Below are 980,481 nucleotides of genomic sequence, written 5' to 3' on the forward strand. Positions count from 1 at the left end.
AGATCTGTTCGAGGGGATAGAGTCGGAAATCAAAACACTCCTGGGTTTCAACAATTTATCGATCTTTTATTTTTTTTCTTCAAAATTTAGCTTCTTTAAAAAAACTAGTACGTATATAATTGGAATTCTAAAATTTGATAGTGGCTGTCTGTCCCAGTTACTCGTAGTTTCACCTTAAAGTCGTCGGCGATTTTTTAGAGTATGCATTCTTAAATTTTACTTCAACTGTAATAATACTGTCAAATTGACACCGTGTTATGATGTTTGAAAAGTACGAACTGACTGACTGACTGACTGACTGACTTAACAAAGGAAAAATTTCAATACCAAATAGGTAGTTAATTATTGTTATGGCATGAAACTGGTTGAAACGCACAGAATCTTTCGGTTCTTATCTCTCCTCCTTAAAAGCTCTTCGTATCATTATCATTTTGATCACCATCATCATCGTGCAGTTCACGTCAGTATCAGGAGCCATTGTGAGCAAGCGGTCAGTTCGAGCACTCGCCTCCCACTGGAGCTGGACTCGCAATGATCCGTCTCATCCGCTCCATCCGTCTCATCCGTCAACCACGTGACACACAGCCAACCAGGTGGCTGTTCCTATTCATGGCGAAGGACGCAGAAAATACCCGCCAAATGGTTACATTTCCAGCTTGAAGTCCACCGGGTTAACCTGGACCGCATAACCTTTTCTCCCTTCGCGCTGTTCACGGTTATTTGCGCTTGCGTTTTTTTTTAAATATATAATTTAAACTATATTGGGCATCAAGAGAGACCATGTTGGAAGCAACCTGAAATGCAAACACCAAACTTTAACATCCCTCCATAAAACGGTCTGACATGAATAAGCATTTATGGAACAAATTTAGATAGAGGAGTTTAATATACGAGTTTCAATATACGATTTTAATATACTAGATTACGCAACTTTCACTGAGTTATCGTGGAGCCAGAATGTTAACGTTTTTAATTTGGCATTCTTGGAACACAGGTAGTCGTCTTAAATCATTTTGAATTAAAAACTGCTTGAAAAAAGTGATTACTAATTGATGTGATGATAGTAAAAATATAAATAAATATTTTATAGTTGATTGTTTGCACGATAAAAAGCTTAATACTACATGATTTAAAATTAATTATGGCTTCAGAATGACTCATGGATAAAATAGGTGTTTATATATAATAAGTTCGTGATGGAAAGTCACCATTTAGATCTTATCGGAAAGTAAGAGCCTTTACTTGAACGACTACTAAAACATTTGATAATCGAGAAACAAAGGAATACACAAAACTCAACCGCAAGTAGCACAATATTTCCACCACATAAAATGAGAAAACTGTAATAAAAATGAAACAATATATTTTCATACAAAATTATTATGACTTCGAATGGAACAAAAAAAATCATTCAATGAAGTAATGGAAAACTAGCTACAGCGAACAGAGCCCAACATTTATAAACGAAAATAATACCAAAGCTGTTACTTCACATAAAAATTATCTAATATATTTTTCAAGAATCTATGATAGTCGTTTCAACAAATTTTAACAAGAGTTTTAAAATATTCTTGAGTATTTTGCAATGTATCCTTAAATTTCTGACACTCATCTCATATAAATAATCAACATAGGATAAAAATCATTTATATAGCTGTTGAATATTTACATCATGAAACAACTATTTTCAAAACTATAAAATCAAAGACAAGAGGATTTTTTAAGTTATACTTCTTTAGGGGCGTTATGAAAAAATAATGAGAGTGAATTTTTACGATACGCGCACACCATGCAACGAAATTTTCACAGGATGAAAAAAGGGCTACAAACAAAAAAAAAAGACAAATTCAAATCCAAATTATATATAATCTTTTAAATGTTATATTTTAGTGATTGATATTGAATATTGACACATATAATTTAAAAAAAAAAAAAAACATTTATTTGTTGTGAACATTAGTGATACAAATTGTGTTTATAAACTTTTTCAAGTGTATTTATAAAAGTGAGGTTATGTTCCCGTATGTATAGTTTATTTGCATTATAAATTATTACATTATTATTTAATAACTGATAAATAATAATAAACTTTCCTTATTAATTAAAATTTATCTCCAATGTTTTACTAAATTAACAATTAGTTTTATACGCGTGCTTATAATAATTTAAATACTGAATTTTTTTTTTAAAACTAGATTGAATTTATGCTTTACCAACCGTATTTATAATATCACTCCACCAGTCTTTTTATAATTTTATTTCCATTAATTATTTGCAAGCAAAATTAAAATTAGTTTTTTTATTACTCTTAAAGTATTATTAACTTCTAACGCACGTACATAAGTACAAGCACTTTTTTTTTTTACTGTTACGAGCCCCGTGACAGCCTGGGTCACCCGGCGCGCGGAGGGTGGGTTGCCCCATCCGCCCCAGTTCCCTACAATTCCGCTGGGCCACTGGTCTTACAATGACACAAGGCCACTCCTCCACTCCTCCCCCTGAGTGGTACATGCCTACCACGCGACGGTCCCGGTCTAGGCGCGTCCTAAGGAGATAAGGCACCAACGTGTGGCTTCACCTGTCAAGTGGTGCGATCTCTCGAAAACATTCTGTCACTCTTGTTCTGTTAAGTAGAAGGCACTGATCATTAATTTTGCGGCGTATGTACATTATAGATGGCCAGTCTGTTAAGTGTGAATTGATTGTATAGTAAATTGAGTAATTAAAAAAAAAATATTATTCTTTCAATCAAGTTCTCCATCCAAAAAAATTTTGTCTACCTGTGGCTCCTTCACAAATTGTGTAAAATATGTTTAAGCATATAACAGTGTCAGAAAATCATGACATTTTCTATGTTATTTTTATTTTTATTTTAAAAAGACGCCGTATCATGTCAAGAGGATAATTTGAATACGTGTAGCCAAATAACATTTTGAAACACTTATGCCTAGGGTGAGGCTCGAAAAAATAACCGCAGGGCTACAAATCTGATATTCTGACTCCTAGACTACCAAGTCCGGCTTTGAATGTTTTATGTTGAAGATTTTTTTTCCAATTCCCCAAATGGGGAAAGAAATAAAAAAAAATTTTTAGCTTACCAATTAGGGCGCCATTATTCTTACTGGATGAAGATCACGTAATGCTTATTTACAGATATATTTTGTACAACGATTTTTGTTTCCCACCCGCTATTTCTTTAAACTTGTCAGAGTGGTTACAAAAGTCTTTTGAACTTTGGCATTTACAAACTCATTTACACGAACGAAACTTTATTCACGAGGATCTGTGCCAAACTTTCATATCAAGGGCAGTTGGAAAGTTCGCGATGTTTGAAAGACGTGCTTGTACTCAAGTGAATGCTTTCCTTCTCTTCACACTTACAGAAAAGAGCAGAGTTGGACGGCTTGAGAGGAAAACATCGAAGGGGTGTAACAAATGGTGCTGTATATAGAAGTCTTGAAGAGAGCATTAACAGGGCTATATAGCACAGGGTGGAGGGGGGGAAGGGTGGATGATTCCCCATTCAAGTCGCGCCCAAGAGAAAGGGGAGGAGAAAGTTTTCGATCTTTATGAAACTATCGATTTCCAATCGCGAGAACATTATGTAGATGGGATTTAGAAGTTGGTCGGTACTGCCTTAAGGAGGCTTCAAGTTGCGCTGAAGAAAAGGCTGGAGGGAGAGAGACTTTTCAGCGACGAGCAGCAGACGGCGAGCAGAATACGGCCGCGGGAATCTCTGCCGTCTGCTTCAGGGCTGGGGCGTGGGGCCCCTGGCCGATCAGGGGATACAAAGTTTTGTAGCAGGATATTAGGGGATGAAAGGATGATGGTCATATATTGGAGCCTCTCAGAGGAGCTGGAATTATCCAACGTTGTTCAGATATTCTCTATGCCTGCAACACAGGGATCTTTAGTTCATGTTGTTTATAACTCTTTCCACTACACGAAGTGCTTTACAAAACACTCCAAAATTATTGACACAACTATTAATATTAGTTAAAGATGTTTTATTAGCATGGTAATAAGTAAATTTTAATTGCAAGTACAGAGATTCATTATTATAAAAAACTAGTTTATTTATAGAAAACTTAATAATTTAAAGGTAAATACGTATGCAAATACAGGTTTTTAATTTTATTTTTCAACATTAGTAGGTTGTCGATCATGGTATAGTTTTCTCAACAAAATTCATGCCCATGTTTTACGCAGCTTGTAGCCAACAACTCCAGTGATGTTGTTTGGGCGCTTGAATATTTATTGTTCCTCTAACTGTCCGGTTCCTGAAATTTTATACGTTGTCTGTTGTTTCAAAATCATCAAAGTGTGCGCCGTGTTTGGTAACAGGAGAAGGTTATAATATGGCCAATCTGTAGTTCTCTTGTTTGTAGTCTCTAATTTGTCCTTCGAATTTGGTGGAAACCCTTCTTCTTGTTGGTCCTACGTCAACCAGGCTACAGGAATATGGTTTTCTGGCAAGTTGTTCGGCTAGAGTTTAATAGTTAAATGAAAGCAGACAGGTTTGAAGTTTTTGAGAAAGTTTTTGTACTGAGTGAATCGTATGTTTCTTCAGAAGTCGGGCTATCCTGTTAGTGACTCATTGTGTGAATGGAAGAAAAGTTAAGTTACTGAACATTATAACTCTTATAGTAGCTACTGCTAAACAAAGATTTTAACAAAATATCAACGAGGAATTAGCGTAAAAATTCATTATAACCAAAGAATGTTTCGCTATCCAGATGGAAATATGGTTGTGAAGCTTGTTAACTTTTTGACTTCAATTATTATCATGGTAAATATGGTACACATCCAATCATTTATTTCCTACGTACATGGTTTGAGTGTACGGTGGCGGTCATTTTAATCAGTTATAACCATCATTTTATTTATTCACACGCGAAAAAAATTCTGCACTAGGCCGTTTTTTTTTCAGTTTCTTCGTGTTTATTTACATATTAAAAAAGTAAAATATCAGGTTAACACTAAATGTTAAACCACGCTATAGCAATACAATTAAAGAAACTTTATTACTAACGTAATAAAAAAAATGAATGCTAGCCCTTCCATAAATAAAATAAATCAGTTCACATTCATAAAAAAAATCGTACACGCTTCATCCCATCTAGTTTATGACGCAATAGGTCTATATTTCATATTACTATAACATTTTTTGTAACACTTGTAAGTTTGAATGTAATCGATCTAGAGAATTTGGCGTTTGTTTGTATGCATGTACGACGATAACTGTTGAACCATTAATGGGATTTTTATGAAATTTGGTAGGTAGCTGAGTAGCGAATATCGGTTGAGTGATGTTTGGTATATTTTAATAAATAGGACACATATAACTTCCAACTTGGAATCCATGGAGATTATGATATACTACATACCTCAAAGCAAATTATAAGACAATAGCAAGAAATTAAATGTAAATTAATATGATTGAATTTATGTCTTGGAATCAAAACATGAAAGATATCATGTTAATAAATAAGTATGTACTATTTACTTTGGTAATTACATAACGTAATATTGCGAGATCTCAGTTCGAGGTGAACTACTAGTTAATAATAATCATAATAGAATGATCGAAGCACAAACTTTCATACATGTGCACGTAATAGTGTCCAAAATCATACGTGAAAATACCCATTACAACAATAAATCCACACGTATTATATAACCGATTAACACGTAGCCCATGTGCAATGAACGTCTTTTTTAACGCAGAAATTCCTCAGCTCTATTTTAATTTAACAATAATGAAAAAACCTAAAACTATGTTTTATCCCAAGTTTTAAAATTACAAAACATGATCGTTTATATTAACTGACTTGAGCAGTAAACTACATCAGAATTCAGTAGAAGTGCTCATGCATGCATATTTTTCAGGAGGTGAGAAAAATAAATCGCATGCTATATAAAGCACATTGAAGAGTAAAGTAGTTTCTAGAGCAAGAAACTCGACTTCGCAGTTATTATGGTGACCTAATATTTCACCCGAGTAGAAAATATGATGCAGCAACAATCTCCGAGGAGGTAGTTTATTTTGTCACTATTCTGCATCCAAGCACCTTCAAGCAGTCTGTACACGTAGGTTTCAACGTGGACTGAATTTCATTGCGCCAAAATAACAGCTTATTGTAGGTTTTAAATTCGTTCCGTTGCGCAAAGTTATATCATGTCTGTAACAGGAAATGCGCATCGTCTTCACAGTTTGCTACTTTGTCACTCTTAAATCGCAAGAAAAACGTGTTGCCAAGTGACCGTCTAAGGAAGAAACTTCAGGAATTCCTTTCCAAAACAAAATAATAAAAAATACATGAAACAAGCATACCAAATAAAAATAGTTAAATAATTAACTTTATACAGTGGTTTATATTAATATTGAATATTGAGTATTTATTTAATTATATTTTGTTACAATAAATTTCAAATAGATCAGTGTCTTAAATAAAAAATAAGTTTAACTTCTAGCGCGCGTACATACGTACAGATACCTTTTTGCACAAGTTCGCAGTTTTCCTTATATACGAAACTATCCACAAATGGAAGCAACATAATAAAACTAAAACGTCAGAATTTACTTTTTTTTACGATTTGAAAAAGTCTTAAAGCAGAAAAAATATATAAATTTGTATTTTCTCAGGCTGTGTAATTTAGGGTTAAATGTGTTGTAGCAGTCGGCGATGGACGCACCGCTTGCGGAGTGCTACGTTATGCATCCCGCAACACCGTGCTGTCCTGCTCGTAGCCCAACGCCACAATGCTGAACCAAAAAAAAAAAAAAAAATTGTAACGAACAGACAGACAAGAAAACGAGTCAATATTGCTTTATCATCCAGTTCTGAGCTACGGTAAAAAAAAAGTTTCATCGGGAAGTTAGTTGAAAATCGATCGCATAAATTGGTAGCGGTCAGACAGATAGATAAGAAACCGTTTTGGTAAAAACGTGGTAATGAGGCGAGGGGAAAAAAAAAGACCGTAACCCCAAAGGATAGCTTCGAGCTTCGCGAATTCCACGTTGTATTTCACGGTTACGCATGCGGGATCCTATTTGAAATCTCCCTCCTCGTCCAGCTCGCCCGAGCTGTATCCCGCTCGGGACGCATATAGGTTCGTCCCCCTCCCCCCCCCCCCCAACGAAGCTGTTATCCGCAAGTGCGAAACCGTGCACCTGTGACCAGCAGGGCCGGCGTGACGTCACAGCTCACGTACGTGAGCGGGGGGAGATTTATACCTGGGGACTGATTGCGTCCGAGGGACTGCCTAGAGGGCGCCCGCGGGCTGACACGATAGCGGCCGGGAATAAACCTCGCCGCGGTGTTTTTACAGAGCGGTCGGCGAGGTGTGGTCCAGCAGGAGGGAGGGGGGGAAGGGGGTGGACAGCCGCTCCCTTGAATTATTTGCGGCCTGCCGTGAGGGGAGTCGGATCCATTACTGTCCCCCTCCCCTCTCCAACACTATCCCTCCCACACCTCCTCTCAGGGCTTTCGAGAAGGCTGGAGTGCTTCGGATCCTGGCTTGTCCTGCTTCTAATACCACGTGTGATTAATGTTTTTTTTTTTTTTTCGCTAAATAAAAATAAGGGTATTTAGGAAATATTTTAAAAATAACGGAGATTGTAGAAAATATTTCGTTTGCGTGGTTGAGCTATGGAAACCTAGAATATCATATTCTAGTGCTGTGATGACCAAATTCACTCATTTTTGAGAGCTAAATTATCACTTTTGAAATTAATCCGAGGCAGGAGTGTACACGCAGGATTTAATTTCGGGTGAAGGGGGAGTACTGTTTGTTTTAAAATTATTTTCTTTTGTAGGTGAGAATGATACTTAAGGATATTGGGGGATTTATATAACTCCATGCACCTCTACCGTGTACGCCACTGATAAACATTTTTTTTTTTTTTTTCGTATTTTACAAATCAAATAAATATATGGCAAGTGATGAAATATCGAAAAATTAAATCTTTCAAAACAGTATTTACAAAAAAAAATTGTATTCAACTATATATATATATATATATATATAAAAATATTTTTAAAACTAATTACTTTCGTCATTATATATATATATATAATGACGAAAGTAATTAGTTTTAAAAATATTTCTGTGAGAACATTTTGAATTCTGATGAAAACTTCAATGTAGGTACATACATGCAAATAAAGACGGATAGTAAACAATAGTATGCCTAATAAAATTGTATTGCTGAAAGATTCAGTAAGCGGGCCGTGTGAAACGAGGCCGCTGGTCGCCAGTCGGTGGTCACTGTTCCAGTGAGTTGCAGGCGGACTCCCAGTGACGCGTTCATTCTTCACCCGTCCACCCGTCCACCCGTCCACCCGTCAGCTGTCCATCCACCACACCTCTGTCCGACCACTCACCCGCCTGATTCACGAGACACTTCTCACGTCCGCACAAAATATTTTCTTTTCCACTTGGATGCTGCCAACGTAAGTACATACTTGTAAAGCTTACATTTTGGAGACCATTTCTCAAGTAAAGGTAGATTAATTTGATAATCACGTAAGCTAAGCCGTTATGAATCATTAAACTATTTTTTTTCGCGTGTAACATCTTAGTTCTCCGTATACGAAATTTGGTAGTACTAATTTCGTGAATGGAACGGAAGTCGCATGGGACGGAAATATATAACCACGGTGCTGCCATCTGTGGCGCATGGCGCGAAACAAAAGTTCACAAAGTCAATGAGAAAATTTATAGTATTTAGTTTTTAATGAATTTTAATAAGATGGACAGTGTTTAAAAAAAATGCCTTGTCGAAAACCAGGTCAAAAGCCAGGGATTAGTATTTTATTCAAGTCTTTTTCGCTTTTTTTCTTTTCTTTAAATTTTAAAATTTCTGTCTGCGAATGGAATGATTTGATAGTTGTCATGGATTTTCCGGCAGCGAATTCTAGCGGCGGGTGCGGAAAATGCGTGCGAATAGCGTCAAGAAATGTAGTTGAAAACACAATTTGTGTATATTTCTCACTCTCGGAATTATGTATTTTAAAGAATTCTAGTTAAATTTCGTTTCCGAGTTTCGTATTATCAGTATATTTTCAACGTGAGAACATGTGAATTCGCTCGTTAACGAGGTTAGATGTTACAAATCACTAGCGAGTACTGAAAAACTCGCTCACATATATTTAATATATTATCGAGGTAGCCGTAAGTTCTTAGTAAAATTTATGTGTCTCGGTAATAATTTTTTTCGAAAATAAAACCTTAAAACTTGTTCGAATGCAAGTTAGAAACATGTTATAGAAACCGCTAAACATATTTCAAAACCTTTTAAGATAGTAAAAATTGTCGTCGATAACCCTGCAAACACTGCAGAGGTCATACATACGTAGTTAATTTCTTCCGTCCGACCGTCGAAAGTCCGTCGAAGGCTTGGAAAGAATTTGAAGTATGGATGGAATATTTCGGGCCTTCTGATTGGCTTTGAGTTCACGTTACTGACGGAAGGATAGGAAACGACGCGTCGTATCATGGTGGGTTCAGCTTTACCGCGACAAAATAAGTCCGGCAAATTTTTTTAACAGTGGTTGCTTGTCTTTTTTTTTCTTTTACGAATAACGGAAGACACGTTGCGTATATCTGGCAAACGAAACTAGCTACAAAACACAGCATGCGCAGCTTATGTTAATAGAACACCCTTATAAATTAAATGATTGCACAAAAATGAGATGAACACAATAGGGGTGTGTTAGTGAGGCGGGATGATAAGTGTACGTACGCTCACTGTTGCTTCTTGCACTGTCTTCTCGTCATACATAGCGAACCATGAAATTTGATTATGTACGTAGACTATATAATTTTCGTGCCTAAAAATTATCCAGTAAACACGTTTGTTTTAGCCATTTTTCACTGTTATAAAAAAAGTTTCAAAACGAAAACTGGGAACAGAACTACTCGTGCGCCCTCAGCGTATTCGTAAATGCTTACCGTAAAAAAAAAGGCACTACTTGGATATTTGGTGTTTGTTTTTTTTCTGAAGCTCTTCACTCTGTATGTGTTCCCGGGTAGGTGTGGCCATTAACCACTGCGAAGTGAGGACATCTTTATCGGTATCCTGTTTCACCTGTTCTCCCACCCCACGTACCACGGTGTGGTGGGTTGATGGGGAGGGGGGTTAGAGGGGGGATCCGGAAACGGCGAAGTAAATAAATAACACCGCCGCAGCCGTTCCGAGAGTAAACTAACTGCCGCGGGAGTTGAGGGGCAGTTGAAACACGTCGCGCGCATCACTTAGGAAAATTGCCTCACGGCACATGATGAATATCATCACGGGATTGCAAAAAGTTTTTTTCTTTGGCCATTAAGAGTGTTCGGTAACTTTCATCTAATCAGTTCATATCTACTGTAACAGTCTTCTTCTTGACAACTTTAAGCGAGGAAACATTGAACGAAATTAAAAAAAAAAATCATAATTTCATATGTTTTATATACCTATAGAATATAACAAGGTTAAGAGAGTAGTTTCCTAAATGATTTTTTTGAATCTACATTTATTTTTATTTTTACCAGTGACTTAAATTGGATCAACAATGTTGATAACTTATTGGTAATTTTATCATTTCAGTTAGTGCTATTTAATGATTTTTAAAACATAAATGACGATATTTCATTCCTAACATTAATTGAGAGCATGATATTATGAATTCATTATTGAGTTAACCGTTCTGTATGTAGCATTTGTCATGATATTTTTCTATATCTTTCATACATAAATGAAAATAATGTTTGCCAAACAATCTGGAAAACTCAGGTTTCAAGAACTTTTTGAAAATATAATGTTAATTTATTCAAGATTTCTTTTTTTAATATTGAGCCTTACGACTGATATAACATGAAAACATTTTATTCTAAATACCACTCGATTATATGCTATTTGTTCATGATAGAATTAAGAATAAAATGGTCACTTAATTTTAGAAAACTATTAAATACTCACTTTTTAATGATAGGACCACCCATAAACCTGTAGTGAGTAAATAAATTTCTTTATAATTATGAGGACAAAAAATAAATTTATTTCAATAAATAAATCAGGACTTTTCCCCTTTAAACTTAAGTGCTACTGGCTACTTCTTAACAAAATCGACGATCCCAAATACACTGCTGAAGTGAGTAAGTACGCATATGCTCACATCTCAAATAAATGACATGCCCTACAGTGATAAATAGTTTATTTGCATCTAAAGTAAGTGCTTTATTTTTTATCAGGCAGTAGACGATAGCTAAATAGTAAATTATCAACACCAATTGTTGGCCAATATAGGATTTATTATCTTGAAGGCAGAGTGACAATTGTTTAGGAAGTATCAGAAATTAAGTATGTTGCTAGACACACTTAGACAAAATCTTGAGCTATCTTCCCTAAAATGTTATAAAAACCCATTCTTTGAAAATTTATTTAAGACTTAAGTGTCGACTCTCATTAATCCGTACTAGTATTATAAAGAGACTGAGTTTTTTGTAATCAGTAAATTTAACACTATATGGATTATAAACCGATATAAATTTATTATAAAGCTTGAATATGAGTTAATTTTCCAGATATATTACTTTATTTAAAAACAAACCATTTTTATCATCAATAAATGATCCGATCAAGAAGTAACAAACATAAATTATTTGAAAGTATTTCGGATGACTGAACTAATAATATAAAATCGGTTCAAAATGTTAAACTACATAATACTACGCCGACTATTAATATTTTTATTAGTAGTAGTGCGAATTTTTAATCTATATAATAGAACGGTTCTGATAAAAGCGAAAAACACTTAAAAAATATATTTAACTTCGGCTTCGGACCTGATTTTCGACAAAGAATTTTTATTAAAATACTGCCCATCTTGTTAAAATTGACTGAACCGTTACTACTGCAATGTTTCCCTTTGGCTTTGTGAACTTTGGTTCGAGCCATTCGCCACAGATGACAGCACCGTTGTTTACAAATTTCCGTCCCATGCGACTTCCGTTCCGTTCGCGAAATCACACCTAACCGAGTGCCGTACACCGAGAGCTAAGATGTTACGCATAGATATTAAAACAAAAACGATGTGACGCGAAGGCAAGGTGTCGGGGCGCTCCAACCGCGCGCACGTGTAGTTACCGTGTTGCGTCAGAGCGGACGCTGATTGCGAGGGGGTAGCGCCTGTGTTTGTTTACTTGTTCGCCAGGCGTGCCACACCCGTCACTTCCCCCCCCCCCTCCTTCTCCCCCCTAACCACTTCCCCCTTCCACCGCCAAGCACGCTTCCCGGAGAGAGATCACTAGAGCGGCGCACCGCCCACGATAATTGTGTGGCGCTGGCCTCCAATCTGTTGACTGCACCACACTTAATTGTGTTTGCTGTAATTAACCATCGGCGCAAAATTAGCCCCGCGGATGCAAACAACTCCCCCTCCCCCCCCCCCCCCCCCCCACGCCCTGACGAGCTAGCTCGCGCCGAGCCGCAGAACGAATGCTTCGATGCGCAGTTGCCTCCCGTCCTATAAACCATTTTGGTAACCCCCTACTTAAAAATTAAATTTCACTTTCCTTTCGCCGGGTTGCCAAATTTTTTCCGTCGCTTCTATAAAGTCATGTTAAACAGTGAAACTATCACATATGTCAGTGATAAGACCAAAACTTTAAATAAGACGCTAACTTAAGCTTGTATTGGTTTTCTGCTATCTTGGAAGTGCATGGCCATGACTATGATTGACTCGAATCATACATGCAGCTACGGGCAGTTATTTTTTTTTTATTTTTAGTTTCAGTTCAAAACTGTCTAGAGAGTTCTAAATGGGCTGTGATAATCACTAGGTCGATTATAAGCTGCACGCGACTGCCGGTACAGATTTGCGTCCGATTGGCCCGCGCGCGCACTGATTGTTCCGCCACGTTGCTGGAGTGTACACTCGTACTTCCGAGTTGCGCGCGACAGTTCCGCTACTGTGCGCCAAAGTATTTTTCCTCTCATTTCTGCCGATGTACGCCGGTATACCAGTGACGACGGACGTCGAAAAGTTTAGTTATTTACTCTCTCGCCATGCCGTCTGAGATGAGTTGACTTGAGAAACCAAGTTGTAACTCCGTTCTAAATTTGCCGCCATTACGTTTCTTTTGCGTTAAGCTGGAAGTCGATCCGTCAACTCCAAATTTACTTCGCTTGCCAGAAAGGAAAGAGATAGGAATTGAAAGGCGCCATATTGTTTTCAACTGTTTTTGTACCATAATTATAATTTTGTATAGCTTTATTTTAAAATTATGTTTAGTCAAAGTGTATCACATAAATTAATGGAATGCCTAAAGTGGATAATTACTTGCTGCTACAAATAGTGTAATAATTGATTTTAAGCATTTAATTAATTTCAGGGAATGAACACAACTGTAATAATGTTGTTGTTAGACACTATGTTATCGTTTTTTGTAAATCTGTTACTGAATAATCTGTGCTTTAACGAAGGAAAGTTTTAAAAATTTTACGATAGCAAAAATTGTTGAGACCAATATGGCCGTGTGGATGGTTTATTTTGTAGTTACTTTTTTAATACTATTTCTAGAATTTTTAACCCGATACTTCTTTTGCAGTTGATGTTCTGCCAAAAATATTTTAAACAGATATCCGCGTAGTGTAATATCATGGGTGTAAAAAGGAGCGCCGAGGTATAGAGTTAACATTTCAGTTTTAGCCATTAAATAAGAGCAATGGCGAGACAATGAAGAATTCAACATGGCGTGTGACACCGAGCCTTAAAATGCTCAAACGCGACTTTGCGACGTAGATACAGCTGAACATGTTGATGAAGCAAAAAAAAAAAAGTAAGTCAGTCTTTTAGTACTTGCCAGCGATGTGTAACTTTGACGCCCCCGTAAGCCCCAAGGGAGCGTCGCAAACCGCGAATAACTGCCGGGAATTACCTGGTATAGTGTATCGCCATCCGACATATCAGAAAAATAGGTTACGGCACACAGTTCACCAAACCTCTCGGCATTCAACACGGGTATAAAAAAATCAGGGCTTAAATTGAACAGCGAAAGAAAGGAATTTGCTTGAGAAAGCACAACTTTTGCGGCAAGTACGACAAAACATTATTTATTAATCTGAACCTCTGAAATCAAACTATTACAAGCATTAAAAGAATATAAGCATTCGCCGGTACATATTAACTAAATCGGGCCCGATGCTATAAACTATATATATATATATATATATATATATATATATTCATACCCAGCACATGATAAGGAAATATAAAAATACCATAAACTTAACATCAGTTACAATAGACACCTTATAGTGATTTAAAATCTCTGATAAACCAAGTTCAAGCTAGTTAACACCTTCCTTGTTACGCGACGTGCTCAAGTGTTCGGGGGACGGGTACCCTTAAAACGTTCAACGCGAGTCTCTACCATTTGAATTTCATCATAAGTTTCAATTATTTACTTCACGTGTCCATATCATAAAGTTGTTAAATGTAGCTGGGGAAAAACAGACCTCCGACGTAAAATAACACTCTCAGGCTTGACGTAATTATTTCTCCCACCAATCTCTTGCAGCATAACCCCGTTGCACAAGGGGAATCACAAGGGAAGTCACTCACGTATCGGCTCGTCGTCTCCGTTGGATTAGCGAATCCTCGCTAAACCCCACTGGTCCTCAGGCCAGTCGGTGCTGACGGCTATACTAGCCGGAAGGAGCCTCGTTCCGCCGCGATAGTACCGCGACCATCTTCTTGACGAGCTTTACAGCTACTCTTGCACACAGATACCAACGAGTTATTTTGCTGCCCAAGCCGGCCCCACACTCGCAAAAGTCATTTTTTTTGCGAGGCCGCTTGCTCGGACCACCACACACTCCGGCCCGTCGTCCAGAACAGCTGATCGCCTGCCTCACCTCCCCTCCTTCTAAGAAGGGAGGGGAAAAAGTCTGTCTCCCTCGCGCGCATGCGCGCTGTGCTCGTGATTTGTTTCATTTTACCCCGATCACCACTTGTCCAACTTTGCTATGTCGCATTAATAATTAAAATAGTTTTATACAAATGCAAATATATAACTACATTATAAATATAACTAATAAACACAATTATTTAATGATATTCTCACTAACTGTTACCAGGTGCTCCCGGGCGACACTAGCGCTGAAAAACGTTACCAATAATTCAAAAAATACCGCCGTACGGATAACACCAATACTCAAATAAACTCTACTAAAGGAAAACTATAATATAAACTTCCTTTTAATTTCCTTGTAAAACGGTACCCCGAGAAAGGGGTACAATTTCTATCTCCGATAACGAGAAAATTCGTGTATTCTCTCTTATGTTACGCATATAGGCTATAATACGAAACTAATACACGAAATTTAATGTATAATTCTTTAAAATAATGCCGAGCGTGAGAAATATACGTAAATTGTGTTTTCAACTGAATATCTGGACGCAAATCGCGCGTAGTTTCCGCACCCGCCGCTATAACTCGCTGCCGAAACAGCTACGTTGACAATCGAATCATTACACTTGCAAAGCAAATTTTTTAACTACATAATAAACGGTTACGATAAAAGCGAAGGAAAAAAAACTTTAAAAAACTAAATTCCTGATTTTTGACAACATTCATTAAACAATTAAAACTATTATAATGTTTCCCTTTGGCTTTGTGAACTTTGTTTTCACGTCATCTGCCAAAGTGACAGCAAAGTGGTTACACATTTCCGTTCCTTTACTTCCGTCGCATTCACGAAATCGTCCCAACTGAATGTCGTATACCGAGAGGTAAGATGTCACAACGTCAAAAAACGTAACGAAAAGATGCCGTGTGTTAACAGAAAACCGGCCATGATGACGCCATTATTGTTTTAAAGGATAGGCGCCAGCGTAGCAGGAATGTCATGCCCGGTCACGCGGGGGATATCTAACCCCCGGTGCTTGCACGACCGCGCATCACCCCGTCACGTTGTCGGGGATTATGTTGATGGAGGGGATGGAGGAGGGAGAGGGGAAGAGAGAGAGAGAGAGAGAGAGAGAGAGAGAGAGGAACATCACAAGCGACAGCAGCCGGCATTACTGCCGCGGGCACGTCACGCTCATTGCGGGGCCTCTGCTATGAATACCAACCTCTCCCCGCACCCCCTCCTATCACTCCCCCGCACCGACCGGACATGTAGAGGGAGGGTGATTCCACCCGGCCCGCCTCGAGGGCCAGATATCTGCGTTCGCTTCGTTCGTCCCTTTCTGCACCTACCCTCGTCGCGCATCAGTCATGAGGCGCGCGGCGAGATAGGGAGGCTGTCTAACCCTCTTTTGTCGGCGCACGAGACAGCTGCCCTGGGGTTAGCTGCCCGCAGGGAAGAGCTCTGCGTTGAATGCAATCAAGGTAAATGTTCGTCTCGCCGTAACAGCGCGCAAGGGAACAAAACCACGAAGTTATTAATCCATGATGTGGGCGTCTGTTCTCAATTTGGATTCAGCTGGTTAGCAAAACAAACCGCAGCAGTATAAACGTGTTGGTAGAAATTTCTAGCAAGGAAGGATCGTAAAACAATGTCATCATTTAATGAGTATCCTTGAATAAAAATGTTAACGACACCCCAGGAAAAAATGGGGGGAGGAGGGGGAAGTTTTGTCGTTCTCATTTTGACTTAAAGTATTAACACAGCAAATATTGGAATGAGAAAAACGGAGTTATTTTTGCTTTATACACGACCTAAAATCCAAATAAATAATAATTATCAACACTCGGGTGTACTCTTTAATATACTTTGGCTTAGTTGATGATTGTGTTTAGCGTTTATGTGTTGAACAAATCAACTAAACTTTTATATTCCTGTATTAGTACCAACATACAATTAACCATGATTTTCGTACTTCTATAGTGATTTTTCTCTTGCTGTGAGTTACTTGTTACTAAGTTTTGTTATTAATGTTTCGTTATGCCATATATTATTATTAAGTATCACGTGGCACCAACCAGTAGGCTACACCGATAAAGCTAAAAGAATCTCATACAGAATTTTTCCGAAAAACAGGTAACAACATCCTGTAAGTGATTGATCACTTACGATGAAATTAGAAGAAAAAACTTCCAAATTTTTTTTCCAGTGCCCTGGAAAGTATATTTCAGATTTTTTTTCTTTAAAGAAATACCTGTTAGCTAAATGCAACAAAGCAACCCATCGGGGAATAATGCTTCTTGTAACTCAAATATTCCCCTAGTTGTACCACTGCGTTGTAGCGTTTCATTGCCTACATATCAGCCAATTAATGTTTAGGGTATGACTTTCAGTTGATTTATTTATACTGGTTAAAGTTTTTCCACTAAAACGTTAATGTTATAAAATTTCAAGGGAAAAAAATGTTGGCCGACCGTATTTTATTATTAGAAAGACTATTATAATCATCCATGTCTTCACTGGTTGATTCATCGCTTAGTTGCTAGTAGTTTCAGATGATTTCTTACAAATGTTTTAAAATTAGGTTTTTTTAAGGTCACATACATCCTTCAGTAAACGCTTTAGGGCTAAAAAAATATTGTGTGTATGTTTTCTTATTAAAGATCGCAGGCTTGTATGGCCATTGTCTTAAGTTGCTTGGCTTCTGAGTTGTAGGCATGCTACCCTTATGATTGCTACTGCAACGTCGACCGAAAACTTCGCCTTCAATACGGGCACAACCAGGGCCGGTGCAAGAGAAATTGGCGCCCTAGGCGAAAAACCTTAATGACCCCCCCCCCCCCCCCCGGCCGAACACCCCAAAACAAATTTTCCTTGCCTCAAAATAAATCACGTAAGCCAAAGATTTTGTCTCCGATCAAATGTAAGCAGGCTTGTGTTTTTTTTTACTTTTTTACTAATTACAAATCATAAACAGGTCACCGTGGACTTTAAATAATTACTTATATCAATATAAACATTCCAAACTGTTACACAAATCCATTTTAATCTAGTTTCAATAATCGTTAAACATATTATATCAGCTGTTATGTGTCGTGCTGCGCCGCCCCCAGCTACTTGGCGCCCTAGGCTGTTGCCTAGTTCACCTGTATGGACGCGCCGGCCCTGGCCACAACCCAGATGCCAGGCAACTCCGTGTTTTCATAATATTTTCTTCGGTTTAAAATCTGCCGGACTACGCTTGTGTGGCTCACAACTATCCTGTTAATTGTAACAGTTTTCGAGGTTCACAGAGAATTTATTCATGAAAGTGGAAATCGACAGGGGCTACCATGGATGGAATGGAGCTGACAACGCATATGAGCCGGCTGCCCTGATGTTCCGGGCAGCCCTGGAGAATGCGAGAGGTGATGTGATATGGGGTACGGAGCAGCGAGAAATGAATCTGTGTGTGGGGGGGGGGGGGGGGGGGAGTGCCCCGAGAAAACCCACAGCCCATGGCAACGTCCGCCACGTTTTCCCACTCGCCGGGGAATCGAAACCCGGTCGCCTTGGTGGGAAGCGAGTTTTCTAATCACTCGACCACCGCGCCTCCTCAAAATTGCGTTTTAATGGTTCGTCTCAAATTTCAACCAAGAAATTTACCAAATAATATCTATAACGCAGTGAAGGTCTTAATTTACAGCTCCAAATACTGGATGAGACAATTTTCGTCCCGAACAAAACAAGTCCAGCAGAACTACCGAAATGAATTCAGAGGAAAATCGTGTAGTTCACACGCAGTAATGACGAGAAATTGAAATAAAATCAACTGTAGGCGGACGAGACCGAGTCGTGGCTGACAGCCGACGGGGCAAGCTTCTCTGCCAGCAGAAACGGATGGCATAGTGTTTTTTTTTGTCACGGTGCTTCGTTCGTTGGGGCTGATTACCCGCTAAAAGCCCCCGCGCACGGGTTTTCTATTAAAAGGGGGAAGGGGGTATAGAGGGGAAGGCCAGCGCCAGCTCAAACGACCCGACCGCAATCCGATTTGGTTGGTGCGTCCCTCCTCTGACCGGTCGCCGCGCCCGGCTGCGGCTAATGGAGCGCGGACGGTCGCGAGAACACGATCCCGACGACTCCTCCCCCCCCCCCCCCCCCCCGCAACCCGCGCGCGGGTCGGGCCTGATCACAGGGCCGGTGCGAGGGCTAGAGTTCTGCGAGACACCTCTTCCACAACCCCCCCCCCCCCTCCACCGCAAATTACAACCGCGCGACGTTGTCTTGGGGGGGGGGGAGGGGGGAAAAAAGTTTGTTTACCCAACCCCCTTGTCATCAAAGGAAGCCGCCGCCGATCCGTCACATTGCCGTCACGGGAAATGGATGGGGAGAGGGAGGGACTTTTTGCTGCGACGCGAGCTCAGGAATCTCACTGCCGTGCGTGTCATTATTCCAGATGTGCCCCCCCCCCCCCCACACTTCCTGTCGAGACACTCGGTTCGTTCGTGTTCCGTGGGCATGGCCCGTCTCACGCTCAGACAGCGGCACGGAGGAGATGTCACATTCGTACCACCCCAGCTTGTTGAACGTTAATAATCTAATCTTGTATACACCATCGTTGTATACCATTAAATAGTTTATATTGACAGTTGTAGACATTCTGAAAGAAAGAAAATATTTCTTGAATACTAAACACATATATCCCTCCCTCTCTTTTCTATGCCTATATTATGTGCTTTGCTCAAACACGGCCAAATATTTTTGGTATTGAAAGATATAACAACTTTTTTTTTTTTTTTTTTTTTACAAAATCTATTGAAAGCAGGCCTTTCCATAGAAAAGAGAGGGGCCTTTCTCCTAGCTGCACATTTCCTATATATGTACCTATACATGACATTATAGTATATTAATGTGTACTTTATTGCTTTTTTATTGTTCAAGTAAATTATATAATATTTTAGGTTATCGCTTAGGTGTGAAGTTTCACTTCGAACGCGTGTTAGGTTAGGTAAAATTAAGTTAGGTTACGTTAGGTAAAATGGGTCAAATTAGTTATGTTTACGTAAATTATGGGATTACTTAAACTAACCCTAAATTTAGGGTTACGTTAGGTCACTTCTCTTCAAAATGAGTTCGACATCACGTGAAAGTTACACAAACTTCACGTAAATGTCACATCAACATCCCATTAATGTCTCCCAAATGTCACATCAATGTCAAGTCAACACTGAGGCAATGGTATTGCAACAACACAACCATTAGAACACAATCTTTATGCAACATTTATGCAATATTTTCGCAATGTTGACATCATTATTTTAGCATGTAAATTCGATGTTACATGTTGGTACGAAATTGCAGCAAAGTTGAGACAATGTTAATGCAACATTGTCGCAATGTTTACGCAACATATTATAACTTAACCTACCATAACAAAACTTTTAAAACGTAACATAATTTAACCTAAATTAACCTTACTTTACTTAAGTAAACCTAAACTAAAAAAAAATAAAAACTAAACATAACTTAACAAAACTTAACGTGAACTAACCTAATTATTATTTTTTTTGTATTGGCATGTTTGAAACTTGTCTTACCCTAATCTTTGCTTTAGTTAACATCACTTAACCCAACCTTTTATTTCTTTTACCCTTTTTCTTGTTTTTCGATACTTCAATCAGCTCATTTTGCAACTTATCTTTAAAAAAATTGTTATAATTTCTTAAAATTTTGCAAGTCATAAATTAATTAGATGATTATACTTATATTTTACAAAACGTATTAAAACATATCAAAATATTGTCGCCAAGAGGAAGAAACAACTTGGAGCAAACATACGCCAACTTAAAGCACTCTTACCGAAAAGTGAAATCATTAAAATTTAGCTAACTGGCATAAAGAAAAGTGTATCATCCCGAAGCGAAACACATCCCCTCTCCTTCGCCCGCGCATTACGTCACCCTGAGGTTCGACGTCGCGCCGCGCGGTGCGAGGGGTGTTCGAGCCGAGCCGAGACAGGGGCTCGTCGTCCGTATCGATTGCGGGATAAGAGCCACACCCGAACAGTTCCGAAGTTACCCGAAATTTGCCGATCGCTCGTAAAAAAAAAAACACACACACACAACATGTATTACAAGGATTTACACATTTTATGGTCATAAAGTATTTTGAATAACTCTAACCTAACCTAACCTAATAAACTTTTCATTCTAGTTACGATGACCTCTAACCTACCATCTGGAAAAAAAAATTGTTTATTACACGCGTGGAGTTAGGAATTGACAGGAGACGGCATGCCGTGACATAGTTGAAGTCACTTTTTAACCTCAACAACGCCAATTTTTTTTTCACCTAAAACTTTGCGGAAATATGTTGCTTGATCACGTTTGATGATGGTAAGTTAAGTATGAATGAGATTTTCCGACGTTAAAAACAGTCACTTTCATGTGTGTGTGTATGTATATATATGTTTATACGCTGCAAACACAAATCATCCAATGTTTTGGGGGTCTAACAAATATGGTGCAACAATTAACTGACTCTTGACACGCTTAACCATGGTATCATTTGGACGTGACCACGCACAGACCAAATCTAACTGAACCTTGCACTTCGGTTGACTTTGGAACTGTCCGGGTTGTGGTCGTGGCTTGCGATGTTGCGAGATTGCCCCACTCCCCTCTGGTCGGCGCCCTTCTCGGCCCCGAGGAGACTCGTCCCCGGGTCCTGTCCTCGTGGGGCGACCCCGCGGCCCGCCGCTGACGTCACTCGAGCGTGGTCAACTCCAGGACCATGTTTCACTTCTTAGTGTCCAAGCTCTCAGAACTAACTGCATGCTTCAAAATCAACAAAAAAAAAATTGGTTGTCTGTAAAGTCGGTTTACGGACGATAGTTTAACTTGACAACGTCATAACAAAACATTGATGAAATGATTGCATACTTTTATGAATAAAATTGAATCATTTCTATTGAATTATCCCTATTTTGTATGGATACAAAGAAGGAGCGAAATGAAATCTACAATTTAATTGATAATTGTACTTTTATTTGCACTCATTAATTCAAATATGTTTATTACTTTAACGAAGAGATTATTTTAACTATAACTTTTATACATGTTTGCTATTTAACTTCTTCCAATCTGTGTTATTCTGTTAAGGACAGGACGATGATAGGAAAAGTAGGAAACGAATAGGAGTGTTTCAAGTTTAATGTGCCTCGAAAAAGTCAAATCGATAGTTGTTCCAATCGAGTGGAAGAGAGATAGATGCGGCGCAAGCGTACAATGAGCGTAACGGGATACAGCGTAACGGGACAATGTGTTTTACGGGACACTTTTTCGTGCGTGCTGCCGGCGTTCATCGATTTATTAAACGTTGTCACGTCAACAAATAAATAATTATTGTGAAAATATTTCGAAAAGAATATTTCAGGAGATACTTCACTTTATGATTTCGAACTTTTTACTACCTTGCCGTATATAAACGTTAATTATTACGGATATGCTGAGTGCTGAGACTTCATCGAATCCGATTGCACCTTTACGAAATATCCTTAGATTTTATGTCAGGCGTTATTGCGTTCAATGTTCAGACTTAGCCAATATTCGTTCAAATTTTTGAAAATTTTAAACGTTGAAATTTGAATGGAAAAATTTGAGCAAGTCTTTCAGTGCTCTCCAGATATGTGTAACATCTAACTTCGGTAACAAGAAAATTATGATTTCTTCTTTTGCAAATAAACATATAATATGAAACTCTGACACTAAATTTGATTTTTTTTTTAAATAATGAATCTTTAAAATTATATTTGTTTAAAATAATATCGAGCGTGATAAATATATGAAAATTGTGTTTTCAACTACATTTCTTGACGCGAATCACGCTTAGTACCAGCCGCTAGAATTGGCTGCCAGAGCAACTTCGTCGACTATCGAATCTATACTAATATTATAAAGCTGAAGAGTTTGTTTGTTTGTTTGAACGCGCTAATCTCAGGAACCACTGGTCAGATTTGAAAAATTATTTCAGTGTTGGATAGTACATTTATCGAGGAAGGCTATAGGCTATATTATATAATCAATAACATGAGGGATCCTTACTAAAAGTCCAATTTAGAATAAAATGCGTTGGAGGGGGTTAGATACAACATGCAGTACACGTACGAAGTGTGTGTTGACAATGCCGCAGGCGCTAGAAGTTTATTTCCTATTGCCTATTAGATAACATTGTTGCCACGCACTAGATGCCTTATCATTCTTAATTTTCCCATACAAGTAAAAAACACCGGTGTGATATTAACAACGAAGCAATCAGTACACTCATAAGAGTTCAATTAGTATTTAAATACTTTTTATCACTTTAAATCGCAAACCTAAACTATTGTTTTTTTCCTCTCTCTGTGTTTAATTTGATTTTTTATTGCCCTTTTTTTCAAGTATATATATTTTACAGACTTGAAACTTCACAGTAATGTTCCTTATGTTACGCAGGAGGACATTTTCCGAAAATTAGATCCCATGGGTGGTTAAAACCAGGCAACAGTGGGTACTTTGTCTGCATGAGAACAGGATTTTGCATTGTTCATGCCTTCTGCGTCTCCATGGCAACGGGCATCGCGCGTCAGTGGCGTACCCACAAGGAGGGGAATGTATAATGAGCGACGCAAGAGTGATCTGCCTGTAGACTGCCGTAGCGAAGTACGGGTACATCAGTTGTACGTTGCGTGCACGAATCGGGAAACCATCGGTGCTATTCATTTTCTCTCCGGTACATTATACAGCATTGTAATAAATTTTCACAGAATTTTTTTTATTTATCATTACTGTAAAAGGGAGATGTGACTTAATTTTTTTCCATTAGTATAGCCGTGCGAAGCCGGGTCGGGCAGCTAGTCATTATATATGCAGAGCGAAACTACATATTGAAAGACTAGAAAAATTACTAAACCCCGGCTTTCAACCTCGTTAATATTCATTACCAGTTAATACTATAAAGTTTCCCTTTGATTTTGTAAACTTTGATTCGTGCCTTCCACCGCAGATGGCAGCACCATGGTGACACATTTCCGTTTCGTGCGATTTCCGTTCCATTCACGAAATTACTCCCACCAAATACCGTATACCAAGAGCTAATAAAAAAAACATATATTAACTCGAGAAATCTCTGATATTATTATTTAACCAAATGACTTTACATAGGTATCCATACAAATATGTAAGAATAAAAAAAAGTTATATAGTAGGGTTAGAATATGATAACAATGTTACTAAACATTGTTCAAATTCAATCGACTCAGAGGACAACATTTATGGCTTTAGCAGCTTTTGTAAGTGAAAATATCTGTGAGAGAATTCTTGAAGCGTGTGTAATAAAAACACCATATAATAAAAAAACACTAAATAAAAATATAAAATGTAATATGATTTGCAATTTGATTACATTTACCTGTTTTTTACTGGCCCGAAAAATATGCACCCCATTAGTTGTAAAGATGGTTGACGGGCGTCAGACATCGCGAGGTAGTAGATATAAGTACTCTTTAGTGTTCTCTCGCACTCTTGTACTTTAACCCGCTCTCGAGTTGAGACAGCCATAGAGTGCTCTCTGCAACGTAATTCTGACGCAAACACGTGAGGAGGAGCACGAAAGAACTCTCTATTTATCTCTTTTTATCTCTTTATTTCTTATTCTGACTTTTTGTACTTTATTTTCTCTCTTCTTGTCTCTGTCAATCTTTGTCTCTCTCTCTTTGCCAACTGACGGAGTATGAATTTATTTGGTCATTCACTCCTAGTCAATACAGTTGACCATCACACGTACGTTGATTTCATTCAATCAACGTTTAATGACATTAATGTCACGCGTGCATGGAATTACGTGATGGTTAACAACAACGGAAGCGTGCTCACCAAACTTTTTTTCCCACCTAGTTTCAGCTTATCGAGTTAAAATTTTCGAATAACCGATCTTGTCAGATCCAGTATTTTATTTTTCTGGACTGGTGATGCAACACACGCAGACACGGTAAAATTTCATTTTTTTTTTAAATTAAAGGATGAAGTGACGAGGGTTGGTTAGCAGGCGAGGCAGCTCAGTGTACTTACTCGCTCGACTTAATTGTTTAATTTGTCTAATGTCTGTGTGTTGCTCGACCTTGCAGTCCTCGCCCCTGCAAGGCCAGCTGAATTCCAAAAAGGGGAAGAAGAAGAAGAAGAAGAAGAAGAAGAAAAAGTATTTCTGAGAATACATGAGAGGTATAACCTTAGGCACGCACGCGTCGCAGTAATGCCCAATTACTGCGCTCGGCGGGCCATGGGTTCAGGTGAAGCGCGACGGAATACTAATCAAGCAAGACGCCGGAGGCGGGAGAGAAGGATTTGTCGGGAAAAAAGGGGGGGAAGAGGGGATAGGCATCTGGTACTCGCGGGGCGTCGCGTGGATGAATCTTCTTAAAAAAAAGCTCACATATTCCTCCTCCCCCCCCCCCCCCCAACCACCACCGTTCCTGCTTCGCCAAGGGCCTGGAAGAAAGTAAAACAAAGATCAACGCGACGCGGTGGGCATCGCGAGGGGCTTTACGCCTGCGAATGCGCGTGACGGACTTGTTCCCCCGCGGGCACTCGATGGAGTGGCGGGTGTGTCCACCGCCACAACCCACCCGCCATCCAACACGAACAGCCCCCGGGGATCAGCAGCAGTGGATGTCGCGGCTTCGCCCTCCTTCTGTCCAAAAGTGGCGGCCGGGTTTTACGGACTTATACGAGTCGTCGTGGCGCGACGAGCAAAGAATAAAACATAACTCTTGTCACAACGCGAACCTGTTTGCCGCGCACCCCAATCCTTGCTTCGTGCCGTTCTGAAAACATCCAGCTTCGTGTATTGCTAATAAAAAAAAAATTAATTTAATATTTCGATAAGGACCACAATAATATTGGCAGGTAATGGAACATCGACCTTATGTGCCTGAGAAAGAGCGATTCTTGCGCTATCTAGGAACAAACAGCAGAAACAAATATGTCGGTATCCATTATGTCAGCCTCCAGCAGACTACAACAATATGGCCGATATTATGTTAGAATCAAATAAGTTGTGACATCAGATCCAATAGGGCGTCTGTGACATTATGATTCAAGATGGCGTACGTAACGAAAATTGCAATGTTTTAGAATCCAAGATGACGACCGTAACGAAAAGTGCAACGATGACATTATACACATTAAATATGGTGACCGTAACTATAATATTGCAACGTTCGGGGATTGTGGCACTCGATTCCAAGATGTTGAAATTCAAGGTGGCGACTGAGGTCAAGGTCGAGGTCATCCGAGTTAACCGTCGTGACATCAGAATTCAATATGGCGACCGTAAAGAAAAGTGCAACGGTTACGTCATCATTCAATATGACCACCGCGACGTGACAATACAAGATGACGGTGGACAATCGACAAATGGACCCTGGAACCTGGCGCCAGACACAGTGTTATATACTACTCAACTGAATGTTTGCAGGACAGCTGTTAGTGCAGGCGCGCGGTCACTTCACACCGCGCGGAAAGATGACGGAAAGCCAGGCCTTCGAGACGTCTGACGACGACAGTACACACCACACATCACCGTAGCGTTTCAGGAACATGCTTTATTCATTTCTTTACGACACGCCGGCAACGAGGTAATCAGAGACAGTGCCTAGCTCTCAACGACGTAATATATGGATACACCTTCAAAGATATCGTCCGTGATACATGGACGAAGAATCCACCCTAACATTTCTTCTGGGGCTATTTTGGGAAAAAGCAAGGAAAACAGAAATCAGCAATAAGACATACCTGACACTTTTTTTTTTTAGAAGTGCAACAGCAAATTTTGAAACTGAACATTATCTGTAATTTTTTGTTCTTACACTCAGTTGTCCTAGTGAAAGTTTCTTGTGACTGCCACTGAGCCTCAGCAATCCGAATCGAACCCCATTACTTTAAAATATCAGTAAATTATTAACAGTGGGTTGTTATTTTTGAAGGCTTATAAACTGATATAAATTGAATGAACGATTTCTATTTTTAGTGTGTCCAACCTTTATCCGGCATTTTATATACAAAAGTAGTCATTCGGCCATAAAATAATTATTGTTTTAGGTATTGTGTATAAAGGTTAAATTGTCAATTTATTACATAGATTGCAACTTACATGACGTGTTTGAAAGAGATCTTTAGTCAAACACTTTTACAGTAAATGATGTGTATGTTCATTATTACTAAAACTATGTAATTTATTGTATATTTTAAAAAAGGACCTAAGTTAAAATAATTTCATGATATCAGTTTGCTGTTTTCTTATTTTAAAATATATGTTGCTTTCCCCTCAAAGAACTACAGTACTTTGACCTATCACAACACACATAATTTTGCTGATCAGTGTGATACTGTTAATATTCTTGCTTAATAATTGCTCTCCAGTCTGAGATAGTCATGTTATATGAGAGGAGTATTAGCAGTCACATATAAAATATATTGTGTTACGGTACAGACTCCGGGATTATTAAGTCTTTATTTAGTTGTGATATCTTAACGTTTACGCAGAAAAACTAATCTTTCTATTCCAATTAATTAATTTCCATATAACATTACAACGCGGAGTTATAACTATACTTTTTTACTATTTTTATTTGTTCATAAACATAGAGAAATTATTATTTCCACATCCATGCTGACAAATGCAAAATTGTATACAAGATCTGATGATTTTTGAACGGATGAACAGACTTTTATCAAGTGTAGCTAAGAACTATCCCGATTAAACTAGCTGGAAAAAAATGCATATTGAAATAGGTCAATCCGTTTGAAAGATATGATGCCACAGATAGACACATAGACATACAAAGGCTTCAAACTTATTCACCCCTATTTTTGCGTCGGAGGTAAATAAAAAATAGACAATCATTTTTATAATTTTTACACTACTTTTTAAGTTTTATTTTAGCTTCCCTGTAAAACTACATTCTAGGTTTTACGTTCAGAAGCAAGTACAAACCATTTAGTATACTCAAAGTTTCTAGTTAAATATAAGGAATATATTTTAAAAAATACGTATATTATTAATACACACAATTTATATAACATTTAAAACTCCGGGTTGTAATGCTTTACTACAACAAATTTTTGGTATACAATTATCATAATTTCATATTAACTATTAAATAAAATAAGGCTTTAATTATGGGCCTACTAACCGAATTATGATTGAATTTCAAGCAGTATTTAAGTTTAAAATATTTAACGTTATTAATTAAGGTATTTAATATTCTAACAGTAAGAGTATGTAATATTTAAGAGCTATAAAATCTCAATAATACTTAAATTTTATATATTTTTGTTGATGAATTATTTTTAAACACCCTGTTTTGCAGTATTGGTTCAAAATCGTGATTAAATTGTGTTAGGACACAGGACAAAGTATCGAAACACTATTTTATGAATCATCATGCAAAAGCACGTGGACAATGTGTTTAATTTATCACAACTCGATATTTTCTCGGTCCTTGTGTTTGCAACACATTGAAAGACGAAAAATATGTTTGAAACTTACTAACTGGCCAGCGAGGAAATATGTGGAAAATTTCCGGTGTATAAATAACATGACACGTAGAACACAGCCACATGAAATCAAATTAAACACGTTACAAAAACTTCTAGCTCGGATTACAATTTATTTATAATATCAAAGTTCCTGCTTTCTAGTTTACCAAATTACATTTCACGCAGCGGCGCGTGACTAAGGCTGAAAGTGAATAAAATTCAACGGAAAATTAAATAATTGAAATTCTCTCTCTGCGGACGGGCAAAAGGAAAGGGTGTCAAAAAAACGTGTCTAAAAAAGCTTCATGAAAAAAATAAAAAATGTAGTATTTTTGAGTTGAAAAAAAAAATGTGGAATTGTTTCCACTCCCATCCTCATTTTTATAACCAAAGCGCATTACACGCGAATTTTTTCAAATTAATTTTGCCACGCAAGACTCTATATAGTCAGTGTTACGTAACTTGTCTCGAATTTGACAGTTTTCGAACGTAGCACCAATGCTAACCATTTCCCAACTGTCACATGCGAAGCAACACACCATGTTTGTTTACGAACACTAATACATAATCACATGAAGTTTGTAACACTGTCAAACTTTCGCTTCCAACAACTTTCAATATGTTGGTGTAAACAGGGTCGGCGCTGCCAGGTCTGCCACCCTAGGAAAAAGTCACATTTGTCGCCCCTCCCATAACTAAGGTGACCACCTTAGCGAATTCAAATTACCATACACTGTAGATAAATAAAAGTCACACTCTCTCATACAAATTCATACCCCCACTTTCGATAAAAACTCTATCCCTAATATCGATTTAAAAAGTATAACTATAATATATTCTGTAACCAAAGACTATGAAAATACGAAATCTAAACATCATTTAAAAAAAAAAGTCTTGTGTCTTAAAAAAAACAGAAGAACGTATTTTATGTTAACATTGTACCAAATTTCAAATGAATATCTTCGAAATAAAAAACACACAGTGACGAAGAAAGATTGATTTTTTTTTCTTTTCAAATGATTTGGATGGCGACGTTGTGGATGATTTTTTTTTAAACAAATGTGAATGAAACAAGATTGTTTTCACAAATAATTTTATTCGCTTTGTTATAATACCATTTTCAATGTTATGTAAAATAACAAAAGAAAACCAAAGAACTAAATAAAATCAAAATTCTAATTTTTGAAGAGGTAAATTTCGTATTTAACTATTTTTTTACTAACATTTGTATTTTTCCCCCTTCCTTGACGCCCCTGATATGTTGCCGCCCTAGGCGTCCCTCACTCGCCTAATGGGTTCGCCGGCCCCGTGTGTAAATAAAGTTGGAACGCTACGACGTCACAGAAAACGTCACTAGGGCTGCCCTTTTCGTTTGACAAGTTGGATGACTTGAGTTTCCTTAAAATATTTTTTTTTGTTTGTTTTCGCAGTCCAGCCCGATGTTGCAAAATATCACCAAACACATCAGAGTCAACAAGAGTTGAAAATTGAAATGAATTATTCAGCAGACATTTAAAAAAAAAAATGCGCGTATCGGTGATTCTCACTGCCCACGGCTCCTCTATCGGGACACGTGACGGGACTGTCCGATGCGTTCCCCGATAATATTCGCCCTCCGTCCAGTGGCCAGGAAAATTGTGTGTGTGTTGCGGAGAAGGGGGGGGGGGGGGGGAGGGAGTGGAGGGTGAAGAGGGGCGCTCACGTGACGCAACAATTCCAATAGGCACACATTCTATATCTGAACCGGTTTGATCTCCTCAAAATAACTCGAATTTTATTGCAGAATTGTTAAAATTGTTCCACTTGGATGGCGCGTCGGTATTCGTACATTTAATGTTTCGTTTTGTAAAGTTCCCTTATTTCGGCACTGAATTTCACTTCTCTTTGCGCATATTCCCAGTGTTCATAATTTTATAGTCGGAAGCAGTTCATTGAGACTTCGCCTCGCCTGGAATGTTAGAATAATGCCTTTCCATGATGTCATTTTTTTTTGTTCTGTTAAGGGTTGTTCACTTTATAGTGCGGGCCAAAAACGTTGAGAGTTATCAATGCTAGAAAATGGGGGGGGGGGGGGGGGGTTTGGAGAAGCGCGAGAGGCAAGCGTGTCGGAAAAGAGAAGTAGGCATACCATTGGCAGCGCGGGCAAGGAGGCTGAAACATTTCCTTGGACGTGACATTTATCTTCACGTGCTGTACCCGTTCATATCCTCAGTATTCGATGTATTCGACTTTCGAGGAAAAAGATTCGAAGAAAATTATTACAGGAAATAAAGTAAATTAAAAAAAAAACTCCGATTACCTCTGATGTTTACTAGGTCAATTTTTTCTCTCTCTTTTAACCCATCTTGTTACAATTCTCAAAGATATTGAGCTTTTAAAATTTTATTATATAATTAAAATTACAACATGTATTGATTCTGGAAACTTAGTTTGTGAAACAACCATTTAAAGGGCAGAATCTTTCAACATCGTAGTTAATATATTTTCTTTCATTTATTGTACATTAGTAAAGTTTTGACCCTTGACACTTAGATTCGGATTCAAGGGTACATTCGAAGTACTCTCTGGAATTCGAATTCGATATCCTGATTCTAAAAAATTTATATTTTACCAATAACCACTAGAAAATAAACCGAAAACATATTTACAACTTTTTCTATAAAGTGAATATAATATGTGCTATTTCAAAAGAAATTTTATAACCCCAATATGAAAGAATTATAAAAAAAGCAACATATTTCTTACAACAGAGATCTTATGCCTGGTAACATAATTCCCCTTGAATGATAAAATAAGGTGTACCGCCACACTCTCGCATGTAGGTTTAAAACATCAAGCTGTAATAGATTTTTAGTGGAATGCAATCAACAAGCACATCAAAATGAACAAAAAAATTGTCTTGCTTGAACACTCGTAGGGAATACGTTTTCGCGGAATGTTTACGTAGGTTTCTGACGCTGAGTTCGAATCCCAATATTATTTAATTTGTTTTCAGTAGCTGTAGCTTGTGGTGCAGAAATGATCGTTTTATATTACGGTACAAAAAATCGATTAAAGTAAAATATCGTGGACTAGTGTTACTATTATGTAACTATTACGACGTCTGCAGACGTCTAAGTGAAATAATAATTCAATATAACCCATCTGGGGACAGTTAGTATCGGACAATGAAGCAAACCTCAAAAGTTTGGATAGATATTGTCAGTACCTTGTCACGGCAATAATTTGAATTGATAACTCAACGTACAGTGTAATTTGTTTTTGTAGATGGAACAGAAATATGAATGTAATGTTGCAGATATTTGCAAATTTGTACATTTACATGAACACAGCAACACAAAATAGTGATCGCAGTAATACTGGGTTCGGGTTCTCACCCGGGCATTTATGCTTTTGTTGCTCCAGTACCTTCAATAGTTAATGTTATTAATAAACAGTTCTCTGAATAGCTTTCCAGTATTAACTGCGCACATAATAAGCATGATACAACAAAATAAAATAAAATGGTTGAATATGCAATCATTTATTTTATGGTTTAAAAATATTACACTGGAATTAAATATCAATTCAGAAATAAAATTATGCGCCAATTTTGGCAGGAAATACTCAGAATTATCTAGAAATACGTATTTTATACATGCAAAAATAACCATAGCCATGTGTTGTACAGTGTTACAAACTATTTCTTGTAGTTTTACAAACTTTTTCCCTCCAAAATAATCCTTCGTAAAAGTACAAATTGTTGTACGGGGACGGTGAGACACGACGACGCTAATCAACAAGGGAGGTCAATGCAGTGATGAGGATGGCCGAAGCGGTGCCTCCCAGAGTGTGGGTTCAGCATGTTACCACTGCGCCACCTCGCCACGTGTTGCGGAGGTCGCGGCGCAAAACTCCCAGGCCTCGAAGATAAGCCCGATGGGGAGAAACACGCGATTAGCCCAACTTTGATGACTGAAGTAGAGCTCGCTAGGGACCGCCAAGCCAGGGGTGTGTCTGTGTCGGCGAGGCGGGATGATAAGTGCGCTGGTGCTTCTAGCGCGGTGTCACATCTGAACTGACGCGCAGTCTTCTCGTTGTGCGTAGGAGAACTGTGAATTTAGAGCGATAGCTGTAAAATTTTACGTATGCTGGAGAAACGAAGATAAAGGCGTAGTGCAAGTACCTTTTAGTGCTTTTAAAATATCTGCACCGGGTGTTCATGCCTTAAAAATTACTCTGAAAACAAGCGTTCCAGCCATTTTCACTCTCCTAGAAGTACAGTTTAAAATCGAAATACGGCCTCAGCGCAGTCTTTAAATGTTTTTCGTAAAAATACCCCGCTCGGATATTTTCAGCAGTTTTCGAATCACGTGGTTTATTCTGAAGCGCTGATGCACACCGTATGTGTGCTCAGGAAGGCGGGGCTCTTAATATGTTGCCCTTAATAGGTATTGCCAAATTTCCAGGTAGTTAAAGAGGACTGAGACATCCCAAGACATTTTTATGAAGAGATAGGTTATTTTTTATTCTCGGTTAGTTTCACCAGGGTGTCCAGCTTCAGAGACAACAAGGAAAACCTTAAATTGTCAGAAATTGCGAATTTATGGGGGGGGGGGGAATCAGGGTTTAGTCAGGAAAGTATATTATGTTAGGTATGGAAATTTAAATGAAATCGTTAGAAAAAGCTCGTTCTGTATTTTGGTTTAGTTGCAATTCTTGTATGATAAGTATTTCTGAGCAGAGTTGTATTTTGAGGTACGTGAAATTGAATTCCATTGGGGGATATTGCGTCGGAGTGGTCTGGTGTTAACTTACTTGAGTTATGAATTTCGGCAACGTCGTTGTGACAATTGTAAAGTTTAATTATAGTTATCTCGTTTTAAAAATACATATCATGTCTAGAGTCTAAAAATTATAGTAAATAGGGATTATTGAAGGGAACAAACAAATATTCCTTCAAGTTTACCGTACCAAAACATAATTTTCTATTTTATAATTAAGCTTTACTCGGGTGTTTTTGTTTTAATTATGAGCGTCTTTTAAGGATTTTCAGATATTCTGAAAATAGCATACATTGATTTCTTTAGAATCCAAAATTGTTATGATAATTTTGGAAGCACTTCTAAGGAACTACACAAGTAGTGAGACCATATGTTATCAATATTTTTTTAAAACGTATTGGCCTATATTTCTTAGCTCCGGGACACAAAAAATGGGTCTCATGCTTTGAAATGTTGACACATGATGCTCAGGATACGTTGTAACATTATTAGAAATTATTTTTGAAAAACTGTGTAAGGCTACTGTTCTCTCTCAATTAATTAGAAGAAAGAAAATTATTTAGAAAAGAGAGGCTTTCTTCGGCTTCTTGAAGCGTCGGTTTTTTCTGGCATCACTTAATTAGCTGGCGAGCAGGTCGTTAGCAGGCGTCGCGCGCAGAACTCGGAGGAACGCCGACGGGCGAGGGCCTCCGCGCATGCGCGGCACTTCGGGCCGGTTGCTGGAGAAAGAGGGGGAAGAGGGGAGGGACAGTGAGCCGGAGGGGGGAGAGGGGCCACAGCCGGCGAGGCGGGCGCAGCGGCCCCCGAGTCGGCCGCCGACAGCGCAATGCGGGAGTCGAGCTAGCCAGGGGCACGCGCGCCTGGACACGCAGCGGGCATGCAACCCGCCTCGCACGGCGGACCGGCGGGCAGCATCTAGGGCGGCCATGAAGACTGCCTCGGAGGCCGGCAGGCGCGTGCGGGAGGCGGAGAGGCGCCTGGCAGCCATCCTGCGCACGGCGCGCAAGCTGGCGGTGAGCCCGGCGGACGTGGCGGGGCTGGCGGCGGCGCGCAGGCTGCGGGCGGCGGCGGACGGCGGCGGCGGCGGCGGGAGGGCGCTGCTGCCGGTGGTGGCGGCCCTGGCGGCGCTGGCAGTGCTGCTGATCGTGTGCTCGGCGGAGCCCCGGGCGCCCGGCTGCCTCAAGAACACGTCGGTACGTAGCCTCCGCCGTGCATTGATCTCCCGCGCGCCGGCACGCGTGGGACCGCCGGGCCTGACCCACATTCCCGGCATTGCTTTCACTCGACATTGTACTCATTAGACTAGTGCCAGTGATTGTTCCCTTGTAATTGGCGGTTATCTGCGAGGGAAGCCATTGACCTGTTTGACCGGGCCATTCAGGACACGTCTGCCTCCGGGATGGCTATGATTGGTGTGCTGACAGTAGACGTGTCACCTGATATAAACCCATACAACCACGAGGCACAGACAACGCTACAAAGTTTTAACATGCAAGAAATATTTTTCGTGAAAATATTGCACAACCCTGCGTATTTATATCTGCAGAGGCCTAAAAAACACGTGTCATTATTTGCCTGCACGCGGTCAAATCAAAAAATGGCAATACACTTTAATGACCCTTATTGTTGGATCACCGATATTTTTACATGCCCTGAAGAGTTGAAAAGGCTATGAGAAACACCGATAGAAACATTTGATCGAACCATGAGTGACCCATAAAAATGAGCTGAAATATGGCTTTAGCCAACGAACGCAAGACATAAACTTGACTAAGCACATGTTCGCTGAAGATAACCTGATACCAGAAAATAAAGGAATTTTGTTGGTCTCTAATTAATTCCATTATTTAAATGAACTCTCCACTTCTTAGTTTGTTAAATTACTTCTATAAAGTACCTCTACCAAACATAGTGCCACTAAGGTTTGAGATTTAATTGCAGTTACACTTAACGTAGAACACACGAAGCTCAAACAGCATAATATATTTTTTGAATTTTGTTCCTATTTTCAGAGATATAAAGAATATCTGTACAGGTAATCTCTATTACGAATTGACCTTACCTAACTAATAGTTCTAGCCAATGCTGGGCACCAGGATATAGAGTTTCAGTTTAGTCAGCTAATTGCTAAAACATACGAGATGGTTTTTCAGTCAAGGTATTTTAAAATTTCAAGTTGTGATGTGAACTTGTTCGTAACTAAAAAATAAGAGTTAATGTTTAAAAAAGTTTATTTACATAAAACATATAGGTACTAATATTTCTCAATAGTACTGAAATATTGTTTCACGAAAATTATTATAAACCATCATTTCTTGCAATATTTAGTTCAAAAATCCTTCAAAACTAAATAAGTAAAATTGAAAAAATATATTTATTTATTTACTTTTGTATTACTGACAAAATTTTATTGATTTGAAACTTGTACTTCGAAATTGATCTTTTCTAGCTCCGGATGTCTTATAAAATAATATAATGCAGTGGCGTAGCCAGGATTTGTGTATGGGGGGTGTTAAGAAGCATGGCCCCCCCCCCCCTGTATTAAAGCGGGGGGTCTGGGGGTCCTCCCCCGGAAAAATTTGGATTTTAAGGTGTAAAAAAGTGCTATTTTTGCAGTTTTCGGTACTTAAATTTAAATATTGTAATGGTAACAATTTTATTAATTTTTAATATGAAATTTTTTTGAGTGATGAATAAGAAATTTATTAAAGATTTGGTGCTAAAGGGGGGGGGGGTTAGAACCCCTAAACCCCCCTGGCTACGCCACTGATATAATGTAATTGTTAACTAAGTGGTTCATTGAATTAAAACAAATAAAGTTATTTTACATTAAATGTTAATTACGATGCTTAAAAACAAAATAATTTTGTAAAATTAATAATGATGAGATTATGTCTGTTCATTCTCCTGAATCAAGTAGGAATTTTAATTATTTTTTAGCATAATGCAAATATGTAGATAAAATTCGTCGTAAAAATATAGTCTTTACTTAAATGGTTCTTATGGTAGAAGCCAGACCACAATCTTTAACTGTCTAATAATTAATTAACTCTTCATCCGCAGGTTTGGCTTTACCAGATAAACATATTGAAAGAAAGTAAATATACATAAATATGTATATAAATATAAATAAAGAAATCTCGGTAATGCACAACAGCACCTTGAGCAACAAAGATGTTGAGGTCGTAAAATGTACGTAATCCAAATAACGCTTACAAAAACTCGTGTGCGCACACGTTATCGACGCAGTGTTGTAAAGGCGAACTCCCATCGCTCCTCGTGCAGCTTTAAAACAACTAAGTTCACGATGTTTTGGTCTTTATCATTCCGAACACGTTCGCGCAAAATATTAGTCCTGTGTGATTTTTAGTTAAATTGTCACGTTTTTTCCCTAAAATCTATTGTTTTATCGTCAATGCGGCCGCTATTATTCGCAATACGTATTAAAAATTCGATTTAACATGTCTATAATCTTTAGAGGGGCCATTACGTTGATATGATTACTATTTATTCCGTTTAAGTAACTGTTCTTGGTCTAATTTGTAAACCTCGGCTGTAAAAAAAACTGGTTCATAACGAGATCAAATGCCCGGGAATAGTTTATGTAAAACTTTCGTAGACATTTGCATAAACTACCAGGACGTTTTCTTTCGGTTTGGAAAGGTACCACTTGATTTAGGTGATAGAGAATGTGCTAGCGAAAGTAAGGAGCTAAACAAACCTTGGAATACGTGTCTGTTCTGGAGTTTAAGTCAACTGGTTAGCAATTGGATATCAAAATAAATCATAGCTGTTTAAAGGCTGATAGCTTCATAGTTTAATAGCTTCAAACGAACTCGCTAGGAATAATCGTTAACATTCCATCATGTAATGAATATTGCTAAATAAACATAATGCCAACACATCTTAAATAAATTAGCATTAAACTTAATTTTAACCAAAAAAAAATTGTTTTGCTATGCAGATAGGAGAAGGGGGTGGGGAAATGTTGTCATTTTGACTTCAAGTATTAACTTGGCAAAAAGATTACACACCAACTCCCTTACTTCTTACCTACATGAAAAAAAACCGGACCGTTGCCAGACAACGACGGAACAATTACTCTTTTTTTTCAATATGGCGGTCATAATAGCAATTCGGTGCATTCTTATGGACCAAAAAATTTTGTTTTCATTAAGAGGCCACTCCAGTGTTTCAGGGGCACTACGCAACCCGCGTTAACTTCATAAGATTCAATGCTATTTTCATTTTGCTTATAACTAATTAACTAATATAGATTTCGACATGATGCTTGATTGATATGTAAGACTACGATGCTCTTATCAAAGCCCCTTTCTTCAAAAACGTGCTTAAATTATGGTTTTATTCTAATCTTTACTAATATGCATAAGTGTATTGTCTATGTTTGAACCATAATTTATGCACGTTTTTTGAAGAAAGGGCTTTGATATCGTTGTCTTACATATCAAGCAAGCATCATTTCGAAATCTATATTAGTTAATAAGTTATAAGCAAAAAGAAAATAGCATTGAATCCTATGAGGTTAACGCGGGTTGCGTAGTGCCCCTGAAACTCTGGACTGGCCTCTTAAGATGTTATGTTCCCCCTTCCAACAACCCTCCCTACCCAGGGAGTGCTCTTGATGCACTCTTGCGATGGTAAACCTGACAAATAACCGCGTCCCAAAAATCTGGTGGTTTGCGCTGTTTCCAGCGCCCTTCGAGGACCTCAAGTGCGACGTCTTTCAAACTCTTCGCGCTCTCGCGTCGACGGCGTCGCGGGCGGAGGTTCGCGAGCCTCGAGGCCGGCGCCAGGAGCGCTGAGGTCGTTGCACCTTTGAATATATATACTGTATAGAAGTCGCCAGCCCAGGTTAAAATTTCTAATACGGTTTTGAGGTAGTTGGTTAATTCACCGCCGCAATCGCCACCATCTCTAGGGCATCGACTTGTGGTGGTCCCTAGCGGACAAGTGTCGAACTCTTCAAACACCCCTTCCCCTTCCCGTTGAACGAACTTGAGCTGCAGTGAATGATAGGTGGGGTGTGCGGGGAATGACAGCGGGCGACAGTGCTGCGCTCTAACGTGTAAATAACAACTAAGACGATACAGGGCTTTACGGCAGCGCACTACAGCGGTGAAGTTCCCAAGCTGCTCATCATAAGCTTCTGAAAAACGTAGAGTAAATCCTATCCACTCGCGACTTCTATACAGTATATATATTCAAAGATCCTATCCACTCGCGACTTCTATACAGTATATATATTCAAAGGTTGCACGGACCTTCCGTCGTCGAGAGAAATCTCCCTCCATCCGGGAACTCTGGCTCGCGAAGCGCGACCGCGTTCCTCTTCTCGGACAGCGCCTCTGCTCTCCTCCGCGTGGTCAAACTTTTTTTGACGTGACAACGTATAATAAATCGATGAACGCCGGCCGTCTGCACGCACGAAAAAGTGTCCCGTTACGCTCGTCTTCCCTTTACGCTGCGTCCCGTTAAGCTCATTGTTCCGTTACGCTGTCGGCGAGTGCAGTAATAATAGGTTATCTAACAACTGACTAAAAAATTATGGTGATTCATATAATTGATGATAGATATTTGATTACAGTTTATTTATATGAATACTTGTTCATAATTATATTTAAACTTTATAGCTAAACGCCAGTTTTTAAAATTAATTACAAGTCATCTACACGTGAACTGTTTCGTCGACTGTTTATAAAGTGAAGTGAAAAGTTAATGTGGTTTTCATTGCTTATTACAACAACAATTTCGGCACTAAAGGTTAATTATTCTTGCATTTTAAAAATCTGATTACTAGTATAATTTAAAGTATTTATTCTTTTATTATTAAAATAAAAATGATTCAATTTTATTCATAAAAGTATGCAATCACTTCATCAATGTTTTGTTATGACGTTGTCGCGTTAAAATATCGTCCGTAAACAGACTTTACAGACAACCGAATTTTTTTTTAAACTCCTGCCAACCATCAAACACTCTCAAAATATCCATTCAATTGCTTTGGTCAATGCACGCCCATTTTTTCCAATCCGTCGGCGACTAGTTTCAGTTATATTTTAACATTATTAGACACAAAAGGCTTGATTCCCCACAAGTTAAAAACTTTCCCACGTTCGTTCCTTGCATGATTCTCGCAATAGAAAAAAATATTATTTATTTTTTGCGAAAATACGCCATTGCTGGTATTCACTGTACGTCATAAAAGAACCACAAGGAAAGCGAATACACGAATACACAGAAAAACAAGCCAAAATTAGCCGATGTTCAATGTTAAATGAATAGACAGCATACATGATTCCATGGAAGGAATCAAAAAAAAAAACATATCACAGACCTGCGGTCGTCTGCGCCGTCCTATTTTTTTCTAACTTCGTCCACGGAATTATCTGTGCTGTCTATTTATTTGAAATTTTATTTAGGCTGATTTTTTTTTCCTGTGTGTGTGTATGCAACTTTCTTGCACTTTCTTATGATTTCTCTGTGGCATTCAGTGAAAACCATAAATGGCGTATTTTCATTAAAAAAAATTTATCTTTATTTTTATTCTTTCGTCTCGTTGGACACGTACTATCCTGGTCAGGGAAATTGGGAAAGGAAATGTCTATGGGCAGCCTGTAGCAAAGAACCTTTCCAGCGCTTGCCTGGCGAGATTCAGGGAAATCACGCAGAGCCTAGATCGGGATGGATGAACAGAGATTCGAGCCCGGATCCACCAGACTGCGAGTCCAGTTTCACCGCCATCGCGCCACCTCCCTCGCTTCAACCGCCTGATGTGTTGTGATTGGACGTACGTGCTCTTCGTGAACTCGGCTCGACCAACGCAGCTGACCTCCGTACAGCGTAGTCGGTTGAAGAGACAACTTTGGTGCTTTGGTTTCTGGGTTAGGGTTCCTAGTGTGGCAGGTATGTTGTAAGGTAAGATAAAGTTTAGTTTGTAAGCCACTCCTCCGATTATTCTGATGGCATAAATAAATTAAATAAGCATCTATAAACAAATAAACACTCCCTCACCTTCCCAACCTCACATTTTTCAATCCCAGTTGCATGACGAATCGTGCGTGAAGATCTGGCAGTGAGTAAAACTCACGTGCTCATGATAATTCCAGCATTTTGAGGACAAAACGTGATTGAGTTATTACTATTTTTCTTACACAAAATACTGTATGCCTTATAAAAGTATTTCATCAGCTTGAATAGCGGCCCACAGAATGACATGTTTTAACGCTTTTTTTAAATTGTTTCTATTTGTTTTAAAATCATATCTAGAGCTTTTTTTTTGTAAGTTAATCATCATAATATTCAACCATAAACCTAAGAACGTTATCTTATTGTTTGTTTTATATTACTGCAGCTATTTGGTTATAGATATAATTTTGCGTACTAACATAAATATATTAAAAGTGTTATTAAATCTGTTTTACAATTTCAAGTAAAATTTTTGGTTTGTTTATAAAAATGTTAGTGAATTTCAGGCATATTAAAAATTGGCTCGTATTTCTGTGTTGCAAGAGGAATATATCGTAATTTCGTTAAGCGAGTATGCCAATATTTTGCTGCGTATCAGAGTTTCAGGGGACGTGGTGCGAACAAATTTCAAGCAACGATAAGATCAAACAGAGAGGGGAGGGGTAAGCTTAGTCCAACAAGTCTGATCCCCTTGCCAAGGCTCCCCTCCCGTTCCAACCACCGCGGCCTTTGCCTCGCAACCCGACATTGAAATATTGATTCCATCCGAAGTGTTTGCTCCTGAGAGGGCCCTTTGCGCAAACAAACCCCCCGCTGAAATCTGCGTGATGCTGCGTCCAGCGCTCGCTCGTCGGTACAGTCTGTTACGCGCAAATGCGTGCGCGGGACAATCACCCCATACATTTTATTTTTCCTTAAAAATTTTACGTTCCTTGCACGCATACAACATTTTTTAGCAAGCTAACAATCTGATTCTCACCAAGTGCCAAAGCACGTAATAAATTTTCTTTGCGCACGTCCATGATCATCATCATCATCATCATCATCATCATCATCATCATCATCATCATCATCATCATACTCAATTGCTTCAAGCCTGCCGCCGGGTCAGCAAAGTAAAATGCCTCCATCTTCCTCTTTCTTTCTACCATTCCCCCTCCTTCACTCTGTTCCATTATTCTCCTCTCTCCTGCACTACTTGAACTATCTGCTCTCCCCACCGCCTCCTTGGTCTTCCTTGGGTGGTGAGGGGGGGGGGGGGGGGAAGGCCTTCATCCTGCGTACTTCAACTACATTTTCCTAGGTAGTCTCTCTTTTCCCGTCCTCTACGCATGGCCATGCCATTTCATTATTGCTGTTTCCATTATTCAAGTTCTGTGCTCCTGCTTAGTGTACTCCACGCCCACATTACATGTAACTAACTTGTCCAATTTTTGACCGATGCGTAATGGCACGTCTTTATGCACATGTTACTCTGTGGTCCTTTTTTGAGTGGCAATTTCACTATGGACGCAAGTCTTTTTTACGTAGCTATTCTACAACGTAGTTATTTAACTTTTACAATCAAAGAATGCAGGAAGAAGTCAGTACAAATTAATTCTTACTGAATGGGCTTGACCATTTTTTCTGTTATTTTTATTACCCCCTTTTTGCAGTTTAGTTTTGGTATTTTTGAATTTATATGCATTTTACAGTTTTGGGTGTTATTTCAGTTAGTTTGTGTTGTACCCCCGAAGGAAAGGGGTACAACACCAATGGCCCATGCATCATTATGCCACTGTTGTTCATTCGGCAGTGTTCGTAAGCAACGCCATGTGGTTGTCAGTGTTCCAAACAAACATCACGTGATTCTTTGCAAGTGACAGTTGGGAAATGAGTACCGCTATTACTGCTTCCGAGGAATTTAAAATTTGAGACCCGTTCTTTGACGACTCAGAAAACACATATCTAGATCATCGTGCAAAACACTGATGTAATGAAGAAAAGATTATTCTTTCGTTAAAAAAAAAATAGAATTTTTTTGTATGCATAGGGCTAAACAAATTTTCTCTTAAAGCAATTAAATATTTTGTTGGATTAAACAAATTTCATGAGTTTTATATTTATTTTGTAAAATTTTTAAAATATATATACAGTTAAATTGACATAATAACGTTTAGGTCCAAAAATTTGTTTGTAAAACAAAATATTTGTTTCAATCAATTAAATTAATTATTTCATTAAACTTTAGCCAATATTTATCTGAAGCAAACAAATCTTTCTCGTGGTTATTATATCTCTGTAAAAATTTATATTCAAATTGTGTCCATTATCAATACTAAACCGTTGTACAAATAATACTTGTTTACAAAATTTATTTCACTATCGTACATGTTAATAATTACTTATTTAAATTAATACTACCATTAAAAAAACTAAAACATTTTCTATTTTCATTTACCGTACGTAGATTTCATTTACCGGGATGTATTTATATAATTATTATGTCAATTTGATTGAGAAAATTCTTTTTTTTTTTACATTAGAAAATCCAGTGTTCTTGCTTATTTACACTTTGATGTCTAATGGTCCCGATCTTGTTTCATTCATATTCAACATTACTGGATTAATTTTGGTTTAAAAATCTTAGGACATTCTCGAAGTAGTTCAAAATTTCTGAACATCATAAACACAAGCAAAAACTTTTTTTTACTCTTATATATTTCATAAAATAGTAGTCGTGAAAATTGTAAAAAAAATTCATTTGATAATATTTAATTCACAACAGCTGCAGTTAAAAGTGTGTGTTTGTGGTTCCGATTGGAAGAGTTAGTTATGTCTAGGGGCATGCATATTTCGCGAAAAAGATTCTGAGTCTATCTGAAAGTTAAAACACCGTAGCATCGTCTGTGTTTCGTTATTGGGCGAGTTTCTTTCAGGTAACAAGTCTATTGTCAGAACACCAATCGCAGTTATTCAGTGCGGAAGCAAAATCGCCCCGAGTGGCCCGGTCAAACAGAGGAAACGACTTCTCTTGCAGACGGCCGCCAATTGCAAGAAAGAAACCGTTGGTGCGGGTATTATATTGTTGCAGTCTAATAGGTGTTTAGTATTTTTCACGGGAAAAAAATGCCTGCCCTCTAATTACGTCAGATACGACTCGTTCTGGAAATGATTAGAGACCTGAAAAATTCGCTGGATTAATTTCGTGATGGTCTAGAATCCAAAAAAACGTTTGCCTTTTTACTGCATCAGTGATTGGGCCACAGTTTATCTGAACGATACTCGGCCAATGAAAAAACCTTCAACAAAAGAAGTATCGAATCACTAGCGCCCCAGTTAACAGGTGTCACGAGTCAGTGGCCAATGAGCAGATGTAATTTTTCCCGAGTGCATAGAGGATCATGGAGTACATCCTACAGGTCAATGAAATCGCGAATTTTTTCCGGTCTCTAGAAATGATTCAAATCTTCCGTCAGCAGAAGACGACGCACAGCTCGCGCGTTTGTGAGGCGTGATGGAACCGGTTCTCTTCTTCTTCTTCTTCTTCTTCTTCCTCCGAGGAGGCTGAGGAAGGAGTCCGCCGCACAGTGCACTCTTCGAAGTCGGCGGGAAGAGTCACGGCGGCCCACGGGAGCTTGGCGGGACTAACCTTCTGGCGCGCGGCCAGGAGATGGGTTCGTCGCTTCCGAGCGACGAGAGAGAAAGAGAGAGAGAGAGAGAGAGAGAGAGAGAGAGTCTCGTCGCGGGAAAATTGGGGCAGATGACGTCGCGTCGCTACGCCAGCTTCAGGGCGGCGACGGCGACTGTTCTCCCCGCACAGAAACGAATTCCACGCACTTTTTTTTTTTTTTTTTTTTTTACAAAATATTCCTTGGGAAACCAGTTTGCTACGAAAATGGTCCGTAGTACCACAAGAAAGAGTATTGTAACTTCGCACAGCACATGGCTACGGTTATATTTGCATACATTAAATTTATTTTTTTTCCAACATGATACTGAGTATTTCTTACGAAAATTGGCGCGTAGATTTAAATTATAGTGTTTCATTCAAGCATACTTTTCTTTAAAACAATGGAAAAGATAATGGTATATTGAACCATTTCACTATGTTTTGTTTTATCGTGCTTATTATGTGCGCAGTTGATACTGAAAAGTTATTCAGGGAAAGGTTTACAAATAACTTTAACTATTGGGGAGGTACTGGGAAAACACAAAGCGTAAATTCCCGGGTGAGAACCCGAACCCAGTATTACTTCGAACACTATTTTGTATTGATACGGTTGTTTTAATGTAGATGTACAAATTTACGAACATCTGTACGTTTACGTGACTATTTCTGTTCCATATACAATATATTACAGTGCATTCTTCTCGTCAACCACAGCTCGTTACACGAGAGGAATAATAAATCTGTAATTTAAAGCTAAGTTCATTGATTGGTTCTTGCAATGTGGAAGATTGATTAAACATAATTTCATAATTTCTTGCAACCGAAAAAAACTAGTTTAAAATCTAAAATTTGCTTCATTTAAAATATTCTATAAGCGTAAATATTAATTTCTATAACATTTCAGAGTATTGGTGATAAATTTTTCAAACTTACTTACAATATACATTTTTGATTTTCCGGAAAACAAAACAACTGTCTGAAAGGAAATGAATACGTTGTTGTGGAGAATATTGTTGGTTAGTTCCGAGCTGAGCGCAAAGCCCGAGTTTCATATATGTGGTTGACATGATGCGTCTCACCGGATGACTTACGGGAAAAAGCCACAATGCTGCGGAGACGCTCCTATAAAATAAACTTTAGGCCGTCATAGGGGATAAAAACGACGAAATTTATAAAGTATCTCATCTCATAAAAAAAACGTGCCTCTTTCTACCTAGAAGGATCAGTTCCAAGTTTGATGTGACTTTTAGATAAATAACTCGTTTTCAAGAGCTATAAAACGGCCCGTATTGAGGGGTTTTCTTGATACAAGAGCCTATCGCGTAAGATCAAATATGTTATTTTTAAACCGAGGGGAATGCTTGCAAACTCTTATTCACACCAAGGTTTAGAAAAAAAACTTTTATACCCTTCAGATACGTAACTTGTCTTTCAGTTTTACTCTTCCATTTAACTTTAGGGCATCGCGTCCTTCTTTGTTCGCGCCGCTTGTCGAAGGATCAGGCTAAGACACATTCACGACGAGTAAACCAACTAATAGTTACGAGAAACAACATTTTGAGACAACTTACTGCTATCTAAAAAAACAAAAAGAATGTACATTACTATGCATAATTTCTACTTCAGCAACTGTTGTTTTAGCTATTATTTATTTTAAAATAGGATGCTTACCTATGCGTATAATAAATTATATCGCCTAGCACGGCTATATTTTTATTGCAATAAATATAATTTGTAGTGGTGCTAAGTTCCCCCCCCCCCTCTAGGGTTTATTATATGCAATCCATTTAAAAAAATTAAGTTCAATATAATATAATTTCACTAGTTCAGAAAAATTGGTGATTTAAGATATAACTTACAAAAATTCTTCTGGTGTTCAGTTAACACTGTACGCCATTTCCTTAAACCAAGTTGTGTTGAGAATATTGGTGCTGCTCAGTTTACTTTTATATTTTTAACAAATCAGTAACTTGAGAAGAATTATTTTCAGCAAAATTTAGATGAACTAGACCGAGGGAGAAAACACTTTGTTTGTGTGATTAATTCTCTTAAGTTTCCGTGGGCTTTGTGTTCGCTGGTCAGCTTCTGTGTTGTCTATTGAAACCCTATTGAAGAGAAACGAATGAAGCGCCTTCCCTAAAAGCATCCTTTATCATTGCCTTGTCTCGAAATTATGCCCATGTGACCGTTTTTATTATCAGTGTCATCTTGACAACTACGTTTGAATTGAATGATGCGAAATTGGAGTGAGGTCCCACGAATTAGGCCTATTTCGACTCCAGACAAGAAGCTTAACTCTGTTCCTTTTTTGTCGTCAGTCTGTCAGCTTTTGAGAACAGCACTCTTGAGTTTATTTTAAAGTTTACTTAATTTTGCTTATTTCAGTTTGTATCATGCCTAGCTCGACATGCACTCTTAAATAATAGGCACTACATATTTATTATTTAATTAAAATAAAGAAACACATTGTTCTTACAATGCCAATGAAATACTTTGCTGGAGTACTGATAAGAAAAACAAACATTAAAGACCTTTGAGTGGTTTTCAAAACATACTATACTTTTTGTTCCAACATTACTTAGAATTAAGCGAAATTTGAACTCTCTTGGTGCACTGGGAAAAGGTTGGTAGTCACATATTAGCAGCATACTCAAATGGACAAAATGTCGAGCGGAACTGTATCGGTTTTATCAATACAGCATGTTTTTTTTTTGTTTTTATCTGTATCCAAATCCAAATTTTACCATTCTGTGTAACATGAAGCGGCAACAAACTTAAATAATAGCACACGAAATAGGCTGGGATTAGTTTTGTCTTTGAATACGTTTCTGAAATTACAATTTAGCTTATTATGTGGAACTGAATATTTTTTTTTTATTTGTCTAAAGCTGAAGTATCTTTTAAAGCCTTCCACATTTGTATGGATTAAAACGGTAAACTTTCCTCTGAACGGGAATTGTTCCCTCTAAATAAGGAAATTTTGAGTCATTTTGAGGATTTTTAGTCGTTTTCAAGAAATATTTTGAAAATGTTCCTTAAAAAATCTAAGATGGCGGTTGTTCCTTGACCTTCTCCACGCTCTACAGCCTGAATCCTGCACTATACTTCTCTATTTCACACCACTGTCCTTGTGCAAAAAGAAGTAGTTTTATTGTAGTCTGCTTGGTGACGAACACGCTTGACTCAATCACACAAACGGTAAAACTAATGAAATTTAATTAAATTGTAATTATTTCCTGTCGCTTGAACTTCATTAACAGTCAAAAAGGATAATTTTAACATAGAAGTCTAAAAAGGTTTTCTACGAAATCACTAAATAATAAATAGAATCTTACTGCAAGCAATATTTATACACAGAATATGAAAACCCGTGTAAAATGCGCTAGAATCCCAAATGAAATGCGAACAATTTTTTCAAATACGGAATACAAAAAAAAATATTTCATCGCAAAATGATTCGCTGATTTTTCATTCCTGGCTTGGAAACGAATAAACATTCCTTTTTTTTTTTGTTTCAAATAAATAAAAAAAAAAGGTTACTAGACGGAAACGAAATCACACTGACAACACTAATTAAAAGTAGAGCATTTTATTTTTATTTTGGTAGTTTTTTTATAATAAATAACAGAGGGTGATAACCTCAGCACAGAGGGCAGTGGCTCGCTCCAGCAAATCCAAGGCAGTTGTTTTGCTTGGCGATACACCGTGCTTCTCTGCTGCTTCGCTGCCACCCCTCTTCTCTCTTCGACCGCTCTGTGAGTTTCCCGGAGAGGGTGGGGCCTGGCTGACGGGGCGGCAACCCCCTCTGCTTCCACTTCCCCCATCCACCCCCTCCCAACTCCACCCCCCCCCCCCCCCCCGCGAACCCTGTGGCAGGGGGCTGTCACTACACAGGGCCTACCTCGCCCTCATTGTACACTGACGAGTCGTCTGTACCAACATCAGATTATCATTCACATTCAGAGCTAAATCATCAATAGTTTTTTTTAATTAGGTGTCTTCTGAACAAACTGTAAATTTAAATTTCTTAATGTGATTATTTTTACTCGTAGAACATTTTAATGTTGAGAAAACCATTTGAATTTTTTTTTAAAATAAATTTGCAAATCAACGAATGTTGCAACGTCAGATTGGAGTCCTAGTTTTTCTTTTTTTAATCACGCTCGTTAGAAGATCGTTGTATTTTGTATAAGCATGTCTGATGTATTAAAAAAATCAATAGGATGCATAACAATTAAATAATGTGTAACGCTTAAATGTAAAGAAAATGGGAGGCATCGGTAAACGTTTATGTTTGAATACAAACATTCGTGTTAATTTTTGCGTTTCGAGAATGTATCAGTTCATTCTTGAAGGCACTAGTTGATGATTCCCATTTGCGTATTTGCAGTATTTATAGCTGCCACTTTCGATAAAGCCAACTTGTGTGTATTGCATTTGATGGGTAGGGACAGGTATTTTTCACGAAAAAATCTGAACGCTTATTAGACTGCAACAAGGTATATCCGCACCAGCTGGTTTTTCCTTGTGATTGGCGACCGTCTGCGAGAGAAGTCTTTGCCTTATCTGATCGAGCCACTAAGGACGCGTTTACTTCCGCACTGAATTTCTGTGATTGGTGTTGTCACATTCGACATGTATCTAAAAGAAACACACCTAATCACGAAACACATACGATTTGACAGTGTTTTAACTTTTAACTAGTCTCGGAATCATTTCGCGAAATATGCATGCCCCTATTGATGGGCAATCATGTAGAACGGACCGCAAGAGGAAAGTTTATTCATTGTTCCAAAGCAAAACGCAAACTTCTAACGGTACTGTTCACGTCATTTTCGTGAGGGTGGGGCCACAGCGGTTGACTGCCGATCTCCGCAGCGCAATCGGACGCACGGCCGGATGTTGGCGCGAGTTGTCTGGGTTCGAGTCCCGGGTAACACATTGGTGTGAATTTGCAATTGTCTAAATGTGTCACAGATTCAATTGAAGTTAGTAAATTTGTCATTTAAATGGAGATTGATGGCTCAATGGTAATTTAATATCACCAACAAAATATTAAAAAAAAAAAGTAATAGTGGTCAACTCACTCGCCTTCCACAAAAAGGGATCCGGATTCGATACCCGGTGAGTTCCACGCTTGGATTTTCAACAAGTGGGGAACGTGGTGGACGTTGCTGCCAGCCGGTGGATTTTCTCGGGGTACTCCCGTTTCCTCCTCCCAATCGTTCCACCAACGCTCCTTTGATATCTCGCACCAGAAGCCTTACGTCGTGTTCCGTGGACGCTGGTTCAAGTCTACTTACTCCAATAACTATACAGTAGATTGAAAATTTTAGTTTTGGAATTTTATATCATTAGTTTTAAATAAATAAACCTTTGTATATTTTAGATACTGTTAAAATACTTTAAAATAATTAATATAATATTTAAAATATAAGTATGGATGATTAATAAGTGATATTACATAAATAGTAAAGTATCGAAAGAGAAAGTAACAAATCAAAGTGACGTGGTTTGTATAATTTTCTGTAAGAGATAAAACGTGACTATGCAATTTTTAAATACAAATTTCATTTGGATTCATATTCCTTTCTATAATTTTCAAATAGCCACTACATATAGTTGTTTATATAATCTAAATATATGAATATAAAATATACATAACAAACCCTTTTGGTACAGGTTTGTATAACACATGCTATAGGCTGTACATCATGCAAACTGTGAGTGAACAGTTGGAATTATGTATTAAAGGAACTTGTTAACAAAACTGTCGATCTAAGATGAGCTAAATTCATAAGTTGTGCAAATAAATGAAAAAAGTGTGGAGAATTTGGGTTGAACTACTATCAACCTATTTGTGTTTCTTTAACAAAATACGTATTTCTCCTGTAGTTAAAATGCATTTAGTGATGATCCATGAAGTAATGTTCCGATATATTTTTATTACTTCTGCATATTTTCTCACCAACACTGAAACAATAACTTAATTTCAAGAACATATTTCCTACCAGGTGAAATACAAAAATAAAACTGTACTTTTAGAAACGTTTGAAAATTCGCTGTCTTCCAACGTTCCCGTCGTTTGATTTTGTATAACAAAAACCGTGAATGCTTCAAGAGTTTAGAATGACTGAGAGTTTAATACGCTGCACCGTTGAGGGAAAGATACATCTTTCGAAATTGAAATCCTAGCGTTTATTAAATAACATTTATTTACACTGAGGTATCGATGTCTCGAAGCGTACAGTAGTAACACAGTGCCGAGCTTTTTTTGGCTGGTGAGCAGTTCCTCGGGAAACATACGTTATTGCGCCCGAAGGTAATATATATTTTTTTTTTCCCCAAGAAAACAGATTCTTGGAACAGACTGTTTCCCTCTCTGTTACGTGCCGAGGAAACGGCGCTGAACTCTCTACGGCACTCCATTGACTTCGCATCCGCGGCTTGTTTATCGCGGCGCTCCCGGACCAGATCTTCCGCGCCACTCCTTGATTTATTGCCCCGTTCGCTCGATTTCTCTTCATCGCTTTAACCTGCAGTATTTTTTACTCATACGTGTGTTCTTTTCAGCTCGGGCCATACATTTCCTGCTCAGAATTCTTTTTTCCGCTGTACTGAGTGCTACGTTTCGCCTCTTCGTGTTTTTTTTCCTTTTTACACACACACACAATACACGCACACGCACCTACTCTCTCTCTTTAATTTTTTTATGCTATACTTCTTTAGGCGCGTTATTAGAAAATGTGAATTTTTATTATGCGCGTTTCACAATGAATGGAAATTTTCACGTGATAAAAAAAAAACATACAAAAAGAAGGCTACATGTAAAATTTTGGTGAGATATTAACTTTATTCATTGATAAAAAGTAATTTTCAAGTCGCCGAACATTTCGATTTATATTTTTTCCAAGTATTTGTTTGTCCATGAATCAAAAGGGTTCACCGAATTCTTAGATATCTGAGATATTTTTATACTTAATTATTGAAAAAAACGTAAAGTGTGGAGATGTATAACCAGGAAAATATTCATTTTTATTTTAAATAGTAGAAGCATTGTTCTGATTAAATTTTAAAATATCAAATTCATAATTAGGTGCAAGAATTTGAAAATTATTGTTAATTCTGTTCTTAATGTATATCTAGGCTAATTGTTTCGATCACACACCATTTGCTAACTCTTAAATAATTTTCTCATTGCTAAACGTCAATTTTTATTTGCATTAGATAAGAATGTATCATTCGTGATGGTCATTCAAAAATAAAAGGACATACACATAATGTGAAATTTTTCTGGATTCCTTTATTAAGAATGATGATAATTATTTATTTCATATCGCATAGCTGTTGGTTTCATTGTAGGGCCTATCTTGGTAAATATACCAACATACACCAATCTTGTAAGTATACCAAAGTAGTCGTAAAAATGTTAACCTACAATCTTTTTTAAAAGTTTTTTTCTGTCTTTCCCATTTATGCCACCATAACATGGACTCAATTTTAATCCAAGAAAAATTTGGCTGTTGGCACCAATGTAATCTTTATTAAGTACTACGAGAGATATAGCTGCCATTTATGGCGTTTGGAACTACATCTTTTTCTTTTTACAAAATATTTTTTTTTCAAATATACATTTTATTTATTTTTACATCCAATTCAAAAATACTTTATCTAAAATAATACAATCAAATTACTTTGAGAGTTATTTTTATTTTGTATTTTTATTCTCGAAAAGAGTTTAAACTAAATTTGTATTTAAATTCATCGCACATTTTTTCTTATTATTATTTTTAAACTAAACATAGATTTTCCTTTACAATATCTTTAATGATGAAATTCCGTGAACTAACCTATCAGAAGTCCAAAAGTTTCTTTGTTCTGAGTTGGCGGCACCGGAACAGAGTCTGGAGGCCTCAGCCTTTGTATTGTGACAGCGCCGAGGCGTGGCAAATGAACTGTTAAAACGAAATAAAGGATGGTTGTTCCAGGAAAGAAACGGGAGGCATCAGACGTGCTTCGGGCCTATTCACTTCCATTGCCATTCTTTGCTCATTTCAAATTCGAATTCTCGATTGCTCTTAATTCACATTTAGACACGCAAATTTTTGGTCTTTGAGGCCTTTTCAGTTTTTTGTGGTCCTGGCTTAAAAGAAACGGGTATTTCACCTCACCATTCCCGTCTGAAATTTTAAACCGTTAAAATCACTCCGAAATTTTAAAAATTCCTTTGTAAATATTTTGGAGGTATCAAAAAAAAATTCATTTCTATTTCAAAATCATCTACAATATTAAAACATTTTGTTGGTTGTCTGCGTGTAATGTCGCGCAATATTTTTATTCTTTTTTTTTGTTTCATCTCTTCCTGGCTGAACTGTCACAACTTTATAGCCCTTTGTGTCGTACGGCTCGCATAATTTTAATTAGAAAAACAACCTTAGTGAAAAACTGGCCAATTCAGGCGAAAAATAAAAATACAAGACAAAACAAAATAACAAACATAGGAATGAACAGAAACCCTAGCAGTCATAAAAAAACGGCAGAAATAATCATGCTCATAAAAAAATTCGTGTGACCACCACGGGCGTAAGAATTGAAACTTCACACTTCAATACTTTTCTTAAAATATTAAACAAAATACTCATTAATTTATTTGAGCGCTGAAATTAAACTAAATAAATTACACAACGTAGATACTAATAGGAGTTCACGATATTATAACAAACATGGCGAAAAAATTCTTCCAAAAAGTCTTTGTCATAGTTGTCTTACTCTATTTCATTAGTTTCTACCCCTTCACTTCTGAGACATCGAGGCCCCCCCCCCCCCAACCCCACACACACACACACACACACACACACACTGATCATTGCACTTTTCTTTACGCTCTGATAAGTCATCGCCTTGTCAGCAAAATAGCAAAGAAGAAGTAAAAATAACAACCTGGAAAAATATCAGGGTCAAAACTTGGGTAAAAAGTTCACAAAATAACAATACTGTCGCCTTTACGAATTAGGCAAGTAGGTAGGTACATGATACAATAGAAAAAGTAGAATACATCCCCCCGAAAAATGATACCACTGGGCCAACAGAAAACAAGACGATTTTCTTATTCCTTCCGTGTTATCCGAGATTTATCTTATCGGAGGTTGTCGCGATCTTCATTAACTTGATTAATCGAGACTTTACTGTACATAAATTTGTAACGATAATTACTGTGAGATATTTGGTTATACTTGTCGACGAAGATGTCAGTCACGAACATACGCATTACTAGTCAGGAGAATTCCGAAAGGTAATCGGAAATGACAGGGATGGGCCAATAAAGTCCTCAACTCCTCAGATACCATCAAAACCTTAGTATTCGAAGAATTCTATATTCTAGGGAAAAAAATTTAGATAAAAATATCAGAGGAAATAAAGTAAATTTAAGAATTCAACACTAATAACCTCCGAAGTTTTCTAGGTCAATTTTTTTCTTCATTACTACCGCGTTACAATTCCCCAAGCTAATGTTATTTTAATATATAATTATATAAATAACATTAAAATATTTATTGATTCTGGAACCATAGTTTGTGAAACAAACATTTAAAAGTATTCGCAGGCTTTCACGGCCATTTTCTGAAGTAGCTTGGCTTCTGGGTTGTAGCCGCGTCCTAGACGTATAATTCATCCAACGCTTCGATCGAAATTGCAGTTGCCATCATCAGGGAGCAGTTAAATACCATCAGCAGGTAACTGCTCCCTGATGATGGCGACTGCAATGTCGACCGAAACGTCGGTGAATTATTCGCCTAGGACGCGGCTAACAACCCATAAGCCAAAGCTACGTCAAACATTTAAAAGGTTGTCTGTTTCAACACCATAGTTGTTTTTTTTTTCTTTTTTTTAACTTTTGTACATTGTTTTATTTTTTTACCTTTGAGGCCTAGATTCAGATTCGAGCGATATATTTCGAATGCTCTTTTGGGATTCGAATTCGAGGTTCGGATCCGAGTAGACTGTGGTTCGAATGATCGCTGGGAACCAGCTATTGGGACCACGAGGAACAGGGATCAGGACCTTCGGCCCTTGTCCTGGCGGATGGCCGCGAGGCGACGACCCACGCGCTCGGCCCCCAGGTGAAGGCGAACAGTTGGACGGTCTCCGGGTAAAAGGTAACAAGTCAAGAATTCAATTTTTTGCAGGAGAAACAAAAAACTCTTAGATAAAAATTGATTTTAAATACTTAATTTTTTTTTGCATTATTCTTTTATTTACCAACATATTTACCAACATAGTTGCCAATGATTAAAAATGCATTACATATTCTAAGTATACTTAAGAGTTTAAGTTACTTGTTGACTAAAAATCACCAAAATGTGACTTGTTACCTTTTACCCGGGAGACCGTCCAGTTGTCTCCAACTGTGTTCGACGGCAGAGGACGAGGGGTGCTACTGGATGGGAAATGACAGCCAATTTTCTCCATCAAGTATATTCGGACAGATAACCACAGATAAGTACGTTTTAAATCATGTCGCACCATCAAAGTTTATTTTTGGTTTGAGCTATCTCAAACTTTCTAAATTTTAATCTTAATTTGAAATTACACAACGTGTCACAGCACTGAATAGAATTTTTGAACTTGTTATGCTATTTGTGCCTCTATATATATTTTTAACACATTTAAATTTAAATTTCAATAATATAAGTTACACAAAAATTAATGTCCGAGATTTTTTTAAAGTTACAGAAACATGGTTTCCTTTTTACACATATGATCATTTTGCATAGGTACTACATTGGTGTTATCTTATTTACACATATGATCATTGTGCATACTACATTAATGTTATCTTATCTTAGTAAGTTCACTTTTATAACCTCTTTAAACGCCCATGTGTTATTCGCCATTTAAATTTGATAGGCAAGATGATGACTGGCTGATCGCATCCAACCTCCAACATATTTTGGAACCTGTCCTGTGTGCAAAATATTCCATGGAAACTCAGGTCACCCGACTTGTCTAACAAACACAGCTGAGCTAGTGATGTTTTCGGTGACGCCACAACCCTCCAAACTTCATTTGACACATCATGTTGGAAGGTGTTGGAAGCGGGAATTCGACAGTGCGACAAGGCCTTAAGGGGCCCGCTTTGTCAGGGGTGTATGTGCGTCAGTGAGGCGGGATGATAAGCGCGACGCTCGCTGGTGCTTCTAGCACGGTATCGCCTCTAAGCGCAAGGCTCTGAACTGGCACGCAGTCTTCTCGTAATCACAGGATAACTGTGAAATTTTAGCGGTGACCGTAACATTATATGGCCGAGAAAGGAAGATAAAGGGGAAATGCAAGTCACTTAAGTGCTTTCAAGAATCTGTACTGGTTGTTTTACGCCTAAAAATTACTCTGAAAACATGCGTTTTAGCGATTTTGACTCTTCTAAAATTACAGTTTAAAAACTTAATCCGAAATCAAAAATACTTTTCGGCCCTCAGCGAACTCTTAAATGCTTTTCGTAAGCAAACCTCACTCGGATATCTTGAGTAGTTTTTAAATCGCGTTGATTTTCCTGAAGCTCTGCGCACCGTGTGTGTGCCCGGGTAGGCGGAGCCCTTAAAGGGGAAAGTGAACCGCGGCAAAGGGTCGCGCGTGTTGATCGCTTCTTGTCCCGAGAGTCGCTTCGCTCAAGGGTGAGGGAGGGGAAGATGAACACGAGAGCAAGACCTCGCATGCGCACGCCCGCGCGATGTTCTTGTAGCGAAGTCAGAGCCGCGCTCTGAAGGCCGTAGTTCACCCCCCTCCCTGCCGGCAGAAGGGTGGTCGGGTCTTGCGGGTGTCTGCCGGGGGTGGAAGGGTCAAAGCGAGGGTGAGGTTGGTTACGGTGCAGCGCCGTTTTAATGAGACGCACCCCTTTCCGCTTGTTTGTGCGACGCCCCTCACCCCCCCCCCCCTCCCTGCCGCTGCAGTTTATTGCCCGGCGCCCGGCCTGAATATTAATGTGTGTTCGGGCACCCTCGCCGCGCTTTGTTTGAATAATTGATCCGAAAACACTGGGAAAGGTAGAGGGGGGAGGGGGGTTCGCGCCCCCTGTGGTTGGCCAACGTCGCCGCTGGTCGCACACCGTGCCAACACCCTCTCCTCCCCACCCCCCACAACTCCAACCCCTTCAACGTGAAGCAGCAGTGTCATGCCGCGCCTCGGAGGTTTTCCTTCGCTTTTTTTTTAAGGTTACGACAATTTTCAATTCTGTTTTTCACTGAGAATGCGCACGTTCGAGTGTGTCATTCAAATAAAAATAAAAAGTAAGCTTACGTAAAACAATTCATCGGTTACAAATTATGACAAAGTAGGTAACTTCACTCACAGACAGGCTTTCCGTTACTGTTAACCCTCCTTTTTTAAAACTTTCGAAATCAGTGACGTACAGTTACATAAAGAGGGGGGGGGGAGGAGGTTACCTTGGAATCAAATAGCCCCTCGCTGTAGAGTTATCGTTAACAGTTAAACGGTGTTGATAAACGTAATGATACCGCCAAATAAAATTTGAAGGAAAACTTTTTGATTATTATAAAGTTTTACGCTTATGGCACGCATATAGGACGAGACCAACTATTTTTTTCCTTTAATTATTTGTTTACACTGCATGCGTTCATACAAGCGCCCTGTCCAGATATGACTTGTGTCGGTTACTCACCCAAAGCCCTTGGACCGCAGATTCCGCACGTGCGGCGAATCCTACAGATTTGCGCCCTTTGGTGACGTGGGGGCTGCAAAACTGCACTGCGAGACCACGCTCGGGCATTCAGTTTCCGCACGTTTTCGCATCCATCCCGCTTGCGGGATCCATCCGCATCCGTGGGGGGGGGGGGGGCGAACGTTTCGCCGACGTTTCGGTCGACAGGGTAGCACCCTACTGATGATGGCTACTGAAATGTTAACCCGAAACGTCGGTGGAAACCTTCTCGCCCGACGCGGCTAGATCTCACAAGCCAAGGAACCTCTGAAAACGAGAGCGAATCCCTGAGGTCTTAATCACCTCGTTTCCTATTTCCGTCACCCATCAGACCACTCGCCTCTTACCGAGGCGATCCCGGCCTCGGCCGTCGGATAGCGTACAATCCACAGGGATGAAAGCCGCATACACGACCCGAACAATTCCGAAGTTTACCGAAGTAAAAGAGGTTAGGTTATGTTCGGTCAGTGTAATAGTAAAAAGATTTTTTTTCAGGGAGGGTAGATCAGATTATATTAGGCTATCGTAACTAAAATGAAAGGTTAGTGAGGATAGGATAGCGTTATTAAAAATACTATATGACGGTAAAGTATATCAATCCTTGTAATATTGGTGTTTTTCTTTACGAGCGATCGGCAAACGCCGGAGAACTTCGGAACTGTTCGGGTGTGGCTCTCATATTTGTGATCCGTATTCCGAACTGCGCAAAAATTCTATGATAAATGTGCCATAAGCAGAAACCCATATATTTCATCACTGGGCGAACAAGATCCAGAGTTGCATGGAAAATATAAAATGCCAAATTCAATCTTGGCTCACAGACCTCCGTAGTGTGCTGTGGTTGGCTAAGCGATCGGCCAATCAGTCTCCCGCGAGTTGAAACTTAAATTATAGACATTAATGAATAATTAGCTAATTCAAAATGGTCCGAAGCACGCAGGTGTAGGTTTGGCTCCCGGGAGTTCCACTGCCTGTGCTGTTAGGGCTGACTCCCTATGTACGATGGGCATGGCCCGCCTGGCAGGCTTCACCTCCAGTGCCGGTTGTGTTTCTGAAATACATGGGATTTTGAATTACAAGCTTGCAACAAATGCCAGAATGCGAATAGGTCTTGACTTAATTCACCTGTAACTTTATACACCGACAGTTCCTCTATATTTAACTAGTAGTATAGTAGTAGATATTAGAGATTTGTAAATTAGTAATAAGTCCTAGATACTAAGTAATAGTCATCAAAAATATATATTTCTAAAATAATAATAAAAAATCTAAAAATAAAAATAAAATAAAAATTTAAAAAAAAAATATATTTTTAGTTCTTATTTTAGTTTTATCTTAAGCACTGCACGTCCATCCCTGAGTTGGGTGTTTGCATATTTCCTAACGAAATGCCTAGTTTGTAAGTCATTTATCTTTTTTCTGTTTTAGTTTCTTAGTTCTTTAGGTGCTGACTGGCGGCGGAGTGAGTGGTCAGTGCAACCACTCACCACCAGGGGCGCTTGCGTCCCTGGTCACTAAATCCAGTACTGGACAACTGGAAAAGCGGACCACGAGTCCAAGTGTCCAATCCCCGCATGGTAGACTCTTTTCTACTCTGTCCAACACTTCATCCAGACCATCCTCTGTCTCCTGTAAATTCCTACACGTAATGCATGCCAATTTGCATCCCGCATGAATGTGCCCAGGGTTTTCCCTGTGTCTATGCAGGTTTTACCTGGGCCCAACCTATCTCTAGTTATAGTCTAGATTTAAGAGTGAGGGGAGTTAGTCATGGCGCCAATCGTTGCCATGGCTGGCCAATCCCCTCCTAGCACATGATGCATGCGACCCTCTCCCTGCATGGCTAATCCCAGCATGACTAGGCGTATAGGCTTCGGCCTGAGACGCACCTAGGTCCCTCCCTAACCCGGACCCCTCCAAAATACACTTAGTTTTAGTTAGGTTAGGAAAAAAAAAATATGTGATCCGTAGGCTTCCCTAATTACATTGCCATGTCATTCCTAGGCAACAATTGAGGAGCAGCACGTGACTCTCAACATGTTTGGCAACGTTGCACAACAGCGCGCGCGACGTTGTCTTGCCATATGATGCGGAACATGACCATCATGTTGTTTGTCTGCGTTTACCTGAAGTTGCGCGTCAAATGTCGGTATTTGTTAAAGTTCGCGCGACAGTGTCAATGTCAATGTTAATCGATTGTTGGGTCCACACAATAACCACCCATCAATGGGTCCTCCCTCTATATAAATAAACCGCAAAACACATAATTATGCATTAAAATAAAACATTACGATCCCGATTGCTACATTTCATTTACTTGCGATTTCGTTTTGTTTACATAACATACTGTTGGTACAATGATTCCAGATCCGTTTAACTAACATGGACACTATCTTGAGTGGCTGATACATATTACCAAATCAGAAAACATTTAACTCCTTACTACAAGTTGTGTCCAATTCAAAAACATTGAGCAATATAAAAATGTGTTCATATTCAATAATCAATAACGTCAATAACTTAGTGAACTGTAATATAAAAGTGACTGTTTCTGCGGAATACTGCTCACAATGATTCTAAAAAAAAAATATTTTAAGAAGCGTGACGCATGGTTTTTTTTAACCCATCAACGTATTTTCTTTACAATCTATGCAATTAAAAAATCTCAGCTGAGATCAACACTAGCTCGTCAAGCAAATGTTGTCAACGACTGATCATATATGGACAGACAACGTTAATAAATTAAAGTTCTGCGTCGTAGCCCAACATGTAGCTCAACATGCATGTCAATTACGCACTGACATTGTGCAGGAGGTAAGTCCCATATTTCAGCACATTGCCAGTTCCCCGGGAAAATAAGGATATAATGAAGATGCGAAATTGAACATGAACCAAAAGTAACACAAATTGTATCATAATGCAACAAAATAAGTCAGTGGTAGTGTACTTATACTCCACAATTAATTTTACTTTTCCTGAAGAAAAAAAAACATTAATGGCACTTATTTTCTTTTCATTGTCAACGCCTCAATTGTTGCTTAGTGAATACCTGGGTTTAGGTTACAAGCAGTTTGTAAGGATATTATTTTACTTTTTATTCTTGCCAACTTTTAATGCTAAACGCATACTGAACGGTAACTGCTATTTGTAAAGGGCGAGGCATGTTTTAATAAATTCAATTTTTCGTTTTAATAATTGTGATTGCGAGGCGGGCCCTCTCGCATAAAGTTTATTCTCTGTGTTTGCAAAGCTGGATAAGAAACGCAATTTAACTTTCGTAGTCTCACTCCTGATCTTAAATTATCTTGGTAACTAAATTATGCGACTGTTTTCTCTGCAGATGTTAGTTTTTTTTATGTCACGTGTCTTGAATGAGTCATAATTTGAGTTCTGAGTCTGCAAGCAAATAAAGTAAACAAGCGTTTTTCACATCTAGTTCTTCACCAGAAAAAAAAATAATATTTCTAACAAACACAAAACCGGCAATGGTACAAATGGAAACAGCATTACTGATGTTTTTTTTTTCTCCCTATTCGTGGTCGCGCACGGTAAAGTTTGTCAAACATTAATTGAAGCGCTGCAGAAATAAGTCAAGGCTTTTAATTAAAACATGACGTCTGTGTGATCCGGAGGAAACATTTTGTAATCCCTGCGCGTGAAAGAGACAGAGAGAGAGAGTGAGTGAGTGAGAGAGAGAGAGAGAGAGAGGGGGGGGGGGAGGGATTAGGTGGTTTTCCACAACCACCAGGGCTGAAAAAAAGTTTCTTTTATTTCCTTCGGAGTCGCCATAAACTCGCGCGGCGCGCTTGATTCGGCGGGGAAGACCAACGGAGCGTTAATGTTTTGTTTCCCCGCCGTGCCGTGGGAAGCGGAGAGGAGTTCGCCACGTGGCCCTACGAGGCGAGTTATTAAATATCTGGCGGTTCGTTCGCTTCGTCTCCGTATCTCTCTCTCTCTCTCTCTCTCTCTCTCGTTCTCTCCCTTCACTATTCCTCGCCCCTCCTAAGGCGTGTTCAGAGCCACCATGTTGAGATATACTCTTTCCTCCACCCCCCCTTTTCGTGTTGAGCTCAGTGGACGCCTTGTGAGAAAACAAAACATAAAAAGTCCGTAAAAACTCTTTAAATTTGTACTTTCGTACTGCTCTGTTGCCTCAAAAACAAACGATTGGATGTATGGATGTATTTCAAACTGTACCTATAGTATTGTTACGTACGCGTAAGACAAGGCTGCTACCCGAGCGCCAGGCTGGGCCCGCACGGCCATTGCCGTCACACGCATACCGTCGCCACCCCAACCCCTTACCCAGCGCCCTCCCTCCTCGGCGCTGTTATCCATCCCTTAGCGTCCTGGGAATTCCGCGGGCCACTGGTGGAGTGGCGTGAATGATGCGACGCTATTCTGGATGCTTCGAGCACGGTATGACGCGACACGTCACAACCACTCCAGTCCGTTCCAGAAAGACTTCCAAGGCGACACCGGCCTCCGCGGGAGTTCCGAGAGTTTCGAAAGTGGGAGTTGAGTGAAGTGCGAGACCAGCGGAGAGGACCAGCGAGTGGCGCGACGCGGAGCGACGGGACCGTGCGAGTGAGACCGAGTGGCGCGAAACTGTGTGTGCGGACAGGCGCGAGGTAAGGGGCGAACCGCTGTCGGGCCTAGCTCCAGTGAGGAGTGCGAACTGCGGAATGGACAGATACTTAGTGATTAATGAACATACATATTCAAGTACGAGTGATTTGTGAACAGACCCTAAATGTATTTAATTAGCAATGTAAATATCAATGGTAAATAAAACTATATAAAAAATTAATTGTGCTATCCTTAAAAATCCGTTTTTCTGATCGAACAGTGTGGAACACATTGCATTATTAGTTTAATCGATAGATTATAATTTTAGTTTAAGTGTTTTTATCTAATAAATATATTATATGCTAAATAATGAAAAGAAAAAAAAACAACGTGACAGTTTTTTTTTTTTAAATAAACACCTTAATAAAATAAAATAACTCAGTCAAAAGCATACTTCAGAAAAGACGGGTATTAATCCTTATGAAGCTTATATTAATTTCCGTAAACAAACTCAAAATTACTTCATCTGTGGCAGTCTTGTTATTTAACTTGAGTTTGTTAAAGCTGATTACCAAAAGTAGCTAAGAAAGTACTACATATATTATTGGAAAATAACTAGAAGAGCGTATTGAAAAAAAAAAATTTTTTTTTAATAAGAAATTATATGAGACGTAAAGTTAGACTAAGCGCTGCTATTCGCCAAATGTTTTATATATTTTATTTTAGTCTATAAATAAAAAACCCGTGTTTGCGTTTAGTTTGAAAATGCTGAATAGCGTAACTTCTCACAAAGGAGATTTATCTGTTTACTCTATTTATTTTTTCCCCTGAAAATGTTTTATCTTACCCATTCTTGCATTATTTTTTGATACTCATAGTTAATGCGCCTTTAATGAACTACAATTTAAAAAATTACACTTGACTGCAAAGCTGAGATAAGGAAATTCTTGCCACGACGATGCAAACGGAGGACTACACTGTAAGCTTGGTGTGGCCTAAAATAACTGCAGCGTGAGCTATGATGGTTGCAACTTCCGCAGATGTGTAACAAGGAGACTATAAAGGCAATCTAAGTGGAACACATCGAAGCGGTGTTACATTTCAACGTTACATTCATTCAACTATATCGGGTTGCAGGAAACGAGTCTCTCTAAACGAACTTTTTAAAAAATTATTTAAAAAATGTCAAATCACAATTCATCAATGACTTCAAAGCTCTGATACTTATCATTGATGCGGACATTTATAAAATGATGCTGTTGTTCTGTTATACGTATTTTCACCAGATGCCAACTTTGTTTTTTAACGTAAATAATCGTGCTGGTGGTCTCCAGTTTTTCGGTATTGGATCATTACACGTGTAGTTATCATGAGACGACACTGGTTCGATTCCCGGCGAAGTTAATCCCAGGTTCATCGCGAGGGGGGAAATGCACGTTACTGCGAGCCTTTTGGGTTTTCTCGGGGTACTCGCACTGCCCCTCGCCTATGCATTCCGCCTCTACCTCGCCTCACAGCTCGTCCTCTCAGCTGGCTACAACGACCCCGAGTCGCTACGGCCACGATCCATTCGGTCAGTCGTCCTTTCCCTCCAGTAGTCTCCAGCGGTTTGAACTGACCCTGCATTCCATGGCAGTGTCTGTGTTTAACGAACCAAGATGACTTGATGTAAGCTTTTGGACATACGCCATTGCTAAGCACATGTATGTTTGTAGAAGAAAACTACAGAAAAACACAAATAAAGCAAAAAAATTGCTGTTGTCAAGATATAAACACCACACAATACTCCACAACAGGAATATGGTCAACAAACAAAGAAAAACAAAGAAAAATGAACTAACAGAACGAAAAAAATCCCCCACAAATGATGACAGCACAAAAATACCGGACCCAAAAAATTCAGAACAACAGTTGAAACGAGACACAAACACAGCAAAACGAAAAGACGAAACAAACACAATAGTTTTCCAAAAACAGAAGAGAACGAAAAAAAAAATACACCCACAAATGATGACAGCACAAAAATATTGAACCCAAAAAAATTCAGCACAACAGTCAAGACGAGACAAAAAAAACACGACCAAACGAAAAGACGAAACAAACACAACAGTTTTCTAATTCATACGTATTAACAATCATGAGGCATGGACAAGCACAATTTCCGTCAATGTTTCGGGTGTTTGCAATTCAGCGACGGTGAGGTAGCCAAGTGACTTCAACTTGTGACTTCCCGTTCACATGCGTATGGTCTTTCTTTTATAAAAGAGATTTTACCTTAAATATTTTCTTTGTTGACGAAATTTGTTTTTAAAAATCTTAAATATTGTAATGCGAATCTGGTATTTCCAACATTAACTTCTGGGAAATTAGCGAAAAAGAGCTTACAGATGCCGCGACGCTAGATACAAGTACGTAAAAATATATTTTATTTTTGTCGAAAATCATCTGTAATGGCATGCATTTGGCGTGAAATATTTGATCGTTTGTTAGACTGCAATGAGATATGCCTACACTACCCATCGTTTCCTTGTAATTTGCGGCCGTCGGCAAGAGAAGCCATTGCCATTGCTAGGGGCAAGCATTTTTGGCGAATAAATCTAAACGCCTATCAGACTGCAACAAGGTATAACCGCACCAGCGGTTTCCTCATTGTGATTGGCGGCCGTCGGCGAGAGAAGTCTCATTTGGCAAAGCCACTCAGGACGCGTTTGCTTCCGCACTGAATAGCTATGATTGGTGGTTTAATAATCGACATGTACCTAAAAGAAACCCACCCAATCATGACACACAAACGATGCTACATTGTTAGGGACCGGAAAAATTTGCGGGTTCAATGACCTCTAGGATGAACTCCATAGTTATACGTACTCTCGGTCAAATGTCACCCATTCATTGGCTGCTGTCTTGTGAGACGCCCCAACGTAGAAGCCTGTGATTCGATAAAGCGTTGGTTGGGTGTTTCTCATTGGCCCAGAATCATCCAGGTGAGTTGTAAGCCAATAGCAGAGGCAGCACTGAGGTATAACTATTTGTATGTTAGCCTATTGCGAAATGAATTCGCGAATTTTTCCGGTCTGTAGACATTGTTTACTTTCAGCTAGTCTCAGAATCTTTCCGCGAAATATGCTTGCCCCTAGCCATTGCCCCTGTTCGGCCGGGCATTCCAGGATTGTTGTGCCGCCAGTACAATGAACAAACCCAGCCAACCACGAAGCACGGTCAATGCTACAAAGATCTAACAAACAGCTGGTCTGGTCCCAGCAAGGGCGTCCGGACTGAGGTTGTCTCAGGTTGAACTGCGCCAGCAGGATACGTTTCAAAACCACGTCACGGCAATGCCACCCTCTTGACGGTTCACAACTCCGCGGCGGGAACTTCCCTGGTCAAAAGAGGCGACTACCCGGCCGGAAATTGGCAGCGACGCCCGGCTCGCGATAGGCTGGTAGATGCAGGAGTGGGGGTGTAGAGGGGTGTAGTAAGGGTGGGGGGTAGGCCCCTTCGAACGCGCGCCGCGGCGGACAATGGACGCATCCCGACCCGCAGCTGCCGCCGCCACGTCAGCACCGCTGCGTGGATTGGTTGATGCGCGTGCCGGGGGAGGGGGTGGGGGTTGAGAAAGGGGGGGGGGGGGCTGCAGGGCCCGAATTGGAACCCAGCTATCTCGCCGGACGGAAATATTCGTTAACCACGCGGACGGGGTGGCAGGGAACACGGGAATGCGAACTGAAACTCGCACTGAATACCTAGCTGCGTTTGTTGCGGATACCCAGCTACATTATTATTATCTAGTGAATTCAAAATAGGGAAATATTCCACAATAATTAAATTGAACAGTTAAATCTTTCTGAGGACGATAAAAAAAAATCACCGTTTTGGTGTAGTGTTTACTCTCCGATATTAAAATAAAGATTGGCTCGTTCCTGAAAACATAAACCGATTCACAAGAAACGAGCTTAAAGCGACACTATCATGTTTGTTTAGTAATGTACCTCTGCAAATTAATTAATTTTTTATCTGTAAACATCTTAGTTCTCGGTGTGCAGAATACAGTAGGCGTAATTTTGTGAAACTGAAACGGAAGTCGACGAAGAGAAAATAATTTCTTTCATAAACATTATGGTCCTTAACAAATGTATTGTTGTACCAAATGAAACTTCATGATAGTAAAACTACCCTGGGATATGTTTGATAAACTAAAAGATTAATAGTAAAAAAGTAATCCCAAGTTTTTAAAAAAGTAAGGAAACTAACCTTACAATGAAAATAATATATATTCTCCCTAATACTCTTTATAGTTTTGTTGGTACAGTGGTATTACGCGCACTTGATAACCTCAAGAAACATGGTTCAAATCAATGGATAACTTTATTTTACTCCTTTAATAACATTTTAATATAATAATATTATTTAATAACAGAGTCAAATCAGCTTGTTTGTAAGAAGTATTTACAGAATAATTTTAGTTTAAACAAAAATAGATATACAAACATATACTTAGTGAAATAACAGGTGTTTTTAAATGTTTCAGGTTAATATTTTAATAATGCTGTAAACTTCTAACATGTGAGGAAACTCTATAGTATTAACTGTTGAGTAAATTTTAACAAGATGGACAGTATTTTAATAAAATTCCTTGTCGAATATCAAGTCCAAAATCGGGCTTGAGGATTTTTTTTATTAATTTTGGAATTTTTCCCGAATTTCTAGGTTAATAAATACATAATTTTAAGATAACGGCCAAGACAGCTGACAAGATGTCGGACATCGTGAAAGTTGGATTTCTGTTAATAAATAATACTACACTCAAGCGGGTAAAAAATTAACTAATATGGTAACAGCACCCTCTGGCAGACGCATGTGTACTACGTGTCAGTATTGATTACTGAAAACAAAATGGTGGCAGTGCTTTCTAGCAGGTGATGTGTGTTAACTAGCGCTCCTGGTATTGAGTATTTTAAATAAAACATGGCGGTTCGGCCTCGAACAGGTGATGCTATAATACCTTCAAATTAAAAAAAATACAAGTCCGAATCTGTGTTATTTTTTTATATACCTTATTTAATTTTTGTTTTGGTAAATGTCTCGATGGCAGGAAACGGGATATCGAACTTATATGCCTGAGACAGAGCGAGGCCGGTGCTCTCTAGGAACGAACAACAAACACAAAGATTACGATATGCAAGATAGCGGCCTCCACAAATGGCGGCCTCCAGCAGACGAAAACGATATGGCGGACATGATGTTATAATCAAAAAAAGTGGTTGTCACATAGGATTTAAGATGGCGGCCATGACATTAGAACTAAAAATGGCGGTCATAAATAAAATTGTAATGATCTAGAATACAATATAGCGACCGTAAAGAAAGTGCAACGATGACTTCACACATGTTCAAAATGGTGGGCGTAATGAAAAGTGCAACGATGACATAATACACCTCCAAGATGGCGGGCGTAACGAACAGTGCAACGTTCGGGGAGTGGGATATTCGATTTCAAGATGGTGGGATTTAAGATGGCGACTGAGGTCAAATGTCAAGGTAAAAGTCAGGGTAAGTTCAAAGGTAATACAATAATGCCGCCGCGACGTCACACTCCAAAATGGCATACCCCATCCACAATCCACAACCAGTAGCCAGTGCCAGTAACGCCAATTATATACTACTATAAGCTAAGCCGAACGAAAGATAGTATTAAAAAAAAACGACGTAAAGCGCAGGGAAAGATTAAAAGCAGACTCTGAAGTTAAAAAAAAAAAAACACCTCCGTGGCAAGAACAGACTTAAATATTTGAAGAAGAAATAAAAGGAAGATGTAAAACAATTATCAGTTATGAGTTCAAGAAAAAAAAATAAAATAAAAGGAAGCAGGGGAAAATGAACAGTAAAACTTACAGCGATACAATTCACAAGTACGACAAAATTTAACAAGATTATTATAAAACTGCTTTCTAGTCCAGCAGCAATCATTGACCAAATTAAGATTAATAATGCAAATGAGGAGAAGATGGATGAGCGTAGAAGACAGCAAATAAAAAACCGTAAAGCGATAATGTATGTTAAAATTTGCAAATTAGAGAAAAAGAATAGAAAGTAAAAAACATTGAAAGTGGTGTTTTAGAGAAGGTAAAAAATTTGAACTATTTTCTCCTGAAAGATTAAAGATCTAAAGTTGATGAAAATTGGAAGTAATACTTAATTGAAAATTAATAATTTAATCAATCAATGTTTTATTAGCAATAAAAGATATAACATCAAATGACTATAAATTATAGTTTAACCAGTGCCGATATTTTTATTTACTTCAAGAAAACTTCTTTAGAAATTAATTATTTTTATTAATTTTAAATCATTTGAGTTAGGTCAACTAGTGATCCCAGTAAATAAAAAAAGGAAACTATATAATTTAAAATTTTTGATTTGACTATCAAACTAATAAAAAAAATCATCCTCTCACTTAAAAAGTCATTCCCTCACTATTGATAAATTTCCAATGCCAGATAAAACTTTAAAAATATTGGGACCACCTATTCACTTCAGATAAGTCACTTATGGACTAATCTACACAATGTTTAGACAAAAAAATTCGATTTTATCAAATTTTCTAATTTCTATCTAGCAATGTATTTTCTGCGATTTCGTGAGAACTAGTGTACTGCACGTATTTAAAGCAAACAGCGCTGTTTCGAGTAGCAGTCACTAGACCGGAAGTCATTTGGCAGAAATTTCGGTCAAATGACTTTCGGTCTAAAGCCTTTCGGTCTAGTGTCTTTCGGTCTAGAGCCTTTCGGTCAAATGACTTTCGGTCTAGAGCCTTTCGGTCTAGTGATTTTCGGCCTACTATCGCGTTCCTGCTGTTTCTTCCTGGAGCGTGGCCAGAACGCAAGTGAACCGGACTAGCTTTGAGCGGAGTCAGCTGCCACAACTGAGTTAGAGTCTGAGAGTATACAATATTAAATATACTGTTCATAAGAGTGACAATAACTTATTTGTATAGAAATATCAATGAGATTTATTATGTAGCTCACAACAATCCCTCACGGCCTAGAACGAATATAAATTTACAAATTCCTCTACTACACAAAAAAAAAACCTTTTAGAGATATATTTGGATTTATTTTCTTCTATTAAGTTTTTAGCTATTCTCGCTGAAAAATTATAAACTAAAAGTACTTTTCAAATATAGCTTGGTGATTTAATTGATGGTGAGATGTTTATAATATTAAATACAATAAAGGTTTTTTTTTCTGATGGCTTATGTAAATTTATTTATCCAGTAAATTTTAATTTAAAATCTTGATTTTTAGTTTTATTAAAAATGTTCTTCAAATATTATTTGTTACGTATTAGGCATTTTATATAATTAATATATTTGTCCAAAATTGGGTTCGTTCAAAAATGGCGTACATATTAAACAAAACTTCAAGTAGACAAAATAGACAAGTATCACTTGCGTGCAAGCTTGACTTCGTGAATGAATATTTCTTGTAACATTTAGTTTAATTGTGAAAATCGTGTGAAAAATAAATAAAATAAAATAAAGTAAACAACACAGTCTCGCCAGGCCAGTCTTAGGAACGAACGAGGTTAGACTAACCGGGGGGGGGGGGGGGGGGGTAGGGGAAATGAGAACTGAGATTTGGTGACTGGGACAAGGATACAATAACAGCGGTAGAATGTAGATGGGAATGAACACAGGAAACACCCACAACTTTAGTTGCGCCCACTCTTAATACACAAGTTTATAGGCACAGGATCTGCGCCCTACGTGGAGACCACTATAACTTTTGAGGTACCGTCATCTGCAAAACCTTGTGTTGTATATCATACTTTTAACCCTTTCAGTTACACTTTTTAATTACCTAAAACATCATTTTATTTTTTATCTTAACTGAAATTTTTTTATATCTATTAATACTAATAAACTCAAACTACCCACACATTCAAAGTTTAACTAATTCGTATGTCGTTAAAATCAAAATTATCCACTTCAGTTGACGAATAATTGTTAAGCTAGTCTCACACGCATGTTTAGTTATTTTATTTTATATGTTGTCTTTACTATTTTTGAAGGCTATTTCTGTAATTTGACCATGATAACTTTCTTACATTTGTTGTTTCGTCAAAATTTTTGGCACCAAATAATTAATTAGTATGATTTAATAGCTGTGAAAAATATCATGCCAGTGTTTATAATTATGAATATTATTTACAAAATGCAAATAACGTTTAGTGGAAAAATTTGCGTCCAAAAAAAACACTTAATAGCTATTCTGATACATTTAATGTAACAGCTTTGAATAAAAGCAACAACAAGAAAATTAATCAACTAACAAAGCACGTGGGACGGAGATTTAACTTAACTTTCCGACACTCACGTGTCAAATTTGATGCCCAGCTTTTGATCAATTCTTATTTATGCCGGTGCGTAAACAATGATGGAAGCTTACGGGCAGTAATGAAAGAAACCACAAATGCGGGAAATGTTTGAAAAAAAACTTAAACTTCAATAAAAGCGCAAAATAATTCTGGGCATGAAATTCCATAATAGCAAAATTAGGCACGTAGACCATAAAGTTACCCAAAACCGATTATACGGATTATTCGTTAAAACGCTTTATGTATTGAAACGCTCGTTAAATGAAAGTTAGAATTAAAAAAAAAACTGTGCAGGACTTGTGAAATTTGCCATACCTGACGTGGTCTTTTAAACGGTGATAAAAAATTGAAGAACATCTAGACTTCTGAATATTTAGCAATATATCCTGACATTAAACTTTAAAAAAAAATTACAATTTCGTTGCATTTAACATTTTCGTTCTATACCATTCCTTAATAAGCCCTTAAGTTGCCAAAGTTAAATTTATTCAGAACAAGTCGTTAAACACGACACAGTAAAATAAAAGTTTTGAAGGAGCCTGTTCCAAGACGGAGAAAAATTAGTAGGCCTAAAAGTTGATGTACTCCTTCAAAAGTTTTAATGGAAGCAATTCGCTGTCTTCCTTTGTAAATCTTTTCTGCCTCTTTTTTTTTTCCGAAGCTACAGTAAACACAGCTGTTTCGCGTGCATTCATACGTTTGCGTTCGGCAGGGCGAGGAAGACATGTCGTCATCGACCCAGGGAACCGGGAAACCCGTGCGCACGAGGAACTCTCTGCGGAACAAGATGAAGTGCTCGCGTCCCTCCGGGCAGGGAGGGGAGGCGAGTACACGTCATTTTGCCTAAAGTCATTTAGCCTAAAATGTTCTTTAGGGAAAATGACTTTAGGCAAAATGACGTTTAGGCAAAACGACTTTCGGCAAACTAACTTTAGGCCAAATGACTTTATGCAAAACGAATTTTAGGCATTACGACTTTAGGCAAAACGACTTTAAGGAAACTTAAGCAGGCTATTATAATTTTAGGCAAAATGACTTGAGGCAAAACGCCTTTTAGGCGAAATGACTTTAGGCAAAATGACTGTAAGGCAAGCTAAACAGATGCCTAGAATTTTAGGCAAAACGACTTTAGGCAGAACGAATTAAGGCAAAATGACTGTAAGGTTTGATCACTGCCTGAGAATGTGGAGTGGTGCTCTGCGAGTTTAGGCAAAACGACTTAAGGCAAAATGACTTTAGGCCAAATAACTTTAGGCAAATAGATTTTAGGCAAATAGACTTTAGGCAAAACGACTTTAGGCAAAATGACTTTAGGCCAAATAACTTTAGGCAAATAGATTTTAGGCAAATAGACTTTAGGCAAAACGAAGTTGGGGAAACACGATTAGGCAAAACTATTTTAGGCAAAACGACGCGCCCCCGGGGAGGCGACACGGACCAACCACACTCCTGGACCAGAGACACGCTCGACGGAAACGAGCGAGGCACACCTCCGCAGTGTCGAAGTCCGCGACACAGCGGGGTGCGCGTCTGCTCCCGGTGCGAGAGGTCTCGTGTACGAGTCCCGGGTTACAGCTTCTTTTTTTTTTTTACGCAAGCAGCAAGGAATGACGCTCAAACCAAAAGTGGTAGAAATCGAACACGTAATCCCCATTCATAACCGGGCACCCAGACTTTCCGATGCAGAGAGATGTCAGCTGTATGGTTTAAGAAATAAAGAAGCCCATAAAAATGCAACGACATCGGCCCAGGTAGTGGTCCAAAAGTATTGAGCGCGCACGAACGAAATACGACGCCTCGTGCGCTGAATCCCTCTACATCGGCCCAAACTAACGATAACGCATCGAATGTAGAATCAATGAACAGAGGAATTAGAAAATCAAAGTAGCGCACTTTGGAACTTGAATTTCGAATTCGCGGGAAATCATAGCAGTAGTCGTCCTAACTTCTACCCTTTCTAACTTTCTAAATTGCTCTTTTTAACTTTCATCTTTACATAACTAATGTAAAGTTTCTTAGGTTATATTTTATATATTTATTTCTCAGTTATTATACGTTTACAAATGTTTACAATCGTCAAAATACCGCATGTAATTTTAAGTGACTAGATGCACTCACATACAAGCTTGCTTTCGTGAGTGCTAAATTTCCTGGTTAATTAAGTGAATATTGTTAACAAAGTGTAAAAAAAATGGGAAATAAATCATTATTATTATATTATAAATACAGGGGTGCCCACAAGGGGGGGGGGGGGTAACGACGCAGACAGTGTCATTAAAATTTCAGGGGGGGGGGGGGGGAGGTGGTGTTAAAAGACGAGAAAAATGTATATATTTTTTACATACTTATAGCTTCTAACGTTAAAATACGTTTCTGGTGCTTTGATAGTTGAAAGGGATCTTGTCAATCAAATTGGCAACCCCGCACTTTCCTCAACAAAAGCAGTTTGGCATCTGTCGGTTCAGGATGTAAATATTACCTGATATGACCAAAATTATTATTAGAAAACCAGTTTTAATTAATGCAAAATGTGACAAAATATAATACTAAAAAAGTATAATATTATAAAATAATTGAGTAAATCATTTAGAAAATGGCATAAAAAATTTCGGTTGGGTGGGGGGGTTGGCGCATCATTAGGTTAGGGGGGGGGGGGTGAGTCATAGTGTTTGGGGGGGGGGCACCTCTGATATATAAATTCGTGTGTCCGCCACTGTGCACGGTCTGCCTCCCGTGTTCCAGGAGACGTGCGTGCCGCCGCCGGCTACTCCGCCGCAGGGCCCGGCGTCTGACGAGACGCGCGGGCGACCGCAGAGAGACCTGCCGGCTGAGCAGCAGCAGCTGAGCCGCCGGCGGTAGCCACGTGACGCCCCTGGCGGCCGCCGCGCCAACCACGTTGCCGTGGCGACGGCCGCCCAGCTGCGCCGCGCTCCCCCTCCCCCCCCTCCCCTTCTCCGCCATCAAAGTCAACGTCACGAGGCTTGTCGGCGACTGTGCGATCCGAACAGAACAATGAGCTTAAACCTAAACACTAACGTACCCCCGAGGCCGGGTTTGTAAACGACGCGACGCAAGAAACGGCAAGACGCAAAACGTTGAGCGATAACGTTTTAGAGTGCCAGTTTATATTAACTACGCAAGACGTAATAACGCAACGCAAGTATTGTTTGACTTTCAACTTTCTTCCTTTTTTTTCGACGGTCATATGTGAAGACGCAAATGTTATGCACATAGAAGCCCACGATGTTATTTTTATTACATACATCATTTTTTCCCTTTGATAATTTTTCACAAATTATTTTCTTATCGAAATAAATACTATGAATTACTAAAAAGAAGCCCGGTGTAGAATTATGTTTGATAATGTTTTACAATTTTAAGTGAGGTTGGTGAGGTCTTGCTACATGCGTGCTTTACAAACGACTATGATCTCCTTGCGTTGGTTGTTGGTTGAGCTGTTGCGTCGTTGCGTTCCTTGCGCTGTTCGTTAACCCAGCCTAAAGTTTGTAGCAAAAAGGTATCTACGTGTAACCAAGTGAAAATTGTGTTGACGTTATGGTCTTGTGTGGCAACTCGTTTCCAATATCCCCCCCCCCCCCCCCTTTTTTTCCGTTTTTTTATTCGGAAGTATTTCCGACGGTTTGTTATGTAACTGAGCGGTAGTCAAAGCATTCAAAAAATCTGTGATCTGGTTTGAAATGCATTTGGGTACTCATGAAACATACCCCCGCCGCTAAGAAGATACATATTCTTGTCTGGTAGCAATACTTCTGCAAAATGCACGCAACCTGGTAAAAACTAAATTTAATTTACTTAAATTTGTTCGTGGAACTTGAACAGTGGAATAAATATGTCTGATTAAAGAATAGAATCTTGTTAGTAAACTCAGAATATTTTTAAATATTTCTCGCCACTACATTCAAAAATTCTGCAATTATAACTTTAGCTTTGACCCCAATAACTACGTAACTTCACTACTTATTCACTGCTGTTTTTTTTTTTTTTCACTGAAGAATACAAACACACAAAGAGTAAATAATAGGTATCATGAGAATTTAGCAAAAATATATTTTCGCATTTGAAAGTTTTCTTGTTTGCAGGGACCAAGAGTGAAAAGACATTACAGAAAATTTAAGTATAGAGTTTTTACCGTTGCTGAACTGAGAGTTTTGAGAGTAGTGTAGCAAAGAAAAGCGCACTGCAAAAGAATGTATTTCTGTGACAGTACAGCATTCATCTTTGATTGTAACTTTATTTTAACATATATATATATATATATATATATATATATATATATATATATATATATATTTGTGCTGATCGCTAAATTTAATCAACTGATGTCTTACCTTAAACTTTCTGTGGATATAATGATGTTGTTGAAGTCTTGTAAATAAATACCTGTCCCCGGGTTACTTGTACTTATTTCTTTTAAAAACACCAACACAGACAGCAGTATGACCAATGTTCAACAATGATGTTTGTAACAATAATGTATATATAGCCTACCTACTACCAACAATTCCAATTATATATTTTTAAAATACAAACAGAATACAACAACAGTTTTAAATTCTACTTTTTAAAATAAGATTTTTAATATACTGTATTCAAATGAAAAAATCGTGGCTCAAAATTTTTAAGTTTATCGTGGATAGTAGATAAATGTTATCCAAATGTTACACAATACCAGTCTTCATGCCAGCTGCAGGTGTGTCATACCAGACGCTAAAACAGTTAGCATGACAGCTAAGTCTTCTGTCAAGTGCCTGACATGTCTGAATTACAATAATGTTTGGTGATTGGCACTGCGCTATTTTCTGCAGCAGATTACATACAATGTATATGCGACTATTCAGAACAAGGTTAGTTCTTTGAATGATTCTTGCGATGGGGGAAACGTATTTAAAACATTTTTTTTATGGACAAACGCCAATAATGGTTTTCACTGTACGTCACAGATGAATGTATGCATGAACTGTTCGTCAAATGTAAAATTCTGAGGAAGGGATTAGAAAAAAAATATCACGTCACAGACAATTACAGTGGGCTACAACAACGAGAGAGTTAAAAAAAAGAACAGAAAAAAAGCAGACAAACAACAACCTTGGACAAAAAAGCGACAAACAAGCGAACTCAACAATGATACTATACGGATAATGTGGAAAACACAACACAGCGATGCACAGGTGAACCCAGCGATGAAAAAAAAACACACATTCTGAACAACACGACGACGACTGCACATACGAATACTAGTCGATTTCCTAAGACTAAACAGTTGCGACGTTTCGGGAACTGACACTCTTCCTATCATCAGGCACAAACAGAATGTTAGTGGAAGATAGGAAGCACAACAAGGTTACTGAACTCGCCACCGGTGCGCTCCTTGTGGTCATATCTCATAAGTAGGGACTGGAAAAATTCGCGGTTCAATGACTCCTGTGCTAGCCTCCACATTCATCTGCATACTCGAGAAAATGCCACTTGTTCATTGGCTGCTGACTTGCGAGTTGTCCCAGTTGGGTAGCCAGTGATTGGATGCTTTTTTTTTTATTGATGGTCTCTCATTGGTCCCAGAGTCTTCCAGATAATCCGAGAACCAATAGCAGAATCAGCGAAAAGGTTCAAGTATTGTAATTTTAGCCTATCGCGAAATAAATCCACGAATTTATTTGGTACCTACTCATGAGTGAAACACGTAGATGCTTCACGGCAATAATTACACCTCTTTTACCACCGATAATTATGTTAGTAATGTTTAAACTTTAAGACACGAAACTTTGATAAAAAATACCGCACACAACAAATGCGCATTAAATATGAAGGGTTTTTTTTTTTTAATATTGTACAGTATTTAATTTGTGTGTGAAACACGAGTAAGATATATAAAATGAGTCAGAATTCTATCAAAAAAATTCGGCTGTAGGTTCATCAAGAAAAGAAGTTGAAAACAGTCCTGAGAAGCCCTTCAGATCTTAAGTCGTATATGGGTTACTTACGAAATCTGACAACTTGAGACCTATATTTATTTGTTCTCTATTTTTTTTAATAAACAAGTTGTTCAGTTCCAATGTATATTTATCAACTTAAGAGGAATATACCAAGCAAGATAAATCTCAGAATTCGCATTCGCGAGGTTCTTAGTTCAAAACCCGTACATTCAACCTCACATGAGCCTTGACCTGTTACTTCTTCAAATTCTCTGATCAGTGATGGGTAATTCCGTCTCTATAATGAACCCTGTTCGAAATATCGCAGTCAGTAACGAGCCAAATTGCGCCGAACTGCCGCAAAGTGCGGTGGAAAACGCAACAATACTCGCGTTGCTTGCGACTATCAAACGGATTCATTTCGAAGTCATCCTTCCAAAGGCATCCTTTAGAGCGGCCTATATCCGTCTCTCTCTATCTCTCTCTCTCTCTCTCTTTCTCTCTTTCTGCCATCTAAGTCTTGTAGGTGTATGTGTATTAACGAGCGTACTCTAACTGAACTGGAAGCAAATCGTCGTGGTCCCGTAACAGAATTACTTCTCTACCATTAGGCAAGATGTACGTTTTGACGTTCCGCATTCGTGCAGCGTAGAATTTTTTGGTGAAGGAACATCCAAGGTTATAGATTTATACTGATTGTAGTCATATTGGGGGGCTGGGGTTGAGGTAATGCGAAGACCAGTGATTTTCCGTTACGCTACCTGGCTCACCCATTAACATCCTGTTGAAGCTCGTCTCAAATTACGTAACACTAAAAGTGCATGAGTTAGAGGGTGAAATAATATATATTCAAACCCCTTCAATCTGCTGTACTGAGTTGCAGTAGCGACCCAAACTCGCTATTAGTGAACTTTATATGCATACCATGAACGTTCGCAAATTCCCGCAAGAACAAATTTTGATTTTTGTAATTATATTTGACTATCATAACAAACGTGCTACTAAAGAATTCAAAATCTTTAATATTCTTAAGGAAAAAAATAACGGTTGCCACTAAGCTTTAATTACTACTGCAGAGCAGAAACGAATGGCTGCACGAGCATTGTTTAAGCCACTCGAGCTGTTCAAATGGGGAGAGGAGGAGACACGAATGTTATCACAAGTGTTTGAGATGGTATCGCCGAACCAAACCTACGTCAGTTTCGTGAGTGGAGGTTATCTGCAGACAACGGAGCACAGGATAGTCGTGTCCAAGGCAGCCTTCAGCGGAATTTTCCAAGTGAAACGCCTTTACAGCCGGTAGGTTATGCCACAGCCGTGTAACGAAAAATGCAACTATCCAGGATTGGGGCGCTATTTGTATGAAAGGGGGAGGGCTAATTAAGCGATGCAACAGAGCTGGGTTTTCACTATACTTTAAACGAAAAACATAGTTTCCTCTTTCAAAATTAAATTAAATTATGATTATTGTGAAAATTTGTATTGAAATACCCAAAGTATTAGTTTATTATTTTTAATACTTTATTGTGTATTTAATTGTTTATTTTAATCATGCAAGTGAATCATTGAATATTTAGTTTCATCAAGTGAATTAATTAAATATTAAGTTTCGCATCTAACGCGCGTGGAGGACACACGCCATTTTTTTTCGAGAGGCAGGTGGGGGAAGTTTCACCCATCATGTACCTAATATTTTTTTATTTTTTAGTTATTTATATTAGTTAAGGACTATTTCAGTCAATTTAACACCATAACTCTCTTGCTTGTATGATCTTGTCATAAATATCTCCAAACGTGTAATTTAATGGGTGGGAAATTTCGCACAAGTGTTAATAACATCTATCACAGGCGTAACATTTACACCTAGCCCTTAACCAATATCACTAACAAGAAAATGAAATACAATATCAACATGGGGTGTGGAAGTCAGCCTGAACTGCTTCAGGGACTGCAAAGTCGTTGATTGGCTGGAAATTCAACTGCATCACCGGCAAAGTAGCACAGCAGAGTCTCGATTAACCGAGCTTCGATTAACAGAGGTTATCCGAGCCTAACTATGACGCCATTACTGGCAAAAAAAAACAGTTAAGCATTACCTTGAGCACATAAAAAATTATTTAAAAATTTTCAAAAGCCTAGAGATAATTTACCTCCTGTGCAAATCATGTGATGTGAAAGAAATACGCTGAAGAAAAGCTGGAAAAACATCACCCGGAAAAATTATACCCCTGGTCTAAGTGAAAAACGAGATGATTTTCTTATTATACTCGTTTTATCCGATATTGAACATATCCAAGGTTGCTGGAATCTACATTCAATCGGTTTATCGAGACTTTGCTGTGCTTGCTTCGCCTTCAAGTGTCTCATCAAGCTGCCAGCGCCTATTGGCGCGCCTCACCCTTCACTTTCTCTTTCCAATGCTCGATTTCTGCCATTGGCTCTTTCATTTTTTTCGGTGTGCTCTGTTGCCAAATATACATAACAGAGCACAAAGGTTTTAAAACACTAATGTATTGAAATTTTGAAGTGAGAATTTCGGAATACAATTTCCTGTTGTATTTTCATCAATAGAATCATCTGAATGTATTGAATTTTTAATTCCGAGGAGTCGTAATTGAAAGACGACATTCAGGTTTCATCTGTTTTTGGTAAATTTTTTTATATCATTTAATACTTTTCTTTTGCCATTTTGACCTTATCATATTTAATGTAATGCATTTTCAGTGATTGTAACGGACCGCTACAAACAGTTTCTCCTGTGAACTAATAATTGGTGTTTAGTATTTAATTATGGTTTATGTCAGATTTATTACAATTGTAAATAATAATGTCAATATACACCAAAAATCGTGATAGAACAATATGGGAAGCGCTGGCCAATTAGCATTGGCGAAGCGCGAGACACTTTACTGCATTGCTTTCAAGCTACTTAACACTCCACGCCGCGAGATGCTACATCTGTAACTAGTTGTTTCACGCACTTAAAAAAAACATAGGTACACTCCACGCCGCCAGGTTAACTGACATTACTTTTCTCGCGTATTTCTTACCAGTTTCTCATATTGTCCCTATTACAATATTTTATACACTTATTTATGGCCAAAAAATCAACAAAAAAAATATGTGCGTGGAGTCCATGCGCGACAGAAGTGAAACTTATTGCTTGTTATATTATTAGTTATCATAACTCTCTTTGACTGAGGTCGCAGATCAAAAAAAATATATATGCAAGTATGCGAGCGCTAAATTATGCCATTGTGCAAGTATTCGAGTGTGAAAGTATGTAAATATGCAAGTGTCCAAGTAAGTATGCAATTGTGCAAGTGTTCACACATGCAAGTGTACAGTATGCAAGTGTACAGTATGCAAGTGTGCAAGCATACAAGTGTGCAAGCATGCAAGTGTGCAAGTATGCAAGTGTGCAAGCATACAAGTGTGCAAGTATGCAAGTGTGCAAGCAAACAAGTGTGCAAGTATGCAAGTATGCTGCGTAATTTTTTTCCTCTCCCCTGTCGTCTCCTCCGCTACCTGTTCCCCCCACCACAAAATGGCGGCTCCGGGAAGACCTCTCGGGCAGGGCTCTCACACACAGGAGGATGCAGTTAATAATCATGACATTGCCCTTGGGATATTCACAAAATATATATGGTCTCAAATACTGAAATCTTAGTATTTTCGTAGAAATTTTGATTGAAAGAAGAGTTTAGCACATTAACGAAAGTATCTAAGTTAAACATTGATATTCCCTACAAAGAAATAAGAAGTAAAATTTGGGTTCGGAAGGGGCTATCGATATAATGAAGGTTTTTAAACTTTTTCCTTCAGAGACAATAAATTGAAACTTCTGTTCATCTGTATATAACATGTAAAACCAACGTTCACCTTTTTAAATTGTATATAATTTTTGGTAAAAGAGCACAGAGTGTTGGCATGTCAAGTGTATCACGTAAAAGTGCTAATGTATGAAAAAGACTCAATAAAAAGCTTTTTGAATTTGAATTTGAAGGGGCTATCGCCCCCCCCCCCCCCTGCGAACCTTCCTCCGGAGCCGCGCTTGCCACCACGTTCCCAACTGTTCCTCTCATGCTCAGCTAAGAATCATGATAGTTATAAATGCCAGCACGCCGGGCAGCATGGAGCGGGGCAGAGGCCTCGCCGCCGGCGCCGGGACGCTGCTCGCCCTGGTCTGCGCCTGCGCGCTGAGCGGGGCGTCGGGACGCTACAGCGCCGCCTGGACCAGCCTGGACTCGCGCCCGCTGCCGCAGTGGTACGCCGACGCCAAGTTCGGCGTGTTCGTGCACTGGGGGGTGTACTCCGTGCCCAGCTTCGGCAACGAGTGGTTCTGGTACCACTGGAAGTGTGAGTACAGCGGGTGGCAACTCGACCAATATCACCCACACATTTTTTTTTTTTTACTAACAAGGGTACTAACAACGACTCGTTTCCCACACCAATACGTTTTGGTACGTCCTCAAATGTTCACGAAATTGAATATGTACGAGTAAGAGGCGCCAGACGCGGTTATCGCCTTCTTGAAAATATCAACGCAAAAGTGTGCTCTGCGCACGCGCGGAATTTGGGCAACAGATCAGCAACCGATTGGACGTCAACATCTGTTCCCTAAAAACAAGGGACTGGCCGTGTCCTATCGTGCCTAAACCCTTGTTGTTGTGTATATTCCAAGATTGATTAGCTTTCATATAAATACGTTTCCCACACCAATACGGGATGAGACCGGGTGTATTAGTAGTATACCTTTAGAGTGTTCATCCCCATAATTAAAGCGCACTGGCCAGCCATTTCAAGGAAAAAAATAACTTTGAAAATTCAAGCACAATATATATATATATATATATATATATATATATATATATATATATTGTTTAAGTTTATCGCGATCACCAACGGCGCAAATGTCTAGGCGGTAACGTACTTACTCATGGTCCAAACGCTCGGGTTTTCGTTCTCACTAACTGTCACTTTTTATAATAAAAAAATAATTAATCTACTGTTTAAAAAATATTATGAATTTAAATGTAAGTTATTTTTATTAGATATTACCTGATATTAAAATTACATTAAAAATTCAATATTAAGTGTTTTGAATATCATATCATTTCTACCCTTTGATGAGACCCTTCTCAAACTGCATTCTTCCAAATACTAGTATTTTAAATCTTAAATGCTAGCTTTAGACGTAGAATTTTCCAGGTAAGCCAAGCATTAGTGTGCATTTAGGTTAGGTGTTAAAATGATTCCACCAATTATCTTAAATGTAATACGTTGATTTGGGTAGGGGATTAAGGTTATGGGGTGGGTAATTTTAAAATTAAATACGCAGGTGCTCTGCTGTTTTACCAATGGGTGTGTATTTCCCAGGCTGATATTCGGGTTTATCTCCCGACGGTTGTTTTCGCAGCGAACTCGAGCAGCTTCGTGGACTTCATGAAGAGGAGTTACCCGCCGGGATTCACGTACCAGGACTTCGCCAAGGAGTTCAAGGCGGAGTTCTACGAGCCGGACCAGTGGGCGGAGTTGTTCCAGAGCTCCGGGGCCAAGTGAGTAGTCTGGAGCACCGCGCTCCCCGTTGCTGGGATCCGGGTTCCCCCCCCCCCCCCCTCCCTTTCCTGCTCTTAGCTCTCGGTACGCGGCGTTCGGCGGGAGTAACTTCGTGATTCGACGACCTCGGTGCTGCCTTTGAATATATATACTGTATAGAAGTCGCCAGCCCAGGTTAAAATTTCTAATACGGTTTTGAGGTAGTTGGTTAATTCACCGCCGCAATCGCCACCATCTCTAGGGCATCGACTTGTGGTGGTCCCTAGCGGACAAGTGTCGAACTCTTCGAACACCCCTTCCCCCTCCCGTTGAACGAACTTGAGCTGCAGTGAATGATGGGTGGGTGGTGCGGGCAATGACAGCGGGCGACAGAGCTGCGCTCTAACGGGTAAATAACAACTAAGACGATACAGGGTTTTACGGCAGCGCACTGCAGCGGTGAAGTTCCCAAGCTGCTCATCATACGCTTCTGAAAAACGTAGAGTAAATCATATCCACTCGCGACTTCTATACAGTATATATATTCAAAGGTGCTGTGCTGCCATCTGTGACGGATGTCACGAACCAAGGTTCACAAAAACGAAAGGAAACTCCATAGTATTAACTGTTTATTGAGTTTTTAACCTTGTCGGAAATATCAGATCCAAAGCCCGGGGTCTATGATTTTTTTTCCAAGCCTTTTTCGCTTTTATCGGAGCCGTTTCATTATATATGTATATATATATTTTTTAATTTCCGACTGCTAATCGAATGATTCGATAATCGACGCAGCTGCTCCGGCAGCGAATTCTAGCGGCAGTTGCGAATACTACGTGTGATTCGCATCCAGAAATGTTGTTGAAAACACAATATGAATTTATTTATCACACTCAGCATTATTTTAAAGAATTCTATGTTAGAGTTCGTGTCCGAGTTTCGTTATAAGTGTATATGAGGAACACATGAATTTGTTCTTTACCGAGGTTATATGCCTCACATCATTGTCGTGTACTGAAAGAGTCGCTCACATTTGTTCCCCTTCATTTTACTGTTGCCACTTTTATTTTAGAGCTATTTCTGGAAATTTATCGCTTAAATTTTACATTTTGTCTGAAATATTCTTCACTGTGATACTTACTAAGCGCTATTCAATGGCGAAAGAATCACGTACCTAAGTTACGTAACGTTCAGAATGTGCATAGCTACAAAATTTATGGCCAAGTCACAAATGCAAAAGAACTATAGTTAAAATCTACTAGAATATCCATTAAATTAATGAAATGTCAAAAAGCGTGTGAGATTAAGCCGTAATTGTTAATAGCCACAAAATTTGTCACTAGCACATGTGAGTCAGAACGCCTTTCCATCATAGCGGACCAGAAGTAATAAAAGTTATCAATATTTGCTTACTAAGAAATATACTAGGCATTTAACTATGGCATTATCACGTCTATCCGCCATTGTGTCCATTATGCAAGGGTTTCATTAACGTGTTAGTCAGTTAGTTTATACTTTTTTTTTTGTAACCATTAGTTATGATATTAAGGAATTCAATTTAATTCCTAACTAAAATTATTTGCCGGTTTTCCGAGGCAAAGCAAAAAAAAAATTAAAAAATTAAAGCCCGTCGAGCTTTTGTGAAACAGTTGTTTTGTTTTCTAATTTCCAACTCTTAAACACACAAAATTAAAAAAAAAAAACAGCAGCTTTGTGGCTGTTTGATTTAACATCAATCTAACAGTCAACAAAATAATTTTGTAGGGTTTTCAAAGAGGTTTGGCGGTAAATACAAAATTAAAAAGTAGCCTACCGATCGTTTCAGCATTGGTTAATTAAATGTACGCTTAGAATTTGCAGTATTAGATGATTTAGAGGATGTCTTAAGTAATCTATTTTTATTACAAATAAAAAATTACAATATTTTGAACATTATTTAAACCCCATATGTAACCCTACAATAGTATTTTAAATCATAAAACAATGTTTAAGCACAACGTACCGCAATGTTTGCTCAATGATGCTGTTTGCGTTTGTGGGTTAAGAGAAATAACACAAGAGAGCGAAAGGACAGAATTAATTAAATAAATTTTAATTTTCCTTTCAGTTTTCTCAGAAAGTTTTCGAAATATTTCACAATTCTTTGGTATCACGTATCATATATATATATATATATTTTTAAATTTTTCATACCACTTGCAAGGTATATTAAGTTCACTGAAGATTCTTGTTAAAACAATATCGACAGAAGGCATGAACTGCACACACAGAATATTTAATTCTAACACAAGCCTGTGTACTCGTGTACTCCACAGGTATGTGGTACTGACGAGCAAGCACCACGAAGGGTACACACTCTGGCCTTCACGGTACTCTTTCAGCTGGAATTCTAAGGACGTTGGACCAAACAGAGATTTAGTAGGTGAGTGTAGTAAATTGGTCAGAATAAAATAAGTATGTGGAACGTGCCGGTTCTGGAACAGTTTTCTTAAAGACGTTTCAAGAATCCAATTTAGCGGCAACGTCTTATGAAAACGTTTTAATACGCTCGACATCTTAATATATGTTTTTTTAAGACGCTCAGAAAATGCCTTAATGAAAACTGGTTTAAAGCTGGCATGCTTCCCCTACAAAAACACTAGCTCCTTTCCCACCTAAGATAGCTATATTACAGCTATTCATCGGGATGTACACAGGCAGTACGTTTCGTTTCGTTTTGGTTTACTCAGCTGTTTGATGAAGAGAGTCGACAAGAACTTAAGAATGTTACCTGAACATCTGAAGTCACCTAAAGTTTACTTAAAGACAAAAAAAAATATTATAGGTTTTAGGATATCGTTCGTTGCCAATCATTACTAAAGAGTAGACTACAACAATGGAAGGGTATTTTTTTTCTTCAGGAATCTGGAGGCATTTTATCATGGCATTCTTTAACTACAACCATTTGCTTTGAATACAGGTGATTTCATGCCAGGCCCACATATTAATTTTAAAGTGAAAGACGCCCAATACTTGTATTACATTCAGAACTGCAATAATTATTAAATTATTTTTCAACTATAGTGATTAAATAAACAGTACTGCCAAGGATGTTTAAAAGTGGAAGGAAAAAGACTAACAGATAAGAGATTTTATAACTTTCGATGTACAGCTCACCGGAAAAAAGTGTAAGTGGTTTGATAATAGTTTTATTTTGAGAAATAAAAGCACTTTTTATGATAAATATTCTAAAAATAATTTGTGTAACATGGAATTTTTAACGCATTAATATCAAGGTTCATATCTTTATCATGGAACAAACTAAAAATTAACACTTGCTTTAGTTTTTTTGATATGCTTTTGAATGAATTTATTTTACATTTCATACATTTGTCAAATTACACAAAATATTTTTTCAGACAAAACTAAAACCAAACACATAAACAAAGTTGAAGTACCTAAATAAAAAATGAATATAATGTATAATGTTCATTTTGTTTAATGTTTATAGTTACAAAAAAAATCTTAATTTTCCCACAGCAAAATAATACAACCCAATTTTTTTTTGCAGGAGAGTTGGCATCATCGATTCGCAGGTTAACTGATTTAAAGTTTGGCCTTTACCATTCTTTGTTTGAATGGTACAATCCACTGTACCTTCAGGATGAAGCTAACCAGTTTAAAACACAGAAGTTCGTGGACTACAAAACTTTACCTGAGTTGTATGAACTGGTACGTAAACAATTATAACTCAATAAGTAGCCGAAAATAAATATCCCATCAATTATTTAGCGTAGTCGTGTCTGTTATGTGTTGAAATAAGCATTCAACAGTTATTTCAAAAATAAATGTCGTTAATTAATTATTTTACATAAAGTTTATCAACTTCCAAATTTTTAGATCCTTAAAAAATCTGGTGAAAAATGTAAGTGAGGAATCCAAATTGACATGTGTTTTTAGTTAATAACTGATGGGTAAACATGATTTGTTATACAACGAAAATGCTGTGTCGATTTCTTACAAAAACAGGCCTGGGTAGCCTTCGATAAAGACAAACGACGTGGAAAAGTAATTTTTGGTTAGGTTGGTATCGATAGTATTAAATTTTTTATTGTGATAAAACTCAGATATGATTCTTTTAACAAGAGCAGATAAGATATGAAGAAAAATCATTGTGTAAGACACGTCCCAAGATTCTACTGAGTTTAAAAATAAAAAGTGGTAAATAAAAAGTCGTCACCTAATTTGTTATTTATGATTTGGGAGATATCATGGCCTCGGTTCTTCTTCGATTCTTGAAAATTCTTTTAGGTAGACTTGCATTAATAAATTCATGCAACAAATTGAATTATGTAATTATTTCAGAAAATACTCACGTCCCTGTCTTATGCAGGAAGGTCCCTTAAGAGAATTCTTAAAGGTCAACAAACTGACTAAACCTAATAAAACAAAGTTACAACTACAAAATAAAACATATAACAAAAAGAAGAAAATATGCCATAAATGTAATTTAAATTCAAATTCTCGATGTGTTGGATTTAGGTAAATAGAAAGAGAGAAAAAAGTCCCTTTCGGCACAGCTTACAGGCGTAGCTAGATTTCGGAGTACCTATTTCTTATGGAAGTACTGTGGAAACTTCTACAAAATTTTGGAACATTTTAAGAACTAAATGTACATAACATATTTATGTTCTCCAATATTACAAAATGATCGATTCAACATTTTCTCTTTTTTTCCATTCAGCGAAAATATTATGAATGTTTTTAACACAATGCATCCAGCATTGAATAACTTAGAAAGAATTATATATTATGCCAACTATGGTAATTATAAAAAAAAAATTAACTTTCAAAAACTACTTTTCATCCCTTGCACTTTCGTATAAAATTTTGCTTTGCACCAAGGTTTAAAATAACAATAAGATGGTTTAAATTTAATTAAAACGAATTTTATACTAAGGAAGTTTTAAATTTTTTTAATTTTCAGCTCCTGTTTTGACGGTAATAACTCGTTTCATCAAAAATTATTTTAGCCAAAGTTTTAGATAAAGTTTAGGATTAATAAAATAAACTATAACGGATATGATGGTATAGTTTCAAATCTTGTGATTTCTTCCCCTTGCAGTAATGGTTGGTTATATAAAAATTATTTTAACAAAAGTATTAGACAATATTTATAAATTAAAAAATATAAGAATGGATTCGATAGCGTACATTACAGTGAATTTTTACTTATTTTCTTATTCCAACTTAAGTTTTTTTTTACCCCTTGCAATAATTGATTGTATTATAAAAATTGTATCAGACAAAAGTTTTAAATAAAAAATTATAATATTTACAAACAATTTGAATGGTTTTGATAGTGTGCTTACTGAAGGAGTTATGAAACTATTTACTTATGTTCAACCCTTTTTAACCACCCTTTACAGTGTTTGGTTTAATCAGAAATTGTTTCCGACAAATATTTTAGGTAATACTTGTAGGGTTTGCAAACAATTTGAATACATTTTATAGTGAGCCTACTAAGGGAGTCATAAGACCCCTGTTTATTCCACCCCTTGTAGGAATGGTAGGTCGTGTTAAACGTTATTTCAGACGAAAGTTGCAGTTAATAATTTATGTTTTTTACAATAAATTAAAAAACGAATTTAATATTGTAGTACATGGTACAGAAATTTTTATTTTTTAAAAAAATTCTACCCCTGATTTTTTTTTAATCCTTCAACAGTTTGCTGAAGACATTTAATTTAGGTTCACACCTCATAGAATTCACCAATACTCCCCCAGGCATATGATCCCGTTAGGGCGTGGTCCTGGTTAGAAGAAAAGAGATGGATCTTTGACATGCCTGACACTGTTACCAGTGCACCAACATGGGTTCCGAGAACCGGGAAATAGATTCGCCATTTCCAATCGCGGCATGATGTTACTGGTGAGCGCACGGCTATAGGTCGAGAGGTTGAGGAGACCCATCCCAGCTTCGGCCCCACCCAGGGCCGCAACTAGGGGGTGGCAAGCGGGGCATACGCCCCGGGGCGCAAAGCTTTGGGGGCGCCGAAATCGCTTGCATTGTAATTCCTACTACAACTGGTAACTGGTAAAAAGTTTTTTAACTTGCATGCCAGGAATGTCTAATCTGATTTACAATATAACGTCTCAACATATATTTAATGAACAAGTCTAGTGATTATACGGACTACTTTATGGACATAGTGGGTTCATGCATGGAAGGTACAGTAGCACAGAAACTGTTACATGTAGGTATGGAAAATGCTTAAATAGCACAATTTTTCCGTGGGAAGGCCCCCGGACCCCCCGCTTTATCGGTGTGGTATGTGCAAAAAAAGAGGGTGGGGTGGGGGGGGGGGCGCATGAATCCATTCATGCCCCGGGTGCCAGAGACTCTAGTTGCGGCCCTGGCCCCACCGAACCGCCCCCAGCTCCGCCGTAAACGCCCCAGACCACCTACAGAGCTAGCCCCCTCTGCGGGAATCTGAGTAGAACCGTCACGGAACCATACCTCTCACAGTTTGGCTGGAGACAGTGACAACCAGTGCGTGTGCGCAGGTGGAGACGTACAGGCCCGAGGTGGTGTGGTCCGACGGGCCGATGAACGCCAGCGACTCCTACTGGAGGTCCAGGAGCTTCCTGGCGTGGCTGTACAACGACAGCCCCGTGAAGAGCTCGGTGGTCGCCAACGACCGCTGGGGCAAGGGCGTCAAGTGCAAGCACGGCGACTTCTACACCTGCCGCGACCACTACAACCCCGGTGAGGCCGGGAAGCCTAACACGCACCGTAAAGTTCTGCCATTCCCCGATTACACACCTTCGGCCAACCTAGGGTTTATTTATATTGCTCTGTTTATTTTAATGTAGCTATACTAACCTAACTAACCGTCCATGGTGTTTTAAAGTGTTTTAATGTAGCTAACCTAACCGACCACTTTTAATATTTGAATTCGTTTTTCCTGCGCGAAAATAAAACCAAATCCCGAAGTTGGCCGAAGGTGAATTGTTCGGGTGTAATCGGGAATGGCAGAACTTTATGTGCATCTTAGGTCTCCCCGGTGAGGCCTCACCCGGCTCGGTCACGCCCCCTCCCCCTTCACCCAGACCTCGCACAGTTGCATCATGTAGTGTTCACAGTACCATTGAATATGAATAAAAATGTAAACGTTCGCTCGGCGCCGGACACTGGGGCGCCTGTGCGTGGCCCACAGCTTCCTCTTTCCGACGATAGGCGTGATTTATATTTTCGACTGGCTCTTGCAAGGTCTGACGCGTACATATGGTTTTTTTAAGACTTTTTACACTTTTTAAATGCTTAATTAAATTTTTACATATAAATATTGTCAAAAATACAATTTTTTTTGGCTTGAATTGATCGATCTACATAACTTCTAGAACCAAACACACGAGTCATCGCGCTAACATAACTGAGTCTCGAGCTGCACTGAGTAGAAATGAGCGAGAGCGCCGGTTGTGACCAATCTACGCGGTTCCCCTTCCCCGCCAACCCGCCCGCCCACAACGCAAACTCAAGGTCGTATAAGCCAGCTGACTATAAATACGTTAAATAATGACACCGCGCTTACGTCTGTAAGACCAATCATTAGGGAATTATTAAGGCAAGACGATATATACAAATTTTTATTTCTGGTACCCGTTGTTTCGGTGTGATTTTAAAGACGTTTCACGTCAAGTATGTGTTTTCAAGCTTCATATTTCCTGGTGGGGAGAACCCCTCCGACACCACCACTGCAATCCCCAGGAACGGGTTTAGCCGAAGTATACTCCCACCAGGGGCGTAGCCAAGGGGGGGGGGGCGGGTTAGGGGTACATAACCCCCCCCCCCTTAGCACCAAATCTTTAATTAATTTCTTATTCATCACTCAAACAAATTTCATATTAAAATTAATAAAATTTTTACCATTACAATATTTAAATTTAAGTACCGAAAACTGCTAAAATAGCACTATCTTACACCTTAAAATTCAAATTTTCCCGGGGGAGGACCCCCGGACCCCCCCCCCTTTTAATACGTGGGGGCCATGCTTCTTAACACACCCCCCCCCCCCCATACACATATCCTGGCTACGCCACTGACTCCCACAAAACCCGGCCACGCCTGTGACCGGCGACGCTGTCCGAGCTGCGCAGCGTGCAGCTAGCTGTGCTGGAGCGGTGTCCCGTGATCCGGCAGGTCACCTGATCCGGCACAAGTGGGAGAACTGCGACACCGTCGACAAGAACTCGTGGTCGTTCCGGCGCAACGCCAGGCTGGCCGACTACCACAGCGTGGAGGAGCTGCTGGCGCGCCTCGTGTCCACCGTCAGCTGCAACGGTCAGTATAGTATAGTATAGTATAGTATAATATACTGTAAATGACCATCATCACACACGATAGATACAAACACACGGTTGAGTCGGAGATCCAACTCAGGAGTCCTGGACGACCCATCCCAAGCAGGGCATTGCTTAAGGGGCCCGCCTCGTCAGCGTTGTATGTGCGTCAGTGAGGCGGGATAAGCGCGACGCTCGCCGGTGCTTCTAGCGCGGTGTCGCCTCTAAGCGCAAGGCTCTGAACTGACGCGCTGTCGTCTCGTCGTCACAGGATAACTGTGAAATTTGAGCGATGACCGTAGCATTATACTTATGGCCGAGAAAAGACGATAAAGGTGTAATGCAAGTCCCTTAAGTTCTTTTAAGAATCTGTACTGGTTATTTTACGCCTAAAAATTACCCTGAAAGCGTGCGTTTTAGCCATTTTAACTCTTCTGAAAATACAGTTTAAAAAATTAATCCGAAATCGAAAGTACTTTTCGGCCCCGCAGCGAACTCTTAAATGCTTTTTGTAAACAGATCCCACTTGGATATCTTGAGTAGTTTTGAAATTTCGTTGCTTTTCCTGAAGCTCTGCACCCTGTATGTATACCCGGGTAGGCGGAGCCCTTAATGAAGCGATCCCGTGCAGCAATACTTCAAACAGACTATCGTCGTCGCCACAGTGGACCCAAGGGCCGAGCACCTGAAATGGCATCGAACCCCGTAGCCCGCGAAGAAGTTCTAGGCGGCGCAATGTCGCCCACAACCTCCGGTTCTGAAACTCCACAGGTTTAGATGTTTTAAGGGGTTTTAATTTCTAGAGGATATCAGATATCATAATGCTTGGGTTTAAGTTGTATATGTTGCGCCTTCATTGAAAACTTACTGTGTAAGTTAACGATTGAAATTAAAAAGTCCATAGTTTAGCATCGTGGGAATTAATTTTTAGAAAGTTGGTGGATGGGTTGGAATATGATCTGTAGAGATGGTCAGTGATGCACAGTTACAACAATTTATTATTTAGTTTGAATTAGTAAAACAGATATTTTGTGAATATTTTTATTGATAGTGCGATGGATTTGCGTGCTAAGAAGTATGTAGTGGAAACTGCGAGGTTACTGAACCGTAGGCCACTTCCCTCCTCCCTTTACCGGAAGTAATAATGTCTTCCCTTGCATACGGCCAACAATCACAGGAGGAAAATCTCTGCACTGTTAGAAATTACTGTAAAATCTACGGAATTCCAAACGAAGAATTGACCTCAAATAACAGAAGGGTTCTTCGTATTCTCAGATAACTTTATCTTCGCAGAAATTTCGCCGGGTTCATCTTCCGAGTTCTGTGTTACGTCGTAAACAAGGTAAACAAACTCGCGGAAGGAAAAAAGAAAGTTTTCGAATTTTTTTGTTAGCATAGCAAGATTATTTATGTTGTTGATTCATGTTGAAAGTGAGTGAACTCAACACCCATACGTTTACGAAGCTAACCGCAAATTCACGAATGTACCTGGATAATAATTCTTAACCAGCGTTCTTCGTAGATGTTGTAACCAGGGGCGCAACAACTAAACTTTCAAAAAGGGGGGGGGGGGGCAATATACCTTTTTATAAAGAATCATCGATCCCCCCTATTGGAGCGAGGGATCCGGGGGTCCTCCCCCGGGAAAATTTGTATTTCAAGGTGGAAAATGATGCTATTTAAGCAGTTTTTTTTTTATCTAAAAATCGATTACACAGCTAGTGGAAATAACATATCCGACTTGTACATCACTTTCTTTGCCCCCGTTTGCCCCCACTTCAAGGTTTCAGAAGGGGGGGGGGACAAAATACCATTGCCCCCCCCCCTCCTGTTGTTGCGCCCCTGTTACCTTTTCCCGGCTGAACGGCTGAACGGATCGTAATGAAATTTGGCAAGGAGATAGATTATATGTATCCTGGGGATGGACATAGGATATCTTTTGTCTAAAAAAAATAAATTTTAAACGGGTAAAAAAAAATATCTTAATTTTATGTAATGTGTGACATAGATATACAAACTGTTAGTGTCATTCCTCTATGTCTGCCGAGCAATAGCTTTCAAGCCATTACGTTACGTTTTGCTATTGTAAGGAATTTAGTAGAGAGTAAGAAAAATTAAAGCTCTGCATCGTGGTACCTCAATACACCAGTAGATGTCACAGTTTTTTTTTAATCGTTTTATAGTTTGCACATCCTAACTAATAGCGCGGGCGTGCTGGAAGCCGAGGGAACAGGGTCTTCCTCCCGCAGGCAACTACCTGCTGAACGTGGCGCCCACCAAGGAGGGAGTCATACCGCCCGTCTACGAGGAGCGGCTGCGGCAGCTGGGCGCGTGGCTGGCCCTCAACGGCGAGGCCATCTACTCCACCGAGGCGTGGAGCCACCAGAAGGACGCCGCCTCCCCCGGCGTGTGGTGAGCGGGAACCCCGGGCACAAACAAACAACCCACAACAGCTTTCTTTCCTGACGTGAATACGTCTTTGAAATCGCTTCCTTGGTGGGAGGCAATTCAAATAAACGAATGATAAAAAAAATTCGGGGGATACAGCTAGGGGTGCCCACAAGGGGGGGGGGGGGGGGGTAACGACGCAGACTGCGTCATTAAAATTTCAGGGGGGGGGGGGGGTGGTTAAAAGACGAGAAAAATGTATATATTATTTACATAATTATAGCTTCTAATGTGAAATTACGTTTCTGGTGCTTTGATAATTGAAAGGGATCTTGTCAATCAAATTGGCAACCCCGCACTTTCCTCATCAAAAGCAGTTATCTGTCGGTTCAGGATGGAAATATTACCTGATATGACCAAAATTATTATTAGAAAATCATTTTAAATTAATGCAAAATGTGATAAAATGTAATACTAAAAAAGTATAATATTATAAAATAATTGAGTAAATTATTGATAAAATGGCATAACAAATTTCGGGGGGGGGGGGGGAACATTAGGTTAGGGGGGGGGGTGAGTCATAGTGTTTGGGGGGGGGGGGGCACATCTGAGCTACATATCTATAAACTCCATCCAAAATTTAATTACACCACTGGATAAGCTAAAGTATCAAAGAATTCGTTACGCTAAGTTAGGACTGTGACGCATCGCTGCGCGGTTGAGGGAAGAAGCGCCGCCGTTTTGAGGTAAATTTTGCTGCGTTTCGAGGTTTACATTTAGTATAACTGATGTTGACTCGGAGAAGCTACGATGTTTGTTTAGGTTTCAATCGTCAGCTCTCATTAAAATCTATCGATTGCATAAATTAAAACGTTAGTGTAAAATAGTTACAGTGAATATATATGGTGTTAAAATATAAAATAGCGTATTTTATGTTTTTTATAAAAAATATTACATGTTACGTATATTAAAAAAAGAGGGGGGAGGGAGGGCGTGGCTGTGTCATGGAAACAGCCGTGTGTTGTACGTGAACAGGTACGTGTACGTAACACACACACACACACACACACACATATATATATATATATATATATATATATATATATATATAAAAGAGAGTTTTTCAGTACTCACCAATTATGTGTAACACATGCGCATGGTATCGAAAAATTCACGTGTTCTCACGTTGTAAATACACTTATATAATACTAAACTCGGGACACGAAACTTATTGGCGAAGGTGATAAAAATGCAAAAATTGTGTTTCCAACTGCGTTTCTTGCGATTCAAACGTAGTGTTTCCGCACCCGCCACTAGAATTCTCTGCCGGAGCAGCTTCATCGCCTATCGAATTTTTTTATTTGCAGAAAGAAATTTTAAACTACAAAATAAAATGGCTCCGATTAAAGCGGAAAAGAATTTTAAAAAATTAATAAACCCCGTCTTTGAACATGATTTTCTACAAGGAATTTTAAAGTATCCTTTTGTCTTTGTAACCTTTGGTTCGCACCATAAGCCACAGATGGCAGCACCGTGGTTGTTACACATTTCTGTTCCTTGAATTCCATCGCAATTACGAAATTACTCCCACCAAAGCCTATCAGGTCCAGTCGTAGACATTGTGCCGTGAAACCCTTAAATTTGCTTTTACATTCTCTTGGGAGCAACTTCATGCCATCAGTTCATTTTTATTTTCTATCTTTATTTATATTTCTGCTTGAAGTCTTATCGACAACTAGGTCATTTAAAGACGGATGGACTCAAAAACAGTGTTCAAGTAAATTGGTGAAGTGACCATCCCAAACTCTGCTTTGAGTGATTACGGGAAACAATGTAAAACCAAAATCAGTATGGGCGATCCAGAATTCCAGTTCAGTGCATTAGGAATGTGCCACATTCTTTAAGTTTTCTTTTTTAAATTTAATATTTGATAAGACAGTTTTTGTTTACTTTGACGGATTTGTGAAGAATTCAGACGACACAATTCCACACCCATGCCTCTCCGGGGACTCGAACCCGGAGCCCCTCGCACGAGAGCGATACGAGGTCGGGATCTAAAAGTGACCTCGCTCCGTTATTCTCATCCATTTATTTTCAGGAAAAATTTTCATTGACAGAGATACGGAAATTTCGCGAATTTATTTTGGCGTCAGGCTAAAATGTAAAGCCTTATGTTTGCTCTACCAACATTTTTTTTTTACATTGGCTGATTTCTAAGTAAGAACCTTTTTTTTTTCTCTTTAATCGGCACTACCTGGTTAGCTTACTTCTCTCGTAGCTGGGCATCGTTGGCTCACTGTCGTACAGAAGGACCGTGTCCAAATAACTGCGTTCCAATCATGAACGCAGTGCAAGAATATGAAGGTTTGCATTCTATAATGCTACCAAATGAATTCCGCGAAATTTCCGTACCTCTGGTTTTTGAGGATGCCCGTTGGATGTCCATGTTTGTGATACACGCCTCTGTGTGTGGTCCAGGTACACCAAGAGCAAGGACGGCTCGTCGGTGTTCGCCTTGGTCCTGCAGTGGCCGAAGAACAACGTCCTGCACTTGGGCTCGCCCCGTTTGAGCGACGAGTCGAACGTCACGCTTCTGGGCAACAACATGGCGCTCGAGGTGAACTTAGCTGTGTCACACATTGACATAGTTTTCCCATCAGCATCTTCGGTGAATCTGGGTTTAGATCATCTTGGAAACTGAACAGGCATGCTGGCGATTTCGATTGTAAAGACCCTGAAGTTATTACTGGAGGGCTATAGCCAAGCCCGATGGATAAAACATTTATTTAAGAGACACGATTCAGTGGTGAATTTTTTACACAAAATTTAAACACCGTAACAGATCATCACTCAAGGAGTTGCGTGATGTGATTGGAAAAATATCAGAGCTAAAGGCTAAAAATTACATTTAAGATTGCATTTTGAAGATTTCAGTAAACGTAGAGAAATTTAATATTTATGCTTCACCGTGAATGATTTAAAAGCAATAAGTGATTTTATTATTCCCTCATTAGCTATCGTATTTTACGTTAGCAAATTCGGAAATAGACTTACGTTAGTAAAAAAAAACCTTCCAATGCACTCAGCCCTGTTGCAAGTTACTTTTAATTCTCTTGACCTCTGTGTATAATATTTATTGTCCGTAGTGAATATTATTTTAGTTAATCAATAGTGAATGTTAATAGACAACAATTTTAACCAGATACTTAATATTGATATATCTTGTATATACACATTGTTGGTTTACGTTGGTTTTCATTGACAAAACCTCACAATGAACGAAAATTTATACATAAACACACGGAGAATCATTAAATACCAGCTGATGTCAAATGTTACATTACTAGACAGCACAGAGAATTCTGTGGAAGGAATTTAGTCAGAAAGAATTAGACCGCAGACAAACTCAATATACTGGCAATGCTGGAGAAAATTACAACAATCAACTTAAATTTAATTATTTTCACTACAAATGAATTAAAATGGTTGCAGCAACATTGTCAACAACTGGACGCAAAATTCATAAGTTTTTTAAACTAGTTAAACTCAGGACAAGTGTTGCTAAGGGCCGCTTGCAAAGCCAGATAACTAAAATATAAGCAAAATATTATCATGTTAAGCAAATGGAGAAATACTCTGCTTTGCTCAGGTAAAGAATTTGCAACCCACCGAAATCTCGTTTAGGCCTAAGAAGTAGTGTTGCACTGAAGTAAATTAATAAGTTACCAAACCAAACTCGCCTTAGCTTTCCAATTCAAATATAACTTAACCTGTACATTTGCTGTTTCAGTGGGCGCCTGCATCGAGTGGCATCAAGGTGACTTTCTGCAGCAGAGAAGACGCGAAGTCAGACTGGGCATGGGCGCTGAAACTGACGAATGTCACACACTGACACCATCACTGCCACAAGACCGTCTGAGCTCATGAACTGATATTTGAGCAAATTTTCATTCTGCGTCTTCCATTTACACTCCATGTTATCTTTCCTGTGATGATTTCTTGGAATTCAAATACATTTTACCGTGTATTTAACCAATTCTTGCCACCATTGTCCTTGTGTGTTACTACCATTCGCAGTTGGAACCCAGCATCAAATATGATTTTGATAGCAGTAGTTAGAGTTCAAGATGCTCAAGTTTGTTTTCGTATAGAATTTTACGTAGGCTGCATTTAATAAGAAAAAAAACTAAAAACAATAAAACGTTAATGGTATCTTAAGAACATAGGTAATAACATTGCCAGTGCTTCAGGTGGGGCTAGGTTCACAACTTAATTTTATAAACAAGACATGCTATGATGAGTCTTAATGAGCTTCCATATACTGATACAGAAAATAAATTATTTTAATAAATAATTTTAGATAATGATTGTGTAAAATATCACGTTCCTTTATATATCTTAATTTCTTCGCTCAGAAAAAAAAAATAATTCTGCGTGAAATATTGATAGAAATGATTCAAACAGTTACTTACTTAAACAAAACTTACACCTTTTCTTCAATTAAATAAAAAATATTTCATACAAATGTTTTTTCAAGAGTATTATTACAATTTATTGTAGTGTCATTATTTTTTAATGTATTTTTTGTTGTTATTGCTGCACAGCGAGGTCACTCGAAACACAACGACCACATTCAAGGGCACACACACATTGCGCAGAGCTTCAGGAAACACCACACGATTGGAAAACAGCTCAAGGTATCAGTGGGGTCTGCTTACGAAAAGTATTTACAAATACGCTGATAGCGGATAAGTAGTTATGTTTCAGTATTTCGTTTTAGTTTGATTTCGAAGACTACATGTTGTAGCCGTTACCATGGTGCGACTTCAGGAAAAATTTAATATAGTTTTTATTTCATGATTCATAGACCCAAAAAATACAGTCAACTCAAAAGTTATCTATATATATAATCAAATTTTGTACACGATAATTGCCGTAAATTGGCACAAATTACTTCCAAATTAATAAATAAAATATAGTAATAGAAAATCTCGGTCTTTTTCGTTAATGTGCATAATCCTACCAAAGGGGTAGTAATGGAGAAAGGTTTTTTAAAAATACAGAAACGTATTATAACTCGTAGACGAAATACCAAAAACGTTGTATAGATAAATTTTAGATACGATCAGTCACAGCTGCAAGGGGAGAAAACAAAAAAGGGTTGGAAGACAAAAAATGCATAACTCCCTCCGTAGGCACACAATCAAATCCGTTCAAATTGTTTGTAAATATTATAATTTTTACTTAAAACTTTTGTCTGAAACAATTTTTGATAAGACGAACCATTACTGAAAAAAAAAAAAAATTCGTGCCACGAACACTATCGAATTCGTTCTTATATATTTTAAACTTTCTAAATATTCTCCAAACCGTTTGTCTTAAGTAAATATTTAGGTAACCCACCATTACTGCAAGAGAAATAGATAACAAGAGGTGAAAAAAAAAACGTTTTGGTAGGTGTGCAATCAAATACATTAAAGAAAAATTCTAAACATTATTAAAATCTTTGGCTGAGACAATATTTGATGAAATGAAATACCACAAAAATAGGAGTTGAAATAAAAGAAAAATACAAAGCTGCCTTACAATCAAATTCATTCGAATTTATTTCAAACCATCTTATTATTTTAAACCTTGGTCTAAAGCCAAATTTATATACGACCACGTATTAGTGCAAGGTATGAAAATAAGTGTTTGAAGGTCAACAGAATCCATAACTACCTTAAGAAGGCATACTGTGAAATTCTTTCGAAGCTAAGTAATGCTGGATCAATTGAGTTAAAAACATTCCAAACATTTTCGCTGCATGGAATATGAAAAATGTTTTTATCGATCATTTTGGAATAGTGTAGAACATGTAAGATGACATGTACATTAAATTCTTTAAATGTTCCAGAAGTTTATAGAAGTTTCCTGAAAATTTCCAGAAGAAATGTGTATTCAAAATTTAGCTACGCCTATAGGCTGTGACAAAAGTTTTTTTTTTTTTTAACTGTATTGTTAGAAGAGTGGAAATGGCTGAGACGCTTTTTATCAGAATAATATTTAGGCATGAAACACTCGGAATAGTTTCTTGAAAGCACTCAAGAGACTTGCAGTACACCTTTTTTCTACATTTCTCCTCCATGTAATGTTACTGTCACCGCTCAAATCTCACAGTTGCCCTACGCACGATGAGAAGAATGCGCGCCAGTCCTCAGCCTTGCGCTTAGAGGCGATACCGCGCTAGAAGTTACTTACCTGGAGTGATTCATTGGAAAGCACGGACTGGTTTTAAACCCGGGTACATGAGAATATGAGCCAGGGCTTACAACTATTAGGCTACACTCAGTATTTTCTTGATACTTATGAGTACTTATATATATATTTCGATTTTTTACATTATAATTTTTTTGTTATTTATTGTGCTTGATATGTGAGTAGCGAATAAATAAAATATTTTGAGGAAGATGATATAAATTCTACATACAGCACGCAGTGTTCATTTTTGATGACGTAATCATGATATCCATAGCGTTGCCTGTGCTCATGACATCCGGTGATGGATAAAATGGCTCAGCATCATGCAGATATTTAGGGCACATGGCTGTTAGTTTTCCGTGTTGATAAAGTGATAACAGTAATGACGTCTTATACAAATAGTGTGTGCTCATATCATTTAAATGAATAATGTACGACAATGATTTTTAAGATTTGTAATCTTGACATTTTTATTGTGAGTTGAATTGTTTGTTTTTATTTTTAGCATTTTAATTTTCCTAACGCTATATAAATTTTAACCATGCAGGAAAAAGTAAGCATAAAACCTAAGTAATAATGCCAATGTAATAAGGATTATATTTTTTTGCTATTCTAAGGAGCACCTTTTAAGACTTTAAGAAATCTACAACAGTAGGTTTTATAAGTAATTCCATTTCATTGTAAAATTGAAATTTACAGCGAAATTTTAAAGAAAAATTACGGTTAGTAAAGTTAGTTACAGAGTAACAAGCATGCAGACATCAGCGCTGATGGAATATTGCGTCACTACCACGACTAACCGTATGGCGCGTAATCTTGACTTAACTACCTATGGCCACATTCACCGAACCTCTCGGACACACTTCCTTTTTTTTTTTTTAATTCAAAACCGTGAAAGCAAAGCATGATGGAAGTGTTTGATCCGCGTGAGGGTGACATTTTTCGCAGCTCACCTTGTTAACCCGAACGGTTCGGTTGGTTGGTAATCCTGAATCCGCATCGCCAGCACATTCTCTTCTCTCTCTCTCTCTTTCTACATTCCTCGCAGTGTGCGGATTATGGAAATAACACGTAATCCCTTTTAATTAAACTTCCGCGTGTCTGAGTGACCTGTTCTTATACTGCCAACCACGTCAGCGAAAAAAAAAAAAGTGAAATCGAAATATTTTTTTTCCCTTGTCAACTCAATTTGCTCTTAGGTGGAGCGACAAAAATATAGTTTATAACTTTATAACTGTTACATTCCTAAACGTCAATGAAAATATATTCGTTAATACGTGGACTATTCCTTTATCAAATAGTAATAAATCTTAGTATATAAACAAATATAATACTTCCCTTTAAAAGCTTTATATTCGTTGGTTGGACTAACTTGTGCAATATTCCTTTAAGTTTACAGCTTTACCAGTTCCAAGCTGTCATGTGAATTTGCATTACTACATAAATGAGCGAAAAACATTTATTTTATTACTTTTTTACCGACTTTAGAACATTGATATAATACTATATGCACACTTAAACAAAGGAAGTTACCATTGCATACTGTAATCAAAAACCTATAGCTATAGATGATTTTTTAATAAATAAAACTATAACATTACGTACCTATGCACTTTGCAATGGACTTGAACAGGATTATGTTTCTTTATTCACTTTTAAAATCCATGCATGCCTATGTTACAAAAATAATATACTGAAGAACTACACAGTGCATCATAATAATTAACATTATCTACACCTCCATGAAAACTGCCACCATAAATAAATCTGCCGCGAAACATCGTCAAAACAGAATGGTGTGCTTTGCGAGGTTATCCGCCTGTGTCTAACAAACGACGACGTCCCTTTGAAGCTTTTGTGCGTGAGCAGGTACAGGGAAATGTACTTTAACCTGTGTTAACACAGTGATTATCATCAAATAATAAAGTTTATGCTAGTTTGATTTAAATTAAAATAAAGCAAAAGAAACATTTGATATCTCCATTAGTTTAATTACCTCATTTGCACATAAATAGGTTTTATCGAGTTTTTCTTCTGCCTCCGTCCACCGTTAGGTTTCAAACAAACGAGGGCGAAAAAAGTAATAATTTGTGGCCAGTTTTAAATAGAACTCGGGGGTATTTTTATTGACACATTTACAACATAAGTTTGGCTATAATAGTTTTGAATTTGTAGCACTACTCCAGTTTTGTTGTTAGCCACGATCGTTAAGAGTACCACTCGCCAATGAGTGCATAATGAAATCGTTCATATACACATAAAAGAACCTGCCTGTAATAAAACGTTAATAGTAGATGTCAAAATATTGATTCAGCTTCTTCCGACAAAGCCACTATGTACTTTAAAATATCAAAGTCAGAAAAATAAATATTTAAATACAATGTTTTATGTTTATAAATCATTCCACAAAAAAGAAAGTTTTAAATTTCTGACGGATATGACTGGCCTGAATACTTTGGCCATGCTCCGAACCATATAACTTCAACAGCTAAAACGGTTCCAGTGAAATAAGTGAAATTCTGCTTGTCATCTCACTGAATGAACTTCAGAAATCCAGTGGTGGCTTCGTTTTTTGTTCATCACATCCACCAGCATTGATTCTGTGGTGGATATAACCGATTCTTTGGTCAATATCAACTACTGATTAACATTTTTAGAGGCCACCATGTTTATGAGCAAACCAATTTATTCCGACCCGGTTCCAAAACGTTAGTCACTTGATAATTTGTATTTTGAGATTCAACACATTGATTTAGTCAAAATAATTTTGAGATACAACATAATAAGTTAGTAGTGTGATTTAGCCGATTCGGGGACAGCGGCTTGTGGCGTCGGATTCGGATGTGTGAACTTTGACTACTGACGTCATCAAATTCCTCCAAATTTTCCATAATTTCCTGGAAATACCACTAGATTACATCGAATATCACCCAGAATTTTCCTATTAATTATTCCCCATTCCCCAATTTCCCAAGTAGCCTCTCATATCCTCCTGTAGGTTTGGTATTCCCACTGCTAGCCTAACCAGACTACAGGGGAATACAGGAGAAGCTATCTGATTGGTCGATTCATGCAGGACATATTTGCTTCAGAGGTCTCCATCATATTGGTTAATGTTAACATTAATTAAGTTATTCGTGAATGTTAGAACTATGGCATTGTATATCCCTGTCAGTGTACAAACATTGACCACTACATTGAATGATGTCACCGACACCATATTGAATGATGTACGGTACCCACCTATGATTCATCACTGTTATATTTTACATATAAGTCATTTTTAATTACTCACATCAATTCTATTCACCATCATTATATGTATTTAATTTTCTCATGTGCTTTCATATCAAAACATAATCTTGGATTTCATTTGCACATGCTCTCACTTATACAACAGTAATCATGGAACATATAGTCATAGTCTATGTCCTCACCACCAACTTGAATAATCTCATTATGAGACCAAAGGCATCCCTGCCGCCATCTTAGATTACATAATCACCTTTGGCCTATGACATCACCATATCCTCCTTTGATTATATCATATTTTGACCTATGACATTATCGCTGCTATCTTGTATCACATCATATGACCTTTGAACCATGGTATCACCAGTACTACCTAAGATTCATCAATATAATATTTTACCTATGAGTCATCTTTAACTACACACATCCATTCTATCCACCATAATTGTCTTTACATGCATTTAATTTTTTAAACCTCTTATTGAAAAAAATACCATACTTGATTATCTAGCTACTTTTTATGTCTTTAACTTTTATTATTTACCCTAGCTGCTAGAGTACATTCATGTATTATTCATTCTTTTAGAACCTTTCATTCAACAGTCCTTGTTTACTGTGTTCTGTATGCAGTTACCAAGTTTCACATACATTCCAGAGATTATAACTTCCATTCTTAGGAACACTGATAATTATTTATTTAACATTAATATATATTACTCTGTGATAGATACCTCTTTACAAAGTTATGTCTGTGGACATGAAAAATTATATTTGATTTGTATTTAATGCAGTTAATGAGTAACTAGGTGGATATTTTCAACTGAAAATTTTCTAGAAATCAAGTTTTGTATTAAAAAGAAAATGAAGTGCTGAAAATATCAGAATACTGTTGACACTATTTATGTTAAATAGTGATATAACTGAAGTTAAAGTACATCTATTTGAATCACTATTGGTTTCAAATACTATATGTATTGATTTATGATGGACTTAAGAAGTGTAATACTATTAACATATATATTTTAAGAATAATTGTCAGTACAAGCCTGGAAACATCATGTACAATAATACATATTGTACAACCAGAATGGTGAGTTATGATGTTAATTAGACTGAATTCACATATTATTAATTTTCTTGTAAACTCAATCTGTGAATTAACAGTATTTTCAAACTATTTGACCACACATTTTAATTGGTTTTACATGCTATTTGAAGAGTGTGTAGATCATAATAAGTCCAAATTTAGAATCAAATATTAAAATTTGTTATATTCTACTAAACTCAGTGGTCCCAAATGTAGTTATTTTGCAAGACCAAGTGAGAGAGAGCCAGGTACACCTAATAACTATCAATATACATATTTCGGGACCATATATCCTGATGAAAAAAAATTCTTGAACATTTCTTAAATCAACTTTTGATTAAGAACTATAGCACGACACCTATGAACTTTCGTAGATATAATATCATAATGTGCATGTGCTTTCTGAACCAATTGGGTACTTATCAGTCATTTTGTTATATAATAGCATATTTTGTGTGTTATTAATCAAAGGTTATATGAATGTTCATGTATTAAGTGTTGGTAAGCATACTGATTACAACTCCTGATCTATGAATTAAAAGCTCAGTAAATATAAATGGTAAAGCAAATGACATTACTTTGGACTATTTCATAAATATCCAGTCAAATATTTGTAAATATATGATTATCTAATTCTCGCTCTAATGCTAGTCTAAATCAGGAACAGCTAGCACATTATTCATTAAGATTCAGGTCCCTGAGATATGTATATCTATCTGTACTGAGATTACGTACGCATATTCAATGTTGCAGAGTATTAAAGGCTGCATCCGGCTGGAGTAAGAACATAGACATTACTTGTCCCTTGTCCAAATCGTAAAAAAAGTATGCACATATGCAGATAAAACAAATGTGTACTTTGAGTCCTCGTAGGTAAACATGACCAATTTCAAAATATATTTTGTAGGTTGTATATATTTAAACAATTATTTTTTTTAGGTTAAGATATTAGATGAAATTTTTTTAAAAATTATATATGTATTTCCATACAAATTCATGCACATGTACCAACTGTAACTTGTTATGCCAAGGTCAAAAATAGATTGTTATATTTCATCATTTCAAAACCTTTGTGCATAACCGTGCCACATAAAACTCTTATGAAACAAATAGGACAGTAGAGAACATATTTAACGATAATATATACTTACAAAGAGCTCCAGACATCATACTAAGAATATATACCTAGTTTTGTTGTTTGTACAGTAGTGTCTCAATTAATAAAGTTAACATGGACTGCTGCAACCTTGGATAACACAGATATCATTAGAAAAGTCATGGATTTCAGTTGGCCCAGTGATAAACTTTTTTGGGGTGACACTTTTCCAGCTTTTCTTCACAGGGTAAATTCTTTCACTTCATGATTCAGTTAACATTGAGCACAATTTTATTAAGGCTTGCCACAATGGTTACGACCATTTTATAGGTCCTCAAGCAAATGTTTCAAAAGTCTTGGTCAGGAATGGGCTCAGATAAAACGGAACTTCGGTTAATTGAGACACTACTGCACGCAGCAACTGCCAGCGTATAAGCTTGCCACTCCCAACAGAGTGAGAAAAGAACTTGTTGCAATAAAAATGCTAAATACAGTAAAGGTTCTTTATTTGGGCATGTTTGGGAATAGCCATGCTGGATTAGTAGTTCTTCCGGATTATCAAACATCAATGTAGTTTTAATAAGAACACCAAAGAAACATCAAAACAGTAAAATGGAATAAAACAAGTTGTAATAATCTGCTCTATGGTAAGAATGCTTCCATGGTCAACAAATACCAGAATAAAAAAAAAAAATCTGACTGCAAGCAGCTTGATCAGTGTCAGATTAAAAGACCAAACCTAAAAATTCTGCACTCCCGACTGTGTTCTGTCGACTGCTGAGTATGACAAATCCTAACACTTCAGAAGTTCATGGTACTTCACTCAAATACACTATAAACCAATATATCAACAAAAGCGAGTACGCAACCAATAACCCAGTGGCATGGAATGACAATAAAATAATGTCTTATTATTTCCTAGTTAAATAATGTATTTTATTATCCGGTGGGAAACATTTTTTGTTACTTTTAGTAAATTCTAACAACTGAAGGTTAATTTTTACAGTTACTTTGTGTAATGATATAAAAAAAATTTGCTAGGAGAAAATAAGTTACTTTTTTTCTAGTATAAAGTTGGTATCAGACAATGTAAACAAATACAATGGTAATAATGCACATACATACTTGCTACCCTCTATTGGACTGGTGTGACAATAGCAGATTTAATTCACAAAAATCATGAAACTTTTCTGTATTGGTTTACAGTGTATTTTTTTCACTATTCTGACAAAGGCATTTTCATATGCCTTATTTATAACTAAATTTTTCAAATGAAAAAAATTGAGAAGTTGAGTTGTAACTTAAAAATAAATTATAACTATATTAAATCAGTACAACAGAAATACAGTACAAACTATGTATTATTTTCTTTATTCACTTTTATTGCAATGTGAATTCATACAATAGTTTTAGACACACTGCAGTGATTTAAATTATTAGTTTATTGGCTCACAAATTTACAATTCTACTGAAAAACTATCACTGCAGCAATTAAACAATGAAACAACAAAATAATTCATTGACTCAAACAATCATTTCTGTCACTAAAAAAGGATTTCACAGGTTATCGGTGTGCTTAGGATAATAATCTTGTTAGGGACAGATGTTTGATGAATTAAAGTACCTAACCCAAAATTAATGAATTTCTTAAAAAATAAAATAGTAGGGGAAAATAAACACAACTACACATTTTTAATTCATGTACACTTATCTACTTAAAAATTAAAATCTAACTCTAAATATAGACATAAAAAAAAATCACCAAACGTTTTTGGATTCTGTGCTAAAGAATACATGTTAGGTATGTGTGTATGATTAGCATCTGTATAAATTACAACACAAAACTTTTATCACGTATTTGTAGGCTTTTGTACAATAGGCTATATTTTGTCACCTATTTTTACCTATGCGGCCACAAAATTAAATTAAAAAAAAAAAAAAAACCTTCCCTTTTTCCCACTTCTTCAAGAATATTGCCACTGTCATGCCCACAATACATTTTGGTTGTCATGATTATTTATATATATATATGCTTTTTACACAACTTAAATTGTTAAAATAACAACTGATAAACATATAAAATGTTTCACAACCAAACTGTATTGTGGGCATGACAGTGGCATATATATATATATATATATATATATATATATATATATATATATATATATATATATATATATAGAGAGAGAGAGAGAGAGAGAGAGAGAGAGAGAGAGAGAGAGAGAGAGAGAGATTCAATGCAATCAAAACATAAAATTTAATTCATTGTAACAGCATAGGGAAATTGGGGTTTTTGAGAATTTATGATGCAGGTGCAATGCAAGTAAATGCAGGTGGATTCAAACGGCTTCTTGTTTATAACATGCATCTTCGTTAGCTAATGCCTTACGCTTTTCATTGTCAACCATTTTATTTTTTTGCAAATGTAATACCAGTAAATTTGGAACTGCTCATTTTGGTTATAAAATGCTAATGGCAAGAATAATTAGAAATAGCTACAGGCATGATAGGAGAGACCCAAAAAGATGGTGGTTAAAACTAAAGTGAAAACAAATTGGCATAGTAAGTTGGAGGAAAATTTTTTTGTATTAGCTGATACTACTGCTGCAAGTAGTGCTCTCTGAGTTTTCAATACTTACATTCATTTAAATAATGGAAGCCTCTTTAAACTTAGCACAATAAAAACAAAAATTCTAAATACAAAAATAAGTAACAAAATTTTGTGACAATGTCTCTAAATATTGTATACAAACACACATTCTAAGTACTAAGTTATCACCGAATTAAGATTATACAATAAACAATACATATGCACACAATAAAAAATTTAGCTTTGATGAATTATCAGTGGATATTTTGGATGAAGGTGGATATACCAATGGGGAACATTCATGTGTAAATAATTATACTGAAAAAAAAAAAAAAACATAAGTGTGTTTAGAATGAGGGTGATTAAAAAAAACATGCAACAAGAACTGAAAAATCATCAACTGAATATTTTTTTTCAATCACGAGGTTTTCAAATTTATCGAGAATGCATAGTAATGGGCTATGTGTCACAAGTTGTGACTAGTTTGGCAGGCATTAAGAAAAATAATTATTTGAAAAGGTTTGTGTGTTAGTTAGCTTATGGGATAGTTTGTTCAATGATTACCAACATGGTTAAAAAACCATATATTTTCACAATATAACTATTCGACCATACATAATGTTACAGAGCCAAAAGTTTTGTAGTATAAATACTTTTACTAACAATTCTTTAAACTGATTACTTATAAAATTTTTGGTATATCTTATGTGAGAAGTAATTTTGAAAAGTGGCACTAGTGAGGAATTTTTAACTTACTCTTTTAGTTATTAACTAGTAACTATATGAAAATTTCTCAAAGTTTGCAGCATTTATTATTACTATACCTACATACATATTGACGTCGTCACATCCTCGGTGCCTTCCGACCCTCGCTAGGCTGTTATAAATGAAGCTAAGCCTCCGACCCACCCCACTGTGTCACGTACGTGACTGAACTGTGCAAGTGCAATGCTCTTATGGAAGCAGTGATTACGCAGTAAATTTTTTCATTTCATTCTTCTCCACAACTGACATTTTAATTTTATCCTGTTTTAATTCACGTGTATTTAGTTCTGTAATGTTTGTGGTTCTTTGCCGCTGAAAACCCAGCACGTAATCACGTCAGAAGCCAAGGTGTTGCACACAACCCTCAAGCCGCGCTTCCTGCCTCACTGGGTGCCAGGGAGGCGGCAGTTGTGCCCAGGAGCTCACGGGAGCAAGACGCTGCACAGCACTGCACAGCTATTAGTATTTATTTCATTCACACCTTCAGTTAACTCTCCATTCTTGTTTAATATTAATCTTCTATTTTTTATGTTTTATGTTTCAATGTTAATTAACTCTTAGAGTAGCCTGTTTGTGTCGCAATTGAGTCAAAACAAAAGCGCGACATTGTGACGAGCCTCACGTGATTACTGCTCAGGTTAGGTAAGCACAGTATGCCACCTACCACGAAGGAAAACTTTGTAATTGTTGAATTAGTATTTCACTGTGCATCATTGCATTCCGAAGGCAGACGGTCTGGGAGTTTTTGACGAGATTCAGTCTCTTCTGTGTCTTCATCTCACGTGATCAAGTCACAACCCCTTCAGTCTCTCTTGTCCAACCGTGAGTTGATGGACGGCCCTTTCCATTAACGTATACTGGCATTCATCCCAAAACAGGACAGCACCTCATCCACTGACAGGCTTCACTCCCATCCTTTCAGTGCCGCATTTCCCCATTTCAAACTCGGAGGATAACCAGGAGGTGACATTATGTATGTCATATTGTTTATGTTGGTCACTATCTCAAATACAAGAATACGTACTAAGTGGGACTGTGACAAGTTGACGAAAATGTGTAAATATATTGTCACTTAACAAGCTAAACAACTTTATTACTTATAAACTTCATCCACCAGACTAATCTGACCATCCTGTTGGCGATCCTGACCACACAGAGCAAACAGAATCGAGCCCGTACAGACCAGCGTCAGTACAGCGAGGCTTCGCTGGCTGGCACACAACACATGATCACACAGAAAAACACAAGCTAGCGCACACAAAGCAATGGAAAAAAAATACAGGGCAGTCTTAATTTTCTATCTACAGTTACTTTTTCTTAACAAAACTGTTTGACCCCACAAGGAGTCACCAAATTACTAAATAAGACGTGTGCAAGCCCCTACTAATTTGCAGCCTTCTAGATTTGGTTATAACAGAAAATATTAGACAAAATTTAATAAGTAACAAAACTTTATAATCTACACATTATGGTACATATGTACCCGGATTTTCGCTAATTCATTTGGCATCAAACTAAAATTCAAACCTTATGTTTGCTCTTGCTTTTCCATTGGCTGGTATGAACTTTTTTTCTTCTCTTAATTGGCACTACCCGATTCGCTTACTTCTATTCTAGCTGGGCATTGTTAGTTCATGGTTGCAAATGGATGTGTCTAAATAACTGTGGTCCAATCATTAGTGCAAGAGTATTAAGGTTTGCATTCTAGCTTGAGATTGAGCGAATTTGTGAAATTTCTATCTAATTATACATATAGTAAATAAAATTATCAATACAAGTACTTGTTCATACATTAAGCATAGGGAAATTATAGGAAATACATAAACTCTTGAGGTCCAACTGTGATTTATGTAACTGTTCTCTGAAAGTACTTGGCACCAATCCTAAGGCAGAAAAAAAGTTGGTTATTAAGGAGGTACATTTATATCAAATAATAAACTCATAACTTCAATTTGCAAAACGAAAGTGTAACATTTTAATTACCTTACTGTTACGGAATATATCATCTCTGTATTAAAAATAGAATAATGTTTCATGCTTTTATTCCCCAAAATTTATTAACATAAAACACATTTACCTTTCAAATAAATTTAAATTAAATTATTTTGATGTAATCTTAGTAAAGTAACAAAAATTGCAATTCTATAACATTAAAAAAACAGCCAAAAACATAAATCAATACAAAATCAGTATTTCTTCATTCCTGTAATCATTTTTTTATGAACCAAACATTATCAGGCCTAATTATGAGGCACTGGAACTCAAGTATCATAAGAGTCATAAGTTACCTACAATGTATAGCTTCTACTCTTATAAATAATATTTCTGATTTGTCTTAAGAAAATAAAACATTTTTAGGATGAAAAGTGTATAAATCCTTATTAATATTATTAATGAGAAAAATTTGTTTGTTCGTTTGTTGTTCTTTCACGCAGCAACGGAGCAACAGATAGACATGATATCTTTCCACAGAGATAGTTTATGGGCCGGCTATTTTTTAACCCAGAAAAATGCATGGTTCCGGTGGGATGGATCTTCATGCTAAAAAGGCTGAACAGAATTTGCTATTGCATTGTTTAAGCTTTATTTGTATCCATGATAACAGACTTTTGCATTGTTGATACCTTCTGCGACTCCATGGCAATGACCATTGCAACAGTTGATTGCAGTTTGGGTTAGAAGGATTTGTTGATTAGTTAATACTTTTGTCGTTTGTTTGTTTGTTTATTCGAGCATCACGCAAAAACTACTGCACTGATTTTGATGAAACTTTTTTGTGTTAAAAGCTTATGCTTAGACTTAAAAACGGGTACGTATTTTTATCTCGCTATGATAACAGGAGCCGGAGATATAACAATAAAAGTAATAAAACCAGTTTTTTTCACAAATAAGTGCCACCAATCTCCTTATTCAAGTTCATTCATATTAAAGGAGGGTCCGGTTTGTGTAAAGGTCAGTGAACAACAAATTTAAAAACATTTAACTTCACTTGATGTAAAATTATTATATTTCTAGATAAATGTTATTACAATATCAAGTTATCATTCTGAATTTTGTGTTTAAGTATTTTACCAGTTTTAATAAATGAGTCATCTAAATTTACAATAGAAAATAACTTACTACTGCAATTACAAAACATATAGAAGAAAATATTAGTTTGAACGAAGGATCTTACTTTTTATTTGTCTTCTGTTGTGAATTCAAAGACAATGTGTTAAGATTCATCACTGTAGGAGAAATATTTGATGTCCTTCCTGATCGAATGTAACTGAAAAAAATAACCACACAATGTAAGAAAGCACTCATCACAGACACTGCTCAAATGCTAAAATAAAACATATACTACTCCATGCATAGTTACTCCTAAAAGAATCTGATATGATAAATAAATTAATTTAAGATTAAAAAAAGGAATTATATAAAATAACAAAACTGTTATGTAAAATTAAAACAAAAAAATAAGGACTAATCAACACAATAAGGCAACACTATAAACATTATCCTAAAAAAATATTAAAAATGTGATATAAAAACTTCTTGTTGTTTTTCATTTTAGTATAGTATATGAACGTTCCCATTTAATGTTGAAAGGCTTAGTGGTGGACAATAAATTTCCTATTTAAATTCAAATTTATTCTTAAACAGTGTTTCCTTACTTAGTAACACTAAACCAAAACTCATATTACTGACTTGGGAGCATTATGATAAAATTTATAAAATCAATATTAGCCTACTATTGTTGAAATGGTCAAAAATAAACAATCACTTACTGACATCATCTCAAGTCACTGAGACAAATTTTATAATGTATTTATTGTCTTATTAAAATTGCTTGAAACTGATCAGAATAACTTGTGTCACTTAATAAATGTTCATGCAATGTTAAATTCGTTGTTGCAGGAAAACTGAGGAAGTTATTCTTCAGTATTAAAAAAATTATTAATGAATTTTATATCCTACCTTCAAATACTTTTTAAAAGAAGTTAGAGGTACAAAATGTATATAGGATAACAATAGTACACATATTAAAAAAAGATAGAACTCATTAAAAAAAAAAAACTCAAATATTTCACAATATGGGGTTTTAATAAAAAAAAGTAGAGAAGCTGCTATTTTGTGTTTTGTAACTTTTTGTGGTCCCATCTCTTTCAACATCTGCACCATTGTTCTCATCACACATGATCAACTCAAGGTGGTGCACAAGCATGTGTGCTAAAGAGTAAAGTGCAGTTACTTGAGATCCGCCGGAGTGAGGGGAGACTGCGTATCGGAGAAGCTGGGGCTGCTCTTGGCAGTCACCGGGGTCACTGGTGTGCCGACGTTTGTCGCTCTGTAACGGAAGAACAGACCTGAAAAACTGCTTCCTCAGCTCCTTACCAGCTACCAATCACACAGCTGCAGTTACAATGAATTCCGAGTGCATGTGTTTTTTTCCGCAGGGGTTTTTATCAATTGTTTGAATTGATAAGTTCATGTTTATATTGTGTGTTTCCCACTGCGCTATTTTTCCACGCCGAACTCCTAAAATTTAAAAAATAATCCCTGGCGCCAGGAGTTCAGTCTTGACTCGAGTGTCTGCCCAGGCTACTCTCTCTCCTCAAGACCATGTTTACTTGTCGGATTCGAGTAGGTAGTAACTACTAGTGTGCATTTCCTTGTGTTGGTTTTTGAGTTGTATCATACCAAGCGGTGATCCCTGCATGAACTCTCTACCAGTCCCACAGATAACCACGCGTGGGGAAGCTCTGTGTGCACTGCCCGTGCAAACTATACCATGGAACACTCAGCAAACTAAAACATTATTATTAGCCCAAGAGGGTTGGCTGATTTACACCACAATGGTTTAAAACAGGGTTTAAACCATAGTTTAGACCAAAAGGTTTTTTATATAAAAAACAGTTTTTTAATTAATGTATTTTTAAATAGAATATCCCAATTTTTTTTAAATGAAAGGTGTAATTATATTCTAATAACAACAAAAGTTTGGTCATTAATGTTTCTTCTGATTTACAGAAACAAAAAATTATATTCTTATCAAGATATTATCATTTATATCACCTGAAAAAGTTGTAAATCATACTCAACTAAATACTCCTCTAAAATTAAAAATATTAAATAGTTAATTCCTATTCTGTGGGAAATCCTTGACAGTTCTGTAAATCCCCATTCTGTGGGGAACACTCATTCTATGAAGAATCCTCCTCCTGTGGGGAAATACCCTTTCTGAGGTTAAGTCTCAAATAATATGTGCAGATTTGTTGAACTTCAGTTCTTTGATGTTACAACTTTTCTGGTCCAACACGAGTGGCAGAAAGCGGGATGTTGTATGGCTTAGGTAGGTACATTTGAACAGAACCAAAAAAATGTCATAAAAAAACATTGCTTGATCCTAAAAAAACCTGCCCCCCCCCCCCCCCCCCCCCCCCTTTTCAACCCTGTAGTCTGACCAAATAAAGTTAGAGACCATCCTGCATCTTTGCTGTCCTGTCACGTGGCCTGACTCCTGTACCCTCTCCCTACTGCTCTGCTGACAGTGAACCTGCGCGCAGTCTCCTAACAATGCATACTGGTGACTCTAACCTGGAGAGCAAGGCATATGCCAACAACTGATAACAAGGCAAATTATAAATTCAAAAAAAAAAAAAAAATCCAAGTTTGTTACACGTAAATTTGCTTTGACTTAAATATTTCAATAATGCAATGAGGAACAAATGCTGTAAATACAGTAGGAATAATTTAAAAACTGTATCTAACTGTTTATATTTGTAATGAGTGAGAAGTAGTACTGACTTAAATTTTCTAGGTGGGTAAATAATAAATATCTACAGTTGTACCCACATGATGACCGATATTCTAGCTGTAGCATGTGTGCTACAGCCTCTACCTTTGATAATGTTTAGGTTGGCAGAATTGGTTAACTTATTTTATTAACCTTTTCGGATGCCCTGGTAATAAGAGTTATTTTGGATTTAAGTATGTTATATTTTGTTTTAAATAAGGAAATTGTAATTCTTGTTTGGTTTTATTACTTTTAATTTTAAGATTTTAAGTTATTAAATTGGTCTGGAAAGTTCAAGGACAATGCCGAATATTTTGGTAATCGCTGCGCTAGGCGGCGCGCGTGGTGAACAGCTGAGTGTGTGACGTCAGGGGAGACTGCGAGCGGCAGTCGCCTCGTGGACCCGGGCGGGCGCGGACGTGAGTTAAACGCGGGTTGGCCATGGTGCTGGTTCATCGTCGAAGTGACTTGCCGGTCGAACATCTGAATACGAGTGTTCCTTTTTGAATATGAACGGGGTTCATATATATATATATAATTTAGAACGCATTGATACGATGAAAAGCGAGGGGTAGGTGAGGCGTGTGTGAATGACGCGAGGATTTTCCAAGGATGAATTATGTGCGCCAAGACTCCAAGACGGTATGGCGAAGGATTCGTTATAGCCGTACAATCACCCGCAGCTAAGGTAACGTGTTGTGGCAAGGGTTTGCCATTAAAAAACACTCATGAGCAAACGAGTGTATTTGGTGACCGGACATCACGACCTCAAAAAAGCAAGTAAGTGCCAGCAGTGCCACTGCCCCGTTGACCCCTTGACTCCTGGTGCGAAACTATAATTTGTGGATTTTTGGGATTTAAATTAACGGACCAATAACTTTGAAACTGGGATTTTACGTTCAGCCTGTTCATCCAATCCCTGCCAGACGTGGAAAAAAAAAGGCGTCGACCGTTAGAAAATGACTTAACTGAGAAGGGCTTGTTAACCCATAATTTGTAATTAGCTAAATTTTTGATATATTGATTTGGATGCTAATGTGTGTCAATTTTTTGCTAGATTTCATTCTGTTAATTGGTATTTACAGTAGTGCTACGCCCGGTGCGTATCTATATTTGTTATTGTATTAATATGTTCTTATATATTTTTAATGCCTTTTTGGTAATTACCTTTAATTTTTCGGAGCTCCGAAGTATATGATCAAATTATACTTTTTTGGGGGAATTGTTAAAGTATTTTTATTTAGTTTTATTATATAGCAATTTTTTTTATAAATAGTTATAGGGTATGTATTTTATGATGGATGCGCCGATTTGTGATGAAACAATTTTATGGTATATTTATATATATAGTTATTAAATGTTGCCATATACATTTTGCGTCTTTTTAACTTGCTGCCTCCTCTCACTGTTCGCAATCTTATTAGTATTTTTTAAGCCTGCCATTTGTTTGGGTTTTAATATTTTTTTGGGTTTACCTGCGCTCGCGGTACGGGGCAATATAGGAGTTTTACTGTGTCGCGGGTTGCGGAAGTTGTTTAGTTTGGCCGGGGTTAGGGCCAAACTTTACATAGCATTTTTTAAATGTATTGTTACCTGTTCAATAGTGGGCTATTGCTTTTTTAAATGTGTTTTGGAAAACAAAAATCCAACAGCATTTCTGCAAATCAACATTATTTTATTTTAATGTTGTTGGAATTTTTTTTTACCGGAGGCACACTATTTTTTTTGAGAATTAATTTTACAATTAAACTTAAGTATCACATTCCATAACATTAGGCCAATAGGGCAACAAACACATCCCTTAAGATTTGCTTCAGTATTATATCTTACAACCCATGGATCACATTTACTTTGAAGTGGAGACCAAACGTTCTCTAACAACTGTCTCTTTTGACATCAAGATCCAAGAAAGATATTCCATTCATGATATTGTAATTGAGTGGTGATCACTCACTTAGTTGTGAAAACACAATACTGATATTGTAGAACAATTCTGTCTGGAGACCCTCAAGAAGCTCTTTAAAACAGCAAGAGGTGCTCGTGTATGCTCAGCAAGTGGAACTCTCACCTCAAACATTTTTTAATTTTTACGGACAAAAACCATACAATCAAGTGAAATTCCCGACTTAAGTCATATTGTCAATCAATTTTACTATTTTTTTTTATTTTATCCTCCTTTTTACTGATTGTGGAAATACTGTATATGAATCGAACTTAAACATATTAATCAATCAATTTTTATTTTCCAAAAGAAAATAGTATTTACATAATAATATAATACAGAAAGTGGCTTAAAATAGCTAATGCAATTTCTTTACTTGTTTTATCACACTGAATAATCTGTTGCAGGAAATTTTCTCTCACCTGTAAGAATTCATTGCAGTGGGTGGTGATGCATATGACTGGCTGGCACGTATCTCAGAGTTAGGCTTGTTCTGTCTCAACGACAACCTATTAGATGTGATCAGCTTGGAGAAGTATGGAGACCACTGTAAAAATTATTCATGTATAACAAGACAACACAAACAAAGCTTATTTGAATTTGGAAATTATGAGAAATACAATTTATTTCTAATCAACCTGGATGCAATAACACAATAGTATTAACTTCAGATGATCTAAAGACTAGGTAGGTATTTTCATAACGATAAAACTATTACAATTTTGAATACATACATATCACTGTACCAACTAAAGTAATGGTTATTTTTAAAGGCCACACATTTCATGAAAGTTTATGGATGCTACAAGTAATCTGTTTGAGGTAGATAGTATGACAATTTAAAAGTGAACCAATTTAAAGACTAACCAATTCTGTTTGGTTACTCTTGTTTTATAACACCATTTTTTAATGGATCAGAAATATTGGCGTGAGAGATAAATGAAACAATAGGGAAAGTGTGTGTAATATATGCCCCCGTTAAAAAAAAAGTTAGTGTGTAATGGCAATGTAACTAGTACAAGTGTAGGAAAACCCACAAAATGATTCACAGTAAAGAAAGTATTATTAAAAAAAATAATATGATTATCTACCATTAGGAAGCTAGATGCAAATGTATTTTTGTACATGCATATTTAACATTTCACACTGAAAAACAAGTTTAGTGACCATGAAAACATTTTGTGGTTATAATGAAATAATTTTGTAGTTTTGGACAGGTGCTAAAGCACCAGTCACAACATTGACTCATCAAGATCTTCCAAATGCATCCAAGGGGTGCGATAACAACGTATTTCCTTGCTTTTCCTACTCTCCACTTTGTGTATATTCTCTTTGGTTCACCCCTTGCCCTCTAGTGAGTGGCGTGTGGTTCAGAGCATGGACGGGACGAGAACCCACAGTGCATTTAATGACGTGAGAGCTATGTTCCCTTCTCATTTCTTTCATTTGATCCATCAGGGTTTGGTAACTAGAGTGAGGCTGATCATGGCTTTGCAAATATTTGTTCTCTTTTTATGTTCAGGGTGATGTAGAGATGGCAATGTATTGTCATTAATTAATGTAATTTACTATTTGTTAAATTTCTGTTTGGATCTCTACATTTAAAATTATTGCTTGGCTTTAATTGTAATTTATTCTTGTTTGTGGTTATTTTCGAGTCAGTACATGCACCATTTCATTGATGATTCATTCCATCATCTCTTGCTTGCGTGAAAAACCATTCTTTGGTTTAAACTATTTCTTTTCTCCATTTTTGGGACTGTGATTGTGTGAAAAGGGATTTCAGCGACCCAGCCCGAGTGTCTAACGCCTGGGGTTACTACTGTAGCAAGTCAATGAGCGCTGTTTTTATGTGTGTGCCATGGTGATATTTGTAACCCTAACAGGAAATAATGTTTTTTTGTGGATAAATTTGTGCTCTGTCAACAAATATACCTAGCATTGATATCTTTTCTCAATCAAGGTAGAAACCCCAAAATTGTAGGTTCACCTTCATTGACATCGGAACATTACAAATGTCATCATAAGAAGCTTCCACGCATCAAGTTTGTTATCATCATCAATTACTGACAGTAGCACAGACAAAAGTAACATGACAAAGCTGGCTTGTGGCTCAATTGAATTGAACCACTAGAATAATAACATAGTTTTTGGGAACTAATTAAATTTATTTCTGTTCACTAAAATTTTCAGATATATTAATCATAATTATTGTCAGTTATGAGATTCCAGTAACTTCAACACTTGTGGGGCTGAATACATGTAATATGTATGCTCTATTTCCTCTATTTAACACCATTCATCCTGTAAGAATTTATGGTTGCTGTGTGGTGTTCATTATTGCAGTATGTTATCACTAATATGTTCACTCTAAAACATACACACAGCACCATCAATATGATGACAGATGTTTTTTGAACAGTTTATGCTCTGTTTAATTCTGCTGGTCTGTTCAAAGCAACTCATGTCTATAGTACAATGGGGCCCCAGTTTGCAAGACTTCTAGTTCATACTATACATTTCACCAAAACATATTTCAATCATATTAAGCGTATATCAGAACATGTGATTTTGTGTGTACTAAAGTTATAACTCAGAGGCTTATTAAAGAATAACACAATAAATTAAGTGCAAACATTAAAAAAAAAAAGTGAATTCATGAACATCTTATTGAACAAAAAAAAGATTCATTTAATTTTTCTTTCATATATTTTTAAGTTGTGAGCTTTACTTACAACATGGGAAATAAATGTATGTGCATAACCAACACACATAACTGTAAATGCAAGAGCAACACAGCACGATACACACGTAACAGGACTGTACACACACCATAGTACCTACTGTTACGCTCTGCTGAGTGTTACCTGAGTCTGAGACATGGGGCGTCTGGGAAACAGGGAGCCGGGAGGGCCCATGGAGGGGGAGCTCTGCGAGGCTGCGGTTGGAGACGGGGACTGAGACGGAGACAGGAAGAATGTGGGCGACTGAGAAGTTGGGGAGGTCTGGGAAGCTGTCAAGCTCGACAGTTTCTGCTTCAAATAAATGTTTTCTTTTTCTCTGGAAAATAATTAACATTTTAGTATAAAAATTATACAAACAATCTAATTTAAATCTTAAGGAGCATTATGATTTTAACTCAAAATAAAGTTGCAAATTTATTTAAACATTTTACATAAAATAAATGATAATTTTTCATAAATATACCATTACTTCGAAACTGCTTCAAAACTGCTACATCATTATATAAATGTGTACAACATTATCACTCAGATTCATCAAACATTGCTTTAATTTAGCCTATTCTCTCAAGATGTGTCAGGTAATGCTTGAAACCATCTCATTTGCCCAAATGTGTCAGATGATGCTTACCACCAGTTTTTTCACTTACGATGTGTAAGAAAATATTTTTCTACACCCTTATTGGTCCTGATGTGTCATAAAATACTGTACTGTCAGACTGTACTGATAAAGCTATGCACTACAATAATTAAAAAAAATAATCTAGTTATTTAATTTAATTAAAAATTTAAAAAACATTTTTGAGTGGCATCTGGCTTTGTGGTACTGTGACAGTAAACAAATCTCCACCGTAACCATACTGTGAACCTCCGAGGATCCACCGTTGCATGAAACGGTTGGAGAAGCAGGGTGAATCTTACTGTATTATGCGGAACAATATCATTGCTTGACAGATTTCTACAAACCATGTGTTCATGTTCACTAAGTTCCCTTCTTGATTGGCCAGTATTGGTGAGGGAAGCACTTTTTGCTTGTGACCAGGGAAATGAAAAAGAAGTTGCAATTCAACTGAACGTTAAGTTATTCACTCAAGAAAAGCTGAAAAAATTTTTTTTTTTACAGGTCAGGGTTAAGAGCTACACTTTTTTAACAAATATTTTCAGGATAATTTTCCAAAATACAACTGTCTCTAGTTATCACTAACTTAGCAGTCATTTAATTTAACTGGTGATATCAGTCTAGTTGACCCTTGGCATACTTAAAACAGCCACTCCACTTTCTCCCATCCAGCACATGCTGCCACCACCCATCCTGAGGCCCTACTGCATGCAGATCTACTTGCAGCTATCCCTCCATCTTCCAGTTGGTATTCCTAAGGTGGGAGGATCGATATGGCTGCCCTCCCAGACACTTTGAACAGCCCTATGCTCTGTCACTCTTCATACATGTCCTATTCACTGCAGTTGATTTCCACAGATCTTGTGTGTCACACTTGGCACTATGTACACTGATTGGATCTCTGTTTTGGAACGTAATAATATTTATTAATTTGGGCAAGAGAAAAAATTAAAGAGAGCATCCTGATTTTAAGATAGTTAGGGCAGTGCTTATCCATCTTCATGTAAGACCATGTCTCACTGCTAGAGTGAAATACAGGTCAAAAAATAGTCTTGTTATAAATTATTTTTACACATAAAGTTATAAATCTGGAATTTATTTATTTAAACAAATTTAATTTTCCACAATATACATCAGATATAGCTATTAAACAAAAAAAAAGTGTTTTATAGACACTTAAAACAGTTCAAGTCAAAAGTTATTGGAGCAAAAAATAGTATCTCATTATTTATTATTAAAATTAACCTAGCAAAGCATGTACGAGACGTGTCCACAAAGTACAGCTGGCAAACCATATATTGCGCAAAGCCACTGCACGTACGTTATAGAGAAATAATGTAGAATGGGGCATGCACTAATGGTACTTCCAGCATTCTCACAGTAGCATCATCGCAGCTGTTGGAAAAGGAGGCTCTTATTAAAGCTCCCCACCACTGTGAAGTGCGGTTAGTGAATGCTGAGTATTACTGCGAAACTCTGCAGGAATTGCGACGGGCCATTCAGAATAAGCGGGGTGGGATGCGTTGTGTCTGTATTGTCTTTCTGCATGATAATGCTATGCCTCACTTGGCTTCACAGTCATCAAGTCTCCTGCAGAAGTTCAGCTGGGAGGTGTTTAATCATCTAACCTACAACCGGACCTCGCTTTCAATGATTTCCATCTTTTCCTACACCTCAAGAAATTCCTGTCCAATCAGCATCAACTTTTGAGAATGACAGAGAGGCAATTGTTGTCACACACAGTGGTTCCAATCCCTGGCGGCAAACTTCTACGACACAGGTATTCAAAAGTTGGTCCCACAGTATGACCAATGTCTCGATTCCAGTGGTGAATATGTTGAAAAATAGCTGAACACTTGCTGAATCTTTTGAAATTAATATTTTAATGAAATTGTGTGTTTTTTAAAAATACAAATGACCTCAGGGAAACCTACTCATAGTATTTAACAGCTTTTCAACACAACCAATTCATAGTAAACATATCTCTTGTGATTAATCATTTTAAACCAATTTTCCTTTCTCTTGAAACAGTTCATTTTTAAATTATTCTGGGAATTTTTTACTCTTTTACTTTTTTGATTAGCAAATTTCTTGACATGGAAAATCATGATAACTTATAGAAATAGCATCATATCTAATAATGTCTGCATATGGTTCTATTAATTCATTAATTTTAAAACATGTTATGTTTTATGTAAGCAAAATCATGTATCAAAATAAATATTAAGGGACCCACATAAAAATTAGGTTAAAAAGAAACTGATGCTGCCAAAGTACACAAATATCACACTAACTAAACTTAAGAAAAAAATTCTCAAATAAATATTAATAGTATGATTAAGGAAAACCTATGTTCAACTAACACTAGCATGCACCAACACACAATAAATATCCAAAAGCAGTAAGGACTACTTACAAGGTTTTTGCTTTTTTCTGCACTGAATTTAGAGTATCTGCTAGGCGAGCAGTTTCTTTCTTCAATATTTTGTATTTTGCCACCTGATAAATAAAAACAAATTTTTCCCCTTAAACACAAAAAAAAATAGTGGGATTGATAAAATACTTGTTTTTTAAAACAGAAATACAAATATGACTAACTACATTTACAAAACTGTCCTTACTTTAGATAGTTAATTGTGGAAAAAAAAAAAGAGCATAAACAAACACCATTGATGTGTACTTAAAAAATTCAAGGATAAAACGAAACACAATGCAGGGCCTAAAGCAGCGGTTACAAAAAAGGTGTTTGCGGAACCCTGGGGTTCCGTGGCAGGGTCACAGGGGTTCCATGAGTCAGGACGAATGTCATATAAAGTAGGCATAATTATTGCCAAATAACTTTATTTGGGGAGTTCCTCCAAAATAAAGTCAATCATTTGGTTCTCTGGCTGAAATAAATTGGGAACCACTGATCTAGAGTACGTATATTGATAGTAATTGTGAAAAAGGGCAAAAAATCCTGATAGGAAATTTAAACAGAACTTTGCAAATGATTCACACACCATCTTGAAGTATTGACTAGTAATTATATGATGAGACAGAATCGCTAAAACTTTACTGCAAATATTAGCTCCAATTACCTAAAGGATAATTTATTTTTATTTTCTTACAAAATTTTATTTATTAGTTTTAACATCTTTGACAAAATCACAGCTCCAATATGGCATAAGGGAATAGAAACAGGGGATGCCAACCAAGAAATGTACTCAATAGGAGAATGAGAAATGTACTTGCTCTGTAGGAGCATGAGAAAATTATGGAAAAACCCAGTGCCACTAAAGTGCAAACTGGTATAAAAAAAGTCATATATTATCTTTGAGAATTGCACAAGTGAGTCAGGAAGATCAGAGCTATAGTAATGAAGTGTCTAAATGTGTATGTTCACAGTAACAAGGCACAATGCCAAAATTATAATGACATACAAGGAAAAGCACGCAAGTGATACCTAAAACAATTGAAAAAAAAGTATGATAATGTCAAAGAATTGGGTGATGAAAAAATACACACACACACATATATAATAAATACGTAGCAAAACTTACAACACCAAATAAATAACCCATTAGTCGTTCACGATGACCATTTTGGAATGAAACCACATCCAAGGCTTTCTTCAAAATTTCTCGACTATCTGTGAAAAACTGTTGGATGTCGTGTCCAACCTGAAAATATAAACTCAAATATTGATACATATATAAATAATATATAAATAAAATAAAATAAATAATATAAATAAGTGAAGAACAAAATTTTGGTGCAAATGTTTCAAAATAGTAGAGGAAAGTGCACAAAAGTGGACCCCCATTTTGTTTTTTAATAAAAACACATAGAAAACTTTTAAAAAATATGTTTTTAAAGCATGAAGTATTTACTTTGTTAAGTTGTAAAGCATTTACATTTGTTATTTTGGAAAATATAATTAAAAATTGCTTTAAAAAAATTATTTACCAAATCCTTACACTTTGACGATCTTAAAAAGTTGCCTAAATCGGACCCCTTGTAAAAACCATCAAAATAACACAGTGTAAAATAACAAATAAGGTATTAAATCAAAGAAAACATAATATCTATAGTTTCAAAATATACGTAATATAAACAGTTACTGATTAAGTTTCAAATAAACCTACAGAATGTAAAGATACAGAAGTTATAAACAGAATTACATCATTTAGCGACAAAAGTCGCAAATATAAACGTCCGGTTCAGCCCCTGCACAATCCACATGGGCCCACAGTAAGCACATAACACACATGACCCAAAGTTCCCCTTTAGAATCCTCCGTAAATTTCCTGTCACAAAACATACACGAAGTATCATCATCTTTGGATGGGGAGACTCCCGGCAGAATGTCCAATTCGGATCTTCCAGAGGACATGCTGTTTTCATCTTCGGTGCTTGATTCTTTCACATTTCTCTCAAAATTCCAACGCCTTGTCACGAGCACTTTTCCTTTTCTTGATGGCTCTGTTCCTGCACCATGTCCCCGGCCACGATTCCTTTTGCGTCCTTGACCATGATTTCGTTCTTGCAGTTCTGCTTCCTTGGCTTCTTTAGCTTTTTTATCTTCCGCTAATTGGGTTTTGTAAGGAGCAGATGTAATGACCATATAACTGCAGGCCTTTCGTCCTCTGTTCGAGGTCCTCTTTTTAATTTTTGGGATGGGAGTGATGTGAAATGGGCTTGTCTTAGAAGATGTGGAACTCTGAGGATCCTCAGTTGTAGCTGATGGCCGCGGAATACCATGACCTGCCAAAGACGTTGATGGTTGACTTGGTACAAACTCTACAATAACTCGTGGTTCCTCTGTGTTACGTTCTTCTCTGCTCTCTCGATAGCTCTGATTTTCTGCAGTTTGTTTCTTCAACACAGATTCATAGAAACTTGAATCTCGTTTTTTGTTTGCCTCTTCAATGTATTCAGCATCAGAGAAAAGCTTCTTGTTCAAGGGGTATATGCCCGTTACTTTAAATCCATTGATTGCTATTTGAGCAGTTTGGCATCTAATATAGGCTTTTCCAAACAATTCCATTACATCAAAAGGACTGACGGCACGCTCATTGTGCCTTAACCACTGCCTGATTTCCTCACTGTAATAAGCTTTGAGAGGACCCATGAAACTTCTATCCAGCGGTTGTAGTTTGTGCGAGGAGTGAGGTGGCAGCGACAGAATGATAACATTATTGGTTTTTGCCAAGTCGATCAGATCAATATTCTGTGTGTGGCTAAAGTGGCCATCCAAGAGCAACAGCACAGGTTTTTCATTCGTAGGATGGGCAAACTCGATGAAGTGTCGAAACCACTGAGTGAAGGAGTTGGTTTGGATCCACCCTGAAGGGTGCGCTGCACAGATTGTTCCTGGTGGAGCACCCTTTTTCAACTGTTCACTCATATTTTTCCTCGGAAAAATTACTAAAGGTGGTACAAATGAGCCACTAGCATTCATACAAGCAACAATTGTTATAAGTGCCCCACGTTCTCCTGATTTCAAGGCAGCAACCTGTTTTCTACCCTTAAGGCCAATTACTTTTGCTACTTTACTTTGTACCACTGTAATTCCACTCTCATCAACATTGTAAATTCTGTCAGGAGAAAATTTACCTTTCTCATAAATATCTTCCAGAACATTATAGAATTTATCTGCATTTTCTTTGCTGAACCCAAGAACCCGGCTTTAGGATGTTCCAGTAGGCTTCCTTTCTGACAGTTTGGTTTTGTGGCGTTTAAGAAAATGTTTTACCCACTTTTTCCCAGCAATTCCGTCTTTGAAAGGATGTTCAATGTAATTTCTCTCTGCCAATTGTACAGCAATTCTTCGCAAGTCATTACGAGTAAGTCCAAAAAAAGAAGCTTCCATAGCAAGATAATTATGAACAAGCTCATGTTCAAGATCTTCACCCAAAACTGTAGGTCTGCCTCTTTTTGTCATTGCTGCTTCCTCAGGAGTACCGTAATTCCTGTTGGACAACCTCATTAGTGTAGTTATCGGAACATTAAACTGTTTACTGGCCTTCTTCCAAACCATCTTTTTCTTCCGAACTGCATCAATAGCTTTAGTCATTTTAGATGGACTCCACTTTCTTTGATCAATTTTCCCCATTATCCTTTTGGAATCTGCAACAGAATTCCAAAAGTATAAGAGTATATACAAATAGAAGCCGACATAAGACATGAATATGTAAGGGGTCCGGTTAAGGGAACAAGGGGTCCGGTTTAGGCAACTGAAGGGGGTCCGGTTTGCGCGACTGTAGCTAACATATTGCTAACCCAATAAATTTTTAATCAATCATCTAAATGAAACGGTTTGGTAACAAACATTTACAGTACACCTTACCATTAAAAAATATATAAAGGTCCAAAGGCTTACCTGCCAATATCTTGGAGAAATGATTAATTATGAAGCACACTGCAAAAACTTTTTACACTGCCACAACACTCAATGGCGGGTGGACACGCTACAAGTGAAGTGAGCGAGGTGTGCACTCCGCTACCGCGTGGCAGAAGCCTGGACTACTGTTTGCACTCGGTACCGCTAGGGTTCAGGAGAATGCAGAGCCAGGAGACCGGGGGTCCGCTTTAGGGGGGGTAGTCCGGTTTTGGGCACTTTCCTCTACTAATCAGCTAATTAAATTTTTTGCAAAAACCAATCATGTAAATTAACTACCAATTAAAAAAAAAAACACAGTAGCATGTTTCACTCCCTGATTGGAAAAGAAATATATTAATTTATTATTATATTTGACATGATTTAATTATTTGATAGATATTATTTTTGCCATGTATCAATGTGTTAAGTGGGGATAGTTTACAAACTACATAATTCTAAATATGTACTCCAATGCTTGAGGTTGGTTTGAAACCATCACAAAGATGATTGGAACCAAGCTATTAAACACTAAAATGTAAGGAAACAAACATTATTTTGGATAGCATGAAATGTGAAACTGGCTTACTTTACAAATGGCATTAGCTACAATATTACATGTGGAATTCCTTATGAAGTAACACACACACACACACACACACACACAGATATATATATATATATATATATATATATATATATATATATATATATATATATATATATATTCTCGTTAGGATCATTGAAATTTTGTTGAAACCAGTCCCATGGACTTTAAAAAACCAAATTAAAGGCCTTTCACCCAAATTAACACTACTTTGAAAACAAACACAAACAAGATCTGTTAATTTTTTCATGTAACTAATTTGTGATAGACTGTAATGTTTTTAAATTTCTTAGAAAGAAATAACTAAGAAAGGTTCAAGAACTTACTTCTGAATCCAGAATGCGTCTGGAACACTCTCTTCCACATACCTGACATGTATCATTGCCAGGTCTGTTACCTGAAATGAAAAATAAATTTCAGGGTTGCTGCACATTTTTTAATATGAAATTCCCTGACTTTTCCAGGTTTTTCAAGTTAGTAAACAGCAGTTTGTTCCAGCATACTTGCAGCATGACTATCTGATAATTTGTATAAGAGATATCCTTTCAAAAAGTTAAGTAATCTCTTAGCATTAGATAGTTAAAGCATGCTTTTTAATGAGTGGTTTAACTATATGCATTTATATTTCAAGTAGATTAAATTAATTAATTAACTGCAAAAAAATGAACCAAAACATGAATTTTAAATATTCATATATGTATGGCCACAACTGAATAAACACACAATTACAAAATAGAGTAAATTAAAAAAGTACTTACACATTTAAAAGAAGTAATGTTAAAGTTACTATTTTAAAGTTTTTAAAATAACAAAGATATAAAATGTTTGTACATAGAATGGACAGTATTTCTGACATTTCAAAATGCTGACAAAAAGTCTACACACACGACCCCATACAACAATTCACAACATTTTAAGGCTATCGCTTGGTAATTGACAAGATTTCATCTAATATAATTGGGCTTCCTTCTGAGCCTAAAATGTTTTGTTTCTTTACTTGCCATGCTTGAACCATTCTGAACATAGCAAGGCTATAGTCACAGTGTGCCGTGGAAGTTACAAGAATTTTTGGGTCAATTGCTCTCATCAATTAATCAAAATTGACAAAGAATCTGTCTCAATATACATCACAGCAATAACAGTACCTATCGATTAGTCGAAATCACGGGACACGCGATAATATCTATTGTGGTTTGTTAAATGCAGTCATGTCTGTCATGTTGGTGATGTGACAGGAGTTAAAAATTACAGGAGAAAACAAACATGTTTCCTTAAACAAATTGAAAAACGTCTATTTTAACAGTGTGGGAGAAGTATGTACAGTAATTCCGAATATATTTTTAATTTCCCTGAATTTTCCAGGGTACACAGAATTCCCTGACATTTCCAGGTTTTTCAGGTTTTCCCTGACTATAGCAACCCTAAATTTGAACAGTTACCAGCTATGCCTAACGAGAAATTATTTAATATTGTAACAAAATTGTTTTGAGTTATAATTATATTTTAATATCAAACAATAAATCACACGCTGATACACAAGAGCAGATGGTAAATTTCTTTGGGGGAAAAAAGACCTAACTCTTAAACAAAAAGAATTAAATCACTGTGAGAGGATTTACGACATTACTACTATTATTTCTGAAGTAACCTCATTGTTTCCTGTCCGTATGGGGAGTTCTAGAGGTATGACTATCTACTACTCATAAAGATTTACATAAAAGACTTAATCTAAATAATTTAAAACTTACTTCTATAAATATAAACATTTATTATAACAGAGATAATGCTTTATAAAACATGAGTCTTATACGTTTCAGTTTCAGGTGTCAACATCCATTATGTTATCGATAATGGGACCAGTTGTGATTACAGGAGTATCAGAAATTTAGTAGATATTGTTAAACTATTCGCTTAGAGAGACTTAAAACTAAATACTTAATTATAAAGTTACTATCGAATGAGTATTAGATAAAAATCTTAACTTACATGAACTGGAACTCCTTGTATGCTCTGGGACCTCTCAGCCTCTGTTATCATTGTAGATTAGATTTGCCATTTCACATCTCAACACTTATGACTGTGGACTTAAACGAAATAGATACCTGGGTGGCTGGTGCCCACCCAGACAGTCTAAAACTTTACATCATGAAACGCGAACTCATTTCCTCCCCAAGAAGTGAGCCTAACAGTTACATCCCTGACTTGTTAGCACTAACAGACTTGTCATTAGAACGGACAGGAGTCTGCCCAGTGAGCCTTGAGCTCACTCTATCTCCTCCTTAAAAACCCTTGGCCACTCTTCCTACTTTCCAGAAGGTGTCGGCCCAACTGACCCCAAATTTCAAAATCAGGGTACAAACTAGCTGAGTGGACCCAATGCCGCTCGGGCCGCGATGGACATTGCCCTACAAGTTATAATACATTCAAATGGATGCAATATTTATCATATAATAGGAGTTACAGTGATTTTTCTAGTTGTCAAAATCATTCCCCATTTGTAGCCTTTGATGGAATTTTGTGAATTAACGAACTCAACTGAGTTTTCCATTACTTTATTTTATGTATCAGTTTGGAAGTGATTTGTGTAAAATTACGGCAGTTATTGTGTCCATAAATTTGTGGTATGTGCACGTGCACACACACACACACACACACATAAACTTTTGAGTTGACTATGGTTTTGGGGGTCTATGGATCTTGAAACAAAAAACTATACATATAACTTTTCCGGAAGTCGCAACCTTGGTAACGGCTACAATAGGTAGTCTTTCTTTGAAATCTACCTCAAATGTACATGTGCATCTCTTCTTGGCTGGTTATTAATTAATGTTATTAATACTTACCCTATTTGAATTTCAAGTTCAGTAAGGCCAGCAAGGAAGCCAAGTTATCGCTGAATGATTATGAAGCCTGCTGGACACAAAGCTACAATGTTTTCATGTAAAACATGAAAATAAATGCATATGAGATGATATTGCATGCATTATTGAGAACGGAAGAAGTAAAAAACACAAATTTATGAGTATATATATATGCTACAAAAACTGCAGTAATGCAGCTGGGTCACACAGACTACATCTTTGACAATACACCCTGTTTGCTACAAGGATAATATAAAAATGTTAAGGGTGTATTTTAAGCGGATACTGCAGAAAGCTCATGGGTGTTCTTGGGGTACTCTTTTCTGCACTAATCCATTCCGTCCCTGCTCCATTCTCTTCCCCCTTAATTGTCTCTAATGAACTTGAAGTTCACAAAACATTAAGCAACAATCAAAATTTCTACAAAATTCAATAGAACTGAAAATTTCAAGTACATATTTCATAATAAAATATTTTAATTATATGATTTACATCCCGACATATTTCAAAATGTAGGACATTATCTTATACATTTCAAGCTACTTAATTTATTTTTAGGTTATGGATAGACAAGATTTTATGGATTTTTTTTTACTAACCCTGTTTAATCATAAAGAAAGCACTTAATTCAACAAAGAAGAACCTTAAATGTTTCATGATACTTATTTCACCAAAACAGTGTCATTTTGATTGATAGTCGATGCACTTTTACAATAATATATTTTTTATTAGCATGTCTAACTACTCGGAACAATAAAAATAAATCTGCAAGTATTTGTGTGTTTGAAAACTGTACCAACGATGTAATGTAAAAATGAGTTAACTAAGAACAGTTGCAAATTAAAAAAAAGTACAAAACATTCAATCTCTTTAGTGCATGCATTTTGGTTCAAAGGTCAAGCAAAATAAATAGTTTCATTAATTTAATATATTAAAAGATGATGTTATTGTGTTTTAAGTTCTGATCAAAAATACTGATTGATTTCATAATTTTAGTTGCTTTTTGGTGCTTTATGGTGTATTGACATGCTTTTATGTGTTATTTCAGTTTTATCGCAATTCACCATTAAATCTTGTCCCTAGTTATGGTTTCTGCAAACATAAATTCAAAAGCATGATAACAGTTGTTTTCATACTAAAAAAAGGCCTTCAACAGGTAAATGACCTTTACATGTAAATGCATCAAAAGAACCGAATTATAACCTAATAAGTGTACTAGGTACAATAAAATCTAATTCCTTTGATTAAATGATTGAATTATAACGAAATATATCGAGGGAAAGAACTGAAATGTGCGGAAATGTTACCTACCTGTACATGTTAATGTGAAGTATGACAAAGATAAGGGTGGAATTTAGTTTCCTAGGAAGGAAATAGGTTTCTGACTACTAGGCCTACTCAGTGACATCATGTCAGAGAATATGATCATTTTTTTGTTTCTGTCTGTAAAGGATTGAAAAAGCTACTACTAAGTTATTTGGGTGCTTCAATATTTAACTTGCTCACCCAGAAAATGTTGGCAAGATAACAGACATCAATGAGAAATTAAACCTTTGCATCTTTTGCCATAGGGCTAAGTGTAAGTAATTTTTCAAGGTTTACTTAAACATATAAATACATTTTTTCCTCTATCAAAAAATGTGCTTATAAACTACTTGAAGCATTACAAATTAAGGTTTTTGTCTAGTACACATCTTAGTTACTCACCTGACTCAACCTGGTTAGTCTAAATTCACAGGTAGCATTGTAGTGATTAGATGATAAAACCTCCTTGTTGTCAAGTAAATATATTAAAATAAATAAAATAATATGGCTACTATAAAAAGTGTATGCCCAACATTTACCACTTAATTGTTTCCCTGAACTTTTAAGTTTATTATAAGTCAATCAATTTAAACAACTTTTCATAGGCACAGTTCTGAAAAGAATTTCAAATTACAAATTAAAAGAGTACCTATGCTTTAAAAACCACTCAAAAATATAGTATAAAATTCATTAGGAAAAATTAGACAAAGTTTACCATCATTCTTTTTTGTTAGCTTCAATGAATTTGTACTCCATGCTAGACCCACAATTGTTTTCAAATATCAAACAAGCATAAAATGCTCAGTGTGAAAAATGTATGGTAGTAGCCCATAGCCTTATCAGCTCTGAAAATAAACTTGCTCACCAGTTTTAGTGCAGTTATCACAGAAGATATGTCCACAGCTCGTGATGCTAAATGTCAGATTCTTCACATCTACAACACGTGTCCAACAAGTGTTGCAATGAATCCAATCCATTCTCAAGGCTTCTTCACTATAGCAGTATGAAACAGAAGTACGTATGATGCACAGCCAACTAAGTTTGACTATACAGAATAAAATTTTATTAAATAACCATTTTGTAACACAATTTATTAAAAAACACAGTAACCAAGGTATTTTTTCAAAATATTATATACACAAACATACAATTCTGAAGTCCTAAATGGTATTTATGAGTACTATTTATTATACCTGATAATTCTGTAAAGAGACTTTGTGATACCTACTCCAACTAGTTGTTTAAACAGAGATGTTTTTTCCCCCAAGTATTTTGTTTTAAAATAAGAGTGTGCAATTAAGAAGTGCCACATTCAATACTGTATATGACATTAAGTCATTCTCATTTATGTCAAAAGCACACAAAATAAATATTTGCTAATTGTAGCAACTGGTAAAAAATAATAATTTATACACCTAAAATTAATTAAAGAGATCACTGTGTTATGAATTAATTAGCCTAAATCTTTTGAATAGTGGCACTTTTAATTATTTTTATGTTTCTAAATACTGTTAATTTTATTGTAACTTGCTTTTCTGTTGTCGAAAGTGATACCTACATTTGATAGTCAAAGTAATTTGAAAATTCATTTTTGGTTTTGATGGTTGTAACAGGTCATGGTAGACATTGGTGTTTTTTAAAATGATTTTAAAGAGCAGTTGTTAAGTGAATTTGCTTATATTGCATATTTATTTTAATACTTCATTAAGTTAATGGTGAAATGCATTTTTTCCCAACAGATTTTAATGTCTGCACAATCAATAAAAAGTGTTGATAATTAATTAGAAAAAGTGAGTTTTTAAGCATTGTGTAATATTTTTATAATAAGTATTTATAGTTTTCCTTAAAGTGTATATTTTGTAGTGATCTTTTTTTGAGGAAACTAGGTGTTTTCATTTCAAGGTGATCATAGCTTAAGTGAAAGATTGGTTAAATTAGGTCATTTACATTAATTACAAGTAAATTAAATTAAAAGTAATGAAATTCTCACAATAATTAATTCCTTACATTTTTTCTGGGAGAGTAAGCTAGATTGGTTAGGTTAGTTGTATATACAATATGGAAAGTCATAAAATAATAAAACCGTAAAAAAGTCATATTTTTAAGGTGATTTGTAACTATAATTAAGTTTTTTTTTATTTAGACTCAATTTTGGAAGTTGGTAGTTGTGATGGTCCTTGATGTCTAGGAAAATGTGTAATTTGGCAAAGAGAAACAAATTAATATTTTTTACTTCAATTTTGTTTGAATTTTTTAAACACTTTTAACCTCACAAATTCTTTTGACTACACTGCAGGATAAAAGTTTCACATCGCATATCCAAGTCTCTCTCTTGATCCTAATGGCATGATCCTGATTACATTGATCCTATGGTACATTGATGAGTGAAGTTTTAACTAAGTACATTGAAAGATCCTGAATTTAACAAATATTGTGATGTAATAATGAATTATGTTTGTATTATCAGATCAAATAAAAATCTGAAAATTAATTATTATTTTTTACTTCCTAACATTGTTTGTATTGTAATATTTCTGACATGTCCAGGATCTTTCAACATACTAAATTAAAACAGCAAGCATCATGTACCACAGGATCAATCATACAAGATCATGCCATCTGGATAAAGGGATAAACTTGGATACAATATAAGTATGGAAAAATTACCCATTGCAGAGCTCGGAGCTTACTACAAAGTATTTCTGAATCCTATAGAAATTAAATGCCTCTTTGCAAGACAATCAAGCAACATAAGTAGTAGACCTACTTAAAAACTAATTATTAGACATTTTTTCAACAAAAAATCTACTCTCATAAGAAATTACATGTATACCTACCATTTGTATCTTCAGTCACAAAACAGAGTACATTAAATTTTCAAAATTACAAATTATGAATATTCTCTATGGAATTTGCTAATGCTTCAATGTTTCCAGGGTATAATATTAAATATGACAGTGTGGTTGTGTACATTTTAAAGAAACAATACCTATGAAACAACTATATTGTAAACTGTGGAAAAGGGTTAACACACAAAATAATAATGTGGTTTTTATTAAATAATGTTGTGAATGCGACAAATGTTTCTGTGTTTTTCGGACTTTGTTCTATTAATAATAAGCGAGTAGACGAAGAGGGGGAGCGGGACTCCTTGCCACCGGGCGGAAGCCAAATCGCAAATATAACAATCAATCAAACAATTATCTCAGTATTTCCGATTATTTACTTTATCTTCTATTTTCAATAAGCTATTATAAAATATCACACGAGATAATTGTTTGAGTACGTACTTGTACGCATATATACATTTTAAAATGTAAATCATAAACTTAGTAATAAAGTTTAAAATAATTTGAAACATGTATGGCTATCACAGTAGGTAGTTCATTACATTTGACATTTACTGTGAGCGGTACACTATCAAACGACATAAATTAACATAAAACAATATACGTACAATTATTAATGTCAGGCTATCACAATATATTCCTAAAACACTGACAAGCACTTTGCAAATAGCGTCCCACACTACAATTGTTTGCATGAAGAATTTCCTCTTTGGAAACTTTGAAATTAGGTTCAACAAAATTTCTACCAACTCACGAAAAATAATTGACAACAATGTAGATACGATTTGCTCCAGGTACGTTACAATTATATTTATGATTTTAAGTGCAAAAAAAATTACACAGACTTCCTTAACATAAAAATTGATGGCTTTTAACTAACCTTCGCTTTTAAGCGATGAAGTTAATGTCATATTCTATTCTATGTGTATATGTTTTGAACAGATAGTACAAAATTCAAAGCGACTCTTCCATCCAGCTTGATAACTCCGGCAACCAGCGCTAGTAGCGCCAGTGTGTTGACGGACGCGGCAAAGAGCGTTGCTGTGGTTGGGTGTTACAGTGTTTACAAAACAGCGTGGTCCGAATCGTAGGTGCGTGGCGGTTTTTCAAGTGAGCGCACAATACGCGCTTTAACAATGTCAGAGCGATTTAAAGTGACAAAGCCTGAAGATCCTAACCTTTTCCCTAATTATGGTGCTACAACTGGATTGGAAAATGAAGATGCTGAGCAGACCACAGACTTAGACGAGAAACACCAAGGAAATTCTTTGGAAGAAACGCTAGGTATGACACTTCGAACTATTAATGTTTACTTATCAGAAAGTTAGAATTTTGTGTTAATTATATTTGCTGTAGATTTTAGTATGTAAATACAAAAAAAGGTTCATGTTCTAGGCAGGGTAATTCACATAAAATTTTCTTGTTGCAAAACTTGTTTTTTTAATTGCGAAATAATTTTCTTTGCAATGCGAAGGATGAGTTTAAGCCAATCAGTGCTTCGAGAGCTTTGCTCGAACGTCAGACGTTGCATTCATCCTATGCTCTTCATACCATATAGCATGCTTTTTTTCACCAGAAAGCGCGCGAATAGACGAAAAAAGTTTTTTTTTTCCAAACTGCATTAATGATACTAATCATTTATTCATGTGCTTATTGAGCTGCTGATTGTAATTGAGATAAATATAATTTCGTCTCATAATTTTATTGGATTCCGTAGGATCATATTTTTGTCCCACTGATAAAAGCTTCCACAACAAATATATGGCAGCACAATATTCACCGGCCGCCAGCGATTTGTCATTGCACTATAATTGTGAATGGATAAAACAATTGCAGTTGAGTCAACTACAGGTGTTCTGTATCACATCATACGACAATGTGAAATTGAAAAACAACGCGCTCTTTTTCAACGTATTTCTTCGTGTTGAATGCGACTTTGAAATTGGGGCTGACTAAAAATTTTATTGTAAATAATAAATATTTTAAGATTGAACTCTGAGCGTCTGGATTATATTTAACTGAATGAAGTTCAACAACGACTCCTAATTTTGTTGCTTTTGCAAAATTATTTCATTGAAGTAATTAGGAGTAACACCGTGAATATTCGTAAACTCTTGTTACTACCTCCAATTATTTAAATAAAATAATTTGGTGACAGCGATCAAAATTGGTGGTCGTTTTATAACTGCAATTTTGTTACAAATATGAGAATTTAACTGTTGCAAAAATAATAATTATGTACTTATATAACGATACATAACATTGCATTTTAAATACTACGAAATGAAACATTTACCTTGGAAAAAAAAATTCCTTTTGTTAGCTCTGCGTTGCTCTTTTCTTTACGTTCTCGGGTATCATCGCCTCGACCCACTCTACCGGCTGTGAAGAAGTTTCACTTTAACATGTAGCAGACGACTTAAAGGGAATACTCTGTTGCCTGTACAGACGTGTTTTCTGGCACTTTTATCCGGCTAGCCCACCACCGCCCATCCCGTACCCGCACCCCTAAAAGTTAGAATCGTAAAATTTATAGTCGTAAAGTCAACTTACAGAAGCCGTTTTCCTGGCCGGGACAACGTGATCAGTTCGTAACCACAATAGTTTTGGAAAACATGCCTTTCCACCCTACAACACGTGCAGGGTTTCACTGCCTGGACGGACACTAGCTCGGAAATGGCTGCACAGTTGTTTGGCGTGCTGGACTCGACGACTACTGGCTCCCAGGGTTTGGCTGCATCACCACCGACACGAGCTCCGTAGAGACATAGGCAGAGACCGGAAAAATTCGCGGATTCATTTGGTGATAGGCTAGAAGTCAAATACATATACCTTTTAGATGATTATGGTATTATGTACGAATCTCAACCAATTATAAACCTCCAACCAAAGAAGGATCGAATCACAGGCAAACCAGCTGAGACGACTCACAGCCAAATTAACTGGCGTTATTTGCCCGAGTGTACAGGGGAATGTGCAGTCTATCCTGAAGGCTATTGAAACCGCGAATTTTTCCAGTCCCTAGACATAGGCAACTTGAAGGTGTTTTGTAGAAGAGGTACAATGAGAGGCTGAGGATACCCACCCCCTTCATAACCATTCGGCCAAACCTGTGGTTACTCAAAGGAATGCCTACTATGCGGGTGTCGCAAGTAGCTTAGTCAAGTCCGCCACATCTGCGGTACCCCTCAGACAACCCAGGGAGCCGGGACGGTTGTCCGGGACTGTTCGGTCGACCACCCCGGAGCGGCGGCACGCCCGCGCACTCGGGTCAAGCCCGCCAAGTGCTGCATTCATCGGGGGTCGCGTCGGGATTTGCTGGCGCGGCGGCGGCGGCGCGCCTACTGTCTCACGCCTAGATCGCACTGCAGAGCGACTGGCGCCCACTGTTGCCAGATTTATACTACCCGGCGTGTTAGCAGTAACATCCTCAATTTTTTTATACCATCGTCAGTTATAATAAGCGTTAACATATTTTTAATTACACTATTTGTTGATTTTTCTAACACCACAAAATAGTGTCTGGATATACAGTATTATTACAGTTGTAGACTTGCTAAGAAAAAAATATTATTTTTCAAACCTAAACACTAATTACCATTTCACGTGAGAAACTATTTATAACAGACGGTATCTATTAATAGAGACCGGAAAAATTCGCGGTTTCAATGGTCTTCAGGATAGACTGCACATTTCCCTGTACACTCTGGCAAATAACGCCAGTTCATTGGCTCCTGTCTTGTAAGTCGTCTCAGCTGGTTTGTCTGTGATTCGATCCTTCTTTGGTTGGAGGTTTATAGATGGTTGAGATTCGTCCAGATGAACAGTAAGCCAATAGCAAAATCATCTAAAAGGTATATGTATTTGACTTCTAGCCTATCGCCGAATGAATCCGCGAATTTTTCCGGTCTGTAACTATTAATAACAAGGAATTTCGTTAAACAATGTGCTCAACTCTGACAAAGCCAAAATTTTAATATTAAATTATTTAAAAAAATAGTCACAAAAATTTGAAACCAAGATGGCGTCTTTCAGTTATGTCTAGAGACCGGAAAAATTCGCGGATTCCTTTCGAGAAAGGCTGGAATTCAAACTCATTTAGCTTAATGCTGCATCAGTGATTGGACCGCAATTTACCTGAAGGACTCTGAGCCAATTTACAAACACTCAACATAAGAAGTATCGAATCATAAGAATCGCAGTAAACAGGTGTCTCGAGTCGGTAGCCAATGACAAGGTGATAGTTACCCGAGTACATAGAGAATCGTGGAGTCTATCCTAGTGGTCATTGAAACCGCGAATTTTTCCAGTCCCTAGTTATGTCTCATTAGTAGAGACCTGCAAAATTCTCGGATTCAATGACCTCCAGGATAGACTCTACTACACTCTACATACTCGAACAAATGCCACCTGTTCATTGGCTTTTGACTTGTGAGTCGTCTCGACCGAGTGTCTGTGATTCGACACTTCTTTGAGCGCGAGTCTCTAATTGGCCCTCATTACTCCAGATTAATAGTGAACCAATTGCAGAAGCAGCGCTAGGGTATAATTATTTGAATTGTAGCATATCACGAAATGAATCCGCGAATTTTGCAGGTCTCTACTCATTAGAAGTAACATTTGAATAGCTTTAGATGATTCTCTTGATGAAATACAAGAAGAATTTTTTTTTCAAAATTCTGAACTCAAATTTTCCTTCATAAAATATAATGTTTCATATACATAAAAAAAATTACCATTACCGACCTTATAAAATTGTGTATAAAACGTTTGTATCCTATGGTGTTTATCTGGCACAAGAGCACACCGAAGCAGTCAGCAATAATGGCAGAAATCGTATATCGCAAAGACAGAGTAAATGCACATTGCGAACTAAGAATTCGTTAGATTGCAATATTGAACGCTCGCGTCAGCGGCTTCTTTCTTGTAATTTACCGGTCGACTCCAAGAGAAGCCATTGCCTTATTTGACCGAGACACTTAGGAGGCGTTTGCTTCCGCGTTAAATTACTGTGATTGGTTTGTTTACAGTAGACATGTGCCTGAAAGAAACTCACCCAATCACGAAACACAGAATGTGCTATGTGTTTTAACACTCAGCTAGTCTCGAAATCTTTTCGCGAAAAATACATGCTCCTGCTTATTAAGTGAATAGTTTTCTTGCAATGGGAAAAACCGATCTGACGCGATATCGCCATTGGTGGCTTTAGCTGGTTGTCACAGAATAACATCAGGATAGACAACAAAGACGAATACATAAACAGACAGAAAAAACCAATGTCAGCTGATGCCAAATGTTACATGCTTGGATAAACACTGAAGACATGTCATTACAGATGACAACGACTAGACAGTTGCAACAAGAACAGTAAACACTACAAAAACAATAAATCCAGACACCACACCGACGCACCGGCGAACGTCGTGGTCAGCCTATTGCGTTCGTATTTGCTGTCCAAGCATATGACATTTGACATCAGCTGATATTGGCGCTTTTTCCCCGCGTGCTTAAGGTTGTTAATTCCCGTTCCAGATCATTATTTTATTTACACTGTTAAACTTTTCGACTTTGAGTGGCTGAACTTTCACTATATAATTTTATATATATAAAATACGCATATATATGCGTGTGTGTATAGCGCATACTTTTGCATAATTAGCTGGAAAATCTGCATTTTAACGATTTGTGCCATATGAATAAGGATAATGAATTAGAATATAATAATGCTAATAGCCTACTTAGGTTTGAAGTCAATTTTACTGACTTCTATTTGATATGGTTTAATTTCATTCAGAAAAAGGTATGTAATTTTACGTAGCTTTTTAAAATGCTCAGAATTTTTATAATTTCTTCTTTATCGTCAGTCCTGAAGTGTTTTATAGGACAACCAATAATGGCGTATGTCTAAGACAATATGTTGAATTAAGGTCTAGTTTTTTTTCACTTCTGTTAACATGTAATTTTTATCATTCATTGATATAACGAATACAACCTTTTTTTATAAAAGAGAAAATAAATTGTTTTCGTTGTCATAATGTTAGTAGAGTGAATTTCGAACAACTATAATGTTCATACTGGACACATAATCTATTTAGCTAATATTATATTTGTATTGATGTTTCATTCAAGTATATGTTTTAAATCATAGAAAAGATTATAAAATATTCTATATTTTTTTATTTTGTTTTATCATGCTTATTTATTTGTGCAATCAATATTGGGTAGCTATTCAGGCAAAGGTTAACAAATAACTTTAGTTGGAGGTACTGGGACGACACAAAGCATAAATGCCGGGGTGAGAATTCGAACTCAGTCTTACTTCAAACACTACTTTGTAGAGATACAGATTAACAAATTAACAAATTAACAAATTTACAAATATCTGTAATTTTGCGTAAATATTTCTGTTTCATTAAAAAAAAAATGACAGTCTACCACTTCAAGTTGCTCAATCTTGAAAGCCCAAATATTTTATAAATGTATATATTAATTAAGTCATTTATAGGGGCAGGCGAAAAGATCTAAACGCCTATTGGTTTCTTCCTTGTGATTGGCGACTATCTGCGAGACTTATCTCTCCGGGCCATTCAGGACACGTTTGCTTCCGCACTGAATTACTGGGATTGGTGTTGTTACAATCGCTATGTATCTGGGAGAAACTCACCAAATCCTAAAACACAGACGATGCTACAGTGTTTTAACTTTCAGCTTGTCTCGAAATCTTTTCGCAGAATCTGCACGCCCTTAGTCATTTACTATGCCCTTATTGTATCTTTACCTTTATGTAAGTTGCCTAAAACTAGTTCGTGAACGATGGGCTCCTCAGTGTGTCAGCCATGTCGAAGAGCGGCGCAGGCGGTCTTGTCCCGCTATGTCTGGAGGCACTTCTCTGAACGTGACCTTGAGATGATCGCCTGGGGCGAGTCCCCCCAAGAATTGGAGAGGTCGCTCGCTCCCTTCGACCCGATGGGCCCGCATGCTCCGCAAGTGGCTTGGCGCTCCCGACGCGCCGCGGTAAACAGGCTATTTACGGCCGCGGAAGACGCCTGTCATCTGGACCCCACGCACCAGTGCCTCCCAGTCAAGTGGCGGCCGAATCTACGTCACGGGGCCTCCCGGCTCGTTAAGTTGGCAATCAACAACGGAGAATTTAGTTCCTGCGACTTGCTTAAGGGGTGTAGCTCCCTAAATTGTTTTGCGTCTGTCTGAATTATTACGTCAATAACATGGCCACGTTTGATTATTTTGTAAATAGTTTTATCTCTTCAAACAGTGTTAGATCATAGTTTTGAGAGTCCTAAAAGGCCAATCATTATTTCATTCCTAGCATGATTTGAAAGCAGGAGATCGCGTATTATGCAATTTTAAACTGACCAATTTTATGTTGCCTTTTTCATTAAACTTTTTAATTAGGTTTTCTCAAAACCATCACAATCTCAGGTTTCTATATATTTTTTTGGAAAACAACATTTTTATTGATTTTTGTATGATATCCTAATATTATAGATTTCCACGACAAAAGCTGCTTACCTTCAAACGTTTTATTCAAAACTGTTTACCACACGATTGCGTACCTCGAGCTCATGCAAGGTTTTAATCATAAACTGGCCCGTAAACTATCGAAACCGTTAAATAATTATTAGATTGATAAAACCATTTATCAGTAACTACCCGTTGTTATGTAATGAATTTATTCAAAATTAAGAGCAAAAATATGAACTTAAAGAAACGTGATAATTTAGGATACTACCATCTTAAGCTTTGCGAATGGGGACTAGGCCTCGATATCCTGGATTTTGAAATAATTTGCCATAGCTTGCAATACAGTTTTCGTGTTAAATATTTTAGCTCGTCATGGCATAGGATGTATTATTGGTTTGTCTACTTGTTGAAGTCAACATTCGATACTGGGGTTATTATTGACATTTATAGTTACCTGCGTTAAAAAAAATCAGTATTGTCTCGACGGTAACATATTGGAGGTTATCAGTAAATATCATATTGTAACAAGGTATAAAATCTTACTAAGATATTATGTATACGTCATCATTTCTTACATAAATTAGGATAAACAGGTAAAAATTTTAGCGAAAAACGAAGTGCCAATTATTGCACACCTTAGTTTCGAGACAACCTTGTACGTATGAGGGGCTCCAGAATATTGGTGGCATAAGTAAAGAATTCTGCAGTTTGAGTTTTCCATGCCAAATTATAATTTGAAAGTTTCAGAGGTGAAATTCGTAGTTACGAAATCTTTGACGTACATATGTCGGAGCATCTCATATAGTGCGTGAAGCCACTGAAACAAACGCTCCCAATGCACGAGAAGCAATAACGTTTGGAACAGAGTGAGGTAGCCACTAGATAGAACTGTGGAAGTAAATGGGCGATTTCTCTCTCTTTCCAACACACGCCGGCTGCCAAAGCGCTGTCCTTGTTTCTGCGCGCGCTGTTGCCAAGTATCACACGATTTGAAATTAAATGTATTGGATATTGTTTGTTGATTTATCAAGTGAACATTACAATTTTCGTATGCATTTTTATCATTGAATGCGCGTGAATTGTTTCTTCTAAGTTTAAAAGATACGATTTATTACAGATTTGTAAGCGTTCAAGTAGGTTTAGTCCTAAAACATTATAAATTACTAAAACGGATTCTTGAAATACTTCTCGTCCACTTAGGATTCCAAAGGATACATCCATCTAACTTATTCGTAACTTGTTAGATATATGGCAACAGTGCGTGCCATAACAAGCCGTGCGCTGCAACCTAGGCGTAAGACGGTCTACCTGGCATCGAACCGCTACGACCACCCTAATTTCGGATTTCCCTTGGATTTCCCGGAATCACATCAGGTAAATTCTGGGAAGGCTCCTTACTATAGACCGAGGTCAATTAATTCATAACATAACAGAAGCGAAAAGAATAAAGAAACGGGAATAAAAGTTTAGTTCACATCTGGTTGGCATGATATGGTAAAACACCAGCACTTCTTATTAAACATTGTAGTGTTTATCAGGCACGTAAAATTGAGTGACCTTTCTGATAACCGACTTCAGTGTAGATACTTACAAAGAAGGAAGGACTAGGTTTCCGGTCTTCAAACTTAATTCTGCGAAATGGTTGTTCTTGAAAAAGGTAACAGGCCTTACTTAAGGATCGGCACGCATATTTTTCAAACTATAATGCCTCGATATTCTTCTCCTGTCTTCCGCTCATTTAGGTTAACGGCATCCCATTTCTCACAGAGCATTGAAGAAAAATCGCTTTTCAACTTTTGAATCCATGAATAATAAAGGCTGGATGCTGGCCATGCTCTCGCCCAAGGATATTCGCTTTCAAACCCAAGTTTTTTTTTGTGACAATTACAGATGCTAATTTTAATTTTGAACAATTAATACCATGGCCTGTTATTATGAAGTTATTATATTTACTGTTCTCGTAATGGTAATTTAAACTGTATGCATACTGTTTATAAAAACTGTGAACTGCCTCGTAAATGGCTGCATAACCAAATTGGTACCATTAATTATTGCAGTTGCATAGAATTCTTTTTCTTGTATTAGCATAAGTTAAGGACCTTTCAGATCTGGTACTTAAAGAAACTCTGTGAAGCACAACGTACTTGTCCATGTAGTATATTTGCAAGTCGACATGAGCGGTGTAACTGGCTGGTAAGTGTCCAGGCTTTTAAGTATGTGTTTAGTTTAGTATGTAAATCACAAGAAAAAAAAACATAGGTGCTTGAACGCTTGAACGAAAAGAGCCCATGAACTCGTAAATTACCCACGGCGCGTGTACGCAAGGCAGACCGGACCACCGACTGGTGTATGGTCTGTGTCGGGTAACTTGTCTCGAGTTCGACAGTTCTCAAAAAGCAGCATCCGCGGCGTACCCATTTCCCAACTGTCACATGCAAAGCATCGCGTGACGTTTGCCCGTGAACGCCGACGACCGACGATAAGTCGTCGTCGTCGTCGTCGGCAGGACATCACCGGGCACAGAAGGACACGCGGAGCCGTCGAGTTGCAAGAAGACCAGTCACAGGACGCGGACTGTACCTCGGAAGGGGGCTCTGCTTACGTCAGCGTGCATCAGCTGCTGGCCGGGCTCGTGCGGAGAGGTCGCTGACTCCGGGCGGGGAATACCCCCTGCCTTGTTCGCGACGAGCCCCCGCCTCTGCCCCCTCGGGCGAGCTATTTGTTCGAGGCGTTTCGCCGCTCTGCCCTGCTGCGACGGGGCCTCAGGACGATGTCTTGTTGCAACCTGTTTTTGTGTACAATATGTTAAAAAAAAAATCTAGATTTTTACAAAAGATCCCTTTATAAACCAGATGCCAAGAGACAGTTTGTAATGCTACCAAAAAAAAAATATATATATATATGTTGTAAATTTAAACAATACAAGGCCACGGTTATTTTTTGTATATATGATATACATTTTTAGAGATAATACCGAGTAGCCTATTTATTTCACGAACATTGGCGCATAGTTTTATAATTTAATTTAGGGTTCATTCGTATTTAAACATGGAAAAGATAATCTAATATTCAAAAATTTTACTTTATTTTGTGCGCAGTTAATACTGGAAAGCGATCCAGCGAACGGTTTACTAATAACTTTAACTAATGTAGTAGGTACTGGGACAACACAAAGCATAAATGTCCGGGTAATAATACGAACCCACTATAACTGCGTACTCTATTTTGTAGTGGTACAGCCGTTTTCATGTAAATGTACAAATATCTGCAAGTTTACATGAATATTTCTGTTCCGTTTACAAAAAATAAGGGCGATAGAACATAACTTGGAGAACACACATCACCATGTAATAAATTCTCGAGGGAAGAGGGGTGTTAAAACCTTGCCCGCTGTTTGCTTTCAAATTATTTCCATTTGTTGGTGGAAGTAATAGCTTTTTATAGTATTTGGGAAGTGGGGGAATATATCCCCCCTGCGTACGGCACTGAGAGGGTGGTCTGTGCTGTGAATTTAAATTATTAGAAACATGCCGGAAAGAGACGTTAATGACAGGCACGCTCCTGGCATTCCTTCTGCAATTTGCAAACTAGCCAATTTTTTGTCGGTGTGATCGCTAAACGGTTCTCGCATCTGGCACGAGTCATGGAAAACATTCTCGGCATGCGATTTTTCTGTTTCGCTTGCATTGCCGTCCGCAAGCCCGCGCGTGCGATGCGTGCCGATCCTTCTCTTGCCCGATGCGTGATCCGTCTCGATGATGCGTGTCGACCCATCTCTTGCCCGATGCGTGATCCGTCTGGATGATGCGTGTCGACCCATCTCTTGCCCGATGCGTGATCCGTCTGGATGATGCGTGTTGACCCATCTCTTGCCCGATGCGTGATCCGTCTCTATGATGCGTGTCGACCCATCTGTTGCCCGATGCGTGCACAGATCCACCTCGTCGGAGATCCCGCAGCACGAGTGACGACGGCTGATGCGAACTGCGCGTTTATATCGTCTGCTGGAAAGCGCCTTCTAAGCGCATCTTCGGTTGAGTTCCTAGAGTACGTTGTACGCTGACGTGTTCTTGTCTGGTTGCGTTCCATCACCCCACTAACGTTTGTACCACGTCTTTGCAAAGATGGAGCTCCGTTAGTTATAGAGTATACGCGCGCAGATAAACCAGCGTCTTGACGCCAGCTGGGTCATTTGAGACGGTAACTTTCTACAACAAAACTGTGCCATGATCTGTAGCAAGCAGAGATGGTTTGAGACTTTATTTTGGCTGCGTGCAAAAATAGGTTTTGGCATCTCTCCTCATTTTTTTTTCCAGCTGGCACCATTGGCACGGAGTCTTCTTCAGTCGAATGCTTTTTAAGGTGAACAAACTTATAATTTTAATAAACAAAACTTAAAATAATACTTCTTAGCTTTATTTCAGCGCCCTTGTGGAGTTAAATGTTACATGGAGATAAACGTCAAGGGATTTGATATCATGGTAGAGCTAAAGAAAATAACACTTATAATTATATTCATTTTAATATTCTCTGAGATAAAGATATTTGTTAGCAAGCGCCCTCTTCAGTCCTGCGTCTTGTGCGGCCGCGTGAATTTGTACTATTGAGACGGGATGATAAGTGCGACGCTCGCTGGTGTTTCTAGCACTATGTCGCCTCTAAGCGCAAGGCTCTGGCCTGGCACTTAGTCTTCTCGTCGTGCATAGGATAGGTATAGGTGAGAGCAGAGAGGTAACCGTAGCATTATATTAGGAAGAAGTAAAGATAAAGGTGTAGTGAAAGTTACGTGAGTCCTTTCGAGAATCTGTACCGGGTGTTTCAAGCATCAGAATTATTCCGAAAACAGGCTTTTTAGCCATTTGGAAAACTTAATTCGGAAACAGAACTACTCATCCGCCCTCTTAAATACTTTTCGTAAAAATATGCCACTCGGATATCTTGATCAGTTTAAAATCGCGTTGTTTCTTCTGAAGCTCTGATCACACAATAAAGATTTTTTTTTATAATTTTACAAAATATTCCTTTCGAAACCATTTGCCAAGGAATAGTTAAGAAAAATATTGTAACTTTGTACAACACATGTCTATGGTTATTTTTGCATATATGAAATATGTTTTTTTTTTTTTAGATAATAATGAGTATTTATTACGAAAATTGGCTCATAGTTTAAAATCTTAATTGATGTTTCATTCAAGCATATATTTTAATTCATGGAAAAGATAATCAAATATTCTATAATTGGACTTAATTTTTTACCATGCTTATTAATGTGCGCAGTTTAAAGGATAAATTCTCGGGTAAGAATGGCAACCCAGAATTAGGCCCTACTACAACATTATTTTGTAGTGATACAGTTGTTTTCATGTAATTGTACAAATGTACAAATATCTGTAATTTTACGTGCACAGTTCTATTCCATTTACAATTTTTTTTTTATTGTGTATAGATATTTCTTCGGTGACTACTCTCACACACCAGCTCAGACCGGTTTGTCACTGAAGCAATGCATGTAAAGGGTGTGTCGCAAGCAATCATTGTCACGTCACGACTGCTGTAGCAGGTCTCGTGGTCTGGTCGTACACAGCTCCCGAGCTGTAGGATCCAGCATGAGTTTCAAGCGACCAACTGTCGCACAATTTCCCCCGAAAAAATTTCACTCGTTAGACTGCGATAAGGCCTGCCCTCTGTAGCTGTTTCTGTCCTTGTGATTTGCGACCATCATACGCGAGAGAAGCCACTACTCTACTTTGTTCAACCATTCTTCCGTCATTACCTGTGTGCTCATTTCCATTATGACGGGCACTTATGGTGCCAACTTTACTTCCAGTGAAGTCATGATACTTCATAAATAGAATTATTGAAGGTCAGGTGATTTTTAAAGATAGCACAAATGAAAGCAAGTTATTGATCAGATACAAACCACCTGTTTCAAGTCAACAAATATTCATCCTTATTCACTTTTTATTTTTAAATATTCACTCATATAGTATTATAATTGAATATTTCTTATTATGCAGCTGGATGCAGATCGATTAGTATGTTCAGTAAAGAAAGACCTGTTTTATATAATCCATCTTTGAGGGCGTGTCACGACAACAATTTGATTCCAAAAATTTCAGAATTATTATTCCTGTGTTCTTCAACATTGAGGTCTTTTGCTTGCATATTAAAAAAAAAATCAGAATATATGAGAACAAAAGGCTTATACAGTTGTTGCCGGGAAACATAGTTTTTTTTTTATCAATTAACAGCAATTGCGTGTTTCCTAGTCCGTCTACACTCTACGTGGCTGAAAAAAAAACTGAAATCGTTGGTGCATTTGTTGTTCTTCTTTTAGCGGTGGATCCAGAAAGCTCATGAAGGCGTGAAAAAAAAGGGGGGAGGGGATGGTATGGTTTTTGTTCGGAAATAAATTTTTTTTCTGAGGATATATAATTTTATCCTGAGTCAGTCGTTATCGAAAAAAAAAAAAAAAAGAAAGTTTTCTTCAAACGCCTTACCCCTTCCTCTCCGCTCTTGGATTCTCTTCTGTATTTTTAAAAATTTAATTAGGTTACATCATCTGGCATACAGAACTTATATGCTTTTGAAATAAGCAGCTTGAAAAACAAAGTTTATATATTGGTTGGAATCAAACCATGTGGCGAGATAGGATTATCACCATCGCAGTTATAAAGTAGTCTGGAGAACTCGCCTATACGCACTTCGAAATCGTGCGTGAAACGTTGCGTCCGCCTGCTGTTTAGCGGGGCGGATCTAACAGGGCTAACAGACCTAACACGACCGCTAACGAAGGCCGCACTCGGCACGCTTGCGGCACGAGCACTTGCAGCTCACGTGCCGAGGACACGTGACACCGGCGCGCCCTCCGGTCGGCCAATGCCCGGTCTACAGTGGCACGTGAAAGGAGACGGATCTCGCTGAACATATTTTCTACCCGCACGGATTAGCTCGTCAGTGCTGATGAGCTCCGTGTGACAAGCATATAGCTCAGGAGTGGGGCATTCGATGGTGAAAAGGGTGAGGGAGACTATTGAGCGCCCTAATCTTCACTCTCGGCAAGCGTTGGGAGTGCATTTTTCGTTGTACTGAAAACTCAAATAGTTTTATTTTCGAAAATTAAATTAAATTGCATTTAGAGCTGTGAAAATATTTTTTATAGACATTTGTAATAAGATTTGGTATCATGTTTTAGCTATCATATACCCATTATTGATTTTTAGATTCAACTGAAGACATGGACACTTGAGACTTAAGATCTGTTTTCAAGTTTAATAACTTGTGTTCCAAATATTTGTTTATCCTGCAATATTTCCCAGCTCTCTATCAGCGAAGTTTCACTTCTCAGGCGAGTGTCGACCAAAAACCAATTTTTTCCATTGCAGTTGCATTCTGCAACCTGTTAATTAATTAAAAGCAGTTAAAATGCCAAAAAAAATAATGCAAATATGTTATTTATTCATATTCCATGCTAAGAATTTGTATAAATATATTAACATTGAAATTATAACAAAAAATAAAAATTCTGATAAATCTGAAATGACGAAAGGTGTTACAAACATCGAAAGAAAACTATTTTACTGACTTGACAGAAAAATAACGAAATATCACATGAAACCACATATTCTAGTTCGCTACCAAACTATAATTATTTTTAAGCAAATTCATTTGTCAACCCAGTCTCGAGATACGAGAACTGAAGACGCGGGTGACAAGCGGTCTACTCTCCGGGCTACTCCTAGCCCAGGAAACAAAGGTTTCAACCTGTGAAAAATTTGTCCAAAGCTGAATTTTTGCACAGTGGTAGAGTCAACTATGCTTAATAACATACCGAAAGTTTACCGCTGTAGACCTTGTGCGTATCACTGAAAATTTGCAGTTAAGTCCTAGATGACAGCGACATGCAGCAGTTCATTAAAATGCTTCCCATTTTCGCACTTTTTACCGTAGACTCTCGATAGCTATATGAAAATAATCTTAAAGCACTACTACTCACATTTATAATGAATAAAGTTCTAAAAGTTAATATTAAAGGTAAGAAAAAAAATGTTAAATTAATGAAATAAGTTTTTTTACATCAGTCAAGGCAATAAAAACACAATTCACTTAAACATAAAGGGTCTTACGCAAATATTTCTTTTACAAAAGTTGTTGTATAGTTCTTAAGATTTTCAGGGACATATCTCTCAAAAGTCTAGCTTAATTTATAGGATCACTAGAGACTCCCGAGCTTATCAATGTCGTCTACGCACTGCGACAGAGCCACAGCCGCAAGCGCTGTGGCAACTCTCACTCCCACGAAATCGAAGACTTTTAATCTTTGTAAAATTTGCTCCTAACTGAAATTTAAAACAGTGGTAACATTCAAGTTTTCTAGCAACATTTGAAATGTTTACCTCCGCAAACCTTGCGCGGAACACCGAAAACGATAAGTTAAGTCCTAAATAATACTTTATTGACCTCTCAACAATATGGCACTATAACGTAATTACTATAGTATACTTTCAGAATAGCAAACCAAAACTTACTCAAAACATTATTCTCAATGATTAAATTTAAAAATCTTTCACTACGTTTGACTAAATATGATATTTATTCAATAATATTAGAAGAGAGGTGTTCTGATAAAAAGGGCACAAATGAAAATACGTATTACAAAAACACGTAGAGCCCGATGTGAAAACATTAAATAAAAGTAGTTTCAAAGTTCTTAAATTTAAATTAGTTTATTTATTGAGATCTTGGTACAATGTGTCTGACCGCTAAAGCGATCCGAGCCGCGTAGTGTATACTACTGCGAGGTTGTCGAAGTAGGCTCGGGTCGGGACGAATTTCGCCGTAAAGAAACAAAGGTTTTTAATACATGGAAAATTATCCCAAAGAAGAAACTTTCTACAATTGCAGAATGAACGTTTCTTAGTAACACATCAAAAGTTTACCGATGCAAACCTTGTGCGTCACGCCAAAAACGAGCAGTTAAGCCCAAAATGTCAATTTTTTGCAACGATCCACAATAATGGATATTGCATATGCAGTTTATGGAGTAGACTGACAGTATGGAACCCAAAATAATCTAGAAACATTGCCCTATCTGAGGATGATGATAAAAAGTACAAAGTTTAAACATCTTTCTATAAAATAGACAATTTAAATCATTAAAGTTAACGAATTCACTTTCATTCAATTTTTAGGAAATATAAATACATTTTACATAAACTTAAAGAGCCCAAAATGGAAGTCGCTTTAAGTAAACGTTGTTGCATATTTATTCATCTTTAAATTGGTATATTTTTTTAAGTGTCTCATACAATTAGTCTGACCACTGAAGCGATCCGAGCCGCGTAGTGTATACTACTGCGATGTTGTCGAAGTAGGCTCGGGTCGGAACGAATTTCGCTGTAAAGAAACAAAGGTTTTTAATACATGGAAAATTATCCCAAAGAAGAAACTTTGTACAGTTGTAGAAAGAACTTTTCTTAGTAACATATCAAAAGTTTACCGTTGCAAACCTTGTGCGTCACGCCAAAAACGAGCAGTTAAGCCCAAAATGTCAATTTTTTGCAACGATCCACAATAATGGATATTGCATATGCAGTTTATGGAGTAGACTGACAGTATGGAACCCAAAATAATCTAGAAACATTGCCCTATCTGAGGATAGTGATAAAAAGTACCAAGTGTAAACATCTTTCTATAAAATAGACAATTTAAATCATTAAAGTTAACGAATTCACTTTCATTCAATTTTCAGGAAATATAAATACATTTTACATAAACTTAAAGAGCCCAAAATGGAAATCGCTTTGAGTAAACGTTGTTGCATATTTATTCATCTTTAAATTGGTATATTTTTTAAGTGTCTCATACAATTAGTCTGACCGCTGAAGCGATCCGAGCCGCGTAGTGTATACTACTGCGATGTTGTCGAAGTAGGCTCGGGTCGGAACGAATTTCGCTGTAAAGAAACAAAGGTTTTTAATACATGGAAAATTATCCCAAAGAAGAAACTTTGTACAGTTGTAGAAAGAACGTTTCTTAGTAACATATCAAAAGTTTACCGTTGCAAACCTTGTTCGTCACGCAAAAAACGAGCAGTTAAGCCCAAAATGTCATTTTTTTGCAACGATCCACAGTAATGGATATTGCAAATGCAGTTTATGGAGTAGACTGACAATATGGAACCCAAAATAATCTAGAAACATTGTCTTATCCGAGGATAGTAATAAAAAGTACACAGTTTTAACATATTTATATAAAATAGACAATTTAAATCATTAAAGTTGAGAAATTCATTTTCATTCAATTTTACGGAAAAGTTAATACATCTTACATAAATATAAATAGCCCTACGTGAAAATCGCTTTCAATAAACGTTGTTGCATATTTATTCTTCTTTAAATGGGAATATATGTTAAGGGTCTCATACAATTGGTTTGACCCCTGAAGCTATCCGAGCCGTGTAGTGTGTACTACTGTGAGGTTGCCGAAGTCGGCTTGGGGTTGGGACGAATTTCGCTGTTAAGAAACATGGAAAATTATCCCAAAGCAGAAACTTTGTACAGTTGTAGAGTAAACATTTCTTAGTAACATGTAAAATTTTACCGATGATCCCTTGTGATCACACCAATAACGAGCAGTTAAGTCCTAAATGATAATTTCCCAAAAGATCCACAAAATTGTGTTTCGTAAATAATTTAATAGCTCTATAAATACTTTTTTTAAGTAGGCTCCCAGTATACAGCACACTTGGTTTGTCCTCAAACGCCCTACTACTACGGTAATAGGAATATGAAATCACTACAGACAAGATTTTGTTCCGTTTACTATGGTGAAACCAGAGCTAACCGAGAAATGACCGAACGTCCCGGAAAGTTGTGATATTTGACGATATTGCGCGAGTAGCACACCCGTACGTGACTACAGAGAATGGATAGTTTCCTTAACCGTTAGGATTTCTGGTACGAACACCCTCTCACAGGTAGGGTCATAAAATACGGTCAAACTCTTGCAAAAACATCCACCACCGCTCTTTGCCACTAGCAATCCAACGACGTCAGCTAGGCGCAGCACTCAAATACATTAACTTATAAAAAAAACTGAATATGTAATGCTACCTATACGTTTTACAACACAACTCGTGTTTTATTTATTTTCTGGAAAAAAACCTATTATTATAGGAATTATGTTGTAAAAGTGAAAAAAAAACTCACAGTACATTTACGATGTATCGTTTTATTCAATTTTTATGTAGTAAACTGATTTTAAAGAAGTAAATATATAATTTTTCATTTTGTCGAATACAGGCTACATTAAAATTTTGCATTGTTCTGATCGAAAATAAAACGATGTATCAGAAATAAAAAAAATTGTTGCTAAAAAATAATTTTTAATAATACAATTTTTGAAACAGAATAAATCCATGCAGATATAAAACCAGAGGTCCTCTAGAGTTTTTCATTTACAAGTTCCAAGCAGAAATCGTTTATTGTTAATTTTATTGTATCAAAAAACATTCATATAAGAAAAAAAATGCATATCTCATTACATGTAACATACACCCTCTCATATGAATTAGCTATGTTTTAAGTAATCCCTAAATAAGACCCAGTTGAATGAGTGTCGCAGTACGCAGTGTGTCGCAATGCCGCGCTGGAACGGCGGTGGCCGTGAGAGATCAGTACGGCCGCAGTACACTGCAACGCTTGGGCCGCTTTAATGAGCCAACTAATTACGTTAGACTCTTTATAAATATACCGTCTTAAAGCTAAAGGTATAACCAACAACATTTATTTGGACATTTTTCGCATTGGACTCTTCAAATTGGTGTAAATAGTATTTTTATCTGAGTGGCAAAGATAAAAAAAAATATGTCATGAATTAATCGCTTAATATCAAATCTTTAATATTAAAAATTTATGCTTTTTACAACATTAATGGCTGTATTAGAGTCTCAAGATTATTTTGGTAGTTTTATGGACAGTCTAAATTAAAAACTGTACAAATGGGTAGCATTTTAATGGACTGATGTAAGTCGCTGTCATCTAGGACTTAAATGCAAATTTTCGGTGATACGCACAAGGTCTACAGCGGTAAACTTTCGGTATGTTATTAAGCATAGTCAAATCTACAACTGTGCAAAAATTCAGCTTTGGACAAATTTTTCACAGGTTTGTGCCTTTTTAAATCTTGGTTTCCTGGATTATCCACCCACCCCCGACTTCTACGACAGCGACCTGACGTCATCAGGAGGGTCGTGAGGTCAAACGCTCTTAGTTTATGGCGGCCGTTTGCTCTGTGCTCAGAATAAAAGGTGGAATGGAGGAGAGTTTAGTAGGGAGAAGTAGGATGGTAGAGGGTGAGGGAGGGTGAGGAGGGGGTGATTAGGGGAAGTAGGTTATGTCTTCCACAGACAATTGCAGTTAATGATAATGAGTGGGTTCTCAATCGTTTGGAAGTCTCCACTTTTTATAACTGAAAATGTTTTCATCTTAACCAGTCCACCACCTAAGGCTTTTTCTCCCACGACATGTTGGTTATTTCATTTCATTTTTATTACTATAATTATAGGGCTTTTCCTGTAAATATGTCATGCTAGCTCTCTTGCATTTTATGTTTCGTCTAAAGTTTTCTCAACAGATATTTGCTAAATATTATCTGATATCGGTTAAATGTCACGCTAGTGTTCATAATTATACTCAGTTGCGTGATCTTTTACAGCTCCATAACATCGTTTAGTAAATATCTGGTGACGAATTATGCGTGTCCCAGCGGAAAAATCCATAGTGAATATAAGTAAAAAAAAAAAAAAAAAAACAATTCGGCCTGTGAGACAGACTTAATGAAACATGGATTGATTAAAATTTGAATGTGTGGGTCGTGGTGTAGCCTGCATTATAGTGGACATCACTCTTTAGGGCTATGAAAAATGTTATATTAAAGGCACTATCACACTGTAAAAATTGTGTCTCCAACTATATTTATTGGAGAGGTGATTTTGGACAAAAAATGTGGAGGTCATGGCCGAGACGTCACACGGCAGTCGGCAGGCCGCGCGAGGGGGGCTCGAACCCCGCGCCGCCCGCAGGAGCGGGTTCCCGCCCCGCCCCGCCCCGCCCGGGGTCGCCAGTGTGCCAAGGCCACCGGGAGGACCGGCCTTGCCACTCCGCGGCGCCAGGCCCCTCCCCCTTTTGAGAGTCCACGCACCATCTAATCATTACGGACAGGAAAAAAAAAAATTCATCGCGGATTCATTTCGCGATAGGTAGGAGCAGGTATTTTTCGCGAAAAAAAATTCTGAAAGCTTATTGGACTGCAACAAGCAGGGCCGCAACTAGGGGGGGGGGGGGGGCAAGCGGGGCATACACCCCGGGCGCAAAGCTGTGGGGGCGCCGAAATCGCTTGCATTGTAATTCCTTCCTACTACAACTGGTAACAGGTAAAAAAATTTTTTTTAACTTGTATGCCAGGAATGTCTAATCTGATTTACAATATAACGTTTCAACATAGCACCATTTTTCCGTGGGCGGGCCCCCGGACCCCCCCCCCCCCTGCTTTATTGGTGTGGTATGTGCAAAAAAGAGGGGGGGGGGGGGGCGGGGCGCATGAATCCATTCATGCCCCGGGTGCCAGAGACTATAGTTGCGGCCCTGGCAACAAGGTATACCCGCATCAGCTGGTTCTTCCTTGTAATTGCCGGACCGTCTGCGAGAGAAGTCTTTGCCTTATCTGATAGAGCCACTCAGGCCGCACTGACTTACTGTGATTGGTGTTGTAACAATCGACATGTACCTGAAAGAAACTCCGCCCAATAACGAAAAACGTACGATGCTACGGTGTTATGAATTTCAGCTAGTCTCGGAAGTTTTTCGCGAAATATGCATGCGTCCTACTTAAGAGGCACGACATCGCAAGGGCTGCGATGCCTGCCCTTCATGTCAGGTCGCTTGCCGTCGCGAGAGGGGCAGGAGGAAAGCAATGCGCAGGGGGAGGGGGGAGTTGTGATCGATGACGTCGCCGCCAGACCGGCAAGGTCTTCCTGCACACGACGTGAATAAGCCAAGACCGCCTCGGGGTTCGATTCTCGGTGGCGCCGCACACGTCGTGCTCGGGGAGCGATCGTTAGTTTACGCGGTAAGTTTTGTACACCACTATTTAGTTTTCAGAATATCAACCTACGTTTGGTGTAAAATGACTCGATGTTGTGGTGATTTTCCACAAGGAATGATGCCCGTTAGGCACACAGGGATAAAATAAAAGTGATTAAATGTAAACTTGCTAATAATGTTTTAAAATTAAATTACACACACCCCGTTATTTTATTATTATCACAACATTGTTATTCTACTCCATGATGACATTTTTCTAGGAAATTGTAGGTGTTGAACCATCAGAAGAATCGTTAATTCAAACGAAAACTATGTATTTCTACACCAATGTTTAGTTTTTAGAATATCAACTTACATTTAGTGTAAAATTACACAATGTAGTAGTAGTAAATTTGCACAAGTGATGTGTAAATACATACATTCAGTAATTGTTTTTTTCCGAACTACACGACAAAAATGAAAAAAAAACACTACCACCAAATGTGTAAATTTCAAAAAAAAAAAAAAAAAAATGCAGTGTATCACGAATCCGAAACTCTCGTCTCTGCCCTCCCGGAGTAAAAACAGAGTCCCGCGGATGACTGGTTCATTTCATAGGACGGTCGCGCTGACCTTCGCCCAATAAGGTAGCTTCAATCACTGCGATTCGCCAAATAACCAATACAACCGAGCCAGCGCAGCCACAGATTTTCTTACTTCAAAGGCTACATGATAAATTTTACCAAAACTTCTGACCAGTGATAATTATTGGACTGTTTACTGGTGTAATGATTAGTGTTGAGCTGAGCTATTGGCCGGGGAATCTTTTTATATTAGATTTTATTTTGCCAAAATATTGCAGTTAAAATTTTTTTACTAATTACTTTTAAATATCTTTGAGCTCTCAATGTTGTCAGCAGGCGTTGGTAGTTGTGAATAGTCTACGTTTGAATTAACCACGACTGCGATGACAAACTAACGCCTGGCGTTGAATACATACAGCGTCACATTGAAGTGAAGTTATGAAGCATTTTTACAAACAGTGACCAGGGTTTCATTTTATTCGTGTGTTTGTGTTTCTGCCTCTATTGCTTTTTGCAAGTTCTCCTATATCCGCTCTTTTTCATTAACTCTCTATTTTATTTGCAGAGAAATTGCTGTGAGACATAAAGGCTAAATAATAAACGCGTGTGAAACGATATCATGGATTAAACAGTATGGCTACCCGTTATAATTTTTTTGAAAAGTTTATGTTTGATTTTTGAGTATATATATGCGTGTATGTATATGTATGTAACTTTACGAAGGCAATAAAGCACGCGGGATGTAAATCTGTTGGCAAAAAAAAAGTGATAGCTTGTTTGAGGGTTAAAAAAATTGGATATCGGAAAATCGTCAGAACTTTATACGATAAACATTTATGGGATTAAAATATCAAACCTCATAGTTTTATTGAAGGTAAACCTTATTGAGCTAGACACGTATGGTTTATTTATATAAATATAAATAAAACAGTTTTAAACGTAGCTAATATAAATTAATAAAATTCAACCAAATATATGTAGGGGTTACAAATTTTTTTAATTTATTCCAATGTTTATTTTATTTTTAACTTAAAAATTTCATAAAGCTACCAGTTTTAATTTTTTAGATACAATTTGTGCAGATATATTATTTGTTCTCTCAATTTTACCGTTAAGAAAAATCCTTTTTGGTGCACCATTTGGTTTATACCTAAATCTGGCCGTTTTTAACTTGAAATACATGTAATAAATAAGTAATAAAATGCTTTAACAAAACTGTGAGAGTGCAGTTAATTAAATATATTATGTAAATCAAATTTACTGCTGCTGTCACGGCGATGTTAAATATCACTGTCTATGTTAAACCAGATGTTGAATCGTAGACTTTAATAGTTTTAAAAAAATAATTAAATAAATATAGAATAGGAAAATATTATTTAAAATTAGCTCGAACTAAATTCTATGTATAAAAATAAATTTATTAATAGTTTTCGATTTTACAATGCATAGCTACTGTTATTCGCTGTCATTATATAACTTACAATAAAAATAAACTTGAACTGTTGAATGTATTTATGCGATATGGCCTTGAATAAATTCCAAAGTTGTATATGGTCACGACAACCCTACCCCTCTTGTCGCTCCCCGAAAGTAATGTTTTGCGAGCGACCAAGCGTTCTGTGTCGCTGCTTCACCGACAGAAGACACGCAATGATATATAGTGCAGGCTAAAAGTCTTTCTAGCTGTCTCAGAACGAAAAATAGGAGCGTGAGGGGCAAGCAAGACGAAAGAGGAAGTATGGGAAGGGAATACGTGTCAGAGGGGCGCGGCCAAGAAGTTTGGAAAATCTCCTTAGACGCTCAAAACATGATGACTATTTAGTGCTCAAGGCCCTATCACACTGTAAAATTTTTGTCTCTAACTATATTTTTTGACAATAGGATTGGAGAGGTGATTTTGGACAAATATAGTTTTCCAATTTTCTCCATCAAATAAGGTTGGACAGTTGACTTTAAATATGTTTTAAATCATGCCACACTTTTAAAGTTTATTTTTGGACTCGAAATTTTCAATTTAAATCTCAATTTGAAATGCAAAAAGAAAAAATGCATCGCAGTGCTGGATGGATTTTATAATCTTGTAATGAAGTTTGTGCATTTTTTTAAACTTTTAAAACATTGGTTGATTTAATTCACTTTAATACTAGTTGCATTATAACATTCATTTCTAGTGATTTCTACAAGTAAAAGATGTATAATTTACCCAATGTTAACGGTATAAGTTAGATTACAAAAATTTACATGTCTGTCCACAAATTAGTCAAACTTACGCAAGTCCACAATTCACTGACTCCAATGGGGCTCGGCTCGATAGTGGTCTTACCGGTCATTGGTCTGAACAAACTGCGTTGTACTGCTCTCTCGTCCGCCGCACACACAACACCGTGCCAGATGCTCCGGTGCCCGATCATCCAATCTTCGCACAAGAAGCCCTTCGCTTCTCGCCTGCTATCGCTCGCCAAGTCACCTACCCTCTCTTCGTTCCACTACCCTCGCATGTCACCCTCCTCGTTGAGGCCACTTGCGCGGCCTCAGTCTCCCTGGACTTAATTATTTTTATATTGTATAAAGTTTATTCCAAGTTGATTTATTTTTCTTATTACACTGTTTCAGTATTATGTGTATATTAATTTTTAAATACTTTTTATAAGTGCTTCTAGCTTTTCTTTAATAAACTTGGCCGCCATCACATAGTGCGGTAGTGTGCAAACTCTAATTTAAAAATATTTTTTATTGGTATCAAAATTTTTACGAGTGCACTTATATTATTTATTTTATTTAGTGGTGTATTGTATTATTTATTCATTGTAATATTCTATTATACTTTATTTATTTTACGTTAATTATTCTTACTGTGTAGCGGTACTTACGAGAATTAACGAGAACTATCTAGCGGAGTGAGGGGTGGTAGAGAGGAGGGGGCGTGACGTCAGGTGACGTGACGAGTGCGATTCGGCTCCCAGCTGTTTGCGGGGGACTGTGTGTTTGACAGCCGGCCGCGACGGGGCTTTTTTTGCGGAACTGCTGGTGAAGTATGCAGTGTTAGCCCGTGCGAACTCGGATCCCAGCCATGGGGGACTTGCCTTTTAGTTCGTTACGTGAACGAGAGTTAACAGCAATAATAGTCTGTAATCATCGAAAATTGCTTAGGTTTGCTGCACTCAATGTTATTTAAATGGGTTTTAAGGAAAGTGGAATTTGGCACAGCTCGGCGATTTGGACGGTTATTGTTTGTTATCACTACTTCAATTCCAGTGGCGGTAATGCCATGGCTAGTTTCGCAAAGCATAAAATGCGGTGTTACACTAGCGCGCGACGGTGTGGGGCAAGTGGACAAGCCACAGAAGCATCGCGCTGCTAGCGGCGCAATAGTGAGTGGGGTTTATCCCCCACCACGAGAGTCTACTACATCGAAGGTATGCTTCAGCACCAAGTAAGTGACACGTACTTTATTTTCCCCGCTGGTACGAAGCCTGGTTTACAGAAGATGTGTTTTTGAAAACATAGTGCGGCGACTGGATTTAGCGTTGGAATATAAGGCCTGAAGAACGTCATAATTTTTATCCCCCCCCCCCCCCAGGGGCGCAACAACTAAATTTCCAAAGGGGGGCCAATATACCTTTTTATAAAGAATCATCGATCCCCCCCTATTGAAGCGGGGGGTCCGATGGTCCTCCCCCGGGAAATTTTGTATTTCAAGGTTGAAAATGGTGCTATTTAAGCAGTTTTACTATCTAAAAATTGATTACACAGCACTTTCTTTGCCCCCGTTTGCCCCCACTACAAGGTTTCAGAGGGGGGGGGGGGGAAATACCCTTGCCCCCCCTGTTGTTGCGCCCCTGCCCCCCCTCCTCCGTAAGAGACTTATGGGACTTTGATTTATAATTTGTTTTACTGTAATTTTTGTCTGTAATTAGTCTGTCAATATAGCAATTTAAAATGCCACCTAGAGTTTACCTTATAAGGCCTATTCCTTTTTGTTGGTATGAGTATACAATTTAATTTTCAATTATTGTGCCTATCACTGTAGAGATTCCGGGATTGTCGGTAAATTTAGTTAAGTATGCTAGTACAGCTATTTGCGCACTTGCCATTAGTTAAGTCAGTCTATGCGTGTCTCTTAATCTTAAATCCATTAGGAACTCAGGATGTTGTTAGTGACGCGTACACGGGACTGGCGTGGTGGGTGCGGACGTGAACAACTACCCCGGCATAAGGGGAGTTGGCCACATCGTTTATACAAAGTCTACTGTGAATCAGTAGAATCTGACTGTAAACCTGTTCAAAAACTGCCCCGTTTTTTAATAGTTTGGAGCAGTTTTAAGAAGTTATCCAGTGAAATTACACCGATCTTCATTAGTTTAAAAGTTTCCGTGTTCAGAGCGTGCCTTCAGAACTGCTCATAATATTAGAGACTGGAAAAATTCTCGAAAGTTATGGAGGGTTATTAAGCAGGGGTGCCCACAAGGGGGGGGGGGGGGTAACGACGCAGACTGCGTCATTACAATTTCAGGGGGGGGGGGGAGGTGGTTAAAAGACGAGAAAAATGTATATATTATTTACATAATTATAGCTTCTAATGTGAAAATTCGTTTCTGGTGCTTTGATAATTGAAAGTTATCTTGTAAATCATCAAATTGGCAACCCCGCACTTTCCTCAACAAAAGCAGTTTGGCATCTGTCGGTTCAGGATGGAAATATTACCTGATTTGACCAAAATTATTATTAGAAAATCAGTTTTAATTAATGCAAAATGTGATAAAATATAATACTAAAAAAGTATAATATTATAAAATAATTGAGTAAAACATTGAGAAAATGGCATAAAAAATTTCGGGGGGGGGGGGGGGGGCATCATTAGGTTAGGGGGGGGGGGGGTGAGTCATAGTGTTTGTTGGGGGGGGCACCTCTGTATTAAGGGTCTTTAATTGGTCCACAGTTATCCAGATTAAATGTGAACCAATAGCAGAAGCAGCACAAAGGTATAATTACTTGAAATTTAGCGTATCACGACGAAATGAATCCGCGAATTTTTCCGGTCCCAACCTCTCGCGACTCTCGTGTCAGTGAAGGACGTGTTCGTCGACGCGCGTTTGTGCCGCGCTCTGCCAGTCCGCTCTTTTCGCCTTTATTTGCAAGTTACGTAACATCTGAATGGCAAACAGCTGGGATCAGCTGCCCGCTCGGTTCAGCCAGCTGGGCAAATGGTGCGCCGTCTATTCCCGTCCACGTGGCGCGAGAACCGTGAGAAGTTCCAAACACAACTCTTTTCGGTGTCGTCATTTGTTTTTGTGTTCACATCCTCAAATTAAGCAAATATGCTTGTGACGTGCGTTATTTCTCATGCGCACACAGGATTTCGCTACTCACAGGACTATAAATATTTCGTGCATAATATTATTACCTACGAAACGTGTAACTTGCATTTGATTATTAATTTGGAGGTCAATTAGAGTTTATTAAATAAAAAAGAACAAAATATATGTTAACTGTTAGTCAGTATTTGAAAAAAAAATTAAGAAATAAACAGAAACTTAGTACATAGTATAGAATAAATAAATTAATAGTGACATGTATTTTTCGCTAAAATAAAAAAATGTATATTCATTCACTAGACAACAAAAAGGAATTCCCGCATAAGTGGTTGTTCCCTTGTAATTGGCAGCAGTCTGCAAGAGAAGTCATTGTCATTGGACGGGCAGTGGCGTACCAACGAGGTCGGGCAGTGGCGTACCCACGAGGTCTCTCCTTGTTTATTACTGGTCCAGGGCGCGTTCAGGCCACTGTGGTCCAGTCATTGCGGAGCAGATGTATATGTGTTTCAAGTCTACTGTGCTGCCAATCAAACAGCCTAGTTTCCCCAATGCCTGTAGGCAGCACGAAACAACCTGTAACCGGCGGCTGCACTTCAAGCTCCTCTGTCGAGTGGTTCAGGCCACTCGCCTCCCGCCAAGGCGATCGGGATTCGATTCCCGACGGGGTAAAACCGGCAACTTTTCTCTTTCTTCGCAAGCGGTAAATGTGACGGACGTTGCTGTGATACGCAGAGATTTCTCTCGGTTCCCACCACCAATGTTCCATTCTCGTCAGTGGCAGTTACAAGAATTTTTCTTCCGGGTATTTAAAAAAAAAATAAAAATTAAATAATTGAACACGCGTATTAAAAAAAACTTAATTAACTATTAAATTACATATATGCGTACAGAAATAGCCGTTGGCGACGCGGCTTCTCACACAGTTGAAATGGCAGGTATTTTAACAGCTTAACTTTCATCGCCCGATATATCACTCTGCCTCCTGCGTCCGCTACTGATTCTCGTCTGATCACCTCTCAGTATCCTCTCATTAGTTCATCGTTTCGTTCGTTGATAATTCGGCAAGAAGGCAGTTTCGGTCACCGTCCGAGATCAAACGTCCCACATGACTTGTAACGTACAACAACAGGTGTCAGTAGTAGTCCTTTTGACGTCTGATTCAATTTGCAGTTACGGACGTCTTATCTGGTTTTTGCGTGTAAAATATGAAAGAAAAACTAAATTTAAAAAAAAAATTAATTTGCGGATTGTTAATTTTGCTAGTTACGGTTTTTTTTTCGATTTAGTTATTATTTTACAAAACTGCGTTAGTTACTCGGGATATACATTTCTGTTTAACTACATTCTGCTGAGAAGCTTTACGGGAGGATTCCTTGAATATAAATTGAACTTAGATGCACACACGAGTCCATATTTTCTCACTGGAGTGCTAAACACGTAGACGTCAGTGTGACATCACCGCTAAAAGTTATTGAACAACGGTTTCATTGAGAGCGGGACGAAAAACCGAGAGGTGCACAACTCCCGTGTTTTCTTTCAGCGGCGTAGGTTTACACTGAACGAAGAACCTAAAAGTAGGGGCAAGCATTTTTCACGAAAAAATCTGAACGCCAATCAGACTGCATAGCGCACCAGCGGTTTCTTCCTTTTAATTGGCGGCCGTGTGTGAAAGAAGTCATTTCCTCTATTTGACCGGGCCACTGAGGGTTAGTTTGCTTCCGCAATGAATAGCGTTTCTGTTTCAAACTCAGTATTCATCAATAATTAGTGCTCAGTCTGATTTGTATCTTATAAAACTAAATTTGTGTTAAAATAAATAAAACGTTATAGTCTATCATATATCTGGCATCAAATTAAAGAGAAGTTAGAGCCCACACATAAAATATAGCAATCTTCGGTAATCGTTCTGCGTCACGAATTAATGCTCAATTTATGTTTCTCTCAATCCAAAACACAAAATTATTGCTATGCAAACAAAATATTTATAGCATATTATATATTTGTGGCTATCTTAACTTCAAGTTAGCACACACACAAACATTAGTAATTTTAACTCAAAATTTGTCAGTAATTTATTAGTACTCAATTGGTAATAGTTCTTCCCGTAAGAAACAGAATTTGTGCTACGTAAATTAAAAAAAGTTAAGCATAATTTACGTTGCAAAAAAAGTTTATTAACTTGGCGTCCACACATTGAAGAAATCAATTTTCCGAAATCGTTTCTACTTCATCAATTAATGCTCAATTAGTGCCTCTCACTGATGAAATCTCAAAAATTGTGCTACGTAAATGAAATTAAGCTCAGCTCTTCGATAGCCTTTCCGCCTATACATTTTTTTCTACCTCTTCTTGTCAGCACCGTCCACCAGATGTTACGATGACCTGATCCGGACCTCCTTTTATCAGCCTCACACGCGAGATAAGGGCTTCTCCCAGCCACTGGATGAGCTGGCGCCGTCGTGATGTTTATTTGTCTCCACCGCGTGGGGGAAATAGAACAGCTTCCCCAAGGGCCGTGCAATTGAAAGGTGTAGCGTTTCACGCGTAGCGAGTTCACGGCTCTATAGTCTGGCTCACTCTTATATTGCCATATAGAGCAAATTGCACCCAGCTTGTTAACATTATTTTAGTAAATTTTAAATTTCACAAATTTTTGAAATTTTTAAAGTCCATAAAATAGCGCCTTTTGATAGTTTTTACAGTTGTATAGGTAGTTACTTTATGAAAGAAAAAAATATCAATTGTACATATACACCAATTATTATTTTCCAAGAGGAACTATTTGTAACAATCGGTCACTATTGATAAGAAGGCTTTCCATTAATTAATTTTTGTAATCGATCAGAGCCAAAATTTTTAAATATAGAAACATATTTTAAAAGGGTGACAAAAATGGTTGAAACCAAGATAGCGTCATTCTGATAAATGTTATTACAATATATAATATAATACTATTAGATGATGCTCTTAATGAAGTACAACAAGTTACTGTAGTTACAAAAATCACTTTCCAAGTTTTACTCATAAAAATAATTTTTTTATTTAACACATTAAAAAATATTTTTCTTTTAAATCATAACGTTGTGTCTAAATTATTTTGCTCTTTGCATACATCTAGTAAGAGAGCACACTGATACAAGGACAGCGCTAATAGCAGATATTGTGCATTGGAAATAATATGCACCCTTAAATCCAAGGATGAGACGCGCTATAGCTGGCGGCGTGTTTGTATGTGAGCGAAACGCTGAGCCGCTAGGAGCAACCTGACCTCAGATGCGGCATCACATAGATAACTGCGAATTTATGTACTTATTTGGAGACCATTATACACTTGGCTGGAAATTTGATTGGTTCGTGAACAGATTTAACAAGCCCCAAAGGATAATAAAACAATAAATAATCACCTCAATATGTGGCAGCACCCAATGAAAAAAAAAAAAAAAAAATGGCTTCTTTCAAAGTGTGTGCAGTTCATCCTCATACCAGAAAATTACGTGATTTTCGCAGGTCTGAACATATTACCGGCACTAGGGGTGGCCAATAGTAAACAAACCAACAACTTTTGCGGTCTGATTTCTGTCGTGTATGAAGTTTTTCTATCATTCACCCAGATGTCATTCAACTTCATTATGTGTTAGAACATTCCAACTCTGAGAATTATGTCAATAAAAACGTTGATATAATCAATTATCAATTAATGCAAAATAATATCTTATTAGTTTGAGCCCGTGATTTTCGAATGCATTATTAATTACTAAACATTTTACCTTTTAATTAAACAAATAGGCTACTTAAACAAAAATGAATGGTGAAAAATATTTTGTATGGTGTTACGATATAATTTAATTCGAAAACTGATCATGCTTTAATTAGGCACAGACTAAACAATGGCCTGGTAAAAAAAAATTAAAACTAACCAATCACGTTCAGAACATTTGAGATGAAAACGCGACAGAATTTCCGACGGGAAAATATTGTGTTTACTAAATAAATTTGCGAAATATTTGACATGTCTTAACGCACAGTAATTTTCCGAGCGAATGTTCAATCGGAATTAAATATTAATATATACGTCTCTTTAAAAAATACTCTAATGGTTGTCAGTATTCGGTTCTCGTGTAACGGGTGTAATCATTTATTATTGTGCGCCGCGCGGGTGGAAACCATACTGTCATAAAATCACGATATTTTCCGTAGCATCACTTCCTTTGTTCCTTTTGCGATTCCATAATTACACTCCCTCGTCACGCGATTTTAAAAAGCCCTTTCTCCGTCTACCGAGACGTTGACATGAGCCGGATGCTCGGGAGGAAAGGCTGAAAGCGACAAGGTCACACTCGTGCAGTTGTCTGCTTTGTGTAGCAATCACTTGTAGAGTGACATCGAGTGTACGCGAAGCCTGAGAATCACAGAACCCCGATCAGTCCCCGAACATTCCCGAAGTTCGCCGCTAGCTCATGCAAACATAGCAGCCGGAATAAAAAAAAAATTGTGAGCGTGTCTTTCATCACTCGCCAGAGATGTGTAAAAATCTAACTTCATATGTTCTCATGTTGCAAATACGCATATAATACGAAACTCGGACACGAAATTTAACATACAATTCTTTAAAATAATGCCGAACGTGATAAATGTACGCAAATTGTGTTTTAAACTACATTTCTGGACACGAATCACACGTAGTTGCTGCACCGCCGCTAGAATTCGTGGCTGGAGCAGAGCGAAAGGTTAAACTATATAATGAAACGGCTCCGATAAAAGCGAAAAAGACTTGGCAAAAATACTAAACCCCGGCTTAGAACCTGATTTTCGACAATGAATTTTATTGAATATACCCATCTTGTTAAAATTCTTTTAACAGTTAAAACTTACAAGTTTCCCTTTGTTTTTGTGAACTTAGGTTCGCATCATCCGGCACAGATGGCAGCACCATGGTAACACATTTCCGTTCCACGAGACTTCCGTTCCATTCACGACATAACTCCTGCCAATAGCCGTATACCGAGAGCTAAGATGTTACACATCAAAAACATTTTTTTGTAAGAATTAATTCAATTCGCAATTACAGAAAATCTTAAATACCACATATTAGAACCAATTGACCAATTATGTTAATAACTATCACCTAACCATGCGAAACCTACCCTCCCTGGAAACAAAAATTAAGACTGAATGTTTGCGATAAATTTTAAACTCAAACAAAAATTTTACAATATGTTTTGTAACTGACTTAACATTACCAACATTTCATTATTTTTTCGATTACCTGAATGAAGCACTTCAACCCACATAAAAATATTTAAAAAAACATTTGTACGAGGATATTTTACCATAATGTTAATGATTATTTATGTAGGTTAGTTGACATACACCAAATTTCATTTAATTTGCGATCACCTAGAAGTGCGAAAACTTATCTAAACTTAGAGTAAATTACTGTTTTGTTTATATTATTGAACGTATACTTATTTAGGTGCGTTAAAAAAAGATGAGTGAATTTATACTATGCGCGCGCAGCATAGGCCTACAGCGAAATGTTCACAGTATGAAAAAAAAAACGCTACATACAAATAAAAATTATATATTTGCTTAAAAATCTTATACTTCAGTGATTGATATTGCATATTCGCCATATAATCAAAAACATTTATTTATTGTAAATATTAGTGATATAAATTGTTATTTTACACTCTTTCAAGTGTATATTCAAGTGTTTTTTTAATGTTCCCACATGTATAAAGGTGTCAGGTTGCTTGTAAGCTTTCATTGTTGCTGGGAGGAGTGTTTGTAACGTTATGTTCCCGTATGTATAATATATTTGCATTATTAATTATTACATGATTATTTAATAAAAATTAATATTTATAAATTCGAATAAACATTCTTCATATTTATTAAAAATAATATCTATTGTTTTAATTAATTAAATAAATAATTTTATACATGTATTTATATTAATATTAAATACTCAGTATTTGTTTAATTTTCTTTTTAATTGATTAAATTTATACTTTTCCAACAGTATTTATGATAACACTACAGTCCTTTTATTATTTAATTTCTACTAATTATTTTAATGCAAAATTAAAGTTAGTTTTTTGTATAACGTCAACTAAGTACAACTTATAACGCGCGTACGTAAGTTCACGTACTCATTTTTATTAATTTTTATTTATTTATCGAACAGACCCAACCTAACCTACATTTTTTCCTTTTTTACTTTTACAGAATGGAAAAGAATATATATATATATATATGTGTGTGTGTGTATATATATATATATATATATATATATATATATATATATATGTTGAAGTCTTCTTTTCACAGACGAGAGAGCCAAACGTCCGATCGTGCATCTTCGGTTGTTTTTTTTTTTGTTAATTGTAAATAAATATGGCGGTGTTGATAAAAGGATACTAATGGTCAGTTAGGTTAGGCTAGCTACCTTATAAATACTTTAAAACATTGTGGACGGTTGATTTGGTTAGGATAGCTACATTAGATATACTGTGAAATCATGTAAACTTCGGGTGTGGCTCTCTCGTCTGTGAAATGAAGGCTTCCCGTGTCTGTGTGTGCGCGTGTGAATTGGAAGGTGCGAGAGGACGGATTGTCCGGGCGTCTGCCTCGGGGTCAGTGAAGACCCCAGGTTCCCCCAGGGGCCGGGCGGATGGAGGCTGATGTCTCTCGCGAGCCGCCCCGCTCCACGAGCCGGCAGCCGCGCGCGGAAATGTCCGGCTCTCCTGCGCCCGTCACTCGGGCCGCTATCTTATCGCGGCGACGCGACGCGCAGATAATGAGGTAATACGATACACGTCCTCTCGGCGGTTCCCGAGACCCCGGGCGTGCGAGCAAAATTATCTCACAAGTGTTCATTAAGCCCTCGAAACCCCCGTAAAACTAACTTGTCAGGCACCGCGACTCAACTGGGCAAAAACATTTTTAAACAACGAATAATTTTTTTTGTCAGGCTCTTTTTTAAAAAAAAAACCTATTAAAACTTATCCTACGTCTGGCCGCGAAAAATTGTCACAACGCGAAATGCAATGGTTATTATAATGACATCACACAATATGGCAGGCCTAGAAATAGAGACCAGGAAAAGATTCGCTGATTCATCTCGCGATAGGCTAACGTCCGAACAATTAATACATTCGTACCGCTTTTGCGATTGGCCCACATTTTTATCTGAGGGGTCTGTGAGCCAATGGGGAACCCTAAACCAAGAAATGGCCTAGTTGAGACGTCTCACTCACGAGTCAGCAGCCAATGAACATGTGTCATTTTCGCCGAGTATGTAAAGGACTATGGAGTCTATACTGGAGGTCAATGAACCCGCGAATTTTTTCCTGTCCCTACCTATAAATCAGGCACGCAAGAACGCACACGCTCTCTCTCTCTCTTTCTCTCTCTCTCTCTCTCTCACACACACACACACACACACATATATGGGACTTAAAGAAAAATTTCTCAAAAACACTTTAGTCATTCAAAATTACCCTAGTCTATGGACGCAGAATATTTTTTTTTTTTTTTTTTTTTTTTACTGAAGGTTCTTTAAAGTTTCAGGCTTACAAAGTAAGTGCTGCAAACGACGTAACCTACAGATAAGGGTAGCCTGCTCGGCGCCTAGTATCGTATCGTTTCCCCAGCGGGTTAGCGCGATTAGATAATTCACGCTAACTGCTGCTTTTTTTTTTGTAGAGGGGAGAAGGGAGGGGGGGCAACGCCCCTCCGTCGTGCTTGTTCTTGCTTCTTATCGTCTCCATAAGTTACGGTCAGGGGAAACAGGTAAATCCTGAAAAAGTCATCGAAATATCAGCACATATAAAGTATTCACTGTGTAATGTCTATGATATCTGGTAATAGTGAGTAGGAAATAGCCACTGTTTTTTTTTTAAGCAAAAGAAAACTGCAAAGTAATAATGTTATCCTAGTAGTATAAAACTAACTGCTCCAAATGAAATATGAAGAAAATTATATGAAGTGTGAATTTAGTTAATTATCGCGACTACTTTAACTAAACACTCGTATCAAACCATTCAAAATTAAAATCATAGCAAAAAAAATTGAAAATTTAAATCTTAAATTAGAATGTTTTCGCATGTTTGTGGAATGTATTTTTCTGGAGAGTTTTTGACTGGCTGAAGTTATTAATTTATTTTCTAATTTAATTTAGGTGTGAAAGGTGCTGTATTGCATTCTGAAATCATACATTACACGTTTGACTTCATTTATACTTCATGAAATGCTAATTGCGTAGATGATGTCTAACACAGTTTATGTTTAAACTGTATACAGCACTACCGCTCAACATTGTATTTTCCCTTATTATTCTCTATGATGTAGGTTTAGTTCCTCTAGCTGAACACGTTGATAAACCAGAACAAAATTGATTCACGTGATCGTGTTATTATATGAAACGTGTATTGTCCTGTAGGCCTTATTTAATACTGTATTTGAGTATAACGTTAATTTTTCCATTGGATTTTATAGTTTTATAGCCGCATTTCGGGGTGAATACTTTTTTTATACTTCGGTACACGGCATTTGGTAGGCGTAATTTCATGAATGGAACGGAAGTCGATTGGAACGGAAATGTGTAAACACCATGCTGCCATCTGTCGAAGTCTCAGAAATCGCAAAAAGATGGCGGACCCGCGTGATTAATCAATATTTAATAACTTTAAGCGTATAGGTGTGACAGACTAAACTTTATAAAGTAGAACTATCATTTAATACTTCATGTTATAATTTATATTAATGAAATGAAATGACAACTTAAAACAATTCTTTACAATTTTGACAATCCTTAGTTAACATTGAAATTTAGAGATGGTGCAGCATTCATCATAGGATAGAGACACAAGAAATTGTTAGGCTACATATATATTCGACGCCATGTTGAATAAAATAATTTCATGATGATAGTTTTACTGTTAAATATTATATGCTGAATCAACTCAATAAGGTTAAGGTTTGTTTGTAGGAAGTATTTACAGGCTGATTTCTGACTTTCAAGCAAAAACATAATATGTACATATAATTAGGTCTATTACATTTTTTTTAATGTTTCAAGTTATTTTTGTTTTAAGGTATGTATTTGACTGCAAATTTTAGTTTGAAAAATACTTAATAGAGAGCGCCACTTTCGTAATACTTTAGAGAACAAACAAAATGTTTAATATCTTTGACGCCATATTATTTCAACACAATTTTCCTGACTAATAAATTATATGTATTTTCAAGTTGCTGTTATATATTTTTTAGGACTATTCAAGTTTACAATATCTATTTCAGAATACTTTCACTACCATAAAGTTTACTTTGACACACCAATACGCTTAGTACATCCCCGATGTTCGCGAAAGTTAATATATACGGGTGCATGTTGCCACACGTGGATCCGTCATCTTGGCGACTTCGGCTCGTGGATATAGCAGTATCTGCATGCATGCCAATTTGACTTTCAACCTATTGAATGTCCGTTGTGTAGAGCGCGCTTACTTCATTGCATTTCCACCCTCAACACGTCTAAAGAAATATAACCTTAAAAACGCACGCGATGATAATTCCTGTCTAGAAGGAAATGCCACAGGTTCAGTATTGAGGCATTTGCTTGCGTTCACTACTCCTGTTGTCCTGTTATTCGGCTAGCCCTGAGAAATTAATATTACTATCTCATTAAACAGGATTATATTTAGGTCTTGAAAAGGGGTTGTAATTATCATCGTTTTCCCCTTAAAATGAATACTGTTCGTTTATCTATCACGCTCGACATTATTTTAAAGAAATCTACGTTCAATTTCGTGTCCGAGTTTCGTATTGTAAGTTTATTTGCAGCATGAGAACACGATAATAATTACCGGGATACGAATACAGATCCTCTAGAATGCGAGTCCTCCCATCCGTTCCGGATCCTCGAATGAATCGTTTGCTCAAAAAAAAAAAAGTCGTATGAGAGGGAAAAAAAAAGAGCTAGTCTTTCAGTAACTCGCCAGTTATGTGTAACATCTTGTAAGGGGTCGGGACACCAAAATGCACGTGTTTTTTTCGACACAACTGAGAGAAGAACACAAAGTGCAGCTCTGTGAGATACTTTGGGTTCCACGACCGTGCGAAACAGGCTCGAGGGAAAGCTTGCGAATGGTTTTAAGAAGTGTTTGCTGAGAGGGGAGGGAGCGCCTAACTTGTCCCACCCCTGGGCCACTCCCATCTTCCGGTGGTTCGTCGTGTCACGTGTAGACCGCCGCCGAGTCCACAGTTCATTTCACACCTCGCTGAGGCGGCGCTGTGTGGCGTCGGTCCACGTCCACCCACGTGCTAGCAGCTAGCGCATTGCCACGGTACCCTGGCACGAGATTAAAATACATCCATCAATAAAGGATTCTAGTAGTTCGATTGGAACTCAACACTAACACATATTTTAATAAATGGCTGGTTATAATGTGCAATGAAAATTGAAGTTTCTTTTCTGTGAAAGTGTAAAATAATGAACTATATTTTATAAATTAACTCACGTATAGTTATCATCGCCCAAAATAAAGTTTTTTTTAAAGGAAATAATAAAATATATATATAAATAGTCTACTTTAAAGCACCGAGCAGAATATTTTATATAAATTCTGATGCATTTCTGTAGCATTGCAGAAACGTTTAAATGTTTATTGTATTCATTTGAATTGGCCAAGTTAAGGCTTCTGTTACACTTTGCCACATAAATATTTACAAAGGAGATACATTCAAGGTCAGCTTAACAAATACTATAACCGTGAAAGAAGAAACATACTTACAAATACAATAAAATACAAACTAAATTAACAACTCACTAGCAAATATAAAAATAACAACAATTAGCTCACGAGATAAGCATGATTTACCTAACGTATTAAGTAGAGACAAGATTTTATGGTTTTATTTTAAGGCTTATTTTGTTTATTAAATAAGATATTTCGGTGTTATTGTTTTAATTTTATGTTAATTCTGTTTATCTCATTATTCAACAAATATGACACTTAAATATTTTGCAAAAAAGTGTCATTTTGACTGATATACGATTCACTTTTACAGTATAATAATTGGTAATAAACATGCCTAACTACTCGTAACAATAAAAATAAACCGCAAGTATTTATAAGTTAGAAAAATGTTCCAATGTTGTAATGTAAAATTGAGTTACTAATAAATGTTGCAAGAAAAATTTTTTCCAACCTGTTTATTATATAGCCTACATTTCTTTACAAACTTCATGCTGAATAAACTACATTTATTTAATCTAATGTATTAAAAGATAATGCTTTTTTGATTTGTGTTAAATTCTGATTAAAAATTCTGATTTATTTAATGAATTAGGCAGCCTTTCGGTGTTTTATGAAGTATGAACTTGTATTACGGTGTTACATGTTGTATTGTCATGTTTTCCGGTGTTATTTAGTTTCATCGCAGTTCACCTAATAATCTTGTCCCTTGGAATATGACATTAAAAATTGAATTTAAAAAGGTTGTTTGAAAATCTATTTAATGCTGGTTTTTTTTAACGGTATTAAAATGTTTTGTAACAGAACATCTTGTAAAAACTAACAAAGATCTAAGAAAATTCTAAAAATGCAAATACATTTTCTTATAACAATTATTCATACACATTCACACGCATTCAGTGCAATGCAGTCACATATTGCTGATACCGATACCACAGCCAAACCTGAGCAGCGGAGTAGTACCTGGGCCATGCTACACTCTGGAAGAGCCGCGGGAACTTGAGTAGTCGCCCAACTCCGTAGCGCTGTTCGGATGCTCGCCGGCTTATACGGTGCCGGAACGGAAATGCGTTGTTAGGGCTGTCGCGAGGAGACAGTGTTATTAAGCTGTCGTGAGACATGAGGCATCGTTTGCGCAGTGTCGCTTCGCGTCTTGTCCGATTCTTTGTGTGGCCAGCTTTACACGTCGTGACGGTAAGGTTTGATTTCGGTGACAGTTGTTGAGCTGCGCCAGAGCGATTATTGTCCTCATGTTTCGAGTCCTTGGTCAAGGAATGGGCGTAAAGTGGAGCTGTGTGAGATTAACACCATGCAAACTACAAAAAGGCCCAAATAAATAACAAGCTACAAAAAATGGTTGGTTAATAAAAGTGGTTAGATCACTCTCTCTCTCTCTCTCTCTCTCTCTCTCTCTCTCTCTCTCTCTCTATCTCTCTCTCAACAATGCGATTCGGGTTCGATTTCCAGTGTTTTAGAACCAGATTTTTATTTTTCGTAATTGAAAAACGTGATGGACGTTTTCGTCGTGAGCAGGTTGATTTACTCAGGGTACTCCAATTTCCCTTGCCAATTCATTTGGTCATTGCTCCACCTCACATTCTCGCCTCTCATCCGTCTCTTACGAACGCGATGTCGACAAGACTTTGAAATTTAATCAATTTTTATTCTGTTGTTCACACACGAGTCAGTTCACGGAACATTGTGTGCTGTGTGTGTGATGTTAGGCACGAAACGAAACGACGTCGACATCTTGTCTGATAGTAGTTTACTTCCGTGTATTGAAATAAAAACAATGCACGCAGTATCAGACGCGGCGCGACGCCACAAATCCGTCGCGATGAGACACGAGGCGACGACATCGAGTGACTGCTCCAACTTCGTCGCGAGCTGACTGTGGTGGCTGCAGTGTTCTGCGCATGCGCGTGTATAAAAAATTTCTGAACAAAAGCCTTCCATATTTTGAATTTTCTTATTTACTCAATGGTAGTGTGTTTATAGCTGACAAGTTAGACACTGTTTTTCATCATTACTTTAATTTGGGTAAATATTCACTTGTAAAGTGTTTAGATTGTTTTTTTCCTCATTATAGAGCTAAATAATATCGATTAGCATATGTTTAGAACAGGAAAGACTTGTATTACACTATCCATCTTTGAAGGAGTATACACGACAACCATTTAATTCCAAGAATATTCCGATCACAAAGTTGTACGAGCGGGAGGCAGCCATGGACCACCAGGGGTGCAGATGCGAATAAGATATGTAAGCGGACCTCGCGTCCAAGTGCCCCCAGCCCCCCTCCATGGTAGACTTTTTTTCTGTACTCTGACCAACTTTTCATCCATACCATCCCTATCTGTATCCTGTAATTTTCCTACGGCATTAAATGCATGTTTGTGCCCAGAGGTTTTCCAGGTTAACTTTATGTTTGTCTAGATTTTTAAGATAGGGCCATGGCTGGCCAATCCCCACACAAACCACACGATGCACGCGACCAATCTCCCTGCACGACTAGGCGCATAGGCTTCGGCCTGAGACGCACCTAGGTCCTTTCCTAACCCGGAACCCCTCCTTCAGATTCACGTAGTTTTAGTTAGGTTAGGGGGGGGGGGGGAAATGAGTGTGTGCTAGGATTCGCTGTGAGCACACGCACTCCGTGGCTGCAAGCCGTTGTACTCATTCCACGGAGTTTATACGGAGCTATGGCAGAATCTCATTGGTGGTTGTCCACAGGGGCGCAACAACTAAATTTCAAAAAGGGGGGGGGGGGGGGCAATATACCTTTTTATAAAGAATCACCGATCCCCCCTATTGAAGCGGGTAGGTCCTGGGGTCCTCCCCCGGGAAAATTTGTATTTCAAGGTGGAAAATGGTTTTATTATCTAAAAATTGATTACACAGCACTTTCTTTGCCGCCGTTTGCCCCCCACTTCAAGGTTTCAGAAAGGGGGGGGGGGGCAAATAACCTTGCCTCCCCCCCCCCCCCCCCCTGTTGTTGCGCCCCTGGTTGTCCAGTATGGCACTCTCGCGCACCTCCTCCTCGGCAACAAGAGGTCGTGGGAGCGCACACACGTTGAGCCGGAGGGGGAGGAGGGAGGTTGTTCCCTCGCCGGCAGCTGCCTGCCTCGAAGGTCGCGGCGCCGCGCTCCGCCTCGTAAAACCGTCTGGCGAGTGTGTTCGTTCCCCCCCGCGCGCAAGCCCTCGTCCGCTCCAGCACGTCTGGGGCGGTCTCACTGCTTCCAGCACGAGCGTCGTCCCTTACCACGTCGCTTGTACGTGTAATCACAATAATAACTATTTTATTTCTTTTTGTACATACTCGTATTGTAAGCTGTGTGCGTGAGTGCTTCCAGTCTCTTTATGCTACCTGCAGATTATCCGTGTAATAAGAAATGAAAATGAATATTGCAAAATTTACAATTTAAAATGTTGAAAGAATGTCACGAGAATTTTGTTTTTACTACGGAGCCAATATATAACCTCAAATACTATAAAACGTTTTTAATATGCGAAATATTTGATATTCGAGTAAAAGTTTTATAAGAAGAAAACTTCCAAAAAATAAAATTTTTAAATTCAGGCACTAGCGCCTAGATAGTTGTTAAGGACTACATTATTTAACTCTACAGTAACTATCAAATCAAATGCATGAGTTTGCCACAAGAATGTTTGTTTAGCACCTCGCGAAACATTTGCGATAAAATAAATTGTTTCTATATCGTTATGATGCATGTATACTACTTATTTTATTTTAAGAAATAAAAACATACAGTTTAAGTGTTTATTTCAACTTAAGTTTGTGTGTTTAAGTCATTTATTTTTTTAATCTGTGACTCTTGAGATCTAAGGCACTGTTTTAGGAATCTAATTCTAGATTCGCATTTGCGAAAAAGTGGTTTTTTCATATAACTTATTATTAGTTTTGAAATTATTAAAATTTTGATAATTTAAGGTTTTTGTAAACCATTTTGACGAATCCATACTCCGATTCAAGCCTGTCTGATTTTAAACGCCTTCATATTGTACTCTGACGTTGGCCGGAAGGTGTTTTTTTTTTCGTGACACTTAAAATTAACTCAGTTTTAAAATTCCACATATATTAATGATCCACTCTGATAGGAGTATGGATTTAAAATTACATACAAAGAATTTTGTAAACTTATATTGCAGAAAGCCTTTAACTGGGCCCATTTTTAATTCACTTTAACTGGCTTAGTATTTCCCGAGTGTAGGGACTCAGAGCAATAACCCGGAGTGCTGATATCAGCAGCAAGTTTGTGAGGCACATCAAATTTAGTAAGGCGTTATCTTCAGCTTTGGAGGATGTCGTAGCTAGTTGTGGTCATTTTGAGCTTAAAAAAAAATAATTCTACGCTAAGCATCAATTCTTATTTCACAAGAGAAACGTCTGGCAGTCGGTCACAATTAATAATACATTTCTTTAAACAATTTGCTATGCTCAAATAGTGCGAACGTTTTTAATTTTAAATAATATAAACAAATTTACTAACTAAAACTGCTGAAACCAAGATAGCATCTTTCAGTTACGTCTCCTTAGAAATATAAATTGGAATAATATCAGATGATGCCCGTAATAAAATACCTATATATATATATATATATATATATATATATATATATACACACACACTCAAATAAACGAAGCGTTCTTCCGACTTCCGAATCCTGGGTTCTGCTGTCAAAAACAGGCACCCTGGAAGAATGAAGTGTGTTTTGTTAAATAACTTTTTTTATTAATAGTCCAAGATGATTGTTGCTAATTCATGTCCAAAATAATTTAAAACTCATCACTAGGGTCATGCATATTTCGTGAAAATATTCCAAGACCTGTGGTCAGTTAAATTTCTGTAGCATCGTGTGTGTTCCGTGATTGGGTGAGTTGCTTTACATGTGTAACAACACCGATCACAGCAAATCAGTGCGATAGCAATCGCGTCCTGAGTGTCTCGGTTAAATAAGACGACTTCTCTCGCAGACGGCCGCCAATCGCAATGAAGAACCCGCTGGTGCGGTTATACCTTGTTGCAGTCCAGTAGGCTTTCAGATTTTTTCGCGAATAATGCCTGTCCTCTCATCACTAGAGACCTGTAAAATTCGCGATTTCAAATCCCTAAAGGATAGACTCTATGATCCTCTACGCACTCGTGCAAATTACATCTGCTGATTGGTTACCGACTCGTAACACCTGTTGACTAGAATGATCGTGATTCGCTAATTCTTCTGTTAAAGATTTTTCATTGGCCCAGAGTCCTTCAGATAAACTGTGGCCCAATCACTGAAGCAAAATAATGTCAGAAGTATTTGGACTCTATCCTATCGCGAAATGAATTCGCGAATTTTACAGGTCTCTACGTCATTACCCTTAAACTAACAAAAATCCCTGAATAATTTATAATCAGTATTCATCATAAGTTCAAGGTGATAATTTTTAACAGTGCAGGCACACAGGCATCGATAGAGTCCAGCATGCTATGTGTGAAATTTGGCAGTATCTCTAGTCCGTATAAGTCCGTGTTAGCGAAAATTCAAACAGCTCCATTATACCTGCCAACGAAGTGTAGGTATGTATATCTTAATTGTTTATATATTTATTTGAAAAACTTGTGAGCCTTTTAAAGTTGGCTCATTAAAATTTCCTGAGACGAGCGATATGCTTTAAGAAGTGCTGTTATACTTTGTGCTATCATAGTTTTAGCTAGTTTGAAATAAAATTACTTATTTGTGTACATACATTTGAGCCTCAATAAGAATATAACCATCATTAATTTATCCAAAAAATTATAAGTTTGTGTTATTTAGTTTCAATATTACATTCATTTATATTTATATATATACAAATATGAAATCAAATTTTGCTTGAAAGAAAAAAAAAACACGATATGAAAGTGGAAATTATAAGTACCTAGCGTGCATAACAGTTCCTGTTTACGCTCCACGCATGGGCAGTTCTGGGTTGTCGGCTAGCTGTGCTCGGCTGTGTTGAAAGATAAGGCGGTGACGTCACTGTGATAAACAGCCTGCACTTCTAACACAACAGAATAGTGTTGTTTAGCCTTAAGCTAGCTTCAGGCGTCAGAGGACTTCACCTGACCGATGTCGCTAATATTCTGTACCTTACGTGTCAGAGCCCAACAAGGTTCAGGCCGAAGTAAAACTAACTCTCGGATCCAGAAAGAAAAAAAAAAGGGGGGGGGGGGTCGTAGTGGTCTGCAGGGCCGTCCTCTGACAGAGATTATTGAAAGCACTCAAGGGACTTTCGTTACACCTTTATCTTTATTTCTAGGCTGGATAACGTTATGGTTAGGGGCGTGCATATTTCACGAAAAGATTCCGAGACTAGTTGAAAGTTAAAACACTGTAAAATCGTTTGTGTTTCGTGATTGGGTGTGTTTCTTTTAAGTACATGTCGGATGTGACAACACCAATCATAGCAATTCAGTGCGGAAGCAAACGCGTCCTGAGTGGCTCGATCAAATAAGGAAGGCAAAGACTTCTCTCGCAGACGGCCGCCAATTACAAGGAAGAACCAGCTGGTGCGGGAATACCTTGTTATGCAGTCTAATAGGCGTTCAGATTTTTTTCTCGAAAAATACTTTCTCCTAGTTATGGATACCGCTCAAATCTCACAGTTGTCCTATGTATGACGAGAAGACTGCGTGGTTGTCCACAGACTTGCGTGTAGGGGCGACACTGCGCTAGAAGCACCAGCGAACGTTGCACTTATCATCTCTCTAACACAAATACAGACCAGGCTAGGCGCACACATTAAGTAATGAGTAGAGACCTGCAAAATTCGCGGATTCATTCGGTGATAGGCTAGAATTCAAACACATATACCTCTTAAATAATTTTGCTATTGGCTTACTGTTCATCTGGACGAATCTCAACCAGTCATAAACAGAGTCCCGGAAATTTCGCGGATTCCTCTGGCCTCAGGATATAATTCAAAGTTATAGGTGTGCTCGACCCATGTTTACTTTCCCATTGGTTGATTTCTTAGCGAGAACATTTTTATCCTTGTTATTTAGCACTACCTGATTCGCTTACTTCTCTCCTAGCTGGACATCGTTGGCTCACAGTCGTAGAGGGGCGTGTCCAGATAACTGCGGTCCAATCATGAACACAGTGCGACAGTGTGGAGGTTTGCATTCTAGCTTGCGACTAAATGAATGCGCGAAAATTCCGTGGCTCTAGTCATAAATAGGGACTGTAAAATTCGCGGTTTCAATGACCTCTAAGATAGACTCCACGATCCCATACATACTCAGGAAAATTCCACACGCTCACTGGCTACTCTGGCTTGTGAGACTTGTCAACTGGGATGCTTCCCATTCGATACTCCTTGTTTGAAGGTTTTTCATTGGCTAAAATTCCTTTATGTAAAATCTGAGCCAATAACATTATCAATAGGGAAGTATATGTGTTTGGATTCTAGCACAACACGAAATGAATCTGCGAATTTTTCCGGTCACTAGTTATAAACCCTCAACCAAAGAAGGATCGAATCACAGACAAACCAGCTGAGACGACTTACAAGTCGGCAGCCAATGAACTTGCGTTAATTGCCGGAGTGTACAGGGGTATGTGCAGTCTATCCTGAAGGCCATCGAAACCGCGAATTTTGCAGGTCTCTCTCTAGTAATGAGCTAAACAGCAACTGCCCGGGCAGATTTAGACTTAACGGTGGGTTGTAATAATTCTGCTGCTCATCGCTCGGTAACAAACAGATTGCGTGTCGTTATCTCGACGTAAACTCAGTCTTGTAGATCCCCGCTGTAAATACTGTGAGCCTCGCTGTTGTCAGAATCGAGCGATAAGCCGCGAAGAGATGCTTGGTTATCAAGTGCGTGCGTTGACCTGACACACTTTATGTCGGTGAAGGCGTTCGACGGCAGGTGCCAGAGTCTGCTAGTCGAGTGGATCTCAGCTCGCGCGTTCGAAACTGAGATAGCGATACACCGCACAACGGCTCACTCGAGACTCACAAAACGTGCGCGAAAGAAAGTGGAAAACGCGATCAATCTATGGAGTTTAGTTCCCATAGTTAAATGTATCTCGCAATCAACAGATTAACGTTAAGAACATGCAATGAATTAATCATTTTTATCAGTTTAGCGGCAAAATGTTTTTGGCAAATCAAGGTCGTAATGGTGGAATTTTATTTCTCTTTGATAAAAGAACTATACCACTTGACTCACTTTTATCTATAAAAATGTAATTATTTTCGGTAGATTCTTAATATTGACTATTCGTCCTACACAGTAAATTGTTATTGTATATAGAACAGAAAAAATTATGTAAAATTACAGATGTTTGTAAATTTGTACATTCTAACGAAAACAACGGTATCACTAAAAAATAGTGTTCGCAGTAGTACTGGGTTCGGATTCTTATCCGGGAATTTATGCTTTGTGTTGTCCCAGTACCTCCAATAGTTAGTATTTGTAAACCGTGCCCTGAATTTTTTACAGTATTAATTGCGCACAAATGTGCACGATACAACAAAATAAAGTCAAAATTTTAATATAAGAGTATCTTTTCCATGTTTTTTAAAAAAAAAGTTTGACTGAAATATCAATTAAAATATAAAATTATACGCCAATTATCGTAATAAATACTCAGTATTATCCCGAAAAACTTACTTCATATATGAAAAAATAACCATAGCCATGTGTTGTGCAAAGTTACAATGTCTTTCAAACTATTTCTTCGCTACTGGTTTTCAAAAAAAAATCTTTTTATAAAAGTACAAACAATATTTTTGCGTGTATGAGGGATGGTATTAAAGCGCTGGCCTTATTTTATAATTTATCCGCCGTCGTGAATAGTGAGACATCTTACCCGAATTGAAATTCTGTGATCGTGATTAAGAGTAGAGACAGGAAAATTTCGCGGTTTTATTCTGCAGTTTTCTCTAAAAATTAATACTTTTGATTTACTTATCACGCTCGGCATTGTTTTAAAGAATTTCACGTTAAATTTGGTGTCCGAGTTTCGTATTATAAGCTTATTTGCAACACGAGAACACATGAATTTGCTCGTTACCGAGATTAGATGTTTACACATCACTGGCGAATACTAAAAAATTCGCTCACAATTTTTTTTTTTTAATTTTTAAAATGGCAAAGGTTTTACACATGGGTTACCTCCACGGAGAAAGGTTTCGAGACTATCTGAGAGTTAAAACACTGTCGTCTGTGTGTCGTGATTGGTTTAGTTTCTTTCAAGTTCGTGTTTACTGTTGGTACACGAATCACAGGCATCCAGTGCGGAAGCAAACGCGTCCTGAATGGCTTCATCATATAAGTCAATGGCATCTCTTGCAGACGGCCGCTAATTACAAGGAAGAAACCGCTGGGCATACTCTATTGCAGTCTAATGGACGTTGAAATTTTTTCGCGAAAAATACCTTACCCTATTTATTATATTGTGGCACCATGGCCCACCCTTTCCCCACCATGAAAGATGTTGAGTTCCAAATAATTGCCCCTCTTGTCTTTCGGTTTTAAGCCGTATACGCTCTTGTATCGCGATGCATCATGATTGTTACCTATTCACAAAGGCACCCACGCCTCTACGTCACGCGTTGACCCAGTGGCATAAAGACTGCAGAGCGGCGGCGCCCTTTTCGCGTCACCGGGCACACGCCGACTCCGATGGCAGGCTCTATAGGCGCAGCTGACGGGAAGTCTCGCGATAAGATAATGCGAAGCGAGAGCTTCGCGCTTCTCTGGCCCCGCGTAGGGGGTACGCACGTTTACGTGAGGATACTCCAGTGGCCTAGCCAGAGGTGTCGTGGTGGTACTAGCGCGGTGACCCGCCTACCTGGTCGCACGTACGGTGTGCACATGAAACACCGCGCGATTTCAAAAATACTCAACATGTCCTAGTTTGGTCTTTGCACTAAAATCATTTAAGAATTCGCCGAGGGCCGATAAGAAGTTTTGTGTCTGGATTAAGTTTTTAAACTGTATTTTTAGAAGTGTTAAAATGGCTTAAAAAAGGCGTGTTTTCAGAGTAATTTCTAGGCATAAAACAACAGGTTCAGACTTGCATTTCACCGTTATCTTCATTTCTCCGCCATGCTACGGTCACCGTTCAAATCTAATAGTTACACAATGCACGACGAGAAGACTTCGCGCCAGTTCAGAGCCTTGCTCTTAGAGGCGATACCACACTAGAAACACCAAGAAGCGTCGCACTAATAATCTTGCCTCACTAACACAAACATACCCCTGACTAGGCAGGCATAGGGAAACTATAATATTTGAGTGGTGACCGTAACATAATATGGCGGAGAAATGAAGAAAAAAGTGTACCTAATGCAAGTCCCTCGAATGCTTTTAGGAATATTTACCGGATTTTTCATATCTAAAAATTAGCCTGAAATCACGCCTTTTAGTCATTTTCATTTACCTAAAAAATACAGCTCAAATAAAATACAAAAAAAAAAAAATAACTACACAACCCCCTTCGGCGTGTTCTTAAATGTTTCTCATAGACACATTTTTTTCCCCAGTAGTTTTTAAATCGCGTGGTTTCTTCTGAAGCTCTGCACACCACGTGTTCAGGTAGGTATGGCCTTTTTACGGGGAGAGCTAGGAAATATGCGATATTGGTGTCAAAATTTTAGGCCAAAACAGGTTTTTGTTATTGAAATTATAAATTTTTTACAAAATTGTCTTCGTCAAGGCATAGTATATATTTTAATGGCGCGTCTGAAGTTAATTGTGGCTGGCCGTTATAAATAGCTTAACATGCGAAGTCATTGGTGTTTAGTGTAAAATTATTATTTATTCAATAAGTACAAATGTAATTATACGATTAATAAACACTGTCGTAAGGTCCTTGCAATCTGTTAATGTGTTATCTATGCTTCATCGAAGGTAAACCTTCAATATTAAACAATAAAAAAATTGTTATGACATAAAAAACTGCGGAAACTAATATGGTGTCTATATTTTCCTCTTCATCCCCCTTAATATTGAAAATTCGCTTTCGTTAGAGTATTGATCTCACATTAAGAGATTTACAAAGAACCATAACGTAGTGTCATATCTGTGTTATTATAGTTATGGTAATTTCACAAATAAACTAAATAATAAATGCTGATTACTTCACAGAGGTCAGTTTTTGTAGTAGCCAGGTACCCTACAGAATTAAATTAAATGCTTTAACGAAGTCAACTTTTGGAAAAATCCAACGATATAAAATAGTTATGGCGTAAAAAATAGTTGAAATCAAGATGGCGTCTTTCGGTTACTTATGGCGAGGTTCGCGAGTTACAATGCCGTGAACTCGAGTTTTCGAGCATCCAAGATTTTCCCCAATTTGTCCGATGCCACTACGGCAATAGATGATCCTGCGACACGTTGCCCTATATTCATATGTTATTTATTTTACTGTAAAGCCCTAGCATATGGTTTAAAGGAAGCGGTAGTTTTTTTTTCGGGAGAGTCGAGTAGTCCTGAGACTTTTTGAGGCTAGCATCTCCGATAGTTGCTTGGTTTGCCGCCATGCAGCAGGGGGATAAACACCGCCATCTCCAGACAAGCATCGATCCGAAGTACGTCTCATCGGAAATGGGAAGGAAGGAGGTGACAGGCACAAAGGGGGGAAGATGGGTGGTCGGGAGAGTAGTTCGTCACGTAATCTGGTTGGAGTGCTGGGGTGACGTGGTCGCTGTACGAGAGATTAACCGTCGCAATACCTGTGAAACAATCGATGCCACTTGCATCGTGATGCAACGCAGGCGGGCAGTGGCGTGAGCTTGGCCCCTCCCCTCTCCCCTCTCTTTCTCTCTTTTCTCCAGCCACGCCCACTTCTCACGTCCTTGAGTGTGACTTGGCTCCGGGCGTTTTATGCGGGCCTTATCAGATACGGCTTGTTTCGGCTTTTCTCGCCAAATAGAATATGTTTTTTCAACTGCATTATTTATTACGAAACTGTTAAAAAAAAAAAAAAAAATGTGAGCTTGCCTTTCAGTGCTCGCCAGTGAATATAATAATATATAACCTCGGTAACGAGCAAATTCTTGTTTTTTTCGTGTTGCAAACGCACTTATAATATGCGTTATTTGCGTTATTGCGTTTCTTGCGTAGTTTATAAACCCAGCCTTAGAAAAACCACATGACAATGCGTCGCGTGATGAATATTCGCTTTTCAAGTACGTACTTTCTCCACCCACCGCCAGCATTCGCTGTCTGAATCGTAAACGTTGATTGCCACCATCACGCGCAGATGGAAGCATGAAACAGACACGGCTGCGTTAAAAGCGAAACACTATAAGTATCCGCACACGAATTATAACAAAGTATTAAAGGATAGTTGTACTATTAGAAAGTTTTATATTTTAATACCTATGCAAATTTATGGACACTAATTTCCTGACAAACGTAATTAATTTTATTTGAAGTAAAAATAAAGGATATGGCCTACCTAGTGTGAAATAATCAATCCATTGGGCTGAGTTATGTATTCAATAATATTATAGCGATAAGTTAAACAAATAAAATAGATTAATATATTTTTACTTAAAGCTCAATTGGTATAATCTAGTAAACTGTTATTAAAATAAGTAAAAAAAAGTTTTTACAATTTTTAGGGCCATGTACTTTTCGTGAAAAGATTTCCAGACCAGCTCTGTGTGATATCTTTGTAGCATTGCCTGTGCTTCGTGGTTGGCTGGGTTTATTTCAGGTGACATGTCTACTGTCAGGACACCATTCTCAGCCATCCAGTGCGCAATAAAACGGGTGTTGAATGGCCCGGCCAAATATGTATGTAAATTGCTTCTCTTGCAGACGGCCGCCAATTACAAGAAAACAATCGCTGCCTTATTGCAGTCTAATGACAGATCAGATTTTTTTTTCGCGAAAAATTGGTGGCCCTTGCAATGCTTAATGTGTTGCAAAATGGCGATCGTGCGGCAACAAAGTGACTTCAGCTGCGTTATGCCGTGCTATCTCCTGAATATTCCTAGCCGCATGGCGAACATGACGGACGGTTTTCCTATGGGTTCTTCCGCTTCCCACGGTTCTCCGTATGAGCGCATATTCCCACGCCACAAGCGCGACAGCCAGGTGTGTGTTCATGATAGTCTGACGGAATGTTACGAGCGACATTCGTTGGTGCATACAGCGTGGGATATCGTCTATAAGCGCTAGGCTCTGAAAATTGAGCGAAGCGAGGTCCGACGTGGTTTCTTGAACGACCCCAGAATATATCAGGGGCGAGTATTCTATGTCAGCATTGTAAGCGGTGCTTACAGTTTGAAAATATTATAGGCCCTACATGTTTGCTGAACCTTCTACATTCTGAAGTGGCTTGAATGGCGAGCACAGTCACTTCCATGCCACGTCTCTCTTTTCCATTCTAACTCTTCGCGAACTTTTGTTGTAATCGCTGGACACCCCTGTCTCTAACCGCACGACATCTCTACAGGCTGGCTGCAGCCGGACGAGCTGCCTAGTAGCCCTCTTGTCCTGTGCGGCATGGGGTGCCAGCCGTGGACACCCCTATGTGAGCGCTCCTCGTGAACACAGGCAGCTGTGGACTCTTATTGGCCAGACCGCCACCCCCCCACCCTCGAGTGCGCGTGCCGGAGGGAGGGTGGAGGTCCGCTCAGCTGGGAAACCAGCTACCACCCGCCTGGATGTCGGCAGGTCAGCTAGTACGCTGTGAGCAGCCTGTTTCTTGCTTGCAGCCAGTATCGTTCGACTGAAAATTTCAGACGACCAAGGACAGGTGTGACTCCCTTGCCGGAAGAGGAGGGGGGGGGGGGGGTAAGGGTAAACATTTTCATCCACGCCGAGCTTCGTGCGTCGTTGGCCTGACGACAGAGTTTTTTTATATATTTTTTTTAACGTACAGCGATATCACTAAAAGTGTGGTTGAAGTGCAAAATCTAATAAATATATTGCAAACATGGTTTTTCTAAGCGCAATGCTCGGAACTGACGCGCAGTCTTCTCGTCGTCATAGGATAACTGTGAAAATTGAGCGGTGACCGTAACATTATATGACCGAGAAATGAAGGTAAAGGTGTAATGCAAGTCCTTTGAGTGGCCTCAAGAATATTTACCGGTTGTTTTACACCTAAAAATTACTCTGAAAACATGCGTTTTAGCCATTTTAACTCTTCTAAAAATACAGTTTGAAAACTTAATCCGAAATCAAAAGTACTTTTCAGCCCTCAGCGAACTCTTAAATGCTTTTCGTAAACGGACCCCACTCGGATATCTTGAGTAGTTTTGAAATCGCGTTGATTTTCCTGAAGCTCTGCGCACCGTATGTGTGCCCGGGTAGGTTGTAATTCAGCCTGTAGAGAAGCGCACTGCTCGATCAGTGTGTGCTGCTAGTTGCAGTTGTCGCGGCGCGACCGGCTCAACAGCCTCGCTTCGCCTGCAGGTAAAGAAGTTGTCAGCAGACGCTGTTTTATGAAACGTTTATCCACATATTGTTTCATGCTCTGTTTACGCTTTATTTTTAATTCTTAAATACACATCTAATTAATTTTATTTACTGTCAATTTTACATGAATAACACGGCATTAAATCATTTGTTGAAAGAAATTAATATTGATTCACACTGTCTGGCCGTCGAATTAGTTTCAAAACTGATACCTGGCCCTCCGAAAAGGGGAAGTTGGCCATCACTGACCTAGTTCGTGAGAGTTGAAACTGTTTCTAGACCAGCGGTTCCCGAACGGTAGTGTTGCAGGTGGGTCGCGACCCGATCCTAAAACTATCAGAAACCATCGAATAAACCATCAGAAAAGATAAGAAAAATCGAAACAAATTGAATTGTGTGCTAACACATACCTATTGTTAAACAAATAACTGTTTTGCCACAAAGTGCTTATATTTTGTCAACCATTTTCAAATCAGAACACAAATTGTTTAACAATAATCAATCGGTATATTAAAAAAAGTATATAAATATTTATACATATATATTTGCAATATTTGATGGTAAATTATATATACAAATAAGGTTTTTTTTTTACTCCACTATTGACCGATATGCCGTGGAGGTATTCTTATAAGGAAAGGTAGGTCGTCAGCTGAAAAATTTTGGGAACCACTGCTCTATACTATATATTTACAATGAAAGTTTTGTTTCTCCGACGCTGTATTTGTTTTTTTTTTCCTTCCCTCGTGGTCTCGCCGAGCCTGCCCTTTGCTTCGCGGGCGAGCACCGTCGTGCATTTCCAGCGATCCCGCTATAAATAGCGGATGCTACGAGGGGAATAGCGTTCTCTGTCCCTCTCGTCGGGCACACGAGTGACGTAATGGACTCGGTGATCGATGTTGGGTTGGCAGGGCGCGGGGGTCAGGAGGGGAGGGGGACAGTCGGTAGCTGAGTGCTGTTATCGAGGTCAAGAAGAAGTTGCCGCTAACATCATCTGCGCCCTTCCATTATGCCCCGCTCTATACCACCTGCCCTATCACGTCATTCCGTACTGGTACACCCCCCCCCCCAACTCCTCTTCTTCCTCCTTCCTCCTTCAAAGCAATTTAGAACTCCCGGGGTATCGTTACTTCTGACATACCCACTGCAGGTACGTTTAGTGAGATGGTAGTAGCGTTTTGCAGGCATGAATATGTTCCTGCTACTTGGAGTCACATTTTCCTTCCCGCAATCTAGAATTTTTTTAAAGTTATTCCTTACGAAGTTCAGACTTTTTTTTTTTTAAAGCTTAGCGTGACTGTGTAACACGGAAGTGAGATAAAATCAAAGGCGTGACTTTATCCATTGAATATATATAACTTATAGAAGTCGCGAGGGGATAGGATTTATTATTCCAATTTTCGGATCCAAAACTGAGGTAGTTGTTAGCTCCGCCGCTAGACAGCTCTTCTTTCCACAAGAGGGTACTCGTAGTTACCAGCTTCCACGCCAGAGCGCTGTAGCGTCGCTTTTTTCAAGGTCGTGCGCGTAATTCTCTGTTTCACTCTATCGAGAGGCGGTGCCTTTTGTTGAAATCCGAGCGCTTAGATACGGGCGGGCGCAACTGAATTGGAGGAGTACGGTCACCGAAAAAAAATGTGCGGTTAAAAGATGCCAACATCAAAAATTAAGTTTAATTATAAGAAAACTACAGAAATTTCTTAAACGTAATAACGTAAAAAAAAACAACTGACATTCGTAGTTCAGAATTTATAAAATGTTGTGTTAACGGAGTGGTGCATTGAGTAAAATGGCAAAACATAATTTGGAATAATTCTTGACATCGTTGAATGATTTTGGTAGCTATGAAACAACTATGGCTGCGATGACTGTTCAAACGCGTGCACGTGTTGTTATTAGTAACAGAAACTAATGGTATGATGTCATACTTTGTGGCTATGCAGTTTATAATTTTTTTAACATAAGATGAAGCATTTTTACATAATGTTTTGGTTGTTTCGTTATTCAAAATAAATAATCTTAAACGTTATATGGTGAATATTCCCAGTAGCGAATGACCACAAAAAAAATCAATTTTGCCAACATAGATCTGAAAAGTTAACGATTTACTATGTTAAGTTGCTTATAAATAACGCACATTTCCCGGATCGCCAAAGAAAATAAGAGTGTTTGTTATAGCATTGAGTTCCCACTCTTTATATTCCTTGCTTTGAGGTTAGATACACAAGTTAAGCCCGGGCTACATTCGCAATAGCAAGCAAACAGCACAGACGCACAGAAGTTCAACATACACTATTAGATATGAGCTGCCACATTGGCAAATAGCACGCGCACAGAAAAATAGCACAGGATCGGCGCACAGAAAGTTCATTAACTTTTAACTTTTAGGTTATTTTCTGTGCGCGACCATGGTGGTAGCCAATCAGCAAACAGTTTAAGTACTACTCGAGTGGGCTTATAAAAGAACAATTGTCACGAAAGTATTGGTGCTCTTGACTTGAGTAGTTTGTTATTGTTTTCAAACACGCGATAACATAAAAATGGAAGGCACATTTGATAGCTTTTTGATAGCTGTAATAGAAAGAAAAAATATTTTGTATGACAGGGGATCCGCAGGATACAAAAATGAAGAAGCTAAATTAAATGCTTGGAAGTCTGTGTCTGAATGTGTTAAAGAAGCCGGATTTGAAATAAACAGTGATATATATTTTTGAATGCTCATTGTGTTTTGTACGTAAACTTTGAAATATTTAAAATATTTCTGGGTTTAACGAAAACCGTACCACAATAACAACACACGAATCTAAACGAACGTCACGTATGCCAACTTCAGTGACCAAAATTGTGAACGGGAGTTTTACATTTAAAAAACTTTTTTGAATGCTTCCGGTATTATTTTGTGTTGTGTTGTGCGTGAATGTAGCATCAAGCTCTGTGCTATCTCTGTGCGTGTGTGCTATCTGTGTGCTGTTTGCGTGCTATTGCGAATGTATCCCGGCCTTTATGCTCGTAAAAACGATGCGCAAGTATTTTGAATACAAATATATTTTCTTTTAATAACCGAAAGGTAAATATTATTTCCATGAAATATAATACAATTCTTTAAACACAGACAACATATAAGAGCTATTTTTTGTTTATTATTCCATCTGGCGTGATAAATATTATATTTTAAAAACTGTTTGTGGATTTTTAATATAAAATAAATATTTATTTATGACATCAATTTAAGTTGTTCAAAAAATTCACTTTGGTATGAATTAAACCAAATTCATGTTATCCAGGGCACAAAATTAGAAACTACCAAAAAAGATTATTTACATTGCTGTTTTGTGTAAATCTGTGCACGGACTTAGTTAAGTGACATATTTATAATTCCTCATTTTAGCAACCCATTTTAACACAAGAGAAAAATGATTTTATATTAAAAAATTATTATTTTAAACCATTAATTAGCAGGAAACATGTATGAATAATCTATTTAAATTTGCATTTGAACAGTGAATATTATTTTGCAATAATAAATATTTTTATCATCGTATATTAATGATGAAAAGTTTGTATTTCCATCTAATCAGAAGTATTATGACACAGTTAATTAAATTGCTTTACAAGTTTTTATTCACATGAAAATCATTAAAAATTGGTTGGAAAGTTATATAAATATACAAAAACAAATCATTATACATACAATTTTATTATCTTAGTGGATTTAAATTAATGGTGTCCCAGTGACTACTGCGAAGAAAAAAGTCTTGCGAAAGGTTTCCTCGTAATTGAAATTCGTCAAAAAAAAACTATCTCTCATTTTTGGTGACATTTCTGACAAGTGGTACAATGAAATTTGAGACTGGCAAATGAATGTTGTGAAGCAATAAACAAAATATCACATTCGTGAACTACAAATGCATAATTGTTTTTTATTTTATAATAAAAGTGTATCTAATAACCCGTGGATTTGCTCACGTAATTTCCGGGTATTGCTGATATTCTACCATTTGAAGAAAATATGTATTAAATTTCAAAGATTTTTGAAGAATTATACATAAAGAACTGTCAAGTATAGAACATATTTAATAAATAAAAATATTTTTACGACTTATTTTTAATTGGTTTAGCGTAAGTCTATTTTAACTTTTATTTAAAATTAAGTACCTACCTTATTTTCTATCTCCCGGTTTAGTGACTTTGAGAATATATTTTTCCTTGATGAAATCTTAACTCTTTTCCATCTGACGAAGAAGCCAATTAAAAAATAAACTAAGACTCGCGCACTTATTGTATGTTAAGACTGCCATCGTTTTAAATTACTGTAATTTTTTTAGTTATAGTCATGCTTAGTATAATAACATAATATGCCTTATTACGCATACATTTCAGTATTCATGAAACCAGTGCATTTTTATTTGAAATGTAGAGCAGTTACCAAATTTCTTATCTCGCATATTGATCTTTTGGTATGGCTAGTATTACTTAAACTAAATTTTTGAATTTTCACTGATGCACTGTTTTCCCTTTTCTATGTGATTTAGAAAATATAGCAATATACGTAAACCAATTAAACCAAAATCATCCTGAATTTTTATTACCGAAAAAAGTTAATTACAAAAAATTTTAATGTGCGTATTTTTATATTGAATTTATATATATCTTGCCAATACTGATTTAGTGGGTTACATTTTTATTTTTTATTTTTAAAAATAATATCTACCCCTTTTACTACTTAATAGATAACGTTGAATAAGAGAAGGTTGTTTAAGGTATGTTGATTTTCCTTGCCAATATCTAAAAGTAAATTTGTAAAAACGCGAAATATAGTATAAATAAGTATTTTACTTTTAAAATAAAACCATATTTTGAACGGAACACTGACTATTGGCCCAATACAAAGTTTTAATAGCTAATTTTCACTTCACTCGGGTACAGAATCCCATCATTCAGTGATTTCCGTGGCTAGCTTCTTTTGGGATTTCATCATTCTCAAACGACGGTAAGGGAAGCTCCTCTTCAAGGTCGCCTAACGATGTTGATAAGACCTGCCGGGTAATTTGAATCGTTGGTCTGGGATTTTCGAGGGGGGGGGGGTGAAGGATGATGTCACGACTGGGCTGGTTAACCTAGTTCTGCCAAATACCGCCAGGGGCGTATACAGCCGATACCCAGCGATGAAAGCGATCGCAGCGGCGGAGCTTGGAACTACAACAATTCGTCTGCGAAACCGGACAGAAAATTTAACCTGGGCTCGCGACTTCTATACATTATATATATTCAATGCTTTATCGTCGCCCAGCTGTGCCAGACTTTCACGGCAGATGCAACGAGTGTAGTTAACGGTTACAGATTTCGGTAACGGGCTCCGAACGAACCTTAGTCGGCACCGTATTGTGATTAATGAATAAAGTTACACGAGTGTTATTTATCCTCCCGAGTCTTCTTCATTTTATCAATTACATATAAAAGCGTCCGTATAGACATACATACGTGTATGCCGAATTATTTACTGCTTGCTGTAGTGATTTTTTTGTGATTTTAAAAATATACTAAGTATGTTTTTCTTTACTTTTTTCATACGATTTTTTTAAATGTATAACATCATAGCTCTCGGTATACAGCAATTGCTATGAGAAATTTTGTGAAATGAACGGAAGTCGCATGGAACGGAAATGTGTTACCGCGCTGCTGCCATCTGTGACGGATGGTGCGAACCAAAGTTCACAAAGCCAAATACCTTAGCGAAAATCAGATCCGAAGCAGGGTTTTAGCATTTTTCAAGTATTTTTCGCTTCTATTGGAGCCGTTTCATTATATAGTTTAAAATTTAGGTCTGATAATGACCTGATTCGATTGTCGACGTTAATGCTCCGGCAACGAATCCTATCAGCGTGAGCGGAAACTACGTGAGATTCTCGTCAAGAAATGTAGTTGAAAACACAATTTACTTACATATTTATTACACTCGGCATTAATTTAAAGAATTCTGAGTTAAATTTTGTCTCCGAGTTTCGTATTATTAAATTGTAATTTACAACATGAGAACAAATAAATTTGCTGGATACCGAGGTCAGATGTTACACATATAGCCAGTACTAAAACAGACTCCCTCAATTTTTTTTTTTTTTACATTTGACACTAACGGTACACAGACCAAACATTTGTGTTTTCCGCGCATATTTTCAGTACTCACAAAAAAAAAATGCTTTCTTCGTGGGGAAATCTAAGCAGGAAAACCAAGTACAGTGGAAGGTTAGAACAGCGTGCTCGCAATGGGGAGAAACGAGCGGTAGACGAATGCGGCAAGTCGCGCGTCGCGTCCCGCCAGAGAGAGTGTGTTTGGGGGGGGGGGGGGAGAGAGAGAGACAGAGAGAGCGCAGAGAGAGTGACGTGCAGGCCCGCCAGCTATTCCGAGGGTCGCCGTAGACGGGCGCGGACGTGGGAACGCGGGAAGCGGGTGCGCTAATTTTACCCCCCTCCCCAACCAGTGAGGGGGGGGGGGATGAGAAAGGAGGGGTCTGCAAGCCCGAGGAGGTAAATTACGCGCCACCTCCTTCCTTTCCTCTCCGCGCGGCCGCCATGTTTGTTCCACCGGCCCCCATCCTGACTTCGTGCTAGGGCACGTAGGTACATTGCGCACGTCTCGGCCGAGGCGTCAGAAGGTGGGGCCCCGTCCTAGCATCCTAGCGAGACATGGTTTGAGGGTGGAAATGGCCAAGCCCCTGGCGTCTCGTGTCACCACAGGCGTGCGCATAGGGCTTCACTAATGGGGTTGCCACATTGCTCGGCAAACGCCCACCAAAACCCCTCCCACACCACCCCTCTTCCCTAAAAAAAAAAAAAAAATCGGCGCAAATTTTGCGTGCAACGAACGCAAACAAAGTTTTGAAAAATTTTAAAAAATCTAAATTTTGTGTTTTTTTTTTTAACTTCCACGTTGTCAAATTATTTTTCATTAATGTTGTCCACATTCTGCAAAACAATTTTTTTTGTTTATTCTCCCTCACATTTTTTTTTTCAATTTTAAAACAATTGTGCTCTATAAAAATACAAATATTATTCGTCACATAATTAAAAAAAAATGTTATTACCTTTCGAAAAATTAAACCATTATTACATAGTTAAGTTTATCAAATATATTGATCGGGTTAAGAGAATTTTTTGTAACTAGACTAAAAAAAACTCTTTTGGAAATACTGTATTTTTGAAGAAATGTTTTGCAAGTTGTTCTGCCACAAAAATAATTTCAGCCTAGTGGTGGTGCCAATGCACGTGTGATACTTCGTTGCACACGTCTGTGCGCACCGTCTTCGTTCCTCGCAGGAGAGGGCTCTGCCAGGCGGACCCTATACCTGCAGCCCTCCTCCGGGCTGTCCAGGGAAATGATTGATTGCGGGCACCAGTGATCGTTCACGGGGCGGGGCGGTAGGCCGCCCTTCGCTCTCGGGTCTGCTGATGGAACCTTCTGGTTTGCACCTGCTCGTGCCTCGAAGAACTGTCGGCCGTAACTGATTGTTTAAAAACCCCGCATATCCGGGCACACAAACGGTGTACAGAGCTTCAGATTAAAAAATGGGTGCGTGTACTTAGGTACGCGCGTGAGAAGTTATACTTCTTTGGCATCATTAAAAAATAGTTTTTAATTGCTTGCAAAAATAGTGCGTGGAGTCCCTCCGCGCGGAATAAGTGAAACTTCGTAATGTGGAAATGAAAATAGGAAGGGGTAGAAATTGATTTTTAGTGAAATCATATTGTATCAAATCAAACTAAAAAAAAATAAAGGAAATAAATTTGTAACGATTCGTAGATTGATTTTCAGAGAGAGAGAGAGAGAGAGAGAGAGAGAGAGAGGGAGAGAAAGAGAGAAAGAGAGAGAGAGAGAGACCTATTGGATGTCTATAAAACTAACTTTTTTATGAGAACAGATTTTCTTTAAATAAATCATGAAATCATTCAACGATAAAAGCTGTTGATTTAATGAAGCGGACGGGTTCGCCCCAAGGAGAAAATTGACGCGGCGAGACCTCGTGGACATAGAGAAATGACACACACTCACTATTTATGTCTATGAAACAATTTCTGCAATTTAAATTGTAATATACAAAAAGGGTATTGAAAATTGAAACATATATGGCGACACTACAAACTGACAGGATCTTTATTTTTTTCTTACTCTCTACTTAGTTCCTTACAATAGCATTCACTCTCGCTCTCTCTCTTTCTATTCCCCCTCCCCAGGAGCGTTAAACGTTTAACGCAACCTTGTTGGAAGTCGCATTAGAAGTATAACTTCAAAAAAATCCACTTGCTTTGAAAACTGCTCAAGATAACCGAGACATGTCTGTTTACGAAAAGCATTCAAGAATACGCTGAGGGCTTGCGTTAACACTTTTTCTCCGCCAAATACACCCCTGCTGACTAGGCGGACTCGTGTTGGTGAGGCGGGGTGATAAGTGCGACGCTCGCTGGTGCTTCTAGCGCGGTGTCGCCTCGTAAGCAGGGACGGGCAATTTTCGCGAATAAATCTGAACGCCTGCTGGACTGCAACAAGGTATACCCGCACCAGCGGTTTCTTCCTTGTGACTGACAGCCGTCCGCGAGAGAAGTCTTTGCCTTATTTGACCGGGCCACTCAGGACGCATTTGCTTCCGCACTGAATTACTGTGATTGGTGGTGTTACAATCGACATGGACCTGAAAGAAACTCGCCCAATAACGAAACACAGACGATTCCAATTTACAGATTCCTTTTGGAAACTAGTTGCCAGTTTGTAATACTACTATACATATATTGTAATTTTTTTACAACACATGGCTACGGTTATTTTTTCATGTATGAAATTCTTTTTTTCGAAACAATTCTGAGTACCTATTTCTTAGGAACATTGGCGCATAATTTTATATTTTAATTATATTTGTTCTAAGCATAGATTTTTTTAAATCATGGAAAGGATAATATAATTTTCCAATTATTTTACTGTATTTGGTTTCATCATGCTTATTGTGTGCAGTTAATACTGGAAAGCTACTCAGGGAACGATTTACAAATAACCTTTACTATTGGAGGTACTGGGACGACACGAAGCATAAATGTCCGGGTGAGAATCCGAACCCAGATATTACTGCGAACATGTAGTGGTACAGTTTATTTTAAAGTAAATGTACATATTTACAAATGTCCATAATTTTACATGAATGTTTCTGTTCGATAGACAAAAACAATCTCTATCGATGTTTTTTTTCTTCGTTTTGCAACTTTTCGTTACGCTTTTTGATGGCGCCATCGCCTCGACCTGCCCTGCCGTATACACAAATAGCGCGTGACGTCGACTTCATGGACGGCTAAAGGGAACGACGACCGCCATCGGAGAACGTGACCCGAAGCTCCATCGCGCCGTCGAGGCTCGCGCCAGGGGCAATTAATTAATTAATTCCCCGCCAATAATTTTTTTTTTTTTTTTTTTTTTTTTTTTTTTTTTTTTTTTTTTTAATAAACGAGCGCCGCTCTCCGTTCGCGATGCTGCTCGGAATCTCCGTGAGGCAGTTAGAGCGAGGTTATTTTCGTGCCGTCAATTTCAATCCGACCGGACGTTGCCTCTTCCCTCCGGGGGCACCTCCCGAGTTCCCGAAGGGCCACACCCTGCGACCCGCGTCAGGTCGATTGTACTGATTTGCACTTCTTCCGGGGACACGTAACAGTGAGCGTCAGTTCAAACCGTCTCTATCTGTATATAAAAAAAACTTAGTGTGTCGTTAGAAATTATACTTCATTGGTAGAGACCTGCAAAATTCGCGGTTTCGATGGCCTTCAGGATAGACTGCACATACCCCTGTACGCTCGGGCAAATAACGGAAGTTCATTGGCTGCCGACTTGTAAGTCGTCTCAGCTGGTTTGTCTGTGATTAGATCCTTCTTTGGTTGAAGGTTTATAACTAGAGACAGGAAAAATTCGCGAATTCAGTGACCTACATGATAGACTCCAAGATCCTCTATGCACTCGGGCAAATTACATCTGCTCATTGGCTACTGACTCGTGACACCTATTAACTAAAATGCTTTTGATTCGATACTTATTTCGTTGAGGATTATTCATTGACTGAGAGTCCTTCAGACAACCTGTAATCCAATTACTGAAGCAGCAAAAAGTTAAACACATTTGGATTCTATCCTATCACCAAATGAAACCGCGAATTTTTCCGGTCTCTATTTATAACTGTTTGAGATTCGTCCAGATGAACAGTAAGCCAATAGCAAAATTATCTATAAGAGGTATATGTGTTTGAATTATAGCCTATCACCGAATGAATCCGCGAATTTTGCAGGTCTCTATTAATTGGTAGTGGCAGATATTTTTCGCGAAACTATCTGAACGCCTATTAGACTGCAACAAGGTATACCCGCACTAGCTGGTTCTTCCTTGTGATTGGCGGCCGTCTGCGACTTATCTTGCGTCTTATATGCGTCTTTGCCTTATCTGACCGAGCCACTCAGGACGCGTTTGCTTCCGCACTGAATTGCTGATGTGATTGGTGTTGTCACATTCGACATGTACCTAAAAGAAACACACCCAATCACGAAACACATACGATTTTACAGTGTTTTAACTTTTAACTAGTCTCGGAATCTTTTCGCGAAATATGCATGCCTCTATTAATTGGCGCTACTAAAATATTAACCCGAAACATTTTAAAACACGTATTATAACTAAGTATATGTAAACTCATTTGTTTTTGCTTAAACGACCGAGCTCAGTTTATTAATAATTAATTTTAAACAAACCTAATATTTAAGATTTAAAAGTAAAAAAATTTCATCCCCAAATTCTTTTATTTTTCATGGCGTCGAATACAAATGTAGGCTAACACTTTGTTGTGTCTCTACAGTATGACGAACGTTGCCCTACCTCTACATATCGATGTTAACTAAGGGTTGTCAATAAATTCCAGCATTTAGAAGTATTTTTTAAAATTTTTATTATATGTTTTATGACTATAAATTATAAAGTATTGTGTTACTAAGAAGTTTAATTTTTAATACTTAAGCGCCGTGTTAATTCTGCAATGTTCACGAAAGCAATATATATGGATGAATCACGCGGGTCTAGCATCTTCTAGAGATTTCTGAGACCTACACAGATGGCAGCATGGTGTTTACACATTTCCGTTCCAATCGACTTCCGTCCCATTCACGAACTTCTACCAAATGCCGTATACCGAGAGATAGATGCTACACATAGAACAAATGTGTGCGCCGGCTGCCATATGCGTTGTAAATAAAACTTCACACTTCAATAATCCACTTGAACGACAAAACAATTATTCTCGTATTTCCTCCCGTTGTTTTACAGTTACTTCAATCTTCTTCCTTTTAAAAATATAAACTGCAAGTTACTTTTAAATGTGCAATTTGTCTTCCTACTTTAGGCGTAAGTTTATAAAACGAGTTTCGAGAAATATGAAAAGTATGCTTTCCATATAGTAGAATTTGTCAAGGTTTACCCTGCGTAACGAAGTTGTAGGCCTATGACTTTGTTTTGTAAATCTCAGTTATGAAATCATTATTATAACTATACTTTGATGTTCTTTTCTGTCGCATTTCAGCCCGGAGTAATTTTTTTTTTTTAATTTACATCGTGGCATGAAATACTTTCCCTCATAAGACCATATTTAAAGAAATTCTTGGGATTAGTAATTTTGCTAATAATTCTTCGTATTTGAGTAGGTAAGTTTAGTATGTATGGGGACACCAGGGATCCGCGCCGGCCATCTTGGATTACGTCAATTCCGGAGGCCATCTTGGATTACGTCACTTCTAGCGACCGTCTTGGATCCAGCCAATTTTTTTTTGTTTTCTAGAACATTCCATCATTTTGAATTATGGGATCACGTACGATAATTATACTTAAATTTCTACTTGTAAAGGTTGGAGCTCTAAAATTATGCTAATCCTTGATATTTTATTTAAGTATGACAGTACATTTTCTTTTAAAATTCAGTTAAAGATAAAAAGTATATTAATATAATGGTTGTACTGGACTCCTTCCTTCACATAATCCTGGTTACAGCCTTGAGCCTGTGATTAATACAGCTTTGGTTGAGGGTTTCTCGTTCGTTCAGAGTCCTGCCGATGAGTTGCGAGCCAAAAACAGAAGCAGCACTAAGAATAAATATTTTAATCTGAGCCTATCGCGATGAAAATCAATGACGATAAAATGAATTAAAAAAATTAAATTGGCGTGTGAGACAGAGCCTTAAAAAATGTTTTTCGAAACTTGTGACGCCGGAAAAAAACCCTGCTGGGAGATTCAAATCTAAAGTGTTAGCTTTATAATGATAGATAATTTAACTACTTGACGACTTATTGCTTAGTAGACGAGATGTAAAACGTGCAAAAAAACTGAATACTGTTTTGTAATGAAAAAAGCATTTCTGGTATGTCACACCACAAAATTTGTGACCACAAAAATTACGTTAAATTAATTCTCATCGGTTTGTTTTCCTAATAGCTTATTCATTACCTGTCGCAATCAATATTTTAGCTTGATGAAAAACGGATTCGCGAAATTTCCGGGTCTCTAATGGTTAGGGGCATGCATATTTCGCGAAAGGATTCCGAGACCAGTTAAAAGTTAAAACACTGTAAAATCGTATGTGTTTTTAGATTGGGTGTGTTTCTTTTAGGTAATTGTCGAATGTGACAACACCAGTTAGTTATATGTTAGTAATATATTATGAAAGCTGCTATCTAGCGGTTGGGCCTGATACTGCTTCAAAAACAAGGTCTCAGGCGAGCGCAAGGCCGGGTGACCGTCGAGAATGTCGCGTCGCCCATTGGCTCGGCGGCGCCAGGGAGGGTTGGAAGGGTGTGCGTGTGTGTGAGGGGGCTGGGGCGGGGGAGGGAGGCCATTGTAGTCCCGCGCGCTGATGGCCGGAACGTGACGAGCGGTATCTGGCCGGGGCAGCAACCCTGGTGCGCCAGACGGGCCGGCGACCCCGCGGGCGTCCGAGGTTCGCCGCCTTACGTACTGGTAAAATACCATTAGTAGGGACAGGTATTTTTCGCGAAAAAAAAAAATCTGAACGCATATTCGACTGCAACAAGGCTTACCCGCACCAGCTGGTTCTTCCTTGTAATTGCCGGATCGTCTGCGAGAGAAGTCTTTGCCTTATCTGATCGAGCCACTCAGGACGCGTTTGCTTCCCCACTGAAGTGCTGTGATTGTTGTTGTCACATTTGACATGTACCTAAAAGAAACACACCCAATCACGAAACACATACGATTTTATTTACAGTGTTTTGACTTTTAACTAGTATCGGAATCTTTTTGCGAAATATGCGTGCCTCTAACTATTCGAGACCCGGAAATTTCGCGAATCCGTTTTTTATCAAGCTAAAATTCAAAGCCTTATATTTCCTCTATCAATGCTTGCTTTTCCATTGGCTGATTTCTTAGCGAGGACCTTTTTTTCACTTTTTAGTTAGCACCACATGATTCGCTTACTTTTCTCCTAGCTGTAACTCGTTGACTCGCGTTTGTAGAGGGGCGTATCTAAGTAACTGCGATCCAGTAATGGTCACAGTGCAACAGTATGAAGGTTTGGATTCTAACTTGCAACCAGATTAATCCGCGAAATTTCCGTAACTGCTTTTAATTCGTTAATCTAATGAGACTCAGAGAAAAAAAAAAACAACGTAAATAGTTAGACACCTAGAAATTTCGGGGATTCTTCTGCCGTCAGTTAAGCATTCGAAATCCCGGGTGTGCTCAACCCATGTTTGCTTTTCCATTGGCCGATTTCCTAGTGAGAAGCTTTTAGTTCCTGTTATTTGGCACTACCTGACTCTCTTACTTCTCTCATAGCTAGACAGAGTTGGCTCACGGTATATCAAAATAATTGCAGTCCAATCACTATAACTGTGCAAGAGCATAAATATTTGTATTCTAACTTCCGACTAAATAAATGCGCGAAACAATCCTTATCCGTATAAATTTGTTGTCATTGTTTGCTGATGTTTACAATTTTTTTTTTTGTATTTTATTTTCAGTTATGCGTAGTTTATAATGTTGCACGTTTACAGATTTTAAATCCTATATTCAGTTCCAAGTGGCCTTTGATCCAATCATGAAAATAACAGGAAAGTTTAGTTGTTCTCAGGTAATTTGTCGAATTTCATCCCAGTGGCTACGTGCAATTCCTATGACTTCTGTATTAACGATTTTAGTCGCCTTTCTTACTCGGTCGGTGGTTAGAGATGATCTCAGCGATCCGCAACTGTTGGCAATGCTGAGGCAAGCACGAATTGTTGTTTGGAAGAGTGGGGGGGGGGGGGGGGGTAGGTGAAATTCCGTATTGTGGACCCTAAACGGCCCGTATGAATTTGCAATGAAGTGGAGTAAAAAAAAAAAATACTTCGAGGCAGAGCTAACAGCTGGCTCTGCGAGTTCAAATTTCGGCTTATCTGAAGCGATGTGTTGGAACCCAGGGGAAAGGGGTATGGGGGCGAAATGGTGTTTTACGACTCGCTGGAACCCGGGAAGCCGTGCAAAATTGTTTCCGTCGCGGGCTCCGGACGTTGAGCGAGAGGGAATTGGGGGGAGGCAGAGGCAACGCCCCGCCAGGATATGGCCACTTACCTGCCTCTCGCAACCTACCCCGTCCCATCGGCAATTTTTTTTTTCTCTCTCACCTGCCTGAAAAGCACGGGGGCGCAACTACCGGCGCTTGATTGGATCTCGCGAACGGGCGCGCGCGCGATCGGACGGCTTCCGGAAGCGACGCGCGCGCGGTATAATTTTTCCCAGGTTTTTAGCTTCGTTTTGCTTTCGCTATCTTCCGCCGCGCGCGCGAGATCTGCGGAGCTCGGCGATCTGTAGTTCCCGCGTGCACCGATAGATGCCACCACTGATCCCAGCCGTAAGATGTCGCCACTGCCTCCGTTCTGCGTCCGCTCGCGGTCTATAGGTTTACCTAGAAATTATTTCAAACTATTTTATAGTTTCTAGTCGCTCCTCATAGAGGGGATCACTTTTATCTTCAGAATGTTAGAACTATATTTTGAATCTTTAGCATCTGGAAAATTAAATCTTGCTTTTCTTTATCAAATATTGCCTTAATTTTTTTCATGCGATATACGCATCAGTATACCTCTGTGTGCAATATTATGTTTAGGTGAGAATGAGTACGCATGGTCGTTACAAACCCAATTTTTCTATTAGGTACCATTCGCGGGACATTGCAAATTTAAATTATTGATGAAGGGGCGTACGCAGGAAAAGGACAACACAACCCCCTTCCCCCTCCCCCCCAAAAAAACAAACCTTTTCCACTAAATCATAAAAAATCTATAACTACCACCAACAAAAATTAGGAACTTATAAACAATTAGCGGGAAAAATGTTTTCCCCCTCCCCGCTTCAAATATAATTGCCACACAAGCTCTTGTACTGATGCGCAGTTATCTGTTCAATTAAATACATTTATTTAATGTTTTGTTATTTTATTATCTACATAAGTTAGGGCCTTGCATAATAGCTTTGTAGAACGTAACGCTATGGACAAATCTCAATATAAACCTATTTCTATATGTTACATATTAAATAAAGAATTTATTTCGCATTAATTAATTTACGTAAAACACGAGATTGCTGGATTCTTTGGCACACAATCTGAACTCAATTAAATATTTTTATTTATTTATTTATTTTCATATCCTTTGACCCCATTTCTGGGGTATGATACATGTCAAGTACATATAGGAAAAAAAAAAAAAAATATATATATATATATATATACATATAAAGTTTCACAAAAAAAACAAAATATACAATTTCACAAAAAACAAAAGCACAAAATATATAATTTCACAAAAAACAAAAACACAAAAATATACAATTTCACATTAAAAAAAATAATAATAATATACAATTACATTTTACTTATAAGTTAACATAAATTACAAGTGGGATTGAATTTACCCTATAAAATCTTTGCTATTATTTTTTATTTTTATAAAGTCTTCTACATCTTTGAAAGAGTAAAAAAACTGTTTTTCAGCTATTTTTTTTAACTCTATTGCAAACAATTTTTTATTATTAATATTTTTAACATGCTGAGGTAGACTATTATATAAGCAGATTCCCACATAATTACAGTTTTTGGCATATTGGCTGGTGGAGTGAGATGGTATTCTGAGGTTGAGTGTAGTTCTTGTTTGATACGGGTGTATGTCACTATTTGTTTTGTGTAGATGTATGTTATCTTTCATTAAAATCATTAGCTGGATAAAATATTGACAGTAAAAAGGTATAATTTTGAGATCTTGAAATAGTTGTCTACAGGATGATGATGGTTTCGAAAATGAAATTAGTCGAATTGTTTTTTTCTGAAGCTTAAATATTCTGTTTCCTTCTGCTGTGTGTCCCCAAAGTTCCATGCCGTAACTCATAATGGAATGAAAATTTGCAAAATATGCAGATCTTACATAGTCTTTAGACAATAACATTCGAATCACCCTAAGACCATAACAAGCACGGGTTAGTCTTTTAACAGTGTTGTGTATATGCGAGTGCCAGTTTAGGTGGGTGTCTATTTCAAAACCTAAAAATTTTGTTGAATTTTTTCCCTCTATTAGTTGACCGTTATAAGTGTAAGAAGTGTGTGTGGGATTGAACACTGTGTTTCTCTTGAAGTGTAGGAAGTTTGTTTTATTCAGATTTAGTTTTAGTCTGTTTTCTTTAAACCAAGATTCCATGTTATCTAGAGTGTTTACGGCTAACGCATTTAATTCGGTGTTATTCGGGGCTGTTATAACAATATTTGTATCATCAGCAAAGAGTATCATCTTTCCATTTATTTTTTGAGAAGGAAGGTCATTTATGTACAGAAGAAAGAGTAGCGGCCCAAGTATACTTCCTTGTGGAACTCCAGTTTTAATTGTATCCCAATATGATGTTACTTCCATAGTACCTTCTTTTAGGTGAACCCTTTGCTTTCGATTTTTTAAGTATGATGAGAGTAGTTTAATGGCAATACCTCTTATACCATAATTTTCCATTTTTCTTATTAAATTTCCATGATGTACAGAATCAAATGCTTTTGATAAATCACAAAAAATGCCAAATACTTCACTACCTTTATCCAGATACTCTAGGATGTGTTTAAGAAGGTGGTAAGTCGCTGTAGTAGTGGATTTATTTTTTTGGAATCCAAATTGTTCTTCACATAATAAATTATGTTTGTTTAAAAACTGTATAATTCTATTTTAAATAATTTTTTCTATTATTTTTGAAAATGAGGGTAATATGCTTATTGGCCTATAATTTTCTATTTTTGTTTTGTCACCTTTTTTATGTAGGGGGATTACTTTAGTTGTTTTCATGTTGTCTGGAAATATTCCAGATGCTATTACTGTATTTATTAAGTAAAGAAAATGTTGTGCTATAGGGTCAAAACATTTTTTCATTATAAAACTTGATATACCATATATGTCCTGTGTATGCTTGTTTTTTATGCTCTTGAGTACTTTTATGAGTTCCATTTTTGTAATCGGTGCTAAAAATAATGAACTGGAGGTATGAGGAAGTTCGCACGTTTGCAAAGTAGAATTTTTATTTAGCTTTGTATCTAATGGTGTCTCATTATTACAGATGTTTATAAAGTAATTATTTATGAAATTCGCAGCTTGGTAGTCATGTACATTTTTTCCTTCTATGTTTAAAGAGATTTTGTCTGTTCGTTGTTTTATTATTTTCCCATTTGCATTTCCGATAATTTTCCACATTGTTTTACATTTATTGTTACTAGTTTCTATTTTATGATTGTTGTAGTTTTGTTTGGCACGTTTCAATACTTTTTTGTATATAATTTTGTAATTTTTATAAAAAATTTCAAAATCTTTAGTAGTGTTCCCTTTTTTATAAATTCGGTGTAGTTCTTTAATTTTTGCACAAGATATTTTAATACCTTTAGTTATCCAATTTTTATCTTTTTTTAAATTATACGGGTTTTTTAGTGTTTTATGGTTCAAAGGGAAAGCTGCTTCAAAGTTTCTACAATAGATGTTTAAGAAAGAATTAAATATTTTATTTGTGTCATTTGTGAGATATATATCTTCCCAATTTTCCTTCAATAAGAGACTGTTCATTTGAGAAATATTTTCATCACTAAAGAGTCTATAGCTAATGTTGGTTTTACGTATTTCCATTTTAAAATGTAATGTGATAGTTTGTGCCATATGATCAGACAATCCTAGATTTATATTTTTGGCATCATACATCTCTAGATTTGTCAGCATGTAGTCAATTTGTGATACAGTATTTTCTGTTATTCTAGTTGGGCCATTTATACAATTTTGTATATTAAATGTTTCCATCATATCAATTTACTCATGTTTAATTTTAGAGTTAGTTAAATAGTCAACATTTAAGTCCCCACACAGCAAAACTTTGTCATTAGAGGTTTTAATACAATCAACCATTAAATCAGATCTTAGTTCGGTTCTGTTTAAGGTAATATTAATTTTTAATTAACATGTTGTTTTTTTTATTTTTATATAACTGTGCAGTTGTGTAAGTGGATATTTCATTATTAAAATATATAAATACTCAGATAATTTTGTCGTTTGAATGCTACAACGAAGAACTTAGTTCAAATTTATAATTTACAGTAGGCTGTACTTTTTTGGCTTTTTGCCGATAGTGCTTAAAAATTAGGTATGTAGGCCTACTATTGTGTAAATTAAAATTCGAATTTGTAAACATAACAGTGAGTACTGCTGGTGTAATTTAGTTGCTTAATATTTTATTACTCGAACTTCTAAGATATATTTATTTTCTAAAATTATTTCAGAAATTGGTGGCAATTCATTCATAGACCGTTGGCCTATATTATAATATTTATTTTAAAAAAAGTACGTACCTATTAAAACACGTTTACATCTTTTTCATTTATGTACTCCGTTTTTAAGAATGTGAATCGTTCCAAGCAGGCTGAATAATAATATTTTAAAATAAGAAAAGCTTTTTTAAATATTGAATTTTTCTCTTTTTCTCTTTACAATCTCATAATATTTTTGTTGTGAAATGTTTAGAATTCAAACATTCATTTGATTTATGATATTAAAATTGTCACTGATTTTATTTAGCACTGTTTGGTCAATACGAAGAATAAAGTAGGCTACTTCATTACTGTGCTTAATTAATTCAATCATCGGCCGATACAACTGGTTTTTACTGTCAAGGGGAGGAGGGGGGTTTACCGGCGACAGGGCAGGCTAGTGGTGGAAATTCTGGCGTAACTGGTTTAACCATCAACGAACGAGAGAGTCTAGTCTCTGAAAGGAGACAACCTTATTGCCAACGAGAAGTTCTGCACTAACAGGAGTTCATAAATGTCAGCGGAGTTGTGATTTGATACGGCTGCGAACTTTGGAAATTTGGCGCGAGAAGTTTATCTTCCTCCCAGTGACATACGGTGACTCGAAAGTAATTGGGGTAGGGGGAGGGAGGAAATTACACCCCCTCTTCCCCTCCCTCTCTTGTGAACCGATAGAATTTCTCAACAAGTTACGTCAAGTTTGGCGTGGTCGACCAAGAAAGTGTGTAGCAACTGTCAGAGATTGATCCACTTGAGAAATGGCAGCGACGGAGAATGTTGGCGGAAACACTAAGATTGAGATAGAATTCTTCAAACTTCGGCTCTAGGTTCATCACAAAAAAAATGTTCAAAACATATTTAGACGAACTATGGTCTGAAGTGCTTCCGAAGGCTGTTATACGCCTTTAAAGTTGGAGATGAACATCTGTTTTTTTTGTTATTGCAAATAATGGGGAAAAAAATAATTAAGATTAAACACATAGCGTCTGCATAGTGTTTAATACAACAGTTTTTTTTAATCACTGTAAAACTTGTTGCTGTTGTATATGATTTCTTTGAAGTATTTATGAAAACAACAATTCAGAAAAATTGTTGGAGAAGATTAGTGCTTTTGTTCAGTTTGTTCAATTAAATATTAATCAATTCAATAACTAGTCCAAAATACAAAATATCTAGTTGCTGAAAACTCAAGTATTCTAATTAAAAAAAAAAAAAACAAAAAAAAACAAGATGCGCGAGTGACGTAGGTGTCTCGTTGTAATCCCATATCATTATTTGTCCAATTTGTTGGAAGACGTTGGAAGGGGAAGTTTGAAAGTGCCATAGTCACCAACTTAAAAATGTTAACACACTCCTAACAACTCTTTACGCCATATGACGTCATCGCATAAATCACCATAGTGAAACTTGCCGTTACTTTTTCTATTTGCAGTGTGAAGTGTGTTAAGTAATGCAATATGTTTATGATAACTCTTATCTAAGGCAACACGTATAAATAACATGAATTAGTACAATCTATTTAAGTTGGCAAAGGTTCTGTAATTATTGTTGACTTGGAGTCCAATGCTTGTGTACAAAGAGGCTACACTTTCCCACAAATACACAATAACAAAATTATAACAACATTTGACAGTAATATTTAACAGTATGCAATTGGATTTTAATTTAGATCATTAAGATTTTGTTAATTCCTTCTATTACATCAAAATATTGGTGAATTATGCGTTTCACTAGCTCTTGGCATGAAGTAGGTATCACTTTTATTTTAATATTGCTTTAATAATACTTCTGAATTACTAAAAAAAGTCTTTACATTCGTATTCAGAACACTTTCAATGAAAAATATAGCTAAACTATTGACTATATATATATATAAACTAAACATTTACAGAGTTACTATATAGACTTGTAGTAAACTTTAATAATCCAAATTTATGTTACATGAGAACCAACAATATGTAGTCAAACATCTGTCAAAAATCTTTGAGGTAATTGGTCTTTTCCGTCGAAGAGGCAGCATATGTACAGGTACTCATTGAATTGGTCCTACGTAATTCCTTTGATGGTACATCGTTATTTTTCATCGACATGAAATCGAATTAAAACTAATAGTGAGTAGTCGGTTACTTCTAATTTACGAATACTTTAAATATTCTACATCTTCAAACTGTTCATTATAAAGCCCATTGGGAACCACAATCATTTAAAGCCACCCAACAATAAATATTTTTTAATGTACATTATAAAAAAATATTTATTTTCACATTGAAAATGTCTTCAAAATATAATATTTTCAGACCAACATAAAACACGTCTGTACTCGAAGATATCACAAATTTTCTTGAACGTTAGAGTCAATAAAGTTTATTCCTAACTATTGTGAATAATAAAACTTTTATGAAATAAAAGGTTTTGAGTAACATTATCTTTGCCATGAAATAACTATCTAGTGAAACCAAATTTGGTCACTGTAACAATAACATATTTATAATGCAAAGCAGATCCAACATTTTAAGAATAATTAAAGTTATTAAAAAATCTCTAAGTAGTCTTACGCCTAATGTGTGCACGAAACACAACACACCATACGTAAGGTTGTGCATCTGGCCGATATGGCATTCGACATAACAGAGATCCAGTGTGTCATCTTGAACACAATAATAGCTCCAACGATAAACAGAAGCATTTTCGGATCTACATTCATTGGCATTTCTGCCTCAACATGTCCTGTACACGTACAAAGTTTTTGGTGCGTGTGTTTGACACCCTCTGTATAACTATACGTTAAAAATTTTGCAATTGTTAAATTATTATTCTTCATATGCCTTCAACCGCCTTTAGCGAAACGGGCCTCTAGGCCATAACCGCAACAACAACAACAACGAAGGAAGCACATGCATTTACGTTTCCTTAGGCGGTCCGTCGTTGCGCGAGAAACAGGGCTTGCACTCGAAGCGTTCGAAGCGCCGGCGAGAGGGCGTTGCGGACTTGCACGCGAGTGTGCTTGGTGCAAGGTCAGGTGCAAGGTCACGGCCGACATCAAACTGGAATAGACTCGTCGCACGCACCCGTCAGGCGTAGATAAAAAGGAGGAGGGAGGAAGCAGGCGCACAAATAACGAGGTGACGAGAGCTTTCGTGACGTAACTAATGCCTCGGTTTAAACAACTTTCCTTATGATTATAGACCCTGTGAAGTTGCGGTGTATTATACCGAGCAGACACAATGAGTGTTTATTCCACCATGCGTGATTGTACCTCTGTTATTTCGACACTGGGGCCACGCGGTGGTGCAGAACTCTGGGCGTAGTCGGGTGCATGCCGGCTTTCGGCGCGGGGTGCTGGGTTTGAGTCCCCGTTAATGCATGCGTGTGAACACGTAACTGTCAAAAGATTTGTTGCAATAACGTCAAAATCAACGATTCTGTCAAAATGGCAATAAGTTTAAAGGGGGGAATGATTGGATCGTTGGTGATAAAAAAATCACCAATGAGCCAAACATTAAAAAAATATAAAATAAAGTGGTCATATTACTTGCATCTCACTTCACGTAATACGGGTTCGATTCCCAGTGGTGCCGGACTTGGAAATTTTTCACAAATGAAAAACGTGGCGGACGTTTCCGCTAGCTGGCGGGTTTTCTCAGAGTACTCCCGTTTTAATCACCCCATTCATTCTAACAATGCGCTATTCTCATCTCATCGCACTTTCCTCGGCCCAGTTACCTCGATGTCGACCAGACGCTAAGCTGTAACACGTTCGTTCATTATGTTGGCACGCCCTATAGCACACATCGAGCCAGTTGTAAGCATTCAACTCTCGGGTGTTGAAATTCCGCGTGGTCGTGGCAGCAATTGGGCAGTTAGATCACTCTTTCTCGAGTATTCCGCGAGTATTACATGCTTTTATTTCGAAATGTATGTTCCAGTGTAACCAAATACTCACCTGTTAATAGAATGAATGACGTGCAATACTGGAGTTGTTTTGATTTATTGTAAAACTTTCCCTTTATAGGCATCTAAATCTTCATAGTTTCCAATTTGCATACACCATTTTGCTGTTCAGCAGTCGAATCGTGTTCACCCGCGCATATCGCCACTATCGCGAGTGCTGTCGAGGTGGAAATTGTTTCACCTCGTTAACCACATACGATTACCGCGGTAATTCGAGTTAGTTCAAGTGCATTGCTGCATGGGCTCCCTTGTTTGTAACGCTTACAATAAGCTCGTCCGAGAATCATATCAAGCGAATGACTCCATTGATCAAAAAACCGCATTGAGTGCTTAATATCGCATTCATCTCATTGGACGTGTATCCACTGTGCATCTATTATTAGTATAAATCAATTTATACCATTTAAAAATATATTTTGAAGCAAATCAGTAGTTGAAATTTGCTAAAACATAAAATTCGTTTTTAGTTGTTGCAAAGCCGTTTATTTGTACTAGAAAATTAAAATAAATGAACCATTTGTAGAGACCGGAAAAATTCGCGGATTCATTTCGTGATAGGCTGAAATTCAAACATGTGTACAATTCTGCTGGTTCTGCTATTGGCTCGCAGTTTAACTAGAGCTCTCTGGGCCAATGAGAGACTATCGACCAAAGAAGCGTCGAATCACAAGCTACCAAGTGGAGACACCTCACAATTTAGTACCCAATGAACACGCCTGTTTACTTGAGAAATGCAGAGGATAATGGAGGCTATCCTAGAGGTCATTGAATCCGCGAAATTTTCCGGTCCCTAACTATTTGATATAAAAACCATAATCGTTTTCAGTATGTCTTGTACAAGACATTAAATATCGTATTTTAAATTGCATCCACAATCCCAGCAAAAAAGTAAATTACTGGTTTCTATAATAATTTCAAATCAAAGATAGTTAAACTTTTAACACATTAAATATTGCGTACAACTTTTTTTTTGTATCTGGCAAGAGCTGAAAAAGAGGTCCCGAGTTTGATTCCCATTACGGTTGGGCATATTTTTACTTTTGAAAAATTGCCTTCTCGGGTATAGGACTGGTTGTCGTGTTGTCGTTTCACATCCATAATGTGGAAGGCAGCGGTATCCCTTCGGTACAGACCGTCACAACGTCATCAATAGTTGGAGTTGAACGAAAAAATACTGTGTTTGTAATAACGCAGCTTCGTCCGGAGGTAATGTCCACGACCTTCGTTGCTTGCCGTGTCTCGTATTGCAGAATGTGTGTTTGTAATCACGCCGCAGGCGTGGCGGCGTCACCGCACAAGACCGGCGGTTTAGTTGCGCTATTGACTTGCCGGGGTCACTTGTTAGACTTCCCCGGCCTCCGGCCTCATCGTTTGAGCCCAGCACGTCAGAAGACAGACGCGTTGTTTACGCGACCCCTGTTGTTTCACACGCTGTGAACAAGCCGGTCGCCTGCATGGGGAATACTCGTTTAAGGGCTGTGTTTGTGATAGTGATACGGCATGATAAGTGCGACGCTCGCTGGTGCTTTGAGCGCGGTATCGTCTCTAAACGCAAGGCTGTGAAATGGCGCGCAGTGTTCTCGTCTTGCGAAGGGCAACTATGGGATTTGAGCGGTGACCGTAAATTAACGTAATGAAGAAATGAACGCAAGTCCCTCCAGTGCTTTCAAGAATCTGTACTGAACGTTTCACGCCTAACAATTACGCTGAAAACACGCGTTTTATCCGTTTTCACTCTTCTCAAAATGCACTTTAAATTTTGTATGCTTTTCGCAAAACAGACATCACTCTAAAATCTTGAGCAGTTTTCAAATTTATTTTTCTGAATATTTGTACACCGTGAATGAAAGATGGATAGCATTCACGAATTATTTGCAGCACCACAGCGCGTTGTAAAAACAGTAAAACGCAGCAAACTAACCAATAAACTTTCATATTCTCAATAAGAAAAAAAAGTAACGGTTCGAGTTTTAGAACAGTTTATACAAATGAGTTTCAAATTAAATAAGTTTTTCTTGAGAACAACAATTAACGACATATCTCGTTAAAACAGTTTAAACAAAGAAGAAAACATTGAGCATGACTTGGCATCTTTCAAACATTGCCACGAAAAATCTATTCTCCAATTTGTCTAGAATAAATTTAAAATCTGTACTAAACTACACTGACTAATATATTCGATTGTATGTACCAAAATTCGTTACCCACAAATCTTCTTGACATAATATAGAGGTAAACAATAATCTTGGCTGGAAGTAGACACTGCGCTGTTATAAACGACTGGCTGTAGTACCTGGCTTCGCTTGGATGGACAAAGAATTTTAATGGGGCAAGCTTGCTTTAATGGATCACTACAACAACTGACGTCTGAGTTAATGCAAAGTGTCAGAACCATCGGTACTCCATTATATGAATCGCATACTAGAAGTATGTGCAGAGTGAGTGAAATGGAAGTGGTGAAATGGTGAAAGGTTATATGATTCTGCAGTTAATGTTATGTTTCACATGTCTCCCTTATATGCCACACGCAATGACAAACGCTCTAACTAATTTAGGCAAAAAGTGACAATGTTTCTCCTAAATTTGTATGGGGAGACTTCTGATGTCCTCTTGGCCTGCTGTCACTGAGCAGTCTGGATACAGAACGGTAATTCACCCACGGGGCTGGAGAAACAGTGGACGTTGCTGTTGAGATTTACTACACAGTAAAATTGTGAATATACAATACAATTGGCTCTTTTTTCCTCCAGTATCATTTATAAATTTTATCAATTATGGAAACACAAAGCTTTGAAAATAAAACATACCTTATATCTGAGATGATGTAGCATTATAATAGTGAAATAATCTTGGAAATCGGTCCATCTATTTTCGAGTTCACTTCTTACAAACTAGCAAAAAAAAAAAAAAAAAGGCAGCTCACACTCTCCCTTTGCAATATAAGTATAAATAATTGGTTTAAACTTTATTTGAACATATCGTCATGTTAATAGTACTGAAGTTTGGTTACCTTTACCTAGTAATTCCACCAAAGAAACTATTGTCTCTTCCTTTCTTTGCATATTGACTGGTTGACTGTGAAAGTCTTTGCCGTGACTGTATTCAAATACATAGTTATGTACCAACACCGCGTAATTTACTTGCATTGTATTTCAAACGTGTTAAATATTATGCCTCTACAAATTTCACTAACTAGTTAAACAGATTAACATTAATTTTTGAAGTGAAACTTTTTTTGCCGATAGGACTACAATTTTCGAGCGTGACGAATATTCCGATTGCATGAGGGTAATAGTTGGGTACGTGGTGGGGGAACCGTTAGAGGTGGAGACGGCAGGGGAGAGGTAGAGATGACACTTGCACACTTACATGCTTGCACACTTGCATACTTTGACACTCGCATACCTGAGCAATAGCATAATTTAGCGCTCGCATACTTGCAAATATTTTTTTTTATCTGCGTCCTCAGCCAAAGAGAATTATGTTTCCTATACCTAGGTAGTAATATGATAAGCAAGGAGTTCACTTCTGTAGCGCGTGGACTCCACGCACACATTATTATTATTTTTTTTAGATAAAAACAATTATTTCCAGAATTTTTTTTTACTTAATTTTAAATCTATTAAGTTTCTACCTTTGTTTTGCAAACTAAAATCGTTATTGGAGCACGAATTTGTTGAAATATTTTATTTTTTTAAATTTAATATGTTGATCTTGGTAAAATAAAAAATGAAGTGAAAGTTTATTTGCGAATATTTAATGTTCCAAAATTTTCTGTCGTGTATAACGTGATAACCTACAGACTGCTTCTTAACTCGGATGCACGCGAGAACTAGTTCATTCGCACGGGACGATATAATTGTATCCCCTCGGAAAGGGTACCTTTCATACTTGTGGTGGCGGTAGTGTAGCTGGGTAGAAACTGGAAATGTACCCTCCGATTTCTTAAAATGTTTCGGTTTTAATGCAAATATGCACTGGAAAGGTATCACATGATTTCATTGTATTTTCAATGTAGCTATACTAACCCAACCAACCGTTCACAATATTTTAAAGTATATTTTTTTATATTGCTTATAATCTTAACCTATGAATCGTTACTTACGACATGATTCAAAACTACTTCAAATGAAATGTAAAAAATATATATATATATTTCTTAATTTTTAAGTTATGACTTTGATTGGACTATGAAAGAGCAAAATCCTGAAAGGCACCATTTCCAAAGGGGATACCTTTCCAGTGAATGTTTGCATTAAAACCGAAACATTTTGAGAAATCGGAAAGGGTACCTTTCCAGTTTCTACCCAGCTACACTACCGCCACCAAAAGTATGAAAGGTACCTTTTCCAAGAAGAAAAAATTCAGCCCCCACTCGCACAACCTGCGCGCGCCGCTTCCAGCTCGGACAGTCCCGGGGACCGAGTGCTCCAGAGGGCGCACTTCAGGCCGCGTTGGACACGGCCTTGGTCTGGCTAGGACGCCCAGGCCGTTGAGTCCGCCGGTGACACGGGCGCCATCTGCCACGACACGAACCATTCAGTTCCAACCACTCTGCGTGATGGGTTGCTTCGCGTTGCGATACAAACCCCTCACCCTTCTCTTCACCCAATCTCTCTCCGAGGCCATGAAGAGAACCAGGAGGAAAAAAAAATTCCTAATCATCCCCCAACAACGTACTATTGACAAATTTATATCACCTCTCCCCCTCCCTTTTTTTTCTGAACCAAAAATAAATCCAAACATTTGTACTACCTCACGAAAAATAATTTTATTTTCAACGGAAATCACTATTAAAATAAAATCACAGTGAATGATGAACAGTAATAAATAAAAATATGTATTATTGGCTACGCAGAACGCTCAGAATGGTAACTGAAGACAAGAACTAAAAATAACATACGATAATGATATTTATTCTAGAAGTACATTTTTATGTAAATTTATGTTATGAAATTTTTACCTGCGTATTTCTCAATGGCGTATATATGAAATTGAAATTGACAGTAGTCATTTATAATTTAGAACAATTGAATTATAAAATCCCTTTCGGTACAGCTAACTTTATTTTAATTAAAACCACATTAATGGAAGCCGATGTAATTAAATAACCTTTATTACGCTTTATTATGCTATAACATGTTTCATTCAAACGTTGGCACAATTGTTTACATTTGTCATCTACGGTGATGTCGTCGGCATCATTGCTAGAGATTAAACTTTTTACCACAACTTGATAAAAAATTTAAAAAAAACTGTTTGTACTTGAGCCTTCTTTTTATATTATACGATCTAATATTGTTCCCTCTATGCGAGTCGTATGACTATTTGTCGGTCAATCACAAATAAAGCTTACAAACGGATCCTGCCTCATTGATTAAATTACTAAAATACCCTCAAATATAACTTAGAAATGAACGTCTAAAATATCCTCAAATATAACTTAGAAATGAACTTCTTGATGTAAACACAACGATCGCTCATGTGGTTAGCGTGTAGCCTGTGGCTGCAGGTTGCATTGTATTCTGAGTTTATTGCATCCAAACACTGCATAAACGCTAGTGCATCACATATGCAAGCGGCGAGGACGTTGCGAAATTAAATTTGCTGGAAGCCCTGCAAAATTATGCGCACCCTCATTTACGTATAATGGTTGGTCGTGGTTAATTTACCGGCAGAAAAAGACTAGTCATTAGCGTTAATTGGCGTGAGAGGGAGAATGAAAAAAAATGTGTTCCCTTCTACCCTTCTCTTGCACGTCTACGTTTAAAATTACATTCATTACGGTTAATTATGGTGTAGAATTTAGAAGAAAAGATAGCGCATGCTACTGGTGTTTTATTAACTTCAAACAGCATGTATTATGTTATAAAATTCTTGGCAGTTTCTGTTTCACCACCAGTGTCTTGTTTTGAAATTCGCTAATGCTTTGCTTATAAAATATACATGTTTAAATATGAACGTTCATTTTTCACTTCACTATTCATGTTTTAATCTATTTATCACAATTTTGTTTTAATATAGTTCGTAATGTTAAATTTAAATTCAGACCACGATGAAGCATTGGGAATGGTTAACCATAAAAATACAAAATTACAGCGATGATTTTTTAAAAAGAACTTGAGCAAATATTTTGCTATGCAAACTCACAACACGTTGAAGTTTCTTTACACAATATTCGTGTTTTAGATTTTGAAATTAAAAACGCTGTAATAATTACTTATATATTTTATGGTGTCAGTTTTTAATCGCTTTAGTATGTTTTTATTGTTTATTTTCTGTATATATTTACATGTAGGTGGCCACTGCGATATTATTCACCAGCTGCCCGACCAGGCTTCGCACGGCTATACAAATGGAAAAAAATTAAGCCACATCTCCCATTTACAGTAATGGTAAATTAAAAAAAAATCAGTGAAAATTTATTACGATGCTGTATAATGTACCGGAGAGAAAATGAATAGCACCGATGGTTTCCCGACTCGTGCACGCATCGTACACCTGATGTACCCGTACTTCGCCACGGCAGTCTACAGGCAGATCACTCTTGCGCCGCTCATTATACATGTCCCTCCTTGTGGGTACGCCACTGCCGCGCGATGCCCGTTGCCATGGAGACGCAGAAGGCATGAACAATGCAAAATCATGTTCTCATGCAGACAAAGTACCCACTGTTGCCTGGTTTTAACCACCCATGGGATCTAATTTTCGGAAAATGTCATCCTGCGTAACATAAGGAACATTACTGTGAAGTTTCAAGTCTGTAAAATATATAGGTATACTTGAAAAAAAGGGCAATTAAAAAACAAATTAAACACAGAGAGAGGAAAAAAAACAATAGTTTAGTTTTGCGATTTAAAGTGATAAAAAGTATTTAAATACTAATTGAACTCTTATGAGGGTACTGATTGCTTCGTTGTTAATATCAGACGGGTGTTTTTTATTTGTATGGGAAAATTAAGAATGATAAGGCATCTAGTGTGTGGCAACAATGTTAATAGGCAATAGCGCCTGCGGCATTAACACACACTTCGTACGTGTACTGCATGTTGTATCTAACCCCCTCCAATGCATTTGATTCTAAATTGGACTTTTAGTAAGGATCCCTAATGTTATTGATAATATAACATAGCTTATAGCCTTCCTCGATAAATGTTCTATCCAACACTGAAAGAATTTTTCAAATCGGACCAGTGGTTCCTGAGATTAGCGCGTTCAAACAAACAAACTGTTCAGCTTTATAATATTAGTATAGATTAGAAAAATTTAGGGTTCAAAACATTTAGTTAGTACTTAACTTAAACTAAAATAAGTAGTTCAGGTATGAGAGATAATTACCTATTTTTTTATAAAAACTTTTATTATTTTTAGTTACGATAAGTTGATTGTTATGGTGATGCGTTAAATAATTGTGTATTATTCAAACGAGGTACATTTTTCACGTAATGAAAAGTATAACAAATAATTTCGTTTGTATCGAAAACATAAGTTACTGCAGAATAATTTTGCTATGTAACATTGTGCAAATATGCGCCTCAAATTAAAAATCAAATCGCATTCAGCAAACGACACCTTTCTTACAAGTCGTGCATGACGGTCCGAAGGGTACTTTTTTTTTTATAGAGTGTCGCCAATACCTAGGTATCTTTCCGAGGTTGGCTTTTAATTCACATCTTCACGCTGTACCACGAAAACAATTCCTGTATTATCAGATATTTAACCGGGTAGAATATAATGTCTTTAGAGTGCATTTTATGCAGTTTTAAATAATTTTTCTAAGCATTTAAATAGATAATTAAATCAAAATTAAAATAAAATACAGCATATTTTGCATCATTGAATCAAATAATTAAGGTAAGAGAAAATAAGTGAAACGCAATACCTAAACCAGAATACTTACATAACCCCAAAAATTGGACCTAAGTTCTTAATTTTGTCGTATTTTACGCCGACAATGTCAATTATTTCGTCATTTGATTTATTTCATTTCCACTAAAATAACAGAGAGTTTTTTTTTTAAATATTAATTTTACCTACAGCTAAGTTGACCACATTAAACAAATAATGACTATCAAACGCAATGTTATCTGTTATTAATAATAATTGTCAAAATACCTGTCAACCTATTTAATCTTTTTGTTTGCAAGTTTAATGTTTTTATTGTGACATTCAGAATTTTTTGTTAGAAGAATCAATATTAATATATTTATTTATCTACCTAAAGTGTAAATTTTATTATATTTGTAATTTTTTAAATTTATTTCTTTGATATTATTATTAAAAAATATATATTTTTTGTTTTCAGGTGAGTAACCACCAGAATTGATATATCAGTTGCAACTTTCGTTGCTAGAGAGCAGTGCGACAAGAAGTTAGCGGAACCGCCGGTAGATGGCAGACAAGGTCAGTATAGAACATCAATATATCGATAGCGATCGGAGCTGCATTTGAGCGCACGGATGAACTTTAATGTTTTTTTTTTGTTTGTAACTTTAGTCTTCGCTCTAGCTAAGCAAGGATGACGAAAGGTGTTTGTCATTATTAGGTCAAGGATGAAGATTAAAAATAAAAAACCTTATTAATATTTTGTATGTGGTTTAAATTAAAATTTGTTCTTGTAAATTGTAAATATCAGAATACCGGATGATGATTCGTGACATGTTTAACATTAAAAATATTAAAGCTTATTCCTAACTTATATACTGCTTATACAATATACGTAATAACTGAAACAGAGGTGGAATAATGGGGTAGGTTGAAAAAAAATATGAAAAAATTTATCACGTGCATTAAAAAAAAAACTCACATTTTTAATAACATTAGAACACTAACATATGGGCTTACGGTAGCAACATACTGTCTTCACTGATATTTTTAAAAAATTTCATAACTTCGGGGGGGGGGGGGGGGGGGGGGGGATATATATCCCATTCCATTCCCGCATTCGTCATTGAACGGATATCAGATCACGCAAAATATAGAAATACTAGTGGAGACTTCGAGGTTACTGTTATTTCTGAGAACCTGAATTTTACAGCAGATTAGCAGTAAGTCATATCCCCTCTCTCTCCCTAATTACACCTAATGATCCCTTGGTTCCGGCGCCTTATATTATATTACGTATTTTAACGTTGTCGTGTATTTATATGTTGGTAATATCACAACCGGAAATGTGTTTTCCGGTTACTTCATTTGGCGTGTGTTTTGTTTTAGTCATTAGAAACATTTACTTATGAATACTAGTTGTAATGTGTCGTCAGTTGACAATAACGTAGGTCAGTCCAATGGCGAACCAAGAAGCGCATGTGGAACTAGAAGGGTTTTCCTCCTGTTCAGAAGCTAGTTTTTTGTCTTCTTCGTATCTTCCCCCCCTTCCTTTTCCTTCCTCAGCACACACGAAAAAAGTAATTATGTCCTGTACTAGGTAGCTGTAAGGCGCCCAAGGCGCCCGTGGAAAATGATGAATAGAACAAACACTTTAATTTAATATACACGAAATATTTATAAAAAGTTAAATTTGATTTATTATTGTGCAAATGAAAATTATTTCTTATATATAAATATAAAACATGTTTGATAAATTTGTTATTAATGAAGAATCTCTTGAAAAATTACAAACGTGTGATTTGTATCATTCAATACACTTGAACAAATTATATCGACATACGCACGTAATAAAAATTGATTTTCAGCGATAAATTAAATATTTACTTACTTTGCGAAGTTTATTAATCAAATTATAAAAGTAAAAGAATTATTAAAAACTCACAAACTAAAAATTTTTTTTTTTCTTTAACTTCTAGCACTATCTTTTGGTGAAAAATTGAAATGCACTCATTAATACATATAAAAAAAATATTTAAAAGTGTAAATGCCGGCCTCAGACTCCTGGTGGGCGAATTCCCGTCACACGCTGGCGTTCTGCAGGCATGCGCTATCTTACAGCGTTACAGAGTCACGTGAGTCAATTATATTAAGAATAATTTTACCAGGAAAAAAAAAAGTATTATTTCTGTGTATGATTGGGGGGAGGGTTAGTTTAATGATAGACGGTGATGGATAGGAATAGGACCCGCGAACTCTTTAGCGCCGTGACTCAATGATCTCCACTTTAATGAATACTTAAACAAACACACGTAACGTAACACTCAGCAGGCCCGGTTAGGCGGACGTGGAGAACTAGCGACCCGTAAAGGGATCCGCGCTGCCGGATGTCCTTCCCCCCTTCCCCCTCTCTTCCTACTCATCGCCGCGACGTCCAGTCATTATGCGAGCCGCGGTGCCCCCGTCGCACGGGGTGACAAATTGCAGCCGCGCTGATGAATACAGCCAGCTCCGGCTGAAGGAGCTTCCTGGATGGGCAGAGGGGTAAAGGGGGGGGGGGGTAGGGGCGAGCCGTCGAAGAGGTGCTCCGAGGGTTTGATGGATTGCCCCGCGCCTGAGATAACGCATGACGTCTCGCGGCTTCAGGAGATCCTCGTCGAATCCCTCCCTCACCCCCCTACCTCACCCTTCTTCCTTTACTCCTGATGCGGGACCTCCTATCTTACCGTGTCAGCATTATCTCTTCCCACCCCCCTTCCTTTTTTTACCTGCCCGCAAATAGTTACAGAAGTGAAACTCTTTTGCGCTACATGTGACGCTATCTGTCGGGTGGGCCCATTACTACCAAAAAAATTCTCTTACGGGAAATTTTTTTTAGTATGAGAGATTTTAATTGTACGAGAAACGATTAGCGCTGTTTTGTGACGAAAAAAAATAATGTACTACTATAAATTAGTAGGAGGTGTAAATTTCTGGTATGCCACACCACAAAATATGTGACTATCAAAATAAAGTTAATTAAATTTTAATGTTTCTTTTTGTCTGATGACAGCTTATGCATTTCTTTTCACAATCAATATATTATGAAAGCTACTCTCTAGCGGATGGGTCCACAACTGCTTCAAAAAACTAGGTCTCGGTCTCGGCAATTAGAGTTTCTCCCCCCACGAACAAATACCATCCACCCAACAGTAAAAACAAAATCAACGTGATGTGAAAAAAAAAAAAAAATTTAAATTTGGTTAAATTGAATTAAAACCCAATGTAAAGTCGCAGTAGTAAATGTGATAGCAGGGCCTTGTTTTTTTTTTTTTTTTCTTTTTTTTTTTTCGTGAAAATATTTCGAGACCGGGTGCTATTTAAAAGATCTGTGTTGCGTTTCTTCCAGTTGCATGTCTACTATCGGAACAAGAATCACAGCCATTCAGTGCGGAAGCCGACACGTCCTGACTGGCCCGGCCGAAACAGGGCAATGGCTTCTCCTGCAATCACGAGGAAACTATCACTATAGCCCGTCCCACTCTTAGATTGCAGTACACGGCTTATGGCGCGCGCTGTTGCCAAATCTCTAACACATTACGAATTTCAGGAGATGCGTGTCTATGTAATTTGGATCGAACAAGAAGCATTTTAAGATATCATATCGTAATTTATAATATTTTATACTATTACACATATAAATTTGTAATAATGCCACTTTTACGTAAATTTCAAATAAAAACTACCTATTGTAGACGAAAATTTCTTATAGTTTTCTTTTCTGTTCTAAAAATCCCATATATATATATATATATATATATATATATATATATATCACATTTTCATGGGCCCGATAAATGCCGTATTTTTGGACAAGTCATGTCCAAAATTATAAATAAAATACGGTAATGGAAATTCTCGGTCGAGTAAGCTATGGGAAAAATCGAAATGGGGAAGATTTTTTGAAAAACAGAAAAATCGCAACAACTCCCATAATATGAATAATATCGAATCCGTTTTAACGTATGATAACTCGGATTACCTAATGCCGAAAAATGTTTTCTAAATACATTTTTGATACGACCAGCCATAACTGCATGGGTTCGAAAAAAAATTTCACCGGACAAAAAAACGTAACTGCCTTAGTAAACACCTTATCAAATCTGTTTAAATTATTTGTAATAATATCATAATTATTTTCCAAAACTTTGTCTAAAACAATGTTTGATAAGATGCTTGGTGTTGAGGATAGAAAAATAATTCAAAATTTTGTACAATGATCGCTATTGAATTCCTTCGTATTTATTTCATACATTTTACATATTATGTTCAAGAATCGATTATAATATTTTTTGTTGACTAAGGAAGCCATGTATTTGAAATTGCTTGTAGGACAGAACCCCACTTATCTAAACACACGACCCTGTTTCCTCTTACGACGGCAGCGCGCGCTCTTGTACTGATAAGACACATCTTTAACAGCTATTTCCACGGAAACTGTAGAAGCAATTGAGATGGGGCTGCTTTTAAAAACTAATTCAATTCATTTTGAACATTTTTATCGTTTTCGTCCCCCATCTATCTTTAACAGAAAAAAAGTTTTCCGCGGGTCAACTTTTTGATGTGTCAGGTTGTGAGAAAATGCATTTCAATATATTAAAAAAATTATTTAAGTGAAACCTGTACAGTTTTTGTCTTAACATTTGTTCGGTGGCGTCCTAAGGCATTAATTTACTAATAAAAAAAATCTGAATGAAATACACATGTAGGTTTTCTTGTTTTGATGTGAAACATATCGGAATACTTCAAAACAGTTCGCAGCGAATAAGTTATGTTTTTTAATTTTTTCGGACACTTAAAATATTGTTAAGTATTCAAAATAAGCATTGCCTGATGCGTATTTTGATTCTATACAATATGAAAAAAAGCTTGGTCCAAAAATTAAAATTTTAAATTTCGTTTGATATTTGGCAACAATGCACGAAGAAACAAGGACAGTGCTAACGGCAATCGGCGTGTGTTAGAGAGAGAGAGAGAGAATGCGCCCATTTACTTCCACACTGCAATCTAAGAGTGGGATGCTCTAACCTTCTGCAGTCTAATGAGCGGTCAGAATCCCTGCCCCTAGCGATCAAACATCTGTGGTAAAGGAGGTAAGGGACACCATAGCACCAAATTGTAAATTTAAAAAAAAATTAAGTTGTCGAATCATGACCACCTCCGAGCGAAACTAGACATGCTTATTTCCGCTATTTATAGTAACTGGATAAAGTGCTCTACGTTTATACAGAGAAAATAATGTACATTACGAATATGTTGCCAACTGTATCTCATAAAAAATTTACGTTTACTTTATTTACCTTAGCGTTATAGGTGCTTGCAGAAAATAAAGTGTTAAATGCACCGTAAAAGTGACGTTATATATTTGAGTTTTGTTTGGGTGTATCATCGACAGAAAGATCATTACAGACGGGTAAAGTTATTACGGTTTTGGGGGGGGGGGGGGGGGGGGGGAGGGGGAGGTAAGGAATCCAAAAAATTGCGAAATTTTTCCTGGGGTGATTTCGGAAAATCGAAATCTGAATGGTTGAAGCAGAGATCTGAACCGGGCGCCAGTGGTTTCCACTGATTCTCCTAATTCAGGCGAAGTCATATTCCGAGCATAATATCCTTGTATTAGCCCAAGAATAGAACTGAAATTGTGTACTTTTTTCCTTTCTTTGGTATTGCAGGACGAAATAACGTCGCAAATATAGACCAGGGTCGATAATGTTTGAAACAAAAAAAATAATAATAGGATGAAACCCATTGGAAAAGGAAGAGAATATAACAAAAATGAAAGGAAAAATAATTTAAGGGCGATCTGAAGTCGGGAAGTGGAAGGGGGTGAGTTTTTAAGGCTAAAAAACTGTTTATCTCAATTTCCGGCAAAACTACAAGTCCTATGGAAAAAACGTTAAAAAGCAAAGTTGTATATAATAAAAAGATCTACAACTTTTGTATTTACACTTTTTTCACATAACCTCAAAATTTATGTGAAAAATTCCATTAACCTAGTTTTTTGTTTTTTATTTTTATCTTTTACAAAAAAACATTTTACCCCCACGAAATTTGATGAAAACATATCTTTCTATGTCTCAAACATACTGTAATTTTTTTATTTAAAATATTTATTTTTTCACCTTATTTTCACTTAATATCGAAAAAGCACCCTAATTTTCAATCGAAAATTCTCCCGTCAAAATATAAGTTTTTTTAAAAACGTCGGTGGGCTTTTTGTTCGTTGAAATCTCTACTTTCTGATTGTGTAAAAAAATATACATTACTATGGTAAATGTTCTCTGAAAATGCAAAGAAACGAAAACAACTCGAATCTGAAATTTATTTTAATCATTATGTACAATTTTCAGCTATATATTAAAATTTTACTTGGTTATTTGAAATTTTCACATGAATTCTAAGGTTATGTGAAAAAAGTGTAAATAAAAAAGTTGTATATCTTTTTATTAGCTACAACTTTGCCATTTAACCTTTTTTCCATAGGACTTGTAGTTTTGCCGGAAATCGAGATAAACCGTTTTTTAGCCTTAAAAACTCACCCCCTTCTTCTTCCCGACCGCAGATCGTTCGTAAATTATTTTTACTTTAATTTTTGTTATATTCTCTTCCTTTTCCAATGGGTTTAATCCTACTATTAATATTTTTTTCACTTTTTACCATTTTCAAAGGCTTCAGCCCTGTTCTAATAGAGCCACCCCCGGGAAGATTATTCTGCCCATAGAATCACTGAAAATCTTCTGTGGAATAATTTATTTTTGTGTGCGTGTGTGCGTGTGTGTGTGTGAGTAGGTTGATTTTTTTTTGGAAAAGGGGGGGGGGGGGGGGGGTGGTGTGTTTTTGTCTTCATTCAAGTTTGCGCCAGTGGCGTAGTTGGATAGCACACGCTGACATTTCGACGCGTGGATTCTGGGTTCGAGCACGGGTAAGGCATAGCATGAATATGTGATGCTTAAGGGCCCAACCTTCTTGGAAATACATATGGTGTGAAAACCTTAAGGAAAAAAACGCGATTTAAAAACGGCTCAAGATATATTGGTGGTTTCTGTTTACGAAAAGCATTTAAGAATACGCTTAGAGTGGATGAGATGTTTCCGCGTTTCGTTTTTGAAGTGTACATATTTTTATAAGAGTGAAAATGGCTAAAATGCATGTTTTCAGAATAATATTTTGGTACGAAACACGAAATTTTAAAGGAATCAAGGGACTTGCATTACACCTTTACCTTCATTTCTCCGCCATATAATGTTATGTCTACAGCTCAAATATCATAGTTGCACCATGCACACGAGACGACAGCGCGTCAGTAGAGCTTTGCGCTTATAGGCGATACCACGCTAGAAGCACAGCGAACCTCGCACTTATCATCCCACCTCACTAACACAATAACAACCCTGACTAGGCGAGCCCCTTAAAATGCAAACTACAAGGACTCAAACAAATGCCCAGTAGTCGACATCCAGGTCATTACACGGGTGGACGATGGGGAAGAAGCTTGGGTAATCCAGCAGCGCTAACGGAATGCTTTTAGGTGCATATCATTGTGACCAGAGCAGACCGAGACAACAACCTCCGAATCACAGAATCGTCCGCCACATTTTATCACTTGCGGAATAAATCAAGGTTTAACACCGTCGGAAATCTACCGCGTATCACTTTGGTGAGAGAATATATTTATATCCTCTATATATATCTCTATAGATTTATATATATCCTATATATATCCTCTATATATCTCTATATATATCCTATATATCCTCTAAATATATATATATATATATCCTCTCACCAAAGTGATACGCGGTAGATTTCCGGCGGTGTTAAACCTTGATTTATTCCGCAAGTGATGAAATGTGGCGGACGATTCTGTGATTCGGAGGTTGTTGTCTCGGTCTGCTCTGGTCACAATGATATGCACCTAAAAGCATTCCGTTAGCGCTGCTGGATTACTCAAGCTTCTTCCCCATCGTCCACCCGTGTAAATGACCTGGATGTCGACTACTGGGCAGGGAGGGGGAAACACAGCCACCCCCTCTCTCCCCGGCACCCACTCCCGCCCTATTGACGCCTCTTGCTATCTCTGCCCCGCGAGTGAGCCGGTGATCCCGGGGCTTAATCCGCGCGCTGACCCCTGGAGGCGCCGTGATGTGCAGTCGTCCGTCTTGATCCTCTCTCCCCCCCCCCCCTCACGAACACACACTCCCCTCGGAAGCCGACCACTTCACGCCGGGTCGCATCGCTGAATGCTGACGTAGAACACGATACACTGCGTTATCCCCCAGCAGGCTGTGCGCGTTCTCTCTCTCTCTCTCTCTCTCTCTCTCTCTCTCTCTCTCTCTCTCTCTCTCTCTCCCCCTAGCGCCCGTTCATCATCGCAAGACTCCGTCAGCGGTCGCGACCGTCACGAAAAACAACAACCAACCCTAATTCCTTTCTTTTCTTTGAACTGCTTGGACACGGCAGACGTTGTAACCGGAGGGAATAAACAAAAAAAAAAAATCCCCTTAAACACAGCCTGCAGGCGTAGGTAGATTTCGAGCTCCTGATTATCCTGGAAATGTTCTGGAAATTACTCGGCTTCTCTGTTGTAGCCGGGGCGAAGGCGAAGATATCACCGACGCTTCGGTCGACGCTTTGAATATATATACTGTATAGAAGTCGCGAGTGGATAGGATTTACTCTACGTTTCTCAAGAGCGTAAAATGAGCAGCTTGGGAACTTCACCGCTGCAGTGCGCTGCCGTAACGTCCTGTATCGTCTTAGTTGTTGTGTACACGTTAGAATGCAGCACTATCGCCCGCTGTCATTCCCCGCACCCCTCACCCATCATTCACTGCAGCTCGAGGTCGTTCAACGGAGGGGGAAGGGGTGTTTGAAGAGTTCGGCACTTGTCCGCTAGGGACCACCACAAGTCGATGCCCTAGAGATGGTGGCGATTGCGGCGGTGAATTAACCAACTACCTCAAAACCGTATTAGAAATTTTAACCTGGGCTGGCGACTTCTATACAGTATATATATTCAAAGGTCGACGTTGCAGTCGGCATCATCACCTGTTCTCAGTAGGGTAGGCTACAACTCCAGACAATGGGCGCGAAAGCCTGCGATCTTTACTAATTTTAAAAACCTAATGTTCGTAACATCCTATATGTCCTTCAATATTCCAAATAAATCATGTTTTCATATTCCATGCAGCGAAAATATTTAAAATGTTTTTAACTCAACGAATCCATTAAATAGCTTATCCCTTGCACTATTACGTGGGCGTAAAAAAATTGCTTTGGACAAAGATTAGGATAATATTAACATGGTTTAAAATAAATTAGAACAAATTTGATATTAAGGGGGTTGTTTTAGCCGAAGGTTGTAGATAAGGTTTAGAGTTTGTTTTACGATAAATTATAAAGGATTTGATAGTATACCCTAATAAAAAAGTATGATTATTTTTTTCTTTCAACCTTTGTTATTTTCTCCCCTTGTAGGGCCACACCTGGTTTTTAAGACCAAGTTTAGGTATTTAAAATAAATAAGAACGGATTCAATAGTGTACATGTTACGGAAGTTTGATTTATATTTGTATTCTAACCCCCGTTTTTTCAACTATTTGCATTATGGGTTGTCTTATAAAAAATTGTTTCAGACCAAAGCTTACGATAATTTTTAGAATATTTACAATCAGTTGTTATTTATTCTATAGTTTACCTAATACAATAATTTTTTTTTTTGTTCTTTAACCTCTTTTTCCCCATCCTTTGTAGCAATGGTTGGTTGTATCAGAAATTGTTTCAGACAAAAGTTTTGGATAAAATTTATAAGGTTTACAAACAATTAGAACGGATTTGATATTTTGCCTACTAAGGGGGTTGTGAATATATATAATTTTCTGTTTCTTTCACCCCTTGCAGTAATGGTAAGTCGTATAAAAATTAATCCAGATGAAAGTTGTAGATATTTTTATGTTTCATAATAAACACGGATTTAAAGTGTACATGATGAAGAAATTACACACATATATATATATATATATATATATTTATTTATTTATACCCCTGTTTTTCCCTCAACCTCCTGCAGAAGTGTTAGTCTTAACAAAAAAATGTTTTAGACAAAAATTTTAGATTAAAATTATAATGTTTACAAAAAATTGAGCGGATTTGATGGTGTGCTTACTATGGTAATTATGCATTTTTATTTTTGTTTTTAAACCCTTGTTTATTCCACCCTTTGCAGCAATGGCCAGTTGTATCAACAATGTTTCAGGAAATAGTTTTTGATAATTTTTTTTAAGGTTTACATACAGTTTGAACAGATTTAATAACGTTCCTACTAAGGGAGTTATGAATTTTTTTCCTTCAACCCTTGCTTATTTACACCCCTTATTATAATGGTTAGTCGTATAAAAATTATTTCAAACGAAATTCGTAGAGAATATTTTAAGTTTTTACAGTAAAAAAAGAACTGATTTTGTAGTAATTTTTGTTTTAAATATCCCTGTTTACTCATCCCTTTATCAAAAATTGTTTCAGACAAAAGTTTTAAATGAAAATTATATCTCTTGTAACAACTTGAACGGATTCGATACTGTGTTTACAAAGTGATTTATGAATTTTTAGTCCACAACCCTTGTTTTTTCCACCTCTTCCAGTTTTATTGTTGGTCGTCTCAAAAATGTATTTGGACAATGTTTTTTTGGTATTTCTTCCACGAATTATAATACGTTAAAATGAATGTGGTAGTTGTCATAAATTTCGGAGTTATAGCGATTTTGCTGGTTTTTAAAAAAAACCTTCCCCATTTATACCTCTATGGTGATATTTTGCCCATTAACGAACTCGAACGAGATTTTCCATTAATGCATTTTATGTTGTCAGCTTGGAAATGATTTGTGCACAAATATGGTAGTTATCGTGCCTATAAATCTGCGCTGCATATATACATACATATAGATATATGTATAAACTTTTGATTGACGATGTGTTTTGAGTCTAAGTACTTTGCATGTTCATATTTTTTTGTTATTCTCATTTTTTTTGTCGGTTATCGAGGTTACTTATGACACACAGTGAAATAATCAACGATGGCGTATGTCCAAAAGAACATATTGAACGATATAAAATTTGTTTTGTGCTGAAATCTTTTGAGACCGAGATTGCGTATTTCGGTTCTTATCCCTTCCTCCTAAACCCAAAAAAATTCGGTGTCCTCTTGGGGGCGGCGGAGGCCAATAATTTGGCCCGGGGGCCGCAGGCTCCGGGACCGTTACCGGGTCCTCTGGCCCGTGAAATGAGCGCGGGGCGCGTCCCTGGAGGGAAGAAGCGATTGGGCGTGAAGGAGGGCGAGAGGGTGGAGGGAGGGTGCTCCGCTCTGACGTCACTGCACCTTCGGCGCGCCTCGGTCGGTAAAATACGAGGAACCTGCAATTTATTTGGCATGGAGTCAGACGCCGGAATATTCCGCGTCCTTGCATCTCAGATTTTTTTTATTTCCCCCCCTCCCCTTCCCTCGTTTTTAAAAGTGAATTCTAGGTCAGGTTTGATCTCTTATACAAATAAAATTCTTGTAAAAATCCATCCTTCATTTTGTTTTCCCCGGGGGGCGTGTTTTTCGCACGTCTAGGTAAACGTAACTTAAATAAAAAGTTGAAGTCAGCGACATTTAAAATACTCTAAAAATCGCGTTAAATACACGAAATTACGAATTTTTACCAAACATGGTGTATTATTATTATTATTATTATTATTATTATTATTATTATTATTTGGACCGCGAAGTAGCAAGAGCGAACGGCGAACTCCGGTTATGTTCGGAAATGTTCGGGGAGTCTGACTCCATTTCGGTGTAAAATATACTACCTTAGTTTCACGTTTGTCTTATCGGTCCTTCCTGCTTGTAGGTTAAATGCTTTCAGGTTCGGCTTAACCGTCTTTTTGAGGTCACTTTTAAACAAATGCGGAAAAAAAATGGGTGCGTGTACTGATGTATGCGCGTTAGAAGTTATACTTACTTGGCGTAATGAAAAAAAACTGACTTTAATTTTGCATGCAAATAATTAATAGGAATAAAATAATAAAAGGACTGGAGTGGTATTATAAATACAGTTGGTGAAGTATACATTCAATCAAGTTATAAAAAAAATGTATAAATACTCACTATTCAATATTAACATAAACACTTGTATAATATTAATTATTTCATTTAGTGAAATAAAATATACCAATTTTAATTAATAATGAAAACCAATAATTATGCTGAATGCTTATTTTAATTTATTAATTTTAATTATTTATTTAATAATTATGTAATAATTTTAATGCAAATAAATTATACATGCAGGAACATAACCATACAATCACTCCCATGAAAACTGCCAGGAAACAACTAAACCTTATACAGAACATACAGTGACGATGGAAACTTACAAGTAACCTGACGGAAACATAACCACTTATATAAATACACTTGAAAATACACTTAAAGAAAGTTTATAAACACAAATTATATCACTAATATTCAAAATAAATAAATATTTTTAATGTATGGACCAGTATTCAAAATCAAATATATTTATAAGATTTAAAAGAACATAATTTTATTTGTTTGTAGATTTTTTTGTATGTAGTCTATTTTTTATTTTTATCTTGTAAAAATTTCGTTGCATGTTGTGCACGCATCGTAAAAATTCACTATCATAGTTTTTTTCATAACGCGCTTAAAGAAGTATAACTAAAAACAAAATTGATCTGGGTTCTTTCAGTTTTAAATGTACTAGATTTAGAAACACAATCCAAAAATTACTTTTTATTATTATTTTAAGAACAATTTTTTTCCGCAGTGCACAGTAAGTTTTGTAAACGTGATCTTGAAAAAAATCTGAATAATTCCTAAAAGCTTTTAATATGCAAAGCCCTTAATCGGCTAATGTCTCGTTCTCAAAGTTGAAAAGTACCTTAATGGCCACCAAAAATCCTCTCAAGGTTTATTGAAAGTGTCTGAGTGGTGTCTATTTACGAAAAAAACAAAACAAAAAAAAAAGATACTATGAAGGTGAATGAGTAGTCCTGTTGCTGGATTTAGTTTTTAACTGTATTTTTAAAACGCTTGTTTTCAGAATATCTTTATATTCATTTCTCTGCTACATGATGTTGTCAATTGACTTTCATTATAACTTTATCTTAATTTTTCTGCTACACTATGGTATGGCTACCGCTCAGATCTCATAGTTGCCATATGCACGAGAAAAAGAAACTGCGTTTCAGTCTACAGACTTGCGCTTAGAGGCGATACCGAGCTAGCAGCACCAGCGATTGTCGCATTTATCATACCGCCTAACTCAAAAACACCCCTGACTTAGCGAGCCTCTTAAGGCTCTGCTTTACCTACCTAGTTCTGTTTTCGAATATTCTTTATGAAATTTCAGTTTTAGTGGGAGCCATGCGAACATTTTACTATGTAAGCATTATAAATTATGTTTTTTTGTTACCAAATATACCTACACAAATATAATACTGATTTTTTTTTAAAGTTAGGTATGTATTTATAACGCAACATATTTGCTTGATTTATTTCGTCATCACTACTCACTGGAAGTTCTATTTTTTATTCTGTACTATTATGAAACTGTAAACAGAAATGTTTTTGTCTGTTGGTCCGGGCATCACACATAATCTACAGGACAGATTTTGATGAAACGTTTTGTTTTTAAAACCTTATGATTAGACTTGAAATGGGTATGTATTTTTATCTAGGTGTGGTAACGAGAGCTGGAGGTATAAAAGTAAAACCACAATTTTATTTTTACAACCAAGTGCTACCAATATAAGATTAGCTTCAATTTCAAGTTCAATTATATTAAATGGGGGGGGGGGGGGGGGTCAATTTTGTGTGACCCTTGCATTAGATACCACGCGGGCGGAAAAGTAAAATGCTATAAAAGATTTAAGTTAAAAAAAAAAGATTCGAAAGTATTCATAAAATATTCCTTAAATTTCCTGTTTTTTTTTTAAATACAAATATACAGTTTTTCTTCGATCCCGATGAAATTTTGCACACTTGACCTTCGAAACACAAAGAAGGTCACTGACTAGGTGATATTTCGAGACAGCCACCCTGAAACAGAATTTAGTTCCTTAATGGAAGTTCGCCATTTCATTGCTGATGCATTTTGCGTATCCATGGCAACGGTTTTTGCAACGACAGTGGCGCACCCACGAGGAGGGTGCATGTGTAATGACCAGTGCGAGAGTGTTCTGCCTGAAGTCTGCTGAAGTCTGCATTAGCAAAGCGCGGGTACTCCAGCTAGTATATTATATCATAAAAACCTGGTATTAGCAAAAAAAATATTTTTCCCTAATTTTGTAGGGCATTTTTTTTTGTGAACTCATCGTACAGATTTAATTTCAATTTATCTACTTGCAAGTTATGTTTCCTCTAAAATTTTCTTAGCATATATTTACTAATGATTACACAGGCCAACAATAGTTTTGATGCCTGGTATTTGGAACTTATTTCATATGAATTCATTGCCCAGAATTCAAACATGGCATTAGTTTTGGCCTAGGAGGTGAAATTTATAAGATATAACTTTTTAGTGAAATGTACGTTTTACGTTATTTTAGGTTAAATCCATGAATCAAATCTAAAAATCAAACATGAAATTCTTCTTATTAAATTACACAAATATTATTATATTATGCAAATATCATATTATAAATTTATATTATATATTAGTATATGGTACTAATATTATTATGTATACAAAGATAGTACCAAGATGGAACCAACATGTCTATCAACACTTCGGTAACTTCTTTTTCGTAAATTCTTGAATATATCTTGGAACAGGCCCTTTTTAACTCCAATAATCTGCCATCATGTGCGTATCCGATCTTCCTTGGTAGCGGTCCTCCATAATTTTAATATCTTGATGATATTTCACCTTGCTCCTCACGGCTGTCTCCTAAATTTTCAGGAAAACGGCCTCAAAGGGGGCTGTGTAAAAAGTGCACCTTAGTACTCATGCTGCACCCAAGGGATTTGAAATTTTTAAGCATATCGTTTACCAGTTCAACGTGGTTTTATGTTTTTTGTTTGGCCCAGAAAATTTCCGACAACTGCAACAAATGAAGGCCAGGATTTTCGCTCAGCCTCATTCATGGAATTCAGGAAGGGTTTGTCCTTAATGAATTTTCTTATTTCTGGGCCGTCAAATAATCTTGCTCTAATTTTTTTTTTCTTACTCAATCGAGGCATTCCCCCCCCCCCTCTTCCCCTACTACTGTCAAACAGAATTTCGCGTCGTGTCTTGTCGTGCCTCGTTCTGTGTGTATCCCTCCTGAGAGTCCTTAATTTTCAATCGACCAAAACCCCTTTCACTTTGTTGTGATGTACCTATGCGCACATGTGGCCCCGCTGGTCGTCTGACTGAACGCAGTTCTACAAAGGAGCCTCAGTGGTCGCATTGCTCGGTTATAATGCTCGCGTGGGAAGTCTTGGTCTTTCGATACCAACTCTCTGCAGAATGATGTCTTCCTCGATAGATATTTGTTTTCTATTTAACGTTTACTTTGCAGTTTTTGGTTCGACGTTGCTTGACTTTAAACAGTGAAATGAATAAATTTTGTTTAGAAGCTAGCATTTTCCATCATAGTATATATATGTATGTGTGTGTGTGTGTGTGAGTGTGCGCGCGCACCTGTGTCCCCTCTTTCACACAGGACCAGAATTTAAGCATCTTGCAGATTTTTGTGCCATTACTTTATTTCTTGCTTGTAAAGCCGGCTCCGACTGTCAGGCAGGCCTAATGAACATCAAAGCAAAAAAGGTAGCAGTTAATTAAATGTAGTTGATCGGTGTTGTTAACATTTGTATTTTTTTTACAACAGCTGATCTTGGATAACATCCTGTTTATTTTGTTTCTATGCAGACTGAGTCGGGATGCATTTCGTTAATTTTAATGAGGCAACTCGCTCATTAAAAAAAATATTTCGTAAACAGATTAATTAAAAATTTTCAGTTGAAATTCATACCCAGCGAAATAATATTCACGAATTTTTTTAATAAAATTAATTAATTTACTTAAAGCGAGTGTTAAAAAAAAATTAGTAAACTGTGAATCTATGTGACTTAAGGTTATAATGTGTTGATTTTGGTACGTATATTTCTGCTTACGTCTTTTTTAGCCTATAATTTGTAACAAATTGTATTTAGCACATTTTTTTACTAGATATCATTACTCTGTCTATTGTAGTTAACACAAAGAATTATCTTTTTCTGATTTCATCCATTTTTTAAATTGAAAGGCTTATAAGAGTGCTGTGTTGCATGGCAAAACGTTAAGTTGAACTCTAAATGAACAAAGTGAATATTTCTCTCTTGAATATAGGACTGTGAATATATTTACTTACAAGAACAACGAAAGCTATGAAATCAAGGAGCAAATTTTTCAACTTAAGCATGCAGTCGCCACGCAAGTGGTTCGCCTAAGCGTCTGCCGTTAAGATAGCCATGTTGCTAACTTTTATTTTCAGAATAATTATTTGTAAAGGATTACATTACATTTGCCCATACATATAAAACCAGAATAAAGTTATTTCTTCTTGAAGTGAAAGTCTTTATTGAATATATTTTAAATGTGCCTTAACCTCAAGTAGTTGATTAAAAAACTGCACTTTGTAAATTTTGTTTTAATATTTATATAGATTTTATTTATATATTTTTACTTTAAATCGCTTAAAGAATTAACGTATTAAGCCCTGACTTGACATATTATGTCAAATCTAGGCTTTTCTCTAACTTTGGGCCAAAAGGAAGCTTTAAAAATGTTCAAGACCACAATTTTTCATTAATTTACCTGCCATTTATTTCTTTGTACATTTTCTTTCAGAGAACACTAGAAACCTTTTATATGAGATTTTTAGTGTTTGATAGTCATAATATTTCTTTTATCTTTTATACTAGCCCAACGTCTTCCAGATATGGCTTCCAAGCGTCAAGGCAAGGAACAAATTGTTCGCATTTTTCTTTCCTCTGTGCTTTGTATATTTTATTCTGCTACTTTCCGTTTCTTCCGCATATTTTACAAGTCGCTCAACGCCCTTCAGCGGCAACTTTTATGAAGTTTAAATGGCACGGTAACAGACCGAAGTATGGAGAAACTTGAAGGGAAAGAACAATTTTAATATTCCTTTTTTTTTTACGAAGTTTCCGGTGCTGCAAGCAGCCTGTTGGTGAAAGACTTGACTCTAACATGTGCAAACAGTGATTTTGTTTGGCCTCCCGAACAAAGTTTGATGTTTGCAGAGCAAGAGTAAAGGCATTTTACAATTGGGCACTCCACAAAGAAAAAAATACATATAAGGTTAAGAAATGTGGTTTGCGATGGAAAAACAATAAGTTTATGACATTAACTAACAAGCGTTTTTGGTACATTTAAAATTATTGTAAAATGCAGTTTAACAGTATTGTAGTATTATGTGCGGGAATAGTACAACCACATAAATTAATTTTTAAATATTTAAGAATATTTTCAAAATAACTTAAATACATAGAAAATCCCATATTAATTTTTTAACTACTATTTAAGTCTTTCTACAAGAAAAATAATATGGAAAAATGTTATGGTCTGTGCTCTTGTGCTTGGTTTCGTAAGGATTTATGTGTTAGCAAAGCTGGAGTGTTAATATTTACTCCTGATAGGCACTGTTAGAGCAGAGAGGGACGAAAGTAATGTGTTGTAAAAAAAAAACTCTCACACACACTCAGATAATAGTTTAATATTTTTTACTTTAGAACTACCATTTATTCAAATTTGTAGTTTTCATCTACACACAGTATATTTTTAAGCTTTTTTTTTAACTTTGAAAAATAGATCTTTATTTCTTGAGCACATTCCTTTCACAAACGTTCATTTACCACGCGTCTTAGAATGAAATAGGCTTAACCTAACTGTACACACACTTAGACCGGCTCGGGCTGAGCAGAAACGTCGATGGCTCGCGCTCGCTCCTTGGCTTGGCTTAGAGCTGCGGTCGCGAGGCCTGATTAATTAGTTCAGAGGCACTAGCCTCCTCCGGGCGAGTGCGTCGAAGATAGGCTCCATCCCATCCCGTCTTTACCACCTCCTCCCCCCCCCCCCCCTCATTCCACCGCAACACCGGCGCTCCATCAGCGGTCGCGAGGAACCAATGAGCGCGTCGCATCCCTCACCGCCGATGCCGCCGGTCTCCCCTCGCGTGAAACCCGCCTGAGCCCCTTAGAGGCGCCGCCTCTGCAGGGAACAGAAGGCACTGTGGTGTACTTGCGGGGAAACATCGATTACATTTAAAGTTAATATTTATTTACTCACCCAAAAAAAAAAACAACATTGTTTTCTTATTGACATTAGAAAACGTGTTAACTTAAAGCATTGCGCAACCATTTATGAATTCCTGAGACTATCGGAGTGCGACTTTAAAAAATACAAAATTACTATCACAGTCCTTCCTAAAAGAGGATTCATTATTTAACCACAGATTTTTTATTCATAAAATAATATACTGAAACCAGCCAATCAATTTAAAGCTAATCGGTTGAGTTCATCCACGCTTAAATTTTCTAAAAAAAAAAAAACTTTTGTGAAATTAAAAGATGCATTTTATTTCATTGACTTCTGATAGATCCAATTTGTTGTCTATATCTCTCTTAAGGGGACCGACTAGTCAGGGATGTATCTGTGTTAGTGAGGTGGGATGATAATTACGACGCGTGCTAGTGTTTTTAGCGTAGTATCCATCTCCTCTAAGCGCAAGGATGCTGGTTAGCTTGGTAGATATGATTTTTTGTTATTGTAAAACCATACTTAGCCATTTTTATACCCCTTTGGTGGACGAATTTTAAAAATAGTAAGATACATTACGTAACTCACAATGCACATATACTTCTTAGTATACTACATTACCCTTAAAAATATCCACTTTTGTGAATTTTGTTTTATACAACCGATGATACCCAATGTTTACTCCCTCAAAGTTTAAATTGTGGAAAATAGTAAAAATTTGCTAATTTTTCTATGTTTATTATTTATAGCTAATATCTTATCTACCAGTAAATTAGCTTCGGAGATATATTTTAAACTATGAAACCACATTTATCCTCTTTTCATCCACTTGTGTACGAAATTTTTGTTAATGGTAAAAACAAGTTGGAAATTTACTGTGTAACATTATTCATACAAAATAACTGAACCCCGCTTTATTAGATTACAAAATTTTATTATAATACGAAACTTATCTCTTATGTACGGAATGTCACAAATATCTATAGCCCATATTTTAATACAGTATATGGGCTACCTTATTTCCATATTTCATCGAAATGATTTAAACAGTTTTTTAGTGGTGTTTTAATACATTAAAAGAGAGATAAAATTTCAAAAAATGGGTTTACTTCCTGTGTCACCACATCACAAAATCTACAATTATTTAAAAAAAATATTGAATGTACAGACACGAAAACGTTATAGATTTAAAATCAATGCGTTTTATATCATTTGAAAAAAAACATTACTGTCACTTAAAAAACAGCATCTTATGTCTGTTACAGTTACCAGTGTTTACTTACTACTGTGAAAATAAAGTAAAATACCATAATGCAATAACTTTTAAGCAGTCGCTTTGTGTTTTGTGCTCTTAGGTCGTTTTCAGGCTGCCTATTATTCTGCCTTAATGCTCATATAGTTTGATAAAAAAAAAGCCAGTCACAACATTCAAGGATGCTGCCTTTATAGGTTTACAAATAATAATAATAATAATAATTCCTAACAGCAGTAGGTAACTTAGTTTTATGCTCTGTTGGAACTGCACACTGCGGGATAGTTAAATGGAAAAAAAGAATTATGGGTACAGTGCTTGCGCGTCTTTTATATACTTTTTTTTGTGAACCTACCTTTGAGAACGCAGTGTGCTGAAGTCGCGGGTAGAATAGCATGAGGAGACTGTTGTGTTAAACTTAATCTGACTCTGCCTTCTATCCTAAAATACCCGTGCAGCTTTATTCATGGAATTCCCTCCCACATGGTCGTTATGAAGCATAAATTTCATCGGTAGCTAGCATTCCCTCTAGGATAAAGTTGCGTAACGGCATAGAACTCCAAGCGGCGGGCTAATACCGCGGATATTTCGGTCGGACAGGAATAATTCCGAAATACACGAGTCGAGGTGGCTCTCGTTTACGGAAAAGCGGGTGGTTTCGAACAAAAAGTGTAAAAACACTCATGTAGTGGTGCTAAAGTTCACGAAACAAAAAAAAAAAAGCTCTTACGTTCGTGTTCAAATAATACTCAGCATGATTTGCATACGCACACACACCTAAAGTACTTCTTCGAAAGAAGTGATTTCCATAGCTCTGGATATGAGCATTTCAGAAGATAAGACTATAATTGCAAAACATTTTTAGCTCCATTTCTTTACTCACGCAATTCTGTTGCAAGTTTCGTGATATCAATTAAACAGTAAAATTTCGGAACGCTTTATTAGGAGATTTTCGTACTCAGTACAAAAATATATTTAAATAGGCGCGCTGGATCTTGTATTAAATTACAGTTTTATGGAGCAAACAGATTCAGCTAACTATCCAATTTTTTTTTTCTGAATGTTCCCTTAGTTTGCTATGTTGGTCTTCGACATATATTTTATATAATTAAAACACCATATTGTCGTAATACAATGAGATTCCAGGAATCTTCTGGAGACCACATCATACCCTGTTTTACTTCCTTTTCATGCTTATTACTGCAAGCATATTCAAAGCCGTCTAAAATTGTACCAGGTGATTTATGCTTTCTTGAATTACGGAAACGCGTTAAACGTTAGTAGTTTCGACACAAACAAGTTTCATTCGGAACAATAAGGTCTCTATTTTGTAAAAACCAACTAAATATAATGATAGCAAAATAAAGCTTTTGCAGACACCACATAGTTCCAAATTCTAACATTATTTTGTAATAATGTCCCTTTATTGTGAAGTACTTTTAGCACTGTAAAACACGTTTGGATCAGCCGCTAAAAAAAAATTAACTGGAAATAAATAAAATTCTAACATATTTGTACTGCCATATGTATATAATACTTGTTTTGTTTATTTCATCGAATCGCGCGTCTGTTGGCTTGCAACACACTTACCTGCAGTTGCAAAGAAACATGACCATCCCTATCTCTCGCTCTCTTCGACAGATGGGGACAAGCCGAGAGCGCTATCTTCGACACCTCCATGACTCGAAAGAGATCGAGGAATTAAGACAGTGCTCTCTCGGCCAGATTCAGACGCAACCTGGGGCCCGTTTCACAAAGGCACAAGTCTAAACATGAACAACTATAAAAAATAAGCTATTGAAATCACATGTTTTAAAAACAGACGTTTAATATAGATTTTCTTGAGTTGCCACCGACAGATAAAGGTTTTATTTATGTGTGATAAGTGTGTAGCTAGTAAACTTGTAAAAAAAAAAAAAACAGATTTTGCAACATAATCTGATTTTTAAAATTATTTGGTAACAGTTATTATTGCTTGGTTGCTGCATGCATTTGTTTTTTTATATTTTAATTCATATGTATCTTTGGTTTTAATTCAGGGAAAAAAAATAGACCATAGCATATTTGTTTGGAAATTATTAGACTCAGTTAATGTGTGATCGTCAATTACCTACCTTTTACGGTTGGTAGAATATTAGTTGTAAACAAGATGCGTCACCTTCAAGAATGTAAGCTAATATTGTCAGTAACGCACATTTTTTTGGAAGTATACGATTAAATTACTTGTAAACTCACGAAAATTAATTTTTCATTATTTATACTTTATTTATATTTTTACAAACTTTTAAAACTTTTACATGGACCGTAGGATTTGTATGTGCGAAATATTAATGCAGTCTAACTTAATCTGATAAGTTTTTGAATTCTTGTTTGAATTTATTTCAGCCAGGAAGGGGATTAAATACTAAACTACTTGTTTGTTGTAAGTCTCAAGTTTTGTTTCAATTGAATGTGGCGCAGTTGACTACGGTAATGAAATGAATGTCGGGATTAGCCCCGCAGGGCGGGGCATGTGCGGCGGTTCGGGAATGTACGGCGCTGCTCGGCGTGGCTCGGCGGCTTTGATGTGTTTGTTGAGTGGGGGGGAGGAGGGGTAGGTAGAGGTAGCAGCTGCGCGTAGGCTGCCCCTGTGAGAATATGCCTCACGCGCGACCGCGGCGCGCTGCGGGCGGATCGCGAGCTGTCGCCGCAGGGGCGCTCGCCCCGCGCGCTGCGGTAGCCCCCGACTTGCCTTAATTAGCGGGGACACGGCTATTTGGTGAACTGCAGTGAAACCAGAATAACACCGCAAAGCATGTCGATGCACCACGTAACACCGGAATGCAAGTTAACACTCTATTTTGCACCGAAATGCAATTAAAAACTAGATATTTGACAAAACCAAACTCAATTTAAAAGATTAAATATTTTACTATGATAAAATCATTTTGAATTAATTTTGAACCAGAAAGTATAAACTAAACAGGTTAGAAAAAATATGTTGTTTGATCTTGCATATCTTCTATTAGTAACATGTTTTTATCTTAATGGCTTGGGCAGAATTTTTAAACACACAAACATTTGTCGATATATATATATATATATTTATATATATACATATTTTAATAGTTCTGTTCTAGACTTGCTAATTTTTATTAGTAATTATTATGACTGAGTAGGTCATGATAAGACTATTATGAGGAAATAAAGTACTATGAAATAGTTTAGATTCATATTTGTTGAATAATTCGTTAATTTTTTATGAACAAAGACAATTAAAAAATAAAAACAACACTAAAACCTTCTGTTGAAAAAACTAAATTGATCCCTACTAATTAGCGATTCTAAGATCCATCCAGTCCTGTGTTTCTCCGTGGCCGAGCTGAACTCTCGGCGATCTGCTTCAGAGCATCAGCCACCGAGAACGTAGCTCGGCGCACGCCCGCTACACCTGGCAACCATGGTTTCATGCTCTAACCTATTTACTGAAATAAAAAGGATAAGCTGAGATTTAAAAGTGCTCGTCCAACTTTATTCCTTGCCTTTTTTCTTTTTAATAACCATGGTTTTCAGCACTCAGTTGAAAATATTGTGTTTTTTCATTCAATGGAATTAGCATGGTTTTACAATACTAAATTATACTTACTTTGTAAAATATGTGTTTCTCGTGCATAGTTTGTATTTTTGTTTGACATATTTTTATTCCTATCCCAGTTCAATTAATGGTTCGTACCTTTTAGAGACCCTAGTGAATATTTTAGTGTATGGATACATCATGTTACAGATAAAACAAGATTTAGAATTTAATTTAATGGTTTTTTTCGTTATATTATCAATTAATTATATTTTTTATGAACTTTGAATTCCAAAGTTACATTTGATTCCTATTGCTCTGTAGTAATGCAGTCAATTTGAACACCAAATTCTAACGCCAATTCCCATGATTTCTGCAATTCAATACAGCCAACACACTACTATACGTCAGTGAGGTTGCAATTTCAACATTAAAGGCCCAGTCTACACCACGAGGGAAAAAATAAACAATATTTATTAGCACTTAAATACGAATCTTCGGCGAGCGGAATGAAGATGAATTGCGTGTTAGTAAATTTTGAAGTAAAAACTCGTTATTATCACTGCGTAGTACTTATCGCATCATCAAGCTTCATCTGCATATTTCCTTGCGGGGAAGAATTCTGCATATTTCCTCGCGGAGAAGAGTTCTGCATATTTCCTTGCGGGGAAGAGTTAGTAACTGAAAGACGCAATATTTTTTAAACTGTCTTAGGCCATAACAATTTTGTACGTAATAATTTTTTTAAAATTCGGTGTATTAAAATAATTTTTTAAAAAGTAATTTAATGGAATGTCGGAAGTTAATGTTGATCGATTGCTAATAATTATCATCTCACCTGTAAAGTAGCGTTTAGTATGGATCTGATTTTTCAATCCTACAATTGTAATAATACTTTTATTATACATTGTGTTAAGGTCTGTTAAACCATGCAATGACGAAGAAAAATTATCAATATCAAAATGGCATATAAATGTTTGGAAATCAATTGTTGCTGTACCCTGGATGTTTGATGAAACGTTTCGCTAAATTAGGCATGGCACATGCGGTTTGTGGGGAAGGACATTAGTGCTAGCACATTTCGTGTTTTACATAGGACTATGTGTTGCAGAACGGGTTGAGTACCGTTTTGAAACGCGCGTTTGTCTCTCTTTAATTTGCGACCGAATACCCTCAACATTCTCAACCCACATTTTCCGATAAGTTACCATTTTCCACTTGCCGATCAAACACTCGCAATTAGCTCTTGTTATCCACTTTAATCTCTTCATTCATCAGTTGCATCCCTCCACATCGTTACACTATTTTGTAGATACATATGAACAGATGATCACTAGTAGAGTAAACAAACAAACAGACCGGATATTGAAGCGTGGACAAAAAAAAATATTTTTAGAATTAATTGCTTTTGCGTATCAGTTGATTTTTTTAAATTTTCTTTTTTCCTTGTGAATTGCAAATTTTATCATCTAACAGTAATTGGACTTCCACAACCGATATATATATATATGCCTTTGAACTTATTTAATGAATTAGAAAATTTAAACATTATTTTAGCCTATTTAATTTACACGTTGGATGTTGTTTGCGTATTTATATTCTTTATGCAATATCCATATTTCTACATCTATAAAGATGTTTCTGGTTAACAATTTAATTTTACTGTTTCGAGAAGTAATTACGGTTGTAAAATAAAGTGACAAGCTCACTTCGTAATGATAAAGATTAAGAACTAAAAATAAATAGCAATCGAACTAAGTTTAATGCTATTGTTCTGTGTTGGGGCTACTTTATAAAGCATTATCAATTTTTTAGTTAAACTTGTGAAGGGAACCTACATTAAATTTAAAGTAGTTATAAATTTTCAGGTTAGAATAATTTTATGACGAAACTTTGCTCAAGTAAATAATTATTTCTTAATTTATTTGCTTCGCTCGTAGGAAGAGATATTTGGTTTACAATAATACGACATTAGGAAGCTTCAATGAAATTATTTATAAGGCACTTCCGTTGTACTGGTGTATGGTGTATGTTTGCTGTTGTATTTGCACAGTAAAATGTACTATCATGACATGTATATCTCTGTAGCGAAGTATGTGTTTCCTGTTGCACGTATATATAAGAATGGCTCGTTTAATAGTATATGAAATGATATATAGTTAGCCGAATACTGTTTTCCTCGCGTCCGACATCAATTGTGCAACACTGCAATTCCTGCGCCTGGCACAATTCCTGCGAGTGATGCTGTCGTTTATAGGTCAGCTACAGATGTCAGCGTCAATCTAACGTGACTTCGAATGTTGCTGTTGGCTTTGAATACCCCGTAATATTCTAAGTGAAGTATGACATTCCGATTATGTTTTTTTTTTCCCGAGACCAAATAACAATTAAAATTGTCACAAAAATTTCAAAATTTATAGTAATATTTCAATGATAAAAAATTAATTTTGATTTTTATGTGTCTCTATCAGTCCCGTCCCGCACAGCGGGCATATTTTTTTTCAGAATCAAAAAAAAAACTGATAGAAAAAATGTTTAATGAGAGGCAACATAAAAAATCTAATTATCAAGATTTATTCCTGGAGAGAATAAAAAAATATATATAAGATATAAATATATAAGATTAAAAAATCGTAAGTTATTGAATTAATTCTTTCAAAGCCTTATTTTTTAATGAAAAATTCTTTTACACAGAAACGAAGCTACTGGGTTAGAGCTTGAATGAGAACGGAAAGAAAAAGTTGCGTCAAGCCCCCTTTTTTTTTACGGTATTGGTTACACTGGCTGATGAACCCCCAACCCTGAAACTTAAAGATCACATATTTATTATATTATTTGTACGCAGTTATACTATTATCCTTATACTTTCCATGGACATGATATCTTTTGATACTGCTAATTCTCATAGACCTAATATAATTTCTTAAATTCATTGTTAAAGGAAAATATTCTGTAATTTTTATTTTGTAAATCAAACATTCTGTATAATCAGATTGACAATCGTGACAATGGTGGTTCGGTAATTAAATTCCAGGGAATTAAATTTGTAATGTGATATACAAGTAACTAACCTGTTGGGATCAATTATTATGTGTGATCCTTCCACCATCTCTCTCTAAAAAGTGAGAGAACTTGGCACACGCCACCTAGAATATAAAAATTCCACTACATAGGTTATGTGATTTTGCAATACATTTTTTGTAACCTAGCAAAGAAACAAACACAACCCCCCCCCCCCCCCCCCATTTTGTGTTTGGGCGTTTGTAGTTGTAATTTATAAATTGTTAAGGCTATAAATGATAATGTTTTATGTCAACTATACTAGCACAATATTGCATACATCAAAGTGACTAGTGTAAGTATATATGTATATAAAATCACTATGGCTACAAATACTGTGATCAATACTATCTGTTTTCTCGTCTGTACCACTAGACAACATACCACGGAGTGAGTGCAGTGAAGTTGGCCAACATTTTCAAACTTTCGTAATTCAATCTCGTTACTGCACACATACGTGAATTATTTACACATTAGGCTACGTACTAATGTCCTTACTCCTTGAAGAGATATCATTATCTCAAATGTACTTGTACAATGATGCCAAATGCTTATCTACGCTACCAACTACGAATTTATACATGCATATTTACATACTGGTACATAACGATGATACAAAAAATATAGGCACATTTACATAGTACTTTATTCTGACGAATAAGTAATATTATTCTGAGTTAAGGTTCTCATCTATGACGAATAATGAGAACTTAATTTTTTTTCTTCATATTTTCTCCTACTGTTGACGAAACATTTTTAGTGAAATAAAATACGTCTGTAGAATGTTCACACGTTAAAAACCTTCTAAGTCAACATACATAATCAGGTAAACTAAAGAAATGGTTACTTTGTAATACCATAGAGAGGTGGTAACAATTTTTATTTTTGACTGGTGAATTACACTTACTTGTATTAAAGGCTAAATTATATTTATAACATGCATTTGCTCGAAGCTAGTTGCGCTTGTGCTAGAAGGCTTTCGTGCACGCTCTAGAGTTTTATTTAGTTTGATTTCCCTGCTCTCCACAGTGTTTGGAAACAGTTGGCTGATGTTTGTTGTTGAGGGGGAGTGGGATGTTGTGGCCCCGTGGAAGGGCGGGTGTTGATGCGCCGCGCCGAGAAGGCAATATTGCAGGGCATGTTCCCCCCTCCCCGCTCCTAATTCTCTCCCAGCACGTGGGCATGAACATCCTCTTCTGCTCTGGGAGGCATCCCCCCCTCCCCCCTTTTTACACAGCTAGTTACCCCTCACCCTCTCCCCACCCGAACCTTTCTAATACAGAACATCCCTTGTTTCCTGCCGACGCGCAACCTTGTTTTTTTTTTATTACCTGCCAGCCGTTCGCTGCTGCCACTTCACCCAATTAGTGTTCCTCCTCTCCGCTGGAAATTGATTTTAAATATAGACGCCCGTGGTTAAAGTGGCTCGCCCCCGCGGCCAGAGAGCTGACTCTTCTCTTCCGCAGTTAAAGGAATTCCAACTGCTTGTCGGTTTTATGTGGGGGGGGGGGGGAGAGGGGGGTAGGGTTTGTCTTTTATTACGAGGCGTTTTGGCGCTGACGCGCCGTGGTGATAAAGCGATGCACGTTGTAACTGCCCGTCTCTTACTCTGTGCGTGTTTGACTACAGTTTTTGCCGTCGGCAGGAACTTTGATACTCTATTCAAACTATAAATCAGGAGTGGCTTATAGGATGTACTTTATTTCCTGAAAAACAAAATTTTTTTTATCATCACTTGACCAGAGCCTAGTTTAACGAATACTTTTGTACAGCGCACAGTAAATTTCTGAATTTTATTTTGAACTTATTGAATTAAATAATTGTTGTTTAATATAACTTGTTTTTTTATTTGGTACATATAAGTGATTTTTTGTTCATGTAGGAAAGTTATTTCGTCATTTGAGTAGTATCTAGAAGATGAATTTTTGAAAAAGTAATGAAGACTAATTTCGTTAATAATATAAGTTCAAAGATGCTAACGTTGCATTTTAAATCTGCAGAAGCCGTTAGTTGCGGGCTTCGAAAGAGAATTTGGCCTCAATATGTTTTTTTTTTTTTTAAGATACATGTTACAGTGCAATTTCTGTAATGATTTTTATTGTTCAGTAGAGTATTAAACGTAGATTTTGGAATTTTTTAAAGTGTAAATTCGTGAACTTGTGCAATTACTGTGACAGTTCAATAAATAATAACGTGTTTTTATCCGGCTCTTAGAGACTGGAATATGTCTATACATATGATACTGTAAACAAGGCATACAATATTAGAAAAAAAATGACTTATGTCCTGTTAAGTCAAACAATCGAATGCACATATAATTTAAAATAATAGTAACAAGTTAAAAAATTAAAGTTGGTAGTGTCTAATGCCCCTTAATTTAAGCATTCACGTCATATTCACGTCGATGCAAATCACTTGGTCGGTGACAGGTCATGAGAGCTTTCAATATTTGATATATGACTTTTCTCGCCTATGGATTCCGAGGGGAAGAGATGTTATTTTAAAAGTATGGTCAACTACCGCGAGTTAAAATTTTTCAAGAGTAACATGCAGTGGAAAGTGTCCTTCTGTGGACCAACTCTTGTCGACTCAGCACCAGCTTACATGGCTCAGTGGTGTTCGCAGAACACATTAATATAGGGTGGGACGAGATTAGATCAATTCATTGCTTGTAAAATATTTAAACGTGAACAACTTTCATGATGGAATACTATACAAGAAAAAATTTAAATTTAAGAATTTCATTTATATATGTGTGGTCCCCAAAATATCATGAATTCATTTGGCGACAGAGATTACTCCAAAACTTCAAACTCAAGCCTGATTGCATCAAACATGATTCGACACGCATTGAAGGATTCGTAGCCAATAACGAACTCGTGGCAACGGATGGGACGGATCGCGCGCCAACCAGTCAGGCTTTTCAAGAAGACAACGGCCAATCACCAAACGGCACCATCTTCAAAGTGCCCAGGTCGACGCAGTAAAACCAACGAATGTTCGCTCTGGCCAAATTTTCCTTCGTTTTAAGTTGATAACATGATGGACAATAAAGTTCTCTATGTTGGACTGTTTGAACTTATCTTTTGGAGTTGTAAGGGGATGTTTTGGAATTTGTTTCGAGTAGTATGTAAATGACGGTCCGAGATCAGGCGCCAGGCGGTGGTGCCGGTGCCGGTGTCCGCCATCTTGGTTTGTGACGTCACGGCGGCAAAAATTCCTCAAAATTCCTCAAAAATGACTCAAAATGACTCAAAATTTCCCGTTTTCGAGGGAAAAATTCCCGTTTCGAGGAAAAATTAGGATTTCAAAAAACCACAAATGTCTTTTGCCTTAGAAAGAACACAAATTCCTAAAATAGGCTTAAGCATCCTTAACTCAAGCCTCAGTTAAGCCATTTCTAGGAATAAGGATACCATGACCTTTGACCTTGACCCCGGCGGCCATCTTGGATCCGCCATCTTGGATGGCGTCATTGTGTTCTCGAAAATTTCGGTGACGTGTTTTCCGCCATATTGGATGATGACGTCACCGTTGCAGTTTCCGTTACGGTCGCCATCTTTAACTTTTTTATTTATTATCCGATTTTAATGGAAAAAATTCCAAAATTCATCAAAAAATTAACGTATTTGAATTCTGTTTGATTATATCGATGTACGTCCTTGGTTAGATTCCCGGCGAGAGTAAACGGTCGATCCTTCCTCCATGAAAGCTACCTAGACTGATCTACCACCAATACCAAGGTATATATCGTCAACTGGTATGACATCATGTCCGCCATCTTGTCTTCATCCACTGGAGACCACCATCTTGTTTTCGTCTGCTAGAGTGTGCCGATACCATGTAGTATAATTATCTGGTCACCATACTGTTGTCCTCAACTGTTGACATTGAACATTGACCTTGACCTTGAACTTTGACCTTTGACATTGACCTTGAACTTTGACCTTGACCTTGAACTTTGACCTTGACCTTGAACTTTGACCTTGACCTTGAACCTTGACATTGACCTTTGACATTGACCTTGAACTTTGACCTTGAACTTTGACCTTGACATTGAAATTTGACCTTGACCTTGAAATTTGACCTTGACCTTGAAAATTGACCTTAACCTTGAAATTTGACCTTGACCTTGAAATTTGACTTAGTCCTTGAAATTTGACTTTATCCTTGTCGAACATAATGGATCCGACATTTTATGTTCAGTACATGCTACCAGGAGCTACCACCTGCTGGAGTATGCCATATTGTGTGTACTTGTATTATAGAGTACATTTTCATCTGGATAATTTTATTCTAACCCGATACAGTGCAGTAATCATTTATTATGGAGGTGCCCCCGCCATCTTGAAATTCGGCCGCCATCTTGAAATCATGTAATAATGTAGCTAGAAAAGCGGGAAAAAATCCAAAATTCATTAAATAAATTAGTAATCCATATAATGATTGATTGGATCGACTTAGGTCCTTGGTTCGATCCCTGGCCGATACAAAACAACTTTAATTTAAAAAAATACTAAAAAAGTGTTAGGTTTGAGAAAATAAAAACACCACAAGTTCTTTTAAAAAAAATTTATTACTTAAATTCAATACACTACTACAAGTACAAAAAACACTGACAAATTACCAAAGTCTTGTGGATTCCTCGATTCAAACAGTCTTCTTATTGTACGGACTAAGCCTTTTACATGACTTTAAATGTCTATCCGATCCGTTCATCACCACAGCCAGAGACGGACTGAAGTTCATAGCACTTATATAGTCTCATTAGCCGGTACAACACATGAGTCAAATCAATAACCATGTTCATTATACGTCTCGGAGCATTTTTTATAATAACGATGTAAGCTATCGAGACGTGAAATTAGTTTATTGCACTTATTGCACTGAAATTGTATTCTTTGAACATTATTAGAACAACCGCTTCTTTCATGTCTGCAAGCATTTGAGGTGATAGTAAATGATGCACCACAGTTTTTGCACTGATGCGAAGTACGCTCTTCATTAATTGAAGTATTCAATGCTGATGAAACTTCAGCTGATGGTGAAACAGCACATATCGAAGTCTCCTCCAGTGTTGTCAGAGGCGTTGCCAACGGGATCTGCACCTTCTCCGTCGTAGCTGTCGTAAAGGTTCCCGTAGACGATGGTACAACCTCCGAGTTCGACGTTAAAGTCGGTAAAGATGCCATCGAAGTCTCAAGAACAGGCAATTACGCGATTTATGCACCAGATTAAACAAACTAGGTGATCCTTACACCGCCGACGTCAGTAACAAACTGAACGTCCTGCTGTCTAGGACTCGCTTATATATACATGCACCGGATGGAATAATACGCTAGTCAAATCAAGAATCATTTACAATAATACTAGAGTCAAAACAACATTAAAAATAGAAGGACAATCAACGAAAAGGCAGCACATTTGGAAGCACCGACAACGAAAAGGCAGCACATTTGGAAGCACCGACAACAAAAAGGCAGCACATTTGGAAGCACCGACAACGAAAAGGCAGCACATTTGGAAGCACCGACAACGAAAAGACAGCACATTTGGAAGCACCGACAACGAAAAGGCAGCACATTTGGAAGCACCGACAACGAAAATACAGCACATTTGGAAGCACCGACAACGAAACAGCAGCACATTTGGAAGCACCGACAACGAAACGGCAGCACATTTGGAAGCACCGACAACGAAAAGGCAGCACATTTGGAAACACCGACAACGAAAAGGCAGCACCGACAACGAAAAGGCAGCACATTTGGAAGCACCGACAAAGAAAAGGCAGCACCGCCAACGAAAAGGAAGCACATTTGGAAGCACCGACAACGAAAAGGCCGCACCGCCAACGAAAAGGAAGCACATTTGGAAGCACCGACAACGAAAAGGAAGCACCATCAACGAAAAGGCCGCACCGCCAACGAAAAGGAAGCACATTTGGAAGCACCATCAACGAAAAGGCAGCACCGCCAACGAAAAGGAAGCACATATGGAAGCACCGACAAAGAAAAGGCAGCACCGCCAACGAAAAGGAAGCACATTTGGAAGCACCGACAACGAAAAGGCAGCACCATCGACGAAAAGGAAGCACATTAATTTGTCATTGACTCCAATATTCATTGGCTCCAATATTCATTAGCTCCAATATTCATTGGCTCCAATATTCATTGACTCCAATATCCATGAGCTCCAATATCAATTGGCTCGAATTGCTCCAGAAGGTTCCATCAGCGTTTTGGCTCCAACAGTCTTTTGGCTCCGATAGTCATTGGCTCCAATAGTCTTTGGCTACAATATTCATTGGCTTCAATAATCATTGACTGCAATATTCATTGGTTCCAATATTCATTGGCTCCAATATTCATTGGCTCCAATATTCAATGGCTCCAATATTCATTGACTCCAATATTCATTGGCTCCATCAGTCATTGACAACTACAGTCTTTTGGTCCCAAACGTCTTTTGGCTCCAAATATATTAGGCTAGAATTCTAAGAGTCTAAGAGACTATGAGACCACATGGTTACGAGACTACATGACTACGAATCTTCAAGTTTACGAGACTGCGAGGCTACAGAGCTACGAAGCCTCTAGTACACAGGTTTACGTGACTGCGAGGATACAGGACTACCAGTCTGCATGAGTACTTGACTACGAAGCTACTCGTCTACAAGGCTACAATTACAGCATCTGTTTTCGTCAGAATTTTCTCTTTTGCTCCAACTGCACCACCAGCATTATGTTATAAGATTACAAGGCCGCTTGCTTACGTAGCTTCAAGTCTACGAGGATACTTGGATACGTAGCTTCAATTCTACGAGGTCCTAAGACTTCATGACTACGCGACTTCGAGCCATAAGGTTACGAGATTACATGACTACGAATCTTCATGTTTACGAGACTGCGAGGGTACAGAGCTACGAAGCCTCTAGAAAACGAGTTTACGTGACTGCGTGGATACAGGAATACAAGTCTGCATGAGTTCTTGACTACGAAGCTACTCGTCTGCAAGGCTCCAATTGACACATCTGTCTTCGATGGAATTTTCTCTTTTGCTACATCTACACCATCAGCATTATGTTATAAGATTACAAAGCTACTTGCTTACGTAGCTTCAAGTCTACGAGGCTCCAATACATCATGACTACGAGACTACGAACCATGAGGTTACGAGACTATGCGATTGCAAGTCTTCAAGGTTACGTCATCGCGAGGCTATAGGACTACGAAGCTTCCAGAACGCATGGTTACGAGAATGCATGACTAATTGACCGCATGGCTACGAAACTTTATGTCTCTAACTGACTACAATAGCACTATTCAGTGGTGAGAGTTAATTTATTTCATGCAAAGGTACTTGCTGCAAGCAGTTCCGCTTTTCAACATCAGATGACGTCACGTTTTGCTTGCAGGTAAAATAATATTTATTTATTTTATGCGGGATGCGGGTTGTTCACTATCGGTCGCATAAGAAGAATGGCATCGATAGTCTTCAAGGAGAAGGAAGTTCGTCCTTCCTGCTAGTGCTTCTCAGATTTCTCACGGTCCGCCATCTTGGATTGCGACGTCACGGCTGCCATCTTGGATGGGTGTGACTTTGACCTTTGACCGAAACCGCAGGAATGATCGCAAGCACACGGATTAACCATCATAATATTGATAAGAATAATCAGGAGCACACGGAGAAAACCATCATAATATTGATAAGAATAATCAGGAGCACACGGAGAAAACCATCATAATATTGACAAGAATAATCAGGAGCACACGGAGAAAAACGGCACATGTTTTCTTTGATATCATAAAATTACAGGAAAAAAATATTTAAAAATAAAATAAATTAATAAAAAAATTTAAAATAAAAACAAAAAATACATAAAATTCTGGCTTGTAAACTTATCATTGTTGAGCAAAGATAGAGTTCTAGTACAAGCCAGAATTTTATGTATTTTTTGTTTTTATTTTAAATTTTTTTATTAATTTATTTTATTTTTAAATATTTTTTTCCTGTAATTTTATGATATCAAAGAAAACATGTGCCGTTTTTCTCCGTGTGCTCCTGATTATTCTTGTCAATATTATGATGGTTTTCTCCGTGTGCTCCTGATTATTCTTATCAATATTATGATGGTTAATCCGTGTGCTTGCTAAAATTCCTGCGGTCAAAGGTCAAAGTCACACCCATCCAAGATGGCAGCCGTGACGTCGCAATCCAAGATGGCGGACCGTGAGAAATCTGAGAAGCACTAGCAGGAAGGACGAACTTCCTTCTCCTTGAAGACTATCGATGCCATTCTTCTTATGCGACCGATAGTGAACAACCCGCATCCCGCATAAAATAAATAAATATTATTTTACCTGCAAGCAAAACGTGACGTCATCTGATGTTGAAAAGCGGAACTGCTTGCAGCAAGTACCTTTGCATGAAATAAATTAACTCTCACCACTGAATAGTGCTATTGTAGTCAGTTAGAGACATAAAGTTTCGTAGCCATGCGGTCAATTAGTCATGCATTCTCGTAACCATGCGTTCTGGAAGCTTCGTAGTCCTATAGCCTCGCGATGACGTAACCTTGAAGACTTGCAATCGCATAGTCTCGTAACCTCATGGTTCGTAGTCTCGTAGTCATGATATATTGGAGCCTCGTAGACTTGAAGCTACGTAAGGAAGTAGCTTTGTAATCTTATAACATAATGCTGATGGTGTAGATGTAGCAAAAGAGAAAATTCCATCGAAGACAGATGTGTCAATTGGAGCCTTGCAGACGAGTAGCTTCGTAGTCAAGAACTCATGCAGACTTGTATTCCTGTATCCACGCAGTCACGTAAACTCGTTTTCTAGAGGCTTCGTAGCTCTGTAGCCTCGCAGTCTCGTAAACATGAAGATTCGTAGTCATGTAATCTCGTAACCTTATGGCTCGAAGTCGCGTAGTCATGAAGTCTTAGGACCTCGTAGAATTGAAGCTACGTATCCAAGTATCCTCGTAGACTTGAAGCTACGTAAGCAAGCGGCCTTGTAATCTTATAACATAATGCTGGTGGTGCAGTTGGAGCAAAAGAGAAAATTCTGACGAAAACAGATGCTGTAATTGTAGCCTTGTAGACGAGTAGCTTCGTAGTCAAGTACTCATGCAGACTGGTAGTCCTGTATCCTCGCAGTCACGTAAACCTGTGTACTAGAGGCTTCGTAGCTCTGTAGCCTCGCAGTCTCGTAAACTTGAAGATTCGTAGTCATGTAGTCTCGTAACCATGTGGTCTCATAGTCTCTTAGACTCTTAGAATTCTAGCCTAATATATTTGGAGCCAAAAGACTTTTGGGACCAAAAGACTGTAGTTGTCAATGACTGATGGAGCCAATGAATATTGGAGTCAATGAATATTGGAGCCATTGAATATTGGAGCCAATGAATATTGGAGCCAATGAATATTGGAACCAATGAATATTGCAGTCAATGATTATTGAAGCCAATGAATATTGTAGCCAAAGACTATTGGAGCCAATGACTATCGGAGCCAAAAGACTGTTGGAGCCAAAACGCTGATGGAACCTTCTGGAGCAATTCGAGCCAATTGATATTGGAGCTCATGGATATTGGAGTCAATGAATATTGGAGCCAATGAATATTGGAGCTAATGAATATTGGAGCCAATGAATATTGGAGTCAATGACAAATTAATGTGCTTCCTTTTCGTCGATGGTGCTGCCTTTTCGTTGTCGGTGCTTCCAAATGTGCTTCCTTTTCGTTGGCGGTGCTGCCTTTTCTTTGTCGGTGCTTCCATATGTGCTTCCTTTTCGTTGGCGGTGCTGCCTTTTCGTTGTCGGTGCTTCCAAATGTGCTTCCTTTTCGTTGGCGGTGCGGCCTTTTCGTTGATGGTGCTTCCTTTTCGTTGTCGGTGCTTCCAAATGTGCTTCCTTTTCGTTGGCGGTGCGGCCTTTTCGTTGTCGGTGCTTCCAAATGTGCTTCCTTTTCGTTGGCGGTGCGGCCTTTTCGTTGTCGGTGCTTCCAAATGTGCTTCCTTTTCGTTGGCGGTGCTGCCTTTTCTTTGTCGGTGCTTCCAAATGTGCTGCCTTTTCGTTGTCGGTGCTGCCTTTTCGTTGTCGGTGCTGCCTTTTCGTTGTCGGTGTTTCCAAATGTGCTGCCTTTTCGTTGTCGGTGCTTCCAAATGTGCTGCCGTTTCGTTGTCGGTGCTTCCAAATGTGCTGCTGTTTCGTTGTCGGTGCTTCCAAATGTGCTGTATTTTCGTTGTCGGTGCTTCCAAATGTGCTGCCTTTTCGTTGTCGGTGCTTCCAAATGTGCTGTCTTTTCGTTGTCGGTGCTTCCAAATGTGCTGCCTTTTCGTTGTCGGTGCTTCCAAATGTGCTGCCTTTTTGTTGTCGGTGCTTCCAAATGTGCTGCCTTTTCGTTGTCGGTGCTTCCAAATGTGCTGCCTTTTCGTTGATTGTCCTTCTATTTTTAATGTTGTTTTGACTCTAGTATTATTGTAAATGATTCTTGATTTGACTAGCGTATTATTCCATCCGGTGCATGTATATATAAGCGAGTCCTAGACAGCAGGACGTTCAGTTTGTTACTGACGTCGGCGGTGTAAGGATCACCTAGTTTGTTTAATCTGGTGCATAAATCGCGTAATTGCCTGTTCTTGAGACTTCGATGGCATCTTTACCGACTTTAACGTCGAACTCGGAGGTTGTACCATCGTCTACGGGAACCTTTACGACAGCTACGACGGAGAAGGTGCAGATCCCGTTGGCAACGCCTCTGACAACACTGGAGGAGACTTCGATATGTGCTGTTTCACCATCAGCTGAAGTTTCATCAGCATTGAATACTTCAATTAATGAAGAGCGTACTTCGCATCAGTGCAAAAACTGTGGTGCATCATTTACTATCACCTCAAATGCTTGCAGACATGAAAGAAGCGGTTGTTCTAATAATGTTCAAAGAATACAATTTCAGTGCAATAAGTGCAATAAACTAATTTCACGTCTCGATAGCTTACATCGTTATTATAAAAAATGCTCCGAGACGTATAATGAACATGGTTATTGATTTGACTCATGTGTTGTACCGGCTAATGAGACTATATAAGTGCTATGAACTTCAGTCCGTCTCTGGCTGTGGTGATGAACGGATCGGATAGACATTTAAAGTCATGTAAAAGGCTTAGTCCGTACAATAAGAAGACTGTTTGAATCGAGGAATCCACAAGACTTTGGTAATTTGTCAGTGTTTTTTGTACTTGTAGTAGTGTATTGAATTTAAGTAATAAATTTTTTTTAAAAGAACTTGTGGTGTTTTTATTTTCTCAAACCTAACACTTTTTTAGTATTTTTTTAAATTAAAGTTGTTTTGTATCGGCCAGGGATCGAACCAAGGACCTAAGTCTATCCAATCAATCATTATATGGATTACTAATTTATTTAATGAATTTTGGATTTTTTCCCGCTTTTCTAGCTACATTATTACATGATTTCAAGATGGCGGCCGAATTTCAAGATGGCGGGGGCACCTCCATAATAAATGATTACTGCACTGTATCGGGTTAGAATAAAATTATCCAGATGAAAATGTACTCTATAATACAAGTACACACAATATGGCATACTCCAGCAGGCGGTAGCTCCTGGTAGCATGTACTGAACATAAAATGTCGGATCCATTATGTTCGACAAGGATAAAGTCAAATTTCAAGGACTAAGTCAAATTTCAAGGTCAAGGTCAAATTTCAAGGTCAAGGTCAAATTTCAAGGTTAAGGTCAATTTTCAAGGTCAAGGTCAAATTTCAAGGTCAAGGTCAAATTTCAATGTCAAGGTCAAAGTTCAAGGTCAAAGTTCAAGGTCAATGTCAAAGGTCAATGTCAAGTTTCAAGGTCAAGGTCAAAGTTCAAGGTCAAGGTCAAAGTTCAAGGTCAAGGTCAAAGTTCAAGGTCAAGGTCAAAGTTCAAGGTCAATGTCAAAGGTCAAAGTCAAAGTTCAAGGTCAAGGTCAAAGTTCAAGGTCAATGTTCAATGTCAACAGTTGAGGACAACAGTATGGTGACCAGATAATTATACTACATGGTATCGGCACACTTTAGCAGACGAAAACAAGATGGTGGTCTCCAGTGGATGAAGACAAGATGGCGGACATGATGTCATACCAGTTGACGATATATACCTTGGTATTGGTGGTAGATCAGTCTAGGTAGCTTTCATGGAGGAAGGATCGACCGTTTACTCTCGCCGGGAATCTAACCAAGGACGTACATCGATATAATCAAACAGAATTCAAATACGTTAATTTTTTGATGAATTTTGGAATTTTTTCCATTAAAATCGGATAATAAATAAAAAAGTTAAAGATGGCGACCGTAACGGAAACTGCAACGGTGACGTCATCATCCAATATGGCGGAAAACACGTCACCGAAATTTTCGAGAACACAATGACGCCATCCAAGATGGCGGATCCAAGATGGCCGCCGGGGTCAAGGTCAAAGGTCATGGTATCCTTATTCCTAGAAATGGCTTAACTGAGGCTTGAGTTAAGGATGCTTAAGCCTATTTTAGGAATTTGTGTTCTTTCTAAGGCAAAAGACATTTGTGGTTTTTTGAAATCCTAATTTTTCCTCGAAACGGGAATTTTTCCCTCGAAAACGGGAAATTTTGAGTCATTTTGAGTCATTTTTGAGGAATTTTGAGGAATTTTTGCCGCCGTGACGTCACAAACCAAGATGGCGGACACCGGCACCGGCACCACCGCCTGGCGCCTGATCTCGGACCGTCATTTACATACTACTGTTTCGATATAATTAGAATTTTAAGTTATTTTTTCAAAATTTCTGGCAATACAGGGCATAAACGATACATTATTAAGCTTTCGTACGTCAATACAGCCTGGTTACAATACGAACAGGCTACAATGTAGGACCGCGTAGATTATTCGATTACATAATGACAGCAATAAACAACTGTCGTAATCTTACACTAGTCAAGGAATATTGACGTTAGAGGTACAATGGCAGGGGCCTGTTTCCCTTAAGGAGTAATAGGCCTCGTCATCTCGTCATCTTTAAATATTTTGATCCCACTTGTAAAAAAAAAATCGTGTTAAATTTTTTTGTTTGCATTGGCTTAGGACTTGCATTTGACTACTTGTCGAAGTCAACTTTTGTGAACTGGTGTGATTATCATCATAGTTTTAGTCACCCGCGTGAAATATTAAATTATTTCCTCTCGGCGCTTACAGACTAGAACCTGTTAGTAAATATATGTGGTTGCAACAAGGTATGTAAGTTCTGGGAGATATGATTTATGCCTTGGCATAAAAAAAAACTGGGATCAGGTCCTGGGGGACCCCTCCCTTCCGGAATTTAAAAGAGAGAGGGAAAAAAAACAAGCGTAAACACAATTAATAATTACAGCAATTTACCTACACATGGTTACAAATATATCATTTGGGAAATATTATTTGTAATCCATAGTGGGCAACAATAGTGTATTTCCTACGCGTTACAGCGCTCATACACAGAAGCTGCAGGAATTGTGTTTTGAAGTACAGTCCTTATTTCATGCCAGTTTTCACACGTGTTACTAAAAGTCTACTTACCCTGAGATTTAAGTAATTTTTTTTTAAATATTCCATTATAAATTTTTTTTTAAAATATGATATAATGATTACACTGAACCCATTCTTTCACAAAATCCTGGCTTCGGCCCTGAAAAAATTAGAATTATAGCTACAACAACAAAAAAAGGGGGGGGGAGGAATCCAAGATGGCGGGGGCCTTGTTTCTTTTAAGGGGAGGGTCCTCCTCGTAGGCGCGCCTGCACTGACGCCCCGGTCGGACGAGGACGACTTTGCGAGGCAGAATGAATGGATGGATGGATGGATGGATGGATGAATGAATGGATGGATGAACGATGTGCAGGCGCCGGACAACGAGAAGCCGGGCTCCCCTCCTCATTGTGTCGCGGCCGATGAATGGCGCGAATCGGGCGGTTCCTCCGCAGAGACCTCGCGGTGGCGACCGGACAGTCGCCGGCCGCTGCTGGTGGACTTCGCGTGTCTCGCGCCGTGCTCCTCCCCGCGTGAGCGACTGTACCTCTCGAAACACGTTTCCATCAAACCAACGTTCGTTTCATTAGCGGCCAAACAAATATTTACTTGCCGTGACACCGACCTACCTACTACTTCGCGGTCAACGTAACAATCTCCTGCACAACGAGGTCTTTTAGAGACAAACAAACACTTACAGAACTGAGGGAAATTGGGGAAAGATTCACATGTTCACCAAATACTTTGATTTTCAAATGGATATATTTGGTAAATCATTTTCAGTAACTCTTAAATGTTGTATTTTTTAATATCTTTGTCAGTTTTCTTGATGGCAATTTGTTTTTTTGGCAAAATTACGTCTAACCCTATCAAATCAATCACTTACAGAATCTTAGTAACCGTTACGCTTAGATTAACTCTAAAGGGAAGATGAATCAAGGGTAGAAATTTATAAAGCTTAGTGCCTATCCATCTACTCTCAATATTTAATTTTTTTGTCTAAATATTAAACATGATTTTAATTATCTTTTCAGCAGATTACCAGCCTGCTTTACTGCGTCCATAAAAAACCGAAAACATTGGCGTTGTTGTATCTCCTTCGTTATTTTTTTTATTTTTTCTTGTATTTATAATACGATGATAAGTTTAATATTATTCATAAGCCTACCCCACTAAATTACTTCGAGTTGACGGATTTTTTTTTTTTTTTTTTTGTAATTTCACCCAAAGTTTAATTGACTACCATCAGTATTGATTTATTGACATTCATGGGGGGGGGGGGGGGGGGGGACAAATTGTTTTCTTTCTTGTAAGCTCATTTAAGTGCCGTTCGGTAGTAACAAAAGCCGTGCTCTAAGCAATGAAATTAAAACCAACGAAGGATTTATTTAAAAATTTGCGACCGGATAAAACGCGCAATGCTGTCGATTAAAAATATTTTGTTTCGTAATCATTTGTTTTATAATTTACTCTAATTAAAGTGAAGTAAAATAATCACATGGCAAATGTTCTTTAAAATTTAGAATGATTTAGAATTTCAATATCAGGGTGATTTCGACTCTTATTCCAGCGGGAATTGTTTAGTGTATAATTGGATACTAATATGTATAACATTTTTTAAAAATCTGATACTTAAAGTAACATTTGATTTTGTAATAGAAGATTATTCCAAATGTTAAAATTAATGTTTAATAAAAATTTCATGTGTATATTTTTTTCAGTAGCAATTTCCTGATTGCGTAGTCTACAATATTTAATTTTGTAGAGTTGTAGGTTTCACAAAAAAAAATAATGTGACCAGTAATTTAAGAAAACCACCAAAGTTTTATCAATTACAGGGCGAAAAGGGGTGGTCAAGTTTATATGGTCAAGTTTATACCACTCAATGGCTTACTCATCACGAATTCTCTGAAATTATTAGACCTACAGATTTAAAATTTGGAACGTGTATTCCTTTTGCTCCGTAGACATTCGTAATAAATAATTTTACGATAATCAGCAACTAAGGCGGGTTGCAGAGGCGTTAAAAATCAAAACTTCCCCGTATTCCAAGTATATTTCCCACGGACTTGAAACTCGGCAGGTGTGTTATTTATACCGTTTTACTTACACATTGACTGAACACCGGTTTTCCTAAAATCAGCGTCCGAGGGTGGTTTGCGGGGGCATTGAAAATAAAAATTTCAGGTTTTTTCAAACTACGTAATGAAACTCCAAAAAATACTGACAGACAATGCACAGCCTAATCCGGCGAACCTATGGATCAACATTTCCCGTTGTCCAATTGTATTTCATACAGACTTGTAACCATGACGTGATGATGTTCCTTATATTACATAGCCATCAACTGAGAACGACGTTTTCCGAAAATCAGCTCGCAAGGGTGATTTAGCCCTGGCAAAGCCTGACAGTTCACCTAGTACTTAATAAAACTTTAACACTGACGGACCGACGGACAACGCACAGCTTAAACCGGTGGGTCTGGAAGCTTTAAATTTTGCACAGGAGTTCCTTATATGACGTAGGTGAGCACCGAGAAAGGATTTTTTCGAAGATTAATCCCTTAAGGGGGTCAAATAGGGGATGAAAGTTTGGGAAAATCCCATCGGACACGCGGCTGGTACTCTTATACGTTTTGTGTGTTGCCGTAGTTCCTTATATAACGTAGGTGAACACTGAGAAAGGAATTTTTTTGAAGATTCATCTATTAAGGGGGGTCATGTAGGGGATGAAAGTTTTGGGAAATCCCATCGGAGACGCGGCTAGTCCTCTTATACGTTTTGTGTGTTCCCGTAGTTCCTTATATAACGTAGGTGAACACTAAGAAATGAATTTTTTGAAGATTCATCTCTTAATGGGGTCATGTAGGGGATGAAAGTTTTGGGAAAATCCCATCGGACACGCGGCTAGTACTCTTATACGTTTTGTGTGTTCCCGTAGTTCCTTATATAACGTAGGTGAACACTAAGAAATGAATTTTTTGAAGATTCATCTCTTAATGGGGTCATGTAGGGGATGAAAGTTTTGGGAAAATCCCATCGGACACGCGGCTAGTACTCTTATACGTTTTGTGTGTTCCCGTAGTTCCTTATATAACGTAGGTGAACACTAAGAAAGGAAATTTTTTGAAGATTCATCTATTAAGGGGGGTCATGTAGTGGATGAAAGTTTTGGGAAAATCCCATCGGACACGCGGCTAGCACTCTTATACGTTTTGTGTGTTGCCGTAGTTCCTTATATAACGTAGGTGAACACTGAGAAAGGAATTTTTTTGAAGATTCATCTATTAAGGGGGGTCATGTAGGGGATGAAAGTTTTGGAAAAATCCCATCGGAGACGCGGCTAATCCTGTGATCCCGTAGTTATTTTCGAGCAGTGTGGGGTCCGCGGCGGACGGCGCGGGACGCTGGAAGTCCCCAGGAAGCACTTGGAATGCTCCCAGGCCCGCCGACGGCTCGCCCGGAATGCGGCGCGGCTCCACGGGAAGCCGTAATTGCTCGCCGAAGAGCGGGCGTGCTCTCTTCCCTCCACTCCCTTACGGCTACATTACCGGGGAGATTGATCTGCAGGTGTTTCAATGGCACCCGGCCACCATCATTCATTTCCGCACAAAAGGAGGGCCTCTTTTATGCGGCGCTTGAATGGGAAGAGGAGGCTCGTAATTTGCCATGTAAAACGTTTCCAAGTGAAACCCAGCCTGCTATTTTTTTCCTTATTCCCTCGGCTTAAGTTTTATTTTTTTTGGATCGATTATGTTCGTTCGTAAATTGGGTTAGTCGTTCAGACATTTGGCCTGTGGCAAGGGTTGTATTCATTCTTCATCTTGATTTAAACCAAGTGCTCCTAACTGGAAAGTTTACCTTGGTGATAATGTAGTGACACAATATGTCAGTCTTACAATTTATTCAATATTGTGTTAAATATCATCGTTCCAGTTTTTTTCTTAAAATATCCAACATAAATAATGTATGAGTGTTAATTATTTTGTTTAGGATTCATTGTTTTCAGCTTTAAATATCTACTAGCCTAGTTACAGAAAATAAAATTTTAAAAATAATATTTTTTTCGAAAAGTTTGTTTGTTAGTTTACATAAGAGAAGCAAGACAACTTGGCGCATGTTCAGTGTTTATGACCACTCGCTTCGACAGGTCCAAGTCAGCTCCAAGTGTAGCCCACATTTTTTCGACAAATTTCGTACAGCCGGGAAACATCTTAAGATGTGGTGTAGGTTGTATTAGTGCGGAAAAATGATAAGCGACTTTCGCTGGTGTTTCTAGTGCGGCATCGACTCAAAGCGCAAGTCTCTTAACTGGCACTGATCGTCCATGATGCAGCTATGAGGCTCAAGTGTATCATCTGACATTTATTGGCGTGGAAATAAAGATATAGGTGAAATACACGCACCTATGGGGCTTGCAAGAGTTTGTACAGATATTCTCATAACAAAATATTATTCTGAAAACTCCAATTTATTTTAGTAATTTTTAATCTAAAAATGTTAAAAAACGAAATCTTTAAACAGAACTAATATTCCGGCCGTAAAATATCCTTAAATACGTCTCGTAAACAATTACCACTTAAATATATTGTACTTTTTGGACCACGCAAGTTCTTCTGAAGCTCTGCATACCGTTTGTGTTTTCAAGTAGATGGGGCCTTTAATGGTGGATTCCCAGTACAATAATCTTACTGTTCTAGATTTGCTACACGCTCGAGACCCATTACATAATCTGAAATGAATTTTGGTAAAACATGGCTGCAAATTTTTAATATAAAGTTTTCAAACCCTGAAACAAGTATTTAACATTTATATGTTTAGATTTAGGTGTTATTTTTTGGAAGTTTTTATAAATTAATAAATTTAGTATTTAGAGCTCGATCTCACACGACGAGTTGGTTAAATAATTGTCGTGTCTTGCTATTATTTGAGGGCTTTTTGTCGTTGGATCACATATTTTCTCACCAGTGTTTTTCTAAACGTTATTTTCGAGCTTTAAAATGTCACGCTAGTGATAATAATTATGAACAATTGCGTGATTTATTTTAACAGCTATCAGGTAATACAGGATGTCCATAAAAGAATATTTCGTTTCAATGTTACAGTTTACTTTAGACTATTTACAATAAATCATACATCAAATCGAAGGTAAACAAACCTAGTTTGTCTTAAAAATATTCAGCCTGTGCACTTTTAACTATACGACACACACCCAACCGGAAGACAACACTTTGGTTAACACGTCCGGGGCAATGGAAGCAATAGCCTCTTCAATTGTGTATCTCAACTATGGCAAATCATTAGGTAGCGGCGGAACGTAGACACGATCTTTAATAAAAAACACTCAATGGAAAAAATATCGCGTGGCGTTATATGTCAGGTGAACGTGGAGGCCAGCGAAAAAGGGTTCTGTCGTCTCGAACATTACGACAAATCCAACGGCGAGAGACTTCAACGTTCAACCACTCTCGTACAAAAAGATTCAAATGGGAAGGGGCTCCGTCCTGTTGCTTAATAAAGTTTACAGGTTAACTCTCTATTAATCGCTATTTTGCTTTGGTGCCCCTGCAAGCGAGAAAACAAAGCAGTACCCGCACATGCGCTTATCTAAAACTGTTTGAGATACTCTTTAATTTATTGTGACCTTGAACAAACACTCTACAACTCGTACAGTTGATACTATCCAAGTTTATAACTGGGATATTATTTTATACTGTATTTAGTAAGAATCATTTGAGAGGAACAGAAAATACAAGAGAGGTGTAAGGAATAAATTTACACGAAAAGCCCTGAAATATTAGTTATGAGAATAAAATCAAACGAACAAGATTAGGGTTAATGAGAATCCATTGGGAAACGGAAGTACCTTGAGAAAAACCCCAAACTTACGAAAAATCAGGAACTTATTCAAGCTGGGAATCGAACTAGTGTCGCGTTTATGGGAGATGAGTGATCTGATTTCTCCACCATGATGACCACAGACTGTCTATTGGATCCTTACAGCTTGTGAATATACCAGTAATTTACATTTTGTATGCAATCCATTTCGTTTGCTTAATGCTTTAAAACAAAATGTATAAAATCATCGTATAAATAGGTCGAGTGGAAGCTCAAAAATTTTAACCACCCTTTGGCTGCGAATCTCTTTGTCGAACGCTCTTCCGAAATTAAAACCCACACACTCTTTAACGTTGTTTCTCTTCCTAGATGGTAGATCTGTCATCATCAAATGCTATTTGACCTTTTAAACAACGCTCGACGCCAGGATGCAAGGCTGCAAGTTATTGCTTCAAATATCCACAGTTAACGTTTTTGCGCATTCTGTGCGAAAGCGTTGACATCTAGTTTTTGTTCTACGTAATATGTTACGAGAATCTGAAACAGCTTGCACCATCTCCCGTTGTAACTTTTTTTTACTTCATCACGCCATTGTGGCGCTTCTTATTTTATTTTTCCAGCGAATGACTTTTTGTTTTCCCCTATTGTAACTTCCTACAGTTTACAAACTCGATACACTGTCACGAACCCACAGAAAAATTATTGGCAGTAATGTTTAACACATACAGTTGTTTGTGAAGATATTTTTTATCTTTATCAGATTAAATTAAATATCGTATAGAAATCATATATTAAACAATTAAAAGTTAATTTAATTCAAGCTAGTATTATATCCAATTAATTTTAGTTTTATTTAATATTAAGGTTAATATACATGTTATTATTTATTTCAAAGTTTTAAAGATAGTGTACATACCAGCTAATGCCAACATTTTGGGATGCACTTCTGACACTCAATAATGTCAACAACTATGCATAACTGTCCGAAACTTCAACCAACTGAAAACTTATCAGGACAGACAACTTATCAGGACAGACAGTTTGTAATTTTACTCAATGTTGACTGAAATTTGAAATTGTCCATATTATCTGAGGTGCACTTGTGTTATTAACGAATACTGTTTGTTGTCTTAAATATATATACAAGGGTCATCACCGGTGGTATAGTCGCTGAACCTTCACGCTTGTTGTTGAGGTTCTTCTGCTCGTACCCACCATCCATCGTCAGTCAATTTGTGAATACCAAGTCGGTTTTCCTAGTGGTTTGAATGCCGAAATTATCCTTGTCTTAATGAATTGCACCGCGTTACAAACACTTACCTTAACCATTAAGTGGGATCATTTACTTTAATAATTTCAGTTTTTGATGTTTTTCATAGTGGTACATTGGTATAAAAATTTACTTTGACCAGAATATAATTATTTAAGATGTACAACAACTCAGGTATGTTGTAAATAACGATATTTACTAAGGATTAACCGTGAGGTAATGGACATCTCAGATTACTGGTGATAAATATTAGGGCATGTCACATTTCTAACAGTTAGTCAAATAGCGGCATCTGACCAAATAGAGGACGTTTCAGTTATTGGGTGGAATTTTGCATTAAAGTACCTCCACTGAACTCTTACAGGTTGGGTTTGGTAGGTATGGATTATAATGTGTTAGTTTACTGAATCTAGGCTAAGCACAGTTAATAAAACGTGCGCATAAGTAACGCCATGAAACTGCACGGTGGCTATATAACGGAACAAAAAATGATGAGTGACTGAAAGGGATGCTCCAATTAGCAGGAGAGGAATCACCGGGTACCTACCGCCTACGCGCATCGTTTGGCAGACGACATGACAATGACAGTGAAGGTTAATGTGCTGGAACATGTCTTCACTGATGCCTACAAATTGATACATGCATGTGATGGCGGATTCCTAGCGTAAATGCGCTGTTAAAGCGAGCGGAAAATAGGTGACGCGTGGTGTTCGAGATAAGCCCCGGACCGCGTACTTTAGCGCACGACGTGGGTTTGCAGCGGAAGCGAAGGCCGCTCAGGACACCACTCATTGAATATAACACGTAAATCTAACGGTTATATATTTTAGTAAAATGTGACGTGATTGTATATTTTCAAACATTTCACATCAAAGGTTCACATATGTGTACTTATGTAAGACCTTCAAATTTCCATAAATTGTTTAGTGATCTTTGTACTTTCTATTGGTGACTAAAATTTGAGATACCATTTATTTATGACTAATACAAGAAAATTGTAGTTTCACGTTGCAAAAAAATCCAGTAGTCGGTTTTATTATAATTACTTATGTTTTTGGGGTGCTTTAATTCGAATCTGGAGGTATACAACAAAATTTTCTGGCGTGTCTGAGATATTCGCAAGAAACAGCGAAATTTTAGGAGTTTTTTTTTTTTAATTTGCGTTTATAATTTCAACAGTATATTTAGTATGAATAACTTACTCTCGCAGTTTTTAAAGTAGAATACATTTCCCACAATCTGAACTCAACTGCAGCTCTGTACGTCCTATAATTCCCACGATACAGCACTTAAAAATTGGGCTTCTTTTTTTTTAAAATAAAATTTTAGGTTTTGGGTCAAATGTTTAGCTAAAAATTGGGTAACAAACGGATTCTACGAGGAAAATAGTTAGGAGTCAAGTGTTAGCAAAGCTATTTAATTTTAATTTAATCACAGAATGACACATGTAGACCCACCGGTTGATTCATAGTTTACAAGAAACAAAAAAAAAGAAGAAAGAAAATTGTTTTTTGGGAAGATTTTATTAAACTCTTTCCATGAATTTAACATTTCGCGGTTTTTTTTACTAAATATATTAAACTTGTGTTTCATAATTTATATAAGATTATAATTATTGTAAAAATATTAATTATTATTTACATTGTTATGTCCAACACAAATTAGAACGAGTCTTTATTACTCGACAGATATGTGTAACATCTAACCTCCATAACGATCAAATACACGAATAATACGAAACTTGTAAACACGAAATTTAATGTAGAAATATATTTTTAAAATGCCGAACGTAATAAATATACGCAAATTTTGTTTTAAATTACATTTCTGGACGCGAATCACAAGTAGTTTTTAAACCCGCCGATAGAATTCGCTGCCGCAGCAGCTACGTCAGCTATATAATCATTCGATTTGCAGAGCGGTATTTTAATTGTTATCTAATTTTGTAATAATTTCTGTTTTTATCATATATTGATTTCTCAGCTACAATACCTCAGACTGATTAAGGATTTTAATTTACAGTCGTAGAATAAATAACGATCATAAAATAAATAACCATAGAAGAATAAATGATATATTTAATAATATCAGTAAACAGAATAGTTTGACTAATAAGGTGTAAAAATGTATAATTCTTGAAACTATTCACAGCCCTTCCTTAAAAAAATACAGATATCTTAAAACAAGTACAATGCATAATTTTAGTTTTAAGCTTACCAAACAAAAAAAAATCTATTTTTGTCATGATTTTGGAAACAAAACTGAAAGAGTTGTAGAAATTAATTGTTATTATGAACTTTGATGATGGATTTTTTTATTGTGTGTTATGTATTTACGTGTAACAATAAGTTTACGTAAATGAATGTGTCATATGCATTTGTATGTGTTACGTTTTTTATTTGTTCCTGTCGTCCTGTTCATGATCTTCAGCTGGTGGATGGCACCAAAGAATTTATTCGACCTCCAAAATAAATACAACTTTTCACTTTGTGCTCTAATCTGAATTAATGTGTTTTTTTGTCAAATTAATAGCTTTTGAAACATTCAATAATTTGCGGAAGTATGAATAATGATTGAACGTAATTTAATGAGATTTTGATCGAGCCGTCCAAAATGTATAACTATAGGAAGTTTTGGTAATTTGTAACGCATTATTTAACGTCGAAAGAGCTTTTAGCGTTTCCATCGTGTACGCACCATTCTCGTGGAAGGACGACTTTGTTGTTGCCGGGCTGCGTGGCTTCACAACGTCGATTCCAGACGGCCGCCAGCGCCCGATATCCTCGTTCGCTTCTGACGTTTTCGCGCGGGAGGCAGCCGGCAAAGCGGAAAACGGATACGACGTCCACCATCATCCGGCTCTCTCCCTCTCTCTCTCCCCCCAATCATCTCTCCTCCTTCTGTACTTAGAGCCGCCACCTCCCCGGCCAACCCAGCGCATGTAACATTTACAACACTTTCTCGCATCCCGTGCTCTTTCCGCTCCTCTCTCTCTCTCTCTCTCTCTCTCACACACACACACACACTCTCTCTCTGAGCGCTCAGCATCCAGTCCCTGGCGGGTCGTGGCTGGCATTCTTCCTCCGAGGGGCAGCGGGGAATCGTGATACCCTCGAATATCGCATGGAGATATATATCTCACACGAGACTCGCCGGCACCAAGATTACGAGGTTTTCTCCCCTTGTAAAATAAAATAAAAAAAATCTTGAAGCTCGTGTTGTGTGTAGTGTTTGCTTGTAAGAAGTAAACTCTAAAACTACTGGACCGAATAATTTTTTTTATTAAAACCTTATAAAGATACATTATTACAGATGGACAGAGGCTTTGTTTCATTGTTTTAACAAAAAAAAATGGTTCCTTTGTTGTAGCAGGCCTTTTTTTTATTATTTAAAAAACTAATTTTTCATTAAAATTTAGAAATATTTCTTATTAAAACCGGAGATATACAGGTATTACTTAATAATCATGTCGAGACATGTACTTGGTGCACATGTGCCTTCTACGTATGTATATATTTATGTATCGCAAGTGAACATAATTTCGGATCTTTCTGTATTATCTGTACCATATTATCGTCACAGTACTGGTTAAATAAATTCTAATTTAAAAACTAGATTAAACCACATTAATTTAGATATTAGTTTTTTATAGCAAATCTTAAAATAAAATTTTCTCTGTTCATATTCTTTAGCTATCCGTGTGACAGCTAGTTTGATATAAATTACGAGTTGCATAGTTACTCTCACTATTTTTTCCAAAGCTTGTAATTCCAATTCATACTTTATTTATTTTCTCCAGAACAAAAAGGCTTGATTAGGAAAAATCTGTGATATTTATATGTCAGCTCTGCAATTATTTCTTTGTAAACATTTATAGTTACCGTCAACTTTTCACTGGTTCTGATAGGTTTCGCTATGAATACACATCTTTAATGTAAGTATAGCTTTATTTGTATTCTTCGATGTGATATTTGTTCAGGTATTTGCAACCAAATCTTTATTGGTGACTACAATTATGCATAGATGCTACAGGGAACGCGTTTTCGTTGTATATTATTGTACTCGTATATACTAATGTGAATAGAGACGAATTTCGATGGATTATGAGTCTTCAAGTACCGAAGTATTTTAAGATAAAGTGATTACCATTATTTATTTTCAGTAAATAACTTTTTTTTTTGCCGTGGACACTGAAATTTAGTAATAATATTTGTTTTTTATGTCGTACAGTAAAAATATGTAACAGACTAACGGTAAGAGATAAAGAATCAACAGCAAAACAATTGTTATCGGTTCAAGTATTATTGTTCGTGGTAGTTATAAAACGTTATTACTAAAGAATTAAGGTATTTGTAAATTATCTATAATCCAGCAGTTTTTTCCAGATTATTTTCTAATTTTCGGAGGGAAAGGTGGAATAAACGGTGGGAATAAACCATACATAAACGTACCACGGTTTGTACAAAAACAAGAAGCCCTACAAATTTGTAATAAGCTTTGCGTATTTTTTTTAGGCCAGTAATTTTCTACTCTTGAATGCATATAAGTTAATGTTTTATTTCGCATAGTGTTTTACAAACAATTTTCGATTGTTATGTTAGTGTCATTTGTTATTTTGAAAGTATTATTCAGTTTTTATTACTAAAATATATTTTATTATCAAATTATGTGCTTTTTAACCAAACCGACATGGTGCGATTAAAAAACTTACACACATACACACGCACATATAGTATAGATACTACAATGAAAGTTTTAAATTAAATGACAACTTTACGATCTATATCATTTATCTTGTTTATAGAGACTGTTTTTATTATTTACTACAGGTTTTATTGTTTTGTTGTTTATTCTCTTTTTAAAATACTTGCTCATTCGGAATGCCAACAGCAGTTATATTTCATTTTATATATTTTAGAGTGAGACATGAGGTACTATATTTACTTATCGTCCCGCTAGGGATGATAGTGTTCATGGACCTGTGAATATGGAAATGTTGTAACTTATCAACCTAGTTAGTACAACTACCCTAACGCTCCAATTTGAGTTTTTTTTTCCAAGTCATATATGCATTTAATTGCATGAATAACAGTTCTTCTGACACACTAAAAGTTTTTTTTGGGCATTGCAAAAATTGTGTATTTTAAAAAAAATCAAGCACAATAGTAACGATTATTTATATAAAATAGGTTCTAGTTTTTAATGAATTTTCTTATTTTCTCTGTTTAAGCTGACACTATGTATCTTTCAACTTAGTTTCATTACTTATTTTAATCTGTGTAAACTTAATTCTGTTTGTGTGTAGAAAATATATCTAGTTCTTTATTAAGTCGATATTCCCTCCCAAGCAAAATATTAGTATTGTAAATATTTGAGAAACCTAAAATCAAATGAAACTCTCCTGTACGTAAAAAGAGAATTTTTCAAAAATCATACATACCTATATGTGTTGTGTCGAACATAGTGTTTAAATGGTTATCGGTGTCTCGACGTCAGCACAAATATTTGCCTAGAGCTCTATGGAATTAAATATTAAAGTTTACAATCGCTTGTACCGACAGGTGGGTGGAAATGTGTAGTTTTTATATGTCATGAGAACAAATGATGAAGTTTAAATGTTTAAATATTTCATATTTGTTTGGGCTGTACGTGTGCATTTGGACCTTACGAATTTTAAAGTCAGACATGTTTTCGTGTGCTCTGTGTGTGTATTCACCCTGGATGTTTAAAAGAAGGAAATGATAAATCGGTTTAGTAAATACGAAAATGAACGATAGCCACGTTGCACGTTGTCGCGAAGGGGAGAACGTCGTCGTCCCGCGCTTGTGGACGTGTCAACGGGGTGATGTCGTGCGTGACTGCACGGTGACATCGCATCCGACATGGCGGGTCTCCCCCCTCCCCAGGTCCACCTGCCTTTCTCCGCTCTCCCGGGCCGTCCGACCTCTGACCTTTCTCAGCCAGGGCGCGCGCGGGGATGAAGCTGCGCCACTCTGCTCTCCCCGGGACCCCTGGAGGGGGGAGGGCCGGAAGAGGTATTTCTCCCGGGACCCGCGCGGGCCCCGGAAACAAGTGCAGCGCGCAATTTACCGTCGCCCCGCCCCTCCAAGCCCACCCGCTCCGGAGTTACTGCATTTCGACGTACATCCCGCGAGCTCTAGCACGCCGTGTGACATACGAGTAGACAAATAGGTTTATGAAGTGAGGGGGGGGGGATCACCCGTTACTCTACTGAAGGATTAATACTTGTAAATGTATATAGATTTTTAAGCATAAAATAAAAAGGTTTACTGTGCTTTTAAAGGTTAACCCCTTGTACCACATTTGCAATTTTAGTCGCTGTACAAACAAAACAATTTATTTACCATCACTTATTTTGCATGCAAAATGACGAAAGCATTCAGTTAACTTTTAGCTTTAAGCCATTCGTTCATTCATTCGCTATGGTGTATCGGAGTAAAATTATTACTATAAAAAACCGAAAAAAAAGAATATCCAGTGACTCAAAACCTGATAGATATAGGTATTATTAATTTCATCTCTACAACTGTATTTTTTTTTAATTGCGTGATGAAAATTGCTGTAATTTTTTATGTTAGTTTTAAATGTGAAATTCTAAATAAACTGGTTTAAAAACTACGAACTAAATAACCTCTTTTTAAAAATAAGGTGTTTGGTTTTCAACATGGCTTTGATAATGACAACATGTCCGCAAAAGTTACATTGGCCAATAATAGCGCGAATATTAGAATTTTGCTCGCATTTAGGCTTTACTCCAGTGGTTCAGAGTACGCGTGAATCTGGCGCTGTGCCGTTTAGAGTTAGCCATAAACAGTAGTAACCAGCAGTCGTTGTACAGCGAAGTGGGTGGTTAGTTGTGGTAGGTACGTTTACATGTTAGGCTTTAGGTGATTAGCGAAGAGTACGTTAATTTCCAACTCCTCTTTCTTCATGGTATCTTGCCAGAGCTGTTAGAAGATGTGCCACTTAATGCTAGGGACAACACGTGGTTTCTGCACGCCGAGACCCTAGCCCACTTCACATGTGCTGTGGGACAGTATCACAAACACATTTCCTGTACGATTGAGCCGCATTTAAAATCACGCCTATGAGATTCTTGATACTGGTTGAGATTTTAGTTGCGGAATTAAAAAAAAAAAAAAATCATAACGGTGGATTACGAACCTGTCCTTGATGTTCCACAAATATTCAGGAGCGTGCGTGACAAAATGCTTCACCGCTATAATGTTTTTTTTGGGGGGGGGGGGATATAGCTCTTGGAACATATGTTACAAAGGCGACATATATATTTGACACCGCAAACCTCCGCTCTCGCCGAGCAACCTGTGACTCACATCACCCTGTTCCCATGGCACACTGTGATCACGCATTCTCCTGGCCACTCGAGTGTCGCCTAGATGCGCGCGAAATTCAAATTTGCACGTTAATGTTCAGAGCTTGTAACTTTTCAGGGTTTCGTTTTGGACATATATTCCTAGACAAGAAATTTTTTTTTCAGTACTCCCTGCTGCTCTTTTAATTTATGTCCAGCGATTTCTAAACACTTGATTTGAATACGCAATTTTTTTACGTTGTGACAATGTAAAAGTGATTTGTTTTCTATATTTGTAAAATAATCAATTAGTCCAAAAAGCTAAAGGGATATTATAAATTATTATTTTTTAATGAATTTTTACGAGACGTACGATGTTTGAATAAAATTCCTTGTCGAAAATCAGGTCCAAACCCGGAGTTCAGTAATTTTCCAAGTCTTTTTCGCTTTTATTGGATCAGTTTAATTATTTTGTTTAAAATATCTGTCTTCAAGTGGAATGATTCGATAGTAAACGTAGCGGTGAGTGCGGAAACTACGTGTGATTCGCGTCAAGAAATGTAGTGGAAAACACAAATTTGCGTATATCTTTATTACTATCGGCATTATTTGAAAAAAAATATATATGTTAAATTTCGTGTCCGGGTTTCGTATAAGCGTATTTTAAACATTGAAATACACGAATTTTGCTCATTACCGAGGTTACATGTTACGCATTACCGGCGAGTACTGATAGACTAGCTCACTTTTTTTTTTGCGTCGTCTGGTTGGGTTGCGAGAACTCCATCGTACTTGATTATCTGAGGGACTTCAGAGAACAATTCATACCGATCTCATCTGCGACTTTTTTTGACGTGACAACGTCTAATAAATCGATGAACGCCGGCTGCACGCACGAAAAAGTGTCCTGTAACGCACATTGTCACGTTACGCTGTGTCCCGTTACGCTCATTGTACGCTTGCGCCGCATCTATCTCTCTTCCACTAGATTGAAACAACCATCGATTTTACTTTTTCGAGGCACATTAAACTTGAAACACTCCCATTCGTTTCCTACTTTTCCTATCATCGTCCTATCCTTAACAGAATAACACAGATTGGAAGAAAAATAGCGAACATGTATAAAAGTTATAGCTAAAATAATCTGTTCGTTAAAGTAATAAACAAATTTGAATTAATGAGTGCAAGTAAAAGTAAATTTATCAATTAAATTGTAGATTTCATTTCACTCCTTATTTGTATCCATACAAAATAGTGATAATTCAATAAAAATGATTCAATTTTATTCATAAAAGTATGCAATAATTTCATCAATGTTTTGTTATGAAGTTGTCACGTTAAACTATCGTCCGTAAACCGACTTTACAGACAACCATTTTTTTTTCTTTACTTTTCTTTCTTTACGACCCCAGAGCCGGTGACGTAGGCTACGCGGGCCGCGGACACCCACGCACCTCATCTCTAGCCCGCTGTTGGGGCCCAGGCCAGACCGCTCCGCCCCTCTTGCTGCCGACGCTGCTTCTCTACACCGTGAACTTCTTCGTGAAGACGGAACAGAATCATTCACGTATACATTACAGATGATTGTAAAGTCGCACATTTAAACTGAAAACAAATTTACCACTACAATAGTATTCGCAGTAATACTGGGTTTATGCTTTTGTGTTATCCCAGTACCTCTGATGGTTAAAAGTTATTTGTAAACAGTTCCCTGAATAGTTTTCTAGTTTTATCTGCGCACGTAATAAACACAATGAAACAAAATAAAGGCCAATAATTTAATATTTGATAATATTTTCCATGATTTAAAAATATATATGCTTGAATGAAACTGCATTAAAATATAAAATTATGCGCCAATTTTCGTAAGAAATATTAAGCATTATCATGAAAAAAAAAGAAATTTTATGTATGCAAATAACCATAGCTATGTAATGTACAAAATTACAATACCTATCTTGTAATAGGTATTATAAACTATTTTTTTTTTGCTTTTGGTTGCCAAAGTAATCTTTTGTAAAATTATTAAAGACTATATTTTTTTTCCCTGTGTAAGCATCTTCCTTCCTCGCCTGCTCCGAACCGAAGTGCACCGACGTCACGCTACCGGAGCCACCTGGGGTTTGTTAAGCCGGGCTTACTCGCTCTATGCGCTCTGCGAACCCTTTTTTAAGTCCCGCTCCGTGAAGCCCGCTGCCGTAACTCCTCTGCCCCTCCAGTTGTTATTCACCAGCGGTTTACTGCCCGCGTGAATATTTCAACGGGATTCGCCCTGCGACCCGCCGTTAGGAAGGTATTGCTTCCTCGGCCGCAGTATTTCACGTTCGGTCTGATCGATGATACGGATTACCCGCGCGGCTGGCCGTAGATCAAATGTTTTCATTGTTCAAGCCAAACGGAATGGTTGTATGAGCTCCTCAGCGAGTGTTTTAAGTGAAATTGCATAAGTAAACAGTTGTTTGTGTAGCCAGAGATGGTGGGATTCGAAGAAACAGACTCTTTGATAGGACTTTTTTTATACCAAGCTTCTGGAAATTGCGAGTAAAAAAAAATAATGAGCGCAACTTTCAGCAGTAGCCAGAGATGTGTAACATCTAACCTCGGTTCCGAGCAAATTCACGTGTCTTCATGATAAAAATACATTTATAATACGAAACTTGGACACGAAATTTAACTTAGAATTCTTCAAAATAACGCCGAGTGTGATAAATATAACGCAAATTGTGTTTTCAACTATATTTATTGACGCGAACCACACGCAGTTTCCGTAAACACCGCTAAAAATTCGTTGACGGAGCAGTTACGTCGACTATCGAATCATTTGATTTGCAGAGCGAAATTTTAAACTTTATAATTAAACGGTTCCGACAAAAGCGAAAAAGATTTGAAAAAATACTGAATCCTAGATGTTGACCTGATTTTTGCAAGATATTTTGTTAAAATACTGCCCATATTGTTCAAATTCATTAAACAATTAATAGTTTAAAGTTTCTTTTTGGCTTTATGAACTTCGTTTGACGCCATTCGTCGCAGATGGCATCACCGTGTTTACACATTTCCGTTCCATGCGACTTCAGTTCCGTTCATGAAATTACTCCCACCAAATGCCGTATACCGAGAGCAAAGATGTTACACATATTTAATGAAAGTAGAAGCAATGCATTTTGTGATATTGCAGACTATAATAGATGGTTACTACAATTTTTGTTTATTATCTAGTGCAAATTTTAAAGGCAAATGGATGATATTGGACGAAGGCGAATGTCCTTCTTATGTATCTTGCGGAGCCCATAGAATGTCGGGGTTCTGGCATCTTTGACAATTAGATGTTTTTAGGAGTCTTCGTCTAAGGTTAACTCGGTGACCAATTTATTTGTAGCTGATTTTATTTGATTTATTGGACTATTCTTGACTGTTGCATACGTAGGTTCAGGCGAGAGTATTAAAACGCAGGAGAACTTGCAATAACCTCAGTAGGTAACTATACCCTGATGATGGCGACTGCAACGTCGACCGAAACGTTTGTGATATATTCGCCTTGGACGCGGCTACAACCCAGAAACCAAGCAACTTCGCATTAAGCTTATAGATTAAATGAAGGATTATTATCAATTAAATTAAAAATTAAGTGTAAATAAGCTTTCTAAAGTATCACTAACGAGTTCTTCGACGAATAAAATATTAGCTCAAAATATAAATCTTGCGATAAATGTCACAAGGCCTCCTAAGGATCTAGATAAATTAAAACTTTCTGACATTTAGAGTGGGTGAATTGCACAACTGGTCTAATGTTTCGTGGTAATTTAGAATTATTTTCTAAGTAAAGAAATTAATTTTTCATAACTAAATTTAATTTGGCCCTACGGCTTCATATCATGATATATACTATATCTAAAGGAACGGATATGACTGAGGGTTTCGACTTCTACGAATCTCCATCACCGAGTCTCAGAGATGCCGCCACACGGAGCGACTCAAACCTCGGTCGGCTGCAGAGTCCCTGAGTCACCGCAGCATCCGTATATTAGGTTCGGCGTCGAGAAGCGGCCGAACGACTGCCGCCCTCCTTTTCCCCCTTCCTGGAGTTTTCATTTGCTGACGGCCGGCGGAGGTATTAGCAGTCCCTCCCGCCTCGCCCCGCTGCCCCGCCCGGATCACACCGGCTTACCACAGTCGGGCCGCCCCTGATCCCCTCTTCTTCTTCGCGGCGAGGATGGATGTCTGTCGCCGCTGCGGGAGATCTACGCGCGCGACGCCCGGTGAAAATTTACAACAACAAAAAATTTGGTTGTCTGTAAAGTCGGTTTACGGACGATAGTTTAACGTGACGTCATAACAAAACATTGATGAAATGATTGCATACTTTTATGAATAAAATTGAATAATTTGTATTGAATTATCACTATTTTGTATGGATACAAAGGAGTGAAATGTTATCTACAATTTAATTGATAAATTTACTTTTATTTGCACTCATTAATTCAAATATGTATGTTTATTACTTTAACGAAGAGATTATTTTAACTATAACTTTTAAACATGTTTGTTATTTAACTTCTTCCAATCTGTGTTAATCTGTTAAGGATAGGACGATGATAGGAAAAGTAGGAAACGAATGGGAGTGTTTCAAGTTTAATGTGCCTCGAAAAAGTAAAATCGATGGTTGTTACAATCGAGTGGAAGAGAGATAGATGCGGCGCAAGCGTACAATGAGCGTAACGGGACCAAGCGTAACGGGACATTGTGCGTAACGGGACACTTTTTCGTGCGTGCAGCCGGCGTTCATCGATTTATTAGACGTTGTCACGTCAAAAAGGTGTTCTCATGTTGCAAATACACTTATACTAAGAAACTCAGACACGAATAACACAGAATTCTTTAAAATATTGCGCAGCATTATAAATATTTACACAAATTTAGTTTTCAACTACACTGCTTGACGCAAGTCACACGTAGTTTCCGCACTCATCGCTAGAATCATTCGATTTGCAGAGTGAAATTTTAAACTATATGATGAAACGGCTCCGATACAATCGAAAAATATTTTAACAATATCAAACCTAGACATTAAACAGTTAATACTATAAAGTTTCCCTTTTGATTTGTGCACTTTGGTTCGCGGCACCCGCCATAGATAGCAGCACCGTCTGCCGTATGTTACACATTTACTTCCCTTTACTTCCGTTACATTCTCTAAGTTACTCCAACCAAATGCCGTATATAAAGAGCTTAAACGTTACACACATTAAAAAAAATCGGTGCATGGCCACCAAGCGAGTTAGCAGTGAAACTTCACACATGAACAATTCACAATACATAATAACACAAAACATGCAATAACTTACTTGAACGTTAAAACTAGATGATACAGCACTTGATAAAGATTCACGCTGGTTGGTTAACAGTTGGGATAAACATGGTGACGAAATAATGTGCAAAGATTCCTACAGTTTTCTGACTCTTTACTTTAATTTGTTATTTCCTCTTCCCGCTTTCCACTCATTAACGTTGCATTTTTAGTTAAACTCTGATGAGTTAGCCTTTGACTTACCCTACCAACAGTAAAACAGTTTCACTTAAAAAAATACTGCTGTTCTACTTACTTTTTTTTCGTGTTAAAAGCCATACTTACACTTCATTTACGTATAATTTTTGTTTTATAGTAAACGAATAAGTTTTGTTTAGCCTAACATGTGACGTTACGCTTAATAGACCGAAAATGAAACAGAAGAGTAAAGGGCTAATTTAGTCATTAATCATGCAAGTAAAAATATCTTCATTTAAAAACTTGTCACTGGAAAAAACATGAAAATATATTTTAATTCCAGCTTCATAAGATAATATTCCTACAGATCGCACAACTACTTACCGTCTTCACTAATATATTTTTTTCCCCTAAACTATGTGGATTTAAAACCGTTGTCTGCAGATTTGCGAAAATTCCCCGTGGACTCCCGGATGCTACGACACTTCCGATCGGTTTCGGAAAGATAAACTTTTATTCGTGGGAACATTCACTGATGCGGAAGTCGGCACGGCTTTCAAATCCAGATTACGAAAGCTCTTCGCCTGCCGCTTCGCTCCGCCGCAACCCGCACTACCGCTCGGCGGGTTGCATCTTCGCCCCTTACTACCCCTTTAGACGCGCCTCGCCCCGAGGATAAGACCTGGCTTACAAAATGTCTCTCCTCGAGTTGCCTTTCGTCTTCAGTGCCTGCGTGTCTTGGAATAAAGTTAACCTACAAATAAAGTGCCGTCCTTCAAGAACTATTTTCAACAAAGTTAAATGAGATCCGAAAAATTTCGAGTAGCACTAAAACTTTATTATACCACTATATAATTAATTATATTCTGATAATTTTATCATTGATTTTTAATTTTCTGCAATCACGCTTTCATTATAAAGAATAGCGAGGAGTTTTCGACACAGGGTCATTTTAATAGTTTTACTTAATATTGTGCTGTAATATGTAACATTTATTTCTTAGCATTAACAATTAATTTTATTTAACTGATTTTGAATATTTTAAAAAAAATTAACTAAGAGAAAAATAAAAAGGCCAACATTGCACATATGTTTGAATAAAATAGTTATTTCTTCCTACTGTGCCAATGAAATACAACAAATAACTTTATTTTTATTATTGACTTGCTAACTAACATCATTATGTCAACTACTGAGTACAGAACGAGAAAATAATTGAATATTTTGAAGTAGAGTGGTTCTACAGCAATTTATTTGAATAGGGGATGTGAAAACAACGGAGGAAATCAAAACCATTATTCCCGTTATCAAATCCGCCGCATAAGGATTGGTGTGAATTATGCTATTGCATGAACATCCCAGTCAAATATATTTTTTTTTAAATAGTGTTAAATGTGTAAGCCTTTAAAACATATAATATTTTTCTCGTTTTAAGTCATGTTTTGTTATTCAGCGTCTTTTGGTGACGAAATTTATTTTATATGCAGGAATATAAATATTTATTGACCTATTAACTTTTGTGAGTGTTGCACAAGGTTCAGAGTAAACGAACCTGGATCTTTTAGGCTTGCAGAGAATCCATTATTAATAAAACGTCTGCCAATTTTAGTTCAGTAATGTAAGTTTTTTTTGGAGCTAAAAGGGTAGATACATACAGATTATTAAAATCAATATTATTAAAAACATAAATAGTAGGAACTGGTAGAATATAGTATTCAATAATTTCCCTTATAACTCTAAAAGTACAACGAAAAATAAAATCTTCCTTTGGTAATCATATTAAGTAAATTTTATCTATAAGTAAACAATATTCCATAGATTTTTTTTAGAAACTATTACTTATGATAGATACATTGGTTATGGACAGTTCGACACAAAAGAACTATACCTGGAAACATCTAATTTTACAGTAGCATGAGTTGGTTTACATTTTTTTCTTTTATTTTATCATAACGATGAACTGTGTTTTTTTACATAATCATATTATATATCCATTACAATTATGTTATATATAAATTACAAATTGTTTTTAAAATGTTTTTTTTTCTTTTTTAACAATGATAGTTTAATGTTAATTTTAAAATTAATTTTTTTTTGTTGCTTTGTAATATGTGTATGAAATATGATTGCGTGTTTAATGCGTTATACGTTTTTCAATTAAATTATAATTTTAAAATTTTTTCAGTATTTTTTTATTGTTTGCAACTTGAAATGAAGGCTTGTCTGGAGAGGAAAGCAGACGGCAGCCATAACTTCCCCGCTGGAACTGCCATCGCTCCTCGCGCGGAACTAACAGCGCAGCGCCCTGACGCGGGACCGAGCGGGGAAGGTGCGAACCTGCTCTCGACAGGTTTTCCGAGAGTATCACTGCGCTCGCTCGGAATAGCAGCGCGCGTTTTCGCAGCTGTTCGTTCAGGCGCGGTGAGAGCTTTGTCTTCAAAGTCCGGCGCCTGATTCGCCGCTTCCGAAAACCCCGTCATCCGAACCTAACACAACGCGTTTCGTGAGTCTCAGCCCGTGTCTTTGAACGAGGTGAGGATTTTATTTTAAGCGCTTTATTTCACGGAGGAAAACCAACACAGGGACTAAAGAAAACATCGTAAGATGAATTGCTTTTTAATTAATTTTAAGATGAAAGCGATACGAGGATAATTCAAAATTAAAATACTACAACAATACGTTTTTATTATAATATTCAATTTTCCACCGTAGATAAAAAAAACTTCAGGTTTAGTTAGTATACACTCAAACACACAAAAACGAAAGTTTATTAGGCCTATTTTATTTTTCGTGCCAGTTTTCTCCATGTTATTATGAATAGATTTTTCGTGTACTGTACGGATTCTTGCTGTCAAATTATATTGCTAAATAATCTGTCATTTTCTATTTGTAGTTTGCAAACTGGTTACCGATTTTGGAGTCTACATTTTATATAAGATGCAAAGTATGCGACAAAAGGTCTGATTTTGCTTTGTGTTTTACCGATGTTATATTTATCATCAAACTGTCAGATATACTATCAGGTCGTAAAAATTGGTGATTAAAAACATGTAATGAGTTAAACTTTGCGTAATTTTGGATATCTAAAGTACGTTTTACTCTGACATATTTAAATGTTTAATGGAGTGAAATGGAAAGCGATCAAATAGTAAATAAAAATCATTTTCTATGAAAAAATTACAAAACACGCTCCAATTTAAATGATTGAGTATGGAATTCAGATAATTTTCTTTTCACAATGAGTTTTCATTGATATTCAAAATTATAATCCCCCCTCCCTAACGTTTTACAAGTCACCATAATACAACTACATGATTGCGAAACAGTAATTATTAACTAGGAATGTTTTGTGTCTTATTCCCACTTTGAAAGTTGAGACAGAAATAATATTTTGTTTCTGAATGGAGTAGCACTATCATTCGCGCCGATTCCTAAATACACCTAAGAATGTTTCACAGATTTTAATGATATTAACTAAATAAAAAGTTAAGCGCTCATTTTTATTGAAGCAGACACCAGAGGGTCGTGTAGTTTCAGGTTTAATAATGTGACACAAGCATAATGTAAACACCATTTATCTTTATTACAGTGATTGATGAAACAGGTATACGAATTTTGGCCCCGAAGTTTTGGTTCTTACACAGTAAAGTCTCTCTCATCTCATCCATCCTCCCAAAAAATCCATTAACCTCAAAATTATCTTCATCTGCCATTTGGATTTCTTTGTTTTGCTTGTTCCATAATTCAATTTAGAAATGTCACGGAAATAAGGCAGTAACAGCTAAGATGTTATAATTGCTTGGATGTATGTGCACATTATTTGAATTTCTAGCTAGTATTTTGGTGCAATTGCGTAGGATAATAATGCAAGTAGCGTATATCTGGCAACAAAAGTTTCTACAACACATGATGTGAAATTATTCTTTTGCAGTGAAACATCCGTTGGAATTGTCTTAAAAAATAAGTGCGAGTTCTTATGTACGCGCGCTAGAAGTTATACTTACTTGACGTAATAAAAAACTAACTTGAATTTTGCATGTCAATAATTAATTAAAATAAAATAATAATTAAAGTAAGTTATAGTGATATAATAAACACAGTTAGTATAGTATACATTCAATCATTATTAAAAATAATCAGTATTAAATATTAATATAAATACATGTATAAAATATATTTTTTAATTTAGTAAAATAATCTAAATAAATTTTAATTAATAATGTTAATCAATAAATATGCTTCATGTTTATTCTGTGTAATAATTTATAAATTATAATGCAAATATATCCATAAGGGAACATAAACTCACAAATTCTTCCATAAAAAACGCTCAGGACAATACTAAACCTTCAAAAGACACTCCCTGCCAGCGACAGTGGAAGCTTACAAGCAATGCATACAGGAACGTAACCTCACTTATACAAAACACTTGAAAAATGTTATAAACACAATTTATATCACTAGTATTCACAATAATTAAATGTTTTTAATGATAATGGCCAGTATTCAATATCAGTCACTAAAGTAGATATATGATTTGCAAGCACATATAGAGTTTTTTTGTATGTAGCCTTTTTTTATCCTTGCAATTTTTTGTTGCATGCTGCGCGTGCATCGTAAAATTTCAATCTCATAATTGTTTTTAAAAAATGGGTGCGTGGCCACCACACATGTTAGAAGTGAAATTTCACACATAAGAGAGATATGAAATTTTAGGGTACTATAATATTTGAATGCGTTGAAAATAGACTTTTATTTATTATTTACTGTACAAGTCTTGAAAGGAATCTAAAAATAAATTAATGGGTTAATTATATCTAAAATATAATACATAACCTTATTGGAAACAATCATACTAATTGTCACATTTATTATGCTGGCACCGGATATTAACTTAGAGTCAAGGGTTTCTAGTTGTGAATTACGAGTTGCGAAAGTATGCAGAAGTAAGTTAAAAGAAATATGAAAAAAAAAATGTAAACGTTTACAAAAGTATACGAAATTATGTGCTGCTGTTATCATCTGTAACAGTCTGTAAAGATGTTTCAAATCAATACTTTAAAAAAAAATTATTGTTCTATCGAGAAATATTCGTTACATATGTTACACACGTTAACTTCGTCACCTACTCACTTCCGTTACACCGTGACACTTCAGAAATGAAGACATGCGAATGCATAACGGGCGGGTGTTCTCGATAGCCGTGATCGCTGAGGCATCACGCTCACTTGGCGAGAGTTGTGGCTTCGATCCAAACACCGACGCGTTACTCATACTTCGTGAGCACCGAGTCTGTTTCGAAGTGGTTCGGAGCCCACAATAATCGAGGCCCCGTCGTCTTAAACCTTCGTGTGCAGCCGAGCGAAGTAAGACCGCAAGGGGCTTATCCTAAGTTTAATGTTATATTCATTGAATCATCACAACAGCGCAGCGGTAGAACTCGATTTCGAGATGACTCTTTGTATTTAAGTATTTACTCATCTTAATAGGTTTGGTAACTTGGGAAACGTGACGTACGGGGGAAAAAAATCAAGATTTACGTCATACTTATTAAATAGAAATAAAACTTTTCGGTGACTCCATGCCCTCTCGTTCGGAAACGAGTTAGCTATAAACTATTTTCGACGTTTTCACAAAGAAACTGAAATAGCGAAACTGTCGACAACGAAAGATAGTCGATAAGTAGGGGCAGGAAATTGTTCGCGAATAAAGTTGAACGCCTATCAGACTGCAACAAGGTACACGCGCACCTGCGGTTTCTTCCTTGTTATTGGTGGCCGTCTGCGAGAGGAGTAGTTTTTTTTGTAGTTATTTGGCTGAGCCACTCAGGACACATTTGCTTCCGCGATGAATTACCGTGATTGGTGTTTTAACAATCGTCATGTACCCCAAAGAAACTTACCCAATCGCGAAACACAGTCGATGCTACAGTGTTTTTAACTTACAGCTAGTCTCGGAATCTTTTCGCGAGATACGCATGGGCCCTATCGATAAGTAACGAAGCATTTCCCCGTAACGATGAACCCAAGAGCGTGAACTCGTGAGAGAAGACGTGAGTCCGAGCCTCGAACCCACAGCCGTCGACGGGCGGGAGGCATGCCGCGCTGTCATGGCGTCGCGTCAGGACACGGCGACCCGGCTTAGGGCAGCTGCCCCGCCCCGCGGGATCGATGGGCGCGACCGTCCCGCGGCGCACGCACGTGCTGCGAGGTGGCCTACATCGCAGGGGTCAAGGGCTCGCGACCCGAGATCACGCCCAGTCCCGCCTACAGCATGGAGATTGGTATTTCGTCTACATGCACATGTCACTACGAGTACTGGGAAAGTTTGATTCTGAGTGACTTATAAACTTTCAGAACAGATGTGGGATACCTGCTTTAACCAATTTGAATCAAACTAAATTAATTTTGTGCAGAATATAAATTGTGAGCTATATAAACAACGCTCGAAAATTAAAAAGTTACGATATAACAACCTCGAGACGAAACTACGAAGAATAGTGCGGAAAAAAATAAATTTTGGTGGTGTATGACAAATTTATGAAACGACGATTATAATAAAGAACATCTTGTGAGGATTCCCACAAGCAGCCACTCGCCGGTACCGAACAGACCAGACTCTGCAGGGAGAGAAAGGCCGTCCGGCCTAGTATGAGTGCGGGCATCCCGGATAGTAATAAACCGTGGCCCAATTATTTTTTACTTCCCATCTACACGAAGTAACCACGAAGTGTCCCGATCCAGCCTACCCCAATTTGTTTTTTCTTCTACTTTGTGTTGATATATCGGTGACGGCGCCGCCGTTGGAGACTGACAGAATCAAGATGGTCGTCCAATGAAACTGGAGAAGCGGTCGTCCATGAAACCATCGCCCCAGAATTAGCCTCGAGTATATTGGCAAACCGCGGGAAACAGTAATTAAAAAGACGAAACTGTTATCTGATACTGGGTCCCTCTGAAATACAATTCTAGAGTCTTAACACTGTGCCACCTCGCTCTATAAGATGTAAAATGTCTCTTCACTGACATAATTTGAATGAGGGAAATAATATGTGAACCAAGTAACTTATAAGTAGTTTAGTACGTTAGAACTAAAATAATTTACAAAACATAAATGAACCGGGTTCGATTCGCGACGGAATTCAACTCGCATTTTTCCCCCTCAGGTGATTAAACTTGGAAAACGTTTCCGTGAGCCGAATAGCAAGTGCTTTTTCCTTTCTTTCTTTGGGTACTGGCGTTTCCCCCATCAGTTCTTCCCGTCGCTGAACTAAATGATCGTCACATCCATCTCTAACGATCTGGATGTCGACGGAACTTGAAACCCTGATTCGATTCAGACGTTCAATCCCTTCTTTGCTACGCGGCTGTACCGTTTCGCACGCAGGGGCTTGCCGTGCGCTGGCATTCAGGTGAGCGGTCGTAGGGGTCTTCCTTAACACATACCGTCATGCCATCAAGAATACTTCGTGATCAGTGTGGAGGTTGCGTGGCCACGGTTCCTGGTTTATGCTTTAAACGTGCCGATCGGAGAGAAAAAAATATTAATTATTAATAAGATATTAGGTATGAAACTTATTTGACGTTACCATGATCCCAAAAGTTACAGCCTTTTATTGTAACGAGACGATGAGGCATATAATTAATTCGAATACAATAACCGAGTGTGTGTAAACATATTTTGAAACCTTGAAAAAATAACTATTTATTTAAACTAATTTCTCATTTATTGCTTGTAAAAATACAAGTAATGTATACTCGCAGTGGTAGTGCACACTAACTGTTACATACACAACGAATGTTTACTATACAAAAATGATGGATGCAATAATGTGTTTATTTGATAATAGAATCAGAGATTACTCGCGGATCATCGACCTACCGTCGCGATCCGTGTATGGAACGTAAAGGTCTGATTACTCATGTCATGAAGACAAGTCCTCCCCGCTGTGGTCGCGGCCCGGGGTGAATATCGAACGGAGCGAATATCGTGTGGGGAACCTGTGTCCAATTAGTGTTGGCGATGCGCGAGACAATTCACTGCACTGCTTCCAAGTTATTTTACACTCCACGCCGCTAGATGCCACTACCGTAAACTAGTTTCACGCTCTTAAAATAGTAGGTACACTCCACGCCGCCAGGTTTTCTGGCATAACTTGTCTCGCGTGTTTATCACCAGTTTCCCTTATTGTCTTTATAACAGTACTTGCCCAGGGTCTCTCTCGTACTAGATCTAGTATTCTTTTTTTTTTAATTTTTGTGTTTTATTACATTTGCCCATAGTTGTAGTACTTTTTTTTCTTAAAGTGAAAAATGCTGTATGAGAGAACATATTCCTTTTATTTTAACGACGTTAGTCAAAGTTGAAAGATATTTTTAAGAGTTACATTAAACAAAAATTACGAATTAACCTACAATTTGCTTTGGTAAAATGGACTACTTTTACAACAAAAAAAGTGAGCGAGACTATCAGTACTCGCCTTTGATGTTCAAACATCTAACCCCTGTAACGATCAAATCAATGTGTTCGCATGTTTCAAATAAATTCATAATACGAAACTCGGAAACCAAATTTCCTCAAAATTCTTAAAAATAACGCCGAGCGTGATAAATATACGTATGTGCCCAAATGTTTTTACAAATGTGACTATGTACGGGTTCATTTTGCTTCAATTGGGTCCGACATCTTTGTCCCACATTTCCGTTCATCCACTTCCGTTCCATTTTCACGAAATACTCCTACCAAATGCCGTATACCGAGATATAAGATGTTTGCAAGTCAAAAAATGCCACCTTAATCAGAAGAACTTGTTAATTTAGCAAGCTCAAAAAAATACCCTCTGTGTTTTTATCTTGAGTTAGAAAACCGCGGAAGTATAAATATAATAATAAATTAATGATTAAAATGTTTACAATAGCTAAGTTGAGTTTTGAATTTTTTTCTTTTATTGCATGTTACTAGTTCAGTGGCTTTACATTTTGAATTTATTCATAAGAGGGTAGCAATATCACATAATTGTGTAAATAGTGAAAAACAATATAAAATACCAACCTAGTACTTTTTCTTCAGATATAGTACTTTACCTCTGTTTAAGTTGGGACGAAATATTTTCGCGTGTTGGAGACCCTGATCGCGGAGTCCATTATGGGGGGGAGAGGAGTGGGGTAATGCCTTCCCTAACCAGCGGCACGAATTCGGCTGTTGGTCCCAGGCTGCCCTTGGCCCGAGACGACAGTCAAACGGGGCCCCGCGAGTCTTGGGCAACCGGAGAGACATGGCGTACCACCCAGATCGTAGTATTGGAAGAGACGGAGAAGGAGAGGGGGTGAATTTCATTACCCCCTCCCTCCTTCCTCCCCAGGGCAGCTCGAAGCAGTGTTTGCGTGACCGGCCCCGCCCTGGAGCTAATGTGGCCGCGAGGGGTTTGAGAGGGGAGGGGCGGGTTGCGATAAAAAAAGGGCAAATGAAGAAAAGGGCCAGGTGGTGACCTCAGTAACCTGGGCGGTGCCGTTCGGGACGCCACGCCGAGCCGCGCCGCGCTCCGGAAGGTGAAGCCACTGCGCTGGTCACGTGGTGTGAGCCACCGGGCCGCAGGTACATTCCGCGGACTCGCTTCTTAGAGCTGCAGGTCGCTTGTCGGTCATAGAACAAGGAGGGAGATGTAGAAGTGCGATTCTTGCAGAGGATATTGGAAACATGTTTTGCGCGACACGTGATGCTATCTGTTGGGTGGGCCCATAACTACTAAGAAAATAAAATTGGGCTAGATGTTCAGATTTTAGTTTTACGTTTATAACGTTAATTTAACTACTTGACGACTTATTTCTTAGGAAAAAAATATAAATTTAAACTGTGCGAAAAACATTTAATGCTGTTTTTTTAATAATGAAAAGTATTTTATATAAAAATTAGTAGGAGATGAAAAATTTCTGGTGTGTTAGACCTCAAAATATGTGACAGTAAAAATAAAGTGAATTAATTTTCACTGGTTTGTTTGCCTGATAATAGCTTATGCATTACTTCTTGTAATCAATGCAGCTATGCTAGTATAAAATACATAATGTCCATAAGATAATATCCGAGTTACAAAATTTAATAGTATTGACGCTAAGCGTTTCAGAGTTTTAGATAAGCGCATGCGCGAATACTGCTTTGTTGTTTTTTTGCTTGGGCAGCGCGAAAGCATGACGTCTTCCCCAATTGGTATAGGGCGAACCTGTAAAATTTATTTGGCAACAGGATGGAGCCCCTTCCCATCTCTTTGGAATCTCTTTGTACGAGAGTGGTTGAACGTCAAGGTCCCTGACCATTGGATTGGTCGTAATGTTCGAGACGACAGAGCTCTTTATCGCTGGCCTCCACGTTTACCTGACATAACGCCATTCGATTGTTTTTTTTTCATTTGTGGCTTTAAAAAGATCATGTCTACGTTCCGCCGTTACCTAATGATTTGCCAGAGTTGAAACACACTATTGAATAGGCTATTGCTTTCATTATTCCAGACGTGCTAACCAAAGTTGGGGAAGAATTGTACTTTAAGTGGATGTCTGCCGTATAACTAAAGGTACACGTATTGGACAGGTTTGTTTACCTTCAATTTGATGCATGAGTTGTTGTAAATAGTATAAATTAAACTGTTATAATATACCATTGAAACTGGGGCATTATTTTATGGACACTCTGTTTTATGAAAGCTACTGTCTAGAGGATGGGTCCAAAACTTGATGTCATAGCGAGTTTAACCGATACGAATTAACAGCCATGTCTTACCCGCGACTCGAACCCAGAACCCCTCGCACTAAATAATGGCGTGCGTCAGCCTGAGGTCGGCTCCGAGGCCGGCTAAAAAAAAATTTTCAACCACTCCTCGGACGTATTTTAACTGTGGTGTACAAGAGATGCTTTTACTAGTTGTTTTTTTTTTGTCCCTTCCTGTGTTTGCATTTTTATGCGTTCTTTATGAATTGAAGTTATTTGTCACTCGAGCACGGCTTCCATCCCGAAAACTACTCTTTTTGCTCGGAGCAATTTACGACGCAACTGTCACACTCCGAGATTTACTCTTTTACGAAAGCCATTTTTATTTCCCCCGCGCCTTTCTACGAATATTTTATTTTCTCAAAAAAGTAGTTCTTTTATTTTTTTACAGTATTCAGCAGCGTTTTTTTCTCAGTAAAACAGGTTCGCGGCGGTTTTGTTCGTGTCTTCTAGGGAACTGTCGCATTTGTCATTTTGCTGATAACCCGCCCCTGTCAAATGAAACTAAAGGCATAATTAAAAGGTTTAAACCTAAAGAAAGAATGTCTTAGCTCAAGACAGACTGCCAATTTACGAACTTCCTTTCTCGCTCCGGCTGTTCAGTTAATTGTTCCTCTCCAACGAAAAATTGAGACGAAAAATTAAGTAATTAAATATCTCGCTTAAATTTGCTAGAAAACAATTTAACACTTGTTTTCTTACTTCTAAAAATGACAGTATTATTACCACTTCCAGTTGAGAGATGATAAAGATTATATTTTAATCGGCACCAATATGTAGGGTGTAATTGTTGAAAATGTTGAGATTATCGTTTTTTAAATGGTCAAGAATGTTCAGCTTTTAGTTCTTGTGAATGAATAATATTTCTTTTTCAAAAGTGGGGTGACTATGTTTATCAATTTTATTTAAATAGGAGGTGTTTTCGTGTATATTACTTTTTTTCACTTTGTTTTATTTATGTTTGTTTTCAATTATGCACTCGTTAATTATGTTGTGATATAATTTTAAACTTTTAACAAAGAGTTTACTGATTGTTTAGTTAAAGTAGTCCCATGTCATGATATATTGTGCTAAGACCCAGAACTCCGGGAAAAAATTGGGGTGGGTAGAAGTTGGAGCGACTACCGCTATGTTTTTAATTTGATTTTTATTACTTACTTTGGAGAGAGAAAAAGGTTGGAAAATTAGTTTTCAGCCTGTGTGTGCCTCTGTTGATTCTGTGAGTATATATCTGTCAGTCGTAGAAGATCGTCTTTAACTTAACTTATTTCGACAAAATTATTTTTTTAAAGTTAACGATGTTTAAATTAGGTCATACATTATTTTTTTTAAACATTTAATTTGGCTGAAGGACTGCAGAGATTTTTTTTGTCGTGATTATTTTAAAGAATCACATAAATCTTTAATTCAATTTAACTGATACTTTTTTTTCTTTTTTTTTTTCGTAATTTAAAATAATGCAGCGAGTCATACAAATAGATAATACCTAAGTTGAGCCATTTAAAAAAAAAAAAAAATCTGACTAACTATTACCGAGAAGAAGTCTGTGTGTTAAGACAGATAGGTGTTAATTTAGGTGTTAGCTGCTCTTGCAGGAAGTCACTTCTGTGACGCTCATGTCCTTAATTTGTCGCATTCAAAGGCCTATTGGTGGTTCATTTCAAAAGGTTTTGATGCGTCGTCGCTTCCACACAGACGTTACTCGATGGGACAGGATGGCTAAACTGCTCGTCAATTTTGTTTCTCCGCCGAAACGCACGGGGACGCAATCAGGACAGTTATTTAAAAGTTAATCTCGCGTAAATACGCGTTGTATGTGTGTGTGTGTGTGTGATTGGGGGAGGTGCAGGGAAGGGAGAAACGCTTGTTAATCACTGTTTGATTGGGTGCGCGGGGCGGCTCCGGGCAAACATCTGTCCCGCATGCACACGGGCTTCCCCCCTCCCTCCCAGGTTCACCCTGTCCCCCGTCGCTCTCTCCAAACATCAGATTCTTCCAGCGACGCGGTTTGATTGCTCCGCGCGATGCCACGGGCGCGCGCGGCCCGTCAAACACTGCGCGGTCCGCCGTTCGGATCAGCTCCCGGATCAAGATAAACGTTTTCCGACCGGCGCGATGTGTCCGCTCTCGAGGCGGAAATGGCGCACGGTCGACTGCGTAATGCACGAACACTGCGAAATACCGGACATTGCTGAAAGTCAGTATCGCATCCTACTTCAATATTATAAAAGTGTTTGGGTGTTTGTTCCTCTTATCACGTCCGAACAGCAGAATGGATTTGGACGAAATTTATCACACACCTAGCTCGTAGCTGAGATTAACACAAAGGCTCCACATAAATATGAAATTTGACACACACCTAGTTCGTATCCTAGATTAACACATAGGCTCCATAAAAATATGATATTAATTGCTGAAGGAATGAAAAAGGAGTAAATTTTTTATAATAAAAAGTCATTGGAGATAATTCATAGACATACAAACAGTGACTGCGAGTGTGTGTGTATGTGTGTGTCATTTCTATATGTCCGCCACACGGTCATATAATAAGGTCTGGACACCTCCTATTCTTCCTGGGCGTGTTCCGTCTTTGTGAAGCTCGCTGGATAACCAACTAATGGCGTAAATAACAGTTTAGTTTTGAACTTAGATAATATATGGCGTTTTCTTGAATTTCAGTGTATATGAGTGCTTATTCAATATGGTTTAGTTACAAATCTACAGACAATTATTAACAAAAAAAAATACAAAATGTCTTAGGACTGAAGACGGGCCCAAAATCCGCCGTACGTCCGTTAAGTCTTTAGGAGATTGTCCAGGCAATAAACCGCTTGCTAATGCCATTTCAATCCTTATCGCACTCGTCTCAAAATATTGCAGTAAAGTTCCAACGAGTTGCTCCTTCGGGTAGTCGACGTCTTCTCCCGGGTTCGCCACACACAGAGCTCGACGCCTCGTTCGTTGCAGGTGATGACTTCTGCTGCAAGTCGTCAACGGCATAGGAACTCCACTCCCGGCCACGAACTCGCCTACTCCTGGCGCTTCCAACGAGTACCGGGACCAGTTCGCCTTTTGCAAGTACTGCGACTTGGTGACCACGACACGAGTTGACACACTCGTTCCCGTGGAACACCTCCTTCTTCAGGTTTCGCAAGACTCGCTGTGACATCAAGTCTTGAAACTTCTAAGAGTCTGTCCTCTCGCAGCTTCTACTAGCTGTTTGGGACTCTAAACCGAAACGTAAATGTATACAAACGATGTATTTCCGGGTTAGCTGCACCTCCACTGGGTACAATGTTAGCTCCGGTAATGTCTGTTAAGGTTTGTTTGCCTGCACCTCAAGAACCTCACCACCGCCTCATTCCCTTAGTGACCTCTTCAACTACGTAGTTGATTGATCTCTTAACCTTAGTAAACGATTTGAAAGTACCACTCGTTACTCCTTACTTCCCGCAGTCTTTAAATTACTGGGTCGTATCTCCAACTATTCGCGACCAGACCTTTTATTTAACTCAAGCAAAGTGTATAGGCGACGAGGCCCACCGAGGTCGGAGTCCATTTTCTTCCGACGTCATCGGCGGGGTGGCGGCAGCGGCTAGCTTGTTGACAGTGTACCTCACGAGACTGGGGCTCCCTTCTCATGCTGAACGAGCTGAGCAGGAGTTTGTATACCCCTTCAGACCAGTTCGATACCTTCGTCGGAACATCCCGACTAGCCTGGACAGCCGCCTTCGCTTCCGACCGCGGAGCGGGAGTTCCGAGGTTTGCCGAAGTTCCCGACCCCCGTCAGGATTATAATTATCAAATAATAATTAGAAACCATCTGTTAAGAAAATGTGGGACAAAACATAAAATGCAAAGAAGCTATTTTGATAAATTTACAGAAATATTCCTCAAATATTAGTGAACAAAAGGAAATAACCAAAATGACACATCAGACCGAACCTTAACTTTAGAATTTCGTTATAAACGAGATAGATTTTTTTGCTAATATATATAAGAATCTTGAGTTCTAGTCAGACGTAATACAGTTCATTCAAAATAAATAAAAATTTTCACCACCATGTGGCCACGCAATAAAGTTTACTATCCGATGATTCGTTCTTCAACCACTCCACGGGTTTGTTACACAGAATGAAGGCGGGAAGGGAAGAATTGAAGAATGGATCCACTCCCCTAATGCAATCCTTGGACTACCAAGGTAAGCTCATCTTGTTATTTTTTTAATGTTGTTATGTGATTCGAGTATTATTTTTTTTATTTATCAAGCTAATGTTGAATATATTCATTCGTTTTGCTTCTAGAAATGCAAAAGGCAACAGAAGGAAAATAATGCAGCTTTAACTAAAGTAAATCAAATTTTTACTATCACAAAATCTTGTAGATTTTAGTTATATTATATAATATGAAATGTGTTTTGTCCAAAGTTTGGAAAAAATAACATTTAATGTTTAGTGGTTGTTTAGTGACATGATTATACTTTCACCTCCATTCATTATGGAAAGAAGTAAAAAAATACTTTATCTCCTAAGCATTTTATAATGTCATTATATTTTCTACTTATTTTAATCACACCAAATATTGAGTAACCCCCCACCCCCTTCCTTCCTTAGGGGGTGCAACACAACAGGATTAAACATCCAAAATTAAAAAATGCATGTAAATTCAAAAATAGTAAAACCAAACTGTAAAAGGGGGTAATGAAATATCACAGAGGACATGGTCAAACACATTTGGTAATAAATACTTGGTATTGACTTCTTCCTGCATTCTTTAATTTTAATTCGCGTATTTTTTGAGTGCTTTCAAAATTATGCATGCAAATATACAAACATTGCACAGTATTAGAAACATTACACCATTATGCCTAAAATGAACTTTAAATAGGTTCGTAAATAAAGGCTTGCGCCCGAGTAAAATTACCAATAAAAAAGGAACATAGAGTAACATGTGCCCCTTACGCCTCAGTTGTGTTCGTTGAAGACAGAACGATGATAAAATTATTCAACATCCGGTATTATTGTTTTATTTTTAGTTCATGTTAGATAAGTTATTAACTTTGAAATAAGAAATTCTCTACGTAAATTTTAGAGCCAGCGACACACTAGTTTCTTCACCAATGAGATTTTAGTTACAGTTTATGGCTCCGCTTTCATCACTTTTAAACTTCAATTTTCGTAATGGTTGTCGATGTTACTAATTGGTGCTTAGTTTATGCGGATAACTCTGTTCATTTACAAAAAAAAACAATTTTTTTTTTATGATCTTCATTTTTGTGGTTGCACGTGTCGGAAATGTCTCTTCTCTTGACTGTTACGTACTGCGGCCATCGGAGCAGGCTCGTAAGGTTGTGAGTATTATACTTGCGGAGGTCTAGCAACTGTACTTTTGGTTTTGGAGCAGACGAAATTGCATTTTAGGGTCGACTTTATCAACATAGTTGATCCGTACAACGTTTTGTAAAGGTTGTCGCTTAGTTCGGGTAACGGCTGAATATTTTTTGTTATGGTATCTGATTTTTTTTACAAAGTTATTTTGTATAGAAGAAAAGTCTGATATTTGTTAAACTTCATATGCTTGTTAATTACTTTTCTAGTATCCTAGAACTTTCATTATTTCATGAACTACGTTCAATCAAATTTTTTTTTAAATTATTAAAGACTATTTCAAAGCAAGGGCATAACTTAAAATTACGTAGAATATTTATAATTCGGTAAAAAATTCGTTTTACTACAAATCTTAATACATTTGGTCTAAATCCAACTCTTGAAATTTTTACTTAAAAATATTAGTATCCCATATTTAAGCCGGAATACTTACTGTGGCAGGCCTTGGCAACTTGTTTTAAAAACAGTCACATCCAATTCTCTGTGGTTTTCATTACCATTGAAAATACGGATTAAGTTGTTAGAGTAGCTTTGTAAGCATACTGTAACATGGCTGCCAATAACAAATAAAACATATATTTTACAAAACTAGCAGAACTATAACATTGCCGCAATACGGTAATAAAGTATCTGTATTCGATCTTATGCCGTAATGCTATAAGTACGCTGACCACTGAAACACCATAGCTGGCTATCCCTGACTAAATACTGCTGAAAGTTACTTTGTGAAAATAGTAGACAGTAATAAGCACCCATTTGACATATAGCAAACGCACTCGCCTTTAGAAATATTTAGGATTTTGGATATCATGTGGCATTTTTGTATATCCTATAGTTTAATTTTCTTTAAAGAAAGGAAATAAATTTGAAGATAACTGTGGCACATTTACACATTGGCACATATAGAACTAAAATTTAATCTTTTCTCCTGTATTTTTAACTTTACATTTTATTCTTGTTGTCCTGTTTTGCTGACAGGTATGTAACTTATATATTTTTATCAGTTAAAGTTAAAAACCCTATTAATTTACATGATAATTTTTGTAGTGTTTTAGCCGTTTTGTGTATGAATTAACCTGCAACTGGTTATTTACAGTACTATCCGTGAAGTATGAAATTGATTTCAAATAACAAGTCCATTTTAATTCAAATATGTAATTTTAAAAATGGTTGGTTTTAATTGGAAATGCCGGTTCTGTGACTGTAAGCACACAAAAATAAAGCTTACGGAAGCCTTTGTTGCCGTACTATTTTTTTTTTCAATATGGAAGAGATTCGAAATATGGCTCACGATTATAGCTGACAGAAAAGTAGCCTCTTTTTTTTTTCTCTCCTGTCTCCGTTTTGTCTCATTTTAATAACTGAATAACTGATAAAAAAAAAGTGGACTCCCTCAGGAAATACAATCCTATTTTATCTTTTCTTCCACGGCATTTCTTCGCTAACCGGTCTGCTTCTTCACGGTAAATAAGAATTTCGCGTATCTCAGAAACACAATTTATTTTACAGTGATTTTCTGTTGACGTTTAGATGACTTGGTAGGACTTGCTTGTCTTGCCGTAGACATTACGCGACGCATTTACACAGTAAAATAAAAAGCTGTCACATTTTCACTGACTTAAACCATATATTTCGTGTGAAGTATTGTTGAAATTGTTGTTAAAATGATTTCTTTTGAAAATCATATTTTTTTTTGACGTAACAACGTCTAATAAATCGATGAATGCCGGCTGCACGCACGAAAAAGGATGACTCATTGTCCCGTTACGCACATTGTCCCGTTACGCTTTGTCCCGTTACGCTCATGTACGCTTGCACCGCATCTATCTCTCTTCCACTCGATTGGAACAACCATCGATTTGACTTTTTCGAGGCACATTAAACTTGAAACACTCCCATTAGTTTCCTACTTTTCCTATCATCAGAATGGAAGAAGTTAAATAGCAAACATGTATAAAAGTTATAGTTAAAATAATCTCTTCGTTAAATTAATAAAAATATTTGAATTAATGAGTGCAAACAAAAGTAAATTTATCAATTAAATTGTAGATTTCATTTCACTCCTTCTTTGTAACCATACAAAATAGTGATAATTCATTAAAAATTATTCAATTTTATTCATAAAAGTATGCAATCATTTCATCAATGTTTTGTTATGACGTTGTCACGTTAAACTATCGTCCGTAAACAGACTTTACAGATAACCAATTATTTTAACATAAATGATATTCCGTGAACTATTTGCCGTGTCATTGAAGGCAAGAAGTTGTTTGCCAGATGATGGCGAGTAAATATCGTTAAGGAGAAAGCACTTGAAGGTCGCCGTTGACGTCCACCGAGGTACCTGGAATTCTGAAGCGGGAACGTCGCTTGTCGGTCTGCTGAACACGACTCGGAACCAACTCCGAAGTGGAGCGGAGCTCGATGAAACACATCCGCCGGGACTCGAAGCCACACGACGCTGCCGGGACCGCTTTGACACCGCAGGTTTCGCGACTTGCATCAGCCATCGTGGTGTTTATTTTGAGCAAGGCGACACTTCAGTTCATCATTTTTTCAGTTGGGCTTTTACGTCTTGTCGAGGACGAGGTCGTCGGAGACGGTGATATCCAACGATTCACTACAGGAATCATGGGGGAAATATTCGACCGTGGCCTATGCCAAACAAAAGGCATTTAAGTGACTTAGTTGTGTTTTTTGAGTCTAACATGTCCACGTATAAGTACATTAAGTCAATGAAATATTTTGTTAAGTATCTTAAACATTTAACCGTTACTACTTATCCCCATTCACTAACTTTTAATAAGTTATATTTTTCAGCACTAACGTTTAACTAAAATGAGTTTAAGTTTTTTCAACCACTAACTTTTAATCAGTTACTTTTTTTTGAGCACTAACTTTTAACTTAACTCAGTTAAAATGTTGCACGTTAACTTTGATTTAACTACCTTACCCATCTATTTTTTTACGGTAAGGAACCATCCCAGAATTTGCATGGATACATTAGGGGAAAACAAAGATGAACAAAAATAATATGTTCGAGCAGGGTTTCGACTCCGGGTCCTCTGGAATTCGAATACGGTGTCTTACCACTGCGCCACCTGACTTAAAACTTCAGTGGTTATTTTTAACTTCTGTCCCGTTACTTATTACAATTCAGTGACGCAGTGTACCTTTACGATTTCAACGAATTAAAAATCATTTGAAGTGAATTATTTATCTCGTGTCTCGTTCATAACGACTTTATACGACTCATACTGGAAAGTGATGTTGTGTATAACGGATTTAATAGTTTGAAATGTATTAACTATGAACTCAGAGAAAAGCAGAACATTGATTATTTATCTAAAGAAAATGCTGATGTTCCCAACTTATGTCAGGAAGTTTAGACCCACGCGCTTTCACAGTTGTGACCCGAGGTAAAGGAATGTCTTATTGTTAGTCAAATTTATTGACGTTGCTTCATTGCGTAAGCTGGCCTTCAGATGAGTGTGCCTTGGAAACTAGACTGACACAAAAAAAATTGTACTTTTGAAAAGAGACTAGACCCTGTACCTCATGATTATAAGTCCGGTTCACCGAACTTTAGACCAAACCGAGACTGGTGAAATGATACCGATAACCTTTTTCCAGAAAACAAGATTATTAATTATAATAATAACTTGTGCTTTCGTGAATTTACACAACTACACAATTGGTCTTACGTACAAGGCAAATGTGATTTACTTTAACTGTATATGTATGTTTATCTACATAGTAAAGTGATTTGTATATTAAAAGTACCAGGAATCGGTAGTGTCTTATATACAATATATTTGATTTTGCCTTGGTATGATCTCATTGACACCTTTCAATTGTAGTGTTTATCATAATCAATCTTTGTAATTGTTTGTGAATGTTAGTAAATACTAATGTCATCCTTTTTCTCAAAAATATAAATTATTTATTTTGCCTGGGGCTTTTTGAAAGCAATCTGGCGGCCACAAAATTATTTACAGAATGGCTCGCGAAAAAGTTTCAAATTAGATTAACTTGTAATCCCTTGAGTGCTTCTGGGCTCTGTGTTGTGCAGCACTCCTCAAACAACTGGGAAATCGAGAATATTTCACAAGTTCTCAAAAATGTTTCCCGAGGCATAAGTTTACTCATCGAATGTTTTCATCCGCTCGGTTTAGACTTTTAAGTGGCGTTTGTCGCGACTTGAAACAGCTCTGGTTCCAGTATGATGTAGCATGGTAATTTCTTGCCTTGAGCCAAAGATGTTTGAGAAACCATTTTTGTTCCCCCGCGAGGCATTTTTTTAGTACTCGCTCTAGTGGATCAGCTGACGCGTTTTACTCAAATTAGTTTAGTCCTTGATGGTCAAATGTTGAATGTATTTGGACACGCCTTGACAAGCTTGATTTGCATTCGGGGATTTGCTGGATCCATCAGCCACCAGCAGCATGACTTGTTTTTAATTGAAGGGGTTTGTGATCCCCGCTTCAAAAAATGTTGACACAGGATCGTAAATCATGCCAAATTATTTTTCACGCATTTTATTGGGCCACTTATTACCTAGATCTCGTAATAAATTATAATTTTAGTTGTTACTTAATTGTTTCCATAATTTAGACATCTTTTCAAAGCGTATTTTATGACATGATTACTCGTTTAAATTACGTTTTATTGATAATGTAATAACCACTCCAAATATTGCTGGTAAAATAAATTTATTCGAAACTAATAACTTTATTGAAAATAGCACAAATATTTTTTCAATCACGCATAAGTATCAGTATCTTTGCTTCACATATTCTTGAAGGTAAGAAAAAAAAACTAGTCGGTTGTCTGTTGTAACATTTAAATGGTAATGAAAAATTATTAATTGGTATCGGAATGTTCATTCAGAGCAGGAATTTACCATAAATCACACAGTATAGTAATTTGTGCTTAATGGGTTGCTAGTCATGCGACGTCTTTGATACGAGACCAATAAAAACAAATAGAATTTTTTTATCTGAAAAAAACATTTTTTACCTTTATTTAAAAATCTTGTGGCTTATGTTCAATGGACATGCAACAAAATTTTATCAAAGACGCTATCGTGGGAAGACATTGTAGTTCTTTTGTTCAACTAGAAGTCAGTGGCATCCTAAGTAAATAAACATTATGAGTAAATAACGTTTCTCATTATCGTTAAAACTGTTATCTTTGTTAAGCAAAGGCCATACTTCACTCGTGCCTGCAGTTCAAACAGAAAAAAGTCAACAATTCAAAGTTTCCCTCTTTCCTTGGATTAGGGTTTCGAGGAAATGGTAGTATCGTAGGCGCTCTGACGGTAGATTCTGTTTAGCGCAATAGTGCTGCAATGCAAGTCTTACCGGCAACTCAAAACGGCTTCACAAAAGATCAGTACCGCTTGAACGTAAGTACAACTAAGTCTTTTAGTTATTCATTGCGCTACTTAGAAACCAACTTCCATGGTTTCATTTAAATAATGGGCTTGAATAATAAAAGGAGTGAGAAATAAATATGTAATAAATGTAGGTATCCAGTAGTAGCCTTTGCCGTTTATTACAGAAAGTTATCTATATTTAAGCCCATTAATTACATTATTTGATGTCTAATAACGTTCGAGATCAGTAGCGATTTTATGCTTAGATAATGATGTTACTCGCTCCCATGATATTCGCAGTCATAACACACTGTAATTATTTTTTGTAAATGGAACAGATATATTCATGTAAAATTACAGATTTGTATATTTGTACATTTACATGAAAACTGTGTCACTACAAAGAAGTGTTCGCAGTAATACTGGGTTCGGATTCTTACCCGGCCATTTGTGCTTTGTGTTTTCCCAGTACCTCCAATAGTTAAATGTTTTTGTAATCCGTTCCCTGAATAGCTTTCCAGTATTGACTGCACTCATAAATACACAAGAGAAAACAAAATTAATTCGAATTATTGAGTATTCAATTATATTTTCCATGGTTAACAAAATTATGTTTGAATAAAACATTAATTAAAATATAAAATTATGCGTCAATTTTCGTAAAAAAAAAATATACTCGGTATTAGCTATATCGAAAGCGCGTACACATGTACACACACCTTTGTTATTAGTGTGTCGATTTAATGGCATAGTTTTAGGTGACTTCAAGGTTTCTGATATGATACCAGAGGCCTGTTTACTTTTCGCATACGGCTCAAAATATGAGGTAACAACTAACTACACTTACTTTAAAATTAAATCAGTGTACATTTATCAAAACATTGAGAGTATTGAGTAACAGTTTTAAAGCATAATAAAAATATGTATTTAAATGCTGTCTATAGTTTATAAAGTTATGAGTTATTGCGAATATATGATTTAAAACTTTTGTATTATTGTGAGTTTTCTTTGTTTATATTCAAATCATCCTCCTGCACAAAGCGGGAAAGTATTTTGTAGATGCAAGTTAAAATTTTCTCTAGCAAATAACTAGCTTTTTCTAAACATGGATGACTTAAAATGTACATACATAGACATAAAAACAAAAAAATTAAGATGGGAATAAATTTTATATTCATGAAAACTGTTATTTTGAGTTTTGAGTCACTAATTGTATATGTTGTGTCATATTACGTATATGACAAGTAAAAAATTGTAGATTTTATGTAATATCTGGACATTATTTTATTTTTGGAAAATTATACAAGGAAATTGTTCAGAAATCATTTGCCAAAATATTTTATTTTAGAAATAGCTTCAAATAAATGTTGTGTATAGTTTTAAATACAATGCTTTTAGACATACAATATGTATGCTGTTACGCTATGTTTATTATAATTTTGGAGACTAAAATATTTACTAATTTTGATAAACCATTATATTGATGTATTCCACAGTTATATACTGCATAATTTACACTGACCTACTTTGTTTATTTAAAATAAACAATTTATAAACATATTAACAAAATGGGTATTATAAAAATTAAAGAAAAAAAGTAAAGTAGTTTTTATTGAGATAAACTCACATGCATCAACGTGTAGCATTTTAGCTTGCATGCCAGATTGTATGCAGGCAAATACTACGGATTTAATGCGATTTTGATGCGGAACAATTGAACCAACATAGGTTATGTCACATACCAATCGTCATTCGTATAAAATAAATAATCCCGGTGTTGACCATCCGTAGTTTTTATTTTTTAAATTCGTCTTGTTCATACCATACGTCTGGGTGTAAGAAGCATGATTTTTGGTTCCTTGAGTGGTATGTGAAATAATTCATTCGAGGGATGAATTTTCGATTTTGAAGTTCAAACGCATGTGGATGAATTTCCCAGGCGAGAACTTACGAGTGGCGCGGCTTCTGTGTGTGTTTACGACTCTCGCTGTCTGAAGGATGGTAGTATGGGGGGGGGGGGGGGTTGCATCTGGCTTCACTCAGACTGCCTCCACTTCAGCCAGGTTGTCGGTCGCACGGCGCTGCTCGTGAATTTATATCTTCCCCCTCCCCCCCCCCCCCCTCAACATACCCACTCTGGTTCCTCCGCGGCGGAAGGAGGAAGTTCGAGGAAAGTTGCGCCGAAAAGTTAGTCGCGTCCAAGTTCCCAGGCCGCGTGTCGCGTCGCGCCCAAAGGAGAGACGACCGAGGACGATAAGAAAAAAAATTAATGGAGAGGGGACTGAATTTCGCGGACCCGAAGATCGAGCGAAACTTGCGGGGGGGGGGGGGGGAATTTCCCGTCGTGAATGTTTTGCTTTTGGACATGATTTTTTTTTTTGCACGGGAGCTGTGCCCTACGCGCCGAGATTCCGTGCAGTCGGTGCGTGGAGCAGTGGGTTCCGTAACCAGACCAGTAGCGTCAATACGCGCACCACGTCAATGTACTTGCAACCAACCTAAGGCTACTAGAAAGACCGGGTGTTAAGGGACGCCATTTTCGGTCTCGCGCGAGAAGGAACGTCGGCTCCCGGCCATCGCAGCGGTAAAATAAACTAGTCGTTTTGAAAAAAACTAACCAACAAAACTGGATTATACTTATAGATTCTGTTCTGTAAGGTGCATAGCCTTCAGTGGTTAAGTTTTTAATGCTGTAGTCGCTAAAATACGTCAGCAAAAATAATAAATTGCGAAGCGTTCTTGAAGAGCCGTAAAATATATATAAAAAAATATTTTGTCATGTTGGTTTTATTTCACGTTAAATGTGCACCATCAATGTTTATATTTTGTAATCAAATAATGTTTTCCTTGTGACGTGCGTGTTTGAACTAATACATTGCGTTTTACTATTCGAGTATATTTTATCCGTTTAGCTGTCTCGTTGCAGTGCTATTCTAAGGTAATTTCAATTTCTATGACATGTTTTTGTTACCCACTTTATGTGCGCACGGCAGAACGTGATTAAACTGTCGAGTTTGTGGAAAATAAATCTGACTAAATGCTGTAGAATGTGTAAATGAATGAATGAATGAATGAATGAAAGAACAAATGAGTTTTTGGTTAACGTCTCGTCGAAATCGGGTGTTATTATAGGATGACGAAGATTGATGAGACGAGAATGGAGCATTGAATATATGAATGAGGGGAGAAAACAGGAAATACCTCGAGCAAACCAACTGATGCACGGCAACGTCTGCCACAATTTCCACTTGCGAAAATTTTTGATTTGATCACAAACGGATGAAATGAAATATTTATTGCCTGAAAAAGGCAAGAGGCCAAGCTATTAAATTTAATATATTAATTTAAATATCGCTTTATAATGTAAGGTTTTTTTCTTCAAATGTTAATGAATCATCGCACTGATAAAAAATTGTCGGTAACATTTAGTTGAGCAATTCCGATACAAGTGGCAGTTGTCTGAATTAATATTTCTCTGATTGTTGTTAAAACAAAAAAGACTCTTAAAATCCAGTCGTTTTAGGTCAAAAGTCGTACATGCTAATAATAACTTAGGGTGGTCGAGTTTCGTGGTTATAATCGCACGAAGTTGTTGCAGTCTCCGCCTCAGCAGCGAAATGGGCAGAAGAAAGTTTTGTCATGAGAGAACACGGTGCGATATCAAAGACAGCGGTAAGAGGCTTATATTTCCATCTCGCCTCGTAATTATTGTTCGCTTCCTCTTAAAGCCAAAATCGCGCAAATAGACACGAGCACCATTGGAAAAAAAAATTATGTTAAGAAGTCGGCAAACAATTGGTAACAGGCAACATTACTTTAGAACAAAGATTTTCTACAGGTATCGAGGGTAGATATTGTTGAAATGACATATGTCTCTTTTTTTTCTCTCTCTCTCTGTATTTTTGCGTTATTATATGAACCGGAAAAATCAATATATTTCATCGGAAGAAAGCAAGTAAATGTGAAAGAAAGTCAGGGAAATCTACCATAGCACGTTTGCTGCCATAAACACGGGCCTCGATGTGATTTGAGATGTTTTATTTGGTGCCTTTGCATCGTCGATAGCGCCTAATTATTCTGCAATTAGTATTTTATTGTCATATTTCTATCGTTTTCCCTGTAGCCTTTCCCTAGAAGAAACAAAAAAAAGTTATCGTTGAACATTCCCATAATATGTTGTTTATTTTTATTTCAAAACCTAGACGCACCATATTAGATTTCAGAGCCTTTATATTGTAGCTTGACCAAGCTTTAAATTCGATTTTTTGACGTGACAACGTCTAATAAATCGATGAACGCCGGCTGCACGCACGAAAAAGGATGACTAATTGTACCGTTACGCACATTTTCCCGTTACGCTTTGTCCCGTTACGCTTTGTCCCGTTACGCTTTGTCCCGTTATGCTCATTGTACGCTTGCGCCGCATCTATCTCTCTTCCACTCGATTGGAACAACCATCGATTTGACATTTTCGAGGCACATTAAACTTGAAACACTACCATTCGTTTCCTACTTTTCCAATCATCGTCCTATCCTTAACATAATAACACAGATTGGAAGAAGTAAAATAGCAAACATGTATAAAAGTTATAGTTAAAATAATCTGTTCGTTAAAGTAATAAACATACTTGAATTAATGAGTGCAAATAAAAGTAAATTTATCAATTAAATAGTAGATTTAATTTCACTCCTTCTTTGTATCCATACAAAACAGTGATAATTCAATAAAAATTATTCAATTTTATTCATAAAAGTATGCAATCATTTCATCAATGTTTTGTTATGACGTTGTCACGTTAAACTATCGTCCGTAAACCAACTTTACAGACAACCAATTTTTTTTATTAATTTGTAAATCTTAGTGTTTTACTTCCATTCAAGGCAAGGCGGATGTCCAAGGAAGCCTTCACCTCACGCTCGTGCCGCGCGGTTGCGTGTTCGACGGGGAGTGAGAAGGTGTACCAAGGGGGTGGGGGTCGAGTAACCCGCCCCGCCCGTGCGAGGGTAATAAAGCCGCTCTGGCAGCTCTGGTGGCTGGCGCACGGCACGTGGTTGGGGATTCACACACCCTCGGCGCGCCCTCGTAAAGGGACAGGCGCCCCTCGCCTCCCGCCTCTGGGCTGCAGGGCCGGGACCGCCGTGTTTTGTCACTTCAACCTCCTTACCGCACGTTGGTTGGTAACGCCTGATTGTAGTCCCTTCACTCTTTACTCTCGGTATACAGCATTTCTCAGGATGTAACGGAGGTCGCATGCAACGGAAATGTGTAACCACGGTGCTGCCATCTGTGGCGTATAGCGTGGAAAAAAAGGGTTCACAGGGCCAAAGGAAACTTTAAAGTATTAACCTGTTAATGAATTTTTTTTACCAGATTGTCAGTGTTTTAATTCAAATTCCTTGCCGAAAATCAAGTCCAAAAACGGGAAAAATTTTCAATTATTTTTTTTTTTTTTCGCTTTTGTTGGAGCCGTTTTGTTTTATAGTCTAAAATTTCTGTCTGATAATTGATCAACTATAAATCAGTAATTCCAATTTTCTGCCACTTTAATTCTACTCGAATTAAACTTTGTAAAAACAGTTTTTTTATTTTCGTTTATGTAGGCCTACGTAATAAAAATATTTAGTTCAATCAGGTTTTCAGCGAAGAAATGAATTTGAGTAAATGTAAGGGCTGGAAGAAAATTTAATGTCCAATCTTGTGTGAAATCGCGGCTCTCAAACCGGAAAGACAGAACATATTAAGGAAGCTGACGCCACTCCAGGTTATTTGGCAAAATTCATTCCAAGCTCATTGAATTTGTGGATGCCGTTAAACACTCTCGTTTATCGAAACTACCTAACGGTTTTGAAAGTGTGTCACACTAAACTAAGTTATTACACAGAAGTAACTTTTATAGGCATTAACAATTTATTCTTACCCTTTTAACCTGATTGAGGATGTAAAGGTCCTTATAGACGGGACCAATGGAGTTGGCCAGTGATGAAGGCCTGTCAGAAACTGTGTGTCTACTTAACCCATCTATACACGTACTTTACCACTCCGGTGCTAACTTTCTTGTGGCAGCCAGATTAATCAAATGATGTTTGACTGGCTTGTGAGACGGACAGTAGCGGTCACGTGACCCAACTTGCGCGGCGGCCAGTACTTTCCTGTCTGAACACGCACTTGCCACATAACTACAGTGATTTCCCATCAGTCGGTCGTTCGTCACTGTTGTGGAAGGTGGTTACTTGAAATTCAACACGTGTTCTAATGGGAATGTTTTGATAAAGTCCATAGAAAATAAGAAAGCTGTGAAACGTAGCTCTGACGACATGGTGGTGGTTTTGGAAGCGTTCCATAATTATGAACTTTTGTGGAAAATTCGTCACAGTGATTATGCAAATAAAAATATTGGTGAAATTGCCATTACTACATTTAGCTACATTGCAGAACCAGATTTCAACGTTCCACAGCTCACTGGCTCACTGGCTGCCAGTGAAAGTCTGTCAGTACTTGCCTCGTGTGTGAGGTTTTGACTGGCAAGTGACCACCGAGTCAGTACCTACCTTTATCACCGGCCACCTCTGCTTTCCCCGTTTATAAGGGACTTAAACGAAGTCTACTGACAGTTGTGATAGTCATAAACATGCCTAAGATGTTATAGTGTATTTGCTCGAATCTTTAAACCTAGTCCATGCGTCCGTTTTACACAGAATTGGCCGCGAAAACACGAGAAGACAGGCCAGACGCAAGGCATTATAATCTGAAGATACCCGCCATCAAGAATCCTCGGATTCGCCTATACATCACGATTCAGCCCGTCAAAATAATGAGATGCCATTATTTACAGTCTTTGGGACCATGGAGGAGCGGCAGTGATTTTTTTTGTGTGTGGCGTGGTCCTGTCGCAGCAGATCAGAACAAATAGTAGCCTTTTTTATGCCCTTATGTACATTGTGTTATTGAGGGGGTGAGATGGGATACAGATCCGACGTCTTGAAACATGCTAGTTTTGCGACTGTCACTTGAAATTCGACCCGATAACTTGACGACGCGATAACAAGAAAAAAATGTCAGCAATATTTTTATCTTTTTTATTATATCAGTTAAATGGCCACCATCGTTGATGTTAAAGTCACATTCTCGTTTACCTCATCTTAATTTCTGAATTAATGAAAACCTATTTTTTTAATATGGGAAAATATTGTTATTTTACGTACTGTAATGAAGAATTAAACTCAACACCCCAGGGCTTAAGTTAAGTACGGTGTCCCTCCGAGACCTCCAAGGCCGAGCAAAAGAAGTAAAAGGATTTACCGAACAATGTTAAAAAAAAAAAACACGACTTCAAATGAACGGCAGGTCTTGCTTCCGATACTGCGTCGGGGCCGCGGAGGTAAAATGGCAGCGTGCATCGGCGTCCAGGGGTGTCCACGCACGGACACTGCTTGAGGCAGCTCTTGTCCAGCTCACAGTCCGCGCCTTCTTCGCCGGACACCCTGAACACTGGGCGAAGGGCAGAGTTCGCATCGTGGGAACGGTTTAAAATGACTGTATGTTTTTTTGGAAGTTACTGTGTTTTTTTTTACGGCGGATATTCTAGTTCATACTTATTAACCGTCATAATGTGTCAGGGGCTACTCCAGGGCAGGTAAGCCGACGCACCTGTAATATCAACATTTCTAAAGATAAATTAGAAAGACCATGTTCCAAATTAAGGTTCGGGGTTACCTTAAACATGTTGTTTTAAACAGAATTTTTTTTAATTTTACGTCCCTTTGTCCCACTCTTTCCTCAAGGGGCGCTTCCTTTCACCCCCTCCCCAAGCCATCCCAGTGGGGCTCCGCTCCAAAATATTAGGGCTCCAAAGAAGTAATTAGTCCAAGGCCCCGTAAATTCTAGGATCGCCTCTGTCAGGCGCAGTCAATCACTATTTCCACAAAGCCTTGGGTGTTGCGGTGTGATGTTGGCAAGACTTCAACTACACGTCACAGATTAGTCCTATACAGTTGGAATTTCTTGAATTGTCACCTCCTAGATATGATCCCAGTTCATGGTGTGCTTGTGGTTTTTAAATTGTCGGTTCTTTATTTTCAAATTTGTAATTATTGAATATGTTTTATCTTAAATCTACTTGGTTTTCATTGGGGTGGCTGAGAAAAGAGAATTTTATGTTTCAGTTCTATGATACTAGCTTGATCTTGATCCTTTGGCTTGAATTTTTTTCATACATTTACTTTATTGCTTATGAATGTATTTTATTTCCTATCCTGAACCTTTCTTTTCTTTGTTCAGACATCGTACATAATTTCTTCATTTTGTATTTCCAGATTACATACGATCCTGTAATCCGACCACGCGTCACAACATGCCATCTCCCGACAGTTGATTGACAACTCCATGTTGACGACCGCGGTTTACTGTAGAGCATCTTACTCTTAGATTGCAGTGTGGAAGTAAATGGGCGCTTTCTCTCTCTTTCTAACACACGCAGACTGCCGTTAGCGCTGTCCTTTTTTCTTCGTGCTCTGTTGCCGTGTATCATACGAATTAATTAAAAATGTTATTATTTTGGACAAATTGTGTTTGCATGTTGTATAGCATCTAAATGCGTATAAACGATGTATATTTTACATAATTAATGACATTTTAAGGGGCCTAAAATAAAAAATAATAACTTCTTTACTGGGAACTGTTTTGAAGCATTCCAAAATGTATCACATCAAAAAAGAAAATAATCTACAAATTTATTCAATTAAAATTGTTTTTTCATAAAATAATGCTTTAGGACGCCACCGAACAAATTTCAAGACAAAAAGGCTCCATGTTTCTGTAACAAATTTTTTTATTAAATCTTAAAATGCATTTCCTCAGAAACTAACAGATAAAAAAGTTGATAAGTGGCAAAGTTGTTTGCTATTCAAGTTAGACGGGGGTCGAAAGCGTGAAAGATGTTCACATTGAATGTAATTAGTTTTTTAAAGCAACACCACATCACCATTGCTCCTACAGTCTTCGTGTACACAGCTGTGAGGACGTGGCTTATCAGCGCAAGAGCGCGCGGTTATAGAGGATCGCTCCCGAACTGCTTCCGTGGGATGAAAAACACGGCCGCGTGTTTGGAGAAGCGAGGTTCTGTCCTGCAAGCAAGTTCAAAGATAAAGGCTTCCTTGGTTCAGCTGTTTCCTTCGACACGCATTTCTGAACGCAAGCGTGCCAGACAGCGCCGAGTCTCACTAACAAGTGACGCGCTGTGTCGGGGCGACTCGTTACAGTTGCAATTTTGACGGGGTTATTTATTCACATGTATGATTTTTTTTTCTGCCTTTATGTGGATTGAATAAATGAGAACTATGGACGGCGGGACACCAAAAAAGAAACTACATTGGCTGCTACGAGGGAGGGAGCGCAAGACTGTGTTGAAGGCATTTGAGTATTGGTCAATTTTGGTCAGGGGTAACGATAGTGATTGAAAGGTATGGGACATTATTAATTCCAATGAATGTGTGTGAACGGTTTCTTGTAAGTTAGAGTTAAGAAAAAAACGGGTGATTTATTACAAATGTATATGCGTCATAGTGTAAATTATTATAAATTACGATATTAGTTTTTGAAATGCTTCGTGTGCAATCATAAGTCCAAAGAAACGTATCTCCTGAAGTTCGTGATGTGTTATAGATTCGGCAACAGCGCGTGCCATGAGCCGTGTACTGCCGCCTCGTCAGGGGTGTATGTGTGTTAGTGAGGCAGGATGATAAGCGCGACGTTCGCTGGTGCTTCTAGCGCGGTGTCGCCTCTAAGCGCAAGGCTGTGAACTGGCGCGCAGTCTTCTCGTAATCACAGGATAACTGTGAAATTTGACGGTAACATTATATTGCGGAGAAATGAAGATAAAGGTGTAATTTAAGTCCCTTAAGTGCTTTTAAAGAATCTGTACCGGTTGTTTTACGCCTAAAAATTTCTCGTAAAACATGCGTTTCAGCCATTTCAACTCTTCTATAAATACCGTTTAAAAACTCAATCCGAAATCAAAAGTACTTTTCGGCCCTCGGCGAACTCTTAAATGCTTTTTCGTAAACAGTTCCCCACTCGGATATCTTTGAGCAGTTTTGAAATCGCGTTGATTTTCCCAGAAGCTCTGCGCACCGTGTGTGTGTGTCCGGGTAGGCGGAGCCCTTGAGGGTGAGGCGGTCTGTGGAACCCCTTCCCCCGCTCGCAGAGTCCTCCGGCACTCTGGCCCGACGACACGCCGGCACTCGGCTGATGGGGCCGGCTACCCTCGGGCAGGAGGGAGAGGGGCAGTGGCGTGTCCTCGCCTCTAGGACGGCGCCGCGGGGGGTCGTTGCAGCGAGCGCGCACCTTGTACCCGCCGGCACAGGTGCCGCGGCGGATGAGTGTCACGATAAACCTGGCGGGACGCGCCATCAAATAAATTCGGAAAAAAAAAAATTTGCCGAAAGTTACGTGCAGCGCGATGGATGTTCGTTTTGTTTGTCAGTATCAAACATGTCAACGGGAACAAAAATACAAACACCACATTCGCCTTTGTCATTCCCCCCGCCCCCCTCCACAAGCAACAATATTTTTAATTTTCATATTTTTTTTAAATAAACGCTTTTTATTTATACTTTTATTTACAAATCTTGTGTTTTTTTGAACATAATTTTTTTACATACTTGTTACTTTTAGATGTCGTAATCGACTCCTGTATCGAACTGGCCAAATTATTATGTGTGCCTGTTTTTTTTTTTTTTTTTTTCCGCTACATGTGAGTTCAGCGAGTAAAGCGGTAGGTGGTTTTACTTATGTTGCATTCGGTCTTCAGTCCTCCGTCCTTAGCTACCAGCTTACGTCTCCCCGACAGCAAGAGTCTTAAGGTGGTGGTAGACTTAATTATTTTGCCCATATAAGTTCTTTTTTTTTTTTTAACAAATTCATAAAATTACAATCGTTGATTGTTTATAAAATATTTGATAAAATTTATAAGTATTAAAAAAAATAGTTTTCAGACACTTAAAGGACTTTTTTTTATGTCAACCCTAAAAATTATTAAGAGCATGTAATCGTGTTTTATACAGTTTTAAATTAATCGTTTGTGTGTATATTTGACATGTATAACTTAATTTGTTTTGTATCATTCATAAATAAATTTAAAAATTTGGTTTCTACAATCATGCAAACCTGAAATTTTAAGATTTGGGAAACCATTATTTTTGTTATTTTATGAATTATGTACAAAAATTAAGTAATAAATGTCAAAGGCTACTTGAAAACGATTAATTTAATACTGTATAAAACACTATTGCAAAATCTTATTTAATTCGTGGTTAAAAACAGTTTACCTCAAATTTTCAAGTTTCTAAAAACTATTCATAAATACGCTGAGAAATTATAAAACACTTTGTGAACAATTATATGTAGATATATTTAATTTTTGAAGGTATAATTCTTAAGGCGCGTAATGACAAAAATAATGAGAGTGGATTTATAGGATGCGCACATACCATGCAACGAAATGTTCACAGGATGAAAAAAGGCTTCATACAGTAAAAACCATAGAAAGAAATAAAAATTATATATGTGCTTTTAAATCTTGTAATTTAGTGATTGATACTGAATACTGTCGATATAATTAAACACATTTATTTATTGTGAATACTAGTGATAGAAATTGTGTTTATAAACTTTTTTAAGTTATTTATATAAGTTATTTTAATGTTCCCGTATGTATAAGAATGTCAGGTTGCTTGTAAGCTTCCATTGTCGCTGGCACGGAGTGTCTGTGGATGGTTAGGTTGTATTACCGTACGTATTAATGTTTTTAATTCATTGCATTATTATTTAATAAATAATTAAATTAATAAACTAGAGTAATCATTCAGTATATTTATTGATTTTCATTATTAATTAAAATTCATCTTAATTATTCTAAATAATTAAATAATTAATTTTATTCACGTGTTTTCATTAACAACGAATACTGTGAATTTATTCAATATTTTTAATTTATTGAATTTATACTAGGTCAATCGTATTGATATCGCTGTAGTACTTTAATTATTTTATTTATATTAATTTTTTGCATGCAATATTAAAGTTAGTTTTTTATTACGCCAATAAGTATACATAACTTCTAACGCGCTTTCATAAGTACATGTGCCAATTTTTTACTTTAAACAATGAACAGAAACACGATATTACGGGAGTTAAGTAATTTAGGATAACACCCCCTTAAGAGGCAAACACATTTAAAGAACAAGTAGCGGGCTACGGCCATTGTCTGACGTAGATAACTATGCCCGGAGGCATTCTGGAAAACAATTGGTAACCGATGTCGCGATGGCCCAATTGGTAGTCGAACCCAACTCCTGCCGAATGTTAGTCCAGTGAATTACCTCTACGCTACATCGCTCAATGAAGTTGTAGTTTACCACATATCTACTTCACATCTTCACATAATCGCCATATCAGTTCCAAATACTTCTCGTAATGCTGCACCAGTTTCTTCAACCCATCTGAATGAGAAGTTCGCCGCCTTGAAATGGAAGTGACGCCTTGGCCATAGGCAACATGAATTTGGAATACGCAATACGTGTAGCCTAAGTACAGGCGCTTAGAAAATATATCCGGAAAAATTTAAGCAATCTCCGCACTCGAGTCCAAAAATGACGGCTATCGTTATTTGTGGCGAAAAGGGCTTAAGTTTTGTTGATTTAATGAAACGTGGGTTTATAATTACAGCAATAATTGAAAAAAAATTACGATTGTCAATTGGTTTAATTTCCAGGCGGCGAACTTTTATGCAGAAGGGTTTAAATAAACTGGTGCAGCGTTGAGAAAAGTGCTTGGAACTGAATGGCGTTTATGTGAAAATGTAAAGTAGTCTGTGGTAAACTAAAAAGATCAACTAAAACCTTTTTATCACGAGTTAATTTTTCTAACGACTAAACGGAGTTTACTTTGCCAATAGCCCTCGTATTATTCAACCGAGTGGTGATATAATAACTCAAAAATAATAATATATATGTTTTAAACGTTTTTGTTTGCAGATCATGCCAATAATAATAATTCCCGTCTTAGATAAGCATTTCCTTAAAGAACTTATTTTTGAATTGCGATACCGGATCCTGCAAATAATAATAATAATAATAGTAGTTTAGAGAAGGAGCTTCGTGACGTCGGAGAAGCACATCGAGGTAGGAGGGAGCAAGAACGTTCTTTATTTCCTCGAGTTTTCCCTCGAATGTTCTGCTCCCGTTCCACCACCCCTTTTATCTTCTCCGAGCCGCCCCTCTAAATAAGAAAAAAGCGCGCGAGGAGCGCCCGAGGACGCGACCTGAACGATCGCCGGATTGCGTGCGGGCGTCTTCTGTCCGCAGGTAACCTGTTGGTGGTGGTCGGTTCCCCCCTCACCCCTTCCCTTACAGTCCCGCCTCTCTCTCTTCGCTCAACCAGGGCGGAGGGCCGACACCCGACCTGCGAAGCTCTCGGTGTCAGGAGTTCCGGGTTCGAGTCCCGGGTAAGGCGTGGGCGTGCAGTTGTATCAAACATGTCAGGAGACGGCTTGCTGTGACGTGTTTCAAGTCACTTTTTTTATTTACCTCGCCATCGCCCAACATTGCGAAACTGTTGCTTGACCACGTCTTACAATGGTTAGTAAGTAGGAATTAGAATCTCCGTCGTTAAACACAGTCACTTCCATGTAACACAGACTTTTAAAACTGTTTTCCACAGTGCAAGCACTACACGGAATCTAATGCGGCGCTTGCCATTAACTGAAAAAAAAAAAAACTGCTTTACCGTGTTACCATGTAGTTATGCAGATATGTCAAACCCCTGGTTTCAAAAATTTCTACGTGAACAAATAATTTGAATGAAACAATCGTACGTGAAATGACAATGGTCTTGAAAAAACTACCAACGAGCCAAACAGTCATTAAGAGAATGTAAACTCGCCTCTCACCAAAGCGACACGGGTTCGATTCCCGGCACATGTTTCGCAAGTAGGAAACATGGCGAACGTTACGTTCAATGCTGTATCAGCGTTTGATCACTTTTCATTATCTCTTATATGTCCGCGATACTTAGGGGCTGGCCTGGTCACGGGTGTGTCTGGATTAGTGAGGCGGGTAAGTGCGACGCTTGCTGGTGTTTCTAGCGCGGTGACGCCTCTAAGCGCAAGGCTGTGCACTAGCGCGCAGTCTTTTTGTCGTGCATAGGATTATGACATTAGAAGCGGTAACCATAACATTATTTGGCGGAGAAATGGAAGAAGTGAAGGTGTAATGCAAGTCCTTTGAGTGCTTTTAAGAATGTGTACCGAAGAAAAAACGCGTTTTAGCCCTTTTCGCTGTCCTAAAAAGACAATTTAAAAGCGAAATACGAAAACAGACCCACTTATCTGTCACCAGCGTGTTCTTTAAATGTTTTTCGTGAACAGACACCACTGCAGCGGTGACCCGGGTCGGCGGGACTCGGCAATAGTCGGCCGGGCTCGCAGCGTCGAGAACTCCGGAGCGCGCGGGCGTGTGCGGAAGTCCGTTTACGTTGCAGAAATAACCACAGTCTCCGGTCTCCCCGCGAGCTTGTGATATGTTCTATATATTTTGGCGGGCATATCCCTGGTGGGAAGCCTTCTTTTCACAGACGAGAGAGCCCAAACCCGAAGTTCCCCGAAGTTCATGCTCGCTTTTTTTCCCCCGTATCTTTAATGTAGCTATCCTAACCAAATCAACCGTCCACAATGTTTTAAAGTATTTATAATGTAGCTAACCTAACCTAATTGACCATTAGTATCCTTTTATCAACACATTTACAATGAACAAAAAAAAACCGAAGATGCACGATCGGGCGTTTGGCTCTCTCGTTTGTGAAAAAAAGGCCTTCCTTGGGTGGCGTGAGGCCGCTTGGAACTGCCGGCCACGGACAAGACACAGCCCCGCCTGCCTGTGGCGGTGTCGGCACGCCGTGCCGCAAGTCACCCACAGGACATGAGCGGCTGGGACTAGGCAATTTTCCGCGAAAACATCTGAACGCCCATGAGACTGCAATAAGGCATGCCCGTGCCAAACTGTTTCTAATCGTATTCCTTTCTTTTTTTTAATTGCTAAACGAAGGATGTGAATATAATCGAGTGCCCATTGTTCGATTCCCAGTAGTGGCGCTATGTGGGAAGCCGCGAAGCATCTTTTGGAGCATTATTTTGGACATACGCCATTGCAGTTTTGCACTGTTTGCACTGTTTTTCATGGCTTGTTTTCTGTGTGTTTGAGTATTCACCTTTCTTTATCTGTTCTTTGGGTTTCCTCTATGACATACAGTGACAACCAGCGATGTCGTTTGCCCAAAATAATTATTTAAATCAATCTTATTCATTGCAAGAATAATTTGAAGAACGGTTTTGCATTTCCTTTCGCAGCATCATGGTGGAGGGACAGCATTGATTATTTTGACTTGATGTGCGTTTTGGGAGCTCGCTAGTTGTTCGATGTTATTCGTTAGAAACTTAAGATTATTTTATGTTATTGTACTTTAGATTCTTGACTCTTTTTGACTATGTTATTTTTTTGCTTCCAAATAACAGCCAGCTTAAGAGAGTATGTGTGGAGTTACATAGCCGTAACATATATTTATACATTTATACAAATGCCCCACAATGGTTGTTTACAAATACATATTGTATATTTGCTGGTATTATTTAATCAAGTTCTGGTAAAAAAATAAATTTATGTTTCTTTTTTTTTTGTTTAGGTAAGGACAGAAGCCCCTTCTACGAAAGTCCCGCAGATTTCTGGTAAGAATGTTATATTTTAGTTTTATTTAATCGGTCAATTTATGTAGTTATTTCTAAATAATTTAAATATAAGTATTAAGTATTGTTTTTGGTACTTACACACTTTATTTAAAAAATGTACGGTTGTGCTGATAATGTGCGAAATGCTAACATTTAAGAATCAAATATAAGTTTTATTAGTATTAGTTTTACTTTTTGGGACAGCATATTGTGTTGTAACATCGCTTTGAATCATTGAGTGGTTTGAGATTGAAACTTAAATTTAAAAAAAAAATAAAGTAGGTATCAAATATTCATCTCGTGACCTAGTATACTTCAGCCATAATTTAGTCATTCCGTATTAAATCTAGTATTCTCGGGCGAGTGCAGCGTTTTCATAAAGTATATTAGTTATTATTACTTTAAGGGAAAATGTAGCTTAATTTTCTATTTTGGGATAAAATATTAAATTTTACATGTTTAATCGAAATTTTTGAACCCATCTGCTTCTATTTGGGTAAACATTTACGCACGTAAAAAGTATTTTTTTTTTCAAAAAGAAAATATGCGGATCACTTTATTTCGAAACAATTTAACTTTTTTATTTTAAATGAAATATCGAATAAAGTGCAAAATCTGTATTCCTCACCGTAAAGTCCTGCATAAAGTCCCTGCCGCATAATTGCTCGTCGGCCTCCTTATACAAGTTGAGGAAACACAACTTGTTCCATTTTTTTTTAAACTTTCAGCATCGCGTCCTGGGTTTTATGCTAGCAATTTGCGTGAAAGCAGCGCGCGAAAGTTTTCTGTCCCCAGCCGTTTACCCAACATTCGCGAAAGAAGATGCGGATGTTGAGTTACAGTTTTTATTTTTGCAGCGCCGGAGACTGGCGGTGTAGTCGTCTCGCGGTCCTCCTTTCCAATCACCCTTCCCAAACCTTCCCGCGGGCTGTTCTCGTCTGTCGGCGGGCATGTTTAAAACATGCCCAGGTGTGCGGCGCGCTGAACAGTCCCGAGGAGGCACGATAACTCGCGCATGCAACGGGAACTTCCATCGAGGGCGAGTTTCGACGCTCCTAGAAGCCGGGCGAATGCATTATTCATAGTTGGGTTTCGTCATCAGCGCTTTTTATGGGCTCGCGCCCTCTGAGAAGCGACTTTCTCCGGCTGCTGTCGTTTGAATTATCGTTTGTGGAAAGCGAAGAGTTTGTAATTCTTACTAACAGAAAAAAAAATCTTTAAAAGGAAAATTTCTCTATAAGTGCATTATAATTTGCCGAACATGTCATTGATACCTTACATGCTAATTGCCCTCATCTAAGCGCAAAATAAAAGTCTGTACGTGGCTAAGAAAGGTATACGGGGTAACAATGGCAACCTTCACCTCACTGTAAGAAACATTTTGTACTTTTACAAAAAAAAAATATCATTTTTAAATTTATACACATGGTACAAAGCTCTGTCTTGTAGTTTTACGAGTTATATAGTTGGCAACTGAGTTTACAAGGACTTTCCTTGTAAAAGTACAATTTTCTTGTTTACAATAAATTCTAACGAGTGTCTTACTATTGCGTTTTCCCAGCAGCGTGGCTTATAATTAAATTTTACCACCGCACTATTCTGCAAACTGAGGTTTCATGCCATAATCTCTCGTGATAGGTCGTACACTGCGGCATTGCCATTCTGTTTGTGCGCGTATTTAACATATGACCAACACTAGGTTTACCATTGTTTTCTTCTATATCTTCATATCAATTTTAAACTCCTTACTGTTTTTGGATCGCACGTGTCCTTCCACCCTTCCTTATCTAGGACTACTAACTTTTTGTGTAATCCTCCGGCTCATGAATAACACAAACATCTAAACTTATTAAGTATTAATATGTTCAGTGAAATTTCTTGTATTAGGTACTATACAATGCGCAGTGACATTTTATTAAGTCCGCAAAGGCCAAGACGTTATAAGTGTAATGTATTTCATTTAAAATTGTGACCACGCCCCTTCTGACAGGCATGGCAAATTAAGTCAACAAAACAAAAGGAAAGGTAATTTGAATTTAAAATTTACGTCTTATAAAGTTCATCTGCGAAAAAATAGCAAAAAGTTTTTTTCTTTAAACAACTAATGCAATGAAATGTTTGCAGCGTGTTTCTGTGACTTAGCAATTGTAATTAATGTATTATTACAGTCTTTTTATCTGAAGAACATACATGGTAACAGGTGAGTATAAATGGAGACAAGGAGAGACTATATGATAAGTTGATGAACAGTAACTTACTTTTACTTATAAGTAAAACAAAATATCCGATTTTTGAATAATAGTAAATTGCACCATGTCTAAACGACTTAAAACCTAAAAAAAAAAAAAAAAAAAAAAAATGTTCCAAACGAATAAACATTCAATTATACAGTGATCACTATATGGTCGTGTACATCAAGTAGACTGGTTTTCAAAACCTATCATCACTCCTTAATTCAGTATGTACTCTGGTCGTAAGGGGCCAATTAAAACTTGGGAAGTCTGACTGTAGTAGGTATGCTTGTCATTATCTAATTTTGTGATGCAAAACCGTAGGGCAGATGAAAGTATAGAAAAAAATTTATCGGCTGTGTCACGTGTTTGTTGGCCACAAATATTCGGCAGTTTGCAGTCATTCTCGCTCCACTTCTTCAATGATTCTACGTGCAAAACCCGGTTTATTTAACCTTGTGATAACGACGAGTAATGTGAAATGACAATGGAACTAAATAATTGTACAGGTACTGAAGCGCCCGAGAAGTGCTAGAGGAAGGCCAAGAAAAAGAAAACAGAGCTCAGGAATAAAAGGAGCTGTGCAAAAACAGTTAACATGGGAGACCTACTTAGATAAAGGAGCGCGGAGATTGGGTCTGCACCAGGCGACCGTTAAGGGATTCCCCTGTCTTGTGCGGAATGGAGCTGGGGAGTGGTTAGAATGCGTGTTTTTGCAGAAAACCACTGGAAAGTTCTCACAGATCTATTTTCTCGGTCTTTTTTTTTTCTTTACCCACGCGGAAAGAAAATAGCTTCCAGACTAGTCCAGACGTGTATATCCAAGACCTTTCCGGGCAAATAAGCATCTTATTGAAGCCCTTCAACACGCGGCCTTTTCACTCGGTTGTATGTATTGAAAACCTTTTTTTAAACAGGGTGCCTTAGTATTTTGATTCACACTTTTTCAAAACAAGTTGTTTTGGCAACCACTTAAAATCACATATTTGTACGAATCACTAAAAGATGGCTGCTGCCAAATCGTTGCCTTGCCCGTGAAGATAGTTGTTGCCCCTAGCGCTTATTTCTTCCTGTGCAAATGAAGTTTTAAAGACTAGAATGATTGTTTCGAGTGATTCAGAATAATCATTTTAATCAAAGAAACGATAGTAACTGAATGTTATGCTGTCTTTAGCTGATGAATTTATGGTAATTCACTTGGGAATCTATGTGCTCGAGGTAGTGAAAAACCTACTGCAAAAGTAGTGATGATGTGCACGAGGAACCAGAGAACTTCGGTCGTTGAAATTCGTGGTTTCGAGTTGAGGAGTTTCAGCGCATCGCCAGCGAGAGCCCTGCTGATGGCGGGGCGGATCCCGCTGCTTGTAGGCAGAACCTAGAATCACTGCGAACACTGTTTTGTAGCGATGCAGTTGTTTTCGTACAAATATACAAATCTCTGTCATGTATCAATAAAAAATACAGTTCACAGTAATATTGGGTTCAGAGTCTTAGCGAAGAGTGGACCGGCGGAGCGCAGCTTCCGTCGGTCAAGACGAGAGCGGACGAGCGCGGCTGTCCTCAGGCGATAAGACCGTCAGCGGTGGGAGGCTTGCTTGGGTTAGCGGTGACTGCCGTCGAGCCGCCGTGACTTGGGGGGGGGGGGGGGGATAGATAGTACGCCATGTTGGTTGCAACACTTTACTGTCGTAGCAAATATTTTTTTTGGGGTATCAATTTCAGAATACTATAACATATATTACTATGTTAGGGGAAACTTATTTTTTTTTAAGTTATGGAAAAATGTTGAGAGTGTAATTTCACGGTGCGTGCGCACCATGCAACAAAATTTTCACAGGAAGATGGTGGACCCACGTGTATGAACATAAACCCATATAGTCACTTTCAGGGAATGCCAAACGTATTGATGTGTCAAATGAAACTTTATGATAGTGAAACTACCATGGAATATATTTAGTAAACTAAAATAGTCATAGTAAAGGGTAATTTAAAGTTTTAAATAACGTAAGGGTATTGGTATTATAACAATTATAAAACACTTGTTCCTCGTAGTCTTCGTAGCGATTTTTTTTCCATACTGTAGGTTAAGTGAATAGCCTAATTTAATTTTCGAAGTGAAATGAAAAGTTAAATGTCTTAGGTTAGAACATTCCATTGCCTAGATTAGGTGAAACATTTAATTTCCTAGGTTATATTCGCACTCTTTCAGGTATTGAAAACATAGTGAAAAGTTGGATAGTTAGGTCAGCTGCATAAAAAATACTTTAATATTTTTTTTATTTGGGTCAGGTTAGGTTAAATACAATATATGAATATTGAAAAATATTCGGTGTCGTGTTTTATACTAGTCCCGTTGTAGTCACAACCCAAAAATGAATTTAATACGGTAAAAAGTGCCAAAGACGTCACAGTGGAAACTAACTTGTAGCAGCCAGTCGCTATTATCTTCAGGGATTTCATTAGATTATTTACTATGATCTAATGAAGCCAAATTGTGAAAATCGAACTAAAGAAACATGCCGTGGCCTTAAATCTGCTCCTGGCTATTCCTCTGAACGCGGAATGGTGCGCATGGTGAATGGATCGGGTCAGTGTCACCAGTTCCCGGATCTCTGCTTGAGGCCGCGGTAGTAAATTTGCGGTCGGACGTGGTAATGGTCCCGGCTCTCGCTCCCCCCCCTTATCGCCGTTTTTTTTTCCGTGTGGTCTACTTTCCTACTCTACTTTTTTTTCTCTCTCCCCCTTGTCTCTATCACTCTTCCGGCACTGTCTGGTTAGACATACGTGACTTAAGGCTTCAGCCTTATCTTTCGCAAGGCCCTGCAGTGTCAAATATATTTTATAACTTTGCCAATGAAAAAGTTTAGCTTGGATCCTTTCTGACAACTAATAAAATACCTCCCCCCCCCCTCGTGTATATCGTTGGTTTCTCGTCGACGAGTAGGTAATATGGACGAGCATGGACATTGCAAATAGCAACAGTAATTTAATTGGCCATTGTCTTAAATCATGAACCATCCTATTACGGAGAATCATGAAAAACCGAAGTAGAATTAATGCTTCGATATCCCGGAACTACGACGAGTCTTACTTTTACGTTTGTGCCAGCTTTTATTCATATTCAAATGGAATCAATCATCCCTACTTTATTGTCGCATTTTTTTGACGATTCTGTTGCCTCATTGACATTCTATTTTTAATAGTATTTAGACATAATGAGTTCACACCCGTGCTCTGCCCTGGACTCGTACTTGGAACCTCTCACACTGCAAGCAGGTGTGTATCCAATCACGGTACGGAAGTCAACTTGGTTTTTATCAGATTAATGCACTTAACACTTCTAATCGCATTGGTTTAGTCAATGTTAGTGGAATAGTAAAATCTTTATGTTTCGTGACAGCAGTAGAATTATACATAGGGAAATAAATTGAATGTTGCACAAATTGCGGTGTTCTTGTCTCGGTGTATTTTTGTGTGTAAACTATTAAAAAAAATTTTAAACTATTCAATCAAATTTTTATGTTCTTAGTTTCTTCTGCACATTTGCATATGTTTAGTTTATGTTCGTGAGTTGATACATGCGATTTCGGTTCGTCACATTTGTGAATAAACATTAATTTTAGTGAAAGTTGTTTGACTAACACATAATCTGCACGTATCGTTGAAAATAACGATTGCAAAAGAATTTATACTTAAAAAAGTTTAGATTGCCGGCCGTATTTATTTAAAAAAATAACAATCTGATTAAGTAACGAATTACAACACTTGCCGTTAATTGCTCATTTTTGGTATTAGACATTTTTACGTAGTTAATTTTTAATTAATTTGCTTGTTAAATTTTATGTAACAGGAATAAAAATAATTAATTGTATTACATTTATTCTGATTCGTTGAGAAAATTGTATTGTAAATTGGAGCTTTACGTAAATGTAACTATCTTCGAAATATAGAATCTCCAACACATCCGTTGTAAATTCGCAATGAAATGAAAATTTTGTGGGGGGAAAAAGCTTATTGCTTCTATCTAGTACTTTAATTTCGATATATATTTCATAATTAACAATATCTTTAGATATTAAAAATATACATTCATTATAGCAAAAATTTTTCTAAAAACTTTGCAATTTACGACTCTCATAACATTAATTTCACATTCATAAAGTTTCTAAACCATTCATGCTCATTTTTTTTTAAATATTCTATCATAACACTTGCATTTAACTGATTTGCGATACGAAACTATCCTTCAAAAAACTATTGCATACAAACACTTAACTTAGTGTCTAAACTTTACAAGTTGAACTTTATACACCATAATATCTGTTATGAAATTTTTTACATAAACTGAAATATGTTATAATGTTAAACATTAAATAGTGATGATTTTACAAATTTACAAACGTGTGAATTGTTTGTTTATGTTTAAGTACCTACGACACTTCTACTAAGTTATTTGGATATAGACTTGACTATCGGATTTGTTTAACATACTTTCGAACAATTTATGTTTCGCCAATATATACGGACAAACACTTGCACTTATATCTGTTCTGAAATTAAAGCCTCGTACATATCATATTTTTATTTAATTAATTTGGATTTACATTGGTTTAAGAAAATGATTTCAAAATAGTTTATCAAGAACTCTAAAGTTTATATTTAATACACTTGTAATAAATTTGACCGATTGTTATTATTTAGCTGTTTATTAAGAAGTGTAAAATATATATATATATATATTAATCAATGCTCATAGTTTTCTTTGAATGCAAACATTGAACTCTCGGTTTCAAAATATGAATTTAATTGACAGCAGCTCTAATTATAAACTTATTTAAAATTACATTTATTAAGTTTAAAATTCAATACTCTCTTAGAAAATAAAAAAAAATATTGCTATTAATTACAAAAGATTCGGCATTGTGGAAAATGGTTTATTGGTTATAACAATAACTTCTGATTTTTTATTGTTACTCGCGCGTTGAAGCAATCATTATTGGTTATTGTTTACTTGATGTTTTATTTAAAGAGAAACATAAATTAAAATTGTTGTTTTAAAATTTTTACATTAACTCTAAATAAATTGAAAACCACGCAAATAGTTACAAGTAATGCGTTGGTGTATGACACAAATATATATATATTTTATTTCTCTCTGCGTTTGAAACTAATAGTTTGATTCCGTAATCTAATTGCTTTCAATTATTCATATTTTATGCTGCATATTTTACACTTTTATTGATAAACTATAATAATATTGTCTTTCCTGAGAACAAAGTATTCTCAGTTATTACTAAACGGGATGATTATTCTGGGAAATGTAACTGTATCTGCAATACGTTTGAACATATGTTTAATTTTTTTAGTTTGTATAACTTGCACTTGATTTTAAGTTACTCCATTTCAAAAACTACGTAAGCAATTTTAGATAAAAAAAAAAACTGATGGCGTTGTCATTAGGGTCTCACTATTCCTTAAAACCATTTTCCGCATCACTCCTGTATTTTTTTTTTTTTTGTGATCCCTTGAAACTAAGGGGATAAATATAGACCTTTGTGATGCTGCTGGAACTTTTTTTTATAAACGTTGGCTTTATGTATTAAAGGTTTTTCGAACGGCCTTGCGTCCATCTATTTAATTATCCTATGATTATAAAAAATAGTGGGTCTTAGGAGTATTTTTTGTGGTTTTTGTAGGATCCTCTTTGGCCTTAGTCGCTAAGGCCTATTTCACACTAACCCAACAGCCGGGTAAATGTATTTTAGTCGGCGAGAAATGACACAAGCATGTATGGTCTTGTAAAGATAATTGAGGAAAAAAAGATGAAATAGTATTTAGTGTGTCCCATCTCTTCACGTAGCTAGTTTTGTTGCTGGACTGCATTTTTAGCGGCCGTGAATCAACCAGTTTGACTCAAACTTTAAGTTAACTGCTTAGCACTGTAATTCCATGAAATTACTATTATTTTGTTCGCCAGTTTGTACTCTACCATCTCACCTGTTTTTATTCCACTGAAATTAAATATTTTCTGTTTGTTGTCATCATTTTGGTTACACAATTATTGTGCTTGGAGGAGATACCAGTAGGTCAGCGCTGTCATCAAGAGATCGCAATATTTCAGTTCAGTGTAAGAATAGTTTCTCATTACTGGAAATGGTGAAGCTCATCTGTTAAATGTTGCAAATATTGATCGTAGCTTTCGTGGCCGATGTTTGACTTCTTCTTGGCTCTTTTATTTTTATTAGGACCACGTCCGATGAAATAATACCAACTAAGATGTGGCATATATATATATTTTTTATTTTAGTTGTTTGTTTGCAGATTTCAGAGACTAAATTTTGTTCCAACTTAATGTGAAGGGATTTCCTTTTGTTTTGAATTTACTAAATTTGTATTAGGTATTTTATCATAAGTTTATTTTTAAAGCGAAGAAAATTATAATCACAAAATGCTTACTGTGTTCTGATTTAGTTTCAATGGGGCCTGTTTTTAATGAACATAGTCAATTTTTAATCTCTTCAAAGTGCTTTATAAAGCACACATTTAAAAAATCTGCAAACTAACTTAAACACACAGTTTACACTTATGATTAGGTAACTATTACTAGTACATTATCTTTCTTAAAGTTTAGTTAAGCACTGACAGAGTAAAAGTTCAGAGTGGTCGATATATAGGTTTATTTTGATTTTGATAAAATCTACTACTTGAAGCAAATCCGAACAGCAGTAGAGCTTACAGTTTATTTTTATTTTGCTCGAGGATAAACGAAGTTGGGTTAGGAGAGGAACTGGGTTGGTTGATAAAAACTTTCGTGTTATATATGACTCTATTTTCATTCGCGTTGTTACATCGCCGTTCTGGGAAAATGCTGGTACAGTTTTCAAACTCACGTGGTGTAGTTTTCCAGTACCTAGTTTTGTTCGTTTTAAAACTTATCTGAGTCGTACCGTATTGATTTTATTATCCCACCTACCAATTTCTATCCAAATATATATTTGTCGTGTATGTAAATAGTCGTAAATTGAAGGTTTTTTTTGAAGATCGTGCACTAAGAAAAATATTAGTTGAGAACTATAGTCGGTGTCACAAAAAACGCACATTTTAGAAAATAAGTTTCAAGCGTGATTTCCCGAGCCAATTCATCCAACCCAAAATAATTTATTTGCATTATAAATTAATGCATTATTATTAATACATAAGACAATATTTAAAATTTTTATAAACAATCAGATAATTGATTGATTTTCATTATTAATTAGATTTCATCTCAATAATTTTATTTAATTAATTAATTTTATACACGTGTTTATATTAATATTGAATACTGAGTGTTTTTAATGGTTTTTATTTTATTAAATTAATATTTGAACAACCGTATGTATTATATCACTGCAGTGATTTTATTATTTTATTTATATTAATTATTTGCATAAAAAATTAGTTAGTTTTTATATTTCAAGTAATTAAAACTTATAACGTGCGTACATAATTAAACTCACCCATTTTTCTTTTAGCGTGGTGGAAGTTGGATCTTATATAAATACGTTAATTCACGACCGAGCCATTTCATGGAATAAAACTCAAGAGGCTTATCAGGACAAATTTTTTAAGAGAAATGCTTCGATGTAAGTTTTAAAAGAATTGAAGGATGGATTTGAAGAGATGGGACACACTAAATACTATTTCATCTTTTTTTCCTCAATTATCTTTACAAGACCATACATGCTTGTGTCATTTCTCGCCGACTAAAAGACATTTACCCGGCTGTTGGGTTAGTGTGAAATAGGCCTTAGCGACCAAGGCCAAAGAGGATCCTACAAAAACCACAAAAAATACTCCTAAGACCCACTATTTTTTATAATCATAGGATAATTAAATAGATTAATATATATTTTGAAATGATCTTGAAAGGAAACATTGCCCTAAATTTCTGGGAACCCGCGGTGGCTATGTGCTCAGATCACGAACCTCCCACCGAGGCGATAAGGTGTTGTTTGTAACCACGTAACTGTTGTAGTCCTGCCTTGGGTTCTTTTAACTTTTTAACGTAATTTACTTATCTTTGTTTATGTTATGAAGTATGCTATGTTATGAAGTATGATTTATGTGTAGTTGTGTAGTACTGTGTAAGAGAAGACTTATAGCCTTACTTAACTATTAAATAAATAAGCGATGATTTATCGCCAGTGGGGAAACGTAGTGGACGTTACCGCGAGACGATTGTTTTTTTTCTCCTCATGGCATTACCGTTACCCTCCTCCCACACTATTAAAATACTTCGCTGCTCAAACTAATATTTATAACTCTTATCTGTCTCTAATCACCTCGATGTTTATGAGACGTTAAACACCAAAATTTTTCAGTTTTATTTGGCATTAGATTCACGAGGAAAATTTAAACATAATACATAACCACAAATAAATGAAAATTACATTGTAAGTGATTAAACTATCTACTTGCATAAAACATATTCGCATCTAGAACCAATCAGAAGGCCAAATAATTCAAAACAAGATCGATACATACGAAGATACTACCATAAGTATTTTTTTTTTTTAAAATCACTTATATAAATACACTTGAAAAGTTTATAAACACAATTTCTATCACCGATATTTACAATAAATAAATGTTTTTAATTTTACAGACGAGTATTCAATAGCAATCACGAAATTATATGATTTAAAACGACAAATGTATTTTTCATTTGTTTGTAGCCTTTTTATCATCCTGATAATTTTTGTTACATGTTGCTCGCGCATCGTAAATGTTTAATCTCGTCATTTTTTTTTCATAACGCGCCTAAAGAAGTAAAACTAAAAAAAAATGTTAACATTTCAGTGCTCTCTGTGAAAGAAAACACAAAAAGATAAAACACGTGTAGAGACACGTGACGGCTAGACGTGTTCCCCTCCAGCACCTCGCGGCCCCACTGACTTCGCCTGCACCAGAGGGAGCAGCTGGCTTCCCACGGCGATAGCTCGACAGTCGGGTGTCGTACAGGCTACACGACCACGACGTGTGTCGGGCAAGTACGGCATGTCTCATCGACCACTTCTCCTGCCCGCGATCGTGTACCCGCGGTGTCGACTACCCGGCTGACGGGTTGGGGTGAAATAGGTCTGACGCGTCTCGTTCATGTGACGGAGGGTCCCGGGGTTCGATGCCAACAACCCGGCGTGACTCGAACTTGCGGGCACCGAGTCGGTGCTCAACATCGTTTGGAACCCACTGTACTCTTGAAAGTCCCTTCTTCGGCCTCTGTGCACAACCGCGCGACGGATGAAAAAAATCAAGATTAAAGAGTTAAGAGGCAAGCCCAGTTGGGGTGTGATGATAAGTGTGACGCTCGCTGGTGCTTCTAGCGCAGTATCGCCTCTAAGCGCCAGACTTCGAACTGCCACTCAAGTCTTCTCGTCGTGCATGGGGTAACCATGAGAACTGAGTGGCAACAATATTCAGCGAAAACAAATGAAGATAAAAATATAGTGTTTTCAAGAATTTGTACCTGAAGTTTCATGCCTGAAAATTATTCTGAAAACACTCTTAGAAATACACAGTTTAAAAACTAAATACGTAAACAGTTCCACTCATGTCCTCAGCGTAGTCTTAAATGCTTTTCGAAAACAGACACCACTGGGATATCATTAGCAGTTATCAAATCGCTTGGTTTTTTCTGAAGCTCTTCCCACCATGTGTGTGCCCAGTTAGGCGTGGGCCTTAAGAGACACAGTAAACTGTAAATAAAAATTTTCACTGTAAATATTTTGTAATAACTATATTTATTTGCCTTTTTTGAAATTATACTTCTTTGAACGCGTTATGAAAATATTTTGAGAGTTTATTTTTACGATGCGCGCACCATGCAACGAAATTTTCACAGGATAAAAAAAAGCTATATGCAAAAAATGGCTATATACAACTAAAAATTATATATGTGTGTTTTGATATTTTATACTTTAGTGATTGATATTGAATACTGGTCCATATCATTAAAAACATTTATTTATTGGGAATATTCGTGATATAAATAGTGTTTATGAACTTTTTCAAGTGTGTATATATAAGTGAGCTTGTGTTCCTGTATGTATAATTTATTTTCATTATCAATTATTACATTATTATTATTTAATAGCTAATTACAATGATTAAATTTAATGAATTATGCGGCATATTTAATGATATTAATTTAAAATTTATCTGGATTATTTTACTAAATAAAATAATTTATTTTATACACGTGTTTCACATTAATATTGAATACTGAGCATTTATTATTTTTTTTATTGAAATGATTTGCATGCAAAATTGGTTTTTATTACTCTAATTAAGAATAACTTCTAAGTACGTAAGTACTGTGTTTACGGTGCGTTGGGCGATGTTCAGCAGGTGACCTCGGCATGTCTTCGCGGTGCGCCAGCTAGGGGGCGGCGGGGGTTCCGGGACCCCTTAAGGGGGAGGCTGTCTCTCGGAGCATGTCTGGTCCCTTGGAGGAAGGGGGGAGGGTGGTGAGAGCCCCCGCCCCCTGGCAGCACGCGGCGGGGACAGCCGGGGCGTGCAGCTGTATCGACCCGGGGGCGCGTGGACCCGTGACTCGACGCCCGCCGCCTGTCTGCGCCGCCTCCGCCGCCTCCACCGCCGCCACCGCCACCTGGAAATAATTTTAAAAAAATCCCACCCTGATCTAACGAGTTTCAGAGTTACGGGACCTCGCAAATGGTGGCGTGCTTCAACCCACCCATTGCTTCTGTAGTGCCAAACGAGAAATGGTGAAAAAGGAGAGTATTTAAACGTCTAAATACATGTTCTGCTAATATGGCTGCATTTCCCTGTGTTGCCTGAGTCAAACGTTACACGGTAGTGAAAACAAAATGAAACAAAACAACAAAAGTACCAAAAATGTTACATTTGGGAACTTAACTTGATACTAATTTGTGCAAATTCAGTATTTCACAAATATTAAATTTCGGCATTGTTTTAATATACACTTATCTGTTGCTTCCGCTAGTATTTAAACATATTATTTAAAACTTACTTTTATTTCTATCATTTGTTTTTCAGGTTTTTTCTCATAACATTAAATTTTATTTCAAAATTATACAATATTTACAAATGAAAGAACGGTTCCATTTCAAAGAAACGCATTTTTATGGCATTAATTTTTCTTATATCTATTGGCATGAATAATATTTATAAAATTATTAATGTTGAATTAATGTGAGTCAATGTTTAAAGTATATTTGACATCGAGTCATTGGAGATGGACGAAAGAAGAAACGTTAAGATGGTTCACTGATGGAGTGCATTTGATGATGGTAACCTTAAGTACCCCGAGAAAACTCGCCGATCACTGCAACGTCCGCCTTGTTTGCCCCTTGTGAAGATTCCGGGGTCGAACCCTTTGGGAACAGAATTCGGATAGTCTTCGTGGGAGGCGAGTAAAAATGTGTATGAGCACTGGCTAGAAGACAACGCGGATAGAAAGAAGCCCTCTAAAACATTTTAGACGGCGTTATATCTGTCTCCATTGCTGTTCTGTGTTAAGCCCTAGTTTGATTTAAAGTTCTGTTACTCTTGTGTAGAGACCTTTGAAATCAAACGTTAAAAAATATAACTACGAATAGTTCAGTTCACTCTTTATCAGGGAAAAAAATATTTAAAAACCTAACTCTTTATTATAGTTTATTTTTTATTTGAAATATATGACCACAAAGTCAGTTTGTTGTAGTATATCACTTTCCCGCATGCGTCCAATTCACTAGCTCCCGTTTATTTTCTTTTAAGTGAAACTTCTTTGTAGCCTGTAGGTTAAGTCGACGCGAAGATAAAATCAAATCGTAACAAAAGTGAGTAATGAAGATTGAATGTGACCAAGAGTTAAGGTTAGATATTCAGTAGTGGGGGCTAGAGAGAATGCATTATAGCTTACTTGCCACTCTCGCAACAAAGTTGGCAAGTAGTATAGGAATGTGGCTTCGGCGCCTGGGTGATGGGTGAGGTTTGAGAGAATGGTGACAATGACCGACCTCCGACGTCACGGCGGCCATATTGGATGACCTTGACATTGACCTTTCACCTTTAAATTTGACACCGACCTTTGAATTTGACCTTTGACATTAACCTTGGACCTTGAACTTGAACTTCGAACTTTGACCCCGGTGGCCATACTATTTCCGCCATTTTGAAATCGAGCGCTTCACTCACTAATCTTGCACTTTTCGTTACGGTCGCCATCTTGAATTCTAATAACATTTCTGCCATCTTGGATCTGATGCCACAGCCACTTATTTCGCTTCTCACAGCATATCCGCCATATCGTTTTTTGTCTTTGTAATAATGTAGGTAGTTTAGATCTTGGAGGAAACATGGGGTAGATTACGAAGTAAAACTAGCGCCATAAAAATATTTTGGCAGTCTGCCTGCTTGTTAACAGAACCGCAAAAAAAAAAAAAAAAAAAACGTATGTTGGCTTTCACTGTTTGCCCGTTTTTATAATATATAATTAAAAAAAAAAATGTAATGTTTGAGATGAATGTGGGGTATTACGAAGGTTCGCATGCGGCCACGAGAAGAAGGGCTCTTCTCGGTAGCAGGACGTGCGGAGAGACAGGGGTGGACAGGATGCCTCGTCGCCGGCAGTAAGACGCTCGCTGGTAACACAACCTGCAGGGGAGCGAGCCTGGAAGGCCGGGAATCCACGAGGGACGCAGCGGGAGACGTGAGATGCTTCCGACCGACGCCGAAGCCCCGTCTACACGACATTCCTAGTTCATAGGTAGGCTCACGTTCGTCCTCTGCGCATGTGGTCTTCGCTAGACCGTAACTGGAGAGGCATAGGCGTATTTCGGGGGGTGCCTCCCCGGAACAGTCCAACCCAGTGTTTAGCCACCCCATTTTGATGTGAAGATATCAATAATTTACCAACTTACACGATAAAAGATGAGGTATAACTTTCAATCAATTAAAAATAGCCTTACACTTGAGTTGTGTTTAAATGATGTGTAATCTACAAATGATTTTGATATTAATTAAAGTAATTAACAATTAATCTTTTAGAGTTAATAGAGAATGATAGCAATTATTTTGTGATTTGTGGTTAAAATAACCTGAAAAAGCTTAAAAAATAATAATTTAATGCCAGTTTTATTTCTCCGGGGGATAACCCCCGGACCACCCTAACACGTGGATCATTTAATCCCCCAGACCACCGGTACGCCCTACCACCCCACTTAAAAAGCGGAAATTACGCCGCTGCTAAGAGGTAGTGTTCAATTTACAGAAATAGCTCTGAACTAAAATTAAATGATAAAAAATCAAAAAGATCGAAATGGCTTGTATATACCCCGCATTGAACTCACATTTTTAAATTACATTGAATAACAACGAGCTAACAGCGAACGCCAAGCTACGAGAATATTTTTGGCGGTTCTGTTAGAAAAAAGACTACCAAAAGTTTTTAATACGCAATCGAACTTCGCAACCTACGTAATGTTTCCTCTAAGGCCTAAATTACATTACAAAGACTAGTAGTCGACCTCCTTAGGAGCAGTTGGTTGAAGTGTCAACTTCGGTGCGAGATGTTTGTAAGATCGAATCCCACGTAAGGCATGGGTGAGTGCGTAAATTTATTTGTAAATTTAGTTTCTTGAACTGCCCTCCAGATTAGCCTTACGTCATACAAGTGGGAGCGTTAATAAGTCCAACTAGAAAAAAATATATAAGTGCATGGGCGCCATGCTTGTTTCTTACTAAGAAATACCCATATCCTCCCTCCCTCCCTCCCGAATGAATTTGCGTGAAGTCTTTGTTGTTTGTGTTTCACGTCTTACGCTTATTCGCAGGGCCAAAAGGTTACGGGACCTCCAAGATTGTACCGGGCAATTAACCACATGGCTATCAGTTAGGTGCTCACAAATTTTAGTCATGGCGAGTGGGGGGATAATATCCACGACCCTCTACCCTGAGCTCGACGCCTTAGCAATCACTGCCACCGAGGATCCTTCGAGTGAAGTAGTAAAGGTCTTTTTTTTTTGGGGGGGGGGGGGGGGAGGGGCTAAGTTGGACTTGTTTTTCCTTGCAAAAATTTAAATAAAGTGTGACTTGTTTGAAGCCAAATTGTTCACACATTGAGTCAAAAAAACTCATTATACCAAAAAACTGGACGGTTTAAGTTATTTTTACAGTTACGATGGTTTCAGTTATGTTTACAGATACACTTCCATAATTTTAACGTCAATAAGATAAATTAAGTATATAGTTTCGGACAAAGTTGATAATATGTGCAGTTTTTTAACGGTGCCGAAAAAATCGATGAGTCATTTTATTTCTTTACTAATTTAATAAATTTGAAAATTTTCATGGCAGTTTTTTTTAACTGAACGGATAAAAGGTTAAATCGTTTGACAAGGTTGGATTACGTGTAATCTCTTTCTTTATTTAATTTCTTCTTCATTGGCTTGTTATCAATATAGTCATGCCTATATTGTATATCGTCAGGCGTCGTGTAGGCGTGTGAATGTGCCAATCCACGAGATTTTTGATTGGGTCTTAAAACAATTACATAAAGGTTCTACACATTTGTGGAAACTGTTTTTTAATGTTATTACATTTCGAGTCCCACAATACGATACTTCAAGTGGCGTTAAAACTGTTAAAAATATTCACCTTTAATTTACGAAGAACACCTTCTACAAATTATACAACGATCTTCGTAAATACACGTTCGTCTTCGTAAATGTATTGGTATTGATGTCACTTACTTTGAACGTGAATCAATTTGAGTAACCTTGATATACCAAAAAAAATTAATTAATAACTTGTTAAATTAACAGCAATAACACACTTATTTCTTACGCCAGCCTGTTTTAACTTGTTTACAACGGAACACAGAACTTGATGTCGGAATACTGCGTAGTTTTCACGAAGATCCAGTTACCAGTTTTAGGTCGATTCTTCGTCAAAAGGTCAGTCAAATTACTGCATTTTCTAACAGTGAACTAAAGGCGTAACGATCGTGCTCACCGTGGTAGAGTTGTAGTTGAGTGAACTGAGCGAGGCAAGTCTATTTTTTTATTATTCGCGTCGCAGTCACATCGCCTGGAAGCTGTGTTCTCGGTGAAAGGGTAGCGCGCTGTTGCCGCAGTTAATTTCCCTAGCGAGAGTTTCGGAACACTCTTCGCTCTCGCGCAGGCAAGCACTCACGCTCCCTCTCCCCCCCAACCTCTGCCACGCTGAAGACTTCCCCGCCGGAAGCAAAAGGGGAACGTGATGAATTATCTGTGCGCGGGGTCGAACACCCGTCGTCAAACTTGCGGCCCGATACTTGGAGACTAAGGCCGGCTTTCACAGACGTGACTTGAGGCAAAGTAAAGTGTTTATCCATTTGATTGATCTGGAAAGTTTTTGCTTTGTTTATCATTACCTGACTCTGCAAGCGGCCCTGAGACCCCTTTTCAGACGAGGCGACTAATTGAGTCCACTAGTTGAAGAGACGTTTCAAGGAATGCAGCGATGTAGCGAATAATAGGGAACCGCCCGAACCCCTTCTCACGCAGTCAACTCTCGCGAATAGCCAATAGACATCTGTGTCGCTCACGTTCTCGCCCCCCCCCCCCCCCCCCCCCCCCACCAGTAGACTCAACACAAGAAGACTACTGGGCATTAGTCCTTCACGCCAGTCACCTAGTTGAGTCCACCGAGGTCGTAATAAAGGACGTTCCGCCTGTCGGTTTCAATGTGGAGCAGTTTGTACTAGTCCCGCGATATGGGATGTGAGGTGTGAGGAGTACGGCGGTAAAATCATAAGGATTGAAACTTGGAGAGAAGTGGCACGAAAATGCTATGCCGATTTTAACAGCACGGAGCCCGCCAAGCAAGTTCAATCGGTTAGAACATTTCATTCATATTATTAGAAATATTTCAGTAATTATTTAACTAAGAAATGTACCTATATTCGTAAAGGATTGAGGTATTTTTGTTTATGAGTTGATTACAAGTTACACAGATTACACAAGTTACCTTACAGCTTACAAAGAGTCTTCACACGGCAGTCAAACAGTTGAGTGTCAACTAGGCCAATAAACTGAATCAACCGAACCGCCTAGTCTGAAAGGGACACAATACTGTGCGTAATTCCGCAACTCACGAGAGTTCCCTGACTTATCACTTCCACGGTACAAACCATCGCCTCTTGCCACAGCAAATGTGCTCGACCTCCTAGCATTAACAGCCACTCTCAACTCCAATCCTTAAACAGTAGTGCCAAGAATTATGGATTTTCTGTAATCATAACTGATTTGGATAGGCCGTTACGGAATCACCGAGTGTTATTTATTACGGATACACGTTAGAAATATCGTGCATATTATTGGCGTATTGTACGATAAATCTCGCGCATCCAACCGGTTGGCTGCCGGTGGCATATATTTTCATTGGTTTGACCAATATTAAACCACACGTATCCCCAAGGGGGATTTAAGAATCAAAGCTTTCAGTATTGCAAATCCTTGACAAACTCGAGTTGGTCAAAACAGCTTCCCGGATGGATGAGCGCGACGCTATCCACTCAATCACTCGAGAAGGCGCGGAGGAAAAGCTAGCAGAGAAACAACAGAACAGTTTCTGTAATAGTTTTTCTTGTCAACCATGGTCGTAGATACCTCGGTGAAAGAGGGTGGGGGCAGGTTAAACGCAATAACGACGCTAAAACTATGTGTTAGGGGAAACTTTTTGAATCTTATTAAGTTTTACGCTCTTTGCATATAAATATATACACATAGACCGCCTGAGATGACTTGTGTCAACTGCCATTGTGTCGCAGATTCCGCGAGGCTCAATTGCGAATCCTACATAGTTGCGTCCTTGCTGTCAACACAGTTGGGCGTGCGACAAATAACATAGTGGCGTGTAGTGACACTGCAATGTAATTAATTAGTATACATATATAAATGGATGTTGGTATGTATGACGTTGATAAACACCGACACCGTTTGACCTATCGCCATGATAGTTGGCACCACATCGAAGTGTTTTTTATGGAAAAAGTTTTTATGTTATTTATGTTACTTTAACTCGCCGCTAGATGACGCTGCAGCTCATCAACTTCTACACCGTTCAACCGATCGCCATGAAATTTGTTATACATAGATGTTTGAATATGGAGAATATTTTCACGGTATCAATTTTGCTACAATTCGCCACTGCATGGCGCTACAACGCATCAGCTTCTATCCCGTTCATCTGATCGCCATGACAATTGGTATATTGTGATTTTTACTGTCCTAAATATTAAAAAAAATAGTGATTGTGACTGTGATTAGTATTTGGTGAGTGAGTTTTAAATGGAATACCATTTCAAATTAAATGCTGTATAGAGTCTAGATTACATAGAAACAATCTATTTTATGTATATAGAGGTAAATAAATAAACACAGGCAGAACAACGTCTACCGGGTTCAGCTGGTACTTATATATATGTACTTTATTATCTGGCGAAAAAACTTTTTTTTTCACTTCTACAAGAAAATTATAAACACCAGAGAATTTATTTTTTTCTACAGAAAATTTGTATAGCGGTAAAAAAAAGCGGGTTTTCTAATAAAACATAAAACAATCTACTGCATGAAATTAATTAAAGTAACCTACACTGATCTATCCGTAACATCAAAGATATTGTTTTCTTATTTCTTCACTTCTTTGCGATACTTCATTTAATAAAAAAATCATGTTCCAACTATGAGTTTCCGTTAGTTGAAATACCTTATATGAAAGTAAAAGTACATTAATTGTCTTTATTTCTACTGTAAAGATAAACAAATTAATTATGCCAAGATTTTATCAGAAAATATTTAGTTTTCTTTCCACACAATTCGTACCCACAACTATACAAAAAAAATTAATTGGAAAAAATAAAATTGGTTGCTTGCGTGGAGTTTCTTTGTGAATTAACGTGTTTTTTTATTCATTTCCCTTCAAATTTTTAATTTAAATAAGTATTTTTTTCTCTTTTAAACCGATGAAAAGAAACGAAGGAAATAAAATATAAAAGACGGAAAAATTGTTTTGTTTGTCGACAACCCATCTGGTAATGGCATTCACGTACATCACTTATTTGTTCTTTGTTATAAGTCTCGGTAATTACTTCGGTTTCCAAGCCCTATTTCAGGAAAAGCTTTTCTATGTCTTTATGCGAAAAAAAAATTGTTTATAAAAAGGTTTGACTGCAACGCCAAATAGCCCTTGAACTCGGCGAGTTGTTAACAAGAACTTTCCATATATAATGACTGCAAACAAATTTAATATGCTTAGTCACTTAATGATCTACAAAATTTTTCGCACGAATACTTAAGAGCTTAATTGATTTGGTTTTTTCTTGTGCTAATTTTAGTATTCTAATGGAAAACAATAACTTTTTCTATACATTTTCAAGGGTATTCTGCCTGAGATGATACGTTCTGTAGTTACATTCCACTACAATGTAACTAATGGCTTATTACGTTCAGAATTGGTGTTTTTCCCAGGAAATTATGGTTCACATTAAAAAATATTAATCACGTGTTTATTAATTTTTAAAACAACAAATTTATCTCCTTGGAAGCCATGGTAATAACTTTTGGTCTACAGTATCACTCGTTTTACCCGCCGTTAGTCGATTAGATTGTTATCTAATGACAAGCTTTTAAATCATTAAAACCAAACGCAAAAATACTATGGTCAAACGCATGTAATAAGTGTGAGAAAGTTAATTTCATGCGTTGATATATTTATTCGTGTAAGTAAAGTTAGAAGTAATTTTAGACATTCAATAGACTACAATACTTGCTGAACTAATTAAGGCATTAAGCAACTATCATAGTTGTCACAAAAATATGATGAGTTGTGTTTGGGAGAATACTACATATATACGTCATGTCTCGTTACAGTTTTTTTTTTGTAAATTATGTGCCAGCGGATTTAATTCTTTACTAGCTGCTTTACTCGTTATTGAATTATTATTATTATTTTAATGTTGTATCAAAGAGTTTGAATACCTGTATTTAATTTCTTCCCTCGTGTAAAATATCTAGTACCCATGAAATCAATGAAACTAGAGTTAGCAAAATGATTTGAATTTTACAAAACCTAAAACAATAAAGAGGATTTAAATACCCTTAAATACATACATCAGAGTCAGTCATGAAATCTCAACTACAAAACTATAGGTATTAAAAAAAAAACACAAGTAGTAAATTTGTACTTCACGTCAGCTGTTAAGGTTTGAGTTGAAGATGTTAAAGATAGATTTAAAATGCCTGTCATAGTTCTTTAATTATAAGTGATCAAAAATTGCTAACAGTAAGACAAAACTTTTTTTTTAAATTTGTTTTGCCTATTTGTATGTGCCTATTTGTTTTATTTTATTAAAAGCTATCATAAAGTAACCCAGTAAAAAATTACGAAGTAAATAAAGATGAAAATACGTTTAGGTTTTTTTTTTTTTTTTTTTTTTTTTTTTTTTTTTTTTTTTTTTTTTTTTCGCTAAGCGACATTGGGTCTTCCGAAATGTCCCGGGCTGTTAAACTGTGCTACGGGGTAGCGTCTAGACGTTCTCATCCCGCGGAAGGGCAACCACCTTTGAGGTAAATATGTCTTCTCCCGCCTCGGGGGGAGAGAGGGGGAGAGAGAGAGAGAGAGAGAGAGAGAGAGAGAGCTGCCGGAACAGGACAGGCGTCCCACGCAGATGGCGCGCCGACGCTGCCGCCCGGTGAGGCTGAGGAACTTCCGGGCTCTCGTGACGTACTCCGCGCGCGGGGGTCACGTGCCGGTAAGGGATACACCGTATCCCGAATCGTCCCGACCGCACCCGCCCTACACTTTACTAGAGGTGTAAAAGTAACGAAAAAAAAGCGTACCCGTATGTATTCGTTACTATAACAATTAGTACTCGTTACTATCGTATCGTTACGTTACTCGTTACTTCTGATACCGCATAACATGCTATGTTATGTTGCAGCAACGAATCGAGTCGTATTGCGTACGCGTACAGTATGACGTCGCGTAAATAATAATAAATAGAATATAAACAATTAACAATATTTGATAATTAACAGTTTTTGTTAACCAAGAAACAATTAAATCTCATAAGAGTGACTTTATTATATTATCTATTTTAAGATAAGAGCAAAAAACCGTGAAAATACGCGATAGTAAAAAATAAAAACATACATATTTCTAATTTGTAAAAAAATATTTTATTACGTTGTTTCTGTTCCAATCTCAAACTTTGTCTACACACAAAATACCTTTAATAAACAGTAAAAAACTTGGACGACGAATTTCCAAATTATACTTTACTTAATAAACAAACATCGTTCTTTGTAACGTAAATTCATCGAATATGCGCGCGCATGCGTAAAACATACGAAAAATGCTTGTAACGAAATGCATCCGTGTGTAACGTTTAGTTACTCGTTACTAGATGGCGCACCCGTTACTCAGTACCGAATATATACGGTTTGCTACAGCTCTACACTTTACACCGTATCCCGAATCGTCTCAACCGTACCCGCCCTACACTTAAATTATTATTTTTGTTTTATAAATGAAACACAAAAATTCACGTTGAATCACAATTGTTTGAACATTTGTACATTTCCATTAAAACAACTGTATCATTACAAAAGTAGTGTTCGCAGTAATACTCGGTTCTGATTCTTACGCGCGCATATATGATTTGTGTTGTCCCAGTACCGCCAATAGTTAAAGTTAATTTGAAAAAAAAAAACTCTTAATAGATTTTCTGTATTATCTACACAATCATGATAAGGCAAAATTAAATCAATTTGTTGAATATTCGATTCACTTTTCCACGATGTAAAAAAAATTATACTTGAATGAAACATCAAGTAAAAATAAAATTATGCGGCAATTTTTCTAAGAAATAATATTATCTCGAAAAAATGTATTTCATGAATGCAGATACAATCATAGTCATGTGTTGTACAACATTACAATATTTTTCTTGTAGTATTACAAACTATTTCTTGTCAACTGGTTTCTAAATGAATCTTTTGTGAAACCACAGACAATTTTTTTGACGTGATAACGTCTTATAAATTGATGAACGCCGACTGCACGCACGAAAAAGCATGACTCATTGTCACGTTCCGCCTGAGCCGAGCGTGCAAGCGAGAGCGCGGAACAAGCGATAGAGAGGCACAATCGGCCTAAGCTTTCGGCTTGTGACGCATCTATCTCTCTTCCACTCACGTTATCACGTAAAATTATCGTCCGTAAACCGACTTTACAGACAATCCCTCCCTTTTTTTTTTTTGTGTATGTAGAAGCAATAGCCGCAAGGTGACCACCATAACAGAAAAAAAGGGAAATGTGGGGAATTTGAAAGGACTTGGGAAAAACCGAAAACACGCTCAGGAATTTTTCTCGTTACCTTGAAACTTCTGCGCGTGGAATTTGCGCTATTTTTATGTTAGACATTGCAGGGTCTCAAAATAATCGGGCATAGGAGCCACCAATACAGTTCCGTGTTGTCAGCAAGAATAGAATGTGTGATACCTTAAAACAGGCCGCTCTAATGGACGAAGAAATTCGAAACGCCAACTATTGAAAATGTATGTGGGAAGTATAGATATGTTTAGTAAACTGTCACAGATTTTTTTGGTAATCATTAAATTTTGTGCATTTTTGTTTTATATTTAATGGCTAAAAATGGCCTGTGAGTTGAAATTTGTGCTTTGTATCATCATACATCACAAATTTTAAAAATAGTTAATTTTTACTCTGTTACTGCAAAACCAAGGGAATCTATAACAAATCCTGGAAAAAACCTGGGATATTGTATCTAAAATCAAGTGGCCACGCCGAATAGGAACCTCAATTCCATATTTAACAGATTTCAAGAGATCAATTCTTTAATATATTTACAACACTATAACATAGTGTCAACTGATAGTATTATTAATTACAGTCCAATTTATTACAAAAAATTAATATGTTGATGCTAAACCTCTATAATAACCAAATGTTGGAACGAATAATATTTCAATAATTTTCTTTTACAGCTGTATAATAGAAAATTTAAATAAGTTAAAATAAGCTTAAAATTTGTGATACATTTTTTCCCTAAGATGTGGTTGTCATAGAGGTTTTTCTTATGTAATTTTAATAATATTACTGTTAAACTTTCATTCAAATTTTTTTGTTTCAAGCCTTTATTTTATGATAAAAAGTTTAAAAATTTTAAAACTATAACTGTACTAATTATTTTTGTAGTTTCAGTTCCCCGGAATTAAAATATTAAGCTAATAAAACAAACATCATCGTATTCTGTCAAGTCATTCAGATTCTATTTATTATTGTTTTTATATTCTTGTCATACATGCACAATGCAACGTCTCTTAATGAATAACGATGCCATGCAATTTTCCCATATTTGTCTGTTAAAGTTGAAGTGGCGATAACGTGGAACACAAACAAGCATATCTCCCATAAGAAAGCATGTATCAAGTGCGTGTTTTAATAGAGAATATTCGTGTGTTAAACATTTCCGTTCATCTTCTTATAAATTTTTTTGTCCTATTTAATGCAAGTAAGCCAAAGTTAATTTTGTTTACAGTCATTAACTAAATATCAATAGTTTAATTTACATAAAATAAAATCTAATTAGTTGATCACAAAAATTATATTTTTAAGAACTAACCTTGCTTCACTAAGCGGTCGGGTCACGCCAAGGAGAAGGATAGAAAGTTGCCAGACATATCTACCGTAGACTGTGATCGTAATTATATTCCCGTGCTCATATCTGGAGATGCAAACCATAAGCCGGGCTTTTAGCCTTATCACTACACCAACCACCTCAATCGAATATCCTCAATGTACGGAAATTTCTTTCAACGGTTTAGTTTTAGAAGTGTTCACATGAGTGATGAGAATTCACTGTTGTTTATTTTAAAGTTCCGAACAAGTGTCACATTGGGCTCTGCATTAACACTTCTGCACATCGCGTTCGTAGTACTTGTTAGTTAGTTCTAATTAAAAAAGAAGAGCGAAGTGAAATCTGGTGAAATAAGTTTTCTTTACGTGCCACTTCGTCTTTCGATTCACTATCCTTAATTAAAGTAATGAAAGTTTTGATTTCATCCCGAGGAATTTTATTTTCACTCTCCAGGCGGAGTTACGAACGCAAGATGAAAAAAAAAACTCCGCAAGAACACTTCAGTTATCTTTGTTTCCTTTGCTCTTTGCTTTACCGTGCAGCCCTTTCTTTCGAACATGGTGTCTGAGGCGAGGCCGGCTGGAGAGACCGTTACAGCTGCCTTCAAAGACGGCAGTAGTAAAGCGTTGCCGCCATCTGGGCCGATATTGCTCTGCGCGGAGAGCTCTACACGACTGACCTCTAAGGGCGAGCAGTAAGTAGAAACATACTGACATATTGAATCCTACAGTTGTTTTGCTATGGGTTATATGGCGAGCGTCACTGATAAAATAGAAAAATAAGCACATCTTTATGATAATTTTCTGTTCAAATAGGTATATACCATAGAATTAACTACGTAAGAATTAAAAAAAAATTGTGTTTTTTTTTTGTTGTCTTAAAAAACATTGACACTAAAAGAGCACCAAATACCTCACTTTTTTACTTCAATTAAAATAGTGCCATATTTGAAGGTATTTGTTTTTGAGTTTTTGCTGTTAATTTGTTTAATTTGAAATAATTTTAGTTCGATAAATTAGTGGACTCTTATAGTACAACTCTTTCTACTTTAAGAAAAAGTAAAGCATTGTTTGCACGATTAAATAATCTTATCTGTTTACTGATTTTTCTTAGTTTAACCTCATACATTTTAAGGGGTTGTTTATTGAAAATATTTTTTCAGTTTGAGCATAACACATTATTTAACGTTAAAAATGTGCAGTTTAAAGTAATTTTCTTACGTTGGCATTAAGTTAAATTTTAGTTACACTTATTGGAGAATAATTTTCAATGTAACATTTGAAGTGGTGGCCTTGTGAATTGAATACACACTGTGTTACGCCACATTTGGTTACATGATTTATCATAATTATTTTTCTAACGATTCACCAAATCCGTATTTTCAATAAAAATTATATAGAATAGTTATACGTTTAAATACAATATGGCGTCTTTATGTTTCTGCTACGCTTTTTTTTTTACCGAAGTCCCGTGATACCAGAAAGTAACACTATCGAAACGTGTTTGTTTCCGATACGGGACGTGTCTAATCCCTGATGTGTTCGCAACCAGTTATACAACGTCTCAGGACTTCATCCCCTGGGAGCTAGGCAGCCCGCCAGCTTCCAACTTTCTTCGCCCAGAAGGTGCCAGATCATTTCATCGTCACGTAGCCGGAAGTGTTGTGCTCCGAGCGAGGCCTAATTCGATTAATCTAGAAGCTAAGAGCCGTCGGGAGGCTGGGTTGTGTAAACCCCCTCGGCTGCAGTACGTAAGGAGCGAGCAGAAGGCTTCGTCGACATCTGCGAGTGAGACCAACACGCCGCGCCGCTGCCCTCCTGCCCTGTGACGTCATGCTTCCCGAAAGCGCCACACGTCTCAACGCGGAAGCCCTGGTCTGCAGTGGTAAGGTGCCGCGCTCCCGAGGTTATTTCATCTTACTTCATAGTTAAAACATGCCCTAAACATCCATGCCTTTCCCCGGGACTCGAAGAAAGAACCTGTTGCACTGAAGTTGGCGCCACCGATGTTTGTCATTTCCCCTCACAGCTGTCTAATTATCGTGGCCGAGGCTGGGTGCGAGGGAAGCAGCCGTTGTTGTGTTGTTTTTTTCATCCGGTCGCAACGTAGAGAGTAGCGAATGTTCCTGCCTCCCCCCCCCCCCCTTGCCGCTACTTCCTTCCCCGTCAACCCTTGCCAAACACGGCGCCTCCAGGTCGACACTAGGGACGAGAAACCAACGTCGCTCATTACCATTCGCCTCGTTCTGCATTGCAAATTGGGCCCGGGGGGGGAGGGGAAGTGGGAACTACCGGCGTTCAGGCTGTGAGGCGGCCCACCCCCTTCCCCTCGCCCACCCACCTGCGTCCCTTGAGCCTCCACCCCCTACCGCAATCATTCGCACGGCCGCAAGTTTTGATGGCTGCCCGGGATAATTTATCTCGCGACCCTCTCGGCGCATGCGGGTTGCGCCCCCGGGCAGTTTTGCACGCTGTCATAGCCACGTTTCGGCCTCTGTTGCTTTCGCACCCTTACAAACCTCCGTGGATTACTGGCTTCTAAACCTGGTTTTCTGGGTCTCAGCTCTTCTTTTATTTTATTTCAAGATTTAAAGCTTCGTCAAACACATGATAAAATTTATTTCGATAAAAAAATATATACCAAGTTTTTAAACCGTACTAAAAAGAAAAATTTTTTAGCACCTGAAAATTTATGATTTTGAATTTTAAATAACTATGAAAATATTTGAAGATAAAAAAAAACTTCGGTTGCATGCAGTACATAATTGATGCATTAGTAGTTCAACTAAGTTACAAACAATTTTTTTGAACTGCAAATGATATGAACTGTTGTGTGAATTTTCTCAACGAGAGAGACAGTTACTCCCTATACTCCTGACTATTATGTGTTGCATGTGCCCCACGCTTTTCGCTTTAAATCTTACAAGTATTTTCATAGCTATTAAATATTTACAATCACAAATTTTCAGGACAATCTGTATGAGATTAGAAATTTGTATGGGGTTATAAATATGTATTAGGCTTTTTAAGTCCGTTTAAAAAAACGTAGTTTATTAAATTTTTTATTAAAATTTAAATAATAATTTTAAGCTTTTAATCTTGTGTGTCCATTGTATCTAGTTATGATATATGTTTAATGTTTCAAGACTCTTGCTCATCGGGAAGTTAGTTTAAAATTGATTGCAAAATTTGTACCGAACAGACAATGAAACAGGCAAGAACTGCAGTCAGGTTGGGAGTAAAATAATGGGCATGGTCTTCAATGTGGAACACTCAGTTTATTTCAGCGAGTTTAGAAAACCATGGTTAACTAAAACCACAATACATACGCCGAGACTCGAACCCAGAACCCATCGCACCGAAAACCGACATGCGTCAAACTACGACACGGAGGTTGGCTATCGTCATAGTTTTTTAATGTTCGTACGGAATTTTTTTTATTTATAGAATTCAAAAATTTGAATTAAAAAGTTTTGTATCTGAAATTTTCTCAATTTTGCGTGCTCTGTTAATTAATACAAATAATTTGGCCGGACTTTATAATTAAAAGTTTTTATATTATTATCAGAAAAATATTATGTGAAAGTAACTTAAAAAATATTTTTATATTTATTTACTGCAGCATCGCAACTTTATCAATAAATAAAATAATAATCGGGATATATTTTAATCAATAATACAAATAAATATGTTTACTGTTTAATCTAGTAAATTAATTTTAAATATTTATGAAATAATAATATGATAATTTGTAAAGAAAATAAATTATCCATGCTGGAACACAAGCTCACTTATATAAATTCACTTAAAAAAGTTTATAAATACAATTTATGTCACTAATATTCACAATACATATTTTAATTAAATGACCAGTATTCAATATCAATTACTAAAGTATGAGATTTAAAGGCACATAATAATATTTATTTGTATGTAGTCTTTTTTTTTTTCATCCTGTGAAAATTTCGTTGCATTTGTTGCGCGCGCATCGTAAACATTCACTTTCAACATTTTTTTTTTTCATAACGCGCCTAAAGAACTTAAAAAAAAAACTTAAAACTAAGAAGGGCCATATACTGTAGATCAGATTAACGTCACTTCACAGCGATAAATCTCAATCACAGAGAACCTCTTGCAATTGTTATGTGGATAGAGAATTCGTTAACAGTCTAATGAGTAAATTAATGTAAGAATAAAAAATTTGAGGTGCGATAGAACTTCCATTGCCCAGGAGCTAGAAACGTAAGCACTTGGTCTGTATTAGGGTTTTTAATTTTTTACATGTGTCAGAAGGCTACCAGTAGCTGTAAGTATAAACAAAAAAAATTACGTTTAGCGTAAATGATACAGTTAAGTCCCATTGTTTTAAAGAAAAGGTTGATTATCTCCTACGCTGTTATACGACATTGTATGACATTATTATTTAAAAAAATTATAATTATATTTGCATGAGAAAATCCGTAATATCATAACCCTAAGTCCAAAATGTGCTGATTTGTCACATTCTTCTTACCGCGGTTGCTAGAAAAGTTACGGACAAGGCAACCTGTAAATGAACAGTTTGTTTTTTATTTATTTTGCACTCATTCACAAATAATCAGACAAAATTGCCCGTGAAATTATAAAGTTCCATAAAAGAGAAAAGAAACTTTCGCAAAACATACAGGCATGGCCAAATTAAAAATAGTAACAGTTTGGCGGATTTCTCACAGTCTTAAAATGTAAAAAAGGAGGGCATACACATTTCGAAATCTCTACTGCGTATATGAGTACAAGTGTGTTTCTGCGTCAATGATGCGGTGTTCACAGTCCTGTTATAACTGCGCACAGGCCCATTTTCGTCATTAAGCCCATTAATGAAGCGGGCGGTGTTTCCATAGCTTCTCATTACTTCCCAGTACCGCACTTGTGTGAGAGCATGCACGGTGGCGGCAAATGGGAAGGTAACATCCCCCCTCCCTTCCATTTCACAACCAACACGGCTGTTGAGCTGCAGACCACGAACCATAATGGAAGCTTCCTGTTTGAAAGGCGGGACTTTTATCTATTCCTTCAAAGCTGAATAACTATGTTTTAAAATCTCAGTGAAAGTGTTATCTTCTGAGTGTTTCTTTGCTGAGGATCGTGATCTGAATGGGAGACTCTGTGTAGTGTATGTTATTTTGATCGGAAACGATGGTGGGATTTAATTTTGTTTCATTATCGCTTTAGTCTTCCAAGTTGACTGTGCTTTGCTGTTTATTTAGTGTAAAACAACCACCAAATTTTTTTTTTTACAATCAGATAGTGTTGTGCTTCAATTTTTTGGCACTATTTATTGTTCTTCCTATTTTTTTCCAATGTAATTTTTTATGTAGACAGTATCAGAATATATGTTGATTGTAGTTTCCTTGTTCCTGTTAGGCCATAATTTGAATGTTCGTTGCTTTTCGTGTATTTCCTGGGTTATTTTATTAATATATTTACTATTACCTTTTTAGATATGTGGCTTTAGGACAAACTATTTGAGGTAAAATTTCTTACCATCCAGTTTTTGTGGTTCCAATAGATGCTTGTTTTTCTCGTGGTCAAACCTTGTTTTCTCATTGTGGCACCAAGCACTTGAAAACATCCAATATTGCCATAGTTAATTAGGGGTAATTGGTTTAATCTTCTCGGAGCAAGATTACTAGCGTTTAGCAGCAACTAATCTCACGTAAAAATAACTAAAAATTCTTCTCCCGAAAAAAAAAAAAACCTTGTGTGGTTACCAATACAACCCGCTACTGACAATTTTTTTCGCATTGATATCTTCATTAACGTGAATTGTTTTTTTTTAATTTTCTACATAATTTGTACTTTTAATCACATTGCTTTCAACGAAGATGAACAGCCTTAACAATGAGAAGAAATGTTGGCTAATGGATTCAGTACAGTTAGGGGAAAAATTGAGATTCATAAGTGTTTTAATTGGAAAAGACATAAGTACTGAAAAGTGTGGTCACAACAAAACGCCTTGCAAGAGACAGTAAATTAAACATTGACTCGAAATAAAAATACACACCAGTAAGTTATTTCTTAGTTGTCTTTTTTTCAATGTACATTAATTTTTACTTGTCATTATTCCTTTTCAGAAGGTTTGTAATTGGTGCTGCCTGTGTGGTTAACTGATAGTAGGTATATCACGCACTCCCAGTGAATAATAATGCAGTAATTTAAAGACTCTCTTTTAACTGCTTATTGAGGATAATGCATGCTTTAATTGGACAATAGCTAGTTGTGTAGACGTCATGCTGCTTACGAGATTTTATTAATTACGCTTTATTTGTGTTTTTTTTGTTCTTAAAAAACACAATTATACTTTTACTATAACCGTCATTTTTCGAGAAAGCTGGAAGCGTAATTTCACTTACAGGCTCATTAGGGCATACTTCAGTTTTTAAAGGGAAAGCATCATATCCAACAAAAATTTGATTTTTTAGACATTAAAATACTGGTGTTTGGCAAGTGAATTTAATAGTTATGTTTCTATGTATTTTACACGGTGAAAAACACAACAGATTTTGGGGGCCATCGAGTAAATTTTAGAAATCCTTCTTACGGTAACCAGTAAATATTTGGCATGGTGAATTTGCACAGTAGGTTTATTGTTCTCAGTACCGTCTGTCACCTTCCACTGAAGCACACGTATTTACAACACCAATCAGCATAACCTATGGAACAATATTGCATGTCTGTTGGTTTTCTTGAAAATATGAGGTTGATTGATGTATACGTACTTGGGTCGATCGACCTTTAGAAAAATCGCAGGATTTCCAACGAATAAAGAATCCGTTTCCAATTTGTTTCCATTTTTCATCTTTCATACGAAACCATTTATTTGTAGACTAACGTATAACCTGGTGCCAGTTAAATTGATAAGGAGTATAAATTCTGAGTATTAATGATAATTTATAATATGCATTTGACTACGAAAAACAACCGTAAAATTGTCGTCTTTGTAGTCCATAGTATTACTTCAAAAATTATATTTCAACATATATACTAAACATATTTTTATTTTTCTACGAAACTATCAAATATTCTGTATGCCGTACCTAATTAAATACTAGCTGAATAACCGTTGTTTCCCAGGCTAAACAAATCGTGATCATAAGGCACTGTCGAGTTTTAAGTATGTAGGACATATACGTAGGTACTTGAAAAACGAAAATTATGATCTTTATCGCCCCCGCAAAAGTTTGTAGAACTTATTGTTGAAAAACTTGAAATTTTGATTTTTAATGCCCAGCAACCCCCCGTGAGAGCTGATTTTCTGAAAGTTACGTTCTTAGCGAGTGCCTATGTAGCAAAAGGAATGTATGTCTAAGTGCCATCTTTCAAGTTTATAGGTCTTATAGTTCCTGAGAGTTCACGATGAGTGAGTCAGTGAGTGGTATGTCGCTTATATGTTTATACAGACTTATGCAAGGTAATTTTCATATCCCATTTGTAATACCCTACACAGTTTATGAATGAGGTCATTTTCTGAACAAATCGCAAACGTATCTCCACTGGGTACTTACTGCATTTAGAAACCGTATAGAGTTGGCAGGCAACATAAATGTTATTCTTTGTAAGTATATTTACACAAATGAAATAAATTTATCTGAGAGAAATTTAATTATGCTGGACTTTTTACCTAACAACTTTCAGTTCGTAGTCTGTTTAGTTCTTCTTATATGTAGTTCGCCAACATCTACAAAAATAAACGTGACTTTGACTGCTAACTGTGCACAAAAGACCATAAGATTTCCAGTTGAATTTATGAAAATTTTGTCACACAAGAACATTACATAAAAATTTTAAATAATTATTTGAAATCTGGATATGAGGTTCATACAACAAAACTAGTCACCTTTAACTAAACATTTTTGAAAGCCGTGTTTACGATATATTTTCAGTATTCCTCCAACAGATGGCGAAATCAAAATTATCATCGGCCCAGCGACTTGTACCTATACGTCTCTCACATTGAACTGTCGAACTGTCACAAACATCAAATTTCTGCTTTAACAAAAAATCTTACTTCAATGTCCACAAACGAAAATAAACACGTAAAAGAGGCCCAATTTTTCCAAAAAAAAATTTACTAAAAAAAAAGGTGCCCAAGGCAACCATTTTTAACGCAACACTTCCAATAAGAGGCGAAATGACTTCTCTCTGTTAGCTGCCAACTTGAAAGAGTGAAGGCCTGACTACGTTTGCGCTTAATTACGTGCAGTTACGGCCAGAAAATTTTTCAAATGTTGGTTTCAAAAGTGTTGGGATAAGCCTGAATGTCCATGCGCTGCATGCGATGAACAACTCCGACTTTACAGTGTTTTAAAGTCTCATCTCAAGCCAGAGGAACACTATGGCATTCTTTATAAAATCTTTATAAAATCACTTAATATTTTATATACTGTGAACTTCTGTTTTACGCGATTAAAAACTAGTATTTTTAACTATCGTTAAATATTTTTGACAATAATGCTAAACAGTTTTTTTAAAAAAAAATATGCAAACACCTAAACTTGAGAATACAACTATTTTAAAACAAACTATGGCGTTTTAGGTAATAGTTTTCCAAACAAAAGCATTTAAGAACGGGTGTGTTCACTGAATTACCTTGTTTTGTTCAGGTTACAGAAAGAAAGTGTCAAACGCCTCGTGGTGTTCTTAGGTTACCTATCTAAGTACTAACCTACGCTCGATGATGCTGAACTTTGGTTATCGAATGTCTTTAAGAAATAATTTATTTGGATTATTTTTATTTTATTATTTATTTAAAATTGTTATAAATTTCAATTTGGTAGCGTTATACCCTATAGATAGAATGGCCTGCAGAGTTTCGCCAATGACTAAACGTAGGTTTATTATTCGTTTATATAATTGTCATGTTCCTAATTTTTTCTTTCTATCGTTACATATATTACATCTATGCCTTACCGGGACTTTAACCCAGAAACCCGTGCACCGAAAGCCGTCATGCGCCCGACAACACTATAAAGGTCGCCGTAATGGGGATTTATGGGTAGAGTTGCGTGTATTTTCAAACTGGGAACTCGCGAAATTAACTCTGGTGAGAGATCATGTCGTAATTAGTCGGACAATAAATTTAATTAGGATAATTTATTTGAGTTTTAAAGAACAGCAGGTAATGTGGAGAATATATCTGGTGCCAAAGTTAACGAGAAAATTATAAATTGCTTATGCAATTAATAGGGACAAGATTATATGGTGAATTGCGATAAAACTGAAATAACACCAAAAAGAAAGCCAATACACCATATAACACCATAAAGCACCGTAATTCAACTAGTTGTAATGAAATTAATCATAATTTTAATCAAAACTTAACTCAAGCCGCAAAAATGTAAATTTTATATATTAAATTCAATGAAAATGTTTTTACAAAAAATGTATGTAGGTACAAAGTAGATTAGAAAATTTTATTTTACTCTTTTTTTATTTTACAACTGTTATTAGTATTTTTTCGGCATTGGTATATATTTCAAACCAGAATTTTATATTTATTTTTATTGTTCCGAGTACATTACATATCAGTCTAAACGATAATGTTTTGTGGAAAAAGTATCATGAATCGTTTGTGTGTCAAGTGTGTTCAGTAAAATTCTATCTTTATGAGTAAACAGATTTCATAAAAAAAATAAAAACAAACACAGAAATATCATTGATTTAAAAACTAAATGAGCCTATACATAAAACCATTATATATTGTAATTCGTAGAATAGCAATTTTAAGTTCGGGGGGTTGAAAGGGCACAACCAGGTCAGCTGAACGCCCCTTCCTGAACGTCGTTAGGTTAGGCGCGGCCGGTAGCTATCTCTGCGGGCCCGGGAGGGTCGAGGATTAAGTAAACGCCCGAAAAGCCGATATTCCGCCAGCACAGTTTACCGCCGCTTTCGCGCGCCCTCCGCCCGCTCAGCGATAGGACCCCCCCCCCCCCCCCTTTTTGCCATCACCTTCGCCACGGCCTCGAGCGACCACGTCCCGACCTCGAATCTCGTGATCCGCCTTCTTCGAGGTCGTTAATTTATACCTTTCATTCGTCGCCGACAAGGAGGATGCACACTAAAAAAACACCAGGGCCGTCGAGAGAAACCAATGCCCCCCCCCCCCCCCCAACCCTTCTGTTATTTAATGTACGAGTTCCCAATATCCACAAAAAAATTGGTTGTCTGTAAAGTCGGTTTACGGACGATAGTTTAACGTGACAACGTCATAACAAAACATTGATGAAAAGATTGCATAGTTTTATGAATAAAATTTAATCATTTTTATTGAACTATCACTATTTTGTATCGATACAAAGAAGGAGTGAAATGAAATATACAATTTAATTGATAAGTTTACTTTTATTTGTACTCATTAACTCAAATATGTTTATTACTTTAACGAAGAGATTATTTTAACTATAACTTTTATACATGTTTGCTATTTAACTTCTTCCAATCTGTGTTATTCTGTTAAGGATATGACGATGATAGGAAAAGTAGGAAACGAATGGGAGTGTTTCAAGTTTAATGTGCCTCGAAAAAGTCAAATCGATGGTTGTTCCAATCGAGTGGAAGAGAGATAGATGCGGCGCAAGCGTACAATGAGCGTAACGGGACAAATCGCAACGGGAAAATGTGCGTAACGGGACAATGAGTCATCCTTTTTCGTGCGTGCAGCTGACGTTCATCGATTTATTAGACGTTGTCACGTCAAAAAAAATAATTGGGAAAGAGTCTTTCAGCACTCGCCAATGATGTGTGAACATCTAACTCGGTAACGAGCAAACTCACGTGTTCTCATGTGGTTCTTGTTGCGAATGAACTTATGAATAATACGAAATTCAGACGAGAAATTAACGTAGAATTTTTTCAAAATAAATTCGAGCGTGATAAATGAACTGATAGATAAAATAGCCGTTTTTTTTCAAATACCCAAATTTCTGGATGCGAATCATACACATACGTCTTGCGCCCGCCGCTAGAATTCGTTGCCTGAATCGTAAAAGTTACTTGCCACCATCAAACGCAGATAGTAATTATCAGCACGAAACACCCGTAAATGTTAAACTATTAGAAACGACTCCGATAAAATCCTCGGCTCTGGACCTGATTTTTGAAAATAAATTTTATTAAAATACTGCCTATATTTTTAAAATACATTAAACAGATAATACTATAAATGTTTTCTGAAACAACTGTAATCAGTCTATAAATACTTTCTACAAACAAACTTTAACTTTATTGAGTTTATTTTAACATTATTTTATTATAATGTTATTAAAAAAGGTACAATGAATTCCAGTGACTAGATTTGAACCACGTCGCTGCGTTAGTAAGTTTTTTTGGAAGTTTGGAAGAGAATTTGTATTATAATTATTGTAGTACCAGTTTTCTCAGGTGTTTTAAAACTTATGATTACTTTTTACTATGACTAGTTTAGTTTTCCAAATATATTCCAAGGTATTTTCATTATCATAAAGTTTAATTTGGCAGACCAATACGTTTGGTATGTCCTCTAATGTTTACGGAAGTGACTATGTGCGGGTTTATTTTGCTACACGTGTGTTCGCCATCTTAGTGACAGATTTTCTTTCATCGACTTCCGTTCCATTCACGAAATTACTCTTACCAAATACCACATATCGAGTGCTAAGATGTTTACACATCAAAGAATATTTCTTCGTAATAAGGTTTCCAATGAATTTTATTGCTAATATTACTGTAATATTTGTCCTACTATCAAGGTAAACACAAGCATAAAAATTATTTCGGAACTTAGTTTGGCCCCCAGAATTCTGTTCCCCTTCCCCATCCCCTTCTTCTTGACCGCCCTGATAAACACACAACACAGACCAGAGATTACTGGGGAATTATTGGCCTTTAGTAATGAATAGAGAAACGATTTTATGGTTTTATTTTTAGTCCAATTTAGTTTTTAAAACTAAGGATTTCGGTGTTAAGATTTAATTTTTTATAAAATCTGTTTTGTATTACTTACTCCACCAAAATAAAGGTAAAATTTATATGCTTCATTATTTCGATAAAGTAATGTAATTTAGATTGGTCTAAAACAGATACATTTAAAAAAAAAAAATTAGCAAGCATTTGTGGTTTAAAGCGATTCAGTAGGAGATGTATAATAAAACAAAGAAAAATATTTTTTTCTGATCCATATGTACACTTTGGTAAAAATATTTGTCCTGAAATAACGATAGTCCTGGAATTCCAAACATTTATATACTACTTTATTATAAGATTTGAATTAAGTTTTGGTTAAATTCTACTTAATTCCATAACTTGGCTTTGGGTGCTGAATGGTGTATTAACTTGCGTTTCGGCGTTACGTGTACGGTGTAGTGACATTATTTTCGGTGTTATTTCGGTTTCATCGCAATTCACCATATAATCCTGTCCTCAGACCCATCCCGACTTTATGCCTATAGAGTGATTTCGGGGAAAACGTGTGAAACCTAAAACAGCGTGGGCTTGCTGGCACTATTACTCGTGTCCTCTGGAATGCGAGTTCAGCGTCTTACCACTGTGCTAATTATCTCCAATTGAAAGTTTAGGTTAGTCTAAGATTCGCATTCGTTCTCAGTTAATTAAATTTCTCTTCCTCGTTTTGTTTCTGTCTTGCTTAGAAATTCTTGTAAGTTTATATATATATATATATATATTCTTATTCACTGATGATTTCTTTCTGCTACAGGTTCGTAGCACGCAATGCTTGCATAGAAGTTTTCTTTTATAATATTTATATTTTATGTATACACAGGGTGTCCCATAACTCAACGTCAAGCCGAGAACAGTTAATAGGCCAGAAAATAACAGTTCTGAATAAAGAATGAAAAACAAAAGTGTCGTAATTTTCGAGTTACAGGCATTTTTACAAAAGTTTTTTTAATCCCCACCCTGAACCAAATTATTAGATAATGCGATTTCCCACGCAATCATAAATAACCCCACTATTGATAACAATTCAAAATAATATAAAACGTATTACGTAATAAACAACTCTTTGTTGATGTTTATTGTCTGATAATTTATTATGATTACAATGGTTGGTGGGTCATCTTTAGAAATTATACTAGGAAATAAAACACGAAATTTAAAATAACCAAACATGGATGTTGAGGACCGAGCTTTAAGCCTGTGTTGACGTAAAAAAAAATTCCCTTTACCTTATTGCTTTTTTGTTTTCACGTTTTCACGTGCGAGTCAGTCGTTTTGTGGCCGTCTCTCTCTGTCTTCCGGCGCGATTATTAATTATAATTACCGCCGCCGCCGCCGCTTCCCGGGAGCGGGGGGTGACGCGCGCGGGGAGCGGGCGGAGTTATCGGGTGACCTTTGACCCCACGAGCCCTCAGTTGGCACAGACCGCGCGCGCACATCCCCCCCACTCTCCCGCCGCCGGCGGCTATAGCTCGCCGGGCCGCATTGTGCCCCGCCGGCACAATTAACGACTCTCAGGGGCCGAGCGGCTCTCTCGCGGTCCGCCGATCAATACTCCCCCCTCTCCCCCCGCCTCGCCCGACGGCCGTAATGGCCAGGCGCGATCTGCCGGCCGCCTGCTGACAACTGCAGTCCGCCTCTTGTCAGCTGCACCGCGTCATTTCGGCCGGCAGAGCGTCATCCGTCACGTCGCGGGAAGAGCGATCTCGCGTCCGAGCCCAGGGCTTCGGATCACAGAGCACCGTTCATTTTTTTCACAAGTTTACAAGTAGAAAGTCTCAACATAACTGTTTTGAATTTCTTACTTATGTTGTTTAATGTGCAGCAACTTATAACTTGTCTCACGGCAATTTCGTAAATTCGACGGAAGTCAAGGAACGGAAATGTATGAAAACCACTGTGCTGCCATCTGTGGATGATGGCGTGAACCGAAATTCACAAAGCCAAAGGGAAAACTTCGTAGTATTAACTGTTTAATGAATTCATACAACACGGGCAGTACTCAAAAAAATTTCTTGCCGATAAATAAGTCCAAAGCCGGGGTTTGGTTTTTTTTTTTAGATTTTATCGGAGCCTTTTCATTATATAGTGTAAAATTTCGCTGTGCAAATTGAATGATTTGATAGTTGACGTTAGCTGCTCCAGCAGCGAATTCTAGCATCGGGTGCAGAAACTACGTGTGATTCGCGTCCAGAAATTTAGTTCAAAACACAATTTTCTCATATTTATCGCGCTCGACATTAATCTAAAGAATTATCCGTTAAATTTCGCGTCCGAATTTCATATTATACGTTTATTTGCAACACGAGAATACATGAATTTATTCTGATTTTTCACATCACTAGCGAGTAATGAAATACTCGCTCAGTTTTTTTTTATAGGACACTCAGTAAATACTAAATTCACACACCAAAACCCAAATTTTTTTCAGACTTGGATTATAAAACGAAAGATATATTTTTTTATCGATGTTATACTTCATGTTATTTCATTTATACGAAAACGTATGATAGAACAAGCAATTAAAATTTTTAACTCTCTTGAATGGGTTCTAGCTATCTCTCTCTCCAACGTAGCTTGCTACTGATCGTTTTAAACCTAGAGTACTTTTTTATTTATTTTACTTTTCAGCTTATCTGTGTTGCCACGCGTATTAAATGTTATAACACCATGTGAAAACTGCTTTTGGATATTTTATGAACAGTAATTTCCACCTTTTTATGAGATTTTTGAGATTATTTTTTAACATCGCTTATCCATTCTGCAATTTATAGAGCAATCAAAAATGGCTCAATCTAACTTTAAATACGTACAGTTTATTGTGCTAACATAATTATAATTAATACATAAATATCGCGCTATGAAATTATTTCTTATTTTTTTATTCATTAAAAATTTCTTTAAAATTTACAAACTAATTTTAATAATGATGCTTATAATTTATTATGATATACAATTTAAGCACATAAAATATTACATAAAAGTCCTATTTTAACAATCTTAAGAATTAAGCAGTAATTATTGTAAACAGTGAAAAGTAAGGAAATTTAGTTAAATATGTTATAGTGCTTTGAAAAATGCCGATTATTTCCTTCATTATATCAATGTTTGGTGCCGTACGTTGAGATTTATGATATTATACTTTGACATATATATTTTTTTAATTCATACAGAACTAAAATAAAAATACACGTATTCGCCACGATTTGGATTGCAAGCATGCGAACGTGCATGCATTGTGTAGTACAGATGCCTTATGACAATTTGTGGGATGGAGTTCCTAGCCTGTTGCACTTGGTCAGTCAAATCAGCAACAGTTAATGCTGGAATTGGATGACACTGGATATGTTTTCCCATAATGTCCCATGGTTGTTGAATGGGCGAAAGGTCTGGTGATCTCGCAGGCCAAGGAAACTGGTTGACACTCTGTAGAGCATGTTGGGTGACAACAGCGATATGATGAGCGTTTTCCTGTTGGGAAACACGCCCTTGAATACTGCGAATGAATGGTAGTACAACTGGTTCAATCACCAGTCTGACGTACGAAGTCACTGTCAAGGTTCTTGGGTAAGTGACGAGAGCGCTCCTGCTGTGGAAGGAGATCGCTCCCCAGACCATAACTCCTGGTGCAGGTTCAGTGTGTCGGTGCCGCAGACAGCTTGGTTCCAAGTGCTTGTCTGGCCTCCTTGCCAACCTACGGTCATCGCTGGCACCAAGACAGAAACGGCTCTCGTCTGAGAACACAACTTATCTCCACTCAGCCCTCCAACCAGCTCTGGCTTGACACCACTCAAGTCGCCGATGGCAGTGATGCGGAGTTAGTGGCATGGACGCTAGAGGACGGCTGTCTCGGAGTAGTCGCTGTCACCCTGGTGCTAGCTGAAGCCCTAGTGACTTCTGCACATGCCGTATGATCCACCACAGCCATGCCGCGAGTACGACGGTCTTCTCTCTCCGTAGTGGCCCATGTGCAGCCAGACCCCGGTCTTCTTGAAGCAGTGCCTTCCCGTGACCATTGTCGCCAGCACCGATCCACTGTGGATACATCCCTGCCAGGTCTTTCTGCAGTATCACGGAAAGAACATCCACCTTCTCGTAGCCCTGTTACACGGCCTCTTTCTAACTCAGTAAGCTGCTGATACTGCCTTCTTCGTCTCCTTAAAGGCATGTTTGACTCAAATCTATTTCACAACGTCAACACCGGACGATGACTAACGCTCACGCAGTGTACAGGGCGTATTTAAAGCAAACTTGCTTTGCAAGGCCGTATTAGCGCTACTAGCACCACTATTCGTCGACTAGCGTGCAAATTTGAATAGGTGCCTTCTTTCGCATGTACAAACACGCCTCCGAATTTCGTTTATCTTGCACAACTCCTCAATGTTGGGATTTCTTTTTCCGCCAGCGTGTGTGCATATACCTAAAATAAAAGTAACGGCGGGAAAAAAAATCAAAATGACGTCTGAGACCCAGCTTAAAGTGTGTGACGTTAGACGACTTCTGCATGCCTTAAATTTACGAAGAAAGCTGGTTACAAATTTTCCGGGGATCTTAAATTGTTATCGTTATCTTCGTAAATTTACAGGTACAGAGTTCACCTACCTTCAACATGAACCCACACGAATAATCTCAGTATATAAGAAGAACATTGAAAAACCTGCTTAGTTTAAAAAACACACTTATTTCTTCCACATGTGCGTTTATCCTGTTTTTGCCGAGGAACAGAGTTCCGGAATTAAAAATACTGCGTAGTTTATACGAAGATCCAACAATCTGAAATTACGAAGGGTTCTTTTATTTCAGGCGAATTCTTTGTTTTACAATCCGTAAAAGTACTGTATTTTCCAACAGTGTGGTGTTCGGGCGTTTGGCAGCGACTGTGTGTCACTCGCGGTCTGATCGTGGGTGGTTTCGTAACGAGCGGAATATGCAGATTCCAGCGCACCTTTATGAAAACGCACAGCAGCGCCAAAGTATTTGCTTTTGACTTACATCTTTTATTTTGTAAGGCGCTCGTCATCTTTCTCACTCATAAGTGGGTCGTCGCCTGTTCTTCGTGTCAGCTTGCCACCCCGCGCTGATTTTAACAACGTACGCGGACCCTTAAGCTCTTTTTAATTTTTTTAATTTTCATATCGTATTTCTCCTACTCTTTTGGAAGATATTGTTATCCAAACAATTATCGCTTTAGTTCATTTTTTGTAAAAAAAAATTAAAATAAGTTTGTGTACTTACTTATATCTGCGCGTTTGTTATAATTCATTTTGATTTAAACACTAAACTCTTTCAAAATAATTAAATAAAATTCGCTATTCAATATTAATATAAATATGTCTACATAATTAATTATTTAATTTATTGAAATAATCGAGACAGATTAATAATGAAAATCATTAAATATGGAGAATTTTTATTCTAATTTATTAATTTTAATTATTTAATAAATATTAATGTCATAAATTATAATGCACAAATTATAATGATAAAGTTTATAAATACAATTTATATTACTAATACATATTCTCAATAAATAATATGGATCAGTATTCAATCTCAGGATCAGTATTCAATATCAATCAATACATTTATGGACACGATTCACACGTAGTTCCACACCCGCCTCTAGAATTCACTACTGGAGCAGCTTTATCGAATATCGAATCATTCGATCGGCAGAGCGAAAGGTTAAACTATATAATGAAACTTCTCCGATAAACACGAAAAATACTTGAAAAAATATTAAACTCCAGCTTGGACCTTTATATTTTGACAAGGAATTTTATTAAATACTGCCCACATTGTTTAAATTTATTAACAAATAATTCCATGTAGTTTCCGCACACCTTAGATGACTATAAATGATTATGTATTAAAGGATAGTTACTAATTTAAAGGTTTAGTTTTACTACCTATGTGAATTCATGGAAATTCGTTTAATAAGAAACGTAATTAATTTAATATTACTTTAATTAATTGAATAAACTGAGTTAATTTTAATAATATTACCTATATCAATACGATAAACAAATAAAATGCATTCATGTAAATTTCTTAAAGTAAAATTGGTATAATCCAGTAATCTATAATTTAAAAAAGTAAAAATAAAAACCTGTAGCCGAGTTCTAAACTACTTTCCTTTAGCATGCGAGCTTCACACTATAACCACAACACTAAGAAGACTACGAATGAAATATTTACTATAGTTGTTACAATACTAGTATCCTTACTTTTTTTAAAACTTGAAATATTTTCTTTACTGTGATTATTTTAGTTTACCACATATATTCCATAGTAGTTTAACTATCACGAAGTTTCATTTGGCACACCAATACTTTTTTTATGTCCCCTAAATTTTTATGAAAGTGACCTTATATGTTCATACACGTGGGCCCGCCATCTTCCTGTGAAAATTTCGTTGCAGTGTGCTCGCGCATTGTAAAAATTTTCTCTCGTCATTTATCATAACGCACCTAAAGAAGTATAACATCAATGTTATAATTATAAATTTTATTAAACGCTGTAACAATATGTATTTGACACATCATATTAAAATATAAAAAAATACTGCAAATGATTATAATACTATACAAGTTATTCAGGTATTTTTTATTCGTTGTCATCTGTGTACTAGTCCGGGAAATTTGCCTATTCGAGCCGAACGAACAGTTTTAGAATAATTTTTTTTTGTTATTTTAATTTTAAATTTCAGCCAAATAACCACTTTGATGTTATTATAAGTGGAATCTCAACGATACGTAACGGTCCAGTCCAAGCGGTGCCGCTTCGTGCGTCCGCATGTAGTCCGTGACGTGAAGGCGTGTTTTCACGCATTCCCCTCGTTGATATCTGACAGCTTCATCCTTGGCCTATGGCAACGCTGCGGGCTGAAACAATGTCAGATCAAAGAGTTTTGATATGCCTTTGTGTTTTTACGCGGAGCACACAGCGTGCTGGTCGGTCGATACGGGAGTCGATAGAACGCTGTGTGGTACTTGAGGTTTAGGGTTTTAAAGGGATTGAAAAACTGAATGCGTTGAGCTGACCTACTCTCATGCATGTTTTATGCTTTTAAAGGCACTTACTGGAATGGCTATTTATATTTTGTAAATGCCTTTTTTTTTACTCTGCAAACATTTCGAGCTCTAACAAATTTTTGTTTTTGTCATTTTTCAAGCGATTCCGCTACATTTACTCCTGTTGAAAGTTTTTTGGGCTATATAACTAGATACAAGTTAATATTTATCTAATATATGATTTAATTATTTATCAGCAAGTCTTTATTGTATTTTTATGTCGGCTGGATTTCGCCAACAGCCTTGTCGGACGGTATATAGGAATATTAAAAACCTTTTAACGAAAAGTTTTAGCTGCATTAAAAAAGGAAAAATACTTAAATATGAACTGACAAATAAATATTTTTTAATGTTTGGTAAGTAATAATTTGCAATATAATCCTGTTTGTTTATGTTGTCACACAAATAAGTAAATTAAATTAGTGCGGCTTTAGCATTCTTAAATGGGGTGATGGTGTCTGATGATTATTTTTTCTGTAAAATCATTTCCTCGTTCCAATTAAAAATATAAAAAAAGCTTACAGATTACGTAACCATTAAAACTGTTAGTAAATATTGATATTTGGTATGTATGTGAACAGAATACAAGGTTAAAATCATCAAAGAAACAAAAGTTATATTTTTTTAAATTAATTTCAACAATGTATGTTGGTTTTTCCCCCAGTTAATGGAATAGTGTTTGTAAGTCAAAGTGACAAAAATAGAAATATTTTACTTACGATAAATCTTTTTAACTTCATCTGGGTAAGATTTTTTGAAACGTTAAAATTAATTTTAATTTGGTTCTTAAAATGCCCTCATTGAAATGTAGTAAAGTAGATGACATTTTTGCCCCTTGGAAAGGGAAACAATTGTGAAAGTTAGAGCGAACACAAAAAAAATTGTGTTGTGAGAGAGGCTATTTATGTTATCAATATATTGTAGCAGAACAAGCTACTTGTGATGCATTTAAAGATAATATCGAACACTCATGTATTCTTGACGAAATGTGTACATTCTTCGGATAAGCATAGTTACCCCAAGACAGCGAAAAGCTATTATAAAATAGAACAGCGATATAAGTATTAGACTTACACCAGAGTAAAGGAATTGATGGCAGAAGAATTTTACTGCAGCTCTTTGTAATAACAATAGTTACTCGCTCAAGGCGGACGGTCGCCCAGAATGGTTCGTGGGCGTTTGAATTTTCGGATTTAATTCTGCTCGTAATCACCTAGTCCAGAGATTTTGGTATTCGTGTGTGCCGCGCATTCTTTATAGCATTTTTGGGCTAGTTTTACAATGTGCTCCGAGAGCATTTCGAAATTTAGTTTTGAACGCAAGTTGACAGTGGGACAGTACCTAGGCGCATCTGACGCGATTTTCAGGCATTTGTTTTGAATTATTTGGAGGTGCCATATGTGTTTATTTAGCTGCTTTGGCCCAGGCGGGCGCAGCAAATGATATTATATGGCCAATCTGTACGTCGGGCGTCTCCCGCAACACAGGGTATTTGCCGTGGACTTCCTGGGAGGATAGGCAACCAGAAACACATCCACGTCTAGCGGTTGGATAACATTCAGGGGTAAAGTTATTCGATGTCGGGGAAAAATGCCGATCGTCGCGGGCGGTAAAATACAAAACTTTATATTTTTAAAAGTTTTTCTGGCAATCCAGCTACTATCTCACAAAATATCCTAAAGATATTTCCACCGGAATTCGGAGCCTATAATATTTCAGTTTGACAAGAATGAAAAATTGCTAGTTACACACTTCTTCCTCACCCCTATCTTCTCTAAAAAAAGAGATGCAAAAATGGTTTTTCGCCAGTAAAATACAGAAAACTAGGAAGAAATAAATCAAGTTATGCAGGAAATTTTCAGTACTTATATATCTTCATTCAGTACACTGAATGATGACAGACGAAGTTTCATCAATACTTATAGGATTCCCTCCCATATATATTAAGCCAGATCTTAAGTGCTGAAAAATGTATGGTCCTAGACGGCGGCCTCCGTGACGCCTTAAATATTTCTCTTTCGCAGGTGTTGGGGAACTCGAACATAATTTGATAAAAAAAATCCATTACTCCTTCTTTCAGGTCACTAACTCCCGCACTCGATCACTTGAGAGGAGAAAGAAGCAAGGAAAGACTTACGTTTACTGTGTACCATTTTTAAACTGTTAGATCTGCAGCTGTGCCATTTGATACGTGTGTGATAATCCACGTTATGTGAAACTTTTTATTTAAATATTTATGAGAGACCTATAAATAATTTATTTGACTATTACGTGAACGAAGCTCTTTTAATTTTTGCTTCACTGTTAGGAATTACCCTAAATTTACGGATTTTTCTACAAAGAATTCATTTCCAGTAGTTGAAGAGTTCCGTATTTATAATGGGTAACTATATATTAGTTTAAAATACGCCAAATTCTGACATCTGAGTTCTGTGTATTCTCTGCAAACGGAGCGATCCTACCATAGAAAAAAGTTAATAATCTAATGTTAATATTGTAAGTTAAAATTCGAACTTACAATATTAAGTTAATATTAATTACATTATTAAATATATACTAATTTCGTGGGCACTGAATTCATGTACGTAAACACAGTGCCCACGAAATTTTTAAGATATTCGTAGATTTACGGCGAATTTTTAACTATATATATGTATATATATATATATATATATATATATACACAGACACACATATACAGGAGAGCATAAGATTTGTATCGATTTTGAAGTGCTATTAAACAAACTGAGCTACTTACAGAAATGAGGTTTATTTTATTGTAATCAGTATACATCCCCATTATTGTTAGGAGAGTGGACGTTCCGTTACCGTCAACGTTCAAAGTTAAGTTGCCAAGTTGGAAAATATTTTTTGAACTTCAATTGGAAGAATCGTGTGAGGAAACAGACCTGTGAGACATCTGGATACAACTGAAGCCCTCGCGGCTCGAGTTCCAGCGGCTGCACCTGGACAGGAGACAGGATATCCCTGCGCGCGTCTCCCCCAGGTCTGTGGAGTGGCCCGCGCGCTCACCGGACTTCTTCCTGCGGGGGTCGCCGCACCAGCCTCGCTCCTCGGGAGAACTGGAGGATATCACCGCCGTACCGCCTCGGAATGTGCCGAAAATCTGCCGAAGAGTGTGTGTGTGTGTGTGTGTCTGCAGACGCCGCGGTATTCGATGGTCTTCATTTTAACTTCCCAAGCGCCATTCTTCGTTTCTTACTTTACCACGTGCTCCGCCCGCATGATGATGTCTTCGTGTGGATTGTTCTTAAAGTGTTGCTGCTGAAACGCTGTCTCTTTCTCGCAAACGGTGTGGCATCGGGCGATAACAAGTTGTTGTTGACATTGCCGTACAATAACATTAATTGTTTTTTTTATTCGTCACAAATCTAATGCATAAATTATTGTGACGCATTTTTTTTTCCATGTTGAATTTTGATGATGTAATTTATAGCCTGCTAATAGATGATCTCTTTACCAGTTGCATAATGTTCGCAGTCATGAGACAGCAAACCTACTTTTTTTACATCATGAATATACTGGTTTTTGTGCATTCAGTTTTTCACTTGACAAGCGCCGATAGTGCATTGTCTCCACAAATGTCAGTCATTTCATGGTTAACCTCTTGAACCAAGACTAGTATCTCCATTGTAACATGGTACTTATTTAGAAACCCAAGAAAAAAATATTTTTTCCTTCTTGATCCCTTGAATATCATCCAAAATAAAGTACAAATTTTTAATTTAATAAGTTATGTATTTCATTATTTTCCTTTCCCCTCAATATACAAAAATTCAGATTTGACTTTTCTTACATTATTTAAGTCAAAATCTTTTGAGAAAAAAAACTGTAAAGTGTAACAAAAATCCAGTTAGAGTCCCGAGTATTTATTTGACCACCGTATCATCCGACTGGAGTCTAAATTTTAAAAAAATGCTGAAACAAGTTTCCAGGCATTTTGAAAACTAAATATTTCGAGCGCTAAACTAGGGAGCTCGCTCATCTGGTTTGCGATAGAGGTTTCGCGACCAACATGAGCGCGGAGGTTGTAGTGGTCTCCGAACCACGAGGCCGGGAGGACGGGCGCCGCTGAGTGGCTCGGAGTGAGGAAGCTTGTAGCGCTCGCCTGCAGACCTCGCTGTCGAAGGTCGGGCGCCTGATTGCACCGTCGTGTCGGTTCCTCGGGGGATCGTCTGTCCCTTCTACCTCTTCCCCCCCCCCCCCCCAACCCGGACTTTCCTTCCGCGTCTCTTCCTTGGTCTGCAGTGGACGTTAATTGTCTCTTTCCTCGCTGTCCTTGTTCCGTGCGTGCTCTCTTGCCACGGGCCACAAAACCTTTGGACAAAAACTTTGTAATGTAATGAAATTTTTGAAGTGAATCGTCTTTGCTGAGGGGGCTATAATTTTCGAGCGGTACGAAAATTCCGATCGCATGAGTGGAATATTTAGGTATGTGGTGGGGGAACCGGTAGAGGAGGAGACGGCTGGTGAGAAGTAGAAATGACGCAGCATACTTTCACACTTGCATATTTACATACTTCCATATTTGCATACTTGCACACTTGCATACCTTCAAACATTTACACTTGCACACTTGCACAACTGCACACTTGCATACTTTCAAACATTTACACTCGCATACTTTCATACTTGCATACTTGCACAATAGCACTATTTAGCGCTCAGCCAAAGATACTTGTGTTTGCTATACTACCTACATATTCTTTTTATATATAAAAATGAGTATATGCGTGTTCGTCTTCTATACGCTCACGCATATTTCATCCGATTGAGTTGAAACATTTGCACACTTGACCTTCGAAACAAGGGGAAGGTCACTGTATAAGTAGGATTTCGATAAAACAAAAACCTAAATTGCTGAAAGACTCAATTTTTTTTTTTTACGTTGAGAACGGCTGCCGTCCCGGGCGTATCGCTGCCACTTCGCCGCCACTTCGCCGCCACTTCGCCGCCACTGCGCCGCCACTTCGCGGGCGACACGACGGAATGCCATGATCGCCAACACCGCCTCGTTCACGCTGCCTTCACCCCGTTCCCGCGACGACGCGCGGATGTCGTAGACTCCCCCTCCGGGGCTGCTGAAACGCCATCGTCATGGCGGTAGGGATTCCCGGCAGATTTTTTTCCCCGTCAAAGGGCCGGAAATGATCGTTCCTGAGGCGACTTTTCCCCCGCGCCACTTACATTCTCTCCCTCGCGGTCGCTACCCTGCCGCACCTACGCTTGGCGTGCCAGGCTTCTGTGGATCGGAATTCCCGCAGACATGGAAAAATCTGGAAAACAGGAAAAATACGAGGAATCGATAAAATAACGTCAAAACCTGGAAAACACAGGGAAATTGCCAAACTGAAGCAGTAATTTTTTTATACGAGTATTTTCCTCTGATGTCTTAAAACCATAGTGTATTTTAATCACAAATTCTTGTTTAGTTGAAAAGCCATTTGATTTCATCATTAAATTATAGATAAGAGAAACAACCAATTAATCAACTGTGTATTGAACTAATAATTTCCTTTCTTCCCTCCCTTCCGGGATCTGCGCCCGGGGTTGTTGCAACTGTCTCGTCGTTGAAAGGCCACTTTGTTCGTATTTTCTATTGTTCTTTTCTCGGTAAATTCAATCCCCAGAATCCTCTTTGCTGTAGAGCCATGTTACATTTGACATAAGCTGATATCAGCTTGTGTATGTGTATTCATCTTTGGTGTCCATTCTTGGTTTTTTTATCTATGACAACCAGTGCAAACCAGCCGTGGCGTATATCTATAAAACTATTTTAAATAAATGGATTTCTAGTGGATTTCGTTCTCATGTATAATGGAGCAAGGCGTATGTGCCTGTATGAACTAAAATTTTAATAGTTATTTACAAAAAAAAATTCTTGTGCAAACATCTTATCTCTCGGTATACCGCATTTGGTAGGAGTAATTTCGTAAATGGAACGGAAGTCACATGGAACGGAAATTTTTAACACGGTGCTGAATTCTTCAAGATGATGGACCCACGTGTAGCAACAAAACCCGTATATAGTCACTTTCGTAAGCATTAGATGACATACCAAAGGTATTGTTGTGCAAAATGAAAATTTATCATAGTGAAACTGCCATGGTATATATTTGGAAAATTAAAATAGTCATAGTAAAAATAATCACAAGTATTAAAATACTCAATAAACTTGACATTACATTATTGATAATACATAGTCTCCTTTCGAAGTTAACAATAGTCTCGGTAGCGCGGCGATAGAGCGCGCGGTTGAAACATCAAGGAGTAATGATGTGGTACATCTACGTAACTTACATATTGGCAGTGGTTATAACCTCTGCACTGCAAAAACGCTTATCTTTGTTTTTAATTACTGATTACTAGATTATACAAATTTTTCTTTAAGCAAATATGTATTAATCCTTTTTAGTTTTGATAAAGTTGCTATATTATCAAATACTAGTATACTTTGATCTTATTGCTATATTATCAAATACTAGTAAATAGCTCAGTACATTAAATTGATTATTTCATACTGGAAAGGCTTGTTTCCTTTATTTTTACTTAAAGTAAATTAAGTAATTTAAAAAAAAATATTTTATTAGGAAATGAATTCCCACGAATTATTGATGTATGAACAAACAAGGCCACGCCTGTTAGTCTAAATGAAAATGCGATGTGGTTTTCCTTCACTATAGATTTATGTATATTATGAGAACTACTACTATCGTAAACTGTGCGTGTTTCTTTGTCTTTCTTGAAAAAAAACAATTCTTAGTTACAATTTCTTAAAGTTAGTAGTACCTATAATAAGTCAGTAATCAAGTAACATACATAAAATATGTGAATCGGTAGCATTTTAAACTATTGCGATTAAATAAGCTCAATTAAAAATTTGAATTAGCTGGATGAACGTTTTGATAAATCTAATATTATAAATATATCATAATTAAACTACAGAAAAGCAAACACAAATTCCCTTGTATTATTAAAATTTTATATTACTAGATTTCGAATCTAACCTACCATTAAATATCAATCTCTTTTAGTTTCAAAATTGCTCTGTTTTGGTTTTTAAGTACTAAGCTAACTTTATAAGTTTTTTTGTATTTGAAGCATAAGATAAAATTTAAAAATTCTTTCACCAGGCTTCATAATTTTTAAAATAAACAACTGCAATTTATATATATTTTCAGCATTTGATTAAATGGACAGCAACATTTTTGTCCTACTCCGATATGCTTGCTTGGGTCAGCAACTGCGTTGGTTCATTTTCTGTTAGCATTTTCGTGTATATGGAGTAACGATTTTTTTCTTCTCTTCTGCTAAACAAACTTTAATGCTCACTTTTATATCTATGGATATAACAGAATGTATAGCAGAAATAATTATCGTGTGGGGTGTAATTAAGTTTTTAGTGAATTTTAACAAGATGGGCAATATTTTAATAAAATTCTTTGTCGGAAAACAGGTCTATTTCCAGGAATTGGTATTTTTTTTTCAAGTCTTTTTACTTTTATCGGAGCAGTTTCATTGTATAGTTTGAAAATTCCGCCTACTAACCAAATGATTCAATAGTCAACGTAGCTGCTCCGGCAGTGAATTGTAGCGGTGGGCGGGGAAACTACGTGGTATGATTCGCGTCAATATATGTAGTTTAAAACACAATTGGCTTAAATATATCACGCTCAGCATTATTTTAAAGAATTTTTACATTAAATTTCGTGTCTGAGTTTCGTATTATAAGTGTATTTGCAACATGAGAACACATGAATTTTCCTGTTACCGAGGTTAGATGTTACACATCTCTGGCGAGTGCTGAAAGACACGTTCACGTTTTTTTCTTCTTTTGATAATGTATTCCATCTTTTCTCCTTCAACATACAAACCTTATTTCTAAAATATTTCCAAGCCCCTAGGGATTTTTTTGACGTGACAACGTCTAATAAATCGATGAACGCCTGCTGCACGCACGAAAAAGAGTCCCGTTACGCACATAGTCCCGTTTCGCTGTGTCCCGTTACGCTCATTTTATATTGCTCTTTGCTGACCTGAACCTCCTAGCATTGCGACCGAGTCCGTGGCGTAATTCTGTTTTCATGCATTTCAATGTAACATTTTCATTGCTCTTTGCTAACCCGTTCCTCCTAGCATTGCTGCAGAGTCCGTGGCGCAAATATATTATTTTTGACTGCATCTTGGTGTTGGGTAAGCCATTTTCCTTCACATCATCCTTGAAACACTCCCATTCGTTTCCTACTTTTCCTATCATCGTTCTATCCTTAACAGAATAACACAGATTGGAAGAAGTTAAATAGCAAACATATATAAAAGTTATAGTTAAAATAATCTCTTCGTTAAAGTAATAAACATATTTGAATTAATGAGTGCAAATAAAAGTAAATTTATCAATTAAACTGTAGATTTCATTTCACTCCTCCTTTGTATCCATACAAAATAGTGATAATTCAATAAAAATTATTCAATTTTATTCATAAAAATATGCAATAAATTCGTCGTTTTGTTATGACGTTGTCACGTTAAACTAGCGTCCGTAAACCGACTTTACAGACAACCAATTGTTTTTTGTATAGCTTACGTACATCCCATCTCATAGTCATGAAAAGTTCCCTCGTTTTACACGAACGCCTGGCGAGCCACTCGTCTACACGGAATGCAAGAGAAAGCGTCGGGCTGAACGTAATGAGTCTTGGCGCTAACTTGGCTCCGTCCTCTCAGGACCCCGGGAACTTCTGCTTTGTCTGAATGAAGTTGCCGTCGAGTGTCTCTTCCATCTCACTGGCCCTCGCGCGCTAGAAGAGTCGCTTCGCTTGGCCGACAGTCACAAGTATCGCAGTTCACCTGCGCAAGTTCATTCCAGGTCCCATGACGTATCGCATGTTCAAATACTATGAATTAGCACATACTTATTTGATTTATATATCAAGTGAACATTATGTGCAAAATTTAATTATAACTATATGATTTATTGAATGAGTATTTAGAACAATAATTATCTATGTAATGTAATAAATAGTTACAAACAATTATTTGCTAGTTAGTTCTATCCTTAAATGCAGGACAATAATGAAATGAAAAAATTGAAAAGTTACTTTGTTCTATTTAAAGTAAGTACATTTAACTATTTTTAATCCCCTACACCCTCGTACTCCTACACAAACACATACACACATACATATATATTACACCACAAAATAATTAGCACTGTTGAGTCATTTTTAGTGCTTTATTTTTGTCTATTATGCATTGAGGCATGACAAATTTGTTCTAATTTATTATAAAAAATAAAAAAACGCATGGCGGACTAAATTTCAGAACAATTTATGCGTTTGTGAGCAGCATTTTTTTAAAGTTTACTTTAATTATTTGATTTGATTTTAATCGTTATTATTATATCCTCCTAGTATATCTTGCATTTAATAAAGTATGCTTTAATTTATGCTTTAATGAATTCTACCAATGAAATTACCCTAGCGTAGCGCATAACGATGCATATTACTTAAATAATGCCCTGAAAAAAATTGTTGCACTTAAATAACTTCTTTAGCTGCTTTAAGCCATATATTATTGTTCACTTGGTTTTCCAAACTCTATTCCAAGCTTACTTTATCTTCGTGCACTATCGTAAATAGCTTATAAAAATTTATTTTGATAGAACTGTGCCGATTTTAAGGATTTTTAAACAATATTTCTACAAGAGTTGCAAGAGTTTTGGTGGTATTGTTCCCTTATATGTTTAGTAGCATTGTCAACTATTGCAGTAGGTGCATTTATGAGTTCTGTGGAAGACGGGACTATAGTCCTATGGGCCTTTTTTTTCCCTTACAAATGTTTAAAATTAATAATTAGTGCTTTAAAATTCATGCTGATATTTTAACATTATATATATATATATATATATCGATAACGATGTCTTATAGTGGAAAAAAATAAATACTGTCTGGGGAAAAAAGCGCCCCAGAACACCTCAATTGCGTTAATAACCGTAGTGTTTCTGCCGCTTGTGCCCCGTGCTGGCTCGGTGCTCATGGATTATGAGCCGCTGCTGCAGCCCCGCCGCGCTTGGCTAATGTAGTTTGCAGTAACGACGTGTCGGTGGTCAAGCGGGCCCCTGGGTGCCTTCCCGGGCATTAAGTGCGAGACGTTAAACTGCGTCCATCGCGCTTCCGCTTCCTCCGCCCCCTCAACCCCTCGTACTCGGGCCACAAGCCAAGCTCTCGCTTCAGAAGTTACTGGCGCGTTGACCACGCCCCCGTCGTCGAGAGGGCCTCTAGGAGTGGGTGTCCCCGTGATCCAGCGAAGCCTAGCCCCTCCTTCTTCTCCCCACAACTACAGCTCGTAGGTTAACAACTCAACGTTGCGTGTTAAATGGACCATACCAACTACATTTTAGGGTGAAGGAACCAATTTTTTTCACCTATATCTAATATAGCCTGTTAACATATATTAAATATTTTTTCGTACATAAATTTATATTTATAATAGCTAAGATCAAAGTTTTACGTAAGAGATGATATTATTTTTCGTATCTTTAAAATTATTCAAAATTTTATATGATCTTTCGAACATGGTTGTGGAAAGTTATTTTTTTGCAATAAAGTCTTGCAATTATAGAGATTGTTTTTATCTAAAAAGACCTATCCTAAGTTATTCGACAGGTTTTACTGGTGCGTTAATGTGAGCGATAGACTTCCTGCGCCACCATCGTACCCCGAGAAAAAAGGCTGGCTTATATCAAGAATTTCACATCAGATTTAATTTGGGATTTTAGTTATTTGATCCGTAGGTAGAAACGATGTGGCTTATTCAATATATTTTTTTACACTAGATGTAATAATAGCGCTTATTAACTATGTGACATTATGTCAATTTGTTGATTTTATTAAACTAAAACAATATGTATATATATACGTCATTTGTTGCGTAGATTTTAATTTTTAAAAAAAAACGGTCTATCGATTGACCACCAATTCAGACTTTAACACCGTACAAAACGATATCGTGTAGAAAAATACAGCTACTTACTTGGGACTTTAAAAGCAAAGTTGGGATAATATCGTATGCAAGATTGATATCGGAAGCTAAGAATTACATATGTTCTATTTATGTCCGTGTGTTCTAAAGAATTTTCCGTTGAGCTGTGTCAACCTCGTGGCCAGCTGGCGCCAGCAGGCGTCGCTGCGGGAACGGGCAGAGGCGTCGCAAGTGTTGCAGAGTGTTTGTGTTAGTGTTTGTGTGCGCAGGCGGACGCTCCGAGCAGAGCACAACAATGGCTCGTGCCGTCGGGGGAGAGAAGGGGGGGTTGGGCTGCTCTGCTCAAAAGGAAGGGTGTGTGTGTGTGGGGGGGGGGATGGGGAGGGGGGTAAGCGTCGTCGCTTCACCCGGGAGTGCAAACACGCCGGCTTGTAGCGGCGCAAGGCTCTACAAACAGCGACGCGCTGCTGACACCGACACACAACCAGCCACCGGAGGGGTCGGGTTTATGGAGAGAAGAAGCAGCAGCGCAGTTCCAACTGCTCTCCCACCGACCACCTCCTTGCTCCTGATGGGTCCGGGCCGCGACCGAGGGGATGACGGAGTGCCCTGTGCCGCGTTGCTGCCGTCTTTCAAGGGCGATTTACAACTGAAGGCCTGGTTTATTCATCTTTCCAGACCTAACTCTGGGAGGGTTGTGGCAAGGAAGACTCTTAAGTGCTCCTCGGGAAGGGTTTTATAGCCACGGCGTGTGGGGATTGGTTAGCCATGACAGCGTACTATCTTAGCTCAAGACTATAACTTGTTTAAGTCGGGCGGGATCCACACATGACTTAGATCCACACAACTTAGAACAGTCATAACTTAGAATTCTCTGAAATTTAGAACGATCATGACTAGAAACACACAACTTCGAAACACCGTAACTTAGAAAAATCATAATTTATAACTATCATAACTGATAAACACACAACTTAGAAATTTCTTAACTCAGGAACATACACGCCGAACCGGATAACTTAAAACCTCGTAACTTAGACAATCATAACTTAAAACTATAACAAATTATAAACACACGACTTAGAACTGTAATAACTTAAAAATAATTGAACTTAGAATTACACAACGCCGAAACACACAACATAGAATCTTCATAACTTAGAAACACCAAAATTAGAACAGGCATAGTTTATAAATTTCTATCTTGTGTGTTTCTAAGTTTCGTGTTTCTAAGTTTTAACAGCAACCCAATTTGGGCCCATATAATATCTGATAGAAACACGGAAATCCCTGGCTAATTCATGCGGGGCGCGGAGAATGAGTCATGCATTGAGCCAGCAGGTTGGGTGCAGGGCAAGAAGGATGGTCCAGGAAGAAGAGTTGGTCGGGACAGTAAAGACACTACCATGCAGGGGGTGGGAACTTGGACATTGCTGTCCGAGAGTCGAGCTTGGGCGGAGGAGGGGAGGTGACTTCCGTAACTTCCCACCCGGCTGCCAGCCAGCCTTGGAAGACCTGGTGCTCTGGCGAAGTGTTTATTTAGTCCATTCTCAGCCGCGTTGTGATCGGTCCCTGTGAATGGCCTGGCCGATCAGGACGAGTCTGCACTGCAGGTGCAGCAACCTTGAATGTGGCTAATTCCTGGATGGTGATTGTTTATGATCATGGCGAGTCAAATAAATTCTGATGTTTGCTTCATCTGTACCGTTTTCTCTGTTTTATTCTAGTAAATAATGCTTTATACCGTGAAAATACCTCTCTTAGTGTGTTGAAATGTGTTATCAGGTGGAACAGTCATGAGACAGTCTGCGTTTAAAATGAATTATATGCAGTTGTTGACAGTAAGAACTGTCAGAAGTCAAGCTGTAGAAAATTAAAATTTTTGTTAATTTCAATATAGTCCACTGTAGATACACAAAGTGTTGAAAAGTAAAGGATCTACTTACAGTGCCGATTTTTTCATTGAGTTTAGTCCCAACCATATTCAACTTTCATGTTAAACTTTTTTTATACGCAGTGCAGCAGCCTGATCACGAAAAAAATAAAACTTTTTTTAACATCATTATATTTAAGTTACAGTGTAAGTTAATAACAAGAAAAGTTACATTGAGTGGTTTTAATCTACAGAAAAAAATATTTAATTACACGGATGGGAAGGTTTCAGTAATATCACTAAATTATTTTCCCTCATTGGCCAGTTTTGGCAGAATGCTATGAATTAACTCATTTTGTCGGTATAGATGACATTCATTTGCGTGCTATTATGACTTACACCTGCTTCCCTTCTAACTTCCCGTTTGGTCCCGACTGAACACTTTAACTTGGAGGGGGAACGTGGAAGACGTTTTCGTAATGCACAGTTTTTTTTTCTCGTGGCACTTTCTTTTTATCCGCCCATTCATTCTGTTATGATTCAGGTATAAGATGATCTCAATTCTTGACTATTCTAAGACAGGGTGATAGGAGGCTCAAGACTAAGAATGAAAGACAATTCAATATAGAGACTTGATTTACTGTCACGTACTATTACAGTGTTAGCTGTCACCTAATTCCGACAATGATCAGGGAGCCTCGCTACCACACCTCGGCAGGTTCCTTACCCACGCTGTGCTGGGTCGCGCTCGCGGCAGGTTCTCGACGACGGACTGCGGCGGCCGAGGACCACGGCGCTCCGTGGTTCCGATGTCGCGACTCCAGCCGTCCAGTCGCCGGTGACCAGAAGAAGCCCCTTCTCAACGACGGCTGTCGCTTTTATCCTTCTGTCCGCGTCCGTGTTGATGTTCCGTGTTGTCCCATTTTCTCTCGCAGCGGCGCACAGTGGGGCAGAGGGCTGGGTTTCCCGGACAAAACCTCTGACCTCGTATAATGTAATTTATCATTACTGTTACCGCATACCTGCCACTGCATGAGCAAACTAACACTACAATATGTACCCAGTACGAAGAAATTACTATTTTTTATTATAATTGTTTCTGATAATAGGTGTGATAAGTTAACAATATAAGAAGAATTTTACTAGTAAAACATTAAAAACTGTGTTTAGAATAAAAATATACACTTTTATTATGTATACTTTGTCTTTAAATAATATTTTCCTAATCATCATCATCATCACTGCCGCTATAAACAGAAGAGTTAGATAAGGGAGTTTCAAGTAAGGAAATAACTTCTGACTTCATTATTTTGAGTTTTCTTGGCGGAAGAGTTCTAACAGAGGAAATCACAGGATCAGATGATATAAGCATTATATTAAGGAGGTCTTGGTTAGTCACTTCTCTACTCATTTTTCGACATCTCCTCTCTCGGAACCTGCGAAAGTCTTTGTTCCTAGCTTCCTGAGCCTCTTCGCTTAGCATTCCAATCGGGAGCAATGCGACTTCAATGACATTTGAGCCGTGGATCAGAACCTTATGCACTGAAGGAGGCATGGGGTACCATGGGTAGTCACGAACATAAAGCCGCGCTGTATCGAGTGCATATTGCCGAAAAGCTAGGGCACTGACAGCATATCCACAAGATAGTGTGCGCAGTATTATGTCGCATATCTTTATCAGTTTCTCTGACAGTCCTGTAATCGATGCTGAACACATTGGGTTTTCGAAAAAACGACGTGAAGTATTGACGTCATTGGTAGTGCCATGACCTTGTTTAACTATGTCTACAAGAAGGCCCATTTCTTTTCGAAAAATAGACTGCACAGCAAACTTATTTTCTTCAAGCAAATGTTTGTGTTCTTTTTTAACATGCCACACTTTTAAGTCCAGTCTGTAACTCATGTGAAGCAGCCACTCGAAAAATCTTATGTAGGTGTGAAGGGTCGATAATCCATACTCCAATGCTTTCTCGCTAACTGTTCTCTTTTCTAGGTTATCGATGTCATTCATGTTTTTTTGGAGCGCTCCACACAAACTGCAACGTTGACTGGATGCTGTCTGTGTTATAGCTGAACTGATTTTTCCATCAATCATAGTTAGCAGCATTTTGTGTTCCACATAAATACCTTCATAGCCAGGTAGTGAAATTTCAGATGGAATAAGTGATTTAATTTGCCTCTCAATATGTTCTTGCTCTCTTGTTATAACATCTGTGGTCTCTTTACGGAATTCAAGTTTTAATGGTCGACAGAATCTAGTTGACGATGGTCGCGGATTTTGCCACACTATTGTTTTGTTTCCAGTTTTAAATTCATGACAGTACATTTGAAGAGGCACAACACTGGTCATCAATAAATTACCGTCTTCAAAATCACTTTCAGTCACTTTCTGTTTGTACATAGTTTGGTTACTCCCATCAAATCCCCACTTAGATATTAACACTAAATTTTTGACCGGTTTATGCAATGCACCGAGCACATTTACTTGAAGGGACAAAATCCGCTTTGAAGTTAGATCAAGAAGCTCCTGCAATTTTATTTCGGCTTTCTGTTCTGTTATGATGATGTCCTTTAAAGGGTAACATTCTTTCTTCGCATCTTGGATCATTTTATAGGATGGGTATAAGTTTACTCCTCTCTCCTTTGCCTGAATTCGAAGTGTCTGGTATGAAGTGCGGGACAGGTCAGTCTCTATTATGAGAGACAGCGCTTCCTGAGGAGAGTAACATTTAATTTTTTTAGACTGCTGCGTAGACCTCCATGATTTAGCTATTTTTTCCGCACGTGTTGGTGTCGTATGAAGTGCTTAATTTACGAGCCTGGCTTCTTTATGTCTACCATCCGCACGGAGCTTCATACCAGCAGAGAAGGTGAGAACTGCAGTTGAAGTAGTAGCTCTGACTTCTTCCGTTTTTCTTCTTTTGCTGCGCATACAGCTACTCTCGAAATCCTTCGTTGGGCGACCTCCTGTGTAGAAAAAAGATACACTCATTTAAGTTTTTTTATGTTCATCTATAGGCCCTCCATTTTTAAGTGATAACATAAATATTTAAGTTCTAAATTTCTTAGTATTTCGGCTCAAATACACTGGTAATTTAAATGTGTATATAAACATTTCAGTCTTTAGAGGTCATTGTCTGAAGAGGCTTGGCTTCTGGGTTTTAGCCGTGACCAAGGCGAATAATTCATCGACGTTTCGGTTGACATTGCAGTCGCCATCATTAGGGTAGATCCACCCTCATGATGGTGACTGCAATGTCTACAGAAACTTCAGTGAATTATTCGCATTGGTCGCGGCTACAACCCAGAAGCCAAGCCTCTTTAAATGTTTGTATGTTCAAGTTATATAAATTTATATGGTACTAACTGCGAATTTAAAATGTGTTTCATGTAAGAGACATTGTGCTAAAATCGTTCGTTCGTTTCTCTGTGAATTTGTACATTGTCACTAAAAATTAATACTTCGTTCAGCATCTTCGTTGAAGGTGATGGGAGCGGTGCAGCATTCCCAAGATTTCTGTACAGGCTTTTAAATTGATGATAAAGAACTAAAAGAAGTCGGTTCATATTACAAAACTCACTTCAAGTTCTGGGTGGTATATGTACCATGAAAATTACTAAATTAAAATTGAAGAAAAAACAATAAATCTCAAAAAATTCAACTAAAACAATTAATATGCCTGCATCAAGATGAATAATTCCATAAATCATTCAAACACTTAAAAGCACCAAACACAAGCGCGATATCAAACGTTAAGTTATTTTGTTTGGAGTGCTCACTTAACGACAGACGACTTATACACGGAAACAAGATGTAGTGGTAATCCTTGTATATAAATGTAGCTTACCTGATTTAATGTGAGTGCTTTCCGCTGCAGCAGGCTTCTCGAACCGTACGGTCTTGTCCAGCCATTCTTTGCAAGCAGTATTAAATTTTTCTTCGTTTCTGCAGTGTTGTTTCCATTTTTTTCTAACACGCGAACATATTCTTGAGACAGAATACCTGACAATTACATTCTTGTCACTCAAGTCAAGTTTATTTTCAACATGTTCACACACATGTAAATACCGAAGGTTCCAAGTATCGTTTTTCTTTTTCATGAGAAGATTGTATATCTCGCGGTGCGTGAATGTGACAGACATAACTGTGAGGATACGTTCACTGCATGCAAGACACACATGTTGACTAACTCCCACTAACTACTGGCAGCAGCCCTGCTCTATCTAGAAACATGCTTACGTAGGTCAAATCTCCCCCAGTCCTTGGTCAGCACTCCCAGTCCGTCCGGCCACTGGCTTCCCTGCCTGGGGCCGCGCTCAGAGACGCGCACGTTACCACTCAGACCCACTTTACTGCTAAAGTAGCAAGAGGTAGCACGTAATTTTTGTGTATGTTATAAAGAAATGTTTTCTGAATATTTCAATAGCAAAATTAAAGTGGGGACTAGTGGGGCAAATTTTGTAAGTCTAAGAACGTACGAATATATATGCCGAACTCAACGTCTCACACATAAAAATTAAATATAAAATGATTAATATAAATTTCTTAGTGTTTTTCGGTCTCACCTAGATCAGGACAGTATGTTGTTTAATACCCATACTATTTCCTTGCAGTTTTATACCGCTAACGAAGATGGGATTATCCTACTTTTGTGACGTTAGGAAAGCAAAAATATGGATTCCGTATAAACGAGCTACTTTGCAGGCTTCTCACAAGAAAGCAGTTTGAACAAATGGTCCATTTCCGGTGGTTTTAGATGCTCTGGACATTACCTAACACTAAAATATATAAATTATAGTAAATGTTTAATTTAAATTTTTTAGGTTTTGTCCAGGGATATCAGTCATTTGCCCCACTGTGCGGCGGTCGGCCTTCGGCGACCCGCGGCGCTGTTTCGCTGGCGGTGTTGAAATTATTGCTGACACCTCGTGTTTGACTCAGGGCGAGCCTCGAAGCCGCTTGCCAGAGTGCTCAGAGCGAGTCATAACCATTCATATAATTATCGTAATATCACATCACCACCCCTCGTCGACGAGACGTCGAGATCTCATTCTTTGATTCGACACCCCTCCCTAACTCTCCCCTCCCTCTTCACTTCCCTCTCCTAACTGGGACCTCAGCGGCCGTGGTCGCTAGGCGTCACGTTCATGTGGCTAGGGTCACGGGTTCGATCCCGGCGCGCTGATACCTCTAAATTTACGAAAACCGAATTGGTGCTAGAGGAAGCCTGCTGAAAAAAAAACAAAAGAATATTCAAGAACAGAAGATAACGGAAGAAAGAAAATAAGATATAAGACCGGCCTGGCATGAAATCTTTCGGAGAACAGGGTGGTACGAGATCTGGAAATAAATAATGATGAATTTATGTACGATGTCTGAACAAAGAGAAGAAAGGTTCAGGACAAAGAAAGAAAAAAGAAAAAAATATTTAGAAGCAATACAGTGCATGTATGATATAAAACATCCAAGTCCAAGTATCGAGCTAGTATTATAGAAATGAAACATAAGATTCTCTTCTCTCAGCCACTCGAATGTAAACCTAGTAGACTTAAGATAAAAAATTTTCAAGAATAACGGAAATGAAGATAAAGAACTGCTAATTAAAAAAACCCTAGTGCACCCTCAACTGGGATGAGATCTCATTGGCGGACGCAGGGGGAGAAGTGAAGGTATGATAAAATACGTGAGGTTTCGTTGAAGGCAGTATGTTATTTTGGATGTTGCAAGGTGTGGTGTTACAACACCAGGATTCACAAGCCACAAAGACAGTTGGCATGTTGAGAACGATAATCCAGCTGTCGAAACCCCTTGTTGTTGAAATTTTTTTTTGTAATACAAATCATTCCTTTTTTTAATTTTTAAATCCCTTCCAGAAATAAATTTATGTATCACCCACTGTCATATCTAGTTGGTGATAGATAGTTCCCATAAGTGCCAACTAGATTGATATAATCGGTAGTCATGAAATTTTCGTAAGCCATATTGGTTGGTACATTTTCTCGTCGTCACTAAAATGTGTGGGCGTTAATGCCTGTAAATTTTTATAGCGATAGCTCCCTCGCGTTTTATGTTTTGCCTCAAATGTTCTCAACCAATATTTAATCAATATTATCTAATAGCGGGAAAATGTGGCACAAGTTGCGTGAGAATTTTACCGCTATTAGATGATATATTTTTTAAAAATTAAAGAGAGCTTATTGTAATAAATGTATTAAAATAAATTTAAAAAAAAGGCTTTAAGCCTTTACGACTTGAACACACACGTTTAGCTTTCATAGTTTTTTTTTTGTAGCAGCTTGATGAAGGCTGCGCACGTACGGGACAGGGAACGGCTGGGGGAGGGGAGGGTTGTAGGGGTTGTAGGGGGTGAGAAGGGAGGTGGAGGGGGGAAGGGGCTTGCAGACGGGTGTCGCCAGGGCGCGGGGCGGTCCGCGCGATGCTGCGGAGCCCAGAGAAGCCGCGGGTCGATACTCGCCAGTCCTGCGCCAGCTACTGGGTCACGCTCCGGCCCTTCGCACCTCCTCCTCTCCCTTCCTCTCCCTTCCTCCACCCCTCGCCCTTAACGCCCTTCGCCGGGCCCTGCCGGCGCCCCGCCCGGGCACCGGGACTTAGACACGTGCCCAACCTTCACGAAGGAGGTGTCTCGGTAAATAAAACAAATTCTAGAAATGACAGTTGATTTAAATAACTTAATTACTTATATTCGAAAATAATAATAATGATAATAATCGAGGAATCTTTCAAATAAATTGTCTCTCAAATACGTTAAAATGTAAATGATTTTCAACTTCGTCCTTTTCAAAACTATAACGTACTGTCCAAAAAACAAAACCGAACTTTTATTGTATCGTGAAACATTTCCAACTGTGATGATGTTTTGGTTTCGGAACCATCCCACAACTCTCTCTCTCTCTCTCTCTCTCGCCACGTCTGTATCAAAAGAGCTGAAAATGTCAAAGGTCGGTGTGTGGATGAAGGTTCAGCCTCTGGCACGCGCATTCGCGAGGCACGCGGCGTGGACGGGAATTGCAGCGCGAGCATCAGTGTTTCAACACAGGCGTGCTTGCGCTCGCTACGTGTGGGAGTCGATCCAGCTTCATTGCGACCTTTCCAGCCCATGTTCCAACTCTGGCCCTCGCGAGGCTCTGGTGATCAACTTGGAACAACTGTGTGTTTCATTCAATTTTCAGGTTCTTGTTTGGCTTTATTACTTACTTAGTATTTCTCATTCTCCCAAAAAAAAAAAAATTCTGGGAACAAAATGGGTTGCTATCAATAATTTAAATATTATTTGGTTTTACTTGCGTAACAAGTTTTATTGAATCTGGTTGTATTGTTTTCAGATATATGTCATCAACAATGAAAAACCACATATTCAATATATAGTGAAAAATATAGAAAAAATACTAACATATTTTATTATTTTGTCATAAATTGTAAAATAATTTTTTTTTAATGGTTTGGAAGGTTCACAAGTTTTTGTTTAAAAGTAGGTCTACAAGTATGTCCACAGGGGCCTATATGTATTTATTTAATACATGAATGCGCGCAGACAGGCTAGACAAGATAGCAACTGCATATACTGGTTTTTCAAAGGTTTGAGGCTGGTCATGACAATGTTAGGTTAAAGCGTTGGCCTAAGAAACCATAAGCCACAGTATTTTGATTTTCTTATAATGACAGAATATTGTTGCAACGTATTTGGATTTTTTTAACTCATAAGATTTTGCGAAATAATAAATGTAATTTTGTAACAGTCGGAATGAATTTTTATATCATTTTAATTTAATGAAATAAATAACCTCAAAATGAAATACTTCAAGAAATATATCATAAATAAATTACATAATAATTAAACTTTGATGTCTCTGCATTGTAATACACATCTAACTCCATTATATTTTTGTGTAGTTAGGTCGTGTGCAACCATACAAAATAAGTGACTACATGGAATCCCAGAGTGGCTATTGGCATTATCTTTAAAGCCAAATTCGTTTAGCGACATGTTAAACAACGCTTGTAACAGCTGTAATTGGTAACTTCTGCAGTATTTTCGTTCCTGCCTTTTTTTTACACAACATTTATTTAGTTTCTCCAGTGTATTCTAAATCTTTTGAAATGCGGCTTATAATCAAAAACTTTACGTTGAATCATGTAAATTGTCAGCGTGTTGAACGGATGGTTTTGAAAGTTTGACGCATTTGTGATTGAATTTGTGAGCCGTAGACAACTGAGAAATGTATTCAAATTGTATCCAAACTTTTCCACTGCGACATGTATTCAGACACGAAGAGAGTGAAGGGGAAAAGAGTTTTTCCCAATTGTTTAATGAAGTCTCCACTCAGCGTATTTTTAGCTTTCCCGAGACCTTTATTTGTAGACGCTCTATTAGCTTCATTTTATTTTGTTTTTCCGTGTTGCTGAAGGCCTCGTCTGAAGGCCTCGATTTGTCTTAAATATGTATTAGCTTCATTCTGGTTATTTCGCTGTTTCCAGTTTGCTTGTTGCCAGCAATTCTTTCTCCAAATTTGATTCCATAGTCTAAAGATCTCTCGCATTTCCTTCCATTTTTCAGCCATTACTTTTTTTCTATGTCTGATATTCTTCTTCTCTCAGTTGTAGCAATTTTATTGGTATTATTTTACTGCCATTTCTCTATTTATTCCTACATTTATGTTGTTCCTTTGAATTTTGCATCCTATCGCTCATTTTTTAAAACTCTTTTTCTTGCCTATCTCTATCTCATTATCTTCAGCTTCATTAGCCAGACTACTTTATGACTGCTTTGTTTTAGCGTTCTTTCTTGGTTAAATATTACTTTATGACTGCTTTGTTTTAGCGTTCTTTCTTAGTTAAATATTTGAGAAAATGGAATAATATGATTGTTTATACTATATAAACATACATAAATATATATTGCTCCATATTTCTGTATTTATTTTCACGCTAATTTTGTAGGACCTTAATGTATTATGATAGGCAAGTTTATGTCCATAACAGACGAACACCGGTATTTTTTTTTTCTGATTTAAGTTTGGTATTGCATTATAAGAACTGAATTACAACTCTTTTAAACCATTACTTATATTTTCTTCCGCTATAAACAGTTTTTAATGAACTTGTGATCTTGATATCAATAAATTTAATATTTAAAAGATTCCTAGAGTGATTTGGTAACCACTTTTTTTCTTGCTTACAACTACTGTCTGAGGGTCGTCCAGAGCACTGCAGTTCAATCATCAACGTGAAACACAAGTATGTTTGCTTCGGGTATATTTTGCTACCTAATGCATCGCGAAATAATCGCGGCTCTAACTCAGAGTCGTGTGTAGTCTCAAGTTACCGATTATTGGGGCAATGCATTTTTCGCGGAAAGACTTTCAGTCTAGCTGTGTGTTAAATCATTGTAACATTGTCTGCGTTTCGAGGTTGACTGGGTATATTTCAGGTACATTTCTACTGTCAGCACACCAATCATAGCCATCCAGTGTGGAAGCAAACGCGTCCTGTATATTCCATACGCAATGGCTTATCTTGCAGTCTGCCGCAAATTACAAGGGAGAAATCGCTACCGCGGGCATACCTTATTGTAGTCCAATGAACGATCAGAATTTTTTTCGTGAAATATGCTTGCCCCTACCGATTATGCATATCATACATATGTGGAGGGCATCCTGTTGATGAATTATACCTACTGTTAAATGGTAAGAAATCCAACTATATTGTAACTTCTGTAGTTAAAGACGAACAAGATTATACGAAGCTTTTTTTTTAACGCTGTTGACGCTTATTTGTACGTAAATGTGGATGTTAAGGTTTTAATAACTCTTACAGCTAAACCTAAATGTGACACAGAGAAACTGCAAACAAAAGGTGTGGTTCAGTGACTATGTAATTTTTTTAATATTAACGTTTCGTGAAAATTATAATCTTACATTGATCTATATCCTTATCTTAGTTGTGGGTAGGTTGGATACAAGTGGGTAGCTGCTGGTTCGAGTCCCAAGCAAGGCATGAAACTAGTTGTTTGTTGTTTTAATTTGACATCATACACTCTACATAAACCAGTGCACTTACTTTGCAACTATTAAAAACGAGCCAACATTTGAAACACATCAAGGGAATGAATAAAATAAGACTAGTAAATTATTCTACTCAGTGCAGCCAAATATAATGTATGACAACAAAATAATTTTGGTAAATTTACTTTCTGACCCACATAAACAAAAAAAAAATCAGGAAAACAGCAAAAACAAAGCTATAAATTTAATAAAAAAATAAAAAGTTACATTCATATTTGATGATGAGAAATAAAAGGCCATTAGCTTTAAGTAGGTTTGTGGATATGTTTACCTGATATTTTTTTTATTTTCATAATTTCATGGCTAACTCAAATTTTATACTTGGGTAACCCATATGTAAATATGATACTAGGTATTTTGCGGTTGAGTTTAGGTTTTTTCACCGCTTTTTGAAGCCTTTATTATTTTTTTTAACATACATTTTCATCTGTATGTAGACAGTTAACGGCGGGGTCGACCTGCTGCTCGCGTGCCCGAGCAGAGCTCGTGTGCGGAGCGCCCCCAACAGCGACCTCGGCTGGTGCCGGTGGCAGGTCGGGGCGAACACCCTCTGTCCTCCCCCTGCTCTACGCCGGGCAGTCGTCTCGAATCTGGACAGAAAGTTTTACAATGTCAAATGCCAAAATTATCAACGTTGCGAAACGGTAAAAAGTGTTTTCACAACCAACAAGTCAAGCGTGTACAATTTTTTTTTTAAGTGAAACTTCTTGACGGCTGTGTAGCGTAAGTCTAGGCGATGAATAATCATAGTGAAGCAAAAAATAAATAAAAACGAAAAGTGCAGCGATTAGGATGGAGCGCTCGAAGGCGAAGATGAAGGGGTGTGATATCTGATAAAGAATATCACACAAATTTAAGAGACTAAGCAGGGTTTTTTTTCCGTCGCCATGTGTGTTATAATTGAAAACCTTCAGTGTGAACCTCTATTGAAGGCGAATTTTTGTATTTTAGCTATTGAATTACTTGCCGGATACACAGATGGCGGCAGCAGCACTCGATGGCATGTTTGCGTTATATGACACTAGCATACTCGCGTACTTACATACGTATGCACACGCATACTTGCTCACTTGTGTGCTTGCGCACTTGCATGCTTGCTATCCTGCTCACTCGCATTCTCCCTCACCAGCATACTTCCGCACTCGGATACTGTGCTTATCGCGTTAACACGCACCGCGAAGGCGTTCATTGCTGGGATTTTAAATAAAACTCACGTGTTTTTTTTTTTTGGGATTGTCAATAAAACCCGGGTTTTTAAGAACATTATCTTGTCCCCCCCCCCCCAATAATTTTACAGTTTGATGGGTTTTCTGAGAAACAAAATTTTTCAAACACTAGCTAAACTTTTTAACATTAAAACTTTTGAAAACTTCTGTAAGGTTTTTATAAATGAAATATTATTTATTCTATCAATAGTATGAATTTCTAAGGGGTTATTCATAATAAGCTGAAATCAGCCTGTGTTATGTATTTTTGTGTGCATCTGTAATATACGTACGTATTTATCATGTGTTATTTATTTTAAATTGAAATACAAACATGTTAATTTCTTAATTTAATTTTCATTGATGTTAATATTGAAAAACCCCAAGTGGGTCTCAGACTGGGTTTCTTTGGAAACACCCGCGGGTCGTGTACTGACGTGTGACGCGGCGGCCCGGCGAGGCCCGGAGGGGGTAGGCAACCCGGCGAGCAGGCGTGCGGTGCGGGCCGCGGGCTGCAGGCCCTCCAGGGGCGTCGCCTTGCTGGCACGGCACCAAGTCCCTCCAGGGGTGAGAGGGGGTTACTGCCCCCGCGCGACCTCGCCGCCACGCCGCCGCTAGCTGCGAGCCTCTCTAGTCTCGGTGCCCCTGTCGCAGCCACGATCTTATCTCGTCTGAGTGTAACGTTGAGGAATGGGGCACTCCATGGCAAGCAAGAGGGCCATCTACGTCTCTTCTATTCTTATATTAATAAAAGAGAGAGATTGTGTCTGTAGTTCGCGTACGGTGAGACGGCGAGGTCTAAAGCCGTTAAAATTTGGTACGTCGATTCTCTGTAGCCTGTAACGTTTGTATATCTAAGAAATATTTCCAAATTTCGTTACAAAATATTTTAAATATTTTATAGAGATATCAACCACGTATGTATTCCCGATAATCTCCATGTCAACGGTTTATATACTTTTGGATCTTAATCCAATATTTCTGTATAACTATCCTTGTCATTAATCGACAGAGTATTGGTTAAATAAATGCGTATTTTAAAGGGCTTTAAAAAACTTATGAATCCAAAATGGCATCTTTGGATTATACTTCTTCCAATTTTTTCTTAGCTCTAACAATTTTTAGTTTCATAAGTTGGTTTTAAAAATTTTAATTAGCGACTTGTGTTTGTTAGAATCGCGGCAGTGTCCTGCCCACGAGGAGGGGCATGTGTTATGCCTGTAGACTGCCGTGGCGAAGCACGGGCCAATCAGCTAGTAACGAATAAACTAGAGTGAGACCATATAAGACTCTTATTGGGTTCTTGGTCGTCACGTCTGTCGCAGTTGTCCAGTTGCGAACCAATCTCCTTTGTGTACTTTGTTGCTTATTTTTATTTTTCAAGTTGGTTATTGAAGTGTAAAGTTTCACTTCTGCCTCGCGTGACGTGGAGTCCATTATTTTTTCAACTTTATTAATCGGTGCACTCTGTTTGAAGTGTGACTACAAACTTCAAAGTGTACTTCTCGTCCTCAGACTTTCACGGGAAAGAAGGATTCTTCCTTCTGGTTCCTGGTTCCTTCTCCTTGTCTACGATCTTGTTGCATGGCAAAACAATCTTTAGGCAAGCACTCTTTTCAAACAAAATTACCTACTAAGAAACGTAAATATTTAACATTTTAAATGAAATCATGTCATTGGTACAATTAAAATTATGTTTTAGTTTCTTTGCAGCAATAATTGCAAATAAATTACTAAACCATTACATTAAAATTTCTCGCAGTCAATTTTTCAATGTCAAAATTTCTTAAGAATACATTAAAGCATGGTAAGTCAATTACCGGTTACATAACGTTATTCCTGTGTCTGCTTTACAATATTTCTTTTATTTTTTTTCATTTATACAGTCATTTTCCTTAAATTTAATACAGTATCTTCAGAAATTTTAAAATCACATATTTTCATTTACATTCGTATTGCATGGGATAAACTATAGAAGTATATTTCATTCATTTGAGATAAATACTATTTTAATATGTCTTATTGTTAATATTAAATACAAGTATAACTTGCAAAAATAAAAATCAGTAAACTATGTTACAGATCTATATAGTGATTCAATAGATAGAATGTTAGTAATACATTATCGAAACACAGATAAAATATTACTTTACAATATTAATTTTAAAACCCCGTTTATAGTTCACCTATTCACACACACGTGTTATTGCAATGCTTTTTAATATCAAAAATGTACTAATTAAGAAGTAATAAATTACCTGTACTCGAACATGCATCAGAGCTGTAGAAAATTAGACTCCAGTTATAAAATAAATTTACTGGCGATGAATTGTTAGCGCGTGCGAGTTTTATCAACCGAGTGTACTTGAAATCTGTTTTTTCGAGCTGGTCCCGACGAGAAAATTGTTTGTTTTTCCAAACAGTGGGTACGAACGGCTTTTTCCCGGCTTCCGGCATGGATGTTATATGTACTGGAGTGGCTTTAAGCCGGATCTGAAATTCTTTGTGCTTGAACTGCGAAGGGGGAAGGGGGCGACTGTGAATAAACAACCCGAAATTAAATGAAAATTTTGTTTTTGCTTTTGGTAATGGCTTTCAGTGCATTATTTGGTAGTTAATTAAGAGATTTCACCCTGCACGATTGTGTTTTTTTTAATTTAAATTTCGGTGCTTTCAAACTCTCGTGTTAGCTCGGAGTATAGTCTTTATATAAACAGATTTATACGAAGGGGAAAATGAGCTGTTGTTGATATGGCCGTTTAACTTATGCATATCCGTGTGACGTGAACCCATTCCCCCTCCCCTCACCGTTTTTTTAAGCCTCACAGAAATATTCGTGTAAAATTAAATATATTTGTAAATTTGAACATTCAAGTGAAAAAAAACTGTATCACTACAATATAGAGTTCGCAGTAATAATTGGTTCTGATTTATACCCGGGAATTTATTGTTTCGTGTTATCCCAGTACCTCCAATAGTCGAAATTATTTTGTAAAACCGTCCCCTGAATAGCTTTCCAGTATTAAACTGAGCACATTACTAAGCATAATAAAACAAATTAACTCCAATTGTTAAATATTAGGATTATCTTTTCCATGTCTTGTAAAAATAATAGGCTTGAATGAAAAATCAATTAAAATATAAAATTATGAGCCAATTTTTGTAAGAAATACTCAGTATTATTTGGAAAAAAATTATTTCATGCATGCAAAAGTAACCATAGCCTTGTGCTGTACAACGTTACAATATATTTCTTGGCATCTGGTTTCCAAAGGAATTTTCTGTAAAAGTACGAAACCTTTTTTTTTTTTTTATGTCGGGAGCTGGAAATGTATTTGGTGCGTACGTTGCGTGGGACCGCAGCGGAGAGTTCATGCCACAGCATGGGTGAGGGGGGGGGGAGTACAGGAATGCGGACAGAGCGGTCACATTCACCGGGCAGCCTCGCTTTGAAGCGCGGTCGTCGTGGCAACGCAGTTGATTGTCGTGGTTGCCTTTGTAGCGTATTCATTTTCAGAGTTCCCCTCGGGACCGTGGTCAGTTCCCGAGATGCGTTAGCGAGTGGCCAGTGCTTTTGAATAACAGTAAGAAAATTTAAAAAAAAAAATTAATAAATAAATAATGCTTTGTGTGTCTGCCTCAAAAAATTTGTGAAAGTGTATCCCAAATCCGTGGCGAGAGTATATTTTTTAAGTGGTATCGCACACGAAGGTGCCTGAACAAGTCATGCCGAAACTTGGCTTCAACCTAGAAGCCAGTAAGCAGTTAAAAGTGTTTTTTTTTTTTTTTAGACCTGCTATAGCCAACTAGCGGCCGCGGGCCACACCCTGTCCGCGACATCGTTTCGCACGGCTGGTTTTAAGAATCCCTCAACAAATAAATATTATCTGATAGTCATCTTTGTTTGCATATCCAGAGTAAGACACTTGTTATAAAGCTAAGATCCTGCAACAGGAATATTGAAATGTATCATTTATAATTATTTTTCGGTCCATATGTTGTTTCGTGGCACTTCTTCATAGAACTAGATTTTTTTTTTAAATTTTGTTTCAAATATAATTTTAAAATAATATATTTTTCGTTTCTTCATCGTACATGGTGCATAGGTGTGGTGGTCATACGTGGGAAACGTGGCGAATGTTGTCGTGGCACATGTCTTTTCTCGTGGTACCTCTTCTCATATCACCTCAACACATTCTTCTGGCCGGCAAGTGTGTCCCTGTAGACCATTTATTTATTGTATTTATTTGTATTTAAAAAATATTTAACTGATATTGTCTAGCCCCTGGATTAGTTAAAAAAAAAACAAAAAAAAACAAAGAATGGTCCTTGAAAAGAGTGATATTGACCAATTGGTTCTCTGAGGCGTGCATAGCCACGGTATACAGCTATGCTTATTATCTTTGAAAGATTTGTGCAATGGGAGTGCATGACGTGATGCAAGCTTTTGGACATACGCACAAAGGAAGGTACCAGAAGTTATAGACTTGGTTGTAGAGTGGAGTCCCACTAATCCAAAATTCCTGCTAATAAAAACAAGTTTATGGTGAAAACGAATATTTAGAAAAATTCAAATATATATATATATTTTTTTAGCAATGGCGTATGTCCAAAAGCTTACATCAAGTCATACAGCTATGCTTGTTCCCGGACCAACCGGCGCGCCGCCCGCCGACTCCCCGGCGCGTGCCGCGGCCCCACGCACGCCCGCCAATCGATGCGGGGCTCCGCTGACGTCAGCAGTCTCACCTGCGGCCGCCGCGGACTTCTCTCGCGCGCGGACACCCCCCCCCCCCCTCCCTCCCCGAGCCCGGACGAGATGTGGCCCGCTCGCCTCAGGTGCTCACAGAGGCTTAGGGCGGAGGAACCTCCAGGATCAGAGTTGGTGCATTTGCTACCGACAATGAGGGAGGAGGCCCTTGGGTTCATCCTGAAAGGACGAGTACTAAAACTCTATTTTTAATATAATTAATAGGAAACCTTACGAGTAGAGACCCGGAAAATTCGCGGTTTCAATGACCTCCAGGATAGACACACTCGGGCAAATGCCAACTGTTCATTGGCTGCTGACTTGTGAGTCGTCTCGACTGGGTGGCCTGTGATTCGACACTTCTATGAGTGAGGGTCTCTAATTGGCCCTCAGTCCTCCAGATTAACAGTGAACCAATGACAGAAGCAGCACTAAGGTATAATTATTTGAATTTTAGCATAACACGAAATGAACCCGCGAATTTTCCGGGTCTCTACTTACGAGTAATGCGAAACGCACGGACCAAGATTAAAGACATGGTCACGGTAAAGTTTGCGGTGTTAGATTTTTTTTAAATGAATTATTTGGTTTCAAAATTTGTACGTGAAATAATAGGGAGAAGGTACCCGACAAAATTATTTGCCCCCGGGCCCTTTGGTCTTTCTCGATGGCTCTGGGTACTGCAGCGGTGTTGAACTGCACTGAACTTCTACACCTGATACCTCGCGTACTCGGAGTCGTTCTTATTGTTGGTTAAGTATGTTGATGGAAACTCCCAAGGGCGACGCCGGCACGTGCAGAAAGTCCCTAGTCGACTCTACGGGCAAGGCAGTGAGAGTGATTGCTGTCTTCCTCGTGCCGCGTGTAAATAAATAAACATTAAGCGATTAACGTGTGATTGTATCATTGAAAAGTGTGTAGAGAAGGTTAGTGCACACGCCTTTGGTGGTTTCACGCGTGTTTGGTTGTATTGTTTTAAGATACAGTCGTAAAAATGCACATTTTGTCCATGTCGAGAGCTTCGAAAAAATGTTCATAAACAGCCGATATATATCTTGGCAGTAGTTATCTCACATAGTCTGCATATTAAGTAGATTTTAAAGAAATAATATCCATTGTAGCCGTTTCCATGGTGTAACTTACGGAAAAATTATATATATATATATATAGTTTCATGATCCATAGACATCAAAAACATTGTCAAATCAAACGTTTAATATTTTTGTCATTTTTACAAATCACTTCCAAGCTGGTACAAAAAATATAGTTGTAGGTAATCTCGGTCGAGTTCTTTAATAGGCAAAATCCGACCAAAAGAGTAAAATGGGAAAGTTTTTACTTTTGAAAAACTGAAAACTCACTATAGCTCAAATGATATGACAAATATCACACATATTTGAACGTATTATAACCCGTAGGAGTAATACCAAAAACTTTAGTTTAAGTAAAGTTTTGATTCGTCCAATCATTACTGTAAGGGGTGGAAAATATCAAGGGTTAGAGGACAAAAAATTATTTATAACCTTCTTTAAAGGCACACCACCGAAGCTGTTCGAATTGTTTGTAGATCGTGTAATATTTATTTAAAACTTTTGTCTGAAACAATTTTTGATAAGACGAACAATTGCTTCAAGGAGTTGAAAGACAAATAATTTAATACATTTTGTAATAGATGTATCAAATGTTATAATTTATTGTAAACATCCCTAAACTTTATCTTAATCCTTTGGTTGAAGCAATTTTTGAAGAAACTAACTATTATCATAAAAACAGGTGTTGAAATTTAAAAAAAACTTCTATAGTATCGAACATTTTCGTATTTAAATTTTGAACTATCGTAATATTATCTTAAACCATGATCCAAAAATACTTTTTATACGACCACGTATTAGTGGAAGGGATGAAAAATAGTGTTTGAAGGTTAATAATTTTGCATAACTACCTTAGTAGGCATAATCTGAAATTCGTAGTAAGTAAGCTATTTAATGCTAAAGAACATTAATAAAATTATGCTTACGCGTTGGTATTTCGTGGAGGTTTTAGATTTTAAGAGCGCTGTAAATGTTATGGATTAGTGCGAGAAAAAAAAGCGTTGGATATATTGAAATTTGCACGGCAAGAAATTTCATATTTTGCTTTTAGTAATGTTTTAAATGAAACTATCTTTTGTTGAAATACCAACAACTTTGAAAATGCATAAATAAACGGATGTATATTTTATTTTTTCAAGTATACCCATTCTTTCCTCCGTTGAAGAATGTTTTATCAGATAGTAAATATATGATGGGCACATGCGCAGAAGTGTGATTTAAAATACGTGGGCACTCAATTCACTCTCCCCCTTCATAAGGAAACATCCCATTCTTTTGTGGTATATATTTGGCGTTATGCTAGCATAGCTGTGTCTCTCATTGTTTCGTGAAACTAATCCTTGTGAATAAAATCCACGAAGGCTGTCCAGGTGTGCTGTTCACGTGTTTCAGAAGGATGCAAGTAGACAGAACTTAAAAGAGCCAAGCATTGCTTCGAAAAGCTGTTCACGTGACCGCGAGTGTGATCTAACGCGCACAACCGACGGTCGGCATAGCCGCGTCGCGTCGTGCGACACAGCCTGCGATGGCGGGCGACAGTTCCATCTGCATGTAAACTAGGGGGAACTGGATGGCGGATAACGCAATATTTGAAACTCCTGTCGCACATGTCAAGCTCGCGGCTATTACGATTGATCCACAACAAATCACACTTTTTTTTATTTAATTATTGTTAGCATATATTTCGAAGGAAATTTTTCTTTGGAAAATACGTTTATCAGATCATCTTCCTGTCCCTCCCTCCCTCTCTCTCTCTCTCTCTCTCTCTCTCTCTCTCTCTCTCTCTCTCTCTCTCTCTCTCTCTGTATGTCCACCGTATTAACTTTTCCCGCCCAACCAATTTCGATAAAAATTAATTTCTAGGCTATTTCAGTTTCTATATATCACTTTTCTGTAGGCTGCATATTTATTCAAAATTGGTTAGTAAGCAATACCATTTCACTTATAACTTGTATTGAAACACTCGTAATATCTAACAAACTATTCATATTATCAAAAAACGTATATTAAACAGATTTTTATACAAAATATAATTTTTATGTTTGTCAATGATTCGAACTATAAGCCCATTTATACTTTTATTTTCAATTATTTTTATTATATATTTATTATATATTATATATAGCTGGCTGGCACACGCAAAAACATGTCTTAATATTCTGGTCGTATGAAGCCAATGCGTTACATTTATTGTGTTCTATAGAACAGTTTTTCGGTTTGAAAGTAATTTTGTCCTTGTTGTTTCGTCCGTTTCATCAAGTACTCAGTCATTTGTATCCCATGTTGGCTTTTTTAATTGGCTGACTTTATATATATTTTTTCTTATTTGTAAATGTATACATGTTTTCTTAGTTTTGTCTTTGGACAGATTAATCTCGATATTCGTTTTACATGTTCTCATTTACATAGTAATGTATTTTCTTTGTTCCGTCTTGGTTTTCCGCTCGGCAATAATTTATGTAAATAATTTCTCGACGAGTTTCTTACAACCATTTCAAGAAACTTTCAAAGAACACGCCTTTCTAGACGTGATAAAGAATGCAGATCTTTCAAAGCAGTCATCACACTCGAGTTTCCTACGTATATTTTTAATCAGCGGGTATAAATATATACACGCCTATTCACAGCGCGAAAACCAAACCTTTTGGTGGTGGCTGTTTTTTTTGTGAGTTTGGACGCCTCCTCATCATTTTATCACGGTCTGGGAACGTTCATTATTATTTTTTCTCTTTCCGTTCTCTGTAGTGCGCTGCCGTTTCATCCAGTTTGAACGAGTGTGTGTGTGTTTGTGATCGCGATCTTTAGTTCGAGTGTTTCTCAGAGCGATAATGATCCCGGAAAGCCGAGACGCACAACGCGGCTTACTTAGACGCGCCCTGGAGACGCCACAAGGCACGGCGTCTAAGGCAGCTCCACGGGAAGTCTGGGCGGGAAGCCTAAGATGTACATCAAGTTCTGTCCCTGCCCAAACACTCCCGAATATTCACCTTCGGCCAACCTCGGGTTTATTTATTTATATTTATATTTCTCTCTTTATTTTAATGTAGCTATACTAACCTAACTAACCGTCCATAGTGTTTTAAAGTGTTTTAATGTAGCTAACCTAACCGACCACTCTTAATATTTGAATTAACTTTTCCTGCGCAAAAATAAAACAAATCCTGAGGTTGTCTGGAGGTGAATATTCGGGCGTGTTCGGGCAGGGACAGAACTTAATGTACATCTTAGGCTTCTCAGTCTGGGCAGCGAGCTGCTTCGCTTGATGGCCATCTTTGACGCGCTCTGAGGCGACGTCGGTAGGCTGTACTGCACGCCAGCCAGTCTGCACACTTGTCCCTGTCAACAACTCCACAACCATTCAACTTAAACATAGTCTCCTGCACGCTTGCTCTAACTGACCGCATATTCACACAAGCTGTCTTCTATTTCGAAAAAGTTTTCGAGGGTAATAAAACACTTGTGATGAACCTTAAAAAAATATATCAGACTAACTAGAATGCACTATACAGTATGTCCAAAAACGAATGTCCCAGTTTTAAATTTTAATAGTATCAACTGTAAGCTTGTAGTGTGTTGATTCAAGGTCACAATTAAAGAGTAACTCAGTTTTAGATAAGTGCATACGCGAACACTTCTTTGTTGTTTTATCGCTTGCAGTGCCACTTACGCAAAATGGCGACTCCTGAGCGTAACGTTTTTTTTTTTTTTTTTTTTTTTTTGCGATTTGCTAGAAGTTAATCTAATTTCAGTTCAACGACCCGACATAACGCCATGCTATTTTTAATGTAACTTTAGGTTAGATGTCTGCCGTATAACTAAAGGTGCACATATTGAACGTGTGCAACATTTGTAAGTAAAACTACGTTAATTTACCTTCAATTTTATGTATGATTTGTTGTAAATAGTTTAAATTAAACTGTTATAATATAGCACTGAAAGTGGAACATTATCTTATGAACTCTCTGTACTTCAAATTTATTTATTTATTTATATCTTTAACGTTTAATAAAGCATATACTATATTGGCCTAATCCGTGGAAATGATGGGGTGTTTGACGTTTAGGTTTGCCTGGTCCCAGCCATCTTCATGTGCGATCAAAAACCGAAGCCCGGCAGTTCTGGCAGGAATGGCCTCAACCCAGAAGCCGAGGTGTATTTAGCGACTCTTAAAACGAAAGAGTACGATTAAAATGTAATATAATATTCATTACTCTACTTCTGAATCTCTCAAACCTACTGCAATTGTTGTAAGCTGAATAGTTGTCCAGTAAAATTTGGCATTCGTTGGTTTAGCACATTATGTATCTCGTCATTAAAAGAACCGCTACAACCCAAAAAAAATAATAATTTTGAGTGGAACCGACTGTTTGCCTTGGCCGCCATTTCGCTTTACTGTGCTGCTTGCATTTGTCAGATCAGAGTCGATTTCCATTTCAGTACAGTGTTCCTGTTTTCTAGCGAGTTGCATTTCAAATTTCTCTAATATTTTCCTTGATTTTATTTTAAAGTTATTCGTCGCTAGGAGCAATATGAAAAAATAATATGAGAGTGAATTTTTTAAGATCCGCGCGCACCATGCAACGAAATTTTCACAGAATGAATAAAAGGTTACACACAAAAAAAAACTACATACAAATAAAAATTATATATGTGCTTTTAAATGTTATAATTTAGTGATTGATATTGAATATTAGTCCATATCGTTAATAATTTATTTATTGTGAATATTAGTGGTGGAAATTGTGTTTATAAACATTTTCAATTATTTTTTCAAGTGTATGTATGTAAGTGAGAATATATTCCCGTATGTATAACGAACGATGTCAGGTTGCTTGTAAGTTTCCATCATCGCTGGCAGGGAGTTTCTGTGGAGGGTTTAGTAGTCTCCTGGCCGTTTTCACGGGAGTGTTTCTGAAGTTATGTTCCCATATGTTTAGTTTATTTGCATTATAAACTGTAAACAATTACATTATTTGACAAATAATTAAAATTATTAAATTAGAATAAACATTCTGCATCGTTACTTCTAACGCGCGTACAATAAGAAATCACTCCCATTTTTAATTTAAGAAGACCATCTCTCATCTGTATTTTTATAGAGTAGTTTTTTACCACTTTTTAATACAATTGTACGGTATACATAAATATTTTTTTGTTTTTCCGTTGAAACTATATTGACGTTCGATTATCCGGCAGAGTCGCTAATGGTCTGGACTGTTCAGGGGTCTTAATTGACTTTCCGTGTAATTAAAGTTGTGCCGGTTGTAATGCGTGGTGGGAACACCCACTCGCGGCAGAGCGCAGAGCGCAGAGCCTGTTCAGTCGCGCCACGTGGCACAGCATCCCTGCTCCTCGAGGAGACGATACCCCCTCATCTCCCATTGGCGCGGCGCTTACAAAGGGGCGGAGCGAGGGGGCGGAGGAAAAACCCGCCCTATCTGCAGCGGTAACGCCAACCGTTCCCTTACTGTTACCTCATTGTAATAATTGAAACACTCTTAGTTTATTAAATTTTCTTTTCAGATAATTTTTTTTTTTGTTATTTTGTTACACGAAGTGTCGGCACTTAAAAATATATAACGGACCAGACTACAGTACGTGTGGTTACGTGATATCATAGCTGTTTACAATTTTGTATGTAGTTGGATGGATACTTTTGATGAGCATATTTCGCTGGCGTTCTATACTGTCTGCCTTCCCGTTGCAATATTAATAAATTATTGACCACAAATAATTTTTAGATATACGATCCAGCGTTTGGATGAATTCATTTAATTCATATAAAACACTTACTAAATAGGTATGATTAAAATTTATATAAATTTAATTTCACTTCTACTAAGAAATACCCTCGATAGGTTAGAAACACATTAAACCTATAAACTCAACATATGAAACGCTCACGTATTGGGGGTTATGAATATATAAATAAATAAATAAATGAAAGACTTATTTTGGAAATTGTTTATAACCTTTATTTAAACGTGTTAAATTATAAACATTTTTATATAGTCTTAAAATTAAGATAAGTATTATATTTACCATATGAATTCACTTTATTTTATATAATTAGTCATTTTATGAATTCGGAACTATGTCCTATTTCGAGAAAACTTCTGAATAATTTTCCTATTCTGCTGCAAATTTGTTTCTAGGGGTCTCTATTGTTTAATTCTTTTTTGATTAGGTCATTGAGATCACAGCTGCTGTATTGTATAATAATACTTTAAGAATAACTTATAATTTATAATATTTGACATTAAAACTACTTATATATATTTTTTTTTTGTAAAATTAGAATAAATTTTTAATTGAAACGTGAGTTACTTTACCAGCAGTATCTTCATATATATGCGCAGTAACAAAATAATTCGTAGGATAAAATTTATATACGTATCACTTAGCTTTAAAACATTTGCTGTACTGATTTCAACTTGATTCAATATAGTCATTTTAAAGTAATTTATCGATAAAATTGCTGTGGGTATGAAATCAAAAACATTTTTCTAAACCTAAAGATATGGTATATTAGTATATTATTACTTTTTATGGTGGATTTAAGTCTAAGTTTATCTTTGTGGAGGCAAACGGAATTTTGAATTAAATAAAGTTCCTTCTATAAACAAAAAATAATAATTTAAAATTACATTTACGCGGAACAAATTGTAATTTTTTGACACAGAAGAAATTAGAGGCTTGAAATTACTTTTATGTTGAAATTGCTCGCGAAATGTCCTCCCCCACACTCTGTCCAATCCTCTGTCCGACAGGGAGTCCACAGTCCTCCCCCCCCCCCCCCCTTTCCAGCTTGTGTTTGCGCCGACTGTCGCCTTGTTTGTACCACCGTGTCCTGTGTGCCGGTGACGTCACCGATACGCCCCACCGCCGGGCACTTGCGTACATCCCCCCCAACCCCCTTTCGCCCTTGCCCTTTTCACGTCCTTGTTTTCATTGCAGGACCATCGCGGACTCGCGGCGTCATCAGAGCGTGACGGAAAGTGTAACACTCACAGAGTAACGAAAATACATCATATTGTAACCATCAAATTACTTGTTTGTAAACATAGGTATCAGCAACGGTGCTCGATACCATGTTCGCGTTATATCGCACTTGCGTACTTGCGTACTTGCGCACTTGTGCACTTGCACTCTTGCATACTTGCGCACTCGGATACACACTCTCCTGTTCTTGCACTTGTGTACTTGTATACTTGCGTACTTGTACACATGTGCACGTGTTCCAAACATGAGTGCACCCTGCAGAATTTCCCCTCCCTCTTATCTACGAAGTTTCACTCGCATCCCGCGAGGTGGCCTCGTACCCATTTCATTTTTTTAACCGATGTTTTCTTTCTTCTCGCTCTTCCTCCCGACGATCGACCCCCCGGCCCCCCCCCCCCCCCGGGCCCCTAAATCCTCCCTGGCTGATGATAATGAAGTACCTCGAAGCTCCCTCAGCACGTGGCTTGAGGAAGGGAGTGCAGTTTACAGTGGCTCTGACGTGTAATCGATAAGAGTGTTTTTTATTATCTACCGGCTGCTGAGCTCGACCCGTACATTCCGGCTTCACCTGTTGAAACCTGCTCTAGTTGCGCGCTTTTGAACTATTTTAACGATTTTTTTCTTTATTTCTGTATAACTACATGCGTTTGAAAGTTTTTTTTTTTTATCTAACGCTGCGCTGTAACTGGAGCCATGTAGCTTGATTAAACATTTTTATTGAGCATATTTTTGTGAACGTGAAAGCAATTAACCATCCGGATACATATACGATGCGCAGAGCTTCAGAAAAACCCACGCGATTTGTAAACTGCTCAAGATATCTAAAAGGTGTCTGTTTTCAAAAAGAAACTTGGGATTTTCTAAGGGCGAATGAGTAGCTCCTTTACTAAAAATTAATTTTAGAAGAAGGTTAATGGCTAAAACGCGTGTTCCAGAATAGTTTCTAGGCAAGAAACTTCCGGTAAAGGTTCTTGAAAGCACTCAAAAGGCTTGCATTACACCTCCGCCATATAATGGTATGGTCACCGCTCAAATCTCATGGTTGCGCTGTGCACGACGAGAAGACTGCACGCCAGTCCACAGCCTTGCGCTTAGAGGCGATACCATGCTCTAAGCACCAGCGAACTTCGCACTTATCATCTCGCCTCACCAACACAAATACACCCCTGACCGGACGGGTCCCTTTAAGGGATAAGGGGAACTTTATGGACCCCTCCGCCCTTCCCCTCTTCTAAATACTTAAATTATTTCATCAAGTGATAAAATAGCGTTTTATGAAACAAAAAAATGGAGGAAACATAATTTTATGAACCCCTTATTTTCGCGAGGTTTCGGATCCGCCGCTTGCAATGTGTGTTATATATTCCATGCTAAATCCCGCGACGGACGGACTACGGACACCGGCGCGATGTCGGCCGGAGCTGTCGAGACTCGGGGCGCGCCCGGGTACGGCCGGGGCCTAATTACTTCCCGCCCTCGGGCCCCGGTCTTAAGGAACCCCTCGGGGTGGGCTAATTAAGCTGCCGCGCCTCGGCGACAGCCAGGCTCGACCCGTGGCCTTCAGCGCCGGTCCAGGGCGGAGCGGGCTGGGGAGGACAATTTGCAGGTGGCGCGCGCGTGTGGGACGACGGACCTGGAAATTCGCGCCCCGACGAAGCAGACGAAGGCTAGAAGCGGCGCCGCTCAAGTGGAGAAGCAATTTCCTGCACTCCTTCAACCGCCGCCCGTTTCCGCCGCGAGTTTCCCCGCTCTCCCCCCTGTCCCTTCTCCCGTTTCAGACCCTCGCGAAAGCCGGTCGTTATAACGAAAGGAAGGAAGGACGAACGCACCGTGATTCGCGGGAGTTTGCTGGTTCAAAACCTGCCGGTTAAGGAAGCACAGTAAAGTTCAATATGCAAAAAAAAAAGCGCATTACACGGTATTTTAAGCTTCGGCGGTGGCTATGATCAAGTTAGTGAATATGTTTTACATAAATTTTTAAGTAGTGTGTACTTTATCAATTTCGCTGATACACCCATCTGACATCATAATTTATTAATAATGTTTCATTTAAGTAAGCATTGAATATAAATATAACTAAATATTTTATCTAAGTAATTTTGTTTGTGTAAGTACAAATTTTAGAAGATTTTCTTTTCATTCCCCTTAACAAATTATATAATTATGAGAATTTTTAAGTACAGCGTTATTTTTTAAGTATTTTATAGAGTAAATTTGCTTCGCGTAAGACACCGAAACCGGTAAGAAAGTACTAACATTTTAGTATTATAATTAAGTATACTGTTAATGTTATTATTGTAGACTTTACATTTGAATTAACTTCCATGACTATATATGTGTGTGTTTTGTGTGTGTGTGTATGTGTGTTTGTTACATATTTGCTCTACGATAAATTATCAAAGAATATTTTTATTTTTTTTCGGAACGTAAAAATAAGGATGGATACAGAAAATTTAGAGATTTAAATTCAGTGCTATAGGCCGTTTTCTTACATAGTTGAAATATATTTCCGATAAATACTATTATTTGTGTTGAAATCCCCAAAAATTGAACAATATAAATCCCCAAAAAAATTTATATTGATTTCACTAAAATATATTTTTTTTAATCTTAAAGTAGCCAGTAGCATTTAGTTTAAACGGAACGTTTAAATTCTGTAAAATACTTACTTATCGTAACTTTTACTCCCCAAAAACGTAAAAAAAAAAAAAATTGAAATTTGAAATTTGACGTTAGGATTGCATTTATGAAATATTACATTTTTTTCATGAAGTTTTAATTAACTTGAAAAGCACACAAGCTAAACTGTGTGTCATGCAAGTATTAAATATTAAGATAAAAGTTACGTAATTAATTAATCTATCAATTAATGTATTGTAATTGTAACATCTCAGGATTATAATGAATATATTGTACGCTAATTTAAGAAAAATATGATCCTGGTCACAGGCGAACAGTTTTCTCATGAAGCTAAACACTATGAAAAAGCAAAATAAGCTTTAAAACAGACATTTTAAATTACCACGTACGCCATGACACTTGATTTGAACCGTTCTAGTGACAAACAGGCCGTTCAATGTTAGGCCCAACCCACGCGCGGTCCATGTCCGTGATTGGTCCGTGGTTACTCTGCCTGGGACCAGGCAGTGGGTGTTTCTGCCCCGCACCCTCCTCTCAACCGTTCGTGCAATTATCTCCCTCTAGCCCCTAGGCCAAAACTGTTGTAATGGCCTCTTGACGGCGGTAGCCATGGCAACATGCCACCTTCCAGTCGGTCCTGGGTAGCAGCAGCGCCAGTGCGTCGGAAATCGATGAGGGATAACAAGGGAAGGGCGCGGAATGCGCAGAGATAAGAAGACAAGGGCCGGCAGAGGAAGATGCAGGCGAGCAAACTGCTAGGAGGAGAGGAAGGAGTGGGAGTGTCCTGCGAGTCCTTCGCTGACCCCGCCTCGGTCATGGAAGTTCCGTCGTTGGAGATGAAGTGGTTTAGTTTGGAGCGGGGCGATTCTCCTCCCGTGTTTTCCGGAGCGGGGTTCGCAGGGAGGGAGGGAAGAGGTTTAACTCTTTTCTCCCCCCCTTTCCCTTTCGGGCCACTTCATTATCACGTGGCCATCTTGGCGTGTCCGCGTCACTTAGGGCATGCTTGCGACTCCCAGAAAAAAATGTTCTGCTTGTCTTCTTATTCGCCCTTCGAAATCTACACCGAGAAGCGAATGCAGGATTACCTGTTGGTAAAGTCTTTTATGTAAGGACTGTGACGTCGCCCGCCACGACGCCAAATACCAAGCCAAATATACGATTATTATTGACGCGGTATATTTTTCTTAAGAACAAGGTTTGACTAGTTTCCCTATATCGTTTTTTAAGCGGTATATCAAAATACCTAACAACTGTGACACAACGAAAACTTAACTTCGCAAGGTCAAACATAAAAACTTAAAAATGGGTGCAAGTACTTATGTACGCGTGTTAGAAGTTATACTTACTTGGCGTAATAAAAACCTAACTTTAATCTTGCATGTAAATAATTAATAAAAGTAAAATAATAAACGGTATAGAATTAAATTATAAATACGGTTGATGAATTATTAATTCATACAATTTGATTTTTGAAAATAAAATATTAGTATTCAATATTAATATAAACACGTGTTAAAATGAATTAGCCTATATAACTTAGTAAAATAATCGACATATTTATTAATTATTAATGAAAATCAATACATATGTTTATTCCAATATATTAAATTTAACTATTTATTAAATAATAATGTAACACTTTATCATTTTAATGCATATAAATTATACATACGAGAACATAAAATCAATTATATAATTATGCTTGATAATACACTTGAAAAATTTTATAAACACAATTTCTATCACTGACATTCGCAGTAAATAAATGTTTTAATGGTATGGACTGGTATTCAAATTAATTAATAAGTTGTATTATTTAAAAGCACATATATAATATTTATTTGTATGTAGCCTTTTTTTGGAATGTAGTTTTTTTTTTTTTTTTTTCATCTTGTGAAAATTTCGTTGCAATATGCATTCGTAACGCGCCTAAAGAAGTATAACTTCAAAATTAAAAAGTGAAATTTTGTTTATGTACTATAATAAATACTGAGGGAATCGCGTGCATCCAAGTTTAACATCCAAACCTCTGTACCGCCATTTGGCTGGTTTGAACATGAACCGAGCCCTTAACGTCATATCCTCGGATGTTGAAGCGGTCTTGGTGGGCAAGGGGTGAACATAGGTCAGATCACTCGCTTCCTACCCAAGCGATCCGGGTTAGATTCCCAGCGGGGTCGATCCAGGGGTTGTTGCAAATGGGAAATGAGGCGGACATTGCCATGGGTTGGTGGGTTTTCTCGAGCCAATCCTATTTTACCCCCCACTCATTCGTTCTGTGATCGTCTCTCATAGTCTCTAACCTCGGTGCAGACGAATCTTTATGCTTACTCCTTCAGTCATTCCCTCCCGACGTCGAAAACGCCATGAGGCGCGATCGGCTTTTCATATCCGGCGTTGCGCAGAAGATACGGCAAAGCACTCCAGCCGGACCATAGGTGTGGTCTGAGGATCGAGGGATTCAGCTTGCGTGACTCTGCGCTCATGGGTTTGTCCTTACGAGCGGCCTGGTTGGAGACGATGCTGGTTTTTAAACATACACTATAAAAGATGTTTCTACTATTACAAGAAAAACGCCTTGGAAACTCAGTTTTAAACGACAAAACTTATAAAACTGCAAGGCTGGCTTTATAAAATTACAAATGTTACAAAGCTTTGCCTTGCAATTTTACAAGTGACATCGTTGAAAACTGAGTTTCTAAAGACTTCCCTTGTAAAAGTACAAAAATGTTTTACAGTGTATTGGCTGGCACGTTCTCTGGCACGGCAGTTCTACGAATCTGGTCGACATACAAGCCTGACCTGGTTAATTATCAAGCAAGTCTGTGTACGATATGTTAGAGGAGTACATATGGAACTTACATTAAAGTATATAAAAAAAGATTCACCTAAACCACTTAGCAATTTAAAGCTGTAGATAAGAATTTAATTACAAGAATATAGTTGCATCTCTAGGTTTTCAATTGAAAGGTAGATATTGAATTTGAAGATGCACGGCTGGCTGTACACAGAAATGCTTATTATGAAAGAACGCCCATTATTATAGATATTTCCAATTAATAAGTCCACAATTCTGAAAAGAAAAAAAAATTGATTGCCAGCAGTTTTGAATTGTTATTTTTTTGTTTACTTTGAGAGTCATTTTTACCGCAAGTTACGAAACGTGAACTCATAGACATTTAAAACATTTATTTCGTCATGTGATACTCCACACTGTTCCGCCACGCAGGTGATATTGATTCAAGCCCTGGCTGATCGGTTATTCGGTTTAGGTCACGTCGATTCCCTTTGTCTATCTGACCTCAATTCTGGCACGCAAGTGTTTCTTCATTTTCTAAATATAGACGTCATTAATATGCGAGTGGGGAGTTCCTGGAAAATACGTTGTGCCGCGAGGTGATAGGCCAAGAACGACGCACTAACGTTTTCTCTTGTTTACATGGCCACAATCGATCTTCTTATCTCGACAGCTTTATGATGGCTCCAGAGGAGCAGCTGGAAAGTTTGAAACTAGTCATTATATCTCTGGTGTTGAATTTTGTATTATTATTTACTAGCTAATGCCCGACATGCGTTGATATGACTCTTTAAATTTTATATTGTAATTTATTTTAAGTAGGTACACATATTCAAATCATCTCTCTCTATATTTCTCTATAGAGGTCCCTCTATAATTCTCACTATATTTATATATATATATAACTTTCTATTTCTCTGTGTATCTATGTATCTCTATCCATATCTCTCCATATCACTCCCTTTCTAAATCTCTCTATGTAATTATGGTCTATATACATCTCAATATATCTCCCTATGTATACCTCTACATCTCTCTATATATGTATATCCCATTATTTCTATCCCTATACTTATTTATGTCTATATCATCCTATAAAAATATTTTATTTATATTCACAAAACAGAAAAGAAACACACAACCATTCATTTAAATATATGTGTAACCTATATTTTTATCTGTTACAGGTGTGACCTAGGTATATAAAACACACGCGCTTATTCTAATGCAGCTTTTTTCCCCCTCAAAATTTCAAAGCAAACGGTGAAGAATTTTTCGGAGATTTAAAATTTTTAATGAATGAACATTTTAATTTTTATATAGATTTTTATTGAATTTGTGCTTACTTATTGTCACTACACCTATGAGGGATTGCATATTGAAAATACACTTATAAATGCAAATAAAATTGACTGAAATCTATCAAGAGTTAACTTACTTCACCCAGTTTCCTTGAATTACCTGAAGTTAAGAAAATGATATGAAGAAAAAAATTACACTTTGCTTCTAAAAATTGGAAATTAGAGGAACTCAATCACTAAGAACGCTCCTTTTGATATTGACATATGTTTGTTAGTTTATGGTTTTTCATATAAGGTATGCGCACCTCTACTAACTTAAACAAACTCGTAAAGTAAGATTAGGTAATCTTTGTTTTCTTCAACTCTCCTGCAAGATCATTGGTTTTTTTTAGACACTTTTAGTAGTGTTATTTTATTCTTAAAATATGTACATAAAAGCTTTAAATTTAGTAAGAACTTTTGTGTTCAAATCAGAGACATTCAGCTAAGAACTTTGGCAAAATGAAGCCCATGCTAATGGTAAATTCTTAAAGAAAAACTTTCGTATAAGTTGGTTTATGTATCCGTGCTTTCATGATGTTTTGGTATTCGAAGTAAGCAGGTAATAAAATTGGTTTTAAAAGAATCCATCCCAACAAGTTTGCGACTGATGCAGTATTTTTCCGGGATGATTGAAAAAAAAACACATAAAGAAAAAACAAGTTTGCGTTCAGTTATATAATTCAAACAATTAAGAATATTAATATTCTTTAATGTCAGAAAATAAAGGTTAGAGAAATACGTATCGAGTATGACTTCAGCAAGAAAATCGGTGTACATTTTAATACTACCAAAAAAAAATAGGTTTTGTTTAGATAAGGTTAAGACTACCACGTTTAGAACTCTCGGATGTGGGAGTAAATACATACTTAGTAACGTTTTGGATGTTGTCTTGTGTGAAGAGCATGTGTATGTGTGTGCGTGTGCTATGAATAAACTTCCTATCGCTAAGCCAGCCGAAGTTACCCTCTAGTTTTAGAGAAAGAGATTGTACCCGGAGCTCGATGTGCATGTTTTCAACAAATAGCTACGGTAGTGCTGAACCTTGCTTGTGCATCCTGGTTAAGGCTCATTATCACACGCCAATGAGTTATTTTATTTTCTTGACATTTATATTGTTTAAGGGCTGTTAATGCAGATGTTTTCTTGCATTGGTTTTTAGTCATAAATTTAGTTAACATATCTTATTTCTTTAAACGAGCAATTATTATATATATATAATCTGAATCTCGGAAACGGCTCCAACGATTTTCATGAAATTAGGCATGCAGGGGGTTTCGGGGGTGATAAATCGATCTAGCTAGGATTCATTTTTAGAAATTGTCGTTTTATCCGTGTTTTCAATAATCTACTTAAAAATAAATGACTCCTCCTGACATCTATTGGCGAGTAATAATACTATTTTTTTTTAATTGGGAGCAACTAACTGCTTTAACGACACAACAACACTAAATCTACTCCAGTAGATGGCGTTGTTAAGCAACACTAAGCCAATGAGTGTTTGGTTTGAGATTAGACCAAGAAAATCAATTGTTTACTTATATTATTTGTGTCTTTTTAACTCATGTGTTCATTTAAAAATGCCTAAACGATCTTTGAAAAAAAAATACTTATTTTTATGTCGGTAACATCGAAAAAATATTATTCATATTTAATCATTTCATCAGTATCTAATTCGTATTTAAATATAATTTATAAAAAACACAATTTACCAACAAAAAAATATACCGAGTAAAGCTCGGTCATCCATGTACTATTTACTAAGCGAAATATAACAGCGGTGAGAAGTCACGTAAGTAATTGTAACTATGCGTTACGTTTTACAACTCAAAAATAACATTTTGCGTGTATCTAATGTCAACATATGCAAAATAAATATACGATAAATGGTTAAAAATATATGCAAGATATGGTCAATTTACGTAAATGGAATTATCAATATGTCATGTGAGATCAAACATTGCATACCCAATATTTTTTTAATATTTAGCTTATGTCCTATTTCAAACTTTTTCATTTTCTTGGCAATAGTTTTTATTAATGTAATCTTGGGTTTATATGTTTTGTTTTATTATCAATTTAAATTTATCTACTTCGCTACATAAAATAAGTTTATGAAATAAATAAATTAACGAAGACGGTAAATAGGAAAGAAAGTCTCTTGATAGCCTGAATGAGTCGGACTTTCAACCTGGCACGCCATGTAGGACAAATGTTTAACTCCTTGTGTATGATTCAGAAACATTGCACATTCATTCATACGATGACATTACTTAAGTACGATTTTGGTTGCAGTTATAAGAAACTGATTTATCGACATTTTTTCCATGGCGTTTAACGTTACTGCACATCGCCTGGGTTTATCATATACCGGGTTCAAAACAAATCTGCAATCAGGTGCATGTAAAATAAATTAATAAATAACCGATCCGTAAACTGATCTTAGTCCTATTGGATTTTTGTAGTAGTAAATAGTCTTAGCTTCTCCTGTTTCTCTGTAAGAATTCTCTCAAAATTTTACAATGCCAGTTTACGTTATCCATGAAAAAAAAAAAAACCACACACATGGGTACGTGGCAACTTCTCATGTTTGAAGTGAAACTTCACAGAGGTATAATAATGTAAATTATTAATGTATGCATCTATGCTAGAATACAAATATGAAGTGAGTAATTATGCAAGTATGCAATTATGCAATTATGCGCGAGTAAAAATATCCAAATATGAAAATCTGCAAGCGTGCTATAATAAATAACATGGCATTGACCACCCCACGCCACTATAGAACGCCCCACTCCACTATAGAACGCCCCACTCCACTATAGAACGCCCCACTCCACTATAGAACGCCCCACTCCACTATAGAACGCCCCACTCCCCTGTCGAACGCCACGCTAAACTGTTGAACGCCCCACTCCTCTGTCGAACGCCGCACTCCTCTGTCGAACGCCCCACTAAGCTGTCGAAGGCCCCACTCCACTATCGAACACCTCTGTTCACATAGGTGCACTTTTCATTGCTCTCTGAGTTGATGTCGTCATCGCCTCGCCTACCCGCGCGCTCCGCTCGGCCCACGTGCGTGCGTGAAGCAGCCGGCCAGAGGGACGGAGAAGCCCAACTTCGCGTGCGCTCCAGGGCCGTCGGGTGGCCGACGACAACAGTCAACAAGGTCACGGCAGGAGCCGCGCGCGGGCTATGAATAGCACGGATCGATAACGGTATTGAATCATACGCGAGGAGCTGGCAGCAAGAACAGTTGCGTGCCGTCGCGTGTCAATCAAGGTTAAGTGTCGCAGGGCCCGGCCGGGCAGCGCGTGGCTAGGGGCTTCCCGGCCGCCGTCACAGTTAGCAGCCTGTCTCAGGTCGCGGTCCGCGCGGCAAACCGTCATGCCGTCTTCTTTCAAGTGAAACTTCTTTGCAATTTTTCAAGAGTCACGAAAATTCCGATCGCATGAGGGGAATGGTTAGGTATGTGATAGGGAAACCGCTGGAGGAGGATACGGCAGGGGAGAGGCAGAAATGACGCCGCATACTTGCACACTTACCTACTTGCACACTTTCACAATTGAATACTTTCACACTTGCATACTTGCGTAATAGCATAATCTAGCACTCGCGAACTCGCATATATCATCTGCGACCTCATCCAGAGATAATTATGTTTCTTACACCTAATAATATAATAAGCAAGATGTTTCACTTCTGTCGCGCTTGGACTCCACTTTTTAATCTTAATTATCAATTTTAGATATGATATTGTTTCGAGGATAGCTCGTCAACCAGCCTGCGGGTGGGGCGCGATCCATTGCCGTTACATAGGCTGTTAAAATTATCAACGGAACCTCACTACCCCCGTCACACCCCGCTCCGACATTCCTCAGCGCCTCTGAAGGGTTCGGCACGTTCCCAGAGCCCCGGCCTGCGTGTGGTGGCGCAACTAGGACGCCATTGTTCTGGGAGCTTCGGATGTCAAGTCGACCCCGATGACGCGACACTCCAACGGGGCGCGAGACCGTTCCAGAAGAGGGCTGAAGAGTATAAAAACGGCGACACTAGGCTCCGAGGCGGTGAAGTGATGAAGGCGAGTGACCCCTTGGTAAGCGATAACCGGACGACGAGCGCAACGGGCTTCGTGTGCAGAGACTAGTCCATCGGTACTATGCTGTGAGCGACGGACGAGTGAGCAGTGCGAGGCAGTGTGTTGGGACAGAGTTTCGCGGTAACAGACGAGCAGTAGAGAGAGCAACTCGTCGCCTGAGAATTGGAGTGTTCTATGTCCATTGAAGTAGAAACTGAGATATAAGCATTTGAAAGTTCAAATAACTATGAATAGCATGACATAGAACAAAATAATATTGGTCTTAAATTAAGAACAAACATTTTTATGTGCGTAGACGTGTGTGGATATAGTACAAATGAATACTAATATTAATTTCGTGTCCATAGCATAAAAAACCTAACATGTGGACATAGAACACTCCAATACTCAGGCGGCGAACTGTCTAGTCGAGCTCCAGTGGGGAGGGTAAACTGCGAACTAAATAAAAGAGTGATTAAACTGTGGACAGATATGTTCGCGTTGTAATTTAATTAGTAATCTAAATTGTAGTAATAAAAATATTATTTAATTAACTAAGCTATCCTTTTGTAACCCTTTTTCCCACTCGTGACGGTATATTAAAATTTTAATCTAAATGTTATGCTATCCATCCAATTACTTTGCTTTATATCATATTTGTTATATATAGCCTAATACGTATGCTAAGAATAAATACACATTTTTAGTTATAAATCCACATTTATATCTAGAAATCCATATTTTAAGTATACATCTAAATTTACAGGTACACGTAAACAATTTTTTGTAGCATATCCTGTTACAATCATATATTTGCCAACAGGCTTCAATCCATAACCGCCGGAAGAAAAAAAAAACAGATAATTTCACGTGTGCCACCAAAAATTTTGTTTCTATTTCTGCGGTGGCTTTTTGACTGTTAAGGTCTCTGCTAAACTTTCTTTTGACGTCATGTGGGTTATTTAGTCTGTTCGATTCAGTTTTTTGTGTAGTGTTGGCCTGTAATTCGTCGTTCCCGTTTGACTTGTGCTAGGAAAGCGTTTAAATACGCACGTTTAAATAAATAGAGTACGTGAGTTTCCAAAATTATTTAATTGTTTTATTCCAACTGCGTGCCAATGCGCAGCGGAACAGTGCACGGTGACGACCGAGCTCAGCTTCGCAAGAGCGCTGAGGATGTGTTTACCCCCGACCCGCTGGTCACTGCTCGCGGGTGCAGCAGACGGAGATAATCCCGGCTGATCCGGCGAGGCACCCCGGCACCCCCTCCCCCCCCCCCTTACCATCGCAGCTTCAGCGGCGAGACGTGCGATAGCCATTTTTATTTTCCCGTGTCGCTCCACCAGAAAGATACTAGTCTTCCCTCCTACTCCCCAGCTTTTATAAGGAGGGAGATTTTCTAGTTTTGTTTTGTTTGTTTTTTTTTTTAAGCCTTACCCTCACCAAGCCCTTCGCCTTAAAGCTAAGATGATACTATCATCTAAAAAAAAAGTTTAACTGTACTGCAGTGCTTACAGCTTGAGAAATTCGTGCGAAGATTACTATTATGCAAGCTATTGCAAAGAATATTTTCGCAGAAGTCAGAGTTGTGTCTTTTTAAAAAAATAAGTGTTGTGACGACTTTTGAAGCAAGCGCATAGTCAAAATGTTATCTAGATTTTGTCTGACGAAGTTTTTGTATATTTTTTTAAAGATTAGCTAACCTTTACACACACACATATATAGTCTGTTTTTTCTTTGAAATGTGTTTTTTTCTCATGAACAAAAATCTTCCTCGCATAATTTATTGGTTATTGGTAGCTACGCAAGACATAATACTTTGTTCGGCTACAAGCTTGACGAGTAATAAGAATGCATATCTATTTTAATTTATTTTTTTGAAAAAGATGTATTCGTTAATGAATGTATTAGTTTCACACCAAAATATACCTATAATATATCATGTATTCCTTTAGGGGCAAACCTAGCTGAAAGTGAAAGACGACTTGGATTGAAACAAGAAGATATATTGAAATTGTAATACTTTTGAAAACAGAGAGTAAAATATTATTTTTTGAGTGATGATAATATTGTGAATGTGTGTTGTGGAATCATTGTGGTATTATTAGGCGTTATCAGTTAGCTAGCTAATAATTCTAGACAGAAGCATAGAGTCATGGAGGACGAATATATATTATGTTAGAGGTTGGAGAATGAGGGGAAAGAGGCATGTGGCCGATGTGTTTGTACGATTCACGAAAACCAATGGGATAAAACTAATGTCTCGGCTTCATTCGCCATCGGGCTTAAGTAGTGTTTTTACATGTGATTTAAAAGTTTTTAATATTTTCATAATTTAACCATTTAAAATTGTTTATAAAAACATTTTTAACTAAACAAGTACCTACTAATTTTTATGTTTTTTTTTATTAATTTAAACGCAAATTTTTATATTTGTGCTAGTATATTCTGAAAGGACTTACATAAAATGTTCCTATTAAGTTCATAATGTTCCTTAGTTAAGGTCTTTTTTATTAGAAAAAAAATCATTTTATTAACAATCAAATACTGTGATATTATGAATTTATTTAATAACAGGTGCAAAACACAAAATATTAGACGCAAAATAATTTGGAATACTCTGCCTTAATGCATTTTCGTGTTTACATTTTGTATAGGGCAATTTCTACGGATGTAGAAAATTGAAATTTATGTTTGTAATATAATTTTTTTCCCTGATTGATCGCGTTGTAATCGATTACTAGAAGTCATTGTTTAAAATTTTACCACTGGAAATTGCTTATAAATTTTCATCTACAGACGTATTTTTTAAATATAAATAAATAATAAATTGAAAAATAAAATAATTCCAACATAGTGCTTGAGGCTGAGTCTTGAGTGTTCCAAGCAGCGTTGACTACCGTGCGTTGCCGCTACCATTAATTCAAGTGCCTTCGCTGTTCTCGAGACCTGTTCGCGATAAGAGGAAAGTATTCGCACAGACGCCGCATCAAAACTTTTCATGAGTGTGGAATAAAAATAAAGCATCTATAAATACACAGTGCTCGTTACACATATTGGATGGGAAATAAGTCGGCGTAAGAAACTACTAATGTTAAATGTGTAAAATTACCTTACTAGAAATTTTGTTTTTAGAGTTTATTTTTATTTTGACTATTTTCAGTTAGGCATAAGTATTTATAAAAATATTGTCTTTCTATACTTTTATACATCAAATGTTTTTATCAGTTTTATAATATATTTTATGATAAGATTTATACTAAAGTCAGGCACAACTTTTAATGCTTGTGCTGAGAATATATAACTTTAAGCTGCGTATTTTATGGAATCTAACAATAAATCTGACGCCACGTAAGTTATAGCATGACAGCGTGCCAAATGAAGTCTTGCAGTGTCGAAATGTGAGTTGCATCATCTGCTATGTTTTCAATGCTTTTGTTTCAGTATCTCTCAAGTATGCATGATAAATATATTCCAGGGTTTATACACCACGCACTTGTGTCCAAAAACAGTTTCATTTTGTTGTAAAAGGCGTATCATTATTAAAAGCCAAAAATTATAGCCGACGTTTTAGTATTTTAAACGATTTAATGTAAAGCACTTTGATTAACATAATTTCATGAATATTTCTCAGGAAAGTGAACGATAACTGTAACAATTAATTTAGTCAGTACTTAAAAAATTTAAAGAAATTTTCACAGTTAAAATTAAAATTTATTAATATCATGACTTATATTCTATAAATTATTTAAATTATTAATACAATGAGAAATTTTGATATCATACAAAAATTTTTGGCATACGCCGTTGCAGTTTTGCCCCAGTTGTCAATGGAAAAATTTAGAAAAAAAAAAATATGAGCATCAAAACTTCACAGAAAACAAGACGGAATCAGCTAATAACGGTTAAACAGAACCAACGATGAAACTAAACAAGTATTATGGACAACACAACGACGACAGAACGGACACAAATTGTTCAGCCTCTGTGTCCAAAAAACTGCATTAAATTAAAACAGATAGACCTAACGATTAACTTAAACAGGTATTATGGACAACAGAATGACGTCAGCGCCGACGAACACGGTATGTTTCCTATGACAAAACTGTTGCGGCCCTATGCTGTTCCCGTCATCAGGCACGAACAGACTGATTTTTTTTTTCATGACAAACGGTGAAAAACGGAATTTTCGTATGTCAAAAAAAAATGGTATTAAATCAAGAGTATTTTATGTTTTAAAACGTCTACTCATTAACCTAAGTTCACCGTCGGTTGAGTTAACGAATTTTCTCCCCTGTTCAACTGGTTTCTGTGCCAGAAAAATCCGTTTCCATTCGGGACGAATATTTACTCTGCGCATTGCAGCCCTGGTGAATGTCCCTCTTGATTTTATCTCAGGGATTCGTGTTTCTGTAGTGGGCTGAATAAACAAGAAACAGCCCGAGTGGTCCCGCCCCAGATCGAAATACTAGACAATTTAACCCGGGAAATGGCGAGTAATCACGCTGCTGATCGATTCACTCAAATCAATGGTAATTTTCTTTCCCTCGGATGCAGCAGATTCAAAAACGTTAAAAGTGTTTGAGCACGAATTCTGCAATCCAATCCAGAAAATTTGTCGTATCACAATAAAAATACATAAATAAACCACATCAACATGAATTTCAAAATGTTGAAGCTGAAATTAAAAAAAAATTGCTGAAAGATAGAGTCATCACGACATTTTTTTTAATAATCACCGTTTAATTATCCAACAGTAATTATTTGGAAACTGGTTGAATTTTATATTTTCCAGTAAAATGTTACTAGAAGCAAGTCATAATTTAAACTTGAGAATTCGTATTTTAATCGTAATGACAATAGTTAGGGGGGTTTGTATTTTATACGCATACGCACGGTGCTGTTTTTGCCGCTATTCATTGTTGATTGAAGCCTCTAGTGCTGAACCCGTTTTAGACGTTGCTACTAGAAATCTAAGAAGACGAATGTGGTCGGTAAAAAAAGTTTCTTGAGAAGTGTGAACACTTTACAGAGAGATGAACTTTGGTGTGCTCAAGCTATTCCAGCTGATTGAGATCGATCTCATCTCTTTTTTTTCTTAATATAAATGTTTGTTACAAACAACCGTGCAATGAATCAACTTAGTAAAATCCATACTGCAAATCAACCGCTAAATAACATATGGGTACGTTGCCTTAATGGCTGCGTGGTTTGCCGTTCAAATCGGTTCAAAGGAAAAGCCCCGGATCTCTTAATCTCCGTCCGTGAGCCTAGTCGTGCTATCAATCTTCCTGCTAGTCTCGCTCATTCACTTCTTCTGAAAGGCTGCGTCGTTACCCGTTGCAGTGAGACTTTCCGTCGTTGCCGTCAGGTTGGCAGGAAGAGTTTCTGTGTCTGAGCGGTCACTGCTGCTCATGTTTCAGCTCGGGGGGGACGCTAGTTACTGCACGCAGCACATTCAAGTATTTTACTTCGTAGCATCTATATCAATATTAGAAAGAGAGAGCGTGAGTTTGTTTGTTAGAAGTAAGCTCGATAATTACTGGATCTATTTCAAAACTGATTTCAGTGTTATTAAGCTACATTATTCAAGGTGAAAATAGGCTATGTTTAATTACTTATAATGAAAACTTTTTTGAGAAAAACGACAAAATCGAATTTTTTTCCCTGGTTTCCGTTGGTTAAACCGTTACAGATGTAACAAAATAACCATTTCGCGCAGGCACGCGATGCACACCTTGCTTTCGAAATATCCTATAATACATATTTTAAATAGTATAAAATATATGTCGCTATCCGCGTCTGTCTGTTTGTTCGCTTACTTCTTCGAAACTACACGATTAATTTTTATGTGGTTTTCACCTTCATTTAGAAACTTTCTTCCGAAGGTTTATGTCTATAATACATTCATATTAAATTTAATATAGTTGAGACATCTGGATGTTTTGTAAACAAGTCGTAAAAAGACGCTTTTAACTCGCTTATGTGGCTAACGCTGACTTACATGACTGATAAATAAAAAAAAATGTACCTCAGAATTGAATATTTTCACATGGACAGCTTCATGTAGCCCTACCGTATATGACTTCTATACAAAATCTGTTTGTGTTCACTCACGAGAAAAAAAACTGTCAACATTTTTAACAAATTTTTTCTTTAGTTTTGGGCATTGCGTGACAGTAGGTACTTATATAATTTTTGAAAACGCCGGAAACTTACGAGAACTCGATACTTATAATTTCTTACTTATTAAATCTAATTGACTTCACATTAGTAGATCGCATCCGTGTGAATCCGGGGTGTGTCGCCAGTATCCCTCGTATTTTATGTATATAATATAGTTCCCGTAAGTGAACATAAGTTTTTTCTGTAACTATATGTGTCATCATATCGACACAGTATTGGTTGGATAAATTATGAATTTTTTGGCCAAATACGAAATAAATTATTTGAAACATGGCATTGATTTGGATGCCATTTTATTTTTGTAGTGATTCTGAAAATAGAACTTACTCTGTTGAAAATCTTTACCCAGCTGTCCGAAGCCGGGTATCACAGCTAGTAACTCATAAATTAGTGTGTTCACATGTTGCTGCTTAATAAATTTCCCCATTCGCACCAGTAAGGCTGCAAGCGAGTGGAGCATGGCTGTAATTTTCGCCTGTCGTGGACGCGACATGTCATCGATGTGACGCTTCGTCTAAGAGATTTAGAATCTAATTTCCGTCCGACGCGAGGCGTCGCAGGTATGACGTCATGCCTAACGTTCGTCGGCGCTGTATTCAACTCATCGCGTTGCACATCAATATTCATATCGCCGGGAACGTTCCTCTCTGGAATTAAATTTGAGTCAGTATTTTAAGTCACGCAGCTACGCACAGAATGACGTCGAAATCTTGATGGCCTTTGCTAGCTCTAAAATTACTTGGGTAAAGACTAAACGCGAGTCAATCACGCGCTCTTTCAAGAATGACATATCGTTAAAGTGCCCTTATTTTGCATTCCTTTAACATTGAAATTTTTATTTGGGTAAGTCAGCTGCCGTGAAGGAAAAACACACAGTACAAATTTCAAACTCGTATAATTGTTACAGCGTCTTCAGCCGTAACGTTTATTTCCTATCCCTCTGCCGTGTTTACTTCGATACATGGTATGGTTTGGGCAAAAAAAAAATGGAAATATCTCGGCTAGTCTAAGTGTCACGGAGTTTAAGTCGTCCCAGGTATGAGCAGTAGGCTTGGGGCTCAGCGATGTGCAGCATATAAACGTCATCGCAACTGTCGGATGTATAAACCGAGCTGTTGGCAGCCCTCAGTGTCGGTGAACGCGCAGGACATCGGGCGTTACTCTGGGAGTGCTTCGGAGCAGCTATAAGCTCTACGACGAGACTAGTAGCGAGCGAGCGGATGCTCTGCCCGGGCTACTCGCTGGGTGAGTCGCTGAACGACCGAGAACTCGCTACATGAAGAACGCCGGTCGCAAAGCGAGTACCGCTGAAACGTCGCACAGTGGGGCCAGATCACAAAAAGCTGGCCAAAAGTCAAAAGTGTTATCAATTTGGCTGAAAGTCAGCACTAAGGGGTTTTCGGGGTCGCTGATTACGAATCCGAAGTCAAAATGTGAAATAAAAACAAAATGGCTGATTTAACTTGAACCACTTTTATAAGAAATGTACAAAATAAACGCTATATTATATAATACGATAAAACATACAATTGGTTGATTAAACGTTCATGCATCGTCACCCGAAGAAAAGTTTGATTCACAATCAGTTGTTTCGACTTCGAAATCGCTGTAGCTTTCTGTACTTGCTGGTATATGTGGCACAACTAACAATAAAACTGCTTCTGGAAGCAACGATTTTGAGTTTTTTCGAGGTAATTCGCGAAAACTCGAAATAAACGGATCGGATAATAATAACAAGCGTAACATAACGTCTTCCATTGTTTTGACTCGAGAACATTTTCTTGCAAAATCTTCGCGAAACATTTTAATGAACTTATTAGTAGACTCTTGAGCGTTTTCAGACATCTGCCCAATCGGTAATACCGATGAATTTATCACGTCTACGCCATGAATCAATATCTTATGTACAGAAGTTGGCATGTAGAACCACGGATATAATTGCACAAAGTAGCGAGCTGTTTGTAAGGCATAATCTTGAAATTTTATGAAATCGATATCATGACCACACGAAATTGTCTGCTATATGACATGGAAACGCTTAATTAAGACCTCATCAACCCCTGTAATAGTTGCAGAAATGCTTGAGTTGGTGAAAAAGGGTCGAGCTGTATTCCCGTCATTTGAACTACGGAAACCCTTCTGTATATTCGTTTTTCGGATTCTTATTTGTTCTTTTTCTACATCACTACGCGCTTGCCACTTTTTTATTTCAAGCTTATAAGTTATATGCAAACAACATTCAAAAAAACGTATCCATGCATGCAAATTTGATAATCCAAACTGTAAATGATCTTCAGAGACTTCCTTTCTTAGCATTGCATCGATATTGTTAAAGTCTTTTGAAGTTGCTTTGCATAAATAGCATCGTTGAGTAGACATATTATGCGTAATAGCATTACAAACTTTACCATCGATCATGGTGAAAGCAAGTTGGGAAGAAACACTTATTTCTTTTCCATCAATGATATTTTTGAAAGGGACAAGATTGTTCTCTTGCTGTTTAATATACTCCATTTCGTCACGAGTTGCTTCAGGACTCTCGTGAAGAAATTGGATCCTAATTGGCCTACAAAAGCGAGGGGATGAGGGCCTCGGATTTTTCCATACAAGAAGTCTAGCATTTGTTTCATGGTCGTCTGATACAAGCTGCAGTGGGACGATTGAGGTAACAAAAATATTAGCATCGGACATGCTTCCATCATCTTTGGTTAACTTTTGCTTGTACGTACTTTGGCCAGAAGTGCCATCGCAGCCCCACTTACAAATTAAATTCAAGTTGCAAGTATTTTCAGGAGACAAACTTTTGATAACATCCATTTGTGATAATAATATTCTTTCAGCTGTGTGATTCAGCAATGCCTGCAATTTTACCTCAGCACTATATTCATCGACAGAGATATCTGACTTGGGCGGATAACATTTGAGCTTGACTTTATATAGCAATTTATACGGTGAATATAATTTACATCTGTTCTCTTTGCTTCTATTACGAAGTCCCTGATATTGTGATTTTTATAGCTTTAATTCCACTATGAGCGACAGAGCAGCATCGGCAAATAAAGTCGTTTCTTCAATCGTATTTATGGATTCCTTATACTTCTTTGCTTTAGTTGGGCTTCCCAATCCCACATCACGGACAATTTTCGCAGCATCTAATTTCCCAGATGATCGAAGGCTCATTTGGGTCGCATACGTCAATTCTTCTGTACTATGTCTTGCGCGTAATTCTTCAGTCCTCCTTCGTTTTGTCCGGTCACTAGACTCTGCAAATTCTAAAGTAGGCCGCCCCAAACTATGGGATTTTTCTAGAGATGGATTAGTTTCTTCGAACGAAACAAACACGCTCAACCATGCAGAATATTTTTTGCAGAAATGTGCCTTCATTTCTTGATACTTGCTGCCACTTTTTACGCAAGTCATACAACAACTTTCGGAGTACAGGTTTTACATTGTCTGATAGAGCAAAGGGGCATTTAAATTTAACAGACATGAACTTTTCGATCTCTACATCTGTTTCAGTCGCTTTGTCATTCAAATGACCTTTCAATAAAGAAAATATTTCTTCTCTTGTTAGGCCACATGATTCACGTTCATCAGCGACAGATTCTGAAATTGGAAAATATAATACCTATATAGATGGATACTTCCATAGTTAATTTCGTTACTATTATTTATTCGAAAATATTATTTGAAAAGGAAACTAAATTGTAATAAAAGTGAATTACGTATAATAGAACTCAATACAGTACAGACCTCACACAAATTCAAGAAAAAGAGCAACATATTTCGCGTCGTTAATGTACACAATTCAGTAACCTATGTTTACATTGAAATAACTCTCACTAATGACACAATTGCAGCTAGTTGCAGCTAGTTTTAATTTTTTTAATTCAATAGCAGTTCCACCTACAACATGCGATCGGTCCAATCACAGAATTCTACAGAATTTATGAACTTTTCTCTACGTGTTTACATTTTTACGTTGTAATCTTCCGTTCATTTTCGTACAAATCATTAGTTTATTGTTAACACGTTAACTATTATAATTAATGTTATGTTACATAATCATATTTTACTTACTTGTAGGTGTTGATTCCATTTTGTAGATTTAACATCGATTGATTTTTAGCGATTTTTTGTCCTCTTGAATATAGCGCTGAAATCTTTACTTACTGCGCGACACATCCAACTCAATTGAGGGTCACCTTTCAACTGAACTACAAAAGCAGGTATATAGGGTAGCGCGCGCTAATGTCTAGAATTCGACCTTCGGACTCTTACCCAATCTAACCCACGACTCGAAATTGCCGGAACTTTAACTCTATTTTTCGACTTTTGGCCAGCTTTTTGTGATCTGGCCCCACTGTGCGTCGGTAGCATATAGAGACGTCAGTGGCCGAGCGAGTGGGAGACTCGCTTCTTCACGACTGGGGTGCTAAGCGAGCAGACAGAGTACCGAAGAAGCATCGTTAGCCGGGCGAGTTCGGGACTCGCTGCTTCAAGGTGATTGCCCAATTCGGCGGGAACGGCGAGTTGGAGAACTCGTACCATCACTGGGAGAACGAGTGCAAGACTCGTTACTTGCACGGAAGAAATGAGGCGAGTACCGACAATAGTTTGGACTGTTTGTTCAACATTAAATATTTATAAATAATCGTCTATCAGAGCCGAAACGAGTATTTTGCAGACTTATAGTTTTTTTTCTAGAGAAAGTAAATAATAGAGAGTAATACGAATTTTAGAGTTCACAATTTGCTTGTGAACTGCATAATATTTAGTGTTATTTGTGACTATGCTTTTAAAGGCAGTTCAATTCGTTTTCTGTACTGAAGCCGAGAGATTTTTTCATACACTCGAGCACAGTTTTATAATAAAAATTTTGTTAAGTATTTTACGACGTGGTTAGGTCAAGTTATATTCATTATTTCCGGTTTTTATTCGTTAAATCTTTGTACATTATGCGTAGGATTGCTGCGGAATGAAAAAGCAGTATAATTCAAGGTGTGATTGGCAAAATAGTAATTTTGTGAATTTTATTATTATTATTTTTGTATAAATAAAATATTTTAAATGTAAAAATGGCCTAACGTCTTTGTAACCCTGTCTATTTCCAAGCTTGTCCCAACATCAAATTAAATACCAAACCTTAACAGGATCGCTCTAAATGTTTAGATGGCATTCCCAAATTTGTTTATTTGTCTGAACACAAGTTTAGCAGAATCACACCCAAGCGTGTAGATTTCAGAACGCTATATAACACACTATTTCTGAAGGGACTAATATCTTCTTGCTCATAAATGCCTGCACTTATATATGTAACTAAACTATAATGTTAACAATTCAATACCTACCTGGGTTTCAGAAATTTCACCGCATTGACAATTTTTGAAACTATAAAACAAAAAATTATTTCTTGTAGAAAATCAAGATATTCCTTGGTTTCTTTAAAATGGCTAACATATTTAATTTTGAAACCACAGATCACTGGTAAACCGTTAAATACGAATGCTTCGTGCAACAGTTTTGACTGGACGTACACGCCTATCACAATAATTGAATGAATTCAACCACACTAAATGTTAATCATATTCAGATTTTTGATTAAAATTCCCAACTATATTATATGTATGCTCGCTTGACAAGCTGTATAAACTTGAGTTACTAGAAAATTGTATGCAAAATATTGTTTGGAATTTGAAATTCATTCCTTGAAAAAATGTTAACCTCCAAAATTCTAATTTATTATATTCCATACCATACAGTTTAATATAATGCGCATATTTGTGTGATATACACCGTGTGCCAAAAATTAAGATAAGCATGTTTTAAATTAAGGTTTCTTCCATTGGCTGAAAAATGTGCGCATTCGCTTTGAACGACGCAATTCACCAACAGGCGAATGCCTGCCTCTAAGCATTTTGCACTTGGACACCGTCTCAGTTATGTCTTCGCAGTTAGTAAGGGTGAGCTCGACCGAGCGGTTGGCGCTCGAAACGTGGTCTTCCCATTTACAAAGCTATGGTAGCGTCGATAAAATAACCATGCTCGCCCATCCTACATGATACAGGCAATAACTCGATGTTTCACATCGCTTAATATTACACGCCCATGGTCGAGGAAATGAATTGAAGCTAAAGCTGTTGTGTTTGGTAAACTGGAAAATTATACAAAATGTATTCCAAGCTTTTGTGGCCGTTGTCTGATAAAACTAGCTTGGCTTTCGTTATTTTAGCCGTGTCGTAGTGGTAGTGCAAACATTTTTTTAAGTTAACGCAAATTCTTTTGCGTTTTCATCTGTGTGATTTAGCATTTGTCACATTTTTTTTCTAGCGATATCTAGTTGTTAATTTTCTACTACAGTGAACATTATTTATTTTCAAAAGTAGCTTTAAAAGTAAATCTGTAGAAAAATTTTTTAATTACACCTCAAAACGTAAGACATTTTTAATGGTACCCCATAACCTGATTTTTATTTGACTTTGAAAATGTTCAACCCCCAATAATGCGTTGGTTGCAGCATACTAAATGACTATATTTTGGGTTATTACAACTAATACCATAAATCATACGGCAAAAATAGTTATTAAATGTGCAAAGAAGTTTCATAGGGTACCCCACTTGATTTTGAAAAATGTAACACCCCTTCCTTTGAACCTAATGTTTCAACCACTCCTCCACCTCTTTAGTACATAAACGAACTTGAAAATTCTTTAGGCCATACCTGACTACCTACTAAATTTTGTGACGATACAATTAACGGTTCGAAAGTTAGTCAGACAAAGACACATACATTCATACACACAAACATACAAACACACATACAAACGCCGATTCGCTCAGTTGATTTGGAGACCTCGCTTCGCTCGGTCGATAAACTAAGAAAGTGTGTATAACAAACACAAAGGGTTTCTCGTGAAGTTGCGAACTATTTTAGATGGAAGAATATACTGTTCTTATTATAAAATATTCATTATCTCCTAAATCGCACATGAATGTCAGTTGCACAACTATCACCATTTTCAAATAAAAATCAAGAAAATAAAATTAAATAATTACAAACATATACGACTTCTCATGTCGTCATAGTTAATCTAAATACTTATTTTATATACTTTATGAGCTCTCTTTTACAACGCTACCTCACACGGCTATATGTGTGTGTGAGGGGGGGGGGGGGACTTTCTACAGTTTTTAAAGTGAGCGTATATCAAATATACTCTGAAATTTTAATAAAACTCCTTAATTTAATTAAAAGTAGTGTGGTTGAATTCATTCAATTATTGTGTTGGGCGTGTACGTCCAGTCAAAATTGTTGCACGAAGCCTTCTTATTTCATGGTTTACCGTGATTTAAATAATACACAATGTCATCCATGTTAAAGAGAACCGAGGTATATTTGCTCCTCTACTACAAATGTATATTTTTATAGTTGCAAGATAGTTAAATATGGAAAAATATTGAAAGAAAAGGATTAAAGTTACTAAAACTGCAGGGGAATTATAACTACCCTTTCTAGATAATAAAAAAAATTCATAAATATGTTAAACGAGTGTTTAAGGGTTGGGTCGGTACATAGAATTTCCCGAGGTACATTCCCATCTTGTTATGTTCGCGAGAAGATGGACGGACCACAACGGACTGGCAAGACATGGTTGCTACAACAACGGGACTCCGTTTGTTTTGAGACACGATCCCCCCCATCCTTCGCCCTCCAGTAAAGAGAAATCCAAGCAAGCTGGAGGGGGGGGGGTGGGGTTGGGGCGAGGCCGAGCAGTAATGACGGCCGCGAGGTACGTGTTGGCCCACACTTGTGTTCCGAGCCGCCGGGGGGGAGGGGGGATGGACAAGGGGGATTTAGTGGGGGAGGGGAGGAGGGGTCGGCAAAGCCCGGGGGCCGGCTGCAGGTGGGGCGGGCTCTGGCCCGGTTCTGGGGTTCCGAAAATCGATGAAGGGTTGACCGTGCTATGGGGGTTGGGGGGGAGGTACACCACCGTATCTGGTGGTCGCGCGCTCGATTTTAGGTTGTTGTTTTTTTTTTGTTTTTTTCGAAAGAAAAAAAAACAGTTTCTTATAGATACAAATCTCAACCAAACATAAAATTTTAACTTTGAATTTTTCATCTTGAGATATTCGCAAAAAACAAGATACATTTTCGTACATTTTTGGTTTTTCACTTTTAATTTCAAAAATATACGTGTGATGACTAAAACTTCACTTTTTCTTTTTAACTTAGACTAAACTATACACAGTTTGACCTCAACCGTGGCTCTGTAGGTCCAATAGTTCACGAGATACACAACACTTCAAACACTGGTCAATTTTTCCAAAAAGAGAAATTTGTTTAAGTTTTGGGTGAATTTTAGAGCAAAATATAAAGGAATACTGATCCTACGAAGAGTGAAGTTGTAGAAAATATATTTAGCTTTAATTCAAGAAGAAGAAAAATGTACGCCTGTAGACATAATGGTTGACTCATAATTTTCTGAACACCAAAACATGAGTTAATTGGATTTTAGAATGATTTGATATAAACCCTTTCCATTACTTGTAAACTTCTCGAAATGCACAGTTTCCTAGGCATATTATAATAATATGATGTTATTATGTTTAATTATAGCAAAATATTATATTATAATACATTATAATAAAGAGTTAAAGTATTGATTATTGTAAGGTATCATTGTAGCCTATAAGGAGTAGTCCAAACTCCAACCAACGTCTACTTTCTTAAACCAGAGAGGGGAAAGCCATTTCTATGTAGTTTCATCCAAACACAGCATTGAATTAGAGGCTGTCTCAACACATCGTTTTCTTGCAAGCTGTAAGTGGATGTGATAATACAACCGTCTTGTTTAATTAAAGAAGGCGAAAATCCTTAAAAATTTGGACAAAAACCCCGACCTCAGCCTTTTGTTTCTGTCCAAAAACAAACCACAAAGACATTTCGAAACATTCTTCTCGTCTTCCCAGTGTACGGTGGCAACAAGAAAGTGCCCCTAGATGAACAGCGGTACAAATGTTGTAAGTCTGCAGGTTATACATCCTCGTCAAATATGGTCTTCTTTCCCCTCCAACCAGAGCTGCAGCACATACGAACATTTCCTGCGCGTTTATAACAAAATGCATCTCTGGATGGGCTAGTCGGTTTCATGGGGGGGGGGGGGGAGCCGGGAAAAGTTTGGGTGGAGGCGTACAAGCAACGGCCCCCTTCCCCTGACCAACTCCAACTGGTTGCATGCAAGTGCGCAATGGCAAAGTGCGGGTGCATATAGCTGGGCATGTACTGCTCTAACATGTGTGAGCCATGCGAAGCATCCTGCAGCAATGTACATTTCTGTGATCTCGAAGAGGAAGAAGCTATAGATGACAAACATCAGCCACCTGTGCTGTGTACCAATTGCACTTGAAATCAACTTTTTTTTTTTAAAATTCAATTATCTTACACCTTTACAGCATTATTTGTTACAGATTTTCCATTTATAGAGCAGCAAATATGACCTTCTGGAATGTAGGCCACTCTGTACCAAAGTGCGGCCGAACAATGATCTTGTTAACCAGAGCTTTTTGTATATAATTATTTAAATAATCATTAATATTTTCTCACCAGAATTATATTACATATGAAACACGCGTATAGTGCTTCTTTTTTTAAACCCACGAAGTTTACAACCCATGGAAAGAGTTTAGATCAAATCACCCCAAAATCCAATTTTCTCAACGTTTGATTTTTTCTGTGTTAATTATGAGTCAACCATTGGATCAACAGGCGTCGTTTTGTGCTTGAATTAAAGAAAAAAAGATTTGCTATAACTTATTTCTTAACAATTTTATTTGTAGGATCAGAATTTCCCCTTATATTTGGCTCAAAATTTGTAACACGGGAACTTATTGAAACTACAGAGCGGCGGTTGAGCTCAAATTGTGAAAAAATTAGTCTACTCTTTAAGAAAAGGTAAGATGAAAATTTTTGTTACCACACATACGTTTGAAGTAATAAGAGAAAAAAAATACGAAAATTTCACTGTTCTTTTGTGAATATCTCAGAACGGATCAAGAAATTTTGTTGGAAAACTCCAGATTCGGATTCAGCGCCCCGAAAAACACAGGTAACAAAAAAAAATGACTGCTGGATTTTTTTTTGTGACGTGAAACTGATATTTTCCTGCATTAATGCTTTAAGGGTAACTTTTAGTGAGCCTGTTCAGCAATAAACACATTTTTAAAATTCTATAAATAAACTGTTGTGCTTGCGATTGATCAAGACATGATTTGGTTTAGTAACATTTCAGTGAAAAATTCTACTCATTATGTGTTCCCGCGATGTTTGATGATGAAAAACAATTTTTTTTTAGTTCGTGTAATAAGTCAAAATTTAATTTAACAGTATAATATGAAAACCAAAGAACGAATCATCGTGTGGACGCGGCAATGTGAATGGTCGCTAAATTTTTGTATTCGCTGTGTTCCTAGCTTTGGTGTTGTTTGTTTTCCTACCTCTAGTTCCCCCCCCCCCTCCTCCTCGACAACTTCGTGCCATCGCATCGTGACCACAACACACTCGCGCGATGACGTCACCAGCGACCCCGCTGTAAATATTTCACGACGGGATGGAAGGGCTGCCGCACGCATCCTCACCCTCCCCTCCCCATCAACGTTCGTGGTGGTGGTTTCGTTGGGGGGGGGGGAGGGTATATGCTTTATTGTTTTCATATTTCATCCTTCCGTGCGTGTGGTCCTGCAAGTTGGCGCTCCTGGGAGGGATGCTGTGAGGGTAGTTCGCGTGTGCGTCCTGCCGCGCTCCGCACACATCCGCCTCCTTCGCCCGTCCGCCGCGTCTTTGTATTGATGTTTACAACTCCCGGTAAACATCCTTTATCATCGTTCAGCACGCAATTCCGAGCTTGTGTTATCTTCTCAAGCTTGTGTTACATTATAACACCAAAATAAATAAATTAATGTCTAGAAAGTTTACTGCAAATATAATATTCTAACTCAATATTAAAAAAACCCGATGGAAATACGATAAAATTCAGAGGACTAAAATTGTATATCTTTTCAAAATTTAATAGGCCTGCTAAGTTTAAAGACAATAGATATTTAGTAGTTGCGAAAAAAAATATTACGTATTTTAGTAGAGGTCTAATTTATAACGTAAATGTAACATTTTTACGAATTTGCATGACAACAATGGCAGGAAACTTGACAGGCATGATTGCACGTAAAGTTGCCACAAGCGTATGTTCTAGTTGTCACGCAAGTATAGAAAAACATAAAACTATGTGTAGAGGTTGACCATAAATTTAAATTTCTAACTCAAACTAAATAACGATGTAAATACGACAAAATGTCAGAGCATGAAAATTGTAGAATATTCTATATTCGATTTGCCTGCCAATTTTAAGTCTATTGAGTCCATTGAGAGTGAAAATTACTTATTACGTATGTATCCTAGTACATGAATTAGATGTAAATGTAGTTTTTACAGAGTGATATTTGTATGACAGCTCGAGTCATAAATTTTGGCAAGCATATTTTTACATACAGTGGTCAAAAACTAGCCAAATTTTAATGATTCTAGCTGCAACAAAAGAATGGGAAAACGTAAAATAATGCGTGAATAATGTGCAATAAATCTAAGTTTTCAACTTATTCTAAGGTGTAACCGATGGATATATGACACGAAAGTCACGAGACCGAAATTGTTGACATAGCCAATTCCAGTACGATGGTGTAATCAGTATTTTAATGGAGTTTAGTCTCAGTGGACCTTCGAAGATAGGTCTGCACGGACCTCGTAGGCGCGTCGCAATTTTTTTTTTACGTAGGTTGGAGATAAAAAAGTTTCATCGTTTTGTAAATTTTTCGTCGGTTACGGGTCGAGATACATATATTCCCTCACAAAATTTCAAGATTCTAGTTCATATGGAAGTGAGTTATAATTTATAATAGATTAAACAGTGTGTCAGTAACAGTTACCGTTAAATTAACCTTTACATTCTTTTAAAAAATGTTAATACTGTTAAGTTTCGAATGAGAATTTATTATTTGTATATTTTATATTATTGAAAAAATGGCACAATTTCTATTTGATTAAACATTTTTATGGTATTATGTAAAATTGGTAGATATTAACCCTACGTAAATGCAGCTAAAAATAATAAATTAGTTTTAGATCATTTAATTACTTTTGTAATGTACCCCGCATGTGCTCAGAGATGATTATAAACGGGATGTTTTTAGTTACGCAGAGGAAAGAAGACCGCGTCGCAGCGCGAGCTAAATGGAAGGCTTCTTTTGCTGTCGTCCCGTATTGATGACGTCACTCGCTGGGCGGCCTGCTGCAACATTTCCGCGCCGCCAGGGGCGCTCGAGCGTCGGGCGCTCGGGCGTTTCCGCCAATCCTCGTGACGCACCTCCATTCGCTCGGCGCCAATGCAGCATCCCGTCTACTACTGGAACGGAAAACGTTGGGTCCGCGGCGTTCGGTTCGATGACACGCTTTGGCAACAGCACCGGGCGTAGCAAGGGCGTGGACGCGAAGGAACGAAAATAATGTATTTCATAGGTTAACACATTTATGCTTTTTTTAAATTTTATTTATTAGTTAAAGATAAAATTTAAGTTATTTTTTTCGAATGGTTTTATTTTTTATTTTCTGAAATATTTAATTTATGGTTTTCGCTGTACATTAATTTGGAACGCAATACAGGCCTACAAAATTGACGCATATGTGTAGAAAATAGATTAAATATTCGTGGAAATTATAAACAGTTTTGTTTGGACCACGAGTGATACTTTTCGTAGGTTTTTTTTAAATCTTGAAACTACATAATGCATTATTGTTAAAACAAAGGACTTTGCATGTCAATAGTTTCAAAAACTCTGGCGTTTTGTTAATATTCATCGTTAAATATTCATGTATTTATGAGAGAGAGTAAACAAAGTATACTGTGGTTTTCCTAAAATAAACGTTTGATTTTACCGATAAATTAATTAGTGTGTATACAAAAGCCTTTTTCATTTACTAATTAAATTTTTAAAAAAATTTCATACACGCATTTTATTTTCTTTGATTTTTATTTTCCAGTTATTACCTTAATTAAATATAACTGTCAAGATTGGTTTGTATTTGCGACCTCTCGTGCCTTTATTCTTCGTCTAAATAATAAAAACATATATATTTTTGTTTTACTAAGCAAGATTTTACTAGCAACAGTTTAAATTTCTATTGATAAAATGCAGGCACTTGTTTTACAAGACTAGTGTCGTCTTAAAGAAAACCTCCAAATTGTTGTTGTTTTATTTTCGTGTCAACTAATGTTAATGCAGCGAAAATTTCAATGCAATGTATTATTCCATTTATAGGCTAGAATCCTTTGATAGATGGACGGAGACGCAAAACCATAGCCTGGAAAAAGGGGTTCCGTTGCGCATAGAGCACGCAGCACCAAAAATTGCACATAATTCTTGCGTGAATATTTTTATTCTCTCTCGAATAACATTTTCGGAACGCCAACGTGTACATGTAATAATGACGTAACAATCCTAACGTATCTAGGTCAATCAATGAACATAGCTAAAATTACAGTGATCATCAAGCTCTAATAAAACAAAATTAACTTTATCCTTTTTTTGATGATTTAATAAATTTTCAGTGGTGACGGAAAAAGCGTTAATATTTTATTTTAAATATTTAATGTATCTAGCAGCAAATACTTTTTTTAAAAAAAAAACAAACTCAGCTTTAATTATGGTGTGCGATCCTAGAACGACAAGCTAGGCAGATGCGGCTGTGGGAGGGGCGGACCAGGGTCGATGTTCGCGGGCCGGGGAGTAGCGCCCAGCTGGAGGCTGGAGCGGCCCGGACGCCGCGGCCGGGGGAGGGGCCAGGGCAGGGGGGGAGCGAGGGTGGGCGCGACGGTGTCGCCCCTGGCGGCGGGTGGCGGAACTGCGGGGCGCTCGCGCGGCCAGTCTCCGGGCGAAGGCGCTGCCGACGGTCCTGCCCCAGCGTGCCAAGGGCGGCCGACGAGAGAGCGCTGCCTGCAGCAACACTGCGTGGAGGGCCCCGTGTGCCAGGCCCGCTGGTAGCCAGCCCCGCTGATCGATAGCGATGGCGAGCGACGGGGACGCGCGGCGCTTCGTCACCGAGAAGGTGGCCGAGGAGGGCGGGTCGCCGGCCTCCAGGCACGGCAGTCCCGGCGGCAAGGTTGCCGTTCCCGACGGCAACTGCTCCAAGGGCGCCGCGGAGAAAGGTAGGCCGTCCGCCGAGCAGGCCCGCCGGGCGGGAGACCTAACCTCGCGGCCCTGCGCCGGTGTGTTTGCCTTCCTCACTTAACCACACAGATACATACCCACTCCTTTTCAAAGCAAGTTGAAGTCAAACTATTCATGTCTCTGATCTCGTCCACGGAAATAATAATAATAATAATAATGAATACGCCGATTTTCAATTAACCGTGCCAGATTTAGCCTAAATAATTGGTAAACCAAATGCTTACCGCCTTTGTTGTCATTCTAATACGTATTAATAATGGTTCGTATGACTCTCGTTATCACAAAAACCTTTTCCTAATTAATTTAATAAAAGCAGTATCTAACATCCAAATAAATTAATAGGTTACAAACCATTTATTTTAAAAAAGCTTTAAAACAGAAAAAAAAAAACCTTACTTCAAAACTGTGTGTCATGCATTTCAAATCACATAGATTTTATTCAATAGAAAATTAATCCATGAAATAAACCAATTTACACTTTTTTTTAATCTACGTGTCATTCTATGGTCAAAAAAATTACATCAGCCAGACCATTGTAAACACCCATAATTTGAAGCTATGCGTCACAATCTTAGGCCTGTTCCCGCTTCTATGAATTTTTTTTTTTTTGCTGCTTATAAAAATTAGAGCACCATGAAATAGTATGCATAAATAGGCTAACCATTTTTTTAAATGTTTTTCATTAATGCATTATACAGATCGTAGCTATCATTTAAATTTCGTAAATACAATAATGAAATTGTTATTAAGATCATTTGTAATGGACACATGCACTTACTAGTTTTCACTGTATGTCATTGAGAAACCACAAGAATGGACAAGAATGATATACACAAACATACAAACAAGCCAAAATCAGCCGATAAATGTGTGAACGCATAGACAGCACAGAGAATCCCGTAGAAGGAATTAGTCGGGAAGAATATCACGGCACAGAATCATTCAAAGGACGTACTATGTGATTTTTGTGGCCACCTCTTGCCTGTGTATTTCACCCTACTCACCTGGGCATCGTGACAATACATGTTTATGGTGGTCCCGTACAGAGTGTCAGTTTATTCTGTCGCATATGGTAGAACTTATTCACCCATCATTTAAGCACGGCTCGTACTTTTTGATTAGTTCGCTCGTCTGACCTGCCAGAGATTAAGCGGAAGGTTGTTATCTTATTTATAAATCATGGGAGGTAAAAGGTCCGTATCTCACGGACTTCCCCCCTAAGTCCGTGATTATCTTTGAAAGCCGTGTTTGTTCGTGACTAGCCATGGCGTGGCATGACCCGGCAAAGATAGGTCTCGGAAACCCCTTGAAAGAACGTGGAAGCGCCGACGTCATTGGGACGTCATTGGCAAAAACACCTGCAGTCGGTGAGTGCGCTGATCTGGTGTGTGATTCGCCTTCTTACCCGTTAGCATCCCCAACCTCACTTCTTCTGCGAGGGTTCCGCGCGCCTGGCGCGAATACGACATGCGCTACACCCGTCGTTTGTCTGAGGACGTAACATTGTGTTATTCAATTTCCGACTCACTTCGATGTGTGTCGTTGGCTTGCGTCCGCGTCAAAAAAATAAAAGTGTCGATAACCTGCAAGCCAAACTGAAAAGAAATAAAAATCGAAACAGATTTTTACAGCAAACTTTGTGTGGTTCGGTAAAAGTCTTCGCTGATGCACATATGGTCCACCTAAAGTTATCTTTACAATACGGCGATTATATGTCTGTGTCGATTGTGTTGGGTTTCCAGAAATTTCTTGCCAATTGTTACGTCGTCTGTTTTTTTTTTTTTTTTGCGCCATTGAAGAATAAATAACTTCAGTATCTTTTGCAACCGCTGTCACACATTCTGTTTTGATTCTACAGCTGTACCATCAAATAACTTAACAATTTTTTAAAGTTTGAATTCTAAATTGTATATTTTTCCAGAAATTTGGGTAATTTGTATCACTTAACTTTACGAAGGAAAAAAAATTAGCCTTTGAATTACAACTCAAAACCCGTGAAACAAACACTGACAGCAGTTATTTATTGATGTCCATGAAAATCAAAGTGTTAGGTAAATTCTTCATGGTGTAAATATTTTTATGAGCAGCTGTACTTAAAAATTACTGCGATAGTAATTAATTTGGAGCAAGAAAAATTGTGATGTATTACTAATGATGGTACATATTATTTTATTTTTATTCATTTATCCTAAATATTTCTATTTTAAAGCTTTTATTTACACTTTATTTTTTGAAAACTTCTATTCCTATGAAAACTGAATTTTATCAAACAAATATGCGCTCCCTCGAACGCCGTCAAAAAACACTCACACAATCCAAAATAACAACAGTAGCAATTATATTGCTATAACAGTTTTATTTAGCAAGATGACCCAATAAGAGGTGTTAAGTTATACGATTTTAAATGTGTTAAAAGTATATTCTGAGAATTATCCCTAACCGTATGCGATCGATCATGATGAAGTTTTGCTTTAAAGGCGTCACTTTCTAAAATAGATTTTTTTTTTTAATAATTTAGTAAATAAATTACGTAATATTTTTAATTATTTTGTGAAATTCAAGTATTACAAAAACTTCTGGATTGCATGTAAAAATTTGCAGTTTATTTCAACAGTCTTAGCGGGTTTTTTTTCTAGTTTGGTGGCAATAATGTATGCGTGCAAAATTTAGTCAGAAGTGGTTGTGAAATAATTGTTAAAGCGACGTTTACATTTGTTTTTTTTTACGTTTAAATTAGTTATGATCCTTTTATTTAGTATTGCGTAGATGTGGCACAACACACATTTCTATGTAAAAATATTTAGCTACGGTAACGTAACGAGCGATTTAAAATTTGTCACTTCTGACGAAGTAGAATTTTAAAAAAAAGTTAAAAATGTTAGTGAAAATAACAGCATCGCCAAAACATATTTCGATATTGCTACCTTCAGTAAAGAATGGTGTCCTAACGACATGAATGAAGGCTTCCCTTGGCAGCGACGGGACACGCGCGCATCCCTCGCCGTGTTGTCGCTTGACGTGCGAACGTGCCAGTGTGCCAGCGACCTGAATCATTCCCCATCCTCGCACGAGTTGCCAGCGGTAAGCGGCGAATGGAGGGGGGAGTTATCTTTAGGAATCACGTTTAGAAACGAGCCCAGCTCTAGTTCCTGTACCGAAATCTGTGTCTCGGCAACTTTGAATATAGCGTATAAAAATAAAAATAAAAATTTTTCAGTGCAACGTAGTGTGTAGTGACGTGAGAAACAAAGGTAAATCTTCAAAGGATATTGAGGATGAAAAACCTTATTTTTCAACTCTATTCATCGATGATAATTTCCGGGAAATAATACTTTTAAGCCTTAAATTAAAATTGCAAACGCGAACATATTCAATTTTATATCCGCCGGTTGATGATAATTGAGAGGTGAAATATAGATTATAGGGTCTTACTTTGCACTGTTGTTTTTTTTCTTCAAGAAAATACTTTAAGCGACAAGGTATCCAAGGTATTTTAAGGCTTCTAACAATGCAGACACCAAAACATTGCTCATGAATTATTAGTCGCGCGGGAAGCTACGCGTGAATTATGACTGGTCCGACTTCCTAGCCACACAGTAAGTTTGAATATTTTAGGACACCAAGATTCTTATTTATTGGTGGTATTTGTTTAGTTAATATATGTGCATTAAAATTGGTTTGGACTTTTTGATTCCATTGCAAGAATAACATGAAAGGCAAATAACAAAACTCGCAGCAAAAAAGGTTTTCGCGTAGTTTTTTTTATCTGCTCCGCCTCATTACTGCCTAGAGTAGCGCTATTTTGTACACGTTTGAATAAAATTGTATGGAAAATCGTGTATTATAATCAGCCTATTATATTTAAATAAACGTACACATAACTGCATTTAAGTAATTTTTGTGTCGGATGATATTATTAATTAAATTTATATCGGAATATCTGCATATCAGGCACCCTAAACAAACAAGCAATTATTAAAAACATTTATTTAATTAATTGTATGCAACAACTTTTCTTTCATTTTTTAGTTTATAATTAGAACGTGTTTTCACATTATATTAAATAATTAATAAAATATCAAATAACCATGCGTGCACTGTATTTTGATGTGTATTATAAGGCATATAATGTAAAAAAAGTATATACATGTTTTTGAAATAATATATTTTTATTTACTACTAAATTACTGGGAGTTGCAAAATTTAGTGGTTAGCCGTAACTGTGTTTTAACCTATCAAAAGATAATTTTTATTTTAGAAAAGACGGTCATATTAACTAAAGGTAATTTCCCGCTTTTCTGTACAGTGTACGTGGTAACTTCTGGGTGTGTACTAGAGGTCATCGGCGGCTGTTCTCACTGACGTAACACGCACGCTCTTGTAGCGGGAGTCGCGCGGGTCCGGTGCCAACACCCCGATGTGAGACTCGGGCTAGCGGGAATCGAATCGGTTTTTTTCCAAGTGGTACGGATCCGACTATAGTCCTACATTTCCCGTCGCCTAGGGCCGCTGTGAGACACGTGAAGATATAAAAGCTCACCTTCTTAAGGTGGCCCGCCTGGCAGGTTCACCAAACGGCGTGCGGATATCCGGGTGCTGACGCGCCATTTTTAAACCACTCAGCACTTATTAAAACAGTCTGATTGCAAAAAAAAAAAGCATTCAAGGAACATCGTTCCATGGTGTCGCCTATAACGGGTGTACTTTTTGAACAGTGCTAAAACGGGGAGTTTTCACGAACGTGTTTAGGAGCACACGAGAAAACCAACATCAGCATGGTAATTCATGACGAAAATTCTGCTGATGTTCTCCGAGTACTTCTGGTTATCCCTTGCGAGACTTCTGCTAATGTTCTCCGAAGGCTTCTGCCTGTTTCTGAGAAATAAAGCTCTGCATGAAATTTTTATTTTATTTAATGAGACATGCAATTTTATTCAGAGTTACAATTAATTAGTGAATTTCTGTTACTAAATCAGCACTTACAATGATTTTATCAGGTGGAATTCATACAAAAAAACATTACTCAGTCAAATAATATTCCTTAAGACGGCTGAGAATTACAAGATGAACTTCCTTCTCCTTTGTGTCCAACGAAGCCCTCCTTCTCTTTCGATCGTGAGTCAGCATCCCGCAACCCACTTAAAACACCGACTGCGCCTGTACGAAACGGCATGTAGTGCCAACTGTTGCAAGAATCGGGGACTACTTGCATCAAGTTATTTGCAGGAGATAAATTAACTCTCGCTGCTGAATGGAGCTATTGTATCCGGTTGCAGCCTTGTAGTCTCAAAGACTTGTAGCTTCGCAGCCAAGAAGCCTGTGGCTCTGTAGTCTCGTAGCCTGTTGCCATGTAGCCTCTTAGTGTTGTAGCTGCGTAGCCTCGTAGTTTCGTAGCTAGTTGGAGCCTCGTAGACTTGTCTCATAGTCCTGTTGACTCAAAGTTCTGTAGTCCTATTGCCTCGTAGTCTTGTAGTCCTGTAGCCTCGTATTCTTGCAGTCCTGTAGCCTTGTAGTCTCGTAGCCTTTTAATCTTGTAATAAAATGTCACTGGAGCTGTTGAAGCTGTATCCTACCGTATCTTGTGACTGATCGTATCCCTGGGGCGAGATCGTATTCCTGTGACGAAATTGTATTCGTGTGACGAGATCGTATCACAAAAAGTTGAATTTTTGTTTAAATTGTGTTTTCTTTTATTTTATTGTTTTTCCTTTTTGTCACTGCGTGTCCTGTGTGTGTGTTAATTGCAAGTGTACTGTGTGTATTGCGCGTTCATTGCGTGTCCAGTATGTACTGTGTATCCATTGCGTATCCTGTGTGTGTACTGTGAGTCCATGGCGTTTCCTGTGTGTGTATTGTGTCCTTTTCTTTTGTCGATGGTGATTCCATTTTTGCTTCCATTTCGTTGATTGTACTTATGATTTTCTTCCTTTTCGTTGATTGCGCTTCATTTTTAGCGTGCTTCCTGATTGTGCTACTTTTCGTCCATTGCTTTTCCTGTGTGTGTGTGTTCATTCCATGTACACTGTGTGTCCAGTGTGTACTGTGTGTTAGTGAATGTCCTGTGTGTTAGTGAATGTCCTGTGTGTTTTGCGTGTCCATTGTGTGTACTGTGTGTTCATTCCGCATGTACTGTGTGTCCTTTTCTTCCGTCGAATGTGATTTACTTTTTTAATGTGCGTAGTCGAGACTGATGTCAGGTAGATATCGATCTCTTAGTTTGGAGACGCTTGGCCTATGCGCATGATTTTGTACATGGTCTTTTTAAAATTTTCGCCGAGTATCGACGAAGAATACCTCTTGGCTACTGCCTGTATGTGTCTGAACACATAATGGATGCGCCTGGATATCAACTGGTTGCGGCTGGCCACCTACTGGACTACCTTCCTGACCTCAATATACATGTCTGGCCACCAACTTGACATGTTAGCCTGACCACAAACTGTAAGTGCCTAACCACCATCTGGACGTGTCTGGTTAATCGACTGCCATGTAGAACTGTCTTGAACTCACATGTCACAAGACATGTAAAGGACTCGCTTCGCCTTTTAAGAAGACTGTAGAAATCGAGAAACCCTAGTAATTTCCTTGTTTTCGTACGTTTGGAAATGATGCAATAAATTTTTTGATTGTACTTTATTGTTTTACTTATCGAACCTGTCATTTTTTTTGGTACATTTAATTAAATTATCTTTTTCGTATTGATCAAGGATCCAACCGAGGACGGATATCACTAAAAATCAGTCGTTAAATTAAGAAGTCATTTTTTTTTAAGATTTTTTAAAATTTGTTTTGAATTTATAGCTTAAAATTGACAGAATTTCAAGATGGTGCCCAAGTGTCAAGATGGCTGACGCCACGGTAATAAATGATTCCTGCACTCAAGCAGGTAAAAATTAAACTAATACGATGGCAGCGCTCTTTAGCAGACGAAAACACTGTCGCATCCAAGATGGCAGCCTCCAGCAGGTGAAAACAAGATGGCTGTCATGACATCAGACTAACTGACGTAATATCTACCTTGGTATTAGTGAAAAGGGCAACGTTTCTAGAATCCAAGATGGTGGATGTGATGTAAGCAATTTTTTATGAAAAATTTATTTAAATTGTAATTAAGAATATTTTCAGTTTTTACCCTCACCGGTTATCGAACTGAGGATAGAAATAAATCTCAAAATCAGTTAATTAATAAGTAATTATTTTTTGATGAATTTTGAAAATTTTCCCGAATTTATAGCTAAATAATTACAGATTTTCAAAAAACTTTGATTTTAAGATGGCTGATGTGGAGTCATCTAAAATGGCCGCCGAGGTCCTGATCATAGTCAACGAGCAGTGTACAGGCCGAACATGACCGATTCCTCACGATTGGTAAGCCACAACTGAGTAAGCCACCAAGCCACAGGCCCATAAAAAGTACATTGCACCCGCAGACCCTATTTCCATCTTTCACTTCTATTCGGAAATTTGAAACACCGAATGTTTATTTTTACAATTAATTTGAATTACGATAAAAAAAAATATTAGTGTATAGAAAGTTATTTTTTCTAGTATAAAGCTGGTATCGTGTATTTTAACAAATACAGTGATAACATTGCACATATCTTCTGATATCTGTTTGAAAGTTTTGATAACGAGGGCAGATTTGTCGCATTAAAGTCATGTAGTTTTCCGGGGTTTGGTGTTTAGTCTTTCTTTGTGATGACGGTTGGTGACGCTCGTCACCTCTCTTACTTTTTTTTACATCAAATAGTGGTTCAAATAACATTCGAACAAATTATTAATAGTTGAAATATAGTCGCCCCAAGTTTAATTCAAACCCAATAAACTCTGAACCTGTTTTCGCCACGGTGGTGGTCTTGCAGAAAAGCCAGGATGGATTTATATGCATATGCTTTGGTTTCGGGTTTAGTAATTATTTTATTTCAAATTTTGTGCGTAACTGAGCAATTTAACATTCTCAACATCTGTGTTGATGACTGCCAAGTCCCAGTTTCATGCCAGTCAGTTAGGTTTTCATATATAGTATCGTCAGTAGATACCATTATTTAGTTTCGCTAATAAAAAATTAAGTATACGTACTTGGCGAGCTAAGAAAATTTTGGCCATTCACTCGATATTAGCGCAAAAACTCGTATTTATTAATTCAGCTATCCAAGCAGAGCATATATCTTTTGGATGTGTCATATTTAGTTCACATATAAGGCGATGACGGTTTTAATAAAAAAAAAAATGAATCCTAATGTTTGTGTTTTCGTTGCAATTTTCAGGAAATTTTGGGCACGTGCACTTAAAAGAGCGCTATGATTTTAAAACATATGAAATGTTTGTCTTTCAAATGTTGCGGTATCTGGGTTAAGTTTGGAGGATTTGTAAATGAAACTTCAGTTTAGCGAGGATACATTTACCGTTGCGTCCTTGTGGAAAAAAAAAGTGACGATATTGCAAAAGACGGTAGCTGATAACTAGTGTCAAGTGAAATACCAAACACCGTCTTTCTGTGCCACGCTAACCAAACCGTTTGTTATCGTTTTCTTTAAATATTTCCTGCTGTGTCTGACCTTACAATCATCTGGTTTCAAATTCAAAAAGTAATATCTTTTTTTCCGAAAAATTACATATCATTCTGACAAAGCGGACAAATGATTTTAGTATATCCCTCAAAAGGTACACTTTACTTATTTATTCTAAAATAATATTTTGCTGTTTAAATTAAAATTAGTTCTGAAATTTATTATTTCCTTTTCCACATTAATTTTTTTTATATCACCTAACTTAAATGTATCAACGACAATGGTTCTGGAGGGTTTAATATTCCAGTTGAACAACTTTTATGTTCCGCACTAACAAAAACTGTACGCAAGTGAGCTCTGTAAGTGCAAATATTTTACTTATATATTATAAAAAAGCACAGAATTAATGTCATTAATTTTACTTTCCTTTTTCTGCGGCTATGTTTTTTTTTTATTTTTTAGTTACCAAATATTTACTTTGTTTCAAAAACTATCAGATTTTTGAACCTTTCAGCATTTATAACTCTTTCAAAGTGGGTTGTTTAGAGCAGTATTTTAATATATTTTACCCTTTTCTTGCATGCTGTTTTTCGTTATGTCTTGAGAGCTAGCGGAGAAAAAAAACTAGTTGTCCTGAGAACTTGGTATTTTCATTATATTTATTTTTATACCCAATATATTTTACCATGCTTGGATAGCTTGCGTGCCTCTTAAATCACTGTTGAATTTGTTGGGAAATTGTTCGTTAGCATTGAGAGCTAAGAAAAACACAAATATAGGAAATGACCCGGGGTTGGCTATGTCCTCATGATTACACAGTAAGTGCGTGAAGCATTTCACCCCCCCCCCCCATCTTTTTTTCCCTTGCGCCATATTAAGACTCCAAAAACATTGGCTTAAGTGTAGTGTTTGCTATGTGGAAACAGTTTGAAATAATTTTTTTTATGAAAGTGTCTATTTTTAACGACGGAGATTCTAATTAATACTCATTTGTTATCATCACACGATGTCAAGCACCATTTCCGAAATATTTGGGGCGTGGCAAAATGGCGATGGCGAGTTTAAAAAGTGACTTCAACTGCGTCACAGCATGTCGTCTCCTGACAGTTCTTAACGCCGTGGAAATGACCCCTTCGCTACGAAAGGTAAGGCAGCACCCCGCACAGAGTAAAACGTTTGGTCGTTACAAACACATATTTGTTTGTATGTGGTGAAACAAATATTTACTTTGCTGTTACAGAATTGTCCTAACCAAATTTTATGCAACTACTTTTTGGCTTGTGTTTTAGGTCACATCCGTGGAAACGAAGGTGCGCCCTACGTTTCGGCATGCCATGGTACAGCCATCTTCAAGATAAAAAAAATAGTTAGGGACTCTGACCACGAATACTTATAATCCAAACAAACTTTATGTGCAGACAAATTATTATGATGCATGTAAAAAATACACAGTTCACTATACGAAACAATCTTGTTGCGTCAACAATATCTTTCCTACAACCAAGTATTTGTTTGAATCAAGTGCATATATTTATTTAGCCATATACAAATATATATCGGAAAGTCTCTTATAACGAGAAAGGTTCCTAATATGTGGAGTAGCGATTTCTAGACATTGAAGATCAGCAACTTTTGGCGAAAAATAGAACTGTTAGTGTGGTCTATTTAGTGTTCCAGTAATTTATTATCCACTAATTGCTGCCAGTACATGTCAGCGTTGTTATGTTGTCTGTGTTACGTGTCCAACTGTCATATTTATCTAACTGTTGTATTATCTAACAGAACATTTTACTTTGAGTGAGAAATTATTTTCTTATAAAAAGGTACGTAAAATTACTTCTATATTTACTTGGAATTACTATCAATTCCGAATATTTCCATTTTATGCGGTTATGATACATTATTAACATGTATATACATAGACACATTTTGTTTAAAATTAGTTAGCTTGTGCCTATTAAGGGGGAAAAGTGAGCCGAATATACGGTACCCCATATTTGGGTACTAATTATATGTTTCATATCAAATGCACTCATGTCGTGAGTGATAGCCCTGTCATTGTGTCAAAACCAATGCGTGTAATATGACACAGCGTTGTGTATGATCCAAAATCTGTAAGTGCAAAGTAAGTGGTTTTAAATTGATACTAATATTTCCTATAATTTTCTCAAAACTTAGACACTCGATTAAACTTGCTTTCTTACTTGATTCTAAAATGTTTTTCGGATCTTTTATACACAACGCTAAGTACAATGTGTATGTTAAGTTAATGTTGGGCGCCAGTGGATAGTAAATGAATTTTTAAATATTTCAATTCTAAATGTACTAAAATTGTTTTGGAAAATTAAATTCGGCCCTCCCCTGCCCATCATTCTGGATTCGCCCTTGCAACTGGTTTCCAAAGGAATCGTCTCTATAAGTACAAACAATTATATATATTTCTGTGTGTATTGTTGAGGCATTGAAGCCATTCATTCTGTCAAGAGTGCGGCCTTCGGGCTCAACTGTCAGAGGCGTGACTGACTTACACCTCGAATCGATTGCGTTCACGTGCGTTCAGTTTTTTTACCCTCATATTATATATATATTTTTTTTGAACTGACCTCAATATATTCCACGCTGCGTGCGCCCCGGATGTGGCGTCTGGCGCGCCGGTTGCGTGGTGTCGCCCTTCGACTCCTCGCACGCTTCTACGTAGACGTAGACGTAGCACGCGGAAAGTAGCTCTGCTAGACGGCGCCCTCAAGGGCCCCGCGTAGCTGGGCACACAGAGACGCGCGGAGCTTCAGAAAAACAAAATAACGCGATTTGAAATCTGCGCAAGATATCAGTGTGGGTTGTGTTGACGAAAAGCACATAATAATATCCTGAGGTTTGGATGAGTAGTTAATGTTTCTGGATTTTGTTTTTAAGCTGTAATTTTTTTGGAGAGTGATAATGCCTAAAAGAAAAGTTTCACGGTAATTTTTAGTCATGAAACATTCTGTAGATATTCTTGAAAGCAGCCAAGGGACTTGCAAAACGCCTTTATTTTCATTGCTCAGCCGTATAATGTTATTGTCACCGCTAAAATCTCATAGTTGTCCTCTGCACAGCCTTGCGCTTAGAGGCGATATGTACCGCGCTAGATGCGCCAGTGAACGTCGCACCTATCATACCACTTCACTAATACAAATACACCTCTGACAAGAGGGGGCCTTTAAGGACAATTAAACACCACCATATTGGAAACGTTTTCTATATTTTCTTACAATTTGCTCACTAGCTTCCCTAAACTTATGATTTGACGTGCAAAGAATAATAAAAATTAAAAAAATTACTGCAAGAAATGGATAAATATAAAATACTGGGTGTGATTCACTTTAAGTTTATAAATATACTGGCTAACCACTCGCGGATTTTTCGTGCAAATTTCAGAAAATTGCTAAACGTTTTAACATTTTAAGTATATTATGTTATATAATTCAAACATCCTTAACTGTGCCAATGGTAAAATTCAGTAAAATGTCAGATCTGTGTAACGTTTCATTCATAAACAAAAAACTCAGCTTTGCAACTTTCAAAGTCATAACATATACATACTTATTTTAATGTAGAATTCGTGTGCTAGTTACTTTTCTTCCTTTATAGTTAACGGTTTATTTTTTACAGAAATAACCATGTTAAAATCACGCTTACCTCTTTTTTTCACTCCGTTTAGAAGCGAATTATGAAAATTGTAAAACATGCGCTCCCTTATTTTTAATTTATATTACCAAAACTTTCATACTTTCTCCTTCGTCAGATTTGTCTGTATGCATAGCGTTGATAAAACCGAACCTTTCTCTTTTCAACTTCATTAGGAATTACATTTAATGAAATTTTTAATGTTGATTGCGACGATAGCATTTCTTAACTTTCAAATTATTAGATCCTAGATATCTTAAGACTTAATTAACAAACTTAAACTTTTAAATGTTCCTCCTCTTCTCACCATACGTGGAATTAATACTTTGTAAAATAAAAGTGTATTGAAATAATTCTCAACTCCAGCTGTAGTGGATTCGGGGTATCCTGGCCCTATTAAAATCGAATTAATCTATCCAGTATTAACCACATCCGGGGCAAATTTCAAAAACATTTTCAAAATATTTATGTATTTAAGTTGAAAATGCCAAATTTATAATTAAATGTGTTACGTCATATTTTATACATCGAACAAACGATTTTACCCTTTTCAAATTAAAACTAAAATTGTAAATTGTAGAATAGATAGTCCCTGTTTTATGTTTGCTATTCTCTGCTCTATCTCTTACCTCCCATGCAGTAGATTAAGTGACAGGATTTTTCTTTAATCAACCTACCTTTACTCATTTTATTCATATAAAAAATAAAATAAATAAATATTTTTACACATAAAAGTTACAAATAATTGTTTCCATAAATCCATGGAATTTACAGAGTTTTAGTCCGAAAGATGTAATATTTACATTTATTTAACGCGAGTATTTTACCGTCGTCAGTATTAATGGTTGTGCATAAAAAAGGAAGTAAATAACTTAGAAGTAATGACTGATAAGAGTAGTAATTTCCGTTTTTAATTCACGTATGCAGTAGTACTTAACATTCCCTTGGTTCGTCAGCGCTAGTGTCAAAATCTGTTAGTTTTTTTTTTCTTCAAAATTTAACTATTGTATTTCAGAACCAATGCAATATTTTTAAAAACTTTTCGAAAGATATTAGCAAATTTTAATGGGGACAGTAGTTGCGTTAGTTTGGTTTTTGCGTCTCAAAAATATTGATATCTCGCAGATAGAGGGATAGGAATTATTTAGGGTCCATAAATATTTTAAATAGTGCTAAAAAAACACACACTAACACTATTGGAAATTTCTGCATAAATTTTTCAATTCTTATTTTATTTATTTGAGTTTTAAAAAAGAAAACTCTTTGCCGTTTCCGGTGCAGCTAAAAATGCAACTTTAGCTTCGTTTCGACCGCCAAAATCCAGAGATTTGCTCGTTTCTTTACTCTCCGATGAGTCAAAATCTCGACTAACTTGGCTTTATGTAAATAAATTTTACTTGAAAAAGGAAAGGAGTATGTACACGTAAGGAGTTATACTTAGATGGAATTCCTGAAATATTAAAAAACACATATTATAACACAAAGTAAATGTTTGTGTATTTGTTTTTGCTTAAACGACAAAAATGAGTATGTTATTTCTTCTTACAAACAAACTTTAACCTTTTTGAGCTGATTTAACAGTACAAATTTCACCACGAAATTATTTTATTAAACATGGTGTCGAATATAAATGTAGGCTAACAATTTCTAGTGTCTCTACAGTATGACAAACTCTGCGCTATCTCTTAATTCTAATGTTATTTAAGGATTATCAGAAGTTGTAATGCGTATTTTCTAAGTTGTCATTATTCATTTTAAGAATATAAATTATAAGATCAAGTATTGAAGGATTGTTGTACTATTATAAAGTTTAGTCTGGTACCCCAATACTCGTAGTACGTCCCCCGATGTTCGCGAAAATTGATATAAACGGGTGAATCACGCGGGTACGCCATCTTTTCGAAATTTCTGAGACTTCCACAGATGGCAGCACCGTGCTTACACATTTCCGTTACATTCGCCTACCGGTTCCGTTCGCGAAATGTTCTCCCGCCGAACGCCGCGTACCCAGAGAGCTAAGTTGTTAAACGCATCAACACATTCAGAACTTCTCGCACCCCCTCCACTCCTTCGCGGTATTTTCCCCACGCGCGGAACGACCGTTGCAAGAGCTCGCCCTCGCTGTATCGCGTGATGACTCTCGCGGACAATACAGGGAGGGCGGAGGGGGTGTGGCCGAGTGTGACGAGTGTGTGACGAGTGTGTCACAGCGGCCATGGGAAACAGGGCGCCCTCATTGGGGTCAAGTCCCCGGGGCGGGCCCCTTTCTACCCGGCTGGCGCGCCGCGGTCGTGAGTCCTGGGACCGGCGAATTGCGGGAAGCCTAAGACTCACACAAATACAGTCCGAGGACGCGTTCACACATGTTCCGGTTTTTCTTTCTCTCTACTCCTTGTTCACCCCTCGCTCTGTTTAACTAAAAAAATATTAACGCGTTGAGACTTTGAATTCTAAATTCCATTTACAGGATATTTGGTTAGAAGTATTATGCTCATTGGTTAATACTTTGGTAAATCTGAAAGAAAGCCACGTTTATGATAATTAAAAATAAAAATTCCAAAAATTTTACTATTTTAAAGTTTGGCTAAATATTACAAGTTTGTGATATCGCGAAAACGGTCGGTTGGGTCAGGTTATCTACATTCAAAATAGTTTAAAAGATTGGATGCTCTGTTAGGTTAGGATGGCTACATTAAATATCTTAATATATATAAATCTCGTGTCACAATGTTTGTCCTCAATGGACTCCTAAACCACTTAACCGATTTCGATGAAAATTGGCATTTATGTGTAATTTTTTCCAACTTGAGAGATAGGATAGTTTTTATTTCGATTAATGGTCTTAATCTGATAATTTTAGAGTTTTCTAATGTGATGTATGTATGAGTTGGCAGAAAATCACCACGGCAACGGCTGTAGCATTGTTGATGCTTCATTCGTCTCCATGGCAACGACTATTTCATTGTTAGTGTAGTCCTCATCACTCATTAAATACAGACCACCAATTTTTAGATATATACAGGTAAATAACTATACACTGGTAGAACAAAGTCGGTCGGGATTTGAAAGTGATTTCTAAAAAGGTCCAGTGAACTCTTTAACAAGTCAACCGATTTCGATGAAAATTGGCATTTATGTGTAATTGTTTCCAACTTGAGAGATAGGGTAGTTTTTATTTCGATTAATAGTCTTAATAATTTATAATTAATAATAAACTGATTATCAATGTTGATTGGTGTTTAAGCCCGGGAAACAGTGGGTACTTCGTCTCCATGACAACGTTGCGTGTTTGAGAGTCGGGAAACCATCGGTGCTATTCGTTTTTTCTTCGGTACATTACAAAGCATTGTATTAAGTTTTTGTCAAAATTAATTAATTTTCATTTTATTTCATTTATTATAACTGTAAATAGGAGATTTGGTCTCATTTTCCCCCCCATAAATACAACCGTGCGAAGCCGGGTCGGGCAGCTAGTACTGTAATATAATTTTAAAGTTTTGTTAGGTATTCTAAATTTAAGATGTAGCTAACTTAGCGTAACCGATTGCCCTTATTATTTTATAGTATTTGTTATCTACCTAACTTAAACTAACCACCGTTCACACGATTTCACAATATTTTTTTTTGTAGCTAACCTAACCTAATCATTCGTCCATACTATTATTTGAGTATTTTTAATGAACTTGACTATTCTCTAATTTCTCCGTCACTAAAGTCTTCGAAGGACATCTTTCACGCGGGTTTTTTCCTACAGTAAGTTGCACGAGCGAGCGACGAACTGCGATGAACATCGGAACTGTTTCGGCCCCGGAGTGAACTGGTGTGAACCTCGGGCTTTCCGCGAATTTCTTCGCGCCTCCGGACCGCCGCGCGAGTTGTTTGTTCCTCCTCGGCGCCTGACAGCTGTTTGTCTCGCGGGCCAGCTGCGCTCTCGCGAGGCGATCCCGTCCCTCGACTTCCAGGCGTCGCGTCGTTCGCACCAGCGCGATACATCGTACACGACGTACCGCGCGCGATGAGCATGGACCGATAGTATTGATTTCACAGTATGGAAGCTATAAAACAAAAATGTACACACACACACACACACACCTTGGCGATTGCGCAACATATCGCCAGCGATATATCGCTCAGATAACCTCTTGTTGGTCGCCTGGGCGATTAGTTAATTACTATAATCTGAGCTGTGAGCATGGCGGGACGAAAAGAAGATCAGAGTTCTGCTATTTCCTTTATTAATTTAGTTGTGAAGCATCCAATTTGTTTGGAATCATTCATTGAAAACATGCAGTAAGATAGATGTGATGACTGTTGCATGGAAGTACATGCGACAGACTCAAAAGACACAGGTAAACGCTTGTTGTAAAGATGTAACCAGTATTTTCTCCTTCTGAGTCGTCTGCTCCTTAACCATGCGTATTCCTCTTTTCTTTGAGCTCATGATAATTGAAACTGAGAACTGTGAAAACAATCTCCCTCCAAATTTTTTATCGTCCATTTCGTATCCATTTAGTATGAAACTCCTTAATTGTTTTTATCGTTACGATTTATTGCTAACATATCGCCTTCGTTGAACGTGAGTAGATGGAAAATGTATGTTCGAGACCAGGCGGGGGAACTAAGGAACCAACATGCTATTTAGCAAAAGTGCGTGGGAGGGAGGAAATCGACTAAAAACGTCGCCAAAAAGACTCAAGATCCCCTAAAAAGAAAGTCTCAAAAGTCAAATATTTTTTATCTAGTAACGTGCAAAATTGAAAACGAATTGCATTCTCACGCTAGAACCTGATATTCGAACCGATCGGACGGTCACTTCAAGACGACTTCTAAGTCGTTCAAATGTGTCTCCGCGAAATCTTTTATAAAGTTCTAGCTTTTTATTTTGAAAGGCAATCTTGTCATTGGTATGAAGAAAAACAATAAAAATCTATTTTGTAGCATAACCCAAGTTCAAATCTTTTCAGTAGACGTCATATTGACAAACTGCCTTGCGCGATCTCTGCAAACCAACAAATGAAAGAATATATTTTCACAATGAAATGACCGTACTCACGTTTCGACAAGTTTCAACTCTCGTGATGGCGTCATAGATTTGAACCAATTCAGTGCCATAAGTCGACAGGGGATCAGCCTTTCCGTCGTTCAATAAAAGTTTATGACCGTTTTTTGAAAGCATGTTCTCGCGATACGATTGTATTTCAATTCGCAAACAAATTCAAGTTCGCCGATTCAAATCGCCCCAGGAGAACCTGTCTTAAGGGGCGAGGAAGAAACACCGAAACAAAAATGTACTGTGTGTCTTTTAAGTCCGCTAGTAGTTCAGAAAATTCATGGAGGGAAACCTAATTGTCTTAACCACATTGAAGAAAAACCGTAAAAAATTTTGCATTAACATATGGCATAAGCGGGGTGTGCAAGTACCTAACTTAGCCTACCTAGGCACAAAATTTCTGGGGAGATGGATCGGCTGAAATTGGTCTATTCCCTGGCCTCTGCGTTCACCTGAAATCACACCTTTGAATGTCTTCCTGTGGGGTTATGGCAAGAGTAGTGCTTTCCAAACACTGATTAATGGATTTGTGATCTTGAGACCCCGGCTTAGGAACGTTATCTCGACTATTCCAGCAGACATGCTCCAAATAGCATAGCAAGAGCTAGAATATCGTCTGGACGTCCTCCATGCCCACATCGAGTTCTTCTTAGGTAGTAAAAAAACCTTCAGAGTTTTATTTCAATATATTGGAGATTGTTTTTAGCAAGCTCAATTTGTCGAAACCTCGAGAAATCTTCGGACACATTTTGTATTTTTATTGAGGAAATCACCAAACAATTTTTCCCCGCCAGTTCTAAAATACCTGGGTATTGCTGCTATCGCACACTTAATTGTCCATAATGTTAAATCAAGGGTTTCGTGTATGAGTCTGTAACTAACCGATTGGCCGTTGAAGACAAGCATGCCGAAACGTCGGCTGCATCAACTTATTTTTTTTTTGTCGTAGAAAAGCTTATACTCCTTCGCCAAGAAGAGTGTTAATGCATTTCATGATATTTACATAGAATTTTCCAGGTCACAATTATTTAAGTTGGCAAACGAATGCATCTTAATTTTTCTTATCTTGTATTGTGTTTGACGTGAAGTCTAATAAATCGATGAACTCAGGCTGCACGCACGAAAAAGTGTCCCGTTACGCACATTGTTCCGTTACGCTGTGTCCCGTTGCGCTCATTATTCCGTTACGCTGTCGGCGAGTGCAGTAATAATAGGTTATGTTACAATTGACTTAAAAAATTATGGTGATTCATATAATTTATGATAGATATTTGATTACAGTTTATTAATATGAAAACTTGTTTATAATTATATTTAAACTTAATAGCTAAACGCCAGTTTTTAAAATTAATTACAAGTCATCTACACGTGAACTGTTTCGTCGACTGTTTATAAAATGAAGTGAAAGGTTAATTGGTTTTCATTGCTTATTACAACAACAATTTCTGCAATAAAGGTTAATTATTCTTGCATTTTAAAAATCTGATTACTAGTATGTTTTTCAAGTATTTGTTCTTTTATTATTAAAATTAAAATGATTCAATTATATTCATAAATGTATGCAATCATTTCATCAATGTTTTTGTTATGACGTTGTCACGTTAAACTATCGTCCGTAAACCGACTTTACAGACAACCAAATTTTTATATATGAATTTAATTATTGCGCGGTGCATTATCTTGCATTTTGGTGCAGTTTTGATTTTAATACGATTAGTCAGTTTTTTTTAATTACTTTTTTTCCTCTGATACGTTCTCCCCGCGACACTCGGAGCTGGCGTGCCCCAGAGTCCTGGCGCGGGGCAGGTCGCGACCTCTGAGTGGTGTGGGGGGTGTGAGGGGTGGGAGTGGGGCCAAGAGAGTCGCCAGCTCGTGGCCGGGCCCGCCGCCCCGGGACAGCTGTTGCGCGGTCCATCCCCCCACCCCCCAACACCCCCGCCACATCTTCCCAGACGTCAACCCCTCCTCGGACCAAAGCTGCGTGCCAAGGCGCGGGTGTATTCTGGGCGCTGCGAGCCGCGGACCTTTCGCAACCTTCCTTCCCTTCTCTCTCAACCCCCCGCCCTCCCTCTCCCTCCAGAACAATCCTGCGACAGTGGCGTAGTGGAGACGTTTAACTGGGAGGGGTCCAGTCCTCCAATGTGGCGTGTGACGCAGATAATAATACACACATATATCGGTAAAAAAAAAATCTATAGTTAATTGATAGTAGATGGGGTTGGTGGATCAATTTCTTATTCGGCATTTGTATGAAAATGCCGTTTACTTGTGAACAATGTTTTATTTTTGTTATGTGACACACACCTCATTTTACTTTTTTGTTAATTAGCGAAATTCTCGGAGGATTGAAGAAGTATGTTACAATTACTGTATTTTTATCTCTATTTAACTAAGAAATCTTAATTTTTATACAACCCTTTAATATTTTCAGTTGGTACTAGCGCAAAGGGAACATTTAAAAACATGTTTTTATTTTTAATTTCAATCAACTCGACCTTTTTATTTGGTCATCTGGAATGAGTGTGTTTTCCTGGATTTTCTGTGGCTTCCCAAAACTCAATCCATGCAAAAGCTGGAATGGTTTCTTGATATAGACCACGGATGGATCCTCTCAAAGTTTCCCTGCATTGTGTTCTTATGAATCATTAAATTATATTTTCGTCGATAAATCAGACGTGAAACTGAAAATTAAAAATAAATCTGCTCTCCACTGGTCCAATTTACTTCAAGCTAGTTACAAGGTGGGCATAATATTCTCATGACAAACCTCCTACAAGCATAAATCCATATTAATTTTAGGTTTTTATGTTAAGTTAAACCTAATTAAAATAAACGACATGCATGCTATTGCAATTTTGAGCCGGAATCATTCCAACTGAACTTGAGTGAAGTTCAGCAAGGGAAGCGTGCCCGAAAAAAAAATGTTATCGAAGTTACTCTGCAAGCTTTTGTGCGAGCCGAAATGCTGTGTGTGTAATAAATAGAGTTTTGCTAGGGCGTCGTGTCTTACTGGTGATGTTTCGCGCCGTTTATTATAATTTATGAATGCATACTAAGTCGTTGATTAGCTCCCGAGACGGTCGCGTTAAAAGAAAAGAAAAGTGGTGAGGGGGGAAGGGGGCATGAAGACTGTTGACGTGATTCCTGACTTGGACCAATTGCAAACAGCATCAGCGTAGCAACAGTGACGTCACGAACCGGCGCGAACCGGACTGTTCCTTGCCGCCGAGTCTCCGGGCACGGACTGGTCGCGGAGGACGAAATGGTTAGACGGCGTTTGTCTAAATAAGCTGTAACAACAGCGCGGGAGGCCGTAATCCCGTGCGCCCGCAAACACCGCCGTGTTTGGTCCCGGGAACCCGGCGGCGGGGACCTTGGGATTATAGGTAGCACCAACAAGAGAGTGTCAAAACACTGAGCCAACTGATTGTCTCAGCAGAGTCGTGATGGGTCCGAAGGAGCGAGGTGAGCAGTGAGCGTGTTTCTCACCGCGGGCGCGTGGTTTGTCAGATGTCTCATGACAGGACAAATTTCACTTTTGATTGAGTTCAGTGGAGGATTCAGGACATTTTGCGGGGGAGGAAGGGTTTTTTTTTTAATAGAAAATTTTTAACACGTGCATTAAAGAAAAAAAAACTTACGTTACTATTGACACTAACAGACTGTGCGCAAGCATATATGTACAGGATTTGGCAAAATGTGTATCGGTCTTGAATGGCTGTTAAAAATAACGGGTAACCTTACTGAAATGAGGTTTATTTTATTGGAAACAGTATACATCTTTTTTTTTAATATCAATTTCGGAAGATGACATAAGGAAAATTTTCCCCATCGGCAGCGATGCATTGATGAAGGCGATTTCGGAACTCAGAGAGAGACGAGGCGCGCTGGGATCTGTGAGACATCTGGATACAACTGAAGCCCTCGCGGCTCGAGTTCCAGCGGCTGCACCCGGACAGGAGACAGGATATCCCTGCGCGCGTCTCCCCCAGGTCTGTGGAGTGGCCCGCGCGCTCACCGGACTTCTTCCTGCGGGGGTCGCCGCACCAGCCTCGCTCCTCGGGAGAACTGGAGGATATCACCGCCGTACCGCCTCGGAATGTGCCGAAGAGCTGTCGAAGAGTTCCGAATTCGCCTTCATCAATGCTTTGCTGCTGATGGCCACCATCTTCTTGATGTAGTCTTCCGAACTTGAAAAAAAAAAATCGGTATGTATACTGATTCCAATAAAAAAAAACCTAATTTCTGTAAGCTACACCGTTTTCTTTAATAGCCCTTCAAAACCGATACACACCTTTTTGCCCCATTCAGTATTATAGGATAAAAACCCGCGTGAAAGATGTCGAGATCGTGGGGTTCATAGACATTAGTAACGAAGAAACTAGAGAATTGTCAAGTTACATTAAAATTACTTTACAATAATATGAACGGTTGATTATGTTAGGTTGGCTACAATAAATGTATTGTGAAATAGTGTCAACGTTCGTTAGTTTAGGTTAGTTCCATTTCAAATGCTATAAAATAATAAAGGCTATTGGTTGCGCTAAGTTAGCTACTTCTTACATTCTTAATATCTAAAAACTATTAAAGTTATTTTACAGTATTTTTAATGTAGCTATACTAACCTAACCAACCATCCACTTTTTAAAATATTTTTAATGTAGCAATAATAAAAGTAATTTTAATGTAGCTATCCTAGCCTATAATCCACCATTCTCTCAATATCATAGTATTGTAATATTTACACCAAACCTGGTAAACTACCGTACTAAAATTTTGGAATTTTTAATTTTAGGAAATGTGTCCTTTCTTCAGAATTACCAATGTTTTAACCATTCAGCATAAAACTACTATGTGGCGTGGCTTTTCACACAGTAACATACTGTCTTCACTAATATTTTGCAAATATTTTCTTAACTTGGGGCGGGGGGGGGGGTGTATATATCCCCCCCTCTCTGCGTCCGCAACTGATTGAATTGACTTACATGCAGCTTTTCACACCTGTGGCAAAACTACAATCTGTGCCTGGAGACGGGAGCAGATGTCAGTTCGCGTAACTTCGCTACTGTTTGATCTCAGGAAGCCTTCTGCGTTCGTCTGTGCTTGTTGTCTTTGTGCTGTCTAGAATATGAGTTCGTCTGTCTGTTGCTGTGTTGCCCAAGATTGTTGTCTGTTCTTGTTGCAACTGTCTCGTCGTTGTCTGCTCACTGTGTTCGTTTTTGCTGTAAGTTATTTATTTTTTTTTATTTTTTCTGACAAAATTCATGTTATGGAATCCTCTGTACTGTCTATGCATTTAACATTTTACATCTGCCTATTTTGGCTTGCTTTCCTTCTACTATATTTTTTTCCGATTAGCTAGGTTTTATTTGTCATATTGTGAAAACCAGCCATGTCGTATGTTCATGAAATTGTTTTAAACCTATTTTTTTTTCTTTGCAAAAATAAATCATTCATAGAACCTATTCTATTGTATTAAAATATTTCAAACGTTAGACATAAGTACATTTTTTTACCACTGCACACAGTTATACATTTTAAATTTTAACCCAAATTATATTTTATTTTTCCTTTGTCATTTAGCCTATCGGTCTACTCTATTCCTCGTAGTTATAGATTAGCATCGAACGTTGTTGTCGAAAACCTAACCGTTCTGCAGTTTCGTCGTGGTTTTTTTTTTTTACTGTGCATGCGTAAATTTTTAACTTATAAAACAGACATATCATGAGTTGATGAAGAGGTACTGAATACTGTATTTTTTGTCTCGTCATTTTGCTAACAAGAAATTCTCTCGTCCATAAATATTGAAGGCAATATTTGAATAGTGTGAACGGTAAATCGTACGGACAGTCGCTGTAACAATAAATTAAGCTTCTGGAGTTTCAGGGAAGATAGAATTTACATCAAGACACATTCCAGTTTATTTGAAGATTTAGGGGTTGGTACTGGAGCTTTGATATCGTGGAGTGATTACTACAACTAGGTAACTACAAAATGGGCGAAATATAGTTTAATGAATAAAAAATTTCCAATAGGATAGGTTCACAACATGCCACAACCTAAATTTCAGAAATGGTAGTAAAACAAAAGTCACTGAAGTCCTTGCATTCTCACAAAAGCACAAAAGAATAATTTAATTTCGTTTTTGTCGAAACATAAGTTTTGCAGTTATCTAGTTGTAGAACTCGACAAGATATGACTTCAATAATTGTTAACACTGAAACGCTTCCCACATTTTAGCGTGTTCTATAGTATCAATTTAAAGTTCTACACATATTTTTGGGTAACAAATATTTTTTTCATTAACTTTTTGCGAGGATAACAGGTTCGATGTAAATGAATGCTGATAATAGACTAATAATATGGGGATACCTTTACACTTGAAGCATTCTGTCCCATAACACGTGACATCAATTATCACTTAGTACCAATTCATTTTCACCTACTAGCCTTATCTTGGGGTGAGCTTTGAAGTATGAAATAATCCTTCCTGTGGGCTTAGATCAGTGAGTGTTTAATTCACACAAAAACTAAAATGTGCAGGGTTCTCCTGTTTTTATTGTACATATTTTTAACCATTTGTTTTCTCACTCACGAATATACGGAATAATGAAATAAAGTCACTCGAAGTAAATTTAGACTCATTTTAAAATTGGATTTGGTAATTTATTTAGCCTAATATTCCAACAACACTGACTATTTCTACCTCTTGTCTCAGTTGCAAAGCTAACTAAACCAAGTGGCATTGGAATAGTTTTGAATAAACATCTCGCTTCCATTATTTTATTTCCTTCACTATCTCGCGTTATGTGCATGGGCATGAATCGTTAACACTACAATTGGTATAAAAGTTTCAGCTTATTACTGATTTCATTCTGAACGCACATATTCTTTATAGTTATAAATGTGGGGGGGGGGGGTGAATTAGTTTAACAAGAGGGGAAAACTAGCTAGGAAAATTCAAAACCAATTTTCGATAGACTTTTCACGTCAGTACTTTTGGGCATAGGTTCTTGGTTCCATGTACTGCTCATTTTAATTTTTCAGTGTATTTCAGAACTGATTGTTTTAGGAGCCTTCTTTCACAGAGAAACTTGCTATTAGTATATATTAATAAAAAATACAGAATATCTTCTTATAAGTTTTCTTAGAGCCATTAAAGCAATACAATATTTTCGTGCTTTGAAAATATAATAATGCCTTCTTCGTTAATTTTTTTATATCATAATTGTTTTATTCCAAAAACTTGATTTTTATTACTTGATAATATTCTATACATAAGTGTATTTTAAGCTATTTTAATTGTAGTTAGTTAAGCGTTTGGAACAAAATTAAATCGTGTAAGATTTGTTTGTTCAAAAACAAAGTCCTGCCTATTTGTCGTTGAGGAATCTGACAAAAATAAACATTTATAGTCAGCGTAGCAGCTAAGCCATTATTAACTTTGATCTTCCACATTCATTAGTCCCTGTGTACTTCCCAGCTAGTTTTGCAAATCTGTAAGCGGCTCTCGAACATCTGGCTTACTCCCACCGTCGCGTTGAGATAAAATTTCACTGGTGTTAGCACCGCTGCAATATTAACGAAGATAACGATAATATATCGCAGGTTTATAACGTAATAGACACGCACGTCAAACGTTATGTCGCCATTACATGTTAGTTCTCTTAAATTGGAGAATTTTGGTAATCTACCATTGATACACTGGTTCAACAAATTTGAAACAGTTTCTACAGCAAGAGAGAATTTTAAGAGTTATATTTTGATAGATCTGGTGACTCCGGCATTGCAAATATTTTTGAGGTTCTCGCTTGTTAACGATAACCTCGTAATTTTAGATTCGGTGACTAATGGATGTAAACGTCAACATGTAAGTTATAACTAAATAGGTGCTTTCAGTAATATGCGAGTTTCTGTAAAGTTATTTAAACTTACTTTGTTTAAAAACGAGAAGGACAAATTTTTCATTTTAACTGAATAGTTGTATATAAGTAGTTTTTTTTATTTAAACATTTAGGGACGCTTAATCTTAGGCCACAAAAAACAATACATCCAGAATATTCATTAATTTTCAACTCTTATTAGTACAAACGCCATGTCAAAAGCGAGGTCTTTTAAGACTGAAATACACAACAATTATAAATGATATTGGGAAAGGAGGTACAACTTGCAGCTCAGGGGCTTAACTTTCTTGGTCATACGAGTTAAGCCATCCAAAGCGTAACTCGTATTCTAATCGAGCTAGGAAAAAATTTGTAGGTATTTAATTCCTTAACGAATCCCGCCATTATATTTATTTATAGGAACTAATTTTTGGTATTTTATATAACTGTTCTAAATCTTCCTCTAGAATATTTTTATGCTTGATAAAATTAGTGTAGTGTACGTCATCTGTTTGACATCATTAACCCGGACTCTCTGTGGGCGACAGGTGTCTCTACTGGAAGCTCGCCCATCTCTTCTCCTACAAACGCTGTGGAGTTGAGACATTCGAGTTCAAAAGATCTGGCGTCGCGTTTTGTAGACCTTAACTAAAAACAAAGGGGTCTTTTATTCTTTGCTAACATTTTAGAAGAAAATAAGCTATCTCAGTTGGAGAACTGTTTCTCGCATTAAACTCCAGCCAAAGAAATGCTGGCGATGGAATCACGCGGTACTAGTAACTAGGGCGGAAGACTTCACTTGTTAGATGTTCAAAGCGAAAGTTTTTAACTCACCTAAAGAATAAATGTGTTCAGCGTATCCTAATAAACATTAAATTTCACTTATTATAAGCAGTTCTTTTTTATATCTTTTTTAAACTGTAATCTAGAACATGAACTATGTGGGACAGAAAACAGGATAAAACTTAGAACAAGATGATATATTTAAAAAGAGTATACTGTAATTTTTTTCTAATGCGAAATTATATAAATCAGAAAGTCACACGGAATACTATGGAATGGAATTTTTTTTATAAATAACACTGCAGTTAACGTTACTTATTGTGTGCGGGATAAACGTAGTCCTAACCAAATATGAGCCGAATCCCACTAACTAAACAATAATTTCGTTGAAACATTTATTTACTGTATTTAAGCCCTATCGTTAATTTTATGATACATAAATTTTGCAAGGGTTAAATCAACGTAATTGTTTTCGTCGGTTTAAACCCATGTTAATGATGAAAACGCAAGTTCCGCGAATATCATTCATTAAATGCCTAGGCTTATTCGATTCCTTGCCCAAACATCTCTTATTTATGTCGTATACTATGGTCATTCCAGATCACCTCGCTGTCGGTTGACTAAAAATGTAATTTTAATGAAGTTAAATTAAACTATTTGTTGCCTCAAACTATCTTTCTCCACCCACCACTCCTCTCTCCTTCCTCGTATGGTAGGAGCCTTAAAGGTACGGGAATTTTATCGTAAAATGTTTTATCATCTAATAATTAAATTTATAAATGTATGATCTATGCAGAGTCATTCAGATTCCTTCTTCATAGTTTCTAACACCATACAATCCAAACATTTGAATAATATGTGGGTTATGTGGTATAAAATAAACGAGTGAATAACTCGTAAATATCGAACTCGATAATTTCCACATACAGCAACGAGGTGGAACACAAGTTTGTGACGTTATACTTATTTGATACTTCTTCTGATATAGTCTACTACCTCTGTGGGTATATCCAAAGATCAAATGTAAAATAAAGAGAGAGTTTACGCTTCTGAGCACCACGCCAGGTTATAACATAGATTTTCCTTTATTTTAGCAATCGTGAAATCCGAGCCAAAGTATAAGTTATTAAGGTGTTTCCAGGCTTGCAACATTTGAAATCTGGTGATGAAATTCGAATCTGTTAAAATAACGAGTGTTAATGAAATTTGTAATGTACGAATGAAGTTGAATCGATATGGTTTCACGAAAACTATTATTATTATATTCTTATTCTTCTTTTTTTTTTTGTAACTACCCTGAATGCTGTTTCGTCAAGCGAACGTATCACGTGTTTGTAGGCACCGCAGCCCAGCACACGCCCTGTTCCTCTATGCACTCGACGGCCGGTTGTCCGCCACGGGTCGATAGTTCCGGCCCCGGCCGCGTGGAGAGCTGCTGCGGCGGGGATCGCCCCCTCTCGAGTGTGCTGTCGCGAGCGCTTCTATTGTCCGCGGGGCCCCGGCTCGAGCGTAAGGCCCGCCACTCGTGCGGCGTCGGCCGCCGGGACCACGGGGGAGAAACTCTAATTGCCGAGACTGAGACCTTGTTTTTTGAAGTATTTTTGGGCCCATCCGCTAGATAGCAGCTTTCATAATGTATTGATTGTGAATAAGTAATGCGTATAACATTTTGGTCCGCTGATAGCTTTCAATTTTTTTTTGTAGTTTAGAAAGATAGTTTTCTTTATTGTGTGGGGAAGTGGAGGTATATACCCCCCTTGCGTGCACCTCTGGCTTTAAGCTTCATGAGTTGTTCTCAAACGATGAGTTTTGGAGGAAAAGGGTGCCGGGGAGAAATGCAGTCCCCCCCCCCCCCCCCTTATCAACCACACACTGATCAAGCCGGAACTACTACCCTACTGTGCTAGGTCCCTAAGTTTTATGTTTAAGGTAGAGTTATATGAACCAAATGACGCCATTATGGTTTTTAAAAATTCTTTAGGCCATAAGAATTTTCTACCGTTCGATTACCACCAAAATTTGGCTTCGTTAAAGTATAAGTTGTGTATAATTTTTTGGAATGCCCCTGAAGTTAATATTGACGGGGTGGTGCAAATAGTTTTCATTGTGAATTTATTAGCGTTTATTATATTTATATAAACTACAACCAGGACCGTATGTAGAATATAATTTAAGTCGAATTTGCGTGGCGGGGGGGAGGGGGAAGTAGACCAATTTTCTCGCCATTTTCTTTCAGATTTGTTTTATTTGTTGGTGGTAATGATATACTATATAGCAATTCAAGGGATTTTGACCTATTAATGTGTGATATATGCTTTAACGAAGGTACATTTTCAATATAAAACGATAAAATACTATTATGGCAGGAAAACTGTTGAATTCTAAGTGGCGTTTTCGGGCCCTACCTCGCGCTCTTAATTGTTGTGCACAGTGGCTGAAGGGGACGGGACATCTAACAACGTTTTTGTGTCGGAGTCCACTGTGTTTTTTAGAGGTCACTACGCCCTAAGCCTCTGCGCATACCCGTGCGACGTTAAACCGTTCAAATAATTGTGTTGGACTATGTCGAGACACGGTCGCGAGCTTTAAAACTTAATATGTCTGCGAACAGAGAGAGAGTTCTAAGTAAAAATAGGACCACTTTTGTTTCTGTGTTCATGTTTGTGTGAGGGAGGTAGATGAATCTTTTTGCGAACCGGGCACTTATTTCAATCATAAATTTGGTATTACCTGGTGAGAGCTTAGTGCATTTGGTGACATTTTCTCGTTTGCTTGCTTCTTTTTTCATCTTTTTTGTGTAATCTGTGATCTAAGTGGTTTTTTTTTACATTATTTAATTTGATTGCACTAGTTTTCCACTGAAATTCAAAGACTTTGAATGATTTAACTAGAAATTTAAATGAATTTATTCAGTTGTTTTTTTTTTGTGTGTTTTGAATGGTCAACAGTAAGTACTGCGCAAAGTTCTTAATTTAGATTTTACAATCTTTTCAATTTTTGGAGATCTGGGCTTTTCTGACAGGCACCCTGAATCATGCGAGGTTTTCGCGTGAAAACAAAAACAAATCTTCCCTCTCCCCTGCTGCCACCAGCGCAAGACAAAACGACGAAGAAGTTGATCTCCGCCGAAAACCGCGCCGCCGACTACGTGATTCACGAGGGGGCCACGGCGCCGCGCTGTTGACGGGCGGTTGCCATGGCGACACGAGCGCGCGCTAGTGCCGCCACTTCTCCGCCAGGGGCGCGATCTGCGTGATGTGCGCTGCCCGCGTGGTCCCTGCGCGTGTCCTGGGAGAGGGCCCGCAGAACTGGAGAAGCCTAAGATGTCCATCGAGTTCTGTCCCTGCCCGAACACTCCCGAATATTCACCTTCGGCCAACCTCGGGGTTTGTTTTTATTTTTGCGCAGGAAAAATGAATTCAAATATTAAAAGTGGTCGGTTAGGTTAGCTACATTAAAGCACTTTAAAACACTATGGACGGTTAGTTAGGTTAGTATAGCTACATTAAAATAAACAGAGAAATATAAATATATATAAATAAACCCGAGGTTGTCCGAAGTTGAATTGTTCGGGCGTGTTCGGGCAGGGACAGAACTTGATGTACATCTTAGGCTTCCCGCAGAACTGCGAAGGGGCCTAACGCTGGCGTAGCGGGACATGGCTGCTCGCCAGATAATAACTCCCCACAGCTAGATAAACTATTCCCTCGTTGCTATTCATTTATTATTTTTACTTTTTTTTGTTCACGTCATTTACACTGATTTACGTTTAGTCTATATAACACCACAAAGTAGGCGCAAGAAGCAAACCATCGTTCGCCTATTACATGGCCGTAGCCAAGATTTTATGAAGGAACGGGTCCAATTTAACCATTATATGATTATTTTTATGAGTATATTTTTTTTAATAATTGAAATTTAAAAGAATATTTACTGCCACACATGAATCTCAGGGAATATCTAGTAAACTTTTAGAAATTTAAGTAATGGTTTTTTTTTCTGAGAAAAGACCTCTAAATATTTTATATTTGACTTTTATTTAATGGTTTTTTAACTTGTTCATAAGTCAATTATTAAATTATTTCGTTCAAAAAAGTCATATATACATATATATTAATGTTATTAAATATATTAAACACACATGTCAAATTTGTATGAAAGACATGCTTACGAAACACATTGCTAGAGTGAACTTTTAACGGATTTTAAACTGTACCTAATAAGAAAGTTAAAATATTTTTTTTTGTTCTTCAACCCCTATTGTTTTTTCTATCCCTTCCAGTAATGTCGTCGCATAAACAACAATTCCAGACTAAGGTTTTTGGTAAAACTCTTAAAATATATAGTAATTTCAAACAGAAGCAATTTTTTATACAAAAGGAGTAATAATATTTTTTTGTTTGTCAAAAATATTTTCTCTATTTCTACCCCATGTCCATTAACGAACTCAACTCAGATTTTCCATCTTTATAGTTTATGTGTTAGTCTGGAAGTATTTTGTGAAAATTAAGGACAGTTGTAGTTCCAACAAAAAGTTTATAAATAAAAACTCTTTTAATTCACAATGGTTTTGGGGTATAGGGACCATGAAAATAAAAAAAAAATAGATAAAAATATTTCGTAAGTCGTAGCATTATAACGACTGTAAAAAAGCCCTCGAAAAATCGTAATGTCTCAGAAGTCGTAAACTAGCACAAACTTTTTATTTTTAAAGCTTTGTTGGGAATTCTGCTGAAAACCACTGTACCCCTTTTCTCGGGGTACTGTTTTACTAGAAAATTAAAAGGAAGTTTATAGTATAGTTTTCCTTTAGTATAGTTTATTTGAGTATTGGTGTTATCCGTACGGCGGTATTTTTGAAATGTTGGTAACGTTTTTCAGCGCTAGTGTCGCCTGGGAGCACCTGGTAACAGTTAGTGAGAATATCATTAAATAATTGTGTTTATTGGTTATATTTATAATGTAGTTATATATTTGCATTTGTATGAAAGTATTTTAATTATTAATGCGACAGAGCAATGTTGGACAAATTGTGATCGGGGTAAAATGAAACAATTCACGAGCACGGCGCGCATGCGCGCGAGGGACAGACTTTTTTCCCCTCCCTTGGTTGAAGGAGGAGAGGGGAATGGCAGGCGATCAGCTGTTCTGTACGACGGGCCGGCGAGTGTGATTCGGTTCGCGCCAGGGGCCTCGCTAAAAATGATTTTTGCGAGTGTGGGGCCGGCTTGGGCAGCAAATAACTCGTTGATATGTGTGTGGAAGAGTAGCTGTATAGCTGGTGAAGATGATAGCCGCTGTTCTATCGCGGCGGAACGAGGCTCCTTGCGGCTGGTATAGCCGTCAGCACCGACTGGCCTGAGGACCAGTGGGGTTTAGCGAGGATTCGCTAATCCAACGGAGACGCCGAGCCGATACGTGAGTGACTTCCCTTGTGATTCCCCTTGTGCCACGGAGTTATACTGCAAGAGATTGGTGGCAGAAATAATTACATCGAGCCTGAGAGTGTCATTTTACATCGGAGGTCTGGTTCCGCGAGTTACATGTAACAATTTTCGGATATGGACACGTGAAGTAAATAATTGATAAAATTCAAATGGTAGAGACTCGCGTTGAACGTTTTAAGGGTACCTGTCCCCCGAACACTTGAGCACGTCGCGTAACCAGGAAGGCCTTTACTAACTGGAACTTGGTTTATTTGAGATTTTAAATAAATATAAAGTGTCTTGGTAACTGATGTTAAGATTAGGGTATTTTTATATTTCCTTATCATGTGTTGGGTATGAATATATATATATATATAGTTTATAGCATCGGGCCCGATTTAATTAATAGGTACCGGCGAATGCTTATATTTTTTTTATGCTTGTAATAGTTTGATGTCAGACTTTCAGATAAATAAATATTGTCTTGTCGTATTTGCCGCAAAAGTTGTGCTTTCTCAAGCAAATTCCTTTCTTTTGTTGTTTAAATTAAGCCCTGATATTTTCTATACCCGCGTTGAATGCCGAGAGGTTTGGGTGAACTGTGTGCCGTAACTTATTTTGCTGATATGTCGGATGGCGATACACTATACCAGGTAATTCCCGGCAATTTTACGCGGTTCACGACGCTCCCTAGGGGCTTGCGGGGGCGTCAAAGGCGCCACTCTGCTACTGGAATTTGCTTGTGGCTAAGCATAGCGGTTGTGATTAGTATTGGCGTAATTTCAATGATGCCTGTTAGCTGGATCTATAAGCTGACTAAGCCCGAGTTACTAAGTAACGTCCAGGCTGCGGGTTTGACTGTACCTGACGATGTGCACCCCGACGAGCTTCGCAAATTATTTTTTGAATATTTAAAGACTGAGGAAAAACGTAATTCGGAAGGCCAAGTTGAAAATAAAGTTATCATGGAAGGTAGTAAAGGGGTGCCGGGGTTACACGAGACCGCCATTTCGGAGTGGGTTCACCAATTGACGAAAGAAAATGTGGTTAGTAATTTGGAAAGTCTTGGGGTAGTGGTAGATGAGAAGGATGATTGGCCTATGTTGCAATTGCAATTACTAGCTGAAATGTTAAAAGAAGGTAAGGAATCGCATAAACAAATTCCGCGACGTGTCGACAGAGAATTGGAAAATAAACTGGATAAAATGTCATGGTTAGAGAATATTAAGGCGATTCCCAACTTGCAACGGGGGGAAATCGAAGATTGGATTTTATTTTGTAGGGAAGTAGAAAAATTCCTGGAATTAAATTATAAGGTGAATCAGGAAATTTTGATGAAAAGTCTGGCAAGTAAATGTTCGGGTGTAGCCCACACTATTATTACCGACGGCATAAAACGCGAGAAAAATTGGAGCGAGGTGAAAGAAAATTTATGGAGTAGTTTGTGCCCGCGTAGAAAAAAATTGGGATTAATGCAACAATATATATTTAGGTTTCAAAAATTTGATGAAAAAACTGTGGAATATGTAAATGATATTAAGTTGTATTTGAAGGTTTTTGGATTGGAGCTGAGTGAAAGGGCGGTAGTCGATATAATTATCGAAAATATGAATCCTGATATCAGAAGGGAATGCAGTTTTGTCAAATATCCGGGGAATTTAGTGGAATTGAATTCTTGGGCTGTTGAGGTCGATAATGTTATGTTCATGCGTCGTGAGTACGATAAAGGGCGAGTGGATAATAATACTGATGTAGTAAGCGTGGGTAGCCGTAAGGGAGGAGAGGAGGATAAGGAGGTTGAGAGTGAGGTTGTGGAGCGGGATAGAGTAATGAGTAGGAGAGGGCATGAAAAATGTGAGTGTAGTTATTGTGGGCGGGCCGGGCATTTAGCCCGTTTTTGTTTTAAAAGAAAAAAAGTCAAATACGTCGCTGAGGTTAAGGGATTAAGGGCTTGTTATGGTTGCGGAGTGAGGGGTCACGTGTTGGAGTGCAAAAAGAATACAGCAAAAGATGTGGTATGTGGTTTTTGCGGTAAACGGGGGCATTGGGCACGGAGGTGTGGCATGAAAGCCGAGCTACGTAGACTTAGGTTCGGAAATAAACATTTTTTAGCGGTGATGAGGAGTTCAAACACTTTCAATATTGGCGTTGAAATAGAGGGTAAGGCGGTTAAAGCACTCGTGGATACGGGTGCAAATAAAAGTTTTATAAACAGAAATTATTTTGTGGAATGCCAGCGAGAAAATAAAAAATTTAAAGGAAAAAAAATTGTTCAAGAAGAAGTGATTAAGGTGCAATTAGCGGACGGGAAAGTGTATGAGTGCGCTGAACGGGTAAGGTTGCATGTAAAAATTGATAAGTTTTCCTGGGACAGGGAGTTTTTTGTCATGCCGAATTTAGTCAGCGATCTGATTTTGGGGATGGATTTCCTCACGGATACCCAGGCAGTTGTTAATTGTAAAAGAAAAGAAGTGAGGTTTGGGTTTGAACCAAGCGTGAAAGTACCGTTTGGAAAAGGGAAGAAAGGTAGGGTTATTTGTGGTGGTATTGAGGGTGTGAAGGAGCGTTTAAATTCGGAAGAGGTGAAGCAAATAGAGAGGATCATAGAGGATTTTAAAGACGTGATATGTAAAAAGGTGGGTAAATGCGAGTTGGCTCCCTATAAAATTGAGCTGACAGATAACACCCCGGTTAAGTGCGTGCCATACCAATGTGCCCCTCCCAAATTGAAAGCTTTTCGGGAAATAATTAAGGAACTTGAGAAACAAGACATCATTGCTCCTTCCAACTCAAATTATGCTTCTCCGGCGTTTTTAGTAAAAAAGAAAAAGCCGGGAGGATATCGTTTAGTTTTGGATTATCGTTTGCTCAACCAGAAAATTAGACTGGATCCTTTCCCCTTACCAAAAATCGAAATTATTTTTCAATATTTAAGCAAAGCTAAATATTTTACCGTGTTAGATTTAAATGCTGCTTTTCACCAGTGCGTCCTGGAAAAAACCAGTCAAAAGTTTACAGGATTCGTTACACCCTGGGGGCAGTATGAATGGAAGAGGGTACCATTTGGGGTCAATTTTGGAGCGCAATGTTTATCTCGTATCTTAGGAAATATTTTGCAGGATTTTCAATATAAGTTTGTTTTAAGTTTTTTAGATGATATTTGTGTATTTTCCGAGAGTTTTGAGCAACATCTTCAGCATTTGAGAAAGGTCTTGGAAAAATTAAGAGATGCCGGATTTACAGTAAACCCGGAAAAAGTGTGTTGGGCGCAAAGTAAGATTAAGTTCCTGGGTTTTGAAGTAGGGGAGGGTGTATTACAAATGGACCGCGAAAAAATTGCCCCAATTGTTAATTTCCCTGCGCCAAAAAACGTTAAAGGAGTTATGAGGTTTTTGGGAATGATAGGTTTTTTTAGTAAATTTATCCCTGAGTATGCCGATATTTGTGTTCCCCTAAATCAGCTAAAAAAGAAAGGGCAAATTTTTGTATGGGGAGATGAGCAAGAACAAGCCTTTTTGAAACTGAAAAAAGCGATTTCTGAACCCCCTATATTAATGTTACCGGACTTTGAAAAAAGATTCGTAGTGCAAGTAGACGCCTCTAGCAAAGCGTTAGGGGGAGTTTTGCTTCAAGAAGGTAAAGACGGGTTTCACCCAATTATGTATGTAAGTAGAACATTGAATAGGCATGAACAAAAATATGGCGTTTATGAGAAGGAGGCGTTGGCATGTATTTATGCTATTGAGCGATTTGAAAATTTTCTAGAGCACGCGGAATTCGATCTGTGGACTGATAATGAAGCATTAACTTGGTTATTCTCCCATCCCCGCCAATTGGGGAAAATTGGAAGATGGGTTATGAGGTTAACCCGTTTTAGGTTTAAAATTCACCATCTTAAGGGACGTGAAAACGTTATTGCCGATGCCCTCTCTCGAATGTATGATTCACAGAATTTTTGTAGCGAGCCAGACGAGGAAGAGGTAGGGAGTTGGCAGGGAGATGATAAAAGCGAAGGAAGTGAAAATGAGCACAGTGATAGTAAGGAAGAAGGCGAGAATGGCGAACCAAGGGAAAATGAAGTTTGTAATGTGCTGTGGGGTTTTCCGGAAAGTTTTGAAAATATTAAAGAATATCAGGATAAGGATCAAGAAATACAAAATATTAAGACTCGTATGCGAGGATCGAAAGATGATGAATTTCAGATATTTAAAGACCAAATTTATAGAGTGCAAGGTGGAAAGAGAAGGCTGGTAATCCCTGTTTTGATGAGGCCCATGATTCTACGTTATTTTCACGACTCAGTAATAGGGGGACATGGGGGAAAACAGAAAATCCTCGATAAAATTTCTGAGCATTTTTATTGGGAAAGTTTAAAAAAGGATGTGGAAGAGTATGTAAAGGGGTGCGAAGCCTGTCAATTAGCGAAGCAGCCGGTGAATAGTAAGGTAGGTTTTTATTCAGTGGAAAGCCTTTCCAGGCCCTGGGAAAGGGCCTATGTGGACGTGTTTGGGCCCCTGCCCCGATCTTTGAAAGGGAACAATTGTGTTTTAATTTTATTAGATGGTTTTAGTAAATTTTGTGTATTATTACCTATGCGGGATATGAAAAGCGCCAGGGTGATTTCAGCCTTAGTTGAGAGAGTCTGGAAGCTTTTTGGGGGACCCGAGCAATTGGTCTCAGATAATGCGAGTTATTTTAATAGTCACAGTTTCCAGCAGATGTGTTTTAGCTGGGGTATTAAACACGTAAACACTAGTCCACACTATCCGCAACCGAATTTAGTGGAAAGATTGAATAAGGGGGTGAAAGCAGTGTTAACGATTTTTCACCATGAACAGCATAGGAAGTGGGATGAGTCACTGGAATTTTTAAATCTTGGATTAAATATGACGCAACATGGAAGCACAGGTTACACCCCGGCTAGTGTATTTTTGGGACGAGAATTATGTCATCCCTTGTTGAACATATGGGGAATTGAGCCAACTAACTTTACGGTGTCTAGCCCCCGCCTTTTGGAGAAGGTTTGGACCGAGGTGTCAAAAAATCTGGATAAAGCTCGCTCTAAGTTAGCCCGGAAATATAATAAGGGGAGAATTGCAAACCCTTATAGGGAAGGTCAAGAGGTGTTATGCCGCCAATTTTTAGCCAGTGATAAGGGAAAATACCTTAGTGCTAAATTGCAATTTGCGTTTGCCGGGCCTTTTATAATTAGGAAGTTTTTAGGTCCAGTTACGGTGCTTCTAGAAGATGTGGAAAAAGGGAAGTTGGTGAAAAAAGCACATGTTAGCCATCTTAAACCTTATTCTAGGAAATCTTAAATATGGTAATTTATAGTTTTCTAAGTTATTAGGGTTTAGTCTTGTTAGTAATTATATATTAGAGATTGTAAAGAGTGCTCAAATAGTTGTATTGTACGCGCCGTACGTTTTTGTTATTTATAAGTTTTTGGTAATTTTTTTTGGTGCGTTAATTTTGGGGTAGGTTTAGTTTAGCTTTCGGAGTGAGGTACCACTCTATTCAGTGTGTGTTCTATCATGTCTCTTGACTCGTGCTTTTGAGAAATTTTCCACAATCTGTTTGTGATTCTAAGGCTGTGATTTATTTCCTTCTATATGTGTTTAAATGTTTTATTCTATATTTTTATTGGTACCTGCCCAAAGAAATTGTTATTACCTTAATTTTTTTAAAAATTTTTTTTGGGGGGGGATATTGTACCCCTTTTCTCGGGGTACTGTTTTACTAGAAAATGAAAAGGAAGTTTATAGTATAGTTTTCCTTTAGTATAGTTTATTTGAGTATTGGTGTTATCCGTACGGCGGTATTTTTGAAATGTTGGTAACGTTTTTCAGCGCTAGTGTCGCCTGGGAGCACCTGGTAACAGTTAGTGAGAATATCATTAAATAATTGTGTTTATTGGTTATATTTATAATGTAGTTATATATTTGCATTTGTATAAAAGTATTTTAATTATTAATGCGACAGAGCAATGTTGGACAAATTGTGATCGGGGTAAAATGAAACAATTCACGAGCACGGCGCGCATGCGCGCGAGGGACAGACTTTTTTCCCCTCCCTTGGTTGAAGGAGGAGAGGGGTATGGCAGGCGATCAGCTGTTCTGTACGACGGGCCGGCGAGTGTGATTCGGTTCGCGCCAGGGGCCTCGCTAAAAATGATTTTTGCGAGTGTGGGGCCGGCTTGGGCAGCAAATAACTCGTTGATATGTGTGTGGAAGAGTAGCTGTATAGCTGGTGAAGATGATAGCCGCTGTTCTATCGCGGCGGAACGAGGCTCCTTGCGGCTGGTATAGCCGTCAGCACCGACTGGCCTGAGGACCAGTGGGGTTTAGCGAGGATTCGCTAATCCAACGGAGACGCCGAGCCGATACGTGAGTGACTTCCCTTGTGATTCCCCTTGTGCCACGGAGTTATACTGCAAGAGATTGGTGGCAGAAATAATTACATCGAGCCTGAGAGTGTCATTTTACATCGGAGGTCTGGTTCCGCCAGTTACATGTAACAATTTTCGGATATGGACACGTGAAGTAAATAATTGATAAAATTCAAATGGTAGAGACTCGCGTTGAACGTTTTAAGGGTACCTGTCCCCCGAACACTTGAGCACGTCGCGTAACCAGGAAGGCCTTTACTAACTGGAACTTGGTTTATTTGAGATTTTAAATAAATATAAAGTGTCTTGGTAACTGATGTTAAGATTAGGGTATTTTTATATTTCCTTATCATGTGTTGGGTATGAATATATATATATATATATAGTTTATAGCATCGGGCCCGATTTAATTAATAGGTACCGGCGAATGCTTATATTTTTTTATGCTTGTAATAGTTTGATGTCAGACTTTCAGATAAATAAATATTGTCTGGTCGTATTTGCCGCAAAAGTTGTGCTTTCTCAAGCAAATTCCTTTCTTTTGTTGTTTAAATTAAGCCCTGATATTTTCTATACCCGCGTTGAATGCCGAGAGGTTTGTCTGAACTGTGTGCCGTAACTTATTTTGCTGATATGTCGGATGGCGATACACTATACCAGGTAATTCCCGGCAATTTTACGCGGTTCACGACGCTCCCTAGGGGCTTGCGGGGGCGTCACCACGTAGGAAAATTCGGTGAAAATTTAAGGAGAATTTCGAGAGCTTTCATTTCTTGATATTGCAGTCTTGACATCGTTGTTCTCCTGCCATATTGCCTAGGTTATTAGAAAAGGATCAAGTATGTCTTCTTCTCCTTCTGAAGAAAACAGCATTGTTGTAATTTTCCAGATATTGCGCACTCGAAGTAAGTTCTTGCGCGGTAGCAAGAGCAGCCGGGTAGTATTAGAGTTGCAAATTGAACCACAACAAGAAAAGCAACATCCCACATCCACTTACAGCCCACCAGCAGCCTGGCTTTGGGGCGCCTGGAGTCAGTACCAACGAACCTAAAAATTGTTTTTGGATACGGAGAAGAATTGCAGTAACAGTTGTACAAATTAACAAAAACCAGGCTAATAGTTTACTCGTCTTGTTTTCAGCTGGTATCTGGATGGTACTTTTGATCTATTTAATTAATTTTCAAAATCGTAGAAAAATGTTTCAGAACTATTCAGATTATCGATATAGCTAACAATTTTTATTCAGAAGTAGTATTGACCCTAAGTGAGGCGGATAGTTTAAGTTAGTATGATTTTTAAAAAAAATTAGGGCTACACTCTGAAGTAATGTAACGTCATTTAGGCAGATATTTCAGTACACATGAAATATAAACAGTAAGTGTAAAATGTGTACGTAGCAAAAAGTTTAAATTTTGTGTTAACTTATAAAATTTTATTTGCTAACCACTGAAACTATATACGTAAAATCTTAACATTTAATATTTCACCAAAGAGAAACAATTCTTGGTATCTCAAACAATAATATTATAATGTAAAATAAGAATATGAGCAAAGTAACACTTTAAATTAGTACTCTTGTAATAACATAAAATGATTCAGATATGATCCACCATTAAAAATTACTGTAAAGAAAACAAAAGCTGGCATTTGGCTTTACATCTACTATGAGTTTCATCACTAACTTTTCCTAAGACTCAGGCTTCAGAATACTGTTTTGGATCAAGGTGCAGAATTGTAACGACTCCTAGTGCCGTACTATGTATGCCTGTGTATATATTCATATATTCATATATATATATGTATGTGTGTGTGTGTGTGTGTAAACATATATGCATCAGCGTAGATCCTAGGGGAGCCAGGGGGCTACGGCTTTTTGGAACTCAACACTTTTGTAAAATTTTGGTAGTGTGTTATCAGTTTGTTTCATCTTAATTTTTGTTGGAAAATATAGTTTACATTTAACGAAGAATGCGTCTGTGTTGGCAAATAGTTCAAATTTAATTCACAGAATTAATTTGTACGTGAAAATATTTCATGCTCCACTCTTTATGGTCACTGATAATAAGTGTAGCTTTGTTCTTTTTACATAGTAAGCATAACGTTCATGAAAATTGAGTTATTTGTCAAAATAAGGGAAAATATCAAGCACGCTTTCCGGAGATGACTTGTCAAAAACCCTTAGGCAACATATTTAGCGTTCCTTCCCCCCCCCCCTCCTTTTTTCCTACGATTCATACAGATTAGCTCATTTTGCTCTTGTATAGAGTCTCTTATATCACTCTTTATTCAGAATTTTTTTAATGTTTTATTAGTTAATTATGTTGTATATATACATACATGCGTTATTCAAATATACCTGTGGATATGCATGTGAGTGGTACTTTTAAAAACCAGACTATAAGATGCAGCAGAATGAATGTATATAAAAATGTCTAAGAAAGCTTTAATCCTTTCAGTCCATACGTCCACGTTTATATCACAATGACACATGGAGTTTATCAAACCTTGAATTGTGGGTTAAGGTGTGCCTACATTCTAGTTGACATCTTAATTTATGTCTATGAAATAAAAAAATATATATTACTTTTTAATTAACATAATATTATTATACAATATTATAATAACATAATAACATAATATTATTACCGCACAAAAAAATACAAAAAATAATTTATTAAAAATAAAAATAATCAAATGGGGAATATGTTTGGCATTGACAAAGTGTGACTGCTTCGTAAGAAATTACAATAAATTTACGCACTTTTCAACGAAGAATTTAACTCAAATAAACGAAAACTTTTTCTTAATTTTAAATAACTTAATCTTCGTAGAAAATACGCCTCATTTCGTCTTCCGAGTCTTACGTTTCGTTCTAAACAATTGTAAACACACACGTGGACAAAAGAGAAGTGTTCTTGCTGTAGACTTAACCCATGTTTTTCTATTATGTTTTGTTAATGTACCGATTAAATTCTTTTGGATTCATGTGTCCTAAATTTACGAAGATTCCTGGGTACTTTTTTTAGCCAGATTTCTTCGTAGATTGAAGGTGTAATTTTAGAGCTGCGTGAAAGGGTGAGTGGCACGCTAGGCGGCCAGGCCGCTGCAGGTCTGAGAGTGCGTGTCGACTCATGAAAGAGCGCACACGCGTGTCGCCACGGCCTGGAGGTGGTCGCAGCTGCACACGCGGCCAGTCGGGCGCATGTCTCGACATGTCAGTCAGCGCAGCCAGTACCATCGCGGCAGCGGCGGTGCGCAGTTTTTATGGAGACTCTTGACGTAGGAAAAAATTAATTTTTAGAAATTGAAAAGCGCCCACCAATATGGGGACTTGACTACAGATGAATACACCTTTACCGTGATTTGGAAAAAAAGAAAACAAAAACGTCCTGGGAAGAAATCGTTGAAACTATCAAAAGGTTCAGAACTCGTTGTAAAAAAGAAAATAATTTCAAGTATGTACGTAAAATAGGGGCTAGAGCAATATATATATATATATATATATATATATATATATATATATATATATGATGCATTAATCGTGAACATCTGCTGAATGTGGCTTGTTTTCTGTGTCCTGTGTATTTGTATCTATTTGTCCGTTGTTTAAGTTTCTCTAGGACACACAGGTGGCGTAAGTAAAAAAATGAATGTTTTAGATGATAGTGTTTCACTCGCACACACTATCGGAACAATAGATAAATGACGCGTGGATCCTGGAGCTTCATCGCCGCTCGACGTTGTCGCGTGCGCGGTTGCGGCCCGGCGGACACGCGTCAGGGCGCCGAGCCGTGGTCAGGAGCCGGGCAGAGGGCGCCCCGTCGCCTTGACCTGCCCGCGGCGCGGCGCTATCGACCCCTCCCCGCCGCGCCGGGGGCGCCTGGTCGATGCGGCACGCCCGCACGCGCGTCGCACGCGCTCGTCGCCGTACGTCGAGTCCGCCGCGGGAAGCCTTCTTTTCGCAGACGAGACAGCCAATCCTCCGATCCTGCATCTTCGGTTTTATTTATTTTTTTTTTGTTCATTCGCAGGGGCGCAACAACTTAATTTCCAAAGGGGGGGGCAATGTACCTTTTTATAAAGAATCATCGATCCCCCCTATTGAAGCGGGTAGGTCCGGGGGTCCCCTCCCCCCCCCCCGGGAAAATTTGTATTTCAAGGTGGAAAATGGTGCTATTCAAGCAGTTTTATCATCTAAAAATTGTTTGCACGGCACTTTCTTTGCCCCCGTTTGCCCCCCACTTCAAGGTTTCAGAGGGGGGGGGGCGGCAAAATACCCTTCCCCCCCCACCCATGTTGTTGCGCCCCTGGTTCATTGTAAATATTTTTTAATGTAGCTATACTTACCTAATATGACCAACCATCCACGTTGTTTTAAAGTATTTGCAATGTAACTAACCTATCCTAATTGACCGCAAAATTTAATGCCACACCGGTTTATACAATGAGATAGAACGGGGGAAAGAAAAGCATGAACTTCGAGGTACTTCGGGTGTGGCTCTCTCGTCTGTGAAATGAAGGCTTCCCGTCCGCCGCGGCCTCTATCTACAGTCGAGCCCAGTCAGTGACACTTCCGTCTCAGACATTACCGTGCAAATCACACATGCACACGCACACTTATAACTAATCTCTTAGAAATATATCAATAATATTTATTTTAGAAGACTCTGAGAGAAAATGTTTTTTTTTTTAATAGGCTTGAAACTAACAAGTTTTTTTTTTGTTAAATAAAATCGTTTCAAAAAACACATCGTACTGCAGACGTTTTGAAGGGGAAAAAAACTGGTAATGTAAAAAAAACCTGGCTAAGATCCCTTTTATTCGCGCTATTGGCAGCTGTGGTGGTAGTGTTTCCGATGCAGTTATACAAACCACTTACTTCGAAACTAACCTGATATTTTAGTACCTATTCAGAGGCCGTATTCCTAGTACAAGGCCTCCAGTTTTATCTCTTCAATAAAACGATCTACATCTATGCCACTAATTTTGCACCTACTTACACCAAACAACAAGATATGTGAAACTGTCTTCCGGTATGCTGTTGAAATTCCGCGTGTAGGTGATGTTAAATATGTCCCATCCCCCTATCCCACCCTAATATTATAGACCTGCGTTTACAACAATAAAGTACAATCTTAAAATAATATTTTCTTGCTAACCAAACAAAAAAATCCGGTCATTACATGAAACAACTTGGTTCTGCAGAATGTATGCAGTCGTCGCACAAGGCTCGGCTGAAGTAAAATGTCGCGGAAATGCGCTGTTGTACTCACCCGAGGAGACTGAACTGATTTAATGCCGCATTGTGTTGGTCGAGAATGCGGCCCTAGTTCGCGATATTTACAGCAATTCCGAGTATCGACCGTTTGAGGTCTGACGCTTTAAAACAATTTTCAGCAGTAATCTTAGTTTTGGACTGGTGAATGACTTATTTTATCCAATTATTATCTGTGCTCTGTAACTTGTCTCAGATTTGACAAGGGTGTACGTATATACTTCTGCAACTGTTTTTCTGTCAACGGTGCTTGTAAATACTTCGTGTGATTGTCGGTGTTCGTAAAAAAACATTATGTGATGCTTTGCTCGTAACAATTGGGAAATAGGTATCACTCATACTACTTTTAAGAACTTAAAAATTTGAGAGCACCCACAGGCGGTTTGCTAATAGTAAAGAGGAATATTTTTTTTTTACTAATGGAGCCTTAATAAACGGATCGTTTAATATAAAGATTGCATTTAGCGAGAAACTGGTCTAGAAAGGATGTTAAAGTTCTTTCAGCACTTACACAACCTTACTTATCAAAAAATAAGAAATAATTAAAATTAATTAAAATTTTACAGATTATTTTTCATCTGTTTCTCCAAGCAGTGCTTAATTTGTGTGAGATTAAGTTGATCGATTTACAATAACTAATAGATTTTTAAAAAATGCGTATAGCAGTTGGCTGGCTCAGTTCCCTACTATCGTCACATTTCTACTAAAGTACTAAAGATAGTGCCCAAAGTTGCTGAGAAGCACAGAGGTTGCGTGTGAGAGAACGAGTTACTCGTTCCTTCACGACAGACGATTCTTTGAACATCCTTGCAACTATTCGGAAGGTCGGCAGTAATGGCTGACATCTATTATAATGCACTTCTGAGGGGTATTTTAGGCTAAAGGAACATTTAGTGATGTATTCGGAAAGAGCGAGGAACTATAGTCTGCAGCCACACGCCTCCGCGGTGAGTGGCTGGAGCGCTGGCTTGTGGCTGGGTGGTTTCAGGTCTGTTGTCGTGTGAGTGATTTTGGCTGACAGGACTGCTTAGCGGTCTTCTTTTTCTGGGATGCTGCTGCTGTTTTCTAGAGCAAGACGCTCGACTATTTTTATTTGTGGCAGTCTCGCCTTGTCTCTCGAGCAGGAACCCAGAAACATCGTGGATTTATTTAACAACAATCTTAACCCGTGACATATTTATGTTTTTTTTTGTTTTGTTTTTTTGCGACGTCTTCAATTGGGCCACGGTTGATTAACTTGGCAAGTTTCACTTCCGTAATATAAGCTGGACAACCAGAGAATGTCAAAAATGTAATTTTCAAGTTCTGGTTTTACACTTCATGTTTGATTTTTATTTGATTTTTTTATTTATAATTGTTTGTAAAGAAAGATTTTTTTTAATGTGACTACGGAGGTTAAAATAAATGCATTGCCTAGCAATGGTAACAAAGAATTATTACTTTAGAGTCTAGAGCGTGGCCTTAAAGTAATCATTCAAACAAAAAGGGTTGATTATTGATGCTTGCTTGAAATTTTACAAATTCTAAATAGTTTTTAGTATATATAATGTGACAAAACATAATTATACAATCCTTATATATTGAAACAAATTTTATGAATTATCCTCACACGAAACTAACGACATAGTAATGCAATTACCCAACTTTAGGAATCAAGCTGAAATTTGAAAGTTGACTATGCAAAAAATTGTACGATTTTTTTTAAAATTTAGTGTCAAATATTACTGTTAAAAGTTTGGCATACAAATTGAACGTGCATTATGAAAATTTTAAATAATACAAACTTATGCAACGCAGCTGCCAACCCGAATTCAGTATTTGTTGAGTAATGAAATGTGGCTTTGTTTTGTACGTACAATACAGTAATGCACGGAAAAACATAGTCCTGCTCCTACAACATGGTTCTGTAGGTAAAACATAGTCCTGCAAGCACAACTTGGTCCTGCATGTACAACATGGTCCTGCATGTACAACATAGTCCTGCAAGCACAACATGGTCCTGCGTGTACAACTTAGTCCTACACGTACAACATGTTCCTGCATGTACAACTGGTCTTGCACGTTCAACATGGTCCTGCACCGAGAGAAAGGTTTGTTTGCCACAGCAAAATATTTGTTTATATACTGTATGAGGAAATACATTTATTTTGTTTATTAAAACCAATATTTTGTTGTTGGAAATATTTTGTTGATCCAAAAAAATGGTTTTGTCAGTTTAACTGTATATTTTGTTAGGTGTAATGAATCAACTTTGTTACTCACAAAAATTGGTTTGACCAACAAAATATTTTGTCACAGGAAGTAAATATTTGTTTCGCCATATATAAACAAATATTTGTTTGATTCAAACCAACCTTTTTCTCCGTGTGCATGTACAACTTGTCTTGCACTCCAACATGGTCCTGCATGTACTACGTGGTACTGCACGTACAACATTGTCGGGCGTGAACAACATGGTACAGCACGTACAGCATACTCATGTGCGTTCAACACAGTCGTGCACCAGAGGTCTCAGCCCACCCTCGCACACGAGCACGGCGCGCGAGTTGCGCGACCCCTCCCCCTCCCCCCTCCTCCGCCTGGCGCGAGACCCCTGGCGCCTGTGTTACCCGGGTGTCGGTATCGATCTGCAGCCGCCGCCTGGACCACTTGATGCTGCAGTGCCGCCGTGCGTGTGCTGATCGCACGCATGCGTGGTCTCGGCGCTGGTAAACAAACCAGCGCCGGATTACACGGGACAATGGGACGTATCAGCCTGCCCATGTCGCCAAGCATTGTGCAAAGCTTCACAAGGACCCACGCAACATATCCGAGTGGCGTCTGTTCATGAAAAATATTTAAGAAAATGTTCAGGTCGGAGTAGTTCTTACATTTTACGATTTCGTTTTAAACCATATTCTACCAAAAAGTAAGTGTGGCTGAAAACTGATATTTTCATAATAATGTTTAAGCATGAAACCGTAGAAGGAGATTTTTGAAAGCACCACGCGGACTTGCGTTATACGTTTAACTTAATTTCTGTAACATAAAAGTTTCTCATAGTTGTTCTAGTGATGAAAATACTGCGTGCTAGTTGAAAGCCTCGCGTCTAGGCCTGACGTGGCCCTAGAATCCCCAGCCCTATTTGAACAACTCATGGCTAGGTAGACTTCTTTAACGTATCGTCATAAATGTTGGATGAGGGTTGAAACTGCGAGAGGCAGCAGCCACGGAATGCATATAGAAAAACCGGATTTGAATCCGCCAGGAATCGATCCTGGATCGCCACGATGGATGGCAAGTGACTTGAGCATTCAACCGCCGCGGTACCGTCAGGTACCTAGAAGGTCAAGTGGGGATACTGTTAATATTTTTCTGTCCGTTAACTACAGCAGTTTTTTTAAATATTTCTATAACAACATGAACACATACTTTTCTCTTTAAAAAACTAAATTGATGTGAAAATTATGATTTCTACGTAAAATAATGTTAGCCAAATAAAAATAATGACTTTATAGTCGTGCAACGTAGTATATAAAAGTTTTCACAGAGAAATATCAGAGGAGATCTTTGACAATAATATGATTCCCCCGCCCCCAACCAAACATTTATTTGGGAACTGACTCACTGATCGCATTCACATGCGGTGAGGAAGGAGTTTTAATAATGATAAGGAAAATCTCGTCTTCCCAAATTATTAAATTATGACCCTAAATTTTAAAAATAAAATATAATCAAGTGAAGCAAATGATAAAAGTGCAATAAGCCTACTAGCAAGAGTATAGTATTAGTTGCTCTTGATTTACTCCATTAATAAGGGAGACTGGTTATTAACAGTATGTGTGAAGTCTTTATAGATATGTTATATAATCATGCAGTATGTTTCTCTAGATAGCTTTATTCTGTGACATGTAGGGTAAGTACAGTAGCTCATATCTCTCGTTGTATTGTTTCCTTTGCAGACTACATGACTTCCAAGTGCTAATTTCAGATGCGTACCTTTACTATTAGCTCATCTTAGCTACTCTAGGACAACGAGCTTAACAACCAGTGCGCTCGTAGTCTCGTGTATTCCCAGTTGCGCGTCTGGTTTTTTTTTTTTTTTTTTTCGCTCTTGCCATGCGCGCACAGTGCTGTCCAATCTTTGTACAAAATTGTGCTAGGAAAGTGTTTTTGTTTTTTAATTGTTGTAACATTATTTGTAATTTACTGCTATAACTACAATGAAATGCAGTGAGCCAAACTTCCATTCTTAATTTTATTCAGGATTCAGAATGTATTAGAAATGTGTTTTGGGCTTAGCTCAAACCTCTACCCCCTTTCTCCATTTGAAATTATTTAATTATTTTCAGCTGACATTCGTAAGCACAAACTATTAAATTTAACAGTTAAACTAGAGGCTGCTGTAGGTTAAATCTCGTCGTAATGTGAGCATAACTATTAAAGAAAATGTATAGTATATATACATAATACAACTCCCGGTAACTCAAAGTTGAGCGAGAACAGTTGATAGTCCAGTAAATTGCGGTTCTGAATAAACACACTAAAATTCAAGAAGTGTCGGTAGTTTCGAATTATGAGCATTTTACGAAACGTTTTTGAATCCCCAGCCAGCAAAAAAATTATAAGTTACTGTATCTTAAAATATTATCTACGCAATCATAAAAAACTCCACTATTAATGACATATTAAAATAAAATCAAACATGTTATACTTTAAAGGGAAAACCATTTGGAAGGCTTAGGCGGAAAAAAATTGTAATCGGTTAAATTTGACTAGTTATACTGTAAAAAAAAATACTTTGATAACTTAACAAGTTAATTTAAAAGATTGAAGAAATTAACATATTACGTTAGCAAAGTATTTTTTTACAGTGTAAATATTCAAAGTTACCCGATTAAAAATTTTAGCCGCAAAAGCATGTTTGATATTATTTTGAATTGTTATTAATATTGGAGTTATTTATGAATCAGTAGCAAAAGTTTTAAGTCACAGTATCTTATAATTTGGTGCAGGATGGGGATTTAAAAACGGTTTTTTTTTTCAAATATGCCTACTTTGAAAACTACATATTTTTACTTTTAGTTTTAAGGTCTATAACCGTAATTTACTGACCTATCAACTGTTCTCACCTTGACATTGATTTATGGGACAACCTATTCATAAATTTGCACAAAACCGTGTAATGTTACGGAATAAAAGATACAGTGAAATATTGACATGTTTTTATCTAAACTACAAGTGGGCACGCTAGAGCTTCGTACGGTTAAAAGAAAATCCAAAGAGAAAATGTCGGGAGTATTTTGGCATATAAATTTTTTAGTTGGGCTCCATAGCTAATACCTCGTAATAACATTTATCAACTGTTTGTTAAATGTTTGGGTATTTATAGGAGCTCCGGGAAATATGTTTCAGACGTCTCCACTCTTCATGAGACGAATATATCTATAAAGCTTAAATACAACAGAGCCATGAGATAATTACTTCCCGAAGCCAGCGAACGCCATATTCCTCGCTTGCCCTACCGACAGACGAGCTGAGTTATTAGCAAAATGTTTATTAATTATAACGCAAATAAGGCAAACGTTATTTTCAATTATCACACATTTTCTATATGAAGCTCTATAAAAGCTATTTGTACACTTACGAAGATACTTTAATAATTTGTGACCAGTTTTGGTCGTAAATTTGAGGTGAAACGTCTAAACATTGTAGCGAAATGCAGATTTGACTTTGACAATCCTGGATTGGCTGGGGCGCTCGAGTAAGCCTATTCGAGATTTGGGGCGGTTATGTAGGATACTACAGGGGTACCTGTAGTCTTCTCCCATTTTTCAGTGTGTTGTTTCTATCTATTAAAAACAATAGCCATCCCCACAACCAAAGCGTAGTAGTAACAACTTTTTCTTTGAGAATTACAGTCTGTCCTCACGACTACAGACGAAATTCACTCTAAAGCTCACATTTACGCTTATGGAAATTGGCGTTTATCGTATTACCTCGTTTATGCAGTACTCAGAAATATAAATAAACAAGGAATCAAGCTACAGTTATATAAAGGTATTTAAATACAGAAAACTAACTTAAGCGGAATATATCAGTTGAGTTTTTGTGAAATTTCTCGTTGGGATGTGAAATCATTGTGCCAGTGTCAAAATATCGAGGTTTTTTTTTTATTTTGATGTAAGAAAGATTTTTTAAATATTTTACCTGGCTGTGGTTCGCTGCATTTTACTCCTTACTTTCCACGGTGCTTGTGGGTTTCATCGACTGCGACGCTCGGGTATCGACCGTCCTCCGAATAATTGGCCCTTGAGGTCTTATCATCATTAGTGGTCCAGCACCCACCCTGCTCCTGGCCGATTCTTTACCGTTCCCAATTACTTTATCCGATGTCATATTCCAATCCTTGCGTCGTAGTACCAGGCAGTCCTGGTTTATTAGGACCGTCATTTCAAAACGGTTATCCTTGCTGTGGCGCGAGGGTCGTCCAGTGTGTAATGAACACTTTTCCTTTTGGGCTTTTAAAGGGTCATTGCCTTACCTGGCAGAGGTTCATTGCACTTGCTACTACCAGTTCTGATCTTTGTCTCTCTCTCTTCACTAGTGCGGGCAGCCCTCCTAACCCACAGGGTCTAATAGACTGGTGATAATCTCTTCTGGTGTGAAAACTATTTACATTCAGATAACTATATTCAAGAAGACCACGAGAATTGCACGTTTGAACATACGCTACAATTTTTCATCAGTAAGCTGGTGTTTTTTCATGGTGACTTAGAATTGCCGTGGAGTCATACAAGGACTTCATATTGGTGTGCCTATCACTTACGGGACCTGTTTCACAAAGGTAAAAGTCTTGTAAATAACAATTGCAAAAAATAATCACTTGTAATCACAAGTTTTCACGAACCGCGTTTCATAACCTATCAATATATAAATTATATGTTCTTAAAATTATTTTGGTTAAGGTGAAAGATGTCAAAAGCTCTCGGAACATGTAATAAAAATATTGTTCTCACAGAAATAACATATCACCAGGTCATTTTTTTTTTTAAAATAATTTTCAAGTTCTTTAAAAAAAAAGTGTTAGAAATAAATTCAAGACAAACTTGTCACTGTACGTACAGTGGCACCAGTCAAAGACTATACTTGCGCTCGTGATGTTTTGTGGCAAAATCTAAAAACAAAAATGGTAAGTTTTATAGGCATATTCCATATTCAACAATACAACTTTTTTTTTGTTTTATATGTAATACAGTTAACAGTAACCTGCTTTATTTTCCATAATACATACTACGTAACCTAACTAGCATTATATATCCCCACTTACCTTATGTTTTTTTACTTAGTCAACCTTAACTATATAACATTACTCTGAACATTAGAGTTAATTTTTTACTTGTAAAGGTGTCTACGTACATTTCAAGACTTTTAGAATAATTTGGTGAATTACAATAAATTGACATATAATCTTGTTACTAACAAATTACAAATTAGTTTTTTTTATACTGGCTATGGTTTGGGGCATTTTAATCTTTACTTGCCACAACTGTAAAATTGTCAGCAACAACTAATTTACTTGTTAGTTATTCACTGGTATTTACAAGTAATTACTTCTACCTTTGTGAAACACCATATTTAGTTATTTTTACAAACACACTATTTATGAACACTCTTGTACATTTGTGAAACAGGGCCCTGGTTTTCGGAATAGTTACATGAAAGAAGACAAGCGATTGGACCATCGTTAACCTGACCCTATGAACATTATTATACAGTCAGTCGGGCAAATCCCACTGGATCATTAAAAGATGTAGGTGACGTCTAACACAAGGGGCAGTCAATTGACAGTTTACCATCCCTTGAGTTTGTGTACGACAGTGCAGTCTAGCCTGGTTGTCTGATATACCACGAAATCGTATATTCTCTAACCTTAGTGCAAAAAAAAATCAACGTGGGTAGTAAAATTTGCAATTTTTAATACTCTTTGAATCATTCTTGCAATTGTAAGATTTATTTTAAATGTTTTTTTACATACTAAAATGCTGGTTTATTCTGTATGTCATATATAAACTTCAATAACAGACAAAAAAAGATGAATACACAGACAACAGAAAATATTCAAAATCATCGGATGTCTAAAGTAATATGCACAGACAGCACAGATAATTCCTGGAAGTAATTAGTCAGAAAAATATCACTACACTTACGAAAACAGTGGACTGTTAACGACGAAGTTGGCTGATTTAGTCTTGTTTAAGTGTTTGGGTATCCACATTTTTTTTATTGAGGCTTCTCTATGGCATACGGTGCAAACCAGTGATTGCGTACTGTCCAAAAATAGTAAAACTCATGCTAAATAATTTTTATCGCTGGCCGTTGATCTTGGAAATAACATCGATAAATTTACACCTTTACAAATCCGTACGTTATTCCGCCAAGTAGTAATTTTTGGCACGAGAACTTCTACAATCGCGCATATAGCGTGGTGCGCATATGAGCAATAAACATTCCCCTTAGTGAAAATGGTCGCCTGCCAGTTCTCTGAGTTCGTCATTCTAACAAGACTTGTTCGAGGCAGGCCTCGTCGCTACCTATATCAAATTGTAACGCGGAGGTCGTCGGAGTGCAAAAAAAAAAACTGAAAGCAAAATGTTGTTTTCTCTCCCGCACACTCTCGCGTGAATGTGCTTGGTGGAAGACCACGAAGGAGAAGGGACTACTAGTGACGTGGTGAGCTGCCGGGGGAAGGGTGGGGATGAGGTCCAGCCGTGACGTGGCGGCATGAAGCGCCGCGTGAAGCCACCACGTGACCGGCCCACGCGGCGATGCGACGAGTCTTGAAATACCCGCCGCCAAGTTTAGCAAGGCGGCGCTTTTCCCTCGGCGTCCTCCTCCTTCCCCCCCCCCCCCCCCCCCACCCATCCCACCGGCACTCGGATCGGGTCTCGCCGCCTGCATTCCCCTCCCCTCCTTCCTCTTAGCGAACTCGCTACTACTAGCAAATTGGCGGGATTTTTTCCTTGTTCCGAACAGCCACTCGTCCACAGTCTTATCACTCTCGCTCGTGAGTGACGTCATGGAGTGCTGTTCCGCGTGAAAGTGCGGATGTAAGTGTGTTTACTTACATTGATTGCTTACGGTCGTCTGTGCCGAGGATTTGTGTCATATTTATTTTACATGGAAAAAAAAAAGTTTAACAAATAACTCAAACAGATTCCTTTTTTATTACTTTTTTTCCCTTGTATCTCAAATCTATGAACTTTCTGAAAACTTAAGTGAGGTCGTAAAAGTTTGAATGTGTAAAACGGTAGTAAATTTTTAAAATAAAAATCAAGGAATTTACATTACAGTTTTCTATTAGATCTCGGGCACGTTCCGCACGAAAAAGAGTTCAAGGAATTCTGAGAAGGGGGGAAAAACAATTGCAGTGGCCTTAGTCAAAATTTGCGAATAACGGCGAGTTTTACCTTCAGATTCAAGGTTTAAAATTAATGGTTTTTATGTAATTTAGTTATTTATATAGATCGAGCTGTGCCACAAGAATTTCCTCGATGATGAAGTATAAAACAAAGAGTTAATGGGGAAATACTTTTGTACCTGTAAATTTTCACAAGTGCACTTTCATATTAATTTAAATTCTTGTTTGTTATTATAATTAACCTATCAGAGGTTTTTTTTAGAATGAGAACAACTTTCAATTCTGTAGTTATGTGTTATGTATAGCTTACTTTATTGATGACAAAAATGTTTATTTTCACATATTTATTTAATTTTTATATGATCTGGATTGAAATGTCACACAGTTTGTTAGAGGGTTTTGTTTGCAATGCAGACGTATTTAATGCTCAAGCCGTGCGCTAGGATTCTTAGCGAAATTTGTCGACCAAATAGAATAAAAACCCTGCATGGTGGGAATTGAGGTTCCAAACATGGTGGTGCGTGTAGCAGTGAATGCAGAGTGGATCCTCTCGGAGAAATCCTGTCAAAGACTGCCGCACGAACTCCAGAAGTTCATCCAGCGGAAAGAGAATTAACCAGCCGTGCACCTTTGCGTAGCTGCAACCAAGTCGTGCGAAAAGCACGAGTGGTTGCCTGAATACAGGCGCTCCAGCGACGCCTTTCGTAACGCCCCGTCTGAACGAGTCGCTTTCAAAGTTTCAATTGACAGACGTGAGGCCGCCATCACTTACCAGCCACGCATCAGTCGGTGTAACTCCTTTTACAGTAATTTTCTAATTTGCGTTTCTTATTGTAGGTTTCCTATTGAAATTAATCTGTGTACTCATGTTGTCTGTCAATTTGGCGTAGTGTCGTTGTTGCTGTTCTACAGTTTCACACTATGTATCCACACGACACAAAATCAAATTATAAATGACTTGGCAAGAGATTTTTAAACTTGTATCATTTACTGCACAATTTTTGAGTGACTATAACGTATCAAAAAACAGACACAACACAAAATCATGTCATGTGACTGATTATCAAACGATAAATTTCAGAATGTTTTATTTTAATTTTTCTTATTAAGTTAAAGTTTTAAAAAAAATCATTATGAAATAAATAGGCGAAATATGTGCCAACCCTATTTTACTTGGAGATAAATATTTGTCAGGTTTTCTCATGTACATTTCTTAAAACGTTGTTTGGGAAGCTTCTCGAATTTTTTTTTACAGCAGAATTTCTTTCCAAAAGAGTAGGTATAATCTTTGAAAACATTGCATTTTTGATACCTATAGTATAAAAATTAAAAAAAGTACTAAAATGTATGAAGTATGGTCTTGAGGTAACATTTACAAGCTACTCTCAAATAAGCTACTCTCAAACGCTTGAAAAGAAACTAATAAAATGAAGTCCAGTATTTGTTATTTTATGCCTATCACAAGTTTCCTGAAACGTCTTCAACTCATTACAATATTCTTACTCTATATTAAAATGATAATATATAATAATAATGTTTTTTTTAACCTGCAGAGTTAGTATTGCCGCTGAGTTTGATTTAATATATTTTAAAAACTGGATTCAATGGGGCCTAACTACTGAACAATGTCTTAGTGATATGGGAAGTTAATTACAGATTATTTGAAAAGTTGTTTCTGATTTGTAATTTTAAAAACGATAGTCCCGCTAAATCGCTTGCTTTTGAAAAATGAACTAATTACGTGCTAGTTTTTTTTTCTCGGTGCTGTTTCGCTTGGCTAGCAGCCTCTCAAATTTCGTTTAGTACTTGATTTTACCAGCTTGCAAGCGTTGCAGGAACTTTTCAAGTATGCTTTAAAAACTTTTTTGGACCTACGCCATTGCGGGTTTACGCTCTATGTCATATCTCAAGAACGGACATATAGTCGAATACACAATCACACAGAAAACAAACCAAAATCAGTCTATGCTAAAAAAAAATTATTAAAATCATAGATAGCACAGAAAATTCCGTAGAAGGAATTAGTCAGAAAAATACTATAGCCCAAACGGACACGGTGGGGTAACAACATCGAGACAGTTGCAACAAGAACAAATTTTGGCTTGTTTAACATGTGTGTGTTTGTGTTTATTTATTCTTCTCTTTGCCCGTTCTTGAGGATTCTTTGCAACATGCAGTGTGGACCAGCATATGTCCAAAAAAAGTTTAAAATCTGCAGTCCCCATTGCAAGAATCATTGAAAGACTTTTTTTTTGCAAGTATGTACTGTAGCTCTGTAATTTACAGCGCAGCTATTTTTTTATAAACATAGTATAGCGAAATGAAAATACTATTGAAGTACGTTTTTCCCACAGACTCCGGCCACAAAAACCATGCCAAATCTGCATTGTAATTATAATTAGGTAACTGCATGCGACGTTTGTGACACACGGACTCCTCGGTTGATTACCCTTGGCACAATGCGACCTCATTTTCCATTCTGCCGAGTGATAATTGCTTTATTATTTCGTTGCTTTATTTTGTCGCGTGGAACGACAGCACAGCTCTTTATGTGATGCATATCAAAGCGCGACCATCAGCAAATTGATTTAAGAGGACTCTGAAATTATTCTGCTCGTTAGCTTCCGAAATACCACTCGCGTGATTCGTAAAACAATGTTCTGACATCGACAGTTTGTTTCGTGCTTTTTCGTAACCATACGCCACTCGGCCTTGAGGGGCGAGCTTACTAGCTGCTCGCATTTGAATACATTTGTTGCTAACAAACTAACTTAGTGTAACCAATCTGACTCGTTAACTCGCCGCTCGCTTTGCTGCAGAAGCTTAATCTTTTTTTTTTTACTCGTTTGCCATTGATTTGTTCATCTAGTCTCTTGACTAGTCAGTTGGACAATGAAAGTGGAATAGTTTAAATATAACTCAAACTACAGTTATGATTTTGTTTCAAGTTTAAGTAAAAAAAAAAAAAACAACAATTAGAACACCAACGCGTTCCGAAAATATTTTGCAAGCGAGAAGACGAGTTTTTTTTTCAGACTATACACAGCACACTCAAACAAGCGCGATTTTTTTTTCATTCGCCGAAGAGTAGTTGGTGAGACCGCCCAATGCAACCAAAGCTTCTACACTCTACAACTGATCTACTGTTTCAATTCAATGAAATGTTAGCAACAGAAGTTTCTATTCAAGCACAGCTTCGCCCACCTGTGTTGAAATTATTGTCTCATATATATTTTATTGTCATATATATATATATTTTTTTCAGATGTTTATGATGTAATATTATGGCATTTACTTAATCGTGAAAAAACAGAACATGGGTTTTTAGTGAGTAACCATGAAGGTATTAGTAGAGACCGGAAAAATTCGCGGATTCATTTCGTGATAGGCTGAAATTCAAACATGTGTACAATTCTGCTGGTTCTGCTATTGGCTCGCAGTTTAACTGGAGCTCTTTGGACCAATGAGAGACTATCGACCAAAGAAGCGTCGAATCACAAGCTACCCAGTGGAGACGCCTCACAATTTAGTACCCAATGAACACGCGTGTTTACGTGAGATGTGCAGAGGATAATGGAGGCTATCCTAGTTCATTGAATCCGCGAATTTTTCCGGTCCCTAGGTATTAGTAAGGTTAAAGTTCAGAATATTGGCCGACTCTTAAAAAAAGGGCAGACAAAATCTAAAATATAACCGGTAGTACATTAACGGACGCGTTTTAGTTTCGATGGAAACAAAACAGTGAGGCTACGTGCAGCTGAGTGTCGAGTGAAGCGTGTGCGTGTGGAGGTCCGCGCAAGGCTCCGGGCCGGCGGCGGCCTTGAACCCGGAGGCCCGGAGGAACACCTGCCGCCAACTGCGACCGTCCCCGGGGGGCGGCGCTCTGCGAGACCCAGGCCTCGTTACCGGGCCCGCTGGGGCGGGGTTGAAGGGGCAGCCTCGGGCGACCGTCGACCTCATTAGCGGCCACCCCGTCTCTCCGCGTCTCGCGCCGGGACAAGTTCGCGCGCTCCGCTTGTCTGCGAAATTGACGTTAGCCTCCCTCCCTCCCTCCCTCCCACCGTCTCCCCCTTCCTCACCTTTCTCATCAACGTCCCCGCCCTCTCCTCCACTCGCGGCGGCCCATTGACTAAACATGAAGCGGGCTGGTCTTCGTCTCCCGCGACATATCCCTAGCGCGGACTTACGGTTTCGAAGTCGTGCGACGTAGACGACGACACGTGCGTTCCTTGACCTTTTGGCTTTCCAACAAATATTATATATTATATTGCAACTGTTTGAACCCTAATGTGTTCGTCTGTGCCTTCGTCGTCCTGTTGTCCAGATTATCGGTTTTTGTGTCATCGTTGGGTTCGTCTGATTGTCGCCGCGTGTTGTCCAAAATTGTTGTTCGTCTGTATTTCCTGTTCCTGTGTTACAACTGTTGTTGTCGGCCCACTGTTTGTCTGTGCTGGATATGTATTTGTTCCGACTGATTCATTCCACGGAATTCGATCTGTGCTGTCTGGGTTTTTATAATTTGACGTCTGCTGATTTCGGCTGGTTTTATCTGTGTTTGTGTATTCATAATCTTTGTTCATGCTTGTGGTTTTGCTGTGACATACAGCTGAAAACAAGCAATGGCGTATGTCCACGAAAATCATTTAAACAAAAAAAAGTGTATTGTTTGATATGGCTCGATCGGTCTTACGCCACGCTGTTACGCGCAAAGGCTTAAGGCGACGGTACTAATTAAGTCGATTCCGAACCATTTGGCTACCGAGACACGGTGCTCATGAATTATGAGTCATGTCGGGGTGTCGGGCTCGGACTCGGACTCGTCTCATGAGCGTGCAGCGTTGGTGATGAGGGTCTCCGAGGACCTTCTTTTAGGTGTGAATATGATGTTTTATACAGAGAACGTTTTAATTCAGGACAACCTTTAACGAGCTTTTAATAATATTCTGTAATAAAACGCGGTCAGTTGATATGCTCTTGAGTTAACAGTGAGCTAATTGTCAACGACGAGATCAATAGTGAGCTAATTGTCAACTACGTGATAATTTATGGAAAAGTAAAATACCAAAAAGCCAGCAGAAAGCAAGAGGACAGAAGCCACACAGGGTTCACAATCAGCCAATGAGGTGAGGCCATGTATGATTGGCCGTTACAGAAGCCAGTGGTAGCAGAGCGCTCCTCTGACTGGCTGGCACTAGAGCCAATAGGAAGAGGCCTCTCATGATTGGCCACCTGAGGAAGTAAATTGTCCCCAGTATAGCGTGGGTTCGAGCCCTAGACGCAACCCGCATATTATGCTATATTAAACCTACTATACTGTGTAGTAAATCAGCATCATTTATAACCTAATCCTCTCAAATTCACAAAAGAGTTGGTGGTCAGCGTACCGAAGCCTGCAACTCTTCGCGGGCCCCAGTTCTAGCAGTCGGACCACGAGGCCCGCAATGGCTATGATGGCGGCGATACACACTTTACCGCGGTGTTGTCATTATAAGCAACTGGTGCGAACCGAGTATATGAACGGAACCCTTTCATCACCTATCCCACCCTGAGGATGTCTGCTACAATGTCGAGCGAAGCGTCAGTAAACACCACCACTGCGACGCGTCTCGACTTGAAAAGACACGACAGCATTTAAACAACGGACGCTAAAGCCTGCGATCTACTGTACATGACATGTAAAGCTCGATTCTGTGGCGGCTCAGTGACGGACACAGCTTCGAATTACGAGGAGGGAGGCTGATCTGAGGGTTTTGGGTGTCGAGGAGTATGTAACTACCAGTTGAAGGGGACTCAGCCATTTTGAAAAATAGCGAGTTCAAAAAACAATTTCAAAGAATTTCAGACTTCTTGATAGTCCATCATCAAAACTACTGTTTTATCTGATTTTTAAGATTACTTAAGTTTAACAAATTTATCCACAGTAGAGAAACACTAAAAATAATGCGAAATATTACACTAGCGAGTGTAGTTATCTATGTTATATTAAGAGTGGGAGATAGAACAGAAATACGCCATATTTGTTTCCGCAGTTTTTAGACCATTACAATTTTTTATGATTAATTTTTCAAATTTGTATTTCGTTAAAGCAGTACGTGATTTAATGGACTAATTAAAGTAAATAATCACTGGATTCTACGAATAGTTTTGCCCGTGAAGTCATAGGTGTTTAGTACTGAACTCATTTTCGAGAACCACTACAACTGTAATAATACTGTTAAAAGACACTGTGTATGGTCTGTGTAAATCTATTAATGTAAGATCTAAATGTTTTACATCTCGCGATTCAGCAGCCAATGAACATATGTCATTTTCCCGAGTGCGTAAAGGACTGTGGAGTCTATCCGAGAGGTCAATGAATCCGCGATTTTTTCCGGTCTCTACTCAGAGGAAATCCCATCCCAAGAGTATCACAAGGCGCTTAACCCCTCAGACAACCCAGAGAGCCTGTGAGGTACATCCAACCTCTACTAGATGTCCAGGCTATCGCCGCTCGTTGCGTCCGCCCGTCAACGGGGAGGGGACCTCTCTGGACGGGTACACATCGTTTTCCCTACAGTCGTTTGCCCTAAACGTAGGGCAAATGCCTGTAGGGCAAACGACTTTATGGCAAATGCCGTTTAGTGCAAACGACTGTAGGGCAAACGCCGGCAAGCACTTATGTTTTGGATTAACGAAAGCACACCAACTTTTAGGGCAGACGCCTGTAGGGCAAACGACTGTCGAAAAACTTCTTTTAGAGCAAACGCCTTTAGGGCAAACGCCTGTAGGGCAAACGCCTGTAGGGCAAACGACTTTAGGACAAATGCCTTTAGGGCAAACGCTTTTAGGGAAAACGCCTGTTTGGAATGAGGAATGCGAGAATATGCTTCGAAAATGCGTTTAGGGCAAACGCCTGTAGGGCAAACGCCTGTAGGGCAAACGACTTTAGGACAAACGCCTTTAGGGCAAACGTCTTTAGGGCAAACGCCTGTTTGGAATGAGGAATGCGAGAATATGCTTCGAAAATGCGTTTAGGGCAAACGCCTGTAGGGCAAACGACGCACTCCCCTCTGGACGTGCTCTAAGAGCGACCAGAGAGCGTTGCACTTAACACCCCGCTTCACTAAAGCTGGACAGACAATGACGTCTCATCGGGCCGTCGCCCGCACGTCCGTCAATCACGTGACATTCAGCCAATCAGTTGGCCCGAACAATTCCATCCGTCCTTCCGTCAAAACCTGGCCAAGCTTCAACTTTCGACGGACGGACGGATGAAATTATAACCTCACAGATCACTGAAAGGCATTAACTTAATTTCAAAAGGTTTCTGAGTTGTATTTTTTTTTGCTACGCTGTCTCCATGTTATGTTTTTAAATTGTCTATGAACACGTTTTGTGTTTGATATGAAAAATTATTTTTTCTGAGATACAAAAGTAATTAATAATGCACGGTAACTTGAAAATATATTTAAATACATTTCTTAGAGTTTCTTTAATCGTTTATAAATGCTTAGCGTACATGGTCGTCAAACTGGTAAACCTTTACAAGAGAAATTTCCTTGAAAATATAAGCCTAAATAGTTATTGGTAGCATTCAAGTGGAAAAATAAAATATGTCGGACATGCAGATCATTGTGAGTCCAGCCAAACACAAATACGGCCTCGACCAAGCGGGCAAGCGCCAGGCGTCGAGGGGGGTGCTGTCATAACTTAGAAACACACAACTTAGAAACACATAACTTAGAATTTTCTAAGTTATGGCAGTTCTAAGTTATGACTTTCTACGTTATGACGTTTCTAAGTTGTGTGGTTCTACGTTGTGTGTTTCTAAGTTACGTGTTTCTAAGTTACGAAAGTTCTAAGTTGCGACTTTCTACGTTATGACGTTTCTAAGTTGTGTGGTTCTGCGTTGTGTGGTTCTAAGTTGTGTGTTTCTAAGTTATGATCTTTCTAAGTTGTGTGTTTCTAAGTTACGTGGATTTTTCCAAGTTTTCTAAGTTATGACAGTTCTAAGTTGTGACTTTCTAAGTTATGTGGTGTTCCCGCGTCGAGGCAACTCGCCGCACGTGCGACCTGAGCCGGCTGCGGTGTCCCTGGAAGGGAGGAAGGGAGGGAGGGAGGGGAGGATGGGGTCGCAGACGACGCGACGACTCCCCGGGCTCTGCGGGCGCCGGGGCGACCCGAGCGTGTAATGGAACCGATGGAGCATGTTGCCTTCGGCGCGAATTTCGGTTTCGGCTAACCTCGTCCCGAATCCCCTTGATCGCTTCTCGCTCGGCGAGGGTCGTGGACTCGACCCCCACACGCCGCCGGCATGACCCCAGTTCCGAGCCCGCTGCGACCTTGAAGTTCCCGTAGGTTTAAAACCTTCGTGCATAACCGTGCAACGTAACAAACAAACAAACCTATACTCGAACATGGGAAAGGAACACACACGTACAGAAATAATGGTGGGTTTATGAGTCTGGAGCCTTTTTTCGAAAGCGTACATTAAAAAAAACAGCTTCAGGCCACCAAAAAAAAAATTAATTGACCCTTAACCAAAATAATGTTAAGTTTAACAAAACCAATTATTAGTGACGACAAAATATGTTGTCACTAATATTATTTTTGAAGGATTTTTGCAATGGGAGTGCATGACTTGATGTAAGCTTTTGGACATACGCCATTGCTAAGCACATGTATGTCTGTAGTTTTGTAGTTTTCTTCTACAGACATACATGTGCTTAGCAATGGCCTATGTTCAAAAGCTTACATCAAGTCATGTTGTCACTAAGCCACTTCTTTTGACATCATAAAATTGTTCGTTGTCATCTCATAATATTTGGCAGGGACTAAATTGACGCCCACAAGACTTTTTTTTTTCAGTACAGCAATTGACTTATCTAGGGCATATCAGCGAGATGATCCTGCAGTTTTTAGCTATCACCTTGCGTAGTAAGTGGGTGAATATATATCAAGTTAGCCTGTATTGGACATCGTAAATCAATTTTTCACTAACTTGAGTCCTATCACTTTTTTTATATTTTATAATATTTATTTTTAAAATGTTTGATCACCGACGAGCCACCCAAATACTTTTTATTGAAATCATTATTTTATTTTTTTACGACATTTGAATTTAATGTGACATGTTTGTGTATTGAATTTATACGATTACAATTTTAAAACCTTGACCTTACTGGGACTCGAACCCAGAATCCCTTGCACCGAAAGCCGGGGTGAATCTCACTGCGCTACGGAGGACGGCTGAATGTACGTAGAAATTGCCACAAAGATGTGTTGAATGTTACGTTCCCGGACGGCGCAAGAAGTTGCGTGTTGCTGGTGGAACAGTTGAAACGGTCGCAGGGACCACGTCAGCACCGACCCATGCGAGGTCCAGCTTGTGTGATTGCGGTAGTTGTAGACGCGCGAACTCCGCACGGTAGGCCCTTTGCTGGACAAGGAATCCGCCGAGAGGCCAGGAGCCACTGTGTCCCTCTCGTCGCCCGGAGATCTAGGCAGGTCGACGTAAACAACCATTATCCTCGGTTTCTTTGAGGACAACTGCCCGAGGCTAGGAAACTAGGGACGTTTGGAATTAACTAGTCTCGTTGTCGTCGCTGATGTAACTTCCCAGCCTCCCTCCCCACCCCCCTACCTCCGGGCAATACCTTCTACACAATTTCCAATAACTCTTGAGAATAACAAAAAATAGTATACTCATGACGTCTACAGGACAAAATCCGCGTTCCGACGGTCCGCAAAAAAAAAAAAAAAAAGTATTTTTAATAGACCTGCGCAAGACGGAAAGCAAAACGGAAACCTCACAGAACTAAACTTCAAAAATATTTACCTACTTGGTACATCTTTATGCTGAAAACCGATATTTCGTTTAAGTTTGGTTACACTTTCATATTTTTAGTAAGACTTCAACTGTTTGTTAAGTTTCGTTTTAATTTTTAACGCAGCGGAATTAATTTCTATCCCTTATCAACTTAGCTTTTTGAAACTCACTTTGTGCAATAGATTAATAAATGTAATATTTTAAATCCCTTCCGCTATCAACAGGAAATAAAAGATTCCTATAGGTCCTACACTGTTTTTGGCGCATTATATACTGCTTTTTTTTTTGGACGCATTTGTCTTGGAATGATTTGCCGACAGCCATATTAGAGTTCGTTGTGTAACGTTATTGTGACCCTTAACAATTAACTCTGTCGTGCTGGAACGATGTACGACGCCCAATCGGATTTGTCGTGCATTGTTGGTCGTGGCATCGTGAGTCCAGCCTTTTTTTAGCGAAGCGTTGCCGTAAGAAACAGAGCTATGAACATCCCGCGTGAGAGCGGGCCGTTATGCTGGTGTGGCCGTTGACTCTCCCGCTCCTTGTTTTGTTTCCCGGCGCGACGTGGAGGCAACAGCTGTAACTGTCCGGGCGAGTCAGTTGGAGTGTGGGCGGAGTGGCGGGGGTCGGTGTTTAATTAGCGGGGAGGAAGACCCCGCGCTGACAGCGATTGGTCGGGCCGCGCGTCACGTCATCAGTTACCCCCGGCCCGCCGCGGCGACACTGTGCAGCAGGTGGCAGCACTGCCGAGCTGCGAGCTCGCGTACCAACCGAACACCACTACTGCGGGCAGAGACAGACAGACAGACAGACAGACGGTCACGCCTAATCAAAAATAACATTTTTTTTTCAAACCTGGTAAAATTATTTTTATCACCGTTATCCCACATTAGTTCCCTAGCTTGATTGTCTGTGTTTTGAAATCATTTAAATTCATAAGCATGCATGCTGTAGAACGTGTATGCGAGTTGTGTTTAATTCCGTTTATAATACAAAATAAAAATTGAAAAATAAAATAATTAAAAAAATACAGTTGTTAAAAAAACTTTATAGGCGATAAACTTCCAGTGTGCTTGATACCCATACCTTGTGTAGCAGATTAACCCCACACATCTACAGCTGTGTGAATCATTCTATAGACTGTAATTTATTCCCGAGATGAATAAATAAATGCTGTCTAAATTAACGGCTCGAGATGCATAACCATAAGGAACATTCTATCCTTACTTAATATTATAAATGCGAAAGTAACTCTGTCTGTCTGTCTGTTTGTTACCTTTTCCCGGCTGAACGGCTGAACGGATCGTAATGAAATTTGGCAAGGAGATAGATTATATCCTGGGGATGGACATAGGCTATATTTTGTCTAAAAAAAAAAATTTAAACGGTTTAAAAAAAATATATCTTAATTTTATGTAACGTGTGTCATAGATATACAAACTGTTAAGTGTCATTCCTCTATGTCTGCCGAGCAATAGCTTTCAAGCCATTACGTTACGTTTTGCTATTGTAAGGAACTAAGTAGAGAGTAAGAAAAAAATAAATATCTTGACAGTTTGTAGTGTCGCCATATTTGTTTCAATTTTCAATACAGTTTTTGTATCTTACAATTTAATTTTTTTTTTACAGTACCTACTTATAACTTATTTGCAAGGAGTTTGGTTTAGTGTTTATAATTTATCTGCTGAGCGTCAAGAGTCTTAGGGCTACTGAGACCGAAGACCAGAAATATTTATCAATTATGTAATATATTGTTGAAAAATTTGAATTTTACTATTTCAGGTAGGTCGATTTTTTTTTTATTAATTAGAATAGTTACGTGTAATTGCCATCTTCTTTATTTCATATTAAACATTATGTTTGGTTGAGTGTGAGATAATTTTATTTATGTAAGTTTTAATTTCATTTATTTTCTTATATATTTATATATATATATTCTTACCTACCTACTTCTATTAAATTTCAGGTGGATGTTAACATTGTCATTCCAGTTGAATAATTTTTTTTGACAAATTAGTTGTTATTTATACTTTTTGTTTTTCATTTGGGACTATGTTTTTTTTTACTTAATTCAAAGATTTGTGGTGTGTACAGGGAGTGATATCTCTATTAATTTCTATACTCCTTTGGATAAGCGGAATATGGCCACCACAGTTTTACATATCAACAAATCCTACAAATGTTTTAAACATTATGACAAATAAAAAATAGTTTCACAAACATCCTTAGTTTTTTTTTGGTGTGTATAGTTTGAAGTTTAATATTATGTATGTACGTAAATTCTTAAACATAGAGTTATTTATTAATTTATTTAGAAAATTATTCATAGGTAGGTAATAAGTTTTCCTTTATATCTCTTTCGATTTGGAGTGTTTCCGAACCATTCGGGGTCCTCAACATCACCCCCTCCCCCCCCCCCCCTCAAGTGTTTAAAGCCCCAAAATTTCGAAAGTTTAAAATTTTTAAAAAATCTTTCTCTTTCGATTTTAAGCGTTTTCGAGCCATTCTGAGTCCTAGAACCCCCCGCCCCCCTCTGGGAAAAAGCCCCAAAATTTTGATAATTTTAGGAATTTCAAATATCTATTCTTTCGAGATGGAGTGTTCCGAAACATTCGAGGTCCTGAACCTCCACCCCCCCCCCTTCTCCCTTTTCTCAAAAGTGAAAGCCACAAAATTTCGAAAAATTGGAGAAAATTGTATTAAAAATTAAGTCATTACGAACTAAAGTGTCCGTGGCATGGTGGAACTTTTACCCAAAGTCGACTTCGTCCCCAATTTTGTGGGAGGGGGGGGGGGGAGTGCAAAACTCCAAATTAACGAAAAATTTCAAAAATTTCTTTAATTTAAGTATACTTTTTTACTATTTGGAGTGTTTCCAAGCCATTCGGGGTCCTCACTCAAACTACCCTCCCCCCACAAGGAGTCAAAGACCCAATAATAAAATAATTCCCAAACTTTCGAAAACCTATTCTCTTTCGGTTTGGAGTGTTTACGAGCCATTCGGGGTCTTCAACATCACCCCCCCCCCCCTTCTCAGGGGTCAAAGCCCCAAAATTTAGAAAATTTCAAAAATCATTCTCTTTCGATTATTAGTGTTTCCCTGCCATTCAGGGTTCCCAAATTAACCCTATCCTTCTGGGGACAAAGCCCCAAAATCTCGAAAATTTCAGGATTTTCAAATATCATTTCTTTCGAGATGGAGTGTTCCGAACCATTCGAGGTCCTGAACCTCCACCCCCCCCCCCCTCCCTTTTCTCAAAAGTGAAAGCCACAAAATTTTGAAAAATTGGAGGAAATTGTATTAAAATTAAGTCATTACTAACTAAAGTGTCCGGGGGATGGCGGAACGTTTACCCAAGGACGTGTTCTCCAACAAATTTGGGGTAAGGGGATTGGGGGAATGCAAAACCCCAAAATTTCGAAAAAATTATTAAATTTAAGAATACTTTTTTTACTATTTGGAGTGTTTCTGAGCCATTCGGGGTCCTCAAACTACCCTCCCCCCACAAGGAGTCAAAGACCCAATAATTAAAAAAATTCCCAAAATTTCCAAAAACCTATTCTTTTTCGATTTGGAGTGTTTACGAGCCATTCGGGGTCCTCAACATAACCCCCCCCCCCCTCAGGGGTCAAAACCCCAAAAATTAAAAATTTCAAATATCATTCTTTCGATTTTTATTGTTTCCCAGCCATTCAGGGTCCTCAAAATGACCCCTCCCCCTCTGGGGACAAAGCCCCAAAATGTCGACAGTTTCAGGAATTTCAAATATCATTTCTTTCGAGATGGAGTGTTCCAAACCATTTGAGGTCCTGAACATCCACTTTTCGCAAAAGTGAAAGCCCCAAAATTTCGAAATATAAGAATATATATAATTGGAATTTGATATGTATGACGTCGATAAACTCTTACACCGTTTGACCGATCGCCATGAAAGTTGGCACATCGAAGTGTTTTTATCATGAAGAAGGTTTTTATGCTATCCATTTTTTTTGTAACTCGCCGCTAGATGGCGCTGTAGCGCATCAACTTCTAAACCTTTCAACCGATCGCCCTGGGTAAACAGAAAATAATAGGTCACAGATACACAAACAGTAATTATGTGTCATTTCTTAATGTCCAAAACACTGGACATATCGCTATCCATTTTGCTGTAACTCGCGGACAATATATCACCCGGTGTTCAGCCCGGGCAAAGCCGGGTACTGCAGCTAGTTGAATATATTTACAACCAAAATCAAGAATACTCATAGTTTATGTGTTTTTAGTTATATTGTTATCTTATGTATTATACTAACTTTGATTTTTTTTCTCTAAATGTTATATTAGGTACTTTTTTTTTAAAAATATTTTTCTCTGGTGAACAGGTTTTTGGCTTGCACTGCAAGCGCCCAAACACACGCGAAAGGGCTGCCTCACAAAGCGGGCGGAGTCTGTTGATTTTCCGCTGGTATTCCTGCCGCCGGCCTTTGACGAATAAATGTCGCGCTGCGAGGCGGCGGCTCCTTTTGACGCGCGGGAGGTTCTGATTGGCCGCCCACGCGACCTGTAGTTCCCCCCGTGCGTCGCCCGAGAGAGAGCTGGCACCAGCCAGACGCGCCGGACCAGAGTCTACTTGCTAGACGTTACATACCGGCATTATTAGTAGAGACCCTGAAATTTTGCGGATTAATTTAGTCGCAAGCTAGAATGCAAACCTTCACACTCTCGCACTGTGTTCATGATTGGCACGCAGTTGTTTGGACACGCCCTTCTACGACCGTGAGCCAACGATGTCCAGCTAGGAGAGAAGAAAGCGAATCAGGTAGTGCCAAATAACAAGGATAAAAATGTTCTCGCTAAGAAATCAACCAATGGGAAAGTAAACATGGTTCGAGCACACCTATAACTCTGAATTCTATCCTGAGGCCAGAAGAATCCGCGAAATTTCCGGGTCTCTAATTATTAGTCTTCGCAGCAAGGACGTTAACACCTCCATGTTTGGCGGTGGGCATCTTTATAGTGTTGAAGTCCCTCTAGTTGGCAATGTGTTAGCAATACAAGCTGAAGCCAAATGTTAATATAGGAAACTCCGCGAGACAGGTGATGCTTAGGGGCAAGCATTTTTCGCGGAAAAATAAATCTGAACGCCTATTGGACTGCAACAAGGTATAGACCTACCCGCACCAACGGGTTCTTCCCTGTGACTGGCGGCCGTCTGCGAGAGAAGTCGTTGCCTTATTTTAACCGAGACACTCAGGACTTTATTGCTTTCGCACTGAGTTACTGTGATTGGTGTTGTTACACGTGTAAAGCAACTTACCCAATCACGAAACACACACTATGCTACAGTGTTTTAACTGTCCGCAGGTCTCGGAATCTTTTCACGAAATATTCATGCCCCCAGTGATGCTCAATGATCCCTGCGGCATGATCTGTGCCTAGCGTTGTAAACAATGTTGTTAGTAATAAAATTTTGTGTTTTAATTTCACTTGAATTGCTATTTAATGCGTAAATGGGTTATAAACAAGTGCGTTAGAAGTGTGTGGAATTTTTAATGCAGTAATTTGCATTATTTAAGGGGTCTACTAGAGAATTTGAAGTGTAGGCTTCCCGAGTTACAGCTGACAATCCACAGTGATGACAATGGGTAATAAGCCTTGCTTTGTTGGATAGAAGCATGTCATGAAGCGGAAGAGCTCAAAACTACTATTTATGTTTTTTTTTACAAAAGAGCGCTTGCTCTAGGAAATCATCTACATATTTATGCTTAATATTGCATTCCATATTATCAAAAGCTTGGGTACCCGTACCCATAAGTTGCCTAGGCAGAAGATGTAAAATTATTAAAATCAAGTTAATTTGGTTTACTAAGAATGTTAAGTATTACTGAAAATGTTGTAGTATGTATACATTTTTTTTGAAGTGATACGAAAAATACATACCTAACAGCATTATTTTCATTACGATAACAGTTTTTTTTTCTTCAGAATTTAGAGGGAAAACTGTGCCCAAGTCGCCTATTAAAACATACATATGAATTCCTTGTGTATGCTTACAGCTCACGCCGCTAGGATCGCTGTAGTAATGTGTGTCGAGCCTCGCCCATGTTTACAGGCATGAGTTTCCTATGTTGTCTTCTACAATATTTGCTGTAGCTGCATAAAGACTAACTACATAAGTTTATTTCATAGCGTGAAAAGATCTCGCTAGGAAGAATAGTAAAATGCCATTGTAAGGTGAGTATATTTAAAGAAAGACGTTGACAACGCGTTAGCAAGGAATCATTTCTCCTTTATTATAACCTAAAAAAAAAAGTTTTGCTATCCAGATGGGATAACATGACAAAGATTTCAAACATACACTCCCTAACTTCGTACCTCTCATGTTCGATAACTTATTTCAGAGAATTATTTGTTCTTCATCGACGTCCCTGAAAATATAATTTTTATAATTTAAAATAAATTATGGCAAGTTTTTTTTTAAATCTTGATTTAAAGTGATATATATGGAAATAACCTTTTCAACGGTAATTGCACTGACATAGTTTTAGTTGTAGGAAAACAAAATTCATCTCACGTGTGATATTTTGACATGGCGAATATGATCCATATGCATGAAAAAAACAAAATATTAGGTGTGCAAAAGTTTTAAACGAATATTTTTTTATGAATCGTTTTGCAAAAGTTAAATAATGTGATGAGAAAGATTTTTGTATCAGTTTCAAATTGTGCTTAATATTTAGGCAGTTTCTCGGTATTCTTGCCTCTGGTGGAATAAATTATGTTTAAACGAAATTGAAGAATATTTAGTCTAAATGTTTTAAATCTCGATGTGTGTATTGCTCGTGGTATCGGAATTATCGTTATTAAAAAAAATGCTAAAAGCCTGATGTACAGGCCTTTTATCGTTAATATTCAGCGAAGCTCCGTCGCTGTGAGTTATTCATATTTCAGTCATGTTCCATTCTGTCGACCATTTCCGAATGCGGGCAGCCTAATTGATGAAATTGTGTTGAGAATCGCTGAATTCGTGTTGCTACGTGTGTCGTTTCAAAAATTTCTCCGTAACCAATTATCTTATACTTTCCCGCTTTAAAAAATTCCATTCGCATGTTTTGGGATGCCGTTCTCTACTTTCGGGCAACGCTTGCGTATTCATCCACCGAATGTGAACTCTGTCACGTGACTGTTCCCAAGGACCCGTGTGACGTACAGTATGCTGCCCGGGAACATTTCATTATTTGGTCTTCATGTATTTTCGACGGCGAGGCAATCAAAGACGAGCACGTCCAACCAAAACTAACTACACAGGGAGTTTACGGAAGTAACTGACAGTAGCCCGCTACACAATAGTCCGTGCCTTGTAACTTTTCCCGCATTTGACAGCTTCGATGAGTAGCAAGTCGCACCCATTAACCAACCGTCGCTTGCAACCCACACTGTTGACCGAACAACAGTGGCATAAGGATACGCAGACCATTGGTATTTTTTTTTTTGATAACTGTAAAATTGGAGATAAGTTACATAACAAATTACTAAATAAATTTCAATAAACAAAATAGCACATTCTTGAAAATATTCAATTTGTTGATTATACTTCTCAGTCGCCGCTCGGTTGCTTTTACTATGTTCTGCCTAAGACCGAAATGGATGAAGAGAAACGAGGCGAAAGGGAGCAGTTTGTCTGCCGATAACACGAAATACAAAGTGGCTTGCTGGATTGTTGCCTGATTCAAATCACCCTCAGATTGAAGGTTGGCCTCACTTTGCCTAGAGTAACACAACACCGCTGCATTTCCCTGGAATGATTGCCGGAGAGCGGGGCCGGACCGACATCGCGATGTATGAACCTCCTCAGTGCAGGTCTGTCGGAGCAGTGAGGTAGATCTTTCGTTTCAGCTATTTTATTAACACGCTATTTCCTTATAAACTAGTCCATAGATTACCACAACTGGTTTTTACAAAGATAAATTATGCCGGCGGTGACTACGTCTCCACGATTACATGGTAACTGGATGAAGCCTTTTTTTTTTAGCTCATGGTGTGCGGTCGCCCTGAACATTGGCTGAAGTGGTTTTTGCATCGTGGGGACAGTTTTAAAAGACTAATGCACTGACCATGGTGGTTAAGCACCATTTCCCGCAATGTCTTAGGCGGAACAAAGTGGCGATGACGAGGTGAAGAAGCGAAGCCACGCCGTCTCCTGACAGTTCCCGGGTCGCGAGGTCGATGGCAGGCCGGCGCGGTCCGAGACGGGGACGGCGCGGCAGACTGCGGAGGGGCCTCGCCCGCCGACAGGGGCATGCTCCCTCGGTCAGGACGCGGCTATTTGCATGGCCCGGCGCCGCGGCGTCTGCGTCCCGACGCGGCGCGACACGCGAGGCGCTGCTCGGGAGCGCAGGTCCTAACTGCCGCGCGGCACGGCAGGGTTCGCTGGGGCGCAGCGCATCCAGACTCTACGTGGCTCGCGGATAAACGAGCGCGCTTCCTTCTTCCCCCGGCCGCCCGTGGTTGCCTTTCCTCGCTCGCTCGTTTTATGTACGTATATACCTTGTCTACATCTTCACCTCAAATCCTAAGTAATAAAATATTATGCATTTTAAATTCTTAAAAAAAAAATTACCGACGATACACATACTAAAATAACCAAATAAAAAATTGGTTGTCAGTAAAGTCGGTGTACGGACGATAGTTTAACGTGACAACGTCATAACAAAACATTGATGAAATGATTGCATACTTTTATGAATAAAATTGAATAATTTTTATTGAATTATCACTATTTTGTATGGATACAAAGAAGGAGTGAAATAAAATCTACAATTTAATTGAAAAATTATTTTTATTTGCACTAATTAATTGAAATATGTTTATTATTTTAACGAAGAGATTATTTTAACTATAACTTTTATACATGTTTGCTATTTAACTTCTTCCTATCTGTGTTATTCTGTTAAGGATAGGACAATGATAGGAAAAGTAAGAAACTAATGGGAGTGTTTGAAGTTTAATGTGCCTCGAAAAAGTCAAATCTATGGTTGTTCCAATCGAGTGGAAGAGAGATAGATGCGGCGCAAGCGTACAATGAGCGTAACGGGACACTTTTTCGTGCGTGCAGCCGGCGTTCATCGATTTATTAGACGTCACGTCAAAAAAGATAAAATAAAGGGTATAGACCACAGAACAAATTCCCACCGCCAAACTCTGTAAGTTCAAAGAACTTGACTATTACTGTCCTGGTCGGTTTTAACGTATTGTTGCAAAGAATCTGGTGACGAGGCTGGCCTGCCATCCCGCGCGCCTTCCTGTGGTTAGGGCGCGATACAGGTAGCGCCTATCCCTCCATTACTGCTACACGCCTAATCCGATTAGCAGCGGTGCCTCGATACTCCCTTCCCCTTCACCAATGCTTTCGCATGGAGCCCGGAGAGTATTTTTTTGCTCTCGTGGGGTTCTGAACTGGCTTAACTGGGACGCAATTGTTCTCGGAGCTCCGAGCGTTAATTAGGGTATTCTGTTGACGCAACACTTCGGAGGTATATAAACGGAGAGGTTTATCTGCGAGGGCAGCGAAGTGAAGAGGGTGAGTGGCCCCTTGGTGAGCGATAGCGGACAGCGAGCGACGGACTTTGTATGCGAAGATTGGTGCATCGGGGACAGAATCTAAAATTATCTCCAATAAATATGTTGGAAACAAGAGATTGTAGTTGGAAATATCAAAATTTCGGGGGACTATTAACGTTCCAAACTGATACGAATTTTTTCACGTGTAAGAGTAAAATTTTTTGCCTTCCATTTTCTTAAATTAAAATGTAAAATATTATAAATATTTAAAATACGAGTTTTTTCTGGCAAATATAATTTACGCACTGTTAGTTTGAGTCCACAGCAGAAGTCCTTTGGCCAAGAAAGTTTCACTAATGTAAAATATTCCTGACCTTAATTTATCTTACACATTTTCAAAATTTCAAAGTTATGGTTTAAATTGCGCGCATCGTCACTGTTGGTTTGATGTTGCTCGCTTTGGTTCTTCACCACACTTTAAACGAGTTCGCGCAAAATTAAATTTCTAACACGTAGGGTATTTAGTATTTAAATTTTCTCGTGATTAATATTCGGGTGAGAAGTTAGGCAAGAAAAATAAACAACTTACGCGGGAGGGAACGTTTATTAGTTCGCCCTGCCGTGTAAGTAAAGGACGGGGCCTGCCGGACTAGTTATGGAGCCTTGCGCCTGAAGCTTTACGCGCCGCAACTCGCACAGCAGGAGTGTACTGCGGGCTGCACATCGGTCTCCGGGGAAATAAGTTCGCCTCTGTGCAGCCAGACCCGAGGCGTAAGACGCGAGGCGAGGGCAAACATCTTTAACGAGCTCCTGAGAAAGGTTTCCCCGGCAGAATTGGTGTTCCTCTGCTCCCGGAGCAATCCTTGCCTGTCGCGTCTTGGGTTCTTTACGTCCGTCACCCTCGGCGTGGTTTACTTTACAAAGGATTGAACGTCTGCACGGCTAGAAAAAAACCCTGTTGCTATTTTTTTCAACCTTAAACTGAAACGTATCTGAAAACGTTACAAGTAAATTATCAATCAATGAATTTTATTTAAGAAACATCTTACCGTCACGTGTATTAATGAGTACTTTAAGGTGTGGTAATATTCTAAAAATATTCGGTATTCGTGAGTAATTTGATATTCAATTATTCATTTCAAATAAAATTTTTATTTTTTTTATTTTTTAACAATACATAAAAGTGAGACTCATTCACAAAAAAAAATGAAATGGAAGAAAGGAACACGTATGGAGCTAAAACGATTTAGTGAGAAATTTGGATTTGTTCTCTGCTACATAATACATGTTTTTTTTATATGAGACTAATAAATGATGATTACGATAATAATTTATTTTAAAAACTATATTTTTATGTATGTAGTCAGTTGGATAAAAATAAATATTTTTCAAGCTTGAAATGTTACTGGTTTGAAATGAATCATTACCAGAATTTGTTATTTTCTTTCGTTTTACTGTATTTCACATCAAATTTTGTTGGTTTCCTTTGAAGTGTGGAAAAAATTAGTTTCACTATGTGATTGTAGTTTATTCGAAAAATTTTAGTATCTATTCGTTAATAATTTGATATTTGATTCGAAATCCGATAAAAATTAAAAAAAAAAATCAGGATTCTTAGAAGCCAATTAGCACTAAAACATGCTACCTTTTTTTTATAAACAGGTTGAAAATATTTTCAATTTAAAATGTCAACAGGAATTTAGTTGCAGTTTTTGTTTCAAATTTTCTTGTCAATAAACAGTATATTACTGGCCATGCACCGGAAATTAAGTGGTTTAGTTTATTAACCGTTTCCGCATTCATACCGGTCAGCTATCCTTTAGTAGAAGTTAATTGCGAACTGGATGACATTCATTTAATTATTAAATGTAATAGCTTATACAGGAGCTGTGCTATAAGTTTAAAAAAAAAACTTATTACCCAAGTCAACGTTTGGCACTTAAATTTCATCCACATAATTCAATAGTGACATTGCGTATTTATTATTTATACGTGATTTTTTTCTGAAAATGTTTGCAAAATATTTAAGATTTTATTTTACCGGAGTGTTTGGTTATGCAGTAACATAACTCACTTGCATTTCGAAGACAGCACTTCAGTTTAACTAAACTGTGACGTGGAGTCTGCATTGTGGTTTCCCCATGTCCCGATATACGTTGAACACCAAATACATCAATGATCTTGTAATAAGCCAAGTTATAGACGCTCTCACTTGCGATAAAGAAAAATAAAAATAATAAACTTTCAAAAAAAGAAGAAAATGTTTTTTTGTATAAAAAAAAGCTACTAATTCCACATTTTATTTTTAACTTGCTGGTCACTGTTGCAGTAATAACCTGAATTATATATAAACTGATATTGTTATAGTTTTAGCAATAAGTAAGATCCTATAACATGATCCAGTCGGAAATATCGATTTAGAGTTGACTGGTTAATTAAATATTTTTAAATAGAAATTAAGTATAAACATCTTTAAGATTATTAACTGTTTGGTTGTATAACTAACACAAGAACCGTGAGAGAATAAAAAAACTTTTTGCACAACGGTTTCATCACTTCCGAAACTCAAAATAATTTCGTTGGTATTTATAGCGTGGTGTTGTAACACCCGCGTAGTTCACCCCTGTGGTAAGGCTTTCTTACCTAGCCAGACTTCGCCGTCTGCTGTTGGCTCTCTCGCTTCCTGCACGGGCGACCCTGATTCGATTCCCGGCGGGTTTCCTCCGGGTACTCTCCGTTCCCCGGGTCGTTCATTCCGCCGTCAGTGTCGCGCCATCAGCTCTGTCCGACGACCCGCGGGGGCACGCGCCGTTGCAGTCGGAGGGGAGGCTGCGGCGAACAATCTCATTTCCTCGACCACGTTGTCCGGTCGCCGAGTGGATCGAGTTTCCGAGTCGACTTCCCCTCCAACTGGGTCAGCCCGGGGCAGGGCTTGCAGGCCGCGACACGCCTTCACGCGAGTCCGCCGGACTTCCCTTGCCCTGTCTTCCCAACCGACCTTCCCATGAAGAGGCCTACTGATGCGCCATTAATAGGGACCGGAAAAATTCGCGGATTCATTGACCTCTATGATAGCCTCCATTATCCTCTACAGTTCTCAAGTAAACACGCGTGTTCGTTGGGTACTAAATTGTGAGGCGTCTCCACTGGGTAGCTTGTGATTCGACGCTTCTTTGGTCGATAGTCTCTCATTGGCCCAGAGAGCTTCAGTTAAACTGCGAGCCAATAGCAGAACCAGCAGAATTGTACACAAGTTTGAATATCAGCCTATCACGAAATGAATCCGCGAATTTTTCCGGTCTCTAGCCATTAATAACGATTTGTCTGGGCACGCTCAAGTAAATTTTTCAGTAAATAAAAGTACACACGCAAAGTTCATATATCTACATATTAAGTGTTTTTTTTTTGCAATAAAACACACTGTGATTTATCAAATAGGTATTAATAAACCTTGGTACCAAAACGTGTACAGCCATTATTATACAAAACGCTGGGGAAATATTATGATTGTGCTATCTAAATATTTATAGCCCTCAAATAACTGGCATATTTAAGGAATAACTCCTAAGGTGTAAGTGATTCGAATTTTGTATCTAGATGGTCTTTCATAAACACTTAATTTTGTCTAAAACTCTTATGCGCTTGTGTATTGTGTGATATCAGCACCTCTTGAAAACCACGAGACAAAAAACCGCTTTTAATTATTATTATTATGATAATATACAGTTTCACTGAATTTCAATAACTGCAAAATAAATGCCAAACAATAAAACAATTAATAAAGTTACGAGCCTACCTGGGCACACATACGTATGGAGAGCTTCAGAAGAAAAAAGTTATTTATAAATGAGGTCTTTTTACGAAGAGCATTTAAGAATACCTATGCTGAGGGCGGATAGTAGACCAGTTTCTACATTTAGTCTTTAAACTGTATATTTAATAGCATGAAAGTGGCTAAAACGCGTTTTTTTTTTTTCAGAATGATTTTCAAACTTGAAAAATTCGATGCATAATCTCAAAAACACTGAAAGAACTTTCATTACACGTTTATCTGCATTTATCTGCCATATAATGTAATGGCTATCGCTCACATCCTATTCACGACGAGAAAACTGCGTGCCAGTTCAGAGAGGAGACACCGCGCTAGAAGCATTTACCATCGCGCCTGACTAACATAAAAACACCGCTGACTAGGCGTACCCCTAAGCACACACACTCACACATACATACGAAATTTCGAAAGGAAAATCTAGTTTAGTCGTTATGAAGACTGACACGAAGATATCATCCGGCCAAATGAACCTCTGCTGCGCTCTTGCGTCATCCGCCAAGGGGTGTGTGTGGGGGGGGAGGGGAGATGGTCTCCTTGTAGCCATGGTTACCCCGCCTCACGACAGCTCCTTGCGCTCTCGAGTTTGGGCCACGTGGGAATGCTTGAAGGCTTATCGGCAAGACGCCCACGAGTCGTCGAATATTTTCCCGAGGTGGCGTCGCTCATTCGCGTCGACTCCATAGCCGAAGTTGAAACCCCTTGGGGGAGACCGATACCGAATTAGCAGTGTGCTTCCACCCCCCCCCCCCCCCCCCCCCCCGTCACGCTGGCGGGGATGGAACACCTCGACCCCCGCCGCGTCAGTGAGACGTCTCGGAGGTCAGGCCACACCCTTCCACGAGAAGAAGACATCCGAGTTTAGTCTGGGAGAGAACTGCAAAGATATCACAAAACTTACATTTAGAGGGAGGGATGGTCAGTTTTTTTTTTTTTAGGTCGTTACGATATTCTATCGTGTATTCAAAAAAAATCTTATTTAAGGCATAAATCATGATCAATTAGAATTTTATCCATAGTAAATGGCTTCAATAATTATTTTCCTCTTCACCAATGATTGAATACTTCTTTTTTTTTTAATGACTAAATTTGTAGTAATGTTATCATCAGTAGTCGCTCTTTCAGAAATCCATCAATATGTTCTATTTTCCTTAAAAAATTTAAAAATAAAAAAAAATCTATAAAAATTAGGATCGAATGCAAGTTGGAATCCTTCAATTTTTTTTCTCTCCCCGTCTTAAAGTTCGATCTCACGCGCCGTGCAGATTTTTTCTTTCGTTTTTTTTTCGTTGCTTTTTTTAATGGCTATTACTAAAACAAAAATTAAGTGTAATATCATGGGTGTAAAAAGTTGCGCATGTGAGTACAATTTCGAAGACTTGCACGCTCTTTCACACCCGTGATATTGCACTAAAATGAATATCTGTTGATCATACTTGTGGCAGAACAACAGACGCAATAATTGAAGTATCGGGTTGAAATTTTAGGAAAAGCACTCGATTAAAAGAACTGACGGAAAAAAAGAAAGAAAAAGGAGTAAAACCGGGGGTTGAGACCTGAGCTCTAAGCGACGCAGTGTGACGTGGGAATGGGCTAGGGATAACGAGGTGTGGAGAGTCGTGTGGAACCAGCGTGGCGACCAGAAGTGGGAACCCGCCGCGGGGCAGACGTGCTCTCGGAAGCTGGGCGTGTCGCCGCCGCAGTGGCTCGGGCCGGGTTCACACGTAGAACACACGAGCGAGCGCACAGTGCGAACTCAGTTCACGATTGAAATATTACTGTTTTCATTTCAGCCTATGAAATTTCCCGATACATCCCACATCTGTTGGCAGGGTTAGTAAGTAAAGTTTTAGTAAGTAATTTACGCTTGTTTTTCGTTTTAAAAGACCTTTTTGACGTTACAACGTCTTATAAATCGATGAACGCCGGCTGCACGCACGAAAAAGTGTCCCGTTACGCACATTGTCCCGTTACGATGTGTCCCGTTACGCTCATTGTACGCTTGGCGCCGCATCTATCTCGCTTCTCTCGATTGGAACAACCATCGATTTGACTTTTTCGAGGCACATTAAACTTGAAACACTCCCATTCGTTTCCTACTTTTCCTATCATCGTCCTATCCTTAACAGAATAACACAGATTGGAAGAAGTTAAATAGCAAACATGTACACAAGTTATAGTTAAAATAATCTCTTCGTTAAAGTAATAAACATATTTGAATTAATGAGTGCAAATAAAAGTAAATTTATCAATTAAATTGTAGATTTCATTTCACTCCTTCTTTGTATCTATACAAAATAGTGATAATTCAATAAAAATTATTGAATTTTATTCATAAAAGTATGCAATCATTTCATCAATGTTTTGTTGTGACGTCAGGTAAAACTATCAACCGACTTTACAGACAACCAATTTTTTTTAAACATATGTATTGTTAATTTAAACCAAGGAACGAAAAAAAACTTTAACTTGATGTAATTATATTTATTATGATATAAAGAATTTAGAATTACCAAGTGTAACTTTTTTGTACGCATTTTCATTGTAATTAGGCCACGATTGCTATCAGATTAATAAGTATCACTTTTCCATCGCAAACAGTATTTCAGTACATTTTTTTTATATTTAAATTAAATCTTTATCATTAAAGGTGTTATGCGCACGTATTGCAAAATCTTAATGTGGGTGTCCCAATATAGTAGCTGCGCCATATTAGATTTTATTTTCACATCTCTTTTCCTTTGTCGTTTTCCTTTTTTTTCCTCCTTCAAGTACCAAGTTATTATTTTCAAAAAAACTTTTAACGAGTTTTGCTCCAGCATATGGTGCCGATGTAAGTTGCTCTCAAGTTGTTTAATTTGTTATACCTTGTTAGTAACTTGAGCTTCTTTGAAGTGAACCCTTGAAAACAAAGTCACACCCGTAACTGCGCAAAATTTAACTCGAGCAATACCCGTTATTAAGCCAGTCAAACGCGCTGCCAATCAGGAAAGTTAGGTCTTGTTACAAGTGTGATCTGAATTGAAGGTGATTCAGTCCAGCAGAGTTTAAGGTGGTGCTATTCTAAAAGTATTTTGCTTATAAAATTTCGTGTTTGAAATAAATTCCTAATATAACCATATTTAATTGTTAATTAAAAGATTTTCTGCTAAAAACTTTTTTTTTGTTTTTTATGAAATTTAATGCAAGTTTTATGTCAGTTATAGCATTTACTGAAAGCATGAAATCATGTGGTATACAGTTATGGATTAACCACTTGTATGTAGCCGTCGTCTTAATAAGACTTCGCGTTATTTTTTACTAAATATACTATACTTATGTTCCATATGTAAAATTATAATTATAGTAAAAATATTAATGATTATTTACATAATTTTCAACAAAAATTGTGAGTGAGTCTTCGTTACTTGCTAGATATGTGTAACATATAACCTCGGTAACGAGCAAATACACTTATAGTTCGAATCTCGGACATGAAATTTATTGTAGAATCTTTTAATTTAATGCCGAACGTGATTAATATATGCAAATTGTGTTTTAAACTATATTTTTGGACGCAAATCACGCGTAGTTTCCACACCACCTCTATAAATATATGTTGCAGCAGCTACATTGACTATCGAATAATTCTATAATACTAAATAATACTAATACTTATATTATAATACTAAACCCCGCTTTAGACCTAATTTTCGACAAGGAGTTTTATTAAAATTCTGTTCACCTTGTTAAAATTCACTAAACAATTACTACTATTAAGTTTTCCTGAGAATTTGTGAATGTATTTTCACGCCATCCTATATAGATGGCAGCGACGTGGTTACAGTGTTTCGTTTCATCCACAAAATGACTCCTACCATTTCCCGTATACCTTATCTCCATATTACAATAAATTATAGTATAATTATATTACTATAATAGGCCTAGAAAACTGTACAAAATAAAGATCTACATTTTTAGAAAAGTTTTCAATTCATGGGAAGAGTTTAGCTCAAATCATCCCAAAAACCAAAATTCTATTTTTTTTTTAATTTTTCAAATTATGAGTCGAAAATTCGATCTACATGCGTAATTCTGTGCTTGAATTAAAGTTAAATAGATTTGTTTCAACTTCACTCCTAACGATTTTCCTCGCAGGAAATGTTTCCCAATATTCGACTCCAAATTTGACCCAAAACTTAAAATTACACTTTTTTGTAAAAAAAAAAAAAAAAAAAAAAAAGACCAATTTTATAAATGCAGTATCTCGGGAACTATGAAACGTACAGAGCTGAGTTTGAGCTCAAATTGTGGAAAACTTAGTCAAATTTAAAAATTTTCGCTACCGCACATATTGTTAAAATTATAAGCAAAAACCAAACATAGTGTTTAAAATTAGCTGTTTTTTGCGAATATCTCAAAACGCACCAGGAATTTTTTTTGATAACTCCAGATTCATATTCAGCACCCCAAAAAAACAAAGGGAACGGTAGTAAAAGAAACTACTGGATTTTTGCAGTGAGAGGCCTTTTTTGAAACCGTTCGCCTCGGTTACGTCACGAAGTAGGTATTGTTAAACAGTCACAATAGCAAATCAGTCCGTATTTATAATCTAACTCCATTATGCGAGGGCATATCAATAAGTAACGCACGTGTCAATTTTTAAGTAGAAAAATAATTAGTAAAAATGAAATTATTTACTAAGAAGGGAACTAGATGGTGCTACTTACTGGGAGCAAAGCAAGGTCTCATGATTCCACGTACCGATAGCGTTCGTCAGTCACAGGTAAAATGGCGCTAGTGATTACATCGTCAACTGTGGAGGAGTATGGAGCTGTGATAAGATTTCATTTCTGCAAAAGGAAAGAAATTTGAAGAGATCCGTTTGTAGTTGGTTGGAATTTAACGGGGGGAAAAACCAACTGTATTGACCGTACCACTTAAATAAAAATTGCAGGGATAAGGTTGGGAAGTTTTGGAGCATTCACCATACAGCCCAGACCTGGCACCCTCCGATTTCCATCTGTTTGGACCATGAAGAAGTTTATCGGTGGTAAGAAGTTTGACTGACGACGAACTCACACGGGCCAAGCGACTGTGGCTATTCTTGCAGCTGACGGAGTGCTTTGAGACCGGGATTTTCAAACTGATCCGTCGTAGGGACAAATGCCTCAACGTGCTTGGAAGTTATGTGGAAAAGTAATAAATGGGCTATTTTTTCTTTTCTGTTTCATACTGTCATTTATATATTTTTTTTTTACATTATGTGTGTTACTTATTGATACGCCCTCGTAACTACACATGTTGTGTTATCCATGTTGGGAAATGGGCTTGGGAATCGTTCTAATTTTGACTTCAATCATAAATATTGCAAACGTTGCACATAACTACTCCCTAACTTCTTACACTCAAATTATTTTATTCTTTTACACGCATTGTCCTATGAAGGATACACATTCTATAGTATTCAAGCGTATAGAATAAAATGAATATCTGGCTTATTCCTTATTTTGGTATCTCAGTGCATAAAGAATTAACATACTAAAAAAAATACGTTGATTTTTATTTTCAAATTTGACGTATCGAAACACACCTGTACCAGGTAGTTCCCAACTACATTGCAATTTCTGATTAAATATCTTTGTTTTCTTTTTTCAACATTATATTCCTTACTCTGTCCTGAGTGGCATACTGATACAATGTTTTGAAATGAAAAGGCTTATAGTGCAGCATGTCGCCGCCTCCTTTTTCTTTGCCCATAATGTTTTTTACACTCTCAAAAAAATTTTCTCTACGGCATTTTGAATAAGTAATCTATGGAACAATTTTATAATGTTTTTACGTTTTAAGTAATGTTTATTCTGTCACCTAACCTTTTTATAAAGGTCAACATGTGCTTGTTTCCACTTGGTCAATAGCTATAGTAGTTATTAATTATTTTATGCTCTCTTCGAAAAAAAATGTGTGAAATAACTTAAACCTTTACGATTTAATTTGGTCGTAAGATATATACGCTACTTAAATTGAATTTAGCTGTTAACAGGTCAGTAAATTTGTCATACATTTATAATACCTATAACCTGGAAAAAAAATTGTTATTTTTACAACATTTTCTGATTGCAAGTGAAATTCCTTAGCTACATTTTAGTTTAAAAAGTAAAAATGATTCATAATTATTAAAATGTGGTATTTTGTGTCGTAAATAGCATTTATTGATGTTTCCGATTCCTGAATAAATAACTTCAATAGTTCGTGTGGTTTATGACCTTCTTCCATAGTTATTCTTGCATAGTTATTTTAAAAAAAGTTAATTTTTGTTATTCATTTTATTTCGACCTGACAGTAGTGTACGGTATTCAGCTTTCATTACATTTGTCCGAGGTCAATTATTATTAGATCTTCTAGTTATATGTCTTATTCAATTCATAAATAATTTTTTTCCGACGTAGGCACTTTGGCTCATTTGTAGACCTACATATATCTGGGTAATTGTCTAGAGTAGGAGTTCTTCTTAAAAATAGAAATTAATTTTCTGAAGATTGTAATTTTTGAGTTCCTCTCATTATATTTGGTTATTCTATTAAACGGCATATCGATATTTTAAATCGTTTACCATTATTTTTCATTTTATAAACATTTGATTAGGTTATGTTAGCTACATTAACAATATTGTAAATGGCTTCCGAGGTCCTGATTTTTTTTTAATTTTTTTTTTCCTAACCTAACTAAAACTAAGTGTATTTAGGAGGGGTCCGGGTTAGGGAGGGACCTAGGTGCGTCTCAGGCCGAAGCCTATACGCCTAGTCATGCTGGGATCAGCCATGCAGGGAGAGGGTCGCATGCATCATGTGCTAGGAGGGGATTGGCCAGCCATGGCAGCGATTGGCGCCATGACTAACTCCCCTCACTCTTAAATCTAGACTATAACTAGAGATAGGTTGGGCCCAGGTAAAACCTGCATAGACACAGGGAAAACCCTGGGCACATTCATGCGGGATGCAAATTGGCATGCACTACGTGTAGGAATTTACAGGAGACAGAGGATGGTCTGGATGAAGAGTTGGACAGAGTAGAAAAGAGTCTACCATGCGGGGGTTGGACACTTGGACTCGTGGTCCGCTTTTCTAGTTGTCCAGTACTGGATTTAGTGACCAGGGACGCAAGCACCCCTGGTGGTGAGTGGTTGCACTGACCACTCACTCCGCCGCCAGTCAGCACCTAAAAAACTAAGAAACTAAGACAGAAAAAAGATAAAAGACTTACAAACTAGGCATTTCGTTACGAAATATGCAAACACCCAACTCAGGGATTGACGTGCAGTGCTTAAGATAAAACTAAAATAAGAAATAAAAATATTTATTTTTTATTTTTAGATTTTTATTTTTAGATTTTTTATTATTATTTTAGAAATATATATTTTTGATGACTATTACTTAGTATCTAGGACTTATTACTAATTTACAAATCTCTAATATCTACTACTATACTACTAGTTAAATATAGAGGAACTGTCGGTGTATAAAGTTACAGGTGAATTAAGTCAAGACCTATTCGCATTCTGGCATTTGTTGCAAGCTTGTAATTCAAAATCCCATGTATTTCAGAAACACAACCGGCACTGGAGGTGAAGCCTGCCAGGCGGGCCATGCCCATCGGACATAGGGAGTCAGCCCTAACAGCACAGGCAGTGGAACTCCCGGGAGCCAAACCTACACCTGCGTGCTTCGGACAATTTTGAATTAGCAAATTATTTCATTAATGCCTATAATTTAAGTTTCAACTCGCGGGAGACTGATTGGCAGATCGCTCAGCCAGCCACAGCACACCACGGAGGTCTGTGAGCCAAGATTGAATTTGGCATTTTATATTTTCCATGCAACTCTGGATCTTGTTCGCCCAGTGATGAAATATATGGGTTTCTGCTTATGGCACATATATCATTGAATTTTTGCGCAGTTCGGAAATAATAATGTTTTAAAAGTTCGAGTTTGAGCTCTCTGTGCATATCCCTTACGGGGCAATACACAGGCGCATCTGTCGCAATACGAATACTCTTATTCTGAATTCTCTGTAGCTTGATTAAGTGCGATTCCGCTGCTGTTGCCCACACCGGCGCTGCATACGTGATTATTGGTTTTATTAGTGCGTTACAAATTATTATTCCGTTTTTAACAGAGCTACCTAAACGTCTGCTCATGACGGGGTAGAGGGCCATGAGCCTAGTGAAAGCTGTTTTTCTTTTCGCCTCTATGTGATCGCGCCATAGTAGTTTCCTATCCATGTGCACGCCAAAATATTTAACAACATTTTTGTGAGGAATTTGCTCATTGAAAAGTGTTAGTCGTGGTCTATCTTCGAGTGGCGGGAGATATTTACGCGTAAAAACTATAGCTTCTGATTTAGTAGGGTTTACCTTAATTCGCCATTTTGTGCACCACTGTTCTATTGAATTTAACGCGGTTTGCAATCTGTCTGCTGCGAGTTCTAGAATACTAGATCTGCTAAACAATACCGTATCGTCCGCGTAGCAGCCAAACTGAACTGATCGGTGTGCGGGCTTAGGCATATCAAGGATATAAATATTGAATAAAACCGGCCCCAAAATACTGCCTTGTGGGACTCCTGCTTTAATTATTTTTAAATCGGACTGTGCTCCTTCTGTCGTGACTCTAAACGATCGATTTTCTAAATACGAGGCCAGTAATTTAATATAACAATCGGGGAAGCCAGTTTTATATAATTTATAAATTAAGCCTTCATGAAGTAGGCCTACTCTATCAAAGGCTTTTTCTATGTCCAAAAACGCTGCGAGATTATAGCTATTCTGATTGAACGCAGTTATTATTTGTTCTGTCAAACGGACCAGTTGATGCGTTGTTGAATGCGCGCTGCGAAAACCAAATTGTTCGTCCGGCAGTACGTTATTTTCTTTAATGTGAGCATTTAGTCGCTGCAGAATTATGCATTCGGCTACTTTTGACAATGTACTCAGCAGACTAATGGGCCTATAATTTTGGGGCAGTGTCTTATCTTTTCCGGATTTATGAAAAACTATCACATTCGCTTCTTTCCACTGCAATGGAAAATACTGTAGTTTAAGTATTCCATTTATTAATTGAGCTAGGTATTCCAAAATTTCGTCGGGCAGTTTCTTAAGGACTACTGCCTGAATGCCATCGTTTCCCGGTGCCTTACGTGGTTTCATACGCCTGATAGCCTGTTTAACTTCCTGAGATTGAGTTAAGTAAGGTTTTGAAGTTAAAGTCTGATTAAGTTTAATTGTAAGGTCTCTGTATATTCCGGCATTAAATTGCGGGTCACAGGGTTCGATATTAGGTTGAAAGGCTAATTCAAGGGTATTCGCGAAGGCTTGTGCCTTGTCTGTCGGTGTAAAAGCGAACCCAGTGCGAGTTTGTAGCGGAGGTATTTTATCTATCTTATGAAGGAATCGCTTTGTCATACTCCAGGTGCTACCATCTTGCACCTGTAGCTGAGAGACTTTCGTCTCCCATTGGCTGCTCCTCCATAGAGTTATTTCATCGGAAATTATTTTCTGTAATTCATTAATTCTCGCTTTAATGTCGCGCTGCCTACGTCGAGTATATTCGCGCCTTAATCTATTTTTCTGAGAAATTAAATCCCTTATATACACCGGCAGTACATCTTGCTTAAATCTAACCACCTTTTCTGGGATGCACGAGTTAATTGCAGTTTGAATTTTAACTGTAAGTTCAGTGACTGCTGATTCGATGTTATCTTTCGTTTCGAAGTTGGCAGCATCGGCTGCAGGCAAATTTTCGACTAAATACGTCTGAAAGCCTCTCCAGTCGGCTTTCTTGTAGTCTTTAATTTTTCTCGGAGGACTGATGTCAGTGTCCACGTCATCGAATAGTAGATGTACTGGAAAGTGGTCAGACGACATTTCGTGAAAAACTCTGAGTTCGAATCCCGTTTGAACTCTCTTATTTAATGCAATATCTAAAATATCGGGGTTGTGCCTTAGTACTCCGCTATCATGAGTGGGCTCTGAGGGAGCATGTACTTGATAATTTTTGTTAGACTCGTGTCTTTGCAGCAGTAGGCCATTGGCTGTATTGCTCCGACAGTTCCAGTCTTTATGCTTGGCATTAATATCGCCGACTCACAGTAGGAGAAAAGCCCAAAAACCTGGCCAAAACCCCAAAATATAAATTTTCGAAATAGGGTCAGTTGAGTAGTCATTCAGGTAGAGGACTAGTAACTGAATTCTATTGTGGAAGGGGAAGCCCTTTAAGTGTATACCTGCGCCGCAGCGTCAGTTGGCAGCTAGTGTTCGTGAAGAGTGTACGTGTCACGCGCTGAACAGACGAAAATAACGCTGACTTCAAAAACCCATAACTTTAAAGTGACGGGTTTAATTTCAATTCTGCAACATGGATATGACTTCTGGAGGTATGTAGAACATGTTTTTACATCGGTTGAATCTAAAGTTTATGTATAAATGATTGAAATGTAGTATAGCCTTCGGCATAAATAAAATTGAATAATTTTGAAAACTTATATTTTCAACGGTCCGAAAAGTTATATATTTTGTCACATTTTGCAAAGCTCCTAGTCTCGGCCTTTAGTTTAATGTATAAGCTTTCGAAATTTACAAGAGTTACCTGCGGAAAACGTGCGTCTTGTCCGTTATGATTTTTTTCGCATCGTGCGGTAGCCGAGCGTGCACGCGGCACTATTGAGCAGCCTCTGCGCCTCTACCTGAGAATGGGTCAAGTAGCATCATAACGGACAAGACGGCTGTTATACGCTTGAAATAAATTATTTTAATATATATGTATGTGTATATATATATATATAAATTTTCTGTGATTTAATTGTGATATATACGTATGCATATATATATATATATATATATATATATATATATATATATACATATTAAAATCAACCACATAAAAATGTCTTAAATATGAATGAAATGTTATAACATTCAAATAAAATATTTGAATATACATATATTATATAGTAAGCAAAGCTTTCTTTTAACCAAATCCATGTCAATATTTTCTGTCTAATTTTTTTAAAATTATTTCAATTATTGCGGTTATTTATTTGGTAAAATAATGTACATTGTTCAAGTTTTTGTATTAATTGAAAATGTTATCTTTTCCTTTAACACCAATTTTCTACAATTTTATGTCTTTATTACAGGATCCGGTTACAAAGAATTGGTGCTGACAAGGAAAGAAGTATTTCTGATAATCAGCGAGCATTTATCCGATAAATTCGCTTCCTTGATCGAATTTATGGTAGAAAAAATTTCCAAGGACACCGGACGTACAGTTGTAGTGCCTGAGGACTCGAAACAGACTTTTTCGATACTCTTCAATCAAATGAGAACGAGGTGGCAACAAGCTCACAGAAAATCCTGTGTATTTTTCAAGAATAACGGTGAATGGCTTAGCAAGCAGGTATGTTTTGCCGCACCTACAGACACTGTAGTAACAAGCCCGGGTAATACGGGCGGCCGTCCCTTGAGTTTACAATGTCCAGTGAAAGATCTAAACGAAGGAAGACCCAAGATATTCGTACATCGTTCAACTCGGTCGAGTTAGCATACGCTACTCAGATGAGCCTTCGCTCTTCAGGACAATCCGACGCCGCAAAAGTTATTAAGGACGTAACAATGACGAGTCCTTTAAGAGCTTCGACGTATCGTAAAGCTTACTCAGCAACGGATGAAATTACTTTATCCGAAGAGGCTGCACTTTCCGCTATGATTGAATATAAATTCTCCAAGAGTACTTACCAGGGAATGAGAAGATTAGGGAAGGAAAATAACTGTAAGCTATATCCGTCTTACGAAAAAGTGATGAAAGCAAAAAAGCGTTGTTATCCACCACGTGATGCAATCAGGATTACAGAGAGTAGTGCAGAAGTCCAACTACAGGCACTATTAGATCATACAGTTGAACGTATTTTACTCGTCCAAAATGTACTCATTCAAAGATTGACTCCAGATAATGTTCGTAAAATGGACTTGATTTGCAAGTGGGGTTGCGATGGAAGTTCTGGGCAAAGTGAATATAAGCAGACGTTCAGTGATGACAGCAAATCTGATGCGCATGTATTCTTTACTTCAGTCGTGCCATTACAACTCGTGTGTTATGATCAACAATCGAAGGAAGAAATAGTTGTTTGGAAGAACCCCAGACCCTCGTCTCCACGATTTTGTAGACCGCTTAGACTACTGTTTCTACGCGAAGACACAGAGTCAACACTTAATGAAGTCCAAATTGTTGAAGAACAAATACAGTCACTTCGTCCATTCGAAAGTGTAATAGATGGAAAAGAAATCTCCGTAATGTACAAGTTGTTGTTCACCATGATAGATGGTAAAGTTTGCAACGCTGTATCATTGACGAAATCTGCTCAACGGTGCTATTTGTGTGGAGCAACCAGCAAAGATTTTAATGCCATCGACACTGTATTGCAAAGGGAAATCAATGAAACAAATTTGAAGTTCGGATTGTCGACGCTGCACGCGTGGATACGGTGCTTCGAGTATTGCTTACACGTGTCTTACAAACTCGGCATTAAAAAATGGCAAGCTCGAAGTGCCGAAGAAAATAAAATTACCCTGGAACGCAAGAGGGCCATTCAAGAAGGATTCAAGAAGCAATTGGGTCTAAATATCGATCGCCCAAAGCCTGGATACGGCAGCAGCAATGATGGCAACACAGCTCGGCGATTCTTTGAAAATTCGACGGTTTCCGCTGCGATAACGGGGGTCAACGAAGAAGTTATTAAACGCTTGTACGTAATCCTACAAGTTATATCGTGTGGCCACGAGATAAACTGTGAAAGATTTGAACAGTATGCTATTGAAACGGCAAGAAAGACTGTTGCATTATACCCTTGGTACTCCATGCCTACTTCGGTGCACAAACTATTAATTCATGGTCCAGTGATAATAACTCATGCTCTATTACCAATCGGCCAATTATCCGAAGATGCTCAGGAAGCTCGAAACAAAGACATCAAACGATATCGAGAAGATTTTGCGCGAAAAAGTTCCAGGGTTAAAACTATGGAAGATGTTTTTCATCGGCTCTTAGTTACTTCTGATCCGTACATTTCAAGTGTCAGAAGACTACCACAGAAGAAGCTGAAGAGTTTGTCGCCGGAAGCTGTAGCGATGTTGATCGCTCCTAAAGTGACTGCTGCAGCAGACGCATTTTGCGCAGAGATTGAAGCCATGCCGGGAGTTGTAATAGATACAAACTCGGATAATGATTCTGACTCCGACTCCGACTCCGATTACGATTTTGATTAAGAATAAAATATTCTATTTTTGAAACGTTCCGTATGTATTTTGGAAATAAAAATAATAATTGCGTAGAATACACTGTTCACGTTTATTTTATTATGATGATTTTTTTCAATATATTAATGTATCTATTTAGCAGGATACTCGGCCATTTTGTTTATAACAATTTGCTGTAAGCTCTTTGTTGCAAGTTAAACAATAGATATCGGATTGGTAATCAGCGACCTTGAAAACCCGTATATACCAATTTTTGTCAACATCTGGTAACTTTTTAACGTTCATGTCAGCCATATTGGATCGGCCATTTTTTTTACGATAATTTGGCTTGCGGATTCGTAATCAGCGACCTTGAAAATCCGTAAATACCAATTTTTGTCGACATCTGGCAACTTTTTAACATTCATGTCAGCCATATTGGATCGGCCATTTTGTTTACGATAATTTGGCTTTCAGATTCGTAATCAGCGACCTTGAAAACCCCTGTAAGCCAATTTTCATTCCCGTCAAAGGTCATTTGAGGTTTTGGCCAGGTTTTTGGGCTTTTCTCCTACTGTGCGACTGCTAGAAATGTGGGAGCTGAGCCATATAAGATGTCCAGCTCGTTTTCAGTTCGTGACCTCCCCGGTGGTGCATACATCGAAATAAGCACTATTTGTTGTTTATTGACTTTAAAAGTAATTGCAACAGCTTCTAATTTATTAAATTCAGGTAAATGAAATTCACTATGTTGTATACTTCTGAGGATTAGTAGGGCAACCCCTCCACTTCTGGTATCGCGGTCGCGCCTATAAATAGTGTAATTTAAGATATACGATCTGTTGGAATTAAGTGTGTTTCGTTTATCGCCGCGATTCTAATATTATGTTTAATTAAATGATCGGTAAATTCGATTATTTTATTTCTAATTCCTCGTGCATTCCAGTAAAGGATGGTACTTAATCTACTGTCTACGGGGGTAGTATTAATGGCAGAACCTAAATTAAGGGTGTGCGGCATTAAAGCTGGCCGCTAATGCTGTCACGAAGCCCGTGGTGGCTTTTATTTTGTCCTCTATTGACTTGGACGGATTACACCAAATAGCCATTAAAATGCACATTGGTTCCAGGACGTGTGCCAGGTTAGGGTTCTGTACAATGGCATCCGATTGGCCCACGAGCTTCAGAAAGTCACTCGCGCCCATCGCTGGATTCTCCAAGGGTTTTAGCTGCGGTGAAGCAGTTGGTAATTCTGTTGGTGAGTCTGTCTGCAACGGGTTGGCTTGTTGTTGCGCGACTTTCTTGGAATTACTGAGGGGAGGGGTGGAGTTGGGTGGAGCCTTAGTACCTGGCTGATCCGTCACCTGACCTTGCGCCCGGCCTTTACCGTTTTTGTGCCCCGAATGGTGTTTCTTCGGGGGCCTCTGGGGCAGGGGCTGGCCTCTAGACCTGGGTGGGTTTGCCAAGACATAAACTAAATTAATCTTGTTTTTTTGTTTTCCCTTCTTAGCCGTATGGCCTTACCAGGGATTCATATATGCTTTAGATAATTATATTCATTCATCTGCCAAGGTTATTGTTATTCGTTATATTTTGTTATTATCCTTATGCTTATCTTTATGCTTTATGCTTGGAAATCCCCTTAGAGGTCCATCTGGGATGAAAACTCTGATGGACTTTTCCATCCCAGATGGAGAGCGGTATTTGGCCCAGAGTCTATCATCCTCTGGTTTCCACGGGGAAGCTACCGCCCGGCGACCCATGCCCCTCAGTTTATATTTCATTGGTTATTTGTATAATTGAAATATCTCTACTATCTGCTATATATATTTATTAAAATCAGATTAAAATATATTATTTCTCTTAAGGCTTCTTATTTTTGTATTATATAATTTAAAAAAAAATATCTTCTCTAACTAAAGATTGAGATTTATTTACATTTCTTCATTTTAATTTATTTTCTTAAAATTGTCCATAACTCCTAAAATATTGCTCGTTGAGCAAAATGGACAAAAAAAATGGTTTCTTTGTATGTTTCTTTACTATATATCCACTGTCAACATACAGAGATATTTATTTTTTGAACTTTTGAACTTTTTAATGTTTCAATTTTTATTGAAGTAATATATTAATATACTCATTGTGGTTCTAGAATATGTTATATAATTAGAATATATCTATTTGATATCTAGATTCCTTCATTCTTGTTTATTAAAATATTTTAAAAAAAATTTTAAAATGTAGATATATATTCTTCCAGAATAAAAATTTCTAAAATATCTTGTTCAAGTCTTCCTGCTTCTTGTTTGATGTTTTGTTTCTTCAGTTTTGTTACTTATCTTCTATTCTTTAATTCTTCCATTCTCTTTATTGTTTATTCTTCAATACATTTCATAATTGATCATTTGTTTTATATGTTTTCATGCTTCCAAATCATCATAAAACATAGGCTACTTATTTTTATTATTATATCATTTAAAAACAAATATCTTGAGGACATGATCAAAATACTGAACTCGATATTATCTCAACTATATTAATCCGTATGAAAAATCCTTTTGCAACTCGAGGTGCCCCGTGCTTGTTTCTCCCGTGTACCCGCCTTAATAATCCTAGCCTCCGGGTCTTGTCAGTCTGCTTGCCTAAGAACTTGGGCAGATCCCGCATGCAACTTGCGGCAGCGCTACATCAACGCATGAGTAGTGCGGTTCAAGCGCAGCTCCGTGCTGGGGACAATGGCGGATCGCCTCTCCCGAAGTCACGTTTCGTTCGCCTAAGTCCGCTGTTTTTTTTTTATTATTTATTTATTGAGGTTATAATTATCATGCAGCCTCGCCACTCATAGGCCACGCAGATACGGGTGTCCTTATTTGTAACGGTGTACGAACATACGATTAAGGACAGTTATCTGCACATTCATTCTGATTCCAAAACTCTCTCTCTCTCTTCTCATTCTATTTCCCTGGAGCATAAAATAACTTAAGCCATCGCTATTTTGAAAAAATATGATCAAAAATATTATTATGATTTATGTATTAATATATATTGTTCAATAATCTTTTTTTTTTCTTAAGTTTTTTTATAAATACTATTTTTGAAAGTCTTTATTTCCTTTACTTTGCCACATGCTACGTAACATTTTGTGTTGCCATCATTGATGACCTCTTTGTCAACTAACATAATTTTGCATTGACTTTGTACGTGCTTCACAATTTTTAATTTTTTTTTTCTTCGGAGGTTGAAAGTTAAACATTTCCAATTTATGTGATTTTTTTTTTGCTAGCTATAAACTTGTTTTCCAGACTGAAATATGACAGAAGATTTCTCACGTAATAGCACCCTGAAGAAAGCTTTCCTGAAAAACCTCTTGACTGAGAAAAATATTACTATCAAATGGTCGCTGACGGCTTGGCCAAGGAAACGGCACGGTGCGTGCAGAGGAATGAATGTCTTGGCTGAAACGCGGGCAGCCTTGTTGTCGCGGCGCGGCGCGACGGCGCAGGCATAAACACGCGGCACGGGTGACGTCACGGGCGACGCGGAGCGCACAGCTGCTGCGGCCAGTGGCCAGCATGCCGGCGGCCGCGGCGGGTCTCCCGGCCCGCCCCGTCTTCCTCGGGATACACGCGGCGCGACCAGGCGGGTACATCTCCGTGGCGCAGAGTGTCTCCTGTTCCTCCTCGTGCCTGCACCTGTACCTTCATCTGCTGCCCTTGCGCTCTGTGCATTCATCTGCTGTCATTGCCTTCTGTGTCTTCATGTGCTGCCCTTGCATTCTGTCTTTATCTTCTATCGTTGCATTCTGTGCCTCCATCTGCTGTCATTGCCTTCTGCGCCTCAATGTGCTCCCTTGCATTCTGTCTTTATCTGCCATCGTTGCATTCTGTGCCTCCATCTGCTGTCATTGCCTTCTGCGCCTCAATGTGCTCCCTTGCATTCTGTCTTTATCTGCTATCGTTGCATTCTGTGCCTCCATCTGCTGTCATTGCCTTCTGCGCCTCAATGTGCTCCCTTGCATTCTGTCTTTATCTGCCATCGTTGCATTCTGTGCCTCCATCTGCTGTCATTGCCTTCTGCGCCTCAATGTGCTCCCTTGCATTCTGTCTTTATCTGCCATCGTTGCATTCTGTGCCTCCATCTGCTGTCATTGCCTTCTGCGCCTCAATGTGCTCCCTTGCATTCTGTCTTTATCTGCTATCGTTGCATTCTGTGCCTCCATCTGCTGTCATTGCCTTCTGCGCCTCAATGTGCTCCCTTTCATTCTGTCTTTATCTGCTATCGTTGCATTCTGTGCCTCCATCTGCTGTCATTGCCTTCTGCGCCTCAATGTGCACCCTTTCATTCTGTCTTTATCTGCCATCGTTGCATTCTGTGCCTCCATCTGCTGACATTGCCTTCTGTGTCTTCATGTGCTGCCCTTGCTTTCTGTCTTAATCTGCTTGCATTGCCTTATGTGGTTTCATCTGCTGCTCTTGCATTCAGTACCTTCATCTTCTGTCTCTCTCTCTCTGTGTCTCCTCCCTGCCATTTCACTCTGTCTCTCCTTGTCCTTCCGTAACATTCTGTATTTTCATCTCATGTCATTGGTTCTGTGTCTTTTTTTTGCTGCCATTGTCTGTTAGACTTCATCTGCCGTGATTATATTTTGCGTGTTCATCTGCTGTCATATCACACTGTCTCTCCTACTCTTGCAATTGCATCCTGTATCTTCACCTGCAGCCAATGCATTCTGTATTCATTTGGAATAATTGCGTATTGTTCCTTTATCATCTGCCATCGCATTTTGTTTCATCTGCTGCCATCACATTCTGCGCCTTCATCTACTGTCATTTCACTCTGTGTTGCCTTCTCCTGCCATTTCGCCCTATCTCTCCTCCTGCCATTGCATTCTGTGTCTTCATTTGCTGCCATTTCATTCAGTCTTTTCTTCTCCTGCCATTGTACCTTGAGCCTTTGTCTCCTACCATTGCCTTTATTACCTTCATCTATAGAGTTTTCTTCTACCATTGCCTTCTGCGCCTTTATCTTCAGAAATTAATTTCGTGTGTACCTTGCTTCCAAAAATTCCTTTAGGTGTCTTCATCTGCTACCATTGCCAACAATGACTTCATCTCCTGACATTATCTTCTTCTCCTTATCTCCAATAATTGGTTTATGTGTCTTCGTCTCCTTTGTTTGCCATTTTGGGAATCCGACCTTCCGCGTTGCTATTCCATTCATAATGTACAGATTCCTGTGATGTGACTTCTACACCCTGCTCCTGTTTACCTCCAACGATAATGTTTCCCACAAGACGTAAAGATGCCGCTTTTAACTTTTAACTCCACGCAGTTACTTCCTAAATTACTGTTATTTACCTATTTTGCTGGACTGTTACTCTGTTATTTCTTAACAATTTGAACCTCTTTGTAACACCTTCTTAAGTACACCTAGCTGCCAGTTCTTCGGATTTTTCTCGAGCTGTATGAATTTTAGACACCACCTCTGCCTGCGTGTCTCCGTTTTGGCTCATGAAACACATCCGGCTTCTTTTATTCAACTTTACAGCATCTTAGTTTGTTATTCAGTCATTTAACTACCGCTTGAGTTCGAATATTCCATAATTTCACTTTAAATTCTGATGGTTATTGATATTTTACCGGGCCATTGTTTCCTGAAAGATAGGTAGCTACAATCTGCGCTTGCATCCTATATAAAATATACGCACTGCGCCAGCTTTTACTAGCATTTTCTCCAATTATACGTTTAAATCAACCTTCGCTGCTTCTTAATATAGAGTAACTTGCCTCCTTTATATGTATTTTCCGCCACTGTAACACGATAGAGATATTATCATCTCGGCTGCTTTCTGTTTTATAATTACCGCACGTTATCTCCAAAGGAACAACTAAACTAATACCGATGCTTCCTATTATCTAAAAGGAGTTTCACGCAATCAAATTTTTATTCATATAACATTCAAAATTTTGTTGAATTCAATCCCTTGAATGGCACATTACGTCAGCAAGAGATCATAACAGCGGCCATTTTACTGTAAAGCGATTGAATGCTCCAATTCCTTCACAGATTTTCATTGCGATAATGGTTCAAATTTTATTGAGTGCGATTATTCAGTCTTCATTTAATGACTTCAATACTTTCAGTGCAATCTAATTTTTCCCAAAACAATTAAATAGAATTTTTAAATAATTTCATTCCATATTATGTAGTCAAATAAATCGAATTTTCAATCTAAAACTTGTAAATATAATATAATACAATAATGGTAAAAACATATTTTTATTAAGTTTCGTCATCGGAAAATAAGGTATAAACCAGAAATAAGCAAACTTCTGAAAAGAAAAAAATTATTTTGCTAATATATATGTATTAATGTGTTAACTGAAAGATTAAAAATTCTTTAATAGTGTGTGATATTATGCCTTTCAATAACCACTTTCGATTTTCATTGAATCTAATCCTTTAAGTGCATTAATTCATTTGTGCCTTTGAATCCAGTAGTTTTAGTTTTGATTGAATTTAATATAATATTTTATAGTGCGAAAAAACATTAAGTACCTGAATTTTTCAAACTTATGATTGGGTGCTGTACGCCAAACTTCTCCCGTTGAAATAAATTGCTTGAACGAAACCAGTTGATTTTAATAAAGACTGTGATGGATGTAATTCTTTCGTAGTAGTTTTCCTCTAGATTCCCGGGGTTGTTGGGAATTGTGTAGTTTAGTTTTTGACGGCGACACCTTTCATCGACGTCCCGAATCGGTAGTCGAGTAGCTAGCAGACATTCTCAGTGAGGTCGGGTCAGTATTTAGTATTCCTGTTCGCAAGCACACAAGTCCCGAACTGAAGACTGTGCTGTATCTCTATCCACGTGCGCTCAAGGCTAGGGACGCGGTTGGAGTTCTCTGATAACTTGCATGCTGATGCACGTCTCGTGTCCGTTCTAGGTAAACAAAAGGCTCTTACTTTTGCGGGATTTAGAGTAAGTGTTTTACCCATTTTAATTTATTTGGTTAATAAAATGACAAACTAATTATTATTATTTTTTTTATTTATTCGAGTTTAACTTCTCGTCAACAGCGAAGTTATTAGAGGCCCGTAAAACATATATAAAAAAAGGAAATTTTGGGAAGGAATATGCCATTCCGAGAAACCATGGTCAAAATTGAGTGCATAATGATCGTACGGGAAATCGAACGCGGGTCTCATGGAATAAAAGTGTAGTGTCTTACCACGGTTTTTTTTTTAAAGATGGGTGGCGAACCGGCAAGTTTGACAGTCACCAATGTGTCAATCATCTGCCCCCTCTTCCCCCCCCCCCCCAATTTAATGGTTTTTTTTATGTAACCCCGCGTCGTTGTGAAGTTGTAGTTGTTGGTGTATGGGTAAGCGCCAAGGAGACGATAAGGACAACACAAATTACATCCATGTCTTACCCGGGATTCGAACCCAGAGCCCTCCCTCACCGAGCCCGTTGCGTTGCCGACTACGCTACGGAGGCTGACAAATCTGTGCCACCTAGCTGAGGAATAAATTGTGCTTCACAATTTACTTGCAACAACATTACCTGCTGGTAATTACGCGTAGTCACGTAATGGTTTAAGAAGACAGTACATCCGAGATCAGAGTGGTTTCAAAACATTTTGCCTTCGAGTCGGTGGTCATACGTTAAGTAGATGATCATGTCGGGAGCAGGGACCGAACAGCAGACCACCGTCTCCTCGCATGGACGTAACGCCTTTTGCCCGCACGACCGTCAATACCAATCTCTTAACGGTTGGCAGTGTCTTCTAAACGCTCGCCTCACGACCGTGCAGATGCATTGCAGCTGCAACAACTGGGAGTTTCGAACCTCTAAGGGTGCGGCAACTGCTGTTGGCAGTGCGTGTGGCTATATAGCTCGGAACTCCCGCGGGGCATTTTGCCGTAACTGCGCTGCGATCGCTCGTCCCCTCAGCCAGTGGAGTTGTTCCTGAACGCACCACTGTTCGTGCCTGTAACTCAACTGGGTTGCGATTCCGGACATATGGTCCCCAGCATAAATACTTTAATTAAAACGTTCAGACTTTCCTTATTATTACCTGTTAGGCCACTGGTTTCGTGACTTTTTGTGGCCCGTAGGTTTTTTTTATTCTGATAATGTTTCTAACACAAAATCCCTTCCATTATCGCAGTTATGTTTTCTTTTAATTTTTCTATGACCACTTGTTTTTGTTATGATGTGAGAGCTTCCCTTCCACCTACAGAATTTATTCCTAGCAATTTCCGAACTACCCGTATACACGAGATTTTGGTACTAAAAAACAATGTCACAGGCTTATCATTTATTTTATTCGTTGTAATCTCCTGAAGTATTTCAGGTAATTTCGCATAGGACCTCTATATCAATATAGTTGTTCGCACTCATGGAACGCGCGTAAAGTTTTCGCGAAGTAAACTGCAATAATTCAGCCTGTAAACCCTCTACACATCCTGGTGGTATTTACGGGGACGTCCAGTAGATGGCGTCTCGTGACAAGTATTTTCCAGCTAACAGCTTTTCTGGGACGCAGAGGCGGCGAGGAGCCGGCGCATTTGAAACTGGATGTAACTGGCTGTGACCGTCCTTCGCGTCACTGGCACGTCGGTTAGTGGCGGCATCTCCGGTCCGAGATGTTTGTCCCGGTTCAAAAGAGAAGATTCTTGTACTTTTACAACCCAGTCTCCTAACAACTTAAACACAAGGCATTTACTAGGTGTAACATATCCAACACAGTGACCTCACAATCAACGTTTAGAAGGTGGTCCTGAAGAAATTAAGGTAATAGCCTTTGAAAAGTTTTAGTTTTGATTTATTTTAGTCTAGAAGCACGGTCGTGAAGAGTACCTGCACAAACATTCTTCATTTTATTTTTAGACTGTCTTTTTATAAAACTGCTTAAAATAATTGGTTTTGATGAACGTAGGACGCAGGTTTCTTAGTTGTAGCGTTTTTCTGCCTCCCTCAGGAAATGTCTGGCAAGAGTTTTTTTTTTTTTAATATTTAACTCAGTTTACTACCTCAATCGAGAAGAACAAAATTACCGTATTTTCTACTATAAATTCAGGTTGATTACTTAAGACAGTACATTATTTTTCGTTTGACAAGCGGTAGAGAGAAAAGCACTAGCATTAAGATAATGTCGGATGACAGTAACATATTTTCAGCTGTTATTATTTTTTTTTTAACTTATGAGACATTTCGGAAATGAAGTGGTGTATTTCAATCAAATTGTATGATTACTTTGGTTTGCATGGTATGAATTACGTGCGTTGTTACGGCATAACCTATGAACTTGAGCTTTGATTATATTATTTTCGCAATGCGATTACATTGCAAAAGTAATTCACACAACAGAAACGCCGCTATTTTATTCATCGATGTATGCTTTATCCATGTCAATATAATCTTTACTGTTCGATTAAGCCACTGACGAACGTAACTATTATTCTTACATATTTAATCTCTAGCTGTTCTCTCTCTAATTAATACAGCATGCATCACCAGTGTATGTGATTTTACCATGCGTCACGGAATCCAGATTGAGGTTAATTACACCGTACTGTCCATGGTGGGAGAGGTTATAACTCCTGTTTTAGGAGAGATTAATTACACATACATGTAAAAGAATTAAGTCCTCTTTAATCATAGTTTACCTAATTCGCCAGAGTTAAATATTCACTATGGTTATTACTAGCTGCCCTTTCATCCAAATGTCCAAAATGAGTAGTCTGAACCTTCGCGCTCTTAATAAACTAACCAATATTTAATTAAAACGTTCAGACTTCCCTTATAATTACCTGTTAGGCCATTGGTTTCATGACTTTTTGTGGCTCGCAGGTTATTTTATTCTGATAATGTTTCTAACACAAAATACCTTCCAAAATCGCAGTTATGTTTTCTTTTAATTTTGATATGACCACTTGTTGTTAGTTATGATGTGAGAGCTTTTGACTTCAATTGTGTTTATTGATCGTAAACTGTTGTGTTATGTGTTTACTACGAGTGAAATCAAATGAAGTCGAAGCTTTAGACAGTAAGTGATATTGTTAACATTTCGTAAGTTATTTGAGAAATGAAGAGTCTAAATTTTTTTGATTCAACTCTGGGTGGATCTCATGTATTTATTATTTTATGCTTGTATTGTAAAAACAATCGTTGCGTGTTAATAGGATTATTAATAAAATTTTACTGGAGGTAAACTGTTTTTAAATTGGTTTCCCCGTGCTTTTCTCAAGCTTTTATTTATTTTTTCCTTATAGCACGTGTCATCCTTAGTTTTAAGTGTGGTGGACTATCCTTCTCTTTATAATAAACGATTTATACCCAAATCGCTGACCTTCTTTATGTGTTCACTGTTGCCAGATATAAGCGATAGATACAACTATATAAGTTTTCAGAAAATGTACGTATTACTAAGGTCATGAAACATTTTTTTTGGGGGGGGGGGGGGGAATTTGATTTATTGTATGTTGTAAAGCGAAATTTTAAATAATAATTAGGTAAATATTGCATATTCTTCTAGTACTTCGTCAAAAGCAGAATATAATATTTTATTATAAGGAGACAGAACGGAAAATTGTCATCTTGGATTCCAACGCCTTTGTGAATCTATTTTTTTTTTTTTTTTTTTTACGATTTAATTTTACATTTTGGCTATGTTCGAGCGTAGCACATGATGTCTGAAACTAATGATGATGGCTGTTTCAAATAGTTTCTCGTGTGAAATAATTGGTTTTTTTAATGTTGAATTAGTGTTTTTAGAATGACTACAGCTGTAATTATACTGTCAATACACACAATTTTACAGTCTTAAAAAGGTCGAAATATAATAAACTAAAAAAAAAAATCATATTATATAATTTACGAGCGCATTTGTGTATAGTTAAACCATGTTATTAGTTAGTGAAGTGCAATAGTGCGCGCCACTTACTCTTGAGTGAGCTGCTATGTAGTAAAGGCTGCACGGATGCGCTTGGCACTGCAGACAGCCGCGCCACGCAGTCCCAGTTCTTGCTGCTCGTCGACCTGCGTCACGCCGCGCTACGAGCCGCGCGCTCCCGCGATGGCAGCGATAAAAGGCGTAGCGCCGGCGGGGATATTGCGCTACGTGAGTGCCGGATCGCGACACGCGCCGCGCCACCGCCGCCGTCGACAAAGGCGCGGGATGATTGGATTCGTCGCGGGGTCGAGGCGGTGCGCGAGTAGCGACCTCCTCCTAGGTGTAGTGGTGAGGAGAGGAAGGAGGGGTGGAAGTGATATCCTTCCAGACTCCCCGCTGGAAGGGCCTCTCCCAGCCACCGTCGACTTTGAAGGAGACGATCGAGCGTATCCCAGCATCCGGCGTTTAATTAAAACCGAGGTTCGATTTTTTTACTTTACACGCCCTCCAGCGAGTCACCCCGCCGCCTCTTCCCTTTGCCATCTCCCTGCGTTGTCGCCGTGCGGATTTTGTGTACTTGCGTGAACACAGACCCATGATTTAGAGACTCTACACGAGCGCTCGACGCTCGCCTCGGATCCACCTCAAGAGGAAGGCAGTAGCGACAGGAATTGTCTTTCCGAGCAGTCTACATTTAATGCCGGTTTGAATACGTGTTACTGTAAGCATGTCTTTCATACAAACTTGACATGTGTGTTTCATGTATCAAATAACATTAGTATGTATATCGCACACCGAGAATAATAGGGCCACATCTCAAAAAAAAAAAAACTAAATTTTACAGGAGAGTGAATAATTGAAAGTTTATTCTTAGCCTCAGCAATCAGGAAGTGCATAATGTCGGCACTGTTTCTATGGCACAAGTCAAAATATGGCCATGGTGAATTCCAACCCACCCTCAGCTGTACAAATAATAAGACCGCATGTCAACATGTGGCTGTATTATTCGGATTTCTGTTTTACAAATTGAATATGTAATAATGACATATCTCATCTCAGGTGAATATTTATTGTACTACATATATGGCCTTGTTATACCGAATATATATGGCCATAGACATTACAAATATACAAAAATGTAAAAAAAAAAAAAATTTGAGTTGTGGCCCTATTATTCTCGGTGTACGATATATTTGTATGACTTGTTTTAAAGAAACCACCAAACAATTGACTTAAGTTACTTGGCTTCTGGGTTGCGGCCGCGTCCTTGGCGAATAATTCGCCGACGTTTCGGTTGACATTGCAGTCGTCAACATCAAAGAGCAGTTTCATAGGTAACTGATGATGGCGACTGCAATGTTGACCGAAACGTCGGTGAATTATTCGCCAAGGACGCGGCTACAACCCAGAATCCAAGATAATTCAGACAATGGCCGTGAAAGCCTGCGAACATTATTAATTGACTTAAGTGTCAAAAACAATTAGGCCTATATAAAATGTTCGATTTCTTTTCTCAAGCAAATTACTCTGTAATAACACTGGGGAACTAAAGGTCTATTATTCCCTAAGATTTTTGTGTGACAATGAATTAACTTTTAAAATTTAATCACAAAGAAAACTTACTCATAAAAAAATTATATAATGGTTACACTGGGCCTCCTTCGCATAATCCTGTCTACGGCCCAGTCTGAGACCTTGAGATACGATTAAACTGTCCTTGAAAAAAAAAAATTGGTTGTCTGTAAAGTCGGTTTACGGACAATAGTTTAACGTGACAACGTCATAACAACACATTGATGAAATGATTGCATAATTTTATATATAAAATTGAATCATATTTATTGAATTATCACTATTTTGTATGGTTAAAAAGAAGGAGTGAAATGAAATCTACAATTTAATTGATAAATTTAGTTTTATTTGCACTCATTAATTCAAATATGTTTATTACTTTAACGAAGAGATTATTTTAACTATAACTTTTATACATGTTTGCTATTTAACTTCTTCCAATCTGTGTTATTCTGTTAAGGATAGGACGATGATAGGAAAATTAGGAAACGAATGGGGGTGTTTCAAGTTTAATGTGTCTCGAAAAAGTCAAATCGATGGTTGTTCCAATCGAGTGGAAGAGAGATAGATGCGGCGCAAGCGTACAATGAGCGTAACGGGACACAGCGTAACGGGACAATGTGCGTAACGTGACACTTTTTCGTGCGTGCAGCCGGCGTTCATCGATTTATTAGACGTTGTCACGTCGAAAGAGAAAGGTGTCGTTATTATCTAGGGGTTCGCGACTGTTGTGCGGCAGTACTCAGATCTCGACTACTGTGCACAAATAAAAGAGAACCGTCGCCGGGCTCCTGGGACGGTTGACGGCAGCTGTGACCGTCGACGGCGCGGGCGGCGAACCCGGCGCGACAGACGTGTGACGTGTCCCCCCCCCCCCGGGGGGGGGGGGGGCTGATGGTCCGCAAGGGGACGCGCGCAGTCGCAGTCAGCTGTCCTGCGCGCGTCCTCGGCTCGCCATCTGATAACACGACTGTCAACCACACGTGACTTTCCTGTTTTGTTCACCAAACGAACCAACACACACACGCTGTTCTTTTTTTTTTTTAATTTACCAACGTAAAGTGGTAATTTGACGCCAGACATATTTTACTCTCTAACCGCAGAAAGCCAGAGAGTAAAAAAAAAAAAAAATACAATTTTGCCAGATCCGTCAAAAAAAATTAGTGGGGAGGAGGGGGAGATCAGAATCCCCAGGGCCCGAGCCCGGGTGAGTTCTGAAAAAAAGACAAAAATTTCAGTTCCATTGCTACTAAAAATTCAATGAAAACCTTAACAAGTTATGTCATTTTTTTCACATCTCGTTTAACACGTTTCTCTCTATATCTCTTTATATATCTATGTATCTTCATCCATATCTCTCCATTCACTATATGTCTATGTCTCTATGTTTCTATCTATATCTCAATCAATCTCCCTATCTATGTGTCTACATCTCTATATATATAAATATATATCCCTCGCTCTCTCTATATTTCTATATATCTGTCTATGTCTTCCTGTCTGTATCTTTATCTTTACAAATCAGATTACGATCACAAAAACATTAATTTATATATATTTTTACCTGTCACGGGTGTGACACGGGTATATAAAAACACGCGCGTATTCGAATCGAATTCAACGTTGTGTAAAAATTTCAACACAATCTGTGGAGACCTTTCTGGTATTTAATATTTTGAATGAACATTTACATTTTTATTTATGTAGATATAAATAATGACGCCATAGGTCTATAGTTTGTATCTATTGTCATTGAATTTTGTTCCCTGCTTTATCATGAAGGAACCTATTTATTAATGATCCTGTTTTGTGGCAGTAGTTTGAAGTGTTGAGTGTCATTTGCCTTGTTCCAGGCGATGGATCCGATGAGCAGCCTTTCGTCACGGACCGAGAAAAGATGTCGGGATACGAAACAAATCTGTACCTGTACTCGGTAAGTGATAACTACTTGTGTGTACGGTACTGTTATCTTAAGAGGGCCACAGGATTTGTTTTAATTTTAAATTTCCAGAAAATGTTTTAACTCTGTGGGTACGAGGATTCGTGTTGCAAGGCTCTCGATGGACGTGTATGTAAAATAATGGCTGGTTTACACTATACCAGTGGCGAGTAATTAGGTAAACTAGCCGTGTGTGAGCGGGAGTGGCTAGTCGAGAGGTTTAGTAAAACGGCGAGTGAGCTCGATCCAGTAAGATGAACAGTAAACGGTCCTGTATTTTCCCCCACCCCACCTCACTCGCCACTCGCCCTCTACATGAAAGGTGTGGACGACGTTTTGGTAGAGTTCACTAGTGGACTGCGTATTCACAGCCCGACCCACTAACATCTGCTAAACTCACTTCTTGCCTTGTGTGAACCCTCACTCGTTTTCTTGCCGTTTTCTCGTTCACTCGCCACACTGTTTTTTTTTTTTTTTTTTTTTTTTTTTTTGTCATTTGAACATAAGTCTATATGTTAAATTACAGACATTTATACATTTGTACTTTTACGTGAAAACGCTGTATCATACAAAATAGTGTTTGCAGTAATACTGGGTTTAGGTTCTTAACAGTTTACAGCTGGCATTACAACACCTATGTATTCACGCAATCGCCGATATTCATTATTTATGTTTACCCGTGTGGGATTTAAAAAAATTTTTTTAGAGAACTTTAGTCAATGTAGGTGTTTTGTTAATGAAATTCGTTTGAATAACGATTGTACTGCAGTCGAAAGGAATTTTTAATGCTAGTATTTCATGTTTGTTGTTTTATTAGAATAATTATGTAAGTAATGTTTGTTTAGTTACATTGCATTTAAAGTACTTACTGTTTTGAGTAACGTTTTAACGAACGAGTATAATGAGAGCCTAAAATTTTAATAGAATTGTTAACGTCGTTCATTTTCTGTGAGGAATACGTGCTGTGCACTGAAGTAGCTGACACGTTGAATTTTGTATTCTTTCCAGGGAATTGTTTGATTACAGCCGTCGTGTAGTCTGTGTTCTGTTATGGCTGGTGTTTCATCCATCCAAGTTTATCCCTGGATCCTGAAGGCTTGATCCTGATGGCATGATCCTGTTAGCTAGATCCTGTGGTACATGATTCTTGCTGTTTTAGTTCAGTATGTCGGAAGATCCTGCACATAAAAGAAATTGCGAAATCAGAAAGAATTATGATTTTTAGGTTGAAAAATCATTTTGATTCGACTTACGATCATAATTCAATATTATATGACAGCTGGGAACTAAAATAAACTCTTACTATCTATGTCATTTCCCACAGCGTCACACACGCAATGGAGCAACGGGGTGGTTAAGTGGTGTACAGATAATTCGCTGAGTCACTTAACGACTCGTAAGCGCTCTTGTACTATTCGTAAAGGTATGCATTTTTCACGGAAAAAAAAATTTTGAGAGCCTATTAGACTGCAACAAGGTATACCCGCACCAGCGGTTTCTTCCTTGTGATTGTCGGCAGTCTGAGAGAGAAGTCGTTGCTTTGTTTGACCGAGCCACTCAGGACGTGTTTGCTTCCGCACTGACTTACTGTGATTGGTGTTGTAACAATCGGCATGTACCTGTAAGAAACTCAGCATATCACGAAACACCTACGATGCTACGGTGTTATGAATTTCAGCTTGTCTCGGAAGGTTTAAGCGAAATGTGCATGCCCTTAACCATTTGCGTTTGACAAGATAAAAAAAAAATCAAACCTTCGGCATCCATAAACTTTAATGTTCACTACCTTGCTGCGATCGTTCTCCCCGAGCTCTCTTGAAGAGATTTACCGTTGCCGTTAACATTTTACGCCAAAGTAATTTAGTACTAGAATAAAGGTTCGCGACATTGGTGGCGCTGGTGAACGGAGGTGAAGCGACGGGTGTTCTTGATTCATGGCGTGGTAAGGCTGCGTAAGAGAGTCGATTAATGTCTCGCACGGCAGGGCTATAAAACTCATTCAACCTTGCTCAACACCAAAAAAATTACCCTAGCCTTCCTGAAAGATAGCATGGTTTAGCGGTCTTTCTCGTGGTCTACTTTGTATGTATTTACTGGAGACAATTTTTTTTTCTAAATTGCGTAATATTTCCCTCTTTTTGAATTTAAATATGCCACCCGCTTTTAGGTAAATTGACTTCCTGACTAAAATCTGTTTGAAACTTGACTGTTCAATTTATTTTACATTTATAGATATTATAGGTTAGTGGAAGTACGTAGCTAGGCCACGGACGTTGGAAGTTAAAAATGTAGTTTTCTGAGCCACAAGTGAAATATCAAACTGTCCTGTAAACTGTTTATAGTATTTCAACAGTCAAAGTTGCCGAGTTTTTAGTAATAATTTACCGTTTTCGACAGTGTTGCACGTCTTCCTTTTCAATTCTTACTCGATTATATTGAAGAAATTATTTAATATATTTTAATTTCTAGAGTTTTCAAGAAACAAATCAATTCAATATTTACAATAACGCATGTAGGCTCAGCAGGTATTTAAGTCAATTTCCCGTTTCTGATATAGAGTCTGTTGGTTAGGTTAATTAATGCATTATTAATTCTATGAAGCACAGCATCATTTTAATATACTAACACAGGGAAACAATATTAAATTGTACTGTAAAAAAAATGGTTAATCCCGGATCTCAGAGTATACAAGCGATGGGATTAAGTTAGATGATCTTAGGAAACTAACGTTCAAAAATTTCACCGAATCTGAATCGATCCCACTGAATAAATTGACGAAAACCCGTTTACAACTGACTGAAGTAGAACCTCAATTACATTTAGCTAGTTTGCTTCAGCTTTTCACCTGTGTAGTCATTCATTGAGAACAAATTAGCTCAATTTAATCCCACTGACTCGTTAACTTGTTGACAAATAGGTTTTTTTTATGTACTCTTTTAAATGGCTATCTTTTTTGTTTGATCGACGAGGTCTTAATAACACAGTTTAAAAAATAAAATTATTATATTTATGTGTATATATACACAAATATATCTTCTTTGTAAAGTAAAAAGTAAAAACTTTAAAGCAACGCGAATTAATAATAATATAAGCTCACATCAAACTTATTGCGAGAGAGCTAACTAGCTTTACTCAGCACTCACTTAACTAGTGGCAGCATGCTAAAAAAAAACACGCATGAGTTTTTTTTTCGCCGACGAGTAGGTAGTAAAATACTCGATACCATGGCGATGTGTTGATCGGTCCGAAGGCCGGAGGTGATCTCCAGCCATCACCACTGGCAGACGGCGATGGCTTGACTGGAGAGGAACAAGTGACACAGGAAATAAATTTTTCCACAAGTTAGGAATCTCCGACCGTGCCCGGTAATCAAATCCTAGGCTTTTGGTTCACCAGCCAAGAGCTCTCGCCACTTTATTCATTTATTTATTTATTTCGTGGTTTGTCATTTGTTTGGCTGTTGTAGCGTGTGTGGTGTCAATTTTAAACCACTCAAATCCACACCCAAGCCTTGAACCTGGAACGCCGTGCAACGACAGTCGGCGTGCATCTTTCAGCGATTTACTCGGCGTGGTTGAGGCTTAGCCTCCTTACATAAGAGACGTGGATGGAGCACTGACTGAATGAACGGGTGTGGGTGGGGAGGGGTAACAGGAGCACCTCGAAGAAACACACCGGCCTACTTGCCAGATCTCAGTGGTTCAACCCCACCTTGGTGAAGGTCGAGTGGTCAGACCACTCGTGGCCTCACTAGACCGACAAGAAAACACCGGTCTGAGCTCCGAGTGGAACGCCATAACCACCCCTGGTAGAATGTTACCTGCGAGATTGAATAAAGTTTACCGGTCTCCGCACGCCTAGTCATCCTGCAAGCTTGCCATGACAGGATTGAATCGTGGTCACCGTGAAAAGATAACTTGGCTAGCCTGATTAAAGCTTATTTCAAGCTTGCGAATACGATTCGTTTTCATAATTGTCAAAGTTAAGCTTGAAACTAGTCTCCGCGCAGCCAATGACCGAATCGACACCGTCATTGCAAGCGTGCGAATACGAGTCGTTTTCATAATATTGTCACGTGGCACCTAGCCGGTGCCACCACCATTTCTGTCACGTCTCACTTTCAGAGGGGGGAGAGAATCGTAGCTCTTTACATAGAAACAACTCGCTTGGCATCAACTAGTCTTAACTTCATAAAATACTTTACTGTACCTAGGATCATAGGTTCGTCATCCCGTACAGGATGTCTGGTGAGAGCTGAACTAAGGAGATTTTGCAAAATAACATAATACTTAATTAAAATTATTTTATTCTTAAAGTCAAATACTCAACATCATTTTAAAGAACATTTAAATAGCGGGATTACAATTTAAAACAATAATCTCTTTACTTCCTTAACGATTGAACGACCTTACAAGAGAGAGAATGAGAGAACTTCACTAAACACTTCCCTAGTCCTTCCGAATACCTCAAATCATAATTAATACTTAAAATTAAAACAAATATAAGTCCATACTCACATTTTCCGAAAAGCCTTTCTTGATCGATTACTTAAAACTAACGTAGGGGCCTCTCCTGCCCTTAAAATCCGAACGAACATTACATTTTAAAAATTATAACTAAACGACTAGTGACGAGGGCCATTGCCTCCGCCCGAAAGCTTGAAGATGACTACATTATGACCTAACTTAAATTATACGACTCGTGGCCTCTGGCGTCGGCCATAGCTTCCGCCCGAAAGCTTGAATTCCTACATCACGAACGAACTAACAACTCGTGACCACAGGTGAGACGCATAGCCTCCGCCTGAGTGAGCCCCGAGTCACCAATCACTTGCGCTTAAATTCGCGCGCCCTGCCGCGCCTAGCATAACAAAAGCTCGTTATTGAAGTCAAATTTACTAAACAACTAACTAGAACATCTGGGAAGACTACCCCCCCTCTACCCCGATGTGCAGGCCACACCGCGCGCCTTGTTACGACAGCGCGCCCCAGTAACTGCGGCCCGTGGCTGCGCCAGCGCGCGGCCAAACAAACAAACAAAATTCTGCAAGTCCGCAGCGCGCCGCGCCGGCCCCGTGCCCCAATTACATGGTCACGCCACTTGCGCTGACGAGTGAACAGAGCAGCCAGCCCAGAGTCCCGTCAGTTAAGTCCCTAAATTTGATTTCAACAACCCTGCAAAATTTCAACCCGCGACATAACCCTCCCCTCACAGAGCTCGAGCCCCATCGAGCTACCTCACAATTACAAATTGTATTTCTCCATCAAACCATAACTATAAATTCCTCATTTCACAAAAATAATAATTTTCTTAGTTCCTTGCTGTCTAAACATACATCTAGATTCTGCATAAGATTTATTTTAAAACAACAAGTATTCATAAAATTAAATGTAAAACTTTTATCTGGTTTGTTTTCACAGGGACCTTCAGAGGCTCGAGTTCTCAATTCTAAAAAAAATTGTTCTGTTAGTGAAGCTCTCTTTACAAATTAAATTAATTTAGTTAGTTTCTCAGTATTCGTTAAACAATGTGCAAATTCTTGATAATTATTATTATTATTTTTTTTTCCAGTTTCCGTTTATTACCATACTTCTTTCGTTCTTCAAAAAAAATTAAGTGTCCTTACAGTGTTTCAATTAATTAAACTCTTATCTCGTGAAGGTTGGTGCAACTCCTCGAAGTCAGTGTTGTCGAGAAGAGTAGCTCCCTGGGCTGGCCATCAGCAAACACCACTCAACTCCAACAGCTACTGGACTGGCTTCCAGGGCAGCTCACAACTTCTCCCCACATCTGCTTCGGAGTTGTGCCATCCTCATCACGAACAGATTACAATTCTGAAACATCATCAACAGGCATTACCATCACGCCTGACAAATACAAAACTAACTACTAAACTGCAATCGATGGGCAAGGATGCAAACACACAAAAAAATAAAATTAATTAATTCAACTGCTAACATAAAGTATCCCACCCTTAGCATAATCTAATCAGGCAAATAATTTGATAGGAAAAACTTAAGGAAGGGAAACATGACCTCCAATGATTTTCCCTACCTCTTGAGTCTTGATCTTCTCTATACAGCAAATAGTCCCCACGAAGTAACTGGGTTGAAGGTCACTTCACATGACCCACCCATAACCTCTTCTACTCTTCTTTTCTTCTGGGGGCAACCACAATGCCCACCAATCTCTCTCCATGGTGCCGAACCAGCTATCCCATGAGAGTAAACAACGTAGTCAATAGAAGCGCAGAGGGGAAACACCAATCTCTGGCTTGTCGAGTCATAAAACTGCTTTATCTTCTTCTACTTCTTCTTCTTCTGAGTAAAAATATCTGATTAACCTTGCTTCTATTCTTCCAAACAATAAAAGTTCATCAGGTATCTTCATGAAAGAAACATTCTAACTAATAATTCTTCATTTTTCTTCTTCTTTATTTCTGTTAGTTGTAATAGAAGGCCATGTTAGGGAGGTTATAGGGAAAAAGAGTGGCCAATTCCCACCCCATCACCCACCTAAATCATGACTAATTAACTTTTAAACTTTCTATTTCAAACAAATTAAAAAAAAACATTTTTTTATTCAAACTTTTAAATTATGGCTACTTTTCCTTCATAACCTCAAAAGCTAATCAATAATTCTAAATGAAATTGTGATTTACTGCATCCTTGTTCCATCCGATCTGTTTGTTTATAACCTTTCTTGTAAAGTATAAAATTTTCAAACATTACTAATTCAAAAAAAAGTAAATTCTGGTGTCCTTCGAGTTACAATTAAATGTACTATTTCTTAGCTTGAAATAATTTAAGTTTTCAGAACTATTTCATTGTCTAATTCACAACACTTAAAAATCAACTCAAAACAACAAATCATCAAAATCAATAAGATCATCTGACCTACCTATCAGTACTGTGAACTTGAACTGTTCGTACACATTTATAATAAGCTATTGTATTTAAATTCCAACCTAAATAAGGTTTTAAAAAAAACTACTAATCCCTCTGTAAATTAAGAAAATTAACTTTAAAAATTAAACTTAAGGTATTAGTTCTTTTTGACAGCTACCACAACTCACTAGTTCCATTACATTACTATAACCTAAAAAGTTCTGTAAATAATGTTTATAACAAAAAAACTCCAGTTACTGTCTTCCATAAAAAAATAAAACTTTACATGACCTTATTAATCTCCACTTGTAAGTCCATGGCTGCCAGCTTTCTCTTCTCTTGAATCTTCAGTCGGCTCTTGTTTCAGTGATCTTGTATCTTGTCTCTCGAACTCTTGTCATCTTGTAAACTGGACTGCTGCTCAGCTCATCTTAAGGAATCTGTAACAGTTTCAAAAATACATGTTAATTTAAATTACATAATTCCTGTTCTTTGGTCCTAAAAAAAATTGTATTATTAGTACACATTACCCTGAAACAACATTATTATTCATTGTTTATTACTTAAAAAAAAATTTTTTACCATAAAATCCTTTTTTGTTCTTTTCATTAGGCCTATTTATTTTCCTTCTTCTTAATTAAATTCTGCTTCAAATGTTAATCCTAACTTAAGACCTACCATCTATTTATTATTCATTACCTACATTATTTATGTTACCCTAAAATTCCCATAAGTTTCTAATACTTCCTATCAAAGACATTCTCTCAAAAAAAAATTTACTTGTGACTCTTAACTTAACAAACTTAAAAAAAACTTTTACACTAGACTTAACTTATTATTCATTCTTAGTTACTAAATTTCTATTTGTAAACTTTAGTACTTACAAACAAAAACTGCCTATTTCTCTCTACCTCTTAATCTCTTTCAATTATTACAATAATAATGTTACCTTGCATCTTTAAACTTTCTTCTTTTCAATTAAATTAGACATCTCATAACAATAAAAATTCTGCCTATACTCTTCTTATGGGTGTACAAACCAACAACAAAATTTCAAATTCTCAAGTTTCCTTATATTTAAATTATGCAATACAAATAACCTCTGTGGTGCCTGTACCCTTTAGGCCTACCACCTTCTCCTCTCACAGCATGACAACTCTTATTCCTCGGGGTCTGTATTCACTGTTACAAATCAAATATCTCAAAAAAATTAAAAACAAATTTATTATTTTAAGAAAACAAAAATTTACATTGAATTTACTATGGAGCCTGGAAATCTTAATGTCTCACAGCAGCTAACATGACTAAATCCCATGGAACCCCAGGTTTACCTAACCTGTGCCCAAAAAAAATTTAAGCATACCAGGCTTTCTCTGCACTGGTTTTACAGCCTCACACACTATTTAGGGCCCCTGATCTGCCATCAGTCCCAAGGAGTTTTCCCACAACCCCTCTCTACACAAGCGCCTACCGCATTCCTCTCAATTGGCTATCGGTTTTACGGCATTCTTTTGGGATCCGACCATCAAGTTAGGGCTAATCGAACACTAAACCTCCATACTTCCAAACAATAAAAATCAATTAAACTTTCTCTGTAAATTCTTAAAATCAAAAAAAATTATTCCAACATGCCAAAGAAACTTAAAAAAACTTCATAACCTTATCTTCAAACCATTAAAATAAAAATAAATAGATTACTCTGTCTCCTTAATAACTGTAAACTGTCAACCAAATATCATGTCGTAAACTTAACTCTGCTTACTGACTCTAAATCATAAAATCTCATTCTTCCTAATTAATAAACAACCGATTTCCTTGAAATCTCACTGTATCTCTCAAACTCCACTGGCTGAATATCTCAATAAATTCAAAAACAAGTATCTAAACTCTTAAAGAAACTCCTCCCCAATTATTCAAACTTACTTCACATTATTTTATTTCATTACTTAAAACACCTTACTCAAAAAAAATTAATTAATTCCCTTCCATTATTATTTGACCAGAAAAAACTTTCTCATTAATTAATTTATTAAAATTCAATTTCACATTAGGCAAGTACACTGACTCTCTACAGCAATGTTTCTCATTTCCCTTCTTCCTAACTTTTTACACATTCTCTAACTTAACCCAGGGAATTTACCTCACAAAATAACCAAAAATTTCACTGTAGTGCCTATCTGCTATAGGCCCACTACACACCAGGGGACTCTAACCCCACCAACATACTTCATTGAAATGGTGCCCTATCCCATACAGGATAGCCACTTCGGTACTACCTTGAGGAACTCCTGCCCCAAACTACTCACAACTCTCAGGGGTTCTCCTGACCCTTAATTCCGTAGTCAGCCCATCTCCTATGGGTCTGCCCTACAATCCCTACTTCCCAGGGACACAACACCTCACCTTAGGGTCCCTCGCCCTAATGAAAACATTAATTTTGTCTCTCTGTTCCCTTGGAGTAAATTCCCTCTACACACAAAAACTATCCTTTCCAGTTTTCTCAATGCTTATCGATTTTATAGTGTACCTCCTTATTACTGTTTACAAATCCCAAAAAAATATTTTTAAAACCGAGGTAGAATTTAACTAACAAAAACATAAACAACTTACAACGAGACGCTTCTAGCCTATACATCATACACTTCTTAAATTAAATTACTTACATACTGAAAGTTCCTCTTCTTCTAAAACACACTTAAATTTAAATTTATTTAACCAATAGTCTATTTTCTTATCGCTAAGTTACCGTACAGCTGATCAAAACAAGGTCACGGCCGTCCACGTCTCTGTACGTGCTCGTGACGTCACCGAATTCCATCAGGTGCGCCAACCCTCGCTTGCGGTTCCTCCGTTCTCCGCTAGGTCTCAGCACCTCCCCGTCACGTGTTCATTCTGCCACGTCCACTGACGTGTCGTTCTGAAACAACTCTCAACATTTTTCTAATTAAAACAAAACATCACTATAAATGCTATAACTCTCTTTTACATAAACTCTCGTTTTCTCTTTAATTCCTTTCTAACGTTTATCCTTCCCTCGACTGATTTAATTCGTCCGTCTCGTCTCCTACGCGCACGACAACTAAACAAACTTCTCTTGAAAATAATTCCTATTTACGAAAAAAACTTTATTTTAAATTTTAACTCTCTTAACCTACAATCTTAAAATTAATTTCAATTAAATTAAACCACTTGCATTATCTCTATTAATCATTTAAATTATAACGTATTCAGGGCCGGTGCAAGGAGTTTTTTCGGCACATGCGAGATCTGGATTTGGCGCCAATATATATATATATATATATATATATATATATATATATACACACACATATTAGTGACTTCATATATTGGTGCAAACGCATATATATATATATATATATATATATATATATATATATATATACTTATACACACTAGCCTACTGTAGTAATAAAAACAAAGGAAATAAAGACTAAAAATTTATGATACAACTATCTTATTTTATTTACAGTTTCTTCAAAAGTCAATAACAAAACAATTAATAAGGTCATCATCATCAACATACTCATAACTTCCTAACTACACTCGTTCATCAGCAGTGTTCTACTTCAGAAAACCTTTCTTTCTTGATTTAGCTTTTGCAAAATCCTTTAAAATCGTATCTGTATCTATTGTGTTCAATATTTCATTTTCAATGGCCAATGTGGCAAGACCACTAAGACGTTCTTGTGAAATGCTAGATCGAAGGTAGTTTTTTATTCTTTTTAGTTTTGAGAAGCTCCTTTCTCCACTGGCCACTGATATTGGTAATGTTAGTAGAATCCTCAACGCGATGAAAACATTTGGAAATATGTCTATTAATTTGTTTGTTGTGAGATAGCTCAGTGTTGTGTGAGGGGAACTCTCTTCTTGTGACAACATTGGAATTAATATTGATATTTCCTTAAAAAGATCTTCTGCGTTAATGTCTCTTTCATCACCTGCTGTCAGTACTTCGCTCAAACGTTGACAATTTCCTTTGATAGTTTTTTCTTCACCATTTTCTAATTTTTTCAAGTCATAAAGAAATTGGAAATGTTTGCTATGGTTGTGCATAAGATCAAATCTCTCGGACAATGAACTGATGGCTGTATCGAGAATCACAAAAAAGAAATTTATTTTGAAAGAATCTTTTCCTGTCTGTCTTAATTGGTTCGTCGACACCTTCATACAAAAATTGACGTTTAACCTTTCTTGCCTTTACTACCGTTTCATTAGGAAACTCAGAGCTGATTCCGAGTTTATCAGCCAACTCCTTTGCGTCTGTAACAACATTATTAAATCCATTTTCTGTTCTCATTTTGATCAAAAACGACTTTACGCTTTCAATTAGGGTCATGGCACTCTGCAGGTTGACTTCTTTTGCCTGAAGGGTTTTGCTTACCAAGTTTATTTTGAACAAAACCTCATACCATGTGATCAAGCAACAAAGGAACCGAAAATCTGTTATTTTTTTGGCAATACCAGTGACTGTATTTTTTCCAAAAACATCAATCTTGGCATCAGTAGAGGCTGCGTAAACAGCGTCGTATATTTCATCAATATGGTAGCGCAGAGGTTCAAGAGCGTCAATCCTACTTTCCCATCGGGTTTCACTTAAAGGTTTTACTGTTAAATTTGTTACGTGATGTTTCAATATGTCCCATCTATGGATGGATGCCGAAAAATAGTTATAAATCTCTTGAACGTTACTGAAAAAGTTCACGGCTACAGTACAGGAAAGAGCAGCGTCGTTTACTACTAGGTTTAGTGAGTGACTTCCACAAGGGACAAAGAAGGCTCTTGGGTTGAGGTCTAGGATCCTTTTTTGAACCCCAACATGTTTTCCCTTCATGTTAGACCCGTTATCATACCCCTGGCCTCGCATGTTGTTTAAAGCTATTCCTCTTTTTGACAACTCATCCAACAAAATAGCTGTTAGTCCTTCTCCAGATGTATCAAACGCTTGCAGAAACCCAAGGAAGTATTCTTTGATTATTGCGTTTTCTCCTGGTATAGCGTGAACAAATCTGACTACTAGAGTCATCTGTTCTTGGTGGCTAACGTCAGGTGTACAGTCAAGAATGATGGAATAGTAGGTAGCTTTATGCAATTCACTTAAGATGAATTCATTAACTTTACGAGCAAGTACATCTATGAACTCATTTTGTATCTCTTTGCTTAAATAGTGTACATGAGTTTCTTTCGAAGTTATCCTGCGAAGATGTTCAGAGAGAACAGCGTCAAATCTGGAAATGTGCTCCACTAGTTTCAAAAAGTTTCCGTTATTTTCTTGGAAAATCTTATCATTAGTGCCACGAAAAGCTAATCCTTGAGCTCCAAGGAACTGCACTATAGTAAGAAGTCGCTTCAAAACTTCATACCAATGCTCTGTTTCTGATTTTATGATGTGTTGGTTTTCTTCGTCAATGGTTTTCCCTGACTTCAATCTCTGGGAAAGTTCTCGATAAGAAATGGCAGCTGTTATATGATGAGGTGACTTTTCGTGTTGGCGTAAGAATGTTGACATGTTTTGCCAATCAGAGTAACCCTCTGTTTCAGAAACAGATATAACTTCATTACTGAAGAGTTTACAAAAGAAACAAAATACTGAATTTTTCGATTTTGAGTACACGAGCCATTCTCTGTCGATTTCTTCTCCATTTGACAATTTTTGTTTATAATTGGCAACTGTGAAGCGTCTGCCAGATTTATGGTCAACAGGAAATTTAAAATGTTTAACCTGCACAGGGCCTTTCTCGACGAGAACTTGACGGATGTCATCGGTGATTTTAGCCGGCCATTCTCCACAGTCGTCAAGATCGTTCCTGTTTTCCTTGAGATGAAAATCCTGAAAACACATCAACACAGTGGTTAATTTCAGTGGGAACGCAACATAACGGCGTTCCCTTACCTCCCAAGAGTGCCGGAACGCAAGGGAACGCACGTAATTCGTAACTTGTAAAACTACAAATAAAAAAAAGTATATGGTTAGGATCAATTCTAGGCTTTGCTCGCGATCAGGGAGGGAAGTCAGTCATCTCGCCCGCGCTACACAATAACAAAACAAAACCCCCCGCCACTCTATTAAAACAGCTGTTTGTAAATGTTTGTTAGAAGTCTAGTCGGAAACCGAGAGGGTCAAAATCAGCACTTTAAGTATGTGTAATAATATAAAAATTGTTGTGATATTTTTACATCGTTTTTTGATTTGGATTAACATTAATAATAAAGTTAAAAACGAATTTTGAAAAAATAATTTTTGTTCATCCTTCCTTAATGGTGTGCCATAAGCTACGATTTCATGATCGGCTACTTACCAAATATAGAAACAATTGAACAAAAAGCACCTAAAATATATTCAAATTTACCTGCAGTGGATGTTGTTCGATGTTCTCAGATTCAATTTGAACAGTTGGTCTAGATGATTTGGGTAATGGAATAACCAAAGTTTCCTCGGAATCAGAATCCTGAAACACGTGTAACACATGTTGGATACTAAATCATCCCATAGAAAATGCACAACAAAAGTTGAGAAAATTTGTAAGTAAGATGGAGAAAACTTAATTTTTCGTTTAGTTTAAAAGTACAGATAAATATAATAATTGCTCTCTTACCTGCATTGTTTGTTGTTCTGCGGTGTCGTTCTTATGAGACTCAGACTCTACGGAAGAGCCAACTTCAGATCTAACAAAAAATTTACTCATTGCTTTCGCCTGTTTTTCGTTTTCTCTTTCCATGTCCTTTTTTCTTTTTCTATAAAAAGTACCCGTAGGTTTCTTCTTGTCCGCCATGATACCACCACAATAATAATATCAAACTGGACAGTGGCGTGTGCATGCACTTGTCGAGTTGACAGATAGCACTAGCACTGAGACTGAGCGGTGCAGTGAGCAGGCACTTACGGTGGGTCGGGGGCAGCGGGAGGAGGGTGGGGAGGGCTTCACGTTGTGACAGGAAAGCAGGGAAGCACCGCGCGGCGCGCACCACCACCACATGAGTCATCGCCATCGCATCACCACCGATGCTCGCATATTGCTGTATTAGCAAACAGAAACACTCTATCTTTTATAAAATTATAATCATGTTCATGGCGTTTATTTATTTATAAAACTATTTTGCTCAAATAAATTAAAAAATTTTTGTATTTTTTTTTCCGATAGCTCCGTTGGCGCCACTGCCCGCGTGGCGCCACATGCGGCCGCATGTGCCGCATGGGCCTGGCGCCGGCCCTGAACGTATTCTCCTCACGTAAAAATCCCTGATAAACTCAACGACTTAAAACAACTTATCACTATAAACTTTATCCTTACAAGTATACTCAAATAAACATCTGTTACGTCAAAAAAAAATCTCAAAGACTTCCTCCACTTAGATTAAATTCCGTAATACTCTCCTCAAGTAAACTCTTAATAACCTGCTATCAGAAGCTGAAACTAACTTAATAATAAACATAAAAATCTACCTCTCTCTCTCCCGAAATAGAACCTACCCGGCGAACTCTACCATTTCTGTCACGTGGCACCTAGCCGGTGCCACCACCATTTCTGTCACGTCTCACTTTCAGAGGGGGGAGAGAATCGTAGCTCTTTACATAGAAACAACTCGCTTGGCATCAACTAGTCTTAACTTCATAAAATACTTTACTGTACCTAGGATCATAGGTTCGTCATCCCGTACAGGATGTCTGGTGAGAGCTGAACTAAGGAGATTTTGCAAAATAACATAATACTTAATTAAAATTATTTTATTCTTAAAGTCAAATACTCAACATCATTTTAAAGAACATTTAAATAGCGGGATTACAATTTAAAACAATAATCTCTTTACTTCCTTAACGATTGAACGACCTTACAAGAGAGAGAATGAGAGAACTTCACTAAACACTTCCCTAGTCCTTCCGAATACCTCAAATCATAATTAATACTTAAAATTAAAACAAAGATAAGTCCATACTCACATTTTCCGAAAAGCCTTTCTTGATCGATTACTTAAAACTAACGTAGGGGCCTCTCCTGCCCTTAAAATCCGAACGAACATTACATTTTAAAAATTATAACTAAACGACTAGTGACGAGGGCCATTGCCTCCGCCCGAAAGCTTGAAGATGACTACATTATGACCTAACTTAAATTATACGACTCGTGGCCTCTGGCGTCGGCCATAGCTTCCGCCCGAAAGCTTGAATTCCTACATCACGAACGAACTAACAACTCGTGACCACAGGTGAGACGCATAGCCTCCGCCTGAGTGAGCCCCGAGTCACCAATCACTTGCGCTTAAATTCGCGCGCCCTGCCGCGCCTAGCATAACAAAAGCTCGTTATTGAAGTCAAATTTACTAAACAACTAACTAGAACATCTGGGAAGACTACCCCCCCTCTACCCCGATGTGCAGGCCACACCGCGCGCCTTGTTACGACAGCGCGCCCCAGTAACTGCGGCCCGTGGCTGCGCCAGCGCGCGGCCAAACAAACAAACAAAATTCTGCAAGTCCGCAGCGCGCCGCGCCGGCCCCGTGCCCCAATTACATGGTCACGCCACTTGCGCTGACGAGTGAACAGAGCAGCCAGCCCAGAGTCCCGTCAGTTAAGTCCCTAAATTTGATTTCAACAACCCTGCAAAATTTCAACCCGCGACAATATTGTCAAAGTTAAGCTTGAAACTAGTCTCCGCGCAGCCAGTGACCAGCTCGACACTGTTATTTCAAGCGTGCGAATACGATTCGTTTTCATAATTATTAACAAAGTTAAGCTTGAAACTAATATCCGCGCAGCCAATGACCAGCTCGACACTGTTATTGAAAGCATGCGAATACGAGTCGTTTTCATAATTGTCAAAGTTAAACTTTAAACTAGTCTCCGCGCAGCCAATGACCGAATCGACACCGTCATTGCAAGCGTGCGAATACGAGTCGTTTTCATAATATTGTCAAAGTTAAGCTTGAAACTAGTCTCCGCGCAGCCAATGACCAGCTCGACACTGTTATTTCAAGCGTGCGAATACGATTCGTTTTCATAATTATTAACAAAGTTAAGCTTGAAACTAGTATCCGCGCAGCCAATGACCAGCTCGACACTGTCATTACAAGCGTGCGAATACGATTCGTTTTCATGATTGTCAAAGTTAAGCTTGAAACTAGTCTCCGCGCAGCCAGTGACCAGCTCGACACTGTTATTTCAAGCGTGCGAATACGATTCGTTTTCATAATTATTAACAAAGTTAAGCTTGAAACCAGTCTCCGCGCAGCCAATGACCAGCTCGACACTGTCATTGCAAGCGTGCGAATACGAGTCATTTTTATGACTGTCGAAGTTGAGCTTGAAACCAGTCTCCGCGCAGCCAATGACCAGCTCGACACTGTCATTGCAAGCGTGCGAATACGAGTCATTTTTATGACTGTCGAAGTTGAGCTTGAAACTGGTCTCCGCGCAGCCAGTGTCGTTGCAAGCGCGCGCTGTCGCGTGGGCCCGGCAGGAGGAGCTGGAGGACCGGCCACAGGTGTCCACGCTGCTCAGCTCGCTGGCCAACTACAGCAACACCATCCCGGCGCCCACCGACCCCGACGCCAAGCCCGTGCAGAGCGCGCGCATGGGCACCCTCATCGGCGTCTACCTGCCCTGCATCCAGAACATCTTCGGCGTCATCCTCTTCATCCGCCTCACGTGGGTGGTCGGCACCGCCGGCGCCTTGTTCGGCTTCCTCATCGTCTTCACCTGCTGCTGCGTGGTGAGCGCTGTTGTTCTGCTTGCACTCGTCGTCCGTCCGTGGGATGTTTACCGAGTGGCACGCAAGTGTTCGCAATTGTTATCTCTTGCGCGACCTTTTTACACTCACTAGCAAATATCTGTTCAAAATATTTGTTACAGAACAACAAATACACGGGAGGTTTAGTGTCAAATTTTCAGAACCCCCTTAAAAAAATATCAATGACGAGAAAATGAAAAAATAAAAAAAAGACCGAGCCGGCTAGCGGCATCTTCTCGCACGGTCCGCCTAGTAGTCTATCGTGTTCGCACGTATGTCGAATACAGTGGTCAGCATACAGTGTCCAGAAGCCACAGCATTCTCACAGAAATACTCTAAAATACTATTTCTATTCATCTTAATTATATATTGTTCAAATATATTCTTTTCGTATATTTTTTTATTAAATGTTTTGTAAATACTACTTTTTCAGGTTTTTTTTCTTGATACTTAATCACATGCCCCATATTTTATTTGTTTGTCCTTGTACCTAAAGATCATACAATATATAAATATATTATTTTTTAAAAAAATGCAACATTCATTAGCATATGTCCGGCCCTTGAATTATTCTCAAAAAGAGCGGAGTTTGACGTCACTGGTTGAAGAATTTTCCTGTAATTGAACGAGGGACGTTCTGTAAATCAGCTTTGGCCTTCCTTTTTTCATAGGGAAGCTTTGTAACAAATAGAAAAATTCAATGTCATAAGAAAAAAAACAACATTTTGGCTAGGTTTCTACATTTTTGCCACCGACATTGATACATTTTTCGTGCCGTGAAAGCAAGTTCAAGGCACCCTCATGATGGAAATCACTCCGGGAGGGCAGGCGCCCCCCCCCCCCTCCTTGTAAATAAGAAACCCCTCACTGAGGGGAGCCTGATTGCGCTTAAAAAAGCGTTACTATGAAACGGGTTTATGTCAAAACTATGTTTTATGGAAAATTTCTGTATATTTTTTAAATGTTTTCTGCTTATTGCATGCATATAGACCAAAATGTGGGCAGTATGTAACACACAAGTACCCTAACTAGAGATTACTTATATCGGTTAAAACCACGTGCAAAACTTTCGTGCAAACCCCCCACCGCCGCTATTTTCCGCAGTCCCCCTTGCAACTCCTACATACTTGCGCCCCTGCCCAGCGGTTTTAAAGACGTTCTTCACAGCCCGCTGCACCTGGTCTTCTGAGACACGAGTCCCACGCGTCCAGTCGTACTGCAAGACGGCGCGCACGTCCACTGGTGACTAAGTTCCCAGCACACGTGTTGCTCCCGCAACTGTCTGCACTCGACTGAGCTGGGGCACGTCGGTCTGCTGCTCATCTCTAGTCTTCTGCACTCTGCGCATGCGCCAACCCTCCTCTGCTCGCGCTCCTCCAATCGCGAATTCAGGAAAGATTGTGTTTTGTTATGGCAATGTGTTTTCTCACTTTCTGTACGGCTTCCCTGTGAAAAAAAATAAAAACAATGGTGAACTCATTTTCGGAACGTCCCTCGTATTCCGATAGCTGCTCTCTTGCACTTTTTTTTGTCACTAATTGCATCATTTACTATACGTTATTTCCGGGTTGTAAAAGATTACGCAAGTGATCATAGTAATTAACATGTGCGCTATTTTATTTTAGCGCAATTAGATATTAACGTAAATATTTTTTGAGAAAGTTGATAGTGAAACGTAAAATACAATAGATAAATTACCAGGAAAAGCCCTGGAATAACAGCAATGAAGAGTGGATGAAGTAACTAAGAGACCGACCCTAATGTTGGGAGGAATGAGGAATCAGGGGCGACTCCAGATAGAGGTTAGGGGTTGAAAGAAGGGATGAATTTAGAGATTGGGCTTGGAATATTTACAAATTGATGGTCTCAAATACTGAACTTAGGAGTTTCATATAACTTTTTATTAAAGAAAAGTTTAACACCCCAATTAAGTATTTAATTATACCCTTAAAATATAACAAAATAATACATTAAATGTTTTTTTGGACATACGCCATTGCTGGTTACATTGTATGTCATAAGAAACCTCAATAACGGTCAAAAAAGATGAATATGCAAACACACAGAAAACAAGTATATTAATCAGCCTATGCCAAAAAAAATTTAAAACATTGACAGCACAGAAAATTCCATGGAAGGAATTATTCAGAAAAAAATATTTCAGCACCGACGGACACAGCGGGCTAACAACTGAGAGACAGTTGCAACAAGAACAAAAAATAGACATAAAACGATATTGTACAACGACGACAACAGTGTAATTGCATATTCATCTATCTGTTTTTTTGCGGTAAACCTAACTACTATTTAAGGCCCACCACAGCCGTGGCATTCCAGTCGGAATTTTTTTTTTTTTTCAAATTCAAAATTTGCAAACCACAAAAAAATTTTATTGAAAAAAGTATGTGCCCATCAAATTTAGGCACCTTACCATTATCCTGAGTGTCACACTGAACAGCAGCTTTTTCCAAACAAAAGTAAAATTTAGTGGTATGAATTAGAGGGTAGCAAATAAATAAACAAATAATCTGTAATTTCCAAAAATTTGCTTTTACACGAAAATTGTTTATCATCCACAAAATAGAAACGACTGCTCTTGGATTTACAAAATACTGCCTTCAAAAAGGCTATAAACCATATTAAATTTAATTTAATCATTCTTTTTTATCAGCTGGTGTGACTAAATTAATTAAAAAATTACTTGATGAATATAAACCTTTACAAAATTTACATACAGCTGTACAAACGATTTTATAATGAAGGGCGCTGAAGTAAAAAAAGCTCAACTGTTGCTTGTTTGATAGTTCAAGTACACCGTGCGTCGACCTTGCTTCGCCAGGGCACGCGATGCGAACAAAAAAAAAAAGTAATTTTCTCGTAACAAAGTTTATCTGGAACATGCACCCAACGAAGTTGATACGAGACGCCATCCTCCACGAAAGTTAAGTTTATGCTATGAAAATATATAGATCGCAAAGTTACCATCACCGCAGGAGCCCCCATATGACTCGTAACTCTCACGGCAATTTCCGTTACGCCGGCGCTATAGTTTACCAAAATATTTAACTTTCGAGTAGCAGTTTGTACTCGCTACTAAATACGCAAATTTATTACTGAAAAGTTTCGAACTGCACGCCTCTATAAACGTCACTCGTAGGCTTAACAAAAGCTTATAAAACGAACATTGTCTGCAATTGAATACTACTTATTATGATGTATGTTGTCGTCATGTCATCACACCAAGACGATAGCAGCAAAATCACAAAGTTTGCTTTCGGTTGGGGCAGTTGAAGTTCCAATGACTTGTGCGAAACTTGGGACTCGGACACAGAATTTAACGTAAAATTCTTTAAAACAATGCCGAGTGTAATAAATATACGCAAATTGTGTTTGCAACATCATTTCTGGACGCGAATAACACGTGGTTGCCGCACCCGCCGCTAGAATTAGCTGCCGGGGCAGCTACGTCGGCTAGCGAATCATTCTCTATTTACAGAGCGAAATTTTAATATATGTAATGAAAAATTTCTAGTAGAAGCGAAAAATACTTGGAAAAAAATACTAGACCCCGGCGTTAGGCCTGGTTTTCGACAAGAAATTTAATTGAAATACTAGTTATCTTGTTAAAATTCTTTGAAAAGTTAATACTATGAAGTTCCCGTTCGGCTTTGTGAACTTTGGTTCGCGCCGTCCGCCACAGATGGCAGCAGTGTGGTTGTTACACATTTCCGTTCCTTGAATTCCATCGCATTCACGAAACTACTCCCAGTGGCGTTAGCTAAGGTGACTGGCGCCCCTGGCCAGACTTGAAAATGGCGGCCCCTTCTGGATTAAAAGAGAGGGGGGGAGGGTTCAGTAACCGCGAAACCGTCGTGGCGGCAAAACCCCCACCCCTCCTTCCTTGCGCCGGCGCCCCTGGTGGGGGGCCACCCCTGCAGCCCGCTTGCTACGCCACTGACTGCTCCCACCAAATGCCGTGTAGACATCAGAAACACGTGAGATGAATGTTCCCCGTTGAAAGCGGAGCCGCGCCCGCGTGCGCGGTGTTGCAGACGATGCTGACGGCCATCTCGATGAGCGCCATCGCGACGAACGGCGTGGTGCCCGGGGGCGGGCCCTACTTCATGATCTCGCGCTCCCTGGGCCCCGAGTTCGGCGGCGCCGTGGGGCTGCTGTTCTACACGGGGACCACCCTGGCCGCCGCCATGTACATCGTGGGCGCCGTGGAGATCATGCTGGTGAGCAGCCTCCCTCCCTCCCTCCCTCCTGCAGCCTTCCAGGGCCGAGCTCACGAGCCACGCGACGACGCAAGTTTTCAAATAACGTCATCAGACAACTTTCTGCTTTATGCGTTTCGGCTAACGCGTCCGCTTTTACATATTTGAAGTGTTCCTTAAACTTAAACTTTAAAAAAAAAAAAAAAACACGCAGACTTACTTTGTAGGTATAGAAAACTAAAATACATTATTTGTCTCCTTTACTTTTTCCCTTGTTAAATTTTTCGCGCAGTCAAAACAACTTTTTGACATTTCACGCATTTCCATAATAAACATGACCCACGGGGAATGGATTTGTTACCTACTCCTTTACGATTTCAAGTTGTAATGTTGGTGTCGTGCTTTATAAAATATCGTGAATTTGTGGTGTTATTTGCGTGTCGTGTCTTTGAGTTGTTTTTTTTTTTTTTTTTTTCGTTTCTTGCATAGTTTGTAAACTCTGCCTTTACGGATACCTAGTTCGCTCACTTTGGACATGAAGTCCCAAAAATCTCCTTTGAAACCTTTAAAAACTTGTTAACGGGGGAAGAGAGCAACAGAAGACGCGACACGTTTCAAAAGTTTTTCGGTCAGAAATTTTCCCATCGATAAAAATTCAAAACTTGGCTTCGTTAAATCATAGTAGAACGCCTGAAGTTAATAATGATTGGCTGCTACAATTTTTTTTTCACGTGTAACGTCATCGGCGCGGCGTTTAGTAGTGAATTAAATTGCGGTGTGACCACGACTGTGATAATTCTGTAACTGCAAAGTTACCGTCACCGCACGAGCCCCCATATAACTCTCGCGGCGAATTCCGTTACACCAGTACTATAGTTTACCAAAATACTAAACTTTCTAAAAATACAATTTAGAAACGAAATCCAAAATAGATCTACTCATCCGCTTTCATATTATTCTTGAAGGCTTTTCGTAAGCAAACCCCAGTCTGATATCTTGAGCAGTATATATATTCCAGTGTAGTTTCACTATCATAAAGTTTCATTTGGCACACCAATATGTTTGGTATGTCCCTTATGTTTACGAAAGAGACTATTTACGGATTTGTGTTGCTACACGAGGGTCTGCCATATTTGTGACACATTTCCATTCATCGACTTTCGTTCGATTTTCTTGAAATTATTCCTACTAAATGACATATACCGAGAGCTAAGATGTTTACACATAAAAAATTGGCTCCAAATTCACATACACGTAACCAAGGGAATGAATGTGTGTGAGAGAGAATATTTGAATTATAGTATAGAAAAGAAAAGATTTAAATGATATGTTTTTTTTTTCTTTTTAAAACAATATTTAATTTTTTAGGTTAGTATTTAATTATATTTTTATATTTAATACAATATTTTATATGGATGTTAAATTGGTAGATGATTCATTAGTGTTTGGTGTCATTTGTAATTTGTTAGTATGTAATTTCATGCTTTATTCCTGGTTATAACTTATTAAACGTTGTTTATGAATCATGGTTCAGTGTAAGAGAAGGCGCGTGCGCCTTAAGTGCTCCAAACATAAGACGAATAAAATAAGTAGATATCACTCGCCCGACTTGACGAATGCAAACGAGGCTTAAACGCGGCCCAGGACGCAGTGTTGGGTGGTGGTGGTGGTTGCAGACGTACATGGCGCCCAGCCTGTCCATCTTCGGCGACTTCACCAAGGACGCCAACATCATGTACAACAACTTCCGCGTGTACGGCACGGGCCTGCTGATGGTGATGGGCGTGATCGTGTTCGTGGGCGTCAAGTTCGTGAACAAGTTCGCGACGGTGGCGCTGGCGTGCGTGTTGCTGTCCATCCTCGCCGTCTACGTCGGCATCTTCACCAACTTCAACGGCAACGACAAGCTGCAGTGAGTGCCAGAAGCGGCCCCGCGGTGGGGGCGCGTTCCCCTCAGAACGATAAAATATTAAATTGATAAAATAAGTCTGACGTAAATTTTGGGTTATTTTTAAGATTAATACTATAACCAATCTTTAGAAACCTGTAAAATTCGCGGATTCATTTCGCGATAGGATAGAGTCCAAATACTTTTGACATTATTTTGCTGCAGTGATTGGGCCACAGTTTATCTGAAAGACTCTGGGCCAATGAAAAATCTTTAACAGAAGAATTAGCGAATCACGATCATTCCAGTCAACATGTGTTACGAGTCGGTAACCAATAAGCAGATGTAATTTGCACGAGTGCATCCAGGGTTATACGCCATGACGAAAAATAAAAAAAGCTAACCAATTTTTTTGCAATTTGGTTTGCAAATGTTTTTTAATCACAAATTGGACGTCACAATTGATTATTACAAATAATGATGTTTTGTATTCAAATTAGTCGACCTTTGAACCCATATAAGTATTTCTATTTTAAACCGATGAGGAACAATAAACTTAGCAACTACGCAGGCTTATTTAAATAAAAATGTTTGTTGATATTTGCCAAACCGTAAATACAATCACGTGGCTTTGTTTGCAAACAAAATAACACTAAGCTTGATGATCTAATGATTCATGATACATGTCTAAGAAACGGATCAGCTTGATGACTATGGAGAGAGGAGCTCTGGTCTCTTCCAGGAATTCGTAGACGCTTGGGTTGCCGATTATCCACTGAAACAAAAGGAAAAGTTTGGTAATTCAAAAGTGCACGCCTTTCATTTAAATTTTAAAAAAGAAATGTCGTACTACTGACTTATTCGTATTAAATGGACATTTTGACAAATTATGCTTTTATTATTGATTCAAATATTCCGCGCTGTTTTCATCTCAGATAAGAAGAATACGACGCAAGCACACCACTGAATATATGATCGAGCGCCCATGCGTTGTTTAAGGCTAGTCTTTATTTACATGTGTAGGTGTACCAAAGATTATTCGATTTTAGTTTATTATTAATTATAATTAAATGACACAAAATTACACAGCTATTTGCAATAGAAAACTGCACGCTGTAATTTTGAAACTAATAAAAAAAAATGTCTTAATATGTTAAGTTTTGCGGGCGTAATTGTGTTACATCCGCACATACAGACATCCGGACAGGCTCAGAATTTTTTTTTCAGTTTTTTCTTACACTAAATAACAAGTTTATTTATATTATTTTATAAGTGCAATCTTAATATTAAAATAGAGATGAAATGTATATGAAACCAATTTATTCGTGATGTGATTGGTCGAATATATCATAAGTATGAAAATATATGCAAATTCTGTAGTCAGGTGCGCGCTTGCGCGCGCAAATTTAAATTCTAGTATGAATAAAATAGAGACATTTTTACTTAAAATAATTGCTTGATTTTGGTAAGACGAGAGAGTAGAACACTGCCTCAACCGTTTCGCGTTATGAGGCGTGCAATATGGATCGGGTGATTTGGTTGGTTATTCAGGTACTAATGATAATACTCACAGCAAGGATACTGCGGCCGGTTCTGATAGGTCGATCCACCACCCTCCATGGCAGCACGTTGAGCATCCAGTGGACGTCCTCGATGTGGAGGTACCAGATGACTATCAGCAGAGGATCCACGAAAGGAATGTCCAGCAATGTGTCTCCAGTACGCATGGCGCATGGGAGGAACGGCAGATCCACCAACTCTCGGGGCCCCATCAGGTCTGCGTTTTCATAAAGGCTGAGACCGCGGAGAAACAAATCTTGATCTGTTAATTGATTAGCATCTCGAGCGGAGTTCATGAAAGGTTCTCTGTAACTCAAATCATCAAGAATAACGGTGCTTATTAACCAATTGTGGAAGTTGTTGGGTTGGACTTCAGGACCCTGGACTACAGGAGAATGGACTATAGCGGCTTCCACTTGATCAGCAAAGCTGGAAAATCTGACGGGTGCTGCTGTAGACCCTGACGCTTGTAAGGCTGTGGTGAAATTTGAATCGGATTCGTTATCCTCCGACTCTAGTGAGCTTGAGTTGTCTTGATACCCTGGCTCAGACCCTTCTAGCCTCATTTCATCCAAGTGAAGCAACAATTCAACGACACTTCTGTTTAATCTTCCTTCCGGCAACTGAGAGCTTCTGAAGAAATCGTAGGATGAACTTGCAATGTCTGTTACAGGTATAAAGTTATTACTCTGTCTATTCATTTTACCGCGCAAATTTAATAAATCAAAACAATTATTTACGTTGTGACTGTTATCTATAGTGTCAAGTTATAAACTGGATTTCTTTTGTGTCGATCGGAATGTATTTATTGTGGCTTTAAACTTCAAACGCAACTCATACATCGTTGATTATGCGAATAATGTAATATGGGTGAAAGTTTAATCAAGCTGAACAATGTGCAGTAAGCCCTAAAACTGATAAACTGAGAAAATTTTAGATTTAATACACCACAACTGCAGCGCCAATCAACAAGATAAACAACGCATGTGTTTATGTAACTACCGATTATTTTTATCTCAGAGGTTATGTCAGTTTGATTATTTACATTTTTGATTAATATTTTTAAACTGAATCATCATACATCTTTCTATTTTAGACTGATGACAAATTATGAACTAAGCTACACCAACCTTATCCAAATAAAAATGCATATTAATCTATAACAAAAAGTTAGTACCATCTCGTGGCTTTGTTTACGAACAAAACAACACTAAGCATCAGAATTAAACGATTCACTGTAAATGTCCAAGAACCGGATTAGTTTTACGATTACGGTGAAAGGAGCTCTGGTCATTTCCAGGAAGTCGTGGATGTTGGGAATTTCGATGATCCACTGGAATAAAAGATATAGATCAGCATCCGATTGAAGATGATTTGATGGGTGATCCAGGTGTTAATGATCCTACTTACGGCGAGGATACTGCGGCCGGTTCTGATGGGACGATCGACCACCCTCCATGGAAGCACGTTGAGCATCCAGTGGACGTCATCGATGTGGATGCGCCAGAGCACCACCAGTAGCGGGTCCAAAAAAGGAATATCCAGCAATGTCTCTCCAGTACGCATGGTGCGTGGAAGAAACGGCAGATTTACCAACTCTTGGGGTCTCAACTGGTTTGCGTTGTGATAAAGGTCGAGAGCGTGGAAGAACAAATCCTGTTCTGTTAATTGGTTTGCGTCTTGAGTGCAGTTGATGAAAGGTTGTCTGAAGCTCAAATCGTCGAGAATGACGGTGTTTATCAACCAATTGTAGAAGATGGTGTGTTGGACTACAGGAGCATCAGTTTCATTGGCTTGCGCTTGATCAACTGGGGTGGAAATTCTGACGAGTGGTGTTGTAGACCTTGACGGTTGTACAGCTGTGGTGGAAGTCGAATCGGGTACGTTATACTCCGATTCAAGTAAGCTTGAATTATCTTGATCCCTTGGCTCGGACACTCCTGGACTATTTCCATCGAAGCGACGCAACAATTCTACGAGACTTCTGTTCAGCCTTCTTCTTGGGGGCTGCGAACTATCGAGGATGTCATCAACCGAACTTGTAAATTCTATAACTGGTATGAAGTAATTACCCGGTCTATGCATTTTACCGCGGAAATTTAAATTTTCAAAGCACTCAATTACGTTGCGACTGTTGTGTATTGTATCAAATTACGAACTGAATTTGTATCGTATTAATCTAGACGTATTTATTGCGATTCAAAACTCGAAAGACTATTCGAACGTCGTTAAATACACGAATGGAAAACATGAATAAATATGAAATTAAGCTGAACAACGTGCAGCAAGCACTCAAACCGACTGAGTGAGAAAATATCACAATTTTACAACATAAATGCAGCGCCAGGCAAAACGATAAAAATCATGTGTATTTTTGTAGCTGCCGATTATTTTTATCGCCGACGTTATGCTGGTTGGGATTGTGCAACGTGTCTATCAATATTTTGGGACTGCCAAGTGAAACAAAAAAATTTTGGGTCTTAAATTATCATTAGGGCCAGGACTTTCGCAGTTGTTTAAATGAGCATTCATATGTTTAACCTAAAATTTGAATGAAGAAAAAACGCCAACTTCCTGGCCCTAATTATCATAAATAAGTTCTTTCGCTATCAAAAGTATTTTTAATTTTGAAATTATAACAATGGTTACACGAATCATATTCTAAAAGGAAACAGTATGAGTAGGTTGAAAAAAAAACTGGTTACGACGTAGTTCGTTATTTTTTAAATGACCAAAAAATAAGACGATTAATTCAAACCAAAAGTGTGAAACTAACTTTATTTTATTGTTGTTTAATGTATGTGAATACAGAAGTGGTCCAAGAATAAATTTTATACATCCGCTTGGAATTTATAAAGATGTAGATCTATATAAAAAATGATGAGAAATTCAATTGCGGACCTTGAATATCGAATTGGTGCTTTTTTACAGGAACTATTTTTGAATGTACCTATTCGTTGAACAGCGGTAAGCTCACAGGTTTAGCTTGCAGGTGATGTTTCGTTTGATGTCCATTTTTCTACCTGTAGAGTTAACCTGCAAGAATATTCTCTTGTCATTGATGTACTATGTATAACTCAAAACTGTGTACTTAGTGTATTATTAGTGTACTAGTGCAGAATAATCGTATCCAAAAAACAAAAAAGAACGCCACTCAACGTTCCTAAGGACCTTTAGATTTTTAATTATAAGTCTTACGTGTGTCGTTATCAATAATAGTATGTTTATAAAACAAATTGCAACAAATAGGTTCAGTAACTGATGAGGTCAACCATAATCCAAACAACTGATAAGATAACGGGACGTAAACAAGTATGAATGCAAAGTAATTATATAAGAAAAAACGACCAGGATTTACCTCGTAAAGAGGATAAGTATAATTTAAATTAACTACAACACTTACTCGAGAGCTTGAGAACGTAGAACGCATCTGGGTTCTCGAGTTCGAGCCCAAAGAGTCCTTCGTTGTAAGGCTCTAAGATCACTTCCGCTGGCACCCCCAATCAAATTGTTGTTCACATCCTCCGAAGGAACGATATCGTAGACGTCAGCTCCAATCACCTGTCTGCAATCGAGATAACGATTTACATTCTGTCGAGTTAAACTGTTTGTTGAAAAACGCTACTTACTCATTAGGCACCAATTCATACACGAAGGGAAACCCATTTGGGTGATTCCTCATCAACCGAACTGAAATGTCATGCACCCTGATAATGGGGCTCTCCTGTTGGCTGGTACTTATGATCTTTCTAAAGAGCTTTACAACAAAATCTTCTAGGCCATAAATTGGCCAGGTTAAGGGCACTAATATATCTGGTGCTATAAGAACATACTCAATATTTGTAAATTGTTCTTCCATTTTATCGTAAAGGTAAACGACTAGTCTCAACAAACTTAACTTTAAAAATAAGATTCGGGAACAGTCAGTCTCCATATCAGTTCCAGGTCATGCATATATGCAAAGGTTAGACGTCTAAGTGATTGAATCAATTTTATGATCAGGTGCTCTTATAAATAATAGATTTGTTGGATGGACAGCATCCAGAGTGTTGATATGAATAAATGATGCATAAGAAGCGTTTTTCGGAAATGAATCTGGTTAGCAATTCAATAGTGGTCGGATCTACATAGTAGTAGACGTTACAATAGAATCTAAGTAATCATTCGGAAATCGCTAAGAAAAACGCTCTTAGTCGGCCATTTAAGTCACACCCCAATCTGCTTGTTTGCATTTTAGTAAGCAAAAGTGAAAAACCAAGACGTAATTTAGGTCATCGCCCCAACGATTTATAGCTTGTCATCAAAACAAGTGGACCTTCACCACTGTCAATGACGTTAGGCCAACGAACGTATGATATCACTCGATGCCAGCGTGTTTCATTAAAAGTGTAAACATGCGCAACGTTATATTATAGTATAGAAACAACCGCGATCGTTCTATCGAACTTTGTTGACTAAGGTCAGTCCAAGGTTGATGATTCATTCGGTGTGTGGATAGAATATTAGTAGACAAAATTAGTATGCCCTAGATATTTTATATAAATAAACTTTATAATCAATGAAGTAATGGTAGATGTGTACTTTATGACGTATAGCATTGTAATCTTGACATTGGATGTTTGAACAGTAACGAGGTAAGAGGTTGCATAATAAACTTGTTGCATTCTCTGGAATGTTTTCAAGTAGAGTAGAGTGGGGTTAATTGATTTTTTTTTAATATATATGACTTATAATTGAAGACACATATATTTTGCATCTTTTAGAAGTTATCCATGTAAAAATCATTTGTAAGGCTTGCGCAACACTGCGCTCAAGGTCAGTTGTTGCTAGCGTCGCTATTCCACCTAAGGGTCTTGCTGCAGAAAACTACAACAGGTAAAAATTGCCAATTTTGTGCACACCCCCCAAGAATTTGACTCAGCCATATCACAGTAAACTATATATCTGTTGCTTCGTCCCTTTTCAAGCCATGTGCAAATTTCTTACGTACAACAATAGGCAAATCATAGACATTTCTTGAGTCGGTTCCTTATAACACAATCTCGCGCAAAACACATACGTAGATGTAGACGCTAGTAACTATAAGTTCTGCACAAGGTTTTGCTCAAGCACATGTTTCTTGGGTTACAAATAAACTAAACTACTGAAAATCTTAATTATAGAACCTAGTCACTGTAAAAAATCTCACATCACAACCACAATTAAAACCTTTGAAACTTGCACTCTGGTTCGTAGTCCTCATCATAAGAATTGGTCTCCGACTGCAGGGGAACCCTGCATTGTACACCGTTCTGCTTCAAGACGTCCATCACCTTATTATCCCTGCTTAAGGACATGTTTCTTAGGTATGGGAAGTTACGCGAAAAGTTGATCAACTAGTCCCGATTTACCCTTCTGTTTACGCAAGGCTTATAATAAGATAAAACATCGCTTTAGTCGTTGCCTCATTTAGAGTTTATCTCTTGCTCCCGGATTTTTAATGCTACGGCTGTGTTGGCGTGATGCCTACCGATTGATAGAGTTATTTATAAGTCGCTTTGAAAGTTTATCTACTCAGCTGAATCTTTTTAACGACGTATCAAAGCAAGTGTTGGCATCTTAAGATGCGACGAAAGATATAACATCATAGGATATATTGCAGTAATGGATTTCGACAAACGAGCTAAGTAACAGCCCGGGGGATTAGTATATTCCGGTAAGCTGAATAAAAAACAAAAGTTTATGTTCAGTAATATTTTATTTTCACACAGTGCAAGACGTGCTTATCTAGGTTGTAAATTATGGGAGAGAATGGAGCTGCTAACGGCCAACACTTTGTTGAGTCGACTGACTACGAAGGCAACGTTTTTCAGTATATCTGTCGAGTAGGCGACGTCGGAGAGCTTTTACAGGCTCTGGAATCCATGCGGTGGACCGACGTCCTGCATCAGTATGACTTCTGTGGAAGACAGGTCACTCACGCCGTAGCTGAGGACGACCAAGCTAACGCTAAGTCGAAAATCGAGATACTCTGGAACATGGGTGCTGATATCAATGCTAAGGAGCTTGTTATGGGCAACACCTTGCTGCATATTGCGGTGGTCACTAGGAATTATCTGCTGGCCGAGTGGATTTGCCAAGCATCTGGTGCAGACCTAGGAGCTGTAAACTCTTTGCAAGATACTGCCTATCAAGTTGCCTACAGAATTTCAGACCTTGGAATGATGGAAGTCCTAAGGACTAACGGCGCTGTGTGTGACGATCCTTCCGATGAGTCGGTCACATCGAGTGAAAGTCTTGAATTGACTCCGAGGTAACTTATACACGATATTTCACGACATGTAAACAAGTAACATAGCAATGTCTAGTGATAGGGAAATAGTGATGCAATTCTAACAAGGAGTAATTGTAATAACAAATATCTAACAATGAGATTGAGAATTATTTTTTTCTTGTAAATTATTTAGAATAGTTATTTATGAGATTGTTGAAAGTTTTAGCTATTAATCTTGTTTCAATATCGGAATATTTACAGTTCTTTGAAAGACACGTGAAAACTGTTTTGGGATACTTTACAACTTTTTTAATAACATGTTTGTTTTTTAATAATAAGATGTTGGGTTTGAATTAACACCTTAATATAAATATAAAAAATGATGTAAAATAAGTTTTTATAATTTTTTATAATTCGATATTTATTATAAAGTAGGTGAAAAACATCACTTGTAAAATGTGAAAATGTCACAATTGTAACACTTTTTATAACACAATTGTAACACGTATACCAACACATAAGCTTGTAATTGTGTTGCGCCCTTTTAACATTATTTTGGGATAGAGTTATTATGTCAGGAGTAATTTTGTCGGGAGTTGTTTTTGTCGGGAGTTGTTTCGTCCGGAGTTATTTTGGAACGGAGTTATTTTGGACAGTAGTTGTTTTGACCGGAGTTGTTCTTGACCGAGTTGCTTACGACGGGCACCGTAAGAAATATAATTAAATTAAAATATTTAACTATTTATAATAATATTGATTCAACTGTATTTCATTCAGAAAATAATTAATTATTTAATTAGCATAAAACCAAAGTTTCTTTATGCACAATTACATAACAATTGCGGCCGTATTATGTTACAATTCTACAGCTCAAGTGATAACTTGTGACCTAGGTAAGAATCTGTTATCACGCGTCAACACATATTTAATGTATGACCAAGTTAAAATAATTCATTTGTGTTGTAACAGTCAAACTACTTGTTAGCGAAATGAATAAATCAAATATGGTATTTACCGGACTCATAAATGGAGAAGGTGATAACTTGGTGCACTTCCTTTGCCGTAGCGGTGACATCAACGAATTGATTTTGTTGCATGATTTCATTAATGACGAAAATCGGTATACTTTAGTGGAATACAATAGGAAACAACAACAGTGTGTACACATTGTCGCATCCCAGCAAGAAGACGCCGTTGAAAAGATGAAACTCCTGACACTCTGGGGCGCAAACGTCAATGGAAAGGAGTTGAAAGGAGGGGATACACCTTTGCATCTCGCAGTGAGGGCTCAGAACTACACCTTGGTAGAATGGCTGTGTCAGCAGCACAACGTCAACAAAGAAGCTATGAACAACGACTTAATGACGCCGTACCATATTGCCTTCTTTGCCAGGGATGATAAGATGATGGACGTCTTAAAGCAGAACGGTGTACAATGCAGGGTTCCCCTGCAGTCGGAGACCAATTCTTATGATGATGACTACGAACCAGAGTGCAAGTTTCAAAGGTTTTAATTGTGGTTGTGATGTGAGATTTTTTACAATGACTAGGTTCTATAATTAAGATTTTCAGTAGTTTAGTTTATTTGTAACCCAAGAAACATGTACTTGAGCAAAAGCTTGAGCAGAACTTATAGTTACTGGCGTCTACATCTACGTATGTGTTTTGCGCGAGATTGTGTTATAAGGAACCGACTGAAGAAATATCTAAGACTTGCCTATTGTTGTACGCAAGAAATTTGCACATGGCTTGAAAAGGGACATAGCAACAGATATATAGTTTACTGTGATATGACAGAGTCAAATTCTTGTGGAAGGTTTGCACAAAATTGGCAATTATTACCTGTTATAATTATTTGCAGAAAAAGACGCCTAGGTGGAACATCGACACTAACAACTATCGAACTTGAGCGCAGTGTTGCGCAAGCCTTATAAACGATTCGTATATAGAAAGTAACTACTCATCATCGACCCTGAAAAAGTAACTTAACTTTTCAAGTGATTGTTTCTCGTCAAAATTTGTAATCTAATTAGTTTTAGGTCAGCGTTCTAAATAATTAGAGTAATTTTATAATTTAGTAGATAAGAAACTCTGTGACCTTAAAAAATGTATAAGTCCTACGTAGTTACTACATCAAGTTAACAGATAGTAAAGTAAGAAAGTTTTCGCGTGACTCACTCATATTCTTACATTATAAAGACTCGTGCGTATACGTATTGCGGTGGGACTAAATCGTCGCATTAGTGCATAGCTTATACAAATATTGCTATAGTACCATAATATATTTACGTCAGGCTTATATTTTATTTTTAGTCTCAGTAAATTTAGTAATCTTGTAGGTGACTTTAATTAAAACTAATTGAATGTGTCACTGTCGTCAGAATGATTTTTGGCAAGGACGTGTAGCCATTAAAACGTAAACACTGTATAACACTATTTGTTATGTTGCGGAGATTCGTATTGCATATGCGCAGTAATACGAGTGTGTTTATTTAGGTCACCTCACCGGTCATCAGCCTTGTTTTATAACTGGTCAAAGATTATAATAAAACAAAAAAGTCATTATTTTCTGTTCTTAGTGAATATCTTTGGGCTGAAAAACTTGGCCTGACTCTAAAAGACCTAACCGGTGAAGGTCCGCTAATAAAATAGGTTCTCGTGGCATTTAACCACAAACCGGATTATCATACAATGGGTTTATAGGATATCTAGGTTGTATATATGAAGATTTAAAGGATTCGAACAAAATATGTACAGAATGAAACTGTTTAAGTAACCTAAAATTAGAATCAGTGCGTTTTACATTATTATCGATCTCATTAAGATTCTCTGAGGAACTATATCTACCTTGTAGCTAAGACTTTGTTTCTTTCACACGTTTTTACCATGCAATACTGTTAAGGAAAGAATAATACAATTGAAACTGTTATAATGTTTAAATGTAGCTTCCAGGTATATTCATTATCTTCACCCGTTAAGGATACTTACTCTTATGTACCGTATATGCATTTGTGGTATATTTTTATTCATTATTAGAAAAGCTATGAGAATAACGCATCTGCGAAATGCTAAATCATCTTTGAATCTATAAGTAGTAACCATTTATGCACGATTGGAATTCATCACATGCCGGCGACAAAAACAACCATATTTCAAAGTCAGTGGCTTCTTTATGACTGCTATGCTATCTAGACCTATAACCTTCACCGAGGATGAAAGATACGCAGTATATTGGGGTCGTTGATTCCTCTGTGTGGGATATAAACACTGGATGTACTCTGGTGATTCATTCTATCAAAATTCACCACGCTATACAGTCTGTGAAATTTTTCGGGGGAATAATGCTTAACATTACGTGCATTGTACCAACCGTATGGACCTATTATCCAGACTTCTTGGTCGAGTGCTTAGTCCACGCTCACCTGGTCGAGCATTGGAACCAACATCATAGCCTGACTGGTGTCACGATCACCCTGGAAGAAGTCACGGCGGTCTCGGAGTATTACGTCCTCGACATAATCTGGTTTCGAATTGTGGGAGACGTCACTGATGATCCGTTTCGCGACGATTATTACGTCGTTTCCATATAGTGAATCTTGTGCTAAATATGTGTAGTGTTAGTATTAAGCAAATTCGTGTTAAACGATCTTATTGGCTAAGAGTTTTATGGTGTATATTAAATGTGCTATGAAATTTTCCGTTTTTTTTCTCTTATATCTTTTAGTGCGCACCTTTCAGAAGAAACAGAAAAAGTTACGGCCGAACTCTGACGTCATCGCTCTGACGTCACGCTCTGACGTCATCGCTCTCTAGCTAGACGTAAAATTTTGCTAAGTCCGTAATTTTCCTGATCAAGACCTTTACTGGCATATAGGATCATGGAGTCTATCCTTTAGGGATTTGAAATCGCGAATTTTACAGGTCTCTACTAATCGTATAACTAGTATAACTTTGTCTGGATCTAATATCCAGACTATTTCCTACAAAATGCTTTCAAAAATGGCAACGTTATTTACAGACAGGTTTGCGAGAAATACACAGATTAGTTCATCTGCAAACTTGCATACTTCACTTCCAGTTCGGACAGCTCTCTCGATGTCACTTCCGGGAAGCAAGTACATATAAGTGTATTCGAATACAACCTTTCTTACCTACTGGTGTAGGTATACATATCTACAATGCATGTAAAAATTGTGGGTAAATAGGCTTACGCAGGACACACAGAGAAATGCAGGAATGCCAGGTCTGCAAAAGCTTAACACTAGCAATTGCAGTGTACAAACAAGTTACATTGGACTCCTGTTATGTGGAATTCCATACATGAATGGTTCACAGATAACCACTTTTGAATAAAGTACTCCGTGATGAACACACAACAGTTTACCTTACTTGTTTGGTGCTCTCCATAGCAGTGACATGTATCGAAACATGTCCGGACAAATGTTCATTGACATTTCTGCATCCTCTAAATGTCCTGCTTATGTACCTACAGTTTTGACTTTTAATTGAGATACAAACTGTACAGTGCACTCCAGCCAATCTGAACTTTTAAGATTGACTCCTGAAAATCGCAAATGTCAACAACTGCACAAACTTCAAATTTAAAATGATCTTACACATAGTCCATGTAGATTTAGAGCAATACAAAAGAATTCAATATACAGTACAATGATATATAACATTAGTTGTCAGTAATAAACTGCTCTATGGATGCACACTGTTTGTAAGCAGTTGTAATATTGTTTAAACGTGGAATTATTAGAAACATGAAGTTAATAATTGTCAGGAGACGGCATGCTGTTACGTAGTTGAAGTCACTTTTTAACCTCACCATCGCCATTTTGTTCCGCCCAAAAAATTGCGGAAATGGTGCTTGAAAACGTCAGATAATCGAAAGTTAGTATGAATTAGAATCTCCATTCTTAAAAACTGTCACTTTCATTTTAAAAAATATTCATTTAAGTTGTTTTCACAATGCCAATGTTTTGGGTATCTAACCAATATGGCACAACTAGCTGAAGGAAAAAAAATGGCTTCACATATTTATCTTGTAATCATACAGATGTGGCCACCCCATGATTATAAAATAGAAATATACCGGAAAATATTCTATTGTGAGCGGCTCAAATGGTGCCAGATTACAGTAAGAGCCAAATCAAAGAACACCATATTAGAGAGCGCGCTTAACAAACTACCGTGTAAAATCTGAACTAGGAAGCCTGCTACAACAATCAGTGCTCATGCTTGTCTCCCTGCGTTGCAGAATGTGTGTGCTGGGAACGCGACTGCTCAAAGACATCAAGATACACGAGTGCTACAAGAACTCCTCGGGCAAGCTGTTCGAGTTGTACTGCGGCAACTCCTCTGCCACCTGCGAGCCGTACTTCGAGGCCAACAACGTCACCATCGTGCGGGGCATCAAGGGGCTGTCGAGCGGCGTGTTCCTGGGTCAGCACCTTGCACCTTGCATCATCTCCCATTTGCATACCGTCCAGTTCATCAGCTCTGGAACAGTGGCGTAGCCAGGATTTGTGTATGGGGGGTTTTAAGAAGCATGGCCCCCCCCCCCCCCCCCCGGGTATTAATCGGAGGGTCCGGGGGTCTTCCCCCGGGAAAATTTGGATTTTGAGGTGTAAAATAGTGCTATTTTACCAGTTTTCGGTTCTTAAATTTAAATATTGTAATGGTAAATTTTTTATTAATTTTAATATGAAATTTGTTCTGAGTGATGAATAAGAAATTAATTAAAGATTTGGTGCTAGGGGGGGGGGGGGGTTAACCCCTAAACCCCCCCCCCTTGCTACGCCCCTGCTCTGGAATGTAGCCAGGTTCTTGACGTGAAACGTCTTTCAAATCGCGCCGAAACATACCGGTACCAGAACAGAAATTTGCACCATAACTAAAAGATCTATATTGTCTTACCTTAATAATTCCCTAACTGTTAGTCTTAGCTTTGAATATATATACTGTATAGAAGCTTTGAATATATATACTGTATAGAAGTCGCCAGCCCAGGTTAAAATTTCTAATACGGTTTTGAGGTAGTTGGTTAATTCACCGCCGCAATCGCCACCATCTCTAGGGCATCGACTCGTGGTGGTCCCTGGCGGACCAGTGTCGAACTCTTCAAACACCCCTTCCCCCTCCCGTTGAACGACCTTGAGCTGCAGTGAATGATAGGTGGGGAGTGCGGGTAATGACAGCGGGCGACAGTGCTGCGCTCTAACGTGTACATAACAACTAAGACGATACATGGCGTTACGGCAGCGCACTGCAGCGGTGAAGTTCCCAAGCTGCTCTTCATACGCTTCTGAAAAACGTAGAGTAAATCCTATCCACTCGCGACTTCTATACAGTATATATATTCAAAGATAGAAGTCGCCAGCCCAGGTTAAAATTTCTAATACGGTTTTGAGGTAGTTGGTTAATTCACCGCCGCAATCGCCACCATCTCTAGGGCATCGACTCGTGGTGGTCCCTGGCGGACCAGTGTTGAACTCTTCAAACACCCCTTCCCCCTCCCGTTGAACGACCTTGAGCTGCAGTGAATGATAGGTGGGGAGTGCGGGTAATGACAGCGGGCGACAGTGCTGCGCTCTAACGTGTACATAACAACTAAGACGATACAGGGCGTTACGGCAGCGCACTGCAGCGGTGAAGTTCCCAAGCTGCTCTTCATACGCTTCTGAAAAACGTAGAGTAAATCCTATCCACTCGCGAATTCTATACAGTATATATATTCAAAGATAGAAGTCGCCAGCCCAGGTTAAAATTTCTAATACGGTTTTGAGGCAGTTGGTTAATTCACCGCCGCAATCGCCACCATCTCTAGGACATCGACTTGTGGTGGTCCCTAGCGGAGAAGTGTCGAACTCTTCAAACGCCCCTTCCCCCTCCTGTTGAACGACCTGGAGCTGCAGTGAATGACTGGTGGGGGGTGCGGGGAATGACAGCAAGCGACAGTGCTGCGCTCTAACGTGTAAATAACAACTAAGATGATACAGGGCGTTACGGCAGCGCACTGCAGAGGTGAAGTTCCCAAGCTGCTCATCATACGCTTCTGAAAAACGTAGAGTAAATCCTATCCACTCGCGACTTCTATACAGTATATATATTCAAAGGTCTTAGAGACGTAAGTGCGGTGTCATTATTTAACGTACGTAGTCAGCTCACTGATACGACCTTGAGGTTGCGTCAATGGTGGACGGGTTGGCGGGGAAGTGGAGCCGCGCGGTAATTTATGTGTTTGTTTATGCAGTTTATTTAGATATATCAATTTAAGCCAAAAAATAGTGTATTTTTGACAATATTAATAAGTAAAAATGAAAAGTAAGCCTATAAAAAGTATTAAAATACAATATGTCAGCCTCAGACCTTGCAAGAGCCAGTCGAAAATATAAATCACGCCTATCGTCGGAAAGAGGAGGCTGCGGGCCACGCACAGGCGCCCCAGTGTCCGGCGCCGAGCGACATAGACTGTCTCTGGAGCATCGCACAGCTGCCACGGCACTCAACTACGTTCCCACAGAACCGACATCACTGGGCAATATGCTGTAGATTGTACGTTCATCAGACATATTAATGTTGATATAATGTATTATCTATATGTCGTCGAATATTAAACGAAATAAATAATTATGTTCCTTTCAGTGACTGTTTTGTATTAAAAACGTGGCGTTCGGGCTTTGTGTCTTCCCCTCGATACAGTCATTTTGGGTTATATAGGGGGTAGTGGTATCTCAGGAGGAATAAAAATATTTGAAATATTATACCCAGGGACAAGAGAAATCTCCCGGCGAAATGAACTTTTAGTTTTAGTATGTAGTAAATTAATCGTTTTCATTTCAATCCATTACACTAAGATCGACTCGCTGACATAGACGTTTCACGTTAAAACAACGCCGTGTGTCCCGACACAGCCCCACCAAATTTTTTTGTTTTTAAATTTTGAGAGACGTGTTACAGGGCGAGGTGGGGTGGGATTTTCAGTACAAAGAATCATACCAGCAAAATATCTTAATATCTTGATTAGTAGATTTTCAGTAACATGTACTAGTCAACATAAAATATTTTCCTAGCTTCGCATTGTTAGCTACTAAATGTAATTTATTTGCACGTATATTTTGAGGCTGATAAGGATTAGGGATATTTTCAGGTGGACAATGAACCATCTGGCTATGGCACTCTTTGAAGATGGTGATGCTAGAATAAGAATACTAATAGCATATAATACTAAATTATATATTTAAAAAACCAGAATAGAATAGACATTATTTTGTGAAATTTCTTTGGTGCTGACTCATTATTTTCAGTATATCAAAACCATTTCCTCAAAATGTTTAAAATGTATTAAATACGGTACGGTTTCTCTTGTATATTTGCTTATTGACTGATTCATTAACTGTCAATTATTGTAACAGTTTTAATTTGTTAAAATTAACTTTATAACTAAACAGTGATTGTACACTTTACATTCTTGTACAAACTTCAACCATCTAGGAAAAAAGAAAATAATAATATGTAGATAATGCAAATAGCATTGAAAATTAAAATTACCAAGTTCATTTCAGAATCACCTAATCTAATAATTGTAATGATTGTTTGATATTTATGTAAATGTTAGCTCTATTTGATACTGGAATAATTTTAAAACTTAAGAAAAACTGCATGTCTGAAATAAAAACATTTCCTATTGCTTGCAGAAAACATATACGACAGTTTCTTTGAAGAGGGCCAGTTCATAGCCAAGTCAAAAGATCCTGACGAAATGGAGCCGATGGACCGACCCACGTACAACCAAATCCTCGTCGATTTGACCACAACCTTCACTATACTCATTGGAATTTTCTTTCCTTCGGTAACAGGTTAGTAAAGACATGATCAACCAGCCATACTGTGGCAGCACCAGGCCACATTTCTCCATTCATTGTGTGTTTGATAAGACCTAGACTCTCTTCTCGATAGTTAAAACTCCATGACTTACACATTTTTGCCTTAGCCATAACTACATGTGTCTGCAATTTTTTCTTAAATTCTCAAGGCAGCACTACCCATTTTTATTATTTTTTACTCCACGGACAAAACAACATACTCAGTGTCATAGATATACTAGAAATTGAGCGTTTAAAAATTACTTTTTTCAATTCCACACCCTTTCTCAGAAAATAGCTCTGGTTGAAACCAGCATCTCCACATGTTTTAATTGCCAATAACTAAACAATATTCTGAGAAGCTATGTTGATGCTAATACCCATTATTTTAAATATAAAAGTTGATGATCTAACTAAAAAAAAAGTTTACACATTTTTTTATTGTTATGCATTAACAATACTTTTTTTTTGTAAATAGCACATGTAGGTACGTCTTGAAAATTTATGTATGTGTATACCTAATTCAATATGTCCATAAAATAATGTCCCAGTTATAAGTTTGAATAGTATCAACTGTAAGTGTTGTAGAGTTTTGTTCAAGGTCTCAATTAAAGAGTAACTCAAACAATTTTAGCTAAGCGCATGCGCGAGTACTCGCTTGAAACGCCACCTACGCAAAATGGGGATTGGTAGAGGGTGAACACGTAAACTTTATTTGGCAACAGGATGGAGCCCCTTCCCATTGGACTCTGTTCGAGAGTGGTTGAACGTCCAAGTCCCTTGGTCATAATGGTCTAGACAACAGAGTTATTTTTCGCTGGCCGCCACACTCATCAGGGTCTTTATAAAAGATCTTGTCTACGTTCCATCGCTACCTAATGATTTTCCAGAGTTTAGACACAGAATTGAAGAGGCTATTACTTCCATTACTCCGGAATCGTTAACCAAAGTGTGGGAAGAATTGGACTTTAGTTTGTATGTAAGAAAAACTTATGTTAGTTTACCTTCAATTTGATGTTATAATCGTCCATTGAATCTGGAACATCATTTTATGGACACCCTTTGTACAGTTTCTTTACTCTAGCCAATACAAACTTAAGCTTTTTATCAATACAAATGTTTAAAGGCAACGTGGCAGGCTTGTGCAGACTGCAGACCCAGGCGGATGTCGAGCTGTGAAGGCGAATGCGGTAAGCTCGACGTGTTGCCGCAGGTATCATGGCCGGCTGCAACAGATCCGGAGACCTGGCGGACGCGCAGAGGTCCATACCGATCGGGACGATATGCGCCATCCTCACTACGTCCATCGTCTACTTGTCTTCCGTCATGCTGTTTGCCGGCACCGTCGACAACCTCCTGTTGCGGGACAAGTGAGTGTCGGAACTGCCAGCGCAGCGAAGTGTTTCACACCCGCTAAACAAAACTGGTGGCTTTTGCCAGATAGTTATTCAGCAGGTAAGAAGACAGGTAATGAGCTGTAGCTAGGAGGGGCAAAGATCCCCTCCCCCTTCTTCGCTAATATTCCCATTCAAGTAATTGTAAAAATATAACCTATTCCGATTCCCAATACTGGCAAAACATGTATTTGAAAAAATATATATGCATAACTTTGATTTTTTTTAAATATTTTTTCTAGGTTGGTAGGTTTATTTAAGCAAACGTTTCTACAAACAGTCGGCTAATTCGTAAATGTGGCAATATTCGTAATTGTATTGTGCAACAATATGAAACGCAGCTCTGCCAAAAGCTGCTGACATCATGTACGTTAATAGCCGGCCAGCGCGTGCACACTGTGTCGCGGCCGGAATTGTCGCCGCGACTTGGAGGTGGACGCAGCTGTACACTAGGGGGGCTGGCCGGCGCGATCAGCCCGCCTAGTGTGTGCGAGCTGTGAAGTCACGTCTGGTCCCTGCAAGAACAACACAGCCTTCTTGACCTTGCGTTGATTGTTTGCTTTGTGGAAACAGTTTTTATGACTAGGTATATTTTACGAGAGTGGCTGTTTTTAACGAAGGAGATTGTAATTCGTACTTACTAACCATAACTTGGTCGAGGGCGGTCGAGCACAATTTCAGCAATGGTTTGGGCATGAAAATACGACAATGGTGAGATCAAAAGTGACATGTACATCCTAGCATGCCGTCTCCTGAAATATTCTAACTGCATGTTTATAGTAAAATTCTGCAGATTGACGGGCACACAGGCTCCAAAACAAAATTTCCCCAACCCTGTTTTTTGGTGATAGTATTGCGGAATTTACGCGAAGCTTATATAAATCAATGAACAATGGGATCAAAAACTCAATTAATAATAAAATCATGATTTTTCTCTCCAATTTAAATAAAACATTTTCTAATTTTTTTCCCGGAAATATTTTTTTTAAGAAAGTAAAGTAAGTAATATCAATACCGGCAGTAAGGGATGAAAGAGATGCCTGGATTTTTCAGTGTTCAATTGTGGGAAATTATTCTTTTTAATTTCCCATTAACATTTTTGGTTAAAATATAATTTAAATTGGTTGAGACAATGAATACCAAACGTTTCAAACGTAAGGCATGCATGCCAACAACGTTACAAGAGACGGCCATTATTAGAAATGAAAGTTTTTCAAAATTCAATCCAAACTCGAAATCCCTTATCGCACCTACAACCAGCTGTGAGAAACTTTTTTTTTATAAATTGGGCCCAACAATCAAGTACAGTATTAAGAAAGCCATGTTTATTTGTCATAGTTTTAATCATGTTTAAAAATCGTTTTAGAATTAATTCAAAAGTCAGCATGAAGGATAGTTTTGGATTTAAAAAATTTATCAGAAATAAATTTTTGCAAAATGATTGGAACATTTATCAATTGATGTCAAATTATCTCCGAGACGACCTATCAGTAGGAGGATGTATTTTTTTGCGAAAAGATTTCAATTGTGCATCGTCTGTGTTTCGTGATTGGTCTGGTTTCTCTCGGTTGCATGTCTGCTGTTGGCACAAGAAAGACGGCCATCCTGTGCGGAAGCAAACGCGTCCCGAATTGCTCTGTCAAATAGGGCAATGGCTTCTCTTGCAGACGTCCACCAATATTGCAAGGAAGCAACCTCTGGCCCTGGCTTAGCTTATGAATAGAGACCGGAAAAATTCGCGAATTCATTTTGCGATAGGCTAAAATACAAATAGTTATACCTCAGTGCTGCCTCTGCTATTGGCTCACAACTCACCTGGATGACTCTGGGCCAATGAGAAGCACCCAACCGAAGCTTTATCGAATCACAGGCTGCTACGTTGGGACGTCTCACAAGACAGCAGCCAATGAGTTGGGGGCATTTGACCGGGTGTACGTAGAACTATGGAGTTCATCCTACAGGTCATTGAACCCGCGAATTTTTACTGTCCCTACTTATGAATAGGGACCAGAAAAATTCGCGGATTCAATGACCTCTAGGATAGCCTCCATTATCCTCTGCATTTCTCAAGTAAACACGCGTGTTCATTGGGTACTAAATTGTGAGGCGTCTCCACTGGGTAGCTTGTGATTCGACGCTTCTTTGGTCGATATTCTCTCGTTGGCCCAGAGAGCTCTAGTTAAACTGCGAGCCAATAGCAGAACCAGCAGAATTGTACACATGTTTGAATTTCAGCCTATCACGAAATGAATCCGCGAATTTTTCCGGTCTCTACTTATGAACGATCAGATTTTTTTTTTTGTGAAAAAAATGCACGCTCTTGTCTATGAGTGGTGACGAAACGACAGCAGGTGGAGTGAAAGCGACTGCGTGGCTCCAGGTTCGGGCAGAGCATCGGCGGGCGACTGGTGGTGGCGAACATAGCGTGGCCCAACGAGTGGGTGATCCTGATCGGCTCCTTCCTGTCGACGATCGGCGCCGGGCTGCAGAGCCTGACGGGCGCCCCGCGCCTGCTGCAGGCCATCGCCAAGGACGGCATCGTGCCGTTCCTCGCGCCGTTCGCGGTGTCGTCGTCGCGCGGCGAGCCGACGCGCGCCCTCGTGCTCACGGTGCTCATCTGCCAGTGCGGCATCCTGCTGGGCAACGTGGACTACCTGGCCCCGCTGCTGTCCATGTTCTTCCTCATGTGCTACGGCTTCGTGAACCTGGCGTGCGCCGTGCAGACCTTGCTGCGCACCCCCAACTGGCGGCCCCGCTTCAAATACTACCACTGGTACCTCACCCTCCGCCCGCACGCTGGCCATTGCAGGCGATCGCTTTCTGGTCCTTATCCTGATTGCTGCAATGTATAAAGTAAAATTACCAAGTTGATAATCATTTTTAGATAATAAGCCTAAATTATTGGCCCCGCACGCATTGCAATGCCTATTCAATTTTTTTTTTAAAGTATGTATGTATATATCTCTAAATCTATCTCTCAATATCTCTCTATATATCTATATCAATCTCGATCTACTTACATATATATAATCTCTACCTCTCTCGATCTCTATTTATCTCTTTCTATCTATCTATATATATCCTCTATATATATATATATATATATATATATATATATATATATATATATCTGTACCTTGCTTTATCTCCCTCTGTTTCTCTGTCTCTCTCTATCAAACTCTATCTTTATATCTCTCTCTATCACTCTCTCTCTTTTATATTTAATTCAATTCAGTCTATCATGTGTGCATATTCATACAATGAAAACACACAAACACCCTCTTAACTATATGAAATAAACACTTGTTATGAAATAAGCTTTTGTTGAAACGACACATGCGCCATGTACGTTATGTCACCTAGACAATGATTTTCCTCTTGTTTCAAAGGTCAATGGTGCAAAGTTTCATCCCAATCAGATAAATTGTTTAAGAATGCATGAGGGACAAACAAACAAACAATAAAAAAAACATAATTTATTTATATATATAGACACACAGACACATATATACATACATACATACATAGATAAAAATATAAGATTATATTTTCTACAACAGACTTAAGAGAAATAGTCTTACAAAAAAAAACTAAACTTGCTGGCTTTTGTAAACCATATAGACCTCAGAAATTAAATGTTTAACATAAAAGTTTATTTTTTTCTGGAGTTAATTTTTTTTACTCCTGAATTAGGGTTCATTTTACAATCAATGACATTCTCATTTGCCAAACTTAGTACTCATTTCTAAGATGCACCTTTGTTGTAACATTTTAGCTTCGAAACGGTGTGCTGCGTACAGTCCAGAACATCCAATTTTTACAGAAAACCTTATCACTGTCACTGGAAAAATTATAGCCGCAGTAAAATATCGAGTATGGTGGAAATCCAGGATGTTGCAAAAAAAATTGTTCAGGCTAGTCAACTATGTATGTATCACATTAAGAAAAGTGCACCCTGGTAACAGAAAGACAACAGCATTTAACATATCAAATACAGGTTCCCCTCATTTAAGGTTGAAGCCACCAAATAGGTAAACGCACGGTCGACCATTAAAATTAGTGCCCATAATCTGTTAAGCAGTGATTTAGGAGAAAATTTGTATTCAATTTTTGGAGCTACGTTTTTATTGAAACCAAAGGCTAAAAAGAGTGTGTTAGAATCAAAGATGCGAAGATGTCTTATATTTGAGTAAATATGGTATCTTATTTATATCTTTCATTAAACCAGTTTCAAATAGTTTGTAAGACATGAAACAGACAACCTATGATCACTTTTCAGAACATTTGTCCTTACTGAGTCAGTTGTACAGATTGCAGTTATGTACTGATATACATGAATGGTGTGTGCACTTACAGGTCACTTTCCTTCCTGGGTCTGGCGCTGTGCATCTCGGTGATGTTCATGACTAGTTGGTACTACGCCTTGCTAGCCATGGGTTTGGCTGGCTTGATCTACAAATATATTGAATACAGAGGGTGAATAATTACATACTTGTTTTCTCGCTTCCATGAATCTTATTGATAAGGTTTCTGGTTTAAAAGATGTGTTTTATTTTATTTATATTCATATTATTAATTTTCTATAAATACAAATTTATTTGTAATTTTTTCTTCACATTAAGCATCACAGGCACTATTTCAGACAAGTTTATACACCTGCTCAGGAGTTGGTGGAAAGGTGTATTTGAATACAGAGTTTCAAAATACAGCATTTTGACTTAAGTTATGCATAACCAAACAATTTGGGGTTCACAAAAAATTATGTGTAAGTTAAAATGATTAGGAAATAATAGAAAAATCAAGTGGAAAAACAATGTTATACATACAAGCAAATATTAAGTTCTAAGTAAATCACTTATAAAGTTTAAACATGTTTTATAATTAATTTTTTTTCTTCATAAAATTAAATGGCAGTTTATAAAAAAAAACAGTTATTTTAAACATTTGAGCTAAAATATTTCTTATTAGCCCCTGTGTGGTTATATTTACTCCCTTTGTACTTTCTGCACCCATGACTTTTCCTCTCTCCACACCTTGTGTAACTTTGGGTGCAGACAGTGGCAGAGCCAGGATTTTGGTTTGGGAGGGGCTTGACCCAAGGCAAACACTAAAACAATAGTGGACCCAGATGATTTTGGAGGGAGCTTGAGCCCCTTAGCCCCCCCTCTGGATCCGCTACTGGGTGCAGAAGTTGCGAGCGAAGCCAGTGCTTGAACACACGTGTGCTGCCTTGAGTCAGCCGGCAGAACGCAGCGGGGAATGAGACGCTGGAGGTGCGTGCGAGGCAGAGGTGGAAGCGGCGACCCGCACCGTGTGCAGGGCGGAGAAGGAGTGGGGGGACGGCATACGGGGCCTGGCGCTGTCCGCGGCCAGGTTCAGCCTCCTGCGGCTGGAGGAGGGCCCCCCGCACACCAAGAACTGGCGGCCGCAGATCCTCATCCTGGCCAAGCTCACGCCTGACCTGCTGCCCAAGCACCGCAAGCTCTTCGCCTTCGCCTCGCAGCTCAAGGCCGGTCAGTCACGCTCCCGCCCGTCTTCCTTCATGTGCCCGGACTCAAACGTAACCCTTCACCTGCCATGTTCAGTCGGGCCATTATCTTTCACGTGAGACAGTTTCTCCACATGTAAAAGCTATCTGTGGCAAATCTGGTCACCAGGTATGTGCTCTTCTTTATCTGCTACTTGTATAAGGTCAGGCAAATATTCATAATTAAAATTTTTTTCTGACCAACAGCGACATGGAACTGGTTCATTTTCTGGGCCTCCACGACGGTAGCGGTCCTATGGGAGGGGTGATGGAGTTGATCTCCCCTCCTTCCCCCCTCCCCTTCTAGATTCCACTCCTCAGCTAAAAAATAAAAACTGGAGAGACAACAAAAGTAAATTTACTCCAGTCTGACCTATGAAATTGGTTAAAATGGTTTGTTAAAATATATTATTTTACAATTTTAGTGCTATTTTATTGTGTTAATTTTATTAAACTTCAGTTCTTTTAAAAAAATTATATAAAATTATAATTTTATTTTCTAAAATTTCGGACTCTCCATTCAACCATCCAAAAACCCTTAGTTCTTCTGCCTTCCCCTAAATTCATATGGTTCTGTCACTGCGTCAAGCTGGGTAACACAAACCGAAATCAATTTTCGGAACATTACTTCACCCCACATCTCTGACGAAGGTTAAGCAGATGGTGAAGCAGAGCCACGGGCGCGAGTGGTCCGCCTGGTTGCAGGTAAGGGCCTGACGGTGTGCGTGTCGGTGCTGCAAGGAGACTACACCCGCAGCAGCGGGGAGGCGCTGGCGGCCAAGCAGAGCCTGAGGCGCACCATGGAGGAGGAGAAGGTCAAGGGCTTCGTGGACGTGCTGGTGGCTCGGGACATCGCGGACGGCCTCAGTCACCTGTGAGTGCCCATCTGTCTTCAGTAGGGGTAGCTCAGTCGGGATTCCCACAAAAAAAAAAAAACAGGCCTTGATGACAAGGGTAAGTGGTAGTCTGAAATGGCGACTGGATTCTGATGTTTAGTTGATCGCCATATTGAATTTAAGGGGGAATTGTTTTTTTGTTAAATAACTCTGCCATTTTTAAACTTTTGACTAAATATGAAAATTCGTAAAGTTGTAGGAAATTAAATTATCTACAACTTTGGTTATTACAGTTTTTACTCTACGATATATATTTATTAAATTAATCCTGGAAAAAGCAACAAAGTATAATTATTGCAATTTCAACAGATTATGAGGTAGCCGTGTTCAGCTGAGGGTGTTAAAAGTTTGCCGGAAGGTTCCAGTCGTGTCGGAACGTGAGCCGTCGGATGCGCAGGATCCAGACCACGGGGCTGGGCGGCATGAAGCCCAACACGGTGATCCTAGGCTGGCCCTACGGCTGGCGGCAGTCCGAGAACGAGAGGACTTGGCACGTGTTCCTCGACACGGTGCGCAGCGTGGCCTCCGCGCGCATGGCGCTGCTCGTGCCCAAGGGCATCACCTTCTTCCCCGACAGCACGGAGAAGGTCAGCACCCGGCACACTCTCGGTGCTTGCTTCCCAGCCAGGGAGCGACGAGTCCTTCATTGCTTCTGCCCCTGTGTCTTTTTCATGCTTTCTTCCCAGCCTGGCATTTCCTTGCCAAGTGGTCCACCTGTGAACACTTGTTAGGCTTGTATTGTGAATACGGGCATGTTGCTGCCAAATGGTCCCGATCATCACAATGAAAACCATCCTTCAGACCCCCTCGTGATCTATGCTTCGTAACCACTGAGTTTGGTAGACGTGGGACACGGAACATTCACACTTATTTGCCCCCTTCTTGTGATTCCGCTGGAGTAACCTCGAAAAGCTTCCTCTGTTCCTCTGTCTGCTCCTAAGTTCAAGCCATAAGCTTGTTCCGAACTGTATTCCGCTTCTACGAGATTTTTCTGGATGTTGTGATTCTGAATTCAAATAAAAAACGAATTCCTGAAATGGCGATGGAAAAATCTGTAATTGTCTCATTTTCTTTCTGCAACTGCGGGTAACTTAGTGACATATTTTTGTTACCCTGCAGGTGGTTGGCAACATTGACATGTGGTGGATCGTTCACGACGGCGGCCTGCTAATGTTGCTGCCGTTCCTGCTCAAACAACACCGCACGTGGAAGAACTGCAAGATGCGCATCTTCACTGTGGCACAGCTGGAGGACAACTCCATTCAGATGAAGAAGGATTTGAAGATGTTCCTGTATCACCTGAGAATACAAGCGGAAGTGGAAGTGGTGGAGATGGTGAGATTTGCAAGTATGCAAGTGCATAGTCGGGAAGGGGCAGGGTGAAGCCTCTTCATCCTTAAGAGCCATATATTTTAAATAATAATGCACCTTATTAACCAGCTTTAAATAATAAAAGCATGACTCAAATTAAGAAAGAAGCGTTCTCTTGAAACTGAGGCCACACAGAAAGCTTCACTATGTTTGCTATGTTTGATGCGCCAGGTGGTCAGACAGGATAGTCTAATTCGCCCTGTCGTAGAGATACTTGCTGTGGGATTCAAGTAATGAGTCCGACGATGATAATATTCTCCTGGCTCTCGTAGTATGTAAACTAAAAAGAAATGGGTTCATGAAGCAAATCTAAAAAGAATTTAAGAATTGAATTATTTGATAAAGCAGTTGCTTGAGAGGACAAAACCAGATTATGGATCATTTCAGAATAAATACAACTTAGTTTGATAGCATTTCTTTGAAATCAAATCCCAGGCATTGTCCTGCATATTGTGCCTTATATATTCTTCAATCAATTTATTTCATAAACTCTGATATTTTTGCTATCCTTCAGTGAACTTTTCCTTAGACATGACTATTGAAAGCACAATACTGAGAAAAATTAAACTTCATAAAGAGCGAACACAGAAGTATGGTACAATTCAACACGAAAACAGATGTTTTTGCTTAATTATGCATGCGCAAAATCAGAGACGTTTAGAATAATAGCCGAGAACAAAACACCCAGCGACATCGCCAGGATCGCCAACATGGTGAACATAGCGAACACAGCTTTGTGTGGCTAGTGACACCTGAGATGCAGCTGCCTATATTTTGCTTGCATAGTGAACATTGCAAACATAGCAAGCATAGCACCCTGTGTGGCCATAGCTTTAAACATGTATTAGGACATGTTCATAAGTAGTGGTAGTGAAAGGACCTACCTTAAGTGGCAATTTTTATCTAAGAATTTCAGGTTTTGAAAAAGTACTTGCATGTCCTCAGATAGCCTAAAAAGAAATTTGTTTTCAAGCATCATTGTTTTAAAAAAATTCATGGAGGAATTATGGGCCGCCCACTTGCCTGGGTTTATTCCACAACCCCCAGAAACAGGCCCATCCAAAGATATATTACGAGTGGAAAAACATGTTCAGAAATGATAGCCCAATTACTTTCAGTTTTTTTTTTACTAAAAATAATAATTACAACAATTACAACAATTTAAATATCTATCAACTAAATAATCATACGTCTACTATTCACTCTCCCCACTGGAGCTCTCTCTACAGTTAGTCTCTGTCCCAACACACTGTTTCGCACTAGGTACTCACTCACTGTGACCCAGTCCCTGATTCACCAATTCTCAATGATCCGATGTTCACACACGAAGCCCGTTGCTTGTCGTTTACTATCGCTCGCCAAGGGATCACTCACCCTCTTCACATCACTGCTCTCACGGGTCACTCTGAGGATTCGCCAGTATCACCACCAGTGTCTTTCGCACACACACATCGGTGTCGCCACCAGACTCTGTCACTTACACGCCAGAGGTTGGCATCGTCTTGTATACTTGGAAAGTCCTGCCCTGAAAAGGTCTCGTAGCCCTCTGAAGTGTAGCGTCATCAGAATCGACTTAACACCTGAAACTGCGAGAACAAGTGTGTTAGTTACGCCACTTCACACAGACTGCGCTCTGGGGACATGCCGAACAATCGAGAGGGATAAAGAGGCGCTGCTCTAATATGATTACAAAGTAGCGGGGTAACAGGCGCACCAACTGTCCGGGAGGTGGGGCTTCCCCTGAACCCCCTACTGGCAAGCACGCTGGGCTAACTGGCCTGCCTCGTCTCTAGCATTCTCATTACAACATGCTTATAGCTCCCTAGACACCCCTCCCCTTCTTTCTCATTTCTAGAAAGCTTGGCTATGTCCATGCAGCATGGTCTCCGGTCCTACAAGGGCTGTTGAAGGAAGGGTAGAAGAGCCTAACCCCCGGTGGGTGATGCAGGGGATGGGGGGTGGGGTATATTGGGTATATTGGGTATATTGGGTATATCCCCCCCCCCATAGCTGGGAAAAAATTTGCAAAATATCAGTGAAGGCAGTATGTTTTTTTGGGTGATGGAAAGCAAGCTGTTACAACACCTGCAATGTCAACCGTGTGAGAAGCCTCATTGCCTACGGCTACTTCTGTAGAGCCATATGTCAATGTGCTAGTATCAATAGAAATGTAAGTTTTTTTTAATACAAGTGTTCAAATTAAAAATAATTTCTATATTTTTTAATTCCCCTGAAAAAAAAAATTTTGAATTCACCCACCCATACAAACGTGAACACTTAATAATCCCAGTAACCTTAGAATAAAGATTAAATCAAAAGTCATCCAACACTCACATCCCTGATTTAAGAATCGATGTGCTTTGCGTGACATCACAACGTACTTCCCGTGAGAAGGTCTTGAAGTGTGTTGTTACCCGCAGGTGGACAGCGACATCTCGGCGTACACGTACGAGCGCACCCTCGTGATGGAGCAGAGGAACCAGATGCTGCGAGAGCTGCGGCTCAACAAGAAGGAGAGTCTAGGAGTGGTGAGTTCGAGCAGACTTCGTTCATTTACTAATCAACATCAGGCCAGATTCAGATCGTTAGTTTATCAACAGTTAAACTCTAATGTTTTACTGCTATATAAATTGATACCTAATGAAAATCAATATTATGTACATAGAGTGCAATACTTGTTTAGATATTGTGTGTACCACATAAAATTGTTCATTAATTTCATGATGTTAAGTGGAAATTTACATTTCAAATAAGCAAATATTTTTGTAATGTACACTTAATGCAGACATGAAATGTCAAAGCAGTGAGAGTTGGCCACCTTGCTGAAATATGAACCAATGTTATTGGATCACCAATGTCCTATACATATTAAAAATAAAAAAAGTCACAATAAAGTAAATTATTGTTTGGATTCATTTGTAAATAAGTACAAATATTTTTAAAACTATGTTATATTATGCCTCTTGGTGTTTGCAGTTTTAAAGCCAAATGAAATAGTGGTGTTAACTTGTGTGGTATCATATCACTCATATTTTAATCACTAAATATTCCCCTCATCTCCTGAGCTAAACATTCCAATAAATAAAACTGCACTGTCATCACATTTTTAACATGTATTAATAGGCCTGTGCGAAGCTTCAACTTAGTGAATCTATCGAAGCTCTTTCTAATGTTCGATTTGACTTCGCCAGGAAATTTTCTATTTGTTTTATGTTTTAGAAGATTAAGTTGTGATGCAAAGCTTCACACTTGATGTGAAGCTTCACATTTGTTGCAAAGCTTTAAAACATTGGAAGCCTAAGATTTGCTCATTAAAATATTCAGTGTTTTTTTTTTTGTGTTGTCTATGTTTTGCTTGAATAAAGTTGGTTACTTAAAAAAAAAAAACAGCACTCCATTTGCTTTTAAATTTGCTTAATATTAAAGTTATGCATGGTTATTTTTTGATATAAATTGAATTATGTTATAGGCTACATAGAGCCCAATTGATTAATCATGTAATCAGTTCTAGTAAGTCAAATTTAGTGAATATCCAAGCCGTGACTCAGCCTTACATTAATGCCTGTGGAGACCTCATTTTAAATGTTTGCAAGAAAATTAGATGATGTTTGCAATTGAAAAAGTATACATATTTTTGGCATTTTTCAGTTAGAGCTCTACTGGTTAATATTATATCTATAAAGTGCAGATAGGTGTGGACAAGTAATTATTAATGCAAAAATAAAACAATTTTTATCATGATTCAGTAAAACTTGGAGTGCCTGATGACCAAAGTATAGACTCTGCAGTAAAAATGGCACACAATGTAAAACCTATGTATCTAACAAGAATAGGACAGGGGCCTTTAAACAAGCTAAATCAATATCAATGACAGACAATAAATCTGATCCAGTTATTGTATGGTGATTAATGATATCTTATTTTAACCTCCTTTTCTGTTACACAACTCACATATTTTCCTTTGTTTAAAGAGTGTTAAGAAATCAACTTGTGGGATGTAATTTGTAATATTTTAATTATATAGTTTGTACAGCACATGTATGTTACTAGCAAATTCATCATTAAAGAACCTTAGGGAACAGTGCTTGCAAAATTACTTAATGTAATTTATTTTTCTAGACCATAGATTATGTGTAACATAACACAGCTAAACTAATATATTTTTTTACATTTAATTTACTTATATAATAATATAATATTTATTTGTGGATACTAAGCACACACATGTACATAGCAATTTCATATTTGTGTGTACACTTTGTTAATACTGACTTTCTTCTCTTTCCTTGCTTTTTTTTATATAAACTTTTCTTGCTTCGAAAGGTCCAAACACTTGTAGATTTCAACGAAGTTCCACCGGAGGAGAAACTGCCTTTGGTTTGTTTCAAGAGTTGTGTATTCATACTTCCTAGTGTTTGCTTCCAGAAACTAGAACCTAGTTACTTCAGACATTTGTCAGCACACACATCTTTAGTAATAATAAATTATTATTTTATTATTAATTAATAAAATTAAATTAGTAAAGATATTTAAAAAAAATTAATACAAGATTTAAATTTCGGTATGAGGTACTTTTTACATATAACAAACACTTCATTTTCCAGTCACACATAATTATAGGTAGAAATTTAAATATATTTATTGAATGAAAAAAGCATTTTAAATGTTCTAGACAGGGGAAGTAAAATAATAATAATAATAATAATGTACAGTAGAACCTCTCTTAACTGAAACAAAGAGGGTGAAGGTTTTGTATAAGCAGATTTTTGAATAATAATCAAAACATCAATTTTTTTAAGGTTTAGGTCAAATAAATCAAGGCTTTTTAAGTTTTACCAATATTTATTAACAAAACACACTATAGAATAGAAAATACATGTTCAACCTATTTTTAATTACAGTTAAATACAGTATCAATTTTGTGTTCTGTTTTAAGGTAAGTCAACATGCCATGTTAAATTTTTCAATTTTTTTGGAATAACAATTAGTTAAGGGCTATTTCTGTAAAGTAAACATAACACATCTCTTGAATTGGTTGCTCTGTAACAAATATTTTCAGCGGATATTAACTAAGTGTAATATAATTGCTGTAAAAAAGTTGTGCAAGTTGCTAACAATTACAAACACGTGCGCAACTTTTTACGCCCATTTTATAACACTAAGATAATATCTGTTGAAAATATTTGAGGCAGAAGAACATATGTAAGAGGAGGTATAGTGTTAAATTTACATAAACATCCCTTAACTTATAGTAATGACGAGGAAATGAATAAAATCTACATCGCGTGTGAGACCCCCACCTTAAACAATATTCCTCTTCTTTTTCTTCTCACAGAGTTTTCGAGTAGCAATTTCACACCATTTGTAAGCTCTTCAAACTTATTTTTCATTTGGACCCAATCAGAAACTGTTGAAATACCAAATAACAGAATCTGCTGCAACAGTTCGCAAAATCTCTCCATTTTTTTTATTTTTTCAATTGCATCTAATTTTTTTTTAATGTTATCACAACCCTTTTAAGTTTATTTGACATGACATGATGAGTGACAGATTCCACACAAGCCACACAACAAATAACACCAAATGAAATTGAACATTTAACGCGAGTGACAACACGTTGATTCCAGACAGATGATGCGAGCTAGTGAAAGTGTCAAAACAGACTGGTGACAGGTGCACAAATACAAAATAGCAGCTAGTGGCACAGTCCCTTCCCTTCAAGGTCAACTCCACACATGCATGTGCCGTTGTTCTAATGAGCAACAGGTGCACTTCGCAGGTAGCCGCAAATCCTGCCCTTCAGCTCACTCACTGCACCCGTCCCTTACCTGCTCACTTCTCTCGGATTAGTCTAAAAGCAATCCGAAAGGGCATTGATCGGACAGACAACAAAACACATTACACTGTCTTTTTTTTGTCAATGTCAGTCGTTTCTGTTAAATGCTATTTTGGTTAAAAAAAATTTGTGTTAATAGATGTTTTACTGTATGTGAGAAATTTTATTTTAAAATTTTTTTATAACCCCTGAAATGGGCTATTACTGTTAACTTTTTATAATATAAACAGCCAATAATGTTTTGCATAATATTAAGGTTAAAAACTTAAAAAAATATTTGTATAATTATCTTTTGAAAATAATTAAGTTGTTTTATAGTCTTAAAAATATGAATTTTGCATATATGGAATAAGAATTATTGTTTTTTCCCTCTTAAACTCTTTCTATAAAACTATAACTAAAAACATGGGTTCAAAACAAAAGTTTGAATATTATTTCAAGAGAATATTTTCAGCTATCACATCCTCGTTTTGCATAATAGTCCAAGTTCACATTTTCTATTTTCACTTTCAGTTTACACTAAACAAATTTCCCTTCTATAAACACAATTAATGTTTCTCTGATTAATGGGTTCCATATGATGTGCATTGCCTTTAAATATTCCATGAAGTACGATGCAAGAGTAATTTTTATTCCCTAGGGACTACATTCTTTGCTGTCTTAGTAATTTTATGGTTTAAAGTAACTAATTAATGTTGATGTGCTGACTGAAGTAACTAAGTTGCTTACAGTTTGTTCCTTTGAAAGCTTTTACTGTTCCATTTTGTAGATGGGACTTATTCTGTAAAAGAAAAGCTTTTCTTGTTACACTTCATGGATGAATTTCTCCCCTCCTTTTGCATCTGCGGAATGACTTTTTTTTTTTGTTTGTGCTTGCTTTGTCTATATAGGACTGGACAAAATAAAATGAAATACTGATGTTGCACTGAAAGTAATTGGTTGTGTTGCTTCTTACAGTGTCGATTCCTACAGAATACACATTTTTAAAGACAATCAGCACTCTTCCATCCGGCTTTCTACAGTTCAGCACATTATATAATATTGTGCTGATTGAGCCGCTCATGTTCTAATTTTTTTCTGGTGAATTCAAACTTTTTTTACTGTGCAAGAAACTTAATATCAAAGACATTTTCAAACAGTAATGCTTACATGTATTTGTTTTTGCCATAGAGCACTTAATTACAGCTTGTTTCAAATATAACTGTACTCTATTAGTTTTTCTTTTGTATTCACATGGAAACTATACTGATATTCAATAATCTGACACAGCCATGATCCCGAAAATGCCAGATTGAAAAACCGTTACTGTATTGAAGCATAGCAAAAAAAATATCAAGCAGTAACATGCTTTGACTGTTAAATTTAATACCTAATATCTTACCATTTTCTGTTACTTGCTTCATATTTTATTTGTAACACTGTACTTTATTACCTTTAACCAATTTTTCTATGTAAAATAAGCACTCCAAGTGTTACATAATGATCACTGAACAGCAAATTACACATTATCTATTAAAGTAGATAACAGCACACTGAGCTATGTGTAGTTGGCTAAACTGCCACCACCCTTGGTAGTTCTCCAGAGAAACCCCTGTTTCACGTTACTGCCACTTCTCGAGTCCCAAAGTGCGTGCCGAAATGAACTCTCCTATCAGGACCCAAATGCATGACGACACAGGTGGTAAGATACCTTACCACCAGCATACGTAAATCTGTGCACTCTCGTAACCAACTTTGCCAGGAGCTGGTATATGTGCTCTTCCTGTCTCCATGCCTCTCTCACCTTGCATATTTATAGGGTAAAGGGTGTTGTCTCCTGCCAACTCTACAACTTGCCACGTGCCACAAGTTGGAGCCATTGGCGGACCCTCAAAGTTTGGCTAAGGCAAAAGGATGGAAGCTGAAAACCTCTCAGTTAAATGGTGACGTCCCTCGGCTTGAGGCCCCCGGTTCCCTGCTTGCGTGAATGTCCAGTTATGCCCGTACTGCTCTGCAGAGAGTGGGTCCAGGCCAACGTGGCCGGGACCGGGAACTGCGGGACCTGGAGGGAGGAGTTAGGTGGAGAGGAATATTGGTGAACTGTTCCAATAACGATTCGGTGTTGACGATTTTCACGAGCCCCTTTTATTAACGATTTATTACCCTGCCGCAGCCTGGCGGAACTGCCGCGGAAAAAGCTCCCTTCCCACGACGACCCAGACTCCCGTAACACCATACGGTTCGTTATGACGTCCCGGCACAGATTGAGAGTGGTTATACGTAATACTAATCCCGTTTAAGGTTACACCGTGAAGGAGCGCTGTGCGCGCGCGCCCTGTTACGTAACGTTCCGTAAGACGATAGAAGTTCTGAGTCCCGCGACTGCACGTCCACGGTCTAGAATACTCTGCTAGTAACGTCACTCGACGACTCGTAAATTCAGTAACGCGGCGAATGACTCGCGGAGGCAGCTTGACTGCCGTATCAACTCGAGAACTGAAAACGAAAGGTTGGCCACGAGCTCCGGGTACGCGCCTCGCGAGCAGCGCGGAGCGGCGTACTCGACCGTCCTCGTTCGAGCCCTGAACACGACTGACTCTCCCCGCCCGCCCGCAGGCCGGCGCTCGCGGGCCGCGGGGAGGGGAGGGGAGGGGAAATCGGCCGGCGTGGGAGAGGTCCCGTCCCATGGCGCGCCAGGCTGCAATTACATACTAGCATACTTGAGGAAACACAGAATATTCACAGCTAAACGAAAACATTAATCACAACAAGTTTACAGAATTAATAAATTATAATACAATATTTACATACTCGTTGAGGCCCGTGACCATTTGGAAAATATACAAAAACACAGAATCATCTCTTGTACAAATAGGCTCATTAGCCCGCTAGGGCGCACGCGGGTGCGTCCCTGGCCGTCGCACTTCACTGGGGAAACAAGGGAGGACGTTGGCGAGGCATACCGGCCTGAAGGAGCCGAGGAGACACTTGGGTCGACGTCAATGGGAAGTCCAAAATTTAAAATTACTACAGCCCTATTAAAAGGACTTTTAAAGCATTTCCCACATCTTGAAAAGTCATTATCAACATTAATGTTTATGGTACAGTAGCCATTTTTTTTTTTTTTTTTTTTTAAAGTTAGATAATACATTTAAAAATAACTGAACCGACTTCAAAGGAGTATATATATTATTTTTGTTTTCCCTCCAGTTTTTCTTGTTCTAGGGGATGGGAGGAGGGGTTTAAAGGGGGGAGAGAGGCAGGCAATCACCCCATCATCTCTCCCATAGGATTGCCGCTGCCAACCAGAACACTACCACCACAGATAATCCGGAATAAAATGCTGTTTCAAGTAATCACTATGCAATACCTGAAAACCCATTAATAACTTAACACCATTATTTTCCAGAATTTGTGTTTGCAGTTTGTACAAGGACAGTATCAATAGCTACATGCATAAAAATGTGTGATAGTTGTCTTTATAGCTATCATGGCTATTGTCTTCATTTCAGTGTATGTGTAAATAAAAGGCTTATGCAGCAAATTCATAAATTAATTTTTTTGTGTGATGTAATTTAATTGGTTGTACAGAACCAACTTCACTTTTAATAGTTATCTGTATGTGTTTTGTGCTGGAGAAGATTAAGTGGCATGAGACACACATACTACGTGTACTTAGTCACCAGGTGACTCTGCATTCAAAGAGCCCTTTCGTTTTCTGTTTGAAAAAAAAAAGTAAAATTATGAATACAATGTAAATATTAAGCCCACCAATAACACATTGGTCTTTTAGGCAATATTTACATGAAGATTCATAGTATAGTCTGCACACACACATCTCAAAAATGTACAAATAAATGGTTTAATTTTGTTTCCCTGTGTCACTGTACTGAAGCACAATGCTGTATGTGCTTGCATGTTGTTAGCTAGCAGATCAGCTTGATTCTCTGCACATAGCCTGCATGTGACCCTAGTCAGCAGACAGTCCTCTGCTTTGCTAAAGTGTGACAAAACTATTTTTTTTTTTTTACTTTTTTTTCAAGTAAAATCAATATTAAAAATAATCATAATTTTTGTCACATTACTATAGCAGGTATAAGGATTTTCAGATTAAATATCTAAAAACAATAGTGTACCAAAGTGGAGGACTGCATGTGTTGTTGAAATTACCAATACCTCAACTACCAAATAAACTAATAAAAATCAAATAAATTAAGTTGAGGTATTTGTATTGTTTGAAAAGGCTTTTAAAGTGTTAATATACGTATATATTTTTGCATTAGGGTATGATGTGATTTTTTATAAAAAGAAAGCTTTCAAAATAACCTTTAATTGTCTATTGGAGGCTTAGTTTTAGTTTGCAGGCTGTTATATTGAATGAAAAAATTTAGTGAGACAGTTTTAATGTCTCAATATTATTCAACACAGTAAAATATTTCAGTGATCATGTTCCCTCAGAAATGTACGGCATTTTTGCTAGAATTTTGAAACTATTAATGGTTACAATTCTAAAATTAATCTGTTAAAGCCTAAAATTTTTTTTATTGCAGCTCTGAAGTCAATGGGCTTTATTGGGGTAAAAGATCAGTAACACATAGGTGCTTAAATAAAACTCTCGCAAGATTCTGACAAAAACAGCTTTGTGCTAGCCACTTTATAAATGTTAGTGCTTGCGAAGCGCAGGGACTTCTCAGCTCAAACGAGTGGTGTCTGTCTGCCTGCGAGAACGGGGTGTGGCTAACTCTGCGACGTGTGGCCGCAGGTACAAGCAATAGTCGACCATCACCACACGGACGTGAAGACGGCGACCAAGGTGCGCTTCCAGGAACCTGGCAAGGACAAAGAAGCAGAAGCAGACGGTGACAAAGCAACCGAAGAGAACGGGAACAAAGAGGTGATTACTAATAACTATTAGCGAAAGGAAAAGATAGAGTGAATTACGACAAAACCAAAATGTAACTAAAATAATGAAATTAATCTTCATTTTAACAAAACTTAAATCATTAATACTGATGTAATCTTTTATATATGGAAATCAGTGAATGATATTTATTTAGCACAAACTTTGCATCAGAATGAATGGACCAAAAGGAAAGGAAATACATATATAATTTAATTGCATTTCTAATCAAATTATTTTTGCATTACTGACATTACCATTTATTTAAGTAACAAATGGTTGCCTATTTATTTTAATTGTTTTGAATAATTTTTACCTGGGAATGCTTATCACAAATTATTTTATCGTCAAATTGCATCATGTTTCACTATATAAACTGAACTAGTTGCATTTTTAAGATTATTGAATTTTTATTAAATATTTTCGATATGCGAATGTGCTGGAGCCACTACACCAGCTGTGTAAAATCTTAAAATCTTGAATCTACTGCTATATTCAGGTCCAAGATACTAGGTGGAGGGATTAACTAATTTTATTTAAGATATAACAGTGAAATGCAGATTACACAAGTTATTTAAGGCTAAGCACAAGTTTACTCACTCTTTAAAGATAATGGAAAGGTTTCGACTCATAGTATCCACTGCCAATCCTGGTCCCAACTTGTGAATCATGTCATCTTCGATCCCGCCTCCAGAATCCAATCTCAACACCCTTTGCGTATTCCACCATTGCTGTCATACCAAACTGCTGATTTACATTTTATCCCAGTTGTTACATACCAGACCTGCATGAATGCCAGAGCTCACTTCAGTACTATTTGTGTTTGGTTTCTGCAATGGTTCCCGGTGTCTGGGAATCTTTATTCTGAACACAGTGGCTAGCCACATTCCTGAACCTTTTATCGCTGTAATGCCACCATTTGATGAAATCATAACAGAGTACACACTAGTGTTCATGAATTCACTTTCTTTGGCACACCAGTTTCAAAATGTGAATCCCTTGTGGTTGACCAAACACAGATAAGCATGTGAGGAAGGCCAGAGAGGCTGCACACTTTTCGGTGGCAAATGTCAAAATATTTCCCCCCACATTTTCGGCTTACATCACTGGCTACTCCGCCAAACCCTCGACCGTCCAGTACAAACACAGTGTAGTAGGCAGTGACGTGGAGTAGGGTGAGTTGCAACGGGAAGATAGACTTTGGCAATACTCAGAAATGATGGAGCAATCACATCCACTCCCTTCTGTTGTAAGCTTATCCACGATTGGCCAACAAGCGTTTCACATTAAACATTAGTGTATTTTTTCATTGCAAGTTAATTGGCTTTTTCTGTGATACTTATCACAAAGTGAAAAATGGGTAGAATAGAATTTTCAAAAATACAATAAAACTCTGTTAAGATGTTTTTCAAGGGTCTTTAATTTAGACTTATTAACCAGGAATTTTTTTTATAAGGTTCAAATACTTTGTGTTGATAGATAAAATTCAAAAAAAGTTTTTAGCTTACTAAGCAAGAATTCTTTTAGATGAGAACTTCTTAGAAAAGGTTTCACTATATAAATTTTTAATCATGTTTATTTTATATTACTTGTAAGGGAATGTTACTCAACCTGTACTAGTTTAAGCTTGACTCATTCTTTATGAGCACCGAGTTAATATTCAACATAACTGTGATATGTCTTAAGTCTTAACTGTGTGTATCTGTGCAGTGTGTGTGTTTCTAAAATGCCACTGATTCTAAGGGCGGAATTCATAGTGGTGATATAATCAATACTTGAAAAAAGTACTGTTTATATGCATGCTTAAGTATGGCATTAAATTCATAGCGAACAAAAAGAGCACTGCTTATTAGGACTACTTCAAGTAATACTTCACGAAGCACTGCGTCAAATAAGTACTGCTCAATACGAATCCACAGTCATGAAATAAGTTTGCCTTGTTTCGCAAGTATTCATAATCAAAGAAGCCATGCTTATTCATTGATATAAGTAATACTTCATGAAGTCGGCTATCTAGGTGACTCAAGTACTGGTACGGATTTGTTTGTTGTAAGGAATAGGTTATGTAAGGTATTAATTCCCGTTAATTTTTCCATATATTAAATTAAAATTGAGAGAGTAAACAAATTCAATTTGGGGAAAAGAAACGAAACAAATAGTTGCCGCTTAGTTTTGTAAACAATACAGGCTACGTACATAACCTCTTCTGCAGCTAGTGTGTTGTTTCGCTACCACGTGGTTAACTTCACCCGCTTATAGATAGAGCTGTAGCAAACCGTATGTATTCGGTGCTGAGTAACGGGTGCGCCATCTAGTAACGAGTAACGAAACGTTACACACGGCTGCATCTCGTTACTCGCATTTTTCGTATGTTTTACGCATGCGCGCGCATATTCGATGATTTTACGTTACAAAGAATGATGTTTGTTTATTAAGTAAAGTATAATTTGGAAATTCGTCGTCCAAGTTTTTTACTGTTTATTAAAGGTATTGTGTGTGTAGACAAAGTTTGAGATTGGAACAGAAATAACGTAAGAAAGTATTTTTTACAAATTAGAAATATGTATGTTTTTGTTTTTTATTATCGCGTATTTTCACATTTTTTTGTTCTTATCGTAAAAGAGATAATATAAAAAAGCCGCTCTAATGAGATTTTATTGTTTCTTGGTTAACAAAAACAGTTAATTATCAAATATTGTTAATTGTTTATATTCTATTTATTATTATTTACACGATATCATACTGTACGCGGCGTACAGTAGGCGTACGCAATACGACTCGATTCGTTGCTGCAACATAACATAGCATATGCGGTATCAGAAGTAATGAGTAACGTAACGATACAATAATAACGAGTATAAATTGTTATAGTAACGAATACATACGGGTACGCTTTTTTTCGTTTCTTTTACACCTCTATATAGATCACAGACACAAGATGGCCAACATAATTTAAAACACAAACATTAAAAACAAATTTATGTAGTTGTAAATTCGTTTTTAATACATGTTCATATTTATGTTATTCAAGTTCACTATTAAATAAAGTATAAATATCATCTTACGTATTAATTTCATTATTTTAATCGCATATATGGTTTTAAACGTGGGCATTTTTATTTTCAAACAGGTAAACTATGTATTTACAGCAGTATATTTGCTTGCGTTACGTTGGCACAAAATTCGTCCTTTACTTTTTGAGATACTTCATCAAGTACAGCATGGCCAATATAAGTAGTGCTTGTTCAAGTATTACTTCGTCAAGTATAGGTTTATGAATTCATTGCTGGAATAAGTACTACTTGAAGAATAAGCACTACTTTATAAAGTATTACTTAATCACCAAACAAGCCTTCGACTATGAATCCCACCCTAAGACACATTCCTCTGAGTGGTTATGCTTATTTAGTGGGTGATTACCTACAGGGTCAAGTTGAAGCTGAAACTAAAGAAGACAATACGAACAATGACAAAGTCACAATTCCCACCGAAAACCAGCAAGGTGACAACAAGCTAGAAGAGAACAACAAAGAAGCTGCAAGCAATGATACCTCCGAAAAGAACAAGATGTCCATCACTCCGTAAGTGACCCATAGTTATGATTTAGTTAGAAATTTTGACTTCTGAAACACACATTGCAACTGCTATTTTTAATTCTTCTCAAAGCCATATAATATGATATATTATAAGATAATGAATAAACAAATGCTAAACCTACCATAATGTTGGGTGGCCTAATTATTCAGGTTATAGATTCTGTCTGTAAGTTAGAGGCACATAAAATGCACTTCAAATACTCAATCCAGTTAATCCTGACATAACAATATTTGAAAATTGAAACATTTTATGGTATTTTATAGCTCTCCGAGAAATACATTGTCCTTATTCTATAACACTTCTCTGGACAACTATGAACAGAATATGCATAATCACAAAAACTACCTCCAACTAAATAACATTGTTAATGTGATAAATGTTCATCCATATACATTTGCCACTGCATTGACATATACAGCTGGTGTATATTTTGAAAAAGACAGGCATCTTGGCCAATTAACTCCATACCAACATAGCAGCCATGATAATGTTTACAGGGACCATACAGCCTAGTGAATGCTGCTCTACAACACAAGTTAATAACAATACACTTTAATTTATGCAATAGAAACATTTTCTCACACATATTTATGCTTAATTATATGGTATTTTCCAGGTGCTCTATTTATATATTTTATTAATTACAGTAATATCTATTAAATTATGTTGCAATTGTATCAAAATCCGGTTAGTTTTTAAGAAACCCTTAAATTAATTGAAATTTTATGATTTTTACTAAGTTTTTTATATGTATTGTATTATTTTTGCCGTTCTATTAATGATTTAAAGAATTTTAATAAATAAAAATTTCAAAAATTTATAAACAACTAAGCAAAAAATTTTAGAAACAGACATTAGATATAATACTGAAATATTTTTAATAACTACAAGTGCATTGAAAATATAAGACAAGTAAAGAAACTTTTGTATCATTTAGATAAATTGCACCCTTTGATGTTATAACCTGTATTGTGCCTGATAGAGAGTTAAGAACTTATTTATGTACTGTCGTACTAGGGATGTAAGGGAACGAACAAATTAAATGTCGGAGTGGGCGCCACCACGTGATGTGGGCACGTGGACCCGGCGGAGACTCCCTTCAGGGCGTGACGTGACCCGTGTAGGGCTAGGCCCGGTTCCCTTAGCACGCGATATCGCTCCAGTGGGCTCTTAAGGCGTCCCACACGCCTCGAGGTTCAGGAGCAGGGACACGTGGTCACTCGACTAAAAATCACAAGTTCGACGTACTCCTTTTATTTCAGCAACGTTACAACACGTCTCCAATTGAGCTACACCTACATACACTATGAAACTGTTAATAACGCCAACGGCGGGAGAGAATCAGTTTACAGGCTGACCAGGTCACCTCGTGGCCTGGCCTCGTGAGTTTAGGACGCGGTTCGTGATTAAATGTTCGAATTGAACTTAAATATTTATTAAAACGAGTCGGCCACCCGGAGTAGGCCTCGCAGATACAAAAAAGGTTTAAGAATTATAAAAAGTCCGGCGGATGTTAAAAGATCAGTTGATTAAGAAAAATATGAAGTTGCGCGGTGCTCACCAAGCATCCTATCCCGGGTGACGAACGGAAGCGACTGAAGAGGCCAGGGCAGCATGGAGGCCGGAAAGCGCTGGATTTACCGTTAGCCTCTCCTGTTATTTATTACCACTTATTTAACTAAAACAAATACACTAAAAATTCTATAATAAAATTATACCAAGGTTTCCTTAATTATTTATGTTGAGTATTGATTATTTTAATTAGGAATATGGTTCAAACTGGTTGCGGGTAGTTCCATTGCCTGCCGCGTGGGGCGCTGCGCCATCCTTACCACTAGCACTGCAAACATAATCCTTAGGGAATATTATTTAAGAAAAGACAGGTAGCAATTACGTAAACATAAAAATTGAATAATAAAATAAAAGGGTTCGTGGCACAGACTCTACTCTCGCCTCTTGTCGGTGGCCTCACACACACACACACACACCTGCACACGGGGCGGGAGGTTTGAAATAGAGGGTGGTGGTGGGAGGAGAGGGGTGTCGATGGTGTGAGGCACATCGGGCTTAAGGAGGGCGTAGCTCCGGTCGACGTCAGTACATAGAGAGAGAGAGAGAGAGAGAGAGAGAGAGAGAGAGAGAGTGTGTGTGTGTGTGTGTGTGTGAGTGCGTGTGAGTGCATGTGTGAATGTGTGTGTGTGTGTGTGTGTGTGTGTGCGTGCATGTGCGTGGGTGTGTGCATGCGTGTGTGTGTGTGTATAATGTATAGGTAATTGACTTGTGCTATATGTCAGAGTCTTTGCTCATGCAGGATCAACAGCATGTAAATAAATAAATAAATAAAAAATACCTAACCCATTTCATAATAAAAGTAACTTAACATTTTTTTTATTTTGACAGTGATGAAGGCAACGTTAGAAGAATGCACACAGCCGTGAAGCTGAACGAAGTCATCGTCAACAAATCCCACGACGCTCAGCTTGTGATCCTGAACTTACCAGGTCCACCTCGGGACAAGAAAATGGAAAGAGAATCTAACTGTATCCTTTCTTTGCTTGACTAACAATTACACTACATGAATCCATGCAAAGCATAAATATGCATAACGTACCCTTATTACGTTATTAATTACTATGTACAAATCAAATTAATCACAGACCCCATTATTAGACTATCATAGTATGACAAATAATATATAATAGTAATTATGGAAAAAATGGATAATCAAAACAGGATGGTGGTACCAGGATTCGAACCCACGTCCTCCTCAATGCAAGTGTAGTATTCTATCATTGCATCACCAGTCTCAGTTGAGTGAGTTTGATAGGGAATCATGTGAAGATAACATAAATGCAGGGTCAGCACCAGGGTCTCTGCACTGTCCCTTTTCTTATTGACACACCTGTAATATAAAATGTTTGTTATTAAATTGTAGACCTCTTTTCAATATACAGCATACACCCGAATTATGCCTTACGGAAAGACAAAAAAGTTTATAAAATACATAAATAAATGGCAGATGTGAACAGATCAGTAATGAAAGAGATTATATCCTCGGGGTGCGATGATCATTCAGTGACTGCAGGAAAGCATACAACCACTAAACTAAATGACCATTAGTTTGATCACAGAACTGTACCAAGGGTGAAACTAAATAAACCCTTCAATAAAAAAACCTTAAAATAAAACACAGACCCTTTTACAATAATATTGTTTAGTTATTTAATTACTTTGATTTAAGGGTTTATAAATATATTTTGAAATGGGGTGCATTCCAAAATTTTATGTGCGCAACACTGCTCCATCCTTAATGTTTTATATGCTGGATAAAAATCATACACTTTGGGCGTTAAATGAAAAAATGATTATATAAATTTATGACTGTAATTAAGGGAACATAGCAGTGGCTTTACATGATGGATTCTATTGAGAAGTACGGTATTCACTCGTGTGAATGTACTTTTACTTGTTTGCTGGGTATAGAACAGAACACAACGTTATACATTACAATGAGTTTCCACATTTGATACATCAAACATTAGTCAGTCCGCCATGTTGCCATCAAGACTTGCCAACTGTCATTTCTTATAGAAATAAGTACGTAACCGATTCGTTACACATGCACACACTTGTTGGTGGGAGATCTGAGCACTGCGGGGGTGGGGTGTAAGAGTGGCTGTTGGCAGGTCGCGTCGGGCTCGTAAAATGAGTGCAGACCCTGATCAGTGTCAATGTAGTTAACAAAATTACTACGAAAATTGCTACGTACCATGTGATCTAAGGGTCAGGTCTTCTGGCCGGTTGTTCCAAGGTCTGGTCTGGGATTTTCCACTCGTTTATGACTGGGTGTTGTGACGTCTCTTCACCCCTGCACTACGAGAGGCAATGGCAAATGAGTGCTGAATCACCCTGCCATGTGAACCTTGGGTGCGTTGCATCGCTACCTGGGTTCACAGCTTTCGTAATCGAGCGGCGAGGACTCTTCATCACGACCGTACACTGGTGATCATGCCTTAACGCGCTCCACAGACATGGAGTTCCTGGAAGTGTTGACGGAAGGACTGGAGAGAGTGCTGATGGTGAGGGGCGGAGGCCGAGAAGTGATCACCATCTACTCGTGAAGCTCACATTGTGAAGTGTGTGTGTGTGTTGCGTGGTGCTATTACATCACCATCCTAACAAATAAGTATTCTGTTATGAACTTGCTGATCAAATAGTGTTCATATCAAATAAGGAAATTCAGCAGTCACCACAAACATAACGTTTTCACCCAACATTAATTTTAGCGTAATTTTTTTAAATATTTTACTAGTGTGATATTTTACCCCTTATAGGTTACTTACTTTTTATCTTTTGCAAGCCTTGGAGCATTATGTTAACAAAATTTGAAAATAGTTTTATTTTTTATACTAAAATCTTACTTTTTTGCATTTTTATTTTAACATTACTGTACTTGAACTTTAAAGTGAAAAACTGAGGCCTAGTTAGATCTCACAGTCAGATTTATACACTTATCACTGTACAATTTTAAAATTTTTTTTAGGGATATGTTTTATAATTATTTTACAAGTACTTAACAAGTTTGCTTTTGAATATATTTTACCCACTATAATATTTTTTTAACAAGAATGATCCATTTTTTTATTGTTTTGTACAATAATAAGGAATAAGCAAAACCAAGGAAAACTTAAAAATAAATATGGTCATGCATGGCTGTGTGAAAAAAAGCTGAGTTCAGACCTTAAAATAAATTAAGGTTTATGTGATCAGTGTCTGAACAGAAAGTTGAATTATTGTCACTGATAACGTGACACTCAATACTTATTACTCTCAACTATCTTTAAGTCATTCCATAAAATCACCCAAGTCACATTCATCAAATCATATAATAATACATCAGATCTTCTGGTTCATCGTTACAAATCCACCACATACACCTCATGTTTTCTATATTATGTAAAATTATTGTACTATTATAAATATATAGATTGTTTTTAAACAAGGTAATTTATGTCTATGTTGATGTGGACTTTAGATATAGAAACTAAGATACCATTCCACAAAAAATGTGCAACTTACCAGAGAAAATGATCACATTTTGGATTATGGTAGCTTTGTTAAAATAACATAGTTGTTAGTATTATTAAGATATTTGTTTTGCTGCTGGTTGGTGAAACTCTTTCATTACAATTTTAGAAGTTTATAAATATGTGCATGCACATAAATTAAACTAAATACTTCACAAATAATTATTTATGAAACAGCCATATATTTTAATAATGTTTACTCCTAAAAACCGAAATAATGAAACATACCTTTTTGAAATTAAGTTTTTGCATTAAAATTACATGTTGTCAAACAAAAACTTTAAAAAAATTTTTTCAAAGCTACTTCCGTGCTTTGAAATGTAAATAGATTTGTTTCCCATCATTGTATATCTATTACGTTTGCCACTATATTTAGTGAGCATAGATGCAGCTTAATGTCTGTAATTGTATTCACTAATTAGAATCAAAAGGGGGACCATCCTAGAACATGCATTTAATTGGTAACCCTTCGTTCAAACTTTAAAAGTAATTGGAACACTTCAAGCAAATGAATCATGTTTGATGAAGTATTTAAGGCAGAGCAAAGATAAGTTAATTACTTCAACATGCAGTGTAATAGATCTCACTTTTCACACAGCATACTTGGGAGTCATAAATATTCCATTCGGCAGTTTTCATAATCTCTGTTTGGTGTTGTCCTAAAATATCTTATTCTGAAATTCGCATTGGGATTCATAAATGTATAGCTAGGTTGTTACCCAACAGTATACTATTGTTTATGTAAATATTCATGTGACCATTTTATTAGAATATTCGTAGGCATTGGCCATACAGTATAACACTGGGTCACAGATGTATGTACTGTAGTTATGTGTGTCCATATTTGTCTCTTACTTTGCATTTAGTATGAGAATTAATACTTGCAAGATTAATGTAAATGTGCACTAGTTTTACAAACATAACAGATCAGTTTCATACTTCAAAGGTTTGGTTACTTTGTGGCTTCATTTCATTAACAAGCACACCACACTTTCCGAGTTATGATAATGATCAAATCCAACATTTTTAGTGATGTGATGAGTCTCTGCTGTCAGTTCTTTATAGTGATGTTTGCAAGGCACACTTCCTGTTTGTAAGCACGAAAATTTTTAAGTCAGTTCCTAGTGTGGTTAGAGCACATAATTTCAGCAATACAAAGTACCTAACGATTCGCTAGTCACAACTTTCCCTGAACATAAATTCTGTTCGAACTTCAGGCTTAAGAAAGTTCCATTCTTTTCACACATGTTACATGGGTATTTTCTTTTAAATTAGTTTTTTTTTAACCAAAGAATAATTGTACTTTTTGTGTGATTTGGTACTGCATACTTTTCGTCCGGAATGGCATGTAAATATTTTAGAACACGTAAAGATACAAATAAAAAAAATCAAATTTGATGATGACTCTCAACAACAAATTCTGTAATGGAGTTCACCAAAATGCAATGTTTACTTTTAAAATAACATTACATCCATGGATTAATGTGAAAATAACATACTGTGATTAGCTGCTCACTTTGTAAACTGTGGTAAATCCTAAGGCTATAACTTGCACATGTTAACAAAGAGCAAGTTGCACCTGTTCTGTGAATGTGACTGCGTATTAGGTATTAGTTACAAGACTATTGGTGAAACCTAGCAGCATGTGCAGTCTTATGCTGTCAAACTGATAGTATGTGAGACAGCAACATTGCTTCTTGATAACATTATTCAGGCAGTTCTGGCCATATTATGTAATTACGTACCTACTCTGTTAATTATGTGCTATTTAAATCATTGTTCATGTCATAGAAATGTAATGAACTAAATATTAGAACTGTAAATAAGGTAAATTAACTGCTCTACCGTAGGAAAACTGTTATTGAATAGCTCTCTTTGTTTACTCTATTAAAATTTTTAACACATGTTGAAAATATTAAACAATTTAAATATATTCTATATTTGTGTCAACATTTAGTAAATAAGGTGCTATTTCAGCACAAAAATACGGCAGCATGTTCGTGTGTACTGAGTTCTTTCACCAGCAGCAATAACTACTCAATTCTTTAAGGTTTCACTATTTTTTTCTCTGCTGAAACTCTTACCTAGCCTTTAAAAGAAAATACAGCAAAGGTTCAGATTGCTAGGGTCACTTCACATATTACCAGGGGCGGCTCCACGGTCGAGCAAGCCGGGTGACCACTCCGGGCCCAGCGCCAGCCATTTTCTTTTTATGATCCTCGTCTGTCTATGGAAAAAGGACATTAATTGGAAAACGAATATTTTAATTTTACCAGCGTCTAATTTAAAGGGCTGACCGATATATTTCCGATTTCAATTGTGTTTTCATGATTCCATGTAATAAAAACCTTCAAAGATTTTAATGCCTCATATAATGATGCAATTTCACTGGAATTTGATAAATTTAATAAAACTAACCTGAGTATAATTTTTCTAGAATAGAACATCAAAATTTCTTAAGATAAATTAGAAAAATAATGGTCAAATTTTGTGTTCCAGGTTGGCTTAGAAACGTTTTCGAGAGTTTAGTTTGAAAAATGTCCGGCTTTTTCATTAGCCCCCCCTCCTCCCCCGGTAAGTGTGGCTCAGGGCACCGAGGTCTAGGGCAGGCACTGCATATTACTGTGGCAGTACTGCCTGCCCCAAGTTTTATAAAGTATTTCCAGTAGTGATTTTTTCTTGAATTTTTTTTTTAGACCTGAAGTCATGGTTCATTGCTTTGATTGTGCTCAAAAGAGTTTTCCTGTTGCCCGGTTACAGTGGTCGTGTTCTGGCCAGTGCGTACCGGTGAAAGAGCTCAGTTGTCCGGGGCCGTAGCCAAGATCTTGTGAAGGATGGGGGTCCGGTTTAACCATTACATTATTATTTTTTTATAAGTAAGTTATCTTTATAATTGAATTTAAAAAAAAATTATTGTCACTAAAATCAAAGGAAATAGTATATATTTTTAGAACTCAAATGCTTACACGAGTACAATGATTTTGGTTGAAAAAACTGAACATTTTATATTTTGGTTATAATTTAACTGTTACAATACTTTGTTCTTAAGTCAAGTATATGAAGAATTTGTCAAAACAAGTCATAAATACATATTATTAAATACATGAACACTCATGAAATGTTTATAAAAAAACAAGTGTGCAAACATGAATTAAATATCGATAACTTGGAAACACAATTTCTGCTGCGTTTGTGTGTGTGAGACACATTGGGCTATAATGGGGAGGACATACATTATCGTAGCCCACCAAGATTGAACAACATCCTCTTCAAATAATATCGCTGTAAGCTTATGTAACTACAGGTTGTTATAATAGTGTTGCTATAATTTGTAATCCTGGAAGGGAGGGGTCCCAACCCCACGGACCTACCCCCTGGCTACGCCCCCGAGTTGTCCACGGATGAACTCTACAACCACTTCACACACAATGGAGTGCAGGATATGGCTGTTAACTATGTGCTCTCTTCGACAAGTGATATTCCCATCTGTGTACATTGTAGATAGGGTAGAGATAGACTTTTGCTGCTGAGGTGGTAAGATATCGAAGGAGTCTATATTTTATGACATGTTTAGAGAAGTGCTGGTCACATCACGCGATAGAAGTTGCTGCAGGCTAGCATGTGCAGTGCATGTGTGCATTTGTGTGAATGCTGTCTGGCATACTGCTGCATCCTTTAATTGCAACATTCAATCAGACTGGTTTAAGTTACAGTGGTTTAAACATTTTTAGAACTACGTAATTACTATTTTACGAATAGAGGTAGTACCTGACTCCTAATTATCAGTGTTGTCAATAGGGACTGTAATTAATACAAACAAAAAGTAATTGATTTATACGTACCCTCAAACATATTCATAAGCAAGTCCCAATAAGTAAATTATCAGTAGAATGTTGATAATAACAGCATCAGAAAATAGCAGATTCATCATCTTTAAAGTCCAAAATGTACTCGAGGCTGACATGTGATGTATATTTTAAATCATCTTGCAAGCTGGTCTCCATGTGGATAACAAAATAAAGAGTAGGTGATGGGAAAAAAACAATCAAGTGTTTGCTGTACACATTAACACACTACCACTAATTGTTTTCAAAATTATTTCTAACACCAATTTTAATAAGTGCCAAAAAAAATACAAATATTTACCATATGTAAATAAAAATAAATTGGTAGATACATAAACTTTTCATGTAGTAAAAAGATTTTTTTTTACTGTGGTTAAATATAGGTGATTCCTTTTGTTTTCAGAATTCTCATTTAGGTGTAAACCATATTAAATATGTCAATTTTCAACTAAGAAAGGAATATAATATATGTAAACATAAAATTGAAAGGTTGCACATTTAATCTTTAACTAAACAAAGGATCAGATTTTTATTTGGGTGGGTATGAGGTACATATGTATTTTAGTACTTGCTGAGGATTTAACTGGCCATATAAAGATGTTTTAAGAATTTAATTACTCATTAAAACAACCATAGAACATCACTTTTCTCAAATTTATTTACTTATTTTTAATAAAATTAATTATAATACTTAGCAAAATTTAAAGAAACCTTATATGATAAAAACAAAACTGAGTTTTAAACTGGAAGTTAGATTCACAATAAAATATGTTGCAATGGATACTAATATGATGAACATGATTTCTTTGATAGAAAACATGTTATTCCTATTAAAAAAGTAATGTGTTTCAAGCAAACCATTCTATAAAGACATGTACCTAATCAGATTTCACAAACATTTTTCAAGAAGAAACTTAAAGTCTTGGGAAGAGCAACAGTGTAGTGTCATACAAAATGTCATTTGGATTAATATGTAGAGACTTTTAGGTATCAATCCCATTATCACAGTCATCTTACAATGTTAAAACTTTAAACCAAAGCCACGGCACCACCAACAAGTTTGGAATATTTATTGTATTTTCTGGTGTATGAGAATTAAAATATATATATACATATATATATATATCAGAAACAGGAGACAACTGAAGCTTTTGAAATGTGACGGGTAGACAGGGTTGTCAACAAAGATTTACTTGAGCGTATAAGGGAAGCCAGAAGTTTGAAACAATGTCATGATGCAGCTCATAAAATACAATATGTAAGATGTGTTATGTATGTGGAGATGGTGTTGATATACATAGGTGGTCCACGCTTAATTGAACCTTCTCAGAAGCCCTGTTAGAGATCTTTTAACATTCTTACATGCCTCATGCCTGAATAGCATTACAGTGAGCCTAGTGACCCATACACATGCGTTAAGCAAGGTGATGGATACATAAGAACTTTTGTCATTGTGAATCTTATTCTCGGTTACATAAACTCAAATAAACCTATTTCAGTAGCCACAAATATTTCCAAAGCATAACGTGTCGTAGGAAGTTACGTCAACGACTATTTTTCTAGATGTACTGCATGGCTAACTGGGTGTATTCCAGAGCGTGATCATGTTCATTTGTTCATGGTGTACTAACAGTGCTTTATTATTTTCAATGTTTGGTTTTGAAAGTTTTGAGCTAAGACTGAATAAACTAGGAGAGCACGGAGAGTTGTGTCAGCACTGCCAACTGTTCCATCAGCTTTCACAAAGTGCACAACACACATTGAGCTAACATGGCTGATAAATCAACTGCACTATTTCGGTCCATGAACTGCAGACTGGAGACTGCAAATGCTAAGCTGTTTAAATAGTTAATACTAAACTCTGCATCCTCAAATGCATTCAGATCTCGACTATCAGAGCTGTGCCAACAATGTGATACATTATGCTTATGAATAGTTTAACACACACATAAGAAGGTAAAATTTACACTCACTCACTAAACTTTTTAAAAAAATTTTGTATTAAATTCCATAAGCAGACATGTTAGCGCATATCACTACAAGTTTGATGGTACTTGTTTATGATTATTTTTCATGAAAATAGCAATTTAATAGTGTCATTTCAATGGGAATACATCTGTCAGCCGAATTAATTGTAAATCAATAACAAAAATCTCTCTGTAAGACACCAATGAAAATTCCCATAACACAAGTTACTTAAGTTAGGCAGTGCTTGGTGTTTGAACCTTTATTTTTCAACAGGAGCACTGATATTTTAGGTTTGTTTACATGTCACATTATTTTGTTTAGAAATCTATTGAAATAAATAATGTTGTCAGTAATAAAACATTTCATTTTCGAAAGATATAAAAGATATAAAAAGATATAAATTATCCTCTCTAAATTTACTGATCAGCAAAACTAACTTAATAATATAAATTTTGAGTTACCATAACACAATAGTTAGATCAGTATAATTAACCTTATAACAAAACATTAACCTGGCACATACAAACATATACTGTGTTTTCTCGCATAATTGTCGCACATTTTATTCTAAAATCAAGTTTGAAAATTAGGGGTACGACGATTATGCGGAAAAAAAAATTTGTTAGGTAAAGTTATTCATAAAAACAAAACCCGTTCATGGAAAGTACGTTTATTTAAAAAAAGGTGGAGTATACAAGAGCACGCTAAACAATTTATATTAATAATTCACTAAACAAAAACCTTTCTTCAACTTTAAATAGAAAAACCAAAACTCTAACATGAATGCAAGCCACTTGAATCTGACGTGAACTAACGTGTCGTAGTACACACTTGCCACGAAAGAATGCGGGCTATCAAATGTAGTTAACTCGGCACCTGACAGAGAGTGCGCGTTGCATCCAATCGGCGAGATATCAATATTCGGCTACGTGCGCACGCTCTATATGGGCAGCAACATAACCAAACATGAATGATGCGCTGGCTACATTTTTATAAGCGGTACTCCGCGGCAACGTGGACAATCAGATAAAGTAAATAACGTTTAAAAACTTCTTTAAAAGAAAATTTAACGTCCGGCAACTTCGTATTTTCGTTAATTAAATATTTAAGTGGTAATGACCGAATTAAATTTTAGTTATCTACTTTAAAATACATTGTTTTATACAGAAAAATACCTACATCGGTACACCGCGGCGACGCTGACGATCTCATAAAGGAAATAACGTTTAAAAACGTCTTTAAAATAAAATTTACACGTCAGACAACTACGTATTTTTTCGTTAATTAAATAAGTAAGTGGTAATGACCGAATAAATATTAGATTTCTACTTTAAAATACATTGTTTTATACGGAAAAGATACCTACACAAAGCGCTTGGCATCTACTAGCGGGACCAAAAACATAATGCGAGTTTACGCGAGAAGTTTTTTTATCCCAATTTTGACGGCCTAAAATATGGGTGCGACCATTATGCGATAAAAGAGGGTACCTACTATTACTATTTGAACAAACTCTTGGCAAACAAATATTTTTCCTAGTGCATATACAGTCAGACAAAGCTTGGCACTTATTAATTTTTTATGGTAGTCAGTTACATATCAGTTTATGTGGCTTTATTTACTTCAGAAGGCACCTAGATTAAAGATTTAACATTTAAATAAAAAATCATCTGCTTTTGCAACAGTAAAAATGAATCTCTTCAGTATGTGTAAAATTTATTATGTCAAAAGCATACATGCCCTTTGATAGTAATGACGTCATTAAAAAAATATTATAACCCGTAAATTTTTTCATAAGAATTCACTAAAAATTGTGCATGCTGGTCACTAGAGCTTAAATAGCAATTGGCTTAACTTTTTTTTTTCTGGCCTGAATTATTAACGTAACGAGGGCATGAGGGAATAGTGGAAACTATCAGGAAAGTCATAGGCTCATGAGAAGAAACATTCGAAAGCACAAGTGAGCTTCCACATGCTGTATATCATTGGCCAGCATTGTATATGCTGTTTCATTGTTTTTGTCACAGCAAGAAATCTTAGAAATTTTTGTTTTACTTTCCTGAAATTTACTTGTGTTACCCTTTACTTACTTTACCTGGTATGCTGTACGTGCAGCAACCTTTCAGAGGTTTTCAAAATATGTTCAGTAACTAACTACTTACAATTAGTTGGTGTTAATTTTTTCCTATGCACTGCCTATTTTGTGAAGGAAAGAAAGCAATGGCACCATCACAAATACAAACAAAAGATTCTATAGAGATGAATCACGACCAAAAAACGTTCAAAATTGTATATGAAGCATTAAAAATTTGTTTCAACAGTCTGAAAACTTATACAACCATTATTTTGGAAAAATAAACTTTATCTTGATACTGTTTAAACAAACTGTTAATAAGCATGGTTATTATTTATGTTTGCATGTTTCTATCATTATTTTTTTTTTTAATTTGCACTTTTTCTTTAAAGTATTTTTAAAAGTTTCACAAGTTTTGTGTGTAAAACTAAAAGCAAAATTGTAAATACTGTTCTTTAAATACATAATGGAATATGAAAAACCCCATTAGATTTGGAGACTTATGATAAATTCTTTTAACTTTTCCTATCTTAGTTCTCCTACTGGTTCGACGTAGGGAGTGGTGCGGAAGTGCAGTACATTATAAGTACAGTATGATGTGTTATTATTACAACTGTTTTAATAGTGTGACAAAAGATAGTCTAATTAATTAACAGAAATAATCATGAACGAAATAATATTTCTTAAGCAAATGCCTTAGAAGGAGACTCCAGACCCGGGCACCGCCCAGGCCCCGTGACTACTGACGCATGCATAATGTAAGATGTTTGTTATTCAACTGTCTAGCCCTATTCATTTTATAACCTCAACACAATTTATTCAACTTTTAATAATAATAATAATATCAAAATTTCTTTAAATAAATTAGCAAAACCATTGTCAAAATTTAAGTTACAGCTCTGGTTGGAAACGTTGTTTTAAAGAGTTTATTTTTCTCTGGGGGCTATTGCATGCACCACTCAGCTGCCCAGCACGACCTTGCAAAGTCTAAGACTGTCACTGGTTGTTGCAGGTTTGTAGAGTAATGACATCTGTCTCGTAGTCACCTGCATAACACCAGCTCCGGGTGTGCCAAAAATACCTTTACATCACTGCAGTAGTACAGACATGAATGCAACATGATTGCATGATTACAATCAGGCTACTCTGAGAAATTACGGAGAAAAAAATTGTAATTTTATATTAATGCAGCCAGCATGCATAAACAGAGAAAAAGGCAATTTTACACAAAAAAAAGGGGGGGTCAGTTAATGTTTGCTATGGATGATGCTTTGTAGCAAATATTTGTAGTCTGTGTGTTACCTTAGCTGTGATACTGGTCACTGAAGCCTGACTTAAATTCACCCAACGCCAACCCCATCTAACACAGCACTTCTATCATTCACTGCTATGGTTTCATTGCCGTTCCTTTCATGGCCAAGAAAATACTTACATTAAACGTTGTGGTTTCTCGCAAAAGTTGGCCGGTATAGACATTTTGTTCCTTGTAAATGCAGCAAACACATGTAATACTTATATATTATGTAACCAGAATAATATGTGCTGTAATGGTTCAGAACTTTTTTTTTACTTTATTATATTTGTTGAATTTGATTGTAAGAAAATGTTCTCCAAAAGTGTGATATAAAGTACATGAATGTAAAATCTGCCAAATCTTGTGTACAAATACTACTGAATGTGTTGTACTGAAAGACAGTGGTGTAGAAAACGAAACCACTTTTCCAGAGCATGTAAATATTTATGTATGCAAGTTCCACAACTCTTAACATAGAGTAGTGCTGTGTGGAAGTCAATTATGGTATGTTGCAACTGAACATAAAATACTTCTTCAATTAACCTAACATGTTATTTAATTACTATGATTAGATATTTTGTTTTCCTTAAAAGATGCACACAGATAAAAATAACCGCCTAGGCAATAAGAAATCTAAACCCAAACAAAGACTAATTCAGATTTTTATTGTTACCTGTCATGTCGATCAAAAACTAATGTATAAAAATATTTTTTACATTATCATTATTTACTATTTCTAAAATATTTTACTGTAAAGCTATAATAAACAAAATTTAAAAAGCTCACTTTCTTAACGCATACCAGTAACATATAATTTTTTTATTTAAACAAATAAGTACTTCCTTCTGCATAAAACTCATAGCAGCACACACATTTAGATTTAACTTTGATGTTTGATCCTCGTGTAGAACAAAGTCATTAACAAAATATGCAATTTTAAATTATTTGAAGATAGTTAAAGTAGGTACTCACAAACATGACCTTTTGATTTTAATGTTATCATGTTCCTTGTTTAACACCTTAAATTTTTATTTTTATATTTGCATGCATGTTATTTAATTTTTAAACAGGCCATTGGTTGTGTTTTTAAGCTCACTCTTATGCCAGACAGTTATTTGGGCGGTGGTTCACATACTTAACTAAAATAAAATTTAAATGCCACATATAGCCATGCATTTACCAGTCTTGACCCCACAAACCATGGAGGTCAGCTCTTGTCACAGAGTGTGAAAAGCCAATACAGTCCTTTTATTAAAGAAGGCTTTAAACTTTAAAGTGTTTGGCTAACAACAATTTCCTCTAAGTCACAGTCATAATTACCCTGCCACCTTCAACTTAAATCACCACCACCAACCTTTCAATCATCATTCTGAAATCTACCGATTAAATCATTCCATATTGTGACTGTAACATTTCCATGTAGTGCAGTTCAATATGTGAACATTATTATATAACATTGTTATGATGACACAAGTAAAACAATTATATAATTTAAACGATGGTAAACATTAGGCAGGAAATAATTGATTCTACAGGAAGTATAATTTGCATGACCTGAAGAACCTTTTTGTTAAGGATAAAGGGAAAGGGTCATTGGTTAGGAATGAAGTGGACATCAAATACACTGGTAAAAAGTAAAATTTAACAAATATATATGGTACATCATGTGATGTGCATAGGATAAACAGTGAAAAAACTATGACTGGCTACAGGTTCATTCAAGTCTGCACACACTGCAACATCAAGTACATACCTACAAACTCAAACTTCAAAAAATAGTAACATAATTTTCACACACAAAAAAATAAAATACATACCTACTTCATAAATGAAAACCAAAGATTTTACAAAATTATATTAGCCTAAATGATTGAATTTCTTAAAACTAAAAATAAAACAGTATTGGTGCAGGCTAGCTATGGAAGTCTTAGTAACCCCTAACAATTACAATATGCAAAATTTATTCTGAATTTAAAAAAACCGCTAGACCAAATAATTGCAATAATATGCATGGATTGACTTAAAAGGTCCCTTTGATTTTCAAGTTGCAACATACAGACTGCCTTATGAATTTTAGGTTTGTGAGTTATTACCAATCATTTGTGTGATGTGTTGGATACATCTGTCTGTTTTATCTTATTAACTTCCTGTGCTTGGTAATCCTTTGTATGGCCTAGACATCTCTAGTAATGCATTTTGAACAAAACTAAAATAAAAAGTATTAGGCTGTGAGATGATTTAAGAAAACTAAACCAGTAAATAGGTTTTTCGTAACTGCATAGGTACTTTACTATTAGAGCACACACAGAATGTTTCTGTTGTTTTCAGAATTCACTTGTATGTTAAGTTTGTAATGTATTGTTTGAAAGGTGTTAAAAGTTGTATTGTCAGAACACTTGAGATGAAATAACTGTGTAGTTTTATGTTTGTATTTAAAAATCTTTTAAAATATTGCTAACTTTTGATTCATGTTAAATTTATCCTCTTACTACGGTAAAGTAATGGGAATGTAATAAACAACCTTAAAAAACTTTCTAAAAAAAATTTTTTATACTGTCCAATGAAATTTAATGATAATGAGGTATTTAAGGAAAACTGTCACATATATAATGAAGTTTATTTTTGCTAACAGATGAAACTTTCTGTTTCACTGCTAGCTACTTCCTGTTGTGTCTGAAACCTGTTAGCAATGCAGCTCTCAAAGAACTCAACTAAATGAAATTTTATAATTCTGACACACTTAGTATCTCTGTTTTCACTACTTCTTTTTAAAACAATTTTTTTGGTTCCTTGAAAGTGAACAAATGAGTTTTTTGCTTTAGATATTTATAAATTAAATCCTTTGGAATGATTATTTTTGAACCAAAAGTGGAGGACAAACCTTATAAAATTTACTTAACCCTAAGGCTTCTTTAACAGAAGCCAACATGTGCAGTGCTGCATTTTTGTGGCACGCCAAAAATATTTGTTTGGTTTGTCGAATACACTTGTTCAAGTTAGTCTTTCACTTCAGTACAATTCATTGATGCACACGATTGCACTGAGTCATAACAACAATTAGAACCCTGAATAATTTTTGAAATTTCTCATAATTCCTTACCATAGTTCACAAAACTTACTTAAGTATTATTTTACTGCAGTGCTATAGATAACAGGATGTTTTTGAACCATAAATAAAATGTACTAAATATTTTGATTCTAAATGTATGTACCTACTAAAATTTTATTAGAAAACTGAATTTGGCTCTCCCCTGACCTTCATTCTGAATCAGCTCTTGAATGATTGTAAGCGTATTTCTATATAAATTTTCACATTTTATTGCTTTCTTCTGTAAAATTTTCCTATTTTGAAGAATATTATTAGCCTAGGACATAAACTTTTGTGTTGCCATCATGGAATGGACACTCTATATGACTTACATGGAACATGTGTGTGCACACATGGAGTTACAAAGTTAGGGGTTAATTAATTGTATGGTGCAGATTCTGAAGTCAGTTTGCATTTTAGATACACAAACTCACAAAAAACAAGCCAAAATCAGACAATGTCAAAATTTAAATGCATAGACAGCACAGAGAACTCCATGGAGGGAATTAGTCACAAAAAAATGTCACAGACAAACAAGGTGGACTGACGAGGAGATGGTTGCAACAAGAGCAGTAAATACAGACAAAAAAAATTATCTTGGACAACACAGTGACACAAACAGATGAACCCAACAATGATACAGTTAAACCTCGTCTATCCGGACAATGCGACCAAAGGCAATCCGGAAATCAAAAATCTGGTCAATCCAGGTAATATGGGTAATAAGCTAAATAAAATCCTTAAGTAAGCAGACATTCCATCTATTGTGGTAAAAAAAACTAATTTTTGTAACAAAAAAAAAACACATATACATGCATATATTGTTTACTAATTCTTGAGTTAATGGACGCAGTCCAAGTCATCTTAAAAGTCAGAGGTTGACGACATCCATGGGCCCAAACAATACATTTTTGCTGGCATATAGTCTATACCAATTTTGTAATAACTAAAAACCTGACCCCAAAGTTGCTGCAACCAAATAATAATTTTTGGTTAACTGCAGCATCTGCACTTATCTCAACAAGCCAGAACAAAAGTGGCAGAAGATATAGATATACTAAAAATAAATTTATTAAAGCCCTATAGTTATAATTTTGGAAGCATTTTTACGTAAATTTTCCAGTCATGCACTGAACACAATACGTACTTAATACATTATTGGATTTTGAGAAATTACAATATGTTGACGTCGTCCGGGCCTGCGGCCCCCTTTCGAGTCCGATATGCCACCGCCCAAACACCACCCTCTGTTCAAACCTCCCGCTTGCGTGTGCGCGTGTGTTGGTAGCCCGGCAAGAGGGCACTTAGCTGCAGTGCGCCGCACCCCTATTTGGAATTAATAATTACTGTAACCCTTTTCTTTTCGCCCCAAAATAGTGTCACAATGATTATGTATGTGAGTGCCTTTTGTTTAATTAATTTATGATGTTTTTGTAATAAAATACGTGCAAGCACGGACAAGGACGCTCCCTAGCAGGCGACGAAGGAACTAGCATATAACTTGATTTAAACTATTTTCTACCACATAAGTAATAATTACAGACGGTCTGGTCGTGGATGTGTATCTGGTATTTTTATTGAGATTTCATGTTATTTTCTATAATAACCCGGGGCACGCAATAGCTAAGATGTTAACGGTAATTGTTTTCTGCGCGAAGGGCACCATGTTGCCTGCCGCAAACCCTTGTCTCAGCCCAGTCTCCTTCTTCAGCCGGCCGAGAGTGGACATCTCTGCAGACACCCCGAGGACATCACCGTTGTTTCACCGAGAAGTAGTTCTGTTAAGTTAATTTATTCAAATCATTTTCATTCTATCCTCGGGGCCTGTCTCGGTCGGAGAGACTGTTTAATTAATAATTCTTATACTCTCCGGAGTTTTTAGTCACCCGTGTTATAAGTAACGACTTGAGGCGACCACGTGCGTGGTTCGCCTCCTCACCTAATTCGATTCGTGCCTCGGGCGTTTTCTAACAGTATCGAGGAAGGATTGTATAAGGGCGTGTAACGTGAGTAAATAAAACCAACTTAATTGAGTCACGTGTCTTTATGTTCGGGGGGCCACGTGGGTCCTTAATCCAGCCAGCGGCTTGTGGGACGCCCTAAGAGCCCACTGCGGTTAATTAGAAGAAGCGTGCCCGACGCTGAGAGCGGGCTCGGTTAGAAACAGGTGCCGGATTAAATATCAGGAGGACTAATATCTCGCCGCACACGGGCCATATAACGCCCTGAGCAAGAGTATCGAGCCGGGTCCACGTGCCCACTCACGTGGTGGCGCCCACTATTTCCACCAGTACGCCCTCAATGTACTGTGAATTAAGATAAACTCAAGCTGAGAATATAATATTTCCATTACAGTAGAACCTCATTACATAGTACCATACTATGTTTTATGCTTCAAGATGTCACCAAGCTGTTTAACATTTAGTAACATTTTAGTATCAACTATACACTACTGTTAAAGTTCTGTATCACGTATCCAAGTCGTGATAAACAATAAATTATGATCGCAAAATGTATACAAAAGGAATATTTTTCGCAAGACCCAACATAATTTGTTTATGTTGTGATATTCAAGTTTTTGTTATGTCCAGGATCTTTTGACATACTACTGAATTAGAACAGTAAGTATCATGTACCACTGGAGCAATGTATACAAGACTCATAGGCGTCACAAGGATATATTTTTTGGGGGGGACTGCAATTGATTTAGTTGTTGAGGAATATCCATCCCTTGGAAAAAAAGCGGGGGGTCCGGGGGTCCTCCTCCGGGAAAATTTGGGGTTTGAAGGTGCAAAAAAGTGGTTTTTAGGCATTTTTCTTTCCTAGATATTCTAATTATAGTTGGTTGCAATACATAATTTATTTTTATAAAAAATATTTTCAGAGAACAAATTTGTAAAAAAACATTGCTCACATTACCACAATTGGACTAAATGCACCATGCGCAACATATGGGTTGTATCACAGAAATCATATTTTTAATATAACTAAGAAACTAAATATATTATTGGAGGGGACGAAATTGAAGACTTATTATTGGGGGGGACGTGACCCCCCGTCCCCCCCGGTTGCGACGCCCATGCAAGACTGTTCCATCAGGATCGAGGGATAAACTTGGATATGTGATACAGAATAATTATCTTAGTACTTATTCCTATAAAGATGACTGCAACTACATTGTGAACATTCCATAAATATATATAGGCAGTTGTCACAATATTTTCGGCAGTGCCCACTGTCATAATAGTTAACAATTGGGCAAGTGTTTGTCTGCAGATCTTGGGTACAGTTAGGAACATCAGGGTAAAGCCTACCTACCACTGTTATTGTACTCCATTATTGCTTCACAGATGTTTGGTACCTGAATGACACTTCTTTTTTTTTTTTTCAAGCCTAGTAAAATGCACATACAGTACACTCCCGACTATCCGCGAAATTAAGTGGCACGGCCACCGCTGATAGTGAAAATCGCGGATAATCCGCAAAAGAGCCAAAGATGGGGGAAAAAAAGGCAACATTAATTTCAACTTAAAAATCTAAACATTTATGTACAGTAAAAGTTACAATTAACAGTAAAATGTTAAATGATGCAAAAAATTTTAGTATTTTACTGAATAATTAACATACAATACATTTCAGTAATGTAAACACAAAAGTGCTCAACCATACGACTAGAAACAAAGTACGACAGAGACAAAAATAGCAACGCATGCCAGCCTACTGCGTGAGTTCCGAGAAGGCCTGTGGCGTTTTACTGTATACTGCACACAACACACTCGTCAGTAGAGTTCAAATTTGCTCACTTGTAATAAAATACAGATTTATATATGTGCTGTATTTTTTCGTAGCATGCACGGATAATAGGGAGTTTATTGTATTTTACTTCAAACTAATGCCTTTTAAAGTGGTGTCATGATATCTTAATTATTATAGATATTTTGATGGACAATCCAATAGTTTTCTTTGAATTGTGTTAATTATGCAGCATATTTCAGAGCTTGTATAGGAGTTTTAGTCACACATTTGGTTATTATTCAAGTTGGAACAGATCAGATCATTTAAAAGTCTTAATTTATGTACTAATATAAGATGACATTTCTTGTAAGCAAATCTCACTTTCACAAGTCCTAGTTGGTGAAACAAGACAAATATTCTAAGAAATGTTGGTTTTTGAAAGAGTTCAAAAGTTTTAAAATGTTGCAGAATACTAACAAATTACCCTTTGTACAAAACGTTCTTTAAAACTGTTTCGGGGGCCGTAGTCTCTGATATTTACTGACAGAATTTTACTGCGTGCTCGGGTTTTATGGGCGCCACCGTGCCACGTGCACGGACCGATGTGAGACTCTTTCTCAGGGTCGTGACGTCGCCCATGTGAGGCGTGATTTTAATTTCCCCCTGAATACACCTAGCACGAATCCCTGCCCGCTCTCAGCGTCGGGCACGCTATTATTTATGGAGTGGGCTCTCAGTTGTCCCACACGCCGTCACACTCCACGTGGTCAACAGGTTTAAATAAGAAAATAATACCTTTGATTTACACACCTGATTTATTCAGCGAATGCAACTTACACGATGGAAACTGTTTAAAACGCCCGCGGCACGAATCGGTTTAGGTGTGAAGACCCCCACGTGGTCACATCTTACATTACGTATTACAAAAGAGAAAAGACAGTTGCTGGTCGTAAGACAATTAGTTATACAGTCCCCCGACCGAGAGGAGCTCCGAGGACGAAAAGAAAACGATTTATACGGAATTAAATTGAAACAGAATTATTTGGCGGTGAAACAAACGGTGAGGTCCCCGGAGTGCTGGCGCGTCTACTCTCGGTCGTTGATGGCGGCGGACTGGGATGAGATCATGGCTCGCTCGACTAACATGGCGTCCTCCCGCCGAAACAATTGCCATTAAAAGATATTTGCGAATTTGTGCCACGGGAAACTAAATTAACATGACAAGAATGAATTAAAAATTATGTAACAATTTATGACTACTTGAAAAGAATAATACATATTATAATTAATAAAATGAACATTTAATTATTGTCTGGCTTCGGGTTTCCTCGGGAATGTCCGGAAACGCCATGATATTTTAATACATTATTTTAAAATAAAAGTACATAAAACCCTCCCGGCCGATCTGCCGTCACGTTGCACTTAGGGAATATAAAACAAATAACACAATTATATTTACTTATGTTTTAGGGGTGCGGTGCACTGACTCGACAGCGCCCTCTTTCCGGGCGAGCACACACGCACGCACACATATGCACGGGTAGGCGGGAGGTTTGAATGGAGGGTGGGTGGTGTTTGGGCAGTGGCATATCGGACTTAAAAGGGGCCGCAGGCCCGGACGATGTCAAAACTAAACAAGTTATAAACTCCAAGAGCTGTTTTAATTTTTACTCACTAAATTATCACCTAGGTACTGCATTTGGATGAGAATTTGTAGCACACATTGCACTAATTAGGTCATAAAGTACTGAATCTGTGTAATGGACAGCTCATGTAAACCAATTAATGATTAACAGTGACGTCGACCAGGGCTGCGCCTTCCCTAAGCCCGATGTGCCTCACGCCACTGCTGACCCACTCTCCTCCCACCGACACCCTCCGTTTCAAACCTCCCGCCAACAAGTGCATGTGTGCGTGTGCTTGGTCACACTGGGCGAACCCTTTCGCAGTGGATACTGCATGAATTTTAAATAATGTAATTCTTAAATATCTGTAAGATGGAATCCTTAAATCTTAATTAACTTATAATTTTTAAAAGGTTTTAATAGTTATGTTTAACTGTCTTTAATATCATTTTACTAACGGTAAGTTCAGCACTCCCTGCGGCCATGACACCCGGGGCCTGGGGCAGTCTCTTCCATTCCCCGTGCGGGGTAGGACGCATCTCAGTACCTCATAGACTTCAACTTTTGCTCGTAACCGATCCATTAACATCCGCCGTTGTAACTATTTTTTTTTTAAACCTTTTTCTAATCAACCTTCGAGACCTACCCCGGCGGCAGACTGTGTAAATTAATTAATTAAAGCTCCCCTGGAGCGTTTTGAATTAATCGGCGGACTTATACTTTCGAGGCCGGGCCACGCGGTGTCCTGGTCAGCATGAAAGCTGGACTAGGTGCTGTTTTCTGTGTGCGTCATCAGTGTACGTGTCGGCGCCAATAAAACTCAATATTCACCCGACTCGTTACACTCAATTCCCGACCACAAGTTTCCCAGCACAGAGACGGAGGTGTGTGGGGCGCCTCAAGACCCCACAAGCAGTAACATAGCGTGCCCGCCACTGAGAGTGGGCCGGTGAGTGCTAGGGGGGGGGGGGGGGGGGGGAAGTCAAGCCTGCTCCACATGGGTCACGTCACGGCCCTGGGACAGAGTCGATAGCCGGGTCCACGTGCCCATCCACATGGTGGCGCCCAAGGTATAAACGTACGCCGATTCAAAAACCCCCCTCCACGAAAACAGTACAGTCAAAATCATGTAACAGACAGATTTTATAGAAATTCTGGATAATAAAATATTGTTCCTTGTAGTCATCATAGTCCTGTAACAAGTAAATCAAAATATAAAATGTGTGCATATGAGACTTATACCACTGTTGTCCAAAATGGCTCAGGTAACAATAACAGCTGCTGCTGACAGCTTGTTTTGTAAAACAAACTACAAGCAAGGATAGTGCTGCTTCCAAATGACAACAATTTTCACCACTTAATTTCCTGACGTATGTGGAATTAAGTTAACGCATATAATTATGGATTATAACTAAAGTCTATGTTGAAAAAGTTTAAAAGGAAAATTTTTATTGAATACTGAAAAGAGAAAATTTGATTTATAACAAGAAATTAATGATAAATAATATTAATTATATAACAGAGTCTCATCTAACAATAAAGGGTCATAGCAGGTGAGTGACACAACATGTGACTCCAACCATGGGGATCAAGGTTTGATTCACAGCCACGTCCAAGCCACGTGTTCCACATGTGAGAGAAATGGCTCAGGTTATGTGGTAGATTCTCTCAAGGAATTCCCATCACCCAAAAAAAAAAATTCACCCGATTTTCCATTCTCATCTCACCCTTGCCTCATCTGTCTGTAATGAATGACCTATTCCTTCGATATACCTATTTTTAACAGTGATGGGTGGGGGCCCCACTGTTAGTATCCCCTGGGCCCCGGCCTGCTCTCGACGGCTCTGATCATGAGGCCGGCACTGACAAACTAAGGCCGCGGCGAACCACTGCAGCACTGAAAAGTTGAAACTAAATTTATGTTATGACTGAAATTGAATATGAAATGGCAAAAGTACACGATCAACAGTTCTTAAACAGTAATGCAACTACATATATTAATAAGTCAAAGTTCGTGAAGGATTGCAAATACGTTTAGATGTATGTGAAAATATACTGTGAGACGTGACTGTTACTGATGACTGCCATGACGCAGCTGGATTGTGAACACGTAACACAAATGAAATATAATAATGCTAAATAAACCATGAACCTAGAAAATCCTAACTTGATAATGAACGCTAAAACATGAAAGTTACTGTAGATCGCCGTGACGCCGCTGGATTGCGAATACAAAATTCATTACTTAGGATCAGTGGCGTGTATTCAATAGACGCTAGGTAAGCAGTGCTTACCCTGTTGTTATGTTGCTTGGCGTAATGTAATAATTTTTGCTATCTGGTAATTTCATCTCGTGTGCCAATGCGATCCGATCACCGTAGCGGGCGTGTCGGGTAGTGTGTCACCCGGTTGTCATGGTAACGTGAAAGCCGGGCGGGTTGAGAAGGCGGGGCGGAGGGTGGGAAACGGTTCGCGTATCTTCGTGAGACTACTTCGGTAATGTTTGCTCAAGGCCCGCTCGACCAAGAGCAGCTGGCCTTTAAGTGCTAGCCAGTGAGAATTAAAACTTCATCTGCGACTGCCCTCCATGTGCCAACAAGGTAAGCTGTGAGTTTCGCAGCGTATTCTGTTCGGGATGGAGCCGGACTCTCAACTCGGCCCCAGCCAAGAACACAGCCACTGCGTTGTTTGCAATTTTTTGAGTACTGAATTTAATTCTTTTTCTTTTGAAGATAAAAAAATGTGTTTGGCAGTGGGGAGACCGACTCCTGATTTAGACATAAAAACAACAGGAAAATCTTTTGTTAGACACTTTAATTGTAATTTATATACGAAAAATGAGTGGTTAACAGGCTGCCCATTACTTGGAAAACCTTTTTTGCTGGCCAAGTGCATTTTATATTTCTACCAGGAAAACTTCAAAAATAGCCCCATTTTGCACCTAGAAATCCAAATTTTTCTGGGGGAGGGCCCCCGGATCCCCCGCCTTAAGGTCGGGGATGGGCGAGACAGCTTACCCACACAATAACTCCACCACACGCCACTGCTTAGGATGCTCTTACGCCATGTTGCCTAAATGCTGGTTTTGGCGCGATGATGTCTTTGCGAAGGGCGCTAAGCGGCCGTCCCTGGTGAGCCTCTCTTTTTGCCTAAATGCTGGTTTTGGCGCGATGATGTCTTTGCGAAGGGCGCTAAGCGGCCGTCCCTGGTGAGCCTCTCTTTTCTATGCTGGTGAGCGCCGGAAGGCAACTGCTGCTAGAAGCACCGCGCGAGGCGCGACACAAGAGTCTAGCGGCAGCAACGTTACTTCCTGCAACTGGTTGCAAATGCCGAACCTTACCAAGTTGGCCGATCGGGAGTGCCTACCCCCTGGATGTTTTTTTTATTTTTACGCGCGCGTTTTTTCTCTCCAGTATAAAAAAGCCACACAGACTGTTCAGGGGATGGTTGGTTACATTAGGTTAGTATAGCTACATTAAAAATACTGTAAAATCATTGTATGGTTGCTTAGCAAATAACTTTTTAATATGTAGCTCTCTAGCGCTAGGAAACCGTTTACATGATTTCACAGTATCTTTAATGTAGCTATCCTAACCAAATCAACCGTCCACAATGTTTTAAAGTATTTATAACGTAGCTAACCTAACCTAATTGACCATTAGTTATCATGTCCTTACCTGAAATTTACAAGTTGCGTAAAATTGCAAGGAAATATGGGGCGTCCCGAGAATATTTGTGGAAGACAAAGACTTCCTAGATTTTATATGGTATGAAAAATATACAAATCCATGAAGTATGTTTCTTCAATTAGGTATTTTCCTCTAAAAACGATTACAAATAAATACCGTTGCCTTGTTTATGTTCTTTCCTTTTAACAGCACCTTCATTTATTTACAATCAAAGACTATATAGTATCAGTAAATTGTTTATAGATTTTAATAATATTAAATGTCATGAAACACTAACATTCAAATATTTTCATAATTAAAGTAGGTACTCTTAGTTTAGCTGTCTGTAATGGAGACCAAAATTATCGGCATGCCACTTTATGGATTTGGCTAATCCACAGTACTCAACAGCTACTAAAGCGACTGGCGTTTGCCCATTTTTAATTGATGTATCTCTCATATCAGCGTTCAGGTTTGCAACTACAGACTAAACTAGCGACAATGTGTGATCAGTATCTACAGATGAAGTAGGTGTTGCACACCCGTTTTTTATGTAATACAGAAAAATCACACTCTGACCAATTTGTGCGACTAATCCTTGATAACCAAACATTAGTTAAGCGAAGGTCTGACACAAGGATCCGATGTTTAAGACACAATTTTCAACCCACATCAAGGAACATAGCAGGCTAATCAAAAAATTGCCAAATAAATATCACTTAAGCATATGTAACCCACTTTCAAAAAATTAAACAAACTTATATGAAATATTACACATTTGCCTACCATTTACGAACATTACCTATCAAAGTACCAAGGGTTGTTTGCAATTTTTTTTTTTATAATTTGAGCTAATGTTTTGACGCCGACCGCCAATGCTCCTCTGTCGCATAGACCGCTATGCCTCCTCAACGTCTCGCAAAAGCGTGTGCACCGAACGCGCCCGTGCGCGCAGCAAAGTGCAGTTCGTGCGACGAGGCGAACGCCATACAACGAGTGCTACACCGGCGCAAGGATCCGGCCGGGTGTGGCATATCCTTCGGCCGCACTACAACAAATTGTTATAATTATGTTTTTCCACAGGATTTTATTAAACATTATTTTTTATTAATTAATAATTAAGTCTTTGCAAAATCATGTTTCAATGTGCGATTTGTCCCGAACCTGGCCGGTTCAGTTTCCCGCGAAATTCACACGTTTCCGCGGGAGGGCTGGCGGGGGAGGGGGGTCGCGCGCGGCGACACCGCTAGTGTCCTTCGAGAGCTCAACCAGGCCGGCAGCCTGCGCGCAACGCGGAACCTTCAAACTTTGCATTCACCGACATGTAGTTTTCCATAGTGTAATTTCTTTTGAACCTTTTTGTACAGTTCCGCGGTCGGCCTAAATTTACCATGAGGTACTTAACTTAATTCAATCAGTGCTCCGAGATGAGTGTTTATGTCATACGTAAGTACTGTGGGGAGAGTATGTGGTTTCACGTCGGCGCTTCACGCCCAACCTAGCCTACAGGCTACTTAGTTTTGGCCCGCACGGGGCAGCCAGCAGGCGACACGTGCCATCCAACTTAATAACGATTCAGTCCCTGGGACACACCTAGACACCACGTAGAGTCGCCGGAGACACGGGCCTACGTGTTGCTAGCCCAGTTTATCAAGTGTAATGTGTTAGCGGAATAGTTGTTCGCCTAAGTGTAATTCGTCATGTCAGGGCTTATGTATCACCGTCGTACTGCAGTGCGCCACCAAACTTAATAACGATTCAGTCCCTGGGACACACCTAGTCACCACGTAGAGTCGCCGGAGACACGGGCCTACGTGTTGCTAGCCCAGTTTATCCAGAGCTAGGTATTAGTGTAGTGTATTGTGCTTCAAAATATCGTGTGCCATGTCAGAGTGTCTTTTGTAACTTTCGCGTCACGTATACGAGTCTGCCCCTCACGCGCATAAGAATCGTGAGCCGCCACTGAGGAAGTGAGCTGCGCGTGTCACTAGTCGCGTCGGGCAAACCGTTACGGCCAGAACGGGCAGCACCATGTATTGGGCTGTGCTGTATTAAATTCACCAACTATCTGAAGAGGTTTTGTGTTATTATTCAGGCGTCCCGAGTGGCCTCAACAGCTCGGGGGGCCCTACTGCGTTGACCCCTACCTCTAGCCACAAGGCCGAACCTTCCCTGAGATCACGAACTGAACAAAATCACGTCTAAATACTCAGAGGTAGCGGGGACGGCGTCAGTTTGCCGAAACAATATAGTTCAAAAATCATTTTATTCATGTTTACTACCCATGCCAATATCAAATACTGTAGAGGGAGAATACAGGACAGCTCTATACTAATAGCACAGCCGCGCGGGTGAAGAGCGTCAGCGCTGCTACCTAGCGGCTCGGCGTGATAACAGCATTCCAAGCCTAAAATGTATTAAATTCAACTCGTCATTGCACCTAGACTAATCAACAGATTCTTTTGAAAAAAATTGTGTTGACCCTCGTATTCTTTGCGGCCATGCAGATGTAAATTTATTTGCCGAAAAGTTAGTTGCTTTCGATGTAAAAAATAGTTAACAATGAACAGCATATTTTCAAGGAAAATTAAAGTAAAAATTTTCAAAGCATTCTATTGCTAATCATCGTTCATTTAGGGAATTATCTAATGAATTAATTAAATCATCCAAATTTTTCAGCCATTAAATACTATTGGTTTGCTATTGTTCAACAGCCTATTGGTTAAAAGTTTTTTTTTATGAATATGTGCAATATAATGAGTACAGTTGTTCATATAGTTTATAATACGTATATAATATTTATATTTACAGTTAACAGAGATTTGAGCACGATATTATGAAATTAAATAACATGGGCATTCAAATAATATTGAAAATTAAAGGTAGATGAAAAAATACATAATTTCAGTATGACATAAATATGTATAAGTACATAGCGTTTGACACAATGTAAATAAACAATATAATCCTTAAATTAGAACTTACAATTGCACCCTCTTAAGCTACCATAAATATTAAATATGTATTAATACCTGGTTACTTTAAAATAATAATATTTAAATAAATACATTATAACAATGGTACCAGAGCTAGAACATTTTACAAGATTCAACCTTCCATTATAAATGAAAAAGGCAAATAATATACAAGAGACGAATATGCTTGTAAAATTTTATCCAGCTGCACCTAAATAGGTAGCAAGAAGTTTATTTTCCGCGATCATACCTTATAACCACTGCTATGCTAGATATTCCATACAATTTACATGTGCATGACTTTTTTTGCTTTTTTGTTTTCTTTACTCCGGGTTCTCCCACATTCATCGTTTACACCTTTTATAAAACAATTGATTATGACATTAAAATATTTGTTAACAAAAATTTTGTAGCATTCGTCACACATTTCGATTTCAGTGGGTTTCTCAATCAATCTAATCATTTTTAATTTGACATTCCTGCAAGAAATATTCAAAATATTTACAAAACATATTCATCAAAAATCGCACATATTCTTGTCGACAACAACTGAATAGGCTTTTTAAGGTACAAAAATCAAATATTGTAATAATACAATATTTGCAAAAATTTTGCATAATCATACTGTTTCATAGCTATATGAACGTCCTCTAGAGAGTAAGAATTTTCGTTCGATGAAATTTTGTTCTGGCATTCAGCATGTGCGGGAAGTGGGAAATATTACAACTCACGATAGTATGTTTTTCTAAGAGAAATATTTTGACTTGGGGAAAATTTTTACGTTCTATAAGGCAATAGAATTTAAAAAAAAATATTTAATAATAATTCCTTTCAATTCTGACGGTTACTCTTTGTACTTCAGCGAGTTTAGTTTCAGAGGTTTTCGTATGGCGCGGCCGTGGTCGCGGCAGCTAGGGGCAGTCATCACGCCGAGCCGCGAGAGCGCAGCACCGTCGGTTTCTCGCGAAAACGAGCGAGCTGTCCTGTATTCTCCCTCTACAGTATTTGCCAATATGTATGATCGTGTGGTGGACATAGAGAAATTACTCACACTCACTGTTAGTATGTCTATGATTTAGATTTTCTGTAACAAAAATAAATTTAGCCCTTTTTCACGTCTTTAGGAATAGAATTTCATAGTAATATGTAGCCTTTGCAGGGCCGGATTTAGAGGTCTGGAGGCCCCGGGGCAACAGAAGAGCGGAGCCCCCCTGGCCACAAATAATTATTTTCAAAATAAAATGAACAATTTTTTTCAGTCGAGTTTTCCAATAAATAATTTATTGTGAAATCAAGTAGATTCTCTTAGTATTTAAAAAACATATATAAATATAATCGGAGACAAGAATAATATGAAATTAAATTTTAGTGTTAATGAATATTTCTGTTAATATTTGACACCGTCCCCGCTGCCTGTCTTAACATTTGACGCCGTCCCCGTTGCCTAATCTGAATTTACGTAAATTTAAGCTGGTATGTTAATTTTGAATCTCAAGGGGGGGGGGTTCTTGGCCTCGTGGCGGTAGGCAGGGATGCGGCGACAAAGGACTCCCCGGGCTGTTATGGCCTCCCAGGACGCCTTATTAATAAAACACACGAGTTCCTTTGTTGATTTATTGCGGAGTACACTCTACAGGTCACACGTTCACGTGACTGGCCGCTTCACCGTCGACCTAAGCTCCGCGCACCTGGACCTGCTGGGGTCACTGCGAGAGTATACGGACGTGGCGTGACGAGTGAGGGCGAACGGTCCCACGACTTAATTAAGGGAACACATGACACTAACTTACTGTGGTTAGTCCGCACAAGAGAATAATTGGCTTATTAAAACACGTTACACTAAGTTACTGCGATTAGTCCCGCACAGGAGAATAAGCCACTTATTAAAACACGTTACACTGAATTACTGCGATTGGTCCGCACAGGAGAATAAGTTACTTACTAAAACACATTACACTGAATTACTGCGATTAGTCCCGCACAGGAGGATATACATGAGCGGATAGTCCGCGGGGTGGCGATGGCCACGTTAAGCTGGGTACGGACACGGTGGAATCTGGAGCGATATCACACACGTGGCCGTGGCACGTCCCAGGTGAATACTCGTCCGATAGTTTTGGTCGCGTTCGGCGCAGTGCCGCCCTGCGTGGGCAAAGAACTATGTCCCGTGGTGGGACGTGAAAGCGTGAGGCGCAGGTGCCACGACGGGTCACCTAATTGCATACGTAAAATATAAAAATCCCTGATGGGATACACATGTTATTAAAAGACCGCGCGTGACTGCTAACGGCCGATTTGGGCCGACCGGGGAGCTGATATAAAACGTTTGGACTATATTTACCTATTGCAGTTATATGGCGTTGGTGCAAAAATTGAAGGCTCCCCGTGCGTGGGCTGCCGGCCCGGGAGAGTGCTGGATGGCGACTGACTAACCTCCCTGGCCGCCGGGGCCAGGGAGGGGGAAAATTCCGCGGGAAACTGCGGAGCGCGGGAAGGTGACTTCGGCCAGTTTTGTGAATTATACCCTTTTAACATATGATCATTTAATTAACATTAATTATTGAATGGTTTAGATTTCTTAGTTTTTGTTTATATTATGAAATGCTTGAGAAACAATACCCTTGCGCAGTGCCACACCCGGCCGGGCGCTTTGCACACGTAGGAGGCCGTGACTGACGTCACGCCGTTCGGGGCACTGCACTACGTTGCGCGCGCGGGCGCGTTCGGGGCGCGGCACTTATCAGGTGTTGAGGACACATAACGGCCTGTGCTCTCAGAGGGAGCACTGACGGCGGCGTCACATTATTACATTTAAATTACGTGAACAAGGATTTCGATTCGAGGGCGGGGTTCTTTACCTCGTGGCTGCAGGCAGGGACGCATCGACAAAGGACTCCCTGGGCTGTTTAGGCCACCCAGGACGCCGTAACTATTAAAAGCACACATAAACGTAACTGGTTTTATTGACACGTCACACGATACAGTACTTCACCTGGTACAGTACATCTTCATGTAACTGTATCATCGTCAAATTTCTCATCTCCGCACACACGCCCCACGAATGGCGGTACTGAATCAAGGTTAGCGGAATTCCTTAGAGATACCCCACCGAGGGTCGCAGGCTATCCTGAGATGGCTAGTGGTGGCGATGAAGGCGCGTGGCGTACCTAGCGACCACGAAAAGTGAAAGTCCGGACGGTGAAACGGAAGAATAATTAGCTAATCACTTAATAAATGCCCTAGATGTAACACTGAAATTATACACTACACATGGCTGATGGCTGGAACTAATACTAACATTGAAACAATAGAAATTACGTAGTACTCCAACGACTCGTAGTCGAGTCACACACATTTAATTACGAACCGCGCGACATGTCGTACGGTTGATTTAGGGCCGGCCGGGGAGAGGATGAAAAACGATTTAGAAAGTTACCTATTGAAGCTACATACTGGATTTGGCGCGAAGATTGCAGGCTCCCCATGCGCGGAGCTGCCGGCCCTGGTGAGTGCTGGATAGCGACTCCCGAATCTCCCTGGCAACCCGGTCAGGGAGGGGGCGATTTCCCGCGGAAAGGTGCGGAGCGCGGGAAGATTTTGACGGCCAGTTTTGTGATATCAAAACATTTACATTAACATTAATTAATTATTTAGGAAAATTAGATACATCAAAAGATTTAGTTAATTCTTTTAATTAGAAATGCATGTGCCCTATGTCTCAGTTGCGCATTGCCACACCCGGCTGGGCGCTTTGCACAACACAGCCGGCCGTGACTAGCGTCACGCCGTTCGATGCACTGCACTTCCTACGCTGCTCGGCACGCGCGGGCGTGTTCTTTATACATGCCCTAATTGAGGTGTTGAGGACACATTATGGCCTGTGCTCTCAGAGGGAGCACTGACGGTGGCGTCATATTTAACAATAATATAATCATGTAGGTATGTACAAAGTACTGTAGGTAAAGGTAAAACAGCGAAAAAAGAATATCAAAGGATTTGTGGGGGCACTCCGTTTGTGGAGGCCCCGGGGCTTTCACCCCGGTTGCCCTCCCCTAAATCCGGCCCTGAGCCTTTGTGATAATTCGGGTTATGAACTAGCTGTATGCCAAATATCATCCAAATCTGTTCATTAGTTCGGGTGTTATTGAGTAACAAACATACACACAAACTTTCGCATTTGTAATATTAGTGGGATAACAGCCATGGATAATTTTTAGCATCTTTTTATTTGTTTAGATTATGAATGAATGTGAATGAGAGGTGGTCTTTCACAATATTGTTCCGTATTCAAGTATTGAATAATGATTTGGTAGTTTTGTTTTACCGACAGCCAATTATTGAATTTTTTTTTATTATCGATCTGAAAAAGTTTTGCTTAGGTTTGTTTTGAACCTTGAAAGTTGTCGCAGAGGTTTTAATAACAGTGTTTTGAATGTTTTGGTTGTTGACATCTGTTTGAGGATTTATTTTATTCAAGGAATTGCAGCTCTATATAAAAATGATGTCGAGATCGATTCGCGCTGAGACCAGAAGTAGAGCCAAAGATGATGTCAAAAGGGTAATGCAAGTTGTCGACAAAGTGCGTCACTGGTAAGGGCTATTTAACAATGATTATCATGTTCATTTTCAGAAATGACTTTTCAGGTTGAGCGGCTGGTTGAGTGCACATAACATTCTTTCAGTTAGTTTCACAGTTCATTACCATTTAATTCGGCTGACATGTTGGTTCGGATACATTGAAAGCCTGAGCTTTATTAGCCTGTGTAATGTATTACCCTAGGGTCTGTATAACGAATTTGGGATTTTGAGCTAATTTTTTTTATCATCCCACAAAAAACTGTTTATAATTTTTATTGTAGCCAACCTAAACCAACTGTTCACACCATAATATAGCATTTTAAATGTATGTTGGTAAATATTTACTTGGGCGGTATTTCCGAAAAAAAATGTTAAAAATCCGAAAATACCTTTATTTTATGCTCTTCAACTTCCTCTTTTCATTAAAATTGGCGGAGATTAGAAATTCCAAATACTTTAGGAGATATCGAATTTTTTAATTTCTTCATATGTAGTTGAGCGGTATTTGCGAAAAAAAATGTTAAAAATCCGAAAATACCTTTATTATATGCTCTTCAAATTCCTCTTTTCATTAAAAGCGGCGGAGATTAGAAATTCCAAATACTTTAGGAGATATCAAATTTTTAAATTTCAGCACAAAACCAGTGCATTCCTGTGGCGTGCGTGCACCATTGTTTCTTGTTTACGTACGAGTATCTTTTTTTTTTTTATTGGATAATGATGTCATGTGATTGTTCGTGATAGGCCAGAATTCAAATGAACTAATACGTGATTATTTAGTTCAATTATTGTTTAAAACGGTGTTTAATTACCGCCTCCAACTTAGGTGAGTTTTTAACGTTTCTAATTTTAAAGTCTTATTTGTTATTTTGATATTGTTGCGCAAGTAATAAGTAACAAAAAAATTTACGTGAGTTGTTACTGTACATCCTTTGTTACGGGTTTGTTAGGTAAGGTGAGTTACATTATAAATAATTTAAAACTAAAGAATAATTAAAATTAATTCACATTATTTTTAATATCACCTTAGTTTGAAAGTATTTATAATGTAACTGACCTGACATAATCGACCATTTTAGTTTACTGTTCACCCTCTGTCCGGGTTTGTTTGGTCAGGTCAGTTACATTATAAATATTTTAAAACTAAACAGCCATTAAAATTAATTCACAAAATAATTTTTAATGTCGGCTTAGTTTGAAAGTATTAATAATGTAACTGACCTGACGTAATCAACCATTTTATTAATTACGCATTCACGATTCACGTATTCACGAACACACGGCAAAATAACAAAAATGGCGCCGCTCGAATGGTTCCACAGGTCTTGTATTGCAAAATTAAAAAATTCGATATCTCCTAAAGTATTTGGAATTTCTTGTCTCCGCCGCTTTTAATGAAAAGAGGAAGTTGAGGAGCATATGATAAAGGTATTTTCGGATTTTTAACATTTATTTTCGCAAATACCGCTCAACTACATACGATGAAATTTAAAAATTCGATATCTCCTAAAGTATTTGGAATTTCTTGTCTCCGCCGCTTTTAATGAAAAGAGGAAGTTGAGGAGCATATGATAAAGGTATTTTCGGATTTTTAACATTTTTTTTCGGAAATACCGCCCAAGTAAATATTTACCTGTATGTTGTCATTACGTGTATGAAATGTAATAATTCCTATTTGACGTTAGTTTATGTGCTATATTTCACGTATCAAGTGTGTGCTCCATGCCACCATACTGCAAAACATCCCTGTCAATAGTTTGATGCACAGTAGGGACTCACATAATTGTTGTAATTTTTATTTACATTCCACTGCATCACAAAATCCGAACACAAAAGATACATGTCTTACGGAGAACTACAGGATATACAGTGCAATTAAAGACAAAATTGTGGCGGCTGCATCAATGCTTGCTTCGTAATGTAAACTCTAAACTGTAATTTTTTTTAGAAACCAGTAGGAATTAAAGAATGTTGTTTTCAGAGTAAAACAATGAATGTCTGTAGTACTGAAAAATACCATTTTTGGAATTTTATTATTTTATTTACGGAACAGCTGCAAAATAAGATTAATACCTTGAAGATTTTTGGTAGTAATTTTCTAGTGAAGGTGCTTCTCAAAAAAAATTTATAGAAAAATGGTGTGTTTGTAAACTATTTAAATGGGACAGTGTAGAGAATCAGATTGGTGTATGAAGTGACGTTCGTCTTTCATGATTTTGAATGAAATAAACTGTGGAATGGCAACATTTTTGGTGTAAATTTAACATCATTAAGGGTTATGTTGACATAAATGATTTTAGCTATAAAGCTAATAAGGATAAATGGTTTTTAATGGTATTTAAATGTTTTAGTGAATTTTAGTAGTGTTTTATATGCAGTTTGTTTGCTGTGTTAAAGTGAGAGGTGTATTGTGTATATTTCATTTATGATGTTAGTTGAAATATTTCTTTATTTAGGTGTAATAAAATTTATAAGGCAATTTGGTAATTGAAGAGGTGGATTCCAAAAGGGGTTAAGTCACATTTTAGCGATTTTGTGTTTATATGTGGAATAACTAACTTTTTACTATTCGCATGTACGGCTGTAACAGGTATTCCAAAAGCGCTTAAGTTATAGCTGTTATGCGGTAGTGAAATATGGGTTTCTTTCCAAAATGTCCTAAGTCAGCAGTGTTTTCCAAACAAGCCTTGGTAAGTTATGCACCGATATGCGCATGCATAAACAGGTATTAGTTACTGTATGGTGAAAGTATTGTCATGGTTTTGTACTGCATAGAGGTTATGTCTGTTTATTAGTGTTATTGTGGTGGTTTGACTTGTCAGTAGTTAATGTATAAATGCCAAAATGAATGTAAGTGAACTACAACATAGCACATGTTCTATAACAGATATAAATAGTACACGAAGTAGAAAACAAGCAAGAAAAGAAGATAAGTGGGTTAAAAACCATAAAAAGTTTGCCAGAAACAGCAGTGAAGCCCATGGTGCTCCTTTGGTTGCATGCACGCATAAAGAAGGTGGTAATAGTTGTAAGGCGGCTTTGCTGTCTACAGCAGATATTAGTGCATTTTATGACAAAATCTATAAACACAAAACAGCTGCTGAACAGAATAGCTTTGTTTTCAAGTATACTGTCACACAAGAGCCTAAACAGCATAGGCCCAAAAAACAAAAATAAGCCTAGAAGCCATACTGTTACTAAATATTTCATACGGCAGACAAGCGGTCGTATTCTAAATGTATGTAACAAAACGTTTTTGTCTGTAACGAGATTTTCTCGTAAAAGAGTAAACACCTTAAGAAAACACATGGAGGAATATGGGGAATGCCCACATGAAAGGCGTGGTGGGGCTAGGTTAAATCCCAAACACACTGCAATAAAAGACTCAATGATTGAATACATTCAAACGTTTAGATGCAATGAATCCATTATGGCCGAGGTAAAAGTGTTCGTGGTTATCTTAATCCTGAACTTTCTATCAAAAAGTTGTGGCGAATGTGGAAAGATAACCAAAAAATAGAAAACAAGCCAATTGCTTCATTATCTAAGTTTTTCAAGGTGTTTCAAAGAAACTTCAATCTCAGCTTCGGAAGCCCAAAGATGGATGTGTGCTCATTTTGTTACAAGACTAAGAACCAAATCAAGACGTCACGTGACCTTGCTGAAAAGGCTCGATTAATGACTCAGTACAGGCTTAATACTCTTAGAGCTAAAATTTTGTATGTAATCATGAAGAAACAAGAATACAATATAATAAGTGTTTCATTTGACATGGAACAAAACCAAACACTGCCCAAATTAAGCGTTGGTGAGGTCTTTTATGCCAGACAAATCTGACTGTACAATTTGACGTTTGTTTTGATGGAAAACCAACAAAACACTTCCAACACATCTGTGTACACTTGGACTGAAGACCAAAGTGGTCGAGGTTCTAATGAAGTATGTTCGGCATTGAGTCATATTTTTGGAAAATCTTGAGAAAAAATTGGCAAATGTGCCAGAAAACTCTTTGACTCTGAGATTATTTTCAGATGCCTGCAGTGGGCAAAATAAAAACACCAATGTTATGATGTTCATACTCAACTACATTGCCAAATCAAGAACCTTTGCAAAAGTGGAACATTACTTTCCAATCAGAGGTCATAGCTATATGCCCCCCCGACCGAGTATTTGGCAGATTTGAAAAGGAGTTACGGAAAAAAAAAAAAAATTAGAGCCTAGTGAATATCACAAGGTCTTTGCGACGGGTGCTACAGTGAATGTGTTAGGCATAGATTGGGTGGTCTCAAACTTTATGGAAGCTTCAAAGAAGGCCATAGTAAAAAGACTTCCCTTTAAAATGTGTGATCAACGTGTTCTCATCTACTCAGAATGCATGACACTACTATGGACATTCAAAACACATATTGTGGTCTACCAACAGTCAAGGTGACTAAATCACGTACAGTATTGAAAGAAGCGTACACAAACGTTCCTGTTTCGCCAGCAGAAAACCATATTAGTCAAAAGAAGCGACAAGATATGAAGAAACTTCTGCAGTTAGTTTCACTCAGTCAATGTGCACGACAGTTTTACCAAACTGCTCTGACTAACAATGTAGAAGGAGATAACGACAACAATATTGTACTATATGATGAAGAAGAGCCATTCCTTTAAACATTGTAATTCACTCAAAAGACTTGACACATTTTAAAGGTCATATTGTTGCTTTCGTTTTGTACTATGCATAAGTCTACATTCATATTTTGTTCAGTATTATGTAAACATTACACTTAGGCCTGTCAATCTGGTAGGACTAATATTCTTCAATTACATGTTTTTCAAAAAGTCCTCAGTCACTGACAAGTTTTCCAAAATGCTCTTAGTCACTGACAAGTTTTCCAAATAGCTCTAAGTCACTGATGTTCCGTTTTCTTAACCTAATTACAGGTAATATATTGAACTCATAATCAAAATAACTGCCTGAGAACATGTTCTTAATGTAAAACATTAGCATTATGTGGATTTTGTGCTTGACATTATCAAAATACACATTCACACCAAAAAAATTGTTTCCTGAAAAAAGTACATTTTTGACTTAGCCCCTTTTGGAATCCACCTCTTCAATTATCTTATGTCACTGATTTTCTACAAATTAAAAATAAAATTACAAAAATACAGTTTTGCAACACTAGAGAGTGTCTTGTATTTACCTTGAAAACAGTGTTAATAAATTCATACCAGGTACTCTTTTCTAAGAAATCACAGTTTTTATCTCACATTTCAATACCTGTGCTTTGCCGCAGCCATTGCCATTAATGGTTTACCCGTGTCAGTTTGTATGTTTGTTTTGATGAATTTTATTCAAATATTGTGAAAAGTCGTGTAAGTCAAGGTTAGCTACATTAAAAATACTTTCAAGCATTGTGGAGGGTTGGCTGAGTTAGTATAGCTACATTAAAAAAAAAAACCTATAAAATATTTCTTATGGTTGCTTAAGAATTTGACCTAACCAACCGTTCACATGATTTCATATAGCTATACTAACCCAACCAACCATCTACAATATATTTAATTTTTTTTTGTTAACGTTGCTAACCTAAAGAAACACGATTTCAGAGTATTTGTAATATCACTATACTAACCCAACCAACCGTCCACATTAATTTTAAGTTGCTAATGTAACCTATGAATGATTCAAAACACTACTTTAAATGAAATGTCAAAAAGTAATATTAATTATGTCCCTACAACTGCAATGTGACATATTAACTACTTTTATTATTAAATAATACCTCAGTTAACTAAATTCTAAAAAATAAACACAGAAACTCATATGGGTAAACAATAAATTGCGGTAGCACCATCCATGCACAGGTACCTATTGTAATATAAGTTGGGGTGTGATTTCTCATGAAATATTACATATTTATTAATGCTGTTTTCAGGCTGAATATAGGAACATCTCTAGTGTTGGAAAATTGTATTTTCGTAATTTTATTTAAACTTTGCGGGAACAAACAGCCTGATAAAAAAATGGGGCAGTTTCTAAACTGTCAACATCATTTTTGCACTCGACTGAATATTTATTTTGGGGGTAGAATTTACTCATTACAACTGCCAAAAAATAAATATGCTACAAACTAACACTATATTATACCTATTTTACATTAGTCCCACTAGTGGTAATTATTTATGTATTTTATAGTTTCTGTGCATATATACTTCGTAAGGGGGCAAACTAGGCAGTTCCAGGCTTCATAAAAAAAAAAATATTGTTCATGCTCACTGGACGCATTCGAGTTTAAAGAGTTTATCCAAGGTGCAGTTAACACTGCGCGGGTACCACTTACTTGAAAGGTCGCTGCGTTTTTCTTTGTCTCTCAATGGGCACATTCAATCTCGCATGCCCCGGCATTGACCAAGTTCCTGCTAAACCTTGGTAAATAGTACAGCGGTAGTTACTGCCCTTTACGTAAACACGCCCTTGCTGTCAGGTGACCAAATGGTGCTAGCGGTGCTCACGTTTATTGCCCCACGCACCATGTCTTGAAGACCTCACAAACTTCTGCACGAGACTCCAAAGGGGCACTCCACATTATTACGTGAAAAGGTATTCGCCTTGAAAAAGTACAGTACTGCGTGTCGCAGCAAACCCTCGCGGAAACTGCCCGCGTACAAGCACAGCGGTAGTGCCTCCGCCCGGCCGCTCAAGCCATTGACGACTGAACTCTGTCTGTCTCCCTCCCTTCCTTGCGCACACTCGTGAATTAATAACTATAAAATTAAACCAATAACTATTAGAGCGAGACGTAATGATAACAATGATAACATCATAATTCGCTTGCCTCACAATACTTGAAAAGAATAGTTTGTATCTACCTTTTAACTGTGCTTGACATTATCATATTTTATGTGTTTAAATTACCTATAATTACATGCAATTTTAGATTTTCTGTCTTCACCAACTATATCCTATGCAAGCCTACAGTCTTGGGAATACAATGATGAAATTTTGTGTGGATGAAAGTGTAAGTAATTAGTTTGTTCATTTAGTGCACATAAACAAGATAGGGAAGCCAGGCTTTTGCATCATGAACAAGTGAGTAAAACTTGTACTTTGCCAGTGTCATAGTTGATTTTGTTGCAAACAATATATTTAATTGCTTATTACATTAATTGTCTATAGTAGTTTGTATAACTGGTAATATTGCTAAAGGATAGTTAACTTAAATTAATTAAATTGTAGGTAGACATTTTATATATATATATATATATATATATATATATATATATATATATATATATATATATATATATATATATATATATATATATATATATATATATATATTCGGTGCTAACTCGCAATTACTTGCAGCTGGAAGCTAATGGTCCACGTAAATGCCAATGGGTTAAACATTTGTGAGAAAATATATATATATTTTTTTTTATTTCAGGGAAAAGAAATGGGTCACAATTGGTGAGACAACAATGAAAATATTTAAGTGGGTTCCAGTGTCTAGCAGTGAACAGGTAAATGAAATCCTATTTATGTTGTAAAATTGCACAGGTTCTTTAAAATGTTAATTAATTACTCTTACCTGAAATCAAATTATGTGCTTAGCTTAACCAATCACAAATTTCTAACCCCACTTAAAACAATTAGCTTATGCTTTTTGTTGCGTCTTTTTATTTATATTTCATCCCTGATGCATCCTTTGTCTGTGCAAGGCAGTGTTAGATGCAAAAGATGACTCAAGAATTAGTTCTGAACTCAAAGTCCGATAAATGGAAACAAATAGGCAAAAACTTAAAAATTAACTTAATTAAAAAAAAAACTTATCACATTCAAGAAGTTCAAATCTTTTAAAAAAAAAACTTCCCTAGTTATTGTTTATTACAACTGTGTACTAAATTGGTATAAAACTCTTATCAGCATATGTAAAAAATGGGACGTAAGCGGAAAATGGAGTAAAATTAAAAACTAAATTATTTTTTTTCTCCCCAATTTTTTAATTATCTGACTCACATATTGGACCCTTATTTCTAATACCACAACAGCATGCCACTTTAATATAATTTGTGGCTTTTTGTTTAATAAATTATTATTTTTATTCTTATTGTTAATGTTTAATTTTTCCTTTTAAACTCATTTTGTATACAAGCTGATAGTATTTTCCTTGTAATAAAAAATCTCTGGGGAATTAATTTTTTTTTAAATTAAGTTAAAGTTGATATTTTTGCCTAGTATATAAATAAAAAGATCAAATTTTAAAAACAGGACAAAAAAGCTAAATTGAATTTCAGTAAAACTTAAGAAAATTATAAAGAAATTATAACAAAACAATTTGCTCAATATGTAGTTTCTAAATGTAACCCTCTACAAATCACCTTATATTACTGAGTGAAAAAAAGTTGTAATAAATTCAGCAAGTGCTCTTTGATCTGGTATTTGTTTAGTTCAGCACATTCTTTAATCCGGCACCAATCTAGTTGATTACGTTCAGATTTTTTGGGGAGGATATGGATGTTTGAAATTCTATCAAAAATGGAAGAAAATAGAATTAAAATGATTGATCATGTTTGTCTAGGAAAGAGTGGTTCATAGTACTACTCATTATTTATATGCCCCAGTAAATTAACAATTGAAGAATCAACCAATTAAAAACTTTTGTCACTGTGGTTTAGAAGCACCAAATTAATACTAATTAATACTTGTTTGAAGATACTAAGTGACATCACAATGTACTTTGTTCTACACTAGCCCCTTTCTTACCCTTGCTAATAGAAATTATCTGGCTGTCAAAAGTCTTACTGGTTTGTCTCGCATATCCCTTCATTCCCACACATAAGACTAAACTTAAGATACAAATAATCACGTGAGATGTTCTCAAAATTCATTACCACACACATTAAGCAGATGTAGTCCAGCTTGGTTTACAAATTATTTTTTTTACACCGGATGTTTCATGTGCTCTTTTGAGGTGTGATTTTATTTCTAAGACGTCTAACTACTGAAAATGGTAATTTTAATGTGTGTGCTCAGCTAAAACTTATGCTTTATTCGATAATATTTTTGGAAGACATGTCTAAGCAAAAATATTCTATGTCTTAATAGTAAAAATCTTATTTTCTATAAACAAACAACTAGAAATGGTGGCTGCTTACTTAGAGCTATGCACAATTATTTGTTTTTGCTTTTTATTTTCCTCATAACAAAAGGTCGTATTTGCCCTTTTGTGGCATTGTGTCTTCTTTCTTAAATAAATGCCTATTTCAAAAAATATTTTTTATTAGAAGCCTGTGTAAATAAGTTTTGCTTACACATTTAGCTAAAACTTTATTGTTACTCAATACTTATTGTTAATTTTTTACGTCAACAATACATTGAATATGCCTTTATGTGGTATATTCTTGTTTGGAAGAAATGTGGTGATAAAATAAACTATAATTTTGATAGCAAAATCACCTATTTTCTTGCAACAAGCTACTAAACAGCCTTAGTAAATGTTCCATACAGTGTGAGTTAATTTTCTTTATTAGGCATTTGTATAGCACACACAAACTTTTTGTATTATTTATTGATAATTCTTTGATATTCCCGTTAAAACTATATCAATGTTTAGTATTCAGACAAAATCACTACTCCTGCACAGCTGTAGTACTGAGCATGCCACATTAAAGAACTTTAACTGTATGTTGATCAGGGAGGTAGTTTGTGGTGATTATTGATAAAAATATGAAAGATGAGATAGAGTAGATTATGTGAAGCAGAATAAAGTGTTTCATTAAACCAATATCCACACTGAAAATCTGAACTTTTATTTTTGTTGTTTACAGAAAAAGAAAGTAAAGGATACCAGCAACAAAGAGAATATAGCCAGGAAAACGTCTGCAATGGATTCATCTAATTCAAATTCAAATTTTGGTTTAGCTGAGGATTCAAACACATGTGAGTATGCAATTAAGAGAAAATCGGAAATGATGTAGTTCTTTCAAAGTCACTGTTCATATAAATTTGGGTTAGTAAGTATTTTTGCATGCTTTTAATAAAAACATCTGTGAGTAAGAATGACTACTGCTTTTCCCCCCGTAGAACCTTTTATTATAGTAGAGACCGTAAAGCTATGGAACAAGTAAACTTTACATGTAAACATTGTAGTATTTACAATTAACATAGTAAAAAGATATTCTATAATCAATAGTAAGACTTTAAAAAGCTTAAATACACATTTGCGTCAGTATTAACAGTTACTTACATTCTAACTACAATCAGGTACAACATTATATTAGGCATCTGTAATTTCCTTTACAGATTAATATGAATTAGATGCTTCCATACAGTGGTGGATAGAGATCTCTCCTTGGATCAATTTTTTCTCCTCAACAAACATTATTTTATATTTATAGGAAAAAATAGTAATTGAATAAATTACATTGACGAATATTGATAGTGTATTAAATGTACAGATGTCACAGACATGGACCTTATGTTCATTCAAATTATCACATTTGCATTGTCTCAGCATGAACATTCACTGTGAATTATATTTTAAGGATGATTTTTGTACATCTGCAAGCTGTGCGTTTCCCCTACAACTCTTAGTGTAAGAGACTTTTGTGCAGGTGGTTACTAGCTTTCATAATTTGGTCGTTTTCTTACTGTTGCATGTTCTTTGTGCTTACAGATAAATTTTAATGTTTTGCAAGTGGTGTTCAGGTACATATATTTAAAGTTTCTTTTTTCTAATTTAACAAAGGAAATTAATTTTTTTTTTTTAATAAACAAGAACATCATTAAATAGAATTATAATTATAGTGTGTTTCTAAAGTCTGCAGGAGTTTAAAACATTTTAGTTTAAAAACTTATAGAATTACTTAGCTACATGCAAACTTAGGTAGATATAAGTAAAACTCTAAAAATTTTAATCCCTTTGTACCACTTGATGTGGGCTCCTCCCTTGGTAGCATGGAGAACATCCAAATGTTAATTCTATCTCTTGCCATGTTCCGTGGAGCATGTCTGCTGGACTAGTCGAGAAAACATTCTTGATGTTGGTATTCAGGTTACAATTGGTAACTGATTGTTTTTGACATAACCAAACAGAAGGCAATCCAGAGGTATGAAAGCCAAGGTTGTAACCATTTTTGCAGATCCATCTTCCTGAAAATGTTCTGTCTAGGTAAGCTGGTACCGGCAGACCCTTATGGGATTGGACACCAATCTTGTTGCAGGATGATGTTAGGCTGAAAGGGATGAATTTGTGGTGCTGGGTGCAGTTGTAGCCTGTATAGGTACTTTTCACATGTTGACTTTGTGCTCTTTAAAAACCCAACAACCTGATAGCAGCACACCACAAATTTGCTTTTGAACAGTCTCACATGGTCTTCGGAACATTATGTGGGTTTTCAGTGCTCCATATGTTCAGGAGTGTATGCATAATTTCTTTAGGGGGTGGAAGGGGAAGAGATAGAACCACTTTGTCCACTGTTTGCTTTCAGTAAATGATTTTTTTAGTATTCAGTATTCTTCCCCCCTTGTTTACACCTCTGTATATGTGTACTACATGAAATGTTGCTTTGTCACGGGTTTTACTAAAGACATAGGAAAGCCCTAACAAGGAGGAAAAAGAACGTTTGCGGGTGGTACTGAAATTAGTTGCTAAGTTAAGTTCATTCCAATAACAATTTATTAACAAACTCAATAACACAAACAAGTATTTCATTGATTCTCAAACTGACATAAAACGTAAATAAGTCGGGTTCTTGTGGAGTCGAACTGCTGATACAAGATCCCACTATAACACAAGACATATGAATTAACTCTCTGTGAGGGATTCCAGAACAATTAAAAAAAAAAAAAACTTTAATTCTGCCGAGGCGTAAGCTCGTCACCGCGTACCACCGATACGCTGTAAATCTGAACTGCTATGGTCGTGATAGTGTCGTGACAGTGTCGTGATTATGTCACGACACCCGCTCACTCGGCCCTCACGGAAGTTGCTAACGCACGCCCTATTGCCCTTGTGGCTGGTTCTTCGTTTTTAGTTAATGTCAGTTTGGAAAGATTTTATGCCAAATACAGCGACGCTTCCACATGAACTGTCCATATCCTGGGTTACAACTTGGAGAGGTCTCACCCAGTCGAAGTCTTCTCGGTCCTCGGGCGGCAGCAACTCCGTGGAGGTTGACGGTGTAGGCCGGCGAGCGGTGTCGGAGCAGCGTGGCAGCCTGCCCGCTTGATGTCCCAGTTGTTCTGCGCTTCGATTGACTTGGCGCATGCTCTTTTATAATCGTTGGCTTCCCTGACGAGCTGGAAGAAGAACAGTCTCGTCTATTCTGGGGAAGCCAGCCCAACTTCCGTTTCCGTCCAGTTCTGCGCGCAGCCGACTGTGCACGAACTCGTCTGACGACGGCAGGCCTCCTACCGCGGCGTTAGAGCGCCCGCGCGCTCGCTGTTGCGCGGGTGGTATTCAGAGAAAAGTCAGGGGCACTATTCTTTACATGTGTACGCAGGTACACACGTTACTGCTTCATCTGTATTTTCAAATTTGTTTTATAATTCATTATCAAAAAGGAACGACAGGTTTGTTCCTCAGGTGGGCAGCTGGGATTGTCAGTCCCATTCCATCCTTGTGGTAGGCGGGAAACTGCATGTCGATTTTCATTTTTTTCCCCATCAAGGTCAAATGCAGTCTGGCATATCTACTGCGAATTGTTTACAAGTGTTGTTTTCACCACCTTGTATGCATGTAACTTCAACTTCTTATGCAAAACACTTTGTACCATAGCTATAGTCGCCGCACGGTAAGTTCATACTTTTAGGAAGCCCTGCTTCAAGCTGGGATCTATTTTCAAGGTGACTATGTATCCTTCGGCCAAATATCAACAATAACATTGCCATGTGGAAAACCATGTGACTTCCACATGGCAATGTTTTGGTTGGGTAACTGTCAAATAGGGATGTAATTAATGGATAATAAAATTACACTGCAATTTTTATAATTGGTTAAATGTCAGTAGAAAATGTCATAACACCATGTTTAATAATTCAAATATTAAATATAAAAAAATCTAAGCAAATTTTTATAGTTTAGAGTTTAAACCCAGCGTGGTGCTGTGTCTTCACATAATATCTATAAAAATTGATGTTAAGTTTTACTAAAGAAATTTTGCTGCTTCGAGATTACTATATCACAAAGTGCTATGGTTGAAAGCATGAAAATTATGTCAGTATCATTTATGAAGAATTTAACTTTAAGAAATTATTCAGTATGAGGTAGCTATGTAAACTGTTAGTTTCCTAAAGCCGTGAGTGCCAGGCACATCACTGCCATTACATCGAGAGGTCATTTGTGAATAGAAAATAACAAGTTAGGGTAAATATGTAGTTGGGCGGTATTTGCGAAAAAAAATGTTAAAAATCCGAAAATACCTTTATTGTATGCTCTTCAACTTCCTCTTTTCATTAAAAGCGGCGGAGGTAAGAAATTCCAAATACTTTAGGAGATATCGAATTTTTAAATTTCATCACAATACCAGTGCATGGCGATTATCATTGTTTCTTGTTTACGTACGAGTATCTACTTTTTTTTATTGGATAATGATGTCACGTGATTGTTCGTGATAGGCCAGAATTCAAACGAACCAATACGTGATTATTTAGTTCATTTATTGTTTAAAACGGTGTTTAATTACCGCCTCCAACTTAGGTGAGTTTTTAACGTTTCTAATTTTAAAGTCTTATTTGTTATTTTGATATTGTTGCGCAAGTAATAAGTAACAAAAAAAAATACGTGAGTTATTACTGTGCATCCTTTGTTACGGGTTTGTTAGGTAAGGTCAGTTACATTATAAATAATTTAAAACTAAAGAATAATTAAAATTAATTCACATTATTTTTAATGTCGGCTTAGTTTGAAAGTATTAATAATGTAACTGACCTGACCTAATCAACCATTTTATTAATTACGCATTGACGATTCGCGTATTTACGAACACACTGCAAAATAACAAAAATGGCGTCGCTCGAATGGTTCCACAGGTCTTGTATTGCAAAATTAAAAAATTCGATATATCCTAAAGTATTTGGAATTTCTTATCTCTGCCGCTTTTAATGAAAAGAGGAAGTTGAAGAGCATATAATTAAGGTATTTTCGGATTTTTAACATTTTTTTTCGCAAATACCACTCAACTACATATGATGAAATTTAAAAATTCGATATCTCCTAAATTATTTGGAATTTCTTACCGCCGCCACTTTTAATGAAAAGAGGATGTTGAAGAGCATAAAATAAAGGTATTTTCGGATTTTTAACATTTTTTTTCGCAAATACCGCCCAACTACATATTTACCCAAGTTAGTAACACTTTTCTGGCACTACGCACAGAGTCAAGTATCGGTTAAAGGTTATAGCTAACCAACATGTGTTTTGTAATTAGAGGCATTATTTTCTATCATGCAGAATAAATTTTAAATTCAAATTCTAAGTTATACATTAAACATTTCTGTAAGTGTGTATTTTTATGTGTCTATGTGGTTGGTCTCATATAAAAACTATATCACTTAAGTATGTACAATGCAGAAAAGAAATTGTTGCCATAAAAAACTTAACTTAAGAATCTGTAATAAAATAAATATATTAAATAAATCGCAACTCAGCAATAAATTATTACTACCATCAATATTATGTTATATCCTGTAATGAAACTAATGTTTAAGAATCACATATAAACACAGCAGAGAAATTACATATCACTAAACACGTTATCCAGAACACCTGTAATTAAAAAGAATACATTAGCACATTTACCCTGAGCATATATTCAAATGCTGTATTTTTTTTATGGTTACAGGTGTTAACAAAAAGTCATGACAACAACCTACGTAGAGTTGAATTTCTACTCAAGTTTTTTAAAATGCATTCTAATTATTGACAATTATGTTTCCTAACCTAACCAAAATTTACCAAACCTAATTTCATGTAAATAAACCTCATTTAGGTTGGGTTAGGTTACATTATGTTGGTTAAGGATAGGTTATGTTAGGTTAGTATCTGTGTACATGCCCTTACATTTAATATGTTTTGCTTGTGGGACATTACCTAATATATAACGAAAATATAAGAACGTGTCAGTTTGTAATTTGCCCGACATTCAAAACAAGAAAGCTGCGAGGAAGGTACTTTTACACTATTTTACAAACACGCCCCAACCTAACGGAACGTTTTCACGCACATACTTTCATAACGTATTAATTAGTCACTCACTTTTTCACGGTCGTGACGCCCAGATCTAGAAGAAATGCTGTCATTTCTGCGACATCACCCTGTTCCAGTTGACCTGTATTCATTAACATCGTAACTCTTCGTGCCACGTTGATAATATCGTGCTGTCTCCTTCTTTACATTCATTTTAATAACCTAACAAACCGTAATAACTAACACAAAGTTACACTGTAAAAGCAATAGTTCACTGCAAGTTACAATTAAGACAACCCTTTAAAATTAGAAAATTAATTAGTACACAAATACACTGGATGTTTTCGGAAAATCAGAAGTCGTTTTGAGCAAACAATCGTTCAACATGGCTCGGGCCGACACACAGTTACGTAGGTGATTCATCCGCAACAGCTTGCAACGTCATCTGTAAACAAAATAACTTAACTTTCGTATATATTAAACAATATTACTCCAGGATCTGGAAGTAAACATATGTGAAACATTTTAAGCAATATTTATCGTTATTTCAGCTGTTCAGAATTACATACTAAGGAACTATTTCTTCAAGTGTGTAGCCAACATACCGTTAAATATCGTTGCCACGCGTGTTTAAAAACTTACATATAAAATTAACAAATACAAATTATTTCAGTATTCACACACGTACGGAAACGTAATAGCTTGATAAATTATGTCGTCCTATTTTGTTTATTTATTTGTCAAACAAATTGCACAATAGTAAACAAAATATTCTTAGTTCCATTTTTCAACAGTTCTTCCCAAAAGTACGAACTTACCGTGCGGCGACTATAGCCATGGCATGTAAAATTATAATTTCTTTTAAAGATTTGCATATGGATTTTGAAGGACTTTGTGCAAATGCATCACTGATTCTCTCAACACATTCATCACTAACACCTGGTCTGCTAGATCTTTTGTGAGATGCTACCAGTTTCTAGAGATATCTGTGGCAGTCTCTTAATGCATAGCATGTTCATAAGTTGACTATTAAATTGTCCTGGGTAATTTAGTAGTGTGTGGACAACTATGAGACAAGTATGGGTGACTGGTTTGTTTCAAAAAGCCATTTCACACAATGTGCACACTGTTGAACAGTTGTCATTTCACAAACAATTGACTAAGAAAAATAAAGATAGCCTCTTATGCCTATCTTCTGGTGCAAAAAATTCTTCACTGTACCCAAAACGGCTATGGCTAGCTCAGATTCCCCGCCATACATTTTCAAAATCTCCAGCGAACTTTAGAGACACACTTTTTACATAATACATTTGCACTTGGAAATAAATTTTGTAATGGCAGAATAGTTATATTTGAGTTATGAGACCAATCTTTAGTCATTTATCAGAGTATAATGTAAAATATATTTATTGTGTTCATGGTTCTTAGAAATAAAGAATATAAACTTTACGAGATATTTAGTAAATTGATTTTTTTTTTATGTGTGTGACTGTTTCTGATAGGTTTTTCAATGGTGAGTGACTCGCAAGGACCAACAGACTTTTCCACGCAGCTTGGGTTCTCAGAAGATTCAAACTCTCAAAGTAGTGAACCCAGCACAAAGCGACTGAAAACAGATTGATTCATGGACTTATGATGTGTGGAAGCATCAAGATTTCCTGAATGGGATGAACCACAGTTCCAATGTCCTTGATTGTCGAGTGTTGTCACAATGACTCGTATAATTATTAGTCAATACTTTATTGTGTTTATTCACACAAAGTTTTATGTGTGTGTGTCGAAAGTTGGAAACTTGTGTATTCTGCATGGAGGAAAAACATGTGATGAGTTCTCTACGACAGACACTCGACTTTTGGAAGTGGATGTAATTGAGATCCATAATAATACACTTTTTTATTTTGTTAAAAAAAATATGTGTGATTATATATATTTTAGTGTGTGAGAATTCACTCAGCCTGAGTGACTGTGCACTGAGAGAGAAATATATTGTGAAATATTTTTTACGGTCTTAAGCTGTGGTGGCTCATGTCACTGTAGTTGGGTTTTCAGATTACATATTTTTACATTCTGTCTAGGCAGTTGAATTTCTTCGTAGTAGGTTGGCAATTTTTCAATCTGCAAGTGTGAGTGGGAATAACTGATGAGTTTAGGATCATTAACACTTTCATCCTTTGTTGGTCATCTGTCAGAGTTGTCCAGACTGGATGCACAAGGACTTGGTTGTGATTATATGAAAATTATGTGAGATCATGGGAATTTAATCACATATATTTTGTTAAGAAGACATTTTAAGATATATGAGTGAGTTTACATTACAGAAGTAGGATTGCTAGTATTTTGCACAAAAGCTGTCAAGGGCCAAAAATTACATTTTATTAAACTTTTACGTATTTCATCTAGTGTATCACTATGGTGACAGAAAAGTATGAGTTTGTGTAGATAATATTGAATGAGATTATAAATTCAGGCATTATTGGAAAGTTTTTTTGAAGGTTCGCAGTTAACTGTAACATTTATAAACCATTCTAGCCAAGCGAGTGAATTTTCTTTAGCTGGGCTGAGTAAGATAGTTCATATGTCTTATGCACCAGGCAATGTCAGCAGGAAAGATGAATGAAGGCTGTAGTATTTTATGAAACTGTTTGTCTCATTTGAGAAACCAGTTTGTGAGAGGGCAGGGGTGGAAAGAACAGTGGTAGAATGATTATGGTTGGCAAAGAGAGAGTCACCCTGAGAAAACATATTGCACTGGCTTAGACCATTGTCTGCTCCCGTTTTCTAGGTCAGATCCGCCAAGAATCAAACCCAATTTGTTCGGATAGAACGAAATGCAAGGGAGGTATCGAGATAAAATTGTAGAAAAAGCCTTTAAATAAAAGTAATGACGAAAAGACAGAAAAAATCAACATGGTGTGTGAGACAAGAGACCCAAGACATGTGAACAGATTTGTATGTTCTGTACTGGAGGGGTTTCTTGTTTTGCAAGTTTAATTTTATACTGCTTTTGAGCATGAGCTGCCACTGGTACAAAATATTTCTAAACTTTCCTCTGTGTCAAATTTTTAAAATAATTTGGCATGTTGTAGATTGTATTTTTTTGGTTTTCATACTTAATTTCATAAATTGCTGTTAGATATTAGAATTTTATAACAATATTGTTGCTAGATTGTAGGCTTCTGAAGGCAGAGTCACTTACTACTTATTGGCTTCTGGACTGAGTTCAAGTCCTTGTAATTAATTGATGATGTACTCAACGTTTTAGCGTGCCTAGAGGCAAGATTACAGTCAAACCTCATTAATATGAATCCGCTTAGTATGAAATTCCCGTTTATGCAAAGTGCTTTCACAGCCCCAGAAAATGAAGTATGATTTCCTATGTTATTTAGTACTTTTAATATGAAATACGAAGGTGTTTTGATCCCTCAAGTTACTCTTTACATGTATAAGTAAACAGTTAATACTAATTTTACTGCTGAAGTTTAAAATAAATAATCAAGTTTTCGTAATCATCAAGTAAACAATCTTTTCTCCAAAGATATATGTATATTAAAGTGCAAAATGTTTGAAAAACAAGATTAAAAGTGTAGCTCTAGTAGTGATGTTAGTAACTAAACTAGTAAAGATGTCATTTTGTAAATTGAAACAAATAGGAAGGTACTCTATGTTGTATTTATATTAGTCATTGGAAGTGCACATGCAAAGTTTTATTGACGTGGCAACGTCTAATAAATCGATGAACGCCGGCTGCACACAAAATCCCCTATTTTTATGGACAAAAATTGCATTTTTTAACACCATAAAATCTTGGCTCTAGTTATGCCTTGTTGCAGCTATTATCAAGGGCACTTCATCATTTGCAAAGATGTTGCTCATCCCAGAAGCCAGGAAGTTTGTTGCTGTTTAAAGATATTTGTTCCTAAAGCTCAGATGGATATTAAGTTAACATGGCTTGTGAAGCAAGCCATCAGCTCATTTGTGTATATCTATTTATACTAGTACCAAATTCAATAATGCTTTTGTATCTATAATAAGTCAATTTTTTTTAAAATTATGTTTAAGGTTAATGTACACCACTTTTTCAGAGATCACCTTGTGTCCAAGTGCATTTTTAAAACACTATTCGGTGTTTCTTTTTTCTACCATGTTTTCTTTGTCAGTATTCAATATCTGATGTTATGTACATTAAAAGATTTTTAGTAATATCAATATGTTGTAGCTTAACTGAACAACTTGCATTTGTATGTCAGATTGTTTTAAGATCCACTGTTTTATTAAAATGTCATTATGTCATAAGAGACACTATATAGTTGTAAAAAAATTAGTTAAAAATTGAGCATAATTTGACTGTACTAGGATTCAAACTTTGATCACATCAGTGGGAAGAAAGTGGTCAGACTTCACAGCCAATGACTGTCACATTACTGGGTTTGGCTTGTTGCTGATTATTATGACACTTCCCCAGCAGGTCAAGCATGATTCTCATCTTGCTTGTCACAGGCACAACACTTTGCTTGGAAGAGCGAGCATAGATTGAAAGTAGTGTTTCGTAAGCTGCTGTAGGTATGATGTGCCTGTCGTATGTACTGTGTTATTTAGTCTTGTCTACTTTCATTTTATACTGGAAATAATTCTATCAAACAAGTCCATTAATATATTCCCGTTTAATAAGGTTTTTATCGATCCTTTATACTCAAAATTATTCTAAACACAATATATAAATAAGGTTAAGTTGGTCTGTAAGTGCAGATTGAAACTACTCATCATTTGCTAATAGTTACAAGGCATAAATATAGCCTATTGTATGTTTCGTGTGAATAAGTAGCATTTATTTTTAGTACAGTAGGTACTCACTTTGCCAAGACACATGCTGTATTTAAAAAAATTTAGTCATCACAATCATGTAATATTTAAACTAGAGAACATCACATTACTTAATTATTCATGACATATAATAAGTATTACAATCAATTGTATTATCTATAACTTCTAAAAACAGCAAAAAAAAATTAAAATTTGCTTTATGCAAGAAATGATGTGATGAATGAAGGTTTACATAAAAGGAAATTATAATATGCATTTTTGCATAAAGTTTTATTCATTAAAAAATTATATTTCACAAATAGGAAACCTTAAAAAATATGGAATAAATACTTTTTAACTAACATAGTAAAGTTAATTATGAAATCTTCAAATAATGTTTACAATGAACAGTTAACAAAAATATTTATGAAGGGTTGAAAAAAAAATACAAAGCAGCAATGGTGGCAAGTTGCTTCACCATATCTCGAAATAAACTAGGAAATATAAGTTTGTAACACAAAAATAAAAATATATTTTTGAATGGTATTTTCAAATTCATTCACAAAACTTTACTTTCTAAAGCATGGCACACACTTTCTTTAAAATAAGTTGTAAGCATTTGCACTACATCCCACCGATTTTTCTCTAAACTTGTACATGAAACCAGGTTTTCAGCATACTTCAACATCTCTTTCATGAACCTGAAAGAAAAAGAAGACATGAAATATGTGTGCAGCCACCACAGTTCAAATTAACTAGAGACCATTGTGTTATTCATATTGTATTCACAGGAGCATTGCAAAGTCTTTTGATTACATGAAGACTCCCTTACCTCCCTCCGAAACATTAGCTCAATACTAGTTTAATCTGAGCTTTGAGTACAATAATTTTTTTTAGAAATTATTTGGCATTACTTAATTTGAGAAAACTTTACTCGCATAGTCAACTGTATTCTGGAGGTAGAGAAAAATGTTGCCCCATATGTACACTGCCTTAATGTTCCCTCGCTACCAGCTTATGACTAGATAAATACCCTTCTTAAAACTAATAGTCTCAATACATAACAGGTTCTCTTCCCTCTTAGAAAGTTACAAAATCAAGACGTTTCGTGAGGTGGGGTGGAAATGATCTCTTGTGGACACAAATTCAAGGGTCCCATATTCATTGTCTATATTTTTTCTGGTTTCAAGGAACTGCAGAACCATTATTACTTCGTCACACAGGGTAATTACGAACAGTTTTTGTTCATGTGTTTTGTCCCTTTGGGAATTATGCATAACAGAATCAAGGGTAAGAATCATATTGATAAAATAGGGGCAGGTCGCTCCAAGGACATTCCAAAAAGTGGAAGATACTCTGGACAAATGTCTTAGGGTTCAAAGTGCTAACTGACATAGTGAATATTTTCTCCCATAGCATCACCACAAATACAGTTACTTCATGAAGCCCTGTGTAAAAGTTAGCCACAACTCGCTTGAAACAACACACATATGGGGAGGTCCTCACTAATATGATGTTTTGCAGTGCCTTGGAGATGCACAAGAAAAGAAGTCCCCAAAGCAAAAGAGGAAATAAGAAGAAAGATAAATAAGTGTAAAACCCCAAAAAAGAAGGTGAGGCAACATGAAGTGAAAGTGAAGTGAAAGAAACAATCTGCTTGATGAACTTTCGGATGAAAACTGCGATCTAGAGGACTTCATTCATGAAATGGAGGCTGGAGAGGTTGAGGGAAGAACTTACTTAGAGCCATCAATTAATGGTATTTTACAATCCACGTTTATTCTTGTTGACCTTGTGGGAGGAAAAAGATATTAAAAAAATGTTTATGTTTGTCAAGTAGATGAAGTCTTTGATGAAAAGTGTTGATAGAAACCAAACTAAATTTATTTTAATGAAGAACGACAAATTCACCATCACTAAAAGCTAGGTGAACGCTACTCTGCTGTCTCCAACATACGAAAATGCAGTAAGAAAATCTGTGCACAAGTTTAGTGGCAGCGTGAATGTGAAAGAGAAGTAAAAATTAGAAGCATTTTGATTAATTCCACAAATTTTCAGTAATTTGCTTCTTTATTTTACCCTCTTTTCTCGCATAATCGTCGCACATTTTATGCCAAAATAATGTTTGTAAAGTAGGGGTGTGACCATTGTGGGAGAAAAACTTTTTGTGTTAGTTTTTTTTTCCCACAACAACAAAACATTTTGCAAGGAAAGTAGTAGAACCTCGCTACTACGAGAGCTGACAATGGCGGGAAAAATCCTTGTAACGAATACTCGTAATAACAGAATACATAAAATTAAAGTTACATTACTGAACCATCCAAACAGTCTTAATTTCACATCGTAACTTGAAAACGGTGCACTTAAGTGAAAAAACGGCATTGAATAAAAGTTAAAGCAAATTAAATTAAGAAGAGAAAGTGTATCTTTGGATTTTTTTGTATCTACAATGATTTTTGATTTAAACGCGAATGAAATGGCCTGACTCATGACCGAGCTCCAGTCCGTCTCAGTTCAACGTCACTGCGAGGAGGTATGTGAAGCGGGGAAAAAAATAAGAGTGTGAGAAGAAGGTCTGGTCTATTTTTAGATATCCCCCTCCACGGAAAGCCAGAGCAGGCAGCATATACAGTAACTGGTGTGGGTGGGGAAAGGCAACTGGTCACTGTGAAGCGAGAGCGCTAACAAAAGTAAGAGAGAGCGCATGTTGTTTGTCACCAGACCCGCCCATATTCTTCCTCTCCTCTCCCCGCTCCATCGAGCTGTTAGCAATGCAGTCCGTCGGGCGCCTGCGGCCTGCGTAGCCACGTACCAGGCACTCTCTCGTAACAGCCCGTGTTCACATTGTACTGCAACATGTTTGTTTTGACAGTTTAATTATTATTATTATTTACGATTTATTTTATTTTTGTTTGCTCTATGTATAATATTATTTATTTTCAGAAACGGCAATATTTGGTTATGTATGTCTATGAAAAAGTGATTCTTTGGATTTTTACCGGACTATTTGAACGAGGTATTGTTGATACCCCTCTAAGGACTAATGGACTTGAAAACTGTAAACGGTAAAATTAACGCCGTAATTTTATAATGTAAATTATTATTTTAATATTTATGTATTTAAATTTTAAGTGAAATTTTGTTATCCGCGCAATTGTTGCGTTCGGAGTTTACGTTTTCGGTAAGAAATTATGTACCTGAAACGGTCATTTTGGCCAATCACGGGCCACCATTTAAAAGTGAGTCTTACTGGTTATTTTGAGGAAACTAGTAAGAAAGAGAGTTCTACAATGGCCAGCTGAATGAGCGGCAACTTCGTGACGTCGGCGATTTTAAATCCTGAAAATTAGCTATCTAGCATCAGGCATCCCGGATAGTGGATGATAATTATGAACCATTAGGGAGTTCAGAACATTTAAATAGGATTTATCTAAAAAGATAAATATTATAGGAGTGATTAACGTGAGTAACAAAAGTGCCCAGATTTTTTGTGCCCTAATCTGCACGAATCACGAAACTCCCGTTTTTACGTCACATCGTCGCCGAAACTTATTATAAACATTGATTTCACGAATTAAATTGACTTTATAGATAATCTAAATAATGCTTGGACATAAATTTTACGAATTTACACATTAACTAACAGACTCAGTGGTCCTACAGATGAGAGGCTCTGAGCTCTGCCGATGAACTATTTGAACCTATCTAGCCGAGGTAAAAATTGATTTAAGTTCCCTAAAAACATTAATTAAAAACTGTGTAGTGTCAACGAACCCGAATTAAGACTTTTGAAAATATTTAAATGTGCGCAACATAACTCCTGGTAATTGAACCTTTATTGAATTACTATGATGTCACCGTTAAATTAGGTTGTTGTTTTGGATATGAATAATAATTAAATATATTAATAAGATTGAATTTTTGAAATAGTTTTACATTGGAATAAAATAATTCTATATTTATTTTTTTTTCAAAGTGTTGTGTTGTGTTATTTGTAATTTTACCCACTCCAGTGTATATTTATGTATGTTCCAAATCAATCAAATAACACCTAACTGTGACTTACCTTATACCGACATTACCAGTGAAGAGTCACACAATTAAGAAATTTAATTTATTACACAGTTTTATTCAGCCCAACGTTTTAGTGTGTGTGTGGGGCCTAAACTACTAGAAAGTTCCCGCACATACCTATTTGACAACCCAAGTGGGGCTTTTAAGCTTCAAAAGTTCCCTCACATATTTATTTGGAGCCCATACGGTGGGGCCGATTTTGAGGTTAAGGGACACCTCAACATTTTTTGTGTAAATTCTGTACCAGCCAAGTACTGAGTGCAAGTGCACTATTTGTGTAAAATATTATCTGGTCGATTGTTTCATTGCACATCACTATGGCAGATGAACAAAACAAATACTTTCTTAGAGAAAGATCACGAAGTGTAGGCGAGGAGTATGCTACTGGACAAACCTCAAGCAGTGAGTCGAATCCTTCATCATCTGCAGGGAATTCGCCTGTAGTCACCTGTGAGGAAAGGTTAGGGCGGCCCACATCTCCCCTAATCATGGAGCAGGAAAACTTAAGTGACACTGTCATTCACACAGCTGCACCCCAGGACAGTACTCCTACTCCACCGCCAGTGACACTTGAAGCACTGATGCAAATCTTGCTGCAGACAAATGCTCAGATGAAGCAGACCGACTCTAAATTGGAACAAAACAACACCGTTCTCAGTGAGAAACTGGAGCAGAACAGTACTGCCATGGAGCAAAACAACACTGCTCTCACTGAAAAATTAGAGCAAAATAACATTAATCTTACTGCTAAGTTAGATCAAACCAGTGACAGCATCAGGAATCTCGAGCATAGCATCGAGGTTAGACTCGCACAACAACACGAGGAGATCCAACAGATAGCCGAACAGGTCTCCCAGTACAACCGCAGGGTAGATGGGTTGGCGTCCCATGTCACTTCCCTAAGAAACATGATGGCCAACGAGCATCGAGGGCAGGCCAATGCCAGGGAAGAGGTGCGCGAGCACATCCAGCACCTGGAGAGTAGGCTTGGTGACATCGAGGTGGCCACAGCTACGCTGAGGGACAGGTTTGAAAATCTGTCTGTTCAACCGAGCCCTACAGCTGGATCAGCTGGTAGTATAGGCCAGGCCCAGGCAAGCGAGTGCCATGGACCCGCTGTTCCCACACTGCCCACCGCAGGCAAACGACAGGGCGGCACCGAGTGCTACACTGAGCACCAGCCCCAGGAACCGTCACGTGTCACACCCATCACTCATCGGCCAAGTAGCAGGACGTTTGTAAACACGTCGAGTATGGACCCTGCTACTCTGATCCACCACCCGGCCAAGCATTGGGCAGAGGCCATGCCCACGTTTTCAGGAAGGGTTACCGAGAACCCTATACGGTTCCTGAAACGTTTTGAGGAATATGCGGCCACGTTCAATCTCAGCGAGGCTGAGGTACTAAAGTGCCTCAACAGTGCGTTGAAAGGGCAGGCTTTCTACTGGTGGGAAATGCTGAGTGCAACCACCAGTAGCTACAATCACTTCCAGGCCATGTTCCGCCAGCAGTATTGGAGTCTGCGGATTCAGAGCAATCTGCGTGCCCAGCTCCATACTGAGAGGTATGACCCCAGGAAGGGCACAACGCTGGAAGCCCACCTCTCAACAATGTTTGAAAAAACTAGATACCTCGACTTGCCCATGACGGACGAGGAGTTCGTAGCGGCAATACTCACTCAGTTGCCGCTGCGCTACCAAAAGCAGTTGTCCGGCCTGACGTACCGAGACGTCACAGAGTTCAGGGAGAGGCTCCTGAACTACGACAAGCTGGAGAAAATGGACAGGACGCCAGCACCTAAGGAGGACCACGAGAGGGTGCCTCAGCAAAACCGCCAGCCACCCCTGAATAATTACTGGCAAAACAGGGACAACAAGCCAAGGGACAACCGTCAAGCAGCTGTCCACACTATGACGTGGCAACCCAAGGGCAGAGAGCAAAGCTCGTATGGCCGTTACGCTGCGAGCCAACGCAAAGGCCCCTACAACAAGAGGAAGACATGGTGGTCAAACGCGAGGAACTACCATAGTGATGAAGAGATGTACCAGCGCAAGAGGAAGGACGACCGCAACGACAACCGCCGTCGCTCCTACTCGCCTGAAGTACGGCTTCCCAGGGAGTCCCGTGACCGACGCCCAAGATCCTCGTCTGAAGACGAGAGAGAGTACGCGAGGAAGTACCGCAAGACGGAAGAACCTCGATACCAGGGCCGGCACGAAGAAACCCGAATGCCACCCCACCATTATTCCCCCCAGACGACAGAGAATCATGGCGGCAATGCCCAGAATAGCCAGTTCTCTGGAAACAAACGCTACCAGAACGCAACGTTTCCGCCACCATTTCAGGCGCAGCATCCAGGACATCAAGCTGCATACTACCAGAGAGGGGAAGTGAACCCGGTAGCAGCCGAGTTCAAGGCTGCAGTGTCCAGCGTCGCAGGACCCAGTAATTGGAACCACAACGAACAACAACAACGTGTTCCAGGTGGACGTGCCAACCAGGGCACGTTAAACTAGAACGGGTTTCAGTTGGATCGCCCCGAACAGAAACCCACTATTCAGGCTCAGGGGTACATAACGATAAATCTCCAATCTACAGCTGCATCAGTTACGATAAATTTATATGCACTGTTATGCTAAGAGAAAGTGAAAGAGACTTTCTCTATAATGAAAAATGATGAAAACAGGGTTCATCAAGTTTGTACAGTTTGTCCACATGTGACATTAAAAATTGAAGAATGCAATGTGGATGCATTAATTGACAGTGGCGCTGAAGTCACGTGTATCAGTGAGGAGTTGGTGAACTACCTCGAGCATCAGGGCATCATACTACCCAAGATACCAGTACCAGCACTCAAGATAATTGGAGTGACATCAAGGGCAAGCCCTATTGTAAACAGACAGGTACTGATAACAGTACACGGCCTAGGCAGACCGAAAGACATGACTGCACTAGTTGTGAAAGGCCTAGCAAAACCGCTAATAATAGGCACCGACTTTCTATCACAATTTGGTGTAGTGATAGATTTTAAACTATGTAAAATTCATTCAAATGACTGTGAAACTCCAGTCACACTCACAGGCAAGTGGCATGTGAGGGAAAGTTTTGTGGGAATATTGTACAGTGAACCTATGCACAGGCACATATACAATGCACAAGCAAGTGAGCAACTTCAGGCATCACTTGAAGACATAAGACAGTCACTACAGGAGGTGAAGAGTGTATCACCCAGTCAGCTGCAACAACTGTTTGGTGTACTGGCCAATTTTCAGTCAGTATTTTCTGACAAGCCAGGCAGAAACAGATTCTACCAAGCGAAAATTAAAATTAATGAGGAGGCACCGTACCACCGCAAATGCTATCCCATTCCGGTGAAGTACGTTCAGGAAGCCACAGCCTACCTACAACTTATGATTGATTGGAATGTAATCAGGAGAGAAGCAAGCCCCTATGCTAACCCCATTGTTTGTGTGAGTAAACGAGACGGGACAGTAAGACTGTGTCTCGATGCTAGGGAGCTCAACAAAATTACAGTCAAGGACAGGGAAAGTCCCATACAAATGGCAGAAATTTTAAGATTGTATCAAGGTGTGAAGTACCTCACAACCATGGATCTGTCGTCAGGCTATTGGCAGATACCATTAGAACCTAATTCCTGCCAATATACATCATTTCTGTTCAGGAATCAACAGTATGTATTTACAGTTATGCCATTTGGACTGTGTAACGCAGTGGCTGACTTTACGAGATGTCTAGACGCAACCTTAGGACCCGAGTGTCAGGGATTTGCAAGAGCGTATGTCGATGACATATTAATAACATCATCAAATTTTGAAGAGCACATGCAGCATGTTGCCACTGTATTGCACAAACTGCAAGAGGCAGGCATGACTGTGAAAATTAGAAAATCTGTATTCTGCAGGGAGGAATTACCCTTTCTAGGACACATCCTCACACCTGAAGGCATTAAGACAGCCCCAGACAAGCTGCAGAACATTCAGGAGTTTCCTACACCGAGGAACGTGAAACAGCTGAGAGCGTTTCTTGGAGTAATTGGTTTTTACAGGATATACTCCAACCAAGTTGCACAGTGTGCAGTTCCGCTGTTCAGCCTATTGAAGAAGGGTCAGGCATGGATGTGGAGTGAAGAGCACGAGCAAGCCTTCCTCAGCCTGAAAAACTTGTTCCTGACTGAACACGTCATCTACCATCCAACCCAAGGGAAGGAATTTCTGTTATACACAGATGCCTCTGACACAGCCCTAGGATGTAAGCTTGCACAGGAGGAAAATGGAGTTGAAAAGACTGTAGCAATGGCTAGTCGTACTCTCAACAAAGCGGAGAGAAATTACACTGTTACAGAGCGAGAGGCTCTGGCCATTATATGGGCACTCCAGAAGTACAGGGATCTGCTACTTGGAGAAACAGTGAAATTGTTAACAGATCACCAGGCGTTAACATGCCTTAAGGCAGGCAAGTTATTTGGTAGCCGCCTTACGAGATGGTTTTTGCTACTGCAGGAATATGATATTCAGATACATCATATCAAGGGATCTGCCAACACCACTGCAGATTACCTAAGTCGCCTGCATGAACTACAAGAAAGTTCACCATCTACATCAAAACGACAGAAGGAATTTTTAGTGGCACCAGTATCCACAGAGATATTTAAAACCAACCCTAAACTCCGAGATATCCTGAAGGATATAAAATGTAAACAACAGGCAGATGAGTACTGCAAAAACACTATCAACCAGCTGCAGAAGCAGTCAGCTGATAATAAAATTCACCAGCATTTTTGTTTGTCAGCAGAAAATGTTTTGTTTGCCCAGTCAAGGAAGAGAGGCATTTTCGAAGATCACTGGAAACCAGTGATACCAGCTGATTTGAGGCAACCAATCACCTGGGAACTACATGTAGCCTTGGGACATGTAGGGAGCAAGAAGCTCATTGAAGCATTAAAGAGGCAAGTGTATTGGCCTAACATGTCACGCTATGTAAGTAAGGTCACAAGTGCCTGTGACCTATGTCAGAAGGTGAAACCACCTGGACAACACCTGCATGGAGAATTGCAGCCAATCATTCCAACAGCACCATTGAAATTATTATCAGTTGATTTATTTGGCCCCCTACCACAGTCAAAGGGAGGTGTTAAGTATGTTTTTGTGATGCAAGATGTTTTCACAAAATTCACCAAATTATATGCAATTGTGAACCCAACTGCAAAAGCAGTTATGCAAAAATTAAAAACTTTCGTTGAAGAAATTGGTTTACCTAAAGTGGTATTGTCAGACAGAGGTACCCAGTTTACCAGTGATTTGTGGCAAACAGGAGTCAGGAAATTAGGTGCAATACCTACAACTATCAGTGTACGACATCCACAAAGTAACCCTGTGGAAAGACTCATGAAGTCAATAGGGAGTCTTTTACGTACGCTATGCCATAACTCGCAGCAATCATGGCGAGATAAGTTGCCATATGTAGAGTGCGTTATTAACCATACTGTACATGGTTCTATTGGAGTTACCCCTGGAGAAGCCATGAGCCTGAATAGATCGGTGGCGATCAACCCGAAATATTTACCCCGATGTGAACACACCCCTAATGAAGAGGAAAAACTACCTACAGGAGAAGAGGTAGAAGCTCTAGTGAAGAGGAAGTTGACAGCAGAAGCTGACATCAGACGCAAGAGGAAACCAGCATCAAAATTAGCAAAATTTAAAATTGGAGACCAGGTACTGAAGAAAACAACTCCGGTAAGCAAGGCCTGGGAACATGTAACCAAGAAATTGTTTTTGTTATTTGAAGGTCCTTATGTCATCACAGACATAGTACAAGAGAATTGCTATGCACTAGCAGAGCCAGCAACAGGCCGACCAGTAGGCCGTTATAATATAACGCAGTTAAGGGAATACAAGAGCCCTACTACTATGTAAGCAGTACCGACCTAAGCTGTGAATGCCTCGTGATGATACAAGGTTTAGTACCATAAACAGCTGAGAGCAGTCTAAGTGTAAGTTTCAGACCAGGGATCTGAACTGTGCAGAGGAGTAAGTGTATGTCACTGTGATTATGTGATCTAGTACGCCATGTGAGGCGTAGTGCAGCCACTGTAATTTGTAATGTTAAGCGGAGGTGTAATTCCCGCTTGTTTCTGTGTAAAGGTGAAGTAAAATGCCACCTATGCAGATATTTACCCTGTGGTTATGCGGAAGTGTAATTCCCGTTATATTGCTGTATTTGAGGTGAAGTGAAATGCCACCCATACAGATGTTATTGTAGCCTGTGAAGCTACCAGTGTACAATGTGTATTGTATTTATGTATCAGTTGGCTTGCACAATTCCTCGTATGAGTATGAACTCAAATGTCACGAAGACATATATATACAACGCTAGACTAGCCTATACCTATGTGAAGCTGTATGTACTGTGTACTAACAAACGAGAAGAAATTAAGCTTATTTAGTGTCGATGTAACTATGTGGTATGATACCCCATCCTGCTGTGTAAACATAAGTAAACACTGGCATGCAAAGCATCTCTAAAAGCACATAACCCTTCGCAACTACAAGCAGAATAATATAATGCAGGTTACCTTGATTTATTGATGATGCTGAGTAATCCAATAGGCGTCGTTATGTTGATGATGAAAAATAGAAGATCACTGAATTTTCTAATATTTATAGAAGAACTCACTAAGATTTTAAAACTTCACTATTTTTTTTACCATTTCTGGGATGAATTTAGGGAAAAGAATGATCTTTAGGATTGCATTCTAACCAGAATGCAGATTAGAAAAGTATGCACTCATTTCGCATACAAATCCAATCAGATTTAGCTGAAACTTTTAGTTTATTAAACTTTGGATGTCAAGGCATTGATATTCTATGAAATGAAAACACTGAAATTTGGAATCGATGATTTTTAAGGATTTATTGGGAGAAGCCCCTATACAAGAAAATTACGTCGTCTCAACACTATTCACTCGCAGCACTGTCATAGTTGTTGAGTAGTATTCTTCGAATGATGTGAAGAATAGCGAAGCATGTGGATCTGAAAAACTCAGGATCTAAGCCCTTTGTCGCGAGAAGTGAATGTACTCCGGCAAACAAGTGTCCACAAGCAACTTCGCCTAACAGAAGTTTTAAAATTAAAAAAAAGCAAGAAAGTTTTTCTTAAAAAGAAATGAAAAAAATATTGAACATGTGATACCATATGTTGAAAGCTATCCTGATACAGCATGTTTGTGAAACAGCTGATTGGTAAAAGGAACCTTAGCTACACTGAAGCCAGGAGCCTCAGTAGGTTACAAGACTCATGTTACTGATAGTAACCAAGATGAAATGAAATGTGAACATTATTCAACCCAGCGAGACCGCTACGGGATGAAAACAACAGTAATGAAAGATGAGAAGAGGAAGATAAAGCCTCTACAGCTGTTGAGCTGAGCACAGCAGACTGAAATTGAAAAGTTACTAAGTTGGTAATTGTATAAACCAACGACTTCTCTGTATAGGAGAAGAAAATGGAAACAATGTGTAAAGACACTATGAAATTTTGATTGTACAACCTGTAAACATAATGGAATGTTAATGGTATGTTATGTAAATGTTATTATATACCTAATTATATATAAATGTTATATTTTATGATCAATTGCTAGTATGTACTATGTAAACATAACAATGAACTATTAATTGTCAGTATGTACATGATCTGATATATATTCTTGGATGAAATGTTAACAAGTGTGATGAAATGCAAATGTAAATAGCAAGCTAAAGATGCTATAGTTAAATGCAAATATTTTTAATAATGAAATGTAAACATGTAAGTTACAAACATTGAGTAATGAATATAAATTATGTTAGCTATCAATAAGTTATTATGAAAAGCAAAACATGTGATGTTTAATATTCAATAATGATATGCTATAATGATATGTTTTTGTGAAATGTATGAAATCTCATGAAATGAGAACACAAACAAGCAAATGCACTTTGATGCATATTAATCGAGTACAAACTAACAATGTGATATGTTAGTAGCAAGCAAAGTACTAATATTGAATTTATTGTTTATTGATAACCATGCATTGTTATGCAAGAATTGAGATTTAATAATTAATGGTATTTATTTATTTTTTTTCTCTAACAATGATGTTAATAATGTGAATGTTATATGTTAAGCTAGGAATTTTAAGGTTAATTTAAGATATTTTTGTTTTAACGTTGACGTCATAGTGTTCCGCGACAAGTACACAAGTTGTATTGCCTGCAGACACTTGTATTTGCAAGAGTACAAGTACGCACATAGTGATTAAGTTATCGATTAAGACCCGGACACCTATACTTAAGTCAGGTGCGAAGGTTACACCAGAGTGAGCTAGACATAGTGCGGTTCGCAACGATTGTGTACCTAACAGTGAGGGGAATAGACGAGTGCTTCCTTGTGGGAAGTGGTGACCTCGCCCCACGCAATCAGCACCGCAGACGCCACGACGCCGTCTCGCGCGTAGTCGTGAGGCAGGGCGGCTGGATGCTGCCTCATCAGCAGTTGATGACGTCAGCTGCAGTGCCAGATGCCGTGCTGTCTGGTACAGCATCATCGCCTCACGCCAGACCCCGTCGACGCGCGGTGAACCAGGCCAGGTTTGTTGGTCGTTTTGAGGACAGGCGCCGTCTCGACGCCGCTGTCCGCTGCAGGAAGGAGGAGTCGCAGCAAGGATGCAGTCATCACCGCAGGTGGACGTTGACCCACTGCCGTGACGTGACCTGGAGAACGTCCTATTGTTGACTCACGTGTACATTGCACCCCTTCGAATCCCTTTAGTGAATCATACTCACAGTAAGTAAGTCCTCCCGAGTCTTTCTCAACAGGAGCGGCTCAAGGCAGAATCAGTCGGAGAGCAGCAGCAGTTCCAGCCTTCGAAGATTTTGCACCGCAAAATCCGTGAACTTCTTCGCGCAGGTCTGTTAGCAGCGACGACCCGATAACAAGTGTTTAAAAAGGCGCGATTTTCAGGCGCGCAACGGTAAAAAACGAATCGAGGAGGAGAGGTAGTCTCTCTCAAGTTGTTTTTTTTGTTTGTCGTTTGGTGCGCGCGTTGCTAGGCAACGAAGAGTGTTGTGTATTGTGCGACGGAGAAAGGGAAGTGCCAATCACATTGCACCGTTTTGAACAGGTCAAAGAGCACTGTTCAATGTAATTGACAAGGGCGGCAAAATCTGTACTGCAACATGTTTGTTTTGACAGTTTAATTATTATTATTATTTACGATTTATTTTATTTTTGTTTGCTCTATGTATAATATTATTTATTTTCAGAAACGGCAATATTTGGTTATGTATGTCTATGAAAAAGTGATTCTTTGGATTTTTACCGGACTATTTGAACGAGGTATTGTTGATACCCCTCTAAGGACTAATGGACTTGAAAACTGTAAACGGTAAAATTAACGCCGTAATTTTATAATGTAAATTATTATTTTAATATTTATGTATTTAAATTTTAAGTGAAATTTTGTTATCCGCGCAATTGTTGCGTTCGGAGTTTACGTTTTCGGTAAGAAATTATGTACCTGAAACGGTCCTTTTGGCCAATCACGGGCCACCATTTAAAAGTGAGTCTTACTGGTTATTTTGAGGAAACTAGTAAGAAAGAGAGTTCTACAATGGCCAGCTGAATGAGCGGCAACTTCGTGACGTCGGCGATTTTAAATCCTGAAAATTAGCTATCTAGCATCAGGCATCCCGGATAGTGGATGATAATTATGAACCATTAGGGAGTTCAGAACATTTAAATAGGATTTATCTAAAAAGATAAATATTATAGGAGTGATTAACGTGAGTAACAAAAGTGCCCAGATTTTTTGTGCCCTAATCTGCACGAATCACGAAACTCCCGTTTTTACGTCACATCGTCGCCGAAACTTATTATAAACATTGATTTCACGAATTAAATTGACTTTATAGATAATCTAAATAATGCTTGGACATAAATTTTACGAATTTACACATTAACTAACAGACTCAGTGGTCCTACAGATGAGAGGCTCTGAGCTCTGCCGATGAACTATTTGAACCTATCTAGCCGAGGTAAAAATTGATTTAAGTTCCCTAAAAACATTAATTAAAAACTGTGTAGTGTCAACGAACCCGAATTAAGACTTTTGAAAATATTTAAATGTGCGCAACATAACTCCTGGTAATTGAACCTTTATTGAATTACTATGATGTCACCGTTAAATTAGGTTGTTGTTTTGGATATGAATAATAATTAAATATATTAATAAGATTGAATTTTTGAAATAGTTTTACATTGGAATAAAATAATTCTATATTTATTTTTTTTTCAAAGTGTTGTGTTGTGTTATTTGTAATTTTACCCACTCCAGTGTATATTTATGTATGTTCCAAATCAATCAAATAACACCTAACTGTGACTTACCTTATACCGACATTACCAGTGAAGAGTCACACAATTAAGAAATTTAATTTATTACACAGTTTTATTCAGCCCAACGTTTTAGTGTGTGTGTGGGGCCTAAACTACTAGAAAGTTCCCGCACATACCTATTTGACAACCCAAGTGGGGCTTTTAAGCTTCAAAAGTTCCCTCACAACATCATGAACGTTTTTTTTTCTTTCAACTAGCTGTTTTTTTTCTTGTTTGAAGATGCGATGTAACTTACTCGTACTTACGGAAGGGCTAGCATGGAGGCACTCGTAATAACCAGGTTAATTTAGTATGATTTAAGTAGTCAAACTGACGATGCATTACAAAACTGTAAATACAACGAAGGTCTCGTATTATTTTGTGCTTGTAATAACGAGATTCCACTGTACGTTCAATTAAAAAGCATAGAATACAAAGGCATGTCAAACAGTATAATTAACTATTAATTTAACAACTTGTTAACAAAACTCTTTAATAATGCATCTGCTGTCATTCACATGTCATTTTTCCATTGCAACCTGGAAGAGAGAAATCAAAACTTTTAAAATAACGCAATATGTAGTTAAAATCAAACGATATACCGGTAAATTAAATAATTTAACTTACCAGAATTACTCTGCATCATTTATTTCCGTATTTGACAGAGGAGGTTGTTGCCGGAATCGTCACCGTCATGCAGCCAGAGGTTATCATCTTCACTTCCATCAATGGCATTTTGAGATACCGGTCTTCTTGAAGCTTTTGACTAGTTGAAAAGATATCGTGTTCCAGCTTGCCATTATCCACTCGCACCTTTTCAGTCTTCCTGTGGGAGTTTGTGCATGTTTGCCACTTGACATCCATTCGGCACAGTATACCGTCGCAAATTGTCTTTAAAAGGCTTATTTACGCACACATCAAGTGGCTGTAAAACTGACATAAGGCCGCTTGAAATGATGAACAGCTCAGTTTTGCTTTCCTTGATTGTTTTCTTAACCGACTCCACAAGATGACCTCGGAAACTGTCCAACATGAGCAAAGACAGACGTTTCAATAACGCTCCAGGACGATTGTTCCACACACTTTTCACCCAATCCAACATAAACTTTTCATCCATCCATCCTTTTTCTTGTACACGTACTCGTATTCCACGAGGAAATACTAATCCCTTTGGCAAAGTTTTACGCTTAAAAATAACGTATGGTGGTAATTTCCTTCCGTCAGCTGTTATCGCCAGCATTACCGTGCATCGCATCTTCTCATTTCCCATTGTTCTTATTAAAACTCTTTCTGCATTTTTCTCACATACTGTAGTGTTCCTCGGCATATCAAAATAGACAGATGTCTGGTCCGCATTGCCAATTTGGGAAAGCATGTATGCTGTTTCTTCACGCTTTCGGATTATGAATTTGTGGAATCTCACAATTTTGTTGGTGTAATCTGCAGGAAGCTTTTGACACAAAGTTCTCCTACGTACACTCAAATTATTGCGCTGCATGAAACGCACAACCCAGCCTAACGATGCCTTGAACCTATTGTTTGGAATATTTTTTTTGTCTTGCTATTTCCCGGGCCTTCACCTGAATCATGTCATACGATATAGCGAAACCATTATTTCTGAGTTCATGCACATATTCCAGCATGCTTGCATCGACTTCGGGAAATCCCCCACGTTTCGGCCCACGAAAAGCTTTCCGCCCTACATTGGTTTCACTTAGTTCTGTTTTTTGTTTCCTCCAATCTCGCACTAATTTTTCACTAACAGAAAATGCACGGCCAGCATCTCTTTTTCCATGTTGTTCAGCATGAAGAATTACTTTGATTTTGAAGCCTACACAGTAATTACTGTATTTCCCCATTATTGCAACCACACTGCTGCGGCCCAGTGCTTCATCCTACGACCTTGGCAAGATCAGTGTTACCACCTATACAAAGGGCTCGGAATCTAACAGCAGGACCAAAAACATCAGGTGACTGTAATGCAGTGGCCGGACCAAAAGCATCAGGTGACTGTAATGCAGCTGCCGGACCAAAAACATCAGGTGACTAATGCAGCAGCCGGACCAAAAACATCAGCTGACTGTATTGCAGCGGTTGGACCAAAAACATCATGCTATTTTTATGCAGAAATTTTATTTTCCAAATTTTGACGCACTAAAATAAGAGTGCGACGATTATGCGAGAAAACACGGTAATATAAATTAGTAATGAAATAAGCAATCACTGTTAATGGCCCATTGACTCAATGTTATGGTCACTGTAGTACAAAATAATAAATTTCTGGTAAAACCACGATCAAATATGGATTCTTTGGAGCATTGTGAAGTTCATACTAGCCTAAATCTCAGGTTTTTCCATACATCGAAGCCACGCCCAGTCAGAGGTTCCCGTCGCACAATCACATGAGTGTCGGAACATGAGCATAATAAAGAGGAGCTGCAACAAAGAGTGAGCACTGGCCCAAGCAACAGTATTTACTACCTCAAGCCTCCCCTCCACGCCTATGCAGACATGTCAGAAGGAAAAGGGGGGGGGGGGGGGGGGCAGGCACAATTGATGTCATAAGATGGGGAAGGGGAGGTTAGCACATGCCGGATGAACTGCATTGCAGATGAAGCATCACTTCAACTTGAGAGCTGATTAACACTATATCTAGCATCACAGTTTCATTTGCATTCCCGCAAAAACTGAAGATGTTGTAAGCTCCATGACATTACCAATACCTAACATAAAGCACAAAAATTCACGAACTCAAAAAGCATACCACACAACTTTTGTGTACACTCAAGTTTTTTTTATAAGAAAATTAATGTTTTTACTTACCTTGATAATGTAGAATATTGTGACATACTCAGTGTCTCTATTGTGTTTACTTTAAGTAACTGTAGTACCAATAACATTATCACACACTGGACAGCCACATACAAACTAGGACATGTGTTTAAAATCAGTTGGTATGTTTTTCTTTGCCTGGATCTCAATTTGTGCATGTTGAAATTACAGTATTTTTCTTGTAGTAGAAAACAAACTTGGCTGCACAATACAGTCAGATTATCACCTATCCTTCTCAACAAAGAAATAAAGGTAGTTTCACTTTTGGGTCGGTAAACAGTTTCAACCTTGATGTCTTGCACAAAATCATGCAGAATATCACAAAGAGAGATGTCTTTAATGTCTCTACATGATATTCTGTTAAACAAACAACTCCTTAAGTCTAGAAAGGAATCACTGCTTTTTAAAAACTCATCCCACTGGAGGTATGTAACTTCCTTTGGATCAGGTTGTGGTATGGTCCTCCAAGCTTCCAACACGTTGAGGTTATCGGTAATGGTCCTCTTTAGGAGAGAAACGGGATGGAATTTAGAAACATACAATGCACTTGCCTTTACAATTTTTTCCCTCAGTTCCACTTGTTTGGCACTTGATGTTTCGTCAGGCAATTTATCCAACTTACAAACGACTGCTAATGACACACAGATGATGTGATTAACCAAACATTTTGGCAATTGTTTAAACTCACATTCACCATGGCTTAGTTTGTCTCGTATTCTTGGCCCAGCCTGAAGTGTGAACATATCCAGTAACATCTCAATCACACAATCTCCCAACACTTGTCTGATGGCATTGGTTTGGTGTTTGTCTTCACGTGGTATAGTTTCTGCAAGGATTTCATCAAACGTTGTGTAAAACTCTGAGGTTTGTGCGGTGAGCAGTCGTTGTGAGCAACTGTTTGTCCAGCAGAAAACACACCTCAATAACTGCTCCATGTGAGGGAGCAACAGAGCTAGGCTCGCACCATTCCTGAAATCAAAGTACTACACAGCTCAGTCTTTTGGAGCCTAAATTAACTCAGATGTCAAATATATTTGTAACAATTTGCAATAAAATACCAAGTACAAACCAGTAATCCTTTAGGGCAAAGTAGAAATATACCAAAAATTAAAAACACAATTAATGAACTCAAAAGTATACTAATTAGACAGAGAATTATATTCAAACATTTTTTTTTAATTTAAACCAAGTGGTCCTGTTTCAGCTAAATCACCTCATAACCAATCTAAAAGAACCAAAACATGTCATGTTGTAAGAAGTTCCCCAAAGGAAGTACAAACTATACTGCACGTCACACATCTGCGAGCCAGAGTTCCGCATAAAAGAAATTTGTCACTGCTGTCAAAGTTTTCTGTTTCGCTCGAGACAGCGTGGCAGTGTCTAAATGACTTGTTTTTGCCCTCTCTGCACCCTCACAACCGTGTGTGTTCCTGGATTCAACAGCAACACGTCCTTTCCTCGTAGCGCTCAGGCTTGCAGATTATGGTGTGCAGTATAGACTTAATAAGTACGAACATGTCTCATGTGGGAACTTATTCAAAAATACTTATTAGGTTCTTATATTCCTGTTGGTATGGGTGATGTACAGTAAACTCTCAATTATTAGGGGCCTGGATTATATGGTTTTCGAATTATCAGTGCTTAAATTTAGTAAAATAATTAGTCTGTTATATTCTGAAGCTTTAAAAAAAAGAAAGATGGCATTGCTCCGGTGCACTTCTTCGCTTGGTAATCCTACATTTTTAACTACTCCGTTACAGTGTCAGAAAGCTATTTGGTCTGATGCTGGTAACGGATAAATTAATTCTCTTAATAATTTAAACTGATAAAATTTATATTTTTGAAATAACTGCTTGGTTTGAGTTTGAAATTTGTTAAGCTTAGCAGAAGCCTGATTAAATAGGATAGTAACTAGTAACAATGCCAGCAACTCTACGGCAGTGCCTATCAGACAGTACTTTACTTTTATATACATACCTTGATTCAGTAAAATGCTGCAGTATAATATCCCAGGTTTCTTTATGAACTGGTGCTATGAAACGACAGTTCCTAAACATATTCTTGGCTTCCTTGTGATAGACGGACAGGTCAGGAAACCACCCATCCACGGCAGAAGCCAGCTGATGGAGATTTTCCACCTGCGACCTCAGCGGCAGACTCAATATGCAGATACCTTCTCTCTGCAGTGCCTCCCCCAAGGATGCCGTGAGCACGACCAAAACCGTCGCAAAGTGGCGTCCCAGCTCCCCTGTGCTCGGGAAGCCATGCCACACCAGGTTGCGAAGGTTCAGACCCTGCGGCGTTCCAAACAGGATCTGCATGAACACAACCTGAACAAAGGTTTATCAGATGCTGAGAAATGCAATTTACATGCATGTTTTGCAACTTATTCTGAATACCTACTTTCCATTGGCAATGATAATGAAGTGATAGATAATAATTTTATATTGGAATTCATGTTACTAAATTACATACGGAAAGGCTTAAAACAATGTGATCTAAAATATTTCATCAAGGCTTGCTGCCTATAAATTACAAGATATACCCAATTCGAAAATAAAGGTTAATAGCCCATGCATTGAGCAACATCACTTCCTTGATAGCCCAACATAGCTTAGTAAGAGAAGTAAAGATGCTTTGAGAAAATGCTGGTAATAGCAATGTTTTTGTTAACTGGGAAAGTTGAACAGTTTCTGCCTCTTGAAATTTTTTTTTTGTGGAAATACAGTGAAAGATGTTCCTAGTACTGAACTGTGACCACATTTTCACAACTATTTTGGCATTCTTGGCATTACTCTAATCAGCAAAAGTTTTAAAACATTACCACTATTTTAACATTATTCCCACACAAAACAGTTCACAAACCAGTATGGACGAGGGCATCTTCAAATAATCATCTTAAACAATGACACAATGAGAATTATACATGTATTCGCATCTACTGTCATAAACATGTACTATTATATGCACAATTTCTCATTTATGTAAAATTAAAAAAAAAAAAAAACTTTTAAAAATATACAAGTAGGCCAAACAAATGAGAAAATTTAGTGAGCAAACCCACCGGAACAACACCAAGTGTTGACTTCAATTCTTGAGAGGAAAGCAAATCACGTAACAGAAAAGGAATGTTACTCCCTTTCAGCAAGAAAATCTGTTAACAAAAATGTACCATCATTAAACGCACTTGTTTACCTAAAAAGTAAGATATGTAACTCAATTTCAGCTGTACGTACTTTCCCCAAAGAATGCTCAAGTACAGCCGTGATCAGCAAGACCATTTCTAACACACTAGTTGCTTCTTGTTGAGGGAATAGATGCTGATACTGTTGCTTGATTTCATCTTGCTTGCCTGTCCAGGAACATAAGTTCCACAATTGTTTCAAAGTGTCTGGTTCGCCTCCTTCCAGTAAATGAACCGTTTCCATGAACAATGGCATTAACTTTCTGACAGTTGTGACAAACCATTCATGGTCCTGAATATGGATGTCGAAGTCATCTACAATTAACAAAATACACATCACATTTTGTGTTTTAAAAAAATTCGTAATTTTATCAAAAGTAATCATGTTAAGGAACATAAGGTCAAAGCATAAAGAGATATGCAGCAGACTTTTAACGATAATTTTATACATAAATTGGACTGACTGTCAATCATACATTGCTCACTTCATTTCACTGAATGAGACCAACATCAAGTTTGTTGCAGAAAGAAATAAAATAACAAGCAGGGAACAACAAGCAATACTGATATATTGATATAGATACCCACCTTCAATGTTTCCAAACAAACCTCGGATCTCTACCCAGTTAAATGTACCACATTTGTTAACATAATGAGAAGTACATGTATTACTGCTGTTATCAAAACTTCCTCCATCTGTCAAAAATGTCATCACGCAAGGTGACAAAAAACTGGTAGGCATCAGCACTTCATTATCAGTGTCCATTGTTCAAAAAATTACTTCAATCACTGAAATCAAGATCAAAAATTGATCTACCATGCTCCAATTACTAAAAGATGATGTTTTCATAAAAGAACTTCGTAACAGAAGAGGCATCTTGTTTATGAAGGTCAAGTGCATTTCAGCTGATCATTTGAGCAACCTTCCCTTTCAACTTTCAACAATGCCAACAGAGAGAAATGTAAATTGAATTTAGTAAAATGGTTTAGTTAAATACCCTTTTTTCACTACTGTTATTTTATAGCACAATACTGACAAAAAAGAGCAAATAAACCATTTGCTCGGGAAATAAACAATAGGCCTTAAATATAACCCCTTTACATTTTTCGATAACTTTGGCAATAATGACATACTAAGAAAGTAACAAAATTAAAGAACTAGGGTGCACAGAAGTGGTTATAGAGGACGGAGAAATCACAGGTGGAAGCTCTTGAGGGAATGGCGGTGAACGGAAAGAGGAAGTCACGCCTTCCTTGTGAGGACACGGAGGGATTGGAACAGGCTGGAAGAAGGAATGCTGAGGGTAAGAGGATCAAGGGATCTGAGGAGACGATTTTAGGGGGGAGAGTGAGAAACGGGAGGAGTCTTTGCCACCGGGTAAAAACCCAATCGCGAGTGTAACATAACACAATTGTGTGCCTAAAAGCACCACATGTGTGCTCCTGTGCAATAAACAACATTTATTAAAGCAATGATGAAAATAAGAGTTCTGTTATGATAAGGAACTGGCTAGCACCTCAAATTGTTTACAAAAATAATAACAAGGAATTGACATGCTTATTTATCATTTTTAATGTTCCACACCTTAATAAAGAGTACACCCTATCAAAAGGTACACAAATAAATTATTATGATAGGTTTTAGATTTAACTGTTCAAACTGAGCAATTTTTTATAACATTGAAATTTACAAAATGGTACAGCAAAGTAAACAAGTTACAATTGTACAATTCCGATTACAATTAAAATGGCTTTCTTTACAATTTTGCCACTTCAAACAGTTATAGAAAATACATATATAAATACAAAAAAAAAGTAAGCGAGTGTTTTAGTACTCGTCAGTGATGTGTAAAAATATAACCTCAGTAACAAGAAAATTAATGTGTTCTCACATTGCAAATAAACTTATATTAGTTTACTAAACTCACAAAATTTAACGTAAAATTCTTTAAAAAAAATGCCAAGCGTGATAAATATATGAATAGTATTACTTTTGAGGAATATCAGTAATTTTTTTTTTTTTTTCCCCCTTTTTAAAACCTAAATATAATTCTGTTTAACAAGACGGTGCTATTGATTTCTAAAAAAAAAATTATTTTGCATTATGAAAATAAATGAGGTTCTGGGATCAAATTATAGAGGTATAGTTACATGCAGGGGCGCAACAACAAGGGGGGGGGGGGGGGCAAGGGTATTTCCCCCCCCCCCCCCCTCTGAAACCTTGACGTGGGGGCAAACGGGGGCAAAGAAAGTGCTGTGTAATCAATTTTTAGATAATAAAACTGCTTAAATAGCACCATTTTCCACCTTGAATTACACATTTTCCCGGGGGAGGACCCCCGGACCCCCGCTTCAATAGGGGGGATCGATGATTCTTTATAAAAAGGTATGTTGCCCCCCCCCCCCCTGGAAATTTAGTTGTTGCGCCTCTGGTTACATGTGCAACTGCAACAAACTAAATTTTTCTTTTGAATTAAAAAAAAATACAATGCCAGCATTAAAATTAAGCCTTAATTTTGATGGCTGTAATATTTCAAATGGAATAGTGAATGATTAAAAACAGAACTTCACACCCAATAACTGATAACATTAACCATCTAAATAACCAGTTATTCAATCGGAAACATAACTGCTATACTTAACTAGAATTGGAAAATAACCTTTTCACTCATCCCTAGCTGCTACCTGTGTTTTATGATGGCAAGCAACGTTTATGTTTAGGCAACAAATTCTAGCGGTAGGCGTAGAAAGTATGTGTGAGATTCACATTCAGAAATTTTGGAATTTGAATAGTGAATATTTTATTCATCAGTTTATTTATCACACTTAACATTATTTTAAAGAAGTCTACATTGCGCCAATCAATCTTTGATTACATCTTTTGTTTAGTTCCTGATTTGAACTAGGTATGTCTTAACCTCAGCGATGCATTTACCTAGCCCGTCACGGCAGCTGAGGAATAAATATAAACCGATGATCGTACGTCTCGCTCCTGGGTTTGTTTGTTATTTTAAGAACTGTCTGCACATGTGCCCTTTTTGCATTCACCAATGTGATCCAGTTTGGGAGTTTTATAGTGTTTTTGTTGCCATTGTATTGGTATTTCAGAATAGAATCTGGGATTCGGATCTGACTTATCTTTAATGAACAATGACGTGTTATAATCGTGTTGAAAAACCCAACAGCTTACAACAACGTCTGCCATGTTTCCACTTGCAAAAAATACTTATTTTAAATTCACCGCAAATCTAACCCGGATCACCTTGGTGGGAGGCGAGTGATCTGACCACTCAACACGGTGGCCTCCACAAAGATACTTGTTGACAAATTAAGAGTATGTTTCAATTCACAAATAATGCATGCATCTAAAAAAAAAAAGGCTCAAATTCAATACAAACTGGTTACACAAATTAAAATATACACGTATAAAAATTATATATTTATACTTCATTAGTTGATTGTAAATATAAATACCCTTTTTGATATATATAACTTTAACCTCAACATTTTCAAATTCTCATAAATATAAACAGCTAGGGGCATTGACCCTCTTATAACATTTCAAAATAATTAGACTACTCTTATTGGTTGCTTTAAGGCAAAGTTATATACCAATAATAGGTCACTGTGGTAGGAAGAGCGTACCTGGCATCGCTAAATCACCACCATGTAAACACTTATTGCAGAGTTTAAGTAAAACATAAATTTAATTTATCTATTAACACTTTTAGTTAAAACATTACCAGAACCTTTTAATTTAACTATGTGAAAAAACGCTAGCTGACTCACATTTTAGTAGTTATTTTCAATAATGTCTTATTATTACCACATTCTTTAATTTCCGTCATGGTGTTAACAGTGCTGATATAACAAAATGGATATATATATATGTTGTCTTTGGTGTTGTGTTTAAGTATTTTTTGTTGTGTTTTTGTGGGAACGACGTGAAATGTGAATTATGGCGGATGCAAGTGGTGTACAGGGTTTTCGAAGAGTTTGTTAAACACCTGTAGTTAAAATTTATGTATTTATGTTATTTTCTAGTGTTCGAAGCTTTTACAGACCTCGTCAACGAAACTACTAACAAGTTAAAGTCTTGAATATACTTGATTTGGAACATCCTTACGTCTAGGTAAAAATATCTTTATCTCCTAAATTGTATTAAGTTAATTGTCTTTGCTCAAGTATTCGGAGCAGTACTGTTTAAGCTGAGTTGCTGTATTTCTAGTATTGCTATGAACAATCCTAAATGCATTAATTTTAAAATGAAAATGGTATTTTGGAATTTTTACATGCAGTTTCATTAGTCCCTGTTTTGGTTAGGGTCGCAGATTTGTAAATAAAGATATTTATCTTAGAGAGGGTTGCATAAATTAAATATAATTCAAAAATGCATGTTTATTTAGTAACATTTTTAGTAGCATGTTCTTAAAATTATATCCTTATATATTTATATATATTATGAGCAGTTTCAAATCATTACAAAGGTGAGTTTTTAATATTTCTTCATACTTGGAAGTAAAGTAGCCGCAGGATATCTAGAAACTTGGTACACGTCACAGATTTACAGTAGTGGGGGTGCGACAAAGGAGGGAGGGAACAAGGTGGGGAGGCAACCATCGAGTCTATATTGTAACTAAAAACATTGACTTCTCACCTGACTTATTCGCTGCTCGCTGGTAATGGGGCGATGCCTTCCATTTCGTCACTTGAATAACCCGTATTACAGTCGTCATCACCACTACCACTGCCGCTGTCACTGTCCACACCTCCTAGGTTAATAATAATGGGATCAATTTCTATGTCGAAATGTGCATCCCGGTCGTAGTACTCGTTTTCAAGTTTTTTCACGTGCTCGCAGTATGGTCTCCAGTCGTCTGCCCCCATGCTATTAAATGTTTCTTCGCAGAGCTGTTCTACGTCTCGTAAATTACAGGTTACATTGTGCGATGCCACTTTGCCTTTCACTTTTGCCCATATATTTTTGATGGAATTTAAGTCAGGGTGATATGGTGGCAAATGCAGTGTTGTATGCCCGTAACATTTTAAAATTTCATCTACTGAATAAAGTGTTTGCTTCGGCTTATGCTGCTTAATAATTGCATAAAGTGTTGGCTTGAGCATGTCATCTGCAAAAGGAATACCATGCTCTCGCAACCACTGTTGCATGTCGTGTTTAGTCGAGTTAGATGTTGGCGACTTATTTATTTTGACGTTGTGATACGGTGCATTGTCTAGAACAACAGTATTAGCAGGAATATTGGGTATAAGTTTTTCTTTTACCGACTTTTCGTAGTTTTGTTGATTCATGTTGTGATGGTAGTCTCCTGTAGCCTGTTGAGATTTCCACATCACTAAAGCATTAGGGACAAAACCATTTTCACCGCCAGCATGAACCATTATTAGTCTTTGTCCTTTAGAAACAGGTGTCAACAGGCCGTGGGTCGAGTCATCACTCCAGGATTTCTGTTGCACATTGGACGACAAAACATAAGACTCGTCCATGTACACAATATTACGATTTTCGTTTCTGAAATGTCGTATATTTCTCAAATACTCGATTCGCTTCTGTCGTATATCAGACTTTTCAATCAAAATGAGACGTTGCGACTTAGTTTTTCGCCACCGAAAACCAAAATTTTTTAAAATTTTCCGTAAAGTTGCATTGCAACCTTGGAAATTAATGTCCTGTTGCAGTTTTATTCGTATTTTTTCCACTGTGGGGACACATTTTTCAGTTACATAAAAATTATATGCAGTTCTGCGAAGTACTGCTTGGTCAAAATTATCTAGGTCATATTACATGTCTTCTGTCTCTTTTTATCAGGTGTAACGAAAGAACATCCTTCTCCGATGCTCAATGTTTTTGCTTCTACTTTAATTCTCTGCACTGCGCTACGAGACACGCCAGTAGCTGCAGCGGTCCTCAACTGTGCCTTTTCTTTTGGAATAGATGGTTCCATAGTTTTAGCTTCATTCTCCATGAATGACAATACATTATAAATTATTTCACGGGCTTGCGAATGCAGTTTCTTCCCCTTCACCGTCGATAATATCGGTGGCATCGTGATAACAAAACACACAACAAATTAATTTATTTAGCCACGCACTCTAAAATGTTTCATAACACACGTATTCACAAGACGAAATTAACACTAGTAACAATAAGACAAAGTGTATTCAAGTCCGGACCAATTACAGTAAAACCATGTTTAATATAAATTAATCACAACACCAAAAGCACATAATGTAGCGAATTCAGATGACTAAGCGCAAACAAAATAGGACAGTCCAATCTGGCTGAATCCTGCACAGAAACTACAGAAAATGGTTTATATTTTCTGGTCCGATAGTATGAGCCTAACCCAAGCGCTCTGCGCATGCGTGGTCACGTGATCAACCCCCTCGCAAGCGCCTGCTTGCCCTGGCCGTAATGGCCACTCAGGCTTCCAGATATGATCCGCCTACTGTAGTGGTAATTATTTGTTATAGTTTATATGTTTTCAAGGTAATATTATTAAAATGTATTGTTGATTTTTGTGGAATGAAGCTTATATATTACATTTATAAAAGTATTTAATACTTAATGAATTTAATCATTATTAATGTAGTTAACCTAACCACAACCATTGACATGAATTTTTAGTAGGAATTTTAAATGTACTTAAACAAACATTAAAACAGAAACTTCTTGGAAAATTGGTATACTGTATTTTATAAAATAATTATAAAAATGTCACACAGTTAAAAGGAAGAAAAACATAATTTTTTGTGTTTTTATGCACCTCTCTCATAGCTAATTACTTAAGTTATAAAATAAATAATTCTGGGGATATAAAAACTCATCTGAGAAGTATACTCAAGAAAATTAGCAGCAACCAAAAACTAAATTAAAAGATTATATAATTAAGACATGCATCTAAACTTCACAAAATTCTTTTTCTCCATAAATTTAGAGTGATAATTGTGTTAGGAATAATCCCCTCACAGATCAGTTATAATATAAATAATTGGGTTAAAACTTTCATATCATGTATCCAAGTTCATCCCTAGATCCCGAAGGCATGAACCTGTATACATTGATCTTGTAGTACAAGATGTTTGCTGGTTTAATTTAGTACATCCAAGATACTGGACATAACAAAAAACTTGTGGTAGAACAATGAATTATGATTGTAAGTTGAATACAAAAGAAAAAAATTCCAATAAGATGTACCCTAATTTATTTGTATTGCAATATTCAAGTTTTTGTTTGGATAGGATCTTTTTACATACTAAATTAAAACAGCAAGCTTCATGTACCACAGAATCAATATATACATAATTATGCCATCAGGATCAAGGGATAAACTTGGATACATGATACAGAACAATCATTGTTCACGTATTTTGTTTAATACAAACGTTTAGTCTCTGAGTACATTATGGGCCTACTTTTGCTACAAATGTTACTTGGTGAACATTTGTGCTCTAGCAAACAAATGTAAATAAAGACGTAGTACCTATTTTAGTTATATAATAAACATTTGAGTTATAATAAATTTTCTCTCTTGGTTTCAGCTTACTGAAGATGGGAAGAGTAAAAAGAAGTACAAGATCTGAGAGATTAAAAAATAAAAGTTTGTGTGTTGCAACAGAAAATACTAGTAAAGGAGTTTTATCAAACCTTAGTAGTAACAAAAATACAATCACTAAATATTTTGATTCATACACTTCTTCAGAACTTGAAGAGGTGGAGAACTTACAAAACTCAGTGCCAGTTAGAGGGAAGAATAAACCAGCCAGTAAACGTAAGTTATTGAATTTGGAAAGTATTAATGATACTTTGAGGCAAGAGTCCCTTTTAGATGGAAAAGAAGTCAGAACACCTCATAAAATTCAGTTGTGTGATCCAAGTCTTGAAGTTTTATCATCACGAGTTCTTTCTCAGATTGATGTTGAATCATCGCCTAAAAAGGTGAAGCAGCAACATTCTTCCGATGCACCTCATGAAAATTACGTTGGGAGCAAACTAGATTCCCATCCAAAGCCTGCTTTGAAAGTTAATTCCGTTTCTAAGCCACTATCAAACCGTAAGGTAACAGATTTCTTTGCTGTACGGCGTAGTGTTCGCAAAACCAAGACGACTATGTTGAAAGAACAGCAGCATTCATTAGAAGAAGCTATACTGTCTAAACAAGAGAACGGTCTTGAAATTTGTTACTTTCAACAGAAAGGGCGTGGTATCGTTGCCACCCGGCCTTTTATCAAGGGAGAGTTTGTCGTAGAATATGCCGGTGAACTGATTGACATGAGCGAAGCGAAGATAAGGGAACAGAAGTATTCTCGAGACGAGAATACAGGCTGCTACATGTACTACTTCCAGCACCACAATGTACAGTACTGTGTCGATGCAACTGCAGAAACTGGAAGATTTGGTCGTCTAGTAAATCACAGTCGAAATGGAAATTTAGTACCGAGGGTGGTGGTTCTGAATGATTGTCCACATTTAGTTCTGGTTGCTAAAGACAATATTATGCCAGGAAAAGAAATTGTGTATGACTATGGTGACAGATCCAAAGAATCTTTACGGTACCATCCATGGTTAGCTACATAGCTTTAGTAGAAAAAAATGAAAAATATACGTTTTGTGTTCAGATATTTTTTGTGACCATTTTATAAAAATTTGATTTATTAGCTGCTGATAAATTTTTCTCACTGCTCACAGACAGAAGAATTATTGGAAACAATTGTGTGATTTTTCCATGTTTAGAATGCTTTGTTGTGTTTTGGAAGTTGGTTTTAGTGATAAATTTCACTTGTAGTAGATTTGGTTCTTAAAGTTGGTTTGCATGAGATAAGTTTGGACCTGTGCAAATTGTTTGCAGTTACTTTAGTACAAATCAATATAATAAGCAGTTCAAACATGTGAAATAACACTGAAATGTATTTAAAAAGAGTTTTAAAAAGTTGGTAAAATTACTTTGTCAACTCTTAAGCAAGACTTAAAGTGCTATTATTTTTGTTTTGTGTTTAGTGCATTCTGTTATATTATGTGGTAGTTTTTATCTTATTTCAATATGGCAAATGAAACCACTCACACAACTAGCTATAGTTGCACAGTCTTTTTAATTAATGTTTTGATATGAGTATTTATGGTAAGAAAACATGAGTTGCCACCGGTAATAGTATTTAAATTTGTATTTTTTATACTAACTTAATTTGTTGTGTTTAAAATTCAACATTAATGTATTTTAAATTGTTAAGTTAGATCATATTTTTTTAAGTGCACAGTAAAACCCATATGATATGAACTTTTATTTTTCTTACCAAAAGTAATATTGACATCTTATTTTTTAATACACTGGCTATCGTTCAGAGCAATAAAAGCAAAGTCCATCGTAAGTCCCTGCAGTAGAGTGAGAAGGGGCAGGGAGTCAGGGACCAAGTAGTAGTCATAGAAAGACTTAATGTGATGCAAATGCCAAGATTATTTTCTGTGGGCTTTGAACAAATTGTCATGGGGTGAGATGGCCTGTACTTACATGACAGTCGTTTGATCCCACAAAGAGCTTTTTCTTTGCATTTCTACTAGCATAATGTACCCTTTGAGTCTACATACATGGTACTGAATACATAAATATTAAATTTACACATAATTATTTTTATTTACTTTTGGAATTTATGTCTAAAATGTTATCTTGACTAGTTGGTCTTATTTTGTATTTTTGAATGCTGCTAAACACTCCTAGAATAAGCAGAATAATTATTCAACATTCAAATCTTGTACATTCTGCAAGTGAATTATGTGGAAGCACAGGCAGTTGATTAAGATAAATACTTAAGTTTTGAACCATACATTTATTATAGCTTCAGAATAAAAACAATGTAAACACATTAAGAAAAAGAACAACTAAAGGAGCATTATGTGGGGTAGCTTCCTAGAGTGTGGGGCTTCAAAACCATGGATACCTGTGAACAAAGTTAGTTTCCATTAGTATGAGAAATAATATTTCATGTCATAGCCCTTGAGCTATTTTGGCAGCCCCATGCAAAGTTAGGCAAATCAAAATTAAAAAAAATCATAAACTGTGATACCTAGGTGTTATTGATCCACCTAGCAAATTACAGAGTTCCTCAAAATTGCTTTAAAAAATTTATTAACAGTCCTACGATTAAAAGTTCCACAACACTGGTTCAGTTAAATAAGTAATGATTAAAGGCCATCATAGAGCTTGGGTCTCAAGTCGATGTAAACATTAATTTATGAATCCAAATTCTTATTTGGCATCACTACTTGCCGCTGGAAAGTGCTGCCGATTTCAAGGTGCATGTTCGCCTGTTGTCGAAGCACCAAGGAACATTCACCGCTCCCAACTGACTTGTCCGCCGTCGCTCACCTCTGCGGAATGGAGCCCAGCGAGTGGTGATTAGTGGCGAGCCCTGATATGGCTTGTCAATGACCCTTCCTGTGGACTGCTCTCTCTGGATGCCACTCACTCTGTGAGTGGATGGTGAATAGGGCTGGATCAGAATACAGTAAGTACTCTATTTACGTCGTACCGATTTACGTCGTTTCGGATTAACGTCGCTAATGTTTGAGTACTCATGTTTCAATTTAAGTTGTCGCCGATTCACAATAACGTCGTTTACAATGACCGTAAATCTTTATTTTAACCAAAACACCGTATATAATTTGTTTATAATTCTTTGTTTCCTTCGGTAGTTAATTTATGCTATGTAGCGTAAGCTACACGTTCACCGCCTTATTTTATCATACATCATGAGGGACGCTTCCTGCTCTTACGTACAGTATGTACTATATATCTGTTTTTATATTTCAATCAATAAAGGTAATAAAGCAGCTGGTTAAATAACCATTCTATAAAGCTGAGAAGTACTAGTTGGACTTGTTTCCCACGCTGTCGGTTGTCATTTGCTGATAAAATTGCCCGTTGTCACGTCTGTATGCCAGTGCTTCCGGCCAACCTTGGGCCGTGGCCGGCCGGTGGCATGAAACATGGCTCATTTTGCGTAGTTTCTATTTATGTCGCAGTTTTCAGGAACGTAACCCCGACGTAAACCGAGGACTTACTGTACCTCACAAAATTCACCTGTGTGATCCAAGTCTTGAAGTTTTATCATCACAAGTTCTTGGAAACAAATTATTAATATTCTGCATTGCAAAAAAAAAATCAAGTTAAAAAAATTAACATGTAATAATCTTCACCACTTTTTCTACAAGTTCATTGAAATTTTCATTAACTAGGCTGTGTTATAAAAAAATTATGGTTATAATCAAATGGTAATATATGTATATAGATTTGAAGCTGGTGATATGTTAGGTGCAATAAAAATAGTATGGTTAAGGTTGTTACAATCAAAACTAATCCTTAGAAGCACACTTACAAGTACTCATGTATGAATTAATGTGAATACTAGCAAAAACAGGAGTTTGATTCAGCAAAATATACATAGTATGATAGAATAATTACATTTACAAGAAAATGTGTAGTTGTTTAGTTATGAAATAGTAATATTATTTTCACAGGTAGGCGGTATTTCAGTTGGAAATATTTTAGATGTTCTGATGTAAAGACTACTAATTGGTGTAAAACTTTTGTGAATGGGTTTAGCTTGAATTACCTCACAGGGTTTTGGTTTGTACTTAAAAACAAAAAAAAATTGTTGGAAATGAATAGTTAATATTTTAACAAGTATGCATATTGGTAATGAAAAACAAAATTTAAGCTTAAAAATTCTGAATTTTGGAAAAGAGTTTATGCTTCTTTTGTGTTCTGTATATTAATATCAGTATCATAAACAGTTAATGAAAGTTGTGGGTTATGTTTAATGAGCTCTAACTATAATATTTTTTGTAATAACTGAAATTCAAGAAATATATTTTAGTTTTTTGATAGATACTGTTTGGCTGTTGGGAGCAGTTACATCAGCTGGATGCAATATTAAGCATGGTGTTGCAACAGATGCAGATGAATTTTGGTCACAGAGTGGAGAATTAATGATATTTTCATCTCATTTTCAAGTTAAAATTAAATGAATGCAAAATGCAGCACAGTTCTGGAAATTCAGGATGTAATTGGCCACAGGTTATGCTCAGGAACTCTGCATTGGAATGGAGTTGCCTTGGGGAAACCATGGGAAACGGAAATTGGCAGGGCTGTGCCAGGATTTGGATCCATGTTCCCCAGAATGCAAAAACAATGCTTGCTAGGATGTACCTAGCTCAAAACGGAAAGGGAGGCATTTTTCGTGATTTAATCTATTTCCCCCTCGTGTGCTTGGATATAGTATAAATAAATATACTTGAGCCTGAAGCTACTTTTTCCATGCTGTGTGCTAAGTGCACTTGGAAAAGGGAAGATTCTTTATTTCTTGTTTTGTTTCAGACATTGTAAAATCTGCACGAACCATTAACAGAATTTTTTAAAAAATATTCTAGTAAAAAATAATCCATCATTAGTGAAAGCAGCTTAATGAAGTTTTGATGACTCGTGGCCATTGTTCAGTAAGCTCATGATTGTGTGAAATAGGTTCCATCATTATCTGTTTTTACCGGCATTAATTTGATGGCAGTTCTTGTTAGCTGGGTTATACTGTGCTTTTATTTATTGAAATGTATTTATTGCATATGTTTTTACTGTTATTAACTTGCTTTGGCAGTCTTTCTGAGCATAAACTTTGTAATGTATGTGTTGAGTATATTGCTCATTAGTGTATATACATATATATTTATAATGTCATTTTCAAGATCTTGGGAGAATGATTTTGGTAGGGAGTATGATTCCCTTATGTATTGTGCTAGCTGCTATGTTATGATTTATCACACGTGCATTATAGGTGAAGTGTTGTAGACTATATGATGTAGAGAAACGATGGCTAAATGGCAGCCAGCGGGCCTGATCCGGCCCGCAATATTTTTTAACTTGGCCCACCTAAGGAATCTTACAATAAATAGATAATTATATATTATCAGGTAAGTATGTATTAGCAGTTTCGGTTTGCATATGTAAAATAACCTGCTAGCAGACACTATTATAAAACCATTATGTTCTCACAGAAATATTGAACAATGTTATTTTTATTTTGTATTATAATTTGTGCTTCTGCAGAATCATATGACACTAAAGAAGAAGAAACATAAAATATGCATAAGCATATGTGTCCGGCCGTCAGATTACTTTCATAAATGAAATGCGGTCCTGAAATTAGTGAAGTCACTGATGTAGAGTATCATAATGCATGTAGTCAAAGTGCTTAATAGAAGGCAAGTGCATGGTGTTCTTAATTATTTGTGCTGAATTGGAGTTTTGTTGATCTTGCAAATATTTAGGATTCAAATACCAATGAAAAACAAAGAGAACAATGTTACAAAAGAACATCCTGTAAATATTCAACTCTAACTCCACAAAAGACAGCATAATATTTTAGTAACCAATTTATCTGTGTCAGAACAAATGATTGGTTGGGGATATCTCCAGATGCAGCTTTTGTTTATGTATTATATCTAAGCTTAATGGATTTGTGGTGGTTGAGGGTGAGATCAGTCACCTCTCACGAGTTTTATCCGGGTTTGACCTCCATCAAGGTCAACCTGTATTTTTCGCAAGTGAGAAAGTGGTGTACGTTGCAGTAACCCAGAGGGTTTTCTCAGGATATTCCATTTTATCTCAACTATTCATCCAGTCAATGATCCATTCTCATGTAATCGCCCCTCCTCATCTCTAATAACCTCAATGACAACTTGGCATAAAGTCCTCATTAACTCAACATTAACGTAGTTTCCATTATAAAAATTCTACACTTTACTTCACATGTTATAAATAATGTTGGTCTCATTGAAATGCATGTGCCAATCTGAATATGACCGTTGCTAAAGGGCCCGCCTAGTCAGGGGTGTATTTGTGTATGTGAGGCGGGATGATAAGCACTCTGGTGCTTCTAGTGCGGTGCTGTCTCCAAGCGCAAGGCTGTGTACTGGTGCGCGGTCTTCTCAACTTGCATAGAGCAACTATGAGATTTGAGGAGCGGTAACCGTAACATACGGCGGAGAACTGAAGTAAAACATGTAATGCTAGTTAGTCTCTCAAGTGCTTTTAAAGAATCTGTACCAAAAGTTTCATGCTTAAAATTTTTCTGAGGAAAAAAAAGTGTTTTTAGCCATTTTTCATTCTTCTAATCATAAAGATTAAAAACAAAATATAGAAATATCCCTCTGTGTATTCTAAATGCTTTTCATAAAGAGAAACCACTCAGATTTTAAGATATCTGCAATTGATTAATTTTATTGTATTAAAAATATTGACTTAAATTATTTTTAACTTAAATTTAATTATTTTGCACCATTTTCTCAGTAGCAATAAATAAAAGTATTGTTAACTAGTTGGATGTTGTATTATAGGCAAATATTAAATGCTGTAGTAGTTCCCTGGTGCATTTTGCTATACAAAATGAATAAACTAAGAACTTTTTACATTGAGTATACCTTATCCTACAAGTCTGCTACAGTATTTATTTAATATGTAGCAAAAATGTACTTGCTGTAAAAATTTAATAAATGTAACAGTTTTGTGAACCCTGTAAGTTTTTGTACATTTGTCTAGTTGGTGTCTGTTCATATCAGCAGCATATAAGTGAGTAGTGTACGACATGGCCGCAGAGCACTTGCTTCGCAGTTTTGCTCAACCAAGCAAACACATGCGTGCCTCGACTACAGGATCTTTGCGTGTGTCTGCACTCTCTCTAGTAACTTGTTCTCCACAAGCCGTGAATATTGCACCCGGGTTTGGTTGTGGATTTTTGTTGGTGGAATCGTTTTTTGTTTTTTTATTAAGAAATTACTCTCTCTTGGTTATGACAAAAATTTCTTAAATTAGAAATGGTTTTCGTAAGATGGTAGTTTTACATAAATTTGTTTCCTCACTGTACATTATAGATTTTAAAATAAGAGTCAGCCATAAATATTTTATTAAATAAAACTTAATTTTAGTTTTAATGTATAACTGAGCAGTACATTTTTAATTTTGTAGTGTTTTGTGATTGGAGTTCAAGAAAAATAATATTTTAAAGGATATTACAAAAAAAATCACTCCTGTGGTCATTTTCCTTGTGAAGTTAATGAACAAATATTTGAATAGTTAATCTTCTAATTTTTGTGAAAAACTTAAAATATTAATGCCACAGAGTTCTTAAGATTCTGTGTGTCTGTAAAAATGTACATATGACAAGGAGTGTTTATGAATTTATAAAGTTAATGCATTGAGAAAGTCAACATCTGCAATTAACAGGTTTCATTTGCTAGGGAAATGTCAATTTAACATGCCAGGTTGAATTTTTTCTCCAAGCAGTGCCTTCAGATATGCTCTTTACTATTGAACTATCGGTATCACAGTGGTGTTGATTTTCTTCTATGGAAGTCTGTAAAATCATAAGTGTGTGTGAATTGAGGAAGTGAGGTTTTTTTTAAAAAAAAACCTACCACTAGTTGCTTCCTGGAGAAACAAATGAACTAAAAAAGAACAAATCAGTAAACGAATTGACCTTGCTGACGAAGAGTCTGCTAAGTCAAATTATGATGCAACTGCAAACCAAAGTGAAATTAAATTGGTTGCATTTAAGGACAATTTTGTATCTATTTATACGTGCCATGCCAGCAATACAGTAGGCCCTCAACTAATGAAACGTCACATTCTGCAAATCAATTTTTTCATCAAAGGATGAAATTATTAACCAATGGTACCTTCACTGCAAAAATTATGTTAAGATAACTCGTACCATGTACCAGGTATGCAGCAACTTACGGAACACTTGTAAGACTTGTGAAAAATTGCAGATAGTTAATGTTCTTGCCAGGTGCACAGATACAAGCTCCGTCACCTTGCTAGTATGCATGACATCAGTGCACAGCTATGCGATAGTTTTCTTGTCTTGCTCAGTGCACTTAGTATCATACTTGCTACTGTTTGTTATTTATCTACATTAACTCGCATAGTTGTTAAAATACTACAAATAATTTTTTTTTTCAGACAATAAACGTTTTGTCAGATGCGGCATGCTAGACTTGTGTTCATTTTGTTCAACTTTTTTATTTAGTTTTTCATTGCAAAACAGCAAACTTAAATTAATATTAGTCAAATGTGAATTACCAAAATACAATGTTGTTATGATTTTTCACTTACAGATTGGGTTAAGGTACGTATGATTATTTTAGGCAAAATTTATACTAAAACAAATTTTTTTTTAGTTTTTTGCATTTAAAACAGTATTTTGTAAGTTATTTTTCAAATGAAGACTTTTATTTATTAAACAAGTTACTATAGAAATAAGATTACATCATATATAATTTTGGTTTATAACTGTACAAAGCTGTTTTGAAAATTATTTACTTTTTTATGATTTGACAAAAAAATATGTATTGACATAATGTAGATCTTCATTTAATTGTAAAATTTACTTTCATTTTTGATCTTAAGTTTAATCGATTTCTATTATTAACACACATTAACTTTGAAGTGCACTCAGTTATAAAACTTACAAACTTATTAGAAGGAATATTGAAACTAAGTAAGATTCATTGTCTGAAACAAGTGGCATTTATGATAATGTGTAAAAATATGACACAGTGATTGCAACTTATATCTGTTGATAGATATGTAATATTTAACTGTATGAAAATGTGTTGGTTAATTTTTTATATTTAATATCTAACACCTATACATTTTCTTTGGATAAAATGTGTTGTTTTGAATATTATGTTTTCAAATAAAATTTATTTATATTTATTTTTTATACATATAATATGTACTATATCAGATCTGGAAATTTTTACGTATCCTTAAATTTTACACCAAAGTTACAATAGTAAGGTATGTGTAAAGTGCCTGTTCACTTGTATAATGTTGTGTGATTGTGAAAACAGTTTTTAATGTAATGCAATTTTACATTTAAATATATTAAAGTGCATATAGATATACTTACTACTGTGAATAATCAACATTGTACTTTCATTCTTATCTAAATTTTGGAGAGTAAAATAATACATATTTTACAAGGTACTGAAGATACTATAACGTGGTTTTACCATTCTTACTGTAATGTTTCTTGTTGAAATGGTACAAACATTGTTATGTATTTGTATTCAAATATGTTTAGAAATTTAGTCCCATACCTATTGAAACTTTTTGCTTAGTAACAAACTGTCAAGATCTTTGCCTTGTGTGGATCTTAAACCCCCTCCCCCCCTATTTTCCCCTCACTTTTTGCTTTATGTTAACACTATACCTACAGTAAAACATTGTTAATAAAAACCCTGTTAGTACAAAAATGTCAATACAATTTTTTTTCTTAGTACCCAGAAATTACATAGGAGTTACAATACTAGCAGTTGGTTTAGTTCAAAATATTGTTATTACGTAATAGAAAGTTGTTTCTGTCCTACTAGGAAATAATTTCATGCATTAGAGAATGCATAGTACAAAACATTACAGGATAATAAAAAAAATGCAATTAAAATTTTAGACAAGCCTAATATTGATGCCATCTATTTAGTTAAGAGTAGGATGAGAAACAGTTTAGAAAATACACATTAATTGAAAATGATAGTACATACCTTTGTAATTAATTTCTGAAACTTGGGTAAATATTAATACCTGTTAATATTAGCACAGTACAAAAACATTTCTTTCAGAATGCAAGTTTACATAATCTGAAACAGCTCATTTGTAACTATAAAATAATATGCCAGTTTCTTGGAGCATATTCGTTTTGAAGGAGAATTATGCATGGAGTATCTAATTAAAATTATTTTTAGCTTTATTTGTATTTTTTATAAAAATTTAAAAAATTTATTATTTATTTAATTTGGCAACAGTTTTGTTAGTATGAACCTTTCAAAATTTTTATCCTTTAGGTTTGTATTAATGAGGTTTAACTGTATACATACAAACATTTGATATCAATAACTAACATTGCTACCATAATCAGTATTAAAATAAAATAATATTTTGAACAATTAAAATAAGTGTTTTGCAATTAAAGATAGTTTTTTTTTTCTTTCCGAAAATTCTTTCAACAAACTGTTTGCAAAAGTTGTGGGTTACTAGCTTTTAATTTTAAAAAATATAGTTTGACTGATTACATTGTGAAGTATACTTACACAGTTTTATGTGAAGAGTGTATTTCAAAAAGTTCCACTTACGATACTACTTATAATTTAGAAACAATTTTGTATGAGAAAAGTGTTTAGAATACTTGAAGAGGTATTTATTAATGTTTATAAGTGAAAAATACTTCTTTTTCATTTTTGTTGTCAAATGTAAAACTGCATTTTCAATACTATGTAATGGTTTGCTTTTGGGATGTGACTGACTCATCAAGAATTTTTTTTTTTCCTTCAATGCTTCATAATATTACCATCCTTTGTTTTGAATGGGTTTGAAGAATAAAGAAGATAATATCGGAAATTTTCATGGCACCGCTTAAAACATGCTTTTTACATGCCTGTTTCAATGTTACTTTGCTTTGTAAGTACCAATCTGTGTTTTGCTTGATTTCTGTTTTAATTTTAAGAACAGGTTTGGTAATAAATATGTTTAGAAAGGTGGAAATAGTTGATAGTTTTAAATAATGAAACCTCTTAAAAAAGTACCTAATGTTTTATGACTAGTAAGTTTTTCCTGTCAGTAAAGCCTCTAAATTTTCCTTTGGTGTTGTGAACTCTAAATCAGACCTGAAATCTCATTAAAGAAATACACAATTATGTATTTGTTAAGGCATGTTAATATTCTGAAACTGTAAGAGATGATTTAACTTATTGATTAGTTTATTTATTAAATTACAGATATTTATAGTTGTAAAATAGTAGATGAAGAAAAGTTTGTGTGTGTGAAAATGTAGTGAAGTGTTTCTGAGCTACAGTAGACTCCCGATCGGCGATCATCCACGCTAATTGAGGGGAATGGTGCCACGGTTAATTCACTCATTTACATGCTGTACGTAGGCCTGATAGAAAATTTAGAACTTCCACTATTGTAATATTTACCATGGTAGTTTCATAGTAGCTTCTTAGGGAAATGCTGTGCAATTTGTTGATGAAACATTTATTTATTTAAAAAAAAATATTGTCAATAAATTTTTATTTAAAAAGAGCATGCATAAGGTTTAGCATGATGCATGCACTAAGTCCATTTACATAGGCTTATAATTTAATCACTAATCAAATGTTTATTGAAATTTGAATTTATAATTAGAGGCAGTCGTCACCAGAATAAAATAATTGCAAAGATTGTGTAAAATTGATTTCTTGTCTCGTTAGAAAAAAAAATTGGATAGAAGATCCTTAAAATAATATTGTTAAGCTGAAGTTAATTTTCATTGGCTTCTTACAGTAAAGTTAAAATAATAATTTATTGATATATAAAATTATTTTCATAGATAAAGTCTCTGGAATAAAAATCATATTATTAAACAACAAATAAGACCATCTCAAGTGTACAATATAAGCATTAATGCTGAGCGGCGTGCACCATTATAGTGTGTGCCTCTCACTATCTGGAGCTCCGTAGGAGTTCTAAACCACCATGAGAGCAAAATTATTTTTCTATTTGACATGCTCAAACATATCAATTAAGGGTAGCACATTGCAACACATGTATATAATAACTACTTGCAAAAATGTGTTAAATTAATTTAATTGGAATTGTTGCAAATTTTTTTTTTGGGTTTTATTGTATTTCAGCTAAGCTTATTTAGTCCTTTAGGTGCAGTGAGAAGCTGCAAAGCTGATTATAGAGAGTTAATTGTACTAAGTGTTTTGTTTTCTCAAAAAAAAAAAAAAAGATCTGAATTGAGAGTAAAACACTATATGTAATTTTTTTCAAATAAATTTTGGTTATTTTAAGGAACAGATACAATTTGTTTATATAGTTGTATCTAATTTAATTTAGGTTGTGCGCACAATATTGATGTTTGTGGTTATGTGTTAAAAGACATGACAGGTGAACATAAAAGTACGATAATCTTTGAGTGACGGAGATAAAATTATAATTGTATAAATATGTATGTGACTAGTTGAAACTGTTCCAGAGTAGCTTTCATAACCTTTACTTTGTTCATAACAGTGATGTAACATGTTTATTAGCATACTGTTTGAACATTTTATTATTATTATTTTTGTTTTCAACCTTATGGTACAGCCAACTTGTCTGCTTGGAGGCAGCTTTGTATACAGTTGTCCTTTTACTGCCAAACTTGTCCAAAATAAATTTATTCAAATGTATTTAATTTTATTACAATTTTTTTTATCACATAAGTTTTTATAACTATTTTGCTATGAGAACTGGTGTGTGTGTTTGACTGTTTCCTTATTCAGGTGCATGTAACTATTTTTGCTACCATGTTCCATGTGTCGTTCAGAGGAGTATGCCCTTTTTGATCTATTTTGTCATTGTCATACATTTATTTAGTAACTTATTTCTTCTGCAGAATTTTCTTGTGTTTCAGTGTATACATATTGTAACAGCAGCTTATCTAGGTTTAATTTGTGTTGTTTTTGCACACGCACAACATACACATATTGCACCACCAGAACAAAACTATCGTTACTAAAAATAATAAAGTATCCATAAACATTTATGAAATTATGTAATACTCTTAACTTTTGAATTTAATTCGGTAGCTAAAGCGTTTGTATGACCCCTAAATTGTTCATCTAAAGTTATGGCATACAAAATTTACTAGTAAACTTTAAAGCATTCAATTAATTTCATTAAAAGAAAATGGTATTTAGGTTATTATAGTTTTGTTCTGGTGGTGCGTTATGTTAATAATTTCTCACAAAGTTATAAGTTTGAGACCTCAAAAAAATATATTTCATTAGCACAAGCCCAGATACATACCTACATTATTTTAACCAATTTTCTGTACTTAAAAATTACAACAATAATGCAATTAATACTATAAATTTTATTTGGTTCAGAACTGTTGTGAATTGACTGTCTAACTCCACAATACTGTAACCATATTACATATACCTGTGTGTCTAGAAAATATCTTGCTTATGAGTTATTTATTGATGCTTTCCCAACTTTTAGCAATGATAAGATGTAAAACTTATTTTCAATATATCTTATTAAATTTTATAAAATTTTATTATATTGGAATAAATTACATCCATTATAATTTTAAGATATTTTGAGTTATTCTTTGATAAACTTTTCCTAAAAAAATTGCAATTCTTCAAAATTATTCAATAGTACAAAAGCCAAATTATGCATTGACATTTGTAAAAATTTATCTTCACCTGCCCTGCACAACTGTACATAATATGTAAGGCATTTCTATTATGTGGTTAAAAACACCCTACCAAGGCAGTTCTTTACCATCATACTGGATAAAGCCACCATTATGTTTTTCGTTTAAAGAGTGCAAGGTCTGAATAATTTTTGACACACTCTCTTCGACAGTAAGTGGAGCGCTGGCACCACCAAGGTCCGTCTTGACCCATCCGGGATGTATAGTTGCTACTAGGATGCCGTCTGGCTTCAGGTCTATGCTTAGTGACCGCGTCACTGCGTTCAGCGCACACTGAAACAAATAGTGTAACACTGTGCCACGATTCCCTTTTCGTAAGAAGTACTTCACAATCCAGTGTGTTCCTACAAGTAGCCCAATTTTCAATTTTACCCAGAATTTTTTCCAAATTGTGCATTAAAAAGAATTGCAAGTCTGATCAACTACTTTATTGGAATTCTGCAGCAACTCTCCTAGATGAGTAAGGAATAAAAAGTACAATCTTGAAAAGCCTGTAACTGACTCACATTTTGCTTTCGGCAAAATCAGTAGTGTATCTGGGATTGACTTTAGGGAAAGGAGAGAGAGGCACCACTAGTCAGGACCTAGTATAATTCTGTTTATTACATGTCATATTATCCAGTGCATATTTGATGGGGGATGGGGGGGGGGGGGGGACATGCCTCGTGTCCCCCTTCTGGATCTGCCCCTTGACAAAATAAGCCCAAAATTTAAATTTCTGTGCCTAGCAAGTGCTAAGATTGTTTTGAATCTATTAATTTGCTACTTGGATGCACAAAAGTCAATTTCACAAGTAAGTCTGGGTGGGAGGAAAAAAATTCTGTTGATGTTGATTAAAGATGTGTTAGTGTATTATGAGTAAAATAATGACCAACAGTGTGGATATGTTCACTGATTAAGTCAAAATCAGTGAAAGACCAGACTGCAACGCTGAATAAATGAAATATTCAAGTGTCTGCAGTGTGCTGCATATTATAATATTATTATTATGATTATCCTCTATTGAACTTTATTTGTGCACATTTAAAAGAACTAAGACATCTAACTGCTTTGTTTTTTTTAGTAATGGTCTTTTAATTCATTCTGGAGAATAATTTAGTTCAGATTAAACATAAATGCTTATTATGTGTAAATACATAAATTTACATGTAAATTACTCACCTTTCTTATTTACCTGTGATGTCAGAATGGCCCTCACACCCATGCCATACTACCTTGAAACCAGCGTTGGAACAGACCAGTGGAACAGGAGTTTTCTGGGTACTACCTCTTCTTGAGAATAGGCACTTTATATGGGGGTTAGCAGGCAGCACTATATAGCACCCTCTGACAGTTTTGCACAGGAAAAATGAACATTAACGTGATTTGTGGCCAACAACGTCAGATCACTAGTTTACATGTAGATATAACCGGAGAAACTGTTTGTTGCCGTGTGAATCAGTTCCGTTCTATAATTTCGGAGGCATGGTGGCTTAAAAAATTTACACACATTCATAAGTGGTATGTTGTACAAGGGATGCAAATAGATAAAATGCAGCTTTTAGCATGGCTAATGCTCAAAGACAAACTGCAATGACATATTACCTCATGTCATGAGTAGAGACCCGAAAAATTTGCGGGTTCAATGACCTCCAGGATAGACTCCAATATCCTCTACACACTCGGGCAAATGCCAACTGTTCATTGGCTGCTGACTTGTGAGTCGTCTTGACTGGGTGGCCTGTGATTCGACACTTCTATGAGTGAGGGTCTCTAATTGGCCCTCAGTCCTCCAGATTAACAGTGAACCAATGGCAGAAGCAGCACTAAGATATAATTATTTGAATTTTAGCATAACACGAAATGAACCCGCAAATTTTCCGGGTCTCTAGTCATTAGATATCTGCATTGCTGAGGGATAATTTTAAAGTGATTGATACCTCTTTAAGTTTTATTTTTTTATGATCCCCGAAAAAAAAAAACATAGATATAGTAGGCTAGTGAGTATCTATAAGTAATTCAATAAGTTACAGTACTTAAGTCAATAATTTTTGTCACTGTTGGTTATTATTTTTTATTGCTCACTTCTCTATTTGAGAAAATTCTAACAAAAATTTAATCAATTGGAAGTTAAAGATAAAATATCAATTTCAATAGCATTTCTTACCTTGCTGGTTCGATACGGGTAAAATCCTCCATCTTTCTTGTTCAGTGTTATGGAGCCCAGGATTGAACCGATGTTGATAACGGCAGCTTTCGATGTCCCTATTGGAAGTGACTGGTTTTTATTTGCAGATCCTTTGAGCAGTGGCAAACAGGCCTGTATTTACAAAAAAACATAAACAATGTTAGTTGATGAGGATCGCAAGCTTTTGCAGCCATTGTTTGAAGTTTCTGGGCTTGTGAGTCTAGCCGTATCAAAGGCAAAGAATTGAAATTTTATCTTAGACGTGTCTGGAACTTGCAAACTACTTCAATGTTAATTGGTACCTAATGAAAGAGAAATTAGAAAGGAACATGAGTGTTCTATGAAACATTGCGACTGTGTGTCAGCGTAGTGGTGGATCTAGAAGCTCGTGAAGAGGGCGTGTGTTAAAAAACAATGATTCCCCAGTTTCTTTCTCCTGAAATGTAATTTTATCCTCTCAAACCCCCCCTTTAGATCTGCCACTGTGTGTGCAAAAGTTATGTGACAAGCTTGTGAGTACTTTTGTTACTGTACAACAAAATCAATCCCTACTGAAATGTGGATTAGTGTGTATGATGCACAGACATTAGAAAACACAAATGTTATCCAAAAATAATAATGACATGACAAGTTATAATCAGAAGTGTACAGAGAATTTAATTTTTTGAGGGGAGGGAGGTGGGATAAAACCACATTTTTGGCTGTTCGCTTTCAAATTCTTCCATTTGTTGATGATAATGATATATATGCCTCCTAACCCTTGTATTTTCCCATGGTTAAAATACTAAGAAACTTACTTTAAAACTTTAAATTGTGCAAATTCATATATTTTTTTTATTTTACAGTGAATGTGTGGTCTCAAATGCATTTGCAGGGCACTAAAAAAATAATAATAATAATAATAATGTCCATGTCAATGCAACCTTGGAACATACATTCATTACCTAAAAATACTTGCACAGAAAGTGTGTGTGAAAGAGAGAGAATCTGTCTGTCTCTCTCACTCATTTTCTCTCTCTCTCTCTCTCTCTCTCTCTTCCCCCCCCCCCCCCACACACACACACACACCTTTTCACAAATTCACCAAAATATCTGCTCACATCTCAAGAATATATATGCTACATATCAAATGTACTGATTGTTATATATATAGTGTGTGTATGTATGTATGTATTGACGTCCCTCGGCTTCTGGTCCCTATTTCCCCGTTTACTAGAAATTCTTGTTATGCCCGTACTGCTCTCGTCGGAGAGGTGTGGGTCCAGGCCGACGTGGCCGGGACCGGGAAATGCGGGACCTGGAGGGATGGTGAGGAAGAATGACAGGTAGATCTAAAGGACCACTCGATGTTAATCGTTCCACGAGCTCTTTTATTGCATCCTGAGAGCTTGCCGCGGCCTGGCGGATCCGTCGCGGGGTGTGCGCCCTTCCCACGAAGACCCGGACTCCCGAAGACCGTCTCGTACGGCCCACTCGTCCCGACGCGAACTAGCAGTCCTCCCACGTAACAAAGTCCCTGATTACCAAATGCTTCACAAAGGCACGTGATGCGTGCGCGGTTCTTACGTACTGACTCGTAACGTCGGCGAAAGTTCAGCGATGCGTAACTACGTCCCTCACAAAGGCACGTGATGCGTGCGCGGTTCTTACGTACTGACTCGTAATGTCGACGAAAGTTCAGCGATGCGTAACTATGCTTACGCTTCCTATAATGACCGACTCGTGACGTAACTCGTAACTCGTAACTCAGACACCCAATCGCGTGGGCGGCACAACGTAGGCAGCTCGGCTGCTGCGAATGCTCGTACTGTGGCAGTGTCGCCGGACCGTGAGCTCGGTAGACCCGTCTCGCGATCAGCGCGGAGCGGCGCGCACGTCCGCCGCTGCTCGAGTCCTGAGTTCAACTGCCCTTCCCCGCTCGCCCGCAGGCCGTCGCGCGCAGGCCGCGGGGGAGGGGAGGGGGAATCGGCCGGCGTGGGAGAGCGCCACCCCTTGCGACGCGGATGAGCGTCAGGCCGCGCTTACATATAGACACTGCGAGACATATACGAGAATTACAAGACTAGTTACACACTAATAAATACATTACGGTACATTATTTACACACTTAAAAAGTCACGGTCATTTGGAAAGAATATATACAACACACAAACATTTACACACTAGCACTGGCTCACTGGCATGCTAGGGCGCACGCGGGTGCGTCCCTGGCCGATGCACAACACTGAGGGTTCACTGGGGAAACAAGGGAGGACGTTGACGAGGCATAACGGCCTGAAGGAGCCGAGGAGACACTTGGGTCGACGTCAGTATATGTGTGTGTGTGTATACATGTGTGTGTGTTTCTCTCTCTCTCTCTCTCTATATATATATATATATATATATATATATATATATATATATATATATATATATATATATATATATATATATATAGAGAGAGAGAGAGAGAGAGTAAAATTATTGCTATAAAATTACCTAACAAATGTACAGATAATTCAGAACTAACATTAAAAAAAAAAATCCTGCACGCCGTTAATTGTGAGGCTGATAACGACAAATTAACACTTTGCCTTCGTTGACATTGTTTCTTGATATTCTGTACTGTGTGTAAAATTACTTGATGAGCTTGGTTACACCTTTCTACACCAACTCAACCACATGAGTAGTATGAGTAGTATATAGTATTGTTGCAACGGGGCCTAGAGATGAGGCTGGCCAGACAGCCGGTGTGCCAGCCTGCGGAAGGGGCACGATGCAGGTGGTGCCTTCTACCGGCACGGTAATCTGATAGGTGCGAGCCTCCCCCATGGATTCAGCATGTTTCCAGAGCCCCATCTGTGAAATGTCATAACTAGGATGCCATTGATCTCGAAGTTTTGGGTGTTGTCAACCTGATGATGCAATAGTTGGAAGGGGTGCTAGAACTTTCCAGAGCAGGACTGTGCGGTATATGAACTGCCAGCGAGGCAGAGACATGAAGATGGTGAGTGACTCCTTGGCAAGCGATAGCAAGTGATGGGTTTCATATGCGCGTATTAGATCTTCAGGGACCGAAGCATCCAGGAAACAGTGTTGTGTGTGCTGCAGATGAGTGAGTAGTGCAAAGCAGTGTGTTGGGACCGAAATTCGCAGTAAGAGATGAACAGGAGAGAGAGCACTGGTGAGTTGAGCTCCAGTTGGGAGAGTAAATAGTGGACTTGCGAGGTTGCAATTAATGTGCGATAGAAATTATAATTGTCGTAATTATGCCAATAGTGTAAATATTAGGTAATAAATAAAACTGCAATTAATTAACTTGGCTATCCTTACCAGACCATTTATTTCCCACTCATTGCAGTATATATTAGCTAACTAATTCAATATTGATATAGTTAAAATTTGTTAAAAATTACATACATACCTTGGTCAACATTAATGGAGCAACAGTATTTACCAAGAAGTTATCAGTCATTTGCTCAACTTTTACCATGTTGACTCTTGTGAATTTTGTTGAAATGCCAGCATTGTTTATAAGGACATTGAGGCCTTCTTCTTGTACTGCTTTACCAATGCTCTTGACCAATGTATCATACTTATCGAAGTCAGTTACATCTGGAAAATGTACATGGTGAGCACTTAAATATGAAAACCTTAAATTAAACCTTGTAGCATCAATAAATTCCAAACACTTAGCTTTCATCTATTGTTAAAAAAACTGTGGTTAACTATAAAAATTTAAATTTGTAAAAATAGTTTTATATTTCATTTTGTTTCAAAACTATTAGAATATCTTTTTAACATAAATAATCATAGAAAAATTGTCACTAAAATGTGGCTCTTACTAAGTTTTTATTTTTTAAAGTTATATATTATTCGAACAACTCTATGGCTATGTATAACATGTATTGCTGCCATAATATATCATACAGATAAACATCAACAGATGATCAAACAAAAGAAACCAAGTATAGGGATAATGTAAATACTATGTTTACATTTTTTAACATTTGAATTTTGGTACTTTTTTTTATTTGTTGAAGCTCCTACCATAGGTGTGATTAAATGAAGAAACTACAACAAAATAACAGCATACACAATATCACAAAACTAACAGAATTTCATAACTCAACTGCTGAAAGAGAGATAACTTTTGAAAAAAATGATATTTTAGTTCTGTCCTCCAAGTGCAAGGATGGTATTTTAGTAGCTTTACAATGACGATTCAGCCTAAAGTAAGGCTAATAGCAAGAAAGATTACATGTGGCATATGTAAACTTTGCCTTTTAGATCAATAAGCCTCTTACAAATGTTTCAGCATGCCTGGCAATTTAAAGTACAGTATGACACAATACTTAATAGAACCATTCTCAAAGCTTTTAGTTTGCATGAGAAACAAGAGCATGGTAGAAGAGAATAGTATAATTGTGGATAAGTGTTTAAAGTTCGCACTGGAAGATGCCAATTGTGCTGAATAATTCAAACACGGTTATTAGTTTCCCAAAAATGTTGGTGTTGTGTTAGAGATTTAGTTTGGCATAAAAAATATGCAAACATAGTTTCAGCAGAGGCTGTACTGTTAGCACACTATAACCAGTTAGGTAGTGAGTTCACAATCATATCATGTTATATGTACAGACAAAACAGAATATGATTTTTATTCTACTTACCAAATTTATGAATATGAATGTTTTTGTTACTCTTTGCAATATTTTGTAGATCCTGCAAAAATAATTAGTATAAGTTACTGAGATTTAGATGACTACATAATTTTATATAATTTTATACTATAAATATTTAAGTGGTTTAAAATTTATATAGGTAGGCACAAATTACCTTTAGTGTAGTTTTGTACTTACGAAAAGCTAGAGTTAAATGTATTTAATATTTTTGTGTTCCTTTTTATTGTAAACTCTTAAATATTATTTTGATATATTATTTACTTTAATGTTGTATTTAGAAATTGGTGAGCATAAATTTTAATAAGTTATGTGTACATTATGTAATTAATATAATTCTATAAAATAATGACAAACATTTTGCAGACAGGTGCATCAGTAATAAAAGGGACGGCGTGGGGCACTGTTAGTCGCAGGTCCCTGGGTACTTTCCCTGCCCTGCCCTGGAGCCACCTCTGCATTTCAGTTTTGTGTTGTGCTTAATGTGTTCATAAAGCCTACACTCACAGTCCAGTTATGTCGGTACAAACCAAAAAGATGGATGAAGAGGTGCCACGTTAGTAAAACACTGTACTTGTATTCAGGGGCGCAACAACTAAATTTCCAAAGGGGAGGCAATATACCTTTTTATAAAGAATCATCGATCCCCCCTATTGGAGTGGGGGCTCGGGGGTCCTCCCCCGGGAAAAATTTGTATTTCAAGGTGGAAAATGGTGCTATTTAAGCAGTTTTATTATCTAAAAATTGATTACACAGCACTTTCTTTGCCCCCGTTTGCCCCCACTTCAAGGTTTCAGAGAGGGGGCAAAATACCCTTGCCCCCCCCCCCCCCCCTTGTTGTTCCACCCCTGCTTGTATTCCAAAGGACTGTGATGGCAACACAGAGAATGTGGAATGGGTAGTTATGGATGTAAAACTGAGCTAGGAATGGCCTTGGACAACAGGTCCATGGAAAATATCTTTTGCAGGTAAATAAAACATAACGTGCAAAATTAAGTATTGTTGGCAATTCATGATTACAGTATTTGTGAAAGAAAACTATACCTGCCAGCTATACAAATAAATCATGGTAAATAGGTACATCTATTTGGATTCATATTATTCAAAAATTCTGTCAAATTACTCCTTATACATTTAGGTATTGCTATTGAAATGTGATGCACTCATGATGACAGTAATTATTTTCCAGTTTATGTTCACCTTATTTATTAATAATGTATTAACTAACAGTTATTACAAATAGACGCCTCTCCATAATACATTTTGGGTTTAACGTTATCTATCTTGTGCAACATTTAAACTTTTCCAGGTTGCCTGTTGTTTTGAATGCCGCGGGGATTTTGCAAAAAAAAAAAAAAACAATTTGCTACTTATGTGAATTTTTAGTACCTGTTACATGTAGCGCTTAATTACTTATAAATAATAATTAATTTACTTAACAATCTATTTCGACAGTAGAATGTTTTCTACTTATAATATATCTATACAAAAAAATACCCAGTATTCGCTATGTTCAATGACGGCACGATGGAGAGTCGTCATAGAGAATGTACTGTTTACGTCATTGATTAGTGTGAAGGCCTTGAATTCATTTTCCTCACTGCTCTGCAGTTTCATCATAAAGGAAAACTGCTGAGTCAGTGGTGACATAAGTGTCTACTATATATTGTTAGTCTCAACAGGTATTCATAATTTTCTGAGATTTAACACGATGGCTCCGGTCATTTCTAAAGGTAATTTGTATAAATTTATTTCAGAGTTTCTTACTTACTAAAGCAGTTTCCGGGTTGCGGCACGTTGCAAATATATACTTTGGTGGCAATGGTTGTTCAACTAGATATTTTACCAGTCCTAAACCAATGCCACGGTTGCAGCCAGTAATTAGAACAGACTTCATTTCGTTCGGCACGTTTTTGCCGTTTTTACGAGTAAACTGATCTGGTTTGTCATTTATTGACTGTTCTTTATTTTTGTTAAATGGCGGTTTTCAAACCGCTGTTCAGTTGTGTCAGATTTCAGAGTATAATACGTGTGAACTGTAAAATAGGAAACGGATATGATTTTAATTCAAAAATCTTAACGCCGATGGGTGCAAGACTCGGTAGATTAATTAGTGCTAAAGGTATGATAGCATTTTGTTGTGCAATTATTTGTACGATTTATCTGGTTATGTTGTAATTTGAAATATTTCGACAGCTTTAGGAGACAACGAATACGACTTGATTGTAATTGGAGGAGGATCAGGTGGCTTGGCATGTGCTAAGGAAGCAGTTCAGCATGGGGCTAAAGTTGCTGTCTTGGATTTTGTGACACCTTCCCCCATTGGTACAACATGGGGTCTTGGTGGAACCTGTGTAAATGTCGGTTGTATACCTAAAAAGTTGATGCACCAAGCAGCTCTTTTGGGTGATGCTATAAAGGTAAGTTAAAAGATTTAATTTATTAATTTATTATATTCTATTACTCAGCTCACAACAAAAGGCTTGGGAGAACATATTATTATTTACACAAATTATAGGAAGCAACACTGAATTTGTATGTACAAGACTTGGGAACTAATACATTAGCATTTTAAAGGCAGGGTTTCAGTTATATTTCACTTGGTAATTTTTAAGGAGTGGTGTGAATGAAAAAAAAAATCAAATAAAAAAGAAAATGCAGTTTTTTACTCCCTGGAATTTCTTCTAATCATTATGTAAAATGCATTGCATTATGTCAAGTAGGTAGTTTATTGGCAAATTACTGTTTTAATGGTTGGTTAGGTTAACTTGGCTAAACATGATAAATTTGTGTGAACAATCTAGTAGGTAAAGCTAGCTCCATTTATATTACTGTAAAAATTAGTATTTGGTTTAGGTTAAGTCAGTTATGTTAATTACATATTTACTGTGGGTGATTCCTAGCATAAATGCTGTTCTGAAATTAAAAAAAAATTGTGTTTTCATAAATTACTAATGTTCCTTAACAGTCAAAGAACACTGCATTTGAAATTCATAAACGATACCTAGAAAAACTGTAGTATGAAGACCAGGGTAATTAGTAGGTTAATACTCTTTGAAATCAGGAAATTTGTTTTACAAAAATGTATAATTATTACTAAGAAATTATGATGAACCCAATGCCAATTTTATTCCATACAATTTACAGGTTTTTTTTTTCATGCTAAACATTACAAATTTTGTCATCTGTACACTGTTCACAAATATATTACCTACTTACCACAGGGTGTCTACTGACCCTGGAAAACCTGGAAAATTTAGGGAATATTGTAATCCGGGAAAAAACAGGGAATTTTTGTTTGGTAGGTTGTAGTTGGCAATTTTTTTTTGTTTATTGATCAGATTGCATAAACGTAGCATCAAGTGTATCCCCTCCCATTTTTATTTTGAATGGCAAATAATGAACAGTTCCCACGTCCATTTTCGGATTCGGAAGTGGCGTCAAATCACGTGATACAAACTGGTTCAAACTGATCTGTTATCCTGCTGACGTACGTGCTGTGGCACATGCTTCCCACGTTCGGATTATACGGACAGGTGCATTTAATTTTAAGTACATGGATGCTCCCATTGTAAACTGGGCATTTTTGTTAGCTTTGAAAATATGTATCACAGACACTTTTGGTGAAGATTCGCCATAATTGCTAGAAATTGGTAGCTGTGGGCTTCATACGGCCCATGGTGCTTTCAAAACTGGAATTTCTGCTACACAATGGGACGTTGTTAGTTTTTTGAGGTACAGTTACTTTTTGTTTAAGCATGTACCTGCATGGAGGGCAGATTACATTAGAATAACTGGATCAGAGCTTTTCCCAAGAAATTTTGTGCAATCAGATGGTTAGAAAATACTGCAGTTGCTGAGCATGCCATGAAAACGTTACCCCACCCAAACGAAGTGAAGTTTCTATTTCATCTGTCTCTTTCAATGTAGTGAAAAGTGCTCTTGAAGATAGTCTTCTAGAAGTAAAATTGACATTCTTCCACTCTTTAGCATCAGAGCTGGAATTGTTTCTCACAATGTTCCAAAGTGAAGCACCCATGGCACTTTTTCTCTATGATTCACTGGTAGACATTTTATTAACTTTGGCAGGAAAGTTTGTGAAACCAGAGGTACTGAAGAGCTTTAGGGACAAATGCAATGTATCTCGATTGGATGTAGATAACCAGAAAAATCTATTGTTTGCTAACAATATCAAGTTGGGTTATGCATTACGCCATGCCATAAAGAAAGAGAAAGTACCAGAAAAGTCTGTCCTGTTACTGAAAAATGATGTTAGGACTTGTCCAAAGGTTATGGTAAAAAAACTTCAAGATAAAATTCCCCTGAAGTACAAACATACCAAGGGAATTTCCTGCTTATGTCCGTCTGTGGCTTTAAATTTGGGTGTGAGGAAACAGCGTGTGAAGTACAGTTTATAATGTTGTCTTCGAAACAGGTGGCTATCAGGACAAGAAGCTGATAACATTGAGTGATCATATCAGTTGGTATGTTCCTCGCAAGATTCTGAAGCACTGTGGAGGCTCATTCTTAAGGCACTGCTAAAACAGGCCTTCTAAAGTTTGTGAGGATGATGTTGGTACTTTCCATGGAAATGCATCATTGGAAAGAGGATTTTCATTGAATTCTATTCTGCTGACTGAAAACTTGCAGGAAGAAACACTGATTGCACAAAGACAAGTGTACAACTTTGTTCAACGTTCTGGAGGTGTAGAGCATGTTGATATCAACAAGTCCATGTTACAGTATGTAAGAAATGCTAGTTGTAGGCGTAAGGAAGCCCTGCAAACAAAACAAAAAGAAAAGGAAGCTGCAGACAAGAAGAAGGCAGAAAAAAGAAGAGTTGAAGAGGAGATCAAGGCATTGCAGTTTAAGAAGGCTCGAGTGTTGGATTTGGCTCGTTCTGAAGCAAGTGCAATAGACGCAAAAGTTGAGTCACTGCAAAATTGACGGGAGCTTCCTTTTACTAATGTTTTTTGCAAAAGTAATTGTGTGAAATATTTGTAGCAGCATGTTTTATTTGCCATCAATTGAGTCACTTTGGCCACGTCTGGAAGAAGGTAATATTTTTACTAATTCAAGTAAGTTGAAATACTTTGAAACCCGTCAATGTATTGTTATGCAGTTTTTTCAGTTTCGTGGAATGTCGTAATTGTGTTAAAGAAAACCTGGAAAAATTCAGTTTTAGACCTGGAAAACCTGGAAAATTCAGGGAATTTCATTTTTTAGATTTTGGTAGACACCCTGTTACCAACAAAATCAACTCTTAAAGGTAGAGTTTTTTTGAAAACAAAGTTTTGAACATAATAGAAGTTCCTTCTTTCACCCCAAAAAGGATGTTCTGTGTTTCACTCAAGATTCTAAGAAATTCAGTAGTGGAGGAATTGGAGGAAAATTGTGGGGTGAAACCAGTTCTACAGATTCCTGGAAAGCAAAGGGTGGAAAACTGTCTTGGCCACAGCAGTAACATACTAACATTAAAAGTCCCTGACTTTTACACACACTTTCACAGCACAATTTTTACCCATGAGGCATTCTTTGCATAATTCCATGAAACATGCACAAGTGAAACACAAACATAGATTCACAAGTGAAAATTAAGACATTTCAAAACTAAGGAAATATTTGGATTATCGCAGAGGTGCTAAATTGAAATATCTCCACAATATAATATGTAAATACTAAAAATTACCATTGTTGTAGTTTAAAAAATTATTTCAAAAGAGCCTGTACACTAGTAAATTACGTTACGTATTTATTATTTTATTATCTAATCCAACAAACCTTTAATTCTTACAAGAATTGACAACACATGTGAAAATCTAATGTCTGAAACATATATTATGAAATAAAACAATTACCAATGCTACAAAGCATGAAGAGAATTTAATAACTCACCTTCACGATGACACAACCGCTTACAACTTGCAAACATCTTGTTTCAAATATTAGACAAGGTGCAAATAATTGCCTGTGAACATGCTAACGATTAATAATTCTGTCTCAGCTAATGAAATAATACAATTACAGCTTTGCCACTTTACAAAATGATCAGAAAAATATAAGTTAAATTAAATGAATATTTTTATTTTTATTTACTTGTGTTTGGATGAATTCCTCTCATTTCTATCTTCATGTGTATAATGATTTATAATTTGTTAGATAACTGATAGTTGTTATGTCTGACATCTCAGTGGTTCCAGAGATTTGTATTGCATTGTGATACTGTTTACTATTCCATAAGACAGATAAAAAAATGATTAGATGCACGGGCATAAACATAGTACTTTTGGTACATCTATAATTAAATAGTTGTAGGAATTAGTAGTAGTCTGATCAAACACGAATTTATAATTGTTTTAATTTTTTTCCTAGATAAAACTTAAAACTAAGCTATGAAATTGTCTCTTTAATAGTGATGGGGGTTCGTGTTATGTAGGAAGCCAAGGCATATGGATGGGAACTTCCACCAGAGAATGATATCAAGCACAGTTGGGAAAAGCTTCGGGAAGCTGTTCAGAACCATATCAAATCTGTGAATTGGGTTACTCGAGTTGAGCTGAGAGAAAAGTAAGTATTCAGTTCAAGTTGAAAGTAGTTTGTAGTTGTTGGTCTCTGTAAGGCTCACATTCAGAGCCATTTAGCTCGGGCCACACCGGGGGTCAACAGAAAATTATTTAAAATCTGACTATATATATGGACTTCCCTGATCTTAATATAAAAGTTTTAGTATCCCTTCATGTAGTGAATAAATTTAGCACTAAGTCTTCACTTAGTGCTCACTATTATTCTAAATTTTTCCAAGTAATCTATTAGTCAAACAAGGTTTTATCACATTATCTTTTGTATACAGTTATACTATATTAAGCTAACATTTCATGGCAGCAATTTGTATTATTTTCATAACAATTTCATGACTATTATAACGTGAAAATTTAAAGGTAAATATGTAGTTTAGCAGTATTTGCAGAAAAAAATGTTAAAAATCCGAAAATACTCTTATTATATGTTCTTTGACTTCCTCTTTTCATTAAACCCGGCGGAGATAAGAAATTCCAAATACTTTAGGAGATATCCAATTTTTTTAATTTTCATCACAATACCTGTGCATTCATGCGGTGCTAACCATTGTTTCTTGTTTACGAATATGATTTTTTTTTTTTTCGCGACGTAGGTGAACGACTACACCATTTTCTACTAATGGCAATGGAATTGTACCCGCCTCTAACTTAGGGGAGTTTTAACGTTTCAAATTTTAATGTTTTATTCGTTGTTTGGATATTGTTGTGCAAGTAATAAGTAAAAAAAAAAAAATTACGTTAGTTCCTACTGTTCATCCTTTGTCCCGGTTTGTTTGGTCAGGTAAGTTACATTATAAATACTTTAAAACTAAACAACCATTAAAATTAATTCACATTATTTTTAATGTCTGCTTAGTTTGAAAATATTTATCATGTAACTGAGCTGACCTAATCGACCATTTTAATTAATTAGGCATTCACAAACACACGGCAAAATAATTAAATTACGGCGGTCGAATGATAGCACGGGTCATGTATTGCAAAATAAAACGGCGATATCTCCTTAAGTATTTGGAATTTCTTATCTCCACCAGGTTTAATGAAAAGAGGAAGTGAAAGAGCATATAATAAAAGTATTTTTGGATTTTTAACATTTTTTTTCCTGCAAATACCGCTAAACCACATATTTACCAATTTAAATTGTTCCACAAAACTAGGTAACGAAATGACAGAATATTTTTTCTCTTTTTTTCCCCTCTGAATTTAGAAAAATAGCAAAATAGGCCTGACTTATGTATGTTGATGTCATGACTAGTGAATGTGGTTACATTGAAATTTGGGTTAAAAAGTACAATAAATTAAATTATTGCAAGAATTTATATGTTTTAACAACAATTTCACATTTATGTAACTGACCTAGCCCAAAATTTTGCTTTAGCTATGATCACCTTGATTTAGAAAAAAAAATTAAGTAGTTTTGAGAGAGAGAAAAAAACACACCTTTAAGACTAACCCTTCGTATAAAATTCACACAACTGACAGTAGTGTTAAAAAAAAAATCGATATATAAAAACATATTCACATTTTTTGTAGTCACTTTTAATACTTTGAATAACTCATTAACATTCGTAGAAAAATTATATGATGGGCAGTAAATTGGGTGAAATGTTCAAATAATTATGCTATATATACTACCCAATGTAATTTGACATAGCTATTTAATAAATGTGTAAGGCCATCAAATAACTTTAAAAGAAAAACTATTACCTTCTTGTACATACACAGGAATGTTCTTCTAGAATTTTTAAATGGTTAGCCAAACCTCATTTAAGAAAAATTAAAAAATTTTAGAGTTTGAGTGTGAGACAACAAAAATAAAACAAATCAAATAAAAATGAACACAATTCATAAGTCAGTAGAAACAATTATTTTATAAATTCCAATATTATCTTAAATAATTTCTAACCAGTTGGTACCAATTGCAACTTATTTTTTTTATTCTTCCAAGGAGACAAATATCAATATGTAAAGGACATATATGAACTGAAAAATGTCAGAAATGTTATGAAGCACAAACGATTCAAAAAAATTTTGTAGAAACATTTAATAGAAGCAGAAAAAAATTGTTTACATTTTCTTACAAGCTATTATACATATTACTTTCAACAATATTATCAGGAATGACAAGTTTTCACAATATCTGCATATAACACAACAATCTCTGTGGTACCTATTTATTTCAATGATCACTTAAAACATTTAGTGTTTTTGTGAGAACTATTTTGTTCTTGCATATTTTGTGTGCTCTTCTCTCATAAGAAATTTTTTTCTTCCAGGAAAGTCGAGTACAAGAATGCACTCGGCTCGTTCGTTGATAGCAATACAATAAAGGCTGTCCTTAAGAACGGCAGTGAAACCATTCTTAAAGCAAGTAAATTTGTAATTGCTGTTGGTGGCCGACCAAGGTATCCCAACATCCCAGGAGCCTTAGAGCTCGGCATATCGAGCGATGATTTATTCAGCTTGGAAAAGCCGCCTGGCAAGACGCTTGTGGTTGGAGCAGGATGTATCCTTCTAGTATATTGAGTACAGGGATTGTGTGACGCTGTGCCATTTTGCTTAAGACATAGCAAGTTATTACCAAATTATAAGTTTAGCCTGAATGTTAAAATAATCACAAAACACGATCAAATAACTAAAAAGCTACTCGGTTACTATACAATAAAAAATATGTAGATCAATAAATTTCCAGGTATATTAGTTTTATATATTTTCTAAATTACCTCTTGATATGTACTTTTGATGAAAACAATGGTTGAAAAAATGTATTGTCAGAAATGACTACAGGATAAAATTAATTAGCTAATTTGAAAAGATCATTAAAGACTTTTAGGTTGACCATCCAAAACTGGATAAGCCCTCTTGGCAGGTTGAAGTGTTGTGGCCAGTGTATACGAGTTTAAAGATGCATTTCTCGGTACATCTCTACTCATCATTCATGCCATGTCATCCTCATTTCATTATCACCCATTAACAACCCATAAGCTGAGGGCTATCTTCTCCACTGCTTCACGGGGAAAGATGTTTATATGGGCGCCACCACGTGAAATGGGCACGTGGACCCCGGCCGATCCTCTCTCTCAGGGCGTGACGTGACCCATTGTGGGACGAGTTACCAGCCCTATTGATTCGCTTATGTCGATCTACACCAAACCTGGCCCGTCGGGCACGCCACACTCGTACAAAGGTTGGATTCTCATTACGTAAAATATAACTCACGACTCAGTTAAAATTTAGGTTTAATAACATAACTCACGCCTCCCTACACGTTCTCCATTGAACAGTAAAAAGCCTGGGCACGGATCAGCTTAGGTAAAGCATGGGCCAACCATGTGGCCATGCGCTATGAGTCTCCTGTGGACTGCGACAAAGAAGTTCGTAACGAGTTATATAAATATTTAATTAAACGTCCCACCGACCGAGAGCGGCCCCGAGGGCTAGAGATTGAAATTATTTAGGAATAAATTATAAAACAGAAATACTTGATCAGATGCACAAAGATTGCGGCCCCCGGGGTGCTGACGCGTTTACTCTCTATGGCTGTTGAAGAGGAACTGGCGACGCTACCCTCGCAATGGCGTACTTCCGTTGTACAAAAACGGTTACGTTAATTAATGATCTTGTGCCCCGGCGAAAGTGAAGATAATTACAAAACACAATACTCTTAATTAAAAACCATTAACACTTCTGTAATTATTTAACGTGAGACTTAAAAGAATCACAACTGAGGTCAAGTTCTGGTCCGTGCGGATTCGTCCGCGCAACGTCTGTAAAACTAGAATATATTATTAAATTAAGTAAAAGAGCACGTTGGCTTGAACATAAAAACACTGGGGCTAAATATATTTAGCCCCAGTGTTTTTATGTTCAAGCCAACGTGCTCTTTTACTTAATATATATATATATATATATATATATGTGTGTGTGTGTGTGTGTATATATGTATATATATACATATATATGTATATATATGTGTGTGTGTATATGTATATATATATATGTATGTATGTATATATATGTATATATATTCCTATACTTCTGTCAATAAACAAGATTTTGTAAAATGTAATACCTCTATGCAGTAGTTCAAATAATACAATTCTAACATAACTTCAACTACTGCAGTTTTGAGATAGCTAGACAAAATTATTTCATATGTATACTCACTTTAATAACAGTTAACTTCTAACAGTAGATTTATTCAAAGTATTCCTTGACTTTTGTAAAAGATATTGGCTTGGAGTGCGCTGGTTTTCTGAACGGCCTGGGTTATGATGCGACCGTTATGGTGAGATCTCGTCCCCTGAGAGGTTTTGATGCAGAGATGGCCGACTTTGTGACACGAGAGATGCAGACAAAAGGTGTCAACTTCCTCTTCAAGTCCATTCCAAAGTCTGTTGAAAAGCAGGCTGATGGCAAGTTGCTAGTGAAGTGGACTAATCTCTCCAACAAAACTGACTCCTCCGACACATTCGACACCGTGCTGTTTGCCATTGGTCGCAGACCTTTAACAGACGAGTTGAATGTGTCCGCCGCTGGGATCAAAGTAACCGAGAATGGAAAAATCAATGCCCATAATGAGCAGACAAATGTCGATAACATTTATGCTGTAGGTGATGTTTTGCATGTAAGTACAAATTTTTACTTATTTCCTTCTTTTCTGTTGGCTCTTCATTCTAATTACAATTAAATAGGCTGCTTTTTTATGACTACAGTATCAGATGCATTTTTCTGTATTAGATAATTTTTCAGGAAACTTCTTTTTACATTATACAAGACCCCTAAAACATTGTCTTTAACTTCGTAAAATTAAGGGCTTTAATATGTTTAACAGTCTCATGAGGAAAAAAAAATGTTACTGTTACTATTACTGCACTGGGTCTTGTGACTATTTCATTAACAAAAAAACCTTAGAGTACATCCTATAAAAAGTGTGGAAAACTAGAAAGAGACCAGTAATAGACATTGAAACAAAAAAAAAATCAAACAACTAATTGTACGAGCCAAAATATGAAGTAAACCATATAAATTTTAGATAAATAAACCCCTTCATCAGTGTACATACTGGCCTTGCTTAAAAACAAAATACTTTAGAACTCTTCGCTGGAAAACGTAGCAGTTCTTGTTGTTTCACAAGACAGTCACTCTATGAGCAAAGTACAAGTGGTTGGGGAATGTGTAAGGGTTGAAGAGCCTAAAGCTGAACAGCAGTAGTAGCTGAGTGAGGGGAGGAACTAGGAGAAATAAAAGCAAGTGAACCTGATTATTTTTGTGAACCAGTTCCCAAGAGAAATAATTTTGCAGCGAACTGATTCAACTTGGTGGTTCATGAACCATTTGCCCATGTCCAGTACTGTTAAAATCCCTGATTATTTATTTTTAAGAGAAATTTGTTATTCTTTTGGTGTCTTGAAAAATATTTATAATTTCACATTCTTATCTGCAGGAAAAGCCTGAGTTGACTCCCGTGGCCATCCATGCGGGCAGAATGCTAGCAAAGCGATTATTTGGTGGTCGGAAGGAACCAATGGACTACGAAAATGTAGCGACTACAATTTTCACACCATTAGAATATTCAACTGTTGGATTTAGTGAAGAAAATGCAATTAAAGTTCATGGTGAAGAGAATATAGAAGTTTATCATGCGTTCTACAAGCCTACAGAGTTTTTCATTCCACAGAAGAATATTGAAAACTGCTATCTGAAAGTTGTGTGTCTGCGGGAAGCACCTCAGAGAGTGATTGGCCTGCATTTTGTCGGGCCCCAGGCTGGAGAAGTTATGCAAGGCTATGCAGCAGCCATGAAGTAAGTACACATTTAAGTCTAGTTCTACAGGTGGTTAATGGTTTAGTTAAGAATAAGTGCAATGGGGATTAAGCTGAAAGAAAATATAGTTTGCATACCTGCCAACAGTGCCAACCTTTTCTATTTTTTCTGGAAGTATTTTGAGAAATTGCTGTTATATTTAGTTTTATGAAAGTATGCCTTTTTTTCTTTCTGAATTTTGGTCGTTTAATATGGTTTATACGATGCTCTTTCTCCTAAAAAAAAAGCTTTTGATAACGTCTGTTACATTGTGCTTCGTAACTTTAAAAATCAATCTCTATGAATACATTTTTTTAAAGCACATCATACCTGTGATTATTGGTAATATAAAATGTTAGTTGCATATTGGTGCAGATTATTGCAGTTAGTTTTAAAGTAGAAACTACTGCGGCTTTGAATTGGTTTGTAAATGGTTTTTGCAAAAATATTACAAGAAGTAAATACTCTATATATGACTGGGCCTGATTGGGCCATCACACAACAGGTCTGGTGTTAACACCGAATTTGCAAAGCATTACGAATCAGTTTGGCCTAGCTAAGAGATAGCCTGATCATAACAATACAAAACTACCTTCACTAAATTTTCAGTGTTGTGAAAAGTATCTGGAAAATTCATAGAATTTGAGGTTGACTCCACATATAATTTAAGATAATTGGTTTGCTGAAGAAAAATATTCAAAAAAGTTACTCGTAATCCACGTTATTGTTTAATGAAGCTAAAAAAATTTTATGTACGATGTTGCTGAAACGATAAGTGTTGCAACAGGTGTTTCAATACCAACAGAAAAAATTCTGACAGAAGAAAGGGAAAGAGCAAAACCTGTTTCATTTTTTTGACACTTTCAGTTAAAATAAACATAGCACCAGAAAGTAATTAAAGTAGACTGAGAAAAATTTGTGAGTTTTATTCTCTAAATTAAAAAAGTTCAATAAGGCGTTCAAGAAGACTGGTTTAAAGTGCAGAGAGATACTTGAGAAATTTTTTGCTAGGTTTTTGCTGAGAACAATGTCAGATTGAAGAAAAAAGCCTGGATAAGCTGTTTGGAGAGGGTGCTTCCTTGAAAAAATACATGAATTTCGTAACACTGGTGGAACTTTAGTTAATGTCGACAGAATCATGTTCATATTACACAGCATGATTTCTTATTAACACTCAAAACATGGAAGTTGGTATCACAAAATCCATTGGGACAGATACACAATTATATTGCATGCATAAGAGGAAAAATGCTTTTTTCTGAATGGTTCGCTTATTTCTTTGGTCAAAATGAAAGTCTGGAATAACCTCAATGGCATTAATTTTGCAAACTATCAACATATGTGGAAAGTTAATTACTGACAAATTTAAATGAAAAATTGGTAATCATAGTATTTAGTTGGAAAAAAAAACCTACAATTTCATACCTAAATAAGTCATTTAAACTGGCTGAATAGAAACAATGACAAAAGTTAGTCATTTGTTTTTTAGTAAAATATGTGCCAACAAAAAAAAATAGTTATAATTTTTCTTGTCCATGCATGGTGGTAACCTTTTACTCTTATTTTAATGTTGTGAAGTGGCATATATATGTTAAATGGATACTAAAGCACTCTGTTAAAATATCTGCACAGTTAAATTTTTTTTTAGCTATGTCATAAATTAACCATGTTCATAACAGGTTTCTTTAGCCAGGCCTTTGCAAGAGCCTTTAATTTTATGCATATGTGAAGGAATTTGTGTATATGTATTTGTGTGTAAATAACAGATTGAAACAAATGTCTAGTTTCCAGTCACATTAAATTAAACAATTTTTAAAAATGCACTTAACCACTAGGAACATAGTATTCTTTGGACAGCGATTTTAAAACTATGGAAAGTGATTAAGTTACTGGAATAATTCTAAAATTCCTGAGTTACGACATTGCGACTAGGTAAGAATGACTAGCGCAACGGTCGGTTTCAGCCCCTCTCCTGGCTCGCCACGGTAGGGGAAGGTAGTCAGTGCACACCGGGAAATCCGAGAAGGCTCTCTTGTTTCTCATCACATAGTACACATTTTGATAGATGATAAAGTGTAGCTTTGTCCTAATTGCTTATAATAACAACAATGCTTTCAATATTCCTCTGGACATGACTGGTGAATGAAATTTAACATTTTACAAGTGGGTTTAGTTCTTTTACCAAGACAGATGCAATACCCTTGTCCTGCCCAGTATAATTTTATTGTGTTTGGATATAGCTGAAGATGTAAATAACAATTTGGCTAACAAGTAAAATATTAATTTCAAATTATTTTTTCACTTCAAATATTGTAACCTTTTTAGGCAGTTGGCATATTATTAGTTTTGTCTTAATTGGTAATTTGTTTTCCAAGTATTTTGGCTTACAAGGACAATACATTTTTTATTTTCATAAAATATATTCATTAATTATATACTTTTTGAATAGGTTAACATGAGCACAAACATAACTGCCTTTTATCATTTTACTAAATTTTGATATTTTTTTTTTAATTAGTTACTGAATCATTTTGGTTTTCCAGCTTTTCCTACTATGTTTCAGTACACCACACTTAAGGACTACAGCTGCTAACAGTTACGTGGTTGTTTTTAGAATGTTCAGCTGGATCATTTATTTGTTGATGGTAGGGTAAATTATTGATCTGTTTGCCACTTTGTCACCACTCTGGTTTCAGTGTTAGCAGCAGATGTTGTCACGCACGTAAATTTTGGCCAATGGCTTAGGGCATCGAAAAACAATGTAGCAAATTTGTGGCTAGTGTCTGGCCGATTAAGTAATCTGCGTTTATGGCTTAAATAAATAAAAAGCAGAAGTTATGAAATAATATTTTAAAAAACAGATGGTGGGATAAAGAGGATTAAGATATTCCCACGAGCATGGTTAGCTAAGTTGGTGGTCGTGGTGCTTGCAGGAGCGGTCTGACGATGGAGACCTTGCAGAACACGGTGGGCATCCACCCGACTGTGTCCGAAGAGTTCACGCGCGTCCGCATCACGAAGCGCTCGGGGCTGGACCCGCACCCCGCCAGCTGCTGCAGCTAGAGGCCGTGTCGACACGGCCCGGCACGCACCCACAGTTCCTCTTTGCTTGCTCTCTGCGCCCGCTACGTGCTATGACATGCAGTTGTCTGTACTCGTGATAGTTATCTTCACACACACAGAATAGTATTTTAGAATTACTAAATTTTCAGTCGTCGTAGCGATTCTGCACTGCTACTCAAGACCGAGTGAATTCAAAATGTTATGATTTTAGGAGAATCGAATAAAATCCAGGGTTATTGTAAGACATAGATTCCGAATTCATACATGTATGTACGAAAGATAAATAAAACTAGATACCTAATCTTGCAGATAGTTGTAGATTCATTTTAGCTTCTCCTGAATATCTTAAATTTTTGAATTCTCCTCTCTTCCATATCATCGTAGAATCGTCTGATCAAAATTTATGTTTACATTGTTTAACTAGCACAATGTTAATATATGAAACTAATAATTTGTCAAATATATTGTGTGTATTATTGTATTTGGTTCATGTCTTTAATAATTACTTGTATGAATTTGTTGGTAGCATAAATCATATGGCTATAATTTATAATATAGATTTACATCTTGTTAAAAATAATATTTCAATTTCACATTTGTTAACTAATTTCTCAGGAATGATGTTACAAATATTGAAACTTACAACTTTTACTGCTATCGGTAAACTTTTAAATGTGTTTAATTATTTTGAATTGTGATGGAACTTTTTTCCAGTGGTAAAATTTTTGGCTGTTTTCACATTTTTAAATTTATTTTGAAAATGAAATTTCAAGAATTAAAAAAAATATTAATGTGCAGCGTAATTGATCTGAGGGATAATATACATACCTTAAGAGAATTTATCTTGTATTGTTTGTGATGAACATGTACTTTTGCAGTGATCCAAGATATTTATATCAGCTGCAATCCTTTTGTACAGACTGGTGGTTGGTTGTCATATTAAATTACTTTTGTACCTTTAAAACTACCTGTTTTATTATTCTTTTTTAATGATTAATGCTATATGTTTCACTTTGATTGTTAGAGTACAGTAAAATGTATTATGATCAGGATTGCCAAAACTTGGTTGCATCACGTCTCTTCAAAATGTTATATGGATGAACAAGCATTGCATTGAAGAGGTAAATGAAAGACTTACATGCATTAACAATCTGTTTATGCAATTTCGTTGAGTTTCCACTTCTCAAATCACCCAAAAGCCTTGCTTAAACCTTAATGTTTACTCCAATTGTGGGTTCCCCAGTCCCCAGTCCAAAGAAAATAAATTTGAAGCAAATCTAACCTTTGTTTTTTTGGTGTTTATAAGGGTGATGTGCAAATCTGAGATTTTTACATAAAAAAATGAAACTCCATAGCCCATAGGGTCTTGTGAAAAGTTACCTTTTAAGTTTGGTTCCCATGTGTGTCATCACTCCAACATAGAATGCAATTGTACAAACTTAATGGTATAGCTGTTTTTGAGAGCATATTACTAGTATTAAAGCTACTAAGCGAAAGCATGTGGAGTATGTCCTATTCTATTACAGTTCAGATGTTTCAATATTATTTTTTACCTAACATTGGATAATTATTTTTCAAAGGTTTTTCTCACTTGGCTTTTGGCTTTGTAGCAATGTTACAACAAAAAAAAATATCTGTACTTAAATAAGGTTTCATCGTGCCTGCCCTCAGTTAGACTATTTTCAAAATAATAGGATCGGCCATGCATAAAAAGTTAAAACTGATTGTGATCTGTTTCTTGCAAACCAGATGCATGATAATAGTGCTCAACTATGAACTGCGTGTAAATTTGAACCTTTTTTCCTCATTTTCCCACACATGCACATTCATACTCTTTAATACTCGCACATACTTATGTGGTGTTCAAATGCCTTAGCATGCATTACCAGAATTAGCTTGATAAGATACAGGTGGAAGTCACACAGCTAACCCCTAGTACCTTTTTATTTACATTCTGTTGAGCCTTGTTTTTGATTGAAACCATAAGACTATAGAACATGTCAATTAGATATTTACAGATTACATGTCCAAAATATGCTACAATTTAAATTGATACCTTAATACATTGATACATTATATATACATTTATAGAAAGGAATATGTGCAGAGCTTTGAAAGATAATAATTTTCAAATTATTCCATTATTAATTTCATTTATGTACTTAAAGCCACATTTACAGTGCTTCATAATAGTGCACTCAACTTAACAAAAATTTCAAAACTGCTTGTTTTGTAGAGTTATTGGAATATAGGTCAAAGTGGTAAGTTATTTTGTGTAGTTTGATATTTCTGTTACGTATATTTAGTGCTTCAAAACACTTGTTAAGAGTGAAGTAAGTAGTGACCATGTGTTGTTAGGGTTCTGTATGAAAATCATGATGGCAAATGATTTCGAGAAATTCAGTTCATTTGTGAGTTTGTCATAAGTTGTTAACTTTTTTAATCAAATTGCTATATTTTTGATAAAAATTCTGTTGAGTTTTTACCTTTCTATCTATTTAAACTGGTATTTTGATTGTTTCTATTTATTAAATTAAATAAATGTTATGATTTCAGGTTCATGGTTATTTTGTTATTTGTTACATTTCTCTGGAAAACATGAAATATATTAAAGGTTTTGTGGTTCCATCTGCAAGATCCATAATCTGAGAACAAAAAACAGTTGAGTGTAGTTCTAATGTGCTTATTTTCTATGCTCAAGGACATGTTTGCATTCAAAAATTATTTAAGCTCAAACATTGCTCAATGTATTAAATTCCTTATGTATATGTTCTGATTAAGTTAAGACATTGCCCTGTTTTTGTGAGTTTTCTACGGTGTCTAGGAAGAATTAATTTCAAGATAGATATTTAATTAGATATCCTATAGAACAATATAGTAACTAAAGCAGAGCGCTGATTTTTTTTTTAAACTCGTAATTGTAGATGCTGTTGAAAGATCTGTACATTGAAGACTTAAGTACGTACCTGTCTGATGCTGTAAAATGCTTGTTAAAAATCTTTCAATAAATCTGAACTGCTATCTGTCAAGAGTAACATGTTTTAAAATTATCAGGAGTCCACAAATGCACGCATGTGCTTCAAAATTATGACAGGTTATCAAATATTACTTCAGCCGAAAATTTATATTACATAAATTTGGTTCAGGTTTGCTGTAAATTTTTACTTTTCGTGCTTCATGATAGCATAAGATGCTGGTGATGTTTTATTTTTACAAGCAAACTGCTTGTTTCAGTTTAAACCTGTCTGTGATAATATAAATTATCTTAACACTTAATTAATGTGTAATTGCAATCAGAATTAAATATTTTATAAATATTAAGAAATTTAAATTGAAAAATATGCCAAAACCAATTTCAATGATATATAAAAAATAAATTAGAAATTCTTGCTACTCTTTATCAACATTTAAGTCACTTTTTCGTTTTGACTGAAACATGTTATATCGGCATACTTTGAGTAAAAATGTTATGTATTTAGCTTTGCAATAAATTAGTTAATTAGGGAAGAAATAAACAAGTGGTTGGTAGGTGATTTTTCTAAGGTTTTATTCACAATGTGTGGAATACATTTTGAATGGACTTTGGCAGTTGGGTAAAAGCTGTCTTTAGGATGACATGAAGTTGCCCATGTTTCAGTAGAATCCTGTTACCTATTTTGGGTTTAAGGTTCCACCTATTTTGTCTTGATATTGCCATGTTTCCATATAAGACTACCATACTACATTATAAATCGCATGCTGGAAGCAAAGATGTGCTACTTTCATGGATGTGGCTAATAATGCCCTTACGTCTTTAATGGAGGTAATGATTATATTTTCATTAGTCAACTGTCTTGCACACAGTACAGGCTTATATATAGAAAACTACCTACTGTAAACAGTTGTAGTTTTATATCTGGTGCATTTTTATGTAAATGAAATAACTTTGATACCTGGTGCTAGTCTAGACAAGCAACTGTTGGTTCAAGTACCTTCAGCTGTCTTGAACTTAGTTTGTTCAAATTTGGTAAATAATAATGTTCAAATGTTTCATTTTTAAGGCCTAAGAAATTTATTGAAATATGAAAATACTGAAAATTCAACAATAAGCACCTTTACACAAAAATTTGTTGTAAATATTAGTGTTCAATACTGCAGTTATTTCATGGATTTTGCAGAAGCTACAAATGAAATCATGATAGCAGGTATGTTATTTAATTGAAATGTTTTTAACCTTTTGCATGCAGGCTGGTATACCAGATCTTGGAGAAGCTTTTACCAGAGACACTAATGAACATTTCACCATTTTTTACAGGCTTGACAATGATTCTCTGCCTTTTAATCTCTAAAGGAAGGTGCTTTGTACTGTAGTGAAGGCAGGAACATTTAGAGCGATAATTTCAGGGTCTCCACTTTCGGGAAAGTTAGGGAAGTTTAATAAATTAATCCAGGAAAGTCAGAAAATTTACTTTAAAACCTGGAAATTTTAGAGAAATTCCTCAGTGATAGTATTTTGAGGGGGAAAGGTCGTGCTCCAGTATGCTATCACTCAGACTTTGAAGACCTTATTTTTTCCAGATAATGTTTTTTGTGCATAGTCATACTTTAAAAATGGCAAATGCAAAGTTCTTTTTGACTAGTATAGCTATAGGGATGGTAGAGGCTGGAATGTCTTTATTTCAGAAAATTGCAAAATGGGTCAATTGTATGTAAATATTTGTCAGGCAAATTCATTTTGGTAATGGAAAAATCAGGGGAATTTTTCTAGATTTGTGTGGTTATCCTGAATGTGCATAGTGTGTAACAATGTTTACCTCTCCACAACTTCCACCCCTTTCTCCCTCCCCATCCTTAGCCTTTATTCCTCAAAGTATTTTCCGTGGGAACTGTCTATTGTGTCTGTGACAGTGACTTGAAGTGTGCCTTACCGGTGACTTCATTGTGGGCCTGTGGTAGGTGACACAGGTTCAATGTTTGAGTAACTTTCAAACTTGTTCAGACATTTGAAGAAGCTTTTAAGTGTGAAATCCAATCTATGAGATAATTTTTTTTGTTTTATTTTGTAATTCTGTGATACTTCTTTTTTTTTTTTTTTGTGGGGGGGGGGGGGGGGGGGGGGAGACTGTCCACTATGCTTAAAGTTAGTCGCAAAAGTGCACTGGCATAAATCAAGACTGTGTGATATGCTGTTGTTTTGGCACTTGCTGGTTGTTGAAGTATCGTGTGATGAAAAATCAAACATTTTAGTTATAGTTTGGATGCAAAAGTTTTATTCTGATTGAGGCGCCTAAAAGTTATTTCATGAACTTACAGTGGCTGTACCTAGTTTAGTTACAGTTTGTTTAGTGTTTTTCAACTCTTCTTGCACTTTTTTTTGGGTCACATTTCTGCTTTATTTTATTGTTTGAGAATGTTGATTTCAGTGACTTTATCACCACCCACACATTTCTTTCACGATTTTAGTTCAACAGAATTTCGCTTGTGTTCACTACATACAAGTGTATGCAAGTTATTAGGGATTATTAGGTATAATGGTGTAAGTATATTTGTGAAAACATTTTAAGAAAGAATTAGTGTTGCAGGCAATGTGATATTATTTGAGAATGGACTGAATGTTGTAGTATGTAGATCAAATTGATGTTAACTGTTATGATTGCAAGAATCTTTCAAAGAAAGTTGACTATTATATTGTGAATGTTTTGTGAATTTTAACACAAGAAATAATATTCTGAATACATCGTTAGAAACTCCAGTTAGAAATCCAATTATATTCTTCTGGAATATTATTTTATTTCAGTATTTTCTCTTCATGCAGCTTCCATTTAGTAAAATAACATAACTTAGTAACAAATGTGATCACATTCATACTATTGTAAATTGATAAACCAAGACAATATTAAAATATTTAGTTACAGACTAATTTTTGTGAGAATATTTGGTGTGACTTCATAGAGTATTCTGACCACTGACTTCAAAATGTTACTACTTTTTTTATGTTTATTTCAAATGTAGGTCATGTCAGCTCATTTCTATTAAGACCTTCTAATGTTCAAAAGACTTAATGGTAATCAAATTGAAAAGGTTGTTAAAGCTTGACGATTTGTTGCTGTAACAAAAGGTGCATGAATCTTGCCAATTTTAATTCTATATACTTGTGTGAATGTAAATATGCATTTATAAATTTTGGAGTGACTATAAAAAGTAGTTACTGTATATATTTATATTTTTTATGGCTGTTAAATGATTTTTGTGCTTTTTAAAGTGCCTTAAGCCAGCACTTGGTTCACCTAAATTTTTTAATTTGTTCTGAAGCATAATTATAAGAACTAGTGCTTAACTTTTCAAATTGCAAAGGTATGCGTGCCAATATCCTTTCAGTTATTTTAGGTTTCTAGATAGTATCAAGGGGTTTTTATTTAAAAACTGAAATTAATTATTTTAAGTTCATCAAAAAATTTAACTTTTAACTGTAATGGAAATTACCAGTTTTACTCTCTCTTGTCATGCAAATCCTTTTCATTTGGCTTTTTGGAAGCACGGGCCAGGCTAACGAGCTAGTGCACAGCATTTGCAGGGATACGCGGCTTGGAGAAACACGTCTCGTGCATCGCTGCTGTTTCAGTTCTGCAGTTTCACAGTACGCAAAGTTTATTGGCTTGTTTTGATGGTTAAAATGCTTTATTGGTGGAATTTGTTAAATGAGAGTGTAGAGTGAGCATTTGTCCTAATACATGAAGAAAGTACTTAATTTGTAATTGTTGTGTTATTTTTATCCTAATTGCATTTGAACTACAAAATGTCATTATATTAGTATTTTAGTGTTCATCCGTTTGTGTCAATATAAACATGTACTAATGTAAAAATATAAATCCAACATTTGAGGAACTTGAAAATAAATGATCTTTTAACCACCACTATTCACAATTTGTACATTATGTACTCAAGAATGTAAATAATTTTTATAAAAATGAAATATTCTGTTAAAATTTACTGTTAGTAATGAAACTAATAAATCAGTATTATATTTGTGAAGCATCCACTCTCGTGTTTTTTTTTTATTACAGCCAAAAATACATTATATATATTTATATATGTATATATGTATATGTTAATAAATATTTATGATAAAAGCTGAAATGGCAATAATTCAGTAGTTGAACCATTTTACCTTATGAGAAAACCTGAGGTTAGGGGTTGGAGACTTTTTTTTCCTCCCAGAGAGGTCTTAAAGTCATTATGGCAGTAATTGCTTACTACGTGTCTAACATAGTTGCATTGAGTTTTAAGCTATTCAGGTTTAATTTGTCTTGGTTGTAGCAAGCAAGTTTATAACCTGTAGTTTCTCTCGTAGACCATGCCAGGACTGCTGATTCAGGTGAATTGGTTTGGTCTTGTTTGTACTGATGTGTACAATGGAAACGCGGTGCCCCTGCCACAATAAATGACTCCCGCATTGGCCTATAACAGCACATGCTGGAGAGGGCAGTTGGGTGTTGCAAAGGGAGTGTGGTGACAACCCCATCTCTTATCTAGGTTTTTGCCTTTTTAAGGTGCCCTGTTTTTTACAAGCTTTCTTAAGAAAAAAAAATTTTTTTGTTGTTTGTCACTTTTATTGAAACCATGTCTGACATACGTTTTGAATAAATTGTTATGGTTACCAATACATAAATTGTGAAGCATATAGATCATAGAGACCTTTTAAACTTACCGTAAACAGTTTTATTAAATTTTGAAAAATTACACTCCTGGTTTTCTTTTTGCTATTTTCAGGTTTTTTCCCGTTTTAGGCTCTGTATGAACTTAAAAATTAAGTGGAGAAAAAATACTAGTGCTGGGTGAGGAAGAGACATAGGTGATAAAGTATCACTCAACTGCACCTGAGAACGTACGCTAATGGACAATTGGGTGAGTCAATAAAATGTTATTTACATGGTCATTTTGGTAGTATAGTCTTTTATCTTTCAGGTGGAAGCCGAGACTGCTATAACAAAATCCATAAATGCCCAAGATCAGTTTTTAAGTTATGCCTCTTTTTTATGTTGACATGCAACCACTGGAATAGTTTGTTTCTGCTAACATCATGTTGTGTTCAATATATAGCAATAGTAGCAGCAGGTCAGTGTACTGAAATGGTATCAGACGTAGGGGTGCTTGTGAACTAGATTTGTGTCAGTGACATTTTTGAAGCATGGCAAAAATGTACTTGCTAGGTAAGCTACTTTCCAGAGTCAAAAGCAATTTTTTTCTTAGAAGATTATTTTTTCAGCACAAAAGCGAGCTTAAAACTTTCTCCCATTTCAAAATTACTGTTTCCTGTAGGTTATTTCTGAACTGTGATATTGTTTGCACTAACATTGCAGATTTAAATTACATGAAACAGTGCACACTTGGCGGCATTCCAAATATTGGTTTAACTGTTTCAATCAACACTCAAAGCAAAGTACACACATCAGAAAACTTACACACCATTTTAAGAAACAGCTGGTTGATTCTCTTGAGAACCACTTGTGTGATTGACGTTAACATCTTTGAAAATTAATTTTTTGCCAAATACCATGTGTTGCTAAAAATTATTTTACTTTTTAAAATAAATACAATTTCTTTTGAAATTTCACAACTTCCCATGCCATGTAGCCAAGAACAAGTGTAGTTACTTCCAGTGTTAATTAAGTTTTATGTGCTTGGAGAAGGGTAGGTAGACTTTTATACTTTTTTTAAAATTAATGTGTATTGATTACAGATATGAAAATTTACCTTCTCATTTCTAGTAAGAGAATTTTTTTTTTGTAATAAACCATGATGGCACTATGCTGCTTTTAAAGATGCTGACATATTTTGGAAGTTAAATAATTTGTACACAATTTTTTTATAACAAGTTTATTATTCACTTTAGATAATTGGTGTTTTGTAGACGTATAAAACAGTGGAAAAAAATAAATAAAACACGTAGCAGTTTTCACCACCAGACAGTATCCAACTTTTCAGGACACCCCAGCCAGTTCTGGGGTGCTGGCAGTGGGTACCTCTTGTCTGTCTTGATCCAGTAATTGTCAAACCTCCAGAACAGTGACCCTTTGAAGAAGTAGGTGAAACCTGAAACAGGAAGATTGTAGCACACTTCAGAATACATTCAACTAATAGACCAAACTATAAGAATGCAAATTGTGGTAAGAAAATAGATTAACTTCAAGACCGAACTGCTTCCATATTCTGGCAACCCATTCAATTCTTGGGCATTTCGTCAAGCTACCGAGCATTACTAACTTGGAATTCTACACCATCATGTGCCTTCCTAATGATGTTGCTTTAAATAAAAATATATTCTTTTAGCAATGCATCTGTTTTGGTGTCATTCACTGGCCAGATGTGTTTTTCCTTGCCATTCTGCAGACATTCTATTTTCCCAGATTTTCATCTCATTTGTTTTATTCATCTCTGTGTTAATTCATCTAACCCAGAACTGTTTGAACGTATCTTGTTCTGTGCTCATCATTTAATCTCCCTACAAAAAAGCACAGGGTCCATCTGGAAGCTTTATTTTTTCTTAAATTCAAAGCTAACTAGTAGGTATCTTAAAATGTGCCTGAATACTCTCTCTTATCTTTTTGTCAAACATCACCACAAACTTCTGCCTTTAATACTCACAGTTATATCTTCATTTACTCTGTTAGACAACATAATGTTCAAAATAAATTTTTTTAATGCTAAAAAATTATTTTTGAAACACTAGTACTACCTATGTTATAATAAGAACAGTTAATGTGTTATGTGCATCTATCTATACAAGGTTTAAATTTTTAGTGATGTAATGCAATAAGATTTTTTCTTTATTTGAAATACAACCAAATATTTAAACATTTGAAACTTTAACTATGAAAAGTGCATAAAGAGCTGTTTATCAGCCTCTATTAATGAAGTATATTTTTATCAGAAAGTTGACATATGAGTAAAATGATCAATTATAAAGATACAGCCACTGAGTAAGTCCAAATTAGTATAAAATACCACAGCCCCAAACATTAGTATTTGATAAGTTTTCTTTTACCATTCACAAAAAAAAAAAAGCTTGATATTGAAACATTAATACTATATTTAAGTGTTAGGGATGTTACAATTTTTGTGTTTCATAATGGTTGTGTTCTTTTAGAACTAGGTTATTTCTGCAAATTTCTTTTCTACATACTGACATGTTAGTGCTTGAAGTGAGATTACAAATAGAGGTATAAGAATGTGTGGCATTGTGCAAGTGTACTAGTATAGATACCCCACTCCTGAGCACCCTTCCCTTCTCTACCATCAAGTGCCCCACTCCTGATTGTTACGCTTTTCATTGCCCTTTGAGCATTACACGTTCGTTACGTTTTGATGATGTCATCGCCTTAACTTATGTCTCCAGCTGTAAAGACGTTTTACCTCAAAAACTTCATATGTTAGGAGGTGGAGCTGCCATAGCATAAAAATATATTTTACCATCAGTCCACGTCACCGCCGCATCTATGCTTGGAGGAACTCCTCTCCACTTGGCGATGTTCTTCGGATAACCAGCGTCCATTGTACGAGTTGTTTCATTGAAACGCCAGTACTGATCTCCCCTGCAGACCAAAACATACATAGGTATTTTCAGTGAAATTAGTACAGCTATCCAATATGTGTGTCCTTGCTCATATTATGGAAACAAATTACGTATTATGTAAAGTACTGGTCATAAAACTTTGACCATACTTTGTAGTAATTATTCAAGTTTTATTATGGTGGGCTCAGAACACTTTGATTATACATGAGCAGAGACAAGATATTATGGCTTATTTTTAGTCCAATCTAATTTTTATAGCAGAAGATTTCAGTGCTATTGTTTTTATTTTCATAAATTCTTTTCTGTTACACGTATTCCACCAAAATAGCGTAATTTTTAAAATTCTACCTTGTTTTCAAAAATATACATTCCGAACTGTAAAAATAAACTTTTGACAAGCAATTGTGGTTTTAAAGTTATCTAATAATATATGCACAAAGTTAATTAATTTTTGTATCTATACCCGTTGGTACAAACTTTGTATGGAAATAATGCTATTTTTTGAATTTAAAACATTAAATTATGACTCTTTATTGTTTGACTTAATTTCAAGATTTGATCTGCATTTGGTTGCTATATAGCATATTAACTTGCATTCCGGTGTTAACTGTGTATTGACATCCCTTTTGGTGTTATTTTGGTATTATTTTGGTATTATCGCAATTCACAGTACAAACTTGTTCCTAATAATACGTAGTACTCCTATAACAACATGAATACAAATTGTTGAAATCAAGCTAATGACTTTCACCTTGCTATGTCAGCATGACACATTGGGCACTTGAAATCCCATGCAGGACGTTGACAGTACATCGCCATGAATATTGTGTTTTCACTTACGTGTAAAAGAATGTTTTCCCATTTTTTCCCCACACCATTGCCGCATCAATGTGGGTTAGATGTGAAGGCAGACCGTAGTTTGTCAAAGGCTGAGGACTGTTTTCCACAAAGTTGTCACCGTTAAACACCCAGTAATGGTCTCCTAAATTCACAATACAATACATGTATTAGCACAGTTTTATGGAAGTGCCTACATAACATGTTCATGTACATCCACCCTTAAGATATGCTCAATGTTTACTGTACCTGTGAAAAATATTAAATTTCCATCTGTTGGCCTCTGGTAAGCAGCATCTATCCGTTTAACAGTCTCTGGGAATTTCCAGAATAGGTGGTGTATTAGCACAGGATATCCTGGTTGAACTTGACCTTTCTGGGAGAGCCTCCATACGTACTGCACACACAACACAAAAATTACTGGAAAATTTAAAAATCCTATTCCGTTGAAGCCATCCAAACATTTTGAATGTTTGATGTTTTAGTTACATTTGTAGCTATAACACTTGGACTAGCTAACTCCTTCATACAAATAAAGGGCAGGTAGGCATACTGTTTAAAGTTACATTAAAATGTAATTTAATTTTGCTCTATATTGGTGCTGATTCTTGCTGCTCGTAAAATGAATTCAGATAAATAACTAGATTTCTGTACCTTATACGTATATTGTGTCTGATAACAATTTAATGGAAGTCCATTGTCATTCCTGTTGGCATGAATTTACTCGGAGCTGGATAGTCAAAAATAGTAGGAATATCTTCTTACAGGAAGGACAGCATTAATGGTAACAGGATTGTAGTGCTGGTATTAGGCTGGATATTGTTGATTAAACTAATATTACCCTTAGTTTATGATGGAAAACTTTTTTTTGTGCCAGGAGTGTGTGAAGGAATTGGTTCATTTGGTACTGGCTCTATCCTATTTATGTTTGAAATTTCACGTAATGTAGGTATCAAATGGAAGACTTCAAATGACTGCTTACAGTCAATAAAATTATTTTAAGGAGCAAACAAAATCTAACATGCTACAAATTAACAAGTATTAATTTATTTGATACACTTGGTGTAGTTTGGTTTTATGTTCTTTCATTTAGCTTGTAAATAAAAGATGGAACACTGACCGTCAGGAATATGTTTTATTGAATTAATGTTCTACAGTCACAACAAAGTCTGTCGCTGTAGTAAAATTACTTCACTGAAATAATTGGGTTTAGTAGCACACCATGAAAATATGTGGAAAATAAAGGTGTTACCCCCAATTATTTCAATTAAATAATTTTGCTATAGGGACAAAATTTGCGGTGTTTATAGAACTTCATTCAATTAAACATTATGCACACACTATAGGTGTTCTATCATCTCTATTATTCACAGTAATAATGTTGTTCAGCTCTAACTTCAAAGATGTGTACCAGCTATGGGAAGCACTTTACACCATAAGTCATACAGATGTTTTCAACTTATTTGGTCGTGATGAACCTGCAGCCGAAGTTTGTAGGTCGAATTCAGATTCATCCTGTATGTGCTAGCTCAGTCGTAGCAAACCAGCGTCAGTAATTACCTTATCTTTGAAGACAAACAGCTCGCCCCTGAGGTTCGCCACAGCATCGAAGTCCCCCTTGCAAGCATCGGGGACAGGCGAGGCTGTGGGGGTGTGTCGGGTCGGCGCGTGGCTCAGGTGCTCGTCAACGTCCTCGTCGTCGCCGATGTACGAGACGGTGGCCTCTGCGGACCTGGTTGTCGTGGTGGATGGCGTCGTCGTGGTCGTTGGTCGCGGTGTCGTGCTTTTGGGGTTCACCTCGTTGTCGTCATCGCTCTCGTGGCCACTCGTACTTCCAGAATCACTGTCCTGATTTGCTTCGTCATCCCCCGGTACGCTATTGGCAACTGGAATATTGAAAATTGCGCAGTTTGTTACTTCTTGAATGATCAAAATTATTTTAGAACAATCTTAATGGATTAAGTAATCAATATTTAAGGAGGATTAGCCCCAGCCAATTTGCTTTTTTTTTTTCCTGTAATAATTTTAATTTTAGACTTTATTTCAATTTTTGTCATGGTAAGACAATAATAACATACCTTTGTTGCAATTGCATATACAACCACTAGGAGGAAATAAAACTGATTGTGTTACGTGAGAAAATACAAATAGCATAATAATCACACCAGTCTACCAATGTTGACTTTACCAAGTTCCCAAATCTAAATACTATGCCCTGTCCAGCCAAAATAAATTTAATATGGAAGCTATCTAGCAAGCTGTGGCAAAATATATGAAAATCCTAGATTTTTTTGTGTTTATTATTGGTTCATTTGCTAGACAGCCATGCCGTGAATATATTTAATTTCAGGATAATGGGCATTGTTAAACACTCACAATCAAAAATTCAGACTTGTCCAGTAATAGTTTTGAGCCGAAAATTATTTGTGTAAGATCAAAGCATTTAGCATTGATTCCCTTATAACTGGATAATAGCTCTTTATGCTGTTAGCTGCAATGATCAGGTTGTTAATGTCAGTCGACCAACTTACTGTAGAGCTCGTACATTCCCAAGATGTCATCATAGTCCAGTTGAAAGTTCTCTTGTGTTCCCTTGTAGTATGGGAACATGATGGAAGAGGAGACTGTGGAATGGGATAGTCCCAGACTGTGTCCCATCTCGTGAACAGCAACAGTAAAGAAGTCCACACCTGTCAACAGAACACATGCCATTGTTCAGTAACTACATCATATAACAACATTAGACATTTACAGTGCAACCATTGGCATCAATTTTATAGTTAGGTACTCGTTAAAAAAACTTACTTCCCTTCATATGCATTATAGTAAAAAAAAAGGCTGCAACATCCTTACATATTTGTATTAAAAAAAGTACTATCTAATGATCCAGTTAAGAAACATATGTGCGTACAGTTTTGAATTCCCGGGTAAGATAGCATCTTATCTGGTACGTATTGTTATAATTGAAACTACAAGGCACTTTCTTGAAATTTCAAAGATTCTGAAGTGGGATTTGATCATCTACCTAAGAAAAACTGGGGTGTTCTCATTTTATTCTCTCTTTATGAAGCAGCTTTTGAATGTTCTTTGATATGAACCAGTTCAATTGAGCAGTTTGTGATTAATGTACTACTACCTCTGCCTTCATGAATACACCTCACACTATACAGAAGGCTTAATAGGTCTTGCCAGCCGAGCCATTTCACATCTTAAAGTTAGGAATCAATGTATATATGATGAATTAAATTGCAGTTATATTTAACAGTAGTGTTTATTAATTTGGTATCAACCTTCTTCTGACTCTGAAGGTCGTATCCTCCACTCTTCGTCCTCGTCAAAATGCATGTCTCCACCATACTGTCCCATTTCATATGGATAGAAAGCATGAGCTAGTATGCTGCCAGGACCATCAAATGCATACCTGCAAAATTAAGCAAAGTGCATAAATTAAATACCATAGGCATTGTCTATTCAAAATTAATTAATTTTTAGTACACGACTAACAAATATTTTTAATGTAATTCAAAGTTTATCTAAATATTTTATTGGTAAAAATTTACAAAAACAATTATAAAATATCACTTCAGTTAAACTTCTTTCACTGAAAATCAAGTTAACATTTCTATAGTAAAGAAATAAAAATATTAAACCTTACAATTAATTACAATTTCTGCACCATTTTATCCAAATTTATTGAATTCTGCATTGTTAAGTTGTGTGTGACTATTCACAATCATATATTTACTTACCCATCTCCATGCGGACCTATCCCAAATGCTATGATGATGTCGGCGTCGGGCGTCGTTACTTGCTGGAACTTGAGCCGTGCGTAACCGCTCCAAGCCGTGAATGCCCTCTGCAGTTCGGACACGACTGCATCTTCTCCTATTTTGGGTGACCAGTTTGCAACGCTATAATGTAAAGGTAAACATAATATTATAAATATTTAATCTTGAACATGTTACACAAACTACATGCATGCAACAAACTCTCATTATTCTGGTTCAGTTTTTTAAATTTATTTTTGAAAAATTATTTATTTTATGTTTTTTCACTTAAAAATTGTGTTCATTACAATTGTTTGGAGTATTGTTCACTTTCTCCCAATAATTGAGTCTTAAATTTGAAATTCTCTAATATAAGGTGACGAATTTAAGAGAGCCTTAAATCAAATACTTTCTTGCTTGTAGGATGACCTTGAATGCAAGACTAGTAAAGTAATGTTTTAGTAATAATGTTCAGTTGATAGGCCAGGAAAATTTTGTTTTATCCTAGTTTTCGATCATAATATATTATTTGGGGATTCAGCCAACTGACACGGCTAATCAGGAGTTTGTTGGAACATCGACTAAAAGTTAAAATATTAATAATGAGGTCTCTTGGATCAAAATTAATTTAGCATAAATAAGCAGCGTGAGGTTCCTTCAGGCCACAAGCACTCACAAGTAGGTGACGTTCCTCTTGCGCCAGCCCTGCGAGCCGACGATGTACCGCTTCTGGCGCGGCCTGTCCGCAGACCGGGCCACGTCCGGCACGCCACACCTCTGTGCCGAGATCAGCTGCAAACAGCAGCACCAGCGGGGTCAAGTCAAACATCGCACTTGCATGGCCGCCATGCATGTTAGAAATGAAACCTAACGCTTCAGTAGAATCCACTGTGATGATGAAACTAAATACTCAAGAATTCAGTTGAAACATGAAACGTAACTTAAGTACACGATAGCATACCAAGAAACACACTAACGCTACTGGTATGCCTATACGAATTTTCAAAATTCTAATTATATTTTTTAAGCAAAACCTTTGGGCGTTGCACTTTTCGTAACTGTCTGATCTGAGTCATCACCCCGAATTACCCTATAAATATTTTTTTTTTTATGCAATGAAGTAAATGGTGACAATTTTGCACATTCATGTCAACCAAATAGATGGTTAGCTGCACCTTCCGAAGACTTATATTGGATTTATAGTCAGACCTTGATTTTGAGGCTTTAATGATGTAACTATATCTTACTGTTTTCTTTCCATGAGTAGGTTATTTGTTAAATATTTTACCCTGTATTTCGCGATGTAATTATTTACTTGATTCATAAACTATGAGTCAAATTTAAAGAAGCCATAGTGTGACTCGGGCAGACTTGGTGAAATGATTTTGCAGTGGTTCTGCAGTAGAGTGATGATATGATAGGGATATGAATAGGGTTTTATGTTGCATGATTGTACTCAGAGGGCACTCATACAATGTGCAGAGCTTCAGAAAAATCCATGCAATTTAAAAACTGTCAAATTGGTGTGTCTTTGTGAAAACCGTTAAAGAATACTCTGAGGGCAGATGAATAGTTCTGTTTCCAAATTTCATTTTCAAACTGTATTTTTAGGAGATTGAAGATGGCTAAAACGTATGATTTCAGAATAATTTTTAAGCATGAAACGTCTGGTAGAGATTCTTGAAAGCACCTTTATCATCAGTTCTCTTATCACCGGAAAACATTTTCACAAGCGAAAATTCCTCGACTTATTCAGGAATTGAACTTGAGAGCTTAGGTTTAAATGTTTGGCTATTTGGTAATTTTTCATTTCAAATGGGCCAACCATTCTCTCTTTTAATTACTATTTTTGCACATTAATTGATGATGAAGAAATTTAATTAATCCAATAAATTTGTGAAAAAATTTAGACGATGCAAATGCATACTCGGTACTCGAATCAGGAACCCTTCGCATCGAAAGCCAGCGTACATCCGACCACGCTCCGGAGTTTCAACATCCACTGAGCCAAACTGATCGGCGTGCGAAGCGCCATGTGTCTTGCCGTTCTGCTGACCATTAAAGTAATGGGTCTGTGACTTGTTAGGTGCCACAGGAAATGTCAGAGAGAGTGTGTCTCTCAGGGGCGTAGCCGGGGGGGGGGGGGGGGAGTGTTTGGTTTTAGAGGTTCAACCCCCCCCCCCCCCTTTAGCACCAAATCTTTAATTAATTTCTTATTCATCACTCAAACAAATTTCATATTAAAATTAATAAATTTTTTACCATTACAATATTTAAATTTAAGTACCGAAAACTGCTAAAACTATTTTACACCTTAAAATCCAAATTTTCCCGGGGGAGGACCCCCCCACCACCCCTCTTTAATACGGGGGGGGGGGGGGCAATTCTTCTTAACACCCCCCTTACACAAATCCTGGCTACGCCACTGCTCACCTTGAGCGTGTCGGTGTCCAGCTTGCCCGTCTCCTGCAGACCGCCGAACCTCTGCATCGTCCGCACTGCGTCCTGCATCGCCTGCTCGGAGTACAGCGCCTCCGTGTCCGGCGCGCCGGCCGCCAGGTAGCCGAACTGCTTCATGAACGCCAGCTGCGGACACCATGGACCGACGCATCAGTGACAATACCATGGGCCGCCGATTCATCATATGGCCATCCGGGGCAGTTAAGCGTGGGCGAGGCCAGAAACCGAAGTTTCTACAACTCGCCAAGTGCCATAGTAATTCAGGTGCACCCCACACTGGTGAAGAATCATTCGAATCGACGGCGGGGGTGCGCGTGTTTTGTTGGAAAGGTTTGGAACACCGGGCCTGTGTGTGCGCTGGTAGGTTGTGTAATGCTAGAGAAGTTAACGTGTACCTAATTCGGCGGGGGAGTGAAGCTCCCCCACCAGTTAGATCGGCTAACTGGCGTGATGTAGTGATCCTATGGGCGTTTCTCCTTTTCCCTTTACATAACCGTTCTAGAACTGAAGGGAGGAAAAAAAAACAGCAGGGATAACAAAACATAATAACCTCTAATATTTTGATATCAATGACTTTTAAAGACGTCTCATTTAACTGGGAGATATTCCATGCCACAAATCTCCTGGTCATCCAAATTAATTCTGGCATTTCCTGGCTTCAGTCTGGTTTGTTAGGCTTCACTTTCTCTATTTGGACTAAAATCCAACAAATATTTACTTTTTGCCGTTAAAACTGTCCAAACAACTTGTAATGGCGGGCTGCAGTTAGCACGTCGAGGTTATTAAATCTCGCGACGCTTTTTAGGTCCGAGCTTTTAATGAAGTGGGTATTGCTAGAGAATTAAAATATGGTCTATGTCAAATAAGAATTGAACATTTAAAGATGTTAACAAAAGCGCATGATTATTGGTCATTTGGAAACAAATATGCTTGTGAATGTTTACAACAGTTCTATTGACAAATTGTATTTCATGCGCAGAAGATAAACATATATTATGTCATAAATATATGGTGGATACGCGATCAAGTGCTTAACTGCACATGTCTGTTTTCGATTCGTCCTGAAGTGAGAATAAATACAGATTGAAACTTTAATAAGTTTACATTTAAGGAGTAACGCGCGACCTTGTTTCGGGGAGGACTACTACAAGGTCGCAAAACACGCTTTCACTGAGGCTGGGTTTATAAACTACGTAAGGAAAGCAAGGCGTTTAATAACAAGCTAAATAACGACGTTTTTAAATACCCGTTTATAAATTACGCAAGACGTAAAAACTCAACGCAAGCATCGGCCAACTTTAAACTTTTTTGTGTATTCCGAAAACGAATAAAAATTCAGACGTTATAATTTTATCACACGCTCACGCTTTTTCTTAGCAAACTATTCCATTGCGAAAGCAAATAACGCTATTAAATTATATTATCAAGAAATTCCAACTTTTTTGGGGGTTTAGGGGGAGGGGACATTTATGAACAAAATCATGATGAAGTAAAGTTTTTCTACAGTTTTTCAGTTTCAAGTTGTAGGGTTAGAGATGTCTTGTGACTTGCAATTCTATAATCTACTATATGTTTGTTGAGTGGTGTTTCGTCGCGCTCTGAAGTTCCTTGCGACGTTTACAAACCCAGCCTAAACGCTTCTTCGCCTTCGTTGAGTGGCGAGTGCAGACCTTTCGCTTCCACACGATCACTTTAGAATCCGATCTATGCGAATAGGTTTTTTAAACACTCATATATATGCAGCAAAACATAAAGGGGTTTTAAAATTTCATAGTTAGGTAATGCTTATTTTTTTCCTAGACTTTGAAAACGTCTAAAAACGAATTGTTTGAATGTTAAGAAAAAAATTGAACCAAGGGCGTAGGCATGGAGGGGCCCTGGCCTTTATCTAAAGCACTTCATTAACTAATTTAATATGACTAAAGCATGGCTCAACTTATAGCCACTGAACATGTGAAATTTTAGAGTAGCCTTTTTCTTGAATTTTTTATGGCATAACCTAAGTAGTTGTATTCTAAAGAATTACATGTCGTTAGTGGAACCTTTTATTTAAGAATTTCAGGTGTTAAAAAAGCAACTAAGGGTAATTAATCAGTTAGTCTAATAAAGTTTTTTTACACGTCGAACTGCCATCTTGTTTACATATTTTCGTTCATCGACTTCCGTTCCATTTTCATTAAATTACTCCTACTAAATGCCGTATACCGAGATCTAAAACGTTTACGCATAAAAAATTAAATAAAAGCGATTGTCGGTTCGCCTGCATTATTAAAAGTTTATTAGTATGGAAAACTCCTTAGAATAAAAAAAACTATCTGCGGAATGTAATTCGTTTAAATAAGTTACATTATATATAGGCGTTGCAAACGCGTGTAATTTTAAATTGAAAACCTACAGAGTGTATAAAAGAAAAGCGTCACACGTGTACAGCTACACTCCCGGGTCCCGGCAGTTGCAGCAAGCGAGCGAGCCTGCCCGCGGTCACCCGGGTGTCGTCGTATCGGGCGCTGACGGAGTGCGTGGCGCGCAACAGCTGGCTTCATGCAGCGTCGTAAAAGAAGAAAAAAACGTTTATGGCACTGAAATAAGAGGCAAATAGGAAGACAAAAAATTATGCACTATCTACAACTATTTAGATTTTTTTCATTATCATAATTTTATACTGGTGATCTTTATCATTCAGTATCTAGTGAGTTTGCGCGGCATACTTGCATAGAGACCGTGACATTTAACGTACGCTTAAACACTGGTTAAGTACACGGGGTTTAATAAAATGTAACTTAAAGTTTTCATATATGCCCAAAATTCACGATTGCAAAACAAATAATGCCTGATAAGTTTATTGCTTTTATTATGGGGAGAAAAAAAAGGGGGGGGGGGTTAATTCGCTAATCACAATATCTGCCCCGGGTGAAGGAAAAACTAAATTCTTCCCTGATGGTGGTCTACATCTATCGGGAACACATAAGCATGTACCGCTGCTTCTGAAAAAAAAAATTGTAGTAATTGTGATTATATGTTTTTTTAATCACACTTTAATAGTTTTAAGTATATCAATTATATCAGACATTGCTTTTGTTGACATATAAACAATAATTGTATGCTGAATTTATTGCGCTACAATTTTTTTCTGATATGTATATAATTCAGTAGTGTCAAAACGTATTTAGACAGGCAGTTCGCATTACACCGTCAACAGAAGCCAATGACTGTGCAACAAACACACATTTTCACTTACAATCTAGGCTATAATGATTTCGCATTCACCTTGCTATGCAAGTGTTCTATTAAGCGAGATTTGACACCACTAGAGTAGCCAAGAATTTGGTTTGTGGGACATTACCAAGGTCATATCTACTAAGTTTTTGTATACAATTGGCCAGAATCACTGCACTGATTTTATAAGCCAAAGAGACCCTCAAAGGCTTGAAAGAGTTTTTTTTAATTGGTTCCTAAAGAAGTACCTAACAGGGAAATATTAACCGTTATTCGTTTTAAACGAACCAAATCGAATGCATAGAGAGAATTAACAGCATGGCTTTCAAATCCATTCATCAGTTCTTTAAGAGTATTGCATGTGTTAACACGCGCGCAATTGTGACATCTTCGGCGCCAGTTGTGAACTCAAATCCCAACTTACTTAGTTATTTTTATCTTCTGGGGAGGCTTGGGTCCCCTCGGTTACCCCACCCTTCCCCACGCCCCCGTTTCGCCACCGTCTGACGCCACTCGAGCTGAAAAAAAGGCCGCACCGTCCAGTTTGTAAGCTCTTATCTCAGGCACTTGGCAGTTATAAATAGCCGTCGCACTCTGCCGACGTATTGAGTTTGTTTGGGTCTGGCTAACGTCTGGGAATGGCGACAGAGAGTAAACTTTCATTTCCTCCTGAACCTTGCCTTCGCATCTCAGAGGACCCAATGGGCGATGTGCATGGTCTTTGGAATTGGAGAGGGATGGCTGTGGGCACTGAACAATGGGCCTCCCTTACTTAGGGGTGTGCCTAGGGCTGTTGCGATATCGGTCTGGCTGCGATATTCCTTATCGATATCAATATCATTCTTTGGTATTTTAATGAAAGGAGACTATATATAAATTTTATTTTAAGAACAAATACTTCATTACTTCTAACTGTAGTTGACGATAAAAAAGGTTCATCGGGAATACCAACGTTAATAGCCCCCCCCCCCCCCCCCCATTTGCACTAGCAAAGGTTTCATAAACTGAAAGATGATAATTTTTTTTTTGCGAATGTGAGGCTAAATTAGTGGTTTTCCCACTATACATCACATTCCTCAAATAATGTTTGCAAGTAGCGATTTTCTGATCTTTTTTCCTAAAAAAAAAAGTTTCAAAGCGTGCTTGCTGCTGAAGCCATTTCTTTGTTTGTCGTTGATTAATGGAGCGTTTCCCTGCACTAAATGTAAATACTCGACATAACGAACTTCATAATAATGTTAGAATTAACCCAAAGTATTTGTAGAGCACTGAATAACTGAACTAAACACATTACGCCTAACCTTCTTTGCAGAGCTATAATAGTTTGTTAGTGTTTGTTCCAAGGAGGTTGGAGGTTCAATAGTATACCACTATTCAACCTCCTTGGTTTGTTGACTACAGTACAGCAGCGAGCGATCTTTTACTTTACAATTAATAAGAACAGGATAATAATAATGTAACTTTTCATGAAGTGTGATATTGACACCCGGTATTTGTATGTTTCTCCCCATATCACGATAATATCGTATCCCGTGTATCGATAAAATAGCAAATATCGAAACTAAAATATCGATTATTGATATCGATAATATTGCAACATCCCTACGTGTGCTTCGTATGTTGAAAATATGCGTCATTAGCGGTGTAGTACGCTTGCCCGATTCTATCGGTCGCTGGTTCGAGTCCCGTTTCCTGTAGATACGTCATTTATTAGACGATTCTGGCTCTTGATTCGTTGCCCTTCGGGCCTCGCTCCAATGCCCTGATTGATTTCAAGTAAGCTCATATATATTTGTATATTTGTATGTAACAGTATCAGTCTTAAGGGAAGAGTGATGGGAGCAGCCACACATCCTCCCTTTCCCATATTCACGCTCTAGAACTTAAAATAATAATTATTATTATAAACTCAAGAATAATTATAAACTCCAACCATTGAAGTCGGTTCAATTTTTTTGTAAGTTTACTTTTTTTGAAGTGTTGCGTATAGTTATTTTTTTTTGACAATGATTCTCAAAACGTCAGAATTTTGTTAAAAAAAAGTTTTTTTATAATTATTATTTTTCAAAATTTCTGTCTTTCTATTTAACTGGGACGTATTCCATACCAGCCAGATCCCTCCGGTCATCCGCCCCCTTCACCCAAACCCTCTTATCGCAATGGTGCAGTTCTGAGCTAGGTTTCTGAAATACGTGTCCTAATTTTATTTTTGAATATGGTAAGACTGGTTTATTGCTAATATTTTACTATTCATATATATTTTTAGGTTTTGTTTATTAATTTGAATATGAAATCTTCGAAATGCGTTCGCGCAGTGTAAATTTATTTTGAATAAACGTAAATTCTAATTAGAAATATTTCTCTCATCATGTCGATAAAAAAAACTTCTAACATTGATAGTTGTATGTGTGGTGCATTTGTAATGGCCAGAAACGTTTAATATATAGGTAATCTATAATTCTTCGTCGCTCGGGTGAAAACCACATATTTGCAATAACGCGTCGCATCAATTATCCTTTTTGTGATTCCAGCATTAGACATGAACTTTATAATTTATATCATAAATGCAAGATCACAGGTGATTTGAGCAACGGGGCCTGAAAATAGTATTACACTTTGCACTCTCTTGGCAGAAAGGGTATATGGTCAAATCTGTCCACTTTTATACCACATTACGTACAACAAATCCTTAGCAATGTTTTTTAGAGGCACCGCCGAGAGGCGAGAGATAATATCTGTACCTGTTGTGAATAAGTAAGTAAGTCTTATAATTAGAGACCGGCAAAATTCGCGGATTCATTTCGTGATAGGCTGAAATTCAAACATGTGTGCAATTCTGCTGATTCTGCTATTGGCTCGCAGTTTAACTGGAGCTCTCTGGGCCAATGAGAGACTATCGACCAAAGAAGCGTCGAATCACAAGCTACCCAGTGGAGATGCCTCACAATTTAGTACCCAATGAACACGCATGTTTACTTGAGATGTGCAGAGGATAATGGAGGCTATCCTAGAGGTCATTGAATCCGCGAATTTTTCCGGTCCCTACTTATAATATAAGATATCGACTTAGTTATTCACGCTTGATACAGATATATTGTACGAGTGCAGTGTCACGTAACTTGTTACAAATTGCAGTTTTCCAGAGTAGTACCAATGGCATACATACATATCTTTCAGTCACTGTTGTTCTGCCAACGGTGTTTACAAACAACTTCACGTGCTTGTCAGGCTTCGTAAACAAACATCATGTGATGCTTGCAAGTGATAGTTGGTAAAGACAATGACGTAGCCAAAGGGGAAGTCCGTGGGGGGACACCTCCCTTCCAGGATTTAAAAAAAAAAAAAAAAAAAAAAACAATCAAGCGAAGACTGAATAAGAAAATTACAGCAAATTAGCTATATAATGTCAGAGAGGGATGATTTTAATCTTTAGTGGGTTCCTAACTCATTATAGCCCGACATGCCTCGTACACAGAAGCGACACACATTGTATTTCCAAATAGTCTATATTTAATGCCGGTTTGCACAGGTGTTACTGTAATTATGTCTTTCATACAAATTTGACATGTCTGTTTCATGTATTTAATAACATTAGTATGTGTGAATTTATGACCTGTTTTAACGAACTCAAACAATTGACTTAAGAACAAAGCATTAAAAAAAACACTTAAATACAAACCAAAATATAAAATGTACAGTTTTCTGTAAAAAGATTTACTATTCCCTGAGGATTTTAGTGTGACAAGCATTTTTTTTTTAATTCAATTGTAAAGATAACTTACTTATAAAAAAATTATATAATGGTCATACTGGACCCTCGCCTTTACAAAACCCTGGCTTCGGCCTTGGTAAATGAGTATGTCAGTGGTGCTAACCTTGAGAAATGTTAAAAGCCGAGACAATTTCCACGACACAAGACTTTGCTCAGTGGCGGACCCAGCATGGGCCAAAGGGTTTCTGGGGCAGTATGGAATACATGCAAGTTTAACGAGGAGACCGAAGACTAGTAAGGCTAATCTAATGCATGTCTGACGTGATTAAAACATAAGTTAAATTAACACATGTCACCAAATAATGAAACAAAAATTAATTTTGATAAAAAAATAGTAATGAACCGACTTTATAGGTCAGTTGCAAAGTGCAACCTGGAATAGTTTTTTTTTTTATTATAGTTATGTGGTAAAGGGGGAAAAAAAGGGGGCCGACCCATAGCATCGCCACTGACTTGACTCCCACGGACAATGCACTCGCAGTCGCTGTCGGTCTGCACGTGGTGAGAAGCTAAAAACACTCACCGCCTCCGCCGGGGGAACATCTCGGGGCGGGGCGAGCGTCGGCCTGCCGCCGACCCGGGGCGCCGACCACGCGCCCAGGAGGAGCAGCAGTAGCAGCAGGAGACTCCGCAGGCCGTCCATAGTGCCTCGTCGATCACGTGTTGCACGCTCACACGCAGCCGCGCTTTATAACGTCCTTCCCGAACAGCTGTCGCGCCTCTGGCGAAGAGGAGGAGAGGTCTGTGTTCTCCCTTCCCCGTTCCCCCCCTCCACCGTCCACCCTCCAACCATCACTCGCACTTCTTCCCGGCGGCCCTGTGAATCATCTCGTTCTTGCACAGCCGCCGCGTGCGGTTTTGTTTGTTTTGTTTTCTCTCTCTCTCTTCCTCTCTCTCACTGTCGGGTGGGCGCGGGTGTCGCCCGGATGTCGGCGCAGGCACGGGCGAGCTTCCACCCTCTCCAAGGTGATGTCACTGTTTCCTCGCGGCGACAACCTGTACACTTCCACCCGCGCGCTGGGGGAAGCCCGCCGTCGCCACGTCCCTTCCCTTCTCTCTCTCTCTCTCTCCCCCCCCCCCCCGCACTTTCCAACGAGACACCGCGCGGAGCCGTGTTTGTTGGCGTCGCGTCGCTCGGTTCACCCTCGCAGGAAGTCCAAGGGCGGCGGGACGTCACGTCCTGGCCGCAGCGGGCGCCAGCGTCGGTACCGTCTGGCAGTTGCAGCATCTTGTGGTAGTGGGCAGGGCCGCTGAGAAAAAGAGGTTCGGGGTGGGGGCAAATCCCTCGGCGCCCGGACACTAGGGGGGGGGGGGAGGTTTACTGTTGAGTTTATTTTATTTATTAAAACATATTTTTACCCTTAGAGTTGGACGAAATTACAAGCCTAATGCTAGCGGGATTCATTGGAAGCCTTACAATTTATGCGATAGTATGCACAGCTCAAATTTACAGTTATGGCCACTGTAATTTTCACTGTATTTTTTAGTTGTGTGGTTTTAAAAATTGTACATTAAGTAATAAGGAAGGGGTCTGGAAAAAAAAAATATTAGTTTCTCTCGCGAGAAACTTGTGAGACTTTTTCAGCACCAACCCGATGACTACAAATTCTAAAATCGCTGAAATTTAGGCTCAAATACGCAACCCTCGCCGCGTCAGCAGGACGCGTTGGCGATCTTGTCTACTTGGCCAATTCAGTTAGTAATTAATCCGTAGCTGGTATGGTGATGCACACCACATGTTCTTTTCAACTTTTTTTTAATGTTCGAAAATTTTTAAAGTTTATTAAGATCAGTTGCGTCCGTCCGATATCCGTCCGTCCGTCATACTTTATTCTGTCAGCGCCATGTTGCTAGATAAGCGATTTACACTTCAGCCGTCCGTCAAAACATTAGTCTAAATCAATGCAGCCAACAAGTGCAGCTTAAAATCCGTTACATCTAAAGAAAAAAAAGTCCCTGGTAAAGCTAAATAGGTTTGCTAACTAACAATTCCAATTTTGAAATGATAATTACATACAAATTTAATGTAGCCTACTCACCACTGCAGTTTGTATTTGTAAAGTTCGATGCAATTTCAACCTATGTTTTCTCTCTCAGAAATTTATCTCGATGTTGTTCGCTATTTATGCCATGTTCCCGTACATGATTAGAAAATAGATCCTCACGACAAATCCAGAACCATGATTGAATTTTTTGGACGTGAGTTTTAATAGCTTAAATGTTACTATGCAAAATAATGTAAACACCAAAGAGTTCAACAAACAAAACCAAACTCCGCTGGGTAGAATTCTGGACAATAATTGACAGGCGCAACCGAGGTAAGATATAATTCCATCACAGGACGTCAAAAGTAGGCTTATGAGTTTTTGCAAAGCTTTTGACGGACGGGCGTATGGAGTGTTTCGGTCGTCAAACGCGTCAACGCTACATTTGTTCGGCGTGCATTTGCCGACGGGCTAAATGACCCCGCGACTACCTGACCCGGCAGAAACCTTGACTCGTCTGCTGGAAGAGTCATCGCTCGCTCGTCGTGAGCTACAGGATGTGGTTCCAGCAACAGTCGTAGGTACACCTGTGCGCTTCACAGCTTTGCGGTAAAGCACCACAGTCCGGCTACATCGAATGGTGACTCATCGGCAACTAATCGTTCGCACGGCTGGACTCAGAAAAGCCCCGAGATCTCGGGATTTTGGAGATGAAAGTGAAACCCCGTGGCAGACTCGCGCTGGAAGATTGATTCAAGCCCATGTCGTGCCATGCCATTCTTCTAACCATCACCTAAATGGTGTAATACAACGTTATAGGCTAACATCTCTTTGAAATGACGGAAATCTGCTGTGATTTTCGTTAGCAAGAAGCCAGTGACGGTCATACGGAAGGGGGCAACCAGGGCCATCCCCCTTTTCCACATAACACCCCAAAAAATAGCAATAACTAAACAAATTCTCCAGGCCACGCCTGACTTGTGAAGTCAGTTTGAGTTTTCTGAAAAAATCTATTTTTTTTGTGCTACTGGTAGTTGAACGTATGTTAACATGCCGTCAGAAATGCTTTGAAATAGTATTTAAAGGGGATATAATTTTTTTATTCTTTATTTTTCAAAATTTCTGAATATCCATTTAACTGGTATTCCATACTACTCAAAACACTCCTGTCCCTCTTTTCCCTCCTCCCTCCTAAATTCGAATGAAACTTATATATTCACATAGATAGGTTTAATTACAAACCGAAAATATGATGATAATTATGTGATAAGCCTAAATAAGGGGTAATAAATATTATGACGAATATCGGTAGGTATGCCGCGAATTATGTTGATTTTTCACATTATTATTTTTTTCTTCTGTATCTTACTACACACACACACACACACACACACACACACACACACACATATATATATATATATATATATATATATATATATATATTAGTTTTGAACACAGTAGGTAATTTCTGTGACTGTATTCTGGTTGTTATTGAAGATTAAATACTATCATTTTAACGCCACGTCCAACTTCGGGAGCATAGAACAGGGAGAGAGATGATCGTGAGGCTTCTAATACTTTTGCAGCATATGCTGCGTCGAAATGCGGACATTCTTTCAGTTCCTTGTATTACGATGATCAGGTTCCAGGGTTCAACAGAGTGGCGCTACTAATATATATAAAGGGCCAAAAATAAAAATTTAAATACGAAGTCACGATCTGTAACTGTTGTATGTAGCATGTTGCAAGCCACCAAACAGTGCTTTTTTTATTCTACGTATGTTAATGCTAAGTAACAATACGAATTATTTGTGTGCTTTCATATTTCAGGATCTAGAACAATTTCATCATTTCAATTCTTTCCTTTCGCCATGAAAATTAAGGGTAGACGCTTATCGTGTTTATAATCCTATAAAAAAATTATGAAAATAATTTTGAACATTTTTTATTAGGCTGTAGCAAGCTAGGTATTATTATTGTAATGTTTTTTTTTTAATTCAATGTTGTGTATTTGCATTAACTTTGTACGCACTATGCCTTATTTTTAAAAATTAATTCATATTATTTATATGAAAACGGAAACTTATTACACCATAAATTACTCGAAATTATGAGCTTTATAAATCGAACATCCGTTGCAAATATGAAACTTATCAAAATAGGTGCGAAATTTAAACATTGTATGCTTGATTAACTATTATAGTTTTTCTAGCTCTGTTAAACTAGTAAATAATAATAAATCCTCTTTCTTCATGAATACCTCCTTATAATATAAAAAATAAACTAAGTGGGAAGTTTTTATTTTGTAACATTTATTACACCCCTAACGTCTTTAAATTAGCCGCCGTGACAGGCTGACAAGTGGCGGCCATTTGTAATGCGGTCCTATGTTGAAGAGCTTGCACCAACCGAAGGAGCACTTACAAAGGACAGTTGTAAATCTTGAGGCGCATGTTCTACTGGCCGCGAGGCTAAAAAGGACGCCATATAACGTTACGGACGTCGTCCGGAAATGCTTTTCTGTAGCGTTTGCGACGTTTTTACAGCGCAGAGGCTTACTATGCCTGGTCAGTTCCGAGAAGGATGCCCGCATAGAACTCGTGTTAGACCACAGTCTGAACCTAGTAATTACGTGTTGCTTCGAATCAGCGAATCTCTTTACCTTTCAACGAAATGCTATTCCGTGCAAACATGTCGAGTCACGGAGACGAGACCGGAACCTCAGGCAAGCATGTAAAACTTCTCTCAAGTAATTAATGTTTTTAATGCAACGAACCGCACTTAGCGTGAGTTGTCATCGTGTTACGGAACTATCCGTTTTATTTCATTCATTTTTCTTTCAAGAAATATTTAAGAATCCTCACTAAGGATCGCGGACTTTCATAATCATCTGTGAAGTTTCTTGGCTCGTAGAGTCTACCCGCGGAAGGTGAAGAGTTCATCGACGTTTCGGTCGTGGAGCAGTACAGCTACCCTGGAGATGGCAGTCGTACAGTAGTACTGTGACTGCAATGGCGACCGAAACATCGGTGAACTTTTCGCCTTCGACGCGGCTAGAACCAGGGGGTGGCTAGGTCTGCACGATTACATGGTAATTGTGTAAAGCCGTTTTTTCCTCAACCAATAGTTGCGCCATATTGGTTGTAAGCCCAAAACATTTGTTGAAGTGTGGTGTTTGCACTGCGGAAACAGTGTTTTTTTTTTTTTTTTTTTTTTTTTTTTTTTAAGAAAGTGACTGTTTTTTAACGACGGAGATTTTAATTCATACTTACTAACCATGATCAGATGTTATCAAGCACCATTTCCTCAAAGTTTCGGGCGGAACAATATGGCGATTGTTAGTTTAAAAAGTGATTTTAACTTCGTCAGAACATGCCATCTACTGACAATTCCTAACTCCATGACTAGAACCCACAAGCCAAGCAACTTCAATTTATCCTTACATTGTTACTTAAGTTTATATGGTCATGTTGGAAGAGTTCAAATCGATTCTTAGCTTAATCGATCGTATAACTTACAATCTATCAGAGCCGATGTCAAAAATCATATATGTCTGCGTATATTCAATGTAATGAGGATAAATCATATCTTTATCACTTCTGTAAATAAATAGAAAAATTTATGACGCAAAACAAAATTGCATAGCCCAACAATCCACTAAGAAATAATCAACAGCTACAAAAAATTGTTTTGACGTTTGATAAATACCGTCGTCATATCGAATAACAACCGGTAGCTGCTCTGTAATTTCACATATATATGAGCTAAGTATTTATGAGCACGTCCATCGAAATAAGCGAGAAACCCCCTCAATTAAGTATTGCACAGTATTTCAACGGTGGCAACGGTGTATCAGAGTATCTTCTTGTAAATAATGTTTCCAAAGTTCAAAAATGGCAGAAATTTTAACTAGCCAAGCTCTTTGTGTACGAAAATTATATGCGCAGAAAGCTCACAGGACACGCGGTCTATGATTTCAAGTTCACTTAATCCAACAATGATGTTGGTGCCCACCGGAAATAGCACTCATTTGTTACGAGCCAAGAAGGTTAAATGACCAGCCTATAATTATCCTGCCCCCCCCCCCCCCCTTCCCCCTGATGGTTCTTAGAAATTCGGTGAATGAGTATCCGCAGCGTGCGTGTGTCACGCGCGTGCAGTATTATCTCGTTGATTTAGGAAGGGGGGGGGGGGGGATGTGCGCAACAGAATGGGCGGATGTCAAATTTACTTTGGGAAATTTAAAAATTTTAAGGTTGTTAGGTTGCTTATGAATACCGCAAAGTTCGCTGATTACTAAAGAAAATAAGGGCGTTATCCATAGCACTGAGTTGCGACTCATCTTCCTTGCTTTGTGTATTATCTGCTGTGCAACCAAGGGCGGCTCCAAGGTCGAACCCCGTGCCTGCCTGAATCCATTACTACTTGTCTTGTTTGTCTGGTTTCCAGTGGGGAAAAAAAAAATACATTTAGAGAAAAGGGAAAAAAATGAATTGTTTTTAGCATGCAATTTAAACTGTTGGTCAATACTCTTTCGATTTCAACTGGGTTTTCACGATTTCTTACTTGATTTTATTTTATTTGAATTAGTTGATTGTTAGAGGTTATTAAGCTAACCAGAGAATAGTTTATTACGTAAAAAAATATTACAGGTAATTTACGTTCTAGATGGCTTAAAGACGATGTTTTAACGAGTTTACTTAATTTTCAAAATTTCCGGGGTAGTGTTGCTATTCCATAACACCCCCCCCCCCCCCTCAAGCTCCCTGGGGAAGCCCCTCTCCAAAAATATTAGGAGGGGACAGTCGCGGGTCTCGCGATCCCCGGCAGCTTATTCCGGCAACTGGGTGCTCCTTGGGAAGTCCTTGGAAGCGCGAGCGCCGGTTTTCCTACCGTCCCGCCCCGTCCCTGTTTGCGGAGCGTGATTCTGTTTGCTCGATAACCGCCACAAAGAACCCCGTTTTGTGCGTCGCTTCTCGCCCGCTTCTGGGGAACGAAGCGGCCCGCGTGCCTCGAGTTTGCGCAGATACTACAGATAAATAATAAATAAATGAAAAAAAAAATATAGGTATATCTAGCAGGTCTCTCGCGGGGTTGGGATCGACCCCACGACACTCCGCATCATGAGCTACGTTAGCGATCGCGCCCCACCGAGGACCGTCAAACCATTGTTTTGTGGTGATGGGAGTATTCAAATGCAGCTATCCTCCCCCACCCTTTCTTTATGAAAAGGAGAAAAAAAAACAAGGAGGAGGAAGGCCCTTTAGTTAAAGAATATTTTTTTTTTAAACTAATCAATCAGCATATGCAGGAGTGAACATAAGGAGGTGATGGTGAAACACGCCCCCCCCCCCTTAAATCCCCGCAAATTTCTAAGAAATCCTTTAAAATATCTATAATTTACTCCATCAAAAAGAAATAATTTTAAAGGAAAACAAACAGCAGGCAAAGATGTTCTATTCCTCCCCGCGCCCTATTCCATATCACTCACATGGTTGTCGAAATGAAATTCTGCGTACGATCCTGGGCATATGCTACACATGAAAAAAAAAATTATAGAAACTATGTGACCACGTTTTAAATGTTGAAATAAAGTGATATATGTTCATGAAGTTGAATGTAAATCGAAAACCATTCTTAATATCAATATACAATGCTTTTACAGTTTTAATTTTTCTTACCCAAGGCGAGAGTGGAACGAACTTGAGGGGAGGACACTGGTTTCTGGGAGGAGGGAAGGACTTACGAAGGAGGCTCCAGAGGGGGGAGGAGTGAGGGTAGTTGGGGGGTGGGAACTCCTTGCCACCGGGCGTAAAAATTATTATTATTATTATTATTTGATTTACCTACCGTTAACAACTAGAAACGGCTCACCCTGTGGTTAAAGTCAATCTGGTTAGCAACTGGTCAGCAAAACAAACCGCAGCCGTATGAAGGCCGATCCTAGAAATTTGTTTAATAGCTTTAAAGAAACTCGCTAGGAAGAATCGTAAAAACGAAATGAAGTGAATATTGTTGAACAAAGATGTTAATATCACATCGACAAGAATTTTAGCGTTAAAATTAAATATAACAAAAATATATGACTAATTGGCCACCACGCGCATTAGAGGTGAAACATCACAGATAAAAGAAATAGGAAATTTTTAGGTTACTCTAATATTTGAAACTCGCATCATAGTGAGTTGAAAAATATACCTTTATTTGCTAGTGTATGTCCATGTCTTCCGTGGAATCTAAGAATTTTTTAAAGGGCTTCTGATAGCTAAAATGTAACCCTAATGGGAATGTCTATACAAATAGTTACAGTTTTTATTGCTAATACCGGATCAAACCTCAGAGTTGAAAGTTTGTATTTGCGAAATACGAGCTACGAAAGTATGCAAAAGTCAAAAGTATGAGACAGTATGTAAACGTAACTAAAGTATTGGAAAGTATACAAGTAATTCATATTGAATACTGGTCAATTTAATTAAAGAATACATTAGTTATCGTGAATATTAGTGTTCAAAGTTGTATTTATAAATTTTTTAAAGTGTATTTTCACCTGTATTTATATAAGTGAGATTATGTTCCCATATGTATAATCTATTTGCATTATTAATGATAAATTATTACATTGTTATTTAATAAATAACTAAAATTAATCAATTACAATAAACATCCAGCATATTTATAGATTTTCATTACTAATTAGAATTTATCTGAATTATTTTACTAAATTTAATAATAATTTTGTACACATGTTTATATTAATATTTCTTATTGAGTATTTATTTAATTAGTTTTTGTGACAGTAAATTTCAAAATAGTTCAGTGTCTTAAATCAAAAATAAGTATGACTTCTATCGCAAGTAGCCTACAGAAGTGCACACACTTTTTTTTTTTTTTTTTTTTTTTTTTTTTTTTTTTTTTTTTTTAACCCGCGTCATCGAGTAATATTCGTTACATACGTTTCGCACATTAACTCTGTTCCCTATTAACTTCCGTTACCCTGAGATTCTGATACTATTCTACCATCTGTAAAATAGTTTAACTTTAAACATTAATTTTGATATCCAAATGGCAAAGAGGGGAGGGGTCGTTCTCATGTTGAATGGCAAAGACTGCACACACTCTGTGTTGTAGAATGTCCACCCATCTTCGGCTCGGGAACAAAGGGCGACGTCCTCACGAGAGCGGATCATGACGACCGTGACTCACGCCGCTTGCCGTAACGGCACGCCGGGAGTTTCCGGCAGCGCCGGGCCGACAACAACGCGGTAACATTATTTTTTTTCCTTCCGGTAGCTCGTTTCCATTCGCCGCTGAGCCGAAACTGCCCTGTCATGCTACGATTCAAGATATTCTTCCCGCTCCCGTAGGATTCGTTGCTGGGCACGAAACGCGTGTGCGAAACCACCGTTCTTCACCATAGGATTTTGCGTTTCACGAAAACTTGTAGGAAGGTCAAAGACGATAGGAAAAAGGCAACTTAGCCGTCAAGTGGTGATAAATAACACAAGTTATTATTTCACAGTTACAATTCTTAAAGTGTGTTTTATTTGCTGTAGATGATGTAGATAAATTAATATAATGCTGTTATCTGTACTGAATCACAAGGGACACACGCTTATTGGGAAGGAGGGAAAGAGGGTTTATCCATCCTTCGAAACCCTAAAAATATATATCATTCCCACCTATAAAAGTAAAGAATTTGAAATCAAATAACGGGAAAAGTGTTTTAATTTTTCCCTCCTCCCCTTCCGAAATGAAATTCTATGAACGTTCCAGTCTTTAACCAACTGAAATGGCATTAAATCAGAGAAAAAGCAGGGATTGTATTGTTGACGTCTACTAAAATGACCTAATGTGAAAAAAAAATTGGCCTACTAAATTTCTAAGTTTTTGTATTTGGTGTATAATATTCACATTTGGTCACTCATGTGCAAATAAATTCACAGTGAAGTCGGCTGCGGCGCTACCAGCATGTTAAAAAGTTCTTGCAAATACCAGACTAAGCTGAGAACGGACTATGTCTCTAAACCTACGAAACATTAAACAATGCCAATAACTAAATAAACAATAATAATTGTATTTACCATTTCAAGCGATACATTATCAAGTGTTATTTACACACAGAGCTATATTTTTTTTTTACAAGTATACCTCTGTGATACCATTATTACGTGTTGTTTAGCTTCAGAAGTATTTAAAGGAACTCGCAGTTATAGTATGACACAGTGAAAATGAAGATTGATATAAGATAATCCGAAGGAAATGTATTTGGTAGTAGCAATTTCGAGGACGTACGAACGTGTACCTAAAATATGCCTTAACTGCCTGCAACTGATGACTAAATGATAAGATTGTAATTTCTCGGTAAATTTCGTACGTCCGAAATGAGTTTTAATCTCTCATTCCTTGAAACCAAGCCTCCTTATGACAGGGTGTTTTTGACGCAGTGAGCATAAGTCACGTCCTGTCACAGTCACCAGTAAACATTTAAGCACAAACGCGGATGCATCGTTTCCTAATCTCACCGGTATAGCAAGAAATAGATCTCTGGTGGTGACGAAGAAAGGCAGCATCACCTGACCGGAAGCTTGGCTACAAGATAAACTAACACATTTTCACTTTATTCATATTTATATTCACCACTCAAGAGTGGCTTGAACTTTTTCCAGGCAGTTGAATGTTTTTCCTGAAAATCATGAAAATAATTTGATATAAAATGTTCTTGAGCTCTATTATTTTGTGAAATATAAGGAAATTGAATGCCCTGCTCCAAAATCGGGGCTGCGGGAAGTTTTCCATGCAGGGTTTCCAAAAGTCTCCACTTCAGTAATAGAGTGACACTTTAAGATTATGTTAGGTTAGGGAAAAAAATATTATACATTAGCCTACATATTCACACTGATCTAGGTACTTACTGAAGAATCTTCATCAGTTTTTAAGGCAGGGTCAGATAAAGGGTAGTTAAATAAGGGGCTCGTATGCCCCGGGTGTAAAATTTCGTAGGGCGCCATGTTTGAAAGAGCGAACATGCGTACTTACTATAAAATTATTGCGTATGTGAAGCTAGGAGGCGCTTAGCTGTCTTCTTGCCCTGGGCGGAACTTGAACTAGATCCTTGCTTTGGTTTTTTTAGGTCACTAGTACTCAAGAGAAAATGTGAACTAAGCTCACAGCATAAAACACACATGTTGGTGGCAATTTGGTAAACCTTCGTCCATCCTTACCTCTTTATGCTAGAAAACAATGAAAAGTAACGCACAAAAAAAATCCCTTTCGACACAACCTACAGGCGAGAGTAGATTTCGAAGTTCCTATTTCTTCTGGAAATGTTCTGGAAACGTCTACTAACTTCTGGACCTAGTTTAAGAACATAAATACATAACATCATATATGTTATACAATATTTCATAATGATCGATTAAACATTTTCTCAAACTCCATGCAGTGAAAATGTTTCCAATGTTTTCAACTCAATGTAGCCAGCAAATAATAGCTTAGAACGAATCTCATATTATGCTTACTAAGATAGTTATGCATTTTTGACCTTCAATCACTATTTTTCATTCCTTGCACTAATACGTGGTCGTCTGGCTTACGATTCTCCATTAGAAAAAGTGAAAAGAATTTTTTTTTATGAGAACTCTAAAGGGAATGGTAACACTGCTGTAAGAACAGGAAAAGCGTTGCCATAGAAATGTCGATTTGTGTATTTGAAGCGAAGTCATACTTTCATTTAAATTTAAATTTGATCAAATCTCGTTTGTTACTTAGTAATAATTTTTCGTAAATTATGACTTCATTGTGGTTTTTAGTATAGTTTTTAGGTTACATACGTTTCTGACTTAATAATACTAAAAGGTAACGTGAGATGATCGTAGCTTCTGTTTATGTGAAGTATGTAAATACTTTAATTTTTAGAATTAAGTTAGTTTTTTCTCACTATCTATTTAGTGTTTAGATCCTTAGCGTTGTGTGTGTTAAATCTGTGCGCTATTGATTCAAGTCCTTGTAAATTTCGAAATGATTAAAACTTTCCCTTTCCTGAAATGCGTACTAGGTACTCAAGGGCACCTTCCTTTAACAGTCGCTGTACAATGACACGGAAACAGATAAGGATTACGTCAACGGAGACATCTCACGGAACGAAGTAGGTATCTACAAATGCATGCATGTGAATACGTACCCGTATGGATTAGCTCGAAGATCCTCAGCTCTTCCGTGCACGTTATTCTGTGCGAATAATAGAAACCGAGTATTTCACCACAATGGTATCAATGTTTATTTACGTTAGAAATACGTGAAAAATTCTTTCAATAATAAGAATATCTTAAGTGTTCTATTATTACTTTGTGGTTTACTTTTTTATATATTTGTTTATACTGACCGTGTTTTGTCCTCGTAAATTAAAAATGTATTCAATAAATTATTTTTTTATCGTGAATTTCAGTTCTTTGGTTACCTTTTGTTACATATGAGTTTCCGTTTGCAGAAGCAATAGACGAATAATGAAACGGAAATAACTTGTGGGTCCGGATCAGTTTCTGCTTTGACGTTTCCGTGTCATTTTAGAAAGGGCCTAAACGGATCGTTTCTGGAACAATGAAATTCCGAAAAGAACTCAAGAGTGCAACCTCATCCAGAGGGGATCCAGGAAGAAAGTGATTTTTTTTGGGGGGTGGGGGGGGGGGGGGGGGGGACCGGCGCCCTTTAGCTAATCACAAAAATGAAAACACTACCAGATATGGAAGTCACGGACTTTTTTCCTAAAACAGAAACAATATTGAAAAACCCTGCTTATATCCCATACTTATAGAATAAATATATTGATGATACCAACCTGGTAATTTAATTCAAAATTAACCGAAAAAATTAAATATTATTAAAATGCTAAATTAATTGTTTTTAAAACAATTCAGATCAAGTATAATGCAATACCTACTTGGAGCATTAAAAAGGTCTTGGGCAAATAAACGGAGAGTAATTTCATCTTATTCACAAGCAAAAACCTCGACTGTTTCGAAACCGGATAATTACAAAATCTTGGTAACCTAGAAATACAATAGCTACTGAAAGTATGTCTCAAATGTTTGGAGACCTTCCTCCTACCCAATCAAATTTAATTAATACCGTAATATAAACCATTACATGTGGCTGTAAAACATTATTCGTGCCTCCTGCAAAATGTATTAAAATATAATAATGAAGTAATCAAGCCAGTGGACTAAATCACGTATTTAATAATATTATAGCAACTATAAATGCCTACACAAAGAAAAATAATTAATACATATTTGCTTAAAGCCAATTTTTTTAAAAAAAAATTTTTTTAGTGACGAGGTCAAAAATTACCCCTAAAATTTCGCAACTGTGCCCTCTGCCGCCGCGCTACCGAGAATATTGGAACATAAGTCTGAATTACAATCGCCCGTCACGTCCATCAGCCACCGAATGATTTTTCACTCCACTCGTCCGTCATAGTATTTTTCCATTTCAGTGCTGACAACCGTTGAAAAAACTTAAATTTTGGGGAAAAATTCTCTCATGTAATTATATTAGTTAAACAATCATGTAAACTAAGTGCTTATAACTCAAACTCAATTTTTTTTTCACTCTAGTATTTATTTTCACATTTCCAGTGCTACCATGCATAATTAATACACTTCTGCTTTTCAAATGTTTTCAAACGTTAAGTTAAGATATAATTTTGGAAGTAGCTAAACAATTAAACAAACTTTAATACCTTAGAATATAAGATTTGACACGCAAACACCGAAATGATTTGGAGGTTGTAATTTCGTCCGTCAGTCCGTCAAAAGTATGAAGTTATCAAGCTTTCGATGGTAGGACGGACGGATTAAAGTTTTCGGGTCATCTTATTGGCTACAGGTCACGTGATTGATGGACAGAGGCGACGGGCTATTGTGATTCCGACCTTAGGAAGAAAACGGTTTAGTATCAATAGTGTAATGTCAATTTTTTTTTACGAATTTAAAACCATGCTGCATTAATCCTTGCAGTCAATCAGCTGACAAAAATGTGGTTTACCGAAGCAACGCTTGCTATTAATAGCAGTGTCCAGTGTCCTGCTGCTTGTTTACTTTAACAGCGCGCGAAACTATCTCGGACACTACAGTTACCAAACAGTGTTGCCAACTTCATGTTTATAAATTCCTTGAAAAGGCACAGGTAATTTTCTCATCTCCGATATATCCTTTGATAAATGTATAAGTGTTGGTATTAATAAACAGCATTCAATTTTTTTTTTGCAATGTTCGGCTGTTAGGTGGTAAAATCCCCCCCCCCCCCCTCCCCCCTCCCCGTTCCCCCGACACCCACCCGCTTTGAAACTGCCCCTGACCACATCATCCAAATAATATGTGTTAGACATGCATACCTATCTAAAAATTTGAGGGGGAATATTTTACACTAAAAAAACTTTCATCAATGTGCAATTCACAGTTTGTACCCAGCATGAATATGTATGCACCTTTCACGTTCAACATGAAACATTTGTGCTGCAAATGAAATAAATTTATTTTGACATAGTATTTGGTGTGGCCTTCACACAGAAGGAGAAAGCCAACCTTTGCTAAGCAAGTCATTCATTGTGATGTCAGGGTAGTAAAAAAAACATTCTCGGACTATTATCTATGTTTTTTATTTCTTCAACATTTTATGTTCATGTAGAGTTCAGCTAAGTACTTTATAAGATTGTGAAATGGTCCAAGTAGGTTTTTTAAAGCATATATACTTTAATTTTGTAAAAAGTAAAATGTGAATAAAAAACCAGATTGATGATAGTTAATCTTTCATGTTCAAGAATATGCAACAGCCTTAATGCTACCTAGGTACTGGAGTAGTGATAATCCTGAACAAGCATACCAAAAATTGTAATGATTTAAACATTGGTAATCTGAGAAAATTAAAATATATTTTTGGTTTTAAGCAGTTAGTTAGAATCCTTGCTCTCCTTGAGTGAAGTTTAGAATTTCAGCAGTGTACCCTTACCTGATGGTCCTTGCTTTCGAGAGTTAGAACAGAGAATTTTGACATGTGTTACTTCCCTAAACAAGTGCTTGTTCTATTATAATTTTATGTACAAACATAAACTGGATTATTGGAACTTTTTGGCAAATAGAGATTAACAGTATTATTGCAAATGTAAAAAAGTATAACAGATTGTATTATGTTTATTCCAGAATATCTACAAAATTAACAGAATGAGTGGCAAGCAATCAGATATTCAGTTTAGACTAAAATGTAAATATCTCCTCTGACTTCACAGCCATAAATTACATAATTGTCAGTTTTTCCAGCGAAAAACTGTAAAAAGAACTTTATATCCGTTTTCATTTTTTCAGGTTCTATTTGCACGGATATTAAAAAATTTGAACCATGTTTCTTACAAATCATTATACATTTGAATGAAATACAGATAAAATATTAAGGAAGCATCCCTGTTATTAAATTGGTATAATTTCTTAATAATAATGAAAGGTAAAAATTAGCATTTCTCATCACACAGTGTTGGTTTTGAAATGAACCAGAAACAAACTGTATGTTATACTTGGATCACATTTACAATGATAGTCATTTGAAATATTTTTAGTCATTTGCAATTTGGTTAACTCTTAAAGATTCTACTTGGCTGCTCATACTAGACAGTGATGATGGATAGTCAGCTTGAAACCTGGTTAAACCCCCGTAAGGCAGGGAACACTCCTTACTAATTATAATCTAGATGCCTTTGAGGCATATATGTATTTTAGTTTATCCTTCAGTTATTCCAAAGTTATCCTGGTCATCCAGCAATAAACAAGGGAATAAAATTGGAAACTTCCCAAACTGGCTTGGGAATTAATACTGAGACTTCTATTTTGTCAGAAGAGAACCCTAGCAGTGGAGATAAGGGTGGTCTAACAATTAAACTGCAACCTTTTCGAAGTAATAAATTAAATATACATGTCAGAAGGTTTCAGATGTAAACCTGTTTATTTTTTTGTTTGTAAACTTTTCTTTCTTTCTTCTTTCCTTCTTCAATGCATGCTCTTAAGACTGCCTGTGCCACAACTCGATGTACAGATGCAGCTTACTTGTTAAACTAAAGCATTCTGAGCAGCACTTATATCATGGGGGGGCAGGGGCTTAGCCGGGGGGGGGGGGGGGTTTAGGGGTTCTAACCCCACTCTTAGCCCCCATTTTTTTTATTATCTGAAAGCAGGTTAGCTAAAAGCCTGCTATCACCGGCTACTGCACTGGAGGGGAAGAGTAAGCGAGCCCTACTGATTCTCCTTCCCTTCCCCTACCCCTGTCACGAGCAGAAGCTATAAGGTTGTGATGCCGTGATGGGTCCCAAGTTTTCAAATAGGTATCTTACACCTATTGTATTTAACCAACGCGGTAATTATAAGCAGGTGGTGACTGGGTAACTCTTCAAGCTAAAGCTAATTGTTTCCAGGAATAGGCCAGTTCTGCCGAAAACCCAACCATTTTTATTCCTTTTTTTTTTTGTATTGTCGAGCTTCAAGCATGATTTATGATTTTGAGTGGATGTGGACAAGGCACTTGGATTGATTAAAATATCTTTAATTAATTTCATACTTCATCACTCATACAATTTTTTTATTAAAAAATTAATAATATTTTTACAATTACAATATTTAAAGTTAAGTACCGAAAACTGCTCATATAGCACTATTTTACTCCTTAAAATACGAATTTTTCCTGGGGAGGACCCTCCCCCCCTCCCGCCCGCTTTAATAGGAGGGGGGGGGGGAACATGCTTCTTAAACCCCCCTTCCCCTTCCCATACACAAATCCTGGCTACGCTACTGTGGGTGGGATATGTGTTGTAGAAACTGTCTGCCTTGAAGTACCGTGGAACATATATACAAACAGAGAGCTAGTTTGGATGGAGTTCTTGCCACCGTACCCAGAAAAGCCTTTACCATAATACTAATTGCCAGGACTAGAGTTTTTGTTTAAAATGAAATAGTACTTGACATGCTCATTCCCAAATAATTCAAAAGAAGGTTTAAGTATTTAAAAATAATTTTTATTTTGTATGTGTACATTTTCAGGAATTTGCTACTATGTCTTTTGAAGGATCTAAAAAGGAATTAGCCACTGAGTTGGTGACAGATGATGCCAGTAATCTACAAGGTGATTCTGCAGAAGCACCAAAAGAAAATGAACTTCCTACTAGTGAAAATGTTGGCAGTAACAATTCTAAAGGAAAACTGACACCTTTTGTAAGTTTTTAAAGTTTTTAAAAAATTATATTTATTGAAAAAAATAAAGTAAAATCTTATTTACAGGAGTTATTTGCATGCTATGTTACTACTACTACATGTGTGAAAGTATGCCTTCACGAAAAAGATTTCAACTCATAAATTAATTTTTTATCTATAAAGTTTTAATTTTAACTTTTCTGAAATGAAAACTTTAGGGCTTGAAGTTTTTTTTAATTGATTTTCTTTTTATTGCCTCATAAGGCTAAAATTATTTAATGTAGCTTGGTTAATAATAAGTTGATTTTTTTACCTCAGTACGATAGAGGTCCTGAAAATGTTGCTCTGCTTATAAACATAAGTCCATACTCAGTTGTGCATTCCTTATGTTCCAGCATCCCCATTGGTCTTTTGGCTTTAACAAACGGATGCCAGTTGTAAACTTGACTAACTGCCATCATAACGTCATATTTTACACAAGTAGCCATCTGGGTGTTTTATATGACTACAGTACTAAAGAAATGGAATTGCTGCAAGGCCATGTAAGTTTGCATACTTAGGTGCAATTTTAAATCTTTTATAATTGCATTTTGTTCAGCAGTTTTGTTTTTTACCTGTTTCAGCAAAATGCAGTGACCTCCATTTCTGCAGATGTTTCAGGAAGGTGGCTAGCGACCGCAGACAATGGTCCTGATAATGTTGTGATCGTGTGGGACGTTAATCGCCGGTAAATATTTGTGTCTAATGGCCACAGTCCTCATTCGCCTCTTATCATGGTGGTATGAGTTACATTTCTGTCAGGGTCAGAGCTGGATTTTTGGCAAGTCACTTATCAGATATTGCCATGAGTTGGTGGATTTTCTCAAGGTGCTTCCGTTCCCCCGCCAATGCATTCAGTTGCTGCTTCATCTCACTATTTCACAACTCATCTATTTCAAAACCTCTAAATTTATGAGATTTTTTTAGTTCTAATAAAGCATTCATTAAGGGCCCCGCCTACCTGGGCACACATAAGATGTGTAGAGCTTCAGAAAAAAACCATGCAGTTTGTAAATTGCTCAAGATATCTGAGTGGTGTCTGTTTATGACAAGCATTTAAGAATACGCTGATGGCAAATGAGTAATTCTGTTTTTCAACTATAATTTTATATGAGTAAAAATGGCTTAAACATGTGTTTTTAGAATAATTTTTAAACATGAAACACCCGAAGAGATTCTTGAAAGTACTCAGGGATTTGCATTACACCTATAACTTCACATCTCCGCTGTATAATGTAATGGTCACTGCTCAAATATCATAGTTGTCCTATGCACATTGAGAAGACTGCACGCCAGTCCACAGCTTTGCGCTTAGAGGAATACTGTGCTAGAAGCACCAGCAAGTGTCACAATTTACATCCCGCCTCTCGTAACATAAATACACCCATGATTAGGCGGGCCCCTTGATTTGCAACTGTAGCCGTAATGCATAGGAATGGCAGGCCAGTGTTGATTCTTGGAACTGACTCGATCCACCCTACAGTTTGCCAATACACACGCTGTTCACCCCGCACCCTGAAGCTGGTATTCAGCTGGTGGGTCTCAGTCCGTGTGCCAGGTTCCTGGTCACCGTCAGCAACACGTCTCAACCGACTGTCTCCATCTGGTTGTGGTCTGCTGGGAAGGACATTCCAGATGGTAAGCATCCAAGCTGAAAAAAACCTGCTCTTCACTTTCATAAAAATTAGGTTTTGGATCCAGCCTACATGCTGTCTATGTAAAAAATAATTCTAGTATTTGGTAGTTAACAATGTTCATTTGCAGCTGAACACTTTTATTAATCTGCCATTAATAATCCAGATTTTTATATCATTTATAAAATGACTAATAGTTCCAAAATTTTTACATTAGTTAATATGTACCGAAGTAAGCAAAATAGTATTAACATTAAAACTTGGTAAAAGGTGAGTGATCTGACCACTCAACCACTATAGCCTCAGACGGAATGATGGCGCTCCCATTTGCTCTGCCCTGTACTTATCCAAGGATGACCCAATCTTCTTGGACTCAAATGCAGTGCCAATTTCTGGTACCAAAAACCAAGCAATTCCTTGATAGTTGAATATATCTTGCGGTTTATAGATTACAGTCACTGAAGACCTGGTGGGTAACTTTCTCGCCTACAGACACTTAAAGTGAGGATCATCCACGAAGAACGCTTGTCTGTGAAACCTACTAAGAAGTTTTTATGAAGTAATACCGAAGGCTGGACTGCAGGCATCCACATAATATTGTTCACCTTAGTGGGGTTGTTCCGTTGCCTTGGTCCAGCTCCCTCTGTGATGCACTCATAATGTCACGTAGAAGCTGTTTCTATTGTTACGTATGCCTGTTTGTAACAAGCACTTTCAACACAACTATATTCACAACATTGGCTGCCCATCTCTGGTGCAAGTTTTTTTTTAAAACTGTCTACATTAATTATTCCAGTTGCTGTTTCTAGTTTAGTTACTTAATAATACTTTCATATGAAATTTGTAGGGTTATTATGTATATATTTTAAAGTGAGTTTGAAATTTATTTGATTTCAGGAACATGTGTGCTAGATGCTGGTCTTGGTGATATACAAAGAATTACTTTCAATGAGAATAAAACTACTATGTTTATTTTAACTACAGAAAAACAAGTTATTTTTGTTTCATTGGTGAGTACTATTACGGTGCCACTCGTGGCGGCACCTCTTGATACGGGGGCCGTAGTCTCTGATATTTGCTGACTGAATTTTAATGCGTGCTCGGGTTTTATGGGCGCCACCGTGCCACGTGCACGGACCGATGTGAGACTCTTTCCCAGGGTCGTGACGTCGCCCATGTGAGGCGTGATTTTAATTCCCCCCTGAAAACACCTAGCACTAATCCCTGCCCGCTCTCAGCGTCGGGCACGCTATTATCTACGCAGTGGGCTCTCAGGCGTCCCACACGCCGTCACACTCCACGTGGCCAAACAGATTTAAATAAGAAAATAATACATTTGATTTACACACCTGATTTATTCGGCGAATGCAACTTACACACGTACACGTACACGATTGAAACTGTTTAAAATGCCCGCGGCACGAATTGGTTTAGGTGTGAAGACCCCCACGTGGTCACATCTCACATTACGTAGTACAAAAGAGAAAAGACCGTTGCTGGTCGTAAGACAATTATTTATGCAGTCCCCCGACCGAGAGGAGCTCCGAGGACAAAAAGAAAACAATTTATACGGAATTAAATTGAAACAGAATTACTTGGCGGTGAAGTCCCCGAAGTGCTGAAGCGTCTACTCTCGGTCGTTGATGGCGGTGGACTGGGCTGAGATCATGGCTCGGCTCAACTCACATGGCGTCCTCCCGCCGAAACAATTGCCGTTAAGATATTTGCGAATTCGTGCCACGGGAAACTAAATTAACATGACAAGAATTATTTAAAAATTACGTGACAATTTATGAATACTTGAAAAGAATAATACATATTATAATTAATAAAATGAACATTTAATTATTGTCTTGCTTTGGGTTTCCTCGGGAATGTCCGGAAACGCTATGATATTTTAATTCATTGTTTTAAAATAAAAGTACATAAAACCCTCCCGGCCGATCTGCCGTCACGTTGCACTTAGGGAATATAAAAACAAACAACACAATTATATTTACTTATATTTTAGGGGTGCGGCGCACTGGCTCGACAGCGCCCTCTTGCCGGGCGAACACACACGCACGCACACGTACGCACGGGTAGGCGGGAGGTTTGAATGGAGGGTGGGTGGTGTTTGGGCGGTGGCATATCGGACTTAAAAGGGGCCGCAGGCCCGGACGATGTCAGTACTTAAAATAAGTTAAGCTAAATATTAGTTACGAATGAGTTCATACCAAAGAACATTAAAGTAACATTGTGGCAGGTAATAAGTCAAAGCTTGTTTGTAATGTCACACAACATAAAATACTGTTATCATTACTGGCACATGTTACATAGGCTACTCTTGTTAAATGTTGTCACCGGCTGAACAATTACACACATTGCACTAGAGGTATTGTGTCCTAAGGTTGCATGAGCAGTGTACATTTATTTTCCAGGAAAATGAAAACTTGATTGCCCACATTCCCGAAGCTAGAATGACAAAGCATTTGGGATCTTACTCGGAATCTGTATATCAGCCATGTACCCACCAAGCTTTAACAGCTACTTCTCAAGGTGTGTTAACTACTTGAATTTTTACACAGTCTAAATAGCCAGTAAATCTGTTACCTTTACACAGCAGTACTAGTATGCATGACAATGGGCGTAGATCCCGTGGGGACCAGTGTGCGCTCCTGCTACATGGAAATATTTTATGCCCCACCTTTTATAGTCTCTGATTAATAATTGAAAAAAAATTAGCTGCTCCGCTCTCTTTACATATTAAATATAATGTATGTGATAACTGAGTTATTTTTTAAAATAAGGGAAGTGTGCAATATACAAGAACCCTAAATAGAAAATTAATTGTGTTGGTTAACCCCACACAAAACCCTTGGGCACAGATTCCACGGGCTCTTATTAAAGCCCCTTTTTTCAAAAACGTGCATAAATTATGGTTCAAACCTAGACAATACACTTATGCATATTAGTAAAGATTAGTATAAAACCATAATTTATGCACTTTTTTTGAAGAATGGGGCTTTGATAAGAGCATCGTTGTCTTACATATCAAGAAAGCTTCATTTCGAAATCTATATTAGTTAATTAGTTATAAGCAAAATGAAAATAGCATTGAATCTTATGAGGTAACGCTGGTTGCGTAGTGCCCCTGAAACACTGCAGTGGCCTCTTAAATGTAATATAAACATGAAAAGGCTAGAATCTAAGTTTATAAAAAAATTTAAGAACATAAACCTAGCAATTTTTAAAATTTAATTTGATGTTTCTTACTGTCATAGCAACTTTGTAAACTTAAACTGTTGTAAACTAAAACATTTGAAAACTTTAATAGTTGAGTTACTAGTTTAGTAAAGAAACAAACTAATAGATTTTACATGAGGAGACAAAAACTTCATTTATGGCAATTGCCTTAACTGCTCAAACTCCTTAATCTTTTTCCCATGTACCAAATGTACTAGTTTCTTGAAAATATTGTGATGGATTGCAGGTTATGTTATTGTTTGGAGTACTCAGAAATATACTGCTACATACAACCTAAAACATGATTCAAATGTTAAAAATTATGTTAAAGCGATCCGACTTCAAGAAGAATCCATCACCGTTTTAACTTCAGTTGATATGTAAGTTTTTGAAATTTTGCATCTAAGTTAGCAGTAATGTTTTATACTATGATATTATTTGGTAGGCCTGGGTAAAACATGCATCAAAATAACTTTGAAATATTGTTGGAACTCTAACAGCATGAAATCAATCTGTCACCTTTGTTGTTTTCTAAAGCAGAAGTATATTACGTACAATTATGAATCTCAAGAGTTTAAAGTCAATTAGAAAATATTTAAGTCAGTGCAGGTACAAAGATACACACAAAACAATGCATTAAATCTTCCATCATTATTGCTGTTTTAAACGGATTTTAGTTGGATTTTAAAGTGAAAACATTTATCATGAATCAAATATGCATGCCTTTGCAAAACCCATTTGTATGGAGAAATTATGTCTTATATTACAGTACACTCCCGATTATCCGCGAAATTAAGTAAGCAGGGCCACAGCGGATAGTGAAAATCGCGGATAATCCGCAAAAGAACCGAAAATGAGAAACAAAAAAGGAAACATTAATTTCAACTTAAAAATCTAAAAATTTATGTACAGTAAAAGGTACAGTTAACAGTAAAAAAATTTTAAATGGTGCTACAATTTTAGTACTTTACTGAATAATTAACATACAATACATTTCAGTAATGTAGGCCTAAACATAAAAGTGCTCAACCATACGACTAGAAACAAAGCGCGACAGAGACAAAAATAGCAATGTATGCCAGCCTACTACGTGAGTTCCGAGAAGGCCTGTGGCGTTTTACTGTATACTGCACACAATACACTCGTCAGTAGAGTTCAAATTTGCTCACTTATTACAGATTTACATTTGTGCTGTATTTTTTCGTAGCATGCACGGATAATACGCACCGCGGATCATCCACCCGCGGATAATAGGGAGTTTACTGTATTTTGAAATTAATGATAATTTTCTCATAGAAACTCAATTTTTAACTGTGGTAAAATGAATATTATCCAAGTTAAATAATTTTATTTTTAAGAACTTTTAAGTTTATATGAACTGTCGTAGGGGGGGTTTTCGGATGGACGAAAATGAGTAATTTGGACGCCACCACGTGGAAGGGCACGTGGACCCGGCTACGAACTCTCGGCTCAGGGTCGTGACGTGACCCGTTTGGGGCTAGGCTAATCTCCCCCCTCGTGCGTCGTGTTCATGGGCTCTTGAGGCGTCCCACACGCCTCGGAACTCAGGGAATTATACACGTGACCACTGAACCACACATTCTGAGCTAGTGATTTTATTACCAGCGAACTTGCACAGGCGAATTATTACACGGCACGTTACAAAAATGTTAAAAGAGTTTTACGTAAAGTACTAAAAAACACCGTTGCGGGTGATAACCAGTTTATAGGCTGACCGGGACACCGCGTGGCCTGACCTCGAGAGTCAATCACGTATTACGCGTACGAAATATCCGTAAACGGAAAACAAATATTTAGGCGAAAGAGTCTACCACCTGGAGCAGGCCTCGAAGAAGTTACAAGGTTTTAGATTTATTTAAAGATGCGACGGAAACTAATGGATCAGTGAACAAAAGAGATGAAGTCGACGAGGTGCGCGGGCCGCTCCTACTCCAGGCGGCGAACGGAAACAGACTGACGAGACCAGAGCATCATGGCCGCCGGGAAGGGTTAAGTTCCCGCTTTGTTACCGGGCAGCCGTCCGGTAACATACTTAATCAAACAAATATTATTTAAAAAACAAACATAATTTAAGTACACTTATTTATAATTAACAACCTTTAGTTATGGTGTTGTTTCTTATTAAAGTTTAAAAACTATTGGCGGGTAGTTCTGCGGATGCCCGCATGGGGCACTGCGCCGTCCTTACTTACTAAAACTTGAGGCGTGACAATTAGGGATATTTTATTACATAAAAAGGTTTATACATTATGTTTATTTTAATAAAAGAAAGGGGTCGTCGCACCGACTCTAGCACTGCCTCTTGTTGGCGCCTCACACGCACACACACCTGCACACGGGGCGGGAGGTTTGAAATAGAGGGTGGTGGTGGGAGGAGAGGGGTGGCGACGGCGTGAGGCACATCGGGCTTAGGGAGGGCGTAGCCCCGGTCGACGTCAGAACTTAAATAATGATAATGAAAGTAGTTAAGATCATAGAGTAGGTGCTAGATTTAAGGTGTATAAATTGTTGATGTTAACAGGCTTCTCATACTAGTTTGGCTGTATGCAGGGGCGTAGCCAAGGGGGGGTTTTAGGGGTTCAACCCCCCCCCCCCCCCCTTAGCCCTAAATATTTAATTAAATTTCTTATTCATCACTCAAAAAATTTCATATTAAAAATTAATAAAAATTTTACCATTGCAATATTTAAATTTAAGTACCGAAAACAGTTAAAATACCACTATTTTACACCTTAAAATCCAAATTTTCCTGGGGGAGGACCCCCGGACCCCCCGCTTTAATACGGGGGGGGGGGGGGGAGGGGCATGCTTCTTAACACCCCCCATACACAAATCTTGGCTATGCCACTGGCTGTATGAAACCCAATATTTGGGGTTTATTAAACAGAAATACTAAAAATAAGCATTAAATAAGTTTTAATGTAGGTACTGATGTTACTTAATATAGGTATGTTCGATTTGAAGTTCGCTTTATGCTGGCTATGATTATCATAATCATTAAAGCAGATCTGTTTTTTGCCTGTGAAGAGAAATTTTACCAGAGAAAAGCTTTTCACAACATGTTTATTGCTGTCAGAGTTTTAAGTCCCTGTTATTGATGGACATAATAAAATGACCCAAATTGTACCAACCCCTTTAAGACCACGCATTTATACAGCTTCGTACCTCACATACCTAGTCAGACCAAATATAGTGTTGAAACACTGGCAAGAATTTATTCTGTCACACAAATATGTCATCACCTCAAAACTAACGTGACCAGTTAGAGAAGAAAACATAACTTAACAAAGGTTTGAAATTTTAACTGCTGTCAATTAACTTTTTGATATATCAGTGTCAATGCAATCATTTAATTTTAATGGTGTGAATATAATGATAATAAAAATTTATGTTTTTAAGGTTTCTTTATTATGTTTTTTTTTCTATATTTTACGAGACACGATTACGTATGAATTTAACTAATTCATCTATATTTTTCTAGGTATGTTGTAACAGGTGACACACGGGGCCGCATTAAATTTTACGACAGAATTCTGAGAATTTTATTCTGGTGGCAGAACTTCTGCTTGGACAGTCTGGTTTCCATCAGCTTCCATCTGAACGACACCGAGCTTGATGCAGGAGATCACGCATCAGTGTCTGTTGGTAAGGTGTTACTCATATCACGATAATGAAATTTATTATCTAGAACACATGACATCATAAGGCTGTTACAAATTTGCATTTAATTATCTATCAGCCTCAAGTAGCAGTAGAAAGAAAAAGAAACATTCTTTTAGTTAGCCCTACTGATGTTGTCACTGTGAACATGTCTAATCGAAGCTGAACTTTTTCGATTGGTTCAAGTTTTTTTTATTCAATTTCTTAAAATATGTTAATTCATGGCACATATTAGAGTTTAAGTTGAGGTCTTTAAGAAGTCATGATTCAAGTGAGTAATAAGTCAGTCAACGATTTCATTGTGTAATAATATAATCAAGCATGTATGATATTGTTCATTGAATGGTCACAGTTGAAATACAATTTGAGTGGTCACTAAACTTTTAATAGTTGTAAATGTATTATCAAGATAATTATTTTCCTGTGTGATATCTTTTATTAGAATATATTGTATATCACTATTTATAATCAGAATTTACTTCCTGGTATTTTTATTTTTACAGTTTATTTATATAAAATTAATTTTATCCATATGTATAAATTTTTACTAATTCGCTGCTCGTCCTGTCAAACTTTGTAAATGTTGAGAAGCATTTATGTATGAGCGATATGCTGTTTCTGGAACTAAAAGTATTTTTTCTTCCTAAAAAGAACAATGCACCATTTTTTGTTTATGTATATACAGGTGTCGTATAACTCTGCATGAAGCCTAGAACAGTTGACAGGCCAATTAATAATGGTTCTGAATAAAAAAAAAAATTCATAAAGATTCATAGTTTTCAAGTCACAGGTAATTTTTACAAAAGTTTTTTTAATTTCCACCCTGCACCAAAGCATTAAATACTATGACTATAAAATTTTTTACTATGTAGTCATAAATAATGCTACTATTAATTACATTTCAAAATAAAATAATACACTTATACTTTTGGGGAAAAAATGTTTGTTGCACAACTAATGTGGTAACAATTTTTAATTGGGTAATTTTGAGTAAACACATTGTAAAAAATAATACTGAGCTAACTTAGTAAGTTATGTGCTTTAGTTAGCCATCTTTGAAAATAACATGCTAAGTTAGCAAAGTAATTTTTTTAGAATGACCAATCAAATTTACCAGATTAAAAACTTTTTGCACATAATTATTCCAAATAATATTTTTTCCCCATAACATATAGCATTATTGATTTTTTTTTTAAATTGCTATGAATAGTAGGTTTATTAATGATTGTACTGCAAAAAATTTTGTTACAGTATTTAATAATTTGGTGCAGGGTGAAGATTTAAAAACTTTTGAAAAAATGCATATAACTTTAAATTTTTTTAATTAGCTTCCCCCCTCCCCCCCCCCCCCCTCCCCAATTCAGAACAATAATTTACTGGCCTACGAACTGTTCTTGGCTTGATGTTGAGTTATTGGATCCTAAAACTCAACGTCAAGCCAAGTATTTAAGATGGAACACTGAGCATCCAGAATATGTTTAACTGATTAAAGTTCTACGTCCACCGTGAATTTTGGTTCTGCAGCAAAATTATTTCATTGAAATAATTGAAGTTAACCCCTTTTATTTTCTTTATATTTTTGTGATGTGTTACTACCCCCATTTATTTCAAAGAATGGCTACTACGGTTTGCCCATATTTCAGTGTGTTGGTATCAATGGTAATGTAAATTTTTTTAATAACCGTGTTAAAATTAAATTTTTTTTCTTCAATTTTTTTTTTAAATCCTCCCCTTTCTCTCCCACCAACAAAAAATTTCTGTACCTATCTGCCACTGTACGTTGTATTTTTCAGTGACGGACACTCATCTTACAGTTGATGATGCAACACAAAGTCCAGGAGAAAGTGCCACTGAAGAAGATGAGGATCGGTCAGAAGAATATGATATGATTTACAGAAGTATAATTCCGAAAGATTTATCTTTGCAAAGAAAGGATTTCTTTGTTAGGGATTTTGTAGTGTGTAAGTTTAATTTTTTTTTTGTGTTGGAATAACCTTAAGATTAGTTGCTTGGAAATTGTACACTTGATTTACCACATGCATATTTGTGGATTTACTCACAACAAAGCATCATATTTCAAAAAAGGAGCAGTATTATATACTCTTTGGTGTTCCAAACATGTCACACACTTCTAGGCCAGTAACCGTGATGAAGAAAAGGTAGGAGATTTACAAACATGTGACGTCAGCCAGGGCTTCGCCCCACGAGCCTGATCATCCTCCGTTCCCTTTCCCACCACCTTTCCTACCCGGCATTTGTGTCGTGACGTACGTAGCCGTGTGAGATTCAAACTGCGCGCCACGAACTACAGCAAGAGGGCGCTTAGCTGCAGTGCGCCGCACCCCTAATATATATTAATTAATATTGTAATCCTTTTTCTTTCCGCCCCAAAACAGTGTAACGATGGCTATGCATGTGTCTTTTAATTAATAACTTCATGATCTTTTGTTATTTAATAAGTCCAAGCACGAACAAGGACGCTCCCTAGCGGGCGACGGAGGAACTAGCATGCAACTCATTTGAACCCTGTTTTATGTTTATAAGTAATTATTACAGACGGTCTGGACAGGGAAGTAATTTAATAATTATTGTAAAAGGATTTATGTATTTTCTAATAGTAACCCGGGGCACGCTACAGCAAAGTTGTAACGGTAATTGTGTTCGGCGCGAAGGGCGCCATGTTGCCACCCGCAAGCCATGAGCTCATCCCAGTCTCCTTCTACAGCCGGCCGAGAGCGGACGTCTCTGCAGACACCCCGAGGACATCACCGTTGGTTCACCGATTAGTAATACTGTAAATTAATTTATTCAAATCACTTTCTTTTTTCATCCTCGGGGCCTCTCTCGGTCGGAGAGACTGCTTAAGTAATAATTATTCACTCTTCAGAGTTTTTATCTCATCGGTGTATTAAGTAACGGCTTGAGGCGGCCACGTGCGTGGTTCGCCTCCTCACCTAATCTAATTCGTGCCTCGGGCGTTTAAAGCTGTATCAACGGAGGATCGTGTAAGGACGTGTACCGTGAGTAAAATAAAAACCAATTAACTGAGTACGTGTTTTGTGTTCGGGGGGGCCACGTGGGTCCTTAACCTGGTCAGCGGCGTGTGGGACGCCCTAAGAGCCCACTGCGATAATTAGGAGCGTGCCCGACGCTGAGAGCGGGCCTAGTTAGGGACAGGTGATATGTAAAAAGTCAGGAGGGCTAATATCTCGCCGCACACGGGCCACGTAACGCCCTGAGTTAAGAGTTTTCCAGCCGGGTCCACGTGCCCACTCACGTGGTGGCGCCCATTAATCTCGACCGATATTCCCATCTCAACACCGGTACGCCCTCACATGTCAAGCAGAGACATTATCAAGCTCAAAGGTCTCAGGTAAACAAGTACATTGTTCAAGATAAAATTACTATATAAAAATTTAGAAAAAAAATATTACAGTAGTATATCATTCAGTAACAATATTTGACACCCAGAATATTTTGTGGGTAAATTCATTTAAAGTTGTGATGTCAGTATCTACTACATGCAGTCAAAATACCAAAAGTTTTCTATCAATACACAGAAAGGCCAGCTCTTCCCTCACCTTTGACTGCAAGAGATGCCTTCACAAACTGTCCAACATGGGCTGTTCAGTCTCCCATGTGTGAGACGTGGCATGCTGACTTCCTTGTGGCGGTGAAGAAAAATGCCTTTAAGATGGTTAAAGTTCACAGGTTAATTTATTTTTTTTAATGTACCTATACATTGAATTTAACTAAATAAACTGCTACAAAGCAGGCTGAACCATTCCACGTAGCCAGGGAAGACAGTGTTCATAACTCGTGACAAAAACAAGTAATCAGTGAGATAAATTTAAGTAAAATGATCTGCCAGTGTCGAGCTTGGTTGAGGTAACCCCCGGGGCTGGAAGAAAACACTAGGGAGTTTATATTATTATGGAATTACAAAAAAAAAAGTTAAATCCGTATGGTAATGGATGTGGCCTGCCTTTGCTGAAAATTTTAAGATGTTTGGGGGAGGGGAGGGCTAATGTTAGTCAGTGCATACAATTGTGCAATTGCGAGCTTGGTATACTCCTGTTTTATGAGTGGGACTTTCATGTGGTGCTGGCACTGCATTAGCTTTGTTTGTTTGGTACATTGCACTAGTATGCACACAGGCTTAAGACAACAGGACCTTCAATAATATATAGTGGGCTCCAAACAATTTAAATCGTGCCGAGATGTTGGAATCAAACCCATGACCCTTGCCACATGAGCACGATGCATTATGATTAACGGCTACAGAGAAACCAAACAGCATTAGCACTTGGAGCGCTGGGGTTTTCTGCCAGTCAGGAAACGTTTCAGTAGGACTCACTGTTATTTAAAAAAAATTGTAATTATTTGTTACAAAAACACTGAAAAGGAATTACACTTTTAAACTTTATAGCAAAAATATACGGTGTCCATGAAGCAGTGTTGCCTTTTGAGTTAATAAGTGTAGCAGTGTGCATGTAAATACTCATTACCAGTGGATGGGGGAATGCGGTTTGCTTTAAAACTTAAATAATTTTTTTTGGAAAATATGAAATAAAAGATGTTACAAGAGGGTTAGGCTGTTACAGCATTTTTGGAAGTATTTCCATAATGTACTAAAATAATGTAAAATAATGAAAGCACAGAAATTAAAGGAGACAAAAACAACAAAAATAATCGTAGAAATGTTCAAATTTTTGACAACATGAAACTTGTCAGGAGTGGTGAAACATTTGATTGATTAATATTTTTTTCTCTCTAAATTTTTGGTCTGGTGTTTTGTGTTGTGTCGCTTTTAATGCCTGTATGTTCATTATCATACACTGTTGCATTTAAAGATCAGTTTGAATTTATGATTTCTTATATATTGTTTTACTCTCTCTTCACCTTGTTTCAGCTACTGAGAGTGGTCACATTAGTCTCATCACCTTCTGTGACAGCAGTCAACATATTATAATGCATGGCTCTGAGCAACACATTTCTGCAATGGACGTTCATCCTGAATTGTAAGTCCTAGAGTGATTGGATTTATAACACAACTTTTGTATTTTAGCTTTTCTTAATCAAGTAAATAATTAACACGTTACAATAAACATACATCTACATTATTTATTATTTATTATGATTCATTGTGATTTTTATTTCTGAAACCATTTGAAAAGTTTCATTCTATTATAAGTAGGGAATGTTAAAATATGCAATGTTATAAAAAAAAGTTTTTGGATCTCCTACAAATATTGGGACTGCTAAATAATATGTTTATAAGCAGGAAAGTATTGTAGGTTTGAATATCAAAAGTTTCTCTCTCACTATCTCTATCCTTTCCTCTTCCCCCCATCCTTCTGCCTCTTGCACCCTCGTATCCCCTTCAGTTAACTTGACTCTTGTTTACCAAAAGGTTTGAAACTTTTTGAAGAGTTTTTAATTTTACTGTTTTGATTTTTATTTGTTTGAAATTGGTTAGCAAACACTTGACTCAACTCAGACCTCATAAAAGTTTTTATTTATCCTCTTTTTAAAAACTTTAGCAGAGGCTCAATATGACAGTCTTTACTTTACCGCAAATTCTTATGTACAACGTAAAGGATAAAGTGTGTTCTGGAAGAAAAATATGCTCAAGTGGTAACATAGGGTAGCAGTGTTGTGGGGGCTCTCCTGTGTTATAGCTTCTCTCCTTTGGAGCCATCATCTGGTTGCAATAGGATTACCAGATGAGTAACAAAACAGACGACACGTAATACATTATTATTCAACTAAAATTTTTTTAGACCCATAAATAATTTAAAGTTTTCAATGCAATCCTGGATAATATATATATATATATAGGTATATATATATATATATATATATATATATATATATATATATATATATATATATATATAAATTACAAGAATTTTAATGCTGAAACAATACTTCTATGAATTAGGTAAACTTTACTTTTACAATAGCAAAAAATAAATCTGGATGCCAGAATGCTGAGTGTTGCATCTGACATTGATGTTAGTGAAATGTAGGTTTCCTCAAAGAGAGAAATATTAAGAATGATAAATTAAAAGCATTATTCCAGCAAACAGTGAAAAAAAATTCATGCAAAGTGATAATAAAAGAGCAGAAACTATTTTTCTCTCACTTATACTAAATAAAAAGACATTTTCTAGATTCTGGACAGTTAAAAAAGTTATGAAGGAGCTAATGTTTGGGTAAAAGAGAACATCTGGTAACTGTAAGTTGGGTGGGAAAGGGCTGACATAATTTTTTAATGATTGTGTTGAATTTTCTGGTTCTAGACCTCATTTATGCTTGGGCAACAAAGCTGGCAGAGTTTGGATGTACAATTATGAAAACAAGCATTTGCTGATTTCACAAAATATTCCCAACAATGAAAAAAAAGTAGGGGTGCAGTGCTTGAAATTTGGCCACAGTGGTAAGTTTAACATATGTTTGGTTTCACATTTTAAGCAGATTTCCCAGTTTCCATTGGGAAGTGTAATTTTTGAAACTATTTTCAAGCCCAAATACTTTTAACCAATTAGTTTTTTTGTTCCTTCCATTATTTTTTTTGTGTATGGTGCCTACAACATTTGAACATAGCTTGTCAGATGTCAATAGGCATGCTAAAACAAGGAAAAAATATTAGATGATGTACGAGGGCATATCAATAAGTAACACACATAGTGTAAGAAAGAAAAAGTGATAAATGTCTATATGAAACAGAAATGAAAGTATTACCCATTTATTACTTTTCCACATAACTTAAATGCATATAGAGGCATTTGTCCCAGTGATGGATCAGTTTGAAAATCCCAGTCTCATAGAACTCCGTTGGCTGCGAGAAGAGCCACATTCGAATGGCATGTTTGAGTTCATCGTCAAAGTCCCACTTCTCACCGCCGAGGAACTTCATGGTCCAAACAGATGGAAATCTGAGGGTGCCACTTATCCCTGCAATTTTTCACAAACTGGTTGAGACACATTGGTACGGTCAATACAGTCTTTTCCGTAAACTTCCACCATCTCCAAATGGATATCTCCAAATTTCTTTCCTTTTTCACAAAGAGATCTTATCACAGCTCGTTGCTCCTTCACAGTTGATGCTGTAATCACTATCACCATTTAACGGTGACTGACGAACACTATCGTATTTGGAATCACTAGATCTTGCATTGCACCCAGCTAGTTCCCTTTTTAGTAACTAATTTAATTTTTACTAAATATTATTCTACTTAGAAATTGACTTGTGCATTACTTCTTCATACGCCCTCGTAGTTACGCAGTGTGTGGTCCTTGTAGGTATTGCATTGTGCTTCAGGTTAGTATGCTGTAACAAATCTCTTAGTGCCCATGTGTTAAAAAAATCTTATATACCAGTAAGTATACAATGTATAAATAAGGAAGTAATGTTTCACATAAAAATCATAGTCCTGGTGACTTTTTCTTCTTCTTCACTAAACTGCTCCCTTGTCTCACTTTGCAAAATTTTTGGTTTTAATATAAAATAGATAACGTCTGGAATCATTAACTCTTTCTTGGGAAATATTATTGTTTAAAACATCTTGGTTTGACACTTCTGAATTTTAACATTGTGGTACTATTCTATAACATGAAATGTATTTTGTGTGATTGTGATAGTAACCATTACAGTGCTACTCTTCTGTTTAGGTCTGTTCTTGGTTTGTGGTATGGAAGATGGCAGTTTGTGGTTTTTGGATCCTTTGTTGCTTACACCGATTGTAGATGCCCCATTCCAGAACACCAAAGCGGCAATTACAAAAATATGCATATCTAAAGATAGTTTATTCGTGGCCCATAAAGTGAGTATTGTATCTGTTCAGACAAATTTACTGTGTTTCTGTACTCATTTTAATTACCTTTGTTCAAAATACGTATTTTGTAAGTGATGGTTGGATTAGATATGCTATTCTGATCACACCATCATGCCTACATTGTCACATGTCTAGCTACACATGTTCAATGCTAGTGAAATATAAGATGTAACAAAGCGGGGAACCAGATCCATAGAGATAAGGCACTGCTCTTGAAAGTGGCTCAGAAACATCTAATACAGTATTTGCGGAAAGTAGCAAGTAGTAATGATTATTCTGAAATAGTAATGACTTTACAGAGTCAATGATTTAATTTTTAGGTAAAAATTTTATACTTCCAGCACCTATTTTTAGTGTTATTTTAGTTAAGTTTTAATGCAGCCTTGTTTAGATTTGTGGAGTCGGAAGATCTAACCAAGTTATATTTGCACAGGATGAAAGTATGTGTGTGTCTCTGTACCACTGCGAAGACCAAATTCATCACAAGTGGCAGTACTATGGAAAACAGCGCTCTCATTACAAGCCTATCAGAGATATACTGTTTAGTGAGCAGTGTGATAATAATTTGTTGTTTTCCTTGGGTGAAGACAGGACTCTGGTGGAATATGATTTACTTCTCAGGTATGATAAACACAACTGTTTGCAGTGCTGCCAATTATTATGGACTTTCCGTGATCATTACTGATTCATTCGTCCAGTTAAGGAACCACACTGTGTTATTTATTTATTATGGAAACAGAGATACTTAGAAACATGTTCTGAATTATCGTACAATAAATATTGCTAGCTCATATAGCTCAAGTTGTAAGGAGGTTAAACTTATGTAAAGCACCTCAAATTAATATAATGGCTTAAAAATCAACTTCTTAAATTTTAAGTTGTCCTGTGTAATATTTTTTAATCTATTTAATAGATTGTTCAGCTTGATTTTGTATTGGAATGATTGTTAATTCTTTTGTAGAGTCTAGTAGTTGGCATAAACTTTATCGCATTTGTTTTAAGTACCTATGTTTATATACATGAATGTGATTACTGATGGGTGTGCCTGTAAGTTGGCAGCTCTGTGTTTTTTTAGCATCTCTGTATTTTTGTTTACTTATTTATTATTCTCGAGAGTCACAAAACAATCCAAAAACACAATAAGGTTCATTGCTTTCACGGCTATGGTTTTAATTAGGACTTGTGGAGTATACTTGCATGATGGTTGAAGAAGGTTCCTCCAATATGTTGGTTGGACGTTGCAGTACCATCTTCAGCGTAGCAGTTGCCTACAGTTGGCAATAAGTAATGTAAGCATTCTGAATTTCATTAAAAGTCTGTTATAGAATAAAAATTATGCAGCAAAAATAATACACAGTTGCAAGAGTTGGATGGAGGGAGAGTAGTGGGGCAACACATCCTAATGGCTTAATGGCACCAGTTTGTATATTTTAAAGTTCTTTTTTATTTACAGTTGGTTTAACAGTTTCTTAATTCAGCATTGTTTTGAAGGAAAAACTCCAACTAATTATGAAATTTTTATCATTTGTAATGGGGTTAAATAGTTAAAATTGTGGTACTGTTGAAATACTAATTTATTTTCTGACAAAAAATAATAATTCTTAGTTCTTGGGAATTTATTTTGGTTCTTCCACTGTGGTCCGTACTTGATTTCTAAACATACTTATTTCATGAGTGTATCAACCCTACATTCAAATATTGCTTTACATGCTGTAAAACCTTTTTACAAAACTGTACAAGAATTGTTTTAAACTAATCGCTGTTGTCACATTTCAGTGCACAAAACACACTAAAAATAAAGAACATAGAAAGGATTGAGCAGAGCGCAATCCCTTTGTGCCTTGCCTGGTATCCTGGAGTCACCGCTTCAGAAGAATTTTTTATAACTGCAAATGATCAGGTAAGTTTGGTTTTTGGATTTGTAAAATACAAGTGGTGGTTCAAACAAAAAAAAAATTATAAAAAGTGTTTCTGTTTATATACTCAGGTAACCAGGAAGTTATGTCTCTATTCATTTATGTTTTCATCACAGTTAGTATATGAGACAGTTAAAGTAATAGTGGTGTAAGTCAGTTTTTTTTAAATATTGAGATAATGGCATACCAGTGTTCTCCGCATTATATTCTATAAGATGGAAAGTGGCGTAAGTCATAACTTTTACTGTAGGCCCATAGATAGCAGCACTTGTTTGAATGTCAAGGGAACGTTTTGTTTAGGTTGTAGAATAGTGGTGCAAGTCAGACTTACACCACTTTTCCTCCTCTTTGGACGGCGTAGTCATAGAGGAATGTTCATAGTGTAAACATTACAATGGCTGATGAAGTTGTTATTGGCGATGTAAGTGACGATGACAGTGAGCCTAGTGTTTCAGCACATTCAGGAACTGATGAATGGGAACCATCAAGTTTAGATGATGCTGGTAAGTGTAAATATTAATGAAAGTAATATTGATTGTTATTTAAAACATAAACTAACCTACAAAGTAGCATGAAACCTACAGTACTTTAATTTTTGTTTTGTATTTTTAGTTTTGCCGTGACTTTGGCTATGATGTACTTTTAATTTATTACCATCATTTAACTCTTAAGTTAGATAACCTATAAGCTATAAGAGACAAATTATTTATGGAACACATTAATTCAAATGGAAATAGGCTAGTGCTATGGTAGATTGTATTGGGAGAAATTAATTTTTACTTTTGCTCTAATGGAATTGTGGATATTTTTCAGGAAGTGAAGAGGGGGAAGAAGGCAAGCGGCATTAGAAAGGAATGGAAGTGCTTCACATGAGGAAAGGGAAACTCCAAAACAAACTAGAAAAAGATGAAAATATGAAAATAAAAAGGAAACCCGAAAAAGGCTTAGAAATTCAGGCTGTGAGTGCGAAACACATTGTCACATACAGTGATTCATGTACAGGCCAAAATCACAACTGGAATTTTGCCTTATCGATGTTAAAGTTAGTTGGTAAAATATACCAACAAGATTAAGACTCTCGACTATAAATTTATGGTCAGCGGCCACTCATACTTACCCAATGACACAGACTTTGGGTCAGTTGAGAATTATTTCAAAGGCAAGCATATTTATTTGCTAGAAGATTGGTACTCAGCGATTCTAAAATCACGAAGAAAGAAACCCATGTCACACAAATGGCTAGAGAAGATTTTAAGAGTGCGGCCACCCTTGTGAAAGCCATCACAAAGAGAAAAAAAAAAATATGGATAATGATGATGTGTCGTGGTTACGAATCCAGTGGATTCAATGCCAGCGTAATGAGCCTTTCACTTTATTTTACAAAGAGAATCTTGATGAAGAAATGTGTTTCTCGACTATTAGTATACTCCCAAGCAAACAGAAAGGTAGGCCAAGGCTTTTGCAAAACATTGGTCAAAACTGCCTGTACAGCACACCTAAACCAGTACATGTACAGAAGAAAAAAGACATGAGTGACTTGCTACCTTTCATCCCACCAATACACCATACGTACTTCAAGAATCTCGCAGTAAATGCTACAGTCACTGAAGATGCAGGACCTCTGACGGACGAGGATGAAAGTGATGACTAAAACAACACGTATCACTAAAACAACAAAGTGTTTCAGTGCTTTAATGTATGTTACATCAGTGTCTCAATGTGTTCTTCACATTTGTTTCTAATGCCAGATATATACTTAACATACGTATGTACTACTTAATGCACTATGTTTATATAAATACAATTTGTTACACTTTTAAAACCAGCAGTGTTAACATGCCTTTCGGAATACCCCAAATATATGAAGGAAAAGTGATGTAAGTTATATTAACCCTCTTAAACTCACCCTTATGTGTACATAATTGTTACATATATGGTAGCAAAAGTTAGATACATTATTGCTAAGATAATATAGAACATAATTAAATGTAACGGAAAGGCGTAGAATTAATTGTAGCATAACTAGTAAAACCTCTTATTACTCAAAACTTTGTTAAATTGACTTACACCATTATTACTTTCACGGCCTCATATATCTAAGTGGTTTTGATTCCAGTATAATCTTAAGATCTGTTGTGAGGAATCAAATGATTGGTGCAGGATAGACCACCTTAATGCAACTCTGACTTGTTTCCTTATTCGAAGGAGATTAATCATTATCACAAAACTAGCATATTCATGTCACAAAGAAAATCTCAAAGTATGAATTTGTTTGAAATAATTTAAAGGATCGTTTTTAAAATCAAACACTGCCATGCACAGGCCAGACTGGTCAAATGGTCAGACCACTAGCATCCCACCGAGGTCATCTGAGTAGGGATGTAAATAGAATGGTTTCCACTTGGGGCCAGAACTCATCGTAGTGCCCCCCCCCCCCCCCCCACCCCACTTTTTTTTTTTTAAAAACCAACGGAACCAAAACATTTTCTGACAACACTCATATCACCACCACATACAAATTCCGCTATTCCATTAATTTTTGATTCAACTTAGGTGGTAAATAAATACATTTATTTGCACTCAATTAATTTTTAAAGCATTGCGAGATGGATAGTACGAGAAAAATACCATTATTTTTTTTATATATGACGATATACATGTATGTATCTTTCAATATACAAATAATTCTGTTCCTCTAATTTCTGTAAGTGGGAAACATGGCGGATGTTCTCTGGGTTCCCTCCCCTCCTGACTCAACCCATTCATTTCATCAGTGCTCCACTCTATTCTTATAGCACTCCTAGTCTGTAATGACTTCCATGTCAGCGAGATGTGAAGCTCTAGTTCATTCGTTGATTCATTCACGGGATGTATGGGTAAAATATGAACAGTAATGAAAGTTGTAATTGTACAGAAATGTAGTGGTACCTATAATCAAAAGGTCACTATTTTGCTTGCAGTACAAATACAAAATCTTACCACTTACAACAAAAATGTGCAACAAAACTGCAACGTGTCCACTTCTTGGCTCACCAGTATCTCTGCTACAGGCAAGTAACCTTAATTTGCTATTACACGTTTGTGTCATTGTTATTCATACACTCTTTTCTAAAAGTGGTATAGTAACACTGTCACAGAGCCTTAGCCAGGATTGTGTGAAGGAGGGGGTCCATTATTATAATCATAATCATATTTTTGATGATAAGTTTTCTTTATAATTAAATTTTAAAAGAAAATTGCTTGTTACACTAAAATCTTTGGGTACATTTTAGAACTCTAATATTTACACATATAAATATAAGTAATTATAAGAAACTGAACAGTTTATACTTTGGTTTTTATTTAATTGTATTTAATAGTTTGATGATTTTGTTAAAATAAGTCATAAATACGTGAAACACACATGTCAAGTTTGAATCCATGGTTACAGTAATATGTGTGCATACCAGCATTAAATATAGACTATTTGGAAACACAATTCCTGCTACTTCTGTGTATGAGGCCTGTCGGGCTATAATGGGGAGGAAATAAATTGTAGCCCACTAAGGATTACAATAATCCTTCGAAAATAATCTTGATGTACCCTTATGTAGCTAAGTTGCTCCATTACAATGAGTTTCTACGCTTTATGTAAAACATATCAGTCCACCATGTTGCAGCAAAGATTGGCAGATGACGTTGCCAACTGAAACTTCTCGTAGAAGTAAATAACTCTTACTTACCGTAACAATTACTAAAAACACATTCACTTTTATCTTTTTGAACATATCCTTCTTTTGCTTGGCAGATGCTGCACCTGAATTCTCCACATGAACTCAAGAAGTACATGATGTTTGCTACAGACACACACATTGGTATTCAGATGTTGCCAGTTGATGGCAATCCTTACAAAGCATTGGCTATGGTTGCCCATCCCTGTAAGGTAAAGACAAAATTGTGTAGGGTTAGAAGTGAATAATAGTACTTCATAGCCTGGAACAAGTAACGTTATCTGAACACTGGAACTTGTTTGTCTTCATCATATCAGAGACATGAAATTGTGTTTAACTACAAGGTTTTATTATGAGATAACAAGTTTCTTAAGGCACCCACTAACATTACCTATAAAAAATAAGAACAAAACTTCCAAATAAAAATAAGGGGACCTTAATGGTTATAGCTAATATGATGTGCCAATGTGGCAAGTTAGCTGACATGTCTCAAAATTCATGAACACCAACTCGGTACAAAAATGGTTTGGAGGCCTTTTTAATATTGGAGGTCTTCTCACCTTTATGGAAATATCGTGATCTATAAAACCATTTTACTTTGAAACTTTTTATCATTACCTTTATTTTTTATTTTTTAATTTCTGAACAATATGATAGGTACATAGAAGATTGTTCGGGGGATATTCGTTAAGTAAGCTCCATTTGGTCATTAAAAAAAGTAAACTCGTTAGAAAAGGTTTTTATTGACAGTTTTAGTTTACTTCATCTCATAATTGCCATTCAACTCCAAGCACTTTTGACAATGGTGCACCAGTTTCTTTAACCCCTCTGCATAAAAGTTCATAGGCTGGAATTGGAACAAATGCCTTGGCCATAGGCATCATGGACTTTGAATACCACGCAATGCATGTAGCGTAAGTATAGGCGCTTAGCAACATCTCCAGAAAACATTTAAGCAATCTCTATCCTTGAAGTGAAAATGATGGCTACCAGTTTTTCGGATGAAAAGGATGTCATTTTGGTTGATTTAATGAACATGGGTCAACAATTACAGCAAAAATTACAACATTATGATTGTCAACTGGTTTCATTTCCAGGCGGCGAACTTCTATGCAGAGAGGTTAAAGAAATTGGTGCAGAATTGCAAAAAGTGTTTGGAAATGTATTGCGATTAAGTGAAAATGTGAAGTAGATATGTAAGTAAACTAAAACTGTCAGTAAAAACTTTTCCTCATGAGTTAATTTTTTTAACGACAAAATGGAGCTTACTTTATGAATATCCCTCATATATGATGATTACCTATTATCACCAAAAAAGTTTAAATAATGTAAAACAAGTGTCAGTGTAAACATTTTTTTTTAACTTAACACTCTCAGAGAGGCACACTCGCAATGTTCAGTTTCATTGACTTTTTGCTGGATGTTAAGTATTTTTATGTTGAAATTTGAAATATTAATTAATTGCAATGTGCAGATGTCTCCTAAATAAATTTATACCAATAAGGAGGTCTGTGTGATGTTTCATTAGTATAAAAATATTGAACTCAAAGTGGTGGGTAAATTTTAGCAAAATGTGCAATCATTGTCAATTTTTAATGATTTCATGTTGTAAAATAAAAGTATTTATTTTTTTCAAAATATTATCAATAGATACTTTAAGCATGTATTCCATCAAAAATTTTTGCAACCAAAATTTATTCATTTTGAAATACTTAAAAATGAAATGTTACCTATATAATTTTTTATTGCACAGGTAGTTATGTTGTCTTAAGGGGCCTACCTAGTCAGGGTTGTATCTATGTTAGTGAGGCATGATGATCAATGCGATGCTCGCTGGTGCTTCTAGCATGGTATTGCCTCTAAGCATAGGGAAACTATGAAATTTGAGTGGTGTCCATAAAATTATATGGTGGAGAAATGAAGATAAAGGTGTAATGCTAGACCCTTGAGTGTTTCATGCCTAAATTTTTTTTTATGAAAACATGCATTTTAGCCCTTTTCACTCTTATAAAAATACAGTTTAAAAACAAAGTCTGTAAACAAGACTACTCATGTGCTCTCAGTATGTTCTTAAATGCTTTCCGTAAACAAGCACAACTCGGATGTCTTGATCAGTTTTGAAATTGTGTGGTTTCTTCTGGAGCTTCTGCCCAGGTAGGCAGGGTCCTTAAAATGATTTCTTGCAAATGCTAGTGATGTAGACTTATTACAATTGGCTTGGAAAATTTTTCAGTTAATCATTTTTTAAGGAGTCCTAATAACTATAGCTTTTTGTATGGGAGGAGCAAAGTGTTTTGATCAGTCTTCGTTGGCAGGTGTTATTCAGCAAGAATAAGAACAATATTTTTAATGTGAATTTTTGTGTGTGTCTCAGATATCAAGTATATTGTGTGCTCCTGACAACAAGTCTGTATTTTCTCTTGGCTGTTGCGATTTCAGTCTGCTAATGTGGACAATTAATATCAGGTATGTTGTATGCGAAAACTTTTAAAATACTGTTACCATTTGAGTTGTACATTACTTCAGGTTGTATTTTGTATTCTGTTTATCAGGTGACTGTGTAATTTTTGAAAAACAAAACAAGGGGAAGGAGAGGGACAGGGTGCTGTTTTGCCTTTATCTTTGATGTGTCAGGTGTAACACTGCTCTGTATTGTTAACTGAAATTAGAATCACAGTGGCTTCTCGTGCCAACTACCTGCTAACTCTACTGACCTTTAATAGTTATATTTTGAATATTTGGAGTTGATGAGTCAGTTTTCAATTTCCATAGGTTGAGCTGTATACAATTAGTTTTTTTTTTTTTAAATTTATTTTCTACATCTTGTTTATTGCTTAGCAAAAAATAGGTTGCACTACAGTAAGAATTGACATAATTTGATTGAGTAGTACAAAATAGAGCGCTGTATGTAGTAGGTACCTGTTTAGTATTGTGTACTTATGAGAGCACATGTACATTTTATATCCCAGTTAACCTAGAGTTAACATGTTTATCATCTCCTATGTGTTAGGGTAGGCTTTAAATTCTTGATAAAAGAAGTTTTTTCCCAAAATAAGTGTAGTGATTTTAGAATTTCATACAATTCTTTTCTTCAAAATATGATTATATTTCCTTGCTTTGATCATAAAAATTACCCACAAAGTAAAGTAGTGAAAAAAATAAATATTTAATTCTTTTTACAACTTAATTAAATGTGTAGATCAACCTAAGACAACGCAAGGTATGAGCCGTTGAAATTTTTTTTAGTAACTAGTGTTATAGCGACAGTGGAAGTATTGATAGGCATCTTGTTGTGGTGGACAGCTCTGTGGAAGTGATGTTTCAAATCGGCGGAGAAGGCCTGGAGCCGTATCACTGCCTCATTGAAGGAGGGCAGTCTGGCTGGTTGTTCAACGAGATGAAAGACCTGTTTTACTACTCACAAATACTGCACTTTGGAGAGAACAAGAAGACAGAGAGACAGGTTTCCCGATCCATCCCGTTGAGTGTGCTGCCAGACTTGATGAGAGCCGTGGGCTACTATCCCAGCGAGTATGAGGCGAGTACATTGCTGGTTGCTTGGTGGTTCCCTAAATAAAGGCAGCCAAATTATTATATAGTTAGTGATAGTACAATACCACATAAATAAAAATAAAATTTGGCACCATCTCTGTTTTGAAGTGTTTGAAAGTTATAATTTATTTTTTCATATTTTCGGGCACCATTTTTGTAAATTTCTTATTTAATAATTATATATGTATTTACAAGTATTTTTTATAAAAGTTTCACTGCTTCAAAACTACTGTACAACCATAACCTATTCATGTATGTGGCCAATTTTGAGAATTGTGTTGATTATTCTGCTAGTTAAGAATTGATTAATGAATGTTGCAGGTGGAGAATATGATCCACGAGGTGAAGTATGCAGACTTTGCACTAACAGGTATAATCAATGAACAAATACAGTTTGAAGATTTTGTGCGATTGTACTTGAATCATCGCCCAGCAACTGGTATAGTGCTTCGGGAAATTGAAAATGCTTTTTCGGCTATTGCTGATGAATTTAGCAACAATGAAGCAACAATAAGTAATGAAAAATTCGTCAGTATTTTGAAAGACAGGGGTAAGTTTGATTAATTTTGGTAATATTTCCACCGGCTGATAGTTTTGAGTTGAGTTATGTTGACGCCGTCCCCGCTACCTGATTTAAGAATTAATGAATTTAAGCTATGGAAATTTAGAATTTTAACTGGTGGGCGGGGTTCTTTGCCTCGTGGCTGCAGGTGGGGACGCGTCGACAAAGGACCCCCCGGGCTGCTTAGGCCACCCAGGATGCCGTGATGAATAAGGGAGAACACTTGAATGTAACTGAATTTATTACCACGTTATATGGTACAACACGCCACATGGTACATGGCGCCGTTACGCAACTGGCCGTATCATCGTCTACCTTCTAATCTCCGCATACGCAGCCCTCGAGGGACGGCACTGATTTATGCAAAATACACGGGGGGCTACCTCCCCGCTTAACACACCCTTGGCATAGGCAGAAAACACAAGTGGCTGATGGCCGAAACTAATACTAGAATTAATACCGTAGGCTAAAATCTGACATGGAATTGTTCTGCAGAGTGAGGTGAATTAGTTACAGAAGTACAGTTCAGGTTAGATTGACATAGTAACCAGAGTTCCGTCCTCGCTGTGGCGTAGCGGACGCGAATGCTGGGTGCAGGCGCAGCGGTACCGGGGCACAGCGAACTCACACGCGACCGTGGCACATCCCAGAAACTGAGTCGTTAGTAAATGTCATTGAACGCATTTAGCTATTAAGCAGCCCCGCATGGGCAAAGTCCAAACTCCTGGCGGAGGTATTACAGCGTGAAGCGCAGGCACATCGGCGTGATACCCTTAACAAAAGTACTTACGTATGATAATAAAAAATGCTTATGCCTGAGCCACATTCAATTAGTAAAGGACCGCGTGAAACTTCACACGGTCGGTTTAGGGCCGGCCGTGGAGCGGATGAAAATGGATTAAGAGAAGATTGAACTATTGAAAACTACATGCTGGTTTTGGCGCAAAAGTGAAGGCTCCACGTGCGCGGGGCTGCCGGCCCTGATGAGTGCTTGACTGCAACCATGGGGAAGAAACTCTAATTACCGAGACTGAGACCTAGTTTTTTGAAGTAGTTATAGGCCCATCCGCTAGATAGTAGTTTTCATAATATATTGCTGACATAACTACATTAATTTATTAGGAGAAGTAATGTATAAGCTATTATCAGGCAAGCAAACCAGTGAAAATTCACTCTATTTAGGTAGCCACTAATTTTGTGGTGTGCAATACAATAAGATTTTGCACCTCCTACTCCTTTATTTATTACATGACGGTTTATTACAAAACAGCATTAAGTATTTTCGCATCGATTAAATTAGTTTTGCGCCGCCAAGGAGATAACTTAACATAACAAAAAAAAAACGTATTAACTAAAAAAACTTTGTATTTGCTGGTAGTTATGGGCCTGCCCAACAGATAGCGACACATGTCGCGTGAAACATGATTTCAGTTTCCACTGTAAGAGTAGTACTTCAATATTTCCATCATTGTTCTGTGACTGCGACTGACAAAGCTCCCTGGCAACCCGGGCAGAGGGGGCTCGACTTCCCGCGGAAAGTTACGGAGCGCGGGAAGATGGTGACGGCCAGCGTTGTAACACAAAAGCACCTGGATCAACATGAATTAATTATTTAGAGATTTTAAAGACATAAAAAGTTTTAGTTTTTCCCTGAATTACATTTGCATGTGCACTATGTTTCGATGGCACATCGCCACACCCGGCCGGGCGTGTCGCACAACACAGCCGGCCGTGACTAGCGTCACGCCGTTCGGCACACTGCCCTAACTCACTCTTCCTGGCACGTGCAGACGTGTTCGTTGCACACGTCTTAGTCAGGTGTTGAGGAGACACAATGGCCTGTGCGACCCGAGGGAGCACTGACAGGCGGCGTCAATGTGGATAGTTCTCCATTTATGTGGGATTTGGCTGTCCCAAGCTAGCAAGGTGAGGTTGATGTGGGTATAGAGCAGAAATGAGAGGGCATCAGTTGAGGTACAACTCTTGGTATGAAACTCATTATTCTCTGTTCACTCTTAGCTGAGTTTTGAAATAAACAAACACTGTCGTATCACTGCAAGTGATAGGCTGAATTCATCTTGCGCGCCAAGCACTAGTTGCAACACACACACTTCAGTACAGTCGGTGCTAATAAAATAACGGAGAAGTAATATAACAGGAAGCACCGTAGCACTTTGTTCAGTGCAGCTGGTTCATTTGCGAAGAAAAAACTATGCACTTTACGACTAATAGCCGTCTTCACAAAATCATCACAAGTTTTGATAACAGGATACTCACGTTTCCTTTTCTTCCCGGGAGATGTTATATGTCCCAGTGTCCTGTAATTCTTTCCTTGCACGAAGCACACTGCTCTTCGAAACACCCATAAATTCTGCAGTTAAACTCGCAATATTGTTCACACGACAATCCGGATATTTGTCTGAAAATGTTTTACAAACAGCAACACAATAGTTTTCTGTGCACTTTTCAAAGGCTTTCTGTTCTGTGCTTTACAAAACTCGGTCTGGCGTCAGCCATAATAAACCGTGCGTGCGCGAATCTGAAATACAACTGTTGCGCCGGGCATCAACTGTACACTGTACACTGTACACTGTACACACGGTGTCTGCTAACATAATTGTAAGTAAATACTTGCTGACACATTAAACTGTATTGGATATTAATGGTGAAGAATGAACGGTGAATAGCTACAGGGAACTGTATGACGGAATGACATTGCAATTGTTCGTGTGTTCATAGCTTTCTGAGGAAGGGGCAGGGGGAGCGCTCCTGCCCCCTCCCCCTTTGAGTTTGAGATAGTTGATAGAATTCATAGAAACCTTAAAAGTTATGTGATACATGCAGATCATATTTACAGTTATGGCCATGATAACGTTTAGGAATTTTTAGATTTTTTTTTTTTTTTTAATTGGGGCGTTTGTAAAGTTGTACATACATTAAATATTGGGAGGAGGCCCCACAAATGATTTGTCCCCAGGCCCTAAATTTTTCTTGACACTAGTAATGGATAATTGAATGATTGTAATACACCCTGTTCAAGATAAGGTGTTACCCTTTCAACAGGTGCTTTAGCAAACATTCAGACTTTGCCGTATGAATCTTCTTATAAAATTAATTAAATAATTATCAGCACACAATTAGCTAGTCTGGTGCTGCACACATTTTTTTTTTTGTTTATTCTTTCTCAATACAGCTGTTAGTGTCTGAATGTTCACTAAATTACTTGTCAGAAAGTGACACCATATATTGAACAGTGTGTATGTGAATCTAATATTTGCAATTATGTGTGAAACAAACATAAGCTAGAGATTTTTTTTCCCAAGCTTAATTGTAAGCAGAATGGAAATGTCAGTGTAAAAATATTTTACTTGTGATTTCAGTAACTAGCTGTTGTGATTAAACTAACCACTACTTAATCACAGTTGCATTCAAGTATTTTTTTTACAAGCACATAAATCATAAAAAAAAGTCAATATTTTTTTAGTTATGGTCAGAAATTAATAAGTGATAATCTAGAGATTGGCAAATTATTGTAATTGGTATTTGGCTAAACATCATTTGCTTGAAACAAGCTCTACCTGAGAGGTACTGATCCATCCAAGATAGCAAAGTGTTGACCATTTGTTTGACGATGAGATTGTTTAGCACTCATAAATTCCCACTATTGCAAAATTTCCTGTATACATTTTCAAATGTAAGCCTTCAAAAATTGTTTGTTTCTTTTCTGACAATTGTCAGATTGATGATTGCAATCATCCAAGGCTTTATGTTAGGTAGATTTCATTATCTATTTTTTTTCTACTGCATGTGTACCTGTAAATGTGTTATTGTTCTTTTTCGTTTGGTAGTCCAATATGTATACTAACATAAAATAAACAAGCATTAGATACTACCATATTTATCTGAAAATAATGCAACTCTAAATATAATGCAACCTTAATCCATTTGATTATGAGCTTATAAAAATTCTTTATAGGGTAAAACTAAGAATTCAAACACACAAAAATTAATAAATTAGTAAATTTATACCATATTTACTACTGCTTTTCTGGTGCCACTTTTATCAGCAGAGTATTTGCATGGCCTTTTTTGAAACCTCATGCTGGCAATAGAAAAACAATTAGGTTCAACCGTTTTATTAAAAATCATGACTTTATATTCAGTAAATACGGTATATCTGGCATTAGAAAATTATTTAAATTTCTTCAAGCAATTAATATGTTAAGCAGTAAAATTAGGTAAAGAGTTTGTTCGGCATTGTATACCCAAACATCAGGTCATTAACCTAAAACATTTAGACAGGTGGCATATCCAATAAATAACCATATACAGGATGTCTACCAGATCTAGTAAATGAAATTCCCTGATTTTTCCAGGTTTTCCAGGTCTAAAACTGAATTTTTCCAGGTTTTCTGTAAAACAATTACGACATTCCACAAAACTGAAAAAACTGCATAACAGTACATTTACGGGTTTCAAAATATTTCAACTCACTTAAATTATTAAAAAAAATACCTTCTTCCAGACGTGGCCAAAGTGACTCAATTGATGGCAAATAAAACATGCTGCTACAAATATTTCACACACTTACTTTTGCAAAAACATAAGTAAAATGAAGCTCCCATCAATTTCGCAGTGACTCAACTTTTGCGTCTATTGCACTTGCTTCAGAACGAGCCAAATCCAAAACTCGAGCCTTCTTCAACTGCAATGCCTTGATCTCCTCTTCAACTCTTCTTTTTCTGCCTTCTTGTCTGTAGCTTCCTTTTCTTTTTGTTTTGTTTGCAGGGCTTCCTTACGCCTACAACTAGCATTTATTACATACTGTAACATGGACTTGGTGATATCAACATGCTCTACACCTCCAGAACGTTGAACAAAGTCGTACATCTGTCTTAGTGCGTTCAGTATTTCTTCCTGCAAGTTTTCAGTCAGCAGATTAGAATTCACTGAAAATCCTCTTTCCAATGATGCATTTCCATTGGAAAGTACCAACATCATACTCACAAACTTTAGAAGGCCTGTTTTGGCAGCTACTGTATGGGCCTTAAGGATGAGCATCCACAATTGATCAAAGCGCCAGTCTTCTCGAGAAAAAGACGAGAACAGTGCTTCAGAATCTTGAGAGGAACATACCAACTGATATGATCACTCAATGTTATCAGCTTCTAGTCCTTATAGCCACTTGTTTTGAAGACAACATTCTAAACTGTAATTCACACGCTGTTTCCTCACACCCGAATTTAAAGCCACAGACGGACATAAGCAGGAAATTCCCTTGGTAAGTTTGTACTTCAGGGGACTTTTGTCTTGAGTTTTTTTACCATAACCTTTAGACAAGTCCTAACATCATTTTTCAGTAACAGGACAGACTTTAATGGTACTTTCTCTTTCTTGATGGCATGGCATACTGCATAACCCAACTTGATATTGTTAGCAGTCAATAGATTTTCCTGGTTATCTACATCCAATTGAGATACATTGCGTTTCTCCCTAAAGCTCTTCAGTACCTCTGGTTTCAAAAACTTTCCTGCCAAAGCTAATAAAATGTCTACCAGTGAATCATAGAGAAAAGGTGCCATGGGTGCTTCACTTTGGAACATTGTGAGAAACAATTCCAGCTCTGATGCCAGAGTAGAAGAATGTCAATTTTACTTCTAGAAGATTATCTTCAAGAGCACTTTTCACTATACTGAAAGACACAGATGAAATAGAAACTTCACTAACAAATTTCTTTTCTTTAGGTGGGATAAAGTTTTCATGGCATGCTCAGCAACTGCAGTATTCCATCTGATTGCACAAAATTTCTTGGAAAAAAGCTCTGATCCAGTTATTCTAATGTAATCTGCCCTCCTTGCAGGTACATGCATAAAGAAATAGTAACTGTGCCTGAAAAAACTAACAACATCCAATTGTATAGCAGAAATTCCAGTTTTGAAAGCACCATGGACCGTATGAAGTCCACAGCTACCAATTTCTAGCAACGATGGCGAATCTTCACCAAAAGTGTCTGTGATATGTATTTTCAAAGCTAACAAAAATGCCCAGTTTACGTTGAGGGCATCCATAGATACTAAAAATTAAATGCACCTGTCGGTATAATCCGAACGTGGGAAGCACATGCTGCAGTACGTACATCAGCAGGATAACAGACCAGCTTGAACCAGTTTGTATCACGTGATTTAACGCCACTTCCGAATTCGATGGTAAATAAAAGAAAATGGACGTGGGAACTGTTCGTTATTTTCCATCCAAAAATAAAATAATGGGACGCTGTACACTTGATGCTACGTCAATGCAAGCAGATCAATAAACAAAAAACGTTTTGACAACTACAACCTACCAAACAAAAATTCCCTGATTTTTAACAAAATTCCCTGATTATTCCCTGATTTTTCCAGGTTTTCCAGGTTTTCCAGGGTCAGTAGACACCCTGCATATAGCATGTACAACAGTAGTCAGCATAACTAGAGTTTGATAGCATTCAGAAATTAAGATGATTATTTTTATGAATCTGGTATGTAATGCTTGTATTCTAACAGTCTTATTTAAAAATATATACAATTGCCTTCAAGGATAAACTCAATATTTATTTGTTTCTATTTCCTTTCAGGCGAATCATTCTCTCAAGAGGAGGTTGAAACTTATTTGTCTGTTCTTGTATCACAGCCAGATGGGACTGAAAAACAACCACCACCTGAAATTCTTGACGTTGTCCCAAAGGTAACTAGCACGGGTCGCAGGCAAAGGGCATTCATAGAACCTATAATGTATGCTTTGTTGACAATTAAAACTGGTGGGAAGCCACCGGTGTTGTCCAGCGACTCACCATCCGGGCAAGTAATGACAAGAGGAAGGAGCCAGCATGTCACTGATTGAGGCTGGGACACAAACAACAGCTGGAAGTGTGTGGAATGGGAGGCTCAGGCCACGTGACGGGCAAACAACAAGCAAGGGATGAGTTTGGTCCAAATCCACATAAAGTAACCAGGAATGCAGCAAGTCTGCTTAATGAAAGGTTTATTTCCACAAGGGCTGCTGTTACCTTCAATCCCTCGCACAGATGTGCTGTTGCAGCCACAGGGTGCCGTGGTGATGTGCTGAAAACAGTCCCTTAGGTGTGGAAGGATGCTAAGATGTTACCCATGTTGTTGGAATGTTTGTTAACATGTTTTAGGGCACATGACTGTCGTTAAAATGGTCACAGGCAGGTAGTCATGTTAGCTAATGCAATTCAGTTGGAAGTTCACAAAGGCATACATGTGTGGCAATTGTCTCCGAGGACAGTGATTCATAGCACATGTTCGTAAACAAATAAAAAAAAAGCAATTGGTCAAGAAGGAGAAATGTCTCAGTTGTGCAGTTATACATAGACACTTATATGCACTTATAAGTTGTGGCAGTCTAGCTAATACTGGCATTGCTGAATGAAATAGCTTTTTCATCTTTTATGAATGATAGTACACATTAGTGCACTATTTTACCTTAAACCGCCAAAATAAGACAACACAGCATTGTTGTCAATGCACACACACTGCACAGCAGTGCAAGCGACCCATTGCTGAGTATTTCAGTGTACACTACCATAAACCTTTTGTTAACCTTGAGTATATGAGCAACAACCTGGTGTAAGAGACAGCATAGTTAGTGCTTCGGGAGATTATATTGCTACTCAAACTGCAAATTTATCCAAATATAGGTATGTACAGAGATTTAAAAAAAAAGGTTACGAGTAATTTTGTGTTAGACATCTTCTAAAAAATTCCAATTAAAAAAATTATAACTTTAACTTGTTAAATCAATGGCATAATATCTAAAATAAAATAAAATTTTCACAAAGTCCACTAATTATTTTTAGTTGAATTAATGTAGGTACCTACTAATTAATAAAACATTTGTAAGGTTTCCTTTAATTATTCTTAGAGCCGTTTTCACCAACGCCTCCTAAACACACCCTCAGCAAAGGACTGCTTAAGTTTAGGCGTTCCTTAAAGTCAATTCTCACGAAATTGGTTTTCACCATCGTAACATTCACTTATGTAGGGTTTGCTTAGTTAGGGACTTGCTTGCCATAGAGCGAGGGTTCGTACAGATATAAGTACTAATAGTTTTCAGGTTGGTACTTCGAACTTGTTGTCACGTGACATACATAAGCCAATCAAATATTTTTACTAAACAGTAAACAAATATCTGAATGTTTATTAATTTCGCAGTAATTGGATGTTACGATGTTAGTGTATTTTCACGGAAAGTAGTAGCTATATGGTCGTTGCAAAGTACTGTGAAAATGTTTGAAACAAAGAGAATGAAAACGCAAAACTTTTCTTCTGATGAGAAAATGAAGGTGTTGAGCCTAGTTGAGAGGCATAAAAATATAATAGAAAGTAAGAGAACGGATGCTGTTTCGAGCAAAGAAAAGGACGCAGCATGGGAGAATTTATTCGCTATTGTAATTTTGTCCAAGTTTAAACTAAGTTTTAATAGCAGATAAAAAAAAATATCAGTTTATTTCCTTTAGGACATACAAAATTCCTTGTAATAAATGTTCTTTTAAGACTTTTCAAAAGAAAAACCTTTAATTACTTCCTTATTAAATGAGTTCTTAAATAAAAGTGGAGTATGCGAACATTCTCGAATGTATTTATAATAAAGGATTTCACATTAAGTTCACCTTAAAAATGTTCCACAACTTCAGCAATAACATTTATATCAAAAATAAAATGTACATCTTCGGCTAGTTCGTATTCCTCCACGGCATCCATTTTATTTTTCTTGTTTTGTGACAGTAAGTGCCGCTTAAATAGTTAGGGGCACGATTTCCACCACTTAAACTAAGGGATGCTTAAGATTACTTAAGAGTTCCTTAACTGTTGGTGAAACGATTCAATGTGCTAGGCAGCCCTTACACATGCCTTAAGCAGCCCTTAAAAGTTAGGGGACATTGGTGAAACCGGCCATTAACATATTATTTTATATTAACCTTACTTAACATATTTTATATTTACCTTAAATCATAATCACTCAGTTCATCTATAATACAATGTAACATTTCTAAAATTAAGAACTTTGGCCTTATTGTCCAGTAAACGTCATTAGAGAAATGAGATGAAATGATGAAATTGTGCAGGAACAGAATGCATTGGTGGGAGAAACACAAGCACCCTGAGAAACCCACCAGCTCACAGTAATGTCTTCTGAATTTCCCACATGCGAAAAATTCCAGATTAAACCCAGACAGGAATCAAACTTTGATCACCTTTGGGGAAGGTAAGCAATCTGATCATTCAGGGTGGTATTCAAAGACATTCGGGTAGGTAGCGAATAAGCATTACCTTGTTGGGATACACCCGTAACCTAACTCGCAAACCGTTTTCCAGAATGTGTCCAAACCCAATCCTTGTAAGGTAATGAAAAAGCAACCGTTTTAATAAACTGTGCTTTGCTGAAGGCTACGAACTGATTTCAATGCATTTTAGCAGTTTGGCAACCATTGATACATTTGCTACTTCAAAAATTTTACAGATGGCAGCATTATCATGCAAATTAAATGGTTTTATTTTCATTTTATCAAGTACTTTTAAAGTTGCGATATTTGTTTTTATGACCATTAAAGTGTACAAAATGTAGTCCAGGATAGTTTTGTTACCATAAAGTTTCATTTGGCACACCAACAAGCTTGATGCGTCCCCTGGTAGTAAAAATAATTAGTTCAGCCATCTGGACAAAATCAATGAAAAAGCGAGCTCTGCACATGCATAAAATTTGGGCAACAGACCGGCAACGGGTAGGGCACCAAAATCCGTTGCCTAAACATACGGGACTGGTCCTGTCCTATGGCGCATTATGAATACGGTTAAGGTACGGGTGTAGCACATTCAACACATAAAACCTTATTTTTGTGTCTTGGAATACTGGCCTCATCCACCATAGTACCTCCCATAATTTTTTGTACTACACCAAAGGATATGTTAAGTGCTAATGAAACAGGGATTTTCTATTGAGTCCATGCGTACGTACATGTACCTTGAATGTACTAACTCAAATGCAAGATGAGGTCCACACTTTCCTTTTTCATCAAGGCAAAATATTTTTGAGTTATATGATATAGGAATTTGATAAAACAAACACAACTAATTATGCAGGTTGTGTGAGATTTAATGTGACTATAATAAATGGTCCATCATGTAGCTTAACATTAGTAGCAAGCAGTAAAAATAAGTCAACAGGGTGAATTTAATCTATATACCCCAATGCAAGACGAATTATATGTAGAGAATTAACCTTTGTTTGTGTTTTCAACACTGGAATTTGTTTGTTTGTTGTTGGAACGAGTCAAGGAAATGGCAGACATAAATGTGGGTATATTGTGTTACGAGGGTGTTTTATTTAACCATTAATAATAAGTTTAATATTATATTTTATATGCTGTAAGCTTGGGAAAAATCCTTGACTTTCAGGTACTCTGAAATTAATAGTTGAGTTTGCATATGTTACATTATAATGAATGTTGCGGAATTGTTTACTAAATACTTACCAAATACTATACATACTTTAATGAGCGGCAGATAATGTTTTCTGTGGTTATTGGAGTGAATTGAAAATTTTTAAATAATAATACTAGAAAGTATACTTTTTTTTTAAAGGTATAATATGAGAATTTTATGCAAATTTGAAGAGCTTAAACCTGCTACTTTGCAGTACTTACGGTGATAGCTATAGATTATTTCATACTCTTGCATCCACACTTAAACCTTCAAGTGTTTGTGTTGAAAAGAAAAAAAATATATATATATGTATACAAGCTTTTACTGTACTGATATAATTGTGTTATTAAATGCTACCTTAGTTTATTGTATATGGATAAAACATATTGTGCTACTTTTCTGACAAAGACCACTCATGCTGTATAACTACAGTATTAATACAGTAGACTTCTGATAGTCCGGCATAAAACAGTCTGGAACGCCCAAAGGTGTGACAGCGAGGAATGTAAAGAGTTAGACCAACAATGCAAACTTAAGTTAAAAACCCATTATTTTTCAGCTAAGGTTGAAAACACATGTTCAGTACACACGTTAGTGGTAGTCTAACTTACTCAGTGTGGCTCGGGGTTAGTTGGCAGCATTAAGTTCAAAGTGAGACAAGTAAAACAAATCTTTTTAGTTAAAAGGTGACACAAAATAAAGAAAAAAAAAAATTCAAAATCTAAGTCACACTGCCCGAAATTTGCCAATAGTACTGCACATGGGAAACCAATGTTTGCTGACAATACGGAAACAAAAACTAAAATACCTGCATTTATTCATTACTTGCATGCTATCAGTCATTATTAAGGAGTTAAGGATTATTCCAATGAAATTTAAATTTTAAGGCCCCATATTCAATTAAAGATAAATTAAGGACTGGTCAAAGAGGCATACGAACCCTGTTAACAACATCTTGCAGATGTATCTATTTTAACAACTTAGCATTTACTGATCGTGGGCGATACTTACTGCTTGATAATCTGGCATTTTCAGTAATCGGGCATCTGGAAAATCCCAAACATACCAGATCATCGGAAGTCTACTGAATGTTTAAACATGTGTTAGATATAGATGTCAAGAAATTTCTTACAGAATTCATGGTAGTATATGTGATAAAATAATTTAGATGTGAACAGAAAAATGTTGATAATAGACAGTTGATTATATTTTCAGTGAAGCATGTTTTAAACTCACTTTGCCCATAATATAAATGGGAAATATTTGAAAATATAAATGCATACAACAATACTAAGGGCTGAAACATGGGGTAGGAATACTGATGACAATTGCCATTTAGAGCTGAGTACTACATTATATTTGAAAGAACTAAAATGGAGTAAATAAAATATTCCCCAGTACAAGTGGAAGCAGAATGAGTGAAACGCAGGTACAAATAAACCAGACCCAATAGAAAATGTGTCGGCACTACCGATTAGAGAAGAAAGCCGAGTGAGGATTGCCATGTGGTGGCAAGAGTTTGGCGCAATTGTTGATGAGCAGCATTGATATTTTGACGCATTAACTTCTGTGAGACCTGTTGATTTAGGGGCGGGGTTGGTGGAGTTATGGGAGTGGAACATCCTCCGATTGACAAGGTCTATTCAGATGAATCCAGCAGTACCATCAACAGTAAACTTGGTGGGTCATGATGACATTTAAGTTTTATCACGTTTAGGCAATAATCTGTAGGTATAGTGTTCATTGGCATGCAAGATTCTATAAGTTTCACTTGTCCTCTGTACCCAATTTAACTAGTGTTGTAAAAGTTAAATACTAAGGTTTGTGTTGTGCACCTAAATAAATGTAAGCATTAAATACAATAATTTTGATTTCATTGGTCAAAGAGAGAAGTTTTCACAAAAACCTCATGTTACTATTGCAGAGTACTACCTACCAGATGTTGACTTGTGGAATTCTTATATTTTGGCTCCCTCAAGCTTAATTTAATCTAATACCGAATTTGGCCCAGTCCTAGTTGACCACTATCTAGTCCTCTCCCACTGAGATCACCAATACATTCATGACCCAGGAGAGCTTCTATTCTTGGGAAAAATGTTGGAGAGAGGGGGAGGGGAGTCAGACCAGACCCATCACTTTGGCTCAGCAGAAACACAGGACACGTCTTGCTACAGACAAGTTGATCGCACCTAATCAAGTACTCTTCAACGATGCCCGGCAAATCCCAAATCCTCTTGAGAGGGAACTGGCTTATCAAGTAAGTTTATGAGCCTGGATGATATATAGTTGCTCAGTGGTACAAAATAGTCCATCCCTGAAGGAGCTGCTGCCCAAGTAATGTCACATGGAATAGTTAGTGCTGGAGATAACACAGTGTGGGAGGGGGGGAGGGAGAGTACTCGTTTTGGAGGTATCTCATTGCGAAATATGGTTGCATGCAAATACCAGGTTTCAAAGAAGCAATCATGATTATGTACCAACCAATATGATACTAAAATAAGTTGATACTTCCGTTCTCAACAGTAATGTGTACATGCAGTAGTACGGCAAAAGGACTTGAGTCAAGATGTCGCTGAATTAAACATGTGCCAGCAGATATCACCACAGTTAAATTGGGTTTATGATAAATTTTACTACAGTACCAAACAATACATAAAAACAATCTGTTAAGTCACTGCTTTTTTTAATGAAAATTCATTAGATTTCAAAGAAAGCTTTTAGGTTACATACTATAAAAATATATCTTATGCATTATATATTTATAGTATGCACAATGTGTTGTAACAGATCACAAAATAGCATAATGTCTTCACCAAGATCTCAAATTTGTTATAACTTCAAGGGGGAGGGAGGGAGGGAGGGAGGGAGGGAGGGAGGGAGGGAGGGAGGGACGGACGGACGGACGGACGGGCGGGCGGGCGGGCGGGCGGGCGGGCGGACGGACCCCCCCCCCCCCACACACACACACACACACACACCCCCCTACCTACCTCTTTCTATCCTTCCTACATCCACCACTGTGTGTAACCCCTATCCTCCTTTCCCAACAATCTCCACTGTGTAACTATATCCATTTTCAGTGAATTCTTGCAGGGAATTAAAAGAATTTACTATTGAAGTACTGATTTGTGTCAACAGGCATTTCCCAAATATAATTTTATGGAATTAAGGTTTATATAATCTCCCATTACTGCCTTACAGCCTTGCTTAAATTAATCATATAATGTGCGATGCCATTCCCCTTGCTGCTTGCAGAAAAAAATTCAAAGGTTCATTTATCAAAATACCTACTTAAATTCCTTAGTCTGACAATCCCTTTCCCAAATAATGTATCACAGAAAGGCATACAGAAACATCCAAATCACCCAATAAAAATGTTATTTAAAAATTTTGCAGACTAATCCCTTTAAGTTACTTATTGTTTTAAAATCAGAAGTTTTACAATTAAAAATTAATTTATTTCAATATGAACATTCTGAATTGGAAAAAAGAACCAAATAAACAGAAATTCTTACTGTCATTAAACAAAAGCATCAAGGCTTTGAGTTAAGAATTTTTTTCGTTTTAGATCTATATAAAAATTGTTTTGAAAATGGAACTAAAGAGGTAAAGTAGAATGAACTACTCAATTGCAGAAAAACAGAAAATATACTTTCAGTGAGTAACCATTTCAATTAGTCAGGCACAATTTTAGTTATGATGTTTGCCTGACACAAAGTAACATGCAATGCCTATATAATGCAACATTCATAATTACAATAAAATAAAAATTATGATGTGACGCAAGGGTGAAGCCTAACACCTAGTAATGAAGCATTTTTAATGTTGCATATGCACTTTCAATTTACTGTGGCTGCTAGTGGAGAAATCAGAGGTATTTTGATTAATTGGTGGATTCCCATCACTAATTAATACAAATAAAACTTAATAATCACCTACTTTAAATTATGTTTGAACTTACATTATACAAATACATTTCAGAAACCTGCAGATATGAGGCTCACTTGTGACAGGGTAAAACATTCCTCAGCAACATCATTAAGTACAGGAGCAATATAAATTATACAGTAAGACTGTTTGGGTAGAAGACTCCTCATGGAAATAGCAGTAGAAAATATTTACACCACTTACAGCAGATCTAAATTCCTAAAGATGGCACTGGCCTTTGAAAACCAGGTTCAGAAATGTGTTAGTGCATAACAACAAAAATATTGGAAGTTAAACTACAATTTTGTGGATAGTGTTAACACCATGGAGTTAATTCAACTTAACTTTTAATAATACCCCTTACTCTACATAAAAATACTACTACAGCATACATTATTTGAGCCTTTCAATGTCTCGTTCTGTATATTTGATGTCATCTTAATGATAACTATGATCTAATAAAAATGCCCCTCTTATTGCAAATCCTTAGGCTGCATTTTATTCGTAAACACAAGCAAAAGTTTCAGCAGCAACAATACAATGCCTGGCACTTAAGCAATAATACACCACTTTTATTGCAACTTCCTAGTTGTGTAAATATCATGCAAAAGTTTCTGTGGCAATGATACACACACGTAACACTTTTTGCTAGTAGAGGTATAGCATGGTAAAGAACCAGTATTCAGTTTACTGCTGGTGAAAGCCACAACAAAATTTGCTATGGCAGTTGTGCGTTGACCTTTACATTTGTTTTTTATGGCAGTGAAGTGAGAATCTTCTGTTCACTTGAGAGGAATTAACTACATGCAGCTGGCTGTATTGGTCTGAAAGCTTGCTACAAGTATACTTAAGCTAAAATGTTAAGTCCTGCGACGTTGTAAAAAGAAGGGCGTTTTTGAGGATTAAGTTCTCATTAATATGGCATGACCTAACAACACATAACACCAGAAAGCACAAATGTTGTAAGCAGCAAGACAATGTCTGTTAAGCCCACCCAACACAATGCTTGTTTTCTGCTATATCTTCTGTTATACTCATGGGTATAAAAGTGGGCATAAAGGTTTAATAGCAGAAGAGAAGAAATAATTCATAACTCCATACACACAATACCTAGAAAGCTAACAGAAAACCAGCCAAAGCATTTGACGACCAAAGCAAGCTTATCATAGATTCTGTCACTTTAACCAGATACAGAAAAAAATTATGTAACAATTTAGTATTTAAAAACCAATACAGAGAAATTTTGAAATTAACAGGATTGAATTTACATAGGTAGGTTAGTTACAAAAAGTAATAATATAAAATTTAAAGGATACAAGGGAAATAGGGGTTGCTTTAATGTAGTTTGTTTATATATTTTTATAATATTACATTAATCAGACAGTTGATCTAGCTGATTCACAGTATTGTGCTAATTTCTTTGTAATAGTAAAAAATGTTACCGATACACACATGTTACTTGATTACTAACTTATTTTACTACTTACTTTGAGAAACAATTTTTGTTACCCAATGAGACAAAGAAACATGAACAGTTCACATAATAAACTTCAATTTAAAGTAAAGGAAAACTATCTCGTATTTTTATTTAGGCTAACAGGCGTGGGTTTCTATGAAGTGTTAGTTTATTCATTAATAATATATGGACATTTGATTCCAAATAAACGTAGGTGTTTAAATCATAGAATTATTTTATTTTGTTTAAATTACTTGTGAACAAAAATTTTTTATTTCATTTTAAATAAAAATAAAGAATTTAGGCCTACATAGTATGAAATAATAAAACCAGTAGACTGAGATATGCATTAAATAATATTATAGCAATAAGATAAACAAAATGTATCAATACATATTTGTTTAAAGCACAATATCTATAAACAAGAAATCTGTTATTTTAAAAAAAAATGTTAAAAACATTTTGCAGCGATGAGGTTTCGAATCACGTCAAAATTACCGCTTGGTTATCACAATTGCGCACTTTACCAATGCTCTACCAAGACATACATTCTTCCTGGAAGAATTAACAGTGTAAAGCAATTTTATTTCATATTTTAAAACTTGCAATTACTTCTTTTTATGACTATTTTAGTTTAACAAATATATTCCAGAGTAGTTTTATTATCATAAAGTTTCGTTTGGCATACTATTATGTTAGTTATGACCCCTAATGTTTACAAAATCGACTATATACTGGTTTATATTGCTACACGTGGGTCCGCCATCTTGATGAATTTGGCTTGTTTGTATAGCAGAAAAATAGAACATATTCTATAACGGTTTTGGTTGACTTTGGGTACTAAACTTTTATACCCAGAATCAGACCTCTTGAAATGGTGCTAAAATGTTACCTACACTGGAGCACACAACAGAAAATGGGTATAAAAATTGCTAAGGAAATGGGTATCGTGTAGCGCTAACTTTACACTCTTTATCTTTATGAGGACTTCCATAGCATAAAATACCACCCACAGAATTGTAGTAAAAATTTCCAATAGTTTTTGTTGCGATGCACAAATACATTTTCTACCTGATTTTTGTGAATAATATCACCCTTAGGAATTGAGATAGACTGTACCAGTAAGTGGCTTACATATTTTCTTCTTCAGCAGCTTATGTGTACACATGTAGTACATTTAAAAGAAAAAGAAATATCAATGGACATAGATCCAGTTTATAGAGGTGTTACAATGTACAATGAAAAACTAGAATGAATGAATTAAGCTTAATGTCTTCTCCACAGCGAGGTGATGATGGGAATGGAGCATTTACAAAACAAATGAGTGTAGGAAAAGGGAGCACCCTGAGGAAACCCACCAGCCCCTAGAAAGATCAGCCACATTTCTCACTTGCGAAAAATTTGGGTTTAATTCCGCCGATAAAGGAACTGGGATTGCCTAGGGTGGAGACTGTGGTTCAACCAGTGATTCCGAGATACACTGAATTCCTGTCAAGTGGAATGGCACATTGACAAGGTGCTCAACCAACCATACCCATAAAATGCACACATTTAAACATTGAGAAAGGTAAACTAGCAAAGCACAGGAAATAGCAGTCATTTCTGGCATCTTATAATATGTGCTTAAAATGACTACTGTGTGCACATATAAATGTGTACACAGAGCATTGCAATGACTGCCAGACGCGCTCGTGTAACCCCCTGGAGACACGTGAACTGTCTCACAGCCTTGTATGCACCAGTGATGAGCATAATACCAGAGTACACTACATATATAGAGCTAGTCAATGCTTGCATGCTCTACTACATACTTGTACTGTGCATAGAATCACTGATACAGCATCCCACACAACAGGGACCCAGTGCATTAACAATACACAGCAACAGCTCTAGCGATTGAACAGAAACATTTCCACACACATGTTCATTGACATTTCTGCCACTACATGTCCTGCACATGTAGAAGTTTGAGGTTTTTTATTAAACTATATATAGAAATTTGTTTGTGATGTATTGTACTAAGCCAAAATGTTTACATGAATTTGAGTGAGAAATGAATATGAATGAAAAAAAATGCTGGGAAAACCATCTACATTTCAAACTTATGTAAATGCAACATTCGAGTACTAGCTCGCAGTTTATAATTTACAACCCCCTGTACCAAAGGAGGAAAAAACTGGATAGTTGACAATTTTCTCTTACCAAGTTGCTTAAACTTTGTTGAACTTTTTTCCCAGCACATGCAAAATACAAAAAAAAAGTTTTGTTCCAAGAAAATATGGATATTTTATTTAAAGGATAAAAACTGAGTCACTGAGCCTTTGAAACTCATTTACTTGAAATTTCAAGCATCTATTTCACAATCAACAGACAAAACACACAACCACAATTTGACACAAAAAATGTGCCCAGATTTTGTTTCTATATAAATATTTATACTGCTGTAATGATTTGTTGTATGATTATTTTTCAGTGAATAAAGTGCTTATACAAAATTTTATTGATTTCTATGTGTTAAGTGAAGAAATTAGTTAGTCTTAATTTAATTATATTAAGATTCTAATATTAAACTTAAAAGGTTAATAAATAGCCAACATTTTCAGTTATAAATTATAAGTTACATACCAATTTGGTCTCAAATGAATTGCTTGTGCCTACCTAATACACTGGTGAAAAATGAAATCCCAACACCAAGAAGATTTGTTTGCAAATGTGTCGACGAAAAGTGGTGCTAGCAGCGCCACTGACATTGCAAAGCAAGTTAACTTTAAATACACCCTGTACACTTTGCGTGCGTTAGTCATCATCCAGTGTTGTTGTGAGGAAGTAGACGAAGAAGGCAGTAAGTAGCAGCAGCTTATTGAAGTGAGTTTGAAAGAGGCCGTGTAACAGGGCTACAAGAAGGTGGATGTTCTTTCCGTGATATTGCAGAAAGACCTGGCAGGGATGTATCCACAGTGGATCGGTGCTGGCGACAATGGTCACGGGAAGGCACTGCTTCAAGAAGACCGGGGTCTGGCTGCACATGGGCCACTACGGAGAGAGAAGACCGTCGTACTCGCGGCATGGCTGTGGTGGATCATACGGCATGTGCAGAAGTCACTAGGGCTTCAGCTAGCACCAGGGTGACAGCGACTACTCCGAGACAGCCGTCCTCTAGCGTCCATGCCACTAACTCCGCATCACTGCCATCGGCGACTTGAGTGGTGTCAAGCCAGAGCTGGTTGGAGGGCTGAGTGGAGATAAGTTGTGTTCTCAGACGAGAGCCGTTTCTGTCTTGTTACCAACGATGGCCGTAGGTTGGCAAGGAGGCCAGACAAGCACTTGGAACCAAGCTGTCTGCGGCACCGACACACTGAACCTGCACCAGGAGTTATGGTCTGGGGAGCGATCTCCTTCCACAGCAGGAGCGCTCTCGTCACTTACCCAAGAACCTTGACAGTGACTTCGTACGTCAGACTGGTGATTGAACCAGTTGTACTACCATTCATTCGCAGTATTCAAGGGCGTGTTTTCCAACAGGATAACGCTCGTTCTCACACCACTTCTGTCACCCGACACTCTATAGTGTATCGACCAGTTTCCTTGGCCTGCGAGATCACCAGACCTTTTGCCCATTCAACAAGTATGGGACATTATGGGAAGACATATCTGGTGTCATCCAATACCAGCATTAACTGTTGTTGATTTGACTGACCAAGTGCAACAGGCTAGGAACTCCATCTCATAAAATTACATAAGGCACCTATACTACATGATTCATGCACGTTTGCGTGCTTGCATTCAAAATTGTGGCAAATACAGCAGTTATTAATGTTCCACCATGTCACACATCTACTCGCGCATACTTGAACCTGTGACCTGGAAACTTTGCCTGGACAAATGCTTAGACTAAATTGCATTCCTCTAAACTAATGTCTCTGGTGTGGGGATTTCATTCTCTGCCAGTGTATTTTTAATTCATCACCAAAAAAAAAAAAATTTTGCAGTGAATGTGTGTTTATATATTACTTTTTTTTCTTCAATAGCCACAATTTTCTTATCCTAATGCAGTTGTTCTTTTTATCAGGACATGAATTACAAAAATTTTGCACAAGACATACTGGGCATAAATTCTAGTTTTCCTCTCGGAGCAACTAAAGTGACAAAACCTGGAATTACACATTCCAAAAATGACTGCAACACTTAATGAACAAGATAGTGCAGAAGTATTATTAGGTAAGTTAAAAAACCATTTTTTACATTTCACATCTATGTATAAATTTCTTTAACATAATGAGTGTTTTACAACAGTTTTAGCTACACAAAATACAATGATCAATAATCCACATGTGTTTTGGATGAAAATTTATAACTACATCTTCTAAAATCATAGTACCTGTAAAAAATAAATAACATTAAAATATTTTTTGCAGTCAACCAAAAAATAATAATTACAAACTGCACAAGAATGTATGTATACAAACAAATGACTAATGGTAAATACAGATTCAATTTAATTATGTAACCATATTTTTAAATAGATTTTAAGTAATGCAAAACTTAAAATTTTTTTTTGTAAGTTTAAAATTGATTTCAAATCACAAAGTTGGAGGTGGGGTTTTATACAAACTCTATGAAGTTACAGTCATATATAACCTATGATTTTAATTGTCACAGATGCCGTGTTATCCACAACTGGACCAACAGATAGTCAATTGAAAGAGTTTTTGTCTACATATATATACACATATTTTTTATGCATTAAAATAACCTCCAAGACCAAAATCAAACACTATAAACACTGTAGTGAATAGTTCAATTCTCACAAATTCATGATATTTAATAAAAGTTTGATAACAGATATACTAAATCTACAAAATTATGTACAAATATTTACAAAATAGTGAATCTGAATACTTACTGCACAAACCAGTAGATGAATTTGCACACTGAATATACCAGGGGCTTGCTAGTTACTCTACTCTCTTACGCTTGCAACATATGATCAGTTCTAGCAGTCAGTTTTTTTCTGCAATCCGGACAGAACCATTCTCCTTTAGGAGGTACCATTATGCCTACACACTCAAAGTGAAACCATTCAATTGCACAACCCTTACCGTCACATGCAATCATTTCAGACACTTCATCATATGGACACTGACAGTAGCAATACAAATTGTCACTTTTCTGCTGACCCTCTTCCCCACTTTTCACTGTAGTCTGTGTGTGCGTCACTGAAAGATTATCTGTGTCACTGTCAAGATCAGACTGTTCATTACCCTTGTCACTATCACTGTTTGATGAGTCACTATTACTCCTCTTCATCTCGTGTTCACTTTCACTGTCTTCTCCAACATCATCATCAGACTTTTCCTGCAATGGAGCAACAACAGGTCTCTTTGGCTCAGAAACAGAGTTCACTCCACTCCTGAAAGAAAAGTTGGATGATACAGGTAGAGAACTATCATTAACGGAGGTTTTTTGCCATTTCCTTTGCGGTGTTGAGTCTCCATCTTCATCACTTGTGTCACCGTAGAATCTCTTGGGAACTCTCCTCCGCCTCGACAACCTTTTACTATCAGTTTCAGATCCACTGCCAGTGCTGTGATATGAAGGGGTAGCTGTAGGATGAGGAATATTTGGAGAATAGGGTACTTGAGGCAGAGCTGCTGTGGTGGGAATGGTTACCTGAGGAGTTTGGTTAGATGCAGAAGGCAACGGAGAGTTAACTGTAAACGTTGAAACTTGACCCTTATAAAAGGAAGTTGATGTATTTAGTTTTGGAAGGTTATCAACTTTAACTTTCTTATTCGAATGCTGCTGATATTGTGGTTTTCTTCTCTTTTTTGTCTTCATCTTCTTACTAGTTGCAGGTATTTCTCTAGAAACTTCTACAGGTGAACTGGTAGTTGCTATAGTACCATTATTGACCGGTGCCACGGCTGCCAAAAGTAACAGTTGATTCCTTTTCTCTGCAAGTAATTTATTAGCTAATTTTTGTGGATGTTGATCATAAAAATCTTCATCTGTTTCAGTTTCGTCAGTTTCTAAGTCTGACTCCTTGATTGTTGGCTCGTTCCCATCTTGTTCCATTGTAGTACTGTTTTTGACAGGTTCTTCAACTTCCGGTGAAGAGCCACAAACTGGAGCAGATGCATCTCCCAATTTACTATCCAGTTTTGTAGTATCTTCACCTTTTTTCTTATTTTTAGCTCTTTCTTTCCTTCTTTCCCTTCTAGCCGCTTGCCTCCGCCTTCCTTCTGAACTCGAGCTATCAGAATCTGAGCTTTGACTAGAGGAACTGCCACTACTGCTGGAACTTGAACTGCTGCAACTGCAATTGGTTCCACAACTACAACTACTTGAGTCACTGCTGCTGGAGTCACTAGAGGATGAACTTGCACTCCGCTTCTGCTTCTTTTTCACAGCTTTTTGCTTCTTTTTACTTGGAATGGTAGATGACTCTTCCGGTGCAGATGTTGATTCCTTCACTTCATTTTCATTTGGCGATGCATCATTACTGAAACAATAATTATGCTCTGCATCAAACCTGTTTTTATCATCTTCAGTTTTTTCTTCTATTGCATCTTTGACTTCTACACTTGGGGGCAGTGACTGTTCAGCATTTTCAGCACTTATACTGACACCAGGAATTTCTGTTTTAATACATGCCTCTATTGTACCACCACAATAATCATGGTCAAGCATAATTGCATGAAGAACATCTGAGAGACTTCGCACACTTTCATCATCCCCTACTGCAAGATTCTCTTTCTTTTCTAAGTTTGCTTTATATGTCTTAAAGTCATCCCATATTCCATCAAGTACTTGTGCTGGTTGCTGATTCTCATCTGAACAAGCTTCATTACTTACTTTACTTTCTAAATACGACCCTGGTTTTTCAGTACTTGTGTTCTCAGGTTTACCTTTATTTATATTCTCAGCATCATCTGAGTCATCACTGTCTGAAGAAAGATTTAAGGGTGGCAGATCATAGACATCAACTACTTTACTTTTCTTATCACTTTTTTCTTTCAGTTCAGATTTAGCACCTTTGCAAGAATCACTATCATCATGCTCCTTGACAATACTTGGTGCGGTACGTTTTTCTACACATTCCACTTCAAGTTCATTATCAGTGCTCATTCTTCCTTTTGTACATTTATCCAACTGGGATATTCCTCCATCAGAATCCCGTTCCTTCTGATGGTCTTCATCATTTGATACTGGAGCATTTTCTAAAATATTTTCCTTATCTGAAACACCATGTCTTCTGCTATGTTTAGAAAGTAATTTTTTAGAAATGAAACTCTCATCACATTCCTTGCAAGAATATGGCAGGTCCCCAGAGTGCAATCTTTTGTGAACTTTTAGTGCAACTGCTCTTGAAAAATGTGCACTGCATTCCTCACAAACAAATGTGGTAGGCGGTATGCAAAAATGGTAAACATGTGGCCATTTCTTCTGCAAACAACGTTTGCAAAGAACACTTTCTGTGCCATGCTTCCAAAACAAATGTTTTGTAATATCAGGTTTGTTTCTATATGCGATTCCGCAGCGATAACACAGATGGTGTAGTTTGTGTTTCCAAACATGATTAGATAATTTTTGCTGGTCACCTGTAGTCTCTAAACAAACATCACACGCATTGTGACGTTTTCTCAAATGAACAAGCAATCTAAATGCTGATGGCAAACCGTCAACATCACATAGACAACATCGAAAATTAATATTACTATCCGATACATAAATACCTGGACAGATATGACATAAGAGTTCACTGTAGCTGTAGAAGTTTGATTTGCACATTATACATAGCAGTATTGTCTTTTGATGCATTTTTCGATTGTGCAAGTAAAGTTCCTTGTGAGAAGCTGTCACAAAATGGCAGTGAAAACATTCATATGTTTTGTCAAATGATTTTGCTAAAACTTTTGTGGTGCTGTCATATGTATCAACATTAAAAAAAACATCTTGAAGTTCATTGACATTTTTCTCAAGTTTTGAAACAAAACCATTCACTTCTGTAAGTTCTCCACTATCTGAACATACAACAATTGAAAATCTATGTTCAGCCAACACATGCAGCAGAAGTTGTTTACCATTTACAGCTATCTTTTTAGCATGATTGCAGTAAACACATGAGACAGAAGAAACTTTAACGCTTTCCTTGATAAGCTCTGCACAACTTATTTCATCAATATTTCTATCAAGCGTTAATTCTAAAAGTGGTGCATCATTTTCTGCAACATGCATGATGTCTTGAGATTTATTCTCCATTTTCATTTCTTCTTTTATTACGACTTTCCGAGGATCTGTTATAGAGTCTTGCTTAGATTCAGAGTCACTTTCTGTATCTTGTTTTAAGGTTTGTGCATCTTCAGATGGGATCTTATTAACATTATTTTTGTTATTTTCGCATAAGTCAATTTCATTATCACTTCCATTTTCATCTACTACAAGAGACATTTTATCACTATCAACATTCTCATCCTCTGAATCAATATGAGATTGTGTTTTATTTTCATTTTTCGTGAAATCATTCTGATGCTGAGATTCATCAGAAGAAACATCTGAAGATGATGACTGGACTATGCTACCATGTGTAGTATCATTATCAGATCCAGAAGAATTATATTTTGTTTGGGTATCAGAAGTGCATGCATGATTGTCAAAATCTTGGCCATCTTTAGAGCCTGAAATTGGAGATTTCACTATTGGCTCATCTACATGATTAGAATTTGTTTCTAATGAATGAGAACTTAACCTAGCTTCTGGCAAAGTATTTGAATTTTCATCACCTGCCATCTCTTCTTTGGAAAGTGCATCAGGTTTCTGATCTGAACCAAGTTCTAAAATTGGCTGATCTTGTTGACTATCAGCAGAATCAGTTCCAGTCTTTGTTGGTTTGTCACTATCAAAATCATTACCCACATTCTCATCACATTTCTGAGTGGACATACTTGGATCAGCTGTTTTAGAAGTGTCAGGGGGTGCATATATAGAGTCTAATTTCAAGCTATATAATGAATTCTCAGTCTCCAACACTTTACTAATACTTGAACATTTTTCATTTTTATTTTTCTCTTTAGTTTTATCGGTGACATCATCACTTTTAGGTGATGGTGTATCAACCATATACGGTTCCTGTGAGTTGCAATTCTTTGCAACAGCAGTGGTGTCTGTATTCCTTTGTATGCTATTTTCATCCTTTTTTCGTTCTGAAAAGTCATAACTTCTGGTTGATTCAAGTGGAACAGTTTCTTTCAAGAAATCTGATGAGATTTTTTCATTTGGTTTGGATGAATCTTCATCAGATGCATGTTTATAGGACTTAACAGATTCTGTATCTGAATCACTTTGATTAATTGAACTGTCTAAGTTAGTATGTTTTTCATCATTTACTTCAACGGATGGGCTTGTTTTCTTTATGTATGATTTTTTTCTTGTTATATCTTCATTTTGATTTTCTGGTTGTTCATGGATGTTAACGTGGCAAAAGCTTGCAGCATCACTTATATCATAATCTTCATCAGAAAATTCTTTTTCTTGAGATTTATTTTTTCTAGGACTGGTCTCTAGCAATGTTATGGCATGCTTGTACTCTTTGTTTGCTGCAACTTTCTTCTTTGAAGGTAGCAAATATTTCTTTGATGATGATGGTGATTCTTTTAGTTCTTTGGCTGAGTTCACCACTGACTTTGTCACGACACAATCAGTAGGTGCTGTGGTTGAAGGTGGTAAAGTCTTTGTCACTACCTTTTGCTTACAGCCTGTCAAATGACATGCTCCTTGTACACCACAAGACTCACACAGTCCACTCACATTTGACTGATCGCAATGGTGATCAAAGAAGTTATTGGTGTCTTCAAATAACTTTTCACAGGAACAACACATAAGAAAACTTGAACCCTTAAATTCATTCATAAAATGTTCTGCAGATTGAAAAACTTTTTCTGTCATGCGATGGATATTGCATAAGTGAGCAGACAACTTATCAGCTTGTGCAAACATGCCCAAACAATATAAACAAATAAGACGTTTATGAACAACTCTCATATGTTCAAACAAGTTCCAGTTCTCATAATATGTTCCGCAAGCTGAACAGAGGTATACCTTTCTTGTTATCCTGAAATTTGTTGAAGGTGTGCCAGAAGATAGGGTGGTAGAAGTGGTTGTTGGTGTCTGTGCCGTTGCTACTACATATTTAGAGATTGACTGAGAATTTCCTGTTTTAAGACACACAATTTGATGATCATGCAATGCACCCATTGAGGGAAAACCTGATTCCCCACATTTGAAACACTTGAATTTCACTGTAGGCTGCAGGCCTAGATACTGTGCATACTCTGTTAAACGTGTGCTTGAGTCTGCTCCATATGACATTGAGGTTGGAGGCATAGCAATCCTTTCCAATTCGCGAGAAGTGTGAAAATTATTTCCTGCAACTGAAGTTAGTGGCATGCTATTTGTTGCCGGAGATGCTTGTGCAAGCATTCTTTTCTTGAAACCTTTAAATTCAACATTGCTGTCGATAGGAATAGAGTCCTTTTGAGACAAGTCTTTGCAAATTGGGCTAACTTTCCGTTTACGTTTTCTTGGAGTTGCAACCTGTATGTTAACTGTGCTTGTAAATTTAGTTTCTCTGTTGTTTCGTGCTCTTGTTTTTATCCCATCTGCAATGGTCAATGCAGTTTTCTCAGAATCGACATCATTTATCTTTTTATCAGAATCTGAATCTCTATCACTCTTTTTCTTGTCGTATTCTGAAATTTCATCATATTCCTTTTTCTCCAATTCAGGTTCTTTGCTTTCCAGTTTCGTATCATGTTCATCATTTTTGTTACAAATTCTTTCATCCGAATCGGAATCAACATTTATGACTTTGTCGTTAAGTTCAGAATCTTTGTCACAAACATCTTCCATAGGTTCATATTTTTTAGTGCATCCTTTGTCCTCAGTGTCTAAGTCATTATCTTTGTCAGGTAATGTATCATCACCCAAATTTTTAACAAGCTCAGGTTTTTCATCATTTTTCACTTTTTCACTTTCAGCATTGGCATCACATAAAAATTCACTATTTTCAGTATCTTTATCATACAGCTCTTTTTCCACTTCTGAATCACTGCCATTTGACTTTAATTCACACTCGCCTTTTTCACTACCTTCATTCTCTTTATCACACAATTTTTCCTCTGTATCAGAGCTTTTAATATTTAACTTTTCAATAGAGTCAAGCTTTTCATCCAGTACTTTATCATATTCATTAATTGCCTTACTTGATTCAGGATCTTTATCAAATATTGATTTAGTAGATTCAGTGTGTTTATGACAAATAATTTCATCATTTTCTGAATCTGTATCACTCTGTCTTTGAGACTTATATATTTGCACTTCACCGTTTACTTTACTTGAGCTTTTGGGAACCTCTTCATTTTCATGAGGAGCAATATCATCAATGACAATAACTGTAGAGTCAGGAACTTTGACATCTTCACTATTAAGACTGGCAGAGTCTGTAACTGTTCGTGAAGAACTAGATGTGTTGCTGTTATCTGAAAGTCCTTCTGTCAGTAAATCTTTACACGGTTGCAATTTTTCACCATCGCTGGAGTCTTCAATGATGACTGGTGTACCATTCTCCATTATTAGTGCCTTACACAGCTAACCTGTAACATAAAACAAACACTGCATTAATTAAGCAATTTTGTTTTGTATGTACTTATGTTATTTAGATACTAGAATGGAAGCTTTCAATTTACTACTGCATTAATTTTGTTACAGGTGTTTCAAGAGATGATGCTATACTTCATGTCAACTATTGAGTTTTTTTTAATAAATTTCCTATAAACATATTGTAAAACAAATCAATATTTTTTTTGGGTTAAGTATATATATATACCCAGTTTAATTATTGGATAAAATGCATTAGTTTACCATAAATAACAATGTAAGTCATTTATTTCAAAAAATACAAAAAAAAAAGTATAACGATTTATTATTAATGTCATTCATCATGTATTACGAGATTTTGAGAGTCATTATAATAAAATTGATAACTACAAATACAACTTATCAGACCTTGTGAAAATTAATACTAGAAACTTTAAGAAATATTCATAGAGTTAGTGTAAATAATATATTTTTGTGTTTGATCATTCAGCTCTTATTATCAAATTCTTATGAAAGCAATGCCGGTATGTTCTTTCACACATACAATATTGCTTGATGAGTGAAACTTATTACTAGCACACATGTTGAAATTACAAAATTTTTTTACACATTATAGTAACCACAATAGGGAAAGAAGGTTGTTAAAGAAATCTTGACCTTAAAAGAGCCTAAATTCAGATACAAGAATTTGCTGTACCAAATATTCTGATAGCAGTTTTGTAATTTTTTTCTGTAGATAACATTTTTCTTTTATATTAACCCAATTTTGAGCATGCTATGTTATTTACATATTTACCACTGTTCTAAATATACCTGTAACATGCTTTTAAATAGGTAAATTTTTCAATGAGATGATTAGAGATCGCGTGATAATAAGGTGGCCCTTATTATTTTAACTTGATTGTTGGAACCATTTAAGTAATGTTTTGTGAAACTAATTTTTAAAGTCATAATCAGTAAAATTTGGTGGACATATTTAGACATTTTCCCTGGATTATGTATTTTTATAGATTTCTTTCCAAACCATGCTTTATTTATATGCTGACAACCTTTGTTAGACAAACTGTGTAAACTAATGGCTTTATTTTTTTGCCAGCATTGTTCGAGCATAAAAAAAAAAAAAAAAAAATGGCGCAGCTTTGTATTAAAAACCAAAATTTTAAAACATTTCTCCATACATGCACTTAACAGCAAGATGACACAGAGACTTCTATTGTACATGAGTGCGACTGAGGGTATAGCACACAACAGTCTACAGTGATTTCATTGCTGTATCATCCACTGGACAAAACAAAGGACTTATGGAAATCCAGGCATCGTATTGCGGTCCAATTTTCAGGGTTGTCATTTGCTCTTTACATGTGAAAATTTCAAATGATAGCTCCTTAAAGTAATTATAAGTAAAAAATATCCTAAAATAATTTAGAAAGAAAATAGGAATGTATCTGCACCCAACCAAGACACCCAGCCATTATACATACAGTGAGGATGGTACAATGAGAGAGTCAATTTAAAAATCTTTGAGTCTTTAAATAATGTACCTAGAGGTAGTCCTCTGTTATTTAAGAAATAATATGTGTTAGTGACCCACCTGAATTTGCATGGATACACTCTACTAATGTGGCATTATTTAGATTTAATAAGTATTTACGAGTATCCAGTTTTTGTGTCTGGTGTTTTCAAAAATGATACACCTACTAACATGCACTGTCCATAACTAAAGAATTTCTTTGTAAACAATGTTGAATGGTTTTTGACATGAATACATCTTTAAAATTGCTTCTATAGTGGGAGGCAATTCAAAAAACGAATAATAACAAAATCGGGGGATACAGTTTGGTGTTGCAGCTACATATCTATCATATCCATCCAAAATTGAATTACACCACTGGATAGCTAAAGGATCAAAGAATTCGTTACGCCAAGTGAGGACTGTGACGCATCCGCGTGGTGGAGGGGGAAGCGCCGCCATTTTGAGGTCATTTTTCTGCTTTTCGAGATTTCCATTTAGTATAACTTTTGACTCAGAGAAGCTACGACATTCGTTTAGGTTTCTATCGTCAGCGCTCATCAAAATCTATTGATTGCATATATAAAACATTAGTATAAAATAGTTACAAAGAATATATATGGTGTTAAAATAATAAAAAATATAATCAAAAATATATAATGTCTGCCTATATGTGTTAAAAAGCCAAATTTAAATACAGAGATTGTATACAGTTGGAAAGGGCTCCCCAAAAGCAAAAGAATGATACCAATAAATCACCATCTGTCCGAGTGAAGCAGTGCCGGGAATGTAAAAGAATGAATGCGACCAAGTGGATCAACGATGGTGCCAGTACATCAGCAGCTGGGAGGGGGGGGGGGGTTTGTGTGTTTGAACTTATGCAATTGGATTATGATGACTTCTTAGTGTTCAAACATGATTGTAACATTCATAAAATAGCGTATTTTATATTTTGTATAGAAAATATTACCTGTTACGTACAAGTATTCATGTACAATACACTGCCGTGTCCATGGCACAGCCACGCCTAATTTTTTTTTTCATTAGACATAACACACAGATTTTGTTTCGAACTTACACACAGCAGGACTACATATAACTGTCAATTTGAAAAGCACTCAATGCTCAATCTATTCTAGGTTACTGTGGGTTATCCCTAGAATATTGTCACGATCCACCTTCAGAGGGGGGGGGGGGGCGAGAATCGTAGCTCTTTACATAGAAACAACTCGCTTGGCATCAACTAGTCTTAACTTCATAAAATACTTTACTGTACCTAGGATCATAGGTTCGTCATCCCGTACAGGATGTCTGGTGAAAGCTGAACTAAGGAGATTTTGCAAAATAACATAATACTTAATTAAAATTATTTTATTCTTAAAGTCAAATACTCAACATCATTTTAAAGAACATTTAAATAGCGGGATTACAATTTAAAACAATAATCTCTTTACTTCCTTAACGATTGAACGACCTTACAAGAGAGAGAATGAGAGAACTTCACTAAACACTTCCCTAGTCCTTCCGAATACCTCAAATCATAATTAATACTTAAAATTAAAACAAAGATAAGTCCATACTCACATTTTCCGAAAAGCCTTTCTTGATCGATTACTTTAAAAAAATAACGTAGGGGCCTCTCCTGCCCTTGAAATCCCGAACGAACATTACATTTTAAAAACTATGACGCGTGACCCCTGACGAGGGCCATAGCCTCCGCCCGAAAGCTTGAAGATGACTACATTATGACCTAACTTAAATTAAACGACTCGTGGCCTCTGGCGTCGGCCATAGCTTCCGCCCGAAAGCTTGAATTCCTACATCACGAACGAACTAACAACTCGTGACCACAGGTGAGACGCATAGCCTCCGCCTGAGTGAGCCTGAATTCCTACATCACGAACGAACTAACAACTCGTGACCACAGGTGAGACGCATAGCCTCCGCCTGAGTGAGCCTGAATTCCTACATCACGAACGAACTAACAACTCGTGACCACAGGTGAGACGCATAGCCTCCGCCTGAGTGAGCCTGAATTCCTACATCACGAACGAACTAACAACTCGTGACCACAGGTGAGACGCATAGCCTCCGCCTGAGTGAGCCCCGAGTCACCACTCACTTGCGCTTAAATTCGCGCGCCCTGCCGCGCCTACCATAACAAAAGCTCGTTATTGAAGTCAAATTTACTAAACAACTAACTAGAACATCTGGGAAGACTACCCCCCCTCTACCCCGATGTGCAGGCCACACCGCGCGGCTTGTTACGACAGCGCGCCCCAGTAACTGCGGCCCGTGGCTGCGCCAGCGCGCGGCCAAACAAACAAACAAAATTCTGCAAGCCCGCAGCGCGCCGCGCCGGCCCCGTGCCCCAATTACATGGTCACGCCACTTGCGCTGACGAGTGAACAGAGCAGCCAGCCCAGAGTCCCGTCAGTAAAGTCCCCAAATTTGATTTCAACAACCCTGCAAAATTTCAACCCGCGACATAACCCTCCCCTCACAGAGCTCGAGCCCCATCGAGCTACCTCAAAATTACAAATTGTCTTTTTCCATTAAACCATAACTATAAATTCCTCATTTCACAAAAATAATAATTTTCTTAGTTCCTTGCTGTCTGAACATACATCTAGATTCTGCATAAGATTTATTTTAAAACAACAAGTATTCATAAAATTAAATGTAAAACTTTTATCTGGTTTGTTCTCACAGGAACCTTCAGAGGCTCGAGTTCTCAATTCTAAAAAAATTGTTCTGTTAGTGAAGCTCTCTTTACAAATTAAATTACTGTTCTTAGTTTCTCAGTATTCGTTAAACAATGTGCAAATTCTTGATAATTATTATTATTATTTTTTTTTCGGTTTCCGTTTATTACCATACTTCTTTCGTTCTTCAAAAAAAATTAAGTGTCCTTACAGTGTTTCAATTAATTAAACTCTTATCTCGTGAAGGTTGGTGCAACTCCTCGAAGTCAGTGTTGTCGAGAAGAGTAGCTCCCTGGGCTGGCCATCAGCAAACACCACTCAACTCCAACAGCTACTGGACTGGCTTCCAGGGCAGCTCACAACTTCTCCCCACATCTGCTTCGGAGTTGTGCCATCCTCATCACGAACAGATTACAATTCTGAAACATCATCAACAGGCATTACCATCACGCCTGACAAATACAAAACTAACTACTAAACTGCAATCGATGGGCAAGGATGCAAACACACAAAAAAATAAAATTAATTAATTCAACTGCTAACATAAATTATCCCACCCTTAGCATAATCTAATCAGGCAAATAATTTGATAGGAAAAACTTAAGGAAGGGAAACATGACCTCCAATGATTTTCCCTACCTCTTGAGTCTTGATCTTCTCTATACAGCAAATAGTCCCCACGAAGTAACTGGGTTGAAGGTCAGTTCACATGACCCACCCATAACCTCTTCTACTCTTCTTTTCTTCTGGGGGCAACCACAATGCCCACCAATCTCTCTCCATGGTGCCGAACCAGCTATCCCATGAGAGTAAACAACGTAGTCAATAGGAGCGCAGAGGGGAAACACCAATCTCTGGCTTGTCGAGTCATAAAACTGCTTTATCTTCTTCTTCTTCTGAGTAAAAATATCTGACTAACCTTGCTTCTATTCTTCCAAACAGTAAAAGTTCATCAGGTATCTTCATGAAAGAAACATTCTAACTAATAATTCTTCATTTTTCTTCTTCTTTATTTCTGTTAGTTGTAATAGAAGGCCATGTTAGGGAGGTTATAGGGAAAAAGAGTGGCCAATTCCCACCCCATCACCCACCTAGATCATGACTAATTAACTTTTAAACTTTCTATTTGAAACAAATAAAAAAAAACATTTTTTTTTATTCAAACTTTTAAACTATAATTACTTTTACTTCATAACCTCAAAAGCTAATCAATAATTCTAAATGAAATTGTGATTTACTGCATCCTTGTTCCATCCGATCTGTTTGTTTATAACCTTTCTTGTAAAGTATAAAATTTTCAAACATTACTAATTCAAAAAAAAATTAAATTCTGGTGTCCTTTGAGTTACAATTAACTTTACTATTTCTTAGCTTGAAATAATTTAAGTTTTCAGAACTATTTCATTGTCTAATTCACAACACTTAAAAATCAACTCAAAACAACAAATCATCAAAATCAATAAGATCATCTGACCTACCTATCAGTACTGTGAACTTGAACTGTTCGTACACATTTATAATAAGCTATTGTATTTAAATTCCAACCTAAATAAGGTTTTAAAAAAAACTACTAATCCCTCTGTAAATTAAGAAAATTAACTTTAAAAATTAAACTTAAGGTATTAGTTCTTTTTGACAGCTACCACAACTCACTAGTTCCATTACATTACTATAACCTAAAAAGTTCTGTAAATAATGTTTATAACAAAAAAAAACTCCAGTTACTGTCTTCCATAAAAAAAAATAAAACTTTACATGACCTTATTAATCTCCACTTGTAAGTCCATGGCTGCCAGCTTTCTCTTCTCTTGAATCTTCAGTCTTGGCTCTTGTTTCAGTGATCTTGTATCTTGTCTCTCGAACTCTTGTCATCTTGTAAACTGGACTGCTGCTCAGCTCATCTTAAGGAATCTGTAACAGTTTCAAAAATACATGTTAATTTAAATTACATAATTCCTGTTCTTTGGTCCTAAAAAAAAATTGTATTATTAGTACACATTACCCTGAAACAACATTATTATTCATTGTTTATTACTTAAAAAAATGCTTTACCATAAAATCCTTTTTTGTTCTTTTCATTAGGCCTATTTATTTTCCTTCTTCTTAATTAAATTCTGCTTCAAATGTTAATCCTAACTTAAGACCTACCATCTATTTATTATTCATTACCTACATTATTTATGTTACCCTAAAATTCCCATAAGTTTCTAATACTTCCTATCAAAGACATTCTCTCTAAAAAAAAATTTACTTGTGACTCTTAACTTAACAAACTTAAAAAAAACTTTTACACTAGACTTAACTTATTATTCATTCTTAGTTACTAAATTTCTATATGTAAACTTTAGTACTTACAAACAAAAACTGCCTATTTCTCTCTACCTCTTAATCTCTTTCAATTATTACAATAATAATGTTACCTTGCATCTTTAAACTTTCTTCTTTTCAATTAAATTAGACATCTCATAACAATAAAAATTCTGCCTATACTCTTCTTATGGGTGTACAAACCAACAACAAAATTTCAAATTCTCAAGTTTCCTTATATTTAAATTATGCAATGCACATAACCTCTGTGGTGCCTGTACCCTTTTAGGCCTACCACCTTCTTCTCATCATGACAACTACTATTCCTCGGGGTCTGTATTCACTGTTCCAAATCAAATATCTCAAATAAATTAAAAACAAATTTATTATTTTAAGAAAACAAAAATTTACATTGAATTTACTATGGAGCCTGGAAATCTTAATGTCTCACAGCAGCTAACATGACTAAATCCCATGGAACCCCAGGTTTACCTAACCTGTGCCCAAAAATTTAAGCATACCAGGCTTTCCCTGCACTGGTTTTACAGCATCACACACTATTTAGGGCCCCTGATCTGCCATCAGTCCCAAGGAGTTTTCCCACAACCCCTCTCTACACAAGCGCCTACCGCATTCCTCTCAATTGGCTATCGGTTTTACGGCATTCTTTTGGGATCCGACCATCAAGTTAGGGCTAATCGAACACTAAACCTCCATACTTCCAAACTAATGTAAATCAATTAAATTTTCTCTGTAAATTCTAAAAATCAAAAAAAATTATTCCAACATGCCAAAGAAACTTCCAAAAAAAATTCATAATCTTATCTTCAAACCATTAAAATAAAAATAAATAGATTACTCTGTTTTCTCCTTAATAACTGTAAACTGTCAACAAATATCATGTCGTAAATTTTAACTATGCTTACTGACTCTTAATCATAAAATCTCATTTGTCCTAATTAAAAACAACCGATTTCCTTAAAATCTCACTGTATCTCTCATACTCAAACTTCACTGGTTGAATATCTCAATAAATTCAAAAACAATTATCTAAACTCTTAAAGAAACTCCTCCCCAATTATTCAAATAAATTACTTCACCTTATTTTATTTCATTACTTAAAACACCTTACTCAAAAAAAATTAATTAATTATCTAGCTATCTTCCATTATTATTTATTTACCGAACAAAACTTTCTCCTAAATTAATTTAGTAAAATTCAATTTCACATTAGGCAAGTACACTAACTCTCTACAGCAATGTTTCTCATTTCCCTCCTTCCTAACTGAATCCAATCTTACTTAACCTCCAGGGAATTTACCTCACAAAATAACCAAAAATTTCACTGTAGTGCCTATCTGCTATAGGCCCACTACACAGGGGGCTCTAACCCCACCAACAAACTTCATTGAAATGGTACCCTATCCCATACAGGATAGCCACTTCGGTACTACCATGGGGAACTCCTGCCCCAAACTACTAACAACACTCAGGATTCTCCTAACCCTTAATTCACGTAGATAGCCCATCTCCTATGGGTCTGTTCTACAATCCCTACTTCCCAGGGACACAACACCTCACCTTAGGGTCCCTCGCCCTAAAGAAAACATTAATTTTGTCTCTCTGTTCCCTTGGAGTAAATTCCCTCTACACACAAAAACTATCCTTCCCACTTTTCTCAATGCTTATCGATTTTATAATGTACCTCCTTAATAATGTTTACAAATCCCAAAAAAATATTTTTAAAACCGAGGTAGAATTTAACTAACAAAAACATAAACAACTTACAACGAAACACTTCTAGCCTATACATCATACACTTCTTAAATTAAATTACTTACATACTGAAAGTTCCTCTTCTCCTAAAACACACTTAAATTTAAATTTATTTAACCAATAGTCTATTTTCTTATCGCTAAGTTACCGTACAGCTGATCAAAACAAGGTCACGGCCTGTCCACGTCTCCGTATGAGCCCGTGACGTCACCGAATTCCATCAGGTGCGCCAACCCTCGCTTGCGGTTCCTCCGTTCTCCGCTAGGTCTCAGCACCTCCCCGTCACGTGTTCACTCTGCCACGTCCACTGACGTGTCGTTCTGAAACAACTCTCAACATTTTTCTAATTAAAACAAAACATCACTATAAATTCTATAACTCTCTTTTACATAAACTCTCGTTTTCTCTTTAATTCCTTTCTAACGTTTATCCTTCCCTCGACTGATTTAATTCGTACGTCTCGTCTCCTACGCGCACGAAAACAAAACAAACTTCTCTTGAAAATAATTCCTATTTACGAAAAAAACTTTATTTTAAATTTTAACTCTCTTAACCTACAATCTTAAAATTAATTTCAATTAAATTAAACCACTTGCATTATCTCTATTAATCATTTAAATTATAACGTATTCTCCTCACGTAAAAATCCCTGATAAACTCAACGACTTAAAACAACTTATCACTATAAACTTTATCCTTACAAGTATACTCAAATAAACATCTGTTACGTCAAAAAAAAAATCTCAAAGACTTCCTCCACTATAGACTAAAATTCCGTAATCCTCTCCTCAAGTAAACTCTTAATAACCTGCTATCAGAAGCTGAAACTAACTTAATAATAAACATAAAAATCTACCTCTCTCTCTCTCCAGAAATAGAACCTATCCGGCGAACTCTACCATTTCTGTCACGTGCACCTAGCCGGTGCCACCGCCATTTCTGTCACGATCCACCTTCAGAGGGGGGGGGGGGGCGAGAATCGTAGCTCTTTACATAGAAACAACTCGCTTGGCATCAACTAGTCTTAACTTCATAAAATACTTTACTGTACCTAGGATCATAGGTTCGTCATCCCGTACAGGATGTCTGGTGAAAGCTGAACTAAGGAGATTTTGCAAAATAACATAATACTTAATTAAAATTATTTTATTCTTAAAGTCAAATACTCAACATCATTTTAAAGAACATTTAAATAGCGGGATTACAATTTAAAACAATAATCTCTTTACTTCCTTAACGATTGAACGACCTTACAAGAGAGAGAATGAGAGAACTTCACTAAACACTTCCCTAGTCCTTCCGAATACCTCAAATCATAATTAATACTTAAAATTAAAACAAAGATAAGTCCATACTCACATTTTCCGAAAAGCCTTTCTTGATCGATTACTTTAAAAAAATAACGTAGGGGCCTCTCCTGCCCTTGAAATCCCGAACGAACATTACATTTTAAAAACTATGACGCGTGACCCCTGACGAGGGCCATAGCCTCCGCCCGAAAGCTTGAAGATGACTACATTATGACCTAACTTAAATTAAACGACTCGTGGCCTCTGGCGTCGGCCATAGCTTCCGCCCGAAAGCTTGAATTCCTACATCACGAACGAACTAACAACTCGTGACCACAGGTGAGACGCATAGCCTCCGCCTGAGTGAGCCTGAATTCCTACATCACGAACGAACTAACAACTCGTGACCACAGGTGAGACGCATAGCCTCCGCCTGAGTGAGCCTGAATTCCTACATCACGAACGAACTAACAACTCGTGACCACAGGTGAGACGCATAGCCTCCGCCTGAGTGAGCCTGAATTCCTACATCACGAACGAACTAACAACTCGTGACCACAGGTGAGACGCATAGCCTCCGCCTGAGTGAGCCCCGAGTCACCACTCACTTGCGCTTAAATTCGCGCGCCCTGCCGCGCCTACCATAACAAAAGCTCGTTATTGAAGTCAAATTTACTAAACAACTAACTAGAACATCTGGGAAGACTACCCCCCCTCTACCCCGATGTGCAGGCCACACCGCGCGGCTTGTTACGACAGCGCGCCCCAGTAACTGCGGCCCGTGGCTGCGCCAGCGCGCGGCCAAACAAACAAACAAAATTCTGCAAGCCCGCAGCGCGCCGCGCCGGCCCCGTGCCCCAATTACATGGTCACGCCACTTGCGCTGACGAGTGAACAGAGCAGCCAGCCCAGAGTCCCGTCAGTAAAGTCCCCAAATTTGATTTCAACAACCCTGCAAAATTTCAACCCGCGACAATATAGACATATGGCATTGTGGACTTTTCTTAAGCCTTTTTAAGACTTAAATTTATGTAGTACATAAATGTGATGTATCAGTCAATTATAAGTCAGCGTAACCCTAAAAGTGCCTTTTTAAGACTTGATTACAAAACATAGAAATTTCTCTATCTTTTAACATTAATATACATAAACCTTCCGGAAGAAAGTCTCTAAATGATGGTGAAAACCACATCAAAATCCATTGTGTAGTTTAGAAGAAGTAAGCAAACAAACATAAATATGCGGATAGTGACTGTTTTATACTATTTCAGACCTGCCAACATTAAAATTTAAAAAATCATGAGGTCCTCGATAAAAATTTTCAGTCCCATAAATACAGGTTAGATATAAAAAACAACAAATGAGAATCTTTAAATTTAAGTGACATACCTGTACATATGTTACATGGTCTCTGCTTCAAAATTTATTTCAACAAATTATAGGTTGCAGAATTAATTTAGTTGAACATAATTTAGCGCTGTCGTGTAGTGATCATGCAGGGCCGCAACTAAAAAAGATGTAAAATAACATTCTGCTCGTGTAACACTATTATCACTGTTCACAACAAAATTAATTTTTTTATTGGAAGAAATACACTTCACGTGTTAGTTATGTTTTTTTGTAGCGACATGTTTCACAATGTCTCCTGTTCCACTATGCGAGATAGAAAAATCAGCACGGCACACGCTACAAAACGCAAAATTGCTTCCTTTACGTGACTCGAGTATTGATGGAAACTCGTTACTGTAAGCTTTCGTAAAACTTGTTTTGTAACTTTTACAAACAAAATCTTGGGGCCCCGAAAAATCGTGAGGAAACACTATTTTGGCGTGAGGGCGTGAGATGGACCTTAAAATCGTGAGCCTCACACCAAAATCGTGAGAGTTGGCAGGTCTGCTATTTAGAGATTGCGTTAAAGAATAATCCATAAAATCAGTAGTTTCCAAAACCCAGAGTAGCGATTCAAATTATGATTGCATGGACAGACCTGATTTGTAGCCCTGCTCTTGGGAGACAGGAATATGATACTTGGATATTACTAATCCATGGGAAAAGGTCATTTTGGATGCTTTAAAACTAGGCCTATTACTAAACTGAACTTCTACTAAAATACCTGTTATTGAAACAATGCTGCAGATGCTTGTGCGCTCCGGTCACACGGGTTCGTTACTCATTAGTGGGGTGATCACTGGCAACATTATCAAGGACTTGCACCTCCTACCTCTATCAGGTGTGATATTACATCTAAAGTTCCAAATTCCTTGCAGTTTCAACACAGCCTGAGAAAAAAGTACGGTGTGATTGATATACGTCTAACACAATCCTTCACATCCTCCAAGACAGTTGTGGGCGTAAGCCAGCGGCACTGCAACACAGCATCATATTCATCCATTAAAAATACGTACAAGCTATACATTTGCTTCGTAAAAATCAGGTAGTTTGAGGCACATAATTTAACATTATTATTTATGTTAGGGATGACCAAATAATACATATGACCGGTAAGTGTAAAAAAAATAATGCACAGTTACACCTCTAAGTAATATGGTTATGAGCAGTGAAAGATCTTTAATCTGGCATTCCATGGATCAGCACATTCTGTAATCCAGCTCCAATCAAGCTGCACATGTTCAGAGTTTATCCTTAATGTTGATTTTACTACAGTGATTCCTGTTTCTTAGCACGTTACATTTTACATTTGTTATTCTCATTGAAACTAACAATATTGACGTTCGATAATCTGGGAAAATTGCTAATCCACTGTGGCCTTGGTTCCGAACGTGCCAGATTTAAGATTTTTCATTGTTCATGGTAGATAAAATATTGTTTGACAGCAAAAAATTAATAAAGATCTTGAAAACTCAAGTAAATAACAGATGTTGTTAAGTCACATTACTTTGAATTGGCAAATAAAATAAATTAAATACACAAATGTCAATCCAAGTTACACTTGTACAAGTGTGGCTTCAAAGTTAACAGGGAACACTTTTTATTCCTCGTATAAATTTTGTAAATCTCTCGGAGAGGTTAGTAAACTAAACACAAATGTAAATGAAAGCATAATAAATTTCTCACGAGTGAATATGATTTAATATTTGGAAACAGTTTTTGAAGCTTTATTTATGAAACCTAACACATATAGTGTCTGATGTATTGCTAATGAAATAACTGTTTATAGTGAGGCAAGGTATAAAAGGTGAATACGTACTTATTTATGAGTACACATAATTTGTGTAAAATTGTTTAGTCATCACAGAGTATATCAATTGTTTGTCTTCAAATTAGGGCAAACAACGAAGTTTTCAGAAATAAAGCTGTTACTAGAATAAACAGTAGGAAAAACGACTTGAGGAGAAATAACATAATAACCTCTGGAAAAATTACATTAAAGCTCGGTCTCACATGGAATATTTTGAATTTATTTTTCATTATTACCTTTATTTAAGGGGTTTGCTAAAATTTTTAATTGACACCTCAATCGCATTTGTTGTCACAAATACTTTCAACATATATTCACAAAGTGTAGTGTAATGGCTGTAAAAAGTCGAGCATGTGATAATAACTACGAACTCTTAGATTAAGATCATCAACACCTCAGCCTTCTATTGCTGTCCTTCTAAAAACATTACAGACATTGATGTCAAGACCATCTTCACAGCTGGTGAGAAATTTATAGTTGCCTCGTACAGTGGAAACAATCAAGAACCCCAAGATGAGCTGCAGTACTAGTAATATAAGTCTGCAGCTTATAAATTCACTTAAAATACGCCACTACCCCCCCCCCCCCCCTCCTTCCCAACCGGAGCTCCACTAACATTTTCTGCGCATTTATGTGCAAGAGCAGCTCTGGATAGGCCAGCCAGTTTCATGGGGGGAGAATGATGATAAAATCAAACTACTAGATTTTTTGCAACGTGAAACTACCATTTGCCTGTATTACATTATATTACTAGTAGGGAGATAGCACATGTGCATGCTGGGAATAAAAATATTTAGTCAAATAATATATTTAGAGTAATAGGCCATACTGTACGGTGTTTGGTTGTAATAACATTGACAACAATGCTATGAATATCAAGTTCTGCACATTTCACCAAGAAAAATAATTTAGAAAGCTGTAAGAGAAGATGAAAAATTAAAAATGGGTTAACATAACATTTTAGTTATCTTTAAAATTGCTCTTATGTTGTGTTCAAGTAACAGAATACTAAATCAAAACTTAGAAGCTAATTTACATTTGCTTTTATGCCCACAAAAATAAGTCCATTGTATGTTAGTTCATGAAATATAACATAATTCCAAAAAAAATTACTTATTTCTGAAACTTTGTTTTTCAACATTGAAAATTCAGTTAATGTCATCTAGGATGGCCACTCTTTTCCGATTTCTATTTTTATGAATATTTCCAGGATTTAAGGACACAAACTGGCTTTATAAGGACAATGCTATCTCACATTTTGAATACTCTTGTTACTTTATATAGTTGATACCATGTTAATTTCTTTTAGTACAACATGGAACACAAAAAAATATAACACTGTATCAACTCTACAAAGTAACAATTTAAATCAGTTGCAACAAACATACTAGATTACATTACTTCAAATGTTAATATCTACCGCTGAAGTGGACACCTATATTGCAAGGAATGTATGTCATCATTAAATGCTGCTGCAAGTTTCTTAGCTTATTATAACACATTGATCTTTTTGTTTATTAATTTTTAAGTTTCTCATATTTCCTCTTATACCTTTAAGCAATTTTAGAATATTCCTGTTCAGACTGGCGTCATTTCAAAGCTTCCGTGTACCTTTCTCAAGCATCCATTGTCTACTCAATCAAAACGATTTAATTATGTAGCTTTTCTTCACCACCCGCAGTCTTGACTGAACTATACACCAGCCTCTAAACACACCCAACCCTTCTATTTATTATTGAAAACCCTCTTTTTAGAGCTACATAACAGTATGACAGAATGAGTATCATTTTAACTAATTTTTCAATTCAGTGAACTGTGTGAATAGAGTGCACAGCTTCTGCAACCACAGGCGATCAATACTATCTTTGCTCCTTGAAAATGAATCAAGCAATCATACAATCCATTTGAAGACAACATTAAGTTTCTAACCTTTTGTGAGGTGCAGTGCATGTTAAGCCATTTTTTTTATAAATAATTATAATCTAGATGTTTTGGAATAGCACCATGAGTGGAAATAAAACTTATAGTCACTGTTGCATTTTAAAGGTTTTCTTAAGGTTAAGTTTTTCTACTGTTTTCATTTATCCGTTGCTTAATCAACATTCTGTATTATCCAACATCCCATCGCAGTAAAAAAAATGCATCAATAGGCAACAAGAACTGCAAGTTGCGAGTGGAAGTTAAGAAACAACATTCACCTGAAAATGAACACTGCAATCAAAATTTTGTTTCTTTAAATTATCACAGTACTAAACTTTTAAAAAACTGTATTTAATTCAGACAATTCTGTAATCATAAGTTCATTTCTTCAGTTAATTTATTGTTGTTTTGTTGTAAAACATAATTATTAAGTTCGTAACGTGTAAAATTATAACAGTTTGATGTTTAATCAGCTTTTTCTTAATATGTACTTCCCTATTAAGGCCCTTCATAAAATGAGACTGTAACATAACAAGTGAACTGATTTGGAGCAGGTATTCCATAAAATAATACAGGAAAAACAATACTTTTGTCTGAAGAGGATTAAATAATGAGCATAGCCAATAAAATGGATAGTATGTTGACGGGAGAGCCCTGGTTAGAATACATGGGCCATGAATCACTCCCATTAGCTTTATTCATATTATAGAATTTGTCATACTAAACTGACTATACCATTTGTCAGGAACCTGTTACTTGAGAAGGGATTACATATAGGTAATTATCTAAGAGAAGACTATATCTGTAATCAAAAAAAAAAAAAAATCAAAAATACACAAATTCATTTTTTTTTATATCTTGACGTGTTCCAATGCTTATGTGAAAAGCCATTGTGATATTTTTTTAGTAATTTATCAATACTTCATAGTTTTAATGATTGGTTTATAAGAATATATTGGGTTAGCTACATGCTACATTTAAACCATTGTAAAAATGTGTGAACTGTTGGTTAGGTCAGCTACATTATTCATGAAGGGACGTAGTTGAGGGGGTGTCCGAAGGGTTCACGCCCAACCCTTCAAGAATTTAAATAAAAATAAAAAAACAAGTGAAGACAGAATAAGAAAATTACAGTAACTTAGCTACATAAGGTTGCATAGTGTTTTATTTGGAAGGATTATTATAATCCTTATAGTGAGCTACAATAAATGCATTTCCTCCCACATCTAGCCCACCATGACTCATACACACAAGCAGCAGGAATTGTTTGCAAGAAGTCTCTATTTAATGCCGATTTGCACACATGTTAGTTGTAAGCATATCTTTCATATAAACTTGATATGTGTTTCATGTATTAAATAACAAAGATCTAGTAAAGAATTGAAAGGGTGTGTTTTCTACACTGTATCATGCTCATACCAATGATAAAATTAAGTAAGGATTGAGCCTTGGATTTGATATAGCTATGATATATGTTCAGAGTATGCTTATTGATCCAGTCCACACCCTGCACATTAAAGTCATCAAGTCAGAGTATTAACAAATCATCTCAGTAATTAGTAAATATATGAGTGCTTCATAATATACCACGTAAATGGTAAAAATTATTATGTTTAATACACGCAATGACAATTCCTTTTAAACGTCAGGTTATGTGCTATCGCACATAACATGTCGACACTTTGCGCCTCCATACTGCTAAAAGAATCCCTGTCAAGGTTTGATGCTTGGGTTTGGATAAACAGTATGGAATCATGTAATTTTTTTTTAAGTTATTATTTATGTTACATTGCATTACAATACCCAAAACAAAAATATACATGTTCTTATGTATGGAAAACCACAGGATTGACAATGCCATCAAAGCACAACATGGCGGTAACTGCTTCACTGCATTGGCTCATCAAATGTGAACTGCAAATGGTAATTTCTCAGAAACCAGTACGAATTAAAAAAATACTGTTTACAGGGTAAATAGAGGAACATAATTAGTGTTCAAAAAAGGTTTTCCCAAAATTTTATTATTTACGGAAAAGTTGTGACGCAAGAAAATTACCCATTTCAAATATGTTATACTAGCTGCAATACCCGGCGTTGCCCGGGCTGAACACAGGGTGTAGTTAGTAATTGTATTCTTAATTTGAATATCAAGTGTGAAAATTAATTTATATCACTTTCAGATCCCGACAGACGTTCTGCCAGTTTATAGTTACCTGGTCTGTATGTAATTTAGACTTTATAAAGCAACATAGAAAAAAGCTGAAAAATAAGAGATTACTAATATTGAAAATATTCCATTATCCAACTAATGCTCGGCCTGCATTGCAATACCTCATTCAGTTTTGTTTTGTAATATGTTTGAAGTAGTTCCACATATACAAATCATCTATCCATCTCTCTATATATTTTTATATCTACATCTATATACGTACATATATGTATCTCTCTACCTCTATTTATCTCTTTATATCTACATATATATACTTCCCACTATCTCTATATTTTCTATATATAAGTCTCTATATAGCTCTATTCATCTATAGGTATATCTCTTTATCAAAACCATTTCATTCTCTATACCTCGCTCTATCTCAACTAATCTCTCCGTCTCTATCGCACTCTCTATATATATCACTCTATCTCTGTATCTCCTTTATATTTAAATAAATTGCATCATGCGTGCGCACTTATACAACAATAACAGACGAAGTGTCGTTATATAAAATGAAATAAACACATTTTTTGACACAATTCGTGTTCCAACTATTGAAAAATAGTTACAGTAACTTTCATGGGCATGCACATAACAAATCACCAAAATTTCATCGCAATTGGATGAATGGTATAGGAACGCATACGGCACAAACAAACGAAAATTAAAGACATGACAAACACATCAAACGATGGTGCGTTTAAAATTCAAGGCAACTCTATCTATTGACGAAGTTAAGAACAAAACTGTTATTAGCACCTTTATTTTGCTAGCCGCTGCGAGCTCCACTAAGCGGACTGGTCTCACCAAAGAGAAAAATATTAATTTGCCAGACCTTACTATGTGTATGATCGTGTGTAGACATAGAGAAATGACACACACTCACTCACTATTTGTATGTCTATGGCGTATGATTTTTCTGTTATAAAATGAAATTATCACTTTTTCACTCCCTTAGCGATGGAATTTCATATTAATATGGGGTCCATGTGTTAATCCAGGTTATAAGCTAGCTGTAGGCCAAATTTCATTCAAATCCATTCAGTAGTTTTTACGTGAAAGAGTAACAAACACCCATCCATACTTACAAACTTTCGCGTTTATAATATTAGTAGGATTTCAGTTCTAATAACCTTTGTACGTAATGGTTGTGTTCAGACAAGAGTGCAAAATTGTAAAATTTTAATTACTTGCAAAAGGTTTATCGTTTAACTGCGTATTCACGCAAATGCTTCATTAGCGCTATGTTAACTCAGTTTTTTTTTGGTAGAAGTTGGGACAAATGTGGTAATTTATTTAGTAAGGAAAGAATTTGGAAAATACGTAATTTAATGTTGAGCATGATTGTTACTATAAAGAAAGTTATGTAATCAGCATTTGAATTAATTTAAAAAGGTAAATTTTTTTGTATTATTGCAGTTTAGTTTAGTTTTTAGTTTAAGAAGTATTTTAGCCCATACGCAGGTAAATTTTGGATATGTCGAATTCAATGTTTGTGTATCATTTAGTGTACTGATTGAACAGTAAAAGCATATAATTCGCTGGGAGCATAAAATTTATGGCAGTACGTAGAGAATTTATCAGTTTTTACCCTTGTGTTTTTTTGAAGTAAGCATGGCTGGTGTTTCTGGGTATGTGGCATATGAGGCAGAATGTACCTGTCCAATTCCTCACTGCGTTGGGAAACTTGGAGAATCCATGTGTCGTCTAAGTATCAAGATGATCATGAACATCTCCATAATATTTTCCTCTAAGCAATGAAGATGTACACACCTCCAACATAAGTGGGAGTTAAACTTTTTTGAAATATTGTTTATACCATACATTTTGTTGTATTATCTATTATACCCAGATCCTGTGCATTTGATCCTGATGCCATAATATTGTGTAGGTACATTGATCCTGTGGTATATGCTTGCTATTTTAATTAAGTAGAAAAAGCTTACAAATTTGATCCTGATTGCACAATCCTGTAAACGTTGAACATGATGGCATGAAACTGGGTAGTGGAAATCTGCCTTTAAGTCTGCAAATATTGTGTGTTATAGAAAGTTGTCAACTAATAAATATTGACATAAAAGTATAATATTCACTATTATATTTTTGTTATGATGATTTTAATAATTTTCAGAAAAAAATATGTTTTGTTTATAATGGCTTTTAACACACAATATCCCTCGATGTCATTGTCCTGCCATCTAGAGAGGTTCTCAAAATCCAGTTGCAATTTGAAAATGGAGTTCCCTGAGAAAAAAATGTGTACGGTAGTGCCAAAAAATGCCATTTAATTGAATTTTTTGCATTAAAAAGGACAGCAATTAAGGAAATAACCTTGATGAGTTTTAACATATTTTATATCAAACTTGGTTAAGTCTTCATTTGGGCCTACCTAACCTACTAATGCATGCTACAGTTTTCATACTGACCACTTTAAACTACATTTGTAAGATAAAATGCATCCCACTAAATCTTTCATCTAAAAAGGAATTCATGAAGAACAGACTTAAGACTTTACAGCATTCCTATCCTCCATCTAAATAATGCTGTGGCAAATATCACATGCAGTCTATGATTCTTTGTATCTAGTTAAGTGCAATGCAAGCAGCACGGCCCAGAACTCTACTTGAAAACTAAATCTAGTAGTAGGTGGTTAATGCCTAGACCTGAGGTACTAAGACTATTATTAAAAAATATATATCCCAAAGTAGAGTCTTGCAAACGCCAAGATTTTCTACAGCACGCATAACAAGTATTTTATGTGCTTCAAATTGATAAAATCTTGCTAAGTAATGCGGAAATAAGCAAGTGGCCACAGTGAATAGCGTATACAAAGAAAAGTTTACCTGCATACAATGGATGATTTGGAAGTCTTCAAATGTTGTCCTTTTTCTCCGCATGACTGCATGCTTAACACACACCACACGTTATTTATTTTGCGGCCAAAGCTTATTATCTTTTACTTCCCCGCCTAAAAGGTTAGTAAAATGGCGTCCACATCGGAACATCTATAGACATAAACCGACAGGGACATCGTTGATCACCATTCCACACAAAACAAAACCGAGTTGTTACAATCGACAATTAAAAGTAATATAGTGAAATGAAATAATTCACAGACTATTTTTTAATCAACGCCAAGCTTCTTTCTCTCTTCAGAAGCCCGCTTCTTCTCATACACATTCAATACGTCTCATACTAACAACACGTTATTTTTGTTGCGGACATTACTTTCCCATGAGCCTCTGCGTAAGGTATATTGCTCTGTAGCCTTCGGTACTTATAAGCAAAAAAAAACTTAACTTTAGCAGCTTAAATGAATCTATGAATGTTGAATGTTTTTGTTTACATAATTTCGATTCTGTGTTTTCAGTAATGAAAGACAGTTATGGAAAGTTTAGTGAAAGATACTTTAGATAATGAATTACTTAGCTGTCATGTTCACTCCGTTGGTGTTTTAAACTTTTCTGTTCGTTAAATTACATATGTGATATGTACTTTATAAACTTATTTGATAATGGCAGGAACGAACGGAAAGTCAAGTAAATTTTTACCCGATGGCCCAGATGTTGAGGTTAGTAAACATTTAAAAAATATAAACAATAGTTGAATAAGTTTCATTTTCACTTAAAAAATTAATATATATATATATATATACCTATGAATAAATTGTTTTGATTTTCAGGTGAATAGTTTTGTTACCGCTGGTTAGAAATAACTTAGCGTTTACCCATTGTTGAGTGGAATTTTTGGCTTAATAATTAAACTGAAGAGTAGTAATCTTCGATTCGTGTATAAAGATATTTTAAATAAATCTATAGTACATTCAAGAAACTCGTTTTTTAAGGATTGGATCCTTCCATAATTAGACAGTTTAAACGGGAAAAAAAATTAATTTGCATGACATAATACATTACAAAAATTCCAATAGGTCTGCCATATAAAATGAACCATGCATCTGCTCCATCATGTGCTTCTGTAAGTATCTGTTTTACTTGTAATTGAAGAAGGATCATTTGAGTGCTCAGTAATAGAAATCTAGTTAAATATGTTGCCTGTTTTAGTTATTTCATTACATAGACCCCCAAAAGATAATATTAAAAAATTCCTCACTAAATTAGAACAATTTCTAACTCAAGTGTATAAAAATAAAATAAAGAAACACATTATCCTGTTTGGAGATCTTAACATAGACTTTAGTGTAGATAGCAAAGAAAAACAGGAATTAACAAATATACTCAATATCTTCAATTTAGAAAATAAACTTAAGGAATACACACATTATACAAATAAAGCCACTGCAATAGATTATGTAATTAGCCATTGTAACATGAAATTAACAGTAACTAATTTAGATACAGGCTTAACAGACCATCATGCTCAACTAACTGAAGGAAACATGGCGGCGGTGGTGCAGAACAGCAAAAGAGTTAGTGAGAAATATTTAAAAAATACTTTATATAATGATAAATGTGGTAAATGTAATAGATTTGTGAAAAATGGTATTCTTTGTGACATCTGTGATAGATGGTTTCACTTCACAAAATGTTGTAATGTAAGTGAAGGTGAACAAATAGCCACTGAATGGTCTTGTACTAGCTGCAAATCTGATGATGGTGGACTCTCAAACCAACTAAGTGATTTTAACGTTAATTATGAAGAGTGCCTAAAAAAACAAATGGATAAAATCAAGACTTTAGAAGAAATCATCAGAATGCTACAAAATGACTTACGTGAGCAACAAGAATTAAAAAATTCTAAAACACTAACACAAAGCGACTTAATGTCACCTCAGTGGAAAAAAGTCGGTAAAAATTAAGAAACAAACAAGGGAAGAAAGGAACAAATATCAAGCCCGCCAGTAAGCATCCAAAATAGATTTCTACCAATACAAAATTAACAAGAAAATCAGAAGAGGAACGTGTCAGATGAGATTGTATTATTTCAGTCTCAGCAGAGAAGCTACAAACAACAAAGAACCTTGAAAACAGAAAGGCCTAATTTGAAAAAAAATAACAGAATTTCTGGGCTGAAAGTAAAAAAGCCGCTAAACAGAGTGGTAGTTCTAGGTGACAGCCATGCTAAAGGAATAGCTCCATTAATAAAAAGTAACCTAGATGTTGAAGTTATAGGATTCATAAAACCGGGAGCCCCACAACACGAAGTGCTGCGTAGTGTAAAGGAAAATCTCTCAAGTTTTGAAAACTATGAGACTGTTGTAATCATCGGTGGTGCAAACGACGTAGCCAGAAATGAGGGAGACAAAGCTGTGCAGTGCCTTGAAGATAACCTAGAAAAATTGAAGAAAAAATCAGTAATTGTTGTGAACATCCCTAACAGGTATGATCTATCCGTCACTTCTTGCGTCAACAATGCAATTAAAGTCATAAACAAACAATATGAACAACTAAGTATGAATTTTTCAAATGTGCAACTTGTTGATGTTGGCAGTCTAAATAGAGAACTGCATACTGTACATGGCATGCATTGTAATAGTAAAGGTAAAGCATTTATTGCTAAAAAAATTTGTGAATTATTAGGTAATAACATTGATCAAAGCAGAAGTAAAGTAGCAAAACCCACTTTCTTAGACAAATGGCTGGTCAGGAAGGGAAATGATATTGTACATAAGGAAGTGTCCAAATGTGAGAAGGCTGTGAGTAAAGAGACAGTGCTTGATAAATGGGTTATAAGGAAAAAGGTGAATGTAAATGAAAGAAATTTTTTATTGTAAACTCCAGCAAAGCCAATAGCTGTACTTCTAGAAGTAGATATCATGAAGTTATAAAGCCTACTCAAGATGTAAAACATATAACTCTAAATGATAAAAAAAAACATTTACAGTATTACATCAAAATATGCGTAGCTTAAAAAATAAAAAAGTATTACTTGAAAATGTTATTGAAATAAACCATCCAGATATTATCTGCTTAACAGAGCACTGGTTGAAAAAAGATGAGATATTAAATTGTCAATTTCTAAACTATGCGCTAGCTTCTCAATACTCTAGAAACACAGCTAGTGGTGGAGGTGTGTGTATATATGTGAAGAATAATTTAACTTTAAAAGAAATTAGTGTAGACAACATATGTCAAGAAAAAATTATTGAAGTATGCTGTGTTACAATACCAAATTTAAATTTCTGTATAATTGTTGTGTATAGATCACCTATCAGTTCAAATGTAGGACAGTTTTTTAAGTCACTTGACAAGTTGTTAATGAAGACAAATAACTGAGGTGAAGTTGGCTTTATCCCAGATTTATTCTGATTCCCCTCCATTCCCCCACTCCAACTACCAAGCGCCAGTGGGCGGAGCTAAATCACAGGATGCCACAGCAGTGGGCGGAGCAAGCCCGCTGAAGAGCACAACAGAGGGCGGAGCTTAAGTACAGGGTGCCGCAGAAGTGGGTGTATCTTAAACACAGGTTGTAAAAAAATAATTTCAGAATTTCCGTAATTAAATTTTCATAAATATTTAACATCATATCTAATCACAAAAAAAAAATTAGATTATGGTGAACACACCCCTTAAAGCAATAGCCCCGTACAGAACTGCCCAAATGCCACTAAACCATTTAACATGACATAATCACGAAATTTGGATTATTACAATTTTTTAAAGGTAGAAAGAAAGTATGAAGATATGAAGCTGATATGTTAATATGTTGAATGAAGTGTCAGCTTCAATCCCAGATTTTAATTTTCGAGCAACACCCCGTACAGCACTGCCCAAATGCCACTAAACCATTTAACATCACATAATCACGAAATTTGGATTATTACAATTTTTTTAAGGTAGAAAGAATGTAGGAAGAGATGAAGCTGATATGTTAATATGTTGAATGAAGTGTCAGCTTCAATCCCAGATTTTAATTTTCGAGCAACACCCCGTACAGCACTGCCCAAATGCCACTAAACCATTTAACATCACATAATCACGAAATTTGGATTATTACTTTTTTTTAAGGTAGAAAGAAAGTATGAAGAGATGAAGCTGATATGTTAATATGTTGAATGAAGTGTCAGCTTCAATCCCAGATTTTAATTTTCGAGCAACACCCCGTACAGCACTGGCCAAATGCCACTAAACCATTTAACATCACATAATCACGAAATTTGATTTATTACAATTTTTTTAAGGTACAAAGAAAGTATGAAGAGATGAAGCTGATATGTAAATATGTTGAATGAAGTGTCAGCTTCAATCCCAGAATTAAATTTTCGAGCAACACCCCGTACAGCACTGCCCAAATGCCACTAAACCATTTAACATCATATAATCACGAAATATGGATTATTACAATTTTTTTAAGGTAGAAAGAAAGTATGAAGAGATAAGGCTGATATGTCAATATGTTGAATTAAGTGTCAGCTTCAATCCCAGATTTTAATTTTCGAGCAACACCCCGTACAGCACTGCCCAAATGCCACTAAACCATTTAACATCACATAATCACGAAATTTGGATTATACAATTTTTTTAAGGTAGAAAGAAAGTAGGAAGAGATGAAGCTGATATGTTAATATGTTGAATGAAGTGTTAGCTTCAATCCCAGATTTTAATTTTCGAGCAACACCCCGTACAGCACTGCCCAAATGCCACTAAACCATTTAACATCACATAATCACGAAATTTGGATTATTACAATTTTTTTAAGGTAGAAAGAAAGTAGGAAGAGATGAAGCTGATATGTTAATATGTTGAATGAAGTGTTAGCTTCAATCCCAGATTTTAATTTTCGAGCATCACCCCGTACAGCACTGCCCAAATGCCACTAAACCATTTAACATCACATAATCACGAAATTTGGATTATTACAATTTTTTTAAGGTAGAAAGAAAGTAGGAAGAGATGAAGCTGATATGTTAATATGTTGAATGAAGTGTCAGCTTCAATCCCAGATTTTAATTTTCGAGCAACACCCCGTACAGCACTGCCCAAATGCCACTAAACCATTTAACATCACATAATCACGAAATTTGGATTATTACTTTTTTTTAAGGTAGAAAGAAAGTATGAAGAGATGAAGCTGATATGTTAATATGTTGAATGAAGTGTCAGCTTCAATCCCAGATTTTAATTTTCGAGCAACACCCCGTACAGCACTGGCCAAATGCCACTAAACCATTTAACATCACATAATCACGAAATTTGGATTATTACAATTTTTTTAAGGTACAAAGAAAGTATGAAGAGATGAAGCTGATATGTTAATATGTTGAATGAAGTGTCAGCTTTAATCCCAGATTTAAATTTTCGAGCAACACCCCGTACAGCACTGCCCAAATGCCACTAAACCATTTAACATCATATAATTACGAAATATGGATTATTACAATTTTTTTAAGGTAGAAAGAAAGTATGAAGAGATGAAGCTGATAAGTTAATATGTTGAATTAAGTGTCAGCTTCAATCCCAGATTTTAATTTTCGAGCAACACCCCGTACAGCACTGCCCAAATGCCACTAAACCATTTAACATCACATAATCACGAAATTTGGATTATTACAATTTTTTTAAGGTAGAAAGAATGTAGGAAGAGATGAAGCTGATATGTTAATATGTTGAATGAAGTGTTAGCTTCAATCCCAGATTTTAATTTTCGAGCAACACCCCGTACAGCACTGCCCAAATGCCACTAAACCATTTAACATCACATAATCACGAAATTTGGATTATTAATTTTTTTTTAAGGTAGAAAGAAAGTATGAAGAGATGAAGCTGATATGTAAATATGTTGAATGAAGTGTCAGCTTCAATCCCAGATTTTAATTTTCGAGCAACACCTCGTACAGCACTGCCCAAATGCCACTAAACCATTTAACATCACATAATCACGAAATTTGGATTATTACAATTTTTTTAAGGTAGAAAGAAAGTAGGAAGAGATGAAGCTGATATGTTAATATGTTGAATGAAGTGTTAGCTTCAATCCCAGATTTTAATTTTCGAGCAACACCCCGTACAGCACTGCCCAAATGCCACTAAACCATTTAACATCACATAATCACGAAATTTGGATTATTACAATTTTTTTAAGGTAGAAAGAAAGTAGGAAGAGATGAAGCTGATATGTTAATATGTTGAATGAAGTGTCAGCTTCAATCCCAGATTTTAATTTTCGAGCAACACCCCGTACAGCACTGCCCAAATGCCACTAAACCATTTAACATGACATAATCACGAAATTTGGATTATTACAATTTTTTTAAGGTAGAAAGAAAGTATGAAGATATGAAGCTGATATGTTAATATGTTGAATGAAGTGTCAGCTTCAATCCCAGATTTTAATTTTTGAGCAACACCCCGTACAGCACTGCCCAAATGCCACTAAACCATTTAACATCACATAATCACGAAATTTGGATTATTACAATTTTTTTAAGGTACAAAGAAAGTATGAAGAGATGAAGCTGATATGTTAATATGTTGAATGAAGTGTCAGCTTCAATCCCAGATTTTAATTTTCGAGCAACACCCCGTACAGCACTGCCCAAATGCCACTAAACCATTTAACATCACATAATCACGAAATTTGGATTATTACTTTTTTTTAAGGTAGAAAGAAAGTATGAAGAGATGAAGCTGATATGTTAATATGTTGAATGAAATGTGTCAGCTTCAATCCCAGATTTTAATTTTCGAGCAACACCCCGTACAGCACTGGCCAAATGCCACTAAACCATTTAACATCACATAATCACGAAATTTGGATTATTACAATTTTTTTAAGGTACAAAGAAAGTATGAAGAGATGAAGCTGATATGTTAATATGTTGAATGAAGTGTCAGCTTCAATCCCAGATTTTAATTTTCGAGCAACACCCCGTACAGCACTGCCCAAATGCCACTAAACCATTTAACATCATATAATCACGAAATATGGATTATTACAATTTTTTTAAGGTAGAAAGAAAGTATGAAGAGATGTAGCTGATATGTTAATATGTTGAATTAAGTGTCAGCTTCAATCCCAGATTTTAATTTTCGAGCAACACCCCGTACAGCACTGCCCAAATGCCACTAAACCATTTAACATCACATAATCACGAAATTTGGATTATTACAATTTTTTTAAGGTAGAAAGAAAGTAGGAAGAGATGAAGCTGATATGTTAATATGTTGAATGAAGTGTTAGCTTCAATCCCAGATTTTAATTTTCGAGCAACACCCCGTACAGCACTGCCCAAATGCCACTAAACCATTTAACATCACATAATCACGAAATTTGGATTATTAATTTTTTTTTTAAGGTAGAAAGAAAGTATGAAGAGATGAAGCTGATATGTTAATATGTTGAATGAAGTGTCAGCTTCAATCCCAGATTTTAATTTTCGAGCAACACCCCGTACAGCACTGCCCAAATGCCACTAAACCATTTAACATCACATAATCACGAAATTTGGATTATTACAATTTTTTTAAGGTAGAAAGAAAGTAGGAAGAGATGAAGCTGATATGTAAATATGTTGAATGAAGTGTTAGCTTCAATCCCAGATTTTAATTTTCGAGCAACACCCCGTACAGCACTGCCCAAATGCCACTAAACCATTTAACATCACATAATCACGAAATTTGGATTATTACAATTTTTTTAAGGTAGAAAGAAATTAGGAAGAGATGAAGCTGATATGTTAATATGTTGAATGAAGTGTTAGCTTCAATCCCAGATTTTAATTTGAGCATCACCCCGTACAGCACTGCCCAAATGCCACTAAACCATTTAACATCACATAATCACGAAATTTGGATTATTACAATTTTTTTAAGGTAGAAAGAAAGTAGGAAGAGATTAAGCTGATATGTTAATATGTTGAATGAAGTGTCAGCTTCAATCCCAGATTTTAATTTTCGAGCAACACCCCGTACAGCACTGGCCAAATGCCACTAAACCATTTAACATCACATAATCACGAAATTTGGATTATTACAATTTTTTTAAGGTACAAAAAAAGTATGAAGAGATGAAGCTGATATGTTAATATGTTGAATGAAGTGTCAGCTTCAATCCCAGATTTAAATTTTCGAGCAACACCCCGTACAGCACTGCCCAAATGCCACTAAACCATTTAACATCACATAATCACGAAATTTGGATTATTACAATTTTTTTAAGGTACAAAGAAAGTATGAAGAGATGAAGCTGATATGTTAATATGTTGAATAAAGTGTCAGCTTCAATCCCAGATTTAAATTTTTGAGCAACACCCCGTACAGCACTGCCCAAATGCCACTAAACCATTTAACATCATATAATCACGTAATATGGATTATTACAATTTTTTTAAGGTAGAAAGAAAGTATGAAGAGATGAAGCTGATATGTTAATATGTTGAATGAAGTGTCAGCTTCAATCCCAGATTTTAATTTTCGAGCAACACCCCGTACAGCACTGCCCAAATGCCACTAAACCATTTAACATCACATAATCACGAAATTTGGATTATTACTTTTTTTTAAGGTAGAAAGAAAGTATGAAGAGATGAAGCTGATATGTTAATATGTTGAATGAAGTGTCAGCTTCAATTTCAGATTTTAATTTTCTAGAAACACCCCGTACAGCACTGCCCAAATGCCACTAAACCATTTAACATCATATAATCACGAAATATGGATTATTACAATTTTTTTAAGGTAGAAAGAAAGTATGAAGAGATGAAGCTGATATGTTAATATGTTGAATGAAGTGTCAGCTTCAATCCCAGATTTTAATTTTCGAGCTACACCCCGTACAGCACAGCCCAAATGCCACTAAACCATTTAACATCACATAATCACGAAATTTGGATTATTACAATTTTTTTAAGGTAGAAAGAAAGTAGGAAGAGATGAAGCTGATATGTTAATATGTTGAATGTAGTGTTAGCTTCAATCCCAGATTTTAATTTTTGAGCAACACCCCGTACAGCACTGCCCAAATGCCACTAAATTATTTAACATCATATAATCACGAAATATGGATTATTACAATTTTTTTAAGGTAGAAAGAAAGTATGAAGAGATGAAGCTGATATGTTAATATGTTGAATTAAGTGTCAGCTTCAATCCCAGATTTTAATTTTCGAGCAACACCCCGTACAGCACAGCCCAAATGCCACTAAACCATTTAACATCACATAATCACAAAATTGTAATAATCCAAATTTCGTGATTATGTGATGTTAAATGGTTTAGTGGCATTTGGGCAGTGCTGTACGGGGTGTTGCTCGAAAATTAAAATCTGGGATTGAAGCTGACACTTCATTCAACATATTAACATATCAGCTTCATCACTTCATACTTTCTTTGTACCTTAAAAAAATTGTAATAATCCAAATTTCGTGATTAAGTGATGTTAAATGGTTTAGTGGCATTTGGGCAGTACTGTACGGGGTGTTGCTCGAAAATTAAAATCTGGGATTGAAGCTGACACTTCATTCAACATATTAACATATCAGCTTCATCTCTTCATACTTTCTTTCTACCTTAAAAAAATTGTAATAATCCAAATTTCGTGATTAATTTCTGTCAAATGGTTCAGTGGCATTTGGGCAGTGCTGTACGGGGTGTTGCTCGAAAATTAAAATCTGGGATTGAAGCTAACACTTCATTCAACATATTAACATATCAGCTTCATCTCTTCCTACTTTCTGTCTACCTTAATAAAATTGTAATAATCCATATTTCGTGATTATATGATGTTAAATGGTTTAGTGGCATTTGGCAGTGCTGTACGGGGTGTTGCTCGGAAATTAAAATCTGGGATTGAAGCTGACACTACATTTAACATATTAGCATATCAGCTTCATCCCTTCGTTCTTTCTTTTTATTTCAAAAAAATTGTAATAATCCAAATATCGTGATTATGTGATGTTAAAAGGTTTAGTGGCATTTGGGAAGTGCTGTACGTGGTGTTGCTCGAAAATTAAAATCTGGGTTTGAAGCTGACACTTAATTCAACATATGTACATATCAGCTTCATCTCATCATACTTTCTTTCTACCCTAAAAAAATTGTAATAATCCAAATTTCGTGATTATTTTCTGTCAAATGGTTCAGTGGCATTTGGGCAGTGCTGTACGGGGTGTTGCTCGAAAATTGAAATCTGGGATTGAAGCTGACACTTCATTCAACATATTAACATATCAGCTTCATCTCTTCATACTTTCTTTGTACCTTAAAAAAATTGTAATAATCCAAATTTCGTGATTATGTGATGTTAAATGGTTTAGTGGCATTTGGCCAGTGATGTACGGGGTGTTGCTCGAAAATTAAAATCTGGGATTGAAGCTGACACTTCATTCAACATATTAACATATCAGCTTCATCTCTTCATACTTTCTTTCTATCTTAAAAAAAAGTAATAATCCAAATTTCGTGATTATGTGATGTTAAAAGGTTTAGTGGCATTTGGGCAGTGCTGTACGAAGTGTTGCTCGAAAATTAAAATCTGGGATTGATGCTGACACTTCATTCAACATATTAACATATCAGCTTCATCTCTTCATACTTTCTTTCTATCTTAAAAAAATTGTAATAATCCAAATTTCGTGATTATGTGATGTTAAATGGTTTAGTGGCATTTGGGCAGTGCTGTACGGGGTGTTGCTCGAAAATTAAAATCTGGGATTGAAGCTGACACTTCATTCAACATATTAACATATCAGCTTCATCTCTTCATACTTTCTTTCTACCTTAAAAAAAAGTAATAATCCAAATTTCGTGATTATGTGATGTTAAAAGGTTTAGTGGCATTTGGGCAGTGCTGTACGAGGTGTTGCTCGAAAATTAAAATCTGGGATTGATGCTGACACTTCATTCAACATATTAACATATCAGCTTCATCTCTTCATACTTTCTTTCTACCTTAAAAAAATTGTAATAATCCAAATTTCGTGATTATGTGATGTTAAATGGTTTAGTGGCATTTGGGCAGTGCTGTACGGGGTGTTGCTCGAAAATTAAAATCTGGGATTGAAGCTGACACTTAATTCAACATATTAACATATCAGCTTCATCTCTTCATACTTTCTTTCTACCTTAAAAAAATTGTAATAATCCAAATTTCGTGATTATGTGATGTTAAATGGTTTAGTGGCATTTGGGCAGTGCTGTACGGGGTGTTGCTCGAAAATTAAAATCTGGGATTGAAGCTAACACTTCATTCAATATATTAACATATCAGCTTCATCTCTTCATACTTTCTTTCTACCTTAAAAAAATTGTAATAATCCAAATTTCGTGATTATGTGATGTTAAATGGTTTAGTGGCATTTGGGCAGTGCTGTACGGGGTGTTGCTCGAAAATTAAAATCTGGGATTGAAGCTGACACTTCATTCAACATATTAACATATCAGCTTCATCTCTTTATACTTTCTTTCTACCTTAAAAAAATTGTAATAATCCAAATTTCGTGATTATGTGATGTTAAATGGTTTAGTGGCATTTGGGCAGTGCTGTACGGGGTGTTGCTCGAAAATTAAAATCTGGGATTAAAGCTGACACTTCATTCAACATATTAACGTATCAGCTTCTTCTCTTCATACTTTCTTTCTACCTTAAAAAAATTGTAATAATCCAAATTTCGTGATTATGTGATGTTAAATGGTTTAGTGGCATTTGGGCAGTGCTGTACGGGGTGTTGCTCGAAAATTAAAATCTGGGATTGAAGCTGACACTTCATTCAACATATTAACATACCAGCTTCATCTCTTCATACTTTCTTTCTACCTTAAAAAAAAAGTAATAATCCAAATTTCGTGATTATGTGATGTTAAATGGTTTAGTGGCATTTGGGCAGTGCTGTACGGAGTGTTGCTCGAAAATTAAAATATGGGTGTGAAGCTGACACTACATTTAACATATTAGCATATCAGCTTCATCCCTTCATTCTTTCTTTTTATTTCAAAAAAATTGTAATAATCCAAATTTCGTGATTATGTGATGTCAAATGGTTCAGTAGTATTTGGGCATTGCTGTACGGGGTGTTGCTCGAAAATTAAAATATGGGTGTGAAGCTGACATTTCATTCAACATATTAGCATATCAGCTTCATCCCTTCGTTCTTTCTTTCTATTTCAAAAAAATTGTTTTAATCCAAATTTCGTGATTTTGTTATGTCAAATGGTTTAGAGGCTTTTGGCTATTGCTTTACGGGGTGTGTTCACCATATTTTTTTTTTTTTTTTTTTTTGTCATTTGATATGATGTAAAATATTTATGAAAATTTATTTATGGAAATTCTGAAATTATTTTTGGACAACCTGTGTTTAAGCTACACCCACTTCTGCGCCACCCTGTACTTAAGCTCCGCCCTCTTTTGTGCTCTTCAGTGGGCTTGCTCCGCCCACTGCTGCGGCATCCTGTGATTTAGCTCCGCCTTCTGGCGCTTGGTAGTTGGAGTGGGGGAATGGAGGGGAAGCAGAATAAATCTGGGATAAAGCCAACTTCACCTCAATGACAAATAAGTTAAAAAACTATTTGATTTTATGTGGAGACTTTAATATAGACATTAATGGATGCACTAATTTAACTGAACAATTTAAAAATACTCTACATAAATTTAACTTACACTATACCATTAGAGACCCAACAAGAATAACTTGTACTAGTAAAAAAATACTTGATAATATCATAACAAATATAGATAAAAAATTATATTTTTCCTTCAACTGTGTAACTGCAATCTCAGACCATGATGCCCAAGTGATAAAGGTGGATAAACCAAAGCAAGGAGTTTATTATCACGTTTTAGCAAAAGTAGAACAGAAAAGAATATTTAGCAAGGAAAATATAACTCTCTTTAATTCACTATTAAATAATGAGACATGGTTTGATGTGTATACACAGTTTGATCCAAATATAGCTTGGAATAAATTCTCAAATATTTTCTTTTTACTTTTTAATAATGTATTCCCTAAACAATTGGTAAGAGAGAACATAACAAAAACAAATAAATGGATGACTAAAGGATTGCAAATCTCATACAATAAACTAAAGACTCTTTATATAGAAAAAAGATCTACAAACAGTGACTTATTAAAGTTATATACAAAGAAATATGAGAAAATTTACCATAAACTTATATTGGAAGCTAAAAAACAGTACAATAGTAAAAAGCTACTGTATTCCTCTAATAAAAATAAAGAAATGTAGAAATTAATCAATAAGGAAACTAAACAAAGATTAATACATAAAAATATAACTATAAATGTGGATGGCATGGAAATTCGTAATGGTAACCAAATAGCTAATGAATTTAATAATTTTTTTATTACCATACCAAATAAATTAATAAAAGGAGTGAAGACCCCTGATAATCAGCAAAAATTATGTGAAGAATTAAATTTAGAATTGAGGAATACAAATTCCTTATATTTCACACCAATAACAGAAAAAGATATTTTAGAGACTATTACAAAATAAAAAAACAAAAACTCTTATGGTCTTGACGAAATACCAACCTCACTACTAAAAAAGTGTTCTCATTTTATAAAACTTCCATTGACATATATATTCAGTCTGTGCTTAACTGAAGGTGTTTTCCCAGACAGACTTAAATGGACAAAAATAATTCCTGTATATAAAAAAGGTGCAATAACTGATATGAACAATTACAGACCAATAGCACTTCTATCATCCTTTTCAAAAATATTTGAAAAAATAATCTCAAAACAACTTATATTATATCTAGATAAAAATAACATTATATCTCAGAGTCAATTTGGGTTCCAAAAAGGGAAATCTACAGAACAAGCAGTGTACAAATTCATAGGAAATATTTTAAAAGCTATTGATAAGAAAAACCATATTATGGGCATATTTGCAGATCTTTCCAAAGCCTTTGACTGTGTGGACCACTATTTACTATTAAAAAAACTTGAGAGTTATGGCATAAAAGATAAACATTTAAAATTATTTAAATCATATCTACAAGATCGGAAACAAGTAACACTAATACGTCAATGTGATGATAAAGGTTCATATACAAATGCTATATCAAAACCTATGACTATTTCAATAGGAGTACCGCAAGGCTCGATCTTAGGTCCCATATTATTTATAATTTTTATAAATGATCTTCCTAAATCAGTAATAAATGGAGACGCTATCATGTTTGCAGATGACACAAATATATTAGCAATAGCAGAAAATAAAAAAGAACTAATAACTAAAGTAAATTCTATACTAGAGGAAGCAAATAATTGGTTTATAAAAAATAAACTAGTACTAAATTTATCAAAATCCACTATATTACAATTTACACGAGTAAATAGTCTAGCCAGTAAACATGATTTTGCTACTGTAAATGGTAAACAAATTAACATGACTGACCATATTAAATTTTTAGGGCTACAGATAGATAAAAATTTAAATTGGCATATACATATAAATGCCATATACAAAAAATTGTGTTCAATGTGCTATGTTATACATACTATCAAAAAAATCTGCTCTTTAGAAGTTGTAATGGCATTATACTTTGCAAATGTACAGTCTATATTAACATATGGAATTATTTTTTGGGGAAATGCATCACTGTTCAAAAAAGTGTTTAAAATTCAAAAAAAGATAGTTAGAATAATGAATGGTAAGACACAAAGGACTCACTGCAAACCATTGTTTAAACAATTAAATATTATGACTTTTCCTTGCCTGTACATTTTTCATACTATACTTTACACAATGCGTAACTCCACAGTAATATCAAATAGTAATATACACAGTTATCAAACTAGAAATAGATGTGATTTACATTTAATCACACATAGAACAAAACTATTTTCACAAGGACCCTACTACAGTAGTATCAAACTAATTAATAAATTACCAACTGAAATTAAGGAAATTGTCCATTTAAATAGGTTTAAACAAGAACTAAAGAAATATTTGGTAAAAAAATCCTTTTATTCAGTTGAAGAATACCTTAGGGTATAAGCATTTTAATATGTTGGTTTTTGTATTTCAGCAAGTATGGTGGTTAGGATGTATCAGCAACCTAAATAATATTGCCAAGACAAAGATTGTAGTATCCAGGAGTGTGGTTATGTTTTGTATTTAAGATTTGTGTTTGTCTATATGTTTTAATTTTTTGTTTGTATTTTGTATATTGACAACTCCCTTCTAGTATGTACTGGAGAAAACAGGAGGCAACCAAATAAATAAATAAAAATAAAAGTCATTTTCGAAAACATCAGCAATATTCCTAAAACAAAAGCAACCTTGAAAAACATAAGAAATTACACGTTTGAAAACTACAATAACTTGAAACATAAGATATTTTCTGAGAACTGGCAGGAAATTAATAATACAAATCATATAAATAGAAACTACAATATATTCTTAAAAACTTTTTTATTGTACTTCGAAGAATCTTTTCCTCTTACTATTAAACAGAAATCAAATTACAGATGCCCAGCAATGAGACCTGAGTGGATTAGCCAAGGAATTATTATTTCTAACATAAAACTCAAACAACTGTATAAAACAAATAAAGTAACAACAGATCCAATATTTACTGAGTATTATAATAAATATAAGATAACATATCATAAGGTAGTGAAAGCTGCTAAAAAAAGTATACTAGTGAAAAGATTAAAAAATGCCTAAATAAACTAGAGGAAGTATGTAAAATAGTCAACAAAGCTATAGGGTACAGAAATTGGGAAAATACTCAGAATTTAAAAACAAAAATTGATGATAAACTTATCACATCCTTCAAGGAAATTGCATGTACATTTAACAAACATTATGTGAACATTAGTTCCAAATTAAATTCAGATAACCTGTCACCAAATACACACTATCAACTCAATGGATTACATAAGCCTAAGTATCAATTTATTTTGTACCCAACTTCTGAAAAGCAAATAAATAAAATAATATTTAGTCTAAAAAAACAAGAAAACGCTTAATATACATGGTTTGTCATATTCTTTAGTTAAATCCTGTGGTAAATATATATTACAACCTCTCAAAATCATAATAAATCAATCTTTTGAACAAGGATGCTTTCCTGATAGGCTTAAAGTTGCTAAAGTATTACCAATATTTAAAAAGGGAGATAAATATAAATTAGAAAACTATAGACATATTAGCATACTACCAGTTTTTTTCAAAAAAATTTTAACGGATGCTATATAACCGACTAACTCAATTCCTAGAAAATAACAAATTAATTTCCAAAGAACAAAATGGATTTCAAAAAAAACAAATCTACAATGACTGCAGTTTTTCAACTGACAAAGTCAATAATAGAAGCTCTCGATCAAGGTGAACAAGCCTATGGCATCTTTTGTGACCTTTCAAAAGCCTTCGATCTTGTAGACCATAATATACTTTTGCAAAAACTTAGTAATATAGGTATTAAAGACATGGCCCTAAATCTTTTCAGTCCTATCTTAGTAACAGAAGGCAAATCGTAGAAATAAACAATAATGGTACAAAAACTATATCAAACTTGGAACTTATAAAGACTGGGGTCCCTCAAGGAAGTATATTAGGACCACTTCTATTCCTTATCTACATAAACAATCTGCCAGATAATATTAAATTAGGGAATTTAACTTTGTTTGCAGATGACACTAGTATCATATTAAGAGAAAGTAATACAACTACACTTAGGCAACTACACTTTCAGAAACTGTGTTATCAACATTATAAAAATGGTTTTGTATTAATAGATTAATACTTAATGTAGATAAAACAAAATTTAATTATACAGTTTAACAAACTAAACCAATCCAAAGAACAAATCATGCAAACATATAACTCTAAGCCAATCGAAGAAGCAATTGCAGTAAAGTTCCTAGGATTAAATTGGGATCGAAGACTATCTTGGTCTGAACACATAAAAAAACTGGAAGGCAAACTATCTTCTATCTGCTATTTACTGAGAGCCTTGCGATTTATTTTGGATCCTAAAACATTAAGAATGACATATTTAGCATATTTTCATTCTGTGATGGTAGATGGTATTGAATTCTGGGGAAATTTGTGCCGTTAATTAGTAATTTCGACACGATATATTTTAATTTTTTATTATGATTTTAAATTTTTGTGTGGAAATTTTATTTGCTCTACTATAGTGTGATTTTACTTTGTTAGTCTGGTGTACTCCTCTGAGTTAAACTTTGTCTCAGTGCTCTGAAGCCCCTTTCCCATCGGCGTATCGGATATTTTGCTGGCCTAATCCCTGACTGGCAGACAGCTTACCATTCCCCCCACCTTCAGTCACGCCTCAAGCCTGTAATATCATTTCTCTTCGTGACCCTAACTGCATAGACAAGCCTGTAGCCTGCAGGCGACCAGTTCTCAGAGACGAGCTGAGATTGGCCGTTTTCATCACGTATTAGTGTTGTGTTCGCCCCTCTGCAGACAAGACGGGACGTAGATTCCCAGCAGCGTTGCATTTTACCCCACCCCCCCCCCCCCCCTTCTCTGTTCCAAATAAGACCAATGACCGGTCGTAACCCCTTGGGCACCAGTGACCCTCCTCAAGGTCTTCGCGCAAAAACGAATGCGCCAGAACTGATAGCAAGCGCTACCTAGCGACCAAGTCGTGAACTTCTCCGCTTGCCTACCCTCTAGGGCGCCAGAGAGCAGCACCTGCTTTCCCTTGAGTTATATGGACGCCGTGGGCGAGTCGATTGTTTTCAACTCAGACCCCTCCGACAGAGTTCTCTACTGTCGCCCAGTGATGCCAACTTCAAAACTCCTGCTAGAGTTTTTTTTCCGCCCGCATTCGGGCAAGTTCGGAATCTTTCGGCGGCCCAGACCCCCCTTCACCTGTAAGAGCCGGCGGGCACTTTTAATTACGAGACGCGGTTTGCCGCGACACAGATCAACTCGCGTCGCGTCTGCAGACAGATCTCCATCGAGTATCGGCGAATCGGCAAGACTTCATCCGACCGCTAACGACTATGTAGTCGCTTTGTTTAAGGGATGCTATCCCTCAAGTCTATCCTAGTAGATTAGTCTGTCTGCATAGTTTAATTATTTGCCTTCAAAATTTTTTTTTTCTTTTAAATATTATCATGAAGAAATCATCCGCGTCCTGCCGCGCAATTCGCGAGCTCCAGACCCTGGCTGACTCCACGACTGCAGCGTGCTGGGCAACTCCCCTGTTTTGGTGAGTGATAATTCGCGACCCCCCTTTTTTTTTCCCTTTAAATTTTTTTTTGGGCATTTTCTGCCCCATAGACTGCCTGTATACAAGTTCTAATCAGTTTTGATTTGGACTGTTGCAGACAGGGTCGATGACAGGGAGAGACTTATTGCTCCCATCTCGCGGCCCCCCCCTTCCTGTTCCGTAGGTCACATTAGAAGAAACATTTCTACTACCCGACGTGATCGTTTGAAGACCCCGGGTGGTAATGTAAATTCAACATTTCCCCCTTACCTAGCTACGAACTATCTTAAGCGGATGACCAACCCACCAGCGACCAGTGTTTTTCTCAAGAAAATGTAGTACCAATAGAACTAATTATCAATGTAATCATCGGATCCATCCAACTTTGGGTGTGAAACTCATAATGCAAATGTTTATATTTCAAACTAAGAATGTAAATTGTTTTAAATACTCGCGGGCCGGCCCCATTTTCGTTTTTCTTTTGTTAATCTTTGAAACTTGTTAAAACCTTTTGTATGTAAAATAATGGAAACAAGATAATTCTTCAGGGCAAATAAAACAGGGAAACTATAGATCAAGTTAATCGTGTAGTTTTTATTTATTGATTTTAACGATCCACACCAACTTCCTCCTTGCTTGTTACAGGAAGTTCCTAAATTTTGTTTGTTCCCCACCTCGTGCCGCCTCTAGTAAATTTATTTACTTAACTTATTTTTTGTATCCAGCAAGTTTCCAAGGCTCTTTTTAATTAATTCAAAACAATTCAATTTTGAGGCACGATGGGTGTTACAAATTCTACAAACAGTTATAAGATTTTCCAATTATAAAAAAAAGCAATACGTATTCTCTCTGGGATTAATTGTAGAACTTCCTGTAGACCCTACTTTAAAACTCTTCAAATTAAAACATTCTACACAGAATACGCCATTCAAGCACTCAGTGGATTAAACAAAATCTGAATAACTATAATAAAAATGAAGACATACACACACACATACACACAATACAAGAAATGCATACAAGTTGAGGATAACTCAACATAACAGCTCACTCTTTAGAAAAAGTCTATTTCACTCTGGTCAGAGTATGTATAACAATTTACCTAAACAAGTTACTTCTGAAACTGATATACATAAATTTAACAATAAAATAAAATACATTTTTGAAAAACAGTACCGTATCTATATAGTGTTCAAGAAATTGAAGAATATATCTTGAGCCTTTGCAAGTACAACATTATTAAACATTTAATTAATGTGTTTAGCTCGTAACCATTACCCTAGACTGCTCTATGAAGTGTCATGTTAACAATAATTGCGTGAATGTAAAGTTCAATAATTGTGACTGTATAGATAGTTCATAGTGTATAAAATAATGCAAGTGAGTGAATTCTAACTATGATGTGAACTGCGGTGATTAATGTGAATAGGACTAGAAGTAGACAGATTGATCTAATTGATCTAATGTTCAACAAACTCTGCTCATTAATACTTATTTTAATTGTTTAACATAATATCCATTATTAGAAATTTGTAATATAACTTTAATGCTAGCTAATGTATATATTGTACATATATTAGAAATAGTGTATGTAATCATAACCTACATGTATTTCATAAATTTTGTAACCATGTTGACAAGCCCTATATTCAGAGAGCCACTGCTGATCAACTGAGTCTATTGGGTGCTAAGAAAATAAATAAATAAATAAACACCTGTTACATAACAAGCCAGCAAAATGCACTAAAATATCAAAAAAAATCATATAGGCCCTAAAACCATTTACATTTCCTGTCTTTATAATAATCATTTACTGCCCATTTTACTAATAAATCTGCTCAATATCACGAAACACTAACAAACACTTCTCTTGTACTACTACAATCACAACCACACATTCATTATTCAAACTGTATACAGGAAAACAATGTTTCATTGTTCTCATGACTACTATGCTTGGTACCACACATGTGCAATAAATTCTTACTGCCTACTAAAGACTTATTATATACCTACTTATTTAATTGCTTACCGATTATCAGGCTATTTTATTTCACTTATTATTTTACTCCAACTTGTACCATAACTGTACTTTCACTCCAAAACTCAAACTATCATTAGTATTTATTGTCACAACAATATTCAGTCATTCACTGTTGATATTACCTACTATATTTTCCTTCATTCTAGTTTGTTATCATTTGCCAATTTCTATAACATCATACATTTCTCCTAATTCCTTCTTCCCCAAAAAAAAATCAACTGTAATGCATGGTATCATGTTGTGAACTTGACCCGCAGGCTTGCTGCAGGACTAAGTGCAGGAAGATAGATAATATGCCAGTTTCACTGGCTTCAAAAAGGGTTTGACAAGTTTCCTATTGTGAAGTTGATGAAGAAGTTGGAGGGGTTGGTCATTGATAAAAAGGGTGGTGGTGGATTGGGTATTTTCTCAAACAGGAAGCAGATGGTGAAAATGCTGGGTGAGCTATCCAAAGAAGGCATTTTAACATTGGGGGTGCTACAGAGCAATGTGCTAGAGTCTCTGCTCTAACAATAATGGTAAATTATGTAGAGGTAGGAATAAAGGGCCGAACATAGTGTATGGAGATGCAGATGCGGGATGTTTACAGAAGGACTTGGAAGGGTGGAAAGTAAGGCATCGTAGGTAAGACGAGAGTCATCTAGGGATATTGTGTAAAGGAAACCTGGGGTGAAGGAGCAGGTGGAGAAAGTTGTGTTAAATTTCTTATGTAAATGATGTGTAGTATGCAGATTAATACATAAATTTGCATACTTACTGCTGCTTATTGCAATATTTTTTTTTAAATTCATAACAACACATTTGTTTGCATACCACATGCCCTTAAGTGCAAGAATTTTAAACCGTCATTGAATTAGGTCAGTCACAAAATTCAAACAGACTCCGACACTGCTGTCTTGGACTTTCCATTTAAGTTTTTGAATATCTCCCACACCTCATGGATCAACTAACTTTCACAGATGGTGCCCCTATTTTGTTATACATTTTAATATTAACAGAGCCACCAAATTTTTTTCACGCTAAAAAAAGTTTGTGGTTGAAGTACGGTCTCGCATGCCATGGTGTTTTTTTTTTTTTTTTTTTTTTTCATTTTCTCATCAATACTGTTATTTGAGGTCTATTTCTGTAATTTTAACTCAATGCACTTCCTGTGCATTTCTTGTTCTGTCACAACTATTTTAAACTGATATTAACTAACAAGGAGAGGGCTGGTATATTCGGATCTCGTAATATCTCCATACTTGGCGTACAGGGAGGTCACCTCTCGACTATTAAGTGCACAAAGCCATTGGGCTCGATAGTGAAGCATACCCGAGAAAGACACCTTTTTTGACATTTTAAGCAATGTAAGTAGACAGAGTTATTCCCTACATGAGTGAGCCTGTACCTCTCTCGGCAGCGCATTTGTCTTGAAACCTCTAGGTCGCTGGATCAAATCTTGCTGCATGAAAATTCTTTTGTTTTCTCTCTTTTTTTTTTTCTCTTTTTTTTCTTTTCTTCCTATGTTTATTTCAAATAAAAATATTGGTAAGGATGAAAATTTAAGTGTGAAACAAAAAAAAAAAAATTGGCAGGAAAAATACTGTATAGGTATATTTTATTTTGACCGAATTGAAAAGAAAACGTACACATATAATTTAAATAATAATAATAAAGGTGTCAACATGATTTTAGTCTACGTAATAAAATTAATCTATTGTCCATCACTCGTGTCACTCGGGGGTTTACAAGCGCATGTCGGTCGTCATAAAAACACGGAAAGCAGTAAGTTATAACAGGTGTAACTTTCAACGTGAATTTTTTTTCTTCCAGTACACTGTACAAATAAACTTAGATGCAAAGCATGAAAATTTGCTCCGACCACGCAAAATATTGCATTCAACTGGGGATTTGAACAACCATATATATACCTGCTGGTGCTCTATCTCCACCTCTCCTTGGGACTCTTCTGGGCCACAGAGAACTTCTATTATGGGAAAATATGCAAATACACGATGAAATTGGGAGATATCTTATGACTTGTAGTTAGCGCAAGGTCATATGGTGAACTGTGATAAAACTGAAATGAAACCTAAAAGCAAGTCGATATACCATATAATAACAAAATTAAAGTTAAAACACCACAAAGCACCAAAATGCAATTGAATTAACTGTAATGAAAAGTACATAATTTTTTTAAATATTAAATTCAATGAAGATAATTTATTTAGTTTGAAGTTTGCACCACAATTTATGTAAAAAAAATAGAAAAGGTTTCCTTTTTTTTAAATCTTGCAACTGTAATTAGTGGGTAAATTATTTTTACTTTACAGCAGTAATACATTTTTCAAACAAAGAAATACTAAACAGGTTAATTTTGTTTTGAATAGTTAGACATGCTAATTACAAATAATATGGTAAAAGTTCATATATCAGTCAAAATGACATTGTTTTGGAGAAATTAGCTTCATGGAGCATTTGTTAAGTAATATGATATAATTTTTAATAAATAGATTTAATAAAAAATGAAAAAAATACCACCGAAATCTCTTGTTGTAAAAACAAAATTGGCCTGAAAATAAAACCATAAAATCTTGTCTCTACTTATAGGTAATTTCATGACGAGTTCCATTCAGGCAGTTATAAAACTCTGAGCGACAAACAGTAGATTAATTTTATTATTTAGTGTAAATTAATTTGGATGCTTTTATTTTTGAATATTAATTTATAAGTGTATATTTTCAATTTGGTAAAAATAAAATATACAGTGTTTTTCCAGCTAAAATATTTTTTTTTGTGTTTCACATCCAAATTTCCATACATTCAATATTTTTAATCAAAACGTACTTAGGAAACAAAGACAAAATAGAAAAATTTAGAAAAAACAATTAAAAAGAATAATAATTACGTGCAGCAATATTTGAACCATTGACGTAGCGGTTTCTAGGTAAGTGTGCTGCTGGGTGATTTGCAGGCTTGCTTGAGTAGGCAGTAATGTTCAGTCTGCTTACATTTCACTTAGTGAATAGCTGTTCAAAATATTTGTGACACAAAAAAATGCAAAAGAGGTATGTATATTGCTAAAATTTACAGAAATAGCTCTTACTGTAAAGTAATGCCATAAAAATGGAATTATTAACTTTCCATGTCATTGATTTTTTATTCCATTTTATATGTTGTTGAAAAAAATTATGCTTCAAGTTATTTACTCATTGTAAGAAGGCAGGCAAGTTTTCATAGGTAAGTAACTAAAACTTTTTGGTGTCATGGTCAGCTACTATAAATTCATTGTCTATGTCAATCTACTGCACTCTTTTTGAGGGCCAAATATCATCCGAAAGGGCCAGACACATATGAATCAATATTCAAACTGTTTACAAAATAATTTTAATGTGTTATTATTCTGTATAGTAACTATTAAATACATTATGTGGCATGTGATTTACTAAACAATAAATTACATTTACAAAAATTTAAACCATAATTTCAAAGAAGAATTACCATGAAACAATACATAGATTATTAAGAAAATATAATAGTTTCGATTATTTCTGTAATAATATTGTGGCTTCTAAACAGTGTCTGCTGACTATATATTCTACATGGGCTCAAACAGATAACATATGTCAGCGTAGATTATAATAATAGTTTTTGCTGAAAGATTCTTTAGGTGGGCCGTATGAAGCCACGTTGTGGGCCAGATCCAGTGCACAGCGTCATTTGTCTATCACTGTTCTTTGTTACACCAGTCAAGTAATGGATACGAATTAACGTATAGAGTCCCATTTGGAAATATTTCTTATCAAAATCTGGGACCAGCAAAAAAACCAGAAGTCCAACATGTTGGGTGACGTTGAGCCTTAAGGGGAAATATGTTGTCTGTCCTAGTTATTGGAACAATAAGGCAGAAAATTAATAAAGTGTATGTGTCCAAGCGTTTATGCTGCTACCTTATAGCATTAGTAAACAGGCTCCAGCTTGTAATCACGGGGAGGAAATTGCTTACTGCTATTTATGTGAGTGATTGCAGTTGATCAAATAGTTATAGGTAGAGACAAGGCTTTATTTTTTTTTATTGTTAGGCCAATTTCATTTTAAAAAAAATAAGATTTCTGTTTTATTGATTTTATTTCTATAAACAATGTTAATTTTATGAAGTTGTAATATTCAACATAAAATTTGTTACATTGTTGCATAGTACTGTCTTTTTTAGTTCAATTTTTATAAGTGGCACAAGCCACATTTGGCTTGGAACAAAAAATAAATCTACAAAAATTTGTATGTTTTAAGTACATATCAGAAACTGCAAGGTGAACATTAGATGAGAAGAGGTGCATTATCAGCTGATTAAAATAATTAATTTTTACACTACACTTGGAATGAACATTTTTTTTTTTTTAATTTAATATATAATACATACTAAAATAATAAAAGTCAATTTTGGATGTTTTAAATATTTCAGTTAATGTTTTATAAATTCTGTTTTATTTCAAGAATTGACCACCATTTCAGTGCTAAATGGTGCATTAACGTGCATTTAGATGTTTTATGGTGTATTGAGACACATTTCTGGCTTATTTTGTTTTTATCGCAAATCACCATAAAATCTTGTCTCTAGTTGTATCAGACCACAAGAGTTGAATTCAAAATGGGTCCAAAGTTAGTTCCTGTGAATCCTTGAGCCATAAAATTGATTATTTACATATTGACTTGAAATTGTGTAAAAGTCACGAAAATTCCCCAGTAATATTAATTTGAGTTACAAAATGTTACGCTGCAGCCTGCCATAACTCATTCTGTGAAAAACATTTTTTTTTCTTCAGAACGTGCTTTATTGCTTAGTCATACACTATGAAATAATGCATGCAAGGTTCTGTTTGAAATATAGAAAGTGTGAGAGATCTAGGTCCGCTATAAGCTGGATTTACTCCCTCCCCCCCCCTTTTTTTTACCTTGCTCAGAATTTTGCAATTTAAAAAAAAAATTAGCTAGGGAAATTTTAAATCTTGGTCAGGGAAACTCGCGGAAATTGAATTACAGATTTGTGCGGGCAGCCTGTGTGACCACTCAAGGTGGCCGAGGGGGGGGGGGGGTAGCCTTGAAACGGGTTGGACGGGTGTGTGGCAGATGCTGGTGGAGGTGTTCCGCTGCTTCATCTGCATGGAGAAGCTGCGGGACGCCCACCTGTGCCCGCACTGCTCCAAGCTGTGCTGCTACGTGTGCATCTGCCGCTGGCTGACGGAGCAGCGCTCGCAGTGCCCTCACTGCCGGGCCCCGCTGCGCCTGCACGAGCTGGTCAACTGCCGCTGGGTGGAGGAGGTCACCCAGCAGCTGGACACGCTGCAGGCTGCCGGCCTGGCCTCCCAGCGGCGCCAGGACCGCGACGTCGACAAGTACGCGACCCACCTTTCCTTGTAGGAATACCTCCACACGGTCCGTCCGTACATGGTGGAGTATCGTATCCCTTCCTCATGTATATATATAACTTGCCCTCAAATATTGCAAATATCGCACCCTGAGTACAAGACTATCGTAACTCAAAAAATTGAGTTTATGAGATATTTTTACCATAAGCAGGAAAATATCATTATCTAGGCACTGCAAGACTATCGCAATATCATATTTACTTTTACGGGACTTATGGCAAATAATGTAGTGTTGCACTCTGGAAAACATTATATAAGAATATGTGCAATACTATGGCATTTGAGTTGTGATAGTATTGCACTGATTTTTGAGTTACGATAGTCTTGTACTCAGGGTGCGATATATATGCTGTTTTGAAGATACCGATTGATTATTGATAAAAAAAAATTTGTGTTCTGATTTGAAAATGGTTGACAAAATATAAGCACTTTGTAACAAAACAGTTATTTATTTTACAACAGATATGTGTTTGCGCACAATTCGATTGGTTTCGATTTTTCTTATCTTTCCTGATGGTTTATTCGATGGTTTCTGGTAGTTTTAGGATCGAGTCGCGACCCACCTGTGACCCTTCCGCGACCCGCTGGTGGGTCGCAACCCACCGTTTGGGAACCGCTGCTCTACAGGATCCGACAATTAAAAAAAAAAAATACTTTTTGAACAGATTTCATTTCAACATTAAAATATTAACCGTTAACTATACAGAAACTTGACACAACTTCAGTAATGGACAATTTTTTGGTAGGCACCCACCCTCTGACATCACAGTGTCACATGACACGAGGAGAGAGGAGGAGGCACTGTGGGACACAAAAGCAGTCGCTGCTCTCAACCGACCAATTGCGTGACAAAGTTACTGTCCTAAATTTGAGATTTGGAGTATGAATCTTTTGCAGTTTGCATGCAGCATTATCAGAATTTCAAACTCTGTGACCAATGGCCCCTAAACCTTTAATTTGGCACTGTTTCGCACATATTGCTTTAGCCATTAACAAATAATTGCAAACTTGTTGTTTAAGATTTTACAGATTAGTTATAATAAATATTTAATTTTCAAAGAATTAAATTTTTGATTATTTAAATTAATTATTTTATTTAAACCTATACGAGTAGTAAATAGTCATATCTCTAGATTTTGGTTTTATTGTTTGGTTCTAAACAACCGCTCTACAGTTTTAATTTGAAGCCCTGATACATTTGATGAAGCCCCCTGTTACATTTTCAATAGTAGTATAACCAGTGGTATTTATCCCAATAAATTCCGATTTATAAGAAAGTTAGCTAACAAAATTTCATGAGCTATAGGCCTATATCTCTTATTAATCTTTAACAAAATAATTTTTAAGGATCTTGACTTCAATATAAAAAATAGACTGATTGTCAACATGTTTTTACTATTAAACTTCTCCAACTAATTTAATCATATTTATCAATCTATTTACTCTGAAGTGATAACTCAAGGTCAGGTGGATGCAATTTATTTTGATTTTGCAAAGGCTTTCGACACAGTAAACCACCATACATTACTAAAAAAAAATTGTCTAATGTAGGATTGAGTGACAAATATCACACATGGTTTGGTAGTTATTTGAAAGATATTACTTCTTTGTTTGAATCAATGATATTAAATCTGACTTACTTGTTGCAAACATTGGTGTTCCTCAAGGTGGTACACAATCCCCACGTATTTTCAAAATATTGATGATATTATAAAAGCATTGAATTTTTCGGTTGGTCTTCTTTTTGCAGATATTAAAAAATATATATAAAAAAAAATTTCTTCAGGAGTGTCACCTTCAATGTGACATTTCTTCTGTTCTAGAAGGGTGTAATCGTAAGATGTTGAACTTAAATATGGAAAATATACCCTACTACCATAACTTTCTCAAGAAAATATCATCCTATTTGATTATAAACTTGATAATCAAGCTATTGCTATTTAATTCTAAACTTTCCTTTCATAATCATATTGAAACACTTAGATCTAATGCTAATAGAATGTTAGCTCTAATTAAATATACTACTTTAATGCATCTAACGTAGATTCAATACTCACTTTGAAGTATTTCTTTCTTACAGCTTAAAATCTATTTATATCCTTACAAGTTATTGCACATACAAAAACTATTCAGTATTTATTACTTTCATGATTAAATATCAAAATTTGTGGTTTTATAAGTTACGTTGCAAAGATATTTCACTATGTTCAAAATTGTATTATTTAAATAGTTTTGGTTTTTTTATAAGAGTTATTAGTTTGAACCATTTTGACTTTTAACAGATGTGACTGTCACCAAGAGAAGCTGTCCGTCTACTGCTGGACATGTGGTCTATGCATATGCCACCAGTGTGCTTTGTGGGGTGGCACACATTCCGGGCACACTTTCAAACCTCTGGAGGTGGTGTACGAGCAGCATGTGACGCAGATCAAAGATGAGATTGCACATCTTAGGAGAAGACTGGTTGAACTGATAAGTCTAGTTAAGGAAGTGGTAAGTTTCCTGTATGTGCTCCTAGTTGTCATTCATCCCTGTTTCCAGTCTGTGTTTTGGTTCTCTACATCCACCTGTATTTTTTCAGTGTTGGGACCACGGTGGTTGAGTGGTAAGATCACTCATCTCCAACCATGTTGTCAGGCAGGGTTGAATCCAGATTTAAGCAATCTGACATTGCCTTGAGCTGGTGGGTTTTCTCAAGGTATTCCTGTTTCCCCAAGGCATTCATTCTGCCAATTCTCCAGTCTTATCGCATCTTATAACCTTGATATTGATGAGATTTTAAGCCCATTCATTAATTAATTCATTCATATTCTACTCATCAACTGTCTTCTACTCATACCCTCTCTGCCTGATGTTATATCTGTTCCTCTAACTTCCTTTTTGGAATTCTCACATCCTCTTTCCTACATACTTCATCTCCATCATTCTCACCAGGACTCATTCTCTGTATATGACTGTACCATCTCATTATCTCATCTACACCCATGCTCTGCGTATGAGTGTGACTATACCCTCTCATTCTTATTTTCTGTGTTCGCATTTATGTCATGCACTCATGCTCTTTCTGGTATATCTCGCTTCATAGCTGTCATCATATGTGTTTCTGCGTTGCCCAACCCTATTTCTTTCCCCATATTTTTTCTTATCTCTGTACCAAAAGTCATTTTTTAGTCTGATTTACATGCCACATCTCTCTGTCAGGGTAATGATAAGCTGTTTGTCATGCTCTCTTTATTTTTACAGCTATTGTTTGGATTTGTTCATTCTTCTACGTAGTGATACTGAAGAAATTAAATTTGTTATATGGTGATGGAGAGCATTGTTTCTCAACATTTTGACATGCTTTACAATATGCTAAAACAGACAGGTCCTTGGTAAAGAGAGCAAAGGACCATATTCTTTAAAGTGGACAAAGTCAATCACCTCTTAGTGTGTATTATATAAAGATGTGCGTATTGTGTCAGTGATGCTTGTTTATGTTTTTGTATCTTACATTGGCTGTACACAATTTGTTGCTGGTTATAGACAATTGATAATTTGAGTCTTCAGGATTTTCTGCAGGTCGCGAAAGTCACAGAAAAGTAACAAAATGAAAAGACCGTTCACAAATGACATGAAAATGTCCTAAAATAAATTGTCGGGTGCTGGAAGACACAAAAATTTTAGTTTCCTGAAACTTTATTCATGCAAATTTATTTGTGTGTGTATAGTTTAATTTTGCTTATTTTGTATCATAATCACCCTGTTATATAAAAGTGTGATGATAAAATGTTAGTAAAAGGTCCTGAGATTGGTCGACCAGGTATTGGTAGACACCCTCGGAGTGTGTGGTGTTGTGGCAGGAACGGAACGTGGAGTCTGTGCGAGCAGCGAAAGACGAGAGAGTGCGCGAGATCCGCAATGCAGTGGAGCTGATGATAGCGCGGCTGGACTCGCAGTTGAAGGCCAAGCTGCTGACGCTGATGGGGCAGAAGAACTCCCTGACGCAGGAGACGGAGCACCTGGAGGCCTTGCTGCAAGAGGTGGACCACCAGCTGCACACCTGCACTCGCTCCGAGCTCATCAAGAAGAGCTCGGACCTGTCGCGCATGATACACCAGATCCGCAAGAAGCCCATGGCCAGCTTCGTCACGGCTCCCGTGCCCGCCGACTTCCAGAGGTGCTCCTTCCTATACCTAGTTTCAAGTGTTTGAAAGGGATGCACTCTTACGTTGTGTTATACTTACCTGACATCTAAAAAAACCAACTATTTCATGGGAAGTATTATTTTGTACTATGGAGCTTCGCACAGGCGTAGTGTGTAGTTGAAAGTGCAGACCGATGTTATACTGCCATAATTTACAAAAGATAAAATTTTGGTGTTTAAAAGGCTAATTCATATCAGAGTTCTATTTACTTAACAGATAAACAAAATTGTATAAGAAATAATGTTTTATTTTTACACATACTATAAGTTTTATATATGTACAGGATGAGTCTGAATTCGCCCAACAAACTATGGCTGCATGTTTATCACGACAAAATAATTGGGAAACAACTTTAAACTTATGGTTTAAAGTTCTTACCAAGGCTGGTATATGCCTGTATATTTGAGGCAGAACATATTTTTTTTGTAAATAATAAATAAAGTGGTCAGGATAGAACACCAAGCATCTGAATTATGTTTAATTTAATGAAGTTGTACAATCACTGTAGTAGCAATATTATTTCATTGAAATAATTGGGTATAGCATCTTTATTTTTCACACTTTTTTGTGGCTTGTTACCACTACACCCATTTAATTCAACTAAACGTCATTCTAGCTTTGGGAAGCACATTAGGCCCTTAAGTCGTATGGATGGTTTTTAACTTTATTTTGTCGTGATGAACCTGCAGCCAAAGTTTGTTGGTGGAATTCATACTTACCCTGTGTATGTGTTTGTGTGTGTGTGTGTGTGCGTGCGTGCGCGCGTGCTCATGCTTAGTCTCTTGTTGCAGTGAAATAGTTCCGGGGTACGACAACAGCACATTTGTGATGCAGGACTTCACGCAGCTGCAGCTGAAAGCCGACCCTATATACTCTCCTCCCTTGCATGTCAACGGCCTGTCGTGGCGACTGAAGGTGTACCCAGATGGCAATGGTGTCGTGCGAGGCAACTACCTGTCTGTCTTCCTTGAACTTACGGCTGGCTTCCCAGAAGCTTCTAAGTGTGTACTTTATTTTTGTTACAACCTCTAATATTGCTCATATCATTTTAATTTTTTTTGTTTACCATGCAGGTGACTTTACTGCGAGTCAGACTTAATGTCAATAGCATATAAAGAATTATCATTTGGGACAAGATTTTTATGGTTTTATTTTCATGCATTGTCTTTATTAGTAAATATAGTGCCTTTTCATCAAATATTTCTTAATATTTATTTCACCAAAATAATCAAATTTTGACTTGACACATGGTGCACTCATACAATAAAATCATTGGTAATAATCATGTCTCAAACAGCACGCACTAGTAAGAAAAAAACATAAATAAATTTACAAATTTTTCTTTGTTTAAAATAAGTGCCAACATCTTTAATGTAAAAGTTTGTTGCTTATACTAATGAGATGCAAGATCAAACAATGCAATATTAATTTTTTCCAATACATTTAGTACATACATTCAATCAAGTTACCATAATAATATGTATATACATTTTTTTGTAATTTCATTTAATTTTGGTTATATAGCTGATTGTTTTCGTGTTCTTTGTTAAATTTTGTGCTAAATCAGTGATATATGTGTGAATATTAAAATTTTTGAATATGAATAATAAACTAATCGTATTTGATTCAATCTCAAATAATAACACTTCAAAATAATGAATATTCGTTTGCTTACGAATACTTGAGTTTGTCATATACCAACGTTCAGTGCTGAGATTGTCATTTGTGCATTATAAATACCCTCCTTTGATGTTTAATGGAATTTTATAATTTAAAAAAATGAACAATGAGTAGGGCCTGGAATTTTTCGCGATCACGAATTTCGCATGAAAACGCGGAAAGTAAGTACATTCGCGAAAATCACAACATTTCTATATTACACTGCGAATATATCCCCGAAAAGTACCATTACAGTAGAATCCCGCCGATGCGACCCTCCTCTGATGTGTCCATTCCGTTTATACGACCGTTTTTTGAGAAACAGTGAAAAATTTGAGCAGAGAAATTCGAAAATTTGAGTAAAATCGGCTGAAAAACAAGTCTGTTACACTTTGTTTGGCGCTATGTGTTCACGTTTATCTTGGCGAGAGCTGTACTGTAAGCAGGCAGGCATACAAAAGATGGCTAAAAATAGATACCACCCCTCTAGACTGGCCACGCGGTAGTGTCTAGCCGAGCTCGGCGCCTCCACTATCGCACGAAAAGCAGTCTCAGCCGTCATGTTATCTTACCCGCCCGGCGGCTTGACGTCATACGTGATGTGACACGACGCGACGCGACGCTTACCTCTCCCATCCAATGCTAATTCTTCAGGGCTCATCCCTCCCAGAGCCACAAACCATGTAAAAACAACTCCCCCCCCCCCTTTTTAACAGCTAACATTTCAACACATTCCCTCCCTTGTTTCAACCTTCTGCGTGAGAAACTGTCAGCATCTTTCTCCTCTCCCACACCGCGCGCGACAAAAGCCAGGTCGTATAGTCCATTCTTGGTAAAATAAATATTTTTATGGGCTTATACGACTGTCCTTCGCAGTTGATAAATACTTTATAAGTTTAAGTTATTATGATACAATTTGTTTATTAGTCACAGCAGTTTCTGCTGAAAAATCACTAATACCTCGAATTTTATTGAATAGAAAAATTTAGCAGGGCTGTAAATATATTTATTTTACTGCATAGTTACTTTTCCATCTGCATTCCGTGTTTTTTTCTTTTCTTTTTTTTTTTACGCTGTGAAGGGACGTGGAAAAGATAATTGCTTGAGCTGTCAAAATAAACATCGCTGACGGCAAGGGCGGGAGCGTATCCTGTCGGTCTGTCGCTGTGATTATCTACTCCAAAAACATGTCACAGCATTTCAGGATAGCATTTTTCACACTAAGTTTCTTCTGATTTGTGCGCGGGGGTTTGTTCAAGTGGCAACCCCGTGTTCCTCCACTCCATTATGCCAATACCGTATTTATTGAATGCAATCAAACTCAAACTTTTGCACTCTACGAAAAATAAAAATAATATGATACCGAATTCTAAACTACCGTGCACACTTGGCTGGATATGAGAACGTGTTTATTGTATTTTGCGAAAAGTGTATAAAATATATCAAAGCAAAAGAATAACCTAATATCTTGTATTTATCCATGTTGCGTCGTATATGGTAAAATGTAAAGGTCCAGGTTAGCCAACATAGCTTCTACTAACTTCTCATGTAAGTGAATGCTTCCTTACCGAAGATCATACATTTCCCAGACTGTGAGAAGTTTTGTTTTGTGTAAAGCTAAACACATATGTTAGCGGCTAACGAATTTATCTTTCCGTAGTTGTTTATTTTGTGTAACCTCGTAAATAGCAAGAGAATAAGCAAATAATGATTTTGCCGGTACAAAATTAGTCTACGCAGCAAGACTGGGAGTGTGCGGGCATGCTTGACTATCATGCAGCCAGCATCTGTTGTTGACATCACGAGCCGCGACAGCATTCCCAACGTAGTGACATTCCACTGCTGATATTTATTCGCGCGCCAAGTTTAGTTGATTGTTTTCGTAACAGCCTGTATGTAGTATGTTGCAACATATTTCTGTCTAGAGTTTGAAAATGCCGAATAATACTTTGAGTGCTCGAGACCGAGCATATCAGTATCAGAAACATGGGTTTTATTGTACTGACAATAGCACAGTGATGTGCAAATTTTGCAACTGTAAAGTTTCATGGGAAAGAAAAGATTCCATTGACAAACACCTAAAGTCGGCTAAGCATGTGGCATCGGCAGCCGAAAAAAAGAAAATTTGTAGTTGCAAACATCTATAGCAACGTGTCTGTTTTGTGTAACTGTTTTGGATTTAATTGGCTGTTATTATGCATATTAGTCTATTCCTAGTATACATGGATTGTTTATTAAATATGTAAACTATTATAATATTCAAAAACTGCACTATTTAGTCAACATTTAAAATTCTGGTAAAATTTCCATTGCATAACGAAAATACCGACTTTAAACCACCGCTTTTCTAATTTGAAAGTACCGCTTTTTGCATACTGAAAACACCGAAATTTTCCAGGCCCTAACAATGAGTGATGTTTATACATGCAACATTTATTCAAAGTTTTTTTTTTTCACTACCATCCCGTTAAACAGTTACGGAAAAAATCATGTAAATTCAAAACACAGCATATTTGTCATTTCAAACTTTTAAATCAAAATATAATTTGTATTGTTTTTGTCACATGCACCAGAAGTAGGAAAAAGTAAACAAACATCAACAACCAGGGACTACAACACCACAAAATATGAACACTCAATCAAGATGGACATTAAAAGAAGTAATACAGTAGAATCCCGCTGATGCGACCCCTCACGGTTTCCAGAAAAACGGACTTATAAACGGAATGGTCGCAATAGAGAATTCGGGCCAATTTTTACCCCCCCCCCCCCCCCCCCTCAAATTGTCCAAATACATATAAAATCAACTTTGTTCGCATAAATTTCATATTCAAATAGTCTATGGTGTAAAAAAGACAACTTTTTAAATTCATATTACATCTCGGGCTTGCATACCCCGAACAATGGGTTCCGATAAATACTCACGCTAAGTGAACTCGCGTCATGCGAGTTCGGCTATGCTAGCCGGCTGGTGGTTATTTTCGTTCAAAACGTGGCAAAGGAACTTGTGTGGATCAGGTAGAAAACATTCGGCTATAAACGAAAGATATAAGAACAATGCTATCCTGAAATGCTGTGACATGTTTTTGGAGCAGATAATCACAGCGACAGACCGACAGGATGCGCTCCCGCCCTTGCCGTCAGCGATGTTTATTTTGACAGCCAAGCAATTATCTTTTTCACGTCCCTTCACAGCGTAAAAAAAAAAAGAAAAAAACACGTTTAAATGCAGATGGAAAAGTAACTATGCAGTAAAATAAATATATTTACGGCCCTGCTAAATTTTTCGATTCAATAAAATTTGAGGTGTTTGTGATGTTTCAGCAGAAACTGCTGTGTGACTAATAAACAAATTGTATCATAATAACTTAAACTTATAAAGTATTTATCAACGGCGAAGGACAGTCGTATAAGCCCATAAAATTATTTATTTTACCAAGAATGGACTATACAACCTGGCTTTTGCCGCACGCGGTGTGGGAGGGGAGGAGGATGCTGACAGTTTCTCACCAAGCCGCCGCTACCGCCAGCCTGGCCGGACGAGTTTCTTATGCTCTCGTAGAAGCTACAACAGTGGCTTTTCGTGCGGGCGGGTAAGATAACAACATGACAGCTGAGACTGCTTTTCGTGCGATAGTGGACGCGTCGAGCTCGGCTAGACACTGCCGTGTGGACAGTCTAGAGGGGTGGTATCTATTTTTAGCCGTCTTTTGTATGCTTGCCTGCTTACAGTACAGCTCTCGCCAAGATAAACGTGAACACATAGCGCCAAACAAAGTGTAACAGACTTGTTTTTCAGCCGATTTTACTCAAATTTTCGACTTTCTCTGCTCAAATTTTTCACGGTTTCTCAAAAAACGGTCATATAAACGGAATGGACGCATCAGAGGGGGGTCGCATCGGCGGGGTTCTACTGTAGTCATAGTTCCAAAGGCATATAAATCAATTTTAACAATCAATCTAATACCGTGTGATACAGAGTAGCAGCTTAACTTGCTGTATACAGTATACATCTATGATGAAACAGACTTTGAGACTTGAAAATATGTACAAAAAACCTAAATAATGGTTTAAGATTCCACATGAAACTAGCAAAAATTTTGTTTATAATAGTGCTGAGCCGAAATACAATTTACTTGGCAGCCATTAATAAAGAAAACTCATGAATAACTAGGGTTTAAATATGTAAATATTACTAATTTGGTAATACAATATTTTAAAAAAAATCATGTTTTTTTTTTGTTAAGTAGAATGCAATAATGTATTACACAGTATTTTGCAGTTCATGAAAATTTTCTAGACCAATATGGAAAGTACATAGAAGGTTCTGGAAAATAAGGTGAATAGGAACTGAAATGAAAGGTTGGTTAGGTTAAGTTAGGTTAGGTTAGCCACATAATTTAAAAAAATTTCATAATTTAATTATTTTAACAAGCATTTTCCATACAACTGTTGTAGTCACCTTAACTTAACCAACCTTTCACTTGAGTATTATTTGTCTATTTTTCCAGAAGTTTGTTACATGACATGAAAAAAAAAATTTAGTGGGATTCTAATTCATATTCGATTCAAATTAAAATAAAAAACTGATATTCGCAAGGGCCTAGGTATAACATGTTCACTGTGAAACAAGGAAGAAAGCATCATGATCGTAAAATTCTTGCTAACTAAAGCTGTTTTGACATACACTCTTCCACCCACACACTCAATGACACACACATATGCACGTGCATTGCATTCATCATCAGATAAGCGACAGCACATTGTCCTTGGAGTTTGCCAAACTTGTGGGTACAGCATTCCCTAATTTTGAGTAAGTTCTGCGCCATGTTTTTTTTTTAGCACAGATATCATGAAAATTTATGCTTGGCTTATTTAGATAAATTGCATAACAGATAATCTACCTGTGGATTATGAAGAGGTGTCATCTCTTGCTTGTTGTATTCTTGAAAATACTGCCTAGCAAATATGGTATCCGAAATAAGTATCAAGTTACTGTTACCTATTACAATCTTCTTTTTTGAAGGTACGAGTATCGTGTTGAAATGGTACATCAAGATTCATTAGATGCCAGCAAGAATATAGTTCGAGAGTTCGCTTCAGATTTTGAAGTTGGAGAATGCTGGGGCTATAACCGCTTTTTCCGGCTTGATTTGTTGGCCAGTGATGGGTATCATAGCACAGAAACCGACACGCTGATTCTCAGGTAAAGAAGATTTTCTTCAAACAGGGTTTTTTTCTAGGACTAAATGTTATAAACAATTTTATAGTTATTTTAATAAAGATATTTTTAATTATGTAGTGGTCATATTTACCTGAAATCTGTAACTGTCAAATTTTTGTAAACATGGTTTATGTACATAATGCTTAGCTCATATTTTTTATTTTGCTTAAAAAAATGTGGTCTTACTTTAATTGCATTGCCGTCTTTGCAAATCAAAATGTTATTTCTTTGTACATGATTAAAATATATTTTTGTGAGCTCATGTTGAATCAGTAGAGCATATTGAAGCTTGTGTATTTTAAGCTGAAACACACATAATATATACTGTTATTGTATTTTCTTACAAATGTTCTGAAGGTGGTCTTTAAATACTATAAATAATTATTAGAAAAATTACACCTTTCAATTTGTAAATAATTTTTTTTTATTTACATGTAACTGAGCAAATATTTCTTGGTAAATAGCAAAGTTGCACATATGCACATAATATGCAAAGGTTTATAAATTATATACATAAACGAAAACTCAATTTTAGAAACCCATTTTAAAAAATTCACTTTCAAATTCATTGTGTTATTTATGTCAATGAGGTTTTGTTGGTAAAAAATAGATTTTAGGTTGAGTCTATCTTTCAAGTGTATAAAAAGGGCAGAAATGAAGTCCCATTGTTGCAACATAAAATATGATAAACATTATTAGTAAAATGTGTTTGCAACCTTCATTTTTTGCATCTGTTGAATTTGAGGATGTACTAGCTGTTTTCGTGGGTTGGATTTTGTTTTCATAACAAAATTATTGATACAATCAACCATATTATGTGTTATTTTTATATAGTTTAATCTCTAAATAGATATTCTTGAAAATATATGAAAATACTCAAACTAAAATGACCAATTGATTGAATATGTTTGTTGCTTATTTATTCCTAACAGCAAAATTCTTTAAAGTATCTCTTCAGTGGTTTGTAGTCATGTTTAGAAAGTGTTTGTAATCTGGGTAAATAATTGTGTTTCTGTTTTTGATAGGTTCCAAGTTCGCCCTCCAACATTTTTCCAGCGTTGTCGTGATCAGCAGTGGTACATTGGTCATTTAAACATGTTGCAGAATCAGTACCTTACTCAGCTTACTGAAATGAAGGAGGTAAGCTGCGAGTCGGCTGTTTGCACTCTATATGTATTAGGTGTGTGTGAAGCTCCGGAAAATCAAAATTGAATCGAAGACTAATTTTGTTTGTCTTCAGGAAAAGTAAATAACCTTTGAAGGTTCCGAAGATTTTTTCTTGTATCAGACTACGTTAAAAGTAGGATTTAATGCCAGTGTTTGAAGCCACAAATATTTGTGGTGTCGGGCTAGCTGGGTTTTGTTGTTGTTGTTGTTGTTGTTGTTGTTGTTATTATTATTTAGGGATGTACCGATTCGAATCCCGATTAACTGTAATCGCCCGATAATAGAGAATCGGTAATTAATCTTAATCTGCGATATTTCAACCGATTATTTAGACAAAATTGTCAACATTTTCTCATTATATTTATCATAGTTATCTCTTAGCATTATAACAAAAACATGCCAATGATGCTAATATATTCTTTTAACGGTAAATAGTAAACTCTTTTAAGTTTAATTTATAACGGTTCGTTATATACAAAATAAACAGTTCAATGCCGATTGCAAATTTTGATGTTTTTATTTTATTTTAATAGAATGTTGCACAGACGATTCCAAACACTTACAATAGTTCATTCACTCGTGCCACACATATATCTGCCCGTCGAAAAACTGCTGGTAGCTCGCATGATGAGAAATTACCGGAAAATAATCGCGTAGATTGAGTCCTTCAGTAATGTTTTACTGCAAGTACAAGAAAATGGGACGACCTCGAAGAGGACCGCACCCAGCAAAAACGAATTCCGCCCCGAGCCAACATGCCTACGAAGGTAGCCGCAATTTCTAATTAAGTTATATCCAAAACGAAAAAAAAGAAAATTAGGTTGATTTAAATATAGGCCAGGCTCCGACCACCAACGTGAAATTATCTCTTCGTAAATTACATGATAATTTAGCGAGAAGCCATCGAACGCGACCTACTCGTCCAGCGTTCGACAGACGACTGGTGATCTCATGAACTCGTCTCCACGCAGGGAGTAGACGTCACATGACCTCACCGACCAATCACACGCACGCTTCATTCACTCTTGCAAATACAAGCCAATCACAGAATAAGTTACAACACATGAAAAAATCTTTTACATACAGAACTCTGGGCTTCCCCTGATCAGTCTCTTTTCAATTTCACATCGAAATCGGGGACTTCCATTCTCGTTCTCTCTCCCACACCGTGAGACAGCAGTTATCACTCGGTTCCCATGCAGGGGGGGAATTACCGTCTTTATCTCGGTTGACGGGGAAGCACTGTTCCTTTCTCACTCCCACTTACAGGCCTCTCATGCCTCTCTTTCTAACCATCACACCAGCCCAGACACAGTCCCGTGATTTATAATTATATTACAACACGTTAATAAAATTTAAGAACAATAATTATAATACGAATTACTTTACAAAATTAAACTTATTGAGAAAAACATGAATAAGTAGGCCTAACCACGTAAAAATCTAGAACAGCGACTTCTTTGTGAATAATTACATAAAAATTACTAATGATAGAAAATGTCTGTTAAAACACAAAATACCTTCTTAAAAACATAGCAAGTGAAAAATATCAACCCTAAAATATATAACAAACGGTAAAATATCATTAGAAAGACTTTTTAAGAAATATTTACATTCATGAAAATAGTTTAAAAGAAAAATTATTTAATTAGGAGGGCAAGGTTCTGCAACATTACAAATTCATGAAACACCGTTCAGACTGTAGGCCTACACACGCGCTGAAAGTTTCAGAAACTTCGTCGTCTAATAAATTAAATAATACTCGTATTTTATTCAATTGACGATTTTCTTTGAGGATGTATGGCTAGTATTTCCATTAATGTTAGCTCCATGCATCAAAAAACTGCTTTGAGTGCCGCTTGTAATAAAATATAACACATAAAACAGTATAAAACACAATAATATTATTTGAACAGCATCATTACAAGATCTCCATTTTACGTTTATGTTACGCACGTCATGTGATGAACAGAAACAATTTGGCCAACTTATCTCACTTCACCGGAATTTTCGTTGTATACGTGAACCTTTTTCTATTATTTTTTATTATGATTGAAGTCGCTTTAATAACGGGAAAGTCTTCTTTACTTTTTATTTTTACCGTATATTAACAACAAATATTTAACCAGGAATAAAAGTTCACGATTGCGATAGTTGGTGGTCGGTTGTAGGAATATTTCTGTTTGCAACCTAAATTAATTTTTCGAATATTGGTAATGTCTGTTGTAGCGAAGACGACTCGGCGACTGTAGATTGTTTTATTGTTTAACTAATGCATGTCCATACATTACGTAAACGGAGTGACGAATTCTTTGAGCAAATATTACAGTATATTTTGCTAAGTTTTCTATTTGTTGGCATTTACCAAAATAAATATTTGTTAAGAGCGGTTATACATTGCATTCACTATTTAATGTTGCATAATAATCATGGGTACGCTAGTCGCAGTGCTGTGTGGAAATATTTTTTTTTAGGACCTGGGCCGGACGATAAATATGCAGTGTGTAAATATTGTTCTCAAAAAATATCGCGTTGTGGCGTACATGGAAACAAAACCTCTTTCACTACAAGTAATATGTGGAGCCACACAAAGTCAATCATTTTGTATTTCTTCACAAAAATCTAAAAGCTATTAACTATAGCTATTAATGTTATGTGCAATGCCTTTGCTAGCTTAACAAAATCTTAAATATTTATGTAAATAAAAATGATTTTGTTTGCATTCTATACATATGTATGTACACTTATGGTCCATTCCTCCATTACATCAATTTTAATCACAATGTTGTTCTCTTTGCTTTCTTTTTTAATTAATGTATGTAATAATCGGGCAAATATAATCGGTATTCTTAATCGGTTTGGAACATCGGCTGAATTTGAATTTTTTAGTGAATCGTTAATCGTAATCGGTAACCAGTTTTTCAATATCGGTACATCCCTATATATTATTATTAAAAAGAGAACAGTCACGTCGTTCAAAATGGATTAAAACTGCATTCTGTCAACTTTTACAATTTTTTTCTGAAAATATACAGATATATATCCGATCATGTTAATATCTTTCGGGTTTATGCCGCAAAAAATAACTTGATTTAATTTCCACCTCTCCCTCTTTATATTCATCTTTCCTACGACTGTGCTAATCTTTTGTTTTATGTTCATAATTCCATGTTTTTCTAGATGTGAAGGAAGATCTTTTTAATTTGCATTGTGCCTAATTGTTGGAAATGAGTTTTTTTGTGAAATATGTTGAGACTATTGATTATTGTGTACAACTTTACAGAGGCTTGCTCTTGAAATAAATCGCAACAGCTGCAGCAATGGTATGGCTGCCACAAAGACCAGTTCATCAGAAGCACCAAAGACTGCTGCAGCTTCAGGCAGCTCTGCACAGTTGGCCAGGTGAAAAATAACAGTTTCATGCAAGTTGAGCCATGTTTTGAAAAAAATGCTAAAGCATAAAGCATAAAAACATTTTTATTAGTTGAAACTCATGCTATAAAATTTTCAAGACTGTAAACAAACTGAAATGAACCATGGTGATTGAGTGGTAAAAACATTTGCCTGCTACCAGGCAATCTGGGTTTTTTTCGTGGCAGGGGCAAACCCTGATTAAGTAGCGTATGTTGCCATTAGTCTGGAGACCTCTGGAGGTCCCATCTCCCTCCACACATTCTTTCCATCATGTTTCAGTCTCATCTCATCAGTCCTCATCTTCTCTAATGATCCTGATGGCAATGACACATTCAGCCCCAATTCATACAACTGAGAAATTTTTTCAAATATTTAGTACATACTGATGATTGATAATCATTTTTAAATCAGTTTTATAGTTGGATTCAAATAAAATTATGTACATATATAAATAGAAATACTAATGTAAGTCTGTTGAAAACAGATGTAAATGTTGCCCTTAATGTTTGCGAACAGCTATTGGATTTTTTTTTGTGTAATTTACCACAGTAAAGTACCTCAACAATACTAGCTGTGTCCACACGAGAGACAAATGTGAAAGTTATTTCTTCAACTAGGCAGTTCATTTTTAGCACAAAATATTTTTACTTCATAGCATGTGCATAGGTATTAAAACATTAAAGTTGCATTTTGGTGATATTTATTTCTGTTAGACCGCAGTTGGAAGGAAGCGTAGCCTCCGCCCCCAGCCAGGACTCATCCAAGACTGCCTCCACCATGGCCACGAGCAAGTCGCGGACGGGCGTGCCCGCCTGCAGCTCGTTGCATTCGCAGGCCAGGTCGGACAAGTTGTCGAGGAAGCCGCAGTCGCAGGGCCCAGGCGGCAGGAGGCAGCGCCTGTCCTGCTCTGTGTCATCGCCCAACCTGCTGCTGGACCCTGCCACCGTCCGCAGCAGCAGCAGCAGCAGCAGCAACGTATCCTCCACCACGGAGAGCGAGGTAGCGTCGCTCTGCTTTTCCATCGCTCAGAGCATTCTCCGCGTGCTCCCATCATCGCCCCTTTTTTGTCTTTGATGACCTCGATGTTGACAACTTCTAATACGGTTCATTCATTTACTGTTGTTGGTTGTATCCAGCTCAGTGGAACAAGACGCAGAAAAATTTAGTAAAAAACAGCATCAACAACTTATTTCATTCATGGTACATGAAAATTGAAAGTGGAGAGAGATAAAACTGATCTAGTCTCGTGTTCGCTTCGCCAAATTTTGGTTCATGGCTGTATGGTTTACAGCGGCACGTGGCACAATGGCGAATGAAGCCGCCGTAACCACATGCAGTAAACGTCAGTAATGCATAGTGAATGAACTTGTTACTATTTCACTTTAAACTTTTATTGTTCTGTCCAAGCTTTGTTGGTTTGCTATTAAATTGTGGCAAAAAGTGGCTAGTGTGAGAGAAATGGCAAATTACGTTTTCTAACACTGCAAGTTGGCAAGAGCAATGTTGCTTCTCCCTCACAGTAACGTGAGAGCAGAGAGAGGATTCAGCCAATTTAAATCCATCAAAACAGTATATCAATGTACCAAATAGGGGAATTAGCAATACTTATAGCTAGGGACTGGAAAATGTCGTCGTTTTGAAAGTGCAAAAAGCGGTGGTTTGAATTCTTAAAAGCGGTGTTTTCATTTCGGTGTTTTCACCAATGTGATTTTTTTGTGGATTCCCAAAATTAACAGTCAAAATTAATATGAACATTATATATTGATACAGAGATACTTGTAAAAACATTCTTAAAGCCTTTACAATGAGGAAATTATTATTTACTTATCGTAATATCTGTACATAATTTTAGCTTCTATATTTGTTAGTAATGCTCTTATCAAAAAAATTTCACAGTTTCCTGCTTGTCACAGATCATAAAACACAATACATAATATTTACAGCTGCAAAGTTGAATACATATGTAACACTAAACACATAGACATGGCATACAACTAACACACTAAAACAGTGTTCAACCTTCAAAATAGATTTCACTGAGAATAGCTACATTTTCAGCATTAAGGCGCTGTCGTTGGTCACTTAGAACAGAACTGTACTTAGAAAAAAATAGTTCGCAGTCTGCATTTGCACATGGCAACCATACACTTTTCAAAGCACCCTTAGAAAATTCTGGATGATTTACAGAAAGAGACAATAATATTGCAATCAAATCCAGTGATGCATCACTTTTGTCTCCTAACTGTTTCTTCACCAAGAACTGAAGCTCTTTATAGCCTTGAAGCAATTGACTTTCATCGCAGTCCTTGAACAATGCCATTTTCTTCAATTTTTTACCAAGATCTTTTGTTACTTCCGTAATTAAAATCTGTGCAGGGGCAAAAACACTCAGTTCAGAATAAAGATGACTTGCAGGATCACTTGAAATTAAAGCTAGCAGCTTAGTGTATCCATGTGATGCAGCTTTTACTAAGGCAGATTTAACCTGAGCTTTTGCAACATCTCTTCCACACGACTGCAGTGCTAAACTTGTTTCTTCGCCAAAATTTCCTGCTTCAGCAAGCTGCAAAACTTGCTCAACTTTGCGTAGGTTACCACACAAAATGTTGCTACAAGGATATGACGACCCTTCCAACAACTTCGTCAAGTCAACAATTCCCTTTGCTGTTTCTTTGATGAAGGCAGCCTGCACCTTAACATTAAGGACCTGTTCCTGTGACAAACTTGCCAAATACTGAACTCCAACATTGCTAACTGATGCTATGTCGTCACTCTTCATGAACTCAACAATAGCTTCTATGTAGTCGGATACATAGGCTACAGACTCGTACCACGAAGACCATCTCGTGAGGACTGGCATTGGGAACAGTGGAACCCTTCCAGCTTCATATTTATCATCCAGAAATTGCCGGAACAGATGCTTTCTCTTTCGAGTGTTCAGGAACGCACTCTTGATTTTGGAAGTGGCATTTTGAAGTTCAGGAAGGTGCTTTCCCAGAACATTCAAAATCAGATTGAGTTTGTGCGCCCAACACTGAATCACTACAACATTGTCCGACATCAAGTTGGTAAGTGTGTCAAAACACTTCCCCATGTATCGGGCTGAGTCTGATACTAAGGCCAGGACACTGTCATAGCTAATGTTATATTTGTTCAAAGAATCAAGAATAGCTCTTGAACAACTTTTTGCATCAGCTGTTTCAAGAATGTGGACATCACCTACTACGATTTCAACTTGGTGACTGGCTTCTATAATCTTGAAGATTATAACGAAAACACACCGACCTCGTTTGTCTGTTGTTTCATCGCAGCATACCGCAAGGTGCTTTCCTTTGACCTTCTCCTTGATGTTTTCTTCCCTTTCCATATTTAATCTGGGAAGGTGCTTTTCTCGCAAAGTCTTTACACAAGGCAATGCGCCAGATCCTGAAAAAAAAATTTCCTCAAAATTAAGACCACCATTAGCATAGTTTACTGGCATAACAATGTACTTCAAGTTAACTGTTGTTGTATATTGGGTCAATTGCAATTTACAATACTGGACATTTGTAGTTCAGGAAAACGTTTTATTTCCTAGGTTAGTACTACACTCGTTCAGGTATTGAAAACAAAATGAAAAGTTTGTTAGGTTAGGTCAGCTACTTTTAAAAAAAAGTTAATTGTAGTGGGGATGATTGGTTAGTTCAAGTACATTAAAAACAGTCCGGTATCGCAAACTACAAGAGACCTGTTATATCTGAATTTTTACTTACCTTCAATAAATTCATTCATGAAGTTCACCATGTGTTCATTGTTAAGTTTCTCAAGTGGTATGTTAGCCTTTACAAATGTTTCTGTGACACGTTTTCCAAGATAATCTGCCGATTTTTTGTCTTTGACAACTTTATTAAAGCATGATGCAACTGATGTTTGTAGTTTTGTAGTCTCTTCTTTTGTTGCTGCTAATGACGCCACGTGTTTTGCCGACTTTAAATGTTTTTCAATCGTGTCTTTTCGATCCCACGAAACTTTCGTGTTGCAAAACTTACACATAACCGTGCTATTATCTGTACAGTAAAACCCCTCCTTCTTATACTGAAATGCTCGATCCCTTGCACTTAATTTATTCCGCATTTTTACTCACTCACTAGTCACTATCCAATTAATAATCTTGTTAACTTGCCGATTTGCCCGTCGGAGTAGAAGCCAAAGTGAACATGACGACAGCAGCAGTTGCACACCAGTGAAAACTATTCTCTTTCAAGTTAATTTTTTTTTTCTTCCGTGGATCCCAAGGAATTAAAAATAAAAGTGTTTATATCCCCCGCAGTCTCCATGTAAATAATTTTATCTTTTTTTACCGTCACTTTTTGCCCGATGTATTAAGTAATTTTATTGTTATGTTCTCCGTAATTACGTCCCAAAGTCCCACTCAATGGCGTGTTAATTTTAATCATGAATTTAAGTTACTGGCTAGGAGCGTTATCCGTAGGCCATAGCAGCAAAAAAAATGGCTGCGATGACTGGCGAAAGGAATGGTTTACACCGGCGGACTTTTATTTAATTAAAATGAATCAACGTCACGTTAAGTGTTTCATATTAAAGCGGATGTTAGTTAATAAATAGAAAATCGTAAATTACTTAGCAATGATTAGCATCGCAAATTATTATAATACATAATAATAATTAATTATAAGTTTTACCCTTCATGTTTTTTTTGGTTAGGACATTTATTTCTTTACATTTTTTTATTCAAACGAACATATTGTTTGCGAATTGCGTCGATGCGTGTGACTGCGACTTATTTTTATGATTATGATACTAAATTTATAATAAATAAACCTTTTCGCGCATAGTTTGTTAAAATTCGTAGAAATTTCGTTTTTTCGCAACAAATGGTATTTTTCGCGTTTTGCACTTAATTTCGCGCGAATTCGTGAAAATTTCGCGATCGCGAAATTTTCTAGTCCCTACTTATAGCAAATTTTTAAATTTTAAATTTTCAAAGGGTCCATGTATTCAACAATTTGATCTTTTATCAACTGTATACATAATAAGTAACATTTTAGTCATAAACCAGTAAAAATAAAACTGCATCAAGCATCCCAATTGTGGCCTCCTTAAAACCAGCTCATACATTTACAACTACAAACTATGCTGCTGATCACCGGTTTAAGTAGGAAGTAAAATTGTTTAGTTAGGGAACATCATGTACGTTTTACGTTGCAATACTTATGCCATAAACAAAAAAAAAGTTTACCAATGAAAATTGATGTGCACAGCACCAAAGCCCTCTCTGCAGTATTTTTAATTAACTAAGCACAATCAGCGCTGCTAGTACCAAGGTGCCGGCCACAAGCTCTACCTAGGTTCTGTTGCCAATCGGTCACCAATAATAAATGTAGTAAATGAAATTTTTCACGTAAAAATATAGTGAAAAAAATTATTATTACTATGTATTTGTATTATTATTAATATTATAAAATATTAAATAAATCTTGAAGCATGTTACCATACCAAAACATAATTAATGAGACACAAAAAACTGGAACTTCTTTCTTAAATCAGTCCAGGAAAATGCTGTAATGATTCCTTACTCTTAGCCATAGTCAATTCGTTTCCCATATTCCTACTAATCTCTCTTGTAATGTGTTACCATCTTAATGACTGGATTTCAACGAAACATTAAGTCCAAATAAAAAAAATCTGATCAGTGTAGTGTGAAATAGTTCTGTTTAGACCAACAACACCATGTATACCAAGGCTCGAATCTCACCTCAGCTGTCTCGGCCAAATGTCAAAAAGAGCTTTGGACTAAAATAACTTTGTAGTTGAAGATTGTACCTGCTCACACATGGAAATGACAAAATCAAAAATTAAATTTGATCTGTGTTATGCTGCTTATTTTTAAGTTACACATTTACTCTACGTGCACACTTATTGTACTTCTGTAAACTTGTAATATTACAATTTACTGTAAAGCATCAAATAAGTAGGGTTGGTTAAAGCATCCAAAATACAAAGCTCAGTAGAATATTTTTTAAACATTTAACTTTTTGATAAAAAAAATGTACATTACAAAACAAAGTTGTTTCATACTACGGTCATACTGTGAAGTAACATTTATCTTTTCCAACTCCTTTAAACAAATGAAGTACTGTATTGTGTCTTGAATAGTATATCGTAATAGTATATAATAATATATAGTACATAGTAGCATATAGTAGTAATGATTTTTTTTTTTTTTTTGCAGGATGGTAGTGAGCTAGATGAATGTGGAGAGGAATGCATTCATTCAAATAGCAGGGAGATGTCTGTTATAGGAGACAACTTGAATGATGAAAATGATGTGGATGATGAAACAATGTCTGGTGAGCTTTTCTTATTGTTTATGGGAATGAATCTCAAGTTAACAATAATTAAATCTTAAAATATATTTTTTTTTACTAAGCTTTGCTTTTATTATATGGCTCATATATGTACAAACAAAATTAAGGCTGTGCAAAGAAGACTTTTTTAGTTTATATTTAAGTCAATGAATATTATTATAAATGTTCCGGAGTTTGGGCCTAATAAAAGTTCACATAATTTTAGATACTGTTGAATTTTATGGCTGGGATTTCAATATATGCAAATTGTTTGCATATTGCTTAAAAATATTTTTGCTTTTAACTCAGAACTAGGTTTTTAAAAATATGTTTACATAATCCACTCCAAATAAGGAATTAAAGTAAATTCATCCCTATATTATTTTACCTTTAAGTAAAATTTACTATTTCAAGCCAAAAAATAATAATTTTTTTTTAAAATAATGTTTAATTGGATATCTTTGTGAACAAGTGTAAATGGTGATTCTATCCCCCCCCCCCCCCTTCTCGAATTTTATGTAGATTCGCTAATTTTTTTTTTACTATCATAATGTTATCATCATAAATTTTAAACAAATACATTATTAATACTGCATACATATTTTTTGTCATGGATTGGACTGCTGTGGTGACAACGAAAAAAATTAATAAGCTGCCCTCTATTGGTTTATAGTGTATTTGTAGAGCCACGATTATATGGTAATGCGCGATAAAACGAAATAACACCGAAAACCGCTTGAAAACACTAAATAAAATGAAATTGTGCGAAATCCGCGATATGTCACGAAAGTTCGTCTATCCTGATTATTTACGTTTTTTTTTTCCCCATTCTGTAAGGACAATTCACATCTTCAGCACAATCAAATATTTCTTACAGTAACTAGCAGCCATATATATTATATGCGACGGTGATTCATTATAGATTTTAAAATGAAGTCTCGGAATTAACGTAATATTTTCTTTAAACTGTAATCTTGTGTACCATAATAATTTAAGATGTTGATAACTATGATACAATGGCCGCCGTTCACTTTCTGTAAATACCAAAATAACAAACGTCCAAAATATGTTTTTCTACGATTACGTTTTTAATCATTAAAATATTACACACTAAACCGCATTGCTTTTACTGTTTATTTAAAATAAAGTACGTAGGCTACGAAAATAAAATTAACCCTGCTTAACGTAACGATTGTAAATAATAAATAGTACATGTTTATGTCTGTATTAATTTTCACGTACGTATGTTGGTATTCGGTATGCGTTTGTATTCACATCTATTCTCCATTGTTTTGATCTTTCCAGCACGGCAAGTTTTTGCGTATTGAGAGGTTAAATTCTTCCTATGTGATTAAAAATTTTTTGATAATGCCTAAAACGAAGGTTTCTGCCAGTAACCGATCGAAAGAATTTTCCAGCGAAGGATTTTATATCAGTGATAAAATTTTAATGTGCAAATTCCGTAACTGCAGGCTAAGACTACGAGAGACGCGATACGCTTGTGAAACATGTCGCGAGTGAGAAACATAAGCGTTTGAGGCAAAACTCATCTGTTAAACGACATCCTTATCTAAGAGTCTTTAATGCCATTAATTTTCTGTTCAACCCAAGAAATGTGAGTAGGGTTAGCATAGAAGATGCAAACCTACAGATGTCTCTGCATAACTTGCCTTCTGTTTCCCATCTTCCCATTGATACATTCATACATGGCTATGTTGCTTTCAAAAAAATAATTGAGGATGAACTTTCATTGCCAGAAACAAGCCAAATTGATGTTGCAAAGGTACTTTGCTCCCTTAAAGGGGACTACAGTGAATTTGCTCAAGCCAGTTTAAGGGCAATCTGGTTCCCAACATCAAATGTTGATGCAGAACGTTCATTTTCCAGGTACTCACTGGTAGTTAGTGACAGAAGACGTCTCACTCCAGAAAATGCGGAAAATTTAACTATGATAGCATTTCAATAAAACCCTCTTAATAGTAACTTTGGAAGTGCTTAATTGTGTAATTTTGTAGTGTATGCGATTGTAATTAAGTCGTGAAATTTTTAGTAGTTATTTAAAAGTTTGAATTTATGAATTTGCAAATGAACTTAACTATCTATGAATTTGCAAATGAACTTAATTGTAATTAGATCATGAGGTTTTAGTGTTTATTAATATTTGTTTTAATAAATTTGCATGTCGTACAGAAAAGCAAGAAAATTTTGCCGTGGGTATTTTGAGCAAAAAAAAATAAAACCATATAACACCGAAATCTTAATTTCTTTACACCGAAATTTGTCTTAAAATAACACCACAAAATCTTGACTCTATGTATTTGATAATATAGGCTTACTGATATTGGGCCAAGGTTGACTCTTTTATCAAATTCAATACTTATTGCTTATTGTACTTAATGCTATTTTAATGTAAAACAAAATTTTACATACCTACAAATGTTCAAAGAATATGTTTAAAGTATTATAAATATAAAAGTAAATTAAAAATTTTTATTTTTATTATTTCAAAGGTATGCAAAGTTACAGCAGTTATTATCTTCAATTTAAAACAGAATGCTACCATAATATTTATTGGTTGTATGATCATAGAGAATTTGGCACATCTTAAGGCATGCTACGTGCTCATATTTTTTCCATTGAAACAAATATATATTACAAGTATATATTATGTGAGTGAAGGTATGTCTATACTTTCTTTCAAATCAGGTGATAATGATGTGGAGTATTCACTGACACACCCTCTTCTCTTCCAAGACCCAGAATTGATGGGCTCAGCTTTGAATACATCACGGTAAGTTGTTTAAGATCAGACTATGAGTTTGACATGCCCTTATATGTAAACTGTGTTCATAACTTTACTAATGTTGTAATGTCCTCAAGTCATCACTAATGTCTACATCTTAGATATCAAGAAGTGTCCAAACTTAGATTACTTTTACACTGTGTTACACAGAATGCAAATTATTTTCATAATTCGTAAGTTTTACTAAGATTTGTTATTCAAAGTGACAACATTTAGTATATGTGGATAGTGAGGACAGGCATCTTGAGAAATTTGAGAAAATTGAAAATCACTGGAAAAGTGGTTTTTCACCAACTTTTTACTAAGAATATTAAAAAATAAATTAAATATTGTAGTATCACTTAAATATTTTGAAATAATTATGTGTGTGTGTGTATTTTTTTTTTTTTAATTATTTATTAAGTTCTCTTGCCATATTTTACATGATTAATATGTGGTATATTGTACTTACACTTTAATTTGTGTCATATAGGACGTGGTATGTATGATGGGCTGAGCTTTTGATTCACGAAAGGTGGAAAATTAATTGGCACCTTCATATAAGATGTATTGCCACTTGGTCTTGGGCATGGAAGTGCACAGCTTTACTTATCGACATGCTGTCCAGAGGACTTGACTGTTGAGATGAACAAGGAGGGTGAATTGAGAGGTGGAATGTATTTTTCTCACTGCACCCTAGCAGAAAGATGAGAGGAAGGTTTGGTTCTGAAGATTGTCGACTAGCAGTTTTAAGAGCTTAAAGCTGCTACTACTGTTCATATGTAATGGACAATGGTACTTAATATTGTGTTGCATGGAGGAGGAGGGGAATAGTAATTTTTACAGTTAAATGACTACCTCAAGCATTTTTTTTAAACCTAGTATCCACATTTATAACCTCTGTCAGCAAGCAGTGTTGGTGTTCTGTATCTTTCTTGCTTTGTTTTATGAAACGTGGTTTGCGATAGTTGTAGACTGATACTAGTATTTGAATTTCGTGCTCAGCCGTCTTGTTGTATGTGACTGCAGATTTGTGTCGAATTCTGTGTATACCGATTGCAAACATAATTTAAATGTGCTTAGCCGAGCTATGTGAAACATTTTCTTCTACCCAATGTTCATTAACTAGCAAGTAGAAGAAAGTGTTTCACATAGCCCGGCTTGGCATATTCATATTAAATTTTAAATTGGTAAACATGTAATTTGAGGCATCACAAATTGCTGTGAATAGAAACATGGGCCAGTCCCAAACTGTAAACTTTGTCATCAATATAAGGCATTGCGTGCCATGCATGTGTATACGCAAAACCTAATCATCCGGCCCGGAGGACCAAGAAATGTTCACACGAACTGTACACTCACAATAGTTACCATTGCCATATTAATTGAACTGCAGGCAAATCCAACATGGTGGCGAATGTTAAATTAAAACAGCTCCAATTTACAACAATCGCACACCATTGAATGGGTTGGCCCAAACAATGCTGTCTCTTTTCTATGCTGCACAATTATAAAACAGGGTAGTTAAAACTGCTCCCCTGTTTTGTTTATAAAAATGTTAGTCAACAAGTCTCAGGCACTGACACTTCTCCTCATCAGTTTGCTAGGGCACAGACAAGAGAGAGTCCTCACCCTCTACATCATCCCTTGTCCGTTATATGACTGTTGAGACCTAGGTTCGTTTCTATAAGTGAGGAAAATAAAATGACTTAAGTAGTCTTTATTTTATAGCTCGTAATTTCTTCATAGAATGACACCGTAACTTTAAGGTTGCTTGTAGATAAGCAAGATTGTGCTACATCCATGCTGAAGACTAAGTGGCTTCAAGTCTTGTATGAAGATGCAGAATTATTTTCCAGTTCTGGCTGCAAGAAAGTTGACTTTGTCTCTTATACCGGAAACAAGGTGCTGTACTTGTACTGTGTATACTAGAGTTACATGAGAGAGGAACAGGCATTTCAAAATCTTGTAACTTATTACTTGTAGACCTTAAGCATTGTTTTAGAAACACAATTTTATTAGTTTTCCTTTGTGTGTGTGTTTATGGTTAATGTTTATGAAGTTTCATTAATTTTTTTTATTAATTTTAGGCCGCTCAGTAAAAAAGTAAAATTGTATTTTTTTGAACAGCAGCAGTCATGGATATCTTTCTGACAGGGTATCAACAAGCAGCCTATCGGATCCCTTGGAAGATGAGCTCGCGTTGTTGCATCTGTTTGAAATGCAAGATCGCAATAGCACAGTTCAGAGACCCTGGTCGCCTGCACTGTATGCTGCTTCAAGTGAGTATTTTTGTTCCTTTCAAATAATCTCACCAGTCTGGTTTTTTTTTTTTTTTGGTGTGCAGTATAAAGTGATTACTTGTAAGTTGGCTGTTTTGGAGACAGTAACTGTGAGTGGTATTCTTCCTCAAGTCAAATGACCGTAGTAGTTTAACCAATCACTAATTTTTAACATTTAAACATTTATTAAAAATTTCTTCCTTCTATTTTCATGTTTTTATTTCTATGAATTTTTTAAAGTTACTTTTGTCTTAATTTAACTTAAGATTTATGCTTTAGATCTTTGATTTAATATTTTTTGAGTAGTGACCAATCATAAGTTAGCTTAGCTTAATTTTTAAAATCTTATATTTGATTTTTTGAAATTAATGTAAAGAGTTAAGAGGTCTAATGCTTTTCACAGACGTTCCTTTTGGTGCAGAATTCCGTTGAATATATTTTATTTTATTAAAAATTACCTATTTATTACGTTTTAATAGTGTGTTGAAATTTGTGTGATTACGGTTTCCATTAGAGGCATGTATCCTTGTACAACTATTAAGAAAGAACAGTTAAGTCCAAGCCACAGCAAGACGGTCAAGTATTAAGTGCATAATAATATATTTAGATGAAATTTTATGACTGCACTAGCAAGATAGACATGCATGAAGAAATTGCAAGTTATATGCAAGAAGTAACTATTCCACAGCCAGACTATAGTTGTCCGCTGTGTTGAAGAAAATTCTACGAATAGTATATGGAACTGGTAATATTAATTGGAGTTTACAAGTTTTATTCTTTGAAAGCTCAAATACCGTAAAGTCATGAATTAGTACCTTCAAAACAGACAGTTGACCTTGAATTTGCATTTGTTGGTGTATTGGAACTCTGGGATTACAGAACAAACATGAATTTTAGATTAACACATAAAATACATCAACATACTTACGAAACTATTCAAAGGGAAAAGATGTTACTGTAAGAATGTAAATAATTAATCAAGCAAAAGTATAACCAAATAGATACTAATTAAATTTAGCACTAATATACTAACATATTCACAGAAGTCTAATGTTTATATTTTCAAAAACTCTGGGGATCAAATATATCAGTCTGAAGATTACACGTGTGAAACATTAATTGCTGACAAGAGTCCAAAACAAAAAATAAAAATATTACATGCAAAACTGTGTGTTCTTATGCGACAGAAATGAAACTTTTGTTGGTGAATTTTACAGGACCCACAATGAAATGGGGATCTCGAGCAATAAAATTCTAATTACTGAAACAACGTAAGCAATTATAAGAGGTGTACGAACCCTGGTTGCGGTATTCCCCGTTGCTTGCTCGTAGCTTTGAATATATATACTGTATAAAAGTCGCGAGTGGATAGGATTTACTCTACGTTTTTCAGAAGCGTATGATGAGCAGCTTGGGAACTTCACCGCTGCAGTGCGCTGCTGTAACGCCCTGTATCGTCTTAGTTGTTATTTACACGTTAGAGCGCAGCACTGTCGCCCGCTGTCATTCCCCGCACCCCCCACCCATCATTCACTGCAGCTCAAGGTCGTTCCAACGGGAGGGGGAAAGGGGTGTTTGAAGAGTTCGACACTTGTCCGCTAGGGACCACCACAAGTCGATGCCCCTAGGGATGGTGGCGATTGCGGCGGTGAATTAACCAACTACCTCAAAACCGTATTAGAAATTTTAACCTGGGCTGGCGACTTCTATTCAGTATATATATTCAAAGCTTGTAGCCACCGGTGCAGCGGGAGGGATTCCTTGGCGCAGGGGGCAGCAGGCAGAGCAAGAGCTGGAGCAGCCGGCACGACTGCGAGAGTGTTTGGAGGAACCACGGCCGGCTGCTGGACAGCCTGCAGTTGGATGCGGCGAGGGCCGACCCCGCCCAGTCAACCAGCGGGCCCGCCAGCCTGGTGGCTCGCACCTCCGATTCCGGCCAGCAGCTCTACTTCCCAAAGTGTGAGTGTCGTAAGCATGCTCAGGGAAGCGTCTAGAAATATTGATTCAAGTCTAAATTTCTGGACTTAGCTCAGAGAGTGTACTTGAAAGTTACTTCCCAAAGTGTGAGTGTCATAAGCATGCTCAGAGCATCTAGAAATATTGATTCAAGTCTAATTTTCTGGACTTAGCTCAGAGAGTGTACTTAAAAGCAGTGCTGCACTGGATTGCTATTTTTTCAAGGGAAAACAGGAACATATTTCTCCCACAAATGTTGGGTAGGAAATTACTTTCTCCCCCGCCTTTTTATCCGTAATTTATTGCAATAGTACACGTGTCACTGTGTCAATTTTTTTTTTCCAACTTAATTTCAAAGACAGCACTTCACTTTAACCTTGGAATAGTCTATACATGCACACGATAAAAAAAAAACACGCCATTTTCAGCAGTCCAAACTCAAAAATTAATGATAATAGTGTAATAGCATTCACAGGCATGATGATAGACAAGAACTTTATTCAGCACAGATAGATGAACAAATAACGTTATTTAAACTACTGTCGCAAAACAGTAGCGGAAGGAATTTTGTCCACAATTATTGAAGATGCAAACTGTATAACATGTTAAACCTTTAAGATACCATTAATTTTTTGTTTTTTAATACATATTGATATCAGAAAAATAAATAAATGATTTAAGACCATGGAATATATCAACAAATAACAAAGGAACTGTTATACATACTATGTTCGAAATATGATTATGTTGAAACGAAGTTTAAATCAATAGATTGTTCCGATCAATCTACCACCACATTCATGTAGTAGTAACTTACTTGCTGCACTTATCTATGACACTATAGAAATTGGGACTTACGACTTGAAAGCCAAATAAACAGACAAAAATTTAAATAAAAATGCCATATTTGAGAGAAAATTTTCTATAAATGTGTTTGTAATATATCGCCAAATGAGTACGTGACCATTGCAAATAACTGAAATGAGTAAGTAAATAGTAAATAAAAGCTCAAACCACTCAGCTTTAAATCAATTTTTTTTTATTTTACTTTCATAAGAATTTGTTAGGATTAACTGTTAAAAATCTTTACAATGTTGAATTAATTATTAAGGATTCAGAATAAATGTAGATATCTTTAAATTGTATGCCTGTATAAATAGTACTTTTTAGTTCGAATCAAATATGAATATTAAATTATTCTCAAATATGAATATGGACTTTGAATAGTATGAATGAAAATAGGACTACCCAATACTGATATCAGATATTGGCCGATATTCAGCTGTCTGCCAATACCTAGGTATTGGCTCTGGTAAGAGAGGTATCAGAAAAAAAATGTTCACAATATTTTTTTTTTATACTTAATATGTTTCTGTTTTAGACAAATGCATAACAAATTATTTTATTGTAAGATTGCAGTATGTGTCAACATCGTAATATTTTGGTGGAATATGTATTACAAAACCGATTTTATAAAAATAAAAAGAACTCCAAAATCTTCAGTTTAGAAAACGAAAATGTATCAAAAATAAAATCGTAAAATATTTTCACTATTTATTACCTGTGTTTAAGTTTACTTAGAAACCCTGATTTGTCAATATTTTTTTTAACATTGTTTATTTCCTGTCTGATATTGATATTTATTGTGACCACTTATGCACTTTTGTTATTTTAATTGAGGTTTCCATTTACTATATTCAGGGACCACAGTGGTTGAGTGGTCAGATCACTCGTTTCCCACCAAGGCGATACGGGTTCGACTCCCGGTGGGATTTAACCCAGATTTTTCTCAAGTAGGAAACGTGATCGTTGCCGTGGGCAGGTGGGTTTTCTCGAGGTACTCCCGTTTCCCCCGCCCATTCATTCCGTAAATGCTTCGTTAGAATCTCATCACCTTTCATCTTTTCTAATGCATGTGATGTCTGCAAGTTGTTAAGCTCAATCCATTTACATTTACATTTAACTTTATTCTATAATTTAGTTAGGTATTTAATTATTTGGCTTTATGGCTTAGTATTTTGGTACTTCTATTGAAATTGTTAATTGAAGAATGGAAGTATTGACTCAGCTTGTCTCTAATGTCGTACAGCTTCATGGTGGGGTCATGACTGTACTGCCGGTGGCTCTTAAGAGGGCCATTACAGTGTTTATTCCCCAGTGCCTGTGGATTACAACATGCGCAACAGCTCCAGAAACTCCCAGTTTGGACGCCAGAATAAGAGCACCGATCCTGTGGGTTGTCCCGAACTCTACTTGCGGCAGTCCAGGTCAGAGTGGGTGAAGACACCGGTGGGGGTTCCCATGTGCGAGGTGAGCAGTTCTCAGTGCGCGAGCACAGTGCTGTAAGAGCCTGCACCCTGCAGCCTGTCAAAACACGCTGTGTGTTCCAGGGTCACCTCACGGTTCGCAGCATCTTGCAGTCGCTCCGGGGAAACACCTGGTGTGACAAAGAGAGCGACAGGAAACAAGGTGCTGCCACGGAGAGCAGTGTTGGGTGAGTCCTGTGTAGCCCCAAAGCACTGTATAACCAGACCAACATTATCTTCTTTTTTTTTTATTTGAGGTACTAAAATAGTTTACTCTAAATACAGTAAAACCCTCATCATAAAATCCCACTTATGATAAATTTTTTTTGCATAATGAGTTCAACAAATTTAGCACTTGACCTATAAATACGTACTATTTTACGCTTTAAATGAGTTTCCCTTGTTAATAAGTATAAATTTCCTGAGATCATCGAAAAATTTAAAACATTGTTGACAATGATAAATATTCCAGTATTCTTAGGGGCTGGGTTAGGGGGAAGGGGTTATGTTTTGCAAGACAAAGGTTCTTTCATTATTTCAGGGATATAAATATTTACTTTCTTTGATTATGAAGTAGGGGAAGGGGTTGTTTTGCAAGACAAAGGTTCTTTCATTATTTCATGGATATAAATATTTACTTTCTTTGATTATGAAGTATTAAAACTAGCTGCTCTGGAAATTTTGGTCTTAAGTAGATTTTAAGTAGGATTAATTAAATTTAATTCATTACTTTATACAAATTAACATGGCTCTTGGTTTTGTGTGTATGTTTTTTAACTAAAGAAATTTATTTTTTACTCAGTGTCAGTAAATTTGTTAATTTAGGGCACAGCTTATAATAGCAGAGAGGTTAAGTTTACAACTAATGTGAAACATTTTTATAGTTACATTTGACAATTGTCAAAAACATTTTTTAATACCAAATCATGTATGGAAACACCTACATTCACTGCATATCATCATTTTAGTTTCTTATTGTACTTTCTGTTCTAACGGAATTCAGTTACTCAGGGGAGTAGAAGACTACAAGTTGACAATAAAATGCAGTGCAGTAAGAGGTTTGGCTTAGTTCTTTACATATATTTTAAATATCGCTGCTTAAAATTAATACATTGAAATTGGAAAGTAAAATTTAATAAAATGGCATATTTAATTGATATTAATCAGTATAATGGAGAAACAATATGAAAAGGAATGTTTTCATCAACAATTGAATATTTTGTAATTGGTAGGAAATCAAGATCTGGAGGCAACAGTGCAGTAATGTCTGCAGAAAATTCTGTTCCATCTAGTGACATTCCAACTGCTGGGCATAATGAAACATCATTTTCTTGGGTACCTGCATTAATGCTGTCAGCAACCCGAGGTAAGTTATGTACGGTATCTAGCTGTGATGTTCAATGACTGATTTAAGTGTGTTCTGTGGACTGTGAAGTACATGCTAAGCTTCAGTTGCATCTGTTTCAATGACTTAAACTTAAAATTGTTTATATGATGTGCCATAGGTTCCATATTACATTTTATGTCTTGAAGGAATATAGTACCTAACTTTTAGTTATTAGTAGGCCTGTGCAAATATTCAAATGTATGAATATCAAAATAAGTAGTTTATTATTTGTATTCAAAACAATTTTGAATAATAACACTATGAAAAAGCAAATATTCAGTCATTTTCGAATAGGGCTGTGCATGATTTCAAAAATCTGAAAAAATGTCAAGATCACTGAGTTATTTCATATTGGTTGGGTGCAGAATTTCCTGGGATTTTTGTAATGTTTTAGTGTTAGGTATTTATGTGGAGATTTTCCCACTTCATCCAGCCACGTAAAGTTTGAGAAGACTAATACAGTAAAGCCAGATTTAACACAGTAATTTGGAACCAATACTAACACCCACGTTATCATATAATTTGTATTTTACGGAGAAGAGAGTTTGTCAAGTTGTTAAGAATAGATTTAAACTATCAGCATACTGATAAGGATAATTTTGTGTCCCTAGAAATTACACAATGCAGGTGTTAAAATTGATAGTTTTCAGGAGATTAGATGCCACTCTGTGATTAGTTTAGTTCAGAACGTGGTGGCGAAGAGAAAGAAACTTGTATAGATCTCGTGGAAAACATCTGGCCACATAAGCAAAGACTCTTAAAGTCTAACAGCTATAACAAAATTTTTCTGGTTGATAATACTCGGTGAACGACAGGATACAGGCCCACACTCACATTCTTGTGTGGTGACAGCTCAGGCAATTATCTTGTCTCGCATGTCCCAAAAAAAGTCACACTAGGAGGGGTGAAAATACTTGCCTATACCTGATGCACAAGTGTGCAGTGAGAACTTTTCTCACCAGTTGGCAACATTGTAACTTGTATAAAAGTGTCTACTCACCAAAAATGTAGAGCATCTTGTTTCTCTTCACAAAAATTTTAATCTGCTGATATTTAGTGATGTGACAGACTTTTTTATTTAAATATAAATTTTAAATTATTAAAAAAATTGAAAAAAACTAAAATTTTTAATACTAAAAATTTTCATTCTATATATATTGTATCGCTGAGTAACTATTTACATGTTATGTTGTAATGTGGTGTGATAAAAAAATGTTTTTATTGGAGTTCAGTTATCTCATTTTTATTATTCAAATTCAGTGTTCATATTCGAGAATAATTTGGTTTTTGTATTCTAGAATAATTTGGTATTTGTATACAAATTCGATTTGAACTTAAAAACTGATATTTGCACAGGCCTAGTTATTAGGTAACTCACATTGCTGATAGTTTTAAATAAATTTTTATATTATATAAATGATGATTTAGATGATAAAAATTACCAGTAAATTGTATTAGAAACCATTTACAGATAAAAATTCCTGTAACGACTTCCATGTATCATAAATTACTTACATACTATTTTTTTTTTTTTTTTTCAGTACAGGGAAATGTAGATTCACCAACAAATCCAGAATCTGATTCTTGCAGTGGGGTTAAAGATGAGAAGAAACCAGCAGAATGTGAAAGGTAAATTAATGAATATGTTACTACTATGTATTGTTATTTATGTGGTAGGAGGGCTTGAGAGGTAGGTAGGTGTGTGTGTGTGTGTATGTGTGTGTGTCTGTGTGTGTGTGTGTGCCTGTGTGTGTGTCTGTGTGTGTGTCTATATTTATAATGACAGAGGAACCCAACGATTATACTAAACAATCATCTGAACACTACTACAACAATTCAGCAATGCTAAAGTGAATCCAGTGATTAAATTAAACAGAGATGATTTATATATTGTTTTTCTGTATGTACTGTTCTTATTGAAACTGCCTCCTCATCAGCCCACTGTTTTCGTCTGTGCTGTGATATTGTTCTAATTCCTTCTACAGAATTCTCTGTGATGTCTTTACACTTGACATTTCTTTCACATTGGGTGATTTTGACTTTTTTTCTGTGTGTTTGTGCATTAACTTTTCCTTCTCCATTCTTCAGGTTTTCGCAATGACACACATTAAGAATTTAAACCAGAAAGATGTATATCCAAATTCCCATTTCAAATTAATACAAATACAGTCAAACCTCTCTGAAACGACTCCTCGTGGTTCCCAGGAATAGGGTCGTAATAGAGGGGGGGGTCGTAATAGATGGGGTCGCAACAAAAAGGTTTTACTGTATGCTATTTCCAGTAAAATGCAATTTGTCATTTCATGATTTTGAGAGACTACAAGAATTTGAGTGATTTATATTTTACGACTGAAAACTGGGGACATCAATAATGGGCTAAGTGCTAAAAGTTGATTTTGTATTTATTTTTTGTTTAGAAAAAAACCTTTACTACATTTTTTATTTAATATTTATATTGCTATTACAGAATTTTTTGAATTCTCTTCTTCTGATGAATAAAAAAAATTATATTTTATTCAGAAAATCAAGTCTCCGAGTTTTTTGATAATTTTAACCATTTATTACTGTAATTTTACAATAATTAATATTGTGTAAGTACATTGTTTATTTATTTTTATTTCTTAAAATTATTTTGTTCTTTGTTTTTTAAATAATACAAACTGTACAAAGCACTATTAATTTATCATTTTTTTCAAAGAATGTTCTATTATTGACTTTTGCATCTGTTGCAGGTACCTAATTTGCCTCAATGGTTTATTCATGGTTTTGATGGTAAAACTAGGTTCTTGAATTAGTGCCAACCCCTTTCTTGAAAACTTTGCAGGTGCTCCATGCTTCAAGTTCATTAAATATTGTTCTAGTCTTGACGTCTCTGCGTGGTGCTCTTTCAACTCTAATCCAACTGCATTTGGAAATGTTCAGTTTTTTCGTGTTGATGTATGAATTGGCTGCAATTTTAAGATCAAAGAAATCGACTGGTTGGAGCATAGTAACCACAAAGGATTGTTCAGTGTTACATTCACTATGAGTTTAACCACGTCCTTAGGAACATGACACTTTTATGTTTCTCAATCTGGGCAAAATCCTGTCACCTGATAAAAATGAATGATCAGAGACCAAAAATTTATGGTTTATCTCATTACACTTGCCCCTAATTGTGAGGGAAAAAAAAACAAATAAATATTATTTTATTCTTATTCTGGGCAATGCAGTATTTAGATCAAACTGTAAGTTTTTATTACTACATTGGCCACTTCACCCTGTGCGACAAAAACATTAGCCTTTTTTGTTGTCACCGACATGAACACACATATTGTAGCATGAAAGTTTATGTGACAGTGGGATAAATAAGGCAGATGTAGAACTTGTTGAAAGTCCATCGAACACACAGATTCATCATTGGTAGGGAGGTGAGATGATTTAGTAACGTGGTTTATACTTCCTTTGTACTTTTTAATTTCATTGTACTTACAATATACTGTCAAAAACTAAAACCCACAAGTTTTTAATCGAAATAGTTAGTAGAAAAATTTTCGTAAACAATGCTCACAGTCTGCAGTAAAAGCTCGGAGCACGTAGCCCGTTGTAGCCTCACCAGTGCCCCAGCACATACCTCTCACCCATCGGTCATGGCACTAAGTCTGCTTTATGGTTGTTGGTCTAATTGGAATGTTGTGAACCTTTATGGTCAAGAACTTAATCTTAGCAATAAAAAAATATAAATAACTGGCCTCCTCTGCCTTCCAAACATATAGCAGATGACAGCATCAAGGAAGATTAGAACATTTCATATAAATTTTCAAACCTTCTCAGAGCATTATTTTGTATTAAATACTGATATAATAAGTTTATTGCATTTTGAAGAACATTGTTGTTTTTGTTGTTGTTGTACGTGGTATTTTATTTTTCAGGTCGCAGGGTGATAATTAAATCAGGTAACTGCATACACCCTCAGAAACGACAAGAATTTGATTATTTATGATTCAGGAAAATTTGAACTTCACCATACATGCTTTATCATTATTTCTTATCATGTAATTTTCTTCTTATGAAATGTTCCTATGAAATTGATATTATTTGATAAATTACACGGTAGCTAAAATACTTTGATTTGGTTTTTCAAACATATAATTATATTAGTTTAAGGGGTTTTCTTCATGTATCTGCTGCTTTTGTAACCTTTTGAAAATTTGATGGCTTATGAATTTATAATTTGTTATTATGATTATTAAAAATAAATGTTTGCTGTTAATGTATGTTGTTAATGTGCGTTTCTCGCTCGTGGAAATGTTAGCACTTGCCTGGAAATACATTTAAATATGGTGAACTGGCTACATTCTGCTCACTTGAAGAAATGCTGATTTGAGGAGCATTACTATTGGCCCGATGTTTGCGAATGCACTTCACCTATGACAGTAACTTTGGTGTTGTGTACGGTTGTGACTGTAGGCAGCTACAGTAGAGCACCATTGCCCTGGCTTGTAGTGGCGGCCCACGCTGCATGGTTAACTTTTGCTTTACTTTGTTTTGAGTATAGTTCATTAATTTATGAATTAGAAATATTATGTTGCTTGGTTAAATTGTTGTAATAAATACTTAAAATTAATTCTAAAGAGTACAAATTTATGTTAAAAGACAGTAAAAATTAAGCTATTTATTCAAAACTAATAATTATTTATTTAAAAATTCAATTTCTTCAGGTGCTATAAACTAACACTCAAAGGAATATTCTGGCTCAGAGTGTCCCAAACTAAAGGTTATCTTATAATTGGTGTTATTCTATATGACTGGATGGAAATGATGCTCATTTAATAATTGTAATTAATATTTTTAATAGTTATTCAGTTTATTCATTAGATTATTACCATGGACTTCAATTAGTGTGGTAATTTGATATAAACTAAATTAAGGTGCATCAATCAGACACTTGCATGGGCATGGATCCCAATACTCATATGGAATTTAAAATCTCTCCAACGTGGAGGCAATCGTAACTGTGAACCAAAATGATAAATGTTATAATAACATTACTAGGTTTTAAGAAAAATGTTTTTAATTTGAAATAATATTAAGGTTTCCAATAGGCCTAGCCGCATAGGGGTTTGAACTTGATGGTTTATCCCGTATACGTGTCATTATTATTTACCATGGACCATGGTGTATTGCTGAAAGGGGAAAATACTACGGATGACCGAAACTTGTTTTCTTTGACATGTATTCACATTCCCACTTATGAGTTCTATTAATATTTTCCCTTATCCCTTTTGTGCAAGCTATGATGTGGGATTTTCCAGCATGAACTTCGAAACCCCATCTGGCTGCAATTGTGAATCCTACAGATTTGCATTGCTGGGCACTTGAGTATTGTTTTAATCATGAAAATTTTTGTTCTATAGACTTCAATCAATAATACAAATCATTTTTTATTGAAATCAAAAGAATGTTTCAAATTTTTATGTATTTATACCTTTACAGATAATGTACATAGCCCTGTAACTTTCTTTTCTGTTAGGCACACACTTCTTTTGTGCAGTACTTGGTGAGAGAAATCAAATGTGATTTTGAATATTCATGCGGGTAGTAAACCTATCTTTGCTCATTGTGTTTATGAAACTAGTGCCTATCAGTTTACATTGTGACTGACATTTTCTCAGCCTTCGTCACACAACCATCTTTCAACACTATCACTTGCCTTTTTGACTTTCAATCTGGAATGCCAGTCTTCGGCATGCACACACTGTCAAGGGGGCGGGGTGAAGGGCAAAATTCATGGTGACCCTGTTGAGTTTCAAGATTTTTGTAGTGTGTGAGTTCACTCTGATCGTAGGATGAAAATCACAGAATTCATTGGAAAACTGACAAGTTGCCAATCATGTTTACGGTCTTCAGATTTTTGTTTTTAAATTGTGGAGTTTAAAAAGTTGTACATTAAGTAATTTGTCCCCCTGGGCCCTTTTTTTCTCAACCTGTATGGACCCCAACGCACACCCTAAACATTGCTGTGTTCCCCACCCATTTTAACTTTTCTTCTGGTAACAAAATTTGATAAAACTTCTTACTTATAATTTTTTTGTTGTCTTAGATTTGACTTTTGTATGGTTGGTGAAAAATAACACAAGATTTACTTAGCTCTAAATCACATATATCTCAATATCTCCTAATCATGCATTTTATGAAAGAAATTACACAATAAAATTTATATTATTAATATGTCTCAGTTAACCTTTTTTAATGTAGCCTTTTTAAATGTTTCTTACCTAAAAGCAAATCAAATAAACCTTTAGTGGTTTTTTAATATCAATTCTGTAGATCCTCTACTTTGGAAGAAGATGATAATTGCTTTACATTCCCCTGAATATATTTAATGGTCATAGAGAACTGTATTTAAGGAAGGGTGTATAATAATATGGACTTACTTTTAGCTGCTGCTGCTAATATTAATATTTATAATAATAAAAACAATTATGTTACTTTTCAAGTGTTATTGATGCTGGCTGTCATAAAAAGAATCAGAAACTTGAATGCTGTGAAGCAGAAACTTGAATGCTGAGCTAATAAATATAGTTACCCTTTATTGTACTTCTTAAAAATGTTATGTGTGACATGTTGTAGAATGTTCTGTATTGGTGTTTTGGTTTATTTCATTACATATAAGTTCTATTACCTCTTTCCATTAGGAATTGTACATTGTCAAATTTGAATTAGGCAAAATACTTGGGGTCTTTATTCTTGTTGTACATTAAAATTGTCATTAATGTTAATTATGACCACATTTAATTCATGATCTGAGCTTAATATTTATCATGCAAATGTGCAATTACTTAGAAGATTCACCATAGGAAAAAAATTTCTGCTTTATCTTTTTGAAGATCTTTGGACGGGACTTTCACTGATTTTGTTATGTTTCCTGCTTCTAAGAACCACTGGCCATAGTGCGAAGGTCAACTCTGCAGAATTGCTTTTGGGCACTGGACCCTTCTTCAGCAAGTTGAACTCTGCGCTAGTATTCAGCACTAATATTTATCAGCTAATAGTAAAGCACATGCATTCACTAATGATTAACTAATTCACCTTCATTGTTTCCAAAGAACATGGTATGTTATGTGTATATGAGAGTAAGTCATTTTTGGGACATATCACTGCCAAATGTATCAGTGTTATCTTGTATATAAGTGCTGGTTTTGATCACAAATAGTACAGCACAATTTTCTAAGAAATGATAATTATTACTCTGGTTATGAAAAGGTTATCCTGGTATAATTATATTGTAATTTTGTATGAATATATGTATTGAAAATAAACATTCCCTACATATGTCTCTCGTAATTATTACAACAATTATTTCAGAGTATTTACCTAGTTAACAGTTACAAGTAAAATTTAGCTTTTCTCCAAACAGCATATTTTGATAGTTTTGAATGTAACTGTTCAGTAAGTACATCTACAGATACCATAGTTACCTGTGTATGGATCACATATTTAATGCCGATTTTTTTGTGAAAAAAATTTACTGCTATCCATACGCAAATTTTGTGTTTAAAAAAAAGTGCTATGTGGTTGAATGTGTGTGTAAATAACAAACGTATGTTGGTTTATAATATATATTACTCCACGAGTAAGTATAAATTGTTTAATCAAATCATCTCAGCAGTCATAAAGTTCCGTAAACAGCGCAGTTGTACATGTGCCGTGTGTGCCGCCCGACCTGTAGCGGCGGCGGCAAGTGACGTGTCTACTGCGTTGTGTGTGGGGGGAGAGGAGTGGAAAATCTAAATTAAAAAAAAACTAGCCATAGAGAATGCGTGTGCGTGAGGCCATATGGCAGGGTTAATGGTTTTCCTTCCCGTCCCCCCTCTCCTTTGTAAATGTCCCGTGAATTGGCACCCCCACAATTAACGTGTCCATTTTGACAGATGTTCATGACCCAACTGCGCCAAATCTTTATTATTGTTTTTTTTAATGAGATTTCCCACGCTTTCAACTGAACACACCATGGCAAAACTGCAGCCATCGTTGGTGTTTATAAGAGCACCTTTTATATTCCTCCAGCCTCGCGGTAAAACTGCATGCTAGTTTCTATGGAAGGAACTGACAAAACAGAGTAGCTTGCCGCCTCCTCTCTCCGCGACAAAAGGATGGGTAAAAAAAAATAAATACCAGCCTGTTCAGCAGATAGTGGTAAATTGTATGGGTCTGTGAGTATTTGAAAAATATTCTTTGTTCATGAGTAATTTGATATTCAATTCAACATTTCAATTTTTGTTGTTGTTTTAATTATGGCAGAGTCTGCTGCCACTCGAGTGGCAGCAGCAAAATCCGAGTCGGACATCACTGCTGACACTCCGGTATATCACTGCTCTCTCATTGGTTACACAAAATATGTTACAAATACTCGAGTGGCAGCAGCATACAATTGAAATAAGATGCTGACACTTGAATAATTCAAGAGCGGACTAGTTAAACACAATTCTCATTATTATAAATATATTATCTGTCATATACATGTAATATAAACTAATAATATTTACATATAGTTAAAATATTGTGAATTAAATTTTAAAAAAGTATTTACTTTGCAAAACTATATAAATGCTGTATTTAAAGTACCTAACTACTTTATTACTGATAAAAGTAGGTACTTGTACCTTGTACTATTATAGTACATATATGAAATAGCAGCTACCCATCGGAAAGTATTTCCATGCTGACACTGTTTTTGGTAGGTATACATAGGCATGCTTTGATCTAAATTTAATTTTTTTCCTTGTCAATTAGTGTGAAAATGTATTTTTTTTCGTATTTAAAATATCCAGAACATAAATACAAAAATGTATTATCTTAAAATTATCAGTAGTTAGGTGTTGGTGATCCCCGGGAAAGGGTTTCCTTGCTGACACACTGTTTTTGGTAGGTGATACACAGGCAGGCTTTGATTCCCAATTTTTTTTCTTGTCAATAAGTGTGAAAATGTATTTTTTTCTTGTGTAAAATATCCAAAACATAAATACAAACATTTATATCTTAATATCAGTAGTTAGGTGTTGGTGACCCTCGGTTTTTGGTAGGTAATACACAGGCATGCTTTGATTCCAAATTTAATTTTTTTTCTTGTCATTTAGTGTGAAAATGTATTTTTTTTCTTGTGTTAAATACCCTATACATTAATACAAAAATTTATAATCTTAAAAATATCAGTAGTTAGGAGCTGGTGATCCTCGGGAAAGTGTTTCCTTGCTGCCACTCCACTTTTGAAATCGCCAAAAAAAAAAAATTATTTTTGCTAAAATAAGTCTGTATTCTAAATAACTAAGTAATATGATTAATGGGGTGGGTTCAATTAAATAAATAATTTTTTAAGGGTATGAATAACGACCTTTTGGGAAGCATGTTCCTAGCTGATTCTTGGTTTTTGGTGATACATACATGATTTGATTCCAAATTTAATTTCTTGTGTTTTAGTGTGAAATTGTTTTTATTTATTGTGTAAAATATCACATACATAAATTTATTTTCTTAAAATTAATTGCTTTAGATTAAATATGTATGTACAAAATATTAATGATTTGCATGAATCAATGACAAGACTAATTTTGTAAAATAAGTTCCTTCTGCTTCTGGTAGTTGAATAAAACAATCACTCACTTTAATGTTCATTTTTATTGTGCAAGAGTATCATTAAATCACATGTTTGTTTACATAAGCCATACTTTTTAAATGCAAAACAAGTGTCATAACCAGTAATTATTATGTTGTTTTGCAATTCATAATAGTACAAGCATAAATAAAAACTAAAGATAAGTAGGTAGAAGTTGCTTTATTCACGGGAAATTGCTTGCTGCCACTTCACTTTTCTTATTCGAAAAAGATGTTGTTTGAGGGTTTTGGGGGGAAAATATTTCTAAGAACATGTTAAAAGGAGGTGATTTGCTTTTGGCTGTGATGTCAATGGCAGTGGTGAATGAGGTGCAGAATGTACGTTGTGTAGTGGCCCAGACACTTTAGCCTGAGATGATGACTGTCCAGAAGATGGGGTAGACACAGGAACCTGAAAATTGCTTTTAAAAGACTCAACAGCTGATGACACAACAGGATTTACTGGGGCAAAGGAATTGGACTACACAAGGTACACAAGAAATTGAAGTAAACTGGCTAGGCAAAACCTTCGAACACTGAGACATTCTCTGAAAAGCAGGTACCTAGTTTTTTTGGCTTTTGGAACCTGAGCGGGGACAAAACGCTTCTGTGTACAAGATTCTTCCAGGGAAGGAAAGTCTTCATAAGAAGGTAAAGATGCCGCGACCTCTTGCTGCTCACTAGAAATTGTAGTAGTCATCCTGGGAACAACAGCAACATTTTGTTCTGTAGGAACAGACAATTTGATGGGCACCTTACTCTTGCAAAACTTCCCATAGGATCTGCACAGCAACTTGCAACCTTGAGCCGTGATGTGAAGTCCATCAAAATAAATCATTCCTGGCTGCAAAAAGAAATCCTACAGTTCAATGAACATTACCTCCATGTTTGGCAAACACTGTCGCAGCATGTCGCTTACGCAAGCTTACTTGGCATTCATCCCAGCAACACGCTGGCCAGATGTTTCACAGCGGTTGCCATTCATTTTCCTTGGTAGGATGCCTGACACCATCAGTGTAGCATATGAATTTACCCTCTTCAAGGTCTCTGCAAAATTCAAAATATGGTCGACGATGGTCACTGCATCCTCGCTCAGCACATTGTTGGTTCCGTAATGGAGGACTACTTTATTGAAGTAAGGTCCAACCTCTTCAATAATCGGTACAAGATCCTGAACGTTGTACCCTGGTTTAGGAATGCAATTAATTCCATCCCAAAGATACTGGTTCAGGTACTTGACCTGAGAATCCCCAATGATCAGCGCCATCTGAAATTGCAAAAGAAAATAGGTAAGTAAATATTCTTATACAACCTATAAACCATTTACTTTTTGAACTGGTTCAACTAGCTATATTTTGCTACAAATGAGGCAACTAAAATAAGACTAGTAATTAGCAGTTCAATTGAAAACAAGGTAAAATTCTTATGTCGTAACTTTTCCGTAGTTAAATACATAATAAAATAAAATTTTCAAGGTCTAAAGACATTTCTAAATTCAGTGTGTTTTTTGAAAAATTACTGTTTACAGCATACAATACAATACCTGTCCAATGATGCTGCCGCCACCATTTTTTGCTTCCACCACTAACCTAAACTAAATGACCAATCTCACAACAGAATGTTGTGAATGTTAGGTCTACGATCCTGTAGTTCTACATAAATTATAATGTTATTTATACATATTTATTAATTTTTATATATAATTATTATTTATATATAATTGTTAATTATCTCGACTAGTCCCTCGTCTTCCTTAAAAAAAAATATTAAAAATTCGGGAATACTTTTATATAATGCTACAATATTTCCTCAATTTAACACAACTTGCGGAGATACGAAATTCCAACTCATTTAGGGTCACACACACGGTGTGCAGAGCTTCAGGAAAAACAACGCAATTTCAAAACTAGTCAAGATATCCGAGTGGGATCTGCTTACGAAAAGCATTTAAGAGTTCGCTGAGGCCCGAAAAGTATTTATAATTTTGGATCATGTTTTTAAACTGTATTTCTAGAAGAGTTAAAATGGCTGAAACGCATGTTTTCAGAGTAATTTTTAGGTGTTAAACAAGTGGTACAGATTCTTGAAAGCACTTAAGGGACTTGCATTACACCTTTATCTTCATTTCCCCGTAATATAAAAATACGGTCACCGCACAAATTTCACAGTTATCAATTGACGACGAGAAGACTGCGCGCCAGTTCAGAGCCTTGAGCTTAGAGGCGATACCGCGCTAGAAATACCAGCGAGCGTCGCGCTTATCATCCCGCCTCACTAACACACACACACACCTGACGAGGCGGGCCCCTTAACCCCTTTTCACAATACCGCGATGCTACGCGACGCGACGCGATGTGACGTGACGTCATACCAAACCAGCCAATCACAACTACATCGCCCGCGATGCGCGACAGCTCACTTGGCGACGAGGCTGTTTCGTCGCTTCGGCGATGTCGCTAATGACGTCAGAAATAACAGCCAATCAGAAACAAGATTGTGGTTAAGAAGAAGAAGTACTGAAAACAAGAGGTAAGAAACGATGTATTGATGCATCTAAGTAATGTTAGTAAACTAGTGATGGGCAGAACGGATCTTTTGACCGAATCGGTTCTTTTGGATCAGTGCCGTGAAATGATTCGTTCAGAACGATTCGTTCATCTCGGTCAATTCGTTCTTTTCTGTGTATAGGATCTGGCTCTTTTATCAGGTGTCGTAACTCGTTCATCCTTTAGAGTATTACGTACGTGTTTTTGTATTTGAATTTGAACATTACTTTCCGTAACCAGTGAATCACAGTTGCGTATATGAAACAAGATTATTTATATTTTATTACTTTTTAAGTTACAAATATTAATATATAGGCTATTTACACTCTAGTGACAGTAAAGTGTTTACATGTAGACCAACACATTTAGAGAAAAAAAACAAAAATTTAATACTACTACTGCGATTCAGTATGAAGAGAAACAAATGAAGTACATTAATTAACCCAAAAATGGTAAGTGTGAACATTTGTAGTTACTTTCCCTGTTATTTTTTAATTCATACTGGTTTTTTTTTTTTTAGTTTTTTATTTCCAAATTTGTGTATGTGAATGTGAAAAAGCAATTTTAAACCACTACTTAACAGTTGACATTTTCAGGTATAGATACTTTTCATGTTACCCTATTTTATTTGATCAGTTATCGTTTGCTCTTGTGAACATGCACACGCTGTGATTACTAATTCTTCAGACTCCTGACGTCATGAATCATTTCACGAACGAATCGGACCGGGCGCGTGGCCGGTTCTCTCATCTCATTCTCTCGTTCTCTCGTTCTCTCCGCGTTTTCGTTCTTCCGAATCTTTCAAGGTACCGGCTCTCAAAGAGCCGGCTCTCAAAGAGCCGGTTCTTTACATCGCGAACGAATCGCAAGATTTCGTTCTCTCAAAGATTCGTTCTTTTTGAACGAATCGTTAACAAACGACCCATCACTATAGTAAACAACACGTGGATTTTGTTCAATTGAAATGAGTATTGAAGAGTGTCTGATTGATGAAGTTCAGAAAAAGCCATGTTTGTACGATGTTTCTAGTAACAAACATTGTAATCAGATGGAGAAAAATAATGCTTGGCTAGAAATATATTATGGGCTTCGCGATTCCTATTCATAATTAAATGATTCTACCAGTCAGTCAGTGTACAAATATAATAACAACATTCTGAATATTACCGCCAAAAAAGTTTGTTTACAACCATGTTGTAAAATATCCCCAGCAGAGTGCAGGGGCCCTATTCTTGACGCTGCTGGAAGAATTCCACTAGCGGAATTACTTGATTCCACCAGAAATTTTCTAAACCCTATTCTTGAACACTCGCTAGCGGAATTTTGTATCGGAATTACGTCACAATCTACCGGATTAATTCCGCCACCTCGTGAGCTGGCGGAATCACAATTCCGGTAGAGATTTGAGCGTTTTTTGTTCTTTGATACCATGATTTGTCCAAAATGGAGTCTCTGTTATGGTTCTGAAAAATATTTAAATCGTTTGTATGTTTGGTTACTTTAGGTTAGCTACATATCTCGTTTAACCTTCCGTTAGGCGCGCGCGCCTGACAGGTGCATTCTTATCTTGTTTATGTTCCCTGCACGAGGTCGTGTGTCGGGGAGGGGGCTGCTATCGTCTAGCTTCCTAACTTTTGTTTCTTCTCTGGTTAGTTCATGCATGACTGTTGACGGAGTTACTTCAAGGCTGTGGCAGCCATTTTCACCCTGCAGGTGCAGCGCGACTACTGACGTAAGTTTTTCGACTATGATATTTTCAATTGCTATCTTCACCAAATTGCTTATTAATTCTATTCAATTACACACTTATTAGCTAAGATTGTGAATTTAACATTAACTACTGAAAAAATAGAATCACCTAGTAGGTGTGACGCGACTTCATGTGTTTGTTTTACAATATGTGTTTCAGGATGGCTGGGAAAAAAAATAATTTATAACTTGGATAATCCTGAAGACGTCAAGAAAATCCATAGTATGCTGTTTGATGATACTTCGGGAGATGAGGACTTTGGAGAACAATCTGATTCTGATAGTGAAGATCAGATACACGAGCGAGAGGAAAATTCAGACACTGAGCAAAGCTGTAATGAATCAGATGGTGATGATCCCGGTAATGCATCTTACTACATGGCAAACCATAAGAAAAATGGTAAGATCGTCGATTCGTACCAATGGAACAAATGCCCATGTCCGAACAAGAGGAGAAGAGGTAAGCAAAATTTGTTATTACACATCCCTGGGGTTATAGGAACAGCAATGAATGCTGAAACAATTTTAGATACCTGGCTTATTCTTTTTGATGAGTCAATACTCGACTCTGTTGTTGCATGGACAAACCAACATATTGAACTTGTAAGGCCTCAATTTAATCGCCTCAGAGTTGCACGTTCGACGGATGTAATAGAGATGAAGGCTTTTATGGGTTTGTTGTACCTAGCTGGTGTGTATCGTGGGTCACGCCTGAACTTAGAAGACCTTTGGGATCCCTCTGGGGATGGTGTTGAAACATTTAGGCTCACCATGTCCTTAAAACGCTTCCGATTTTTGATGAGGTGTATTCGATTTGACAACAAAGAGACGAGAAATGAAAGGAAAGAACTAGATCGAATTGCACCAATACGAGAATGTTTTGAAACATTTGTTGCTAATTGCCAGAAAAGTTACTCTCTTGGAGAGAATGTCACACTTGATGAAAAATTAGAAGCATTTCGGGGTCGTTGCGGTTTCCGCCAGTACATTCCCTCAAAACCTGCCAAATATGGAATCAAGATCTTTGCACTTGTAGATTCCAAAATGTATTACACTTTCAACATGGAAGTATATGCTGGGAAACAACCAGATGGACCGTATGCTGTCAGTAATCATTGTACAGATGTTGTTCATAGGATGGTATCGCCCATAGTCAACTCAGGACGAAATGTTACTACTGATAATTGGTTCAGTGATGTTCCACTTTTGAGTGATCTAGCCGATAAAAAACTATCCCTTGTTGCCACACTGAAAAAAAATAAATGGCAAATCCCTGACGTATTCAAACACATGGCTAACAGAAGTGAAAAGTCCAGTATATTTGGATTCAGAAAAGAAGGGACTTTAGTTTCCTATGTTCCTAGGAAAAACAAAAATGTACTTCTCATATCCAGCCTTCATTTTGACGATGCAACAGATGATTCTACTGGGCCTTCAAAAAAACCGGACATCTTTACATTTTACAATGAAACTAAAGGTGGTGTGGATACGGTGGATAAATTGTGTGCAACGTATAACGTGGCGAGAAATGCTCGGCGGTGGCCTTTGGTAATATTTTTTGCTATGCTCAATGTGGCCGGTATCAACGCACAAGTCATTTACTCTGGAAACGGTTATGTTGTAGCCAACCGCAGGACATTTTTACGCCAACTTGCCAAAGGTCTTGTTTCAGAAGAAATGACACGACGCAGTGCTGAAAAACAGAATTTACACATAACACTTCGGCACAGATTGACAGAAGTAACCAAGTAGCCTCTCAAGTGTAGGGAATCGAACAGCAAATCACAAGAGATGAACGACCAAAACAATAAAAGGAAATTGTGTGAGCCTTGTCGCGAAGACAAACAACGCAAAAATACCAAATATTGTTGCGCTACTTGTGGCAAATATTTGTGTTTGAGTCATGTCACTATTATTTGCAAAAATTGTTATGAATGTAAGACATCTTCTGCAGATGATGGTTTGGAAGTTGATAGTGAATAAGTGCAAAAGGCCTGTGAGTTGGTGAAAAAAAGACAGCTGTAAAACAAACAGTGTCTGCAATTTTTATATTTTATGTGTTCTCTGAATTTTTAGTGCTTTTGTTTTTTCATTTTATCATGCTATTTTACTTTAAAACATATTTCCATCTGGACTCATTTATACGAGAAGAAAAGTTTGTATATTACCTATTAATTTCACAAAGATTTGGATTGTGTATGTACCAAATAAGAAGTGTAAATAATGCATGGAATTAATCAAAATATAAGAACTTACATATTTCATAACATATCTCACTAAATTATGTTTTATTTAAATACTGAAAAATAATTTTAAAATATTATACCTGAATTTCTTTGTTACTGATCTACAGCTATTGTTTTGGATTTTTTATGCATTTATACTGTGGTAATATTAACAATAAATTATGAAGATTCTTATGTTAAATAAATTTTAAATTTACATTTTAAATCTTTACATATTTACAGTTCAAATTTACATGGTATTGTAATGAAACTCTTCAGTAGTGGGGATTTATGTTGGTGGAAATAGGAGGAGCACCTCACAGGTGCATTGCGCCAATCCATGTTTGAAACATAGGTGCGCCTATCGGAAGGTTAATAATGCGTGTGTTTATATACTTATATTAGATTACTTCATTTAAAACCAGAAATAACTTATTTGCCTCATTATGTTATGTGATTATTCAGATAAAAATACGCCATGTGATGCTTTCAACCTTAAAATTCCTGTGTGCGTGGCGAGAAAACTTTTGTAACAATTTAACTAATATTTAATGTTTTAAGTATTATTACATTTGTTTGTGTGATTTGCAATGGCAGGTATTTAAATATTACGTTACGAAAGTTATATTTACCATCTTCCATTAAGTACTTAATATGGTACCTACTTAGTATTAAAAACATTAAAATTTTTGCTGTGTATAAATTTGTGGCTTATTTGACGTATATTTTGATAAATACAATACCGGTAACATAGTTTCCATATTACGTAATTCGTTTTTGACACCAAATATTGCAATCGTGTGTCATGTTTTGATGGAACAAAACTATAGTGGTAGTTAGATTATGCACATGTATTCGTTAAAAGTACATCCATCCCGGAATTGAAAAGTACTCGAAATGAGTCCATTTATATATGAATTTCCCACAGTGATAAGTGATTGTGAAAATAAAGGTTATTCTATTTACCCTTCCCTATCTTGCAAACAGAGCCAACATTCCTACCCCGCAAATAATATGATTGAAAACAACACACACCGATGAAAACCCACACAAGTATTATTAAATAAATTATGAAAGAAGATATAGTTGAAAGATTTTGTTGATAAATTCATGATTGTTTTCAAGAAGCCCCTACACCAAAAAATAACAAACTTTGGTAAAAGTTCTGTATTGCTTATCCAGGTGTATCCAGATATACCTTTGATTCTAATGGCATAATCCTGTACACCTGATCCTGTGTTATATGATGCTTATCTTTATCAGTGGGAAGGCGTGTAGCCCCGACTTGTTTCGCGCGAAAGCGCGAAACCTGATGTAAAAAATAAATTACATATATGATAAATAACTTCACATTTCGCGCTGTCGCGCGAAATGCGTCGGCGCTACGCGCCTGCCCACTGCAAAAAAATAAGCATCATGTACCACAGGATCAGGTTTACAGGATCATGCCAACAGGATCACAGGTTAACTTGGATACGCAATATGGAACTTATACCCATTTCCCCCCGCACCATGAGATAATTGCCAGATGATGTTTATAAAATTTTATAATTTTGTATTGACTTGCAGTTATAAAAATCTTAATGTGCACATTCACAATTGTTTGCTGAATCAAGAAACACCGCATAAAATTTATTTTCACCTCAAATTTTACACTAACATAAAAAGTTGCGGCGAAGTAAGCAGAAACAAACTAAGAAACGATTACTTTTAAGTGATAAGATTTTTAAATTCTATCAAGTAAGCAGAAACAATAAACTAAAAAACGAGTAATTTTAAGGGATAAGAATTGTAAATTTTAATAAAAAAAAACCACATGAATTTGTAAATATTTTCGCAAATATTTGTATGTTTGTAGTACTTTTTCTAACATTAAATAAAGTTGTTCATTTCATAACACAATATATTTCCCCGATTTTTTTTTCATATAAGCCATACCATTCATTTTTAATTATTAGTTTTGTATTTATTATACATATTACATAACCTCCACGTCCATCAACTAGAGAAAAGATACGAGTATAATGAAAACATTTAACTTTTAATAATAAATGGTCCTTCCCTCGTTGTGATTGGCCTTCTACCAGTGACGTCAACACAATATTGAACGTTGCCACACTTCCATAAAGACATTTCATAAACCCGACAATGTTGATTCCGGTAGCAGCAGTAGCAGTTTCAAGAATAGACATTTAGCTGTCTAGCGGGTTGAAACTTGCGGATCATTCCGCTACCGGAATTATTCCGGTAGCGTCAAGAATAGGGCCCCTGGCTGGTTCGGTTTTTTTCGCCAGCTGCATGGCGATCGCGTCGCGCTATTTTAAAGTGCACTAGCTGGCGACATATATTTACGTCGCTGCCTTCGCTACATCGCGTCGCCAGATCGCGTCGCATCGCGGTATTGTGAAAAGGCCTTTAACATACCTGTACAATGGTGCTGCCATCGCCATTTTTTTTTTTCGCCATGTGGGTCTTTGTATGTTTGTTTTGAACTCAAAATAACTAATGGTCTATTAGGTTAGGTTAGCTACATTATAAATACTTTAAAAAATCGAGGACGGTTGATTAGCTATTGTTTCTAAATTGGAATTAACACATTGACGTCTCACTGCAGTGGTGTTGCCAGCAGATGCGCTACGATCCTGCTACGATATACCGATAGCAGTGTCTGCAGTAGGGATGGGTAGTTCGCGAACTACCAGTTCATTTTGAAAGATCCCCCCCCCCCCCCCCAAAAACCATTGTCAAACAATATGCCACGTCTTACTTTCTTGCTTTCTTCCCTCTCTTACGTTTGTTCTTTATTTGGTCACTTTCCCCCCCCCCCCCCGCCCTATTTCTATATTTCCCCATCGCTTCGTCGTTCGTTAGTTCCAAGTACTGATCTGAACTACGAAGACCGAAGAGAAAGGGAGTTAGAGGTGGGTCGAAAAGTATCAACCTGATACTTTGGCACTGATACGCGCCTGTATCAGGAACGGAAAACGAGTACACTTGAAAAGTATCAGAGACTTTAGTATCAGTTCAAAATTCAGCTGGAACAACACCACGGCCAATGAATACAGTACACGATCGCAGATGACGGTCACTGTAGTGGTGGGCAGTGAAATCCATACCTGTTACTTTTTCACCGATATCAAAATTTCACGGGTATACCTGCGACCAGTTTCTACAAGTATCAGTGAAATTCGGTGAAATTGATTATCTACAGTAATACGACCACTAGCTTTTAGTGTCCACATAATCGTTGAATTGAGTTTCTGACGTTTTCAGTCTTAGTACAATCATTTTTTTATGTATATATGTTGAAGTAAAACTGTATGTGGAGTATACGAATTGCATACTTGTAATAATTACAGTAAAAAAAAAAAAATCACCATTCACCGAATGAAAGCCTAGCAGAATATCACGGAAGATAATGAATTCTCATAAATGTTTTAAAATTAATATGTGTTCGTTATATTATTGAACTGAAAGGACAGGGATAAAAATATGGAATCAATATTATTAAAAATATTTTTAAAATAATAATTATGCAGTATTTTTCAATTTTAACTCGAAATAAACTCAAAACAAAATGAAAGGTTTCTGTGAAAAACATCGCATGTATTTAATTTCATCATTCACCGAGAAACAGTGATTTCACTTATCCCCTTTATTTCACCATTTTTCGGTGCGAAGGAAGCAGTTTACGATTACGAGCATTGCTAGAGAGAGATTTTACCGTTCACCGTTTAATTTCACAGGAACCTAAAATTCACTGGAACCGATTTCACTGATACTCAAAAGTAACAGGTAAGCCCACCACTAGTCACTTGGGCGGAGCTTGTGAAAGGGGAGGGAGCAGGAACGACGAATAAGGGATAAAGAAGGGAAAGAATGTAGGGGTGGAAGCGCAGGGGAAGGCGTTGAAGCCTTGAAGGAGAGGCGCAAAGCGATATTGTTACAAGCAGGGCTGCCACTCATGGGTTTTCCCACCCAGATCTGGGTTTTTCCAATGGTGTTTGGGTTTCTGGGGTTTTAAATAATGAATTCCAACAATTCTAGGTTTTTTATAATTTTAATTATTTTTATACCTAAAACAATAATAAAGGTAGTAGCTACTGTATCTGTTGCAATATCTGTTTGATAAATGCAAACAAGTCTATGTGTTTCACACACAAAAATACATATAAACACAAAACTAGTTTTCAAGAAGCTAAGTCGAATATTAAATTAGACACATTCTTCAAAGAGGCTTGCAGAACACAAAACCAATGCAACAATTAACCTTCAAACCAATCTTGTAGAATCAGACTCTGAATAAAGACTAACGTACATGATGCAGTTTTATAAAAACAATTACCGGTTTAAAGGATGCAGTGATGGTGTTTGTTTTGTCATGTATATATTTGTAGGTTTTTTTATGATATGTACTGGTCCAAGAATTACTTATACAGCCATTTTGCTGCAGTGTAATTTTCTTGTATTGGTTGTATTTAACCGTTTTCAGTCTTGTAAGGTAATTAATTGTTTTATATTAAAACCAGTTATGTTTATATTTTTGAATTAGTACGCAAACATTTTCAACGATAGCATTTTAGACGCATCTGGGTTTTTTACCCATGTGTCTGGGTTTTTTTTGTAGGTTATCTAGGTTTTTCATGAATATCAGAGTGGCAGCCCTGGTTACAAGTCGTTTTGTTTATTTTCCTACTTCAAAGTACGCTCAGTGCGCAGTGCGTGCACCGTCTCGTTCAATAATAAAACTAATGAAATTTTAATATTAAAAAGTACATTAATACAAGATATAATATTTATATTTGTGCACCTAACAGCTATGAAAATGCAAATAAATTCTCAGTTTACACTAATAACAGATGTAATCAACATATGGACTTTCTTTTTTCGAAAACAATTAGTAACATTTTTTTATACATTAAAAATTCACGATTTTATCAAAAATAAAAAATAAAAAAAACAGTTAGGTACATTAGTGAGCATACTATATCAATGTTTTTTCAAATGTTTCTTCAGATTAGTCGATGATTTATAACTCAGTTTTTGTTTACACAAATTACAATTAGCAAACTCATTATTTTCCGTGAAAAAATTCCACACAAATGAAGTCTTTTTCGTGCACTTATCCATTCCTTATTTCACTATAAAGAAACTAACTACAAAGCATGACAGCCGGCAACAATGTACATGGTGATACACGGCCAGGACGAACTGCAGTGAATGTTGAACTGATCGATACTAGCTGTATCAGGCGGGCATGAGAGTAACAGAGGTAGAGAATTACCGGGCGTGATAAATAATGTATCAGATTTTCCTTCCGGTCGCACGGTCTGCGTACGCGGAGCTTTGTTGCCTCCTGGACCGTCTGATACAGAAGTATCAGAAACTTGTACCTAGGTACATCACTGTATCAGTATCAGGTTGGGACTGATACCGAAAATTGCTGTCCCAACCCACCTCTAAAGGGAGTACATATACACACTGAACTAGATAGTTCAAAGACATAGATAGTTCACACAGTAAGTTTATTTAATTGCGTAGTTAGGCTGTCGGTCATTATTTCCGTTTCGTTCTTTCTTGCGCAATGATGTATCGTTTGACGATCGTGAACTCTTAATTTTTATCTAATATTCTTTAGACATTTACATTACATTTTGGCATTAAAAAACGTGTCACGTAAATAAGTGTAATTACGTGAAAATTTCAGATAGCCTATACAATCTGAAATTAAACTTTAACTACACATAGACCACACATTAAAAAACTACACTAAAATTTAAAGAAACACAATAAAACTTACCCAATACGAAAAAAATCAGCTTAGGTTGTCACAGATGAGAAAACACTATACCATTATTTTGTTTTGTACACATGTGAAAATAAGCACATTACTTGCAGAAAATAAATTAATACACATTCAAAAAAGTAAGAATTGTGCGAAAGAAAAACAATATAATAGTCGTTCATTTGTAATGGGAGATATTGTTTACAAGCATCGGATTACTGTGCGCCTCTTTTATTTATAGAAAAAGAAATGCCCATAAAACAAAAAGTCTGTAACGATTGTGTTGGTGTCATGTAGGTATGGAATATTTTGGAAACCGCGATACAGTCCGCGACCGATGTAGTTCAATAGAACGGTTCCTAAAGAACTAGTCTTTGAAGTGACTAGTTCCGAACGAACTAGTTCTTTCCAAAGAACTATATTTCCCATCCCTAGTCTGCAGCGGATCCTACTGGAACCTGGGATTTTCTATGAATACTGCCCAGGGCAGTGCAACATCATTAACATCATGTTACTTTCACCCTATAATGTGTTGATTTTGTCTTCTTTTTTTTAAAATAATATTTATTTTTGGGCTACTTTTACATAGACATGCTATGTCTTTCACATTATTCGTGCCCGTCCTAATTTGATTTTCAATATCTGCTCTACAATTATGCAACAAATAAAATATTTTGAAAACATACGATAACAATTTATATAACTTTTGTGGTTTATTCTAAGATGGAGGAATTTCGATTTATGTATGCTCTATGGATATTTGTTTTTATAGATTTGCCCACATTCTATGATGTTTACATAAAAAAAAATGCAATTGCAACATGCAACATGTGATTCATTGTAGGTCGAAGTTTATTGTTGTTATTTAAGATTGCTTTTCCTGGTTTTTTCCGAGAATGGCGTGAATATTATTTTTATTTTTTTACTTTACAATTTTTATCAAACGAAATGGAGGAAGTCAATAATGTGACAATTGAGTGTTTGCCTGTTGAAATTGTGGAGAATATTTTGCAAAACGATAGTTTGACATTCAAAGATGTTGTCAACTTTTCTTCAACTTGCCGAAGATTCAGAGAAATAGTAAACGGAAGCAATAAAGTTTGGAAGAAAACATTCTTTCAAAAGTATGTACATGTATGTCGTATGATATTATTCTAGTGCGCTCTTTTTACAAATATTGTTTTCCAATAGTGTTGCAAAATTTTCGATTAGTTTGGGATTGACATGAAATTTAAGGCTTTAGAGCCTTTATTATAGTGAGGGTAACTGTTCTGTATCACGTATCCAAGTTTATCCCTTGATCCTGATGGCATGAACCTGTATGATATATCCTGTGGTAAATACATGATGCTTGCTGTTTTAATTTGGTATGTCGAAAGATCCTTTACATAAAAATTTTGTCATAAAACAATGAATAATAATCGTAAGTTGAATACAAAATACATTTTCCTTTTTATTTTACTTAATATCATAATTTATTGTTATACCACAAGTTTTTGAAGTGAAACTTCTTTGGGCACGATGGAAGTAAAATTTCAAGGTTGAATTATAATGTAATGTTTTCGTGAAACATTGTTGTGACACAATTTCTGACGCAAAACGGTTGCGGACGGTGCAGAGAACTTGGCGGGTCTCAGTCTCCAAATAGTGGCATGCGGCTCAGTTTTAACCCTGCCATTCTGCAGGAATAGGTTGGTCGTGCCAATTGGAACCCACCTGTTCCACTGGCCATCTTCGCAAGAAAATGGTGTTCTTTTAAGTACATATTATTTTAATTACTTGTGTAAATCAGTATTAAATATATATGTGAATTTTTTTTTTAGCTGTGTAATTAATTATTTTTTGCTGGTGCAATGCTTTTAAAGCTTTAGTTTGACAGGGTAATCATTCGTCATGTATTATTATTAACTAAATCACACACCTCATTATAATTTTGAGCCCACGAGCGTGTAATATGTTGAGTCCAATTAAGAATATGCTTGTTTAAAGAATTTTAAGCAAATTCTGTGCATAGAATATTAATTCTTTTTATTTTTACTTTGTGGCAATATGGTTATGATGTAAAGTATTACTGTGAGGAAGGTTCGTGCCATTTAGTTTTCGCATCGCAGAGCAACCAATATGTTACTCATTGTTCATTCATTCGAAGGCAGAACATTATCATTGCTTATGAGTGCATTGCATTAGGTCTATGTAGCCTATTGGCAGAATCTGTTGCAATATAACTCAATGATTAGATGATATTTGCATAACTACAAAATCATTATATAAAAATGCTGGATCACATCTAATCTATACATAATAGAAAATTAAATTAAAAATTAATTTATTATAATCAATCCTAGCTTTAATATTTACTAAAAAAAATGCATTTATGGTTTGATTTTTTAAACAGTGAGTAATATTTATTGTTAATTAAGCATTATTGATTGATAAATAATTATTGTTATCCTGACCTGTTATTTTTAAGTGATAAAAATTTTGTTAAATAATGTTTAATAATTTATTTTTATTGGAAACAAATTAATAATAATTACAAAAAGTTAGTATTCCTAAATACTTGAAAAAGAAATGAAACCAAAATTCCCCTGGCTGTGTTGTCTTGTTATTAAATTATATAATTGGTTTTGCTGAGTAATACTAGGTGATATTATAAATGTAGGTAGAATTATTTTCATGCTATAGTTCAGGACCTGAATATCTTAATATAACATTTTAAGGTGTAACTATTTCAACCGTGTTAATTGATCACTATTAAGTGATCATTAATTATTGATATCCTGAAGAGTTATTTTTAAATGAGTAATAATTTTGTTAATTCGTGTTTATTTAGAAAAATTGTCTTCTTTCTCTCTTTTTCCTTCGCTGCCGTTTTACCCCTTACAATATACTTATGAGTCGAGGTTTGAATTGCCAAAGAAGTTTCACTTCTATCACATATACTGAGTTACACACACTCTTTTTTTGTTATGTGTAGAATCCGAATCTTTTGATGTACTAAATTAAAACAGCAAGCATCATGTACCACAGGATCAAAATGTAATGGGATTATGCCATCAGGATCAATCAAGGAATAAACTTGGATGCGGGTGGAATCATTCTGCCCTGTTTTCCTGTTACTCTCATTCTGAACTTACTGTTACACCTCGTCAGTCTCCTGATGACTGGGGGTAACTCGTGCATCTTTTGGTTTCAGCAGGCAAAATTATGATTTCATCCAGACATTAGTTCCTCTGTTTTTATTTTACTTTTGCTTATTTTCCATTATATAATATAAGTATATAATATAAGTTGATTAACAGAAAACATATACAACATGGATTTAAGATCACATTATTGAAAGAATGGGCTGGCCCTTATTAGACAATTAACACAATTTAAATAAAGTTCGTGACAATAAACATGTTAAAGAGTCGTAGGAAGCTTCTGGATTTCTGATCTGTGAAATGTCGTGGTTGGATGCTAGTCTGAAAAGGTTTTAAAAACTGAAGGGCTGGCGGTTTGAAGATTGCTAGGCGAAGTGGAACAGCTGACGGGACGTCAGGGGGCCTTAGTCATCTGGCCCGTTGAGACTGATCTGGTCCTTGGAAACGTACCCGGTACTTGTACCCTGGTACTTGGTCCCTGTCTGTGAACAGATCCGAAACACATATGTTCAGGACTGTTTCACATACAGTTGGTGAAATAGGCAGAAAATTCCTTCTAGTCACGATGATGGTCGGGGAGTGAGGGTAGTAAAAACTCACCAAACAGGGTGATGTCTTCCAGGATCTGCCCGGTTGTTAAGCACACAAACCAGCCGCAGATGATTCATGATTTTAAAAGAAATTAATTATTTATGAAGACTTATACATGACTACTTTTACAAGATAGATCTATATGGACTGACTTGCGCCTAAAAACTACCGTTGTGGGAATCATCCCTTGTCTATTTTGATCACATCTTAAAAGAAAAACGGAGAGGCGTCCCAATGATGTAGATACGATGCAGTCAGTACCAAATCAGGGTGCGCAGTAACTTTGGGGCGGCCGAGACTCGTAATTAAAAGGTGACGTTAAAGGACGAAAGGGGGGAAGGCTTCAGCTTTCGGACTGAAAGGTTACGAAGATTACTGAGGTGCTTGTTGAGAAAGGCAGACTTCGAAATCTCGAAGTTGGTGTTACTGCCCGATGTCAGCACGACCTACTGAGGTGTGGCTGAACCGAGTAGAGGTTGACTCGCACGAGTCGGCTGGTAGCAGCATTGAGCTTATGGGGCGGACTAGGCCAGCGCCCCGGTGGCCTGGGAAGGAACTACGAGGTACTATTTACTGCGGGAGATGCCAGAGAGCAGGCGTTCCACGGGCATTCAAACTCCCAGGGGAAGTGATTCGCAAAACTACCGCTAGGTGGCATAAGCGTGTACATTTGGGACTAGTGGGGTGGCATTGGAGAGAGGCCGACCCTGGCCGGGGTTAGTGGCTGGTCATCGCTCTGGGCCAGTGTTCCCAGCTTGGAGAGGTGGGGGTGTGGGGCTGCTGATGACAGTGGGAAAGATGCTCTACAGGACCCGGAGGCGTGACTATACTTTGGCGAAGATGATTTGCGATCATGCCAAGAAGTGCTCGCGTCAGGCGAGGTCTTGGAAGTGGCCTGCCCTAAGAGCTCACAAATCATAGCAGTTCTCGTCACGGATTGGAGGCGAATTACAGGCGACGTCCGTGCGCCAAGGCGGAGATAAAACGATACTGAGTCTGACTGGCAAAGGACTCGACAAAAATCGGATCTAGGGCCGGGAAAAATTGGGGAGACAGGTGTGATCAAGGTTGAATGGGAGTGTACAGGAGGAGGAACAAGTTTAATTTCTTGCAGCAGAGGAATGACTGGTGACATTATTTAATTTAAAAAAAAAATGAAATTTAAAATTGTGCCAAAAATACTAGTTGGCAGCACATTACTAACATGCACTCCACATCTAATTACATTCGCCAACTGTTCTTATATTTAGCGTGTGATTTTTTTTTTTTTTTTACCTTTTTGTTTTTCTTTTATCTCTGAAGATTTTTGTGGACCTCTCCCTCCGGTTTCTATGCATTCCTCTCTTTCTTTCCTTTAACATCTCCCATGCCATTTCTTCATTAGTTCTGAATGAGATGCTCATTTTTTCCCAGTATCCTCCACTTGCATTTCATTCACCTAGCTGCTGCACTCCTTCATCGTCCTCTCGGACACCGCTGTGTACAGATCCCATACTGCCGCAACATACTCCAGCGTGGTATGAGCCTTTTCCTCCAGTATGCTGTTTCCTCCCTCAGTACCCAAGTCCCCTATCATACGATACACAAGTTCTTTCTACCTTTCTTCGTAACTCCACCTGGTCTTCCCATAGCAGGTTTCCTTGGAACACTAGCCCCAGTTACCGGTGATTGTAGCTGGTGACTTCCCCTGTCACTTCTCCCCTCTGTAATACCAAACAAGTGTGGCTTTTACCTTAAATTTCAAAAAATTTGAAAAGGATATTTCCTACTTTCTGTAATCATCCCTCATAATTCTGTGAAACGGTATTGAAATGTTTACATTAGCTTATTAGCTTACACAAATGTTATATTTTCTGGTAAAATGTTGTTGATTAATAGCACCATAAATATTAAACTGCAAACAAAGTTATTTTAGCAGATTCTCACTGGATACGTTCATGTAGTGAGTATGTATCAGTGAAATTATACTGACTGTGTTGTGAGTGAATATGTTACAGAGTTTGGATAGCTAGGTTACTGTTTATTTTAAGAAAAAAAAAGTTTTGCTTCATTATTATGCATTTTTTAATATGTTTTATTGTTTATGAAGTGTAATTTTTGTCACAATTCATACTTTTTTTTTTAATATGTTTCATTGGTTTCATTGTTTTGTGGGTTTTCAACATTTATCTGCATTTCAACTGTTTTGGCATTGGAGATTTTTAAGTTGCTGTGGGCGGAGCCAATTAAAAAATTTTCTGCATTTAAAATTAAATCTAGCTTATTTAATGGAATATTTCATATGGTACCATTATTTTCAAACAATGTTATTACTATAACTGCAGTACATAAGTTATTTAACAAGGAGAGGTCATTACTCCGCAACGAGGGTCTACCAGGATGAATGGCTGCAGGGTGTTATACTCAGAACCCAATCCTACTAGCCTATGTAGGTCTCTTTAAAAAAGTCAATCCCGATGTCGGAGACCTCCCTTGTAAGTGTTTTTGTGTGTTTTTGTCAATTTTTTATTGATGTGATGAGTGTTAAGTTTTTTGTAATTTTTGTGAAGATTCTTCACCATTTTGTGCTCTTTTCATTTCATCCAAGGTAAGAGATAGGCTTGTTGTATGTATTTGATTGCTAAGGTTAGGTGAAATATTAAAATTTCAGAGGTTTTCTCTAATTTATGTAATAAAAACAAAGTGAAATCTTGGTTAGGGTAAGTCGTCATCATTAAAAATGCCTTGAAATTATGAGGGGGGAAATGCTAAAAATTGTGATTTTTATTTTGACTTTATTACAATCAAAGCCCTTGAGCCAATGTTCGAAGCTGCAGAAAGAATGGCGTCCCAGTTGAGCCACCAGGCAACAGTGTAGCCAGTGACTTGCAGAACCATCCAGACGGCCTGGCGGGATGGTGGAGGGGAAGGGTGGTCGACAGACAGTAACTGACAAATGGAAAGTCTGGTTGTGGTGGAAAGGCGGGCGACATGCTGTACCTTACTGAGGGAAGGTGCAGGGCTTTTTCCAGTAGACCTCAGGCCAGCACGCTGTTCTGGTTGGGTGGGCCAGTTGTCGCCGACATCCTCCTAACAACATGAACTATACCATTACATTATTAATTATTTGCAGTAATTTTCAATTTTAAAGTGACCAATTTTTTTTTGTGGCAAGCAACGTTATGGTACACATGTAACATGTTCCCAAGTGCTTGAGTAAGTGAAGATTTAAATATTTATAAATTGTTTGACTGATCTATAAGGTAAGTAGTGCTGTATGTATCTAAGAAATTTTGTTAATTTTTCATATAATTTAGTTATGCATTAGCACTACAGCATAACAAATTCAGAAGATTATACATCTTGTATAATATTTTTATAACTTCTGTTCTATTGAAGTTAAAATTTGATGAGCAAGAATAAAGTTTGAAATGTTCAAGCAAGCAAAGTATGTACTATATAGCTGATGAAAATTATATTTATTAGGAAGATCTTGATCAAACTGAGTTTAGTATTTTTATCTCATATCAAATCTCAATAAATATTAATTAATGATTAGTTAGTTTTTAATTGTGTAGACTGAACAATCCTTGTTATAATTGAGTTACTTTGAGTTACTCTGCTGATTGGTCAAAAGTTTACTCACATGCAGAAAGTATAATGAGTCAATTCTAGGCTAACTGCATCATCCTGCAGTAAGCTGTCTTCAGCAGATTACACACGTGAAGTAATGCAAAAATAAGTAAATCACTGCAGCAATAAATGTTCTGTGTAAATAAACTGTGGTTAGAAAACAGTAGAAAACAAATGGAAACTGGGTTTTTGACCTGGAAATTTTTCAAATCTTAAGTTTGTTTACAACGGTTAGCAGCCTATAAGTTGTATTAATACTAACATGACACTAGCTTCATACAAAAGAATTGTAGTCTAGTAAAACTAAGCACTTAGATGGAAAATTAAAATTTTAGTGAATCATTCATGGTTATCATCCAGAATCACTGCCAACGGATGCTTGTTACTGCAGTCTAGTTTGAAATGCTGCCATTCTTTAAGCTAATGGTCTATGCAACCAGGTGAAACAACAGTGTTTGAGTGAACCTGGTTGTTGACTCTCCTGTCACTGATAACTAGCTAATTAATTTTTTATTTTTTTTGCAAATGCATTTGAGTGATACATCTTTTTTGTTGCTCTGTAACTAATTGAAAGTGTGGTCAGGGTTTGCAAATCACTGATTTTGATTGCTAGGTGGCCGTTGCTGCAAAAGGCCTTTGATCATCAGAAGGTGTGCACCTGGAGGCGAGAGTTTGCCATCCGCTTGCACATCGGTTTCTTTGTATTGAAGAAGCTAGCTGAGTTCTCGCCAAAGTTTATTGACGTAGATGAGATTTCCGACTCAGAGTTTGAAGATTTCAGGTTGAAGTTGGAGGAACATCACTTAAATTACTGCTACATGGTTGATGAATTGAAGACTCTGTTTGATAGTGATATGTAAGTATTTTTACTGCTATAAGTAATGAGCCTATTTTTTGCAACACTACCTTTTACAAGATATTTTATTAAGTTTCTCTAATCCCTTGAGTAGAAGATTTTGTATTCAAAACTCAGTGACTGTAATTTTTGTTTGTGTGTGTACTTTAAATTCTGTTATGCCCTTTGGAAAATTAGTATCTGAGCTGACAACATAAAATATTTTATTAATCATATCATAACCAATATCTATATTAAAAAATTTAACTCTTATCAAAACTAGTGCCAAGTTAGTTTAAAAAAGTTATGTTAATATCAGATACCTACTTATATTACAAAGCACAAACATATTTAAGGCCCCTGCGTACTCCGATACACATACAGTGTGTAAAACTTCAGAAAAAACCTCACAGTTTGAAAATTTCTCAAGCTATCATAGTGGTCTGGTGTCGGTGTATGAAAATTATTTCAGAATACGCTGAAAGTGGATGTAGTTCTGTTTCCACGTTTAATTTTTTTTTTTTTAATTTTATATTTTAGAAGACTGAAAATGGCTTCAAAAAAAAGTTTGTTTTCAGAATAATGTTTAGGCATGAATCACCCGGTACAAGTTATAGAAAGAACTCGAGGAATTAGCATTACACCTTTATCATCATTTCTTCACCATATATTGTTATCGTTTTCTACTTACATCTCATAGTTGTCCTATGCACGACGATAAGACTGCTCGCCAGTCTACGGCCTTGCGCTCGGAGGCAAAATTGCACTAGAAGCACCAATATGCGTCACACTTATCCTCCTGCCTCACTAACGAAAATCCACCCCTCACTATGCGGACCCCTTAAAAAAATATTTTTGTAGTTCCTGCTGGCACGTGTTGTGTTATTTCACGAATTGGTACTTAATACATATACATAAAATGTACCAGTGTGTACTATGAATTGATACGAACAATGCACAAGAGGTTGCTTCAAATGTGAAGACAGCTGTACGTGCTACATCCACATCAGTGCGTCCACATCACACACCGAGACGAGAAATGAGCAGGGTCCAGTATATGTCCATACAATTCACGTACATGCAGTTGTTTTGTTTGAACCTAAAGTTGTATTTTTATACCTGATATCTGATATTATATGCTGAAAATAATATAGAAAATGTGCAAGTACAGAAAAATTTATGTTATCTAAATATGCCATAGACATTTATTTCGTAAATTGTTTCGGAATATAAAAAATATAATTTATCATACAGGACATAATTTTTTTTTACTTCAGCTTATGATCTTAACTTAATACATATTGCACCCTAAGGAATTCAGGGCAAACAACTAGGTCTATATTTAAATATGTACACTGTGCGCATATTTTGTGTGTGTATGTGTGAAGTATTATATGGTATTCCTTGCTATTGCATTGCAGGAACTGTAACCTCACGAATAAATACTATGGCACTAAACTGATGAGGTTCTTGAAGCAAGAGCATCTAAAAGAAGTGTGGAATGACTTCATCCACTTGTCCCCTGAAGAGCAGTTGTTGGAAACTGGTGCAGCTTTTGTTGCGCAGTGGTGCCAGCCACTGCTGGATATCTCGACTGCCGACATTGCGATGTTCTGTGACGATATCGCTGAAAAGGTGAAGCTGTTGGTGATGTCGAAGAACAGTTCCCACTCCCTCCTGAACGTGTCGCCCGAACAACTGAACGACTGGCGGGGGAGGAACATCAGCGACAACCACTTCAGTAGCTCCGAGTCCAAGCAGATTCTGTCCGTACTTTGTGAAGTCCTTTTTCAGCACTACAATTTCAGTGCAGGCAATGAAATGTTTCAGTTTATGGAGACTTCATTGTTCAACTGGGTAAGTTAGAAACTTATTTATAACAGCCAATATTCAAATCAGCTTTCACCAGAGGTGTACTTTTTCAAGCGCATATTCATTTAAATTATACAGATGTAGCTGTGTCAGCAAGTATTATTGTTATTTGCTAAACATAGGCAGCCAGAACATTTCAGTTATGTAAAACAACAAGTATAGAATAACATTTATTCTTTTTGATGTTTTGCTCTTTGTGATGATCTGTGAGATCTTTCATCTTTTATACTGTATGTTAATAATAGTTGGTAAGTGGTATATACTTGAAGTATATACTAACTAAATGTATTTGTTCTTAAAATATGTAACATTTCAGATCGACCCAGCTAAAGACCACACAACAATTATAGTTAAAATCCTGTAAACTTGAGCAGTGTAAGAAGGAAAAAAAATATATAAATTTTTAGAACAGTTTCTTCACTCTAATTTTAGAATAAATACTGATTAAAAAAAGTGCTCTAAAAGTATTTTACATTTACTTTTGTTCAATAACATTTTTTTTGCACACATCATTAATATTTTAGTTGACCAATTTACCCACTATGGGCTTAAAACACTGATGGCTATGGCCAAAGAAAATTTCTAGTTAAATAAAACACAATAAAAGGTTAAAACTGTTGCCTGCCCTCGACTAACAAATGTTATTTTCTACACTACATCCGCATCATATTTTTTTGTGAGCTGCTGAACAATGTGACCTGCTCGTTCCACCATCGGTTTGACCGCCAAGTGATGACTAACGTAATGCTGTAGAATTGTGCTGCAGGTCACACACACACTTACTTCTAGATCGTTGTAGAAGTTTACCGCACCATATCATGTGCATTTATCTCGCGAAACCAAAAAAGGGCACAAATATCTTTCTGGATATATTAGTTCAAAAATTAGAAAATAAATTAAATAACTAACATACTAAGAAAAAATTATACTTAGCTCTTAATTTCTTGTTTTATTTACAATAAAATTATTTTTAACAAAAATAGTGAATAAGAAAATTACTATTATAAATCCATTTTATTTTGTTATTACGTGCAATTTTATTTTATATTTAACTTGAAAAAAAAAATCTACCAACCTTTGTGAAATGTCTCTCATAACATTAATAACCCTTCTCAAAATAAAGTTACTGTTCCGAATGTAAGCGCCCAATCCAAAATAAATACATATCAAAATACATTAAATTTGTATTGTAAACATTAACGACATTACAGTTATAACATGTAATTTTATAAGTTACTTTTGACATTTTGATTAAACACTTCCAAACTCTCCGTCATTTTGATTGGGTTTAAACAATAGAAGTGATCGGTGGTTGCTACCTACTGTTTTACTGGAACAGCGGTACAGTCTGAATGTGCTTGACCTTGGTGCTTTGCCGCAGGTCATAGAGCACCGGACAGGCACTGCTCTCACAATGTCCATTCTCATTGAGAGCATCGCCCGGCGACTGGGCGTCAAGTGTGAGGTGGTTGTGTTCCCGTCCCACCTCTTGCTGCGCTGGAAGGAGAAGTACAAGTGAGTGTGACTGCCAGGCGGGTCGCAGTGTGCGTGGCATTCAGGCGCCCGTGACGCACAGAACTGACTGTTGTCTATCGTTGGTGCAGAGGCCCCGAGTACGACAGCTTCAGCCCCTCCAGCTACATTGATGTGTTCAATGGGGGACAGTTCTTGACCAAGCGTAGCTGCCCAAAATTTTCTTCAAATGGAGAATGTCCAATGAAAAAGAAGAGTGTCTGTGCTGCAAATGCTGTGGAGGTAAGCATTACTCATGTAATGACAATTGGAATCAATTTTTTAAGACTATAAAAAGGAATTGTCTCGTGAAGAAAATAAGTTGGTAAATTAAATATGTAGTGATAAATATTTAATAGGCCTTATTTTTGTAAGAACTTTTGTCTTTGATTTAATTTGTGCCTGAAAGTAGCTTACATAAACTTTATTAATTTTTGAAAGAAATGTGGCAAATATAGGAACCTTATTTTTGTGCTTTATTGTGCATGTATTTCAATGCTAATATTCATATGCTAAGCCAGTATTAATATTTAAAAATTACATTAACATGACAATTACTAAAGAAACTTTACTTTGATACATTTGGTCTTTCTAAACCCAATGAATTAAGATTGCTTATTTTAAACGTCGGTTGGACCAAATTAGTGAGCTAAATATCCTACTAGTATACAAATGTAAAATTTTGTTTGGATGTTTGTTTCTCAAATTTGCCTTTACTACTGAACCAGTTCATGATAAATTTGGAACAGAGGTAGTCCGTAAACTGACGTATAAACCTATATATCTTTTGAAATAACACCCATACGGGAGTGAAAGAGTGATGCAAGTCCCTTGAGTGCTTTACCAGTCGTTTCTTGCCTAAAATTCATTCAGATAACACCTGTTTTAGTTATTTCCACTTTCTAAAATTAAAGTTTGAATACAAAATACGGATATATAACTGCTCATCCGCCTGTGGTTTATACTTTTCGTAAACAGACACCACTCTGATATCTTGAGCAGTTTTCAATTTGCTTGGTTTCTTCTGAAGCTCTGCACACCGATGTGTGCCCTGGTAGGTGGGGGCCTTAACACTCTGTAATCACTATTTTCACTGAAGCTAATTAAGGTAAGTAAGATGATGTCATATACTGGATTAACACATTCTGCTATAATGTAAAAGTTTGCCCCAATTTCATCTTTACTATTGAAATGATTTTGGATAGGGTACTACCAACCTGTAATAAAGCAAAGTGCATTAAAGAACAGCCATTAACTAAGATAAGACTCATTGATACAGGTTGCAATAGGAATAGCAACACGGAGGAGACTACTGCCAAGATTTAAAGATTTAAGCAACATTTTATTTGGTTTACTATTTAGTTTAAATTTTGTAATAACAAAAATGCAATTCTAAACTATTTAATTCTTTTCCTGCCACTATATGGTGGTGATTCTGTGAGCATCAGTGAGAGAAATGGTGAGATAGATAAATAAGGAGCCAATTCGGTATTTGTATGGTTCTTGCAATCTTGCAATGTAAAAGATTGATTTAAGATGTCCAAAAATAAAAACATCCTAAATCAATGGAGCTGAGTGCATCACAATGCTTTGAAAGGAAATGAAAATAAAACCCATCAGCAATGATTATTACAACTATTTAATTATAAAATAAAGTAGTGAGTAATGACTGAACTTGTTAGCACAATAGTGTCTCGATTAAATGATCTTTGATCAACCGAAGTTCTGTATTATCAGAGTTGACTTAAAGCGCCATCTCCAGCAAAGACTGTTGTAACATTTGTTTGAGGACCTAGAAAATAATCTAACTGATGTGAAAAGCTTAAAGAAAACATGCAGTGTATTGGTAGGGCAAATCATGGAGAGGGGTGAAAGAATCTACACTGAAGGAAAGATGGAAAAACATCACCGCAAAAATAAAAAATAAAACGATAACCACCAGGCCCACTGAAAACCAAGAAACTTTTCTGTCTCTCACCTTGTTATCTAAGATTTAGCTTATCCGAGGTTTCCGTGGCCCACATTAATTTCTGTTGTTGGAGACCCTACTGCACCGGACTAGTGACGGGGTGAATGTTTGCAGGTGGTGGAGCACTTGGCAACTGATGTGTACACCGCTGTTCGCCGGGAAGGCAGTCACAGTGGGAAGAGTTCTCGAGTGCGCTCGGGTCTGGAGCTGCTGGTGGTGGTGAAGCCAACCAACCCTTACAACGTGCTGCATGCAGCCAGGTTCTACACAGACTACCACCTCGAGTCCAGGTTCCTGCTCTCGATCCTGGACAGGCTGCAGATGGTAACTGAGCAGTCCGTACAGACCCTGTAGCATTTTATACACACACACACATCCCTACTAATATTGTCAATGTGGAAATGTGTTTGTCTGTTTTTTCTTCGTTCACGCAGCAACAGAGCAAGGGATAGACATGATTCTTTTTACATATGGACCAGAGAGTAAAATAGACTACAAATAATTATGAAATTCTATCTCCAAGGGAGTAAAAAAATGGGTAAATTTAGTTTAATAATAGAAAATCATGGGCGGTAGGCCATAGGCACAGAAACAGTGTCATTTCTCTTCGTCCGCCACACCATCACAATAGTAATTTCTGGCAATTTCTTATCCTTCTCCTTGGCGAAACCCATCTGCTTAGTGAATTTCTCGGCTACTAGGGAACTAAAGGCTCTAATAATTGTTTAGCTCAGAACTTTTGTCAATAGATGGCGTTGCCTTGAATTTGTAACGCACTGTTGTTTGAGGCGCCCGTCTCGTCTTGCCTAGGAGGTCACCTGCCTTCCCACAAAATGAAGCTTAAGGTTTTGATGATGTGTAGCCTTGATCCACCAATATTGTGCAATCAATGGGACTTTAAAATTAAAATTTTAAGTTTTTCAAGTGTATGTCATACAGACTTGAAACTCGGTACTGATGTTCCTTATATTATGATATGTTTAGCCCGGGCAACGCCGGGTACTTCAGCTGGTACTAGATATACATACATTATTGCATGCATACACACAAGCTCACACATTCATGCATATTTACACATCCTAATGCAATGAGACCTCATTAATAAAAACTTTGCTCATACTAAAATACTTATTAGTATAAGTGTTTACATAGTCCATAGAAATTTCACAGAAGTTATAGTGTAAAGTAATTAATTTAATACAAAAGTATATTTATTGTGTAACATAAATTTGTTTTTGTTTCAAAGGTAAACAGTTACACATAGTAAAGGATAGTTAAAACACACATTTTAGAATAATGTACGTAAAGAAACTATGTGAAGTTTCAACTAAAATAATACTTATTTCATTGCTTTGGTTTAGTGTAAGTTGGGGAAAGAAGCTTACAAATTAATTACATATTCTTCTGTCTTGAATCCCCTAAAAAGGAGCATAGCATTAAATATGTTTTTGAGCCACAGGTGTAGCCATACTAAAATTGTATTTTACAATCCCTAAAAAGAGTATACGTATATTTGCTGCTGTATAAAATTATGTGTTAGTTGGAGCATATTCAGGGTGGCCACTCTTCTGGGATAATAAAATTCCTGGTTTTTTCCAGGTTTTTTCAAGGGTGGTTTTTATCAATATTTGCATACAATTTGTATTTTTGTTACACAAAGCACTCACAATATGATGTTTTATTGGCGTTAAACAATAGACAACTTAACTATAGGCTTAAAAATTAAATCAATGAACTTGCTTAAAACAAAAACTACCACCAACAAAAAAATTTATAATCTCACGTCACAAAAATTACTTGACACCAAACGCACGTGTTTTGCCCCTCTTGCGTGGCTGGCTAATGTTGTTCTTCCCATCCATGCTACCGATATTGATTTTAACATTACACAAATTGCAAATAGCGTTTGTCCTGCACTTTGGATCTTTCTCCACCCATTCAAACTCTTCCGTATATTTGTCATTGTATGTGGTGACCGAACTCGTTGACATTTTGATAGTCTGCGCCAATTACATGTTAGATTAAAAAATTCAAAACAACGTCCCGCACAACTAAACTTTTAAAAAAACTCGAGAAAAGTATCCGTGATACCGTGACGCAACAACACGAGCGCAAATAAAAACAAATATACATACAAAACTAGTGCTACCAACATGCCGTGCGAGAAATTACTACCACCCTACAACAACATTTTCAGCCAAAATACTGTTGCTTTTGAATACAGAAACATAATAAGTATGGAAGTCTGAATTGTTAACGGTTTCTTACGTACTACAAAAGTTTTTAAATGCGATATGAACAAATTAACTTTCACAAAATATAGCTCACGAGCATACTGTCGAGCTTCGACGGGTGGTGAACGTGCTCATTTAACAGCCGTATGTTATTGCGATCGTTACTTCATAAAAAAAATTCCCGGTTCTAATAAAAATTCCTGGCTGATTCCAGGTATTCCTGGTTTTTTTAAGAAATCCTGGCTATTTCCCGTATTTCCCGATTTCCCGGTTGGCTGGCCACCCTGATATTCTATTAATTTTTGTGTGTTACATATGTACTGAAATATTTTTTTTTTTTGCTTCATTTGAATTTGGTTTAGAAATTAAATAAAAATTTATACGAATTTTTTAATAGTTTGGTTAATACAAACTAACAAAATTATGGTCCCTACTCCCTACAGGTTTGTATTAATGAGGTTTAAACGTTTAAAGTTATTATATTAGCTTTTTAACCATTTTCCATTTGCATATAATAGTTTCAAGCCTTTTTTTTGTTTGCTGTCATGTTTATCTTTATAAAAATTACATAGTTTGTTGTAGTTGATGTTTCTCTAGATATTGTAAAATTAATTAAAAATATGTAATTTTTTTTTTTTTTAACTTTTACTTTAAGGGGTGTGCTTGCTTGTGGCTCTAATAGCTATAGAAACAAATTATTATTATTATTATTTTTGTGTTTAGTCTGGCATAGAATAAAATTTATGTAATGTTATATTTACCCATTGTGCCATTGTGTATGTTAGTTTCTTTAGTGCTTGCTAAAAATATATTTACGTGTTAAAACCGTCAAAACTGGTATTTCTAAAATAATTTTCAAACATACTTACAGTTTATATTTTTAATATGACAATATTATAAACTCTTGATACACATGCTTGTAATGCCCTTATCACTCATCGGTGCTTTGTAAATCCTGGTAGCTTTGCCCTTATAGCAAACAATGGCTTGCAGTTTACCACGCTTTGTTTCAGAGTGTCCATGCAGCAGAACACCACCAGTTACAACTGTTTAGTTTTGCTTTAAACCAACTGAACTCGCAGCATTCACCACGAATAACAGAGGTAATGAAGTGTTTTCTTTTCAAGGATTAATTGGACATAGTTATGCAAAAAGGAACCAACCCACATGAAACATATTCTGAGTATTTTGAAGTTAAAGTTAATTATAAATTGTAATTCTCGTATTGATAACATAATGTGGGTATAATTTTAATGGTCTAGTATAAATACTGATATAATAATAGCAACGATGGTATGATCAACCTTGTACTATTTTAATTTATTTTCAAATAAAATATAACAAAATTGTGGATTGGTTCCTTTTTGCATAACTACATCCTTATACAGTGTTTGAAAATATTGTTTGCACATTTTTAGATCTGTACTAGCCCAAAAACAAGTGGTATGTACTTATTTTGGCTTGTGAATTTTTCTTCTCTTCTGAATGTTTTACGAAGTTTAAAACAGGCTACTTGTTTTGCCTATGCAGTAGGGCTTTACAAAGATAATGATCCATCTACCACCGTATTACAGAAATATACACCAGCAAATTGAAAAGGGGAAAAAAAAAATTTTTAAACATGGGTGCATGATGGCCACGTGTGTTAAATGTGAAATTTCACACATAAAAGGAATAGGAAATTTGTAGGGTACTCTAATATTTGAAACACACGTAATCATATGTAGAAAATATGCCATTATTTACTTGTGTCTGTCCATGTCTTCAATGGAATATGGAAATGAAATTAATGTATTTATGATAGCTAAAATATGATATATGTATAACCCTATTGGATATATCCATGCAATTTTAACAAGTTACGACTTCAGAGTTGAGAGTTTAGAATTGCGAATTACGAGTTGTGAAAGTATGAAGTATGTAAATGTTTACAAAAGTATTGGAAAGTATACAAAATCCTGCCATGCTGCTGCCATCTGTAACCGGCTGTAAAGATATTTCAACTTAAAATCTTTTTTTCGTTACCCCACACCATCTGGCAATATTCGTTACATATGTTACGTTAACTCCGTTACCTATTCACTTCCATTACCCTACGTTTCTGATAATACTCTACCAGCTGTAAAAAAAGTTTCACTTCAGAAGTCAGAAAGTCTCTGCATCAAAATTATTAATTTCATTTGGCTACGTAAACTAGGGTAATTCAAATATGCTTCAAGATAGGTGTTATTATAATGTATTGCTTCATGGTGAATTTTTATTGCTTATTTTTCGTGTGCATTTGCCCAAGCAATGCTACAGTGGTGGATTTTCTTAGCCATGTGATTTAATTGTGGAGTATAGGAGTATAGTTGCCTTCTGCAGTATAGTGGTGAAGGGACTTAACAGCACCCAGTCCACCCACAGGACCGGGGGCTTGCATCCCATCAGTCTCCGAGTTCCCGCAAACAGGGAAACTCTGGAAATTGAAAAGGTGTATTCAAAAAAACCTGGAAAATCCAGGGAAATTAATAGTGTCTTAATTACAAAACAGTATCAGTAATTTTTCATACTGTGTAGTATCTTAATGTCTTCAAACCAATATGTATTTTAACCATAAATGTGTTTGCTGTTAATAATCTTATTTGATTTTCACTAAAAACTACTGTGTATTAATTTTAAGCCCAAACAAATATCTGTAGGTTTTCGCCTGACCACAATCGAAAATGTAAGCCTACAGTTTCAAAAGTTTGATCAAACAAGTATATTTGTGTACCTTTTTTTCAGTCTGGTAATGATTAATGTGTATTGTTTAGGAAAACATTTTAGTAAATTCTGTGTTATGCTTTTTAAAATATGTTTTGATAGTACTGTGTGTTGAAATTTCACTTTGTTCGGATTATAGTTACATACATATTGAATATAAATAATTGGAGACTGTACACTTGAAATGTGAGGAAATCATCTCTAAAAATGTGTTAGCTTCCAGACTTTAAATTTAATACATTGCTGCGAATAGTATATATATTTTGTATTTCATTTAATAATGTTTAATTTTGTTTATTTTATAGTATACATAAAATCACCCTGTGATATAAAAAAATGTCAGAAAATGTTACTAAAAAGTCTTGAAAAAGTCCTGAAATTGGTTCACCAGGTATTTGTAGACACCCTTTCCTATGGATTGATGAGAAAAGTAACTGGGAAAACTTGAGGAACTTTACTGAAGTAGGTGAGTGGGGCTCATGGTGTAATATCAACCCCAAAAGTGAGCTGACATTTATCATCTTTTTTTTAAGAGCCTGACCTGTTCTCTGGTAAAAATGCATTCTGCTCTTAAAAAAACTTTAGTAAGTTTTTTATTTTTTTTTTAAGTGAAGAAAATTAGTCTTTGATTTAAATGTATTTTCTAAAGCTTCGCACATCCATAATATACATTGGACCAGGTGTTAGTGCAGGGAGGCAGCATAGACAAGACAGGTGAACTTGGTAAGTACGGTAGAATATTATTAATTCAGATCTCCAGATTTCTTAAACTGATTTAAAGGAACAAATACACATTTTCCACTGGGAGTTTTATTGCATTAATTGGTGTGCACAATTGTAACTACAATTCAGTGGCTCTTACTTAATAATTAATTGTACATGCCATCACAGACAGGTTCAAAAGGATGTTCTTGGAAATGCTCCACAGTTGGTAGTCTGTAGCAAAAAAATATTAAGAAAATGTTTGTTTTTTCACTATTTATTAGGTGTAACATGAACATGCACCTGGCATGTATTAACTCATTGCTTACTCGTAGGTGACACCAAAGCACAACAATGGAACAGTGAAGTACGCCGTGGGCATGATAATGCACCACCGACATTACGGCTACCGCTGCGTCATCTACGGCTGGGACTACCGCTGCAAGGCCACCCCAGAGTGGATCTTGCAGATGGGAGTGGGAAACCTGGAGTACAAGACAGGCCAGCCGTTCTACAACGTGCTGGTCACCGATGGAACCACCAGATATGCTGCCCAGGGTGAGTACTCACAGGTGTTCCCAGTTCCCTTCACTGCCAGGGCAGCGTCCAACTCTTGTAAGTTTACTGTCTCTGGGAGGATGTGCGAGTGGCCAGATAATCTGTCGGCAAGGCGGTGAGCTGTTTCATTAGTAAGGAATGTGGCAAACGTTGCAGCGAGCCGGCGGGTTTCCTCTGGCATTCTGTTGCCAATCCTTTCACATCTTTTTCACCCCAACGTAGTCACAAATTACCTTGCCTACAAGATGTTAAAAAGGCAGAGTGTTTGTTTATCCAGTTACTGTACTGTGTAGTGTGGTAAGCTCACATGTCGAGCAAATGGCAGTAGAGTGGTGTGAAGTGAGTGCATCACCAGCATCCCCCTATGCTTGGAGACGTGGAGAATCCGCCCCTCTCACCCCACGCCAGGATGCTGACTGCATGTTGCTTGAGGTTTACAGGTCGCTCTGCTCCGTTTAAAACTGTGCTAAAAGAGAGAGTAATGGGCCCAGTCAAGCAGTTCACATCCGGACTGTCTGCAGTGAATGCTGTATTCTGTAACACAGTAAAGTGCAGCGGAGGAAGGAAGTGTTTTCATTTTCTACTGCAACCACGCATCCCCTGTGATTTTCCAGTGGCTCATGCTGTACTGCTCAGTTTTGACACCCGTCCGCACTACTCCTACCTTGCTTGACCAAAATAAAGTTATCCAATTAATTATTCTGATGAATTTCCTGTGACCTAATTGAACTCCCTTGTAGACCATGATGCACATTTTGTTCATAATTTTTATACTTCTAAATTCAGTTGCTTATCATCTTCTTGACAATACCAGCTTGAGAATTCCCCAATTTAATTCCAGCGTGTTCAATCCTGTATACTCTTCATACTAGTAATGATATAATTTACAGGCTTATATTCAATTATAATAAATTTTATTTGAATTATAATAGTGTAGAACTGCAATCGCAGACTTCAATTTTTTTATATAATGCTTAGTTTTAAGTCTATGTCTGTTTTTTTATAAACAATTATGAATAAACAATTTTTTTTGTGTCATTTTATTTTGTGTTTGTTTTTATTTACTGTATTAGTGTTTGTGTGTATCTGTTGTTATCACTGCTAATGTGTGGTACTCGTGCCTTTGTATGTTGGCCATCTGCGGTTGTTCTGCCTGCTGTGGTACCGACGTGGGTGGGAGTCCATTCCTTTGCAGTAATTACTATGTATTTGTCTTAACGTTTTGTGCCCTCCATTAAAGCCTTATGACTCTCTGTGGGCATTTTACAAATTAAAATAAAAAATAGCATGTTTGGTAGGAAGGTATCCAGCTCAGGTAATGCCCACTGGCATCATCTGGGAGTTGAATCCACGAGGTGTAAGCAGATATTGTCAGACTGTACTGGCAGACCTAGCCTATCATTTAGAAAGAGGAGAGGACTTCAAAGACAGTTGTTTGTAGTATATAGTTTTTACTGTATTTCATTACAGAAAACCTTGAGATGCATTCAAACCCACAGTGGATAGAACATCCTTTGGTTGGGCGTTACTTCGACACCTATTGTGGGACCCACTACGTACCAAATGAGGTGAAGGCACTTGAGTATCCAGATGATGAGAAAGTGAGAATGCAGCATGTGACCAGCAAAACACTGTTGGAAATGTGGTATTAGTATCCTCACTGCTGTTTCCTTGTCCCAAACAAGTATTTTATGCCAAATTTTAGTTCTTAGTTATGTTACGAAGTGGAGTAAGAGGCTGTGTGTGATATGTATCTTTTCAAAGTCTGAAACCCTTTTAAATTGTGTTGTGTGTACATACGTTACAAAATATTATTTTTGTAAATTAATATTAAAGTTTCGTGATTACTATTTTGCAACACTGAGTTAAATACCAATTTTCAATATCTTTAAATTGAAAACATGTAGTTTACATTTAAACAGTCCTGTAGGATAAAATACAGTAGAAGCCAGTTACAATGTGTACAGATACCTTGTGTGTTCTATTCAACTATAAATATAAACATGTCTATACTACTCTCTTTCAGAGTGAAACACTGCACTACCACCAGTGTCTAAAATGTCCACTTAAAACTGTTCCTTCATGTGATAATTATCAAACCTGGACTTATACTTAATATGAACAGAACTTGCTAGTATATTGACCATTTTTCTTTAGCACACCAACAAATAGTATCATTGAAAACAAATTGTTTGGTACTGTGTAACCAAATAATACTTTTCGTAGATATCAAAACCTTATGAAGAGGTAACAAAATGGTGGTAAATTAATATTTCCCTATTATACTTTATATTATTTAATATTTGAAATGATTAGTTATGACATTTAAAGTTGGTAGTAATGATCAAGTTTATTATTTCAGGAAATATAGTCTAATGAAACTAAGTGTGCTGCAAGAAAACTTAGTTAATGACAGCTGGACAAAAATGGCACACTTTGCAGCCCACTTACCTCAGAAAGAATTATGGTTATTCAATATTTTGTAGTTACTGAGTAGTATAGCACATACATAGTTAGATAGTCATCTTTAAATATTCTAAATTATTTAAAAAGCTCTTTAAACATCAATTAATACCACTATAAATTTATATCCATTTCCATTAAACTCATGTATTGAAGATTGTCACTGAAGAAACATCACCTAAGTGATAAGTGATTTTTTTTTAATTTGGTTTTTGTTTCTTCAAGGAAACGTATGCATAGCATCTCACTACATTATTGAGCATTTTCTACGGTTTAAAAAACATAAAATCTAAAACAAAAACAAGAGTTTTAATGTTATGTTATGTTTGCAATTGGTATTTGGCAATGTCTCCTGAAAAATTTTCTTTCTGAAGAATTTGCTTTTTGTCACATACGCTTTGTTGTTTTTCAAGAAATGAGATAATGTTTTGATGTTAATTAAAAAAGATTTTGAATGCACCTAACTTATGGTATACTCCATATTTTATATGACGTTTGATTTACAATAAAGAATTCCAAAATAAACTGCACAAATGTCAAAATACTTAAATACACATAATTGTTTATTGCTATACAATTTAATTTATGTATGCTTATGACAAAATCAGACTTTCTGGAGGAAAAATTTTATAAATTCTTATATTCCACACCAACCTAAAACATATGTAGATTTTATCATTGTCCAAGTTTAGAATAATCTGGAAACAAACAAAATATTTAGCATTTTTATTGATTGCTATTTTCACGTACCTCAAATCATCATTCTTTCAGCATAGCACCACACACAGAGTGACTGAAGCATCATTTCAGGAAATGGAACCATTCCCATCCGTTTTTATGAGCTAGTACATTACTTAAATATTAATACGTACTTGTTACACATACATTGTGTAGAATTTCATGTTGATGTTAATTGGCATTTGTGTAGTTTCATTAATAACCTATTGATGGCAAACTGACATTTATGAATTCAACAATAAAAATATGTAAATTCATAAATATTTGTAGGTAAAAGTGTTTTTTATATTTATGTATTTTGCATAGATTTATAAATAATTCTGGAAGGTGTAGCTTAAATGTGTAATTTATATAATAGTGACCCCTATTTTTGGTGTGTATTTTCTTTGACTAGGTAAAGAGGTTTAAAAACAGAAAAATTGATGTACAGTAGTATGTCAATAGTTGATGGAACAGAATAAAAAACGGTACTACACTTTAATGTTGACCTTGTGCACAGCCGTAGTGGTGCTATTAAGACTATCAGTTTTTTTTCCTTAGTGTTTATTGTAGGTAATTAAAAGATTGCTTGTACTGAATATAGTCAATGTTAAATATTAAGTTAAGCATATTGTCTGCTTGTGTTTGCTACTGAATACTAGTTTTTTTTTCATAGGGGTGATGCATATTGATCTGCAAAATTAACTCGAGGGGTTCAGAGCTTTTGTGATTTCAGTTCAGGTGAATTGCTTGTCTTCCATTAATATATTATTGAGTAACAAAATATAGATCTAAATTTTTGAATTAGAAAATTCTGAGATTTTGTTATTTAATGCAGTGTAATTTAAGTCTTATAGAGGACAAACATTTATTGTGTTGACAAGCAGCCATAAAAATAGGACGTTTGAAAAAGACATCAAAGAAATTAAAATCGACATAAAAATATACATAGTTTTATGAAACAAATTGCAGTTGGCAAAATATTTACCTATTTAAAAAAAATATCTTGGCTTCTCCATTAATTTTTGAAGACACTTGAACTATGCACAATACAGAGAGAGTCAATTTCATGCTAATGAATGTTCTTCACTTCCTGAATCTTGCAAGTAAAGAAAAACTTGAAATTTTTTTTATCAGATTACGTATATGTGTACAGCATCCTTGAAAATGTGTGTCAAACTGATAATGTCAGTTTATTTCTGAATTTAAAAAAAATAGAACACATTTTAATTATTGGGTGGATTCTAAAGTGCTTTAGAAAGGACATTTTGGCAGTGACAATAAACATTAGGAATCTACATTAAGTAATTTGTGAGTAAATTTACTGCCATATGAAAACCAGTAATTTAATTGTCATCAACATGTTAAGTTCTATATGCATATGCTGCTAAATGTGTTCAGAATCGTGGTGTAGTTTGACACACATTTTAATATTATTTGTATTATTATTATTAGGGGCCGGAAAAATTCGCAATTTGCGATAGATGCGATTTTTTTGCGAATTTTGAGGTTAGATGCGATTTTTTACTAATTGTTGTTATAAATGCTATATTTGCGAAATCGCGGTAAAATGACCATTATCGGGCGAAAAACCACTATAGAATGCAACAAAATGGCTTGAACACACATTCCTCAAAGTATTGTTTTTGAAAATAACCACCATAACACAATTACAGTAAACAATAGCTTCTGACAAGGCTTGTTGAAGGAATAAAATCCGAATCCTAACCTTAACTTAGAAAACATTCCTTAACCAAATATCACGCCTGATAGTATAGAATAAGTAATTTTGTAAATTTAGTGTTTACGATTTACTCAAGTTACCGTTGAATGTTTAGAAAAGAATGTTCACACTACTTATCGACGCAGTTATTTTGTTTTGATAGATCACGCCACGTTCGCCATTGCATCGTGTGTTGCCTGTTCATGAAGAGTATCCAACCTAACAAAACAAATTTCCCGGGAAGCGCTTCACGGAAACCAACAAAACTAGAAAATATCTAGGTCGTTGACGGGATCGTAGTGAACTTGCAAAGATAAAAATGAAAATATTTTAAATGCTCAAAACTACTACAAATATTTTAGTACGCGGTTTTTTTTACATTTGTTGATAATCACTTTAGTTTTCAAATTTTTTTTCTGATCAATATTTTACATAGAGACAAATCATACATTTTGTGGTGCACGTTTAGCGTACTGAAGTTGGCCAACTTGAATTGTCTGTTTGTTTTCATTTGAAATTACTAGTGCTCAAACGTTTGTTTACAAATACCGTTTAATGATTTTGGTTTGTGTTAAAATTCGTCATAATGGGTATAAACACTATTACAACTTCTTGTATTGTTATGTAACTTTAATATCTTAAGCAAATTTCTCAAAAATAGATGCTAATTTCTGGAAAATAGATGCTAATTTTGTAATAAATAGATGCTAATTTTTCCAGGCCCTAATTATTATTCAATGTAAGGTTTGTATATTTCATTAAACCAAAGCATGCAAGTATTCATTCCAATTTTCAAAGAAAGTAATACATATATTTATTGAATGTCAGCAGTATTACTGTGACTTTTCTTTCATCCTTGGATATTTATGTATAATTTATTTTTTGAGTTCTTGTAGCATGCTACAATGCTGAGAGCTGTCACTAAACATTGTTTGGGTAATGTACGCTTGTGTAAATAAAATAAAAAACCCTATCCTGTATTTACTTATTGGTGTGAACTAATGTAAACATTTCAAACAAAATGTTTACTATTGCAAATTTCCTTTCTTGTAATCTCATGTTTTTATGTACCAAATTTCATGTTTCCACACATTTTGCTAAAATTGTTAAGCAGCCCCTAATTATGTCGTATTTTACACTTCACCATTTCAAGGGGCACCTATGTGTTAGTAATCATGGCTACCCTGAGGATCTCTGCATGATGATGATTATTATTATATATATATATATACACACACACACACACACACACACACACACACACACAAACACATAGCACATTAGTCACATTCTTATGTAAAATTACATTTGTGTCAGCAGACAGCATTTGCTGATGGAATCTGTTCACTGGTTGATGTGCTTCCTATAATGCTAAATGCATCCAAGTTAAGTAACCATAATACAAGTGCACAAATTAAAGTTTATTAACCTTAAAATTATTTCAGCCATAAATAAGTCCACACTATGCCCATGAAGTGTACTTTTACAAACATTTACAGCACCTTATATGTATTTTTGTGACTAGACAGGATAGATTGACTTATGAATTAAATAAGTTGGATAGATTCAATTTTCATCTCGGATTCTCGATAGTGAGAAAAATAAATTTGCTATAATTAGAATTGAAACTCTTTAAAATTTTACTTGGTAGTGATTTTTTTTAGTTCAAATCATATTAACCATGTATGGAAAAAAAATTTTGAAGACTGATTTGAAAAAAAATAATTCATCGTAAAAGCATTTTAAAACTTAGTTATGTACTTTTATTAAATATATTTTTCCCTCCTGGAATTGAACCAATTATTTTTTATCAGATTTTCTCATTAAAATAAAAATAATAAAGACAAAGTATGTTATACAATAAATAAGTTTGAATGACACATTTGCAATGATCATTAGTTGGAAAATACATTTAGTGATAATACCATGGTATTAACACAACTACAAAGACAAACCTTAAAATTTGAAATACAGCCAGAAATAGTTCAGTAGGCATGATAGTCCATGCTTAGGCGAATGGTCATACATTCTACTTCATCAATCTTGAGCGTATTGGTCTTGATATTAATATCTTCCTCCAATTGAATTTGTACCCTAAGCAAATACCGTAGTGATGCTTCGGCCTGAAAATAGTTATATACAATTAATTTTATTAGTACAAAGATCAACCAGTGTCAGTTACACTCAAATCATAAGGAAAATTAAGTGCAATAAGCATCACAGGAATGACTATAAACTGATTTTTGCTGACCTGTTTTTCTACTGAAAAAAAAATTCCAGTAAGTTATTTTAGCAAACTTTTTCACTGTTTGTATTGAAGTACTGTAAGTACTTGAAGTATTGTACTGTGTGTATTTCACTTGTGTTTGTATTGAAGGTTTCCCTCGAATCTGAATTGTGATTTTGCTATGCGAGGATAAAAGCTTGGAATGTTATTCAATGATTTCATATGTTATGTTGGGTTTGTAACATCTACATTGCAGTCTGTATTGTTCTCAAGGCCACAGCTATAGTTAGTAACTATTTATAAAAAAAATGTTAGGCACGGACTGATTTCTTGAGAATAATAAATTACGCCCAGATAAAGGTTTGGAAAAGGGGGGGGGGGGGGGGGGGTAAATGCTGTTGTATATAGCAGGAGACAGAAAATGTCCTCTGACATTTAAAAGCACAGCAGCCTAAATTACAACAAACAAGCTTCTCAAAAATTAGTTAAAAGGTTAAAACTCATCAGAACTAACAAAAGGCATTGACTTGAAGTTGTTTTCATAGTTACAAATTTTAAATAGCTAAGTGTTCAGATACTTAGCTTCTAAAGACACATGCTTACCTCAGCTAATGCTTCCTGTAACATTGTTACGCTCTCTGTGAGCTGGTTTACTTCTTGGAGAAGATTCAGCTCGACTTCATCCCTGAAACACCACACCATGTATCACTCAACACACCACTCTGGTTACTGAAGCATATTGGGTGGTTGCAAACTAAAAATTCTCGACTTCCTGTTTTACTGATTAAAAGAAAAGAAAAATTCTGGCTCAAATTAATTATTCTGAAATAGCAATAATAATAAATCTGAAGGTAGTTTGGCTGTTTCCAAACATATTTAATCAATCATCTGCATATTAGCAACCTTAACTGTGAATTCCTCAGTATTTTAAAATAACCCTTTTTATGACTCATTTAACTACTTGATAATTAGATGTGAAAAAAGAACATAGTAGTTTGTAACCAAAAAAAAGTATAGTTTGGTCAACAGGGGCAAAATGTTTTTTAAATGAGCATGATACAAGCACTTTAATAATGTAATCTACAACAAATACAAACTCATGCATTCAGGGCCCGAAGGAGGGAGTCCAGTATAAAGATTTTATCATTTTTATAATAAGTTTTCTTTATAATGAAATTTTAAAAGAAAATTGACTGTCACACTGAAATATCAGGAAATACATAGTATATTAGAACACCAATGGTTACACACAGAAATTTAAGAACTGTGTTTGCTAGAGAAAAGAAAACTGAATATTTTATATTTTATTTTTATTTGTTTTTAATACTTTGTTTATGAAAAAAAAAATAGTGATCTTGTCAAAACAAATCATAAATACATATATATGTTGTCAAATTTGCATGAAACACATGTCAAATTTGCATGAAATGTATGTGTACAGTAATAATTGTGCATGCTGGCATTAAATACAGACTACTTGTAAACACTACCTATTCCTGCCACTTCTGTGCATGAGGCATGTCAAGCTATAATGAGGTGCAAATAAATCATTGCAGCCCATTAAAGATTTAAATGATCCTTCTAAGTTTTCCTCTCTGTAAACTTATTTAGCTATAATTGTTTTCTTCGGTCTTCACTTGGGTTCTAAACCCTGGAAGGGAGGTATCCAGACCCTACGGATCTCCCGCCTAGCTACATACCTGATGCATGGAGCCACAAATTTATTTAAGTGTTTTAAATTCAATTGACATGCAGAATCACACAATAGTCATCGTTATACGTACAACCAACCCCACAGAAGCAAATCCAGAGAGACTGCACTGCAAGTGTAATGCAACAGAAATGGGTTCGACGGAGCAGTTGGGACAGGATCAAATGCATGCTAGAGAAAATATGTGTTAATTGGAGAGTTTGGGGATGTAAATAATCAATTTAAGACAAAACACTTTTCCTGAACACATTTAAATCATACTTCATACGTTATCTGTCGACTCCCATCTCGTCGCACACTAGTGCCTGCTGTACATTACAGCTATGATATTTGGCACACTAATTAAAGCAGTACCGCTAACTGAAATCCTCGAAAAAATATATTTGTATATCCTAAAATTTTGTATTTTTTTAGCGGTCTCCAATAACTGTGTAAGGCTTTATTGTATTTTGTTCATTCGCTTCTACAAAATAGTCCATGTTATCTGAAATTTGGAGTTAAAGAGGGGCAATTGAATGAGGTTTCACTGCTTTTCGATACTTCTGAGGTGTCACATTTTACACGATAAGGTAACTGTTTTTAACGAGCAAACGAGCAAGGCGAATGGCACGTACTTGCACAGCTCCATCTGTGGCCTCTGAGCCCTGTTGCCGAGCCGAGTGTGAGCCAGGGCCACATAGGCCTTCTTGTCAGCTACGGCTTTCTGCAGAGACGTAATGTTACGCACCATCTCGTTTATCTTCACGACAGTCTGCAAAAATAACAATTCATCAAAAACTTAATAAAATTTTTAAAAAATTAAAATTTTTTCTAACAATCAGAGCTGTTAATCAAAATAGTTTAGAAAAACTTATCCTAAATCCAAACATTTGTTGGCAATGACACGTGAATCATTATTACGTTCCTATTTTTGACATTAAGTTACAAATGTTGTTGAAGGGTGTTCAAGGGAGTCGGACATGTCATTAAAGGCAATGTTATGTTAGATATTAGTCATATATATGTAACAAGTATGTGTTAAGTGCATGTTTAGTAACATTTCGAAACCAAAACTACTTTTATTAAACTTTTTAGTTTAGGTTTTAATGTCCTAAATATATTCATAAATATCTATGTACTTATATTTATTTTTAGTAATGTTTGAAGATATATTTATTGTAAATGTTTTCAATATTATCCTCTGAAAATTTAATTTGGTTAGAGCCAGAAGATTATTTTTTATATTCTATTAAGAATTATGGTCATTTGAACAGAAAAAAATATGGTTGCAGTTTACTCAGAAAATGAAATTATAATAGGGGTATTATGGAATCATATTACCAGAGGATATAGCCATGTCTCTTCACTTTACGCTGATACATGATTTGTATATATACGATGAAAAATACAGCTGTGGTGTGTGAATACATGCAGACGTGTGTCGCTCTCGCGCGAGTAACCGACTTCGTGTTTCGTTCCTGCGCGACCCTCGTCTCCGCGTGCCCGTCCGCTGGCGCTCGAGGTGTCATTGCTTGGAACTACGTCCGGGAGCTCCCACCAGCCGCGCCGCGTGACCGCGCGTTCGTCAAACACTACTTTCGCGCGCATTTTGTGTTTTCTTTCGTGAAGTGCATTTGTTAGTCGTTGAAAATATTCTTCCGTGCGCCATGCCGAGGTCTAAACCACCTCCGAGCTTTATATGGTAAACATAAACTTGACATTGCCACGTCACTTTGTAATGGCGCGTTGTGCTCTTCCCCACTCGGCTACTTGCTAATATTATTATGCTAGATAGGTTTGACTGTTTGTTACTATTACTTTCTGTCGATATTGATATATCTATATATATCTCTATATATATATATATATATATATATATATATATATATATATATATATATATATATATATATATATATATATATATATAATTTGTAATAATGTATAAGGGTAGGTCAAACAACACAGATGTTATTCAGGTTCTGGTAATTATGTGTAATATTTAATTACATGTGTGGCAATTTATTACATCGGCGCCTATTTCTACACAAAGGCCTAACCCACTTAACACAAATGAGCATTAGACACAACACAAAGCATAGGTTAATATGACAGGTTCATTCATAACTCGGGAAATTGGTAAGGAAAATTAACATACGTTGAACTTTATGAATTTCAAAATTATTAAATAAAAATATTTGAATAAAATTTATTATCAATAAATTACTGAACTGGGTTGTGGAATGACTATTATGTTCGTTAATCATCTGGATATTTACGTCGCACACATGATTACGATACAACAGTTCCTTTAGGTCCATTCAAAAATACGTAGGCCTAATATTATGTTGCACTTTTGCGTGATTAACGATTTAGCAATCCACAAAATCAGTTATTTAAATAACAATTTCAGTTCGTTGTAGAGTTCGTGTACCTAGGCTTTAGCTCAGTTTTTACGATCGGTAGAACACAGAACTATCTCTCTCGTTTCACCTCTGGGTTAAAATTCATAAATTAGATTATTTATAATTACAATAATCTTTACTGTTTTTGTTTATTTAAAGTCTTTTAAAATGTTGATAATATAATTTAAACTCAATGTTCTTTCAATTAGTACGTCGCTATATCAACTTTAGTATGGCGCTGTTTCACATGGTATGGAGGGTTTTTATTTATTTATTATTTATTAAATTTATTTATTTATTAAATTTGTGACATGCACACCAACAGCCGAAGCTTTGGAGGTGTGCACAGAACAAGTAATAAAAACACGACACATACAAACGAATAAATACAACATAAGCAGGATAATAAAAGACGACACATACAAGCGAATAAATACAACATACACAGGATAATAAAAGACGACACAATAACAAACAAAACAAAACAAAACAGCAACAGAGATAATCTTAACTAAATGATCTAGAATGGGAAGAATAAACAGGATTATAAAATTACTCAAAATATTAGGGTAATCATAAAAATTAAAATTTAAAGTTTTTAATAAAATTTTCATATTTATTGAAATTTGAGATAAGTCTGTAAATTAAATCATTATTATTGTGTAAGGAACATAATAGGGATCGAAGGCGGCTTTTGAACTGCGGGACTCGAATACCAGAGTTATCAAGTAAGTATAAGCAATTAATTTTTGAACTATAGCACTTAAACACAAAGAGGGCATCCAGATGGATGCGACGATTTGAAAGAGATTCTAATTTGGGTAATTGATGGTGTCTAGAACTAATTATTTTGAAAAATTTATTTTGTATGGATTCAATTTTGTCACTATCGGTGGTGTTAATACTGTTCCAGATAACTGAGCAATATTCGAGTTTACTTCTGACTAAGGACAAATAAAGAGTAAGAATGGATTCAATATTAGATGCATAGTAAGTTATATAATTTATTAAATATAAGGTTCTACGGGAAAAGGATACTAAAGAATTAACATGTTGATGAAAGAATAGTTTGGAGTCAAGAATAACACCAAGATCTTTTATACTAAGAGATTTGGAAATTTTTGAGTTGTCAAGAAAATAATCATATTTAACTGGATGAATTTTCCTTGTGAAAGAAATAATTTTTGTTTTATCTTTGTTAAGTGAAACTAAGTTCATTTTACACCAATTATCAATTTCAGTAATATCAGATTGAAGAAGCAGACAGTCATTTAAGGAGGAAATTTCTCTGGATATTTTAAGATCGTCAGCAAACAGAAAACCAGTAGTATGATGAAGAACTTTAAAAATATCATTGATATAAATATTGAATAGTAAGGGAGATAAAGTACCCCCTTGAGGCACACCAGAAGTAGCATGATATAAAGTAGAAGTTTTTTTATTAAGTGAAACAAAGAAACATCTATCTTTAAGGTAACTAGTAAACCAGGTTATATAATTATTACAGAGACCGAAGTTAGAAAGCTTAGCTAGTAAAATGGAGTGATTGACAGTATCAAAGGCTTTAGCCAGATCAAAATAACATGCATCAACCTGCCCCCTTGTTGTAACTTTATTGTATATAGGATTAATAAATGAGAGAAGATTAGTAGAAGTTGTCATACTATTTCTAAAGCCATGCTGATTAGGAGCTAATCTGTTGTTTATTGGGAAGTTAATATGTTTAAATATTATTTTTTCAAAGATTTTAGTAAAGCCATTTAATAATGATATAGGCCTATAATTAAATACACTGAGTTTACTACCCTTTTTATGTATGGGAATAACCTTAGCTATTTTCCATTTAGTGGGAAATACTTGTGATTTTAGACTTGTATTAAATAGATGCAACAATAGAGGCATTAGAATAAAAGAGCAGCCTTTAATAATGAAATTTGGTATACCGTCAGGACCAGTAGACATAGTTGGTTTTAATGATTTAATTCCCCATAAGACCTGGCTTTCTGATAAGAATGATACAGGAATTGAATCGTGAATAATATCGGGATCAATGATACGAGGGTGGTTGGTGGATGGTACATATACACTAGCAAAGTACTTAGCAAAGACATTAGAAAGAATACCTGGATCATTACAGATATCACCATTGACATTAAGAGAATGAGATTCACTATAACCATTTTTCATAACATTGACATATCTCCAGAATTTTTTAGGGTTATTCTTAACCTTATTATTGATACTACGATTCCAATTAGTTTTATCACGCTTAATAAGATTTTTATAGTGCTCTATATTTAGAGAAAAGAAGGTAATACTGAGTACCTATTATTGTTTCTTTTATAGAGTTTATGAAAGTGTTTTTTAGATTTTAAGGCATGAATTAAATCACCAGAGAACCAATAAGGATGTTTAGAGGCCTTACGTGTGGATAATGGAATGTGAGTATTGATTTTATCACAGATACAAGATGTAAGTTGATCTACAAGAGCATCTACATCAGTGGTGTTATAATATTCATCCCAATTGTGGGTTTTTAGAGAGTTATATAGGCTTAAGTAATCACCAGCTTTGTAGTTTCTGAAAATAGAATCTGGAGTAAAATTGTGTGAGGTCGCCTCAATATGTAGTTTAATAAGTAGGGTAGGATGATAGATATCCTCTTTGACCAGAGATTCAACAGCTTTTTCAACCACACAATGGGATAGATTAGAAAGACAAAGATCTAGAAGATTATTGGAAGATTGTATTAGGTTGTGCTGAATTAAATCCAAATTAGATATGAAATCAAGTAGGCACTGAGCCTTGGATCTGACATGTGCACGGGCAATATTGAAATAGTGATTACCTTTCCAATCTATCCCAGGTACATTGAAGTCACCTAAGATAATCACATTATCATGAGAATTAACGAGTTTTTGTTCAAGAGCTTCAAAATACAATGTGAATAGATTAGGTGATGTAGTTGGAGGAAGATAAATATTACCCAATGTTAAGTACTTATTAAAAGCAATTTTAATATTAATCCATACGGCTTCTACTCCACGATAGTCATATAATTGAATTAGCTGAACAGAAGGGAATTTATGTTTATTCACTGCGATCAACACTCCGCCACCACGTTCCATTGATGAGAGTAGCGGATCCCTATCAGTTCTAAAAATAGAATAATTATCGGTGAAATAATGAGCATTGATACATCTTTCGTTGAACCAAGTTTCTGTTAGACAGATTATGTCATACTGAGTATTAATAAGATTATCAAAGAATTCAACTGATTTTGTTCTAAGTCCTCTAACATTCTGATATGCAATTTCCCATTCATTAAGATTGGGCATTCACTGGAAAGTGAGTAGGAAGCACTCCTCCAGGCCCTGGCATAGAAGTTGCTGGCGTAAAAGGTGACGATGTACTGCAGGAACTTGGAGGTAATTGGGTAGAATTGCCGAGAGCTTCAGGAGATGAATTAGTACTAACAATTTGGTCTTGATGCAGTTTTCCAAAGAAAGGACTGATTAAACAGCCACTGGGCCAAAAAACAATATTATTAATTCTACTAAAATCTTCTTCCAGAACAGATACATGGAAGGAGGCGTAAGAATTATGCTTTGTCCGGAGCTTGGCCACTTTGACTTGCTTGAGATTTAGTTCGTTGGAAATATAATCTACGACTTCTTGTTCCGTGACAGACTGCTCAAAACGCGTGACAAAGAGAGCTTTTGTTTTTTTGTAAATAGGTTTAGCAATTGTTCTTAATGTTGAAACATTCCTGATGCCAATTTGCAAGGGATTTTTCTTACGATCCGTGTTAGATGATTTTCTATCGGAGTTTTCATTATTCGTGGACTTGCGTGAATGTTGTACTACGGTAAAGCCGTCTTCGTCGACGGGCTGTTTACCGTTTTTCCTGATGACGTCGTTGGAGACACGCTTAGTTGTAAGTGGGTCACTGGTGGGCGCGCTGTTGCCAGATACACCGGATGACTCGACACAAACAGGTTTCTTGTTTGAGGAGACTTTTTTTACTACTTGACTGTATGAATTAACAGAATCAGTCTTAGAAGATAAGATCTGTTTGATCTGTTGCAGTTCATTTTTTATCTCTGCAGTTTCACTACGAGAGTCGATAAGAAGGGTTTTTAACACCATATTCTCGCTTTTTAACTCGTCAAATTTCATACTGAGGGATTTCACGGCCGAGATTAAGTCTTCCATGGTGGGATCCAGAAGTTTTACCGTCCAAGCTTCACTAGATGATTTTTGCTTCGATGAACATTCACTTGCTTTTTCAGATATTCCCGGCGAATTAGAAATCACTTTTTTAGTAGGCGATCTGAACATTTTAGTAACCGTGTCAGGAACTAATTCAATGATCGTATCATTATTATCGGGTAATGAAAACCCATGAAAGTCGGAAAGATTAAGCAGCGATGAATCAATTATGAGTGGAACTCGAACTTAACGATGGTGAAGAAATAATAGCACATTGAAGCCGGGGAGCGCGCGCGCACGTCCGTCGGCTATGAACGCTCAGCCGTCACTGAACGCTCAGCCGTCACTGAACGCTCAGCCGTCACTTACATAAACTAATCACTCCTGGGTACATATTCGTCAGAATATGCCCTAACAAACTAGTAAACATTTTACAACATGAAAAAAACTCATCCTTTGTTGCGGATGGTCTGAAATAGCTAATATATATTTTTCTTTTGAATTTTTAACAGGCATCTCACTGGGACGCCAATTCTTACATAACTCTTTCTCAAATAGAAACGTTCCAGACGCCTTCTACTTGAAACATGGCCTCTGATTGGCCGGGCCGGAATGCCGTTAACGTAATTTACAAAATCACATCTTGTAAACAAAAGGTATTATTAACAAAGTTGCAAACGCAAAAATGAATTAAATTTAAAAACATAATTTCCAACAATGCCACATCCTTCGTATATAACACGTATAATAACACAGTTTATACGTTTTGTTCAATTGGTCCTTAGAGGGGTGTATCTAATTGCCGGTCCATATATGTCTTCTCCCACTACATAGAGCATAGCTCTCGTAGACAAACACTTAAGTTACAAACTCAGGTAATCAAGTCCTGTGGGGTAAAACAATATTTAAAACAAATAATAAAAATACAATATTCTTATTCATAAGAATGGAAAATAACTAAATATATTCTGTACGTTAAATGTCTAGGCATGTAACGGTACAGCGTACTAAATGAACTGTGGTATTGTAAGTATTGAGATAATTCTCAGATATTGCGCAAGGAAAATAGATAATTTTATATATGTTCATGAAAACAAAATAATGACAATTTTAATCATTTGTATCATGTTTTGCAGCGAGGCTCAAACATAACAGAAATTTTTCAGATATACTTTTTTGATAATATTAAAGTTTTCAGTACATTTAAATGGTTTTGATATAGTTATGAATATTTTTGTTTTTCAAACCCTATTTGTTCCACATATTGAGCTAATGGTGGTTGTAAAATAAACATTGCAGACAAAAGTAGTACTCTAAGGATGTGCAATTAATTCTAATACCTTGATACGATTTTCCTATTAACAAATTTGATCGAGATTTTATTTGGCAGGGTTAGTGAGTCTGTGGCCTTGGAAAGATACAGTGCTGAAATAGGCACTGAGGTTACCTCCTGGGGGATGAACTCTACCTTGCTGCATCCCCTGATGGCCTTGTTTCTCGAGATGGTTTAGTCGAGGTCAAGTGCTTATTGTTTGTGAAGGACAGACTTTTGCATGATGTCAGTCAAGAAAAAAAAAACTAGTTCTGTCTAGAAGTGAAACATGGATCTCTTCAGCTGAAAAGAAACCTCTGGTACTTCTACCAAATTCAAGTTCAACTGAATATAACAGGGATAAATTTCTGTGACTTCGTTGTTCTAACAGAAAAATATTTTTTCACTGAAAGACTTTGTGTGCCCGCCCAAAGAAAATGTAATTTAAGTAAGTATTTAATTTGTATTCCAGAAATGGCTAACAGAGTACCTGTCCCCTTGATAATCATGTGTGATTTTGTTAATGATAATTTTCATAAAAAAGGCCATTTTATCATATCCAATGCGATACAACAGTATGAGAGCTGGCGATTAAAAAGAGATTACAATGGACGATGGCCTGGTTTGGTGAGGAATTTAGACGATTTTTTTTGTGACTTCAAAAATAAGAAAAAATTCAACTTTTTGGAATTTTTCCGCCGTTCACGGGACGAGATCTACCTCGTGTAAAAATTTCGAGTTTCTAGCGGTTCTGGAAGTGGGTTATAATTTTTATAGGTCAGTTCAGTGAGTCACACAAGGGGATGTAAATATATTTGGATAAAAAAATTAATGCATATAGGCCATACAAATTTTAAAGTTAAGTATTAGCGTCACACCGTTCACCTAGTCTCAAACCAACGCAGGTTTTGCTCATCGCCGGAATTCGGTTACGTCTTCTGCTTTGTTTCAGAACATAAGGGACAACAGTAAAAATATTTCCATTGTATAAATATTTGTCAACAAAATATGAATCAAATCATAGCTACTTTATGCTTGCAGGTTTCGTGATGTGTGTAATGTGGACAGTGATAAGAGTTTTCTGTTGAGATATATCAAGAAAGTGTTAATAATTTGATGCAAAAATAACATAATGGTGATCTGAGTAATTTAAGTATTGGATCAATTTTTTTTTCTTATATAATGGAACGGTTTGATTTACCATGTCTTTTTAGATGAATACGCCAGTTTAAAAGAAATATGCACTGCATATGCATTGTGTCTTTGAGTTATAAAATGCAATACCTTATACCAAAATATTTGAGAACTATAAAATTTGTTTCCGCAATCATTGTTCAATCTAGAAACATATTGATGTACTTTAACGTTGAATACCGACAAAAAGCTAAGAGAGTTTACACCCAATAAATTATTTTTATGCGTATGGCTGAGTAAATGTGATAGATATACATAAGTATTGGCATGTGTATGGAGCAACAAGAAAGATAATCGAGAAAGGATTCGCTATGAAAGTACGCCGTTGCTTGCGTTGAACACGCGAAGCTACGCTCCGTGCTGGCACAAAAAGCCTGGCGGACACCAGGCGAATACGACCCGGCGAGGAGTGAGTTCTGGTTCTGATATCCCATCTGTTTCTTCCGCCCCCTCCATCCTACCTGCTGCCAGCCTACAAACAGTTAGCTAAACCCCCGCTTGGAGCGACAGGGGCGACATTCTTACGCGCGTCGACCTCCCGCTGTTCAGGAGCCGAGCGACACAACCTTCCCCTTCGAAGGCCCTCAGGCGACTGAGCGCTCAGCGGCGAGACCCAGAGTCTTATACAGTGCTCTTATGGTGTTTAGTGATCAGTTTTTATGCTATTTTGAGTGATGTATCAGTTTGAAGTCATTCGGAAGTGGGGACGTTTTTTGGACCACTGGAACACCCTTAAGCCAACACAATCACACATAATGTACTAATGTGTCACCTGATTATGAAGTTTCTCCAAGTTTTCTTTTGCTTGACGAGTTTCAGCAATACGCTGCTGGAAGGCATTATTTGTTAAATGGTACTGCCGCCACAAGTCTTCAATTATCTGCTTTAAAAGGGTGTCCACGTATGACCGCAATGGACGTGCAGTGTTTATTTCCTTAGCTGCACGGTCAATATTTTTTCTAGACATGTTGGTCCATTCTTCGTACGTTATATGGCTAAACCAAAACAAAAAAAAATTGTTTCAGAAATAATGTTTTGTAACAAGTTAGGTTACAAAATTTTGCAATTAATACTTCACACCAATTTTTATATTTCTTTGCATAGAGTTAGCTGCATAATATCTAAGATGACAAATATCTGCATGGCATTTTTCAGTACAGTTGATAGCCCAAACTGTATGAAGGTATTGTGGTGGAGACTGAGGGAAAGAATGATGAATGCAGAAATATCCAAAAATACTGGAATTCAGTCTGGTAGTTAGTGCGTGGAATAAATAAAACTGAATGACTTGGGTAGCATATATTGAGTTGATTCTTCAATTCCTTTTAACCATGATAGATAAAATAATTGACATTACTTAATATTATATTTAGAAGATACATAGAATTATAAAACATTATTATTATTATTATTATTATTATTATTATTATTATTATTATTGAGTATATTAAACAATGATCTTGAATAAAATATTACCTTAAATAAAGACAACTTTGAAAAAATAGATGTACCTTAAACACAAGTTGACCTCAAGTGAGCAACATTAATATAGGGCTTACACCCCATTCATTAGGCTATTAGTCTGGAACGTGGCAATCCCACCAATTATTTACCCAGTTGCAAAGTATCCCGAGAGGACAAAGAGAGAAGAGTGAGACAAGAGATTAATGACCTAAGATTTTTACGATATGCTTAATAGAAACAGTGTTTTATAATTCGGGGTTAATGAGTACACTGATAGAGTCGTACTGGAATCAGAATCAATAAAATACTGGAATACATCATCACTAACTGTTTGTAGTTGTATATAACAGAAATGACCTTTACAGAACAACATTGTAGATGTCAGCAAATTTCACCATACACCATTCAGTAAAACCAAAAACATCAGTCTTGGCCTCAGGCTGAAAAACTTCAATTAAAATTTCGTGCAATCCTAGAGAATGTATTTATAAATAAGATCAAGTATGTAGTAAATTTTTTTTTGCAAACACATTATCTATACAGAAATGTTTTTTTCATCAGAGTATGTTCACAGGCAATAATTTTAAACTTCCAAAGTCATTGTTATGTTGATCTATCAGCAAAATGTTACCCAATGCAGCAATTCAAGAAATATGCTGCAAAAAAAAATCATTAAAAGGTTTCAATGTGTTTCTGACTTACCAGTAAAAGGATATCAAGGATGTTTTGAAATTGATCGACATAATATATACAATAGCAGGCTGATTCCATAGAAAACTACAATTTCATTATTTATTATTTTTTTATTTATTTTTTTCTGCACATAATATTAATTACTTAAATGTGTCCTAAAACCTACATCATTGTTAACAGAGGGAATTTGAACATTTTTATTCCCTACGTTTGGGAACACTGAATGTGCTAAATATTTCATTGGGTGTAGAGTGGCCCACATGTGATACTAAATATGTAATAATCTATAACGCCTCAAAAATTCTCACTTTGTTTCTCTTTAACAGCTTATTAGTGATTTCATATAAAACATAATGAAGATAACTGTGAAAATATCAAAATGATAAATCTCTTTTAGTTTTGTCGATTTATATCTCAAATTTGAAAGAGTGAATAAATGATAGTAAATGTATGTATTACACATGAATGCTGGTATTATATTTATTATTTATCCTAGAGGATTAAATAATTACTATAGTTGAAATAAATGATGTTATATGCTTTGATGGGACCATTAGATTTACAAAATTTTCCTATTAGTATTTAATGAACAAAATAAAATATAACAGAAATATGAGTTCAACTACCCCACATGTGATAATGGAACACAACACACACAGGATGTCTACACAAATCTACAATAAAATTTCCCTGTCTTTCCCATGAACAAAATAAATAAGAAAACCCAACCTCTGCCTTTCCCATATTTAGCCTAATTCAAACAATACCTAGAATACACCATTGTATAGAGTGTATAACTATGCTATAAAACATCATCTGGAAAAAAAAAAATTTCATAGTCTGGATGATGGAAGACTGGAGGATGATATTTCCCCTTCAAGTTACTATCACCGTACATTGACTCCTGGATACAGTAGTGTGTGGTATACAGTAGTTGAGTAGGTACCCGGCAGCAAGGGGACTGTCACCGTGGTAGGTGCTCAGGCCCAGGTCCGTGACACGCAGCTCGGTGCACAGCCTGTCTATGCCGAGGGCAGCGCTCTTCTGCTCGTTGTCCCGGTCCAGGAAGTACTTGGTGGAGCGCAGGGAGCGCAGTTGCTCCTGTGTCTGCTCCAGCGTCCTCACCAGCAACGCCTCCGCCCCCTCTATGATCTCTATCTCCTTCTTCAGCTCCTTCTCCACGCTGTCTCGACACAGGTCGATGCCGAGACGTCCCTCTCTGGAAGCAGTTACAAAATATATGCTTCAATATCTGCTGTACAAGGAATTTTAAACTTTCACCGACTGATTTTTTGTTTTCTTGAGAACATGCTTCCATGGGTCTTGTTCTGATAGGTATCTCAAAATGCCACCAGTTCAAAACAATTTTTGTGGCTATTTTCAGGGCAGTGTGAGCACAATAAATTCTACACATTGAATTTTGACATGAGAAATAGGAAGATCAATGCAGCAATAAGCATTCATTTTTGCCCTCATCGCTAGGCAAAAAAATCCAAGTTAACCACTTGGGTGTACTGTAAAAAAAAATGACCATTAAATTATTAGCTAAATCAAATTTCAATTAAAGGACTGTTGACGATAATTTTTGTTTTCTTGAATTTAGTTATTAAAAAAAGGGTCAAAATTTCTTTTTGTTCCAAAGTTTTTTGCTATTGATCAGTAATGTGTTTTTATTACACGAAAACACTAACATATATAGAATTTAATCTTTTAAACCTTTAATTTACATGGTTCTATTTTTTAATGTTTAGTAGCCTATATTATTTTTTTAAATAAACATTTTCATTAAACACAACATACTAACAAAACTTCATTTCTATGCGAACTGCCTGACAGTCCATCCAGAAGTGTCGGTCTCTCTGCTGGTTTGGACAGGTGGGCAAGTACCTCAGTATGATGCAGTCCTTGCAGAGCTTCAGCGCGTTCTCCCTAAGCGACTTGAGGGCGCTCTGTATCCTCTCCTTGTACGCGCCGAGTGCCTCCTCCTCCAGGCAGCACTCTGCCTTCTGGCGCTCGTTCTCGTCCTTGAGGAACTGCACGTCCCTGACCCTCAGCTGCAGGCTCTGCTCCACCTCCCGCCGGTGCAGCGCCGTCAGCTCCGCGGTGACGTCGCGCACACGGCTCGACTCGCCCAGCACCAGCTCCGCCAGCCGCTGCTGGTCCGCCGCGGTGCGGCAGCGCTCCCGGCCGCAGAGGCACCACTCGCTCAGCGAGAACCTGGTCGGCGGCGGCGGCACCGCCACCAGGGACCTCTGCCCGGACATCCCGCCCCTCTCCTTTCCTGTAGTCAAATAAATAAACACATCAACAACAAATTTACAAAAAATTTTCTAACATATTGGTTTAATGGATTTTTGTAGGTCTGTGTAGTTTTCCATAGGTAGATTTTTTTCACATTTAAGTAGTTAAAACAGAGTGATGGATTTGGTTGGATATGGTCAGTTACATTTAAAATCCTTTTGAATTGGTTTGACTCCTCGCAAAAATTGTTTTTTTTTTTTGGAGTGAATTCTAAAAATGTCAAAACATTTTATTTTCGTAGGTTACGCTAAACATTCAATTTTCAAAATTAGGTAAAAAACTTAACGTATGAGGTTAGGGGTAATACATCAAATTTTCGAGGTTAGGTAAATGTCTTGTAATTTTCAAAGTCCGGAAATGTTTAATTTGTGAAGTTATGTAATAGATTCAATTTATGAGGTTAGGTAAAGCTTTTAAATTCGAAGTTGAGTTAAACGTTCAATTTCCAAGGTTACCGGAACGTTTAGTTTCCGAGGTTAAGTCTGTGCCTGTTGAAGTAATAAAAAAGGTGAAAAATATGTACTTATTTTCTGAAAGTGGCACTTTTCTATGGCCTGGATTCCAAAAAAATTTAAAGCTAAGAACAGCCTTGAAGTCAGAAAACATTGTGTGGTTTACCAAGTTGAAAAAGAGTAAAAATACGTGGAAAATTATCAGGTACTCCCTTAACACCACTGCCCTGCTCACGACAGTTTCTCAGCTAAAAATAGGAATTTCAAAATGCTGTTTTTGGGAGAGATCAAGGAACATCTGTAGTTCTCAAACATAAACGTTTCACGATTTTTCTTTCTAAAAAAAGTCAATGTACTTCACTATTACAATTTTTTTAAGCACAATGGGGAAAAAATATATTTAAAAAACTGGAATTGGTGTTAAAACTTGAAAGAGTAGAAATAAAAAAATGTGATGAACAAGATAAAAATTTTTGCAAGCTGTGTGGCCTATGATTACTTCTTTAGGCAGAATACAACATACATTTTGCTTTTCATTCAACTTAAGATTATAATTTATTGTTATATCACAAGTTTTTGTTATGTGTAGGATATTTTTTGACGTAAATTAAAACAGCTACCTATACAAAGTTTTTACTATAATTCTATTAAATATAATCTGCAACTAGAGCAAATTAATTTAAAAAACTAAGAAAACGCATTATTACTTACTATAATTACATAGTCAACATAAAATGTTTAAGTTAAATGTACAAAATTACTGCAACGATGAGGTATAGAATCACTTACCAAAAGTAGTAATAAAAATTATATATGTAAAATTTGCCAAAAATTAAAAAGATATTTTAGGTAAATATAAACAATAAAGTCCGAAATAACAAAACAACAGTGTTTCAGGTTTTCTTTGGTATCCATAGTTACCATCGATCACAATGTCATCGTCATTAGCGCACGGAGATACAAAAAACATTCAAAAAATCAACTTCCTTGGCGCCATTCCATAGATGAAAATATTTTTTTCCCCCTTCGTAGAGATCACAATGATAATAAATAAGTAAATCACGTGCTTGCTGCGAAATAAATATTCACTAAACTAAGAATGTCGATGGCTATAAACCTGTTACATGACAGGTCATTTAATTCATAGTACATTTCAGTTTTGTGCCTGGCAACAAACACAGAAGAAATAAAAACATCACAAGTTTTATCCTACAGCTTTACCTTTGGCAACATCACTTCCTAGGGGCTAAATTAACCATTAAAATACATTCATTATTGAAAGTTCAAAATTCTTTGTATTGGGCTGTTGTTTTAATGTGACGTCGTACTCCCATCGGAAAAAATTGGAACCCAGATACCACGCCAGATTACAGTGTGCTCGCCTGGCATCCAGCCAGCAAACATAATATGCTTATATGGTATCAGCCGAATCCAAGAAGTTTATTATTTATTACCAAGGACCGAGCAACCTTATTGCAACTTTTTTGACTTAAGACAAGTGCCAAGTAATGTATCATAATTAACTTTTTTTTACATTGTAAGGTGAAGTGGAAAACCTATGGCTGTACGAGGTGTCACACAATAAAGCTACAACTCCTACGAAACTTTTTCACTTTAAACAGCATTCCTGTTAGTGCTGGAGGTGAGTGTAAGTAATGATGTGATGTATAGGGCGAAGGCATGCTTGAGGGCCTAGTATGCCATCTAGCTGACCTCGATCATCTGAATGGGTAGTTTTTTGTAACATAATTTCTGATATAAAACATGGACAGCACAGTTCACACAGCCGCCTCAGTAAGTGAGGCTGCTCCTAGAGCTTGTGTTGGGCAACTTAATGTATTTTATTCACAATTTCACTTGGAGACATTCGCCTCGATTCTGCGAGGAGCGGAAACGTAGCCACGTTTGTTGGCACCCTACTGTATGGAGACAAAACAACAAGATCTAATCTGTGAGTTATCAATGCATGTACATTGTTGGGCAGTGTAGGTACACCGAGCGGACATAATTTATCACCATCGTGTGACGATTCCACAGCACCTCTTCACCTACCCCAAATCCGTTTCACAAACAAATTGATCCTCTGATAACACATTGTCCTTTTCCGTCCAGCATCCAGATATGTCACATCTATACACCTCACATCATTAATTGCCCTGCCAACCGTAGCTTGTTTATATACTCCCAACAACAATACTCCTTATCTACCCTCCACCAAGCTTCCATGTTCGACTGTTATTTAACCTCACCCCCCCCCCCCCCCTTTCACACCACCGCGCCAAAATAAAAGCACCAAAGTGATCGTCTTGGTACATCGGCTATGTACTGCCGTCACCCGGCCTCTGTAGAAGGCCCGGGAAGTACTGACGGGCTCTACGGGCGTCGCGGTGCTGCTGTTGTCCAGGGGGCGCCAGGCTAGTGGAATACTAGACCATTGGTGATGGGTCGTGGGTACTCTGCCCCCGCGTTCCCCGCCAGGTACACGGCTTGAATCTACCCTGAATGGCTCTTCCTTGACTGTGAAGGCCGCTCGGCCGTGTGGAGGACGGGAGACTCCGGAAAATTAGTATACACTAGTTGGTGAGAACTACCTTTAATCTAGTCCCGCTACAAAACACTCTCACCAACACTTGGCGACGTCTAGCCGTTACACAATTAACATAGAAAAAACATAACACTACGCGACACTGATGGTTACCGCGGCAGTCTCGCGGGACGCGAGTCGATGCTCGCTGGAAACGGCCAGCGCCGAACATTAACGGGTGCAGGGGGAGCTCTATGAACGGGCTCCTAAATTAGGCGAAACACTTACGTGAGTGATACGATCTGCCGCACGGTATCACGATGAAGACGGTCGGGATAGGCCCGGTTCCGTAAAATACACACCGAGTCGACGTGGGCAGCTATGAGTTAATGAGGTTTAAATTTAAAGATTTAGTATAGAATAAAAATTAATAAAATGAAAGAAACTTTGGTGCTGCCCACGGACACACGTCTGTTCCCGGCGCGGAGTGGTTCGAGACTGCCGGACATGGCCGCCTCGCAAGGAAGAGAAACTTTCTCTTCTTTGTGAGTCGGCGTCAAAAAACATATATTAATTTAATTTACTATATTACCAGTTAAAAAATGTTCCAGGTGCCCAATTAAAATGTAGCACCTGGTAATTGGGTGCTTAAGGCTTAACAATAGTTTTAATGTATTTAATTATTTAAAATGTGACATCAAGTTGGCGACTGTATTTATCAACATATTGTCTCACTGTGAGCTGTAATAGTTGGATTTCTTCTAATCTGACACGATCCTAGTCACGGACATTTTAATTAAGGCCAGTGGCCGCGGTGACTTTTAATAAGGTTTGTTGTCTATTGGGGTCACGCCCGGGACGCTCGCCTGACTCAATCCGGCTGGGCAAGGGGCGCGCTCCGAAAACGGGATACGGTACTGACGGTGCGGAGCACGGGCTTAAAGGCCATGGTCGGTACGACGTCAACTCTAGTTTTACATTATTATTGGACTATATAATTTTATTATTGCTTTCAAATGAGGTATTGGTGACAATTTTAAACCACATAAAAACATGGGACAATAATGGCAGTAGACAAATAAAAACACACTATGTAGTTATGTTGTTTGGAAAACTGCAAATATTTTTAATAACTTTATCCCTCACTGTTAGACAAATATCCCACATAAATAAATTCAACTTTAGTACAAATACAGGCAGTTTGGATTTCAGAATAAAAACTGAGGCAGGGATGGATTAGCTTAACAGATCATCCTTAAATTCGTAATTTCCGGAGGTACGGTATGTAGGGCACACACATAAACCAAAAGTTTGTTTGTCCTGATAGATTTTATGTCACCAAATATTTTCACCACTTGAAAGTTTTATTTTAACTGGTTAGTCTATTTATAATGCGCCGGCTAGCTAGTTCAGGGTGAGCAGATAACATTAAAAACAAGACACCTGGGGTTAGACGAGATAATGAAGTTTGTAATAAATTAAAAAAATTAATGTTTATATAATTATGTCACGAATTTCTATTAAGTTCTTTAGGCAATGAAAGTTTATTTGTCTATAGGGTCATAAAAATCAGATCTGTGTTTTGGTTAGCGGAGACAATTAAGGAAAATAACAAGCGCCACAATGGCGTAACTTACGGTATCGGCGACAATCGCAATTTCTATCTACAATTAAATAAAATTTTACATATTTCCCTAAAACATTTTCTACACACGTAGCTTTGCACATCTACTTGTGTCATTAATACACACAATCCTATTTACTTTCAATTGTTATATTTATTTAACAAACTATATTGGCTTTAACTTCAAGCGTCCTTTGGTCTTCAAAAAGTCCCCAACATTCTTTCGATCGTTGTCAGCCCGTTGTTCAAAAAGGTCCATATGGCGCATTCTTATTGGCCCGTACGAATCGTAAGATTTAAGTCCAAAACAATTACACACAATTACAACAATAACCGAAATATTAAATGTTTTTCAAAATAAAACTTAACCAAGGAAAAATACGTGTTATTAAATGTTGTAATAAAAAAATAAGTTTTTAAATGTATTGTTGCAAACGACTCGGTCCACAGAGTCATAGAGAGCATTCACATTGATAGATTTTTTCTGTTTATAATCAAATAACATTGACACTCGATACTGTTACGTGTGTCAAGTTGGCGACCACACATTGGAATTTCAAGGTCAAAATTTGTCACGAATTAGTGCTCAATTTGTGCTAATTTGTTCCGTAGAAATCAGAGTTTGTGCTGCATTACGTAAAAAGTTATAGCATATATTAACTTGACGTCAAGTTGGCGACCACCTTGACGTCGTCCGGCCGACGACCACCCCAGAGCCCGACCTGCACCCGCCAGTATACGCTCCCGCTAACGGAACACACCCCTGGCCATGGCCCACCCGAGTCAGGCGAGCCGAACAGCGATTAAAGGCAAAACCGCGAAAACCTGAGTAGACAAGAGAAGAACCGTACCCATTCCTCCTAGAACATTAAATTAGGATTTTAGCGACAATAAAGTCTCTTCCAGACACACCCGTTTGGAGTCTAGCGTAATGAGGTCAAGCCTGGCGCGAGAGAGGCCGAGCCTCCCTCGGACGCCATGCCAGTTCGGCAGTTCACCGCAGCTCACAGACCGGGGCGGACCTACGTCCCACGGAGGGGCAACAGCCTTTGTCTTCATCGAAAGTAACGTCCGGTAAATATAGTCACTAATTAACAGAACCCCTTTTTTTACTTAACCTCTCCGTGAGTACCCGGTCCCTCTTTTCGGTCCAGGACCTAATCCGACCGCATCAGTTTAAAGACACCCCGCACCACACTTGGTCAGCGGGGCTGATCTTCAGTATACGGCACGGGCCGCCTCCCGCAACTTACAGAACTTTACTTAAGGTCACGCGCACGGCGCTGACCACAAACCCGCAAGGGAACTTGGACAAACTTAATTGCGGTGCGTGTTTCACCACAGTGGGCACAACACCCGCGCAGAGACATTCGTATACGGGATTGGCCGTCTCCAACCGTCCGCCCCCTTAATTCAGTGTATTTTTGTGTCCCGTATTTTGTATTACTAACTTAAGTTACCCGAGTAACGAGTGCCACGTAACTTGTGCGCACCCCCTTAATTCAGTGTATTTTTGTGTCCCGTATTTTGTATTACTAACTTACGTTACCCGAGTAACGAGTGCCACGTAACTTGTGCGCACCCCCTTAATTCAGTGTATTTTTGTGTCCCGTATTTTGTATTACTAACTTACGTTACCCGAGTAACGAGTGCCACGTAACTTGTGCGCGCCCCCTTAATTCAGTGTATTTTGTGTCCCGCCTTTGTGTTACGAAATTACGTTACCCGCGTAACCAGTGAGACGTATGAGACATAACAGCGTCCGAGGCCCACGTAACGCGGAACACAAACAATACGGCGCCACGGAATAACGAGTAAAACCCCCCCCGGGGACCTCTGTAGAGTGTTGTATTGTGTACGACTCGCTCCTATGAATAAAAGGTACGACACCGCCACCTCAACTCCACGTCTCTTATTTAAACACCATCTCACGCAACACCGCCGCCGGCCCTAGTGGGCCACGCAGGGGCACATACACCCACGACCCCAAATTCACGACTAGAACCGAGCTAGTCTGGCGCCCACCCGGACAATACATATCAAGAACCGCCTTTTCCCTCTAGGAGCCACACCGGGACTCGAGCCCGAGACCCCGGACGACGGCAACCTTAATATATGCTATAACTTTTTACGTAATGCAGCACAAACTCTGATTTCTACGGCACAAATTAGCACAAATTGAGCACTAATTCGTGACAAATTTTGACCTTGAAATACCAATGTGTGGTCGCCAGCTATCAATTCGCTTCAAACATATCAAGGACTATAACTTTTTAGTTTACGTTGCGATAAGCTCGAAATTTTGGCACTTGGCAGCACAAATTGAGCACTAATTCGTGATATAAAATTCATTCCAAAAAATTGATATTTTCCTTGGGTGGTCGCCAACTTGACGTCAAGTTGGTGACCAACTTACTATATGCTATAACTTTTTACGTAATGCAGCACAAACTCTGATTTCTACGGCACAAATTAGCACAAATTGAGCACTAATTTGTGACAAATTTTGACCTTAAATTCCAATGTGTGGTCGCCAGGTGTCAATTCGCTTCAAACATATCAAGAGCTATAACTTTTTAGTTTACGTTGCGATAAGCTCGAAATTTTGGCATCTGGCAGCACAAATTGAGCACTAATTCGTGATATAAAATTTATTCCAAAAAAATGATATTTTCCTTGGGTGGTCGCCAACTTGACGTCAAGTTAATATATGCTATAACTTTTTACGTAATGCAGCACAAACTCTGATTTCTACGGAACAAATTAGCACAAATTGAGCACTAATTCGTGACAAATTTTGACCTTGAAATTCCAATGTGTGGTCGCCAACTTGACACACGTGATACTGTTTTGTAATGATTCACAATATAAAATTTAATGTTTCCAAACATAAATATAAACAAACAATCTGGGCTTATGTTTCGGCACACCACATTCTCCGGGTCGATGTGGATGTTGTAGAGGACATTCAGTAAGGCCAATCCATTCAGTCTGTCCTGAGATATGGTGTTCCGCAGATAGTATTTTAATCTTCTTAAGCAAGAAAATGTCCTCTCCGGAGTTGCAGTTGAGACGGGAAGGGTCGCCAAGACTTTTCGGGAGGGGGGGAGGTTTGAACCCCCAAAACACCCCCCCTGGGTACGCCTATGGTCGTGGGTATCTGCCCCCGCGTGCCCCATCAGGTATGCGGCTTGAAATCTAACCTGAACTTCCCTGAGGCCGCTTGGCCGTGTGGAGGACAGGGTGGCGCGAAATAATCGTAAGTGACACCGGTTATGTTGATTTGCATTTAATTAATGGACTTCTCCGGTGGTACACATGGTTACTCGGTACTCCCTATGCATACTCTACGCGGTGGCAGAACTGCTACAAATACTATGCGGCGTCTGAGCCATTGTACAGTTACATTAACACACGATGATTACAGAACAAACACAACACAAATATAACACAATGATTTTGCCGCGGCAGTCTTGCGGGGCGCGGTTACGAGTGTTTTGAAGACGGCCAGTACCGATAGTGAACTGTCTCAGGGTGGCTCAGTGAGTGTGCCCTTAAATTACACCTTACACTTACTTGTGGTTGCAGCCGGCAGGCGTATGCCCAGCGGTCTAGCGAAAGCGTGTTGGCTGGAGTCGGTCAGGGCCGTATGTGGCGTGGTCCGCGATGCGGTGCGGAACCACTAACGGAAACGGTCGGGATAAGCCCGGGTCCGCAAAATACACACCGAGTCGACGTGAGCAGCTATGAAGTAAAAGAAAAGGTTTAGATATTAAAGTGACTACAGAATGAACGATCGGTGAAACCAAGTGAAGGGCTGCTCATGGACACACGTCTTGACCTGGCGCGGAGTGGTTGGAGACTGCCGAACATGGCCGCCTCGCAAGGGATGGAAACTTTCACCTCATTTGTGAGTCGGCGCCAAAAACTTACATTAACTTAATTTGCTCTATTATAACGTTAAAACATGTTCCAGGTGCCCAATTAAAAGGTAGCATCTGGTAATTGGGCGCTTAAGGCTTAACAATTGGTTTAGAGCATTTAATTATTTGAATTGTGGCATCAAGTTGGCGACTGTAAATTTATTAACAAATTTTCTCCCTGTCAACTGTATTAGTGGGATTTCTCCTAATCCGACTTGATCATTGACACATGCACTTTAATTAAGGCCAGTGGCCGCGGTGAATGTTAATGAGGTTCGTTATCTGGCTATACAATGTACTTGTTTAATGTCTGGGAATTAGTAATTTTGTCCTAATGTCTTTTCCTTAATTGTTTTATGGGTTCGAGCCCCCAGGGTTCCGTGCCCTTAAGTTTGTTTGAGTCTATTGGGGTCACGCCCGAGGCGCTCGCCTGACTCATTCCCGTTGGGCTGGGGGTGCGCTCCGAAGATGGGATCGGGTACTAGCGGTGCGGAGCACGGGCTTAGAGGCCATGGTCGACAACACGTCAGTACAGGCTGGCAAAAAAGTAGCTGCACATATGTAGAGGAAGCACACAGCTCCATAGTGTCAACAATGTTTCCGCACAACTGGACGACCATGTGCACAATATGTCACCAGCCACAGGTAGCGGACTTGGTTACATGTGAACTGCAGTGGCATAACACGTGTGTGCGCACCGACATGGCAGAGTGGGGCAAAAAATAAAATGGCGGAGGACGTACATCTAAATGACTTTGGAGTGACGCCGAATGAAATTATTTGGTTTGCAACACAGGCAATAATCAGAAAATCGAGGATGACATATCGATCATGACGAGTGACGTGGAATCAGTGGCGAGAAAAAGTGATGTGTACTAGAACTGTGCGGGCAATCAGTCCGGGACTGGATCATAGAGCTGTAAACCGCTATCACTGGACCTTGTACACTAAAACACTAATCTTCAAATGGCTGGACTCCAAAATGTGTGTGCAGTGTGGTTTTCTGTGAGGACGAGCCCTGCAATGCTACTGAAATTGCAAACGAGGATCTCCGAGAGTTCTTACAGTGATACGAGGTGCGAATGGCACAGTACAGCTTCTGTATGAAAGAGCGGGTATCGCACACCCATGAGCAGCTGAACAAGAAAGCATGTGAATGGCGAATTGTATGCAGATGGTACAACATGCAGTGGCAAGAATTTACCAAATGTCTTTGACAAAATTTCGCACAGAGGCGATCTAGAGATGTACGGCCCATTTTTATAGCGAGGCACAATGGGACACTAATGTTATCATAAAAGCTGCGATAATCGAATGGGAGGTAATATCGATATGCCGCAGATGAAATATATTTTTCAGGTGGGAATGTAACAAATAAGAACCTTACACATATTTTATTGTAACAATAAAACTTTTGTAATTCATATTTACTATCATTTTAAATAAGGATAATAGTTTAACACGACGCCAGCCGCCGGTGCTCCCTCTGGGTAGCACAATCCGTTATGTCCCAACAACGCTTACTCGAATTGCGAGTGCAACGAACACACCCGCGCGTGATGTCCGCCGTGTGAGTTAAAGTGCGCCGCGACAAACAGCAAGTCGACTACAGCGCCCGGCCGGGTGTGGCAATGCGCTAGTGTGTAATTAAATAATTAATTCCTCTTTTCAAAAACAAAATAATTAAAATATACTGAAATAATGAGAATTATGTACAATTGTAAAATGATCATTTAATATCAAATTTAACATCTAAGTCCAAAACTGGCCGGGTCTGTTTTCCCGCGCTACACACGTCTTTTCGCGAGGTCGCGCGGCGCTCTAGTGGGCAGAACGGATCTTTTGACCGAATCGGTTCTTTTGGATCAGTTCCGTGAGATGATTCGTTCAGAACGATTCGTTCATCTTGGTCAATTCGTTCTTTTCTGTGTATGGGATCTGGCTCTTTTATCAGGTGTCGTAACTCGTTCATCCTTTAGAGTATTACGTACGTGTTTTTGTATTTGAATTTGAACATTGCTTTCCGTTGCCAGTGAATCACAGTTGCGTATATGAAACAATATTATTTATATATTATTACTTTTTAAGTTACAAACATTAATATATAGGCTATTTACACTCTAGTGACAGTAAAGTGTTTACATGTAGACCAACACATTTAGAGAAAAAAGACAAAAATTTAATACTACTGCAATTCAGTATGAAGAGAAACAAATGAAGTACATTAATTTACCCAAAAATGGTAAGTGTGAACATTTGTAGTTACTTTACCCTGTTATTTTTTAATTCATACGTTTTTTTTTTTGTTTTGTTTTTTTTTTTTAAGTTTTTATTTCCAAATTTGTGTATGTGAATGTGAAAAAGCAATTTTAAACCACTACTGAACAGTTGACATTTTCAGGTATAGATACTTTTCATGTTACCCTATTTTATTTGATCAGTTATCGTTTGCTCTTGTGAACATGCGCACGCTATGATTACTAATTCTTCAGACTCCTGACGTCATGAATCATTTTACGAACGAATCAGACCGGGCGGATGACCGGTTCTCTCATCTCGTTCTCTCGTTCTCTCGTTCTCTCCGCGTTTTCGTTCTTCCGAATCTTTCAAGGTACCGGCTCTCAAAGAGCCGGTTCTTTACATCGCGAACGAATCGCAAGATTTCGTTCTCTCAAAGATTCGTTCTTTTTGAACGAATCGTTCACGAACGACCCATCACTAGTGCCAGTTGGGCAGTAGTGATGGGCAGAACGGATCTTTTGACCGAATCGGTTCTTTTGGATCAGTTCCGTGAGATGATTCGTTCATCTCGGTCAATTCGTTCTTTTCTGTGTATGGGATCTGGCTCTTTTATCAGGTGTCGTAACTCGTTCATCCTTTAGAGTATTACGTATGTGTTTTTGTATTTGAATTTGAACATTGCTTTCCGTAGCCAGTGAATCACAGTTGCGTATATGAAACAAGATTATTTATATTTTATTAGTTTTTAAGTTACAAATATTAATATATAGGCTATTTACACTCTAGTGACAGTAAAGTGTTTACATGTAGACCAACACATTTAGAGAAAAAAGACAAAAATTTAATACTACTGCAATTCAGTATGAAGAGAAACAAATGAAGTACATTAATTAACCCAAAAATGGTAAGTGTGAACATTTGTACTTACTTTCCCTGTTATTTTTTAATTCATACGGTTTTTTTTTTGTTTTTTTTTTTAGTTTTTTATTTCCAAATTTGTGTATGTGAATGTGAAAAAGCAATTTTAAACCACTACTTAACAGTTGATATTTTCAGGTATAGATACTTCTCATGTTACCCTATTATATTTGATCAGTTATTGTTTGCTCTTGTGAACATGCGCACGCTGTGATTACTAATTCTTCAGACTCCTGACGTCATGAATCATTTTACGAACGAATCAGACCGGGCGCGTGACCGGTTCTCTCATCTCGTTCTCTCGTTCTCTCCGCGTTTTCGTTCTTCCGAATCTTTCAAGGTACCGGCTCTAAAAGAGCCGGTTCTTTACATCGCGAACGAATCGCAAGATTTCGTTCTCTCAAAGATTCGTTCTTTTTGAACGAATCGTTCACGAACGACCCATCACTAGTGCCAGTTGGGCAGTAGTGATGGGCAGAACGGATCTTTTGACCGAATCGGTTCTTTTGGATCAGTTCCGTGAGATGATTCGTTCATCTCGGTCAATTCGTTCTTTTCTGTGTATGGGATCTGGCTCTTTTATCAGGTGTCGTAACTCGTTCATCCTTTAGAGTATTACGTACGTGTTTTTGTATTTGAATTTGAACATTGCTTTCCGTAGCCAGTGACCACAGTTGCGTATATGAAACAAGATTATTTATATTTTATTAGTTTTTAAGTTACAAATATTAATATATAGGCTATTTACACTCTAGTGACAGTAAAGTGTTTACATGTAGACCAACACATTTAGAGAAAAAAGACAAAAATTTAATACTACTGCAATTCAGTATGAAGAGAAACAAATGAAGTACATTAATTAACCCAAAAATGGTAAGTGTGAACATTTGTAGTTACTTTCCCTGTTATTTTTTAATTCATACGGTTTTTTTTTGTTTTTTTTTAGTTTTTTATTTCCAAATTTGTGTATGTGAATGTGAAAAAGCAATTTTAAACCACTACTTAACAGTTGACATTTTCAGGTATAGATACTTCTCATGTTACCCTATTTTATTTGATCAGTTATCGTTTGCTCTTGTGAACATGCGCACGCTGTGATTACTAATTCTTCAGACTCCTGACGTCATGAATCATTTTACGAACGAATCAGACCGGGCGCGTGACCGGTTCTCTCATCTCGTTCTCTCGTTCTCTCCGCGTTTTCGTTCTTCCGAATCTTTCAAGGTACCGGCTCTCAAAGAGCCGGTTCTTTACATCGCGAACGAATCGCAAGATTTCGTTCTCTCAAAGATTCGTTCTTTTTGAACGAATCGTTAACGAACGACCCAGCACTATTGGGCAGTAGTGATGGGCAGAACGGATCTTTTGACCGAATCGGTTCTTTTGGATCAGTACCGTGAAAGATTCGTTCAGAACGATTCGTTCTTCTCGGTCAATTCGTTCTTTTCTGTGTATGGGATCTGGCTCTTTTATCAGGCGTCGTAACTCGTTCATCCTTTAGAGTATTAGCTACGTGTTTGCTTCCAGCCTCCCCTCGTTATCGCGTGACCCGATAACGAGAGGAGGCTGAATCGCGTGGGTGGTATCTTTATCTACTCTGCACGGGTAAATTAAATTTCAAACGTCTAGTTGTATACTGACTGTTACAAAAATATTGACTGTTGATCGCTGCAAATGCTTCCTGCAGTGATTCTCGATAATACGGGAGCATTTGCAAATATGATCGTATTGATGATTATTCCTATATAATCGTGTCCGAACATAGCTGCACCAGATAACGTTGCGGTTGCAGGTTGATTGTACGATGGTTTACTGTTCATTTCTGTGAAAGGAAATCGCAACATCCAGTGTTGTACCAAGGAGGTAAAATTTACTAAAGTGAAAAATTTCTGACTCGGCCTAAAATAAATATTTAAACCTTAATTTATCCGACCAGGAGCTCGACACACTGAGTTAACAGGTCACTCACGATGACATTAGATAATGGCATATATTAGCGAGTGTTTGCAAAATTATGTTAATATAATAAGTTCGACAGCTGATGACAACGATTTAAGTATTATAATTTTTACTTAAATAAAAACCATGGTCAAATAATTTTTTTTGAAATTTTATTTATCTTTACATAATAATTATTTGTCATTTAATAAACATATTTGCCCCAACTAAACAACTTGGTTTCAGGACCTCTCTAGAAAGTCATTACAAGTAATGTGTGTTAAACAAAACACTATGCATTTAGATATGATGCGACAAGTTGAAGCTTAATGGAGCTTCGAATGAAATGGTCAATATTGAAGATGAGGGGTGATGGAAATTATAATGAAGGAATGACAACGAATGTATGTGGGTAAACACAAGTACCCCAGGTAAACCCACCAACTACTTCAACAAGTGCACAAATGTAGGACGTTGCATTCATCGTACGTAACATGCAAACCATTGTTTTTTTTTTTTGTACAAACATTTTACGAACATGTGAGAATAGTTTCAAATATATGTAATTTAATAGCTTGCATTCGTCTGAGTGTAATTCGGTTCATGTCCTTCAGGTTTTGTTCGTATCATATGAATAGATATCTCACTAACACTAGTGTACATCGCGGCTCTTACAGGTTCTTAAAAATAATGTTGCAGGTTTATTTATTTTCACTTCATTTATACAGCACTGTAAAACAGTATTTACTATCTTGTCTCCACAATGTGAATCACTTTATAGTTGCGCGACCATGGCATGTCATATTGTAAACTAAGTGAGAGAAAACGATGTTTTTGCAACGCTTATAAGTTGCGTGGGCAGGAAGGAGCCTCCCTTCCAGGACCTGAACCAACCATGTACCCGCACCAATCTTTTTCAGCTGATGAAGACTTTTGACTGCGGACAGTATCTCCGCCTCTCTCTCACTTTCTCTCTCTCTCTCTCTCTTAGCTTTTGACGCACTGCAACAACCAACTGAAAAAAATAGTGAGGAAGAGTGTTAAGTAATGGCATATGTGTGTCTTGCTCTTAATGCCAGCGCTTAGTTGAGGGGGGGGGGGGGAAGAGGGGGCAAATGCTCTGTCTCGCATGCATTGCCATCTAATGTCAGTTCGTCTTGGTTTTCGATAGAGAAAAGTTTAAATACATAGTGGTATTGGCTACTGGTAATCTGAACTTGGAAAACAATTGTGACATATTATTCGAAAGTGTTTTATGATTTTTTACAAATACTACGACCGAGGGCATACATTATGCCGATATTTTTTTCGTTACGGTTTTTTTTTTTTTAGTTTATAAACTTTGAAATTTATATTGTTAAAATATGGAATCCAGAAAACGTAGTCAGATATGGAATTGTTTTTCTGAGATTTCACCTGGACAAGCTAAATGTGATCTATGTAAGGGAATTTTTTCATATAAGGGTGGATCAACTGGTAATTTAACTAGGCATCTCAAAGTAAAACACGTGGGTGTTAATTATTCAACTGAAAAACGATCCAAGATTTGCACTGAAGATTTGTCTGAAATACATGCGTGTGTGAAACAGACAGAATCAACATCAACACAAGCTGTATTAAACACAAACAAGCCATCAACATCTGTATCACATCCATCGGTGATTACTGAGAACATCTCGCAACCATCAACAACAAGAATTATACCAAGCGGAGAGAGGGTATCACAGACAAAGTTACATAACTATATTCAAAAACCAATTCCTATTCACAAAAGCAAGACATTTGATGAACAGTTGGTAAAATTGATTGTGAAAGACTATCACCCGTTTAGTATTGTTGAAAGTGAAGAATTTAAGAAGTTTGTGAACATTCTGAATCCAGGTTATTCACTCCCAAGTAGGAAGACTGTGTCTACAAGTTTGATACCACAACTCTACAACAAAACTGCAGAAGTTGTAAGAGAAGATTTAAGTAATGCTTCAGCAGTAGCAATTACTACAGACAGCTGGACTTCGATAACGAATCAGAGTTATTTAGCTCTGACAGCTCATTTCATCAATGATCAGTGTGAACTTAAGTCATATCTGTTAGACTGCTTTGAGTATGAAGAAAGGCACACGGCTGAAAACATTGCAGGAGAACTAAGACGAGTCGTGAGTGAGTGGGATATTTTTAACAAAGTATGTGCTGTCATTACAGACAATGCTTCGAACATGACTGCAGCCATTCGTTTGTGTAAATGGCGACATATTCCATGTTTTGCACATTCAGTTAACCTGATTGTTCAGGCTGGAATACAAGAAATACGCGATGTGCAGATGAAAGTAAAATCCATTGTTGAATTTTTTAAGAGAAGTCCACAGGCCACAGCGAAACTTCTCGTTTCACAAAAACAAATGGGACTTCCGGAGCATAAGCTTATTCAAGACGTGGTTACACGATGGAACTCTACGTTCGATATGTTTACACGTTTTATCGAGTTAAAAGAAGCAATAATTTCAACACTGTCTCTGTTAAACTCTCAAATTCAGCAACTGACACAAGACGAGTGGGATATTCTACAGAATGCTTGTGAAATACTTAAAGTATTTAAGGAAGTTACAGTTGAAATGAGTAGCGAGAAGGCAGTGACGGTTTCCAAAGTGATACTTCTTCGACAGGCAATGATGCGACATGTCGCAAAAATGAAAAGGAAAAACTTACCCGACAAAATTAAGAACATGGTAATCAAGTTAGAGGAGCAACTTTTTAAGAGACTGGCATCAAACATAGAAGATAATATAATATTATCAGAAGCAACTCTTCTTGACCCACGTTTCAAAAAGCAGGGGTTTCAAGATGATAATTCCTTCAATTCTGCCTATCAGAGAATTGTCACCAAAGCCAGTGAATGTAGTAACTCTCAGTTGGAAGAAATTTCAACAATGCAAGACTTAAGTGAAACTAAAGTTGCGTCTAGTTTGTTGTGGGACGACTTTGATTCTAAAGTGGAAAATTTAACACAAAATATAATTCCTAGAGCAGCTGGGATCATAGAACTCGACAGGTATCTTCAAGAGCCGCTAATTCGAAGACATGAAAATCCGCTTCAGTGGTGGAAGCATAAAAAGCACTCCTACCCCAGACTTTTTGAAATTATGAAGAGAAGACTGTGCGTCGTGGCAACGTCCGTTCCGTGTGAAAGAGTTTTTTCCAAGAGTGGTCAAGTAGTATCTGAGAGGCGAAACAGGCTTAAATCTAAAAATGTTACGAAAGTGATTTTTCTTAACTTTAATTTGTAATCGCACTATAGCTAGTATTTGAACATTGCTTTTCGTAGCCAGTGAATCACAGTTGCGTATATGAAACAAGATTTGTATTTTATTACTTTTTAAGTTACAAATATTAATATATAGGCTATTTACACTTTAGTGACAGTAAAGTGTTTACTGTAGACCAACACATTTAGTGAAAAAATGACAACAATTTAATACTTCTACTGCCCTTCCGTATGAAGAGAGACGATAATGAAGTACATTAATTAACCCAAAAATGGTAAGTGTGAACATTTGTAGTTACTTTCCCTGTTATTTTTAATTCATACTGTTTTTTTAGTTTTTTATTTCCATATTTGTGTACCGTAAACTGGGCCAACTTTAACCCACTTTTTTCAATTTTTCAAATTTGATGCTTCTGATCTTTTGCATTAATAAAGTAAAATTTTCCAAAACATTTTTGGTGTAGAGGTGAAAGTTTTGGGAACAAGTAGTTATGTCGGTTTGTAGTTTTATAAAATTTTATTGTTTTTAACAAATTATTGTTTCGGTGGGTTAAAGTTGTCCCATTGTAGGACATCTTTAGCCCAATATCATTTTTACCGCAGTAGTGAGTGTATTTTTATTAGAGGGTTAATGTTGTTCAAATGGGTTTGTGGGACAATGTTATTTACAGTTATACCTAGAATATAAGACCAAATAAATCACCAAAAACATTTTTTTAAACATTTTATTAGGAAAAAACTTATTATCTAAAGACAGAATACAAAAACCACAGTAAAATATTTATTATTTTTAATATATTGGTACCTTATATTGATAACTAATGCAAACATATATCCAAGCACACTTGTGAGACACCATTAAAAATTATTAGGCAACATATAGTAAATGTAAAAACATTTTTACATAGGTTAGTCAGAAAAACTCTTTATGAAATGAAAGTGTTTAGTTGAGGGACAGAAAAATATCCCCTCCTTATTGGCACAGGCTCACGTATTTTCATTATTATGTCATCAAAATCATAAATCATTATGTCCTCTTTACTATTGACTGGCCATCTCCAAAATTTCATAGTTTTTTCCATGCACATCACCTTAACTTTCTTAATTCTACTGTTATCTTCTATGGGGAAACCAACAATGCTGCCAGGATAGAGTTCTCCATTGTATTTGACTGCAACATAGTCACACTCACTTAGTTCTTCCTTCCATGATTCATTTTTGTGTGGAGTTAGGCACTCAGAATCGGAATTTTGGTTTTCAGATTCCAGATCGTCACTTGTGGAATCAGAAATGTCAAAACTGGATCCCTCGTCAGATGAGGTAGAATCGTCTTTCCTCGGCCTTCCCCTCTTATCCTTTTGTTTAGGTTCTGAGACGACTTGTGTACCGGTATCCATGTCTGTTGGAGTGATTCCTTTACCAGGTTCAACGTTTACAAGTTTTCTCTTCTTTCGAATCGAAGGTGTGGCCTTTGATCTCTTACTGATTACTGTTTCGAGGAATGCTTCACTGACAATCTCAACATTCACAGAAACTTCAGCACCTGGCAATCGTTTCAAAACTTTGGTGGCATCAAGAGGATGAATGCCACAACTTTTGAAACCTGAGACTAAATTTTGCCCCTTGTCTTGAACAGAGACTCCCACAAGTTTATTCAGCAATCTAGGGAATACATCCTTCGGTAGAGTTTTGAAACGCTCTCCGCTAGGAGTTTTACGCCATTCATGTAGAATTTTCCTCCATTCTGCCTTCAGTGGATGAAAGAATGCCACATCAAGTGGCTGTGTCAGATGGGTGGAGTGTGGGGGCAGGCAAACAAAGACAATGTCATTTTCTTGGCAGGCTGCAATGACTTCCTTGCTAATGTGAGATGCTAAGTTGTCTCCTATCAGTAACTTTTTTCCTTCTTGTCTTTTGAGTCTAGGGAGCACAAGATGGAAAAACCAGTCTTCAAATGATCCTGAGTCAAACCATCCACTCTTCGACCTATTAAATCGTGCACCTTTCGGATCCCCTTCCATCCATGTGTCCCATAACTTTTCTGCCTTATAAACAACATAGACAGGCAGAAGTTCCCCTTTTGCATTTCCACAAAACATAACTGATGTAGACGTTTTGGAAGAATCCATTACTTGCTCAACATGTTTCATTCCGCGCCTTGATAAAACTTTTCTGCTTCCTGGGTCGTCAGTCAGGTTGGATTCATCGTAATTCCACATATTTTCAGGTGGAATGCCTTCGACACTTTTCTCCAGATTTAAAAAATATTTAAGTAATGTCTCCTTATCTACACCAGCCCGGTCTCGCTTAATGTTTGAGGATATGCGGCAAGTTAACTCGGGGTGACGTTCCAGAAAGTGCCGTCCCCAGTCATAACCTGGTAGGTTGTCACGGAACTCACAAACATTTCGACCCATTTTGTCTAAATAAAGTTTTACAACACATCTTAAAGCATATTCTGTGATGGGAAAACCAAAATCACATAAAATCGTAGTATGTTCAACAAGTGTTTCTTCCTCTTCTTCGGTTAGTATTGGCTGCCTACCTGGTTTTTTAGTGTGCACACCTTTCAGTTTGTTTTTTATTGTGCTGCAGGAGATGTTCCAAAACTTCTCTGCTGCCCTCTGAGAAAGTCTACCTTCCCTAATATCTTCCAAACACTTCTGTAAAGTATCTTCTGTGTAGTCCTGATATCTTCGACTCCCTATCTTTCTTCTACTTCCCTTTCTCACTGTTCTCATAGTGCTGCCTGTTTGATTCCCTGAAACATATAAACAAGTGAAAAATATCTAGCATAGTTTGGCCTCAATGTAATATAAAGTTTTCTGAAACATTAAAACATTAAGAATGACAATGAAGTTAATTTTTTTTCAATGGTGCAACTTTAACCCGGGACAAAGTTGTCCAAACTAACCTCTAAATTGACATTTGCTATTACTATAAGCAAAGTTGAAAAAAATTTGTACAATTAAGCTGATATTGAAATGTTCCTGTAAGGACATATGCATAAATAGATTAATTTTACACTTACCAGATTTTTCAGACTAAAATCAAATTATGCACACCACAAAGTTGTGCACTAAATAATTCTTCATGAAACAGCTGGTTCTTTTGTAACAGTGATACCACCACAACTGATGTGGTACAAAAATTCCCTACCTACATATTCTAAACAGTAACATAATAGGAACTATGTCTAACTAATGTTCGACATGTTATTTTGAAAAACATTTCTAAAACAATATAATTCATCTTTTTTCTCTGTGTGGGACAAAGTTGACCTGAAGGGCCAAAGTTGTCCCAGTTTACGGTATGTGAATGTGAAAAAGCAATTTTAAACCACTACATTTTCAGGTATAGATACTTTTCATGTTACCCTATTTTATTTGATCAGTTATCGTTTGCTCTTGTAAACATGCGCACGCTGTGATTACTAATTCTTCAGACTCCTGACGTCATGAATCATTTCACGAACGAATCAGACCGGGCGCGTGGCCGGTTCTCTCATCTCGTTCTCTCGTTCTCTCCGCATTTTCGTTCTTCCGAATCTTTCAAGGTACCGGCTCTCAAAGAGCCGGTTGGTTCTCTCGTTCTCTCCGCATTTTCGTTCTACCGAATCTTTCAAGGTACCGGCTCTCAAAGAGCCGGTTCTTTACATCGCGAACGAATCGCAAGATTTCGTTCTCTCAAAGATTCGTTCTTTTTGAACGAATCGTTAACGAACGACCCATCACTATTGGGCAGTTGCCTTCCGACGCCGGGACGGTTGCACAGCGCCCATCGCGCCAAAACCAGCATTTAGGCGACATGGCGTAAGAGCATCCGAAGTAATGACTTTTGTATTCGCAATCCAGCCGCGTCACGGCGATCTACAGTAAATTTAATTTTTTTAGCGTCTATTCATAGTTTATCCATCACGAACTTTGACTTATTAATATATGTAGTTGCATTCCTGTTTAAGAACTGTTGATCGTGTACTTTTGCCATTTCATATTCAATTTCAGTCATAATATAAATTTAGTTGCAACTTTTCAGTGCTGCAGTGGTTCGCTGCGGCCTTAGTTTTTGTCAGTGCCGGACTCATGATAGAACTTCTACACGCGTTTGCCGCCTAACCTGTTCGCGCGCGACGTCTTTGTGTTAAACCGACTGTGTAGAGACGGTCTGACAACAGACTCGAGCAGGGTTGGACCAGTGTATAAAACCTTAATAAAGTGCAGTGTCTTTTCAGTCAGTTTCCTTTTATTTCAAGGCGTCCTGGGTGGCCTGAACAGCCCAGGTAGTTCACTTGGACGACACACGCCTACCTGCAGCCCCCCCCCCCCCCCCCCGAGATCATTTTCAATTCAATATTTATTCTAAACTTAATCAGGCAGCGGGAGTGGCGTCAATAAAATAATAAAGTTATGTGTTTTAACACTTGTGTAAAAATTCCTGGTTTTGAAAATGTCGGTTTAACTACTTTGAAACCCACTCTTTGCCCCTGGCCAATGTACTTTGATCCTGTCTACTAAGTAATAAATCAGTTAGCATGCATATATCATTTCTACAATTGGCCAAAAACTTTCCATGGCAACGACAGGGGACAAGTTCATTATATTAACAACATTATGTCCCTATTGAGACAGAATTTAAATGATAGTAGTACTTAATTTTTTCCTGTAAAGCATTTCAAACAGGACTGAAAAAATTTCCAAGGCAATTATTTATAATTTTATCACAATGTTAACAACTGGAGAATATATCTTATTTCTTTAAGCATTCTGTAATCTATGGTATTGTTTTAAGACTGCATTATCAGTTGACAAACACTCAAACGTATTTGTTCTTTCACATACCGGTACAAATCTTTTCTATATAGTAAAAACCTTTGCTCTGTTGATCTTGACTTATTCAATTGTTAATTATAATTAATTAAAAACCGTTACACTTGTAAAAATATTTTATTTTAAACTTTCTCTATACAGTTTAAGATACAAATATTATGTTATCAAGGATAAGCAAACACATCATTTGAAAGTCTATATTCACTATACTTATCGACAGTGGTAACTCTTAGTGAATGCAATTTCTGACATGTAATCTTATAATAATCTTCATGAACAAACTGACTGAGTTCAATTTCACGAAGAGTTGGAGAGAAACATTTAACATTCTGAAAGAAAATTCCACTAATACTTTCACAAGAACCTATTCGAAGTGTTTCCAGTTTGGAGCAACTCAACAGTTTTACAACATCTCTGTCAGTCAACCATGTATTATTACTTGCATCAATTAACTTTAAATGTACACACTTAACAATGTGATGAACAACATTAGATGTCAATTTACAACATGCACGTAAAATTAATGTATCTACCAACGGGCATCTCCAAAAATCTGTAAGAGAAAGATCTGTCAAACTTGTATAAGATACACATAAATGTTGTAGTTTGGGACAATGTACATTTAAACTGCTGATTCCAGTGTCTGAAATGTTACTACGACTCACATCTAATGACTGAAGATTTGGACACCTTTCAAATACCTGATGTAGAAATTCAGTTTCTAATGTCTTCACACCACTTACGCAGAGAACTTCTAGTTGTGGCCATGAATTTTGAACAAATAACAGTGTCAGAGAACTTGGCACCAGTGGAAAATTTATCAGTGCCAATTCTAAGATACTAGGCATTTTCCCAAAATTTGCTAAATTAAGCAATTCACATTGTCCTTCCTTAGTTGAAAACTTCAAAGTTTTCAGTTTGTAACACTGAACAAAACTGTCAGACAGCAATGCTTGTTGAAAACCAAACACTGCTTTAAACTCCAAATACTTAAGGACATGTTTTGCAACTTCCAGAATGCGGGTAATTTTATTCATGTCATTAACACATACTGTAAGTTTAAGTGCTTCCAAAGAATGACAACATCTGACAATATTGCAAATGTATTCTGCAGAAATATCATCAAGAATCGGGTGATTGGTCAACGACAAGTGTTTCAATTTTGGGGCACTCCACAAAGCACGCATTAGATCGTGATTATTTTCAGAAACATTTAAGCTAAGAGAGTTAAGACTGCTCGATACATGAAGTAAACTAATCATTTGTTCTACTGAGTAGAGTGCGCCGTCCCCAAGTAACACACTTTCGACTTCTGGGAACATCTGGCAAATTAAAATGAGAATTTTATCAACCAACACATAATTTTCATCTGTCATAGATTTGAGGTCTAAAAGGTAAAGTCTCGGAAGTTTCTTCAAATAGGAAACTACATCCTCAACAGTTTTATCCTTGGTTGGTCTGTATGTCTTATTCTTCCACAACAGAATGTCCTGTGATGCATTCTTCCATTTCTGGCATATGCTTGGAATAGTATGCACCAAATCATCTACACTGAGATACTCAAACACAATACAGAGCACTTCTGATGGAAGACTGTTGACAGAAGCCATTTTGTCCAGATGTTACCTGAAAACACAATATCTTAGATTTCATGACAATGTTACTTGAATAAAACTTTCTGGAGAATCATCTATTTCTATGGTCTTAAATGAATAAATCGGTTGTTATGTCATGGAGACTATTTTGCCAAGCTAGCTGATGAATATCAGTTTTTAACAATTTAACAAAATGGAAATCAATTCAAATGAGATTCTTATTTTTTTAACTAACGAAACTGAAACACAGAAATTAAAATTACAATTTCTTGCAATTTTTTGTCCTAAATTAACATTTTTTTCCCAGCAAAGATGCACGGGCTGTAATTGGTATGTGTAGGATTTTCCATTGTTGACGTGACGTCTAATAAATCGATGAACGCTGGCTGCATGCACGAAAAATTGTCCGACTACAGATGTCCCACTACGGATGTGTCCTGTTTACGCATGCGTGACATCTCTCTGGTATGTTGCGGACGGTACAGAGAACTTGGCCGGCACGTGGCGGCGTACTCGAGGTTATTGTTGTGCACCGCGCCACGGGAGTATATTCGCAAGGAAATGGTGTTCTTACAAGTACGTATGAATTTAATAACTAGTGTAAATCAGTATATTTAAACAGTGTTGTATAAGTATTGTTTTAGCTGTGCAACTAAATATTTATTGCTGGTATGATACTTTTCACGCTTTAGTTTGACATTGGTAATTATTTGTCATGAGTTATTATTTGATCAACTAAATCACACACCGTATTATAGTTATGAGCCCACAAGGGTGTAAATATTTCGAATCCAACAGAGAATATGCTAGTTAAAAGAAATTCAAACAAATATTGTGCGTGGAATGTTATCAATTTATAACATCTGAAACAATTGTTACCAATATGGCCTCGTGGCTGTACGGTTAGCAACGCTAACTACCAATTGATAGGTTGACGGATCAAATCCCGGCAGCAGAATTTTTTTTTTTTGTACTTGTAAAAATAAATACAGCGCGCACGACACTTCAAAAGTAATAAATATATTTGAATTAATAAATACAAATAAAAGTAAATTTATTAATTAAATTGTAGATTTCATTTCACTCCTCCTTTGTATCCATACAAAATAGTGATAATTCAATAAAAATGATTCAATTTTATTCATAAAAGTATGCAGAGGTAGATTTTATCATACAAAATAGAGAAAAATTTTAAAAAAATTTCTTCCTCAAAGATTATAATATTTTTAATGCCTAAATGGTTTGGTTACAAAAACCTATTACGGCTCAGTCTCAGGCCGAATATGATATTTCATTTTCTTCTGGATCAATCATTTCATCAATGTTTTCGTCCGTAAACCGACTTTACAGACAACCAATTTTTTTTAAGTTGTACATAAGCTTTACACAATAACACCTGAAGAGGATAGTGAGCTCCTAGTAGCTTGAGTAATAACACAGTGCTGGGGTGCTGCAAAATATACTCCACAAGTGATTATGGTCACTGAAAACCTCTGATTTGGTTTGAAAAAAATCACACCTTAAGCAGCCCCTAGTGAGGATGGATGATAAGATTGACGCTTGCTGGTGCTTTTAGCACGCTCATCTCCTCTACGTATTAGGTTCTTGTCATGCATAAGAGAACTATGAAATCTGAGCTGTAATCATAACACAAGATGGAGAAATTAAGATAAAGGTGTAATGAAAGGCCCTTGGGTGCTTTCAAGCATTCCATGCCTAAAAATTATTCTTAAAAAACACGTTTTAGCACTTTCCACTCTCCGAAAAATACAGTTTAAAAACAAAATTCGGAAACACATTTAACCATCCACACTCAGAGTATTGTTAAATGCTTTTCATAAACAAACACTACTCTATATCTTCAGCAGTATTCAAATCGCTTGGTTTCTTCTAAAGCTCTGCACACTGTATGTCAGACCAGGTAACTGGCCCCGTAATAGTAATGTCTTGCATTTTTAAATTTGAAAAGCAAAATAATGTCTTGCATTTTTAAGTTTGAAAAGCAAAAGATACTCCAACATGTTACTTTATAGGGGTTTACGAACCAATTAAGATTTTTAAATATGCAATTAATATAAAATTTGCTTATATCAGACCAAAATTGAAATTGCATCTATAATAATACGAGAGACAGTTTGCCTATCATTTATATAGCACGAAGAGGTAAGGCCTAGAGCTGTGAAATGTGGTACATAGATTCCAGGATGAATGGTGGGGGATGAAGGGGGGGGGGGGGGGGGAAGCACATATGCACTTGAAAGCTATTCTTTCAAAATTCATTTTTTCTTATTTAGAAATTTTTAAAATAGTCACTACTCAATGTGAAGAATAGGCTAATACATGTACTGCTTAATGTTAATTAATAAAGTAATTTATCAGACAACTGTCAAACTCTTTGCAGATTTTATTTTGCTGTGTTTGTTACAATTTTAGGAATATTATTTGCAGCACATTTTACTTTTGCATTTTATTCCTTTCTTTAGTGTAATCTTTCAGTTCTGCCAGCAGACTTCCAGAACAAAGAATGGGTACATCAGTTAGTAAATTTTAAATAAATAAAAATATTACAGTACATAAATATATGGGAAAAGAATATATTTACGTAATGATTAGTATATATTATTATATTATCCAACAGCATAAGACTCCTTATACAAAAACATGGAATTGGCATTCTTTTATTGATAGTTTATTCACACCAGTTTGGAATTCAATTGAATTGAATAGACTATTACGCTCGCAATTAGGCTTTCACCCGGTGGCAAGGAGTCTTCCCATTTCGATCACTGCCAACCCCCCCCCCCCCCCCCCCCCCCCCCGGCGTTTTCTTCAGATCCTTTGCATCTTTCACCCCTAGTATCCCTTCTTCCAAGCCATTCAACTCCCTTCCTGTCACGCCAAAAATTGTTTAGTAGTCCACTTTGCCAATAAAACTTTCACATAAAATGTTGCACATTAGCTTTCAAAAGTCACTTTTGAATACACTAATTATTTGCTGTAAACAATAATTCTTTCAGATATCATCAAATTCAAATAGAAAATACACATTACTGATAAAACCAAACTGATTATTAAAAGAAATAAACTTTTCAATCCATTTTTAAACTAGTAACAAACTGCATTAGCTGTAGAGGATTTTTCAATGAAATCATAATAGTAAGGATAGAAGAATTTAGATTTTTTGAAAAATTGCATTCTAAAGTTAACATTTTTCTATTAGTATCTTTGATATAGTTGGAAGGATGGATATTGGTCTATGATTTCCTGGATCTGTTTTAATTCCCTGCTTATAAATTGGTATTAGTCTAGCAATTTTACATTGTTCTGGGAATTTTCCCACAGAAAAGGACTGGTTGATTAAGTTGGCGATAACAGAGTTTAGTGTTCCTTGTAACTTTATGAGTATGATTTTGGTAAATCCATATTTTGTTTAGATATTTTTTTTTTTAAATTAATTGTGTTTGCCTAACTCACTTACTGTTACTGGATTAAAAAAAAATAGGGTTCACAAAATTTTTAGTTGTTTAAACTGTTAGTTGGTGGAGAAACTGGTTTTGGTAACTTACCTGCTAGGTTTTTACCTACATTTGAAAAAAACATACAAACTCACCAACTACTTTGTCACAACCCAAGGTAATGCACTCCCAACTTATTAAATTGTTTAAATAACAATTTATTACGTGTTACGTGTACTGATATCATTTATTAACAGCTTTTTATTCCTTTTAAAAAGTATTCCTATTTATTATATAATCATAATATACATTATTTCAAGCTTTTCAAGCCTTTCTGATGATTTGACTACTTTATAGTGAAGAAATCCCTTAAGTCTTGTTTAACTTGTCTGGTTGTTTTAACCCGTCTTGTTTTTACATGCTTTCATGTTTTTTTTTAAGAATTGCTGCTTTTTGCTTTGTTTGAAATGGCATGTTACATAATTTTCTTTTGCATTTATTTTCCTCACCATGATTCTCTGCCTACAGGTAAGCTGATCCAATACTTGGCCTGTTGCATAATAATTAGAGACAGAGAATTTGTAGCAGTGAGAATAGATTTTGGAGTGTCGGGCAGCTTTTGCTATGCGTCCATATTGGCTGGTAATTTGCAAAGATATTTATTTTTGTGATTGGTTAAAAATTATGTCATCAGAATATGTAATTTTTTTTCCTTGTCATAATTTTGCCAGTAAACACCTCACTTTGAGGTCAAAAATTGTATCCTGCTAAGGTTTTCTAAGGGATGTGCTGTGATTGGCGAGAGGCAGTGCAACTGCGATTTCCTCCAAGCGGTACGCAGATGTACGTAGCCTCAGGCAGTCTTTGTCTCGACGAAGTAGGTACCAAAAAATTCGTGGTCGGGTGAGGGGTCATAAAAGCAGATGATTATGTAGTTGAGGAGAGAATTTCACGACTGTGGTTCGGGCGCTACCGCAGATAATCATTTTTTTTTCCTTTCCTTTTTGGAACTGTAATCTAAAAGTTTTTGACCACAGTCGTCGGTACAAGCCCAATACAAGAATCAAGTGAACTCTATTTTTGTTCCGAAGGATGGAGCCCTAAGGCTGTACCGTGAGTTGAAGTGCAACCTGTGACCGTGTATTTGGTCAAGAGACGTTTAATGTTTAAATTAGACATTGAGATAGCACATTAGAGCTGTAGCAAACCGTATGTATTCGTTACTGAGTAACGGGTGCGGCATCTAGTAACGAGTAACGAAACGTTACACACGAATGCATTTCGTTACTCGCATCTTTCGTATGTTTCACGCATGCGCGCGCGTATTCGTTACAAATAACGATGTTTGTTTATTAATAAAAGTATGATTTGGAAATTCGTCGTCCAAGTTTTTTTACTATTTATTAAAGGTATTGTGTGTGTAGACAAAGTTTTAGATTCGAACAGAAACAACGTAAGAAAGTATTTTTTACAAATTATAAATATGTATGTTTTTGTTTTTTATAATCGCGTATTTTCACGGTTTATGTTCTTATCTTAAAAGATATATTATAATAAAGCCGCTCTAATGAGAGTTAATTGTTTCTTGGTTAACAAAAGCTGTTAATTATCAAATATTTTTAATTGTTTATATTCGATTTATTTTTATTTACGCGACGTCATACTGTACGCGTACGAAATACGACTCGATTCGATGCTATGTACCATGTCATGCGGTATCAGAAGTAACGAGTAACGATACGAAAGTAACGAGTACTAATTGTTATAGTAACGAATACATACGGGTACACATTTTTTCGTTACTTTTACACCTCTTTAGCACATAACCACATAACCTTACCTATTGTCAATTGTTACCTTGTAGACATAAGTCATAGACAGGCTACTGCTGGGTGCAGGCAAACTCGGACTAAACAAATCACAGGATTCCTTCCAAATCAGCTTCAAACTCAGGGAACCAAATGAGATTTTAGTAAGAAGAAGAAAAACTTCAGGAAAACTCGCCTATGTATCGATTGTTTGGAGGACTACAAAGAAGAACCTTTAAGAACATTCTACATATTATAGTATCCGATTATCACTTTCTTCCCAGACAAGTGAGAGGCAAAGTTGAAAAATAGGGGGAGAAATTTAGGGTATATAAGATGGGGATTTGGGCAATTAAAATAATAAATAGTTAGGCTACCAAATGTAGCGACAAAGAGAGTCGTACTGCATTGAACCTACCCTCTGCCCTCGCATTCAGTGAAAGTAAACACCGATCGAGCTGGGATGCCGATACGAGTGGCATGCTGCTTGCTGCCGGGCATGGCAGGCCTGTGGTGCATCGCGACGATATCATTTAAAATGAGTGGTAGAAGTCGTGATACATGTTTGCCCGGATTGTCAGTGCAAATAAACACCAATCGAGCTGGGGTGCCGATACGAGTGGAATGCTGCTTTCAGATGGGTAGCACTGCCGCAGGGCATGGCTACTTAAAATTTTGAATATTTAAAACAATAATATGAGTGCTCTGTTCCCATTCGCCTGTTACTTTATATGTTGGCAGTTCTACCACTCTATTTAAGTATGCAGATATTAAGGTACTAAGGGCGCGGTTACACGGGAGTCTGAACTACTTCAGGTGAACATGTTCAGCTGTTGAGTGCGGTTACACGCAGTCTGAACATGTTTAGTTTGAGGCCATTTCTCATTTAACTTAAACAGGTTGGCAAAGTAGTTCAGATCGACATATCTTCTACATTAGCCTCTGATTGGCTGTTTAGAATATAAACAGTCTTTTGCATAAATTCAAGATGGAAAGTGTTTCTGGCACAAGTTTGAGTAATATTTTACCGAATGCAACAAAAAAAAATCAACAGATAATTTTATATATATATATATATATATATATATATATATATATATATATATATATATAAATTGATCCTGACCTTAACTTTCTTAAAACTGAGATAGGTACTCTCGCTCAAAAAATAATAAAAAAATAAGTTTAAAAATTTTACTGTGCATGTTGTTTGAATTCCCGATTTGTAAAAAAAATATTGAGCAATATGAAAACACATTCCATTTCTGCTGATAATGCTGTATAAACAAGTGAGAAAATCCCGCGTTTTCTGGGTACAATTACACAAATAGAGAACAACAACACAGTCATTCGTTGACAGTAGACAATCGGTTTTAGAGCTAAACACACTTTTCAGCAACTACCCTGTAACCGTAACCGTACACTTTCGCGTTTGTAAACGTGTTTACTTAAACATGTTCACCTGAAGTAGTTCAGGGTCCCGTGTAACCGCGCCCTAAATAAAGTAATATAATATGTTAGGCTAAGAGAGAAAAATTAAAAATAATAAAAACAAAAACAATAAAATAAAATACCAAAAATATAATAGTTTAATTCATATTAAGTTATTAGCTTTAAAATATCTCAAATAATGTAGCCTACGCTCCACACTAGCAGAGTGTACACATAGTGAAATATGTTCTGTTTGTGTATCTTTAGTAAGTAAGGTGTTCTTATTTTCTTCTTTTAGTTTAGGTGCTAATGGAAGCGGAGTGGGTGGCCTGGTGTGGCCAGCCACCACCAGGGGTGCTTGCGTCACTGGTCAGAAGATTCAGAACTGCAGAACAACAAACAATGCGGACAATTAAGTCAAAGCGCCCAAACCCCGCATGGTAGACTCTTTCTGCTCTGACCAACTCTTCTTCCTGAACCATCCTTCTTTCTCCTGTATTTAATATGCCTGAAATTAATGCATGAAATTTGGCATCCTGCATGAAAGTGCCCAGGATTTTATCTGTGTCTATGCAGGTTTTACCTTGGCCCAACTTATCTAGTAGTTTAGTCTAGAGTTAAGAGTGAGGGGAGTTAGACATGGCGCCAATCGCTGCTATAGCTGGCCAATCCCCTCCTAAGCACACAATACATGCGACCCTCTCCCAGCATGGCTAATCCCAGCATGACTAGGCATATAGGCTTTGGCCTGAGAGGCACTTAGGTCCCTCCCTAACCCGGATCCCTCCCAAATACACTTAGTTTTAGTTAGATTAGGAATAAAATAGCTGAACTCGCCATGGATCGCGCGCGAGAGAAAGAAAGACACACACACCACAGAGAGAGAGAGAGAGAGTGTGTGTGTGTTTGTGTGTGTGTGCATGTTATTGGAGAGCTATGTATTGAAGTTAGTATTTTCGTAATGGCCAGTATATTATTTTCTAAGTGTATTTTCTAATGTTTGTTGTATTCTTGCTGGATCATGTGGATTTTTCTGAAGTTGTATGTACGATGCACTTTTTTGAGTTAGTGTTTGTACTGGGATGCTCGTGATGCCAGATTCAGTGCCTTCTACTCTTGGCGGCCATATTTATTTCAGATAGATTTCCTTAGTTCTCCAAGACCTAAAATGACCTCAATTTTCCAAGTATATAAGGTTTGTTTTCAGGATATTTGTTTCGAATAACCCCCATATCCTCAGGAAGGTTATGTAACAAAGTAAATATACTAGTATAAAAAATGTAATAAAGTAACTTTTGAGACTTTTTCCCTTGTACCTGAATCAAAGGTATATATATAATATATATACATACATATATACATACACACATATATTTTGTATGTATTTATATGACTGGTTATGGAGAGAGTTTTGACGTAACTTTTCCTTTGTATATAGTAATTATTTGACGACAATCGTCATACCCTCCCAGATGCAGAGGCCGTACCTGTCCACCGACGTGGTCCTGAAGGAGTTTTGTCCCCCCAGTGCACCATCTGTGAAGTTCTACGGTCAGGGACGCACCCGCGTGCGCCCTAGCATGCCAGTGGGCTTCTTTTTGTGTTATAAATAATTATGCTTTTTATGTATTTTAAAATGGTCATGAGCCTCAACAATTGTGTATATTATGTAATCGTAACTAATTAATTCTTGTGTAAATTTGCTTTTTAATTAATTACTCGCTAAAGTTGTGTTGATAATTCTGTGATTTTCTCAAGTGCTTATGCCGTGCTAGTAATGTAATCGCAGCCTGGCGCGTCGCGGGGCGGGCCACTTCCACGCCGGCCGATTTCTCCCCTCCCCTCCCCCGCGGCCCGCGGGCCTCGGTCCACTGGCGGGAGGGAGAGCGCAGTGGTGTTCTGGGCACGCTAGAGGGCAGACGTGCACGCCGCTCCGCGCTGCTCGTGAGGCGCGTTTTGTCATCTCGCAGTCCGCCGACAGTGAAACGTCACGGGTCGTCTCTGCAGCTGAGCTGCAGACGTTGTATCGCTGGCTGTATTGAGTTTTACGAGTTTTACCGGAACGTCACCAGCCGAACGTCATAGGCCGTGTACGCGCATCTACGGACCGCCGAACCTCTCAGTCAGTACGAATCTCTTACGTGACGGACCACGCACGCGCTGTGCATCATAACAGGACAATCGTAACCGGGACGATAGTTACGGGATTATCTTCCCAGTTTGTGTCGGGACGTATTAAAAGGACGAGACTTTCATCCGGGAGTCCGGGTCGTTGTGGGGAGGGCACTCATTCCGCGACGTGTCCGTCAGGCTGCGGCCGGCTCTCTATGCGACAGTAAAAGGGGCTCGTGGAACGGACAACACCGAGTTATCCTTGGAACTGCCTACCATTCTTCCTTCTCACCTAACAATTCCCTTCAGGTCCCGTATTTCCCGGTCCCGGCCACGTTGGCCTGGACCCAGACCTCACCGACGAGAGCTGCACGGGCAAGACAGAGCAATTACGCAAACGGGGAACCAGGGACCTAAAGCAGAGGGACGTCATATTCTTCAAAAAGTTTGTCTCTTACAAAGCCTATTGTGGTGTGGATTGCAATGCCAAGCCTCGTCGGTTTCTTTCCCTTCAAATACATGTGCTTTATCCCATGCATTCTTGTTTAAACCAGCATGAAGGTGATAGCAGTAGGCCCAGCTTTCAACACGGGACTTATACTCATGTTCAAAGTACAGTCCAAATTGTTCTGTATCTGGGTCTTCTTTTAGCTGTTTTAAAATGCTTTTTCATCTGTCTCTTCCAATAGCATTCTCAGAATTTTGTATGCTTATTTCTGCTTTTCGTGCCCTTTAATCTTTGACAGATTGATCCTCTATGCTCTGTCCACATGCCATGTACACCCCACGCCTCATGGTCAGACATGAACAAAGAATTACATATTAATCAAAAATATCTCCTGGTGGATGATAGATTAATTAGCATGTGGCCATTGGGTCAGAGCCAGGTCGATTGGAGCCAGGCGCGGAGCCGAGGAAAATGGATTATTAAAACTTAACTTTTGTAACTACATCAGCGATACACAAAGATCATTAGGACTCTGCAGTGCGCGAATGCATCCGGCCTCGGGCGAAGGGTGAGATCCAACTGATCGAGGCCCCTAATGGCGACCGGTTACTAGGGGTCGTCTTCGCGCACAAAATGTGTATAGAATGGTAATTGTGCTACTAGACTATATTTGGAAACATAGTCGCACATGTTTATTAATAAATTTATAATTAATATTAAACAATGTTTTATAATGCATCTGTTGTTGCTTTAACATATTAAATCACACCACCATTATCGATAGTCGCAGGTGACGAGTATCGAATCACTGGCGGTGGCACTCATTCGTATTGTCGCACTTTCCTCCACAGTCGTTCGAATCGCGCACTTCCGCACATGCCCCGAAGGAATGGCAATGGGACATACTGGTTTGTGCAGCCGAGGGAGCACAGACGGGTGTTGTCAAATTCTTAACAATTATATAGTTTTTCAGTAACATCACAGTCAGCCAGAGGGTGGCCATGCATGCATTACTGCAGGGATACTGTGTGAAACCACTTATTGTCCAGCTGATGGTCTGCGCCATCAGGGGCGAAGCCAGGGGGGGTGTTTTGGGTGTCCAAACACCCCCCGAAATATTAAAGACGGGACACAAATTTATGTTATTTAAATCCAATGTTTTAATTACGAAAGTGCTTAAATAGCACCAATTTACCCCTAGTACGGGGGCAAGGTGTAAGTAAACACCCCCCGAAAAGAAATCCTGGCTACGCTCCTGGCGCCATGTTTGTGGTACACCCAAAACATTGGGTAAAGTTTAGAATTCGCATTGTGTAAACAGTTTTCAAAAAACTGTATTTTATGACAGGGACTGTCTTTAGTAACAGAAGTCCTGGTTCATACTTATTAACTATCATCAAGCACATTCAAACTCAATTTCCGCAATAGAAAATTACTTCAGCTACATCACAGCATTCCATTAACTGTTGATTCCTAACTCCATTATCACAACTTACATCACTTGTTATCTAAAAATATCTTGCCAGTTTCTTGCTATCATCTGCTACTTTCGTTGTGCTCAGGACTGAAATGC

At 37.0% G+C, this 980,481-nt stretch overlaps 16 protein-coding genes and 1 long non-coding RNA gene across 55 annotated transcripts; 9 read left to right on the forward strand and 8 right to left on the reverse strand.

The window, feature by feature from the left end:
• The first annotated feature begins 76,651 nt into the window (after positions 1-76,651).
• LOC134532893 (alpha-L-fucosidase-like) lies at positions 76,652-95,728 on the forward strand. Of its 2 annotated transcripts, none has more exons than XM_063369912.1 (10): positions 76,652-76,746; positions 79,568-79,806; positions 80,867-81,005; positions 83,298-83,404; positions 84,533-84,693; positions 87,529-87,730; positions 89,165-89,305; positions 91,554-91,716; positions 94,171-94,309; positions 95,483-95,728. In XM_063369912.1, the coding sequence occupies exons 2-10, from the start codon at positions 79,581-79,583 to the stop codon at positions 95,582-95,584; spliced, it is 1,380 nt and encodes a 459-aa protein (XP_063225982.1). In that variant the 5' UTR covers positions 76,652-76,746; positions 79,568-79,580; the 3' UTR covers positions 95,585-95,728. The 2 variants fall into 2 exon arrangements, with proteins under 2 accessions (XP_063225982.1, XP_063225984.1); XM_063369914.1 differs by having other exon boundaries at positions 79,580-79,806.
• Positions 95,729-105,562: 9,834 nt separating this feature from the next.
• Positions 105,563-132,784, reverse strand: LOC134532894 (zip homologous protein 2). 6 transcript variants are annotated; one of them, XM_063369915.1, is made up of 10 exons: positions 132,670-132,784; positions 129,806-129,933; positions 125,101-125,171; positions 121,349-121,468; positions 120,223-120,305; positions 117,314-117,506; positions 114,869-114,993; positions 110,960-111,055; positions 109,901-109,993; positions 105,563-108,608 (listed from the first exon to the last, which is right to left on the reverse strand). In XM_063369915.1, exons 2-10 carry the CDS (start codon positions 129,915-129,917, stop codon positions 108,572-108,574), a joined length of 930 nt encoding a protein of 309 aa, XP_063225985.1. In that variant the 5' UTR covers positions 129,918-129,933; positions 132,670-132,784; the 3' UTR covers positions 105,563-108,571. The 6 variants fall into 6 exon arrangements, 2 of the variants coding, with proteins under 2 accessions (XP_063225985.1, XP_063225986.1); XR_010075200.1 differs by lacking the exon at positions 117,314-117,506 and having other exon boundaries at positions 132,670-132,751; XR_010075201.1 differs by lacking the exons at positions 117,314-117,506; positions 132,670-132,784 and adding an exon at positions 132,398-132,658 and having other exon boundaries at positions 129,806-129,874.
• Positions 132,785-132,816: 32 nt separating this feature from the next.
• On the forward strand, positions 132,817-607,338 carry LOC134532892 (solute carrier family 12 member 6). 5 transcript variants are annotated; one of them, XM_063369911.1, is made up of 21 exons: positions 157,334-157,372; positions 312,019-312,061; positions 527,523-527,602; positions 543,969-544,220; positions 548,291-548,476; positions 550,132-550,367; positions 563,420-563,604; positions 566,859-567,020; positions 568,240-568,396; positions 570,801-571,193; positions 572,777-572,896; positions 573,740-573,933; positions 574,653-574,821; positions 575,241-575,430; positions 575,963-576,178; positions 578,635-578,742; positions 580,538-580,591; positions 586,792-586,923; positions 590,356-590,510; positions 592,927-593,066; positions 594,556-607,338. In XM_063369911.1, the coding sequence occupies exons 1-21, from the start codon at positions 157,358-157,360 to the stop codon at positions 594,645-594,647; spliced, it is 3,279 nt and encodes a 1,092-aa protein (XP_063225981.1). In that variant the 5' UTR covers positions 157,334-157,357; the 3' UTR covers positions 594,648-607,338. The 5 variants fall into 5 exon arrangements, with proteins under 5 accessions (XP_063225977.1, XP_063225979.1, XP_063225981.1 ...); XM_063369907.1 differs by lacking the exons at positions 157,334-157,372; positions 312,019-312,061 and adding an exon at positions 132,817-133,073; XM_063369908.1 differs by lacking the exons at positions 157,334-157,372; positions 312,019-312,061 and adding an exon at positions 424,064-424,346.
• A 16,891-nt stretch (positions 607,339-624,229) lies between these two features.
• On the forward strand, positions 624,230-643,851 carry LOC134532907 (B-cell CLL/lymphoma 7 protein family member B). Its single transcript, XM_063369957.1, has 4 exons — positions 624,230-624,475; positions 631,903-631,978; positions 634,286-634,397; positions 641,148-643,851. The coding sequence occupies exons 1-4, from the start codon at positions 624,384-624,386 to the stop codon at positions 641,264-641,266; spliced, it is 399 nt and encodes a 132-aa protein (XP_063226027.1). The 5' UTR covers positions 624,230-624,383; the 3' UTR covers positions 641,267-643,851.
• Positions 643,845-668,828, reverse strand: LOC134532899 (endoplasmic reticulum membrane-associated RNA degradation protein-like). Of its 7 annotated transcripts, none has more exons than XM_063369939.1 (7): positions 668,618-668,828; positions 665,561-665,761; positions 665,025-665,287; positions 664,853-664,942; positions 663,766-664,118; positions 661,780-662,757; positions 643,845-645,146 (listed from the first exon to the last, which is right to left on the reverse strand). In XM_063369939.1, the coding sequence occupies exons 2-7, from the start codon at positions 665,736-665,738 to the stop codon at positions 645,005-645,007; spliced, it is 2,004 nt and encodes a 667-aa protein (XP_063226009.1). In that variant the 5' UTR covers positions 665,739-665,761; positions 668,618-668,828; the 3' UTR covers positions 643,845-645,004. The 7 variants fall into 7 exon arrangements, with proteins under 7 accessions (XP_063226009.1, XP_063226008.1, XP_063226011.1 ...); XM_063369938.1 differs by lacking the exon at positions 668,618-668,828 and adding an exon at positions 668,447-668,585; XM_063369941.1 differs by lacking the exon at positions 668,618-668,828 and adding an exon at positions 668,419-668,585.
• A 16-nt stretch (positions 668,829-668,844) lies between these two features.
• On the forward strand, positions 668,845-674,265 carry LOC134532903 (histone-lysine N-methyltransferase Set8). The gene is made up of 2 exons (XM_063369951.1): positions 668,845-669,104; positions 672,533-674,265. Exon 2 carries the CDS (start codon positions 672,543-672,545, stop codon positions 673,566-673,568), a length of 1,026 nt encoding a protein of 341 aa, XP_063226021.1. The 5' UTR covers positions 668,845-669,104; positions 672,533-672,542; the 3' UTR covers positions 673,569-674,265.
• Positions 674,266-685,797: 11,532 nt separating this feature from the next.
• On the reverse strand, positions 685,798-695,008 carry LOC134532905 (C-signal). 2 transcript variants are annotated; one of them, XM_063369954.1, is made up of 5 exons: positions 694,878-695,008; positions 693,098-693,149; positions 691,852-692,042; positions 688,428-688,580; positions 685,798-686,554 (listed from the first exon to the last, which is right to left on the reverse strand). In XM_063369954.1, the coding sequence occupies exons 1-5, from the start codon at positions 695,001-695,003 to the stop codon at positions 686,330-686,332; spliced, it is 747 nt and encodes a 248-aa protein (XP_063226024.1). In that variant the 5' UTR covers positions 695,004-695,008; the 3' UTR covers positions 685,798-686,329. The 2 variants fall into 2 exon arrangements, with proteins under 2 accessions (XP_063226024.1, XP_063226023.1); XM_063369953.1 differs by lacking the exon at positions 694,878-695,008 and adding an exon at positions 694,604-694,663.
• Positions 694,560-709,516, forward strand: LOC134532901 (thioredoxin reductase 1, mitochondrial). Of its 2 annotated transcripts, none has more exons than XM_063369948.1 (7): positions 694,560-694,839; positions 695,303-695,526; positions 699,543-699,673; positions 701,961-702,190; positions 703,914-704,311; positions 705,131-705,489; positions 708,423-709,516. In XM_063369948.1, the coding sequence occupies exons 1-7, from the start codon at positions 694,818-694,820 to the stop codon at positions 708,550-708,552; spliced, it is 1,494 nt and encodes a 497-aa protein (XP_063226018.1). In that variant the 5' UTR covers positions 694,560-694,817; the 3' UTR covers positions 708,553-709,516. The 2 variants fall into 2 exon arrangements, with proteins under 2 accessions (XP_063226018.1, XP_063226017.1); XM_063369947.1 differs by lacking the exon at positions 694,560-694,839 and adding an exon at positions 694,921-695,228.
• Positions 709,517-717,392: 7,876 nt separating this feature from the next.
• On the reverse strand, positions 717,393-734,036 carry LOC134532900 (matrix metalloproteinase-2-like). Its single transcript, XM_063369946.1, has 11 exons — positions 733,680-734,036; positions 726,142-726,294; positions 724,385-724,500; positions 723,691-723,852; positions 723,232-723,362; positions 722,473-722,631; positions 721,502-721,827; positions 720,191-720,338; positions 719,945-720,086; positions 719,002-719,123; positions 717,393-717,624 (listed from the first exon to the last, which is right to left on the reverse strand). Exons 1-11 carry the CDS (start codon positions 733,797-733,799, stop codon positions 717,488-717,490), a joined length of 1,716 nt encoding a protein of 571 aa, XP_063226016.1. The 5' UTR covers positions 733,800-734,036; the 3' UTR covers positions 717,393-717,487.
• Positions 734,037-744,808: 10,772 nt separating this feature from the next.
• On the forward strand, positions 744,809-804,455 carry LOC134532897 (cilia- and flagella-associated protein 251-like). Of its 4 annotated transcripts, none has more exons than XM_063369928.1 (23): positions 744,809-744,999; positions 750,222-750,392; positions 750,767-750,913; positions 750,995-751,098; positions 751,894-752,048; positions 752,942-753,054; positions 754,465-754,582; positions 755,517-755,649; positions 758,772-758,935; positions 760,744-760,911; positions 763,863-763,971; positions 765,256-765,392; positions 766,628-766,779; positions 767,225-767,412; positions 768,568-768,691; positions 771,668-771,757; positions 772,495-772,629; positions 774,792-774,883; positions 775,721-775,955; positions 776,291-776,519; positions 783,145-783,254; positions 796,468-796,616; positions 804,165-804,455. In XM_063369928.1, exons 2-22 carry the CDS (start codon positions 750,234-750,236, stop codon positions 796,585-796,587), a joined length of 2,982 nt encoding a protein of 993 aa, XP_063225998.1. In that variant the 5' UTR covers positions 744,809-744,999; positions 750,222-750,233; the 3' UTR covers positions 796,588-796,616; positions 804,165-804,455. The 4 variants fall into 4 exon arrangements, with proteins under 4 accessions (XP_063225998.1, XP_063225997.1, XP_063225999.1 ...); XM_063369929.1 differs by having other exon boundaries at positions 744,841-745,035; XM_063369927.1 differs by lacking the exons at positions 796,468-796,616; positions 804,165-804,455 and having other exon boundaries at positions 783,145-784,360.
• Positions 768,985-770,755, forward strand: LOC134532910 (uncharacterized). The gene is made up of 2 exons (XR_010075206.1): positions 768,985-769,210; positions 769,521-770,755. It is a non-coding gene; the product is annotated as an uncharacterized LOC134532910 (long non-coding RNA).
• On the reverse strand, positions 783,535-824,435 carry LOC134532895 (serine-rich adhesin for platelets). 9 transcript variants are annotated; one of them, XR_010075205.1, is made up of 5 exons: positions 823,815-824,231; positions 815,754-816,005; positions 797,302-804,049; positions 788,027-788,061; positions 783,535-783,631 (listed from the first exon to the last, which is right to left on the reverse strand). XR_010075205.1 is itself a non-coding variant. In XM_063369917.1 (3 exons), exon 3 carries the CDS (start codon positions 804,024-804,026, stop codon positions 797,367-797,369), a length of 6,660 nt encoding a protein of 2,219 aa, XP_063225987.1. In that variant the 5' UTR covers positions 804,027-804,049; positions 815,754-816,005; positions 823,815-824,435; the 3' UTR covers positions 796,798-797,366. The 9 variants fall into 9 exon arrangements, 6 of the variants coding, with proteins under 6 accessions (XP_063225987.1, XP_063225991.1, XP_063225990.1 ...); XR_010075204.1 differs by having other exon boundaries at positions 783,535-788,061; XR_010075203.1 differs by lacking the exons at positions 783,535-783,631; positions 788,027-788,061 and adding an exon at positions 794,705-796,776.
• LOC134532898 (E3 ubiquitin-protein ligase TRIM37-like) lies at positions 824,219-886,491 on the forward strand. 6 transcript variants are annotated; one of them, XM_063369936.1, is made up of 18 exons: positions 824,219-824,542; positions 849,230-849,495; positions 851,811-852,021; positions 853,371-853,687; positions 854,507-854,716; positions 860,401-860,580; positions 861,624-861,738; positions 865,049-865,167; positions 865,893-866,178; positions 871,412-871,529; positions 874,233-874,317; positions 876,466-876,590; positions 878,361-878,549; positions 880,705-880,856; positions 880,937-881,040; positions 882,085-882,218; positions 883,781-883,868; positions 886,151-886,491. In XM_063369936.1, exons 1-18 carry the CDS (start codon positions 824,486-824,488, stop codon positions 886,167-886,169), a joined length of 2,775 nt encoding a protein of 924 aa, XP_063226006.1. In that variant the 5' UTR covers positions 824,219-824,485; the 3' UTR covers positions 886,170-886,491. The 6 variants fall into 6 exon arrangements, with proteins under 6 accessions (XP_063226006.1, XP_063226003.1, XP_063226002.1 ...); XM_063369933.1 differs by having other exon boundaries at positions 824,256-824,542; positions 876,442-876,590; XM_063369932.1 differs by having other exon boundaries at positions 824,257-824,542; positions 876,439-876,590.
• A 4,326-nt stretch (positions 886,492-890,817) lies between these two features.
• LOC134532906 (uncharacterized) lies at positions 890,818-901,043 on the reverse strand. 2 transcript variants are annotated; one of them, XM_063369956.1, is made up of 3 exons: positions 900,817-901,043; positions 892,802-893,139; positions 890,818-892,716 (listed from the first exon to the last, which is right to left on the reverse strand). In XM_063369956.1, exons 1-3 carry the CDS (start codon positions 900,856-900,858, stop codon positions 892,707-892,709), a joined length of 390 nt encoding a protein of 129 aa, XP_063226026.1. In that variant the 5' UTR covers positions 900,859-901,043; the 3' UTR covers positions 890,818-892,706. The 2 variants fall into 2 exon arrangements, with proteins under 2 accessions (XP_063226026.1, XP_063226025.1); XM_063369955.1 differs by having other exon boundaries at positions 890,818-892,731.
• A 3,930-nt stretch (positions 901,044-904,973) lies between these two features.
• On the forward strand, positions 904,974-929,829 carry LOC134532887 (F-box only protein 21-like). The gene is made up of 9 exons (XM_063369896.1): positions 904,974-905,301; positions 912,140-912,382; positions 913,783-914,218; positions 915,615-915,748; positions 915,838-915,988; positions 917,829-918,038; positions 920,962-921,051; positions 923,731-923,953; positions 925,424-929,829. The coding sequence occupies exons 1-9, from the start codon at positions 905,126-905,128 to the stop codon at positions 925,603-925,605; spliced, it is 1,845 nt and encodes a 614-aa protein (XP_063225966.1). The 5' UTR covers positions 904,974-905,125; the 3' UTR covers positions 925,606-929,829.
• Positions 929,830-930,256: 427 nt separating this feature from the next.
• On the reverse strand, positions 930,257-947,767 carry LOC134532888 (tektin-1). Its single transcript, XM_063369897.1, has 7 exons — positions 947,596-947,767; positions 945,941-946,334; positions 945,000-945,272; positions 942,669-942,891; positions 933,409-933,545; positions 931,687-931,768; positions 930,257-930,979 (listed from the first exon to the last, which is right to left on the reverse strand). Exons 2-7 carry the CDS (start codon positions 946,315-946,317, stop codon positions 930,842-930,844), a joined length of 1,230 nt encoding a protein of 409 aa, XP_063225967.1. The 5' UTR covers positions 946,318-946,334; positions 947,596-947,767; the 3' UTR covers positions 930,257-930,841.
• A 20,390-nt stretch (positions 947,768-968,157) lies between these two features.
• On the reverse strand, positions 968,158-975,043 carry LOC134532889 (F-box/LRR-repeat protein 20-like). Of its 4 annotated transcripts, none has more exons than XM_063369898.1 (2): positions 974,950-975,043; positions 968,158-969,685 (listed from the first exon to the last, which is right to left on the reverse strand). In XM_063369898.1, exon 2 carries the CDS (start codon positions 969,667-969,669, stop codon positions 968,224-968,226), a length of 1,446 nt encoding a protein of 481 aa, XP_063225968.1. In that variant the 5' UTR covers positions 969,670-969,685; positions 974,950-975,043; the 3' UTR covers positions 968,158-968,223. The 4 variants fall into 4 exon arrangements, with proteins under 4 accessions (XP_063225968.1, XP_063225969.1, XP_063225970.1 ...); XM_063369899.1 differs by lacking the exon at positions 974,950-975,043 and adding an exon at positions 974,892-974,944; XM_063369900.1 differs by lacking the exon at positions 974,950-975,043 and adding an exon at positions 974,921-974,939.
• Between the last annotated feature and the right edge of the window lie 5,438 nt (positions 975,044-980,481).

The sequence above is a fragment of the Bacillus rossius genome, chromosome 6, assembly GCF_032445375.1.
Source record: "Bacillus rossius redtenbacheri isolate Brsri chromosome 6, Brsri_v3, whole genome shotgun sequence".
Taxonomy (NCBI): domain Eukaryota; kingdom Metazoa; phylum Arthropoda; class Insecta; order Phasmatodea; family Bacillidae; genus Bacillus; species Bacillus rossius.

Bases quoted from the DNA above. Each gene is read 5' to 3' on its own strand.
- LOC134532894 (XM_063369915.1), bottom strand. From the start codon at position 129,917: ATGGATTGGATTCATTGCAACACTTGTTGGACACGTGTTGTAGATGTG. The intron at 117,507-120,222 runs GTAAGTAGTCCT...ATTATTTTCCAG, and splicing joins CAGAAAAAAGCAAAAACCTT to AGAAAAAGAAAACATTTATT. The intron at 108,609-109,900 runs GTAAGATCCTTC...TTTCTGCCTTAG, and splicing joins CAACAGAAGACAAATAAAAA to GATTGGTGCCAAGTACTTTC.
- LOC134532900 (XM_063369946.1), bottom strand. From the start codon at position 733,799: ATGGACGGCCTGCGGAGTCTCCTGCTGCTACTGCTGCTCCTCCTGGGC. The intron at 724,501-726,141 runs GTGAGCAGTGGC...TGCTGTTTGCAG, and splicing joins TGGACACCGACACGCTCAAG to CTGATCTCGGCACAGAGGTG. The intron at 720,087-720,190 runs GTACAGTAAACA...TTGTGAATTTAG, and splicing joins AAATTTAATATTTTTCACAG to GAGACCATTACTGGGTGTTT.
- LOC134532897 (XM_063369927.1), top strand. From the start codon at position 750,234: ATGTCTTTTGAAGGATCTAAAAAGGAATTAGCCACTGAGTTGGTGACA. The intron at 767,413-768,567 runs GTATGATAAACA...GTCACATTTCAG, and splicing joins GAATATGATTTACTTCTCAG to TGCACAAAACACACTAAAAA. The intron at 776,520-783,144 runs GTAAGTTTGATT...ATTTCCTTTCAG, and splicing joins CAGTATTTTGAAAGACAGGG to GCGAATCATTCTCTCAAGAG.
- LOC134532903 (XM_063369951.1), top strand. From the start codon at position 672,543: ATGGGAAGAGTAAAAAGAAGTACAAGATCTGAGAGATTAAAAAATAAA.
- LOC134532905 (XM_063369954.1), bottom strand. From the start codon at position 695,003: ATGAAGTCTGTTCTAATTACTGGCTGCAACCGTGGCATTGGTTTAGGA. The intron at 693,150-694,877 runs GTAAGTAAGAAA...TTATTTTTGCAG, and splicing joins GCAACCCGGAAACTGCTTTA to GATCTACAAAATATTGCAAA. The intron at 686,555-688,427 runs GTAAGAAATGCT...TATTTGTTTCAG, and splicing joins ACCCGTATCGAACCAGCAAG to TGTGCGCTGAACGCAGTGAC.
- LOC134532892 (XM_063369907.1), top strand. From the start codon at position 132,926: ATGTCAGAGCGATTTAAAGTGACAAAGCCTGAAGATCCTAACCTTTTC. The intron at 544,221-548,290 runs GTGAGCGCTGTT...GCGGTGTTGCAG, and splicing joins TCTTCACCTGCTGCTGCGTG to ACGATGCTGACGGCCATCTC. The intron at 576,179-578,634 runs GTGAGATTTGCA...TGTTACCCGCAG, and splicing joins AAGTGGAAGTGGTGGAGATG to GTGGACAGCGACATCTCGGC.
- LOC134532895 (XM_063369917.1), bottom strand. From the start codon at position 804,026: ATGGAGAATGGTACACCAGTCATCATTGAAGACTCCAGCGATGGTGAA.
- LOC134532887 (XM_063369896.1), top strand. From the start codon at position 905,126: ATGGAGGAAGTCAATAATGTGACAATTGAGTGTTTGCCTGTTGAAATT. The intron at 912,383-913,782 runs GTAAGTATTTTT...ATTGCATTGCAG, and splicing joins ACTCTGTTTGATAGTGATAT to GAACTGTAACCTCACGAATA. The intron at 915,989-917,828 runs GTAAGCATTACT...GAATGTTTGCAG, and splicing joins GTGCTGCAAATGCTGTGGAG to GTGGTGGAGCACTTGGCAAC.
- LOC134532888 (XM_063369897.1), bottom strand. From the start codon at position 946,317: ATGTCCGGGCAGAGGTCCCTGGTGGCGGTGCCGCCGCCGCCGACCAGG. The intron at 933,546-942,668 runs GTGACACATTAG...TTATTTTTGCAG, and splicing joins TGGAGAAACTTCATAATCAG to ACTGTCGTGAAGATAAACGA. The intron at 931,769-933,408 runs GTACGTGCCATT...GTGGTGTTTCAG, and splicing joins CCACAGATGGAGCTGTGCAA to GGATGAAGTCGAGCTGAATC.
- LOC134532907 (XM_063369957.1), top strand. From the start codon at position 624,384: ATGATGTCGAGATCGATTCGCGCTGAGACCAGAAGTAGAGCCAAAGAT. The intron at 631,979-634,285 runs GTAAATGAAATC...TGTTGTTTACAG, and splicing joins CAGTGTCTAGCAGTGAACAG to AAAAAGAAAGTAAAGGATAC. The intron at 634,398-641,147 runs GTGAGTATGCAA...TGTTTCTGATAG, and splicing joins AGCTGAGGATTCAAACACAT to GTTTTTCAATGGTGAGTGAC.
- LOC134532898 (XM_063369932.1), top strand. From the start codon at position 824,486: ATGGCAGGAACGAACGGAAAGTCAAGTAAATTTTTACCCGATGGCCCA. The intron at 865,168-865,892 runs GTGAAAAATAAC...TATTTCTGTTAG, and splicing joins AGCTCTGCACAGTTGGCCAG to ACCGCAGTTGGAAGGAAGCG. The intron at 878,550-880,704 runs GTGAGTGTCGTA...TTTATTCCCCAG, and splicing joins GCAGCTCTACTTCCCAAAGT to TGCCTGTGGATTACAACATG.
- LOC134532906 (XM_063369955.1), bottom strand. From the start codon at position 900,858: ATGGCGAAAAAAAAAAATGGCGATGGCAGCACCATTGTACAG. The intron at 893,140-900,816 runs GTATGTTAAAGG...TTGCAATTTCAG, and splicing joins ATGGCAGCACCATTGTACAG to ATGGCGCTGATCATTGGGGA. The intron at 892,732-892,801 runs GTAAGCTTGCGT...ATTGAACTGTAG, and splicing joins GTTGCTGGGATGAATGCCAA to GATTTCTTTTTGCAGCCAGG.
- LOC134532899 (XM_063369939.1), bottom strand. From the start codon at position 665,738: ATGGACACTGATAATGAAGTGCTGATGCCTACCAGTTTTTTGTCACCT. The intron at 664,119-664,852 runs GTGGGTTTGCTC...ACCTTTGTTCAG, and splicing joins CAACACTTGGTGTTGTTCCG to GTTGTGTTCATGCAGATCCT. The intron at 662,758-663,765 runs GTATGTATATAA...CTTTGATTTCAG, and splicing joins CAGCATTTTACTGAATCAAG to GAATGGTGCGAGCCTAGCTC.
- LOC134532889 (XM_063369898.1), bottom strand. From the start codon at position 969,669: ATGGCTTCTGTCAACAGTCTTCCATCAGAAGTGCTCTGTATTGTGTTT.
- LOC134532901 (XM_063369947.1), top strand. From the start codon at position 695,084: ATGGCGGTTTTCAAACCGCTGTTCAGTTGTGTCAGATTTCAGAGTATA. The intron at 695,229-695,302 runs GTATGATAGCAT...ATATTTCGACAG, and splicing joins TAGATTAATTAGTGCTAAAG to CTTTAGGAGACAACGAATAC. The intron at 704,312-705,130 runs GTAAGTACAAAT...TCTTATCTGCAG, and splicing joins CTGTAGGTGATGTTTTGCAT to GAAAAGCCTGAGTTGACTCC.
- LOC134532893 (XM_063369912.1), top strand. From the start codon at position 79,581: ATGGAGCGGGGCAGAGGCCTCGCCGCCGGCGCCGGGACGCTGCTCGCC. The intron at 81,006-83,297 runs GTGAGTAGTCTG...TGTACTCCACAG, and splicing joins TTCCAGAGCTCCGGGGCCAA to GTATGTGGTACTGACGAGCA. The intron at 89,306-91,553 runs GTCAGTATAGTA...TTCCTCCCGCAG, and splicing joins GTCCACCGTCAGCTGCAACG to GCAACTACCTGCTGAACGTG.